Consider the following 1085529-nt stretch of genomic DNA (forward strand, 5'->3'; position numbering starts at 1 on the left):
TCTGTTTGTGCAAAGCAGTCTATATTGATTTTGTGAATTTATCTGAGGTTGGTTTTTACTCCATATTTGGACAATTGGGGTCCAATGACACTAGTTTCCATTATCCATCCACATACTGTACTGTGTAAGGTGACTGTCATGCTAATTTAGGATAATTTCATATGTTGGAATAGTGTTACCTCTCCCATGAGTATCTTGTGAGCATGATGTAATTGTCTTGTGATATTGGCATGATGTAATTGTCCTGATAGCGGGGTGATGTGATGTCATGTAATGGCATGTTCCATCCGGTATAAAAGGGGAGACCGTAGCTTGTTGTGTAGTTGTTGTTTTGTTGGGGAGTCACAGTCGGTGGTTGGGTCTTGGGTGTTGTGTGGTGACCACCTCCAGCGAAAGGTCAGAAGCTGTGAGAAATCTTATTCTTTGTGATCTCTTCGGACAAGACAATTCTCGGCTGGGATCTGTGTCAGCTTTTCTTCATCGCTGGTTCGGGAAGTCTCTCCTCTCACTTATTTCATAAATCACTTGAACTCTTTGAACTACCACCTTAAGACTGTGTTTGAGTAAGATCTGTTAAGAATTGTCTTTAAATTCGACTGTTTGATAACTAAAAATGCATAACTGTTAACTTCCATTTAAGTTAGTCATTTGTTTACTTTTCTATGTTTTTGAGTAGAGGTTAATAAATTTTGTTGTTTATTTATTAAAAAAAACGACTATTTCATATCTATTGCTGCTGGTGCATAACAGTAGAAACTAAAAACCTTATTGGGGACAACTCAGAAATTTGTTTCTGAAAAGTTCAGCTTTGTCTTTGGATAGATGAGGTGTTAGATAAGTGAAGGTGAGGTGGTTGGGGGTCAAGTGAGTGGAGATTTCAGCTGTAAAGTCAGGATGAGATTTAATTAAGAAGGAGTACAAGAGATTGCCAATGCAGGAATCGAAAGCAACAACCAATCTGCTGGAGGAATTGAGTGAATTGACCGGCATCTATGTCCTGAAGCATCTGAGTTCTTATGCACGGTTCAACCAGAAACATCAACAGTTCCTCCTCCAGGACCCTGTACTCCCACACCAGAGATGCTGTTTGACCTGCTGAGTTTTTCTGGCAGATGGTTTTTACATGAGAATAATTAATCTCTTTCCTGCCTAATTCATATTTAACAATCTCTTCAGAACAGCTCACATTGGCTTGTTGTACCAAAGTACCTTTTTACCGGCCTGACACATTATTTAAACTGTTAAAAAGGCATGAGTTCTGCCAGTAATGAAATTACATGAGTAAATACCTAAATTCAGTCAATTAATCCTGCTGACATGCTTGCTGTGTTTTGACCAAAATGAATGGCTTGCAATTTCATTGTACTTTTGCCTAAATCATATTATTCATAGTGTAGCGAATCTTGGAGACTTGAAAGAGAATGTCGATAGGAATATTTCATTAATTTTTTGGAGTCTACAGATATTAAAAACATACATAAAGGATCAGGCTCATTACAGCTCTTAATTTAAAATAAAATAGTAAGATCACAACCTTATTAATTCCAATATGTTTTGTTGATTTGTTTATTTTGCTTCTTCTTTACGAGTAACATCACCTGATTACATTATAGTGTAATATGCTTGAATTTGTGTTTTAATTCATTTTTCTCCTTAATTTTCTTTAATTTCTTACCATGAAATCTTTATCCTTCTATTTATCTGTCCATATTTCTGTAATTTCATGGTTTAAAAAAAAACAATTCTATTAAGTGATTTGTTGATTATTTGGGTGCTTAATTCTTGATGACATTGTGTGCAGAATTATTGATAATTGAATTAAACATAGAAACATAGAAAATAGGTGCAGGATTAGGCCATTCTGCCCTTCGAGCCTGCACCGCCATTCAGTATGATCATGGCTGATCATCCAACTCAGAACCCTGCACCAGCCTTCCCTCCATACCCCCTGATCCCTTTAGCCACAAGGGCCATATCTAACTCCCTCTTAAATATAGCCAATGAACTGGCCTCAACTGTTTCCTGTGGCAGAGAATTCCACAGATTCACCACTCTGTGTGAAGAAGTTTTTCCTCATCTCGGTCCTAAAAGGCTTCCCCTTTATCCTCAAACTGTGGCCCCTCGTTCTGGACTTCCCCAACATCAGGAACAATCTTCCTGCATCTAGCCTGTCCAATCCCTTTAGGATTTTATATGTTTCAATCAGATCCCCCCTCAATCTTCTAAATTCCAACAAGTATAAGCCTAGTTCATCCAGTCTTTCATCATATGAAAGTCCTGCCATCGCAGGAATCAATCTGGTGAACCTTCTTTGTACTCCCTCTATAGCAAGGATGTCTTTCCTCAGATTAGGGGACCAAAACTGCACACAATACTCCAGGTGTGGTCTCACCAAGGCCTTGTACAACTGCAGTAGTACCTCCCTGCTCCTGTACTCGAATCCTCTTGCTATAAATGCCAGCATACCATTCGCCTTTTTCACCGCCTGCTGTACCTGCATGCCCACTTTCAATGACTGGTGTATAATGACACCCAGGTCTCATTGCACCTCCCCTTTTCCTAATTGGCTACCATTCAGGTAATAATCTGTTTTCCTGTTTTTGCCACCAAAGTGGATAAGCTCACATTTATCCGCATTAAATTGCATCTGCCATGAATTTTCCCACTCAGCTAACCTATCCAAGTCACCCTGCATCCTCTTAGCATCCTCCTCACAGCTAACACTGCCGCCCAGCTTCGTGTCGTCCACAAACTTGGCGATGCTGCATTTAATTCCCTCATCCAAGTCATTAATATATATTGTAAACAACTGGGGTCCCAGCACTGAGCCTTGCGGTACCCCACTAGTCACTGCCTGCCATTCTGAAAAGGTCCCGTTTATTCCCACTCTTTGCTTCCTGTCTGCCAACCAACTCTCTATCCACATCAATACCTTACCCCCAACGCCGTATGCTTTAAGTTTGCACACTAATCTCCTGTGTGGGACCTTGTCAAAAGCCTTTTGAAAATCCAAATATACCACATCCACTGGTTCTCCCCTATCCACTCTACTAGTTACATCCTCAAAAAATTCTGTGAGATTCGTCAGACATGATTTTCCTTTCACAAATCCATGCTGACTTTGTCTGATGATATCACTGCTTTCCAAATGTGCTATTATCACATCTTTGATAACTGACTCTAGCAGTTTCCCCACCACCGATGTTAGGCTAACCGTTCTATAATTCCCTGGTTTCTCTCTCCCTCCTTTTTTAAAAAGTGGGGTTACATTTGCCACCCTCCAATCCTCAGGAACTAGTCCAGAATCTAAAGAGTTTTGAAAAATTATCACTAATGCATCCACTATTTCTTGGGCTACTTCCTTAAGCACTCTGGGATGCAGACCATCTGGCCCTGGGGATTTATCTGCCTTTAATCCCTTCAATTTACCTAACACCACTTCCCTACTAACATGTATTTCCCTCAGTTCCTCCATCTCACTGGACCCTCTGTCCCCTACTATTTCGGGAAGATTATTTATGTCCTCCTTAGTGAAGACAGAACCAAAGTAGTTATTCAATTGGTCTGCCATGTCCTTGCTCCCCATAATCAATTCACCTGTTTCTGTCTGTAGGGGACCTACATTTGTCTTAACCAATCTTTTTCTTTTCACATATCTATAAAAGCTTTTACAGTCAGTTTTTATGTTCCCTGCCAGTTTTTTCTCATAATCTTTTTTCCCCTTCCTAATTAAGCCCTTTGTCCTCCTCTGCTGAACTCTGAATTTCTCCCAGTCCTCAGGTGAGCCACTTTTTCTGGCTAATTTATATGCTTCTGCTTTGGAATTGATACTATCCCTAATTTCCCTTGTCAGCCACGGGTGCACTACTTTCCTTGATTTATTCTTTTGCCAAACTGGGATGAACAATTGTTGTAGTTCATCCATGCGATCTTTAAATGCTTGCCATTGCATATCCACCGTCAACCCTTTAAGTGTCATTCGCCAGTCTATCTTAGCTAATTCACGTCTCATACCTTCAAAATTGCCCCTCTTTAAGTTCAGAACCTTTGTTTCTGAATTAACTATGTCACTCTCCATCTTAATGAAGAATTCCACCATATTATGGTCACTCTTACCCAAGAGGCCTCTCACGACAAGATTGCTAATTAACCCTTCCTCATTGCTCAATACCCAGTCTAGAATAGCCTGCTCTCTAGTTGGTTCCTCGACATGTTGGTTCAGAAAACCATCCCGCATACATTCTAAGAAATCCTCTTCCTCAGCACCCTTACCAATTTGGTTCACCCAATCTCCATGTAGATTGAAGTCACCCATTATAACTGCTGTTCCTTTATTGCACACATTTCTAATTTCCTGTTTAATACCATCCCCAACCTCACTACTACTGTTAGGTGGCCTGTACACAATTCCCACCAGCGTTTTCTGCCCTTTAGTGTTATGCAGTGAATCCTCTTCTGCTGAAATTCACTCCAGTTGATATTTTTTCCCTGTATTTACTTTCTCTTTTTTCAACCTTATTACAATGTCCAATTATCTTTTAACCTTCTGATCTGTGAATTAGCTGCTTCAAAGACATCTGAATATGCATATTCTGTTTACAGATTTTAACTGATGTGGTACTGTATCTCTGGCATTTGCTGTGCTTTTCTCTTTTACTTATTTGACAATATTCTGTTTTTCACCGTCCACTCAGTATTTCTGGTAATTGGCCCCTTGAGAACAAACTTGACCTTTCTTTCATAGTCAGTAGCTAGCAAAGGCATGGTGAGCATTTGCTTGAATTATAAGGCATCTGAATCTAAACTTTCTCTAGTAGAGGTATCAGCTTGAAGGTGAAGTTGTTTCTCAGCGTATTAAATTTGAATGTTAAATTGCATTTGATCTTTTGTAGGTGTTGGATATGTATATAGGTTTTGAAGGTATTTCTTTCCACCTATTTGCTGAGAAATCATTGTGGGTATATTCTAACAGCTCTCAACAAAATTATCGAAGTAATCACACATAGCCCTTGTCAAGATAATTTGCCAATGATTGGAGCTATGGGCAGAGCGGAGTAGAGATGCTGTCCTTCAGCTTCAGCAATCTAGGTTCAATTCTGTCTTGCAGAACTGTCTTTGTGGAATTTGCACATTCTCCCTGTGATTGCATAGGTAACTCTCTGTGTGCTCTAGTTTATTCCTATGTGTCAAAAAAATTAGCTCTTGCATCCTTACAAGGATCCCCCCTCAACAGATTTCAGTGGAGATTGTTCTGGCTATGAGGGTAGAAAGGCTTAAAAGTAAAGTTCATTTTATCCATTATTTGTATTTTAGCTTGCACTTTTATTTATTTAGTTTTTTTAAACTTTATTTTTTAATGTTCTGTTTTTATTTCATTTTTAACAATTGTCAAAGCTAGGGCAAAGCTTTGCCAGCTGGTGAGCTGTTAAGGTGTTGGGGCTTCTTTACTAACTTGATTGAGGTCCTTCTGTCACTCCAAGGCTGATAGTTGAAGTAAGATGGGTTCTTCTCATCTGATCTGGGCAAGTTTGGGAATGGGGAAATGGCAACAAGGTAAATGTTACTGTCTTTTGATATTAATTCAGTAAGGAAAACATGGAGACACGTATCTTTAATTGATTGCATGGGTAGAGAATGGGAAATTACAAGTTAGCCTCTGAAAAGTGATGTGGGGATTGTGATGTACCTCCTGTTGCCTATTTCTTGTGTTCAGTTACACTTACCTCCACTCTGAAGAAGTGCTTTGGGAATTTGGTCATGGCCAGAATTATCTCCTGCCTCAACAAGGACCTGGACCCGCCACAATCTGGCTATCGCCACAATAGGTCTGCAGCAGATGTAGTCTCTCTGGCTGTCCACTCCGCCTTGGATCACCTGGACAATAACAATATCTACATCAGACCGCTGTTTACTGATTACAGTTCAGCGTTCAACACCATCATACCCTCAGTCCTAACCAACCAGCTCCAAAACCTGAGTCTCTGTACCTCCCTCTGCAACCGGATCCTTGATTTCCTCATCAGGAGACCATAGTTTATGCAGGTTAGAAATAACATCTCCTCACTGACAGTCTACACTAGTACACCCCCAGGATGTGTGCTTAGCCCACTGTTCTACTCTTTCTACACCCGTGACTATGTGACTAGGCATGACTCAAAAGGCTTTTACAAATTTACCAATAACACAGCTATTGCTGGCATAATTTTAGTGATGACGAGGCATATAGGAGTGAGATAGATCAGCTGGTTGAGTGGTGTCCAAGAACGACATTGACTCAACATCAGTAAGACCAAAGAATTGACCAAAGATTAATAGCCACGGTATCTGCATAGGCCCAAGCTTTGCCTGCCCTTTCATTGACTCTGCTGTGTACATACATCTATTGATGCTTCTGGACACATCTTCAGTGATGTTCCTGGAATCATCGGGTGTTTTGGGTCTTTCAACATCATACACCCTCCTCCAGGTGACCCAGCCGTGGCTGATCAGACCCCAGCTTGTGTACAGATGGCTAGCTACTTATGACTCCATGGCTCCCCTCTTTTGAGCCACAGCCATCTTGAGGCCCTCTCTGCCGCATCGGTGGTACTGCGGATGGCTCTCCTCTTCCTCTCTCCCTCGATGCCCAAAATGCTGAAGGCTCTAACTAAAGAACGGGCTACGAATCCCCTACAACCAACCTCCACTGGGCATGGCTTGCAGCTTCCTATCAACCCCTCCCTTCGCCGTTGCCTCCAGAATTTGGTTAACATCTTCATCAAACTGCTTCCACAGTGAAGTCATGTTAGCTGCAGGCCATTTGATCCGCCTCCTGTTAGACTTCATGTTAGAGAGATTAGTTTGCAACACTTGGAGGTTCCGGGCACTATGGGGTGACTCCGGATCTGGCCCCTCCTTCGTCTCACCAGGTTGGACACCTGCGCGTTGTGCTGCTCCTGCTCCCGCCAAACACTTCATCCTCACTTGGTGGATCTTCAAGCCATGATCGTTCTTGCAGATTTTGCCACATGCACACTGCTTCCTCATCATCGTTCGTTTGTTTCCTGGGTCTGATGACATTGTGGCCATCCGACTAGGGTGCTCATCCTCCCCCCCCCCCGCCCCACTCTTGGGCACCCTGGGGGTATCTTTTCCTTAGATTCTGTGGAACAGTCCATGTTCCAGCCTTTCTTGGTAATGCTCCCCAGCTCTTCCTCTATTACATTGATGATGCATTGGTGCTGCTTCATGCACCCATGCTGAGCTTGTCAACTTCATCAAATTTGCCCCCAACTTCCACCCTGCCCTCAAGTTCACTTGATCCATTTCTGACACCTTCCTCCCCGTTTTTGATCTCCCTGTCTCCATCTTTGGAGACAAACTATCGACCAACATCTTTTATAAACCTATTTATTCCCACAGTTATTGTGACTTCCCATCCTGTCTCCTGTAAAAATGCTATTTCCTTTTCTTTGTTCCCTTTATCTCTGCTGCATCTGTGCCAGGGTGCAGATTTTCTAAGACATCAGGGATGTCCTCCTTGTTCAAAGAACTCAGTATCCCTTGTTCTACTATTGATGCTGCCCTCACCTTCATCTCCTCCATTTCCCAAACATCGCACTCACCCTATCTTCCCGCTGCCTTAACAGTGACAGAGTTTCTCTTGTTCTTACCTACTACCCCATGATCCTCTGCATTCAAAACATCATAGTTCTGCCATCTCCAAAGGAATCCTTTACCTCCTCCCCTCACTCCACTTTCCGTAGGGATTGCTCCTTCCCTGATTCCCTTATCCATTTGTCCCTCCACACTAATCTCCCTCTTGACACTTATCCCTGCAAGCATCCAATCTGCTGAGGTTGCCTATTGTGGCGGTGCTCCCAATGCGCCTCCTGTATGTTGGTAAGATCCATTGTAAATTGGGGGCCAGTTTCGTAGAACACCTCTGCTCCATCTACCGAAAGCAGCCCTTCTCGGTGGCGAAACATTTTAATTCCCATTCCCATTCCTGTTCCGTCATGTCGGTCCATGACCTCTTCTTGTGCCATGATGAGGCCATCCTCAGTGTGGAGGAGCAACACCTTGTATTCCATTTGCGTAGCCTCCAAAGTGGTAGCATTTCTGCTTCTCATAATTATTTCCCTCCCCCTTTCCCTCTTCTTCCCCACTCCAGCCTCTTAACTTTTCTCACCAGTCTATCACCTCTCCCTGGGTCCCTCCTCCTCCACTTTATCCTATGGTCCATTCTTCTGTTCTATCAGATGCCTTTCTCGCTAGCCATTTACTTTTCCTACCCACCGAGCTTCACCTGTCACCTTCTACCTATCCTCCTTCACCCTCCGATATTCCCTCTGACTTGTGATTCCAGTGTGCACAAAAATCCTGTACTGTGCAATTTTTTGCTCAGTGGCAACAGCATGTGCATACTGAATAATTTCTTCCATAAAAATAGTATAAGTAAGCAAGTTCTATAATCTGCAGGCAAATCATTGCAAACTCCACCTTGTCAACACTGTCCACATCAGAAACCGGTAAAGGAAATGTGATTGTGTATGATCATGAAATATACTTAACATGCCAACGAGGTAGTGAGTGACAACTTCTTGTGCACAGTTTAAATTCTTTTGTGTGCTTATAGCAAAAGATGTGTGTGCACGTGCACACACAGACACAGACGCACACACACACACGCACGCACAAGCGTGCACCCCCCCCCACCTTAGAGGGAACATTGAACTGGCATCTTCCCCCTTCCTTTCTCATCCTGACAAATGGTCTCAGCCCGAAACATCAATTGTTTATTCATTTCCTCAGATGCAGCCTGAGCTGCTGAGTTTTTCCAGCTTTTTGTGTGTGTTGCTCTGGAAAGAATTGATTATGGTCTTGAGGAAGGGGTAGTTGAGGGAACACACACAAGTGCTCATCGAGGAATCAGCTGTGGAAAGGGTGAGCATTTTCACGTTCCTGGATGTCGACATCTCTGAACATCTGACCTAGTCCCAACATATTGATGTAATTACAAAGAAGGCACAACAGTAGCTATATTTCATTAGGAGTTTAAGGAGACTTGGTATCTTACCAAAGTTTCTCACAAATTTCTACCGATGTATGGTGTAGAGCTTTCTGACTGATTGTGTTATGCTTTCTAACTTCAAAACATTAAACTAATTCAAAGGATGACACGAGTCCAAAATGCGAGGCTTTGTCTTTAAGTGTGGCACACACTTATCATGTGGTAGTGTCATGACATATGGATTTCCAATACATATTGTGTATATATAGGTTGATTAAGCATTCTTGTTCATTTAAATAATTCAATACAAGTTATTTATATATATATATGTTTGTGTGTATGTATATATATAACTTGTATTGAATTATTTAAATGAACAAGAATGCTTAATCAACCAATATATATATACAAGATTACTCAAATATTACTTAAATATTAATACACATTACTCCACCCTGCTGAGCTGTATCCAACTCAATAGAGAATGCATCTCAACAGTATACACAGTGTACTATATCATACAACTACTATATACAGACGTCCACGCACAGTGAATTTTGAATTATTCCTATCAAACTTAAAGCATCTCAGCTCCATCTGCAAAAAGCAGAATTTCCCGGTGGCCAACTATTTCATTTCTGATCCCATTCCCATTCCAACATGTCAGTCCCTCCTCTTCTGTCATGATGAGGCCACTCCTAGAATGGAGGAGCAACACCTTATATTCCATCTAGGTAGCCTCCAACATGATGGCATGGACATCGATTTCTCCAACTTCCTGTAATTTTTCCCGCCTGCCCTTTTCTTCATTTCCCCACTCTGGCCTCTTACCACCTCCTCACCTGCCTATCACCTCCCCCTGGTGCCCCTCGCCTCTCCTATCAGATTCTTTCTTCTCCAGTCCTTTGTGTTTTCCACACCACCGCCCAGGTTCTTACTTCATCCACTCCCACCCCCCACACACACCTGCTCTTTACCTTTCCCACCCACCTGGTTTCACCTATCACCTTCTAACGTCCTGCTCCCCCTCCACCTTTTTATTCTGGCTTCTTTTTTTCCCTTTTCCTTTCCAGTCCTGATGAAGGGTCTCAGCCCAAAACGTTGACTATTTATTTATTTCCACACATGCTGGCCGGAAGAAGATTGCTCCAGCGAACAACATGACCAAGGGCGACATCCTTCAGACGGTTCATGAAACAACTTCTTGTACTTCTTTTCCGTCTGTTTCTTTCAAATGTGGTTCTGCTACAGATGGAGCCTGTGGTCTACATTTTGGTACCGTGAGTGGGTGTTCAGTGCCATCGACCAGCCCTTTACTTGCTGCTAACTGAGGAATGTATCTGTGTGAGATGGTTCCTATCTCCCAAAGGAACAGTTTGCTGTTCCCAAAGGAAGGCCGCTGCATTTGAATGGTCTCTCTCTCTCCCTCGATGCAGTCGGAGGATGGTGCCAGAGCTCTTAGTTTTGGGCAATGTTTGATTGACACAGTTTGTGGATTGGACTCTGCAGTTCACTTTATGATGGGTTTCTCGTTTCTGGTCACTCCTTTTTTTTTTGTTGCTACTTTGGGAGATTTTGAATGGGGGTAGCCTGCAGATAACAAACTGACCTGAACTGAATATGACTGGACTCTTTTGATTTTGTTCTGTGTTCGCTTGGTTTTTTGTTGCTGTTTATGTGATTTTTTTCCCCGCATGGGGGAGGGGTTTGATGCTTTTCTTTTTTTTATATAATTTTTATTGAATTTTCAAAAAGAATACATGAAAAGATAAAATCTACCCACCCCCCCCCCCATATATATAGTCTACCTAAAAGAAAGAAAGAGAAAAAAAAAGAGCCACCTGGGTATTGGAAGGTTTCCACATGCTCCATGGGATTCAAAATAAATTTGGTATAATTATTCGTTATTTTCCCCAAGTAACCAAATTCTTTGTCAGAGCACTTAAATATGACATCCTATCTTTTGTAAATAAGGGCGCCAAATATTCAAGAATGTTAGATAATTATCTCTTAAATTATAAGTAATTTTTTCAAGTGGAATAGAACTAGCCATTTCATTATTCCAACGATCCATACTTAAATACGAATCAGATTTCCAAGTAACTGCTATAGTCTTCTTAGCTACTGCCAATGCAATTTTTATAAATTCTTTCTGATATTTATTCAATTTAAGTTTCGGTTTTATCCCTTCAATATCACCTAATAGAAATAATACAGGGTTATGTGGAAGTTGAATTCCAGTAATTTGTTCCAATAAGGCTCTTAAATTTATCCAAAAGGGTTGAATTTTAAAACAAGACCAAGTAGAATGTAAAAAAGTACCAATTTCTTGATTACACCGAAAACATTTATCAGATAGATTTGAATTTAATCTATTTATTTTTTGTGGTGTAATATATAATTGGTGTAAAAAATTATACTGTACTAATCTAAATCGAACATTTATTGTATTTGTCATACTATCCAGACAAAGTCTTGACCAATTTATTTCATCAATATTAATATTCAGATCTGTTTCCCATTTTTGCTTTGACTTATGGGTTCCTTGTTTAATTGTCTGTTCTTGAATCAAATTATACATACAAGAAATAAATTTTTTAATTTTCCCTTTTTGAATTAAAATTTCAATTTCATTAGCTTTTGGCAAAAACATTGTTTGACCCAGCTTACCTATTAAGTAAGCCCTTAACTGAAAGTAGCAAAAGAAAGTATTATTAGATATTTTATATTTATCCTTTAATTGTTCAAATGACATCAATATACCTCGCTCAAAACAATCTCCTATAAATTTAATCCCTTTTTGGTACCAATTATATAAAAGTTGATTGTCCATTGTAAAAGGAATAAATCTGTTTTGAAACAAAGGTCTCCTTGCTAATAGAGATTTCTGTGTTTCCTTATCAATATTTATCTTATTCCATAGATCAATCAAGTGTGTTAATATAGGAGATTCTTTCTTTTCCCGTATCCATTTAGATTCCCATTTATATATAAAATCTTCAGGTTTATTTTCTCCTATCTTGTCTAGTTCTATTTTAATCCATGCTGGTTTTTGATCATCGAAAAAAGATGCAATAAATCTAAGTTGATTTGCTTTATAGTAATTTTTAAAGTTTGGAAGTTGTAACCATCCTAACCTAAATTTACATGTCAGTTTTTCCAGTGATATTCTTGACATTTTACCTTTCCAAAGAGATTTTCTCACAGATTTATTTAACTCTTGAAAAAATTTCTGTGGCAATTGTATTGGTAATGTTTCAAACAAATACTGTAATCTCGGAAATATATTCATTTTTACAACATTGACTCTACCTACTAATGTTATTGGTAGTATCATCCATTTGTCAAGATCTTCTTGAATTTTTTTCAATAGTGGTAAATAATTAAATTTATATAAATTCTTTACATCACTATCAAGTCTTATACCTAAATACTTTATACCATTTACCGGCCATCTAAATTGGGTTACTAATCGACATTGACTATAGTCTCCTTTAGTAAGAGACAAAATTTCACTTTTATCCCAGTTTATTTTGTAACCTGATACCTCCCCATATTCATCCAATCTAGAAGATAATTTATGTAACGAATGTTGTGGGTTTGTTAAATAGATCAAAACATCATCGGCAAAAAGATTAATTTTATATTCCTCTTGGTTAACTCTAAAACCCATAATATCTGGATCCAATCTAATTAGTTCTGCTAATGGCTCTATCGCCAATACAAATAGAGCAGGTGATAGTGGACAACCTTGTCGAGTTGACCTTTTTAGCTGAAATGGTGTTGAAATTTGAGAGTTTGTCACTACTTTAGCTTTAGGGTTAGAATTTAAAGTTTTAATCCAATTTATAAAAGATGTTCCTAACCCATATTTTTCTAATACTTTAAATAAAAAATCCCATTCTAATCTATCAAATGCTTTTTCTGCATCCAAAGCTACTACTATACTCTTCTCATCCCTTTTTTGTGCCAAATGAATTATACTGAGTAGCCGACTTACATTATCCGCCAGTTGTCTATTTTTAATAAATCCTGTTTGATCCATATGTATTAATTTTGGTAAATATTTAGATAATCTATTCGATAAAATTTTTGCTATTATTTTGTAATCCGTATTCAATAAAGAAATAGGCCTGTATGATGTTGGTTTCATAGGATCTCTGTCCTTTTTTGGCAATACTATTACAATCGCTGTTGAAAAAGATTCTGGAAGTTTATGTATTTTTTCTGCTTGACGTATTAGTTCCATAAAAAGAGGAAATAATAAATCTTTAAATTTTTTATAAAATTCAGGTGGAAAACCATCTTCTCCTGGAGATTTATTACTTTGAAGTGATTCTAAAGCTTCTTCAACTTCTTTTAATGTAAAAGGCATATCTAATCCCCTCTGTTCTTCCAAATTCAATTTTGGAAGAGAAACTTGTGATAAAAACCTTTCTATCTCATTAACATCGTTATGGGATTCTGATTGATATAATTCAGAATAAAAATTTTTAAAGGTTTCATTTATTTCAAGAGGCTTATAAGATATTTTATTTGCCCTTGTTCTAATTGCATTTATTGTTTTGGAAGCTTGTTCTGTTTTCAACTGCCAGGCAAGAATTTTATGTGCTCTCTCACCTAACTCATAATACCTTTGTTTAGATCTTATAATTGCTTTTTCTATATGTTCTATATGTCTGAAGTGTATTATATTGTAACTTCTTATTGACAAGTTGTCTTCGTTTTTCTTCTGACATATATCTTTGTGATTCTTTTTCTATTCTTGTAATCTCTTTTTCCAATAGATCTAGTTCTGCCATATATTCTTTCTTAATTTTAGACGTATAACTTATTATCTGTCCCCTAAGATATGCTTTCATCGCATCCCATAATATAAATTTATCCTCCACTGAATGAAAATTTGTATCCAAAAAAAATTGAATCTGCTTTTTCATAAGATCACAAAAATCTTGACGTTTTAATAATATTGAATTAAATCTCCATCTATAAGCCACTTCTTCCTTATCAGCCATTATTATTGTCATTAATAAAGGAAAATGATCTGATAATATTCTTGCTTTATATTCCATATTTTTCACTCTGTGTTGAATATGCATTGATAATAGAAAAAAATCTATCCTTGAATAAGTTTTATGTCTATGGGAATAGAACGAATAGTCTCTTTCTTTAGGATTGATTCTTCTCCATATATCAATCAAATTTAAATCTTTCATCAATGATAAAGTTAGATTTACTACCTTCGATTTTATAACAGCCTTGGTTGATCTATCTAAGACTGGGTCTAAGCAAAAATTGAAGTCGCCTCCAATTAATATTTTTTCATATGCATCCGCCAAATTCAAATAAGTTTCTTGTATGAATTTTGCATCATTTTCATTTGGTGCATAAATATTCATAAAAGTCCATAGTTTGGAAAAAAGTTGACAATCACATATCTCCCCGCAGAATCTGTTATTACATTTTGTATCCTAATTGGTAACATTTTATTGATCAAAATTGCTACTCCCCTCGCTTTTGAATTAAATGAGGCCGCAACAACATTACCCACCCAATCTCTCTTTAGTTTCTGATGTTCTGTTTCTGTTAGGTGCGTTTCCTGTAAAAAAGCTAAATCACTGGTCCATTAAGCCCATTAACATTAAAACTCAAAAAATTCAATAAATTAGTCATTATTCTTAACAAAGTTACTCCAATCTAAAACATTACTTATCTTCTCAACTCTCATAGTTCCTTGGGGAATCACTTTAAACTTCACCATGATGCTATGTGTTCCCCCCCCCCCAACCTTCCAGGCAAAAAGAGAAAAAAAAGATAGAAAAAAAAAGAAAAAACAAAATACCCCCCCACTAATGTTGTGAATGAAAAGATACACAACACTACTCCCCTTCATTTTACGGGTCGCGGCAAAAGCCACGCTTGCACACATGATTAACGTAGCAATCGATCAGTGCTTCTTCCAGCTCCCCCGCAACAAAAAAAAGTTTTATATATATATATATATATATATATATATATATATAAACAAAATTAGTATTATTATTCCCAGCTAATTTCCTCCAGTATTAACCTTTCTTACCCCCCCTCATATAATTAATACTATATTTATACATTCATCCAGCTTCAAAAATCCAACAAATCCATTCTTAAACCCAATCTTCATCTTCAATCTATCTCGCTCTCCTGAGTTTGTTCTTGTATCTGGTGAATATTCAGAGAATCTTGCACAAACTGCTCTGCTTTCTGGTAGTCATCAAAAAATCTTTTTTCTCCACCAGACAAAAAAAATCTTCGAAGTTGCAGGATAACGCAGTATAAATTGATAACCATGCTCCCATAGGGTTTTTTTCACTGGATTAAACTTCTTCCTTTTCTTCAAAAGTTCGTAACTTATATCAGGGTAGAAAAAAACTCTTTTCCCTTTAATTATCAATGGCCCTTTTCTATCTTTGGCAGCTCGAACAGCCGCCTGTAGAATCCTTTCCTTGTCTTGAAATCTTAAGAATTTTATTAAAATCAATCGTGGATATTGGTCATCTTTTGGTTTTGGTCTTGAAGCTCTATGTGCCTGCTCAATTTCAATTGATCGAGCCTCTTCTCCCATTTGCAAAACCGCCGGGATCCATCTTTGAAAAAATTCTATTGGCTTTTCTCCTTCCATACCTTCTGTAAGACCAACAATTTTTATATTATTACGTCTACTGAAATTTTCCAACATGTCCACTTTCTCCAAGAGTCGGTTTCTTTCCGAGTTCCAGACAAGCAAATCATTTTCTGTTTTTTCCACTCTATCATTCATAAGCCCCATTTCTCTTTCCATCTTCTGAAGCTTCTTTTCCATTTTGTCCTGTCTTTCCATAACTTTATTATAGCATCTCTTCGTATCTCTAAGCTCTTCTCTTACTTTCCTTAATTCAGCCGTTGACCGCAATACAGCCTCTCTTATGTCTCTATCATCTCCTTTACTTCCACTCACTTCCAATTCTTCCTCCTCTTCTTCATCTGTGTTCTCTGCAGAATCCAGTTCTGACTCTGAGTCATTTTCAATTGCAGTGGACGTCGGTTCTTGTAGTTTGCGCTGTGTCGATTTGCGCATGCGCTCTTCTTTGCGCATGCGCAATTCCATTGTCTTCTTCGGAGCAACCATTGCCACCGCTATTGCTCCCTGTTCTACCGAAGGAGATCCAACCTGAGTCCGAGGCTCCATCGTTGCAGTAGGCCCTTTTTTCTTCCCGTCTCGCGGCTGCTTCGCAACAGCAGACTTCTTTTGTTGCGGTTTAGGAGGCATACCGTAAAGTAGTCTTACAAAGTTTATAAATAGTTTTCAAAAAATATTTACCAACTTTGTTTTATTTAAACGGTACTTTACTGATTTGTTGCGGGAGAGCTGAATTTACATGTCTCAATCCCACGTCATCACGTGACGCCCCTTGATGCTTTTCTTTGAGTGGGTTCCATGGTTTTCATTGTTTCGTGGCTGTCTGTGGGGAAAACAAATCTCAGTTGTATACTGTATACATCGATACTAAATGTACTTTGAACTTTGAACCTGCTGAGTTCCACCAGCATTTGTATGTATGTTGCTCTGGATTTCCAGCATCTGCAATATCTCTTGAATTTATTTTGTTTTGTTTATGTTAATTGACCTTTCAAAGGCTAGAATTTTGATTATGATTGCTCTCACCTATGACAAAATAAATCAATTAAACTTTGAGGATGCCCTGCCTTGAGTAAGCAGTCTTAAAATAATAGGGCTTTGTGATGTTTTTGAGTAAAGCAATGTACTTTTCCCAAGTTGATTTTCCAGGTAGTAGTAAATGAGATGGAGAGATGAGTCATTTCACTGGAAGATTTAAATCTTTTGTTCTTTTAAATTGCCAGTTTTGTAAAGGAAATTATGCTAGATCTATACAGTGCCTAAGGGATGAAAGTGGATGACGAATGGTCACAAAGATTTTTAATTCCGAAATGCTCTCTAGTCTGGAAGTCAATTTTGTTATAGCCCCATGTACTATTCACTCATCATGTGTTGAAAATAAAATTGAACGTTTTGTATCGTGTATTTGAATAAAATATATTTTTGAAATAAAATCTGTCACTAAAATTCCAGCTGTGACTATCCCCCTACTATCAGTGATTCTCATAGTTTTGCTGGCTTTTGTCCTTAAAACACTTTCACTCAACCTATGCCACTTACTCCAACAGTGCAATTTTATGCTGAATGGTCATTTGGATTGTGGTTGCAGTTACATCTTCCAGTGATAAAAATGCAATTTAATCAGCACGCATGCTCAGCTCGTTGACTTCATTATTAAATGATCATCTTCTATCCCTTTTGCCAATCAACTGTCCAGCTGTTGGCTCCATCCCTCCCCCTCCTGTCTTCTCCTATCATTTCGGATCTCCCCCTCCCCCTCCCACTTTCAAATCTCTTACTAGCTGCTCTTTCAGTTAGTCCTGACGAAGGGTCTCGGCCCGAAATGTTGACTGTACCTCCTCCTAGAGATGCTGCCTGGCCTGCTGCGTTCACCAGCAACTTTTATGTGTGTTGCTTGAAATTCCAGCATCTGTAGATTTCCTCGTGTTTGCAATTTAATCAGTTCTTTCTTTACTAACTCCATACCTGTGCTTCCATTCTTTGCAACTGATAGAAATAGCCAGATCACCTGCGGTTGTTGTCCAGTGAGGCTGGCTGAATTGAGCTGTTTTGGTTTATCCTGAAAACATAACTTTTGTTCTCATTAGGGACTTTGTGAGGTTGTCTTTAATGTTATTTCAGAAAGTTAATTTGCTTTGAGATCTTCTATATAATGTTTTGAAGCTGAATTGATCCCCTTAACTGTTGTAGTCATCAAGTTTATCCTCATGCCATACCACTCTCCCTCCATTACATTTTTATAGATACACTTTATTCACTGTTTACAACATAGGGGAGATCCCAGTGCCCATGCATGCAACTGTACTCCCAAAACACAAATCTACTGACATTTCTTGAGGCTAATTCTTAAATTCCTTTATCTGTATGCTGTAATGATATTGCTCCTTTCATTTTATCCCCTGGAGGAAGAGCCAATTCTTTCTTGATTATTCTCTCCCATCTTTCTGAATTATGAGCTGAATAATAATAATGACCTGAATTATGTTAGCTGGAATGAGCAATTCTGGAGGAAGCCATTGGCTACTATCTACTCCCAGGTAAGTACATGCCACAGTTGTGTGGACTGTACGTCTGGGATATACTAAGTGACAGATGCTGATGCATCAGCCAGATAGTGCCATTGTTGGACTGGATGGCCAAGCCTGGTCATGTTGGGTATTCTCAGCATTCGCTGGAAAACATGGCTCTGTAATCCAGCACCAACCAGACTTTAGCAATGGTTCAGCTTTTGATTTGGTTCCCCAAGCAAGGAGGTCAGCTAAGTTATTCACTTTTATTTATTTTAATACTACTTTTGATTCATTAATATTTTTATAGGTTTTTAAAACAATTTACAATAGTTTAATAGCTTTTAAATGTTGCTGAGTGACAGTGATATTTACAAACCATGAGGACAAACCTCCTTTCCTTTTCTCTCCTATCAGAGATTTTCAGGACAATTATGCAGAACTAATGCATTAGAATGCCAATGGCTGTCTCCCCAGTGGAGTTGTGCTAAATCTAGGCAGGCACCTTACAGAAAGACATTCAGCCAGTTAGGCCTTTGCAGTGACCCAGGTAAGTGTAAGCAGATTGGGATAGCAAGCAGTAGGATCAATCTGGTTGTGCTCATCTTGTGATATCGCTGTTTTTTTAGAATACGTTGCTCTTTGATTCACCAGCAAAGGTATAACCCCGCCCCCCCCCCCCCCGTCACAGTGGTGGATAATTGTGAGGAAATGGTACTCTGGAAGTCCCAGACTGCTGCTTTAATGAGTCTGTAAGTATTCAGGAACTTGGCAACAGAAATGATAAATTTTGAAGCATGAATTCTGAAATAATAATGAGAAATATACATAAGGGGAGGCTTTCCCATTATCAGAGTACTTGAAGGTAGAGCACCATCTTCATATAAATCGATTTCCTTTCTTCTTTTATATATCTAAAAACTGAAATTTGCTTTACGTAAGATTTAAGATTCCTTTTTCTTAGGGTAAATTTTTATGCTTTCCATCAACTTTTCCCACAAAGAACTTGGTTTTAATCGCTTCATGAACAAGTCTAAGATGGACAGGTGATGGGAGAGAAGTTTCAAGACCTTAGTGCAGCAGAGCATGCTTCGCTCACATCGGTCCTGTGTTTTGTGGCATTGTAGCGGGCGCATTTTGGACAGCCATGGGTTCCTTATGTATGTAGGTTTTGAGTTATAAAATTTAGAAACAAAAGCAATTTTAATTTCTAGCTATGCAAGTATGTACACAGCAGAGGATTCTGAAACCTGGATTAGAAACGTTGAAAATGGAGGAACAGAACATAGCGATATTTTGAACAAGAGAAAATCAACAGATGCTGAAAAATCAAGCCACACACACAAAATGCTGGTGGAACTCGGCAGGCCAGGCAGCATCTATGGAAAGAAAGTAACATTCGACGATTCAGACAGACACCCGACATCAGGACTGGAAAAAAAAGATGAGATCAGAGTAAGAAAGTGGGGAGAGAGGAGGAAGAAGCAGAAGATGATAGGTGAAACTGGGAGAGAGGGAGGGTGAAGTAAAGAGCTGGGAGGTTGATTAGTGAAAGAGATAGGGCTGGAGAAGAAGGAATCTGATAGGAGAGGACAGAAGACCATAGAAGAAAGGGAAGGGGAGGAGCACAGAGGAAGGTGATGGGCAGGTAAGGAGATAAGGTGAGAGAGGGAAACAGGAATGGGGAATGGTGGAGAGGTGGGGGGGGACAATAACCAGAAATTCAAGAAATCAAAGTTCATACCATCAGGTTAGAGGCTACCCAGATGGAATATAAGGTGTTGATTCGCCAACCTGAATGTGGCCTCACCGCAGCAGAAGAGGAGGCCATTGACTGACATGTCGGAATGGGAAGTAGAAATGAAGTGGGTGGCCACTGGGAGATCCCGCTTTTTTTCCGGCGGATGGAGCATAGGTGCTCGGCACAGCGGTCTCCCAATCTACGTTGGGTCTCACTGATATACAGGAAGCCACATAGGGAGTGCCAGATGTAATAGATGACCCTAACACACTCACAGGTGAAGTGTCACCTCACCTGGAAGGACTGTTTAGGGCCCTGAATGGACAAGGGAGTCGTGTAGGGAGCAATCCCTGTGCAAAAGTGAAAAGTGGGGGCAGGTGGGGAGGAGGGAAAGATGTATTTGGTGGTGGGATCCCGTTGGAGATGGCGGAAGCAACGGAGAATTATGTGCTGGACGCAGAGGCTGGTGGGGTGGTAGGTGAGGACAAGAGGAATCCTATCCCTGGTGGGATGGTGGAAGGATGGGATGAGGGCAGGCATGCATGAAATGGAAGAGATGCGGGTGAGGACAGTGTTGATGGTGGAGCAAGGAAAGCCTCTTTCTTTGAAGAATGGCATCTCATTATTTCTGGAATGAAAAGCCTCATCCTGAGAGCCAATGTGGTGGAGACTGAGGAACTGAGAGAAGGGATGGCATTTTCACAAGTGACACGGGAAGAGGTATAGTGCAGTTAATTGTGAGAATCCGTCAATACATTTGGATATGGCCCGAGTGTGAGGATGGAGAGAGGGAGAGGGAGGTCCATAGTTCACAGACTTTAATGAAAATAGGATTTTAAAGGAAAAGAAAACAATAAATGCGAGGCTAAACAGAGCAATTAACTAAAACTCTCAAATGTAAAACTAGATACCAACACAGCGGTTGAAATGAATATCTAAATATATAATGAATACCACTAGTCTTCAGTGTCATTTGACTCGAGAGTCCACTTTCAAACACAAGGCCGAATGCAAGCAGGCAGCATAACATTGCTGTGCTTTACTCAAGTTTGGACAAGCCCTACAGTAAAAAGAAGGGAGTTAAATACCACCATAATGGAACAATAATTAGCTGAGATGTGCATATTTGCGAGTGCAGTTGCCAAATTTACTGCGCTGCCAAGTCCATGGTTGTAACAGGATTCCCCTCCCTAAGCACAGCTCCTGAGGTGCCATAGACCTGTGGCCACTGGAAGTCCCAGGTGAGTGACTTGACCAAGATGTCCTTCGCTGGGATCCAAGAATGTACTTTAGAGCCATACCCTTCCCAATCCACAAGGTACTAGACTTTACACCAAGGTATTGGAGATGCCAGGAGGCACCGCACAATATAGACCAGGGAACCATCTATCAATCAGAGGAGGGGGAGATGGGGTGACTGGGGCATAGTAACTGGCTTGAGTTGGGAAACATGAAACACTGGGTGGATCTTCAGTGATGCTGGTAGACACAATCTATATGAGACCTTGTTGACTGCCTTTTCCATTACGAATGGTCCCACATACCGCAGAGCCAATTTGCAGCTCTTGACTTTCAGGGGAAGATCCCTTGATGCCAACCAGACCTCCTGTCCTGGCTTGAAAGGTCTCAACCCTTGGTGCAGCCGATCAGCCTGACAGGTATGTTGTTTCTGGGAGCGCAGCAGAGAAGCCCTGGCTCATTTCCAAGTGTACTTATAGTCCTGGATCAGCTGTTCAGCAGCAGGAACTCCTACATCAATCACCTGGTCAGGGAAGAGCAGTAGCTGGAATCCTTTCTGGCATTCAAAGGGGGACATACCCATGAAGGACAGCTGGAGGTTATTGTAAGCGATCTCTCCCCAAACCAATCGGAAGCTCCAGGACATGGGTTTGGAAGGGACAAGACAGCACAGGTTCGCCTTCAACTCCTGATTCACTCTCTCAGTCCAGCCGTTGGATTGGGGGTGGAAATGAGACGAGAGGCTGGTCATGGCTCCTAGAAGAAAGCAGAAAGCCTTCCAAAAGCGGGAGGTAAGCTGTGACCATGGAGCCTGAACACATGCTGAACCATGAGGGTGACAGTCCCGTGAGCCGATGGGATCTTGGGGAGGGCAATGAAGTGGGCAGCCTTGGAGAATTGATCCACAGTGACAAAAATGGTAGTGTTTCCATTTGATAGGGGCAGACCAGTGATGAAATCCACCGAGAGGTGGGACCAGGGGCTGTGGGGCACAGGTAACGGACTTGGCAAACCTGCAGGGCTATAGCGTGACGTTTTGTTCTGAGCACAGGTGGTACAAGCAAAAACAAAGTCGTGGATGTCCTGGGACATAATTAGCTGGTTCCAAGGTTGTCAAGCCGAGGAGTGGTAGTAGTCCAACTCATGGCCTTCTCGTGTGGCTTAGCCTCTAAGCCCAGCAGAACTGTTTCTACTGACAGGAGAAGGGGCAAAGGCAGCTCCTGGTGCCTTAAAACCAGTGCTTCGGGTAGATGGAGCTCGTCAGCCTGGGAAGACAGTCCATCTAAGAGAGGGAAACTCTGATTTCAAGCCTCCACTGCCTTGCGGCCATACTCACTGATGGGAAAGGCTTCAGGAGTAAACCCTGAGGACAAATCTGGAGCTGGAGTCCCTAAGGCAGTCTGACGTTGCCTTCAACCTCGTTCTGGCAACTCCTGCGACAACACTGGTGCCAAGCTGTATCGGTCCTTGCCCTTCCCTTGGACAACATCGGTGCCGTGAAGAGGGGAGACTTGCAGCTTGGGCAACTGCCGGTCTTCCATACAATCTTGCCCTGGAGAGGACCCTCCAGCGTCGCCTCACCACGACGGCACAACACGGAAAGCAGCAGTCTACTGGTCATAAGCCTGCGCTCGACTGGCGTAGAGCAAGGCGCCAGGGGTTGCTTTCGACGGAGGGAGAGACCATAGTGTCTCACTGGACAGCTACCCCCGCCAATTAGGTGCTGTCCCGCCCCAGTCTGCCCGCTCCATTGGGGGCGTGGGGCTCAGGGATACAAGTAGCTCGAACTGTGGACTGTAAACGCTGCACCAAGTACAACTAGAAGACAAAGAAGCCAGCACTCAGACTAGGATGCAGGAATATACGGACCATGACAACTGGTATATCAGATGACCTTTGGGAGATCAGCGGCACACGCAAGACAGCAGTGATTAACAATGAACTGTCGAGATAGAAAGTGGACATCGCAACACTCCAAGAGACACCTCTCGCAGAATCGGAAACCCTACGTGAGAGAGACTATGCCTTCTTCTGGCAGGGGAAGGGCTCAGACGAGACCAGAGAGCATGGTGTCGGCCTTGCTGTGAAGAACTCGCTGCTGAAGATGATAGAGCCTAGCAAGAAAGCGACAGAGTGGATTCTCTCACTTCAACTCCACACATCCGACGGGCCTGTCAACCCTGTCAGCATCTATGCCCCAACCCTCTACTCTACACAAGACACAAGGGACAAGTTCTACGACCAGCTCTCAATGATGATACAAGAGATCCCAACTCAGGAACAATTGCTGCTACTTGGCGACTTCAACGCCAGAGTGGGTGCCAACCATGACTGCTGGCCAAGCTGCCTGGGGCGGTATGGGATTGGCAGCATGAATGACAATGGGCAACGACTCCTCGAGCTTTGCATGCTCCACGAATTGTGTGTCACCAACACCTACTTCCAGACCAAAGCTCAGCACAAAGTGTCTTGGCAGCCTCCCCACTCCAAACACTGGCACCAGCTCGACCTGATAATCACAAGACGCTGTCACCTGAGAAACGTGCTCATGACTCGCTCCTTTCAGAGTGCCGACTGCGATATGGGTCACTCTCTGGTTTGCTGCAAGATCAGACTTCGGCCGAAGAAGATGCACTGCGCCAAGCCTCCAGGCAAGCAGCGCATCAATGCCAGTAAGACACAACACCCAGACAAAGCTGCAGAGTTCATCAAGTCACTGGAGGGTGCTCTCCTTGCTGACCCACCAGAAGGAGATGCTCAGCAGAGATGGGACTCTCTCAGGGATACTATCCACAGCACTGCACTCAAGGTCTTTGGGAAGAAACGGGGCAAGACACAGAACTCATTTCAAGTGAGCTCAAGTAAGCTCACCGCTGTCATCGAGGTGAAGTGTGTTGCATTACTAGAGCACAAACGCCAACCCACCCAGGCAACACTGCAAGCACTAAGGACAGCAAGAAGCAAGGCCCAGGAAACAGCCAGACGCTGTGCAAATGACTACTGGCTACAACTATGTGAAAGCATTCAGTCATTATTTGACACAGGCAACATCCGTGGAGTGTACGAGGGGATCAAGAAAGCCATCGGGCCAACCCAGAGCAAGACAGCACCATTGAAAACCATAACAGGCGAGACCATCAATGACAAAGGCAAGCAGATGGAGAGATGGGTGGAGCATTACTCTGAACTCTTCTCCAGAGAAAACAGCATCTCGGATAGCACACTAGACGCTGTGGAATGCCTGCCTGTCATGGAGGAACTGGATGCATTGCCAACTGCCGAAGAGCTGAGTAAAGCCATCGACAGCCTGCCCACTGAGAAGGCACCAGGATTGGATGGCATTCCACCAGAGACCATCAAATGTGCAAAGGGCAACCTGCTAAACCACCTGCATGAACTACTGTGCCAGTGCTGAACAGAGGGAGCAGTGCCGCAAGACATGAGAGACTGCAACATTGTCACCATATATAAGAACAAAGGGGACAGAAGCGACTGTAACAGCTACAGGGGAATCGTTGAGCATCGTTGGGAAGGTCTTCACCTGCGTGGTCCTGAACAGACTGCAGAAAATAACCGAAAGGGTATATCCCAAGTCTCAGTGCAGTTTCAGGTCAGAACGCTCCACAATCGACATGATCTTCTCCCTTCGACAGCTACAAGAGAAATGCAGAGAGCAAAGACGGCCACTCTACGTCGCTTTTATTGACCTTACGAAGGCCTTCGATCTTGTGAGCAGAGACGGCCTGTTCAAAATCCTCGCCAGGATTGGTTGTCCCCTGAGGCTGCTCAGGATAGTTCAGTCATTCCACACAGACATGAAGGGCGTCGTTCAGTTTGACGGCTCTTCTTCGGAGGCCTTCAACATCCGCAGCGGTGTGAAGCAGGGCTGTGTGCTTGCCCCCACCCTGTTTGGCATCTTCTTTGCAGTCATGCTGAAGCACGCCTTTGGAACATCAACTGATGGTGTCTACCTCCACACCAGAGCGGACAGGAGGCTGTTCAATCTGTTCCCGGCTGAGGGCAAAAACCAAAGTTCGTGAGGTACTCATCAGGGACAAGTTGTTTGCAGACGATGCGGCACTGGAAACACACTCTGAAGAGCAACTGCAACGTCTCGTGGACAGCTTCTCAAGAGCCTGCCAGGACTTCAGCTTGACCATTAGCCTGAACAAAACCAACGTGTTGGGCCAAGGTGTTGAGCACCCGCCCCCGCCATTACCGTCAACAACTACAAGCTGTAGGTAGTTCACGAGTTTACAAACCTTGGCTCCACCATCACGGACAGCCTCTCCCTAGACCCCAAGATCAACAGACGGATCAGACGAGCAGCCTCAACATTTGCCAGGCTGACAAAGAGAGTCTGGGAGAACAGAAAGCTGATGACGCACACCAAAGTTGCAGTCTACAGGGCCTGCGTCCTCAACACACTGCTTTATGACAGTGAGACCTGGTGCCTCTACTACAGACAAGAGCGGCGTCTCAACGCCTTCCAACTTCACAGCCTGAGACGCATCCTGGACATCACGTGGACTGACCGAGTCACCAACAATGAGGTCCTGGCCCGCACCCAGATACCTAGCCTCCTCACCCTGCCCCAACTACACCGTCTCCACTGGCTGGGCCACGTACACCGCATGTCAGACGGGAGGATCCCGAAAGACCTGCTTTATGGGGAACTGGCCTCCGGCAAGAGAGCACAAGGGTGGTCCCATCTTTGTTTCAAAGACATTTGCAAGAGAGACAGGAAGTCACTGAAAATGAACGTCGAGAGGTGGGAGGACATCGCAAGCGATTGCTCTCGCTGGAGGCTGCAACAACGCAGGGGTCTAAAAAGAGGAGAAGAGAAGCTGAGGCTTGCTGCTGAAGAAAAGCACACTCATCAGAAAAACAGCACCAAGACAACACTGGAGGACAGTGCCTTCAAGTGCAGTCGCTGCAGCCAAGACTGTCACTCCCGTGTGGGCCTCTACAGCTACAACAGATGCTGCTCTAACTCAGACTGAAGCAAGACTTTCCAGGCACAGATCCATGGGCTTGCGAGACTAACGGATGCCACCACCACAATTAGCCACCAAAATTGTCTCTAATAAACTCCTAGGTCCATTGGTAGCCTGCCAGACTGGAGCAGTGAACCCATTCCAACACTTCAGAGCGCGCCATGTCAGGGGCAAACAGCCATTTGGGAGGTCCCCCACCCAGGCCTGGTTCCAACTGTTGGGTAGCCCTCACCCCTGCCTCTATTCACCAGATCACCAGAGCAGCAATGCACAAGTGAGGAAGAATGGGCTCTGGATCGGCATTGTCCTCAGATCTGTTGAACTGCTGGAAGAGAGTGTCAGCCTTGGTATTCTTGCTGTCAGGATGAGTGATAGGTGAGGATGAAATTGAACCATGTGGAAAAGAGCCCACCAGGCTTGTCGAGAGTTGAGTCTGTTTGCATCCTGAATGTAGGAGAGCTTTTTGTGATCTGTCCGTATCAAGAATGGATGCTCGGCCCCTCCAGCCAGTGTCGTCATTCCTCCAGGGCCTCCTTGACAACCAGAAGTTCCTTGTTTCCTACATCATAATTGAACTCAGCCAGACTCAAATGACGGGAAAGAAAGGCACTGCTGTTCACGCTGCTGACCCATGACTGTGCAGCAACACACAGCTCAAATCACATCAAGTTCGCCGATGACATGACCGTGGTGGGTCTCGTCAGCAAGAACGATGAGTCAGCATATGGAGAGGAGGTGCAGCGGCTAACGGACTGGTGCAGAGCCAACAACCTGTCTCTGAATGTGAACAAAACAAAAGAGATGGTTGTTGACTTCAGGAGAACACAGAGCGACCACTCACCGCTGAACATTAACGGCTCCTCCGTTGAAATCGTTAAGAGCACCAAATTTCTTGGTGTTCACCTGGTGGAGAATCTCACCTGGTCCCTCAACACCAGCTCCATAGACAAGAAAGCCCAGTAGCGTCTCTACTTTCTGCGAAGGCTGAGAAAAGTCCATTTCCCATTCCCCCATCCTCACCACATTCTACAGAGGATGTATCGAGAGCATCCTGAGCAGCTGCATCTCTGCCTAGTTCGGGAATTGCACCGTCTCAGATTGCAAGACCCTATAGCAGATAGTGAGGTCAGCTGAGAAGATCATCAGGGTCTCTCTTCCCGCCATTACAGACTTTTACTCTACACACTGCACCCGTAATGCCAACAGCATTGTGAAGGACCCGATACACCCCTCATACAAACTCTTCTCCCTCCTGCCATCTGGCAAAAGGTACCAAAGCATTCAGGCTCTCACTACCAGACTATGCAACAGTTTCTTCCCCCAAGCCATCAGATTCCTTAATACCCAGAGACTAGACTGACATCTACATCATTTGTTATTATATTGTAATTTGTCCTCTACTGTGCCTATTGTTTATTATTTATTGTACTGCCCTGTACTGTTTTTGTGCACTGTATGTAGTCCTGTGCAGGTCTGTAGTCTAGTGTAGTTTTTGTGTTGTTTTACGTAATCTAGTGTAGCCTTGTGTTGTCTCACTTAGTCTAGTATAGTTTTGTGCTGTTTCATGTAGAACCATGGTCCTGGAGGAACGTTGTTTCGTTTTTACTGTGTACTGTTCCAGCAGTTTATGGTCGAAATGACAATAAAAAGCGACTTGATTTGACTTGACAAGAGTGCAGCCGGCTATCCGTAGAAGAGCACTGAGAGAGGACAGCTCCAATGCTGACATCAGATGAATCCACCTCGACTATGAATGGCTGTGATGGGTCTGGGTATTGCAGCATTAGAGCAGTAGTGAAATGTTGCTTTAACTCTGAAAATGCTTGGTCAGTATCACCAGTCCAATGGGATCCTGCCGAGGCCTTCCTGGCAAATGCATTTATGGGAGCTGCGATAGAGCTGAAATTTTTTTTAGATTATGAAGACACGCAGTCCTCTTTTATTGTCATTTAGTAATGCATGCATTAAGAAATGATACAATATTTCCTCCGGTGTGATATCACAAAACACAAGACAGACCAAGACTGAAAAAAACTAACAAGACCACATAATTATAACATATAGTTACAACAGTGCAACAATACCATAACTTGATGAAGAAGTCCGTGAGCACAGTAAAAGTTCAAAGTCTCTCAAATGTCCCACATCTCATGCAGATGGGAGAAGGGAGAAAAAATCTCACTGCCATACCCGACCACGGTCCGACTCTGAGTCATCCAAAAACTTCGAGCTCTGATCAGCTCTCCGACACAGAGTACTGAGCGCCATCTCTATCCGAACAATTCGACCTCCATCTTGGTTGCCAACAGCAGGCAAAGCCGGGGATTTTGAAGCCTACCCTCCGAAAGATTCCCGACCGCGCAGTAACGACAGCAGCGAATGAGCGTTTCAGAAATTTTTCCAGATGTTCCTCTGCTTTCACATCTATCTCCATCAAATCAGAATTGTCCATGGCCCCTATTTAATAGATACGATATCATTTTTTACCGGAGGGCTGCTCTCCTCCCGCTGAGAATTCAAGATGAAGTGGCAATAAAGGTTCACAAACCCCACAAAGTTTGACTGTAGATGGTTTGGGCCACTCTCTAACTGCTTGAACTTTACTACAATGCATTTGAACACTGAATGGGGTAAGTATATAGGCCTGTTCTTTATGGAACTCTTAATTTTTTGGGCTCGGTGTGCAAGTTATTTTCAAGGAGCCATCTGAGAACACTCCAGACATGCTGGAAATGTTCCTGATTCGAGCAGGAATAGATAAAGATGTCGTCTAAATGCACAAAAACAGACTGGTTCAACATGTCCCTGAGCACACCGTTCCTAAGGCCTGGAAAACACGGGGCATTGGCCAGACCAAGGACGTCACATTGTACTCTTAGTGGCCATTAGAGGTATTGAAAGCTGTCTTCCACTCATCCACTTTTCTCATATGAGCCAGACTGTAAGCATTGCACAGATCAACTTTGGAAAATATGGTTGCTCCCTGGAGATGTTCGAACACAGACGTCAACAAGGGAAGAGGGTAGAGGTTCTTCACAGTGATGTTCTTCAAGGGCCAATAATAGATGTAGGGATGGAGCTTGCTGGCTCTATTGTTCACAAAATAAACAAACTGCTCCTGCCGACAAGGTTGACAGACAGATAAACCCCATGGGCAATGCCTCCTTGGTCACTGTTTCAGATCAGAGGGGGAAATGAGCTGGCCCTGGGACAGACTGGTGCCAGATAGAAGGTCTATGGCACAATCATGTGGCCAGTGCAGAGGCAGGGAGCAGGCCTTCCTTTTCCTGAAGGCCTCAAGAAGATCTGCATATTCAGCCGGAATCCCAGACAGATCCACATCCTCAGCTGACACAGAAAGGGATTCATGGAATGGAGCTTGATCTGGACCCCAACAGATAGGCAGGCATGCCAGTCCTCACTCTTAGAGTGTTTTAAGAAAGTAATCAATTTGTGGGCTGTGTCGGGATAACCAGGGGAGACCTTCAACCAGATAGAAGTAGAGTTCTTCACTATGGTTGCCTTTGAGCACAAGTTGGAGGGATTTGGTGGAAAAGTGGATCTGGCTGGTGCCCATAGGTCAACTGTCCAGGGCCTTGACATTGATCTTTTCTCTTAATTCCTGAATCGGAACTCCCCATCTTTGAGCTGGAGTGATGTCCATGAGATTCCCACCTGCACTGGAGTTGATAAAGCACCTTAAGTCCATGGGTCAAAGACACCCTGACAAGGAATCTGTGAGCATAACACAAATAGGGGAAGTTGCTGCAGAGGGAATTGACCCATCATGACACTCCTCCCTGCTGATGGGTATCCTCTTTTACCAAACACTTGGGACATGCCGCTCAGAAATGTCCTAGATCACTACAGTAGAGGCAGGAACCTGTCCTCCTGCACCTCCTGAGACAGGTGTATGTGCCCTACTTGCATAGGCTCCTCCATGGACTGGATGATGAGGGAAAGGGTGATGAAAGATGGTGATCAGACGGTGCCTAGGAAGCTTGAGACATTCTTTCCCTGTGCCACTCAGTTACCCAGTCATTATGATGATGATTATGAAGACATGTAGTCCTCTTTTATTGTCATTTAGTAATGCATGCATTAAGAAATGATACATTATTTCCTCCGGTATGATATCACAAAACACAGGACAAACCAACACTGAAAAAAACTGACAAACCACATAATTATAACATATAGTTACAAACAGTGTAACAATACCATAACTTGATGAAGAAGTCCGTGCACACAGTAAAGTTCAAAGTTTCTCAAATGTCCCACATCTCATGCAGATGGGAGAAGGAAGAAAATCTTTCTCTGCCATGCCGACCACAATCCAACTCTGAGTCATCTGAAAACTTCGAGCTCTGATCAGCTCTCCGACACACAGTACTGAGCGCCATTTCTGTCCGAATGATTCGACCTCCTTCTCGGTCGCCAAAAGCAGGCAAGGCTGGGGACTTTGAGGCCTACCCTCCGAAAGATTCCCGACCACACAGTAATGACAGCAGTGAATGGACGTTTCAGAAATTTCTCCAGATGTTCCTCTGTGCTTTCACGTCCATTCTCCATCAAATCAGAATTGTCCACGGCCCCTATTTAACAGACACGATATCATTTTTCACCGGAGGGCTGCGCACCGCCATCTTCTCTTCCTGCCTATCAAATAGCCTGATGAATCAGGTCATCCAGACTATCCTGCTGATCAGGGACTGCAATCTCGTGTCGGACCCCTGCATTCAGTCCACGGTGGAAGTCAGTGCTGAGGGATCTCTTATTCCTTCCTGTTTCTACAGCAAGTGTGCCAGAATTTGATTGCATTGGCTCTCACCATCCCTCTGCCTTGGTGCAGGTCCAGTTGTTGGTGGGCAACCTCCAGCCCTTGCACTGGGAGGCAAAAATCCTCCTTAACTCTGCAGTGAAATGTTGGAATGACTGGGATGTGAGGTATCCTTGCTCCCAATAAGCATTGAACAGCAGAGTGGAGGTCCATCTACAAGATTGACCGTGTGCGCCAGTTTTCGCACATCATCACCAAACTGACCAGGAATGTCGGAATGTCAGCTCACACTAGGTAATAAAATTCCTGCAGCCATCGGGATCAGCAGAGTATCGGCCTGGTGGTAGAGTATTTGGATCTTATATGGAAGCAGGAGTGTGGTGGTTCAGAAGCGGGAGTCTATAGTGGTCTGAAAGCAGAAGTCAATTCTGGACCAGGCACAGGAATGGGAACACTAGTGGCAGAGGATTTTAGGGGAAAAGAAAACAATAAATGCTAGGCCAAACAGGGCTGTGAACTAAAACTTTCAAACAGAAAAATAGACGCCAACACTGTGGCTGAAAAGAATATCTAAATATATAACGAATGCCGTTAGTTTTAAGTGTCAGTCGACTCAATGATCTACATTCAAAGGCAAGGCTGAATGCAGGCAGGCAGGGCAACATTGCTGTCCTTTGTTCAAATCTCGACAAGCGCTACAACAAAAAGAAGGGAGCTAAATACTGCCATAATGAAATAATAATTAGCTAACACAAGCATATTTACGAGGGCAATTGCTGAATTTACTGCATAGCTGAGTTCGTGGTTGTGAATTTATAGAAGATACCTTTAGGTAAACTGTCTCCAGAGATAGAGACGGGAAGATCGAGATAGGGGAAGGAGGTTTCGTAAATAAACCAGGTAAATTTGAGGACAGTGGAAGTTGAAGGCAAAGTTGATGAGCTCAGCATGGCTGCAGGAAGCAGCACCAATGCGGGTGAAGCGTAGAAAAAGTTGGGGAGTAAGTAGGCTTGAGGTGAAAGTGAGACGGTTGGGGCCAGGGAACTTGAAAGATCCAGTGCATGTGAAGTGTCACAAATGTAGGAAGGAGGGGACTGAACTAGGGTGGATCAGTGATATCTTTGTACATTTAGAGTATTTACTGGTGAGCATGAATGTATTAAGGCTGCAGTGAGCAACAAAGGAAAACCTATCGTCTACAGCCTTTCCGGTATGAGTCAGAGGAATTTAGCTCTAGCAAGGCAACAGCTGCTCAACATCATCCAGGACACCTCCTTTACTGTCACCACCTGTAAAAATGCTGAACCTTCACTACCACTGCCATTGACAAGCACAAACATCTGCAAATTGTTGTACATGTGACAGATAAAGCTAATCTTTCAATCTCAAAAATTTTCTGCCAAGTCATCCATCTTTACTTGGAAATATCTTACTATTCCTTCATGTTTACTGGATCCTAACTTTGAAACTCCTTTCCCAATCATATCGAACTACCATATCTGTATCAGCCATGGTAACAGAGAAGATTAAATGCACATTTGGCCTTACACTGCCATCAGTTATAATATAGAATTATTTCTGCCCTCCACCCTGTAAGAATTTCTTTCAGTTGGTTCACCTCTTGCCTCCCCTCTGTTTTTACTTAAAGTCTGTAACCTCTGTAACATGTTTGAATTCTGAGATACGGTCAGTAATATTGAGCCCGATCTTTTACTGGCTAGGCTTTCTCCCTGGGCTTCCAGACTCAGTCTTCTGGCCCTTAACTAATTGGCAGTGGCCAGTATAGCAACTGAGAGGTCTGGTCCCCAGCAACACACATCAAAGTTGCTGGTGAACGCAGCAGGCCAGGCAGCATCTATAGGAAGAGGCGCAGTCGACGTTTCAGGCCGAGACCCTTCGTCAGGACTAACTGAAGGAAGAGTGAGTAAGGGATTTGAAAGCTGGAGGGGGAGGGGGAGATGCAAAATGATAGGAGAAGACAGGAGGGGGAGGGATGGAGCCGAGAGCTGGACAGGTGATAGGCAGAAGGGGATACGAGAGGATCATGGGACAGGAGGTCCGGGAAGAAAGACGGGGGGGGGGGTGACCCAGAGGATGGGCAAGAGGTATATTCAGAGGGACAGAGGGAGAAAAAGGAGAGTGAGAGAAAGAATGTGTGCATAAAAAAGAGTAACAGATGGGGTACGAGGGGGAGATGGGGCCTAGCGGAAGTTAGAGAAGTCAATGTTCATGCCATCAGGTTGGAGGCTACCCATACGGAATATAAGGTGTTGTTCCTCCAACCTGAGTGTGGCTTCATCTTTACAGTAGAGGAGGCCGTGGATAGACATGTCAGAATGGGAATGGGATGTGGAATTAAAATGTGTGGCCACTGGGAGATCCTGCTTTCTCTGGCGGACAAAACGTAGATGTTCAGCAAAGCGGTCTCCCAGTCTGCGTCGGGTCTCACCAATATATAAAAGGCCACATCGGGAGCACCAGACGCAGTATATCACCCCAGTCGACTCACAGGTGAAGTGATGCCTCACCTGGAAGGACTGTTTGGGGCCCTGAATGGTGGTAAGGGAGGAAGTGTAAGGGCATGTGTAGCACTTGTTCCGCTTACACGGATCAGTGCCAGGAGGGAGATCAGTGGGGAGGGATGGGGGGGACGAATGGACAAGGGAGTTGTGTAGGGAGCGATCCCTGCGGAATGCAGAGAGGGGGGGAGGGAAAGATATGCTTAGTGGTGGGATCCCGTTGGAGGTGGCGGAAGTTACGGAGAATAATATGTTGGACCCGGAGGCTGGTGGGGTGGTAGGTGAGGACCAGGGGAACCCTATTCCTAGTGGGGTGGTGGGAGGATGGAGTGAGAGCAGATGTACGTGAAATGGGGGAGATGCGTTTAAGAGCAGAGTTGATAGTGGAGGAAGGGAAGCCCCTTTCTTTAAAAAATGAAGACATCTCCCTCGTCCTAGAATGAAAAGCCTCATCCTGAGAGCAGATGCGACGGAGACGGAGGAATTGCGAGAAGGGGATGGCGTTTTTGCAAGAGACAGGGTGAGAAGAGGAATAGTCCAGATAGCTGTGAGAGTCAGTAGGCTTATAGTAGACATCAGTGGATAAGCTGTCTCCAGAGACAGAGACAGAAAGATCTAGAAAGGGGAGGGAGGTGTCGGAAATGGACCAGGTAAACTTGAGGGCAGGGTGAAAGTTGGAGGCAAAGTTAATAAAGTCAACGAGTTCTGCATGCGTGCAGGAAGCAGCGCCAATGCAGTCGTCGATGTAGCGAAGGAAAAGTGGGGGACAGATACCAGAATAGGCACGGAACATAGATTGTATCAGGTTGGAGGCTGGAGAAGGGGAAATCTGATAGGAGAGGACAGAAGACCATGGAAGGAAGGGAAGCGGAAGGAACACCACAGAGAGGTGATAGGCAGGTAAGGAGAAAAGAAGAGAGAGGGAAACAAGAATGGGGAATGTTGAAGAAGAGAGTGGGGCAATTTCCAGAGGTTTGAGAAATCAATGTTCATCCCACCAGGTTGGAAGCTACCCAAATGGAATATGAAGTGTTGCTGCTCCCACCTCTGTGTGGCCTGATCACGGCAGTAGTAGAGGCCATAGACTGACATGTCGGAATGGGAAGTAGAATTGAAATGCCTGAGATCCCACTTTTTGTGGTGGATGGAGTGAAGGTGGTCAACGAAGTCGTATCGCAACCCACATCGGGTCTCACCGATATACAGGAGACCACACTGGGAGTACAGACACAGTAGATGTCTCCAACAGACTTGCAGGTAAAGGGGTGCCTCACTTGGAATGACTGTTTGGGATCCTGAATGGCAGTGAGAGAGAAGGCGTAAGGACAGGTGTGGCACTTGTTCCACTCGCAAGGATAATTAGGAGAGAGAGTTGTGGGGAGGGATGAATAGACAAGGAAATCACAAACAGAGTGGTCCCTGTGGAAAGTAGAGAATTGGGCAGAGGTGAAGATTATGTTTGTTGGCAGGGCACTTAAAAATGGCAGAAGTTGATGAGAATAATGTGTTGGGTGCGAGGTACATGGGGTGGTGGGTGAGGACAAGAGCAACTCTATCCCGGTTAGGGCATCAGGAAGATGGAGTGGTCGCAGATAGTGACGGAAAGATTAGTCGAGATCAGTGGGGTGGGATGAGTGGACAAGGGAGTCGCGTAGGGAGCAATCCTTGCGGAAAGTGGCGAGGAGGGAAAGATGTGCTTTGTAGTGAGATCCCATTGGAGATGGCAGAAATTATAGAGAATTATGCACTGGATGTGGTCATCGCCTGTATCCAGTGCTCCTGGTGTGTCCTTCTGTATATCAGTGAGACCCGGTATAAATTGGGCAACCACTTCGTCAAGCACTTTCACTCCATCTGCCACAAAAAGTGAGATCTCCCAGTGGCCACCCAATTCAGTTCTACTTCCCATTCCCATTCTGACATGTCATTTTGTGGCCTCCTCTACTGTCCTGATGAGGCCACACTCAGGTTGGAGGAACAACACCTTATATTCTGTCTGTGTAGCCTCCAACCTGACGCGCTTTGGATTTCCAGCATCTGCAGATTTTCCCATGTTTATGAATATGAGCCAACTAGTTCTCTGGATGTGATACCCTGCTTCCCAGAAAGCAGCTGAAGAGACTATGGATGTTATGTTTTGTAACTTCAAAACATTAAATTAATTCAAAGAAACTCAAAGGTGTCTGAAATATGGGTGTAGTTTGAATTTACTTTAATCAAGATGCACACGTATATAGTGGTAGCGTAATGACATACAATTAATGTTAACCTGTAATTAATTTAAATGAACAAAATGCTAAATAAAACAATGTATAGTATTTTGATTATGCAAATATTATTGAAATATTAAATACACAACTCTCCTCCCTGCTTAGCTGTCAACTCCTACTCAATAGAGAATGCATCTAACTATATACATAATGCAAGTCTGCTTGGCTGGTGAGGGTTGTGGCTGTGGAGCAATCTTGGGTTCTGAGGCCTCCTCCTTAGTGTTTATAAGAGTTTATAGACAATAGTTTATAAGTGTTTATAGACAATAGGTGCAGGAGGAGGCCGTTCGGCCCTTCGAGCCAGCACCGCAACTGAGACTGTAGGAGGCGGTTCTGACATTCTGGGTACCTTTCTTCTCCTTTTCTCTCTCATGATCTACTTCAATCTCTTTCTTTTTCTTTCTCATTCATATTCTTTCTCTCCATTTCTTCCCTCATTTTCCTTCTGAATTGTGCATCTTGATACTTGGAAGGTCCATTTAGTTCACTGGAGTATTATTTATCCTCCTGTTGGTCACTTTAAGATCTGATCTCTCCTCTTGTTTTCCTCATTGACGCCATCATCTGATGAATCCTCTGTTTTCATATCTCCATTGACTCCCTTCTTTTTGGCCTTCTATTAATCCAAGTGGGCTTTGGTCTTTGCATCTATGTTTGCAAGTAATTTTTTGTCTCCCACCTGAAGTTCATGCAATAACCTTAATTCACTCAGAGTAGATTCTGGATCGTTATACTCACAAACGTGAACTTTCCTTGAACTCTTTCCCAGCTTAAAACGTAACTACATTTCACAAGCAGTTGCCTGTTTGGCATATCAGAAGCTTTCTCAGGTATGTTGCCTACTAAAACTGCTGTAGTTAGACCACTGCTTTTGTCACTTTCACACTTCCTCTGAGCAGCATTGTCCTTCCTTGGTCCAATATGCTTTTCAACCAGAGGCACAGAAGTTGGCACCAACACCTGTTTGTCCTCTGTTGGGCAGTGGTTCATGGTGTCTGGCATGGTGAGAGTTGTGGCATCATCCAGTACCTTTTTGAATGCACTTTCAGTTGGTTTCATTGCATGGAATGGGGCATGTAATTGGTAGATGGATCTCCAGTCAAGTTGTAGTTGTCTTAAGTAATTGCACCCCCACAATGCTGATCCCCCTGTTTTTTCCACATACAAGCTCAATGTGACTTGTTGGTCATTGTATTTCACAATTATAAATGTCATTCACACAGGAGTTATCTTTTCTCCAGCTTAAGTTCTTAACTGGATGTTTACAGGCTTCATTTTGGTACCTTTGAAATGTCGTTCAAACTTGTTTTGTGGAATGACTGAAACAGCTAAACCCATGTCCAATTCCATTTTAATTAATTTGCTGTTCATTTCTGGTATAAGCTAAATTGCTTGTCTATTGCTAATTTTCACATTGTAAATCTCAAGGATACACAATCCTGTGTCACTCTCATCATTATCAGATTTTTCATTAACAGCATGTAGATTAGTGTCGTTTTCTCTTCCCTGTGCAGGCCATTTATTTTTGGCCATCTGACATGCTCTTTGCATATGTCCTACTTCGCTGCATTTTCTGCAAGTATCACCTTTAAGCCTGCATTTGCTTGGTGCATGTGAGCCCCTTGCACAACGGTAACACAGTTTGTTTGGCCAAGTTGAATTCTGTTTAGACACTACAATTTTATTCACGCTCACTTTCATTCCTGACTGCAACTCAAATGCACCTCTGTCTGCAGTTTCCATTCAAACAGCAATTTCCACTGTTCTTTAAAATATAAGCTGTGCTTCAGTTAGGAGATGTTTTTGAATGCTTTCTTTTAAGATTCCACAAACTAAATGATCTCTTAGTGTATCAGTAAGCCAATTACCGAACTGACAATGCTCTGACAACCTCTTCAATTTAGCCACGTACGCTGAAATGGACTCCCCTTCTTTTTAATTCTGCTTATGAAACCTAAAGCATTCTGAAATTATGTACAGCTTTGGCTCTAAGTATTCCTACATTACTTTGACAATTTCACCAAACTCATTTCTGCAGGTTTGATTAGAGCACTTAAACTTTGAAACAAGCTATATGCCTCTAAACCAAATGCACTTAGCAAATTTGGTACTCACTTCTCGTTGGCGATTTCATTTGCTTCAAAATACTGTTCCAATAGTTCAGTATACATGAGTCAATTACCCATTGTGTAATCAAATTCGCCAATCTTTCCGATGTAGCCGGCATTTCTGATGTTTTTTCTTGATTGTTACAACCCAGTACTCACTCTTTATAAACCCTGGATTCTTCTGTTTTCTGCATTTACTTTAAAAAAAAAAATTGGTCATGCTTCCCTTCCAAAGAGCATGTGTTGGTTGCTATTGCTTTAAATGCAACTGTCTCTCCATGTGTTAAGGTACATTTTACTCGCCGATGATCCGGCTCCATTTTTTTTTCAAACGTATTGCTATGTCTAGCGGGTTGGTAGCTGTCTTGGGTTCATTTTAAAATACCTTTGAAACTTCAAAACTTTAAACTAATTTAAGGAAACTCATGGGAATCTGAAAATATGGATGTAGTTCGAGTTTACTTTAAGCAAGGTGAGTACGTATCACATGGTAGCATGATGATGTATGCAATAAACATATTTTTACATATGACTTGTGAAAGTGGGAAACTAAATCTAACTGGGAAACTACTGGGATCCATTAATAAAGAGGCAATAGAAGTGCATTTAAAAATGTCATATAGGTTCATTTGACAGCAATGCTTTCTAATTTCCTCTGTATTTGCCATTGCATTGCATTGGGATGGAGTTCATCCCTATACAGGAAAATATGTAAATAGAAACAGGAATAGGACCTTCAAGCTAGCTCCACGATTCAATATGATCATGGCTGATCTAACCCAACCTCAACTATTCCTCTGTACCAGGACCCTTTACCCTTATTTTCACAATCCTTCAAATTTTTATCTACCTCCATGTTAATTATTTGAAATGACTTAGCCTTCACAACTTTCTGTGGTTAAAAATTCGGAGATTCACCACCTCCTACAAAAAGACATTTCCACACACCATGGTTTAAATAAGATGCCCCTTATCTTGTACCTAAGTCCCCATGTTCAAAACTCTCTCACCAGTTAAACCATTTATGTTGTCATTGCCCCTTAGGATCTTGTGTTTCAATAACATCATTTCTCATTCTTCTGAACTTTGAAGAATTTAGACCCCAACTGTTACATATCCTTTGAAAGAATACATCAATGGATTGTGTGTTAGAGAACAATTTTACAGTTCTGTTGCTGTTTCTAACATTGATGGGAAGCTCCAAATTCAAGGAGGCTACCTTCTTCAAGATGTGAGCTGATAGCTGTCTTGACAAAATACTAGTTTCAAAGCAAGAGGGACTGACAAATCAGGGTAGCTGAGTGAAGGATCCAAGACACTGATCTGGAAGAGCACAGATGGACTATTTCAGGGGTGACTGAATAAACTTTATGATATGGACAGGAGTGTTTTTGTATGTCAAATTCAAAAGCAAAATTATCCATTTAAAGTGAAGAAAGATCACTAGAGTAAAAGCAGAGGACCTTCCAAAAGTCTCTTGAATCTTTTCTTCAGAACAAATACATGCTGGAAAGAAAGATTATGATGCTATATATTATGATCGCAGTTTGGTTAATATGAAGATAAAATCAAATTTGAGGATGAAAACAATATTTATGCACAAGGTATTCTAGATTGTAGGCAAGTAAAAATCACGAGTTATAGTGAGCAAGATCTTTCTGGGCCATTGCAAATTATTGACAGTACACAACTAAATACATAAGGATAGCCTTGGACAACCTAAAAGTGGTTGCTTGATACAGCAGGGCATTGGCAGTGTACTACTTTCTCTAACTCATCAAAGGACAGCAGGAGTGGATAATATTCTCTATTAGACAGCAGTAAGCAGGAAAGGTGAAAATAGGAACAGGAAGAGGACCTTCAAGCTAGCTCCACCATTCAATGGCTGATCTAACCCAACATCAACTCTTCCTCTGTACCAGGCCCTCTTTGCCCTCATTTTCACAATCCTTCAAATATTTTTAGAATTGGGTGGTTTACCCTATACTCCTCTGTGTTCATTGAGAAGAATACAAAATATGCAGGCTGCTCGAGGACATCAATAACAACTTGAAAAAATGAGAAATCACAGATGCTGAAAATCTGAAATCAAAGTCATACTCAGTCATTAATTGTTGAATCTTCTCTTCTGATTCTGACAGAATTTGTTGTCATACTTCCTCCAGTAGGACTGGCCTAATACCTCTCAGAAACTTCTCTCCTTCAGACAAGAAACTGTGGCTTGCTTAATCCTCAATTAAAATTTTCTTCATCTTCCTCCCTGGACCCAAACTTAATTATTTGTGTCAAGATTGAATTGGTGGTATCCCACCAAGGGTTACTTTGTTAGAGCCAGATATGTAAGATTGCCTTTTCTGATTACATATTTATTTGAATTGATTAATGTCAAGCTATCAAAACTTACGTTGGTATGTTCAGTCTTTCAAAAAGCAGACAGTTCAGTGAAAAATTTCCCTTAATTCTGTTTGCTCCAGGTGTCAAACAATTGCTAATATTCAGTCAGAAAACTGCATCATCTTTCAAAGTCCTCAGTGTTTTTAATTGCTCTGAAGCTGGAGCATTTCAGAAACCTCTGGCGGCCTTTGCTACATTAGTGAAAAAGGAGATTAACCCTATGTAAGGGAAGTTATTAATGCTATGAAAATAGAAAAGGTTGGAAGGAGTCCAGGCAACAATTGTACAAAGAGAAACAGAGTGAAAGATGCGAAGAAAAAGAATTTCAGGATGTATATTATATACATTTCACTGACATTAAGTGTACGTATTGAAACCTGTTTAGATGCAGTTTCTTCAGCCTGAAGTGTAAATCTTTTCTGCAAATACTGCCTGATCTGCTTCATGTTCCAACTTTGTTTTCAGGTTTTCAGCATCTGTAATTTCTAATTTTTTCAAGTTATGAATGATGCCTTCAAACAGCCTGCATATTTTGTATTCTTCTCAATGAACCCAGAGGAGTTTAGGGCAACCAACTAATTCTAAAAATATTGTAGTGTTCCCATATATACAAGGTAAACTCAATTGGTCTTAAAATTTGTCTTGCTGATAATTTGTGAAGAGAAAGTGGTTCACATTTAAAATATATTGTGCAGCCAATGTGTTACACACCCATTCCTTTTGTGAATGCATCATATTCTAGAAGTCAATATTAAACCCTTAATTGTGCAGCAAAGAATAGATATTGGGCATTTCTATTGGCCACATGTGAGATTAAAGCTTCAAGGGTAATGGAGGCAGATTCAGTCATGGCATTAAAAGGGAAAATTAGGAGAAAGGATAACCAAATACAGGGTATGGGCAGAGGCTAGGGGAATGGGACTAGCAAGGGTCCTTCTATGCTGTAATCTTTCTTTGATTCTTGGATGTTTGCTGGATTTACTACATGATCCAGGATTGCATTCATTCAAATGAAATGGGAATTCAATAATAACCTAACTGTTAAAATCTCTTTTGCAATTCTGTTTTGGATTTTGGCGCCCCGGCCTGATCCAGGTAGAGAGCTTAAGAAAATTTAGACAACAGGACTAGATGCTACTCTGATAAATTAAGAAATGATATTGTGTCTGAAAGTTTTCATTTTTTACTGAGCTGGATCAGGATTCCAGAGCAGGTAGAAAATGACGAAAGATTTAAACAATTTGGGATCATGCTTTGACCTCCTTTATGCTGATCTTTTCAACATTGCATATTGAGAGTTGGGTCCATATTAAAGATTACTGTGATAGAGTTAGAAACATTCAAGATAGTATCTACAATGTTGACAGGAGAACTCAGGGGTGAAAAATAAGGCATCAGCACTGTAAAATGAAGTAAACAAATTTATCTCTACTCATAAGGGAGCAAACTGACATCATCTTAAAGTAAATCAATCTCTCGGGGAACTATTATTTTTCTCTTGGGCAGGTTTGGCGCCTTAGCAATTACCATCAACAGATCACTTGCAATACCAGAGGAAACAACAAACTGAGGTTCTAAACTGGAAGAAGGCCAAATTTGAAGAAATGAGAAAGGATCTAAAAAGCGTGGATTGGGACAGGTTGTTCTCTGGCAAGGATGTGATCGGTAAGTGGGAAGCCTTCAAAAGAGAAATTTTGAGAGTGCAGAGCTTGTATGTTCCTGTCAGAAATAAAGGCAAAGTTAAAAGGAATAAGGAACCTTGGTTCTCAAGGGATATTGCAACTCTGATAAAGAAGAAGAGAGAGTTGTATGACATTTCTAGGAAACAGGGAGTAAATAAGGTGCTTGAGGAGTATAAAAAGTGTAAGAAAATACTTAAGAAGGAAATCAGGAGGGCTAAAAGAAGACATGAGGTTGCCTTGGCAGTCAAAGTGAAGGATAATCCAAAGAGCTTTTACAGGTATATTAAGAGTAAAAGGATTGTAAGGGATAAAATTGGTCCTCTTGAAGATCAGAGTGGTCGGCTATATGCGGAACCAAAAGAAATAGGGGAGATCTTAAATGGATTTTTTGCGTCTGTATTTACTAAGGAAACTGGCATGAAGCCTATGGAATTAAGGGAAACAAGTAGTGAGATCAAGGAAAATTTACAGATTGAAAAGGAGGAGGTGCTTGCTATCTTGAGGCAAATTAAAGTGGATAAATCCCCAGGACCTGACAGGGTATTCCCTCAGACATTGAAGGAGACTAGTGTTGAAATTGCAGGGGCCCTGGCAGATATATTTAAAATGTCGGTGTCTACGGGTGAGGTGCCAGAGGATTGGAGAATGGCTCATGTTGTTCCATTGTTTAAAAAAGGATCGAAAAGTAATCCGAGAAATTATAGGCCAGTAAGTCTGACGTCGGTAGTGGGTAAGTTATTGGAGGGAGTACTAAGAGACAGAATCTACAAGCATTTGGATAGACAGGAACTTATTAGGGAGAGTCAACATGGCTTTGTGCGTGGTAGGCATGTTTGATCAATCTATTGGAGTTTTTCGAGGAGGTTACCAGGAAAGTGGATGAAGGGAAGTCAGTGGATGTTGTCTACATGGACTTCAGTAAGGCCTTTGACAAGGTCCCGCATGGGAGGTTAGTTAGGAAAATTCAGTCGCTAGGTATGCATGGAGAGGTGATAAATTAGATTAGACATTGGCTCAATGGAAGAAGCGAAAGAGTGGTAGTAGAGGATTGCTTCTCAGAGTGGAGGCCTGTGACTAGTGGTGTGCCACAGGGATCAGTGCTGGGTCTATTGTTATTTGTCATCTATATCAATGAACTGAATGATAATGTGGTAAATTGGATCAGCAAATTTGCTGATGATACAAAGATTGGAGGTGTAGTGGACAGTGAGAAAAGTTTTCAAAGCTTGCAGAGGGATTTGGACCAGCTGGAACAATGGGCTGAAAAATGGCAGATGGAGTTTAATACTGACAAGTGTGAGGTATTGCACTTTGGAAGGACAAACCAATGTAGAACATACAGGGTAAATGGTGAGGCACTGAGGAGTGCAGTAGAACAGAGGGATCTGGGAATACAGATACAAAATTCCCTAAAAGTGGCGTCACAGGTAGATAGGGTCGTAAAGAGAGCTTTTGGTACATTGACCTTTATTAATCAAAGTATTGAGTATAAGAGCTGGAATGTTATGATGAGGTTGTATAAGGCATTGGTGAGGCCGAGCCTGGAGTATTGTGTTCAGTTTTGGTCACCAAATTACAGGAAGGATATAAATAATGTTGAAAGAGTGCAGAGAATGTTTACAAGGATGTTGCCGGGACTTGAGAAACTCAGTTACAGAGAAAGGTTAAATAGGTTAGGACTTTATTCCCTGGAGTGTAGAAGAATGAGGGGAGATTTGATAGAGGTATATAAAATTATGATGGGTATAGATAGAGTGAATACAAGCAGGCTTTTTCCACTGAGGCAAGGGGAGAAAAAAACCAGAGGACATGGGTTAAGGGTGAGAGGGGAAAAGTTTAAAGGGAACATTAGTGGCGGGCTTCTTCACACAGAGAGTGGTGGGAGTGTGGAATGAGCTGCCAGATGAGGTGGTAAATGCAGGTTCTTTTTTAACATTTAAGAGTAAATTGGACAGATACATGGATGGGAGGTGTATGGAGGGATATGGTCCGTGTGCAGGTCAGTGGGACTAGGCAGAAAATAGTTCGGCACAGCCAAGAAGGGCCAAAAGGCCTGTTTCTGTGCTGTAGTTTTTCTATGGTTTCTATGGACCATTGCTACACCACCATCAAGAATGCCTACCATACTATTCCACGCCCTCACTTCGGGAAGTCTGATCACCTAGCTGTACTTCTACTCCCTGAGTATAGGCAGAGATTGAAGACTGCAGCACCAGTAATGAGGACCAAGAAGGTTTGGACAAGGGAAGCACAGGAGCGCCTACAGGACTGCTTTGAATCGCTGGACTGGACTGTATTCAGGGATTTATCTCTGGATCTGGATGAGTATGCTGCAGTTGTTACCAACTTCATTAAAACCTGTGTGGTTGAGTGTGTGCTTACAAAGACTTGCTGTAAATTTCCATACCAAAAGTCGTGGATGAATCAGGAGGTACGTTTTCTGCTGAAGGCTAGATCAAGTTTGGCAACCCAGGCCTGTACCAGAAAACCAGGTATGATTTGCAGAGGGCTATTTCAAGGGCGAAGAGACAATTTCAAATGAGGTTGGAGGCGATATCAGATGCACGACAACTCTGGTAGGGTCTGCAAGACATTACTTCCGACAAAGCGAAACCCAATAGTATGAATGGCAGCGATGCTTCACTACCAGATGAACTCAATGCCTTCTATGTATGCTTTGAAATGGAGAACACAACCACAGCTGTGAAGATCCCTGCTGCACCTGATGACCCTGTGATCTCCTTCTTAGAGGCCAATGCTAGACTGTCTTTAAAGAGAGTGAACGCTCGCAAGGCAGCAGGTCCCGATGGAATACCTGGTAAGGCTCTGAAAACTTGTGCCAACCAACTAGCAGGAGTATTCAAGGACATTTTCAACCTCTCACTGCTACAGGTAGAAGTTCCCACTTGCTTCAAAAAGGCAACAATTATACCGGTGCCTAAAATTCCCTCTGAAGTTTTATAAGCCTCTTAAAACTAAGGCTTATAAACGATTCCTATTTCTGACGTTTCCTTCTCACAGAAAGGGAATGACATGCTAAGTATTCCAGCACCAGTGGAACTAATGAGAGAATTGGTGGGACTAAATCAGATAATCTGCCCTCACTGTGCATATGTACACAGCTATGCAGCGAGCTAAACAACTTCTGAAAATCACCTCAGATGGAAGCTTTCTTCTGAGTTTCTAATGAGATCTCTTTACTGTGAAACAGCAGAACACTAAGTAGAATACTGACTAAATTCAATACAGAAATGCCACACGCATGAATATACTACACTGTCGATTATTCTCACAACCGATGTTAGCTAAGGTAATACTCATGCAACACTCCATAATTATGCAGAGTAAACTCATGGCACAATGATAAACAAATAGAATACAAGCAGAATACTTCCTTCAAAATATATCTAATAAATGTTTACTAAAATTACCAAAGTCCTAAAACTGACAGATATTGCTGTTTTAAGAACAAATAAAGAGTGGATGGAGATGACTGCCTTCCACCATGCGGTCCACTTCAAATACAATAAGAGCTAACCCGTGGAAGAAATGATACATAAAATAGCTAATGTATAGGAAGTGATGTTCATGCAAAATTAACTGCGCCTTTAGAGTCCAGAACATTAGGTTTTTTGATTAAGGTAACTGTTGATACAGTGGATGTACTGGTTATAATATTCCAAAGATGCATTGATTCTAGAATGTTTTCTCTTTGGGAGAGAGAAAAGGATAGACATTGGTATCCTTCTACATGGATCACTAAACATTAAGATGCAGGTGAAAGAAGTAATTAGAAATGAGAATGGTATACTGGCTTTTATTGCAAAAGAATTTGAGTTGAACAGCTGAGAAGTCTTGCTGCAGTTATACAGGGACCCAGTGTGCAACATCTGGATATTATGTTTGTGTCTTGTTTCCTTGCCCAGAGTAAGTGGTTGCAATAAGATTTCAGAGAAACTTCACCAGAATGATTCCTCAGATAGCAGGTGTGGCATATAAGGAGAAATTAAGCAGACTGGCATTATCCACTTAAGTAGAATAAAATGTATTTGCACTGAAACGTACAAAGTTCTTATAGCATTTGACAAGGCAGAGATGGAATTAATATTTTCTCTGGCTGATGTGCTATTTTGAAATTCTCAAAGTAAGGTGTTGGTGACTGTACAAAAAAAATCATGATCTGGTGGTTAATTGTTTGTAATTCTCTGTCAAACTGGCTTCTGGAGGGTGAATTGCTGACTACATTAAAAAAAAAAGATAGATTTTTAGTTATTAAACAAGTTCATGTGATATGAACTAATAGGGGAAAGTGATGCTGAGGTAAAAGATCAGGGATCATTTTTTTGTTTCAGATTCCCGTATCTGCATTTATTACTTTGTCTCCTCAGATCCTGCCTAACCATTGAGTTCCTCCAGCAAACTTGTTTCTTTGCAAAAGATCAGTGATGGCATTTTTAATATACTGTATATTTCTTATTATAATTTATCATACACATATTTATGTGTTGCATTGTACAGCTGCTGGAAAACAATATATCAAGATCAAGATTGTTTAATATCATTTCCTGTACACGTGTAAAGGAGAATGAAATAATTGTTACTCCAGATCCGATGCAGCATATACAGTACTGTGCAAAGACTTGGGCATGTATATGTAGCTAGAGTGCATAAGACTTCTGCATAGTACTGTTGTGTTTTTATGTATTGCACTGTGCTGCAGCCACAAAAAAATAACAAATTTCATGACATACATGAGTATGATAAACCTGATTCTGATAATGTGGACTGAAAGTGGGAAGGAGACAGGGAGAGAGGAATCATGGTTGGGAAAAGGGGAAGGGAGACAGGAAGCACCAGAGAGACATAAACAAATTGTTTGTAATCAATTAACCTTGCCTGGTGTCTCAGAGCTGAATGTGAACCTCGCCATTCCAAATCTCCTTTGCTCCTGCCAGATTTATAAACTCAGTCTACAATTCACATTGACAAATACAATTCTGTGTGAAACACACAAAAATAAAGAACACAAACACAATAATAAAAATCATAGTAAAAATAAATACATAGCTTATTGATTGGTTATTGTACATACAATGACATTAGGTACAGGATTGTCTGCACCTAAGGTGATTCATGATATATGTCAGTGATAATAAAGCTGATTCTGATTGTGAATGGTGGAGCAGGAATGTGGGTCCATTAGTTCCATTGGTGCTGGAATACTTAGCGTGTCATTCCCTTTCTGTGAGAAGGAAACATCAGAAATGGGAATCGTTTATAAGCCTCAGTTTTAAGAGGCTTATAAAACTTCAGAGGGAATTGATATCTCCGAAAGGCAAAACCATAGTGACCGACAGGATAAGCTTTAAACAAGATTGTGGAGCAAAGAGTAGATCTTGTGAGGAAAGTGCGTGTGTGTAGGTGGCTGGAAACAGATGGGAGAGGGGACAAAATTCGATGATGGGTGGTGTGCTGGGGTGGTTAGAGAATAAAGAAAGTCGGACGACTGAAGTGGATTGGAAGAAGAGAGGACATGGGGTATGAGTAACCTGGATTTTAAACATTCAATATTCATACCATTAGACCACCCAGGTGGAATATGAGGTGTTGGGAGCTCATATGGCCATTCCAGACTGTGAGTAGGTGCTCTGTGTACCAGTAGCATAGTTCATGCTTGGTCTTACAAATGGAGAGGAGGCCACATTGAGAGTGTAGAATGTCCTAGACAGGGTTGGAGGTGCTCAGGTATCTTTTCCTCATTTGGAAAAGCTGTTCTATTTTACGTTTCCAACCTCCACCTCCTGCTCCTGTTCCGAGAACATAACTCAGCCCTGACATCCTGCCTTCCCATTCAGTTATTAATAACCCTCTCAGCCATTGCTTTCTCTCATTCTCCCATTCCCCATCCTCTTCCTCACTACCCCAGCTCCCGAACCTCTCACGATTCCCCCACTCCCCATGTTTGTTCACTGGAATTTTTTGAAGATTTAATAGATGTCGATAACTAGGAAATGCAATACACAGAAGCCAATTAATAGCATGTCATATAACAGTTTATGTTGTAGGAGATAGCATGAATGGATGGAAGAGTGACTGATTTTCAAGGAACAGGGAGTACACATAATGGGTCTTCTTCTGGTTTGCCAGATGTAACCAGTGTAGTGCTGAGGGACTGGCGCTATTTTGTACTCCGTTTCTAACAATTGCATATAAATAGTTTGGATGAAGGCACAGAAGATAAGATTGATAAATTTGTTTTTAACATAAAGATAGAGAGGAAAATACGTTGTGAAGAGGTTATAAGAATAAATTCATGAAAGAAAATTGAAGTGCTGCAGTATCACATTTTGTCATTGGGTGGTGCTGTCAAAGTACCAAGCAAGTTTCAGCCATTCTTTTTCTCCATTTGGTGTTGTAATATTTTTCCCCAACATTAACAGTCAATGGGCAATGGGAATTGTGCTGTGCTGCAACCTAATGTGGGAAGCATATTTGAGAGTGACAACTGACCAGAAAAGGAAAAAGTAAAAGAGCAACATTCAGTTGAGCCTTCATAACGTACATCTCCCTGCATCTTCATAGTTAAGTAGTTAGTTTAAAGTTCAATGCTCAAAGTTCAAGAAAAATTATTTAATTTGAGTAAAATAACATGACTACATCTGTAAGTCATTATATTCTACATGAAAGGGTAACTGAAAAGCAAAGGATTTTTTTTTTACGATTTTGATGCCATTTCTGTTCCGATGTCATGATAAAACCTTCCTCCATGTATCACAACTTTAAAAATTTTGGTTTTTTTTTCAAAAATCTTAAATTTAATGATGCTGTAATATTCTGGAAGGGCAAAATATTTCTAACTGATTGTCTGCAAAATAGTGTGCTCTACAATTTAGTTTTAACCACTGATCAAACATTGAACAGTCGTGTTACTGTGCAGCTGATTACTTATAAAATAAACTATTTTGTGTTTCCTCCAATAGTTTCCTGCACCTTGCAAAATAGTTGGCACCGTGTAGCCTGAACTATTTATTTCTAAATGCCAGTAATACTTTCAATTGATAATAACCTTCTAAATCGATTGTAGAATTAATGAGCCTAGCATATTTGTCCTTCACTTTTTGAAATATCTATGAATTAAAAGATGCTGCACTCCTCAAAGAGACTGTTAAATAATTGCATTGTCATGAGTGGTTCTGACTAACCATAGCACGGCCACATTGCCTGTAGAGATGCCAGGCTTAAATAAACACGTAAACAGCCTTTCTTAATCATGCACAGTGAAGGAAAGATCTGAATTACTGTTTCAAAGTATTCTAGCAGACTGGGCAATCGGTGTTTGTGGTGGGTGGAGGTTACATCCATCCTTCACACAATGATAATTGATTGGCTATGTGGTACATTGCACAAAGGTACTGCGGGTACAAACTGTTCCCATATTGCAATGGTTTTTAGCTGTACATGATGTAATTAAACTGCAGTGCCGTAAAACCAATGATTGCTTTAATAGAATTGGAATAGATTTATAAGAAAGATCGCTGCTTCTAATAATTCTGCACTAGATAATTCTTTTGGCCTTTAATCTCTTGAAGAACATTCAGCCTGTGCAATTTTCTTGAGAATTTACCCTTGTATTAAGCTGGCTGTTTAGTCAGGGCCACATCAAAGAGCATACATGAGCACTAAGCTGCCGTGGCAAGTCTAGTCAATATTCAGTGAGCTACCTGTGCTAGGGACACTGTGGGGGTAGGGTCTGCTCATTCAAATGGTTGTTTGTGGATTTCTCCATTCTTGGCTTGTATGAATGAGGGAACTCTAAAATGGCACTTTAGCTCACAAACAGTTGAATGTTTCAATGTTCTATTCACAATATAAATCTATTCACAAATCTTGTGATAATGATGCACCCATAGCTCACAGTGGATGCTGTCCAACATCCAATCTTGGGCTGACAATTGGCACATCACTTCTGTCCCAGATAATGACCATCCCCAACAAACCCTGAGTCTTTGGATCACAATATGATTTCTGATGATAACTCTGCAAATCTTAGATGGCTGAAAGTTTTGTCAATGACAGTAAGAGGAAGGGCTGTATATAGGGTTGCAAACTGTCCCGTATTTGCCGGGACGTCCCGTATATTGGGATAAATTGGTTTGTCCCATATGGGACTGCCCTTGTCCCATATTTCCCCTGCTAAGGTAGAGTGTTCCTATGAAACCATTCATGCCAAAATGGCGTGAAGCGAAGAAGCAATTACCATTAATTTATATGGGAAAAATTTTGAGCGTTCCCAGACCAAAAAAATAACCTACCAAATCATACCAAGTAACACATAAAACCTAAAATAACACTAACATATAGTAAAAGCAGGAATGATATGATAAATACACAGCTTATATAAAGTAGAAATAATGTGTGTACAGTATAGTCGGGAAGATTAAGTCAAAACCGATTTGTGGGGAAAAAAGTCGGCACGTACACGCATGCGCGCGTCAGGTGTCCGCACAAGGCTTCATGGTCATGCTAGACTTTCTCGGGGTAAACACAAGTGTCCCGTATTTGACTGCTACTTTTGTCCCTTATTTGGGAGTGAGAAAGTTGGCAACCCTAGCTGTTTGGAAACTAGAAGCTGAAACACAAGTAATGAGCGTGAAGCTAGACTAGATTACGAAACTGTGAAATCAGAGAAGTGAGAGGGGAAGAAGTCATGAAACTTCAGTACAAGTGGTTTCAATCAAAAGATGTGAAATCTCCTCTCTTTTGATAATGCAAAAGAAGAGGTTGAGACAAAGTAATTTGAAGAGGCAGTTACTTGGGGAAAAGAGAAATCTAGAGTTGCTCTTAGCTGCATATATGATTATTGTGAAAGAGAGTTGAGGGAAGCAAAGCAAGTTATCCATAAGAGAAAAAAAATAAATATGCAGATTGGTAGAAGTGCTTAGGACCTGCTCATCCTGGAGACCAATGGATGTTTCCATGAGTCTGTAAAAGACAGCCTCTTGGAAAAGAAAGTACTTAAAGAAACACAAGAAGGTTGAAAAGAGCAAAGACTTCACAGAGACTTGCATCTGCCCTTATCCCACCCTTCCGCTGCCACACCAGGGAAAGGATTCCTCTTGTCCTCATCTACCACCCAACTAGTCTCTGCGTCCAGAACATAATTCTCCATAACTTCCACCATCACCAATACGATTCCACCCCCCCCCCCACCGCACAATGTCTGCTCTCTGCTTGGATTGCTCCCAATGCAACTCCCTTTCACCATTCCCCATTCTGTTTTCCTCTTTCACATTATTTCCTTACCTGCCCATCACCTCCCTCTGGTGTCTTTCCCTTTCCCTTTCTTCCATGGTCTTCTATCCTCTCCTTGTCATGGTCCGGATCGGGGTCTCTTTAAATTTACTTTGTTTATGTTACGATCCGGACCATTGACTCCCTTTTTCCCTTTGGTTCCATGTTTTCCCGTGTCCCTTGGCCTTGGTAATTAGAGGCAATTTACTCTCGGCTGGACCGGTAGTTTATAGTCTCCGGCTTTCAGCTGTTCAGCGCAGGAGCGTCTGCAAAGTCACCAAAGGTACGGCGTGCCAATGTCATCTGGCCGGAGCAAGCCTAGTCTCCGCCTGAAGCGAGTGCTGGTAATTCGCCTTTCCTCACCGGAGCAACCCTGTCAAGTTACCTCGCCAAAGCGAGCCTGCAAAGTTTCCCCACTGAGGTGGGTCCGTCAGTTAACCCGCCAGAGGGAATCAAGAACCACTGTCTACTGTTCCCGGGCCGTGTCGAGAGCTCGCCACTACCCGAAGGCTCCAAGTCAAGTCCCACCTCCGGGGGCATTCAAGTACCAAGTCAAGTCCTGGCCCTGGCGGCATCCAAGTTCCGAGTCGAGTCCCGGCCCTGGCGGCATCCAAGTTCCGAGTCAAGTCCCAGTCCTGGCAGCTTCCAAGTTCCGAGTCCAGTCCTGGCCCTGGCGGTCTGTGATTCCTGTCCTACTCCCCTGTCTGAATCCCTTCTCTGCCCCTCTTGCCTCTAGCCCTCATCTGCAGCCCTCACCTGCACTTCAGTCTAGTTCTATCGCCGGAGCTAGATAGGTACTGTCTGGTGTTCTTTCGTGTTGGTCTTGTCTTGTCCTCGCCTCCGTGGGGTAAGTCAGGCCATCTTGCCATTGCCCCGCAAGGGGTCATGTCTTGTCTTGTCCTCGCCTCCGTGGGGTAAGTCTGGCCGTCTTGCTGTTGCCCTGCGGGGGGGTCATGTCTTGTCTTGTCTGGTCCTCGCCTCAGTGGGGTAAGTCTGGCTGTCTTGCTGTTGCCCCACAGGGGGTCATGTCTCGTCTTGTCTTGTCCTCGCCTCCGTGGGGTAAGTCAGGCCGTCTTGCCGTTGCCCTGCGGGGGGTCATGAGTCCCAGCCCCATGTTCTGTACCCAAGGAGGGGTCCCGGCTCTCTGTTCTGTGTGTGGGTCCCAGCCTAGTCATGGTCTTGAGTCCTTGTCCAGTTCGCTATTCCCGCTCCTGCCTTGCTCTCTTGGTATCGAACAATAAACTAAATTGAATTAACCTCACAAGATGTGTCTTGCATTTGGGTCCACCCTTGCTCCCAGTGCCCCACCATTGTGACACTCCTATTAGATTCCCTCTTCTCCAGCCCTTTATCTCTTTCTTCGATCAACTTCCCAGTTCTTTACTGCACACTCTCCCCCTTTCCCGGTTTCTCAGTTGCCACCTTATATTACTTCCTGCCCTCTCCCCATCTTCTTTTTCTGACTTTTCCCCTTCCTTTGCAGCCCTGATAAAGGGTGTTGACCCGAAACGTCGACTGTTTACTCTTTTCCATAGATGCTGCCTGGCCTGCTGAGTTCCTCTAGCACTTTCTGTGTGTTGAAATGAGCAGGATTGTGTTAATGTGGAAAGGAGGTTGTCATTGCATTTTGAGGTAAGAGTGTATAGGTGGATGATGTGATTGGGGGAGGAGAATGTGTACGATTAGGAACTTAAAGTGAGCAAAAGTTGATTTACGGATGATCAAGGATGAATGCTGAGTCCATACCAATCACTTGAAAATTTATTGTAGGAGGATAATGGAGCCAGTATGAAGGAAAAGACTGAAAACTTGAAATCTAAAACAATGTAAGTGCTTGATTTTGAAGTTATGTGTATACAGTTTTGTGATTAATGCAATGATAGTTGATGATTATTGACCAGTGCCCTGAAGAGTCAAGAGGCAGAAGTATCCAACACCACCAGCAATTCCTTCTGAAGGTTAGTGAAGCTCAATTTGGATGAATTTCTTAGAATTTTTCTGTCTGCTTCATTTCATTTCTAAAGGCCTGAGCAGCAGGCTCATTGAAAGTCTTTCCTCTTTGTTTTCTGTTTCCTTACAGTAGATATTTTTGAGGCACTCTGTTTACAACTGCAAATCCTGCAATATAATTTTCTTCTTCATGCTCCTTTGAGCATTTTAAAGGCCCTTTAGCAAAGGGATGATGGATTTATCCCCATGCCTTCCTAAGTACTTTCAGTTCTAGCACAATGCTCTAACATTAATGGAAATTCACATTCTGATGCTCCAGTGGCTTTCCAGAACAACTAATCTTGTATATGATGCCTTCTTTGCAATAATGGTGGAAGTTCGCATTAGGGGTATGACAGAAGGAAAAATAGTCTGCAGATTATTAGCTCAAGCTCCTAAAGTTTCTGGAGCTTTTTCTCTATCTTTTTGTTCCTGTCTGTCTAATACTTTCCATACATTGTTAACATTTTCAGATCTCACTGATTCTGCACACACAGTCTTGTGTGGTCCCACAACGGAAACATTTCTTGTCGCATTGATACCTCTGCTCCTACCACCCTTTCTCCTCACTTTATGAGAGTTCATCAGATGAAGCAAGTTTATCTTATAAAAGCTCTCATCTGACTAGCAGAACTTAACTTTGGATTGCTGTCACTTCCTGCTATTAAAAAGGTGTAGCCATGTGCACGCACACGGATCACAGCCAGGCCTGTCATTTCACTGGTGATGTGGAGCAGTTTATGTTCCAAACCTGTTCCTCAACTCTTGCTCTGCAATATCAATGACAATTTTGGTTCTATCTCCCCCACGTGGAATTAATCATATTTATCATCTTTGGTATGATATTTCCCTCCTCACCCTTGCTGCTTTCTGCAGTGACCACTCTCACTGTGCCTCCCTGGTTTGCTCATCAATAACCACTTACCCAGCCCTCCATTCTCTGGCACTTACTCCTGAGGTGCCTCCTCTCTCGCCACCATTGAAAAACTAAATAGTTTTTTTTAGGGGAGGCAGAGATTCACATGCACCTCCTCCAACCCTATCAACTGCAGTTGATGCTTTCAATATGCTCTCCTCTACATCGGCAACCTTGGTATAGACTGGGCAACTATTTACCCTAAAACTGCCCTTAATCCTTCTTGAGATCCTGGTTGCATGCCATTTAAACTCCCGTTCCCATTCACTCATCGGCTTGTCTAAACTCAGCCTTTTGCATATTGAGGTCAAACGCAAGATCGAAGAGCAACACCACATATCCTGCCTGAGTAGTCTGCAACCCAATGGAATGAACATTGAATGTACCAATTTCAGGAAACTCCCCAGGCTCCTTTATACTCCTCCCAATTTACCCAGATTCTCCCAACCACCCATCCACCCACCCCTTGACCCCTGGAACCTCCTGTCACCCATTTACATTCTCCTCTCCCCCACATCTGCCGATCACCTACTGAATCTCCTATTGCCCATTAACTCTCCCTTAGCTGATTCGACTTTTCACATAGAAACATCGAAAACCTACTGCACAATACAGGCCCTTCAGCCCACAATGCTGTGCCAAACATGTCCCTACCTTAGAACTACATAGGCTTTACCCATAGCCCTCTATTTTTCTAAGCTCTATGCACCCATCCAGGATTCTCTTAAAAGACCCTATCGTTTCCGCCTCCACCACCGTCGCCAGCAGCCCATTCCACGCACTCACCACTCTGCGTAAAAAAACTTACCCCTGACATCTCCTCTGTACCAGCTTCCAAGCACCTTAAAACTGTGCCCTCTCATGTTAGCCATTTCAGCCCTGGTAAAAAGCCTCTGACTATCCACATGATCAATGCCTCTCATCATCTTATACACCTGTATCAAGTCACTTCTCATCCTCCGTCGCTCCAAAGAGAAAAATGCCGAGTTCTCTCAACCTATTCTAATAAGGCATGCTCCCCAATCCAGGGAAGATCCTTGTAAATCTCCTCTGCACCCTTTCTATAGCCTCCACATCCTTCCTGTCATCAAGTCAGAAAGCCTCTGTAGAGGAAGAAAATAACTAATGTCAAACAAGAGACCATCTGCAGACGCTGAAAGTTCAATTTAAATCCAAATTAATCTCTAATAACACACACAAAATGCCCCCTCATTATCTTGTACACCTCTATCAGATCACCTCTCATTCTCTGTCGCTCCAAGGAGAAAAGGCCGAGCTCACTCAACCTATTATCATAAGGCATGCAGCTCAATCCAGACAACATCCTTGAAAATCTTCTCTGCACCCTTTCTATGGTTTCCACATCCTTCCTGTAGGGAGGTGACCAGAACTGGGTACAGTACTCCAAGTGGGGTCTGACCAGGGTCCTACATAGCTGCAATATTACCTCTCGGCTCTTGAACTCAATCCCACGGTGGATGAAAGCCAATGCACAGTATGCCTTCTTAACCACAGAGCCAACCTGCACAGCAGCTTTGAGTGTCCTAGGGACTCGGATCCCAAGATCCCTCTGATCTTCCACACTGCCAAGAGTCTTACCATTAATACTATCTTCTGCCATCATATTTGACCTACCAAAATGAACCACTTCACACTTACCTGGGTTGAACTCCAAGTGCCACTTCCCAGCCCAGCTTTGCATCCTATTGATGTCTTGCCGTAACCTCTGACAGCCCTCTACACTATCCACAACACCCCCAACAATTGTGTCATCAGAAAATTTACTAATCCATCCCCCACTTCCTCATCCAGGTTATTATAAAAATCACAAAGAGAAGGGGTCCCAGAACAGATCCCTAAGGCACACCACTGGTCACCGACCTCCATGCAGAATATGACCTGTCTACAACCTCTCTTTGCCTTCAGTGGGCAAGCCAGTTCTGGATCTACAAAGCAATGTCCCCTTGGATCCCATGCCTCCTTACTTTCTCAATAAGCCTGGCATGGGGTACCTTATCAAATGCCTTGCTGAAATCCATATGCACTACATCTAACAACACACATCAAAGTTGCTGGTGAACGCAGCAGGCCAAGCAGCATCTATAGGAAGAGGCGCAGTCGACGTTTCAGGCCGAGACCCTTCGTCAGGACTAACGTTAGTCCTGACGAAGGGTCTCGGCCTGAAACGTCAACTGCGCCTCTTCCTATAGATGCTGCTTGGCCTGCTGCGTTCACCAGCAACTTTGATGTGTGTTGCTTGAATTTCCAGCATCTGCAGAATTCCTGTTGTTTGCACTACATCTACTACTCTACCTTTATCAATGTGTTTAGTCACATCCTCAAAAAGTTCAGTCAGGCTCATAAGGCACGACCTGCCATTCACAAAGCCATGCTGACTATTCCTAATCATATTATGCCACACCAAACCTTCATAAATCCTGCCTGTCAGGATCTTCTCCATCAGCTTACCAACCACCTAGGTTAGACTACCTGGCATATAATTTCCTGGGCTTTCTTGAATAGGGGAACAACATCTGCAACCCTCCAATCCTCCAGAGCCTCTCCCGTCCCTATTGATGATGCAAAGATCATCGCCAGAGGCTCAGCAATCTTCTCCCTCCCCTCCCACTGTAGCCTGGGGTACATCTTATCCGGTCCCGGTGACTTATCCAACTTGATGCTTTTCAAAAGCTCCAGTAATCCTCTTTCTTAATGTCTATATGTTCTATATGCTAACAGTTATCCCTACAATCGTCAAGATCCTTTCCCATAGTGAATACTGAAGCAAAGTATTCATTAAGTACCTCTGCTATTTCCTTTGGTTCCATACACACTTTTCCACTGTCACACTTGATTGGTCCTACTCTCTCACATCTTATCCTCTTGCTCTTCACATACTTGTGGAATGTCTTGGGGTTTTTCCGAATTCTGCACACCAAGGCCTTATCATGGCCCCTTCTGGCTCTCCTAATTTCATTCTTAAGCTCCTTCCTGCTAGCCTTATAATCTTCTAGATCTCTATCATTACCTAGTTTTTTGAACTTTTCATAAGCTTTTCTTTCTTGACGAGATTTTCAACAGCCTTTGTACACCACGGTTCCTGTACCCTGCCATCCTTTCCCTGTCTCTTTGGAACATACCAATGCAGAATGCCACGCAAATATCCTTACTTACCAGATTCCAGCCGAAGGATTTCGGCCCAAAACGTCAACTGTGCTCTTTTCCTAGATGCTGTCTGGCCTGCTGAGTTCCTCCAGCATTTTATGTGTGTGGCTCGGATTTCCAGCATCTGCAGATTTTCTCTTGTTTGAGATTCCAGTTTTTCAATAGGATCCAATGCGTACTATGTCAGAGAAATATATCCAATATACATCCTGAAATTGTTTTTCTTCATAAACATCCACGAAAACAGAAGAGTGCCCCAAAGAATGAATGACAGTTAAATGTAGCCCCTCCCAGCTCCCCCCTCCCACTAACAAGCAGCAGCAAGGCAACGACCACCCCTCCCCCACCAGCATAAAGGCATTGGTGCCCCCCACAAAGCACTCAAGCGTGCAGCAAAGCATCAGTAAAGGCACAGACCTGCAGTACCCCAAGGACTACTCGTCCACCTGGTATCTGTCATACCACAGGCTCTCTCTCTCTCCCTAGTAAGGGAAAAAGAGGTGTCCCTGTTTAACAGCAAGAGGGTGACATAACAAAGTAACTCACTGATTTTATGGTGTTAAAAGTATGTTGTGTGCTTTTTCCCAGCTCTGTTCCTCTGGGCACGCAGCCAGCAGCAAGCCCGCTGTTTCCCATCTTCCTTGTTCTCCCATAATGCATCAGTTATCGGCAGTGGCAGCACCTGCCTTGAATCAGCCCACTGCCAGAGCCACGAAAAATCCAGCACCCTGAAAGCACACTAGTCTTCTAGTCTGCGTCCTTGGGATATCAAAATGCGGCTGGTCGTGAGGCCTTGACAGCGGGTCCCATTCCCGCAAAGAACCGAAGTCAGAGTGTAATTCCAGGTGAGGGTCTTCAAATGAACCTTGAAAGGGTAAAAAAGAGATAGCAAAGATAGAAATAAAGCTTTTTCAGCCTTTCGTAACACCACATCATTTTCCATTCCCTGTCTCCACCTCTACCTTCTCCTATGCCCCCCACACCATCTAACTCCATCATCCTCCACCTCACCTTGTTCTGCCAGCCCCTGCCTCACTTCTCCTCTCACCTCTTTATGCTGGCTGTCTCCCTCTGCCTGCTCCTGAATTATCAACTATCCCTCTGTTTCCGTAGATGCTGCCTGACTCACTGAGTTTCTCTAGCATTTTGTATTTTGCTTTGTCAACTTGTATAAAATCTAAATCATCAAAATGAAACTTACAAAGAATTAGTCAAATTCTGCCCAAAGGTTGGTATGTGTGAGACCAGGGTGAGGAAAGAGAACTTAAACGAAAATCCTCCAGATCCCTTTACCACAGTTGAGCTGATTAAGTTGCCACAGGAAAATTAGTAATGAAGAAAGAATAAAGGTGAATGTCAATTTACAGCAGGATTTAAATTTTGATCTTTTGTGCAAAAAGTGCTTTTTTGGTTCTGATGCCTGCTGGATCAAGTTGCATAATTGAATAAAAAGAGGAACTTGTATAGCAGTCCCGGGCTACTACTACAGTTTATTTGTGACTGGCGCCAGTTATTGTACAATCAATGCCACATCCCTGTCAATCCTCATTTTCATTCTTGAATTTAGATGTCTTTGGCTTTATCTATCTATCTGGTATACTTGTCCACCTTTATTTATTTATTTAGTTAGTTAGTTAGATAGATACAGTGCAGAATAGGCCCCTGATTTAACACGAGCCTATTCACAGAACAATCTACAATGGCCGGTTAACCTACTGACATGCCTTTGGACTGTGGGAGGAATCCGGAGCATCCGGAGAAAACCCACGTTCCCCAAGGAGGACGTACAAACTCCTTACAGATGACATTGGAATTGGGCTCCGAACTCCGAAGCCCCAAGCTGTACTAGTATCGCACTAACCACTATGCTACTGTGGCATGTAGTGTGTAAGACAAAACCGAAGCAGATAAATAGTTTGATTTCTATTCCTAGCTTATGGCCAGTATAAGGTAGAATGAGACTGCAGATGACAGGTTATAAATTTAATATTTATGCAGCTGTTCTTTCCTGAATGGATGTGGAAATATAACAATATTTTTGCTGATAATTCTAAAAATATGATAACCTCAGTTGAAGTTTGTGTCATTTAATTTTATTTAAGATTGATGTAGCTATTAGACTATGAGCAGTGCTGTGTTTGACAGTGTGCAATCTGTATCTTCATACAAGATTCTGCACATTGGTGAATCTTTATACTTCATAAATTAAAGACTTCTTAAATCTTTTTTTAGTGCTGGGGTTCCTGAGAGTCTAAGATAGCTGGAAAGAAGGTTGAGGGATTGAATTTAATTTTTTATGAAAAATCTTGTATTTCATTTTAAAATGATATTCGAGGGAATAAATTTCAAGAGAGGTAGGTAATAGAGTATCACAGAAAGTGAGATAGTGCAAGCAAACTAGATAGAGCTATGTGAAACCATCTTACAGTAGATTACAATGAATAGCAATACTTAGTCATGAAAGGCAAAACATTGAAGTAATTTATCTGAAGAATTTCTGAAGAGGTACTCTGGAATAAGCTTTCATTTCACTTGTAGTTGATCAGAAGCGTGTACAGCATCAGATGGTGTCATGTGCTACAGGTGCCAGGGTAGCCTCGCGGTTAACGTAACGCTATTACATCTCGGGGCATTCCGGAGTTTGGAGTTCAATTCCGGCACCATTCTGTAGGCAGTTTGCATGTTCTCCCCCGTGACTGTGTGGGTTTCCACCGGGTGCTTTGGTTTCCTCCCACAGTCCAAAGACATATCAGTTAGTAGGTTAATTGGTCATTGTAAACTGTCCCGTGATTAGGTAAATGTTAAATAGTTAGGTTGCTAGGCGGTGCAGCTTGTGGGGCCAGAAGCAGCTGTTTGTGCTGTACCTCTAAATACAAAATAAAATGAATGATAAAAGCAGAAGATAGGTTGGTGACATTTAGGAAAAGCAGGTATACAGGCAGTTCAGCCAACACTCAAAGATTCTACTGGAAACCAATATGAATAAGGTACTTTTCAAATGTGAAACTGGGAAGCAAGATTGCTCCTTTTGACTTCACTGCACCTATCAGACCATTGTTGCCTCTAGACTGTCATCTCTATCGTTTCGAACCTAACTGCCAGCTGCTGACGGCAGACAATGGTCCAAAAACCAAATTCAGTTTAGAGGAAAATGTCTGGAGATATCTGTACCTGCCTGGTCTTAAGTCTTGATGCCGTTAATGCCTTATAAAGGTGGAGCAGCACGGTATCATCGCAGTTAGCACAATGCTTTACAGCGCCGCTGGTAAAATCGGGGTTTGATTCCCGCCGCTCTCTGGAAAGGGTTTGTACATTCTCCCCATCGTTTGGTGGGCTTCAAACAGGTTCATTCCAAAGGTGTACAGGCTAAGGTTAGCATGAGTTGTTAGCTCTCTGGAAGGGGTTTGTACATTCTCCCCATCGTTAGGTGGGCTTCAAACGGGTGCTCTTCTTACATTCCAAAGGTGTACAGCAGACATCCCACCTCTCCTGGAAGTTCCAGGTGTCTCCTGCATATCGATAGTGGCTCCCTGATGCCTGGAAATTATATACAATATCCCAGAAATAGAGGTTTTTTTGAGGAAGAGGGAGAGCGAGCATCCTGATTGGTCTCTCTTCGTGCTACGAGTGGTCCCCATCCACCGGGCCGCGAGGAAACAATATGCTTTGGCGATATGAGTCAGCTGCATCTTTCCTCATTCCCTGTCACGCTCACTGTTCAGCTTGAACGCAAGCGAGCACATTACCCGCGCGTCATCCATGTCAGCGCGGGAAGGGGATCAACTCCTCCAGCTTGCAAGTGACGACGGGCTGAAAAGTATGTTTGACATAACATCTCTGCCGGCATTCTGGATCAAAGTCAAGGCTGAATATCCTGAGATAGCCACGAAAGCACTGAAAACGCTGCTTCCATTTCCAACATCGTATCGCTGCAAAGCGGAGTTTTCTACAATGAATGCAACGAAAACTAAATTGCAGAATAGACTGGACATAAGGAACCCCCTTCGAGCATCACTGTCTCCCCTCACCCCTCGATGGGACCGTCTTGTTGCAGGAAAACAAGCCCAGGGCTTCCACTGATTCAGTGATATTGGTGTGTTGCAACGATTTTATATGTTCATACGGGGAAAATATGCGCTGTGTGTTTAATATCCAAACGTTACTTAAAATGTTATGATGCTATTGACTTATCACCTATATTCTGGTCATGATTAACAACCCCCCCCCCACCCCGGTCGGTTGGTCCGCAAGAATGTTGTCTATATTAAACTGGTCTGCGTTGCAAAAAATGTTGGGGACCCCTGCTAAGTAGACCTAACAGTTTTCTGTGGGCGGGCTTTACAGTCGACCTCAAAAATAATGACAGTGCTGCTTGCTGCACTGTTTGCAACAGTGACTTTTCTATTGCCCATGGTGGGTTAAAATGTAAAAGACATCTTGAGGTGAGTTTAACAGGTGTCATTCATTCATTAGCATAGCTAACATTATTTAAACTAGCTGGCTAGCTGCTAAGGAGCTACTCTATTGATGTCCTACATGATGAGGCCAAACTCCCTGTAGACTTGCTTAAAGTTGTAATAGAATAAACATGATAATATAATATAATATAATTGCATATTTTAATGTCACATTTTCTGCATATACCCAACTTGGTTTACAGATTAGACAAAATCACTAAACAAGGTATTACATACACCCTTGGAGATCGACAGGGGGGAGAAGGATATGGGGTTGCGGGGGCCGGGGGTGCTACCTCCCTGAAATGAGTTTTTGCAGGGTGGGATGTCTGGTACATGCTAAGGTTAGCATGAGCTTTTAGCTTGCTGTGGTAGCTCTGGAAGCTTGGAGACATTTGCTGCCCGAAACATCAACTGTACCCTTTTCCATAGATGCTGCCTGGCCTGCTGAGTTCCTCCAGCATTTTATGTGTGTTGCATAATCCTTCCCTGATTTCATTTGATTCAACTGACGCGTTTCACTGTATGTTTCAAAATACATGTGACAAATAACTATCTTTATGATATAATTAGACTACATCAATCAAAACTTTCATAAAATAATTTATCCCCTAATATTGATTTAATTAGTACCACAGAAGAAATCACACAAATAAACATATTTTTACAAATGTTGTATTCTGGAAGTTGTGATTGGATGAGGTTACAATTTTCAAACAATTTTAATGGTAGCTATAAATTATTTTCAATAAAATTTACGGTGCAGTTTACTGATCATATTTGGAGATCAGAGGATCACCATGGAAACCCCAGGTGTGTTCATATCTGATGATCTACACTAAAATGAAAGAACAATCAAATACCACAAAGAGATTATTGAAATATTCGGCTGTTCTGACCTTTTCAGTTTGGTTTCACTGAGATGAAAGGTTTTGCTTTCAGTGATTCATCTTGATGCTGCCTTCTAATAAAAATCTTGAAGTTTATATTCTAGTTCCTGAATGAAAATAAGTGCCGTGCCTGATATGGAATATTTCACTTCCTGACTACTGCTATAACTTGACACGGTTCTGGTGAATCAGGTTCTATATATAGTAAAGCAGCAACTCAAATGTCCCATTCAGCTAAAGTGACAAACATCAGAGGCTTTTCTGCAGTAATAACTTACTCCTTTATGTTGCACGTATTTTCCAGGCTGTTTTCAGCATAATTTTATGAAAGTGATGTTGGATTCTGGTGTCTGAATTCAAGGTTCTTTCAGAAGTCAGGAAATAAGCACAGAATGTGTTGCTTCACGATTGTTTTATTAAGCATTAATAGAGCAAAGTGAGTTGGAAAACGGACAGCGATAGAGGTCTACCTTTTGAAGAGGAAGAATTAAAAGAAAAAAGACAAAGATGGCACTGTCTTGTGGTCAGCTATTTTTATACTCCATAGATAGGGAAAATTACATTCAAATTTGCAGATAAAAGTCAGCCAATCAGAAAACTTCTCTTTAAATCATGCAGCACGAGAGAAACTTCTGGAGCTTTCCAGAATCGTACAGATATAACCACCAGGGGGCACACTGAACAACTGTGTGTATATACTGTGGCAACCAGAAAGCATACTAAGCAGTTACTTGTATATAAGTAGTTATATGAAATATAAGCAGACAGTTAGTTGTTAACCTCCAAAGAAAATAACAATTAAAGAGTCTAAAAAAACAACCTAATCTAAAAAAACTTTTATTTGAAATGACACATTTAGAATTATTTCATCTGAAAATTCAGAGGCAGAAAAATTGGTGGTATCCACATTAAGTATAAAATAACCAAGAAACTTACTTAAGTTATGGAAGTATCAAAGAATATATATTCTTCAAAGTATCCATAGGATTGTGTTTAATTAGGCAGCTTAGTAGGCACATTTAAGCCAGTTTGAACTATTCTATTAATTATCACCCTTAATCAAATAAAAATATGTAAATTATGATAAAGCATATCAAGACATAATATTACTCATAATATTAAGTAACCTCAGCTTCTGAGACTTAAATAATTCCAATCAAAGTAATCCCACCCATCAGATCAATGTATTTTAGATGCTTCTTTAAGAATATGATCAGCCAAATCAGTTGTCTTCAGACTCGTCATGTATGTAAGTACAACACTCCTTGCCTATAACTGCACATGTTCCTTCCCCACTCCCTTAACTGTGAGGAGAAGATCTAATACTATATAATTTGAAGAACCATTTTATATATGGCAACCATTTCTGATGTTACTTTTCCCAAGGCAACATTCATGTCATTCTTACCCTTTCTAAGGCTGCAGCAACATTTTTAACCCTTCTTATAGTCCTTGCAACACTATCAAATGGGAATAAAATTGATGCAAAACGAGTTCTTTCTGAAATGTCTCATTTACTTCTAGACTCAGGAGGTAAAGGAAAGGTCTCATGGCAGGTAAAACTTTCCCTAAATAACAAGATCCTGACCAATTACGTGGAAGAGAGATGTTGGGTCCATTTCTGCACATAAAGTACTCATTGTTCCATGAACTTTGACCATTTCTTGTTACTTGACAGGAGCCTTGTTAATTTGTAATATTTTTCTGATGGTTGTTATCAAAGAAAAATTCAGAGTTGTTATCCCATCTAGACCAATGTAGAGTACAACTGCATAAACTATGTCCTACTGGAAACATTATGAGTCATCTCAACTGGCACATTGTGAATAGGGGAAATTGGCAAAAATATAACAATAACAAGCAATAATAATAAAATAAACTTCATAGTCTCCAGTTCTTGTTGATTTGCTTGAAGTCGTCTGACTGGTTAGTGATTTGCTCACTGTAGTCCAGCAGTGTAGGCACTGGATCAAGAGGTTACTAGCATGCTAACCACAGTGCTTGTTGTCCTTGCTGGGTCCCACTTTAGCTCGCTTGCAGTGGCTGGTGTGTATCCACCAACTTTTATCTTCTATTTTCACTGCCGAGTTGGTAATTAACAGCACTTGATAAGGACCTTTCCATCGAGCTCCCAGTGGTTCCTTATGTGGTTTCTTAATCAGGATCCACTCACCAGGAATCAGGGTGTGCCCTCCTTCTTTTGGCTAACTCCAAGTGGCAGAAACCTGTTGAGAAATTGTCTGTACAGCTTGAGTTAATTTCACACAATAGTTAACTAAACTGCCTGCCATATCTGCCTCTCTGAGATCTAGGGCTCCCAGCAGTCACACAGGATGCCCTGTTACTTCTTCAAATGGACTTAGTTCAGTTTTCTTGTTTGAGGATGCTCTGATGCTGCAAAAACCATAAGAATACCCATAGGCCAGAGTACACTTCCTCATGATACGTAGTCATTGTTTGATAGTACCCGGCATTCGTCCAACTTGTCCTGATGATTCTGGGTGATGTGGAATATGTAAAGACCATGAATGTTTTTAGCTTCACGAATTATTATAGCCAAAGGCTCCAATGCGAGATTAAATAATAAAGGACTTAATGGACACCCTTGTCGAGTAACTTGTGAAAGTGAAAAAAAGGGAGACCTAAGATTATTAGTAATAACAGTAGCGATAGGGTTCTTATAGATCCTTTGAATCCACTTATTAAAGTTATTACCAAGGCCAAATTTCTCTAATACATTAAACAAATAAGTCCATTCAACTCTATCAAATGCCTTTTCTGCATCCGGAGAAATAACACATTGGAGTGTTTTGGATAATGGTGAATATATAATGTTCATCAATCTCTGAACATTAGAAAAAGAATAACGGCCTCTAATAAAGCCTGTTTGATTCTTAGAGGTAATTTTAATTAAAATGTTTTCCAAACGGTTAGCCATTATCTTAGAAAGAATTTTAGCATCCACTTTTAATAGCGAAATAGGTTTATAAGATGAGCATTCAGTAGGATTTTTATTTTTCTTAAGGATTAAAGAAACAGAAGCTTCATAAAAAGAAGGTAAATTACCTTTCTCAAAAGATTCATGAAATATTTCCAAAAGGTATGGAGAAAGTAATTTTTCAAATTTTTTGTAAGATCCTACCGAAGAACCATCGAGTCCAGGAGCTTTACCTGATTGCATTGACCATATAGCTTTCTGAATTTCATGCTCAACAATTGGAGCATCAAGGGTCTGTTGATCTTCAGCAGTAATTTGAGGAAATTTAATCTTGTATAAAAAAACCTTCATTTTGGAGGGATCTGCAGGAAACTGAGATTTATAAAGATCGGAGTAAAAATACTGAAAAATATTATTAATATCTTCATAATTACTTATTATATCTCCATTATCTTTACGAATCTTTAAAATTTGTCTTTTAGCTTTAGCAGCCCTTAATTGGGAAGCTAACAGCCTATTATTTTTATCCCCAGAAATATAAAACTGACTTTTTAATTTAAGCAAATATCGTTCAATAGGATAAGTTAATAATAAATTATATTGTGATTGTAATTCCACTCTTCTTTTAAACAAATCAACATTTGTAAAGATTGTTTTGATGTTATCTAATTCTTTAATTTGTTTAGCAATTTTAATCTAATTCCATTCTTGTCTGTTTCTTCAACTTAGTGAAATAAGACATAATATGACCACGTAAATAAGCTTTCCAAATTACTAACTTTGAGATGTTTCCTGCATTATTCTTTTCTTTTTAAATCTTTTTATTGAATAAGTATACAAAAGGTAAGCCATATAGGCACTAATACACTGTTAGAATATAATAAAATTACAGGAGATATTAAAACAGAAAAGAAATGATACAAACAATGTAATTTAAACATAAAATAATAAGGCAACATAATAGTATACTAATTTTTATATATATATATATCAATAGAAAAAGGGAAAAAAAAACCCAAAAAAAACCCCCAAAAAAACCCCACCGTGCAACTAAACTAAAAGCAAAGCAAAGCAATGGGCTAACTTGGAAACAAGTAGAGTTAAAAGACTTAAAATCACGTCCTCAAACCCGACCTCCATTAAAAACAGTAGATAAAAACAAGAAGGGAATATAAATATGGAGCAAAAAGGGGAAGAAAAAAAATTACATTAAGTGAAAATATTGAATAAAAGATCTCCAGCTCAAGTGAGGAGTCATAAAGATGGCTTCTAATTTTCTCCAAATTCAAGCATAATATCATCTGAGAAAACCAAAAAAAGGTAGATGGAGCATTAAGCTCTTTCCAATGTTGTAAGATACATCTTTTCGCCATTAAAGTAAGAAATGCAATCATTCTACGGGCTGAAGGAGAAAGATTACTGGAAATTTTCGGTAATCCAAAGATAGCGGTAATTGGGTGAGGAGAGATATCTTTGAGATAATATTAAAAATGTCTCTCCAAAAAGTTTCCGGAGTAGGACAAGACCAAAACATATGAGTTAAAGAGGCTATCTGCCCTGGACATCTATCACAAAAAGGATTAATATGAGAATAAAAACGAGCTAATTTATCTTTGGACAACTTTAAATTGAATTAGGGAATGTTTAGCACAGATAGAGGAAGTATTGACTAATTGTAAAATCTGCCCCCAGTCATCCATGGAAATGATAGAGCCCAATTCCTGTTCCCAATCTACCCTAATCTTATCAAAGTTGCTGGTGAATGCAGCAGGCCAGGCAGCATCTGTAGGAAGAGGTGCAGTCGACGTTTCAGGCCAAGACCCTTCTGGTGAATGCAGCAGGCCAGGCAGCATCTGTAGGAAGAGGTGCAGTCGACGTTTCAGGCCGAGACCCTTCCTGACGAAGGGTCTCGGCCTGAAACGTCGACTGCACCTCTTCCTACAGATGCTGCCTGGCCTGCTGCGTTCACCAGCAACTTTGATGTGTGTTGCTTGAATTTCCAGCATCTGCAGAATTCCTGTTGTTTGCTAATCTTATCAAATGGAGCTTTCCTAAGTTTCATAATAATATTATAAATCATAGCCGATGCACCTTTCTGACATGGATTAAAGTTAATTATAGTATCTAAAATATATGTAGGAGGAAGCATTGGAAAGGAAGAAAGTATAGTACTTAGGAAGTTTCTAACTTGTAGATATCTAAAAAAATGTATTCTTGATAAATTATATTTATTAGATAATTGTTCAAAAGACATAAGGGAACCATCTAAAAATAAATCCAAAAACCGTGAAATACCCTTAGTCTTCCAAATTTGAAAAGCACAATCCGTGAAAGAGGGAGGAAAAAATGTTACCTAAAATAGGAATCGCTAGCCCAAATTGGTTAAGATCAAAAAATTTTCTGAATTGAAACCAAATATGTAAGGTATATTTAACTATCAGGTTAGAGACCTGTTTGAGGCGTTTCAAATCAAAAGGAAGAGAGGAACCTAAAATAGAGCCAAGTGTATAGCCCTGAACAGATTGTAATTCCAATACTACCCATTTAGGAATGGATAGTATATCCTGGTCAAGTAACCAAAATTTCATATGTCAAATATTAATTGCCCAATAATAGAATCTGAAGTTAGGTAATGCTAAACCTCCATCTCTCTTAGCTTTCTGTAAATGTATTTTACCCAGTCTCGGGTTTTTATTTTGCCAAATAAATGAAGAAATTTTTGAGTCAACCTTATCAAAAAAAGATTTTGGAACAAAAATCGGTAATGCCTGAAATATATATAAAAATTTTGGCAGAGAAAACATCTTAACTGCATTAATACGACCTATCAAAGTTAAATATAATGGAAACCATTTAGATGAAAGTTGAGTAATATGGTCAATTAAAGGTAAAAAATTAATCTTAAATAAATCTTTGTGTTTACAAGTAATTTTAATCCCAAGATATGAAAAATAATTATTAATCAATTTAAACGGAAAGTTGTGATATAAGGGAAGTTGTTTATTAATCGGGAAAAGTTCACTCTTACTAAGATTTAATTTATAACAGAAAAAAAGACTAAATTGTGCTAATAAATCTAAAACAGCAGGGATGGATTTTTGAGGATTAGAAATATATAAAAGTAAGTCATCAGCATAGAGTGATATTTTATGGAACTTTAAGCCCTGAGTTATCCCAGTAATATTTGGAGATTCTTGAATGGCAATTGCAAGAGGTTCTAATGCAATATCAAATAATAAAGGACTAAGAGGACAGCCTTGTCGAGTACCTCGAAAAAGAGGGGAAAAAAGGTGAGCTTGAAGAGTTAGTACGGACCGAGGCTACAGGAGAATGATATAACAGTTTGATCCAGGATATAAATTTTGAGCTAAAATTAAACATTTCAAGCACCTTAAATAAGTAAGGCCATTCTACTCTTGTCAAAAGCTTTCTCAGCATCTAAAGAGATAACACACTCAGGAACATTTTGTGAGGGGGTATAAACAATATTTAACAGTGTACTCTTTCTGTATGTTATAGAAAGAGTAACGACCTTTAATAAAACCCGTTTGGTCTTCCGAAATAATAAAAGGAAGTACTTTTTCTAATCTATTTGCTAATAATTTAGAAAAAATTTTAGAATCAACATTTAATAAAGATATTGGTCTATAAGATGTACATTGAGCAGGATCTTTATCCTTCTTTAATATTAGAGAGATTGACGCTCTATTGAAAGATTCGGGAAGTTTACCCAGATTTAATGAAGCCTCGAAAACCCTACAGAACCACAGGATTAATGAAGATGCAAAACATTTATAAAATTCTGCGGAAAACCCATCAGGGCCAGGAGCTTTCCCCAGGTTCATAGAGGAAATAACATTCTTAATCTCATCAGTGGTAATGGGAGTATCTAGCATAGAAGACATATCCCGTGAAATCTCAGGGAATTCCAGGTTATCTAAAAAAATCATTCATATATTTAGAGTCTCGAGAGGACTCTGATTGATATAAGGAAGAATAAAAATCAAAAAAAGTTTGATTAATCCCCGCATGATCAAGTATCAGTCGATCATTTTGATTATAAATCTGATTAATTTGAGACTTAGTATAATTAGATTTCAATTGGTTAGCCAACAGTTTGCCAATTTTATCACTGTGTACATAAAATTCACTTCTTGTTTTCTTTAATTGGTTTACAATCGAGGACAAAAGTAATAAACTGTGTTCCATTTGAAGTTCAGTTCTTTGTTTATATAACTCCTCAGAGGGAGCTATAACATATTTCTTATCAATTTCCTTAATCTTGTCCACAATTACCAACTCCTCCTGCTTCAGCTTCTTCCTCAAAGCAGCAGAATACGAGATAATCTGACCACGAATATAAGCTTTAAAAGTATCCCAAAGAATGTTCACAGAAATATCCTCTGTATAGGTAATTGTAAAAAAAAGATCAATCTGTTCATTCATAAAGTTAACAAAATCCGAGTCCTGAAGCAACAGCGAATTAAAACGCCATTGTCTATTATTTTGTGTATTGGCCTGAATTTTAATAGAAAGCTTAAGTGGAGCATGATAGGAAATGGTTATAGAGTCATAATCACATTTAATCACTGAAGAAATAAGACGAGAGTTAATAAAGAAATAATCAATTCTTGAATAAGAATGGTGAACATGTGAAAAAAAAGAAAAATCTTTTTCCTGAGGATGCAAAAAAACGCCAAATGTCCGTCGACCCAGAATCAGAGAGGAATGAATTAATCAAAGTTGCAGATTTATTAGGTAAGGTCCGTAGAGGAGCCGAACAGTCCAAAACTGGAGATAAACAGGTATTAAGATCTCCACCCCAGATCAATGAAAACTCATTCAAATTCGGGAACTGATTGAATAATGATTTATAAAATTCCGGACAGTCCATATTGGGAGCATAAACATTAACCAAAACTACCTTTTTATTAAATAGTAAACCACTAACCAGTAGAAATCTACCATTCGGATCAGACATAATATCATGTTGTATAAAAATAACTGAGGAGTCTATAAAAATAGAGACGCCTCGAATCTTAGCGTTAGAGTTCGAATGAAACTGTTGTTCCTTCCAGAATTTAAAAAAACGTAGTCTGTCCCCCCTCCGCACATGGGTCTCTTGTAAAAATAGAATTTGTGCTTTAAGTCTCCGGAACACTTTAAAAACTTTTTTCCTTTTAATAGGATGGTTAAGACCATTAGTATTCCAGGAGACAAAATTAATAATAGACTCCATAAACCGTAAAGTCAACCTGCCAAAAGGAGGATTGACGATAGGCTCGACCCACGAACCTGGAAAGGGAACAGAACAAGCAGGAGATACCGGGAAGGAGAACGCAACCAATACTTCAATAGTGTAAATAGCCCAAGAAGAAAAAAACTAAAACGTGAAGCCCCTCCCACCACCCCCCCCCACCCCATGACCCCAAGGCTAAATCTAAAACAGACCAGCCGGAAAGAAGCAAGCACTAAAACTACCCCCATGACTTCCGATAGACGCTCACTTAAAAAAAAGTGTAAATATAAAAAAGATCAGCAAATTACAAAACAGTAAAAGAATAAAAAAAGTAAATCAATTAAAACAAACACTTAATATAACAGAGAGAAAGCCAGAAAATATTTTAAAAAACGCAACAAACCCCAGACCCTATGAATAAACAAAAAAAAGAAATGAAATTATTAACATAAACTAGTTATAAAAACCTACCAAAAAAAGTAGATTTAAAAACGACAAAATTTAAGGCCTCAAAGGAAATACGTAGAATGACGCTAAGGAAATAACCACCCAAAATCCCCTGGGAAAAAGAAAGGAATGATGCAGATAGAAAGAAAGTTTAGCAACCATATTAATTTGTCAAAAATAAACTTTTCTGCCCATATAAGGCAAAAAAAAAATTAAGGCCGACAGATTCACAACCTCCGATCAAACGGAGATAGTTAAAAATTACGATTAAGATGTTGAAGGTGAAAATTGATCCAGATAACTCTGGGCATCCGATGGAGATTCAAAAAAACGGAGGGCTCCATCCAACGTACGAATCCTTAGACGTGCTGGGTAAAGCAGCGCTGGTTTTAAATCCGTCTTGTAGAGTTCCGACATCACAGATCTATAACGAACCCGTTGATCCCGAATTGGTTTACTGAAATCCTCCACGAATGGGAAATTAAGATCCGAAAAATCAATGTAACCTTCAGATCGAACGAATCGAAACAGTTTCTCCTTGTCTTGAAAGTAATGAAAACATAAGATGACATGTCGAGGTTTATCTGACTTAGACGAGTATGCTGGAACTCTGTGAACACGATCCAATAACAGTGGTTGGTCAGGAAATACAGTAGGAAATGCATCTTTTAAAAGTTGAGAAAAAAATTTCATAGGGTTGTCAGATTCCACAGCTTCACGCACACCAATCATTCGAAGATTCTGCCGTCGCATTCTGGATTCTAAGTCAGAGTTTTTAAAGGTCAGAAAGTCAAGTTTTTTCTTCATTATAGTAATTGTTTCTTCAATTTTCCCCATCTTGAGTTCATTTTGTTGCGTGGATTTTTGAAGATTAGATATAGCCGACTGATGTTCCGTAATAATAATTGTATTTTATCGATTGAATCGGCAATTTTCTGGAAATTAATTGAAATTTCCGAATGAATCAGTTCCGTAATAGAGGTTGAAATTTCCCTTTGAATTAGATCCGGTATAGCTTTCAAAGTCACCGGTGGTTCAGTCGGAGGAAGATCGGTACCTTTCGGTCTAACTGGAGGTTTGCCGTCTTTCCCATTTTTTCCATTCTTAGACATAGCAGACCTTAAAAACATCGGATTATCGAAGAGCCCAATTTGTTTCAAAGTATTGTAAAAGTTGATGCCTTAATGGTTAGTTAAAATATAGCTGATCATAAGAAAAAAAACTCAGAGGTAATGGAGCGAGTCAAGAACACGACTTCACTCCATGAGCTCTACCGGAAGTCCCACATTATTAAAGAGAAAAAACTCTTTTATCTGAGTTTCAATAAACTCAACAAAATATGAACTTTGTAACAAATGTTCTGGAAAACGCCAATGTAGTCTTGTAGAAACAACATCCTTCAAATCAAGTATTAAATTTAAAGGAGCAGGATCAGAAATAACAATTGCATCATATTCACATTCCTGAACATTAAGTAAAAGTCGAGGGTCGGCTATAAAATAGTCGATTCTCAAATATTTATTATGAACATGTGAAAAAAAGGAATATTCTCTATCAGTAGGATGCATATATCTCCAGATTTCAATTAAACCATAATCAATTAAAAATGAATTTGTAAGTGATGCAGAACGATTAAAGAGTTGATGTCTAGATGATGATTTATCTAATAAGGGATTTAAGCAAGTATTAAAATCTCCACCCGTTAATAACATATATTCATTTAAATCAGGTAATAGAGCGAAAATATCTTTAAAAAATCAAGGATCATCAGCATTTGGTCCATATATATTAACCAAAACTATTTTCTTATTGTAAATTGTTCCTTTAACAATCAAAAATCTACCATTAATATCAGATATAATGTCCTCCTGATCAAAGGGAATATTAGAATCAATAAAAATGGAAACACCCCTAATTTTACTTTGAGAGTTTGCGTGAATCTGAGACTCCTTCCAAAATTTAAAAAAATCGATTGTTATCACATAACCTGACATGTGTCTCTTGTGCAAAGATTATATCAGGTTGGAATCGATTAATAATTTTAAATGTTTTCTTACGCTTAATAGGATGATTCCAACCACAGACATTCCAACTTAAAACATTTAACTGTTTAAATAACATCATGAAACTTTATATCTAAAGAAGACAATTAAATGCATGTCAGGATAAGGTAATTTTGAATGGCAGTGATAAGCAACAATGATAACAATTTGTGTACGCTCCGGAATTCCATAATGGGAATAAAAAATAGAAATAAAAAAAGGAAAAAACCCACCCAACCTACAAAGCTCAGAAATAAGTCAATATTAATCGACGCAAGCCCCAAGAAATGTATAGAAGCAATTCTGAACTCCACCTGCCTAAATAAAAGGTACAGATAAAAAAAGGTAATCTGTCTCCCTCTCCCAAGTATACAACTCATTACAGTCAACATACAACCCATTACAATTAAATTAGAAAAAAAAGTTAACAGACTCGACCTTCAATTTAGAAAGTAGCCTTCATAACATTAGGTAAGAAAAAAACACTTGCAAAACAAAGTTTTGAAATATTTGTACAGAAGAGAAAACATCGCCATCTTTAATTTATTACATCTATCTATAAAACGTAAAAAAAATCCCAAATAGTGAGTTAAAAGTTCTTAACAAAAAATACAAACCGAAAAGAAACAATTAATTCATATATGTCGCAAACAGAAAGAAATTCTAAATGGTTTAAAATTTCCGCAGTCTTCCAACAGATCCCCTAAAATATCTTCTAAAGTTAAAACCATCCAAACCAGTCTATTTCAAAGATAAAGGTACTTTTTAATACCAAAACTTCCTGTACTTCTTAATTCTTCCAGTCTCATCATTCCGTATATCATGAAACGATCGAATAATTATAAGTCTTTTAAACTTCAGGCTTCAGACTCATCCGGGAGAGAATTAATAAAACATAATGCATCGGCTGGATCCTCAAAGATGCGAACCCCAGAGTCTTTAGCAAAAAGCCTTAATTTAGCCAGATAAAGAAGAAAGGGATGCATCTGTTTTCGAAAGGCCATTCGCATTGCGGTCGCGAATCCAGAACGCTTCTGAACAACTTCACATGGAAAATCTTGAAAGAAACAAATCTCACAGCCTTGAAATTTAAACAGTCTTTGTTTTCTTGCCAGTTTAATAACACGGTCTTTGTCTCGAATACGAAGGAAACGCACAATAGCATGTCTATTTTTACCTTGTCTCGGAATCCCAACCCTATGGGCTATTTCAATGTCGGGCAATTGTGAAAATGCCTCAGGAAATAGAGATTGAAACATTTTAGCGAAATAATCCAGTGTGTCAGCAGATTCTGATTTCTCTTTCAATCCAACAATTCAAATTTTATAACGATGAGAACGAGATTCCAAATCAACAATCCGACGTTGTGCTTTTTTCCAAACGAGAAGAAATATCAGCTGCATTACGAGTTACTTCTTTAAGATCCAAGCTCAAAGAATCAATTTTTTCCTCCAAAGGAAGAAGACTTCCTTTTAATTGAGTTAATTCAGCGATGATAGAGCTCATTTGAGTCTCTAATCTATTAACCCAGGCTGGCTCTTCAGAAGCTTCGTCAGTTTTTTTAGATTTACCATTACCAGTATCGGGATTCCTTTAAGTGCTTCTCAAATTAGCCATAGTTATAATCATCACTTTAAAAGATCCGACTGAATGAAGTTTAAGTTTCAAAGTTCAAGTCGGGAAAGGTTGAAATTAAAGGCAGACAGAAAGACAATGTGTCTTACATGTCCACAGGTGGAAGGCGGAGTCCCCATATTGTTTATAGCCTGTGCATGAAGGGATGTGCTGATTAACCGCAGATGGAATTAATTTTTGTGCAATCATCAGCAGACCTCCTCATTCTTGATTATATGACAAAAGGAAGGTCATGGATAAAGCACATGAAGATGGTTGGGCTTAGGGCAATGTCCTAAAGAACTTCCATTGGGATGTCCGATGGCTGGAATGATTCATCTTCAGCACTACCAGCAATCATTCTTTACACGAGGTATGCCAGTAATCACCAGAGTGTTTTTGATGCCCAGTGACCTCTTGATGGTAGGAATGGTTGATTGCTATCTTGATGTCGCAGGCTGTTACTCTCAACTTGTCTCTGGATTCCTCTGCAGTTCATTTCGGACCAAAGTTGTAATGACGTTTGGAGCCAAGTGAATCTCAAAAAAAATAACAAGGGGTGAGGACTAGTGGAGGTGAGCTGGTTATTGGTGAGCCATTGCTTCCAGATAGCACTATTAAAGACATTTTCCATCATTTTGCTGATGACTGAGAATAGATTGATTAAGTAGTAAATAGCTGGATGGTAAGAATTTAAGACCATAAGACATAGGAGCAGAAATAGGCCATTTGGCCCATTGAGTCTTCTCCATTCAATCATGGCTGATCCTTTTTCTCCCCCTCTTCAGCCCCACTCCCCGGCTTTCTCCCCATAACCTTTGATGCTGTGACCAATCAAGAACCTATCAATCTCCACCTTAAATACAGCCAACAACCTGGCTCCCACAAATGCCTGTGGCAGCAAATTCAACTAATTCTACCACCCTCCGGTAAATAAATTTTTCTGCATCTCTGTTTTAAATGGAAGTCCCTCTGTCCTGAGGATCTGTCCTCTTGCCCAAGACTTCTCCACCATGGGAAACATCCTTCCCACATCTACTTTATCCAGGCCTTTCAACATTTGAAAGTTTTCAATGAGATCACCCCTCATCCCTCTAAATTCCAGTGAGTACAGGCCCAGAGCCATCAAAAGTTCCTCATATGATAACCCTTTCATTCCCGGAATCATCCTTGTGAACCTCTTCTGAACCATCTCCAATGGCAGTACATCTTTTCTTCGATAAGGAGCCCAAAACTGTTCACAATACTAAAGGTGAGGCGTCCCCAATGCCTTGCACAGCCTCAGCACTTCCCTGCTCTTGTATTCAAGACCTCTTGAAATTAATGCTAACATTGCATTTGCCTTGCTCACCACCAACTCTATTTGCAAGTTAGACTTTAGTTTCTCCCTCTCAAATTTCAAGTTTTACTCAATCAGATTGGCCATTACAGAGACTAGGAGCAGGAATGGTTACTTAGAGTGCCAGGCTTCAGATGTTTCAGGAAGGACAAGGAGGGAGGCGAAAGAGGAGGGGGGGGTATGGCACTGCGGATCAGAGATAGTGTCACGGTTGCAGAAAAGGAGGAAGTCATGGGGGGATTGTCTACTGAGTCTCTGTGGGTGGAAGTTAGAAACAGGAAGGGGTTAATAACTCTACTGGGTGTTTTTTATAGACCACCTAATAGTTACAGGGATATCGAGGAGACAGATAGGGAGACAGATTCTGGAGAAGTGTAATAATAACAGGGTTATTGTGGGGTGAGATTTTAATTTCCCAAATATTGATTAGCATCTCCCTAGAGCAAGTGCTTTAGATGGGGTGGAATTTGTTAGGTGTGTTCAGGAAGGTTTCCTGACACAACATGAAGATAAGCCTTCAACAGGAGAGGCTGGACTTGATCTGGTATTGGGAAATGAACCTGGTCAGGTGTCAAGTCTCTCAGTGGGAGAGCATTTTGGAGATAGTGATCATAATTCATCTCCTTTACCATAGCATTGGAGAGGGATAGGAACAGACAAGTTAGGGAAGCGCAAACACGAGGATTTCTGCAGATGCTGGAAATTCAAGCAACACACATCAAAGTTGCGGTGAACGCAGCAGGCCAGGCAGCATCTCTAGGAAGAGGTACAGTCGACGTTTCGGGCCGAGACCCTTCATCAGGACTAACTGAAGGAAGAGTTAGTAAGAGATTTGAAAGTGGGAGGGGGAGGGGGAGATCCAAAATGATAGGAGAAGACAGGAGGGGGAGGGATGGAGCCAAGAGCTGGACAGTTGATTGGCAAAAGGGATATGAGAGGATCATGGGACAGGAGGCCCAGGGAGAAGGAAAACGGAGAGGGGGGGAAAAAACCCAGAGGAAGGGGCAAGGGGTATAGTGAGAGGGACAGAGGGAGAAAAAGGAGAGAGAGAGAAAGAATGTGTGTATATAAATAAATAACGGATGGGGTACGAGGTGGAGGTGGGGCATTAGCGGAAGTTTGAGAAGTCAATGTTCATGCCTTCAGGTTGGAGGCTACCCAGACGGAATATAAGGTGTTGGTTCTCCAACCTGAGTGTGGCTTCATCTTTACAGTAGAGGAGGCCATGGATAGACATATCAGAATGGGAATGGGATGTGGAATTAAAATGTGTGGCCACTGGGAGATCCTGCCTTCTCTGGCAGACAGAGCGTAGGTGTTCAGAAAAACGATCTCCCAGTCTGCGTCGGGTCTCGCCAATATATAGAAGGCCACATCGGGAGCACCACACGCAGTATATCATCCCAGCTGACTCACAGGTGAAGTGTCGCCTCACCTGGAAGGACTGTCTGGGGCCCTGAATGGTGGTAAGGGAGGAAGTGTAAGGGCATGTGTAGCACTTGTTCCGCTCACGAGGATAAGTGCCAGGAGGGATGGGGAGGACGAACGGACAAGGGAGTCGCTTAGGGGGCGATCCCTGCAGAAAGCGGGGGGGGGGGAGGGAAAGGTGTGCTTAGTGGTGGGATCCCGTTGGAGGTGGCAGAAGTTACAGAGAATAATATGTTGGACCCGGAGGCTGGTGGGGTGGTAGGTGAGGACCAGGGGAACCCTCTTCCTAGTGCAGTGGTGGGAGGATGGAGTGAGAGCAGAAGTGCCTGAAGTGAGGGAGATGCGTTTGAGAGCAGAGTTGATGGTGGAGGAAGGGAAGCCCCTTTCTTTAAAAAAGGAGGACACCTCCCATGTCCTGGAATGAAAAGCCTCATCCAGAGAGCAGATGCGGTGGAGACGGAGGAATTGCGAGAAGGGGATGGCATTTTTGCAAAAGACAGGGTGAGAAGAGGAATAGTCCAGATAGCTGTGAGAGTCAGTAGGCTTATAGTAGACATCAGTAGATAAGCTGTCTCCAGAGACAGAGACAGAAAGATCTAGAAAGGGGAGGGAGGTGTCGGAAATGGACCGGGTAAACTTGAGGGTAGGGTGAAAGTCGGAGGCAAAGTTAATGAAGTCAACGAGCTCAGCATGCATGCAGGAAGCAGTGCCAATGCAGTCGTCGATGTAGTGAAGAAAAAGTGGGGGACAGATACCAGAATAGGTTTGGAACATAGATTGTTCCACAAAGCCAATAAAAAGGCAGGCATAGCTAGGACCCATACGGGTGCCCATAGCTACACCTTTAGTTTGGAGGAAGTGGGAGGAGCCAAAGGAGAAATTATTAAGAGTAAGGACTAATTCCGCGAGATGGAGCAGAGTGGAGGTAGAGGGGAACTGATTAGGTCTGGAATCCAAAGAGAAGTGGAGAGCTTTGAGACCTTCCTGATGGGGGATGGAAGTATATAGGGACTGGACATCCATGGTGAAAATAAAGCGGTGGGGGCCATGGAACTTAAGATCATCGAAAAGTTTAAGAGCGTGAGAAGTGTCACGAACATAGGTAGGAAGGGATTGAACAAGGGGGAATAAAACTGTGTCGAGGTATGCAGAAACGAGTTTGGTGGGGAAGGAGCAAGCTGAGACAATCGGTCTGCCAGGACAGGCAGGTTTGTGGATCTTGGGTAGGAAGTAGAAATGGGAAGTGCGAGGTGTGGGAACTATAAGATTGGTAGCAGTGGATGGGAGATCCCCGAGCGGATAAAGTCGGTGATGGTGTGGGAGACAATGGCCTGTTGCTCCTTAGTGGGGTCACGATGGAGCGGTAAATAAGAGGAGGTATCCGTGAGTTGTCGCTGTGCAAGGTAGAGGTCAGTACGCCAGACGACAACAGCAGCCCCCTTATCGGCGGGTTTAATAGTAAGGTTAGGATTAGTGCAGAGGGAGTGGAGAGCAGAGCGTTCGGAAGGAGTAAGATTTTTATTTCCGTTATTTATTTATATACACACATTCTTTCTCTCTCTCTCTCTCTCTCCTTTTTCTTCCTCTGTCCCTCTGACTATACCCCTTGCCCATCCTCTGGGTTTTCCGCCCCCTCCCCCTTTTCCCTCTCCCTGGGCCTCCTGTCCCATGATCCTCTCATATCCCTTTTTCCAATCAACTGTCCAGCTCTTGGCTCCATCCCTTCCCCTCCTGTCTTCTCCTATCATTTTGGATCTCCCGCTTTCAAACCTCTTACTAGCTCTTCCTTCAGTTAGTCCTGACAAAGGGTCTCGGACCGAAACGTCGACTGTACCTCTTCCTAGAGATGCAGTTAGGGAAGCATTTAATTGGAGTAAGGGGAAATAGGAAGCTATCAGGCAGGAACTTGGAAGCATAAATTGGGAACAGATGTTCTCAGGGAAATATATGGCAGAAATGTGGCAAATGTTCAGGGGATGTTTGTGTGGCGTTCTGCATAGGTACGTTCGAATGAGACAGGGAAAGGATGGCAGGATACAGGAACTGTGGTGTACAAAGACTGTCGAAAATCTAGTCAAGAAGAAAACTAGAGCTTACAAAAGGTTTTAAAACCTAGGCAATGATAGAGATCTAGGCTAGCAGGAAGGAGCTGAAGAAAGAAATTAGGAGAACCAGAAGAGGCCTTGAGAAGGCCTTGGCAAGCAGAGTTAAGGAAAACTCCAAGGCATTCTATGGGTATGTGAAGAGCAAGAGGATAAGATGTGAGAGAATAGGACCAATCAGATGTGACAGTGGAAAAGTGTGTATGGAACCGGAGGGGGTAGCAGATGTACTTAATTAATACTTTGCTTCAGTATTCACTACGGAAAAAGATCTTGGCAATTGTAGGGATGATTTACAGTGGATTGAAAAGCTTAAGCATATAGACAGTAAGAAAGAGGATGTGCTGGAGCTTTGTGAAAGCATCTAATTGGATAAGTCTCTGGGACCAGACAAGATGTACCCCAGCTACTGTGGGAGGCGAGGGAGGAGATTGCTGAGCCTCTGGCAATGATCTTTACTTCATCAATGGGGATGGGAGAGATTCCGGAGGATTAGAAGGTTGCAGATGTTGTTCCTTTATTCAAGAAAGGGAGTAGAAATAGCCTAGGAAATTATAGACCAATGAGTCTTGCTTCAGTGGTTGGTAAGTTGACAGAAAAGATCCTGAGAAAGAGGATTTATGAATGTTTAGATAGGCATAACATGATTAAGAATGGTCAGAATGGCTTTCTCAAAGGCAGGTCGTTGCTTAAGAACCTGATTGAAGTTTTTGAGGATGTGACTAAACACATTGATGAAGGTAGAGCAGTAGATGTAGTGTATATGGATTTCAGCAAGGCATTTGATAAGGTACCCCATGCAAGGCTTACTGAGAAAGTAAGGAGGCATGGGATCTAAGGGGATCTTGCTTTGTGGATCCAGAATTAGATTGCTCACAGAAGGCAAAGAGTGGTTGTAGACAGGTCATATTCTGCATGGAGGTCGGTAACCAGTGGTGTGCCTCAGAGATCTGTTCTGGGATCTCTTCTCTTCATGATTTTTATAAATAACCTGGATGAGGAAGTGGAGGGATGGGTTAGTAAATTTTCTGATGACACAAAGGTTGGGGGCATGGTGGATAGTGTGGAGGGCTGTCAGAATTTACAGCGGGACATGATAGGATGCAAAACTGTGCTGAGAAGTGGCAGATGGAGTTCAACCCAGTTAAGTGTGAGGTGGTTCGTTTTGGTAGGTCAAATATGATGGTAGAATATAGTATTAATGGTAAGACTGTTGGCAGTGTGGTGGATCAGAGGGATCTTGGGGACCGAGTCCACGTGACACTCAAAACTGCTGTGCAAGTTGACTCTGTGATTGAGAAGGCATACGGTGTATTGGCCTTCATCAACCATGGGTTTGAGTTTAAGAGCTGAGAGGTAAAGTTACAGCTATATAGGACCCTGGTCAGACCCCACTTGGAGTACTGTGCTCAGTTCTGGTCACCTCACTACAAGAAGGATGTGGAAACTATAGAAAGGGTGAAGAGGAGATTTACAAAGCTGTTGCCTGGATGCATGTTGGCGCATGTCTTATGAGAATAGGTTGAGTGAAGTTGGCCTTTTCTCCTTGGAACGTCGGAGGATAAGAGGTGAGCTGATAGAGGTGTATAGGATGATGAGAGGCATTGATTATGTGGATAGTCGGAGGCTTTTTCCCAGGGCTGAAATGGCTAACATGAGAGGGCACAGTTTTCAGGTGCTTGGAAGCAGGTACAGAGGAGATGTCAGGGGTAAGTTTTTTATGAAGAGAGTGGTGAGTGTGTGGAATGGGCTGCCAGCAACGATGGTGGAAGTGGATACAATAGGGTCTTTTAAGAGACTACTGGATAGATACATGGATATTAGAAAAATCGAGGGCTATGGGTAACTTCTAGTAATTTTTAAGTAAGTACATGTTCGGCACAGCATTGTGGGCTGAAAGCCCTGCATTGTGCTGTAGGTTTTCTGTATTTTGATCACTGTCTCCTCAGTGTTCCTTTACCTTAAGCTCACTAATTGCATCCGGTTCATTACAGAACACCCAATCCCAGTACAGCTGATCACCTAATGGGCTCAACAACAAAATGCACTAAAAAGCCACCTTGTAGGCATTCAACAAGTTTACTCTCTTGGGATCTATTACCAACCTGATTTTCCCAATCTATCTGCATGTTTAAATCTCCCATGACTATCATAACATTGCCCTTTTGACATGCCTTTTCTATTTCCAGAAGTAATCTGCAGTCTAAATCCCAGCTACTATTTGGAGGCCTGTATATAACTGCCATCAGGGTCCTTTTACCCTTGCAGTTTCTTAACTCAACCCACAAGGATTCCAATCTTTTGACACACCTTTCTAATGACTTGATGCCATTATTTACCAGTAGAGCCACGCCACTCCCTCTGCATACCTTCCTATCCCTCTGATACAATGTGTAACCTTGGATATTCAGCTCCCAACTACAACCATCCTTCAGCCACGATTCAATGATGGTCACAACATCAACCCGACAATCTATAATAGTGCAACAAGATCGTCCATCTTATTTCTTATATTCTTTGCATTAAGACATAGTACTTTGAGTTCTGCATTTGCTACCCTTTTTGATTCTACATCCCTAATGCACTGAATTTACCCTTCTGGCTGTAATTTTATCCTATCATCTGTCAGCCCTTCCTGACAGTCTGACTGTATGCTATGTTTTACTTTGTTACCAGCTATCCTATCCTGAGTCCCTTCACTCCAGTTCCCATACCCCTGCCAAATTAGTTTAAGTGCTCCCCAACAGCTCTAAAAAACCTGCCCGCTGGAATATTGTTCTGCCTCGGGGTTCAGGTGCAACCTGAACCTTTTGTACAGGTCATACCTATCCCACAAGAGATCCCAATGAACCAAGAACCTGAAGCTCTGCCCCCTGCACCAGGTTCTCAGCCATGGATTTATCTGCCATGCGATTTCTCTGCATCTTTTCAACAGAACACAACTGGACAATTTTTTTTACATTGGTGGGTAGACAAGTATTCCAATTGTACTGGAACTGTTTCAGTTGAAGCACAGATAGTTCTGGAGCTCAGATCCTTAGTATTACAGTGGGAATGTTGTCTGGTCTCATAACCTTTGATATATGCAATGTTCTCAGCTATTTGATTATATGATATGGAATAAATTGATTTGGCCAGAGACGGGCTTTTGTGATGGTAGGATCCCAGAAGGAAGCCAGAATGGATCATTTGTTTAAACTGTAGGTATTTGAGGATGCTTCAAATTTGTTCTTTGCACTTAGATGGACCCTGGAGTCATTCAGGATGAAGAGATGTTCATGGAGTCCACTCCACCTATTAGCATTAGAAAACTGAATACAGTACTTCTGGTTTGTAACAGTATTGTCTGCTTTTTGTAAAATTTCCATTCCACATTTGATTTATTTTCTTCCTGTTTCTCACTTCTATTGTAAAAAGAAATTGCATTTGTCAGCAACATTCACATATTATACTGTAAACTGAAGTAATGTCAACAATTAGGGACATAGGGAAGCCAATAACAGAGAAAAGTACATTAACATATATAGTAAATAAACAAATTAACTTGAATAATTAATAAATATGATGTATTTGGTGGTCAATAGGAGAGGCCAAAAATCAGTGTTTCAAAGAAAGCTTCAATGCAGTGAAGAAAAACAAATCTAAGCGAGCAGAAATGCCTTTGGGAGAGAGAAAAACACAACTGATGTCCTGCCAAATATTTTCTTTGTCTGACAATATTTATAGGCTGTAGAAAATTGAAGTGTAGTATTTTAGGAATGTTAATTGTGATGAATGTTTTGATAATCATGTGTATCTTTCAGATCCCTGAGTGTAATGGAGTGAAACACAACCTCGTATAATCTTCAGTTTAACATGTGTAACACCAGGCAGTGGTTAACCAACAGAAAGAGAAAGACTTTTTTTAATTGAAGTTTTGGTTTTTAAACTTTCAAGGTTGTCTTTAATTACGGGGAAGTATAACCAGTTTATTTTTGGGGAGGTTGGAAGATGCAGAGGAAAAAAATATCAAATGAAATAAATGACAAAAAATTGGTTTAAGTGTTATTGAGAGCAAAGTCAGTAAACATAAAGAAAATTAAATCTAAATAACATAATCTTTAAAAAGAATAACGTGATTACCTGATGTAGACAATGGATGCAAAAGGTGAAAATATTTTCTGATTAATGTTACTTAAATAAAAAGAACAAAAAGTAGAAATAGTAGTTGGAAGAAGCATAATGCTTCTTAACATGAAGCTAATAATTATCAATCAACAGTTTGAAAAGAACATCTGTTACTTATCGGATGTGCCTGAGGAGAACCGAGAAAGTGTGCAAAATCTTTGAAATTCTGTTGGTTTATTGCCTGATTTCTATATTTAGCTTTCTTATATATGCTTTTTGTATCAACAGCCGTAACATACACATTTATAAACTCTGGCGAAAGAACATGCAGTGTGGTGAGTTAATGTTCAGGGGTCATAAGGAAGTTTAAAAGAATTTATTTAAGATTATTCATGGACTGTACACAATATAAATATAATCAAATATGCCATAGTGGATATCACAGTATTTAGACGTAACGCTGTTAACCCATTTAAAAGAATGAAACTAATTTAGTAACATTTACAGATATAACTGATTAACTGGGCTTCAGTTTGTAACAATTTTTTAAAATTATTCCTTGTTCTTTTCTGATTCAGCAACAAGAGGTTTTCATAAACAAAGAAGGCACTGTGTACGTGTTCAAGGTTATGAGAAATTACTTTATCAGAGTTAATAAAGAGTAAATACAGAAAGAAATTAAAAAACAGTTAATAAAGTGGTGAAAGAGACAGAATAATATTTATCAGCCAATCACTAAGCTACACCGCACAATATACTGCTGGAGGGAACCACAAGTGTCTTGACTGCTTTTCCAGTTAATCTCCCTCCCTCTCACTTTCTTAGCACTAGTTGCAACCCAGCCTAGGAGAAGATTCCTCCTTGCACAAAGGAATTGCCCTTTTTTTTATACACTTTAAGATCCTTTACTCGAAAACTTCCCCAGACAAACATTGTCTACTTTCAATGTGATAGACTGGTGCTCACGCGAAGTTCTCAAATATTTATTTATTTTACATTTATTTATTTATTTGGGGACATGGTGTGGAATAGGCAGCGCCATGCAGAATTCCAGACTAACACCGTTTTGTCTTACACACTTCTGTATATACCAAGGAGGAATAAAATTTAACTCTTTCTTTACTCTCCAACCCTCGATTCCTCATTGGGACCTACACAAAGGAACAGTAAAATAATATATTAAAACAAGTATAAATAATAAACACTGGGATTACTAAAGTAATAAACACCAGGATTACTGTAAAGCAAGTTCCATATGGGTAATAAATCATACGGTATAGTGGAGTCCTGGCACTGCAATTGTCTAACTCTTGCTTATGATAGTAAGCTAAAGTAAACTGCACTACATACACAAGTAATGTTACAATTACAGGATGTGATATGATCCTCAGCCAGGGCTATTTTTGAACATTTGTTCCCCCCATCATTTGCTTTATTTTGAGTAATGTGACCAGATTTGCAGTTTATCAGTCAGATTCTATGAATGTGCTGGGAGGTTATAGCTTTGTAGAACATCTCCTTCTTCCATGGTAAATTATCGTGTGTACTTCCCCCACATCCAGACGACTCTCTGCTTGAAGGAAAACTCAAATTGCTGATAGAAATAGTTGCAGCGCTGTCATTCCACCTGAAACAGAAAAGCATCTGTTAGTATCAGTTTTGCAGATATTTCAAGATTACCCTCTTTTTATCAATCTTTTCCTTGTTTAAATACACCAGATGGTCTTATCCTTGTACTGATACCCAGTAAGTGTTCCAGTCTCTTTTTGCTACAATTTCACAATAAATGCCTTTGCTGGCAGCCGGGTCTTTCATGTTTTATCCTGAGAAATGAAGCACATTATTCAATTGTATTCCTTACGGGTAACCATAACAATCAACTTATGCTCACTGTGGTTGACACTTGTTTGGGTCTTCTGATGGCAATTCCTTGCACAAAATCTGATCAGGTTAATACTCTGAAGGGATTGCAGAAGTTATTTCTTCTTCAACAATTGTTGGTCTCACTTCAGGAACATAATCAAACTAGCAATGGTCCTCTTTGTTCTTTAGAGTTTCTTTTGCAGAGGACAAGTGAAAAACATGGACCTTGATGAGTCTCCTACCAGATCTAATCAGTTAGCCTTGAAACATCTCTCCCTATGTTCTCATTTCTGACCTGACCAATGAGTTGAGCACACAAACCTCATCATGTAGTCAGAACCTCCTCTCTTTATAGCATATGTTGTTGTGTTCGTTTTTTTCCCCCTTTCTTCTATCTTTCCTTTTAAGTTTGGCTGAACCACACTCAGACGTGTCCTGAGCTATCTGCTGTATGCTTCAGTGTTACTGCTAAAATATATCCTGTATACTTTGTGACAAAATGCACTGTCAGTCAGTAGCTTGGAAGAAAATCTGCAGGGTAGTGCTTTGTTGTTTGATTTATCCTCCATGTCCTATTTTCTTGATGCTTCTTTCATAGTATCTCTCAGTTTCTCTGTTTGAGCTGAGTAACAAGGTGCTGTGCAGCCCTACTGATCCTGCTTTGTTTCATTAACTGTTCAAATTCAAATGATCAAAGTCACCAAATGCCAAAGTCAGTGGTACAATTCTGTCAGGAAGACCGTATGTTATGAACATGGATCAGTATTTTGCTTCAGTGCATTCAAAAGTGGCATATGAGTAGTAGGCAGCTGCGATCCCAGGGGGTCATGGGTTTGCGTCTCTGGTGGATTGTGTCCTCTCCAGGGCACAAACCTGGATGGGAAGATTTGAAGAACCGGCCGTTGCCCATGCAGCGGGATCATGCTCTCCACGTCACTGATGTAGTCCAAGGGAAGGGCAAGTGCTGATACAGCTTGGCACCAGTGCCGTCGCAGAGGTTGCCAGAGTGAAATTGTAAACAACATCAAACTGCCTTAGGGACCCAGGCTTCAGATTTTGTCCTCGCGGTTTACTCCCGAAGCTTTTCCCATGGGTGGGTATGGCTGCAAGGCAGCGGAGGTTTAAAATCAGAATTTTCCTTCTCCTAGGCGGGCTGCCGTCCAAGGCTGACGAGTCCCACCTACCTGAAGCAACTGGTTTTGAGGCGCCAGTGGTCTTCCTTTGCCTATTTCTCGTCAGTAGAAATACAGTAGTTCCGCTGGGCCTAGTAGCTAAGCCACACGTGAAGGCCAAGAGTTGGACTTGGTTGTCAGAGGCTGTTAGAGTCACACGACATTTGGAGCACTTTATAGGTATGACAACCTTAGGAACTGGTGGCATATGATCTCACATCATTAACTGCATTGTAACCTCTCTCCATGGCTATCAAGGTTTGTAGTTGGTGCTACAATGAATAGTCTGCTCAAGGAGAATTCAAATCCCAGATTTGATTTTCAGTGCATCATAGTCCAACTGAGATAGATCCTCTTCCTCTTTGTTCGTTTGCATGACATTCCCTGGCCATTGTTCATAATGTGGCTTCTAACCACCCTTCCTTACTCCTTAAATTGAGACATCATGAGCGAGTGTTGGTGTTCATGTGATATAGTACACATGGGGAAACTCACTGCTAAGACTATATTTTCTGCTGTTTGTTTGCTCATTGCTGTGATTCATTCTTTTTCAGTAATTCGCATAACAAAGTTAGTACCACTGTGAAATTTAGCTGAAACTTGACATAGTTGAAATTCAGTGACATTCTCAGGCCAACATCTTCAACCTTTTCCTTTAAGTTGTAGAATATTTGCATCACCCAAGTAGAGGATACATTTACTGTTCTGCTGCATTAAGTTATGGTCACAAAGACTTCATAATATTCTTTCAAATATAAAGAGATTTTCTTCTTCTGTGGCAGGCATGATTAAAATGTCATCTTGGTTGTATGCGTGGCAATGGGCCACCTTTAACATTTTGGCATGGTTGGACTGAAATATCTTGGGTAAAGACTACGCCAAAACTCAGCTTGATACTTAAACAACACCCTTTATGAATACTAATTGTTTGCTGAGTTGCATTCATTGTCCATATCTAATTGTGCGACTGGTTCAACTTAGTAAAGACCTTGTCCCCTGCCAATTCAGGGAACACATTATGGGATCTGGGAAGAGGATATTGCTCATCATCCATAGTTCAGCTGAGGGTGACCTTATGGTCCTCAGAAAGCTGTGTAGTCGGTTTGTTTTGGGCATCACATCAGGAGGTGTCACTCACTCACTCTGTCTAATGCTTTGACCAATTTACCACATCATTTGAATTTGTTAAACCTCTCTCTACCATACGTGCTGAAGGCTTGGTATTAATGTAAGCTTCAGGAAATTCATTTGATATTTGTCTGAATGTGTTTGCTAGCTTTGCGTCCATTAATGCCAGTCTATAAATCTTTGAATATTTCTGCATATTGCTCCAGAAACTTATCTGGATGTGTCATAATTATAGGGAGTATAGTGGTACCTTGGCCCACCAAGTCCACATTGACACCACCAACATGTTCACCTTTGAAACATGAGAAAAAGAAACTAGAGCACCTGAAAGAAACCCATGCAGTTCTGGAGAATACACAAATTCCACAGAGATGTACCAGGTCAGAATTGAAGTTAGGTCACTTGAGCTATGAGGTAGCACCCTTTGTATTAATATGTCATTCATTTTGTTACAAAGTGCTCAAACTAAACACATTCTTCTAATCCACTTTTAATTCTTCGGGCTAATCTTTTCTTAAAAGAGTTTATCAATGTCATTCGGTCTTATGATATGTAGCTTCTTCCTTTGACCGTTAAAGAAACTTTGCATCATATCCAACCTCGGGGTTTCACTAACTCAACAGAATAGAAACATAGAAACATGGAAAATAGGTGCAGAAGTAGGCCATTCGGCCCTTCGAGCCTGCACCGCCATTCAGTATGATCATGGCTGATCATCCAACTCAGAACCCTGTACCTGCCTTCTCTCCATACCCCCGATCCCTTTAGCCACAAGGGCCATATCTAACTCCCTCTTAAATATAGCCAATGAACTGGCCTCAACTGTTTCCCATGGCAGAGAATTCCACAGATTCACCACTCTCTGTGTGAAGAAGTTTTTCCTCATCTCAGTCCTAAAAGGCTTCCCCTTTATCTTCAAACTGTGACCCCTCGTTCTGGACTTCCCCAACATCGGGAGCAATCTTCCTGCATCTAGCCTGTCCAATCCCTTTAGGATTTTATACATTTCAATAAGATCCCCCCTTAATCTTCTAAATTCCAGCGAGTACAAGCCTAGTCGATTCAGTCTTTCATCATATGAAAGTCCTGCCATCCCAGGAATCAATCTGGTGAACCTTCTTTGTACTCCCTCTATGGCAAAAATGTCTTTCCTCAGATTAGGGGACCAAAACTGCGCACAATACTCCAGGTGTGGTCTCACCAAGGCCTTGTACAACTGCAGTAGTACCTCCCTGCTCCTGTACTCAAATCCTCTTGCTATGAATGCCAGCATACCATTCGCCTTTTTCACCGCCTGCTGTACCTACATGCCCACTTTCAATGATTGGTGTATAATGACACCCAGGTCTCGTTGCACCTCCCTTTTTCCTAATCAGCCACCATTCAGATAATAATCTGTTCTCCTGTTTTTGCCACCAAAGTGGATAACCTCACATTTATCCACATTAAATTGCATCTGCCATGAATTTGCCCACTTACCTAACCTATCCAAGTCACCCTGCATCTTCTTAGCATCCTCCTCACAGCTAACACTGCCGCCCAGCTTCGTGTCATCCGCAAATTTGGAAATGCTGCATTTAATTCCCTCAATTAAGTCATTAATATATATTGTAAAGAACTGGGGTCCCAGCACTGAGCCTTGCGGTACCCCACTAGTCACTGCCTGCCATTCTGAAAAGGTCCCATTTATTCCCACTCTTTGCTTCCTGTCTGCCAACCAATTCTCTATCCACATCAATACCATACCCCCAATACCGTGTGCTTTAAGTTTGCACACTAAAGTCCTGTGTGGGACCTTGTCAAAAGCCTTTTGAAAATCCAAATATACCACATCCACTGGTTGTCCCCTAGCCACTCTACTAGTTATATCCTCAAAAAAATTGTATGAGATTCGTCAGACATGATTTTCCTTTCACAAATCCATGCTGAATTTGTCCAATGATTTCACCGCTTCCCAAATGTGCTGTTATCACATCTTTGATAACTGACTCTAGCAGTTTCCCCACCACCGATGTTAGGCTAACTGTTCTATAATTCCCTGGTTTCTCTCTCCCTCCTTTTTTAAAAAGTGGGGTTACATTAGCCACCCTCCAATCCTCAGGAACTAGTCCAGAATCTAAAGAGTTTTGAAAAATTATCACTAATGCATCCACTATTTCTTGGGCTACTTCCTTAAGCACTCTGGGATGCAGACCATCTGGCCCTGGGGATTTACCTGCCTTTAATCCCTTCAATTTACCTAACACCACTTCCCTACTAACATGTATTTCCCTCAGTTCCTCCATCTCACTAGACCCTCTGTCCCCTACTATTTCCGGGAAGATTATTTATGTCCTCCTTAGTGAAGACAGCACCAAAGTAGTTATTCAATTGGTCTGCCATGTCCTTGTTCCCCATGATCAGTTCACCTGTTTCTGACTGTAAGGGACCTACGTTTGTCTTAACCAATCTTTTTCTTTTCACATATCTATAAAAGCTTTTACAGTCAGTTTTTATGTTCTCTGCCAGTTTTCTCTCATAATCTTTTTTTCCTTTCCTAGTTAAGTCCTTTGTCCTCCTCTGCTGAACTCTGAATTTCTCCCAGTTCTCAGGTGAGCCGCTTTTTCTGGCTAATTTGTATGTTTCTTCTTTGGAATTGATACTATCCCTAATTTCCCTTGTCAGCCACGGGTGCACTACTTTCCTTGATTTATTCTTTTGCCAAACTGGGATGAACAATTGCTGTAGTTCATCCATGTGATCTTTAAATGCTTGCCATTGCATATCCACCGTCAACCCTTTAAGTATCATTTGCCAGTCTATCTTAGCTAATTCACGTCTCATTAAAGGCATTGGTTAGTCTTGCAAGACCATGGATCTGTGCCTGGAAAGTCTTCACTCTCCAGGGCGCAGGCCTAGGCAAGGTTGTATGGAAGACCAGCAGTTGCCCATGCTGCAAGTCTCCCCTCTCCACAACACCAATGTTGTCCAAGGGAAGGGCATTAGGACCCATACAGCTTGGCACCAGTGTCGTCGCAGAGCAATGTGTGATTAAGTGCCTTGCTCAAGGACACAACACATTGCCTTGGCTGGGGCTCAAACTCACAACCTTCAGGTCGCTAGTCCAATGTCTTAACCACTTGGCCACGTGCCCACTGTGTAATACTTTCAAAGTTACCCTTCTTTAAGTTCAGAACCTTTGTTTCTGAATTAACTATGTCACTCATCTTAATGAAGAATTCCACCATATTATGGTCACTGTTACCCAAGGGGTCTCTCACGACAAGATTGCTAATTAACCCTTCCTCATTGCTCAATACCCAGTCTAGAATGGCCTTCTCTCTAGTTGGTTCCTCGACATGTTGGTTCAGAAAACCATCCCGCATACATTCTAAGAAATCCTCTTCCTCAGCACCCTTACCAATTTGGTTCACCCGGTCTACATGTAGATTGAAGTCACCCATTATAACTGCAGTTCCTTTATTGCATGCATTTCTAATTTCCTGTTTAATGCCATCCCCAACCTCACTACTACTGTTAGGTGGCCTCTACATAACTCCCACTAGCGTTTTCTGCCCTTTAGTGTTATGCAGTTCTACCCATATCAATTCCACATCCTCCCAGCTAATGCCCTTCCTTTCTATTGCATTAATCTCCTCTCTTACCAGCAATGCTACCCCACTTCCTTTTCTTTCATGTCTCTCCCTCCTGAATATTGAATCTCCCTGAATGTTGAGCTCCCATCCTTGGTCACCCTGGAGCCACGTCTCTGTGATCCCAACTATATCATATTCATTAATAACAATCTGCACTTTTAATTCATCCACCTTGTTATGAATGCTCCTTGCATTGACACACAAAGCCTTCAGGCTTGCTTTTACAACACTCTTAGCCCTTATACAATTATGTTGAAAAGTGGCCCTTTTTGATTTTTGCCCTGAATTTGCCAGCCTGCCACTTTTACTTTTCACCTTACTACTTTTTGCCTCTACCCTCATTTTACACCCCTCTGTCTCTCTGCACTTGTTCCCATCCCCCGTTGTGAACTAACCTCCTCTCTCCTAGTCTATTTAATTTGATTCCCACCCCCCAACCATTCTAGTTTCAAGTCACCTCAGTAGCCTTCGCAAATCTCCCCGCCAGGATATTGGTCCCCCTAAGATTCAAGTGTAACCCGTCCTTTTTGTACAGGTCACACCTCCGCCAAAAGAGGTCCCAATGATCCAAAAACTTGAATCCCTACCCCCTGCTCCAATCCCTCAGCCACGCATTTATCCTTCACCTCATTGCATTCCTACTCTCACTGTCGCGTAGCACAGGCAGTAATCCCGAGATTACTACCTTTACAGTCCTTTTTTTCAACTCCCTTCCTAACTCCCTATATTCTCCTTTCAGGACCTCTCCCCTTTTACTACCTATGTCATTGGTACCTATATGTACCACGACCTCTGGCTCCTCACCCTCCCACTTCAGAATATCTTGGACATGATCAGAAATATCCCGGACCCTGGCACCAGGGAGGCAAACTACCATCCGGGTCTCCGAACTGCGTCCACAGAATCGCCTATGTAACCGTCTTACTATCAAGTCCCCTATTACTACTGCCCTCCTCTTCCTTTCCCTACCCTTCTGAGCTACAGGGCTGGACTCTGTGCTGGAGGCATGGCCACTGTCGCTTCCTCCAGGTAAGCTGTCCCCCCGTCCCCCCCCCCAACAGTACTCAAACAGGAGTACCTATTGTCAAGGGGCACAGCCACTGCGGTACTCTCTATTACCTGACTCTTCCTCTTCCCCCTCCTAACCGTGACCCACTTGTCTGCCTCCCGTGGCCCCGGTGTGACCACCTGCCTGTAACTCCTCTCTATCAACTCCTCACTCTCCCTGACAAGACGAAGGTCATCAAGCTGCAGCTCCAGTTCCCTAACGCGGTCTCTTAGGAGCTGCATCTCGATGCACCTGGTGCAGATGTGGACATCTGGAAGGCTTGGAGACTCCACGACCTCCCACATCTGGCACTGAGAACAACAAGCTGCCCTCACACTCATACTTCTCCTCTCCTCAAATAACAACAAAAAATAAATACCAAACCCTCTTTGCCTCGCCCGTTTCCGCCTAAGCCCGTTGAGCCGAAGCCCTTATGCCTTCACTCTGCTCCCGGCTCACTCCGCTGCCCACTGTATAAGGCTCTGTTCCTTTTAAATCTTCCGCACTTCACTGCCCGACGTCACATGCCTGTGCAGTCCTGCCTCTCTGAACGCCAATGAAAAAAAACCGAAAAATTCAAAAATGGCTTTCTCCACACTCCCGCTCCGATTCTCAGACTTACTTCTCTGAATTAAACCCAAATAAGCTTTAATGTTCGATATACATTTTATTAGTGGTAAGTTACTGATTATCTTGATGTTCAGTCAAGCTGTCAGCAGCGTTATGTATACATGTAATGATCAATTAAGTTTCACTTTAATTTTAAGCTTTCTTTGTTTTTTCATTATTTCTGGTTGTGACCTATATAATGTTTAATTTGAGTATATGGACACCTGACACATTCAAAAAAATTGTTTTACTTCAGACAGTTTCAATCCTTTGCCATTCCACTCACGCGCTGATGAAATTTACTGTATATGCCCTGTCGTTTCTCAGCTCTGGCTTCAAAATTATGCAGATTATACTGGTTACGGGGAGGGGAGGGCTGTAAAAGATGTGTCTGATTTATTCAAGGTTCTTCTCTTGTCCAAAATGATACACACATGGTCAAATACACATACTATTTTCTTTGTTTGTTTTGGATGACTGATGCTATCGTTTGGAAATAAAGACAGTGTTCTTCCCAGTAATGTCTTGATAATGGTTTAGCTAGAAACGGTATATCTAAGGTGAATATTGTGCTCTTGGAAAAGTACATATCTTTAGATTAAGCTACTGCATCAGTTTTATAATGCAAAGTATGAAACTAACAACTGCTTCAAAAAAGTAATTGTTGATTATTATTATCTTTGAGGTAAGGTCATTCAAATCTCTGGCTGTCCTAATGCAGCAAATCCCTTCTATCCATCACGTCACTGCCTGGTTCTCAGTTAAGTAATACCTCTGTATTAAAATGCTTGATTATTAGAAACAGGCCCTTCAGCCCAAGTGATGGATACTTATAAAGGTTCCCATCTAAGCAAGTCCCATTTTCTCACTTTGGCACATTTCCCTCCAAACCTTTCATATCCATCTACCTGAACAAATATCTTTTAAAATGTTCTTGATGTTTCTGCCTCAACCACTTTCTCTGGCACTCGTTACAAATATTAACCACTCTCTGGGTGAATAAATTGCTCTTCAGCTCCTTATTAAATCTTTCTGCTGTCACCTTGAACCAGGGGTTCCCAGCCTGGGGTTCATGGACCTCTTGCTTAATGGTATTGGTTCATGGCATAAAATTGTTGGGAACCCCTGCCTTAAGAATATGTCTCCTTGTTCTTCATGCCCCAACTCTGGGGAAAAAGACTACTCAAAGTAAATTTATTATCAAAGTACATATATGTCACCATATACAAATCTGAGATTCATTTTCTTCTGGGCATACAGAATAAATCCAAGAAACACAATAGAATCAATGAAAGACCGCACCCAACAGAACAGACAAACAACCAATGTGCAAACGCTGTAGATAGGGCCCAGTCCATCATGGGTAAAGCCCTCCCTACCATTGAACTCATCAACACAGAGCATGGTTGTAGGAAAGCAGCAAGGACCTCCACCACCCAGGTCATTCTCTCTTCTGACTGCTGCAATCAGGAAGAAGGTACAGGAGCCACAGGAGTTGCACCACCAGTTTCAGCAACATTTATTACCCCTCAACCATGAGACTCTTGAACCAAAGGGGATAACTTCACTCACTCAACTTCACTTGACCCATCACAAAACTGTTCCCGCAATCCATGGGCTCACTTTCAAGAACTCCTCATCTCATACTCTTGACATTTCTTGTTTATTTATTTATTATTATTAATGATATTATCTCTTTTTGATCACTTTTTGTATTTGCATTGTTTATTGTCTTTTGCACACTGGTTGAACGTCCAAGTCGGTGTGGTCTTTTTATTGATTCTATTATGTTTTTTGGATTTATTGAGTATGCCCGCAAGAAAATGAATCTTAAGGTTGTACTTCGAAAATAAATTTACTTTGAACTTTGAACTTGTGAACTGTGCTAGAACAAAAGAGAAAATAATAGTAGTAAATGAATAAACAATAAATATCAAGAACTTGAGATGAAGAGTCCTTGAAAGTGAGTCAATAGATTGTAGGAACAATTCAGTGATGGGGCAAGTGAAGTTGATCGAAATTATCTGCTACTAGATGATAGTCATTCAGGCAGGTTGCCACATTGTTCTTAGGCACTGGTATAATTGAAGCCTGCTTGGAGCAGGTGGGTACCTCAGACTGCTGAAGTGAGAGGTTAAAGTTATTGGTGAACACTCCAGCCAGTTCATCAGCACAGGTACTTAGTATTCAGCAGTCTTATGACTGCTAGAAATGATATAGCTAAGGTGAATATTGTGCTCTTGGAAAAGTACATATCTTTAGATTAAGCTACTGATTCAGTCTTACATTGCAAAGTATGGGAGCTAGGGCTTTACTCTTTGGGGAGAAGGAGGATAAGAGGAGACATGATAGAGGTGTACAAGATAATAAGAGGAAGAGATAGAGTGGATAGCCAGCGCCTCTTCCCCAGGGCACCACTGCTCAATACAAGAGGACATGGCTTTAAGGTAAGGGGTGGGAAGTTCAAGAGGGATATTAGAGGAAGGTTTTTTACTCAGAGAGTGATTGGTGCGTGGGATGCACTGCCTGAGTCAGTGGTGGAGGCAGATACACTAGTGAAGTTTAAGAGACTACTAGACAGGTATATGGAGGAATTTAAGGTGGGGGCTTATATGGGAGGCAGGGTTTGAGGGTCGGCACAACATTGTGGGCCGAAGGGCCTGTACTGTGCTGTACTATTCTATGTTCTATGTTCAGCAAGGTACCCCATCTGGGTTGAATGCTTCTGTAGGATCACCCTGCTGAAGGATGCTCTCATGTCTGCCTCAGAGATTGAAATCACAGGATTACTGGAGGCAGTAGGGATTTGTGAAGCTTCCTCTATGTTTTGATGGCCAAATTCACTGTGCACATTCTCCTTATTTTTATACCACATAATTTTATACACCTCTATAAGATCACCCTTCATTCTGCTACACTTCAATGAAAAGCTGGTAACCTGCTCCATCTGTCCCCATAATATAGTCCCTAGAGCCCTGCAGCATCCTGGTAAATCTCTTCTGTACTCTGTCTTGCTTAATGGCATCTTTCCTGTAGTAGGGTGACCAAAACTGATTAAAATATACCAAATACAGCCTCAACAACATCCTGTGCAACTGCAACGTAATATCCCAACCTCTATACTCACTTTCCTTCTCTTCAATTCTAGGGATCTGCAGATTTCCTTTGTTGAGATATTTTCTAATGTACAACCTTCTGAGATATCTGAACTTCCCTTATTCTGTCCACTCAAGCATCCATGATTTTCTTCTCCTTATTGGCAACTGTAGCTCAGCAACAGAGATCTAAAGCTTTGTCATTGCCTCCCAAACCCCTGCCTCCCTACTCTTACATCGCCAATCTCAACCCTTTAAAGTTCATTTCATGAATTTATTATGCATCAAACACTAAAATTTCCTTTTGAGTGACTTGGTGCCAAATTTTGTTTGAAGATGATTTTTGTTGAAGAACTTGGTTCTTATTACATTAAAACATTTGCAAATTGTGAGTTATTTTTATTAGGAAATGTGTTACTGTACTGCTTACAGACTTTGGATGTGAAAGAGGCTAAAGTGAGGAAATTATCAAAGAAAAAATAGAAACAAATAAACATCATTGATAGCTCTTTTAAATTTCCTTGTTCAAAGACCTGTCATTCCCACTTATATTTGAGTTTTATCTAGAATAAAGTGTTAAACTTTCAGTTTTCTTATGACTTGTACAGACAAGTCCATGGGCTGTTTACAGTGAAATTGTGAACTGCATCACAACAAAGGTACCTCTGTTCACTTACGTCCATGTGTTTTAGAAGCTGCATTATTTTCAGCACTACGAGCTAAAACAACTTTATTTTCCCCTTATCTAAAAGGTAGTCTCTGTAGCTAACTTTGATACTCTGCATAAAATGATGGCGTTGCTTATATTGGTTGATATAGTATATTGGCCTTGAGACAGCAATTGTGAGATAGAATGTGAACAATATAATTTATTGTTCATATTCTATCTCACAATTAATAGAATTAAACAGTGTGTTCAGCTGAAATGATATTGTACACTGTTTCTCTAGGCTTTTGAAGATTAACTTTGATTGTAATTTAGCTTGAAGCTGTAGTCCTTAATTTGCAGTCACCAAAAAAATACTGTTTTGCTAAGATCGCACTCTTATGACCGTTTTCAGAAATAAAAGCTCTTATTCTCCTCTTTGCAACTTTTTCTGGGTTGTATGTGGTTCACTTGAAACTTGTAATGGCAGCAATCCATGTCAGGGAATTTGTTCAGAAATTCATTGCCTGTGGCATTATTTGAAAGGATGTGGGGGTGGAGATATGTATAATGATTGAAGAGAACAGAAGACCCATGTTGCTGCATGAATTATTCATAGTTGTACTTTTTAGGGCACAGTGTTGTGGGACTTGTGTTCTGAAAGGCTGATGAAATTACTTTTAGATAAGTATTACTGACAGGCTCGACCCTGCCAGTGTTGCCAAGCTTGCAACGATATTATTTGTCAATCCTTCCCTTTGATGGTGAGCCATGTTTTAGAATTGGCATTTATAGTAAAACTTTTGATGAAGATTACAGGCATTGTCTTCTAAACTACGTCATCATGATTGAATGAAACACTTTCATACTATCATTTCAATTGACAACTGAACTGATTTTTTCTTATTTTCATACTAGATTTTGGCACCAGGCCAGAAAATAAGGCAATTTGATTATCAAAGGCATTTGATTGGTGAGCTGCACAAAAGGCATTTGCCTGCAGAACCCCATAGGAATGTGAGACTGGATAACTTAGAGTTAAAGATAGCCTCTGCCTGGGCCACGTTCTAATTTCAGCAGTTTGTTCAGCTCTCCAACAGGCTGTTAGCAGAAACAACCTTACTCTCAACATTAAAAGCAGAGGTTCTTAAAACCTTTCAATCATCAATATTTAATCAAAATACATACAAAGAATGGTGAAAACAACAGGGTAAGTTTATATTTAAGATTAATTTGTTTTTATGGTTTGCGTAGTTCCTTTAACTCTGGCTCTCCTGTGTTTAAATACTTCACCGTGTTGAAATGGCTCAGTTAAGTCAATTATAAATGCTGTGTTAATGCCCTCTTTTAGGATGTGTTTTATATGCTTGTTCAACATGTTCGCTTTACAAAACCTGTTTTCTTCCAGTGTTGGAATGTTCTTAAATAGAAATTCCTTTTGCTTTACTCTTTGAGAAATATGACAGCATGACTATAAATGGTGCTTCTAAACTTAGTATCAATAGAATGAGAATTAACTATATCCTATTCCATCAGACTGCATATTTATAGATGTAATTACTATAGTGAAGATATCAAATATTGTTGACTGCCAAATAGGAAGTGACAGCTCTTTTATATTGAACTTTTTGTTACCATCTTTGTGGTCAATGCTGCCATTGCAAAACTTAGGCAAGGGTGTATTAGACAAACTTTGAGATGATAGTAGAGTTTGGAGATAGTAGAGATGTGGTTGGGGTGGATGGGGTTTGATGGTTAGTTCTTGCTTGTCCATAATGACAGGGAGAGTATTAAGGGTGCTTAAAATGGGAGAATTTTGTAATGTGCTCTCAATCCTCTACATAGAAATGCCATCATTTTTGTTGCAGTGGTTGCAGTTGAATTTGTGTTCTGCTGTTGAGAGTAAAGAAAAGTTTTTAAAGTATTCAATAATCCATTACTTTGTAATGTGCTAAACTGATTAAGAGCTAATGAAATATGATTGAGGAGAAGTTAGTGTTTTAATGTGGCTGCCAACGATACAATCTGATCAAACATCAGAGCACGCGACTGGAATAATTTGCAGTAAAAATTCAGATTATAGAGTTGGGTTATTTACATATTTATCCCCTAAATAGAGTCAGTAAGATGAATTTTGGAGAGATGGTACTACCAGCTGCCATTACCATAGAGCGTAATCAGCACCACTGAATAGAGATTAATTCCTAGGAATTTTTGAAGCCCCATTGCAATTGCATTCACGGTTCATCAGATAATGAAGCAGTCTATGACCATAAATAACAAATATTGGACAATATCCAGACTTGGCCAGAGAACTACCAAATAACTGTCATGCCATACATGTAGCAATAAAGGGTATAATCACCTCTCCTTGCCATTCAACAACATTCTTTCTTTGACTTCTCACCATCTCAATCCTTGGGTCACTATTAACCAGAAACTTAATTGGCTGAGCCATATGCAGGTCATTCCCAGATAGTAAATGGGTTCTAATTTTACAAATGCCCATAAATTGTTTTTGTCCATTAGTTGGAAAATACACAAAAATCACTTGACATAATCACCTTACTTCCACAGTATTGTAGCGAATGACATTGGAAGTATATCAGACTGATAAGAAAGAGCAATTACTAAACCTTGGATGGGGTGAAGTAGAGGGGGGGGAGAGAGAGAGAGAGAGAGAGATGGAACAAGTTCTGCTATTCATAGGAATGAAAGTATGAAAATATACTTCATTGAACTTCTGAATTTACTGTTAGAGGAATCCATTTGTATATCGGGGCATCCATAAGTTGTCTGATCATAACCCAAAGATGGCCTGTAAAAACACTGTGGCTGCATCTAGATTGAAGAATGGCTATTATAAAACAAATACCTAAAATTTTGACTCCTCAGAGCATTTCATCTCCACATGACTGCAGTTCCAATAATGCTGAGGAAGACATCAGGAAAATATAGCCTGTATGACCACTTCTTCCACCAAGGCCACACTGTATACCATCAAAAGATGTCCTGCAGCAACTTGCTAAGTCTTTAGCAACAACTCCCAGAACCTAACACACCTGTTCTGAAGCTCAGGAACACTACAACTTCCAATTGCCCTTGCAAAACAAATCACTTGATTTTGAAACCTATATTACCTCATCTTTGTGAAGTCAAATTGGTGAAACTTCCCACACAGTGGCATTCAAGGAAATGACTCATCTTATGAATGAACTTATCACTGCTTTCTCAAAGTAAAGGATGGGCCGTAGGTTTTGGCCTTGCAAGCAATACCCTCAACTGACATGAATTAAAAGTGTCTAACTTTAGAAAATCTCTGCTTTGAATTTGAATTTGGATTCATAATTGTTTTGTAAGAGAATAAAGATTACAAAAAGAAAGCATGGATGGGCCATTCAGCCCCTTAAATCTGTTCTGCTATTCAATAAATCATATGTGTCACAATGGCGGGGCATTGGGAGCAAGGGTGGACCCAAATGCAAGACACATCTTGTGAGGTTACTTAGATTTAGTTTATTGTTCGATAGCAGGAGAGCAAGGCAGGAGCAGGAGTAGTGAACTGGACAAGGACTCAGGATTACGACTAGGCTGGGACCAAGGGTCTGGGCTTGGACTCGGAATCGGCTCCCAGAACTAGAGGAAACATGAAGAGGCTAGGGTATGGACTCTGAGCCCGAGACTGGGCAAGGACCCAGTACCTGGGTCTTGCCTCGGGCTCGGACCCCAGAACCAGGCATGGACATGACATGGGCTAGGGAGAGGAGGAACATGGAAAACAGAGCCTCGGTCTTGGGAGAGCAGGTACATGGAACCATGGACACATACATAGAACACAGAGTCGGGACCCCTCCTTGGGTACAGGACATAGGGCCGGGACTCACACACAGAACAGAGAGCCTGGACCCCTCTTTGGGTACAGGACATAGGGCCGGGACTCATGACCCCCTGCGGGGCAACGGCAAGACGGCCTGACTTACCCCACGGAGGCGAGGACAAGACAAGACATGACCCCCCCCCCCGTGGGGCAACGGCAAGATGGCTTGACTTACCCCATGGAGGCGAAGACAAGACAAGACAAGACCAACACGAAAGAACACCAGACAGTACCTATCTAGCTCCGGCAATAGAACTAGACCGAAGTGCAGGCAAGGGCTGCAGACGAGGGCTAGAGGCAAGAGGGGCAGAGAAGGGATTCATACTGAGGGGTAGGACAGGAATCACAGACCACCAGGGCCAGGACTTGACTCGGAACGGAAGCCGCCAGGGCCCGGACTTGACTCGATACTTGAAAGCAGCCAGGTCCAGGACTTGACTTGGTACTTGAATGCCCCCGGAGCCAGGACTTGACTTGGAGCCTCCGGGTAGTGGCGAGCTCTCGACTCGGCCCGGGAACAGTAGACAGCAGTTCTTGATTCCCTCCAGGGGTTAACTGACGGACCCACCTCAGTAAGGAAACTTTGCAGGCTCGCTTTGGCGAGGTAACTGGACAGGGTTGCTCCAGTGAGGAAGGGCGAATTACCGGCACTCGCTTCGGCAGAGACTAGGCTTGCTCCGGCCAGATAACATCGGCACACCGTACCTTTGATAACTTTGCAGACTCTCCCACGCTGAACGGCTGAAAGCCGGAGACTATAAACTACCGCTTTAGCTGAGTGTTAATTGCCTCTAATCACCAAAGTCGAGGGACATGGGAAAACAGGGAATCAACGGTCCGGATCATAACATAAACAAGGTAAATTTAAAGGGACCCCGATCCGGACCATGACAATCTGATCCAAACTTGACCAAAACACTACTGTTCCTTTCTCTCTTAACACTTTGTGACTGCCTTGTACTTTGAATTTCTCTCAGACTTGACTTAATAAATTCAATGATGGACTCAAGGGCAGGAAATCCAAAATGCATTCTCCATAATTTGAGTACATTTCGGCAATCGCCTCTGATCTGGGCCAACATTTACGTGCCGGGCGTCACCTAATTAATTAGCTGGTTTATTTTGGCTTTTTTCTTAAAGATGTGTTGGGTGCGTCCCGGCTACCGCTGCATTCTCCATGGCAATGTATCAGTCTGCGGCCCGGGGGTTAGGGTGGTGGGACACTGGGGTGTCATCTCATCGTCATCTGTTTCCATCAGGGCAGGAGGTCATCTTCTTCTATGTCTGCCTGCCTTGATGTCGAAGGTCGAGGTTCGTCGTCTGCTGTGGCTAATGTGGAAGGCTTGAAAAACAACAGTATGCTTGACTGCTTAGCCTCATACATTTTTCTCTCATACAATTCTTTGTAAGCACTCAAACCATCCTGCAAATATGCCCTAAAGCTACGTACCCTTTCAAAATTAAAGGCGTACTTTTCTGCAATCATTGCAGCGAAAATCTCACGCAGTTGCTTCACGTTCAGTTCCTGGACGGCTTCACTTTCCGTCCGTTCGCTACTGCATTCGGTTTCGATTGTTATCCTTTCCTCTTCCAATTGCAACAGCTCTTCATCTATCAGTTCTTGGTCATGGGATGCCAATACCTCTTCAACATCATCTTTGTCAACTTCCACAAGCCAAACTCACTTTGTCTTTACTTCGTTCACCTCGATCAAAAGGCTTAATTATGTCTAGTTTTACGCTAATTGTAACACCCTTACGAGCTCTTTCAGGCTTTTCCGATACCTTAGGACTCATCTTGCTAACTGCTGCTCACAGGCACGTGTTTAATCAATGCTGGCTAGAATGCAGTTCTGGGGAGGGAGCTTGGTTGCTCGGGATGCGCACTGCCTTTTATCGCGCGCTGCCTTTTTTCGTAACAGTGAAAACACTTGCTGTTAGCGAAAACAGGTAACTAATGTAGGTCTTTTGTAACAGCGAGGTTTCGTAAAGCAAACATTCTAAAAGCGGAGGACACCTGTAAAATGTTCCAGGAGGATACACTACGGCAGCCACAAGACATCTTTGCTAGTTTGCTTCGGAAGTCTTGTCCTGACAGGGTGAAACACCCTGTAGAATCAAGCAACTGGCAAGATGTATCATAATCTCATTAGATTTGTCAAGTTTAATTGTGGAACAATGATTACTATTTTATATTTATTCTCTCTCTCAGTTTATCTCTCCATGTCTGTCTCCTTTTACGCACATGTACACACACGATCATGTGTCTATAAACATTCACCACTCACACACACTGTTATACTATCCAATTGCATGGCACAGCTGTGTTGCTGCTATCTGCCAGCCACGGATAATGCACCACTGAGAATGCAGCCCTGCCATAATTAGTCTGCAGCAAAGTGTTGTTAGTTGAATGGGAACTCTGACCGGAGTACTCTTATCAGGCGATCATTTAATGCAACCTTGAATGGTGAACTCTTGGGCGTTGGCATATTTAAGAGTGAAAATGCAGGAAAGCAGAAGAGGACAACCCTGGCTGGAGGAAGTAAAATAGCAAAAGAGGGAGGGATCTGGGGCAATAAATATACAACCCTTACTCGTTTTAAATAGAAATACTGATGGTTTCATATATCATTGGCCATTTCCCAGGCTCCCTGTCCTCCGGTTACAATTTACTGTATGACTAAATTACAAGCCCTAACAATTTAATATGACCCTTTTTTCACTATTTTCACCAGCTGCAGAGAGAAACAAGTCCAAGTTAAATAACTTGTTGAAAATTTTAGGTATGGCTGATTTTTACAATAAAGTTGTCATATCTCAGAATAAAAATTGAAGTTACCAGGGAATGAACATGTTGTAATTATTACTAAATGTAATTTACAGTTATTTACAAATGAGCTATTGGGCAGGTCATTCCACTGAATTTATACTTCAAACATTGTCACCATTTCACTTACTTTTCAATCCTTTGGTGGTCAATTAGATAATACAAAATTTCCGTCTAAACAATTTATAAAATTAATGAATATTACATCAAACTGCCAGAAAGAAAAAAGTTGTCTTATAACAGCATCAGGTTATTATAGATGCAGAGAATGCAAAGCAAGTCAGAAAAATAAATCTGATGTACCCAGGATTTACTTCAGCCCTATATTTGAATGGTACGTGTACGTGTACTGTATATCTATGTATATAAGTACACAACTACAGGAAATTTACTGATATTTCTGGTTCTTGATATTATATTTCATTTCTATCTTCTTGGATGTTATGTTTTTCATCTCTTGGTATTAAGTATAATGATGTTCCATTAGCTTTGCTCAATTTCTGCAGCTGATTAGGATCTATATGGGAGCAAGAACTATAACACTGGCAGTTGAAAGGGTATCTTTTTGTAATCAGTGGGGCAGAGAAAACCTTGATTAATTTTAATACGGTCTGCTTAGTAGGGCAATGTGGAAGGCAACATTAACAAGGTGAAAGTAAGGAATAAATAATGTTGGTTAGACCACTTGTTTTGTTATACATGCATATGATTTTCATTTTAGTGCAAAAATATTGGATTAACATCAGAGAAACCAACATTGAAGAAAGGCAATTCAGGTGATAATAGTGCTGAAATCTCTGCACTTGCTATGGAATTCTGAAGCTTCCATTAACAAAGAAGCGAGTTCAATTAAATTTCAGGAAAAAACACGTTGAATACTGTACAAGTTAGAGGCCTTGTAACCCCTGGGTTGTAGTGCTGATTTATGCACTAGAACTATTCACCTGCTGAACAAAGCTGATCCAGATAACTGAAACCCAAAATATGGAAAATTGAAAGTACCCATTAATTTTTTTTCTTTTTCCTAAGATGTTACCTGAGCTGTAAGATTTGAGTTCAGTTCTTGTAGCTATTCTACCAGGTGTCACCTAGTCTTCTTGGTAATCATGTGCTGAAACTTCCTCTCCAACCTCAAAGCTCCTTGGTGACTCACTTGACAACTGGCTGAACTGTTTATTCTCCACTTCCCTCTGTAGATCTAGTTTCAGGGATCTAGGGAGGCAATTTGGGTGGAATTGAAGAAGGGGAAAGGTGTAGTAATGCTTATAGGTGTATTATAGACCACCTAGTGGAGAGTGAGAATTGGAGGAGCAAATTTGTAAGGAGACAGCAGATATTTGCAGTAAGCACAAGGGTGTGATTGTGGGAGATTTTAATTTTCCACACATAGACTGGGAAGACCATTCTGTAAAAGGGCTGGATGGTTTGGAGTTTGTAAAATGTGTGCAAGATAGTTTTTTGCAACAATACATAGAGGTACCAACTAGAGAAGGGGAAGTGTTGGATCTCCTGTTAGGGAATGAGATAGGTCAGGTGACAGAGGTATGTTTTGGGGAGCACTTCGGGTCCAATGATCACAATGCCGTTAGTTTCAATATAATTTTGGAGAAGGATAGGACTGGACCCAGGGTTGAGATTTTTGATTGGAGAAAAACTAACTTTGAGGAGATGCGTAAGGATTTAGAAGGAGTGGTTTGGGACAACTTGTTTTATGGGAAGGATGTAATAGAGAAATGGAGGTTATTTAAAGGTGAAATTTTGAGGGTACAGGATCTTTATGTTCCTGTTAGGTTGAAAGGAAAGGTTAAAAGTTTGAGAGAGCCATGATTTTCAAGGGATATTGGAATCTTGGTTCGGAAAAAGAGAGACATATACAATAAATATAGACAGCTTGGAGTAATTGAAGTGCTCGAGGAATATAAAGAATGCAAAAAGAATCTTAAGAAAGAAATTAGAAAAGCTAAAAGAAGATATGAGGTTGCTTTGGCAAGTAAGGTGAAAATAAATCGAAAGGGTTTCTACAGTTATATTAATAGCAAAAGTATAGTGAGGGATAAAACTGGTCCCTTGGAGAATCAGAGTGGACAGCTATGTGCGGAGCGAAAAGAGATGGGGGAGATTTTGAACAATTTCTTTTCTTCAGTATTCACTAAGGAGAAGGATATTGAATTGTGTAAGGTAAGGGAAACAAGTAGGGTAGTTATGGAAAGTAAGATGATTAAAGAAGAGGAAGTACTGGTGCTTTAAAGCAATATAAAAGTGGATAAGTCTCCAGGTCCTGACAGAATATTCCCTAGGACCTTGAGGGAAGATAGTGTGGAAATAGTAGGGGCTTGGACAGAAATATTTCAAATGTCATTAGAAACGGGGCTGGTGCCAGAGGATTGATGTATTACTCATGTTGTTCCATTGGTTAAAAAGGGTTCTTAGAGTAAACCTAGCAATTATTGGCCTGTAAGTTTGACGTCAGTGGTGGGTAAATTGATGGAAACTATTCTTATAGATGGTTTTATAATTTCTCTGGATAGACAGGGTCTGATTAGGAACAGTCAACATGGATTTGTGCGTGGAAGGTCATGTTTGACAAATCTTGTTGAATTTTTTTGAAGAGGTTACTAGGAAAGTTGATGAGGGTAAAGCGGTGGATGTTGTCTATATGGACTTCAGAAAGGCCTTTGACAAGGTCCCACACGGAAGGTTAATTAGGAAGGTTCAGTCGTTCGGTATTAATATTGAAGTAATAAAATGGATTCAACAGTGACTGGATGGGAGACACTAGAGAGTAGTGGTGGATAACTGTTTGTCAGATTGGAGGCCGGTGACTGGTGGTGCGCCTCAGGGATCTGTACTGGGTCCAGTGTTGTTTGTCATATACATTAATGATCTGAATGATGGGGTGGTAAATTGGATTAGTAAGTATGCAAATGATACTAAGATAGATGGAGTTGTGGATAATAAAGTAGGTTTTCAAAGCTTGCAGAGAGATTTAGGCCAGTTAGAAGAGTGGGCTGAAAGATAGCAGATGGAGTTTCATGCTGATAAATGTGAGGTGTTACATATTGGTAGGACTAATCAAAATAGGACATGCATGGTAAATGGTAGGGCATTGAAGAATGCAGTAGAACAGAGGGATCTAGGAATAATGGTGCATAGTTCCCTGAAGGTGGAATCTCCCGTGGATAGGTGAAGAAAGCTTTCGGTATGCTAGCCTTTATAAAACAGAACATTAAGTATAGGAGTTGGGATGTAATGTTGAAATTGTACAAGGCCAAATTTGGAGTATTGTGTGGAGTTTTGGTCACCGAATTATAGGAAAGATGTCAACAAAATAGAGAGAGTACAGAGAAGATTTACTAGAATGTTGCCTAGGTTTCATCTCTTAAGTTACAGAGAAAGGTTGAACAAGTTGGGTCTTTATTCTTTGGAGCGTAGAAGGTTGAGTGGGGACTTGATAAAGGTATTTAAAATTATGAGGGGGGATAGATAGAGTTGATGTGGATAGGCTTTTTCCATTGAGAGTGGGGGAGATTCAAACAAGATGACATGAGTTGAGAGTTAAAGGGCAAAGGTTTAGGGGTAACATGAGGGGGAACTTCTTTACTCAGAGAGTGGTAGCTATGTGGAACGAGCTTCCAGCAGAAGTGGTTGAGGCAGGTTTGATATTGTTTAAAGTTAAATTGGACAGCTATATGGACAGGAAAGGAATGGAGGGTTATGGGGTGAGTGCAGGTCGGTGGGACTAGGTGAGAGTAAGAGTTCAGCATGGACTAGAAGGGCCGAGATGGCCTGTTTCCGTGCTGTAATGGTTATAAGGTTATATATGTGAGATCTCTGTTTCCTGCTCATGAACAGCCTTGCAGGTGTTTGATTTGTCATCACAGGAGCAGAGTTCCGATACACAAAAAGGAAGTTGTCCACCTTGTGCTGTAGAGAAATGTCTTCCTTTTCCAGAGCTTTAATAGACTTCTTGAATGTTTGGCTAAACCTTTCAGCTAATCCATTCTTTGCTGGATGGTGAGGAGCTGAGTTAAAATGTTTGATCCCAATTTTTTTTTCATAAGTAGTGGAAACTATTCTGACATTTATTATGGTCCGTTGTCACTCACAATTTGTTCTGGTAAGTTACTTCTGGTGGAGATAGCTCTCAGGGTGGAAGCAGTCTTTTCAGATATGGTTGACTCCATTGGTTCTCCATCTACTTCGAATGAACATCCACATCCATCATGAACATGGAGTCCTTGAATGGCCCAGCAAAGTCAACATTTACTTTTCGCCATGGTATCAAAGGCTACTCCCACAGGTGTAACACTGCCTTTGAGGGTGCATTTTGAACTTTTTGGCATCCTGAACGGCTTTTGGTCAAGTTTTCAATCTGTCTATCCCCAGCCACCACACGTTGCTCCAGGTGAGACTCTTCATCTTAACTGTATGCTTCATACAGATTCTCAAACACCTTCTCATTGGCATTAAGTAGCTGTGACAGTCTCTGGTTAGGGTTACTGTTTGGGCTCCAGTTGCCTGTTGATGACACATTGAGAGCTTTGACTGTGTGCCAGTCTAGTTCGATTTTTCTCAAAAAGTGTCCAAAAAGTGCCGGCACTCCACTTTTCAACACATAAAGCTCTAACTGTTGTGTTTGGCCTTCATGCAGCATATTCATTTACAGTTTGCCTTCGAGAAACACTTTTTCACCTGTGCAGGTTTTTAACATCACTGAGGTCTGCTCTAATGGTAACCTTGAAAACAGTCTGCTGTCATCAGCTTCTAGAATTATACACAAATCTGACCCTTTATCCAGCTCCATTTTCAGTTTTACACCAGACACATCTGCTTCAGTAATAGTATGCAGTTCTAGGCATAACAACTCAACTTTGTCAGACACTGTGTTGTCTGATTCTGTTTCACATTTGGTCATTTTATGCACTTGCTTAGGTTTGTGTTTAAAACTTTTCACTTCGTGTCTTTTTTTCTCTTTGGTTTTGCTGTTTATCTGCCTTGCACACTCTCTATGTAACCTTGTGACACTTTCTGCAAAATGTTTCTTTGAACCAACAGTCATTTACATTATGGGAGGAACTGCCACATCAAAAACTTTTTTGGCTTTTTGCACCACTGGGGGACATTTTGTGCTTTCCACATTCTAATCTCTTTTTCTGTAGTTCTGCTGCATCCTTTGCTGCCGTTTCTAATGACATTGCAATAGTCAATGCCCGATCTAAAATTAGGTCTCTTTCTGATAGTAACATCCTTTGAGTGCTTTGACTATACATGCCACATATAAGCCTATCCCTTAATGCATCAGAAAGTCCAACTCTAAAGCCACAGTATTGGGAAAATTTGGGCAGTTCTGCAATGTATTCAGAAATGCTTTCATCCTCTGACAGGTTCCTCTTGTATAACCTAAATCTCTCAGCTATTGCCAGCAGTTTAGGACAAGTGATTTTTAAAATTGCAACAATTTTGTCAAACATCTTGCTTGCTGACTTTTCAGAAGTTACTAAGTTGTGTAAGAGACTATACATCCCAGCACCTATTAAGCTAAGAAGAATGGGGGCTTTCTTTTCCTCATCCATGTTGTTCACTTTACAGTACAGTTCAATCCTCTCAATATACGACTTGCAACCTTTATTAACACTATAAGATTTGTCATCTTTCCTGACTAAAGCCATTTTCACTTTACCTTTGGTAGCTGTTCACTGTGTACTATGCTGTTAGTAACTTACGCATCCCATTGTTAGCTTTCATGGAGGTCTATACTGCACTGTGTAAATCTTTCCTCTTAATGTGTCATCCCCTAACTGTCGGTACAGTCGCTGATATTCTCTGAAATTCAGGATCGTACTCATCACCAATTTGTTGTGTGTGTGTAACTACATATCAATTAAATAAAAGTACGCACACGGAGGATGGCTGTAACTTGTGTGTTCATATTGCTGTGAGAGAGAAGGAGAGAACAGATCAATGTGCATGCGTAAACAACAGATCAGTGCACATAAGTAAGTTATCAGTCTATAGAAAGTGCTAAAGGAAGTCATTGCTCTAAAAGAAATAGATCTATACATTACAGGAACCTCACTATATCAGCCACTGGACCCTCTACCTCTCCACTAGTCTTTGTTTTTTCATATTATCTGAACATCGCCATTCATCCAGTAACTGAGATGTCTGCTCAGCCCAAGCCTCCTCTTCTTCCTCATCGGGTGCAGGCTTGACGCGAGAGTACACTCCCAGACTATGATAACTTTGTCTCTCTGTAGGTACACTCTGCATTTATCAACCAATGCTGTGATAGCCATAACCAGCTCAGAATTTAAAACAACTGCTGAAGAACCCGTTAGACCTTTCACATCAGACAACTCTTTCCCTTCACTTCGTAGAAACGAGAACAATTTGTCTTTGATAGCATCTCTAGGAAGAGGTACAGTCGACGTTTTGGGCCAAGACCCTTCTTCAGAACTAACTGAAAGAAGAGCTATATTTATATTACATTATATTTATGTTATATATATGTATTCTTTTTTTCTCCCTCTGTCCCTCTCACTATACCCCTTGCCCATCCTCTAGGCTTCACCCCTCCCCCTTTCTTTCTCTCTAGGCCTCCTGTCCCATGATCCTCTCACATCCCTTTTGACAATCAACTGTCCAGCTCTTGGCTCCATCCCTCCCCCTCCTGTCTTCTCTTATCATTTTGGATCTCCCTGTCCCCCTCCCACTTTCAAATCTCTTACGAACTCTTCTTTCAGTTAGTCCTGATGAAGGGTTTCGGCCCAAAACATCAACTGTACCTCTTCCTAGAGATGCTGCCTGACCTGCTGCGTTCACCAGCAATTTTTATGTGTGTTGCATGAGATTCCAGCATCTGCAGATTTCCTCGTGTTTACAATTTGTCTTTAATGTCTTCACCCTCAGCTACATGCCCCTTCTCTAAAAGTATGGACTGCTTCTCCAGTGTCTCCCAACATATCAGGCAGCACGACTTCAATCACGTCACTGCTAGTCTGGGCTAAGACGATATCCTTACCAGCCGATTGGTCAAAATGCTATTCAATAGCATAACATACTCCAAATCTTTTACTGAACTCAGCACCCCGAGTAACAGTTCATCAGGAATTCAGACGTCCACCCTGCTCAAAACACAAGCATTACTTGTGGATAATCACTTTGAATTGCACCAAACCTTAATCCCTGTGGCGTCCATAATAAAGTACCTTAGTCACTCTCTCCGACACTAGTTTAAACACAGGCTTAAACAGACAAACTGCTTAATCAATTCTAAAACAGCAGTCACACAGCATTTGAGAATACTGGATGAGCCCCCACAAATGTAGCTCCCTCACCAGGCTAATATGCAAACTTGGCCCATTAGCCATCTCCGCTAACAGTCACATGACTCAGCAGTGAGAAGGCCTCCTTTCACAAACAATATTCATCTAGGGTTGGTATGATTTGGGGTTCAACCAAATGGAAACATCATGATGTTCTGATTAAAGAAACCTCAGTTTGAGGGAATGCATTGTAAATACTGCCCATACACAATTGTTGGCTGACAAGAAATAACAGATCGTACACCACATAAACTTATAAAGAAAGTACAGTTGGTAGGAAAGAGAAAAGAAAAAAAATAAAAGGGCCACTTACAGTTGAAACAGTCCAGTGTGCTCATAAAGCTGGAGCTCATTCTGGAGTTGTCTTTACTCACATGCTGGACACACGATCTGCGTGAAAGCACACATCACAGTCCGAACTTTGTTCAAAATCCAGCTCAAACAAATGGGCTCTCTCTCGAGAGAGAGAGAGAGTATTGGGCCTTCTTCCTTGGAGCCATTCATCTGCATAAAGCTCTTTGTGCAATGGAGACTTGCCTTCCAGTGGCGTTCTCCTTCCCTTCCAACGGCATTCTCCTTCCCTTCTCTCCCACTCCCGCCAAAAGCCCAAAACCAAACTACTTTCTGTCACTAATTTTTGCATGCCCCGCTCTCTCTAGAACTTTCTACCATCCTGATTGGCTGACACAACACTCCTAAACTGAACAGCAGGTCCTCTCATTCTACCAGCAGAACACACTGCTTTTGCAGAAATTGCTAAAATGAAATACTGGCAGCATAGCAGTAGAAATTATAACCAGGTCATTACATAGTACATGTCATTGGTGCCATTACTCCCTCGAATTATTTTGTGCTTTGACCATCAGTAAACCAACAGCTGGAGAATAAAGGATCTTTAATCTGGCAACCTGCAGATTAGGATGAAAGGTAAATATAAATGTTATCATCATTTGCAAGTATCCATCCAGGTTGCACACCATTCTGACATGAAAATTAGTCATTGCTTCAAGATATTGAAGATTTTCCATGTAAAAGCACAAACATAGACTGGAAATTTTAAAGAAAATGGTTCATACCATAAAACTGGCCTATCAGCATAAATCATGAATGAATAATGAAGAATAGAAGCTTCAACACTTATGTTCTATCAGGTTTTTACCATGCACCATACTACAAATTCTCGATGTTGCAGCACTAACTTCAGAATTGTCACTGAGTCAGATTAGAAGATACCTCATCATGAGAATTGGTAGGGCAAAGCATGTTTTGCTGCAAAGAGCATCTATGGGAATGGTCCATTCTATCTTTCAAAGAGAAATTGTTTTGATCATGAGATATTCCATGGAATGGGTTTTAGATTCAGACATGAACTAAAATACACTTAATTTTATGTTTCTAATGTTTAAATCTATTTTATGCTTGTGCCACACTAATTGGCTGCTGAAGTACTGTATTAAACTGTGTTTTCAGCACTACATTCAATCAAAAATTCATTGGATATTTACCTCCTATGTTGACTCATCTAATGGTTTAGAACATAGATCTTTGAAAATCTACAGCTCATTACAGGCCCTTCGGCCCACAATATTGTGCCGACCATGTAACCTACTCTAGAAGCTGCCTAGAGTTTCCCTAGCACATAGCCCTCTATTTTTCTGATCTCCATGTACCTATCTAAGAGTCTCTTAAAAGACCCTATTGTATCCGCTTCTACCACCTTTGCTGGCAGTGCATTTCACACACAGTGCATTCCCTGTGTGAAAAACTTACCCTGGGCATCCCCTTGGTACCTATTTCCAAGCACCTTAAAACCATGCTCCCTCGTGTTAGCCATTTCAGCCCGGGGAAAAGCCTCTGGCTACCCACATGATCAATGCCTCTCACCATCTTATACATTTCTATCAGGCCACCTCTCATCCTCCGTCGCTCCAAGGAGAAAAGGCCAAGTACACTCAACCTATTCTCGTAAGGCGCACCCTCCAATCCAGGCAACATCCTTGTAAATCTCCTCTGCACTCTCTCTATACAGTAGTATCCACATCTTTCCTGTAGTGAGGTAACCAGAAAATTGATATCTAATTTTGAAACAGCAGTTTGTCCAAATGGTGTAAGTAAGCTGCAGGTTGAAAAAGTGGATTGGAAAGTTAAATGGAAATGTTTGATTTTAATCAGAATTGTAACACAAATTATTGATCTAGGTCTTCAGTGGCACACTGATTTCCCCCCCACAGTAAGTAGCTGAGCCATACAGGCTGAAGAGGTTATATTCAATCTCTACCTAAGAAATAGAAGGGATGTGCTAAAATTGTGTCCCGCCATCTTGTGGAAAGAAGTAGAAAATTAAATTTTCTCTTGCCAATTGCTTCCTTGATAACCACCAGCACACATCTTCCCCCATTCTAAATCTGCAGTATACCATGAAGCTTGATGTCTTCAACAAATTACACATGGACCTTCTTTATATTTTTGCGGTTGGATTAGATACACAAGAAAAGCTGGAGAAGTATTGTCAGAAAATCAAAACTGCTGGCATTTCTTTGAGTAGTTCCTTGATTTTTTAAGAGTGGCATAAAGGAATGAGTATGTCACAATCATAGCTGACACAGAAAGAGCATAATTCATCCTTCACCTTCTGATATATTTATTTGAGGGTGCATAATTGATTGCATCAAAGCAAATGTAGCACTCAGAATGAAGGTTTTGTTCGAGATCATGGCTGGTAGACAATGGATGATGCTGGAAATACATGTTGGCCTCTTTGCTCATGAATCTCAGAATAATTCATTGTGATACAGCACTGAACTTAAGGCCCTCTTTTCTATTTATTTGGCCTCTGTCCAGGTTCCTGCTACTTTTGTCAAAGCAGAGGAGATGAAAGACATTGAGTAAATTTTTCATTCCTGTCCTAAGTTTAGATGGAGTGGTGGAGATTCAGAATATGAATGTTGGATGGGTTGCAAGAGGGCGTGGATGGAATGATATTGTGTATATGTGTGCAGGGGGTGGGGGGTGTGAGAGAGGGGGAAATGACAGTAAGAAGTGACATGTTTTATGTTTGTAAAGATCCATTATTCTGATTTCTTATTATGGGTCATATGTAGGACACCTCTTTTAACACACTTCTAATGACTGTCTTGGAGGTCCATAGTTCTTCCTTCTGCATGGGTATTCCCCCTCACTTTCATATTGGCTGAAACAAAGTGTTCTTTCCTTCTCCATCACTGCATGCCTTCCTCAATTGTCAAATGTAGGAGCAATAAGGTTTGTTCCTTGGAAGGTTGAAGCCTTCTTTGATTAGCCTGCAGAGAAATTTCTGAATTCAATGAGGCATTAAGGAAACTGCACAGTTCCTATTTGGAAGCATCAGAGTTGGTGTAGTATAACCATGGGAGATAGTCTCGGACATTTCACTTGCGATTGCAAGACTGTGTTGGACAGTGATAATATAAGTTGCCACAGCCCTGTTACCCTTGTCTGGTGGGGGAACAGTCGACATGGGAGCTGTGTAGCCACAGTTGTACATAGCAAGAACTAGTATTAAATGACACTGGACAACAAAGATTTTGCTTCCTGAATATTTTTGGGTGTGTCTTATGGGTTTTGGACTGCTGATCATGAAAATCACCATTAAATTTCCCTATCACCCTCCATTTTTCGAGATGTTATGTCATTTCCTAATACAGGTCAATTAAAATGTTGCTCACATTTTAATGCTGAAAAGTTTTCTTTCTTCTCCAGGCATGCCTGGGCATGCTTAGACAGGCCAGATGCTGCATGGCAGGACAGGATTTAGAAAGGCTATGCATTTCTGTGTAGGATTTTGATATTTGAGACAGATGTTTCCTGGAATAACAAGATTATGGAAGGCATTTTTGTTGGTCCACAAATCAAGCAGGTCATTAATGACAGGCAGTTTAAAGAACTTCTAGTGGGACCACAGAAAATTTCACGGAAGGCGTTCAAGGACTTTGTTGAAAAATTTCTTGGCAACTACGGAGCACCAAACTACGTGCAGCTGGTTGACAACTTGCTTCGAGCATACAAAACTATGAAGTGCAACATGTTGTTAAAGATTCATTTTCTGCATACCCATTTAGACTTCTTCCCTGCAAACCTTGGTGCTGACAGTGATGAGCATGGTGAAAAGTTTCATCAGGACATTGTGGTCATGGAGAAACAGTATCAGGGCAACTGGAATCCATCAATGCTGGCTGATTATTGTTGGACATTTAAGTAAGAAGACTCAGACACCAAGTACAAATGAAAATCATCAATAAAATATTTTTAGCTTAGTTAAACTATTGCAAAGCTTCAGCACAATTTGCAACTAAATGCATTATACTCAATAAAAGTTAATTTCTTGGTTCTACAAATTCCTACCTGATATAAGTAATCAGAAATTATATTTGTGTTCAGCTTCAAGAGATCTATCATAAACAAAAAGAAATACTGAGGAAGCAACACTTCTGAAAACATTTGTTGTGTAAAATGAGTTGAAGGGTTCTTGACAGTGAGTCCATAGTTCAGAGTTGAAGTGAGTGAAATTATCCACTCTGGTTCAGGAGCCTGATGGTTGAGGGGTAATAACTGTTCATGAACCTGATAGCATGGGACCTAAGGCTTCTGGATCTCCTTCCTGGTTGAAGCAGCAAGAAGAGAGCATGGCCTGGATGGTGGGGGTCCTTGCTGACAGATGCTGCTTTCCTGATAGATGTGCTCAATAGCGAAGATAGCTTTGCTTGTGAAGGATAGGGTTGAATCCACAACTTTTTGAAGGCTTTTTTGTTTAAGTGCATTAATGTTTCCATGCCAGGCCTTGATGCAACCTGTAACATACTCTCCACATTAGTGTTTCCATACCAAGCTTTGAAGCAACCTTCACATACTCTCCACTACACATATATAGAAGTTATCAAAGTTTTCAATGACATGCCAAATCTTCTAAGAAAGTCGAGGTGCTGCGATGTCTTCTTTGTAATAGCATGTACATGCTGGACTCAGAACAGATTCCTTAAAATGATAACGCTGAGGAATTTAAAGTTACTGGCACCTCTGATCTCCTGATGGCTCATGGGCCTCCTGCTTCTTTTTTCTGTAATCAGCTCTTTGGTTTTGCTGACATTGAGTGAGAGGTTGTTGTTGTGGCATCATTTGGCCAGATTTTCAGTCTCCCTCCAATATGTTGATTCATCACCACCTTTGATTTGGCCAAAAACATGCTATTGTCACCAAACTTAATTACTTTATACTTTATTGTTGTCAAAGAATTGATACTAGAATGTACAATCATCACAGCAATAATTGATTCTGCGCTTCCCGCTCCCTGGATTACAAATTGATAGTAAATATTAAAAATTTAAATTATAAATCATAAATAGAAAATAGAAAAATGGAAAGTAAGGTAGTGCAAAAAAACCGAGAGGCAGTTCCGGATATTTGGAGGGTACGTCCCAGATCCGGGTCAGGATCCGTTCAGCAGTCTTATCACAGTTGGAAAGAAGCTGTTCCCAAATCTGGCCGTACAAGTCTTCAAGCTCCTGAGCCTTCTCCCGGAGGGGAGAGGGATGAAAAGTGTGTTGGCTGGGTGGGTCGTGTCCTTGATTATCCTGGCAGCACTTGACAGCGTGCGGTGTAAAGTGAGTCCAAGGACGGAAGATTGGTTTGTGTGATGTGCTGCGCCATGTTCACGATCTTCTGCAGCTTCTTCCAGTCTTGGACAGGACAACTTCCATACCAGGTTGTGATGCACCCTAGAAGAATGCTTTCTACGGTGCATCTATAAACATTAGTGAGGGTTTTAGGGGACAGGCCAAATTCCTTTAGTTTTCTCAGGAAGTAAAGATGCTGGTGGGCCTTCTTGGCAGTGGACTCTACTTGGTTGGACCAAGTCAGGTCATTTGTGATATTGACCCCGAGGAACTTAAAGCTTTCGACCTGTTCCACTTGCGCACCACCGATGTAAATTGGGTCGTACGGTCCGCTACTCCTTCTGAAGTCAACAACCAATTCCTTCTTTTTGCTGATATTGAGGGATAGGTTATTGTCTTCGCACCATGCCACCAGGTTCTTAATTTCCTCTCTGTACTCAAACTCATCATTACCCGAGATACGGCCTACAATTGTGGTGTCATCAGCAAACTTATATTGGAATTGGAATTGTACTTAGCCTCACAGTCATAAGTATAAAGTGAGTAGAGAAAGGGGCTAAGCACACAGCATTATGGTGCATCTGTACTGATTGTGATTCTGGAGGAGATGTTGCAAATCCACACTGACTGGGTTTTGCAAGTGAGGAAATCAAGGATCTAGTTGTATGAGGAGTACTGAGGCTTAGGTCTTGGAGCTTATTGATTAGTTTTGAGGGGAGTATAGTGATGAATGTTGAGCTATAGTCAATGAAGAACATCCTGATGTATGCATCTTCACTGTCCAGATGTTCCAGGGCTGAGAAAAGAGCCAATGAAATGGCATCTGCTGTTGTCCTGTTGTGATGATAGGCAAATTGGAGTGGATCCACACCTCTCTTCAGGCATGTTTCATCACCAACCTCTCAAAGCACTTCATCACAATGGATGTAAGTTCTGCTGGATGATAGTCATTGAGGCAGCTTACCATGTTGTTCTTGGGCAGCAGTATGATTGAAGCCTGCTTGAAGCAGGTGGATACCTCAGACTGCCAAAGCAAGAGTTTAAAGATACCATAAATACTCCAGCCAGTTGATTTGTACAAGTTTTCAGTACTCAGCCAGGTACACCATCTGGGCCAGATGCTTTCCATGGGTTCACAGTCCTGAAGGATGCTCTCACAACAGCCTCTAAAAGACTGAAATAACAGAGTTATTGAGGGCGGTGGAATTGCGTGAAGGTGCCTCCATGTTCTGTCGGTCAAAGCGACCATAAGTAGTATTGAGCTCTTCTGGATAGATCATGAAACCGTACGAGGGGTGATTGATAAGTTCATCGCCTAAGGCAGAAGGAGTCAATTTTAGAAAACCTAGCACATTTATTTTTCAACATAGTCCCCTCCTACATGTGCACACTTAGTCCAGTGGTTGTGGAGCATTTTTTTAAAAAAGGCATCCGTTAGTCTTGTGAGACCATGGATCTACGCCTGGAAAGTCTTCACTCTCCAGGGCGCTGGCCTGGGCAAGGTTGTATGGAAGACCAACAGTTGCCCATGCTGCAAGTCTCCCCTCTCCACGACACCAATGTTGTCCAAGGGAAGGGCATTAGGACCCATACAGCTTGGCACCGGTGTCGTCGCAGAGCAATGTGTGATTAAGTACCTTGCTCAAGGACACAACACGTTGCCTCGGCTGGGGCTCAAACTCACGACCTTCTGGTCGCTAGTCCAATGCCTTAACCACTTGGCCACATGCCCGCACTTGTGGAGCATACGGATCCCTTTTTTGTAGAAGTGGTCCACAGCAGGGGTGATTGATAAGTTCGTGGCCTAGGGTAGAAGGAGATTAAGTTATTAACTTCAGACTTTCTGCATTATCACTCAACGAGTTGAACTGCACGTGCATGTAACGAGAGCATCTTGGACCTCCAGGTGGTCCATAGCAGGGGCGAGTGATGTTCGTGGCCTAAGGTAGAAGGAGGTGAGTTATACCCCTCTCATTACATACACGTGCAGTTCAACTCTTTGAGTGAAAATACAGAACGTTTGAAGTTAATAACTCATCTTCTTCTACCATAGGCCACGAACTTAACAATCACCCCTGCTGTGGACCACTTTCTGGAGGTCCAAGACACCAACTTCTACAAAGAAGGGATCCATATGCTTCACGACCGCTGAGCTAAGTGTGTACATGTAGGAGGGGACTATGTTGAAAAATAAATGTGCAAGGTTTTCTAAAATTGACTCCTTCTACCTTAGGCGACGAAGTTATCAATCACCCATCGTACATTACACTTCTTTTATGTCTTTTATGTTTATTTTTTTTTGTTTTGAATATGATTCTGGATCTGTTGGCATCTCTGATTTGCAGTTTGGAGATTGTCTGTTTGTTTTGGTGCTCTGCAATCTCCAAAGGGATTCTGGGAGGCAGAGGCAGCATGTGAGAACCTCATGGCAGGCAGGCTGCAAGCTGATGTTCAACTCCATTTCTCCAATTAAAGCTTCCATTGTTTGCTAATTAAAGCGATGAGGGAGATTGAAATGCCGGCTGCCTGTCTTCTTATCGCTGGGGGATCACTCTGCTGCTGGAGAAGGGAGACTGCCATTTTATTGCTGGAGGATTGCTCTGCTGCTGGAGAGGAGTGACTGCCATTTTTATCACTGGTGAGATGGCTCTGCTACAGAGAGGGAGAATATTGCCCAGATTTTCTGCAGTATGGATGTGGACTTGGACTGTAGACTCCCCCCCTCCCACCCCCCCCCCAATCTTATGGGCTTCTTTTGTATCCTGAGTTTTTCGCCCAATCTTTCTCGTGTTTTTGTGTGGGAGGGTAGGAGGATTTTGAGATCGATGCTTTTGTTCGTTATTTTGTATGGGGAGCAGGGATTTGGGGGCTGATGATTGTACTGCTGTTCTTTTTTTCTTGGTTTTGTGGCTATCAGAATTTCAGAGTTGGAAACTTTGATAATAAATTAACCATTGAGCTCATCTGGGAGTGGAACCTTGTTGTCACATACTGTATGTCATTTGGTTTTACTTTGTAGGTGGTGATGGCATTCAAGCCATATCGAGTATCCTTCTGTGATTCAAGTTTGGTCCAGAATTGCCACCGCATGTGAGGGTGCTTTCCAGAGGTCATATCTGGATCTCTTGTACTTTCCTTGTTTGTCAGACATGAATGCCACTGACTTAGCCTCAGCAAGACAAAATCAGATCTATCAACTTAATGGGGCAGGAATGCTCCTAAAAATCGATACATATCTTGATCACCTTCCTTTGCTGGAAGCTACTTCAATCCTTCCCTCCTAGCGGGCAGCCCTACATTTAGTCATCAGGTTAGCCGTGCATGGATTGGCTGCTGCTTTAACAACTTGTTCCGACTTTGCAGGTTGACAGCAATTGGCTGTTCGGCCTTTTGTAGAGATGCCTGCTATTTACCAACTATGAGCTTTGCTTTAACAACAATCAGACTGAGATTCTGAGATTCATTTTATCATCCCCCTGTCAGTATCACCATGTCTTTGAAATTGTCAAAGGCCACTGTAGCTTTAAGGGCATAAAAGCTTGGTACAGCTTTCACCCTAACAAACATGACTCGAAATAATGCTGCACAACATTTTTTGAGAATTAAGTTTAGTTTTTCCTGTTCTTAAGTTTGACCTTTGTTTCTGTGCCCTTTATAGTACTACATACGACTCCAAAGAGGGGCCTCAACACATGAAGTTTCATGCATTTCCTATTTAGACTTTGCTGTGTATTTAATTTTTCAGTAATATCTGAGTAATATTGTAAATACATTGCTTGAATAAGCATTCTTTTTTGTTTAAATGATTCGTTATGGGTTACTTTACGAACTACGTGAATGGCATACATCAGTGTGGCACCACGTCATATTTGAGCACTTCACTAAAAGTAAAACAAAGTACATGAGTTCTCCCAGGCTCACATATATTTTCTTTTAATTAATTTCTGGAGATACAAAACATAACCAACACCAAATAGGCAAAATTCACTTCTTGTAAAGCTTGTGGGATCCGGCATGGGAAAGCAGCTATAGAGGTAAATACCCTGTTAATTTTAAAACTTATCCCAAGTTGCATTTGTCTCTCAAGTCCAAATTTCAGTCATGATCATGACCATGACCCTACTTCCAGACCCAGTACCTCAAGGTATTTACCTCCACAGTGCAGTGGAAAGGCCCTTATGTACATTAAGCCTATAAGATCAGTTTTACTGCATTAACTCTCTGGGCTTTGTGCTCAATAGGCTTCCAATGGGCTGATATCCAACATATCTGATGCATAGTGTGCACTTGGCAGGCCTCTTCTGACGCTGGAGACTTTCTAGGACTATATATGAAATAGACTTACCTTGATGTATCTTTTTAGTACATGATGTAAAAAGCAGGTGGTTTAAGGAATTCTAAAATGCAAGCTCATTCCAAATGCCCCCGGCTGTTTGTCGGCTGAACAAATCAAAGGAAGATAGTAGACTAGCTAGATTAGAAGAAAGAACCACAAATTGCCATCTAGGCATTGGTCCTGGAGATGTGATTGTTCATGGAAAATGGAAATATGGTGCATGAGCTATTTTTAATTAAGTTTTATTTTTTAATTTCCTTATACTTGCTAGTAAGTTGTTAATTAAATTTGTTTCAAAGTATGATTTGGTCCGGAGAATAATGATATTTAAGGACAATTGATTTCAACAGTGAAAGAACTTTGGCTTTGTTTTACTGGAGCAGGGTTAAGAAAGTTTGTTTCAGCCTTTTATAACACGAACAGCTGGATTCACGGCAGCTATGGCAACAGATCACATGATTAGGTGTATTAGATTGCTTGCTTGGAAATGTAGAGGAACAAGAAGAGATTGCATATAGAGGCCTGGCCTCTAAGATGAAGCATCAGATTTATTTTAGGCTACGTATGCAGTTAAACATGATCAAGACTCTTCATTTACAAGTTGTTCCTGTATTGCCAAACCAACAGGGCCTATTTTTTTAAATGTTCAAGCAGGTAAGAATAAATGGATTTCTTCTCAAAGTTGAAGATTTCAGTCCAATGTGAACGATGCCTTATTTGTACATCATGTTTAGTCTTTGAAGCTGCATGTCTGTGAGTGTGTATTTTGGCATTTGAATTGGATTTGATTACATTTCAATTATAATCTTGGACCTCTGCCCAAGCAAGCACATTCAGTTCTGCATTGTAGATTGTAAATTATGGAGTCCAGTTCTTTCACAAAGCAGTGCTTTGTAAATAAAGTTATCAATAGTAAAATTATCATCGATACTGGACTTGGTTCAGCAATAGTTACAAATTCAGCTTTTTACAAGCTGAATGTATGACCAGGATAATGGCATATTCATGGATATTGGACATATTGAGTATTATAGATAAATTCAGATTGTAAATTCCGAGTTGACAAGGAAGCATCTGAGAATATAGATTCCGATGAGAAGTAGCGTAATGAAAAGTAAGTATGTAAAAAATATATTCTCTTTAGTTTCAATTAAATGTGTATGGTTTAGCTTTTACTGCAGAATAATAAAGTTAAAAATCATGAATATTAAATATAGTTGGTACTCTACATTAGAAAAAAAATTGGGTGTTAGGTATTAGAAAATTGAATAAAATTTCTTTAATTTTCTAAGTAATTTTCTGATAAGATGTCTGTCAAAGTGAAGGTCTCTGGTTTAACTTATCTTGTAAGGACAAAACCAAAAATATACTTCAATTCAATGGACTTAGGTCGATGTTTCATAGTGCTTTTAAATCCTGTTGTAGTAACAGATAAAAAAAAAACTCGTTGCATTTGCCTGGGTCTTGACTTTTAACTTCAAGTTTATACTTTATGGTACTAAATCAATCTTGCATGTATTACTTTCTCACCATAGTATATAAAAACTAATGTGGGTCATTGATTGACAAAGGCAGGTGCATGGAAAGAATTAATGTTAACAGGGGACAGTTATAGCAAATTTGCAAAACCTCAGACAAACTTAAGGCTGGTGATTTGTTCACAGAGCTGTTCTTGCATGAAGGTCACAGTAGGCATGCCTGATTTCTGAAAATAAAACATTATTACCTTCTTTGTTGCTTAAAAATGAAAAGTCTGGTGGGATTGCTTTTTGAAAGTTCAAGATTGGGGCATCAAATTGAATTTATATAGTGGCTTTGACATGGACCATATCTAGGAAAAGTTATTCTGATGTGCTTTACCTGAATATATTTCATGAGAATACATGAATGTATATCACAGAAGCAAACCACTCAGTGTAATTAATTTATGCAGGCAGTTCTGCTACTCTTACACCTCCTCCCATTATGCATTACACAACACTTACAGTATACCTTTTCACTTCTCCCTCATGTACATCCATGCTATTTGCTTCAGTTCCCTGTGGAAAAAGATTTCTTCTTTGAGTATTTGAATACTTGGTGATATATATTGAAGTCATTTAGTTATGCTTTTGACAGTGGGGCCTCTCTCTGTGCATCTGTTTAAATGCTTTTCTAATTTTATAATACTTTCTTAGGTCTTTGTTCTGGTATTTTTATGAGGAAAAAAACATTCCATTTCCTACAAGATTCACAGATTATTATAGAACATTGAATGTACAGCACAGTATATGGCTTTTTGTCCATGATACTGTGCTGACCTTTTAACCTACTCTAAGATCAATCTAACCCCTCCTTCCCACATAGCCCTCCATTTTGCTTTCATCCATGCACCTATCTAAAACTCTCAGTATCAGAATCAGGTTTAATATCACAGGCATATGTTGTGAATTTGGTTGTTATGCAGCAGGAGTATAGTGCAATACATAATAACACTATAAATTACAATAAGAAAGATAAGTGTGTGTATATATGTATGTTAATAAGTATTGCAGAAAGAGAGGGGGGAAATAATAAGGTAGTGTACATGGGTTTATTGTCCATTCAGGAACCTGATGGTGGAGGGGAAGAATGTTGGGTATGTGTCTTCAGGCTCCCGTACCTCCTCCTTGACGGTAGCAATGAGAGGAGGAAATGTCCTGGGTGATGGGGGTCCTTCATGGTGAATGCTGCCGTGTTGAGGCATTACCCTTAGAAATGTCCTTGATGCTGGGGAGACCAGTGCCTATGATGGAGATGTAACATTCTGCAACTCTTATATGTCCTTCATGTGTCTGCTTCTACAACAATCCCTGGCAGGGGGTTGCATGAACCTACTGTTCTTTGTGTGAAATTGTGTGATATCCCCTCCCACACATTCCTCCAATCACCTTAAAATTATGCTCCCTCCTATTAGTCATTTCTGTCCTGGAAACTAGTCTTTTGCTGTCCACTCAGTCTATGCCTCCGATCACCTTATAGGCCTCTATCAAGTCACCTCTTATCCTCCTTTGCTCCAAAGAGAAAGCACTAGCTTGATCAATATATCCTCTCCAATCCAGGCAGCATCCTGGTAAATATCCTCTGCACCCTTGCTAAAGCTTCCACATCCTTCTTACAATGAGGTGATCAGAAGTGGACACAAGCGTGCTTTAAACAGAGTTTTATAGAACTGTAACGTTACCTCATAGCTCTTGAACTCAATTTGCCAACTAATGAAGGCCAACACACCACATGCCTTCTTAACCATCCTATCAACTTATATGGCAACTTTGAGGGATCTATGGATGTGGACCTCAAGATCCCCCTGCTCCTTCACTCTGCTAAGAATCCTGCCATATCCTGCCTTCAAGTTTGACCTTTCAAAGTGAATCACTTCACTCTTTCTGCCATTTTCCAGCCCAGCTCTGATCCTGTCAATGTTCCATTGCAATCTGTGATAACATCTTGGTTTTCCTTAATCCTACTCAGCAAGATTCCCTCATGCCCCTTTTAGGTCTTTTAAGTCCATTATTTATGGCTACATTCAAAGTTCAAAGTATATATATTCATGAGGTTCACGAGGATGATTCTGGGAACGAAGGGGTTAACATATGAAGAGCGTTTGGCAGCTTTGGGCCTGTACTGACTGGAATTTAAAAGAATGAGGGGAAATCTCATTGAAACCTACGAATGTTGAAAGGACTAGGTAGGGTGGATGTGGAGAGAATGTTTCCTATGGTGGGGGTATCCAGAACAACAGGGCACAGCCTCAAAATTGAGGGGCGACCTTTTAGAACAGAGATAAGGCGGAATTTTTTTAGCCAGAGAGTAGTGAATCTGTGGAATGCTGTGCCACAGACTGTGGTGGAGGCCAAGACCGTGCATATATTTAAGGCAGAAGTTGATCATTTCCTGATTGGTCTGGGCATCAAAGGATATGGTGAGAAGACAGGGGTATGGGGTTGAGTGGGATCCAGGATCAGCCATGACGGAATGGCAGAGTAGACTTGATGGGCTGAATGGCCTAATTCTGCTCCCATGTTTTATGGTCTTATATATGTCACTATATTCAACCCTGAGATTTATTTTCCTGCAGGCATACTCAACAAATCTATAGCATTGTAACAATAACAGGATCAATGAAAGATCAACTAGAGTGGAGAAGACAACAAGCTGCAAATACAAATATAAATAATAATAAATAATGAGAACCTGAGATAATGAGATAAAGAGTCCTTAAAGTGAGATCATTGGTTGTGGGAACATCTCAATGGACCGGCAAGTGAGTGTAGTCATCCTCTTTGTTCAAGAGCTGATGGTTGTGTGATTGTAACTGTTCTCGAACACGGTGGTGTGAGTCCTGAGGCTCTTGTTCTTTCTGCCTGATGGCAGCAGCAAGAGAAAAGCAAGGCCAGGGTGGTGGAGATCTCTGTTGATGGATGCTGCTTTCCTACGATAGTGTTTCAGGGCTTTACCCATAATGTATTGTGATTTTCCCTTCAAAGTTGAAACTCTCAAGCGCCAGCCTGATTTTGTTTCCTGCACCTTAAGCTTGTTTCTTTCTCCCTACTATGTGTTCCACATTTCTTAACAAACATGATTCCCTCATCCTACCATCCTTTCCCTGCCTCAGTGGGGCAGACCTGTCTAGAACCCTGTGCAAGTGCTCCCTAAACGTCCTTCACATTTCTGTTGTGTGAATATATCTGTTCCCAATTTACACTCCGAAGTTCCTGCCTAAGAGTTTCATAATTTAACCTCACCCAATTAAATACTTTCCCATACCAACTGCTCCTATCCCTGTCCAAGACCAGTGTTTGATCCAAAGGGTTTTAATGCAGGTTCTGACCTTTCAGTATGCAGTTGTGCCTTTGCAGCAGCTGCACCAAGCTTCATTATCCTTCAGCATGTATGTCCTAAGTGAAACGACAGCTGCTTGTAGACAGCTTGCACTGGAAGAGCAGCAGGTTTCGTGCAGACAAATGTGTGCTTTTCACTGAGTTGATAAACTTACAGCAGGGCTGATGTTTATTTCAGTGAACAACCCTGGAAACAGTCCACAGAGCAAGAAATCTCATGTTATGCAACATTTTGCGATAAACCTAGACATTCCAGACGTTCTTCCAAACGTATAACTCCAGGATTATTTTTGATATACTCAAATTCATAATATGTACATTAATACATTTGAAATACATCATTAAACACGTTCATTGCACCAAAGTTCGAAGTAAATTTATTATTCAAGTACATATATGTCACCATATATTCATTTGCAATTCATTTTCTTGCAGGCGTTCACAGTAGTACAAAAAAATCATAGAATCAATAAAAAGCTGTACACAGACTGACAAACAGTGTGCAGAAAAGACAAATGGTGCAAATACAAAAATATGAATAATAATAATCTAAATAAATCAGTAATACTGTGAATCTGAATTGCAGAGTCTGTTGAGTATTTAGTATTTCAGTAATTTTTGACAAATCTTGTGTATGTGTTTATGTATGTAGTTTGATTAAGAATTCTTGTTCATTTAAGTAATTCAATATGGGTTGTATGTATAGATAGGTGAATTGCATACGTCATCACACTACCATGTGAAACCTGTGTGCTTCGTGCAAAGTAAACCACAAAGGTTAGACTCACATTTTGGACTCTTGTTTCTTCCTTTGAATTAGTTCAATATTTTGAAGTTACAAAACATAACAGAGACTTGGAGGTATTTTTAAAAATGAATCTGAGACGGCTACTGACATGTTGAAGTGCAGCGAGATGTTCGAACTAAACAAAAGTGAGGCAAGAAGTGGCAAGTAAACAAACACAGCCCAGTTTGTGCAGTGTTTTAAAAAGCAGTAAATGTAAGAATTCATGGATTCATAAAGAGTGAATACCAGGTCAGAATCAAAATCAGAATCAGGTTTATTATTACTGGCATGTGTCATGAAATTGAACTTAGCAGCAGCAGTTCAATGCAATACAAAATATAGAAGAAGAAAAATAATAAATAAATTATAGTCTATGCATAGTGAATAGATTAAAAATCATGCAAAACAGAAATAATATATATTAAAAAAGTGAGTTAGTGTTCATGGGTTCAATGTCCATTTAGGAATCGGATGGCAGAGGGAAAGAAGCTGTTCCTGAATCACTGAGTGTGTGCTTTCAGGCTTCTGAACCTCCGACTTGATGGTAACAATGAGAAAAGGCCGTGCCCTGTGTGGTGGAGGTCCTTAGTAATGGACGCTGCCATTCTGAGTAACCGCTCCTTGAAGATGTCCTGGGTACTTTGTAGGCTAGTTTCAAGATGGAGCCAACTAAATTATGACCCTCTCCAGCTTCTTTCGGTCCTGTGCAGTAGCACCCCCCTCCCCCGGCATACCAGACAGTGATGCTGCCTGTCAGAATGCTCTCCATGGTATATCTATAGAAGTTGTTGCGTGTTACTGTTGACATACCAAATCTCTTCAAACTCCTAATGAAGTATAGTCACTGTCTTGTCTTCTTTATAGCTGCATCGATTGTTTACCTAGACTAAGCAGGTTAGGTCCTCAGAGATATTGACACCCAGGAACTTGAAACTGCTTACTTTCTCCACTTCTGATCCCTCTATGAGGATTGGTATGTGTTTCTTCATCTTACCCTTCCTGAAGTCCACATTCAGCTCTTCCATCTTACTGATGTTGAGTTCCAGGTTGTTGCTGCAGCACCACTCCACTTGTTGGCATATCTCACTCCTGTATGCCCTCTCATCACTACCTGAGATTCTACCAGCAAAGGTTGTATCATCAGCAAATTTATAGATGGTATTTGAGCTGTGCCTAGCCACACAGTCATGGGTATAGAGAGAGTAGAGCAGTGGGCTAAGCACACACCACTGAGGTACGGCAGTATTGATAGTAGCGAGGAGGAGATGTTATCACCAATCCGCACAGATTGTGGTCTTTTGGTTAGGAAGTCAAGGATCCAATTGCAGAGGGAGGTACAGAGGCCCAGCTTCTGTAACTTATCAATCAGGATTGTGGGAATGATGATGTTAAATACTGAGCTGTAGCCAATGAACAGCATCCTGACGTAGGTGTTTGTGTTGTTCAGGTGGTCTAAGGCCCTGTAAAGAGCCATTGAGATTGTGTCTGCTGTTGACCTATTGTAGCGATAGGCAAGTCACAGTGGGTCCAGGTCCTTGCTGAGGTAGGAGTTCAGTCTTGTCATGACCAACCTCTCAAAGCATTTCATCACTGTCGATGTGAGTGCTACTGGGTGATAGTCATTAAGGAAGCTCACATTATTCTTCTTAGGCACTGGTATAATTGTTGCCTTTTTGAAGCAGTGAGAGGTTGAAAATGTCCTTGAATACTCCTGCCAGTTGATTGGCACAAGTTTTCAGAGCCTTAGCAGGTACTCCAACAGGACCTTCCACCTTGCGAGGGTTCACCCTCTTGAAAGACAGCCCAACATCAGCCTCAGAGACAAAGATCACAGGATCACCAGGTGCAGCAGGGATCTTCACAGCTGTAGTTATAGTCTCCCTTTCAAAGCAGGTATAGAAGGCATTGAGTTTATCTGGTAGTGAAGCATCACTGCCATTCATACTATTGGGTTTCGCTTTGTAGGAAGTAATGTCTTGCAAACCCTGCCAGAGTTGTCGTGCATCTGATGTCACCTCCAATCTTGTTCAAAATTGTCTCTTCACCCTTGAAATAGCCCTCCACAAGTCATACCTGGTTTTCTGGTACAGACCTGAGTTGCCGCCTTGAATGCAACAGATCTAGCCTTCAGCAGATGATGTACCTCCTGGTTCATGTACGGCTTTTGGTTTGGGAATGTGCAGCAAGTCCTTGTAAGCACACGCTCATCCACACAGGTTTTAATGAAGTTAGTAACAATTGCACCATACTTCTCCAGATTTGAAGGTGAATCCTTGAATATAGTCCAGACCGCCAATTCAAATCAGTCCTGTAAGCACTCCTGTGCTTCCCTTGTCCATACCTTCTTGGTCCTCACTACTGGTGCTGCAGTCTTCAGTCTCTGCCTCTCCTCAGGGAGTAGAAGTACAGCCAGGTGATCAGACTTCCTGAAGTGAAGGCATGGAGTAGCATGGTAGGCATTGTTGATGGTGGTGTAACAATGGTCCAGTGTGTTGTTTCCTCTGGCATTGCAAGTGATCTGTTGATGGTAATTGCTTAGTGATTTTTTTTTTCAGACTGGCCTGGTTAAAATGCTCCAAAATGATGGTGACTGGCATGGTTAAAATCCTCCAAAATGATGGTGAAGGCATTGGGGTGTGCTGTTTCATGCATGTTGATCCCACTGCTCAGATCACCTAAAGCCTAATTGACATAAAAATAGAAGTAGAAATGGTTGGCTGCATCGAAAAATTGATGCGTTTGATTACACAAAGGATAACTGGAATATGTAACTGAGCTAATTGAACAGTATTTTGAAGCCAATGAAATAGCCAATGAGAAAGGAGTACCAATTTTGCTGAGTGCCCTGTGTTTAAAGGCAACCAGTTTGATTTGAAGTTTAACTGCTCCAACCAAACCAGCAAAAATGTGCGTTGCAGATATTCTGAAAGTAATGCAGGAACATTTAGAACCAAGGCCATTGTTGATTGCAGACTGCTTTGGGTTTCATAAAGAGAAATTAAAAGGAATGGAAGTCCATTCCATCATACATGGCAGAACTGAAGAAATTGATCATTTTCAGTTTGGTAATAAACTTAATGATGCACTGACGGGCTGCTTGGTTTGTGGGATCTTAACAGAAAGTATTAAAAATGACTCCTAACTGAAGTGCAACTTACATTTAAAAGAGCAGTTGAAATTGCTGTATCAATGGAAACAGCAGACAGAGACACAATTGAGATGCAGTCAGAAATGAAAGAGAGCATGAACAAAATTGCAACACCTCAATGGAAATTGGCCTGGCCGAACAAATTGTGTTACTGTTCTGCCAGGGGCTCATATACACTAGAACAATACAGCTTTAAAGGCATAACTTGTAGGAAATGCAAGAAAATTGTTGTTGTTGTTCGTCCTTCGTAATCGAAGATGACCATGGCTTCAAAGTCAAATGGGAAATTGGTGGTTGTGGGTCCGGAGGTGACTGATGAGGCCAGTCCGGGCCCTGAAGGCTCACCCACATGTGGGACACAAGTGGGTGGGTGCTGTCGTGGCAGTGGATGCTGCTCGGGCCTTGCGCACAACACGCTTTCATTGCGCCTCGATGATGCACCTGACTTCAGCTGCATGGGCTCCTGTGGTGGTCTTGCTGCGCCAAGCTGGATGGTCAAGGGCAAGCGTCTCCCACGTGTTGATGTCGACACCCAGGCCTTTGAGGGAGGCTTTGAGGCAGTCTTTGTAATGTTTCTTCTGCCCCCTGACTGAGCGCTTGCCCTGACACAGTTCTCCGTACAGCAGCTGCTTAGGCAATCGGCTGTCTGGCATTCTGACCACATGTCCAGCCCACCTGGCTTGGGCTTTCAGCAGGAGATTGTAGACGCTGCAGAGCCCAGCTCGTTCCAGGATTTCCGTGTCGGGGACTTTGTCCTGCCACCTGATGTGGAGGAGTCTGCGGAGACAGCTCAGGTGAAAGTGGTTGAGCTGTTTGGCGTGTCTGCTGTAGACAGTCCGGGTCTCGCTGGCGTAAAGGAGGGTGGTAAGGACCACTGCACAGTAGACCTTCAGCTTGGTGGTAAAGCTGAGTCCTCTCCGCTCCCAGACGTTCTCACGGAGTCTCCCAAAGGCGGCGCTGGCTTTAGCAATCCTGTTGTTGACCTCAGCGTCTATATTCACTGCACGAGAGAGTATGCTGCCCAGGTAGGTGAAGTTGTCAACTGCCTGGAGGTTCTGGCCCTTCATCGTGATGCGCGACTCCTGGTATGGCTTTCCTGGGGCAGGCTGCTACATAACTTCGGTCTTTTTGGTGCTGATTGTGAGTCCGAAGTTGTCACAGGCTTGTGAGAAGCAGTCCATTTCACGCTGCATCTCTTGCTCTGTGCTGGCGTTGAGTGCGCAGTCATCAGCAAACAAGAAGTCTCTGATGACAGTCTCTTGCACCTTTGTAACTGCCTGCAGGCGCCTAAGGTTGAACAACCTGCCGTCAGTCCTGTACCTGACGTGGATTCCTTCTTCGTAGTTACGGAAGGCATCTGTCAGCATGGCAGAGAATACCATACTGAATAGAGTCGGGGCAAGAACGTAGCCTTGTTTGACGCATAGGTAAGAGCATGTCAGGAAGACAAAAATAAATGGACTGCGCAGAGTAGAGAAAAAGATAGAAAGTCAAGTTGCAGTTTCAAAAAAAGCACTAATCTGCATACTGCTAATGAAAAATCTGATAATGATGGAAGTGACACAGGACTGTGTAGCTTGGAGATTTATGATATGAAAACTAGCAATAGCTATGCAATTTAGCTTACACCAGAAGTGAATGGCAAATTAATTAAAATGGAAGTAGACACTGGTTTGGCTGTTTGTCATTTCACAAAAGGAATTTGAGAAATGTTTCAAAAATACTAAACTGATGCCAGCAGATATCCAACTAAAACTTATACTGGAGAAAAGATAACTACTGTGGGAATGACATTTATGACAGTGAAAAATAACAACTAACAAACCATGTTGAGCTTGCATGTGGTAAAAATAGGAAGACCGACATTGTGGGGATGTGATTTGCTAAGACAACTTAAATTTGATCTATCCAGAACTTGCATGCCATATCCCCTGCAATGAAGCCATTTTAATCGCTATATCGCTATAATAGGCTTATTTTTTGGAATAGCACCTGCAAGTGTGCTGAGAAACTTCAAGCAGTGATGGAGGCCCCAAGGCCAAAGGTTGTGTCACAGTTGCGGTTCTTTAAAGGAATTGTTAACTACTATAGCGGGTTCCTGCCAAACATGGTTACTGTGCTCCACCCCTTGAACTCATTACTACAGATCGGGAAGAAATGGCAATGCAGAAAGCGGTGTGAGGTGACTATCCAAAAGGTAAAGGAAAAGGTGATGTCAGACACTGTACTCACACATTATGATCCACACTGCCCAGTGAGGCTTGCCTTTGTTACCTCACCTTGTGGTATAGGTACAGTGATGTCACACTTTATGAGTGATGGAAACTTCTAGTGTCCATTTTCAGTCCACAGAAGGGTGCTCCATTAACAGCAGTAGCAAGAGTGCAGAGATGGGCTCTGTTTCTTCGAGAACACAGTTACAAGCCTGAACAAAAAGGACAACTAATCATGGAAATGCTGATGGATTGCACTTGGAAAAGGAAATACTGAAAAAATTTACAGAAAAATGACACTCCTCTTGACGTATTCTCCCTAATACAAATCAAAAGTCCCTATTATAGCAGAGATGATCCAAAGAGAAAACAGAAAAGACCCTATACTATCTCGGGTTTATATGGCCACCCAAAATGGCTGGATTGTGCAGCAGAAACTCCATTCCCCCATTTTTATGAGTGCTGAGATGAACTTGCACCAACGGAGATTGCCTTATGTACAGATTGAGCATTCTTGTACCATCCAAGCTAAGAGCTGAAGTGTTGGAGGAGCTATACACAGGTCATTTCGACATGGTTAAAATTAAAGTGTTGACTTGAAATTTGTCTGGTGGCCTGGGATAGATCAGCATGTCAAGCAGCTTGCCATACACCCGTACAGGCTGCCAACATATCCAGAAGATGCCAAGAACAGGGGCTCTCTATCCCTGGGAGTTGCCTTCATTGCTCTGGCAGAGGATTCATGTGGATTTTGCTGAACCATTCGTGGGCACAAATTTCTTGATAGTAGTGAGTGCAGCTACAAAGTGGCCAGAAGTGTTCCCAGTAGCCTCCACTACAGCCTTGCACATTGTTGATGTGTTGAGAAGCTTCTTTGCAAGGACTGGTGTTAAGATCTCTGTTTTGGAGCCTGATGAAAGGCTCTATTTCATGAGGGTGTACCCTCACAACAGCAGGTCTTGATGGGGTACCTGGTAAAGCTCTGAAAACTTGTGTCAACCAACTAGCAGGAGTGTTCAAAGGCATTTTCAATCTCTCACTGCTACAGTCATGTTTCCACCTGCTTCAAAAGGGCAACAATTATACCAGTGACCAAGAAGAACAGTGTGAACTGCCATAATAACTATCATCCAGTAGCACTCACATCTCCGGTAATTAAGTGCCCTGACAGGGTTGTCATGGCCAGAATCAGCTCCAGCCTCAGCAAGGACCTGGACCTGGTGTAATTTGCCTATTGCCATAATACGTCTACAGTGGGCATAATCTCATTGGCTCTCCATGGGGTCTTGGACAACCTGGATGATACAAATACCTCTGTCAGGATGTTGTTTATTGACAATAGCTCAATGTTTAACACCATCATTCCTATAGTGCTGTTCGATAAGCTACAGAACCTGGGCCTCTGTACCTCCCTCTGCAAGTGGATCCTTGACTTTCAAACTGGAAGACCACAATCTGTGCGGATTGGCGATAACATCTCCACCTTGGTGGTGATCAGCACTGGCTCACCCAGGGATGTGTGTTTAGCCCACTGCTCTACTCTCTCTATACTCCTGTACCTGTGGCTAGGTACAGTTTGTTGGTGATATATCCATGTGGTAGAATCTCAGATGGTGATGAGAGCGCATAGAAGAGCGAGATATACCAGCTAGTTGAGTGGTGTCACAGCAGCAACCTTACACTTAATGTCAGTAAGACCAAAGAATTGATTGTAAGATGAGGGGACACACACCAGGACTCAGAGGGATCAGAAATGGAGCGAGTGAGCAATTTGAAGTTCCTGGTGTCAGTATCTCTGAGGACCTAACTAGCTCCCAACATATCGATGCAGCTTTAAAGAAGGCAAGACAGCGGCTATATTTCATTTGAAATTTCAGGAGATTTGGCATGTCACCAATAAAACTTGCAAATTTATACAGATGTGCCTTGAAGAGCATTCTGAGTGACTGCATCACCATCTGAGGCTGTCGCACAGGATCAAAGTAAGCTGCAGAGAATCGTAAAATTAGTACTAGCCTCCACAGTATCCAAGAACATCTTCAAGGAGCGGTGCCTCAGAAAGGTAGTGTCCATCTTTAAGGACCACCACCATCCAGGACATGCCCTCTTCTCATTGTTACCATCAGGAAGGAGGTACAAAAGCCTGAAGGCACACACTCATTGATTTAGAAACAGCTTGTTCCCCTCTGCCATCTGATTTCTGAACAAACATTACACCCATGAACACTACCTCACTGCTTTTGATTTTTATTTTTGCACTAATTTAATTTAACTATTTAATATACATATATATGTATATTAAATAGTTAAATTAAATTATATATATTATGTGTGTGTGTGTGTGTGTGTGTGTGTATGTATATATATATATATATATACACACACACACAATTACTGAAATTCACAGTTTTATTTTCTATATTATCATGTATTGCATTATACTTCTGCCACAAAATTAACAAATTTCACGACAGAAGCCGGTGATATTAAACTTGACTCTGATTCTGATATTACATCAGCACTGTATCATCCAGCTACAAATGGCTTGGCAGAAAAGTTTGACCAGAGTCTAAAAGACACACTGCGAGCATTGTCAGCATAAGACACTACACTGACACTGAACCAGAGGCTCGCCATTTTCTTCCTTACACATTGCAACGCAGCACACTCCACAACCAACAACTATGCTGTTCCTGGGTTGTCGCTTGCATTCATGTTTGGATCTCTTCAAACCCAGTTTCAGAAGAATCATGCAGAGAGAAACAGCTGAGACAAATTGAAGGCTCTTCAAATAAGATGTTTCGGTGTTTCACTTCTGGACAAGTTTCCTGGCAAGGGACTGCAGAAATAATCAAATGTGGATACTCGGAAAGATCAATAACAGAACTGGACCACTCTCCTTGACAGCGCAGATTGCGTCTAATATCTGGAGGCGACACATCGATCAGTTGAGGAAAGCAAAGTCAATCATTAAGAGTTTTTAAGTTGGCTGCTGCTATCAGAACCACTTCCTGCAATCTCAGAGTCAACAATTACAACAGGGGAGGCCCCAAAACCTGAGATTGTTTCACAGCCGCAAGTCTCACCTGCAAAGCAGAGTGACACCCCTTGCCAGGAAAGATGTTATCCGGCAAGAGGAAGAAATCCTCCATAGTGATTAAATCTTTCGGCCTGAATGGAACAATTTAAAATTTACCGTGCTGTGGATGTATTATATAATATACTGTGTACATAATTGAGATACATTCTCTATTGAGTTGGAGTTTATTGCTAAGCCAGAAAGAGTGTTGTGTATTTAATATTTCAGTAATATTTGAATAATCTTGTATATATATTTGATTAAGCATTCTTGTTCATTACAGGTTATATGTATAAATACGTGAATTGCATATGTCATCACGCTACCACATGATACTTAAAGTAAAATGCAAAGTTAGACTCACATTTCATATGCTCCTGTCTTCCTTTGAATTAGTGTTATGCTTTGAAGTTACAAAACGTAACAGAGTTCTTGAAGGTGAGCCCATAGATTGTGGAATCAGTTCAGTATTGCTGGTTAAGGAGCTTTTTGGTTAAAGGGTAATAACTGTTTGTGAACCTGGTGTTTTGGAACTTAAGGCTCCTGTACCTCCTTCCCAATGGTAGTAGTGAAAAGAGAGCATGGCCTGGATGGTAGGGATCCTTAATGATGGATGCTGCTTTCTTGTAGTAGCGCTCCTTGTAGATGTACTCAGTGGTGGGGAGGACTTGACCCATTATGGACTGAGCTGTATCCACTACTTTTTGTAGGCTTTTCCATTCTTGAACATTGGTGTTTCCACACCAGGCCATGATGCAATCTGTCAGGATACTCTGCACTATGCATCTGTAGAAGTTCATCAAATTTTTAGATGACATGCCAAATCTGTGCAAACTTCTGAAAAAGCAGAGGAGCTGCTGTGCTATCATTGTAATGGAACTTGTGTGTTGGTCACAGGATAGATCCTCTGGAATAATAACACCAATTCAACACGCTCCCTTACAGTATGTCAATGGCAGTCATGTTTCATGCATAAACAGTGCATTAGTTAAATGTTTGAGAGATTGTTTGCTCTTTGCTGTCCAGTGGCTGCTGGAAAGTATTATCAGGCTTGCCAGCAATACCCTTGCCCTGTGAAAAAGTGCTGTCTAAAAGAACAGGAATATACCATTTTATATAATAAGGTAATTGTATTCCAAATGTAGTTTAACCATGATTTGAAATAAGTTTCCTGCCAGATCACAATCACACTCATCTAAATTGAAATTCATTTGCCAATCATACCCATTCTGAAAGTTTATTAATGGCTCAGAATTGCATTCAGCAGCCAAGCAAAAGCATTTCATGTTTTTGAACACAATAGATTCTGCAGATGCTGGAAATCTAGAGAAAAACACACAAAATGTTGGAAGAACTCAGCAGGTCAGGCAGCATCTTTGGAAATAAATAAACAGTTGACATTTTGAGCCAAGACCCTTCCTCAGGACTGGAAAGTAAGGGGAAAGATGGCAGAATAAGAAGGTGGGGGAGGAGAAGGAAGACAAGCTAGAAGCTGATGGGTGAAGCCAGGTGGGTGTGGGAGGGGAGGATGAACTAAGTAAGAATTTCATGTTTTCCAGAGTTAGTTGGTGTCTGCAATCAGTTGTACAGTTACTCTGGCGCCCTACAACTGTGATGGCTTCAGTCTGACTGAACAGCCAAACATATCAAGATATTCTCAGAAGCTGCATTTCTAGGAAGCAAAAATACTCTGTGTTTCATTAACATTTAACAGAGAGTGAAATAAAGATTGTAATATATTTACATAATTAGGGCTGAAGGGGTAATATATGTAAACACAATTTTAAGATGTTATTTATTTTAAAATCTCTTGTGGGGCTTGTAATACATTAGTGGTGCTTGGATTGAAATTACACGTTTCATTTCCAATTTCATTTTGTTTGTCCTGAGTGGAAAGGCTTTTAATGTAATGCTCATGCTGAAATGTGGAACGGCATCATGCTGAGTAAGTTTTTTTCATTTGATCTGATGCATTCTTCTGGACATATCTGTATATCCATAAATATCATTCATGTTAGAAAGCAGAGATTGATGCAAATTGTAACTTGACTGATGGAATGGCAGAGTAGACTTGATGGATTGAGTGGCCTAATTCTGTTCCTATGTCTTATGGTTTTGACTGGTGTTAATAATGTTAATAATAAACAGAAGATTTCTGCTGTAACATGCAGCTGAGCAGTATGGTTTCTTTGGATTAAAATGTCTATCCATAAATGAACTTTAACTTTTTTATGTTTTCTCTGTCAACCCTGTGATGATTGTTATGTAAAGGCCCTTTTTCCTGTCATGTCATCAGGTCTCACAGTTTCCCTTCCATTTACATGTAACCCTCTTACCGAGGCTCGTAACAAACTTGGTCTGTTAGCTCGATCTGGCTAACAGCCATGTGATTCAGTATTGCTTGGGTAACGATGTGAAGGCTACCTTCAATAAGCAACACGTGTCTAGGGTTGGTATGATTCGGGTTAAACCAAATAAAAAAGTTTGAATGTTCCGTTGAGGGAACAAAAATTGCGGTGAGTGTTGTAACAATACTGCCCCATGCAAAGTTATCGCTTGCCAGGAAATAACAGACCTCACCTTAGCATTAAATTAAAGTGGAAGTTTAGTTACAGATATTTCAACTTTAGCAACATTTAATAGAAAAAGAAAAGGGCCCATTATAGTTAAATCGGTCTAAATGTGTACGTAAACGTTGGAGCTCATTTCTGGGTTGTCAGGTGCTTCGCTTTGATTACTTACACGCTGAACCCACATTCTGCGTGAAAGACATCAGCCACAGTTCAAACTTCCCTCAAAGACTGTAATGAATGAACTGGCTAACTCAGGAGTATTGGCACTCCCTTCTTGGAACCATTCATCTGAACAAACCACTTCTTACAATGGGGTCTCTCCTTCAGGCGGGATTCTGTGACCATCTTCCCTTCTGCTCTTCTCCAAACATCCTTCATTTTCCAACCCCTGCTAACAAAAGACCCAAAGCTAACTGATTGTCCCTCAGAATTCTAATCCCACCCAGCTCTCTCGAATGTTCCGTGGCATCCCACTGTACAGAATTTTACAGAACGCTACCAAGCCAAACCCAGTTGGCTGACACAACAATCCTAAGCTGAGCAAATCTTGGCAGAAACCACAATACAAGTCTGTGAAGCTTAATTAACAGAACACACTGCATTTTGTAGGAAAGCTGCTGAAATAAAATATCTGACAGCAGAGGAGGAGGAATACAATAAAATGTTCTTAACCAGGGCATTACATACAGTATGAAGACTATTCTGTCAGACAGAAATTTCCCATCATCATTGACTTAGCTTGACATCAGTGGTTGGGAAGTTTTGGAGTCAATTGTCGAGGATGAGGTTATAGAGTACCTGAAGGCACATGAGAAGATAGGCAGAACTCAGCATGGTTTCCTTAAAGGAAAATCCTGCCTGACAAACCTATTACAATTTTTTGAGGAAATTACAAGTAGTGTAGACAAGGGAGATGCAGTGGATGTTGTATACTTGGATTTTCAGAAGGCCTTTGACAAGGTGCCACACATGAGGCTACTTAACAAGATAAGAGCCCATGGAATTATGGGAAAGTTACATACGTGGATAGAGCGTTGACTGATTGGCAGGAAACAGAGAGTGGGAATAAAGGGATCCTATTCTGGTTGGCTGCCGGTTATCAGTGGTGTTCCACAGGGGTCCATGTTGAGGCCGCTTCTTTTTACGTTGTACATCAACGATTTGGATTATGGAATAGATGGCTTTGTGGCTAATTTTGCTGATGATACAAAGATAGGTGGAGGGGCCGGTAGGGCTGAGGAAACAGAGTCTGCAGAGAGACTTGGATAGATTGGAAGAATGGGCAAAGAAGTGGCAAATGAAATACAATGTTGGAAAGTGTATGGTTATGCACTTTGGCAGAAGAAATAAACGGGCAGACTATTATTTAAATAGGGAGAGAATTCAAAGTTCTGAGATGCAACGGGACTTGGGAGTCCTTGTGCAGGATACCCTTGAGGTTAACCTCCAGGTTGAGTCAGTGGTGAAGAAGGCGAATGCAATGTTGGCATTCATTTCAGGAGGAATAGAGTATAGGAGCAGGGATGTGATGTTGAGACTCTATAAGGCACTGGTGAGACCTCACTTGGAGTACTGTGGGCAGTTTTGATCTCCTTATTTAAGAAAGGATGTGCAAACGTTGGAGAGGGTACAGAGAAGATTCACTAGAATGATTCCGAGAATGAGAGGGTTAACACATGAGGAACATTTGACCGCTCTTGGACTGTATTCCTTGGAGTTTAGAAGAATGAGGGGAGACATCATAGAAATATTTCGAATGTTGAAAGGCATGGACAGAGTGGATGTGGCAAGGTTGTTTCCCATGATGGGGGAGTCTAGTACGAGAGGACATGACTTAAGGATTGAAGGGCATCCATTCAGAACAGAGATGCGAAGAAATTTTTTTAGCCAGAGGGTGGTGAATCTATGGAATTTGTTGCCACGGGCGGCAGTGGAGACCAAGTCATTGGGTGTATTTAAGGCAGAAATTGATAGGTATCTGAGTAACCAGGGCATCAAAGGTTATGGTGAGAAGGCAGGGGAGTGGGACTAAATGGGAGAATGGATCAGCTCATGTTAAAATGGCGGAGCAGACTCGATGGGCCGAATGGTCGACTTCTGCTCCTTTGTCTTATGGACTTTCAATATGAATAGACATCTTTGAGCACAACTTCCTATGTGCAATTCTATGAGAAGTGTTTAGATTGCTTTTGTTAAATGCAGAGAATGAAAAGTGTTACTGAAGGGTCTCAGCCCGAACTGTCGACTGTACTGTTTTCCATAGATGTTGTCTGGCCTGCAGAGTTCCTCAACCATTTTGTGTGTGTTGCTTGGATTCCAACATCTGCAAATTTTCTTTTGCTTGTGAATGAAAAGTATTGTTTGAAATCTTGGGACCTTGTCTTTATCTTTAAATTATTACATGCAGCTAATGAGTATTTCCCTGTGATTTCTTACAACTAGATGAGATATCTTTTGCCATTTCAAATCAGCAGATTGATTCATCTGCATTGCTTCTATTTTCACAGACCCTAAAGATTGATCAGGTTATTTGTGTCCAAGGTCTTTAAGTGCAGCTTCCAGTCAATATTTAGAACATTTGTTCCCAGAAGAGGCTGCTTGCCTTAAGCTTATTTACCCAGTGCTGAGGTTTATACATCCAACCTGGTGCAGGTAGATACAAACTTTTCAAACTTCACAGAGTGACCCATTGTGGCTTGAAAGCAAAGCAGACCAAGGACAATTTAAACAGTCATTGATCTCTTGTGATCGATATCTATGCATTTTTCACTGATCTTGAGGCATCTCTCTTGGGATAATAAACCCAGCAATTATGTGAAGATAAGCTCTTTATATCTGTTCCTGGATCTTGTAGTGGAGTGCAGTGTGGTTGAGTGGTTGTAAATGAATGATTTTATCTGTTTCCACAGAAGTAGTCACTTTATTATTGCAAACTTTGTAATGGAAGGAAATTATTTAAAGGCACAATAATAATTAACAAACATGGTGGAATGATGTATGCTAAGTTGGCCAAAGAAAATAGATTTTTGGACTAATGTGACAGAAAATCACTGGGTCATTGGAAGATCATTTTAAACCATTATTAATGTCATTGAGTACACATTTCAAGCTTAAGAATTAGTATCTGGATAAATCTCAGTTGGAAATTGTAGGGTAAATTTGTGCTACAGTGCAGTGTGATCTTGAAATGGCCACTTTTGAATTCTGCTTTGGGTTCCAACTTATTTTCAGCTGTGTCACTGTGTTTCTTCTAATGCTTGATTGGGAGTTTAGGTCAAAAAGTTTCAGGTTTGCTTTGTTGCTGAAGAGTTTAAGATATCCTAAGAAGCAATTTAAACAAAGCAGATTAAGTACAAAATTGGAGTAAAAAAACAGGTGTTATATCTTAATGATGATTCTAAAACTTAGATCTCCATCAACTTAATTGAATGTTGGTTCAAAAATAACACAAGGAAAATGCTGTGAACTCTTAATACTGTGTTCAGATAACATTTCAAAACAGATAATGCTAATAGAGAGTGCCCTGGAAATAGCAAGTGCTCTCAAATGTTAAAAGTTTGTCGTTATTCAGAAGTTTTCTGTTGATAGAAATTTGAAAAGTTTAAATAAGCAATCAGATTAATACAGATTTTGTAATAATACCAAATTTAGCAACAACATCTATAAAATTGTGAACTATAGGGAGGACAATATGGAGTGCTATTTTCTGAGCGGGTATATGAAGAGACAATAATTTCCTGAAGTCTGCTGTTCTGGTTCTCTTTAGCAGCCAGTTCATCATTTATGATAGGATAGGAAGGAGGAGAAAGGCAGAGATTCCCAATTAGTGGCAAGGGTGGGGTGATTGAGAAGAAATACAGTTTTGTGATTCAAATAGTATAAGGGAAAGGGTTGGGTGAGAAGATAAAAAGATTGTATGATCACCAAAGCATTGTGCAGAGACTTGCACAGTAGTGATGCTCATTTCAAGGCAGTAAATGGATGAAAAGTTAATAGACATGAGATCCATCCCCATCCCCATCCCCATCCCCATCCCCATCCCCATCCCCATCCCCATCCCCATCCCCATCCCCATCCCCATCCCCATCCCCATCCCCATCCCCATCCCCATCCCCATCCCCATCCCCATCCCCTTTCTGTTTTTCAGTTTCCCATTCTGGCTCCCTTCACATCACCTTCCTCTGGTGCACTTCCTCCTTCCCTTTATCAGATGGCCCACTCTCTTCTTAATTGGCCCTTTACCTTTTCCACTTATCACCTCCCAGCTTCTCATTTCATCTCCCTTCCCCCATCCACCTTCTCAGCTGGCAGGTAGAAGTTCCTGAATGGGAATTGACGGTGAATTGCAAAGCATTTGAAAATTTTAAAAAAACTGCAGATGCTTGAAATCTGAAAAGATCACAGAAATATTGGCAATGTTATCTGTAACAACAGGAGATGTAAGAAGGACTCAGGAGAGAGTTAACCCTTACAAGGCTGCCGGGCCAGGCAACATCCCAGGCCGAGTACCAGGGAGTGTGCACACCAGTTCACTGTTGTCTTCATGGACATCTTCAACAATTCACTCATCCAGGCTGCTTCCCTACATGGTTCAAATCTGCCACCAACATCCCTGTACCAAAGAATTCCCATCAAGGAGGATCCATGCTAGAGCCACCATAGAAACGTAGAAATCCTACAGCACAATACAGGCCCTTCGGCCCACAATACTGTGCCGAATATGTACTTTAGAAATTACCTAGGGTTACCCAAAGCCCTCTATTTTTCTAAGCTCCATGTACTTATCCAAGAGTCTCTAAAAAGACCCTATTGTATCCGCCTCCACCACCATCACTGGCAGCCCATTCCACGCACTCACCACTCTCTGCATAAAAAAAATAAATTTACCCCTGACATCTCCTCTGTACCTACTTCCAAGCACCTTAAAACTGTGCCCTTTCAAACTAAAAAACAGTTACTTTCCTCAAGCAGAACGGCTGATCAACACCCCATCACACCTGCCACCACCACTGCTTGATAATTTCCTGACAGAGAAACCTAATATGTGTCCTGTGTCCAGTGTCACTTTATGGACATGCAATCAATCTATGTATTTCAGTTATCTTATGTATTAATATTTATTGTGTTTTTACGTTAGTTGTTCTTTATTTTATTGGGGTTTCTTTGTGCTATATCGATCTGGAGTAACAATCGCTTTGTTCTCCTATACACTCGTGTATTGAAATGACATTAAACAATCAGCAGGACAAACAGCATTAGTGAAAAGGACAGAGTGTTAAAGACAGACTGCACTTCATCAATAGGTACCTATAGGTTTCAAAAGGTCAAGAAGTCTTTGACCCAAGGTGTTAACTATGATTTTGTTTGTCTTTCCACAAATATTGCTGACTTTTTCAGGTATTTTTTGTGTCTGTTTTTGATATCTAGAACCTATAGCTTTTAATATCAGTAAACAAGAGTCCAGCTAGAAGTACTCAGCATTGATTGGTAAAAAGAAAAGTAAGTAAACGATCAAGATGGTTAGGTCTAAGATGATTATCTATTTTATTTTAATGAGAAAATTCAAGCAGATTGTGGAAAATCCTGTAAAATGGCTTGACTTAGTTGCGACATACTGGATAAAGTTGGCATAGATATCATTAATAAGCTTGCATGCAGGAGTAGTTATTAATGTGAGTGGTGAGATTGAAAGTAAATCCTGGAAATAGCCATAAACAGATGAAGAATAGAAAAGAGTTTGAGCTAAGGAAGTCCATATCAGATTTGGGATGACAGGATCTCAGTGAAAACTACAATTACTTAATGTGAGCAACACACATCAAAGTTGCTGGTGAACGCAGCAGGCCAGGCAGCATCTCTAGGAAGAGGTACAGTTGACGTTTCAGGCCGAGACCCTTCGTCAGGACTAACTGAAAGAAGAGCTACACCTTATATTCCGTCTGGGTAGCCTCCAACCTGATGGCATGAACATTGACTTCTCAATCTTCTGCTAATGCCCCACCTCCCCTTCGTACCCCATCCGTTACTTATTTATATACACACATTCTTTTTCTTTTTCTCTCTCTCCTTTTTCTCCCTCTGTCCCTCTCACTATACTCCTTGCCCATCCTCTGGGTTCCCCCCCCCCTTCCTTTCTCCCTAGGCCTCCTGTCCCATGATCCTCTCATATCCCCTTTGCCAATCAGCTGTCCAACTCTTGGCTCCATCCCTCCACCTCGTGTCTTCTCCTATCATTTTGGATCTCCCCCTGCCCCTCCCACTTTCAAATCTCTTACTAGCTCTTCTTTCAGTTAGTCCTGACGAAGGCTCTCGGCCCGAAACTTCGACTGTACCTCTTCCTAGAGATGCTGCCTGGCCTGCTGCGTTCACCAGCAACTTTGATGTGTGTTGCTTGAATTTCCAGCATCTGTGGATTTCCTCGTGATTACTTAACGTGAACAAACTTTGAGACAATAGTGAAGGCTAATTTATTTAACAATAAGACTTGAGGGGACAAGATGTTTCTCTGGGATGGTAAACTAAGATAGGCCAAGTATGCTTGTTTGTCCTTAATTATCTTGTAATCTTTAAACTTACTTGGTCTCTGCATGAGATGGATGCAGTTACACACATTGATTTCTTTACTAAAGCTAATTCATCTCTTTCTACCTCTTCCTCATTTCAGAAAAGCATCTTGACACGATAGAAATCATGGCATAGATTTGTGAAAGAAATATTGTTTCTAGTCCATATTAGACCATAAGACAGGAACAGAATTAGGCTATTTGGCCCATCGAGTCTGCATGTTGTGCTAGTCAACTGTACCATCGTAATAACAGAATGTCAATTAGCCCGTGAGAATTAACATTTTTTGGATTTACTTGGAATTCAAAAATCAATAAGTATTTGGTTCCAGTGCTTTCCTTTGTCCTCGTCTTAGTAAGGCATAAATATGCTCCTGAAGAAAACTCTGCTACATATCTGGGACTGGAAAAAGATCACTGATTTTTCTTTTGTTTTCTTTTGTGTCTTTTAGAATGATTGAAGAACGTGGAAGGGCAGAAAATACCATGGCTGAAAGAAGACAGTTGTTTGCAGAAATGAGTAAGAACTTTGAATGCCAGGCTTTTGTAGGGGAAATGGAGTATTGTTAGCAATTAGTACAAACAAGTTTCTTTAACTACAGAGTAGTTAGGTAGATTTTTTTAAGGCATGGTCCTAATTACATTTCCACTATATCCATGCAATCTCTTCAGTGATTTAATACTTCTTGCCACTGATTCCTTTTAATCTCTTGAATTATTTAAATTAAGAGCACATAAAGCTTGTCTTTCTCAAACTATTTCATGTTTTAGATATGTTTATGTTAAGCTGGAAATCTGAAACGTTCATAAACCATGGAGATGCCTGCAATTAAAATTACTGAAAAATCTAAGGCAGTATGTGGCCGCTGTAGAAACCAATAAGAGTCCAGGTCACACAATGCAGTGATGCTTTTTGAGCAAAAGTGGTGAATAATTGTTAATCGTAGCTGAGGTTCAAATGAAGTGAGATTACAAGAGAATAAATGAGATGAAAAAAACAAACAATGCAGTAACTATGAGATCCAGAATACCAGAGTTGCTCGAAATATAAAATAAAAGGAGGGAGGAGAAGATGGTGGCGTGATGCGGCGCATGCGGCCTCTCCGGTGAATGATATCATATTTGTAAGTAGGATGCCGTGCACAATTCTGATTTGATGGAGACAGACGTGAGAAGCACGGAGGAACATCTGGAGAAACTTCTGAAATGCCCGGTTCGCTGCTGCTGCTGCTGTGCAATCGAGAATCTCCGGAGGGGAAGGCCCCAAATCCTCGGTTTTGCCTGTTGCTGGCGGCCAGGGTTGGGGTCAAAGCGCTCGGCAGAGATGGTGCTCGGTGTCAGAGGGCTGGTTGGAGGCTCGAGGTTTTCGAATGGACTCAGAGTCGGACTGTGGTCGGGTGCTTCCAGGATGCTGCATCGGCAAGTTTGCGGCGCTGGAAGCTCATGGCAGGGAGAGTTTTCTTCCTTCTCTCGTTTGCGTGAGATGATGGGACTTTCGAGAGACTTTGAGACTTTTTCATGGGCTGTTCTTCATCAAATTACGGTATTGCTTGCACTGTTGTAACTATATGTTATAATTATGTGGTTTTTGACAGTTTTTTGGTCTTGGTCTGTCTTGTGTTTCTGTGATATCACACTGGAGGAACATTGTATCATTTCTTAATGCACGCATTACTAAATGACAATAAAAGACGACTGCGTGTCCTCATAATATAATCTAATCTAATCTAAAAGAGAGTGGAGGATTGCCTCATCAGAACTGGTCAAGTCAAGTCACTTTTTATTGTCATTTTGACCATTACTGCTGGTACAGTACACAGTAAAAACAAGACGATGTTTTTCAGGACCATGGTGCTACATGAAACAATACAGAAACTACACTGAATTATGTAAAACAACACAAAAACTATACTAGACTACAGACCTACCCAGGACTGCATAAAGTGGACAAAACAGTGCAGGCATTGCAATAAATAATAAACAAGACAATAGGCACAGTGAGGGCAGTAGGTTGGTGTCAGTCCAGGCTCTGGGTATTGAGGAGTCTGATGGCTTGGGGGAAGAAACTGTTACATAGTCTGGTCGTGAGAGCCCAAATGCTTCAGTGCCTTTTGCCAGATGGCTGGGGGGAGAAGAGTTTGTATGAGGGGTGCGTGGGGTCCTTCATAATGTTGTTTGCTCTACAGATGCAGCGTGTGGTGTAAATGTCTGTGATAGTGGGAAGAGAGACCCCAATGATCTTCTCAGCTGACCTCACTATGCGCTGCAGAGTCTTGCCATCCGAGATGGTGCAATTTCCGAACCAGGCAGTGATGCAGCTGCCAAGGATGCTCTCAATACAACCTCTGTAGAATGTGTTGAGGATGGGGGGTGGGAGATGGACTTTTCTCAGCCTTTGCAGGAAGTAGAGACGCTGCTGGACTTCCTTTGCTGTGGAACTGGTGTTGAGGGACGAAGTGAGATTCTCCGCCAGGTGAACACCAAGAAATTTGGTGCTCTTAATGATCTCTACGGAGGAGTATTTGATGTTCAGCAGAGAGTGGTCACTCCGTGTCCTCCTGAAGTCAACAACCATCTCTTTTGTTTTGTTCACATTCAGAGACAGGTTGTTGACTCTGCACTGGTCAGTTAGCCGCTGCACCGCCTCACTATGCTGACTCATTGTTCTTGCTGATGAGACCGACCACGGTCATGTCATCGGCGAACTTGATGATGTGGTTGATCTGATACCAGCAGAAGGGCCAACTACCTGAAACCTACTGAATTGTTGACTCTTGGGGGCTACAAGAAGGAAGATGAGGTGTTGTTCCAATGGTTTTCAATTGACCTTAACTGGAGTAGTGTGGGATGCTGGCCTAATGGGCGTCTCCAGGGTTTTGTATTTTCATTTCCAGCATCTGAGTTACTTTTTAAATATGACCGTAAGTTTCTTGTGGTTGTGAAATATGCTGCTGATAATTGAATCCAGATCACATGAAGTCTATAATTCTTGCCTCATCACCATGCTTCATTGTCAACTTTTTTTTAATCACTCTTTAGATTTATGGGATTATGTCCAGTGGAAAAAGCTTCACGGCAGCTAATTTTGGCACTTATCCATGAGTCATTATTCTGATTCTGGCTGTCTTTGTAAACTAACAATAAGTTCTTTACTTTGCTGTTCTGCACAGATGTTTTAAGGAATCACATTAGCCAAAAAAAAGTCATGAATAATTGTAAATCTGCAGATTTTCTGTCTAATGAATTACTGAATCCTACAGAATTAGCAGAATTCATGGGATCTGTTAAGAGGTTTTGTCAGGCCTGCACAGACAGGCTCCTCCTCGTCTCTCCCTAGCTATCAGGAGTCACCTGCCACTTGTTTCCAACGCATCACCTGCAGCCTATTTAAACCACAGTCTTTGTTCACCCATTGAACTAGTCAGCCTCAACCAGTTGCTCCTTGGCTTTGCTTACCTGGTTACTGTGTTGTGGGGTCACTTCTCTTGCCTTATCACTAAACTGTTAGCTCAAGGTATCTTCACCTCATGTTCTTGATATTTATTGCTTATTTATTATTGTTCCTTTTTTCTTTCTTTTTGTATTTACACAGTTTTTTTTGTCTTCTGCACAGTGGTTATCTTCCTTTTTGTGTACTCTTTCATTGATTCAATTGGTGCTAGATGTCATCAGGGAATTTGGGACCCTTGCAGTGGAGTGTAGTTGGAATATGGAATTGTTACGAGCCCACTACCATCACAGCCTCTTGGAGTTCTTCAGAGATGAACTGTCTACACAGGAGATGCCTATGGACCTTGAAAGCCTTGTCACTCTGCCCCTGTATGTTGACAAGCATCTTATGGGATCGCCACATCACCATTTCAGGCTGCAGAACCTGCATCATTTCCTCCAGAACCCATACAACTCCCTAAACCATCTCAAGAGGATGAGCACATACTACAGAGCATGTCTGTGTGGGAATGGGAAGTGCAAAAAAAAGGCTCGCCTTTTACCCCCGGCATTCAATATTCTGAGCTGCTTTCATTCTCGTCCTAATGAAGGATCTTGACCCAAAACATAGATTGTATTTTCCTGACCTGCTGAGTTCCTTCAGCATTTTGTGTTGCTCCAGATTTCCACTGTCTTCAGCCCTTGTAGTGTTCTCTAGTTTATTTTTGCAGATTTTTGATTTCTCTGGCATCTTTTCTTTGTGTAAAGCTTCCCCAAATGGCATCAGTGTTATTGGTATGAAAATTGACTCACAGAACAGCCAGGTTTAACTAATGGGTACCTTGAAAATGTCATGGATCTCAATCATTGCATCATACATGTACCTTGATAGTTTCTCCTATGGAGATCAGTCATGTTTACTAACAGGTGCCTAACCTTGGAATCATTCCAGCCTGAATACTTGGTTTACTGTTTTCTGCTGCATTAAGGAGGTCTACTTTTCCTTAAACTATAGGAGCAGACAGAGTAGGCATATGCCTTTGGTGACCTTGCAGACTTCCCCAAAATGTATTATTTAAACTTGGACTACATTCACCTGCATGTGGAGACACCTGACTATTGTTCTTGGTTATCATTATGATCACCGGTTTCAAAAAAAAACAACTGCAGCCAACAAAATTGTTTAAGTACCTGTCCAAGTCGTCTGACCCTTGAATACGTATGCTCAAGCTGCTTCTATCATTGCAGTGTCTGTTCATTTCGTTGGAACACGTCTCATGAGCTGGAAGGGGGTGGCATGTATTGCTGGACATTGCAAAGAGCTGGATGCAGATAGCTGACCTGCTGTGCTGAATGTCAGCCGCTGTGAGAACTAGCAATGTGTCAGTCAGACAAGGTAGTTTTGATTCAGTTTTACATAGGGAAATTCAAAAGCGCTCTGCTGTGAACATTGCAACTGAAGGTCTTACTCTTAATGTAACCAATAAACAACATTCAGGTGACTCGCAACACTGCTTTAATGCTGTCAAAAAGTAGTAAAGCACTTGCCTTGTGTGGATTTGTTTTTGTGTATAGTTATGCACGCCTTGGAGAGTGGTTAATAGAAAAAATTAACAAAACAAAGCACAGAATGAAATAATCCTAATGGTTAGGAATGACATTGGTCTTTCCAATGTTGTAAAATACATCTTTTCGCCATTAAAGTAAGAAATGCAATCATTCTACGGGCTGAAGGGGAAAGATTACTAGAAATTTTAGGTAGTCCAAAGATAGCAGTAATAGGGTGAGGAGAGATATCTATATTTAATACCTTAGAAATAATATTGAAAATATCTCTCCAAAAAGTTTCCAAAGTAGGGCAAGACCAAAACATATGAGTTAAAGAGGCTATCTGCCCCGAACATCTATCACAGAAAGGATTAATATGCGAGTAAAAACGCGCTAACTTATCTTTGGACATATGTGCTCTATGCACCACTTTAAATTGAATTAGGGAATGTTTAGCACAAATAAAGGAAGTATTAACTAATTGTAAAATCTGCCCCCAATCATCCACAGAAATGGTAAGCCCCAATTCCTGTTCCCAATCTACCCTAATCTTATCAAATGGAGCTTTCCTGAGTTTCATAATAATATTATAAATCATAGCCGATGCACCTTTCTGACATGGATTAAGGTTAATTATCGAATCTAAAATATATATAGGAGGAAGCATTGGAAAGGAAGGAAGTATAGTACTTAGAAAATTTCTAACTTGTAAATATCTAAAAAAATGTATTCTTGATAGGTTAGATTTATTAGAGTTTAATGCTCCAACTACCTTTTTTTGGTTTTCTCAGACGATTTTATGTTTGAATCTGGAGAAAATTAGAAGTAACCTTTATGATTCTTCATTTAAATTTGAACAGATTTGGGGACCTTTTATTCGATATTTTCATTTAATGTAATATTTACCCTTCTTGTTTTTTTTTCACTGTTTTAATGGAGGTCGGGATTGAGGACGTGATTTTAAGGTTAACTCTGTTTGGTTTCAAGTTAGCCCATTGCTTTGCTTTGCTTTTAGTTAGTTGCACGGTGGGTTTTTTTTTTGGGTTTTTTTTTTCTTTTTTTCCATTGATATATATAAAATCTAGTATACTATTATGTTATCTTGGTTTCTTATGCTTAAATTACATTGTAGTATTTTCTTTTTGGTATTGTTATCTTTTGGAATTTTATTATACTTTAACATTGTATTAATGTTTATATGGCTTACCTTTTTTGTATACTTACTCAATAAAAAGATTTAAAAAGAAAGAAAGGAATGACATTGGTAATAAAGTATAACTTGACATATTAAGGAAGGTCTGAGCATTAAGAAATACAAATTGATATGATAGGACAAGGCAGAATATTGAAGTTTTCATTGATATTAACAGTCATAGTGTAAGATTACAAACTGGTTGGTAAAATAATTTATACATGATGCATGACTGAATAGAAAGTGATAATTAAAAACTGATAGAACAAATCTATCCAATGTAGTTTATTTTTTTGACCGATGTTCTCAGGAATGCCATTTGGATTAATGTTCACCCACCTTAAAGGAGTGGATAGGAAACCATCAATAATAGAGGAGCTTGCAATAGTATTATACATTTCATGTCCTTAGGATGGCTCAAAATGATTCACTGTAAATTAATTCTTTGTGATGTACAGCCTTTCTGCTTTGTACGGAAAACAACTGAGGAAAATAACAAAATGAATTGAACGGAAATAATGAATAGCTCCGGGGACCAGTGAATGAAAGATATTGGATCTATACATACCTAAAAACATTTGAGAAATGCTTCAATATATGTCATGTATAATTAATTTCTTTCATCTGAAGTAACTTACCAAATGCAGTGGTCAATTTAGACACAATAAAATCTCAGAGTATGGATATCTAACCATTTTTAAGCCATTTCTGCTGGAACTGGATGAGAAAGAAGTGTTGACTACTGGTGCCATGGGATATTTAGGGTCCATGTCATGTGTTAATTTATGGAACTCATCTGATGATTAAACCTTTTGGAAGGCATAGCACTGCAGTGAATTTGTATTCAATTTTGCACATTGAACACCACTGAAGGGAAAACCTTAATGGGCAGCCAAGTTCTCCCCCCCCCCCCCCAACAGTGAAATAAGTGGAATATTGTTTGGATGGATGGAGTCCAAGAATGCTGCTTTGAAAATAAATTGTATATTAAGCACAGGAAATAAGCATGCTGGAATAGCAAGTGATCAGGGTGGAAGATGAAATGTAGGATTTTACCCAAATCCAGTTGACATGATCACAACTGGAGTACTGAGTATAACTTGGGTCTTACTTAAGACAGAATATATTTGCATTAGGGTCTATTTAGACAATGGTTCACTCTGTTGATTCCTAGGACAGAGTTGTTTTATGAGGACATTCTTAAGAATGAGAAATAAACTTGCTGAAACATAAGATTCAGGAGAGTCTTGAAATGGTAGATGCTCCCTTTGTGAGGGAATCTAAAATTAGGGTGTACAGTTTTAAAGTAAGGTCTTGTTCAGATAAGATAAAGAAGAATTTTCTTTCCTCTATGGAGAATCATAGTACTTTATCTCAAGGCAGTGAAAGTGAATTTTGATTTTATTCAAGGCTTGGCGATAAAGATTTTTGTGCTGCAGGGGATTTAGGAGTAATGGGGTCAAAGCAGAAAATGGAATTAATCCCCCCAGATCAAATTGACTTTTATATTATTGGATAGTCGGACAGGCTGAAGGTGCCGTATGGAAAACTGTTGCTCCTATTTGTCATGTAACTCTCAGAGGCATTTAATAAGACTTTGAACCATCTTTACCACAGAAGGAAATTGGTGAATTTTGAGGTGACTGAGAATGAGATGAACTTCTGATAAATGAAATACAATTTCCATTTAAGTTGTTTAAACAAGAAGAGATAAATTGCTGAGAGCTGATGGGATATATCATTTTGTACAAGGTTTGAAGGAATCAGAAAGAATAGCAAATATGGTACTCAAGGTAATGTGCATAGTATAAGAAATAAGGTGGATGATCTTGTTGCACTATTATAGATTGCCAGGTATGATGTTGTGGCCATCACTGAATCGTGGCTGAAGGGTGGTTGTAGTTGGGAGCTGAATGTCCAAGGTTACACATTTTATTAGAGGGACAGGAAGGTCGGCAGAGGGGTGGCGTGGCTCTACTGGTAAAGAATGGCATGAAATCAGTAGAAAGATGTGACATAGGATTGGAAGATGTTGAGTCCTTGTGGGTTGAGCTAAGAAACTGCAAGGGTTAAAAGGACATTGATGGCAGTTATATACAGGCCTCCCAACTGTGGCTGAAAGGTGGACTACATTACAACAGGAAATAGAAAAGGCCAGTCAAAAGGGCAATGTTATGGGAGTCATGGGAGATTTTAACATGTAGGTGGATTGGGGAAAATCAGGTTGGTTATGGATGTCGAGAGTGAGTTTGTTGAATGCCTAAGAGATGCCTTTTTAGAGCAGTTTGTTGTTGAGCCTACGAGGTGATCAGCTATTCTGGATTGGGTGTTACGTAATGAACCGGAGACTATTAGAGAGCTTAAGGTAAAATAACCCTTAGGAACCAATGATCACAAGATGATTGAGTTCAACTAGAAATTTAATAGGGAGAAAGTCAAGTCTGATGTAGCAGTATTTCAGTGGAGTAAGGGAAATTACAGTAGTATGAGAGAGGAGTTGGCCAAAGTAAATTGGAAGGAGCTACTGGCAGGGATGTCAGCAGAGCAGCAATGGCATGAGTTTCTGGGGAAAATGAGGAAGGTGCAGGAAATATGTATTTCAAAAGTGAAGAAATTTACTCAAGTAGTAAAATAGTGTAACCGTGGTTAAAAGGGAAGTCAAAGCTTTTGTAAAAACATGAAAGCATAAAAGCACAACAAAGCAGAAATTAGTGGGAAGATAGAGGATTGGGAAGTTCTTAAAAACTTACAGAGAGCAACTAAAAAAATCATTAGAAGGGAAAAGATGAAATATGAAAGCAAGCTAGCAAATAATATTAAAGTGGAAAGTAAAAGTTTTTTCAAGTATGGTAAAAATAAAAGTGAAATGAGAGTAGACATAGGACCGCTAGAAAATGAGGCAGGAGAAATAATAACGGGGGACAAGCAGATGGCTGATGAAGTAAATGAGTATTTTGCATTAGTCTTCACAGTGGAAAACACTAGCAGTATGCCTGATGTTGTAGTGTGTCAAGGAAGAGAAGTGGGTGCAGTTACTACTACAAGAGAGAAGGTACTCAAAAAGCTGAAAGATCTAAATTATCCAGGCCAGATGAGCTGCATCCTGGGGTTCTGAAAGAGATAGTGTTAGAGATTGTGGTGACATTAGAAATAATCTTTCAAGCATCATTGGACACTGACAGGGTGCCAGGGGACTGGAAAATTGCAAATGTCACTCCATGCTTTAAGAAAGGAGGAAGGCAGCAGAAACATCAGTTAGCCTTATCTCAGTGGTTGGGAAGATGTTGGAGTCAATTGTTAAGGATGAAGCGATGGAGTACTTGGTGACACAGGACAAGATAGTAAAAAGTCAGCATGGTTTCCTTCAGGAAAAATCCTGCCTGACGAACCTGTTGGAATTCTTTGAGCAGATTACAAGTAGGATAGGGGAAGCAGTGGATGTTGTATATTTGTACTTTCAGAAGGCCTTTGACAAGGTGCCATACATGAGGCTGTTTACCAAGTCAAGAGCCCATTGTATTACACGAAAGTTTGCAGATGATATGAAGATTGGTGGAGGGGCAGGTAATGTTGAGGAAATAGATAGGATGCAGAAGGACTTGGACAGATTAGGAGAATGGGCAAGAAAGTGACAAAATGAAATACAATGTTGGAAAATGCATGGTCATGCACTTTAGTAGTAGAAACAAATATGCAGACTATTTTCTAAACGGGGAGAAATTCCAAAAATCTGAGATGCAAAGGGACTTAGGAGTCCTTGTGCAGAACACCCTAAAGGGTAACCTGCAGGTTGAGTTGGTGATGAAGAAGGCAAATGCCATGTTGGCATTCATTTCAAGAGGTCTAGAATACAAAAGCAGGGATGTGATGCTGAGGCTTTACAAGGCACTGGTGAGGCCTCACCTTGAGTATTGTGAACACTTCTTGGTCCCTCATCTTAGAAAAGATGTATTGGCATTGAAGAGGGTCCAAAGGAGGTTCACAAGAGTGATTCCAGGAATGAAAGGGTTATCATACAAAGAATGTTTAATGGCTCTAGGTCTACTCACTGGAATTCAGAAGGATGAGGGGGGATCTCATTGAAACCTTTCAAATGTTGAAAGGCCTAGACAGAGTATAATCATATAACAATTACAGCATGGAAACAGGCCATCTCGGCCCTTCTAGTCTGTGCCGAACGCTTACTCTCACCTAGTCCCATCAACCTGCACTCAGCCCATAATCCTCCATTCCTTTCCTGTCCATATATCTATCCAATTTTTTTTTTAAATGACAAAATTGAACCTGCCTTTACCACTTCTGCTGGAAGCTCGTTCCACACAGCTACCACTCTCTGAGTAAAGAAGTTCCCCTCGTGTTACCCCTAAACTTTTGCCCTTTAACTCTCAACTCATGTCCTCTTGTTTGAATCTCCCCCACTCTCAATGGGAAAAGCCTATCCACGTCAACTCTATCTATCCCCCTCATAATTTTAAATACCTCTATCAAGTCCGCCTTCAACCTTCTTCGCTCCAAAGAATAAAGACCTAACTTGTTCAACCTTTCTTTGTAACTTAGGTGCTGAAACCCAGGTAACATTCTAGTAAATCTCCTCTGTACTCTCTCTATTTTGTTGACATCTTTCCTATAATTCGGTGACCAAAACTGTACCCAATACTCCAAATTTGGCCTCACCAATGCCTTGTACAATTTCAACATTACATCCCAACTCTTATACTCAATGCTCTGATTTATAATGGCCAGCATACCAAAAGCTTTCTTCACCACCCTATCCACATGAGATTCCACCTTCAGGGAACTATGCATCATTATTCCTAGATCCCTCTGTTCTGCTGCATTCCTCAATGCCCTACTGTTTACCATGTATGTCCTATCTTGATTAGTCCTACCAAAATGGAGCACCTCACATTTATCAGCATTAAACTCCATCTGCCCTCTTTCAGCCCACTCTTCTAACTGGCCTAAATCTCTCTGCAAGCTTTGAAAACCTACTTCATTATCCACAATGCCACATACCTTAGTATCATCTGCATACTTACTAATCTAATTTACCACCCCGTCATCCAGATCATTAATGTATATAACAAACAACGTTGGACCCAGTACAGATCCCAGAGTAGATGTGGAAAGAATGTTTCCTATGGTGGGAGAGTCTAGGACAAGAGGGCGCAGCCTCAGGATAGAGGAGTGCCCTTTCAAAATGGGCGTGGAGAAATTACCTCAGCTAAAGGGTGGTGAATTTGTTGCCACATGCAGCTGTGAAGGCCAGGTCGTTGAGTGTATTTAAGGCAGAGATTGATAGGTTCTTGATTGGACATGGCATCAAAGGTTATCGGGAGAAGGCTGGGAACTGGGGTTGAGAAGGAGAGAAAAAAAAGGATCAGCCATGATTGAATGGCGGAGCAGGCTTGATGGGCCAGATGGCCTAATTCTGCTCCTATGTCTTATGGAATCCTCTAGCAGTTCAAAGATGATGCCAAAATAGTTAATTCTTAGGAAGGTTTTTGGAAAAAGTAGAAATATATTGATATGTTATGGAATAAGCCAAAAGAAGTGTTAGCAAGTGTGACGTTTATTAATTGACATACAGCACGGAGTAGGCCTTTCAGGTCCTTCAAGCCATGCCACCCATTAATCCCCCAGTTTTAATCCTGGCCTAATCACGGGACAATTTACAATGACCAATGAATCTGCCAACCAGTACATCATTGGACTGTGGGAGGAAATTGGAGCACCCCAAGGAAACCCATACGGTCATGGGGAGAACATACATTCTTCCTACTGGCAGTGATGGCAATTGAACTCAGGTCACTGGTACTGTATGGGTTGTGCTAACTACAATGCTACCTGGCGACATGAGTGTATTAATTTTTTTTAAAACTTGCCTCTTTCAAAGAACCGTCGGGCTCTCTGAGCGAGTGTTCCCCAGCTCAGTAAAGTTCACAGTTTTTGGCATTTGATATTTTATTATGAATATTGTGATTATTTCTGCAGTAAGATATTCTTCCACCTTTGTTCAATTCAGGGGCCCAGGACTTGGATCGCATTCGTTTATCCACTTACAGGACAGCATGTAAGCTTCGATTTGTGCAGAAAAAATGTAATGGTAAGTATGTTTCAAAATGCAGCTTTTTGGTTACTTACGTAGAAACATAACAAACCTACAGCACAATACAGGCCCTTCGGCCCACAATGCTGTGCCAAACATGTACCGACTTTAGAAATTACCTAGGGTTACCCATAGCCATCTATTTTTCTAAGCTCCATATACCTATCTAGGAGTCTCTTAAAAAGCCCCTATCATATCTTCCTCCACCACCATTGCCAGTAGCCCATTCCACACACTCACCACTCTGTGTTTTTAAAAAAAAGCTTACCCCTGACATTTCCTCGGTACCTACTTCCAAGCAGCTGTTCCCAAGCTGCTACAACGCCTTTGTGAAATTGATGAAATTGATGCAAGACGAAGGAAGGCAAATTCTTGTTAAAGATTTTTTTTCTCCTTAACTTATTTAGTATCCACCTCTGATAATCTGGACAGGACCAAAAAATTGAATACACTAAATTATGCATGCAAGCCTGCATCTCACTCACTTTCAAAGACTCTACAACTCAGGTTCTCAGTATTATGTATTTATTTATCTATTTTGTTGCTATATCATTATTATTTTGTTTACACAGTTGGTCTGTTGATCTTTTGCACATTGGTTGTTAGTCTTTGTAGCTTTTCATTGATTCATTTGCACTTTGTTCTACTGCAAGAAAATGAATCTCAGGATAGTATTCATTGATATATGCGTACTTTGATGATAAATTTACTTTGGACTTTGATCTTGCCACTCTACGACATTGCAACTTTTCATCTTGACCAAATGGCCTACAACAACGTGGAATCTTTAATGCAGTAAACATTACATTGTGTTTCACAGGGGAAGATTGAGTTCAAGAATAGTTACTATCCCTCAACCATCAGGCTCTTGAACAAAGGGGGGTGACTACACTTATTCTTTTTCTGGTGTTCCTCAACCAGAGATCTCACTTTCGGGGCCCTTTATTTTGTTATTCATGCTCTTGTTATTTCTTGCTATTAACTTATATTTGAATTTGCACAGTTTGTTGTTCATTGATCCTGTATACAGTTACTGTTCTCTAGATTTGCTGAGTATGCCTGCAGGAAAAAGAATCTCCCAGTTGTATGTATGACATGTATGTACTCTGATAATTTTTACTCTGAACTTTGAGTGGAAAACAGTTACAGAAATTGGGAAGCATAAGGAGAGGGTTAGGTTCTGCGCAGAATTTAATGTTCAAACTTGTCTAGACCTAGAGTAGAAACGACACCCTTGGGGCCAGCTTTGATGTCTCTCAAAGCCTGGTCTCGCTTTACTGTCGGAGGGTGTAGTGAAGATGTCATTCCCATTCACTCTTACTCTTGGCGCCATCTGATTGATGTCCTTGATCTGTCTTTGGATTGTCTCCTCCCCTCACTCCATCTTGTCACCTGTTACTAAACTACATCTCCCTAACCTTGTTCCAGCTCCATTCTCTACCTTTCCATCACTATCAGCCCTCCTAATCCTCTTTCCCTCACCCTCAACCCCTTCATGGTCTTTCTAAATTCCATTTTTATTCCATAACACATTATCTTCTCCCAATTGGCAGAAGGCTTTGGCAGGAAATTCAATCAAACACCATCTCTCGGTACTTTGCATAGTAGCATACCCATGACTGGGAGTCAATTACAGTTTCAATGGGCAAAGCCAGCACAAAGCCCAGAGATAAATGTACCTGGCTTTGAGGGAAGTTTCCAGTCTGTAATAAGGACAATGTTCAATAAAAATTATGCCAAGGATATACGAGGCCTGTCAGTATACTGCATATGCTGAGAGAGGAGATTTAGAGATTGGTTTTTATTAATCGATATTTTTATTGTATTAATGATTGTCGGTCACCTGAATACTGTTTGTGAAAATGATGCAAAGACAAGAACTTAAATTTGTGAGTTCACAAAGAATGTCAAAAAATGCAGCTATCAGCATGTGCAGCCTTTCCAGGTAGCTGGACATATTGTATCATAAGAAAATCTTCCAGTAATAGTGTTGTCTTGCTGTTGTATGAATGGATGCTACACTGATGGAAGGAGAGTGGCAGTCTGCTCCCAAGGACTCTGAGGCTCAGGCAGGTGAAATACAGTTCCTGTAAGAGAAGTGTTCTTACACTCTGGAAACCATGGAAATCCCCTTAGCCAATTCCTTCTGCCAGGAAGGTACGTTTTTTTAAAAACCCTAGTGTAAGAAGTTGTGTGAAAGAAGTTTACCTCCTTGTGATGAAGTTGTGGCGAAATTTAGTGGTGTTTGTATTGGATTAAACCTCCCATAAATATTGATAAACAATCTCAAAGCTATTAGGATTTAGCTGAGAACCATTAGGAAATTTCTGGATTGTCGAAAACAAATTTCCTTTATTGTAACACACATCAAAGTTGCTGGTGAACGCAGCAGGCCAGGCAGCATCTCTAGGAAGAGGTACAGTTGACGTTTCAGGCCGAGACCCTTCGTCATGACTAACTGAAGGAAGAGTTCGTAAGAGATTTGAAAGTGGGAGGGGCAGGGGGAGATCCAAAATGATAGGAGAAGACAGGAGGGGGAGGGATGGAGCCAAGAACTGGACAGGTGATTGGCAAAGGGGATATGAGAGGATCATGGGACAGGAGACCCAGGGAGAAAGAGAAGGGTGGGGGGAAACCCAGAGGATGGGCAAGGGGTATAGTCAGAGGGACAGAGGGAGAAAAAGGAGAGAGAGAGAAAGAATGTGTGTATAAAAATAAATAACAGATGGAGTACGAGGGGGAGGTGGGGCATTAGCAGAAGTTAGAGAAGTCAATGTTCATGCCATCAGGTTGGAGGCTACCCAGATGGAATATAAAGTGTTGTATAATATAACACCTCATATTCTTTCTGGGTAACAACACCTTATATTCCGTCTGGGTAAAAACACCTTATATTCCGTCTGGGTAGCCTCCAACCTGATGGCATGAACATTGACTTCTCTAACTTCTGCTAATGCCCCACCTCCCCCTCGTACCCCATCCGTTATTTATTTTTATACACACATTCTTTCTCTCACTCTTCTTTTTCTCCCTCTGTCCCTCTGACTATACCCCTTGCCCATCCTCTGGGATCCCCCCCCCCCTTGCCAATCACCTGTCCAGCTCTTGGCTCCATCCGTCCCTCTCCTGTCTTCTCCTATCATTTTGGATCTCCCCCTGCCCCTCCCACTTTCAAATCTCTTACTAACTCTTCCTTCAGATAGTCCTGACGAAGGGTCTCGGCCTGAAACGTCGACTGTACCTCTTCCTAGAGATGCTGCCTGGCCTGCTGCATTCACTAGCAACTTTGATGTGTGTTGCTTGAATTTCCAGCATCTGCAGAATTCCTGTTGGTTTCCTTTGTTGTATTAGCTTTGTCAAGATTGGGAGTTCATTCAGCCGAATATTTGAAAAATATGGCCTTCTACTTTTTCCAACTGACCTTCATGATAATTGTTCAGTACTTTATTGATAAGTGAAAATCAGAAAGGTATTTGGAACCTTTGAAATTGTAGGCGAGTTGGATAAGTTTTGTAAAGAGAATGAACAATTGTAAATCAAATTTAATGGAAGTATACAATAAACAGAAAGTGTGACATTTACATAAATAATTCTGTGTTGAAAACCAATTTTAATGCTGAATAAGACCTAAAACGCTTCATTGACCAAATGCTGAGTATTTCTAACTTGGTAGAGCAGCAGTCAACAAAGCCATTGAACGTTGAACTCCATTGTTAGAGCACTTGAATACAAATCAGGATAAGTCGTGACTAAGCTGATTGGACATGCTATTGACCAAAATATGACCTATTATGATTGACAAAATGATTGGGGTTAAAGGTTTGAGCTGTAACAAGAGTTGTGGAAAACAGGGATTTTAAGCCTGGAAAGGAGACACATTTTAGTGACATTTTCACGGAGATGAACATTGCAGTTAAAATAATTGAGAAGGTAGCTTTGAAACACTGCTGTGAATTGAATAGTGAGAAAGCAAGAAGAGAAGAGACTTAAACTCATTAAAGACAGATTAAGATTGTTACAGAAAGTTGTTGACTCAGTAAATTAGTAAGTGGTACAGACTACCAAGATGAATATTAGATGTTACTTTTTGAGAGGCAATTGTGTATTAGAATAGGTGAATTAAAAATCTTTCAATGAATTAACTCTGGCAAATTTGTCTATCTAATCTGTGATAAACATATGGTTTTGTAATAGAAGAGAAGGCACTGATTGACGTCATCAGCAACAAACTAGCAGAAAAGAATGCAGAGATGTGAATTTACAATTCCATACAGAGTTGTGTCCATATTCTGTGTCAAAGTCAAGTTATTATCATATGCCTAAGTACATATAGAGTGAGTGGAGGGAAGATTTGGGTAGATGTCTTCAGAAGTAAGGTTTTTACACAGTGAATGGTAGATGCCTGGATGGTGGACACAAATTCAGGGGTGGCAAATCTATGGCATGCACGTCCATGATGGCAGTGAAGGAAGTTCAGTGGCACGTGGCACACAATGCCACCTCTTTATGTTTTTCATACCCCATCCATAATAGAAAGATACATGATGATTATCTTTACTTCCAAATGAAGCAGCAAATAAATTTTGACAATCCAAGAGAACAGGAAACCTCTCATACCAACTTGGCGCCAGGTAGATGATTGCAAGAACACATGACGTTAGATAAAGCATTTTGAAATCCTCACAGACTTGATGTTCACAACAGTATTTGGATAATAAACAATTGGGCGAGTTGGCATTGGCTTCACTCTGCTTTTATTTTTTCGTCTGTTGGTTGTGAGTGAACACTGGATATTCAGTGATAACGGTAAATACTGTATGTCATTTAGCACCTCAATGGATATTCATTTTTCCACAATAAACATTTATATTACTAAAGCTGTTATTTTGTATGAGGTACAATAACAACTTTAGAAATGGTATTATTTTTCAATTGTCATTTTAAAAGATTACTATTGTAACTTTAAACAGTTTTTCTAAAATGCTTCATTTATTTCAATCTGTCTCTGTTATACTTTTATTAATACTAAACAGTGAATACTTGTAAACCAACAGGACTCATCTTTTTTTGCTTAAGAGTTCATAATTACTGTCACTAATTCATTAATCAATGAAATTCTCTGCTCAAAATTACCATAGCATTCAGGAGAATTTTTTAGATTATCGTCAATTTGGGCAGACACTCAAGAAGGTTTGTTTGCGATATATGCAATAGAGACATTTATAAGGCTCTTGGATAAGCAGAACCCGGACATAGAGAAACGAAAGGTTGTGGACTGTGTAGGAAGGATGGATTAGATGCTTTCTATCAGTCAGCACAACTTTGTGGGCCGAAGGGTTGTACTGTTTTATGCACAAGTACATGTATGCACAGGTGCATTGAAAACCTTATTTGCAGCTGCATCACAGGCACATAGCATCACAGAGCCACATTCAAAAGAAAAGCATTAATGACACCTAAATTAAATACAATTTTTACAAAAACAAACACAATTAGAACAAAAACAAAGTCAATTTTCATGTAAATTCGTGTTGCTAAACTGCAATGATTAGGTTTGTACTTATTGGTTCAAGAACTGAATGGTTGAAGGCAGGAACTGTTCTTGAACCTGGTGGTGTGAGACTTGAAGCTTCTGTACTTCTTGCCCAATGGTAGCTTTGAGAAAGTGGTATGGCCAGGGTGGTGGGGATCTTTGATGGATATTGCTTCCTGTAGATAGTGTGAGTCCTGAGGATGGATGTGCCCAAGATGTATTAAGATGGGTAACGAAGGAAGATTCTTGTCTGGCAATAACAAGATGTTTTCCATGGAGCTGGATAAAGAAGTGAAGTGCTTGATGATATTGCTTAAAATCTGAAGATTCAAATATTTTGGTTGATATTTGGTTTTTGAAGCCCAGTGTAAATTCAGATAGAACACGAAGGTTGTATAAGGTCACATTTAAATTTTTGAAAAGCTACGGAGACGTAAGTTTCTGACTAGATTGATCTCAGTAGAAACGGATCAACATAAAGCAGACAGTTGCGAAGAGAAGTTTGAGGAGGAGTTAAAGAGGAGACCTGCATCCAGTAGGTGGGGAGTTTGAAGCAACCAGGCTTAGCTGCCTCCTGTTTCACAAAACTCATCATTTTTTTTTCTTTTTACTTGTTTAGTGCACCTGGTAGATGTTTGGAATGTAATAGAGGCATTCAGAGAAAATGGACTGAATACAATGGATCTGAATGCTGAACTCAGTGTGGCTCGCTTGGAAGCTATCATCTCCACAGTACTTTACCAGCTGAACAAACGAATGCCAACCACCCATCAGATAAATGTTGAACAGTCCATTAGCTTATTGCTGAGCTTCCTGCTTGCTGCTTATGATGGGTAAGTTTTATTGCATTTTCTTTAGCTTCGTTTTAAAATTTTATTGGCAATGCAGAACTTGACTTTAATTGTCCAAACCCAGTGGGATAACACTCTGCTGAGTTGTTGTGTTCTTTGCTACTCTTTATATGTCACATTCAATCAAAGAAAAGTTTATTTTTCGGAAATCCACAGAGATGTACAAGGGTTTTGCACATGGAAACAGGCCCAACTTGTCCATGCTGCCCAAGGTGGCTATCTATATAAATCTTATTTGCCTTCACTTAGCCCATATTCCTCTAAACCATTCCTGACCATGTCTTTTAAACATGATAATTATGCCTGTCTCCACTGCTCACCTGGCAGGTCGTTACATAGATACAACATTCATGGTGTGGTAAAACTTGTCTTCAAGTGCCCTTTAAAACTTTTTCCTTCCACCTTAAATGTATCCAGATCAAATCAAAGATCAAAAAACTTTATTGTCATTCTAACCGTACATCAGCTCTGCAGGGCAGAATGAGACAGCGTTTCTCAGGAGCAGTGCAATCATAACATAACAAACGCAACAGTAAATAATAAACATAACAATAAATAGTAAAACACAACAGCCACATATCAGTTAAAATCAAGTTATAAGTGTCCAGTGCAAGTTAAAAGTGTCCAAAGCAGAGTCAGATAGAGCAGCTGTTTAGCAGTCTGACTGCCTGTGGGAGGAAGCTGTTTGGTAGCCTTGTGGTTTTAGTTTTGATGCTCCTGTAACGGTTGCCTGATGGCAGAAGAACAACCAGTTCATGGAGAGGGTGTAAGGGGTCATTAATGATGTACCGTGTCTTCTGGAGGCATCGACTCTGAAAGAGGTCTTGGACAGAAGGTAGGGAGACCCCAATAACCTTCTCTACTCCCCTAACCACCCTCTGCAAGGCTTTTTTGTCGACAGCACTGCAGCTGGAGTACCAGGTTGTGATGCAAAAGGTCAGCACACTCTCAACCACGCCTCTGTAGAATGTAGTTAAGATGTTAGTGGGGAGTGATGCTTGTTTAAGCTTCCTCAGAAAGTGCAATCTCTGCTGGGCCCGCTTCACAATCCCAGTGGTGTTCCTGGACCAGGTGAGATTGTCCGAGATCTGCACCCCACTCTCTCCACTGTGGAGCCACTGATGCTGAGGAGTGTGTGCTCAGGCTGAGACCGTCTGAAATCGACGATCATCTCCTTGGTTTTGGTGATATTAGGCATCAAGTTGTTATCCCTGCACCAGCTCTCTAGGTGTTTGACCTCCTCCCTGTACATTGTTTCATCATTTTTGCCCCTCTAATTTATGACCCATCAACTTGGGGGTAGATGTCTGTGTTTCTCATAACTTAATAAACTTGTATAAAGTCACACTCTTTTTACCCCCAGCCTCCTTTGCTCCAAAGAAAACAATCTCAGTCTATGTAAACTCCTTATAACTCAAGTCTACCAATCCAGAAAACATTCCTGCATATCTTTTGATGTACTCTGTCTAGGTTTAATCACACTCTTCCTATAATGTAGTGTCCAGAGCCATTGTCACTATTAGTGAATGTATGCTCTATTCTGGAAGAAAATTAGACTGAGTGGGAACAGAACTCCCATACCAGATGCCAAATGCAGAGAACAGTCTCTTTGTGCAATAATTGAATGGTTGCTTTGGGAGAATGGAAAATATTTACTCTAAGAGAAGACAGCAGAGCTACTGCCACTCCCCAGCATAGAACCTCAACAGTCATTGATGCTACAAGTTGCTCTACATATTGTAATTCAAAGACACAATAGCAGCAACTGAGCTCTCACCGTTAGGACGTGCTGTAGTGCAAGTTGTGGCATTGGCCATCAGAGGATATGTCATTGCTGGGTCCATTAAATACAAATGAAATTGGCCAACCATTCCATACCACAAAGAAATCATCTCCTACTCCACATAACGTTGTTGGATTTAATAAAGTTGAGACTTTATAAAGCACTGGTGAGGCCTCACTTGGAGTATTGTGAGCAGTTTTGGGCCCCTTATCTTAGAAAGGATGTGCTGAAAGTGAAGAGGGTTCAAAGGAGGTTCACGAAAATGATTCCAAGATTAAACGGTTTGTCATATGAAGACCGTTTGATGGCTCTGGACTTGTGGTGACCTCAAATGAAACCTATCGAATGGTGAAAGGCTTTGATAGAGTGGATGTGGAGAGGATGTTTCTTATGGTGGGAGTGTCTAAGATGAGAGGACACAGCCTCAAATTAGAGAGGTGTCCTTTTAGAACAGAGATGATAAGGTATTTTTTTAAGCCAAGGAGTGGTCAATCTTTGGAATTCTCCGCAGGCAGCTGTGGAGGCCATGTCTTTGTGTATATTTAAGGCAGAGGTTGGTAGATTCTTGATTGATCAGGGCATGGAGGGATAGGGGGAAGGGAAGGCTGGAGATTGGGGCTGAGAGGAAAATTGGATCAGCCATGATGGAATGGTGGAGCAGACTCGATGAGCCAAGTAGCCTAATTCTGCTCCAGTATTTTATGGTAATTCATGAATTCAATCTGAGCAGAGCCCTCAATCCACTAAACATTTCAATGTGCATATCCATGTGAAGGTGACCTCATTAGCAGCCAAATAGGTGTTTTGACCACTAGTAGGCTGTCATTTACAGAGTCCTTCATTCCTAACGTGCCTATAATCCCTTTGAGTAGAATCTCACTTTGCAGATCTTGCTCAATACAGTCGTCTAAATTACACTCCGTGTTAATATCTGGGCTGAATTAGTGACATAGTATGTGAAGCTGGGAATCTAGATTTCTATAGCATCACTGTTTCCTTTTCTTGCATTTCTTGGCCCTGTTGCATTTACTGAATATTTGAAATGTAAAAAACATAAGTAGAGATGAAAGGAAACTACGTGGAGAAAAAGGAAAGTACCTAGAGATGCTGCCTGGCCTGCTGCGTTCACCAGCAACTTTTATGTGTGTTGCTTGAATTTCCAGCATCTGCAGTATTCCTGTTGTTTACATTGTTTGTGGTATGTAATGTAGAAGAGTGTGTGTTTTGAAGGGATCCAGGATATGAGAAGGAGGCAGGGAGCAAAGGAGGTTGATTGATATGGCAGGTGAGGAGGAGGATTAGGTTTTGAGATGTTGTCCTCAATAGCTTCACCTTCATCACTCGGCAATGATATCACAGTAACTGCCAGCTTCACTTCATTCATGGGGTTAGTTCATGGAGACAGCTATCCTTCCTCCAGTCAGATGATTCTACTTCAAGTGTGCACCATCTTTTTTGAGATGTATGTTGTGCCTGGGTGAGATGTGGGTGATAAGGCAGTGTTCTGAGTGTTTATGACAAAGCGCATGAATTTTAGGATTGGTCTTAAAGGAAAGAGGAAATAACAAATTATTATGGTTCTTTTCAAATCCGATTTGGAATGTCTAAAGTTCTTTACGACCGGTGAATTTGTTTTGAAGTATGGTCATTGTCATTATCCAGGATAAGTGATTATAAACTCTCAAAAACAGCTTGATAGTGATGGAATTAACTGTTTTAGAGATGTTGGTTTATGGATAAATAGAGTGCAGGATTTATAGATGCAGTGGTGAGTGAGTGTTGTAAGGATAGTTCAATGAACAGTGCCTGACATTAGTGGTGTAGGTAGTGGGATGTGGTATTTGGATTTGCTTTTATTGATCTTGCTGACTTGACTGAGGTCAATAAACTTCACAGAATTACAGAACAATTGCAGCATGGAAAAGGCCTTTTAATCTGTCAAGTCCCTGTCATTCCAATTTATCCATCTCTCTTGCCATCTCTGCACAGCCTTAAACTCTTTCCTCTGAAGTACTTATTCAGCTCCCTTTTAATACCATTATTGAATCTGCTCCCACTGCTACCCTGGCTGTACATTTCACATTGTACCACTTATTATGTGTGAGTGGGCGGGGGTGGGTATTTCTCGGAATCTCTTTTGGAAAGTTCTTTCAAAACTTCATTTAACAGATGGCACACCCTGTATGTATTGACTGTTAATGGAGGGCCACCAAGTCCCTACAAAGTTTTTGATATTTTACATAAGATATAACCTGATTTAGTTCTGACTCTCAGCTTCAAGACAGGAAGACAGTTGTGTATCAGACCCAATGATAACTTCTTAGGAGAACTTAAAACCACAGTTTTATTCCATTTTTATTATGACATAGAAGAAGGCCATTTTGGTGCATTGAGTCCATTCTAGTTCACAGACTAATCCCTTTTCTCTGCTGGTTTTCCCTTTTGCATAATCTCCCCACATTCCTCTCAACTTCCCCCAAGTAATCAAATAGAACAACATATTTGACTCAAGTTCCAAATAAAGAAGTTACTGTTTTGTTTTTAAATTTAAACCATCAATCACTGATACTCAAATACATGTATATCATGGGAAAGAAACACCACTGGGAAAAAAATGCTGTTTTAACCTTTTCAAATTAGGGAGATAATTCATTCTTTTGTTTCGAACTGCAACAGCCAACGTAAACGGCAGTAAGATTAAATTTCTCTGCTAAAACAGATTAGCTTCATGCATCTCTATTTTTAGATTACTGTAAAATCATTTGTTTTTTAAATTGCTTTATTGTGGTTGATTCTTTTTAGAGAAGGCCATGGCAAAATATCGGTTTTTGCTGTGAAAGTGGCATTAGCAACAATATGTGGAGGGAAGATTCTAGATAAACTGAGATGTAAGTATTTTGCACAGAATGATTGTTGTCATGTTGACTTTTTTTTACTATTCATAATCACTTGCCTCCACATTGAAAAATGTAAGAAAGTGAGATTTATTTAAATATTGCCTTACACATCTTTAACATTCTGTGATGTGTCAAAAAGAGATGCTGCCTTTTGGCCCAACCATCAAGCACCAATTTTTACTCTAATCTATGTTAACCTCCCCACATTCCCCTTAGCTCCCCTTAAATTCTATCATTGATTTACATTCAAGATGCAATTAAATGGGTTCATTAGCCTACCAAGGAGGACATTTTTCAGGATGTGGAAAAAAAACTTGAGCACCCAGGAAACCCAATTATATAAAGGAGAACATGCAAACTCCACACAGATAGCACCCAAGGTCAGAATCGAACCTGGGTCACTGGAGCTCTAAATGCACTTCTCTGCTGTCCCACATGCTTAATAGTAATTACATACTTTAGAAGCACAGAAACAGCTGGAAAATTTTGTAACATACTGAAGTAGCACAGATGAACAACTGTCGGAAAAGTTGGTGACGATCTAATATTGGCATTGCTTTATGAATGTCATTTCATATCTAAAATGTATGTGCATCAATATTTCACATAATATCTCTCTACTTCAAATATTTTAAGTGTTTGACTGTGGCTGAAAAGGTGAATTTTTAATACAAAGGTTTGGAAAAAGCTGCTCAAGTTGAAATTGCCTGTTTCGCTGAATGAGAGATATTGAACAGTGCATATAAAAGGCATGTTAAAAAGTACTGTGCAAGCAATTGTATGTTTGATTTAAGGCCAGCCTGCTGCAAATTTCAGGAGCCCAAATACTGATATAATAAGACACAAGATATTGATTTTGGGGGAAAGGGGCCATAGGGCGGGGATGTTGTGGCGTGGGTCTATGGGAATTGGGATGTTAAGTGTCAGGGTTGTTATTAGAAAAGGAGTTGTGATTGATTACCAGGTAATTGATGGCTGGTGGATTGTTGTTCTGGGTTGAATTATGTAGCTGGAAGAATCAGGCTACAGATGGGTGAGGGACATTTTCTTAACAATGAAGGATTTCTTTTTCTTTAACAGTGAAGACTTTAACTAGCTCGTTAACTTAATTATTGGAAAGGTTGGAAGAGAGTTAAGAAAATACTTTACTACTGAGCCAGAGGTCACATGTCTTGATCACACTGCCTGAAAGGCTTAAAACGTACAATCTGCTGGGCCCTAGATTGAGTGTTGGGAAATGGGATGAAGCGAAATAACACAATTTTTCTAAGCATGGACACAGTGTGAGAATAACAAATTTCTGGCTGTAAATTTCTTCGATTCTAAATGCTGACAGTGAGTTAGGTTGCACAGAAAACTGTTAATATTAAAATATTCTTAAGGCAGTAGAGTGACATTTTGTGACAAATATGTTTTACCGACTCTCACTATTTCTCTTTAATAGATGTATAACATCTGTGGGGAAAACAACAGATTTCTTTGCTGTTCTCATCTGAATTTCCCATTTGGGAGGTACAATTCATTTTGTGAGTGGCTGGATCACTGTTCTTTTGGTTAGTTGAAACCACAACAAAAGCCCAGTCGCCATTTATTTACAAAACAAGTCAATGACATTCTGAAATGAATCATTTGGTAGAAAACGCTGTCCTCTATGGATATCCTCTTAAACAGCCCTCTGTTGACCTTTCAAATACATTAAATGCTGAGAAGAAACATTTATCTCTGGAAGTGCAGTGGTATAATCAGTGTCACCGGTGACTGGAACTTTGGCCTAATCCTTATTCAAAGTGCTCATTATCAATAATGACCTCTGACTCAGTGAGGCTTGGTTGCCAAAAATGTGCTTAAAATGCCTGATGAAAACCCAACATATTGTGATTTTAACATGGGTGGGTTTGGGTGTGCACATGATAGTAATGAGATCCAGAGTAAATGTAACAGCCATTTGGCTGCAATGGGCACAACTATTGTTCTAACTGGTGAAGTCTGTCATTCCCTAAAACATAGGTCAACTTTCTCTGTGTGGTAAGAGGAGCAGCTTCGTCATAATTTAATGAGAGCCTGTCTGGACGTGTCCATCACCAGGAATCCTGTACATAGATTATGCTGCATGTGGATTCTCTGAAGCTTTCTATCTACACCACTTTTGCAGATCTCCTTGGGGCTCCCAACACCAACCTACCAGGTTACTTCTTGGCATCCTCATCAAATTTAACTGTTAATGCCCGCATCCCAAAGGATGGTGGCCTGACTGGACACATGACTGCTCCACATTTTCACTGTCTCTAACACATCTACCTTTACTCCCCAGACAGCTCTTAACTGGCTTCCCACAGGACACATGGACTCCTCCACTAATGCAGTGTCAGAGGAAGGGCCATTCCATGCTTCATTTGAGCACATTGCCTTGAATCTAAGGGATTTCAAGGGGGAGAAAAGTCTCGGGATTTGTGCATTTGATTAATTGTTTTCTTGATCAGCAGTCAGAACATTTTTGAAATACAAGTGTTTACTTCATGGAGAGTAACCTTTCTAAACCAACCTTCCCATTTGCAGTCCAAAATATTTTTAAAGCCAGCTGAACCTCTTATTTCCCACCTGTTCAAATTTTTAAATCACCTTAATCTGAGCAGCTAAAGCCTTTCTTATGATGGAAAGATGATGAACTATATTGGATCAATTGTGAGAATGTGGCAAGTGCATATGTGGCTGAATGATTACACGGTGAATCGATTGGGCCCCCTACATGTGGGTGTCTCTTTCAAGTGTGCATATTTTTCATCTGGGTGTGTACAGTGCCTAACGTGATTCAGGAAAAGCATTTAGCCTTACTGCTCCATTGTTATTCTTGCTCCGTGCTTGTGTAACAGGTGCAATTAATTTAAGGACTAAGAATAGGATTCTCGCTTTTCATCTGCAAATTTTTTTGGAATGTTATACTGGTTTATTTTATTTGCATGTGCTTTTCAGAACTTGTAGGACTCGCTGTTCCTTCCTGGAGTAGATGCCTTCATCTTGTTATCACATTCTTCAAAAGAGATCTGTCTATTCACTTCTGCATTTTACACTCCACCCCTTTAAGATGCAACATGGCCTTTGAAACAATCTGTCACAGCCTATTTCCCACCCTACTTTGGCAATATGACTATTAGGATCATATTTCACATGCTTGCTAAATAAATGTAAATTAAGTTTTGTAGAGGCTAATTCTCAGTTTTTAAGGCAGGGGTAGTAAGCCTGATCTTTGACTTTTTTTAAACAACTGGGCAGTTAAACTGTGCGACTTATTTTATAAGTGTTACTTAATGGGGCATGTTTGCAGAATGTTTAATGGTGTTTATTTTCTTCTGATATCTTCCAGATATTTTCTCCCAAATATCAGACTCAAATGGAGTAATGATATATGCAAAGTTTGATCAGTTTCTACAAGAGGTGCTAAAGTTGCCAACGTCAGTGTTCGAAGGTCCCTCCTTTGGATACACAGAACAAGCATCAAGATCATGTTTTTCCCAGCAGGTGAAGAACATTAAAATTATTTAATTTGTTCAGCTACAGCTGAACACAGTGACTTACCTTTATTTCTCATTTTCTGTTATAATTTCAGTGGAAAATATGGGTGGTGGGCAGAAATTTACTCATTCTCTTCCTGATTTGCAATACTCTTCTGTCTTAAACCAATGTTGAGGATCAGTATAGCTTCCCATTATATTAAATGCCATTAAAATTACGTGAAAATATATAAACTGTAATACAATGAAACCTAGAAGTTCATTGGTTTCTTTAGCTTTGAGCTTGTAAATTGACTTTATCAACGATGGAAAGCAATAAGGACCGTTTTGTCTACTCTGGAAATTCAGCTGGGCAGTTTCTAGTATAACCACCCTTGCATTCCTGAAGTGACTTCTTTGCCATTTCCACACAGGATGATATCATCATCTTTGCAATAATATTTTTGCAGTCATGTCATGTAAATGTTATCACACGGGCCTAGGAGTGACCATCACTGAGTAATCACAGGACAGTGAGGCTTTAATGATGTATTCTTTGTTGGTACCAATGTAAAGTAAACTTGCATACTCACCCTTTAGTATGATACTTTGTAACAGACTCTTAGAGGAACATATCAATAATACAAACAACACCCTTACAATTACAAAGTAATGTCGCGAATGAATGTTGCAATAACAGGAAGGGGTGGTTGCCTGCTTCCAGGGGTCAGAAGGACATGGACATTACGGTAAAGCAGAAGGTGTGGTCTTTGTGCACCTGAATCATGGAGATCTGTCAGGCTCTGCTGGAATACATCAAGCAGGTCTCTTTAAGGACATGAATGCAGTCTACAAATGCCAATACTTTGGGAAAGACTGAAATGCACACAAGTGCCTATGCCAGCTGTGTGGACTGGCAAAAAAGTAGATGAACTTTTCTCACCTTGAGTATGGAATTTGAATAACTTAATGCAGTAGTGAAGAGCAGTCTGTGAGATGTGACAGAGATGATCCTGAGGGTGGGAAGGTGAGAGTGATTTCAATAGGCAAATCAAAATAAGGTTCTGCCTCCATCTCAAAATACAAAATCAACATATTGTAGTAATTCCCAGAATTTTCCCAGTGGCTGAATCACTCCAGAAAGGTTTTCAATTATTTCAGAAGTCGCTAACAAGCACTCTACTGCCCACTAATTTCTACTTTAATAACATGCTAGGAAACAAAAATGGATCTCAACATGCAGTCATCAGCAGAAGCAATCAACTCAAGGAGTTTCTTAACCTTGAAATGACCTTTCTTGTTGCTTCAACTTTTCAATATCTAAGGCAGGGGTTCCCAACCTGGGATCCACACACCCCTTGATGAATGGTAGGGGTCCACAGCATAAACAATGTTGGGAACCCCTATTCTAAAGCATCTGTACCTTCAAAAGAATTGCCATGTCTTTCTCGTCTTATGGATATCTTCTCCCTGCTTGGCTCTCTGTAGCTCAGAGCCCTATTCTAAACTGAGGATTGCAGCTAAGTAAACTTGGTTTGATGTTTCTCGACAGCCTGTGACACTAAATGTGGCAGCTGTACATTATATTCCTGAAGTTTCCACCCCCAACATCCAATGATGGACAGAAGGCAGAAAAAACATGACAGCAAAAGGTGTCCCGGGCCATCAAAGAGGCAAAGTGTGCACACGCCCAGCAAATCCATAGCACTTCCAAGACAGCGGTGACATGCGGCGCAAGTGGAAGGGCATTCAGGACATCAGCAACTACAAGACAACATGACCTGCCTGTGCTGGTGATGCCTCCCTCCCAGATGCATTGAACAACTTCTATGCTCGTTTTGAGGCAGAAAATGACGTGGCGGCGAGGAAGACCACCCCTCCTCCAAATGACCAGGTGTTGTGTCTTACCCTGGCCAATGTGAGGAAAACCCTGTGTTGGGTCAACCCACGGAAGGCTGCTGGACCAGACAATATTCCTGGCAGAGTGCTCAGAGGATATGCAGACCAGCTGGCAGATATTCTCACTGACATCCTCAACATCTCCCTGAGCAATGCCGTCATTCCTACATGCTTCAAGGTCACCACCATCGTCCCTGTGCTGAAGAAGTCTTCAGTGTCCTGCCTCAACGACTACCATCCCGTTGCACTCGCATCCATCATGATGAAGTGTTTTGAGAGGCTCGTCATGAGGCACATCAAGACCCTGCTGCCCCCCTCACTGGACCCCCTGCAGTTCGCGTACAGTCCCAACCATTCAACAGACAACACCATTGCCATCACCCTCCACCTGGCCCTAACCCAAACCCACCTGGACAAAAAAGACACATACATTCGAATGCTGTTCATAGACTTCAGTTCAGCATTCAACACAATCATTCGTCAGCACCTGATTGGAAAGCTGAGCCTACTGGGCCTGAACACCTCCCTCTGCAATTGGATCCTAGACTTCCTGACTGGGAGACCTCAGTCAGTCCGGATTGGAAGCAGCATCTCCAACACCATCACACTGAGCACGGGAGCCCCAGAGGCCCGTGTGCTCAGTCCACTGCTGTTCACTCTGCTGACCCACGACTGTGCTGCAACACACAGCTCGAACCACATCATCATGTTCGCCGATGACACGACCGTGGTGGGTCTCATCAGCAAGAACGATGAGTCAGCATACAGAGAGGAGGTTGCAGCAGCTAACGGACTGGTGCAGAGCCAACAGCCCGTCTCTGAATATGAATAAAACAAAAGAGATAGTTGTTGACTTCAGGAGGACACGGAGCGACCACTCTCCACTGAACATCAATGACTCCTCCGTAGAGATCGTTAAGAGCACCAAATTTCTTGGTGTTCACCTGGTGGAGAATCTCACCTGGTCCCTCAACACTAGCTCCATAACAAAGAAAGCCCAGCAGCGTCTCTACTTTCTGCGAAGGTTGAGAAAAGTCCATCTCCCACCCCCCATCCTCACCACATTCTACAGAGGTTGTATTGAGAGCATCCTGAGCAGCTGTATCACTGCCTGGTTCAGAAATTGCACCATCTCAGATCGCAAGACCCTGTAGCGGATAGTGAGGTCAGCTGAGAAGATCATCAGAGTCTCCCTTCCTGCCATCACAGACATTTACACCACATGTTGCATCCGCAAAGCAAATAGCATTATAGGACCCCACGCACCCCTCATACAAATTCTTCTCCCTCCTGCCATCTGGCAAAAGGCACCAAAGCATTCGGGCTCTCACAACCAGACTATATAATAGTTTCTTCCCCCAAGCCATCAGACTCCTCAATACCCAGAACTTAGACTGACACCAACGTACTGCCCTCTACTGTGCCTATTGTCTTGTTTATTATTTATGGTAATGCTGCACTGTTTTGTGCACTTTATGCAGTCCTGGATAGGTCTGTAGTCTAGTGTAGTTTTTGTGTTGTTTTACATAGATCAGTGTAGTTTTTGTATTATTTCATGTAGCACCATGGTCCTGAAAAACGTCATCTCGTTTTTACTGTGTACTGTACCAGCAGTTATGGTCAAAATGACAATAAAAAGTGACTTGACTTGACTTGACTTGAAAAGGTAGACAAGAGAAGACTAACCAAGGATGAAAATCTAGAGAGAACATCAAAGCTGATGAAAACAAAGAGGGGAAAAGATAAAACAAAATACGAGAAACACAAGAGTACTTACAGTGAACAACATTTTCAGAGCCACTGCTGGTATCCAAACTTGCAATGAGTTCAGATCACCAAGGACTCCAGTACTTGCTGCCCTACATTGCTCAAAACTCAGCACCATTCAGTTTTAAAACTCTTACCCTTTGTGAACACCTCCCTGACTCTTTATTGTTGGCTTCCTGTAATTTTTTCCAGCCTCCAACTCTTCCAGTTCTGCACTCTGAAGGTAATTCTTTCACAACTGGTGATCATGCATTTGACATTCAAGTCTCTAGCTCAGGAATTCCCTTTCCAAACTATGTCACTTTTGTTTCCTTTAAAATACTGCCTAAAAAATATTTGCTTTAAATGGCCTGTTCTTGTATTTTGTTTGACAAAGCTCATATTTCTTGTATATTAAAAATTGCATATAAACATCATTGTTATAATTGCTTGCCCGTCGAAGTTAATATTATCTATCCTTCATTTTCCTCGGAACCTTCTATTGTGGATGAGCTGGGAGAAAATAGCTGAAGTAGGGGAAAAAAATTGAGAAATTCGAAAGAACTATGAGATGGATGGGACAGTCAGGAACAAAAAATATGGGAAGAGGATAGAAGAAGCAAATCGAGAGGAAGTATTGAGGTAACTGAGGAATGGAGGAGGGAAAAGACAGTAAGTGAAGAAGAAATTTGAAGGGTTATGGAACAAAAGAGTAGGGCAAGGGAATAGAAAAAGGAGAGAGGAAGGATCAACAATAGATCTTTCACCTCAATCTGAACAACCTTCTGAGAGATTTTGAGTAATGAAAGGAATCTCACAAACAAAATAACTTGTCCTAATAAGGTTAGTGCAGCTGAGAACCAGATCAGCTGATGGATTCTTTTTTTGTGCCACTGGTGGAAATGAAACAAATCCCTTGAAAGTGAGTTGGCAAATTGACTTGACACAGTTCTTAGAACTAAGCATTATCCAATAACATCTTTAGAACTTCACTATGTTATAGAAGGTCTAATATATGGAAACAAGGAGTAGTGGATATATTTTGGTATTTTCCCCCCATTGTTCATGTTGCACTGATTTTTAAACTCTTCCATGACTCTGTTAATATTTGGCCCAGATAGTGCCAAACATCCAGCCAATTCTAGCAGCTTACAGTTTGGCAGGTTGCATGAAAAAGGAAATATTTGGACAATTTACATGACATTCCATATTTCCTTATGAGATAAAAAGAAAACATTTAGTTCCAAATGATCTCTGCTAATTTCCCTGTAATCTATTTCCCCATATTCCCATCAACTCTTCCAGATTATGCCACTCAGAATTTATTTATCATACGCACATACAGTAAAATGTGTCATTTGCTTTGACAACCAACCCAAGGTAAGGATATGCTCGTGGCAGACCACAAGTATCGCAACAACAGCAACAAAACAACCCCATTTCCTCCCTCCCATTCACACAAACAAACAGTTCCCCAACCCCAGAGCAGGCCAGGCCTCCATTGGACTCATGGACTCACAGATATCAGCTTTCAACTTGCCAATACATCAGTGGACTTGCCAACCCAGGAGTTCAGCCATCAGACCTCGCCATTGGACTTCTGATCAACCTTTGGGCTGTGATCTTCAGTATCCACCCCAGGACTTGCCAGTGACAGACCTCAACCTCCAGGCCTTGAACTCTGAACTTGCTGTTGGCAGGATGCTGAACTCCAGGCTTTGAAATCTGGGCTCGCTGACTTGTGAGGATGGCATCCTCCCTCACATTCCTACCTATTTCCCATATCCACTCACCTGCACTTAACGACAACTGCCAGCGGACAATTAACTTGTCAACCTGCAAAAAATCTGAAGAGCTATGTAGACAGCAGTTGTGGACGTTTTTTGGCTCTTTATTAAGTCTGTACATTCTGAAAGCAGTGATAGAGGATCAAGATTCAAACAATGGATTTGCTTACACTTCAAAACATGATTTTCGATGGTCTGGCTAATAAACTGGGGAGAAGACTGAAGGTGAAAGTTATTGAAAAGTTCCCTTCCCATGGGATATTGGACTAGAAATTTAGCTGTTTATTTCTGAAATAAGTGAATGAATTTGATTATTTCTGTTGTAATTCCCTAAATGTATGCTCTCTCAAGATTCATTCAAGATTGCTTAATGTCATTTTCCAGTACACAAGGAGACAAAATAATTGTTAGTCTGGATCTGATACAGCACAAAAAAAACACTAATAATTAAAAATCACAATAAATATAAATACATATGATAGCTTCTGTACATTGTATGTCTAGACACAGGAGTGTCTGCATGTAAGGTGACTGACAGGAGTTGTTAAAACAACAGGGGTTGTTCGTGGGTGGAGATGCTGATCTGCCTTTACAGCTTTGGGAAAGTTACTGTTTTTGAGTCTGGTGGTCCTGTCACAGACTCTACATATTCTCTACATATTTTCTGCAGACAGAAACAGGTGAATTGATTATGGGGAGCAAGGACATAGCAGACCAATTGAATAATTACTTTGGTTCTGTCTTCACTAAGGAGGACATAAATAATCTTCCAGAAATAGTAGGGGACAGAGGGTCCAGTGAGATGGAGGAACTGAGCAAAATACATGTTAGTAGGGAAGTGGTGTTAGGTAAATTGAAGGAATTGAAGGCAGATAAATCCCCAGGGCCAGATGGTCTGCATCCTAGAGTGCTTAAGGAAGTAGCCCAAGAAATAGTGGATGCATTAGTGATAATTTTTCAAAACTCGTTAGATTCTGGACTAGTTCCTGAGGATTGGAGGGTGGCTAATGTAACCCCACTTTTTAAAAAAGGAGGGAGAGAGAAACCGGGGAATTATAGACCGGTTAGCCTAACGTCGGTGGTGGGGAAACTGCTGGAGTCAGTTATCAAGGATGTGATAACAGCACATTTGGAAAGCAGTGAAATGATCGGACAAAGTCAGCATGGATTTGTGAAAGGAAAATCATGTCTGACGAATCTCATAGAATTTTTTGAGGATGTAACTAGTAGAGTGGATAGGGGAGAACCAGTGGATGTGGTATATTTGGATTTTCAAAAGACTTTTGACAAGGTCCCACACAGGAGATTAGTGTGCAAACTTAAAGCACACAGTATTGGGGGTAAGGTATTGGTGTGGGTGGAGAATTGGTTAGCAGACAGGAAGCAAAGAGTGGGAATAAACGGGACCTTTTCAGAATGGCAGGCGGTGACTAGTGGGGTACCACAAGGCTCAGTGCTGGGACCCCAGTTGTTTACAATATATATTGACTTGGATGAGGGAATTAAATGCAGCATCTCCAAGTTTGCGGATGACACGAAGCTGGGTGGCAGTGTTAGCAGTGAGGAGGATGCTAAGAGGATGCAGGGTGACTTGGATAGGTTGGGTGAGTGGGCAAACTCATGGCAGATGCAATTTAATGTGGATAAATGTGAAGTTATCCACTTTGTGGCAAAAATAGGAAAACAGATTATTATCTGAATGGTGGCCGATTAGGAAAAGGGGAGGTGCAACGAGACCTGGGTGTCATTATATACCAGTCATTGAAAGTGGGCATGCAGGTACAGCAGGCGGTGAAAAAGGCGAATGGTATGCTGGCATTTATAGCGAGAGGATTCGAGTACAGGAGCAGGGAGGTACTACTGCAGTTGTACAAGGCCTTGGTGAGACCACACCTGGAGTATTTTGTGCAGTTTTGGTCCCCTAATCTGAGGAAAGACATCTTTGCCATAGAGGGAGTACAAAGAAGGTTCACCAGATTGATTCCTGGGATGGCAGGACTTTCATATGAAGAAAGACTGGATGAACTGGGCTTGTACTCGTTGGAATTTAGAAGATTGAGGGGGGATCTGATTGAAACGTATAAGATCCTAAAGGGATTGGACAGGCTAGATGCAGGAAGATTGTTCCCGATGTTGGGGAAGTCCAGAACGAGGGGTCACAGTTTGAGGATAGAGGGGAAGCCTTTTAGGACCGAGATTAGGAAAAACTTCTTCACACAGAGAGTGGTGAATCTGTGGAATTCTCTGCCACAGGAAACTGTTGAGGCCAGTTCATTGGCTATGTTTAAGAGGGAGTTAGATATGGCCCTTGTGGCTACAGGGGTCAGGGGGTATGGAGGGAAGGCTGGGGCGGGGTTCTGAGTTGGATGATCAGCCATGATCATAATAAATGGCAGTACAGGCTCGAAGGGCTGAATGGCCTACTCCTGCACCTATTTTCTATGTTTCTATGTTTATGTTTCTATTCTCCTCCCTGATGGCAGTGGGACAAACAGTCTATCAACAGGTCTGGTGGGATCCATCATGATATGACTGGCCCTTTGCTGGCACGTTTCTGTATATATGTTTTTGATGGCTGGTAAGCTGGAGCCAGTGATGCTGGGCAGTTCTGTTGACCTTTTATAGGGCTTTCCTGTCCACCTCAGTGCAGTTTCTGTACCATGCAGTGACGCAGCTTGTTAGGATACTCTGTACTGCACATCTGTAGAATGATGTGAGGATAGATATCCATAGTCCAGCTCTCTTCAGCCTCCTCAGAAAGTGAAGGCATTGGTGAGCTTTGTGTAGAATGGGTTCTGGGACCATGAGAGGTTGTACGAGATGTGCACTCCCAGGGTTTGAAACTGTTCACAGTTTCCACTGCTGTGTCGTCAATTATAAATTCTGATCTACATATCTACCCAACTGACTAGACAATCTTTAATTTCCTGCATCCTGAAGTTTGACTTCTGGTTGTCAGCTGTTGGGTTGCCTATCCCCTTTATTTAGAACTGAGCAGTAAGTATGTATTACAAAAAGCAAGGGGCAGAGACTGAGCCATGTGGAACTCCAGCAACAATAATAAACTTCCAGTCACGAAAAGAGTTGTAAACAGCAACCTTTTGCTTCCAGCTTTGAATCTGTTTCAATACTCTATTGAATCTTAATGCTTTTCACCTTTTTAAAATCAGTGTACATTGTTTTGTTACATTCCACCAGCCCCGTATAAAAGGTACATCCCCGAGCTAGTGCCAGCCCACCAGTGGGATATCCAAATTATCTTTATTTCTCCAACTGCACCCATCCCAATTGGCCTTCATAATCCCTCCCCCCCACCAAAGATGCCAATCCTTGATGGACACTCTCATTCCTCTGACTGCCAACTCCTGCCCCCAGTACTCACTGATCACTTTCACAATAGACACTGAGGCTTTTGCATTAAAATAAATGCAGTGATGCTTGCTGACACCTACTGCTGCCCTTCCTTTGCCCCCTATCCTTCCCACTATCAAGACTTGTTCTAGTTCCTTTGTATAAGTCATCTCCTCTGTCTGCTGCACTGTCATTTTGGGGCCCACTCCCCAGATTCACTTAAACCCTTCCAAGTAGCACTAACAAACCACCCTGTGAGGATATTCATCCTCCAGTTTGGATGTAATCATCTTTCTTGTACAGGTCACCTCTGTCCCAGAAGAGATACCAATGATATAAAAACCTTAATCCCTCCCTTCTACACCAGCTCTTTAGCTATGCATTCATCTATCTTCCTGTTTCAATGCTAAAATCTGGGACAGGGAGTGCTGGGTGATCAATCACCAGGGCCTGATAGGTCCGGTTTCAGGGTGTTAACAGAAGGAAAGGAAGCTGGGACTCTGGAAATTTTAGCATCTTCATCAACCATCAGTGAGGTACCAAAAGTCTGGAGGATAGCTAATTTTGTTTCTTTGTTCTAAAAGGGCAACAGGACTAAGCCAGGAAATCACAGGCCAGGAGCGAAATTATTGCAGAAGGATTTATGTATATATGGAGAGGCAGTCTCATGAGAAGTAGTTAGCATTTAGTTGTGTATTTGTTAATTTTTGTCACATGTAACAAGTTATAGTGAAAAGCTTGTCTTGCATACTGCTCATATAGATCAAATTATTATACAGTGCATTGAGGTAGAACGAGGTAAAATTTAAAAGAAAACAATGCAGAATGAAGTATAAAAGTCACAGAGAAAGTTCAGTACAGGTAAACAATAAACTACAAGGTCATAATGAGGTAGATTGTGAGGTCAAGAGTCTATCTTGTCATGCAGGCAGTCTATTCAAGAATCTGACAACAGTAGCGTAGCTTCCCTCCTCCCTCCTAACTGACTCCTCATCTTTTTCTTCCTCCAGTCCTGAAGCATTGACTATACTATTTTCTTTAGATGCTGCCTAGCTTGCTGAGTTCCTCCAGCATTTTATGTGTGTTGCTTGGATTTCCAGCATCTGCAGATTTTCTCTTGTTTTGGTAGTGGGATAGAAGTTGTTCTTGTACATGTTTTAAGGCTTTGTAAAGATTGGCACAACAAATGCCGGTATTACGCCTCCGTTGGTCAGTGGCGACCATGGATGTTGTGTCTTAGCTGTCTAGGTATGCAAGCCAGGGCAGTACAATATGGAGAGCAAACTGTTGCCCATGTAGCAAGCTCCCCCTCTCCATGCATCTGATGAACCAAAGGTACGGCAGAGACCAATACAGTTTGGCACCAGCAGCGTCGCAGAGGCTGCCAGTCAGCATTGAAGTCAACATAGGACTGCCTTAGGGATTCCAGCTCCGAAATTTTCTCCTGGAGTTTACATCCAAAGTCCAAGTGGGTATGGCTGCAAGGCAGCAGAGGTTTGAGATCAGGGTTTTCCTTCTGCAAGATGAGCCACCAACCATAGCTGATGAGCCCCCATCTACCTGAAGCGACTGGTTTGATGGTGCCCACCTTTGCCCCTTATCCCGACAGTAGAAATAGTTTTGCCAAACTTAATACCTAAGTCTCGTGTGAAGTCTAGGAGTTGACTTCGACTGTTAGAGGCTATTTGAGGTGTATGCCATTGGGAGCATTTAATAGGTACTGGAAACTTATTCCAATTAGGCTATAACAGCCTTAAGGAACCAGTATACTCCTCTACAATCTTCATTGAATCAGAATTGGCAGCCTGGGTTAATGGTGGAAGATGGAATGCAATTTTGTTGCATGTGATTCACAGTGCCCAGTTCTATGCTGCTAGTTGACAATCATTCTGCTTTAGTGCAATGTTAATGCTACACAAGGAGGAAGGCATTCTCTGTGTGAGTGTATGGTTTTGTATTCACAAAAATTATTCTTACTAATATTTTAATAGACAGATGCAAATAGAAAAGAAAGGTTGGTGTAGAAGAGGTCATAAGGTTTTATCCTTGCATTTATTTTCGGGCAATCATGTCAATCTGCCAATTGAGTCCTTTCTGGTTTGGCCAGCTCAGTTGGTATTATTGCTACTGAGCTGTTCTTAGGAGTTAGAAGATGATGGTCCCCTTCTTCCCTGTGGTGATTCACTTGGAGGATTACTGTTTGGTTATTTGGGACTGGAAAATTGTGCTGATCAGTAAGAATTTTCCTAGCCTATATTTGATCTGATTTTGTGAAATTTCAAAGATTGTAAAGTCAGTTTTGAGATCTGTCAAGGCAACAACCTGTGTTAGTTGACAAGCCCTGCTGCTAGGCCAAGACATAATTAACTAAGGACATGTTTCGAAGAGTCTGTGCCTTTAATAATTCTCTAGATCATTATACCTACAGAATTATTCCCATACTAGACAGCAGAATGTGTACAAATGACTTTACGTTGAAAATCATTTTTAATTGGATTTCTTTATCATTATTTGAAAGCTTTCCTTGAAAATGCCAGCAGAATGTCATGGTTTGCAGTGTAATGTTGACAAATTCCAAGAACAAATTAAACATGTCAAATGAAAAGAGATTATTTTGATGTTTGAGAAGTTACTAAAAGTCAAAATGGCATGAGTTTTCAATGACTTTCACTATTTCATTATATTAATGTGAACTTTTCATTCCCAAGCAAAATCCAATTTCTATTTCATGTCTTACAGAAAAAGGTGACACTAAACAGTTTTCTGGATACCTTGATGTCTGATCCCCCACCACAGTGTCTCGTCTGGTTACCACTTATGCATCGCCTTGCTAATGTTGAAAATGGTAAGTTATCAACAATTTCATCTATGTACGTTTCTCTTTGTGGCAGTAACAATGGCAAAACTTCCAGAGTTCTTTGTTACTACTCCGTGAAACTGACAACAACTTCATACATTTAACGCATGAATCCGATGGGGACCAATATTCTTGTGGGCAGGTTTACAAGAGCTGCTGGGACTGGTTTAAACTGGCCCTCGCTGGCCTCGTTAAGGCCTACTTCCAGGACGTGCAGCTATGTTTGACAACAGCAGATTACACCACAGTGTGGAAACATCTGGAAGTGGGAATCATGGTCAGTTGTACCACCTCCCTGCTTGCCTTCACCATGTCCATGGAGGTGATTACTAGAGCATCTCAAAAGGTGGTTGGAGGACAGCGCATAAGACTTGGCCTGAGGCTGCCACCTATCAGAGCATACATGGGCGATCTCACAACACTCACCACGACCAAGGCTTGTACTGTACGCCCGTTGAGAAAGCTTCAACAGAATATCTAGCAGGTTTGGCTGAAGATCAAGCTGAGCAAGTCCAGGAGCATCTCTATCACCAAGGGGAAGCTGGTAGACCAACTCTTGTACATGGGCAATGAGACGATTCTAACAGTCTTCGAGAAGCCTGTGAAGAGCCTAGGTTGGTGGTATAACGCATCCCTCAAAGACACAGAGCAGGTAGATCGGCTCAGGAAGGATGCCGTCAGTGGCCTCGAGAGCATCGACAGAACCACACTCCCTGGCAAGTTGAAGCTCTAGTGTACACAATTTGGGCTCCTTCCATGCCTCATGTGGCCATTAACCCTGTATGAAGTTCCAATCTCGAAGGTGGAAAAGCTGGGGAGACTGATCAGCTCGAATGTAAGGAAGTGGCTTGGTCTTCCCAGGTGCCTCAGCAGCATAGGGCCCTACGACAAAGGAGTCCTAGAGCGACCCATTTCCAGTCTTTCAGAGGAGTACAAGTACACCAAAGTAAGATGGAGATGATGTTAACAGAGGCGAGTGATCCAGTTGTAGAACAAGCTGCCCACATCCTGGATACTGGGAGGAAATGGACTCCACCAGAAGCAACCGAGCAAGCAAAGGTGTCACTCAAGCACAGGGACATTGTGGGCCGAGTGCAGCAAGGGAGGAGCGGTCTTGGCCTTGGGGACGGTACACCAGCCTGGAACAAGGCTGCTCCATCTCAGAGACGCAGGCTCGTGATGCAGGAGATACGTTGGCAGGAGGAGGCGGCAAGGTGCGCAAAGGCCGTCGCTCAGGCAAGGCAAGGGCAATGGATGAGATGGGAGGGAGTGGAGAAAAGAAAGGTCTCCTGGAAAGAGCTGTGGGAGATGGGGACATTCAGAGCGAGCTTCACCATCAGGGCTGCCTACGATGTCTTACCGTCTCCCATGAATCTCAGCCAGTGGTATGGAGAGGACCCCACATGCTCCCTCTGCCCGACTTCAGCAACACTAAAACACATTCTGGTGGGCTGCAAGACCAGCCTTACTCAAGGCCGATACACCTGGCAGCACAACCAGGTGCTACGGTGTCTTGCAGCAGTGCTGGAAAGTCGGCGGATGAGCGTCAACGCTCTCCCTCTCCCTTCGTCCCGCTGGCCTTTAACAACATATGTCCGGGAAGGTGAGGGTCAAGCCAGACTCGATACATCGAGACGAGACACCGGGCGGCTAGGCGGGTCACGTGATTGGAAGATGGTGGCAGACTTAGGCCAGAGGCTCTGCTTCCCAACTGAGATCGTGGAAACCAATCTCAGACCAGACCTTGTGCTATGGTCAGCCTCAGTCCATCTCGTTTACATCTTCGAGCTTACAGTGCCCTGGGAGGCTGCAATGGAGGAGGCCCATGAGCGCAAGAGGCTGAGGTATGCTGAGCGTGCAGCCGATGCGCAACAACCTGGCTGGAAAACAAGGGTCCGACTGGTCGAAGTAAGCTGCAGAGGATTTGTAGCCACATCAACATCAAGGCTACTCGAGTCGGGAGTTGGGAGTGCGAGGGAAGACACACTGACAAGCAGTCAAAGACCTCTCCCGAGCTGCTGAAAAGGGTAGTCAGTGGCTCTGGATGAAGAGAAAGGATTCCATCTGGGCCCCCAAGTGAGTGAAAGGCATTCTGGTGGGTGAGCCCGCGACGCCGGGATTCACTGCTAAACCCTCGGAGCTGTCATGGGCCTATCAGCAAAACACTGAGGAAAGAGGGCACCCACTTGATACCCCAGAAGATGCCACCACTCATTTGGCCACCCCACAGAGTCTAGGCAGCATGTCTCAGGAGTGCAAATGAGGGATATTAACATCTAGTCCGACATAACATACTAGCGGGCAGGTTTACAAGAGCTGTTGGGACTGGTTTAAACTAGTATGGCAGGGGAATGGGTACCAGTATGATAGAGCTGAGGATGAGCCAGCAGGCTTAATATCAAAGGATATCAAAAGGACAGGAAGGAAGACATAAGTAGTGTTGTAGCTCTACTGGTAAGAGGTGGAATTACATCTTTAGAAAGAGGTGTTGTCGGGTTGAACCTATGTGGGTGGTGCTAAGAAATTGCAAGCATAAAAAAAAAACATCATGGGAATTGTATTGACCTCCAAATAGTAGCCAAGATGTGGGGTTGAGATTGCAAAGGGAAATGGAGAAGGCATGTAATAAAGGTAATGACACAATTGTAATGGGGGTCTTTGAAATGCAAGGGGATTGGGGAAATCAGGTTGGTGTCAGATTGCAAGAGAGAGAATTTGTTGAATGCCTACGAGGTGACTTTTTAGAGCAGTTTGTGCTTGGGCTTACGAGGGGAAAGGCTATCTTCGATTGGGTGTTGTGTAATAACCCAGATCTTATTAGGGAGCTTAATATAAAGGAACCCTTAGCAGGCAGTGATCATAATATGATTGAATTCATACTGCAATTTGAGAGGGAGTCAGATGTATCAGTATGCAGTAGAATAAAGGGGATTACAGAGGCACGAGAGAGGAGTTTGGCCGGGTGGATTGGAGAAGGGTCCTGGCAGGGATGACAGCAGAGCAGAGTTGGCTAAAGTTTCTGGGAATAGTTCACAAAGCACAGGATAGATATGTCCCACAGAGGAAAAAGTTCTCAAATAGCAGGGCTCAGCAACCGTTGCTGACAAGGGAGGTTAAGGACTGCATCAAAGCCAAGGAGAGGGCATATAAGGTAGCAAAAGCGAGTGGGAAGTTGGATAATTGGGAAGCTTTAAATCCAACAAAAGGCAACTAAAAAAGCTATAAGAAGGGAAAAGGTGAAATATGAGGGCAAATGAGTCAATAATATAAAGCAGGATACTTAAAGTTTTTTTTAGTTGTATAGAGAGTAAAAGGGAGGTGAGAGTTGATATTGGACCACTGGAAAATGATGCTGGTGAGGACAAAGAAATGGCGGATGAACTTAATGGGTACTTTGCATCTGTCTATATTGTAGAGGACACTAGCAGTGTGCCAGGGGTCTGTGAGTGTCAGAGAGCAAGAGTGAGTGCCATTACTTTTCAGAGGAAAAAGTACTAGGCAAACTGAGAGGTCTTAAGGTGGATAGGTCACCTGAACCAGATAGATGACATCCCAGAGTCCTGAGAGAAGTTGCTGAAGAGATAATGGATGCATTGGTCATGATCTTTCAAGAATCACTTGATTCTGGCATGGTCTCGGAGAACTGGAAGATTGCAAATGTCACTCTACTCTGAAGAAGGCAAAAGAAAGGAAAATATAGGCCAGTTAGCCTCAGTGGTTAGGAAAGTGTTGGGAGTCTATTATTAAGGATGAAGTTTTGTGGTACTTGGAGACTGTTGATAAAATAAGTCAAAGTCAGCATGGTTTCTGTAAAGGCAAATCTTGCCTGCCAAATAGAACATAGAAATTTACAGCACATTACAGACCCTTTGGCCCACAATGTTGTGCCGACCATGTAACCTACTCTAGAGACTGCCTAGAATTTCCCTAGTGCATAACCCTCTATTTTTCTAAGCTCCACGTACCTATCTAAAAGGCTATTAAAAGACCCTATTATATCCGCTTCCACCACTCCCACCGGCAGTGCATTCCATGCACCCACCACTCTGTGTGGGAAAAACTTACCCCTGATATTCCTTTGATACCTATTTCCAAGCACCTTAAAACTATGCCCCCTCATGTTAGCCATTTTTCCCTGGGAAAAAGCCTCTGGCTATCCACACGATCAATGCCCCTTATCATCTTGTACTCCTCTATCAAGTCATCTTTCATCCACCGTCGCTCCAAGGAGAAAAGGCCAAGTACACTCAACCTATTCTCATAAGGTACGCCCTCCAATCCAGGCAACATCCTTGTAAATCTCCTCAGCACATTCTCTATAGTATCCACATCCTTCCTCTAGTGAGGTGACCAGAACTGAACACAGTACTCCAAGTGGGGTCTGACCAAGGTGTTGTATCGCTGTAACATTACTTCATGGCTTTTGAATTCAATCCCACGGTTGAAGTCCAACACACCATACGCCTTCTTAACAACACTGTCAACCTGCGCAGCAGCTTAGAGTGTCCTATCGACACAGACAACAAGATCTCTCAGGTCCTCCACACTGTCAAGAGCCTTACCATTTCATCGGACAAAGTCAGCATTCATCGCACAAAGTCAGCATGGATTTGTGAAAGGAAAATCATGTCTGACGAATCTCATAGAATTTTTTGAGGATGTAACTAGTAGAGTGGATAGGGGAGAACCAGTGGATGTGGTATATTTGGATTTTCAAAAGGCTTTTGACAAGGTCCCACACAGGAGATTAGTGTGCAAACTTAAAGCACACGGTGTTGGGGGTAAGGTATTGATGTGGATAGAGAATTGGTTGGCAGACAGGAAGCAAAGAGTGGCAATAAACAGGACCTTTTCAGAATGGCAGGCAATGACTTGTGGGGTACCACAGGGCTCAGTGCTGGGACCCCAGTTGTTTATAATATATATTAATGACTTAGATGAGGGAATTAAATGCAGCATCGCCAAGTTTGCAGATGACACGAAGCTGGGCGGCAGTGTTGGCTGTGAGGAGGATGCCAAGAGGATGCAGGGTGACTTGGATAGGTTAGATGAGTGGGCAAACTCATGGCAGATGCAATTTAATGTGGATAAATGTGAAGTTATCCACTTTGGTGGCAAAAATAGGAAAACAGATTATTATCTGAATGGTGGCCGATTAGGAAAAGGGGAGGTGCAACGAGACCTGGGTGTCATTATACACCAGTCATTGAAAGTCGGCATGCAGGTACAGCAGGCGGTGAAAAAGGCGAATGGTATGCTGGTATTCATAGCAAGAGGATTCGAGTACAGGAGCAGGGAGGTACTACTGCAGTTGTACAAGGCCTTGGTGAGACCACACCTGGAGTATTGTGTGCAGTTTTGGTCCCCTAATCTGAGGAAAGACATCCTTGCCATAGAGGGAGTACAAAGAAGGTTCACCAGATTGATTCCTGGGATGACAGGACTTTCATATGATGAAAGACTGGATCGACTAGGCTTATACTCGTTGGAATTTAGAAGATTGAGGGGGGATCTTATTGAAACATATAAAATCCTAAAGGGATTGGACAGGCTAGATGCAGGAAGATTGTTCCCGATGTTGGGGAAGTCCAGAATGAGGGGTCACAGTTTGAGGATAAAGGGGAAGCCTTTGAGGACCAAGATTAGGAAAAAACTTCTTCACACAGAGAGTGGTGAATCTGTGGAATTCTCTGCCACAGGAAACAGTTGAGGCCAGTTCATTGGCTTTATTTAAAAGGGAGTTAGATATGGCCCTTGTGGCTAAAGGGACCAGGGGGTATGGGGGGAAGGCTGGTACAGGGTTCTGAGTTGGATGATCGCCATGATCATACTTGAATGGCAGTGCAGGCTCGAAGGGCCGAATGGCCTACTCCTGTACCTATTTTCTATGTTTCTATATTATATTCTGTCTTCAAATTGGACCTACCAAAATGAACCACTTCACACTTATCTGGGTTGAAGTCCATCTGCCACTTCTCAGCCCAGTTGTGCATCCTATCGATGTACCTGTTGTAACTCTGACAACCCTTCAGACTATCCACAACACCCCCAACCTTTGTGTCATCAGCAAACTTACCAGCCCACCCTTCTCCTTCCTCATCCAGGTCATTTATAAAAATCACAAAGAGGAGGGGTCCCAGAACAGATCCCTGTGGAACACCACTGGTCACCGACCTCCATGCGGAGTAGGAACCATCTACAACCACCCTTTGCCTTCTGTGGGCAAGCCAATTCTGGATCCACAAAGCAAGGTCTCCTTGGATGCCATGCCTCCTTACTTTCCAAAGGATTCTTGAATGGGGAACCTTATCAAATGCCTTACTGAAATCCATATACACTACATCCACTGCTCTGCCTTCATCAATGTGTTTTGTTACATCCTCAAAGAATTCAATCAGGCTCGTAAGGCATGACCTTCCCTTGACAAAGCCATGCTGACTATCCCTAATCAGATTATGTCTCTCCAAATGTTCATATATACTGCCTCTCAGGTATAATTTCCTGGGCTATCTCTGCTCCCTTTCTTGAACAAGTGAAGAACATTTGCAACCCTCCATTCCTCTGGTACTTCTCCCGTTCCTATTGATGATGCAAAGATCATTGCAAGAGGCTCAGCAATCTCCTCCCTCACTTCCCACAGTAGCCTGGGGAATATCTCATTCAGTCCTGGTGATTTATCTAGCTTAATGTTTTCTAAAGCTCCAGCACATCCTCTTTCTTAATGTCTATATACTCAAGCACTTCAGTCCACTGTAAGTCATCCCCAAAATTGCCAAGGTCTTTTTCCCTGGTGAATACTGAAACAAAGTATTGATAAGTACCAAATCTTCAAGTTCTTCGAGGAAGTAACAAGCAGGCTGGACAAAGAAGAATCTGTGGATGTAATTTACTTGGATTTTCAAAAGGCTTTTGATGAGGTGCCACACATGAGGCAGCTTAACAAGATAAAATCCTGTGGCATTACAAGGAAGATACTGGCATGGATAAAGGAATAGATGATAGGCAGAAGGCAGCGACTGGGAATAAAAGGGGCCTTGGTGTTCCTCAGGGATCAGTATTGGGACCGCTATTTTTCACATTATTTATCTATGATTTTGATAATTGAATTGATGTATTTGTGGCAAAGTTTGTGGATGATACAAAGGTAGGTGGAGGGGTAGGTAGTGCTGAGGAAGCAATGCAATTTGCAGCAGGACTTGGACGTATTGGAAAAGTGGGCAAAAACGTGGCAGATGGAATACAGTGTCGGGAAATATATGATAATGCATTTTGGCAAAAGGAACAAAAGTGCAGGCTATTATCTAAATGGGGAGAAGGTTCAAATATTGGAGGTGCAGAGGGACTTATGAGTCCTCGTGCAAGACTCCCCAAAAGTTAATTTACAGGTTGAGTCTGTGGTAAAGAAGGCAAGTGCAATGTTGGCATTTATTTCAAGGGGAATAGGATATAAAAACAAAGAGATCATTCTGAGCCTTAATAATACCCTAGTCAGGCTGCACTTGGAGAACTGTCAATAGTTTTGTGCCCCCATATCTCAAAGGATATTTTGTCATTGGAGAGAGTCCAGAGGAAGTTCATGAGGATGATTCCAGGAATGAAAGGGTTAACATATGACGAGTATTTGGCAGCTTTGGGCCTGTACTCACTGGAATTTAGAAGAATGCAGGGGGATCTCATTGAAACCTACTGAATGTTGAAAGGACTAGATAGGGTGGATGTGGAGAGGATGTTTCCTATAGTGGGTTTTATCCAGAACAACAGGGCACAGCCTGAAAATTGAGGGGTGACCTTTTAGAACAGAGGTAAGAAAGAATTTTTTTAGCCATGCGTAGTGAATCTATGGAATGCTCTGCCATGGACTGCGATGGAGGCTAAGTCCATGGGTATATGCAAGTCAGAATTTGATAGTTACCTGATCGGTCAGGGCATCAAATGATATGACGAGACAGCAGGTGTATGGGATTGAGTGGGATCCGAGATCAGCCATGATGAAATTCAACTCTACATCTCATTAAATGTTTATGATACTTCAGGTTCAGTTTGTGCACATTCCAATCTTCATTTTAATAAGAATTCTGATTTCATATTCTGTCAATGAGAATTGACAGAATACAAAAAGCGGAGCAGTCTCGATGGACTGAATGGCCGAATTCTGCTGCTATGTCTTATAGTCTTATGATCTAATGCAAAAATCCTGAAGTCATTGTTGGTGATTCTTCCACACACAGCACTGTCTGCAGCTGTCTTCAAGGAAAATCACTTAAAATTACAAATTTCATTTGGCAACATTCTCCTCTGACCTCTCGTTAAATGTTTATAATACTTCAGGTTGAGCTTGTGTGCATTCCAATCTTCATCTTATAAAAATTCTGGTTTTAAATATTCTGTCAATGAGAATTCTCTAATTTAATAGGCTAAGCACCCAGCCTGTTGATGTTATAGCAGGTAGATACAAGCGATAATTTGACCAGAGGTTGACATCAACTGATATTGGAACAGGGAAGATCTTACTAGTTCACACAGGAAACTAGGCTTTCCAACCACTTTCACTCATTCAAGACCAGGAGCATGAGCTACAGGAAAACGAGGCCAATTGCAATGCTATAGATAAACTCTGAAAAGAATTTTATATTCTTGATAGGTGCTTCAAAAACACTTTGCACCTCTGAAAAAAAATGAAAATCCAACTTAAAACCTGTTGCTGGAAACCTAAAATAAAAAGCCAAAAATGTTGGAAATACTAAGTGGGTCAGCCAGATCTGTAAGAAGAGCAACAGTCAATGTTTCAATAACTTCCCTCCACCCCCACCATCCTTGCAGCTTAACAACTTCTTTACTCTTCTGTCAAAAGATCTTGCAAGTTCTTTAATACAGTAAGACATCGTTGCAGAGCGGTGGTCAAGCAGGACAGTAGGATTGTTATTAGTGACTCATCCCTACTCTTCGAAACGGTGCTTTTCTCAGCGAGGATTTGTACAGAAGAGAAAGAACCCTGGCAAAGAGTTCTTCTTTCCACCCCATCCAGAGGAATGATGTGGCCCTCTGGTGTACTTTAACTCCTCATGCTACTTCAGCCTTCATAGATGTACCACAACATTCACTCGTTCGACCTCCAAGCTAATATTATCCAGAATAGGAAGTTTCAGAGAGATATAAGGGGGTACACAACACTTTTATAAAACTAGCCCTCAATGTTATGTTGCTTAAGGTGCTGTGTAGCCAGCTACTTCAGTGATAACTTGTCAACTAAAATCTGCCATCAAGAACAGGTGAGATAGCCGCATTTATAGGCCAGATAGCCCTGTGGTTCAGAATCTTGGCGTGGGACAACAATATTGACTTTTTCTGGATATATTGAGTTGTGCATCCTTGTTGCTTGCCATAAATATTTGGAATAGAAACCTCAGCGTGAAATTCCTGAATAAAGCTAACTCTGCCTAATGGATGAGACTTGCACTGTTGAGCTTAAAAACTAAAGAAATGCTTTGCATCCCACTAAGCCACACTGCAAGGATTAACTAACTGCATTAAGTATTTCTCAATGTCTTTGACATTTAACAACATTCAAGACTATAAAATAAACTATTAAAATTATTTTTAAATATATGAACCAAAATAAGTGTAAGTGGAATTGTATAGCAGAGCCACCATTTAGGGCATTTTCAAATAGATCTTAAAAATCATTAGCTAGTCCAAGTTTGCAGTTATGTTTTTTTTTATGAAGAACCAGAGTTCCTACAATGCCCTTTAACTGAGAAAAAGCTATTTTACATAATATTCAGATTTCCACAAGGTTTCATTTAACATGATACGCTAATATTCCTGTAGGTATTTGAGTGTAAAGAATCTTTCTGGAAGTGGCAGGATTATCTTGTTCATGAAAACTTTGCTAATTTATTCCTGTCTCTGAGGATCAATTTGTAACTTTATTAAGGGCTCTTGTGAGTTGTCAAGGTTTGCTGGGATTAGTGACAGGATAATTTAAAAACTTCTGAACTTGAGAATATATTTCATTATCCAATGAGCATGTAAAATAAAGATTGACGGAATGCAAGAATAATGATACAAAGTAAAATTAATGTTGTATATTTCTTCTACAGTCTTCCACCCTGTAGAGTGTTCCTACTGCCACAGTGAAAGTATGATGGGCTTTCGATACCGTTGCCAGCAGTGTCACAATTACCAGCTTTGTCAAGACTGCTTTTGGAGAGGCCATGCAAGTGGTTCCCACAGCAATCAGCACCAAATGAAAGAATACACATCATGGGTAAGATGTACATGAATTTAATGGGACGAGCTCAAAGGCGCTTCTGCATGTAAAACATGATATTATGACAGAGTTTTCAATTTATAAAATAAATAACTGCAGTCCTTAGAAAGTACAAGTTTTAGTAATTTCAACCAACTTGCAAGGGGTTTATTCACACTAAATAAATCAGAATCGGGTTTATTATCACCAGCATGTGACGTGAAATTTGTTAACTTAGCAGCAGCAGTTCAATGCAATGCATGATCTAGCAGAGAAAAATAAATAAATAAAACAAAAAATATAAATAAACAAGTAAATCAATTATGTATATTGAATAGATTTTTTAAAAATGTGCAAAAACAGAAATACTGTGTATTTTTTTCTTAAAAGAATGAAGTGGTGTCCAGAGATTCAATGTCCATTTAGGAATCCGATGGCAGAGGGGAAGGAGCTGTTCCTGAATCACTGAGTGTGTGCCTTCAGGCTTCTGTACCTCCTATCTGATGGTAACAGTGAGAAAAGGGCATGCCCTGGGTGCTGGAGGTCCTTAATAATGGATGCTGCCTTTCTGAGACACCGCTCCCTAAAGATGTCCTGGGTACTTTGTAGGCTAGTACCCAAGATGGAGCTGACTGGATTTACAACCTTCTGCAGCTTCTTTCACCCTGTGTAGGAGCCCCTCCATACCAGACAGTGATGCAGTCTGTCAGAATGCTCTCCATGGTACAACTATAGAAGTTTTTGAGTGTATTTGTTGACATGCCACATCACTTCAAACTCATTAGAAGTATAGATGCTGTTTTGCCTTCTTTATAACTAAATCGATATGTTGGGACCAGGTTAGATCCTCAGAGATCTTGACACCAAGGAACTTGAAACTGTTCACTCTCTCCACTTCTGATCCCTCTATGAGGATTGGTATGTGTTCCTTCATCTTACCCTACCTGAAGTTCACAGTCAGCTCTTTCGTCTTACTGATGTTGAGTACCAGGTTGTTGCTGTGGCACCACTCCACTAGTTGGCATATCTCACTCCTGTACACCCTCTCGTCACCACCTGAGATTCTACCAACAATGGTTGTAACATCAGCAAATTTATATATGGGATTTGAGCTATGTCTGGCCACACAGTCGTGTGTAAATAGAGAGTAGAGCAGTGGTCTAAGCACACACCCCTGAGGTGCGCCAGTGTTGATAGTCAGCGAGGAGGAGATGTTATCACCAATCCGCACAGGTTCCTTCCTTTTTAAGGAAATAAATTTGAATTGCTTCTCAAAGGAACAGTTTATGTCAGACCAAATGGAATTGTCTGCATCAATTTTGCTGGAAGAATTTAGCAAATACTACTACTGTTTTATTCCAAATTAATTTGTAACATTTCCAGCTTTCAGCTGCCTAACAGATAAATTACATGAGGTTACTTTGGGTTACAGGTTTATAAATTCATTGCTTATGTGGGCAATGATTTGCAAATATCACACACTGTAAAATCGGACATAAAAATGAGCTCAAAATCGCAATATCATTGGAAGTGTGTGATATAGTAAAGTTCATATCATCCATTTGGGTAGTATTATTTCTCAGTGATCAATCATTTTATTAATATTCAGTAAACCTACAAAGGTTATCATCCATCAACATATTGGGCATTAGCTTTGTTCTTGCATTTTCTGGTATTTGAGCCCAACGCGCAATTGGCTGGAAAATGTAGACCCTTTCTTCCTCTTGAAACCAGTGACAGTGAGTATTGGTATCATGGACCCTATTCTTCCAGATAATATGAATGCAAGCAATATGTAAAATATATGGTGTTGAATTTGGCCTCTTTGACACATGGGTTTTGATTGCCTCAGAGACTGAATTGGTTTCAATTTAGTATCAGCTAGGTTCACAAACATTATGTTCATATTGACCAGTTTTCTTAATTCATTCACACGATCTAAGTATTTCTGCCAAGGTTATCACTTAGTGCTGGTCACTAAGGTAGTAGTGAGCTACTCTGGCTGATTTCCTTGTAGTACCAGTGCTCCCACACTGTTAACAGGTTGAGACGGTTGGGAAGAGCAATTGCATCTATGATATCTTGCCAGACATGAGTACTTTGGTTACCATTCTTCTGGAGTGAGTCAAAATCATGAGAATGAAGAAATAGCACACACAACAAACTAGCATGTTAGAAGAGGAGGAGGCCTTATCAGTCAGGAGCATTCAGAAAGCAATATGCTCCTTACTTCAATATGGAATTTCTAAATGAGAAATGCTACTTATGGCAAGCACAGAACAGACCTAGAACTGCCTTTCTAACAAATGTTAAGATCAAAATGGTTATGGTTTTACTGTTCTACTGGCTTGGAACAGGACAGAAGATGTCTCTAATATTTCATCCTGATTACCTGCTTGGGAGAGAGAGATGTATTAGCAGGGGTTGAAGAATGTGTTTGGATGATGGGACAGACATGGTTGATTACCTGGTAATCAGCTCAACCGATGAGGTGTCACTGTATGTGTTTCATTTTGGTTAATAGGTGAGTTGTGAGGGTGGGGTGGTTGAGCAGTGTTAGGGGCTAATGGTGCATTTGGTGGGGAATGGTATTAGAAAATGTATTCACTAACTTTGACAAGCATGTGAAAACAATGCAAGTTTGGCAGAATTGCATCCAAGCTCCAGCAATGTTACATATATATCCTCCCACTGTCAAGGAGGCCTCCTGACCCCATTCAATCAGAGTATTTCTCTGTTTCTTTGTCCAGTTTGTCAGTCAAGATCTCTAGTGCTGCCTTAGAAAGTTGGAGCATCCAATCTCAGACATGATGTGCTACCTCTTGTAGCAAATTCCAAAGATCTTCGGAACTGCAAATGCCTCCTTTGCAGCCATAGTCCACCTCCTCTTCAATCAGCAAAAGCTAGTGTGAACTAGTGCTGTACACTGCCAACATCAGGCTCTCTGGCAGAAATCTAAGATGTTCAGCAGCATGATTGGCATGGCCTGGACTGGTTTCTGAAATCACGCTATTGAGCAGATAGCATAGTTTCTTGGCACTGGTTCAAACGTGTAGAGTCACGCTTTGTGATTCCTGAGCACATTTTCATAAGGTGTTTCATTTTAACCCTATATTTATTTTTAACAAAATGCTTTCTACTGAGAAAAGGCAAATATTTTGTCTGAAAATTAAAATGACATTTTTTCATGAATATTTTTTGGTGCATCCACCAAACCATCCATAAAGGAAAAACAGAAAAAGAAGGGATTGTCATGTAACAAAGAGGGGAAAAAAAGTTGAACAAATTAAAAAAAATGGAAGAACCCTCTGGTAGTCAAAAAGATGTACCTGGTGGGACAATGGCAGAGATATTTCACAGAGTTATACAATCTTTTAATTAGCATGTTATATTTCATATCAAAAGATTGTATAATTCTGTGAAATATAACATGCTAATCAAAAGGTTGTATAAATCTGTGAAGGGATTAAAGGTGGATGACGTAGAGAAATTATGTGGGGCAGCTGAAGAAAAATTAGTGGATTTCAAATAGGGTGAGAACCAGGCCTTGATGGCTTTTCTCCGAGTTTGCTGAAAGAAACTAGAGAAAATAGAGAAGGCAATCAGTGCTACCTTTCAGACATCCTTGGGTTATGCCAAGGGAAGGGATAGCCAGGTATTTAAAAACCTGTTAGATGAATGTTGGTAAAGATTAGCTTCTAAAGGCCGCAAACTGAATATGATTGATATTCACTTTGAAAGAATTACACTGTTTAAGGAGAGTCAGACATCCTTGGGTTATGACAAGGGAAGGGATAGCCAGGTATTTAAAAACTTGATAGATGAATGTTGGTAAAGATTAGCTTCTAAAGACCACAAACTGAATATGATTGACATTCACTTTGAAAGAATTACATTTTATAAGGTGTTTCTAATAAAGTAATGTACTTTATATAAAGTATTGATGAAATTCTATTTCAGAACTTTGTTGATGTGACTTAAAACAAGTTTAGTTGCCTGAGTATGAAGTCAAAAAACAAAGTTAGATCATAGTGCCTTTTACAGACTGAATTAAAGTTAAAAAATTATATTGTTATTTTTCAGGAAAAGATGGAAATGTTTGAAAGTAAAGTTATTAAAAAGATGTCAGGAGTGGACAGGGAAAGTTGGAATAAGTGGGAAGAACATTTGTGAGTCCATCAAAGGATTTTGAAATTAAATAGCTTCTCGAGTAATTTCAAGCAATTTAAAGCATTAAATTGCTTGCTTAATCTAGTGAATCTTACTTAATTTTCCTTTGCTTTATTTTGCTCTGCCTCGCCTTGATGTGTAAAGCCTTTAACTTGTGATGGCTGGCTGTTCCATTGTTGTGGGCAAGCTGATATTAATCCTATGCCCATCCAATATGCAGATAGTTCAATCAGAAATTTGAAACTGACATCTCAGCTGACTATTCTTTCCCCCTCTTCGGAATATTGCAACAAATTGTAAAACAGCCCCTTGCCCAGTGGCAACCTTGCCTAAACGGTTGGCAAAAAATAAATCAGAGTTCTTTTACAGTGAATAGCTCATTATCAATGGATTGAAATTAGAATTGGTAGAAGTAAAAGTTCATGGAATCTGTTAAAAATTAAGTTGTACATTTTAGTAATATGCTGACATCTTCATATGCCAAGTGGTGTTAAATTAATTCTCTTCTATCCTTGCACTACTGCATAAAACAGAGTTGTCTAATATGTAAAACTGCAGCATATTTAATTTGTGTATTCATAACTCTCTCTGTTTTGATACAGAGAAGCTGGATGCTGTCTCATAACGTGAGACAATCACAACGTGATCTCAGATTGACAAATTATGACTAGTTGTATACTGCAAAGATCAGACTTTTCATCATCGTTTTCACTGATTTTACTGAGGAATCAAATGTTATATTTCCAAACTTGGTGAAGCTACTAAACTAGGTGGGATTGTGAGTAGGGAGCATGATGAAACCTCAAGGGGATACAGACAAACTAATGAAAGAGCAAGGTAATGTGGAAGATTGTGAAGTTATCCACTTTGATACAGCGTACTTTTACAATGGTGGAAGTTTGAGCATTGTTAATGTTCAAAGTAACGTTGGTGTCCATGCACACAGATTACTCAAAACCAACATGCAGATGCAGCAGACGATTAGGAAGGCAAATGATATGCTCCCTTTATCACAAGAAGACTTGACAATGTCTTACTAAAAGTGTCATGGTCTGGTCCGTGAAGTCCGCATTCCAGTCCATGGTCCGCTCCATCGACCCTTGCTCCAGGTTTTCCTGTCTACCCTGTTTCTGTTCCTGTTGAGCACTAATTGAGGCAGCTGATTCTCATTGGGGTTGGCTGCATAAAAACCTCCAGAGACCGGGACATGGCTGCTGGATTGTTCTTGTCCTTACTCCTTGTATCCCTTCCCCTGCCTTCTGTTTTCTCTCCTGAAGCCCTGCCTTGTCTTGCCGGTAACTCTCGCCTCACCTGAAGTTCTTGTCTCGCCTTGCATTGCCTGAAGCCTTGCCTTGTCTTGCTGGTAACTCTTGCCTCGTCTCACCTGAAGTCTTGTCCTGGAGCCACCCTGTACCTAGCTCCCTTCCTGTCCCTTGCCTGCACTGGGTAAGTCAGGCCATCTTGCAGTTACCCTGTGCTTGGTTCTGCCCCTTCCTGTCCCTTGCCTCCGTCAAGTAAGCCAGGCCGTCTTGCCATTACCTACGGTTGGTTCTATCTCTTCCTGTCCCTTGCCTCCGCCGGGTAAGTCAGGCCAGATTGCCGTTACCCTGTGGTGGGTACTGTCTCTTCCTGTCCCTTGCCTCTGTCGGGTAAGTCAGGCCAGATTGCCGTTACCCTGCGGTTGGTTCTGTCCCTTCTTGTCCCTTGCCTCCGTCAGGTAAACCAGGCCAGATTGCCGTTACCCTGCGGTGGGTTCTGTCCCTTCTTGTCCCTTGCCTCCGTCGGGTGAAGATCCACGTCCTGCCCAAGAGGAGCTTCAAGACCCCAAGCCTCTAGTCTCGAGTCTCTGGTCCCTAGCCTCGCCTCAAGTCTCTGGTCCCTAGCCTCGCGTCAAGTCTCTGGTCCCTAGCCTCGCCTCAAGTTTCTAGTCCCAAGCCTCGCCTCAAGTCTCTGGTCCCTAGCCTCGCGTCAAGTCTCTGGTCCTTAGCCTCGCGTCAAGTCTCTGGTCCTTAGCCTCACGTCAAGTCTCTGGTCCCTAGCCTCGCCTCAAGTCTCTGGTCCCAAGCCTCGCCTCAAGTCTCTGGTCCCAAGCCTCACCTCAAGTCTGTGGTCTCTGGCCTCGCCTCAAGTCTCTAGCCTCGCCTCAAGTCTCAAGCCTGAAGACTCCAGCCTCGTCCTTCCTGCCAGCCAAGTCACGTCCTTGCCTAGTTCTGGGGTCCGAGCCAGAGGCAAGACCTAGGTTCCAGGTCCTTGCCCAGTCTCTGGCTCAGAGTCCAAGCCCTGGCTCCTTGCTCTCTTGCCCTGTCCTGTTCCAGGTTCCCGGTTTTCGTGTCCATGTCCTAGCCCTCACCCTGTATCCTAGTCCTGTCCCTAGTACTTCAGTGTCTGTGTCTTGCACTTGGGTCTGTTCCCAGCCACCACCTTATGACAAAAAGTGCATAGGGCTTTTGTGAGACCTCACCAGGTGATAGTGCTCCAGTTTCCTCCCCCATTCCAAAGACCCGGTTAGGGTTAGTGAGTGGGTGCAGCTAAGATTCACTGGACTGGTTTCGGTAATGCTGCTTGCCATATGAGGAGAGATTGAGTGGACTGATCTTGTATTTCCTTGAGTTTAGATGACTGAAAGGAGATGAACTGAAATTTAGAAAATTATCATGAAGCATGATGGGCTGGATGCAGCAAGGATGTTTCCCCTAGCTGAGAAATCTCAAACCAAAGGTCACAGCTTCAGAACAAGGGGCAGGCCATTTAGGAGTGATGCGAGAGTGGTAACTTTGTCGAATTCTTAACTCCAAGTGGATGTGGAGACTATTCTCCTCATGACCGTTGGGTTTCCTCTGGGTGCTCCAGTTTCCTCCCACATTCCAAAGACACGGTTGGTGTTAGTGAGTTAACCGTGTTGGCACTGGAAGCATGTGGGCTGCCCAGCACAATCCTTGCTGATCAGATTCGATTTGACCCTGTTGGATCTCGGTAATTTTTGATCCCCAGGTTCTTTCAGCAGTTCAAGAATGAATGAGAACCTTTGATTCTTCACAGTTATTTATTTAAAGTTTAAATAAAGATACAGAGCATTTGAAACTAAGTGAGGAGCTGAGAAACAAAAGCAAGGAATCAAACAAAGGCAATATTAAAGATGGTGCTTTTGCAAAAAGCTATCACATTTGTAGTCCAGATCATAGAAATTCCTTAGATAAGGAGAAACCAATCAGAAGTCACATTCACAGCGTGTTTGTTATGTGCTAACACTTAGTCAATGAAAAATGAAAATGTGTAAAACCATTATGTAATTGCTGTACTGTTTTCTGCTAGTAAGTGCAGACAGAACACCAGATATTGTGAAAAATACATGAGTTTGTTATAGCAACACACACACAAAATGCTGAGGAACTCAGCAAGCCAGGCAGAATCAATGGAAAAGAGTACAGTCGATGTTTCGGTCTGTAAATGTGCAAAATCAACACAGATACCTAGTGCAGATAATGGACAGCCTTCATAAAATGATCTTGACAATTTCATCCCCCAAAACTTCTTTTTCATTGTAACATGCAAGGTCATTGTCGATAACTTCAAATTCTTTGTAGTTCCTAACTTGTTGAAGTAGTGAAATAGTTTCATTTTCACTCCCGACTCTTTCTGGCATCTCCAAGCCAGAATGCTTGAAACCGCAGTGAGTAGAGCATTTAAGTTATCTTACTGCTTATTTCTTGCCAACTATCAGTAAAACAAATGCACTGTTTTTTGAACGCAAACCCATGCAAGTGACATTATTTAAAAACTGTTTGCTCTAAGTGCGGTGTGGTGTCTAACGGCCACACAAGTGCATGCAACTGATCCTAATTAGAAACTGTTTGGCAACAGTCTCCTGGTCCCAATTAAGTGGTATAGTGTCTCAAATAAAGAAAGGGAATCCTAGCTATTTTTTTCCAATTAGTTGTTGTTCTTTGAATTGTCCTAAATAAGCACCTGCCCTGATTAATTAATTGTATAATTAACCAGAATCCACTCTATTTTGCATCCGTGGCTCTCTTCTGACCCTTTGCATATGAATTCGTCTTGGGGAGAAGATGCTGAAATTTAGCAATATTATTGAGATATACGTGATAGCAGTAGCAAAACTAGCTTGCTTATGCTAAGTAAGTGCTTAGCATAATATGGAGAATTCTTGTGAAGGTCCATTGACACAAAACATTGACCTAGTTTCTCTCTCCACAGATCCTGATCTGCTGAGTAATTCCAGCATTTTGCTTTTGTTACCTTGGGAGAGAAATACATCTAATAAAATACAGTTATAATATGTAGTCTTAGTCATTTAATTATAAGATTATTTGTAGTCAAAATTTTGTAAAGATAGGTAAGGAAAAAATGCGAAATATTGCTCAAAAGTTGCAATATAGAATTATTTATTGTAGAGATATAATACTGTTTTACCAACTTGACACTTCGCCTTTGTATCATTATTCCCAGAAATCCCCTGCAAAGAAGCTAACCAATGCACTTAGCAAGTCCTTAAGCTGTGCTACCAGTCGTGAGCCTTTGCATCCAATGTATCCTGACCAGCCTGAAAAACCACTAAATCTGGCCCACATTGTGTGAGTATATATTAAACTTTTGCCACCGAATTTCCAGTGGTCTATTTTATGTCTTTTGGGTTATTCTTCATTATCTTATGAATCTTTCTGCTAAGTATTCTGCACTGTAAATCTTGGACATAGCACCTATGAGCAGTTTCCTTATTTCCTTTCTCTAGAAACCTGTGGTGAAAATTGGCCTTGCTTTCTGATATTGTTTGGTATCATCTAAATAATGAGTTGCTTTCTATAATTTAATGAATATTTGCAATGTGTTTTTAGTTTTACATGAAAAAGGTGAATATGGGAACACAGGAAATTGGAACAGGCTATTCAAGCTGGCCCAGATCTCATGGCTGATCGCTCCAGGCCTCAACTCCTCTTCAGTCTCTCATTACCTGTTAATTCCTTGATCTTTCAAATTTTTACCTTCCACCACCTTTGGGAACAGAGGATTTCAGAGATGTTTTTCCCTCTGATAGAGAAGAAGACTGTGCATCTCAGTTTTAAATGACTGCCTTCTTGTTTTGTTTCTTTTTCCCCTTGTTTGTGACCTTTCCATGAGCACTTACCCTGTCAAACCCACTTAGAAACTCATACATTTGAATACGACCACCCTCATTCTTCTCAACTCCAAGGAATTCAGATCCAAAGTGTCTGGCCCCCTGTCAGGATAACCCTCTCATCTCCTTCAGACTACTTCCAATGCTACTATAATCCCTTCTAGGGAAGGGAACCAAAACTGTGCACTATATTCTAGATGTGGCACACCAACAGCCTATGCAACAAAATCTCCCTGTTAATAAATTCCACCCCAGTTCAAAAAGACCAACTTACCATTTGCCTGATTAATTATTTGTTGGACCTATACTATTTCTTAATTTTTTGGTACTCATAATTGCAACCCAGTTATATAATCACAACATCATCATCACAGCATACACTATTTGTATCATTAACAAACTTGTTCCTTCTGCAGGTTATTAATGCAAGCGGTAAATAATTGAGAGCCTTGGGTATTCCACTAGTGACATCTCTCCAGCTTTTTATTTCAATACTTCGTTTCCTGTCCATGCTAAAATGCTTCCTCCTATATTTTAGACTCTTAATTTATGTATCAGCCTCTTATGTGTAATGCATCTAGAGGCTCCCTTCTATTGACTCTCACTGTTGTATCCTCAAAGAATTCAAGTAGATTTACCAAACACGCTTTACCTTTCATAAAACCATATTGACCAGATTTAATGGTATTCAGCTTTCCGAAATGATGAGTTGCTTACTTCCTCCTTGATAATTGACTGTCATCTTACGGTAATAGATGTTAAACTAACTCGCCTGTAGGTCCTCCCTTCTGTCTTCCTCCCTTTTCCACTTGATCTGCATATACTTCCTTTAAAACTCTGGGGTGCTAGCTTTTGGTCCCAGCTACTTATCTGCTTTTAGCTTGGTGAGTTTCTCTTATCCATTATCACTGGTAACTGGGAGACTTTTACGTGTTGAAATTAGTCCATCTGTTATCTTTAAGATATTTGCATTGTGGCTACAATCTCCAAGGGATCTTAAACCACAAGATATTTTATTAATCCTTCCTCATCACTAATGACCAAATTTAAAATAGCCTTTTCCCAGGTAGGTTCTGTAATATACTTCCTAAAAAAAATCCACAAATTTTACTTCTATAATAAACTTGCCTCTTTGGCTCCTCCGATCAATATGTAGATTAAAATTTCCCATGACAATTCCTTTAAACATCTCATGGATATTTTCCCATTTATGCTTCACCCTGAGAAGATACATTTGAGGGACTATAGACTATCCTTACTTGTATTTCCCGTCCTCTACTATTCACAATTTCAACCTAAACTGATTCCACTGAGCGGAAGTGAGAGCCAATTTAATCATTTGTACAAATATATTTTCTTGGAAATTGGGGCACAAGTGCTTCTACCATTTTATGCCTCAAAGTCAATCTAACTAAGTTTCTTAACATGGACTACACCATCATATGATCACACTAGAGAATTAATACAAAATTTAAATGTGTGATAGTGATGCAATGTACTGCATATAACAAGTCTGCATTTACTGAGCTGCTTAAAAAAAAGATCTGCGACAGTTGAAATTGTTAGAAATTAGGATTTTTAAGCTAAAACACAAACATTTTATCCATGTTTTTTTGGATCCTTGAAGAATTTTGAAGGTGGTTGTTTTTGATTTTTCCCATAGAGCTAATTTCTGATTGCTTTTGGGATAATTTTGCTCTGTTGAACTGTGTAATATTTAAAGGAATAAGTCTTAAGATTTCCAATGGACAGTTCTTTCATTGCCATTTTAATGTAGATGGAGGAACAGCAGATGAGAGTGGGGGGAGGAGAATGAAACTTAAGACAGCATGCTCTTCAACTACATTCTCTTCTTTTCCATCATTTCCACCCTCAGCTTCCACTCTAGATGATAACTTAGAAGTTGCAGAGATCCTGTGAATATGTTAGTTAGAATTTCTTGGGAAGAAGAGAAATTAATCATTAACAGTTAGCACTAAGTGATGTGAGGAGTATTTGGAGCAGGTCGGCTTCTCCAACAGGCTTCATTCTAATGAAGTAAATGGAGTTGAGTTGTGGAGACAAGTAAAGCCAACAACCATTAGTTTTGTACATAAGCAGCACATGACCAAAGACCAATTTTTTTTCCCTGATTTTAAAAGAAATGGTTCAGCATACGTGGCACAGAAACACCCATGAAGACGTGTGGTCCTATCAAATCTACCTATCAGCTCATAGTTGTAGATACCATGGCCTTATCCAACATTTATGTTACCTGGTGAACTGAGGCAGTTCTCAGTCTTCGACCAAATCAGCCGAGATATCATACGGACATGCCTCAGCAGCTAACTGACATATTTATCAGATTTGTGGATCTTACGATTAGGTACCTCTGTGTTAACGATCAAATTTATATTTACATGGCAATCCAGGGAGTTTTAAATGGTAAGCTTTATACTAAATGGGTTTCAACATAATGTGAAATAACATCTATAAATAGTGGTTTAGATTGAAAATAGTTACTGTGAGACTTTATTTCTAGTTTTATCATGACAAGCTTATTTGAATGCATTTAAGTTTTGCCAGCATGTGTATGATCTATTTCACTAGTTTTATTTCTTTATACTCCTTGTAGAAGGTGGAAGGAACATTCTGTATTTTTCTGACTGCATGCAATAAATGATTTTTTTAAAACATCTCCCTCATTATGCTGTGTACGATGATCTCCTCTTTAAGCAAGGTAGATTGCCTTAGGTAGTGGAATCCAATAATGCGCTAATGCAATCAACAACAGGTTACTTATATCGAGTCATTCTCATGTCATGATAATAAACAGATAAGTTTTGTGTGAGTTTGGTCTGCGTTAAAGGATGAGGGTTAATGGTGCATCACAATCATGTTCATTTTCCAGCGCAAAATGCTTGAGCATTCTTGATCATTTGATATGTGGTTTTGCCATATAAACAAAATGCTTCAGAATAAAACAGAAAATACACTTTAATATTTTGACTACTTAGAGCATCATAGAACATTCTGCAGATTAAATCACAACTAAATTATGGGAATCTAATTCTTGCTACATTTGTAAGAAAATAGTATTTATCCTTGAATTATGTATTGTTTTTAAAAATGAATGGCATGTCCTACAGTTAATTACTTGAGTTTTTATAATGTGTTTTGCTTTTGCTGCTGCGCAGAAATGAATGTGGGTAAGCATTTTTAAAAATATTATTAAGTACTTTAAGTCATCATTAACTAACCACGTGGTAACCAACCGTAGTATAGGTTAAAGAAATTACTAATAAAACTCGAGCAAAAGTGGTGGAACATTGATCATTTATTAAATCCTACATTGTTTACATTCTTGTGGGGCTGGCTTCCAGTTTCCCAATCACACGCCATCTCATCTTCGCTATGGATGCCCAGACTCTTTCCACATCCGTACCCCATTAGGAAGATCTTGGAGCCGTCTGCTTCCTTTGGCCACAAGGTGATTAAATTGACAAGTTCCGCTCTTGCAGGAAGCAGCACCGATATCATTGTGAGTGAGGCAGAGAAAGAGTTGGGCAGTGTTAACAGCAAAGGTTTGGAACAAGCACTGTTCCATGTGAAAAAGTAAAAGACAAGTGTAGTTGGGGTTCATGTGAGTGTCCAAAGTTAAATCTTTGTTTTGTAGGAAGTGAGAGGAATCGAGACGTAAGCTGTTCTGGGTAACTTCATTTCCCCTCCACAAGCGCTCTCATATGCCCAGCTAATTTGCAAGTGTCCTTGCTCTGTCTGCACTGATCAACTTGTGCTCCTGGTTGCATACCATTTCAACTTCCCTTCCCACTCCCACCACAAATATCACCCTTCACCAATGTTACTCTTCTCCATTTGACCTGGGGAGTCTACAACCCAATCGTAAGAACACACTTTTGAACTTCTAGTAACCCTTTCCTCTGTGTTCCCCCTTCACTCTCTCTTCTGATTCAATTAGGACCTTTCATCTTTTCTCTGTGCTTCGCTCCAGTCCGCACCAGCCACTTTTTTGCTCCCTTTCATCCACCTATTACCCACACACTTTTCCCAAAAATTCTCATATCCCCACCCTCATCAACCCTCTCTTACCTAGTTCCACTTATCTTCCTTACTAACCAAAATCCAGCATTTGCACCTATTATGCCTCCAATTATCATCACTTGCTTCAGATTCAGATTAGATAATTGTCATATAGAGTACACAGGGTACAATGAAATTCCTTTCTTACTTCTACCTTCAACCTTCCCTAATTGCAATTGATTGTTTCTGCACTTTCATTTCTTTGTCTTGTTTCCAAGTAAGATCCCCTCCTTTGTCTCCCAAATCCACCCGGCTCCATCTCCCCATCATCAAGAATTGTCTCGACCCAAAACATTAACCATTGCCTTCCTTCCACAAATCCTGCCTGACCTGCTGAGTTGTTGAAGCAGACTGGTTTTGCATTAGGCATTTTGTGTTCTTCAATGTTTCTGCCAGCATTTTTCCCCTTTTTAATTCCCAAGGAAATAAATGTCTTCTAAAGTTATTGTGATTGGACAATAGAACAGGAATAGAACAGGAAAAAGCCCTTTAGCCCATGATGCGTATGCTGAGCATAGTAACAAATTAAATGAAACCTCTTCTATATGCATGTGATCCATGTTCCTCTATCCCTCTATATCCATGTGCCTCTCTCAAAAGCCTCTTAACCATCAATATCCTATCTGCTTCTACCCCTATGCCTGGCAGTCCGTTCCAGGCACCTGCCACACTCTGTGTGGAAGTAAAACAAACACTTGCCCTTCACAGCTCTTTTAAACTTCCCCTCTCACCTTTATATGCATAACCTCTGGCATTTGACCTTTCTACCCTGGGGAGAAAGATTCTGACTATTTATCCCATCTCTGCCTCATAATTTTGTGAACTTCTGTCTGGTCTCCTCTGGCCTGCAGTGCCCAAAGAAAACAACACAAGTTTGTCCATCCTCATACCTTTCATTCAGGCAACTTTCTGGTAAATTATTTCTGTACTCTTTCCAAAGCCTCCACATCCTTCCTGTAATGGGACAACCAGAGTTACACACAATATTTCAAATACAACATCAGCGAAGTTTTATGTAGCCGCAAAGTGATTTCCACAAGTCAGTTTTTCAATAATATGCACAAGTACAGTGAGATATTGGTACGCTGAAAGACTAACTTGCAGCAGCATTAAGGGCATGTAGAATCAGACAAGACACAGAAGTTGTGAAACAAAAATTGTACATAAATAATGCAAAAAAAAGTTGCAAAAGAAGGCACAAGTACAAAAAAGAAGCACGATTAGAGGCAAGTCCATGGACTTTTATAATCAATGCCCAAGCTAATGAAGCCAAGCTTGCCATACATTAAATTTACTATCCTCTCCACTAACACAGCCACTTTCAGAAAACAATGGACTTCAACCCCATGATCCCTCTGTGCATCAATAGTCCTAACATAAACCTTATATTTTCCTTTTATATTTGACCTTCCAAAGTGTAATGTGTCATATTTGCTTGGATTAAACTTCATTTTTTGCCTATATCTTCCAATAAGATGTCAGAGTGTTTGATCGCAGCAGCTTCTATAGCAACCAAAGGTGTTATTGTCCTTTTTAAACATTTTTTACAAGATCCTGATGGACATTAACGGGTCTACCCCATTAGTGAGTTACTTGTTGGTGGAGAAATTGAAGGAGATGGACTTGGTGCAGTTTGTGCTCTTTGCCTGTGTCACAGAGGCATCAGAGGAGTCGATACAGGAAGGAAGTGTGCAGTCTAACAGATAGCAATTGTCTTAGTCACATTTCTTGTGATTGTAAGACCCTGTTGAAGATTGTTAAAATGGAATGCTGCAAGTCCAAATCACTGATTTATTGGCGGACAGCGGGGAGCTGCGTGGTCTCGGTCGTAGGGAGGCCTCAAGCCACGCTGTCACCTATTTACAGCTGCCCAAGACAGAGGTGTCAAAATTAGTGCACTACAACAGAGGCGACATGTCGTGGTGTCCAAGCTGGAGTCGGTGCTGCCCCCGGTGTTCGCTTTGCAGAAAACAGGCTATATTGTGTTCAACTACAGACTCCTGCAACATTTATGGGCTCAGGGTCTGGAATATATTTTTTCCTGTAACTGTATTTCACTGGCATTTTATATGTGCCTTGTGTTGTGTGTGACTGATGGTACTGTGTTTTGCACCTTGGCCCTGGAGTAACACTGCTTCATTTGGCTGTATTCATATATGGCTGACTGAAGCTTAAACTTGAAATTGAAGAGCTGATGCTTTGAACCTGTTATACCCTTTCAGAATCTTCTTCACTGTCTGCAACTCCACCAATCTTTGTATCATCTGCAGACTTCCTAACCTATACAGCCATATTTTTTATCCAAGTCATTTATGCACTCAGTGGCCACTTTACTAGCTACACCTGTACACCTGCTCATTAATGCAAATATCCAAGCCAATTATGTGGCAGCAACACAATGCAAAAAGCTTGCCAACATGGTTCTGTTGTTCAGACCAAATATTAGAATGGGGAAGAAATGTGATCTTAGTGACTTTGACTGTGGTTTAATTGGTGGTGCCATATGGGGTGGTTTGAGTATTTCAGAAACTGCTAATCTCCTGGGATTTTCACATACAACAGTCCCTAGAGTTTACAGAGGATGGTGCGGAAAAACAAAAGAAAATCCAGTGAGTGGTAGTTCTGTGCGTGAAAGCACCTTGTTAATGAAAGAGATCAGAGGAGTGTGACCAGACTGGTTCAAGCCAACAGGAAGGTGACATGAACTCAAATACAATGATGTTACAACATTGGTGTGCAGAAGGGCACATCATGTTGAACCTCTGCTACAACAGCAGAAACCCACACCAGGTTCCACTCCTGTACCTAATAAAGTAGCCACTGAATGTATATATCACAGACAATAGAAGTACCTGCACTGACCCCAACTGAACACCACTGGCACTGGACCCTCAACCAGAATATCACCCTTCCACAACCACCATCTATGGTCAAGCCAATTCTGAATCAAAACCATCAAGTTACCATGGATCACTTGCATCCTTATCATCTTGATCAGACTACTATGGAGTACCTTGTCAAATACCTTAAAATTTATAAAATTGCTTTGGAGGCAGTCATAATACACGTAAGAACATGAGAAATAAGAACAGGAGTAAGTCGGTTGACCCTTCAAACTTGCTCCTTCAATAAGTGAGATGATGGCATTTCTGATCTTTGGTCTTAATCCCACAGTCTTGTCCAGTGTCCACAAACTTTTAGTCCCTTATGTTTCGGTGTTGAATATACTTCATTTCAGAGCATTTGGATAATTTCATTGATTCACAGTCTTCTGAAAGAAGAAATTTTACTCCACCTTAAATAACCATCCTTTCACCTTGGAACTCAAAAGTTACAGCGGGACATTGATAGGATGCAAAACTGGGCAGAGAAGTGGCAGATGGAGTTCAATCCAGATAAGTGTGAAGTGGTTCATTTTGGTAGGTCAAATATGATGGCAGAATATAGTATTAATGGTAAGACTCTTGGCAGTGTGGAGGATCAGAGGGATCTTGCGGTCCGAGTCCATAGGATGCTCAAAGCAGCTGCGCAGGTTGGCTCTGTGGTTAAGAAGGCATACGATGTATTGGTCTTCATCAATCGTTGAATTGAATTTAGGAGCCGAGAGGTAATGTTGCAGCTATATAGGACCCTGGTCAGATCCCACTTGGAGTACTGTGCTCAATTCTGGTCGCCTCACTACAGGAAGGATGTGGAAACCATAGAAAGGGTGCAGAGGATATTTACAAGGATGTTGCCTGGATTGGTGAGCATGCCTTATGAAGACAGGTTGAGTGAACTCGGCCTTTTCTCCTTGGAGTGACGGAGGATGAGAGGTGACCTGATAGGGGTGTATAAGATGATGAGAGGCATTGATCGTGTGGATAGTCAGAGGCTTTTTCCCAGGGCTGAAATGCTTGCCACAAGAAGACACAGGTTTATGGTGCTGGGGAGTTGGTACAGAGGAGATGTCAGGGGTAAGTTTTTTACTCAGAGAGTGGTGAGTGCGTGGAATGGGCTGCCGGCAACGGTGATGGAGGCGGAAACGATAGGGTCTTTTAGGAGACATTTAGATAGGTACATGGAGCTGAGTAAAATAGAGGGCTATAGGTAAGCCTGGTAATTTCCAAGGTAGGGACATGTTCAGCACAACTTTGTGGGCTGAAGGGCCTGTATTGTGCTGTAGGTTTTCTCTGTTCTATGTTCTAACTCTGTGGCTCTTCCTTGGAGAAACATCTTCAAAGTACACCCTGTCATGCCCTTTTAGATTGTTGTTTCTTTAATTTTTCTCAGCTCCAGAAAATTATTGCCTAGTCTGTTTAAATTTTTCTCATAAGGCAATGTTGGGGCTGGCCACTCCTGTTGGTATTGCCCCCTGAGGTTTGCTTGGTGGATGAACAAGCTAAACCAGGGCAACTTACCATAAATCTGCAATCATGCCACTCAGGGATGTGGACTATATATTTTTTTCTTAGTGACTATGTTTTTCTGAAATTGTAACCTTATATGTCACTTGTGCAGTGTGCTGTTGGTAATATGTTTTGCACCTCTCCCCCGGAGGAATTTATCTATATTCATGTCAGGTTGAATGATCATTAAACTTGAACTTAATTTCCTGATGCTTGCTGCACAGGCACATCGACAATGTAAGGACAACCAAATGTTTTTAGCACTTGATGGTCTCCCACTGTTAATTTTTTGAAACTGTTCTTACTAAATCGGATAACACCACCACATTAAATTCCGTTGATTATAATTTTGTCCGCACCCTTCCCTGTCTGTATTACTGTGCAAAACTTTTGTCCTCTTCATAAGCAGCTTGGTATCTTCAGCAAAACTGGTCACCATTGATCTAAATCACTAATATAGATTGTAAATGGTTGAGGCTCTGGCACTGACTCCCTCGGTACCAGACTTGTTACGGATTGACAGCTGAAGATTACCCATTTATCCATATCCTTTGCTTCCTATCAGTTGGCCATTCCTTTATCCATTCCAATACACTAGAAGGACCATTTATGTAGCATCTCATGATTTTCATATGGTATTTTATTGGAGGTCTTTTTGTGTTTCAAATAACTTGCATTATTGGTTCCCTCTTAAACACTAGGCTGAAATGTCCTAAAAGAACTCCAATAAATTTTTCAATTCACTTTTGCTATGCATGATCATATTATCATTTTCTAAATAGCCTGTTACTCCTTTCTTAATAACGGATGTCAATGGTTTTGCACTGACAGATATTTGCTATCTAGACTGAAATTCCCAATGAACTCTACTGAAATGTAGAAGAAAAATGAAGAACACGAGGTGTTTTGGGGAATATATTTATTTTTCTATTGAGTGTATAGTGAGAACTAACATTAGAAAAGACTTCAAAGGATTGAAGAAGGTTTACCGGAATGGTACTGTATTACTAGTGATGCACGAGTGTAATGTAGAGACAGAGATGCTGGGATCATTCTTCTCAAAACCAAAGAAGGTTGGGGGGTGGTCGTTGATTGAGTTAATCAAAGGCTTTTATATTATCACTAAGAAAATAAAATATTTAGCTGATATAAGCAGGATGACAAGTCGGGAAATGATTAATTGACAGAGAACAGGAGTTTAAGGAGATTGGCAAAATCAAAGAGGGAAGAAGGATTTTTTTTACACTACCTGAAAAGCCTGAGAGAAGCTGAACCAATAATAAGTCTCAAAAAAAAATGAGGCAAATACTTGAGGGTTTAAAGCTTACGCAGCTACCTGGATAAAAAAGGGATATATGAACTAATTGTATGTTATAGTTTGAAGAACTGGTATAAGCAAGATGCCAGAATTATCTTCTTCTGTGCTGAGACATTATAATTTTAGATAGTTCCTTAAAATAATTGCAAATAGTAGCATATGAACACTCAGTAAAGTTCTTTTGTCTAATACATTAAAGATATCAAGCCAGTTAAATAATAGAAAAAAAAACTTTATGAAAACTGGATACTCATTCAGTAGCATTTACAGACTATATTTTTAATAAAATTTTTATTCTTCAGAGGTACTTATTGAAATCAATTATAAATCTTCAAAACTTTACTGAGTTTTCAGAGTAGGAAATTATTAATAACAATTTGCAATACTAAACTAGTTTCGTTTTTAATTTCATTTTGCCTTCTAAAGATTGTATTTGGTGAGAGTATAATTAAGATATATTTTAGGTTCAGCTTATTATAACAATAAACTATGTTTTTTATGCCATAGGCCTTCAAGACCTCCTCCTAACATGAATGACACAATGTTCTCTCATTCAGTTATAACCTCAGGAAGCCCCAGCCCAAACAAGAGGTAGGTCAGTCAATTCTGTGGAACTTTAAAAGGTAAGAACAAAGTAGAAAGTTAAAAATGTTGAATGTTAAGGCATGTATTGTTTGTCTTTATAATAAACACAGCAGCATTACACCTAATTGAAAATGTTGCATTTTAGTTATATTCTTTAAATAGTTGCAGTCAAGCAGCAACATAAATGGTCACTTAACTTTTCAGAGTAGAACTGATGTTTTTTGTTAAATAGTAGCAAAATTTTGGGGTAGGAAATGTAGGACATAAATGATGTCCTAGAATAACAAAAAAACAAAGTTTTTCACGCTCTAAAGAGACAAAAATAGTACTTGATCATAAGCAGCCATTTTGAATATGATTGAATACTTGCAAAGGTACTATTTTTGTCATTTGGGATCAGAAATAAGTGAGTATTGCAAGAGAATGATATTATTTTGCAAATTACTGAACTTTAAGTTGAAGATTGCATGGAAATTGACTTAATTAAATGAATTTGACATAAGTCATTTTAAAGAGTATATAATTTCAAGTTGAAGGAACTGTTAAACTCTTAATACTTTTCCAGCACTCTGCCTGATGCAAAGACCAACATTCTTACTATCTTTATCTAACTGCAATCATGGGCACAAAAGAATGCCTCATCAAATAAGTGTTTAAGTAGTTCCCACCTTTACATTTTTACAAAAATTTCCCTTTTCCAAAATGCAAGTTCAGCTGTCGTGTTGCCTACGACATTGTATTAGTTACTTCCTTAATCCAATTACATTATTTGATCATAAGCAGTCACTAGCTGCCACTTTGAATATGATGTTCCATGTGTGATGAAGTTTATCTTGTGTACCTCTTGGAATTTGAATTCTTTAGGATAGTTTGGGAAGATCATTTGTGCTAATAGTTTATTGTACTAAGCTTTTTCCATCTTGCCCTCTAATGCATGACATTTTTTTTTACTACTTTTACATAAATAAAACTTAAGATCATAGACAGTAAAGCCTGGATAGATTGAATGTGGAGACAATGTTTCGATCAGTAGGTTTGACTAGAATATGAGGGCACAGCCCCAGACTAAAGAAGTGTCCCTATAAAACCAAGATGAGTCTTCAACCAAACAATATTGAATCTGTGGTCTGTGTTGCTGCAGTGGACAGTGTAGGCCAATTTACTGGGCGTATTTAAGGCAGAAATTGATATGTTCTTGATTGGTAAGGGAGTTGAGGCAGGAGAATGGGATTGGGAAAAATTCCACCACGATTGAATGGCAGAGCTGATGAGATGGGGCAAATGCTTTCATTCTGCTCTAATTTCTTCTGGTCTTTGTTTCCATTTAAGTTTTAGGTGTTTTGAGGTAACAGTGGATTTGCAAACTCTCACGCAAATGAGGTGGTTTGTGGATAGTTTGTAAAGTGATGTGTTCCTTGTGCTGCTTATACTGTGTACTCCCAGTGCATGACCTTGAGGTTTTCAAGACCATCCCAAATGCTTCTCCGTTTTAAGCAGTCATATTCCAAAAGCTTCTCCATTTTATGCAATCATATTCCAAAGGCTTCCAGAACCCACCTTCCCAATCTCCAGCTATCTGCTTCTCTGAAACAGCCTTTTAGGCATCTCTTTGCCTTTGACATCTACAAATCCAGCTGACACCATTATAATCAAGAATTCTTTCCTTTGACCCTTCCAGCTCCATCGCCTTTTAACACAGTTTACAGACTACCTCATTTTACCAATATTTTTGTCACATCTCCAGACTCTGGCTTTAATTCACAATCTATTCAATTCTTAAAAGTTTCATTGCATTACAAAATTAAGGTAGTCATCTTTTATCATATTCTTAGTTATGGATCTTTTTGTTACACTGTTGAAGATTATAGATCTTACAAGGGACACACTGCAGTTAGATTATTAGAAACTCAACATAAATTGAAAAGTGACTTTGAACTCTGAACTTTAAATGAAGGGGAGGGAGGGAACGTCAACTCAGACCATGAGAGGCCTGTGTCAGGCATTTTCATGCCTTACAAGGCGCAGATTGGAAGTCTGTGTGAGGCGCCACTCCTTGCACAGACACTAGAGCAATGTGTGATTAAGTGCCTTGCTCAAGGACACAAACACGCTGCCACAGCTGAGGCTCAAACTAGCGACCTTCAGATCACTAGATGAACGCCTTAACCACTTGGCCACGTGCCCAACACAATGAAACATGGCCAATAAGGGTAGAATGTAATAGATGCCACAAAACCTGACCATCTACAATTACTCCAGATTTGCTTGAGTTGTCAAATTGAATAAATGTTTTATGTTTCAACTGGAGTCAGAACACATTTTAATAATTTTTAGTCTGAATTAACATTGATTAATGCATTTGGTTTTCCATTTTGTGTCATATATTTGAATGAAAATTTTATTTAACACATTTAAATTTCCAATAATAACTATAAATTTCAAAAGATGTTTTTTGAATAGATGTACATTGAACATTTGAAACTGTTTATTGAGAATGTGCTGTCAGACTCGCAAGCCAAAGAAAATTATAATCATTCAAAGTTCAAAAGTTCAAAATACATTTATTATCAAAGTATGTGTACTCTATGTACATTTGAGATTTGTCTCCTTACAGACAGCCACAAAACAAAGAAACCCAATAGAACCCATTTAAAAAAAACACCCAATGTGCAAAGAAAAAAAGAACAAATCATGGAAACAATAAAAAGTAAGCAAATAACATTCAGAATTAAGATTCACGAAAGTAAGTTCACAGCCACAAAGCCAGTCACAGCCAATCCAGGAGCCCGTTAGTTGCAGGATGCCTCAGTTCAGTGCAAAAGTGAGGAAGCCTCGCCAAGCAGTAAGCTGAACACTGGCTTATCCTTTGCTCCCGGCCCTGACATCCTGACCTTTCCAATCTGGCCCAGTACTTAAACTGGCCGAACGTCAGCTCGTTCCTCACTCTGGGCCCTGGGACCTGGGCCCTGCCACCCCTCGGATGTGCCTCACCTCTGATCTGCCACTTTGAATCGGCTACAAGTCTGCTCCGGTAAAGGCCACACATTGGCTCGTTCCTCGCCCTTGGGGCTGGGCCCCACCACCTCAATTCAGCCCACGTGTGCCATGCCACAACCATCCTGCACCTTTGAAACTCCAGTTCACACCACAAAAATCCCAGGTCATACAGGCAGTTCAAAAGCTCAACTCCAAAAGGAAAGTTACTGGCTGGTGATTACAGTGATCGTTTTTCAGAAAATGTGTGATTAATAAAATAGTTTGTAGCTTTGCTTGCTGCCAGTAAGTCGTCGCTGTGTTTCACCAGCACCATCTTAAACCGGACTATTAAAAATGATCTTGCTACATATTTTATTACTAGTTGGCATTTCAACCATCTGTACCAATGATTAATATTTATTTTCTTTATTGCTTATACATTTCAGATACATAGGACATGTGTATTTTAACTGTTACTTGTTAGTTGGGGAGTTTGGTAGTCCCAATTGTTTCTGTGTCACAAGCTTATTGTGTCCTTCCCGGTTTATTGCACAAATTCTAGTAAGCCAAATTGTCGTTTTTAAAAATAAAAACATAGATAATACTTGTGTGTAATATTTGAATAAAAATGTGCATGCAACATGATCAACTCAATCAAAAATTTGTATGGAAGTCAAAAGAAACCTCAGCACAAAGGAATTCATGTTTTCAGGCTTCTAATTTATTTCCTGCTAAATCTCTTTTTATGTTTGGAAAATGTTATCTCTCCATCTCTCCATGGCACACTCCTTCTGTGTCCAATTATTTGATCTTGGTGGCAAGGGAAATATTGCTTCTTTTGATCTAGAAATGTGTTTCCAAGTATCTGTATAACTTTTTAAGATCTTAATTCTTGTGGGCATTCCACACTGTTAATAAAATCACAGTGCTATTTTGTACACGTAATCCTGACAACCAAAACAAATGCATCAAACCTTGTTTAATATGATAAAGCATTAGTTCTTAGATAAGAGAAAATTTTATCTCAATTCTAAAACAAATGTAGTATTTTTGGTTCAGACATAATTCACAAAATTATTGCCCAGTATCATTTCCTTAATAAAGCATTCCCCTGACAGAGTGTCAGAAATGTTTTGTTTCGGAGATTAACAGTATGAAACCAATTTTTTTCAAAAAAAAAGTAGCATCAATCTATTTTCAGTGGGTTCCAGTGAATTGAGACATATCAGGACCAGTATATTTTGTCCCATTTAAATGGCTGTCCTAATTAGCCAAAGTTTCATGGAAGTAGTTAAAAAGGTATAAAAATGATAAACTACTGTTTAACTCAGTAACAAATTATGAGGTGCCCAGGGAGAAGTAGCACCTCAGGTGGAAGGGCTTGTCATGACCATTCTAGGGCGGCTCACTCACCTTTGGTCTCCATCAGACACCCACTTCTCACATCTGGCTCCAAGTAGCTGTTGGCATGTGACAGCAGTCACACCATGGTACACCGCTTTGAGAGGCTGCTAAACCAGGTAAGGGTGGCCAGCGGGCTTCATACCCCAGTGAAATAGGGACGTGCTTGTCTCAGCATGAAAAGTCAGCTCCGGCGGACTGGCAATTTGAGATCAGCAGCGAGTTCCAACAGAAAAGAAGGCAGTTCTGCAACACTTCGTGAATGGCAAAAGGCACAATAAGCCACAGAAGAAGACATGGTTATCTACTGCAACCAAGGAAGACCCCAGTTGTGACAACTACTCATACCACTGGACCTGGACTTCCGTAGTTGAGAGATGGAACTGTCCCACTTCAAAGGCTTTTCCAGTTTAAAAACTCTCCCACACAGGTTTTGCTGTCATTGTTGGATGCAATGGAAAACCAAGACATTGTCCTATTCCTTAGATTGACTATTGTTACGTACCCCGTAACTGGGTTGCCAAACCAGCAGAAATGGATCACTCAGTTGGAGTCTGGATTACTAGAACTAAGAAAGTTTTATTAAAGAAACAAGCAACACAGTGCTCTAATCAAAAGGATAATAAATGCAACAGTTCAGCAATGATAAACATACATGTACACAGAATTAAGTTAACAGGATCAATCAAGCTCTATCGTTGTCTAGGGGTAAATGACCAGTTTCAAAGTGACGCGAAGTTCAGTTCAATTTAGTTCAGTTCAGTTCGCAGTAATCGCTGCCGTGGCGATGGACAGTGGGGGGAAGGAGAGAGAGAGCAAAACAAATGAATATTCAAGGCTTCCACACAGACCTTCGCAGTCAGCTTTCGGGCGAGTCCTTTGTGATGTCATCTGAGGTCACCGACCGTGATCCCTCCGTTTCCAGATACGATCGTTTCTCTGCGGTGAACCTGGCACCCAGGCAAGGGTGGACACACACCAGGTTCCCGCCGATCGTGCCTTTCCACCCTGTGCGTCTATGGCCCGGTACTTCCCACCGACTTGTGAGAGACGCACCGCTTCCAGGGTCTCGTTACCTCGGGTGTCGTGTGTGTGTCCTGCCTTAGCGAACCTGTCCCTTTTTATCCCCCTGCTGGGGTATCGCCTGTCCATCACTTCAAACAGTTCAGGGTTCAAAGGGGGAGCCGATCTTGACAGCTCTCCTTCCTTCATTAACATCTCCAAATGCTGCTCCATTGTTTTCCTTATCTCTCTCTCTCCTGAAGACAGGTGGCAGACCAACTGCTGATTCCACTGGTGCCAGCACAGGACAGCTACGTCTTAATCTATGTGTATTCTTGTCACACTATAAATTAACAAAATTAGCACAGACACCTAGTTACAAAGGTATAAAAAAGACAAACTACTGTTTAACTGAGCAACAAATTATATATTTAAATGAAATACAGAACAAATTAGAACACTATCAATGCTCCTAACAGTAGTATAAACAGTATTAGTTCCTAATAGTTATCGACCGAGGAATTTATCCAGTGTACGCTACTGTGTTTTTTTGATTGCCTGTAAGTGAACAAAATCAGTGTAGACACCTATGCAGATCATGGACTGCCTTCATACAATACTTTTGACGAACGTATCCTCCAAATTTTCATTTTCATTGTAACATTCAAGATGATTGTCAATACCTTCAAATTTTTAGTGGTTCCTACTTGAAGTAGTGAACGCTCCCAGCCTTTTCTGGCATCTCCAAGCCTGAATGCTTGAAACTGTAGTGAGCAAAACAAAGAGAATCCTGGCTATTTTCTCAATTAGTTTTTCTAAGAGTTGTCTGAAATATAAAATAGCTGTTAGAGTTGAATTACACTGTCGCTACTGATCACAAGCCATTCAGCCCATAGTCCATGCTGCTGTCTGCAGGTTAGTCTAGTCAGCTTCATTCCCCACCTGTATCCTCAGAGCCCAGTGTTTATTTCACTCAGAAGCCTTTCTAATTCTCTGATACTAGGAACTAATGGGAAAATTCACAGGATCACGAGAGGCTGCAGAGTGTTGTAGGCTCGGTCAGCTCCATCACTGACACAACCCTCCCCACTATTGAAGGCTTCTTCAAGAGGTAGTGCCTTGAGAAGGCAGCATCTGTCTTTGAAGACCCTCACCATTCGTGACATGCCCTCTTCTCATTACTACCGTCAGGGAGAAGGCAGAGGAGGCTGAAGGGTAACACTCAATCATTTGGGAACAGCTTCTTCCCTTCCACTGTCAGATTTCTAAACAAGCCATGGACACATTATTCCTTTTTTTTGCACTATTTACTTATTTTGTCATTTATAGTAATTTTCTATCTTTTCACTGTACTGCCGCAAAACAACAAGCTTCACATATTATATAAAACTCGTGAATCTGATTCTGCTTCTGAAAAATATACAAATGTGATAATTACCATCCATTGAAGTCACAGGTTTGCTGGATTTTTTAAAAATTAGTGTGCTACCCTATTTTTGTTAATGTCCGATTATTTCATGAATAAGGGCTTTGTTGTGTATTTTAGAGGTATTTTATACTCTTTGTTGAGATGTTGGTCTGGATTTTGCAGGAGGAATGACAGAACAAATGTGATCACTGTAACTATGGAAGGAATAGAGAGCAGATTATGAGAGGCCTGGGTGATATCATAGTGGTTAGCACAATGCTTTACTGCACCAGTGAACTGTATACTTTATACTTTATTGTCGCCAAACAATTGATACTAGAACATACAATCATCACAGCGATATTTGGTTCTGTGCTTCCCGCTCCCTGGATTACAAATCGATAGTAAATATTAAAAATTTAAATTATAAATCATAAATAGAAAATGGAAAGTAAGCTAGTACAAAAAAAAACCGAGAGGCAGGTCCGGATATTTGGAGGGTACGGCCCAGATCCGGGTCAGGATCCGTTCAGCAGTCTTATCACAGTTGGAAAGAAGCTGTTCCCAAATCTGGCCGTACGAGTCTTCAGGCTCATGAGCCTTCTCCCGGAGGGAAGAGGGGACGAAAAGTGTGTTGGCTGGGTGGGTCGTGTCCTTGATTATCCTGCAGTACTGCTCCGACAGCGTGCGGTGTAAAGTGAGTCCAAGGACGGAAGATTGGTTTGTGTGGTGTGCTGCTCCGTGTTCATGATCTTCTGCAGCTTCTTCCAGTCTTGGACAGCACAACTTCCATACCAGGTTGTGATGCACCCCAGAAGAATGCTTTCTACAGTGCATCTATAAAAATTAGTGAGGGTTTTAGAGGACAGGCCAAATTTCTTTGGTTTTCTCAGGAAGTAAAGACACTGGTGGGCCTTCTTGGCAGTGGACTGTATTTGGTTGGACCAAGTCAGGTCATTTGTGATGCTGACCCCGAGGAACTTAAAGCTTTTGACCTGTTCCACTTGCGCACCACCAATGGAGAATGGACGTGAAAGCACAGAGGAACATCTGGAGAAATTTCTGAAATGCTCGTTCGCTGCTGTCGTTACTGTGTGGTCGGGAATCTTTCAGAGGGTAGGCCTCAAAATCCCCGGCTTTGCCTGCTGTTGGCGACCGAGGTTGAGGTCGAATCGTTCGTCAGAGATGGTGCTCAGTAGTCGGTGTCGGAGAGCTGGTCAGAGCTCGGTTTTCAGATGACTCAGAGTCGGACTGTGGTCGGCATGGCAGGGAGAGTTTTTCTTCCTTCTCCCGTCTGCGTGAGATGTGGGACGTTTGAGAGACTTTGCACTTTTACTGTGCTCATGGACTTCTTCATCAAGTTATGGTATTGTTGCACTGTTGTAACTATATGTTATAATTATGTGGTTTTGTCAGTTTTTTCAGTCTTGGTCTGTCCTGTGTTTTGTGATATCACACCGGAGGAAATATTATATCATTTCTTCATGCATGCATTACTAAATTACAATAAAAGAGGACTACGTGTCTTCATAATCTAAATTGGGTCATGTGGTCTGCTACTCCTTCTGAAGTCAACAACCAATTCCTTCTTCTTGCTGACGTTGAGGGATAGGTTATTGTCTTCACACTGTGCCACCAGGTTCTTAATTTCCTCTCTGTACTCAAACTGGGTTCAATTCCAGCCACTGTCTGTAAGGAGTTTCTACGTTCTCCTCATGACAGTGCAGGTTTCTTCTGGATATGCCAGTTTCATCCCACAAATCAAAGACATACCGATTGGTAGGTTAATTAGCCATGATTAAACTGAGGGATTGCTAGGAGGTGTGGCTCAAAGAGTCAGAAGGGCCTATTCAGTGCTATAGCTCAAATAAATGAATAAATAAAACGTGAATTCAGGTAATTGCTGTCTGAATTAACTTTAAAGTGTAGGGAGAAGTACAGATACTGCTGTTTACTATGAGCTTTGTACAGGAGATAACCTTATTCAATGATGACTGTCTAAAGCTTACCCAGACCCCTCCAGAGTGATCAATATGTGTGGAAATCATCAGGGGGTATTTTTAGCTTTTTGAACCATCTCCCTGTCCATTTATAGTTCAAACCAGTAAGAATTCAATTTCATTATTAGTTCAAAATGATACGGAAAATACAAGTTTGAAACCTGGTTTGTGAAACAAACATTTTGGCTAGTGCTATTCAGTATGCAACAAGAAAGAATAGCTGTCACATGACTGGAGTTTGCAGCAAGGAGAACAGTGCACCAGGAAGAGCTTGAAGGAAAAGCCCAGCATAGGCTACTGCTTGAACAATTAATTGATTCATGACCTGTAATTGCAGAGAAACAGAAAAGGGTTTTCCAATTTACAAGTTCTTTCTATATTGCTTTAGGCGCTCATTTGCCAGTAGAAGTTTACATGAGCACAGTGAACATGTGCAACTATTTCCAGTAATAACTAATCATATTCTTCTACATTGCATTGAAGTTACAATTTTGTTGTTTCTTACTTTGATTTACCATATTTATTTTTTATTTCTGAAATATCCTTAGTCTTTCTGTGCAGTGTTAAATGAATTTAACTTTTAGTTTATTTGCCCTATGTTTACGTTCTATATGCATTTCACAGTTTAACTTTAAACCTGTTTCCCCAGTATTGTTCTTTATTTAGTATTCTTATCTCATTAAATAGCTTTCCTGATGAGATCAGTGAAGTAGAGCAGAACAAACAACTGGCTAGGGCTACTCCAGCTTTGCTGAAAGGCAAAGGGTGAGTATTAAAGAGAGTCTGACATGAGCTAATAACACTATAAAAATGTCAGATACCATGTTAACAACTGACATAAGTACATACATGTATTTTATGTTTCCAAGTATCCCACAGTAGAATGTAGTTTGATTTCAGTAGAAATATTTTTGCTCTAATTAATTTAGTATTAGAAAAATATGTATATATCCTCAGTTTCATATTAAGATGGGTCTGTACCTACAAGCAGATTTAGCTTTATTTAACCCCACCCCAATCACAGAGCTAATTAACAAACAAGTTTAGCAAATTATAGTTTAAATATCTTGAATCAGAACAATGAATTCTTTGTGCATAAGGAATTGTATGTTTCCATTTGATTTTGTTTTAAATTTCAAATATACCTTTTGCAATGTTTTCATTTTTTAATTTCTTAGGTTTCATTTTTTACATTTCCATCATTCTAGGATACAGTACAGCCTTGATATTGCTGATAGACTGGGTGATGAACATGTTCTGATTGGGCTATATATCAACCTCCTCCTGAACAATTCTTCACGGTTAGTTGAGGTTTCTTTTACCCAACTTAGAAATAATTATATTTGAAAGAACAGCCTTAACAATTGGTCATTTCATTGAAATGAGATTAACTAGGACACATAATGTGATTTATTTATTAAGTATTCATGAGGCTTTAAACCCTCACTTTCTGAAAACACAAAGGTAGATATTCAATAATAAGATAAAATACTAATTTAAAGAATGCAGTGTGTTCTATATTTTAACTACAGTACTACAGGAAAATCTATTGCAGCTCATTTCAATATTCCAAATAGTTAGTTTCATCACTGCCAAATGTCATCATAATCTGTCACATTTCCTATCAAGTGGGGTGAGAACATTGAACATAGAACAGTATACTGTGCTATTTAGCTGGTAATATTGTGCTGACCTATATAAACCTACTCCACAATCAATCTAACCCTTCTCTTTGACACAGCCACATTACCCTGCATTTTTCTTATATACACGTGCCGAAGTAAAAGCGTTTTAAGCTTCCCTATTGTATCAGCCTCTACCACCACCCCCCAAGCATTGCAAGCACATACCACTCACCTTAAAAAGATGTTCTCCTGTATCGGTCATTGCAGCTCTGGGAAAAAGGTGCTGGCTATCCACTCTATCCATACCTCTCATAATTTTATACACCCCTATCAAGTGGCCTCACTCTAAAGAGAAAAACCCAAGCTCACTCAACATTTCAAATTGTTCTGAAATTGACATTCTATCTCATTCTTAACTAAAATAATGATTATAACAACATTTGGAAAGGAAGGTGGATGAATAAAGGCTATTGCCAGAAATGAGAATAGTTTGCTCCCGATGAAGACTAAACTTCACCTGGATACGTGCACTACTTAGGGCAAAAAGGCATAAATCAATGTTAGAGTGTTCTGTAGCCTATGCAGGAACCTAAGCATGTATTTACCTCCAGTTAGCAGGATTGTCTCATATGAACTTGAGTGACATAAGATCATAAGACACAGTTGCAGAATTAGGCCATTCAGTCCATCACTTTTGCTCCACCATTTGATCATGGCTAATTTATTTTCCTTCTTGACTCTATTTATCTGCCTTCTCCTTGTAACCTTTGACGCCCTTATTAATCAGGAACCTATCAACTTCCACTGTAAATATACCCCATGATTTGGCCTCCACAATCCTCTGTGGCAATGAATTCCACATAGTCACCACACTTTGGCTTATGAAATTTCTTCTTATCTCTGTTATCAATGAACATCCTTATATTCTGAAGCTGTGTCTTCTGGTCCTGGACTTTTTTCCTATTGGAAACATCCTCTACATATCCACTCTATCTAAGCCTTTTAATATTTGGGATATTTCAATGAGATCGTTCCTCATTCTTCTAAATTCCAGTGAGTATAGGCCCAGAGGCATCAAACATTTCATGTACATTAACCTTTTCATTCATCCTTTCATTCTTGTAAACATCCTCTGGACCCTCTCCTATACACATCCTTTCTTAGAAATGGAGTCCAAAACTGCTCATAGTACTTGGGATACAGTCTAACCAGTGCCTTATAAAGCCTCAACGTTACACACTTCCCTGTATATTCTAGTCCTCTCTAAATGAATGTTAACATTACATTTGCCTTCCTTACTAGTGACTCAACCTGCAAATAAATTTTAGAAAATTTTGCATGAAGAATCCCAAGTCTGTTTGCACCTCCAATTCATGAATTTGCTCCCAATTTAGAAAATAGTCTACACCTTTATACCTTCTACCAAAGTGCATGACCAAACACTGTATTACATCTGCCGTTTCTTTGCCCATTCTCCTGATCTGTCCAAGTCCTTTCACCACACTACCTGCTCATCCAGCTATTTCTGTATCATCCGCAAAATTGGACACAGGGCATCAATTTCATCATCTAGATCATTAACATTGACCCTTGTGGAGCACCGCTAGTTGCCAGCAGCCAACCAAAAAAGGCCTCCTTTATTTCCACTCTTTGCCTTCTGCCAGTTAGGCAATCTTTTCTCCATGCCAGTATCTTTTCTGTAATACTATTGACTCTCACTTGTCTCTTAGCAGCCTAATGTGCGGCATCTTGTCAAGGGCCTTTTGAAAATTCACGTAAATAATATCCACTGATTCTCCTTTGTTTGTCCATCCCATTTTCTCAAAAAATTTCAACAGATGTGTCAGGCAAGATTTCCCCTTAGGAAAACTATGCTGACTTCGATCTATTTTGTCATGTGACTCCACATACCCCAAACTCCCATCCTTAATAATGGACTCTTTAACATCTTGCCAACCACTGAAGTCATGTTAACTGACCTATAATTTCGCATCCTTTGTCTCCCTCTTCTTAAAGAGTTGGGCGCAATTTTCCAGTCCTCTGGAACCATTACAGAATCTAGTGATTCTTGAAAAATCATTACTAATGCCTCCACAATCTCTTCAGCTACCTGTTTCAGAACCGTGGGTTATAGTTCATCTTGTCCAGGTGACTTATCTCTCTTCTATTTATCTACCATTTGGCTCATTACTGTCACAATCTTTGATAAGTTCTGAATCTCCTCGGTTGTGATTTATTATTTAGCTAAGCAAGTCCATGTCTGATGAGCACTTTTGCATGTATCATGCTACACACAACCTTAACATATTTCCATCTATGATTTACATAAGCCAAACAATCCTTTCTTCTTACCTGTATTTGCCTCCTTTCTCTCCTGTTCCTTTCCTCTGTTTCATTGCTGTATATTTTATTGTCATACTCTCTGTTTCCTGGATTCTCATTGGACTTCTCCTTTCTTTGTCAATATCGCAATGTCCTTTCTGTTTGCTTAAGCTATTGTCTTTCTGATCCTTATTTCCCTGTAATCATTACTGGCACTTACATTTGTCTTCTTTGGGCTTGAGAAGATGACATATGGCATGATGAAATCAGGGTAGACACCCAGGCAATGTTGATGTAATACATAGATATGAGTTTTGAAAGGCAGGGGTGATCTAACTGAGGCTACAAAAAATTTTCAAGTAAAAGTGCTTGTTCAGCCATGTGGTATTTCCACCAATGAGTGAAGCCTCCATCGGTCAGGGCTGACCATGGATGTTGCCTCTAGTTGTCTAGATATGCAAGCCTGGGCAGTACGATATGGAGAGCAAGCTCTTGCCCATATAGCAGACTCCCCCTCTCCATGCGTCTGATGAACCCAAAGGAACAGCAGAGACCGGTACAGTTTGGTACCAGTGATGTCACAGGAGTTGCCAGTTAGCGTTGAACTCAACGTAGGACTGCCTTAGGGATCTTAGCTTTGGATTTTTCCCTTGGGGTTTACTCCCTAAGCCTTCCCCATGAGTAGGTAGAGCTGCAAGCCAGTGGAAGTTTGAGATCAGAGTTTTTCTTCCAGATGAGCTGCCAGTCATGGCTAACAAGCCTCACCTGCCCAAGGCCCAGAGGCCCAGAGGCCCAGTCTATCATTGGAAAGATACAACTGTAGAACAGCAAGATGGTTAACTTACTTTACAGTTTAAAATTCCCATCCAAGATTAATAGAGACAACACAACAACCAAGCAACAGTGCAAAATATTAATGACATAAGTCAAGTTTTAAGGCTTTTATTCTATAACCAGGCCTGTGATATTACCTGAAGATTAAAATGTAATTTTGTCCTTTATGTAGAAGTTTGATTTTTATATTATATTTGATGAAATAGTTGACAATGTAGGGAAACTGAGACTTGCTTGGAGCATGTCAGGTGATATTGAAATGTACAGATTCTTACAAGGCTGGGCAGGATGGATGCAGAGCTGTTGCTTTCCTTGGCCGGAATGGTTGGGGAGGGGTGGGACATCTACAGGCAGTGTTAGAAATCCCAAGGTTAGTGATCATCTATTCAAAACCTAAATGAGAAAATATTTCTTCACCAATAGGGGACAGATTTTTTGGATTTCTCTGCCAAAGTTGTTCAGTGGTTGAGTATATTCAAGGAAAAAATTGACAGATGTTTAGACGTTAAGAAACATCAGGAGATTTTGCAGAAATTAGTGCTGAGATGCAATACCAGCCATGATCTTATTGATTGTTGGAAAAGGCACAGACAGAAAAAATAACCTCCTCACTTTATGTATCTTATACAAGAGATAAATAAAATAATTAGCAATAATAACAAAGCAGTGAAGCATAATTATTGTGTAATTGACACAGATGGTTTCCATAATAAGTACAAACATTAACAGACACTGTTCTTATAACTCTATTAATCTGGCAGTCTCAAGACTTTGATGATACTGGGCTTGCAGATTTTTCCATACACTTCAACCAGAAGGATCATCTTGTTTCTGGCAAAAGGGATAATCTTCATCTTATTCCCTCTTGCTGGACACAAGCAAGTGTTACTGTTACAATATGCATTGCTACAAGCTTCTCATAGCACAGGCATATTGCCTTTCAACTGCCTTAGGTGAACTGAGGCTTTCTACATGTATCATTAGGGTGTGAACAGAGACACCACATCACATAAGGGAATGCCAATTGTCCTGGCAGGAGTCACACTTCCCTCATTCAGTTATGTTCTGTGACAGGTCAAAGGCTGGAGACTGCGAGCTGAGAGTTTCCTATATTTCAGGTATTTCTGAAATGTCTCATGACTCATCAGTTAATCACACGCATGCATGGCAGGCTATATTGCCAGAAGTAATTTTACAGAACACACAAAACCTGGCTACTGAAGAAATAGCAGTTTCCACCTCTTGTCAGTTTAGATGCTGAGAGAGGGGAATGTGAGAAAGGGAAAAAAATTGAATCAGAATGTCAAACAGGAAGTGGGACTCTCGTTCATGAACCATATGACAAAACAATTGGTATGCAATAGAAGTAACACTTACCTCACCTTCCCACTCATCATTTTAATCGTGTTTGGTTTCCTTGATAATTTGTTTCAGTTTTCTTTGCCTTTCCAATTATTTGACCTAATTTATTGTCTTTACATATTTGATTATCATAGTTTCCTGTAAAGGCTATATAATTAGAATATGCTCTTTCCTTAGAGTCAGAGAAAAGTACTGCTCAGGAACAGGCCCTTCAGCCCTTCTAGTCTGTGTCGAACCATTTAAACTGACTATTCCTATCGACCTGCACCAGGACTGTTGCTCCCATATCCCTACCATCTATGTATCTATCCAAACTTTTCTTAAACATTGAAATCCAGCTTGCATTCACTACTTCTACTGGCAGCTCATTCTACACTCTCACGACCAGCTGAGTGAAGAAGTTTCCCCTCATGCCCCCCTTAAACATTTCACCTTTCACCCTTAACCCATGACCTCTAGTTGTAGTCCTGCCCAACCTCAGTGGAAAAAAGCCTATTTGCATTTACCCTATCTATACCTCTCATAATTTTGAACCATATACTTCTACGGAATCTCCCCCTCAATCTATTATGTTCCAATTAAATCCAATTCGATCTTTCCTTGTAACTCAGGTCCTCCATTCCCAGCAACATTCTTGTAAATTGTCTCTGAACTCTTTCAAACTTACTTACATCTTTCCTGTAGGTAAATCACCAAAACTGCACACCTGTCGCTAAGGATGATTTAAATATCTCTGCTAGGGTCCCTGAAATTTCTGCACTTTCCTCCCATAGGGTCTGAGGGAACACCTTGTCAAACTCTGGGGATTTATCCACCCTAATTTGCATCAAGACAGTAAACACCTCCTCCTCTGTAATCTGTATAGAATCCTTGGTCGATGCTGCTTTGCCTTGCATCTGTAGACTCTGTGTCTGTCTCCTGAGTAAACACAGAGGCATAAAACTAATTTAAGATCTCCCCCATCTCTTTTGGCTCCACATATGGATTACCATTCTGATCTTTCAGAGGATCGATTTTGTCCCTTGCAATCTTTTTGATCTTAACGTCTGTAGAATCTCATTGGATTCTCTCACCTTCTCTGCTGGAGCAATGCCATGCCCTCTTTTAGCCCTCCTGATTTCCTTCTTAATTGTTCTCTTGTATTCTTGTACTCCATAACCAATTTATTTGCTCCTACCTGTTATGCACCTCCTTTTTTTTTTCTTAACCAGGGCCTCAATATTTCTTGAAAACCAAGGTTCCCTAAACCTGTAATCTTTACCTTTTATTTTGGCAGGCACATGCATGCTTTGTGCTCTCAAAATTTCACTTTTGAAGGCCTCCCACTTACCAAGTACACCTTTGCCAGAAAACAGCCTGTCCCGATCCACACTTGCCAGATCCTTTCTGATACCATCAAAATTGGCCTTTCTCCAATTAAGAATCTCAACGCCAAGCCAGACCTGTTTTTCTCTATTTACTTTGAAACGAATGGCATTATGATCACTCAATGCAAACTGTTCCCCTACAGAAACATCTGTCACCAGTCCTGTCTCATTCCCTAATAACAGATCAAGTATCACACACGATCTCATTGGGACTTCTACGTACTGGTTAAGGAAATTTTCCTGAACACTGATTTGACAAATTTGACAAACTCTTGACTTTGTCTGCTGTCTTAACAGTTGTCTCCACAACCTCTCCACTATCTATTCTGGCACTTTGGTTCCCATCTTCATGCAATTCTAGTTTGAACCCCCCCCCCCCCCACCCAAGTACAGCACTGGTAAACCTTCCTGCCTGAATATTAGACCCCCAACAACTCAGGTACAAACTGTCTCTTCTGTACAGGTCCTACCTTCCCTGAAAGAGACCCCCAATGAACCAAAAATCTGATGCTCTCTCTCCTAAAATAACTCCTTAACCATATGTTAAACTATAATTTTCCCATTTCTGGCCTCACTAGCACAAGACTTAGGTAGCAGTCCTTATATCACAAACCTGGAGGTTCTGACCTTTAATAGCACCTGACTCCCGGAACTCATTGCAGAACTTCATCAGTCTGCCTGCTTATGTCTTTGGTACCTACCTGGACCACGACTTCTGGCTGTTCACCCTCCTGCTTAAGAATGCTGAAGACTCAGTCCGAAATGTCCCTGGCACCTGGGAGGCAACATACCATCCAGGGAATGTTGTGGCCTCATTCACAGAACCTCCTTTCTATTCCCCTAACTAACAAATCTCTTATCACCACAGCTTGCCTCTTCTCCCCCGTTTGAGTCATTGCCAGAGACCTGACCGCTGTGTCTTTCCTCTGCTAGGTCATTCCTACCCCAATAACATCTAGAGTGGTATACCTATTGTTGACAGGTTGGCCACAGGGGTACTGGCTATGTAACCCTTTTATCCTCGAGGTGCATGACAAGATAGGCTCAAGCCAGCATGGTTTCATGAAGGGAAGATCCTGCCTCACCAACCTATTGGAATTTTTTGAGGTAATCTCAAATAAGATTGACAAGGGAGAGGCTGCGGATGTTGTGTATTTGGATTTTCAAAAAGCATTCGATAAGGTGCGGCATAAGAGGCTGCTTAATAAGGTGAGAGCCCATGGAATTACAGGAAAGATGTTGAAATGGGTGGAGCATTGTCTGATAGGCAGAAAGCAAAGGGTGGGAATAAAGGGATCCTATTCTGATTGGTTGCCAGTTACTGGTGGTGTTCCGCAGGGGTTGGTGTTGGGGTCGCTTCTTTTTTAAATGTTTTCCGATGATTTAGATTATGAATTAAATGGTTTTGTGGCTAAGTTTGCGGATGACACCAAGATAGGTGGAGGAGCAGGAAGTGTTGAAGAAATGGAAAGGTTGCAGAGAGACTTAGTCAATTTAGGAGAGTGGGCAAAGAAATGGCAGATGAGATAAAATGATGAGAAACGTACGGTTGTACATTTTGGAAGAAGAAATAATCGGGCAGATTATTATTTAGATGGGGAGAAAATTCAAAATCAGAAGTGCAAAGGGACTTGGGGGTCCTCGTACAGGATACCCTAAAGGTTAACCACCAGGTTGGATCGGCGGTAAGGAAGGTGAATGCTATGTTGGCATTCATTTCAAGAAGAATAGTGTATAAGAGTAAGGAGGTGTTGATGAGGCTCTGTGGGGCACTGGTGAGACCTCATTTGGAATACTATGTGCAGTTTTGGGCCCCCTATCTTAGAAGGGGTGTACTGATGTTGGAGAGAGTTCAGAGAAGATTTACGAGGATGATTCCTGGAATGCAGGGGCTAACATATGAGGAGTGCTTGTCAGCTCTTGGACTGTATTCATTAGAGCATAGAAGAATGAGAGGGGATCTCACAGAAACATTTCGAATGTTGAAAGGATTGGACAGAGTAGATGTGGAAAGGCTGTTTCCCTTGGTGGGTGAGTCCAGGGCAAAAGGCTAGTCTTAGAATTAGAAGGTACCCATTTAAAACAGAGATGAGGAGAAATTTTTTTAGTCAGAGGGTCGTGGATTTATGGAATTCATTGCCACATACGGCTGTGGAGGCCCGATCATTGAGGGTGTTTAAGGAGGAGATTGATAGGTATCTAATTAGTCAGGGTATCAAGGGATATGGGGAAAAAGCCGGAAATTGGAACTAGATGGGTGAATAGTTTAGCTGAAGGTGGGCCAAATGGCCTACTTCTGCTCCTTTGTCTTGTGATCCTTTCTGACTGAAACTCAGTTTCCTGTATCCTGCACCTTGGGCATAACTACCTCTCTATATATCCTATCTATCACCCCCTAAGCCTGACGAATGATCTGGATTTCATCCAGTTCCAGTTTCAAATCCTTAATGTGGAGTGTTAAATGCTGCAGCTGTATGCATTTCTCACAGATGTGGTAGCCAGGTTCACTGGACATATCCCTGTGTGTCCACATCCCACAAGAGGAGCATCCAGTTGTCCTGTCTGGCATCCCTACTGATCTAACTGAGCAAATATAAAGAAGAAAAAACAATAAATAAACTGCGGGGAAAAATAACTACCTACAGAATTTTGCTTTCTCTCACTCAAGTCTCTTCTCGCTGAAGCATTGAAGAGCTAAAGCCTTAACATTCCCACTGTACCACTGCCCACTCCAATGATAGCCACTCCACTTGCTCTTGTCTTATTTTAATTTGCTTTTGCCAATCAATCCTGATCTCCGATTGGCCATTGCTCAAAACAGCGAACTGCTCCGAGTTGATGCCTTATGTACTCAATCGGAGAACCTGAGTGAGCTACGTCTTTTCACACTTTCAATTTCCAATTAGCCGCTGCTCTAAAAAAAACTACTTTTACTTTGACAACTACATCTAGTTGCTCCCTTATATCCTTCATGTATTTATGATGATTTATTGTTGCTATTGATATTGTTCTCATTTTCCTAGGCAAAATTATATTTTCTTGAAATCTCTATGTTGGTGTTTGAGTCTCAGAAAGGCAGCGTCCATTACTAAGGACCTCCAGCACCCAGGGCATGCCCTTTTCTCACTGTTACCATCAGGTAGGAGATATAGAAGCCTGGAAGCACACACTCAGCGATTCAGGAACAGTTTCTTCCCCTCTGCCATCTGATTCCTAAATGGACATTGAAGCTTTGGACACTATCTCACTTTTTTTTTATTATACAGTATTTCTGTTTTTGTACATTTTTTAAAATCTATGCAATATACATAATTGATTTACTTGTTTATTTATTATGTTTTATTTAATTTATTTTTTTTTCTCTCTCTGCTAGATTATGTATTGCATTGAACTGCTGCTGCTAAGATAACAAATTTCCTGTCACATGTCAGTGATAATAAGCCTGATTTTGATTCTAATTCTGATATCCAGTTGATGAATACATGATCTGCGAAAAATGTTGCTTTTTTTTTACAAGTTCTGTTGTCAGTTCTTCATAATTGGCTTTTCTACATATTGCCACACTAGTCTTTTCTGTCATTCATGATTACCATGATAAAGCATGATATATTGCCTAAATGTTCACTCTAATTAGCTGTGATCCATTCTCTGTTTGGAATTGTTGGGATTGTTTGGGTTGAAAAACTAATCCTGTTTACATTGTATGAGCTTCATTTCCTTATCCCTTTTTATCTTTTTACAACTAATTTTAAGATAGTTGAACTTCCCTCAGGGTTATCATCTATATTACAAGCTTCCTTATTAATTAATGCTTATAATTAACATTATTTCCTGTTTAATATTGCTCACTTCCATTATAACGAGGTCAATAGACAATTCCCCTTAACGTTATTGATATTTTATCGATATATTCAGTTTATATTTCTCTTACTCATAGCTGCAAAACATTCTACAAGACAGTTGTTTGCTGTGGGTGCTTTATTAATTATTTGAGTGACAATAGTGTTAAGTACATTAACCTCAAGACAACTTTTACAAAAAGAATGCATCCAACTTGTTATTTTGCTGTCCCTCAATATCCTTACAACAAAATGAGTCATATTAATTCCATTTGTTCATGTTGCTTGAGATAAGAATGCCTCCTGTGTTTTGTTATAGAGTCATATAACACTCCAGCACAGAAACAAGCCCTTCAGCCATTTAGTCTGTGCTGAACCATTAATCTGCCTAATCCCATCGATCCGCATCCAGTCCATAGTCCAAAACACCCCTCCCATCCATGTATCTATCAATGTTGAAGGTGACCCTGGATCCCCCACTTGCACTGGCAGCTTGTTCCAGACTCTCATCACCCTCTGAGTGAAGAAGTTTCCCCATATTTTCCCCTTAAACATTTCACCTTTCCCCATTAACCCATGACTTCTAGTTCTAGCCAAACTCAGTGGAAAAAGCATGCTTCCGTTTACCCTGTCTATACCCCTCATAATCTTGTATACCTCTATCAAATCTCCCCTCAATCTTCTATGTTCAAGGCATAAATCCAAACCTATTCAACCTTTTCCCTATAACTCAGGTCCCCAACTCCCGGCAACATCCATGTACTTTGTAAATTTTCACTGCACTCCTTCAATCTTATTTGCATATTTTCTGTAGGTAGGTGACCAAAACTGCACACAGTACACCAAACTGGACTTCACCAACATTTTATACAACTTCAGCATAACATCCCATCTCCTGTACTCAGTAGTATGATTTATGAAGGCCAATGTGCCAAAAGCTTTTGTTACAACCCCATCTACCTGTGGCGCTGTGCTCAAGGAATTATGGATCTTTATTCCCAGTTTCCTGTGTTCTATCACACTTCTCAATGCCCTACTGCTCACTGTGTAAGACCTACCCTGGCTTGTCCTCCCAAAGGGCACCACCTCACACTTGCCTGCATTAAATTCCATCTGCCATTTTTCAGCCCAGTTTTTCAGCTGGTCCAGATACCACTGCAAGCTTTGATTGTCTTCCTTGCTGTCCGCTACACCGCTAATCTTGGTATCATCTGCTAAATTTGTTGATCCAGTTTACCATATTATCATCCAGATTGTTGATATAGATGAGAAACAACAACATACCCAGCACCAATCCCTGGGGCACACTACTAGTCACACACTTCCTGTTAGAGAGGCAACCGTCTACTCCCACTCTCTGCCTTCTCCTGCGAAGCCAATGTCTAATTCAATTCACTGCCTCATCTTGAATGCCGAATGACTGAACCTACTTGACTAACCTCCCATATGGGACCTTGTCAAAAGCCTTGCTAAAGTCCATATAAATAACTTCCACTGCCTTGCCTTCATCAGCTTTCGTAGTAACTTCCTCAAAAAACCCTATAAGATTGATTGGAGGCGACTCAGCACACAAAAGCTACGCTAACTATCCCTAATCCCTCCCTGTCTACCCAAATATTTCTATATCTGGTCCCTTAGAATATCTTGCAGTAACTTTCCAGTAAATTAGAGGCTCGCAGGCCTATAATTTCCTGTCTTATTCTAAAAGCCTTTCTTAAACAATGGAACAACGTTAGCTATCCTCCAATCCTCTGGCACCTCATCCTTGGCTCAGGACATTGTAAATCTCTGCTTGGGCCCCTGCCATTTCTGCACTAGCTTCCCATAGGATCCAAGGGAACATCTTGTCAAGTTCTGGGGATTTATCCACCCTAATTTTCCTCCAAACAGTAAACACCTCCTCCTCTGTAATCTGTATTGGGTCCATGGCCTCTCTGCTCCTTTGCCCCACATCTATAAACTCTACATCCATTTCCCGGTTAAATAAAGATACAAAAAATCCATTTAAGCCCTCCCCCATCTATTTTCCCCCCACAAATTGACTTACCACTATAATCTTCCAGAGGACCTATTTTGTTCCTTGCTATGCTTTTGCTCCTAACATATCAGCAGAGTCCATAGGATTCCCCTTCACCTTATTTTCTAGCACAACCTCATGCCTTCTTTTAGGCCTCCTTGATTACCTTAAGTATTCTCTTGCATTCCTTACACTCCTCAAGTTTTTCGTTTGTTTCTAGCTGCTGAGTACCTCCTTTTTTTTCTTTACCACCATCTCAATATCCCTCAAAATCCAAGGGTCATTAAATCTGTTTTCCTTGCCTTTTATTCTGACAGGAACACACAATCTCTGCACTCTCTAAATTTCACTTTTGAAGGCCTCCTACTTACGAAGTACACCTTTGCCAGAAAACAACCTATCTCATTCCTTTCTGATACCATCAAAATTGGACTTTCTCCAAATGAGAATCTTAACTTGAGGACCAGAATTGTCCTTTTCTATAATTACCTTGAAATTAGTGACATTATGATCACTAGATGAAAAGTGTTCCCCTACACTGGGGTACTCAGCACCAGCTGCCTATCCCCTTTCCCTTGCTTATAGCCAGCCAGTTACCTATGTCCTACACTTCATTGTCATAACTACCTCCCTGTATGTCCTGTCCTCCTGAATGATCCAGAGTTCATCCAGTTCCAGCTCAAGCTCCTTAATAGAGTCGTTAGAAACTGCAGCTAGATGCACTTCTTGCAGCAATACTTGGAGGTCTCTCTGCCTTCCATTACTCTGCAAAAGCAGCATTCCACTATCTGACCTGGCATTCCCTCTGCTTTAAATATGCAATTAGAAAGAAAGAAAAAATAAAGGAAAAAATCCTCTAGTTATGGCCTACTCTCCTTCTTGCCGAAGCCTCGAAGAGCCAAAGCCTCAACCTCCCACTCTAATACTGGCTCACTCACACAATGGCCATTCCCACAATAGCTGCTCTGATTCAACATAACTTATTTTTATTGGCCTTTGCCAAGTGACTAATTATTCGCAATCCAATGTCTCCTTGGGAACCATGGCATGAACGAAGTGCTGACTGCCCCCACTTGGCTTCTTCTACACTCTCTTTCCCTCTACACAATCAGATGTCTCTTTGGGAACTGTGGCATGCAAGATTGTCTTCAGCATTGCTTCTGTGCGATTCAAAAACTTAGCTTCATTTAATAACTAATGAAAATTTTGCCTACTTTTTGTCACCTGTGTTATGTTCCTTGAGTGTAAACAACTATCTACAACAGTTGTAACATCTGGCTGAAGTTTGGCCTAATTATTTACTCTGTTTCTCAAAAAGGATAGAGCAGCATATCTGGTTGAGAGATCCAACTGTATGGATGTCCAAGTAGAACGCCCCCTCCCACCTCCCCAAGTTAATCACAGGATACCTTTGAAATTTTCTAAATTTCTCTCTGCCTTCCTCAGCCAGCTCAACAAGATTTTGCCAGTTTCATGAGTTAGCAATTGAGGGAAGGAAGGGAAGGTACTAGAAGATTTGGAGGTTGGTTTGTCAGTCGGGATGTAGTTAACAGTCATAGAAAAAGGGAAATTATTGGTTGAGCACTCTGTGTTTGTGATGGATGGTTGGCTTTGTACTGTGGATTGAATATTTCAGATGGGTATGGTAGAAGTCTGATATTAAAGATAGGAATCAAAGGAGTTGAGGGCATAGGTTACAACTGAGGACTCTGTAGCAAACAAAATCTTTAATAACTACAAACACTGAATCACCAGATAGACTGTCGAAACTATGGTGTGGGGTAAAAACAGAGTAGCCAACTTGTCAATGGGGAAATGTAATCACCTGCTGTAGTGGGTGTGTTAATAACAAGAATCCAGCCTGATGGTTATTCAAGGGAGTGATAAGGAGCTTAACCAGCCTGTCAGTGATGTTGTGTGGAGTGAGATAGAGTATTGAGTAGTCAAGTTACATGTTACTGTGGTGATTTGCACATAGCATGGTGACTTTTACTTCGATCATGGAACAAGTGGTTCAATCCATGACTCGATAGATTTCTGAGTGACAGTTCTCATAGTTTCATTATATCCCTAGCACTGGAGGTTGATGAGGTTTCCATTGCTTTATATCAGTACTGCCCTCTGTTCTCACCCAGTGCTATTGGAATGCTGAGGAGAACTGCATTGGTTCCTTGATTGGTACCCCTGCAGTTCGCCTGCCGTCCACTCCACTGATACCCTTAAAGGCCCTCCATAACTGTGTCAGGTTTCCTTGGCCTTTGCAATATGCAGGAGTCTGCAAATAAACCCAAAAATGCTCAGAGCTCTTCAAAGTTATGTGTGACTATTGGGTCATGAAGGTTCAGCAGTTTTTCAGCTTTTATGAGTCACTGAGTATGAATTTCATTGGTAAAGCAGGCACCATTCGTTTGCAGAAGGCAATTGCCAACTAAGTGAGCCCTTCTTGGAATTGGTGTTAATGTTTACCATGGCGAGGATTGAGGTCTTGCTCCATAGCAGTAATTCTAGGCTCAGAAGCAAGCCCAGCTGAATTTCCACCATTGTAAATTAGCTAAGGAATACCTTTGCATTGTTTTGTTTTGAGTGTCAATAGTATTCCAATGTCATACAAATCATGCAGTAACTCTTGGGATACTGCAGTAGAGGAGATTCATTTGTATATTGTTCGTGTTTAGGCCCTTTTGAATAGGCTATCAACTTAATCTAATTCTCATTCTTTTTTTTCTTTTACAATCCCACAGATTGCTGCTTCTTAAATCATGTTCAATTTGTTTTATATCTTGCCATTATTTCTGCTTCCACCGCTCTTTCACAGTGTGCTCCAGATTTCAATAATTTGCTGATTTTTAATAATTTTCCTCCCCTGTGGTTCTTTTGCCATTGATATTAAATTTGTGTCTATTAATGAAAAAAGGAAATAACTTCTCTATATTTATTATACAAACTCTATGTTTCCTGCTTTCCTTCTCTTCTTCTAGTACTGGATTTTCTTTCTCAATTCTCGAGTTCATTACAATTATTATTGGAAAAGAATTACAGACTGTAAACTGTCTACAGTAGATTTGAGGAAACATATTGGCAGATTGGGTGCTTGAGCTTCAAAATGGTGAACAGTGAATGACGGATCTTTAGTTTACAGTATATACTACCTTAAGTATGTAACAGGAGCAAGCTGTAAGTCTTTTGCCTCTGGCGAACTATTTTATGCAACACAGTTATATGAATGTAAAGAATTGCAAGTAACTTCCTTTCTGTGTGAAGACATTCTCAGTAGTAAATTCTCAGTAGTAAAAACAGGATCCATGGAAGAAATTAAATGAGTGAGATTGAAAATGAATAACTCTATTTTGTTGAGGTTTCTTTTTTCGTCTCTGTAGTGTCCTTGACAGTCCAAACCGATTGGATGAAGAACATCGATTAATAGCAAGATATGCAGCACGACTAGCTGCTGAAGCAGCATCTTCAGTAAGTTTGGTTTCTTTCAAGTTCATTTTTAAATGTTTTAATGTGATAATTAAATTTTGTTACAGCTGAACAGTTCAATATTACCTGCTGCATCACTTTGATCATTCCTTCTCAACAAACAGTACGTTTGTGAAATCCACTTTACGTTCCTCAGTTTAGTTTCCAATGCGCTTTATGAATTGAATACTTTAGATAAAAATAAAGTGGAACATGGAGTTGTTATGAAGTGAAAGATTACTTGCAGCTAATTGCTACTGTTTTTGTCTCATAATTTCATAAGTCTAAACTGCCTTTAGGAGGCTAACCTCAAAAATAGTGCAGCAGAGGCACTACAGATTTAAATTTAATATACAATGATATATATTTTTTATACTGCAGCATCATTGGCACTTTGGATATTAAATCACTTTTTTTTATCTTCCTGCTGCAAATACAAATCCATTCCTCTTCTATATTTGGCTCTAATCTCCAATGCTTTCTAATGTTCTGTGGAAGAAGTACACAAATTCTAAAACAAAATATTTATACATCTTTCTAGCAACAGCGTGCTCCCTCTGATCTGACCTCTACCATAGATGCCAATAAGCAGCATCGGCAGCTGATTGCTGAACTTGAAAACAAGAATAGGTAGGTGATGCAGCTTTAATTTTATTTTTCTGGTCCTTGCATTCATACACTAATATTTTTGCATCTTCCACAAAAATGGTAAGACCGTGCTAAAGTGGTTAAATTACAAGGCTGGTCATCCATTTGGCTGGCCTAACAGCCAGAGACTTGAGTTTAAATCAACAATGGTATATTTTCAGAAACGTACATCCATGCTATTAACTGAATGTAAATTTTAGCACCACTGTTGATTTAAACTCAAGTCTCTGGCTGACCTCATCTGCCTTATATGTGACTCTTAAAGGTCCTCAAAAATGGCCTGACAAAATTTCTCAGTTGTACCTTGAGAGCAACATTGAAAGGGAAATATGGAACAGGAAACCGACTCCTGATTACTTGTATCATCCACTCTGAGATAACAAATCACCGCTCCCTCATTTTGATCAACACTTGGAAGAAGCACTGAAAATAGCAAAGGCACAGAATGTACGCTGGTGGGGGACTTAACTGCCCATTGTCAAGAGAGGCTTTCTGGTGTTGTGACTGTTACTAAGTTACTGGAGAAACTGTTATTTATGAAGGTCTTTATTCATCATGCTGTGATACTGTGTACATTAGCACCAGAAATGGTTATGAAATCTCTGGTAAGGCTGCAGTTATTGATCAAGGCACTGGTCTTTATTACTTCTTGGTCTATGACCTTCTGGTTCAATCAAAAAGTGTTCATTTGAAGACCTGAATCTATTTTTTTTGTCACCTAACACAATATTACCATTGTGCTAATAAGCAGATTTACATCTTTGAAATAAAACAGAATATACTCCTGGGCATTGGTGTTCAGTTTGCTCAGGACATTAGCCATCAAATTATTGGAAAGGGAAGAGCATGATTTCAGTTTATTATCACTTGAAGGTTTGTTCTCAAAAAGTGCAATAGTCCATTGAAAAATGAGGAGAAGGCAGGAGGATGGAGTTGAGAGGGTTAATAAATCAGCCATAATAGAATAGAGGAGCAGACTCGATGGGCTGATTGGCCAAATTCCGCACCTATGTCTTATGTAATGCAAGTCACTCCCACATTAGGACCATGATTGCATATTCAAGTTTGGTGTGTGAAATCAAACCTTATGACACCAGTAAGCTATCAGTTTAGATTAAGATGATTCTTCAATTATGAGCATTTACTGTATATGTGATTTAATTTTAAAGTTGACATTTATAGTTATCAAATACTTTTTGTAACATCGCTCTAAATCCATCACTGTCTACTGCACCAGTGTTCCCGCGAAATATTTCCCATTCCTCACCAATGATTGATTGCCAGGTGTTTAAAAATTTAGTGTCTTATTTGTGGTATCCATCTGACTCAAAGGAATGTGTCCAGACTGAACCAAGTTAATACCTCACAATAAAGACCTTTTGGCTAGAAGATTTGCACTGAAACATTCTAGTGGAACAAGTATCTACAATTATATCCTGTGTCAGTTTTTTTTTTGTGGCAATATAAATCCATAGTAACTTTTGTCATTTGTCAGAGAAATCCTGCAAGAGATTCAGAGATTGAGACTTGAGCACGAACAAGCATCTCAGCCCACCCCTGAGAAGGCACAACAGAACCCCACCCTCCTTGCTGAGCTACGACTCCTCAGGTAAGTCATTGAAAATGCAGTTGAGTTGAACATTGTTCTGGGAAATGTTAACCAATTATGAGGTCAGTCCCGGAGCCTTAAAGTTTTCTCTTCAATCTTCTTTCTTCTCTGTCATCACTCCTTTCTGTTCCTTCCTGCTGCAGCAGTGTTGTTGTTGTTTTTTTGCAACTCCTGCACAAGGGAAGGGGAAAAAAGAGCTACTTTGGATGAATTGTCCTGGTTTTGATATTAGTGCACACAATGTGTTTGGTTTGTTTTGCATGGATGGGGAGAGAGTGCTAGATCACAACCCTACTTGCTGTATTCTGTTAAAAATATAAAATTGCCTTGTGCTCTAATCAATGGAGGACAACAGCACAATTATTACAAAAATTAGTCAAGGTGATATTCTACAGGAGAGTAAAGTATCAGGACAGAAATATCACTCCTTGATAATCATAAAGATTGATAATTCTGATGTAGTATATAGTACCTGACATATGGAGTCAAACCATCTATATGATGTTATGGGGCACCATTTTCATAGCTGCAAACTTTTGCAAAGTAACTGATGTGTCACCCATTTATACACTAAGCTAGTAAAGGGCTTAAAAGATTTCAAATTAGCCTGCTTAAAGAAGGACAAATTTACTAGCCACAGATGTTCCATCCCTATGTATTCCTAGAAGGCTCTTTTGATCCCTTTTTCTGTGTGTGGATGTATGGTTGGTATCGTTGTCTCAAGCTGGTGGACTACTGAAGAAACAAGTCTGACAAACTCTGGTGGACAATGACCTCCAGCAAGATCACCTCCAAGTTTATCAGATTGTAAAGCTTGTACCTATCTTGTATCCCTAATGTCAGTTTCCTGGATACAAGGTCATGTGTTACCAGATACTGGTATTTCCTCCTCAACTTAACTTCTTATCTCTATTTTGATAGCAACATATTACTTTTTTTTTGTTTGATTATTATGTTTGAGTAGACTCAGAGCAAACCCATTCAGTACCAAATGAGGAATTGGAATTGGAACTGGTTTATTACTTGTTCTGAGATGTAGAGTGTTGTCTATGTGGCCGTTTACACAACAATATCATTAATAAAAACGCTAGAGACTGGAGCTATGTTAACAGGGGCTTTTACTTACGGATCCCGAACTGAACACATATATACAGATCAATACACGCCTAATAGTGCATGCTCAATAACGTGTTACTACGACATAAAATAGTCCTGTATTATACAGTAGGCTATATGGTACACAGAGAAAGGCTTGTCTTACATACTGTCTGTACAGATCAAATCATCGCACAATGCATTGGGGTGAAAAGAGTAACAGACTGTGGAATGAAGTGTAAGAGCAACAGAGGAAGAACAGTGCAGGTAAATAATAAGGTGCAAGGTCATAATGAGGTGGACTGTCAGGTAAAACATACATCTTATCATACTAGGGAACTATTCAATTGTCTTATTATAGTGGGGTAGAAACTCTCATTCAGCCTGGCTATGTGCTTTCAGGCTTTTGTGTCCTCTTCCCGATGAAAAATGGGAGAAAAAAGGGTGCCCTGGGGTGGGCAGGGTCTTTGTTTATGCTGGCTGTTTTAATAAGGCAGTGTAAGTACAAAGTCCATGAGGGGGAGAGGCTGTTTTTTTCTGTGAGGTGTTGAGCTGTGAATACATCTCTCTACAGTTTTGTTGCCATCATAAGCCATTATGCATCAAGAAAGAATGCTTTCTATGGTGCATTGATAAAAATTGTTAAGAGTCAATAGGAATATGCCAAATTTATGAGAATTGGAGACATTGATGAGCTTTCTAGGCCAAGGCATCTATGTGGTTGGACCAGGACAGGTTTTAGTGATGTTCATTCCTAGGCACTTGGAGCTCTCAAACCTGTCAACCTCAGTACTGTTGATGTAGATAGGAACATGTGCACCTTCTCCTTCCTGAAGATAATAGAAAACTCGTTTGCTGACTTTGAGGGAAAATTTGTTGTCATGGCATCATGTTAACTAAGCAGTCTATCTCCTTCCTGTACTCCAACTCATCATTATTTGAGATACAGCCCACATGGTGTTCTCATCAGCAAATATGTAGATGGAATTACACAAGAATCTGGCCATGCAGTCATTTGATTTTTGTTCTTGTTTCTATAGTTAATGAAGCTTACCAAAATGACAGTTACTTGTGCTCACACTGACTCTCCACCCATTGCCTGGCTTCAAAACTATTAATGACATCCATAAATGTTTCTTTTGCCCACTTGATCGTCGTATTTGATTTCAAAATTAACTTTAAACACAATGGCCTCAAATGTACCTGGAATTTGTGATGGGTTGGTGTCAAAATAAAGATGGATAAAGTTCAATTGCGAAGGAAAGAAATACAAGTGTTTGGTAACCCTTGATCTGTGTGCCCAAGGAACTCGCATCAGGGCTACAAGGTCTGTACATGCCTTATAGCCCAACAAATTTAAAGGGGAAATAGCTGGAGATCATTGTCCATAAGGTGTTGTCACGCTCATCCTTTCAATTTGCTATTAGAGAAGTTCTTCAATGGAAGGCATAGGTTTAAGATGAGCGGAAGCAGTCTTAAAGAGGATCTGAGGGGAATATTTATTGCATAGAGAGCAGCTGATATCCAGAACTCACTGCCAAAGGATGTTGTAGAGTTAGATACCATCAATACATTTAAGAGACATTTAGGCAGGCACTCAAAAAGCAAGGCATAGAAGGATATAGACATAGTGTGAACAAAATGCCTCAGAAAGCAGTGGAAGCCAATTCTCTGGATTCTTTCAAAAAAGAGTTAGATAGAGTTCTTAAAGATAGTGGAGTGAAGGGATATGGGGAGAAGGCAGGAACAGGGTACTGATTGTGGATGATCAGCCATGATCACAGTGAATGCCGGTGCTGGCTCAAAGGGCTAAATGGCCTACTCCTGCACCTATTGTCTATTGTCTAAAAGGGATTAGCGTATACGGGCAAAAAGGTTGACATGGAAGTTGTGAGCAGATGTCTGTGTCATTTTTATGAATTTGTAATTAAATATAGAATAACAACATTGTAGATGGAAGACTATAGCCAGAAACAGGCCTTTTCCACAATGTTGTCCTGAACTGATTAAGCTAATGACACCAACTCCTTTCTGCCAGCATGTGATACATAGCCCTCTATTTTATGCATATTCATGTGACTAGCTAATAGCCTCTTAACGCCTCTGTCATATATGCATTCCAAACACCCATTTTCAGTGTAAAATAACCTTGCCCTGCACATTGTCTTTGAACTTTGCCTTCTCACCTTAAGTGCATGTCTTCTAGAATTAGGCATTTTGATGTGAGGAAAGAAACCAGCTATCTACGCATCTATGCCCCTCACGATGTTATAACCCTCTTAGATCTCCCCTCAGCCTCTGCCACGCCAGAAAAAAACAGCACAAATTTATCCAACTTTTCCTTTTAGCACATGTCCTCTAATCCAGGCACCATCCTGGTAAACCTCTTCAGCACTCTCTCCATAGCCTTCATATTCTTCCTGTATTGTAGCAAACGGAACTGAGTGCAGTACACCAGATGCAGCCTAACCGGAGTTTTATAAACCTGCAATGTAATTTATAGCAACATATAAATTATTTGCTTCAAATAGATTGAACTGAACTTTATCAATTTATTATTTGAAAAAAGAGAAATTATAAGGTTAGTAAAAGAGAAAAAGGAAAAAGGAAGTTTGGGAAGCTGAAATTGGACAAAGCCCTTTAGGAACATAAAGGAAGCAGAGAAGAACTTAAGCAAGAAATTTATAGTGTTAAACATGGCCATTAAGCAAGATGGTAGCTAGGGAAAGGATAGGTCCAGTCACAGGCAAAGGAGGGAATTTATGCATGGAGACAGAGGAAGTGACCGAGGTCTTTAATAAATACTTCAGACAGTATTCACCAAGATGGACCTACGTGATGTTGAGATCAGGATGGAGTATGTTCTTATTTATATGAAGTAGATATGAGTCATTTGAACAATATTGTGGTGATAAGTCCCAACTGCTACTGCTGAGAGAAGATCCTTAGGAACAGTATTTAGTCAGAGTCATACTTTATTGATCCCGAGGGAAATTGATTTTCGTTACAGTTGCCCCAACCAAGAATAGAGTATAAATATAGCAATATAAAACCATAAATAATTAGATAGTAATATGTAAATTATGCCAGGAAATAACTCAGGGTGTCTGACCCTCCAAGGGAGGAGTTGTAAAGTTTGATGGCCACAGGCAGGAGTGACTTCCTGTGACGCTCAGTGTTGCATCTCGGTGGAATGAGTCTCTGGCTGAATGTACTCCTGTGGATGGGAGACATTGTCCAAGATGGCATGCAACTTGGACAGCATCCTCTTTTCAGACACCACCGTGAGGGAGTCCAGTTCCATCCCCACAACATCACTGGCCTTACAAATGAGTTTGTTGATTCTGTTGGTGTCGGCTCCCCTCAGCCTGCTGCCCCAGCACACAACAGCAAACATGATCGCACTGGACACCACAGACCCGTAGAACATCCTCAGCATCGTCTGAAAGATGTTAAAGGACCTCAGTCTCCTCAGGAAATAGAGATGGCTTATTATGGACTTATTAGGGAAATACAGCAGGGCTCTGTACTGATTGAGTTATTTGAGGAGATGACAGAGATAATAGCTGAGGGTAGAGTAGGGCAGTGGATGTCATCTACATGGACTTTCATGAAGTATTTGACAAGGTCCCTCTTGGTCTAGAAGAATCAAAATCCGGTTTATTGTCTCTGACACATGTTGTGAAATTTGTTGCTTCGTGCAGCAGTACAGTGCAATAGATATTTTTTAAATTACTGTATGTTACAATAAGAATATATTAAAATGAATACTGCAAAAGGAGACCAAAATAATGAAGTCGTGTTCATGGGTTTATGGTCTGTTCAGAAATCTGATGGCAGAGGGGAAGAACCTGTTGATAAAAGGTTGAGTGTGCATCTCCTCCCTGACGGTACCAGTGAGAAGCAGACATGTCCTGGGTAATGAGGTTCAACATAGAACATAGAAAAGTACAGCACAGTACAGGCCCTTCGGCCCACAATGTTGTGCCAACCCTCAAACCCTGCCTCCCATATAAGCCCCCACCTTAAATTCCTCCATATACCTGTCTACTAGTCTCTTAAACTTCACTAGTGTATCTGCCTCCACCACTGACTCAGGCAGTGTATTCCATGCACCAACCACTCTCTGAGTAAAAAACCTTCCTCTAATATCCCCCTTGAACTTCCCACCCCTTACCTTAAAGCCATGTCCTCTTGTATTGAGCAGTGGTGCCCTGGGGAAGAGGTGCTGGCTATCCACTCTATCTATTCCTCTTATTATCTTGTACACCTCTATCATGTCTCCTCGCATCCTCTTTCTCTCCAAAGAGTAAAGCCCTAGCTCCCTTAATCTCTGATCATAATGCATACTCTCTAAACCAGGCAGCATCCTGGTAAATCTCCTCCGTACCCTTTCCAATGCTTCCACATCCTTCCTATAGTGAGGCGACCAGAACTGGACACAGTACTCTAAGTGTGGCCTAACCAGAGTTTTATAGAGCTGCATCATTACATCGCGACTCTTAAACTCTATCCCTCAACTTATGAAAGCTAACACCCCATAAGCTTTCTTAACTACCCTATCCACCTGTGAGGCAACTTTCAGGGATCTGTGGACATGTACCCCCAGATCCCTCTGCTCCTCCACACTACCAAGTATCCTGCCATTTACTTTGTACTCTGCCTTGGAATTTGTACCACCTCACACTTCTCCGGGTTGAACTCCATCTGCCACTTCTCAGCCCACTTCTGCATCCTATCAATGTCTCTCTGTAGTCTTTGACAATCCTCTACACTATCTACAACACCACCAACCTTTGTGTCGTCTGCAAACTTGCCAACCCACCCTTCTACCCCCACATCCAGGTCGTTAATAAAAATCACGAAAAGTAGAGATCCCAGAACAGATCCTTGTGGGACACCACTAGTCACAATCCTCCAATCTGAATGTACTCCCTCCACCACGACCTTCTGCCTTCTGCAGGCAAGCCAATTCTGAGTCCACCTGGCCAAACTTCCCTGGATCCCATGCCTTCTGACTTTCTGAATAAGCCTACCGTGTGGAACCTTGTCAAATGCCTTACTAAAATCCATATAGATCACATCCACTGCACTACCCTCATCTATATGCCTGGTCACCTCCTCAAAGAACTCTATCAGGCTTGATCTGCCCTTCACAAAGCCATGCTGACTGTCCCTGATTAGACCATGATTCTCTAAATGCCCAGAGATCCTATCTCTAAGAATCTTTTCCAACAGCTTTCCCACCACTGAGGTAAGGCTCACTGGTCTATAATTACCCGGACTATCCCTACTCCCTTTTTTGAACAAGGGGACAACATTCGCCTCCCTCTAATCCTGCGGTACCATTCCCATGGACAACGAGGACATAAAGATCCTAGCCAGAGGCTCAGCAATCTCTTCCCCTGCCTTGTGGAGCAGCTTGGGGAATATTCCGTCAGGCCCCGGGGACTTATCCGTCCTAATGTATTTTAACAACTCCAACACCTCCTCTCCCTTAATATCAACATGCTCCAGAACATCAACCTCACTCATATTGTCCTCACCATCATCAAGTTCCCTCTCATTGGTGAATACTGAAGAGAAGTATTCATTGAGGACCTCGCTCACTTCCACAGCCTCCAGGCATATCTTCCCACCTTTAAATCTAATCGGTCCTACCTTCACTCCTGTCATCCTTTTTTTCTTCACACAATTGAAGAATGCCTTGAGGTTTTCCTTTACCCTACTTGCCAAGGCCTTCTCATGCCCCCTTCTTGCTCTTCTCAGCCCCTTCTGAAGCTCCTTTCTTGCTTCCCTATATTCCTCAATAGACCCATCTGATCCCTGCTTCCTAAACCTCATGTATGCTGCCTTCTTCCACCTGACTAGATTTTCCACCTCACTTGTCACCCATGGTTACTTCACCCTACCATTCTTTATCTTCCTCACTGGGACAAATTTATCCCTAACATCCTGCAGAGATCTCTAAACATCGACCACATGTCCATCGTACATTTCCCTGCAAAAACATCATCCCAATTCACACCCACAAGTTCTAGCCATATAGCCTCATAATTTGCCCTTCCCCAATTAAAAATTTTCCTGTCCTCTCTGATTCTATCCTTTTCCATGATAATGCTAAAGGCCAGGGAGCAGTGGTCACTATCCCCCAGATGCTCACCCACTGAGAGATCTGTGACCTGTCCCGGTTCATTACCTAGTACTAGATCTAGTATGGCATTCCCCCTAGTTGGCCTGTCCACATGCTGTGACAGGAATCCATCCTGGACACACTTAACAAACTCTGCCCCGTCCAAACCCTTGGAACTAATCAGGTGCCAATCAGTATTAGGGAAGTTAAAGTCACCCATGATAACAACCCTGTTATTTTTGCACCTTTCCAAAATCTGCCTCCCAATCTGCTCTTCTGTATCTCTGCTGCTACCAGGGGGCCTATAGAATACCCCCAATAGAGTAATTGCTCCCTTCCTGTTCCTGACTTCTACCCATACTGACTCAAAAGAGGATCCTGCTACATTACCGACCCTTTCTGTAGCTGTAATAGTATCCCTGACCAGTAATGCCACCCCTCCTCCCCTTCCCCGCCCCCCATCCCTTTTAAAGCACTGAAATCCAGGAATATTGAGAATCCATTCCTGCCCTGGTGCCAGCCAAATCTCTGTAATGGCCACTATATCATAATTCCATGTATATATCCAAGCTCTCAGCTCATCACCTTTGTTCCTGATGCTTCTTACATTGAAGTACACACACTTTAGCCCTGCTGCCTTCCTACCTTTACACCCTTTATTCAGCTTCTCTTTCCTCAAAGCCTCTCTGTATGTTAGATCTGGCTTTACTCCATGCACTTCTTTCACTGCTCTATCGCTCTGGGTCCCATCCCCCTTGCAAATTAGTTTAAATCCTCCCGAAACTTGCCAGCGAACCTACCTGCAAGGATACTGCTCCCCCTCGAGTTCAGGTGCAACCCATTCAATCTGTACAGGTTCCACCTTCCCCAGAAGAGATCCCAATGATCCAAAAATCTAAAACCCTGCTCCCTGCACCAACTCCTCAGCCACGCATTCAACTGCCATCTCCTCCAATTTTTACCATCACTGTCACGTAGCACTGGCAGCAAACCTGAGAATGCCACCCTTGAGGTCCTGTTCTTCAGCCTTCTGCCTAGTTCCGGAAACTCACACTTCAGGACCTCATCCCTCTTCCTGCCTATATCGTTGGTCCCAACATGTATCACGACTTCTGGTTGCTTTCCCTCTTGTCCAGGATGTCGTGCACCCGGTCAGAGACATCCCGGACCCTGACACCCGGGAGGCAACAAACCATGCGGGTGTCCTTCTCACGTCCACAAAATCTCCTGTCTGATCCCCTGACTATAGAGTCTCCAATGACGACAGCTCTCCTCTTCTCCGTCCCACCCTTCTGCACCACAGGGTCAGACTCAGTGCCGGAGGCCCTGCCACCGTGGCTCACATCTGGTCGGTCGTCCCCACCAACAATATTCAGGACAGTAAACTTATTATTTAGGGGAATGGCTACAGGGGTGCTCTGCACTACCTGCTGCTCACCTTCACTTTCCCCCCTCTGACTGTCACCCAACGACCTGCTTCCGACAGCCTAGGTGTGACTACCTCCCTGTAGCTCTCATCTATGACTGCCTCATTCTCCCTTATGAGTGGAAGGTCATCCAGGTGCTGCTCCAGATTCCTTACACGGTCTTCCAGATTGCCCAGCAGTATGCACTTCTGGCAGATGTCACTCTGCGGGAGAGGGGCATTCCCCCAAGACTGCCACATCTCACATGAGAGGCACATCAACGTCTCAGGAGACATTGTAAAGACTAACTGCGAGCTAGCTTGTCCTCCGCCTCTTCTCGTCGAAGCCTCAAAGCTCCACTCCTTCACTGGCCCACTCACTCACTGGCCGCTTTCCACAGGCCACTTCGCTTGAGCGATCCCTCTATTTATCTGTTTGAGCTTTTCCTTCACCCAACAGCTGCATGATGATTCACGTCACATGCTGGTGATAATATACCCGATTCTGATGGTAACAGTGAGAAAGCTAGTGCCCGTAATGGAGCTGGCTGACTCTACAACCCTCTTCATCTTTTTCTGATCGTCTGTGCCTCCATACCAGACAGTGATGCAACCAGTCAGAATGCTTTCCATGGTACCTCTGTAGAAATTTGCTATCCTTTGGTGAAGTGCCAAATCTCCTCAAACTCCTTAAGATTAAGGCATGTGGGACCCGTAGTGATACAAAACTGTTTTGGTTATAGAAGACAGAGGGTAGTATCAAGGGGTGTTTATCTGACTGAAAATAGGGGTATTGTGCATAAAAATCTGACAAGTCATGATGCAGCTCAATACAACATTAGTTTGGCCATATTTGTGGCACTGTGTCTAGTTCTTGTAACCACACTATAAGAAGTCTGAGAAGGTTTGAAGAAGATACAGACGAGTTTCACTAGGGTGCTGTCTGCATTGGAGTGCATGAGCCATACAGAGAAGCTGAACAAACTTTGGTTGCTTTCTCTGGAGCACAGAGGCTGAGGATAGAAGTACGTAAAATTATGAGAAACATAGACAGGGTAGACAGTCAGATTCTTTTCCCCAGGGAGGGCATAGTTTTAAGATGAAAGGGGAAAAGTTTAAAGGAGACATGCCAGGCATGATTTTTTTATATACAGAGAATGATAGATGCCTGAAATGTACTGCTGGAGGAGGTGATAGAATCAGTATGATAGCAACTTTTAAGAGGTTTTTAGATGGACTTATCAACAGGCAGCAACCAGTGGAATGCCAAACAAGTGTAGAGAGATGGGATGAGTTCAATTGGCATCATGGTCAGTGCAGACATGGTAGCTGACCAGCCATTTCCTGTACACTGCTTGCTATGTTCTGTGAGATCATGTTAAATCATTTATCACATTGAATGACTTGGAAATTCTAGCAAGAATGAAAGTATTTATGTCAGTTATGAGATGGGATTTCATTGGAAGCCCTATTGCTGAACATAATCAGATCTATCTGCAAGTTTGCAATTGTAGGCCTCTGTTTTTCCTGTGTATGACGGACTAAGGCATGGAGAAATCTAGATAGGGGCAGTAGTGTGGAACTTGTCCGAAAGACACTTCAGTAAAATTCACTCACACTTCATGCACCGTGAAGAGTGTGTGGGAAACACATGTCGAAGCCTGTTGTCAATACACATGTGACACATTTTTTTTAAATGGCAACCTGCCTTGACAGATTCTGGCCTGCAAGAAAGCAGTCATAGTTAACCGTGCTTCTTGTTATAACATTCTCCCTCCTCCCAGTGGCTCTTCACTTGAGACCTCCCCGCACCCATACCACTCCAACAACTGCAATCTGGGCCTTATTAAACAGTTGTTCACTGTGCCTCTGCTAGAGTCTCATATTTCCCAAATTAATTCTAAATAATGCCCTAGATCTTCCTTATCTCCCATTCTTCCATCTAAACCTTCTTCCTTCCACCCCTTTACATGAAACTTTCAGCATCTGCTTTGAACTAGGCAGTAATAGTATTGCTAAGGAACTTGATTTACTTATCTGTACATAATTCATTTTGAGTACATTAAAATTGGCAACACTTTTGTGCTCAGGTGTAGCCATTTTCACAAATCATGTTGTCCTCTATGTTTTGTATGTCTTTCCCAGCATGGAGAAATTTCCAGAAAATTATTTTTGGAATGCTATTGTTTTGTAGAGATGGGGATTGTAAGGGCAAAATTGGTCCTCTGGAAGATCAGAATGGTAATCCATGTGTGTAGACAAAAGAGATGGCGGGGGGAGATCTTAAATTAATTTTTTGCATCTGTATTTACTCAGGAGATGGTCAGAGAGTCTATAGAAGTGAGGCAAAGTGGCATCATCTTCATGGATCCTATTCAGATTACATATTGAGCCAATTGCAGTAGATAAATCCCCTGGGCCTGACAAGGTGTGTGGGAGGCAAGTACAGAAATTGCCAGGAGATGGGATGTTATGTTGAAGTTGTGTAAGGCATTGGTGAGGCCTAATTTTGAGCATTGTTTGCAATTTTGTTCACCTACCTACAGGAAAGATGTAAGTAAGGTTGAAAGAGTACAGAGAAAATTTACGAGGATGTTGCTGTGGCTGGAGGACCTGAGTTATCAGAAAAGATTGAATAGGTTCAGCAGACATCCCACCCTGCAAAAACTAATTTCAGGGAGGTATCACCACCATTTAAGGGAGGTTAGCACCCCCCCCCACAACATCATATCCACCCCCCCCCCCCCGTCGACCTCCAAGGGTGTATGTAATACTTTGTTTCGTGATTTTGTCTAACCTATAAACCAAGTTGGGTGTATGCAGCAAATGTGACATTAAAATATGTGCTTATATTATATTATATTATCATGTTTATTCTATTACAACTTTAAGCAAATCTACAGGGAGTTCGGCCTCATCAAGTCGGACATCAATAGAGTAGCTCCTTAGCAGCCAGCCAGCTAGTTTAAATAACGTTAGCTATGCTAATGAACGAATGACACCTGTTAAACTCACCTCAACATGCCGTTTACATTTTAACCCACCATGGGCAATAGAAAAGTCACTGTTGCAAACGGTGCAGCGAGCAACGCTGTCATTATTTTTGAGGGCGACTGTAAAGCCCGCCCACAGAGAAAACTGATAGGTCTACTTAGCAGGGGTCCCCAACATTTTTTGCACTGCAGACCGGTTTAATATTGACAATATTCTTGTGGACAAGCCGACCGGGGGGGGGGGGGGAGGGGCTGGGGCATGTGTAATCACGACCAGAATATAGGTGATAAGTCAATAGCATCATAACATTTTAAGTAACATTTGGATATTAAACACGCAGCACATATTTTCCCCGTATGAACATATAAAATCATTGTAACACCAATATCGCTGAATCAGTGCGAGTCCTGGGCTTGTTTCCCTGCAACAAGACGGTCCCATCGAAGGGTGAGGGGAGACAGCGATACTCGAAGGGGGTTCCTTATGTCCTGTCTATTCCGCAATTTAGTTTTCATTGCATTCATTGCAGAAAACTCCGCTTTGCAGAGATATGATGTTGGAAATGGAAGCAATGTTTTCAGTGCTTTCATTGCTATCTCAGGATATCCAGCTTTGACTTTGATGCCGGCAGAGATGTTATGTCAAACATACTTTTCAGCCCGCCATCATTTGCAAGCTCGAGGAGTTGATCTCCTTCCCGCGCTGACATGGATGACGCGGGGGTAACGACCTCACGTACGTTCAAGTTCAACAGTGCGTGACAGGAAATGAGAAAAGGTGCAAATGACTCATATCGTTACATATCGCCAAATCATATTGTTTCCTCACGGCCCGGTGGTTGGGGGCCACTCTTAGCACGAAGAGAGACCAATCAGGATGCTCGCTCTCCCTCTTCCTCTCAAAAAAATCTATTTCCGGGGTATAGAAAATAATTTCCAGGCATCAGGGAGCCACTATCGATATGCGGGAGACTCCCGGATCTTCCGGGAGAGGTGGGATGTCTGGGTTCAGGCTTTATTCCTTGCAACATAGAAGACTGAGAGGACATTTGATAGAGGTATACAAAACTATGATGGGTATATAGATAGGGTAAATGCAAGCATGCTTTTCCACTGAGTTTGGGTGGGACCACAACTAGAGGTTACGGGTTAAGGGTAAAAGTTGAAAAGTTTAGGGGAACATGAGGGGAAACTTTGTCATTCAGATGGTCGTGAGAGTGTGGAACGAGCTTCCAGTGTAGGTGGTGCATATGAGTTTGATTTTAACGTTCAAGAGAAGTTTGGATAGGTACATGATTGATGGAGTATGGAGGGCTCTGGTACTGGTGCAGGTTGATGGGAATAGGCAGCTTAAATAGTTTAGCATGAACCGGATGCGCCAAAGGGCCTTTTTCTGTGCAGTACTTTTCTATGATGATGATATGAGCACTTGTCGATTTAACAAAGTAATATCTACTTTGGTACAATGGGGAGGGAAGGGAGGGGGAGGGAATGTCAACTCAGACCATGAGAGGCCTGCGTCGGGCATTTTCATGCCTTACAAGGTACAGGTTGGAAGTTTGTATGGGGCACCACTCCTTGCACAGACACTAGAGCAATATGTGGTTAAGTGCCTTGCTCAAGGACACAAACACGCTGCCAACACTGAGGCTCAAACCAGCGACATTCAGATCACTAGACAAACACCTTAACCACTTGGCTATGTGCCCAACACAACAATAAAGTACAATAAAGCTTCTCAATTTCATTGGAGCATCTTTTAATAGAGCGGCATTTATTTTTCTCTATTACTTTTCAGTGCTTGAATTTGTGTGCTTTAAGGCCCAGGTATAAGGGGCAGGTTGCCTGTGCTAGAATAGGAAACTACAAATGTTTGTACATTAGGCAATGGACAAGCAATGGGTAGCATTAAAAATATATACATGACATACAACAAAAATAAATTGCTTTAATGTTTTAAGAATCTGATTGATGGTGCCTGAAGTCATTTCACTGAAGATAGCAAAGATCAAGTACTTTTTAATAACGTAAAGTACTTGACGTTACTTTACGTCAAGTACTTTGGCATAATACGATTGTTAACAAGTTCTGGTACAAAAATATCTGTGGTGCTGTAATATAAGGTAAGACTAACTTTACATATCATTGCCTCTTCTTAGTCTATGTTTCTCACACATTCCATGTGCAATCAAAATGGGTCCTTGGCTTTTAGCAGTATTAGCCATGACTTGTTCTCTAATTATCCCTTCGTGAAAAAATACTACACTTCCATTTAATGCCTGGCACTGGTGCAACTAGGAATGGGAATTTGTGGAATCGTGGATACAAATCACCAGTTTGACCTTATGTAAGCAGCAGTTCGAATGTTACAACACCAATTCAGCTGTCACTCAGACATGAGGGAGGAGCAGATGAGGTGGAGTGTAAATTAATTTATAGTAGCAGTACATGTTTCTCGTTTCCCCCCCCCCATTTTATTTATAAGGAACTGACAGAATTAGTTTTATTCTTCTCAGTCAACATGTAGATCATCAATTTACTGTATGTTGATGACAGCCAAGATTTTTACAACTCAGCTAATATAGAAACAAAGGTAACAGTTAATGGTTCTTATCGATTATTAACAGGATGTATTAGTATTCAGAATTTTACAGTCCAGTGCTACATCAGGAATAACCCTTGGTTCTGCTGATTTTAAATACAGGTTATTGTTCCAAAAGAGATGACCAAGGATCAAAATTTCCTAACAGTAAATAAGATGCACAGCTGAAAGGTTAATAGACATAATACTTAGATCTTTTGTGCAATAAGAGTAGATTATAACAATAATTTTCAGTTTGTGATAGGATATACATTTTTGTAAAATATTACCATCAGTATTTGATTGTCTTTATACTACAGAACACTGTTGGGCTAATGATCATAGGTCACAGGCAACCCAGATTCAGAATTTCAGGATTTAAATTGCACAGTCGTGGTGACAGTAAAGTAGAGGGTGTTTTTTTTCCACAGAGGAGGCAGAACATTTTGACTGATCATTATGGCTGTCTCTCCTGCTCCCTCTGGTGGAGAATTTAAGAAGCTAACTCAGAGCAGGCAGGATATAAAATGGTGTGGAAAATAGGCAGATGTAAGGAGGGGATAAAATAACTAAAATATATTATTCAAATAGACTGAGGAAATGATTAAGATTTCATCATATGAACACATGTTGGGAAAAATTAACAGTGAGGGAAAACTGCAAGACGCATGGGATCAATTTGGTTGTATGTTAATTTAACTTAAATTTAGAACTTCTTTCTGTTTCTAAGTTTTATTTGTTTTCCTGTCGTGGAATGGTTGTGTAACTATGCTGTACTGTATCTGCTCTATGATATGCTGTGCTGCTTTGTAAAATAAGAATAAATAATAATAAAAATTTGAATTACAAAGAAATATTCAAACAAAAATATAAATATTATTAAAACATGTATTTATCAGCCAACAAAGGCATGATTTAATGAACTGTTCAACATATTTAACTCACTAAATACATCATATTTCTGTATCCTATTTGATAAAAATCAAACAGGTTTGTACTACTCTTAAATAAAAAGATTAGATTGAAACACAATGTTTCATTTTTTAGGGAAATAGCATTGCAAATTTCTTTGATTTTCGAATACAAATTTTCTTTGAAGCCAGTTGAGATGATGAACGAGATGGCCCTCCAGAATCAGAATCAGGTTTATTATCACCGACATGACGTGAAATTTGTTAACTTAGCAGCAGCAGTTCAATGCAATACATAATCTAGCAGAGAGAGAAAAATAATAATAAATAAAATAAAACATAATAAATAAACAAGTAAATCAATTACATATATTATAGCAACACACATCAAAGTTGCTGGTGAACGCAGCAGGCCAGGCAGCATCTGTAGGAAGAGGTGCAGTCGACGTTTCAGGCCGAGACCCTTCGTCATATATTATAGATTTTTTTAATGTGCAAAAACAAATACTGTATATTAAAGAAGTGAGGTAGTGTCCAAAGCTTCAACGTCCATTTAGGATTCGGATGGCAGAGGGGAAGAAGCTGTTCCTGAATCACTGAGTGTGTGCCTTCAGGCTTCTGTATCTCCAACCTGATGGTAACAGTGAGAAAAGGGCATGCCCTGGGTGCTGGAGGTCCTTAATAATAGACGCTGCCTTTCTGAGACACTGCTCCCTAAAGATGTCCTGGGTACTTTGTAGGCTAGTGTCCTAGATGGAGCTGACTTGATTTACAACCTTCTGCAGCTTCTTTTTGTCCTGTGCAGTAGCCCCTCCATACCAGACAGTGATGCAGCCTGTCAGAATGCTCTCCACGGTACAAGTATAGAAGTTTTTGAGTGTATTTGTTGACATGCCACATTTCTTCAAACTCCTAATAAAGTATAGCCATTGTCTTGTCTTCTTTATGACTACATCAATATGTTGGGACCAGGTTAGATCCTCAGAGGTCTTGACGCCCAGGAACTTGAAGCTGCTCACTCTCTCCACTTCTGATCCCTCTATGAGGATTGGTATGTGCTCCTTCGTCTTACCCTTCCTGAAGTGTACAATCAGCTCTTTTGTCTTACTGATGTGAGTGCCAGGTTGTTGCTGTGGCATCAGTCCATTGGTTGGCATATCTCACTCCTGTACACCCTCTCATCACCACCTGAGATTCTACCAACAATGGTTATATCATCAGCAAATTTGTAGATGGTATTTGAGCTATTCCTAGCCATACAGTGATGTGTATCTAGAGAGTAGAGCAGTGGGCTACGCACACACCCCTGAGGTCTGCCAGTGTCGATTGTCAGCGAGGAGGATATGTTATCACCAATCCGCACAGATTGTGGTCTTCCAGTTAGGAAGTCGAGGATCCAATTGCAGGGGGAGGTACAGAGGCCCAGGTTCTGCAACTTCTCAATCAGGATTGTGGGAATGATCGTATTAAATGCTGAGCTATTGTTGATGAACAGCATCCTGACGTAGGTATTTGTGTTGTCGAGGTCATCTAAAGCCGTGCGGAAAGTCATTGAGATTGCGTCTGCTACTGACCTATTGTGGCGATAGACAAATTGTAATGGGTCCAGTTCCTTGCTGAGGCAGGAGTTCAGTCTTGTCATCACCAACCTCTCAAAGCATTTCATAACTGTCGATGTGAGTGCTACTGGGCAATAGTCATTAAGGCATATTATTCTTCTTTGGCACTGGTATAATTGTTGCCTTTCGGAACCAAGTGGAAACTTCTGCCCGTAGCAGTGAGAAGTTGAAAATGTCCTTGAATACTCCAGCTCGTTGGTTGGCACAGGTTGTCAGAGCCTTATTAGGTACTCCGTCAGGACCTTCTGCCTTACGAGGGTTCACTCTCTTTAAAGACAGTCTAACATTGGCCTCTGAGACAGAGATCACAGGGTCATCAAGTGCAGTAGGGATCGTCACAGCCGAAGTTGTGTTCTCCCTTTCAAAGCGTGCATAGAAGGCGTTGAGTTCATCTGGTAGTGAAGCATCGCTGCCATTCATACTATTGGGTTTCATTTTGTAGGAAGTAATATCTTGCAGTCCCTGCCAGAGTTGCCATGCATCTGATATCGCCTCCAACCTTGTTTGAAATTGTCTCTTCTCCCTTGAAATAGCCCTCCGCAAATCATACCTGGTTTTCAGGTACAGGCCTGGGTCGCCAGACTTGAATGCCACAGATCTAGTCTTCAGCAGATGACATACCTCCTGGTTCATGTACGGCTTTTGGTTTGGGAATGTACAGTAAGTCTTTGTCGGCACACACTCATCCACACTGGTTTTAATGAAGTCGGTAACAACTGCAGCAAACTCATCCAGATTCGAAGATGAATCCCTGAATACAGTCCAGTCCACCAATTCAAAGCAGTCTTGTAGGCACTTCTGTGCTTCTCTTGTGCAAACCTAGTCCATAAAAATGGTTAAGTAATTGGGGGAAAGTAATTGTGTGTATATGACTAAACAAAAGATGAGCTTATAGTCTTTTTCAGGGGTTATAAAATGGCCTTTGTCTAAGCATTTTAAGTCTCACTACTAAACTACTTTGCTAATTTGTCTACAGATTGCCAGGAACCGTAATCTGTCCTCTCTGATTATTGGTTGTTATTCATTTTACAGTTCAGTTCACTTATGTTTTTTTTACACAACAACTACATTTGTTCAAAACAAGCAATAAAGATTAACAAAAATAACAGCCACAGAATTTGGATGTATAATCCCCCATGATTTGTGGTGTTGATATCAGTTTCTCTATGCCCAGTGTATCATATGATACCTACTATATGTTACGCATTGATCATCCATTTGGGTTGCAGCCATACTAGTGCTTGTGAATGCCACACTCTTGGCTCCCAGAAAAAGATACAGTGGAAAGATTATGATATAAATCAGTGCCCAGTGCTTATCTAACACCAGCACTGCTAAACTAAATTTCAAATCATGAAACTAAAGCCATATGTCCATTCTACACAGTGAGTCAACTATGCACTTTAATAACTGTGTTATTAAAGAGATCACCATTATTCGCAGTTAGTTGATTATTAATTTATACAATGTGTTAATTTTCATGATTCATTGGGTTTCCAGGCCGCTTTTATGAATATAATAACAAGTTGGAGGTATGGGGTGTGGCAAGCACAAGCAGTTTGTAATGACCAAAGCTTCTACAGCACGGAGTTATTACCAGAGTGCATGATGACATCCAGCATGATGGAGAAGGAATGAATTACATGAAAAGAAGACCACCTGATAGAAGAGAAAGGGGAGAAAGCAAAGTTCTTCAGCTAGAGGTCACATTGACTAAAGATATGCCAGATCATTTCTTCAATGTAACCTCACTGAGGTGCTACGCAAAAGCCTTTTGTGATTCACTAAGTAGGCACACAATGAAATATGGCTGTAGTTGAGCAGGGCCAGAAATGCTCTGTGAGTGATTGCTAATGTTATAAAGCCCATCAGATTTAATAAAGCTTGTTCCTTTCCACCCGAAGCTGGTAATATTTGCAACACGTTGACATGTTGCATAGGGAAGTCACCGATGCTGCCTCTTCCAAGAAACTTAAATTTTACTCTCCATTGCAAAAGGCACTGGCAAAGCAGTGATCCAACATTGCTGTAAACTTGACAAATGAAATTTCACCTAGAGAAGTGCGGTATATTTGGGAAGGTTAATGTAGACAAGAGAATGCATAATAAATAGCTTGGTGCTGAGAGGAACAGAAGGAACTTGGAATGCATGACAACAAATTCCTGAATGTTAGAGGAATCAGATAGAGAAGATGGTTAAGGATGCATGGGGCATATTTAGCTTTATTGACTGAGGCATAGAACATAAGAGCAAGCTGGTCATGCTAAAACTCTATGAAACATTAACTAGGTCACACCAGTAGTACTATGTATAGTCTGGTTGCAGATATAGGAAGAATTTGAAAATACCGAAGACCATGCAAATGAGAATTATACTTTATACTTTATTGTCGCCAAACAATTGATACTAGAACATACAATCATCACAGCGATATTTGATTCTGCGCTTCGTGCTCCCTGGAGTACAAATTGATAGTAACTATTAAAAATTTAAATTATAAATCATAAATAGAAAACAGAAAAGGGAAAGTAAGGTAGTGCAAAAAAAACAAGAAGCAGGTCCGGATATTTGGAGGGTACGGCCCAGATCCAGGTCAGGATCCGTTCAGCAGTCGTATCACAGTTGGAAAGAAGCTGTTCCCAAATCTGGCCGTACGAGTCTTCAAGCTCCTGAACCTTCTCCTGGAGGGAAGAGGGACAAAACGTGTGTTGGTTGGGTGGGTTGTGTCCTTGATTATCCTGGCAGCACTGCTCCGACAGCGTGCGGTGTAAAGTGAGTCCAAGGACAGAAGATTGGTTTGTGTGATGTGCTGCGCTGTGTTCACGATCTTCTGCAGCTTCTTCCGGTCTTGGACAGAATTAAGAGGTTGTTGCGAAGACTAGAGAAAATTAGATCTGAGAAAAGAATGACTTATCTGGTATTGTTTTATTTTGGAACAATGGAGACTGTATGGTAATTTAATTGAAAAGTCTAGACAGCTGAACAGGAAATACCCTCAGAAGGTTGTCTGCAACTAAGGCACATACTATAGATTACAATTAATTGATAGAGGGACTGCAGGATAATTGAGAAAATGCTTTCATGCAAATAAAAGTTCGGGTCTGGAGATCACACTGGATGGGTACTTCAGAAATCAAAATATCCAAGAGTTGTGGTGGCTGAGAATATTCAAAGGGGAATTAAATAAATAGCTCCACTTCCTGCCAAAGGCAAAACAGGCTCCAAACATAGTAGTTATGCTCAACAGCTTAAACTTACTGTGCAGCCCTCTGTCTATCACTTCCTGAATCTTCAGAATCTATGCTGTCTGTCCAGGTCAGTTCTTGTCTGTACAAATGATGGGACACATGGAACAAATGATGAATTTTCTTTTTGAGCAGAACTTACATAATTTTGTCAATAAAGTTGTCCTACAAGCTGCAATATGTGGCTCTCAGCATCCACAATTTGCGGGAATGACCAGGGCCTCCATGACCTTCATCTCCACAGTGCAGGCACAGGTGTGTGACATGATCGCTGCCTGGAACAGATGGTAGAGCTTAGTGAACACCTGATCTGAAAAGGCTTTCCTTGGCTACATGTGGTGATAGGAACTTATGTTAGATTGGTGGGGCAAAACCTTCCTGTCCTGAGGCTTTCTGCTTTGAACTCATCTGGGAAGGCTGCCTTAATATCAGCACACACATGATAGAGGCGTACAAGATAATAAGAGGAATAGATAGAGTGGATAGCCAGCGCCTCTTCCCCAGGGCATCATTGCTCAATACAAGAGGACATGGCATTAAGGTAAGGGGTGGGAAGTTCAAGGGGGATATTAGAGGAAGGTTTTTTACTCAAAGAGTGGTTGGTGCGTGGAATGCACTGCCTGAGTCAGTGGTGGAGGCAGATACACTAGTGAAGTTTAAGAGACTACTAGACAGGTATATGGAGGAATCTAAGGTGGGGGCTTATATGGGAGGCAGGGTTTGAGGGTCAGCACAACACTGTGGGCCGAAGGGCCTGTACTGTGCTACGTTAACTTCCAGCCCATTATCCTTTGTGAAATAGGCTGAGCAGGAGAAAACTTAAGCAGCACCATGATGATTAAAAAGAGCAATGAATTGTCCTTGAATGATTCCACCCTTTCCCTACCTAGTCCTTGGTGAATAAAATTGAAGTGAATCCCAAGGCATATTACATACATACGTTAAAAATAAGCAGGTAATGAGCATGTGGTAGAATCATTCAAGGACTTACAATACCAAAAAAAGTAGATAAGACACTAAAGGAGTACTTTGCATTAGTATTCACAAGTAGGACACAGCGGATGGTGAGATAACAGAGGTGTGTGCTGATATTCTATGACATGTTGCTATCAGGAAGGAGGTAGTATTGGGCCTCCAGAAGAACTTTTAAGGTGGTGAAGTCCTTATGGTATCTATCCCTGGTTATTGAGAGGAGTAATAGAGGAGATTGCTGGGGCATTGACAGATTTTCATTTTCTCTTTAGTTGCAAGTGAGGTTCCAGAGGACTGCAGAATAGTCAAAGTTATTCCTCTGTTTAAGGAAGGCAGTAGAGACATTTCAGTAAATACAGGCTGATGAGCCGTGAATCACTAGTAAGGAAGTTAGTGAAGAAGATTCTGAAGGATAGTATCTATTCACCTATGGAAAAGCATAGACTTATTAGGGATGGTCAACATAGTTTTGTGTGGGGAGGTCATATCTTGCAAACTTGATCGTTTTTTTGAGGAGGTGATGATGATTACATAGAATATAGAACTTAGAACACTGCAGCCCTTCAGCCAAGAATGTTGTGCCAACTTTTTAACCTACTCTTCCTAACCCTTCCTTCCTACATCACCCTCCATTATTCTCTCGTCCATGTGCCTATCTAAGAGTTCCTTCAATGCCCCTTACGTATCTGCCTCTACACTGCCTTGACAGGGTATTCCATACACTCACCACTGACATCCCCCTTTATTTTCCTCCAATCACCTTAGAATTTTGTTCCCTGGTATTAGCCATTTCCATCATGGGAAAGTCTCTGGCTATCCACTCGATCTTAGCCTCTCAACATCTTGTACATCAGAATCAAGTTCAAAGTAAATTTATTATCAAAATACATATCTGTTACCATATACAACCTTGAGATTCACTTTCCCAGTAAATACAAAGCAACACAATAGAATCACAAGATGGACAAACAACCCATGTGCAAAAGACAACAAACTATGCAAATACAGAAATAAAAAAAATAAACAAAATTATAATAATAAATAAGTAATAAATATCGAGACTATGACATGAAGAGTCTTTGAAAGTGAGCCTATAGGTTGTGGTAACAGTTCAATGTCGGGGTGAGTGAAGCTATCCCCGCTGGTTCAAGAGCATGATGGTTGAGGGATAATAACTGTTCTAGAACCTGGAACTGTTCCTGTGCCTGGAGGCCTGTTTAGGAAGTCACTTTCATCCTCCTTCACTCCCAAGAGAACTCCCTCGGTCACTCAACCTATCCTCATAAGACAAATTCTCTAATCCAGGCAACATTCTGTTAAATCTCTTCTGCACCGTCTTTAAAGCTTCTCCATCCTTCCTGTAATGAGGCAACAAGAACTGAACAAATATTCCAAGTGTGGTCTAACAAGGTTTTTAATAGAGCTGCAACATTTCCTCATGGCTCTTGAACTCGGTCTCCCATTTAATTAAGGCCAATGCACCAGACACTTTCTTGGCCACCCTATCAACTTAGACCGTAAGACATAGGAATAGAATTAGGCCAATTGGCCCACTGACTCTGCTCTGCCATTTCATCATGGCTGATCCATTTTTCCTCTCAGCCCCAATCTCCTGCCTTCTCTCCATATTTTTTCATGCCCTGACCAATCAAGAATTTATCAACCTCTGTCTTAAATATACATACAGAATTGGCCTCCAGCTGCCTGTGGCAACGAATTCCAAAGATTCACCACTCCCTGGCTAAAGAAATTCCTCCTTATCTCTGTTCTAAAAAGACATCTCTCTATTCTGAGACTGTGACCTCTGGTCTTAGACTCTCCCACCAGAAGAAACATCCTCTCCATATCCACTCTATCAAGGCCTTTCACCATTCAATAGGTTTCAATAAGGTCACCCCTCATTCTTCTGAATTTCAGTGAACACAGGTCCAGAACTATCAAGTGCTCTTCATACAACAAGCTATTCAATTCTGGAGTGATTTTCATGAACTCCCTTCGAATCCTCTCCAATTTCAGCACATCCTTTCTAAGGTGAGGGGCCCAAAACTGCTCGCATTTCTCCAAGTGAGGCCTCACCAGTACTTTATAAAGTCTCAACATTACATCCTTGAAATGAATGCTAACATTGCATTTGCCTTCCTCACTACAGGCTCAACCTGCAAATTAACCTTTAGAAAATCCTGCACAAGGACTCCCAAGTCCCCTTGTGCCTCAGATTTTTGTATTTTCTCTCCACTTAGAAAATTGTCAATCCTTTCATTTCTTCTACCAAAGTGCATGACCATACACTTCCCAACACTGTATTCCATCTACCACTTCTTGACCCATATCTCCTAATCTGTCTAAGTCCTGTAGCCTCTTTACTTCCTCATAACTACTAGCCCCTCCACCTATCTTCATATCATCTGCAAACTTTGCAACAAAACCATCAATTCCATCGTCCAAATCATTGACATATAACATAAAAAGAATCGGTCCCAACACAGACCCCTGTGGAACACCACTAGTCACTCACCTGCAGCCAGTCAGAAAAGGCTCCCTTGATTCCACTCTTTGCCTCCTGCCAATCAGCCACTGCTTTATCCATGCTGGAATCTTTCCTGTAATACCATGGGCTCGTAGCTTGTTAAGCAGCCTCATGTGTGGCACCTTGTCGAAGGCCTTCTGAAAATCCAAATGCACAATATCAACAGATACTCCTTTGTCTATCTTACTTGTTATTTCTTCAAAGAATTCCAACAAATTTGTCAGGCAAGATTTTCCCTTGAGGAAACCATGCTGACAATGGCCATTATTATCACATGTCTCCAAGTACCCCAAAACTACATCCTTAATAATTGACTTCATCTTTCCAACCACTGAGGTCAGACTAAATGGCCTATAATTTCCTTTCTTCTGCCTCTCTCCCTTCCTAAAGAGTGGAGTGACATTTGAAATTTTCCAGTCTCCCAGAACCATTCCAGAATCTAGTGATTTTGTTCCTATGTCTTATGGTCTAAGTTGATAGGGTGGCTAAGAAATCCAGTGATTCTGGAAAGATCATTACTAATGCCTCCACAATCTCTTCAGCCACCACCTTCAGAACTCTGGGGTGTACACCATCTGGTTCAGGTGACATATCTACCTTCAGACCTTATATTTTCCCAAGAACCTTCTCCCTAGTAATGGTAACTTCTCACACTTCATAACCCCTGAAACTTAGAACTTCCACCATACTGCTAATGTCTCCCACAAGGAAGGCTGTTGCAAAATACTTATTCAGTTTGTTGTCATTTCCTTGTCCCCCATTACTACCTCTCCTGCATCATTTTCCAGTGGTCTAATATCCACTTTCGCCTTTCTTTTACACTTCAGGTATCTGAACAACATTTTAGTATCCTCTTCAATATTATTGGCTAACTTACTTTCTTATTCCATCTTTACCTTCTTAATGACTTATTCAGTTGCCTTCTGTTGGTATTTGAAAGCTTCCCACTATTTTCTGCTCTATTAAATGCCCTCTCTTCGTCTTTTATGTTGGCTTTGACTTCTCTTGTTAGCAACAGTTGTGTCATCTTGCCTTTAGAATACTTCTTCCTCTTTGGGATGTATATATCCTGGGCCTTCCAAATTGCTTCCAGAAATTCCTGGCATTGCTGCTTTGCCATCATCCCTGCCAGTGTTCTTTTCCAATCACACTCAATCCAGAATGGCTGATCCCCTCGTGGGCACAACCATGAGCTGCACTAAAAAGCCATCCCCTGGGCAATATAGAAACTCCCCCTCTTGGAATCCAGCACCAATCTGATTTTCCCAATCTACCTCCATATTGAAATCCCCTTGACTCCTGTAATATTGCCCTTTTGGCATGCATTTTCTATCTCCCATTATAATTTGTTGACCACATTCTTACTACTGTTTGGGCATTTGTATATAACTCCCATCAAGGATGTTTTTGCCCTTGCAGTTCCTTAGCTGTATCCATAACGATTCAACACCTTCCGACCCTGTGTCGCCTCTTTCTAATGATTTCATTTCATTTTTTTACTAATAGGGCAACTGCCTCTGCCTTCCTGTCTGTCCTTTCAATACAATGTGTATCCTTGGACATTCAGCTTTCAGCTATAATCTTCTTTCAGCCATTATTCAGTGCTGCCTACAACATCATACATGCCAATCTGTAACTGTGCTACATTTGATTACCTTATTCCATGTACTGCATGTATTCAGATACAATACCTTCAGTCCTGTATTCACCCGTTTTGACTTTTGTTCACCTTTTACATTGCCTCTGTTTGTAAACCAACTACCTCATCTTCAGCACCATCACTCCAGTTCCCAACTTGTATGGCAAATCTCTGTTCTTCCAAACTGCCAAGAAGCATGCCATTTACCCTGTGTTCTACCTTCACAGTCGACCTCCCAAAGTGAATCACTTAATACTTCTCCAGGTTGAACTCCATTTGCCACTTCTCAGCCCAGCTCTGCATCCTGTCAATGTCCCATTATAACCCATGACAACCTTTTTCACTGTCCTCAACTCCACAAACCTTGGACATCTGTAAATGTATGAACCCATCTTCCCACTTCCTCATCCAAGTGATTTATAAAAATCTGAAATAGCAGGGGTCCCAGAACAGATCCTGGTGGAACCCCTTTGGTCACTGACCTTCAGGCAGAATACCCTCCTTCTACAACCACCTTCTGCCTTCTATGGACAAGCCAATTCTGGATCCACACGGTCGTTTCCCTGGATCCCATGCTTACTGACTTTCTGAATTACTGTTGAGGGTAGGGCAGTGGAAGTTCTCTACATCGACTTCAGTGAAGCTTTCATCAAGATCCCTCACAGTAGGCTGATCCTGAAAATCAATGCATATGGGATCATTTGAGAGTTGGAAGATTGGGTTTAAAACCGGCTTGGACATTGAGGACAGAGGGAGTGGTGGAGAGGTGTTATTTTGGTTGGAAGAATGTGTGCAATCTGTGGTCCTCAAGATTCAGTGCTGGCACCTTTGTTATTTATCATATACAAATTATTTGGATGGAAATGTACTTGGGTCGATTAGTAATTTTGTAGGTGATATAAAATTGAGGGATGTGGTTTGTAAGGAAGGTTGTTAAAGGGTACAGCACAATATAGATCAGTTGGAAATGAGGACAGAGAAATGGCAGATAGCATTCAATCAATACAAGAGTAAGCTGTTGCACCTTGGAAGGTCAAATTTAAAAGGAAAGTAGACAATGTATTACAATAATGGCATGATCCTGAGGAGCACTGATGTACAGAAGATTCTTAGGGTACAAATCTGTAGTTTCCTCAATGGCAACTGAAGTAGATAAGGTGGTAAAGAAGGTATACAGCATGCTTGCCTCCATTAGTCAGACTACTGAGTATAAATATTGGGAAGCCATGTTGCAGCTGTATATAATTTTGGATAGGTCACATTTGGAATATTTTGTACAATTCTGGTTTCTGCATTACAGGAAGGATGTGGAGGCCTTGGAGAGGGCACAGAGGAGATTCACCAGGATATTGCCTGGCTTGGAGAATAGAAGCAATTAGGAAAGTTTGAATAAACGTGGATTGTTTTCTCTCTGAGTCGTGGACAAGGAACATAGCTCCCCCCCACCACCACCACCTCCCCCAAGGTGGAAAGGTTAAAAACTAAAGGACATAACTTTCAGGTAATGGAGGGGACCCAAATTTGGTTTTTGACCATCTAAAAGATGAAAATCATAGGTTTATGGAATACAATGGGCTGATGGAAGATGGAGGAAAAGTAACCAATGGATAAATATAAAATATATCAAATTTTGCAAATAAACCTTCTGGAGGAGATAGCATTTGAGCAGCTATGAGGATGCTAATTTATTGAAAGGTGTTCCTCTTGTCATTGGCCATGGACTCATTTGCTAAGTTGTCTCTCCTCTACAGAAGGAAGTTATCACCACCAGTTATGTGTGTCCATTTTCTGCAAGGGAGAGAGAAACGTATTTTGAAATGTCAGCTCATATGTTTAGGTGATGTGCCTGTATGGGTTGATAGTCAGTGAGGTGTATAAACCATGAGAAGTTGTGGCTAATGTTGGACACATCAGAATTTTAGGTGACAGTCCTGGCATACAGGCTTAATGTTAGCTGGGTGGTGAGGAACAGTGGACTGAGCATTGGTCATGGGCTTTGCTGCAAAGATACAATGTGACATTTGATGACATATGCACTGACCTTGGAGCCACTGAACTCCTTGCATCATGATATCCACTGATTTCTCAACATGTATTTGAAAAGTCCCCGGTCTCTGTGACAGAAAGTATTTGCCTGTTCTACACCTCCTCCACCAACGTCATCAATATGGCATTGGAAAATTATGAGCTCACTCTCATGTTGGGTTATACTTTTAACAAATTGCCATCCCTTCACATCCAGAATGAGGTGCCTGCTGCTTTTAAGACAGTGAAATTCAATTTCAACCGCCCCAAGCTAATCAAAGTGCAGACTTGTACTAGTGATAAGATGATTAATGACAGCAGAGTTATTTCAATGTGTATACAGGATTAATTCCAGTACCATTTGAAAGGGTATTGATTGATCACACCTTGCAGTCACTGCATCTGTTGTCAAATACTCTCCAATTTAGCCCTTAATGTACTAAGAGCAATTCCTAAAAAATAACAGCTTCTGTTAAAATGTTATTTCTCTGCAATATGTTTAAAAACCTGCTGTCTTTGTATTTTGCTAACTTCTTCTAAATTATAAATTCCTGTGCAAGTCGTTGAAAATGGTTTTAACTCCAGCTACACACTCAAAATGCTGGAGGAACTCAGCAGGCCAGGCTGCATTGAAGAAGAGTACTGTCGACTTTTCAGGCCGAAAACCTTCGGCAGGACAGATGTCAGCCTGAAACATCGACTGTACTCTTTTTTTAGATACTGCTAGGGCTACTGAGTTCCTCTGGCATTTTGTGTGTATTGCTTGGATTTCCAGCATCTGCAGATTTTTTCTTGTTTTTAACTCCAGCTACTTGACTGAAACAAGGGGAGGGGGAACATTTAAAATTGACTGATTACTTACCTAAACCACATCATCAGTTATAGGTTCCCATTTTCACTTGGTATAATGGCCATTTAAGTATCCACAAAATCACCCTTATCCCCTAAAGCCTTTATTAGTACCTGACAGTTTAAAAATTAGCTTTAAATACAATCATACCACAGATCAGGGTGAGAAGAAGCTCATTGTTTTAACTTGCAGTATTGAACCAGAAAGGGAATAGAGAGAAGAAGGCTTATCTGGGTCCCTAAAGTAAATCTTTTGCTTCAGTGCTTTTTTTCACCCCATTATCCCAATGATTGTCTCTCAACAGCCTTTGGGCTTGGCAAATTTAGATCACTTTTCTTCCAGAAAGAAAGCAAAGTTAGCTTAGTGGCTAATATAAATAATAATTAACTAATATAAGTGGCTCATTCACTTACATGTCATATGTCTTGTTTCATGTGAAATTAACTCGCCAGCTCAGTTTCTACCTGGAAACCCTTGGGCAGTTAAAACCCATACAGACAATTTGAGAAATTAGAACTTTACACAATATTTAAAATTTCATCTAGACTTTGGCACTTGGACCTAATTCCTCATGCCCAATGTAAATGGAAATTGATAAGCAATAATATAATACTTGATAAACAGACACGTTATTTGCAAGCTTCCAAGGATTCACCAAGAAGACATGAGGAAAAGATTGCCTTATTTGGCACTTCTGGATCAAGGTAAATCTGATTGTACTTATGACTAAAAAACAAATTTAAAATGTTCAGATCGGAGAAAAACTCTTGTACCTTCATCTTGATGTATTTGGAATGTACCTGAATATTAGAATAAACTGAAGAATGTGTTGATACTAGAGAAAAAAACTTAGCTACAAACATTCTTTGAATAATTGAAACATCCAAAACTTGTTTACTTTGTTGCTAACAAAAACTGTCAGATCCTGCAGAAGCTAATGGACACATGTTAGATTAAAAGTTAGTTCTTGATGTACACTTCACAGGCAGCGAAAAGACGAATTAGAACAGAGGATGTCGGCACTGCAAGAAAGCCGCCGAGAGTTAATGGTTCAACTGGAGGGCCTGATGAAGTTACTGAAAGTAAGGTCATTCTATGAGAAAATTAACAAATGTAACAAATTAATGTCATGAATATTCCTCATCTCTTTCTAGTTTTTGGTCAATTTTTAAAATAATTAAATGCAAACAGCTATCCAGTTAGAAAGTTAGGAATATGAAGTTTAATTGACACATGTAGGCCAATGGATTTCTTTTTTTATAATCTCTAGCCTTGAATATAGCAGATTTGGAAAGAGCTATAGGCAGGGAACCTTTTTGTTGCTAATCCTAATTTACTACTGTTATGTCGTTGGATACGCATCTCAGAGAAGAAATCTCAAAGCCATCCTCAAATATTTTTGTCTCATTTTGTTCGTGTTTGCTTTAATAAATATATGCTACTACCTGCAGGATAGGAAGCTACTCTTATGAAACTGAATGATGTGGAACAATTAAGGAATTATATGAACATACTTTGTCTAAACACTTGGTTTTTAAACTTTTGAATAGGAAGAAGAAATGAGACAGGAAGTAAGTTTCCTGAATCAGCTTTGCTTTGCCCTCTGCTTGTGTTGTGGCTCAATAAAAATATGTTGTTTGTATTGCAACAAGCTGTGTTTTCTGTGGCAAATGACACTAATGTACCTGAACTACTAAAGATAAGATTTGATTAATCTACTGAATTTATAACTAACTGCCTGTCTTAGTAAGAAGATTACAGATATATTGAAATATTCCTTTGGCTCGTTGAGTCTTTTCTATTGAATATAGCATTGAATATACCATAACTCAATATGGTAACGAGTTTACCTTTAATGGTCTGTTTTCTGGGTGTTCAACGAGAACTACTACGCATGCATTGTGATGAATTGAATTTTTCTGCAACTGATTGCTGTATAAATCTGACACCCCTTACTTTTTCAGGTGTGTACCCAGAATTGAATCTAGCACAGTGGACTGGTTTTCCACTATTTTGGGGGAAAGTGTCAAAAGAAAATTATTTGCATGAATGTGTGGTTTTAAATATTGATTCACCTGAAAACAATTTCAAAAAAAGTATGGGAGTAAATCAAAATTCACCTACAATGATGATGCTTAAAAACTTCACAAGTAGCTAATAAACTGTTGCTTGAATGTGAAATGAGAAAATCATTAGATTTATATTAATAATGCAGCTTCATTCTAACCTTTTATCTGTGAAACTATCTCTTTTCCTGAGCTGCATTTAACCAATTTCCCCCGGGATCAATAAAGTATGACTATGACGATTTCTAAATTACATTCGTGAACATTTGTTGAACTTCCACTTATACATTGAAAGCCTTTCCCAGAATTGTGTACCATTAAATTATGCTTATTTTGCAGTCAAATATTTTCAACATTCATACAAGATACATAAGTGGCATTCTTGATACATGTCTGGAAAAGCACCAGGATTTAGGATTACTTTGAAAAGCAATGCAAATCCCAATTTTATCAGCATCTCCCTTGATTTCTCTCATCTGCTTCCTCAAGGAGCTCATTACTTCTTTACCTCTAATGCTGTTACCAGTCATACAGCTACCTCCACTGCCTCACCTCTTTCCTGCTACTTAATGAACATTTTAGGTATCTAACTGTAAACCCAAACATTTTCCAGTACTTGAATTAGTCCATAAGTTGTTTATATATTTCATTTGTAAATCAAAATAAAGATAAAAGCTGCAGATGCATTTTAAGAACCATTTCAATGTGCACATGAACAGGCAGAGAATGCAGTGATGAGGACCAGGTGCAGGCAGATGGCTTTAGTTTAAATTAGCATCAGGATCTGCACAGACATTGAGGATAGAAGGCCCTGTTCTTGTGCTGTACTGTTCAATGTCCTGTGCTGGAAATCTGAAAATACTGAAACAGTCAGATGGTCAGGCAACATCTGGAGAGAGAGTAAAGGTTTCAGATCCAGGATTATTCCACCGCACTGCTTTTCTTTCCGCAGATGCTGTCTGTCTTGAATGTTTCGATCACTATAAGTTTTTGTCCTATATTTTATTGTTCATGATTCCCATCTGCTGTTCTCCACTGTCAGACTAATCTGCCTTCATGTCTCCCAAGCTGACTGATGGGTTTATGGCTTATTTCCTCTCCTCAGGTGCTCTGAACCTTGAAAGCAAAACCACCTCCCAATTTCCTTGTATCTACTGTCTGATTGACAGATGGGAGTGTCCTAAGTTAAATTGTTTTAGGTGTCAGAGTTGGTCTCTTTGTAAGTCTCAGTGTGCAGAGGTAAATAACCTTCCTCACACCAAAGTGATATTTAAGTGCTGCAACAGTCTACCACAGAAAAACTATGAAAGGCAACAGAAAATATGTTTAAAAATAAGGATCCTCTATTTAATAATGGCCATGGTTGGCATAGACTTCTGTTGTAGCATTTGGTAGTATATTTCTGCTCAATTTGTTTTAACTGTACTGACTGCTCCACAGATCTGATATCCCGTAAATTTCAAATGTGTAACTTCCCCGGAACTCAGCCAGCTTCAAAATTCAGCAGAACTGTGCCTTTAGAAATTGGGTGGGTGCAAATGCAAATTCAAATTCAGGATGGTGATAGCTGAACCCACACATCTGTAATACATCCACTGCAATTTGAAGAAATTTATACACAAGTCTGAAATGAAAGCCAAATCAAAATTGAAACATTATGAACAGAATATATAAATTAAAACATGTCAAGTAGTGTAAGTTGTCTCATCTTCATCCTATATAATGGTACCTGTTTTCTACTTACCTTGTACTCTTCGTACAACCTCAGGGCTGCAGAATCCTGACATCTGCAGATAACCTTGCAGGATGACCTCAAGCTGTTTCAGGCAAAGATAGCCCAGCTTCAGGCTGCAAATTCTCATGAGTGACAGCAGTCTGGGCTTGATGGGCTTGAAAGAAAATGACAGGTACAGTGACAGGGTTGGGATCATAAATTCAGTCATCCTGCCACATATTCTGTTCCTTTCAACAGCTGTAATGATTTATCAAAAGACAGATCATCAAACTAGCCTGGCACAATGCAATCTCCTTAGAACATTGAATTCCAGTTATGATGCCAACCACCTGGGTTACTAAGGCATTGCTTGCAATCCGAGCTCTCACTACATCACCCAAATGTTAGTTGTTTTTTTCTCTTGTACTATTTTGGAAACTGAGACATCACCTATCAAATGCTTCATAGTGGAGGAGTTTGCTTGTATGCGAATGAAATCCCATGCCAAGTAGACCGATACATTACATGTAGTACCATACAGGAATAGTGAGATCAGTGTGTGCATTCAGGTTGCAATTGATGGCACCCGTGAGGGTGTGATGCATGTTATCACTGGGAATTCTGACCAATTGAGAATGTAGTTGGATGAGTGATGGAGGTGTTGTGGCTTGAATGCTCTCTGCAGTTAGGATGAATTTGATAGATTAAGGCATATGAAGGTTTATTTACTAACCTATGTACATGAGTTCATACAACTTTGTATGGTATTGTGTTCAGGTGCCCATGATGACTTCTGCTATTCATGTCCACAGACATCCCCAAACTTCTGTGTACCTGAGGAATTACTGGGCCTCTTGAAACAATGTATACAGTGGCATGCAAAAGTTTGGGCACCCCTGGTCAAAATTTCTGTTACTGTGAATAGCTAAGCGAGTAAAAGATGACCTGATCTCCAAAGGGCATAAAGTTAAAGATGACACATTTCTCTAATATTTTAAGCAAGATTACTTTTTTATTTCCATCTTTTACAGTTCCAAAATAACAAAAAAGGAAAAGGGTCCAAAGCAAAAGTTTGGGCACCCTGCATGGCAGTACTTAGTAACACCCCCTTTGGCAAGTATCACAGCTTGTAAATGCTTTCTGTAGCCAGCTAAGAGTCTTTCAATTCTTGTTTGGGGGATTTTTTCCCATTCTTCCTTGCAAAAGGCTTCTAGTTCTGTGAGATTCTTGGGCCGTCTTGCATGCACTGCTCTTTTGAGGTCTATCCACGGATTCTCAATGATGTTTAGGTCAGGGGACTGTGAGGGCCATGGCAAAACCTTCAGCTTGCGCTTCTTGAGGTAGTCCATTGTGGATTTTGAGGTGTGTTTAAGATCATTATCCTGTGTAGAAGCCATCCTCTTTTCATTTTCAGCTTTCTTAAAAACGGTGTGATGTTTGCTTCCAGAATTTGCTGTTATTTACAGGTGTCCCCCGCTTTCTGAACGTTCTGTTTACGACATTTCGCTTTTACAAAAGACCTACATTAGTACCTGTTTTTGTTAACCAAAAGAGGATTTTGGCTTTTATGAAAAAAGACGCTCGCTTTAAACTCGTGTTTACCCCAAGAAAGACTACCATGACCATGAGGCCTTGCGCGGGCAGGTGTGTGTGCATGCGTGACGTGCAAATGTGTGTAGGTGCGCATGCGTGACATACGTGTATGTGTGAATGCGTGACATGCACGTCTGTACGTACCGATTTTTTTTTCAACAAATCGATTTTGGCTCAAACTTTCCGATTCTGTTAAGTGAAACTACACTGTACATACATTATTTCTACTTTATATAGGCTGTGTATTTATCATATCATTCCTTCTTGTACTATATGTTAGTATTATTTTCGGTTTTGTGCTATTTGGTATGATTTGGTAGGTTATTTTTTGGGTCTGGGAACGCTCAAAAAATCTTCCCATATAAATTAATGGTAATTGCTTCTTCGCTTTACACCATTCGGCTTAAGAACGGTTTCAGAGGAATGCTCTACATTTAGATAGCGGGAGAAACCTGTAATTGAATTCATTCTTCCCTCTACCAGTGAAATGTTCCCCGTGCCACTGACTGCAACACAAGCCCAAAGCATGATCGATCCACCCCCGTGCTTAACAGTTGGAGAGGTGTTCTTTCCATGAAATTCTGCACCCTTTTTTCTCCAAACATACCTTTGCTCATTGCAGCCAAAAAGTTCTATTTTAACTTCATCAGTCCACAGGACTTGTTTCCAAAATGCATCAGGCTTGTTTAGATGTTCCTTTGCAAACTTCTGAAGCTGAATTTTGTGGTGAGGATGCAGGAAAGGTTTTCTTCTGATGACTCTTCCATGAAGGTCATATTTGTGCAGGTGTCGCTGCACAGTAGAACAGTGTACTACCACTCCAGAGTCTGCTAAATCTTCCTGAAGGTCTTTTGCAGTCAAACGTGGGTTTTGAACAGGCACTGGCAATCTGGAATGTTGCTTGTATTGAGACAAAAGACAATTGAATAATTCAATATTTGCAGTACAGTCGCACTGCAGGTAGTGCACAGTACCAGTAGCCTGGCTTCAATATGCTTGGAGTTTGCATATTCACTCTGTGACTGCAGGCCAGGCAACATCTATGGAAAAGAGTAAACATTCAACGTTTCAGGCTGAGACCTGCATCAGGACTGATGAAGGGTGTCAGCCCAAAATGCATAGGCTGCATGGATTTGCCTTAGATACCTCATTTTTTCCCATATTCCAACTATCTGTGATTTATTATGTTAATTGCCTCTGCCATTGCCCCTAGTGTATGTAGAGAATCAGGGGGTGTTAAAGGGCATGTGTAAAAGTATAGATTATGGGAAGTAAGTGGGGGAAGGGATTGATAGAATTACTCAGAAAGCCAGTATTAATTGATGGGTTGAATAGTTTCCAATGATGGAAAGAATTCTTGCACCTGTATTCACTGCTATCAAATTTAACTACCCTTGTATATTTCCTTTGAGCATTCTTGTGATCTGCTAGATTAGACCCTATTAGTAACATTTTTAGTAAGGATCATCAGTGATGAATGTGCTGTGTAGTTTTCTCTTCTGTGGAACAGACACTGCAAATGGAACTCCTTTCTTGACATAATTTTTCTGGATGTCCAAGATGTGGCTTTATACGCATGAGAAAGTCTACAGAATCTGGAAATCTAAGAAACACACAAAATGATGGAGGAACTCAGCAGGCCAGGCAGCAGCAATGGAAAAGAGTAAACAGTTGGCATTTTGGGCTGAGACCCTTCATCAGTCCTGATGAAGGTCTCGGCCTGAAACACCGAATGTTTACTCTTTTCCATAGACGCTGCCTAGCCTGGTGTGGCTTTATTCAATTTATTCTTTCCTCATCCTGGTACAATGTAGGCACTTGTTTCCTTCTGGAAAATGGAAGCAAGTGGGAAATGATTGACATTTTCATAGCAACTTGCTTCTAGTAAGGAGTCACTGCTGAGTGTACCACATGAATTTGGCAGAGGCAGCTTGGAGTTACCTCTTACTACTTCCTGAGTATCCTGCTACTCTGGCAGTATTGAGTTGGTGGGCTCTCATGTTCAGAAGTTCATTTGGCCTTGCTTGGACTAATGGATGCAACCTGATCCTAAAGGGTCTGAAACACAACTTTCATGGAAGCTGTGATCCTGCTGTGATCTATTTTGTCTCTATTATCTTGGGAATTATATCCTATACCCAGTGGTAAAGGAAATGCAAATTAGTGCGAAGCCTCCTCATATCTTGGGACTTGCAACATAATGTTGCAATCACTCTACTGATGCTGCAGATATTGCAAAGCTTCAGTTCTTTGGCTATTAACTTCCATGGTGCATTTTGCATTGAAAGCACTGTGGATGTTTGTCATTCATAGAAAAATTGCACACTGGCTACTTAATTAGTTAACTCCTGTACGTAATAAAGTGGCTACTGAGTGTATGTCTGTGGTCTTCTGCTGCTGTAGCCTGTTCACTTCAAGGTTCAATGTATTGTGCATTCAGAGATGTTCTTCTGCTCACCACTGTTGTAACATGAGATTATTTGAGTTACTGTCATCTTCCTCGCAGCTTGAACCAGTTTAGCAATTCTCCTCTGACCTCTTTCATTAACAAGACATTTTCACCCATAGACCTGCCACTCATTGGATGTTTTCTTTAATTTTGCACTATTCTTTGTAAACTCTAGAGAGTGTTGTGCATGAAAATGCCAGGAGATCAACACTTTCTAAAATACTGAAAACCACCCTGTCTGGCACCAACAATCATTCCACCATCAAAATCACTGAGGTCACATTTCTTCCCCATTCTGGTGTCTGGTCTGAGCAACTGAATCTCTTGACCATGTTTGTGTGCTGTTATGCATTGAGTTGCCACATGATTGCCTGATTGGATATTTGCATTATCGAGCTGATGTACAGATGTACCTGATAAAGTGGTGACTGAGTGTAATTTTGAAATGTTCCCCAGAGGGTGCCTTCTGTACAACAGGCACGTACCCAGTAACATAATATTTTTCTTTTCAGACTCAGGGGGCAGGATCTCCTCGTTCATCACCAAGCCACACCATTAGTCGATCAGTTCCTATTCCAATGCCAATCAGATCAACCTCTGCCTGTTCAACTCCAACTCATACACCTCAAGATTCATTGACAGGGGTTGGAGGAGATGTACAGGAAGCATTTGCTCAGAGTGAGTTATTCTCAAAACTATTTTTGAAAAAATTGTAGAAGAATTTGCCTTGAATTAGATTTCATTTGATGCAAATTGCATATGAGATAATTTAAGAGCAGGATCTCCTGAACTTACTACAAAAGGGACAATAGCAGTGATGATTGGTTGCTTTTATGGACTGAAGGAATGTATAAAGTTCTCGAATAGCTGACATACGAAGGGTGATTGAAAAGTTCGTGGCCTAAGGTAGAAGGAATCAATTTTAGAAAATCTAGCACATTTATTTTTCAACATAGTCCCCTCCTACATTTACACACTTAGTCCAGCGGTCGTGGAGCATATGGATCCCTTCTTTGTAGAAGTCGGTGTCTTGGACCTCCAGAAGTGGTCCACAGCAGGTGTGATTGATAAGTTCCTGGCTGAAGGTAAAAGGAGATGAGTAATACAGCTCTCGTTACATGCACGTGCAGTTCAACTCTTTGAGTGAAAGTGCAGAAAGTTTGAAGTTAATAACCCATCTCCTTCTACCTTAGGCCACGAACTTATCTATCACCCCTGCTGTGGACCACTTCTGGGAGGTCTGGGATCCATATGCTCCACGACCGCTGGACTAAATGTGTAAATGTAGGAGGGGTCTATGTTGAAAAATAAATGTGCTAGGCTTTCTAAAATTGACTCCTTCTACCTTAGGCCAGAACTTATCAATCACCCCCTTAGGACCACTGTTTTTTGTTATAAATTGCCTTTATTTGCATATACAGGGCAATATTTCAATTGTTGTGGATAATAGTAATATATAACAGGCTTCAAAGAGACACAAACATAGTTATGTGGGTAGACAGGTAGTGAATAAAATTAACTAAGAGAAGTTGCACATAAATGGAATAATCAGGCAAAGAGACATTTTAAAAAAAGGTGCAATTTTAAAGAGGGTGCTGGAAAGGGACAGTTATCTGTACTTCAAATAAACCAAATAATAGACTGAGGAAACTGTTAAAAAGCATCTGAGATTCTAAGTGTTATAACAGATGAATATTTAACAAAGAGGAAAAGAAAGTATGGCACTGTTGCATATAATGCAGCTGTCTCACAGCTCCAATGACCCGGTCCTCAACTCCGGTGATTTGTTCAACTCTAGCTTCTGGTGTTGTGTATGTGTGCATATGAGTGTGTGAAATTTGTACATTCTCTCTGTGACTATTCTGTGCTACAATTTCCTCACACATCCCGAACGTGTGCTGGTTATCAGATTAAGTGGCCACTTTATAATTCCCATTGTAAGTATCTTGTGAGAAACTCAGAGTTGTGGAAATCGGCATGTGTGAGAGAATAGGTTATGGAGTAATGCGATTCCCCTGAGGGCTGACATAGGCTCTTCAAGCGGAATGCCATCTTCCCACATTTTTCAAATATGAGAGGTTTGCCAAACATTTATAAAGCACTGGTTTGGACTCATTTTGGAATATACATTGTGTTCCGTTTTTGACAGATGATTTGGACCATTATGGCATTGGTTTCTGAGGATGCAGAGGAGATGAGGTGAAATAGTACCAAGGAAAAGGGACTTCACATATGTGGATAAGATGAGCGCTAGCAAGACAGTCTACAATGAGATGATGAAAGCAGATTCAATAGTATTCTCCTAAAGAGAAGGAAATAAATATGTAAAGGGAAAAAAATGGTTTACAGGGTTATAGGTGGAGGGATTGTAAAGTCAAGACACAAACATGGTGTGTAGTTGAGCAAGTACCGTGGATGAAAGGCATTTTTTATTGTGCTGTGTCAGAAACAGAATTAGGTTATTATCACTGAACTGTTTCATGAAATTTGTTGTTTTGTGACAGCAGAACATTACAAGGCACAAAAATTATTGTAAGTTACAAAAATAAAAAAATACTATGTCAGAAAAAATAGTGCAAAAGATGAAAAATGTTCAGAAATCTGACGATGGAGGAAAAAAAGTTGTTTTTAAAACATTGGGTATAGGTTTTCATGCTCCTGTACCTGCTTCCCAATAGTAGTAACACAGAAGACTCCTGTCCTACATGGTGAGAGTATTTAATGATCTCTTGAGGCACTGCCTCTTGAAGGTGTCCTCAGTGGTTTGAAGGGTTGTGCCCATGATGGAGCTGGCCCAAGTCTACATTCCAGTGCAGTCCCTTGTGATCCTGGCCATTGGAGCTTCCATACCAAGCTAAGATGCAACCAGCCAGAATACTCTCCACTGTAGAAACCCGTAATAGCCTGTGGGGAAGTGCCAAATCACCTCAATCACCTCATGAAGTAAAGACAGAGATGTGCTGCCTTTGTGTTTGCATCCGTCTATTGATTCCACAGTAGGTCCTCCAAGATGTTGATGCGCAAGAATTTGAAACTGCTCACCCTTGCCACCACTGAGCCCCAAATGAGGACTGGTGTGTGTTTTCTCAACTTCCCCTTCCTGAAATCCACAATCAATTCTTCAGTCTTTCTGATGTTCAATTCAAGGTTGTTGCTGTCGTTGTTGTAACATCACTTAACCAGCCAATCTATCTCACTCCTGTACGCTTTCCTGTCGACATTTGGGATTCTGGCAACGAAGGTGGTGTGATCAGATACTATTTGAGCTGTGTCGAGCCATATTGTCATGAGTGTAGAGCACTAGAGCAGTATGAAGAATGAGAAATTGTTTCTTAAACCAATCTAAACATTACTGTATTGTTTTTTTTTGCAGGTTCCAGGAGAAATCTGAGAAATGACCTGTTAGTGGCAGCAGATTCCATTACAAATACAATGTCCTCTTTGGTAAAAGAGTTGAATTCAGGTATGTAATCATAATCAGTTCAGGTGACCCCCGCCTTGTGTAGTGGTGTATTCTTTGAAAAGGGGTCGTATTATGTTTTTCTATAATGTGAATCCATGTCATCCATGCATATGTCAAGAAACTCATTTAAAAATAGCATTGATTTATTTATGTTTATGCACATAAATTTCATAACAATGAATTTTATTCTGTATGGATAGTGTTTTTGTTAGTGATTTAAAATTTATGTATCACAAACTCCATAATTTGGAGGTTGCATGTATGAAGTGTTTCCACTGTAATTCTCATGTTCTCCTAGTACATTAGTATTATTGGTCTTGTGATGAAAAGGAGGTATGAGTGTTTTGATCAATCATGATACATCTTTTGCATTATGTTTCTTCTTTTCCCCATACCTCTTCAGTTTTTTTATGTCCAGTAGTTGTTTCTGAACGTGATCAGTGACTGAGCCACCCTGTAGCTCTTTGGGTGGTGAATTCCAAGCTTCTTCACACTCTGAATGAAAGAATTTTCCCTCCTTTCAGAAATGAAAGGCCAGCCCTTTATTGTAAATTTTGCCTTTGGTACTTATTTTTTGGACATTTTATTTACCTCCTTCCATGAAAACTCGCATAATATACTTGTTTAATTCCTCTACCATTTTCTTATTCCCCATTATCTTTAATATGTTAGTTCTTTCATATGTTAGTTCTTTCTTTGGGGATTTGGGCATCACTGACAAGGCATCTCTAATTATCCTTAAGCTGAATAGTTTATAGGATATTTCAACAAATACTTGGGAATATCCTCTGAAGTACTTCTGGAATCACATATGGGCCAGACCAGGTAAGGATGACAAATTTGCACCCTTGAAAGACGATAGTGAGCCATATGGGTTCTTTAATGCAAGAATTTTTGTAGTCTCTTTGCTGAGAATAGATGTTGTCACTTTTCCAGAATCCTCATCATTAGTTGAATTTAAATTCCAAAACTGCAATGATAGGATATAAACTTGGATTCCTGGATTGTTAGTCCAAGCTTCTGGATTAATCATATGTTAATTTAGCTACTATGCCACTGAAGTAGTTTTTACATAATTTAAAAACTCTGATTTTTGCTATTTTATCTTGTATTCTGTGTTGGATCACTTTTGCAGTTGTCCATTCAAGAACCATTGTCGCATTTTGTTAATTATTTATATAAATGCTAGCCGTCTCTGATCAACTGCCATAACATAGAACATAGGAACATAGTATAACACAGGAACAGGCCCTTCGGCCCACAATGCTGTGCCAAGCCAATTAAATTAATAATCAAATGGCCAACTAAGCTAATCTTTTCTGCCTACAGAATATCTATATCCTTCCATTTCCCTCACATGCTTGTGCCTATCTAAATGTCTCTTAAAAGTCCCTAATGGACCTGTCGATACCACCACCCCAAGCAGTGCATCCCAGGCACCCATCAGTCACTTAGTAAAAAACCTTGCCCCTCACATTTCCTTTGAAATTGCCCTCTATCACCTTAAATGCATGCCCTCTGGTATTAAAACACTTCAACCCTGGGAATAAAATACTGTCTCTCAGCCTCCACTGCTCCAGGGAAAACAACCCAAATTTGTCCAGCCTCTCATAATAGCGTATGCCCTCTAATCCAAGCAGCATCCTGGTAAACTTCTGCACCCTCTCCAAAGCGTCAACATCCTTCCTGTAATGCGGCATCCAGAACTGTATGCAATACTCCAGAGGCTGCCTAACAAGAGTTTTATAAAGCTGCAACATAACTTCCTGACTTTTGAACTCATTGCCTCAACTTAAAAAAAACATGCATGTCATGTGCCTTCTTAACTACCCTTTCAACCTGAAACTTTTAATGTAGTTTCCAATTCTACCCAGTAAACTTTGTCTTCTCTTCACAGTTTCATTTGTTTCGATTGATAACCAGAGTTTCAAATTAAGCAGCATTCAAGCAATGTAAAAATTCTAACCTATTGTCATTCTAAACTAGGAGTCCTTGTGTAACAAGAGTAGTCATAGTCATACTTTATTGATCCCGGGGGAAATTGGTTAAATTAATTAACTCTGCATAGAACTAGATCTAAAATAATGTGTTCATGAGGTAATTCATCAACATAGTGACCTGGTAGTCCATTGTATATAAATTCCAGGAATTCATCCTGTTCTTCGTAGATTTAAAGATAAAGATTTAAAGGTTAGCTTTATTTGTCATACATACACTGAAATATTGAAACACAGTGAAATACATTGTTTGCATCAAATCAAATCAGTGAGGATTGCGCCATGCAGCCCACAAGTGTCGCTATACTTGTGCCAACATAGCATGCCCAGAACCCTAACCATACATTTTCAGAATGTGAGAGGACAGCAGAGCATCTGGAGGAATCCCACATTGTCATGACAAGAACATAAACTCCTTGCAGCAGTGGTGGAATTGAACCTAGGTCACTGATGTCATGCTAATGTATTCTGCCCAGTCTATATCTAGGTTGAAAACTCCCGTGATTTTTTAAAAATCCCTGTTACATACACTCTGATTTTCTCATTTACACTTGCTGTACATCGCAACTACTGTCTGGAGGCCTGTAAGTAACAAGGGCAAGAGCTTCTTCAGTGTTCTACCTATGCTGCTAATTGGCTTCAGTCGTCTAATTATACACCACGACTGGCTGAGATAGTACCCCTTCTAACTATTGATGTTATCTCCAATTAGCAGCATGACACCACCTAATTTTCTATTTAGCCTGTTTTCTAAATCTCTAGTACCCTGAAAAGTTTCATTCCTAGCTTTGGACGTCCTGCAGCCATATTTCTGTATTGGCAATTGACAATACTCATTTACTATATTTGTGCTGTTAATTCATCCACCTTGTTACAAATGCAATATTTGTTTGATACAGTCCCTTTAAATTAATCTTTTGGCATTTGTCCATGCACTGACCTTATTGATCACATGAATAATTTTTCTTCCTTATTGAGCTTTTATGTCAGCAATGCAACTTCCCTCACTCTTTCATAAACAAGAAATCCTTCAGATGCTGGAAGTCAAGAGTTTGCCTCGTATTGAAATTTTTTTTCGTATCCTTTTCATATTCTCTTTACAAAGTAAACATACAGTGCACTCTGATACATTGAGTTGCAATTTTCTTTCAGAACTCAGCAGGCCAGGCAACATCTATGGGAAAGAGTAAACAGACTGATGAAGGGTCTTGGCCTCAAACATCAATTGTTTACTCTTTTCCATAGATGGTGCCTGGCCAACAGAGTTCCTCCAGCATTTTGTGTGTGTGTTGCTTGGATTTCTAGCATCTGCAGATTTTCTTATGTTTGTGCAGTTTTATTTTGGCCATGATACAGGTCCTCCTCAGCTTTTAGGCAGAATTCTGTTCCTGAGAACTGTTAAAGATCTGGACTGTTTGTGAGTGGGGAAGCACAGCCGTGAACTCAGTTCCCAGGAGGCAGAAGAGCTGGGAAATCCATTCTGCCATTTTTCAAAATATTAATTTGGGCATTCATAACCTGGAGAGGACCACCAATACTTTTAAATGTACTGTCTCAGGAAAATGCATTGATATATTCAGTAAATTAAATTCAGTGAGTTGATGAGACACTTGTAGTATCTATGATCTAACAAGGAAGTTATGGTATAGTGAGAGGTTCAGTATAGTGTTCTCTGTAGCAAGAATGTTCCCTGTCCTGTGCCACAGTTCAGGGCACCTGCTCAAGGCTGGAGAAGAGCATGCAGTGGGAGGGGAAACATCCAGTGATTATAGTGTATGTAAGTACATATAACATAGGCAGTTGAAAGAGATTCTGCAGAATCAGTATGAGTAACCAAATGCCAAATTAAGGAGCGGAGTCTCAGAGTTAATAATCTCGGTGTTGTTAATTGATCCATGTTAAAATTGGCAGAGGACAGATAAGATTGAAGAAATGAGTGCAAAGATTGGTGAACAGAAGTGAGTTCTGCTTTTGAGGTGCTGGAACTGCTACTAGTGAAAGTGGGGATTGCACCATCAAGATGGTCTACACCTGAACCAGCCTAGGTCTGATGTTCTCATGAGGTACCTGACTCGGAAAGCACACTCCAACTGTGATTTTAACCTAAATAGTCATAGCGAGATATCTAGGTTGGAAGGAAGTGGTAATTCAAAAAGTTGACTCAAGGTGAGAGAGAAAAGTGCCAACATGAGAAATGATAAAGTAACTGTGACAGGAAGGAATTGAGAGTACAAATCCAAGAATAAATTAGCAGCTGAAACTAGATGTTACAAGCAAAAAGAAAGGGTAAAATTAAAAGCTCTGAACCGAAAGTGCAAATAGAATGAATAATTCTGGTGTAATAGCTATTACAGAGGAATAGCTGCAGGATGAATATTGAAGGGTACATGACATTTAAGAAATACAGAAAAAGAGGAATGAAGCAGGAACTGCTCTGTTAATTATCATGTCTTCACTCAATGGAGAAGGGTGTCCTATGTTCAGCAATGCAAGAAAAAATAATTTGGTTGGAGATTTTTAATAATGAAGGAATTTGTGGAAGATTGTGTGAATGTAACAATGTGGTAGGATAAAATAAGTTTAAAATAAATTTATCATCAAAGTACATATATATCAGCATATACAACTCTGAGATTAATTTTCGTGTGGCATAGTCAATAAATCCATAATGGCATGCTAGCATAATAACCGGAGTAGAATCAATGAAAGACCGCAGCAACTTGGATGTCCAACCAGTGGGCAAAAGACAACAAGCTGTGCCAGTACAAAAAGAAATAAGAATAATAATAAGTAAGTATTAAATAGTGAGGGTGAGATGAAGAGTCCATGAAAGTGAGTCCATAGGTTGTAGGAACATTTTAGTGGTGAGATGTGAAGTTGAGTGGTTAGCCCCTTTGGTTCAAGAGCATGACGTTTGAGGAGTAAGACTGTTCCTGAACCTGGTGGTATGAGTCCTGAGGTTCCTGTAATTTACCTATTAATATTACTCTATTAATAACACATATTCTGGATGGGGCTCATTGCAATCAGTAGCCTGAAAAATCTCTTTTGGAGTTGAGCTTTTGAACTTGCTGTACGACCTGGCATTTTTGTGGTGTGAACAGAAGTCTGGAAGGTGTAGGGCAATAATGGCATGGCATGTACGGGCCAAACTGAGGCGGCAGGACCCTGGCCTGAGAGCACGAAATGAGCGAATGTATGGCCTTTGCTGGAATGGACTTGGAGCCGATTTGAAGTGACAGATCTGAGGAGAGGCAGCAGGGTGCAGCCCGAGAGTGAGGAACGAGTTGTTCTTGGATCTATTTAACCACCGGACCAGATTGAAAAGGTCAAGATGTCAGGGCTGGAGGTGAGGGATGTGCTGGTGTTTAGCTTGCTGCTCCAGGGAGCTGTGGCCTGAACTAATGGGCTCCTGGACCAGCTGCAGTGACGACTGGCTTCATGGCTGTGAACTCACTTTCATGAACTTCAGTTCTGAATGTTATTTGCTTACTTTTTATTGTTTACATGATTTGTTTTTTTTTGTACATTGTGGGTTTGGTTTTTTTTAATGAGTTCTATTAGGTTTCTTTGTTTTATGGCTGCCCGTAAGGAGATGAGCCTCAAGGTACACATACTTCAATAGTCAATGTATTTTGAACTTTGAATTGACCTCACAGTAAAGGCTTCAGTAAAGGAGAGAAGGATAGATCAAAGATGAGGTTTTTGAACAAGTGAAGGTATTTACATGTTTGGAAAGCAGAGATGGTTAAAGAGACTGGCAAATTAAAGTTAGGGTTTGGTCAGCCAAGATATGGTGAAAAAGCTTTAAGGGTACATGGAATACATACCAAAATAGAAAAATGTTCCAGAGGAAGGACCTCGAACAAATGACTTAAAGGAAAGGAATATAATTATGTAGAACATTGAACAGTACTACACAGGAACAAGCCATTCTGGGGTTCAGGTTACGTCATCGTCCAGAATGGCAGCTTTTCCGGAAAAACGCATATTTTGCCCCGTTAATCTATCAAATATAAGATCTTTCGAAAATATCTGAATTCATAAGGGGGGCAAGAATGGAGATAAAAAAAGCACCACTGCGGAGCCTATGGAAGAGAGAAGTGCAGCGCGCGGCTCTCCTGCATGTGCGCGTGGCGGCGAAGCTGACGCGGGGCCTCGTGCAGGCAAAGCAGCAAGTATGATAAGGATTCTGAAGGAGGTAAGGGAAGTCCAAAAAGATATAAAGCAGCGACTCTATGATACAAAGTCACAGCTCGGCAACGTCAATCAGAAAATAGCGGTGGCAGAGACTCGAATTAAGAAGGTGGAAGATCGCATGCAAAACGTGGAACAGATACTAAGTAAGACGATATAAATATTAAATCAACAGGAAAGTAAATTGCTTGACCAGGAGGGAAGATCGCAATGGAAAAATATCAGGATTTATAATGTTCCCAAAGGAGCGGAGGGATTGTCGATGATGGACTTTGTAGAAAAGCTGCTGCGGGAAGCGCTGGAGATTTCCCCGACTATGGAGATTGAAATTGAGAGGGTGCATCGTTCACTCATCCCACGGCCTCCCGGAGACAGAGAAAGTAAACCACGCTCAATAGTACTTAAATTCCTTCGATTCAAGAGCAAGGTGGAGATTCTACGAAGGGCCTGAGGTAAGAAGAGGGTGTTTTGGAACGGGAAGTTAATGTACTTCAATCATGATTACCCCCCGGCGGTCCTACAGAAACGGAAGGAATATTCCGAAGCGAAACGAATATTAAAACAAGAAAAGATTAAATTCCAAACCCTGTACCCTGCTAAACTGAGGGTATTTTACCAAGAAGGGATACAGCTATATCAGACGATGGAAGAGGCAACTACAGACATGAACAGCAGAGTACCATCCATTAGCGTGGTCAAACCAAAGGAAAGTCTGGTTGAGCAGTTATCCCGATCTGCTTAGGAAATAGCAAGAGACCGAGAAAGCAGGGACGGGAACAGGACAAGAGAAGGATATTAGGAAGAGACTGTGAGTTCTCCAAGGGCAGCCCTCACCTCCTCCAGAAGAGCCATAAGGTTTGGCTCACTTTAAAAGTGCTAAGAAACAAAACGGAAGCAAAAATAGACGGTGATATACCTATCTCGAGAAATACGTATTATTATGTGGATTTTATATTACTCAATTTTTTAAAATTCATTCTTTCATTCCTTTTTACCCACCTAAATGAGAATATATACATGGGAGGAATACACAGGGAAATCACTTCTGTGCAATGGACATAGATTTTTTTACTTACTTTTATAGATACTGCAGCGGGGGCCCTCAACTCACAGGTAGGAGGGGCTATCCCCCATGGCTAGACATTTCTTCTGGCTCAACCCAGGGTCATCTAGAGACCCCAGCCTTGGAATCACACCTTTGTTACCTTTTTTTATTATTCACATTTCTTGGCTCTTATTTGTTCAGGGAGTAGATTGATTATATTCTGCAAATTTCAATGATATACTAACAAATAAATACACATGGCTAAGGACAAAGTAAAATTCATTTCTTTTAATGTCAATGGGCTGTTGAATCCAGTCAAGCGCAGTAAAATTCTATCAAAAATGAAATTGTGGAAATCAAAATGCCAACAATTATCATATTTTCGGGAATGCCCCGTTATCAAAGACTATTGGAGTGGGATACATAATGCTCTACAAGACACCTTTAAATGTGAAATACCCTTGGAGAGGAAAACCATATATTTTGGGTATATACCTCAAGAATGTTTGAAAAGAGATAAATATTTAATGAATGTACTGCTGGTGGCTGGTAAAAAGACCCTTACCAGGAAATAGTTATCACAGGAGAGCCCAACTTTAAATGTATGGATGGAAATTACAATGGACATTTACAAAATGGAGAAGATAACAACATCTATTAATCATAAGTTGGAACAATTTTATTCATACTGGAAAAAATGGATTAACTACATAAAACCTCATAGACCTGATTTTATTCTCACAAGTCAATGAATATGTTGCAAAAAAAATCACTCCCTACTCTGTACATAGTTTTCTTCTTTTGATTGTTCTTTCTTTCCTTTCTATAAGTGTATACCTCAGATAAATATTATGTGATTTGAGACAAATATGATATATATATATATATATATGTACAGTATCTGAAATACATCTTGTGGAAATGTTTGATGATGAAATTCAATAAAAAATAAATTACAAAACAAAGGAATAAGCCATTCTGCCCATCATGCCTGCGCCAACCATGATATGAATCTAAACTAAGCCCATCTGCCTGCACATGGTCCATATTCCTCCATACCTTGTGTATGTGTCTAAATAACTCTTAAATGTCATTGTGGTATCTGCTTCTCACACCTCCCCGTTTCAGGCACTTAACATTTTCTGAAACAGAATCAGATTATTGCCGTTGACATTTCACATGAAATGTTGTTTTGCAGTAACAGTACAGTCTAGACTTAACATCTATAAGTTACAAAAATAAATAGTTCAAGAGGAAGGAATAACGCGGAAGTGTTCATGGACTGTTCAGAAATCTGATGGCAGAGTGGAAGAATTGTACTTTGTGTGGAGATCTTGCCTCTGACATACCCCCTCCCCATATGCTCCTCCAACCACCTGAAAATTATGCCCTCTTGTATTAGCCATTTCCAATCTGGGAAAAAGGCGCTGGCTGTCCATTTTTTCTAAGCCTTTTATTTATGTTGATCCTCTTTAACACAGTTGTCAGTATAGAGAATTCAAGAAATTGAAAGAGAGGGAAGAATTCGTGGAAATTATAATTATGAAGTGGTAGGACAAGTCCCTGGGCTCTGATGCCTAGGTTTGAAAAAGGGACTAGCTTTGGCTTTCATTTTACAAAACTCCAAAGAATCTGTGAAGACTCCATTCAACTGGGAAACAGAGAAAACAATTATTTTGTTCAGAAAAGGGTGGGAGATGTTTCCGAGGAAATATGTTTGAGAAACATATGCTCTGAATAAAGAGACCCCAGTGCATGAATAACACTTCCTAAAGGTGTTTGATAATGCTGCAGTAAATGTTATTGTGCAAAATAAAAGATCACAGTGTAGGTCGTAAACATATTGACTTGGGTGGTAGGCAGGCTGACTGACAGGAATATAAATAGGTCTTCGTTATGTTTCAAAGAATCATAGTTATACAACAGAAAATAGTCTTCCTCTCTTCCTTCCTCCTTTCCCTTTCATGGTCTTTCCCTCCAGTGCTCTCCCCCCTTCCTCTCCTTTCCCATTTCTCCATTTCTCTTCCCCATCCCCTTTTGTCTCCTTCACCTTCTCTCCCCCTTTTCCCTCTCCCCCTTTCTCTCTATCTCTATCACACCCTCTCTTGTTCCATCCACTTTTGTCTCCCCCTCCCCACTCCTATCTTAATCTGCCTGCCATCCTTCACCCCTCCTCAGTCCACCAATCACCTTTGGCTCCCTTTTCACCAATTCCCCGCTCCTCTTTATACAGGCTATCTTTTGTCTCCAATCTCAGTCCTGATGCAGGATTTCAATCAGAAATGTTGACAGTTTCTGCTAATGTATCTGCTGAGTTCCTCCTGCAGGTTGTTATGAGTTAAGTAGATGGATGAAGATCTGACAAATGAAGTATGATGTGGGAAATGTGAAATGGTCCAGTTTGGCAGGAAAAATATGGAATGATTATCTGAACGTGGAGAGAATGTAGACCGTCAAGACACTCGGATCTGATTCTCCTTGCACATTATTTGGAAATGTAGATATAGCATGTAATCAGTAAAGCTTACAGAACTGATTACTAAGGGAATTGAATACAAAGTAAGAGGTTATCTTCAGCTGTGCAGGGAACTGGTGAGATCACGTCTGGAGTCAACTGCACAGTTTTGTTCAATTTATTTAAGGCTGTAAATGCATTTGCAAGCAGTTCAGAGAAGGTTTACTACACTGAAACCTAGAATGAATGACTATGGAGAAAAGGTACAGGTGAAGCTTGTATTCACTGAAGCTTATGTAGCCCCCCTGGCCAGCCTCAGGGTCGCTCAACTTGCTGTCATCTAGGGAAATAGCCCGCGGCCCCGCTAAACTGGGTAATTAAGTTTGTGTGGATGCTGTGTGATGTACCCCACCCGCCAAATAACAGACAATACACTATACACAATTAAATGAATTTGAATTTATAGATATTACTGGAACTATATAATTAATAGAGAAAATATAAAAGGAAAATAAAAGGCGCCACACTTATCAAAGTTCAATCTCTTCATGCACAAACCGTTGGAGCTCTAGTAACGATCCTCCCTTCACCGTTCAATCCCCTCTGACCACCTCAACCTGCCGCCTGGGACCAACTACGGTGGTCAACCAGACGCTCCACATGAGTCTGTCTCTGTCTCCTCTCCTCGCCGAAAACCCAGGACCTCGGACTCCTGCTCCGGGTTCGACCCCGTTAGCCGGCTCACAGTGCCTGGTTCATTCATTCTCCCTCCGCCTCCTCTGCCGCCTCATCATCATCAATGTCATCGTCATCATCATCATTACTTACAGACACACTAGAAAGAATAACATCCCAGAGAGGTGTGGAAGTGTGGAACGCGCTGCCTGAGAAGGCAGTGGAGGCCAATTCTCTGGATGCTTTCAAGAAGGAGCTAGATAGGTATCTTGTGGATAGGGGAATCAAGGGTTATGGGGACAAGGTAGGAACCGGGTATTGATAGTGGATGATCAGCCATGATCTCAGAATGGCGGTGCAGGCTCGAAGGGCTGAATGGTCTACTTCTGCACCTATTGTCTATTGTCTATCTATCCCAATTGGTTCGTTTGCTGTATTATCAATAATATAACCCAGACAAGCTGCTAACGAGAGAACTTTCTCAGCATTTAACATAACAAAGAAGCCATTTTAATTAGCCTACACAGTAACATAAAAGAAGAAGCCCCTTACACTTAGAAAACTGAAAGGGGACTTGATTGGAAATTCTGTAGGCTGGATATAGTGACAAAGTTTCTTTTGTGGGAGAATCTAGAGTTTGAAAAGAGCTGCAACAAAAACCTTTTCCTTTCAGAAGATCATATGTCTTTGGAACAATATTCTTCAGCCGCCTCAAATATTTTTAAAGCAGAAATAGACAGGTTCTTGCAAAGTAACAAGGTGAAAGGGGGTATGTACAAATGTGGATTTGAGCTTATTATCTGGCCAGCTATGATCTTAATAGATGACAAAGCAAGCTCAAGGGTACAAGTGACCTACGTAAGTATGCTTCTAATTGGAACGTCTGCATCTTTCCTGTTCAAGCACTGGTACCAGTGCTTCAAGATTCTAAGATCTCTCCTTTCTCAGAAGCTATTTATTTTCAAATCTAAAAGTAAATAACAACTATTGAGAGCAAAACAAATGCCCGTGAACCATAATCAGAGAAAGATTCAATGCCCCGAAGAGGGAACAAAAATGGAACAAGTTACTGAGAGTATGAAGAAGAAGCTCTTTGCTTTTACTAATCAATTATTAAGTCATTGAGACATACAAGGCCCTCTGACTTCTGATTTTTGCTGAGTTCTCAGCCAAACTGGTAGAACGTTTTTTTTTTAAGTACTGGGAAAGAAGGTAAGGGAAAATGTCTATTTGAAACCTCTATCTAGTGACTCAGTGAGCTGAATGCTTTCCTTTGTAATAATTCTATGGCTCATCTTGAAAATGCACAGACAGAGCATCTTGTTTTCTTTTACCCAGGATATGTGAAACATGCAGGTATAATGCTACAGGAAAATTACAAGGGAGGAGTCCTTGCCCCCAACATAAAGCACTGCAATTTCTGTCTTTTCATTAAAGTGGATGGAAAATTATACTGGAACCCTTATTGCACATCTATTTGCTAGATATTTCAACTGATGTCTTGTTTAGATTCTGCATCATCGCTGAAACTAAGAATAAGGATATTTATTCAAGCTTATATTGCCGTGTATGAGTCTTGCATTCACTGTTGACAATTTAGTAGTGGCTATACTTTTGGACGTAATTTTCTTCACGTTAGAGCATCCCAAGGATGTAAAGATTCTTACAGAAATTATCTTCAAATAATGGGCATGCAAATGAAAGATACCATTTGTAACTAAAAATATATGGATTACTATATACTTGAGAGGAAACAGTTTAAAATCCACTACTACCTTGCCTGCCCTTATGAATCATTGTAACCTTGACTAGCAGCCAGAGTCCATAAGCAGAACAGTAAACTGCTTCAGGACTCACACAGCAAACGCTATTTCCTACACTTGCAGTGTAGGAAGAGCATCAAGTAAGAAAAATGAAAGCTGAAAAATAGCTGGGATACACGATAATGACACATCGGCTTACTTGTTATTTTGAATAATTAAGATTAATTGTATTCATAAATTGATATCTCTGTATGATTTCTAAAGTAACTCAAATGCTTGAATTATTCAGTATCACCATATGTAATGATTTGATGTAAGTACCACTGAAGCAGATCACTATACTCTCGAGCACCAGTACATTAGAAACCTTTTTGGAAATGGGAATAAACTTTTAAATAATTATTATTTTTGCTAGTCAGTGCATGTGCGGGAAAATTTGCTGTTTTTCTTTTCCTCTTTGGAAGAAAATAAAATCTCAAGACATTTAATTTATTGACATATTTATTATCCAGAAAAATTTTTGTCCAAGTGCATTCTCTTGGTAGCACTGATGTAAAATATCATGATATATATCTGAACTAGGTGCAAGTTCAGTGTTCAGGTGCTGTAGAGTTGCTTAAATTCCTTACAGCAAAAAGTATATTTAATTTGGGTATACATACATTTCAGTAGGTTTGTTTCTTTGTCCTTTATTCAAGTTGAATGGTAATACAGTGGAAAGAAGTAAAACTGAATCAATTTTCGAACACATTTATAATGAATTACATCTTTCATGAATGGAGTAGCTTCTTTGAGCTATATCTAAAAATAACTCGAGTAGTACTTTTCATGTTTTTAGTGGCTATAAATAAGAATTCAATGTTCCTGTAATGCTTCGTCTCATCTTTGAGTAAACAAAACAGTGTGAAAACTGATAATCATGTACTGAGCATGATGAATAAGAGTTATTCATGTAGAAAATTCTCCATGGATTTGTAGATCAAAGCAAAACATTGAGTTTTACAGATCTAGAAGATTACAAAATGAATTGCTATCTTGAGGGAATTAATTGCTACTATGAGAGAAGCGGTGGTGTCCAAATCTCACAGTTTGGAAGGGTACTTCATCTGCTTCTCAAATTATGCCACTCAGCCCATCAAGTCCGCTCCAACATTCAATCATGGCTGATTTATTTTCCCTCTCAACGCTATTCTCCTGCCTCCTTCCTGTGAGCTTTGATGTCCTTACTAGTGAAGAATCTATCAACATCCACTTTAAATGTACCCAATGACTTGGCCTCAGCCATCTCTGGCAATGAATTCCACAGATTTACCACCTTCTTGCTAAAGAAATTCCACTGTTCTAAAGGATGTCCTTCTATTCTGAAACTGTTCGCTGATTCTCGACTTTCTCACTTTTGGAAGTATCTTCTGCATGTCTGCTGTCTATGGTCTTTTCGTTATTTGGTAGGTGTGGAAGGGACCCATTTAACTATTGCTTATCTTGTTCTCTGGGAAAGCAAACAAGGGACACTCTTACAGAGTATAATGATGGCCCTGTAATTTCAGACTCTTGAGGCCAAGATCCAAGCATCTTTCAAGAGGGTGAATCCACGAAAAAGTCTCTGGCCAGTTGGTATACTTGGCAAAGTAATGAAGATCTGTACAGACCAACTCTCTGGAGTATTTAAGGACATCAACCTTTCACTTCTGCAATCTGATATTGCTTCAAAAAGGGACCGATTGTACTGATGCTCAAGAAGAGTGTACTGACATGCTTCAGTGACTACTGTCCAGTGGCATTTACATCAACTGTAATGAAATACCTTCAGAGGTTGGTTATAGTGTGAATCAACTCTTACTTCAGAAATTGTCTAGATCTGCTCCAATTCACCAATTGCCACCACGGTTAAATAGCAAATGTGACTTCTCTGGCTCTTCATTCTGCTCTGAACCATCTGGACAATAGGAATTCCAAAGACAGGCTGCTGTTCATTGACTACAGCTCAATGTTCAACACAATTATCACATCCCAACTCATCATCAGGCTTCAAAACCTGGGCTTCTGTAACTCCCCCTGCAACTAGTTACTCGACTACCTCATCGGCTGACCTTAGTTACTCGCTGACCATCAACACAGGTGCATGTCAAGGTTGGGTGCTTAGACCCCAGCTCCACTTATATTCACGTGACTATGTGACTAAGCACAGACCCAATGACAGCTTCAAATTCGCTGAAAACACTACTGTTGCTAGACAAGTCACAGATGGCGATGAGTCAGCTAACTGCAGTGAGCAGAGTTAGTCACCTGGTTGTATGGTGCCCTCTCACTTAATGTCAGCAAAACAAAAGAGCACAAACCCAAGAAAATCTGCAGATGCTGGAAATCCAAAGCACGCAAAATGCTGGAGGAACTCAGCAGGCCAGGCAGCATCTATAGAAAAGAGCCAACAGTCGCCATTTCAGGACAAGACCCTTCGTCAGGGCCATCAGAACAAAAGAACAGATTGGAGACTTCAGGAAGGAGAAAAAGGAAAATATGTGCCAGTCTAATTGTGAAGAGAATCGGAAACTTTAAATTCCTGGGTGCTAACATATTGCATGTCCTGTCCTGTGCCCAGCACATTGATGTGATCATAAAGAGAGCATGCCTGTGTCTACTTTCTTAAGAGGTTGAGGAGGTTTGCCTTATTTTCAAGCACTCTAACGAACTTCTACAAATCTGTCAGAAGTATCTTGACTGGTTGCACCATGGTCTGGTATGGCAATTCAAATGCACAAGAATATAAGCAGCTGTAGGGAATATAGTCTCTGCAATATATCATGAGCGCATCCCTCCACACCACTGGTAGTATCTATAGGAGGCACTGCCTCTTGAAAGGCCAGTCCTATCAACAATAATTCCCACCATCTGGGCTATGCCATGTTTTCAGAATTTCCATTCGGCAGGAGGTACAGGAGTCTGAAGTCCCATACCACCAGGTTTAAGAACAGTGACACCCCTCTAGCCATTCAATTCTTGAAACCACCAGCAAAACCCTAACCACTACAGTTTAGCAACACAATGACTACTTGTCAACTTTGCACAAAATAGACTTTAACTTTTTTTGTTCAAATTGTTTTTCTTGTAAAAATTGTATATAATTTGTTTAATTTATTTTTCAAGTAGGATTTTGATTGCCATGTGTGTATGTGTGTGTGTGTGTGTGTGTGTGTGTGTGTGTGTATACATACACATATATCATGCATGTGACAATAACCTGGAATTTGAATTTAAACCCCAGTGATGTACAGAGTGGTTTTCTAGTCATGAAAGGAACTCATTTTACTGTTGCTTAACCTGTGTCCTGAGAAAACAAACAAGGGGCGGTCATACATGGTTTTGAGTATAACTTTGCTTTTGCATAATTTAGTCAAAGACACATTGAGCAATTTATAAATGAAAGTAGAAAGGCAGTTCATAAGGAATCAGACTTTTGCTTGTAGGTTGCAGCAATGCCAGTTGCTTGTGAAACTTGAAAGAAAGTCAATGTTTTATTGTTGATTCACGTTGTAGCACTGAGCCTTCAACCAAGATTAATTTTGCTTTATATATTGTGATGATACAAAACTTATACCTGTATTAACAAATGGTGCAGCTTTCATTCTCCCAAGTTATGTGAGGTGTGACTTTTCATTTGCTTTATACGTGTAGCTCATCTCATACCTTCACATTTTTGAACACAGCAGGTCTAAGCTGTTTGTGTTACTATTAATGAATGTTTTGCTTTCAATTCAGCAGAGGCTGGCAGTGAAACAGAGAGCAACGTGGACTCTGATTTTAGTCGTACTCATTTAGATGACATTGTTCCTTCACCAACTTCTGAGAAGGCCTTTCTTGCTCAGATCAATGCCAGAAATCCCAGCTATATCAACAGTGCTGCTGCAACAGGAACAATTCGAAGTGATATGTAAGCATGAGTAATTGTCCTTGTTTTCTTGTGTTGAATAATAACTTTGAAAAATCATGCTCAATGCATATATTCAACAAAAAACTGCATTTATCCTCGAAATTTTCTTGCCTTTTATTCTGCCTCTTTTCTCCCAAAATGTAAAATAATTAGCCATCTGAACAATCTTACTGAAAGGAAAATGCATTTCTCCGGGAAGTTTTAAATTGTTTCTCTAAAATTAATTATTTCATGGCCCAGCCTTATTTTCAAGAAATAGAAGATTCTACAATTTGCATTTACGAAGAAGCCTTAACAAGGTAAAAAAAAATCGAGGGTGTTGCTACCAAACTTCCAGCAACCAGCAGCAACATCCCCATCCCCATCATGTCCATGCTGGGTCTCTACTTGAAAAACTATTTAGTTTCACGCCTTTTCCATAGCTGAACACTCTTGCTCGACTGGATCCACCTATTGCCAACTTTTACTCTACCCCTTCCCTTCACCTCTATATATTGGCCATCTTCCCTTTATCTGGACCTGAAATGTTGACCTTCCCATTTCCCTCCACAGACACTGTCTGACTAAGTTTCTCCAGCATTTTGATTCTTCAAGAAAATATGTAAACAAGTTTTCTTGAAATATGCTGCCAATTCCTCATGACATTGTAAATATGGAAATTTTATAAGGCCTAAGAGGTGCAAACTAACTGTTTTCTGCCTAAACACCAAAACATTTGTCGAGTTACCCCCAAATGTTTGTCGAGTTAATCAAGTGGTCCAGCCCTCTTGCCATTCACTGAACCATGATCTCATCACTGACCATCAGGCTACTGCCTCCCTGACAGTCCTGAAATCATTTCCTCCACCAAAGATCTTCTCTGCACAGCCATCAGCCTTGTAAACCCTCAAACCCACATACCCCTCTTCCTCCTCTTTCCCAAGATCCTGGTAAATCCATTATTTCAACCTGTTCTTGCTCCATAAACCTTTATCATCTAGGTCCTTGTGAGTACCTGAATCATACTGCATGAGAGAGTGGAGGAAACAAATGAGTCTAGACAAGTGCTTAAATTGACTTGGCACAGAAGGCTATGGGTCAATTGCTGAAGATGGGATTAATATAGACTGGTTGCCGTGGATAGGATGAGGCCAAAATGTCTGTTTCCCTCTTGTATGACTGCTGTAGGAGAACTTATTTATGAGTGAAGATCAACTTCCCACATTTCCTGATCATTGAATTAGAGAAATCTGCCAGTTCAACCTGTAGCAGGTTAGTCATGTTGTTCAGCATCTCCAGTAATTTCGATGAGCTGTAACTGCCGAAATGGGTAGAAACAAGCTTCAAGTTATCCAAACACACCAGAGAGTCTGCAGGTGCTAGAAATCCAGAGAAATACACAAAATGCTGGAGGAATTCAACAGGTCTGGCAGCAACTGTGGAGAGGAATAAACAGTCATCATTTCTGGCTGATGTGAAAGTAATGAAATTAACATTAACAGGTTAATTATTTTAAATATTTACTGGTATTTCTGATGTTTTAATTTCATTCTCCCACTTTAAAAGAACGTGCTTTATTTTGAAAACTATTTTTACTTGACAGCTAGCTAAGCCTGAGGACATGGCTTAATTGACTGTCAACACATTTCTATTGGTCATACTTGTTTAGCTCATACCAAGTTTGCTGTTTACAACTGGATGGCTCTGCACTGCATAATGGTTCATCAAACTTATTGAAGCTGGCTTCCTTCAGAAAGTTGCAGCAAGAAGATCCACTCCATGTCAGTGTGGATCTGATTGTATGGAAACAGTGGGTGTGGGAGGCCATCAACCATTATGTGAATCCAATTCACTACTGTAAAGAGCGCACATACTCCAAATGGTAAATATGGTAACTATTTATGGTTCCTTTCCTTGTAAGTGCTACAGAAGATGGTGACTCTTATGTTAGAACAGATGATGAAAGCTATGAAAATGAATCTGTCCGTCAGCTTGAACACGAGTTAAAACTCGAAGAATACCTGAAACAAAAACTGCAGGATGAGAACTATCAGGTGAGATAAGACAATATGTGCAACCCACAACACAAAAGTTGGCTTCTTTATAGAAGGTGAGAACTTCTCCTCCTGGTTTGTATTTTGGGTGATTTGTGGCACCGTGTAAAATGGTTTTCTGACAAAGAACAAAACCTTTGGCCCTCAATTTCCTCTGTTGTGATCATTATGATAACACAATTTTGAAGGAAGTGCAACAGGATTTTCACAGTGCGTCTTCTGAGGCCACGATGACCAAGCAGCAGAAAATTGAAAGTATCCAGCACCATTAATCACAAAATTACTTTGAAAATTAAACATCATCGGATAGGGTGACTCTGTATATAATTTTTAAAACAATGACATTGAGTAGTTAGGAAGGCATATGTCTTACAAAGAGGGAATCACATTCTGTCCTTCCAATATCAGAAACCTGGCCAAACTGGATTCCATAAAAACAAGTATATTTTTCTTGAAGCCAGAATTGTTTATAGAACATAGAACAGTACAGAATAGTGTGGATTCTTCAGACCAGAAAGTGATGCTGACTTATATAAGCCCATCAACTCTTCTCTCCTATACAACCCATAACCCTCCCTTTTTCTTCCATCCATATGCCTCTCTATGTCATGTAGTTATTAAGTAAAAGAATATTTGTGATTAAAGTAGCAGTTATTATTTGAGCAGTTTTGCCAAAGCCATTCCCATATATTAGCTACTAATCCCCAAGGTTGCATATCTATACAATGCTGATTTATACACTGCTGAATACCCACATCACACATAGAGTATGTTCTGTATAATAGATCCACTGATACCCTGAAAATCTCAAAATAACTGCAGGATGCTGAAAATCTGAAAGTGCATTATGCTTGAAACACTCAGGAGGTCAGGGAGGATCTGTAGAAAGAGAAATTGAGTTAACATTTCAGGTGAAACCATCATCGGAAATATTCTTCAACCCAAAACATTAACTCTTGTTTTTGTCTTTCCACAGTTACTATCCATTAGCACACTGATTGTTACATTTATGGGGAGAAACCCCTTTAATTCACTGGAGGGTGTATGACCTCAGTACTTTTAATTGAACCCTTGCTTCTGAAGACCCATCATTTTCTGTTTATTATATTGTGAGTTATTAATGTCTTCTGGAGTTACAACAATCTTTTGGAGTTCCTGCAGCCTTTAAGGGCCTTGAAGATGTTCTTTACACGTTCTGAAGGATGACTGTTTTAGCAAGTATGCACTTCTCAGAAGCTGGCTCAGTCAAAGCTGGTTTTACCTTTGGTGTCAAAAGTCTTAATGAGAAATAAACTGAGCTTAAAGTAAAATCTTATCCTGCCATTCATTCTGGATTCACATTATCACTGCGGAAAGGCATTTGAAATAGATGACTTACATTTTCCTTTTTTAAATAATTTCTTCTGCTACTGTCTTGCCATAAGTGCAATATTAAGATCACTGAAAGATACTTTCTTTTTTGCTTTCCACTGCACATTTTATTTGACACTTGGATTTTATTTCCAGATAGCATCTTTATTATTTTAAGTGGTCACATTAATTATTCTTGTGGCTATCTTTCTTTCTCTTTATTTTATCTGCTATTTACAGGTCAGTTTGCAGGGGTGAACAGACCTTCTGTATCCTGTGTAAGTAATGTTCGCCTATCATTGCTACATCCACATTAACTACTGGCTTTCTATGTAGATTTGCATGGTGCAAGAAAAGGCACCGATCAGATTTGCTGCCTGTGACTCAGGAAAAAGATACATCCTTCCCAAAGATAATTGAGTGCAAGGCTTGTATTTTCTATTCTATTCATCACGTGGGTGATTGGAGTCTTGAAGCACAAAATAAAATATGAGCGCATGTTAGCATCAGTTAATGGTCCAGATTCCAAAATTAGGGATAATGCATTGCATCAGGGAAGGGTAAATTTACTTGAACACTTTATTCCAAATTACAGTCATGTCCTTTAGATTAAATATGACATAATTATCAGTCAAGAGGATTAATGAGTATGGCTTTATTCTAGGTAATTAAGGATTCACACAGTTAAAGTTGAGAAATCTTAGTTCTTATACTTGTTCGGTAGGAATGAAATTCCTTATCCCTGTACTGATAAGAGTAAAGACTGTAAAGAGTATGAGTGAACAGATTCCTGCTTTGGGTTATGGGGAAACCAAACTGAGGAATGAAAAGCAATGTTGTGTTTGTTAGCAAGGTAGGTACTGTTCTATGAAACAGTGAGAAAGAGCCTTGAAGGCTATGTTATCTAACCTATATTAAGGTTAAGGACATCTGTTTGGATCTGGAAGGAACCTTAAATGGAACCTTAAAAGGGGAATGATCCAGTTGTCATCATCCATATGGGAACAAACATTGGTGGGACCAAAGTGGGGGTTCTATTGAAGGAATATGAGCAATTGGAGCCAAATCAAAAAAAAAACAACATAATTGCAACACCAAATATCTCTGCATTATATGGGATGAGAGTAGAGGAATCAGAAATGGGACTAAATTGAACTCTTGCTTGCATGTGTTTAATATGCCTACTAACAGCACTGTCAAATTTCAAAAATTTAGCAAGATCTCTACACTTAAATTCAGGAAACTGTCAGTTCCAATTGATGCAACGCTCAGTACACATCATTGACATCATTAGGAAATAGCAATTGTGTTTACATTATACATGTACATAAGATATTCTCTGCAGTATTACAAAAAAGCCTGATTTATCAAATGGAAGAATGCAAATGCTTTATTTCTAATATATTGAATTTTTGATAGCATAATGACCTTTGAGCGACTTACTGCATTTCCTTCCAGTTAATGTTTCAGTCGTTGCTTTTGCAAAGCTTTCAAATGTCTGTTATTCATTTTTACAATGAAAAATATTCCAGTTGGTTACTGAGACCTGTGTGTTCAATATAATTTTTGCCCAATGTATAATTCAGTCATTTTATCCACTTGTTAGGCTAATTACAGCCCAACTGATGACGAGAGCTACGTAAAAACTGATGATGATGAAAGCTGCATACGGACGGACGATGAAGAAGGTCTAACTTCTGGTTTCAATCAGGAATGGAATGAGCACATGAAACGTCTTATGACAAAATAAACAATTTTATAATTAGTGTGAATACTGTAGCAAAGTAATTTTAAAAGTTTCTAGTTAAATGTGTTGTCCAACAATTCTTTTACTAAAATCTGGGTTTATCAGCATCTTCTTTATATGGCTCAAATGAGAACAGAATTCAGGACAATACAACTGCAGTTATCACCAAGGAGAGCATATATGGTGTTTTTTTTTCCCCAAGAGGAAACAGTGTTAATATTAAGAAAAGATAATTATTTACATTTGTGAGCAAAATATTCTGTCTAAACTGACAATATTAACACACTTTGTTTTGTTTCTAGCTGAACTGTGCAGTACTTTGACAAAACAGTTACATATTTTTTCAACTGTGATAAACCTATTTTGGTGAAATGCACTTAAATCAGATATTAAGGCACTAAATATGATTATTTATTCAAAATTATATGTACCCATTAACCACTAATTCTCAGCATTTTTAATAAGATGGATATCTGTAAAATAAAAGAACTGTGAACTGTGTCAAGGACACTCTTAGCAAATTCTGTTCTTGTACTTTGAACCGTAGGTGCCAAAAACAAAACCAGTAACATAGTTAAAGTTAAGTCATTTAACTTTTTTTGTGATTGAACAATGAATTTAGCAATATTGTAAACAAGCATGTCCATTGCTAATTTATATTACACTTTTTGGTTTGTTTTATATCATTTGTAAGATTGTAAACTTGAACAACACATTACTAATGTAATTTTTTATGTTTGAGTTGCATTATTTTAGTTGGCCATCAGTGTAGTGCACACATTGCAAGAAAAGAATAGTTTTATCAAATAATGCAGAGAGTTGTGAATGTTATAGAACAAGCAGCTTGAGAACACACCATTCAAGAAGCTTTGTGGCTTTATTCTGATTAATCCACGGGTTACATATGCTGAAGGTTGCAGATACTGTCCTCTCAAGTACCACTTAATTTAAGTTAATTTTACAAAACAGCACTTCCATGTGAGTTGTTACAGAACTAAATGTACTTAAAGCCAAATTGCTCTATAAAGTTTTTAATAAATTTTGTTTTCTATGATGTACTTAATTCTATCACAAGAGCTTTCTAGAATGGATGCCACATTTAAGTGTATCATATATGACTTTTTAGTTTTAGTGTAGTTAAGTAAAATGATTTGATAATGACATGGGAGTTGCACACTGAATAATCTGTAAACCTGACACAACATATGTATATTGAAAGCTAAAGAATTGCTGAAGAAATCTAAGATTATTATACAGTAATCATAAATATTATCTTGAAAGCATGTAAAATAACATGAGAAGATTGTGTGATTTAATTGATATAATCAGATTAAACACTGAAATATGTTTATAATTATTGATTTAAGTCAAAGAAAATGGATGTAGAATAGAGATAAAAAGAAAAAACACAAATGCTGGAAGTTATCAGGTAAGGTTGAGAGTGTTATAAGGGAGAAAGGCTTGGCATGTTTCAGAGTTAACCTGCACAAGTTTGTGGCCTTCACTGTGAAACAAATTGTACTCTGTTAGTGCATGAAGTGAAAACTTGTCTAGTTTTGTTTGTCGCACAGTACTAATCTTCAATTAATTTGTCTTTTTCCCAGTTATATAGGTTAATTAATGTAGACATACTGTATGTGTGTGTGTCTATGTAAATGTGTGTGTGTTTGTATATCATATGCATTTACATATACACATACACACTTAAGTCTCTGTTGCTGAATTCAGAATGGATAAATTTAACAAAATAGCTGTGAATAGTAACTATTTTTCTTCTGTCCAAAATAGTGGACATTGAATTTTCACCAAAAATATCTGACTATATCATATTTAAATTAACCACAGCAACTGACATATTTAGTGTCTCCAAAAGGAGAAGCAGTAACTTTAAAAGCACTAAAGGCTCAATGTAAACACTGTTAATGTAATAAAACTACTGATTTATGTTTTGTATTGTTAAGTATTGTACCCATACGTACAGTGTGTTGGAACAAGCTGGGGACTTGCCATGTTTCAAGATTGTTCAAGTATTTAACTGTGTGTCTGTATTTTGGAATGGAATATTTCTTCATTAAAGAGAGAATTTCTAAAAAGGCTAGAAGGTAGGGTTGACCTACATTTCTTCCTTTCTAACTCGTGTTTCATTCTTCTATTTTGGTAATATAATCAACTACATAATTGTGGTTGTGATTGAGTTTTCTTGAAATGTGGCTGGAAGCTGTTACTGAATACAATGTTGAAACATCAGTCAGGATATCGTCATATTCCTTGAGGTTCTGTAAAGTACAACTGCAAATTATGAGCTGTCCTAATATTTCATAATAACTTGTTCACATCCTCTGACAACTGTATTAATGCTGTTCTGTATATCATATATTTAAGTCATCTACCATATTTGTTCAAATTCAGTACCATTGTAGTTACACTGAAATTACACTGAAGTTTTCGTTCCGATGGAGCTAAGCTGATTTTACAAATTGCTTCAATATTCCCAAAAGTGTGAATTTTTTTCCCTTTGGCACAAGGCTGGCAATCACATCTCGACTTTTCTAATTTTCTTCTTCACCCTATCTGTGTTTTTCACTCTACCTAGCTGATTGAAGGCTGTCTCTTTGATTTCTTCCTGAGTCAATGATTACTAGGAGGCCTGTAAATAAGATCAGCTAGTTCTCTCATTCCATCACATTCCCAGATTTTGGTGTCATAAAAGACAATTAACACTTAAACACTACTCATTCCTAAATGCATTACACATAATTTAAATGATGAATAGATGCAATACTTTTATTGAGCTAATGGTCATGAATAAGCTGTTCATTCAAGGAAGTATCGTACTATTAATGGTGATGGCTAAATCACAAGCAGTCATCCATGAGCCCCTTCAATTAATCATTGGATCTAGAAATTCTCTTATCATTCGATAAGATCATGGCTGATCTGGCCATGGCCTCATCTCCACCCACCTGCCTTTTCCCCATAATCCTTAATTCCCCTACTAGCAAAAATCTATCCAACCTTGTCTTTAGTATATTTACTGAGGTAGCTACCACTGCTTCATTGGGCAGTGAATTCCGCAGATTCACCACTCTGTGGGAAAAACAGTTCCTCCTCATCTCCGTCCTAAGTCTACTCCCCCAAATCTTGAGGCTATGTCCCCTAGTTCTAGTCTCACCTACCAGTGGAAACAATTTTCCTGCCTCTATCTTATCTATCCCTCCTCAATCCTTGAGTGATTGATTCCCCTTTTATCCCACCTGGAGAATAGTGAGGCACAAAGGCTGTAGTTACAGTGTATTACAAAGAATTACAGTGAAAATACTATTTCAGAGTTAGAATTTGATCTATGTGTGGACCGGTCTCATCAAATTGGCATTGTTTAAAAAAAGGAACTAGTGCTTTCCCAGCGTATATGATAAATAAACTCTTCTCAGGCTTCCAATTATAACCGCTGTTTCGATGACAAACTCTGCCATCTTCATCAGGGATGATGCCCAGCCATATCTACTCTGGTGGTATTAATGCCCTCATAGTCTGTCCCTCCTGATTGGTTAGTCCTCATGCAATCAGGTTTCCACTTTCCAACTTGTTTGCAATCAAATTCCAGTTCTTACTTGGAGTGAGACCTTCGTCTTTGTTAAAATTCTTTTCCTCTAGTTTTATTTCAATGGCTTCCTTTACTAGGCAGTCCCAAAAGCCATTGGCACAGGACAGTAGTTTTGTGCCATCGAAGTCAATCCTATGACCATTGTGAATGCAATGTTCTGCTACTGCTAATTTCCCTGGGTAACCCAAACGGATTCACCTCCTGTGCTCCTTGCTCTTTTCTTCCCTTTGCTGTGAAACAAGGATTGATATAGTAAGTACACTTATATAACCCTAATGCGACACCTCTGTTTACCAAATGACAACCCACATTGTCGATGGAAATAACACCAAAAACTTGCTGGCAAGCAGGATAAGCCGCCAACAATATATGGTACTTGTATCACAGGCTTGAACATGGGAAAACATAACATCTTTAGTATTTTAATGTAATAACCAAATTGTTCTTGATCTTGACCACTGCCTTGACTTGCTTCCTCTGGATCGGATATAGAGGTGTGATTCTACTGGCTTCCACTGCCTTGATAAAGGCACCTATTTCAGGTGGTGAATATAGAAACCCATTCCTGTTGGGGTTCTCAAAAGGCTTTAATTGAAGGCAAAGCTGGGGTGGAGTTTTTTCTCCCGTCAAATCCCACAAGAATTTTACATTTTCAAATACCTCACAGATGTTTAAAAAGTTAAAATTAAAGTCAATGGTAAAAAAATATTATTTAGAACAAAATAAGTATTTATTTAGAGATACCGTATGGTCACAAGCCCTTCCAACCTAACGAGCCCTCTCCACCCAATTAGACCCATGTGGCCAATTAAGCTACCAACCTGTATATCTTTGAGGTGTGAGAGGAAACTGGGGCACTTGGAGGAAACCCACACAGTTATGAAGAAAACATACAAACTACTTACAGACAGCAATGAGAATCGAACTTGAGTTGCTGGTGGTGTAAAGCATTACACTCGCTGCTATGCTACCATGCCAACCAAATTAAACACATGAAACAAAACATTAAACTGAATTTTGAAAGTGGGTTGGCATCCCCTTTACCACCTGACAGGAATCAGTTTCGTCCAGTTGTCAGCATATTTATTCCAATGAGGCCGAGGAGTTCAACTGCAACCATGGAAGACTGGTCCATATCCCAGATGAAGATAAAGTGATCCTCCTAGATGAATCCAAGGCCAGGTTGTGAAAAGATGCAGCTCTTTGGCAAGATGTAGATTCCATCAAGGAAAGAATAGGAAACATTAGCTCCACTGGAGTCCTCTTGAGCACAGCCCTGGCGTTGTTAAATCTCAGTTTTGTTGGAGGATACGCACATCACCAGATGGTAAGACCGAACTAATACCTCATGTTATTTGACCATTGAATGAAGAGAATGCAAAGTTCTCTACATCACCTGTGCTATGCTAGCACTGGTGACACTGGGTCTAATCAACTCTGATCTCAATCAACCTGGCCACAAAGCAGAAATGTTGCTGTAGGAAAATCAGTATTGGAGCTCTCAAAAACCTCATAAGGTTAGCTCTTCTTGAACTGCTTCACACACAACTTCAGCTGACAAAAACCACCAATTATTCTGTCCAGAAGCCCAGAATAATTGGCACATATAGCTTATCTACCAAAGAGAAATAGGATTGGATTGATAGTAATGACCAGGAGATTGAAAGCTAATTACAAATACAAGACTCCTGGAATGGAAATTTCAGCATCACTCATGGGAAAAACAAGAGATTCACAGACATGTGCAGAGTTGTTATGTGCAGAGCCAAAAGAGATGGGGGAGATTTTGAACAATTCCTTTTCTTCGGTATTCACTAAGGAGAAGGATATTGAATTGTGTAAGGTAAGGGAAACAAGAAGGGTAGTTATGGAAACTATGATGATTAAAGAAGAGGAAGTACTGGCGCTTTTAAGGAATATAAAAGTGGATAAGTCTCCAGGTCTGGTCAGGATATTCCCTCGGACCTTGAGGGAAGTTAGTGTGGAAATAGCAGGGGCTCTGATAGAAATACGTCAAATGTCATTAGAAACCGGGATAGTGCTGGAGCATTGGCGTATTGCTCATGATGTTCCATTGTTTAAAAAGGGTTCTAAGAGTAAACTTAGCAATTATCGGCCTGTGAGTTTGACGTCAGTGGTGGGTAAATTGATGGAAAATATTCTTAGAGATGGTATATATAATTATCTGGATAGACAGGGTCTGATTAGGAACAGTCAACGTGGATTTCTGCGTGGAAGGTCATGTTTGACAAATCTTATTGAATTTTTTGATGAAGTTACTAGGAAAGTTGACAAGGGTAAAGCAGTGGATGTTGTCTGTATGGACTTCAGTAAGGCCTTTGACAAGGTTCCACACGGAAGGTTAGTTAGGAAGGTTTAACCGTTAGGTATTAATATCAAAGTAGTAAAATGGATTCAGCAGTGGCTGGATGGGAGACGCCAGAGAGTAGTGGTAGATATCTGTGTGTCAGATTGGAGGACATACATGGTAAATGGTAGGGCATTGAAGAATGCAGTAGAACAGAGGGATCTAGGAATAATGGTGCATAGTTCCCTGAAGGTGGAATCTCATGTGGATAGGGTGGTGAAGAAAGCTTTTGGTATGCTGGCCTTTATTAATCAGAGCATTGAGTATAGGAGTTGGGATGTAATGTTGAAATTGTATAAGGCATTGGTAAGGCCAAATTTGGAGTACTGTGTACAGTGCTGGCACTGAATTATAGGAAAGATGTCAATAAAATTGAGAGAGTACAGAGGAGATTTACTAGAATGTTCTGACACGTCTATCCACGACCTCCTCTACTGTAAAGATGAAGCCACACTCAGGTTGGAGGAACAACACCTTATATTCCATCTGGGTAGCCTCCAACCTGATGGCATGAACATTGACTTCTCTAACTTCCTCTAATGCCCACCTCCCCCTTGTACCCCATCCATTATTTATTTATATACACTTTTTTTTTCTCCCTCTGTCCCTCTCACTATACCCTTTGCCCATCCTCTGGGCTTTTTCCCCCCCTCCTTTTCTTTCTCCCTAGGCCTCCTGTCCCATGATCCTCTCATATCCCTTTTGCCAATCAACTGTCCAGCTCTTGGCTCCATCCCTCCCCCTCCTGTCTTCTCCTATCATTTCTGATCTCCCCCTTCCCCTCCCACTTTCAAGTCTCTTACTAGCTCTTCTTCCAGTTAGTCCTGATGAAGGGTCTGGGCCCGAAACGTCGACTGTACCTCTTCCAATAGATGCTGCCTGGCCTGCTGCGTTCACCGGCAGCTTTTATGTGTGTTGCTTGAAATTCCAGCTTCTGCAGATTTCCTCGTGTTTACCAGAATGTTGCCTGGGTTTCATCTCCTAAGTTAGAGAGAAAGGTTGAACTAGTTAGGACTTTATTCTTTGGAGCGTAGAAGGTTGAGGGGGGACTTGATAGAGGTATTTAAAATTATGAGGGGGATAGATAGAGTTGACGTGGTTAGGCTTTTTCCATTGAGAGTGGGGGAGATTCAAACAAGAGGACATGAGTTGAGAGTTAAAGGGCGAAAGTTTAAGGGTAACATGAGGGGGAACTTTACTCAGAGAGTGGTAGCTGTGTGGAACGAGCTTCCAGCAGAAGTGGTTGAGGCAGGTTTGATGTTGTCATTTAAAGTTAAATTGGATAGATATATGGACAGGAAAGGAATGGAGGGGTATGGACTGAGTACAGGTCGGTGGGACTAGGGGAGGGTAAGAGTTTGGCACGGACTAGAAGGGCCGCGATGGCCTGTTTCCGTGCTGTAATTGTTACATGGTTATAGGGTTACATCACAAGGGCAGCTATAACAGAAAATCCATGACTTAGTCACATATGGTAGGTGAAAAGCATGCAGAGAGTTCAACAACTTTTGACTATTATTATGTATGAGAGTCCATCAGTAGTGTCAGAGGCAACTACAGCCTAAACACCACCCCACTGAAAGCCAAAAATAAAGGTGAACTTATCGAAGACAGAAAGGAAATCAATACCTTTTGGAAGGAATGCTTTGAAGACCACCTGAACCACAGCTCTGACCTTGCGTCTCCTTATATCCATCCGACAGCATTTTATTCAGATTGGATTCTCCAGCAGTTCTGACTGATAAAAAATCAAAAGGGTTATATCCAAAATAAAAAACAAGCCCTTGGAAGTTCTAAAAACCTCTTCATCTGGGAAGAGGAATGGCTCTCTGCACGGCTTTAGACCATCTGGACAACACAAACACCTACGTCAGGATGCTGTTCATCAACTGTAGCTCAGCATTTAATACCATCATTACCACAATCCTGATTGAGAAGTTGCAGAACCTGGGCCTCTGTACCTCCCTCTGCAATTGGATCCTCGACTTCCTAACTGGAAGATCACAATCTGTGCAGATTGGTGATAACATATCCTCCTTGCTGACGATCAACACGGGCGCACCTCAGGGGTGTGTGCTTAGCCCACTGCTCTTCAATCTATATACACATGACTGTGTGGCTAGGCGTAGCTCAAATAACATCTATAAATTTGCTGATGATACAACCATTGTTGGTAGAATCTCAGGTGGTGACAAGAGGGTGTACAGGAGTGAGATATGCCAACTACTGGAGTGGTGCCGCAGCAACAACCTGGCAATTGAAGTCAGTAAGATGAAAGAACTGATTGTGGATTTCAGGAAGGGTAAGATGAAGGAACACACACCATTCCTCATAGAGAGATCAGAAGTGGAGAGATTGAACAGCTTCAAGTTCCTGGGTGTCAAGTTCTCTGAGGATCTAACCTGGTCCCAACGTGTCGATGTAGTTATAAGGAAAGCAAGACAGTGGCTATAATTTATTAGGAGTTTGAAGAGATTTGGCATGTCAACAAATACACTCAAAAACTTCTATAGATGTACCATGGAGAGCATTCTGACAGACTGCATCACTGTCTAGTATGGAGGGACTACTGGCACAGGACTGAAAGAAGCTGCAGAAGGTTGTAAATCTAGTCAGCTCCATCTTGGGTACTAGCCTACAAAGTACCCAGGACATCTTCAAGGAGTGGTGTCGCAGAAAGGCAGCGTTCATTATTAAGGACCTCCAGCATCCAGGCCATGCCCTTTTCTCACTGTTACCATCAGGTAGGAGATACAGAAGCCTGAAGGCACACACTCAGTGATTCAGGAACAGCTTCTTCCCCTCTGCCATCCGATTCCTAAATGGACATTGAATCTTTGGACACTACCTCACTATTTTTTTAATATACATTATTTCTGTTTTTCCACTTTTTTAAATCTATTCAATATACGTAATTGATTTACTTTATTTTTTTCTCTGCTAGATTATGTATTGCATTGACCTGCTGCTGCTAAGTTAACAAATTTCACGTCACATGCCAGTGATAATAAACCTGATTCTGATTTGATTCTTCCTCAATTATTTCTTCCCAGTGGATGCGCAACTCCTTCCTGAATCCTAGTGTGGATTAGTTTCTCTAGAAGCAAAATTGCGTGGAAAAGAATCGACACTGTACATTTTTTTTTTAAATCTGACTCAAAACTTTGACTCCATCTGCTAGGAGGGACAATGGATCATTGTCCTCAAATTTAACTGTCCACAGAAACTTGGCTCTGTTTTATGTTTGCTTCATAGAATCATAAAGTCATAGAGCACTACAGCACAAAAACAGACCCACCAGCCCCTTAGGCTGTGCCAAACTGTTATTCTTCCTAGTGCCATCAACCTGCTTCTGTACTATAGCCCTCCATACTCCCCCCATCCTTACACTTACCCAAACTTCTCTTAAGTATTGCAATCAAACTCACGTCCACGACTTCCATTGCCACCTCCTTCCACATTTGCACCACACTCTGAAGAAAATTCTTCAAACGTTTCCCTCATTTTACCCTTAACCTATGATCTTGAGTTCTAGTCTTGCCCAACCTCAATGTATAAAGCCTGCTTGCATTTACCGTAAATATACCCCTCATAATTATGTATACCTCTCTCAAATCTCTCCTCATTCTCCCTGGTTCCAGGAAATAAAAACCTAACCTAATCATGCTTTCCCTGTAACTCAGATCTTCAAGTTTGGGCAACATCTTTCTAAATTTTCTCTGTACCGTACTCTTTCAATCTTATTGTTATAGTTCCTGTAGCTAGGAAAGATTATGATAGTAAGTAGGCCATAATATAAACCAGTAGATCCAAAGTGGATCCAATCTCAGTGAAAACCATTTTCAAACAACACCTGAATTGCCATTCACCTGACAATGTTCTTGAAATTCGTATCACTACTGTTTCAGTATTCAGGCAGCAGTATGTAACCAACACTTGCATATGAACATGTATGTGTCAAGTCTTCATGAACTTCATCGGTTCACTTAAGTATAGAAGATAGACCAAGATTCCCCCATCAACTTGTTCCTGCTATACATCAACATACGCTAACAATAATGTTTCATGAAAGAAATTCAGGAAAACATTGACCACTTCTCTTACCCTGGGAGCTACTACACTGCAAGGACATGTATTTTTGGCAAAATCCACTATTGCCTTCAAAGTATCAGAATGGCCTTTGGATGATTGAAGAAAAAGCTGTTTGAAGATAAGACCTTGAAACTGATACTAAACTCACGATCCACCAGGTAGCAGTGATCCCTGCTCTCCTGTAATGTTTCTGAGATCTGACTGTACACCGTAGGCACTGAAAATTTACTGCCAACTCTGTTTCCTTAAAATCCTCTAAATACGTTAGTAGTATAAGTGAACCAATTGCATGATCTGCCCCATTCAGTAGGCTACTTTGTTCACATGTACAAACCAGAGTTCTAATCAGGTATTCTGTTCCAGGCTCTGTCACAGGAAGAGATTACCAGAGGAAAAGATTCAAGAATTTACTCAAAGCTTTCTTGGAGAAAACTGCAACATACACATTGGCTTCTGGAAATCCCGTCCCATGATGCTCAAAATGGAAAAGGAGCATTTGGGATGGCACTGAGAACCTCATGTCCATGTGTTAGGAACACACATAAATCCAGTGTAAACAGCAAAAGAAGTGCAAAAAGTACCTGGCTATCTGGTATCTCATCTCATTTATCAAACAGTTTGTGGTTTCCACATTTGCTTCCTTAGCCACATCGGAACTCAAAGAATTGTAATGGGGGCAAGTCATGCTCAATCTCTAAGGACTGACTAAAAGAAAGAATGTGACTCCTTTGCATACGGGCCTAAAATATCTATTAATATTAAGGTGTTTGTAAATTCTACACCAAGTCAGACATGGCATTTAATACAAGCAGTATTACTCGTGAATCCTTGCAACATATGGATCCAGCAATGGGGTGCAGTGACAGCTGACACTCAATTGCTCTCAGACTTTGTTATTGACAGTATGAATGAAGTTATCAGATTGTAACCTTCAGCTCCAGCTAGGCAGACTTGCCCTACTGCAATGAGAATCAGGTTTAATATCACTGGCATATGTCATTGTTGTTTTGTGGCTGTGATACACTTTTTAAAAAAATATGAATTAGAATAAGAAAAATACACATATATATTCAAAGATTCAAAGTACATTTATTATCAATGAATGTATAAATTATACTACCTTGAGATTTGTCTGCTTACAGTTAGCCACAAAGCAAGAAATCTGAAAGGACCCAATCGAAAAAAGTAACAATAGACAATAGGTGCAGGAGTCAGCCATTAACCACTAACCACCAATGCACAATGCATATGTGTGTGTGTGTGTGTATGTATATATATATATAAATAAAATAGATTAAATAAGTAGTGCAAGAAGAGAACAAAGAAAAGAGGTAGTATATATGGGTTCATTGTCCATTCAGAAATCTGATGGCAGAGGGGAAGAAGCTGTTCCTAAAATGTTGAGTATGTGCCTTCAAGCTTCTGTACCTCCTCCTTGATGGTAGCAATGAGGAGAGAGTATGTCCTGGGTGATAGGGTCCCGAATGATGGATGCCCCCATTTTGAGGCAGTGCCTTTGAAGATGTCCTTGATGCTGGAGAGGTGATTGCCCATGATAGAACTGACTGAGTTTGCAACTCTCTGCATCTTTATCCGACCCTGTGCAATGGCAGATTGATGTAACCAGTTAGAATGCTCTCCATGGTACTTCTGTAGAAACTTGTGAGAGCCTTTGGTGACATACGAAAGCTCCTCAAACTCCTAATGAAATGCAGCTGCTATTGTGTCTTATTTGTAATTGCATCAATATGTTAGGCCCAGGATAGATCCCAGAGATCTTCAGGGACTTAAAACTGCCCACCCTTTCCATTGCTGATCTCTCAGTGAGGATTGATGTGTATTCCCTCTACTTCCCCTACCTGAATTCAACAATCAAATCATTGGTCTTTCTGAAATTGAGTACAAGGTTGTTGTTGTGATGCCATTCAACCAGCTGATCTCACTATCTCACCCCTGTATACCTCCTCATCACCATCTGAAATTCTGCCAACTCTAGTTGTGTCATTGGCAAATTTATAGACGGTGTTTGAGATGTGCCTCACCACAATGTCATGGGAGTAGAGAGGGTAGAGCGGTGGGCTAAGCAGTGATCCTTGAGGTACACGATATTGATTGTCGGTGAGGAGATGTTATTTCTGATCTGCACTGATAGTGGTCTCACAATGATCCATTTGCAGAGGGTGGTACAGAGGCCCAGGTTTTGGTGCCTGTGATTAGCACCGAGAGTATGATGATGTTGAACACTGAGCTATAATCAATAAACTGCAGATAGATGTAGGTATTACTATTGTCAAGGAAAGTTGAGTGGAGGGCCAGGGAGATTGCATTCCACTGTAGACCTATTATGGCAATAGGCAAATTGCAGTAGGTCCAGGTCCTTGCTTAAGCAGGAGTTGATTCTGACCATGAAAAAACTTAGATCAGCTCCAATCATCAGAAATAACATCTCCTCACTATCATCCAGTAGAACTTACATCCATTGTGATGAAGTGCTTTGAAGGGTTGGTAATGAAATATATCAACTCCTGCCTGGGGAGAAACATGGATCCACTCCAATTTGCCTACTGTTACAATAGGTCCACAGCATATGCCATTTCATGTGCATGTATCAGGATGTTCTTCATTGACTACAGCTCAGCATGTAATACAATCCTTACCTCAAAACTAGTCAATAAGCTTCAAGACCTTGGCCTCAATGCCTCCTTGTGCAATTGGATCCTTGATTTCCTCACTTGCAGACCCGAATCAGTTTGGATTGGCATAAACATCTCCACCACAATCTCCATCAGTACAGGTGCACCACAGGGCTGTGATGGATATTCGCTTCTCTCTCATTTTTGCTAAGCTTGCTTTCTAAATAGCAGCTGCCATTTGAAAGGTCACAACTTGATTTGGTGTCCACCCACAACTTGCATGCAACATCCCCTGCAATGAAGGCAATTGAAAGTGAATTAAGAAATGTACTGGATGATACCACAAGAGTCTCCATGCCAAACACCATGAACCATTCCCCAACAGAAGACAAACTGGTGTTGGTGCCAACCTCTGAGTCTTTGGTTGGAAAACAATATTGAACCGCGGAAGGATCATGCTGCTCAGAGTGAAAATGATGAAAGTAGTGGTCCGACTACAACAGTTTTATAGGCAACATATCTGAGAAATCTTTTGACATGTTAATTAGGCAGTTACTTGCAAAATGTGGCTTGGCTTTAAGCTCAAAGAGAGTTCAAGGAGCTTCAGGAGAGTTGCAAACATTCGGCTTTTGTAAGTATAAAGAACCAGAATCTACACGGTATGTATTAAGGTTATTGCATGAACTTAAAGTGGCAGACAAAATGTTGCTTGTTAAAGTAGATGCACATACTAAAGCCCAGCTGGATGAGTGGAAGGCCAAACAGAAAGGAGTCAATGAAAATACAAAAACAGAGGATTCATCAGATGATGTTATGGATGCAGGACCCAACACTAGAGATCAGATCGTAAAGGGAGCAAGATGCATAAACTAGAAGAAGAAAAAGAAGGGAAGAGATGGAGAGAGAGAGAGAGAGAGAGAGAGAATGTGAATGAGAAAGAAAGGTGTGAAAGAGAGAAGGAACTAAGAAAGAAAAAGAAAGGGATCAAAGTAGATTCAGAGAGAGAAAAGAAGACGAAAGATGTCCAGAGCTGTCAGAACCACTTCCTGCAGTCTCAGAGTCAACTCCTACAACCACCATGAAGGATGCCCGAGAACCTGAAATTGTTTCACAGCTGCAAGTCTCGCAGATCAAGCGGAGTGTTCCCCCTTGTCAGGAAAGGCATTATCCCACAAGGGTAGGAAATAATCCACAATTTAATCTTTAAGCCTGAATGGGACAATTTTAAATTTACTATGGTTCGGATGTCTGTATATAGTAGTTGCACCAGATAACATACTGTGCAGATTGTTGCGATGCATTTTCCATTGAGTTGGAGTTTATAGCTAAGCAGGGAGGAGTTTTGTGTATTTAATATTTCATTAATACGAGGGGTGATTGATAAGTTCATGGCCTAAGGTAGAAGGAGTCAATTTTAGAAAACCTAGCACATTTATTTTTCAACATAGTCCTCTCCTACATTTACACACTTAGTCCAGCGGTCGTGGAGCATACGGATCTTAGACCTCCAGAAAATGTCCACAGATGGGCGATTGATAAGTTCGTGGCCTAAGGTAGAAGGAGATGAGTTATACAGCTCTCGTTATATGCACATGCAGGTCAACTCTTTGAGTGATTATGCAGAAAGTTTGAAGTTAATAACTCAACTCCTTCTACCTTAGGCCACAAACTTATCAATCACCCCTGACGAGTTATTAACTTCAAACTTTCCGCATCATCACTCAAGGAGTTGAACTGCATGTGCATGTAACAAGAGCTGTATAACTCATCTCCTTCTACCTTAGACCACGGACTTATCAATCACCCCTGCTGTGGACACTTTCTGGAGGTCCAAGATCCGTATGTTCCACGACCGCTGGACTAAGTGTGTAAATGTAGGAGGGGACTATGTTGAAAAATAAATGTGCGGGGTTTTCTAAAATTGACTCCTTCTACCTTGGGTCACGAACTTATCAATCAGCCTTCGTATTTGGGTGATCTTGTGTGTGTGTATATATATAGTTTGATTAAGTATTCTTGTTTGTTTAAATAAGTAATTACAGGTTATATGTATAAATATGTTAATTGAATACATCATCACTATACCATGTGATATTTGCGCACCTCGCTTTAACTAAAGACAAAGCCACACCCGCATTCCTGGAGTCCAATGTCTTCTTTGAATTAACAATGTTTTGATCTTACAAAACATAACAATTCCCACATCCTATGGACTCACTTTCAAGGACTCTTCATCTCATGTTCTCTATATTTATTGCTTTTTTTTCTTTTGAATTTGCATAGTCTGTTGTCTTTTGCACATTGGTTGTTTGTCTGTTCTGTTGGGTGTGGTTTTTCATTGATTCTATTGTGTTTCTTGGATTTGCAGTGTATACCAGCAAGTTAATTTATCTCAGGGTTGTATATGGTGACATCTGCAGTGCATGTACTTTGAACTTTGACCAACCTCTCAAAGCACTTCATCACAGTAGATGTGAATGCAACTGGCAATAGTCTTCAAAGGTTTCAAAGGTACATTTAATATCAGAGAAATGTATACAACATGCATCCCAAAATTCTTTTTCTTCGCAAACATCCATGAAAACAGAGGAATGCCCCAAAGAATGAATGACAGTTAAATGTTAGAACCCCAAAGCCCCCCCAGCTTCCCCCTCCCCCTCACAAGCAGCAGCAAAGGCAATACCCACCCCCCCCACCAGCTAAAAAGCATCGGCACCCCCCACTAAGCACTCAGGCGTACAGCAAAGAATCAATAAAGACACAGACTTGCAGTACCCCAAAGATTACTCGTTCACCTGGTAATTCAACATACCACAGGCTCTCTCTCCCTAATAAGGGGAAAAAAAGATGTCCCCGTTTCACAACGAGAGGGGAGACATAACAAACAACTCGCTGATTTACGATATTAAAAGTCTGTTGCATTGCTTCTTCCGAGCTCTGTGCCCAAAGAACTCAGGTCTCTAGGCACACAGCCAGTAGCCAGCTCGCTGCTTTCAATTTCCATCTCCCACGACACACCAATTTCCTGCAGCGACACTGACTTCAAGTCTGCCTGCCTCCAGAGCCACAAAATCCTGGGACCCTGAAGTCTTCTTGGCAGCGCACCGTGTTCTTTTGGGCACTGATATGATTGTCACCCTTTTGAAGCAGGTGGGAAACTCGAAATGCAGCAGTGGGAGCTTGAAGATGTCCTTGAACATTCCTGCCAGTTGATTGGCACAGATTTTCAGTGCCCTATCAGGTACACCATCAGGATCTGATGCCTTGCCAGGGTTCACCCTCATGAAAGACATTTTGATGTCAGCCTCCGAGACAGAGATTGTAGGGTTACTGGATGCTGCAGGCATTTGCACAGGTGTAGATTTATTCTCCCTTTCAAAGCTTACATTAAAGGTGTTGATCTCATCTGAGAGTGAACCATCGCAGCCATTCACGATGTTAGGTTTCACTTTGTAGGCTTGCAGACACTGCCAGAGCTGGTGCGTATCCAAATTCCATCTCTAACTTCAATCGCAATTGTTTATTCGCTCTTAAAATAGCCTTCTGTAGGTCATACCTGGTCTTCTTGTATTGTTTTGGATCACCGGTCATGAACAGCACAGATCTATCCCTCAGCCAGACCATGAATCTTCTGGTTCAGGCTTTTGGTTTGGGTATGCCCAATATGATCTTGAAGGCACACATTCATCCACATAGGTGTGGATGAAGTTGGTGACAGCTGTGGCGTAGTCATTCAGATTCGAAGATGGAAGTCCTGAATTTTATACAGCCCACTGACTCAAAGCAGTCCTCTAAGAGTTCCTCCACCTCCCATGACCATACCTTCTTGGTCCTCACCACTGGTGCTGCCGTCTTCAGTCACTGGGAGTAGAAGTACAGTCAGGTGGTAAAATGGGTGACACTTGACTGCTAGATTGCCGATGTTGGGTGAGCAGAACTGTCACGTCTGTGCACTATGATCAGTTAATCATGAAGTATACTCCACCTCTTCTAGCTTTAAAAGACTCAGCTGTCCTATCTTTGCGGTGAATGATGAAGCCCTTAGGCAGCCGTACTGCATCTGGAATGGCGGGCGGTGAGTCATTGTTCTGTGAAGCAAAATACACCACAGTCCGTGATTTCCCAATGTTCATTCTGTATTGGTGAGATTAAGTCACAATACAATTACCACAGCAATGGCAGGAAAGCATATCTAACTTTATTCATACATATTTTAATTCCAAGATTTTGATAAAACTCCTTTTCTTGGTGTTTGCATTATTTAATTTCTTAGTAATATACCATAGATGGAGATGAATAGGAGTCCCATGAAGACCAGTGTTCATATTATGACCTTGTTGGCTTTATTAATGAAAACCACTCCTGAGGTAATGATCTTCAAACAAAAGATCCTCAATCAATCAAAAGCTATGCTGACAATTGAAGACAATATTAATTTCAGCACTGATGTGCAGTTAGCCAGGATGTGACTCCCAAGGTATGAGACGTGGTCCTTGTTGCCCAGAATCTTGCCATTGAGGGTCATAGAGTTCTGCAGCATAGACAAGGTTGCTTCAGCCTACTATATCTATGCTGTACTTTGTACCTATGCACATTAATCCCATTAGGTCTGTAGTCTTAGCCTTGGCAACTAAAATACCCGTCTAGGTGCTTTTTTAAATACTGTGACAATATTTGCCTCCAGTACCCCTTCAAACAGTGCATTCAAGGTTCCAGGTATCCTACTGAGGAAAAACATCCCCTTTGTATCCCCTCTAAACATATCACCTTAAACTTCTTCAACACCCCCAACATGGGATTTACCCTATCATGTGAATGCTTTTGTTATAAAAATAAATAAAATTGGCTTAAATCTGGCATTGTGAAGGTGGAGACTTTACAAAGCGTTGAAGATGGTTGTGAATGCTTGAGCCTTGTGTTGCTACTTCATTACAACTTTAAAAAATGAAAACATCTTACACATTCCCCCCAAACTTCTCTTTCTGCACTCCAAAGGAGTTTTTTTTTCTGTTACTGCCTGGTTCATATTTTCATCTCCAGCTTCACCACTCCCCTTCTCAAGGCACTTTGTCATGAAAACACATGAGATGCACTATCCTGGGAACCAAATTCTCCTTCCGAGTGAAATTGAAACTCACTTGAACTCCATCCAATTCAGGGCATAGTATTTGGGTCTCGTGAGGTAGTTTCCTTTATGTTGGATAAAACAATGACGGACTACCATCATTCGGTCTGCCTGGGTGACCCTGAACATACAGTTGCCTGTCACTTTGATCCACATCCACATTATGTCCCTTCTGTCTTTGGCCTGTTACACTGTTCCATCAAAGGCTCAAATATAGTTCTGCTTCTGTCCACCACCATCACTGGACAATTTCAGATCATTCACCTTTCCCTGGTCTGTCAGAATTGATCAGCCCTGATGAAATAGCTGGGTGGCCTGCGTCTGTGGGATAGGAACAGGCTTTTTAGTTCAATGATCTTTGAGGTTGAGGGCTGCTGGTATTAGTATTGTTTCTCCCTCTACGAATGCTATCTGGGCCTGCTCCATCTATCCTTTATTATTTCCAACATTTGTTTTTTTTTGTTATATATTTCAGGTTCTAGACAGTTCTGAAGTAACTCATATAAGAGAAAATTTCTAGGAGCTGGAAATCCAAGCAACACACACAAAATGCTGGAGGAACTCAGCAGGCCAGGCAGCATCTATAAAAAAGAGTAGGGTCGACGTTTCAGGAACTCATTTTTTGTTTCCCTCTCCACAGATGTTGCCTGAGCTAAAGGTCTTCCCCAGCATTCTCTTTTATTACATGTTTCGACCAACTACGGTGTTCTGCTTTAGCGGGATTTTTGTTCTCCTTCAGCTCCTCTATTCAGATTTACTGGCAGTGAAAAGCACTCTTCACCCACTCTCAGCCAGTGCCAACCTGTGGAGCTCTTCTCTATCACAGACATTTCCTTTGTTCTCTGCTGCTTAAAAACCGTCTGTGTTCTTGGTTTTTCCATTCTGAGAAAAGGTCAGCCTGAAACGTTTCTAACAACTACGTTTTTCTCCCAATATATTCTGCTTGACGTGCTAAATGTTCCAAGCAATTTTTGTTTCCATTTTAGCAAAAGAACTAATCGATTGACTCTTCGTTCATTACAAACATCTTCCATTCTATCTCCATCTCAATGTAGCTTATAACCCATAATTTCGTTCAAAGAAAATGAAAGAAACGTCAGGACATATTTTAATGCACCAATGCTGTATTGTAATACAGATTTACTTGCCAGCGCCGTAATTTTGTTTCTTCAATTCCTTAAATTTCTAGAACAATGCCGGAGGGTAACAATGCAGTTTGTAATGAATTTAAACAGGGCTGGTCTTGGTTAACTTAAAATTTATTGATTTTTATGACTACTTATGGAATATTACGATGATAATTTAAATAGTGGTGTGGGCGAGGCTCGCTGTGAATAATTAAACAGAGCTTTATTATGCAATGGAAAACCTATTCGTAATCAGAATCTTTAAATCCGAATATAGAGTCTTGATATAATAGTGGATGCGTATCCATATTCGAGCATTTTTTATTATTTAATAGACGAATGCAATAGTGATGCGATTAATCGCAGTTTCTGAGATGGTCAGTACATTTTTAAAAATCGTTCTGAGGCTTTCAATTTTATACTGCGTGTGTACTTCCAAAATGTAACCTTTGTTTTCGCGATGTTCACGCATAAGCAACAAAGGGTGAGGAACAAGGCGTTTCTTGCCCGCAGCTCATTATACCAGAGGCGAGGGGAGATCATCGTGAAGCTGCGAGCATCCTGCAGCACTGGGGGATACATCATGTGACGTTGCTCACATTCGGAGTGGCTGCACGTGAGGGTGGGGAGGTCCGCGAGCTGCAATGGGAATTGCCAGGGAAACGGCGCGGGCGAGCGGCATTCGGTGGGCGCCCGCTGCTTCCAGTGCTCGCCTTGGGCAAACCCAGCGAGAGGGGCGCTATCCCAACACATACACACACTTCACTACAGCACAGGCTTACTAACGTCCCGAGACAGCCTCATCAAACTATTAAAGCCACTCTGAAGAAGTGGAAACATCGTTTGAATATATGTCGACTTTTTCCAACCCGTCAACGCAGTAAATTGTACACAAGTCCGAGCAATTCAATAAAAGGCCCCGCCTCCTCTCAGTTAAAACCGGTTTTTGAAAGGAGTTCTCTATCCCAGGGAAGCACTGGTGCGAGATTTACACGCAAAACAGTAAGTAAAATTCGGTGTCAGCGTGCATTAATGGGTGCCTGGCCGGGTTACAGGGCGCAGTGTAGCCCCGGACGGTTGGAAACGCCAGGTAGTATCAGTGTGTGCCCTGCACGACACTTGTCTTCGGGCCCGGCTGCTTTGTCATTCAGGAGGTGGGTGTCAGAAGCTCTCGGGAGAGTTGCAGCCGATGTTTACTGGCAGCTGCTGCTCGCCTGACAGCGGCAGTGGGAGGGAGGTTTCAGAAGGAAACGCAAACAACTCGTGTTGGCTACCAAAAGGACACAAAGGCTGAGTCGTGGATTGTGCGTTTACTGCACTTCAAAATGCAAAAATGTTTTAAAAAGATCTCTACAACCTACCCGTCCGGGTATCACAAGTGTCAACTGTGCATTTGAGGTTTGCGCGTCAGTGCGAGGGGTTACGGCGAGTGGAAACTCATAAAAGTAAGTGTAAAACACATCAAAGGACTTCCATTTGAATCTTATCACTTTATTTGGATTTGGACACTTTAAATATTTTAGCCCAAAGTTTAGAGCAAGTTTCTCTCATTGAAGGATGTTATGGTTGGACCACCCTTCAAATGAATTGGGTCCGTTCAATATTTTTTGATTTGAATTAACTACTGGAGTTTTGTGAGGTGCCATACTAAAGAAAGACATTGTTATACAACAGGAGACCCAAGAGACTGCAGATGTTGGAATTTGAAGCAACGTACAAGATGCTGCAGAAACGCAGCAGATCAGGCAGTATTTCTGGAGGAAAATGTTATTGGACCTCATCTGGACTAGTCATTTGTGGACATCAGCTGTGCACTTTTCATAGAGGTGGAAGAGATTTAGCTAGTTATGACGCTTAACCTGTTGAGTTCCTCCAGTATCTTGTGCATTGTATTGTTATACAACAGTTTGATTGTGAACATTTTGCAGTTCTCATTTTAGTATTTCTTATTTTAGATAAACTGATTACCAATGCTTAAAATCATAATATGACACTTCATGACTGAATGAAATGTTTGGTCTGTTCATAGACAGTTGAGAACTGGTAGTCATATGAATCCCTTTGTGTCTTGTGTATCTCCCAGGTTGCTTGTGAATTTTCATTCAGATTCCATTTTCATTTTTGAGAGATGGAGTTCTTTAAAAACAGTTTTGTTTTGAACTGACAAGATTGTGTATATCCCCTCCCTATTATTATGCAAAAGTGCCATTAAGAAAAAGAACATCTTACATAAACGGGTACATCCATAGTAACAAAGTAATGAAACCAAAGTTACAAAAGTGATTGAAAATTTTGTTTGAAAACCCCTACTGTGAATTAGATAGATTACTTGCTTTTTAAATAATCACAATATGATAAGCACTTCTGGTGTAGGGCTTCTGGATTACCTTGTGTACCAAAACTGTTAGTGCAACCTATTTGACTTTATAATTACTATTCATGGATAGAAATTCATCAAGATAATTGAGGAAAAATACTGGCACCAACGCAGAGGAAGAAAACCAAAAGGGGCAGTCTAAAACCTTGTTTAGAGGCAAGTTTGGGGGAGGAGTGTATTTGCAGAGGAAGAGGAGATTCCAGATATGGACCTTGATGAAAGAAGGCATAGTTGTTTTTTTTATTATTATTATTATTATTGGCAATCGTACCAAGATACAGTTAGACCATGGAGCTGAGGCTGGTTCCCATGATGTATTGAGCTGTGTCCACAATTCTCTGTAGTTTCTTGCAGACACTGGCAGGCAGTTGTCATACCTAGTCATTATGCATCCAGATAGGAAGCTTTCTTTAGTGCATTGATAAAGATTGGTAAGAACTTATGGGGATATGACAAATTTCTTTAGCCCTTGAGGAAGCAGAGATAATGGTGAACTTTATTGACCAAGGGGTATACGTGGTTGGACCAGGACAGGTTATTGGTGATGTTAACTCGTAAGTGCTCTCGACCCTCTTAACTTTATCACTATTAATGTAAACAGGAGCACTTATCACCCCTTTCCTAAAGTCAATGACCAGCTCTTTTGTTGTGCCGACACTGACAGATAAGTTGTTATCATGACACCATGCCATCAGGTATCCTCCTTGAACCCCAATTCATCATTATATGAGATATGACGCACCATGGTAGAATCATTTGCAAACTTGCAAATCAGATTACAGCAGAATATGTCTATGCAGTCATGAGTATACAGGGAGTGCAATTGGGGACTGAGGATATAACGTTGTGGAGCACCAGTCTGAGAATAATCATGATGGAGGTGTTGCTGTCCATTCTTACTGATTGTGATCTGTTGGTCAGGAAATCAAGGATCCAGTTGCAATGGGAAATGTTGAGTCCCAGGTCTAGGAGTTTGGTGATAAACTTGCTTGGAATTATAGTATTGAAGGCAGAGCTTTATCAATAAACAATAGTCATCTTTACTGTCCAGATGCTCCAGAGATGACTGTAGTTCCAGGGAGATGTTGTCTGTTGTAGACTGTTGAATTTATGAATTACAGTGGGTTGAGGTCCTCTGTAAAGCTGATGTGTGCCTTGAGCAACCTATCAAAGCACTGTGATGATGGAAGTTAGAGTCACTGGGTGGAAGTCATTAAACTATATTACCTTGTTCTTCTTAGGTCCTGGGACGATAGTGATCTTAGTAAAGTAGGTGGGAACAGGCAGAGATTAAAAATGTCTGCAAATACTCTGACAGCTGATCTGCACAGCATCTAAGAACGTGGCCAGGGACACCATCTTGGTCAAGTGCTTTCTTTAGGTTCACTCTCTGGAAGACTGATCTTGCGTCTGCAATGGTGACTGTGTGTTCAGTGGCATCGTAGGCTTTTGGGATGGGTGGTGACATTCGGTTCAAAATGTGCATAGAATGAGGAAAGCTGCCAATCTCATTTTGTAGCCTTTAGCTCATGTAAACCCTGCTGCGACTGATGGCTGGTTTGGGACTTGACTTTGGAGTTGTATTCTCTCTTGACATCTCTGATAGCTTTATGAAGGTTGTGTCATGGTTTCTTGTAAAGGTCAGTGTCACCTGGTTTGAATGTTGCAGTCATAGACTTCATTAGGGAATGGATCTCACAGTTCATCGATGGTGTCTGGTTTAGGAACACCTGGATTATCCTCTTTGATACACAGTCCTCAGTATGTTTGCTGATAAAGTCTGTGATGATGATAACATACTTATGTTAGGTGGCAGCAATGTCTTTGAATGTAGACTAATCTGTCAACTCAAAGCAGTGATGTAGAAGCTCATCTCTTTCCTCAGAGAAGCACTGAATGAGTTTCTGTACTGGATTCCTATATTTCAGCTTCTGTTTGTACACAGGGAGAAGGAACACAGCCTAGTGGTCTGATTTACCAAAGTGTGGAAGGGGAGCGGGGGACAGTAGAATGTGTCTCTGTCATCGTCTTTGGTTGGGTTGCAATGGTCAAGGGTGTTTGAGCCCCTGGTGGGACAGGAGACATACTAGTAGTGCTTTGTTAATGCACTCTTGAAGTTGGCCTGGTTGAAGTCACTGACAAAGATGGATAAGGGTCTTGGGTATCCTGTTTCGAGGCTGTTGACCACACGAGTATAGTTCATTGAGTGCATGTTTTGCATCTGTCTGAAGTGGTACCTAGACTGCTGTCTGGATAGCTGAATTGAATTCCTATGGCTGATAGCATGGGCGACACCACTGCTAGAAATTCCAAACTTGCAAGAACTATCATGTCCAAGCACCATGAGGAGTTGATTAAGAAGCAGATCCCCTAGGAGACAATGGAGGGGATTTTGAAGGCTCTGGCAGAAATATTCAAATTTTCTCCAATCACAGAAGAGATACCAGGTGAATGCGGTACATTGAAGGTGGTACTTAAGAGGAACAAGTCGGACGTGATGATATCCAGTGAGTCTAATACCAGTGCCAGGAAATTTAGAAAATATTTCTGAGGGATGAAATTAATCAGTACTTACAAAGGTAGCAATTGATCAGGGATATACATGTGTCTTTATTGTGATGTTCTAAAACTGATTTTTGAGGAGGTTTGTCAGTCAGGGTAGTTTACATGAACTTCAATAAGGCCTATGGCAGGGAGGCTAGTTCAAAGGTGAGATCCAGGGGATCCAGGAAATATCAGTAAGTTGGATGAAAAAAATCGCCGTTATTGATGGTGTGGAAGGTAGTCTTTGGCCATTGGACATCTGGTAAATGAACAGAGAAATGGAAGATGGAATTAATTTTCAAAAAGGTGAGGTGTTGCATTTTAGGAGGACTTGAAAGATGCATACAGTAAGTAGGATCCTTAGAAATACTGAGGAGCAGAGAGACCAGGTACAAGTTCAAGAACCCCTGAAGGCAGCAGCACAAGTAATTAAGATATTTCAGAAGGCAATGCAGTGCATTTGTCTTTATATCTGAGGCACAGAACATAAGGGCCAAATGTTGTAATGTAACTACGTCAAACATTGATTCGAGCATATGCCTTCTGCAGTTATGTCACCATATCATTACAATAATGATTTTCATGGAGAGGATGCAGAGGAGATTGATGGGGATGTTGTCTGGAATGGAGTGTTTCAGCAATGAGGAGAGGTTGAAGAGGTTTGATTTGTTCTTTGGAATGGAGAAGGCTAAGGAGGGCCTATTTTTTTTATAAAAAATGATTCAGAATATAAATCAGGAGGAATCTTCCCCCTACCAGGTGTATCTATAGCCAAGACGGCACAGGGTTAAGATAAAGGGTTGGAATTTTAGAGTGGAGTTTAATAAAAATTATGGGTATCACAGTGGTATGGCTAATGGAGCTGCTCCTTTATACCCCAGATCCCATTCTGATATTCTCTGTGTGAAGTTTGTAACTGTCTCTGACCAGATGGGTTTGCTCCAATTTCCACCCACAATCCAAAGATGCATGACTGATAGTTTCTTAAGACCATAAGGCAAAGGAGCAGAATTTGGCCTTTTGAGTTTGCTCTGTCACTACAAATTGCATTAGTGTGCAGGAAAGTGATAGGATCTGGTCTGGACATTTGGAATTTGGGGAGAATAGAACACAGAAACATTTATGGGGGAGTGGGAATGCTTTCAAAACCAACATAGAGTCATGAACTGAGTGCCTTTTTCTATCTTGTATGGAAACACGGGAAGAATATTTTTAACCAGAGGATGAGTGCAATCTGGAACATGCTGCCTGAGGGGATGGTAGGAGTGGGTGCTCTCGTAACATGAAGAAGGACATTTAGAATACCATTGTAACAAAATCTATGGGCCAAATGATAGAATTGTGTATAATTTGTAGACCATGAGTGGAGATATTAGTGTTTGAACACCTACTTCATATCTGCAGATGACATGATCATTGCAGGCATTCTTGGGAGCTCTGAGGAGAGAGAAATGGAAAAGTTATTGGTGGAACTTCTCTGGTCTCCTTTCATGAGTTTCATGAATTATCAAACACAGACTGAAGTGTGAAACCTTAAAGAAGGTGTGGGGGGGGGCGGGGGAGGTGGGGAAGAATCAGTTGGATCATCAGCCCAATTCCAACTCTTTGAAAGAATTGTCCAGTTTAATCCCACACCCAAGCCTTTTCTCATTTTACATCTTTACATTGCAATTTAATTCTCTTCATGTACAAGTGTTGCTGCTACTTGAAAATTTCTATGAATGTGATAGGATTCTATCACTCTCCTGCACATCAAGGCAATCAGTAGTGGCAGAACAGACTTGATGGGCTGAATGGCCTAATTCTGCACTTTTAAGATGTGCTACACTTAATTTGCTGGAGGAACTCAGCAAGTCAGGAAGCATCTATGAAAATGAATACAGTCAATGTTTCAGACCAAGACCTTTCATTAGTAATCAGATGACACTTTTAAATGACAGCTCAAATCCCATGTGTTTAACCTTGCTTTTAAATAACTTTTTGCCTTTCATTTTCATATTTGCACTTTATCCCATTGTAAAGCAATTTGAACAACATAGTTTGTATGAAAAGTGCTGAATAAATAAGGTGGTGTTATTATTACAGTCAACACTGAGGTGTCCAAATTTTTGTTTGAGTCATTTTCAGACTTGAGTAGAAAACTCTGGCTGAAACGTTGTGGTACTTGATGTACCAGTATATGGAAGACCTGGATAGCTTAATAATACCAAACAGTGAATGATGCTTATTTGATATATTTTGGTTAAATTCTGTCACACAGATTGGAGAAAATGCAGAAATTGAATTAAAACAGAGGGTTAAAATTTGGTGTTAGCTAAATGGCTCATCTGACTTGTCTGAATATTGAACAGTGCAGTGTGTCCCTCTTTCTCCAGGAGGATGATTATTAAGTTTCAATGGTTACAGATTGTATATTTTCCCCTTCCTTTACTGTTCTCAAACCCACTTTATATTATAAGCGTTCTCATTCAACCCCAGACATAAACTGAATTGCCCCCTCTCATCCCAGCTCTGCATCTCTCCTCTTTTCCCACCACTCTGCCCCTCTGACCCTCAACACAAGAGCCCCCCAGGGCTGTGTCCTAAGCCCCTTCCTTTAATCTCTGTCTTCCCATGACTGCGTCGCCACCCACAGCTTCAATCTGCTAATTAAATTTGCAGATGATACACTGATTGGCCTTATCTCAAATAATAACGAGGCAGCCTACAGAGAAGAAGTTATTAATTTATGCTGACACAATTGTATTTCTAAGCTATCTTGACTGTTCTGTTGTATATCTTGCTGTACATACTATTTATTACAATTACTATAAATTGCACATTGCACATTCAGACAGAGACTGAACATAAAGATTTTTACTCATGTATGTGAAGGATGTAAGAATTAAAGTTAATTCAATTCAATTGAATCTACTCACTCCTATCACACCGTCAATTACTTTAATTCTTACTTCACTACTTTCTCTTACTCTACTGTCTATGTAGCTGAGAAATTGATGAAGAAGAGCTTATTGTTTCATATGACTTCTGCGACTACTGAAAAGTCATTTATTGGAACTAATATAGTTTTTTCCTTAAGGTTGTCCTAGCCAGGGGAGGTAGTAGGGATAAACTTCTACTATCTATTAAATGCTCCCAGTGGTGTGTATCTCAAATAGCCTCTGACACCAAGTCTAGCTCCTGGCCTTCACGTGTTGTTTAGCTACTAAAGCTGTTGGAAGCATTTCTACTGACAGGGGAAGGGACAAAGGTGGGTTACTGGCACCTTAAAACTGGTCATTTTGGGCAAATAGGGCTCGGTCAGCCTTAGTTGGCAGCTTAACTAGGAGGAGGAAAACTGATCTCAATCCTCTGCTGCCTTCCCCATTCATGGGGAAGGCTTCAGGAGTAAATCCTGAGGGGAAAAATTTGGAATTGGAGTCCCTTAGGGATTCATACGTTGAGTTCAAAGCTAACTGACAATTCCTGTGATGCTGCTGGTGCCAAACTGTATCAGTCTCTGCTTTTCCTTTGGATTCATCAGCTGCGGGGAGAGGTGGAGCCTGCTGCCTGGGCAACAGCTTGCTGTTATTGTCCTTCTTTGGATTGCGAATCATGTAGACTGGTAGCATGCAATATCCATGGTTGACCCTGACCAATGGAGGGCCTCAACAATATTGGCCAATATTAGAGTTGCCCAGAGTTCGTCGTTTGGTTGCTTTAGGTCTGTTGTGTATATGTACTGTATACTTGGATGACAGAACCAAGTACAATATCACCAACTCTGAAATAGAACAGTTCAATATTTTTTCAAGAAATAATAAAGTAGCAATACATTTTTCTGCAACACTCACAACATGCTGCAGGAACTCAGCAGGTCGGGCAGCATCCGTGGAAAAGATCGGTTGACGTTTCGGGCCGGAACCCTTCGTCAGGACTGTAGGGGGAAGGGGCAGAGGCCCTATAAAGAAGGTGGGGGGAGGGTGGGAAGGAGAAGGCTGGTAGGTTCCAGGTGAAAAACCAGTAAGGGGAAAGATAAAGGGGTGGGGGAGGGGAAGCAGGGAGGTGATAGGCAGGAAAGGTGAAGAAAGAATAGGGGAAAACACAATGGGTAGTAGAAGGAGGCGGAACCAAGAGGGAGGTGGTAGGCAGCTGGGGAAGGGGGCAGAGTGACATAGGGATAGGGGAAGGGAGGGGGAGGGAATTTATATACTTGGTATGAACATAGAATTCTCCAACTTCCAGTAATTCCCTCCCCCTCCCTTCCTCCACTGACTGAAAGACAGTCTGTAGACTACTTTCTACAAACTGAAAGAGAGTCCTGACGAAGGGTCTTGGCCCGAAAAGTCGACTGTGCTTCTTCCTATGGATGCTGCCTTGTCTGCTGGATTGCACCAGCATTTTCTATGTTTAGGAAATATAGCATTCCCTTCTGCAAACGTTATAATCTAAAACAAAGCACGGCTAAGGGAAGGACCGGTCTGGCAAATAAATGTTCCAGGGTACAAGTACTAGAGATGGCATAGAACTGGATGATAGTGAGGAGGGGGAGTTGCATTTCTGATTAAGGAAAACATCACGATTGTCAGATATGAAATTACTAAGGGATCTTCCAGTGACTACTACCACTAGATATACTTCCAGTGAGGTCTTATGGATGGACCTGAAATGATCACCTTATTGGACTTGTGCAAAAAGCTTAATAATCAACTGAAATTAGCAGAACAAACATAAAGGGGGATTGCAGAAAGTTGCAAGAATAATAGGGTTGTCATAGTATGGATTTAATTTTCCTAATATAGGCTGGGACTGCCATAGTGCTAAAGGCTTGTAGATGGGATGGAATTTAAGTGTGTTGAGGAAAGCTTTCTCATTCAGTATATGGTCTTCCCAGGGAGAAGGCAAAGCTTGGGCAGAGCAGGTTTTTCAAGATGGCACCAGTGTACATCTGTGACTCTGTGGCTGCAGGAAATAAAGTGATTGAGGTGTCGGTTGGGCTGGGATACTCTCGAAGCAGTACCCATAGTACTGTTAGTTTTAAGTTAGTTATGGAAAGGGGTAGACCTGGTCAACAAGATAAAGTTCTAAGTTGTAAGTCGATTAGACAGCGAATTGCAAAAGTTGATTGAGGGAGTTTGTTTGCAGGCAGGCAAAGGGATGTCTGGCAAATGGAGGCTTTTAAAAGTAAGCTATTGAGAGTTCAAGATTTGCATATTCCTGGTAGTATGAAGGGCAATGCTGGTAGGCATAGGAAACCCTGGATAATGAAGGATGTTGAGTTGTTGGGCAAGAAGGAGGCATGGTAACTGTGATACAGGTAGCTGGGATCCAGTGAATCTCTGGAGGGGTATATGGGATGCAGGGGTACACGCAGCGGGAAAATATCAGAAAGGCAAAAAGATAACCTTAGCAAAGAAGATTTGGAGAATCATAAGAGATTTTTATAAGTATACTAATGGGAAAAAGTAAATTGAGAGATAATAGTGTGCCTCAAAACCAAAGTGGATGTCTTTGTGCAGAGCCTCAAGAAATGGGCAACGTCCTCAATGAGTATTTCTGCTGTTTTTACCATGGAAAAAGACATGAAGCTGTCAGACCCTGGGGTAGCCTGCTTTACAGCATAGGAGGTACTGGATGTCTTGAAATGTATGAAGGTAGTTAAATCTCTAAAGCCTAATCAGCTGTATCCAAGAACACTGTGGTAAGCTAGAGAAGAAATTGTGGAGCCCCTCACTGAGATGTGTATTATTTTTGGTGACGTGATTGGAAATGTTGGAAGACTGGTGAGTAGCTAATGTTACGCCGTTAATGTTATATGGTAGGTAAATTATGAGAGGGGATTCTGAAGGATAAGATGTACAAACATCTGGAAAGATAGGAATTGATTCGGGATTTTCAACATGGCTTTGTGCATGGCAGACTGATCTTTTAACCTGCTCCACCTGAATTTAACTCGTCCCTCCTACATAGACCATAATGCTCTATTTTTCTTTCATACATATGCTTATCTGAGTCTTACATGTTCACAACGTATTGGCCTCTACCACCATCCTTGGGAGTGCATTCGAAGCACTTACCAGATTGTGTGTATATAAAAAAAAAACCTACCTCCGACATCATGCTTAAAAATTCCACCACTCACCTTAAAAGGATGTCATCTCGTCCTGCCGCCCTGAGGAGAAAGGTGCTGGCTCTCCTCTCTACCTGTGCTACTTATATTCTTCATCACACCTTTCAAGTCTAATCTGCCTTTGCTTTAAAAAGAAAAGCTGTAGCTAATTGGCCAGGTAGCATCTCTAGGAAGAGGTACAGTCGACCACCTCCCCCTCATACCCCATCAGTTATATATTTTTATACACACATTCTTTCTCTCACTCTCCTTTTTCTCCCTCTGTCCCTCTGACTATACCCCTTGCCCATCCTCTGGGTTCCCACCCCCATCCTTGTCTTTCTCCCCTGGCCTCCTGTCCCATGATCCTCTCATATCCCCTTTGCCAATCACCTGTCCAGCTCTTGGCTCCTTTCCCCCCCCCACATGCATCTTCTCCTATCATTTTGGATCTCCCCCTCCCCCTTCCACTTTCAAATCTCTTACTAACTCTTCCTTCAGTTAGTCCTGACGAAGGGTCTCGGCCCGAAACGTCAACTGTACCTCTTCCTAGAGATGCTGCCTGGCCTGCTGCGTTCACCAGCAACTTTGATGTGTGTTGCTTGAATTTCCATCATCTGCAAAATTTCTGTTGTTTGAGCTGTAGCTAATTCCACCTTTTGTCATTAGACATGTTCTCAAATCCAGGTGGTACCCTGGTAAATCTCCTTTGCACCCTCTGTAAAGCTTCTGCATCTTTCCTATGATGTGAAGCTCACTCAAATTTTCTTGAACAATTTTTTGTGACAAATTTCATGTGTCATAAATTTGAGTTTTTTGAAGAACTAATCAAGAAGTCGATGGGGGCAGGGTGGTAGATGTTGGACATTTTTTATTTGAGTGTAGAGGAATGAGGTGTTTGTGCAGAGGTATATAAAATTGAGGGGTAGAGATGGATGAATGCACAGTCTTTTTCCCGGAGCTGGGGACTCTTGAGCTAGAAGGCAAAAGTTTAAGGTGAGATTTAATGGGAACCTGAGGGGGACCGTTTTCATCCAGAAAATGGTCAGTATATGGAATAAGCTGCTAGAAGAAGTGGTTGTGGCAGGCACATTAAAGACATTTGAAAGGTACAGGATAGAAAGGGTTTTGGGAGATATGGGCCAAAGTTGGGCAATTGAGATGAACTTGAATCTTGATTGGCATGGACCATTTGGGTTGAATAGTGTTCTTCTGTGCTGTATGACTCTAACTTGAAAGCATTCACTTTAAAACATTAACGTGCATCGCTGACAATTTTACATGAAAGTTGGCACACTTTCAAGTTCCATTAGCTTTATTAAAGTGCAAATTCTGACATTTCATAAATAAAGCTAAGTGCATTTGTACATGTTTTAAATATGGCACATTCATTTCTGGTGCTAGTGACCTAGTAGGAAGCAGATTGAATTTAGATATTTTTGTGCAGCTCTAAAGATTATAAACTTGAATAAGCTTGAACGTTGTGTAATATTGTACCCCCAGTACATCCCTGGAAGTGTTGGTTGTTAACACGAATAGTGCATTTCACTGTGTGTTTTGATGTACATAAGATAAATTAATCTAAATCTGAGTTGGGTCTACAGCATTAAATAGTTTTAAGAATTGACTTGTAAAGGTTTTGAGCATGGAAAAAGGTACTGTGTATGGTATTATATAGAAAGAACAAAACTGCTAGATGAGATGTTGCTGTTCTCACCCCTCTCTGCAGCTTAAAAGGTACGTTGTATTCTCAATTTTTCAGTTTTAAGAATCTTTGATCTGAAATGTTAACTGTTTCTCTTTTCACAGGTGATGCTTAACTTGCTGATTCCAGAATTATTTTTTGTTTTTATTTACCGCAAGCTCAAGGCCTAATGTTTCCCCTCCCCCCTCTGCTTTTAATCTATAGTATGTGTGCCTTGCCTTTTTTAGCTGCCCATGTTGCAACTCTGATGGGGTTAATATCTTTATTCAGTGTGCAAAGTCTTTTCTAAGATGCACACAATCTTCGTTCTTGTGTGGAAATAGTTCACGATTGAGAGTCCTTGCACAACATCCACCCAATGCACCATTTTGGATGTTGTAGAATTTAAGCCCATCTCTGCAATATCATGACCATCTGGGTATTTGATAACAGGTTATTAGGTTTTACTATCAAATGTCATATTCTCTTAGAGTTGTAAAGCATAGTAACGGGTCTTTTGGCCCATTAACTTTGATTTACCCACTTTACTGGCTTTAACACATTGGTGGCTCAGCTACTTGCCTGGGTGTATCTTAAACGTTGTAAGAGTCATACCTCCACTACCTCTTCAGTTGGTACATTCCAGACTCCAACCATTCTCTGTGGTGGGGGAAAAATCCCCCTCAGTCCCCCACTAAAGCTTACCCCTCCCCCCCACCATTAAGGGAAAAGAATTTTACTATCTACTCCCCTTAATTTTGTATAACCTCTTATCAGGACACACCTTAGCCTCCATTCCAAGGAAAACAAACCTAGTTAGAATCTTTTCTTACAGCTGTAATGCTTCAACCCTGGTGAATGTCCTCTGCACCCACTCCAGCATAATCACATCCTTCCTCCAGTTTGATCAGACTTAAACATTTCTGAATAATCCATGTTCATTATTCATTTCTACACTATTTTTGTAACATACAGTAATTTTTATGCCTTGCAATGTATTGCTGCTACAAAACAACAAATTTCACGTCAGTAATAATAAATCTGATTCTGAAAAACGCCTTTAGATGTTTTACCTGTACAGATGAAAGATGTGCTAAATGTATGGTATTATTAATTTAAGACAATTTTAAATTTATCAAACCAAAAATTTCTGCACATGGCAGTTCATTTCATCGAGATATTTAAGTACCTTGGGTTTTCTGAGGGGTGAAAAATGAAAATTTGCAGGAAATTTCTGCATGTATGTCCACTTAAAAAAAATTGTTCTATTGCAAGTTGAAGGACTGAAAGCTCCATTTTGTAGCTTCAACATCATGCACAGTTGGAATTAATGCTGAGGATGTCATTTGTAAATACGATCTTTTATCTTTAATTGGTGGATACATTGAAATTCGGATTTTAGCATTCTTGGTTACCAGCATATCAGGTGCAGCATTTGTTAAAGATTGTGGTATGTGTGACTCAAATCAGAGTGTATGCAAAACACTGACTGGAAGCAGAAGCCAGAAATGGCATAACAGATATAGGGAGGTTGTAGAAACTAAGGTGACTTTGTATCGTTGCTTTAAGATTAATTTTTGTAGGACAGGACAGTGTGAAGTACATAATTGGCTGCACTCCAATAAGAGATGCCAATTTCAAACAGCTAGTGTTATACTCCAATATTCAGGATATAAAATGGATACTGTATCTTCCATATATACTTATGTTTACTGTGCTTCATTCTTTGGGGAAGGCTGCGTTTGTACAACAACGTGTAGTAGGGATAGAATCATTTGAATACAGATTGGGAGCTATAGAATCTTATATTTGGAATTTACTAATCAATTTCCTATAGCTCTGCACAGAAAATAAACCCCAGAAATAGATTTTAAGCTGAAGTAGGAGAAAATGGACTAGTACAAGAAATAACAAAGTAAGTTCACATCCCAAATTTACAAGTTGCTACAATTCATATTTCTTCAATTTTGAATTACTACACGTAAATGGTGATTTGGAGAACACGGGTGGTTTGAACAAGCTGAGGATGCCATGGTCGGGAGCAGGAAATGGAAATTGGTGCTGCAAGTTACATAGGCAGTTTCCATTATAAAGATAGATGTAGACATTTTCAGTGCACCACTATAATAATTTAGTAGTAGTGGTAGACCTCCGTCGGTCGGAGTTGATCATAGATATTGCATCCTAGCTGTCTCGATACGCAAGCCACAAACTGTTGCCCATGTAGCAAGCTCTCCTTCTCCATGCATCTGATGAATCCAAAGGATTGGCAGAGGCCGATACAGTTTGGCACCAGCAGTGTCGCAGGAGTTGCCAGTCAACGTAGGACTGCCTTTGGGACTCCAGCTCCGAAATTTTCTCTCAGAGTTTACACCCGAAGCCGTCCCCATGAGTGGATATGGCCGCAAAGCAGCGGAGGTTTGAGATTAGATTTTTCCTTCTCCTAGATGACCTGTCAACCAAGGCGAGCGAACCCCATCTGTCCGAAGCGACTGGTGCTAAGGCTCCAGTAACCCACCTTTGCCCCTTCCCCTGTCAGTAGAAACAATACTGCCGGCCTTAGTAGCTGAGCCGCACGTGAAGGCAAGGAGCTGGATTTGGTTGTCAGAGGAACCAACTGTAATAATGAAGTTCTAGATAACTAGTACAGAGTTTTTAATTACAAAATCAATTTAGATATGTGCAGTGGCATGGAAAGGTTTGGGCACCCCTGGTTAAAATTTCTGTTACTGTGAATAGTTAAGTGAGTAGAAGACGAACTGATCTCCAAAAGTCATAAAGTTAAAGACGAAACATTCAATATTTTAAGTAAGATTAATGTACTATTTTTGTTTTGTACAATTTTAGAGTGGGGAAAAAAGGAAAGGAGCACCATGCAAAAGTTTGGGCACCCCAAGAGATTTGAGCTCTCAGATAACTTTTACCAAGGTCTCAGACCTTAAATAGCTTGTTAGGGCTATGGCTTGTTCACAGTCATCATTAGGAAAGGCCAGGTGATGCAAATTTCAAAGCATTATAAATACTCTGACTCCTCAAACCTTGTCCCAACAATCAGCAACCATGGGCTCCTCTAAGCAGCTGCCTAGCGCTCTGAAAATTAAAATAAATGATGCCCACAAAGCAGGAGAAGGCTATAAGAAGATAGCAAAGCGTTTTCAGGTAGCCATTTCCTCAGTTCGTAATGTAATTAAGAAATGGCAGTTAACAGGAACGGTGAAGGCTAAGTTGAGGTCTGGAAGACCAAGAAAACTTTCCGAGAGAACTGCTTGTCGGATTGCTAGATAGGCAACTCAAAACTCCCGTTTGACTGCAAAAGGCCTTCAGGAAGGTTTAGCAGACTCTGGAGTGGTGATGCACTGTTCTACTGTGCAGCGACACCTGCACAAATATGACCTTCATGGAAGAGTCTTCAGAAGAAAACCTTTCCTGCATCCTCACCACAAATTTCAGTGTCAGAAGTTTGCAAAGGAACATCTAAACAAGCCTGATGCATTTTGGAAACAAGTCCTGTGGACTGAGGAAGTTAAAATAGAATTTTTTGGCCGCAATGAGCAAAGGTATATTTGGAGGAAAAAAGGTGCAGAATTTCATGAAAAGAACCCCTCTCCAACTGTTAAGCACAGGGGTGGATCGATCATGCTTTGGGCTTGTGTTGCAGCGGGGAACATTTCACTGGTAGAGGGAAGAATGAATTCAATTAAATACAAGCAAATTCTGGAAGCAAACATCATACTGTCTGTAAAAAAAAAGCTGAAGATGAAAAGAGTATGGCTTCTACAACAGGGTAATGATCCTAAACACCTTAAAATCCACAATGGACTACCTCAAGAGGCACAAGCTGAAGGTTTTGCCATGGCCCTCACAGTCCCCCGACCTAAACATCATCGAAAATGTGTGGATAGACCTCAGAAGAGCAGTGCATGCAAAACCGCCCAAGAATCTCACAGAACTAGAAGCCTTTTGCAAGGAAGAATGGGCGAAAATCCCCCAAACAAGAATTGAAAGACTCTTAGCTGGCTGCAGAAAGTGTTTACAAGCTGTGATCCTTGCCATAGGGGGTGTTACTAAGTACTGACCATGCAGGGTGCCCAAACTTTTCCTTCAAGCCCTTTTCCTTTTTTGTTATTTTGAAACTGTAAAAAATGGAAATAAAAAAGTAATCTCGCTTAAAATATTAAAGAAATGTGTCATCTTTAACTTTTATGCCTTTTGGAAATCAGGTCATCTTTTACTTTATACTTTACTCGCTTAGCTATTCACAGTAACAGAAATTTTGACCGGGGTGCCCAAACTTTTGCATGCCACTTTATAGTTGTAAATATTCTGTTAAAGAACTGAGTACAATTAACTCCATTACTTTCCCTCACTGAGCTTAAATCTTTGTTCCCTTTTAGAATTGCGTGCTAGTTATTCTCGAACAGTTCAGTGATCAAACATCTTGTCTTTTAGAAACAATAATCGTACAAATTTGAGTTTAAGTTATTATACTGTATCTAAGCAGCACGGGGTTTATAATGAGCTTTAAAATAAGATAAATTTTACCATTTTCATCCGCTTTGACCGGGGTGTGTGTGTGGCTTGTTAATTGAAGTGAATTGTTGATTGTAATTAACAAAACGTTCCGCGTTCCCATTATTATTTCTTGCATGTTTATGTGGCGACTAGTTTCCATTTAAAATTCTTAAATATTAGATTTTTAATAAGAATTGAACAAGAATATGCAAAAAATAAAGAATGTCTTTATAAACGAAAACTCCGATAAAGATGATGAATTTTCCTTTGTGCTCACAGTGGAAGCATCTGCGTTTTTAAAACAAAAGTGCATGGTCTGCATTAAAATGTCATTCTGAGAGACGAGTCTAAGCATGAGGGGTTATGCAACAAATAGAAGAGCACCTGTATTTACTCGTTTCGCTTTTGATATTGACGTGGCCCTATGCTGTCCCTGGGTGGATTGTTAGGTTCGAGGAGTTCGCTGGTTACTATGGTAAAATCATGTCACGTGACGAGGATGCCGCCGAACGTCTCCAGATTTTTCTTGTGCGTTTGACGTCAGTGCTGAGGTCAAGCAGAGCCCCGTAGTGAAGAAACGGGCTCTCTGCCGACCCGACAGCACGCACTGAGAAATTTGTAGTCTGGGATAGCACCAATGCCTGGTCCCACACAGCAAGCACTTTCCCCAAATGTTGAGAATAATAATGACATCGTTCAAGACAATGGCACCATTATTCCTTTTCGGAAGCATACAGTGAGAGGGGAGCGTTCTTACAGGTAATGAGAGCTCTGTAGGGATGGCTGGAAATTGCAGCAGGATGAGGAAATGCAAAGGATTACATAATAACACTGGTCTTTTAAAAGTGTTTGAGTTTTTAACTTTTAAATAAAATTTGGCTTAACAATGCATGGGATCATTGAAAATTTAGTAGAGGAAACTGCTTGTTTATCATGTCCTTGTGCTTTTTGCTCTTCCTTCCTCCCCTCCCTCTCTAGTTGTGCTAGTTCCTCCTTCTGTGCCGTTATTTCTGATAAGATGAAGTAATTATTTCTATGAAGTGGTACTGTACCATTCCAGTTACTGACGGAGAGTCTGGGTAGAGGCGCTGAAATAAAATGCAATTAATAAACAGAAGAATAGAACCCTCCCCAGCGAATTTCAAAAAAATGGATTCCTCAGGCTTGAGCTGCAGTTGGTATTATTAAGCAAACCAGATTGATGGAGCTTGTAAAATTCTTATAGCTGATTGGTGGAATGCCTGACTATCGAGGTCACCATGTCATGCATTCAGTGAGATTTCCTCTTGTAGCTGGCTTTTACAAAGACGCTAGATCTCCAGCACTGAGGAAATAAGAGGATATGGGCATTAAATGCGAAATGCACTTCACGTTTAGCTATAAAACGTGTTAGTTTTCTCTTAACCGTGAAAAGCAATAACAGAACTGGTGTGTGAATCGTTATTTAGACATTTTTGTCGTGGTTGGAAGCTTCTACGTCAGTTTAAAAAAAATTGGTAGCTGGTTGCCTTTTCTCGTTAATCCTTCAGAGAAATAGATCTGCTTTGTTGGAGTAGGTGGTTATTATTTGTAATTTTTTATGCATGGAATTCGTATACTAAACTGTTAGAATACTTTTTGTCTAGCTTCAATTAAATCTCTGGCCTATGAAAAGACCCTTTCTCAGGAAATCCAGATAGGCCTATAGTTTGCTGTTTGCATGCAATACTGGCTGATACTAATTTATATTTAAAGCAATTATTTTAATAAAATCTTTGCGATAATATATATAATATGCTAACTTTTTAATTGCAGTATTGTAATGTGAACCTGGTTTGTTTTGTTCAATGATTCAAGATGTAAAAGGGAAATTTAACTTACAATTCTGTTTACTATTTAACAAACCTATACTCAACACTTTTGTATAGTGTCCTTTATTTTTTATCAAATACTATATAAATTGAGCAATTGCTTGTAATAATAGAATCTGATAAGATTTTCTTGAGCTATAAATGAATATACTTTTCACTCCTATTTGTAAACTTTCCTGTTAATTGCATGATACTTATGCAAACATTGCAAACCGTGTTCTAGATAGAGTTCAGTGTGACTGTAAGGGAAATATCAGAGTTTATAATTTTAGCAGTATTTCATACTTAATGAAGTTTTCATTATACATTGAAATATTTTCTGTTAATTATTTAGTACATTTTATAAAGTTGAATTTAGTCAAAGGATTCTTTTCATAATGTTATTCATACATTTCCCTTTCAGCCATGAGTCAGATTTAAGGAGGAATACCCTGAAGCTTTTCTATTCATCATTGTTTACTGAATATTACTATTAAATATATTCCTATTTTGGAATGGGGTAAAACTGCCATTTATTTATTGTTTATCTCTATTGCCTTTGAAAATCTTTTTGTTAGCCATTCCCTTTAAGTCACTCCATCACCGTGAAGAACAGGGAATTCCAGGATTTAACCTCTGCATTAATGAAGGCAATATCATGTCAGGGTGATGTGTGACCTGGAGGTGAAACTTCAGTTGGTGTTCCCATACTCTCACTTTTATTCTCCTTGTTGGTAAAGGTTGAGGGTTTGAGAAATGCAAGTAATTGCAGTGCAGATTGCAGATGGTCATGCTACAGTCATGATGTTACTGTGGTGGGGAGAAGGAATGATTGAGGTGGTTGGTGAAATGCAATCGAATGGTGTCAAATTTTAAATGTTACTGGATTTGCATCCAGGCAAGAAGTGAGGATTCCTTCAATCTCTTGTGTTTTGAAGATTGTGGAATGAGGAGGTGAATTACTCACCAAGGGAAGACCCAGCCTTTGACTTACTCTTGTAGCCACAATATATGTAAGGCTGGTCCACTTAAGTTTCTGGTCAATAGTGACCCTCAGGATGTTTGTGGGGAGTGGTGCTTTTCACTGTATCTTGGTGTACATTTCAATAATAAACTACTATCAATACTATAACGGCACCCTGCTATATCTAATACAGTGGCGTTTGGGGGAAAAAAAGTAAAAGTAACTTTACAGACCTTGTTTGGAGGCATTTTGTCTATGTTGGAGATGCTTTTATTATGACAGCCTCACATTGAATTTTGAATCTTGGGTAGGAAATGTGGCAAACAACTTCAAGTGAAGAAGGAAAAAAATCAGAGCTCACTGCTGCAGCTGTACAAGGTACTTGGATAGGTAATTCTGGTCAACATGCCATAGAAAGCATTTGATAGAGCTAAAAATGCAGATGAGATTCTGAGGAGGTCCTTGAATGGAGGTTTTTAATTACATGAAGAGATTGGAAATAATGGAATTGTTCTCACTGGAACATAGACTGAGGGGTGACCTGACAAAGGTTTTTAAAGTTATTGTGGGCACAGGGAGGGTATATAGTTGGTCCCTTTCCAAAAATAGAAGAGCCTAATATTAGAGGAGAGTTTAAAGTGAGAAGAGAAATGCTTAAAGGGGATCTGAGAGACACGCTTTTCTTAGAGGTTGGTGATTATGTGGAACAAGCTGCCCAAAGGAGGTAGTAGAGCTAGGTACAATCACAACATGTACATTTGGGAAGGTGCATGGATTGGAAAGGAATAGAGGGTTAGAGGTCAAATGCAGGAAAATTGGATTAGTGCAAGTGAACATCTCTGCATAGATGAGTCTGGATAAAGGGCCTGTTTTTACGCTTTGTAACTGTTCCTATTCGAAGATGTGGGGAGGCTTGGAATTGGGATGGCTAGGGAAGCTTTCGCAATCTGTTTGGACTTCAAACTACAGTACATTTCCCACCTCTCAATAGACCTGGTCTTCCAATTCTCATCTCTGCTGTCAGGGATAATTCTCCCCCCGCTTCTCTGAGCAGTGGTTGGGGAAGTACTACTGGCTATTTTGGAAGCTCAGTAGCCCATCCATTATCCCTGTGTAGATCGTATGGGAATGATGGAAAATTGAAGGATAGCCACAGAAAAACTCAAAAGATTTAAAAATAATATATCAATAGCTATGTTAGTAACTACCAGTGGGCTGCATAAAAATTAGTCCAGTATGAAACTGACCAACCACTATGATCTTTCAGCTGTAGTTCCAGCAAACTTCTCAGAATGTCTCTTTCTAGGGCCTTCAGTTTGTCTGATCTGAGGTTTGTGGGGGAAGAGGAAACTAGTTGAGATCTTTCTGGGGGAGTGGTGTTTGGAACACTGCTCTTTCTAGTCTCATTCATCCTTACAGCCTAAAAATATTAATTGTAATTATCTTTGAGTTTGGATCCACCAATCTTCATTCTGATCTCTGGTCATCTTGTCCAATCTCCTTAATTTGTGTTCATGACTGACAGCCTTAATTTTGTTTTATCTTTATTAATTGGACCACTTTTCAGTTGCATTTAAGAAGGTTGGATCCTACTTTATTTGCTTTGAAGGGGTAATGATGGTACTTTATCCCATGTTTGCAACTTCAAAGTTTAAGTGTACTGGGAGAGGATATGGGTTGGTTAACATGGAAATAGCAAGAATTGGCTGTCTTCAAAAGAGAATTAAAGGTTATTAGTAAAACTGTTGGATATAACTTGAAGAAAAGTAATTGCAAAAATGAATTAACCAGATGAGTAGTGTGCACAACGGATATGAAATCTAAAGGAAATGAGCCCAAACGGATGAATTTTTTAAAAAAAAAGCTGCGTAAGGGATAGGAAGTGCATGAGGTGCTATGTTAGCTGATTATTGTAGCTGAGTTGGATTAATGTAAGTCTACATCATGGGTTAAAACCACCTCATGCAGTACAGTTTGGGCTTTTTTCTCCTTTTGTTGAATAGAAGCCTAATGGCTTAATTGACAAAGGAATTACTTGAATCAAAAGTGGATTTGAGGATGAAGGTTGCTAAAGTCAGTTTGTTTGTTTTCAGTCCTGTTTCCAATCCACTGGTACTTATTAGAAAATTAACGCATATGGATATTTGGGTGGATTTTGTCTCTGTGGTGTTTTTTATAGATGTGGTAGATCACTTGAAGTGGGGTTTCTTCATACTTCACAGTCTATCACCATGAGAGAAAGGCAGAGAAGTTGTAAATATCTTCATGGTGGATCTATCTATTTGACTTGCACAAAATTTGTGACAATTTGATTGTAACGTACATTAACATTTGTTCTTCAGAGAAAAACTCAACTTTGTGACACTAGTCCATTTCCAGTAATGTTGGACTTAATGAAACTGAGATCACAATTCCCCCAAACATTAAACATAATATGCCTGAATGCCAGACTGAAGACTTGGTAGCCATTGAATTTGTTGAACACCATCAACTAACATGCTCTGTTTTTGACCAATCTTTCTCTTTTCCTACCGTTCTGTCTGCGCTTGTTCTACAATGTAACTATTTAGCTATGATGTAACTATTTAGTATCTTTCCTTAATTCGTAAAATCCTTTTCCTGTGGATGGATGTGAGATGTATATTTCACTTTTTGAAGTGCTTAGTGCTGCTCGTATTTTCTATTGTTTAACTGTAATACATTGTTGATCTATTGTGGCTTAATTGCCTTTTTGCTATAACTTGAATGTGTTGAAAGGCAGCCTTTCTCAACCTATTTGCCCTGGAGGAACCCTTGAAATAATTTTCAGGTCTCAAGGAACCCCTGCGTAAAAATTATTATCTACAGCTAGTGGTACATTAGCGTGATCAGTAAGTTCTAGATGTAATAATCTAAAAATAATTATCATGCCCATTTGAGTAAAGAATTAATTTTTAGCCAACCTTTCTTGAAAAAAAAGTTAAGCTTATCTTACCTTTCTTGAAATTAATCTTTCCTTTTCATAATTTTTTAAAAACATAATGCAAACATAATAAATTTCTCTTAAATAACTGGCTTAAACCAAAATGAGATTTAATTTTTCTAAAGTTAGGCTTGGTAGATTTAATTTAAATAAAGGTTGTGAATTGACTTTAATTAAAAGCATTACTGTTTTGAGATTCCAACGGCCATTTAAAATAATCAGCACTTTTATGTGTCATATGGTTGTGATTTGTAGTTCAGTATCTTTTCAATTTTGCTGGAGCTGTTGCTGCATTTGTAAGTTGTTTGCCACAGACTAGGTACAATGGAATAGGGGTTAATAAAATATAAAAAAAAGGCATAATAATTAACTAAATGAGAAAACTGCAAAAAAATATGAAACCTTCACAATGTAATTCACTTCTAACCTAAGCAATCCACCTTTTGCAACAATTACAAGATAAAAGTGGCAGGCCAGTAGCTGAGTTGCGGCACGTTAAAAAAGAATTGTTTTAAAATGAAAATTTCCCTCCAATTTTCTACTACACCGGAACAGTTTGTTTGCTCCTATGAGACAGTCTACAGCGTATAAGGGGAAGTTGGGAGGGAGAAGCTGACATCACAGCCCAAGCTGGGCGAGTCCATGCAATGCTTGGAAAATGCACTTCATGCTCCCCATCAATCTACTGACTTACCCTCTGTGCAATACAGTACTCACCAATCATCAATGGCCTCTCCTGTCTTGTGTCAAAAACAGAATAAACAGTCCTACTGCGCACTGCCATATTGGGCTGAGAGACCTCTAATGAGATTGCAAATGGAGCTGCTTGGCTACTGCCCACCACTGCAAACGCTAACATCGCGTGTAACACAAAGTTCAGAAATTGATTATTTTCAATCACGACCTCTCGTGGAACCCCGGCTGAGAAACCCCATCCAAAGGCATGGCCTGGAATAGTAGAATGTAGACACACTAGATTAGCTGTAGCCTTTAATTACAGAGTTGCTTTTGCATGTTATTGGCTCAGTTTGGACAATATTGCTTGACAGAAGTCAAATGTTATATCAGGTAATGTCTATTATGGAAGGTCTATTTTTTAAAACCCCAGCAAGTTAACATTACCGCTGTGATTAGGCTGACACTGCAGTACAGCCAATCCTTAGCCCAGATAATTTTAATTGAAAACCATAGAATTGCAAAATAACTTATTTTAAAACTCTGCAATGTGAACTTTGACAGCATAACCAGTCGCCAAGCACCTGACTTGCATTCAATGCACAGAGATTGCAAACAATTTTTTACATTTGAAAAATAATCCTTAATCTTTCCGCGGTGCTTGGTGAACCATGATATCCTTCAATACTTGGGTTTCTGCCATGGCATTGCTCTTGTGGCTTTGCATATTTGAATAGAGTCATGGCATTCCCAGTTGCTTCCCTTGGGCTCTTCTGAAAACTTCCATAGTTATACTTTTCCATGCTGCAAGTTACTACTTGGCATCACTCACAAACAGATGGACCGAGTTGTTCATTTTTGATGCATCACAGGCCACCAGGAACTGTCAGGTTTTTATTGTGAGACAATTTGCTTGACCTTGTGGGATATTCCCATTTTCGACTACTAGAGCTGAAATCTACAATCACAGGCACTTCAGTGAACAGCATTGTTTTAAAACATCTTTTTAAAACTCTATCGATACTCAAAATTGACGGATCCTGGAATACAGACTTAAGTTATGAGTGCATTTCCCCTTTAAGAAAGCGGAAGTCGTGCCAAACTACAATTAAGATTGAACTGCCGAGGCCTTAGATCCCCACTGCTGACCATGCTGCTGGCAAATGTACATTCTCTAGAAAATAAAATTGAAGACTTCAGTGCAAGATTGTTATACTAGAGTGACATCAGGAACGGCTGCGTATGTTGCTTCATGGAAGCATGGCTGTCCCCTGCCATTTCAGGTGCAGTGCTGCAGCCCAGTGACTTCACCATTCTCTGCAAAATCAGGACAGCTCTGTCTTTTAAACATAGAGGAGGTGGCGTATGCTTTATGATTAATTAATCATGGTGCACAGATGTGGCAGGTTCTGTTTCCATCTTGCTCACCTGACCTAGTACATATTGTGGTAAAATGTCATCTTTTTTTATCTGCTGAGGGAGTTTTCCACCATCATCCTGGTACATTCCACCTCAGGCTACTGGCTCTCCACTCGGCCTAGGATCACTTGGACAAGAGTAATATCTACATCAGGCTGCTGTTTATTGATTATAGCTCAGCCTTCAACACAATCATGCCCTCAGTTCTAATCAACAAGCTCCAAAACCTGGGCCTCTGTACCTACCTCTGGAACTGGATCCTTGACCTCCTTATCGAGAGACCACAGTCTGTGTGGATCGGAAAGAACATCTCCTTGCTGACAGTCAACACTGGGGCACCTCAAGGTTGTATGCGTAGCCCACTTTCGACTTTCTCTACACTCAAGGCTATGGTTAGGTATAGTTCAAGCATCATCTATAAATTTGCCGATGACAATTGTTGGCAGAATTTCAGATGGTGACAAGAAGGTGTATCGGAGTGAGATAGATCAGCTGGTTGGGTGGTGTCACAACAACAACCCTGCATTCAACATTATTAAGACCAAGGAATTGATTGTGGACTTCAGAAAGAGGAAACCGAGGGAACATGTGCCAGTCCTCACTGAGAGATCAGCAGTGGAAAGGATGAGCAGTATAAAGTTCCTGGCTGTCAACCTTTACGATCTATCCTGGGCCTGACAGATTGATGCAATTACAAAGAAGGAACAACAGTGACTATATTACATCAGGAATTTGAGGAGACTTGGTACATCACCAAACTCTTGCAAATTTGTACAGAGGTACCATGGAGAGCATTCTAACTGGCTGCATCACTGCATGATATGGAGGATCCATTGCATAGGATCGGAAAAAGCTGCAGAAGGTTGTAAACTCAGCCAGTTCCATCATAGGCAGTAGCCTCCCCAGCATTGAAGACTCCTTCAAAAGGCCCCTCTGCCATTAGATTTCTTAATGGACAATGAATCCATGAACACCACTGCACTATTTTTCCCTCTATTTTTGCACTAATTTGATTTTTTAATACACACTTTAATTTAGTGTTTTTTGTACACATTTCACAACAAATGCCAGTGGTATTAAACCTGATTCTGATTCTGAAATTTGCAACATTCTGCCAGTGATGTGTTTATATGATATTTTTCATTTGGGTAGACATATCAAGGCATTTGACAGAACTATTATCAGTTACAGAATTTCACCAAGCCAAAGGATATGAGGATTAATGCTGAAAGTGTGTTTAAAGGAGGACTGTAAAGGAAATAGCAGTAGAAAATTAAGAAAATGCTGGAGTTTAAAGACAACTTATTAGGAGACATGAAAACTAAAGATGAGGTGAAAAGAATGAGGGGTGCTACAAGAGTAGGGTTAGAGCAAGTGCTATTTTTTTGTAGGATTTTAAGGTTGGAGGAGGTTATATGTGGGGAGGGATGAGGCTGTGAAGGGAATAGAATGAGAAGATGGGAATTTTAAGTTCAAATCATTCATCAAACAAGAATCTGTGTAATGAGCACATAGATAATGGCTAACAATCTTGAGTCAGGATACTCGGAATCTGGTTTATTAATATCTCTTATATTGTGAAGTTTTGTTTTTATGACAGCAGTACAGTTCAAGACGTAAAAATTACTCGTATTAATTACAATAAATCATGCAAAAGAACAATAGTGAGGTGATATTCATAGGTTCATGGATTGTTGATAAATCTGATGGCAAAGGAAAGGAGCTGTTCCTAAATCATGTGTGTCTTCAGGCTCCTGTTCCACCTCCTTGATGATAGTAATGCCATGAGAGCATTTCCTGAAAAGTGAGGGTCCTAAGTGATGGATGCTGTTTTCTTGAGGCACTACCTCTTGATGTTCTCAAGGTGGGGAGGGTTGTCATGATGGAGCTGTCTGAGTCCATAACCCTCTGCAGCCTCTTTTAATCCTGTGTGTTAGAGCCTCCGTACCAAACGATGATTCAACCAGTCAGAATGCTCTTTACTGCAATATGCGGAAATTTGCGAGAATGTTTGGAGGCATTTCAGAGGAGGTTCACCAAGTTGGTTCCAGCAATGAAGTGGTTAGCTAGCCTATGAGGAGAGATAGAGTTGCCCGGGAGTATGCTTGCTGAAAATGATAAGGATGGAAGGAGCAGAAAGTTATGAAAGGGTTTGATAAGATGGAGGCAGCAAAGTTCTTTCCAATGGTGAATGAAACTGGAATGAGGGATCATACCTCAAGATTTGGGAGAATAGATTTTTGGACAGAGTTGAAGAAAACCCTGCTTTTTCTAGAGAGTAATGACTGGGATGATTTGACCAGGGAAGTAGTAGAGGCAACTTCATTAAATACATTTAAGATACAGTTCAATCTATTTTTTGTACAGCAGGGGAATAAATGGTTATGTGGAAAAGACAAGTAGCTGAGTCCACATCGGCCATGATCTTACTGAATGGTGGAACAGACTTGATGGGCCAGCTGGCCTACTCTTGCTCCTATTTCCCCTGTTCTTGGACCCAATCCCCTCAAACTCCAAATAAAGTATAACTGCTGCCATGCCTTCTTCCTGATTGCATCAGTGTGTTGGGTTCAGCATAAATCATCTGAGATGCTGATGCCAAGAACATGAAGCTTCTGACACTTTCCACTTCTAAGCTCTCAAAGAAAACTGGCATATTTCCTATCAACTTCCCCATTCTGAAGTCCACAGTCAATTCCTTGGGCTTGCTGTCTTTAAGTGAAAAGTTGTTGTTGCGACACCATGCAGCCAGCTGATCCATCTCACTCCTGTACATCTCCCTTGTTGTCACCTGAAATTCTGCCAAAAGCAGAGCTGTCATCGGTGAATTTATAGATCATGTTTGAGTTGTGCCTAGCCACACAGTCATTAGTGTAGAGAGAGCATGGGCTAAGCACGCATCCTTGAGTTGCACCAGTGTTGATTGTCACTAAGAAAGAGATGTTATTACTGACCTGCACTGACTGTGGCCAAGTATTCAATTGCAGAGGGAGGTAAAGAGGCCCAGGTTTTGAAGCTGTTAGGCCAGTAGCAGCAGACAGTTGAATAACAAATTTATGGAGAGGACAAGATGGAAGCCAGCCAGGAGACACTCGGGCAAAGACAGTTTATGTTGCAGTGGTCTTGGTCACTGCGATCAAATCAAATTGTTATCATTCCCACAAAGTCATGGGGCAGCTGTATTTTACAGTAACTTGTGTATAATCAGAACAAACATAAGGAGCTTGTATTACCAGAAAATAATTTGTATCTTATTAAGTATTAAGGGGAAAATAAGAATTGCGTGGTACTGATGTGGACATTGGACTTGATTCATCTAAAATGGTTTGCAAAGTAATTTAAATCTTGTATAAATTATTCAAGAATTGGTTTATTTGCAAATTTTGGACAGTCTACTTCAAAAATCGATATTGATGTGAAAATGAAGTTGGGTAGCAATCTACAAAATATGGTGACATTCGCTCAATAGTAGAATGATGGAACTAACTTTTATTGGCGGGATAGGGATTGAGAATTTGACGGCAAATGTTTATTGTTACATCACTGGTAACTGGGTTATATGAAAAAGAAAATTCTTATTTTAGAGTGGCCTAAAGTACCAGGATGGACAGCAGATGATAATCAAGAACATCATGTTAAAAAAGTTCCTTGGTAGAAATGAAGTTTTACCCAGGAGATGGAGTCATGTTTCCATATCCCTCATTTAGCCACATCAGATGCTTCTTTCCCAAACTTCATGAAGAACCATATTTGTCAATAATCAATATTCAGTTCTGACTGAAATTGATTTCATGCACGTAGGATTTGGTATTGATTACTAGAATTTAAGTTTTATGATGAATACACAAGAATTTGTATTAGCCTATTCACATTCTCCTAATACTCGTAAATCAAAGAGCCAAACATTGTTATTTAAATTATAAACTCCAGTTAAAGTTCTTTAAAAATATATTCATTGTTCCATTTTCATTTTGTTAACCTCCATGGATTGTATTAAACAAACCGTATAGTTATTTTAGCTATATTGAATTTACAATGTAACCTCCCTTTGATTTTCACAAGTTGCAGAATAAGATGTTCTGTGAGAAAATGTGCTCTGTTTCTTGTCACCGTGGAAATTCAAGCTGGAACTTGAAATAATACAGGTTTCCCCCGCCATCCGAAGGTAGAGCGTTCCTATGAAACGGTTCGTATGCCGGAATGTTGTAAAGCGAAGAAGCAATTACCATTTATTTATATGGGAAAAATTTGTAAGCATTCGCAGACCTACCAAATCATGCCAAATAACACAAAACCTAAAATAACAGTAACATATAGTAAAAGCAGGAATGATATGATAAATACACAGCCTATATAAAGCAGAATTACTTCTCTACAATCATTGCCTGCACTGTTCTCCGTAGCGATCTCACGCAAGCGGTCTCGGCAGAAACACTCTTTCCAGTAAGCTTTAAGCTATGAAGCTGCCAAATCATACCAAATAACGCATAAAAATACACAGCCTATATAAAGTAGAAATAATGTATGTACAGTGTAGTATCACTTACCGGAATTGGGAAGACAGCGCTGAGCACACTGATGATGGTGTGTTAGGCTGAGTCGTTGGAGGTTGGAGTGGTACAGTGGTCCCTAACCTCTGGGCAGCGAACCGATACTGATCCGCGGAGAATGCAGCGGTAGCTGGGACGCACCCAGCACATCTTTAAGAGGAAAAGCTGAAATAAGGGTCTCGGCCTGAAACATCGACTGCACCTCTTCCTATAGATGCTGCTTGGCCTGCTGTGTTCACCAGCAACTTTGATGTATGTTGCGTTAATTAATTAGGTGCTGCCCGGCATGTAAATGTCGGCCCAGATCAGAGGCGACACCCAGCTACCACTGCATTCTCCGCGGCAATGTATCGGTCAGTGGCCGGGGGTTGGGGTAGTGGGACACTGGGGTGTCACCTCATCGTTGTCTGTTTCCATCACGGCAGGCAGATCATCTTCTTCTATGTCTGCCTGCCTCGATGTCGAAGGTCGAGGTTCGTCGTCTGCTGTGGCTGATGTGGAAGGCTTGAAAAACGACAGTATGTTTGCTGCATGCATTTTTCTCTTGTACAATTCTTTATAAGTACTCAAACCATCTTGCAAATATGCCCTAAACCGACGTACTCTTTCAAAATTAAAGTTGTACTTTATCTTTGCAGCGAAAATCTCATGCAGTTGCTTCATGTTCAGTTGCTGGACGACTTCGCTTTTGGTCCGTTCGCTACTGCATTCGGATTCGATTGTTATCCTTTACTCTTCCAATTGCATCAGTTCTTCATCTATCAGTTCTTGGTCATGGGATGCCAAAACCTCTTCAGCATCGTCGTCATCAATTTCCACAAGCCAAACTCACTTTGTCCTTACTTCGTTCACCACGATCAAAACGCTTAATTATGTCTAGTTTTACGCCAAGTGTAACACCCTTACGAGCTCTTTTAGACTCTTCCGATACCTTAGAACTCATCTTGCTAATGGCTGCTCACAGGCATGTGTTTAAGCAATGCTGGCTAGAATGCAGTTCCGAATCCAGGGGAGGAGTGGCTGCTCAGGGCGCGCGCTGCTTTTTTTCGTGCGCTGCCTTTTTTCGTAACAGTGAGAACACCTTCTGTTAGTGAAAACCGGTAACTAATGTAGGTCTTTCGTAACAGGTTTTGTAAAGCGAATCTTCGAAAAGTGGGGGACACCTGTAATTAAAGGGGTCTTTCCAGAGAGGATTCTGAATGCCTTTCATATGGATGAATGCATTTTTGTATTAAATGAAACAGATTTTTTTGGGGTGAGGCAAATGGCCTGACTGCTTAACTTGTAATTAAAATGTATTTGGACGCAGGGAAGGAACACACACACAAAATGCTGGAGAAACTCAGCAGGCCAGGCACCATCTACAGAAAAGAGCATAGTCGATGTTTTGAGCAGAGACCCTTCATCTGGACTTCTTTCGAAGTAGAAATTTTGATGATTATTGGAGGTTAATCAGCAAAACTTTAAAGGAACATTCTATAATGTCAGATTAATTTGATTGAAATGTTTGAGGTGGTGACAGGGAATGGATCCGCATAATGCTGATAACCCTATCTGTTTGTTATATATGCTAATGATCTAGATGTGATTATAGGAGGTGTAATTAGTAAGTTCATGACTGACACAAAGATTGGTGGTAATGATTGTGAGGGGAGTACTTTCTGAATACAGAATGATATTGATCAATTGGTAAAATAGGCAGAAAAATAGCTTGTGATATTTAATTCTGAACAACGTCAGGTGATGCATTTTGGAATGACCTGTAAAGCTTGGGATAAAGACAATGGATCTTGGGAAGTACAGAATGACTTTGAGAATGCACATTGAAGGACTCCTGGAAGCAGCACAACAGGATAAGATAGCCTTGAAGTTATACGAGTTACTTGTCTTTATTGTCACTGGCATAAAGTATAAGAACAAGATTGAGGTACCAGTATTAAAAAATGTTGAACAACCCCCATCTGGAGTACCGTGTACAATTCTGGTTGCATTGCAGTCTAGGAAGGATGGCAGGATATATAGTAGGTGCTATTTAGGTCATCATGGTGATGACAAGTACAAGTATGTTGACTTAAAAGTAGAGCCTGGATAGATTGTGTTCCCTTTGTTTGTACTGGAGTAGGCTGAGGGGGACTTGACTGGTATGTACAAAACAGAGAGAACTGATTAGGACAATAATTTAGGTAAGGGGAAGAAATTTTTGGAATAAGTTTTTCACCCAGAGGGTATCTGAAATTTGGGATTTGCCTGTATGTGTCCCCATGGAAAGATTGGTTGCTCATTCCCACTTGCCTCCTTTTAAACTGGGAATTAATAGTTTTGGATTTGTTTTTAAAACAACTTTTTTCAAGCTTGTAATCTTTCCTCTGGGCATTCCTTGAGTTGGTTTTCTAATGATGACCAACATCACTGGAAGTGATGATATTGAATATCAAAGCAAGCTCAGAAGGTCTGAGTAAGCTACTCCGGTGATTTTTTTTTAGTACTATTGCTCCCACTTCAAGTATCAAAATTAGCTCTTGGCCAAGGAGTTATTAATTCCATTAAAAATTAATGCTGAGTAAAACTCTTTGTAATCAGATTTCATGCCCGTGACATTAACCCCTATAACAAACCCATATCCACCTATGCACTTGCCAGCTTTTGCTCCACCCCTTCCATTCACCTGTTTATGCTAGCTGTCTCTCATTCTTTCCAGCCAAAGTGAAGAGTCTCAGCCAAAAAACATCGAATGCTCATTTCTCGGCTGCCTGACCTGCTGAAATCCTGCAGGGTGTTGCTACAAAAGCAAGATGCACCAGTTGTTGGAGATCTAAAATAAAAATACAGGTGTAATGGGCTTATCTGAAACTGATGATTTGAGTTTCCTTCAGTAAGTTAATCTGCCCAGTTTGAATGCGGAATTGGTGTTCTTCAATCTCTGATTTACTTTGGAAAAATGAAAGAGGTTGACAACAAAAGTAGTTGGAATGGGATGTGAAACTCAAGTTAAAGACACTTGAAGTTTTGAGTAGCATTCACACAGTGAAAGGAATTGATCATAGAATTGCATGTTTTTGTGCAAAATACTGCTGAAATTGTCTACTGTTCAATATTTGATTTTGGGTATTTTGAAGTTGTATTCATATTCATTGGTGAAAAAGTAATGAATTGGTAATGATGCTCTTGTAAGGATATTTAATGGATTTAATCAAACTTTATTTCCTGTTTTAAAATTGGTTTGTTGCTTTTGAAAATGTAACATTAATAAAATTTTGTTTTTAACTAGGTGTTTTTTTTTGTAAAAATTCTATTCATTGCTTCTTCATCATTGGTGTTACAGTAAAATATTGGTGTAGTAGTGGCAAACTATCTCATTTTCCAATTAGTGTTGCACCTTGACAATGAAGGCAAAGTAAATATTTTGAATACTGATAACAGACCAAATATGTTTTAAAATTTATTTTGTTTTTATTTTCCAGCTGGGGAATGGCTGTTAATGTTTATTCAACATCAGTAACCAGTGAGAATATGAGCCGGCATGACATCATGGCCTGGATTAATGATACTGTGTGTTTAAACTATACAAAGATTGAGCAGCTTTGTTCAGGTAAGAATGCTTAGAGTTGACTTAAAACAAAATTATTTTGTTTCAGATAGTATTGGCAGAAAACTTCACTTGTAAGGGCAGTTAAGTATGGATTGTAACATGTATTTTATAGATGACATTCCCTTTTGTATTATCATGTGTCCATGAATTCCTCCAGAACTACTGAGACTCGTACCAAAGTGCTGGATGTTTGAAGTAGAAGGTTATACTCTTGAATATTGTTTGTAAGCTTGATGCTCTTGTTTTGATATATGTTCACCTCAAATTGTGTATTGGTATGTACAACAATAAAAGCACAAAATTCAAGAACCTGATAGACTGATGTTTGGTTTCACACTTACTGCCAGGAGAGGAATTTGAATTCCATCTGTTCTTCAGAATTTTCAACTCCTTCAGGGACAAAATGAACAAGCTTATTGTAGTCGTTGGAAATTATCCATCCACACTGGAGCTGTTAAGAGGCATTCAGATAAGGCAGGGGTCCCCAACCTTCTTTGCACCGTGGACCGGTTTCATATTGACAATATTCTTGCGGACCAGCTGACCCGGGAGGGCGGTGGGGGGGGCGGTGGGTGGTGTTAATCACGACCGGAATATAGGTGATAAGTCAATAGCATCATAACATTTTAAGTAACATTTGGATATTAAACACACAGCGCATATTTTCCCCATATGAACATATAAAATCATTGCAACACACCAATATCGCTGAATCAGTGCAAGCCCTGGGCTTGTTTTCCTGCAACAAGACGGTCCCATCGAGAGGTGAGGGGAGACAGCGATACTCAAAGGGGGTTCCTTATGTCCATTTGGGGGGGTAGGGTTGCCAATGGACAAGAGTAGCAGTCAAATACGTTGAGTTTACCCCAAGGAAGACTACAATGACCATGAAGCCTTGCGCGGGCACCAGTGCGCATGCGTATCTTGTGCATCCGTGTATGTGCCGATTTTTTTTTTCTCTACAAATGGTTTTTGGCGATTCTGTTCGGCGGGGATGGGGGGGTGTTAATCACGACCGGAATATAGGTGATAAGTGGCTAATACACTCAGTTTCGTTTCTAAAAGGCTTTATCTGACGAATTTAATATTAAACACACAGCGCATATTTTCCTCACATGAATATAGCGGTAAGTCAATTATCAGGGGAGGTTAGGGGAGCTTGAAGTAAGTGTTGAACAAACTTCCAGTAGAACTGGTAGAGGCAGGTTTGATATTATCATTTAAAGTAAAATTGAATGGGTATATGGACAGGAAAGGAATGGAGGGTTATGGGCTGAGTGCAGGTCGGTGGGACTAGGTGAGAGTAGCGTTCGGCACGGACTAGAAGGGCAGAGATGGCCTGTTTCCGTGCTGTAATTGTTATATGGTTATATAAGTCAATAGCATCATAACATTTTCAGTAACGTTTGGATTTTAAACACACAGCACATATTTTCCGCGTATAAACATATAAAATCACTGCAACACACCAATATCGCTGAATCAGTGGGAGCCCTGGGCTTGTTTCCCTGCAACGAGACGGTGCCATTGAGGGGTGATGAGAGACAGCGATACTCGAAGGGGGTTCCTTATGTCCAGTCTATTCTGCAATTTAGTTTTCATTGCATTCGTCGCAGAGATATGTTGGAAATGGAAGCAACTTTTTCAGTGCTTTCGTGGCTATCTCAGGATATTTAGCCTTGACTTTGATCCAGAATGCCAGCAGAGATGTTATGTCAAACATACTTTTCAGCCCACCGTCATTTGCAAGCTCGAGGAGTTGATCTCCTTCCCGCGCTGACATGGATGATGCGCAGGTAATGACCTCGTGTGCGTTCAAGCTCAACAGTGGGTGTGACAGGGAATGAGGAAAGGTGCAGCTGACTCATATCGCCAAATCATATCGTTTCCTCGCGGCCCGGTAGCAGATGCTTTGCGGCCCGGTGGTTGGGGACCGCTGAGATAAGGCAACGGGTTGATCATTTTGGAAAAAAACATTTAGCTCTTCATCATGTAAGGTTTGCAAGTGTAGCATAAAAATGGCGCAATAGATTTGTCAAGAAATGTGTAATTATTATATATTTTGCTAGGGATTGAATAATGCTGAAAATAAAATCATGGCATAGATTGTGTGCTGAATTACTGATATATTAAAATTCTAATTGTTAAGAACAATTGAATAGTTTGTGTACCTGAAGCATGCTTCTAAAATTCTGATCTAGATCCACAGGACAAAGGCACACAAACATGGACACTATTTGCCATGAACTGTGATGTCGTACAGTTAAGTGCTATTATTGATGTGGTAGGGTAATGTAATGGGTGACAGATGACACATATTGTTTATTATAGAAACAGTTCTACATAATTCAAATACACAGTCACTGAGTTCTGCCCACTTTAGGAGATGGTGTCTGACATAATGACATCAGTGTAAGGTGGCTGTTTTTGATTTGTTCGTAATGGAAGCAAGGGCTGCGCCTTTCATTAAGCACGTAAAGTGCATGTTTTATTCACAAATTCTGGCAATATAATTTCCTCATTGTATATCCAGAAATTCTGGAGATTAGGGTGTTAATTTTGAGTTCAAAGTAAATTTATTATCAAAGTGCGTATATGCAACCCTGAGATTCATTTTATTTTGGGTATATTCAATAAATCCATAATAGAATAATAACCATAACAGAATCAATGAAAGACTGCATCAACTTGGGTGTTAAACCCAGTGTGCAAAAGACAAACTGCAAATACAGAAAGAAAGAATAATACTAAATAGGCAATAAATGTCGAGAAAAGGAGATGAGGAGTCCTTGAAAGTGAGTCCATCGGTTGTGGGAAGATTACAATGATAGGGCAAATGAAGTGATTACCCTTTGGTTCAAGAGCCTGATGATTGAGGGGTAATAACTGTTCCTGAAACTGGTGGTGTGAGTCCTCTACTACCTGTACTCCCGTACTACCTTTGCGATATCAGCAGCAAGAAGAGAGCATGTCCTGGGTAGTGGGGGGTGTCCCTGATGATAGATGCTGCTTTCCTGTGACAGCATTTTGTTTATGAGGAGAGATCAACTTGCCTGGGACTACTCACTGGAATTCAGGAGAATGAGAGGAGATCTTGTAGAAACATAAAATTATGGAAGATAAATAAGAAATAAAGGCAAGGATATTGCATTCACTGGTGAGAGAGTCTAGAACTTAGCCTCAAGATTCAAGGGAATAGATTTAGGACATATAAGAGTCTGGTGTTTTTTTTTCTCTCCAGAACAGTGAATCTGGAACTGAGTTATCGCGTAGATAGATTTCAAAATTCAGAATCAAGCTTATTATCACTGACACATGTCATGAAATTTGTTTTGCAGTAGCAGTGTAGTGCACAGAAAAAATGACTTATAATAAGAAATATTTTTAAAAATGAAAAAAAGCAAAATGGTGAAGTCCTTTCATGGATCTTTCATATAGCTGATGGTGGAGAAGAGGCTGTTCCAAAAACAGTAAGTGTGCTTCTTCAGGCCTCTGCACCCTCTCCCTGATGGTAGTAATGAGAAGAGGGCACGCCTGAAATGGTGTGGGTCCTTAATGATCGATGACATCTTGAGGTGTCATCTTTTAAAATGTACTCAATGATAGGGATGTTTGTGCCCATGATGGAGTTGGTTGTTTCTACGACCATCTGCACCTTCTTCAATCTTGTGCATTGTAGCCTTCATATCCAAGCAATGATGCAGCCAGAATGCACTCCACTGTACACGTGTAGAAATTGGCTAGCATCTTTGACATATGAAATTCCCTCAAACTCCTAATGAAATATAGCATGACTTCTTTGTGATTGCAATTTCCTTCTGCCTTAATTGCAAAGGATATTTCATGATCTCATCATGCATCTCCCCCACTCTCCCCATTTCCATCTGAAGTACTGTTGTGCACTTTCTACGTTCATCAAAGGACTGGCTTGATTGTAGTTGCCTATACTTGTTGTGTGCTAATTTTTTTTCCCACAAAACTTCAATAATCTTGGTCATAAAGATTATTTAATCTTGGTATCATCTTCGTTTCATCCTTGCCATCCATGCTGTCTCTGGACCCTTGCTAACTTTTTTCTTAAACAGCTCCACCTTGTCAAATATTTTACTTGTAAGCATCTAGTCCCAATCTACTTGCACCAGGTCCTTTCTAAAGGTATCCATCCCTTCTCTTCCTCCTTCTCCTCACAACCCCCAACCAACTATCAAGCCTGAATTTCTTGTCCTGAATGCTAAGCTGGCACCTTATCCTTAACTAAATCACATTTCCATGATTGCACCATAAAGTTCAAAGTACATTTTATTGAAATGTGTATACTTATACAACTTTGCAATTCATCCCCTTACAGGCAGCCATGAAACAAAGAATCTGAATAGAACCTATTTAAAAACAAAAGAAGATTGTGAACACACCCTGTGTGCAGAGAGAGCAAAAAACAAATCATGTAAACAATAAAAGCAAGCAACAGCTAGACAGAACCGAAGTCAAAATAAATGTACCTTGAATTCACAATGCCAGGCATCACTTCAGCTGATCTAGGCATCCAGTCTAACAGTCTAACACAGATTCAAGCAAACCTCACAGAGCAGTGAGCTGAATCGGCCTGTCTCTTACCTTAGACTTTGACCATCTCAATCTGGCCTAGTGCTTAAATTGTCCAAATCTTGGATCATTCCTTGCACTCAAACTCTGACTTTGATACAGCCAGTTCCCGACCCTTACAGCTCAGCTCTTAAATTGATCAAACCTCGGATCTCTCCTTGGCCCTGATTGATTTACACAACCTTTACAATTCATACTTTATTCCATTTATATGTTATTGAGCACAGGTCTTGATACTGCAGTTGGCGGTGTTGAGTTTTGTAGCTTTCTTTGTATCTCAGTCATTTTGCTGCTAGCTGTCTAGTAAATTGAATTGTTCACATTGCTCTGTGATGTTGGAGACCTTGGAAGTGGCTTGAAATAGGTCACACGCATGCAACTTCTGCCTGAAGATAGCTATAAACCTCTTAACTTGAATTTGCACATACTGGGCTGAACAGTGTCCTCTTGTGTTGCAAATTTTTTGATTCTGGGGCTCAATTATTGAGGAAAGGCAGATGCATAACGTTTCTTATAAGACCATAAGACATCAGAGGAGAATTAAACCATTCAACCAATCGAGTCTGCTGCACCATTCCATAATGGCTGATCTATTATCCTTCTCAAACACATTCTCCTGCTTCCTCCCTGTAACCTTTGATGCCCTGATGAATCAAGAACCCATCAACCGCCACTTTAAATATAAGAAATGACTTTGCCTCCACAGCCATCTGTGGCAATGAATTTCACAGATTCACCACTCTCTAGCTGAAGAAGTTCCTCCTTATCTCTGTTGTAAAGGGACGTCCCTCTACTCTGAGGCTGTGCCCTCTGATCCTAGATTCTCCCTATAGGGAACATCCTCTCCACATCCATTCAATCTAGGCCTTTCAATATTCGGTACATATTTCATGAGATTCCCCCCACCCTCATTCTGAACTCCAGAGAGTATGCTCCTTGTGCATCAACCCGTTCATTCCTAGAATCATTCTTATCCCTCCCGGACCCTCTCCAAAGCCACTGCAACTTTTCTTTGATAAGGAGCTTAAAACCTTTTAATAGTCCTTGTATGGTTTGAACAGTACATTTCAAGCCTCAGCATTGCATCTTGGCTTTCATATTGTCGTCCTCTTGAAATGAATGCTAACATTGCATTTTCCTTCCTTACCACAGACTTAACTGACAAGTTAAAACCATAAGTACAGGAGCAGGATTAGACCAATTGGCCCATCGAGTATGCTCTGCCATTTCATCATGGCTGATCCAATTTTCCTCTCAGCCCCAATCTTTGCCTTCTCCCTGTATCTCTTCATGCACTGACCAATCAAGAATCTATCAACCTCTGCCTGAAATATACATAAATATTTGGACTTCACAGTTGCATGGGGCAATGAATTTCCACAGATTCACCACTCTGGCTAAAGAAATTGCTCCTCATCAGCCCTTCTATTCTGAGGCTGTGTCCTCTGCTCTTTGACTGTCCCACCATATGATATATCCTCGTCACATCCACTCTATCAATGCCTTTCACCATTCGATAGGTTTTAATAAGGTCACCCCTATTAACCTTCAGGGAATTCTGCTCAAGGAATTCCAAGTCCCTTTGCACCTCTGATTTCTGGATTTTCTCCCTGTTTAGAGAATAGTGTGCACCTTTATTCCTTCTACCAAAGTGCATGCCATACATTTCCCTTCATTTTATGCCACCTGCCACTTCCTTTCCCATTCTCCCAATCTTCTAAGACCTTCTGCAGACTCACTACTTCCTCAACACTACCTGCCCCTCCATCTTTCTTTGTATTTTCTGGAAGCTTGGCCAGAAAACCATCAAATTTGTCATCCAAATCGTTGACCTATAATATGAAAAGAAGCAGTCCCAGCACTGACCACTGCGGAACACTACTAGTCACTGGAGCCAACCAGGAAAGGCCATGTTTATTCCCACTCTTTGCCTCCTGCCAGTCAGCCAATCTTCCATCCATGCTGGTATCCATTCAGGCTAACTGGCCTATAATTTCCTTTCTTTTGCCTTCCTCCCTCGTTTAAAAAGTGGAGTGACATTTGCAATTTTCTAGTCATCTGGAACCACTTTAGAATCTACTGATTCTTGAAAGATCACTACTAATGTCTCCAGAATCTTTTCAGCTACTTCCTTCAGGACCCTGGGGATGTAGTTCATCTGGTCCAGGTGACATATCTACCTTCAGACCTTTCAGCTTCCCAAGCACCTTCTCCTGGTGCAAAATACTACTTAAGTTCCTCTGCAGTTTCTGTGTCCCCCATTGCTACTACTTCTACCAGTATCATTTTCCAGTGGTCTGATATCCACTCTCACCTCTCTGTTACTCTCTATATATCTGGAAAGGCTTTTGGTATCCCCTTTTATATTATTGGCTAGCTTTCCTTCGTATTTCATCTTTTCTCTCTGGCATTTTTAGTTGCCATCTGCTTGTTTTTAAAAGCCCAATCCTCTATCTCTGCACAAACTAGAGAAAATCTGCAGATGCTGGAAATCCGAGCAACACACACAAAATGCTGGAGGAACTCAGCAGGCCAGGCAGCATCTTGGAAAAGAGTACAGTTGACATTTCGGCCCAATAGTGTGTTCCTCTATCTCTATTATACTTTTATGCTCTCTTTGACTTCACTTGTCAGCCATGATTGCTTCATCCTCCCTTTAGAATACTGCTATTTTGGGATGTATCTGTCTATGCCTTCTACACTGCTCTCAAAAACTCCTGTCATTGCTGTTCTGCTGTCATCCCTGCTAGTGTCCTTCTCCAATCAACTTTTGGCCAGCTTCCCTCTTATACCCTGTAATTTCCTTGACTCCACTATCATACTGTTGCATCTGACTTTATCTTTTCTCTCTCAAACTGCAGGATGAACTCTATCATATTATGATCACTGCCTTTGAAGGGTTCCTTTATCTTTAGCTTCCTAGTGAAATTTGATTCGTTACACAACACCCAATCCAGAATTGCTTTTCCCTTAGTGGGCTTAACCACAAGCGACTCTTAAAAACCCATCTCATAGGCATTCTACAATTCTGTCTCTTAGGATCCAGCACCAATCTGATTTTCCCAATCTACTTGTATATTGAAATTTTTCATCAACTATAGTAACATTCTCATTGTTTAATTTCCCATCCACAAATAATGACTGCATATTTATTCAGTGATAGAATAGTTTGTGCCATGGAACATCGAATGACGTTCTTGTTTTTTTTGGTTGAGTTTTTTGTGCTCAAAAGTAGATCTGTAGATGTTGTCTACATGAATTTTAGTTCATCCATTAAGGTGCATGGGATCCATGGTGAACTGGTCATTTCTATTCAGAACTGGCTTGCCGGTAGATGACAGAGGCAGTGGTTGAAGGGACTTATTCTAGCTGGAGGTCTGTGATTAGTGGCTTTTGCTGGAATTTGTACTCTGCTGTTTGTGATGTATATAAATGACCTGTAGGAAAATGTACATGGGTGGATAAGTAAGTTTGGAGATGATGCAAAGATTGGTGGCATTGTGGATAGCTTAGAAGGCTGGCAGAGAATGCTGCAAGAGATGGATCAGTGGCAGGTGGAGTTAACCTGGCCCAATGTGAAATGTTGCACCTTGGTCGGTCAAATGTAAAAAGACAGTACAATGTTAAGTGCAAGGCAGTGTTGATGAGCAGAGGGATCTTGGGGTCCAAGTTCAGAGCTCCCTGAAAGTGGCTACACAGGTTGATAGGGTGGTTAAGAATGCATATGGTATGCTATCCATTATTAGTCAAGGCATTGAATTCAAAAGTCAGGAAGTTGTGTTGCAACTTTATAAAACTTGTTAAGTTTCGAGACTCAAGATTGTTTAATGTCATTTCCAGTACAAGTGTAAAGGAGACCAAAGTAATTGTTACACCAGATCTGATGCATCACAAAGAAAGCATAAGATTAAAAAGTATGAGTAAAAAAAAAACAACAGCTTGTATACATATTTGATTGTATGTTCATTAAGTGACGCTCAGCATAAGAGTGTCTGTACATAAGTGACTGGCAGGAAATGATAAAGTAGTGATGGTAAGGAAGTGTGGATGTGTGAGGGAGTGGGAGTGGAAGTGTTTATCAGCCTTACTGCTTGGGGTAAGTAACTGTTTTTGAGGCTGGTGCTGGGTATGCATTGGGGAGTTTTAACTACCCATTGTAGACCCTGTCTGCCACAGTGCAGTTTGTGTACCATACAATGAAGCAGCATGATAAGATGCTTGCTACTGCATATCTGTAGAATGACATGAGTATAGATGTACACAGTCCAGTTCTCTTCAGCCTTCTCAAAGTAGAGGTGTTAATAAGAGTTTTCCTGATTATGTAGAATGTGTTCTGAGAACAGGAGAGGTTGTGCGAGATGTATACTCCTAGGAGTTTTAAACTGCCTGCTGTTTCCATTGCATTGCTGCCAATGTAAGGAAGGGTGTGAGTACTACTGCTGGGACCCCTGTCTCCCCTTCCCCCACCACCATTCTGCAATTCTGTCTCTCTCGGGTCCCACCGCCAGCTCTTAGGTGTTCGGAGACTCCACATTCCTCTCACCCCACCATTCCCGAGCACCCCAAACCTCCCTTCTTAGACACTACCAACCCCCCCCCCCCCCACCGATCCCAGCTCTTATCTGGTCCGGCTCTTCACCATTCCCTCTCTGAGGCAGAACATTCTGAGATCCTCACCTTGTCCTCCTGTGCCCACAGCTTAGCGAATTGCATGCCCACCATGACGCTGAGCTTTTTTTCTGCCGCCTCTGTCTCCGAGCGTACTACTTTGGCAAGGACTCTCCACCCTGCACCGATGACCCCTTCTCCCCAGTTCAACCCTCCTCCTCTTCCTGGACACGACGCCCTCGTCTTCTGCCTGCTTTGGAGCTTTTCACTGCCAACTGCCGATGGGACATCAACTGTCTAGTTTTCAATACTCCCCTCTCCAATTCTAACCTCACCCCTTCCAAACACTCTGCTCTCCACTCCCTCCACACTGATCCTAACCTCACCATCAAACCCACAGAAAAAGGGGTGCTGTAGTAGTCTGACAGACTGACCTCTATCTTGCTGAGGCCCAGTGACAACTCTCAGACAGCTCCTCTTACTTACCCTTGAACAGGATCGCACTAAGGAGCACCAGGCCATTGTCTCCCACACCATCACTGACCTTATTGATTCTGGGGATCTCCCATCCACTGCCACCAAATTCACAGTTCCCGCACCTCCCGTTTCTACCTCCTAGCCAAGATCCACAAACCTGCTTGTCTTCGGAACGCTCTGCTCTCCGCTCCCTCCGCACTAATCCTAACATTATTATTAAACCCGCTGATAAGGGGGGTGCTGTTGTAGTCTGGCGTACTGACCTCTACCTTGCCGAGGCACAGCGACAACTCGCGGATACCTCCTCTTATTTACCCCTTGATCGTGACCCCACTAAGGAGCACCAGGCCATTGTCTCCCACACTATCAACGACTTTATCCGCTCAGGGGATCTCCCATCCACTGCTACCAACCTTATAGTTCCCACACCCCGCACTTCCCGTTTCTACCTCCTACCCAAGATCCACAAACCTACCTGTCCTGGCCGACCTATTGTCTCAGCTTGCTCCTGCCCCACCGAACTCGTTTCTGCATACCTCGACACTGTTTTATCACCCCTTGTTCAATCCCTTCCGACCTATGTTCGTGACACTTCTCACGCTCTTAAACTTTTCGATGATTTTAAGTTCCCTGGCCCCCACCGCTTTATTTTCACCTTGGATGTCCAGTTCCTATATACTTCCATCCCCCATCAGGAAGGTCTCAAAGCTCTACGCTTCTTTTTGGATTCCAGACCTAATCAGTTCCCCTCTACCACCACTCTGCTCCGTCTAGCAGAATTAGTCCTTACTCTTAATAATTTCTCCTTTTGCTCCTCCCATTTCCTCCAAACTAAAGGTGTAGCTATGGGCACCCGTATGGGTCCTAGCTATGCCTGCCTTTTTGTTGGGTTTGTGGAACAATCTATGTTCCGTGCCTATTCTGGTATCTGTCCCCCACTTTTCCTTCGCTACATCGACGACTGCATTGGCGCTGCTTCCTGCACGCATGCAGAACTCGTTAACTTTATTAACTTTGCCTCCAACTTTCACCCTGCCCTCAAGTTTACCTGGTCCATTTCTGACACCTCCCTCCCCTTTCTAGATCTTTCTGTCTCTGTCTCTGGAGACAGCTTATCCACTGATGTCTACTATAAGCCTACTGACTCTCACAACTATCTGGACTATTCCTCTTCTCACCCTGTCTCTTGCAAAAACGCCATCCCCTTCTCGCAATTCCTCCGTCTCCGCCGCATCTGCTCTCAGGATGAGGCTTTTCATTCTAGGACGAGGGAGATGTCTTCATTTTTTAAAGAAAGGGGCTTCCCTTCCTCCACTATCAACTCTGCTCTTAAACGCATCTCCCCCATTTCACGTACATCTGCTCTCACTCCATCCTCCCACCACCCCACTAGGAATAGGGTTCCCCTGGTCCTCACCTACCACCCCACCAGCCTCCGGGTCCAACATATTATTCTCCGTAACTTCCGCCACCTCCAACGGGATCCCACCACTAAGCATATCTTTCCCTCCCCGCCTCTCTCTGCATTCCGCAGGGATCGCTCCCTACACAACTCCCTTGTCCATTCGTCCCCCCCATCCCTCCCCACTGATCTCCCTCCTGGCACTTATCCGTGTAAGCGGAACAAGTGCTACACATGCCCTTACACTTCCTCCCTTACCACCATTCAGGGCCCCAAACAGTCCTTCCAGGTGAGGCATCACTTCACCTGTGAGTCGACTGGGGTGATATACTGCGTCCGGTGCTCCCGATGTGGCCTTTTATATATTGGTGAGACCCGACGCAGACTGGGAGACCGCTTTGCTGAACATCTATGCTCTGTCCGCCAGAGAAAGCAGGATCTCCCAGTGGCCATACATTTTAATTCCACATCCCATTCCCATTCTGACATGTCTATCCACGGCCTCCTCTACTGTAAAGATGAAGCCACACTCAGGTTGGAGGAACAACACCTTATATTCCGTCTGGGTAGCCTCCAACCTGATGGCATGAACATTGACTTCTCTAACTTCTGCTAGGCCCCACCTCCCCCTCGTACCCCATCTGTTACTCTTTTTAATGCACACATTCTTTCTCTCACTCTCCTTTTTCTCCCTCTGTCCCTCTGAATATACCTCTTGCCCATCCTCTGGGTCACCCCCCCCCCGTCTTTCTTCCCGGACCTCCTGTCCCATGATCCTCTCGTATCCCCTTCTGCCTATCACCTGTCCAGCTCTCGGCTCCATCCCTCCCCCTCCTGTCTTCTCCTATCATTTTGCATCTCCCCCTCCCCCTCCAGCTTTCAAATCCCTTACTCACTCTTCCTTCAGTTAGTCCTGACGAAGGGTCTCGGCCTGAAACGTCGACTGCGCCTCTTCCTATAGATGCTGCCTGGCCTGCTGCGTTCACCAGCAACTTTGATGTATGTTGCTTGAATTTCCAGCATCTGCAGAATTCCTGTTGTCCAGGTAGACCCATTGTTTCAGCTTGTTTCTGCCCCAGTAGACCCAACTGCATATCTCGACTCTGTTTTATTCCCCCGCCCCCCCAATTCAGTCCATTCCCACCTACATTCATGGCACTTCACGTGCTCTGGATCTTTTCAGTGATTTTGGGTTCCCTGGCCCCCATCATATTTTCACTGTGGATGTCCAATCCCTATACAGCTCCATCCTCTAAAAGGAAGGCCTGAAAGGCTCTGTTTCTTTTTGGTCACGAGACTCAACCAGCTCCCCTCCCCACCACTCTCCTCTGTCTAGCAGAACTTGTCCTTATTCTTAATAACTTCTCCTTCGGCTCCTCCCATTTCCTTTGAACAAAAGGTGTATCCATGGGCACTCGCATGGGCACCAGCTAAGCCAATCTGTTTGTCAGCTACGTGGAGCAGTCTAAGTTCCAAACCTACACTAGTATCACTCCCCTACTTTTCCTACACTTCATCGACGACTGCATTGGTGCTGCTTCTTGCACCCATGTGGAGTTCATCAACTTTGCTTCCAGGTTCCACCCTGCCCTCAAATTTACCTGGTCCATTTCCGACACCTCCCTCCCCTTTCTTGATCTTACTGTCTCTATCTCTAGAGTCAGCTTATCTACTGATGTCTATTATAAGCCCACGGGCTCTCAAAGCTACCTGGACTATACCTCTTCCCACCCTTTTATTTGTAAAAACGCCATCCTCTTCTCTCAGTTCCTCTGTCTCCGTCGCATCTGCTCTCAGGATACTAGAATGAAGGAGATATCCTCTGTTTTCAAAAAAGGGGGCTTCCCTTCCTCTACAATCAACACTGCCCTCAACCGCATCTTCATTTCACACACAGCTGCTCTTACTGCATCCTCTCGCCACCCTACCAGGGATAGAATTCCTGTTGTCCTCACTGACCGCCCCACCAGCCTCAATGTCCAGCACATAATTCTCTGCAACTTCCCCCAATATAAGCGGTTGAATCCTTTTAAATTTTAGAATCATTTGGTGGGACAATATATACAGCTGCAGGCTGTATTGAATAAGTCTTAACTTGTCAGTTGGGTAGTGGCTTGTCTCAAACATCAAAGTTCAAAGTAAATTTATTATCAAAGTATATATATGATACAAAAGACTACCCTGAGACTCATTTCTTGCAGGCATTCACAGTAGAACAAAGAAATACAATAGCATCAGTGGAAAACTAAAACAGACTGACAAGCAACCAAAGTGCAAAAGACCAAGTGGAAAGTACAAAAGAGAACTAATAAGAAATAATATTAAGAACATAAGTTGTAGTGTTCTTGAAAGTGAGTCCATAGGTTGTGTTCAGTGATCAGTTCAGTGTTGTGATGAGTATACTTTTCCACGCTGTTTAGGGAGTCTGATGGTTGAAGGGTTAATAACTGTTCCTGAACCTGGTGGTATGGGACCCAAGTCTCCTGTGCGATGGTAGCAGTGAGAACAGAGCATGGCCTGGATGGTGGGGATTCATGATGTCAGATGCTGTTTTTTTTACGGCAGCACTCTTTTTTGTAGATGTGCTAAATGGTGGGGAGTACTTTTTTTTTCTGTGAACAAGGCTGTATCCACCACTATTTATAGGCTTACCTGTTCTTGGGCACAAGTGATTTCATACCAGGTCATGATGCAACCTGTCAGATTCCAGTCTACTGTGCATCTGCAGAAGTTTAAAGTTTTAGATGACATGCCTAATTTGTGTAAACATTTGAAGATGCCTACTGGGAGAGAACGTTGGGGAACCTAGGATCAGAGAGCACAGCCTCAGAGGTGAGGGGTGCTTAAGAATATGGGCCATCCTATCAGAAGAAAAGGCTGGGGGAGTGGGATTTTTTGTGCCTGACACTGGTGGGAGTCTTGGACTTTGTTCGGTGGGAGATGACGAGAGAAGACACTGGAGAGAACTGGTTGTAGGATTCAATCTGGATTGGACAGTGATTCAGTGGAGCAAGGTGTGGGCGTCAACTGGGGATTAGTGAATATGACTTTTGGAAGATTTGAATGTTTAATTATAATGGACCCTTTTTGTTTTCTCTTCTAACTCTTTAGTTAATATTCATAAATGTACTCCTTTTAATTGTATGCCATAAATGATCTGTTATTTTCTGCGACAAGCTGTAACGGCAGCAAATCAAAACAGCATTCACACAAACCAGGGCTTGCTGGGCGAGACATCCCAATCTTACGGATTTGGCAGGACCGGAGTGTATATATCCTAGATATACGAGGCTGGAAAAAGGTGGATTTCTCAACGATGAGTTGGGAGACTGCCGGTGAGGGATAATTAGCGGTTTCCTGAGATGCCTGAGAAGAAAGGGGGTTTCATCTTATCCCTTTATATAGTGTTTTTTAAGTTGCCTTCTGTTGAATTTTAAAGGCTTCCCAATCATCCACTCACTTTTGCTGCCTTATATGCCCTTTCCTTGGCTTTTATGCAGCCTTTAACATCCCTTGTCAGCAACAGGTTGCCTACCCCTGCCATTTGAGAACTGTTTCCTCTGTGGGTCAAATCTATCCTGCACCTTGAGTGAACTATTTCCAGTAACTTCAGTCATCTCTGCTCTGCTGTCATTACCGCCAATAAACTCCTCCAATCCACCTGGGCAAGCTCCTCTCTCGTGCCTCTGTAATTCCCTTTATTCCATTGCAATACTAATACATGTGACTTGTGCATCTCCCTCTCAAATTGCAGTATAAATTCAACCATATTATGATATCTGCCTAAGGGTTCCTTTACATAAAGCTCCCTAATAAGAAATGGGTTATTACACAACATCCAATCTAAGATAGCCTTTCCCCAAGTAGGTTCAAGCACAAGCTGCTCGTCAGAAGCCATCTTGTAGCATTCAACAAATTCCCTCTCTTGTGATCTGACACCAACCTGATTTTGCCAGTCCCCGTGCACATTGAAGTCCCCCATTACAATTATGACATTGCCATTATGACGTGACTTTTCCAGCTCCTTTACAGACTCAATCTTGGCTACTGTTTGGAGGTCCATATATGATTCCTATAATAGTTTCTTTTATCCTTGTAGTTTCTTAACTCCACCCACAAAGATTGAACATTCGCTGACCCTATGTCACCGCTTTCTAAAGATGTAATTCCATCTCTTTCCAACAGAACTGCACTACTGCCTCTGCCTTCCTGGCTGTTCGTTCGATACAAGGTATATCCTTTGATGTTTAGCTCCCAACTATGGCATTCTTTCAGCCACATCTCAGTGATGCCATAATGTCATACCAACCAATGTCTAATTGCGCCATGACTTTATCCACCTCATTCCGAATGCTATGCGCATTTAAATATAGCACCTTCAGTCCTGCATTCTTTGCCCTTTTGAATTTTGCCTCTGTGGTACATTTTAACTCCTTGCTCTGTCTGCATTCACACACTAACGTTGGCTTGTCCTTCCTTGCATTGATGTTACATCCATCATCTACTTGTAAACCTGCTGGCTCATCCTCAGTTCTATCATACTGGTTCCTATACCCGTGCCATATTAGTTTAAACCACTCTCAACAGCTCTAGTAAATTTTCCCACAAGAATATTGGTCCTCAAGTGCAACCCATACCTTTTGTATAGATCCCTCCTGCCCCAGAAGAAGTCACAATTTTGGATCAGTACTTGGAGCTATGATTTTGTAGCCATTACCGAGACTTGGATGGCTCTGGAGCAGGAATAGTTACTTAGAGTACCAGGCTTCAGATGTTTCAGAAAGTACAGAGAGGGAGGCAAAAGAGGTGGGGGCGTGGCACTGTTGATCAGAGATAGTATCATGGCTGCAGAAAAGGAGGAAGTCATGAAAGGACTGTTTACTGAGTCTCTGTGGGTGGAAGTTAGAAACAGGGAGGGGTCAATAACTCAACTGGGTGTTTTTTATAGACCACCCAATAGTAACAGGACATCAAGGAGCAGATAGGGAGACAGATTCTGGAAAGGTGTATTGTTGTGGTGGGACTTTTTAATTCCCCAAATATTGATTGGCATCTTCCGAAAGCACGGGGTTTAGATGGGTGGAGTTTGTTAGGTATGTTCAGGAAGGTTTCCTGACACAATTTGTAGATAAGCCAACAAGAGGAGAGGCTGACTTGATCTGGTATTGGGAAATAAACCTGGTCACGTGTCAGATCTCTCAGTGGGAGAGCATTTTGGAGATAATGATCACAATTTTATCTCCTTTACCATTGTGTTTGAGAGGGATAAGAACAGACAAGTTAGGAAAGAGTTTAATTGGAGTAAGGGAAAATATAAGGATATCAGGCAGGAACTTGGAAGCATAAATCGGGAACAGATGTTCACAGGGAAATGTGACAAATGTTCAGGGGATATTTGAGTGGTGTTCTGCATAGGTGCATTCCAATGAGACAGGGAAAGGATGGTAGGGTACAGGAACTGTGGTGTACAAAGGCTGTTGAAAACCTAGTCAGGAAGAAAAGAAAAGCTTACGAAAGGTTCAAAAAACTAGGTAATGATAGAGATCCAGAAGATTATAAGGCTAGCAGGGAGGAGCTTAAGGATGAAATTAGGAGAGCCAGAAGGGATCATGAGAAGGCCTTGGCGAGCAGGATTAAGGAAAACCCCAGGACATTCTATAAGTATGAGCAAGAGGATAAGACGTGAGAGAATAGGACCAATCAAATGTGACAGTGGAAAAATGTGTATGGAACCGGAGGAGATAGCTGAGGTACTTAATGAATACTTTGCTTCAGTATTCACTATGGAAAAGGATCTTGGCGATGGTAGGGATGACTTGCAGCAAATTGAAAAGCTTGAGCATATAGACATTAAGAAAGAGGATGTGCTGGAGCTTTTGGAAAGCAGCAAGTTGGATAAGTCTCTGGGACTGGACAAGATGTACCGGAAGCTACTGTGGGAGGCGAGGGGGGAGATTGCTGAGCGTCTGGCAGTGATCTTTGCATCATTAATGGGGACAGGAGAGGTTCCGGAGGATTGGAGGGCTGCAGATGTTGCTTATTCAAGAAAGGGAGTGGAGATAGCCCAGGAAATTATAGGCCAGTGTGTCTTACTTCACTGGTTGGTAAGTTGATGGAAAAGATCTTGAGAGGCAGGATTTGTGAACATTTGGAGAGGCATAATATGATTAGGAATAGTCAGCATGGCTTTGTCAAAGGTAGGTCGTGCCTTACGAGCCTGACTGAACTAAACACATTGATGAAGGAAGAGCAGTAGGTGTAGTGTATATGGATTTCAGCAAGGCATTTGATAAGGTACCCCATGCAAGGCTTATTGGGAAAGTAAGGAGGCATGGGATCCATGAGGACCTTGCTTTGTGGATTCAGAATTGACTTGCCCACAGAAGGCAAAGAGTGGTTGTAGACAGGTCATATTCTGCATGGAAGTTGGTGACCAGTGGTGTGCCTCAGGGTTCTGTTCTGGGACCCCCTTCTCTTTGTGAGTTTTGTAAATGACCTGGATGAAGAAGTAAAGGAATGGGTTAGTAAATTTGCTGATGACACAAAGATTGGGGGTGTTGTGGAGAGTGTGGAGGGCTGTCAGAGGTTACAGCGGAACATCGAGAGGATGCAAAACTGGGCTGAGAAGTGGCAGATAGATTTCAACCCAGATATGAGAATAGGTTGAGTGAACTTGGCTTTTTCTCCTTGGAACGACAGAGGATGAGAGGTGATCTGATAGAGGTGTATAAGATGATGAGAGGCATTGATCGTGTGGATAGTCAGAGGCTTTTCCTAGGGTTGAAATGGCTATCACGAGAGGGCACAGTTTAAGGTGCTTGGAAGAAGGTACAGAGGAGATGACAGGGGTAGGTTTTTTTATGCAGAGAGTGGTGAGTGCGTGGAATAGGCTGCCGATGACAGTGGTGGAGGCGGATACAATAAGGTTTTTTAAGAGTCTCCTGGGTAAGTATATGGAGCTTAGAAGAAATGAGGGCTATGGGTAACCCTAGGTAATTTCTAAGGTAAATACATGCTCAGCACAGCATTGTGGGCTGAAGGGTCTGTATTGTGCTGTAGGTTTTCTATGTTTCGAAGTCGAAATCTGAATCTTCAGCCATGTATTTATTTGCCACCTCATTCTATTCCTGTCCTCACTGTCTCGTGGCTCAGGCAGAAATCCCGAGATTACTACCCTTGAGGTCCTGCTTCTTGGCTTCCTTCCGAACTCCCTGTATTCTTTTTTTTTTCAGGATCTCCTTCCTTTTTCTACCTATGTTGTTGGTACCAACATGACTTCTGGCTGCTCACCCTCCCTTTTCAGGATATTGTGGATGCGTTCAGAAACATTTCAGGCCCTGGCACCTGTGAGGCAAACTACCATCCGTGTTTATTTTTTGCATCCACAGTCATTGGTAGTGATCCTTTAAAAGTCCCCTTCATCCCCACCAGTCAGCCAATCTTCTATCCATGCTAGTAATTTGCCCTGAACATTGTTTTGCACTTTTGTTTAGCAGCTTTGTGTGTGGCACTTTGCCAAAGACCTTCTGACAATCCAAGTAATGTCCACCTACTTTCCTTTGTCTGGTCTGTTTGATACCTGAATGAATTCTAACTGATTCAGAATCAGAATCAGCTTTATTACCTCCGGCATGTGATGTGAAATTTGTTAACTTCGCAGCAGCAACTCATGCAATACATAATCTTGCAGAGGAAAAAAAAATAAATAAACAAGTAAATCAATTGTATATATTGAATAGATTTTTTGAAAAACGTGCAAAAACATATACTGTGTCTAAAAAAAAAAGTGAGGTAGTGTCCAAAGATTCAATGTCCATTTAGGAATCGGATGGCAGAGGGGAAGAAGCTGTTCCTGAATCGCTGAGTGTGTGCCTTCAGGCTTCTGTATCTTCTACCTGATGGTAACAGTGAGAAAAGGGCATGCCCTGGGTGCTGGAGGTCCTTAATAATAGACGCTGCCTTTCTGAGACACCGCTCCCTAAGAATGTCCTGGGTACTTTGTAGGCTTGTACCCAAGATAGAGCTGGCTAGATTTACAACCTTCTGCAGCTTCTCTTGGTCCTGTGTAGTAGCCCCTCCATACCAGACAGTGATGCAGCCTGTTAGAATGCTCTCCACGGTATATCTATAGAAGTTTTTGAGTGTATTTGTTGACATACCAAATCTCTTCAAACTCCTAATAAAATATAGCTGCTGACATGCCTTCTTTATAACTTTTTCGATATGTTGGGACCAGGTTTGATCCTCAGAGATCTTGACACCCAGGAACTTGAAACTGCTCACTCTCTTCACTTTTGATCCCTCTGTGAGGATTGGTATGTGTTCCTTCATCTTACCCTTCCTGAAGTCCTCAATCAGCTCTTTCGTGTTACTGACGTTGAGTGCCAGGTTGTTGCCGCGGCACCATTCCACTAGTTGGCATATCTCACTCCTGTATGCCCTCTCGTCACCACCTGAGATTCTACTAACAATGGTTGTATCGTCAGCAAATTTATAGATGATATTTGAGCTGTGCCTAGCCACACAGTCATGGGTATATAGAGAATCGAGCAGTGGGCTAAGCACACCCTCCTGAGGTGCGCCAGTGTTGATCATCAGTGAGGAGGAGATGTTATCACCAATCCGCACAGATTGTGGTCTTCCAGTTAGGAAGTCGAGGATCCAGTTGCAGAGGGAGGTACAGAAGGCCAGGTTCTGCAACTTCTCAATCAGGATTGTGGGAATGATGGTATTAAATGCTGAGCTACATGAACAGCATCCTGACATAGGTGTTTGTGTTGTCCAGGTGGTCTAAAGCCGTGAAGCGATCTTCCCTTAACAAAACTACACTGATTTTTATCATATAGTTCCAAGTCTTCCTGAAATTTCATCCTTAATAAACTCTGAAATCTTTCCTCCCTTAAACAGGGTGTTTCCAGTCACAGTTGCCAGTAAAAGCTGCTTCCTTTCTTCCAAGCAGTATTAATGAATGCAGTCTTTTGTTCGAGCTTCTTTCAGATTATAAACTGTGGCGAATATTTGGTTGTGCAGATGTGTTATTCAAAGTTCATATGGTGTGTATATTACCATATACTACCTTAAGATTCATTTTCTTTCAGGCATTTACAGCTTATTCTAAAATGCACAAACTGTTGTATACTCTGTACACTAAGATCTGATTCATTCTCAACTATAAAACTTCACCTGAAGTCAGACTCCACCAGGGGTCAAGAATGCTTTGCCAAAAGCCCCATGTTCATCTTACAGAATTAACTGGTCAAACCACCTGTCACTTAAATCTGGTGTGCTACAAATCCATTTTATTCCTATTAATAGAAATAGCCCAAACCTTTAGTTTTAAATTTTGAATAAGTTTGTTTGGGATTCCAGAGTTAAGGAGTTATATGAATATACCAGGCATTAATTCAATCAAGAGCTAGTCGTCTTCTACCCTTACAGATTCCTTTAAGGTAGGAAGATTACTGCAGTCTTTTTACGAAGCTTCCATTTCGCTCATTCTCAAAAAGAATTAGAATCTTACTGAATGCTCTTCGTATAGACCTATCTCTTTACTCAATTTTGATACTAAAGTTTTATCTAAAGTGTTGGCTTGCAGACTTGAAAATATTATATCTTCTATAGTTTCGGATGAACAGACAGGATTTATTCAAAATCGATATTCCCATTTTAATGTTATGTTAAATGTTATGTACTCTCCTTCTAAGGAAATATCGGAATGTGTGATATCTTTGGATGCAGAGAAGGCTTTTGACAGAGTTGAATGGAACTATCTATTTACATCCTTAGAAAAATTTAATTTTGGACCTAATTTTATTCATTGGATTAAATTACTTTATCTATCTCCCTCTGCTTGGGTTCTTACTAATTTTCAGAAATCTAAACCTTTTAAACTCCAACATAGAACCAGACAAGGTTGCCCTTTGAGCCCTCTGCTTTTTGGTTTAGTATTAGAACCCTTAGCAATTGCTTTTCGAGAGTCCAAGGAGATTACTGGTATTTTAAGGAGAGGTACTATGCATAAAGTGTTGCTCTACGCTGATGACTTAACGCTTTTTATATCTGATGTTACAACCTCCTTACCATTTGTGTTCCATTTACTAATTTTAGTCAGTTGTTAGGATATAAATTAAATCTACAGAAGAGTGAACTGTTTCCTTTAAACAATTTAATACCAACTGATATTAACCTTCCTTTTAAAATTTTAAGAAAACAATTTGCGTATTTAGGAGTAACAATTACAAAGATTTATTTAAGGAAATTTCTTTTAAGTTTATATTTTAAAAAAGCACTTTCTAATTGGTCGCTTCTCTCTTTATCACTGATTGGCTGAATCAATTCTATTAAAATGAGTATCTTACCTAAATTTATATACCTTTTTCAAGCTGTGCCTGTTTTTATTCCTAAATCTTAGGATTCTTAAGATCTTAATACGAATTTTAAGATTTTAATTTTATTTACTTGTATCCTTATTTTGTATTTGTATTCATGCAATTTTCTAATATCATAAAAAATAATGAAAAATAAAGAGCTGGTCTTCAGTTCATGTAAACTGTAATCAATGCTCTTTACAGAGTATAGGTAACTGCTCATGAAGTACAGTTTGTAAGCTGAAGTGACTGACATTTTCTCATATGCATCAGCCAAACATGAGGCAGTGGGTGTATGTTAATTGGCTTATGTCAAACCAGGCAGCACTATCTTTATTATTTAGCATTACTGTGACAGAGAGCTTGGAAGCTTCCAGATAATACTTGACTATCACCTCGCACATTAATCATATTTACTCTATCAGTAATTGGGATATTAGTGTACTCTGAAGAGTTCACCCTCACATTAATTTTGGGTGTCTGGGTTCTGTCCTCCAAAGCTTTTAGATTATGCATATGAATTACTTCGTTCCAGCAAAAGCAATTGGACTTTCAGCTGTCTTGACAGTTTACAGCTTACTCCCATTGTAAACAAAAAATGAAGCTCAATGAAACCATTTGTCAGACTCAAGATTTTGAAGGAAACAGTGTTGTCACCTGTTTTACCTTTGTTCTTAAGAGTTTTAAAACAAAGCAATGTACTTTGAGTTCAGGGGAACTACTGAGAGGGTCACCAAGAGAATGTCTGTTTGTTATGATGAATAAGGACCATTTATATCATCCAATTTCAAAGTCTCTCCAGTGACTCAATTCAGTCATAACAGCAACCATATTACCAATATCAAATGAAAAACTTCTCAGTTGCCTAATTTATCAAGATAAAATCATGGATAAAATTCTATGTTCAGGAACCTTTGTATATTGTACTGGTGTTACTCTTTCGCTAGCTGCTGGCATGTTTGAGAAATATTAAACTTCTAATACATATAAGTGAATATTTATTTCTCCCTATCAGAACCAGATGATTATTTCCAGTAATCCTCTTGTATTCTCTTGTAGGATGAATATGCGATGTATCACTGATTGAAATTAGAAGATTAGCATACTTTTTTTTTGGGTGGGGGGGTACCTCAGTAATTGTATATCTTTCATTTGTCTCTATCTAAGAGTGGAAGCAATACTATGTGCATCTGGGACAATTTCCAATTTCTCTTTTTGTTGATCATTAATACAGCCTTCAGTGTAAGAATATAGTTGCTCTGATACATATTTTCTTGGTTATCCTAAAAAAAAAGGTAGTAATAATCCATCTTTTCAGTTTTGGTGCAGGTTGACTTCCTAATTAAGATGTTTCTTCTGATTTGGTTAGTGGGCTTGTATATTTGATTGATTCCATAAACTATTGTCACATTGCTTTGATGTAAAGATCCAAATCCAACAGAACACTGAAGGGATTGCAGCTAATCCTAGAAAAGGTAAAACCTTACGATTATAGGAGCAGAATTGGGCAATTCAGCCCATTGAGTCTCCTCCGCCATTTCACCATGGCTGATTTATTATCCCTCTCAACCCATTTGCCTGCCTTCTCTCTATATCCTTACGAATCAAGAGCCTATCGACCTCCACTTTAAATATACCCAATGACTTGGCTGAATCTGGCTAAAAGAATTCCTCCTCTTCCTTGTTATAAAGGGATGTCCTTGTATTCTGAGGTTGTGCTTTCTGGCCCTAGACTTACCCACTATAACAAACATCCTCTGCATGAACATGCAGCCAACCATAAAAGGCCCCCTTTATTCTTACACTTTGCCTCTTGCCAGTTCACTAATCTTCTATCCATGCTAATGTATTTCCTGTAATACCATGGCTCTTATTTTGGCTAATGTGTGGCACCCTGTCAAAGGCCTTCTGAAAATCCAAGTAAACAACATCCACTGACTATATCCTGCTTGTTATTTCATCAAAGAATTCCAACAGATTTGTTAGACATGCGTTTCCCTTAAGGAAACCATGCTGTCTTTGACCAATTTTTCATGTGCTTCCAAGTACCATGAAACTTCATCCATAATGATGGACTCCAATGGCTTCCCAATCACTGAAATCAGGTTAAGGAGTATATAATTTCTTTTCTTTTGCCTCTCTCCCTTAAAGAGTGGAGTGAAATTTGCAATTTTCCAGTCCTCTGGAAGCATTCCAGAATCTAGTGATTCTTGAAAGATCACTCTTGAAAGACCTCCACAATCTCTTCAGCTACCTCTTTTACAACCCTGCGGTGAAGTTCATCTGTTCCAGTTGGCTTATTTACCTTTAAGTCTTTCTGCTTCCCAAGCACCTTCTCCTATGTAATGGCAGCTACACACACTTCAGCCTCCTGACTCTCGAATTTCTGGGATACTGCTGGTGTCTTCCATTGAAGACTGTAGCAAAATATTCATTGGGTTCATGTATCATTTCTTTGCACCCCATTACTACCCATCCAGTGTCACTCTTCAGCAGTCCGATATCCACTCTTGCCTCTTTTACTCTTCATGTATCTGAAAAAACTTTTGGTATCCTTTCCTTATCAGTTAGCTTATTTAATCATTTTTCCCCTTAATGCTTTCTTAGCTGCCTTCTGTTCATTTTAAAACTCTACCCAATCCTCTCACTTCCCATGGGTTTTTGCTCTATTATGTGCCCTCTTTTTTGCTTTATTTTATCGTTGACTTGCCTTCCACGGTTTGCTCATCCACCTTTAGGATATTACTACTACTTTGGGTTGAATCTATCCTGTACTTTTCAAATGGCTACCAAAAACTCCAGCCACTGCTGTTCTGCCACCAGTCCTGCTTGTGTCCCTTTCTAATCAACTTTGCCCAGCTCCTCGCTGTAATTCCTTTTATTCCATTATAATACTGATACATCTAACTTTATCTTCTCCCTCTCAAACTGCAGGGTGAATTCTATCATATTATGATCACAGCCTCCCAAGGGTCCTTTACTTTAAGTTCTCTAATCAAATCTAGTTCATTATGCAACACCCAATCCAGAATTGCCTTTCCCCTAGTGGCCTCAACCACAAACGACCCTTAAAAAACCATCTTGTTGGCATTCTACAAATTCCTTCTCTTGGGATTGAGCACCAACCTGATTTTCCTTATCTACCTGCATATCGAAATCCCCAAGACTATTGTAACATTGTCCAATTTACATGCTTTTTTAAAAGAAATTCTCCTGTTGTAATTTGTACCTGACAACTGTTCGGAGGTCTGTATATAACTCCCATCAGGGTCTTTTTACCTTTGCAGATTTTTAACTGTACCCACAATGGTTCTACAGCTTCAAGTCCTCTCTCACATCTTTGTAAGGATTTGATTTCATTTCTTTACCAATAGTCACACCACCCACTCTGCCTACTTGCCTGTCATTTCAGTACAATGTGTTTTCTTGAATGTTAAACTCTCAACTATGATCTTCTTTTAGTTACAACTTAGTGAGGCCCATAACGTCACAATTGCCAATTTTTAGTTTGCTACAAGATCTTCCTTATTTTGTATACTGAGTGCATTCAAATATAACACCTTCAGTCCTGTATTCATCATCCTTTTCAATTTTGCCTCCATGTTACCAGAAGTTAAATTCTTGTCCCTTTCTAGACTGTCCTTTTATTTATTCTGGAGACTTTCGTAGCCTCTCCTGTACTCTTTCCCTTTTACTTTATCCTCAGTTTTCCAAACTGTTGAACCCACCCCACTACAATTTAGTTTAGACTCACTGCAGCCCATCCCACTGACAGCAATTTTGCCCTATCATCTTCCTGACAGTCTCACTACACCCTGCATTGATTTGTATATCAACTGCCCCATTCTCTGCGCTATCACTCTAGTTCCCAACCCTGCCCATGATCTTTGTAGTTTATACAGAAAGTATAAATTTTAAATGCATGGGGTTTGTTTGGTTGCAATATGCCCGACTGAACGACCAATATTTAAAATAATTGCAATATATAAATATCAAATGAGTAGCACGGTGAAAAAGTAACATCATGAAGGGAAGAGGCAGAGAACTCATCTAAAAATTTCCTTTAGTTGCAGGGTTGTACAATTTTGATGTAGTTCTGAGAATATTATTTTCTCTAGTCTCTGCCACAGACCAGAGAAATGTTAGAGGCAAAGTATTTATTTTTGCCTTTAGTCCAAGTGACCTTAAATAGCATCATGAACTTTTTTTTTCCAGGTGCAGCGTACTGCCAGTTCATGGATATGTTGTTCTCTGGTTGTATTAGTTTGAAAAAAGTAAAATTCCAAGCAAAATTGGAGCACGAGTATATTCACAACTTCAAACTTCTACAAGGTGCTTTTAAAAGAATGAATGTAGATAAAGTAAGTATTAATTTGAAATTGTATCAGTTATAATTAGTTTTTTTTATTGCTGTGGCAAATCTTGTATGGCATTGATCTGAGACACTGTTGCATTGGTGACATGTTGATCTAACTTAATTGATGGGGTGTCTACCTCCACTGAAAATATTTATAGAGTAGTTTATAATTGATTGTCAATTGAATTTAAAGTGAGGATACGAAGGTCCATGTCAAAGCCTCGGCAATCCCCTCACTTCTCTAAGTATGCTGATATATATGCCTTCAGGGGCAATATTTATCTTATCTCCTTTTACCCTTTTTGTATATTGTAGAAACATTTTTTGTATTTTTTGCCAGCTAACACTCAAAGGATGTTCTTAAGTATATTTTTTCTTTTAAATCGATTCTTATTGTGGAATATAGCCCTAGTTCTTTGAATGCTCTTTCTTTTTTCTGGAAGCAAATGAAATATTTAGTGTAAATTGGACCTTCGGTTGTAAATATTCTTTTTCTACATTGCATACACACAGGCACATACATAAAATGTTTTTTTTTACCAGATGTCAGTGATGAGTGGTGGTCTGCAGGGATCTGTTATGGAACCCCTGCTCTTTGATTTTTATAAATTAATTGAATGAGAACTGGAAAGGTAGGTTAGTAAGTTTGCAGATGGCACAAAAATTGGTGGCGTTGTGGATAGTGTAGAAGGTTGTCATAGATATGATGCAGAGCTAGGCTGAGAGGAGGCAGATGGAGTTCAGTCTGGAAAATTGTGGAGTGATTCACTTTGGAAGGTTGAATTTGAAGGCAGAAGTCAGATAATTCTTTCTTTCCAGTGTGGAAGAACAGAGTGACCTTGGAGTCCATATCCATAGATCCCTCAAAGTTGCGGCCAAGTTTTTGGGATGGTTAAGAAGGCATTGGTGTGTTGTCCTTCCTGAGTTGGGGAATTGAGTTCAAGAGCCGTGAGGTGCTGTCTTGTTGCAGCTCTATGGAACCCTGATTAGACCACACTTGGAATATTGTGTTCAGTTCTGGTCGCCTCATTATAGGAGCAATGCAGAAGTTTTAGTGAGCGTGCAGAGGAGATTTACCAGGATGCTGCCTGAATTAGAGAGCATGTCTTTTGAGGATTATCTCTTTGGCGCGAAGAAGGGTGAGAGGTATCTTGATAGAGGTATACAAGATGATAAAAGTCAAAATAGAGTGGACATCCAGGGACAATTTTTCCACAGGGCAGAAATGAAGGGGACGTACTTTTAAGGTTATTGGAGTAAGGTATAGGGGAGATGTCAGAGGTAGATTTTTTAAAAACATACAGAGTGGTAGATGCATGAAACACACTTCCAGAAATGATGGTAAAGGCAACTGCATTAAGGGACATTAAAGAGCATACAGGTGAAAGGAACATAGAGGGTTATGAAGAGTTAGATTGATGTTAGATTAGGGTGAAATGATTGGCACAACATTGTGGAGTGACAGGCCTATACTGTTCTGCCGTATGCAGGAGGAACAATAAATTTATCAGGCTTGATAATCCCATTGTGTAAGAGTTCCATGTGGCATCTCCCTAGATAAATTGCTTTAATTTTTAAAGTAAACTAGTTAGGAAAAAAATGCTTAATACAAGCTTATGTTCTACTGTCCCATTTGTGAAGTGATGGTGTTTTCTTTATTGTATAATTATATTATTCTAATTTTGAATATCCTCTGGAGGTGTGTTGTCAGGAACTATGACTTCGCCCATTTCTGAATCAGTTCACTTAGTTCTTGTGTCATTGAATAAAATTGTTCATTTATTTTTTTTTGTCAGGTTATTCCAGTAGAGCGATTGGTTAAAGGTCGCTTTCAGGACAACTTGGAATTTATCCAGTGGTTCAAGAAGTTCTTTGATGCAAACTATGATGGTAAAGAGTATGATCCAGTACTTGCTCGACAAGGTCAAGATGCTATTCCTCCACCCAATCCTGGTGAACAAATTTTTAATTTGCCAAAGAAAGCAGCAAGTTCACCAAGTGCAGGTAATAGTATTATTTTGTTTGTGTTCTGTCATTTCTAGACTTGCTGATATTCTGTCAACTCTGCATATTTTGCCTTTCAGACAGTTAATTTATCATTTAACTTCAGTGTTTTTTTTAAATTTGGAGCCTTTTTGTTTGCAATCGTATTTGTTTTCTTTGGTTATGTCCCAAGTCTTCATAATTGGTACCTCCAGTTCATCAACCTTGTGATAACTCTGTTATATCATCCTCAAACAATGAATCTATTTCCACAGATGTACTGGATGCAATCTCTGTCTTTCTGCTGTCACAAGCATGTTCCTTTATTCTCCAGTTTCTTAACATCTGGATGAATCAAATTACCTGTAATTCAGTATTCTTAAAACTGATGTAACTTGTTTGATTCTTAGCAAAAGTTAAAAATACCACCAGTACCATTCCATCAATTTTCTTGATATCCTCTTCATTGTGAGACAAGTAGCGAGTAAAATCTTTTTGATTGTGAGCCGCATTTCAAAGTTTCAGAAGAATTGAAGTCTCTGATATTCCGCTTTTGGCTTTTCTTGCTATTCAACATCAGGATTGAAACAATCATCTGTGCCGTAACCACCTAAGAGGTTGATTGTTTAGACCATAAGATATAAGAGGAGAATTATGCCATTTGGCCCATCGAGGCTGTTCCACCATTTCATAAGGGCTGATCCATTTCCCTCAGCCCAAATCTACTGTCTTCTCCCTGTATCTCCTCATGCCCTGACTAATCAAGAATCTATCAACCACTGTCATAAATGTACCCAATGACTTGCCCTCCACAGCTGCCTGAAGCAACGAATTCCACAGATTCTCCACTCCCTGCCTCAAGAAATTCCTCTTCATCTCCGTTCATAATGGGCATCCCTCTATTCTGAGGCTATGTCCTGTAGTCTTAAACTCCCCCAACATAGGAAACATCCTCTTCACATCCACTCTATCGAGACCTTTCAACATTCGATAGGTTTCAATGAAATCCCTCATTCTTCTGAATTCTAGTGAGTACAGGCCCATAGCATCAAACACTCTTCATATGAAAACTCTATCAATACCGGAATAATTTTCGTGAACCTCCTTTGAACCCTGTCCAATGTCAGCACATCCTTTCTTAGATAAGCAACTCATAACTGGTCACAATACTCCAAGTGAGACCTTACCATTGCCTTATAAAGCCTGAACATTTTTTTCATGCTTTATGTTCTCCTCCCCCTGAAGTGAATGTTTGACTTATTTTAAGTGTATACTTGGATATTGTACACTTGGATTTCCAGAAGGCATTCGATAAGGTGCTGCATAAGAGATTTATAAATAAGATACAGATGCATGGAGTTGGAGGAAGTGGATTGGTTAACCAATAGAAGGCAGAGATTTGGTATAAATGGATGTTTCTCTGGTTGGCAGTCAGTGGTGAGTGGGGTGCCGCTGGGATTGGTGCTGGGCCCGCAGCTGTTTATCATTTACATTGATGATTTGCAAGTGGGGACTAAATGTAGCGTAGCAAAATTTGCTGATGACACTAAACTGAGTGGAAAAGCAAATTGTGCAGAGGATGTGGAGAGTCTGCAGGGCGATATAGATAAGTTAAGTGAGTGGGCCAAGGTCTGGCAGATGGAATACAATGTTGGTAAATGTGAGATCATCCACTTTGGAAGGAATAATAGAAGAGCAGATTATTATTTAAATTGTGAAAGATTGCAGCATGCTGTTGTGCAGAGGGACTTGGGAGTGCTTGTTCATGAATTGCAAAAAGTTGGCTTGCAGGTACAACAGGTTATTAAGAAGGCAAATGGAATGTTGGCCTTCATTGCTAGAGGGATTGAATTCAAGAGCAGGAAGGTCATGCTGCAACTATACAGGGTACTGGTGAGGCCGCACCTAGAGTACTGTGTGCAGTTCTGGTCTCCATACTTGAAGGATATACTGGCTTTGGAGGCAGTGCAGAGGAGGTTCACCAGGTTGATTCCAGGGATGAAGGGGTTAACCTATGAGGAGAGTTTGAGTCGTCTGGGACTATACTCTCTGGAATTCAGTACAATGAGAGGGGATCTTATAGAAACATACAAAATTTTGAAAGGGATAGATAAGATAGAAGTAGCAAAGTTGTTTCCATTGGTAGGTGAGACTAGAACTAGGGGACATTGCCTCAAGATTCAAGGGAGAAGATTTAGGATGGAGATGAGGAGAAGCTGTTTTTCCCAGAGAGTAGTGAATCTGGAATTCTCTGCCCAGGGAGGCAGTTGAGTCTTCTTCTCTAAATATATTTAAGGTACAGGTAGGTAGATTTTTACATAGGGGAATTAAGGGTTATGGGGAAAGGGCAGGTAGATGGAGCTGAGTTTACGGACAGATCAGTCATGATCTTATTGAATGGCCGGGTAAGCTCGATGGGCCGGATGGCCTACTCCTGCTCCTATTTCTTATGTTCTTGTGTTTATTATGTGCCTCCCAGTACCCAAAAGTCACATCCTTAACAATCGACTCCAACATCTTCTCAACTACTGAGGTCAGCCTAAACAGTCTATGATTTCCTTTTTACTGCCTCTCTCCATTCTTGAATAGTAGAGTGACTTTGCAATTTTCCAGTTCACCGGAACCATGCCGGAATCCATTGTTTCTTGAAAGATCATTAATAATGCCTGCACAGTGTCTTCAGCCACCTCCTTCAAATCCCTGGGGTGTAGACTATCTGGTCCAGGTGACCTATCTACCGTCAGACTTTTCAGTTTCCCAAGCACCTTCTCCCTAATAATAGCAACTTTACTCGCTTCTGCCCCTGATGCTTGAACTTCCGGGATGCTGCTCGTGTCTTCTACAGTGAAGACTGACGCAGACTGTTCAGTGCTTTTGTTTTTTTGTTTTGTTCTTTTTTTCCAATCCTTTTATCAGTTTAGAAGTAAAACAATTAATACTTTGGATCAACTGACATTAGAATATTCATTGACTTGCCATTAATTAGCTTTACTGGTATGCTTGTTAGATTCTTGGTGGCATTGCATCAAGACTATAACAATTTTTCAATGTTGAAATTAGCTATAGAATATCCCATACTGCTGATATAAGAAATTCTTTGAATGTGAAAGATCAATATTTGTGATAAGTTGATGTGAATAATTAGTGCATGACAAAATCTTATAGTATTTCTTTAACTAGAATGGCAAGAAGCATGATTCTCAATTTGCTTATTGTCTTACAATATTGCCTGCAAATCTTGAGGTGTATTTCATGAGGGTTATGAGTTTTGAATGCAGAAAATTGGTAATTGAAATGGACTTCAAAAATAAACAAGAGGAATATTGTGGCAAAAATTGTTTTCCAGATTCAAATTAGTTCATTTGTTGATAGGATATGGATCAGCACTCATACTCTTTTAATAAAAAAAACAATTTACAGTTTGATAGAATTGTGCTAAATCTTGTTTTCTGAGAGTTACTTTTATGCATTTTATTGTAGAATAGGAATGATAAATTTCTAACTTTTTTTTACTTGCCCTTAAATCAATTGAATGTTTGATTTCTTTATCGCATCTTCCCTTTCTCTTTTAATCGTTGGCCTCAGTTTGCTTCCCCATAGTTTTTAACAATGTCAATTTTACATGATACTTTAAAAAGTTGTATAGATTTGTGATCTATGTCAGTATGATTTGAATGAAAGGTTTTATAGTGTGGAATTATTTGAAAGGAATATGTAGCCTAAGAATTTACTGATCCCACATTGTCTATTAAAATATGACTTCAAGGGAAGTGCATTTATTAAATTCCATTTACCATTAAATGTCGTCTGCTCATATGAAATTAATACTTAATTAAACACTCTGGGCAGGTCATGAAAATTATTTTTCCCCAAGCTGAGTCTTTGACAATTGAGAAAATTTGATTAATTTAGTTCTTGGACACAAAGAGTTGTGTTGGAAATTATCCCTTTCACCACCCCCTACCCACACTGACTACAAACATTTTAACTAGTACTTCATTGAAGGAATAATGTTGATTCAGAAACACTAATTTTTTGTATTTATTATTATAGCTAAATTCTATTGAACATTTCCCACTAAATTCTATTAAATATTTTCCATTATTGTAACTGTAAACTTTGAATGCCTTCTCACGTGACTAGGTGGTATTGGAACACCTTCCATGCAAGGTTTTAACTTTAAATTTGTTACCCAGGGAGTAATGTGGGGATTGGGGAATGATCATTCATGGGATATTAAAACCTGCAAGGATTATCCCAGATGATCTTGATTGTACAAATCGTAAAATTAAGGAACTCTGCTCAAAAAAATTTAAGTTTACTGTCAAGTCAGTAAAGCATTGAAATAGTTGTTTTGTAATGCAGATTTTATTGATCATACAACCCTGCATGAAAGTGTGATATGTATCAGAATTTACAGTAATTCAAGTTGTTCATGTGGTTCACTTTCTGCCCTAATGATAGGTGCTGCTGCTCCAAAAAGCACTCCATCTCCTAAATCAGTGTCAACACCAACTAGGCCAACTTCAGCTCAAGCTAGAAAGGCACCAGGAACAAAAAGTGTTAGTGATGCAGAATCACATATTGCACAATTGAATGAGCAGGTACGTGGTAGTGAGTCTAAATTTTCCAGTAATTAAAATATATTCACAAATGATAAACATAATCAGAGGTGCAGTTGAAGTGAAATCCAGATGAACATATCACTAAGTATAATCATCAAATATATCTACTTTTACCCCTCTATCTCCTGGATTATTTTCAGGCAACCTTTTTTTTAATCACTGGGGACTTTGCCCCTGCTATTGATGGATCATTAAGTTTGTCACCACATGAGCAAGTTTGGGATTGAACATCACTTTCATCATTTGCTGACACCCCACCACGATCCTTCTTTATTCAGAAGCAGAATTGTTTTTATTTATAATAGAAATCAGATTATGGCACAATTCTTTGTGCACATACTATAGTTGATGCTTAAATTGGGACATTCAATACCATGTCACATTGATAAATGTACTAAAAAATAAAGATCGATATCTTAAATTATTCATTACCTATTTCTTTAAGTTTAACAGCATTAATTTTTATCACTAGATCCAATTTGGATCTTTGAAAGTATTTTGTAATACCTGTAAAGAGGTAAGATAGACTAATGTATTGCTGTATTTCCCATATTATTTATAATTGAAATAAAATAGGTATTCGCTCGCATGATGAAATCTTAATATAAGCTATAAGCAAGTTAAAGTTATATTTGACTCATTTGTATTTTGTTCCTTATTAGTATTGACATAGGACTTTCAAACAACACATTTATCAATAAACTTGAATAAAATGTTGAGAACTTTCGCTAAATTCTTTCCCTTCAAATTGGCTTTGTTGATTTTTATTTGAAAAGGAAAGATCGGGACATAATTTAGATCAGGGGTTCCCATTCTGTGGTCCACGGACCCCTTGCTTAATGATATTGGTCCATGGCATAAAAAAGGTTGGGAACCTTTGATTTAGGTATTATCCAAAAAAGGACGAGCCCACTGAGTTGCTGTTTTATGTTTAACAGCTGGAAGGCATACCAGTGTCTGAATTTTTTTTTCACATTCCAGACATTTATGGAGGAAAACCTTGGTATCTTAGCTGGGTCACTGATCATCTAATTACACTCAAATCCATGTTGAGATGGTCATAATAACATTCAATTGATCTGGACAGATGTCAGGAGGTTGTTTCCTAACCCACAGTAGTTTAAGATATCCAGTTACATTATTGTTATTCTTTAGCTCCCATTGGTGGCGATCTAAATTTAGCTGGAGAGTGATTGGGAATATCAGCGTTGCATCCATTTATTTGAGGCTTGGCCTTAATCTCAGGTCTGCATGCATAAAGTGTAGCATAATTGACCAGATAGATGTCAGTCACACCTCTGTACTGGGTAATCTTTCAAAATTTGTGATCAATTTTTTATTTTTTATTTTCAATTCATAATCACAGTGACAGTGTAGAAGCACGACTGAAGATGATTTATACTGTGCAATTCTGAGGTGATTCACAGTATCCAAAATACTGTCATGCAGAACACTTTCTCATTAGAAAATAAAATATAACAATGTCTTGTTGTGTACCATAATGTTAACTCTATCATAATGTTCTTCCCCAGTACTTCCATAGCAGCTAGCTTAATGCTATTTCAGTGCCAGCTACTTGGATTCAATTTCACTGCTGTCTGCAAGGAGTGTGTGTGTTCCTTCCGTGAATGCGTGAGTTTCCTCTGGGTGCTCTGAATTTCTCCCACATTCCAAAGATGTATGGGTTAGTAGGTTAACTGGTCATATGGGTTTAATTTGGTGGCATGGGTTTGTTCAGCCAGAAGGTCCTATTGCCATGCTGCATCTCTAAATTTAAAAAAATCTGGGTTAAATTGGAAGTATGGTGAGCTTGGAGTGGATTGTGATGCACTACAATGTGTAACCAGCTGATCCTGGTGTTTTCAAGGCCAAAATACATTGTGTTGCTTTTGTATTTCAAATGTCTATGGAGAAAAATGAAGTGAACTGAAACTAGTTAGATTGCTCTTAAACTAGATCCAGTATGAATTTAATTGACTAGCTGCTGTGTTGAAACTTTTGTGATGACGAGACGTTTCACTTTTTTCCGTGTATTCTGTAGGTAATTAACAGAATGCAACTTCCTTTAATCAGATTATCAGAATGTATTCAGAGGAGAAAAAGAAGTTTTTGCTCTTCTGAATACATTCTAGCATTGAAATTCCAAAATTTTGATCAAAAAAGTTTCTGCAAGTCAAAAAAAATTGTGCTTCTGTTTTTGTTTTGATCAATGTTGCTTCAATTGATTTATTTTTTCAACTGTGAACAGGTGAGTTCATTAAAACTCGCACTTGAAGGAGTTGAAAAGGAGAGGGACTTCTACTTTGGGAAACTGAGAGAAATTGAACTCATATGCCAAGAACATGGACAGGAGAATATTGACCTTGTTCAGCAACTCATGGATGTCCTATATGCCACTGATGTATGTAGAATTTTACTACTTACTTGGGGGTAAAATTTAACTGCTGTATTCAGTGATAGATATGTATATTTATTTTTGAACTGCAGGAGGGAATTGCAGGGCCAGATGACGGCCAGGTACAGGCTGAAGAACTGCCTCAGGAACCAGAAGAATATTGACACCACAAGCATCTATTTGTGAATGAAGAGCACACTGAGGGCTTCATGAAAAGAATTGCTTCAGTTTGAACATTAGCGTTTTATCCTCCATTACTCTGCATCAGCAAAGTACTGTATTCTTTACCCATTATTTTACCATCATGCATTTGCAGCAACTATCTTTGTATAGGAAAATGTGGTAATTTGGGGCTAAATTAACACTTTGCATTACAGCTATGTTTAGGCAGATATATGGTTTGACAACATAATTTCAAAACTATAGTATCCACTGAAGTTTTACAAAGTAGTTTCAGTGATCAGAAATGCAGTATTACAAGTTCATATGCACCGTGTATAGTTTTGAAACCTACATCGAGAAACCCATCACACAGACATTTCTACACAATATATAGGTAATATCAGCCTATTTATAAGAAAACGTCATTGAAGGAATGGGTTCTTAAATCTGTTAAAAAAAAAAAAAAGAAAAAGTCTTATTAAGCTGTATCTTGTTATGAAAATTATTCACAATTTGTTGCATGATAGAGTAGCTTTGTTTTCAGGACATAAATTTCAGTTACTTTATCTTTCTAATTTAATAAATTAGAAGTCTGTTTATATTGTGGTCTGTGTATAAAAGTCTTCTTGAGAAACCTGTTAATGCAATGATGCATACAAAGCCACATTCACCAGAATCTCAGTTAAATATCATAATATTCTGATGGTCTTATGGTTGTCACAATTAAGAAGCAAAGGAAATGAGAACAATAGTAAGTGCATGTAGTTTAGATATGATTTGGTTGCTGATCAGTGATAAAAAGACCTGAATTTGAAGGAGTCTTGACTGGTAGTAACACATTTGCTTTCCTTTGAGACAAGATTCACTAAACTGGAGCTCATTATCTGTTGGACGGAATTTGTGAGGTGCGGTTCTTCCTTCACTCACAAATTTCATTTGTATTTCAGCCAAGGATTAATAATTCAAAAGTCCTGTGGTGACTTATGTGGAACTTATTGACTGAGGAGGAAGATGTGAAAGATCACTTTATAAAGCTTAGTGCCTGCAAATAGAAATATCAGATGGGGTATATTATTGCCATAGATCGAAAAATCAACTGATTTTAGTAAAACCTGCTATATGTATGCATATTTTACTCCTGTTTTGAAATTAATAATTGGTTACACATAACAATGCATTTTTCCATCACAGGTTTGCTAGTTTATTTCATATTCATTTGTCATTCTTGGCCTCCAAAATTGAATTTTTAATGGGTTTGTAAATTGTAAGTTCATTTTGTCACATTAAGCATACAGAAAAGTAAATTATTCTGCTTTTGGTTTACCTATTTCAGTTGCAGATTTGGATAGGAACATACAAATTGGGAGGTGGAGTAGGCCATTGGCCCCTCAAGCTTATGCTATAATTTCATAAGATGATGGGTTACTAACTCCCACCTACCTAGCCCCCACTGTTACCTTTCTCCTTTTGCTTTTCAAGAACCTATCTACCTCTCTTAAAAAGGCTCAAAATCTCTGCTTCTATTGCTTTTTGGGGAAAGAGTTCCAAAACCTCAACCTTAGGGTAAAAAAAATTGCTTTGTTTTAAATGGGAGACATCACCCCCTCCCTTAATTTTAAATAGTGACCCCCCCCCACACCTGTGTTCTAGATTCTTCCATCAAGTTGCCTCTCATCCTTCTAAAGCAAGGTGGATAAAAAGTGTGTTTGTCCAGCTTTTCCTTATAATGCAACCCATCCCTTTCAGGTATGAGCCAGTTAAGTCTTTTCTGAACTGCTTCCACTGCATTGACTTGTTCACAACATGTTTACATTTTTAAGTAAGGAGATCAATACTGTACATTACTCTAGATTTGGTCCCACTAATGCCTATGTGAGTGAGGTGTACTCCTAGCAATAAATATTAGCTTTTGCTCTGACACTTCTGTATCTTGCCTCTGAAATCTCCATTTGGGTCATATTTTTAAAAAATGGTCAATTTCATATTTTCCTACAATATACTCCATTTGCCCTTCTAATAACCTATTTACATATCACTTTCATGGTCTTCTGTTGTACTCTTATTTTTTTCATTTATATTTCTTTGTGTCATCATATTTAGAAACTGTATCCGAAGTGTTCTCATCTAAGTCAATTCTAAAAGTTGTATGTGTGTCCAGCTCTGAATCCTGTGTTACACCACTTATTGCATCTTGAATCTATTATTTTCGTACTTCGAGAAAAATTAAATTTGGCCCATTGTCTTACTGCAAAAAACAAAACTAACCTTGATTATCTTACTGAAACCTCAGTGGCCATTCGTGAAAAAAGTTTCAGATTTCTAATTCCTTTTGTGTGAATAACTATTTGACAGGGCCTCCATAGAATTATTTCTGATAAGCAGCTGTGCCCATCTGTTCAGGACATGCCCACTACAGAATATGTTTCACTATACCCTAACCAGTTTTTAAATTTGTTTTAAATATCTCTATTAAATCACTTAACCTTCTCTACTTAAAAGAATGGAAGCCTTGGCCCAAGTTCTTTGCCCATGACCAATATATCTGCAATAACCAGAAATGAATGTGATGCTGAACTTGTTCCACCTAGATCTTTCATGCCACTTCCAATCACTTGTATCTATCCCTTTTTGAAACAAAGCTGGTGTTCTGCTAGCCTTTTCCAATGATCTATTATGGATCTCCCTTACATTTTGGTGATTTCTGTATTTGAATCCCAAAAATCCACTGTTCCACAGCACTTTGTTTTCTTTCAGTTTAAAAACAATTAAACTCATCTGCAAATCATAAAAATATTAACTTGTATTAGTTGCAGTTTTTGCACTCAATTTGTTAATGTTCCTTTACAACTTGTTTGCTTTTTTTTAAACTGCTCTATCTTGATTTCTATCATTAGCAAATGTAGACATGTTCCTCAATTTTAGTAACATATTAATATCTGTAGACCCATTTACAGATTCATGAAAGATACTGAAGTTCACTTCATAATTTAAGAATGTACACATATCTTCAGGCTTTTATTTCTAATCAACAAATCTCAACTGATGTTAGGTACAGTAATTATTCATAATTCTTTTATTACGTCAATTTTATTATTTCCATTTTAGAATTCCATAAAAAGTTCAGACACTTGGCTTTTGGGTTATTAATGTTCTCAAACAAAACTCATCTAGGTTTGTCAGGCAATGCTTACATTTAACAAATCCATACATTTTTCATGTCCTTAAAGAACTGTCCCGAGGTACATTTCCTAGCATCTGTTCCCTGTTTAAATTGTATGTTTTCTTCCAGTATCTAAAGAAATTCTTTCTCTTTCAACATTGTTTTCTTAATCTCAATTGCTGCCCTACATCCATAAATGAAACTATTGCTGTGAACATAATTAAATCCTCAGACTATTTTTGCATATGGGGGAAAAATGGATTCTTTGCAAAGTTGCACTTATTGTTTATTGGTTTAGTTATCAATGGAGATGGGTGGGGTAGAAATGAATCAGTAGTAATTCTATGGTCAACATGCTAAGCTGCAGCCAGGATTTTTTGGAAACTTTTCAAATCTTTATAGCTTTTAGGTACCCAAGGTTGTTGGTATCAAAATTTTATTGGTGTATATATGTTTATTCTGACATTACCTGGTTGGATATTGTAACTGTGGTTTGTGTAATACGTAATAGAAATATTGGTTAGAATACATTAGGTTGTGTTATTTTCATTAACTGGACTGGTCCCATCAGTTTCCTAACTTGCTCTTAAACTACATTTAAAGTTTCAGATTATTTTTTTAAATATTTCATTCATTTCCAAGTTGATTTAAAAAAAAATATTTCCCTCAAGTAAAAATCTTGGCAACAAGGTGGACTTATTTAAAAATTGCCAAATTTATATTCATGCATCCATACCTGAATTCATAATACAGGATCATTTTAAAGTAGTTTGGGTCCATTTGTCTCTAAATGGCATGGAGATGTGGAGGTGTATGATATTTGCAAATGAAGGACATATTTCAAAAAATTGTTCCAATGTGTGTGATGCTGAAATGCAACTTAGATTTTAAATCCTTGGTTTCAATAGCGAAGACATAGCAAATTCATACACGTAATTTAGCATAAATTAAATTGACACTTGTACTGCTATTCTCAGTATTCCTGATCTACTGTTTTTTTTACACAAAGTATCCCGCCATTTCTTTTAAACCCAGAGAAGATATTGCCCAGGTTTCATTTTCAGCAGCTGGTTGAAGATTATGGACCTAAGCCATAAGTACATCAGAAACTTGTTCATTACAAAGAGTTGAAAACTGATTTGGATAGTTTTGAAGGGAATCCTATCTTAATTTGATATCCTGAAATGGCTAATACAACTCTTTTGGAAAGAAATTATCTATTATTAGAATTAAGTCCAGCTACTCATTCATTATTTTACCGTGCTGCTTAATCTTATTTAAATTCATAATCAATTTTGATTGTACATTTAAAGTTTTGGTTTCATAACAAAGATTAGCCTTTCAAAGGTTGTTCTTTGTATATATTGGTGTATTCAAAAATTATAATGTAAATATTTTATCAGGTTCTTTAGGAGGAGGCATTGCAGCATTAAACTGTATACTTATATCAGTACCCTTTAACATGTCTAAGATTTGGTTTTGATTGTACCATAGCAGTTTCTGCATTTGAATTTAAATCAAAACTGGTGAATGTACCCATGAAAGAATCAAGAATCACAATTGGTCTTGTTTTTGGTTAGTGATGCAAAAAAAAAGTTTTCGAACATGTATTAACATGAGCAAAAAAAAATTCTTGCCACTACTGAGTCCAGTTCTTCTACTAGTTCACCATGCCAGTTAACCTCTCCCCTGCTTTCACCCTACTAATGAAGCTGTACTAATGAAGCTGACAGGCATTTTCTACCCTGCCATCAATCCCTTAGATTTGTGTAGCATGCCTCGTGCACAAGGCCTTCTCTGTTCAAGCATATTCCATTGTGCAATATTGTGTTCATTAAACAAAAGGTTTTTTCCTCACTCTCAAAATAAAACTGATGTTATATAAAAAGCTTGATTCAATTGCATTAATACTTTGCTTCAAAGCATTCCTTTAGTATTCCTTCAAATATGTTTTATAGTATAAACGTAAGCACTGTTTTGAAGGATGCACTGTATGGCATGTTATTTGTTCCCGGTCTGTCATCAGAAGTAAGCTTGCTTCTTGTTTTGTTAATAAACTATTAGTTTGCAAAATGGTGCTTCCACTTCTTCATCACACAATAGTATATACAGAAAGACAAGCTGAATGGGGGGAAAATTAAAGCAAAATAAAACCGTGTTGGAAATGTGAAATGAAACAAAATACTGGAGAATAGCTTATGCACTCAATGGAAAAAGAAAGAGTTGAAGTTTTACTGTCTTTGACCTTTCATTAGATGAAGCAAAGTGCTAGTTAAAACATTTATTCTTTCTTGTTCTGTAAAGATTTCCAAACGTCCAGCATTCTGTTTTACTATTTTTTGGAAAAAAAACAGATGTTAAATGACAAAGTACCTTTTGTTTCTCCCCCAAAATCAGTGCCTGTGTATGAGGGCAGACTAGGTAACGACGAAGTACTAGCAATGAAACTATACTGTGTTTCATTTTTTTTTGTGTTGGCAGTGGAGAACACTGACAAATATATTGAGGTAGTTTCATGGGAATATGAAGGAGGATGTGATAGCCATTGAAGAATGTCATTGTGAGCCATGAGAAATGAACTTTGCGGAAAATTGGTAGCCATTGATGAAAATTATATATTTATTTACAGTTTAGGGCTTTAATTTATGGAAATGTATAGATTCTGTCTCTGTCTCTGTCTCTCTCTCTCTCTCTCTCTCTCTCTCTCTCTCTCTCTCTCTCTCTCTGTCTTCCCCCCCCCCCCCCACACACACACACCCACCTTGACATTGTTTTCCCAACACAACATATCAGGAAGCTGCCTTTTCAGTGATATCACCCAACTAACCTTTCAGTAATTTACATGGATTCCTTCGTGCCATTAAGGTCTTGCATGCCTTTAATGTGCCAGGGCTGACAGCTAAGAATGGAGATAAACTTACCTGTGACAGAGCAGATCAATACTTGCTGGTAAGGACATTAAGAATTCCTCTCAACTTTGACATGAGTGTCTTGACTCCATTCCCCAACAAACTGCCTGATGCTACTTGCTGTCACACTTGGATGTTGAAAGGTCATAAAGGCTATATACCCACTATGAAACAAGGTCTGTTAAAACTTTACCCTGTTGAAATTTAAAATAATACTTGGCCGAGAACGACCTAAATTTACCATTTTATCTTACATTGCTGAGAAAAAGAGGCACATCAGAGAATCTCAGACCATCATGCTATACACTAAGACAGGAGAGAAAGCTGACTGCAATCGTGAAGGAAATGTCATCACAATAGGCTCAAATCTAATGCAGACTGGTGTCATGCAATGCGTCAATGCTCTTGCTTGTTTTCTCAATATTTTTAACGCACAGTTATACCACATCTTCAATTTTCCTTTGTGAGTGGAGCTCATATAAAGGACAAAATGAAAGTAGTGCAACCTTCATTACCTACATTACAGAGCCAAGGTCATTTCAAACCAAATCATGGGACTGCAGTGAGGAGACATCAGTTAGATATGCACATATTTGTTGAACTCTAAATCACTATAACCACATTCGCTAAAACCTGCAAGATGTTTATCTTTTGATAAACATCTTCAGAACAATGGACCTCTACCAACTTTCTGCCAGAGCAGAATGCTGTCCTTCATCAAAAAAAAAGGTGAAAAAACCTTGAAAATATGGACCAATTCTCAGGAAACACCTTCAAGGAAGGTACGTCTTTAATTCATTGGCTGTATAAAGAAACAAACATCAGTGTTTGTTCCAAGCCTGACATTCTTGGCTTAAACATAACATCCCAAATGATTCATGGGAATTCTTGGCCGATGGCCTTTCAAATTAAAGAAGGATTATTGAAGATGGCCTTGAAAATCTCAAATCCGTTTGTTAGGAGCCTTCAGATGCTTGGCGGAATGGAGAGAGCAACTCTTCCTAAATTACCCACCTACAAGATCGTCAAACACCACCTGCCCTCCATTTCTGTTTTGACTCCTTTCAACTCTATAACTTTCTATACTCTCCAATTCTGATCTTTTAAGGATTCCAAACTTCATCTATGCCACATTAGTTGCCCTGTTTCCAGCTGTTTCAGCCCTAAATTCTGGAAATTATTCCTTAAAACCTACCTGGTTTACTGATACCACCACTGTTATAGGCCAAATCAGTTGTGAGGGAATTTGAAAATATGGCTGAGTGGTGTCAAAGCAACAACCTTGTACTCAACATCAGCAAGACCAAGGAGCTGATTCTAGACTTTAGGAGAAGGAAATCAGACATCCATGAGCCAGTCCTCATCAGAGGTAGAGAGGGTAGCAACTTTAAATTCCAAGGTATTATTATTTCAGAGGACCTCTTCTGGGCCCAGCACATCAGTGCAATATTGAAGAAGGTATGGTGGTGCTTCTATTTCCTTAGGAGTTTGTGGAGATTTGGCATGATATCAAGAACTTCATCAAACTTTTATAGATGTGTAGTGGAGAGTATACTGACTGGCTGCATCACAGTCTGGTATGGAAACACTCATGGCCTTGAATAGAAAATTCTGCAAAAATTAGAGGATATGGCCCACTTCATCAGAAGTAAAGCCTTCCCAACAATTGAGCACATCTACGTGAAACACTGTCACAGGAAAGAAGCATCCATCATCAGGGATCCCCACCACCCAGGACATGCTCTCTTCTCGCTGCTGCTATCATGACGAATGTACAAGAGCTTTGGGACTCACACTGCCAGCTTCAGGAAATGTTACTACCCCTCATTCATCAGGGGGTTAACTTCACTTGCCCCATTATTGAAATGTTCCCACAAACAATGGACTCACTTTCAAGGAGTGGTCATCTCATGTTCTCAAAACTTATTGCTTATTTATTTATTATTATTATTTCTTCTTTTTGTATTTGCACACTGTTGTCTTCTGCACTGTGGTTGAACACCCCAGTTGGCAGTTTTTCATTGATTCTGTTATGGTTATTATTCTACAGATTTATTGAATATGCCAACAAGAAAATTAACCTCAGGGTTGTATTTAGTGACATATATGTACTTTGATAAAATTTATTTTGAAACTAGATTTTCCCTACCTGGAAAACTCCATCATAAAATTCTGTATGATATTCCTAAGGAGTATTTTAGTAGTACTTTGACTATATAAATTTAAGTAATTATCTGTAAGGTTTGTTAAAAGCATTAATTATGAAAGTTGCAATACAATACTTCGAAAGTAGACATGAAACAGCTGGGGACAACTTGGAAAATGTGAAAGTGCCACAGCAAAAGGAAAAAAAAAAGTATGGTTACCTTAACTGTAAAGCAATGCTTTTTAAAAATACTTTTCCTTCCTTCACATTTCCCTTAAAAATCCCGTTAATAGCTTCATACTTAGCTCCTACCGTGGTCGACATTCTCATTCAATTCTTAAATCATGTAATTCAGTAGTAAAGCTTGAAAATTGTATTCTTAATAATGTTTTTCTTAATATATTTGGTATACCGTCAAGCTGGAGTTAAAAATTGGCCATCCTGGTGATTATATTAAATGATATTTAAGAAGTAAAAAGTAATAAATACAATACACTTTTAGGCAATCCAGCAGGAAAGACATTTCATGGGCCGAAGTGTATGGGTAACAAAACTTCCTGCAATGGCTTCGATTTCTATTGTTCTCTGTGCAGCGGGGATTTTTGATTTGTGGAGTGGTAGGAGGAAGAACAAGACAAGATGTAGCCAATCCTACGGGACACTGTCTCGGTGTACATTTTTAAAAAAATATTCCATTGAAGATCTTGGTGACTGACGAGCTCTTTTTTTTAAAGATTAACTTTATCACGTGTACATCTAAAAATCGAAATATACATCGTTTGCATCAACATAGCACGCCCACAGCTTACTCACCCGGAGCAGTCTTTGGAAAGTGGGAGGAAGCAGCAGCGCCCGGAGGAAACCCACGTGGTCATGGCAGGAACAGTGCCGGGAATTGAATCTCGTTATCTTGCATGGTTGGTAATGTGTTACACTCACTGTTGCGTGATTATGCCGACCCGAAGTACAGTACATTCATTATATATTCCAATTATTTAATGAAAGAAACTGATCTTGAATTTAATGCCCATGCAAGCAGATATATGAGGTGAACAGTAATGCCAGAGAGGCGAATTATTTGCAAAACTTAGTGTAACTGATTAAAGGAAAAGACAAATTCTGTGTATAACACATGGCCTCCAGTCCTGGCAACATCACAAAGATGTTGCCAGGACTGGAGGCCATGAGTTATACACAGAACCTGGATAAGCTGAGATTTCCACCACCCCCGAGAAGAAGACGCTGGGGTATCTTATGGAGGCTTATTTCATCATGAGTCGCAAAGATTAGGTGGATGGTCAGTTTTTCGAGGCATAGGTGAAAGGGGAAGGATTTAATGTCAACCTGAGGGGGCAAGCTTTTCACGCTTTTTGTTGGTTATAGGGCATGGACTGCCAGAAGGAATGAAAATTTTAAGGGGTTTAGGTAGGTGCATGAATAGGAACGGCTCAAGGGATATTGAGCCAAACACAGGCAAGTGGGTCTACCTCAGTCAGGATGGGCAAGTTGGGTGAAAGAATCTTTGCTGTATCGCTTTATGATACAGTATTTATGAATTGTAGACATGTCATGGCATTCAGCTTAGTCTAATTCCGTTGATAAAGCTTTTGCGAAGAACCTTAGGAGGTTATTATGTTTAAAGGTCTAAATGATTGCCAACATTATTATACTAGTTCCAGATGGCCGCTTTGGGCAAAGGTATTTTCTCGCCATCTTATTATTGGGTTTTCATGACCACACCTTCCAATCATGTCCTCCACAATTAATGACAACATCCCATATCTTCTCGCATGTAAGGTCTCTTTCCTTAATAATGCTGTTTGGTATCACGATCAGGAGTTAATGGTTGAGTTTGATGTTGAACTTTGAAGACGTTTGTCAATTCTTTTTAAGAACAGTGGCCGCTTTGTTAATCGGACATTGGTAACATTTTAATATGTAGAATAATGAGTTACGATTGTAGTGGAATAAATGTGTGCCGCCTTTGTTTCTAATAGTTTGAAACTATTTGAGCGGAAAGTGATTGAATTCAAGCAGAAAGATGAATAAGGTACTTAGATAATAAAATCGTGTTTTTTAAAATAGTCAAACGGAAATTTATTGATTTGCCGATAACCCATGAACTGTTTGACCTGCTGGATCGACCCAACGCTTTTTCTGGTTATCTTTGCACATGTTTGCTTAGGCATATTTGATTGCAGCGCGAGGAATAAAAGAATGAAGAAAAACATTGTATCTGCATATTAGGTCTAAAGCAAAGAGCCGGAAAGCTTCGCTGTCCTACGAGATACGAATGTCTGGTTCGAACCGGCTTTTTGAGGAATCGGAGATGTTCGGACCCGCAATGCCGGTGCAAGTGGCGATTTCTTACGTTTTTATATCAACATAAATTTTATTTACAATAAACAATTATTTACAGGAAGAAACCGTGTAATGTATTTTCATTCTTACAACAGGTGTTCGATTGCATTAAAATCAAAGGCTATATTGCCACTCAAGTGCCTCTCCCCGGGTGGTACACTGCTACAATAATATAGGGGCTTCCTCTCCCAACCGGGCATCTCACTGTTCAGGAGCGGAAGGAATTTAATGCTGTGGCCTTTCCCTACCGAGCCCTGAGAACGTACTCCTGCAGCATGGAGTGTGCCAATGTGCCATGTCCCTGGGTATAGCCCGTAGATCATAGAGTGCTCTGTCCTGCAGCTGCTCTTGATGAACATGAGACATACCCTTATACAGTATAATTCCCCGCAACCCCTCGCACTGAGCAGAGCGGAAGGGAAAGCGGGCGGCACGGACACACGGGAGCGCTCGGCGCCGCTGTCGAGCTGCTCTCCGATAGGCTGAGCTGTCGATCCTCCTCAGCAGAGCGGACAATTTCGCGCAGTCGCAGTGTGGCCTTTCCTCTTGCTCCGCCTTAAAGTTCCGTGTCAACGTGGAGGCGAGAAAACCAAGTCTCTGCTTTAGGGCCTGAGTGGATTGAGCGATAATGGCCGGAGCCAGAAAGGTACATGCTGCATACTGAGACAAGTGCACTATTATTATTTGCACTGCTGGAATTAGGACAGGATTGTGTATTTATGTGAACGCCATCCTATCCCCTAAAACCCTGACCCCACCATTCTCTCTTGTAGTCTGTTCCAACATTATTCATTTTCCCCTTCAGAACCTGTGCTACCATCCTCCCAAAGTGATTGAGTTAAAGCATGTCTGAAACACCAGAAGTTGAAAAAGTGAAAAAGTCTATAAATCAATATTAAGGTTATTGGATATAAACTTACTGAAGTTAAAACCGGGAGCTATTCCAAGTACCCGTAACATATACCTCATTCATACAACAAACATCTGCTAAACTTGGTTGGTCACTTTCAGCTAAAGACTGATTAGTTTCCATATATTACATAGAAACATAGAAACATAGAAAATAGGTGCAGGAGTAGGCCATTCGGCCCTTCGAGCCTGCACCGCCATTTATTATGATCATAGCTGATCATCCAACTCAGAACCCCGCCACAGCCTTCCCTCCATACCCCCTGACCCCCGTAGCCACAAGGGCCATATCTAACTCCCTCTTAAATATAGCTAATGAACTGGCCTCAACTGTTTCCTGTGGCAGAGAATTCCACAGATTCACCACTCTCTGTGTGAAGAAGTTTTTCCTAATCTCGGTCCTAAAAGGCTTCCCCTTTATCCTCAAACTGTGACCCCTCGTTCTGGACTTCCCCAACATCGGGAACAATCTTCCTGCATCTAGCCTGTCCAATCCCTTTAGGATTTTATACGTTTCAATCAGATCCCCCCTCAATCTTCTAAATTCCAACAAGTCATCAGTATAAAAAGTCATTTTAATCAACAAATATTCCCACTTCTAAAGTGGCAAGATTATTGTTGAAGCTGTAACTGAATCAAAAATATGACCCTGTGGAATTTCTACAGTGAGGTTCTAGTCCCAGCTATAATTGTCCAGAATGTATGATTTAAGCTGGTACAGCTTTGACATGATTTTGTTAGAGATGCACCTAATTCAAGGTAATGATGGTCGGAACCCTTAACATTTATTGTTTACAATACATTTAACTTTGCTTGGCACTAAGTGGCTGAATGCTAGGATCTTGCAGTGGGCGGGGGGGGGGGCTAAGATGCTTAATCTTATTGGTGATTCATAATAAAGTGGTTGTGAGTGCTTCAGTCTTGCTTTTTACACTGATACATTGAAATCATTACCAAAGGAATTATCTTTCTTACTGGGCCCTTGAGTTTATGACAGTATATATTTAAACAACTATTTGTTCTTTGTCCTTCAGAATTTATTGTGTTATTGCTGAAATTTTTGTATATTTTGAAATTTTTCTATTATTGGTGTGATGCATGTATTTATGCCTTTTTTCACTTCACCAGGTTGGCTGTTAATTTTCAAAAACCCTTGTTGATCATGATAAACAATGATAGAATGGAATGATTGATTCGTAATGATTGAGTGAGGCTGTGGTGTTGTAGGTTGAAGTGAAATAAATCTGCTGCCGCTGGATCATGGGTACTGGATGTATTCTGAACCATCCTATTTAAATCATGGTAGTGCAGTGACTGACCAATTGCTATGTCCTTTGTAATGTCAGAGGTTTGTCCCTTTAAGGACACAACTTTTAGGCTTCATGACAATATGCCACTGGACTAGTGAGCCTAAACAGAAAGTGCTGGGAAAACTCAGCAAGTAACATCTGTAGAAAGAGAAAAGGTCGACATTTCTGGGTGTGGGCAAGATGGCCAGTGACAAATGGTGACGTCCTGCAGAGAGTTCACAAAACTACTTTTTCTTCTCCTCCTTTAAAAAATACTTTTAATCTGTGTGCGATTAGAGCCTGTAATTTACATTCTGACAATGTATTTTTGGGCGGACTGAGTGATCTGGTGGCTTTGCTGTTTCTGAGAGAATTTGGCATGGTTGAGAGCAAGGTTGAGAACAGAGTGTGTTTAATTGTCGAGCACAAGCCCATAATCGGCACCAGTTCTCAGCCAACTCGCTGATTAAAGCGTCATGCGAGATCGAAATTGATGAGGACGAGAGTGGATGTCGAGTGGGTGTTCAGTGCCGTCTGCCTGCATTTCACCTGTCTCCCTTGACCTCTTGTTCACTGCTGTAGGAGGGGTCTTGGGTAAGGTTTGATCAGTATGGTTTGTGGATTAGACTAAATCTTAGTGGACTCTGCAGCTTATGTTATTACGTGTTTTTGGTTACTGGCAGTCAACAAAGGACACAACATTAAATTGAACTGAACTGAACTAAACAGAACATTCCTAGACTGTCTATGTTTCATATCCTATCTTGTGCTTCTCCGTATTCAGCACCATTTTAAAAAAAAGTGAAAAATTCTTTTTTAGAAAAAGATAGCATCACAAAGATGGCACCAAGACTGGGAATATTCAGGTAATAAGATATTTCTTTGCACTCCCTTATACAAAATATTTCATTGTACTCTCACCAACCCTAAGGATTGGCAAAGGGTTACATACCAAAGATTCAAAGTATGTATACAGTATACAACCCTGAGATTTGTCTTCCTACAGACAGCCATGAAACAACAAAACACAATGGGACCAATTGAAAGGTTCGTGACGTTATCATTCGTTTTTTTTGCCTTAGCATGATTTGTTCTTTGTTTGATGTGTTCTTTGTTTGATGTTTTCTTTGAATGGGTTCCATGGTGAGAGTACAGTGAAATATTTTGTATAGGGGAGTGCAATGAAATATCTTATTACCTGAATATTCCCAGTCTTGGTGCCATCTTTGTGATGCTACCTTTTTCTAAAAAGGAGGTTTTCACTTTTATTTTTAAATGGTGCTGAACACCGAGAAGCACAAGATAAAATAGGCTTTAGTCAGGGGTCTGTGTTGGGTCTGATTATTTTGGATTATGGAATTAATGACCTTGTTGCAAATTTTGCAGACGATGTGAAGATAGTTGGAGGGGCAGGTAGTTTTGAGGAAGCAGAGAGGCTACAGAAGGACAGATTAGGAGAGTGGGCAAAGAAATGGCAGATGGAATATAGTGTCAGGAAGTGTATGGTTATGCACTTTGGTAGGACGAATGAAAGGGTGGACTATTTTCCAAATGGAGGGAAAATACAAAAAAACTGAGGGGAAAAGGGATTTGGGAGTCCTTGTGCAGGATTCCCTAAAGGATAATTTATAGGCTGAGTCTGTGGTGAGGAAGGCCAATGCGATGTTAAACTTTATTTCAAGAGGATTTGAATATAAAAGCAAGGATGTAATGTTAAGACTTTATAAAGTATTGGTGAGGCCTCACTTGGAGTATTGTGAGCAGTTTTGGGCCACTTATCTTGGAAAGGTTGTGCTGAAACTGGAGATGGTTCAAAGGAGATTCATAAAAAATGATTCCTGGATTGAATGGCTTGCCATGTGAAAAACGTTTGATGGCTCTGGGCTTGTATTCACTAGAATTCAGAAGAATGAGGGTGACCTAGTTGAAACCTATCGAATCGTTAAAGGGTGGATATGGAGAGAATGTTTCCTATGGTGGGAGAGTCTAAGACCAGAGGGGACAGCCTCAGAATAGAGGGGTGTCCTTTCAGAATGGAGATGAGGAGTTTCCTTAGTCAGAGAGTGGTGAATCTGATCTGTGGAATTCTTTGCAACCAGCAGCTTTGAAGGCCAAGTCTTTATATTTAAGGCAGAGGTTGATACATTCTTGATTGTTTGGGGCATGAAGGGATACAGGGAGAAGGTAGGAGATTGGGGCTGAGAGAAAAATTGGATCAGCCATGATGAAATGGCGGAGCAGACTCAATGGGCCAAATGGCCTAATTCTGCTGCTATATCTTGTGGTCTTGTGGTATAAGTATTGATCTATCATTTGGAGGAGGGCAAGGCAATAGATGATAAACTGTATGTTTGAAAAGCAGAATCAGAACCAAGTTCTTTTTGTCATTGGCATATGTCTAGAAATTTGTTGTTTTGTGGCAGCAGTACAGTGCGCAATACTAAAATTCATAATAAAAGTAAATAAGCATTGCAACAGGAGTCAAAAAGTGAGGTAGTGTTCTTGGGTTCATGGATGATTCAGAAATCTGATAGCAAAGGTTTAGGGTTATGGTGTGTCTGTTCCTAAAACACTGAATGTATGTCTTTAGGTTTTAGTACCTGTTTCTTGATGATAGTAGTGAAAAGAGGGCATGTCCTGGATGGTGAGGGTCCTTCATGATGGATGCTGCCGCCTTGAGGCATCACCTTTTGAAAATGTCCTCAATGGTGGAGGAGCTAGTGCCCAGAATAGAACTGGCTGAGTTTACAACCCTCTGCAGCTTTTTCTGATCCTTACTAGACAAGTGAATCAACCAGACAGAATGCTGTCCATGGTACGTCTTTACAAATTTGCAAGTGTTTTTGGTGACATACCAAATCATCTCAAATTCCTAATGAAATGTTGTCACTGGTATGTCTTCTTTGTTATTGCATCAATATGTTGCGCCCAGGATAGATCTTCAGAGATATTTACTTGAAACTTGAAACTGCTTAGCCTTTCCACTGTTGACCTCTTGATGAGAACTGCTACATGTTCTCCCAATTTCCTCTTTCTGAGGTTCATGATCAATTTCTCGGTCTTACTGACCATATAACCATATAACAATTACAGCACGGAAACAAACCATCTCAGCCCTTCTAGTCTGTGCCGAACTCTTACTCTCATCTAGTCCCACCGACCTGCACTCAGCCCATAACCCTCCATTCCTTTCCTGTTCATATAGCTGTCCAGTTTAACTTTAAACGACAACATTGAACCTGCCTCAACCACTTCTGCTGGAAGCTCGTTCCACACAGCCACCACTCTCTGAGTAAAGAAGTTCCCCTCATGTTACCCCTAAACTTTTGCCCTTTAACTCTCAACTCATGTCCTCTTGTTTGAATCTCCCCCCCAATGGAAAAAGCCTATCCATGTCAACTCTTATCTATCCCCCTCATAATTTTAAATACCTTTATCAAGTCCCCCCTCAACCTTCTACGTTCCAAAGAATAAAGACCCAACTTGTTCAACCTTTCTCTGTAACTTAGGTGATGAAACCCAGGTAACATTCTAGTAAACCTTCTCTGTACTCTTTCTATCTTGTTGGCATCTTTCCTATAATTCAGTGACCAGAACTGTGCACAGTACTCCAAATTTGGCCTCATCGATGCCTTGTACAATTTCAGCATTACATCCCAACTCCTATACTCAATTCTCTGATTTTTAAAGGCCAGCATACCAAAAGCTTTCTTCTTTCCTATCCACATGAGATTCCACCTTCAGGGAACTATGCACCATTATTCCGAGATCCCTCTGTTCTACTGCATTCTTCAATGCCCTACCATTTACCATGTATGTCCTATTTTGATTAGACCTACCAAAATATAGCACCTCACATTTACCAGCATTAAACTCCATCTGCGATCTTTCAGCCCACTCTTCTAACCGGCCTAAATCTCTCTGCAAGCTTTGAAAACCTACTTCATGATCCACAACTCCACCTATCTTAGTATCTTGCATACTTACTCATCCAATTTACCACCCCATCATCCAGATCATTAATGTATGTGACAAATAACATTGGACCCAGTACAGATCCCTGAGGCACACCACTAGTCACCGGCCTCCAGTCTGACAAACAGTTTTCCACCATCACTCTCTGGTGTCTCCCATCCAGCTGCTACTGAATCCATTTTACTACTTCAATATTAATACCTAACGATTGAACCTTCCTGACCAACCTTCCGTGTGGGACCTTGTCAAAGGCCTTACTGAAGTCCATATAGACAGCATCTACCGCTTTACCCTCGTCAACCTTCCTAGTAACCTCATCAAAACATTCAATAAGATTTGTCAAACATGACCTTCCACACACAAATCCATGTTGACTGTTCCTAATCAGACCCTGTCTATCCAGATAATTATATATACCATCTCTAAGAATATTTTCCATCAATTTACCCACCACTGATGTCAAACTCACAGGCCGATAGTTGCTAGGTTTACTCTTAGAACCCTTTTTAAACAATGGAGCAACATGAGCAATACGCCAATCCTCCAGCACCATTCCCGTTTCTAATGACATTTGAAGTATTTCTGTCAGAGCCCCTGCTATTTCCACACTAACTTCCCTCAATGTCCTAGGGAATATCCTGTCAGGATGCGGAGACTTATCCACTTTTATATTCCTTATAAGCTCCAGTACTACTACTACTTTAATCATCGTAGTTTCCATAACTTCCCTACCCATTTCCCGTATCTTACACAATTCAATATCCTTCTCTTTAGTGAATACCGAAGAAAAGAAATTGTTAAGAATCTCTCCCATATCTTTTGGCTCCACACATAGCCGTCCACTCTGATTCTCTAAGGGACCAATTTTATCCCTTACTATCCTTTTGCTATTAATATACTGTAGAAACCCTTTGGATTTATTTTCACCTTACTTGCCAAAGCAGCTTCACATCTTCTTTTAGCTTTTCTCATTTCTTTAAGATTCTTTTTACATTCTTTATATTCCTTGAGCACCTCATTTACTCCAAGCTGCCTATATTTATTGTAGATCTCTCTCTTTTCCGACCATTTCCAATGTCCCTTGAAAACTATGGCTCTCTCAAACTTTTAACCTTTCCTTTCAATCTAACAGGAACATAAGGATTCTGTGCTCTCAAAATTTCACCTTTAAATGACCTGCATTTCTCTATTACATCCTTCCCATAAAACAAATTTTCCCAATCCACTCCTTCTAAATCCTTTCGAATCTCCTCAATCTTCTTCCAATCAAAAATCTCAACCCTGGGTCCAGATCTGTCCTTCTCCATAATTATATTGAAACTAATAGCATTGTGATCACTGGACCTGAAGTGCTCCCCAACACTAACCTCCATCACCTGACCTATCTCATTCCCTAACAGGAGATCCGACACTGCCCCTTCTCTAGTTGATACCTCTATGTATTGCTGCAAAAAACTACCTTGCACACATTTTACAAACTCCAAACCATCTGGCCCTTTTACAGTATGGTCTTCCCAGTCTATGTGTGGAAAATTAAAATCTCCCACAATCACAACCTTGTGCCTACTACTAATATCTGCTATTTCCTTACAAATTTGCTCCTCCAATTCTCGCTTCCCATTTGGTGGTCTATAATACACCCCCATAAGTTACTGCACCTTTCCCATTCCTCAATTCCACCCAAATAGCCTCCCTAGATGAGCCCTTTAATCTATCCTGCCAGAGCACTGCTGTAATATTTTCTCTGACAAGCAATGCAGCCCCTCCCCTTCTTGTCCCTCCGATTCTATCACACCTGAAGCAATTAAATCTAGGAGTATTTAGTTGCCAATCACACCCCTCCTGTAACCATGTTTCACTAATAGCTACAACATCATACTTCCAGGTATCAATCCATGCTTTAAGCTCATCCACCTTTCTTACAATGCTCCTCGCATTAAAATAAATGCATTTAAGAAATTTTTCACCTCCTACTCTCTGTTTATCACTAAATGTGCGAACAATTTTACTATTTTCTTTTTCTTCCTTCTTCCCTACATCTGTTCCTACACTCTTGTTCCCCTCCTCCCTCGTGTCTAGTTTAAATCCACCGGAGCCTCTCTAGCAAACCTACCCGCAAGAATATTTGTCCCCCTCCAGTTCAGATGTAGACTGTCCCACTGGAACAGGTCCCACCTTCCCTAGAAAACTGCCCAATTATCTATAAATCTGAAGCCCTCCCTCCTGCACTATGCCTTCAGCCACATGTTGATCTGCGCTATCTTACTATTTCTAAACCCGCCTGCACATGGCACTGGTAGCAATCCTGAAATTGCTACCCTGGAAGTCCTGTCCTTTAACTTGGCACTCAACTCCCTAAACACACCTTTCAGGACCTCCACACTCTTCCTACCCACGTCATTGGACCACGACATCGGACTGCTCACCCTCCCTCTTGAGAATACCGAGAACTCGATCCGAGATATCGTGGACCTTGGCATCAGGGAGGCAACAGACCATCCGGGATTCTCGATCTCTTCCACAGAACCTCTTATCTGTCCCCCTAACTATAGAATCCCCTATCACTACTGCTCTCCTCTTTTCCCTCCTTCCTTTCTGAGTTGAGGGTCCCATCTTGATGCCAGAGACGCAACCACTGCAACTTGTCCCTGGTAGGTCGTCCCCCTCAACAGTATCCAAAACGATGTACTTATTATTGGTGTCGAGTGCAATATTTTATTACTGAATGCATTATTACTGACGTCGAGTCAGTTGTTCTGATACCATTCATCCATCTGCCTCCTTGTCACTATCTGAAATTCTGTCAACAACAGTTGTGTCATTGAAAATTTATACAGTGGCATGCAAAAGTTTGGACACCCTGGTCAAAATTTCTGTTACTGTGAATAGCTAAGCGAGTAAAAGATGACCTGATTTCCAAAAGGCGTGAAGTTAAAGATGACACATTTCTTTAATATTTTAAGCAGGAAAATTTTTATATTTCCATCTTTTACAGTTTCAAAATAATAAAAAAGGAAAAGGGCCTGAAGCAAAGGTTTGGGCAACCTGCATGGCAGTACTTAGTAACACTGCCTTTGGCAAGTATCACAGCTTGTAAACGCTTTCTGTAGCCAGCTTAGAATCTTTCAATTCTTGTTTGGGGGATTTTCACCCATTCTTCCTTGCAAAAGGCTTCTAGTTCTGTGGGATTCTTGGGCTGTCTTGCATGCACTGCTCTTTTGAGGTTTATCCATAGATTCTTGATGATGTTTAGGTCAGGGGACTGTGAGGGCCATGGCAAAACCTTCAGCTTGCGTCTCTTGTAGTAGTCCATTGTTGATTTTGAGGTGTGGTTAGGATCATTATCCTGTTGTAGAAGCCATCCTCGTTTCATCTTTGGCTTTTTTTTTTACAGATGGTGTGATGTTTGCTTCCACAATTTGTTGGTATTTAATTGAATTCATTCTTCCCTCTACCAGTGAAATGTTCCCCGTGCCACTGGCTGCAACACAAGCCCAAAGCATGATCGATCCACCCCCGTGCTTAACAGTTGGAGAGGGGTTCTTTTCATGAAATTCTGCACCCTTTTTTCTCCAAACATACCTTTGCTCATTGCGGCCAAATGTTCTATTAAGGAGGTTCAAAGGAACATCTAAACAAGCCTGATGCATTTTGGAAACAAGTCCTGTGGACTGATGAAGTTAAAATAGAACTTTTGGGCCATCAGGATTGGGACTTCTGCATTTGTGTGGGTTCTGAAACCGGAATGCACTTCTGTAAGTCGATCCAGCAAAACAAGGGTAAATGCCATCAAGTGTCTGAACATCGAATGTTAGTATTTGCAGATCAAAGGCAGAAAACCAAGAAGTAAAAAGATAATTTTTAATCAGTATTAAATATATTTTGTGGGAAAATGTTTTTATTTTAAAAACCATGGGATTTTTGGATATTTACTTTGAAGGATTTTACTGCACATAATTGATCTTGACATTTTAACAACCTTGTTGCAGGTCCATTTGAAGTTCTCACGAATTTACTGATTTTTAAAATTTAAGGTTTTTGTTGGGCACCCTTAGTAGACACAGTGCAACATTTTTAAGACTAGAATTGCTCTTGAGCTAGACAAAATGATCTGTGGGTATGCTACACTGGTGTCCCCTATTACATCCCTCAGGTTGTGTTGTTTGTTAACGCAAACAATGCATTTCTCTGTATGTTTTGATATATAAAAGAGAGCCGCAAAACAAAGAAACACCATGGAACCTATTCAAAGAAAACATCAAACATCCAACACACCAGAAAAGAGAACAAATCACGCAAACAGCAAAAAATACACAGAATGTAAAACATGAGCCCACAGAGTCCTTGAAACAGTCTAGGAATGTTCAGTTCAACTTAGCGCTGTGTCGTCCGTTGACTGGAGGCCGCAGAGCCAGTCTGCCCTGATCAAAATCACACGAGAGCAATAGACAAAAGGAGTAACCAGAAACATTAATACCATGAACTGCAAAGTCCAGTCCACAAATCACGCCGATCAACTTGTCTAGAACTGAAGACTCCGGCACCCTTCTGCAGTAGCAGTGAGAGAGAGAGGGAGGCTGGTCAAATACAGGCATTTTCCTCCAGCAGCGGTGAGTGAGACAGAGAGAGAAACTGGTCAAACACAGGCAGATGGAACCAAACACCTGCTCGCCTTCTGCTCTATTTGTTGATTTCAGTCTCGTTTGGCGTTTTAATCGGTGAGATTGGTGAAAATTGAGTCAATCATGGGCTTGCCCTGTCTCCTGGCTTCTTGGCCTCCAGGACTCCACTGCTAACCTCATCGAACTCCCTTGGAGACAGTAAAGTACCAGATCTGTCAGTCACCCCATCAAAATGTAAATCACAGGTTCCAATTGCACACAGCTTGGTAGCAGAATCATATTTAAAAGAAGTAGTTTCGTGAGCTATTCGAAGGATGTTGCCGTTGGTCACATTACATGTGATAAATAAATGAATTTGAATGAATCAGTAATTTATGTAAAAATAATAAAAGGGCCTGTCAAGTACATAGTCATGTACTTATCACAGACATTGGAAATGTAGCACAAATTGATATCTGGAGCCCCTCACACACAGTGACATTGTCTTCAATGTGCTCTCCAGTGTGAGACCCAAGCCTGTTGACCATTGGTTGAAAGTGACATTGAAGCCCTAGGGTCCACACAGTTCATTACCTGGCAGTTTGTCCATTATTTGTCATCTTTCTCAAAGATCGTTTATACCTGTTCCTAACTCATTCTTCCGACCGACCTCAAGTTTCCTGAATAATCTACGTACGTTGCTGTCACCAACTTAAATGGCCATTCGGGTTTGGTTAGCTTGACTTGATTTGCATCTTTTCTCAATATCAAACAGACAATCAGTTGTAGTAGTGGTGACACTTTATTCTGCATTCTGTTATTGTTTCCCTTGCACTACCACAATGCACTGATGTGATGAAATGATCTGAATGGATGCCATGCAAAACACTGTTTTTCACTTTATCTTGGTACCTGCGACAATAATAAAGCAATTTAACGAATTGGAAGATCAAATTCATGGAGGAAGCCTTTTTAATTTGTCTTAGCTCTGCAGGTTATTAAAAAACCAAAGATCCTTGTCACAGTTATTGGAAGTGCCAGCATATAGGCTACGTAATTCTTTAAAAATCTGACCCTACAATTATAATGTTACAACTGTTCACATTAATATATCAAGAATTTGTTTGGTGCTCAAGATTGACACTAATTTTGGGATTTTGACTTACTGATGCTGAAATTGTTATCCATTTCAAAAAATGATAGGCCTGGACCTTGGCAGTTTATACAGATCAACATAGAATAGTACAGCACAGTACAGGCCCTTCGGCCCACAATGTTATGCCGACCCTCAAACCCTGCCTCCCATATAAGCCCCCACCTTAGATTCCTCCATATACCTGTCTAGTAGTCTCTTAAACTTCACTAGTGTATTTCCCTCCACCACTGACTCAGGCAGTGCATTCCACGCACCAACCACTCTCTGAGTAAAAAAACCTTCCTCTAATATCCCCCATTGAACTTCCCACCCCTTACCTTAAAGCCATGTCCTCTTGTATTGAGCAGTGGTGCCCTGGGGAAGAGGCACTGGCTATCCACTTTATCTATTCCTCTTATTATCTTGTACACCTCTATCATGTCTCCTCTCACCCTCCTTCTCTCCAAAGAGTAAAGCCCTAGCTCCCTTAATCTCTGATCATAATGCATACTTTCTAAACCAGGCAGCATCCTGGTAAATCTCCTCTGTACCCTTTCCAATGCTTCCACATCCTTCCTATAGTGAAGGCCATTATCATTCCATTTCTGAACAATGTTTGGTCTCTCCTTGATGAAAGCAAGTTAGTTCTTTTTCTAAAATTATTTGTGGTTAAATGATTACTTGGGGGTGGAAATATAGAGGTAAGGAGAAGTAAATCCAATCAGTGCCAATTTGTTTGATTCTTAATTATGAAGGTGCAGGACATATGTGTTCCAAAAGTGAATAACAAATGGCAAAATAGTACAACAGTGGCTGACAAGGGAAGTCAAAGCTCCTGTAAAAACAAAAGAGAGGGCATACAACAAAGCAGAACTTAGTGGGAAGATAGAGGATTGGGAAGTTTTTAAAAACCTACAGAGAGAAACTAAAGGAATCATTAGAAGGGAAAAGATGAAATATGAAAACAAGCTAGCAAATAATATCAAAGTGGATAGTAAAAACTATATCAAGTATGTCAAAAATTAAAGAGATGAGAGTGGATATAGGACTGCTAGGAAATGAGGCAGGAGAAATAATAATGGGGGACAAGGAGATGGCAGATGAATTAAATGAGTATTTTGCATCAGTCTTCGCTGTGCCAGGTGTTGTAGTGTGTGAAGTAAGAGAAGTGGGTACAGTTACTATTACAAGGGAGAAGGTGCTCTAAAAGCTGAAAGACCTAAAGATATATAAGTCACCCGACCAAATGAACTGCACCCTAGGGTTCTGAAAGAGGTAATGTTAGAGATTGTGGCGGCATTAGCAATGATCTTTCAAAAATCATTGGACTCTGGCATGGTGCCAGAGGACTGGAATTTGCAAATGTCACTCCATTCTTTAAGAAAGGAGGAAGGCAGCAGAAAGCAAATTATGGACCAGTTAGCTTGACCTCAGTGGTTGTGAAGATATTAGAGTCAATTGTTAAGGATGAGGTGATGGAGTACTTGTGACACAGGACAAGATAGGACGAAGTCAACATGGTTTCCTCAAGGGAAAATCTTGCCTGATAAACCTGTTGGAATTCTTTGAGGAGATTGCAAGTAGGATAGATAAAGGGGATGCAGTGGATGTTGTATATTTGGACTTTCAGAAGGCCTTTGTCAAGTTGCCACACATGAGGCTGCTTACCAAGTTAAGAGCCTGTGGTATTACAGGAAAGAGCAATGTTTCGAGCATTGCCTGATTGGAAAGAGGCTGTGGGTGGGAATAAAAGGATCTTTGTCTGGTTGGCTGCCAGTGAGTAGTGGTGTTCCGCAGGGGTCAGTGTTGGGACCGCCTCTTTTTAATCTGTATTTCAGTGATTTAGCTATGTCGCCAAGTTTGCAGATGATATGAAGATTGTTGGAGGGGCAGGTAGTGTTGAGGAAACAGGTAGGATGCAGTAGGATGCAGAAGAACTTATTAGGAGAATGGGCAAGAAATTGGCAAATGAAATATAATGTTGGAAAATGCATGGTCATGCACTTTGGGAGTTGAAATAAATGTGCGGACTATTTTCTAAATGGCGAGAAAATCCAAAAATCTGAGATGCAAAGGGACTTGGGAGTCCTTGTGCAGAACACCCTAAGGTTTACTTGCAGGTTGAGTTGGTGGTGAGGAAGGCAAATGCAGTGTTAGCATTCATTTCAAGAGGTCTTGAGTACAAGAGCAGGGATGTGATGCTGAGGCTTTATAAAGCGTTGTTGAGGCCTCATCTTGAGTATTGTGAACACTTTTGGGATCCTCATCTTAGAGAAGATGTGCTGGCATTGGAGAGAGTCCAGAGGAGGTTTGCAAGGGTGATTTTAGGAATGAAAGGATTATCATACAACGAACATTTGATGGCTTTGGGTCTGTACTCGCTGGAATTTAGAAGGATGAGGGGGATCTCATTGAAACCTTTCGAATATTGAAAGGCCTAGCCAGAATAGATGTGAAAAGGATGTTTCCCATGGTGAGAGAGTCAAGGCCATGAGGGCATAGCCTCAGGATTGAGGAGTGCCCTTTCAAAACAGAGATGCGGAGAAATTTCTTTATCCAGAGGGTGGTGATTTTGTGGAATTTGTTGCTACATGCAGCTGTGGAGGCCAGGTTGTTGGGTGTATTTAGGGCAGAGGTTGATAGGTTCTTGATTGGACATGGTATCAAAGGTTACGGGGAGAAGGCCCAGAAATGATGTTGAGGAAGAGGGAAAAAAAGATCAGCCATGATTGAATGGCGGAGCAGAATTGCTGGGCCAAATGGGCTAATTTCTGCTCCTGTGTCTTATCATCTTAGGGTCTTAATTCTGATTAATTTGTATGTTATTCAGAGGAAAAAACCTACTGCAATGATGGAATTTGTCTCTTTACATGATGTGGAAGTTACTTGCAAGAGAACAAACAGCCTTGCTAAGAAATTTATGCCTTCACTTGCAAAATCATGGGACGACTGTGGGGAAGGTTTCCAAGAATTGTTACTAAAGAAGGTAAGATAATTTAACATGTGAAGACCCCAATCTTATTTTCTACCATATCAGTGATGTTATATCTGACTTTCTGCTATATCTGCTGCTACCCTAATCTTGAGGGTTTTATGAGAGATTTTCATTCACTTTTGCATAATCTATTATGTACAAGCTAACTTAGCATTACTTGGATCATACTTCTCCCATAGGAATCATAATATGCTCGCTATACTCAGCAAGTCAGTCAGTGTCTGTAGTAGAAAAGCAGTTAAGCTTTCAGATTGATGACCGTTCATTAGCATTGGGAAAAGTTAGAGACAGATTATGTTTTATGATGCAGAGAAAGGTGAAATGGAAAAGAAGAAGTAAGTCTGGTCATATGGAAAATGGATGTGATTAAAAGGCAAAAGAATATTTAGTACAAGACAAAATAGAATGGTTAAAATAATTGCCCGGCTCTAGAGGAGGCATGGGTGGGAGAAAGGAATTATGTGAAATCACCCAAAGGAGAGAAACAAATGTGACTGTTGAAAATATGAAATGTGAATACTATTTGGAAGTGTTATATTCGTTGCTGAGTCCAAAAATTTGTAATGTGCCAAAATAGAAGATACAATGATATTACTTAAATTACTTTATGTTCTTGGGGTGATGAACTGAGAGCATGGGTTGGTACAGGGAATTACAATATTGTGGGTTGTGGGCTTTATAGAGACTTGGCTGTCGCAGGGGCAGGGATGGCTGCTTGATGTTCTGGTGTTTAGATGTAGGATGAAGGGCCTGTACTGAACTATGTTCTATGTAAAAGAGAAAATAATGGAAACATCATGCAGTCATTGTTTTCAGGAAATTGAATTGATATCTTTCAGTAATGACCTTGTATTAGAATAGATTTTGTTAGAATGCATTCACATGCTGTATAATAAATAACTGTTATTGTTTTAAATATACTTAACATTGACTGGCATTTCCAAAGATAACTATCAGTAATGTCATCTTCATAGACTTGTCAGTGTGTGGTAAAGTAATTGTGGCCCTGGGAATAGTATGAGTGCCGTATCAAGTAGACATTTACCCATACTTGATGCTTTGGGTTTCTGTTATTTCCCATATCAGAACAGTTGATACACTGATGTTCAGTTATTCTGATGGCAATATTTGGAAATAACCAACAGGATTAGCCAAATTATTTAGATTCAAATGGAATAAAATCTTTAACCTGTGAGTAAAACTCCTCTTTTGAAATCATTTGAATAACACAACACAACCTTTTTAAAGCATGTGTAAAGATTTAATAGTGTTTTTGTCTAATCTTTTTGATATTAGTGATATTTTGAAAAAAATTAGATCTGAAATTTGATACTTAAAATTAACTTTGATTTCTACACATTTCTTTGACTGTTTCTCGGGTGCTGGAGTGCTACTCATCTACAAATGTTTTGTAACAGGGTAAGAAATCTATGAGCCAAGATTTAAAAGTAGTACGGAGCTTAACACCTGCACTTCATTCTGCTGAAGGTAATGGTTCTCATTTTAAGTGCTTGATGTAACCAGATCTCTCCCATTTTTTCCTGAAGGTGCTGACTGTCATTACGGTTTAGCTCCCATGTTGCGAGCATCTGATTGATACTCACCCATAGTTGTCATGAATCTACACACTAGGTATAGTCTTTTCAGTTTGATTGCAAGGTGCACCAAGAATGATTCTGACCCTGTTCCTGCCTGTACGGATTTTAAAAATGGTGGGAGAATCTGTTCAGCAAGAGGCAGCAGATTTTTTTTAGTTTTATTTCCTGCCTCTCCAAGCAATGGACTCTTAGCCTGATGTGTAGCACCACTGCTGCTGGGGTAAGGTAATTAAGTTTAGTCCATGAAATCATTTCGGGATCTTTATGGCTTAGTTCTACATGAAAAATTGAAAAAGTGCAAATAATTATTTTCCTTCTGTCTTCAGAACGTTTAAAAAAAAATAAACTGCTTGTAGTATCTTTAAATTCTTCAAATTTGTGTTTAGGTATTAGCTCAATATTAGTTCAGTTCTGTAACCAGAGAATCTAATACTTGTGCTTTTGATTGGAGCTTGATAGTGTTCTAAAGGAGGTGATTTGCAGTTAGTTGAATGCCTAATGAACGTGCTTTACCACTGTTTTGAAATTCGGCATAATGACCATGTCCTCGGGTTTCAAAAACCTGGAAGTTGTATTGTCTGAGCGAATACTAGCTATCTCAAAGTTCAAAGTTAATTTATTAACAAAATACCTATGTATAACCGTATGCCCGTGAGAAAATGAGATTCATTTTCTTGCAGGCATATCCAATAAATCCATAATAGAATCAGTGAAAGACCACACCAACTTGGGTGTCCAACTACTGTGCAAACGTAAAAAGAAAGTGATACTAATAAATAAATAACCAATAACCATTGATTATATGAGATGAAGAGTCCATGGAAGTGAGTTTAGGTTGTGGGAGTGAAATTATATCCTTTGGTTGAAGGGCCTGATGGTTGAGCGGTAGTAACTGTTCCTCAACTATTCCTTGTGGTGTGAGTCCTGAGGCTCTTGTACTTTCTTCCTGATGGTAACAGTGAGAAGAGAACATGATCTGGATGGTGGGGTTTGGGGGTTGGGGTGTGCTGTTGAAATGTGCTCAATGGTGGGGAGGACTTTACCTGTGATTGGTGTTTCCAAACCAGCTGTGATTGTCAGAGTTTTAGATGTCATGCCGAATCTTCGCAAACTGCTAAGGAAGTAGAGGAGCTGCCATGGTTTTCTCGTAACTGCACTTATGTGCTTGGCCCAGGACAGATCCTTTGAGATGATGACACTGAGGAATTTAAAGTTGCTGACCTTTCCTCCTCCTGAAGTCAATAATCAGCTCCTTGGTCTTGCTGACATTGAGTAAGAGGTCCTGATGAAGGGTCTCAGCCCAAAACATCAACAGTTTACTCTTTTCCATAGATACTGCTTGACCTGCTGAGTTACCCCAGCATTTTGTGTGTTACTTGAGTAAGAGATTGTTGTTGAGGTATCACTCAGCGGATTTTCAATCTCCCTCCTACATGTTGATATGTCACCACCTTTGATTTGGCTTACAACAGTGGTGTCATCAGAAAACTTGAATATGGAATTGGAGCAGTGTTTAACCATACATTCAAAAGTGTAAAGCAAGAAGATCAGGGGGCTGAGCACACAACCTTGTGGTGCATCTGTGCTGATGGATATTATGGAGGAGATGTTGTTTACAATCAGAACTGTCTGGGGTTTGCAACTGAGGAAATCAAGGATCCAATTGCACAAGGAGATATTGAGGTTAAAGTCTTGAAGCTTGTTGCTTCTTAGGCAGGGTTGATCACCAACCTCTCAAAACACTTCATCACTGTGGATGTAACTGCTACTGAACGATAGTTGTTGAGGCAGGTTACTACGTTCTTCCTAGGGACTGGTATAATTGAACCCTAAGACTGCTGAGGTGAGAGGTTAAAGATCTCAGTGAACACTCCAGCCATTTGATCAGCACAGGTCTTTAGTACTGGCCGGTAACCCAACTGGGCCGATGCTTTTTGTGAGTACATTCTCCTGAAGGCTGCTTGCACCATAATCCTTACATAGGACTGAAATCACGGGATCATCAGTGGCTTTGTGAGTTTGTGATGGCTCCTCCATGTTTTGATGGTCAAATGAGCATAGTAGGCATTGATTGAGATCTGGAAGCGAAGTTCTGTTGACACCAGTGTCGCTTGATTTAACTTTATAAGAGATGATAGTTTTAAAGCCCTACCGCAACTGTTGAGCATCCTTCATTGATTCAAATTTAGCCCGGAATTGCCACCTTGCCTGTGAGATGGCTTTCTGGAGATCATTTCCAGACCTGTGTAACTTGGTCACTAGACCTGAATGCCTCTGATCTGGCCCTCAGCAAGTTGAGGATCTCATGGTTCATCCAGGGCTTCTGGTTGGGTAAGACTCCAAATTATTTTGTGGGGACACACTCATCTACAACTGTTTTAATAAAGTTTGTGCCAACCATGGTGTATTTATTCAGATCCACAGAGGAGATTTTGAACACGGCCCAGTCCACTGACTCAAAGCAATCCATAGCCGCTCCTCTGGTTCCTGTAGCCACGTGTATGTTGTCCAAATCCCTGGAGATTTGCTCTTCAGTCTCTGCCTGTATGCAGATAGAGAAGGTCAAACAAGTGATCAGATTTACCAAAATGTGGTCTAGGTATGAAACAGTAGGCAGGTCTTATTTTAGAATAACAGTCATTTAATGTGCTGGAACCTTTGGTGCTACACGTTATATGCTGATGGTAAATCGGCAGGGTTTTCTTCAAATAGTCCTGGTTGAAGTCCATGACTATGATTTGAAATGCGTCAGGATGGACTGTTTCTTGTTTCGAGACGGCATCATGCAGCATCTCAAACGCTTGATTATAATTGGCTGCTGGTATTATGTAAACTGCAGTAAGGATTATGAAGAAGATCTCCCCAGGTAAATAGAACAGACAACATTTGACTGTTATGTGTTCACGATCAGGGAACACAAGTTCGACAAACCCACCGCATCAGAGGACCACTAAGAGTTTATCATGAAACACACAGCTGTGCCTTTTGCCTTTTCCAAATCAGCAGTTTGGTCCATTCTGTGAACCGAGAAGCCTTCAGCTCTGATTGCTGTAATGACGTGCTGGGAGAAAGCCACATCTTGTTCAAACATAGAACACAACAATCTTTCATTTCCCTCCGATTCAGCAATCTTGCCCCCAGGTTGATAAAATTAAAAGAGAATGGGGATTATCCAAGCAAGAATATATACTTGAGGAAGGTGAATATAAATAACTACAAATAATTTTAGCCTTAAGGCACGAATCAGTTCGGATAAGTGCTGGCCTTTAAAATTAGGGAAATGGGCAAAATGTAATGATTATCCTCGTTAGCCAAATTTTCACCTATTATTATCATACAGAGGTTTTATACATTTCATCTTCCCACAGGATGTTTAATAAAGTTGACAGTAATTAGGATGTAGCAATGAGAGAGGAATTTTAAGGAGATAGCTGCATGTTGGTGAGTCTACTGAAAGGGATAGAATATAGAGGACTATTAGGAAATTATGGGTTCCAAATGCAGTTTTAAAATTTCTGTTTGTTACATTAATGAATTTAATTATGTTTTAATCTTTGTCTTGAGCCAAGATTTCACCACCCGAGCTAGGGCATCAACCTCCATCACTGATTTATGTTGAAAGGGCATTTATTGTTAATGAAATGCAATATGAAAATGCAGTTTTATTCTTTGTGATGTATTTGCCTTTTGACATTAAATGTATTTTTAAATAATATGCCAATTAATCTTCCATTACAGCTTTTGTGCATTGAATACAATCTACTAAATTTGGTTGTTTGGAACTTTTTTTTATGCTTTATAGGAGCAACGAATATTAGCAGTCAGAACTTGGAGGAAACTGCAGAAATTCAGTGGAGTTCCAGTGAGAGTGATTTGTCAGATGGAGAAGTAATGCCAAGTAATTCAAAAGTCAGAGAAGAAAGAAGATCTGATCTAAAAAGCCAAAGTACAGACAACACCTACCAGAAATACATCCGTATGCTCAATTCATTATCAAGTAGTCAGTCCAGTGAAGGCAAGTAGTTTTTCATCACTTACCCAGAAAATAGTGACATTGCTAACTGGATTGAAGACCCTCATATTTTACTGAGATTTTGATTCTAAGGTGGAAATCTTTGGACAGATATAACAGGAAGGTTTGATTGTAAAGATGAGACAGAAGAACTTGTGATTTCTGCATTGGACTAAACTCTTAAATAGTGTTGACAATAGTTGTGCAGTGGCAAGCTATGTTGTACAGAATAAGAACTAAATGAGTGGTCCATGCTGTGTATCACCTGAGTGAACAATATCATTCTGACTTTGGCATGCATCAAGCATTCTGTTGAAATATTAAAATAATTTTTTCAATGGGATGATTGGTTGTTTACTTATGTTAACTTAAAGGATTTTAGATCATTTGTTATCCATGGACTTGCATTGAAGTTTTTTCGATGATACATTGCGCCCTGATATTAAAATGAATTAGAATCAGAATCAGGTTTATTATCACCGGCATGTGACGTGAAATTTGTTAACTTAGCAGCAGCAGCAGTTCAATGCAATACATAATTTAGCAGAGAGAAAAAAAAACTATTAATAAATAAACAAGTAAATCAATTATGTATATTGAATAGATTTTAAAAATGTGCAAAAACAGTAATACTGTATATTAAAAAAAAGTGAGGTAGTGTCCAAAGCTTCAATGTCCATTTAGGAATCGGATGGCAGAGGGGAAGAAGCTGTTCCTGAGTCGTTGAGTGTGTGCCTTCAGGCTTCTGTACCTCCTACCTGATGGTAACAGTGAGAAAAGGGCATGCCCTGGGTGCTGGAGGTCCTCAGTAATGGATGCTGCCTTTCTGAGACACCACTCCCTGAAGATGTCCTGGATACTTTGTAGGCTAGTGCCCAAAATGGAGCTGACTAGATTTACAACCTTCTGCAGCTTCTTTCAGTCCTGTGCAGTAGCCCCTCCATACCAGACAGTGATGCAGCCTGTCAGAATGCTCTCCACAGTACATCTATTGAAGATTTTGAGTGTATTTGTTGACATGCCAAATCTCTTCAAACTCCTAATAAAGTATAGCCGCTGTCTTGGCTTCTTTATAACTACATCGATATTATGGGATCAGGTTAGATTGTCAGAGATCTTGACACCGAGGAACTTGAAGCTGCTCACTCTCTCCACTTCTGATCCCTCTATGAGGATTGGTATGTGTTCCTTTGCCTTACCCTTCCTGAAGTCCACAATCAGCTCTTTCGTCTTACTGACGTTGAGTGCCAGGTTGTTGCTGCAGCACCATTCCACTAGTTGGCATATCTCACTCCTGTACACCCTCTTGTCACCACCTGAGATTCTACCAACAATGGTTGTATTGTCAGGAAATTTATAGATGGTATTTGAGCTATGCCTACACACACTCCTGAGGTGTGCCAGTGTTGATCGTCAGCAAGGAGAATATGTTATCACTAATCCACACAGACTGTGGTCTTCTAGTTAGGAAGTCAAGGATCCAATTGCAGAGGGAGGTACAGAGGTCCAGGTTCTGCAACTTCTCAATCAGGATTGTGGGAATGATGGTATTAAATGCTGAGCTGTAGTCGATGAACAGCATCCTGACATAGGTGTTTGTGTTGTCTAGGTGGTCTAAAACCGTGTGAAGAGCCATTGAGATTGCGTCTGCCGTTGACCTATTGTGGCGATAGGCAATTTACAATGGGTCCAGGTCCTTGCTGAGGCAGGAGTTCAGTCTAGTCATAACCAACCTCTCAAAGCAGACTGTGGATGTGAGTGCTATCAGGTGATAGTCATTAAGGCAGCACACACTATTCTTCTTATAGGCATCCGTTAGTCTCGTGAAACCATGGATTTGTGCCTTGGAAGGTTTCCAGGGTGCAGGCCTGGGCAAGGTTGTATGGAAGACCGGCAGTTGCCCATGCTGCAAGTCTTCCCTCTCCACGCTGCTGATATTGTCCAAGGGAAGGGCACGAGGGCCGATACAGCTTGGCACCAGTGTTGTCGCACAGCAATGTGTGGTTAAGTGCCGTGCTCAAGGACACAACACGCTGCCTCAGCTGAGGCTCGAACTAGCGATCTTCAGATCACTAGACTGACGCCTTAACCACTTGGCCACGCACCAACACTGATATAGCACTTAGGCATTGGTATAATTCTTGCCTTTTTGAAGCAAGTGGGAACTTCTGCCCGTAGCAGTGAGAGGTTGAAAATGTCCTTGAATACTCCCGCTAGTTGGTTGGCACAAGTTTTCAGACAAAGTCAAGTAGGTAGAAAAGGTCAATAAGTAAGGTATCAAACTGAGATGTTTTAATCTTTTAAATTGTAAATATGAAGACATAATAGTTGCAAAGTTGAGAGAGATCAGGCTAATGTTTCATGTCTGACACCTAATAGATGAGATTGATTAATTGAATTGAAATGAAAAAAACGATCATCAAGTTTTGTTAGATTTAAAAGGATATACTTACTTCAGCAGTGTTAGTTATGTTTTTGACTTGTGTGTAAATCATGGGACAGACTGTAGGCCAGTTATCTACAAATGGGAAGCATTTTAAGAGGAATGTAAGATACAGATGTTTGATGTGTGTTCTGTACTTGTACAGTATATGTTCTATTTAGGGTCACTGGATAAGTAGAATAATGGTGGAAACTGAGCGAGATACTCCTATTCCAATTAGTCTTGTCGACTGGAAAATGTTGGGCTGGAATGTACCAAATTCTGACAGAGCAGCAGGAACACTTCATTCCGCTGACATTAGGCAACACTGAGGCAATGGGGTTGAGGGGGTGGGCAGCTGGAAATATGCTGAACTTTTCTGAGAGAGGATGTGGAGTTCTTTTTAGATAACTGGCTTTTGGCTTGGGAAATGAAGATGGTGTTCGACAGTGGGGAGTGACCCTGATCGAGGGGTGAGGGGCAGCTTTCAGAAAGTGAGCAGCAGGTAGATATGGAGTGTGGGCTAGTGGTGAGACAAATGAAGAGAGGAAAATGTGTGAATAAGAAGGCAAGAGAAGTAGGAAGTGACACTCTCCCTCTCATGGTGAGTGAAGAGAGAGCATGTGGGGGTGGGGGAGTAGACCAGTGCAAGGTGGACAGATCAGGGAAAGTTGAGGGAAGGAGTAGAGTTACAGAGATTGAATTACAGACTTACAAAGGTGTGACAAAAGGCTCATTTGAGGACAGGATTATTTATAGTTCTCTTGTGTGTATTAGTTCTATGCAGCAAGGTCAGATTTTGGACCATGCTGTGTTAAGGCCATTTGTTTGCCTGCATAAAGGGTACCCCATGCTATTAAAAATTAATAATAGCGATCATAATTTCATATACCTCTATTAAATCTCCTCTCAATCTCTTATGTTCTAAAGAATACAGTCCTAGAACATAGAACATAGAAATCTACAGCACGGTACAGGCCCTTCGGCCCACAATATTGTGCTGACCATGTAACCTACTCTAGAAACTGCCTTGAATTTCCCTACCGCATAGCCCTCTTTTTCTAAGCTCCATGTACTCCATTTTTCTAAGAGTCACTTAAAAGACCCTATCGTATCCACCTCTACCACCTTTGCTGGCACTGCATTCCATGCACTCACAACTCTGTGTGAAAAACCTAACCTCAGACATCCCCTTCCTACCTACTTCCAAGCACCTTAAAAGCTTTTTTTTGTGTGCCATACTCTGCCAGAGCCGCGGCGACCACTTTTTCAAGTAGTTGTCTTGGAGGAAGATTCTGTGAGTGGTCCCCCACGTCCTCCTCACAGCGTAGTCTTTTTTATGAGGTTGAGTTGCAAACTCGACACTCAACCCAGCTCGGATGGAGAGCGGCCCGACTGGGTTCAAACTCAGGAACCTTCGCTCCGGAGTCCGGCGCTGATATCACTGCGCCACCAGCCGGCCTACCTTAAAACTATGCCCCCTCAATTTAGCCATTTCAACCCTGGGAAAAGGCCTCTGGCTATTCACACGATCTCAGTCCTACTATTCAATCTTTCATTATTACTCAGGTTCTCCAGAACTTGTAAATTTTCTCTGCACTCTTTTAACCTTATTTACAACTTTTCTGTAGGTAGGCAACCAAAACTGCACACAATACTCCAAATTAGGCCTCACCAATGTCTTACACAACTTCAATATAACATCCAGTCTTCTGTACCCAATTTATGAAGGTCAATATGCCAAAAGCTTTCTTTGCGACCCTGTCTACCTGGAGTGCAAAACCTCACACTTGTCTGGATTAAATTCCATCTGCCTCTTTTCAGCTTATTTTCCAGCTAATACAGATCCCTGTGAAAGCCATGATAGGCTTCCTGATTGTCCATTACTCCCCCAATCTTATAACCATATAACATAAAACCATATAACAATTACAGCACGGAAACAGGCCATCTCGGCCCTTCTAGTCCGTGCTGAACTCTTACTCTCACCTAGTCCCACCGACCTGCACTCAGCCCATAACCCTCCATTCCTTTCCTGTCCATATATCTATCCAATTTAACTTTAAGCGACAACATCGAACCTGACTCAACTACTTCTGCTGGAAGCTCGTTCCACACAGCTACCACTCTCTGAGTAAAGAAGTTCCCCCTCATGTTACCCCTAAACTTTTGCCCCTTAACTCTCAACTCATGTCCTCTTGTTTGAATCTTCCCCATTCTCAATGGAAAAAGCCTATCCACGTCAACTCTATCAATCCCCCTCATCATTTTAAACACCTCTATCAAGTCCCTCCTCAACCTTCTGGGCTCCAAAGAATAAAGACCTAACTTGTTCAGCCTATCTCTGTAACTTAGGAGATGAAACCCAGGCAACATTTTAGTAAATCTCCTCTGTACTCTCTCAATTTTATTGACATCTTTCCTATAATTCGGTGACCAGAACTGTACGCAATACTCCAAATTTGGCCTTACCAGTGCCTTATACAATTTCAACATTACATCCCAACTCCTATACACAATGCTCTTGGTGCACCCCCAATCTCAATGCGCAAAATACTTTTCTGTACTCAGAAATCAAATGGAAGCAAATCATTCTTGAGGCATATCCAATAAAGACGTCGAAGAGGTGTGGGACATTACAGTAGTTGATCACAGAATCCCATCAGCAGAAACATATGAACAGAAGGAAATAGGAGCAGTCATAGGTCACTCCAGTATGACCCATATTCATTATGAACATGGCTGATCTGCCTCATTGAAGACCTGTCTGGCCTTGGGCTGGGGATGCTTTTTAATGACCTACACTACTTTTGATTCTGTTTTAGAAAGTTGCAATCATAGTTAAATTGTATGTATTAAATATGCATTCATAAATGAGTTATGGACATCTTGGACTTGTTCAGATTTATTTTTTTTATCACATGTACATCAGAATGGTAACGAACTGGGTCGGGTCACAGATCTCTCAGTGGGTGAGCATCTGGCGGACAGTGACCACCGCTTCCTGGCCTTTAGCATTATCATGGAAAAGGACAGGAAAATTTTTAATTGGGGAAGGGCAAATTATGAGGCTATAAGGCTAGAACTTACGGGTATGAATTGGGATGATGTTTTTGCAGGGAAATGTACTATGGACATGTGGTTGATGTTTAGGGATCTCTTGTAGGATGTTAAGGATCCCTTGCTGGATGTTAGGGATAAATTTGTCCCGGTGAGGAAGATAAAGAATGGTAGGGTGAAGGAACCATGGTTGACAAGTGAGGTGGAAAATCTAGTCAGGTGAAAGAAGGCAGCATACATGAGGTTTAGGAAACAAGGATCAGATGGGTCTATTGAGGAATATGGGGTAGCAAGAAAGGAGCTTAAGGGGCTAAGAAGAGCAAGAAGGGGGCATGAGAAGGCCTTGGCGAGTAGGGTAAAGGAAAACCCCAAGGTATTCTTCAGTTATGTGAAGAACAAAAGGATGACAGGAGTGAAGGTAGGACCAATTAGAGATAAAGGTGGGAAGATGTGCTTGGAGGCTGTGGAAGTGAGCAAGGTCCTCATTGAATACCTCTCTTCAGTGTTCACAAATGAGAGGGAACTTGATGACAGTAAGGACAATATGAGTGAGGTTGATGTTTTGGAACATGTTGATAGTAAGGGAGAGGAGGTGTTGGAGTTGTTAAAATACATTAGGACAGATAAGTCCCCAGGGCCTGAAGGAATATTCCCCAGGCTGCTCCATGAGGCAAGGGAAGAGATGCTGAACCTCTGGCTAGGATCTTTATGTCCTCGTTGTCCACGGAAATGGTACCGGAGGATTGGAGGGAGGCGAATGTTGTCCCCTTGTTCAGAAAAGGTAGTAGGGATAGTCTGGGTAATTATAGACCAGTGAGCCTTGTGTCTGTGGTGGGAAAGCTGCTGGAAAGGATTCTTAGAGATAGGATGTATGGGCATTTAGAGAATCATGGTCTGTTCAGGGACAGTCAGCATGGCTTTGTGAAGGGCAGATCGTGTCTGGCAAGCCTGATAGAGTTCTTTGAGGAGGTGACCAGGCATATAGATGAGGGTAGTGCAGTGGATGTGATCTGTATGGATTTTAGTAAGACATTTGACAAGGTTCCACACGGTAGACTTATTCAGAAAGTCAGAAGGCATGGGATCCAGGGAAGTTTGGCCAGGTGGATTCAAAATTGGCTTGCCCGCAGAAGGTAGAGGGTCGTGGTAGAGGGAGTACATTCAGATTGGAGGGTTGTGACTAGTGGTGTCCCACAAGGATCGGTTCTGGGACCCCTACTTTTCGTGATTTTTATTAATGGCCTGGGTGTGGGGGTAGAAGGGTGGGTTGGCAAGTTTGCAGACGACACAAAGGTTGGTGGTATTGTAGATAGTGTAGAGGATTGTCGAAGATTTCAGAGAGACATTGATAGGATGCAGAAGTGGGCTGAGAAGTGGCAGATGGAGTTCAACCTAGAGAAGTGTGAGGTGGTACACTTTGGAAGGACAAACTCCAAGGCAGAGTACAAAGTAATTGGCAGGATACTTAGTAGTGTGGAGGAGCAGAGGGATCTCGGGGTACATGTCCACAGATCCCTGAAAGTTGCCTCACAGGTAGATAAGGTAGTTAAGAATGCTTGTGGGGTGTTAGCTTTCATAAGTTGAGGAATAGAGTTTAAGAGTCACAAGGTAATGATGCAGCTCTATAAAACTCTGGTTAGGCCACTCTTGGAGTACTGTGTGCAGTTCTGGTCGCCTCACTATAGGAAGGATGTGGAAACATTGGAAAGGGTACAGAGGAGATTTACCAGGATGCTGTCTGGTTTAGAGAGTATGCATTATGATCAGAGATTAAGGGAGCTAGGGCTTTCCTCTTTGGAGAGAAGGAGGATGAGAGGAGACATGATAGAATAGATAGAGTGGACACCCAGTGCCTCTTCCCCAGGGCACCACTGCTCAATACAAGAGGACATGGCTTTAAGGTAAGGAAGGGGTGGGAAGTTCAAGGGGGATATTAGAGGAAGGTTTTTTACACAGAGAGTGGTTGGTGCGTGGAATGCACTGCATGAGTCAGTGGTGGAGGCAGATACACTAGTGAAATTTAAGAGACTACTAGACAGGTATATGGAGGAATTTAAGGTGGGGGGTTATATGGGAGGCAGGGTTTGAGGGTCAGCACAACATTGCGGGCCAAAGGGCTGCTGTACTATTCTATGTTCTATAAATAACATAGAAATGTATTTCAGAAACAGTCTGTGAACTGCATCATTTGCATGAACAACCAGCCCAACGTTATGATGTGCTGGGGACCATATATTCTGGCACCAACATGGAATTGCCACCATGTTCACATATAACACAAGCAACAACAACAGAACAACAGCGAAACACACCCCTAAAGGAAAAGCAGTGGATGTTGTCTATATGGATTTTAGTGAAGCCTTTGACTAAGTCCCACATGGGAGACTGGCCAAGTAGGTTCAGTCACTTGGCATTTGGGATAAGCAGTGAATCAGATTTGACATTGGCTTTCAGGAGAAACCAGACAGTGGTTGTGGATGGTGCTGGGTCCATTGTTGTTTGTCATCTATATCAATGATCTGAATGATGGTAAACTGGTTCAGCAAATCTGCGGATGACACTAAGATGAGAAGCATAGTGGACTGCGAGGAAGGCTGTTAAAATCTGCAGCCAGAGCTGGATCAGCTGAGAAAATGGGCTGAAAAAAAAAGGCACATGAGATTTAATGCAGGCAAAGGTGAAGTGTTGCACTTTGGGAGGGAAATCAGTGTCGGACTTGCACAGGGAGTGGTAGGGCATTGAGGAGTGCAGTAGAACAGAGGGATCTTGGAGTATAGATCCATAACTCCTTGAAAGTGACGACACAGGTAGAACGGGTCATAAAGAGTGCTTTTGGTAGATTGTCTCTCATAAATCAAAGTGTTGACTACAGGATTTTGAATGTTATGTTAAGGTTGCATGAGATGTTGGTGAGGCCAAATTTGGAATCTTGTGTGCAGTTCTGATCACTTACCTACAGGAAAGATATCAATAAGATTGAAGGAGTACAGAGACAATTCATCGGGATGTTGCTGGGATTTAAAGTTCAAAGTAAAATTTATTATCAGAGTACATATACGTCACCACGTACAACCCTGAGATTCTTTTTCTGCGAGTATATTTAGCAAGTTCATGCAGGAGTAACCGTAAGCAGGATCTGTAAATTGTAAACAAACTGCAAATGCAGATAATAAATAAATAGCAATAAATAATGAGAATGAAGTAACATTATAACAGAGTCCTTAAATGAGTGTAGTTATCCCCTTTTGTTGAAGAGCCTGATGGTTGAGGAGTAGTAACTGTTCTTGAACCTGGTGGTGTGAGACCTGAGGCACCTGTACCTTCTATCTGGTGGCAGCAGCGGTAAAAGACTATGGCCTGGGTGGTGAGGATCTTTGGTGGTTGCTACTTTTCTATGGCAACGTTTCATGTCAATGTGTTTCGTGGTTTGGGAGGGTTTTACCTGTGATGTACTGGGCTGAATCCACTACCTTTTGTAGGATTTAGGACTTGAGTCATAGGGAAAGACTGAATATGTTAGGACTTTATTCCCGAGATCACATGGGGATTTGGGGAGATATAATGGAGGTACTATAGTGTATTTAATATTTCAGTAATATTTGAGTAATAGTTGTAAATATATTGTTTAATTATGCATTCTTTGTTTACTTAATTCATTATATTCAAGAAGTACATGAATGACATAAATCATTATGTCATAATGTCCTATGTGAGCGCCTCACTAAAAGAAGGAAAAATAAAACTACGTAGACAAATTGTCCAGCTCCTGGGATTTACTTTTGATTAGTTTCTGGAGTTAAAAAACATAACAGTGGCAACAAGGAAGTATTAAAATGAACCTATTTTGTTAGTTTATGGGTATGGGTTCATAAACATTGAGTACTGGGTGATAGCAAGTAAATAAATAAATAAGCAGAAATATCTGGCTAACATAATACATAAGAAATAGGAGCAGGAGTAGGTCATCCGGCCCATCAAGCCTGCCCCGCCATTCAATAAGATCATGGCTGATCTGTCCGTAAACTCAGCTCCATCTACCTGCCTTTTCCCCATAACCCTTAATTCCCTTACTATGTAAGAACCTATCTCACTGTATCTTAAATATACTTAGTGAAGAAGCCTCAACTGCTTCCCTGGGCAAAGAATTCAACAGATTAACCACTCTCTGGGAAAAACAGTGTCTCCTCATCTCTGTCCTAAATCTTCTCCCCTGAACCTTGAGGTAATGTCCCTTAGTTCTAGTCTCACCTACTAATGGAAACAACTTTCCTACTTCTATGTTATCTATCCCTTTTAAAATGTTGTATGTTTCTATACGATTCCCTCTCATTCTTCTGAATTCCAGAGAGTATAGTTCCAGACGACTCAATCTGTCCTCATAGGTTAACCCCTTCATCCCTGGAATCAACCTGGTGAACCTCCTCTGCACTGCCTCCAAAGCCAGTATATCCTTCCTCAAGTATGGAGATCAGAACTGCACACAATACTCCAGGTGCGGCCTCACCAGTACCCTGTATAGTTGCAGCATGACCTCCCTGCTCTTGAGTTCAATCCCTCTAGCAATGAAGGCCAACATTCCGTTTGCCTTCTTAATAACCTGTTGTACCTGCAAGCGAACTTTTTGTGATTCATGAACAAGCACTCCCAAGTCCCTCTGCACAACAGCATGCTGCAATTTTTCACCATTTAAATAATAATCTGCTCTTCTATTGTTCCTTCCAAAGTGGACGATCTCACATTTACCAACGTTGTATTCCATCTGCCAGACCTTGGCCCATTCACTTAACCTACCTATATCCCTCTGCAGACTCTCCACATCCTCTGTACAATTTGTTTTTCCACTCAGTTTAGTGTCATCAGCAAATTTTGCTACGCTACACTCAGTCCCCTCTTCCAAATCATCAATGTAAATGGTAAACAGCTGTGGGCCCAGCACCGACCCTTGCGGCACCCCACTCATCACTGACTGTCAACTGGAGAAACACCCATTTATACCAACTCTCTGCCTTCTATTGGTGAACCAATCCTCTATCCATGCCAATATACTTCCTCTGACTCCATGCATCCGTATCTTATTTACAAGTCTCTTGTGCAGCACCTTATGGAACGCCTTCTGGAAATCCAAGTGTACGACATCCACCTGTTCCCTTCTATCAGAGAGACAGATATGTTTGAATGCACAACAGATAACTGAATGGTGTATACTGAACAAATTGAGCAGTATTTTGAGGCAAATGAAATAGCCAATGAGAAATGAGTGCCAGTGTTGCTGAGTGCAGTGGGTTGAAAAGCATACAGTTTGCTTAGAAGTTTAACTGTTGCAGCAAAACCAGCCAAAATTCCCTTTGCTGATATCATTAACAGAATCCAGAAACGTTTAGAATCAAAATTGTTGTTGATTACAGAACGCTTCAGGTTTCATAAGTGGAATCAAAAGGAAAGGGCATCCATTTCAGCTTGCGTGGCTGAATTGAACAAATTGTCCAAGAATTGTCAGTTCAGTGATGAGTTTAATGATGCACTGAGAGATTGTTTAGTTTGTGGTATTGTACAAGAAAGCTTTCAAAAATGGCTCCTAACTGAAGCAGAACTTGCATTTAAAAGAGCAATTGAAATCACTGTATGAATGGAAACAGCAGCCAAAGACTCAGTTGAGTTGTAGCCAGGAATGAAAGTGAGCATGAACAAAATGGCAATCTCCAAACAGAAACCTGCCTGTGTTTCTGTTGTGGTAAGGACTCTCATACTCCAGACCAATGTAGGTTTAGGGATGAAATTTTCAGAAAATGCAACAAAGTAGGGCACGTACAAAGGGCACGTCAGGCAGACAAAAATACATGGACTGCAGGGAAGAGAAAAAGAAAATGTCAAGTTGCAGTTTCAAAAAGAGCACTAATTTGCATGCTATAGATGAAAAATCTGATAATGACGTGAGTGACACAGGAATGGGTAGCCTTGAGATTTACAATGTGAAAACTAATATGAGACAAGCAATATGGCTTACACTAGAAGTGAACGGCAACTAAGAACCTATACTAGAGAAAAGATAACTCCTATGCGAATGTCATTCATAACAGTGAAATACAACAACTAACAAGCTACCTTGGGCCTATATGTGTTAAAAACAGGAGGGCCAGCATTGTGGGAGTGCAGTTGGCTGAGACACCTACACCTTGATGGGAGATCCATCCACCATTTGCATCCCACATCCCCTGCAATAGAGTCCACTGAAAGCGAGTTAAGAAAGGTACTGGATGATGCCACGGCAGTGTTCAAGGATGGTAGTGGAAAACTCAAACATGTTAAGGGTAACAAGTGTTAAATGAAAATGCGACACCCAAGTTTTACAGAGCCAGTCTGGTTCCTTACATCATTCTTGATCAGTGAGCTAGATCGCATGGAGGCTGAAGGAATCCTTTCAAGGTTGAGTGGAGCCCATGGACAACACAGTGGTTCCAGTAGCCAAGAAGGATTGTTCTGTCAGGATTTGTGGTGATTTTAAGGTCACTATCAACCCAGTGCTGAAAGTAGATCCACACCTTCTGCCCAGGATAGAGGATACCTTTGCAAACCTTTCTGGAGGGAAACACTTCACTAAAGTGGACTCAGCTGAAGCCTACCTGCAGGTGGAGATGGAAGGAGAGTCCAGAGTGGTTCTCACCACACTCACAAAGGGCTTTATCGCTATAGTAGGTTTATTTTTGTAGTAGCATCTGCACTCACACTCTTGCAGAAAGCTATGAACTTGGTGCTACAAGGTTGCCCAGGCACTCCATGTTACATGGATGACATCATTGTTACTGGTGAGGATAATGAGGAACATCTCCATCTGCAGAGAAAAATTACGCACAAATTGACAAAAAGACCTTGAATCTCATTTGGGGTGTAAAACATATCGACTAGTACTTGTGTGGGAGAGAGTTTATTCTCATTACTAGTGTCCATTTTCCAACCACAGAAGGGTGTTCCACTAACAGTAGCAGCAGGAATGCAGGGATAGCAAGTGAAATGTCCATGACAATCACCCGTAGCTACACTGCGTGCTGCCTTCACGCACCAACTCTGATACCTTTAATGCCTTCCTGTCGTAAGCACTAAGTTCATCTCCTCTGCCAACAAGCAGCTCAGTGATGTGGTAGCCCTGCAGTACCTGAAGTTCTTGTAGCCCAGCATTGTCTTGCAATAGTTAAAAAAGACATTGAAAAAAGATTTCCATGATTAGTTGTCCTCTTGAATTTGATGTTCTAATAGTGTCCTCCAGAAAACAGAGCACTAGTAATGAGAATAAAATCTCTCCCACACAAGTACTAGTTGATACGTTTTACACCCCAAACGAGATTCAAGGTCTTTCTGTCAATTTGTGCGTAATTTTTCTCTGCAGTAGTAAGGGCTTGCTTGCTGATGCTGTCCAGGAGAGGAGATGCTGGACGTGGTGCAGCATGGTGTCCATGCTTGGTTGGGGGCTGGGATCTCCCGTCAGTGCTCTCCTCAGTGTTCGATTGGTGGAATAGCAAGTTGGATTGCTTGTGAGAGTTTGCAGACTGCTGGGATCTGCACCATCTACTTGCGGGACATGTCAACTTGTTTGACTGTGTGCTTGCTATCTTGAATGTGCTATGTGCCTTGGGTTGTGTTGTGCTCTGTATGTTTTGCACCTTGGCCCCAGTGGAACACTGTTTCATTCAGCTGTGTTCATGTACAGTTGAATGATAATTAAACTTGAATTGAATTTGATTTGATTTGAAATGCTGATATTTTCCCATTTATCCTTGGACAGGGAATACCTGAAAAATTTTCAAAAGAGGACACTCCTCTTGACATATTCTCCCTAATGCAAATTGAAAGTCTCCCTATACGGAAGAGATGATCCAAAGGGAAACCAGAAAAGATCCTATACTGTCTCCCACCTGTATGGTAACTGAAAACAGATGGAATGTGCAGCAGAAATTCCAGTTCCTCATTCCTACCAGTGCTGGGAACAACTTGCCCTTAACGGGGCTCGCCTTATGTGGGGATTGAGAGTTATTTTACCATCCAAGCTGAGAGCTAAGATGTTGGAGGAGCTACTTGCTAGGCGTGATCACAAAGAAAGCATTGGCCTGAAGCATTGCTTGGTGGCCTGGGATAGATCAACAGATTGAGCAGCTTACCATGTACTGTTTGGGATGCCAACAAGTCCAGAAGATGCCAGGAGCAGCACCTCTGCGTTCCTGGGAATAGTCTGCATTGCTCTCCTGCACTGTTGATGTGTTGTGAAGCCCCTTCTCAAGGACAATAGACCACAGTTTGTTGCGCAACAGATTCTGAAAAATTAATGGGATAAGACATATTACATCTGCACCGTACCACCCAGCTGGAAATAGCTTGGCGAAAAGGGTTTGTCCAGAGTCAAAAGAACACAATGCGAGCGATGTTAGCTGAACATGCTACACTGTTACCGAATCAGAAGCTAGCCAATTTCTCCCTGCATGTCACAATGCAGCACACTTCACAACCAACAACTCACCGACTATGCTGTAACACGGTCCTACCTTGCACTCAAGCTTGGACCTCCACAAATCAATCTCAGAAGGACTATGCAGGCCAAACAGCTGAGACAAATTGAGGGCTCTTCAAACTTGAGGAAACTCGATGTTTCACTCCTGGACAAGCGGTCCTAGCGAAGGACTACAGAGCTGATCAAAAGTGGGTACTAAAGACAAAACTGATTCACTCTCCTACATAGTGGAGATTGAGTCTGATATCATCTGGAGATGACACATCGATCAGTTGAGGAGAGCAGAGTCAATCGTTAGAGAGGAAAGTTGGCTGCCGCTATCAGAGCCACTTCCTGCAGTCTGAGAGTCAACTTGTACCACGGAGGAGGCCCCAGAACCTGTGATTGTTTCACACCCTCAAGTCTCACCTGCCAAGAAGAATGATTCCCCCTGACAGGAAGGATGTTATCGTACAAGAGTGAGAAATCATCCACAGTGATTAAATCTTTAGGCCTGAATGGGACAATTTAAAATTTACTATGCTGCGGATGTCTATATAGTAGTTGAAATATATGTGTGTACAGTTGAGATACTTTCTATATTTAGTTGGATTTTTATAGCTAAGCAGGGAGGATATATATAGTTTGATTAGCATTCTTTGTTAGTTTACATAATACGTTCTGGATTGTACGTGAGATATACACACATGGCCTACTTCATTATGCTACCTTGTCATATGTGAGTGCCTCACTAAAAAGAGGAAAAACAAACTAAGTAGACAAATCTCCCAGCTCCTGTGTATTTCTTGCTATTAGTTTTTGGAGTTACAGAATATAGCAGTTTTAAATTATGACAGGTATATCTAGGGCAAGTGCAAGCAGGCTTTTTCACTGAGATTAAGTGAGACTAGAACTACAGATCATATGTTAAGGTTGAAAGGTTGAAATATTTAAAAAGAACCTGAAGGGGAAGCTCTTCACTCAGAGGGGATGGTGGTGGATTGTGGAACGAGCTGCCAGACCTCTCAAGCACGTGACTTTTACCACTGAGAGGAATGGGTGTCAGCACCTGGGAACACGATCACCTGAGGGTACTTCCAGTCTTGAAATGGCTTTGAAATCTGCTGCTGTTCTTTTCACGGTAAGCAGAAAACAGTGGGGCAGCACAGTAGTACAGCAATTGACCCAGGTTCAATTCCTTCTGTCTGGAAGAAGTTTGTATGTTCTCCTCTTGACCGTGTATTTCCTGTGGGCGCTCCAGTTTCCTCTCATATTCCAGACTTATGGGTCAGTAGGTTAATTGTTCACATGCGTGTAATTTGGCAGCATGGGCTAACTGGCTGTTACCACGCTGTATCTCTAAACAAAAAATGGTAGTTATGGGTTCAATTTCAACATTCATGCGAAGTTTGGGTAAGTACATAGATGGGAAGGGTATGGAGGGCTACGGTCCAGGTATGGGTCAATGGGACTAAGCAGTATAACAACTTGGCATGGACTAGATGGGCTGAAGTGCTTGTTTCTGTGCTGTAGTACTCTGGGAATCTATGACTCTAAAACATTTTCCTTTATAATTACAAACAGAGCACAGATCTGTATTTCAATGATGTATTTCCTTTACACTTGCCCAAATGGTTTTCTTAAGATACAGAGATCCCTTTGTTTAAAGTGTCATCACTGCCATGATTTGGAATGGGGCTAACAAGGTCTAGAGTAGCTTCTCATGACATAAGTGAATCTCAAGGTCGTATGTGGTGACATATACACTCAGAGGCCACTTTATTAAAGTACACCTGTGCATGTGCTCATTAATGCAAATATCTAATCAGTCGGTCATGTGGCAGTAACTCAATGCATAAAAACATTCAGATATGGTCAAGAGGTTGAGTTGTTGTTCAGACCAAACATCAGAATGGGGAAGAAATGTGATCTAAGTGACTTCGACTGTGAAATGATTGTTGGTGCCAGATGGGGTGGTTTGAGCATCTCAGAAACTGCTGATCTCCTGGGATTTTCACACACAACAGTCCCTTGAGATGACAGCCAGTGCTGTGTGTAAAAAAAAATCCAATGAGCAGCAGTTCTATGGGTGAAAATGCCTTGTTACTGAGAGAGGTCAGAGGAGAACGGCCAGACTGTTTCAAGCTGACAGGAAGGTGATAGTAACCCAACTAGCCATGCATTACAACAGTGATGTTCAGAAGTGTTACTCTGAACACACATTTCAGCAGAAGACCACGACCATACATTCAGTGGTCACTTCATTTTGTGCAGGAGGTACCAAAAAAAGTGGCCTCTGAGTGAGTGTACGTACTTTGATAATAAATTTGAACTTTTGAAGTATTTCCTATGAATTTTATAAAGAAGGAAGAAAGGAAATAATTAAAATAAGAGCTAACATAACTGTAACTGTATAAACCACTGTTGGTCAGCTATATTAATTTGTGCTATGATAAGCATGCGGCTGAGGATCTGGATTTTTGTAAACCATATGAAACGAAGAAACAAGACAAGTATGCATTCAGACCTCATCACCTAATTACAAAAAGTTAACTTCAGATGAATTCCAGTCTGAACTGGCATCACAATTTTGAAACTGTTCACAAATTTTAAAATGGCCCTTAAGCCTTTAATTACTGTTCCTAAATATAATCTGTCTGTTGTCTTACAGAAGAAGAGCTTGCGATTGACTGGGACAGTTTCAGTGATGATGAAGATGTGACTTGTAACCAAATGGAGTGTTTAATGGACATCCATTGCACTGAATCAGATGCTTCAGTGAGCAGTCAAGCGAGCAACAGAGAATGTGTAAGTCAGGAATCTGAATACTTAAAGAGTGAATCTGATCAATATTGTTCTTTATTTCTCTTTGAGGCATTGTAATAATTCCCTTTCATAGTGAAGATTAATGCAAGATTATGAATGAAACATCATATCATGCAGAAATTGATGTTCAATTTCAAGTTTATAATTAGAATTATTAGTGAATTAACTTATTTTACCAGTAAGAGTGGACCAATTTGCATTATTGTCATCATAACTTTGTTCATAATTTTAAAGGCTAGCATAATAGTGATTTTACAGATTCACTGGAAAAAAGAACAATCTTAGGTGGATTTTTTAAAAGACGCCAATGCAATCTCCATTTGGTAGGTCAGGCTCTAGATCAAGTGTTTGATAATATTTTTCTGAAATTATTCTGGTCTGTTGAATTAGATTTAACAAACTATTGTACCAGATATAAGATGAAAACTTTGGTTTGAACAAGAATGTCATTACAATTGTTCTGGTTCATATTTCAAGTATGCTTGCTTGAGCTGTTTGAACTTGCTTAGTTCAGGTTTTTAATTGGTATCTACTCTTCATTTTAACCAGTTTTAATCCTCTTTTGCAATCCCACTTTTGCCTTCAATTTGCTGTAATGTAAAGAGTGTAGGTTTTGTTTTGCTGGAGGAAATAAAATGCGAAGAATTACTTTTGAAAATGCCACCTCCATAATTGTACCATAAAGGGCACCTCTTCTGCTGATGGTTATGTATGCTTTTTTCATTACACCAGAAATTTATTGTAACAAATTTTAAATCAGAAAAAATATTTATTTACTTATTGAGCTACAGCACAGAATGGGCCCTTCCAGGCCTTCGAGCCACGCCGCCCAGCAGTCCCCAGTTTAACCCTAGCCCAATCACACGACAATTTACAATGGCACAGTAACCTCCCAACCTGTACGTCTTTGGACTGTGGGAGGAACCCGGAGCACCCGGGGAAACCCACTCGGTCACGGGGAGAACGTAGAAACTCCTTACAGGCAGCAGTGGGAATTAAACCTGGGTTGCTTGTATAGTAAAGTGTTGTGCTAACCACCATGCTACTATGCCGCCCCAAAACTACTTTTTTCTATCTCTGGTCTAATTGTCCTGTGTTCTAATAGTTAAATCAAGAATGAAGATCTTCCTGCTTGTTTATAGTACAATATAAAACTTACCTAGTTTTCAGTGAATAGGACCTTATTTCCCATTAGTGCATGCTCCCAATTCAATTTGAGTGATGCTGTTTATCTGGCCAGCTTGTACTATCTGAGGATTTATCCACAATACTTACAATAAAATAATCCTCATCTTACTTATTTCACCAAAACTGTGTTGTTATGGTTTGTATTTTTCTTTGGCATTATGTACCTATGATTAATTGAAAGAAAATAAAAACTCCATAACGAACCTTTTTAGAAGTGTGGAATTGTCTGATAAAATATCTTCTTTGCTGAGAATCAACAACTGGGAATCACAAGAGTGATGTTGGCAGGTGAGCTGCTGGGAGACTGCTATTTCATTGGAAGAAATAGTGATTTCAGATAATTACTCTTGGGTCTGAATCATTGTACATTGTTGGTAGTCATGCTTATAATTTTCATTTAACTTCTTTGTACCAATTTTTTAAGTTCATAACTAAGTCTGTGGCCCATCAGAATATTTCTTCCTTGCTAACAGTAAAGATAAGGCAAATTTACTGGCACTGTCTTGAGATAGGGCATCAGTTGAACAATGTGGCAACTAGAAATGATGGAAGATGGCTTTATGTTAGTTGGCAATGTCATTGACCGAAGTTCCAAAAATTACTTAATTGGAGGCAAGAGAAGTCAATTATTACTCTCACTGTGAAGTTAATTGGATTATATTTTAAAACTATATGTGAAGATTTGTAAAATATATTAAAGTATACTCAAGTGATGTAATTTTGCAACTTCTGTGTGATTAGGATGAATGCAAAATGTATAAAGCTACAATCCACAACACTTGCAATCCTGTCAATGGCCCTGCACTCAGCAAAATTACTGAATGACATTGAGTATTGACTTTCAGTATTTAGTATTGAGATAATGAAGAATTTGCTGCTGTATTTATTTAGGAGAATGGTAGATGTCTTATATGACCCAAAGCCATAGGAGCAGAATTATGCCATTTGGCTCATCAACTCTGCTCCGCCATTCAATCATGGCTGATCCTTTTATTCCCTCCTCAGCCCAACTTCCTATAACCTTTGATATCATGTCCAATCAAGAACTATCAATCTCTTACCTTAAATACACACGGTGACCTGACCTCCACAGCTGCCTGTGATAATAAATTCCACAAATTCACCACCCCTTTGGCTAAAGAAATTTCTCCACATCTCTGTTTTAAATGGATGCCCCTCTATCCTGAGTCTGTGCCCTCTTGTCCTAGACTCCCCGACCATGGGAAACATCTTTCCACATCTACTCTGTCTAGGCCTTTCAACATTCAAAAGGTTTCAATGAGATCCCTCCTCAGCCTTCTAAATTCCAGCGAGTCAGTGACTACATTAAAATATTGCTAATATTATTGTAATTTTGAAATTGAAATATAAGTAATTTGAAATTTGTATAAAATGCTTTACCTTAAAGGTATGTTTGTATTCTCTGCAAGTTACCCTGACATGTGATTGGTAAATTGAGGCCTGAGCCAAAATGATTGATTGTTGTAGCTTTCGATATTTTTATTTTTATTTTTATCTGCTTTGTTTTTATGTTATTTGAGGTAGAATTTTATTAGCTCGGTCCTTAATAACTTAATTTCAGTTTGTTATCTCATTAATAGCTACTCTTTCCAGTGATATTGAATGTTCAAGAGTTGTGTTTGTGTGTGGTTGTGGAAGTGGTAGTGGGGACGTTGTCATCAGCCTTAATTTTACCTTGAACTGATGTTTACTGAAAGCATCTATTTTCAAGCCCATTCAAATTGAGTCTTGTTCTGTATTGACCCATTTTTAAAATTTTGATTGAAAGGGTTGTTGTGTTCCAAGAGATTGACATGTCAACTGAAACCAGGAGTTACTGAATTAGATGTGGTAACCCTGAGAAATTTTTCCCCTATTAATCTAGCACCCCTTTTTGATAATTTAGTAAAACTATTGCAAGGCCATATTTGTTCAATCAAACAAGCCAAAGATTTACTTCTTCACATTCTGAGGAATGATCTTGGCACGAAATGTTGATTGTGTATTCTTCTCCATAGATGCTGTCTGACTGGCTGAGTTCCTCCAGTATTTTATGTGTGTTACTTCAAATTTCCAAAATCTCTTGTGTTTAGCAATTATTTGCTCTTTTGCTTATTGTTCAACTAGCTGAACCAGTAGAGGTTTGCGTTGGTGTTTGTTTTGAATAATATTGCTGTCTAAAATATTTAGTCAACTTGAGGTGTTTTGTATTTAGTATTTCAGTAATATTTGGACTCCCAAATCCTTTGAATTAGTTTAATGTTTTGAAGTTGCAAAACATAACAAGAACACTTCACAACTGTTACAAAAAACATCAAAGTTACAAACATTGGAAAGCTTGCAAAATGCTTTTACTGTGCACTGTATTATTTTGTCCACTTGGTGGCACAACAATTCAGTAAAGCTCTTTCAAAAGTAAAAGCCAAATTTTGATGCTTTATTTAATTTGTGTAAATGCACCCTGGGAAAAACCATTATGGTTCAAGTTGTTAATGTTTCCTGTAACCTATATAATATAACATTTTTTCCTACTCCATGCTCTGCACAACAGAATCAGCACAATGATCAACTTGATAGAAGGCATTAAATGAAAGATTTATCCGCAACCTAACCCATGGCAATCATCCATACATGGTGACAGATCACCTTGCCCCCTCCCTTCACTCATTGTTCTCTAGCCAGCCAAACAGAATGGCAAAGGCAAAAAAAAATTCACCACACCTTTGTAAATACATTCAAACATTTGGATTGATATGATAAAATTATGTTAAAGCTAACAATTTTCTTGATAAATTCACATATTTCAATCTGCTTATCACATAACATTCTAACTGAAATAAATTATTTTACTAAGTTGATTTTTTGTACTTGCCATATGTAGAATGGTTTGCCAAAATAATTTGATGAGCTAGACTGATAACGTTTGTCAACACTCAAGATGATTAAGTTGTGGGTGAGTGACTATTTGTCACTTCTTTTCTCTCACCCTCTGTGTCTCAGTTAATTATCCTACAAAATATGTAGCAAGGCTTCGTATTCCCATGGTACACTACAAATTATTGGATAATCAATACTTCAGAATTTGGTTTGTAGGGATTTTCTTTTACTCTCAGAAATCAGACAACCTATTGATAAATTTATTTCAGTGCAATATCTGATAGAGGTTTGGGTCTTAATTTTTGATTGAAAAATTGGAAGGCTGGTTATTCTTTCATACCATGCACATTTATTTGTACAATAATTTGAACTTGAACTTTTTGTTTTTAATGTTATTTCCATTAGGGGGCATTATAGTTCCACAAGTTGAAATTGTATTTCCATTGCTATAGGCAGAACAACTCTGGTTTGTTCTAGAAACTTGGCCAGACGTTTTCTTCAGTTCATTTGGAAGTGAATAAGGGGATGATTTCAGAATAGTTAATGAAAATTTTAATGAGCATCAGCTCTACACTACACTAGACTAGTGAATACTAGATGATGACATTGGGTGTTTGAGTACTAGAAACTCCAATCTTCATGAAAATGCCTTTTATTGATGAGCTGAAATAAGTTGTTCGTAATTATGAAGCAAAGCAGGGTCATATGATTTGACGGGTGTTGTTGAATATTGTTAGTGGGATAATACTGAAAATTTCATTTTTTTTAAAGCAATAATCCCACTGCGATCATGGGCACTACATTTTGAATGAGATACTAGTAAGCAATACTGATTGACAACCAACTTTCTATAGAGATGCTTTATGTAAAAGTTGAGTGAGTACTCAAATATACTATTGGTATAGGCATTATACCTGTCTCTGTATGGTTTAACTTTGTTAAATTCATTACTGATTATTTTTAAGTTTGGCTGTTTCTTTGTACAAGAGGGGAGTGTTCTCGGCATGGTGATATGACAAGGAAGTGGACTTTGAACTGTTCTGAAGTGACTCATGTGCAAAGTCGATCCCTGTCAGTGAAACCAACAATGTTGGCAACATTCATAACTTCATCTAAAGAAAATTATCTGTAACAAATAAGAACTGCAAAAGGTGACCTGGATGAGGATGGTTGGGACCCAAGTGCTAGAGTATCAGAGATCAGAATTAAGACGTGATCCAAAACTGAAACGAAGACGAGGTTCTGAATTGGCCGCTAGACGAGAATCCAAAGTTGAGCTGACGATTGAGCACTGAACCTCAGTTCAGGTGCTTTTTAAATATTAAAATCTTGGTGCCACAACTTGACTGCCAATTAGTGGGGCGGGCCTGAATCATTAAAGGGGCCATGCCAGCTGTCCATGTTCTGGAGAGTTTGAACTTCTAAACCCCAGAGGCTGGCACAGTCAGGTAGGTGTTGTAACAGGACGCTCTCTCCTATGACTGACGTCTGATAGCCCTGGCTGCTTGAAGAGACAGTGATGGTAGTCACGGATGAGTGCTGGACCCAAGATGTCCCTTTCTGGAATCAGCACTCTTTCTCGGGTCTGAATCTTTCCCAGTCCACAAGAAATTGCTAACCACCCTGAGCAGTTTGGAATCCAGAATTCTTTTTACGGTGAAGACCTGTTCCTCATCAACAAACCTGGGTAGTGATGGGACTGATGTTGGTGGGGCCAAAGGGCTGGTGTTAACAGGTTTTAATTTGGAAATGTGGAAGGTGGGTTTGATCTTGAGGGTCTTGGGGGGGATTACAAGGTGTAAGTCATTGGGTTTACTCTCATGAGAACCTTGAAGGGTCCAATGAACTTCAGCGCCAACTTCCTAGACTGCACCCGGAGAAGCAAATCCTGAGTAGACAGCCAGACCTGTTGCCTAGGCTGCAAAGCTGGTCCCTATTTTCTCTTGCCTTTCGCCTTTATTTCAGCTTTCTGGGTAGAGGCCAACAAAATCTCCTTTGCCTTAGTCCATTTTTCCTTGCAGCATCAGGCAAGATTTTCGGCCACCAGATCTCCAACCTCGGCCTTCTGCTCGGGGAAGAGTGGCAGAGAATATCCGAATTGGCATTTGAATGGGGACATCCTGTGCATAGAATTCTGTAAAGAGCTGTGGGTGACCTCTGCTCACATCAAATGGTTGCACCACTCATCCAGTCCTTCAGAGACCAAGCATCTTAGAGTTTATTCCATATCCTGGTTAACTCACTCCATCTGGCCATTGGACTGCGGGTGAAACCCAGAGGGAAGACTCACCATTACCCCAGTCAGCGTACAGAATACCTTCCAAAAATGTGACGTGAATTGAGGGCTGCGATCCGACACGATGTCTTCTGGAAATCTGTAGACCTGGTGCGGGACAATTTTAGCCACCTCTGTCACAGATGGTTTGTCTGTAGCAATGAATTGCAGGCCTTCGAAAAACGATCTACAATTACCATGATGACGGTCTTCCTCTTGGAAGGCAGAAGATCCGTGACAGAGTCCATGGAGGTGTGTGCCCTCGTTTGTCTGGAACCTTGAGGTTGGGTGCTGGGCTCCTTGTTCCGGCCACAGAACTTGCATGCCTGCATTTTTTTTTGGACCTCTTTCGCCATTCCAGGCCACTAGTATTTTCTCTTAGTGAACTCATGGGTCTTAACAATTCCTGGGTGAGCGGTCATTCTTGATATGTGTCCCCATTGAAGTACCTGAGATCTGATGGAACTTGGGACGAACAGACAATCCAGAGGACTGTTCCTGGAAATCTCCTCTTGTGCCTCGGCCTTGCAAACAAGTGCGTTGATATCCCCTTACCCCTTAGCTTGGGGCAAAATGGTGGTAGGCTGCTCCTCTTTTTTGAGTTCATTGAACTGACAAGACAAGGCACCTGGTCTATGATTTTTAAACCCTGGTTGATACGATGGTTAGGACCCAAATGCTGGCGTATCCGAGACCAGAATTGAGACTCTTTACAAGACCGAAACGAAGATAGGGTTCTAAACTTGATGTAGACGAAAATCCAAAGTTAAACTGATGATTGAGCACCGATCCTCAGTTCAGTTGAATTTTCAATATCAAAACCTTGGCACCAAAACATGTCCTCCAATTAGCCTGAATCTCTAAAGGAGTCACATTCTGGAGAGTTAGAGCGTCTAAGCCCCGGAGACTGTCACCGTCAGGTGCGTGTTGAGACAAGAACAATTGGACATACACAACAGAGACAACAACATTGTATTATGTAGCACCTTTAACAAACAAATCAGATCAGTTTTAAAGGAATATTAGCAAATAAAACTTGACACCCAAATACTGGAACATTCAACAAGGCTGTCAATGTCTGTGGAGAGAAAAACAGTTAATGTAGGTCAGGGATCTTTCATCTGGAATTAGTGGATAGGAAATAGCTTATGGCTGGTTCTGAAGATGATGACTTTGGTGTTTCCAATATTTGGTTGGAGGAAATTTCTGCTCATCCATTCCTAGCTGCTGGACAAGCAACCTGACATTTGAAAGACATGGGACATACTGTAAGTGATATGGTAAATCTAGGTGACATCAGCAACCATGAGGAAACTAATAATGCTGCTTAATAGCAAGATGCAAATGGAAACAGGAGGACAGGTGTTGATATTTAAGGAACGTAGAGGTGTGGAACTGGGAAGAGAAACTTGTGGAAGTGAGAAAACAGCCTTGATCACAGAGTGAATGTGCAAACTCCATGTAGCCAACACTGAAGATCAGTATTGAACATGTTTTGCTGAAGCTGTAAGTTAGTAGCTCTACTCACTGAAGAACAGTGCCACCCACCCTAGCTTTGACATAGTTGATTAAAAAAATGAACCAAATAGGTGATCCTACCTATCTGAGTAGAAGTTGGTGAAGTATAATATGGTAACCGTGTTAAAGGCTGCCGAATATTTGTAAAAAATGGGAGTGATAGATTAGCTTTGTCAGTTACTTTTGGATGGAGGTAGTTAATTTGAACATATTTGGTACTGTGTCTATTTCATGTCTTTTGGTAAAGGTTTAGATTCATGAAGTAGCAGCCAAGGTTAAATAACTATATTAATTACATATGTGAAATATTATTTTGAGGTAAAGTGGTGTAGTGGTTCACTTTCAACTGGATGTGTACAAAGGATTTTTATAACTGCTGATATTGGTAGTTTATTTGTTTAGTTTACGCTTTGACTTATTGCTTTCAAAGGTGAATTGCTCTGCCTTTTTAAATTTGACAGGAAATAACTCTGGGGCTTGGGCTTGTGGTTGATCACTCCCTGTCCTACATAATTTCTAGCAGAGGGCTGAAATTTCCAGGTACATCGTCATACAGTGTGAAGGGAGGAGTAATTAAGCAGTTAAATAATCTGGTGGCTGGAGTGATGGAGGAGGAACTTAATAGATTAGATTGACCACATTTTGTTCGTATTTTGAAGTGTGTAACTGTATTATTATCTTAATTTTAAGAATGCTTTTTTGCATTGACTCTTTTACCCAGTGATACGTTTAAACACATTTTTGTTTGTTTGCCAAGAACATAGTGTTCCAGGCTGTCACTTGGTGACGTCTGTTGCTGGTCTGAAGCCAAAGGATAATGTAGTTTATTCTCCTACAATGCATATTGGCTGATTAGTTGGGGAGCTTAACTATGCAATGAAAAGGAAGGGCTTGGCAAATATATTCATAAGACGTAGACGCTTTTGAGTTTTTTTTCAAGAATGCTTTATAAATGATCGGAAGTATGTAATATAAAACATTCAGGTTAATGTTTTGATAACAAATGTTACTTCCGTTTCTTAATGTTTGTGCATCGTTTTTTGTCATCCATTTACAATCTTGAAAAAATATTTTGTCAGGTCTTAACACAAGTTTGAATTGATTTTTGTGCAAAGGCAGAGAAATCCCAAACTGTGGTCTTCCCACGCAGCCTCCACAGTGACTACACCCAGGTTCAGCACAACCCTTAGCACATATTCCTGTGCCTTCGAGTGTGTCACTTTGCAGCACTATCACAAACAGCATGTTGTTCTAGAGTGTCAGTGCATTTTGCACATACCAAACGGCAATTTTTACTACGTTGATAGCTTTTCGGCAGCAATTGATATTTGTCTTGGTACAGCCTGCGTAGCACGGAGCTAAGATTGAATCTCGACAAATTCAATGCATCCACCACCTGTCTGACAAAGAAGCATTCACAAACAAATGGGAAAATGGTCTAATTTCCAGTGCTGATCTCACCAAAGCAGTATGCTTGTGGCCTGTATGCTAATCATACACAAAAGATCTGAAGAAGAGTGCCATTCGCATCACCAACCAACAAAGTCTGTTTGAGTTTTTATTTTGATTGCAACCTTTTTTGTGAAGGTGCTACGCTATGGCATTAGAGATTACTTTTCTTCATTTCTTAATTCTTCACAGCTTGGTAATATTTTTAGAAAATGTGGAAGCTGTGTCTACACATTTGATTATTAACACAAGAAATTTGGCGGTGTTGGAAATCTTGAAAGCACTTGAGGAGCTCAGCAGGTCAGGTAGCATCAATGGAGATGAATATAGGGCCGAGACTCTTTGTCGGGACTGGAAAAGAAGGGGAAGAAGATGGAATAAGAAGGTGGGAGGAGGGGAAGGAGTATAGGCTGGCAGGTGATAGATGAAACCAGGTTCGGGGGGGGGAGGTGTGATTACATAAGAAGCTGGGAGTGATAGGTAGAAGAGGTAAAGGGTTGACTAAAAAGAAATCTGACAGGAGAGACAGTGGACCATAGGAGAAAGGGAACGAGGGGATGGCAGAGGCAAGTGATAGGCATTTGAAGAGAAGGGATAAGAGGGGAGCCAGAATGGGGAACGGAGAAAGCGAGAAGGGGGAGGGGGAGAAATTACTGGAAGTTAGAAGAATCGATGTTCATGCCATCGGGTGGAGGCTACCCAACAGAATATGAGGTGTTGCTCCGTCAACCTGAGTGTGGCCTCATCATGTCAAATGGAAAGCCATGTACCAACGTGTCAGAATGCGAATGAGATATCAAATTGAAAGGGGTGGACACAAGAACATCCTGCATTTTGTGTTCGAAGAGCAAAGATGTTCAGTGAAGCAATTCCTCAATCTCTGTTGGGTCTCATTGATGTAAAGGAATCCTCACTGGGAGCTCTGGATATAGTAAATAACTCTGACAAATTTTTTTGTGAAGTGCTTGCTCATCTGGAAGGACTGTTTGGAGCCCTGAATGGTGGTGAGGGAGGAGGTTTAGGGGTAGATGTAGCTCTTGTCCTGCCAGCAGAGATCAGTGTCAGGAAGGAGATCAGTGAGGAAGGACAAATGGATGAGGGAGTCATGGAGAGAACGATCCCTGTGGAAAGCTGAGAGTTGGGGAAGGAGGAAGATGTGTTTCGTGGTAGGATCTTGTTGTAATGATGGAAGTTAAGGAGAATGGAGAATGATGTGCTAGATCCAGAGGCTCATGGGGTGACTTTCAGAAAGTTGGTTTACATTATTTAAATTTATAATGCTTTAACTAGCATTTCTATGAAGTAGTCAGTTATCTATTAAATTCTTTTCTCCTAATATGATTGTATTGTTTCTTGCAAGGAACAGTGCTCGGGGAATACCAATGTTCTAAAATGTTACCAAAGTGACCTGATGCGCCAAGATTGTGAATGTCCATGGCATTTTCATCACGTAGAGAGTTGCTATCTTGCGCCTAGTTTTCATCGAATCACTGAATTTAACAAATCCATATTTTAAGAAATATAATGAACCCAATAATTTTATTTATTTATTTGTTTATTTCAAGATACAGCGAAGGGTAGGGTCTTCGATCCGCACCGCCCAGCAATCCACTGATTTAACCTGATCCTAATCATGGGACAATTTTCAATGACTTATGCAAACGCGAGGAAATCTGCAGATGCTGGAATTTCAAGCAAAACACATAAAAGTTGCTGGTGAACGCAGCAGGTCAGGCAGCATCTCTAGGAAGAGGTGCAGTCGACGTTTCAGGCCGAGACCCTTCGTCAGGACTAACTGAAAGAAAAGCTAGTAAGAGATTTGAAAGTGGGAGGGGAGGGGGAGATCCGAAATGATAGGAGAAGACAGGAGGGGGAGGGATGCAGTCAGGAGCTGGACAGTTGATTGGCAAAAGGGATATGAGAGGATCATGGGACAGGAGGCCTAGGGAGAAAGAAAGGGAGAGTGGGGAAGCCCAGAGGATGGGCAAGGGATATAGTGAGAGGGACAGAGGGAAAAAAAGGAGAGAGAGAAAAAGAATGTGCGTATATAAATAAATAAATAACAGATGGGGTACGAGGGGGAGCTGGGACATTAGCGGAAGTTTGAGAAGTCAGTGTTCATGCCATCAGGTTGGAGGCTACCCAGACGAATATAAGGAAGATAAGGTTAACTTTTCTTGGATTGTGTGAGAAAACTGGAGCACTCTGTGGAATCCCACACCCACACATGAAGGATCACACAAACTTGCTTACAAAGGATGCTGGAGTTGAACTCCAAACTCTGATGCCCTGAGCTGTAATAGTGTCTTGCTAACCACGATGCTACCATGACGCCCTTGTTGCAAATAATCAACCAAGAACAGTTTTGCTTTTGACCATGAGGTTTACTTAGCTAGATTACACGACAACCTACACTGAGGTTATTATTGCAGCATGAGCATATTTGCTTGATTTTATTGAATGGTCTTTACCACTCAACTTGCTGACTACCCCTTACTTAACCTGGTTCAATCCAAACATTTTGACCTATAATGTCCCATACCTGACCGACTCATTCTGTTTTGCCAGGAAATTAGGCAATCAAACCATTTACTTAGATGGGTAGAGCAAATGTGACAGACAACAAAGCCACAACCACAAGTTTACCACCTGTCAAAATTATGCGGCTTCTGCAATATATTAGATGCCCCTGACACCAGAAATAAGCAATGGAAAATAGACCAAAATGCAACATTTTTAAATAATTGAAGTTATTACTGCAAGTACAAAATTTATAAATAGGCAAATTATCTTATTCTTAACTTAGGTTTTCCCTGCTGTAACATTTGTATATAAAGTGGCATGTGGTCCATGAACATGTTCCTCAACAATATCCAATAGCAGAGTATACTGATAGATTCAGTGGCTGAAATCAACTAGTTCAACATTTCTTCATTTGAACATTAATGTGCTGAAGTTCAATACTTGCCTGCATTTACCAAGGAAAGTGTTAGCAGTTGTTACAGAACTGCTGGCATTTACCTGCAGTACGAGGGCCAATGCATTTTGATGTAAAGCTTGCACTGCAGTTGGCATAATTTCATTCTTTTGGAAGACAACAGGCCATTCAAGAAAGGTGGAAAGAGGAAATCAAAAACTAGGCTAGTTAGATTGACAGTAGTTATTGGGAAATTGTTGGAATCTGTTATCAAATAAACAGACAAGAAAAATTATTTTTGGAAATAAAATTAATAGTTGAGATATTAAGTGTATTTTGTGTTTGCCTTCAAAGAAGAATAAATGAATCTGAAATAGAAAGTTGGAAGGACTTAGATGCTCATGAAAGAATGAAAAATGAAGGAGTGTGGCGACCCACTTTCTGGCACACACGAACAGGCTCACAACAGCGCGCGCAGGCAGAGGGCCAGCCCCAAAAAGGGTGCCAGGCCATCTTCACCAGCGGGGGGAAATCCCGCGCGCAGAAAGGGTCTGGGAATATGCATTCCCCACAGCAATCCCACCCAGGGAGGGCGGGAACGGGAAGGCTTTAAAGCGGGCCACGAAGTTTGAATAAATCTCTTTCATCGCAACTCTAACTCACCGACTCCGTGTGGTTATTCTAGCGCTGTGTGTAGCACATCGCTACAATTGGTGACCCCGACGGCCCAAACGATATTTCAACCAGGGATGACTGACGCTGCATCTGTTCACGCAGTTTCGTTAAAACTGCCAAGCTTCTGGGCGCTGCGACCCCAGTTATGGTCCGAACAAGCAGAAGCACAATTCCACATTCAGCAGATAACCTCGGAGTCCACTGGCTACTACTACGTGCTGAGCTCCCTCGACCAGGAGACTGCTGCACAAGTTGAGGAGTTTATACAGTCGCCCCCGGAGGACGGCAAATACACAGCATTCAAAGCCCTGCTCATAAGGACTTTCGGACTCTCACGGCACGAACGAGCACGCCGCTTAATGCACCTGGATGGTTTGGGAGACAGGCCGCCGTCAGCATTAATGAACGAGATGCTGGCCCTGGCTGAAGGACACAAACCCTGCCTCATGTTTGAGCAGGCGTTCCTAGAGCAACTGCCCGAGGACATATGCCTGCTGCTGTCCGACGCAGATTTCAGCAACCCCTGGGAGGTGGCGGCCCGAGCAGATGTACTGTGGAATGCCAGGAAAGAGAGAGGGGCATCCGTCGCACAGATCACCAAGCCCCGTGCCCAATGACAGACCAGACCAGGCCCGGCAGCAGAGCCTACAAAACCCGGCGACGGGAGTGAGGAGCCCAACGAACAATGGTGTTTCTACCACCAGCGGTGGGGCACAGAGGCCCGCTGCTGCAGACCGCCCTGCAAATTCCCGGGAAACGCCAGGGCCAGCCGCCGCTGATGGCTACGGCGGCTGGCCATCAGGACAGCCTCCAGTACGTCTGGGACAAGCAGTCGGGATGCCGCTTTTTGGTCGACACCGGAGCGGAGATCAGCGTCTTACCTCCAACGAGTTACGACACCCGCAACAGAGAACCGGGACCCACCCTGAGGGCCGCTAATGGCAGCACAATACGAACCTACGGCACCCGCACGGTGCGGCTACAGTTCAGCTCCAGCCGGTTCACGTGGGACTTCACACTGGCCGCCGTGGCCCAACCACTGCTGGGGGCAGATTTTCTACGAGCCCACAGCCTGCTGGTCGACCTGCAAGGGAAGCGATTAGTCCACGCCAAGACTTTTCAAACGTTCTCCCTGGGTGAAGCACAGTTGCCAGCCCCACACCTGGACTCCATCACGCTGTTCGACGATGAATTCACCAGGGTCCTGGCGGATTTCCCATCAGTACTGACACCGCAGTTCACGGCAGCCATGCCCAGACATGGAGTACAGCACCACATCCCGACCCAGGGACCACCCCTCCACGCCCGTGCTCAAAAGCTTCCCCCGGACAAGCTCCGACTGGCGAAGGAGGAGTTCAAGAAGATGGAGGAATTAGGGATCATACGACGGTCCGACAGCCCATGGGCCTCCCCTCTTCACATGGTGCCCAAGGCAACGGGGGGCTGGAGACCATGCGGTGACTACCGCAGACTGAACGAGGCTACAACGCCAGACCGCTACCCTGTGCCGCACATTCAAGACTTCGCAGCAAACCTACACGGCGCAAGGATCTTTTCCAAGGTAGATCTCGTCCGGGGATACCATCAAATCCCTGTACATCCAGACGACATCCCCAAAACAGCACTTATCACCCCGTTCGGACTTTTTGAATTCCTCCGAATGCCGTTTGGTCTAAAGAATGCCGCGCAGACTTTCCAGCGGCTAATGGACGCGGTGGGACGCGACCTGGACTTTGCATTCATCTATTTGGACGACATCCTCATAGCCAGCAGTAGTCGGCAGGAGCATCTGTCCCACCTCCGCCAGCTCTACTCCCGCCTGAGCGAATTCGGCCTTACAATCAATCCAGCCAAATGTCAGTTCAGACTCGACACCATCGACTTCCTGGGCCACAGGATTACTAAAGACGGGGCAACCCCGCTGCCCGCCAAGGTAGACGCGGTCCGCCACTTCCCCCGACCCAACACAATCAAAGGCTTGCAGGAATTCGTGGGTATGGTGAATTTTTACCACCATTTCCTCCCCTCAGCAGCCCGAACCATGCGCCCCCTGTTCACCCTGATGTCGGGTAAGGGCAAGGACATTACCTGGGACGAAGAGGCCGCAACCGCTTTCGTTAAAACCAAAGAAGCCTTAGCAAACGCCGAGATGCTAGTGCACCCCAGAACGGATGTTCCTACTGCCCTCACGGTGGACGCATCCAACACAGCGGTCGGTGGAGTGCTGGAACAACTCATCGAGGGTCGCTGGCAACCCCTGGCGTTCTTCAGCAAACACCTACGCAAATACAGTGCTTTCGACCCGGAGCTATTGGCACTATACCTGGCAATCCGGCATTTCAGGTACTTCTTAGAAGGTAGGCCCTTCACCGCGTTCACAGACCACAAACCGCTTACCTTTGCGTTCACTAAGGTGTCCGACCCCTGGTCGTCCCACTAGCAGCGACATCTGTCCTACATCTCCGAGTACACGACGGACATCCGGCATGTCTCTGGAAAGAACAACGTCGTGGCGGACTCACTTTCCAGACCTACCATACAGGCCCTGTCCCAGGGGGTGGACTATGCAGCGCTGGCAGAGGCACAGCAGGCAGACGCTGAGATCCCCAGTTACAGGACTGCAGTCTCCGGTTTATAGCTCCAAGACCTCCCCGTAGGTCCAGGTGAGAGGACCCTACTATGTGACGTAGCTACCGGCCAACCCCGCCCCGTCGTCCCAGCAGTCTTGGCGCCGGCGGGTTTACGAATCCATTCACAACTTAGCGCACCCCTCCATCAGGACAACCGTCCAGCTGGTCTCCAACAGATTCGTGTGGCATGGGCTTTGTAAACAGGTCAGTGAATGGGCCAAAATGTGCATGCAGTGCCAAACGGCCAAGGTGCAGCGGCACACCAAGGCTCCGCCGCAGCGGTTCGAACCCACCCGCTGGAGGTTTGACCACATCCATGTGGATATCATGGGGCCCCTGCCAGTGTCACGAGGAGCTTGGTACCTCCTAACTATGATAGACCGGTTCACTAGATGGCCAGAGGCAGTCCCGCTCACCGACACCACCTCCGAATCCTGCGCCCGAGCACTGATCGCAACTTGGGTAGCCCGCTTCAGGGTACCGGCCCACATTACCTCCGACAGGGGCGCCCAGTTCACCTCCAGCCTGTGGTTGGCTATGGCCAGCCTTTTAGGATCGCAGCTACACCACACAACTGCCTACCACCTACAGTCGAACGGACTAGTGGAGCGTTTCCACCGTCACCTGAAGTCGGCTCTCATGGCCCGCCTGGAGGGGCCTAACTGGGTGGACGAACTTCCCTGGGTCCTGCTCGGAATCCGCACGGCGCCCAAAGAGGATCTGCACACCTCGTCGGCCGAGTTCGTGTACGGCGCACCCCTTGTCGTCCCAGGAGAGTTCATACCGGCCCCAAGGGGGCAAGAGGAAGAACCCACAGCAGTCCTGGACAGACTACATGAGAGGCTCGGTAACCTGGCCCCCATACCCACTTCACAGCACGGACAGAGCCCGACCTGCGTACCCAAAGACCTGCAGAACTGTAAGTTTCTTTTTGTACGACGAGGTGGACACCGGGCATCGCTACAGCGGCCCTACAAGGGGCCGTTTAAGGTGATCAGGAGCAATGGGTCCACGTTCGTGCTGGACATTGGGGGGAGAGAGGAGGTTTTCACGGTGGAACGACTCAAACCGGCCCATGTGGACCTGGCACAGCCGGTCCAGGCTCAGGCACCGCGGCGCAGGGGCAGAGCTCCCAAACAGAGGCCGATCCAGACTGTGGACATTGGGGGAGGTATCGCGGGTTCTGGGGGGGGGGGTTATGTGGCGACCCACTTTCTGGCACACACGAACTGGCTCACAACAGCGCGCGCAGGCAAAGGGCCAGCCCCAAAAAGGGTGCCAGGCCATCTTCACCAGCAGGGGGAAAATCCCGCGCGCGGAAAGGGTCTGGGAATAGGCATTCCCCACAGCAGTCCCGCCCAGGGAGGGCGGGAACGGGAAGGCTTTAAAGCAGGCCGCGAAGTTTGAATAAATCTCTTTCATCGCAACTCCAACTCACCGACTCCGTGTGGTTATTCTAGCGCTGTGTGTAGCACACCGCTACACTGTGACACAACGTACTGCAGAAGGTGGAAGTATGAAATATAAACACAATGCTGGAAGTGCTGAGCAGGTCATACTCACAGCAATCATGGTGATCCTCTCACAAGAAATTAATATGTCGGTAAAAGTCTGCTCAGACTGCAGTTAGATTACTGTGTTCAGTTCTGGTCGCCTCATTATAGGAAGGATGTGGAAGCTTCCTTCACAGGGTGCAGAGGGTATTTACCAGAAATCTGCCTGGCTTAGAGAACATGTCTTATGAAGAAAGTTTGCATTAGCTGGGGCGTTTCTGTTTGGAGTGATGGAGGATGAGGTGCCTTAATAGAGATGTATATAATTATGAGTAGCGTAGATCGAGTGGGCAGCCAGCACCTTTTCCTAGGGCAGTAATGACCAATATCAGAGAACATTCATTTAAGGTTAGTGGAGGAATGCTTAGGGGAGATGTCAGAGCTAAGTTTTTTACAGAGTTGTAGGTGCTGTGGCAGTAGAGGCTGATACAATAGGGATATTTAGGGATATTTAAAACACTCTTAAGGTATGCAGGTGGATGTAAAAAGAACATGGAGGGTTATGAGCTGTGTTGGAGAGAAGGTTTAGATTGACTATGGAGTGTGTGTGTGTGTGTATATAGATATAGATATACAGTGGCATGCAAAAGTTTGGGCACCCCGGTCAAAATTTCTGTTACTGTGAATAGCCAAGTGAGTAAAAGATAACCTGATTTCCAAAAGGCATGAAGTTAAAGATGACACATTTCTTTAATATTTTAAGCAAGATTACTTTTTTATTTCCATCTTTTACAGTTTGAAAATAATAAAAAAGGAAGAGGGCCCTAAGCAAAAGTTTGGGCACCCTACATGGCAGTACTTAGTAACACCCCCTTTGGCAAGTATCACAGCTTGTAAATGCTTTCTGTAGCCAGCTAAGAGTCTTTCAATTCTTATTTGGGGGATTTTCGCCCATTATTCCTTGCAAAAGGCTTCTAGTTCTGTGAGATTCTTGGGCCGTCTTGCATGGACTGCTCTTTTGAGGTCTGTCCACAGATTTTCAATGATGTTTAGGTCGGGGGACCGTGAGGGCCATGGCAAAACTTTCAGCTTGCGCCTCGAGGTTGTCCATTGTGGATTTTGAGGTGTGTTTAGGATCATTATCCTGTTGTAGAAGCCATCTTCTTTCGTCTTCAGCATTCTTACAGACGGTGTGATGTTTGCTTCCAGAATTTGCTGGTATTTAATTGAATTCATTCTTCCCTCTACCAGTGGAATGTTCCCCGTGCCACTGGCTGCAACACAAGCCCAGAGCATGATTGATCCACCCCCATGCTTAACATTTGGAGAGGTGTTCTTTTCATGAAATTCTGCACCCTTTTATCTCCAAACACACCTTTGCTCATTGCGACCAAAAAGTTCTGTTTTTCCAAAATGCATCAGGATTGTTTAGATGTTCCTTTGCAAACTTCTGACGCTGAATTTTGTGGTGAGGATGCAAGAAAGGTTTTCTTCTGATGACTCTTCCATTAAGGTCATATTTGTGCAGGTGTGGCTGCACAGTAAAACAGTGCACCACCACTCCAGAGTCTGCTAAATCTTCCTGAAGGTCTTTTGCAGTCAAACGGGGGTCTTGACTTGCCTTTGTAGCAATCCTATGAGCAATTCTCTCGGAAAGTTTTCTTGGTCTTCCAGACTTCAACTTGACCTCCACCATTTCTGTTAACTGCCATTTCTTAATTACATTAGGAACTGAGGAAACGGCTACCTGAAAACGCTTTGCTATCTTCTTATAGCCTTCTCCTGCTTTGTGGGCATCATTTATTTTAATTTTCAGAGTGCTAGGCAGCAGCTTAGAGGAGCCCGTGGCTGTTGATTGTTGGGACAAGGTTTGAGGAGTCAGGGTATTTATAAAGTTTTGAAATTTGCATCACCTGGCCTTTCCTAATGATGACTGTGAACAAACCATAGCCCTAACAAGCTAATTAAGGTCTGAGACCTTGGTAAAAGTTATCTGAGAGCTCAAATCTCTTGTTGTGCCCAAACTTTTGCATGGTGCTCCTTTCCTTTTTTTTTCACTCTAAAATTGTTCAAAACAAAAATAATACACTAATCTTGCTTAAAGTGTTGAAAAGAATGTTTCATCTTTAACTTTATGACTTTTGAAAATCAGTTCATCTTCTGCTCACTTAACTATTCACAGTCACAGAAATTTTGATCAGGGTGCCCAAACTTTTGCATGCCACTGTATATATAGAATTATATAGAGATATTTATATATATATACATATATAGATAGTTATAGATATCACTGAAATAATTGCTTGTAGATACTGTGGACTATTTGTAGTAATCTGACCCTTATGTATTTTTAGCCAAAAAGTTTGTGTTCATCTTCTCCAAATGCTTTGTGTTACTGGTTAAGTTCGCAATATTAATTGACTTTTTAAAAAATAAATCAGACTTGGAGTTTTACCTAATGGCCTTATGACAAAGCAGATAATCTATTGAGTTGCCATTGTCATTTACTTCAGTTATTTCCTCAAGAATTCTATAGGTTGTGGGTTTACTACTTTAATCTTGTGCTTATTACTTTTTGTGGATTCTGTTCTCTTCAGGTGAAAGTTGGTTGATAGCATGTGTTCTTAAGGTAGTTTCTCACAACTAAGGACTACTTGGATACAAGATTATGTTGTTTTGTTTTCTCCACCAATGTTTATATTGGTTGATGTCTTTCTGTGGCATTTTTGCTAATAAATTAGTGTTATCCAAAGAATTGAAAAACTCCAATGAGTGTTTGTTCTATTTTCTGAAAACCAGGATTGTTTGAAAATTAAAACAGATTATTTTGAAAGAAGTTAGTCATTCAAGCAGCATTTGTGTAATAAACTGAGGAAGAGGTGTGTGCAAGAGCATTAAGTGGTTTCTCTTTCCACAAATCTGCTTGACTGAATTTTCTATTTTTATTGCAGGTTCCAGTAAAGTCAATTCTGTTAGTTTTAACTGATTTGAAAACCATATTGGTATCTTGAGATATTGGTGACATGTTGTCATGACAACCACCCTTTCCTCAGTGTCAACAAAGGAGCTGGCCATTGACTTCAGAAAGAAGAGCAGTGCACATGCTGAGAGCTTCAGGTCTCTAGGTGTGAACATTACTAATTGTCCAACCACACTGATGTCATGACATTGAAAACTCATTAGTGCCTCAACTTCTGCAGGAGGTTAAAGAAACTCAGCATATCCCTGTTGAGTCTTTCCATTTTTTTTTCACAGCACCATAGAAAGCATTCAGTCTGGATACAGGACAGCTTGGCATGGCAACTGCTCTGCACGTGACCACAAGAAACTGCCGAGAATTGTAGACATAGTTCAGTACATTACAGGAACTAGCCTGCCCTTTATAGATTCTGTCTAACCTTGATGCCTCAGTAAATCAGCTGCCATAATCAAAGGTGTCCCATCCACCCCGGTTATTCTCTCATTTCCCCTCTACCATCAGGCAGAAGATAGAAAAGCCTCAATGCATGTACCAACGTGCTCAAGGACAACTTCTATCATGCTGTGATCAGAGTCTTGAACTCAATAAGACAGATTCTTAACCTCAAAGTGGTGACGATTTTGTACTCTATCTTTTACCTGCACTGCACTTTTTCAGTAGCTTTTGCACTTTATCCTGTATTGTTATTATTTTACTTTATTCCAGCTTAATAAAATGTGTAATGATTTCACCTGAGTAAACAGAATGCAAGACAAGCTTTTCACTCTGTAAGACCATAAGACATAGTTCAGAATTAGGCGATTCAGCCCATTGAGTCTGCTCCACCATTCCATCATGGCTGATTTATTATCCTTCTCAACCCCATTCTCTTGCTTCCTTCCTCTGATATCCTGATTAATTAGGAATGTATCAACCTCCGTCTTGAATATACACAACGACTTGGCCTGCACTGCTGTCTGTGGCAATGAATTGCACAGATCCACCACAGATGGCTAAGAAATTTTTCCTCATCTCTGTTCAAAATGGATGTCCCTCCACTCTGAGGCTGTGCCCTCTGGTCTTCGACTCCCCCATTGTAGGAAACATCCTCTCCATCTATTGCATCACTGCCTTTTAATAAATCCCCCCCCTCATTCATCTAAATTCCATTGAGAACAGGCCCAGAGACATTAAATGCTACTCATATGTTAACCCTTTCATTCCTGGGATCATTCTTGAGAGCCTCCTCAGTACCCTGTCCAATGTCAGCACATCTTTTCTTAAAATCAGGCCCAAAACTCTTTATAATACTCCAAGTGCAGTCTGATCAATGTTTTATAAAGGCTCAGCATTATATCCTTGTTTTTTGTATTCTAGTCCTCTTGAAGTGAATGCTGACATTACATTTGCCAATACATTACATTTGGAAGGGTCTCGGCCTGAAATGTCAACTGTACCTCTTCCTAGAGATGCTGCCTGCCCTGCTGCGTTCACCAGCAACTTTGATGTGTATTGCTTGAATTTCCAGTAACTGCAGAATTCCTCATGATTACATTTGCCTTCTTTATTGCAACTCAACCTGCAAGTTAACTTTTCGGGAATCTGCATGAAGACTCCCAAGTCCCTTTGCACCTCTAAATTTTGATTATTTTTTCCATTCAGAGAATAGTGCATACCTTTATTCCTTTTACCAAAGTGTATGACCATGTACTTCCCTACACTATGTTCTATTTGCAACCTCTTTGCCCATTCACCCAATCTGTCTCAGGCCTTCTGCAGATGCCGAACTTTCCTCAACATTGCTTGTTCCTCCACTATCTTCGTATCATCCTCAAATTTGGCCACTAAGCCAACAATTCCATCACCCAAATCATTGATATATAACTTGTAAAGGCATGGTGCCAACATATACCCCTGCAGCACACCACTAGTCGCCACAACCAACCACAAAAGCCCCCTTTATTCCCACTCTTTGCCTCCTGCAAATCATCCATTCTTCTATCCATCGCTAGTATCTTTCCTGTAATACCACGGGCTCCGATTAAGCAGCCCCACGTTTGGCACCTTATTAGAGGCTTTCTGACTCTCCTTTGTCTATCCTACCTTTTATCTCCTCAAAATACTCCCAACAGATTTGTCAAGCGAGATTCCCCCTTAAGGCAGGAGCTTTTTTATGCCATGGACCCCTACCATTAACTGAGGGGTCCATGGACCACAGGCTGGGAAACCCTGCCTCGGAAACAGTACAGACTTTGGCCTACTTTATCATGTGCCTCCAAGTACCCCGGAACCTCATCCTTAATAACAGACCCCAAAATCTTTCCAATCACTGAAATCCGGCTAACTGGCTGATAAGTTTCTTTCTTCTGCCTCTTTCCCTTCTTAAAGAGTGGAGTGACATTGCAATTTTCGAGTCCTCTGGAACCATTCCAGAATCTAGTGATTCTTAAAAGATCATTACTAATGCCTCCACAGTCTCTTCAGCTACGTCTTCAAAACCCTGGGGTGAGATGCATTTGGTCCAAGTGACTTATTTACCTTCAGACTTGTCAGCTTCCCAAGCACCTGCTCCTTCTGCCCCCTGATGCCTTTGTATTTCTGGCATTCTGCTAGTGTCTTTCACAGTGAAGACTGTAGCAAATTCGAGTTTACTACTAGAATTGAAAGCTACATCTAATACAGTTTCACCATGATGACATTTGAACAAATTTAATCAAGCAAAAAAAAAATCCTCGGAATGCTTTTTTCCACTATTTTAACTTAACACGTGTTTCCACCAGTCAGTCAATAGTCATTATAGATCTAATTAAAGGTGCTTAGGATGACTGAGTGAGCACTGCCTATCAAATACCCATTGATATTAATCCTCCCTTAATCCACTTTATTTTTCTCTACCTTCCCCTCCCCCATATTCGACCTGTACTCTCTATAGTAGCCAATTAAGTCAGGTCAAGTGTAGAAACTAACTTAGCAACCTGCATGTTTCTAGAATGTAGGAGAAAACCTGTGCACCAAGATGCAACCAGATAGTCATGGTGAGAAACTCCATGCAGCACTGGAGGTCAGGATCAGACTCCGGATGCTGGAGCAGTATTTTGCAAATGTGCCACTGGGCTGCTATATTATTTGTAATCAGTTGTCTGCATTATTGGGATATGCACTCTGAGGCTACTTTATCAGGTACCTCCTGTATTTAATAAAGTGGCCACTGAGTGTAAGTTCATGGTCTTCAGCTGCTGTGTAGCTCATCTACTTCCAGGTTCAACTTGTTATGGATTCAGAAATGCTATTCTACACGCCAATGTTTTAATGTATGATTATTTGAGTTACTGTTGCCTTCCTTTCACCTTGAATCAGTCTGGCCATTCTCTGACCTCTCACATTAACAAGGTGTTTTTGTTTTTACTGATGCTCACGGTATGCTTTTTGATTTTCGCACCTTTCTCTGTAAACGAGAGTCTCATATGTATCTGAAAATCCTAGATCAGCAGTTTCTGAGTTACTCAAACCACCCCATCTGGCACCAACAATCATTCCACAGTCCAAGTCACTTAGATCACATTTCTTCTCCATTCTGACGTTTGGTCTGTACAACGACTGAACCTCGACCTTGTCTGCATGTTTTATGCATTGAGTTGCTGCCACACAATTGGCTGATTATATATTTGCATTAACAAGTAGGTATACATGTATACCTAATAAAGTCGCCACTGAGTGTATCTTGCTCGATATGGCCCATTGCCCAGTGCTGGATCCACAGTCATTTGCCTGCACGCACTTGCATGGTCTGGATGTAGAGGGCAATCTGTCCCACCTTCTGCATCTGCAAGTGAGGTGTAACAAGACCTTGGATGGCTTACTACTGAGGCCCGGGAATGCTTTGACAGGAGGCAACAGAGAACAGACACTTTTAAAACTATTACAGTGGATATAAATTGTTCAAAACAATGGTTATTTGGATTAAAACAGTCAAATACAAAAATCAAAAAATTGTAAAAAAAATATTAAAATTAAATAAATAAAAAAATAGATGATCTCTCATCTCTGGGCCATGATTCCCCTTCAGATGAATGTGACTCTCATCTTTAGACAGGTCTTATTTGGCAGGTCATGTTGATCCAGAAACCAAGCAAACTGATAGATATGTTGGTTTCACTGTCCTGCATTTGACAGTTTGTGCCCATCCTTCAGCTTTGCAGAGATTTAATAGACTGGAATGTAGCACGTCTGGTCAGAACCACTTGTGTCTGTCAGGTTGATTTGTATTCCTATGAAATTTTGATTTCTGTTTTTGAATGAAGACAGGCTTTTTGTAAACATATTCTGTAAAATTACCAACAGTTTTTGTCTGTTCCTAATTTTTTGTGAGAAGGTGAAGTTGAGTTACCTCCATGAACTGCTGTAGTCCTGATAAAGATAGTCTCACAGTAGGTAGTTACAAGCATTTAAACCCCAGTGACAATGTTTCAGAGATTGGATAGTTCTATGATTTGGCAGGGAATCTGCAAGTAATACTATTCCCATGCCTCTGCTGTCCGTCTGATATAGGAGTGGTGCTTTTGCAGCAGGTTTTACAAGTGACTGGGCTTTATTTGGCGTTTGAAGCGATTTGGCATTTCAACAAATACACTCAAAAACTTCTATACTTGTACCGTGGAGAGCATTCTGACAGGCTGCATCACTGTCTGGTATGGAGGGGCTACTGCACAGGACTGAAAGAAACTGCAGAAGGTTGTAAATCTAGTCAGCTCCATCTTGGGCACTAGCCTACAAAGTACCCAGGACATCTTTAGGGAGCAGTGTCTCAGAAAGGCAGCGTCCATTATTAAGGACCTCCAGCACCCAGGCCATGCCCTTTTCTCACTGTTACCATCACGTAGGAGATACAGAAGCCTGAAGGCACACATTCAGCAATTCAGGAACAGCTTCTTTCCCTCTACCATCAGATTCCTGAATGGACATTGAAGGTTTGGACACTACCTCACTTTTTTTAGTATACAGTATTTCTGTTTTTGCACATTTTTCAATAATCTATTCAATATATGTAATTGATTTACTTGTTTATTTATTATTATGTTTTATTTTTTTTTCTCTCTCTCTCTGCTAGATTATGTATTGCATTGAACTGCTGCTGCTAAGTTAACAAATTTCACGTCACATGCTGGTGATAATGATTCTGATTCTGATTTTACAGATGGTTCTCGGATGAGAGTGAATGTTTAGGTGGTAGATGTGGTGCTGATGAAGCACAGTGGTTTGATGTATTTGAGTGTTGCTGCAGCTGCATTAACAGACTAAAGTTAAGCATAGTCCATTACACTTTTAGATCTGGGGCATCACTTGTAACAGGTACTCAATCTTGGAATCTTGTATTGCAGCAACAAAGTGGCTGGTGCAATCCAGCGTTAGGCCAGATGATAATCACACAATGTTGGTGGTGGGAGCTCAGCAATTGTGTGCAAAACATAGTCCAACAAGATGAGGGGCTGTGCGGGACTTGGTGTTGGGTAATAGAAACATAGAAAATCTACAGCACAATACAGGCCCTTCGGTCCACAAAGTTGTGCCAAACATGTCCCTACCTTAGAAATTATTAGGCTAGCCCTCTATTTTTCTGAGCTCCATGTACCTATCCAAAAGTCTCTTAAAAGACCTTATCGTATCCGCCTCCACCACTGTTGCCGGCAGCCCATTCCACGCACTCACCACACTCTGAGTAAAAAACTTACCCCTGACATCTCCTCTGTATCTACTCCCCAGCACCTTAAACCTGTGTGCTCTTGTGGCAACCATTTCAGCCCTGGGAAAAAGCCTCTGACTATCCACACGATCAATGCCTCTCATCATCTTACACACCTCTATCAGGTCACCTCTCATCCTCCATTGCTCCAAGGAGAGAAGGCCGAGTTCACTCAACCTATTCTCATAAGGCATGCTTCCCAGTCCGGGCAACATCCTTGTAAATCTCCTCTGCACCCTTTCCATGGCTTCCACATCCTTCCTGTAGTGAGGTGACCAGAACTGAGCACAGTACTCCAAGTGGGGTCTGACCAGGGTCCTATATAGTTGCAACATTACCTCTCGGCTCCTAAACTCACTCCCATGATTGATGAAGGCCAATACACCGTATGCCTTCTTAACCACAGAGTCAACATACGCAGCTGCTTTGAGCGTCCTGTGGACTCAGTCCCCAAGATCCCTCTGATCCTTCACACTGCCAAGAGTCTTACCATTAATACTATATTCTGCCATCATATTTGACTTACCAAAATGAACCACTTCACACTTACCTGGGTTGAACTCCATTAGCCACTTCTCAGCCCAGTTTTGCATCCTATCAATGTCCTAGTGTAACCTTTGACAGCCCGCCACACTGTCCACAATGCCTCCAACCTTTGTGTCATCAGCAAACTTACTAACCCATCCCTCCACTTTCTCATCCAGGTCATTTATAAAAATCACGAAGAGTAAGGGTCCCAAAACAGATCCCTGAGGCACTCTACTGGTGACTGACCTCCATACAGAATATGACCCATCTACAACCACTCTTTGCCTTCTGTGGGCAAGCCAGTTCTGGATTCAGAGCCTGGCCAAGTGACCAAACTTTCAGCGAGTGAACAATTAGGGAACAGTGACCACAACTCCTTAAGTTTTAAGATAACTATAGATAAGGAGAAGTTTGGACCTTGCAGGAGGGTATTAAGTTGGAGCAATACAAATTATGGGTGCGTTAAGCAGGACCTAGGGAGAGTTAATTGGGAAAAACTGGTTTTGAGCGTTTCCACATCTGACGTGGGGGTGTTTAAAGACCAACTGCAAGGAGAACAAGACAGGTATGTTCCAGGAAAAAGAAAGGACAAGGATGGCAAGTGATTAATTTAGTCAAGAAGAAAAAGGAAAAGAATGTAAAGCTTAAGAAGGTCAAATGAAACAGAGCCCTTGAGGATTATAAAGAAGCCCAGAAAAAATAACTCAAGACAGGAATTAGGAAAGCCAGGAGGGGCTATGAAAAGTTTTTGGCAAGTAGAATTGGCAAGAGAATCCTAAGCTATTCTATATATACATCAGGAGCAAGAGGATAACTAGGGAAAGGATAGGACCACTCGAGAATAAGGCGGGGGGGAGGGATATTTGCGGAGAATGTAAGTAAGAACCTTAATGAATAGTTTACATCAGTATTTATCAAGGAGAAAGGCTTGGATAATAGGGAGATCAGTGCTGAGTGTATTGATATGCTCGGACATTTTAAGGTAAAGGAAAAGATAGTGTTAGATCTTTTAAAGACCATCTAGGTGATAAGTCCCTGGGGCCTGATGGGATATACTTCATAAACACAAAATAATCTGCAGATGCTGTGATCAAAGCAACACTTTCAGTATGCTGGATGAACTCAGCAGGTCGGGCAGCATCAGTTAGAAACGATGAGCCGACGTTTCAGGCTGGAACCCTTCGTCAGGACTGAAGAATGAAAGATGGGGAAGGATTTGAAGAGTGCTTGTAGCTTCAGTTGAAAGACCAGTAATTTGAAAGACAAAGGGGTGGGGGAGGGGAAGCATTGACATCATAGCCCTGAAAACAATGGGTAGTAGAAGAAGGAGGCGGAACCATGAGGGAGCTGGGGGAGGGGGTAAATAGGGATAGAGGAAGGGAGGGGGAGGGAATTACCGGAAGTTGGAGAATTCTATGTTCATACCAAGGGGCTGGAGACTACCTCGACGGTATGTGAGGTGTTGCTCCTCCAACCTGAGTTTAGCCTCATCATCGCAGTAGAGGAGGCCATGTATGGACATATCTGAATGGGAATGGGAAGCAGAGTTGAAGTGGGTGGCTACTGGGAGATCCTGTCTGTTGTGGCGGATGGAGCAGAGGTGCTCGACGAAGCGATCCCCCAATCTGCGTCGGGTTTCACCGATGTAGAGGAGGCCGCACCGGGAGCACCGGATGCAATAGGTGACACCAACAGGCTCACAATTGAAGTGTTGTCTCACCTGGAAGGACTGGTTGGGGCCCTGAATGGTGGCAAGAGATGAGGTGTAGGGACAGGTGTAGCACTTAGGCTTTGAAGTGCCGGGTGGGAGATCAGTGGGGATGGACGTTCAGATAAGGGAGTCGCGGAGGGACCGATCCCTGCGGAAAGCGGAGAGGGGTGGAGAGGAAAAGATGTGCTTAGTGCTGGGGTCCTGTTGAAGGTGGCGGAAATTGTGGAGGATAATGTGCTGGATCTGGAGGCTGGTGGGGTGGTAGGTGAGGACAAAGGGAACTCTGTCCCTGTTGTGGTTGCGGGAGGATGGGGTGAGGGCCGAAGTGGGGGAAATGGAGGAGATGCGGGCGTTTTTTGATGAGGTGACAAGGGCGATTGATCAAGGTAGAGCTATGGATGTTGTATGCATGGATTTTAGTGAGGTGTTTGACAAGATCCTTCATGGGAGGCTTATCGAGAAGATTAAGATGCATGGGATCCTTGGTGAATTGACTGTTTGGATTCAGAATTCACTTGCCCATAGAAGTCAGAGGGTAATGGTTGAAGGGACTTATTCTAGCTGGAAGTCTGTGATTAATGGTGTTCCACAGGGATTTGTACTGGAACCTCTTGTTTGTGATGTTTCTCAATGACCTGGATGAAAATATGGATAGGTGGGTTGTAGGTTTGCAGATGATACGAAAATTAGTGGTGTTATGGATAGTATAGAAGACTGGCAAAGAATACAAGAGGTTCTAGATCAGTTGTGGATATGGGCTGAGAAGTAGCAGATGGTGTTTAACCCGGCTAAATGTGAAATATTGCAGCTTGGTAGATCAAATATAAAAGAGACATACAGAATCAGAGTCAGATTTAATATCACCGACATATATTATGAAATTGTTAACTGTGGCAACAGTATAATGCAGTACATGATAAATAATAAAAAAACTGAATTACTGTAGGTATATATGTGTATATTAAATAGTTAAATTAAGATAAGTAATGCAAAAAACAGAAATTTTAAAGGAAGTGAGGTAATATTCATGCATTCAATGTCCATTTAGAAATTGGCTGGTACACAGGGCAAGGTCTATAACAGTATTGATAAGCAGAGGGATCTTTGGGTCCAAGTTCATAGCTCTGTGAATGTGGCTACACGGGTTGATAGGGTGCTTATTAGCATAGGCATTCAGTTCTAAAGTCAGGAAGTGATGTTGCAGCTTTATAAAACTCCAGTTAAGCTGCATCAGGAGTATTGTGTACAGTTCTGGTGAAGAATGTTGAGCTTTGGAGAAGGTGCAGAAGAGGTTCACCAGGATGTGTCTGGATTAGAGGGCATGTGCTATAATCAGGAGTTAGTATTGATGATTCTCGGGGTATTCTCCTACCAGTATAATATTGCGCTTAAGCAAAAGGGGTGTAATTGGAGATGTTCTTATTTTTTCATGGTGCTGAGGAAATGAATTGAGAATATATAACACCTTTGCTTTGATTCCTCCTTTTCCACTGTTTTTATATACTTCTGTACAATGTACTTTTAAGTTTAGGGCTTAATATTTTAGCCAGAGTTAAAATGTGTCTTCAGACAACTATTTAAATTTTTGAGAGTAATGAGAAGGCAAAAATGAAAATAGAGTATTGTCACTGACATGAAAAATAAACTGAAATAAGTTTTCAACTCATGGTACATATTTAATGTTTAATTGTGTGCAGTGTGTGGGAGAAAGTAGAAGTATGGTGGTCCTGAATGTAGCTCAGTTCTGGGAATATTTTCCTGTTTATTTTGTAAAAGGATCTGTGGTATGACTACAAGTGAGACACTTCTTCAATCAGCTTCTTTGCTTTGTCAATATAGTGACAGATTTACAATAGAATCATGTATAGGTAACTTGAATCTTTCATGTTTTAGGTAACAGAAGATATTTTAGAATTTTCATCCAATAGTGACTGCACAGCTGAACAGGATCAAGCAGAAAAATCCACTCCACCTATTTCTATACAGCCAAGTGCATCTGCTTGTGACCCTGGATATAGTCAGCGCTCCGTCAGGTCAGCAAGTGATTGGTTGAAATGTGCACAAGCATTTCTACGGACACCTGAGAAGGAAAAGAGAAAGCTATTAAAAACCCCAGAAGATTCAGCCAAAAAGAGAAGAAAATTTCTAAGGTGAGTCAGGATAGTATGCACTTTTATGTTGCATGTGTATAGAGTCGTACAATACAGAAACATATCCCTGCTGATTCGCCCTGCCCCACTGTCTACACTGATCCCTTTTGTCTGCGTTGGGGCATATTCTTCTATGCCTTGCCTATCTGTCTGAATGCCTTTTCACATGTTAATTGTATCTGATTCCACCACCCCCTCTGGCAGCAGGTTTTCAATATCCTCCAACTCTCTTTGTAAAGAAAACACTTCACCACCAATTCCCTTTCCAAACAAAAAAGTTTCTTCTCACCTTAAACCTTACACTCTTGTCTTTGATACCACTAGTGTGTAAAAAGCACTTTAACTATCTTATCATATTTTTGCGTTTCATAATCTTATTTACTTCTATCATCACCCCTCATTCTCGTTTGCTCCAGAGGAAACAAGACCATCCTAAATAATCTCTCATACCTAAAGAATTTCAATCCAAGCAACATCCTGGTGAAACTCTCCTGCACTCTCTCCAGTGTAATCACATCCTGATATAAGAACATAAGAAATCGGAGCAGAAGTAGGTCACCTGACCCACTGAGCTTGATCCACTATTCAATAAGATTGTGGCATATCTGGCCATAGACTTCAGCTCCACCGACCTGCCATTTCCCTATTACCTTTAATTCCTCTCCTTTGCTAAAATATGTCCAACTGTGTGTGAAATATATTTAATGAGTTAGCCTGTACTGCTTTACTGAGCGGATAATTCCACAGATTCACCACTCTGTGGGAAAAGTAGTTCCTCCTGTCCTTCCAATAGTGTTGCAACCAGAACTGCGCTAAGTACTCTAACATTGACATATTTTCTCTAATCTTTTCACCACAGGTGTAGCCTATTCTACTAAAGTTTTCATTATTTTAAGCTATTTGCAGTATATTGCTTTTGATTGTATTTCTTGTTTAATAATGCAAAAACTAAAGATTAATCAATTGCAAATTTTTTCTCATGCAACTTCCCTACAAATACTTTGTGGTAATGAAAGTATACAAGTGATTATGAGATCAAGAACTAGAGTAAATATTCTTTATTATAAAGCTGTACAAAACAATGATTCACACTTTATTTAAAATATATTTTCAATAATTACATCTCAGACTTTCCAAACCTTGAGATGATCATAATTAAGTTTTTAAAGCAGAAAAGGCATATGATCCACTTCCATTTAGAGGGATATGAGCATTGTGTAGGTGGAAGGGATTAGTTAGTTAGGTATTTAAATGCTAGTTTAAAATTATAGGCAGAAGGCCTGATTCTGTGCTGTATTGTTCATGGCTGTAAACATGCAGGTTTAACAGGCAATGTGGCAAATAGGCAGACTGATTTTCGTTGTCAGAATTTGCACACAATATGCAGTTATGCAGGGCCTCACTGAGTTTGCAATTGTGATATTGTATACTTCTGGCTTTTTTACAGAAGGGACGATATACTTGCAATAGTAGGATTGCAATTGATTCCAGAGGAAGGGGGTATTGGTTGGGTGGGGGTAGGTTCTGTGTGGAGAGAAATGAGAGACAGGACATTTCCTCTCAAGTTTAGAAGAATAAAAGGTCATTTTCATTGAAAGATTCAAGGAGGAGGCAGGAGGAAAAGCAACAGTAGGAAGCTTATAAAGGTCCTGAGAGGCAGAGCATCAACGAGAAGCTGAAAAAAGAGCCCTTCTCCTTGGCTCATAAAACTTTTGAGAAATATATTTACATCAGCCAGTAGAAGTAGGCTGTAAATGAACAGCCATTGTAAGAGTGGGCTAGTGTTTGGGTGGTAAATTAAGAGACTTTGGCTCATATGGCTTCAGTGAGCATGGCTCAGATAAGGTTAGTTGAATTTCCTTTTTAGCCTTGGAGCGTACGGATGGCAGTTAAGGCAGGAAGACTTCAGTATCCATGAGGACTTCACCTGTGGGAAGTGTGTCCCGCTGCAGCTTCTGACTGACTATGTGAAGGAGCTGGATATATGGAGTTGAAGTTACACTCAGGATCGTCCAAGGTGCTGGGAGTTTCATAGATCTCAGTTTTAGTGAGGTGGTCACATCTAGGGTATAGGCAGAAAGTTGTTGAGTGACCACAAGCAAAGGAAAAGGGAGTTGTCAGATAGTGCATGGTTCTCCTTTGGCCAGTCCTCTCGAAAACAGGTATACCATTTTGGATACTGTTGGTGGGGATAGGAGGGGTGACAGTCCAGGAGAAGGCAGCAGTTGCTCGTTCAGTGGCACCAGAACTGGTTCTGAGGCACAGTGGGAAATGGTGAAGGCAGAAAGAACTATAATGATAGGGGACTTAATACTTAGAAGGGCAGATAGGATCTGTGATCTCAAAATAATGTTGTGTTGCATCCCTAGTGCCAGATTCAGGATGTCACAGAGCTACAGAACATTCTTAAGGGGGAAGATGAGCAGCCAGAAGTAATTTGCACATTGGCACAAATGACTTTGGCAGAGAAAGGGATGAGGTCCTGCAGAGTGAATATAGGAAGCTTGGGAAGAAGTTAAAAACCAGTACTTTGAGGGTAATAATCTCTGGGTTGCTTCCAGTGTCATGTGCAAGTAAGGGTAAGAATAGGAGGATATAGCAAATGAATATGTGGCTAAAAAATTAGTGTAGGGGTGGGATTTAGGTTCTGGTACCATTGCAATTTCTTCTGGAGCACAGGTGACCTGTTCAAGAGGGTTGTGTTACACCTGAACTGAAGGGAGTCCAATATACTGGCAGACAGATTTGCTTGTGTTGCTAGGATGAGTTTAAACAAGATTGGCAAGAAGATGGGATCCCAAATATCAGGGAGGCAACTGAGAGGTGGGGATTTTAACTTTCTTAATATGGGATGGAATTTGTTAGGGGCTTTCAGGAAAGTTTCCTTGGCATTATTTAGAGGCTTGACTAGGGTGAGGATAAAACTGACCTATTTTTGAGTTATGAAAAGGGACAGAATTGGTTTCCCGCTCAAGTTCTAAACTGTGGCAAGATGAATGTTGAGGTTATGAGGCAGAACCTTGCAAGGGTTGATTGGAGTAGGTTGTTTTTAGGCAAGAAGACTATAGACAAGTTGGAGGCTTTTAAAAGTGAGATAGTGAGAGTTCAAGGCCTACATGCTCCTGTTAGACTGAAGGGCAAGGCTAGTAGGAGTGTGTAACCATGGATGACAAAGGGATGTTGAGCCCTGGGCCAGATAAAAGAAGGAGACATGGGTCAGGTACAGGCAGCTGGGATCAAGTGAGTCCCTGAAGGAGTATAATGGACACAGAACTCTACCCAAGCAGGATATTAGGAGAACAACAAGAGGATGAGAGATAACTTTGTCAGAGAAGGTTAAGGAAAATCCAGAGATTTTGTAAGTATTTTAAGGGACAAAGAATAACCAGAGAGGGAATAGGGCCCTGTTAAACTGTTAGACTTCTGGTCTTCTTCCATGGTAAAAACTAGGAAAAGTAAATGAGGAGTTCTTTGGGGATAAAATAGAGGAGGTGCTGGATTTTTAAAAAGGTATGAAGATAAACAAATACCTAGAGCCTGGCGAGATTTATCCAAGAACACTGGGAAGCTGGAGTAGAGTTTGCAGGAATCTTATCTGAGGTATATGCATCATGGTTTGCCATCGTTGCTGATAGACTGGAAGTAGTGCCTTTATTTAAGGAGGGTGCCAAAGAAAAGCCTGTGAGTTCTTGGCTAGGACATCTTAACATCAGTAGTAAGTTACAAGGGATATGATATACAGTGCCTATAAAAAGTATTCACCCCACTTGGAAGTTTTCTTGTTTTATTGTTTTACAACATTGAATCACAGTGGATTTAATTTGGCTTTTTCGACACTGATCAACAGAAAATCACTATTTCTTGTCAAAATGAAAACAGATCTTTACAAAGTGATCTAAATTAATTACACAGATAAACCACAAAATAATTGATTGCATAAGTATTCACCCTCTTTAATATGACACACCAAATCATCACTGGTCCAGCCAATTGGTTTTTGAAGTCACATAATTAGTTAAATGGAGATCACCTCCACATCTCTAAATGGAGAGTCAAGGTGTTTTAATTAATTGTAGTAAAAATACATCTGTATCAGGACGATCCAACTGCTGTTGAGTCAGCATCCTGGCAAAATCTACACCATGAAGACTAAGGAAAACTCCAAGCCACTCTGTGAAAAGGTTATTGAAAAGCACAAGTCAGGAGATGGATACAAGAAAATTTCCAAGTTACTTGGAGTTATAGTTAAGTCAATCATCAAGAAATGGAAAGAACATGGCACAGCTGTAAATCTGCCTGGACCATGCCGTCCTCAAAAACTGAGTGAATGTGCAAGGGAGACCACCAAGAGACCTATGACAACTCTGGAGGAATTACAAGCTTCAGTGGCTCAGATAGGAAAGACTGCACATACAAGAACTGTTGTCCGGGTGCTTCACCAATTGCCCCTTTATGGGAGAGTGGCAAAGAGAAAATCACATGAAATAAGACCCTAAGATATAGGAACAGAAGTAGGCCATGTGGCCCATCGAGCCTGCTCCACCATTCAATCATAGGCTGATCCAATTCTTCCAGTCAACCCCACTCCTCTGCCTTTTCCCCATACCCTGTGATGCCCTGGCTAATGAAGATTCAATCTATCTCTGCCTTAAATCCACCCAATGACTTGGCCTCCGCAGCTGCTCATGGCAACAAATTCCACAGATTTACCACCCTCTGACTAAAGTAATTTCTCCGCATCTCTGTTCTAAATGGACATCCATCAATCCTGAGGTCATGCCCTCTTGTCCTAGACTCCCCTACCTTGGGAAATAACTTTTCTAATCTGTTCTGTTCGGGCCTTTTAACATTCGGAATGTTTCTATGAGATCCCCCCTCATTCTCCTGAACTCCAGGGAATACAGCCTAGGAGCTGCCAGATGTTTCTCTTACGGTAACCCTTTCATTCCTGGAATCATTCTTGTGAATCTTCTCTGAACCCTCTCCAGTGTCAGTATATTCTTTCTAAAATGAGGAGCCCAAAACTGCACACAATACTCACAAGTGTGGTCTCACGGGTGCCTTATAGAGCCTCATCACATCCCTGCTCTTATATTGTATGCCTCTAGAAATGAATGCCAACATTGCATTTGCCTTCTTCACAACTGAATCAACCTGGAGATTAACCTTTAGGGTATCCTACACAAGGACTCCCAAGTCCCTGTGCATCTCTGCATTTTGAATTCTCTCCCCACCTAAATAATAGTCTGCCTGTTTATTTCTTCCACCACAGTGCATGACCATACACTTTTCAACATTGTATTTCATTTACCACTTCTTTGCCCATTCCCCTAAACTATTTAAGTCTCTCTGCAGGCTCTCTGTTTCCTCAACACTACAATCTCAGCTCGAGTTTACCAGAAGGCATGTGGTTGGCTCTGAGGTCAGCTGGAAGACATTTCTATGGTCTGATGAAACCAAAATTGAGCTTTTTGGCCATCAGACTAAATGTTATGTTTGGCATAAGCCAAACACTGCACATCATCAAAAACACACCATTCCTGCTGTGAAGCATGGTGGTGGCTGCTCATGCTGTAGGGATGCCTCACTGCAGCAGGCCTTGGAAGGCTTGTGAAGGTAGAGGGTAAAATGAATGCAGCAAAATATCGGGAAATCCTGGAGGAAAACCTGATGCGACTTGGGAGAAGATTTATTTTCCACCAAGACAACGACCCCAAACATAAAGCCATAGCTACACAGGAGTGCCTTAAAAACAGCAAAGTTAAGGTACTTTGATTCTAGACCTCAATCCAGTAATTGGGAATATGTGGTTGGGCTTGAAAACAGCTGTTCACTCATGATCCTCATGCAATCTGACAGAGCTTGAGCAGTTATGTACGGAAGAATGGGGGAAATTTGCAGTGTCCTGATGTGCAAAGCTGATAGAGACATATCCACATAGACTCAAGGCTATAATTGCTGGCAAAGGTGCATCAACTAAAACTGATTTGAAGGGGTGAATACTTATGCAATCAATTATTTTGTGTTTTATATTTGCAATTCATTTAGATCACTTTGTAGAGATCTATTTTCATATTGACACAAAAGAGTTTTTATGTTGATCAGTGTCAAAAAAGCCAAATTGAATCCACTGTGTTTCAGTGTTGTAGAACAATAAAACATAAAAACTTCCAATGGGGGGGGGAGTGCTGAAATCTTTTTATAGGCACTGTATGTGCATTTGGAAAAATGGGTTGATTAGGAGTATTCAACATGGCTTTGTGCATGGGAGATCATGTCTTATGAACTTGATTGAGTATTTTGATGAGAAGAAGGCAGAGCAGTAGACATGATTTATATGGACTTCAGTAAGGCCTTCAGTAACGCCCTGCATGTTATGCTGCTCTGGAAAGTTAGATTGCATGGAATCCATGGAGAGTTGGCTAATTGGATTGATGGTAGAAAACAGAGGACGATGATAGTAAGTTACTTCGTGGAGGGGGAAAAGTGGACTATGAAGAAGGTTATCAGTAATTACACGGGGATCTTGATCAGCTGAACAACTGGGCTGAGGAATATCAAATAGAGTTGAATTTGGTTAAGTGTGAGGTTTTGCATTTTTGAAAATTATATCCAGGTCAAACTTTCATAGGGAATGGCAGGGCTGTGGGGATTGTTCGAGTGTTAGTGCATGGTTCACTGAAAGTGAAGTCTCAGGTTGTCAGGGTTGTGAAAAAGACTTTTGGCACACTGGGCTTTGTAAATCAGGACATTATAAAAGTTAGGAGATTGTACTGGTGAGGCCACACTGAAGTATTGATCAGTGATTGATTTGAGATAGCACTACATTGATGTTGCTAGATGAGGTTCCTCTTTTCTCCCGAAATGCATTCATAATTCTCGAAAACAGATACAGAAGGAAGATGCTACCAATCTAATCCCAACTTTCAGCATTGTAACAGTAGTCCTGCAAATCGCAGCTCTTCAAATAGACAAATGCATTCATTAAATGTTGTAAGAGTTTCTGCCTCTATCATGTTTTTGTAATAATGAATTCCAGACAGTTGCCTCCCCACTCTTGATGATTTATTTACCCTCTTGGATCCACTGCATTAGAGATTTCTTGAAATTAGTCTATTTTGATGTTCAACTCCCTTAGCTAAGGAAAATTAGTCTTCATATTTACTTGATCTGTGCTTCTCATAAATATACTGTATGTATCTCATTTAAGTTATCTGCCAGTCACCTCCATTCCAAACGAAACAACCACAGCCAATGCAACCTTTCCTCATACCTAAGATTTTCTTGTCCTGACAACATCATCCTATATCTCTCTGAACTCCTCAGTGCAATCACATCTGTCCTATGTTTTGCTGAGCATAACTTGTGCTTTGGCCAAAAATGCATTGCATACAATTCTTACATAATATGCTCCTTTATTTTTTCAAAAAAGAATAGAAATGTTGAAACATTAAACCAGTTGGGAAGCATCTGTGAAGAGAGAAACCAGTTACTATTTTGAGTAAGGGGCCCTTCCTTAAATTTCAGAGGTTGAAAGATGAGCAAGACAAGTCAGTAGTTACATTTGCGACCTTGTAAAAGATGTTGGTGGATAGTCATCTGAGATGGAGACAGAGGTATCCAGGAAAGGAAGTGATGGATCACATGAATGAGATCAGGATGGAAATTGGCAGCAAAAGTGATGGAATTTTTGAGTCTTATATGGATGAAGTATGAGGCAGTAGTGCAATTATCAGTATATTGAGAACAGTTGGGGAAGTGATTCCAAATAAATCTGGAACAAAAACTTGCACAATGTCCACTTCCTATTCTCTGGTACTTTAATTCTCAATCCCACTCCTCTTCTGACCTGATGTCAGCAGCCTTCTCCAAAGCTGTTCTGAGGGCCAACATAAAGTAGAAGAAAATATTTTTGTCTACTATCTAGCCACTTTGTAACCTTCGAAAGTTCAAAGTAAATTTATTATCGAAGTACTTATATGTCACCCATATAAAAAGCCTGAGATTCATTTTGCTGTCGGCATACTCAATAAATCCACAGCAGTGTAATAACCAGAGTAGAATCAGTGAAAGAGTACAGAAAGGAAGGAATAATAATGAGTAATAAATATTGAAAACGAGCTGATGAGTCCTTGAAAGTGAGTCTATAGGTTGTGAGAACATTTCAATGAAGGGGCAAGTGAAGATGAATGAAGTTATCCACTCTGGTTCAAGAACCTGATGTTTGAGGGGTAGTAACTGTTCCTGAACCTGGTGGTGAGAGTCCTGAGACTCCTATACCTTCTTCCTGATAGCAGCATGTCCTGGTTGGAGACGGTCCCTGATGATGGATGCTTCCATACCATGCTGCGATGCAGCCCGTCAATATGTTCTCTACTACACATCTATAAAAGTTCCTCAAAGTTTTAGCTGTCATGCTGAATCTTCACAAACTGCTAAAGAAGTAGAAACCATAGAAAACCATAGAAAAACTACAGCACAGAAACAGGCCTTTTGGCCCTTCTTGGCTGTGCCGAACCGTTTTCTGCTTAGTCCCATTGACCTTGCACATGGACCATATCCCTCCACACACCTCCCATCCATGTATCTGTCCAATTTATTCTTAAATGTTAAAAAAGAACCCGTATTTACCACCTCGTCTGGCAGCTCATTTCACACTCCCACCACTCTCTGTGTGAAGAAGCCCCTCCTAATGTTCCCTTTAATCTTTTCCCCCTTCACCCTTAACCCATGTCCTCTGGTTTTTTTCTCTCCTTGCCTCAGTGGAAAAAGCCTGTTTGCATTCACTCTTATCTATACCTCTATCAAATCTCCCCTCATTCTTCTATGCTCCAGGGAATAAAATCCTAACCTATTCAACCTTTCTCTGTAACTGAGCTTCTCAAGTGCAGGCAACATTCTTGTAACCTTCTGTGCACTCTTTCAACCTTATTAATATCCTTCCTGTAATTTGGTGACCAAAACTGAACACAATACTCCAGATTCGGCCTCACCAAAACCTTATACAACCTCATCATAACAATCCAGCTCTCATACTCAATACTTAGATTAATAAAGGCCAATGTACCAAAAGCTCTCTTTACGACCCTATCTACCTGTGACGCCACTTTTAGGGAACTTTGTATCTGTATTCCCAGATCCCTCTGTTCTACTGCACTCCTCAGTGCCTTACCATTTACTCTGTATGTTCTACGTTGGTTTGTCCTTCCAAAGTGCAATACCTCATACTTGTCTGTATTAAACTCCGTCTGCCATTTTTCAGCCCATTTTTCCTGCTGGTCCAAATCCCTCTGCAAGCTTTGAAAACCTTCCTCACTGTCCACTACACCTCCAGTCTTTGTATCATCAGCAAATTTGCTGATCCAATTTACCACATTATCATCCAGATCATTGACATAGAGGACAAATAACAATGGACCCAGCACTGATCTCTGTAGCACACCATTAGTCACAGGCCTCCACTCTGAGAAGCAATCCTCTCCTACCACTCTTTGGCTTCTTCCATTGAGCCAACGTCTAATCCAATTTACCACCTCTCCATGTATACCTAGCGACTGAATTTTCCTAACTAACCTCCCATGTGGGGCCTTGTCAAAGGCCTTACTGAAGTCCATGTAGACAACATCCACTGCCTTCCCTTCATCCACTTTCCTGGTAACCTCCTCGAAAAACTCCAATAGATTGGTCAAACATGACCTACAAAGCACGAAGCCATGTTGACTCTCCCTAATAAGTCCCTGTATATCCAAATGCTTGTAGATTCAGTCTCTGAGTACTCCCTCCAATAACTTACCCACTACCAACGTCAAACTTACCGGCCTATAATTTCCCCAATTACTTTTCGATCCTTTTTTAAACAATTGAACAACATGAGCCATTCTCCAATCCTCCGGCACCTCAGCCGTAGACACTGACATTTTAAATATATCTGCCAGGGCCCCTGTAATTTCAATACTAGTCCTCTTCAAGGTCTGAGGGAATACCCTGTCAGGTCCTGAGGATTTATCCACTTTAATTTGCCTCAAGATAGCAAGCACCACCTCCTTTTCAATCTCAAACAACAGGAATTCTGCAGATGCTGGAAATTCAAGCAATACACATAAAAGTTGCTGGTGAACACCGCAGACCAGGCAGCATCTCTAGGAAGAGGTGCAGTCGACGTTTCAGGCCGAGACCCTTCGTCAGGGACGAAGGGTCTCGGCCTGAAACGTCGACTGCACCTCTTCCTAGAGATGCTGCCTGGCCTGCGGCGTTCACCAACTTTTATGTGTGTTGCTCCTTTTCAATCTGTACAGTTTCCATGATCTCACTACTTGTTTCCCTTAATTCCATAGACTTCACGCCAGTTTCCTTAGTAAATACAGACGCAAAAAACCCATTTAAGATCTCCTCCATTTCTTTTGGTTCCGCACATAGCCAACCACTCTGATCTTCAACAGGACCAATTTTATCCCTTACAATCCTTTTACTCTTAATATACCTGTAAAAGCTCTTTGGATTATCCTTCACTTTGACTGCCAAGGCAACCTCATGTGTAATTTTAGCCCTCCTGATTTCCTTCTTAAGTATTTTCTTGCACTTTTTATACTCCTGAAGCACCTTATTTACTCCCTGTTTCCTATACATGTCCTACAACTCTCTCTTCTTCTTTATCAGAGTTGCAATATCCCTTGAGAACCAAGGTTCCTTATTCCTATTCACTTTGCCTTTAATCCTGACAGGAACATACAAGCTGTGCACTCTCAAAATTTCTCCTTTGAAGGCTTCCCACTTACCGATCACATCCTCGCCAGAGAACAACCTGTCCCAATCCACGCTTTTTAGATCCTTTCTCATTTCTGCAAATTTGGCCTTCTTCCAGTTTAGAACCTCAACCCTAGGACCAGATCTATCTTTATCCATGATCAAGTTGAAACTAGAAGTGCTGCTGTGCTTTCTTCATAATTGCGCTTACATGCTGGGCCCAGGACAGGTCCTCCAAAATAATAACACCGAAGAATTTACCCATGTAATTGTGTACCTATATTTTATTGCATGTGTCATTTTAAGCTGCAGCAATTTCTTCCAATGTTCATATGCTTTTCCGGTTCCGAACCAGTGAACAAATCAACTGAATGATTAAGAAGGGCAAGATTTTGGTTCATTTGCAAGGAAATAATTGTCGCCTGAAAGACAATCTTTGCAATTTCCTTCATAATTCACATTTTTAAACAATAAAAGCAAATTTAATTATGTGGTCTGGGCAAGATATGTTTATGGGGAAGCTAAAGAAACAATGTCTAGACATCTGTCCATGCCTTATTGGGTAGGGTGTGACTGAAAGAGGAGATCAGGGGTTATTGAAGATATTGGGATGGGGTGAAGGGCAAGCAATAGCCAGCAATGCTTGACAGAGACACAAGAGACTGCAGATGCTGTATTCTGGAGCAAACAAAACTGCTGGAGGAACTCAGCCGGTCAGACAGCATGCACAAGTTCCTTCAGCATTCTGTTTATTGACTCAGCAGAGCTTTATAGTCTTTTATGTTTAATTAAATTTTTTCTTGCTATCCCATCTTATTCATAATGGCGTGTGTTTTTTTTTTGGATTGTAAATAAAAGCTGCGTGAGAAATGTGTTTTCTTGACCTAATGTTGGACTGGAAGGCCAAAGGGACTTCGCTGCAAATGCATGTCTGTTTTTGTCATCCCTGTATATGTGGCATGTTGCATTTCTAACTTACATTGAATGCAGGCTCCCTGCTGGCTATAATTATGATATAGGCAGTTGTTTAGGTGCTGTGGAATGAGTATGGTGCCTTGAAGTTCATATGCTGTAGTTCAGCATGTCCACATTTGATTGAATATGTGTGAGGGAAAGATCCTTGTGAATGTTTCATTTTATTCTCCTCTAATTGGGACATACTTGGGTACGAACAGACTAATCTTGCCTGAGTTTAAAAGGAACTGTATGGTCTGTCTGATCTTGGCTTAATTGCAAGAACAATAAGATAGTAAGAGAGAAAAAAACTCTTGACATCTCCCAACTATACTTTCCCATAACTTGCTTTGACTTCACATATGTTAACCCCTGAAATTCTATCTTAGTTTCTATTTCCAACCAAAAATAATTAGTGTGCAGGTCACTGACCAGGAATAAAATGCATGAGATTACTATTTTTGAAAGTATGTATGATTTAAAAATAATTAGTAGCTGATTTAACTTCATGTTTAATTGTTTAGGCACGTGCAGTTTTCTGTGCAGTTGTATCTGCATTCATGTTTGTTCGCTCTGATCAAATGTGGGTCGTATCTTTAGAGACTGCTTGTCAAAGGATCTCTGATAGTCTTGTGTCTCATTGCAGTATTTGTGTGTACCATCAGTTATTACTTATTATTTAAATATTGTTCTGTTTGTAACATTTTAATATCTCTATCCCCAGCAGTATTTCTCTGATCATTTGGGTTATAAACTCTTAATCTCATGCTAAGTTATCTCGTTTTCCAATATAATGTATTATCTCAACCTTTCAAGCATTATCAATTGATGAGATATATTAGGTCAAAATCTTTTCATCAGATCTGGAAAAAATGGCAATGTTATAGAGAAGAGATACTGGAGGGAACAAAGAAGAATATCTGTGATTGGGTGTAGACCAAATTTATAAGGATAATAATGACTTTTAAAATAGTAGTTAGATATGGAAAGGCATCACACTAACAGTGAAAATAACAAAGATAAAAGGGGTGTGACTCTCAATTAAATTCAATATTAAGGTTTAAGGGCCGCAACGTGTGCTGTTAGAAGATGGGATGCTGCTCCCCAAATTTATGTTGGACATCTTTATAGCAATATTGGAGGCCAAAGGCAGCACAATTTGGTAGTGTGTTGAAGAATTGAACTGGTGGGCAACTGGAGCTAAGATACGCTCTTGCAGACTGAACAGAAGTGCTTTGCAAAATGGACACTCAGTTTACTTCTGGTTTCTCCAATTTCGGAGACACCGCATTGTGACCACCAGATGTGGTGCAGTAAGTTAAAAGAAATGCAAGTAATTGCTACTTCACCAGGACGGAGTGTTTAGGTTCCTGGATGATGGGAAGGGAAGAAGTAAAAGGGCCAAATGTTTCGTTGCCCGTGGTTGAATGGCAACTTGCCATCAGAATGGAAGTGGTTGGTGTGCATAGAAGAATAAATTGAAATTCCAGAGGTAAAGCTTTGTTCCAAATGCTTAAATAAGATGATATCAGAGAGGATGTACCTCGTGGTGACATTCCATCAAACATAGTGGAAATTATGGAAATCGTTAAGGCTACAGGATGAGATAACAAGAAAAGGAAGAGAACAATCAGACATATCACGTGAAACTGGGAGCATTGCAGAAATTAGCAGCAAAGGTAATGAAAGCAACACCAATTCAATTATCATTGCACCAACAGAAGAGTTTGGGGGGTGGGTGGAGCTGAATAGGACTGAAATGACAATGACTGAAATAATCGAGATCCTCTCCCATGCATATGTGGGAGATGGCAAATGTGCATTTTCACACTCTGTCTTCCCATTATCCAAAGACTCAAAAGTCCTTACAGGTGAATCAGCAATTCACTTTCACGTCTTCCAGTTTAATGTATCGTATTTGATGCTCATATTGTGATCTTTTCTTTTCATTGTTTGGGTGGCAGCTTTGAAACCCATCTCTGTTCAATCTGCAAGGCTGACCTTCGGCTTCAGTCCTCTGTCACTTTAATTGTCTTTCCCACTCCCCTTTGACATCTCACCCACCTTCCACCTCCTACCTTACAAGTAGATATAGGAGCTGTCAGAATCAAATATGTTTGTAAAATTTCAATATTGTACTGATGACACGACAGTGGTGGGGCTCATCATCAACAATAATGAGATGGCCTACAGAAAAGAGGTAGAAGAGCTCGAGACGGTGTAAGGCAAATAACCTCTTCATTAATGTCAACAAGACAAAGGAGATGGTTATCAACTTCAGTAAACTCATACAACTCATACCCCCCTTTACAATGGTGGTACAGCAGTGGAAACTGCAAGCAGTTACAAACTCCTGGGAGTGCACATCTTACACAATCTCTCATGGTCCCAGCATACATCCTACACAGTCAAGAAAGCTCACCAATGCCTCTACTTTCTGAGGAGACTGAAGAGAACCGGACTTGCACATCTCTACTTGTGTCATTCTACAGATGCATGGAAGAGAGCAGCCTAACAAGCTGCATCACTGCTTGATATGGAAACTGCAGTGCGGCGGACAGGAAGGCTCTACAGTGGGTAGTCAAAACTGCCCAACGTTTCACTGGCACCAGTCCTCCGACCATCAAGAACATATGTACAGAAAGGTGCTGGAAAAGGGTCAGTAACATCATGAAGGATCCTACACGCCCTGCTCATGTACTGTTTATCCCACTCCCATCAGGGAGGAAGCTACATCTGCCAGAAACACCAGATTCAAAAGCAGTTAATTTTCCCAAGCAGTAAGGTTGATCAACACATCCACCCATTAACTTCACCACTACTTTATTCTTTCCCATCAGTCACCTTATGTACAGCCTGGCATCACTTTATGGACATACAATCGATCTATGTATATAAGCTATCTTGTGTATTTATATTGTGTGTTTTTTAAATTATTTGTTCTTTATATCATTACTATTTTTGTGTGCTGCATTGGATCCAGAATAACAATTATTTTGTTCTCTTTACTCTTGTTTTCAGGAAATTATATTAAATAAATTTGAATATATTCATTGTTCTGTGGCCTTACAATCAATTTTAAAATAGTGGATTTTGACATGGTCTTATGCATGGAGTTTCTTTCAGGATAAATCTAACTTAAAATTATTTCATCTTCTTCAGGGGAGGACTAGCAGAAAGGTTAAACAGACTACTATGCAGAGAGAGGTCTGCCATCAATTTTTGGAGGCATCAGTCTTTAACTGATTCCAGACTTCAAAGAGGTATGTCTCTTTACAGAAGAGGGTTCTATCTGAATTTACATTTTCAACCACATATCTTATGCTTCCTGAGGTTTGTGTTACTTTTGAAAAGTCTCCTTGCTTGAGTGTGTTCTAAGTATATTTATAAACTGGTTTGTGACTTTGTATGGCATCTCGATAGGTACAGGACTTCTGGTTCTGAATCAGAAGCTAGTACAGTGCTTTTCTGGGCATGAACCTAACAAAACCTTTTCAGAACAGTGTATTTGTATTGTAACTTGTTGTTTTCTATTATTGTAATAATGAAGTTGGACATTAAATATGCAATGGCATTTGCAGCAGAAAGCAATTATAATTGTCTCAAGATGTATTGTTATTTGTAGGATTTTTAGTGAACAGATATTCATTACATTTCTCAATTAACCTTGTTTGAAAAGCATATTGTAGTAATGCCAGTGCACTTTTTGGAACAATTCAAGATGGAGAAAAAACTTCTTGGAGCAAATATAATTACAGGTTCAATCGATATAATGGCGAGACTGTCATCATCTGGGCAAATTGCACTGTGAAACAGACATCAACTTCGGGATTTCAGCAGATGTCTATTTGAAGTTGCCATCAATGATTCATCAATGCTGCGTTGGTTGTGTTATGCAATCTTCATAGTGATTATGAGAAACAAACAAAATATTTAAACTGTCAGGTAGTTATGTGTTTTTATTACTATAAATAAATTTCCAATATACCTTCTTGTTTCAAGATATATCAGGGAGTTTTTAGTAGTATACTAATTCAGCAGAGGAAAAAAAAAGCACACCAGGCATAATCTCTGGAAAGGGAAAGTTAATGTTTCAGATCTGGGATCCTGTCTCTGAAGTCCGGACATAAGAATCGGGTTTATTATCACTGGCATACGTATGTTGTGAAATTTACTGTTTTGTTGTAGCTGTACTGTGCAAGACATAAATTTGCTGGAATTTACCATAAGACCATAAGACAAAGGAGCAGAAGTAGGCCATTCGGCCCATCGAGTCTGCTCTGCCATTTTATCATGAGCTGATCCATTTTCTCCTATTTAGTCCCACTCCCCTGCCTTCTCTCCATAACCTTTGATGCCCTGGCTACTCAGATACCTATCAATCTCTGCCTTAAATACACCCAATGACTTGGCCTCTACTGCTGCCCGTGGCAACAAATTCCATAGATTCACCACCCTCTGACTAAAAAAATTTCTTCGCATTTCTGTTCTGAAAGGGTGCCCTTCAATCCTTAAGTCATGCCCTCTCGTACTAGACTCCCCCATCATGGGAAACAACTTTGCCACATCCACTCTGTCCATGCCTTTTAACATTTGAAATGTTTCTATGAGGTCTCCCCCATTCTTCTAAACTCCAAGGAATACAGTCCAAGAGCGGACAAACGTTCTTCATAAGTTAACCCTCTCATTCCTGGAATCATTCTAATGAATCTTCTCTGTACCCTCTCCAACGTCAGCACATCCTTTCTTAAATAAGGAGACCAAAACTGCCCACAGTACTCCAAGTGAGGTCTCACCAGCGCCTTATAGAGCCTCAACATCACATCCCTGCTCCTATACTCTATTCCTCTAGAAATGAATGCCAACATTGCATTCGCCTTCTTCACTACTGACTCAACCTGGAGGTTAACTTTAAGGGAATCCTGTACGAGGACTCCCAAGTCCCGTTGCTTCTCAGAACTTTGAATTCTTTCCCCATTTAAATAATAGTCTGCCCGTTTATTTTTTCTGCCAATGTGCATAACCATACACTTTCCAACATTGTACTTCATTTGTCACTTCTCTGCCCATTCTTCCAATCTATCCAAGTCTCTCTGCAGACTCTCCGTTTCCTTAGCACTACTGGCCCCTCCACCTATCTTCGTATCGTCAGCAAACTTAGCCACAAAGCCATGTATTCCAGAATCTAAATCGTTGATGTACAATGTAAAAAGAAGCGGCCCCAACACTGATCCCTGTGGAACACCACTGGTAACCGGCAGCCAACCAGAATAGGATCCCTTTATTCCCACTCTCTGTTTCCTACCAATCAGCCAACGCTGATTACACAAATAAATAAATAGTATAATAAATAGTAATAAATACACCAGCAGCCGGTGGTGTGGTGGCATCAAACCATAAAACATAGGAGCAGAATTAGGCCTTTTGGCCCATCAAGTCTGCTCCACCATTCCATCATGGCTGATCCTTTTTTTCTCCTCCTCAAACCCACTTCGCGGCCTCCTCCCTGTAAACTTTGATGACATGTCCAGTCAAGAACCTATCAATCTCTGCCTTAAATACACCCAACGACCTGACCTCCGCAGCTGCATGTGGCAACAAATTCCACAAATTTACCACCCTCTGGCTAAAGAAATGTCTCCGCATCTCTGTTTTGAATGGATGCCCCACTATCCTGAGGCTGTGTCCTCTTGTCCTAGACTCTCCCACCACGGGAAACATCCTTTCCACAACTACTCTGTCTAGTCCTTTCAACATTAGAAAGGTTTCAATGAGATCCCCTCTTATCCTTCTAAATACCAGCAAGTACAGACCCAGAGCCATCCAACGTTCCTCGTATGATAACCCTTTCATTCCTGAAATCATCTTTGTGAACCTCCTCTGGACCCTCTTCAATGCCAGCACATCTCTTCTAAGATGAGGAGCTCAAAACTGTTCACAATACTCAAGGTGAGGCCTCACCAGTGCCTTATAAAGTCTCAGCATCACATCCCTGCTCTTGTATTCTCTTCCACACCATTGACTCAACCTGCAAGTTAACGTTCAGAGTCTTCTGCACAAGGACTCCCAAGTCCCTTTGCATCTCAGATTTTTGGATTTTCTCCCTGTTTAGAAAATAGTCTGCACATTTACTTCTACTACCAAAGTCCATGACCATGCATTTTCCAACATTGTATTTCATTTGCCACTTTCTTGCCCAGTCTCCTAATCTGTCTAAGTCCTTCTGCGTCCTACCTGTTTCCTCCGCGCTACCTGCCCCTCCAACAATCTTTGTATCATCTGCAAAATGCATGCATTACTAAATGACAGTAAAAGAGGCAAACAACAGGAATTCTGCAGATGCTGGTAACTCAAGCAACACACATCAAAGTTGCTGGTGAACGCAGCAGGCTAGGCAGCATCTCTAGAAAGAGGTACAGTCGACGTTTCAGGCCGAGACTCCTCGTCAGGACTAACTGAAGGAAGAGTTGTCTGTCTCCTATCATTTTGGATCTCCCCCTCCCCCTCCCACTTTCAAATCTCTTACTAACTCTTCCTTCAGTTAGTCCTGACGAAGGGTCTCGGCCTGAAACGTGGACTGTACCTCTTCCTAGAGATGCTGCCTGGCCTGCTGCATTCACCAGCAACTTTGATGTGTATTGCGACAATAAAAGAGGACTGTGTCTCTTCATAATCTAAAAAATTGGCAACAAAGCCATCTACTTCATCATCTAAATCATTTATATACAGCATAAAAAGAAGTGGTCCCAACACTGACCCCTGCAGAACACCACTAGTCACTGGCAGCCAACCAGAAAAGGATCCTTTTATTCCCATTTGCTGCCTCCTTCCAACCAGCCAATGCTCTAACCATGTTAGTACCTTTCCTGTAATACCACGGGCTCTAAACTTGGTAAGCAGTCTCACGTGTGGCACCTTGTCAAAGGCCTTCTCAAAGTCCAAATATACAACATCCACTGCATCCCCTTTGTCTATCCTATTTGTAATCTCCTCAAAGAATTCCAACAGGTTTGTCAGGCAGGAGTTTCTCTGAAGGAAATCATGCTGACTTTGTACTATCATGTCCTGTGTCACCAAGTACTCCATCACCTCGTCCTTAACAATTGACTCTTAACATCTTCCTAACCACTGAGGTCAGGCGAATTATTGGTCAATAATTTCTTTTCTGCTGCCTTCCTCTTCACTCAAAGAGTGGAGTAACATTTGCAATTTCCAGTCCTCTGGCACCATGCCAGAGTGCAATGATCTTGATCTTTGAAAGATCATTGCTAATGGCACCACAATCTCCAAAGCTACCTTTTTCAGAACCTTAGGGTGCAGTTTATCTGGTCCGGTGACTTATGTACTTTTAGGTCTTTCAGCTTTTTGAGCACCTTCTCTCTTGTAATAGTAACTGCACCCACTTCTCTTACTTCATGCACTACAACATCTGGCACACTGCTAGTGTCTTCCACTGTGAAGAATGAGGAAAATACTCATTTAGTTCATCTGCCATCTCCTTGTCCCCCATTATTACTTCTCCTGCTTCATTTTCTAGTGATCGATAATCCACTCTCGTATTTCTTTCATTTTTTACTGACTTGAAAAAGCTTTTGCAATCTACTTTGATATTATCTTGCTAGCTTGCTTTCATATTTCATCTTTTTCCTTCTAATGATTCTTGTAGTTGCTCTCTGTAGGTTTTTAAAAGCTTTCCAAACCTTTGTGTTCCCAGCAGTTGGCTTGGAGGTGGATGGTCCTGACTTTGAGTCTGGATGGGTCCTGACCTGGTCAGCAGCAGTATGGCTATGAATGAAAGGCCTGGCAATCTACTTCCATTTCTTGCCATGAAAACCCAGTGGACATCTAGGCTATCCATAGGGTCACCATGAGTCGATGGGAACGCGACGGCGCTGAACAACAACAGAAGACAAATGGGTTCATGTTCATGGAATGTTCATAAATCTGATGGTGGAGGGAAAGATATTGTTCTTAAAACATTGAGTCTGGGCTTTTAGGCTCCTGAACTGATGGTAGTAAGGCAAAGAGGGCATGTCACAGATGCAGAGGATCTTTAGTGATGGATGCTGTCCTGTTGAAGATGTCCTTGACGGTGAGGAGAGTTGTGCCCATGATGGAACTAGTTGATTCTACAAGCTTCTGCAGCCTCTTGCAACCCCTGTGCGCTGGAGGCTCCATACCAGGCAGTAACAACATATGAAATCTCCTCAAACTCCTAATTAAGTAGAGCCACTGGTGTACCTTGTTTGTGATTGTGACAACACACAACCGGCCGATCTATCTCACTCAGCTACCATGCTAGGTTTTGAATTCAACTGATCTGTCTAGCTTGCTGAGTAATTCCAGCATTTTCTGTCTTGATTTCAGACTTTCAGCAACTTTAGCTTGTTTATTTTTCTAATAAAATAAACTGATCTACTTTGCAGAATTAAGTAAAAGACAATGCAGTGAAGAAATGATTGATGCTTATCAGTTTTCTATTGGTATCTCATGAACGATATATGAAGTTATGAGAAGAGAACAAATAATATGTGTTGAAAGAAACAACAAATATCTGAAGCTTGTTACATGAAAGTTTTGGTGGCAGCACACAGTTTAAAATAGCAATGTGGTTCAATATTCTAGTGCAATTTTCTGTTCTCCCCGACTCCTAGATTCTGATGAACTGTTTATTTAGATGAATAAACTTGCATCTTGTCAACTGATAGACTTGCTGTGCAACTTAGAAATTTGTGAGACATTGCTAAAACTTCCACTTGGTCAGAAGAGGTTGAAATATATAATCTTCCATTTAAAAATTAAACTAACACATAAAAAATTGAGTCAGAATTTGAATTTTCATATTTTAGTCCCACTCCAGGATTTCAAAGCATAATATAGACTGATCAATAAATGCAGTTCTGAGAATAAGTTGCTTTCTTCAGTCATCATGTTTTTCAGCAGAGGTACTAAAAAAAGACTACATCTTTTCAAGTAGACGTGGTGTGGCAATAACTGCTCTCAGTATCCTAGCTTACATTCATCTTTGAAGCATTGGCAAAAGCTAGTTGGCTGGAGTATGCATTGTCACTGAGGAACAGCAGAAGTAGGGTTAAGGTTTCTTTTTGTGGAAGTATCTACTACTAGGGGTCACTGTTAAGATGAGAGATTGCCTATTTCCCATCTTAACGGATGAGAACAAAAATGGTCATGACTGTCAAAAACACTTGGCTATTGAAGAGGGTGCACCTTGCTGAATGAAAAGAAGTGAGCTTTTCATCAGAGTCTAAAGTCATCAGAACGGCTCTAACTGATGTTGAGTGCTGGGAAAGTGGGGTGTGTACTTGTGTAAATCAGACCAGAAAACCTGTTGGATTACATTTGGTTTATTTAAGAAAACCTGTGAAGTAGAAAGGAAAATCTGAGCAGAGCTGGGTCATCATTTTTTTGTTAACAAAATTAAAGGAGTTTTTGGATCAACATCTTTCCTCTATGGATTTAGTTACTGGTTAGAATGCTGATAAGCAGCAGCAATAAAAGCGGCAAAGTAGGCAAATGCATCATTTTACAGTGCCAGCAATCACCAGTTGGAGTTCAATCCCTGCTGCTGCCTGTAAGGGGTTTTTACTTTCTCCCCGTGACTGCATGGGTTTCATTTGGACTATCTGTTTTCCTTCATTTGCAAAGATGATTGGTTAGAGTTAGAGAGTCGTGGGCATGCTATGTTGGCACCGGAAGTGTGGCAACACTTATGGGCTGCCCAGCACAATCATTGATCATTTGATTTGACACAAAAGACATATTTCACTTGGTTTTGATGTACCTGTGACAAATAAATCTAATATTTTTAATCATTACTTCTCACATGAGTTTTGTGGAAAAATGCTGGATGGTAGTCAGTTATTTCTACCCCCAGGAATAGTGAAAAATTGGAGAAGACATCACAGACACCCCACAGCACTTCTTTGTAATGACTGAATTATATCAGAATGTGGCTGACCAGAATGGTACAAACTCCATTATTTTAATCCATTCTGAAATTTTGCTGAGCATTGGGAAGGACTGGCGTCCTCAGATCAAAAATTAGTGGATACAGCCCAGTCTATCCTGGGTAAAAACCTCCCCACCATCGATCACATGTACATGGAACACTGTCACAGGAAAGCAGTATCTCGCATCAAGGACCCCCACCACCTGGGACATGTTCTCTTCTCGCTGTTACCATTACTGAACTGCTCCCACAATCTATAGACTCACTTTCAGGGACACTTCATCAGTAGTTATTCCTTATTGATTGATTGACTTATTATTTCTCTTTTTTCTTTTTTGTATTTGCACAGTTTGTTGCCTTTTGCACACTGATTGTTTGTCCATTCTGTTGGGTGTGGTCTTTTCATTGATTCTATTGTGTTTTTGTATTTACTGTGAAAGCTTGCAGAAAATTAATCTTGGGGTTGTATATGGTGATATGTATGTACTTTGATAATAAAATTACTTGAACTTTGAGTTGCTCTGAGCAGGTATTCTCTCATAGATGGTGGATTTATGGGAAGAGGCAAAGAATGTCATTTTAAGAATGTAAAATGAAATTTGCATCAAAAGTTACGCTAATAATTGTAACATTTGGTCCTTCTGCCAATATAAGTTAGTATTTAATTGTGATATTTGGGGGAAAGAGAATCCAAATATCAATTCAACTTTGATGATTTGGACTGTTTATGAAAGTGAGAAAATAGTGGATGTTTATTCTGTATGAATGTTTCCCTGTTTAAAAAAACATGTTTTACTGTATTTTTTAAAAAGTGCAACAAATTGTATGTTCTTCTCAAATGATTTCTTATTGCTTCTGTACATTGCATATCCATGCACTGTAGGGAAAAAAAATCCAGATTTCATTTAACATGTTGAATTGAGGAGGACAAAGTTCTTTCCACTTATCAGCAAAATTCTGGTGAACTTGTTGACTGATAGCTTGCAGCATTCCATAGTAATGTGTTCCAGTATAGTTTGTGTTTTTCCATTTACAGAACAACATGTAACTTGCCAGCGCACTCTCATCAGGTCTTGACTTGCATTGTATCCATTTAACTTTATAGAACCTTGTATCATTAGGACTAAATATCAGAGATCCAAAGATAAACTATGTTGATTTTATTTTTAAACCTCCCATCTTATAATATGTACAGCTTATTAATAAATATTAACTTTCTCTCCCATTCTTCCCCAGCCACATCAGCCATTACATTTACCTCATGTACAAAATGATGCAGTTTGTGACATCAAAAAGAGTGTAGATGCTGGAATCTGGAGCTGTAAACATTATCCTGGAGGCACACTGAGGGTTGAGCAGCATTTCGTGGAGGTGGCAGAGTGAGTGAGGAAATGTTAATATTTTGGGTTGAAACCGTTCATGAGGAGATGGCCAGTAAAAATAGAAGAAGACGAGTAATGAGACAGAATCTGGAGGTGGTTGTTGGACCAATAGGTGGGCGAAAGATGCTGGGCAGATCAAGCTAGGTCTTGGTAGGTTGGAGTTGGGATACAGAGTCAGGTGGATGATAGAAGGAGGAAAACAAAATAAAAGAGTATGATGGAGCTGGAAGGAGGGTGTGGAGGGTGATGGCAAGACAGCTGCTGGGGAGCGATAAGTCGGAACACAAAGACAACCAGTCCTGGAGTCTAATAAATAAGGAAGATGATAATGGGAGATATCAGGCCTTCTATTATATCTGAAATATCCTCCTTTCTCAGAAAACATAACTGCCTTTCCACTGTGATTAATGGAGCCATCTGCCCTCTGTTCTCTGAACGGCTTTCATCAACCTAACATCAGATAATAGGGATAGTCCTCACCTTCCACCCAACCAGCCTCTGCATCGAGCACATCATCCTTCATCGTTTCTACCAGCTGAAACAAGATCTCACCACTAGCCAAATCTTCTCCTCTCCCACTGCATTCTGCCTTTTGTGGGAACACCTCTGCGGGAACACCTCTGCAGGAACACCTTGTTCTATCCACCTGGAACACCTGCTCTGCTCATCCCTCTTCACCCATCCCTCCTCTCACATCCCCTCCTGACTTCTGGCACTTTCTCCTGCAACTGCAGGAGGTGCAAAACTTACTCCTACACCAACTGCTCATCAACTATTTAGGGTTCTAAGCAACTCTTTAAGGGAGGTAAAGATTAATTTCCATCTCCTCCAACCTCATCTACTACATTTGATGCTCCTGACATGACCTCTTGTACATCAGCAAGGTCAAGTGACACCATAAGACAAAGAGACAGCATTTGGTCATTCAGCCCATTGAGTCTACTCTGCCATTCATTCATGTCTGATTCAAAACTCCAACTAAATTTATTATTGAAGTACGTGTATATCACCAAATACAACTCTGAGATTCATTATCTTGCAGGTATTCATAGTAAGTACAAGAAGCACAACAGAATCATTGAAAGACCACATCCGAGAGGATGGACAAATAATGTGGAAAGGACACCAAAATGTGCAAATACAAAGATAAATAATATTAAATAAATTGGCAATAAATATTTCCAACACGAGATGAAGAATTATTGAATAGGAGTCCATAAGTTGTGTGATTGGGAGAGTGACATTATCCTCTGGATCAGGAGTCTGATGGTTGAAGGGTAAATACTGTTCTAGAACCTGCTGGTGTGGTTCCTGAGGCCCCTTTCTGATGGCAACAGTGAGAAGAGAGCATTGCCTGGATGGTGAGAATCCAGATGTGCTCAATGGTGGGGAGAGCTTTAACTGATGGACTGGGCCATATCCACTACCTTTTGCAGGATTTTTGGTTCGTGGGCATTGCTATTTCCATACCAGCCCGTGATATAATCAATGAATACACTCTCCAGTGCACATTTATAGACTTTTGTCAAAGTTTTAGATAATACGCTGAAAATTCTCAAACTTCTATAAAAGTAAAGGCACTGCCTTGCTTTCTGCGTAATGACACTTACATGCTGGAACCAGAACAGATCCTGTGATACCTGCTGACCCTCTCCACCTCTGATCACCTTCCTCCTCCTAAAGTCAATAAGCAGCTGCTTGGTTTTGCTGACATTGAGTGAGTGAGTGAGAGGTTGTTGTTGTGGCACCGCTCAGCCATTTTTTCAATCTTCCTCCAATATGCTGATTCATCATCATCATTGATTTGGCTTCTCATTCTCCTGCCTTTTCTCCATAACCCTCACTAATTAATAACTTAGCAACCTCTGCTCTAAATATGCCTAGCGATTTGGCCTCCATAGCTGTCTGTGGCAACGAATTCCACAGATTCAGCACCTTCTGCTTAAAGAATTGTGCCCAATCAATGAATGGGAGCACAAGAAGAAAAGGTGACTACACACAGGTCCACGATTGAAGATTAAAAAAGCAGTGCTCCATGGCAGTTTTTGGAGTTTGAAGTACACCCAATCAGTGAACGAGCTTCATTAGCAAGGTCAAATAAAAATAAGGCATGCAGAGCCGGTTTTGGGCCAATGTTAGAGTGGCTTTGGCTTATCAGGCTTGGTATTTGCATTTCCCTTCTTACCACCAACTCAACCTGCAAGTTAACCTTGAGGGAATTCTACATGAGGACTTCCAAGTTCCTTTTTACCTATGACTTACAAATTTTCTCCCCATTTAGAAAATAGTCTATGTCTTTATTCTTTCTTTATGCATGATCATACACTTCCCTGTGCTATATTCCATCTGCCACATCTTTGCCCATTCTCCTAATCTGTCTAAGTCCTTCTGCAGACTCCCTACTTCCTTAATGCTTCCTGCCCTTCACCCGTCTTCATATCATCCACAAACTTGGCCAGAAAGCCATCAATTCCATTATCCAAGGCATTGACATATAATCTGATAGAAAGCGTTCCCAACCACTATGAAATACCATTAGTCACCAGCAGCCAATTAGAAAAGACCCCTTTATTCCCACTCTTTACCTTCTGCCAGTCAGCCAATCTTCAATCCATGATAGTACCTTTCCTGTAATACCATGGGCTCTTATCTTGTTTAGCAGCCTCATGTATGGCACCTTGTCAAAAGCTGGCTGAAAATCCAAGTAAGCAATATCCTCTGGCTCTCCTTTGTTTATCCTGCCTGTAATTTCTTCAGATTTTTCAGGTAAGACTTCCCCATAAGGAAACCCATGCTGATTTCAGCCTATTTTATTATGTACCTCCAAGTACCCGAAACCCCATCCTTAATCATGGACTACAGTGTCTTTCTAACCACTAAAATCTGGCTAACTGGCCTATGAGTTCCTTTCTTGCCTCTCTCCTTTCTAAAGAGTGGAGTGAAGACCAAGTTACAAGAAAAATAAGGTGGTGATAGTAGGTGACTTTAACTTTCCATAGTAGGTGATTGTGACTCCCATACTGAAAATGTCTAGATGGGGTAGAGTTTCTCAAATGTATTCAGAAAAGTTTCCTTAATCAATAAATAGCATTCCCAACTAGCGAGTATGATACTGGCTCTCTTATTAGGGTACAGGACAGAGCAGGTGACAGAAATGTGAGGGAAACCACTTTGGTTCTAGTGGTACTAACTCCATTAGTTTCAAGATAATTATGGAGAAATATATGAGCGATCCTTGAGTCAAAATACTAAATTGAAGAAAGGACAATTTTGCTCGTATCCGAAAGGATCTCGCAGGTGTAGAGTGGGATAGGTTTTCTTCTAGCAGTGTGATGCTTGGTGAGTGGTAGGCCTTCAAAGATGAAATATTGGGAGTATGAAGTTTGTATGTTCCTTTAAGAATAAAAAAAATAAGGCTATCAGGCTTAGGGAAACTTAGTTTTTGAGGGATATTGAGAAGAAGAAGGAGCTACATAACATGTATAGGCAGGAATGAACAAACAAGGTGCATGATGAGCATAAGAAATGCAAGAGAACACTTAAGAGAAGGCTTGTGGTTACTCTGGTAGACAAGGTCAAAGAGAATTCTAAGGGCTTCTTTTGATTTTTTACTAGCAGCATGATAGCAGGGAACAAAAATTGGTCCACTTGAAGATCAGCGTGCTCTTCTATGTATGGAGGCGAAAGAGATGGGGAGATCTTGAATGGATTTTTTTGTGTCTGTATTTTCTCAGGAGCCGGGCAAAGAGTAGGCAGAATCTTGGCAAAACAATGACAAATTGATTATTTTATTTTGTTCAGGTGTACAGCATAGAGCAGGTCCGTCTGGCCCATCAATGTCAATGTCCATCCTGTGACCCTAATCACAGGACATTTATAATTACCAGTTAACCTACTAACTGGTACATTTTTGACTGTGGGAGGAAACCCACATGCACATGGGAAGAACATGCAATTTTTCTAACACAGGGTGCTGGAATTGAGCTCAGAATTGCAATGCTTGAGCTGCAATAGCATTATGCTAACCGCTACACTACTGTGGTGCCATTAATGGATCGTATCTGGATTGCAGAAGAGGATGTGCTTGCTGCTGTGAAGTAAATTAGGCTGATAAGTCTCCAGGGCAAGACAGGGTATCCTCTCAAACCTTGTCTAGTGCCGAAATTGCAGGGGCCCTGACAGTTAATTAAAACATTCTTCGTGACGGGTAAGGTGCTGGAGGTCTAAAGGATAACTAATGTTGTTCCATTCTTTAAGAAAGACTTTAAGAATAAGCCGGGAAATTATAGGCTGATGATCTTGACATTGTGGCTTATCAGAGTTTTGTTATAATTTGATGATTTGCCCAGTGTGATTGTTACTTTCAAAGAATTTCTTTTTAATAAATTGCGATACAAAATTGTTATCTCTTGCGTTAGAGCTGAAGGCCTTCCAGCCCAACCTGTCCATATTAACCAAAGGTATTTTCTTGACCTGGTCCCATCTACCCGCATTTTCCCCATCATGCTCTAAATCTTTCCTATCCCTGTGCCTTTTCAAGTCTCTTTTAAATGTTGTTAATGTGTATATGATGATAAGTGGAATTGATGGTGTGGATAGCCAGAGGCTTTTTCCACGGGCCGAAATGACTAACATGAGGGGGCATAGTTTTAAGGTGCTTGGAAGTAGGTACAAGAGGAATGTCGGGGTAAGTTTTTCACACAGAGAGTGGTGGGTGTGTAGAATGCACTCCCAGTGACAATGGTAGAGGTGGATACAATAGGGTCTTTTAAGAGACTCTTAGGTACATGGAGCTGAGAAAAATAGAAAGCTATGCGGTAGGGAAATTCTAGGCATTTCTAGAGTTGGTTACATGGTTGCACAACACAGTGGGCCGAAGGGCCTGTAATGTGCTGTAGATTTCTATGTTTCTATTTCTATATCAGTAGTGGGCAAGTTATTGGAAGGTGTTCTAAGGGATCAGATATATTAGTATTTGGATAGACAGGGACTTACTAGAGATAGTCAACGTGACCTTGTGGGTTGTAGGATGTGTCTAACCAACGTTTTATAGAGTTTTTTGAAGACGTTACCAGGAAAGTTGATGAAAGAAGGGCAGTGGATGTTGTTTGTTGGACAAGATTCTGCATGGGAAGTTGATCAAGAAGGATCAGTCGCTTCACTCTGTCTCCCAACTCCACCCCTCCCGTTACCTGGCTTAACCTTTGTCCACTTTATTGGTCCATCGATCACTGCTGCCTTTGTGTCACCATTCCCTCTTTCTTTATACCGGCCCTCACTAATCTTGGTTCCAATATAGGGTTTTGATTTGTAAGGCCACCGATTCCTCGTACAGATGCTGCTTGACCCACTGAGTTCTTTAAGAAAGTTGCATGATACAGTTCCTGTTCTTCAAGAACCGGAATTTTTTTTGACGAAATTTACCTTCATAGTCATACAACATTTCATTCTTTTGAAACATCTTTTGTTCCATCAGTAGGTGATTTTTGTTTTGAATTAGAAAGAGATAATTCTTCTGGAAGATCAGAATGATAATCCATGTGTGGAACCAAAAGAGATGGGGGAGATCTTAAATAGATTTTTTGCATCTATATTTACTCAGAAGACAGACACAGAGTCTATAGAAGTGAGGCAAAGCAGCATTAATTTCATGGACCTTATACAGATTACAGAAGGTCAAGAAGGTGCAGTCACTTGGCATTGAAGATGGGTTTGTAAATTGCATTAGACATTGGCTCTGGGATGGAAACCAGAGAGAGGTAGTAGATGGTTGCCTCTCTGACTGGGGGCCTGTAACTAGTGGAGTGCCACAGGGATAAGTGGTTGGTCCTTTGTTATTTGTCATTTATATCAATGATCTGGATGACAATGTGGTTAACTGGATCAGCAAATTTGCTAATGACACCAAGACTGGGGGTGTAGTGGACTGCAAGGAAGACTATCAGAGCTTGCATAGAATCTGGACCAGTTGGAAAAATGGGCTGTAAACGGCAGGTGGAATCTAATGCAGACAAGTGTGTGGTGTTATATTTCGGTAGAACCAACCGTGGTTGGTCTTATGCAGTGAACGATAGGGCACTGAGGAGTGCTGGAGACGAAAGGGGTCTAGGAATACAGGTCCATAATTCATTGAAAGTGGCAGCATAGGTAGATAGGGTCATTAACAAAGCTTTTGGCATATTGGCCTTCATTAATCAATAGTATTGAGTATAGCAAATAGGATATTATGTTGAAGTTGTATAAGACATTAGTGAGGCCTAATTTAGAGTTTTATGTGCAATTTGGGTCACCTACCTACAGGAAAGATGTAAATAAGGTTGAAGGTGTACAGAGAAAATTTACAAGGATGTTGCCAGGGCTGGAGGACCTGAGTTACAAAAAGATTGAAAAGTTTAAGGTGACCATGAGGGTTGTGAGAGTGTGGAACAAGCTGCCAGCCCAAGTGGCGCATGCAAGCTTGATTTCAATGTTTAAGAGAAGCTTGGATAGGTACTTGGAGAGCTATGGTCCCGGTGCAAGTCAGTGGGAGTAGGCAGTTTAAATGGTTTGGCATGGACTAGATGGGCTGAATGGCCTGTTTCTGTGCTGCACTTTTCTATGATGCTATGACTGATTCTTGGGATATTCATCATTCTAGACAGTATCTTGACCAAAGGGGATTGAGTCTACATGGATCATATCAAGATAGCTATAGGGAGAGTGACTAGATGGAAGTACATTTTGCGCACATTGCAAGTACTTTAAAGGTGATTTCTTTTAAGCTGCATTGTCTAACTGTTTTTGAGACAATGCATCCCATTAGAAAAGTAGACATCTGCAAGGGTGACGTAATTGTAATGGTCCTCTATCAGAGCAGGATAAAGTTTTTTATGTGCAATATTGTTCTGTATTTTCTGTTTTTTAAATCAGATTCAAGTCATTTATCTCTTTAGGACTGGATTTTCTTAATGTAATTTCTCAGTTTTCATCCCCTGTGACTTTGAACTGCTGAGTCTTTCCAGTATTATAATTTATTTACGTCTACTTTTGAAGTCTCAAGATAGCAAAATCTTTGAAATTATCATCCACATAGAAAAATTTGTAAGAAATAAATCAGACTTCCTACTTGTAAGTAGAAGGTATCACACATACAATGTAATTATTTTGTGTGAGTAGTTCAATATATAAAATTATAGAATAACATTTATCCAGAAAAAAAGTTGCTGATTTTACCACAAACAAGAGAAAATCTGCAGATGCTGGAAATCCAAGCAACACACACAAAATGCTGGAGGAACTCATGCAACTTACTTTTTCCATAGATGCTGCCTGGCCTGCTGAGTTCCTCCAGCGTTTTGTGTGTGTTGCTAATTTTACTAATGTTACTGATTTTACTAGTACTAAAGTTACTGTAGTATTATTTCTTAAGTAATGAATAATAACTGACATAAAAATGATGTTAATTTTATCAATGAAATGAACATTGATGTTTTAATTAAGACTGATTTTTAAATATGAAATGTGTGATATTCTTCAGTAGATTCAGCTCAAACCACTAGCTCAGTTTTTGAGAAGGTTATAAAAAAACAAAAACAGACATGCATATTAAATGGGAGGTTTTATGTTTTTGATTAGCTTCTTGTAATAGGTGTTTTTGTCTTCATTATTTTGGTAAAATACGTCAAAGACTTCGTACGTGCATTTGATTGAAGAAAATATGCAGACGCTATTTCAGTCGTTTTATTTCAGTGTAATGTATTAGTGGAGATAAATACGTTTGTCTCTTCACATGTGAACACAACTTACTTTTCACCTGAGTTTGTAATTTCAAGGCAGCTCAAAGCACCTATGTATAGAAAAAAAGATCTTTGTGTTGTATTTGCTGGAAAATTGCAAACTAGGTGTTCAAAATTCTTTCTAGATTTTTAAAATAAGTACAGTGGTTGTGGTTAATTGGGCTATCGGTTTGTCGGGGCTGCGTGCTTATTTGGGACATCTAAAAAAATCTAATTCAGAAAATTGCTGCGACTCCTTCATATATTTGGGACTCTATGCGGCTTAATGGGTAGGAGACTGTTGTCGAACAGGTTCTAACTAGCATCAGTCACACGTAATTGTATGGCCATTACACATTACATCATGCTTAGAGCGATTAGTTTTTAAATAGCGTTAGTTGCATGTGTTTTTGTTCAAAAAGTAGTAATTTTTTTCACTGATAGTTTGCGAGGTATAAGCAGTAAGACAGCAGTAAGCAGAAATGTTTTGCTCACTGCGATTTCAAGCAGTCAGGCTTTGAGTTGCCAGAAACAGCCAGGAGTGAAAATGAAATAATTTCATGACTTCAACAGGTTAGGAACAGCAAAAAATTTAGAAGGTATCAACAATCATATGGAATATTACAATCAAAATGAGGATTTGGAGGATGCAATTGTTGATAACATTGTATGAAAGCAGCCATTATCTGCACTAGGTGTCAGGCTTATTTTGTTTGCTACACTGAATGACTTCCTCCATTGATTACAGTTTTATAGTACTGTAATACTGTTGATAGTATTCTAATTTGTTTCTCAGTTTGTTTTTTTGTGTTTTTAACTATTTCCATGAAACTTCATCTAAATGGAGCAACTGCTTATTTGGGCCGAAATTTACTGATCCTCATGTGTCCCAATTAACCAGAATCCACTGTACTTCTTTCTTGACTAAAATTAGCATCAGAGATGGTCCTTGTTTTATTGGTTTTTAATCCCCCAAAGCTCTTATTGCCTTTATACCCATAATTTTTGTCTTTATTCATTAAACTATGAGTGCATTTCAGAGACGAGATGGCAGCACGTTTGATTGCAGCAGATTCTTTGGGGTCAACCAAAGGTGTTATTGTTCTTTTTAAATGTATGTTTTATGATCACAAAACCCTGCTGTACATTAAAAATTTAAAGTACTGCAAATCTACCCTATAAGCAATTTACTCTTTGGCGGAGAAACTGAGTGAGCTGGACTTGGTGTGGATAGTTCTTCTGCTTGTGTCAGAGGAGTCAGTGCGCGAAGACAGTGTGCAGTCGAACAGCAAGTGATGGTCTCAGTTGCTTTTCTTGTGATTGCAAGACCCTGTTGGACATTGTTAATGTGGAATGCTGCAAGTCCGATTCACTGATTTATTGGCGGACGGCGAGGGAGCTGCATGGCCTCGGTGGTAAGAAAGACTAGGCCTCAAGCTGTGGTGTCAGCTGTTTACAGCTGTTCAGGAGCAAGGTGTTGGAGTCGTTGTGTTCTACTGGAGCTGGCGTGGCATGGTGTCGAAGCTGGAGTTGGTGCTGCCTCCTGGCATTCACCTGGCAGAAGACAAGTAGTATTGTGTTCGACTGCAGACTGCTTCAACTTTAATGGACTCATGGTCTTGGACTATATATCTTTTGTGTCACTGCATTTTGCTGATATCCTTTTGTGTACTTGCTATCTTGTATGTGCCTTGTGCTGTTTGTGACTGTTGGTAGTGTGTTTTGCACCTTGGTCCCGGAGTAACCCTGTTTTGTTTGTCTGTAGTTATGGGTATTCATGTGTAGTTGAATGACAATTCAACTTGAACTTCAAAATAATTATTTGACATTGAAGTTGAGGAAATTTGAAATATATTAATAATGCAATTATTTTCGTCCTTTCTGCTTAGGGATGAGGCACAGATGTTCCAATTTCTTTTCTGCATGTACTATTATTCTGTTTCTAGTTCAGGACATCATAATTGAAGTCCCTTAAATTTTGAATGCATTGTGAGAAACTATTTAAATAACTTGCGAAATGTGTTTTCCAGGGGTTAATTAACAATCATAATTATCTTTGTCTTTTCATGAGGTGATTACAACTTGCTTCCAAAGGAATCTATCCAGTTTGTCCTTGTCTGTAAAGCTGACACTTTAAGCAGTGTATATTGATTCAGTACGCATTTATATATTTGCTGATCATTTTAGAGTGTAGCACAAAGCCTTAAAAGAAGCATCTTATTGAAATAAAGACGTGAAACGGCAAATTGACTTTAAGAAGAAGGAATGAATATAAATTTCAAGATGTAATAATAAATGTAATGTGCTGATCTCAACTTGTCCCAATTAACCAGAATCCACTGTACTTCTTTCTTGACTAAAATTAGTACCAGAGACAGTCTTTTTTTTAAATGGCTTTTAATCCCCCAACGTTTTTATTGCCTGTCTACCCACAGTTTACTACTACTAAGTGCATTAAATATCTGAATGAAGCTGAGCAGTCATCTGTGGCTAAGTAGTACCCTGTTATCTGATAAAGGACCATTACAATTGCATTATCTTTGCAGATGTCATATGTCTGCTTTTTGAATGGGATGCATTGTCTCAAAAAAAGGTTAGGCAATGCACCTTAAAACTCTCGCCTTTAAAATACTTTCTATATGTGAGGTACCTACTTCAACCTGCATTCATACTCCCTTTAGAATTAACGGAATTACAGAGCCATGCATATCATATTAAAGTTATCTTTATGATTTGTGTAGGCAGTTTTACCGAACAATAAGAGCACTGCAAGTTGTATGCGGTTTTCAGAAAAAGAGAAATTCATTGTAGTTAGAAACGTTGACCCTTCGGTAACTATAGATGGACACTGTTTCCAAAGTACTGATTATATCTTTGTGGTGTGAAAGCCACAACTAGTTGCTAAGAATGTATTATTACCAGTAAATGAGATTTCATTTGATTCTTAACTTCCTGCCTTTCTTTTTGCAATTTCGTAGTTTTAAACAACATTCTAACAAGTTAAATATTTTAAGTGACATGTTAACAATACAAGCATGGAATAATAAATATAAGTAACATTTTCATCATAAAAATAATTGAAGAATGAACAATATAGGTGTAGTAGGTGAATATCATTTGAGTGTTTAATGAAGTCTATTAACATAGAAAATAGGTGCAGGAGTAGGCCATTCGGCCCTTCGAGCCTGGACCGCCATTCAGTACGATCATGGCTGATCATCCAACTCAGAACCCTATACCTGCCTTCTCTCCATACTTCCTGATCCCTTTAGCCATAAGGGCCATATCTAACTCCCTCTTAAATATAGCCAATGAACTGGCCTCAACTGTTTCCTGTGGCAGAGAATTCCACAGATTCACCACTCTCTGTGTGAAGAAGTTTTTCCTCATCTCGGTCCTAAAAGGCTTCCCCTTTATCCTCAAACTGTGACCCCTCATTTGTTATTAAACAACAAATGAGCTGTTTTCAAAGTCAATAGTACAGTTACACAGGTTAAATCTTAGTTAATGGTTGATATATAATTGAGCACAAAATAATTTCAACATTAATAATTTTAAAATAAGACATATAAGGTTGTAGGTGTGTCCAGGAAGAATTTCTGTGGGCAGGGAAACTAGAGGAGAAGCAATACAGGATCTGGTACTAGGCAATGAACCTGGCCACTCAGTGGGTGCGCATTTTGGAGGTAGTCACCACAACTCCCTGAACTTTAGCATGGCCATGGACAAGGATAGGGGCAGATGACCAGTACTTTAACATTACATCGTTGTACCCTCCTTGGCCACAGTAGTGGTACCAGAGGATTGGAGGATGGCAACTGTTCCATTGTTCAAGAAAAATAATATGGATAATCCTGAGGATTGTAGACCAGTAAGGCTTGTAAGAATGGTAGGCTAACTATTGTAGAGGATTCTTAGGTACAGGATTACGAGCATTTGCAGAAGCATGGTGTCATGGTCCCTTCTGGCATTCCTCCACCTTGCTATTTACCACAGGAATTGGGCCTCAATCACCTAATTTAATTTCCAATTATTCCCAGGTTCCACTAACTACACACACCTGCTTCCCATCAGAAACTGCAGGATAAAGACCCTGTGATCACAACAAGGAGCTGCCAGTTCATTGGTCGACTCATGTTTGAGTAACCTTGTTCCATGGCTCTTAGGACTATCAGTTCTAAGTCTAGCATCGTTCCTGAATTCGCTACTAAAACCAAGAATCCTGGTAAAGACTCTCTTGGACACCAATTCCACACTCGCTATGACCGTAACGCCTCTCGACTTGGCCTCCACGCCCGTGTTCAGCACTTGGGTTCATTCTACCGCCACGTCCTTGCAACACATGGTCTTACTAGGGATATTCAGCATCACTTTCTGAGTGGGTGTCTCACAAACCTAATTGAGTTTTTGAGGCGGTGACAAAACAAATTGATGAAGTTGGAGTGGTGGATGTGGTTTATATAGATTTTATTAAGAAATTTGACAAGGTTCCTCCTGGTAGGCTCCAGAAATCCAAGAGGCATGGATTCTTTGGAAATATGCCGGCTTGGATTTGGAGTTGGCTAGCCCACATAAGACAGAGGGTGATAGATAGGGCATCCATAGAGGTCTATTTGGGGATCCCTGCTCTTTGTAATTTTTATAAATCACTTGGATGAGGAAATGAATGGGTGGGTTAGTAAATTTGCAAATTATATGAAGATTGGAGGTGTTATGGATAGTGTAGAAAGTTGTTATAGTTTGCAACAGAATATAAACAGGTTACAAAGTTGGCCTGAGAAGTGGCAGCTGGAGGCCCATCCAGGAAAGTGAAGTGATGCACTTTGGAAGGTCAAACTCAAAGGCTGAGTACAAGGTTACTGGCAGGATTCTTAGTATTGTGGAGGAACAGAGGGATTTTGGGATCCAAGTCGATAGGTCCCTCGAATTTGTTGCGGAAACTAGTTTAGAACCCTGTGGTGTGCTGGCCCTCATTAGTCAGAGGATTCAATTCAAGAGCCACGAAGTAGTGTTGAATCTCTGTAAGACCCTGGTTAGATCTCATTTGAAATATTGTATTCAGTTCTGGTCACCTAATTATTGGAAGGATATGGAACCTTCAGAGAGAGTGCAGAGGAGATTTACAAGGATGCTGCCTGGATTAGAGAACATGTCTCAGGAAGAAAGGTTGAGTGAGCTAAGGCTTTTGTTTTTGGACTGATGGAAGATGAGAGGCTACTTCATAGAGATGCAAAAGATTATCAGAGGTGTAGATTGAGTGGACAGCTAGTGCCTTTTCCTCCAGAATGGCAATAGCCAATTCCAGGGAACTTCTGTTTATGGTGAATGGAAGAAAATTTAGGTGAGATATCAGAGGCAGATTTTTTTTCACAGTCGTAAGTGACCAGAACGCATTGCTGAGGTGGAGGTAGAGGTTGATTAAATAAGAACATTTAAAAGACTCAGACACATGGTTGTAAGAAAAATAGATGGTTATGGGCTGTCTAGGAGGGAAGGCTCAGATTGAATCTGAAGTAGGTTTACACAAGTTGGTGCAACATTGTGGGACAAAGGGCTGTATTGTAAAGAACAATACTCTGCTGTATTTTTCTATGTCTGTGTTATATGGACCATTTAAAATAACATGCTATTTTGCAGTTTTTTGGAAAACTAACTTCAATTTGCTTCTCTGTAGGCATGATTCAAATACATTATGTGATACATTTTCCAATTTGTGTAAGTTGATTGCCATTTTAAAATTACAGTTTGACAAACTCAAATCATAACTGCCCATTTTGTTGGTTGATGAGTTCTGCTTTTTATTTTATCCATTTAATGACATTTTCAACCACTTGAATCAATGGGCCCATGATTGAGTGAACCTGGTGACTTAAGGATATAGTTTTGTGCTTTTATGACCTCTGATTCAGTGGGTCAGATTCTAAACATTCACAGCATCAAAAGACTTTACTCATATATTTTTTGTTCTTATGCTACTTATTTTCCTTCTATCTCTTTTGGTTGTTCCGCTCCAAAGCATGTCACTATCCTTCTTACAGTTCCCTATGCTTCAAAGTTTTGTGTTTGCAGACATGGAAATTATGACCTATATACTCGGGTCCAGAATGTTTTAAGGAAAAGCAGTGAAGCTAGTCTTGGACCTTGGAAACACCACAATACACTTCTCTGCTCTCTGAATTTTCAGGAAGTACACTTTTCTCATGAGATTACCATGAGATCACCCAAATCCCCAAAATCCACACTCAACAAAAACATCAGGCAATAGAGAGAACTGAACGATCTCAGAACCAATAAGATCAAAGCTTTGAAATCTTTCAAGACTTTGAAACCACATCTAGTTGTGAATGATGATGGCAATTAAATAACTAATTGGGGGCTGAGGCTCCAAGAATATCACTCGCAATAAGGATGGGACTCAGCATATGAATGGTAAAGAAAATGTTGGATCAATTACTAGCATGTTCAGCCATAAGTGCCAAGCAGATGATTCATCTCATCTTCCTCTGGAAATCCCCACAAGAATCCTTTTCCACCAAAAGCATTTCACTCCATTACGATCTGAAATTGCTATAAGCAATGAAATCAGCAAAGGGTAGAAATCCCTTTGACAACTAGACAAAATCACAGTGGTGCTGCTGAATATCTGCTCTCCAGAACCAGCTGAGCCTCTGGCGAACCAGCTTCAGTATAATTTTAACGCTGGTATCTACCTTATGATGTGGAATATTATACGATTATGTTTCATTCAGAAAAAGCAAGACAAATTCAGTCAAGCTAATTACTGTCCAAGCAGTCAATTCTCAGTGATGAGGGCCATCATTGTTCTATTAAGCGACGTTTACTTGCGACTAACCTATTGCCAATGCCATGTTTAAGTTTCAGCAGGCCCACTCCAATCTGGTCCAAATGTGGACCAAAGAGTAGAATTCTTAAGGTGAGGCGAAAATGACTTCTTTACATTAGGGGAGAATTTGACTGATCATTAAGTTTGACATTAAGGTTGTTTGATGCAGGTAACAACTTGTATTTATTTCTACAGCAGTAATACTACATCAGAACTATGTCTCCAGAAAGGAAACGTTATGCATGTAATTTAGCATCCACATTTTCTGAAAGATCTCTTTTTAAGATACTTCAGTAAAATATTTATTCTTGGTGCTTATGAAGTCTTGATATTTTTGCGATTATATCAACTTCACCCAATCTTGGTTTGGCTTGATAAATGCTTTTTATATTTACTTCCTGTCAATTATTTGCTAACCAAGGCGCAGAAAAACTATAAGCTTAAACATACTGACTCTTGGGGACAAGTTATGTTCGAGCCTCAAGTGTACACGAACGATGACCATGTTGCTATCTGCTGTGTGTTCCCTGCACTTTGCCCTTTGCATGTGCTTCCAAGACTCCTATTTTGTGTGTGGATATTGATTAAATTTTAATATGAAATAAGAGCCAATGGCTTCTTCAGTTTTGCCTCAGCATTAGAAATTCTCAGTGGGCTGGCATATTTTAAAGTAACAATTAAAACAAAAAGAAATTTTGTAAACAGTTCCACTATGAATTAAGGCATGAACCTCCAAGGTTACAGCAATAATATAGAGTACAGGAAAGCAGAATAATGTTTATATTTAAAGAAAAGCTTAGAAAGGATAATAAAATTATTGTACAACTTTGTCAGACTGGCATGATTGGGACAGATAGTAACTTACATTGCAATTATACAGCAAAATCCACAATAAGGAATATTATCCACTTTTCACGATGGGCATCAATTTATGAAAGAAGGTAACTTCGTGAAAAGCCTGCTTGCTGTTTTATGAAATATCAGTCTTTTTGTTGCTTAACAAGTTTACAGTTTTGTCAGGAAAGATTTAGTGTCATATTAATTGTCTTCAATATTTATTAATTTTTATAACAGTAGAATTGTAATCAAAATTTAGGCTAATATGTTCTTTCTCAGGGACTGTACTCTTAAATATCTTGACCCTTAGGGAGCAATTATGGTAGAGGTAGAATGCCAAATCTTTTAACCACCTTTTTATGTGGATTATAAATGCAAAATCTCTGTGCTTGAATTATTCATTATATGTACAATACTCCCTTTATTTGATTGTTGATGTTGGTTAAATTTTAATATTAAGAGTATCTTTCTAAAAGGTACAGCTGATTAGTATCTTCTGGTTATTAACCTTTGATAACAAAACGAAGGACCTACATTTTATTTTGCTCAAACACACATTCAACTCACTGTTATTAACCTGGGTTAAGGTTAATAACAGACACAAAATGCTGACGGAACTCAGCAAGTCAGGCAGCATCTATGGAGGGGAATCGATGTTTTGGGTTCTGACTGTTCATCGGGACTGGAAATCCTGAAAGCCAGAATAAGAAGGTGGGAGGAGAAGGAATGCAAGTTAACCAGTGATAGGTGAAACCAGGTGAAGGGGAAAGTGGGTGAGTAGAGGACAAGCCATGAAGTGAGAAGCTGGGAGGTAATAGGCAGAAGGAGAGAAATCTGATAGGAGAGGACGGTAGACTATGAGAGAAAGGAAGGAGGGCACCAGAGGGAGGTGATGGACAGGTGAGGAGTAGGGATAAGAGAGGATCCAGAATGAGGAATGGAAAGAGAGAGAAGGGAGAGTGGAAGAAATTACCAGAAGTTTTAGAAATCCATGTTCATGCCATCAAATTGGAGGCTACCCAGACAGAGTATGAGGAGGGGCTCCTTCAACTTGAGAGCAGCTTCATCATTACTGTAGAGGAGGCAATGGACTGATAAAGGAGCTATAGAACATAGAGCATAGAATAGTACGGCACAGTACAGGCCCTTCGGCCCACACTGTTGTGCCGACCCTCAAACCCTGCCTCCCATATAATGCCTCACCTTAAATTCCTCCATATACCTGTCTAGCAGTCTCTTAAACTTCACTAGTGTATCTGCCTCCACCACTGACTCAGGCAGTGCATTCCATGCACGAACCACTCTCTGAGTAAAAAAACCTTCCTCTAATATCCCCCTTGAATTTCCCACCCTTTATCTTAAAGCCATGTCCTCTTGTATTGAGCAGTGGTGCCCTGGGGAAGAGGTGCTGGCTAGCCACTCTATCTATTCCTCTTAATATCTTGTACGCCTCTATCATGACTCCTCTCATCCTCCTTCTCTCCGAAGAGTAAAGCCCTAGCTCCCTTAATCTCTGATCATAATCCATACTCTAAACCAGGCAGCATCCTGGTAGATCTCCTCTGTACCCTTTCCAATGCTTCCACATCCTTCCTATAGTGAGGCGACCAGAACTGGACAAGTACTCCAAGTGTGGCCTAACTAGAGTTTTATAGAGCTGCATCATTACCTCGCGATCTTAAACTCTATCCCTCGACTTATGAAAGCTAACACCCCATAAGCTTTCTTAACTACCCTATCTACCTGTGAGGCAACTTTCAGGGATCTGTGGACATGTACCCCCAGATCCCTCTGCTCCTCCACACTACCAAGAATCCTGCCATTTACTTTGTACTCTACGTTGGAATTTGTCCTTCCAAAGTGTACCACCTCATACTTCTCTAGGTTGAACTCCATCTGCCACTTCTCAGCCCACTTCTGCATCCTATCAAGGTCTCTCTGCAATCTTCGACAATCCTCAACACCATCTACAACACCACCAACCTTTGTGTCGTCTGCAAACTTGCCAACCCACCCTTCTACCCCCACATCCAGGTCGTTAATAAAAATCACGAAAAGTAGAGGAACCAGAACGGATCCTTGTGGGACACCACTAGTCACAATCCTCCAATCTGAATGTACTCCCTCCACCACCATCCTCTGCCTTCTGCAGGCAAGCCAATTCTGAATCCACCTGGCCGAACTTCCCTGGATCCCATGCTTTCTAACTTTCTGAATAAGCCTACCATGTGGAACCTTGTCAAATGCCTTACTAAAATCCATATAGATCACATCCACTGCACTACCCTCATCTATATGTCTGGTCACCTCCTCAAAGAACTCTATCAGGCTTGTTAGACACGATCTGCCCTTCACAAAGCCATGCTGACTGTCCCTGAACAGACCATGATTCCTCTAAATGCTCATAGATCCTATCTCTAAGAATCTTTTCCAGCAGCTTTCCCACCACAGACATAAGGCTCACTGGTGTATAATTACCCGGACTATCCCTACTAACTTTTTTGAACAAGGGGACAACATTCGCCTCCTTCCAATCCTCGGGTAGCATTCCCGTGGACAACAAGGACATAAAGATCCTAGCCAGAGGCTCAGCAATCTCTTCCCTCACCTCGTGGAGCAGCCTGGGGAATATTTCGTCAGGCCCCGGGGACTTATCTGTCCTAATGTATTTTAACAACTCCAACACCTCCTCTCCCTTAATATCAACATGCTCCAGAATATCAACCTCACTCACATTGTCCTTACTGTCATCAAGTTCCCTCTCATTGGTGAATACCGAAGAGAAGTATTCATTGAGGACCTCGCTCACTTCCACAGCCTCCAGCCACATCTTCCCACCTTTATCTCTAATCGGTCCTACCTTCACTCCTGTCATCCTTTTGTTCTTCACGTAATTGAAGAATGCCTTGGGGTTTTCCTTTACCCTACTCGCCAAGACCTTCTCATGCCCCCTTGCTCTTCTCAGCCCCTTCTTAAGCTCCTTTCTTGCTTCCCTATATTCCTCAATAGACCCATCTGATCCTTGCTTCCTAAACCTCATGTATGCTGCCTTCTTCCACCTGACTAGATTTTCCACCTCACTTGTCACCCATGCTTCCTTCACCCTACCATTCTTTATCTTCCTCATCGGGACAAGTTTATCCCTAACATCCTGCAGAAGATCCTTAAGCGTCAACCACATGTCCATAGTACATTTCCCTGCAAAAACATCATCCCAATTCACACCCACAAGTTCTAGCCTTATAGCCTCATAATTTGCCCTTCCCCAATTAAAAATTTTCTTGTCCTCTCTGATTCTATCCTTTTCCATGTTAATGCTAAAGGCCAGGGAGCAGTGGTCACTGTCCCCCAGATGCTCACCCACTGAGAAATCTGTGACCTGACCCGGTTCATTACGTAGTACTAGATCTAGTATGGCATTCCCCCTAGTCGGCCTGTCAACATACTATGGCAGGAATCCGTCCTGGACACACTTAACAAACTCTGCCCCATCCAAACCCTTGGAATTAATCAGGTGCCAATCAATATTAGGGAAGTTAAAGTCACCCATGATAACAACCCTGTTATTTTTGCACCTTTCCAAAATCTGCCTCCCGATCTGCTCCTTGGTATCTCTGCTGCTACCAGGGGTCCTATGGAATACTCCCAATAGAGTAACTGCTCCCTTCCTGTTCCTGATTTCCACCCATACTGACTCAAAAGAGGATCCTGCTACATTACCCACCCTTTCTGTAGCTGTAATAGTATCCCTGACCACTAATGTCACCCCTCCTCCCCTTCCTATCTCTCTTAAAGCACTGAAATCCAGGAATGTTGAGAATCCATTCCTGCCCTGGTGCCAGCCAAACCTCTGTAATGGCCACTATATCATAATTCCGTTTATGTATCCAAGCTCTCAGTTCATCACCTTTGTTCCTGATGCTTCTTGCGTTGAAGTACACACACTTCAGCCCTTCTACCTTACTACCTTTACACCTTTTCTGCTTCTCTTTCCTGCTTCTCTTTCCTCATAGCCCCTCTATATGTTAGGTCTGGCTTTACTCCATGCACTTCTTTCACTGCTCTATCGCTCTGGGTCCCATCCCCCTTGCAAATTAGTTTAAACCCTCCCGAACCATGCTAGCAAACCTACCTGCAAGGATATTACTCCCCCTTGAGTTCAGGTGCGACCCATCCAATCTGTACTGGTCCCACTTTCCCCAGAAGAGATCCCAATGATCCAAAAATCTAAAACCCTGCTCCCTGCACCAACTCCTCAGCCACGCATTCAGCTGCCATCACTTCCAATTCTTACCATCACTATCACGTAGCACTGGCAGCAATCCTGAGAACGCCACCCTTGAGGTCCTGTTCTTCAGCCTTCTGCCTAGTTCCCGAAACTCACACTTCAGGACCTCATCCTTCTTCCTGCCTATGTCATTGGTGCCAACATGTATGCCAACAGCTACGGAGAAAACAAAGGTGTTGTCAATGATGGAGTGGAATGGGAAGTTGAATTGAAATGGGTGGCCACTGGGAAATCCCACCTTTTGTAGCAGACGGATCAAAGGTGCTTGCCAAAGCGGTTCTCCTTTCTATGTAGGGTCTCACCGATGGAGAAGAAAGGGCATTGGGGGCACTGGATGTCAGTGGATCCCTGTAGCCTCTTATTTCGATTTAACTTCCTATTTCCCAGTGACCACCCATTTCAACTCCACTTCTCATTCACTTCTCCCTTTTTCCCATTCCTCATTCTGGTTCCCCTCTTACACCTTCTCTTCTCACTTGCCTATCCCCTCCTCCTTCCTTTCCCCTGTGATCCATTGTCCTCTGTTATCAGATTCCTCTTCATCAGCCCTTTACCTCTTTCACCTATCACCTCCAACTTTCCCTGTTACCTGGCTTCACTTATCACCTACACATTGTACTACTTTTGCTTCCCTCCCACCTTATTTTGGCTTTCCCTCTTCCTTTCCAGTCCTGATGAAGGGTCTTGGCCTGAAACATCAACTATTTATTCCTCTTCATAGGTGCTATCTAACCTCATGAGTTCCTCCACCATTTTGTTCTCTGGATTATTTTCCATCATCTGCAGAATCTCTTCTGTTTAAGGGTAATAATATGCAGTAGTTTTCTGCCTGTTTTTACTTGTGTATAACCATTTTAAATGTCATTTCACCACTGTTTTGTTGAGATGTGTCTGTGATAATAAAAACAGAAAATGCTGTAAATATTCATCTTGAAAGCTGTTATCTGTGGAGAGGCAAAATGTTTATGTTTCTCGTGGCTGGTTTTACTTCATAACTGGGAACATTTAGAAAACAGGCATGTTTAAGCTTGTAAAGAAGGAGGAGCTATGTAGAAAACAGAGGAGTTGTCAGTGATGGAGTGGAAAGCAAATAAAAAGGATGACAGATTGATTAAGAGAGGGAGCTGAAGGTTTGTTAATGGAGTTGATCTGTGGGAGATTAGAGAGATGTGATGAAGAAGTACCTACTGGAGCTATGAGATGCAGAGCACGTGTTGCTAGAACTCTTCACTTTTTAAAGTTTAAGATCCCAATTCTGAAAATAGACCAATTAACCTGAATCGTTAACTCTTGGTTTTCCTCTCTGAAGAAGCTGTCCAAACGACTGTGTAGATGAAATTAGATTAGCTTTATTAATCACATGTATATTGAAACATATAGTGAAATTAATTGCTTGATCACCCCAATCCTAGCTATCTGGCACCTCCAGCATTGTGATGTCTAATATCTTCTGTTTAAATTCAGCATTTCCAATTCTTTTTAAATCTTTTTATTAATTTTCCAAAATTATAAACAGAATAACAATATTGGTACTAAGAGATTGGAATTATCTTATTGTTGATAAACATGTAGAAAAAAGACTTCAAGTAATACAGGTGTAATAGACTTCCAAAGTCTTAGTATAGTTAATCATAAAGAAAAAAGAAATAAAAAGGGAAGAATAATGCAAAGAAACCCCCCCCCAAAAAAAACAAAAAAAAACTAAATACTAAACCCAGAAAGAAAGCAAACGGAACAAAACAAGGCTGGACCAATATCTTAAATTGAAAATATTCAATAATATCGTCAACTCCACTCCTCTATTCATATATTTTAAGTTAATAAGAAGGATTCGGAAAGGGTCGAGTTACATCATATGAAAATGTTGAATAAATAGCTTCCAAGTCTCTTCAAATTTAACCGAAGGATCAAAAATGTCACTTCTATTTTTTTCTAAATTTAAACGTGATATAGTTTGGGAATACCATTGAAATGTAGTAGGAGGGTTGGTCTCCTTCCAATTCAATAAAATGGATCTTCTGGCCATTGAAGTAACAAATGCGATCATCTGACAGGCTGAAGAGGATAAAGATCTATGTTCCTTCATTGGCAAACCAAAAATTGCCGTAATAGGATGGGGTTGTAAGTCAAGATGCAAAACTGTTGAAATAATATCAAAAATACCTTTCCAGAATTTTTCCAAGAGAGGGCAGGACCAGAACATATGAGTCAGGGAAACCACCTCAGTGTGACATCTGTCACAAATAGAGTTTATATGGGAATAAAAACGAGCTAGTTTATCTTTAGACATATGGGCCGTATGCATTACCTTAAATTGTATTAATGTATGTTTAGCACATATAGAGGAAGAGCTAACTAATTGAAAAAAATTATCCCATTTCTCTATAGGTAGGCGAAGAGCATTTCCAATTCTGTAGTTTTTTTTTTGCTTGTTCTTTTCAGGATATCAGCTATGTCAGTCCCAAACTAAGGCTTAGATCCCATGAAGTGATTTGAAGTGTATAATCTATATTGTTCATTCTGTTATCATTTAAAATTATAACAGTGCTGTGGTGTGTTACACTATTAGAATTTTGCTCAGGTGAGATGATAATCTGAGTGCCCGGTCTTTTCTCTTATCTGAATGCCAGATTTGCACTATGAAGAATGGCGCCAAAACAAAAAAACATCCAGCAAGTGGCTGTTCTGTGAGCAAAAACATCTTGTTAAATCCACTCACTGGATGTTTTTTTGTTTTTGGCGCCATTCTTTGTAAACTCCAGAGTCTGTTGTGCGTAAAAATCCCAGGAGATCAGCAGTTAATAATACAAGATAATAATAAGAGGAATAGATAGAGTGGATAGCCAGCGCCTCTTCCCCAGGGCACCACTGCTCAATACAAGAGGACATGGCTTTAAGGTAAGGGGTGGGAAGTTCAAAGGGGATATTAGAGGAAGGTTTTTTACTCAGAGAGTGGTTGGTGCGTGGAATGCACTGCCTGAGTCAGTGGTGGAGGCAGATACACTAGTTTAAGAGACTACTAGACAGGTATATGGAGGAATCTAAGGTGGAGGCTTATATGGGAGGCAGGGTTTGAGGGTCGGCACAATATTGTGGGCCGAAGGGCCTGTACTGTGCTGTACTATTCTATGTTCTATGTTTCTGAGATACTCAAATCACCCTGGGCAGCACCTAATTATTTAGCTTGTTTATTTCGGCATTTTGTTTTTTCCACTACCAGGTAGAAAATGAGATTCTGTTTCACTAGTTTGTGTGTAGCCTAACCCTGGCAGTGGAGGAGTCAGAAGACAGACAGGAATGTGTGGGAATGGGAGGGGAATTAAAGTAGCTTAAAACCAGGTGCTGCAGAAGGACATGGTTGACGTCCCTCAGGTGCTCAGCAATGTGATCCTCTCGACTGCTCTTTGTCTTGTTTTTATTGTAATTTTTTGGTTTTAATTGTTAGATTTGCTTATGCTTCAGATTTACTTTATGATTTCAGACCAAATCAGTTCATATTTAAGTTATAGGGAGAGGAAAGTATGTCAGATTCACAGAGAGTTTGACTTGTCTCTATGCCAAGTGACTGCAAGAAGCATTGATCATCCAAGAACAGATAAACATCAATATGTTTAAAGCAGAATACAAGGCTAGGCAAAGAAGGTGGTAATGAACAACCCAAAAAGGGAGATTATAAGAATATTTCCCTTTTCTTTTTCTTGTATGATAGGTGGAAAAGGAGGTATTGTAATGGTGAAAATCTTGGAGTTACATGAAGAATGCTCAACGTTTGTAGCATTCTGTCAGCCGTTGATTGACATCTCCACTCAGCAAGCTATTGAAAATGATGACCATGGCAACGAAACCCGGCTTAATGTTTTATTCACAAGAGAAACAGCATCCCACCTCAGAATTGGTGCAGGAGATATTGTTCATATTTATCCACCTTGGTGAGTTTCATATAATCTTCCATTAATAAAGATTTGTTAAATTGTCCCCTGAATACAATTTTAAAAAGTCAAATAATAACACTTGGATCAGAGAAGCATTTCACTGATATCCCATTTACCCCTTTGGAGTTCTGATTCATGATTGTGTTCTTGATCCTGAATTAGAACCTTCTTACAGGTAAGTACCTTCACTGTGCTTTACAACGAAATCCATTTGGGCTGTGTGCTGCTGTGCCAGAAAACCCTTGTTGTCCACAACATTGAAAAGCTATCTCATCATTGTTCAACAATGAACCAATGAAATAATGTGTGGAGGCTGCCTGTGAGGACTGCTGCTGAATAGCCTGAGGTAAGCCATGCAGCAGAGCGCAGGCTTCACCCAAGCCAGCGTGGTCAGTGCAGGCCGTTGTGGGATTTTTTTAGGGGTACAAAAACAAGAAAATGGAAACAGGAGTAGGTCACCAGGTCTCTCAAGCCCGCCCCAGCATTCACTAGGGCAGCTCTCTTAATCAGGAATTAGTTTGATGAATCTCCTTCAGATTACCTCCAATGCTACTAGATCTTTAGTATATGGTGTCCAGACTGTACATTGTATTCCAGGTGTGGCCTCATCAAAACCTTGTACAATGGTATCAGAACCTCTCTATGGTTAAGTTCCTGCTTCTTCACTATAAAAGCCAGTATGCAGTTTGCCTTCTTAAATACTTGTTGAACCTGCCTGTTAACATTTGGGATTTATGCATGAGGACATGCAGATCCCTCAGTATTTCACTCATTTGCAGTTGCTATCCTTTCAGCTAATAATTCACCTTTAGTTTGCTCTTAGCAAACTACATGATCTCATATAAGAATGTAAGAAATAGGAGCAGGAGTAGGCCATCCGGCCCATTGAGCCTGCTCTGCCGTTCAATAAGATCTGTCCGTAAACTCAGCTCCATCTACCTGCCTTTTCCCCATAGCCCTTAATTCCCCTACTATGTAAAAATCTATCTCACTGTATCTTAAATATATTTAGTGAAGAAGCCTCAACTGCTTCCCTGGGCAGAGAATTCCACAGATTCACCACTCTCTGGGAAAAACAGTTTCTCCTCATCTCAGTCCTAAATCTTCTCCCCTGAATCTTGAGGCAATGTCCCCACATATATCCCCACATTAAACTCCATTTGCCAGGATTTCACCTTGTCATTCATTCTCTATATTCCATAGCAGAATCACAAATGTCCTTATGACAATATATCCTTCCATATATTTTTCTATCATTGGCAAACTTGGAAACTTTGCATTTCTTTCCCTCCATTGGGACATTAATGTAAATAGTAAAAAAAACTCAGGTCCAAGAACAGATCCTGTGGCCCTCCACTAATTACATCCCTCCAGCCTGAAAAACAACCATTTAATCCAACTCTTCGTTTTCTACGTGTTGTCCCGTTTTCAGTCCATGCTAACACACTTCCTTCAATACCTTGGACTCCTGATTTATCCACCTGTTCTTCTGTGACACCTTGTCAAATGCCATTTGGGAATCTAAATATAGTACTTTTATAGTTCCCTTCTATCAAGTCTCCCTGTCACATTGTTAAATTAAAGCAAATTTGTCAACAACGATTTACCTTTCTTAAAATTACATTGACCAGTTTGGCGCCAGACCAAGTGATCCAGTGGGTGGTAAAAGGATAAACCCTCAGCCCACTGGAGATCATGAAAATTGTTAGCCACAACACCGAAGGCTTCAGCCACAGTAAAGCAGAAATCCTGGTAAACTTAAAACCGGACATCTTGTGCATACAAGAAACTCATAGGCTGAACAACCAACCCTATGTGCCAGGAATGCACTTGGCTGTTGACACCCCTAGCCAAACTTATGGAAGTGCAATTTTTGTTAAAGATAAATCTATAGTAATGAGCACAGCAAACATCCAAGCTGGCTCAATGGAACTTCTGAAAGTTAAAACAAAACACATAAATATCATCTCGGTCTACAAACCCCCTAATGAACCATTCATGTGGCCACCTAACCTAGATCTTCAGGACAAAATGTACCTCATTATTGGTGACTTTAATAGCCATAGCTCCAACTGGGGATATGAAGATGACGCTGCAAATGGAGGAGAAGTTGTATCGTGGGCTCTAAGCAACAGCCTTGAGCTACTATACGAGTCAAAGGACACCCCTACAAGTGCCAGATGGAGAAAAGGATACAACCCAGACCTTGCCTTTGTTACCTCGGCAAGCTCCAACCTCTTCACATGAACAGTCCTCCAACATATACCCAAATCCCAACACTGTCCAGTCCAGGTAGAATCCCTTCCAGTTCTGAGACCTGTACCTTCAAAGTACCTACCAAGATTTAACCTGAGAAAAGCAAATTGGACATCTTTCGCAGAATCCTTTGATCAACTTATCGATACCATACCACCAGAACCTGATCGTTATGATGAATTTGTCCGACTAATCTGGAAAGTAGTGCAGCAGAACATACCTAGAGGCTGCAGAACCAAATATATTCAGGGATTGACTAGTGATATCAAGCAAAGTAATGATGAGTATGTCAACTTATATGACCAAGACCCGTTTGGTCAAGACACAATTGAAATGGGAAAGTCAGTTCTGTCCCTACTGAGCCAAGAGGGACAACAGCGTTGGCAGGAATTGATAGAAAACACTGACATGACCAAGAACAGTAAGAAGGCATGGGCAACTGTTCGGAAACTCAACTCAGACAATAGACCACCACGGAGAATTGCTGCTGTAACACCCAATCAGGTTGCCCACCAACTAACACTAAATTGTTGACCAAATAACAAGGAACGGAGGCAAAAGAAAAAGCAACATCCGGAGATGGAGTCAGCTCTCTCAAACGAGAATAACAACTTCCCACCTCTCACCCTAGAGGAATTAAAGGATGAAGTATCACAGCTAAAATCCAATAAAGCTGCTGGCATAGATGGGATTCTTAATGAATTGCTTAAACATCTTGGACCTAAAGCACTCCACTGGCTTCTGTCCCTTTTTAACTTTTGCCTAAGAACATTAAAAATACCTAAAAAGTGGAGAAGAGCCAAAGTTGTTGCTCTCCTAAAACCCAATAAAGACCCCAACATTCCTAAAAATTACAGACCGATTTCCTTGCTCTGCACCCTCTATAAACTGTACGAGAGACTCATACTGAAAAGAATATCCCCCATAGTCGAAGATTGTCTAACACCAGACCAAGCCGGGTTCAGGCCAGGCGCTCTTGCAGTGGTCAAGTCTTGAATTTAACCCAGTATATTGAGGATGGCTTTGAAATGTGACAAATTACAGGGGCAGTATTCGTTGACTTAACAGCAGCATACAACACTGAATCACAGAGGCCTTCTGCTGAAATTACCTAAAATGTTAAAAAATGAAACCACAGTCAAAGTATTAAGAAGCCTCCTGGAAAATCGTAGATTTTATGTAGAAATGAATGGAATTAAGAGTAGGTGGCATCCACAAAAGGACAGATTACTACAGGGATCAGTCCTGGCACCTTTACTATTTAATGTTTACACAAACGACCAACCAACTTTTACTAACACATGCAGGTTTATCTATGCAGACGACCTATTCATAGCAACACAAGCCAACTCCTTACAAGAAGTTGAAGTACGACTTTTAGCAGTCCTCGAAGCAATGAAGCAGTATTATGAAAAATGGTCTCTGAACCCAAATCCATCAAAAACTCAAGTGTGTGCATTCCACCTGAAGAATCGAGAAGCAGCTCAGAAACTCAAGATCTTCTGGTGTGTGAAGGAGCCCGAACACCATCCGACTCCAATTTACCTGGGCATGACACTGGATAGGACGCTCTCATTTGCCACCCACATCCAAAAACTCCGAGGGAAAGTTGGCTCTCGCAATTCTCTCTTGAAAAAATTAGCAGGCACGAAATGGGGAGCTAATGCTCACACACTTAGATCAACTGCCCTAGCACTCTGCTATGCACCTGCCGAATACTGTGCACCCGTGTGGGGCAGATCAGCCCATGTGAAGAAAATAGACCCGTTGCTTAACGAAGCCTGCCGAATAATCACGGGCACACTGCGCCCCACACCCACTAACGTTATTTACAGACTTGCAGGCATTGCTCCCCCAGGGATCCGAAGACACACTACAACAAAAATTGAAAAAGGTAAACAGAACTCGGATCCATGGCACCCACTACATCATCATGTGCCAGTTTCCAAACGCCTAAAATCGAGGAAAAGCTTTGCTACAGTGGAGGAACTACCGCACGCAACATCCTCCCAAACATACAGGATTGACCTCTGGCAACAAACAGAAGCCAGAACCCCTTCAAACAATACAGTGCAAGACCCCACAGAAATGTTGCCAGACAGGGCACTGCTTGACAGATGGAAGTGGTGCACTCTCAACAGAGTGAGAGCGGGAGTTTGTAGGATGGGAGACAATATGGTGAAGTGGGGTTAAAGACCAGCGAATCCTGTGAGTGTGGCGAAAGGATGCAGAACATTGAACACGTTCTGCGCAACTGCCCACTCTCACCTGATTTAGCTGACACTGACCTGCTCAACATCAACCAAACAACACTAGAGTGGCTGTCTGTCTGGTGTGACAAGCTATGATGATTGACCAGTTTTCATTATATTCAGCTTTTCTGGATTTGATTATTGACTCTAGCAACTTGCTAACAATAGGTGTTAAACTTATTCTCTGCCTTCTTTCTTCCACCTTCTTGAATGATGGAGTCACACTGGCTATTATCCAATCTTCTGGTCCCCTCCTGGAATTTAACAATTGGGCTACAGCCACCTTCTCCTTTAAAGCCCTGGTGTGCAGTACATCACATGCAACAGGAGCTGATGACAAGAGATCATGAGATCAGGAAGTGTGTCAGCTCATGACCTGCATTCAACATTCTGAGCCCATGTGCAGCCCTTAGTCATGAATCTTAGCACTGAGCAGCCACTGCTCACCCTGTCCTACCTAACTCAGATTTGCACAGGCAGTCTCTGCAAATTGACCCAATTCAAGTTTTGATATGTTATGCATTCAGAAGTGTGTAGTTATTTGAGTTACTGTTGCCTTCTTGTCAGCTTGAACCAGTCTTGTCATTCTCCTCTGACCTCTCTCATCAGCAAGGTGCTTTTGCCCTGAGGACTGCTCCTTACTGGATATCTTTTGTTTTTCACATCATTCTCTGTAAACTCCAGAGACTGTTTTCAAAATCCCAGAACATCAGCAGTTTCTGAGATGCTCAAGCAATCTCATCTGGCACCAGGAATCTTTCACTGTCAAAGTCACTTTGATCATATTTCTTCCCTATACTAATGTTTGGTGTGAATAATAACTGACTCTCTTGACCATGTCTGCATGCTTTTATGTATTGTCTTGATGCCATATGATTGGCTGATTAGATACTTGCATTAACAATCAGGTTTACAGTTTTATTGAAATTTGCTGTATTGCTCCTGAAGTTTTTCTTTCTTCTATCCAGATGAAGAAATTTATATGCATGTTTTTTATCAGTGAATATTGCAGTCGACAGAAAGAGAACAGTTTTTTTGGCAAGGAGTTGTAGCAGTTCTTACAAGTACAAGCACTTAAGGAAATGAGAACCTACTTTAGCAGCTCTGAAAATGAAAATTGCCCAGCTGTTCAATCTTGACCAAGCAGTCTTGGGATGCGGATGCACTTGCTGCAGTCGACTGAGCATTGGCTAAGCCTTATGATGTTAATCTGTTAGAAAACATAGAAAAACCTACAGCACAATACAGGCCCTTCGGCACATAAATTTGTGCCAAACATATCCCTACCATAGAAATTACTAGGCTTTACCCATAGCCCTCTATTTTTCTAAGCTCCGTGTACCTATCCAAAAGTCTCTTAAAAGACCCTGTCGTAATGGCCTCCACCACCGTCACCAGCAGCCCATTCCATGCACTCACCACTCTCTGCGTAAAAAAAAAAAAACAACTTACCCCTGACATCTCCTCTGTACCTACTTCCCAGCACCTTAAGCCTGTGTCCTCTTGTGGCAACCATTTCAGTCCTGGGAAAAAGCCTCTGACTATCCACACGATCAATGCCTCTCATCATCTTATACACCTCTATCAGGTCACCTCTCATCCTCCGTCGCTCCAAGAAGAAAAGGCCGAGTTCACTCAACCTGTTTTCATAAGGCATGCTCCCCAATCCAGGCAACATCCTTGTAAATCTCCTCTGCACCCTTTCTATGGTCTCCACATCCTTCCTGTAGTGAGGTGAGCGAACTGAGCACAGTACTCCAAGTGGGGTCTGACCAGGGTCCTATATAGCTGCAACATTACCTCTCGGCTCCTACATTCAATTCCACGATTGATGAAGGCCAATACGCCGTATGCCTTCTTAACCACAGAGTCAACCTGCACAGCTGCTTTGAGCATCCTATGAACTCGGATCCCAAGATCCCTCTGATCCTCCACACTGCCAAGAGTCTTACCATAATACTATATTCTGCCATCATATTTGACCTACCAAAATGAACCACTTTACACTTATCTGGGTTGAACTCCGTCTGCCACTTCTCAGCCCGGTTTTGCATCCTATCAATGTCCTGCTGTAAACTCTGACAGCCCTCCACACTATCCACAACACCTCCAACCTTTGTGTCATCAACAAACTTACTGACCCATCTTTCCACTTCCTCATCCAGGTTGTTTATAAAAATCACGAAGAGTAAGGGTCCCAGAACAGATCCCTGAGGCACTCCACCGACCTCACTGAGGTGACTGACCACCATGCAGAATATGACCCATCTTCAACCACTCTTTGCCTTCTGTGGGCAAGCCAGTTCTGGATCCACAAAGCAATGTCCCCTTGGATCCCATGCCTCCTTTCTTTATCAATAAGCTTTGCATGGGGAACCTTATCAAATGCCTTGCTGAAATCCATATACACTACATCTACTGCTCTTCCTTCATCAATGTGTTTAGTCACATCCTCAGAAAATTCAATCAGGCTGGTAAGGCATGACCTGCCCTTGACAAAGCCATGCTGACTATTCCTAATCATATTATACCTCTCGAAATGTTCATAAATCCTGCCTCTGAGGATCTTCTCCATCAACTTAACAACCACTGAAGTTAGACTCACTGGTCTATAATTTCCTGGGCTATCTCTACTCCCTTTCTTGAATAAAGGAACAGCATCCACAACCCTCCAATCCTCTGGAATCACTCCCGCCCCCTATTGATGATGCAAAGATCATTGCCAGAGGCTCAGCAATCTCCTCCCTTGCCTCCCACAGTAGCCTGGGGTACATCTCATCCCAACTTGATGCTTTCCAAAGGCTCCAGCACATCCTCTTTCTTAATATCTACATGCTCAAGCTTTTCAGTCCTCTGCAAGTCATCACTACAATCACCAAGAGCCTTTTCCATTGTGAATGCTCAAGTAAAGTATTCATTAAGTACCTCTGCTATTTCCTCTGGTTCCATACACACTCTCCCACTGTCACACTTAATAGGTCCTATTCTTTCACGTCTTATCCTCTTACTCTTCACATACTTGTAGAATGCCTTGGGGTTTTCCTTAATCCTGCCCGCCAAGGCCTTCTCATGGCCCCTTCTGGCTCTCCTAATTTCCTTCTTAAGCTCCTTCCTGTTAGCCTTATAATCTTCTAGATCTCTAACATTACCTAGCTCTCTGAACCTTTTGTAAGCTTTTCTTCTTCACTGGATTTATTACAGCCTTTGTACACCCCATAACTTCTCTGTCTCATTGGAACATTGGAAGTGTTAAGTCTGAGTTTCCCATCACGTAGAAATGAATATTCAGTTATTAACCCTGACACTTTTCATTAAAGAGCAAGTTTTAGTTTTATTAGAAAAGATGAGTAATTGTTCAGAAAGCCATGCCACACCTAAGAAATATGGCCAAAGCAATGTAAAATACCCAGTACTGGGAGGGAGGGAACTGAAGCATTGGTGGGAAGGAGATTGTTACAAGTATGGCATTGAAAGGTATGAGCATTTGGATATAATTACAGGCAAGGGATCTGAGGATGCACATTTCACAAAGAAAAGTTGTAAAGTTATTTCACAAAGTTAATGATATTGTATTGAAAATTTTGTTCGTTTTTGTGGTTAATTGAATTCATTGATTTTTTTTCTTTTTTATGTAATGAATTGATGATCCCCATTATGCAATATTTATGATTTGTTAGTTTGTCACTGTATAAGCTTAATATGAAATCCAAATGATAGGCTAGATCAGGGGTTCCTAACCTGAGGTCGGACCTTTTGGTTAATGGTAGGGGACCATTGCATTATAAAGGTTGGGAACCTCTGGGCAAGATGTATCAAGATGGAATAAAAATTGTAAAAACTTTAATGATGTATAGTTTAAGATTGTAGTGAACCAAGTAATTATTTGTTGCTTGTGTTTGGTTATTGGAAAGTCGAAAAGTAACTTCACATATAGAAGGACAACAAAAGATGGGCACTTTTTCTTCTGCATCTTAAATTTGAGTGTAAACATAAAAAGTATCTAAAGCTATGGATAAACAACAATGACTTGAAGATAATGGGCCCTGGTCCCTCATTGTTAACAAGAGATTACAGTATTTGAGAATGCTAGCGAGTGGTTGTGAATACTAGCAAACTCATCTTCAACAAGCTTTTCATTGAAGTATAAGTGAATTTTTGAGGGAATGGAAAGTTACTCGCCGCATGACACCTGTACTCGAAAAATAAGTTCACTCAGGCCTGCAGTATCCAGAATTCAAGTTGTAAACCATCATCAACACATTTTATGAAACATATGAGAAGCTGTGCTTTACAATCAACTTTTGAAAGTTGATTGTAAATTTTGAAAGGACAAAGTCCAACCTCTCCCAGGCTCGCCACCTTGCTTTGTGACAATAATGCTTCACAACTAGAGTCTAGAAAACATGGACCTTTTTGCATATCTCGGAGCCAACTTTGGCCAAGGCAGAGATCAGAAATAACATTTTGCACAACCGTCAACGTACCATCATAACCTTTGATTGAGGAAAAGAGAATTTGAAGAAGGGAAAACCATAGATCGGATTCAAAGTCTCATTTTCCATCAGGCAGCAGAGTTTTGAGATCTTCTGTATTCTTTTGAGGTCTGAACCAGGTATCACAACACACTGGAAAAATAGAGCCAAGTGCTCTTCTGCAGAATCCTCCAAATTCACTTTCATTAGCAAATTGATCTCTGTATCCCCTTTCAGATATTCATGGGGAATTGTCAGATTAGATTCAGAATTGGTTTGTCCATTGAAGAGGGTAATGGTGGAAGGATGTTATTCTGGCTGGAGATCTGTGACCAGGGATCAGTGCTAGGATTTCTGTTATTTGTGATATATATAAATGATAAGTGCTGTCATGGGAAGAGGGTTACTGAATGGACAGAGGTAAGGATTCAAGGGCAATAGGAAATTGTTTCCTCATTTTAATGCATTTCAACGAATAAATGAAATATATGACAGAAACCACCCTAAATAGTTATTTTGTTTCTCTTTATCTCCTATCTTGGTTTTGGTAATAAAAAGAAGCCAAGGTAGTTAAGAAAAACACTGCAAGGTAAACTTGAAATTTCCTAAAGTTTCAAATATTTTTGAAGAACAGGTGACTTGAGATTGTGGATAATTTTGAACAACAGCTTATTCAGTTGATCGAAGAATATTGATAGAAAGTAGCTTGAGAGAACATGCCTGGACTGTATCATCCAAAATGGGCCAACGTTGCCAACCCTATCAAAATGTAACATGCCCAGACGTAGTAATGGGTGGAGGCAACAGGAAAAGTTTTTATTTATTGAAGGTATTAAGAGATTCCAAAGAAAATGCAGAGGATATATTTTCTCATACAGGTGTCCTCTGCTTTTCGAATGTTCGCTTTACGAAACCTCACTGTTACAAAAGACCTAATTAGTTACCTGTTTTCGTTAACAGAAGGTGTTTTCACTGTTACAAAAAAGGCAGCACGCGAAAAAAAGCAGCACACGATAAAAGGCCTCGAGCAGCCGCTCCTCCCCCAGATTCGGAACTGCATTCTCGCCGGCATTGCTTAAACACGTGCCTGTGAGCAGCCATTTGCAAGTTGAGCTCTAAGGTATCAGAAAAGCCTGAAAGAGCTCGTAAGGATGTTGCACTTAGTGTAAAACTGACATAATTAAGTGTTTTGATCGTGGTGAACGAAGTAAGGACAAAGTGAGTTTGGCTTGTGGAAGTTGACGAAGATGATGTTGAAGAGGTTTTGGCATCCCATGACCAAGAACTGATAGATGAAGAGCTGATGCAATTGGAAGAGAAAAGGATAACAATCGAAACCAAATGCAGTAGCGAACGGACAAAGTGTAGTCGTCCAGGAACTAAACGTGAAGCAACTGCGTGCGATTTTCGCTGCAATGATAAAATACAACTTTAATTTTCAAAGGGTACATTGGTTTAGGGCATATTTGCAGGATGGTTTGAGTGCTTACAAAGAACTGTATGATAGAAAAATGCGCGAGGCGAAGCAGTCAAGCAAGCCTTCCAATCAGCCACAGCAGACGACGAACCTCGACCTTCAACATCGAGGCAGGCAGACATAGAAGAAGATGACCTGCCTGCCCTAATGGAAAGAGATGACACCCCAGTGTCCCACCATCCCAACATCCGGGCCGCGGACCGATACATTACCGCGGAGAATGCAGCCGTAGCTGGGACGCACCCAACACATCTTTAAGAAAAAAGCTGAAATAAACAAGCTAATTAATTAGGTGCCGCCTGGCACGTAAATGTCGGCCCAGATCAGAGGCGATTGCCGATTGCGTCGCCTCTGATCTGGGCCGACAGTGTGCCGGGTGGCACCTGATTAATTGGATTGTTTGTTTCGGCTTTTTTGTTAAAGATGTGCTGGGTGCATCCCGGCTACCGCTGCATCCCTGGATGCTTCGCGGATCAGTATCGGTCGGCAGCCTGGAGGGTGGGGGCCACTGCACCTCCCCAACCTCTGACGACTCAGCCTATCACACCATCATCAGTGTGCTCTGTGCTGCCTTCCCTATTCCGGTAAGTGATACTACACTTGTACATACATTATTTCTACCTTATATCGGCTGTGTATTTTTATGTGTTATTTGGTATGATTTGGCAGCTTCATAGCTTAAAGGTTACTGGAGAGAGTCTTTCTGCCGAGAGCGCTTGCACCGTGTTTTTGTCGAGAGCGCTTTTGTGAGATTTTCGCTACGGAGAACAGTGCAGGCAATGATTGTGGAGAAGTATTTCTACTTTATATAGGCTGTGTATTTATCGTATCATTCCTGCTTTTACTATATGTTACTGTTATTTTAGGTCTTATGTGTTATTTGGCATAATTTGGTAGGTTATTTTTGGGTCTGCTAATGCTCACAAATTTTTCCCATATAAATGGTAATTGCTTCTTTGCGTTATGACATTCCGGCTTACGAACCATTTCATAGGAATGCTCTACCTTCGGATGGCGGGGGAAACCTGTATCAGAAATGTTCAGTTTACGAACTGTATAGCAGGTGGTCAGTGGTTGATGGATACTACTTAATCCGCAGTTTCCAATATCCACATTATTTTGCTTTTTTTAAATAAATGAAATGCTGTCATTGCGTTCAATCTAAGTTTAGTTGGACATTAGAAATAATAGTTACTGAAGAAAGGAAATGATAATTGAAAACTTGATAGAAATAAACCTGAAATTTGTGGTAATAGATAATTAAGTGCAAGCAATTACACTATGGGTGCAGACTCAGTCTCTACAGTTAAACAGATACATCCTCAAGAGATTAGCATTATTTGTCACTTGCACTGTGAAACAAGTGGTGAATCGCATTGATGGTGCCAATGACCAACACAGTCTGAGATGTGCTGGGGACAGTCTGCAGTTGCTGCCATGCTTCCAGTGTCAACATAATCTGCCCTCCACCCTAACTTGTATAACTATGGAATGAGGGAAGAACCCAGAGCAAGCGGTCACGGGCAGAATGTTCAAGCTCCTTAAATACGGTGGTGTGAATTGAACCCCAATTTTACAGAGGGTGCTGTAAACCATTATCAGACCCTGTGTGTAATACAGTAAATCTCTTCCATTGTTATTTTTGAGCATTGTGTACAGTATAGCTACAAGAACGTTGTACAAGAAGATAACCTAACTGTGGTACACAGTTGTAACAACAACCGGAAAGCCAGGATTTGAAAGGTGCAGCTGTTGAAAGTAAGACTGATGGCCACTTGTGGAGGTGGCAAGTTTTGGTGATCACGAGGAGACGGTCAATGTCTGTAGCCACATCCTTTTAAAATTGGGGTAGGAAAGAATGCTCCTTTCTATAATAAGCCCTCTGTGCTTATTACTGCATTGTTCATTGCAGCCTGCAGTAGCTCTGTGGGGCTGTATATGGACCTGTTTTCTTGAACGTAGCTGGGTAGATGCATGGTAGTCTAATATTTCACAGAGGATTTAAAAGGGGTGTTAAACCCCTCATTTTCAAAATCAAAATGTATGCTTCTATACCAATGTGTTTTTTGGTGAATCCAATACCTGAGCATGCTTTAAAACTCCGCATTTGGAAAAGGTTACTGTGCATTGAGCTATCCACTTGAACTCCAGCATGCTTTTGCTATCTAGTATTTATCTTCTTTTTGAAGTAACAGGGCACCCAAAGCTAGAGATTGCCTGGTGTTTCATCAGAATCTGCATACTTGGAAAGCAGCAGGGAGCAGACCTGTGTGTTGCTGTTTTGTATTTGGTACTGATGAGAAGTAGTTTAGCTGGCTTTTGTTTTTAGATTTTAACGCATTTTCCTTGCTTTATTATGAACTGTCGTTAAACATAAAGTATGTTCATACTTAAGAGTAACCAATACTTAAAATAGAGGACAAGCGTCTTTTAGTTGGAATCCTGATGTGTGAAAGTGAAATGCAGTTATCAGGAATCCTGGGTACAGGGTTCCCCTGCTATCCGAAGGTAGAGCGTTCCTATGAAACGGTTCGTAAGCCGGAATGTCGTAAAGTGAGTAAGCGATTAGCGTTTATTAATATGGGAAAAATTTTTGAGTGTTCCCAGACCCAAAAAAATAACCTATAAAATCATGCCAAATAATATATAAAACCTAAAATAACAATAACTTATAGTAAAAGCAGGAATGATATAAATACACAGCCTATATAAAGTAGAAATACTTTTCTGCAGCACTGTCTAGCGCAGCGAAAATCTTGCAGATGTGCTCTCGGCAGAAACACTCTCTCCACTAACCTTTAAGCTATGAAGCTGCCAAATTATACCAAGTAACACATAAAAATACACAGCCTATATAAAGTAGAAATAATGTATGTACAGTGTAGTTTCACTTACTGGAATCGGGAAGACGCCAATAAATTGCAGTTTCATCACAGTTAAACACTTGCTAATACAAATAACCACCTGACGCAATCGGCAATCGCCTCTGATCTGGGCCGACATTTACGTGCCAGGTGGCATCTAATTAATTAGCTTGTTTATTTCGGCTTTTTTTCTTAAAGATGTGCTGAGTGCGTTCCAACTACCGCTGCACCGCTGCATTCTTCGCGGCCCGGAGGTTGGGGACCACTGTTTAAACTATGAAGCTGCCCTCGCTTCAGAAACCGATCAAACCACCTATGACTACCTTTAAATTCCACTTTCGCAACACTTTCATCACCATCGTCCAGTGCTTTCTGTTTCAGCGTACTAAAAAGAGTGACTGATTTCTCAAGTATAAGAAAACTTAACAGAACACCACGCTTTGTACACCCATCAATCCACTCAAGCAATAGACTTTCCATTTTATCCATTATTGGATGCTGACTAAGAGAGACCACTTTGCTACGAGCAGAACCAACAGTAACATCAGCAACTTTCAAATTCTTTCTCTCTGCGTATAAATAGTGCGAATAGTAGGCGCAGGCAAGTTGAACGCGCGGACAATGTTCTTGCTTCGTTCACCACGATCGAAACACTCAGTTATGTCTAGTTTTATGCTATGTGTAACACCCTTACGAGCTCTCTTAGGCTTTTCCGATACCTTAGAACTCAACTTGCTAACGGATGCACAAAATAAATCGAGATAAAGCACGTGTTTAAGCAGTGGTGGCTAGAATACAGTTCCGGGGGAGGAGCTTGGCTGTTCGGGTGTGCGCTGCCTTCTTTCGTAACGGTGAAAACATCTTCTGTTAGCGAAAACAGGTAACTAATGTAGGTCTTACGTAACAGCGAGGTGTCGTAAAGCGAACATTCGGAAAACGGGGGCCACCTGTATTTATGTGTCATTAATGAAATAAATAAATGGACATTGTTGTACTGGGACTCTACAGCAATTATGGTCACAGCAACTACTGATATGGATATATCTAGTGGTTTGAATCAAAATCAGGTTTGTCATCACTGTCTTGTGTGATGTGAAATTTGTTATTTCGTGGCAGCAGTACAGTGCAAGGACATAAAAATGACTGTAAGCTACAAAATAAATAGTGCAAAACAAGGGTTCATTACACCACTCTGAAATCTACTGTCGGAGGAGAAGGAGCATTTCCTGATTTATTTGACTATAAGTTTTCAGGCTCCTGTACCTTCTCCTTGAAAGTTGTAATGAAAAGAGGGCGTGTTCTGGATGTGAGGGTCCTTAATGATGGATGGCACCTTTTTAAGGCATTGCCTCTTGAAAATGTTCTTGATGGTAGGGAGGGTTGTTTCCCTGATGGTGCTAGCTGAATCGGAATGGGAATGGGAAGTGAAATTAAAGTGGGTGGCCACTGGGAGATACCACTTTTTCTGGTGGATGGAGTGTAGATGCTCAGCAAAGCCAGCTCCCAATTTACATCGAGTCTCACCAATATACAGGAGGCCACACCGAGAGCACCAGATCCAGTAGATGACCCTAACAAACTCACAGGTGAAAGGCACCTCACGTGGAAGGACTGTTTGGTAGTGAGGCAGGAGGTGTAGAGGCAGGTGTAGCACTTGTATAGCTTACAGGGTAAGTGCTAGGAGGGAGATCGGTGTGGAGGGAAGAATGGACAAGGGAGTCGTATAGAGAGTGATCCATGCAGAAAGCAGAAAGTGGGGTGGTGTGGGAAGGGAAAGATATGTTTAGTGGTGGGATCCTGCTGGAGATGGTGGAAGTTATGGAGAATTATGGAACATCTACTGACTCTTTTTGTCTATCCTGCCTGTTACCATAGAATACCTTAGTATTCATTTTCCTGAGGCATTTACAGGAAAAATGAAATACAATAGAACTTTTTGAAAAATAAATTCTGACAAATATCAATGTGAAAAAAAATGTGCAAATATAAATAACGTTGAGAGCACGAGTTGTAAAAAGTCCTTGAAAGTAACTGTAGTTTATAAAATCAGTTCAAAGTAGTGGTAAATGAAGTTATCCACACCATTTCAGGAGCTTGATGGTTTAAGGAGTAATGGCTGTTGAACCTAGTGGTATGGGACCTAAGTGTCCTGTACTTCCTATCTGATGGTTGTAGCAAAAAGAAAGTATGGCTTGGATGGTGGTGTCTTTGATGAAAGATGTTGCTTTCTTGTGGCAGCGCTCCATGTAAATGTAGTCAATGGTGGGGAGGGCTTAGCCTGTGATGGATTGGGCTTTATCCACCACTCTCTGTCGCCTTTTCTATTCCTTGGACATCGGTATTTCCATGCAGGCCGTGATTCAACCAGGATACTCTCCACTGTGCATCTATAGAATTAAAAACATAGTCAATAGCATAACATAATAACAGTCAAATTTCTAAACCATTTCACATTATATGATGGTCAGACCATATACTAACATTTTGGTAAGCTTATGTTTTAAATGTAGCATGGAAATACATAAGTACACAGACTGTACTCAAAATGATGAAAAGTGGGCAAATGTCAGTAAAAATCACAAATTCTTAGATTTCGGCTGGGACATTACTATTTTTGAAAGAAGTAATTAAGAAGTAATGGGAAGAATAGAGGAGATGGAAAAAGTAAAGCTTTTATTCGGACATTTGACATTAACTTTCTTGTTATGTGGTTTAATGATACTTTTGTAACTTCCTCTTAGTTTGGTTATTTAATTTTCATACATTTTTCATATTTCTGCACATTCATACGTGGTCATGTTTAACTTCAGTTCAAATTATTATTTAGTTTTTATTTACTGTACATACAGATTCATAATTATCTGGAGTCTTCAGTATTACAGGGTGTAACTTTTCAAAAGTGAGCAGATTTTGTCTTTTGGTAGTAAGCATATAATTTCCTGACAGTGTGAACAATAAGGATCAATTAAACCTAATTTTATTCTTTGAGATCTTCATATCAGCTGCCTTGTGACGTTAAATACATTTTAATATAAGCCAAAAAAGCAATCTCCTCTTTAAGCTTGTCCAGGCATAAGCTTCAAAAATTCCGTTCATTCCATTGTGTCACGTTAGATAAGAGAGCTCAGCAATGATTCAGACAGTAGATTGTATACATTGCATCAGTGTTATCTTCTGTGTGGTATGTAATGCTCCTTGTATATGGAGTCATTTTTCTCCAGATGATCAGAAGTCCATTATATATGAGTAGTAGTATCCAAGTACATTAGGGACATTTATGAAAATCTTAGACAGATGCATAGGTGATAGGAAAATGTAGGAGAGAAGGGTTAGAATGATCTTCAGAGTAGGTTATAATGTCGGCACAACATCCAGGCTGAAGAGCCTGTTATATGCTGTATTTTTCTATGTTCTAAAAAAATCTTTCCCAGAGAAATAAGCCCAGCATTGATAGCTTTGTTAAAACTAACTTTGTAATTCTTGTGTCATCTTTTAAATCAGTTTTGATCTTTTCTCAATTGTTCAGTGTATCCTGTTTGACTGCAGAATTCTTCAAACGTAGTTGAAGGATATATTTTTAATAGAGAGTAGTTCAATTAAATAACCTTCACATAAAATATTAGGGAGGCTGATAGTGGTTTTATCATTATGTACTAAACTTCAATATTAGATTAAGATCTACCTTTTCTGAACTTCCAACAAATCAATAATTTTAATTTCATTTTTAAAATTTGCATCTGCCATGCCAAATCTTGTAGTTAAGTTTTGTTAAATTTTTGTTACCGGAATTAAGTATGGTTAAAGAAACAATTTTAATACACTTCCTCATGGCTCATCTGATGACAAAGTTGTCACAAGAGATTTCCAGTTTTAACCATTGATCTCTGCTGAGCTAGCTGACTTTAGCTGTTGTACACTCTCAACGTTGGGAAAGCAGAGCTTGCTGAGGATTCTGATTGTTTTCTGTTGTGGCTGCTCAGAATGTATGTGTGTGTAATTGAATGATGAAGTTATCAAGGATCAACTTTATTCACCATATACATGTTTTAGGAATTTGCTGTGGTCTGTTGGTCAGAGTGCAATATGAAATAAAGGTAGAGGTTAAAGGATGGATATGGAATAAAATGTGCATAAATACATAAATATTAGTAATTATTTATAAACAGTTATAAACTGTAGTTCAAAGTGTCTATAGTGTCGTGCCATAACATGGCTAATTGATGGGGGAGGGGTTAACTGGAATGGTTGATCAGATTAATTACCTGGGGATGAAAACTTTTAAGATGGTTTGGAGTTTTATTTTATTAACCTTTAGCACTTTTCAGAGGGGACCTTTTGGAAAAGACAGTTTTCAGGATGGGTAGTGTCTACAGTGATTTATCCTGCCTGTTTATTTGTTCCATACAAGTCCTGCATTGATGGTAGCCAATAATCTCTTCTGTTGACCTGACAATTCACTGTTATTTTCATATATTGTGAGTGGATGATGTGGTAAACCAAACACTAATGGCTGATGTGAGGATGCTCTCCATGTTGGTCGTGGAGAATCGTACCAATATGTTCTGGGTAGATTAGAATTTTGCCAACTGCCACAAGAAGTACATCCTCTATCGAGTCTCTGTTAATGAAGGAGATATGGTTTTCCCACATGAGATCCTGTGAAGTAACGCTGCCCTGGAACCTGAATGTTGAAACGGTGCTAATTGTAGAGTTGTTGATGACGAGTGAGTGGAGAAAAGACGCGTTTCTCCTGAAATTGATCTGTATCTCCATGGTTTTGAGGGTAATCAGCTACAAGTTGTCATGGTTGCATTAGGACACCAGCTTGTTTACCTTCTGGTGGTACTTTTGTTCTTGCTTCCTGGATAGACAGGTATTTTGAGCACATTTTCTGACTAATTTCTACTTAATTATGCATTCACTTGATACCAAGAAAACTATACCTCGGCAGTGACTCTCATCTACTTGCATCTACTCTAATGCTTGGAAGTGCTTTGAAATGTTGGTTAACCTGATCAAGGACCTAGACCTGCAGCAATTCATCTACCACCACAACAAGCTCTCCATTCAGCTTTGGTGCATCTAGACAACAGCAAAACATATGTCAGGCTGCTGTTTATCAATTGCAGCTTGGCATTCAATACCATCATTCTCTCAGTATTAATCACTAAGCCTCTGTAGCTTCCTCTGCAGCTGGATCCTTGACTTCCTCATCGGGAGACCGAAGTCGGTACTGATTGGCTATAATGTTTTCCTCCTTGCTGACAATCAACATAGGCACATGTTGTTACTGTGAACGAAGTCACCAGAGAGAAGCAGCTGGAAGATATAAATGCCTTGATTCAAGACACATACAAGCTGACAGGCTTGACTCGAGAGAGAAGCTTCCTGATCCAATATTACAGTATATCTTTATATATTAACAAACAAAGATAACAGGACAGTTTCTAAACTTACAATGCCGTTATAAGGCTTCTTTTAAGTTACCTGTAATTTTAAAACTTCCCACCAATGCACCCAAAATGAGTGTTAGTTACTGTGGTCTCTGATTTGTATTCATGCAGTGGGGTGTCCCGCTGTAACCTCTGACAGCCCGCCACACTATCCAAACCACCCCCAACCTTTGTGTCATCAGTAAGTTTACTAACCCATCCCTCCACTTCCTCATCCAGGTCATATATAAAATTCACGAAGAGAAGGGATCCCAGAACAGATCCCTGAGGCACACCATTGGTCACCACCCTCCATGCAGAATATGATCCATCTACAACCACTCTTTGCCTTCTGTGGGCAAGCCAGTTCTGGATCAACAAAGCAATGTCCCCTTGGATCCTGTGCCCCTTACTTTCTCAATAAGCCTTGCATGGGGTACCTTGTCAAATGCCTTGCTAAATCCATTTACACTACATCTACTGCCCTACCTTCATCAGTGTGTTTAGTTACATCCTCAAAAAATTCAATCAGGCTCGTAAGGCAGAACCTGCTTTTGACAAAGCCATGCTGACTATTCCTAATCATATTATACCTCTCCAAATGTTCATAAATCCTGCCTCTCACGATCTTTTCCATCAACTTACCAACTACTAAAGTAAGACTTACTGGTCTATAATTTTCTGGGCTATTTCTGCTCCATTTTTTGAATTAGATAACAACGTCTGCAACCCTCCAATCTTCCGGAACCTCCCCCGTCTCCATTGATGATGCAAAGATTATCGCCAGAGGTTCAGCGATCTCCTCCCTTTCCTCCCACAGTAGCCTGGGGTACATCTCGTCTGGTCCTGGTGACCTATCCAACTTGATGCTTTCCAAAAGGTCCAGCACATCCTCTTAATGTCTACATGCTCAAGCTTTTCAGTCCGCAGTAAGTCATCCCTGGAATCGCCAAGATCCTTTTCCGTAGTGAATACTGAAGCAAAGTATTCATTAAGTACCTCAGCTATCTCCTCCGGTTCCATACACACTTTTCCACTGTCACACTTGACTGGTCTTGTTCTGTCACGACTTATCCTCTTGCTGTTCACATACTTGTAGAATGCCTTGGGGTTTTCTTTAATCCTGTTCGCCAAGGCCTTCTGGCTCTCCTAATTTCATTCTTAAGCTCCTTTCTGCTAGCCTTATAATCTTCTTGATCTCTATCATTACCTAGCTTTTTGAGCCTTTCATAAGCTTTTCTTCTTGACTAGATTTTCAACAGCCTTTGTACACCACAGTTCCTGTACCCTACCATCCTTTCCCCGTCTCATTGGAACATACCTATGCAGAACGCCACACAAATATCCCCTGAACATTTGCTATATTTCTGCTGTACATTTCCCTGAGAACATCTGTTCCCAGTTTATGCTTCCAGGTTCCTGCCTGATAGTTTCATTTTTCCCCTTACTCCAATTAAATGCTTTCCTAACTTATCTGTTCCTACCCCTCTCCAATGCTATGATAAAGGAGATAGAATTGTGATCACTATCTCCAAAATGCTCTCCCACTGAGAGATCTGACACCTGACCAGGTTCATTTCCCAATACAGGTTTCCCCTGCCATCCGAAGATAGAGTGTTCATATGAAACAGTTCGTAAACCGGAATGTCATAAAGTGAAGAAGCAAAATATGGGGGCAGACCCATCAACTTTGCGTTCGCAGACCCAAAAAATAACCTACCAAATCATGCCAAATAACACATAAAACCTAAAATAACAGTAACATATAGTAAAAACAGGAATGATATGATAAATACACAGCCTATATAAAGTAGAAATTCTTTTCTGCGATCATTGCTGCACTGTCCACTGTAGCGAAAATCTCATGCAAGCGCTCTCGGCAGAAACACTGGGCGCAAGCACTCTCGGCAGAAACACTCTCTCCAGTAACCTGTAAGCTATGAAGCTGCTGAATCATACCAAATAACACATAAAAATACACAGCCTATATAAAGTAGAAATAATCTATGTACAGTGTAGTATCACTTACTGGAATCGGGAAGACAGCGAGCACACTGATGATGGTGTGTTAGGCTGAGTCGTCAGAGATTGCGGTGGTGGAACACTGGGGTGTCATCTCATTGTCGTCTGTTTCCATCAGGGCAGGCAGGTCATCTTCTATGTCTGCCTGCCTCGATGTCGAAGGTCGACGTTCGTCATCTGCTTTGGCTGATGTGGAAGGCTTGAAAAACGACAATATGCTTGACTGCTTAGCCTTGCACATTTTTCTATCATACAGTTTTTTGTAAGCACTCAAACTATCCTGCAAATATGCCCTAAACCTATGTACCCTTTCAAAATTAAAGTTGTACTGTTCTGCAATCATTGTTGTCAATTGCAGCGAAAATCACACACAGTTGCTTCACGTTCAGTTCCTGGACGAGTTCACTTTCTGCATTCGGTTTCGATTGCTATCCTTTCCTCTTCCAATTGCATCAGCTGTTCATCTATCAGTTCTTGGTCATGGGATGCCAAAACCTCTTCAACATCATCTTCGTCAACTTCCAGAAGCCAAACTCACTTTGTCCTTACTTCGTTCACCATGATCAAAATGTTTAATTATGTCTAGTTTTACACTAAGTGTAACACCCTTACGAGCTCTTTTAGGCTTTTCCGATACCTTAGAACTCACCTTGCTAACGGATGCTCAAAATAAATCGACATAAAGCACAGATGCTCACAGGCACGTGTTTAAGCAATGCCGGCTGGAATGCAGTTCCGGGGGAGGAGCTTGGCTGTTCGGGGCACATGCTGCCTTTTTTCACACACCGCCTTTTTCCGTAACAGTGAAAACACCTTCTGTTAGCGAAAATAGGTAACTAATGTAGGTCTTTCGTAACAGCGAGGTGTCGGAAAGCAAACGTTCGAAAAGCGGGGGACACCTGTAACAGATCAAGTACAGCCTCTCTTCTTGTAGGCTTATCTACATATTGTGTCAGGAAGCCTTCCTGAACACACTTAACAAACTACCCCATCTAAACCCCTTGCTCTAGGGAGATGCCAGTCAATATTTGGGAAATTAATGTCTCCCACCACGACAACCCTGTTATTATTACAGCTTTCCAGAGTCTCCTCAATGTCCCCATTACTATTGGGTGGTCTATAAAAAACACCCAGTGGAGTTATTGACCCCTTCCTGTTCCTAACTTCTACTCACAGAGACTCAGTAGACAATCCCTCCATGACCTCCTTCTTTTCTGCAGCCGTGGTACTATCTCTGATCAGCAGTGCCATGCCCCCACCTCTTTTGCCTCCCTCCCTGTCCTTTCTGAAACATCTAAAGCCTGGCACTCTAAGTAACCATTCTTGCCCCATTGTTGCCGAAGCCCGAATGAGCCGTAGCACTACCATCCTGCCTCAGATCAGTCCTTTGATGACCACTCTGCTTGGCAGTATCTCCCTTTTATGCCTGAACCTTCCCTACTATTCAACTCATGATTGGTGCTCCGGTTATAGCTGCTGATTGGCCACGTACAATGGGCTAACGGTCTCGAAGCTCCCTTTTTAAATAACTGCCGCCGACTTGCGAGAAATTCCTATTGGTAAAGCTCTGTTGATGCCGCTGATTGGTCAAGTACATTGTTTGGACACGCTTGGAAATTTGCAGGAAATTGCACTCCTCAATCTCAAGTACCTGGGGCTGACTTCTCTCCACGCTCATTGTTCACCTCTCGCACTGGTAACGTAAATTGCCTGTCCAGTTGTGGGCAAGGATAGATCAGTTATCGACACTGATGACTCCGTGTCCACTAACATATCACGTTGCTGGCCCCCTAATAAACCTCTTGTGTATACCCGAGGAAGACCACCTCTTGCAATAGACACTGTCATCAACCCTTTGTCTGACTACACCAGCTCTATAATCTGGTCAGCAGTCAAGTCAGAAAGAGTGCTTTGCTGTGGGTTCTGCCTGCTTTGGTGAGTGATTCTCACACCTTCCTCTCTTTTCAATGCAAGGCGTCCAACCATGGCCTAAGAAGCCACAGCTGCAACAAATCATCTCCTTTATTCAACCACGTCTATCTCAACAGTTCCTTGCTGGATGCCCCAATTGCTGGCACATAAAGCAAGTGCTCTGTCACATCATAGCAATAACATCCACTGCAGCTACTTTACAACTTTTCTTCCCCCTCCTCTGGTCTATCTCTCTGGCCCATGATACTATTGAGGGTTAGGTCGAATCCACCGCTGTCCTCAAATCTAAAACTACCTGGTGAGCTGTGCTCAGGCCTTCCTTCAGCATTTTCAGGAAGACTATGTTATTCCTGCTTTGATTATCCAACCTTGAGTACTTCTCATATGCTTAATATTTATGTTCTGCATAATTCATGGCTGTCTCTGAAGCACTGACATTATTGTTCCCCAGTTACTCTCTCCCTCCCCCCCCCCATCCTACCTCACTTCCCCTTTAAAGAAGTGATCTCTCTCTTCATTGTTGTGGTTACCTGCACTTACTGGGCCATACTATCCCACATACTCCCCAGAACTACGCTTTTACGAACACATGTGAATCTTTGGGGTGCATCTGGTGAACTTCAATCATTTCCTTGAGCTTGTGCCAGAATTCTGCATTCCCACAGGTTAAGTGAGGACAGCTCTTACAAAATGCTCTGCTTCTAGGCGGGGTGAAGGACTTATGGATTGTTGTTATCAAGGTCAAGGGCTGGCCCGGGTTATTAGGGTTCTCGACCTGATGGTGCCTGACCTCAGTCACTGCCATCCCAGCGTAAATATCTGGGTAAAACCTCTCCGTCAAATATCTCCACACTAGTTCCAACACCGCACAAACTATAAACGATGAATAAAAATTAAGCAATACATACTTAAAACCACAGAATATGTACTCGGTAATCTGCCACGTATGTGCAACTGAACATAATGCCTGTTATATTCCTTTCCATTTAAAACCGTTACACCAAGGTTACAGGATTATTCCTGAGACACACAAACACACTTGCAAACGAGTTTGCTACTACACAGTTTCCCAAAGGAAGATGCAAACACTCCATTGGCGTCCGGAATGGTCATTAACCATCCGTTGCCACTGGTAGCACTGTCTCAGCAAATCACACAATAATGTCTCGTTTCTTACATAACCAACAGGCACGCACACACGCCACACTACTTTTAAATCTACTAGCTCAGCTGCCCACCGTGTTCATGATACTTCGTGATTTGATCTACAATCCATATAGCTGTTGCTGTTGAAATTAATATTTGCAAAATTGCATCTCCAAAATATACCCCAACAGCACATATCAAGGATGCAAACAGTCCAGTGCTCTTCTCTTCATATACTCGTGACTGTGCGGCTAAGCATAGCTTAAGCACCATGTCTCGGTTGTTAGATGACACCACTGTTTTTAGTAAAATATTAGGTGGTGACAAGTAGGAATACAGGATTCAGGTAGATTGACTGGTCGTGTGGTGCCGCAACAACCTCGCAGTTAATGTCAGCAAGGCCAAGGAATAGTTTGGATTTGAAGAAGGGGAAGTGGAGAGAACACACACTGGTCCTCATTGAGGGGTCAGCAGTGCAAGGAGTGTCAAAATCTTGGAGGAGTTGTTCTGGGCCCAGCACAGTGATGTAACCATGGAAAAGGTACATCAGCCGCTCTACTTTGTTGGGAATTTGAAAAAACTTGGTATATCACCGAAGATTACAAATTTCTGCAGATATATGGTGAAGAGCATTCTGTCTGTTCCAGAGGCTGCAATGCACAGGATTGCAAGAGGCTGTTAAAGAGGCTTAGAAACTCAGCCAGCTCCATGATGGGTACAATCCTTCCTACCATCGAGAACATCCTCGAGAAGGCAGCATCCTTCATTAAGGACCCTCAATGACTTGCCTTCTTCTCATTACTACCAGCAGGGAAGAGGCGTGAAAGGCTGAAGACCTGCATTCAGTGATTCAGGAACACGTCTTCCCCTCAATCATCAGATTTCTGAATGGCCAATGAACACTACCCCATTATTCCTTTTGTGGCACTATTTATTTATTTTGTAACCTATAGTAATATTTATGTTGTTACACTGCACTGCTGCAAAAAAAACAAATTTTTTGTCTTGTATGACTGATAATAAACCAGGTTCTGATAAATGGAAGGATAAATAAAACAATTTAATTGGAGCGTGAATATAAAATATCTGTCATTAATCAGTGTTGTTAAAATATTATTCCAAAACAGAAATAATTTTAAGGAAGGTAAATTGTACTACATTACAGACACAGATACTGGTTAAAATTGTTAGCTTGATGGTGACGGATCACTATTAGATTTTGTCTGACAGTAAGCCAGGGTACTTTGACTGAAGAGTGCAAGTGCTGTAGACTGGAATTTCCAGATGCAAGTGACTGCCAATTTTGGAATGTACTGCTGACGTCAGTTGTTACTCCAGGGAATGCTTGCATTCCGATTCCTGGCAATGATCAGGTGGCTTACAGGAAAAAGTCATTGGGGGGGTGGTGCGTGGGGATCCTATTTACAGTTTTATTTTAAGTTAGCCAAGCTGCAGTGGTTATCAGATTTAGCAGTAAATACATGTCGTTAATTTGATTATCTTTAATTTTTAATAGTATTTTGTTAAGACCACATATCTGAACAGTACTTTTTGTTGTTTATACGGGTTAAAAGTTAAAATTGCTTGCTATTATTTGGAGCATGCGCTATTGTATTGCAGCCAACAGAATTCATCGTCTCGTCAATGAGGCTGTTTTTTTGGAGTTAACTTCCAGTAAAAGTGGGTTGAGTGGGTGGAATCTGTTTTAAAAACATCCCAAGGAGGATTTTGTTTCCTTTCAGTGACCTTAATCTTTGGTTTAACGAAGCATTTTTAACATTTTTTACTTTAGAATTATTAAGTTGTTCAGGAAGCAAATAAATTTAATTAACATCAGATGTAGCTATTAAAATGATTAATTTGCATAGAGTAATTTCAGCTCATTCAATTTCTTATGGTCTTTGCCTCTCAAGAGCTTGCAAGTAATGTGGCACAATCAGAACCATGAATTTAAAAATAAAGTTGCACTTGCAGTATTTAATATTTTGATATATAATATTCTAGAAAGATGAAAAACAATGCTTAAAACTATTATCTATTGGGCATACTATGACTATTGTCGTTTCTGACCACAGGGTAGAGAATTCTAGCATAAAGATCCAGTGATGCAGCATTTGTGATCTATTTCCAAATCACTATGTTGTCAAATTTGATGGGAGGCATGGAAAGTGTGGTGTTCCCATGCACCTGAAGCCATTTCCTTCTACGTAATAGAATTTGTAGGTTTAAAAGGAGACACCAGAGGCTGCAGATGCTGGAAACCTGGAGCAACATACACAAAATGCTGGAGGATTTTGCAGGTCAGTCCTGATGATGGGTCTCAGCCTGAAATGTTGACTCTTCATTTCCCTCCATAATTGCTTCCTGACATGCTGACTTCCTCCAGCATTTTGTTTGTGTTGCTGTAGATTAGAAAGGTGTTGCTTTGAAATCCTAGATGAAAAAATGCAGTGCATTTTGTGGGTGGTGCATGCTGCACTGACAATGTACCAGTGGTGGGTAGATAAAGAGTACGTGAGCGGTGACATTCAAGTGGGCTGCCTTTTCCTGCAAGGTCCTGAATCTCTTGGCTAGAGCTGCACTCATCCAGGCAAGGATCATACTTCTGAAACTCACTGGAAATATTTTGGGCTTTAGGAGGCAAATCTGCAGCAGTCAATGTAATGAAGAGAGACTCAGTAATGGTATTGAATGCCAAAGGTAGGTGCTTGAGTTCTCTGTTGTCCGAGATGGTCATTGGATAATGACAAATAGTCTGAATCTGAGGCCTCTATTGGTCAGAGTTGACCATGGATATTGTGTCCTTGCTGTCTAAATACACAAGCATGGGCAGTACGATATGGAGAGCAAGCTGTTGCCCAAGTAGCAAGCTTCCCCTCTCCACGCATCAGATGAACCCAAAGGAACGAGAAAGGACACTACAGTTTGGTATCAGCAGCATTGCAGGAGCTGCTAGTCAACATTGAACTCAATGTAGGACTGCCTTAGGGACCCCAGCTTTGGATTTTTCCCTAGGGGTTTACTCTCAAAGCCTTCCCTTTCACGGAGTGATTATAGCCGCAAGGTAGCGGGGGTTTGAGATCAGAATTTTCCTTCTCATAGATGAGCTGGCAACCACAGCTAACGAGCCCCATCTGTCAAAAGCTACTGGTTTTAAGGTACTAGTAATGCACCTTTGCCCTTTCTGTCAGTAGAAATGGTTCCACAGGGATTAGTAGCTAAGCCACACATGAAGCCAAGCAGCTGGGCTTGGTTGTCAGAGGCTATCTGAGGGGCACGCCATTGGGTGTATTCACAAGCCATTGGCTTGTCTCCATTACTACACCCGGCTATAACAAACTTAAGGAACCATATTGTTATTTGTCATTTATCAATTCATGTCTGAATGTTCTCTAGGTCTTGCTGCATGCAGACAGTGGTTGGCTTCATTTGTTAAGGAGTTGCAAAGAGCTTTGAACTTGGCACAATCATCAGTGAACATCTCAATTTCTGAACTTCTGATGGAAGGAATGTCTTTCATTAAGCGGACAAAAGTGTTTAGGTCAAGAATATGACCCTGAATAATTTGAGCATTGGATGATTAGCCATTATCAATCACTGTCATTTTCCTTTGTTTGACGCATGACTCCTGTCATTAAAGTGTTTTCTCCTAGGGCCCCATTAATTAGTTTTACCTTCACATTCATGTCTTCTCTGGAATTCAGATCTTTGGTTGATGTGTGGAACAAGCTGGGCTGAAATTTAGAGCTGGTTGGATCTTGCAAATCTCAAACTGGACATTGGTAAAGAAGGTATTAGAGAATAAGTGCTGATGGAAGTACTTTCAATGACATTTTCCATCATGTTGCTGATGCTAAAGGGTAGATTAATTGGTCAGATGTTAGCTAAATTGGTTTCTTTGTCCTTCTGGTGTATACTTGAATTTTACACATAAAACAGAAAAAAACGAGATGCTGGAGGAGCTCAGTGAATCAGGCAGCACTTAAGGATGTTAGACAATCAGCATTTTGTGCTGAGACTCTTCATTTGGACTGCAACCCATTTTTCTTCCTGGATGCTGCTTACATATTAAATATCAATTGTACCACAAACGTGCCAGGCAATGACCATCTCCAACAACAGAGAATTCAACCACCTTCCCTGGAGGCAAACAACAGGAATTCTGCAGATGCTGGAAATTCAAGCAACACACATCAAAGTTACTGGTGAATGCAGCAGGCCAGGCAGCATCTCTAGGAAGAGGTGTCTCGGCCTGAAATGTCGACTGTACCTCTTCCTAGAGATGCTGCCTGGCCTGCTGCGTTCACCAGCAACTTGGATGTCTGTTGCTTTACCTTCCCTGGAGGTCCTGCTTTTCAGCTTTCTACCTGGCTCCCTCAATTCTCTCTTCAGGACCCCCTCGCCTTTCCTAACTACGTCATTGGTGCCAGTATGTACCAAGACTTCTGGCTGCTTACCCTCCCCTTTTAGAATGTCCTGATCGAGACACCCCTGACCCTGACATCTGGGAGGCAACAAGCCATCCAGGTGTCTCTATCGCATCCATAGAATCTCTGTTCCTCTAACTATGGTATTTCCTGTCGGCACTTAGCCCTCTTAACCTCTCTTTTCTTCAGAGCTGCAGCGCCAGACTCAGTGCGAGACCCCCCTGGTAGCTGATAGCCTCAATAGTATTCAAAGCGGTAAGCTTTTTATTGAGGGGAACAGCACAGGAGTACTCTGTACTGGCTGCCCATTTCTCTTTCTTCTGCCAGTCACTCAGTTACCTTTCTACTGCAACCTAGAGGTGGCTACCTTCCTAGAGCTCCTATCTATCACTTCCTCAGTATCCCATATGAGCCAGAGATCATTGAGTTGCAGCTCCAGTCCCTTAACACATTCTCTGAGGAGCTGCAGCTTGGTGCACCTGGTGCAGATGTGGTTTCCGGGAGGCTGGAGCTCTCCCAGAATTCCCATATCTCACATAAAGAACACAACACAGCCACTGGAGCCATTGTCACTGCACTAACTGTGCCCTAACAGACAAGGCATGAAGAATAAAGAAGAAGAAACTTACCAGATACTTATCTCGCCAAAGCTTGATCAATCACAGCCACTCTAACACTGGCCCCCTCACACATTGCCCCTACCTTATTTTTATTCATCCTTTCCAATGAGCCCCATTCACTGATTGGGTACCGTCCAAACTCTGAAAACTGCTGTAAAGCGCTGCTTTTTAGTCAGCTGTGGACCTCTGTGAAATCATCACTTCTCGCACTTTTGTTCCCTGATTGGTCGCAGTCTTCTTTGGTAGATACCAATGTTGTAGCAGCACAGGAACATCTTGGCTAGAAGTGCAGCAACTTCCACTGGGAAGTTGTCTCATACCATGTCCTTTGCTCTATCCTAAAATCTATCTATATCTTTATATATAACATGGAATTGAATGAATTGAATTGGCTAAAGATTGGTTTCTGTGATGGTGGAATTCTTAGGTTGAAACCAAGATGGATTTTGCACTCAAAACTTTTGGTTAAGCATAGTAACATATACTTTAGCATTCGCATGCTGAGTTCTAAGAAGGTAAGAATTAAAGCAGGATTAAGCCATTCAGACCCCTTGTGACTGGCCTGCATTTCATACAATAATCTATATCACTGCCAGTTTCCTATGCAAATTCCATTTTCCTTGACCCCCCCCCACCTCAGCCTATATATTGTACCTGTTGATGTTTTATCCAATTAATTGTTTTTAATTGTCAGCAGCTATTCATGACGACACATAGCAGGACTGTTGACCTTTGATTTGAATCACAGGTTGTTTAACTCTGTCTAGCATATGTCTAGTTTGTTTGGCAACTCATTTTTAGGTGCACCAAGTGATGCATCCAGCAAAGTTTTCTCCCTTTCTCAATGAACCAGGGTTGTTCCTGTCTTGAATGACAGAATGAGGATTGTGCTAGGTTTTCAGGTTCCAGATTGTTCTAATGTGAACTTTTGCTGCTGCTGATGGTCAACAGTACCTCATGGCTGATAGGTTTTCAGCTGTATGTATGTTTTGATTCTACCCTATTTAGCATGGTGGTATTGACAGACAAAACAGTGAAGGGTGTCCTCATGTGATCCACCAGGATTATCATATGTCATTGCGTTCATGGGATATGCATCTGCTATGAGTAGAGTGGTGGTTAAGTGGATTTATTCACTGAATACCTAGCAGGTAACAATGTGGCAGATTTATCCTTCTGGACTTGGCAAGTTCCATTAGGCATCATGCTGTCAGGCCACTCGTGATGATGGAAATTGAATCCCCTGGTACATTCTTTGCCCTTGTGACTTTCAGTGCATTGTTGTAGTGTTGTTCAGTGTGGAGAAGCAGTATTCAACCGCTGTAGGAGGATAATATACACCATGTTTTACTTAATGGTATGAAATGTATGTAGTTAGGAATCAATATCGAGGACTCTGTGAGCTACTCCTTTAAAGTAGAGTGTATTGTCATATTCACAGATCAATGAAAAAATTAGAGCAGCAACATTGTCACATCGTACTAAAACGCAACTTGCCTGTGTGCCTGCATACTGTCCCCTCTGGACTGTCCATCTTGCTAGTGGAGTACATTGCACTGAAGGATTGTGAAGAAAGATTCTAGCATGTTGTGTGTTAGGTATGAATCTGTGTGCACAGCTATGGCTGGCTGTTTTTGGCAAGTCTCGGGGGCAGTGTTTCTAAATTTAGATGCCTCCTCCAAATCTTGTGAGGAGGCTGAGAGCAACAATTTTAGTATCCTATTTCAGTAATTAAATCAATGCCAGATGGATCATGGAGTAATAAAGCACAGAAGCAGGCACATCTTATCCATGTTGACCAAAGTGGTTAGTCTTATTTGCATATGTTGGGCCCATATCCCTCTAAAGTTCAGAGTCTAAACCCTTCCTATCCATGTACAGCCTGTAAATCTTTTAAACATTATTATTTTGGGTTATCTAGTTTTATTTTTTCTTCATTTCAACATAGCAGTATTGATAGAACAGATTGGTTTTCTGGGCCATTACAGAAGATATTATAAGTTAACCAATTATGAGCAAAGACAAAATGCCCTTCACCAGAATAGCAAGTTGGGGAGGTGTTCACATTCTGTTCAGCTAACTACACAGTGCTAATTTAATCACATGATAATTTTCAAACCTGCTATCCTTGAAGCACCAACTTTCACAAGTATAAAGCACTTAAATATGTTCTCCCCTTCCACAAGTATTTCTCATTACTGTGACTAGCTTCTGTACTTGGAACAAATGTATTTCAGTTCCTAACTTCCTGGTTCTTGGGGCTGAGAGGGAAATGGATCAGCCATGATGAAATGGAGGAGCTGTCCTTGGATGGTTTCCAGTTTTGCGTCGGAAATTGACAATAATTTGGCATGAAATATCTGCCTGGCTGTGAAAGTTGAGGGCTACTCAGGCCAGTGATGTGGCTTCTTTGTCTCTTGGAAAGGGTATCCTGGCTGAGAGAAGAAGCTTGGTTGTCCTAAAGTTATCTGTGGGAGCCAATGGATTATAGCCATTTTTAGATATTAAGGGAATCATATGAAGTGGAGTACAGGAAAACGGTGCTGGATAATAGAGAACCTTGAATTCATTGAATGACAAACCAGATGAAAGCATCCAAATGATGTACATTTGCTTCTTCATGTATTCTTATATTCTTATTAATGATCCATGTAGTTCAAGAGGAAATGAAGTAATTCTTTTTCAAAGCATTCTTTGCAGTGCATCTTTTATGCTCCAGAGAACATTCCTGATGGAAATTCCACTGAGATATCAGATAAAAAATATTTTTAAGTGCTGTTGTACCACTTCCCTAATTATAGATTCCAGTAATTCCTATTAATGATGTAAGACTTTAGCTCTTTTTTCCCTGGTTTCATGAGTAGTGAGTTATATTAACCAGCTTCCAATTTCTGGGAACCGTTCTATAAGCTGTAACTTTGGAAGCTGATAGCTACTGCCTTCACCATTCATAGGCATCTCTTTAAGAACCATTGGATGTATCAATAATTGGATGTATCAGTAATTTCCCACTTCTTCATGATGTAGGGTGCAAATCTTGAACTGTAGCTCGTAACCTCTGCGATGTAGTTCTTTAGGCTACAGAATAGTGGTAAGCAATGCTTTTAATGAACTTCAACGCATCATGTGCTTTCTTCTGTGTGCCTCATTAATTAGCTAATTTCTGTTCAACTTTCCCATTCTCCTGTCAAGCTACAGTTGTTTCCAATTTTTTTTGTTTAGTGGATGTGACTGACTGCATATAAAGGAGATATTAAATAGCAGCACAAACACGAGGAAATCTGCAGATGCTGGAAGTTCAAGCAACACACACAAAAAATGCTGGTGAATGCAGCAGGCCAGGCAGCGTTTGATGAGGTACAGTTGACGTTTCGGGCCGAGACCCTTCGTCAGGGCTAACTAAAAGAAGAGATAGTAAGAGATTTGAAAGTGGGAGGGGGAGGGGGAGATCCGAAATGATAGGAGAAGACAGGAGGGGGAGAGATGGAGCCAAGAGCTGGAAAGTTGATTAGCAAAAGTGATAAGAGGCTGGAGAAGGGAGAGGATCATGGGACGGGAGACCTAGGGAGAAAGAAAGGTTGGGGGGGAGCCCAGAGGATGGGCAAGGAGTTATAGTGAGAGGGACAGAGGGAGAAAAAGGAGAGAGAGAAAAAAAATAATAATAAATAAATCAATAACGGATGGGGTACGAAGGGGAGGAGGGGCATTAACGGAAGTTAGAGAAATCAATGTTCATGCCATTAGGTTGGAGGCTACCCAGACGGAATATAAGGTGTTGTTCCTCCAACCTGAGTGTGGTTTCATCTTGACAGTAGAGGAGGCTGTGGATAGACATATCAGACTGGGAATGGGACGTGGAATTAAAATGTGTGGCCACTGGGAGATCCTGCTTTCTCTGGCGGACAGAGCGTAGGTGTTCAGCGAGACGGTCTCCCAGCCTTGCATTGGGTCTTGCCAATATATAGAAGGCCACATCGGGAGCACCTCCCCCTTTCTTTCTCCCTGGGCCTCCTGTCCCATGACCCTCTCCCTTCTCCAGCCTCGTATCCCTTTTGCCAATCAACTTTCCAGCTCTTTGCTCCATCCCTCCTCCTCCTGTCTTCTCCTATCATTTCAGATCTCCCCCTCCCCCTCCCACTTTCAAATCTCTGACTATCTCTTCTTTCAGTTAGTCCTGACGAAGGGTCTCGGCCCAAAACGTCGACTGTACCTATTCCTATAGATGCTGCCTGGCCCGCTGCATTCACCAGCATTTTTTGTGTGTGTTGTGTTAAATAGCAGATTAGTTTGAGGTTTTCCACAGTATTATGTGGTATTTATTGACAATGAACTAATAGACAACTGGTTTCTTGCTGTTGCAAGATTAAATTTAATATATGTATTCTGAGCGTATTAGACTTGGTTTTCTGACAATTAAAAGGAAAATATAGATTTATGGCTGGAACTAGATTCCAGTCATTAATATTCAGGAGAAACAATGGGAATAGTTGGGGAAAATCTAGAAAGATTATTGAGTATATTCTTTATGAATGAAGTAGGCAGTTTTCACTGGGGAGAATGAAGCAGAATTCATGCAACAATGTCATAGAGTCATAGGAAAGTATAGCACATAAACAGCCATTTCAACCCATCCAGTTTGCACCAAGCCATTTAAACTGCCCACTCCCACTGAGTTGCACACAGACCATAGCTCTTCATACTCCTGCCATCCATGTACCTATCTAAACTTCTCTTAAATGTTGAAATTGAGCTCGCATGCACCACTTGCACTGGCAGTTCATTCCACACTCTCACAATCCTCTGAGTGAAGAACTTTCCCCTTAAAGTTTTCACCTTTCAATGTTTCAAGTGTTCAAAAAGTTTATTTATTATCAAAGCGTACATCCATGTACAACTCTGAAATTCGTCTTCTCAAGAATGTTCTCCTCAAGAATGCCTCAACCAACTTGATTCCCCCAGTCTTTCCCCCATGATGGCTGCTGTACCATTCATCATATATATCTTGACTAATTGCCTGTGCCACTGTTATGTTATTATTTGGAAACCTGTCAATGACTCCCACCAGTGATTTTTCCTTTTATTATTCCTTAACTCCAGATGGGCTCAACATTTTGCTCCTTAGATCTTATATCATCCCTTACCATCACCCTGATTGCATCTTTAATTAAGAGAGTGACCTGAACTCCCTTATCTTCTGGCCCATCTTTCCTGTATTATCTGATACCCTTGGATATTAAATTCCTGATCATCTCCACCATGCAGCTACATTTCTATAATGACCACTAGATTATACCCTCTTGTCCTGATTTGTGCCTCAATTTCCCCCAACCTTGTTTCGAATACTATGGGTATTCAAGTAGTGCCCTTACACTCATTGTCCTTTTGGAATCTACTAATTCTGTGTCCTTTGTATTTAACTTTTCTGTACTCAATGCTAACATTTTTCTTTTTTAACTTTTGGTTTGGCCTTTGCATAGCTTCCCTCTGTCTTTCTACGTGGATTCCCATCCCCCTGCCATATTAGCTTAAAACCTCCCCAACAGCACTAGTAAACAATCCTCTAGTACAATGACCCAGTCCTGCTCAGGTACAGATTGTCTAGATTATACTGGTCCCACCTTCCCAGAATCAAATCCAATGCCTCAGGAATCTGAAACCCTCCCTTCTGTACTGCTGCTCAAGGCACATATTACCCTAACTATGCTGCTATACCTACTCTAGTAGCACATGGCACAGGTAGCAATCCTGAGATATTACCTTTGCTGTTGCATTTTTAACTTTTGCCTCTTCGTTCTCTAAATTTGGCTTGTAGAGCTACCTCCCACTTTTTTCCTGATATCATTGGTCCTTACATACACCATGACAAGTGGCTGTTAACCATTCCAGAATGCCCTGCAGCCGCTCTGAGATATCCCTGACCCTTGTACCTGAGAGTTACATTTGCAGTCACAGAAGCTTCTGTCCATTTCCCTTATCATGGAATCCCCTGTCACGATGGACCTGCAACTTTTTCCTGCCCTCCAATTCAGTTGAGCCATCCATGATGTTATGATCCTGGCAACTGCTGCCTTCCCCTGATGAGCCATCTCCCCCAAGCAGTATATCTATGTTTGAGGGAGATGACCACATTACTTTACTTTATTGTCACCAAACAATTGATACTAGAGCGTACAATCATCACAGCGATATTTGATTCTGCGCTTCGCGCTCCCTGGAGTATAAATTGATAGTAAATATTGAAAATTTAAATTATAAATCATAAATAGAAAATAGAAAAGGGAAGGTAAGGTAGTGCAAAAAAAAACGAGAGGCAGGTCCGGATATTTGGAGGGTACGGCCCAGATCAGGATCAGGATCCTTTTAGCAGTCTTATCACAGTTGGAAAGAAGCTGTTCCCAAATCTAGCCGTACGAGTCTTCAAGCTCTTGAGCCTTCTCCCGGAGGGAAGGGAGACGAAAAGTGTGTTGGCTCGGTGGGTCGTGTCCTTGATTATCCTGGCAGCACTGCTCCGACAGCGTGCAGTGTAAAGTGAGTCCAAGGACGGAAGATTGGTTTGTGTGATGTGCTGGGCTGTGTTCACAATCTTCTGCAGCTTCTTCCGGTCTTGGACAGGACAACTTCCTTACCAGGTTGTGATGCACCCTAGAAGAATGCTTTCTGCGGTGCATCTATAAAAATTAGTGAGGGTTTTAGGGGACAGGCCAAATTTCTTTAGTTTTCGCAGAAAGTAAAGGCACTGGTGGGCCTTCTTGGCAGTGGACTCTGCTTGATTGAAGGGCGCCCATTCAGAACAGAAATGCGAAGAAATTTTTTTAGTCAGAGGGTGGTGAATCTGTGGAATTTGTTGCCACGAGCAGCAGTGGAGGCCAAGTCATTGGGTGTATTTAAGGCAGAGATTCATAAGTATCTGAGTAGCTAGGGCATCAAAGGTTATGGTGAGAAGGCGGGGGAGTGGGACTAAATGGGAGAATGGATCAGCTCATGATAAAATGGCAGAGCAGACACGATGGGTGGAATGGCTGACTTCTGCTCCTTTGTCTTATGGTCTAAGTCAGGTCATTTGTGATATTGATCCTGAGGAACTTAAAGCTTTTGACTTGTTCCACTTGCGCACCACCGATGTAAATAGGGTCGTGTGGACCGCTACTCCTTCTTAAGTCAACAACCAATTCCTTCGTCTTGCTGATGTTGAGGGATAGGTTATTGTCTTTGCACCATGCCACCAGGTTCTTAATTTCCTCTCTGTACTCAAACTCATCATTACCCGAGATATGGCCTACAATTGTGGTGTCATCAGCAAACTCGTATATTAAGTTCGATGGACCTCCCTGCATTACCTCTCTGCTAGTGCTTGTTAGACACCTGAGCCCTATCTTTCCCTAAGCTCTTAAACGGTGGTGTGACCAACTCACTAAATGTGTTATCCACAACATTCTCAGCATTGCTGATGCTCCAAGGTGCTGCAGAAGTTCCAGTAGAATGTTAACCGAAGCCCCCCTCACCTCCCAACCCCCCCTCCCCTACCACCCCACATACAGATTTTCAGTACAGCAGCACATCGCAATGATAGCAGTGGAGAGGGCAGCAATGCATGTGTGATCCTAGCACAGAACTTTAAATAACATTATATTAAGGATCAATTTTATTCATCATGTACATTCACATGTACAGGTTTCCCCCGCCATCCGAAGGTAGAGCGTTCCTATGAAACGGTTCGTAAGCCGAAATGTCGTAAAGTGAAGAAGCAATTACCATTTATTTATATGGGAAAATTTTGTGAGCGTTCGCAGACTCAAAAATAACCAACCAAATCATGCCAAATAGCATATAAAACCTAAAATAACAGTAACATATAGTAAAAGCAGGAATGATATGATAAAAACACAGCCTATGTAAAGTAGAAATACTTTTCCACAGGGTTACAAAATACACATGGACTAAGATGTTAACTGTCCTGTGCTATCACCAGTGGGATCATCAGTTGATCTGCCACCTGTCTTCAGGAGTTCGGCCTGCTTATGATCAGGACTCCTTCGAGGTGGTGGGCCAGCAATGCTAAAGCACCACCTCCCACTGGTGAGCTTAAAAACTTGGCATCTGCCTCTGTCAGAGTTGTTGGTCACCTCCAAGAGTCTACTCTTCAGGTGTCTATGCAACTACTGAAGGGTTTGCAAGATATGTATACACTGTCTGACTATCTGCCCCTCTGGACATACTTGGTCCACACCCATGCTGATCTTTTCTCTGCTGCCTCAGCTGCAGCCCTGCTGGTTAACTTGATCTCTCTTCTAGTGAAGCCAAGGTCATGCAGCCACTTTTGGAAAGTGAACGCAATGAACCCATGGCAGCCTACTTCGAATGGATAGCATGAGACCTTCCACCCTCTGTCTCTGCACTCTGATTTCAACTCTGCATACTTGGTTAACTTGCGCTCATGGGCTTCATCGATGTTGTCTTCCCAGGGGACTGTGAGTTCACCAATAACCGCTTCTCTACTGGTGTCAGACCATACGATTATATCTGGATGCAATGTTGTAAAAGCTATTTGCTCCGGGAAACTGCCTTTCCCGTCCAAGTCAGCCTTGACACACCAATCATTGGCTGAAGAAAGTATGTTTGATCGTGAGCCTATGCTATACACCATTGACTTGGAGCCTTCTTTCACAAATGATACAAACAATCATTACTGCACTGTTCTCCGTAGCGAAAATCTCACGCAAGCGCCGTCAGCAGCAAATCTCATGCAAGCGCTGTTGGTAAAAACACGGCGCAAGCGCTCTCCAGTAACCTTTAAGCTATGAAGCTGCCAAATCGTACCCAATAACACGTAAAAATACACAGCCTATGTAAAGTAGAAATAATGTATGTACAATGTAGTATCACTTACCGGAATCGGGACAGCGCCGAGCAAACTGATGATGGTGTGTTAGGCTGAGTCGTCGCAAGTTGGGATGGTGCAGTGGCCCCCACCCTGCGGGCCACCAATCGATACCGATCCGTGAAGCATGCAGGGGTGCAGCGGTAGCCAGGAGGCACACAGCACATCTTTAAGAAAAAAGCCAAAATAAACATGCTAATTAATTAGGTGCCACCCAGCATGTAATTGTCAGCCCAGATCAGTGCCGATTTCCGATTGCGTCATCTCTGATCTGGGCTGACAGTTATGTGTCGGGCGGCACCTAATCCAACATCTGCAGAATTCCTGTTGTTTGCTTTAATTAGCATGTTAATTTCGGCTTTTTTCTTAAAGATGTGCTGTGTGCCTCCCGGCTCCCACTGCATTCTCCACGAATTGGTATCTGTCCGTGGCCTGGGGGTTGGGGTGGTGGGACACTGGGGTGTCATCTCGTCATCGTCTGTTTCCATTAGGGCAGGCAGGTAAAATTCTATCTCTGCCCGCCTCGATGTTGAAGCTCGAGGTTCATCGTCTGCTGTGGCTGATGTGGAAGGCTTGCTTGACTGCTGAGCCTCGCACATTTTTCTATCACACAGTTCTTTGTAAGGACTCAAACCATCTTGCAAATATCCCCTAAACCTACGTACCCTTTCAAAATTAAAGTTGTACTTTATCATTGCAGCGAAAATCTCACGCAGTTGCTTCACGTTCAGTTCGCTACTGCATTCAGTTTTGATTATTATCCTTTTTTCTTCCAACTGCATCAGCTCTTCATCTATCAGGTCTTGGCCATGGGATGCCAAAACCTCTTCAACATCATCTTCGTCAGCTTCCACAAGCCAAACTCACGTTGTCCTTACTTCGTTCACCACGATCGAAACGCTTAATTATGTCTAGTTTTACACTAAGTGTAACACCCTTACGAGCTCTTTCAGGCTTTTCTGATACCATGGAACTCATCTTGCTAATGACTGCTCACAGGCACGTGTTTAAGCAATGCCGGCGAGAATGCAGTTCCCGGGGAGAGCAGCTGCTCGGGGCGCGCGCTGCCTTTTATCGCGCGCTGAATTTTTCGAACGCTGCTTTTTTTTTGTAACAGTGAAAACACCTTCTGAAAGCGAAAACAGGGTACTAATGTAGGTCTTTCGTAACAGTGAGGTTTTGTAAAGCGAACGTTCGAAAAGTGGGAGACACTTGTATTAGGAATTTGCTGTGGAGCGTTGGTGCGACCTGCAACAAGAAACAACAGAATTCAAAAAATATAAAGAATGAAAGATCATTTATAGAGAATGTTTATAAATGCATAAATATCAGCATGTATTTACAAAGTAAACAGCACTGTAAAAAGTGGTTAGAAGTGTTTACGGTGCAACGCAGTGACTGTGATAATAGATAGAGGGTGTGGGGGGGGATCTAACTAGAATGATTGATCAGATTTACTGCTTAGGGGAAGAAACTTTTAAGATAGCATGAAGTTTTTGTTTTAATAGCCAATAAAATGGAGCTTTTGGAAAAGGCAGTTTGTAGGGTGGGTACAAGTCCTACAATGAGATGGTAGACTGTGGCCAATAACCTTTTCGGCTGACTAGACAGTTTACTCTAGTTTTTGAATATTATGAGGGATGCTGCAGTGAACCTGATAGTAATGGCTGATGTGAGGTTCTCTCTATGTTTGGGGGGAAGATGGAATTTTAGCACCTGCTGCAAGAAGTATGTCCTCTGTCGAGCCTTTTTGTCAATGAAGGAGACATGAGATTCCATGAAAAAATAATGATGCCCAGGAACCTGAATGTTGAAACGGGGCTAACTGTAGTTGTTGATGTTGAGTGGGTGGAGAGGAGACACATTTCTCTTGGAATCAATATGTATCTCCATTGTTTTGAGGTAATTCAGGTCTTAGTTGTTGGGACTGCACCAATACATTAGCTTGTTTGCTTCCTGTTGGTACTGGATTTGTCATCTCTGGTGATTAGTCCAATGACTGCGAACTCTATTCGTTTAACTGATGGATGACTGGAGAACTGGAGACACAGTCATTGATGTATAGAGAAGGAAGGAGAGGGGAGAGAATACACCCCTGTGGCACACCAGGGCATGGAGGTGTGCTTGCCTCGTCTCCCATTCTGCCATCTGCCAGAGAGTCAGTTTGTGATACAACTGTAGGTGGAACCTGGTACATTGAGTTTGGAATATTTCTCTTGCAGAATTCAGGAATAATGAAGGCTGGATTGAAATCAGCAAACAAAGAGTTGAGGTGCTGTCGCATTTATAAATATTTATATACTGTACACTGCAATGACCACTTACTGTGCAGATAAGGCCATAAGACATAGGAGCAGAATTAGGCCATTCGGCCCATTGAGTCTACTCTGCCATTCCATGATGGCAGATCCCGGATCCCACTCAACCCCATGCACATGCCTTCTCACCATATCCTTTGAAGTTGATAGTTTCCTGGTCAGGAAACTATCAACTTCTGCCTTAAATATACCCGCTGACTTGGCCTCCATCGCAGTCTGTGGCAGAGCATTCCACATATTCACTACTTTCTAGCTAAAACAATTCCTCCTTACCTCTGTTCTAAAAGGTTGCCCCTCAATTTTGAGACTGTGCCCTCTAGTTCTGGATACTCCTACCATAGGAAACATTCTCCCCCATCCACCCTTTCTAGTCCTTTCAACATTTGGTAGGTTTAAATGAGATCCTTCCACATTCTCCTAAATTCTAGTGAGTACAGACCCAAAGCTGCCAAACACTCCTTGTGTTAACCCATTCATTCCTGGATTCATCTTCATTAACCTCCTCTGGACACTCTCCAATGGCAATACATCCTTTCTGAGATATGGGGTGCAAAATTGTTGAGAATACTCCGTGTGGCCTGACTTATGTCTCATAAAGGCTCAGTATTATCTCCTTGCTTTTATATTCTATTCCCCTTGAAATAAATGCCAACATTGCATTTGCCTTCTTTAACACAGACTCAACCTGTAAATTAACCTTCTGGGAGTCTTGCACGAGGATTCCTAAGTCACTCTGCATTTATTTTTGAACCTTCCCTCCACTTAGATAATAGTTTGCACTATTGTTCCTTTTACCAAAATGCATTGTCATACATTTCCCAACACTGTATTCCATCTGCCACTTTTTTGCCCATTCTTCCAGTTTGTCCTGCTGCAGTTGCATTGCTTCCTCAACACTACCTACCCCTCCTTCATATCATCCATAAACTTTGCCACAAAACCGCCAATTCCATTATCCAAATGATTGACAAACAATGTGAAAAGTAACGGTCCCAATATTGAGCCCTGAGGAACACTACTAGTCACTGGCAGCCAACCAGAAAAAAACCCTTTATTCCCACTTGCTGCTGCCTGCCTGTCAGCCATTCCTCTATCCATGCCAGTATCTTTCATGTAACACCGTAGGATTTTATCTTGTTAAGGAGCCTCATGTGTGGCACCTTATCAAATGCTTTCTGATAATATCTGTTAATAACATCCACTGCCTCTCCTTTGCCCACCACTCATACGAGGAATGCATCTTGCGCAGCAAGTAGGGAACCAGTGTATTGACTGACATGTTTGACTACCGCCTTTATCAGCATGCCTTCTTATATTCTGGAAAAGCAAAATGTTGCTGCTGTTGGAAGACCAAAAATAACAACAGAAATTGTGATATCATCTGTAAGGAGAGAGGTAGAGTTTTAGGTCAATGGCTTTTTATCAAACCAAGATAAAGTTAGAAAGTGAGCAAATTGGAGAATTAATGTGACAGGCAACTGTAAACTCAGCATCATCCTTGCAGCCAAAGCAAAGGTGTTCAGTAAAGTGTTTTCCAAATCTTGGTTGGGGTTCAAAGTTGAGGCCCTCTGTTGGTCAGGTTGGATATAGATATAGTACAATATAGAGAACAGGCAACCTATGTACCAACCTCCCTTTCTCCAACTCTCCAAGCAGCTGATAGATCCAAAGGAATAGCAGAGACCAATATAGTTTAGCACCAGTGGTGTTGCAGGAGTTGCGAATCAGCGTTGAAATCAATGTAGGACTGTCTTCAGACTCCAGGTTTTTCCTCGGGCTTTACTCCTGAAGTCCTCCCCATCAGCAGGAACATCCCTGAGATCAGAGTTTTCCTTCTCTGAGGTAACTGCCAACTGTGTCTGATGAACATCATCGGCCCGAAGCAACTTGTTTTAAGGCACCATTACCCCTCCCTTGCCCCTGTTCTGCTGGGCTTGGTGGCTGAGCCACACATGAAGGCCAGGAGTTGGACTTGGTTGTCAGAGGCTATTTGAGACACACGCCATTGGGAGCATTTAACAGATAGACGGAGCTTCTCCCCACTACAACCCCTGCCTTTAGCAACGTTGTGGAACTGGTTTCTCCATTGTACAGATCATATCATGAGCATCAAGTGCAAAGCAACCAAAGTAGAAGAAACACAGGTGAATTATTGCTTTGCCTGGAAGCAACAGAAAACCTTGGGAAACTACGGACCTGGGGTGGCAGAGAGACAAAGCAAAGTGAGGGGAGTTGGAAAGGTAGAAGGTGAAATAGATAGGACAAAAATATTTTGGACAACAATATGGGTTAAAGTACAGAAAAATATCAAATGCCAGAATTAAAGGTGTGTCATGTGAATGCACACATATGCAGCATGGTAAATGAAAACTGCAGGTAGAAGTAAATATGACTCTGCCATTAAGGAAAGGTAGGTAGCTGCATTGTGACCAAAACTGGAGATGGCATATCCCAGGGTATTGAAATTTTCCGTCAGAAAGGAAGAGGATAGTGTGGCAATATTAATAAAGGAGGTCATTAGAACAGTGGTGATAAATAACAGATCTTGAAAAGATAGGTATCAGTTGAGGTCAAGTTGAGAAATAGAAAAGGAATAAATAATCAGTAGGAGGTATTATAGACGATTAATTAGTTGTAAGTCCTGCCTAAGGGTCTCAGCCTGAAACATCGACTGAACTCTTTTCTATAGGTGCTGCCTGTCCTGTTGAGTTAGAACCATAGAACACTACAGCACAGAAAACAGGCCATTCGGCCCTTCTAGTCTGTGCCAAAACTTTAGTCCGCTAGTCCCATTGACCTGCACCCAGTCCATAACCCTCCCGACCTCTCCCATCCATGTATCTGTCCAATTTATTCTTAAAACTTAAGAGTGAGCCCGCATTTACCACATCAGATGGCAGCTCGTTCCACACTCCCACCACTCTCTGAGAGAAGAAGTTCCCCCTAATGTTCCCTCTAAACCTTTCCCCTTTCACTCTAAAGCCATGTCCTCTCGTACTTATCTCTCTTAATGTAAGTTGAAAGAGCCTACTCGGACTTACTCTGTCTATACCCCTCGTAATTTTGTAAACCTCTATCAAATCCCCCCTCATTCTTCTATGCACCAAGGAATAAAGTCCTAACCTGTTCAATCTTTTCCCTGTAACTCAACTCCTGAAGACCTGGCAACATCCTAGTAAATCTTCTCTGCACTCTTTCAATCTTACTGATATCCTTCCTATAGTTGGGTGACCAGAACTGCACACAATACTCCAAATTTGGCCTCACCAATGTCTTATACAACCTTACCATAACATCCCAACTCCTTTACTCAATACTTTGATTTATGAATGCCAGGATGCCAAAAGCCTACTTTACAGCCCTGTCTACCTGTGATGCCACTTTCAGGGAATTATGTATTTGAACTCCCACATCCCTTTGTTCCTCTGCACTCCTCAGTGCCCTACCATTTACTCTGTATGTCCTACCTTGATCTGTCCTTCCAAAAAGCAACACCTCACACTTGTCTGCATTAAATTCCATCTGCCATTTTCTGGCCCATTTTTCCAGTTGGTCCAGATCTCTCTGCAAGCTTTGAAAGCCTTCCTCGCTGTCTACAACTCCTCCAATCTTAATGTCATCAGCAAACTTGCTGATCCAATTTACCACATTATCATCTAGATCATTGATATAGACAACAAACAACAATGGTCCCAGCACAGATCCCTGAGGCACACCACTAGTCACAGGCCTCCAGTCAGAGAAGCAATCATCCACTACCACTCTCTGTCTTCTCACACACAGCCAATTTTGAATCCAGTTTACAACCTCTCCATGGATACCTCGTGTCTGAACCTTCTGAACTAACCTCCCATGTGGGACCTTGTCAAAGGCCTTACTAAATTCCATGTAGACAACATCCACAGCCTTTCCTTCATCTACTTTCTTGGTAACCTCCTCGAAAAACTCTACAAGATTCGTTAAACACGATCTACCACGCACAAAGCTGTGCTGACTATCCTTAATCAGCCCTTGGCTGTCCAAATATTTGTATATCCAATCTCTCAGAACACCTTCCAATAATTTCCGTACTACTGATATCAGGCTCACTGGCCTGTAATTACCTGGTTTACTTTTGGAGCCTTTTTAAAACAATGGGACAACATGAGCTACCCTCCAATCCTCCGGCACTGCACCCGTGGCTGAGGACATTTTAATTGTTTCTGCCAGGGCCCCTGCAATTTCTACACTCATCTTTCTCAACGTCCGAGGAACTACCATGTCAGGCCTGGGGGATTAATCTACCTTTATTCTCTGTATGGCAGCAAGCACCTCCTCCTCTTTAATCTCTATATGTTCCATGACACTACTGCTTGTTTCCCTTCCTTCCATATACGCTATGCCAGTTTCCTGAGTAAATACTGATGCAAAAAAACTGTTTAAGATCTCCCCCATCTCGTGAGGCTCCACACATAGACGACCATTCTGATCTTCTAGGGGACCAATTCTGTCCCTTACTATCCTTTTACTCTTAATATACTTGTAGAAACCCTTCGGGTTTACCTTCACATTATCTGCCAAAGCAACCTCATGTCTTCTTTTTGCCTTCCTGATTTCCTTCTTTAGTATTTTCTTTCATTTTCTGTACTCTTCAAGCCCCTCATTTGTTCTTTGTTGTCTATACCTGCTATGCACCTCTCTCTTTTTCTCAACCAGATCACCAGCATCCCTTGAAAACCAAGGTTCCCTGTGCCTGTTAATGTTGCCTTTAATCCTGGCAGGAACATGCAAACTGCACTCTCAAAATTTCGCGTTTGAAGGCCTTCCACTTACTGAACACATCCTTGCCAGAAAACAACTCATCCCAATCCACTCTTCCTAAATCCTTTCTCACTTCTGCAAAATTGGCCCTTCTCCAATTTAGAACCTCAACTCTAGGACCAGACCTATCCTTATCCGTAATTAACTTGAAACTAAAGACATTATGGTCACTGGACTCAAATTGTTTGCCTACACATACTTCTGTCACCTGACCTGTCTGGTTCCCTAATAGGAGGTCAATTATTGCATCCTGTCTCGTTGGTACCTCTATATATTGATTTAGAAATCTTTCCTGAACACATTTGACAAACTCCAAGCCATCCAGGCCTTTCACAGTGTGGGAGTCCCAGTCAATATGTGGAAATTTAAAATCCCCTACTATTACAACTTTCTGTTTCTTACATCGGTCTGCTATCTCTCTGGAGATTTGCTCCTCCAATTCTTTCTGACTATTGGGCGGTCTATAATACAACCCTATTAGTGTGATCACACGTTTTCCATTCCTCAGATCCACCTATATGGCCTCTGTAGACAAGCTCTCCGGGCTGTCCTGTCTACGCACAGCTGTGGTATTTTCCCTGACTAGTAATGCCACTCCTCCCCCTCTATCATTCTGAAACAACGGAACCCCGGAACATTAAGCTTCCAGTCCTGCCCCTCCTGCAGCCAAGTCTTACTAATAGCAATAATGTCATAATCCCATGTGCTAATCCACGCTCTGAGCTCATCTGCGTTACCTACAATACTCCTTGCATTGAAATCAATGCATCTGAGAACATTTCTATCACGTACAAACCTTTGATTTCTGTCTGTACATGCAGTCCTCACATGACCTTTATCCGCCTCCACCTCACTATCTGCTCTAACACTCTGTTTCCCTTCCCCCTGCAAATCTAGTTTAAACCCCCCCAGAGCAGCACTAGCAAATCTACCCACAAGGATGTCAGTCCCCCTCCAGTTCAGGTGCAAACTGTCCTGTTGGAACAGGTCCCACCTTTGCTGGAACAAAGCCCAATTGTCCAGAAACATGAAGCCCTCCCTCCTGCACCATCTCCTTAGCCACGTATTTAGCTGCATTATCTTCCTGTTTCCAGCCTCACTAGCATGTGGCACGAGTAGCAATCCTGAGATTGCAACCCTGGAGGTCCTGTCCTTCAACTTTGCACCTAACTCCCTAAGACTTCCTCCTCCTTCCTATCCATGACATTGGTCCCTACGTGGACCTCGACATCTGGCTGCTCAACCTCCCTCCTGAGAATACTGAGAACTTGATCCGAGATACTGCGGACCCTGGCATCAGGGAGGCAACAGACCATCCGGGATTCTTGATGTCTCCCACAGAACCTCTGATCTGTCCCCCTAACTATCGAATCCCCTATCCTACTGCTCTCCTCTTTTCCCTCCTTCCTTTCTTAGCTGAGGGTCCATTCTCAGTGCCAGAGACGCGACCACTGCAACTTGTCCCTGGTAGGTCGTCCCCACCCACAGTATCCAAAACAGTATTGATGGGAATGGCCACAGGGGTGCTATGCTCTTTCTGTCGATTCCCCTTCCCTCTCCTGACAGTCACCCAGCTACCTGCCTCCTGACTTTTAGGGGTGACTGTCTCCCTGAAACTCCTGTCTATTTCTGCCTCTGCCTCACGAAGTTCATCCAGCTCCAGCTCCAGTTCCCAAACTGGGTTTGTCAGGAGCTGCAGCTGGATGCACCTTTTACGGGTGTAGTCATCAGGGTCAATTGTGCTGTCCCTGACTTCCCACATACTGCATATGGAGCACTTGACTGTCCTAACTGCTGCCTCCATTATCTACTCCTAAGTTAAATAAATTAATTAAAGGAACTTACCCAACCTTAGCTCACTGGGAGCAAGCTCGTTCTCAGCCTCTGCTCGCCGAGGCCTCTCGATCCAAAGCCTCAAAGCTCCACTCCTACCTTGAGCCACTCACACACACTGGCCGCTCCTTGTTCCTCCAGCATTATGTGAGTGTTGCTTGGATTTCCAGCATCTGCAGATTTTCTTTTTTTGTGATTAGTTGTAATGTTGGGTGCAGCATAAATTTGCAAATTAAAGATCCAGGCAACAAGTAATGCAATATTGGAGACTTTAACCTACATGTAGACTGTATAAACCAAATTTCTTGTAATTAGGTGGCTGATGAATTCACAGAATGTATTTGAGAATTTTTTCCAGATCAATATGTTGAAGAACAATCCAGGAAAAATCTCATTTTGCGCATGAGAAGGGTTTGAATGATAATCTAGTCGTCAAGGATGTTTTGGGCAGCGTAGCCATTATGTGATACAATTTTACATTATATTTATGCTGGGCACTGATAGGTTAAATATAAGAAACCTTTTGTAACAGAGTTGTCTAAAACAAGAGTAAATTAGATAAGAACGGATTTGAGGAATAACTTTCTCACTGATCAGGTGGTGGAGGCAGGTGTAAATGGGAGATGGTGCCAGAGAGTAGCAGTTCTGTGTGCAGCACCCAAGGGAATTATCAAATTTTCCTGTTTAGAACTACTATAGCGAGCGACTTCCGGTAGCGCTCATGGAGTGAAGTCGCGTTCTTGACTCGCTCCATTACCTCTGAGTTTTTTTACTCTATGGTCAGCTATACTTTAATTAACCATTAAGGCATCAATTTTTATAATACTTTGAATTAAACTGAATTCTCTGACAATTGGAGGATACTTAGATCTGCTATGTCTAAGAACGGGAAAAACGGCAAGGATGGTAAACCTTCGGCTAAACCGAAAGCTACGGATCTCCCTCCGACTGAATCACCGGTGACTTTGAAAGCGATATCGGAGTTAATTCAGAGGGAAGTTTCAACCTCTGTTAGGGAGATGATTCGTACGGAAATTGCAGGCTTTGTTAAAGATCTGATTCATGCGGAAATCTCAACTAATTTCCAGAAAATTGCCGATTTAATTGATAAGATGCAAACATGTATTGCGGAACATCAGTCGGCTATATCTGATCTTCAAAAATTCGCGCAACAAAGTGAGCTTAAGATGGGGAAAATCGAAGAAACAATTAATGTAATGAAGAAGAAACTTGACTTTTTGACTTTTAAAAACTCTGACTTGGAATCTAGAATGCGACGGCAGAATTTACGAATGATCAGCGGGAGAGAAGCCGTGGAAGCTAACAACCCCATGAAATATTTCTCTCAACTTTTAAAAGATGCATTCCCTACTGTATTTCCTGACCAACCACCGCTACTGGATCGTGTTCACAGAATCCCATCATACTCGTCTAGGTCAGATAGACCTAGGCATGTTATTTTACGTTTTCATTACTTTCAAGACAAGGAGAGACTGTTTCGATTCGCTCGATCTAAAGGTTTCATTGATTTTTCGGATCTTAAGTTCCGATTCGTGGAAGATTTCAGTAAACCAATCTGGGTCCAACGGGTTCGTTACAGATCTGTGATGTCGGAATTCTATAAGATGGATTTAAGACCAGCGCTGCTGTACCCTGCACGTCTAAGGATTCGCATGTTAGATGGAGCCCTTCGTTTTTTTGATTCTCCATCGGATGCCCAGAGTTATCTGGATCAACTTTCATCTTCAACATCTTAATTGCCTTTTTTTTTAATTTTCTCCGTTGATCGGAGGCTGTGAATTGGTTGGTTTTAACTTTTCTGTGCCCTATTTGGGCAGAAAAGTTTACTTTTGATTTCTTAATATGGCTGCTAAACTTTCTTTTTAACTGCGTCATTTCTTTCTTTTCCCAGGGGATTCTGGGTGGTTACTTCCCTTTTGTCATCTTACGTATTTCCTGTGTGGCCTTAAATTTTGTAGTTTTTTTTTAATTTTATTCTGTTTTGCTTTTTATAATCACTTTATGTTAATAATCCTATTTTTTTTTGTTGCTGTGTCTATTCATGAGTTTGAGGTTTATTGTGGTTTTTTTTAATATATATTTTCCGGCTTTTGTTCTGTTCTGTGTGTATTCTAATTGAGCTAACTTTTTTTTTACTTATTTTTTTACTGTTTTACAATTAGCTGATCCTTTTCATATTTATACCTTTTTTTTAGGGAGCATATACCGGAAGTCATGGGGGTAGTTTTAGCGCTTGCTTCTTTCTGGCGGGTCTGCTTTAGATTTTGCCTTGGGGTCTTGGGGTGGGGGGTGGTGGGAGGGGCTTCATGTTTTAGTTTGTTTTTCTTTGGGCTATATACATTATTGAAGTACTGGTTGCGTCCTTTTCCCCGGTATCTTTTGTATGTTCTGTTTCCTCTCCGGGTTTGTGGGTCGCGCCTATTGTCAATCCTCCTTGTTGTGGGTTGACTTTAGGATTTATAGAGTCTATTATTAATTTTGTCTCCTGGAATACTAATGGTCTTAATCATCCTATTAAAAGAAAAAAAGTTTTTAAAGTGTTCCGGAGACTTAAAGCACAAATTTTATTTTTACAAGAGACCCATGTACGGAGGGGGGACAGACTACGTTTTTTCAAATTCTGGAAGGGACAACAATTTCATTCGAACTCCAATGCTAAGATTCGAGGCGTCTCTATTTTTATAGATTCCTCAGTTACTTTTATACAACAGGATATTATCTCTGATCCGAATGGTAGATTTTTATTGGTTAGTGGTTTACTATTTAATAAAAAAGTAGTTTTGGTTAATGTTTATGCTCCTAATATGGATTGTCCGGAATTTTATAAATCATTGTTTGATCAGTTTCCGAATTTGAACGAGTTTTCATTGATTTGGGGCGGAGATCTTAATACCTGTTTATCTCCAGCTTTGGACCGTTCGGCTCCTTTACGGACTTTACCTAATAAATCTGCAAATTTGATTAATTTTTTTCTTTCTGATTCTGGGTCGACGGACATTTGGCGTTTTCTGCATCCTCAGGAAAAAGATTTTTCCTTTTTTTCACATGTTCATCATTCCTATTCAAGAATTGATTATTTTTTCATTGACTCTCGTCTTATTCCTTCAGTGATTAAATGTGATTATGATTCTATAACCATTTCGGATCATGCTCCACTTAAGCTTTCTATTAAAATTATGGCCAATATACCAAACAATAGACAATGGCGTTTTAATTCGCTGTTGCTTCAGGACTCGGACTTTGTTAATTTTATGAATGAACAGATTGAGCTTTTTTTTACAATTAACCATACAGAAGATATTTCGGTTAACACTCTTTGGGACACTTTTAAAGCCTATATTCGGGGTCAGATTATTTCGTATTCCGTTGCTTTGAGGAAGAAACAGAAGCAGGAGGAGATGGCAATTGTGGACAAGATTAAAGAAATTGATAAGAAATATGTTATGGCTCCCTCTGAGGAGCTATACAAACAAAGAACTGAACTTCAAATGGAACACAGTTTACTACTCTCGTCCTCGATTGTAAACCAATTAAAGAAAACAAGAAGTGATTTTTATGTTCATAGTGATAAAATTGGCAAGCTGCTGGCTAATCAATTGAAATCTAATTATGTTAAATCTCAAATCAATCAGATTTATAACCAAAATGATCGATTGATATTGGATCATGTGGGGATTAATCAAACCTTTTGTGATTTTTATTCTTCTTTATATCAATCAGAGTCTCCTCGAGATTCTAAATATATGAATGATTTTTTAGATAAGTTAGACTTCCCTCAGATTTCACAGGCTATGTCTTCTTTATTAGATACTTCCATTACAATGGATGAGATTAAGAATGTTATTTTTTCTATGAATCTGGGGAAAGCTCCTGGCCCTGATGGGTTTACCGTTGAATTTTATAAATGTTTTGCTTCTTTATTGATTCCTTGGCTCTATAAGGTTTTTGAGGCTTCTTTGAAACTTGGTAAACTTCCGGAATCTTTTAATAGAGCATCAATTTCTTTAATACTAAAGAAGGATAAAGACCCTGCTCAATGTGCATCTTATAGACCAATATCTTTATTAAATGTTGATTCTAAAGTTTTTTCTAAGTTATTAGCAAATAGACTAGAAAAAGTACTTCCTTCTATTATTTCGGAAGACCAAACGGGTTTTATTAAAGGTCGTTACTCTTTTTATAATATTCGTACATTGTTAAATATCGTTTATACTCCCTCACAAAATGTTCCTGAGTGTGTTATTTCTTTAGATGCCGAGAAAGCTTTTGATAGAGTAGAATGGCCTTATTTATTTAAGGTGCTTGAAATGTTTAATTTTAGCTTGAAATTTATATCCTGGATTAAACTGTTATATCACTCCCCTGTAGCCTCGGTTCGTACTAACTCTTTAAACTCACCTTTTTTTCCTCTCTTTCGTGGTACTCGACAAGGCTGTCCTCTTAGTCCCCTATTATTTGATATTGCATTAGAACCTCTTGCAATTGCTATTCGAGAATTTTCAAATATTACTGGGATAACTCGGGGATTAAAGTCCCATAAATTATCACTCTATGCTGATGATTTACTTTTATATATTTCTAATCCTGAGAGATCTATTCCTGCTGTTTTAGAGTTATTAGCACAATTTGGTCCTTTCTCAGGTTATAAATTAAATCTTAGTAAGAGTGAACTTTTTCCGATTAATAAACATCTTCCCTTATATTATAAATTTCCATTTAAATTGATTAATAATTACCTTTCATATCTGGGATTAAAATTACTTGTAAACATAAAGATTTATTTAAGACTAACTTTTTACCATTAATAGACCATATTACTCAACTTTCATCTAAATGGTTTCCCTTATATTTAACTTTGATTGGTCGTATTAATGCAGTTAAGATGTTTTTTTTGCCAAAATTTTTATATGTGTTTCAGGCATTACCAATTTTCGTTCCTAAATCTTTTTTTGATAAAGTCGACTCTAAAATTTCTTCATTTATTTGGCAGAATAAGAATCCGAGACTGGGTAAAATACATTTACAGAAAGCTAAGAGAGATGGAGGTTTAGCATTACCTAACTTTAGATTTTATTATTGGGCTATTAATATTCGACATATGAAATTTTGGTTACTTGACCGGGACATACTATCTATTCCTAAATGGGTAGCATTGGAATTACAATCTGTTCAGGGTTATACACTTGGTTCTATTTTAGGTTCATCTCTTCCCTTTGATTCGAAACGCCTTAAGCAGGTCTCTAACCCGATCGTTAAATATGCTTTGCGTATTTGGTTTCAATTCAGAAAATTTTTTGATCTTAATCAATTCGGGTTAGCGATTCCTATTTTAGGTAACATATTTTTTCCTCCCTCTTTTACGGATCGCGCTTTTCAAACTTGGAAGACTAAGGGTATTTTACGGTTTTTGGATTTATTTTTAGATGGTTCCCTTATGTCTTTTGAACAATTATCTAATAAATATAACTTATCAAGAATACATTTTTTTAGATATTTACAAGTTAGAAATTTCCTAAGTACTATACTTTCTTCCTTTCCAATGCTTCCTCCTATATATATTTTAGATTCGATAATTAACCTTAATCCATGTCAGAAAGGTGCATCGGCTATGATTTATAATATTATTATGAAACTTAGGAAAGCTCCATTTGATAAGATTAGGGTAGATTGGGAACAGGAATTGGGGCTTACCATTTCTGTGGATGATTGGGGGCAGATTTTACAATTAGTTAATACTTCCTCTATTTGTGCTAAACATTCCCTAATTCAATTTAAAGTGGTTCATAGAGCACATATGTCCAAAGATAAGTTAGCGCGTTTTTACACGCATATTAATCCTTTCTGTGATAGATGTTCGGGGCAGATAGCCTCTTTAACTCATATGTTTTGGTCTTGCCCTACTTTGGAAACTTTTTGGAGAGATATTTTCAATATTATTTCTAAGGTATTAAATATAGATATCTCTCCTCACCCTATTACTGCTATCTTTGGACTACCTAAAATTTCTAGTAATCTTTCCCCTTCAGCCCGTAGAATGATTGCATTTCTTACTTTGATGGCGAAAAGATGTATTTTACAACATTGGAAAGAGCTTAATGCTCCAACTACCTTTTTTTGGTTTTCTCAGACGATTTTATGTTTGAATCTGGAGAAAATTAGAAGTAACCTTTATGATTCTTCATTTAAATTTGAACAGATTTGGGGACCTTTTATTCGATATTTTCATTTAATGTAATATTTACCCTTCTTGTTCTTTTTTCACTGTTTTAATGGAGGTCGGGATTGAGGACGTGATTTTAAGTTTAACTCTGTTTGGTTTCAAGTTAGCCCATTGCTTTGCTTTGCTTTTAGTTAGTTGCACGGTGGGTTTTTTTTGGGGGGTTTTTTTTTTCTTTTTTTTCCATTGATATATATAAAATCTAGTATACTATTATGTTATCTTGGTTTCTTATGCTTAAATTACATTGTTTGTAGTATTTTCTTTTTGGTATTGTTATCTTTTGGAATTTTATTATACTTTAACATTGTATTAATGTTTATATGGCTTACCTTTTTTGTATACTTACTCAATAAAAAGATTTAAAAAGAAAGAAAGAACTACTATAGCCAAAATCTATAGTGGCAGTCACAGTTTCTTCAGTAAGCAACATTATTTCAGGATGTTATAAAAATCTATCAATCTTAAAATCACCAGACTCCAGACTATACATCACCCAGGATGCGAGTACAGTTTCCATTGTTTAAGGAAGTGCAGCCGTCAGGCTGGACTGCAGGTAAAACTGAAACCTCCACTCTGTACCATCCTCCTGGCTAATATACGGTCTCTGACAACCTCAGAGAAAGATTGCAGTACCAGAAGGACATCAGAGGCTCTGTTTCACAGAGACGTGACTCACCCCCAGCACGCAGAACAAGCACTCCATCCTGAGGGCTTCAACTACCACCACACAGATCAGACATCTGTGTCAGGTAAAGGCAGAGGCAGCCAGGTTTGCTTCATGATTAACTCACAGTTCACAGACATAATGGTTCTGCCTTGGCCTTGCTCCCCCAACCTGCAACCAGGCAGTAAAGTGGACAGAGCTTTTTATCATCATCCTAGTTGCAGTATACATTACACCCCGACTGACGTTAGGTTGGCACTGGACACTGCACCCGGATACCTTCCTGATCATCATGAGGGACTTCAACCAGGCTAGCTTGAAGAAATCTCTGACAAACTACCACCAACATGTCAACCTGTGGAACCAGAGTAGCCAATATACTTGACCACATTTACACCACCATCAAGGATACCTACCATCCCACACTCACATTTTGGTGAGTTCGATCACCTGGCTGTACTTCTACTCCTGGCATACAGGCAGAGATTGAGGATGTAGCACCAGTGTTGAAGGTATGGTCAAGGGAGGCAGATGGAAGTTTACAGATTGCTTTGAATTGGTGGACAGGACCATATTCAGGGATTCATCTTAGGATGTGAATGAATTTGCCACAGTTGTCACTGACTTCATCAAGAACTGTGTGAATGAATGTATTTCTTTGAGAACATCCAAACCAGAAACCCTGGATGAATCGGGAGATGGCTAGATGTGTGGAGTTCAGGATGTATATTGTATACATTTCTCTGACATTAAATGTATCTATTGACCTACTGATTTCAAGACCAGTGATCCAGAATCCTACAAGAAATCCAGGTCCAACTTATGGAGGGCTATTGAAAGAGTAAAAAGGCCTCTGGAGCAACACACACAAAATGTTGGAGGAACTCAGCAGGTCAGGCAGCATCTGTGGAAGTGAATTAACAATTGAAGTTTTGGGCCGACACCCTCCTTCAAGACTGAAAAGGAAGGGGGAAGATGCCAAAGTAAAAATGTTGGGTGGGGGGTGTTGGAGAGATGAAGGAGGATAGTGAGAAGGTGATAGATGAAGCCAGGTGGGTTGGAAAGATAAAAGGCTGGAGAGGAAGGAATCTGATAGAGTAGAGTGGACCATAGCAGAAAGGGAAAGGTGATAGGCAGATGAGAAGAGGTAGGAGGCATGAGTGAGGAATAGAAGAAAAGGTGCTGGTAAATACTGCTGTACTGCTGCCACAAAACCTGATAAACCTGATTCTGATTCTGAAGTATTTTCACAACGTTTAAATATCTGGATGAATGGTTGAATTACAAAAACATAAAAACTGCAGACCAAGTGCTGGTAAATGGGAGAGGAAAGGTAAGTACTTGGTGATCAGCATGGACATAATGACTCAATGATTGTGCTGCATGACCCTAATACAGAAAAGTTACTGGATATGTTAAGAAATTAAGGGTCTGATGGGGATGGGAGCTGAAGGAATGGAGTATCAGCCAGAAAAAATAAATGCAAGTGAGATGGTGAGCTCAAAAACTGATAAAACTGTGAGGTTTGGGCTGCGTGTTTAAGAAAGGATGTGCTGATATTGGAGAGGGTCCAGAGAAGTTTTACAGGAATTATCCCTTGGGAATGAAAGGGTTAACATATGAGGAGTGTTTGATACCTCTGGGCCTGTACTCGCTGGAATTTAGAAGGATAAAGGGCAATCTGATTGAATATTGTTGAATATATAATTCTCATTGAAATGTAATGACTATTGAAAGACCCATATATAGTTGGAAAGGATGTTTCCATTAATGGTAGAGTATATGACCTGGGGGCATGGACTCAGCATAGAAAGACATCCCTTAGAACATAGATGTGGAGGAGTTTCTATATCCAGAGGGTGGTGAATCTCTGGGTTTATTGCCGCAGACGGCTGTGGAGGTCAAGTCACTGGGTATACTTAAAGACAGTTTGATAGGTTTTTTATTCACAAGGGTGTCAAAGGTTAAGAGTGGAGAATGAGGTTGAGAGGAAATATAAATCACCCATGATCGAATAGCAGAAGAGACTTGATAGGCTGAATGGCCTAATACTGCTTCTATGCCTTATGGTCACAAAATCCAAGTGTTTTTTTTAATGCTTAATAAAAACCTGTAACACATTTCATTGAACTCCAAAACCCAAACACAGAAGTGTGCTAAAAATCTTTTTTCAATATTTTTATTTTTTATTTATTACAAACAAAAAAATACAAAAAAATACAGCACATCCACAAAAACCACAACCATAACAAAATCTAATTAAATATTGAGCAGCAAAAGGGAGAAAAATATAAAGGCTAAAGTAAACACATACAGCAGAGGTGCACTGCACCAAAAAAACCTCAGTCCTCACATAATCAGTGTTGTGATTTACATTTTTCAAGTTTTTGTAGGTTTGATTTCTTCCTGTGAATTAAAGAGTAACACATGTAACCCACTATTTTAAGAAAGGGGGAAAAAATGCCAGAAACAGCAGATGCTCGAATTAGAAGAACTCAGTGGGCATGCAGCATATGTGGAGGTAAAAGGTAGAAGTTGTCTTTGGATGGAGAGCATCATTTGAAAGAGTAAATCATAATGGTCATCTCTTAAGCATCTCGTAGTAGTCACTAATTCCCCTTCCCATTCCAGCACCAATTTGTCTTTCCTTTGCTTTCTCCATTGTTACAGAGAGGCCAAATTGGAAGTACAACTTGTGTGTGCTGCTGGGGGAGTTCACAACCCGGTGCTGTGAATGCTGAATTTTCCAGTTTCGGGTAACCCATAGCTTGGTGCTGTCCTCCCACGTACACTCTGTGCACCTACTTTTCTTCCTTTGTTCACCCCTCCCATCTTTTTTCCCCACCCCCTCCATCTGATCTGGTTCCATCTATCCATCATTCCCTGTTCATCTGGCTCCACCTATCACCTACCAGTCCATATGCCACCACCCCCTCCCCAAATAGTGCTGTGTACTGGCCACCGTTCCTGTTCCTTGATTCAGGGCTGTTAACCCAAAGCTTCAGTTTATATCTTTTGCCTTCAGAGGTGCTGTTTAGCTTGCTGAATTCTACAAGAATTATGACCTTGAAAAGATTTACAGGACTGAACAGAATCAACGAAAGGTAAATCCTGGTTGACTAATTGATTAGAGATTTTTGGCAATATGACAAGTAGATAAAAGTTATGAATTTGGGTTTCTGAAAGACAAAATCTGTACAGGAGGTTCATGAATAGATGGTGTATGGGAAATGGAGAGCCACATCTAATGTCATGAAAAGGAAGTTGCTGTGTCAAGGAAAGAGGAAGGTATCTTCGATTCAGCACTTCTGAGGAAAGAAATTTCTTTTTTCTTCAGCACTAAATACCTTATATCTTATTTTGAAATTGTGACCTCGTATTTCTGCACTTATTATCCAAGGGGAAGTTCCTGCATCTATCCTACTCTGAGCCTTTTCAATGAGGTAATGTCTGAAAACATTAGCCCACTCAATCTCTTCTCATATGACAGATCTGCTATCCCAAAACCAGCCTAGCAAATTTATATTTCAGCAAGTGTATCTTTTTTTAAGATTAGGAAGCCGAAGGTGTACATTGTACTCCGGATGTGGTTTTGGCAAGATGCTTTGTGATAATAAGATACCTTTGCTGTTGCACTCAAATTCTCTTGGAGTAAAGGTCAACACATCAGTTTCCTTCCTACTTGCCTGTTACTCCCACATATTAACTGTCGGTGCTTGGTTTGCAAGGACATCCAATTCCCTGTGAACAACAACCTTTCCCTGAATCTTACCATTATTTTCTCTCAAAATGGATAACCTCACATTTTTCCACTTTATACATTTCCACATTTTGTTACCTACTCACTCAGCTTGCCTCTATCCATTTTAAGCCTTCTTGCATTATCATCACTTCTCACAGTCTTTGGGAATTTTCTGTTGTGTGGTTGAAACGTGAAATAGTTCAGTCATGTTCATATTGAATGGTGGGACAGGCTTGAAGGGCTGAGGAGCCAATTCCTATGTTCTTAGGCAAAAACTAGAGATACTACATCTGACCCTCTCAGCCAAATTATTGATACAGACTTTTAATTGTAGGACCCAATCCCCATTCTTTCCATACTCCACTTGTCACTTGTTCCAATCTGAGAAGCACCCAATTATTTCTTCATTTTTCTCATCATTCATCAATTCTCACTGCACGTTCGTCTATTACCCCATTTCCATGGACTAAAAATGTTCATCAGCCTCCTTTATGGCACCTTATCAACATCCTTTTGGAAATACAAATATATCACAATTGCTGTTTCCCATTATATACTTCACTGTATATATTCTGAACAGTAGGATAGTCAAACATGATTTCTGTTTCATAAATCCATGTTAACTTTAGTCAACTGTATTGATATTTTCTAAATAATATTTTTTATGTAGTTGAGTTACGTTTGCTACTCTTTAATCATAAGCAACCACTCCAGAGTCTATAAAACTTTAGAAAATCAGCCAGGAAATAAGGTGAGGGGAAGTGTAATCAAAAAACTGGGTCTGTGGGCTTGTGATAGATACTATTCACTAATCTGATTTCTGAGATGCAGATAAAAAGACAATAAAAGGAACGAGAAAGGCAATTGACAGGCCAGTTGAAGGTTAGGTTAGGGTGGAAATTGGGTAGCAGAGGTAGTGAAACTTAAATATGGGTGCAGAAAGCTGCATCATTGTGGTTGTCAATGTACCAGATAAAGAAGTGAGGAAGGGAAACAAATCAGCACTTAAGCAAAGGCTGCTGTATGTATTTCACAAAGAAACAAACTTAGCTTGGATTTATTTCAGTTCCACAGCTATATCTGATTTAGAGGAATCAAATAGAAATAAAGGGAAATATCAATATGAGAACAAATTCAGCCTAGAAAAGAGAGGTGTTGGATGTGGCAGAAGATTGGTTGTACTCCTGTAAAGGAAAACTCAAAGGTCCCTCAAGGCTATCCTTGTTGGGATGAAGGTGCAGAGATTGGGTGTGCGTTTTGAAAATGCGCTAGGTAAGAATAGGAAACTGAAAACTGCCACGGTGGCAAGGGACATTTGAGGTATCATAGGTACCTCAGAAAAAAAACAGGCCAACTGGAGACATAATAGAGTCATAGTACGAAGTTCCATGGAGTAGGCTGTGCTTAAATAATATTTTCCAAAGATGTCCCTGTTATGGGGAGGAGGTGGATACTATGGGGAACTTTGAGTCCTGCCACCTTTCAAACTTTCACCACCCTCTCTCAGTCAGCATTACCACCACTTGCACCATTTGGTTTCTCATGAGGTTCACTTTTTCACAGACATTTTCTTTTTTTCTCTCCATTCCTCTCTTCAATTATGCAATTTAGAACAGGGTGCTTTCTAAATTGAAACATTCTACAGCTTGAAACTTTCACTGTTTTTTGACTGCATGCTTCGCAACATATTTATGTCCTTATCTGATTATGCAGGAATATAGAAAACATTTGTATCAGTGCCATTGAGTCAAATTTGTATTGATGTTAATGAGATAAGCATACCCTAAGTATTGAACTTGGGTCTTTATAGAAGATTCTCATAGAATTTTTTGAGGATGTAACTAGTAGAGTGGATAGGGGAGAACCAGTGGATGTGGTATATTTGGATTTTCAAAAGGCTTTTGACAAGGTCCCACACAGGAAATTAGTGTGCAAACTTAAAGCACACAGTACTGGGGGTAAGGTATTGATGTGGGTAGAGAATTGGTTGGCAGACAGGAAGCAAAAAGTGGGAATAAACGGGACTTTTTCAGAATGGCAGACAGTGATTAGTGGGGTACTGCAAGGCTCAGTGCTGGGACCCCAGCTGTTTACAATATATATTAATGACTTAGGTGAAGGAATTAAGTGCAGCATCTCCAAGTTTGCAGATGATACGAAGCTGGGCAGCAGTGTTTGCTGTGAGGAGGATGCTAAGAGGATGCAGGGTGACTTGGATAGGTTAGGTGAGTGGGCAAATTCATGGCAGATGCAACTTAATGTGGATAAATGTGAGGTTATCCACTTTGGTGGCAAAAACAGGAAAACAGATTATTATCTAAATGGTGGCCAATTAGGAAAAGGGGAGGTGCAACGAGACCTGGGTGTCATTATACACCAGTCATTGAAAGTGGGCATGCAGGTACAGCAGGCGGTGAAAAAGGCCAATGGTATGCTGGCATTCATAGCAAGAGGATTTGAGTACAGGAGCAGGGAGGTACTACTGCAGTTGTATAAGGCCTTGGTGAGACCACACCTGGAGTATTGTGTGCAGTTTTGGTCCCCTAATCTGAGGGAAGACATCCTTGCCATAGAGGGAGTACAAAGAAGGTTCACCAGATTGCTTCCTGGGATGGCAGGACTTTCATATGATGAAAGACTGGTTGAACTAGGCTTATACTCGTTGGAATTTAGAAGATTGAGGGGGGATCTTATTAAAACGTATAAAATCCTAAAGGGATTGGACAGGCTAGATGCAGGAAGATTGTTCCCAATGTTGGGGAAGTCCAGAACGAGGGGTCCCAGTTTAAGGATAAAGGGGAAGCCTTTTAGGACCGGGATGAGTGAAAAACTTTTTCACACAGAGAGTGGTGAATCTGTGGAATTCTCTGCCACAGGAAACAGTTGAGGCCAGTTCATTGGCTATATTTAAGAGGGAGTTAGATATGGCCCTTGTGGCTAAAGGGATCAGGGGGTATGGAGGGAAGGCTGGTACAGGGTTCTGAGTTGGATGATCAGCCATGATCGTACTGAATGGCGGTGCAGGCTCGAAGGGCCGAATGGCCTACTCCTGCACCTATTTTCTATGTTTCTATGTTTATGCTCTGGTCTAAATAAGGAAGGGTACTTGCTATCTCAGTCTGTTCCAGGTTTTTAAAGATGTTATTAAAAGAATGTTATATGATTTTCGCAATGTATAGAGAACTCATGTCTGGAGTAGCATAGACCAAAATTAGGTATAAAGTTATGATTCCTTGAAAAATATGACCTCATAGAGTTACAGTTGTATCTGCTGACTACCAAGATTGAATTGTAATTTCCGCACAAACCATCTTTTGTCCTTTTCTCTTTGGTGATATTGTCCACCAGTGCAAAAAATATCAAGATTATTTTTGTTGTGATGTAACCTTTGAAAATTAATACCTTTCACATAGGTACCTTGCTTCAAATGCAGTGGAGAGACAATTCTTCAATACCATCATATTAAAAGAAAGATTCTGGCATGGATAAAGCCGTGGCTGATTGGCAGGAGGGAAAGTGCGAATAAAGAAAGCCTTTTCTGAGTGGCTGCCGGTGACTAGTGGTGTTCCACAGGGGTCTGTGTTGGGACCAGTTCTTTGTATGTTATATGTCAATGATTTGGATGATGGAAGTAGTGGCTTTGTTGCAAAGTTTGTAGATGATATGAAGATAGGTGGAGGGGCAGGTAGTTTTGAGGAATTAAGAGAAGCTACAGAAGGACTTACAGATGAGAAGAATGGGCAAAGAAATGGCAGATGCAATACAGTGTCCGGAAGTATATGGTCATGCAGTTTGGTAGAAAAAATGAAAGGGTTGACTATTTTTAAATGGAGAGAAAATACAAAAAAACTGAGCTGCAAAGGGACTTGGGAGCCCTTGTGCAGGATACCCTAAAGGTTAATTTGCAGGTTGAGTCCGTGATGAGGAAGAAAAATGCAATGTTAGCATTCATTTCAAGAGAACTAGAATATAAAAGCAAGGCTGTAATGTTGAAACACTTGCGAGACCTCACTTGGAGTATCGTGAGCAGGTTTAGGCCCCTTAACTTAGAAAGGATGTGCTGAAACTGGAGAGGGTTCAAAGGAGGTTCACGAAAATGATTTCAGGATTAATTTACTTGTCATATGAAGAGCGTCTAATGAATCTGGGTCTGTATTTGCTGGAAATCAGAAGAATTGAGGGGTGACCTCATTGAAATCTATCGAATAGTGAAGGGCCTTGATAGAGTGAATGTGGAGAGAGTGTTTCCTATGCTGGGAGAGTCTAAGACTGGAGGATACAGCCTCAGAATAGAAGGGTGTCCTTTTAGAATGGAGTTTCTTTGGTCAGAGAGTGGTGAATCTGTGGAATTCTTTGCCATGGGTGGCTGTGGAAGCCAAGTGTTTATGCATATTTAATGCAGAGGTTGATAGATTCTTGATTTAAGGGCATGAAGGAATACAGGGAGAAGGCAAGAGATTGGGGGTGAGAGGAAAATGGGATCAGCCATGATGAAATAGTGGAGCAGACTCAATGGGCCAAATGGCCTAATTGTGCTCCTATATCTTAGGGTCTTATGAATTTAAATTTGAATACTGGATGGTGAAAGAGCAGTGTCCATCGGCCATTCCTCAGTATACTAAGTCATTATGGCAGTTTTGAGATGAACAGAGATCATCAGTGCAGCAGGGACCTGGAAGGCAGTACTGCTCAGCTTTATATTCTGGGTCAATACTTTCAAATCCACTTTGTACAAATTTGTTTTTGTACATTAAAGTATTGCTTGTTCTCATACATGACATTGAAGAATGAGGTTTCTTATGCAGTTTCTTTCTTTAAGAGAAAAACATTCAGAACATTTGCTAGATTCCTTTGGTGACTTCATGTCTTCTCACTTGAAAAGTCCAGACAAGGCTTAAGACTTATAAAATAAGGTAGGTTTTCATGTTATGGTACATAAGAAAATTTATTCATGTTAATAAACTCAAGAACACAAGATAGGAGCAAGACTGCTTATGCCTGCTCCATTGTTAAGTATAATTATGATAGATCTGCACTGTGGATCATCTTCACTTCTCTGCCCCATTATCCATGAGTTCCTTAGCTTCCAAATATATCTCTACTTCCTCTTCAAATATTCTCAATTATCTAGCTTGCTAAACCTTCTGAAGTAGAGAATCCCAGAGACTTGCCACCCTTTGTATAAGGAAAGTTCAATCCACCTCAGTTTAAAATGACCACCTTTATCTTGTACATTTAACCCAGTGTTGAAGTCACTCCCACTGGTGGAAACATCAAAATATCTGCCTGGTTGTGTCCCTTAAGGATTCAATATGTTTCAAAAGATCATTCCTCATTCCAAACTCCAAAGAATAAAGATCAACCTTTAGCTTCTCATGATAGGATAGGATAATCCTTCCATCCCAGCAATTCGCAATTGACCTAGACACAAATGATTCTGCAAATGCTTGAAATCTTGAGCAGCACCCACAAAATTCTGGAGAAACTTATCAAGTCAGGCAGCGTCTATCGAGGGGAATATTCAGTTAACGTTTCGGGCTGTGACCCTTTAGTCTTAGCCCAAAAATTTGTTTATTCCCCTCTATAGATGCAGTCTGGCTTGCTGAATTCCTCCAGCATTTTGTGTATGCAGCTGAATGAACCTCTTTAGTTCTGCCTTCTGTACTAGTATATCCTTTCTTAAGTAAGGAAATCAAAACTGTGGCCTAAGCAACATCCGATACAACTGTAGCAACACTTCCTTATTACTAAGTGTCAACCATCTTACAATACATCTATGATGCTCCTTTCCAACTCATTAGGGCTCTAGTTTTCTTGTTGTCTTCTACTTCCAATGTCCCAGGATTTCCATGTTCTATTTTCTCTTCTAACCACTAAGCTGCTGTTCCCATCTCCCTCCAACTTATTTGGGCTCTAGTTCATGTTCTTCTCTGACTTGTCAGGACCCAGGTTTGTATCACTTTAAGCTAACCAGAGACCGATTCAAGCACTGCCTTTAAGCAGAGCAAGTTCAATTGAAAAAAATTATTATATTGTTGTAAATAACAGGAATTCTGCAGATGCTGGAAATTCAAGCAACATACATCAAAGTTGCTGGTGAACGCAGCAGGCCAAGCAGCATCTATAGGAAGAGGCGCAGTCAACGTTTCAGGCCGAGACCCTTCGTCAGGACTAACTGAAGGAAGGTTAGTCCTGACGAAGGGTCTCGGCCTGAAACGTCGACTGCGCCTCTTCCTATAGATGCTGCTTGGCCTGCTGCGTTCACCAGCAACTTTGATGTATGTTGATTATATTGTTGTTATGTTTATATCCAATAATCCAGAAAATCTGCTCTTCTAGCATTACCAAAGTACCAAGTGGATTATCAGAGCTTTGTTTTATTTGCTGTCACTCAACTCCTCTATATCATGCTGAGGAGTCTGAAAATCTTCATTGCAATATGCGTTCTTCTACCTCCATCTCGCCTGTCAAAAGGCCATTTATTCTGATTCCCTTTTTTTAATGTAATAACTGGTCTTCAGTCTTTCTGGGCTCTCATGAGCCAGCTGTTTATGCAGCACTTTTTCCAAACACAGTATATCTACAGGTTCATCCCTATTAACTCTGCTTCTTACATCCTCAAAGATCTTAACCAAATTTGTCAGACACAGCTTTCTTCTCACGAAACCATGCTGAGTTGGTTTGAAAAGCTTTACTCATGGCTTTCTCTTTGTTTATAGACTTAACAGCAACAGGCATTTGGTTTCCTGCTTCTTCTGTTCCCTTTTAGAACAAAACAATTCTATTTGCATTTTTCCAATAAGTAGGTACTCACCCAGAGTTTTGAAAAATGCAGTCTGGCAAAAGAAAACTTCAAATGAGAGCTCTACTGTCTGTAGCTGCTTCCTTCAAAATCCTTGGTTGTAGGCCGTGGTTCCTGGTGACATGTTGGCTTTCTGTCCCATTAGTTTTTCCATATCTTGTCCCTTATAATTAAAATAGTTACAACTTCTGTGCTATATCTAGCCCATTTGTTAACTCTGAGAGTTCAAAATACATTCAAAGTCTTCAGGCTCCGGAGCTTGAAGACTCGTACGGCCAGATTTGAGAACAGCTTCTTTCCAACTGTGATAAGACTGCTGAATGGATCCTGACCCGGCTCTGGACTGATCCCTCCAAATATCCGGACCTGCCTCTGGGTTTTTTTGCACTACCTTACCTTCCATTTTTCTATTTTCTATTTATGATTTATAATTTAAATTTTTAATATTTACTAATTTTTACTATTTTTAATTTTTTTAATATTTAATATTTGTAATGCAGGGAGTGGGAAGCACAGAATCAAATATCACTGTGATGATTGTACGTTCTAGTATCAATTGTTTGGCGACAATAAAGTATAAAGTATTTATTATCTGCCATATTTTTGTTTTTCCTGTTAATAGTTCCCCAGCCTTGTCCCAGGACTCCCACATTTAGTTGCCCACTTTGTATATCCATAGAACTCTTGCTGTTTGCTTTGATATTACTTGCTCTCAGAATCACGTGTACTACCTCATTAATTTTTCTCGTCTCCTCCGATTGTACCTGAAAAATATCTCACGCTATAGTCTACCAGCCATGCTTGTCAGTTTGTGTGCTGTATTTTTCAACATTTTTTACCTGAATCTTCTTTGTTAGCCATGAGGGAGTAGGCAGTTTATTTATGCATGATGCAATGTCTGATACGTGTGTTACAGAAGGATCCTGTTGATTATGTCAAAATCACAAGTGGTGCACCACAGTTAATTGTCACTGGAGACTTTAGATGCAGTGCTCTGGAACAAAAAAATACTGCTGGTGGATCTCAGGCAGTGTCCAGAGGGATTACCAATGTTTCAGGTCGAGACCCTGCACCAGACCTGATGCAGGGTCTTGAACCAAAATGTCGAAAGCATTCAGTGATGTTCCTAAAAGGAGTTATGTAATTAAGATCCAGTATCAGAGTTGAATGATGAGGATAGAAGGGTTGAGTGCAGAGATGAAAATTAATCAGTGTACGTCAGTGCAAATACTGTCAGAAAGTAGCCAACACAGTCAGTATAAATGAGTTAAATAGGTATTGTTACCAGTATAATTGTACCAATAAGAAATTTTAATTAATTCAGTCCTGGTCAAGTGGATGGCCCACTGTGGCTTCCTCTTGAAATCGCATTGCCAATTTGCTGCACTTGACATCAAATGAGGAGAACACTAAGAGCCCTTGTTATGGCTGAGGCTGTCCGTGGGACCAAACAGCATGCATTCTGCAGTACCGAAGGCTTAAAATCCAGAGTTAGCTACGCCTGTAACCAAGCTGGGAAAATAAAAAAAATAAACTAAAGAGGCTATGAGAGAACATATAAAGACTGACAGCAAATGTAGAAGAGAGTGAATATGAAAAGGATTGTAAGAGAAGTGAGGCCAATGAGAGACGAATCTGTGCATGGAAGCAAAAAACATGGCTGAATGACTGTGCACTCATCTTCAATGAGTCTCGGCAAAGGAAAATGTAATTGAAATTCTGAATGAGCTAGATAGTGAAAGGGAGGTACTAGAAAGGCTTGCTGCATCTAAATTGCCTAGTCCAGAGAAGATTATATCCCAAGTTGCTGAAATCTGAGTGGTGCCTGAGAGCTGGAAAATTGCAAATGCTGCATACTTGTTCAAAGAAAGGTTTCAGGATAAATTCAGTATCTGCACTACTTAGTTTAACCTTGCTGGTTGGGAAGGTACCAGAAACGATAACCAGGACCAGGTTGACTGGTCAATTGTATGAAGTATAGATTTACTGAAGAAAGCAAGCATGGATTTGCTGAGAGTTTGTTTTGTCTCGAGGGATTTCATAGTACTTTGATGAAGAATTAAAGAGGGTGACAAAGGAAGTGCAGTTAATATGGGGCATGTGGATTTCCAAAAGGCATTTGATAAGGTGGCATACTGGCTTATTTTCAAGACTGAAATCGGTAGAATAACAGGATTTAGAGGAGGATGGATTAAAACGTCACTGAGGTGGATCAATGGTGCTGCAAGTAGTGCAACTTTCTTTCAGCTTCAGTGACCTTTATTGACTTCCAGCCTCTAGTCATGTCTATGTGCAGCTGGCACAGTCTCCCTGTGACTATCGTTTTATTTTCTAGGTGCTGTGGTTTCCTCCTACATCCCAAAGATATGCTGGTTGTTTGGTAAATTGGCTCCTGCAAATTGGCCTTATGTAGTTGTGTGACCACTGAATTGGAGATCTGTTAATAACCATGTGTAAGAAAATAAGTTACAGGGGATATGTGGAGGAGAGATCTGGGGATATACATAAATAGATGTTTGAGCAAAGTTAAGAAAATGAATTTTTTTTAAAAATCTGTAATCCTGGATTTTATGTACAGAGAGACAGAGTTAGTGCTCAATAGATTTACCAAACTGATTCTAGGAGAGAGGATCTTTAATTTTGTGAATTGACTGGAGATTATTTGCCTGTAATAGATGAAATTGTGAGGAATTCTGATGGAGGTTTCTAAAATCATGAAGAATATTAACGGAGCAAACGGAGGAAAATCTGTTTCAATTAAGTGTCCTGAATCAAGTATCAAAAGAGTATGACATTTAAAAAAATATTTTTACCAAGAAAGTAGTTGGGATCTGAAATACACTGGCTGGTGATGTGGTGGAGGCAGAGTCAATTGTGTTTGTAAGGGAGCTGGATAAGTACCATAAAAATAATTTGTGGAGCTCTATGGATAGGATATGGGAGTAGAGTAGTTGCACTGTTCTTACAAAGAGCTGGTACTGTATAGGCTCCTTCTATGCTTTAACCATTCTGTGATTGCCCTTTTAAATCTAAATATGACATCTTTTGTATGTGACTTCTGCTATGTCCACTCGTACAGCTGGTTGTAAGCCAAATATAAAACTGTTGGCGATGAGTGTAGACTGCTGGAGGCTGATTTTAGTGGGTTTTTTTGACACTGGTGTTGCTTAATGCCTCCACTCTTGTATTTTGCTTGCAATCTTGACATGAGGTTTGTGCTGGTGCAACTAGTGAAACTGTCACAGGGTTATTTTTTTTCACTTGCATTGTTTCTAACACCTATTGTATTCTTATGAGTGAATGAAAAACAGATGAAGTTTCTGATTCCTGTGGTATGCAGTACTATGATTCTGTTAAAAATGGATAGGGTCCACAGGACTTTCCTGTGATGAGATTTTCCATGTAGGTGACCTCATGTTGCAGCTGTTTGGATTACCAAAAGTTGCTCTTCCAGAATTCGCAAATCACTATCCAAAACAATGAGATACAGGATAAAAATAGCTTTCATGAAATTTGTTTGAAAAAAGTAAATAAATCAACACATTTTTTTCAACTCTTGTTTCTTGACACATGCAGATGACACAGCTTCGTGTTACAGAAATTTGTGATACAAACCTATCTTCTAATGATCACAACCCACCTATTTCTTCTTTCAGTTAGTCCTGATGAAGGGTCTCGGCCCGAAACATCGATTGTACCTCTTCCCATAGATGCTGCCTGGCCTGCTGTGTTCTACCAGCATTTTGTGTGTTGCTTGAATTTCCAGCGTCTGCAGATCACCTGTATTGGCTTGCAGGAATAAGAAATGTTAAATTATTTCTCTGCGGAATAAATTATAATGCAACTTTAGCACAAGTTAGTGTAGGTTCCAATTCCATTTAATAATGTGCATAAATAGAACTATATACAATTGAACGAGAAGTCTCAGTGGTTTCCTGCTAAGGCTGTACTTTTTAAGGTATATTTTATGAAAGCCATTGGTAAAGGTGCTGATTATATTTGAAGATATACTTAACACCCATCTCTGAGAATTAACACTGGTTTAAAAATTTTCCACACTATTGCTTAGAAGCCAAATTGTTGATAATATTGGTGACATTTTTGACCATAGTAATGTTAACCGGAAATAATTGATGGGGAAAGAGATAAAATATTTGAGACTATGGCTGAAAGCGTATGTAACTTTGGCAGATGCCATGGCTGGATTATGTAACAAGTCTGTCAATGTTCATACATGCAAAACTATATCAATGTCTGCATCTGACCTTTCTGCATTGTTTTTAATATACTTTGTGGTTACAAATGACGTGACTTATCTTGAAGCCTAATACTGCAGACCTTAGAAAAGTTAAGTAAGCACTTTGGTGCTTTCCATTCAAAAGATTAGTAGAGACTTAGCTTAAGCCACTATTCTATTGTTCTCCGTTAAACAAAATTTCAGTACATTCATTGATAGAAAAGATTTCAGATAAGGTATTTTTGTTTCAGAAAATTAAGACAGTGACAAGTACTTTATCAGTTAAAAGATTATAGCAAGACATGATTTTTTTTAATCTCAGATTTTCTTCCCCAATCCATGTATCTCAATATCTTATTTACCTGGAAAGACCCAAATTTCTAATAGTGATTCTTGGAGAACACTTGCACAAACCTGTCTTTTTTTTTCCTAATGGAAGTGAATTCTATTGTCAGTGCATGTCGCTTTACCTGAGGACATCTAAATTAGCATATATCTGGAAGTAAAGCTGCCAGCCTCTTACTCTGTAGATCTGTTATTAATTAGACAGCTTTACTGTTTGATGAAGAGAGCCATGACTTTATTTCTATATGTCTCAAAGAGAACAACTAGTTGATTGGTCATTTTAATGGGAGTAACTTCCAGCCTTGCACACGCGCACTGAAAAATGTGAATTTCTGGGGTTTTCTGATAACCTTGGTGTTGGTAAGAGGTGGGACCTGTCACTTGCTTGGCTGCTGAACTTCCCATGGAATCCAGTGTTGAAGCTCAGTTTGCATTCATTCCCACCTGGATACTACCACCTCCTCAGACCTGGTACATGAACTCATAACCCCTTCATATCATTGGCTTTCATGGGATATAGATTTATCATGCAAAGTTTAATGAGACAGTTAGCTATTTAAATGTAGGCGTCTAAAATCAATGGAAATGACTTCAAATAACTACAACTATTCAAAATAAACTTGTTTGACAATGACCATTAAATGAGTTAACCTTTGCAGGTTGTTTTCTATTTTAGTGATCTTTTATCACTTTGAATTTTATTTCACAATACATTTCAATATTATTGTCAAAGATTCTGCATATAACACCACTGGCTTCTCATAGATTAAAATTTACATTTGTGTAACCTTTAGGAATAAACACAATATTTAATAGAATGCAAGTCCATAACTCTCAGCACTTCCAAATTCTGTTAGATGTTAGATAGACCAAATCCAACCCTTGATCTGTTACCCAGATAACTGACTTCAGCTCAAGTGCAATAACGTTACACCAGTTAATCAAAGTGTCTTGAAATCTGTATCAAGGAACTAAATTAGGCAAGTAGACCACGAGAGGGCTAATTGCTGCTAAGGCCTCCCTGTACCTTGCCTGAAATCTCCCATGGAGGAAATATGAGACTGCAGATGCTGGAATTCAGAACACAAAGAAGATGATACTGGAGGAACTTAGTGGATCAGGCAGCTTCTGTAGAAGGAAATGGATATCTGATGTTTCAGGTCAAGGCTGAAACTGGAGGATTGAGAGTCTGGCCTGTTCAGCCATTCGTGTCCAGTGGTGAGTCTGCATATCAGAACAGATTCAACTCAAATTGGCTTGATGAAATGTTACTTAAGGATATGTGCCCATTTAATTTCTGTGCTTTTCAATCTTATGACATAAACATAGGTGGAGGGGCAGATAGTGTTGAGGAAGCAGAGAGTTTGCAGATGGACTTGGACAGGTAAAGTCGGGAGGAGAAGATGGCAGCGCGCCTGCTTGTGTGCAGCTCTCTGGTGAAAAATGATGTCGTATCTGTTAAATAGGGGCAGTGGACAATTCTGATTTAATGGAGAATGGCCATGAAAGCACAGAGGAACATCTGGAGAAATTTCTGAAACGCCCGTCCGCTGCTGTCGTTACTGTATGGTCGGGAATCTTTCGGAGGGTAGGCCTCAAAATCCCCGGCCTTGCCTGCTTTTGGCGACCGAGAAGGAGGTCAAATCGTTTGGACAGAGATGGCGCTCAGTACTCGGTGTCGGAGAGCTGATCAGAGCTCGAAGTTTTCGGATGACTCAGAGTCGGATTGTGGTCGGCATGGCAGGGAGAGTTTTTCTTCCTTCCCCCGTCTGCGTGAGATGTGGGACATTTGAGAGACTTTGAACTTTACTGTGCTCATGGATTTCTTCATCAAATTATGGTATTGTCACACTGTTTGTAACTATATGTTATAATTGTGGTTTTGTCAGTTTTTTCTGTCTTGGCTTGTCCTGTGTTTTGTGATATCACACCAGAGGAAATAATATATCATTTCTTAAATGCATGCATTACTAAATGACAATAAAAAGAGGACTACGTGTCTTCATAATCATCATAAAGTAGAAGAATGAGCAAAAAAGTGGCAATAGAGGGAAGTACATATGTGGTCATATATTTTTGTAGAAATAGTAAAGGTTTAGACTACTTTCTAAATGGGGAGTAAATTGAGAAATTAGAGGTACAAAGGAACTTGGGAGTCCTTGTGCAGGATTCCCTAAAGGCTAGCTTACAGGTTGAGTCGGAAGTAAAGAAGGCAAAGCAATGTTAGCATTCATTTTAAGAAAACTAGAATATGAAAGCAAGCATGTAATCCTGAGACTTTGTAAACCAATGGTTAGTCAATATTTGATGTATTGTGAGCAGTTTTAGGCCCAATATCTAAGAATGGGTGTGCTGGCATTGGAGAGGGTCCGGAGGAGGTTTACCAGATTGAAAAGCTCAAAGTGAATTTATTATCAACATGCATATATGTTACCATACAGTACTGCAAAAGTCTTAAGCAGCCTAGGTTTTTTTCATATAGTTTCAGATGGTATGGCCTCCACAGAGCCCTGATTTCAACGTTGTTGAAGCTGTCTGAGCTTTCCTGGAGAGACAGAAGCAAGCGAGACAGTCGAGGTCTGCGGATCTGTGGCAAGTTCTCCAAGATGCTTGTGACAACCTGGCAGCTGTACAATGAGAATTAATGTAGTTTGAAAGGAAAAGGACAGACACCAAATATGGATTGGACTTAGGTTTTTACTCTTTACTGCTCCTTATAGTAATTTTTTGATATTTAGAAATACTAATTTCTGAAAGCATCTTTGCTTTACATATGCCCACGACTTTTGCACAGTACTATATACAACCTTATTTCCATGTGGACATTTGCAGTTGACCCCCCCCTCCCAAATCAGTGAATGAGTGTGCCAAAGACAACAAACTGCAAATACAAAAGAAAAATAAATAAACGAACAAACAAGCAAACAATAACTATCGAGGACATGAGATGAAGAGTGCTTGAAAGTGAACCTGTAGGCTGTGAACATATGGAGAATGTTTGATGGCTCTGTGTCTTTACTCATTGGAAGAATCTCATTGAGTTACTGAATATTGAAAGGCTTAGATATAATGGATGTGGAGAGGATGTTTCAAATTGTAGGGGATTCTAGGACCAGAGGGCACGACCTCAGAATAAACGGATGCCATTTAGAACATAGATGAAGAAGAATTTCCTTAGTCAGAGGGTGGTGAACCTGTGACATTCATTGCCACAGGCGGCTGTGGATGCCAGGTCATTATGTATACATAAGGCAGAAATTTCTTGATTAGTAAGGGTGTTGAATATTGCTTGGCGAAGGCAGTAAAATAGGATTGATTGCAAAAATAAATCAGCCAGTGGCAGAGCAGCCTTGATGGGCTGAGTGGTCTAATTTATTCCTTTGTCTCATGATCTCATCTAGAGGTGACCTAATTAACCTGCATCGTTACTTTTAGTAATATTTGCTTTTGCACATCCAGATGTTTGTTCTGGCTAAAACACATTTTTGCAGAAGGTTGGAGGAGCAGCACCTCGTATTCTATCTAGCTAGCCTGATGGCATGAACATCAGTTTCTCCAACTTCCATTATTTTTCCCCCACCCCCTTCCTTCTTCTTCATTTCCTCACTCTGGTCTCTTACCTCTTCTCACCTGCTTATCGCTCCACACTGGTGTCCCCTCCTCCATGTTTCACTCTCCTCTCCAATCAGATTCCTTCTGGATGTTTGGAAAGCTTTTAAATCCACAAAAGGCAACTAAAAAACACTATAAGAAGGGATAAAACAAAATATGAGGGCAGACTAGCCAATACTGTAAAGCAGGATACCAAAAGTTTTTATTTCAGTTATATAAAGAGTAAAAGGGAGGCACGAGTTGATATTGGACCACTGGAAAATGATGATGCTGAGGCAGCAATGGGGGACAAAGAAATGACAGATAAACTTAATGGGTACTTTGCATCTGTCTTCACTGCAGAAGATGCTAGTAGTGTGCCAGAGGTCCACGAGTGTCAGGGAGCAGGTGTGAGTGGCATTGCTACTACAAAGGAAAAAGTGCAAGGCAAACTGAAAGGTCTTAAGCTGGATAAGTCACCTGGACCAGATACACTGCATCCCAGAGTCCTGAGAGAAGTTGCTGCAGAGATAACAGATGCATTGGTCATGATCTTTCAAGAATCATTTGATTCTGGCATGGTCTCGGAGGACTGGATGATTGCAAATGTCACTCTACTCTTTAAAAAGGGAGGAAGTCTAAAGAAAGGAAATTATAGGCCTGTTAGCCTAATCTCGGTGATGGGAAAGTGTTGGGGTCTATTATTAAGGATGAGCTTTTGGGGTACTTGGAGACTAATGATAAAATAAGTTAAATTCAGCATGATTTCTGTGAAGGGAAATCTTACCTGACAAATCTGTTAGAGTTCTTCGAGGAAGTAACTAGCAGGGTGGACAAAGGAGAGGCAGTGGATGTCATTTACTTGGATTTTCAGAAGGTTTTTGATAAGGTGCCACAAGTGAGGCTGCTTAACAAGATAAAATCCTATGGCGTCACAGGAAAGATACTGGTATGGATAGAGGAATGGCTGACAGGCAAGAGATAGTGAGTGAGAAGAAAAGGGACCTTTTCTGGTTGTTTGCTGGTGACTAGTGGTGTTGCTCAGGCGTCAGAATAGGAACCACTACTTCTCACATTGTTTATCAGTGATTTAGATAATACAATTGATGGCTTTGTGGCAATGTTTGTAGATGATACAAAGATAGGTGGAGGAAGCAATGTGATTGCAGCAGGAGTAAGAATGGGCAAAAAAGTGGCAGATGTAATACAGTGTTCAGAAATGTATGATAATGCAATTTGGTAAAAGGAACAATAGTGCGGACTATTATCTAAATGAGGGGAAGGTTCAAACATCAGAAGTGCAGAGGGACTTTGGAGTCCTCGTGCAGGACTCCCGGAACGTTAATTTACAGGTTGAGTCTGTGGTAAAGAACACAACTGCAATGTTGGCATTTATTTCAAGGGGAATAGAATATAAAAGCAGGGAGATAATGCTGAGCCTTTATGAGACACTAGTCAGGCTGCATTTGGAGTGTTGTCAACAGATTTGGCCCCCATATCTCAGAAAGGATGTGTTGTCATTGGAGAAAGTCCAGAGGAGGTTCACAAGGATGAATCTGGGAATGAAGGTGTTAACATATGAGGAGTGTTTGGCAGCTTTGGGCCTGTGCTCACTGGAATTTAGAAGAATGCGGGGAGATCTCATTGAAACCCACTGAATGTTGAAGGGACTGGATAGGGTGGATGTGGAGAGGCTGTTTCCTCTGGTGGGGGTATCCAGAACTAGAGGGCACAGCCTCAAAATTGAGGGGGCAACCTTTCAGAACAGAGGTAAGGAGGAATGTTTTTAGTCAGAGATAGTGTATCTGTGGAATGCTCTGCCACAGACTGTGGTGGAGGCCAAGTCCGTGAGTATATTTAAGGCGGAAGTTGGTTGTTTCCTGATTGGTCAGATCATCAAAGGATATGGCGAGAAGGCTGATGTGTGGGGTTGAGTGGAATCCGGGATCGGCCACGATGGAATGACGGAGCAGACTCAATGGGCTGAATGGCCTATTTCTCCTCCAATATCTTATGGTCAACAAATGCTTTCTGAAACAATATTCCAGTGGTATCAAACCTGATTTTGCTTCTTCTCCAGCCTTTTGCATTTATCACTTATCATCTCCCAGCTTCTTACTCTGTCCTCTCTCCCCCAGCCACCTGGCTTCACCTATCAGCTTCTAGCATGTCTTCCTCCACCTCCCCCACCTTTTTAACCTGGGATTTTCTCCTTCCTTTCCAATCCTGATGAAGAGTCTCAGCTTGAAACCTCGACTGTTTATTTTGTGTGTGTTGCTCTGGATTTCAAGCATCTGCAGGATCTCTTGTGTTTATCACTTAAATTAACGTTCACTTGATAGTAATATAGAGGATTTCAAAATAGACTTTATTAATTATATTGTGGTCTTACTACTAACATGACCTCTGGTGCAGTCTGTCTAGTTTGTATGCTCTTTCTGTGACCACATAGGTTTTGTTTGGGTGTTCCGGTTTCCTCCCCTGGGTTAGCAGGTTAAAAGGCTGCTCTGAGTCTATTGATAGAGAGTCATAAAGCACTACAGCACAGAAACAGGCCCTTCAGCCCATCTATTCTAGTCTGGACTGTTATTCTGCCTTGTCTGATTGATTTGCACCTGGACCAGAGCCCTCCATACTCCTCCCACCCAGTACTTATACAAAACTCATTTAAGTGTTGCAATCAAATCCACGTGCACAACTTCTGCTGGCTGCTCATTCCACACTCCTACCATACTGAGTGGAGAAATTTCTCCACTCAGTTTCACCTTAAATATTTTACCTTTCACCCTTAACGTATGACCTTTAGTTGTAGTCTCACCCAGCCTGCTTGCATATACCCTGTCTATATCCCTCATAATTTCATGTACGTCTATCAAATCTTCCCTCATTCTCCTACACTCCAGGTAATAAAGTACAAAACTATTCAACCTTTCTCCAATAACAGAGGTCTTCAAGCTCTGGCAGCGTACATTTAAAATTTCTCGACTCTTTCAATCTTAGTGATATCTTTCCTGCAGAGGTAGGTGATCAGAACTGCACACAATAATCCATATTTGGCCGAAGCAACATCTTGGACAACTTCAATATAACATCCCAACTCCTGTAGTTAGTACTCTGGGTTATGAAGGCCAATGTGCCAAAAGCTCTCTTTACAACCCTCTCTACCTGAGACGCCATTTTCAGGGGATTATAAACTTGTATTCCCAGATCCTTTTGTATTATCGCACTCCTTAGTGCCCTACTCTTCACTACCTGGTTTATCCTCTCAAAGTGTAACACCTCACACTTGTTTACATTAAATTCCATCTGCCATTTGTCCATCTGGTCCAGTTCTGCTGCAAGTGTTGATATCCTTCCTCGGCTGTCCATTAGGCCTCCAGTTTTGGTGTCAACATAGTGACTAATGGCGACATCTTGTAGACAGCTTTACAAAACTACTGGATACTCTTCTTCTAAATATACTACTTCTTCTTCAGAAGTATATTGGAAAGAAGAAGAGATCCATTACAGCCTGTAAATTCTATTTTTAAAATATTGTTTTGGGCTGACTGAATGATCTGGTGCTTTCCCAATCTCCTGGGTTATTTGGCGTGGAGTACAGCTATGGCCATCACTGGGGGTGTATGGAGCTTCGATTCTTAATGGCGGAACACAAACCCGAAGTCAGCTCCATTACTCCGCGCCGACAAAAGTGTCGAGCAAGATTAAAATAGATGAGGACGAGAGCAGAAAACGAACAGTACCACCGGCCTACATTTGACTGGTCTCCTCTTGCTACTGCAGGCGGAGGGCGCAGGTGTCTTGGACCCCACACTGCAAGGTTTGATCGCCTCGGAGGCTCGTAGCTGTATCCTTGCTTCCAGCTATGCTTTGATGTTTAATGTCCTCGACGCAAAATACATTCTACTATCTGTGCGATTTAATCGAGACACTGTGGCGTGGTACTGGATCTGCGTCTGTGGTCGTGGCCATCAGCTCCTGGACCGGCTTCATTCAACACAGTGGCTCTTGGCTGTGACACACTTTTGGGAATTCTGCGGTTTGATGATTAATGTTCTGTGTGCTATTTGTTTGCTTTTTGTTGTTTGCATGATTTGTTCTTTTTTTCACATGTTTCATGATCTTGTTGTGTGGGATTTTCTTTAAATGGCTTCTATGGTGTTTTTTTGTGTAACGCTGTGGTTCACATTTTTACTACTATGCTGTAGGTATTTCATTTTAGCAGTTCTGTCTATTCTGCTTTCAGCCTGTTTGGGGCACCATTGAAGTTAAGGGATGCTTAGGACTATGTATCATCCAACTAGTATAGTGGATCTGGGAGAAGGTTCCAGAGAATGGGGAGGTGGGGGAGAGAGAGGTTTTGTCAGGGACACCAAGGTTGGTCTTGGTCTTTGTTCAGTGGGAGATGAAGAGAGAAGATGCTGGAGAGAATTAGTTGTAGGATTTGATCTGACACATGCAACATGATTCGACGGAGCCAAGGTGTGGACGTCTACAAAGGATCAGTGAATATGGCTTTTGGAAGATTTGAGCTCCAATTTGTGCACATTTGACTGTTTATGTATACTGGGCCCTTTTTGTACAAAAGTCTTTGTCTTTACTCACTCTTTGGTTAAGTTAACGTTCACAGATAAACTTCTTTATAATTGTATGCAGTGTGCAATCTGTTATTTCATGCTGACGGGCTATTGCTGGGCAGTAAATCACCCAAACCAGGGCTTGGGTGGGCAAGGCATCCCAAACCCATGGATTTGGCAGGACCAAAGTCATATACACCCTAGACGTACAAAGCCTGAGAAAGGTGGGTTTGTGCCATGGAATCCAGTGGTGGCTTAGTGAGGGGCTAACAGGCCACATTTCCAGGGAGGCGCCTTGTAAAAGTGGCTACCTACAAGAAGACAAATCGCAAGGATATATACTGTATACATACTTTGAAGATAAATGTACGTTGAACTTTGAAATTTTCAAATCAAGTCATCACTTTTATTTCATTTCAACCATAACTGCTGGTACAGTACACAGTAAAAACGAAACAACGATCCTCCAGGACCATGGTGCTACATGAAACAACACAAAACTACACTCGACTTCAGGCCTACACGGGACTACATAAAATGCACCAAACAGTGCAAGACAGTACAATAATTAATAAACAAGACAATAGGCACAGTAAAGGACAAATTACAATATAATAATGTAAATGTCAATGTAAACAATGTTTTAGCAGGAATTGAGAAAGAAATGAGCAAAAATTGCAAGGGAGTGGAGTGATGTTCAGTTGAGTGTGTGTGTGTAGGCTGATTCAGTTGACCACATTATCATCAAAGTCATTAATATAGTTGACAAACAACAATGGTCGCTGCTCTGATCTGTGCAACACACCCTTAGTCTCCAGTCAAAGGCAACCATCTACTACCACTCTTTTGCTTTTCCTGCTAAGCCAATGTTGAATCCAGTCTACTACTTTATCTTGAATGCTGAGCAACTGTACCTTCTGGACCAGTCTCCCATGTGGCACTCTGTGGCATACAGTGTACAGTAGTGGTCACCAACCTTTTTAAGCCCAAGATCCCTTACCTCGACCTTAGTGAAAGGCAAGATCTACCTACTAAATTGTTTAGAGAGAAAACAGCTCAGATTGTACTTCCAATTTGAGGCCTTTTATTTGGGCGAATTGTATTTGAATTACACAAAATACTTTTGTCAAACTTTCAAATTAATTCAAACAAGAAAACACTGTAACTAGCATATCAAACAGGCCATAGCTGTCTTTCTTTAAGAATATTACAATATTTCACACCTTTAATATTTAAGTTTCATTATTTAATTTTATTTCAACACGAAAAATAAATGAATAAAAATTGACTGTTGCACTCAGTGTGATCACTGGGGCTGAATACTTTCTGCTAGTTCCCTGAAATTTGGTTCATAACTACAGACAGCTAGTCTGATACAGCCTGTGAGGTGTCTGTCAGTAAGACAGCTCCTGTACTTAGATATAATAATTTTCATCTGTGAAAATGCAATTTCGCATAGATAAGTTGACCCGAAGTAGGTACTGACTTTTAGTGCTATAAAACCAACGCGCACACCACACATTGCTCGGCCCCATCAGTAGTAATTGCCACCAGTTTATGAATGGGGTTGTCATTTTCACTGACATATTTTTAAAACTCATTGTAAATATCCTCACCTCTCGTTCTCTCCTTTAATTGCAAAAGAGTGAGCAAGTCCTCCTTTGTTGTAAAATCCTGGAAAGCCATACTGACATACAACAAGCTGAGCTGTTTACATTATATCCAAGGATCCATCAAACTGTAGTGAAAAATATTCACGGAATGACAAGTCAATCCACGAACTCTGACAGTGATTCTACCCTCCTTGTCACTGTTGCAGGGCCAAGCAGTATATTATGTATTGCGGTTGTGATGTCGTTTTTGTTTTTAAAGTCATTAAAAACAGTTTCTGCCGTAATGGCCATTGCTTCCTTAAATAAATCGCCATCTGTAAAAGGCTTCTTGTGTTTAGCCAAAAGGTGACTTACACGAAGTGATGCTTCAATAGCAGCCTTATTTTGAGCAGCATGTTTTGTGGAAAACGATTGCTGGGCCTTCAACCCAGAGTTCAGCTCCTCATCTTTCCTGGCATGAATTGCGCTCTTTGGGGGCAGATGTCTTTAAATTTCTGGTGGTTGGTGTTGTGGTGCCGCTCCAGATTCCTTCTTTTAGTCAGTGCTTGCGTTTGGTACACAACATATATACACACTTGTCTTTCACCAAAGTAAATAGAAATTCCTCTTCCCATTCTGGATGGAATTTTGTACGTTTTCGCCTTCTTTCGTGGAGCCTCCGCCATGCTAGCAAGGATATCACGAGCGAGTGCCATATATTGATGTTTGCAACAGTCTGTACTCTTATCTAATCTAATTGGTCACTTTGATGCAGCACAAGCTACGCTGAAAACGCGTTGCATGGTGGGGGAGCTACACACATGCGCACTGGGCAGAAAGAACGGAACTAAAACCCCACAACCCGGAAACAATCTCTCTTTACAAATAGCTTTACTGTCTCTACCCCCACGACTGTGGCTAGGCACAGCTCTGACACCATCTGTAAATTTGCCGATGACACAACCATTATTGGCAGAATTTCAGATGGTGACAAGGAAACTTACAAGAGTGAGATAAATCATCTGGTTGAGTAGTGCTGCACTCAGTGTCAGTAAGGCCAAATGATCGTGAACTTCAGGAAGGGGAAGTTGAGGGAACACACACCAATCCTCATCGAGGGATCAGCAGTGGAATGGGTGAACGGTTTTAGGTTCTTGGGTGTGAACATCTCTGAAGATCTATCCTGGGCCCAACAGATTAATACAGTTACAAAGAATGGACAACAGCAGCTGTATTTCTTTAGGAGAATTGGTATGTCACCAAAGACTCGCAAATTTCTACAGATGTACTGTGAAGAGCATTCTAACTGGTTGCATCACCATCTGGTATGGAGGGACCATTACACAGGATTGGAAAAGGCTGTAGAAAGTTGGAATCTCAACCAGTTCCTTCATGGGCACTAGTCTCCCCAGCATCAGGACATCTTCAAAAGGTGATTCCTCAAAAAGGCGGAATCCATCAATAAGGACCCCCATCACATAGGGCATGCCTCTTCTCAGTGCTACCATCAAGGAGAAGATACAGGAACCTGAAGACAAACATTCAACATTTAAGGAACAGCCTATTCCCTTTCTGAGTGTACAATGAACATTATCTCTTTTTAAATTTTTTGAGCATGAGATGATGCCCTCCAACATATTCAACCATCTTTTGAGTGTATGACTCCATTGAATGAGAGTTTATTGCCTTCAATTTTATTGGACCTCCTTGATGCACAAATGATCAAGTTGCGAGACATCACAAGAGATGAAACCTATTTTGTACCTGCCACCACATCATCTGCATGATCTGCTCCCTTAAGACATGTTAATTTTATTCAGATCTTTATTGTAGAGTTATCAAATTTATTTCATTTTGCCCAAGTCCAGGAACTGAACAATTTACCCATCTTCTTTTCTTTTCTGCTGTATTCCAAAAAATATTTAAAGCAGAAACTCAAGATCACATGAAGACTATTTTATGGATCCTCTATCTAATTTTCATCCCTTTCAGCTAAGTACAGTATATCCTGAAAACCTTTAACTTGGCTTGTCAATTGTAAATGCATCGGGTTAAAGTGTGTTGCCCCTTTTTTTAATCTGTCATTTATTGTCCATCCTTAATCACCTACTGAATTGAGGGGACAGTGAGATTGTATTTTCTCTGCTTACAGTCTAATTATATGACAAATGGTGCTGAAAGTTATGATGTGCGAAATAATGGAACAAATATCCATGCTCTTTTTAAAAATAATGTTTATAAAAGGAGCTCAAGTATTCATGATAAGGTCCATATGTCATTTACAAGCAATGTTTCTATTCCTTGTAATAATATTAAAACATAAATTAGATTTGCAGAAATTACTCCTCAAAAAAATGGGATTTCTGCTCTGGACATTTCCTGGTAGTATTTTTGAACTGAGATAACAACATTAATCTATAGCTTCCATTTTTCCTTAATATTCTTTAATGAACTAAGGTTGTCATAAAGTAAGATGTTTGAAGCTGAATTAGTCTAGCGCAGGTAAGCATAGCGCCTGCAATCAGTTTTAATCTTGTTTCTGACAAAAGTAAAATTAGAAATTTACACAAGGGACAATTATTCATAATTTGGTTAATATTAAATGAGTCCTTTCAAATATTTATTTATTTACTTGCTTTAAGAAAACTGAACATTTACTATCCAACATATAAATAGTTCTGAGAGGAGGCACCTGCAGTTCAATTGTTTTTTGAAACTTGTCATATCCATGTTGAAGGCGTGACTTCAAAAATGAGATAAACAACTATACTCCAGCTGAATCTGTAGTTGATAAGTGTTGTTGATATGGTAACTAGTGCTTTTGTTGTTTTGCAAATAAAATGTTAATTGTTCTGATAGTAAGGTACATTCAATTTAACTTTTCTCCCTGTTAGAATGTTGAATATTGAATATCTACTTTGAAAAGAATTTGGGAGTCTTTGTATTCTGTGGAATTGCTTTATTAATATTAATACAAATTAGCTCTACTAATGAATTGCATACTTTAGTCTTCAAGCACAAATCATATATTTCTCAACACAGCAATTTTTTTTGCAAAGACTGATAATATAGTTTACCAGATTATGGGTCATATTCAGTTAAGTAAGAGGATTTAGCTTTCATATTTGTATAACACTATTGATGACTATATAATTGATGTTTTGTTTTAAAATAAATTTAAAATTTTAGCCAAATTGCTCTTATAAAATGGTCATTCAGTGATCTCATCATTATGAATAATTTTCTATTGAGCACTGATTATATGATTCTCTTTAGATGCATTCTTTCATCAGCAGTACATTTGTGGTTTCTTGCAGTAAATCCCATGTTTCCAATTGTCTTCTATCAATCAGAATGAGTTAACTTTAAACCCTGTGATACCTTTGGTTTGTAAACTAACAGTTGATTAGATGAGAATTCCAGAATGATAACTTGAAAACCCTGTTTGTTATGGCTGAACAATTACAACTATCATTATCTGTCCTTGATGCACAGCAAATAATTTATAATCCATTTAAGAATTTACAGACCCTGGAAAAACAAGAAAGCCATTAGGTCCAAACAAGTCTTACCTATTCATAAGTAAGTTCCTCCCAACCACTCGCCCCTTTTACTTCCCAATCACTTCCAACTGTGTGTCTCTCTCCATTCCAATTTGGCTTTCTTTAATGGCTTTTCTAGTATGCTACAATATCTGTTTGAAATGGAGATGCTACTCTATAATGATTGATTGTTCAGTAAATTAAATAATTTGCCTAAGTTAATTTGTCAATTCCTTATCGTAATTTCGATGAGTTGCTTTTCCCCAAAGGAAATAATTCTGATTTCTTCAATCTTGCCATACCATTCCTAAAGCTAGAATAATCTTATTGGCTATGTATTCCTCAAAAAATGTACCTTATAATGCAGGGAGCAGAATACAGGACTGATTTGGGAGTATCATTTTCATAGAAATATCTGCAAACAAAGAATCTAGTCGCTACTTTTTGGAACACCAATAAAAGCTTTGTAAACATTAAATCATGGAATTGCTATGGCACAGAAATATGTCATTCAGTCCTCTGAATCTATACTGGCCTTTAGTCAAGCAAATCAGTCACTGTTATTCAGCAACTCTTAACCTACATTTCTGTGGATTATTTTCCCTTGTGCCTACAATTCCATAATGCCATAAAACATAGTAGCAGAATTAGGCCATTCCATCATGGCTGATCCCGGATCCCACTCACCCCATACACCTACCTTCTCGCGATATCGTTTGATGCCCTGACCGATCAGGGAATTATCAACTTCCGTCTTAAATATACCCATGGACTTGGCTTCTATTTAAAAACTCTGAATGGCTCAGGTTCTATTGCCCTTGCGATTCCTCTTAGTAATTTGTATGCAGAACTATAAACCTCTACACCCTTGGTCCGTAAACAACTCATTGGTGCGGAAGACATCTCTCTATTTGCCCTCTTTAACTAATAACAATTGTCACATCTCTTTTAAATGTCTTAATCCTGTTTAATCAAAGAACCCAGTTTCTCTTCGTTGTTCAAAAACTATTGTTTTCTTTTGATGAATTAATAAGGTTAATGAAGGGAATGTAGTAGTATGAAATCTGCTGAAAAAATAATTTCTAAATAAAAGGAATGAGGCAGTTTTTGGCTGTACAAACAGTTTTCAGTGTAGAGGACTGATGTTTGAACACGGGTGATATTGCTCGGAGAGGAACTTTTTATGCAATTGGCTAGGAGGTGTTCTTCAAAAAAGAAGCAAGAAATCGCATGTAGAGCTTGTTCTAAAAATGATTTACTTTTGGCTTTTAATTGTATGCTGTATCGTTCAAACACTGGTATCAGAGAACTGTACTGAAGATTAACTTGTTAACTTTTACCTTTGTAACAGAAAAATAAACATTGTGTCTGGTTGTTACAGTCAGAGTCCTACTTACCGGCTATATGACAAATATGACTATAAAATAGCAAATAGTAATTACATCAGTATTTATTTTTAATGCAATTTACTTTCTTTAACCCTGTACACAGCATACATCTTCACCCAAATTTATGAACAAACATTACAATTACAAAACTGATATTAATTTAAACCTTGTCAATGTGAACAATAAAATGAGAATGTTATAAGTAACTGCAATGTTTGAAGTTAGTCCAGGTGGTCAGAGTTCAAAGTCTGGAAGAGTTTGAACTTCTCACTGCAGTAATGTTCCAAAATTTTAGTGAGTACATTTGTAAGAAGAAAAAGTTTTCCAAGTCACCAAAGCAGAACTCTTGAGTGACCTGGAATGCCGTTAGTTCAATTCATTGAATTATGTGCCTTGCCTTTTAAGAATGATGTTTTATATTGAGGGAAGGAGCCTAATGATTGAACCAAAAGCTTCCAATCCCTGCCAAAGGATCATAGAGTAACCCTGCCATTTGGGGGAATATTAAGTCTCCCATTATTGGCTTGTGCAGTGATTCTTGGCAAGAAGAAACTGGATGAGATTGTTGACAATGACTAGGAAGTCAAGCAGCTGAAGACATTCTTGGATGTAACAGGCAAGAGAAAATCTGCAAATGCTGAAAATCCAAGCAACACACACAAAATGCTGGAGGAACTCATCAGGCCAGGCAGTTTTGCTGAAGGGTCTTGGCATGAAACGTCGACTGTACTCTTTTCCATAGAAGTTGGCTGGTTTGCTGAGTTCCTCCAGCATTTTGTGTGTGTTGCATTCTTGAATGTAGAGCTTTTGCTGTTACTTTGAGGCATAGTGATACGCTTCACCATTCCTCACAGAAAAAGAGCAGCTCTACAGGCACTTGAAGAATTTGTCTTCATTTTATAATTACTTCATGACTGCACTGATACCACCTTGCTAATAAACTGGACTACAACAGAACCAATCTCATTGGGGACCACTGTGAAACAAAGCTACATTATTGTCCTGACATTTTTTCTCAATCTTTCTTGCTTTTCTTCGTCTGACTACTAACAAACCTTTCAAGCTAATCTTGACAACAAATGGAAAATTGTTCAACCTACTGGATGTATGTTCCAGAACCAAGGCCACCCAAGCCTCTGTAGTTGAGTGGCAGTGTGCAGACAGAATTTGACTAGATGGGACCATTACACAACACCTGTAAGACAAAGATCGTCTAGCAACCTGCCCCCTGTGTACCACATTGTCCTTTCATAATCAGGTTCACAGCAAAATTCTGGAAAGCATGGACCACCACATAGTTGAGGAGCTATTTCTGTGCACAGAAAGGCAAAGATAGTAACATTAACCACTGTCTTCAATGTACCAGCACAGACTTTGTCTGATTAAGTAATAGGGTATTTGATGATCAAGACCTCAGTTAAACATTTATGGTATTGGGAGATGAGGGTTAAAAATTCAATGGAGTGGTTCAGAGGCAGATTATAGAGAGAATGCAATTGGAGAGAGAATTAAGGAGAAAGGCAAGAAGAATGTGATTGTACTAGAATGAGTTCTGAGGAGATTTATACTTATGAAGGAAAACCAACAAGTTTGGAGCTTTTCTATGTGCAATATAGGGGAAGTTTAAGACAAATGAATTTAAAGAGCTTGGACAAGAAGGACTTATTTCACTTAAGAGGGAGATTGATAACTCTAATTATGGAATTAAATTGATTGATATTATATTTGGAAGGAAGTTGAATTTTTTCAGCTGAAATTTGGTGTGGGAGTCAGAAAACACTACCTAAGAGAGTTAGGGGCTTAAATCGTCATTGGTTTGAAAGCTACCTGGATAAGCACCAGGAGAACCAAAACCTACAAGCCTGTGGGTCAAAATTTGGAAAGTAGGGGTATAACAAATGGATCCATTTTTGACTGACACAGACAAAATAGGACTGAATGGCTGTCCTCTGTATGCAAATTTATGCAATTCAATAACATTTTTTTTAAACTTGGAAAGCTAAAACATTACCATGAAAATTTTAAATTTTCGTAAAGACTGCAAATCAAATTGGTTGAAATAATTTGGAAGATCATAGAATATTTAGACAGTGATCTGATATAAAGTGCAATGGATGCAGGTTTTTACACCTTGTTAAAATTAAAGACTTTATTCTCATATTAAAGGATCTTTTTTGAAGAAATTTGTTAAAGACACAGGTTAGTATGAAATGGGAAATTTGAATTTAAAGCCTTGTACGTAGCTATGAGAATGCAATAGCTTAAGTTGTTTGGAAAATCAGACCAAGACGTTAAATGGTTTTTTTCCAACATTGTCAATGATCATACATCTTGGTGAAAATGATGCAAAAAGGAGGATACGGATAACACTAGAATAAATTATAAGAAAATGTTTATAATGTTACAAAGATAAAACAAACCTGAGTACTGGGAGAATTATTTGGCAAAGATATAAGAGAGCAAGAAGAGGGATTAGCAATACAAGTTCACAAGGGGTACTTCTGAAAATTGTTGAGCTTCTACAATAATGGGGAAAGTAATGGAGAGGCAAAAACAAACAAGGGCCCCAGAGAGTTAGTGACAAATGAAATTATGAATTAAAAACAGGAAGTTTGAGAAAGCAAAACTGGCAGCATTTTTAGAAAGCAAGAAACAAAATTAATGTTTCAAGTTAATGACCTCTCATTAGAACAGGGAAAAACTAAAAATGGTGAGACCATTTGATATAGGTGCAGAATTAGGCCATTTGGCCCATCGAATCAGTTCAGGCATCTCTTTGTAAGCTGGTCCATTTCCTTCTCAACCCAATCTCCTGCCTTCTCCCCATAACCCTTCATGCCCTGACTAATCAAGAAAGTATGAACCTCTGCCTTAAATATACCCAATGACCTGTCCTCAACGGTTTCCCCCGTGTCAGCGAATTGCACATATTCACCATTCCCTGGCTAAAGAAATTCCTTATTTCCATTCTATATGGGCGTCTCTTTATTCTGAAGTTGTGTCCTCTGGTCCTTGACTTCCCCCACCACAGAAAACGTCATCTCCACATCCACTCCATCAAGGCCTTTCAACATTCAATTGGCTTCAATGAGATTCCACCCCACCCCCACCCATTTTTCTGAATTCCAGTCAGTATGGGCCCAGAGCTATCAATCTGTCCTCATATGGTATCCTTTTCATTCCTGGAATCATTCTTGTGAACCTCCACAGAACCCTGTCCAAAGTCAGCACATCCTTTCTTAGATAAAAGGCCCAAAACTGCTCACAATGCTCCAAGTGAGGTCTTAATACACGTTATAAAGCCTCGATATTACATCCTTGCTTTTATGTTCCAGTCCTCTCGAAACAGATGTTTACACTGCATTTGCCTTCATCACCACTGACTCAACCTGCAAATTAATCTTTATGAAATCCTGCATGATTCACAAGTCCCTTTGCACCTCAGTTTTGAATTTCCTCTCCAAATAGAAAAAAAGGCTGCACTTTTATTTCTTCTACCAAAGTGCATGACCATACATTTCTTGACTCTGTATTCCATCTGCCATTTCTTTGCCCATTATCCTAATCTGTTTAAGTCCTTCTGTAGCCTGCCTACTTCCTCAGTGCTACCTGCACCTCTACCTTTCTTCGTGTCCTGTGCAAACTTGGCCACAAGGCCATCAATTCCATCATCCAGATCATTGACATATAATGTAAAAAGAATCGGTCCCAACACAGACCTCTAGTCGCTGGCAGCCAAGCAGAAAAGGCTCCCTTTATTCCCACTCTTTGCTTCCTGCCAATCAGCCACTGCTTTATGCATGCTAGTATCTTTCCTGGGCTCTTAACTTGTTATGCAACCTCATGTGTGGCACCTTGTCAAAGGCCTTCTGAAAATCCAAGTACAGTTTGACCGATTCTCCTTTGTCTATCTTGCTTGTTATTTCTTCAAAGAATTCAAACAGATTTGTCAGGCAAGATGTTCCCTTAAGGAAACCATGCTGACTACGGTCTATTTTATCATGTGCCTCCAAGTACCCCAAAACTACATCCTTTAACAATCAACACCAACATTTTGCCCAGCCACTGAGCTCAGAGAAAATGGTCAATAACTTACTTTCTTCTGCCTCTCTCCCTTCTTCAAGAGTGGAATGACTTTTGCAATTTTCCAGTCCTCCAGAACCATACCAGAATATATTGATTCTTGAAAGATTGTTCTTAATGCCACCAGAATCTCTTTGCCACCTCTTTCAGAATGTTGGGGTGTACACCATCTGGTCCAGGTGATTTATCTACCTTCAGAGCTTTCAGTTTCCCAAGCACCTTCTCTCTAATATGGCAACTTTACTCATTTCTGTCTCCTGACACACTCGAACTTCTGACATATTGCTAGTATCTTATACAGTGAAGACTGATGCAAAATACTTATCCAAATCATTCGCCATTTCCTTGTCCCCCATGACTACCTCTCTAGCAACATTTCCAGTGGCCCGAGATCTACTCTTGCTTTTCTTTACTCTTTATATATCCGAAGAAACTTTTGCTATCCTCTTTAATAATACTGGCTAGTTTACCTTTCATCTTTTCGTTCCTTAATGCAATTCTTTTAATTGCCTTCTGATTTTAAAAGTTTCCTATTCCTCTAACTTCTTACTAATTTTTACTCTATTATATGCCCTCTCTTTGGCTTTTATGTTGGCTTTGACTTCACTTGTCAGCCATGGTTGTGTCATCCTGCCTTTAGAATACAGGTTTCCCCCGCCATCTGAAGGTAGAGCGTTCCTATGAAACGGTTCGTAAGCTGAAATGTTGTAAAACGAAGAAGCGATTACCATTTATTTATATGGGAAAATTTTGTGAGCATTCGTGGACCTAAAAATAACCTACCAAATCATGCCAAATAACACATAAAACCTAAAATAACAGTAACATATAGTAAAAGCAGGAATGATATGATAAATACACAGCCTATATAAAGTAGAAATACTTTTCCACAATCATTACTGAACTGTTCTCTGGAGCGAAAATCTCACACAAGCGCCGTCGGCAGAAAATCTCATGCAAGCGCTGTTGGCAAAAACACGGCGCACGGCGTAACCTTTAAGCTATGAAGCTGCCAAATCAAACCAAATAACACGTAAAAATACACAGCCGATATAAAGTAGAAATAATGTATGTACAGTGTAGTGTTACTTACGGGAATCGGGACAGCTTGCCGAGCACACTGACGATGGTGTGTTAGACTGAGTTGTCGGAGTTTGGGTGGTGCAGTGGCCCCCCACCCTCCAGGCTGCTGAGCGATACATTGCCGCGAAGAACGCAGGGGTCCAGCGGTAGCCGGGAGGTACACAGCACATCTTTAAGAAAAAGCCAAAATATGCTAATTAATTAGGTGCCGCCATAATTGTCAGCCCAGATCAGTGCCGATTTCCGATTACGTTGTCTCTGACCTGGGCCGACAATTATGTGTCGGCGGCACCTAATTAATTAGCATGTTTATTTTGGCTTTTTTCTTAAAGATGTGCTGTGTGCCTCCCGGCTACCTTTGCATTCTCCGTGAATCGGTATCTGTCCGTGGCCTGGGGGTTGGGGTGGTGGGGCACTGGGGTGTCATTTCGTCGCCTGTTTCCATTAGAGCAAGCAGCTCATCTTCTCCTATGACTGCCCACCTCGATGTCGAAGGTCAAGGTTCGTCGCCTGCTGTGGCTGATGTGGAAGGTTTGTTTGACTGCTGAACCTCGCGTATTTCTCTATCACACAGTTCTTTAATAAGGACTCAAACCATCCTACAAATATCCCCTAAGCTGACGTACCCTTTCAAAATTAAAGTCGTACTTTATCAATACTCATTCAGTTTCGATTGTTATCCTTTATTCTTCCAATTGCATCAGCTCTTCATCTGTCAGTTCTTGTTGATGGGATGCCAAAACCTCTTCAACATCATCTTCGTCTACTTCCACAAGCCAAACTCACATTGTCCTTACTTCGTTCACCACAATCAAAACGCTTAATGATGTCTTGTTTTACTGTAAGTGTAATACCCGTATGAGCTCTTTCAGGCTTTTCCGATACCATAGAACTCATCTTGCAAAAGGCTGCTCACAGACTTGTGTTTAAGCAATGCCAGCGAGAATCCGGGGGAGAGCGGCTGCTCGGGGCGTGCTGCCTTTTATCGCGTGCTGAATTTTTTTTTCGTAACAGTGAAAACACCTTCTGAAAGCGAAAATAGGGTACTAATGTAGGTCTTTTGTAACAGTGAGGTTTTGTAAAGTGAACATTCGAAAAGCGGGGGACACCTGTACTACTTCTATGGATTTATCTATCCTGTGCCTAACAAATTGCTTACAGAAATTTCAGCCATTGCTGTTCTGCCATCATCCCTGCTAGTGTCCTCTTCCAATCAACTTTGGCCAGCTCCTCTCTCATGCCTCTGTAATTTCCTTTCCTCAACTATAATACTGATACATTTGACTTTATCTTCTCCCTCTCAAATTGAGGGTGAATTCCATCAGATTATGATCACTGGTCTCTAAGGGTTCCTTTACCATAAGCTCTTGAATCATTGCACAACACCCAGTCCAGAATAGCTGATCCCACTAAATAGCCATCTTGTAGCCATTCTACAAATTCCACCTCTTGCGATCTAGTACCAACCTGATTTTCCCAATCTACCTGCATATTGAAATTCCCCATGCCTATCATAACATTGCCCCTTTGACATGCCTTCTCTATTTCCCATTGTAATTTGTACCCCACACCCTGGCTACTCTATGGGGAATGCCTGTATATAACTCCCATCAGGGTGTTTTTATCCTTGCAGTTTCTTATCTCTACCCACAAGAATTTTACATCTTCTGATCCTGTGCCACCTCTTTCTAAGGTTTTGATTTCATTTTTTAGCAACAGAGCCACCCTCTGCCTCTGCTATCTGCCAGTCCTTTCAGTACAATGTGTTTCCTTGAATGTTAATCTCCCAGCTGTAATCCTCTATCAGCCATGACTCAGTGATGTCCACCACTTCATACCTGCCAATCTCTAACTGTGTTACAAGTCCATCTACCTTATTCCATATACTGTGTGCATTGAAATATAATACCTTCAGTCTTGTATTCATCACCTTTTTCAATTTTGCCTCCTTTTACATGCAACATCCTGATGACTGTAATTTTCCCCGATCATCAGCCTGTCCTTGCTAGCAGTCTCACAACACGCTGCCTCTGTTTGCAAACCAACCACCCCATCCTCAGCCCTCTGGCTCCTATTCCATCATGAAGAATGGAGAGAACTAAAGAAGGAATAAGGTGAAAGTAGTGGACTTTGTGAGAGGGTGATGCAGCTTTGTTAGTCACAAATGTGTCCAGAGAAGGTGTAACTAGAAGTTGAAGGAAAGCAGAAGTGGAGAGAAGACAGGGAAAAGAGCAATGTTGCGCAGTGATGTAGGCTGCAGAAGCGAAGAAGCTAGATATCTGCAATTAAAGCAGAGTGCTGGAAATGCCTAGCAGATAGCATTTGTGGATATATATTTATTTATTTATTTAATCAATCTTGTATTTGATAACCTTGAAATTGCCACTTTTAATAAACCATAGAAAATTCAGTATATGAAATGTTAACTTCCCCACATTCTGGAACAGTTCCAGTGCACCTAACTGTGCTGTTTTAGAAAGAGTAAAGAGAACTATAACCTCATGCTCACAAGCCATTGCACACTGCCTTCTCCTTGCTTCTCACCAGGTTTCAAGGGCCCACATTTCCAAATCCCTGTTATAGCCTCGCATTGGGCCTGTGTTCTTGTACACTGGTTCCGAATTGTGGTTGGAAGAGAAGGTCATAGAGCTGGGTATTTTGCAGTAATTGACCTATTACATAACAGACCAGAATTGTTCCTCCATCCTTCAAGGCACAACAACACTTGTCTTTGCACCATGCGGTACAGAGCAACTTGCATGATTAGCACCTCGCTATGCTAATTATATATTCCCTGCCCACTAAGGTTCTGACTGCATTGTGTACCTTGTGTAAGGTACATGGCAGCTGTTTGTTTAGACCATTATGACAGCATCTCCAAAACCAGTGACTAGGAGGTTGGACTGAATTGTCTTTCAGCAAGGTGTGAAAAATCCCTCAAGAGTAGTGCAAGTGCATAATATTGCCAGAGGGGACTTCATATTTTAAAAAGGAATCTGGCAATAGTCAATAACAGTCCCTCTTTCTTGTTCTGAATAGCTTACTTAAGATTTCATTCCTATTCCCACTGTTAAAGTACCAAGTTAGAGTAATGAGGTTATGGAAACATACAATTTTTATCCTGATTAATGAAGGCCAGCATGCCAAATGCCTTGTCTGCCTGTGGTACTGCTTTCAGCAAACCATGCTTTTGCAGTCCTATGTTCCTCTATTCCAGAACACTCTACAGAGCTCTACCATTTATTTTACAAGTCTTACCCTGGTTTGCTCTCCCAAAATGCAATACATCATATTTATCTGGATTGAAAGCTATTTGCCAGTCCTCAGCCTACTTATCTAGCTGATCCAGTTCCCCCCTGTAAGTCTTGAAAACCTTCTACACTATCTGCAACACCACATATTTTAGCATTCTCCACAAACTGACTAACCATGCCTTGTAATTCACATCTAAACTTTTATATAAATTTCTAACAACAGGAGTCCCAACACCAACCGCTCTGGCACTCCACTAGACGTAGCCCTCCAGTCTAAGAAACAGCTTCCAGTCATTATTGTCTGCTGCTTACCACTGAGCCCCCAGATACCATGCGATCTCACACTTTCAGCTTATTACTTTTTATTAAAATCACATTTAAATTCATTAGACATGATTCCAGGTACTGAAAGCTTCATGTCTTTGTGAAGCTTCTGTATTTCTGCAATGAATGACGAGGGTTTTCTTTCTCACTTTGTGTAGAATAATGAAAACCCCTTCAGGAACTGTGATTATGCAAACATGATTGTGTTGAAAATGATATACTGTCGGCAGTTCCCAGATGATGGCAGGGCTTCATGACCCAAACTGTTTGTAAGTCGGAAATGAACAAAACAGTGTGTGAGGAAGGATCACAGAGACAGTTGAGACAGGAGAGTGAGCAGTCATGGGAAGAGCAGCTGCCAGCCAGTCTCACTGACTCAGCATGACCTAGTCCCTAATTATGGTGGCACTGAGGAAGGAAGTGAAGGCACATGAAAATGTTCCATTCCCACCATCAATATCAATATTTGATATCGAAAGAATGTACTTGCAGTTCTGACAAAGCTGTTTTGACCTGAAACACTTACTGTGTTTCCCTTTCACAGATATTGCCTGATGATCTGAGGTTTTCTGGCAGTTTCAGGTTTCCAGCAATTGCAAGTTTTTAATTCAATAAATATCTGGTGATTTGGACCATGGCCCTGCACATCCTTCCTGTCCATGTACCTATCTACATTTCTCTTGGTGTTGAAGTCAAGCCCACATCCACCACTTTTGCTCACACCACCCTCTGAGTGGAGAAGTTCCCCTCATGTTCCCCTGAAACATTTCACCTTTCATACCTGTTAACATTTGGGTCAATGCCTTGCATTAGGAATAAGAGATGAGACAGCCTATATGAAGAGGAGAGAGAGGTAGTAAGTAATAGGTGCACCAAGGAAGGGTGAAGAATGCTGGTTAGATTCAGCCAGGTACCGGGGAGGGGAAGGTAAGGGTGGAGACTGTTTCTGAATGGTGATGAATGGAAATACAAAGGCTACTATTGTTGGAATCTATAAAATAAAGAAAGTGATAATCATAACTATTAAGAGAGAGGTGAAGGGCAGGTGGTAATTAGAGGCATAGAGTCATAGGATACTACAGCACAGAAACAGGCCCTTTGGCCCATCAGAACAATTATAGGCAATTATAGACCAGTTAGTCTGACATCAGTGGTGGGGAAGATGCTGGAGTCAATTATAAAAGATGAAATAGCGGCATATTTGGATATCAGTAGCAGGATAGGTCCGAGTCAGCATGGACTTACGAAGGGGAAATCATGCTTGACTGATCTTCTGGAATTTTTTGAGGATGTAACTCTGAAAATGGACATGGGAAAACCAGTGGATGTAGTGTACCTGGATTTTCAGAAAGCCTTTGATAAGGTCCCACATAGGAGGTTAGTGGGCAAAATTAGAGCACATGGTATTGGGGGTAAGGCACTGACATGGATAGAAAATTGGTTGGCAGACAGGAAACAAAGAGTAGGGATTAACGGGTCCTTTTCAGAATGGCGGACAGTGACTAGTGGGGTACCGCAAGGCTCAGTGCTGGGACCGCAGCTATTTACAATATACATTAATTATTTAGATGAAGGGATTAAAAGTAATTAGCAAATTTGCAGATGGCACAAAGCTGGGTGACAATGTGAAATGTGAGGGGTTGTTATGAGAATGCAGGGTGAATTGGACAGGTTGGGTGAGTGGGCAGATGCATGGCAGATGCAGTTTAATGTGGATAAATGTGAGGTTATCCACTTTGGTGGCAAGAACAGGAAGGCAGATTACTATCTGAATGGTGTCAAGTTAGGAGAAGGGGAAGTACAACGAGATCTGGGTGTCCTTGTTCATCAGTCATTGAAGGTAAGCATACAGGTACAGCAGGCAGTGAAGAAAGCTAATGGCATGTTGGCCTTCATAACAAGGGGAGCTGAGTATAGGAGCAAAGAGGTCCTTCTGCAGTTGTACAAGACCCTGGTGAGACCCCACCTGGAGTATTGTGTGCAGTTTTGGTCTCCAAATTTGAGGGAGGACATTCTTGCTATGAAGGGAGTGCAGCAGAGGTTCACTGGGTTAATTCCAGGGATGGCGGGAATGTCATATGTTGAAAGATTGGAGTGACTGGGCTGGTATACACTGGAATTTAGAAGGATGAGAGGGGATCTGATTGAAACATATAAGATTATGAAGGGATTGGACATGCTAGAGCCAGGAAACATGTTCCCGATGTTGGGGGAGTCCAGAACCAGAGGCCACAGTTTAAGAATAAGGGGTAGACCATTTAGAATGGAGTTGAGGAAAAATTTTTTCAGACAGAGGGTTGTGGATCTGTGGAATTCTCTGTCTCAGAAGGCAGTGGAGACCAATTCTCTGGATTCTTTCAAGAAAGAGTTAGATAGAGCTCTTAGAGATAGCGGAGTCAAGGGATATGGGGATAAGGCAGGAACAGAGTACTGATTGTGGATGATCGGCCATGATCACAGTGAATAGCGGTGCTGGCTCAAAGGGCCGAATGACCTACTCCTGTACCTATTGCCTATTGTCTAAAACCATGCTGAACCATTAATCTGTCTAGTCCCATGGACATGCACCCAACCCATAGTCCTCCGTACCCCTCCCAACTACCCAGATTTCTCTTAAATGTTGAAATTGAACCTGCATCCAAGACAATTTTCTACCTTCTGGAGAATGAAGACCCAACCTGTTCAACCTTTCCCTATAACTCAGGTCCTCAAGTCCTGGCAACATCCTTGTAAATTTTCTTTGCACTCTTTCAATCTTATTTACACCTTTCCTGTAAGTAGGTGACCAAACTTGCACACTATACTCCAAAGTAAGCCTTTCCAACGCCTTATACAATTTTAACGTAACATCCCAACTCCTGTACTAAATACATTGATTTATGAAGGCCATTGTGCCAGAAGTTTTCTTTCAAAGTTAAAGTAAATTAAGTTTATTATTAAAGTACATACTTGTCACCATATACAACCTTGAGATTTGTTTTCTTGTGGGCATACTCAGTAAATCCAGGAACCATACTAGAATCAATGAAACTCTGCACCCAACAGGTTGGACGAACAACCAATATGCAAAAAATGTGATACTGTGCAAATACAAAAGAGGGAAAAAATTTAAAGTAAGTAACAATAATGATGATAAATAGGCAATAAATATCAAGAACGCGAGCTTAAGAGTCCTTGAAAGTTGTGGGAACAGTTCAGTGAAGGGGCAGGTGAAGTTCAGTGAAGTTATCCCAACTGGTTCAAGAGCCTGATGGTTGAGGGGGTAATAATTGTTCTTGAATGTTTTGCCGAATCTTCACAAACTTCTAACGAAGTAGAGGTACTGCCATGCTTTCTTCATAATTGCATGTATGTGCTGGGCCCAGAAAAAGTCTTCTGAAATGGTAACACTGAGGAATTTAAAGTTGCTGACCCTCTCCACCTCGATCCCTGATGAGGACTGGTTCATGGACTTCCTGTTTCCTCCTCCTGTAGTTAATAATCAGCTCTTTGATTTTGCTGTCATTAACTGAGAGGTTGTTGTTTTGGCATCACTCAGCCAGATTTTCTACCTCCCTCCTATATGTTGAGTCATCGGCATAAATAACTATGGCATTGGAACTGTGGCTACCCACATAGTCATAAGTCTTTATGACCTGTGATGCCACATTCAAGGAATTATGGATCCATATTCCAAAATCCCTCTGTTTTACCACACTCCTTTGAGCCCTACTGTTCACCGTGTAAGACCTACCCTGGTTGGCCCTCATAAGGTCCAAATCTCACACTTATCTGCATTAAATTCCATTTATATTTTTCAGCCCATTTTTTCCAGCTGGTCCAGATCCCACTGCAAGTTTTGCTAGTCTTCCTCGCTGTCCACTACACCCCTAATCTTGGTCCCATCCGAAAATTGCTGATCCAATTTATCACATTATCATCCATATTGTTCATATAGATGACCAACAGCAACGGACTCAGCACGTGCGGCACACCACTAGTCACAGGCCTCCAGTTACAGAGACAGCCATTTACTACCACTTTGTGCCTTCTCCCGTGAAGCCAATATCTAATTCAGTTTAGTACCTCATCTTGAATGCCAAGCGAGTAAACCTTCTTGACCAAGCTCCATGTTTGACCTTGTCAAAGATCTTGCTAAAGTCCATGTAGACAACATCGACTGCCTTGCCTTCATCAATTTTCCTGGTAACTTTCTCGAAAAACTATAAGAGTGGTTAGACACGACTTAGCACGCAGAAAGCTATGTTGACTATTCCGCATCAGTCCCTGCCCATCGAAATACTTATATATCCAGTCCCTTAAAGTACTTTCCAATAACTTTCCCACTACTGATATTAGACTCACTAGCCTATAATTTCCTTGTTTATTCTTAGAGCCTTTCCTAAGCAACAGAACAACCTTAGGACCTTCCAGTCTTCCAGCACCTCACCCGTGGCTAAGTATCTCTGCTAGGGGCTCTGCAATTTCTACACTAGCCTCCCAAAGAGTCCGAGGGAACACCTTGTTAGGCGTTGAGGATTTATCTGCCCAAATTTGCATCAAGACACCAAAAACTACCTCGGTAATCTGTAATGGGTCCATGACCTCACTGCTGCTTTGCCTCACTTCAGTAGACTCCGTGTCCATCTCTCAAGTACAGATGCAAAAGATCCATTTAAGATCTCCGCCATCTCTTTATACTCTACGCATAGATTACCACCCTGATCTTCAGAGGGCTAATTTTGACCCTTGCTATCGTTTTGTTCTTAATACAAATGGTATATCTGTGGAAACCCTTAGGATACTCCTTCACCTTGTCTGCGAGAGCAAATTCATGCCTCCTTTGAGCCCTCCTGATTTCCTTCATAAGTGTTACCTTGTATTTCTTATACTCCGAAAGTACCTCCTTTGTTCCTACCTGCCTATACCTGCGAGGCGCCTTTTCTTTTTCTTAACCAGTGCCTGTGTACATATATCTATTGATGCTTCTGGACACATCTTCAGTGATATTCCTGGAATCATCGGGTGTTTTGGGTCTTTCAACATCATACAACCTCCTCCAGGTGACCCAGCTGGGGCTGATCAGACCCCAGCTTGTGTCCAGATGGCTAGCTACTTATGACTTCATGGCTGCCCTCTTTTGAGCCACAGCCATCCTGAGGCCCTCTCTGCTGCATCGGTGGTACTGCGGATGGCTCTCCTCTTCCTCTCTCCCTCGATGCCCAAAATGCTGAAGGCTCTAACTAAAGAATGGGCTACGTATCCCCTACAACCAACCTCCACTGGGAGACACCTCGCCCTCCATCCAGTCTGCTGACAGTTGCTGACCAGTCCTGTGTACTTGAAGAGCTTCCTTTCAAAGGCCTCCTCCAAGCGATCTTCCCATGGGACTGTCAGCTCCAGCAGCACCACTTCCTTAGTAGACTCAGACACTAGGACAATGTCTGGTCGCAGGGTGGTGGCTGCGATATGGTTGGGGAACTTCAGCTGCCCTTCGAGGTCCACCAACAGCTGCCAGTCCCTTTTTCTTAACCAGTGCCTCAATCTCTCTTGAAAACCGAGGTTCCCTAAACTTGTTATCCTTGCTGTTTATTCTTATGTCTCTTGCCTTTCTGCCTTCAATATTTTTACATCATTAATGCTGGGTATTTATTTTTTAGTCTTTTGCATCAACATTATCTGTATTAAAGTAATGTATGATTCATTTTATTGTTTAATTTCAGTATATTATTTAGCAGGATAATTTGCGAAGTAGTATTTGAACGACAAAGCAACATAATTTGTAATTTTTCAACTTTGTTTTTGGCAGGCAGAAACTTGACGTGCAAGGTGAAAGAACTTCTGTTATTTTGTGCACTTACTTCAGTCAGAAGATATTTTCAAAACATGTTGCTGGAATCGGAGTTAAAAATTGCTCCCCTGAAAAGTTACCTGTGTCCAAAAAATCCTCAATATCTTTAGCTGTGAAATTTAACCTCGCTGATGCAAGACAGAAACATTGTTTAACTGATCAGGTGAACTTCCATGCATTTCTGCTTTTTTTACAATTATTTTTATTAAGAGATAAAATATTACTGGCAAGAAGTAAACCAATCCGTTTAGTCAAGCCATTCTGTCCATTTTGTTGAAAAATCCTCCCAATATCTAATGTTAGATGAACACAAATTATTGATCAGCAAAGAAGTTGTGCATTTCTTGCATAGCACATTACTTCATTTCCCTTAGTGTACTGTTACATGCTGAAATTTTAACAGTTCTTAATAGATCTAGAAATGGACTATGCTTTAAACTGAGCTTTAATTTTGCTTTGGACTGGTGGTGCCTAAACTATGGTCAGAGACCTAACCAAATCTTGGTTTGGATGATTTAACAAGAAGTTCTGATATTCAGTAGTATATCAGGCAGAGTACAGTCTCTTCGGCTCTCAGTGTGTGCTGTCATGCGGTGTGGGAGATCATTGCATGATGGTCATTACTTTCCTAATTTTCCAGAGTTATAAACAGGAGCTGTGAGTGGAATAAAAGACAGGGATAGGACCTCCTGGGAGGGTATAGGGAAAAATAATGGAGCGTGACAGGGACGGAGGAGATGATAGGACAGGAGGTACAGTATACTAGATAACAAAGAAGAACTCCAGGACACTAGCTCATGCCCTCATCTGGGTGTTGTCAGGATTCCTAAACACAGTAAAGACCATAGGACTCCATAGAACCGTAAGACCATAAGATTCCCAAGTCCCTTTGCTTCACTGATTTCTGAATTTGCTCCTCACTTAGAAAATAGTCTGAGCCTTTATTCCCTCAACCAAAATGCATGACCACATTCTTTCCTACACTATATTCCATCTGCCACTTTTCCCATTCTCTTAAACTGTGAAAGTCCTTCTGCAGACTCCCTGCTTCCTCAACATGAGTTGCCTTTCCATGTATCTTCATATCATCCGCAAACCTGACCACAAAGCTATCAGTTCTGTCATCCAAGTCATTGACATATAACAAAAAAAGAAGTGGTCTCAACACCAACCCCAGCAGAACACCACTATTCACCAGCAGCCAACCAGAAAAAGCTCCCTTTATTCCCATTCTTTGCTTCCTGCCAGTTAGCCAATCTTCTATCCATGCTAGCATCTGTCCTGTTATACCAATCGTCTCTTCTCTCGTTTAGCCATCCCATGTGCAGCACCTGGTCAAAAATAATGCGCGGTGACATAAAGAAAATTGAATAATTATTATTATCATCAAAATAAGAATATTATTATCAAAAATATAATGATAGATATAATTTTCCCTTAACAGCCCCTCTGATTCCTGGAATCTTTTGCAACGGCCGTAAAGAAATAGTACAGGCTTAAGTATAGACTGAAACAAGAAAATATTACAACTCTATTTGATGAATCGTACCATTTCCCTCAGAGCTTTTTTGCAAATTTTCAGTCACATTGTCAAAATTGATTGACAAGAGACATGAGAGGCAACTTTTTTATATACAGGATGGTGAGGAGATTGGACAAGCTTCAAGAAGAAAAAGTCTCAGCAGTTGCAATATTATTTAAAAGGCACATAGAGCTGCTGGGCTTGGAGGGATATGGGCTAAGTGCAGGAAATTGGGACCAGCTGGGCGCCATTGTTGGCATGGACTCCTTGGGCTGGAAGGAGCTGTATAAAGTATTGTGAGAAAGTCTTCAGCACTCCAGATTATTTATATGGTTTCAGATGGTACAGACTCAACAGAAATCTGATCTCAACATCATTGAGGATGTTTGGGATTTCCTGGAGAGGCAGAATCAAGTGAGACAGCCAATGTCTGTGGCAAGTTCTCCAAGATGCTTGGGACAACTTACTAGCCAATTTTCTTATAAAATGGCATAACACTGCAAGAGAATTAATGCAGTTTTAAAGGCAAAGGGAGATCACACCAAATATTGATTTGATTTATTTTTGAAAGCATCTTCGCTTTATATATTTTTTTTACATGTGCCTGAGACTTTTGCACAGTACTGTAGAACATAGAACAGGACAGCACAGGAACAGGCCCTTCGGCCCACAATTCTGTGCCGGGCCAATTAAATTAGTAATCAAATGGCCAACTAAACTAATCCCTTCTGCCTGCACAATATCAATATCCTTCCATTTTCCTGTATCTATGCTGTATTGCTGTAGGTCTCGATGATTCTAAGTATATCTCACATGGCACTTGAATTCAGCCATGTTGTGTTAAATTTAAGTGAAAATACCGAGCCTGTTTAACCAGAAATTGGACTCATTTGTGTATTGAATACATAAATTGTGGAAATAAAGCTTTTGTGCATGTTTTCATGGAATGGCCCCTTTGAATGCTGGTCCTTGGGAAAATGAATCAAGTACTTTCCTCTTGTAATTCATTGTAATTTAATTTCTTTTATACAATGACATCATCAGTATACATTAAATTCAAAAGCAACTCACTCAGAGAGTGTACTTTCTTAGCACTGGTTTCCTGTGAATTAGTATCCAAGTCGTGTGACAATCACCTGCTTAATCTTCTATGAAAATCCCAATTTTGCAGGTTTTTTGTGACACTCAATGGTGTAAAGATAAAACATAGCATATTAACATTTAATATATCAAAATTAATTGAAATCCAATTTCAAAGCAACTATCCAACATTTTCAAATTTCATTCTCCCCTGCCCCCCCATGTGTACATAATCCTTGCTATTGCTATTTGAGTATCCTGGGAAAACTGGTGCATTTTGCAGATTGCATTGTTTCCTTGCTTTGTTATCTATTTTTGATCAAAAGTACACTGATATCTTCGTCTTGAATGTTAATCAATTGTTAATGATTTTCTTTTACAAAACAGGGAATTGCACTAACTACAGAGAATACACAAAGTGTATTATCAATAAGCCAACAAGAGAAACCAATACAGGTGTTGGATCTTGAACATAATTTTTTGGCCAATAGTGTATGTGACTCATTACTTGAAGTAATTGAAAACCAGGGAGCAGCAGGATGGGGAAAGAAAAATCTGAAAGTTGTTATTCAGAGAGTATACTGCCTTCCTGTAAAAGATATTCTCCACAATCAACTGATCAGAAGCAACCACACAGATCATTCCCTGTGTTCAAACATGGGTCAACAAAATGCAAGGTAAGTGTTGGATTCAATATTAAGTACGTTATTTTTGTTGATGAAGTGGTGAGGGAGGTGGGGTTTGAAATTCATGCACCATTAAACTGAACAATACAAAAATCATTTTGTATTAACATGGTGTAAAATCAAAATAAAATAATGATGAGCTGATGAGTAGGTAGTGACATCACTAAGCTTGGGTTTCAGAACCCTGAATTTGTAGAAGAAAGTAAAGAATGAAGGAGTTAAGAGGACATCGAACATAGAAATCTATAGCACATTACAGGCCCTTCGGCCCACAATGTTATGCCAACCATATAACCTACTCTAGAAACTGCCTCGAAATTCCCTACTGCATAGCCCTCTATTTTTCTAAGCTCCATGTACCTACCTAAGTCTCTTTAAAAACCCTATTGTATCCACCTCTACCACCATCGCTGGCAGTGCATTCTTCGCACCCACCCCTCTCTGTGTGAAAAACTTACCTCTGACATGCCCCTTGTACCTACTTGCAAACACCTTAAAACTCTGCCCCCTTGCGTTAGCCATTTCAGCCCAGGGATAAAGCTTCTGGTTATCCACACGATCAATGCCTCTCATCATCTTATACACCTATACCAGGTCACCTCTCATCCTCTGTCACTCCAAGAAGAAAAGGACAAGTTCACGAGTTCAAAAGGCATGCTCTCCAATCCAGGCAACATTCTTGTAAATTTCCTCTGCACTCTCTGTTGTATCCACATCCTTCCTGTAGTGAAGTGACCAGAACTGAATACAGTACTCCAGGTGGGGTCTAACTAAAGTCTTATATTACTTTAAGAGGTTCATTCTTGTAACGTTCTAGTAATGCAACTTGCCGTAGTGAAGATATGTCTCTACCCAAGAGGTGTAGGCGCTCCTTCTCTCCTCTAGCCTGCAGGTCACCCATGGGTAAGGTGTAGCACCTGCTTAGACCCCTGATCAGGGTTGTGAAGCCATGGGCACAGGTGGTGGATTATCATATCAGCAGCTGGTACATAACCAGAAGTCCTGGTTGTGCAACCATTGACGCTAGGCAATCTCTGAAGAGTATTGATAATGGCTGGGGTTACCATCTTGTAAAGACACTGCCCAGAAGAAGGCAATGGCAAACCACTTCTGTAGAAGAAATTGCCAAGAACAATCATGGTTATGGATAGAGAAGGAAGACCATGATAGGCCGTGTTATACGACATGGCACATAATGATGGTGATGATTAATGCAAAACTGTGAACAGTTTCCTGAATATGATCATTCATTTCCATAGCAAGACAATATAACATAAATTTAGTGAAAATCTAACCGAACTGGAATCTACACAAGAACAATTAGTTCAGTTCTGTTGTCATAATTTATCACACAGAACAAGCACATTAAGTCCATCTTCTCTGTATAATCCAACTAAAACAGGTATTATAACGGAGACTGTCCTTGGTAAATAGGCCAAATCTGCCTGTATCTGAATCAGTATTTGATCAGTGGGAAGCATTCAAAAGAAAATATAATGTAAAACTAAACCAGTTTATTTGCCAAAGGGACATGAACTACACTTGCCAAAAGGAAGTAAGCCACAGACAACTAAAGAGATAAGGGCACTTAAAGCTAAAAGAAACAGCATGTAGAAAGGCAGAAACCAGCAAAACTTCAATTGATTGTATGAACTATAAACAACTTTGAAAGGGCACAAACCTGAGCTACAAAAAGATATTGTGGAAAGAAACTTGCAATCAATTTTAAAATCTACACTGAAAGGTTTTACAATTATAGTAGGAAAAAAAGTGTGGTTAGGGCAGTGTGAGCCTTTTAAATGCCATTAACAGTAAAATTGTAAATGCAATTAAGAAACCGATGAATCTATGAAATGGTTACTGGGTCAGTATTGATATTAGACGAAAAGGAAAGCCTCTCATACATCCTATGGCAATTAACGTCAAAGCAGAATGAAAACTTATCAAAGGAAAGTAATGGCATTAAAGAGAGAAAATACTCAGGGCCAGGAGGTTTACATTATAGGATGTTGAAGGATGCCTTACAAATAATTTTCCAAAATTTCCTTTTGAGAATTGCTCTTTCAAAGTAGAAAATCGTGTTTGGCACGTTACTATTTAAGAAGTATAAGAGTAAAAAATTAGGAAATTATTGCCACTTACCAGTTTCTGGAGTCAATGTTCCAGATTATGCTTAATTTTGCAGTTACCATTGGAACCCACCAGTGTTTGGTCATTTAAATTCTCTTAGTCCTGAACGTGACTGCATGCTGTGAAATGGAAATGGCTGGGACTTGCTAACAGATTTGGAGGATCCTTTTGTGAAAGGAAGGTCTTAAGGTAAATAAGTCATCTGGACCAGATGGACTACACTGCAGGGTTCTGAAGGAGGTGGATGAAAAGATTATGTAGACATTAGTAGTGATCTTTCCAGAATCACTAGATTCTGGGTTTCGGAGGACTAAAAAATTGCAAATGTCACTCCAACCTTTAAGAAGGGGGGAGGGCACAAAAGGAAGGAAATTATAGGCAATTTAAAGTGAATTAAGTGGTTGTGAAGATGTTGGAGTCCACTATGGACGAGGTTTCAGGTTGCTTGGAGGCACATGATAATAGGCCGAAGTCAGCATAGTTTTCTTAAGGGGAAATCTTGCCTGACTATCTGTTGGAATTCTTTGAGGAAGTAACAGGCAAGGTAAACAAAGGAGAGTCAGTGGATGTTGTTTACTTGGATTTATAGAAGGTGTTTAAAAAAAAGCAGAATACTTCCCCATTAAAGTTTCAAAGAAAGAAAAATCAAACACCGAATCTACTAATTACTTTCAAAAACCGAATCTACTACTTAATTACTTGTGTTCAGTGTAATATAATAGCCCAGCTTTGTTTAGTTTTGTTTAGTTCAGTTTTTGGTTCAGTTTAGTTTAGTTTCTTTTTATTTTGGGGTTTTTTTTCCTTGATAATTTTTCATTTTTCTTTTTATCAGGTTTAATTATGTTAAGAGTTTGGGAGGCCTAATATACTTGTTTTATCTGTAGTTTTTACTTGCATATGTCAGTTCCAATAATGTAATCCCAATCTCTTTGTATTAGTATTGTTGCTATGTTTATTAATTTGAAAATTAATAAAAAGATTAAAAAAGAAGGATTTATAGAAGGCCTTTAACTAGGTGCCGCACATGAGGCTTCTGAACAAGATAAGAGCCCATGGTGTTTGTGTTCAATTTTGCCATTCCACCACCCTCTTCCACAAACCCCAACGAGATATTTTAGAATAAAAACAGAAACCACTGGAAATAGAAACAGAGATGAGGAGAAATTTCAATAGTCAGAGGGAGGTATCTGTGGAATTCATTGCCACAGATGGTTATGGAGGCAAAATCATTGGGTATATTTAAAGCAGAGTTTGTTAGGTTCTTGATTAGTAAGGGTGTTAAAGGTTAAGGGGAGAAGGCAGGAGAATGAGATTGTGAAAGAGGTAATAAATCAGCCATGGTATAATGGTGTAGCAGACCGGATGGGCCAAAAGGCCTAATTCTGCTCCTGTGTCTGATGGTCTAATACAATGGCTCAGTATTTGTCATTCATGATTCTTACTTCAGCAATGCAACATCTATTTGCTGTTAAAAATAAACATATTCCTCATTTCACTTTTTTTTAACTAATTTTCTCTTAATTATATGTGTCCTCTTTCCTCCACTTCTTTATCACTTCATAAATAGGAACTATTTCACTCTATTCTCTCTCAAACCTAAATAGTTTTAAATATTTCTGTCAGATTTCCTCACAAGATTCTCAGTTCCAAGGCAAGCACTTATAGTTCCCCTCCCTCTCCCATCTAGGCACATAAACATTGTCCCTCATCCATGGAATCATTAAGATAAATTTTTTAAACATATATTTCCTAAATTAATAATGGAAAACACACAAACAGATGTTGTGAGTAATATCCCAGAAATAGTTGTGAATTGAGAAGTGTGAGGGATTTGCTCAAGAAAAAAACAATCAGGAGATAAGTGGTACTGAACAAAATGTTGGAGCTATTGGTTGAAGTGTCTCTGGCCATCCTGGGGTCTAAATGAGATGACTGTTGAAAGATTTGATTTGCTGGCTTTAGATTTCCAATATTCTCAAGAATTGTAGAAGGCTTAGAGAAACACACACACAAAATACAGGAGGAACTGAACAGGCCCTGGAGCATTTAAGAAGAGGGAGAAAAGGTCGACATTTTAGAATGAAACTCTTCATCAGTCCTGTTGGGAGCAAGTTGAGTAATTGTGCCCACTAAAATCAAGTCCATTATTTAATTTATATTTAGAAAAGCAATGATCATGGTACCAACTCCTAGGCTATTATATTTTACGCTTGTTTCTGACCACTGCTACTCTCCCTTACAAAGCACTCCTTCGCTCAACATTTGGAAAATTGGATCACTCCTCCATCCCGTTGCTGCCAAAGTACAGGCAGAAACTGAAACAAGAGGCGGCCATAGTTAAAACTGTCCACTGATGGTCCGACCAGTCAGCCTCCATGCTATAGGACTGCTTTGATGATGTCGACTGGAATGTCTTCCATGATGAGGATGTCTCTGAGTTCACGGATGTGGTCACAAATTTCATCCGGAAGTGCCTCAAGGATGTTGTCCCCCAGAAATTGGTTGGTCTATCTAAACCAGAAACCTCAGCAACAGTTCTGTGCAAACAGCACTTACCATGCGACACAGAGCTTACATTGCTGGTAATCAGCAGGAGCTTAAGAAATGTAGCCACGATCTACGCAAAGTCATCAAGGCAGTGAAATAACAGTACAGGGACAAGATCCACACTCAACTCTCCACCAACTACACACACAGCTTACGGTAAGATCTGCACACCATTGCAGACTTCAAAGCTAAATGCAGCAGAGTTTCCAACATCACTGCCTCTCTCCCAGACAAGCTAAATCTCTTTTTACGCTCAATTCAATGTCACCAATACTGAGCCCCTGAGGAGACCTACAGCAGATGTGACCTGCAGCTTAATCATCTCTGAGGCCAAAGTACGCAAGGCTGCAGGGCCGGACGGCTTCCTAGGGCGGGTACTCAGGATGTGCACGGCAGAACCGGCAGGTGTGTTTTCAGACATTTTTAATCTCTCCCTCTCCTAGCGTAGAGTACCCTCCTGCTTCAAAACATCCACTATTGTTTCAGTACCTAAAAAGACCAAGGTAACGTCTGAACGACTGGCATCCTGTCGCACTCACCTCAATAGTAAGCAAATGCTTTGAGAGGCTAGTCAAGGACTACATCTGCAGCATGCCACCACCCACCTTACAATTCGCTTACCGACACAGCCGATCGACAGATGATGCAATAGCCACAGCTCTACACACTGTCCTTACACACCTGGAGAAGAGGGATGCTAATGTGAGAATGCTGTTCTTGGACTGCAGTTCAACATTCAACACCATAAGAAGCTCAGAGACCTCAGCCTTCACCCTGCCTTGTGTGGCTGGATCCTGGACTTCCTGTCAGATCGCTGGCAGATGGTAAGAGTGGGCTCCCTCACCTCTGCCCCTCTAACCCTCAACACAGGTGGCTCTCAGGACTGTGTCCTAAGCCCCTTCCTTTATTCTCTATATACCCATAACTGTGTTGCCACCCACAGCTCCAATCTGCTAATTAAATTTGCTGACGACATTACACTAATCTCAAAAATAATGAGGCAGCCTATAGAGAAGTCATCACCCTGACACAGTGGTGTCAAGAAAACAACCTCTCCCACAATGTCACAAAAACAAAGGAGCTGGTTGTGGACAACAGGAGGAATGGGGACAGGGTAGCCCCTATTGACATCAATGGATTGGGGGTTGAGAGGGTGAACAGCTTTAAGTTCCTTGGCATAAATATCATCGATGATCTCACATGGCCTGTACATACCGGCTGTGTGGTGAAAAAGGCACAACAGCGCCACTTTCACCTCAGACAGTTGAAGAAGTTCGGTCTGGGCTCCCATATCCTCAGAACTTTCTACAGGGGCACAATTGAGAGCATCCTGACTGGCTGAATCACTGCCTGATATGGGAACTGCCTTACCATTAACCCTGTATGTTCTACCTTGGTTTGTCCTTCCAACATGCAGTATCTCACACTTGTCTTTATTAAACTCCATCTGCCATTTTTCAGCCCATTTTTCCAGCTGGTCCAAGTCCCTCTGCAGGCTCTGAAAACCTTCCTCACTGTCCACTACACCTCCAATCTTTGTATCATCAGCAAATTTGCTGATCCAATTTACCACATTATCATCCAGATCATTGATATAGATATAGATGACAAATAACAATGGACCCAGCACTGATCCCTGTGGCACACCACTAGTCACAGGCCTCCACTCTGAGATGCAATTCTCTACTACCACTCTTTGGCTTCTTCCATTGAGCCAATGTCTAATCCAATTTACCACCTCTCCATGTATACCTAGCGACTGAATTTTCCTAACTAACCTCCCATGTGGGACCTTGTCAAAGGCCTTACTGAAGTCCATGTAGACAACATCCACTGCCTTCCCTTCATCCACTTTCCTGGTAACCTCCTCGAAAAACTCCAATAGATTGGTCAAACATGACCTACCAAGCACAAAGCCATGTTGACTCTCCCTAATAAGTCCCGTCTATCCAAATGCTTGTAGATTCTGTCTCTTAGTACTCCCTCCAATAACTTACCCACTACCAACGTCAAACTTACCGGCCTATCATTTCCCGGATTACTTTTCGATCCTTTTTTAAACAACGGAACAATATAAGCTACTCTCCAATCCTCCGGCACCTCACCCGTAGACACAATATTTTAAATATATCTGCCAGGGCCCCTGCAATTTCAACACTAGTCTCCTTCAAGGTCCGAGGGAATACCTTGTCAGGTTCTGGGGATTTATCCACTTTAATTTGCCTCAAGATAGCAAGCACCTCCTCCTTTTCAGTCTGTACAGTTTCCATGATCTCACTACTTGTTTCCCTTAATTCCATAGACTTCATGTCAATTTCCTTAGTAAATACAGACGCAAAAAACCCATGTAAGATCTCCCCCATTTCTTTAGGTTCCACACATAGCCAACCATTCTGATCTTCAAGAGGACCAATTTTATCCCTTATAATCCTTTTACCTTTAATATACCTGTAAAAGCTCTTTGGATTATCCTTCACTTTGACTGCCAAGGCAACCTCATGTCTTCTTTTAGCCATCCTGATTTCTTTCTTAAGTATTTTCTTGCACTTTTTATACTCCTCAAGCACCTAATTTACTCCCTGTTTCCTGTACATGTCATACAACTCTCTTCTTCTTTATCAGAGTTGCGATATCCCTTGAGAACCAATGTTCCTTATTGCTATTCACTTTACCTTTAATCCTGACAGGAACATACAAGCTGTGCACTCTCAAAATTTCTCCTTTGAAGGCTTCCCAGTTACCGATCACATCCTTGCCAGAGAACAACCTGTCCCAATCCACGCTTTTTAGATCCTTTCTCATTTCTTCGAATTTGGCCTTCTTCCAGTTTAGAACCTCAACCCTAGGACCAGATCTATCCTTGTCCATGATCAAGTTGAAACTAATGGTGTTATGATCACTGGAACCAAAGTGCTCCCCTACACACACTTCTGTCACTTGTCCTACTCGTTTCCTAACAGGAGATCCAATATTGCATCCCCTCTAGTTGGTACCTCTATATATTGATTTAGAAAACTTTCCTGAACACATTTTACAAACTATAACCCATCTAGACCCCTAACAGTATGGGAGTCCCAATCAATATGTGGAAAATTAAAATCCCCTACCACCACAACTTTATGTTTCCTGCAGTTGCCTGCTGTCTCTCTGCAGATTTGCTCCTCCAATTCTCGCTGACTATTGGGTGATCTATAATACAACCCCACTAATGTGGCCATACCTTTCCTGTTTCTCTGCTCCACCCATAAGGACTCAGTAGACAAGCCCTCTAATCTGTCCTGCCTGAGCACTGCTGTAATATTTTCCCTAACAAGCAATGCTACCCCGCCCCCACACCTTTCTTTCCTCTGCCTCTATCACATCTGAAACATCGGAACCCTGGAATATTAAGCTGCCAGTCCTGCCCCTCCTGTAGCCAAGTTTCACTAATTGCTATAACGTCATAATTCCACGTGTGAATCCACGCCCTCAACTCATCTGCTTTCCCCGCAATACTCCTAGCATTGAAATATATACACCTCAGAAGATTTTTACCACCACTCACAACCTTTCTATTTGCGGCTTTGCTTCCAACTTTTAACACGATTTATTTTCACCCCAGCCCCACTGCCAGCTCTGGCACTCTGGTTCCCATCCCCCTGCAAATCTAGTTTAAAGCCTCCCCAATAGCACTAACAAACCTCCCTGAAAGGATATTGGTCCCCTTGTAGTTCAAGTGTAACCCGTCTCTCTTGTACAGATCCCACCTGCCCCAGAAGAGGTCCCAATGATCCTGGAATCTGAAACCCTGCCCCCTACACCAGTTCCTCAGCCACTTGTTCATCCTTCAGAGCATCCTATTCCTACCCTCACTGGCACCTAGCACAGGTAGCAATCCTGAGATTACCACCCTCGAGGTCCTGCTTTTCAACTTCCTACCAAGCTCTCTATACTCACTGTCCAGGACCTTCTCACTCTTCCTTGCTATGTCATTGATACCGATGTGCACCACGACATCTGGCTGATCACCCTCCCGCTTCAGAATGTCATGCAAGCGATCAGAGACATCCTTGACCCTGGCACCTGGGAGGCAACAAACCATCCTGGATTCTCTGTCTCATGACCACACAACCTCCTATCTGTACCTTTAACTATCGAGTCCCCTATTACTACCGTTCTCCTCTTTTTCCACCCTCCCTTCTGTACTGCAGAACCAGACTCAGTGCCAGAGATCTGGCTGCCGCAGCTTGTCCCAGGTAAGTCATCCCCCCCAACAGTATCCAATGTGGTATAATTGTTGTTGAGGGGAATGGCCACAGGGGAACCCTGCTCTGCCTGCCCTTTCCTCTTCCCTCGCCTGACAGTGACCCAGTTTCCTGTACTCTGCTCCTTTGGCGTAACTACCTCCCTGTAGCTACTATCTATAATCTCCTCATTCTCCCGAATGATCCGGAGGTCATCCAGCTCCTGCTCCAATTCCCTAATGCGGTTTGTTAGGAGCTGCAGCTGGATGCACTTCTTGCAGGTGTTGTTGTCAGGGGCACAGGAGGGCTCCCTGACTTCCCACATCCTGCAAGAGGAGCATTCCAACATCTTGCCTGGCATTCTCTCTACTCTAAACAAACTGGACAAAAAAACTTACCGGAACCTACCCTGGCCTCTGCCTGTTCTCGCCGAAGCCTGTTGAGCCATGGCTGTCCCACTCTGTCTCAGTCCACTCTGACAGTGGCCGCTACAACGATGGCCACTGTATATGGTGGTCTGTTTTTAAACCTTGGTGCACTACGTCACGCGGCTGTGCAGTGCAGACCCTTCTCCCCGAGCAGTGTTTAAAAAAAGACTTTTTCTACCCGATTTCTTCCACTCTTCTTCTCAGCTGCTTGCTTCAACTGAAACAAGAACCGTTCAAAATTCCTCTTTTTAAACCTTGGCACGCTACGTCACGTGCCTACACAGTGCAGACCCTTCTCCCCGAGCAGTGTTTAAAAAAAATGACTTTTTCTACTCGATTTCTCATACCCTTCTTCTCAGCTGCTTGCTTCAACTGAAACTGCTTTTTCTCAGCTGCTTGCTTCGACTTATTACTGGCATGTGACTTGAAATTTGTTAACTTAGCAGCAGCAGTTCAATGCAATACATAATCTAGCAGAGAGAGAAAAAAAATAATAAAATAATATAATACAAACAATAATAAATAAACAAGTAAATCAATTACGTATATTGAATAGATTATTAAAAAAGGTGCAAAGACAGAAAGACTGTATATTAAAAAAAAAGTGAGGTATTGTCCAAAGCTTCAAAGTCCATTTAGGAATCGGATGGCAGTGGGGAAGAAGCTGTTCCTGAATCACTGAGTGTGTGCCTTCAGGTTTCTGTACCTCCTACTTGATGGTAACAGTGAGAAAAGGGCATCCCTGGGTGCTGGAGGTCTTTAATGATAGATGCTGCCTTTCTGAGACACTGCTCCCTAAAGATATCCTGGGTACTTTGTAGGACAGTGTCCAAGATTAAGCTGACTAGATTTACAACCTGCTGTAGCTTTCTCCGGTCCTGTGCAGTTGCCCCTCCATACCAGACAGTGATACAGCCTGTCAGAGGGCTGTCCATGATACAACTACAGAAGTTTTTGAGTGTATTTGTTGACATGCCAAATCGCTTCAAACTCCTAATAAACTATAACCGCTGTCTTGCCTTCTTTATGTTGGGACCAGGTTAGATCCTCAGAGATCTTGACACCCAGGAGCTTGAAGCTGCTCACTCTCTCCACTTCTGATCCTTCTGTGAGAATTTGGCCCATTGAGTCTGTTCCTTAATTCCATCATAACTGATATATTATCCATCTCTACCCCACTCATCTAACTTCTCTCCATATCCTTTCATGTCATCATCAATCAAGAACCTATCAATCTCTGCTTTAAAATACCCAATTACTTGGCCTCTACAACTGTCTGTGACAATGAATTCTTCAGATTCACAAACACTGTATTACAACAAGACCAAGTCAGCATATGGTACATATTCATAAGCAGAAATAACATGTCAGATAAGTATCAGAGAATCAATCAAAATAGAAAGTATGACTACCTACCCTTGACATTAGGTGGTAATACCTTTGCAGTGTCCTGTACCATTAGCACTCTTAACTCATCATTGACTGCAAATTCAACTGTCCTAGCCAGGAGAGCAGTTCAGGAGCTCAACTGACTCACCTCCTGAATCTCCAGAGCCTTCAATCGTCTGCAAGACACAAATCAGCAATATGATGGGTGGAATATTGCACGTGCCTGGATAAATTTAGTTCCAGCAATACCCAGGAAACCCAATTCCAAAGAAGACAAAGTATCCAGTTTATTAGTGTTCCATCAACCATTTATTTCCTTCACTGTTGGTATGCAATGAGTGAGTGCACTGTGTACCAACTATAAAATATACTGCAGTTACTTGCCTAAGCAACTCAGATAGGTCATTCCAAACTTAATCTCTACCATAAAAAGAAGCAGGCACATGGGAGAATTACTGCCTGTATATTCTGTCCAAATCAGTCCCCATTCTGTTCTTTCATTTGTTGCTGCATTTAATCACGTAGTACCCTACAAGCGTTAGGAAACCGAAGCACCCAGGGGAAACACATGCGATCATGCTGGTGCTGTAATTGCTTTTGATTAACTGCTACACTACAGTGGAATGAATTTATTCATCTCAAGTATGTTTTTGGGTTAAATTTCACTGATCCGAAAGTTAATCGAAAAGCTAAAAAAAAATGCAAATGCTAGAAATCTGAACTCAAAACAGAACAACTAGATATACTCGGCAGTTATCTCAGAGAATCTCCAAACCTTTCTGCTCTGAAGTTATTGCTGATTACAAACTTAACAAAGGAAAAGCTTAAAAGGGTCAGAGACTTCTTAAAAAACGTGTGTGTTTCTCACAGACAATCGAATGGAACTTTGCAGGATCTGAACATAAACATGTATTTTTAAAGGCTTATGGAGAATTTATATATTTATATTTATAAATAGATATCTATATATTTTATTCTGTTATTATACTTCCTGGTCATTTTTGTTGTTTTACACAAATGCATTAATCCTGCAGTTTTAATTTTTTTTTTATTTGAAGTTGAAGCTGATTTCACAAAATTGTCTGTGTTGTAACTAGGGAAAGTACCTAAATCATTGTGGTCACAAAACAGGAAGCTTTAAATTTTACTTTGTTAATTTTATCCAAAGCACCAATTATTTTCCAGGGTACAAAGAATCCGTAGGAACCCAGTGAAGTTTTCAGATTAAGTCTTTAATTAATGAATTAAATAAATTGAAATTGAGGTTTTCCTTTGTGGTTACAGTCCTTTCTCTCAATAGAAAATAACGTCATAAAATACAGTGGCATTAGTTTCACTTTCGTCTGCAAATACATCAATGAGTAGACTTTATCTAAAATTAATCTTTCGTCCTTTGTGCAAATGACCCATTTTTTTCTTTTACTTGTGTCACTTCGGGTAATTTGGGCATATTTTACTGTGCAAAACATTTTTGTTTTGCATTTTCTCTGACCATTATGAACATTATTTAAAAGGAAATAAGCATTGATTATTTAGGTAACATAGCTAAAAATGAATTGCGCCTTGACAATAGTGTTAGATATAAAAGGATGTTTATTTATAGCTATGGTCATTTGCAAATGCTGTCTAAATCTGGGATGGAGGTACTTACCATTTATGAGGATAGAATTAAAATTTATAGAGCTAATTTTTAACTAGAGTGATGCAAACTCCAGGAAATACAATTACTGATTGATAAAATTGTAGTACCTTGTATTCCTGGAGATTTCTTTGTTTTGTCCCCATCTGCTGCCTCTTCAATTTTGTATTTCTTACTACATTTCTACTTTATCTTAATCCCTTCTTTTTCCTACAATTTTTATTTCCCTTAAGGAAATTTTATTTGCTTACAATACTCATCTAATTTTTTTGCTTAAAAAAGTCAAAGCTGATAAAAGAAATGTGTTCAAGAAAATCGTTCATACGGTGACAGAATGCCCAGAGCATCATGTGCTACTAAACAAGCCCTTGCAAATTCAAATGTTATTCTTTACCCTTTCTTAAGATGGACAGGGTTTAGGGAATTTGTGAGAGAAGGGCTCAGATGGGATAAGATAATAAAGTTTGTGACTGATTATTATATAGATTTTTTTTAGTATTTAGAAATACAGTACTGTAACAGGCCATCCTGGCCCGATGAGTGCCCACTATTCAATTACAGCCATGTAACTAATTGACCTGCTTACTGGTATGCCTTTGGAATATGTCGAGGAGAAAGTCTGATTTCCTCCCATAGTCCAAAGACTTACCGGTTGTTCGGTTAGTTGGTCATTGTAAATTGTCCGATGATTAGACTAAATTTAATTAGGGGCATTGCCAGGCAGTGCAGCTGAAAGGGTTGGAAGGGCCTGTTCTGTGCTGTATCTCAATAAAACAAAACAATAAAAAATGAATAGTGGAAGAATAGTGGAATAGCGAAATTATTTATGAGGCCCTTTTCAGATGGTTTCTCAATATCAGACTGGGGTGAGTTTGGTCTTCTTTCTACAATAATGTTGCAAGCTACTGAAGTACATTCAAGGTTTGCTTTTACATGAATCATCTCTGAACAGCTTTGAGCAAGCATGTGTGAATGAAAATTATGGTAGTCGTATTTCTATCTGAACAGTTACGTTTTATAACTTGGCAGAGCCACAGAGGACATGGAAGTAAGATTGTGAAATTGCAATTCATGTGTTAAGTGCCCTATTTTCTATTCATCAGTTCAATTTCTAGCTTCATATTCTTCACTTTTTCTTATTCTCTACTATCATTCTTTCATTGGTTGGAAAAAAGCCCTTGTTAATATTTGAATTCAGCAAAATATATACTCAGAAACTAGATTTAAAAGTCAGTTACCATTTTTAGCATGAATCGGAAACATGTACTCACTGAACTTTTAAAGTGCACACAATCTAAATTTTACCTGAATAAAGTTATTGTTGACAATTTATTTGGTAATCTCTTGGATCAAGAGTAACTTCCTTTCAGTCTGATGTTATGGATATTGTGACCATTGAGCCCAATATGGGAACCACAAACCTTTAAACAGCTGGGGCAACTGGTTGCTGACAAGATCGAGGGTTGTGTTGCTTGTTAAGTCGCCCACTACTTCCAGTGTTCCCTGAGTGATCCCATTGCATGGCATGTAATTTTCAATAGCATCTCAGAGGCTCCTTCCACTTTTTAAGTGGTCATGGGCTCGAAATTCCAAGGAACCAACAGGAATATCTTTTTCTCTTATTTGACCTCTATGTGAGAAGAGGTTCCCCTGTTGCAGTAATCTCTTATTGGCAAGCTCAGAATGTATCGTTAAGCATCATTTAGGGCATGTGAATAATGTCCTGACCAGAGTAGTCAACTGTATAAAAAGGGATTAAATGCTCGGGATGTTGACTGGGGTTGAACATTGGTATTGGGTTGCTTGTTCTTCTATTGAAATTGGTGTACTTTGAGGAGATATTAGTGTTGATAGTATTTTTCCATTGCCTTGAGATGTCTGCTGAAGATTTACTAAGTATACTATTCGATTGATATTGATAAGGAATTTTTCGAAGAATCCTAATGCTTTTTTTAGGATAAAGAAATAGATATTTGTTAGACTTGCAATCTTATTTCTTTTATTATTAAATGGACAATTTACCTTAATAATTTACTTGGTTATTAAATGAACTTGTTAAGGACCAAGACGCAAAATAAAAAATTGCTGGAAATCTAAAATTGAATACCCCTTATCTGAAATTCCAAAATCCAAAAACATCCACAATCCAAAGTTGTTTTCATCACTGTAATGTATGCACAAATGTAAAATTCCACAAGGCATTGAGAAGGTTCCCAGGTGATGAACACCACAGACAGTTCTGAGAACTGACCTCACATATGCAATGAATAGCAGTTACTGAAAATTAGAAAGACACTGCATAAGTGAGAGTGGATTCGTCATTGTTGAAATGAACTATGCCGCTTAATGGTACGCTGGTCATGAAACAAGCAAGGATCTATCAAAACAAACAGAAAATTTAAAGTATATATGAATATTCAACAAGCTGGTTGAAGAAATCTAAGAAAAAGCATGGCATTAAATTTTTAATGGTTTAAAAAACTTTTAAAGAGAAAGTGCTGATCACGAAGCAACAGAGAAATTTATTGATGTCTGTGAAGATGATCACTGATGAAAATCCAACACCAGAACTAGTTTACAATGCTGATTGTTTTTATACCTTACATGAAACATTAAAAAGAGTAAAATACAAATACAGTGTACCTTTTAATCAAAACATGGCATTGTAGGTGGAGACTGAAAGCCTGTTGTTTGTTGTTGTTCAACAGCTGATTCAGGTTTTCTCCTGATGCTGCTGGGCTGCTTTTGTTACCCTGCACACAGTATATTTCATTATATTAAGGACATACAATGTAGTTTTACTCAAGTACCTATGTGTGATGAACAGGTATAAGACAAAATCTGCTTACTGGTAGCACATAAATTCAGAGCCAGCAATGAGGTTGATCCCAAGCTATCTCATATATTCCAAATTCTGAAAAAAATCTGATATTCGAAACACTTTTGGCCCCAAGCATTTCAGATATGGGGCAGTCAACCTGTTTTAAGTTATAGAAAATCCCAGCAGGTCAGGCACCATTTGTGGAGAGAGAAACACAATGGAAGAGCAGCGATCTTTCTGCAGGTACTGCCTAACCTGAGTGTTTATTACATATTTGATTTGATTGTCTCAAACTGAGTAACCCAGCATTAATACTTTGTTCCAAGTTGCTGATATCAGGCAGTTTGACAGTAGGTCTTGGTTCAAAGTTCAAAGTAAATTTATTATCAAAGTATTTATTATCACTGTACACAACCCTGAGATTCATTTTCTTGCAACCATACTCAATAAATCCATAATAGAATAATAATCATTATAGAATTAATCAAAGACTGCAGCAACTTGGGTGCTCAAACTAAAATTTATTATCAGAGTACATACATGTCACCACATACAACGTTGGGTTTTTTTTCTGTGGGCATATTTAGCAAATCTATAGAACAGTAACTAAACATCAGGAACTGTTAACTGTAAACAAACTGTACAAATGCAGATCTAAATAAATAACAAAGAGCGAGAATGGAATAACAATATAACGGAGTCCTTAAATGTGTGCAGCTATCCCCTTTTGTTCAAGAGCCTGATGGTTGAGGGGTAGTAACTGTTCTTGAACCTGGTGGTGTGAGTCCTGAGGCTCCTGTACCTTTTGCCTGATGGCAGCAGCAGTTCAGCCAGTGTGCAAAAGACAACAAACTGCAAATACAAAAACAAAGGAATAATTATAGTGAATAAATAAGCAATAAGTATTGAAAACCTGAGATGAAGAGTCCTTGAAAGGGAGTTCATTGGTTGTGGGAACATTTCACTGATGGAGCAAGTGAAGTTATCCCCTTTGGTTCAAGAACATGATGGCTGAGGGGTAAAAACTGTTCCTGAACCTGGTGGTGTAAGTCCTGAGGTTCCTGTACCTTCTTCAAGATGGCAGCAGCCAGCAGTGAGAAGAGAGCGTGACCTGGGTGATGGATGCGGGTGGTGGTGGTGCGGAGGGTGGGGTCCCTGATGATGGATGCTGCTTTCCTGCAACAGCATTTCATGTAGATGTACTCAGTAGTGGGGCTGCTCAATGGTAAGTGTTCTGGATACAGAAAGGAAAAATCCACAATGGAGTATTGACTCCTGTTAGAAAAAGTATGCAGCTAAACGTTATTGAAATTTGGCTTCAAGGTTAGGCTTTATTTGTGTGTGTACATGTGTGGCAGTGAAGTGTGTCATTTGTGTCATCATTTTGTGATGGGCTAGGGGCGGCCAGCAGAAAAAGCAACTAAATCGTAATCTTGCAATAAGTTGATGGAGGATAAGAAGACTTGTGTAACAGATTGGAAGGTGGTTGTTAACATGAAATCAAACTCATTGGGAGGCTAAGAATATAAACAGAAGATGGACAAAATTCATGGAAGACAGTTTTCATTATCATCTTCAGTGTGAGCATGAGATGGGAGCTAGATTGTTGCCAGTGCTATGGAATATCTTAATTATAAGTGAAAATTAACATGCAGGGAGCCAATTATTTTGCGTCTGGTGTATGAAGAATATCAACACATATTTCTTATTTTTGTTCTAAGAGATATCCAAACATTGTTTAAATTGATTAATGTGTGCAGGTAATCAACGTTGCATTTACAATGTCAGTAATTATTCATTCAAGAATGCAGTACATTTTACTTGAAGAAAGTTAACATAAGCTTTATTTATCACATGTGCATGAAAACATTGAAAATACGGTAGAATGCATCATTTTTGTTAACTACACAGTCCAAAGATGTGCTGGGGCTGCCTGCGTCGATCGCCGTGCTTCTGGCACCAACATAGAAGGCTCACAACTTACTAACTCTAACCCATACTTTTTGGAATGAGGGAGGAAATCAGAGTACCCAGAGGAAACTGAGATGGTCAAAAATGTACAAGTTCTTTACAGACAGCTGCAGAATTGAACCTGGCATTGTAATAGTGTTACACTCACCGCTACACCACCATGCTGCCCACCTACGCTATCTTATGTCTTAATCTGTAAGAAATTCTTGTATGCTATCAGCTTTAAAAACATCCTTGCATTCCACATCATTTTCAAACCTTCTAATAGCCCACTCTAGTAGGCAAAATAATGTCCTTTACAGACTTATTTGTCGAAAAATGTAGCATACCCGTTTTGTTTTCTCTGTGGGTAATGTTGCTGTTTCCTGCTTTGTTCTGAGAAAACATGTGGTCTGGCAGGAATATGATGTCGGCTGTCATTTGCTCAAACACGACATTACATGATGCATGTCTCAGCAGATACTGTTCGTAAACAGATCTTACAGATTTGGAGCAAACTGCTTGAAAAATAGTTGGTTCATTCATGGGATAAGTTTGAAAAGCTGTTGAAGTAACAACAGCATATGACTCTGCATTGCCTTGATGTGAAAGTTGGGCAGGCATAGTGTTTGTTCCTTTGGCAGCTTTTTATATAACTGATTTAGATGTAGCTAGTGATACTCTGCCAGTTCCATTAAAGCAGGCTTGAACTAGGTAGTGACTTAATTTTTTTTGCAAACAAAGTTATATATGAACAGCAAAAAGGGGAGTTGTTTTGAAATTCCAATAATAAATTTCCATTCAACAGTTTAATAGTCAAGTACAGATGGAGTTGACTTTTTCATAGAACTTTAACCCTTTGAATATTGTTCATACTTCCTCACGACATATGATCCTTATCAAAATCACAATTTACATTCTGTGTGATTAAGGGCAGATAATCCTTGTCAAGGTTTACATTCTTTAACATGGTGCACACCATCAGCTTCCTCCTGACAGTACTTTGACTAGCTCAAGGTCAGATATTGTCTGATAATGCTCCTGAAGTCCCTGGGCTTCACTGTGCTAAAGACGCTGCATAACTGCAACCTACTGTTGCTCTGTATGTTTACCATAAGGAAATGAATTTATTATTTGATGATTCATAATATTCCAAAATGCATTTAACAAGTTGCTCAAACTGAATCATGGATTTATGTCATGCATTTTCTATAGATGTTAAATTCCTCCTGATCACCATCAGCACAGGTGCACCACGAGGCTATGTACTTAGCTCCCCACTCTACTCACTTTATCCTTATGACTGTGTGGCTAAAACACACTCAAGTTGGCTGATGGTACCACTGTCATAGGCTGAGTTAAAGTGGTGAAGAATCAGCGTATAGGAGGGAGATTGAAAATCTAGCTAAGTGGTGCCATTACTCAATGTCAGCAAGACCAAGGAGCTGATAATTGATTTCAGGAGAAGGAAATCAGAGGTCCATGAGCCAGTTGTCATCGGAGGATCAGAGGTGGAGAGGGTCAGCAACTTTAAATTCCTCTGATATTATTTCAGAGGACGTGTCCTGGGCCTAGCACGTAAGTGCAATTACGAATAAAAACTCTTGACAAACTTCTATAGATGTGCAGTGGAGAGTATATTGATTGGCTGCATCATAGCCTGGCATAAAAATACCAATGCCCTTGAACGGATAATCCTAGAAAAAATGGTGGATATGGCACAGTTCATCATGGGTAAAGTCCCGCTCACTATTGAGCACATCTACATGAAACACTGTCGAAGGAAAGCAGCATCCATCATCAGGGACCCCACTACCCAGCACATACCCTCTTTTCACCGCTGCCATCAGTGCAAAGGTACAGGAGGATCAGGACTCACACCATCAGGTCCTGGAATAGTTATTAACCCTCAACCATCAGGTTCTTGAACCAAAGGGGGTAACTTCACTTGCCCCATCTTTGAAATGTTCTCACAGCCTATGGACTCACTTTCAAGGTCTCTTCATCTCACGTTCTGAATATTTATTGCTTATTTATTTATTATAATTATTTCTTTGTTTTTATATTTGTTCAGTTTGTTGTCTTTTGCACGCTGGTTGCACACCCAAGTTGGTGTGGTCTGTCAATGATTCTGTTATGGTTATTATTCTATAATTTTATTGAGAATGCCTGCAGGAAAATGAATCTCAGGACTGTATAGTGACATATACTTACTTTGATAATAAATTTACTTTGTACTTTGAATTTTCTTGCAGAGATTTACAGGAAAAATAAAAAATATACAATTGAATTTTCAAAAAAAACATACATGAACGAAGACTGACAAACAACCAAATTGCAAAAGAGATAAAAAGTCCAAATAAAAAAAATACTGAAAGCATGAGTGTAAGAGTCCTTGAAAGTGCCCCTGGAGACAGACTATCAACAGATGTATTTTATAAACCTACTGACTCTACCAATATCTTTTATAAGCCTATTGACCCTCACATTTGTCTTAACTATAGTTCTTCCCACCCTTTCACTTGTAAAACTGCTCTCAATTTCCTACAAGTCTGCCCTTACCCCATCCTTCCACCATCATAACAGGGATACAGGGTTCCCTCGGTCCTTACCCACTACCCCAAGAGCCTCAATTTCCATCACATCATTCTCCGTGATTTACGCCATCTGCAAAGGGATTCTGCCACTAACCTCATCTTCTCCCCCGCTCCCCCCACCACCACTTCCCAGAGGGATTACTCTCTATGTGACTCACTTGTCTACTTATCACTTCCCACTGATTTTCCTCCTGGCACTTATCCCTGAAACTGAGACAAGTACGACACGTGCCCCTCTACCATTCAGGGCTCCAAAAAGTCTTCTAGGCAAGGCAACAGTTCACCTGCAAGTCTGTCAGGGTCACCTATTGCAGCTGGTGCTACCAGCACATCTTCCTCTACATTGATGAGTCACAGTGTAGATTGGGGGACCTTTTCATTGAGCACCTGCACTCTGCCGCAAAAGGCAGTGACTACCCATTTCATTTTAACTTCCCGTTCCCATTCTGACTTATCTTTTCATGGTGTCACCGCCATGGTGAGGCCAAACCTAGGTTGGAGGAGCAACACCTCATATTCCATCTGTGTGGCCTCCAACTTAATGGTATGAACATTGATTTCTCTAACCTCCAGTAATTACTCACCCCTCCCTCCTTCTCTCTTTTACTATTTTGGTTGCCCTCTGATGCTTTCTCTTATCACCTCCCATCACATCTCTCTGGTTCCCTCTTCCATGGCCCATTGTCCTCTCCCTATAGATTCCTTTTTCATCATCCCTTTACCTCTTCCATCTGTAACCTCGTAGCTTCTCACATCATCCTGCCTCCCTCCACTACTCACTCACCTTCCCTGTCACTTGGCTCCACCTATCACGTGCCAGCTTATTCTCCTTCTCATTACCCAACTAATTCTGGCTTCTTCTCCCTTTCTTTCCAGTCCTGATGAAGGGTCTCGACCTTTCATTCATCTCTATAGATGCTGCCTAACCTGCTGACTTCCTCCAGCATTTCGTGTGTTGCTCTGGATTTCCATCATCTACAGAATGTCTTGAGCTTATCTGAGGTTTAATATCTGGTTTGCAGTTAATTAGGTGACTTCTGTAGAATATTGTGAGCCTGACTTGTGAAAGGGGTAGAAGATTAACCAGGGTTCTACAACTGATCACTATCCAGTAAATATTGCCTGTGAATGAGGATGTCGGCAGCATATCCTACAAATGCTTGCATCAATTTTCCAGTATGTGGAAGAGCCATTAAGAGACCAAGCTATTTTACATCTAGTATTGTGTAAGGAGAAACGATTGAATGATCTAGTGGTTTAAGGATCCTTTCGAGAACAGTGATCACAATATGACACAGTTATATAGAAAAACAAAGTGATTTCATTCAATCTGGCACAAAGATCTTAAATTTGAATAAAACAACTTATGAGGAGATATGGCATGAGTTAGTTATGATAATTGAAAACTACATTAAAAGTTATTCTGGTCAAAAAAGCAATAGATAACACCACAAAAATTAACACATAGTTTAATATATGTCTTTTCCAGACAGTTTAAAAACAGAGTAGTTAAAGATGATGTTATGTCAAAGGTTGCATTATGTTGCCAAAAAACAGCTGTAAGCCTGAGGATTGGGAACATTTCAAAAGAATGACAATGAAGCACCTCTAATTATTGTTGAAAGGGAACGCAAAATATCAGAGTAGGCTAGCTAGTAGAGTACATAAAATAGACTGTGAGAATTTCTATAGGTATAGAAAGCAACTAAAGTAGGAACACCATGCCTCTTGTCTCTATACCTGATGCACTTCATAATGTCCTGGTGTTAATACAGTGTGATAAATGGGCAGAACAGTGATACTAAGTGGACAGACAGTGGTGTAATTGTTCTCCAAAATGACAAATAGGTTCAGAAGAGAAATTGAAAGAAAAGTAGGGGAACAAAGAAAATTATGATGAAAATAAAATAAAGTTTTATAATTTCATTTGTCTTCCAAACTTTCGCCCTGTTTGCTTTGCTTCATAACTTTTCTTTTGTCAATCCATAACTACTTTTCTATCTTCAGTTAGTTATGTTTTCATGTTGATTGTGAGTGAAAGTTTTGCAAAGATTTTTGCAAACTGTTTGCCACTCATTTTCTAATGATTATAATGTACGTCAGACTAAATTAAATAACTTCTTGAAAAGAAAGACTTTTATACTTTGCAAAATTGGTATTGATACCAATCCTGTAGCATGTTATGATGAAAATAGATAATCTTTTCCTGCATTTGCAAAGGTTCTTGATGCAATATTCTATGCAATTTGGTCTGTGTACCTAAGATACAATCTACTTAGCAAAAGGTACTTCAAAGATTAACTGGGTTGATTTCAGGGATAGCTGGCTTGTTATGATAAGAGATTGAGTAGTCTAGGCCTGAGTCTGGAATTTAGACAAATGAGAGGAGATCATGTGAAAACTTAGAAGATTCTCACAAGCTAAACATAGAGAAAATATTTCCTTTGATTGAACTGTAAAAACCAAGGATCTCAGTCTTGGGAAAGGGGTAAACTATTCAGGACTGAATTTAGGAGAAGCTTCTTCAGTCCCTGAGGGCTTTTGAGGCTTCGACTTTGAGTTCTTTCAAAACAAGATTTTAGGATGATAAGGGAATGAAGGAATGTGGCGATAGTGCAGGAGAATGTTAATAGGTATAAGATCATCTAAGATGTTATTTTCTTATGTGTGACTGTTATAACAGTATATGTATTTTTACTTTGGAAAAAAGTCTCATTCTAAGTGTCAATGGGTTATATGCAAGAGATTGATATTTGAAATGCAGCTGTTAAAAGAAATGTTTTGTGCATTTTATATTTATATTTTCAGATACCACATTTACGATATTGGTTAATCCATGTTGTTTTTTTCATTTACCCATGCACAAGAATATTACAACAGCTGACAGTCCTTCTGAACGTGGGGACTTTTTATGATAATTAGTACCTGTTGTACTTAATACTAATCTACTGATTAGTATAATTTTCAGTATGTCACATTTAGTATTATGTGGTCTTAAGTTATCAACATTTGACATCTGAAGAATTCGTTTGTTTTGTACTACTTCTTGGTGCACACATTCTAGTGTCTGGCTGAGAGAGTTGTTTTTGTTAAATTTAGCACTTAATTTGCATTTTTGACTATAATTAAATAATTAGCACTTTGTTTTTTAAAATTAATTTGGATATGCTACAGCACCTCATTAAAATAAATTTTTAAAAAACAGATTTGTTGATTGCTTTAAGCAAAGCAGCTCTGAATTGTTTTTCACAAAGAGAACACAATGTGCTGGCTGTACCCAGTTCAAGAACTGTTTATAATAAGTTTCTTCCACTGTGATTGGTAGAATGAATGGAATTGTACTCCGCCTCCTCCAGCTATCCCATTGAGGCCTCTCTCAGATTTGTGGTTACTTTTGTGATTCTGGCTGCCTATCATTGGCTGACTTTTTTGACCTTGCAGGGAATAGCAGGCAAGTTCCTGGAAACCAATGTGTGTTGGGAACTGTTGCTGTTACTTTGTAAACAGAACTACCCAGTGGTTTAAAGGGACATGAATGAAAGTTTTCAGGAAAAACAAAATTGGAAAAAAAACATTGAAAACCAGATGCCGGAATGTTACTCAGTGTACTTCGTTGTTGTTTCAAGAAGATGAAAGAATGATTAGAAATTTGCAGCCTGAAAAGAAACTCATTCCTCTGCCAGTTCTTTAAAAGATCAGTCGACTTAGCCCTTTCAATCACCACTTTTTGCACATATCCATGCAATAGTCAATTTTCAAGTGCATTTCCTGCGGCCTTTTAAATTTACTTTTGGTATCATTGGCTACCAGATTGACAATTAGACATATGCCCACTGTTTCCACAAAATACTTTACTCTATACACTTGGGATATTGATAAATTGCTTATTTACATAGTTTGTTTGCATATGTTAAATAGACAAATATATAGGATTTCTTCCACTTGTGGGTGTTTGGCAGTAATTTGCCCAGAATTCAATTAATTTGGCATAGAGGTAGTGAAGTTGTAGTTTAAGTGGCATATGAGTTTGGGCCTCAGATGTGCATGTTAGATTTTAACAATAAAATCTGATGCTATGCTACAGTTTTAGAAGTTTCAATATTTATGTTGGAATTGTTCAGTTTTGGAGGAGAAATAAGCACCTACATGTCTTGCCAAGGCTGAGCTCTCATACCGTGAATGTTCTTAAATTTTGAGCTTTGTCCAAGCAATTACAAAAATCTTTCCTTGGCTGACTAACCAAGAAAAGTTTTCAGTTGTTTCATTCAGGAAGGTATTTTGCTTTCCCTAAAGATACTGAATATCAAAATGCCATAAACAGAAAGAGACGAGAGATACCAAGTGTCTTCCTTGTTTTGGTAATGGCACTGACTTCCTCTGCTGCAAAGGCATGCTGTGTTCAAAGCACTAACTCTCTGAAATTTATGGCTTCACTCATGAATTAGATTGTCTCCAGGCTATCGGAATCAGGACCAGGTTTAGTATCACTGGGACATGTAGTGAAATTTGTTAACTTAGTGGCAGCAGTACAATGCAATACATGATAAATATAGAAAATAAATAAATCAATTACAGTAAATATATATATTATACACACACACACACACACACATTTTAAATAGTTAAATTAAAAATAGTGCAAAAACAGAAATGTTAAAAAGTGAGGTGGTATTTTGGGTTCAGTGTCCATTCCGGAATCAGATGGCAGAAGGGAAGAAACTGCTCCTGAATTGCTGTGTGTGTTCCTTCAGGCTTCTATACCTCCTTCCTGATGGTAACAATGAGAAGAGAGCATGCCCTGGATGATGGGGGTCCTTAATAATGGATGCCAGCTTTCTGAGGCACTGCTCCTTGAAAATGTTTTGAATACTATGGACTAGTACCCAAGATGGAACTGAATAATTTTACAACTTTCTCTAGCTTCTTTTGATCCTGTGCAGTAGCGCCCCCGCCCCGCAGTACATCTGTAGAAGCTTTTGAGTGTTTTCAGTGACAAACCAAATCTCTTCAAACTCCTGTTGAAATATAGTCACTGTCTTGCCTTCTTTGAAGCTGCATTGATATGTTAGGACCAGGTTAGATCCTCAGAAATCTTGCCACTCAGGAACTTGAAATTTCTCACTCTCTCCACTTCTGGTCCCTCTATGAGGATTGGTTCGTGTTCCTTCGTCTTACTCTTTCCGAAGTCTATAATCAGCTCTTTGGTCTTACTGACATTGAGTGCGAGGTTGTTGCTGCGACACAGTTCAACTAGCTGGGATATCTCACTCCTGTACGCCCTCTCATCCCCATCTGAGATCCTGCCAATAATGGTTAATTCTTTATTATTGCTGATGCTGCTCCTTTATGAACCAATAGATTAAACATTCACTAGTCCTGAAGAAGATCTCAGCATATACTTAGAAAATTTACAAGGCCCACTTTTATCCTTTCATTCTGTAAGAACTTTTGTTTATAATTCAAATGTAACCAATATGTTATTTCAAGCAGAATTTATGCCTGAACAAAATTATTTAATTCTTTTTCAATGAATTTGAAATGTTTTCCATTCATCTTTTAAATAAAAGCTATTTGCTTATTCTTAGAAATATATGGAGCCCATCTCAACATTTACATTCAGTAGAACAATTTTTATACAATATTTATTTTTGTTATATGACTGCTCTGAGTAAATGCAAGTTGTTATTTGCTGCAACTGTAGAGTAATCTTGAAAGAAAAAGACATGTATATAACTTTTCTAAAACTTGGAATATCTCAAAGTGCTTTATGGCCTATGAAGTCATTTGACATGTTTACCATAATACTGTAGGAACATCAGTTTGATAAATCCAGTAACTTTTGTTTGTTTTAAATCCAACAATCATTATTGTGACAAATAAAATTGTCTTAGCAATTTGCTAATATTTATAATAAACAGAAAAGTAGGCTATTTAGAACTTTGGTAGCAAGTCATGAATCTTTCCAGAACCTTGCAGGAGACCTACACTTCCTACTGAAGTTTGCTACTTAATAATAAAAATAAATCATATTTAAGTGCTCTTTATTTTCACTTTTGGTTCCAGGAGACAGAGCCACAAAGTACAATTTGTGTATTTATTTATGGAGCTTTATTTACATGAAACATAGAACAGCACAGTCCAGGAACAAGCCCTTCGGCCCAGCATGCCTGCACCAACCATGCTGCCAGTCTAAACTAATGACATCTACTTGCACAAGGTCTATACTTCTGGCCTTTTCATTGCCTATTCATGCGTTTGTCTTAATGCTATTGTATCTGCTTCTTTCACTTCCCCAGGCAGCATATTCCAGGCACCTACCAATCTCAATGTTAAAAAAAAACCTGCCTCTCAAATTTTTAAACTTTTTTCCTCTTAATTAAATGTATGCTCTGTAGTATTTCATAATTGATTCTTGGGAAGGAGACTCTCACAAATTAAATACGTAGCCAAGTTAGGTTTCTATCTTACATTTTTATCTTTCAGCTTTCTAATCCCCATCAATTTTTTTAGACTTTGTAATCCAACATCTTTTTTCTTCAATTTAGAGAAAAAAAAATTACTTACTAGTGATTGGATGTGGAAATGCAAGCTCAGAAAACTGATCTTGCATTGTGGTATTTTACAATTTGGGGTAAACTAAATAAGTAATGTTTGGACATTGCTGGCAAGTCATCGCTTATACTCCATCCCTAATTGGTTCCAGAAGTGTGTGACTTGCTGGCCGTTTCTGAGGGCAATTAAAGTTAGCAGCATTGGTGGGCCTGGATTGACGTAGAGTCCAGGTCTGTGGAGGGTGGCAGATTTTCTTCGATAAAGAACCTTAGTGAAACAAATGATTTTATTTACAATAGAAGGACTTTAGTGAAGCAAATCGATTTTTAAAGATATGCAGTACTTTCAGAGTGATCATTATCGTTAGAGCATTTTTTAAAATGTATTTTATTAGTTGAATCTAAATTTCCCTTGCAGCTTTGGGAGATTAAAATTTGTATTTGTGAATTAAATTTCTCGGCCTCTACATTAATGTAGTATTTTAACCACGCCATCACGATGGCTGTCGATCAACAGTGCATATTCCACATATACTGTTGTTTTGTACCAACCAATAAAGGTTGTCATGGAAAAAAAACTATAATTGTTTAATTCTAAATTTAGAATTTCCCAGTTAGCTTTCTAACTAAATAATTCGTTAGGAGACATATAAGAATCCTATCTGTATTCTCAAGATTCAAGATTGTTTAATGTCATTTCCAGCATGCAAATATAAAGGAAAGTGAAATAATTGTTACTCCAGATCCACTGCAGCACAAAAAAGCACAGTAAGATAAAGAACAGAATAATAACAAACACAACACATAAGATAGCTTGTATACAGATTGATTGCATGTCCATAAAGTGACAGTAGGCACAGCATTGCCTATACATAAAGTGACTCTGACAGGAAATGATAAAGTAGTGGTGGTGGGTGTGTAGAGGGGTGGGTTAGTGGGTAAAGGTGTAGATCAGTCTTACTGCTCGGGGACAGAACTTCTTGAGTCTGATAGTCCTGGTGTGCTATGTCCTCTCCTCTCCAATGGAATTGGAATAATCTGTATGAGCAGGTGGGGTGAAATTCTTCATGATGTTACTGGCCATTTTCCAGCACCTTTCTGTATATATATCCTTGATGGTGGGTAGGCTGGTGCTGGTGATGTGTTGTGCAGTTTTGACTGCTTGTTGTAGAGCATTCCTGTCTGCCGCAGTGCAGTTTCTGTACTATGCAGTGGTGCAGTATGTTAGAATGCTCTCATTGTGCATCTGTAGAATGACATGAATATAGACATGCATAGTCCAGCTCTCTTCAGCCTCTTCAGAATTTTAATGTCTCCATGTTCCAGTGCTAGCAACAAAGAGCTACAGGTGTCCCCCGCTTTTCGAACGTTCGCTTTACGAAACCTCACTGTTACGAAAGACCTACATTAGTTCCCTGTTTTTGCTAACGGAAGGTGTTTTCACTGTTACGAAGAAAGGCAGCACGTGAAAAAAGGCAGTGCGCGCCCCAAGCAGCCGCACTCCCCCGGATTCGGAATGGCATTCTAGCCGGCATTGCTTAAACACGTGCCTGTGAGCAGCCGTTTGCAAGAGGAGTTCTAAGGTATCGGAAAAGCCTGAAAGAGCTCGTAAAGGTGTTAAGCTTTAGCGTAAAACTAGACATAATTAAGCATTTCGAACATGGTGAACGAAGTAAGGACAAAGTGAGTTTGGCTTGTGGAAGTTGACGAAGATGATGTTGAAGAGGTTTTGGTATCCCATGACCAAGAACTGATAGATGAAGAGCTGATGCAATTGGAAGAGGAAAGGATAACAATCAAAACCGAATGCAATAGCAAAAGTGAACTCGTCCAGGAACTGAACGTGAAGCAACTGTGTGAGATTTTCGCTGCAATGATAAAGTACGACTTTAATTTTGAAAGGGTACATCAGTTTAGGGCATATTTGCAGGATGGTTTGAGTGCTTACAAAGAAATGTATGATCTAAAAATGCGTGAGGCTAAGCAGTCAAGCAAGCTTTCCACATCAGCCGCAGCAGATGACGAACCTCAACCTTTGACATCGAGGCAGGCAGACATGGAAGAAGATGACCTGCCTGCCCTGATCAACGATGAGATGACACCCCAGTGTGCCACCATCCCAACCCCCGGGCCGCAAACAGATAGCGATTAGCGGAGAATGCAGCGGTAGTCGGGAGGCACCCAGCACATCTTTAAGAAAAAAGCTGAAACAAACAAGCTAATTAATTAGGTGCCGCCCAGCATGTAAATGTCAGCCCAGATCAGAGGCGACAGAATCGGCAATCGCCTCTGATCTGGGCCGACATTTATGTACCGGGCAGCACCTAATTAATTAGCTTGTTTGTTTCGGCTTTTTTCTTAAAGATGTGCTGAGTGCGTTCCGGCTACCGCTGTACCCCTGCATACTTCGCAGATCGGTATCGGGTCGGTGCCCGGAGGGTGGGAGCCACTGCACCACCCCGACTTCTGATGACTCAGCCTAACACACCATCATCAGTGTGTTCTGCGCTGTCTTCCCTATTCCGGTAAGTGATACTACACTGTACATACATTATTTCTACTTTATATCGACTGTGTATTTTTATGTGTTATTTGGTATGATTTGGCAGCTTCATAGCTTAAAGGTTACTGGAGCGCGCTTGCGCCGTGTTTCTGCCAACAGTGTTTGCGCTGTGTTTCTGCTGAGAGCGCTTGCATGAGATTTTCGCTACGGAGAACAGTGCAGCAATGATTGTGGAAAAGTATTTCTACTTTATATAGGCTGTGTATTTATCATATCGTTCCTTCTTTTACTATATGTTACTGTTATTTTAGGTTTTATGTGTTATTTGGCTTGATTTGGTAGGTTATTTTTGGGTCTGCGAACACTCACAAATTTTTCCCATATAAATAAATGGTAATTGCTTCTTTGCTTTTCGACATTCCGGCTTTTGAACCGTTTCATAGGAACGCTCTACCTTTGGATGGCGGGGGAACCCTGTATACCTGAGATGTTGAAAGGACATGTCATGTGGTATTATTGGAAAAGATACCAGCTCAGATGAAAGATTAGCTAACTGGCAGAAAGCAAAGAGTGGGAATAAAGGAGACCATACCTGGTTTGCTGCTGGTGACTAGTGATATTCTGCAAGAGTCGGTGGTGGTACCACTTTTTTTCACATTATATGTCAACGATCTGGATGACCGAATTGGTGGCTTTGTGGCCAAGTTTTGAATGATATAAAGATAGGTGGAGATAGGCAGTGCTAAGGAAACGGGAAGTCTGCAGAAAGACTTGGGCAGATTACAAGAATGGACAAAGAAATGGCAGATGGAATAAAGTGAAGGGAAATATATGGTCATGCACTTTGGTAGAAGGAATAAAGGTGCAGACTATTTTCTAAGCGATGAGCAAATTCAGAAATCGGATGTGCAAAGGGACTTGGAAGCCCTAGTGCAAGATTCCAGATTGAGTTGGTAGTAAGGAAGGCAAATACCATATCATCATTAATTTCAAAAGGACTGAAATATAAACACAAGATGTAATGCTGAGGCTTGATAAGGCATTGATCAGACCATGTTTAGAGTATCATGAGCAGCTTTGGGCCCCTTATTTGAGAAAGGATGTGCTTGGCATTGGAAAGAGTTCAGACGAGGATTATGAGAATGATCCTGCAAATCAGAAGTTTAAATTATGAGTTGCATTTAATGACTCTGACCCTGTAATTGCTGGAATTTAGAAGAATGAGAGGGTATGTCATTGAAATCTACTGAATATTGAAAGGCTGAGGTAGAGTGGACGTGAAGAGGATGTTTCCAATAATGGGAGTATCCAAGACCAGAGGGCACAGCCTCAGAATAGAAGGGAATCCTTTTAGAACAGAGATGAGGAACAATTTGTAGAATTTCTAGGTCAAGTCATTGGATATACTGATTGTATAGCAGAGGTTGATAGGTTCTTAATTAGTAAGGATTTCAAAGGTTATTGGGAGCTGGCAGGAGAATGACATTGAGGGGGAAATTAAACCTGCCATAATCGAAAGGCAGAACAGACTCGATGATCTGAATGGTTTAATTCCGTTCCTATGTCTTATGGTGTTATGGTTATATGGTTTAAAAAACAACAACGGACCAAGATAAAGTCTTACTGGACAAAAAATTCATGTTCAGAGAAAAGATAATCATATTAAAAATTAGATTAATTGTTTGTTTTCTTATAGGCTCTGTCTTCTGGTGCAAGACGTATATGGTTTATTTAGTGAAGTTCACCAGAACACATTCTGCTCAGCAGAAGAAGACTTGCTAGCACAAAATGCTTGCTGGGAGGGAAAGACATGCTACCTCACAGGAATGAAGGTTCTCCAGAGAACAACACGTGGAAGGTACAAAGAAAAAGTGAATCAAAAAAAATGTATACAAGCTATCTTATGTGTTGTGTTTCCTACTATTTCCTACTATTCCTATCTTTATCTTATTGTGCTTTTTTGTGCTGCATTGGATCAGGAGGAAAATTCAGGATAAAGTTAAGATTAAAGATTTGTGAACGTTATTGCTAACTGATGTTGTATCTGTCATTGTGACTTTTGATTTGTAATAGGGGAAGCAAAGTTCACTGTCTGCATTTAATAAAACCATGTTTTGGAAAGCAATTATTTAGAAATCACATTTCCTCAGAAATGTTACCTGCAAGAGTAAACAGAGATAATAAGAGGTAATATACTTAGATATTTCAAATAAAATTTGGAATTTAGATGATTAATGCAGTATGTTAACTATTCTAAGGTATGAAGTTCCCTTAAACACTATTGAACTTCTCAACCTTCTTTTTTCCTTTGAGACCTTTGCTTTTGAATGGTGTTCATAGGCAAATAGAGCAGCATGTCTGGTTTACATCTGCAATGAAGGAAATAGAATTAATGATTCAGGTCAGGAACCCTTCATCAGAAAACCTGTTGTTTTTAGAAAACTTTTGGTCTTCTGCCTCAATAACTCATGAGACATCACATAATTTATTTATTTATTTAGAGATGCAGTGCAGTATAGACCCTTCCAGCCCAACAAACTGCACTGCCCAGTAACCCACCTATTTAACCCTCGCTTAATCACAGGACAATTTACAATAACCAGTTAATCTACTAACTGGTACGTCTTTGGACTGTGGGAAGAAACCAAAGCACACAGAGGGAACCCACATACACATGGGAAGAACATACAATCTTTCTTACAGAGGATATCGGAATTGAACTCCGAACTCTGATGCCCCAAGCTGTAATAGTGTCGCACAAACTGTTATGCTACAATGGTGCCCTTAAAAAAAAATGCTTCACATTTTTTGGAAGATATTGTGTACTGTTTGTTTGAAATATGAGGGGAAGAAAGGAAATTCTGAAGAAGAAAAAATAATTAACATTTCAGGTGGATGTCCACAAGATATTTTCTGATGTGCTGATACAAGTTTAATTTGAGAAGGCAGAGATTTAATAGGAACCAGAGAGACAATAGTTGGGTGGTCAGTATATGAGCTGGTAGAAGAAGTGGTTGGGTCAGATACATTAACAACACTTAGACCGTAAGACCATAAGATACAGGAGCAGAATTAAGCCTTTTGGTCCACCGAGTCTGCTCCTCAGCTGATCCATTTCCCTCAGTCCAGATTTCTTACCTTCTCCCCGTATCCATTCATGCCCTGACTAATCAAGAATCTATCAACCTCTGCCTTAAATATACCCAATAATTGGCCACCACAGCCACCTGTGGCAACGACTGCCACAGATTCACCACTCTCTGGCCAAAGATACTCCTCCTCATCTCCATTCTTAATGACTTTCCTGTGATTCTTCAGCTGTGTCCTCTGGTCTTAGGCTCCCCCACTGCAGGAAACATCCTCCCCACATCCACTCTATTGAGGCCTTTCAACGTTCGATAGGTTTCAATGAGATTCCCCCCCATTCTTTTGTATTCCAGTGAGTACTGACCCAGAGCCGTCAAGTGGTCCTCATATGATGAGCCTTTCAGTTCCGGAATAATTTTTGTGAAACAACTTTGAACTCTGTCCAATGACAGCATATCCTTTCTCAAAGAGGGACCCAAAACTGCTCACGGTACCCCCAAGTGAGGCCTCACCAGTGTCTTACATAAGCTCAAAATTACATCCTTGCTTTTATATTCTAGTCCTCTCAAAATGAATGCTAACATTGCATTTGCCTTCCACGCCACCGACTCAACTTGCAAATTAACGTTTAGGGAATCCTGCATGACTGTTAAATCCCATTGGACCTCAGATTTTTGAACTTTCTCTTCATTTAGAAAATAGTCTATGATTGTATTTCTTCTACCATGTATTTCCCAACTCCGTATCCATCTGCCATTTCTTTGCCTATTCTCCTAATCTAAGTCCTTCTGTTGCCTGTCGGCTTCCTCAACCTTCCCTGCCCCTCTAGTTATTTTTGTATAATCTGCAAACTTGGCCACAAACCGTCAATTCCATCATTCGGATCATTGATATATAACGTGTAACCCTCAGGTTTGGCCAGCAGCATTAGTCTAGGGAAGACAATCTCTGGCCCCGCCAAATGTGTGGAATCTGAGGTGTAAAACCTCTTGTTTGTGTGGATGCGATGTGATTGGTTCCCCCATTACGAGTCAGTTCCACGAAAGGACAGACGGTACACCAGATGCGATTTAGCTTTATAATTCTTAATTTGACTGAAAGGTTAGTAAAGAAAACAAAAAGAAAAGGGCCCACTTTAATGAAACAGTCTAATGTGCATGTGGTTAGTCCTCCATCAGTTTCTCCCGGGTGTCGTCGACTCCCAACCCAACTCCAAATCCACTCTGTCCTGCAGTCTGCGACCTTGCGTCTTCTCTCTTCATCTCTCCGCTGAACAAAAGACCAAGAACACCTCGCTCTTAGGCACACAACAAGAAAAAGCACTCCCTTCATTGGACGGTGCACATTCCAAAGTCCCTGTTTTCTCTAGCCATAGCCCAAACTCTGCTGCTACAGAAAAACCATTACTTTAGCAGTGAAACCTTCCCCAGGGCATTATAAACGTAAAAAGAAGTGGTCCTAACACAGGCCTTTGTGGAACACCACTAGTCAACGGCAGCCAACCAGAAAAGGCTCCCTTAATTCCCACGCTTTGCCTCCTGCCAATTAGGCAATGGTCTATCCATGCTAGTGTCTTTCCTGTAATACCATGAGCTCTTATCGTGTTCAGCAGCCTCATGTGTGGCACCTTATCAAAGGCCTTCTGAAAGTCCAAGTACACAACATCAACAACTTCTTTGAAAAAGTGGTTACTTATAGTTATGGTATATCTTCTGTGGAAAATGCATTTCAGTGTCCTAAATTATGAAAAAAAGATTCAGCTGTAAACTCTCCAATTGCCTTCAGATATTTTAATCATTCAGAAGATAAATGAGGGAAAGCTTTTATAGAAGTAACTGCTGTGAGAAGCTATTATAGTTGTTTGTTCTCAAGCTTTGAAGTGTGATATGGTTTTAGGGGTGGGGCAGGTGTGGGAGGAAAGGGTTTAAGGTTGCTGGGAAGACAAAGATAAATGTCATCACTTGTTATTTGCTCCTTTACTAGTAGATGAATTGATTGTAAAGTGACAACCTGTGCAAGCTGGAACTTGCTTGTTTAACACCGTACCATAACTGATGGCAGTCTTTTGCAATATTGTCAGTGTATAGTCCAGCTAGAGTAATTTTAAACTATAGTCAAACAGGTTTTTCTTCATCCTTAAGATACTATACAGACTGAAGCAAAGATTGCTTCATGCAGTAAACCTGAAAGAAGTGGAATAAGGGCGTGACTGTTTCATTGTAACTTTTTAAAAATCGCGTGCAAATGGTTCCTTCATCAGGAAAGACAAATTCAATGCATGTCACACTTGGGCAATGATGGGAACATTACAATACGTGTGGGTTAATTCAGTCAATTAATTCAAGTGTTTTCACCTTCTGAACTTTCCAGTTTACTAGTTATTCCACACGGCGTTTAATCTGGCATTTTAAACAACTAAACTAAATAGCAGGTGGATTGGTTCAACAGCTTGGGAAAGTAAGGATAAAGTAAAAGGGAAGAAGAATGCAGGAGAAGTTACGGAAATTTCCAGAATAAAGAAAAAGTTTAGAAAGGGATAAGAATTTGGCTTCCAGTAATATGGACATAAAATTGAAAAGGATGACGTTGTGGGCATCGCTGAGTAGTGCTAAAAGAACATTGCAATTGGGAGCTGAACATCCAAGGGTATTCATTGTATCGAAGGACAAGCAGGTGGGCAGGCAGGGTAGTGTGGCTCTGTTGGTAAGAGATGAAATTAATTCTCCAGAAAGAAGTAATGTGGGACCAGAAGATGTTGTATCCTTATGGGTAGTGTGAAGAAACTGCAAGGGTAAAAATCCAATGAGGGAATTATGTACAAGCCTCGGAACAGTAGCCAAGATGCAAAGTGCAAATTAAAAAGGGAGATAGAAAAGGCATGCGAAATGAGTCATGAGGGATATGCATTTAGATTGGGAAAATCATATTGGTGCTGGATCCCAAGATATGGAATTTGTAGAATGCCTACAGGATAGCTTTTAGAGCCCACTAAAGAAAAAGCAATTTTGGATAGAGTGTTGAGTAATGAACCAGAATTTGATCCGGATCTTCAGAAGGCAGTGATCATAATACAGTTGAATTCATGCTGCAGTTTGAGAGGAAGAAATTAAAATTATATATATCATTATTACAGTGGAGGAAAAGGAACAACAGAGGCATGAGAGGGGAGCTGGTCAAAGTCGATTGAAAGGGGTCAGTAGAAGGGGGTTCAGCAGAACAGCGGTGGCTGGAGTTTCTGGGAGTCATTTGAAAAGCACAGGTTTAGATTATCTCAAAGAAGAAGCATTCTAAACGGAGGAAGAGGCAATCGTGGCTGACAAGGGAAATCAAAGGTACCATGAAAGCAAAAGAGAGGGCATACAACATAGCAAAAATTAGTGGGAAGCTGGAGGATTGGGAAGCTTTTAAAAACCAATAGAAGGAAACCAATATTGGACCACTGGAAAATTGAATTGAAGAGGTAGTGATGGGCGACAAAGAAATGGCAGAGGAACTTTATAAGTATTTTGCATCAGTCAATATGCAAGAAATTTGACAATGTCAGAGGGCAGAAGTGAATGTAGTCACTATTACAAAGGAGAAGGTGCTTGGGAAGCTGAAAGGTCTAAAGGTAGATAAAGTTACGTGGACCAGATAGACTACACACCAGGATTCTGAATGAGGGAGCTGAAAAGATCAGGAGGCATTAGTAGTCATCCTAGATTCCGGAATGGTTCCAGAGAACTGGAAGATTGCAAATATCACATCATTCTTAAAAAAGGGAGGGAGGAAAATGAGGAAATTATAAGCCAATTAGCCTGACTTCAGTGGTTGGGAAGATGTTAGAGTCCCACTAAGGATAAGGTTTCGGGTTACATGGCTTCTTTAGGGGGAATCTTGCCTGACAAATCTACAGGAATTTTTTGAGGAAATAACAAGAAGGATAGACAAAGGAGAGTCAACCAGTGTTGTTTACTTGGATTTTCAGAAGGCCTTGACAAGGTGCTGCAAATGAGACTGTTGTGCAAGAAAAGAACCCATGGTATTACAGTAAAGATAGTATCATGGACAATAGATTGGCTGACTGGCAAGAAGCAACGTGTGAGAATAAAGGGTTTTTTTCTGGTTGTGACTGATGACTAGAGTTGTTCCACAACAGTCGGTTAAGACAACTTCACTTTATGTTTTAAGTCAATGATTTAGATGATGAAATTGATGACTTTGAATCCACGTTTGCGGATGATACTAAAATATGTGAAGAGGCAAGCAGTTTTGAGGAATCAGGTAGTCTGCGGACGGACTTGGACAGATTATGAGAATGGGCAAAGAAGTGGAAAATGAAATACAGTGTAGGAAATCGTGTGGCCATAGATTTTCAGTAGCAGGAATACAGGTGTAGATTATTTTCTAAACAGGGAGAAAATTCTGAAATCAGGTGCACAAAGTGTCTTGGAAGCCCTAGTGCAGGAGATTACATGTAGGATAGATAAAGAGGATGCAGTGGATGTTGTCTATCTGGACTTTCAGAAGGCCTTTGACAAGGTGTCACACATGAGGCTGCTTACCAAGTCAAGAGCCCATGGTATTACATAAAAGCTACTGGCATGGTTAGAACATTGGCTGATTGGTAGGAGGCAGCAAGTGGGAGTAAATGGATCCTTTTCTGGTTAGCTGCCAGAGAGAAGGGGTCAGTGAAGGGACCGTTTCTTTTAATGCTGTATATCAATGATTTAGATGATGGAATAGAGGGCTTTGTTGCCAAGTTTGCAAATGATACAAAGATTGGTGGAGGGGCAGGTAGTGTTGAGGAAACAGAAAGGCTGCAGAAGGACTTAGACAGATTAGGAGAATGGGCAAGAAAGTGGCAACTGAAATACAATGTTGGCAAATGCAGGGTCATGCCCTTTGGTAGTAGAAATAAATGTGCAGACTATTTTTTAAATGGGGAGAAAATCCGAAAATCTGAGCTGCAAAGGGACTTGGGAGTCCTTGTGCAGGACACCCTAAAGGTTGACTTGCAGGGAGAGTCTGTGGTGAGGAAGGCAAATACAATGTTAGCATTCATTTCAAGAGGTCTTGAATACAAGAGCAGGGATGTGATGCTGAGGCTTTATAAGGCACTGGTGAGGCCTCACCTTGAGTATTGTGAACAGTTTTGGGCTCCTCATCTAAGAAAAGAAATGCTGGCATTGGAGAGGTTTCAGAGGAGGTGCGCAAGGATGATCCTGGGAATGAAAGGAACATTTGATGGCTCTGGGTCTGTACTCAGCTGGAATTCATAAGGATGAGGGGGGAATCTCATTGAAACCTTTCAAATGTTGGAAGCCTTAGACAGAGTAGATGTGGAAAGGATATTTTCCATGGTGGGGGAGTTTAGGACAAGAGGGCACAGCTTCAGGATACAGGGGCATCGAGAAATTTCTTTAGACAGAGGATAGTGAATTTGTGGAATTTGTTACCACAGGCAGCTGTGGAGGCCCGGTCATTTGTTGTATTTAAGGCAGAGCTTGATAGGTTCTTGATTGGACACATCATCAACGGTTACATGGAGAAGGCCAGTGAGTGGGGCTGAGGAAGGGGGAAAAAAAGGATCAGCCATGATTGAATGGACCAAATCCCCTAATTCTGCTCCTATGTCTTATGGTCTTATGGATTCCCTAAAGGATAACTTGCAGTTTGAATCAGAACGAAGGCAAATCCAATGTTAGCATTCATTTCAAGAAGATTGGATTATAAAAGCAAGGATATAATGCTGAGGCTTTATAATCAGAATCAGGTTTAATATCACCAGCATATTTGTTAACCTAGCGTCAGCAGACAATTCCATGCACGATAATATGGAAAAAATAAGTAAACCAATTACAGTAAGTATGTATATGTATATTAAATAGTTAAATTAAAAATTATGCAAACAGAAATTTTTTTTTAAATGAGCTAGTGTTCATAGACATTAGTCAGACCGCATTTGGAGTATTGTAATCAGATTTGGGCCCCTTATCTGAGAAAGAATGTACTGGTGTTGGACATGGTCCAGAGAAGGTTTACAAGAATGATTCCGGGAATGTAAGAGTTAATGTAAGAGGAGCATTTGATGGCTCTGGGTCTGTACTCACTGGTGTTTTGAAGAATAAGGGAGAGATCTCATTTAAACCTTTTGAATATTGAAAGGCCTAGATAGAGGCGAGAACGTTGAAAGAATGTTTCTAATAACGGGAGAGTCTACGACCAGAGGGCACAGCCTCAGAGTACAAGGACGTCCATTTAGAACAGAGAAGGGGTGGAATTTATATAGCCAGAAGGTGGTGAATCTATGGAATTCATTGCTACAGACGGCTGTGGAGGCCAAGTCATAGACTATATCTAAAGCACAGGTTAATAAATTCTTGATTAGTAAGAGTATCAAAGGTTACACAGAAAAAGTGGGAGAATGGGGTTGAGAGGGATAATAAATCAGCCATGATCAAATGGTGGAGCAGACTCGATGAGCCAAATGGCCTAATTCTGTTCCTACTTCTTATGGTTTAACTCTGATTCATTAAAAATATACCCTTGGTGTCTGCATCCCCTTAGGTATATGGGAAATAATCAATGTTATCATGCCCTTTCAATGATTCTTCCTAAGCTCCCTTCAATTATTTTTAATGTCTGATGCATGCTCCTCTGCTATGATTTCAGTGAGCACTTGAACATTTTGACTTCTCCTTCGGTTCAAATCACAATGTCATCATTTATATTTATACTTAACCTCAGTGGTTAAACTCATGCAACAATAAGATGAAATACATCTTTGGTTCAATGGTGCATAAGAATATGATTATGAGTAAGATTGGCCTTTAAGCCCCTTGAGATTGCCTTGGCACTTCAAAAGATCACAGCTAATTTTCTTCAAACTCCAATTTCCCACTCAATTGATATATTGTAAATGTCCTTTGATTTCATAGATTCCAAAAATTCTTATTGCTGTCAGCTTGAATAGACAACTGTGCAAACCCGGCTTTAGTGATTAGAGTGCCCCAGGGCTAAGAGGAAATGGCGGTGACCTTGTTTAGGCGTATAAAATTTTGGAGGATTGATGACTTGAGGTTGAGGGAGATAATTTTTTGAAATATTGGGGAATTTAGAATTGGCAGTGCAGAGGAGTTGAGGCCTGATTAGATCAGCATGCCCGAATTGAATAGTGGGACAGTCTTGAGGGACCAGGTGACCTACACATGCTTTTTTTTAATTTTTGTTCTTTTTTTTGAGTGAACAGCTACTTTCCTAACTCTGCCTTTAATAGCTGACCTTTTTGCTTGAGATTATTTACTTGAGTTCTAGAGTCACCAGTCAAGGGAAAGAAACCCCTTCAAAACAGAATCAATATGTTTCAAATAGATAAGTCATTGTTCTCCTTTATGGTGAGAACATAATAGACTATATTGCATAATATCACAAGAAAAGAAGGTAAAACTTGTGCAAGCTGCTACAGGTATGGTCTCATAAAAAGTCCTGGTCATTTATGGATTGACTTCTTTATTGCCATATCCCAGTGGCCTTGGAATTTCCCATTCTATTCAGTTATTGTATTTGCATTCTATCTTTCTGTGTCTCATACAGTTTTTCACTGGGTTGGCATCTGCTGAAAATATGTAGAAGGTGTACAAGCACTGCCCGGAGCTTCTCAAGATTCTTTGGAAGATCCAGTGAGTGATGTGGCGCAGGGGGACAGTGGCAGACCAGTGGAGCTACGCAGAGGGGGTCTGGATCCCCAAGGAGGAAAATTTGTCGAACCTGGAACAGTTCAGATCCATCTCACTGCTTAGTGTGGAAGGGAAAATTTTCTTTACTGTCTTGTCCCACCGGATGACGGACTTTCTCCTCAAGAACGCTTACATCAACACCTCAGTGCAGAAGGGTGGAATTCCCGGAGTGCCTGGGTGCCTGGAACACACTGGAGTAGTCACCCAGCTGATCAGGGAGCCGCACATGGGGGAGGGAAACCTGGTCATGCTTTGGCTAGTTCTCGCCAATGCGTATGGGTCAATACCCCAGACACTGGTGGAGTTTACACTGGATCAACACCATGTTCCCAGAAAGATCAAGGACCTTATCTTGAACTACTACAGGAACTTCAGACTGAGAGTCACTTCTGGAGCTATGACATCAGGCTGGCATAGGCCGGAGAAGGGGATTATAACTGGGTGCACAATCTCCGTTACTCTCTTTGGCCTTGCCGTGAATATGATAGTCAAGGCAGCTGAGGCAGAGTGTAGAAGCCCGCTGACCAAGTCTCGTGTTCAGCAGCCCCAATCAGAGCCTTTATGGATGACCTCATTGTCACAACAACATCAGTTCCTGGCGGCAGGTGGATCCTCCAGGGCCTGGAAAAGTTCATCGCATGGGCAAGGATGAGCTTCAAACCAGCTAAATCCAGGTCCATGGTGTTGAAGAAGAGCAAAGTGGCAGACAGGTTTTGTTTTACCTTGGATGGCACTACAATTCCATCTATCACCAAGAAGCCAGTCAAGAGCTTGGGGAAGGTCTTCGACTGTAGCCTCAGAGATGCAGCTGCCGTGTGATCAATTTCCAAGGAGCTTGAGAGCTGGATCACCACGGTGGACAAGTCAGGCCTACCTGGAAGGTTCAAAGCCTGGATTAACCAGCATGGCATCCTACCCCGAGTCCTATGGCCGCTACTGGTATACGAGGTGCCTGTGACAACTGTGGAGTTGCTGGAGAGGAAGGTCAGTAACTACCTTCGAAGGTGGCTGGGCCTACCTCGTAGTCTGAGTGGCGCAGCACTGTATGGAAGGTGCAATAAGCTGTGACTTCCCTTCAGCAGCCTGGACGAGGAGTTCAGGGTTTTCCGCACAAAAGAGGTGCTGCAGTACAAGGATTCCAAGGGCCTTAAAGTGGCAGCAGCAGGCATCCAGGTACGGACAGGCAGGAGGTGGAAGGCTCAGGAAGGGCTGGTGGTAGCAGAGTCCCGGCTGAGACACAGGGCTCTGGTGGGGACAATGTCAACTGGGCGAGCGGGGCTGGGCTTTGGTTCACAACCTCGCTATGACAAGGCCAAAGGCAAGGTCAGACGCCAACGAGTCCTGCAGGAAGTGCGGTCTGGCGTTGAAGAGGAGAGGAGTAGCAGGATGGTGGGCATGCGGCAGCAGGGAGCATGGACAAGGTGAGAAGGTGCGCTGGAGCGGAAAATCTCCTGGTCTGACATCTGGCAGGCAGAACCCCAGTGCATTAAATTTATGATCCAGGCTGTCTATGATGTCTTACCAAGCGCTGCAAACCTCCATGCCAGGGGCAAGATCGATACACCAGCATGTCCTCTCTGTCCAGGAAGAGGATCACTGGAGCACATCCTTAGCAGCTGCCCTAAAGCCTTGGGGGAAGGTCGCTACCAGTGGCGTCATGACCAGGTGCTGAAGGCAGTGGCAGAGAGCTTTGTGATGGCCATGACCACCAGCAAACAGGGTGGTCAGAGGAAGAACATCTCCTTTGTCAGAGCCGGAGCACGGCCCCTACGTCAGCCCAGACCAGCGTCATCATCGGGCCTGCTTAGCACCGCAGCAGACTGGCTGCTTCAAGTTGACCCGGGGAGGCAGCTGAAGTTTCCCGACCAAAAAGCAACAACTTCTCTGAGGCCGGATGTGGTCCTTTCTTCAGTGTCCTCGAAGCAGGTTGTCCTCATCGTGTTGTCAGTTCCCTGGGAGGACCGCATTGAGGAGGCAAGTGAGTGGAAGCGGGCCAAGTACCAGGAGCTGGTGGATCAGTGCTGGGGACAAGGCTGGGAGGCTCGCTGTGAGCCTATCGAAGTCGGGTGCAGGGGTTCTGCTGGCCACTCACTCTGCAGAGTCTACACCCTACTAGGCATCACTGGGTCTGGCAAGAGGAAAGCTATCAGGACCATCACAGAGGCCGCTGAGAGAGCCTCCAGATGGCTGTGGATCGGGAGGGGAGATCCGTAGGTCAACGTTGCTGGGACACATGCTGGGGTCTGATCCACCCCGGCTGGGTCGCCTGGGCGAGGGTGTATGTTGTTGAAAGACCCGAAGCACCCGACGACCCCAGGTTACATCACTGATGATGTGTCCCAGCGCATCCGCAGGGTGTATCTCAGAATCATAGCAGTTCCATTCTCCTTGTCTTGTCTCCCTTTCTCTTCACCATTTACACCTCGGACTTCAACTACTGCACAGAGTCTTGTCATCTTCAGAAGTTTTCGGATGACTCTGCCATAGTTGGATGCATCAGCAGGGGAGATAAGGCTGAGTACAGGGCTACGGTAGGAAACTTTGTCACATGGTGTGAGCAGAATTATCTGCAGCTTAATGTGAAAAAGACTAAGGAGCTGGTGGTAGACCTGAGGAGAGCTAAGGCACCGGTGACCCCTGTTTCCATCCAGGGGGTAGTGGACATGGTGGAGGATTACAAATACCTGGGGATACGAATTGACAATAAACTGGACTGGTCAAAGAACACTGAGGCTGTCTACAAGAAGGGTCAGAGCCGTCCCTATTTCCTGAGGAGACTGAGGTCCTTTAACATCTGCCGGACGATGCTGAGGATGTTCTTCGGTCTGTGGTGGCCAGTGTGATCATGTTGGCTGTTGTGTGCTGGGGCAGCAGGCTGAGGGTAGCAGACACCAACAGAATCAACAAACTCATTCGTAAGGCCAGTGATGTTGTGGGGATGGAACTGGACTCTCTGATGGTGGTGTCTGAAAAGAGGATGCTGTCCAAGTTGCATGCCATCTTGGTCAATGTCTCCCATCCACTACATAATGTACTGGGTGGGCACAGGAGTACGTTCAGCCAGAGACTCATCCCACTGAGATGTAGCACAGAGTGTCATAGGAAGTCATTCCTGCCTGTGGCCATCAAACTTTACAACTCCTCCCTTGAAGGGTCAGACATCCTGAGCCAATAGGCTGGTCCGGGACCTATTTCATAATTTAATGGCATAATTTACATATTACTATTTAACTATTTATGGTTCGACTGCAACGAAAACAAATAACCTTATACCTGCATACATTGTACTCTATCTGGAACCATTCTGGTGGATCTTTGCTGCATTCTTCAAAATAAGTATTTCATTTTTCACTTAAGGAGGTCAATATTAGTCTCAAAGATTCAGGGGTAGTGTCACCAAGGCTCTCTATACTTGTGAAACAACTCTTTGAGAGAGGCCTTTTTAATTGCCTGGTCAATCAGGCATGTTCGTGCACATTAACTCAGCGCATCAACATGGCGAGAAGGTTCAAACATCAGAGGTGCAGAGGGCCTGAGGAGTCCTCATTCCTGACTCCCAGGAGGTTACTTTACAGGTTGAGTCTGTGGTAAAGAAGGCAACTGCAATGTTGGCATTTATTTCAAGGGGAATAGAATATAAAAGCAAGGAGATAATGCTGAGCCTTTATAAGACACTAGTCAGGCTGCATTGTCAACAGTTTTGGGCCTCATATCTCAGAAAGGGTGTGTTGTCATTGGAGAGAGTCCAGAGGAAGTTCACAAGGAAGATTCCAAGAATGAAGATGTTAACATATGAGGAGCGTATAGCAGCTTTGAGCCTGCAGTCACTGGAATTTAGAAGAATGCAAGGGGGATCACATTGAAACCTATCAAATGTTGAAAGGATAGATAGGGTGGATGTGGAGAGGATGTTTTCTATGGTGGGGGTATCCAGAAATAGAGCCTCAAAATTGAGGGGCAAATCTTTAGAACAGAAGTAAGGAGGAATTTTTTTTAGCCAGAGAGTAGTAAATCTGTGGAATGCTGTGCCACAGACTGTGGCGGAGGACAAGTCCATTGAAATATTTAAGGCGGAAGTTGATTGTTTCCCGATTGGTCAGGACATCAAAGGATATGGCGAGAAGGCAGGTGTATGGGGTTCAGTGGGATCCAGGATCAGCAATGATAAAACGGGGAAGCAGCCTCGATGGGCTGAATGGCCCAATTCTGTTCGTATGTCTTATGGTATTTTGGTCTTATACGTTCCCAAAGAACTCAAGTTGTTTAATGAAACTTGATTTTCCTTCATAAACCTATGTTTACGGTACTCAATTGTAGTGTTAAAGGTTCTATGATTTTCCATATTACTAATTTAAGACTAACAGGCTGGTAATTCCATATTTTCTCTTCCCTTTCTTAAGTAGCAAAATCACATATGTTACCCACTCCAGATATTTATTTTGTTCCCATATCAAATAGAGTACTGTGCAAGAGTTTACGCACATATTTATAGTTAGGGTGCCTAAGACTTTTGTCAGTATGGAGGGGAGAGTAAGTTTGTAAATCTGACAGGAGCAAAGGATGTAGGAGTGGCAAGGGTGGAGTGCCGTTGGAGGGATATAGAACATGTGGCAGAGGAGTGCTGGGGCGGGGAATGGTGCAGGTGCAGACACACCCAGCCCTGCGTCATGAGGCAAGGTCATTTCATTTAAACAATTGGTTTATTCATCATGACAGAACGTCTCTCTGATGCTTCCTGCTCCCTTCCCACCCTACTGATGTAGAACCATATCGGTACCAGATATATCATCACCCAGATGTTACAAAATGTGTTTTTTGTGGCTTGATTACAGTACTGTGTAAAAGTCTTAGGCACCCTAGCTATACATACATACATACATACACACACACACACACACACACACACACACACACACACACACACACACAAAACCAACAGCAAGTTAGCCCATTGTAAGATCTCAGTGTTTTTTGATATTTTTACCTTTATTTCTCAGGTCTTCAGGGCTCTTCAGTCTTATTGAAAGTCTGTGGCCTCCATTGGTTCCTCCAAAGGTCCATGGGCACAGTCAAGACAGCCAAGAGGTAAAGGTGAATCCAGAAATTAATCTTCAATGAGCACTGCTTTCACTTTTACAAAAAAGTGTAAATATTTGGTGTGTATTTGATCGTATTTTGGGCTAGTTTTGCAGGTGCTGTTTTGTTGCAGTTGATCTGTTGTTTGTGTTGTTCAGTGAACATTATGGGCATGCTGTGTTGGTGGTGGAATGTGTGGCAGTACATCCTTAGGTTAAGTTGGTTGTTAACAGAAATTACACATTTCAATGAATGTTTTGATATACATGTGATAAATAGATGAATCTGAATGTAAATGAAGAAAATCAACGTAATAGGAACTTGGAGAAGTTAACTCAAAAAAACTTAATTTGAGATGGTCCAAAGGAGGATAACAAATTTAGATGCAGATCAAAAATTCATTGTCTCTTTATGATGCTCACAAAGCATGGGTTTTGTGGAGTGATGACAGCAAAATTCTTAGCATATGTAACTGACACCACATTTGGCGTTAGTATGCAAGTAAAAGCAAAAACCTGCAGGTCTGTCCATAGTTTGCCACTGAGCATCGGACCATGACCCACATGGAAGTCTCCAAGAGACCAATGGATTATTGTATTTCCTCACCACTTATAGTGGGGAACTTTTCCAAGATTCTGTGTGGTTTGGAGCAGATCGAGTTCATGCTTCCCTGTTATTTGAATTCAGGATTATAGTTGTAAGGCACTCTGATTCTTTTTTGTTTTCTGCAGCATTCTAGTGTGTTTAAAATAAAGTGCTTTCAGCTTTAATAATAAATATAATTTTGAAACAATTTAGCAATTTCCAATGGCTTGTTATATTTTAATATCTTTAAAACACACAGAAACATTCAGTCTTTGCCATTCCTGGTTTAAGTCAGGCAATTTTTTTTTTCTTCTTTTATAATGGATTCAGTTTTGAAAACACCTACAGTCTCACTAAATTCAATCATCTTTCCCCTGGAAGCTTACAGTAGGAAGATCAATAATTTTTCTCAGAGTCAATAACAAGTATGGCAGTTCAGTGCCTATTACAATATCTTGTCCTTTATTGTTTTATTTTCAAGTCTAAGATTGACCTGGGTATTTATTTGTTGTTTTGGCTTGAATGACAAGAGCAGTAATAAAATTAGAACACGATGTTGGACGGACTGTGTTGCTGTTGTGATTGTGTTCAACAGACTATCTTTACTTATTGAATCTTTATTTGTCTATATCTGCATTTAGATTTGTGTTGTTTATTAAAGAAAAATTGTGTAAGCTTCATAATAGATTAAAAATAAAATATTACTTAGCTGTATTGTTGGCATGAGGTAGACCATAATAAGACCATAAGATATAGGAGCAGAATTAGGCCATTTGGCCTATTCAGTCTGCTCTGCCATTTCATCATGGCTGATCCATTTCCTTCTCAGCCCCAATCTTCTGCCTTCTGCCTATATCCCTTCCATGCCCTGATTAATCAAGAATCTATCAACTTCTGTCTTAAGTATACCCAATAACTTGGCGTCCATAGCTGCCTGTGGCAATGAATTCCACAGATTCACAAAGATGCGAAAATCTGCAGATGCTGGAAGTCCAAGTAATGTGCACAAAATGCTGGAGGAACTCAGCAGGCCAGGCAGCATCCGTGGAAAAGGGTAAACTGTCGACATTTCGGGCCCATGCCCTTCATCAGGACTGGTGAAGGGTCTCAGCCTGAAAGGTTGACTGTATACTCTTTTCCATAATGGTGCGTAGCCTGCTGATTTCCCCCACCATCTGTGCGTGTTCTACAGATTCATCACTCTCTGGTTAAAGAGATTACTCCTTATCTGTATTCTAAATGGGCTTCCTCTATTCTGAAGCTGTGTCCTTTGGTATTTGACTCCCCCACCATAGGAAACATTCTCTCGACATCCGCTCTATCGAGGCCTTTCAACATTTGATAGGTTTCAGTGAGGTCATTCCTCATTTTTCTGGAATCTCAGTGAAGATCCCCTAGTGGGCTCAACCACGAGCTGCTCTAAAAAGCGTACAATTCCACCATCCAAATCATTGATTTATAACATATAAAGAATTGGTCTCAACACAGACCCCTGCAGAACTCAACTAGTTACCGGTAGCCACCCAGAAAAGGCTCCCTTTATTCCCACTCTGTGCCTTCTGCCCATCAGCCAGTGCTTTACCCACGCTAGAATCTTCCCTGTAATACCACGGACTTGTAGCTTGTTAAGCAGCCTCTTCTGTGGCACCTCGTCGAAGGCCTTCTGAAAATCCAAGAACACAATATCAGCTGATTCTCCTTTGTCTATCCTGCTTGTTATTTCTTCAAAGAATTCCAATAGATTGCAATCATTGCAACTTATCCCATTGACTACAATTTTGCCCTTTCATCAGCCTCTCCTTGATAGTAGTCTCACCTCACAGTGCCTCCGTGTGTAAATCAATTACCCCATCCTCAGCTCTACCGCTCTGGTTCCCATCCTCCTGCCAAGTTGATGGTCATGTCAGTAATTCTTATGTGGAAAAATGCTGCTTCCTATTTGTAATGCAGCTGGAAAGTAATAATGTACAATGTTATGTTTTTCTAGCATATGGATTTGCCAGCTGATGTAGTTCTGTCTGTTCCAAGTTTTTGCTATGTTCTTGCCCCTCTGCCAGGGGAAGGAAGAGTGGAGGTGCTTCAGAGTGAAACTATATCTGATCTTTACCGTCCGAGAACAATGAACAATTTGAAACATATTCTTCAGGTAATTGGATGTTCTGTCAAAATGTCTAATATTTCAAGCTTCATGCCTGGTTTCCGATAATATTGATGTTGCTTAAGCCTCAGGGTTTTAGTTTATTTTGTAGATTCCAGTTAAAAAAAAGTTCCTGTTGTTTTAAATGGAAATTGATAAAGACTACATTTGTTATGCTATGAACTATGATCTAGATTCAAAACTAGCCTCTCTAAATATTTCAACTTGGACTTAGTCCAGCACAAAAAGCCCCAGATTTTGATTTAATCATAAGCCAATAATCTTTATGAGATGCAGCACATGATCTTTTTCTTTGCTGGGTGTGGCTCCGCAGGAGCACTTTTTCCTCTGAGAGAGCTGCAGTCAGTTTAACACCAAGTACATGGCTGACAATTTGGCTCAGTGCTAATGGAGTGTTGTAGTGTTGGAGTGCCACCTTCAAACCAACTTGGGAATATTAAAAATTATCCATCGATCTTTTTAAAATTTCTTTATAAAGCCATAAGATGTAGGAGCAGAATTAGGCCATTTGGCCCCTCGAGTCTGCTCTGCCATTTCATCATGTCTGATCCATTTTTCCTCTCATCCCCTATTTTCTATCTTCCCCCTTGTATCCCTTCATGCCTTGACCAATCAAGAATCTGTCAACCTTAAATATCAATAAAGACTTGGTCTCTGCCCGTGGCAACGAATTCCACAGATTCACTACTCTCTGGCTGAAGAAATTCTTCCTCACCTCTATTCCAAAAGGACACCCCTCTATTCTGCAGTTGTATCCTCAGGTCTTAGGCACTTCCACCATAGGAAACGCCCTCAGGTGATCTGCACTCCAGTGTTCTGAAAGAGGTAGTGGTAGATGTTGTACAAGCATTGGTAATGATCTTTCAAAAATCATTGGACAGAGGACTGGAAAATTGCAAATGTCTCTCCACTCTTTAAGAAAGGAGGAAGGCAGCAGAAATGAAATTATGGTCCAGTTAGCATGACTTCAGTGGTTGGGAAGATGTTAGAGTCAATTGTTGAGATATGGTTATGGAGTACTTGGAGACACAGGACGAGATAGGACAAAGTCAGCATGGTTTTCTTAAGGGAAAACTCTGCCTGACGAACCTGTTGGAACTCTTTGAGGAGATTACCAGTGGGATCGATAATGGGGATGCAGTGGATGTTGTATATTTGGACTTTCAGAAGACCAGGGAGCGGGCCTGAGGAGGGGAGAAAAGAATGAGACATCATTAAAAGGCAGAGCAGACTCAATGGGCCAAATGATCTAATTCTGCTCCTATGTCTTAGGGTCTCATGTGTGGCACCTTGTCAAAGGCCTTCTGAAACTATACAACATCAACCGATTCTCTTTTGTCTATCCTCGTTATTTCTTCAAAGAATTCCAACCTATTTGTCAGGCAAGATATTCCCTTGAGGAGACCATGCTAACTACAGCTTATTTTATTATGTGCCTCCAAGTACCCCAATACTGTATCCTTCATAATTGACTTCAACATCTTCCCAACTACTGATGTCAGACTAACTGGCCTGTAATTTCCTTCCTTCTGCCTCTCTGCCTTCTTGAAGAGTGGAGTGACATTTGCAATTTTCCAGGCTTCCAAAACCATTCCAGAATCTAGTGGTTCTTGAAAGATCATTGCTAATACCTCCACAGTCTCTTCAGCTACTTCTTTCAGAACCCTGGGGAGTACACCATCTGGTCCAGGGGACTTATCTATCTTCAGACCTTTCAGTTTCCCGAGAATCTTTTCTCTAGTAATTGTAACTTCACGTACTTCATGGCCCCTGTGACACCTACAACTTCCACCCTACTGCTAGTGTCTTCCACAGTGAAGACTGATGCAAAATACTTATTCAGTTCATCTGCTTGGTAATTGTCTAATTACCATATCTGGTATAAATATTAAATTCAAAAGTCTGGCATACGTTCATACATTTGCTCCTACAAATGATATATCTATGTTCCTCTCTTTTTCCATTTTACTATTAGATCTTTCTTATCATTCGTATGAACTTTTGATGTCATTCAATACAATACCATGGAGTTACTGTTACTGTATCAAGTGATTTTTGTGTATCTTACAAGTTATTGATAAAATTGATATGGGCACCTGTAAAAGCAGAACCTGTTTATTACTCGGATGGCTTGCAGTTAATTGATTGCAAAGCACTTTGGGATGCTCTGGTTTATTATTAAAATTCCTTTCGTCCAAAAAAAAAAGTCATTAAGAATTTTTTAGAACAACTTTTATTTATATTATTCTGAGTTGCTTTTTAGAATCAGATTTTTTTTCCGTTTCTCATTTGAAGGTCTTGTGTACTTTACAGGATAATTTGAAGTATAGCTTTATTGTGCAGCAAGTCTAAATGCATGTTTCAAATAATGTAGCATTTTTGTTTAAGTATTGCAAATTTCTCTTTAATTTTAGCATACTCCTGAAACTCCACGGTGTAGTTTCAAAGCAGACATCATTTACAGAAGGCTCCAGGTATGAAGAACTTAAACATTTTTTTTAAATGCCAAGGCATTTAAAATGCTACAGTTATTATAATTATAATGATCCTGAAAATTAATGAATAACCATTTTTATTTTATTGGTGCTGAATCAATAGATGGTAGATTCATGGTCCACTCTATCGAGCCTAGCATTTCAGTGTAGTTCTGAGGGAATGCTGTCTTTCATATGAGCCATTAAAACCAAGCCTTATGTACCCTCTTAATTGAATATCCCAATTTTAATGAAGAGGACAATTGTACCTGGTTTATTGGCCAACATTTAGACTTTATCAACATCACTAAAGAATTATCTGTTCATTTTTCATTACCATTTTTGAGATTCTGCTGTATATAAATTGTCTGTTGTGTTTTTAATATTATGAATTTGCTATTACTATAACTTAAAAAATGTTACACTGACTGCTTAAAACTTTAGAAATTCTTGTGCATGTGAAAAATTCAACAAAGATGGATTTATTGTTTCATTTGCATAATTCTGAGCAGTTCGGTACACATAAAACTCAGTTCCTGATATACAGGAAGAACTCAAAATAATGCAAAAAAAAAAGCATTCTCACATGTTCAGTTGGTATTTGACCAACGCAAGTTGATGTTTATCTGATCAATTTTTGCACAAGTGCGTTTGCTGCTGATGTATAGAAAACGTTGGTTACTGTGAAATCATTCTTCCTGTCAGCTGACTGCAGATAATTTTTATATTTATAAATATTTTCATACAACACATTCAAAAACAAGTAAAAACCATAGATTATGTTTTCTAACTTTGTAACTTCCCTAATGCAGTTAGGCTTTAAGGACACAATTCATATACCAAGTACACAATTCAAGACTCACCAGGGAATCAGAGTGTTGGTGTTTTTGCAGCCAACTTTAATTTTTATGGCAATCCAGTTGTTATGCAGTAATTTGGAGGGAGGGAAAAATTCAAGGAAGAATTGGATATTATTTCAGCTATCAAACTCAAGTACAGGGAAAAGTTGTCAAATAATAGGACTCCTATTGCTAAGTGTTTTCCTCTTACCTGCTGGTCAGATCCTCAAACTCCAATAGATTAGTTATATCTAATTTTTCTTTCATAACTCCATGCTGACTGCTCAATGGTATTATTGTTTGTAATGTTTCATTGTTTCATCCTTCATTGGCAATCCCAACATTCTTCCTACTAATGATATAAGGCTAACAGATGTGCAGTTCCTTGAGTTTTCTCTCTCTGTATCTTCAATAGGGAATATATTTGCTACATATCAATCCAAAGGAACAATTCCAGGAACTGTAGAATTTTGGAAGACAACAACTGAATGTGTGTTATGTATAAAGCTACTTCTTTGAAAGTTCAGGATATAGATCATTAGACCACTGGGATTTATTGTCTTTTAGTTTTGCCAACTTTTTTTTTACAAATATTTATTTCCTTCAGTTTCGCAGTCTCCCTGAATTCTTACATCAGAACTGATTACCTCTGACAGAAACAGTAAAGCACAATTATCTAAAATTCAGTATATAGAACATTGCAGTATGCCCAGACAATGAATAAAGTACCATTCCTTGATACTACATTTGGCTTCACTGCAGCACTGCAAGTGGCCAAAGACAACTCAGGATTGGGTGGCAAATTAAGCTGACAAGCAACCAAAAGCTCAGGGTCACCCTTGCTTACTGAATCAGAAACAGGCTCTGAAGCCCACCGTGAACATGACTGTATCATACTTACAGTATGTACACTGATCACATTTACCTGCATAAGGTTTTCAAAGACTTCCTTGTCCCAGTGACTCAAGTACTTTTTTTTTAAAGTCATAAAGGTATCTGCTTCCACCATCTTTTGAGGCAGCACATTCCAGAATCCAACCACCTGTGTGAAAGATTTTCCCCTCAAAATGCCCCGCAAACGTCCTACTTCTCACCTTAGACCTATGCCCTCTTGTCTTAGACAAGTGCAAGAGAGAAAGATCTTATTACTGTCTACCCTGTCTATATCTATTATAGTTTTATATACCACCCTCAGATTCCTCTTCTCCAGCCTACAGAAAGTAGTTTTAAAAAGGTATTTGGGATCCTTGGCTTTATAAATGAAGTGTAAAGTATAGGAATAAAGATCACAATAGCTCTTTAGTTTGTCTACAACTGGAGTACTGTATCAAGTTCTAAGCAACACACTTTAAGAAGGATGTAACAAAGCAGAAAAGGTTCAGAAGAGATGTGCTCAAATGAGATTAGAGGGGTAAAGATTTTGACTTTCCTGGAAAGACTGGAAAAGCTAGGATTGTTCTTGGAATAGAGGAGGTTGAGAGGGGCTCATACTGAAAAATTTACAATCACGTAGAGTTGAGTGAAAATAGATGAGGAGAAACTGCAGGACAGGAGCCCATTAATTTTAATTTAACTTGGCAATTAATTTTAGTGACAGCAAATTTATCACACATAACACTTGTTATATCAGTACATAAAGGCTTTTAAAACTATTTCTGTCTTGGGTATTAAACAAGTTTAGAAGTACTTAATGCAACTTATACTTTCTTCACAGAACAAAAATCTCAGTCAACTGTCAGATAACAATAATTGGCTTTTTGTGACTGATTCAACACTACAGTTTGCAAGTCTTGATGATGGACTTCCTCGAACCCTTTCAGTTTGTATAACCTCATTCTGCATACCAGGTATTGAGGTTACTAAAACACTAGATGGTGAAATATCCAGCAGCATAATTTTCAAAGATGCCATCGTTGAAAAAGGTAAGGCCTAGTTCACTAAAGGATTCTTAGGGGATATTTCTTAAGGTGTTGCTTTATGAACCTAAGGATTTGTGAAAATCATGAATCATTAAAATACAGAATCATGAAAGGATTAGAACTAGGAAAATTCTGCAAAGTGAAATGCGTTGAACAACTTGTGAGATATGTTACATTCTCAATATGTGAGAATCTAGAGGAATGGGTGCTAGTCCATATGGAGTTTAGTTTGAAGTCAGATCAAATACATAGATTTTATGGAGGGTGTTTTGACGGGATAAATAATTAAATAGAATCATAGAAAACTACAGTATAGAAACAGGCCCTTCAGTCCATCTAGTCTGTGCTGAAACATTTAAAATGCCCATTCTCATTGAACTAATCCGGGCCCTTCTCATCTATGTATCTATCCGAGCTTCTCTTAAACATTGCAATCGAAATCGCATCCACCACTTGTGCAGGCAGCTCGTTCCACACTCTCACCACCCTCTGAGTGAAGAAGGTTCCCCTCATATGGTGAATCTGTGGAATTACCTGCTCAGGGAAGTGGTAAAGGCTACCTCACTAAATAAATTTTAAGACACAGTTGGATATTAAGGGAAATAAGGGGAGTTGTTCACAGACCTGGGGTACTAAAAGAAGAGTACCTTACGCAACTGAGGCCAGGAGTGATGCCCTACTTTCTGACCACAGTGAAGCATATGCTAGTCCCATTGATGATCAGGGTCAAAGTTGAACTTGAGAGAATGGAGACGCTTGATATCATAACTAGAGTAATGGACCTACTGCCTGATGTGCGGGCATTGTTCCTGTTCCTAACCCAGATGGCACAGTGACGATCCGTATTGATCTAATTAAATTGAATAATGCAGTGCCCTCTGTTGAGCACACACTGGGTATGCTGAGTGGAGCAAGGTTGTTCACCAAACCAGATGCAAACTCAATGTTCTTGCAGATCTGTTTAGTTCCTGAGTCACAGAAGCTCACAACATTTAGCAGACCATATAGATGCCTTGCTTTCAAGAGACTCCTTTTTGGCATCGCATCAGTCCCTGAACTCTTTCAGAGGAGAATAAGCCAAATTTTGGAGGGACAGGAAGGAGTAGTCTGCCATATGTTGAACATTCTCAATCTTCATTTGTTTACTGTTTGTAATAACTTTTAAAAAGATGGGCAATTAGAGAAAATGAAGTTTCTTTAGCAGACATTCCTTGATTTGAAAATGCTATTTTTATATTTCAGCAATCGTGCCTCTATCCTTAGACTTGCATAGTCACAGAAGGGGAAAAGACCTGTGATGCTCTTACTTATGTCCTACAAAATAATTTCATTTTCATGTAATAACATGTCATGATCATAGCCATTTCCTTTTATTTTTTAGGTTCTATTGTTTGTGCTGAGGGTACAGTACTTTCACTCCAGAAGTCAGTGTCTCAGTGTAATGAAAATCAGGAAATGTCTACATCGACACAAAAAGTTATCCTTGATGAACTCAGTGCTATGACCAAAGTAAATTCCATATGTACAGTTCAAGGTGAGACCATGTTCCTGACTATTTTGATCATGTATGATAGCAACAATATTTCTCAAATACTCTGAACTTAGTCATCTGTTTTGGTGTGAAAAGGTTTCAAGATGCTCAGCCTGACTGAGGAATAAGGTAATTCTTTTTAAGAGCCACTAATCAAAGCAAGAAATAGGAGATGCAGTTGTGCTTTTCTTGGATGCACATTCAGCCATAGGCTGTTATAGATTATTGTATTCAGCTATCACCACCTTAATTGACAAAGGGTGTCACCCTTCCAATCACTGCTTCCAATGTGTTCCACTTAGTCCCTGACACCTTTCTTTCCTGTGCTTTTCCTTCTGATCTAAAACTTACCTCTAGATTACCATCAATTTTGTATTGGCTTAATAGTACAGGCATCTGCTTTGACATAATTTAAATGAACCCTAATCTTAAAATGAAGTCTGAGGGTTTGAGTGAAAATTCATTTTGGTGCAAACCAGTTTCCATATCCATTTGTTTAGTGGGAATCAATCTCTCCATGTCATTGGTGTTGATGAAACTTGTGTTGTTATTGTAAATCTACGGTCCCTGAAGCACAGAAACAGGGTACAGACAGACTTTGGGGAATGGAGCTGGATATGGACAGACTCTGGGGAATGAAGCTCTATTTACAAAAGCAGATACTAATTCATTAGGGTGCAATTGCTTTCTATTTTGGTGTTGTTGTGATCTTAGAATCTCTTTCTTGACGAAGGTATTTAAAGTTTGTCAAAATAAATATATTCATTGCACTGAGTTTTTACTATGGAGTTTGGACACATACATTCCATGACTAATTCCAAGTGGTCATTTTATGTAAAACAAAATGTAGGAACAACTCAGTGACTCAGGCAGTGTCTGTGGAAGGAGTAGACAGCCTATGTTTCAGGTTCAGACCTTTCCTCCAGCAGCTGCTTATTTTTTGTTCCAGATTCCGGAGCCCTTTATGCCTCTGAGATCATTTTATCTGCTTCTCTACCCTGAAACACTTTGTAAAGGAGCCATTAGCAGACTTTAGACAGAGAGACAAACATTAAAATACTATATATAAGAAAAGGCTTCGGTAGATTTTGAAAATATCTGAACATAAAAAGGTACAGGAAAAGTAACAGGAATAATCAGGGAAATTATAGACCAGTGGATAGGCAGCTATTGGAGTGTGTCCTTAGAGACATGATTTACGAGCATTTGGAAAAATGTAGTTTGATTAGGGACCAGCATCATGGCTTTGTGAGTGGAAAGTGTGCCTCATGAGCCTCACTGATTTTTTTGAGGAAGTGACAAAACAAATTGATGAAGGTAGGGCAGTGGATATGGTTTATACGGATTTTAGTAAGGCATTGGACAAGATTCTGCATGGTAGGCTCATTCAGAAAGTCAAGAGGTATGGGAGCCAGGTAAACTTATCTGTGTGGACTCCGAATTGGCATGCCCGGAGAAGAGAGAGGGTGGTTGTAGAAGGAGAGTATTTTGCCTGGGGGTTAATGACCAGTGGTCCGCAGGGGTCTGTGCTGGGACCCCTGCCCTTTATGATAATTATAAATGTCAAAGAAGGAAATGGAGGCAGTGTTAGTAAGTTTGCAGATGACATGATGGTTGGTGATGTTGTGGATAGTGTGAAAGTGATGGGATGCAGAGCTGGCTTGAGAAGTGCAGGTCAAGTTCAGTCTGGAAAAGTGTCAAGTGATATATTTTGGAAAGTTAAACTTGATGACAGAGTACAGAGTTAATGGCAGGATTCTTAGCAGTATGGAGGAACAAAGGGATCTTGTGATCCAAGTTTGTAGATCCCTCAAAGTCATCATGCACATTAATATGGTGGTTAAAATAGCATATGTTGTGTTGGCCTTCATTAGTTGGGGGTTGAGTTCAGGATGCGCAAGGTAATGTTGCATCTCTGTAAAACTCTGGTTAGATCATTTTTGGAATATTGTGTTCAGTTTTGGTTGCCTCATTATAGGAAGGATATGGTGGCTTTGGATAAGGTGCAGAAGACATTTACCAGGATGCTGCTTGGATTAGAGCTTTTCTCTTTGGATCAAAGGAGAAAGAGAGGAGTCTTGATAGAAGTGTATAAGATGATAAGAGGCATAGAGTGGACAGCCAACACCTTTTTCCTACGGTGGCATTGGCTGATATGAGAAAACATACAGTCCTTTTAAAGTATTGGAGGAAAAACTAGGTGGATGTCAAAAGTAGATTTTTGTTACACAGAGAGTGGTGGGTATCTGGAATGCACTGCTGGGGCTGGAGGTAGAGGCCGATACGTTAGAGACATTTAGGAGGCTCTTAGATAGGTGCATGGATGAAAGAAAAGTGGAGGGCTTTGTGGAAAGGAAAGATAGATTGATTTTGGAAAAGGAAAATGGTATCACAGTGTCACGTTATATTGCATTTTGACATCCATACCAGGCAGAACGACTCAGTCATTGGCTATAAAGGAAATGAAGATACTGTTTTTAAGTTCTTGTATGGTGTCTGCATCTGAGGGTAAAGGCAAAGCTTGTGTCTTGTGAATTAAGGACATGACGTCAATTGATGAGGTTCACAGACATCCCACCTCTCCCGGAAGTTCCGGGAGTCTCCCGCATATTAATAGTGGCTCCCTGATACCCGCAAATTATACAATATCCCAGAAATCAATTTTTTTGAGAGAGAAAAAGAAAGAAAGAACGTGCGTGCGTGCTGGCAGAGTGTTCCAAAAAAAGAAAATATAAAACGTACGTCACCCCAGACTACACTAAAATATACCCCTGCCTAATAGCGGTCAAAAATAATGACAGTGTTGCTCGCTGCACTGTTTGCAACAGTGACTTTTCTATTGCCCATGGTGGGTTAAAATGTAAAAGTCATGTTGAGGTGAGTTTAACAGGTGTCATTCATTCATTAGCATAGCGAACGTTATTTAAACTAGCTGGCTAGCTGCTAAGGAGCTACTCTATTGCAGACATCCCACCTCTCCCGGAAGTTCTTGGAGTCCCCTGCAAATTGATGATGCTACCTCCCTGAAATGAGTTTTTGCAGGGTGGGATGTCTGGATTCAGCTCCCTGTAATGAACTGCAAAGTTGTCCACAGTGAAAATCAAAAATACCACAGATGCTGAAAACCTGAGAGTAAAACAAAAGATCTTGAAGCACACAGCATATCAAGCAGCATCTGTTTCCACAGCAGTTCCCTGACCTGCTGAATATTTACCCGATTATCTGCATTTATTTAAACAGATTTTATGTGTTGATGACCAAGTTTCATAATTGTTATAATTGGTGACTCAGGCATTCTGCTTTTGTATTTAATCAATAGATCAGAAAGCTGCAAAACAGTAAATATTTGCCTGTTTGCAAATAACCACAATGAACCACTTCTTCACTCTTGTCTGATTGCAGAAGGTGGCCCTCTTTAATTTTATGTATCTCCACAAACAGGAATGGAGTTGAATACCAAAGCATTTTTTTTCTGCTGGAAGGGTAGAGTTTTACTTATTTTTATTTACTTTTATTTTAGCAATAAAACACAGAGTCAGCCCTTCGAGCCACACCACCTAGCAACCCCACAACCCTGATTAACCCTAATCTAATCACTGGATAATTTACCCTGACCGCTTAATCTACCCAGTATGTTTTTGGACTGTGGGATGAAACCTGAACACCCTGGAAAACCCACACGTTCTATGGCAAGGATGTACAGAGACTCTTTACAGAACGGTGCCTCACGGATTCTCTCCCAATGATGGAAACAGCTCAGCAACTACCACATTAAACTCCTTGGGATCTCAAATATCTGAATAAGGTTACCACTCATTCTTCTAAACTCTAGGGAGTACAGGCCCAAATTTTCTAGCCTGTCTTGATAAGACAACCCTCACATCCCAAGAATTAGCCCAGCCAAACTTCCTTGGACTGCCTTAGTGTTACAATATCCTATTTTTGGTCAGAGGAACAAAGCTATGTCTAAAGCTGCCTGTGTAGCTTCATCGACACTATACAATTGTATCAAAACTTGCCTTTTTCTGAACTACGGCTGTGTCTGCCTGCCACCTTTTTGTGATCCAGGCAATAGAAACCTGCATCCATCTGTACTTTACTTGTTTGCTATCTCAGTTTAGATAACCACCTTCTGATTCCTCCTACCAAAGTGTATGACCTCATACTTTCCACATTGGATTCCATTATTGCCCAATCACTCAAATTATGTATAACATGTTATCGGCTCAAAATATCCTCACTGCAATGTGCCTTACCACTTACTTTTGTGTCATCAACAAACTTGGACAACCCTTTCACCCCTTCCTCAAGGTCAATAATATAATTAGTTAATAATTGAGAGCCAAGAACTGATTCCTGAAATACTCCACTCATTACATACTTCCTGCATGAAAAAATCTCATTTATTCCAATTCCATTGTTTTCTATGTGATAGCAATTTTCAGTCCCTGCTAACAAACTAGATGTGCTCTCAATTTATGCACCAGCTTCTGATGTGGCGTTTTGTAAAACGCTTTTTTGGATGTCCAAGCACACTGCATCTACAGGTTCTCCTCTATTGACTTTCACTGTTTACACCCCCAAAGAACTTGAACAAATTCATATAATAAAGTAGATTATCTACTGGGTGCATTAACAGAATAGTTTAAATAGATTGAACTGTAACAGTCTGTTCAAATGGCTTCAGAATTTAGAAGGGCCAGATCACTTTGAGTCACAGAGCAATACAACATAGATAAAGGCCCTTCAGCCCAACTAGTGGATGCTAGGCAAGCATTCCCTTGGGGAAACCAAGGAGGGCAAGAAAGTGCAACAAACTGGATGAAGCATAATCTGAGCCCATTATGATAAGGACATTTCCCTGAAATATGAAGGCTAAATGTGTGGTGCGTGGTTAAGGCATTGGACTAGCGATCTGAAGGTCGTGAGTTCAAGCCCCAGCGGAGGTAGCGCGTTGTGTCCTTGAGCAAGGCACTTAACCACACATTGCTCCAATCCACCCAGCTGAAAAGGGGTACTGGCAAAATGCTGAGGGTTAACCTCACGATAGACTGGCGGCCTATCTGGGGTGGACTCTCGTACTCTCAGTCGCTTCACGCCACGGAAACCGGCATAAGCACCAGCCTGATGAGCCTATAAGGCTTGGGACAGACATTAACTTTAACTAACTTTATGAAGGCTAAATATTGATCTGATAAAATACTTTAAAATTACAAATACTTTGATAGAATAGACTTGGAAAACTCCCTCAACCAGAGAACAATGAGAATGTGACATTGCTACTACAGGGAGTATGTGTAGAAAATATTGAAGATTTACTTAAAAGGGAAGCTAAATTAAATACTTTGAGGAAAAAGGTTATGTTGACAGAGTGAGATGAAGGCAAGATACAAGATTTATTACCTTGGGAGAAATTATTTGTGAGCTTATTATAGATGTCGGATGTTTTAAAGTAATCTTTAATAATTGTTTTACTGTTTGATTTATTACAGCAGAAACAAACAAATAAATACATTACATTTACTGTTTTGTATATATCTGTTCATTTTGATTTAGTTGCATGTTTATGAGCAGGGTCTTTTTTTTTCAGGAACTGTGGTTGGTGTGGATGAGACCACTGCTTTCTCCTGGATAGTTTGTAACAAATGTGGAAATGGAAAATTGGAAAAGTTGCCTGGGGAATGGTTAGTACTTGAAAATGTGTCATATAATGTGGTGATTACTTAGAAACTAACTGGCACCATTTTTGTTTAATAGTCTTGCCTTATTAGACCATAAGACATAGGAGCAGAATTAGGCCATTCAACCCATTGGGTCTGCTCTGCCATTCTATAAGACCATAAGTAGGCCATTCGGTCCATCGAGTCTGTTCCGCCATTTAATCATGGGCTGGTCCAATTCTTTCAGTCATCTCCACTACCCTGCCTTCTCCTTATACCCTTTGATGCCCTGGCTAATCAAGAACCTATCTATCTCTGCCTTAAATGTGAGAACATTAATTATTTCTTCTGGTGTAGCATGTGTGTGTGTATATATATATATATATATATATGTGTGTGTGTGTATATATATATAAAAATTACAAGAAATATGTAATTTATCTAATAGATAAAAGTTGCTGGTGAATGCAGCAGGCGAGGCAGCATCTATAGGAAGAGGTACAGTCGATGTTTCGGGCCAAAACGTCAACTGTACCTCTTCCTATAGATGCTGCCTGGCCTGCTGCGTTCACCAGCAATTTTTATGTGTGTTGCTTGAAATTCCAGCATCTGCAGAATTCCTCGTGTTTGCGTGAATTTATCTAATGTAGCCTTAAAGGAGAGATAAAGATATTAAAAGTTAGAATTTTTGTGTTGGTCTCTTTAAAACAAAAATAGTGGGAGAGATCTTGGGTTCTGAACAGGGTTTTGTACTGTAACTTATCTAGGCATCCTTGTGGAAGTTTGCTTTAAGTATTGTCATGGATTTAAATTGACAGTAGAAGTTTTCATCTTGTGTGCTGCTCTGGTGAATTCCTCACTAAGAGTTCATCAGAGTACTGCTGAACTTGTGCTGGATAAATAAGGTACACTTCTTCAAATACTTGAAAGAAATAGAGTGTTGTGGAAAAAGGTTCCTTTTTATTTAATCTACTTTAATTTTTTAAATATTTTGAGATTTTTTTGTATTGTAGGTTGTATTTTTTAAAAAACTTGCTGCAAATGTTACTGACTGTTTTGGAGTGTCAAGGACTTTCACAGTGACCCTGATCACACTGAATGCAGTGCCTGTCTGTGACTCTGGGAGTTTTGGAGTCTGAACAGCTGTGTGCTGAAATAGCCCCTTTACTGCACTCAGCCCTGCCAAAATGTGAGGAGCCAGGTTCCTAGGAAGGATTATGCTCGAAGCTATGCTGGAATAAACATCATGGTTCAGAAGATGGCAACTGATGATCTTAGGACACAAAAGATCTCCCTCAACCTTAGACACAAACAGAAGACAAAAAAAAAACTTCAAGCACTGACATCTAGAGTAAAAATATAAATTTCTGGAATAACTTAACATCTCGATTGGAGTCTGCTGTGGCAAAGGGAAGGTCAATTTTTCAGGTTGAGAGTATAGACGACAGATAGCAAGTATACAGAAGTGAGGGAGAGGAGTTGGACAGAAGCTGGAAAGTGATGGGTCTTATCAGACATAGAAGGCTGATGAGCAGACGGAGCCAGGTGGGGAAGAGTGGAGGCAGGGGCTGGTAGGTTTTAGATTGAGCCAGATGAGGAATGATGATGGACAAAATGAAGCAACTGGAGAGGATAAGAAAGGGGGGCCAAGGGTGATGAAACAGAGTAGATAGGTATGTAATGATCATAGTTGGAAGACATGAATAAAAGGAGAGAGACTGGGTAAAGAGGTGGGACAGAGGAGTGAGTTCCCTGATATTAGCCTGTTTCCCAAAATTTATCATTCTACACTTATTAGAATTACATTCCAGTTACCAGTGCTCCATCCAACTTTTCATGTGATCTATATCCCATGTAATCTTAGATAAATTCCCTTACTATCCCCAGCACTACTAACTTTGGTAAGATCCACAGTCTTACTAATCATATCTCCTAAATTCACATGAGTTGTTAATATGTATCACAAACAACATAGGCCCAGCAGAAAACCTTGACATACACTACGCAACTGGTAGCAGGTTTCCATTAAAGAGTTCATTCACACTGAACGTTTCTCATGAAAACAATAAATTATATTGGTTGCTATACGTTCCTCGGGATCTGAGCAGCTTTCCTGTAACATTGAAAATGGTTGAAACAAAAATTTAAGTTTACAATATGTATGCAGAAAATCACTGACTATTTCAGTTGATTGATGTCCTGAAGTCTCTTATTTGAAGTCACAGAACTGTTGATAAGGGTTCCATAGCTTTCAGAGCAAGACTGAGGATTGTACTTTGAAACTCCAACAGTGTTAGTGAGCAACGTGAAGTAAGTGTTTGTTCCAAATACGTGAAACTATAAATGTTTTGTTCATGGGCTGAGAAATAAGCAGGAATGGAAATTAATGAGCACTTGAATCACCTTGGTATAGGCAAAGGAGGCTAAGGGGCAAGTGTTGGAAGGTGGGGCTAATACGGATGGCTGGTCGATGGGTTAAACGGACTACTGCCATGATGTATAACTCTCCTCTACGATGCTTGGATACATCATGCTAAGATTGCCTTATTACTATTTGTTCATCAAAATAGTATTTCTCTTAGTTTCTAAAAGTCAGATTTTTCATGTTACAGTGAACTATTTTACTGTCATCAATGTACTCAGTCTGTGATGACACCTTTAACAAAGATCCAGTTGGAAGTGTTTCTGCATTGTTCAGAGCTACCAAACAGTACCATAAAAATTAAGGTATTTAAAGTTCATGGATTATTTGGAAATTAGTACATATGACATTAACAACATTCATATCAGCATGTAATTTTATCTTAAACAGTCACTGGAAATGAAAATTGTTGCTTGGTGTTGTGCACCTTTGTTGAAAGACTTGTAGAACAAATACTTTCTTTTTTTAAACTTATGCTGTTACATTCAGTACTTAATGTCAGTTTTGGATTCCATACCATTTTACAATAAAACATTTACTTGTTTAATGCTGAGTTTACCCATTATGTTTTCTGGTACAGATGGGAGTCATTGGGCCGAATGGATCCATGCCTGACTCCACCAGAGCAATCTGATCAGTCCCATTCCGCTCTCACTTTTCTGTAACCCTGTAATTTGTTCTGTCACATGCCCATCAATGCCCTTTTGATCCTTTTGCCTCTTACCTATTCCAAGGGGTAATTTACAGTGGCCAGTTAACCTACCATTAAGGGTTTTTTAGAGGCATAAGCTTCAGAACTTTAACAATCTTTGCGTGTAAGATCACTACTGTGACAGGATTGAATTACATATGTGGACCAGCAGTAATTATTGCTTAACCCAATAAAATTAAACGTCATATTTCCCACCCTTTTGTATAACCGAGTCAAATATCTGTTGAAGATACCCATTGGTGATGGAGTTGCTAAGTTTCATTGAATTGAACTTGGAGTTGAGAACCAGAAGTTCTGAGTTGTAACTATACATTGAGGTCTTTTCTGCTTGAATTATAGCTGCAGTTGTGGCGTCTGCCTTAATGCATATTTATATATGGAATATTTTACATGATGCAGGTGGAGAGGGAAATTGCAAATATTAAATGTAAAAAAGAGTGAAAATCAGCAAACTATTAATACTGAAAAATTAAGACATTTGAAATGTTTATAAATTCAGTTAACATTTCTAAACTCTCTTCTGATATAGTTGGTTTGTATCTGGCAATACTTCAATGGTATTAATACTGCATGCAGCTGGCTAAGAAATAAATGTACTTTTGTGTGTGCTAGGACTTAAAAGAATTTCTTGTACCTTTGGCTGAAGAGCTTTGCTATGATTTTTTTTTGTACTATTTTAATTTCACATTAAATCTTTGAGCTTAATCTCAGACACCAAAGAGTGTTAAAGTTTTAAGTTCCTTTGTCAGTAATCCAGATAGAAAATTGTGACTTCTAATGAAGTTGGCAATAATTCCAAAATTTTTGGGAAGGTGAGTAGATACATAGTTTACCTTACTTATCTGCCATATTAAAAATTTTCACTGCTGACTGAAGTTGCCTTTTTAAGTTAAAAAAAAACTGCTTTTGATATTAAGATAATTTCCAGATTTTCTTTTAGGAAGTGTTGTAATGGGATTAGGTTGCATTGGATGAAACAGGCTGGGGCATAAGAGTAAATTAAAGGCTAAACTAGTGTTGATTTAGGCAGCGGCAGTAGAAAAGTGATGAAGAGTTTCTTCTTCCTAATGAATAAATATAGTATGTGCATAAGCCTGATACATTTTGTTTGTGATCTTATTTCCCAATACAGCTACGGGAACCAAGCATATCTTCCTTGCTGATGCATTCCTCCAGGGATGAAGAGGTGAGTTAGTTCTGTGAACAGTTGAAGTTAACAAACAATTTTTTTGTGGCAAAACTATTTTTGGTATGTGAATTAGTTAATGATAGAAATGGCTGCATTCAAACATTTAAAACACATTAATTTAGGGATTTCACCCACGCTGGAGTTTTCCAAAGCTATCATTAAGCAACTTTAGAACATCCAGATACACTACAGATTTAATATCTTGACAGACTAATATTACTTGCTTTATTAATTATAATTATTATTTCTACAAGGAAATTATCTAAATACACCTTTGCTTGTATAGCTTTTCAGCATTCCATGTTTTAAAACTCAAAAGTTTGAGTATCTTTACAATAAAACAACAGCAAACTGAAATTATAAAAATTCCTACATTCTCCCATTCTGCATTCTGCAAATCCATAACTGATACTTATGTAATCATTCCTGAATTTGGAGACACTGAAGGCTGAAGTACCATATCAAAACAGTTTTAAGGAGCATCTTTTAAAAAGAAGGTTAAGAAATTGGTGGACTTCAACAGTGGTCAAATAACAGCCGGACAAGCAAAGAAAATCAGAAAAAGTAATTATTGGGAAATGAGTTTGCCCACTGGAAGTTAGGGGAAAAATACCTATGGCCAGTAGAATAATTACACTTGGAAATACATAGCACTGGTTTCCTTTGCTGATCCAATTTAAATGTGTCAGATTCTATATCTAAAATAAAACCTCCCTGGCATTGGAAGTTATTTTCAAGAGTTGAGGTTCATTCCTTCACCTTTTAAATCAGTATATTTTTAAAAGATCTTTTTCCTTTATCTCTTGTTTGAACTTGTAGTTTTCGTATGTTAACCATGAATTCACAAACGAATCAAGTACCTTTCAGCTGAAATATTTCATCCTCAGTAATAAAACTATCTGAAGCAGCAAATCTTGGGCCAAACCTGCTGACAGCCATAAACAATGTATGCTTGCCCGTGTCCATCTACTGCTTTTAGGCGTCAATTTGCTGGTCAAAGCTGCACCAATCCATAATGGGGAAGCCTTCATAATGGAGGACCCTTGCATGACATTATGTTGTGCCATGGATGAGTTGGAAAAGGCTCATAGCAGGAAAAGTCTGACAGCTAGTTGGACCATACCAATCAGGCATTGTTGTCTAGAATTTAAGGGGTTCTAAAAGTCTCTAACATAAATCTAATGGAGGAAATTGAAACTTAAAAACTGAAGTAGGGAATTTAGATTTCTATGAATGGCAAACAAATATTTTAATAAACTTCATTAATTTGAAAACATGTAAATTACTTTATACTTAATCAAGGTCCCTTGCAGTAATTCCTCTCCACTTGGTGGCATACACCTGATATTCCTCTGCCAGATCTAACTGAGAATAGGTTCAATGTTGCGATTGCCCATCTTAACTGCTGACAAATTCCAGCAAGTTTACACTCTTGTACCAGACTCCACATGGGAAATTATTCATGGAGTATTTCCAATATTTTCTCAAGAATCCAAAATTTTATATCAGTTTACAATTCCCAACATATTCTGGCCCTTTGATTAATTTTTTTTTAGCAAAACCTGTTTTCAAAATAGGTTTCATATAATTTGCAGAATAATTATTTGTAAAAAGACAGGTCTAAATCAACACATGAAAATGCAGATTGTTTTCAAATTGTATTGTTTATAAAATGCATGATTATTAGTCAACACCAGGCTAGCTCTATAACCTTCATTATATTCAGAATTCTGACAGCAAATATACAGTTTCCTATAAACCTGGAAATAAAGTTAGAAAAAAATATGTCCATTAATAATTTTAAAAGCTGGTTAGGAATGGTTTAATACTGTACAATTGTGAAGAATATTATTAAATGTATTTACTATAGCAATCACATAAATTGTGAAAACATTTAAAAATACTTTCCAAGTAAAGCTTAGAAGAACAACACTTTTGTTAATAATTCATAGTATTCCAACTAATCACTCGAAATATTCCATTGTTCATATATTAAAATGTTGTTTTAAAATAAGAATACGCATCTATGCAAAATATATGTATGAAGTGGCTTACATGAATAAATTTATATGTATATGTAATTCATATTGATAAGTTATATTTTGAATATTGCCAGTTTTTTCAATTATTATTTTGTTATATAATCTTCATAGGGCTATGAAGTAAGCAGTCTTCTTGGAAAGGAGGTGGGGCCTCTTAGCTGCTTTGTTCATTTTGTAACACATCATCCATCAATTTGGATTGGACTGGAAGAAATCAGTCTGCTACAGTTGGTAACTCAGCCTCAGTGAAACTTAAGCTCTCATGCATCAGCAATCATTGTGAAAGTGGTTGTTAAGGTTTAATATTTATAATGAATACCTGATATAAATGCATTCCATAAATAATTGAATCTCATGTACTGCAAATAAGTAATAACTTTGGATATGTATCATTGTATTTAAGTTGTATATTTGGATCTTTTTGGAGGTATAATGGTTAATGAAATAACAATGTGGAAAATCGGAAGAAAGCCTATTTTATTTCATTCTTCTGTTGTGAAACAAAAGACTACTTGAAGGAAAATAAATAAATGTTTACTGTACATTGATCTCCAATTGAAATAAGGTACCTTGCACATTTTTCATTGGGTATATCTTCTTCCTAACTATCATAGGAGTTCATAAGTAGCTTATAAATGAATTGAATACTTGTGGTTGCAACACAGAATTGTTTAGGCACATCTTGTCAATTTGAGGTTTGTTTATTATCCCAATTCTCAATATCCAAATTTTCCAGCCAGCCAGCCATTTCCCTCTAATTCTATGAGTCTCAATTTTCTTCAGTTGAATTTTATCAGACGTCTCCTGAAGATTATATCTGCCTTTTAGACATCTATTCAAAAAAAATTCAAATGGGTTCAAATTTTAAAATTCATGTTCTAATTTTAATGATCAGCTGAAGTTTGTTCAAATATTGTATCACTCTCAGTGATAAACATCAGATGTTACCTAAAAATAAATAGGCTTACTGTTCTAAAATTTCCTTAGTTCTATCACTTGACTTTCTCATGTAATGAAATTTCTCTAACTTAAAGGAATTGTTGATGAATTAAGTGACTGTTGCAATATTATATTTAAAGTTTCTGCAATTCTCTTGTCTATTTTCATTGATACAGGTTTTCCCTGCTATCCGAAGGTGGAGCGTTCCTATGAAACCGTTTGTAAGCCGAAATGGTGTGAAGCAAAGAAGCAATTATCATTAATTTATATGGGAAAAGTTTCTGAGCGTTCCCAGACCCAAAAAATAACCTACCAAATAGCACATAAAATCTAAAATAACACTAAAGTAAAGGCATCCGTTAGTCTTGCAAGACCATGGATCTGCGCCTGGAAAGTCTTCACTCTCCAGGGTGCAGGCCTGGGCAAATAACACTAACATATAGTAAAAGCAGGAATGATATGATAAATACACAGCCTATATAAAGTAGAAATAATATATGTACAGTGTAGTTTCACTTCCTAGAATCAGGAAGATTTAGCCAAAACCGATTTGTAGAAAAAAATCGGCACGTACACGCATGCACACATACCTGCCCATGCAAGGCTTCCCGGTCATGATAGTCTTCATCACAAGTTTAAACACACATTTAAAGTGGGTGTCTTTTTTCGTTAAAGTGAAAAACCTCTTTCGGTTAGCGAAAACAGGTACTAATGTAGGTCTTTCGTAAAAGTGAAGTGGCGTAAAGTGAACATTCGTAAAGCGGGGGACACCTGTACCTTTGAATGGGAACCATCATTCCCCGGACATTTATCATTATTTTATTTTGTTACTGTTATTTCACACATCTTACTTTTGTTGAGTCCTTCTCCCAATTCAGTTTTACTTCCCTTGGAAGGTTGGTGTGTTTATTTCCTTCCACTGTTCTAAATACTGACAAAAAGTACTTATTCGACATAGCTGATATTTTTGTTTATTTTCAATAGCAGGACTATAATTTTTCAACAGACCACATTGCTCCCAATCATACTTTTACTAATATAAATTTTAAAATAAAAACTTTGTCACTATCTGAATTGCTGCCATATAACCATATAACAATTACAGCATGGAAACAGGCCATCTCAGCCCTTCTAGTCCGTGCCGAACTCTTACTCTCACCTAGTCCCACCAACCTACACTCAGCCCATAACCCTCCATTCCTTTCCTGTCCATATATCTATCCAATTTAACTTTAAATGACAATATCGAACCTGCCTCAACCACTTCTGCTGGAAGCTCATTCCACACAGCTACCACTCTCTGAGTAAAGAAGTTCCCCCTCATGTTACCCCTAAACTTTTGCCCTTTAACTCTCAACTCATGTCCTCTTGTTTGAATCTCCACCACTCTCAATGGAAAAAGCCTATCCACGTCAACTCTATCTATCCCCCTCATAATTTTAAATACCTCTATCAAGTCCCCCCTCAACCTTCTATGCTCCAAAGAATAAAGACCCAACTTGTTCAACCTTTCTCTGTAACTTAAGAGATGAAACCCAGGCAACATTCTAGTAAATCTCCTCTGTACTCTCTCAATTTTATTGACATCTTATAAGTCGGTGACCAGAACTGTACATAATACTCCAAATTTGGCCCTACCAATGCCGTATACAATTTCAACATTACATCCCAAATCCTATACTCAATGCTCTGATTTATAAAGGCCAGCATACCAAAAGCTTTCTTCACCACCCTATCCACATGAGATTCCACCTTCAGGGAACTATGCACCATTATTCCTAGATCCCTCTGTTCTATTGCATTCTTCAATGCCCTACCATTTACCATGTATGTCCTATTTTGATTAGTCCTACCAAAATGTAGCACCTCACGTTTGTCAGCATTAAACTCCATCTGCCATCTTTCAGCCCACTCTTCTAAGTGGTCTAAATCTCTCTGCAAGCTTTGAAAACCTACTTCATTATCCAGAACTCCACCTATCTTAGTATCATCTGCATACTTAATCCAATTTACCACCCCATCATCCAGATCATTAATATATTTGACAAACAACATTGGACTCAGTACAGATCCCTGAGGCACACCACTAGACACCGTCCTCCAATCTGACACACAGTTATCCACCACTACTCACTGGCGTCTCCCATCCAGCCACTGCTGAATCCATTTTATTACTTCGATATTAATACCTAATGATTGAACCTTCCTAACTAACCTTCCGTGTGGAACCTTGTCAAAGGCCTTACTGAAGTCCATATAAACAACATGCACCACTTTACCCTCGTCAACTTTCCTAGTAACCTCATCAAAAAATCCAATAACCTCATCAAAAAATCCAATAAGTTTAGTCAAACATGTCCTTCCACGCACAAATCCATGTTGACTATTCCTAATCAGACCCTATCTATCCAGATATATACCATCTCTAAGAATACTTTCCATCAATTTACCCACCACTGATGTCAAACTCACAGGCGGATAATTGTTAGGTTTACTCTTAGAACCCTTTTTAAACAATGGAGCAACATGAGCAATACGCCAATCCTCCGGCACCATCTCCTTTTCTAATGACATTTGAAATACTTCTGTCAGAGCCCCTGCTATTTCCACACTAACTTCCCTCAAGGTCCTAGGGAATATCCTGTCCGGACCCGGAGACTTAGCCACTTTTATATTCCTTAAAAGTGCCAGTACTTCCTCTTCTTTAATCATCATACTTTCCATAACTACCCTTCTTGTTTCCCTTACCTTACACAATTCAATATCTGTCTCCTTAGTGAATACCGAAGAAAAGAAATTGTTCAAAATCTCTCCCATCTCTTTTGGCTCCACACATAGCCGTCCACTCTGATTCTCTAAGGGGCTAATTTTATCCCTCCCTATCCTTTTGCTATTAATATAACTGTAGAAACTCTTTGGATTTATTTTCACCTTACTTGCCAAAGCAGCCTCATATCTTCTTTTAGCTTTTCTAATTTCTTTCTTAAGATTCTTTTGACATTCTTTATATTCCTTCAGCACTTCATTTACTCCAAGCTGACTATATTTATTGTAGATCCCTCTCTTTTTCTGAACCAAGGTTCCAATATCCCTTGAAAATCATGGCTCTCTCAAATTTTTAACCTTTCCTTTCAACCTAACAGGAACATGAAGATCCCGTACCCTCAAAATTTCACCTTTAAATGACCTCCATTTCTCTATTACATCCTTCCCATAAAACAAATTGTCCCAACCCACTCCTTCTAGATCCTTTCGCATCTCCTCAAAGTTAGCCTTTCTCCAATCAAAAATCTCAGCCCTGGGTCCAGTCCTATCCTTCTCCATAATTATATTGAAACTAATGGTATTGTGATCCCTGGACCCGAAGTGCTCCCCAACACATACCTCCGTCACTTTTCATTTCCTTTTTTTTTCTTTTCATTTCTTCTGGACATAAAAATTAGTGCTAGCTAGTACCTTTTTTATGCTTTTTTTTTGTTGCTTTATGTTGTTTCTTACCTCTTTAATTGCTTATAACTTAAAAATAATTATTGCACTCTTCCTCCAGAGGAGCTTTAAATTGGTTCTGTATCAAATAAATTTGAACACCTTGCACCAAATTCCTGTTATTTTACCCATCTGCAGATTTTTGTAGTTGATTTGAACACTCACTATTTCATTAAAATCTGCCTCATCTGCTAAGAACCTAGATTTTGATGTTTCATTTTTCTCTTTCAATGACACTATTGAAGTTAGTTACAACAATAATGTTCTGGCATAAACTATTCATGTACGAACCAAATCAGGCTAGTTTCTTGTTTCTAATTCTACTGTGGCCTGACTTTGGGACATACAGTTCAATCTTGAACAAACACAGAAAATTTGATGTATTTTTTACATGAGCTAGATGTTTTATCTCAATTCATATGAAAGTCAAAATCGTTGGTTATAACTACTATATTTTTCGTAAAACTATAAAATCCCTGCATTTACACATTCTGCCTTTTCCAATGTTTGGTTCAAGAATATGTTTCATGAAGAGACCAGAGATGAAGGGACGCAGAATGCAGGAATTGAAGCTACAGGAATCCGCAAGTTATTTTAATTCTGTGTAATTTCCTATAATTTAAAAACATCCTCATTTCATTTTAGAACTGTTGTAAATCAGATATGGTTGTGGGTTGTCAGTACAGGTTATAGTTTGGCTTTTTATTTTTTGATCTTCATCTAAATCCAAATCAAAGGAATGAGATTCAAATTTCCTTTCTGTTCTGACTATCAAGGGAACTAAATTAAATGAGCTCAAGTGGTGTTTCTAATGACCATGAGCAGCATCATGAGGCCATGGATGTGGAAATGGAAAAACATATTGTATAGCAAGAATGGTAAACACTTAAAACTCTATTCAGTGGAATGCTGAATATGTATATTCCTCTGAAGGAGAAGAACAAGCCAAAGTCTTGTGAGAGTCCATGGCAAAATATGATCAAGATGGTGCCCAGCTACAATGTTTATTGACTTTGTGGTTCAGGCTTGCTTGTTTTTTTCAGGTTCATATGGATCGCTTTAGGGACAGATTAGAGTTTAAGGACAGGGCTGCTGAGGGGAGTTAGAAGTCTTGGACAGTAAATGAACAATCTGGGCAGGGGCTGGTGTTGAGTCCAGTTTGGACCCTCCACTGTCTCAGGTCAGTGAGCCTGGAGGATTGGTTGGCAAACACTGAGATCAGCAATCACTAGCTCAGTTATTCCTGAGTCTCAAAGATCCATATGGGTGACGGCTGGTGACTCCCCCCAGGTCACCGAAGTCAGAAGTCCATGTGAGTCTGGAAGTCGAGGTCCTAAGGTCAGGCCCATTATTGGTGAATCCTGGGGTTGGGTCCCAAGGGTTAAACCTATGATCAGCAAGTTCAGGGATTGATACCCAGAAGGACAAAGCTAAAAGGTGATGTCAAGAGCTCGGCAAGTCCAGGGGTATAGAAGCCTGAAGATCGCAGACCAGAGTCTGGAGGTAGGAGCCTGAAGGAGTCACGAGGGCCAGTGGTCCCCCAGGTCACCAGAGTTGGAGGTCTGTGTACTTGCAGAAGTCGAGGCCCTAGTGTCGTGGAATCAATACCCAGAGGTTGGCAAAGTAGTAAGTCTGAGAATCTGAGGCTGCAGACTGGAGGTGGCCTGTCCTGGGGCTGGGGGCCTGTCTCAGGGTGTAAGTGGGTGGGTGATAAAGGGGGTTGTTTTGCTGTTGTTGCTGCGTGTGTTGTGGGCATGCTCGGTTGCTGCCAGAATGTCTCCTTAGGTGTGTTGGTTGTTAGTGGAAAACAGAATCTATGGGATACGGGCAGCTACCTGGGAAAAGAAGAATGAATCACAAATAATGGAAAGAGACATGGAAGAAATAGTAAATTGTTATTTCATCTCAATATTTACTTAGAAAACTGAACAGGTGAATGTGGCATTAGATGACATGGGTAATGTAATATGTATTGAAATAAAAATAGGAATATTTCATAAACTAATAAAACTCAAAGGATAAACACCTTGGTGTGCTTTAGATTGCCTTCACACATTTGAAGGGAATCTTCTGCAGAGAGAGCAGAGTCACGATACATTTTCAACAATTTTTTTAAAAAGGTGTGATCTGGAGGATTCAAAGTACATTTATTATGTATACAGTTTACAACCCTGAGATTTGTTCTCCCACAGGCAGCCATGGAACCCATTTAAAGAAAATATCAAACACCCAACGTGAAAAAAGAATAAGCCGTGCAAACAGCAAAAAGTGAACAAATAACACACGGAATATTAAATATCGAACTGAACAGACCCAAAATGGTCCAGGGTGCACTGAGTCAGTTTAATTTAGCACCGTGTTGATGACTGCAGGCCTCAGCTGCAAAGTCAGTTCTGTGCCAAAGCACCCCAATCAATTCGTGCAAATAGCAATAAAAGATTAACTGAGAAGACATGGAACATGAACCCCCCATATTCCTCCGAAAACAAGTCCACAACTGTGGAGTCTGTTCAGTGCTAAACACATTAACCATCAAACCACAGTCTCCCAAAAAAAGTCCTCCAGACAAGGCAACAGAACCTGCACTTTTTTCCAGCAGTGGTAAGAGGGAAGCTAGTCAAATGCACACTGAAAACCTGCTGGACTATTCTCAATGATTTCAATGATTCTTGACACTTTAATCCGCGAGGAGTAATGGAGTCGACCATGGGTTTTTGTTCCGCTGAATTCCCCAAGATAGTAAAAGCGCCAGATCGCTCACTTGGCCCAAAAATACATAATCAAAATGGAAGTTACAGGCTGCAGTTGATTGCAGTTCAGGAGAAGAAGCATATTTAAAAGAAGAAAAGGTCGAAGTAGTTTTGTGAACTATCTGCAGGATGTCATCGTTGGTCACTGGCGCCATCTTAGTAGATAATTAACATAACACCTATATTAATGAAGGAAGATTAAATCATACCTGTATATTGGGAAATTTGAGAATTACATATTTTACATTCATGGAAAGAAACTATAGAATCCTCACTTGTGAGAATTGAAGCAACACAGTGAATAGTAAGCATCACTGCACATGTGAAAATCTTGCTTGGCAGGGGCAACAGAGCAGCAGATAATGATAATGGAGGGCATACAATTTCTCTGGGTTTTCAAAAGGCCTTTGGTTATGTACCCCATAGTAGACCAATGAATAATATCAGAGAATGTAGAATCAAGAAACAAAATGTAGAATGAATGGCCAGCTGACTGCAAGATAATCAGTGTGGGAATAAAAAGGTAGTTATTCACAATAGTATAGAAGGTGGTGTCGTGTTTCTCAAGGATCAGAACTGATGTTCACGATTTAATTTATGATTTAGACTTTGGAATTAAAACAACTTTCTTAATTTGGAAGATTATCTTTACTGAGATTTACAGAAAATTACAGTAAGATATATGTCCTGAATGGCCAGTAACATTTTGGAAAGAATGTTGCAGTAATTTTACTTGGAAGTTGCAAGTCCACATATGGAAGAGGATCAGAATGTTCTCAGACTGCAGGTTAGCAGACTCAGAAAAAGAAAATGCACATTTTAGAGGAAAATACATGAAAAGTAGTTAAAATATATTAAAATATAGACTATTAAATAAATTCCATCATATTTGCACATAATTCTTATTGCCATATATTAAAAAAGATATAGGAGCAAGGGGAAAATTTATAAGGATGAAACCAGAGATACAAGGTATACATAGCAGAGGAGGGCTAATCCTCTGTCTTTCCTCTTGAGAAAAGAAAGCTGAGGAGTGTCGTAAAGATGTATTTAAAACGACAGGATTTGATAGAGTAGCTGGAGTGCGATTCCATTTGTGGCTAAGAACATAAATGAAAACCATCAATCTAAAACAGTCACCAAGCAACCCCACAGGGAATTTAGTAGAAACTTTTTACACAAGGAGCTGAGAATGTGGAAGCCAGTACCACAGGCGTTGGTGGAATACAATGTCGAAGCAGCATTTGAGGGGGAAGGATTTCAATGAGAAAGGAGAGGAGAATCCAGAGAAGCATAAACACTGGTATGAATTGATTAGGCTGGATGATTATGTGAACGTGAGAAATGCTGGAGTGGTCATTGAGTCTCTGTTCCTCCATTCAGTTAATCATACCTGATTTTTATAGTTCACTGTATAGTGTACCCTCCTGCACTACTCCCATGTCCTGATAGAGACACCTGAAAAAAGGCAGGGCGGAGCGGTGGGGGGTCCTTTCCCTTCCCAGCGTTATCTTTCGCCACTAATGTGTCCTATTTTTATTTAAAAAGAAATGCAACCTTACTCTTTGAATATTTATATGCTAGCCTGCAGTATCAAAATAAGGGGAAAGTTTTTTTTCCCCCGATTCTCGACCACCTGAAGAAATGCCTTCTCTGCTCTGCGGGTGTTATTTGACCTTTTTTTAGCGGCTTGAACGCAACTTACCGATCTTTGACTTGCATTGTTCTACATTTTGTGAAAAATTGTAATGAATTTTTAAAAACAACTTGGGTTAGAGGATAGCAGACCCTCGCTGCACGTCGATTTGCACAAAAATGGTGCAATTCCACTGTTGACAGTTTGAGTTGTGCTTTTGAATTTTGACTTAATGCCAGTTTTAATTTTTAAATTCCTTTTTAGTCTCTTTGGTGTGCTCGTGATGTCACTGCCTTAAACTAAGTACTGTAGCATTTTCTTTAAGCCGCTGATATTCTGAGTGTCCTATCATAAACAAGAGAAAATCTGCAGATGTTGGACGACCAACCACACACACACACACACAAAATGCTGGAGAAACTCTGCAGGCCAGGCCGCATCTATGGAAAAGATTAAACAATCGACGCTTCGCGCCGAGGCCCTTCATCAGGATCCCTGATAGTCATAGTGCCAGTGATCTGCGGGCTCAGTGTAATTGGACCCTGGCTATAGCAATCAATGTGCACCGGACTCTGTCATGCGTGCATAATAATTTCATGCAATGTCATTTTAAAATTGATAATCAGTATATCTGAAATATTTCTTTATAATATAGACTCAGTTATGTTTAATCCCGTTTTTTTTATTCTAGCCTGTATAAATAGCACCAACCAAGAATCTAACGTGGAGTGGAAGAGTAGCTTTTGTGAAAATACATTCCAATACATCACGTGTTCAAATGAACTTGTGCTCAGGTTGGAACTGAGTGTTATCTATTCACGTGCTTTCTCGATCACAGCATGACTCAGCAAAGCGCACGATATCCTGCCTTCCGAAAATTTTCCATTCACCTTTTGTTTCTTTTGCCCAACCCAGGTACTCAACAAATACACTGCACAAACTAACAGACGGCATATTTAATGATCTTTTTCATAAAAATTAAACAGTTACAAAACAATCAATCTATACGCTAGCAACCGTTTCGACTAATGTGAAAAATAAAGTTTGTAATAGTGGCATATAAATGTACCCTAATTGGATTAAGTATAGATAAAAATCACGAATTATAAAAAATAATTTAAGGAACGTTTAGCATTTGTTGCTGTGAAAAAGTTTCTAAGGCAGTCTGCAACACGTTTCAGCAGTTCAGAATTTAAGGCGAGAAAAGCTACAAAATTTCTAAAGTTCACAGTACTTGCTACTCAATTATTAATTCTTTGGTTGAGGTATACGGCTCAAAGTCTTTAAGCTTTGTTCAACAGTCACCGACAGTCTGAACTTGTATTGAGGAAAGATGCTGCATTAGGTTGTTGCTCGAAAAAGTTCCTCATAATCGAAAGTTCTCTGGACAATTGTTCAATCTTTTTATGCAAACGATCGTTCTCTGCATTGAGTTCAATTAGCTTTTGTTGCATTTCTGCGTTGCGCCGTTTCGCTTTATCTCTGCTCTTTCTCACGGCAATATTATTCCTTTCTCTCCTCTGTCGGTACTCGGAGCTTTGTCGGTCTACAGACTTCTTGGATTTTTCCTTTCCAGGGACCGATCCACCGTGAGAGTTCGACGAACTAGGCTCCGGGCTGGTGGGCGGGGTCGGCTGCCCCGTGGGCAAGTGCACGGTGGTTTGCGCGCAGGCTGCGATTTGAGAGTGCAGCGGAGTTTCCATGTTTTCGTCCCTCTCTTCCTTAACCACCACTTTCGATAAGTCCAGTCTTTGATCGTAGCTGTTCCGCAGCTGAGCAGCAAACGGGTCCCTTTCCGAGTGGTCACCTGTCGAAGCAGACATCCCAGTGACAGGATTCATCATTGGACTGACTGCTGTGTGGGACAGGTACCCATAATCGGGCTGAGACTTCTCCCCTTTGTTGGTGCTGGCGAGCAGATCTGCCAGCAAATCGTCGTTGTAGAGCTCCAGCTGGGAGCCTGACACCGGCTCCACTACGTAAGGGCTGAAATCAATCGCACTCTCGTCGTCGTAGATGGCACCTGCCGGGTTCAGATCAATCAGGCTTGTTCTTTCCTCGCACATTCCCCGGTCCGCCTTGGTCAAATTCACCCCACCACTGACACCCTCATAGAAGTTAGCTGGTTCGAGGGAAAACATGGGGAAACATGGCGAGACGCAGCGTGAATCCAGGTTATATAGGTTACTCATGAAGGGGCTGGTTTCACGGACTCCGCCACAACTCTCAGCACTTCGCGATAATTACAATTGGAGTTTGCACCCAGTAAATGCAGCCGTTTCGTGCCGCGCGAGTTTTTATAGAGCCTGTCTTGCGCGCGTCACTCATTCAAAGGCTCGTTATCGTGACGGGGGCGCGGTCTGGGCAAGGTTCACGTATCCGGTTGATTGACTGCGAAGTCGTCACGCCCATCGGCGCCGGAGCTCTGGTCTGGCAGGAGAGAAGAGACGGGGAGGCGGAGTGTGGTGTCCAGACCGCGGTCAGCGACGGTGGTAGGGTTTAATTATTAAATGATTTGGTGTAGTTTAGGTTGGCTGAATCACAGAGTATTAGTAGCATGCTTTCATTGCCGAAACTTGTTTTGCTGGAAACATCTAAATCGGGTCATTTTTAGTGAAAATAACTCTGTAATTGGCAAATTTAAATTTACAGAACATTCTAAAGCACTGTTCCGTGCAGGAGAGTGCATTCCTGTTTTTAGCAAATAGTTGTGTGTTGCGCTCTCTTACAAACAACCACTTCTCACTGGACTCGGTTTTTCAATGCTTGATATTCTAAAAACTTCAACGCCCTCCTCAGTCTTAAATCAACTACTTAGAGGACTCAGTTGGATGGAATCATGGAAATCTACAGCACATTACAGGCCCTCTCTAAGCTCCATGTACCAAACAGTCTCTTAAAAGACCCTATTGTATCCACCTCTATCACCTTCGCTGGCAGTGCATTCCACACAGCCACCACTCTGTGTGTGAAAAACATACCCCTGACATCCCTGTTAAAACTCTGCCCCCTCATGTTAGCCATTTCAGCCCTGGAAAAAGCCTCTGGCTATCCACACGATCAATGCCTCTTATCGTCTTATACACCTCTATCAGGTCACCTCTCATTCTCCGTTGCTCAAAGGAGAAAAGGCCAAGTTCACTCAACCTATTTCATAATGCTTGCTCTCCAACCCAGGGGACATCCTTGTAAACCTGCTCTGCACTCTGTAGTATCTACATCCTTCCTGTAAAGAGGTGACCAGAACTTAACACAGTACTCCAAGTAGGGTCTAACTAAGGTCTTATATAGCTGTAACATTCCCTCATGGCTCTTGGACTCAATCCCACGGTTGATGAAGGCCAACACACCATACGCCCTCTGAACAACACTGACAACCTGCGCAGCAGCTTTGAGTGCCCTATGGACATGGACCCCAAGATTTCGCTGATCCAAGAGTCTTACCATTAATATTATATTCTGTCTTCAAATTTGACCTAGATGGAAGCTTCTACTTGTTTTTTTTCTTAACTGAATATTATCCTCATAAGAGGTGTACGATATTGGGGCAATTTTTAATTACTTAACCACACTTAGAATATAATTCCTTGCCTGTTTGGGGGTGTGGGGAGTTTAGATTGAGGGAATTGATTGTAATTTGCAGCACACAATGGAAGGTAACTCGTACGTTTTAACATTTGATTTAACACGAAGAGGAATTAGAAAATAACAGGCCAATCAAGATCATTGTATCCATGGAAGTGATGCATTGCTTTGCTGAAAGGCTTTCTGTAGCATCTACTCGTACAGAGGTGAGGGTCAATAGATAACTGATAAAATGCAGCCAGTAACTCATAAATTGTGGTTGCAAAATGACAAAATGATCATTATCCATAAAATGTGACATCTCAGCACACGGAGTACAGTCAGTAATACAACTGGTATACTGGCTTACAGCTGTAACCTGTACTGAGGGACCGTTCAATAGGATAGAATTTGTCATTGAGCCTGGTGGTATTTTCAGACATTTGTATCTTCTCCTCAGTGGGATGGGGCAGAAGACAGAATAACTGGGGTGGGTATGGTTTTAATTGACCACTTTACCAAGGCAGTGAGAAGTGTAGACAGGGTCCATGGAATCTGGTATTTGATGTGCTGAGCTGTCCACATCTTTCTGCAGTTTCTCATGGTGCCAAATTTCTTTACTCTCCTGAGAGAGTAGAGGTACTGGTATGTTTTCTTGGCTATGGTGGTTGGATCTGGCCAGGATATTGATGATGTTCACTCCCAGGAACTTGAGTCTTTCAACCTTCTTGTCCTCAGCAACACTGATGTAGACAGGAGCATCTGCAATGCTCCCTCCCCCCCCCCAAAGTTAATGAAGAGCTCTTCATTGCTGGCATTGGGAGAAAGATCATTTTCATGACACTGTGTCACTAGACTGTCTCCCTCCTGTACTCTGATTCATCCATATTTGACTTTCGGCCCATTATGGTGGACACCGCCATCTGCAAACTTCCCCGTGAGTGATGTGATGCAACTAACATTGAATTATGTGAAATTTAATGTTATTTTCACTTATGCGTCTCCTATCTAAATCCACTGTGCTAAATCATTGTTACTTTATGTAAACTGTTCAAAAAATTATCTGATTCACAGATGCCATTACTAGTGGATTGCTACAGATTCTGTTGAGTGATGAGAGTTAAAATCAAATTCATGCCGTACTAATAACTGCACATCTTGAGTGGATTTCTTAAAGATCATTGATGAGAATTGTCTTTTCATCACAGAGCACGAACAATCCAGACCAGTATTTAGGCATACGCAGCAGCCAATTTGTTTACTGCGAGGTTCTGAAAATTAATATCTTACTTTTCCGCAGAATTCAACTCTAAATCATGCTGTTCTCTATTAACTCCATTTTACTGCTTCCTAACTAGGCCAGTGTGAATCAGTGTGAGGTTGTCTTCCCTCATCCACATCAACAGCAATTGACCCACTTTCTTATTCGTATTCCCTGCAAGCATCTATACGAAGGGAATGCACATTTTTGCAGCTTCTTCATGATTGTTGGTTTGCCTATTACGATCCGGAATCAGGTTATGTGTACATCTATTCCTTGTTAGAATTAACCCTGCATGTGTCTTCAAAGGACTTGCATTTCTTTTACTACTCTCTTCAGTTCTCATTTATGGCAGAAAGTAACAAACCTACTGCCCTGTGCACGTTGACTGACTGCTCTAATTTTAGACAATGTTTCTAGATTTCTCTATCAGTTCTCTGGCAATCATTTAGAATGCTGCTAAATATTGGAAAATTTTCCTTTCAAACTGTTTATCTTGATAGGTGATGTTTTTATCAGTTCACTATTAGTTCCCCTTACTATCTTGAAAATGGATCAAACTGTCTTCAAAGATTTACATTCCAGAGAGTGTAATGCTCGTTCTTGCAATTTTTTCTTGTGATTTATTTCATGCAGTTAAGCTATCAGTTAGGTAAATCTGTACTATGTTCTCTCTTGTAATCTCCAGGACAGTGTACACCTTCTTTAAGTTATCTATCCTGAGTTCTCAATAGTTTTCACTAATACTTCAACTTCCTTGTTTATTAAAGATGTTATTTGCATAGATTGTTAAATGGATTAAAGTGAATTTCACTCTAGGCCTTTGACTCAAAGATGAATATCTTGCCAATTGAACTAGGTTGCCATCTAAAGGTAATTTGGAAGCTTGGTTGTAGAGAATATTCATGTTATTACTATGACATTCATATTAATAATTTAAAAGAATCCTAAAAAAAATCAGCTTGTTGCTCAGAAAATAATGTGATGTATGTTTTAATCAGAAAAGTAATTGATTTAAGGTATATTCTATTGTGAACTATCCCTTCCAGCCAGTGTAATATGAAAAAACAGAATATTTGGTGTTTTTTGGATTAGTTCCATGAGAACTTGCCAAGGAACAAGCATTTCCTGTAAACATATTCGAAGTTCAGTGAGGTTCATCCATGACCCAACTGCTCCACCAAGTGGGAAATCTGTGTATCAATCTTCTCTGTTTGATCAGTAATAGATCTCCAAGCACCTTTAATATCGACAAATATTCTTCGGCATTTCATTTGTGCTGTCACATAAGCTTAATACAGTGCACAAGGAGAGATATTAGGGCAAACATTGTTCAGAGAAGCTGTTTTTTTTTAATGCAAAGATCTTTACAGTATAATGATAGGGATATTAAGGAATTCCAGATGTAATGATGCTTTCATGAGTTGATTCTCATGAAAAGTCAATCACCCAATATAAGAACATAAGATATAGGAGCAGAAGTAGGCCATTTGGCCCATCAAGTCTGCTCCGCCATTCAATCATGGGCTGACCCAATTCTTCCAATCATCCCCACTCCCCTGCCTTCTCCCCGTATCCTTTGATGCCCTGGCTAATCAAGAACCTATCTATCTTTCCCTTAAATACACCCAATGACTTGGCCTCAACAGCCACTCGTGGCAAGAAATTCCACAGATTTACCACCCTCTGACTGAATGTTATTCTGTCTCCGTGGAATGTAACTATCCTGCTGAAATATTCCTCGTGACTTGTGGCTCATCGGGCGACAACCTCGCCACCTCCTTAGCATTTTGATTATTTTTTTAGGAAACCTAGTTGAGTGAATGCACTCGGCCTTTTCTCCTTGGAGCAACGGAGGATGAGCGGTGACCTGATAGAGGTGTACAAGGTATTGAGAGGCATTGATCGTGTGGATAGTCAGAGGCTTTTCCCCGGGGCTGAAATGGCTAGAACAAGAGGGCATAGGTTTAAGGTACTTGGAAGTAGGTACAGAGGAGATATCAGGGGTAAGTTTTTTATGCAGAGAGTGGTGAATGCGTGGAATAGGCTGCCGGCAGAAGTGGTGGAGGTGGAAACGATAGGGTCTTTTAAGAGAATCCTGGATGGCTACATGGAGCTTAGAAAAATAGAGGGCTATGGGTAAAGCCTAGGTAGTTCTAAAGTAGGGACATGTTTGGCACAGCTTTGTGGGCCGAAGGGCCTGTATTGTGCTGTAAGTTTTCTATGTTTCTGGTGGCTAGCTCATGCTCGACCCGGCATGGATGGAAAGGGTGCAAGGAGCCAGCCGGATTCAAACCCAGGACCACTCACCTCAAAGTCCAGCGTTGATGCTACTGCACCACCAGCCCGCTAGTGTGCTGACTGTGTCCAGCATCTTCTGTTTGTGTCGTGGGTTTGGGAATCCCGAGTGATTAACTGCAGTATGTTTTGTACAGGAGGAAGTGGATGTTCAATGTGTTCGATGATGTCAAGATTGCTTGGAAAGTGATGAGGAAGGCCAAAGGAAGATCTCCTTTCCCATAATTGACCAATGCCATACACTCTGTGGGATGTAGCATTAGTGTTGAGGACTCCAGGGGTTACTCACCACAGACTTTGTTTGCTGTACCATCACCCCTGGTGAGTCCATACCTGGTGATTGTGTTGATGGAGTCTGGTAGCACTGTATCCAACTGTTGCTTGACTAATCTGAGGGAAAGTTCTTCCAAATTAGATGCAATTTCCAGTGAGACCATGCTTGTTGTTTGACTGGTTTTATGTCTCTCTCTGCTTCAGTGTATCACTTAGGATGTTTTCAAATGGCTCAAAAGGCCATTTCAGAGGACAGTTTAGAGTTAATCACATTGTTGTGGGTTTTGAGCCACATAAAGGCCAAACCATGTTTTAAAAAAAAGGTAGATCTTCTTCCCGAAAAGACACTGGTGGTGGGTTTTATACAACAATCTGCAGTTTGTGGTACCTTCACTAAGCCAAATTAAACCAGATTTTTTTAAATATAGCTGAATTCCAGTTCTGAAAGTGCCATGCTAGGTAGGATCTGAATTCATATTTCTGATTGATTACTTCAGTAACTTATCTCACCACTGACTGATAAAGGTTGATTGCTGTGATTAAGCAACAACTCTATTGCATTGCATCATGCTGTCACCATGGTGGTTGGAAGCGAGTGATGAACTTTGATACTTTTTTTAATCTGTCAGATCTACACTCCTTTTCAAACAATCCAGTGGGTGTATGAATCATGCTAGCCTTGCTTATTCTGAACTTCATGGGTCAAGAACATTTGCCTATTCTCTATGCCTATCTGAACATTCACTTGTCAAAGATTATCTACAGTAATTCATCATTGCAACTGGATTACAGAGTCTTCCTTGGCTTGCTGCTTTTAATTTTATGTCCCTTTATTTTAATTTCCATACGACCCCAGTCTCCTAGTCTTCAATTTGTCCTCAGTATACCATACAAAACCAGAGAATGCTGAAAGCAAAAACACAAGTGATTCTGCAGGTGACACACATCAAAGTTGCTGGTGAACGCAGCAGGCCAGGCAGCATCTCTAGGAAGAGGTGCAGTCGACGTTTCAGGCCGAGACCCTTCGTCAGGACTAACTGAAGGAAGAGTGAGTAAGGGATTTGAAAGTTGGAGGGGGAGGGGGAGATCCAAAATGATAGGAGAAGACAGGAGGGGGAGGGATGGAGCCAAGAGCTGGACAGGTGATTGGCAAAAGGGGATACGAGAGGATCATGGGACAGGAGGTCCGGGAAGAAAGACAAGGGGAGGGGGACCCAGAGGATGGGCAAGAGGTATATTCAGAGGGACAGAGGGAGAAAAAAGAGAGTGAGAGAAAGAATGTGTGCATAAAAATAAGTAACAGATAGGGTACGAGGGGGAGGTGGGGCCTAGCGGAAGTTAGAGAAGTCGATGTTCATGCCATCAGGTTGGAGACTACCCAGACGGAATATAAGGTGTTGTTCCTCCAACCTGAGTGTGGCTTCATCTTTACAGTAGAGGAGGCCGTGGATAGACATGTCAGAATGGGAATGGGATGTGGAATTAAAATGTGTGGCCACTGGGAGATCCTGCTTTCTCTGGCGGACAGAGCGTAGATGTTCAGCAAAGCGGTCTCCCAGTCTGCGTTGGGTCTCGCCAATATATAAAAGGCCACATCGGGAGCACCAGACGCAGTATATCACCCCAGTCGACTCACAGGTGAAGTGTTGCCTCACCTGGAAGGACTGTTTGGGGCCCTGAATGGTGGTAAGGGAGGAAGTGTAGGGGCATGTGTAGCACTTGTTCCGCTTACACGGATAAGTGCCAGGAGGGAGATCAGTGGGGAGGGATGGGGGGGACGAATGGACAAGGGAGTTGTGTAGGGAGCGATCCCTGCGGAATGCAGAGAGAGGGGGGGAGGGAAAGATGTGCTTAGTGGTGGGATCCCGTTGGAGGTGGCGGAAGTTAGGGAGAATAATATGTTGGACCCGGAGGCTGGTGGGGTGGTAGGTGAGGACCAGGGGAACCCTATTCCTAGTGGGGTGGTGGGAGGATGGAGTGAGAGCAGATGTACGTGAAATGGGGGAGATGCGTTTAAGAGCAGAGTTGATAGTGGAGGAAGGGAAGCCCCTTTCTTTAAAAAATGAAGACATCTCCCTCGTCCTAGAATGAAAAGCCTCATCCTGAGAGCAGATGCGGCGGAGACGGAGGAATTGCGAGAAGGGGATGGCGTTTTTGCAAGAGACAGGGTGAGAAGAGGAATAGTCCAGATAGCTGTGAGAGTCAGTAGGCTTATAGTAGACATCAGTAGATAAGCTGTCTGCAGAGACAGAGACAGAAAGATCTAGAAAGGGGAGGGAGGTGTCGGAAATGGACCAGGTAAACTTGAGGGCAGGGTGAAAGTTGGAGGCAAAGTTAATAAAGTCAACGAGTTCTGCATGCGCTGGTTCTGCAGGTGCTGGAAATCCAAAGCAATACATACAAATTACTGGAGGGACTCAGCAGGTCGGGCAGCATCTATGGAACAGAATAAACAGTTAGTGATTCAGACTGACAACCTTCATCGGGACTGGAAAGGAAGGGACAGAAGCCGGAATAACAAGGTGGGCAGAGGAGGAGGAGTGCAACCTGGCAATTTGACTCCCATTCCCATTCAGATATAAACACAAAATGCTGTGCAGGTGCTGGGGAACACTCACAACACGCTGGAGGAACTCAGCAGGTCAGGCAGCATCCGTGGAAACGAACAGTCAACGTTTCAGGCTGAACGAAGGGTCCCGGCCTGAAACATTGAGTGCTTGTTTCCACGGATGCTGCCTGACCTGCTGAGTTCCTCCAGCGTGTTGTGAGTGTTCCTATTCAGATATATCTAACTATGGTCGTCTGTACTGCCATGGTGAGGAGCAACACACACAAAACGCTGGAGGAACTCAGCAGGCCAGGCAACATCTATGGAAAAGAGCAGAGTCAATGTTTCGGGTTCTCGGCCTGAAACATTAACTGTACTTTTTTCCATAGATGCTGCCTGGCCTGCTGAGTTCCTATAGCATTTTGTGTCTGTTGCTTGGATTTCCAGCATCTGCAGATTCTCTCATGTCTTTATGGTGGGGACTTAGGCTGAAGGAGAAACATCTCACATTCCATTTATTAGCCTTCAACTTAACAGCATGGAGATCAGTTTCTCTAATATCCAGTAATTTCATTCTCCTCCCTCCTCCTTTCATTTTCCATTCCCCATTCTGGTTACCTTCTCACCCCTTTTTACTCTCCTAACCTCCCCGTCACATCCTCTGGCTCCCCTCATCTTTCCCTTTCTTTCCTGGGTCACTGCCCTCTCCTATTAGATTTCTTTCTCTTCAGCTCTTTACCTCTTCCAACTGTCCTCTCCCAGCTTTCTACTTCATCCCCCTCCCACACCCACTCGCTTTCCCCCTCACCTGGTCTCACCTATCACCTGCCAGCCTGTACTCCTTCCTCTTCTCCCACCACCTTAATCTGACTTCTGGTCCCGATGAAGGGTCTTGGTCCGAAATGTCGACTGTTTATTCCCCTCCATAGATGTTGCCTGACCTGCTGAGTTCCTCCAGCATTTTGTGAATGCTGAAATGCTCAGCGGGTCAAGCACGACAATCGGGAGGGCAACTATGGGCATTTTGGGTCAAGGCCTTTTGTCAGAACTGGAGAAGTGAGAATGCCGTGTGATTTAAGTTGCAGAGAGAGAGAGAGGTGGAGAGAACAGAAAGAATACCTGTGATTGCTTCAGACCAAATTGTCAAGGGAATGTTTATTTTAAAGTAGAACGGATAGTATAAAATGACACAGAGACAAAATGAAACGTGAATATAAAATGTAGCCACATCTGTGAGGGGAAGATGTGCTGACAGACCATAGAGTCATTGAGTACTATAGCACAGAATTTTCTGGAATTGAATAACTATCTGAAATTGTTGAACACTTGAGGATTCTATGAGCCACACAGACAAAATGCTGGAGGGACTCAGCAGGCCAAGCAGCATCTATGGAAAAAAGTACAGTCAATGTTTCGGGCCAGAACTCCTGACAAAAGGTCTTGGCCGGAAACGATGACTGTTTACTCTTTTCCATAGATGCTGCCTGGCCTGCTGAGTTCCACCAGCATTTTTTGTGCGTTACAAGTTAATTTAACTGAGTCATCTGAAGGGGAGGCCTGTGGTATAAACACTTAGACATAGTGAAACTCAACACTATGGACGTGCTTGCAGTCCCATTATTCAATCAAAGGACACACAATTCAACACAACCATGTGCAACAAATCTGGAACTTTCCACTCATCCCTTCTGTAGGCTTCCTGTCACACTGATATCATTCTGCCACAAAGGTCAAAGGTTTTTGCGCACTTGATTTTCTTTTTCAAAATTACATGATTTTGCCTCATTGCTTCTCCTTGTCCTCGCTAGCAAAATGTATAACTTAACATTTTTTTTTCTGTACTAGTTAACTATCCACTCCCCTTCCTGCCTGTGTCTTCCGTGTTCATCACGATTCTAAGCATTATTATTTGCGAATGGTTTAATTGCATTCTATACTGCATGTCGTCGAGGCTGTGGAGGCCAGGTTGTTGGGTGTATTTAAGGCAGAACTTGATCGGTTCTTGATTGGACATGGCATCAAAGGTTACGGGCAGAAGACAGGGAGTGGGGCTGAGGAGGGGAAGGAAGGATCAGCCATGATTGAATGGCGGAGCAGACTCGAAGGGCCCAATAGGCTAATTCTGTCCTATGTCTTATGGTCTTACCATAAATTCAGTGCTCCTGCTGATGACTCCTATGGATACTGCTCTGTATCTTCCTCCATTTTGAAAATGGGCATTTACTGCAAGAACTTTCTCAAGACCTTTTAAAAGAACAAAAGGCAGGCCAGTTGCACTTATTGATGGAAGTGATTTACTAAAACGTCAATCATTTAGGAGCAGCAGTGATGCTTATCAGAACCTCAGTGCCAGCACATTAGTAACTACTCTCATTTAGTCATGGTCATATTGCTGTCATGAGTTTCACATGGTTGTATAGGGCATGGAGGCAAGTGAATCCTAGTCTGTGGATTGGATCTAATATAGACTGGTTTGGAGGCAGTGCAGAGGAGGTTCACCAGGTTGATTCCGGAGATGAGGGGTTTAGACTGTGAGGAGTGATAGATAGTCACCTGGGACTGTACTCACTGGAATTTAGAAGAATGAGAGGAGGTCTTATAGAAACATGTAAAATTGTGAAAGGGATAGATAAGACAGAGAAATTCAAAATTGAGCAGGAAAGTTGTTTCCACTGGTAGGTGAGACGAGAACTAGGGGACATCATCTCAAGATTTGCGGGAGTAGATTTAGGATGGACATGAGGAGGAGCTGCTTTTCCCAGAGAGTTGTGAATCCGTGGAATTCTGTGCCCAATGAAGCAGTGGAAGGTACCCCAGTAAATATGTTTACGATAAGGTTAGATTAGATTTTTGCATAGTAGGAGAATTAGGGGTTATTGGGAAAAGGCAGTTGGGTGGAGATGAGTTCATGGCCATCTCAGCCATGATCTTACTGAATGGCAGAGCAGGCTTGACGGGCCAGATGGCCTACTCCTGCTCCTATTTCTTATGTTCTTACAGATTCCTTGCACGTATCATCTGCCTGCCTAAATGTAAGATCCTAGGTAATCCATGTTCTCACATCTATGCAGATAATAGAAAAGATACTCTATTACATTCTCCAGTCATGCTAGGAATGCTGGCTCCTAAGTGTCTCTGAAACACTGGTATTCGTTTTCCAACAGGTGTTGGGGGAGGGGGGCAAGTACACACAAATGTTCTATGGGAAAGTGTAAAAGAGGAACGTGGATCACACTGAAACAAGAAATTTTAACCGATTAATCACCCGTTAAACATTCATTCAATCTGATCACGTAAGTTTGAGCATTCCCATCCCATTTTTAGAAACCTTTGCACTTCATTCTTTTTATGACCTTAACATGTTCTGTGGACTGGCCAAACAGCCCTTTATTTCTCTTTTCTGGTTAAAGTAAGTTTAATGGGCACATATTAGTTCACTAGCCCCTAATTAATAAAATAATGAGGTAATACAATCTAATTTTGGCATCACTTTTACATTTGTTATTTGCCCATTGAAATAATGATAATGACTATTCCTCCCTGAATTTTCAGTTTTTGCATTTACAATATTGATAATGATCCTTCTCATGGGATCATTTGACCTAATCCCACTTCAATTTTTTGTAACAAACTGGAAGCAGTAAAGGAACAGAAGTGATTATTTATGGTGTTTTCGTCATGTCCTCATTTGCTGAGTGCAGAATTCTGGTATCCTGCACCCTTAGTAACTCTGAACTTTAAATTTATTGCCCATTAGATTATGCATCTATGTTAATCTTTACTTTATTGTTAACACTAAAGAGTTTGGGTTAATAACAGGAGTTCCACTCAAAGAAACTATTGAGGATGATATCTTAACTTTGTGCAGAATGAAATAATTAACCAAAAGAAATTCAAATTAAGCATCTTGGCATAAAATTCGAGTGTTTGGTTACCTTCAGTTGTAATATAACCTGCATTCAAGTACATGTGTAAATGTGATTACAATGTAGTTTCTTCAGAATGTTCTTTAAGTGTGAGCTATTATTGGTCCAGCAGCAACCCAGGCATTAGCAATCAGAATTGCTTTTATTTGTTATTCTTTTGAGCTCTCTCTGCTTCAGTCTGTGGTTCCCACCTGCTTTAAGAAGAATGCGATCATTTCAGTACCTAAGAAAACCAAGGGCAGATACCTTAATAACTACCACCTGGTAGCTCTGACTTCCAGCATCACAAAGTGCTGTAAGTGTCAGGTTACAGCTTGCATTGACTATAGTCTCTCACGCAACTTCAACCCACAGCAATCCTGCCTACCACTGAAACGTGTGTATGGCAGGCACCTTCTCCCAGGCTGTATACTCATCTCTGGAATGCCTGGACAGTAAGATCGCCCAGACTAGACCATTGTTTATCAACTGCTGCTTGGTGTTATATAATTCCAACCAAACTCATTTTCAAACTTCTAGATCTAGGAGTCGGCACCTCCATTTGCAACTGATAGAGATCCTTGACTTCCCGATCAACAGACCACAATCTGTCAGGATAGGCCACAGTACCTCTGCCATGATTATCCTCAACACTGGCCCCAGAAAACCGTGTCCTCAGCCCCCAGCTCTACTACCTATACACTATGACTGCATGGCCAGGTACTGTTCTAACTCCATCCACGAGTTTGCAGATGATACCACCAGAATGGACCACACCCTAGCCAAGAAAGCTCACCAGCACATCGACTACCTTAGGAGGCTAAAGAAATCTGGCCTTGTCTTCTTTGAACTTCACCAATTTTTAATGATGCACAATAGAAAGTGTCCTGTCCAGATGAATCATAGTTTGGTATGGCAACTGCTGTGCACATCACCATAAGAAACTACAGAGGTGTAGACACAGATCAGCACACCATGAAAATCGACCTCCCCTCCATGGACTTTGTCTACACTTCTCTCTGCCTCTGTAAAACATCCTGTATAAGGAATGACCCTACCCACCCCATGGGGCAGGAAGATACAAAAGCCTGAAAGCACATACCACCAAGCTTACGGACAGCGGGTGTTTGAAATTTAAAACACACAGGGAAAGGCTGTTGGATCTTAAAGATGGTTTTCTAACCTTTAATATACAGCTCTCTCCTGAACCCATCCCTGTGCTCACACACTCTGGATAAACACTCCCTTGATCAAAGATTAAATCACATTTCTTCAGAGGAGAATGAAGGTTCCTGCCACAAAGTCAGCAGTGTTAAACACAGAATCCAAAATGAAAAGGAGATGAAGCTTTCTACATTAAATTAATGAATGAATTAACAAGATTCAAGCTTGTTTAATGTCATTTCCGGTACATAAGTGTAAAGGACATGAAATAATTGTTACTCTGGATCTGATGCAGTGCAATAAAACCCACAATTATGTGATGAACACAATAATAAAAGTACAACAAATAGAATTACATAAGATAGTGTTACACATTGTTTGTATTTATATACATAAAGTGATGTTAGCTACAGGAGTGTCTGTACATAAGGTGACACTGACAGGAAATGATAATGTAGTGGTGATTGGGAGATGTTCATCAGCTTGGGGAAAATAACTGTTTTTGAGTCTGATGGTCCTTTGAATGGATGCTACTTTGCCTCCTCCCTGATGAGAGTGGGGCAAACAGTCCATCAGCAGGGTGGTATAAATCAGTTCTGAATAAATCAATATAACAGCATAAGAAATTGGAGTTGGCCATTTGGCTGCTTGTGTCTACTTTCCCATTTAATAAGGTTATAGCTGATCTTTTAACTCAGTACCGCTTTCCTGCACTAAACCCATTTCCATTAATTCACTTAATATAACCATATAACAATTACAGCACAGAAACAGGCCATCTCGGCCCTTCTAGTCCGTGCCGAACTCTTACCCTATCCTATTCCCACTGACCTGCACTCAGCCCATAACCCTCCATTCCTTTCCTGTCCATATAGCTATCCAATCTAACTTTAAACGACAATATAGAACCTGCTTTGACCACTTCTGCTGGAAGCTCATTCCACACAGCTACCGCTCTCTGAGTAAAGAAGTTCCCCCTCATCTTACCCCTAAACTTTTGTCCTCTAATTCTCAACCCGTGCCCTCTTGTTTGAATCTTCCCCACTCTCAATGGAAAAAGTTATATGCTAAAGAATTATTTACCTGCATTTTAAATATATGCAGTGACTGCACCTCTACAGGTCTCTGTTTGGACAATTTAAATGCCGGCCCAGATTGGAGGCGAGAGGCAATTTCGCTCACTCTCCATGATGATCACTTCCATGGCACTGAGGCTATGAAAATTGCCCTGGCTCAAGTGCTTTGTGCCTGATAATATGATGAAATGATAAGCGAACCTTTGGGCCTACTCAGGGCTGCTCCAGGGTTTGGATCTGAGGACTCAGTTTTGGCTGGGAATGTTGTTCTCTTCGTTTGCATAATTTTTTTTTACTCTTGCCTATCGAAGTTGGTCCTTTATTCTTATTTTTAGCTTTAACTGGGTTCTTTCAGATTTCTTGCATTTTGGCTATCTATAAGCAAACAAATCTCAAAGTTGTATAACTTTTACGTTCTTTGATAATAAATGTTCTTGAACCTTGAGGTATTGCACTCCAGAGAACTGCCACACTGAGAAAGAACTTCTTTTCTCAATTCAGTGCTGATTGCCTGATCAGTTAGAACTATGACCCCCCCCCCCCACCATGGTTCAGGATACCCCAACAATACACAGAAAAAAATTGACACTTTTAAGTCCAATAATAAGTTTGTATATTTCATTAAGGTCTTCTCATTCTTCTAGGAGTGTATAGGCCTATTCTATTTAATCTCTTGTTAAAGAACCACTCACCCATTTCTTGCTGCAGTGCAATTGCGAATGAAGTGACACATCCCAAGAAATTAATATTTAAACAGAATGGAGAATAGCAATCAATTAGTTACACATGATCCAAACAACAAATCTTCTTTTTCCATTTAGCATTGAAAACATTTGACACAACATCTCTCCTAAAGAGTTACAAACCTGCATGTTTAGGCTGGAATCCTCAATTCCCAGCCACCAAATGAAGGTTCCAATGGGTATTTTGGCAGACTTATCTGTGAAATTGTATGTGATCTAAGCTCTTGGGACAGCAATATTTCAGGCATGGAAAATTTGAAAGTTCTTACACCAGGGGAATTTTGGTACATTGAGACGCCATTGTTTTTTGCATATTTAATTATGCTATTCCTTGCAACGCACACAACATGCAGGAGGAACTCAGCAGGCCAGGAAGTATCTATGGAAAAGAGTAAACAGTCAATGTTTCGGATTGCAACCTTCATCAGTATTGCTTGGATTTCCAGCAGCTGCAGATTTTCTCTTAATGGTGATGCCATTCCTCGGTGGGGTGGGTCAATTTTTCCAAGAATCATGTAACTGCCCCCACCACCAGTGTAATCAGACGATAGGATTTCAGGTTTTGTAATCTCTCTCAGGATGAGGCTTTTCATTCTAGGACGAGGGAGATGTCTTCATTTTTTAAAGAAAGGGGCTTCCCTTCCTCCACTATCAACTCTGCTCTTAAACGCATCTCCTCCATTTCACGTACATCTGCTCTCACTGCATCCTCCCACCACCCCACTAGGAATAGGGTTCCCCTGGTCCTCACCTACCACCCCACCAGCCTCCGGGTCCAACATATTATTCTCCCTAACTTCCGCCACCTCCAACGGGATCCCACCACTAAGCACATCTTTCCCTCCCCCCCTCTCTCTGCATTCCGCAGGGATCGCTCCCTACACAACTCCCTTGTCCATTCGTCCCCCCCATCCCTCCCCACTGATCTCCCTCCTGGCACTTATCCGTGTAAGCGGAACAAGTGCTACACATGCCCTTACACTTCCTCCCTTACCACCATTCAGGGCCCCAAACAGTCCTTCCAGGTGAGGCATCACTTCACCTGTGAGTCGACTGGGGTGATATACTGCGTCCGGTGCTCCCGATGTGGCCTTTTATATATTGGTGAGACCCGACGCAGACTGGGAGACCGCTTTGCTGAACATCTACGCTCTGTCCGCCAGAGAAAGCAGGATCTCCCAGTGGCCACACATTTTAATTCCACATCCCATTCCCATTCTGACATGTCTATCCACGGCCTCCTCTACTGTAAAGATGAAGCCACACTCAGGTTGGAGGAACAACACCTTATATTCCGTCTGGGTAGCCTCCAACCTGATGGCATGAACATTGACTTCTCTAACTTCCGCTAGGCCCCACCTCCCCCTCGTACCCCAGCTGTTACTCATTTTTATGCACACATTCTTTCTCTCACTCTCCTTTTTCTCCCTCTGTCCCTCTGAATATACCTCTTGCCCATCCTCTGGGTCACCACCCCCCCCGTCTTTCTTCCCGGACCTCCTGTCCCATGATCCTCTCGTATCCCCTTTTGCCTATCACCTGTCCAGCTCTCGGCTCCATCCCTCCCCCTCCTGTCTTCTCCTATCATTTTGCATCTCCCCCTCCCCCTCCAGCTTTCAAATCCCTTACTCACTCTTCCTTCAGTTAGTCCTGACGAAGGGTCTCGGCCTGAAACGTCGACTGCGCCTCTTCCTATAGATGCTGCTTGGCCTGCTGCGTTCACCAGCAACTTTGATGTATGTCATTTGTTAATGGAGTGATATGTTTGCCTTCAATTTAACATCCTGTAGAAATGAAACACTGTGATAATGATAATTGTTACTCCTTGTAAACACATACCTATCAGTACAAATTGTCTGATTTAAAAACACACCCTTGATATGACCTGAAAGGATCTGTTGCAATGAAAGATTTTTTTCCCTTCGTACACATGGAAAGAACTACCATTGTATCGGATAATGTCCATAAGGCCATTAGATATTTGAGCAGAATTAAGTCTTTAGCGTTTCATCATAGCCGATCCATTTTTCTTCTCGACTCAATCTCCTGTCTGCTCCCCCCCCCCTGTATTCCTTAGCACCATGACCAATCAAAAGTCTATCACCCTCTCTTAAATATACATAAACAGCTGGCCTCCACAGCTGCCAATGGCAATGCATTTCACAGTTTCACCACTCTCTGCTAAAGAAATTTCTCCTCATCACCATTCTGAAAGGATGCCCTCTGTTCTGAGGCTGTATCCTCCAGTCTTGAACTCTCCCACCATAGGAAACATCCTCTCCACATCCACTCCATCAAGGCCTCTCACCATTCGATCGGTTTCAATGAGGACACACCCAATTCTTCTGAATTCCAGTGAATACAGGCCCAATGCTGGGATCATTTTTGTAAACCTCCTTTGAACCCTCTCCAGTTTCAGCACATCCTTTCCAAGTTAGGGGCTCAAAACTGCTCACAATACTCCAGGTGAGGCTTCGCCAATGCTTTATAAAGTCTCAACATTGCATCTTTGCTTTTATATTCTAGTCCTCTTGAAATGAATGCTAATACCGCTAATACTGCTTTTGCCTTCTTCAACAAAGACTTAACCTGCAAATGAACTTTTAGGGAATCCTGTATATTGACTCCTAAGTCCCTTTGCACTTCGGTTTTTTTTTCGTATTTTCTCTTCAATTAGAAAATAGTCAACTCTTTTATTTCTTGTACCAAAGTGCATGACCAAACACTTCTTGACACTGTATTCCCTCTGCCACTTCTTTGCCCATTCTCCTAACCTATCCAAGTCCATCTGTAGCCTCTCTACTTCCTCAAAACTACCTGCCCCGCCACCTATCTTCATATTATCTGCAAACTTTGCAACAAAGCCATCAATTCCAATCATCCAAATCACTAACATATAACATAAAAAGAATCGTTTTCAACACAGACCCTGTGGAACACCACCAGTCACCAGCAGCCAATCAGAACAGGCTCCCTTTATTCCCACTCTTAGCTTCTTGCCAATCAGCCACTGCTTTATCCATGCTAGAATCTTTCCTGTAATACCTTGGGCTCATACTTTGTTAGGCAGCCTCATGTGTGGCATCTTGTTAAAGGCCTTCTGAACATCCAAGTACACAACATCAACTGATTCTCCTTTGTCTATCCTGCTTGTTATTTCTTAAAAAAAATTCCAACCCGTTTGTCAGGCAAGATTTTCTCTTGAAGAAACTATGCTGACTATGGCCTGTTTTATCATGTGCCTCCAAGGACCCCAAAACTACATCCTTAACAGTCGACTCCAACTGCTTGCAGCCACTGAGATCAGATTAACTGGTTTATAATTTCCTTTCTTCTGCCTCTCTCCCTTGAAGAATGGAGTGACATTTGCAATTTTCCAGTCTTCAAAGCCATTCCAGAATCTAGTGATTCTTGAAAGATCCTTACTAATGCCTCCATGATCTCTTCAGCCACCTCTTTCAGAACCTTGGCATGTACATCATCTGTACAGGTGACTACCTTCAGACGTTTCAATTTCCCAAAACCCTTCTCCCTCGTGATGGTACCTTCACACAGTTCATGACCCCTGACACCTGGAACTTCTACCATACTGCTAGTGTCTTCCACAATGGAGACTGATACAAAATAGTCATTTAGTTCGTCTGCCAATTCCTTGTCCCCCATTACTACCTCTCCAGCAACGTATTGTTTTCCAGCGATCCGATATCCACTCTCACCTCTCTTTTATACTTTATGTATCTGAAGAAACTTTTGGTATCCTCTTGAATATTATTGGTTCGTTTACATTCTTATTCCATCTTTACACCTTAGTTACATTTTTAGTTGCCTTCTGTTAATTTGTGAAAGCTTCCCAATCCTCTGACTTCCCACTAAATTTTGCTCTGTTGTATGCCCTCTCTTTGGCTTTTATGTTGGATTTGACTTCTCTTGTTCACCATGGTTATGTCATCTTGCCTTTAGAATACTACTTCCTGTTTGGGATGCATATATCCTATGTCTTTTGAATTGTTTCCAGAAATTCCAGCATTGCTGCTCTGCCCTCATCTCTGCCAGTTCTCAATTCTTGTCAACTCTTCTCTCATGCCTCTGTCATTCCCTTTACTCCACTGTAGTAGTGAATCACATGACTTTGGCTTCTCCTTCTCAAATTTCAGGGTGAATGTGATCATATTATGATCACTTCCCCTAAGGGTTCTTTTACCTTAAGCTCTCTAATCAATCCTGGTTAGTTGCATAACATCCAATCCAGAATAGATTGTCCGCTGCTCTTAAAAAGCCATCTTGTAGGCATTCCAGAAATCCCCCTCTTGGAATCCAGCACCAACCTAGTTTTCCCAATCTACCTATATATTGAAATACCCCATGAGTATTGTAACATTGCCTTTGTGGCATGTATTTTCTATCTCCCGTTGTAATTTGTAGACCACATCCTATGTCTCCAGAATACTCTGCAGATCATGCCCCATTCCTAGACTGTGTGTGAAGCAGACGTAGCAAAGTCTGTTGTTTTCCTGTGTGGTGAGAAATGGAAACACATCTCAATTATTTCTGTAGCTCAGTTTGACAGTATTCCTATGAGGTGTGCTCCCTCATCTGAAGCTTGCAGAAGTTGAGAAATCAGAAAGACTCTATTATATTCTACATTATTAAACTATTAAGGATTAGGGAATACAAGAGATCAGTCATGGAGCCTGGAGTGTAACGTGAGATTGCAACCTGATTAGGGGAATGACAGTGGCTAAAGAGAACTCTTCCCAATGTAGGGTTGAAATGGACAAGCAGGGCAAGAAAATCAGTGGAGGAATAAGTGGGTAAATTCTTTCAGAAGTTCCAGTGACAGGTAGCAGGAGAATAATCTGGTGTGGAAGATATCTATGATGCTGGATTAAGGATGTCATTAGGAAAACAATTTTGAAAAGTGCAGAATCAACTTAAGTCCATTCTGGGTGTAAGAATGGATCGTAGTGTGAAAACTGGACATGGTATTGGCAGTTCTGGCTAAGAACATGGTATGGTGGATTTCTCCATGTGAAGGATAGGTTGAGACATAGATTAGGCCTTTGCTGACTACACATGCAAAATTGTAACATCCCTCTCATTCTGTCTGCTGCGCTATGTCCATGTCCTGTTCACTGCCTGTTCATGTGCCTCTTTACATGCTACTTACACCGTGCTACTGTTTCTGTTTCTGCTACTTACCTGGCAGTGAATTCCAGGCACCTATTTCACTTGGTGTAAAATAAAGCTCGCCTTGTATGTATCTTCTTTAAACTTCGCCCTCTCATCTTAAACCAATGCCCTCTGATATTTCACACTTCCATCTGGAAAGAAGATTCTGATTACCTACCTTGTCTGTCTGTGCCTCTCATAATTATATATACTTCCATCAGATCTTCCCTGAACCCCCAGAGAAAAAAAAATGAATTTGTCCAACCTCTGCTTATAGGTAATGCTCGCTAATCCAGATGACACCCTAGTGAACCTCTTTTGCACTTTCTCCAAAGCCTCCACATCATTCCTATAATGTAATGTCCAGAACTGCACGCAATCCTCCAGATATGGCCTGACCAAAGTTTTATCCAACTGTGACATGACTTGCCGACTTTTCTACTGAACGTCCCAACTGATGAAGGCAAGTTTACTGTATGCCTTATTTACCACCCTATCCACTTGCATTGCCACTTTCAAGAAACTAAGGACTTGCATCACAAGATCCCACTATATGTAAATGCTAGTCAGAATCTTCTTTACTACCTGCATTTCCACAAATTTGGTCTACAACTTTGCAGATCAGACCATCGACATTATTGTGTTACAAATAACAGAGGTCACGCCACTAGTCACAGACCTCCAATCAAAAATGCCACTCTACCACAATCCTCTGTCATCTGTAACCTAGCTAATTTTGAATCCAACCTACTAACTCATAGTGTATCCTATGTGACCTAATCTTCTGACTCAGTCGACATGGGACCTTATCACAAACAAGAGAACCTTATCAAATGCTTTACTCAAGTCCATGTATACAACATTCACAGCCCTGCCCTCATCAGTCATCCTTGTCACCTCAAAACTATGCTGACTATTCCAAGTAAGTCCATGACTTTCCAAATATGAGTAAATTCTGTTAAGGCTGAACTAGTCTGTTGAGACACGTGCTGTGTGTTTCCAGAATTTAGTTGCCTTTTGAACCTTGTGATAAACAGCAAGAACTTAGGTTTGTTGAAAATATGAACGTCATAATAAGTGTAATAAGTGGATTTGGGAAGACAGAACAAAAGTCTTTTGGTCATTTATTCATTCTTCTGCAAATTAAGTACCATTTGGCTTAAAAATTGTGAAAATAGTCGAACAGGCAATATCTGTAGAGACAGAAACAGTTAATGTTTCAGGTTAATGATCTTTACTGTAAGATCCACTGACTGAGCTGTTAAGAGTAATTGAACTGTAATATTTTTGGAGTCATGAGTGGCTGAGACAACTACGAATTGATTGAAGATCCATCCGCTGTTTGCATGCCTCGTCTCCTGTAACTGAAAGTGAATTAAGAAAGGTACTGGACGATGTCACTGTAAAAATGGACATATCCTGGGGAAAATAATATTAAATGAAAATGCCACACTCAAGTTTTGTAAAGGCCGTCTGGTTCCTGATACCATCTGTGAGAAAACAGCCAGTGAGATAGATCACATGGAAGCTGAAGGAATTCTTTCCAAAGTCGTCTGGAACCCATGGGCAACGACAGTGGCCCCAGTAGCCAAGAGGAATGGGTCTGTGAGGATCTGTGGTGATTTTGAGGTCACCATCAACCCAGTACCGAAAGATCAATACCCTCTGCCCAGGATAGGGAATGTCTTTGCAAATATTTCTGCAGGAAAACACCAGCAAAATGGACAGCTGAGGCCTACCTAGAGATGGAGATGTAAGAAGATTGCAAAGTGTTACCATAAACATGCACAAAGGACTTTATCACTGTAACAGCCTTATTTCTGGAGTAGAATCTGCACCTGCACTCTGGCAGGTGTTGGTGCGTGGCCAAGTGGTTAAGGCATCGGTCTAGTGCTCTGAAGGTCACTAGTTCGAGCCTCAGCTGAGGCAGCGTGTTGTGTCCTTGAGCAAGGCACTTAACCACACATTGCTCTGCGATGACACCGGTGCCAAGCTGTATTGGCACTAGTGCCCTGCCCTTGAATAACATCGGTGGTGTGGAGAGGAGACACTTGCAGCATGGGCAACTGCTGGTCTTCCATACAACCTTGCCCAGGCCTGCGCCCTGGAAACCTTCCAAGGCGCAAATCCATGGTCTCACGAGACTAATGGATGCCTATATATAACTCTGGCAGAGAGCTATGAAACTCAAGGCCGCCCAGACACTAAATGTTACCTGAATGACACCTTTGTAACCAGTAAGGATGATGAGGAAGATCTCCAAACTCTCAAGACCACTAAAAAGATTAGAACATTATGGGCTCAGAGCACGATGCAACAAGGGAGAATTCTTTAAACCAAGCATCACTTACTGTGTTGTTTTTCTTTTTTTGCACATTGGCTGTTTGTTTGAATTTGTATGTATATTTTCGTTGATTCTATTGTGTTTCTTTATATCTACTGGGAATGCCCACAAAAATGGATAGTATATGGTGACAAATATGTACTTGATAATAAATTTACATTGAACTTTGTGAAGATTTATAAGGATGTTGCCAGGACCGAGAGAATGAGTTATAGGGAGAGGTATATAAAATCAAGAGGGACATAGATGGGTAAATGCATTGTCATTTTACCCCAAACTTGGACTATAAGAACTGGAGGACATAGGTTTAAGGTGAAAAGGGAAAGATTTAATAGGAAATTGAGGGACAACTTTTTCCCCCACAAAGGGTGCCATCTGTATGAGGAAGTGGTTGAAACAAGTACAATAACAACTTTTAAAAGACAGTTGTGCAGGTACATGGATTAGAAACATAGAAAACCTACAGCACAATACAGGCCCTTCAGCCCACAAGGTTGTGCCGAACATGCCCCTACCTTAGAAATTACTAGGGTTACCCATAGCCCTCTATTTTTCTAAGCTCCACGTACCTATCCAAAAGTCTCTTAAAAGACCCTATCATATCCGCCTCCATCACCATTGCCGGCAGCCCATTCCACGCACTCAACACTCTCTGAGTAAAAAAACTTACCCTTGATGTCTCCTCTGTACCTACTCCCAAGTTCCTTAAACCTGTGTCCTCTCGTGGCAGCCATTTCAGCCCTGGGAAAAAGACTCTGACTATCCACACGATCAATGCCGCTCATCATCTTATACACCTCTATCAGGTCACCTCTCATCCTCCATCGCTCCAAGGAGAAAAGGCTGAGTTCACTCAACCTGTTTTCATAAGGCATGCTCCCCAATCCAGGCAACATCCTTGTAAGTCTCCTCTGCACCCTTTCTATGGTTTCCACATCCTACCTGTAGTGAGGTGACCAGAACTGAGCACAGTACTCCAAGAGGGGTCTGACTGAGGTCTTATATAGCTGCAATATTACCTCTCGGCTCCTAAATTCATTTCCACGATTGATGAAGGCCAATACACCGTATGCCTTCTTGACCACAGAGTCAACCTGCACAGCTGCTTTGAGCATCCTATTGACTCGGACCCAAAGATCTCTCTAATCCACCACACTGCCAAGAGTCTTACCATTAATACTATATTCTGCCATCATATTTGACTTACCAAAATGAACTACTTTACACTTAACATACATCAAAGTTGCTGGTGAACGCAGCAGGCCAAGGAGCATCTATAGGAAGAGGCGCAGTCGACGTTTCAGGCCAAGACCCTTCGTCAGGACTAACCTTCCTTCAGTTAGTCCTGACGAAGGGTCTCGGCCTGAAACGTCGACTGCGCCTCTTCCTATAGATGCTGCTTGGCCTGCTGCGTTCACCAGCAACTTTGATGTATGTTGCTTGAATTTCCAGCATCTGCAGAATTCCTGTTGTTTACTTTACACTTATCTGGGTTGAACTCCATCTGCCACTTCTCAGCCCAGTTTTGCATTCTATCAATGTCCCACTGTAACCTCTGACAGCCCTCCACACTATCCACAACACCCCCAACCTTTGTGTCATCAGCAAACTTACTAACCCATCCTTCCACTTCCTCATCCAGATCATTTATAAAAATCACGAAGAGTAAGGGTCCCAGAACAGATCCACGAGGCACACCACTGGTCACCGACCTCCATGCAGGATATGACCTGTCTCCAACCACTCTTTGCCTTCTGGATCCACAAAGCAATGTCCCCATGGATCCCATGCCTCCTTACTTTCTCAATAAGCCTTTCATGGGGTACCTTGTCAAATGTCTTGCTGAAATCCATATACACTACATCTACTGCTTTTTCTTCATCAATGTGTTTAGTCACATCCTCAAAAAATTCAATCAGGCTCATAAGGCACGACCTGCCCTTGACAAAGCAATGCTGACTATTCCTAATCATATTATACCTCTCCGAATTTTCATAATCTTTCCTCTCAGGATCTTCTCCATCAACTTACCAACCAATAAAGTAAGACTCACTGGTTTATAATTTCCTGGGCTATCCCTACTCCCCTTCTTGAATAAGGGAACAACATCTGCAACCCTCCAATCCTCCGGAACCTCTCCCATCCCCATTGATGATGCAGAGGCTCAGCAATCTAGATTAGACAAGCAAAATTATGCCGTTAAGCACATCAAGTCTGTGCTACCATTCAATCATGGCTAATTTATTATTCCTCTGTATCTAATTCTCCTGTCTTCTCTCCATAATCTTTGCCACCCTTACTAATCAAGAACCCACCAAACGCTGCTTTATATGTACTCAATGACTTGGCTTTCACTGATGTCTGTGGGAATGAATTCCACAGATTCACCACTCTCTGCTAAATAAATTTTTCTTTTCTGTTCTAATGTCCCTATATTCTGAGGTTGTGCTCTAGACTCTCCCATTATTGGAAACATTCTCTCCCCACCCTCTCTTTCTAGGAATTTCAAGATTCATAAAAATTCGATGATATCTGCCCCCCCCCCCAATTCTTCCAAATTCCAGAGAGTTCATGACCAGGGCCTCATACATTAATTCTTTATTCCTGGGATCATTCTGATAAACCTCCTATGGACCCTCTCCAATGCCAGCACATCCTCTTTTGTAGATATGGGGTGTGAAATTGCTCATGGTATTCCAAATGTAGTCCACTCAATACCTTATAAAGTCTCAATATTACATATCGCCTTCATTACTACCGACTCAACCTTCCAGTTAACCTTAGGAAATCCTGCATGAAGACTCCTAAGTTCCAATGTATGAATCGCTCCCTGTATAGAAAATAATCTACACCTTTATTCCTTCTACATAAGTGCACGACCATACACTTCCCTACATTATATTCCATCTGCCACTTCTTTGCCCATTCTCCTAAACAATCTAAGTCCTTCTGCAGACTCTCTGTTTCCTCAGAACTATCTGTCCCTACACCATTTTTTCCATCTGCAAACCTGGCCACAAAGCCATTAATTCCATCATCCAGATGATTAACATGGGACTATGAAAAGTAGCATCAGTCCCTGTGGAACACAAATAGTCACCAACAGCCAACCAGAAAGGGCTTCTTTTAGAACAAGGTACATAGAACATTACAATACAGAAACAGGCCTTTCACCCTACAATGACATGCCGAATCAATTAAATTAGTAATCAAATGGCTTATGAAACTAATCTCTTCTGCCTACATAATGATCCCATTTTTTTGATTTCCTCATTCATATGTCTTTCTAAACATCTCTTAAAATTCCCTCATGTTTCTGCTCCACCACCACACAAGGCAGTACATTCCAGGCACCCACCACTCACTATGTAGAAAAACTTGCCCCTCACATCTGCTTTGAACTTACCTCCTCTCACCTCAAATGCAAGCTATCTGGTATTAGACATTTCAATCCTTTGAAAAAAGATATTTTCTATGTGTCTGTGCCCCTCATAATCTTATAGTCAGATCTCTCCTCAGCCTCTGTCACCCTAGAGAAAACAACCAAAGTTTCTCCAACCCCTTGAAAATGCCCTCTAATCTAGGTAGCTTCCTCTTCTGCACCCTCTAACCGTAACCCTCTCCAAAGCCTCAACATCCTTCCTATAATGGTGCAACCAGAGCTGTATGCAGTACTACAGATGTGGACTAGCTAGAGTTTTACAAAGCTGCATCTGACTTTTGAACTCAATGCCTCGACTAATAATGGCAAGAAAGCCATATGCCTCCTTAACCACCCTATCAACCTGTGTAGCCACGGTCAGGCCGCTATGAACTTCAACCCCAAGATCCCATCAACACTACGAAGGGTCTTGCCCTTTGTAGTGTACTGATTCTTTGCATTTGACCTACCAAGGTACACTTCACATTTGGCTGCGTTAAACTCCATTTGTCATTTCCCTGTTCATATCTGCAACTGATCGTTCTCGCTTTGAATTCTTTGCCAGTCTTCTACACTATGCACAACACCACCAATTTTCATACCGTCTTCAGACTTACTAACCCACCCATCTTCACTTTCATCCAGGTCATTTATATACATCAGAACAATAGACGCTCCAGTCCAGATCCCTGCGGAACACCACTAATGACAGACCTCCATAAGGATTCTAAAATAAGTTCCTTCAACCACTACCCTATCTTCTATAGGCAACACAGTGCACATTTTTTTTATATAATGATAAACCTGTCACAGAAAAGTACAACTCAGAAAATGGCCATTCGGCCCATTTAAACTGCCTACTAATCTAATTAACACAATTCCTTAAATTTTGTTTTTGATACGCTAGTAGATTTTAAAATGGGCATTCGCACATAGATTATTGTTTGCAATGAAAGCAAAGACTCTAAAGTGACTGGACCATGGAAGAAGTTGGAATGCAGAGTTCATCATGCAGTATCATCATATCTCCAGCTCTGTCTGCAAGATACTTTCTTCAGTGACCCAGTCACTTTACCACAGCGTAAGTACTTTTAATTATTAGACATGATAAATTAATTACAGAAAGGAGCTAGAGTATGAAGTGATTACTGAAATAGGTGCAAACATAATTGTCAGTGCAATACCAGGAGTGCTAATACAAATTAGATTAGATTATGAGGACATGCAGTCCTCTTTTATTGTCATTTAGTAATGCATGCATAATGATTAGTATTGCTGAATGGATAAGCCTCAGTCCTATTTTTTATGAAAGTAGTAATGTAACTTGAAAATGTTGCATAGTTCTGAAATTTTCTAAACTTTCCTTATCTACAGTATGATACCTCAATTGTGCAATCATCATTAACGTGAAATTATAATTGTGAATGGGAATGTCAAATATAAGTATGTGCGTTATTAATCTTTCAAGGAAAATATTATAACGATGTAAATAACATCTGTAAGCTGATTAGCTGACTAAAGAAAAATTCAAGTGCATCCATGCTAACAATAGTTACAGCTCTGCTGGGACTAAAAATTTTTTTTAAATTCTTAATTTACAGAATCATCCTTTCCCACTGATCTCCCTCCTGGCACTTATCTCTACAAGCAGAACAAGTGTTACACCTGTCATAGAAAAGTATAACACAGAAGGAGGCCATTCTAGTCCATGCCAAACTGTTTAAACAATCTAGGCCCAATGACCTCAACCCAGACCATAGCCCTCCATACCCCTGCCATCCATAAAACCTATTCAAGCTACTCTTAAACGTTGAAGTCAGGCTCGCATGCACCACTTGCAGTAGCAGCTCATTCCACACACTAATGACCCTCTGATTGAAGAAGTTGCCCTCATGTTCCCCTTAAATATCTCGCCTTTCCCCCTTAACCCATGACCTCCAGTTGTAGTTTCACCCAACCTCAGTGGAAAAAGCTCTATCAGATCTCCCCTCAGTCTTCTACGTTTCAATAAATAAAGTCTGAACCTATTCAATCTTTCCTTATAACCCGGGTAGTCCAGTCCTGGGTAACATCCACATATATTTTCTTTGTACTCTTTCAATCTTATTTACATCTTTCCTGTAGGTAGCTGACCAAAACTACATATAACACTCCAAATTAGACCTCACCAATATCTTCAACATAACGTCACATCTCCTGCACTAAGTACTTTGATTTATGAAAGCCAATGTGCCCAAAGCTTTCTTTATGGCCCTATCTACCAGTGCTGCCACCTTCAATGAATTTTGGACCTGTATTCCCAGAATTCTTTGTTCTACCACACTCCTTAGGGCCTTACCTACCCTGGTAGGTCCTCTTGAAGTGCAACACTTCACACATGTCTGTATGAAATTCCAGCTGCTATCTTTCAGCTGGTCCAGATCCCACGACAAATTCTGATGGTCTTCGTCACTGTCCACTACACCCCCAATCTTGGCGTCATCTGTAAAATTGCCAATCCAGTTAACCACATTATCATCCAGATCATTAGTAACACAAACAACAAAGGATCCAGCACCGATCCCTGCGGCACTCCACTAGTCACAGGCCTCCAGTCAGAGAGGCAACCATTTACTACCACTCTTTGTCTTCTCCCACAAAGCCAATGTCTAATCCAATTTACTACCTCAGCTTGAATGCCAAGCAACTGAACCTTCCTGACCAACCTCCCATGTGGGACATGGTCAAATGCCTTGCCAAAGTCCATGTAGGCAACATCCACTGCTTATTTTTGCTTTCCCACTGCTCATGTCAGGCTCACTGGTCTATAATTTCCTGCTTTATTTTTAGAGCCTTTCTTAACCAGCAGAACAATATTATTCAATCCTCTGGTACCTCGCATATCACTGAGGATGATTTAAGTATCACTGTTAGGGCCCCTGCAACTTCTGCACTGGCCTCCCACAGGGTCCTAGAGAAGACCTTGTCAGGTATTATTTATCCAACTAATTTGTCTCAAGATCTATATAGGTTCTATGACCTCACTGCTGCTTTGCCTCACTTCTAAACACTCTGTATCTATCTCCCAAATAAATACACATGGAAAAAATCCAATTAAGATCTGCCCCATCTCTTTTGGCTCCATGCATAGATTACCTTTCTGATCTTCTAAAGGACCAAATCTGTCCCTTGCAATCCTTTTGCTCTTAACGTCTCTGTAGAATCCCTTTGGATTCTTGTTCATCATTTTTCTGAGGGCAACCACATGCCTTAATTTAACCCTCCTGATTTCTTAAGCATTACCTTGTTTTTCTTTAACTCCAGAAGTACCTCATTTGTTCCTACCTACCTATAATTGCTATACACCTATTTTTTTCTTAACCAAGGCTACAATATCCCTTGAAAAACTAAGGTTCTCTAAACCTGTTATCTTTACTTTTTATTCTGACAGGCACAGACAAGCTTTGTACTCTCAAAATTTTACTTCTGAAGGCCTCCCACTTACCAGGTACTCCTTTGCCAGAAGACAGCCTGTCCCAATACAGCTCCTTTCTGATAACATTAAAATTGGCTTTTCTCCAATTTAGAATCTCAACCTATGGACCAGGCCTAGCTTTTTCCACATTTACTTTAAAACTAGTGGCATTATGATCACTAGATGCAAAGTGTTCCCCTACACAAAATTGTCACCTATCCTGTCTTATTCGTGTCTCATTGGATTGTGACAACAGAGTGGCGTGGGAGCTGAATTCTGGAGGAAGGCAGTTTTTTAAAAAACTTCTTCAAGTGCAAGAAGGACGATACTGCACGGGCGCGTGATGTAACAGTACAGCGCGGAGAGTTTAAAAAGGAGACCACCCTATACAGCGGGTATTTGTCGGAGCGGGCAGCGGAGTGAGTGGTAGCAGAGTGTAGGGCTTTGGCTTCAACGGGCTTTGGCGGTAAACGGGAAGAGGCGAGAGCGAGGCACCAACTCTTTTTTCTTCTCCCCTTGGCAAATCAGCCCGGAGAGACAGGAACAGCAGGGCTCACACAGCTAATGGTACGAGCTAACAGTCTAAAAAGTTCATCTGTTTGGCGAGGTAAGTGGGTGAGTAGACTTATTTTTCCTGTTTCATTCCTGTAGAACTAGATAGCATGCCTGCAGGGTTAGTGCTTTGTTCAGGGTGTCAGATGTGGGAATCCTGGGAGACCTCCAGCCTTCCTGATGGCCACATCTGCGCCAGGTGCACCAAGATGCAGCTCCTCAGAGACCGTGTTAGGGATCTGGAGCTGCAGCTTGATGACCTACTGCTTATCAGGGAAAGTGAAGAGGTGATAGACAGGAGCAACAGGGAGGTAGTCATCCCTAGGCTACAGGGGTCAGAAAATTGGGTGACTGTCAGGAGAGGGAAGGAAAATGCCCCGACAGTGGAGAGGGAAGGAAAATGCCTGGATAGTGTCCCCCTCAGCAACAAATATCTTGTTCTGGATGCTGTTGAGGGGGATGACCTGACAGGGGATGCCCACGGTGACCGGGTCTCTGGCACTGAGCCTGGCGCTGTTGTGCAGGAGGGAAGGAGGGAGAAGAGGAATGTGGTAGTCATAGGGGATTCCATAGTCGGGGGAACAGACAGGAGATTCTTTGAGCCTGATAGAGATACATGCATGGTGTGTTGCCTCCCAGGTGCCAGGGTACGGGATGTCTCAGATCAGGTCCAGAATATTCTGAAGGGAGAGGGCGAGCAGCCAGTTGTCTTGGTACATGTTGGTACCAAAGACATAGATAGGATAAGGGAGGAGGTCCTGAAGAGAGATTTCCGGGAGTTAGGAAGGAAGCTGAGAAGCAGGACATCCAGGGTAGTAATCTCGGGATTGCTACCTGTGCCACGTGCTAGCGAGGGCAAGAATAGTAGGATCAGGCAGATGAATGCGTGGCTGAGAGACTGTTGCAGGGGCAGGACTTCAGATTCTTGGATCATTGGGATTTCTTCTGGGGGAAGTATGGCCTGTTCAAAATGGACAGGTTACACCTGAACCTGAAGGGGACCAATATTCTGGCGGGAAGGTTTAAAAGAGCTGTTAGGGAGGGTTTAAACTAATTTGGCAGGGGGATGGGAACCAGAATGATAGAGCGGAGGAAGGAAAAAACAGAAATAAATCTAAGATAGTGAGCAATAAAGATGTCAGGAAAGACAGGCAGGTGATGGGGCAAAATTGTAGCTATTGGGATGGGTTGCAGTGAAATCAAAGCGAAAAGCACCAAATACTGGTCTTAAGGTGTTATACTTAAATCCACGCAGCATAAGGAAATAAGGTGGATGATCTTGTCGTACAGCTACAGATTGGCAGGTATGATTGGCAGCTATCACTGAAACTTGGCTAAAGGATGCATGTCTCTGGGAGCTGAATGTCCAAGGATACACGGTGTATTGGAAGGATAGGAAGGTAGGCAGATGGGGAGGTGTGGCTTTATTGGTAAGAAATGACATTAAATCATTAGAAAGAGGTGACATAGGATCGGAAGGTGCAGAATCTTTATAGGTTGAGCTAAGAAATCGCAGTTGTATACAGGTCTCCAAACAGCTGCAGTGATGTGGACTACAAATTACAACAGGAAGTAGAAAAGGCTTGTCAGAAGGGCAGTGTTATGATAATTGTGGGGGATTTTAACATGCAAGTGGATTGGGAAAATCAGGTCGGCACTGGATCTCAAGAGAGAGAATTTGTAGAATGTCTGCGAGATGGCTTTTTAGAACAGCTTGTTGTTGAGCCCACTAGGGGATTGGTTGTACTGGATTGGGTATTGTGTAATGAACCAGAGGTGATTAGAGAGATTGAGGTGAGGGAACCCTTAGGAGGCAGTGATCATAACATGATTGAGTTCACTGTGAAATTTGAAAAAGAGAAGCCGAAATCTGATGTGTCGGTATTTCAGTGGAGTAACGGAAATTATAGTGGCATGAGAGAGGAACTGGCCAAAGTTGACTGGAAAGGGACACTGGCGGGAAGGACGGCAGAGCAGCAGTGGCTGGAATTTATGCGAAAAGTGAGGAAGGTGCAAGACAGGTATATTCCAAAAAAGAAGAAATTTTCGAATGGAAAAAGGATGCAACCGTGGCTGACAAGAGAAGTCAAAGCCAAAGTTAAAGCAAAGGAGAGGGCATACAAGGAAGCAAAAATTAGTGGGAAGACAGAGGATTGGGAAGTTTTTAAAAGCTTACAAAAGGAAGCTAAGAAGGTCATTAAGAGGGAAAAGATGAACTATGAAAGGAAGATAGCAAATAATATCAAAGAGGATACTAAAAGCTTTTTCAAGTGTATAAAGAGTAAAAGACAGGTGAGAGTAGATATAGGACCGATAGAAAATGATGCTGGAGAAATTGTAACGGGAGATAAGGAGATGGTGGAGGAACTGAATGAGTATTTTGCATCAGTCTTCACTGAGGAAGAGATCAGCAGTATACCGGACACTCAAGGGGGGCAGGGGAAAGAAGTGTGCGCAGTCACAATTATGACAGAGAAAGTACTCAGGAAGCTGAATAGTCTGAAGGTAGATAAATCTCCCGGACCAGATGGAATGCACCCTCATGTTCTGAAGGAAGTAGCTGTGTGGATTGCGGAGGCATTAGCGATGATCTTTCAAAAGTCGATAGATTCTGGCATGGTTCCGGAGGACCGGAAGATTGCAAATGTCACTCCGCTATTTAAGAAGGGGGCAAGGAAGCAAAAAGGAAATTATAGGCCTGTTAGCTTGACATCGGTGGTTGGGAAGTTGTTGAAGTCCATTGTCAAGGATGAGGTTACAGAGTATCTGGAGGCATATGACAAGATAGGCAGAACTCAGCATGGATTCCTTAAAGGAAAATCCTGTCTGACAAACCTATTACAATTTTTTGAGGAAATTACCAGTAGGCTAGACAAGGGAGATGCAGTGGATGTTGTATATTTGGATTTTCAGAAGGCCTTTGACAGGGTGTCACACATAAGGCTACTTAACAAGATAAGAGCCCATGGAATTACGGGAAAGTTATATACGTGGATAGGGCATTGGCTGATTGGCAGGAAACAGAGATTGGGAATAAAGGGATCCTATTCTGGTTGGCTGCCGGTTACCAGTGGTGTTCCACAGGGGTCTGTGTTGGGGCCGCTTCTTTTTACATTGTACATCAACAATTTGGATTATGGAATAGATGGCTTTGTGGCCAAGTTTGCTGATGATACGAAGATAGGTGGAGGGGCTGGTAGTGCTGAGGAAACAGAGAGTCTGCAGAGAGACTTGGATAGGTTGGGAGAATGGGCAGAGAAGTGGCAAATGAAATACAATGTTGGGAAGTGTATGGTTATGCACTTTGGCAGAAGAAATAAATGGGCAGACTATTATTTAAATGGGGAGAGAATTCAAAGTTCTGAGATGCAATGGTACTTGGGGGTCCTCGTACAGGATACCCTTAAGGTTAACCTCCAGGTTGAGTCGGTGGTGAAGAAGGCGAATGCAATGTTGTCATTCATTTCAGGAGGAATAGAGTATAGGAGCAGGGATGTGATGTTGAGGCTCTATAAGGCACTGGTGAGACCTCACTTGGAGTACTGTGGGCAGTTTTGGTCTCCTTATTTAAGAAAGGATGTGCTGAAATTGGAGAGGGTATAGAGAAGATTCACTAGAATGATTCCGGGAATGAGAGGGTTAACATATGAGGAACATTTGTCCGCTCTTGGACTGTATTCCTTGGAGTTGAGAAGAATGAATGGAGACCTCATAGAAACATTTCGAATGTTGAAAGGCATGGACAGAGTGGATGTGGCAAAGTTGTGTCCCATGATGGGGGAGTCTAGTACGAGAGGGCATGACTTAAGGATTGAAGGGCGCCCGTTCACAACAGAGATGCGAAGAAATTTTTTTAGCCGGAGTGTGGTGAACCTATAGGATTTGTTGCCACAGGCGGCAGTGGAGGCCAAGTCATTGGGTGTATTTAAGGCAGAGATTGATAGGTAACTGAGTAGCCAGGGCATCAAAGGTTATGGTGAGAAGGCGGGGGAGTGGGACTAAATGGGAGAATGGATCAGCTCATGATAAAATGGCGGAGCAGACTCGATGGGCTGAATGGCCAACTTCTGCTCCGTTGTCTTATGGTCTTATGGTCTCATTCCCTAATAGCAGACCAAGTATCGCACACTCTGTCATTAGGACTTCTAATTACTGATTAAGGGAACTTTCCCGACCACTTTTGACAAGCACTATGCTATCTAGTTCTTTTATAGAATGGGAGTTCCAGTCAATATGTGGGAAGTTAAAATCACCTACTATAATAAACTTAAGTTTCTGGGAACAGTCTCCAATTTCTCTACAGATTTGGTCCTCTAGGTCCTGCAAACTGTTGGGTGGTCCATAATATAGTCCCATTGATGTGGTCATATATTTCTTAATCCTCATTTCCACTCACAAAGCCTCACTAGATGAGTTCTCCAGTCTGTCCTGACTGAGCATTGCTGTGACATTTTTCCTGTTTTTCCTGATCCCTTTAATCCCTTCCGCTCTGACGTGTCTAAAACAACAGAACCCCAGAATATTGAGCTGCCAGTCCTGCCCCTCCTGAAACCAAGTCTGATTAATGGCTGTAATATCATAATTCCATGTGTTGACAAGCCCTGAGCTCATTTGCCTTTCCTACAATACCTGTTGCATTAAAATATACACACCTCAGAATATGAGTCGCTCCATTCTTAACCTTTTGATTCCTGACTTTGAGATCTTAACAACATCTGTCTCCACTATCTGTTCTGGCACTCTGGTTCCCATTCGCCTGCAACTCTGATTTAACCACATCGTCCCCCACCCACTCCCCGTGTAGCACTAGCAAACCTTCCAACCAGAATATTAACCTTCCTCCAGTTCAGATGCAAACCATTTCTTCTGTACAGTTCCCACCTTCCATAAAAGAGAGCACAATGATTCAAAAGCCTGTGTTTCTCCCCCATCCCCCCACACGCCAACACCTTAGCCACGTGTTAAACTGTATGATCTTCCTAGTTCTGGCCTCTCTAGCTTGTGGCATGGTTAGCAAGCCTGAGCTCTCAACCCTGGAGGTCCTGTCTTTTAACTTACCACCTAACTTCCTGAACTCTCTTTGTAGAAGCAGAACCTCATCACTGTAACTACCTAGACCATAAGACATAGGAGCAGAATTAGGCCATTTGGCCCATCAAGTCTGCTCCACCATTTCATCATGGCTGATTCAATTTTCCTCACAGCCCCAATTTCCTACTTTCTCCCCGTATCCCTTCATGCACTGACCAATCAAGAATCTATCATAAAGGCATCCGTTAGTCTTGAGGGACCATGGATCTGCGCCTGGAAAGTCTTCACTCTCCAGGGCGCAGGCCTGGGCAAGGTTGTATGGAAGACCAGCAGTTGCCCATGCTGCAAGTCTCCCCTCTCCACGACACCAATGTTGTCCAAGGGAAGGGTATTAGGACCCATACAGCTTAGCACCAGTGTTGTCGCAGAGCAATGTGTGATTAAGTGCCTTGCTCAAGGACACGACACCTTGCCTCAGCTGGGGCTCAAACTCACGACCTTCAGGTCGCTAGTCCAATGCCTTAACTACTTGGCCACGTGCCCACAAGAATCTGTCAACCTCTGCCTTAAATATACATGTAGACTTGGCCTCCACAGCTACCCATGGCAACGAATTCCACAGATTCACCACTCTCTGGCTAAAGAATTTCCTCCTCAATTCTATTGTAAGAGGACGGCCCTCTATTCCTAGGCTATGTTCTCTGGTCTTGAACTTTCCCACCATAGAAAACATCCTCTCCACATTCACTCTATCAAGGCCTTTCACTTATGTCCTTGGTACCTGCATAGGCCACGACCTCTGGTTGCTCACCCTCCCTCTTAAGAATGCTGAGGCCTCAGTCTGAGATTTCACGGGCAACGTGCCATCCAGAAATCTAGTTCTCATCCACAGAAACCTTTTTCTGTTCTCCTAACTAAAAAAATCCCCTATTACCCAGCTTTCCTCTTCTTCCCCCTTCCCTTCTTAGTCAGAGAACCAGACTTAGCGCCAGAGACCTGAGCGCTGTGACTTTCCTCTGTTAGGTCATCCCCCTCAACAGTATCCAAAGTTGTATACCCGTCATTGAGGGGGATAACCACAGTAGCTATTTAACCCCTCTCCCCTTCCCGACTGTCCTCCAGTCTTCTGTGTCCTGTATCTTGGCTGTAATTACCTCTCTATATGTTCTATGTATCACCCACTCGGCCTCCCAAATGATCTGGAGTTCGGCTATTTCCATCTCCAACTCCTTAAAGTGGAGTATTAGATGCCATAGCTGGAGTCACTTCATGCAGGTGACGTGACACCGGTGGTCTGTCTGTCTTCCCACATCATGTAAGAGCATTCAGCTACCCTCACCGGCATCCCTACCATTCTAGCTGTGCAAATATAAAGGAAAACAATAAACTTGGGTGGGAATCTACTTCCAGCTTTTTCACCCTCTCCTCGCTGAAGTCTGGAAAAGCTAAAGCCTAAAAAAAAACACTTTAACAGTGCCCCTTCTCCTTTCCCCTCATCACAATTCAGGGCCCCAAACTTTCCTCAGAGGTGAGGGGACACTTCAGCTATGAGTCTGTTGGGATTGTCAATTGTATCCGGTCCTCCTGCTGTGACCTCCTCTACATCGGTGAGACTCAACATAGATTGGGGGACCACTTTGTTGTGTATTTAACATTTCAGTAATATTGTAAAGATGTTGTTTGATTAAGCATTTTTTGTTGTTTACATAATTCATTACAGGTACTTGAATGTCATGCATCATCACACCACATCGTACGTGCACACCTCGCTTAAGGTAAAAACGAAACTAAGACATGCATTCCCGCTGTGTGTTTTTGCTTTCAATTTTATGCTCTGGATTTCCAAAACACTACAATGGCGATGAGTTTGTTTTAAATAAACCCAAGATGACTACCTACTTGATGAAACACTGCGAGACGTTTGAATAAAAAAAATACACACTGGAGCATGTGTCTCTTCGGAAGGGGCAAAGAGGAATGGCTGAGTTAAAAAAAAAGAAAGCAGAAAACTGACAACTTCATGGGTAATAATCATACATTTAAAAAAAAATGCAGAAATGCCTGGCTGCATCAGAAAGATAGACACACTGGATTGCACATGAGATAACTGAATATTGTATACTGAGCTAATTGTGCTGTAATTTGAAGCAAATAAAAGAGCCAATAAGAAGTGAGTAATACACACAAAATGATGGAGGAACCCAACAGGCCAGGCAGCATCTCTGGAAAAGAGTAAATAGTCGATGTTTCGGGGTGAGACCCTTCTTCAGGGCTCCTGTTTGTGATTAGATGAGAAGTGAGTGCCAGTTTTGCTAAGTGCAATGGATTTAAAGGCATACAGTATGCTTTGAACTTCGAAGTTGGGCAATCAATGAGAGTGAGTACATAAAAAGAGCTCCCTTTCAATCAGGTCTGCGACCAAGATTTAAAAGGCAGAGTTTCGCAGCAGTTTCTCTGAGTTGGGTGATCAACGAGAGGGAACATATAAGAAGAGCTACCTTTCAATCAGTACCACAATCAAGATTTAAAAGGCAGAGCTTCACGGCAATTTCTCTAAGTTGGACAGCGACAAATCAATATGAGAAATTCATTGAAAAGGTCCAATAAAAACAATGCAAGTGCAAGCGGAGTGGCCATTCTTTTGAGTGGGCTAATTTTAGAGTGGCTTTGGCTCATTAGGATTGGGCAAGGTAAGTTTCTCTCTTTCTGTTCTTACTTATCCATTCCTGGTCCGGTAATGCATAGTAAGAATAGCTCCGGGGTAGTGTCTTGTGCTGTGTGGGGATGTGGGAATTCTGGGAGATCTCCAGTCTCCTGAATAAACATATCTGCACCAGGTGCACTGAGTTGCAACTCCTGAGAGAACATATTAAGGAACTGGAGCTGCAACTTAATGGCTTTCGACTCATATGGGAGAATGAGGAGGTGACAGACAGGAGCTATAAGGAGGTAGTCACTCCTAGGTTACAGGAGACAGGTAACTGTGTGACTGTCAGGAGGAGACAAAATGCACAGCCAGTGCAGACTACACCTGTGGCCAGTCCCTCAATAATAAGTATACAACTCTAAATAATATTGAGGGGAACAACCTATGGGGGGGGGCGGGTGTTGGAGCCACAGTGACCAGGTCTCAGGGTCTCAGGCCGTGAGTCTGGTGCTGTGGCTCGGAAGAGCAGAGATGAGGTTCTGTAGGCATGATAGGATGGAGTGTTGCCTCCCTTGTACCAGGGTCAGGAATGTCTGGAATTGAGTCCACGGCATTCTCAAGGTTGAGCAGCCAGAAGTCTTGGGTATATTGGCACCAATTGGTAGTCAAGGTGAGAACGATAAGAATAGGAGGGTAAGAATTGGCAGGTGATTGCATGGCTGAGGAACTGGTGCAGGGGGCAGGGGCTCACCTTTATGGATCATCTCTTCTGGGGAATGTAAGACCTGTATAAAAGGTATGGTTTACATCTGAACCCGAGGAGGGTTCAATAATCTTACGGTCAGGTTTGCTAGAGTTGTTTGGAAGGATTTAAACTAATTTGGTAGGGGGGATAGGAACCAGAGTGATAGTGGTGAAGATGACATAGTTGGTTAAACGGAGGCAATGTGTAGCGAGACTCCTGGCAGGAAGAGGCTGTTGATAGGGCAAGATTGCAGTCAACAAGATGAGCTGCAATGTAAAAGGTGGACACTTAGAAAAGGGTGAATATAGGACTAAAGTGTTATAGTTGAATGTTTGCAGTGTATGGAATAGGGTTGATGAACTGTTAGCACAGTTGCAAATTAGCATGTACGATGCTGTGGGCATCACTGAATCGTGGCTGAAAGGTTATAATTGGGAGCTTAATGTCTAAGGATATACGTTGTATTCAAAGGACAGGGAGGAAGGCAGAGGGGGTGGTGTGGCTCTGTTGGTAAAAAAAATTTAATTAAATCATTAGAAAGAGATAACATAGGGTTGGGAAGGTGTTGAATTGTTGTGGGTAGAACTAAGGAACTGCAAGGGTATATTGACCCTGATAGGAATTGTATACAGACCCCCAAACCGTAGTAAGGATGTGGTCTACAAATTAAATGGGAAATAAAAAATCCATGCGACAAGGGCAATGTTACAATAGTCATGGGGGATTTCAATATCGAGGTAGATTGGGAAAATCAGGTTGGTGCTGGATCCCAAGAGGGGCAATTTCTAGAATGTCTATGAGAAAGCTTTTTAGAGCAGCTTATGGTTGAGCCCAATAGTGGATCATCTATTCTGAGTTGTGTGACGGGGTCCTGAATTACCCCTATGAACTGTGCTCATTTACCTCTATTAACTGTGCTTTTGAAAAAAGAGAGAGAGAGTTATTTAACATCAATATCTTGTTTTGAAAGAGAGAGAGAGAGAGAGAGAAAACCATGTATACATGGTTCGTATAAGCCTGGTGATGGTGCTAAGTTTAGTAAACAATGGAGGCATGTTGACACCTCTCCAAGGTAAGGTTGATATTGCTGTTCAATTTATGAGCAAAGCTGCTGTTGAGGCCTACGATTGCAAAACCAGAGGTTTAAATTATGATGATTTGTCACAGACTTTTCTACCTTCCAGATTTCAGCAGGACTTAGAGAATAGTACAGCTGATGAGAATAAGGTGTATGAGAAAGGTTTGTCTTTATTGAGGAAGGAATTTATAGAGGAACAGAAGCGAGATTCTGGAATGGTGGTTTTAAGGGAGATAGCTCTCACAGGAGAGGAGGTTCAGAGAGAGTCAATGGGATATTACCTTAAAGGTGGGGCGTCAATGAGGAGGTGGAGACCAGCCACAGTGCTTGCAAGTCACGTGGTGGTTCTGAAAGTTTACAGGGCTGAAATTTTAAACATGGCTCACAGTATGCCTTTAAGTGGACCTCGTGGAGTGAGAAAGACAGTGAACAGGATTATGAAGGAATTTTACTGGCCTAGTTTAAGGAAGGATGTTGTGAATCATAACAGGACTTGCCATATACGGACCGTGATTAAAGCATATGGTGTGAGAAATGGGAAAAATTGGGATGAGGGGGTTCTCTTCCTCCTATTTCTTGTTGGAGATTCAATTCAGAAGGCATTGGAGGGTAGTTTGTTGGAACCTGTATTCAGTTACAGGCCAAAAGGACCTTTGACCCTACTCAGAGAACTATGGTCTGATTTAGAAACATGTGCCAGTGTGTTTAAATATGTTTTAAAATTCTGGGAAAGATTTAATAGGCTTTGTGTCCTTGCCAAGGAAAGTTTACAAAATGGTCGAATCAAAATAAGACACTTGTTTGCTAGAATTGCAGCTGGGAGAATTGTTATAGAACAAAATGGAGTTGTGGAATCTGATGATGGCGTGGAAAAACATGTTTACCCACTGAATCTAGTCTCACCAAGATGTCAGAGTTCCATTGTTTTGAAAAATATTACTAATAAGGTCCATCAGTTGGACCCTAAACCACAAAAACAAGTGAAAAAACTGATTGACATTTTGAAATGGTGCACAGGTGCAGTGCATCATGTCATTAAAGATTCAGCCCAGCCTATGAAACAGCATCTTCACAGAGAGAACTTTGAGGAAAGTAAGATGGTTGAAGAAGAAATTAGAAACAAGGAAGGAGAATGAATGACTGTATTGATAGAGTGGGGAAGGCTAAATACCTTATAAAGATTGACTTGTTAAAAGGATACCGGGGTGTTCCTCTATCAGAGAGGGCTAATGAGATATCAGCATTTGTGACACCGTCTAGACTGTATGAGTATGTTTTACACTTCGGGTTGAAAAGTGCTCCAGGGACATTTCAAAGAATGATCAATTCTGTGATTGGAGGGTTAGAAAGCACAGGGGATAATATCAATGATTTAGTTATCTGGAATGACACGTGGGAAGAGCGGATTGCAGCAGTAGAAAAACGGTTTGACAGACTTTCCAAGACCAATTTTACTGTGAACCTTGATAAAAGTAAGTTTGGTCATGCTACTATTATTTATCTGGGCTATGTGGTGGGCCAAGGCCAACTGGCTCCTGTACAGGCCAAGGTTCAAGCTATTTCTTAAGTTCCTGTTCTGACCAGCAAGGAAGCTTTAAGAAGGTTTTTAGGAATGGTTGGGTATTATCTTATGTTATGTAAGAACTTTGCTGACATTGCTCTCCCCCTAACAAAACTCCTGGGAAGAGTGAAAGATTTGTATGGAATGACCTTTGCCAGGAGGCATTTGAACGCCTGAAAACCATCCTGTGCTCAAAGCACCTGATTTTTCCAAGCCATTTTCTATAGCAAATGACGCTAGTGACGAAGCTGCTGGGGCAGTACTGTGACAGGAAGGAGTGAATGACACTGAACATCCAGTAGCTTATTTCTCAAAGAATTTGAATGTACACCAGAACAATTATTCAACTGTTGAAAAGGAATTATTAGTACTTATTCTGATCTTACAACATTTTGAGGTCTATGTGCAGAGGCCTCGAAATCTTTCTGTTGCCCAGACACCACTTGTGGTTTACATGGGTTATAATCTGTTGGTGTTTTTAACTGAAATGAAGGACAAGAATAGAATGTTGTTAAATTGGAGTCTGATATTGTAAGAATGTGACTTAAAACTCAAACATGTGAAAGGTACTAACAATATTTTAGTTGATTAGTTATCCAGATATTAAGTTGGAAATTGTACACATTTTTGCTCTGTCATCTGATGATTTTACTTGTATTGTTTCAAACTCTGTAATTTACATTTAGACAAAAAAAATTTGTCTTCGTTAATTTTTTTTCCCTGAGGAAGGGGAGTGTGACGGGGTCCTGAATTACCCCCATGAACTGTGCTCGTTTACCCCTATTAACTGCTTTTGAAAAAAGAGTTATTTAACATCGATATGAAGACTAACTGTTGGACTATCACTTTAAGGCACTGGAAGTAACTTTTGGATTTCTGCTGAGTTGGAGTTGGAGATGGCACTGAGTAGCTCGTAAGTTGCTATGGTAACTGAGGGCGGTGTTATTTAATGGACACTCGATGTTATGATTTTCGGCAGGTTGTTGATACTTCTCAAGGACTTTTGCCTGCTTGCATTTCTTACACAGAGAGAAGAAGGAGGAGTTATTTGAGTGACAAGTTGATGCTCAGCATGGGAAGATAAAATAGGAGGTCAGATGATCGACCTTAGACACATGGTTTGGACACTGACTGAGCATTGTTGTGCCTGGAGAAAAAGTGGGTTTTGGAGGATCGATCAGTTGCTCTTGCAGTGAAAAGAGGAAAGGGGTTGACTGGTGGGGAGTTGTCTGTGTGTCCACCCTCGCCTGGGGGATAGCTCCACCACAGAAAACCGGTCCCCTTTGTTAAAGTCACAGTTGGTGACTTTTAAAGGATTTCGGAGGACAACGAGAAGATCGATGGTGTCAGCTCACCTGAAGACCTCTCTCCCTCCATCACTACTCAACTCCATACCACAAACTGAACTGAACTTTACTCATCATCGTAAGACTGTATCTTTTTACCCCTAGACTTAAAGAAGCTTAGTTTTTCATACATATTTCCACATTTACTGATATACTTATATATAATCATTGCTATTTGATTCATCTACATTTATATTACTGTATTGCGTAGTTACTAATAAATATTATTAGTGTATAGCAATACTGGACTCCAAAGTGTTTTCCATCTCTGCTGGTTCTTTATTCCCATCATGGGGTACGTGACAGTTGGGTGTTGTGCAATGAGCCACAATTGATTAGAGAGCATAAGGTAAAAGGACCCTTTGGGGAAACTGATATTAATATGAGTGAATTAATCCCGAAATTTGAGAAGCTAAAATCAGATGTTTCAGTATTACAGTGGAGTAAAGGGAATTACAGAAGTTTGAGCAATGAGTTGGACAAAATTGATGAGTCCTGACGAAGGGTCTCAGCCCAAAATGTCAACTGTACCAGCATTTTTTGTGTGTGTTGCTTGAATTTCCAGCATCTGCAGATTTCCTCGTGTTTGAGAGAAAAAAAAACACCGGCAGGGATGATGGCAAAGCAGCAATGACAGAAATTTCTGCAAGCAATTCGGAAGGCACAAGATCTATACATCCCAAAGAGGAAGAAGTATTCTAAAGGCAAGATGACACAACCATGGCTAACAAGAGAAGTCAAAGCCAACATAAGAGGCAAATAAAGGGCATATAACAGAGCAAAAGAAGTTTACCAGAATGCTGCCTGGTTTAGAGGACATGTTTTATCACGAGAGGCTGGCTTCACTTGGGTTGTTTTCTCTGGAACGCCAGAAACTGAGGTGAGATCTCAGAGTTTAACAAGATTATGAGAGGCATAGATAGAGTGGACAGACAATATCTGTTTCCTGTGGTTAAAATATCTAATATCAGAGGGCATGCACTGAGGTTGAGAGGGAGTAGATTCAAGGGGGATGTGAAAGGTAAGATCTTTTAGTAAAGGTCTTTTAAGAATAATTAGATTCTGGAATGGTTCTGGAAGACTGGAAAATTGCAAATGTCACTACACACTACAAGAAGGGAGAGAGGCAGAAGAAAGGAAATTGCAGATCAGTTAGTCTGACCTCAGTAGTTGGGAAGTTGGTTGTTAAGGATGTGGTTTCAGTGTACTTAGTCGGAGTCATCATCAGCATGGTTTCCTCAAGGGAAAATCTTGCCTGACAAATCCATTACAATTCTTTGAAGAAGTAACAAGAAGGATGGACAAAGTTGCAAAGTTTGCAGATGATATGAAGCTAGCTGGAGGGACAGGTAGTTTTGAGGATGTAGAGAGGCTACAGAAGGACTTAATCAGATTAGCAAGATGGGCAAAGAAGTGGCAAGTGGAATACAGTGTTGAGAAACGTATGGTCACACACTTTGACAGAAGAAATAAAAGGGTAAATTATTTCCTAAATGGAGAGAAAATACAAACAACTGAAATGCAACTTTGTAGACCTTGTGTAGTTTTCCCTAAAAGTTAACTCGCAAGTTGAATCTGTGATGAGGAAGACAAAAGTGATGTTAGCATTCATTTCAAGAGCAAGGATGTAATGTTGAGGCTTTATAAAGTACTAGTGAGGCCTCATTTGCAGTATTATGATCAGTTTTGGGCCCCTTATCTTAGAAAAAATGTGCTGAAACTGGGAAGGGTTTAAAGTTCATGATAATGATTCCAGGATTGAATGGCTTGTCATTTGAAGAGTGATGACTCTGAGCCTGTATTCACTAGAATTCAGAAGAATGAGGGCTGATGCAATTGAAACCTATCGAATGGTGAAAGGCCTTGATGTGGAGAGGATGTTTCCTATGGTGGAAGATTCTAAGACCTGAGGGCACAGCCTCAATAGAGGGGCATCCTTTTAGAACGAAGGTGAGGAAATTTCTTTAGCCAGAGAGTGGTGAATCTGTGGAATTTATTGCTACAAGTGGCTATGGAGGCAAAGTCTTCTGTATATTTAAGGGAGTGGTTGATAGGTTATTGATTGGTCAGGGCATCAAGAGATACGGGAGAAAGCAGGAGAATGGGGCTGAGAGGGAAAATGCATCAGCCAATATAAAATGGTGTTGCAGACCCAATGGGCCAAAGGTCCAATTCTTCTCCTGTATCTTGTTGTCTTAACTGTTCCAACCAAACAAGATGAAATCATCTTTGCTGATAGCATGAAAGTAACGCAGGAACATTTAGAACTGAAACCACTGTTGATTGCAAAATGCTTTAGGTTTCATAATTTGGAATCAAAAGGGAGTCTATTTCAGCATAAGTGCCTGAATTGAGGAGGTTGTCTGAGCTTTGTCAGGTCAATGATGGGCTTAATGATGCACTGAGAGGTGGTTTAGTTTGTGGAATCCTACAAGAAAGCATTCAAAATGGATCCTAACTGAAGTACAGCTTATATTTAACAAAGCAGTTGAAATAGCTGTATCAATGGAAACAGCAGAGATGCAATTGATTTGCAGTTAGGAATGAAGGTGAACATAAAAAGAATTGCAGCATCTAAGCAGAAACCTGACTGGCTGAACAAATTGTGTTACCTTTGTGGTAGGGGCTCATGTACACCAGACCAATGCAGGTTTAAGGGTGAAACTTGCAGAAAATGCCATAAAGTAGCACACATTCAGAGGCATGTTGAACAGACAATAATAAATGGACTGCTCAGGGAAGAGAAGAAGCTGAGAAGTTGCAGTTTCAAACAGAGCACTAATTGGCATTCCGTTGATGAAAAATCAGATGATAATAAGAGTGACACAGGACTGAGTAGACTTGAGATTTACATTGTGAAAACTAATATAAGACGACCAATATGGCTCACAGCAGAAGTGAACGGCATTTAATTAAAATGGAATTGGACACAGATTCAGCTGATTCAGTCAGTCCACAAAAAGAGTTTGAACAGCATTTCAAGGATACTGAACTGAAACCTGCAGGTATCCAATTAAGAACTTATGCCGGAGAAAAGATATCTCCTATGGGAATGATATTTCTAACAGTGAAATACAACAACCAACAAGCCACTTTGGACATGAATGCAGTAAAAGCAGATGGGCTGGCATGGTGGGGTTGTGAGTGACTGAGACAACTACATCTTGGTGGGAGATCCAACCACAATTCGCATGCCACATCCCCTCCAATAGAGTCAGCTGAAAGCAAATTTAAAAAGCTATTGAATGATGCCACAATAGCATTCTGAGATGGCACTGGAAAACGCAAACACATCAAGGGTAAAATAGTGTTAAATGAAAATGCCAAACCAAACTTTTCAAAGCTAGTCCGATTCCTTATACCATTTGTGGGAAAACAGCCAGTGAGCTAGATCACATGCAGGCTGAAGGAATTCTTTCCAAGGTTAAGTGGAGCTCATGGACAATGCCAGTGGTCTCAGCAGCCAAGAAGAATGGGCCTGTCAGGATCTGTGGTGGTTTTAAGGTCACTATCAACCCAGTACTGAAAGCAGATCCATATCCTCTGCCCAGGATAGAGGATATCTTTGCAAACCTTTCTGAAAGGAAATACTTCAGCACAGAGGACTCAGCTGAGCTCCACCTACACAAAGAGATGGAAGAAGATCCCAAAGTTTTTCTTGCCACAAACACTCACAAAGGGGAATATTGCTATGTTAGGCTTATTTTTGGAGGCACACTGGCAAAAAGCTATGGATCAATTGCTGCATGGCTGCCTAGACACTGTGTTACCTGAATGACATCATTGCTACTGGTAAGGATGACAAGGAACATCTCCAAATTCTCAAGACAGTGTTAATAAGATCAGGAGATTATGGACTCTGAGCATGATGCAACAAGTGTGAATTCTTTAAAACAAGTATCACTTACTGTGGTCACACTATTGAAGCACAAGGATTACACAAGTATACTGAATAGTTTTAACCAGTGGTGGATTCCCCAGGGCCAGAGGATGTGTCACAGTTGGGTTCCCTTTTTAGGATTTACAAATTATTCTAGCAGGTTTCTGCCAAACCTGGCTACTGTGCTCCACCCTTTGAACCCATTACTATAAATCGTGAAGAAATGGACAAAGCAGTGTGAGGCGACTTTCCAAAAGGTAAAGGAAGTGGTGACATCATACACTGTACTCACATGGTATGATCCACATTGTCCAGTGAAGCTCCCCTGTGACACCTCACCTTATAGTAGAGTTGCAGTCTTGTCACGTTATGAGTGATGGATGTGAAAGCTTTTGCATTGCATTCCCTTACCACTGCAGAGAAGAATTATGCAGATTGGCAGCGAGGCCTTGAGTCTGGTTTGGGGTATAAAAGATTTCAACCAGTACTTGTATGGGAAAGAGTTTACCATCGTAACTGATAATCAACCACGAGTATCCATTTTCTATCCACAGAAGGGGATGCCACTAACAGCACCAGCACGAATGCAGAGATATGCTCTCTTTCTTGGAGGACACAGTTACAAGAACGAGTGCAAGAGGACAACTAATCATGGGCATGCTGATGGAGCATCTTGGAGAAAGGAGAAGTAAGGTGCCCCAAGCTGCTAAAACCACTTACTGCAGTTCCAGAGTCCTCTCCTACAACTACAACAGAGGCGGCCTCAAAACCTGAGGTTGTTTCACAGCCACAAGTCTCACCTGCCCCCAGCCCTCCCCTACCCTGTCAGGAGAGACATTATCCCTCAAGAGTAAGAAAGCCTCCACAGCGATTAAATCTTTAGGCATGAATGGAACAACTGAAAGTTTAATATGCTGTGGATGTTGCGATGCATTCTCTGTTGAGTTGGAATTTATAGCTATGCAGGGAGGAGTGTTGTGTATTTAATATTTTAGTAATGTTTGAGTAATATTGTAAATATTTGTTTACTATAATTCATAATGGGTTACATGTAAAATTACCTGATTACCATACATCATCACACCATCACGTCAGACATACACACCTCACATAAAGTAAAAATGAAGCCTAGACATTCCCAGCTCCGTGTTTTTGTGTTGGAGTTACAAACCGTAGCGCACTATATTGAGCATCTTTGCTCTATCTGCCGCAAAAGGCAGGATTTCCCCCATGGCTACCCATTTCAATTTGACTTCCCATTCCCATTCCATGGCCTCCACTCATGCTATGATTTGGCCAAACTCATACAGAAAAGTAACACCTCTTATTCCATCCGGGTAGCTTTCCACCTGATGGCATGAACATTAATTTCTCTAACTTTGGTAATTTTGCCCCCTAATCCTCCACCTCTTTCCCATTCCCTTTCTGGCTCCACTCTTACTCTGTCTCTTTTCACCTGTCCATCTCCTCCATCTGATGCCCCTCCTCTTTCCTTTTCTCCCATGGTCCCCTGTCCTCTCCTATCAGAGTCCTTTTTCAGCCCTTTACCTCTTCTGTCTGTCATATCCTAGCTTCTTCAACCTCCTCCCCAACCCATCCACATTCCTCCTAGCCTAGTTTTTCCTATAACCTGCCAGCTTGTACTCCTTCCCCTTTCACTCGCGTTATTCTGGATTCTTCCCGCTTCTTTCCCATCCTGACGAAGGGTCTCCACCTGAAACATCAACTGCTTATTTCTCTCCACAGATGCTGTCCGACCTGCTGAGTACTTCCAGCATTTTTGTATGTATTGCTCTGGATTTCCAGCATCTGTATTGTGTTCTGAATTAATTTCCACAGAAGTCATCAGGCTTCTACTGATGTGGAAGAATAATTTTTCCATTGATTAGGTAAGTGAAGCAGATGAACAATGTGAGCAATTTCTGCCCCAGTGGTAAACTCAGAAGTACAAAGGCTCCGATCAGTCTGTTAACCCTCTGGCCAGTTTCTGACTGCACTTTAAGCTTTGCTTCTAATTGTTCTAAGTTTTTTTTTAAAATCAGACTTTGTTTATGTATAGTTTTTCATTAATTCTATTGTATTTTTTTTTGCTGTGAATGCCTGCAAGAAATGAATCTCAAGGTGGTAATATGGTGACATATATGTACTTTGAAAATTGACCTTGACTTTTGTTAGTCTTACAAAAGAAAATAATTTGCACAAATGAAAAAACTTTATTTAACTAAGAACTGATATTTAGAATGTATCTTAGTCCTTTAAAGCAGCTGAAAGAAGATCCCATTGTAGGTTGCCTAGTCACAAAACTGGAGGAAAAGCCATTATTTTCCATATCTTTCTTTAATTTTATTAAAGTAATACTAATAAACAATATTCTTTAGGCACAAAGATTAATTTACATTTTCAGCAAATTTTGTCTACAAATTACTTCAACAATATTTTTAATATTGATGGCCAAAATATCCTCATGTTACTGTAACCTTTCCAATTATTAGTACTGCCTACAAGATCAAACCTAAAATCCCTCCTTCAGCCACCTGTCAGGAACAGTTTTTAAAAAACTATATATGCTGTCTAACATTTAATCCTTTGCAGTTGCTCCATTTGCATGAAAAGAAATAACTCAACATTTCAGCTGAGAAAAGCAAATTACTATCCGTAGGTGAGTCATCAACCAGTTATTCCCTGTCCGATGAGAAACATCTGACTATTACTCATTGCTTGTGACAAAGTTGTTTCTTGGAACTCTGAGGGTAACCACAGGAAAACAACCAAGTATCTTTTTCTGTTTATTTTTTTCTGCTTTAACATGAGCAAATGACTAATATTGTTTTAAAATATCAGTTTATTGTCTGACCTCACATCCATGCCTCCCAACCGACCCATACTCTACCCAAAATGTTTGGATCTGTGGCTTGATCAATCAGGCACTCCACTTGTTGCTCTACTGGAAGGCCTTCAACTGATTCTCTGGCACGGACATTATAATCTTCATATCCCTTGGCTACAGCTATATAACTCTTATAAGCCTCGGACTTTTCATGCCCCAGTCGTAACTCCTCTCTGAAATGAAACAACATTTAAATTATTAAGATAGATGAGGAAAAGTAGCATTTACATAACATGTATAATGCTAAAATCCTAGACACTCAGGAACACAATGGTCCAGCTTCTGTAGTCACACTAACAGTTGGAATTCAATTTACTGAAGTGTAATAAAATAAGCAATTTCAGGAAGTCCTATGGTGCCACCTTACTGATGTCTCACTTGAGAGACTTCTACCATTGAAAACTTGGAATGGCATGATGCAGCTGTGCATATAATTAAAATGGCCTTGAATTCAGCAGTAAATTTCAAATAGAGGAAGTGTTAAATCAATTACAAAAACTTATTTTAACAGTAACAGATTATCAGTATTTGTGAATGATCCAAGGCAAAATGTTTTAATCTTTAATACTACAGATTAAACATCTCATTCTATTCTAATTCCTCTGTATGTTTGTCTCCATCTATGTCACCTCCACCAGTTGTTGGCCCATCCGTGTTCAGTAATTCTGCTCTTAAGTACTACCCTTAGTGACTGTGACATCAAACACCACAGATACACTCACTGCTCATCTTATGAAATAAGAATAAACATTTTATAAGAATGTTGCAAGGGGAGTGGAACAAGGAGCTAGAAAATCAGGACATAAAGTATGGGAGAAAAAGTGAGTAGAGAAGGTGAAGGGTTGTCCACACTCTATCCCTTAATCTGGCAACAGGTAGACTCAGATCCAAGCTCCAAAAGTGGCCTGCAATAAATTTACAGCACCAATAATATTTTGATTCCTGTTAGCAGTCTTTTGAAGGCACGGCACTTAATTCCTCAGATTTTAATTAATGTATGGGATATAGTTTTTTTAAGCGTTTGAATCACCAATCTTTATAAACACAATAGAACTTTTAACCTTCCCATTTAGATGGGCTAGTCATAAGTTAAGAAGGTGTAGTCACTCCCCTTGGTCACGCAAGTCCCTAGACTCACGGAAATGCAAAACGCAAATGTAAATGGACAGAATAATCTGTGGCATTCATTACCGCTGATAAAATCCACACCTTAGTTTGTCTTAGAAATGCAAACATATTAATCCAGATTGTACAAAGAATAGTGATTATTGTGATTACTCACTATTTTTAAAACAGCACATTATCTTAGACATTGTCTTTTTTGTTGAAAAACCTTCAAATGAAAGCGGTGCATAAAAGTCAAAATGAATGGAGAGTTTACCTTACTTACATCACTGATTTGTATTCCTTTTATTCATGCAATAAAGCATTTTAATTTATGATAGACATTGGTATTTTAATATTAATTTCTTTTCAGATAATTAACAGGTTATTAGAAATAGCTTGCATTCAGATACAACTTTCATAATCTCAGGTCTCCAAGTGCATTGCAGACTAAAGTTAAAAGCACTATATCAATACACTGATAAAACAACAATGGCAAAGGTAACAGGTGTTAAAAGTACAGATATGTAAACCTTCTCAAAGCAAATGCACGAAATAGAGTAGAGATCTTATTTTGACCTTTACTCTTAAAATAGTATTAAAGAGAATTGGCTGAAATAAAAGAAAAAAATGCAGAAAAATGTTGAAGCAGCAGTCAAGAAAAAGAGATGCTGAGTTCTTGCTTCAGATTAATGACCTTTCAAGGGAGTTAAGATGCTGAATTTATAATCTTTCAGGGATATTTACAGGGTAGATGTACAAAGCTACCATCTTCAATAACTTGAAGCAATAACTGGATATTTACATCTATAATACAACAGTTTTGAATTAGTTTGATCTATTTTGCAGATCCTGTTTATAGGATGTTGCAAAATTCAATGTTATATTTATTGATAGTAATCTCAAATATAATCAACTCACCTGGTGATTGAAGATGGATTGGCGCCTTCAAGTTTCCGTTTAGCACACTTCACCTTCTGCACCGGATACCAGTTAATTTCTTTTGTGTTAACCTCCTTTATCCATGTCCCTTTCTTTTGCATTTGTCTCTGTTCCAGATTCTACAAGCAGGGAGAAATGCAAGCAGTAAAAAAAAATGCCTAACCGTTTCTTTGAATTAATTTAATTCCACACACTTAGAGCAAACAAATCACTTTGTCAGAATTTACAATTCATTGGCATTTTTGAACAAGTTTCATCTTTAAAGTTCTTTATTGCAGAATCATAGAAACTTATCCAGGAAGAAGTCATTTGGTCTACTGTATCTGCTCTTCGAAAGAGTGGTCATTCTTGGATCAAATCCCCAACTTTTGTCCTTTATGCAGTAATGTGATCACTTTCAAGTACCTGTCAGTGCCAATACCTATAGACTCCCACATCCTAACAATTCAAAGCAAAAAATGTCCATTATTTCTTGTGCCCAAAATTTTAAATTCACACTTTCTGTTTTATGACGAGCCTGTCTAAATAACTGCTTGGAAACTTCTTTTGGTCATATTTTAATCATCTTTGCTCCCAGGAGAATAGGTGCTGATTTTTTTACTCAATACTACATTCTCTAATCTTTGGCAATATCCTGTAAAAACTCCTCCATAACCCTTGTGGCTATTGCATTGTTCTTGAAGTGCAATCCCTCAAACAATCAAGGTAGTCCTAGTCATGACTACTAAGTGATCTATGAAGTTCTCATATGATCCGTCACTATTTATATTCTATACTTTTATTTAATTGAAATAACTAGGTTTTAGAAATTTAACTTCCTCCTTTATTCTGCAATTGAATTTTCATTAGAAGACATGTAACAGAGTGCCGGTAATGCAAACAGAGGGAATCAAAGTCAAATTTATTATCAAAACACATTTATGTCATCGAGATTTATTTTCTTGCAGGTATTTACAGAAAAATAAATACAATAAAATTTACGAAAATCTACTCATGAATAAAGGCCGACAGACTATGACAATCAATAACCTTGAGGATTGCTGACCGTGCCATGTGCCAGTGAGGGCAAGAACAGGATGATTTGGGAGATGAATGTGTGGCTGAGGAACTGCTGCAAGGAGCAGGGGTTCAGATTTCTGGATCATTGGAATCTCTTCTGGGGAAGGTACAACCTATGCAAAAGGTTACACCTGATTACACCTGAACCAGAAGGGGATCAGCATCCTTGTGGGTGGGTTTGCTAGAGCTGTTTGGGAGGGTTTAATCTAATTTGGCTGGGGGTTTGGGAACCAGAGTGGTAAGGCAGAGGATGGGGCAGTTGGTTTACAAACAGAGGCAGTGTATAGTGAAACTACTAGCAAGGAGGTGCTGATAATAGGGCATAATTGTAGTCACCTGGTTGATTTGCAATGTAAAAGGTAAGAGCATATAATAGAGCAAAAATTAGTGGGAAGTTAGAGGATTGGGAAGCTTGTAAACACTGCAGAAGGCAACTAAAATGTCATAAAGAAGGAAAAGATGGAATATGAAGGTAAGTCAATAATGTTAATGACAATACAAAAGGTTTCTTCAGATACATGAAGTGTAAAAGACAGGTGAGAGTATATCTCGGACCGCTGGAAAATGACGCTGGAGAGGTAGTAATGGGGGACAAGGAAATGGCAGATGAACTTAATAAGTATTTTGCATCAGTCTTCACTGTGGAAGTCATTGACAGTATGCCGTAAGTTTGAGAGTGTCAGGGGGCAGAAATGTACGAGGTTGCCATTATTAGAGAGAAGGTTCTTGGCAAACTGGAAGTCTGAAGGTAGATACCAGGACCAGATGGTGTACACCCCAGGGTTCTGGAAGAGGCGACTGAGGAGATTGTGGAGGCATTAGTAGTGATATCTAAAGAATCATTAGATTCTGGAATGATTTTGGAAGACTGGAAAATTGCAAATATCACTCAACTCTTAAAGAAGTTAGATCGTTAAGAATGTGGTTTCAGAATACTTTGAGGTGCATAACAAAATATTCATAGTCAGCATGGTTTCTTCAAGGGAAAATCTTGCCTGACAAATCCATTAGAGATCTTTCAAGAAGAAGTTAACAAGTGGGATAGTCAAATGAGAATCTGTTGATGTTGTGTACTTGGATTTCCACAAAGCCTTTGACAAGGTGTCACACATAAGGCTGCTCAACAAGTCAAGAATCCATGGTATTACAGGAAAGATATTCAAATGAATAAAGCAATGGCTGACAAGCAGGAGGCAAGGTGTGGGAATAAAGGGAACCTTTCTGGTTGGCTGCCGGTGTCTTGTGGTGTTCCAGAAGGGACTTTTTACATTATATGACAATAATTTGGATGACAGAATTGATAGCCTTGTGGCCAAGTTTGCGGACAATACAAAGATAGGTGTAGGGGGAAGTAATGTTGAGGAAGCAGAGAGGCTACAGATAGACTAGGAGAATGGGAAAGGAAGTGGCAGATGGAATACAGTGTCAGGAAATACATGGTCATGCATTTTGGTAGAAGAAATAAAAGGGTAGACTCTTCTAAAAGGAGAGAAAATTCAAAAATCTTGAGGTGCAAAGGGACTTGGGGTTTTTTTTGTGCAGGATCCCCTAAAGGTTAATTTGCAGGTTGAGTCTGTTGCAGGGAAGACACATGCGATGTTTGCATTCATTTTGAGAGGGCTAGTGTATAAAAGCAAGGATGTAATGTTGAAACTTTATAAATCATTGGCGAGGCCCCACTTGGAATATTGTGAACAAGAGAAAATCTGCAGATGCTGGAAATCCAAGCCACACACATAAAATGCTGGAGGAACTCAGCAGGCCAGGCAGCATCTATGGAAAAGAGTACAGTCGACGTTTTGGACCGAGACACTACAGCAGGACTGGAGTATCGTGAAGAGTTTTGGGCCGCTTATCTAAGAAAGGATGTGCTGACATTGGACAGGGTTCAAAGGAGGTTCACAAAAATTATTCCGGTATTGATAGAGTTTTCAAATGAGTTGTTTGATGGCTCTGAGCCTCTATTCACTGCAATTCAGAAGTATGAAACCTATCAAATGTTGAAAGGCCTCGATAGAGTGGATGTGGAGAGGATGTTTCATATGGTGGAAGAGTCTAAGACCAGAAGATACAGCTTCAGAATAGAGGGATGTCTTTTTAGAATGGAGATGAGGAAAAACTTCTTTTGCCAGAGAGTGGTGAATCTGCGGAATTCGTTGCCATTGTTGGCTGTGGAGGGCAAGTCATTGGGTATATTTAAGGCAGAGGTTGATAGATTCTTGATTAGTCGGGGTGTGAAGGGATAAGGGGAGAAGGCAGGAGATTTGGGGCTGAGAGGAAAAAATGAATCTGCCATGATGAAACAGCAGAGTAGACTCTAGGCCAAACATCCTAATTCTGCTCCTATATCTTACTGATGACGTTCTTGTCCAGTAGTGCTGACGAGTGTGGCAGGACCTAACTGGCACATTGAGGCCTGTATTACTATTAGCTAAAGGAAGGTCTTTCTGGGAGTTTGGGCCATCATTCTTTAAGTATCTATTCCTTGTTCCCAAGTTCCTTAGGACCCATATAACCATATAACAATTACAGCACGGAAACAGGCCATCTCAGCCCTTCTAGTCCGTGCCGAACTCTTACTCTCATCTAGTCCCACCGACCTGCACTCACCCCATAACCCTCCATTCCTTTCCCGTCCATATATCTATCCAATTTAACTTTAAATGACAACATCGAACCTGCCTCTACCACTTCTGCTAGAAGCTCGTTCCACATAGCTACAACTCTCTGAGTAAAGAAGTTCGCCCTCATGTTACCCCTAAACTTTTGCCCTTTAACTCTCAACTCATGTCCTCTTGTTTGAATCTCCCCCATTCTCAATGGAAAAAGCCTATCCACATCAACTCTATCTATCCCCCTCATAAACTTAAATATCTCTATCAAGTCCCCCCTCAACTTTCTACGCTCCAAAAGAATAAAGACCCAACTTGTTCAACCTTTCTCTGTAACTTAGGAGATGAAACCCAGGCAACATTCTAGTAAACCTCCTCCGTACTCTCTCAATTTTATTGACATCTTTCCTATAATTCGGTGACCAGAACTGTACACAATACTCCAAATTTGGCCGTACCTATGCCTTATACAATTTCAACATTACATCCTAACTCCTATACTCAATGCTCTAATTTATAAAGGCCAGCATACCAAAAGCTTTCTTCACCACCCTATCCACATGAGATTCCACCTTCAGGGAACTATGCACCATTATTCCTAGATCCCTCTGTTCTACTGCATTCTTCAGTGCCCTACCATTTACCATGTATGTCCTATTTTGATTAGTCCTACCAAAATGTAGCACCTCACATTTATCAACATTAAACTCCATCTGCCATCTTTCAGCCCACTCTTCTAAGTGGTCTAAGTCTCTCTGCAAGCTTTGAAAACCTACTTCATTATCCACAACTCCACCTATTTTAGTATCATCTGCATACTTACTAATCCAATTTACCATCCCATCATCAGATCATTAATGTATATGATAAACAACATTGGACTCAGTACAGATCCCTGAGGTACACCACTAGACACCGTCCTCCAATCTGACACACAGTTTTCCACCACCACTCACTGGCGTCTCCCATCCAGCCACTGCTGAATCTATTTTACTACTTCGATACTAATACCTAATGATTGAACCTTCCTAACTAACCTTCCGTGTGTAACCTTGTCAAAGGTCTTACTGAAGTCCATATAGACAACATGCACCGCTTTACCCTCGTCAACTTTCCTAGTAACCTCATCAAAAAATTCAATAAGATTAGTCAAACATGACCTTCCACGTACAAATCCATGTTGACTGTTCCTAATCAGACCCTGTCTATCCAGATAATTATATATACCATCAGATGTCATTAGAAACAGGGATGATACCGGAGGATTGGCGTATTGCTCATGTTGTTCCATTTTGCTTTTATTGCTATTGCTTTTTTTGCAGAACAGAACCTCTGCAGCACTGACCCTTCTCCAGCTGAGTTTCCCTCCACCACCCCTCTCCCATCGTCTCCCTAAATCAACTCCCATCAGTACTCCAGCTGTGGTCTCACCAACACCCTTTACAATCACCTTACAAAGTTCCACACGTATTCAATTCTCTCAATCCTATCAAAGGACACCATGCCATTTGATTTTTCTATTTGTTTCTTGGCTTTTAGCTGACTTGTGCTCACATTCTTCTGTTGTCTTTGGACACCAAAACCACCCAATCTTCCACCATGTGAGAAATGCCCTCATGTTTCCCACGTTAAAATCCATTTTCCCTGTTTTTGGCTTTTCAATATCCATATCAACTGAAACCGCTTTTCATCCTCTTTCATGTGCACATTCCCACCTAGTTTAGTATCATCAGCGAACTTGGAAACATGACATTTGAGTTAAATCATTGATACAAGCACTGGGTAGCTAGAGCACGAGCACTGCTCCCTGCAGTACCCCACCAGTTCCAGCCTGCCCAGCTGAGAAGGATATGCAGAAGGAATATCGATTTCAAATTATACTTTAATTAACAGATATGTTTAGTCAAATTAAGTTATCTCTGAAGTTATCCAGAAGAGGTATGTCATAATAGCAGTACTTTAAAAAATGAATGCTATTCAGTTTGATTATACTGCAGCATCATTGTTCCTTTTCATTGCCAGTTACCTTCCAGTCTAACGATGGTTCTTTCACAAAGACATCCATGGTACTGAGGAGGAGATCGGGATCCAAGCGGAATGCTTGCAATCCATGTACCATTGTACTGTAAATAAGGCCGGATTCCTTCATTGGGAGCATAAGGTTCAAGAACTGAGGTGTGAGACGGAAGGGCATCAGCTCTGGCACTGGCAGAAACTAGATCAAGAACGTAGAGATTCAAAATCAACACTCACAAAGTTTTTAGAATTAACACACATTTTCTATTACTCATTCAATGTGTCCAAGCTCTGAGACCATGGGAACGTGCACAGTTACTGCTCTGTGTCTGTGATGCTGCTGTGGCAGTAAGTGTTTCACGGCACTGGTGCATCCGTGTGTTTGTGTATGTGACAATAAGCTCAACTACTCGAGCCACTTGCATGTTGTGTGCATTCAGAATATCCAAACTGTGAGAATGAATTAAGTTAATTAGTACCAATGTGATTCCCTTTTCCCTGAATGATAGCAGAAGAATATTAATAAGAACAGAGAAAATAGAAGCAGATATGGAGTTTGCTTGTTTCAATGAAACTCCTTCTCATTCTATTACATTTAAGAATAAAAGGAAAATCTGTTCAATTTCTCCTCACAGCACAATCGTCTACTACTCCCTAGAAACAATCCGGTGACCTGAAATCTTTCCTTATGTAGAGTGACTTGACTTCTACACAGTATTTCAGATGCAACCTTAACGCTCTGATTCAAACATCTTCAGATTTTATACAACGTATAACATCCTTTAAATAACTAAGTGTAAAAAAAATTAAAGATCCATATTTCACATACAAGTAGAAAAACAGAACTATGAAATTGCTGTGATGTTTTCTGAACATGCATTGATGAACCTATTTAGAGGTGGTAAACTTTGTTCGAAGAAATATTGTCTTATTTGCATATGCATGCATGTATGTAGTTAAATGACAATAAACTTCACTTGACTCGACTTATATTTGCTTTGTCTAGCAGAATCAGAATCAGGTTTATTATCACTGGCATGTGATGTGAAATTTGTTAACTTAGCAGCAGCAGTTCAATGCAATACATAATCTAGCAGAGAGAGAGAGAAAAAACAATATAACATAATAAACAAGTAAATCAACTACGTATATTGAATAGACTATTTAAAAAAATGTGCAAACTGTATATTAAAAAAAGTGAGGTAGTATCCAAAGCTTCAAAGTCCATTTATGAATCGGATGGCAGTGGGGAAGAAGCTGTTCCTGAATCGCTGAGTGTGTGCCTTCAGGTTTCTGTACCTCCTACCTGATAGCAACAGTGAGAAAAGTGCATGCCCTGGGTGCTGGAAGTCTTTAATAATGGATGCTGTCTTTCTGAGACACTGCTTCCTAAAGAGCACCAGGTTTCTTGGTTAAAGCTAACACTTTTAGGAAGCCTCATTGCTTTATGGTTTGTCTGTTAAGAAGCTGAAGTGTGCAGACTATTAAGATGCTATATTTGCTAGATATGAAGTGAACTAATTAAAATCAAGCAAAAGAGATGGCAATTGTCACTGACTGGGGGGGGGAAGAGAAAATAAGATTTCAAGGTTACCATTGATGATTATTCAACAAGTGTTTAAAAAAATGCATGTATTAACGTCTTTCGTACTTTCCCCCCATTCATTATATATTATATAAAAGAAGAAAATATTATCCGTACCTGTGTAGCAGAGCCAAATGCATGACCAAAATCTATTCCCACCATGCCCCCGGTTTCCAGGTTAATCATGAAATTGTTGAGATGCCGATCACCAATCCCCAGAATCCAATGGCTGACACACATTAATGCATGAGAACTGGCAAAGTGGGAGCGGAGGGCGAGGAAAGCTTCAGGCGTGGTGCTCATTCTTGCGAATGCTCTCCTGGTCAGAAGAATTGGGAAGCAACATCACAATGATATACAAATGGTTTTCAATTAACTCACATATTTTATTCAGCGCTGAATGAAATCTAGCATTCTTTTAATGCTGCACTACCTCGTACAAGACTTTAAACGGGTAGACACAGTGCTTTTGATATCCCAAAACACACATTAAGCACTAATAGGAGTCTCTGGCCACTCATGTGGTGGCTTTGTCCTGGCAAACACTAATATTTCCACTGCAGATTTAATACTGTGTAACATCCCTTGACAGTAGACTGAACACAAGATAGACTGGGGAAAAGGATAGGAAAAGTGACAAAATTAACACATTATTGCAAAACCTGTGTCCCTGGTACATAGAAATCTTTAGCATTCCTGTATGCAGGGAACTTGACAAGTGACAGGGCCAGACACTAACAGCTTCAAACCTAATCCCAATCCGCATCTATAAATCACAAGGAAAAGAAAATCTGCAGATGCTGGAAATCCGAGCAACACACACAAAATGCTACAGGAACTCAGCAGGCCAGGCAGCATCTATGGAAAAAAGTACAATCAACGTTCCTCTGGCATTTTGTGTGTGTTGCCAGCACCTATAAATGATTGACTGCAGTGCTCATTTAAGGATGAAATTATTTTCATATAGTGCCACAGGACGTTCAATGTGCTTCATAATCAAATGAATACTTTCCTTAAAAGGAAGTACTGTTACATTAGGCAATTATGGTTGCAAGTTTGCTCAGAGACAGTTCCTATAAGTAAAAGAATCATATGACTGGGGAATTCATTTGTTTTGAAAGATCTGCTTGACCTAGAATACCAATACTTTTTAGAAGGGACTCTTGATTATTTGCGTCCATGGAATATACAGATCCGGATCTAATGTGTCACCTGAAAGACATCATACCTCTCTACAGTACATTTTCTCATTCCTGCACTAAAGCATCTGAAAGGTTTCAGAGCTCGTGTCCTCAACTAGGACTTTATGTGAGAGGCAACTGTAGAGTAAATAGAGTAAATCAAAGTGAACTAATATAGCTGCGGCCATATCTGTCAGGGTTTCTGCATATGTGTGGAATAGCAATTGGTATATTATTGTTACATGTACAGAGATGCAGTGAAAAGCCACGTCTTGTATACTGCTCCTGCAGATCAATTCATTACACAGTGAATTGAGGTAGTACAAAATAAAACAGTCACATAATGCAGAATAATGTGCAACCATTACAGTGAAAGTGTGGTGCTGGTTTGACGAGAAGGTGCAAGGCGATAACGAAGTCAATTGTGAGGTCAAGATTTATTGTACCAGGGAACCATTCAAGTCTTATAAACAGTGGGGTAGAAGCTGTCCTTCATCCTGGTGGCATGTGCTTACAGGCTTCTACACTTTCTGCTCCATGGGAAAGGGGAGAAGCGAGAATGTCCAAGCTGGGTGCAGTTTTTGATTATTCTGATTTCCATGACGTGCTGAGCTTAACTGTCTACAACTCTTCACTTACACTTTATACTTTATTGTCACCAAACAATTGATACTAGAACGTACAATCATCACAGCGATATTTGATTCTGTGCTTCCCACTCCCTGGTTTACAAATATTAAATATTAAAAATAGTAAAAATTAGTAAATATTAAAATTTTAAATTATAAATCATAAATAGAAAAATGGAAAGTAAGGTAGTGCAAAAAAACCGAGAGGCAGGTCCGGGTATTTGGAGGGTAGGGCCCAGATCCGGGTCAGGATCCGTTCAGCAGTCTTATCACAGTTGGAAAGAAGCTGTTCCCAAATCGGGCCGTATGAGTCTTCAAGCTTGGAATTATTGTACTGAAAGCAGAACGGTGGTCATAAAGAATAGTCTAATGTAGGTGTCTTTACTGTCCAAATGCTCTAGAAGTGAGTGCAGAGCCAGGGAGATGGTGTCCACCATAGTCCTACTTGAGTGGTAGGCAAATATCTGTGGGTCAAGGTTATGTGGCAGGCCATGAACAGTCTTTCCAAGCATTTTATGATAGTGGTCTTACAAACGTTTGTATTATAGATTGCCATGCGGATAGCTACAGTGATCTCCCAAGGCAGGTAGTATGGGTAACAGTTCACCAAGAGATGTTTCAAGCTGGGTGAGCAGAGCTCACTAGAACCTTCATGTCAAAGACCATAAAGTGTTGACTAAGGAGTGGATCCCTCTGCCTCCATCTCAGCCAGAGCACATTGTGCAGTCCATCCAGTGAATCGAGAATTTCTCAGGTTATTTGGCACAGATATCTGAAGCATGTGTAATGATATGGCACATAGAAGTCTTTCAGTTCTCTTTGATAGGTCAGTCATGTTCTCAACTTTGGTCTTTAATGTTAGTTAGTAGTGTGCTGGGAAGGGACATTTTGAACCCAAGCTGTTTCACCCTCACTTGCAGCCCAGCCCTCATGACTTGCTTCCAAGGTTAGTGGCTGCATCTGGTCAGTCATAAAGACACACAAATTCTGTTCTGATGGTTTACCCCCTCAGACCGGCAGCAACTCCTGATCCATATGCAGTATTTGGTTCAGTTCGGATCCCGCAACCTGTATGTACATACGCAGATTACACTATCAAATGAGTCTCTTTCTATTCACTTAAGATCAGTTGGCTGCAATTCTAACAGCCTCTGAGCTGTACAATTTAAAACTGGAAAACAGGCATGGGGACTCCATACAGGCTGAATACCAAATTTGTCAACTAACCAGTGTAGAAGGTCAAATTTTTGAAGGGCCAGCACCACTAAAAAAACCTCCATTACTTACAATCAGACTGATTTTCTTAATGGGGACTTAACTGTGCTCATTAGTATTCTGGTGGAATTTAGGGATGACAGAACAGACAGGGTGGGCTCCTAGTATTGCACCCAATCACTTAGAAGAGGAAGAAGGGGAAATGAAGAAAAACATCCTGTTTCTCCATGGGACTCTCAGGACACATGATCAGTGGGAAGGGATAGTTGTGATTGTCAATGGTAGGAGTCCAGAACCCAGGGACAGATGCAGTGCTGGAAAAAAAATTCTGAATTGGAAGACACAGATGGGTGTTCACATATAGCCACTCCTTTTCTAATATCCTCCCCCAGCCTATCACAACCCTTCCCTTTGTTGTTTCAGGGTTCAGATAGGAAAAAACTGACAAAGTAGTGGCACAAGAGAAGGAACAAAGATGAAAATATATGGTCCTTCCCATTTAACAATCTTAGTCACTTTCTGTTTTAGACAGAGCAGCTATCGTGTATGTTGTAATCATTCAAAATGATTACAACACGAAGATGTTTACCATTCACATATAATCGCTTCAACTCACCTCAACAGATCTTGTGGTACAGCCTGCTCACGCTCTTGGAAAGCTTTAATTGTTTCAGTTCGATTAGCTTTCCTGCAAGGGAAAATAGAGTAAATTATTAGGAATCTTAAAAGCTTCTAGGTTTGTCAAGCAAGTAAATTATTCTAATGTAAAATAAATATTCAGTCCCCGAGGTGGTAGAATTTATTCCACAAGTACAGAGAAAGGGCCTGCAATTGTTGAAATTCATATAAATGTTATCATTCCAGAAGAAACCGCATGGAAACTCTATGAGGAGGATAGAGAGTGTGAACGATTGCTGGGTCCTGGTTACAATAATTAATAATATACAATGTTATATTATTAAAGACTTTAAAATTGCTAATGATATTTTGTGGGGAGAGGGCTATGTTATTCAGTCCTTCTCTTTCCATTCCGCGTGTATCAGTGAACAATGGTCTTTTCTCCCGTCTGACAATATTAAGGCTAAGTGATTTATTAACCGTTCAATCTTGGAAAATTTTAAAATTAGCACCAGTAGCTATAAAGCAACCTTTTATAATTGTACTTAAAATGACGCATTGCAGAAAAAAAATCACAACATATTTTCAGATTAGTGTACAAGATTGGATTTCTAATCAGAATAAATCAAAAAAATCTAGATTATTTTTCCCTGTATTTTCTGGAAGATGAAAACTTTATAAGATATGGACACTTACCTACAAGTTCCAACCTTAAAATCTCGTATCCTTATTTTTTATTACACTCTCTTGATTCTAAATGCATGGTATACAGGTTTCAAACACATCACTGATATTAGCAAACAACAGGAATTCTGCAGATGTTGGAAATTCAAGCAACACACATCAAAGTTGCTGGTGAACGCAGCAGGCCAGGCAGCATCTCTAGGAAGAGGTGCAGTCGACATTTCAGGCCGAGACCCTTTGTCAGGACTAACTGAAGGAAGAGTGAGTAAGAGATTTGAAAGTTGGAGGGGGAGGGGGAGATCCAAAATGATAGGAGAAGACAGGAGGGGGAGGGATGGAGCCAAGAGCTGGACAGGTGATAGACAAAAGGGATACGAGAGGATCATGGGACAGAAGGTCCGGGAAGAAAGACAAGCGGGGGGGGGGATCCCAGAGGATCGGCAAGGGGTATATTCAGAGGGACAGAGGGAGAAAAAGGAGAGTGAGAGTAAGAATGTGTGTATAAAAGTAAGTAACAGATGGGGTACGAGGCGGAGGTGGGGCATTAGCGGAAGTTAGAGAAGTCGATGTTCATGCCATCAGGTTGGAGGCTACCCAGACGGAATATAAGGTGTTGTTCCTCCAACCTGAGTGTAGCTTCATCTTTACAGTAGAGGAGGCCGTGGATAGACATGTCAGAATGGGAATGGGATGTGGAATTAAAATGTGTGGTCACTGGGAGATCCTGCTTTCTCTGGCGGACAGAGCGTAGGTGTTCAGCGAAACGATCTCCCAGTCTGCGTCGGGTCTCGCCAATATATAAAAGGCCACATCGGGAGCACTGGACGCAGTATATCACCCCAGCCGACTCACAGGTGACGTGTTGCCTCACCTGGAAGGACTGTTTGGGGCCCTGAATGGTGGTAAGGGAGGAAGTGTAAGGGCATGTGTAGCACTTGTTCCACTTACACGGATAAGTGCCAGGAGGGAGATCAGTGGGGAGGGATGGGGGGGACGAATGGACAAGGGAGTCGCGTAGGGAGCGATCCCTGCGGAAAGCAGAGGGGGGGGGAGGGAAAGATGTGCTTAGTGGTTGGATCCCGTTGGAGGTGGTGGAAGTTACGGAGAATAATATGTTGGACCTGGAGGCTGGTGGGGTGGTAGGTGAGGACTAGGGGAACCCTATTCCTAGTGGGGTGGCGGGAGGATGGAGTGACAGCAGATGTACGTGAAATGGGGGAGATGCGTTTAAGAGCAGAGTTGATAGTGGAGGAAGGGAAGCCCCTTTCTTTAAAAAAGGAGGACATCTCCCTCGTCCTAGAATGAAAAGCCTCATCCTGAGAGCAGATGCGGCGGAGACGGAGGAATTGCGAGAAGGGGATGGCATTTTTGCAAGAGACAGGGTGAGAAGAGGAATAGTCCAGATAGCTGTGAGAGTCAGTAGGCTTATAGTAGACATCAGTGGATAAGCTGTCTCCAGAGACAGAGACAGAAAGATCTAGAAAGGGGAGGGAGGTGTCAGAAATGGACCAGGTAAACTTGAGGGCAGGGTGAAAGTTGGAGGCAAAGTTAATAAAGTCAACGAGCTCTGTATGCGTGCAGGAAGCAGCGCCAATGCAGTCGTCGATGTAGCGAAGGAAAAGTGGGGGACAGATACCAGAATAGGCATGGAACACAGATTGTTCCACAAAGCCAACAAAAAGGCAGGCGTAGCTAGGACCCATACGGGTGCCCATAGCTACACCTTTAGTTTGGAGGAAGTGGGAAGAGCCAAAGGAGAAATTATTAAGAGTAAGGATTAATTCTGCTAGACGGAGCAGAGTGGTGGTAGAGGGGAACTGATTAGGTCTGGAATCCAAAAGGAAGCGTAGAGCTTTGAGACCTTCCTGATGGGGGATGGAATATATACTGATATTAGCAATACTGATTTAACAACTTTTAATTTACAGAAATTTAATTGTGCTTCAGATTGAGTTCAATACTCTTCTCTGACAATCTGACAGTTCAAGATTATTAAAACAATTAACAATGTTTTAAAGATGATACTGATTATTTGAATTCCCTGGCTTGAATATATTGTATAAACCCGAACCAGATTCATTTGGTATGTCAAGTAAATGAAGGACAAGCTCCAACTTGAAGAATATATTATCCTGGCAGTAAGTAAACAGTATTATTAAGATCTTGGTGCCACAATCTAATTTTGCTGGACTTGGTATCCCTGTTACCTGTTTAGTATTAATATACCTGTTATATAGCTGTTCACCTAAGTTTCAGCAGAAGTAAAAATACATCATTTGAAGGATGCTTTTTAAGTGAATTTACATTAATTTGCAACTAATTTTTTGCTCCACTTCAATAACCAACCTCAGAATTATTCTTTCGGTTAGATTTGAGTAGAACCAATCAAGTCAAGCATGCAGACTGAACGATCACAAAGGTGGACATCAAGTCCAAAGTTGTATCTCTAGTCAAAGTTACTCACATGTACATGTATAAATACTTTGCCACTTCATCTCCCTGTCTCCCCGACATCTTTGATAGCCAGTTTCCAAACAGATCGTTGGGTACTGATTTCCTTCACATAGTTTAAAAATGCAAATAAGATTAATTATGTACCATACAAAGACTTGAAATAGTAATAATTCTATGAATCTAAGTATCAAGTAAAAATCTGAAAATTACTAGCTTTTTTATTATTTACACAACGATACATATGCCTAACTTTTTTGGAATAAACCATTTGCAGAACCCCGTCTTTTCTGAAGTAGAATCCACCTTGGTAAGATGACACCATGCATTGCTTTTTATAAATCCCATAGGAGCGCTATAAAGCGAGTGAAACCACACACCCAAGCTGAGATAGCTATCGAACAACTTAAATATTTGAGTGTCTCCAGCATTCATAAACATTCTCTTATTACTAAGATGTTAAAATTAAGAATTGTCAAAGCATCTAAAAAGTTCAAAATGTATAAATAAATCAATACCCAAAAACACTAAAAAACATATTTAAACTATCTTAGCTCAATCAAAAATGTGAATTATCCATTAATTACAAAGTCATTTCCATTCATTCCCCACTTGAAATGGATGGAGTTGCTAGGACTAATGATACATCAAGTGGCATATTTCTCAATGTAATTGCTGGAATCTGCACTAGTATCCAGCATGAAGTCAGAGTTGGGATGACAAAATTGATCAGCTGTGTGAAACGGCAGGTCTTTGCTTTTATATCTGATTGTACAGAGTCCTGACCCTTCAGAGTGCCACATATAGCTGCTAACATTTTAGCACAAATTTTTGACATTTGTACTAGCAAGGTTGGTGTTGAGATAATTTTTATGAAACTCAGAAGTATTTCCATAATATTCATTAACTAGAAGCATAAAAACTTCACCAAAGACAGTCCCAAGCCTGGCTGCCAAAGGAGGAGGGTTGGGCAGGGGCTAGACACCCCATCCCATTAAAAACCCAGCGCCACAGAAACGCCGACAGAAGCCCAAAGAGCTCATTCCTGGGAGGGGAAGGATCTTCGTTGATGGGCTACACTTGGGGACGACATGAAAGAATGAGACCCAGGTCAGAGGGCTCTGGCGAGCTGCTTACGGTGGCCTGTGCCACAGAAGGGGTGATGGGCTTAAGACAAAAGCACAAACATAGCAATTCCTTATGTTCAAATGATACAACAAAATTCTAAAGAGGGGAAATGTGCTGTTAAAACTCCAAAAGCTCCTGTCAAAGATGGATTTTTCCACTTCTGGTTTCATGAAATTCACGTCACGCTGCTATCTTATCATTGCTATGCATTCAACACCATGAAGTTCCTGTATTTGCACAATGGATGTGACCTAAAATGCAAAGTTGTCTTAACGCATCAGTCCAAGTACTCATAGAGGTGATAAGCAATAACTAGTGCCTCTAATCCTACTCTCAACTTTACATTTTGTTACATATTTTCCTTCGGACCTTCTCAACTTTTTGTTTCTCCTGTATCCGGCAACATGAATTTAGCCCTAAACAAGAGAAAATCTGCAGATGTTGGAAATCCAAGGAACACACACAAAATGCTGGAGGAACTCAGCAGGCCAGGCAGTATCTATGAAAAAAAAGTACAGTCAACGTTTCAGGCCGAGACCCTTCGGCAGGACTGGAATAAAAAGGATGAAGAATAGATGTAAAAGGCGGGCGAGGGGAGCGAGAAACACAAGGTGATAGGTGAAAATGGTTAAGGGGTGATGAAGAGCTGGGAGGTTGATTGGTGAAAGAGATACAGGGTTGGAGAAAAGGGAATCCAATCAGAGAAAACAGAAGGCCATGGAAGGAACAAAAGGGGAGAGGAAAACAAGAGGGACTAGAGAAAAAAAGATGAGTAGGATTAAAAGGTGGGGGAGGGGAGAGAGAAACACAAGGTGATAGGTGAAACCCGGAGGGGCATGGATAAAGTAAAGAGCTGGGAAGTTGATTGGCGAAAGAGATACAGGGCTGTAGAAGGGGAGTCCAATAGGACAGAAGTCCATGGAAGAAAGAAAAGGGGGGCCCTTCCTTAACTTTAGTTTTTAGTATAGAAATGTGACCATAGTTTAAAAAAAACTCCAACGCCAAATGTAAAGCATTTTTAGACATTTAGACATCGTGAAGGGAGCTATATATTTTCTTGCAGTTCTTGCAGAGTTAATTTCAAGTCTCCAATCCAACTGATTATGGAGAAATTTAAACAACAGGAATTCTGCAGATGCTGGAAATTCAAGCAACATACATCAAAGTTGCTGGTGAACGCAGCAGGCCAGGCAGCATCTATAGGAAGAGGCGCAGTCGACGCTTCAGGCCGAGACCCTTCGTCAGAACTTCCTTCAGTTAGTCCTGACGAAGGGTCTCGGCCTGAAGCGTCGACTGCGCCTCTTCCTATAGATGCTGCTTGGCCTGCTGCGTTCACCAGCAACTTTGATGTATGTTGATGGAGAAATTTAGTTAGTCACTCAAATCTCAAGTGCTCTGCTCTCCTTGCTGTGACATTGCCAGTTCACATCTTTAACTTGCTGTGACATTGACAGTTCACATCTTTTAAGAGCCTGATACACACACAGAGTCTAAAATTACAAACTGGCAAGCAGAAATTAGATATCTGCTGCAGAAAATAGTGGCTCAACAGGCTAGATTATGAATTCAAATAAAAATGTGTGAACCCAAACACTGGATTAAAATTCAATGCCTGGATGATCTATGTAGTATTCACCACATTACATCCCGTGGACCTGTCTGACAGAACGACTCCTTTCTATCTTGGATTGGCATTGCAGTTGATCATTTCAAATGTACCTTTTTTGCTCATCCTCGGTCATGTTGCTCAGAAGGAAATCCTTGAACACACACGTATTGTCCAGCCATTCTATCAAACCAAGTCTTAAGAGAAACATATCACCATTAATGGGGTGCTATTAAAAAATATTTATGACACAGAACAATCAGTGTTATATTTCAGCCGTGTAATACGACAAGTTAATTAGCTATCTCATTATAGAATGCAGTCTAAACTATCTCAACAGGATAGAACTGTGTGTTCTGTTTGAGGGAGGCACCATTTAGTTAGAAATTCATGTTTTGAACATAAATAAATCAGCTCACAAGTACATCTTGATTTATGAATCAGGTACAAACTTTTACTATAAAGCATCGACTCTTTACGTTATTGATATTTGAAGCTTTTCTCGCCATAATGGAAAACACACCAATCTGTTTCCATAAGAATTTTGTACTTCCTACATTACATTTTCCCTTCATTGTAATAACTCTTCTAAGAAATTACAGCAAACTATAAGCTCATTACCAGTCTGGATGCGATTAACAGAAGAAAAAGAGATCATTTGACCATAAGAACAAAAGATGTAGGAGCAGAATTAGGCCACTTGGCCCATTGTGGCTGCTCGCTATTTCACCATGGCTGACATATTATCTCTCTCAACTCCATCCTCCTGTCTTCTCCCTGTAACCTTTGACACCCTGACTAATCAAGAACCTATCAACCTCTGCTTTAAATGCATTCAATGACGGCCTCCACAGCCATATGTGGCAATGAATTCCACAGATTCACCACCCTCTAGCTAAAGACATTCTTTCTCATCTCAGTTCTAAATGGGCATCTCTCTATTCTCGGGCTGTGCCCTCTGGTCCTCGACTCCCTCGACTATAGGAAACTTCCTCTCCACATCTAGGCCTTTCAATAATTGATAGGTTTCAATGAGATCCCTCCTCATTTTTCTAGACTCCATTGAGTACAAGCCCAAAAGCACAAACACACCACAATATATGTTTACTCCTGGATTCATTCTTGAGAAATTCCTCTGGACCCTCTTCAATGCAAGCACATCCTTTCTTAGTCAAGGGGCCCAAAACTGCTGCCAGCACTCCAGGTATGGTCTGACCAATGCTATATAAAACTTTAGCATCATATCCTTGCTGTTCTCGTCCCCTCAAAATGATTGCTAACATTTCATTGCCTTCCTTACTGACTCAACTAACAAGTTAACCTTTAAGCAATCCTGCACAATGACCCCCAGCTTGCTTTTCACCTCTGATTTTTGAATTTTCTCCCCGAATAGTCTGCTCTTTCAGTCCTTCAGCCAAAGTTCATGACATTTCCCTACACTACATTCCACGTGCCACTTCTTCGCCCATTCTTCCGATCTGTCTAATTTCTTATACAGACTTACTACTTTCTCAACACAACCTGCCGCTCCACATATCTTCGTATCGTTTGCAAACCTGGCCGCAAAGTTATCAATTCCATCATCCAAATCATTGACCTAACACGAAAAGTGGCTCCAACACAGACTCCTGTGGAACACCATTAGTTACCAGCAGCCTGCTGTAGTCCCACTCTTTGCTTTCTGCCAGTCAGCTAATCTTCTACCCATGCTAGCATCTTTCCTGTAACACCATGGGCTCTTATCTTGTTAATCAGCCTCAAAACAGCACCTTGTCAAAAGCCTTCTTAAAATCCAAGTAAACAACATCCACTGACTCTGCTTTGTCTATCCTGCCTGTTATTTTGTCAAAGAATTTAAACTGATTTATCAGGCAAGATTTAAGGAAACCATGCTGACTTTGGTCTATTTTATCATGTGCCTCCAAGTACCCCAAAACCTGATCCTTAACAATAGATTCCAAAATCTTCCCAACAAGTGCAATCCAGCTAACTGGCCAATAATTTCCCTTACACAAAATAATCTGCAGATGCTGGGGTCAAAGCAACACTCACAACATGCTGGAGGAACTCAGCAGGTCGGGCAGCATCCGTGGAAAAGATTGATCGACGTTTCAGGCCGGAACCCTTCGTCAGGACCCATTGTGTTTTCCCCTATTCTTTCTTCACCTTTCCTGCCTATCACCTCCCTGCCTCCCTTCCCCCACCCCTTTATCTTTCCCTTTACTGGTTCTTCACCTGGAACCTGCCAGCCTTCTCCTTCCCACCCTCCCCCCACCTTCTTTATAGGGCCTCTGCCCTTCCCCCTACAGTCCTGACGAAGGGTTCCGGCCCGAAACGTCGACCGATCTTTTCCACGGATGCTGCCCAACCTGCTGAGTCCCTCCAGTGTGTTGTGAGTGTTGCAATAATTTCCTTTCTTCTGCCTCCTTCCCTTTGAGACAGAACCCTTTATCATAGAGCACTAGAGCACAGAAACAGGTCCTATAGCCCACCTAGTCTATGTCAGACCATTAATCAGCCCAGTCCCATCGACCTACACCTGGACCATAACCCTCCTATCCATGTACCTACAACACACATAAAAGTTGCTGGTGAACGCAGCAGGCCAGGCAGCATCTCTAGGAAGAGGTGCAGTCGACGTTTCAGGCCGAGACCCTTCGTCAGGACTAACTGAAGGAAGAGTGAGTAAGGGATTTGAAAGTTGGAGGGGGAGGGGGAGATCCAAAATGATAGGAGAAGACAGGAGGGGGAGGGATGGAGCCAAGAGCTGGACAGGTGATAGACAAAAGGGATACGAGAGGATCATGGGACAGAAGGTCCGGGAAGAAAGACAAGCGGGGGGGGGGGTCCCAGAGGATGGGCAAGGGGTATATTCAGAGGGACAGAGGGAGAAAAAGGAGAGTGAGAGAAAGAATGTGTCCTCTGGGTCACCCCCCCCCCCGTCTTTCTTCCCGGACCTCCTGTCCCATGATCCTCTCATATCCCTTTTGCCTATCACCTGTCCAGCTCTTGGCTCCATCCCTCCCCCTCCTGTCTTCTCCTATCATTTTGGATCTCCCCCTCCCCCTCCAACTTTCAAATCCCTTACTCACTCTTCCTTCAGTTAGTCCTGACGAAGGGTCTCGGCCTGAAACGTCGACTGCACCTCTTCCTAGAGATGCTGCCTGGCCTGCTGCGTTCACCAGCAACTTTTATGTGTGTTGCTTGAATTTCCAGCATCTGCAGAATTCCTGTTGTAGCCATGTACCTATCCAAGTTTCTCTTAAATGTTGAAAGCAAACCCATATCCACTGGCAGCTCATTCCACACTCTCACCATCCTCTGACTGAAGAAGATCTCCCTCATGTTCCCCTTAAACCCTTAACCCATGACCTCTTGGTGTAATCTCACCCAACTTTGTAAATATTATCTGCACTCTTTCAATCTTATTTACATCATTTTTGTAGGTAGATGACCAAAATTGGACACAATACTCCATAGGCCTCACCAACGTCTTATACAATTTCAACATAACACCTGAAATCTTGGTGTCATTTGCAAACTTGCTGATCCAGTTTACCACATTATCATCTATATCATTGATATAGATGTCAGACAACAGACCCAGCATCGATCCCCGTGGAATACCACTAGTCACAGGTCTCCAATCAGACAGGCAACCATCTACTACCACTAGCTTCTTCTGCGAGGCCAATATTGAATCCAATTTACTATTTCATCTCCAATGCCAAGTGACTGAACTTCCCATGTAGAACCTCGTCAAATGTCTTGCTAAAGTCCATGTGGCCAACATCCACTGCCTTGCCTTCATCAAATTTCCTGGTAATTTCCTCAAAAAAACTCTGGAAAATTTGGTTGGACACAACTTACCAAACCATTCCCTGTCTAACCAAAAAACTATATATCCCGTCCCTTAGAATACCTTCCATTACATTTCCCATTACTGATATCAGGCTCACCAGCCTATAATATCCTAGCATATTCTTAGCGCTTTTCTTAAACAGCGGAACACTATTAGCTATCCTCCAATCCTCTGGCACTTCACCTGGGGCTAAGGACACTTTAAATATCTCTCCTAGCGCCCCTGCTATTTCTGCAGTAGCCTCCCACAGGGGCCAAGGGAACACACTGTCAGGCCCTGGGAATTTATCCAACCTAATTTGCCTCAAGATAGCAAACAACTCATCCTCTGTAATCTCTATAGGGTCCATTACCTCACTGCTGCATTGCCTCACATCACAGGAGACTCTGTGTCCATCACCCGAGAAAGTACAAAAGCAAAAAAATCCATTTAAGATGTCCCCCATCTCTTTCAGCACCATGCAAAGAATATCACTCTGATCTTTCAGAGGACCAATTTGTCCCTTGCTATCCTTTTGCTCTTAACATATCTATAAAATTAATATTATCTGTAGATTCTCCTTCACCTTGTCCGATAAAGCAACCTCATGTCTTCTTTTAGCCTCCTGATTTCCCTAAGTTTTGACTTGCATTTCTTATACTCTTCATGTACTTCATTTGTTCCTGCCTGCCTACATCTGCTAAGCACTTCCTTCTTTTTCTTAACCAGGGCCTCAATATCTATCAAAAACCAAGCATTCCCTAAACCTGTTATCCTTGCCTTTTATTCTGACAGGAACACATGAACTCTGTACTCTCTGAACTTCACTTTAGAGGCCTCCCACTTAATAAGTACACCGTTGCCAGAAAACAACCTGTCTCAATTCACACTTTCCAGATCCTTTCTGATACCATCAAAATTGGCCTTCTCCAATTTAGAATCTCAACCTGAGATCCAGACCTATCTTTTTCCATAAATACCATGCATTATGATCACTAGATGTGAAGTGTTCCCCTTCTGTCACCTGCACTGGCTCATGCCCTATTAGGAGTTCGAGTATCACACTCTCTCTAGTTGGGACTTCTATGTAGTAATTAAGAAAACCTTCCGGAACATATTTGACATACACTTACCCATCCAGCCCTTTTGTAGTATCGGAGTCCCAGTCTATAAATCAAAAGTTAAAATCACCTACTATCATGACCTTATGTTTCTTGTAACAGTCTGTGATCTCTTTATAATTTTTTTGCTCTAAATCGCATGGCTTGTTGGGTGGTCTATAACAGAACCCCATTAACATGATCATACTTTTCTTATTCCTCACTCCTACCCATAAAGCCTCACTAGATGAGCTCTCCAATCTGTCCTGACTGAACACTGCCATGAAATTTTCCCTGGCGAGTAATGCTACACCTCCACTTATAATCCCTCCCACTCTCTCACATCTAAAACAACTGAACCTCAGAATATTGAGCTATCATTTCCTTCCCTCCTGCAACCAAGTCTCACTAGTGACTACAATGAGATATTCCCTTCTTAAAAAAGTAGAGTCACATTTGCAATTTTCCAGTCCTCCAGAAGCTTCCAGAATCTAGTGATATTTGAAAGATCATTACTAATGCCTCCAAAATCTCTTCAGCTACCTCTTACAGAACCTTGAGGTGTAGTCCATCTGGTCCAGGTGATTTAAGGTATATACGTTCAGACCGTTCTGCTTTCAAAGCATTTTCTCCTCAGTAATTGCAACTTCTGCCCCCTGAGGCTCTAGAATTTCTGGCATACTACTAGTGTCTTCCACAGTGAAGTCTGAAGCAAAACACCAATTCAGATTATCCACCATTACTACCTCTCCAGCATCATTTTCCAGAGGTCCAATATCCACACTCACTTCTCTTTTATTCTATGTATATTTGAAAATAACTTTGGTATTCTCATTGACATTATTGGCTAGCTTAACTTCATATTTTATTTTTCTCTCCTTAAGGTATTTTTAGTTGCCTTCTGTTGTTTTTTTTAAAAGCTTAACAATCCTTTAACTTCCCACTAACCTTTGCTAAATTATCTGTCCTCCCTTTTGTGTTTATGCTGTCTTTTATTTCCCTTGTCAGCCAAAGTTGCCTCACCCTCCCTTCAGAATCTTTATTCATCTTTGGAATGTACAGTATCTATCCTGCGCATTCAGAATATCCCCCCCAGAAACTCCAGCCAATGCAGTTCTATCATCATCCCTGCTAGTATCCCCTTCCAATTAACTTTGGACAGGTCCTCTCTCATGCCTCTGTAACTCCCTATACTTTACTAGAATACTGACACATCTGACTTTATCTTTTCCCTCTCAACTACAGGGTGAAATCTATCATACAATGATCACAGTCTCCTAAGTGTTCCTTTATCTTAAGCTCCCTAATCAAATCTGATTCATTACACAACACCCAATCCAAAACTGTCTTTCCTCTCGTGGGCTCAACTACAAGCTACTCTAAAAAGATATGCCATAGGTATTCTACATATTCTCTCTCTTGGGATCTAGCACCAACCTTATTTTCCAAATCCACCTGCATATTGTACCATGACTATTGAAACATTACCCTTACTACATGCCTTTGTATTGCCCATTTTAATTTATATTTCACATCTGGGCTATTGTTCGGGGCCTGTGTATAACTGCCATCAGGGTCTTTTTTCCCTTCCAGTTTCTTAGGATTTGATTTAATTTTTTTGAACTAAAGGAACCACCCCACCCCCTCAGCGTACCAGCCTATCCTTTCAATACAAGGTACATCCTTGGATGTTAATCTCCAACTGTGATCTCCTTTTAGCCACAGCTCAGTGCAGCCCACAATATCATACCTGCCAATCTCTAACTGCGCTACAAGATCATCTACTTTATTTTATAAACACAAACATGAGGAAATCTGCAGATGCTGGAATTTCAAGCAGCATACATAAAAGTTGCTGGTGAACGCAGTAGGCCAGGTAGCATCTCTAGGAAGAGGTACAGTCGATGTTTCGGGCCAAGACCCTTCATCAGGACTAACTGAAAGAGGATGGGCAAGGGGTATAGTGAGAGGGACAGAGGGAGAAAAAGGAGAGAGGGAAAAAGAATGTGTGTATATAAATAAATAAATAACGGATGGGGTACGAGGGGGAGGTGGGGCAATAGCGGAAGTTTGAGAAGTCAATGTTCATGCCATCAGGTTGGAGGCTACCCAGACGGAATATAAGGTGTTGTTCCTCCAACCTGAGTGTGGCTTCATCTTTACAGTAGAGGAGACCGTGGATAGACATGTCAGAATGGGAATGGGATGTGGAATTAAAATGTGTGGCCACTGGGAGATCCTGCTTTCTCTAACGGACAGAGCGTAGATGTTCAGCAAAGCGGTCTCCCAGTCTGCGTCGGGTCTCACCAATATATAGAAGGCCACATCGGGAGCACCAGACGCAGTATATCACCCCAGCCGACTCACAGGTGAAGTGTTGCCTCACCTGGAAGGACTGTCTGGGGCCCTGAATGGTGGTGAGGGAGGAAGTGTAAGGGCATGTGTAGCATTTGTTCTGCTTACAAGGATAAGTGCTAGGAGGGAGATCGGTGGGGAGGGATGGGGGGGACGAATGGACAAGGGAGTTGTGTAGGGAGCGATCCCTGCGGAAAGCGGGGGGGGAGGGAAAGATGTGCTTTGTGGTGGGATCCCGTTGGAGGAGGCATCCTCTGGGCTTCCCCCTTCCCCCTTTTCTTTCTTCCTAGGCCTCCTGTCCCATGATCCTCTCATACCCCTTTTGCCAATCAACCGTCCAGCTCTTGGCTCCATCCCTCCCCCTCCTGTCTTCTCCTATCATTTCAGATCTCCCCCTCTCCCTCCCACTTTCAAATCTCTTACTAACTCTTCTTTCAGTTAGTCCTGACGAAGGGTCTCGGCCCGAAACATCGACTGTACCTCTTCCTAGAGATGCTGCGTGACCTGCTGCGTTCACCAGCAACTTTGATGTGTGTTACCTTATTTCATATATTGCTTGCATTTTGGTGGACATAGGACCTTCTTTAAATCTTCCACACCAAAAAGCGAACAAAAGTTAGTGCCAAAACATCAGCCCTGAAAGTGCAGATTGCTATGAAATGCAGAGATATTGTTGTACCTTGATGTCATTGGAATGACCTGGTAGGTCTTCAGCTGTAAGTTTCTTTGACTGCAAGCCGCATCTCGAGAAAGGATAATGTTCATTATGTCAAACAATTGCTCAATTCGCTGATCTTGTCGTAAATCTTCTCCACCCTTCACAAGGAAAGGATGTTCTTTTTCGTCATTGCCACGAATTATCAGGCGCTTTGGTCTCCTTATAGAACGCATAACCTTTATCTGAGTAAATTCAGATACACATTCACAATTATCATAGTGAATATGACCGAATTAGGACTAATAATTAGGTCAAACTTACTTCTAATATGATGGAATGTTTTATAATTAGACTACCCACTTTTTTGAGGCAGGACACTGTTGCCCAACAGTTTCTAACAAGTGTCAGTTGCATGTACTTGTATGGTCAATAGACACTACATGGTGCTTAGAGTGATCAATTTTTAAATAGCGTCAGTTGTGTGTGATTGTGTTCAAACTGCAGTGATTTTTCAAAGATTCAAAAAACTTTACTGTCATTCTAATCGTACGTCAGCTCTGCAGGGCAGAATGAGACAGCATTTCCCAGGAGCAGTGCAATCATACCATAACAAACGCAACACTAAATAATAAACTTAACAATAAGTAGTAAAACACAACAGCCACATGTCAGTTAAAATCAAGTTATAAGTGTCCAGTGCAAGTTAAAAGTGTCCAAAGCAGAGTCAGGTAAGGCAGCTATTTAGCAGTCTGACTGCCTGTGGGAGGAAGCTGTTTAGTAGCCTTGTGGTTTTAGTTTTGATGCTCCTGTAACGTTTAAGACCATAAGACCAAAAGACAAAGGAGAAGTAGGCCATTCTGCCCATCGAGTCTGCTCCGCCATTTTATTATGAGCTGATCCATTCTCCTATTTAGTCCCACTCCCCCAACTTCTCACCATGACCTTTGATGCCCTGGCTAATCAGATACCTATCAATCTCTCCCTTAAATACACCCAATGACTTGGCCTCCACTGCTGCCCGTGGCAACAAATTCCATAGATTCACCACCCTCTGACTAAAAAAATTTCTTCGCATTTCTGTTCTGAATGGGCGCCCTTCAATCCATAAGTCATGCCCTCTCGTACTAGACTCCCCCATCATGGGAAACAACTTTGCCACATCCACTCTGTCCATGCCTTTTAAAATTCAAAATGTCTCTATGAGGTCTCCCCTCATTCTTCTAAACTCCAAGGAATACAGTCCAAGAGCAGACAAACGTTCCTCATATGTTAACCCTCTCATTCCCGGAATCATTCTAGCGAATCTTCTCTGTACCTGTAGAATGTAGTTAAGATGTTAGTGGGGAGTGATGCTTGTTTAACCTTCCTCAGAAAGTGCAGTCTCTGCTGGGCCCGTTTCACAATCCTAGTGGTGTTCCTGGACCAGGTGAGATTGTCCGAGATCTGCACCCCAGGGAACTTGATGTTTTCCACTCTCTCCACTGTGGAGCCGCTGATGCTGAGGGGTGTGTGCTCAGGCTGAGAACGTCTGAAATTGACGATTATCTCTTTGGTTTTGGTGACATTAAGCATCAAGTTGTGATCACTGCACCAGCTCTCTAAGTGTTTGACCTCCTCCCTGTACATTGTTTCATCATTTTTGCTGATGAGCCCCACCACTGTGGTATCATCAGCAAATTTAATGATCAGGTTCTCCTTGAATCTGGCTGCACAGTCATGTGTTAGCAGTGTAAACAGCAATGGGCTAAGCACACAGCCTTGTGGGGATCCAGTACTCAGTGTGATGGAGTCAGAGATGTTCCTGCCAACACGGACTGACTGTGGTCTCTCTGTCAAGAAATCCAGAATCCAGCGACACGTGGCAGTGCTAAGGCCAAGCAGCGACAGTTTCTCCACTAGTCTCTGCGGGATGATGGTATTGAATGCTGAACTGAAATCAATGTACAGGATTCTGGCATAAGTGTCTTTGTTGCCCAAGTGAGAGAGAACTGTGTGCAGTGGGTGGATACTGAGTCCTCTGTAGAGCGATTTGGACGATAAGCAAACTGTAGAGGATCCAGCGATGAGGGGAGGCTGGCTGTGATATGAGGCTTGACAAGCCGTTCAAAACACTTTATCACTATGGGGGTCAGGGCAACGGGACGGTAATCATTCAGACAGGCTACAACTGATTTCTTTGCTACAGGGATGATTGTGGAGGTTTTGAAGCATCTGGGGACAATGGCTTAACTGAGGGAGATGTTGAAAATGTCTGTCAGGACATCTGCTAATACATCAGCACATTCCTTGAGCACGCATCCAGAGATGTTGTCGGCACCTCCCGCTTTTCGTGAGTCCTCTGTGTTTGCTCTGGATCAATAATTGGAGCCGGCTGGTCAGATGGTAAGAAGAGACTGGCTCTCCCCCTTGCTGTAGTGTTTGATGCTTCGAAGCGGGCAAAGAAATTGTTCAGCCTGTCTGGTAGAGAGGCATCGCTGTCATCAGTTTTCTGCCTGATCTTGTAGTCTGTCAGAGCTTTAATTCCCTGCCACATCCGTCTGGTGTCACCTGTGTCACAGAAGTGTCCATGTATTTTGCCCGCGTAGGCCCTTATTGCTTTCCTGATCCCTAGTGAAAGCGCAGACCTGGCTGAGCAAAGCGCACTCCTGTCCCCCGATCTGTAGGCTGTGTCATGGGCCTTCAGTAGTGAACGCACCTCTGTTATCATCCATGGCTTTTCATAACCACGTGCGGTGAAGGTTTTCACCACAGTGACATCCTCCGTGCATTTGGCTATGTAGCTGGTTACTGCCTCCGCATACTCCTCAATGTCTGTATGGTCATCATAGGAGGCTGCTGTTTTGAATATATCCCAGTCTGTGTGCAAAAAACAGTCTTGTAGTGCTGAGGCTGCTCCTTTTGGCCAGACCCTTATCTCTCTTTTCTCTGCCGTTACACGTTTAAGCAGTGGTTTATATGCTGGTGTTAACATGACAGATATGTGGTCAGAGTGGCCAAGATGGGGGCAGGGGGCTGCTTCGTATGCCTGTGGTGTGTTGATATAAACCAAGTCCAGTGTGTTGTCTCCCCGGTTTTGAAATCCACATATTGCAGGAATTTGGGGAACACAGTCTTTAAGCTGGTGTGGTTAAAGTCCCCAGCTATCAGGATGTGTAGTCAGTAGCTCACTAATGGCTTCACGTAGGCCTCCCAGTGCTTCGTTAACATTAGCCTTAGCATTGGCACTGGGAGCTTCGTAAAAAGCTGCCACAAGCATGAAGGTGAATTCCCTTGGCAGATAGAACGGCCGGCATTTCACAATGAGAAATTCAGCCAGCGGTGAGCAGCGTTTAGCAGCTACTGTAGCGTTCACACACCAGTCTTTGTCTACATAAACACACAGACCTCCTCCTCGGCTCTTACCGGAGCTAGCTGCCTCTCTGTCCACACGAAACGATGTCATTCCCTCTAGCTGTATCGCTGCGTCCAGTATGTTGTCATGAAGCCAGGATTCCGTTAAGACATACACACAGCAGTCTTCAAATTCCTTGCGTGTTTCTCTCAGCAGACGCAGCTCATCCAGCTTGTTGTTGATGGAGCGGACATTTGAGAGCAGCAGGGACGGTACCGCTGGCCTGGTGAGGTTAGCTTTTAGCCTAGCATGGATGCCAGCCCTCTTACCCCTCCTCTGTCTTCTCTCACAGCGCTTTTGCTTCCTCCTCTCCCGGGAAGCAGCCGGCTTGGTAGCGGATAGTAGTCCGTAGCTCGTAAACTGTCATGTCACGTCAGTTTTTCCGACATAGTATGCCCTGATGTTAACGAGCATATTCCAACTGTATGTTGTGCATCTAGGACAAACAAAACAAACACTAGATACACTTATCGCTCCCCGAGGGGCTGCTGTGTCCATGCGCACCGCCATCTTGCTGGAAATCCAGAGCAACACACAAAGTGCTGGAGAAACTCAGCAGGTTTCACCGATAGTTGGTGAGAATTAAGCAGCAAGACAATTCAGAACTGTTGCTCATTGCGGTTTCAAACATTGAGGCTTGGAGATGCCAGAAATGGCCAGGAGTTAAAATGAATCGATTTCACAACTTCAACAAGTTATGAATTATGAAAGTATCGACAATTATTTTGAATGTTGCAAAGAAAATGATGATTGGGAGAATGCAATAGTCTAAAGCATTATAAGAAGACAGTCCATTATTTGCACTAGGTGTCTGCACTGATTTTGTTCATTTACAGTCAATCAAAAGAACACAGCAGATGAATTCCTCCATCAATAACTATTAGAAATCAACACAGTTTTCAAGTACTGTAGAGGTATTGGCAGCGTTCTAACTTGTTCTGTATTTCATTTAAATCCATAAGTTGTTTGCCTTTTTATTTCTTTTAACTACTTCCATGTAACTTTTAGGGCAGTTGCTTAATTGGGCCAAAATGTACTGGTCCCGATGTATCCCAATTAACCAGCATCCCCTGTACTTCTGGACTGAAATATTTGATTATCTTTAGAAAACAAAATTGGAATACTTATTGCCAAAGTGCCAATTTATATTTGCAGTTTTCATCTAGTAGGGTTTTAAACAAATTTTAACAATAACAACTTCCGACATAAGTTCCCCAACAGAGCCTTTGAGCAATTTCTGTTTTACACAGATTCACTTTCAAACTTTATTTAATTTTAGAGATACAGTGCGGAACAGGTTCTTCTGGCCCAGGAGGACCTTGTTGGGTTTGCTGGCCCAGAAGGACCTGTTCCGCACTGTATCTCTAAAATTAAATAATTTAAGAAAATGAACTGGGTGGAACTGAGTGAAATATAAAACAGAAGTTGCTCAAGGACTCTGTTGGGGAACTTATGTCAGAAGTTGTTATTGTCAAAGCCCTATTAGATGAAAAATACAAATACAAATAAGTACTTTGGCAATAAATATTCCCAGCAACTCACCTATCTATGGAGTCAGTGAGAAACAGGCCCTTCGGCTTATCTAGTCCATGCCAAAACCTTTTAAACTGCCTACTCCCCTCGACCTGCACCAGGAGCATAGCCCTCCATATCCCTACTGTCCCTGTAGATATCTAAACTTCTCTTGAACATTGAAACCGAGCTTGCATGCACCATTTGTGCTGGCAGCTTATTCCACACTCTCATGACCCTCTGAGTGAAGAAGTTTCCCCTCATGTTCCCCTTAAATTTCTCACCTTTCACCCTTAACCCATGACCTCTGGCTGTAGTCCCACCTAACCTCAGTGGAAAAAGCCTCCCTAGCCTAACCACAGGACAATTTACAATGCTCAGTTAACCTACTGACAGGTACATCTTTGGTCTGTGAAAGGAATGAGGACCACCTTGAGGAGACCCAAGTGGTCATGGGCAGAATAAATAAACTCCTTACAGCGGACGCCAGAATTGAACTCCAAACTCCTAAGTCCCGAGGTATAATGGCATCAGGCTAACCACTACGCTACCGTGGAAAACATTCCAATCTGAGAGAGGATGACATTTTACTAGCCTTTCCACTACATGCATTACAAATTGCCTAAAATACAGACGACTACTTTTGTCAATGTTTATTCACATACAATTATTTTAAAAATAGTTCATACCCTTTCATCAAATCCTGTGATGTGCGCATGGTATTCTGGCATTGGTTTCGATTTACCATCATATTGCCCTAAAGAGAAAACATATTTGTTATAGGTGGTTGGTCTATTTCAGCACTGACACATTTAGAGAAGGCTTTTCAGTATTTCCTAACTCACTTAACATTTTATGTAAGCATCCACTATTCTGTTCCATAATGGACAGAACTTAGCAAGTTACCTACTCCTAGACTGAAACCAAGTCATTCTTTATGCCAATCATAGCAAATCTAATACAGAAAAATTTGTTGATACATACATTTAACACTTTTTCCTTCCTCTAATACATCAGTGACCGTGGAAAATCTCATTACAGATGCACCAATTTACAGTTCAGTTGACTGTAGAGACAGTGCACAATGTTTACAGCAGGAGATCAAGATGTGTTACTAGTATTAATGATTTCAGATCAAAACATTAATTTGTTTTATTTCTTATCTGTATTTCCTTGCTTTCAAATTACAAAAATATTTATTCTAAGTAATGGTTTACAGTAAAATTTGCAGAATCATGTATGAAAAGCCTCCCTTCTTGAACTAGTGGCCAGTGTTTCCTTTACTTGTGGATTAAGAACTAGAACTTCTTAAAATTAATAAACATTATTGCAACACAGTACAGACAGTCATAGAAAAGTACAGCACAGAAACAGACCCTTTGGCCCATCTAGTCCATGCCAAAACCATTTAAACTGCCCATCGACCTGCACAAGGACCATAGCCCTCCATACCTTTATCGTTCATGTACCTATCCAAACTTCACAAACATTGAAATCTGGGTTTAGATCCTTTTTTTCTGTATAATAAAATTATCACATTTCAATAGTACAATTTAATTTAATTTACATGAATATAGGGTGATGAGATTGCAAGTGTGACTCAAATATAATGTATTTGGTATTATTTTATCTTTTTTCGACTTATGCTATTTATCTTCGTGTACTCTGTATTCTTCTATGTAGAAATTAATAAAAAATATTGAAAAAGAAAAGAAACATTGAAACTAAGCTCGTATGCACTTGTGCTGGCAGGTCATTCCACACTCTCACAACCCTCTGAGTGAAGTAGTTTCTTCTCATGTTCTCCTTTAACTTTTCACCTTTCACCCTTAACTCATAACCTCTGGTTGTAGTCCCACCCCACCTCAGTGGAAAAAGACTGCTTGCATTTACCCTATCTATAACTCGCATAATTTTGTATACCTCCATCAAATTTCCTTTTGATCTTTTATGCTCCAAGGATAAAGTTGTAATGTGTAATTACATTGCATTAAACACCGTCTACCAAGTTAAGCAGTTGAGCAGTGTGCTAAATTCACAGAATACAACTTGCCAGGAATCTCTAACTCATTGCTTAGATACTCAGGCTTGAATTCACTCATCCATGGTGAATACTCCTTCAGATTTCCCGGTGCCTCCAGCTTGCTCACACTTTCCAAGATTTTTGTTGCTGCTCTGCTAAAACTACTTATGTCCATCGTAAGCAGTTTTGAGCCATCTTGTCCAAAACATTGATCAAAATGTTTTTTGAAAATCTGAAATTTGGAAAAGATGATGATAAAATATTGCTGGTTAGGCCACATAATTGTGTGAAATGATTCCAAATGACATTATTACTTGACAGAGGATGCAAATCAGAGATGAGAACACATTAATTCTATAAAAGCGCAAATCCTGAAATTGTTCAAAACTAATGCAAATGCTGAGTTTAAACTGAGTCAAACAATTCACAGCGCTATGGGGTTTCGGTCTTTAACAAGAGTTGACCATTCTAAATTATTCAGATAGAATTCAGGATGCATATTCCTTCCTGGGAGGGAGGATGGGAAGAGGGGTTGGATCAGGGAAGCAGTATTTGCCAAGGCATTTGTTCCTAATTACTATCCAGTCACCAGTACCAAGCTTGAACATCATTCATCTCATCTTAAAACTACACAAAAGGAATGTATTCAGCCCTTAGCTCCTGGGAGCAATACCATTAAACCTGTTCCTTCTCCCTTTACTTCAATATATCCCTGAAAACCACTATTCCCTTACATACAGTACTGTGCAAAAGTGTTAGGGCCACACTTATAAATAAAAAGAGAGAGAGCTAGGGTGCCTAAGACCTTTGCACAGTACTGTCATAATTTTATGTATTGCACCGTACTGCTGTCACAAAAGAAACCCTAATTTCATGACATACATGAGTGATATAAATCTGATTCTGATATAGGTCTCTGTTGTGGACTGAGAGTGGGAAGGAGGCAGAAGAGGGGAGTCGCGGTTGGGAAAAGAGGAAGGGAGATGAGAGGGAGCAGGAAGCATTCTGAAATTATCAGTAAACTATTGTTTAGAATCAAACGTTCTTGCCTGGTATCCCAGTGCTGGGTGTTATCTGCACCTGCGTTACCCCTGGCCCCTGGCACTCCTTCTCTGCCACCTGTCTCATACCCCTCCCGCAGCACTCCACCTTTGCCATTCCCAACATGCTTTGCTCCTGCCACATTTACAAACTCGCTCGCCGTTCCACATTGACAAATTCAGTATATATATATATATATATACGTGCCTAAGACTTTTGCACGTATGCACGAAGCTCCTAAGCTTCACCCTGACTCTTCTTGACATTAACCTACAGCAATGGGCAATTTATAGAAGTCAAATGGCTTGTGGGTTTACATCAATACGGAATGGTGCAAGAACTCTGGGCTGGTTTCCAGATATTGCTCATCACTAGTGGAGTTTGTGACTGTAGATGCAGACCATTTTATTTACCATGGGAATTCACCACTGTCCTTATAGTCTTTGTGTACATTCCCCCCAGTGCTAATGCTAAGGAGTTGCTCTGTGAACTGTATGGGGCTATTAGCGAACTGCAGAACGCACACCCTGATGGACTGTTTACTGTCACTGGAGATTTTAACCACGCAAACCTTATGTCAGTGCTCCCCAGATTCTATCAGAACGTGGACTTCGCAACGAGAGGGGAGAACGCGCTGGACCTTGTTTCCCGACGCGTATTGGGTGAAGCCCCGCCCCCACCTCGGTTACTCAGACCACATCTCTGTTATGCTAATCCCAGCATACAGACGGCTCGTCAGGTGCTCCAGACCAGTTTAGAAGCAGGTGAAAACCTGGCCAGCAGGAGCCATCTCTGCTCTCCAATACTGCTTTGAGCACATTGACAGGCACATGTTCTGGGAGGCTGCAACCGATGGTGACTCTACCAACTTAGAGGCATCAGTGACTAGCTACATCAGCAAGTACATCGATGACATCACTGTGGCCAAGACCATCACTACACGCGCTAACCAGAAGCCATGGATGACCGTGGAGGTGCGTGCACTGCTGAGGACCCGTGACTCTGCCTTCAGAGCAGGCAACAAGGCAGCCCTAACAACAGTGAGGGCCAAACTGTCTCGGGCCATCAGAAAGGCAAAGCGTGCACACACCCAGCGAATCCACATCCACTTCCAGGACAGTGGCAACATGAGTCGTATGTGGAGGGCATTCAGGACATCACCAACTACAAGACAACACCACCTGCCTGTACTGGTGATGCCTCCCTCCCAGATGCGTTGAACAACTTCTACGCTCGTTTTGAGGCAGAAAATTACATGGTGGCAATGAAGGCCACCCCTCCTCCAAAAGACCAGGTGCTGTGTCTTACCATGGCTGATGTGAGGAGAACCCTGTGCAGGGTCAACCCATGGAAGGCTGCTGGACCAGACAATATTCCTGGCAGAGTGCTTAGAGGATGTGTAGACCAGCTAGCAGAGGTTCTCACTGACATCTTCAACATCTCCCTGAGCAGCGCCGTTGTTCCTACGTGCTTCAACGCCACCACCATCATCCCCGTGCCGAAGCAGCCTACTGGGCCTGAACACCTCTCTCTGCAACTGGATCCTAGACTTCCTGACTGGGAGACCTCAGTCAGTCCGGATCGGGAGCAGCATCTCCAACACCATCACACTGAGCACGGGGGTCCCCCAGGGCTGTGTGCTCAGTTCACTGCTGTTCACTCTGCAGACCCATGACTGTGCTACAACACACAGCTCGAATCACATCATCAAGTTCGCCGATGACACGACTGTGGGTCTCATCAGCAAGAACGATGAGTCAGCATACAGAGAAGAGGTTCAGCAGCTAGCAGACTCGTGCAGAGCTAACAACTTGTCTCTGAATGTGAACAAAACAAAAAAGATGGTTGTTGACTTCAGGAGGACACGGAACGACCACTCTCTGCTGAACATCGACGACTCCTCCGTAGAGACCGTTAAGAGCACCAAATTTCTTGGTGTTCACCTGGTGGAAAATCTCACCTGGTCCCTCAACACCAGCTCCATAGCAAAGAAAGCCCAGCAGCGTCTCTACTTTCTGCGAAGGCTGAGAAAAGTCCATCTCCCACCCCCCACCCTCACCACATTCTACAGAGGTTGTATTGAGAGCATCCTGAGCAGCTGCATCACTGCCTGGTTGGGAAATTGCACCATTTCTGATTGCAAGACTCTGCAGCGGATAATGAGGCCAGCTGAGAAGATCATCGGGGTCTCTCTTCCCGCCATCACAGACATTTACACCACACGTTGCATCTGTAGAGCAAACAGCATTGTGAAGGACCCCACACACCCCTCATACAAACTCTTCTCCCTCCTGCCATCTGGCAAAAGGCACCGAAGTATTTGGGCTCTCACAACCAGACTATGTAACAGTTTCTTCCCCCAAGCCATCAGACTCCTCAATACCCAGAGCCTGGACTGACACCAACCTACTGCCCTCTACTGTGCCTATTGTCTTGTTTATTATTTATTGTAATGTCTGCACTGTTTTGTGCACTTTATGCAGTCTTGGGTAGGTCTGTAGTCTAGTGTAGTTTTTGTGTTGTTTTACATAGTTCAGTGTAGTTTTTGTACTGTTTCATGTAGCACCATGGTCCTGAAAAACATCATCTCGTTTTTACTGTGTACTGTACCAGCAGTTATGGTCGAAATGACAATAAAAAGTGACTTGACTTGAAATAACCTTATAGAATGTTTGGTGCAAGGAAGAATGCTACATGCACAGATGATCAGTGGATGAGGATTGGGTTAAAGAGAGGATGTATATTTATTCACAGTCTAGCTTGTCTATTAGGAATCCTTGCTTGGGCAGTGGGAACAACCGGTGCCAACAGAGCCAGGAACTAGTACCTGAAACTGCATACAAAACATGAAAACTGACGAAGGGTGTAATAAGAATAGGTAAAAATTTAGAAAGTGACAGTTGTTGTTAATTTATAAATAATTTCACCACAGACCAATGACAATAATCAGTTGGAGCATAAATCCCGCGATTTGCTCGGAGCCTCCAGAACACAAGCTTGCTACACCTCGTATTAAAATAAGTATTTTTTAAACCCCAGTTTAATACTCCAAGCAGTGATATTATGACAGAAATTACTGATTAAATTTCACCAACCTGAGCAAATCTTCTTCTGAATGCTCCAATACCTGGAGTCTGCAAAGATGCCAGATTTGAGTACATCTCAGCATACTTGCTCCTCAGAAGATGTTGTTTTTTTTCTTTCATTGCTAGTTGACTCTTGATGTCAGTAACCCAGTCCTGTAAAAAAAAAGACTTATCTAGTTGCTTATTTATTTGTATACATTTGAAATATTTTAAAAATATATGTGAATTCTGAATATTACCTTAAACAACAAATCTGGATTACTCAATTGCTCCAAAGAATGGATGAACCTTTCAATTACTCCACCTTTATCCAGTTTAGTTTTCAACCTTGAAGAAAAAAATATGGTTCAGAACTGTGGTCCAGATTCTGATAAGCAACCTGGGCAAAATTGGCAAAGCAATTATTAACCAGACACAACTGATCTTTGGAAGGTGTGATGGGCAAGCTATTAGTTCAAATTTTCTTCTTTTTTCATTATTTTAGGAAGATGGCAACATGGGAATAGCCAGCGTTTATTGCCCTTCCCTAATTGCGTTTTAAGTTGTTGGTTAATTGTGCCTAAGTTGCTGCTTTCTTGAACTGCAGCAGTCCCACAATGCAGTTGGATGGGAGGTCCCAGGATTTAGAACCAGTACTCATGAGGGACAGTTTATCTACTTCCAAGTAAGGATGCTGTGTGATTTGGAAGGACATCTGCAAGTGGTGGTGTCCTAATGCACCTCATAAACACGAGAGTCTGCAGGTGCTGGAAATCCAGAGTAGCACACACAAAACACTGGAGGCCAGGAACTCACCAGGCCAAGCAGCATCCATGCAGCAGAACAAACAATCAACATTTCAGACCAAGACTCTTTATTAGGGCACCAATGCCAATTAAGTCCTGATGAAGTGTCTTGGCCCGAAGCCTCAACCATTTATTCCTCTCCATGGATCGCTGGCTGACCTGCTGAGTTCCTCCACCATTTTGTGTCTGATACTCCTGATGCACTTCTACCTTCTCCACTGTGGTGTTAGAGGCAATAGGTGTAGAATCTGCGACTGAGTCAGTTAACTGCAGTGTATGTCATACATTGCACGCAATACAGTCAAGATGCCATAATGATGAAGGGAAAAACTATTTTGGCTGGTAGATGCGGTGCAAATCATGAGAAATACTTTGTCTTGGTGTTAAGCTCCATGACTATTTTTTGACCTGCACTCATCCAGGCAAGTGAAGGGTAATCCATTATAGGGTTTGGAGAGTCAAGAGACAAGTCACTTGCTGCAGGGCACCCAGATCTCTGACCTGCTCTTGTACCTGCAATACTCATGCTACATTTTGGTCACAAGACCGGGTGGCTGAGTTCCTGGTAACTAGTGGCTATGCATTTACTGTGCATCTCAAGTTAGTTGAGATGAGTTCATTTTTACTCATTTGAAAAAGTAATTCAGTAACAGAAAAACAACCAACTGCAATTCTTTTTACCTTTCGACAAACTCCCTGTTCTTACTGCCATTTGCAGATGGTTCAAATGTGAAGTTTTCACTGCTGATCATAAAAGGGTACACAACGGCTTGTGGGTAGGAATCTGCAATCTGCTCTACAATGTGCTGCACCACTTTAGCTTCCCTTTTGTCAAGTAGAGCCATCATTTGACTAATCCAACCAATGAACTGCCAACATGGAATGGAAGACACCTGAGGAATGTTAAGGAAGACTTATTAGAATGTCATCTGTTCTTTATAATATGCATAAATACTTCATATTCAAGTCTAATATTAAATCATTTCATACAAGAGTGAAGTTAAAAGAAATGTTTCCAACTACTATAATTCCATACATCCCCACCTCTACCTAATCAATGCAAAATTTTAATTTTCCTTCAAACATATTTTTTTGGTTTTGTATCAAATTATAAATATTGGTTTGAAAAAAAAAGTAAAATCTTTTTAAATTCCTCTACAAACCCCATCTAGTTTGTATAATTAAAAATAAAAATAGATGACTCAAGTGAGGGAGCGAAGCAGAGACGGAAGAAAAATTGTGTTGTGCAGTCAAGATCGCTTTTTGTGGATGCACACCAGAAAGCAGATGGGGCAGAATTGATCGGGAAGAGTGTGATTGAGTGAAACAAAAAGCATTTAATTCTAACATTTACAAAGCAGCAAAACTAACCATAAAGTACACCTTCTGTTAAATTGTAGTTAAACAGATACAAGACTAAGAAGGCATACAGTGTATTAGCCTTCATCAACCAAGGGACTGAGTTCAAGAACCGAGAGGTAACATTACAGCTATATAGGACCCTGGTCAGACCCCACTTGGAGTACATTGCTCAGTTCGGGTCGCCTCACTACAGGAAGGATGTGGAAACTTTTGAAAGGGTGCAGAGGAGATTGACAAGGATGTTGCCTGGATTGGCAAGCATGCCTTATGAGAAAAAGTTGAGTGAACTTGGCCTTTTCTCCTTGCAGCAAAGGGGATGAGAGGTGACCTGACAGAGGTGTATAAGATGATGAGAGGCATTGATCATATGGATGGACAGGTTTTTTTCCCAGGCTGAAGTGGCTAACACGAGAGGGCACAGTTTTAAGGTGCTTGGAAGCAGGCACAGAGGAGATGTCAGGGGTAAGTTTTTTTTTACGCAGAGAATGGTGAATGCGTGGAATGGGCTGCCGGCGACAGTGGTGGAAGAGGGTAAGATAGGGTCTTCTAAGAGACTCCTGGATAGGTATACGGAGCCTAGAAAAATAGAGGGCTATGTGTACCCGAGGTAATTTCTAAAGTAAGTACATGTTCGGCACAGCATTGTGGGCTGAAGGGCCTGTATTGTGCTGTAGGTTTTCTATGTTTCTAAGACTTACTTTCAAGGAAGATTAGATTTGAAGTTAACCAAAAAACTAAACCTATTGCTTCTTCAATGACCAGTTTTGGAAGTCACTTTCTTAAAGAAGTTGTTAACTGTAATACTCCTTTTGGGTCCATCCCATTTTGCTGGAGAGCCTGAAATCCAGTCATTGATTAATCACATTCATTCAATAAACCACAATGATATTTGAAGGACAGGTTTACTCTGTAAGCCTGGGAAGATAATGTAAATAAAAAATAGCACAAAGTTTGTAAAACTCGCAGTCCCAACTATGTCTCTAAACCAGCAGTCAATCAGCCAAAGGACGTACCTCTCTTGCCATAAGGACCTGTGTTTCGGTTGGATATAATTCTACAATCTGTAGCAACCTCGGGAATCTTAACCGAGCTTCCTGCGAGTTATATTTCAGTGCTTTTAACATATTCTCCACCACACATTCTGGGAATGTCTGCAGCTCAGGGAAATTCATAACTGTGAAATAATTTATTGAAATCTTATGAAAAAATGGAAGCATCAGCATTGCAGAATAACTGAAGGCGTGAAGTCTAGAATAAACAAAATGGATAATCGTATTTACACTTCAATTCCCAGTAACTTAACAGCAAGTATTTCTTAAGGGTTAGAAGAACAGGGTTCTCTGAAAAGTGGATGTAGCGTTTTAGAGTCAGAAAACTGGGTACTTGTCATCACAAGGACAAGGATCATCAGGTCATACTTCTGTTGATAAATGACTAAACAGAATATCTAACTAAGCCAGAGAAAAAAAGAATCTGATTAGATAAAAGCACCAAAACATTTCAATCATAAAAGAAGTTAAATAATTTTATTGATAGAAGTTGGCAGCAAAAAACTGAATTTGGACATACAGTGGTCTCAACAGCAAGTTGTATTTACATTACTTCTTTGTTGCATTAAGACACTTGTGCCATCAATCAGAATTGAGTACTAAGCCATTTGGAAAATATTATAGCATATGACAAATATGGTTTAAGGAGCAACTTAAAGGTGGTGGATCGAGAAACTGAGAAACCACTCCAGATAATGGAGTATTTTAGGAAGAGTTTTCCAAAGTTTAGAGTCTTGGCAACCAAACACATGATTGTTAATGATGGCAAGATTAAAGGTCAGGGTACTCAATTGGCAAGAAATAGGTAGATAAAAATCTGAGAACCTTAGTCACCATGGTGCCAAACAAGGTCTACGTTCTACTGACTTCTCATTGTCAGCACACAGAAGTGCATCTGTAGAAAGAGAATTAAGTTATTACAAACTTTCTTGTAGGCTTACTGTTTTCACTTTCTTCTTCTTCACGTAGACACTTGTCACAGAAAGTTGCCAAATTCATGTAGGCCTCAATTACTCCTGTTGTGGCAACATACTCTTCAGAAAGAGACTGCAACTGTTCTTCAGTCTTTTTAACAGAATCTTGGAGGTATCTATAAGCCTTTCTGTACAATCCAATTGTAACCTGAAGCAAAACAAGTCACATTTCCAGATGAGCTTCAATCAATAAAAGCATTTGCACATCCTGTCGCTAGAGTTAGGGATGATTTCCTACCTGTGCTACATCATCACTGGTGGATTCAGAAAGCTTTACCACTTCTCTCAGCTGATCCCCTCCAATGTGCTGAAAACATGATGGATCTTTAGCCAGAGCATTAGCCATAATGTGGTAGGTTGTACCAAGCAAAGTGTTCTGATCTCTGAGAACATCCCGGTGTGTATTTAGATATTCCACCTTAGTTTCAACTGTAACAAGAAGATGTTTAGATTCTCATGTCCTGACTAAATGTTACAATGACCTTAACTTGCTTCAGAAGTGACTGAGTACCCAATGCATCAGGTACTTTAACAATATACATCAAAGTTCAAAAATTATTAAAGACGGCAAACAAGTTGAATACAGTGTTAAACTAGGTGTTACAAAGTGCATGCATTGTGCCATTACAGGAAAACCTATACAGTGTCTGCATTGTGCCATTACCGTGAGACTTATAATGCCTTTACTGAGAGCTTGTGAATCATGAAAGGTTATGGCACAGGAGGCCAGGCAAGCTCATTATCTGCATACCAACCAAAACCAAAGTACTAAGATTAAATCTATGTGAATGCTCAGCATTTTTCTCCAGGATATCTTCCCTTGTGAAATGCAGTTTGTAGCTGTTTGAGCTTTGGCAAAGTAGGTGGTGGTGGAGGGCGGGGGGTACGGTCAAACAGCTTAAAGTTGGAGTGCAGGGTGAAAGGCTTGATTGCAAATGAGCTGGGTGCAAGGGTTTCCTGCTACTGAGCCAACTTTGGATACAATATGCTGCACTCTCTTGGATCCTTTGGACTTTGAATTTTCTCTACAACCTCTACAAAAGACCATGCTGAAATCAAACTACATCAAACAACCCACCTTGCTCGCCCCCTCAGAAGAGGTAATCAGACCTGACCATGGTGACTCCTTAAGGCTAATCAGTGACTTTCTAAATGACATACTGTCGCTTGGAATTGACTCCAATAATTTCTCACTCCCAGTCCCCAAGTTAACTGGCCTGCAATGACTCAGTTTACTCTTTCCTCTCTTTTTAAACAATATTCACTTTTTCAATTTCCTCTTTTGCTTATGAACAAGTAATTTGTTGTTTCAATTTGATGGCAGTCGATAAACCATTCTTTAATTGTATTACTCTACTTCTAAATCTTCCTGGGACTTGGTGAAGTCAAAGTGATACTACAAACCAATAAACAAATTTATGCATGTCAGCTGAAAGAGATGATATTTTTATGTCAAATGTGTCTATTGAGGAAAGCATCAGAGTTTTCATAGACTGGCATTTCAGTTGCCGTGGCACCGAGAGGGGCCTGTTGTTCATTACCCAACAAAGGGATATTCTTCATCACTGTTTTAATCTGCTCAGCTCTCCCCAAATTCAGACTGTGCCTGTGTCTGTATCGGCTGTAACCATGGATCCATTTTGCTCTCCAGTCATCTCTGGTGTAGGACTCCTTTAACAGTTCTTTTAGTAGTTTTGTTGACACTGAGAAGTTGTTCTGAAATATAGAAATTAGACAAGTTTTTTTCCATAACAAAAGTCATAGCAGACTGAAAATGTAATAGTTTCATGATGGTAAAGAGTTGTCATGGTGGGATTGTTTGGAGGGAAGTCTAGGAGAGATGTCTGAGGCAAGATTTTTTTTTCCACAGAGAGCGGTGGGTGCATGGAAATTGCTGCCGGGGTGGTGGTAGAAACAGATGAATCAGAGACTCTTCGATAGTCACATGGATGAAGAGAGGGTGATGTGGGAGGGAAGGGTTCATTAATTTTGAAGTAGGTCAAGGGGTTGGCACAATATTGTGGGCTGAAGGGCCTTACTATACATGGACTTTTGGCTACACATTGCTGCTTCAGTTAATCCACCAACATAATCAAAGAGCTCACCCACCTTGTACATTCTCTCCTGTTCCCCCTCACATCAGGCAGACGATACAAAAGGCTGGTATCAGCTTACACCAGGTTCAAGGACAGCTTCTATTCCACTGTTATAAGACCACTGAATAGTCCCCTCACACAATAAGATGGATTTTTGACGTCATAATCTACCTTGTTATGCCTTTCATCTTATTGTCTGCCTGCACTGCACTTTCTTCGTAACAGTATAACTTTATTCTCCATTCTACTATTGCTTTCTCTTGTTCTACATCAAGGCACCGTTAAAGTGAAATAATCTGTATAGATGGCATGAAAGAAAGTTCTTCACTGTGATAAACCAATTCGCAAATGTAATAATCAGTTACAATTTTAAATATTTAATCGCAATGCATTTCAACCATAAAAATACAAATCGGACATAAAAATATAAATAAAATACTTGTAATTTAGCATCTTCCAATCTTTTGCCACAGACGAGTAGTTTTTGTTACTTTATTTCTTTTCCGCATGTAAACCGATCACTGTTGCCACTGGAACATTCCCCAGGTGATCACTATTCACAGTTAACCTTCCACTGTGAGGTTGAGCTGATTATTTGACCACAAGAAACAATACTTGGCACTCCCCACAGCAATAGGAACAATGACTGCCAGTTAGAAACTGGAATTGTAGCATATACTCATCCAATGTTCTCATCACTTCTGTGTCATCTGAACAATTGACACTGACACTTTAATGACACTGCTGTCAAGATTATCCACACATAATTATTCATCAATTACTGATAGTACGTGTACTGAGTTTAATCAACAGATAATGGAAACAGTTAGCTGCATACCTGTTTGCTTGCACTTTCTAACATTTTTAACTTCATCTTAAATTTACAGTCTCTAATGGCCATGTTAATATCTTCCTCTTCTCCGTCCACTTCCATCTGAACACCAGCTCCTTCGTCATCTACCTCCATACTGTCATCAGCTTGAGGAAACGACAACCGCTCCTTAATCTTGTCAAGGAAGAAACAGCTGGAACATGAACCATATAAAATGATCATTTATGGCACAAAATAAAAGGTGAAGTCATGCTAGTGGATATTTGTTACCACCCCTGGCAATGTCAAGAATGCCAATTCAGATCAGATCAACTTTGGGTGAGAGGTGGTCCACTCATGGGGCTTGGCTGAGGTCAGGTTTTATGTGTCTGGTCAGGCTGATTCTGAGAAGGCTACAACAGTTTATTTGCAATTGTTTAACTTTCTGAAGTCTTCCTATCAGTCCCCAGGTTGGCCACACTTGTTCATTAACGCTAATGCTATTCGGGTCCTGGATGCCACCTGACTTAGATTGGTAAACCCTCATCACCATATACTCTTCCTGACTCTATGGGCACGTTGGAAGCTGGTTGATCTGATGTCTCACAGATTCAGTGATGCATATTCAGTCCTCACTGAGGCTGTCTGTGTGAAGTTTTCACATTCTCCCAGTTACCATGCAGGTTTCCTCATAAATCTCAAAGATGTACTGGTTGGTAAGCTAATAAATTTCCTCTATTGTGTACGTTAGTGGGAGAAATGGATTTGGGGGGTGGGGTGGGGGAAAGAATTGATAAGAATGCAGCAGAATAAAATGGGATTACTGTGGCTCACGGGGCTGAAGGACTTTTCCTGACTTTGAATCTGTGATCCTGTACTAAGCGATAAGTTTGTATTGAGTTTGTCAGAGTCATGTCTTGTGGTCCTGCTGAGACCCAATGCAGATTAGAAGACCACTGCATCAAGTGCCTTTGCTGTGTCCAATACAAGAGGCAGGATCTCCAAGTAGCCACCCATTTCAATTCAACTCATCAGGGCTCTAACAGAGATGATGGCAGAACAGTAATGGCTTGAGTTTATGGGGGCAATTTGGAAGGTGTAAGATAGATACATCCCAAAGATGAAGGAGTATTCTAAACAGAGGATGAGTAATAGAAGAAGACAGTATAAAAGTAAAATAGAGCACATACAAAATAGCAAAAATTAGTGTAAAATCAACTGAGGGCAATTAAAATAACCATAAGGAGAGAAAAGACGAAATATGAAGGTAAGCTAGCCAATGATAACAAAGAGGATAACAAAAGCTTTTCAGACATCTAAAGAGCAAAAAAAGACATGTGAGTGGATATTGGACCGCTTGAAAATAATGCTGGAGAGGAAGTAGTGGGGGTAACGGGATGATGGATGAACTAAATAACGGATGGGGTACGAGGGGGAGGTGGGGCATTAGCGGAAGTTTGAGAAGTCAGTGTTATATAACCCCATCCGTTATTTATTTATATTGTGACGAAAGAGGGTTACAAAGAGTACCCATAGATTAAGATGTTAACTGTCCTGTGCTGGCACCAGTGGGATCAACAGTTGATCTGCCACCTGTCTTCAGGAGAAAGAGAGACAAGGAAGACAATGGAGCAGCATTTGGAAATGTTAATGAAAAAACGGGAGAGTTTAACGGAAGGAGACACGGTCTGAGAGCTGTCAAGATCGGCTCCTTTTTGAACCCTGAACTGTTTGAAGTGTGATGGACAGGCGATACCCCAGCAGAGGGATAAAAAAGGACAGGTTCGCTAAGGCAGGACACACACGACACCACGAGGTAATGAGACCCTGGAAGTGGTGCGCCTCCCACAAGTCGGTGGGAGTTTTTGGAGGGCTGGTCGCGGGACCAAGCCATAGACGCACAGGGTGGAAAGGTACGATCGGCGGGAACCTGGTGTGTGTCCGCCCTTGCCTGGGTGCCAGGTTCACTGCAGAGGAACGATCGTATCTGAAACGGAGGGGTCACAGTCGGTGACCTCAGAAGACATTACAAAGGGCTCGCCCGAAAGCTGACTGCAAGGAATATCGAAGGTCTGTGTGGAAGCCGTTTTGAATATTCATTCGCTTCCGCCCTCTCTCTCCTCCCACCCCCCCCCCCCCGTCCACCGGCACGGCAGTGATTACTGTGAACTGAACTGAACTCAATTGAACTGAACTTTGCGTCACTTTGAAACTGGTCATTTACCCCTAGACGAGGATAGAGCTTGATTGATCCTATTATCCTAGTTCTGTGTACATGTGTGTTTATCATTGCCGAACTGTTGCATTTATTATTCTTTTGGATTAGAGTACTATGTTGCTTATTTTTTTAATAAAACTTGCTTAGTTCCAGTAATCCAGACTCCAACTAAGTGGTCCATTTCTGCTGGTTTGGCAACCCAGTTACGGGATACGTAACATAAGTGGGGTTTTCGTCCGCGATTTTGAACGCTAAATTTGGGACGGAGTAAATTGATTGGGGTAAAGTTCCCGAAAGAAAGAAAAGGCAAACAGCAGAAATGGAGATTGAGGAATTTCTAAAGGCGCTGATCTAGGAGGCATTAGAAGATGCCAGGAAAGCGGAATTGGCAGTTGTGGCCAAACGGTTGAATCTTGTTAAGGGGAAGTCGACAATGAGGAGAGAGGAGATACACAGAGCTATCGTAGAGCACTATGTATCTAAAGGTGTGTTTTCCCAAGTGGAGCTGGAGGTGGTATCTAGTGAAAAACCTGCTGGAGACGCAGTACAGGTGCAGCTTGAAAAACTGAGACTCGAGCACGAGTTCCGGGTATGGCAACTAGAACACGAATAGAAAGAGAAACAGTTAGAACGGCAGGAGAGAGAGAAAGAGAGGCAGTCGGAGCGAGAGGAGAAACAGAGGGAAAGGGAATTTGAGCTGGAGAAGTTAAGGATAAGGGCAGAGCAGGGGCCCGTGCCGGACCAAGGTGGAGGGTTCAGGGCGACCCAGGACGTTAGGCTGGTTCCCCCATTTGACGATACCGATGTGGATCGGTACTTTCTCCATTTCGAAAAAGTTGCTACAAGTCAGGACTGGCCGAGGGATAAGTGGGCTGTTTTGCTTCAGAGTGTACTTAAAGGAAAGCCCAACAAGCTTACTCAGCTTTGTCCGCGGAAGATGCCCAGAGGTATGATGTGGTGAAAGAGGCCATCCTCAGGATTTATGAGTTGGTCCCGGAGGCATACCGGCAGAGGTTCCGGAATGCGAGGAAGCAGTGGGACCGCACGTATTTAGAGTTTGCCCATGAGATGCAGACATATTGTGAGCGTTGGTGGGCCTTGAAGGGGGTAAATGGGGATAATGACAGACTGCTACAGCTGATCCTGATTGAGCAGTTTAAAGGTTGTGTCCCTGAGGGTATGAGACCCTACCTAGATGAGAAAGAGGCAGCCACGTTAGCCGCAACTGCTAAGTTAGCGGATGAGTACGCGTTGACGCATAAAATGAAGTTTGCCCCGAGTAAAGGCTACCAGAAGGGTAGTCAGGACGGTGAGGAGAGTCCGCCAGAAAAGTCAGAAAATAAGCCGGGGACTAGTGAGAAGGATAAGGTAGACCGGGAGCAGTCTGGTAGGAAGTCTCCTGGGGTCGTCTGTTATAATTGTGGGAATGTCGGACACTTTGCGTCCAGGTGCTTTGCCCCAAAGAAGGAGACGGGAAAAGGAAAAACAGCGATTTTGACTGGCTGTATCGAGCTGGTAAACGAACCACTAGGAGAGGAAAGGTCTGCCAAAGTTCAGGAAGGGCGCGAGAGGTTTATCTCGGCCGGATTGGTGTTGGTGAAGGAGGGGTTAAACCCAGTTCCAGTGCGGATCTGGAGAGACACGGGAGCGTGTCAGTCATTGATATTGAAGAGTGTATTAGAGTTTAGATCAGAGACCCAGACTGGGGAGGTCAAGGTAAAAGGTATTGGGGGAGGGACAGAGGCAGTCCCTTTGCACCAGATACACCTACAAAGCAAATTGGTCTCTGGACTAGTCACGATCGGGGTGAGGTCCGAATTACCAATGAAAGGCATGGAAGTCTTACTCGGTAATGACCTCGCGGGGGGAATTGTGTTCTCGGCAGTGAGATTGACAGGTCAGCCTGCCAGCATTGAGGCCTCGCCCATGGACTTGCAGGTTTATCCCGTTTGCGCAGTAACTCGGCGGATGTCGAGGAAGGCTGCAGAGGCTGATATAAAGTTAGCTGAGACGTTTCTGCCAGCCTTGTACGAGGAGGGGGTAGAAAGTGAAAAGAAGGAATGTAATGAAACAGGAGGAAGTGGGGAAATTAAGGTAGATTTATCATTAGAAAAGAAGGACTTTATACAGGCACAGGAGCGAGACGAGGAAACAGCTCGCTGTGAAACAGAGTTAGGAAGAGAGCCAGCAGGCTATGGTGTGAAGGGGGAGGTGCTAAGGAAGGAAGGGAGACCAAGTACCGCAGATGAGGAATGGGGGATGGTGCCAAAAAATCTCTGGGGATGAGATTTTTAACCTGGCCCACAAGGTACCCTTCGGTGGACATTTTGAGGTGCTGAAGGAAACAGTCGGCGGAATCATGGAAGAGGTTTACCGGCTGCACAGGAGGAAGGATGTTATTGATTATGGCAGACGCGAACTGAGACGGTCACCAGGCTTTTGATATGCTAACAAACCTAGTCGGTGTTAGCGCGGAAATCAATGAAGCTAGGGTCCCCCTGATAAGAAAAAAAAACCATTTTGAAAAGATGAGTATGGTATCGACCAGATGGGAGAAGGCTATTGCTTTGGCCAGCTCTGCTGATAAGGTCTCTCCCTTAATCCCCGAACAAAGCGACTCTTTAGGAGAAGTAATTAAATGGCTCGCACACTTGTGTTTGATTGTCCCGAGGCGATGGAAAGAACTGGGATGTTGGGTGGTGTTTATCACGCTAGGTCAGCCTAGTGAGCAACACCCCTATAGAATGAGTAATTCAGTGACGAAAGGGCTAACGAACACAGAAGTGTATATTGGCGATGTAATATGGCTGTCCGAAGCCAGCTTGATAGTAAACCTTCAAAACAATGAGTTCGGCCACACGAAGGTCACTTATCTGGGAATTGTGGTAACACAGGGGCAGCTGGCAGCGATGCAAGCTGAGGTGCGGGCTATCTCTGACATCTCAACCCCGACAGACAAGAGGGCCCTCAGAAGGCTCTTGGAGATGGTGGGGTACTGTAGGAAGTTTTGCAATAACTCTGCGGTTACTACCCCTCCCCCTCCTACTAAGCCCTTGTGAGAGAAAACTAAGTCGGGATGGGACGACCCTTGTTATCGGGGTCCGGGACGAAACCCAGTGAGAGGTTACACTGATCACAATTCATCAGTGTTTTCGGCCACTATGAAGTTGCTAAGTTGGAGCCTGGTTTAGGGGATTATTAAAAATTACACATATAAAAGGAACGGAAAATGTGATTGCTGACTGTCTGTCAAGGTGTTGACAACTTAAAATTCTCTGTATTAGCCAAATAGCTGATGAAGATGTATATTTCTGTGCATCTAATAATGTATTCATGTTTGTAATTTTTACCCCAGTAAAAATCCTTAAAGGTGAGGGGTGTGACGAAAGAGGGTTACAAAGAGTACCCATAGATTAAGATGTTAACTGTCCTGTGCTGGCACCAGTGGGATCAACAGTTGGTCTGCCACCTGTCTTCAGGAGAAAGAGAGACAAGGAAGACAATGGAGCAGCATTTGGAAATGTTAATGAAAAAACGGGAGAGTTTAACGGAAGGAGACACGGTCTGAGAGCTGTCAAGATCGGCTCCTTTTTGAACCCTGAACTGTTTGAAGTGTGATGGACAGGCGATACCCCAGCAGGGGGATAAAAAGGGACAGGTTCGCTAAGGCAGCACACACGACACCACGAGGTAATGAGACCCTGGAAGTGGTGCGCCTCCCACAAGTCGGTGGGAGTTTTTGGAGGGCTGGTCGCGGGACCAAGCCATAGACGCACAGGGTGGAAAGGCACGATCGGCGGGAACCTGGTGTGTGTCTGCCCTTGCCTGGGTGCCAGGTTCACTGCAGAGGAACGATCGTATCTGAAACGGAGGGGTCATAGTCGGTGACCTCAAAAGACATTACAAAGGGCTCGCCCGAAAGCTGACTGCAAGGAATATCGAAGGTCTGTGTGGAAGCCGTTTTGAATATTCATTTGCTTTCGCCCTCTCTCTCCTCGCCCCCCCCGTCCAGCGGCACAGCAGTGATTACTGTGAACTGAACTGAACTCAATTGAACTGAACTTTGCGTCACTTTGAAACTGGTCATTTACCCCTAGACGAGAATAGAGCTTGATTGATCCTATTATCCCAGTTCTGTGTACATGTGTGTTTATCATTGCTGAACTGTTGCATTTATTATCCTTTTGGATTAGAGTACTGTGTTGCTTATTTCTTTAATAAAACTTTCTTAGTTCCAGTAATCCAGACTCCAACTGAGTGGTCCATTTCTGCTGGTTTGGCAACCCAGTTACAGGGTACGTAACAATATACACACATTCTTTTGCTCTCTCTCCTTCTTCTCTCTCTGTCCCCCTCACTATACCCCTTGCCCATCCTCTGGGTTTCCCCCCCTCCCCCTTTTCTTTCTCCCTAGGCCTCCTGTCTCATATCCCCTTTGCCAATCAACTGTCCAGCTCTTGGCTCCATCCCTCCCCCTCCTGTCTTCTCCTATCATTTTGGATCTCCCCCTCCCCCTCCCACTTTCAAATCTCTTACTAGCTCTTCTTTCAGTTAGTCCTGACAAAGGGTCTCGGCCCGAAACGTCGACTGTACCTCTTCCTATAGATACCGCCTGGCCTGCTGCATTCACCAGCAACTTTTATGTGTGTTGCTTGAAATTCCAGCATCTGCAGATTTCCTCGTGTTTACAATGTCAACATTCATTTTGAGAGGACTGGAATATAAGTTCAAGGATGTAATGCTGAGGTTTTATAATGCATTGGTCAGACCACACTTGGAGTATTGTGAGCAGCTTTGGGCCCCTTAGCTAAGATTGGTGAGGTCCTAGAGGAGGCTCACGAGAACGATTCCAGGAATGAAAGGTTAACCTATGAAGAGCGTTTGATGGTTCTAGGCCTTTACTTGCTTGGAGTTTAGAAGAATAAGGGGGCATCTCATTGAAAACTACTGAATATTGAAAGGCCTAGAAAGAATGGACGTGGAGAATAGGTGTGTCTAGGACGTAGCCTCAGACTAGATGAAGGTCCATTTAGAACAGAGAGGAATTTCTGTAGCCAAAGGGTGGTGAATCTGTGGAAATCATTACCACAGACGGCTGTGGAGGGCAAGTCATTGAGTACATTTAAAGCGGAGGTTGATAGGCTCTTGGTTAGTCAGGGCATCATAGGTTATAGGGACAGAGCAAAAGAATAAGATTGAGAGAGCTAATAAATCAGTCATGTTGGAATAGTGGGGCAGACTTAATGGGTCAAATGGCCTAATTCTGCCTGTATGCCTTATGGTCTTATGGACTTCCTATTTCCCTTCTGACATATCTGTCCAGTGCCTCCTTTACCATCACAATGAAGCCTTCAGGTTGGAGGAGCAACATCTCATATTCCATCACCATCTGGTATGGAGGGGCTACTGCACAGGATCGGAGTGAGCTGCAGAGATTTGTAAAATCAGTCAGATCCACCATGGGCACTAGCCTTCATAATCTCCACGACACCTTCAAGAAGCAGTGTCTCAACAAGGCGGCACCCAGCATTAAGGACCCCCACCACCTATGTTATCATGTACCGCTGCCGCAAAGTTAACAAATTTCACACCATATTGTATGCCGGTGATAATAATCCCGATTCTGATTCTGCTCCTGATCTAAGTATCCTCCAATCTGATAGCATGGATATATTGTGATTTCTCTCATCTCTGGTAATTACTCCTGTTCTCCCCCACCCCTCTCTTCTTCCATTCCCTGTTCTGGTTACCCTCTCACCCTTTTCTTCTTATCCCTTTCCCTCACGATCTACCCATCACTTTCCTCTGGTTCCCACCTCCTTTATTCCATGGTCGACTATTCTCTCCCATTAGACTCCCTATTTTTTATCCTTTTACTTCTTCCATCTATCCTCTCCCAGCTTATTGCATCATCCCTGCCCCCCCCCCCACCCATCCACCTATCTCCCCCCGACCTAGTCTCAGCTGCAGCTTGTACTCCTTCCCCCATCTTCCTATTCTGGCTTCTGCCCGCTTCTTTTCCAGTCTTGTTGAAGAGTCTCGGCCCAAAATGTCAAATTTTTATTTCCTTCCATAGATGCTACCTGACTTACTGCATTTCTCCAGCACTTTGTATGCATTGCTCAAAATTTCCAGCATCTGCAGAATCTCGTGTGGCCCTTTCTCATGGCATTTTACCATGCAATCGTACAAGGTGTGACACCAGGCTGTTTACCTTACAGCTTTCCATCATCCAGGGACTCCAAACTGCAACCAGGTAAACATGTGATTCACCTGTACTACTTCCAACTTAGTGAATTGCACTGGTTGCTCACAATATCCTCTCTAATACATTAGAGAAACCTAATCAGTTTACCACTTTGGAGATCATGTCCATTCAGTCTGCAGGGGTAACCCTTAATCTGTCGCTTTAATTCTCTACCCCATTCTCTCTTTGCCCACCACCCAGGCCATGCCCCCTTCTCATGATGACCATCAGAGAGGAGGTTTAGAAGCCTAAAGATACACACTCAATGTTTTAGGAAGAGCTTCTTTCCCTCTGCCATCAGATTTCTAAATAGGCAATGAACCCATGACTACTATCTCGCTACTATTTATATACACACACACACACATATTATATATATATATATACACACACACACATACATACATATACACATACACACACAGTATTCCTTATTGTAATTTATAGTATATTTTATGTAGTGCACTTACTGTGAAATTTCACTACAGATGTCAATTATAATAAACCTGATTATGATTCTGATTCTCTTCCAGCAATGTAGTCTAAACTTTAGGAATAATGTTTCAACTTCTAACTAGTAACACTATAGCCCTCAAAATTCAACACTTATCCCAACACCTTTCTGCTTTGTGTCAGAAATGGCCAATTCTGATTTAATTTATCAACTTTGTATACCACTTGTTTTCCTCTCTATGGATATGGCCTAACCTGTTCGGCTTGAGCATCCTCTCCTACTTCAGATTTCCAGCAACAGGCACAATCTGTATTTCACAGTTCCAGTACAATTTCCTCTCTTGTGTTTGCCCTCTCTGAACACCTTCTCCAGACAGATTAGCTACCTTTTGAAAGCATTCATCACCCTTTCTCAGAGCTCCAAAACTGTGCCACCCATTTTCCTTGTAATTTCATCCCATTACTGATATTTCTTTTACTCTGCCACTGCATCCTCTTCCCTTCAACTTCAAGCATACCAGTTCCCTAACATTTCAAAGATTCAAAGTATATTTATTATCAAAGTATGTATGCACTACGCAACTCTGAGATTTATTTGTCTTTCCCATAGACTGCCAAGAAACAAAGAACCATGGAACCTGTTCAAAGAAAAAAAACATCAACCCTCTTCCCCACCCATGCACAAATGGCAATAAAAAAAGAGCAAAAACACCGAATATAAAACGCAAAATCAAAAGGCATATTTCAGTTCAGCTCAGTGTTCATTATCTGCAAGCCACCCCATTCAAAATCGCCTAAACTAGCAACAAAAAAAAGGAGTGACCAGAAAGAACACATCATAAGAGTGAATCAGAGTCCACAATCCACAAACCGTGATTAACCCTTGCTCCGCCACCATGCTCCCACAGCATCAAGAGAGAGAGAGAAATTCAGACTCTGTTTCTTGCTGCACGGGTGCTACCTGACCCGCGCAGTGTTTGTAGCATCTGCAGTTTTTCGTTTAAGTTCTGCATCTGTTGGTGCTTTATCTGATAGGACAGGGGTGGGACTTCTGAAATGGTTTTCATCAAAGCGGTTATACAAAATTGTACTAACCAGATTAAGTACTAGTTGTGGAAGGTCACCATGATAGGATGAGTGCCTTGGACCTCATGGTGAGCTCCAGCGTATAGTAATGGTAGCACTAACAAGAGAACACAGAAGAAGTGGCAGCTGATATTAAGGAGGCCAAATTTTACTTCATTCAAGGTAGCTGACATTGCTGTCTTTTGAGAGAACCAGGCCACCAATCTTGTTTCCAATGCAGAATCATTGGTAAGAAAGGAACAGCATGATGTTCTTTATTGAATGGTTGTTTTGGAAGATAACACCATAGAATACAGGGATAACTGTAACTGGGACATTAAAGGTTCACAGTAAAAGCTGAGGAGAAAATAATTTACTGACAAAGAGTGATCACATATGCAAAACATAACATAGAATAACCCTGTAATTTTCCTTTTAAATCCATTTAGGTGATGAAAAATATCAAGACTATTGTAGTCCAGTAACCTTTTAAGTTCAGCAAAAACAAAATTTTCAGCATAGTAACAAGGCAATTTGCTCAACAGATTAATATCAATCCATCCATGCAATCTTACCCCGCCCTGTCAGCATATTCTTCCATTCTTCTCTCTCCTTACTTAATTATTTTGTTAAGTGTTTAATGCCAGTTAACTGAATCATTCTCAAGCTTGTCGGCTGGTAGTCAGGTGAGCAACATACCAGAAATGTATGATCTTTAATGTGTGGATGATGTGCCAATCGTCCATTTCCAATATGAAAGGAAAATGCCTTCTCACCTCCTTGAACATTTTTCAATTTGCTTCACACATCAGTTTAGCCACAGTATATAAAATTAGTCCTGATGAAGGGTCTCGGCCTGAAACGTCGACTGTACCTCTTCCTAGAGATGCTGCCTGGCCTGCTGAGTTCACCAGCAACTTTGATGTGTGTTACATTGTTTAACATCTATTTCACAGGAATTGTTATGATCACTTATTGCTGATAAAATGGAAATAACTGTTCCAATACCATACCGATTAGTGATTATGTCATCCCAGACGCTCATGGGATCCATCTTTGGCTCCGGGTATCGACCTGTCCAAGTCCTTATCAACTTTCGGAGAGGTTTTTCAGAGGTTAAATTGTCTGCAAAAAAAAATGTAACGCTTATTCCATAAAAATGGACTCATAAACTGGATGGAAACATTAAGGTATAACTAATGAAATAGATTAACATGATATCCCTGAACACCAAAGTTAATAGCTGGTCAAAGTTCAGATGCTTGCTAAGGTTCAAATTCAAGTTTGTCGTACATGTATACAACCAAAAGCAACACATTACTCCAGACCACAGGGCACCCACAAAACCTCTATGACGCACAGCACATAAAACAAAGTATTACCACAAATAAGTTAATTAAATATAATTTAAAGTGCATATAGTGTGCAGGACAGGTAAACACTGAGCAGTACAGTAAACAGCTCACTGTCCTAGTGACGAGATCTCAGTGCTGACAGAGGATCCATTTGTCTCACAGCCTGAAGAAAGGAGCTGTTACTCCTGTATCTTCTCTCCAGGTTTACTACATGCATAAGGGTTTGGAACAGGACTTCCTTCACTATTTTATACCTTAGCTTGCAGGGAATGCAAAGGCACCATTACCAGAGGTGGAGAAAGGAATGAGGAATGTCAGTTAGGCATGAAAAGGAGAGAAGAGTATTTCAGCAGGTAATAGGTAGGCTAAAGGCTTACTACTGGGTTTTTAACGACGGAAACGACTTGAGACTGGCAGATCACCTTAGCTGAACGAAGTACAGCTGCCCCAAGCAACCACGTCAAACAACATACTATGGAGGAGGTCAAGAGAGGCATCAGAATTATGAAACTCTTTTGTTGACAGAAGATGGATAAAGAGTAATCCTAGAAATGAAATTATGATTTTAACATCTTCATCAGTCTCCCTTCTTATTGCTAGTTATTTTATCAGTAATATTTTTCATTGAAAGTGTCCATAAAGTTTTGGGATGCTTCCTAGTAGTTCAGTCATATTGAGTGTAATCTCTACTCTTAGTGAAGTGTTTCTTTAAGTTTTTTGAGGTGTAATACACTAGATGCTCAGATTTCCCCAATTACACAGAAAAAGTCTACATAATTCCTCTATTCATAGCAAACACAGGCAAAGCAAAGGGAAAACACTTTGTTTTCCAAGGCCACAAGACTGATCATTGGTAATAACATTCCAAACTAATCTCAAGGTTATCTGATCCAGATTAAAAGACAATCTCTGACATAAATGTCTGCCATTATTCATCCTGCTATGAGATAAAACATAAATATTTGTGGTATGTTGGTCACAAGACCTTGGTTTATTCTTAAAGGGGTAGAGGCTCCATGAATAATTTATTTTTAGTTTGACCAGGGTGTGATGATACAGTTCAATATAATTCAAGTTGCCTTGCAGGTTGAGATAAAAGAATTTTTTAAAAAGGCCAAAAGAGTCACAGAAATACAGCACAGAAACAGGCCCATCAGCCAACCAAGTCTGTGATGACCATCAATAACCCATTTACACTAATCCACCATTAATCCCATACTTCCAGACATAATCCTAACATACTGATGCAGCTATAAAGAAGACAAAGTAGTGACTATATTTCATCGGGAGATTTGATCTGTCACCTAAAACACTTGAAAACTTCCACAGAGGTACCATAGACAGCATTCTGACTGGCTACATCACTGTTTAGTATGGGGGCGGGGGTGTCGGGGGCTACTGCACAAGACTGAAGTAAGCTGCAGAGAATTGTAAAATTAGCCAGCTCCGTCATAGGCACCAGCTTTAATAGTATCCAGGTGATCTTCAAGGACCAGTGCCTCAGAAAGCTAGAATCTATCATTAAGGACCCCCACCAACCAGGATATGCCCTTTTCTCACTGCTACCATCAGGAAGGAGGCACAGAAGTCTAAAGGCACACATTCAGCAATTCAGGGACAGCTTCTTCCCCTTTGCCGTCTGATTTCTAAATGGACATTAAACCAATGAACACTACCATAAGACAAAGGAGCAGACGTTGGCCATTTGGCCCATCGAGACTGCTCCACCATTTTATCATGAGCTGATCCATTCTCCCATTTAGTCCCACTCCCCCGCCTTCTCACCATAACCTTTGATGCCCTGGCTACTCAGATACCTATCAATCTCTGCCTTAAATACACCCAATGACTTGGCCTCCACTGCCGCCCGTGGCAACAAATTCTATAGGTTCACCACCCTCCGGCTAAAAAAATTTCTTCGCATCTCTGTTCCGAATGGGCGCCCTTCAATTCTTAAGTCATGCCCTCTCATACGAGACTCCCCCATCATGAGAAATAACTTTGCCATATCCACTCTTTCCATGCCTTTCAACATTCGAAATGTTTCTATGAGGTCTCCCATTCTTCTAAATTCCAAGGAATATAGTCCAAGAGCAGACAAATGTTCCTCATATGTTAACCCTCTCATTCCTGGAATCATTCTACTGAATCTTCTCTGTACCCTCACCAACGTCAGCACATCCTTTCTTAAATAAGGAAACCCGCAACATCACATCCCTGCTCCGATACTCTATTCCCCTAGAAATGAATGCCAACATTGCATTCGCCTTCTTCACCACCGACTCAACCTGGAGGTTATCCTTAAGGGTGTCCTGTATGAGGACTCCCAAGTCCTGTTGCATCTCCGAACTTTGAATTCTCTCTCCATTTAAATGACAGTCTGCCCGTTTATTTCTTCTGTCAAAGTGCATAACCATACACTTCCCAACATTGTATTTCATTTGCCACTTCTCTGCCCATTCTCCCAACCTATCCAAGTCTCTCTGCAGACTCTCTGTTTCCTCAGCACTACCGGCCCCTCCACCTACCTTCGTATCATCAGCAAACTTAGCCACAAAGCCATCTATTCCATAATCCAAATCGTTGATGTACAATGTAAAAAGAAGTGGCCCCAACACGGACCCCCGTGGAACACCACTGGTAACTGGCAACCAACCAGAATAGGAACCAGAATAGGATTCCAGAATAGAAACTCTGTTTCCTGCCAATTAGCCAATACTCTATCCACGTATGTAACTTTCCCGTAATTCCATGGGCTCTTATCTTGTTAAGTAGCCTCATGTGTGGCACCCTGTCAAAGGCCTTCTGAAAATCCAAATATACAACATCCACTGCATCTCCCTTGTCTAGCCTACTTGTAATTTTCTCAAAAATTGTAATAGGTTTGTCAGACAGGATTTTCCTTTAAGGAATCCATGCTGAGTTCTGCCTATCTTGCATGTGCCTCCAGGTACTCTGTAACCTCATCCTTGACAATCAACTCCAACAACTTACCAACCACCGATGTCAAGCTAACAGGTCTATAATTTCCATTTTGCTTCCTTGCCCCCTTCTTAAATAGCGGAGTGACATTTGCAATCTTCCAGTCCTCTGGAACCACGCCGGAATCTACCGACTTTTGAAAGATCATCGCCAATGCCTCTGCAATCCCCACAGCTACTTCCTTCAGAAAACAAGAGTGCATTCCATCTGGTCCAGGAGATTTATCTACCTTTAGACTATTCAGCTTCCTGAGTACTTTCTCCATCGTAATTGTGACTGTGCACACATCTCTTCCCTGCCACCCCTGAGTGTCCGGTATACTGCTGATGTCTTCCTCAGGAAAGACATGCAAAATACTCATTCAGTTCCTCCACCATCTCCTTATTTCTCGTTACAATTTCTCCAGCATCATTTTTTATCAGTCCTATATCTACTCTCACCTGTCTTTTACTCTTTATATACTTGAAAAAACTTTTAGTATCCTCTTTGATATTATTTGCTAGCTTCCTTTCGTAGTTAATCTTTTCCCTCTTAATGACCTTCTTAGTTTCCTTTTGCAAGCTTTTAAAAACTTCCCAATCCTCTGTCTTCCCACTAATTTTTGCTTCCTTGTATGCCCTCTCCTTTGCTTTAACTTTGGCTTTAACTTCTCTTGTCAGCCACGGTTGCATCCTTTTTCCATTCGAACATTTCTTCTTTTTTGGAATATACCTGTCTTGCACCTTCCTCACTTCTCACATAAACTCCAGCCACTGCTGCTCTGCCATCCTTCCTGCCAGTGTCCCTTTCCAGTCAACTTTGGCCAGTTCCTCTCTCATGCCACTGTAATTTCCTTTACTCCAGTGAAATACCGACACATCAGATTTCGGCTTCTCTTTTTCAAATTTCACAGTGAACTCAATCATGTTATGATCACTGCCTCCTAAGGGTTCCTTCACCTCAATCTCTCTAATCACTTCCGGTTTATTACACAATACCCAATCCAGTACAGCCGATCCCCTAGTGGGCTCAACAACAAGCTGCTCTAAAAAGCCATCTCGCAGACATTCTACAAATTCTCTCTCTTCAGATCCAGTGCCGACCTGATTTTCCCAATCTACTCGCATTACTACCTCACTACTTTTTAAAAAAATTTTTGTTTTTGCACTATTTATTTTAACTGTTTGATATACATATATAATGACTAATTCAGCTTACTACATCATCATGTATTGCATTGTACTGCTGATACAGTTAACAAGTTTCATGACAAATGCTGGTAATATTAAACCTGATTCTGATTCTTTTTTCCCCTCACATTCTCATCAATTTTTAAGATGGTGCTGATAAGTGGTGATGGGAATCATCAAATATTCCCGTTTGGAACTACTACAGCTGAAATCTACAGTCACAGCCATGTGTATTTCAGGAAGCAACATCGTTTTAAGACCATAAGACACAGAAGCAGAATTAGGCCATTTGGCCCATCGAGTCTGCTGCTGCATATCATCATGGCTGATCCATTTTTCCTCTTAGCCACAATCTTCTGCTTTCTCCCCTTATCCTTTCATGCCCTGACCAATCAAGAATCTATCAACATCTGCCTTAAATATACATACAGACCTGGGCCTCCACAGCTGCCTGTGGCAATGAACTCCATATTCGCCACTCTCTGGCTAAAGAAATTCCTCCTTGTCTCCATTCTAAAAGGACGCCCCTCTATTCTGAGGCTGCATCCTCTGGTCTTAGACTCTACCACCGTAGGAAATATGCTCTCCTCATCCACTTGATCAAGGCCTTTCACCATTCGATAGGTTTCAGTGCGGTCACATCACAGGATAACACGATAGTCAGGAGCGGGGTCCTAAGGCCTCTGAGTTTCAGTGAGGTCACATCACAGGATAACACGATAGTCAGGAGTGGGGACCTAAGGCCTCTGAGCTTCAGTCGTACCTGTAGAGTGGCATGCCTTCCCTGCTTCCATTTTCTTAAACAGGACCTGCACACACGACTTGAGTCGGCTGTCCAGTGTCCATCGATTTTCAGGATCATTTAAATGGCAGAATGGCAGAATGGCAGAATTTTAATGGCAGAATGGCAGAAGTGGCCTAATTTTGCTCCTACATTTTACGGTAATTTATAGGTTTTTTTTATTATGTATTACAATGTACTGCTGCCACAAAACAACATATTTCACAACATGGGCCAGTGAAATTAAACCCGATTCTGATTCAATTCCCTCCGGATTCTACCACTCAACTACACACTTGGGGAAAGTTACAGTGACCAACTAACCATCCTTGGAATGCGGGAGGAAGCAGAATACCTGAAAAGAACCCCACACGGTCACAGGGAAAATGTGCAAACTTTACGTAGACAGCAGCCATGGTCAGGATTGGGTTTGGGTCTCTGGTGCTATAAGAAAGCTACCACTGCAACACATCAGCCTACAGTCATTAATTTGGCAGTGAGTATATTCTTACATCCTTCAGTGATGAATTGAAGAAAATCCTGAAGCTCTGTCAGGGCTTGAAGAGACTGCAACTTGGTGAGTCGACTTTTATGCAGCAAGGCATCAATACTGGAGTAATTCTAATAAAAACAAGACATTAAAGACATTTTGCTCAATATATATAATGAAGTAAGTCAAAAATGTGTTATTCTCTAAATGGGTAACCAAAAATCTGACTGCTGATTCAGCAGTTATAAAGATGAGCAACGGTAACTTTAAATATTTGATGTTTCAATGAGATTTTACCCCCCCACCACCCCTCATTCTTCTAAACTCCAGTGAGTACAGGCCCAGAGCCATCAATGCTCCTTTCAGATTAATCCTTTCATTCTTTTGAAACTCCTCTAGACCCACTCCAATGCCTGCAGATCCTTTCCTAGATAAGGGCCCAAAATTGCTTATAATACTCCAAAAGCAGCCTGGCTGTTTATTGTCATTCTTCAGTACATGTGTCAAAGAGAACAGAATGACTGTTACTCTGGATGTTATGTAACATATAAAAAACACAATAAGCATGAAGAACACAACAAAAGAGAAAAAAAACAATAAAATAAATGCAGTCCTATAAAACACAATGCAGGAATATCTGTACATAAAGTGATTCTGACAGGAAATGATAAGGTGACAAAATGACTCTTAGCAAGAGGAGCTAGGTAGCAGGACACATGAGAACACCTTAGGACAGTGACCGTGTCAGTGTAGGTCTGAGGTGTGGAGTGTAAATGTAAGGTGGCAGTGTATGGGGTGACGAAGTGTGCTGAGGGGCTGTGGAGAGGTGTGGCTGATGACATACTGTATGTACTGTAGATGGACGATAGTTCCCTGAGCAGACAGTCCAGACCCTCTGGCAGAATGCCTCATCACCAGATCTCACCAATAAACTGGCAGTGAGAGGGTCCCTCCCAGGCAGGGCCTTCATGCATGACCAGAACATCGCTCTAAATCATGCTCTGCTCCCAAGAGGACTGTAGTTGGGATGAGACGGCTGCTCACCTCTTTGCGGGACTGTGGTTTGCAAAGAGGGTGTGGAAAAAGATGAAGGAACTTGTGTCATGGTTCACCCTGAGCAGCTGCATGATAGAGGGCTCTCTGATCAACGGGCTTTTCCCAGGGACACACAATATGTGCTGGAAAATCTTCAACCCTGTGAATGCTACCCTTTGATCTGCCAGCACTTCAAGATGTCCTTGGATGAATGCTGCCGACTGGCACTTTCCAAGCTGCAGGAGTACGTGCTGAGGGACGCACTGAAGCTTGGTGAAGCCACTGCAAGGGCCCGGTGGGGAAGGACCACAGTATAGGGTTCTTCCACTACTGGATGGAGGTGGGGAGAAGGGTCATGTTGGGTGAGGAAGCCCCTCAAGTACTGAAGTAGTGTACCACCCCATGGGGCCTTATGAGCGGCAATGGAGCTACTGGTTTTAAGAAATACAATTGAACATGCATTATGAAAAGACATTTTGCATGGTTTATTCTGGTAAATTATTTTTTAAGAATAAATTTTATTTTGGTTAAAAATTCCCATTAAATTGATTTTAAAAATAAACATTTATTTTGGAGAACTTTTTTTCCTTAGTTAACTAGGGAACTTTTTTTTTCTGTAGTTAACTAAATCAAGTATACCAAATTCCACAATTTCAAGCTATGTGCAGTTCTCTCAAAATCTTTAGCACCATTAAATTAACCTAAATTTTCTCTCCTTCACATACACCTGATCCTCAATTAACAGCACTGTATAATTTGTCATAAAGGCACAGACTAAAATCACTCTTGCATTACTTATCCTTCAACTGTCCCCGCAGCCAAAAGCAGTCACCCATGAGTGAGCACAGTCATACAAACAGCTTTGTCCAAGGGACAACACTAAGGGAAGAAATGCATTGTGGTCAGGCTCATCAAGGCTATATGTCTGTGTGTTATCTCTCCTTTCACCAAAAAAAAATCTACTTTAGTTCATTAGAAATCTGGTCAACATACAGCTAACTAGATGGCTACACAAGATGTCTTATTTGGCTTTAACCACATGCAGTAAATAATGCATCCAAACCCAACAGGCCAGATTAAAATCATATTACATAATAGATGCATCTAATACTTACTAACCTGCATAAATATTTCCAAACTATTATTGGCATAGTATTTGGCTCGGTCAAAATCATCCTGCAGGATATATAGGAGGCTCAGCTCCTGGCTATAGTGAGTCTCAATAATGGTCCTCCTCTGATTCACCTTCATTGCATTGTCAATAAATGTCAGCAAGGATTGGTCAGCTTCACCCAACTGTAACAATTTTACTTTACTACGCATCATGTATGGCAGGTAGGTTTCCTGAAAAATAGAGAAAAAAGTAAATTGGATCTCAGAATTCTTTATACATTTACATATATTACATTTACAATTACAATATTTGAATATCTTTGAATAATAACTTTTTTTTTAAGTGAGATTTTAAATCTTTCTAGTTACCTCCATTTCATTTTGCCTTATGAGAATCCACCAGAGGTATGAAAGTGGTTAAAATGCAAAATACTCAAGATGCAGAATCTGAAATTATAATGGAATGCTGGAAATACTCAGTAGCATCAGTGAGAGATAAACAAATTTAACTTTCCATGTTAACAGCCTTTTATCAACACCACAGTGTGAGTCATTCAAGATTCTCTTCACAATTACAATAAAGCAGCTCAGCAAACATCTAGGCTGTGTATGCAAATATTTCCTTTCAATTTTGATTTTATTTAGCTCTCTTTCTGTGCCAACTTGAACGCTCATTAGCAGAACTCAGCTTCAAGTGATGCATTTCCAAAGACTGAAGAAAATCTCACAATTTTAAACAACCTTCATTCGTCTCGGCATATTGCAATATTTCAGAAACACTTCGGTAAAACTGTGGAAAAAGCAGCAACAACAATTGCAATTTTCAAAGTAATGTTGACAATATGGAGGGGAAAAACTCTTCTTTATCCCATAATGCTTATAAGATAGGGAAATTCAAAGTCTTATGTTAGCATCAGTAAATTATACATCTGCTCCCAAAATATATCAGCACCATCTAATGGCATAAAATGCAAAATACAACTTTAAAGCATAAAATCAGCAAATACCATTTGGAATTTTGGCATAACATTGACACATACATCTGTCCCCAAAGTGCAATCTGGTGGGAAAAAGCTAATAAACTTGACGCCACATTCTAAAGTTAAATATACAACTACTTAGGCATTAACAACACTGTTTCCCACTGTGCATTTTTGTAAATGCTGATAGTACTAATTAATGAGAGCTTAAAGTTTTACTAATTTTTGCTTGTTACAATCAACTTTTTATCCATGATAGGTAAGCAAGGGCTAATTAAATACCTGCTTTTTTCCGCAGAAAGAAATGGACACATTGGAGATCAGCATGAAATCACTGATTATGTTAAACTTTAGAATGAAGCCAAGCTTGAACATTGAGTGATATTCCAATTGGCAACTAATTCAGTAATTTGGCCCAATGGACCTTTGGAAAGGACTGATTTATGCTGCCCAGCCAGATTGAATAAAACATACATTATTCAGTAACATACTTGCTAACTTTTATTAATAGAGGCAATGCAGAATGCATTTTAAAATATAAACAAAATTTAGGTTGTTCTGAACACATGGCCATTATAGTCCATCTATTGCTCCAAACTCTCTACTCATGAGTGAAACATTCAGCACTTAAAAGCAGATATCTAGAAATTATAGAACTGACAACATGTGGGTCAGTGTTGCCTCATTTTGTAGCTATAACTCTATTATTCTTTGATTTTTGGTTCAGTAAGCCATTCAGCAAAATCTTAAATGAATACAGCAAATATTCTAATGTTAAGCATTTTCAGATGAAAGAGCTGACTGTGGACTTCAGAAAGGGTAAGACAAAGGAACACGTACCAATCCTCACAGAGGTGGAGAGAGTGAGCAGCTTCAAGTTCCTGGGTGTCAAGATCTCTGAGGATCTAATCTGGTCCCAACAATCAATGTAGTTATAAAGAAGGCAGGACAGCTGCTATACTTCATTAGGAGTTTGAAGAGATTTGACATGTCAACAAATACACTCAAAAACTTCTATAGTTGTATCATGGAGAGCATTCTGACAGGCTACGTCTCTGTCTGGTATGGAGGGGCTACTGCACAAGACCAAAAGAAGCTGCAGAAGGTTGTAAATCTAGTCAGCTCCATCTTGGGTACTAGCCTACAAAGTACCCAGGACATCTTTAGGGAGCAGTGTCTCTGAAAGACAGCGTTCATTATTAAGGGCCTCGAGCACCCAGCGCATGCCCTTTTCTCACTGTTACCATCAGGTAGGAGATACAGAAGCCTGAAGGCACACACTCAGCGATTCAGGAACAGCTTCTTCCCCTCTGCTATCCAATTCCTAAATGGACATTGAATCTTTGGACAGTACCTCACTTTTTAAAAAATATACAGTATTTCTGTTTTCGCATGTCTTTTAAAATCTATTAATATGCGTAACTGATTTACTTGTTTATTCGTTATTATATTTTTCTCTGCTAGATTATGTATTGCATTGAACTGCTGCTGCTAAGTTAACAAATTTCACATCACATGCCAGTGATAATAATCCTGATTCTGATTCTTCTGACAAAAGTATTTTTTTTAAAAGAGACTGTAATTACTGAGAAACCTGTTGGATTTCACCCAATATTTATATCACTTTTACACCGTCTGCTTCCCCCAGGCATTGTTTTGAATGCTGACAGCATTAATTAATTAAAGCTTAAAAGTTATACTAATTTTTGCATTTACATTTAACTTGTTATTTGTGGCAGTTAATTGGAGGCTAATTGAATACCTGTTCAAAGTGCAGATAGGAACAGGTGCCTGTGAAATCATCAGGAGACAATGAAACATGCTCAACTTCAGCACAAAGGTAAAGCTCAAGTGGTGACAGCCAACTAATTCAACATTATTTGCTGGATTCAAGAGTGTTAACATAATAAATAAAAGGAAAACACCTGATTGCACACCTGATAGAAAGGATTAGTCCATATCTTCTCTAAATCTACAGGCGTTGTGTCACTGATATTGACAACGGAACAATATTCCAGTGGTCTCCATTCTGTCAACTGGTTGTAACACTCTAGAGCCGCAATATCCCAGAAGTCTTTCTCTGCACTTGTCGGTTCCCCATCCATCCATTCTTCTGAATTCAGGGCCTGCAAGAACAAATTCACAGTTCTGTAATGGGAGCTTAAAGACATCACAGATTGAAATGCAAAATGCTACCATTGCTAGTTAGTGCTGGCCTGTGTAAGCAAACCAAGAAATTAACCATGAGGGACTCTGGAACAATTTGAACCTGGCTCTAAGCAGAGTAGAAATAGATTCTCAGATTTTCTAGATATGAGGTGTTCAGGAAAGAAAGGGGAAGAAAGAAGAACTGGCTGTGTTGTAGATATGATATTTTGTCTACAATATTGCTGTATTGTAGATATTTTGGAAGCACCAATGGCAAAGTCTATGTGTTTGTAGTTAAAGAACCAGTGGAGCGTACTCTAAGGGCTGCTAACAACTAAGATTATTGAAAAGCAAATCTGCAGTGCAATTAGATCAAAGGTAGAAAGACAGTTTTTGTACATGATGGAACACTTCAATTATAGATTTCATTGGCAATAATACAAGAGGTAATGAAGACAGCAGTTTCTGAAGTCTGCTCAGGATCTGTATGTTTCTGGCTGAATGAGGGAAATGGCATTGCTCAACATGAGCCAAGGTCAAGAACAGCAAGTGAGAACATCCAGAAAACATCTACATGTCAGTGAAATATTTATATTTGCTGACAACTTTTTCTCATGCAGTCTCTAAATTTCTATTTTGTTTTTCACTTCCCCGAACTTTCAATAATTAACCTGGTTCTCACACCTGGCATCTGTCATGAGCCCTTCTGTCATCCTTATCTTACCTTCTATTATTCCATTTTACAGGAAACACTGGTTCTAATTTTCCCACCCTTCTTTATCACAGAATATAACTACAATGAAACAAAACATATTCACCCTGAAGTTATGACCCTAAAGCACAATTTTATCATAAGAATGAAGATTATGAAAGATCAAAGGTATGCGTAAACTAGAAGATGGTCAATTTCAATGCATGACAACAGATCTCGCTCTGGAAAATTGAATCAAAGTTTGGCAAAGTTGTAGTTGAGCAGCAGGAGATCTTAAAGGCTGTGAGGTTTCCACTGCATTACTGATACATTCTCATGATAGAAAAGGTGAGTAAATTAAATTCAGAGCTCTCTGGTTAAAGACAAAAAAGTGGAAAATACAGCAGAAAGACATGACAAATGTCATGTTGTTAACACAGGTGAGAACCAGACTAACTACAGAAAGTTCAGAGGAGTAATGAAAAAAAATATGAGAGGCAAAAAGAAAGCATGTGAAAAGCCTGGCAGCAAAAAGGTAATCCAAAGCTTGTTTTTATAGGCATGTAGACATCAAATGGATTGGAAAGAGAGAGCCGAGCCTTATCAGAAAAGGAAAAAGAGATAAAGTGCATGGTTGGCTCCAAGTGTTCCTTACATTGATCTTGACCAAGGAAGAAGCTTTTTTTTTGGAGCTTCAGCAAAAGACACAACTGGGATGTGCTTGAGGTAAACGTCGATGAAGCAGGCAGCTGAAGGGGATAAATATCATGGTGCAAATGGGTTGCTGAGCATTGTGGGTGAGGCTACTGCAGAACCAATGACCATAATCCTCCAAACATCTACAGATTCAAGGCTAATGCTGGATGGCTGAACAATTACAAATGTTTTGCCCTTCTTCACAGAAGAGGATCGAGATAAAGGACAAAACTACAAACTTGTAGTTTAATCTCAATAACCGGCAAGTTCTATAGCAATGAATTCGCAGTCACCTGGACTTGTGTGAATTGATTTCAGAAGGCCAACACTCATTTGCTAAAAACAAATTAGTGCTTTATAAATGCTCTTCAAAACTTCCTTGCTTATACTCCATGCTTCAACTTGAAAAGCCCAGTGTGATATTTTTTTTACCACTTTCTCAACTTGTCCTCTCACATTAAGCAAAACTATTATGTTATTTTTGGAAGAGGTACAGTTGAGAGGCCCAAAATCTTGACTGTACCTCTTCCTAGAGGCCCGAAATGTCGACTGTACCTCTTCCTAGAGATGCTGCGTTCACCAGCAACTTTTATGTGTGTTGCTTGAAATTCCAGCATCTGCAGATTTCCTCGTATTTACGTTATTTTTGTACTATTTTTAAATGGCACTCTCTGATTTATATTGCATTTTTCCATTCTTATTGAAATGTAACATTTCACCTTTCACTTTGTTTCCTGTGACTCACCCAATTATCAAACCACGCTAGTGCAAACCTCTATCCTATGAGGTTCCCTCTGGGCATTTCTTTTGAATGCTGATGGGATGAATTATTTAAAGTTTGAAAATTATTTTACTTTCCGCATATTATGTCTCACCTGTTATTCACATAGTTAATGGGGGAGGGGGATAATTGAATACTTGCTTAATTGTCAGAAAGGAACAGGCGCATGTGAGATCACTGTGCATGACCAATGAGGTTGAGATGACGTGAACAGATTTCTGATAAAGTGGTACACAATAGACCATCAACAATATTGAAGCCCATCAGATAGCAGTATGGATAGAAATTGATTGGGTAACAAGAAACCAAGAAACTGAGTCATGTTATTTTGCAGACTGGAGACAGTTGAGTTGCACAGTGGTCAGTACTAGGACCATGACTTTCCTTAACAGATGTAGCCACGGTTTGGACTTGGGTATGCAGGACATAAAGACATACAGAAAGGGGTTTCTGCAGCAACAGGCGGGATTTAAGGACGGTGTGTTGCCTCCATGGTGCCTGGTGCCAGGATCAAGGACGTCACAGACCGATTGCAGGCCATCCTCAAGGGTGAAGGTGAACAGCCGGAAGTGGTGGTGCATGTCGGCACAAATGACGTCGGGAGTAAGAGGAAAGAAATTCTGCAGCGTGACTTCAGAGAACTCAGAAGAAAGCTGAAAAGCAAGACCTCCAGGGTGGTCATCTCTGGTTTGCTTCCAGTTCCTTGTGCTGGGGCGGGCAGGAACAGGGAGATAGGGGATCTGAATATGTGGCTGAGGAGCTGGTGCGGGAGGCAGGGATTTAGATTCTTGGACCACTGGGATCTGTTTTGGGGTAAGGATAAATTGTACAGAAGGGATGGGTTGCATCTTAACAGACGGGGGACCAGGATTCTGGCAGGCAGGTTTGCCACTGCTACACGGGTGTGTTTAAACCAAGTAGTGGGGGGGGGGGGGGAATGAACTGGAAATATAAGGACGGAGTTAAAGGGAAAGAGAGAATAAGAAAAGAAAGACAACAGAATTAATGGGGCAGAAAGCTCAGCAAGGGATCGGAGAGTATGGCCAAGTGCAATAGGAATCGATGTGAAAGGTGAGGGGAGTAAAAGTATTACTTTAAATAGATTAAAAGTATTATATATGAATGCAGAGAGTATAACAAATAAAGTGGATGAGCTTGAGGCTCAGTTGGAAATTGGCAAGTATGATGTGAGAATAACAGAGACATGGCTGCAAGAGGACCAGGTCTGGGAAATGAATATTCAGGGTACACATCCTGTCAAAAGGACAGACAGGTTGGCAGAGGGGGTGGGGTGGCTCTGTTGGTGAGGAATGAAATTCAGTCAAACAACAGTCCTGACGAGGGGTCTCGGCTTGAAACGTCGACTGTACCTCTTCCCAGAGATGCTGCCTGGCCTGCTGCGTTCACCAGCAACTTTGATGTGTGTTGAATGAAATTCAGTCACTTGCGATGGGGGACATAGAATCAGGAATGTAGAGTCAGTAGGGATAGAACTGAGAAACTGTAAGGTCAAAAAGACCCTAATGTGAGTTATCTATAGGCCCCCCAAACAGTAGCCTGGATAGAGGGTGCAAGTTAAATCAAGAGTTAAAATTGGCATGTCACAAAGGTAATTCTACGGTTGTTATGGGAGATTTCAACATACAGGTAGACTGGGAAAATCAGGTTGGTACTGGACCCCAAGAAAGGGAGTTTGTGGAATGCCTCGGAGATGGATTCTTAGAGCAGCTTGTATTAGAGCCTACCAGGGAGAAGGCAGTTCTAGATTTAGTGGTGTGTAATGAACCAGATTTGATAAGGGAACTCGAGGTAAAGGAGGTATTAGGAGGTAGTGACCATAATATGATAAGTTTTAATCTACAATTTGAGAGGGAGAAGGGAAAATCGGAAGTGTCAGTATTACAGTTGAACAATGGGGACTATGGACCCATGAGGGAGGATCTGGCCAAAGTTGACTGGAAAGATACCCTAGCAGGGATGACAGTGGAACAACAATGGCAGGTATTTCTGGGAATAATACAGAAGGTGCAGGATCAGTTCATTCCTAAGAGGAAGAAGGATTCGAAGAGGAGTAAGGGGCGACCGTGGATAACAAGGGAAGTCAAGGACAGTATAAAAATAAAAGAGAGGAAGTATAACATAGCAAGGATGAGCGGGAAGCCAGAGGATTGGGAGACTTTTAAGGAGCAACAGATGATAACTAAAAAGGCAATATGGGGGGGGGGAGGGCGGGGGAAGATGGGGAAGGAAGGTAAGCTAGCCAAGAATATAAAGGAGGATAGTAAAAGCTTCTTTAGGTATGTGAAGAGGAAAAAATTAGTTAAGACCAAAGTTGGGCCCTTGAAGACAGAAACGGGTAAAATTATTATGGGGAACAAGGAAACGGCAGATGAGCTGAACAGGTACTTTGGATCTGTATTCACTAGGGAAGACACAAACAGTCTCCCAGATGTGATAGTGGCCAGAGGACCTAGGGCAACGGAGGAACTGAAGGAAATTTGCATTAGGCAGAAAATGGTGTTGGGTAAACTGATGGGACTGAAGGCTGATAAATCCCCAGGGCCTGATGGTCTGCATCCAAGGGTACTTAAGGAGTTGGCTCTAGAAATTGTGGACGCATTGGTAATCATTTTCCAATGTTCTATAGATTCAGGATCAGTTCCTGCGGATCGCAGGGTAGCTAATGTTATCCCACTTTTTAAGAAAGGAGGGAGAGAGAAAACAGGCAATTATAGACCAGTTAGTCTGACATCAGTGGTGGGGAAGATGCTGGAGTCAATTATAAAAGATGAAATAGAGGCATATTTGGATAGCAGCAGCAGGATAGGTCCGAGTCAGCATGGATTTATGAAGGGGAAATCATGCTTGACTAATCTTCTGGAATTTTTTAAGGATGTAACTATGAAAATGGACATGGGAAAACCAGTGGATGTAGTGTGCCTGGACTTGAAGAAAGCCTTTGATAAGGTCCCACATAGGAGGTTAGTGGGCAAAATTAGAGCACATGGTATTGGGGGTAGGGTACTGACAGGGATAGAAAATTGGTTGGGAGACAGGATACAAATAGTAGGGATTAACGGGTCCTTTTCAGAATGGCAGGCAGTGACTAGCGGGGTACCGCAAGGCTTGGTGCTGGGACCGCAGCTATTTACAAAGAATTGAAAATACACGTGGACTAAGATGTTATCTCCTGTGCTATCACCATTGGGATCATTAGTTGATCTGCCACCTTTCTTCAGGAGTTTCGGCTCGCTTATGATCAAGACTCCTTTGAGGTGGTGGGCCAGCAGTGCTAAGCACCACCTCCCACTGGTGAGCTTAAGAACTTGGCATCTGCCTCTATCAGAGTTGTTGGCCACTTCCATCCAACGGATAGTCTGTTCTTCAGGTGTCTATGCAACTACTGAAGGGTTTGCAGAAGATGTATACACTGTCTGATTATCCGCCCCTCTGGACGTACCTGGTCCACACCCATGCTGATCCTTTCTCTGCTGCCTCAGCTACAGCCCTGCTGGTTGACTTGATCTCTCTTCTAGTGAAGCCAAGGTTACACAGCCACTTCTGGAAAGTGAACGCAATAGAGCCACGGCAGCCTACTTCGAATGGATAGCATGAGACCCTCCACCCTCTGTCTCTGCATTCTGATCTTAATTCTGCATATTTGGTTAACTTGCGCTCATGGGCTTCATCGATGTTGTCTTCCCAGGGGACTGTGTGTTCACCAATAACTACTTCTCTACTGGTGTCAGACCATATGATTATATCCGGACGCAATGTGGTGAAAGCTATTTGCTCCGGGAAACTGCCTTTCCCGTCCAGGTCAGCCTTGACACACCAATCATTGGCTGAAGAAAGTATACTTGATCGTGAGCCTGCACTGTACACCCTTGACTTGGAGCCTCCTTTCGCAAATGATATGCGATGTTCTGTGCAGCATGGGGCATGAGATAAGTTGTGCTGCAGTACTCTCTGCTCAACCGCTTCTGTCACAACTTTGAGAACGTTGTTATGCCTCCAAATGTACATGCCACTGGTCAACCAGCTTTCCTCTCCTAAGAATAAGGCTCCTTGACTTCTTGGTCTTGAACTTCATTCTTCCCCAATCCATTGGCTCCTCAAGTTTAGATAGTACATTTTCCACTGCCTCCGTGCTGGGACCCAAAAGGGTAAGATCATCCATGAACGCTCATATCGGTGGTAACTCCTCTCCGCCATCAAGTGCGACACCTGGTCCCACTGATTCTGCAGCCCTTACAATGATCTCCATGGCTAACACAAAAAGGATGGGTGAAATCGCACATCCCATTGGGATTCCAACATCCAAGCTCTGCCACCTAGTTGTAAACTGCTGAGTGGAAAACCTCATCCGGAAATCGTTGTTGTACTGCATAACAAAGTTCCTCACCTTAGCAGGAATCCATAGGAATTCCATCGCAAACTCAATCAGGACATGGGGAACAGAACCATACGTGTTTGCAAGATCAAACCAAACTACAGCCAGATTTCTTCTCAACTTTTTTGACTCCTGGATGGTATGCCATATCATACTAGTATGTTCAAGGCATCCCGGGAAGCCTGGCATTCCTGCCTTCTGCACAGATGTATTTACCAATCTATTCTCAATCACAAATGAAGATATTCTTTCTGCCAGAATGCCAAACATAATCTTCCCCTCTACATTCAGGAGTGAAATTGGTCGGAACTGATTCAATGCAGAAGAATTCTCTTCCTTCGGGATGTATACTCCTTCAGCCTCACTCCATGACAAAGGAACAACACCTTGTCTCCACACCACCTTTAACAATCTCCACAAGTATTTCCTCAGCTCTTCACACTTCTTGAACACCTTATACGGCACTCCATTAGGTCCTGGCACTGAGCCTGACCTTGCCTTTCTGATGAACCGTTCGACCTCTGCCAATTTGGGTTCTGACAGATTGAATTTCACTCCTGGCTTGGTAGGCTTCACGAGCCCCGAAGTGTTAAGCAAAGGAGCCTCCTGCTGTTCATTAGAGTAAGTGCTTGCTAGGTGATCCTCAAATTCTTGTTGAGAGATGTTAAGCTGCCAGCTCTTACTTTGTTTGAACAGTTTCTTTGTGAACTCGTGCAAGTTCTCAAAGAACGACTATCTTGCCTTCTCTCTCTTCTTTCTCTTTTTACGTTGTGACTCTGCATGACGGAGTGATGCTAACTTCATTCGAAAATGCTCTCGGAGATCAGCAAGCGCTGGCTTGTCACCCTCACTTGCTACCTTCCACCTCTGTCTCAACGATCTAAGCTCTCTCCTCAACCTACCAATCTCCTTCTGGCGCCTGCTTGGTTGCTGTGTAGGCTTTGTTTTCTTCAACTCAACCAAACCAAACCTGCACTTTCCAACATCGTAAATCATATCGCCCATCACCTCCAACTTTCTCTTTGATGTTCCCGAGAGTGATCTCCAACATCATACTGATATCCTCATCAAATACACGCCAAGCCTTCTCATCTGCCATTGCTGGCCAGTTGACCTTCCTCTTCTTCTCTACCTCCTCACCGCCACCATTATGCGATGGATCTACCTGGGTACTGTGGTCTGAAACCTGACCTGGGTTATCTCTCGTCTGACCTGGAGTATGATGACTCTCTCCAGAGCCAAACGCTGTGGCTTGTGAATCAGTGGCTGAAAAGACATCATCTGTGCTTGGTGAAGTAATCTCATCTTCATCCACTGGGATGGAACAGCACTTCAACTTTGCTTGGTGGACTCCTGAACCTTTAATGCTGGAAAATGCTCTCCCACACCAACACATTGGACACTCAGAGCCTCTTATCCTAGCTCTTGGTCGTAGTCGTTTCCTGTAATTAACTGTATCCATCTGATTGGGTCCATCATTCTCCCTGCCTCTCGGTGGACCCCGAGGGTATGTTATTCCGTGTAAACTAGAAGCTTCAAGAGGTGGGTGCTCTTCTGAGCTGGTGCCCGGACTGCCAATCCTGACACCCCTGGTGCCAGTCTTTCCTGGCTGTCCGTTGTCTCTCCACGCTGTCACTGGACTATTCCCGGTTGCCAACCAGACTATTCCTGATTACATTAATGATTTAGGTGAAGGAATTAAAAGTAACATTAGCAAATTTGCAGATGACACAAAGCTGGGTGGCAGTGTGAAATGTGAGGAGGATGTTATAAGAATACAGGGTGACTTGGACAGGTTGGGTGAGTGGGCAGATGCAGTTTAATGTGGATAAATATGAGGTTATCCACTTCTGTGGCAAGAACAGGAAGGCAGATTACTATCTAAATGGTGTCAAGTTAGGAAAAGGGGAAGTGCAACGAGATCTGGGTGTCCTTGTTCATCAGTCACTGAAAATAAGCATACAGGTACAGCAGGCAGTGAAGAAAGCTAATGGCATGTTGGCCTTCATAACAAGGGCAGTTGAGTACAGGAGCAAAGGGGTCTTTCTGCAGTTGTACAAGGCCCTGGTAAGACCCCACCTGGAGTATTGTGTGCAGTTTTGGTCTCCAAATTTGAGGAAGGACTTTCTTGCTATGGAGGGAGTGCAGCGTAGGTTCACTGGGTTAATTTCAGGGATGGCGGGAATGTTATGTTGTCCCCTTGTTCAAAAAAGGTAGTAGGGATAGTCTGGGTAATTATAGACCAGTGAGCCTTACCTCTGTGGTGGGAAAGCTGTTAGAAAAGATTCTTAGAGATAGGATCTATGGGCATTTATAGAGAATCATGGTCTGATCAGGGCTTTGTGAAGGGTAGGTCGTGTCTGACAAGCCTAATAGAGTTCTTTGAGGAGGTGAACAGGCATATAGATGAGGGTAGTGCAGTGGATGTGATCTATATGGATTTTAGTAAGGCATTTGACAAGGTTCCACACGGTAGGCTTATTCAGAAAGTCAGAAGGCATGGGATCCAGGGAAGTTTGGCCAGGTGGATTCAGAATTGGCTTGCCTGCAGAAGGTCATGGTGGAGGGAGTACATTCAGATTGGAGGGTTGTGACTAGTGGTGTCCCACAAGGATCTGTTCTGGGACCTCTACTTTTCGTGATTTTTATTAACGACCTGGATGTGGGGGTAGAAGGGTGGGTTGGTAGGTTTGCGGACAACACAATGGTTGGTGGTGTTGTAGATAGTGCAGAGGATTGTCGAAGATTGCAGAGAGACATTGATAGGATGCAGAAGTGGGCTGAGAAGTGGCAGATGGAGTTCAACCCGGAGAAGTGTGAGGTGGTACACTTTGGAAGGACAAGTTCCAAGGCAGAGTACAAAGTAAATGGCAGGATACTTGGTGGTGTGGAGGAGCAGAGGGATCTGGGGGTACATGTCCACAGATCCCTGAAAGTTGCCTCACAGGTAGATAGGGTCGTTAAGAAAGCTTATGGGGTGTTAAGCTTTCATAAGTCGAGGGATTGAGTTTAAGAGTCGCGATGTAATGATACAGCTCTATAAAACTCTGGTTATGCCACACTTGAAGTACTGTGTCCGGTCTGGTCGCCTCACTATAGGAAGGATGTGGAAGCATTGGAAAGGGTACAGAGGAGATTTACCAGGATGCTGCCTGGTTTAGAGAGTATGCGTTATGATCAGAGATTAAAGGAGCTAGGGCTTTACTCTTTGGAGAGAAGGAGGATGAGAGGAGACATGATAAAGGTGTACAAGATAATAAGAGGAATAGATAGAGTGGATAGCCAGCGCCTCTTCCCCAGGGCACCACTGCTCAATACAAGAGGACATTGCTTTACGGTAAGGGGTAGAAAGTTCAAGGGGGATATTAGGGTAAGGTTTTTTACTCAAAGAGTGGTTCGTGCGTGAAATGCACTGCCTGAGTCAGTGGTGGAGGCAGATACACTAGTGAAATTTAAGAGACTACTAGACAGGTATATAGAGGAATTTAAGGTGGGGGGTTATATCGGAGGCAGGGTTTCAGGGTCGGCACAACATTGTGGGCCGAAGGGCCTGTACTGTGCTGTACTATTCTATGTTCTGTATTCTATATGTTGAAAGATTGGAGCGACTGGGCTTGTATACACTGGAATTTAGAAGGATGAGAGGGGATCTGATTGAAACATATAAGATTATTAAGGGATTGGACACACTAGAGGCAGGAAACATGTTCCCGATGTTGGGGGAGTCCAGAACCAGAGGCCACAGTTTAAGAATAAGGGGTAGACCATTTAGAACGGAGTTGAGGAAAAACTTTTTCACACAGAGGGTTGTGGATCTGTGGAATGCTCTGCCTCAGAAGGCAGTGGAGGCCAATTCTCTTGATTCTTTCAAGAAAGAGTTAGATAGAGCTCTTAAAGATAGTGGAGTCAAGGGATATGGGGAGAAGGCAGGAACAGGGTACTGGGACTTCCGGTAGCGCTCATGGAGTGAAGTCGCGTTCTTGACTCGCTCCATTACCTCTGAGTTTTTTTTTCTCTATGGTCAGCTATACTTTAATTAACTATTAAGGCATCAATTCTTACAATACTTTGAATTAAACTGAATTCTCCGACAATTGGATGATACTTAGATCTGCTATGTCTAAGAACGGGAAAAACGGCAAGGATGGTAAACCTCCGGTTAAACCGAAAGCTACGGATTTCCCCCCGACTGAATCACCGGTGACTTTGAAAGCGATATCGGAGTTAATTCAGAGGGAAATTTCAACCTCTGTTAGGGAGATGATTCGTACGGAAATTGCAGGCTCTGTTAAAGACCTGATTCATACGGAAATCTCAACTAATCTCCAGAAAATTGCCGATTCAATGGATAAGATGCAAACATTTATTGCGGAACATCAGTCGGCTATATCTGATCTTCAAAAATTCGCGCAACAAAGTGAACTTAAGATGGGGAAAATCGAAGAAACAATTAATGTAATGAAGAAGAAACTTGACTTTTTGACTTTTAAAAACTCTGACTTGGAATCTAGAATGCGACGGCAGAATTTACGAATGATCGGGGTGAGGGAAGCTGTTGAAGCCAACAACCCTATGAAATATTTCTCTCAACTTTTAAAAGATGCATTCCCTACTGTATTTCCTGACCAACCACCGCTACTGGATCGTGTTCACAGAATCCCATCATACTCGTCTAGGTCAGATAGACCTAGGCATGTTATTTTACGTTTTCATTATTTTCAAGACAAGGAGAGACTGTTTCGATTCGCTCGATCTAAAGGTTTCATTGATTTTTCGGATCTTAAGTTCCGATTCGTGGAAGATTTCAGTAAACCAATCTGGGTCCAACGGGTTCGTTACAGATCTGTGATGTCGGAATTCTATAAGATGGATTTAAGACCAGCGCTGCTGTACCCTGCACGTCTAAGGATTCGCATGTTAGATGGAGCCCTTCGTTTTTTTGATTCTCCATCGGACGCCCAGAGTTATCTGGATCAACTTTCATCTTCAACATCTTAATTGCCTTTTTTTAATTATCTCCGTTGATCGGAGGCTGTGAATTGGTTGGTTTTAACTTTTCCGTGCCCTATCTGGGCAGAAAAGTTTACTTTTGATTTCTTAATATGGCTGCTAAACTTTCTTTTTTAACTGCGTCATTTCTTTCTTTTCCCAGGGGATTCTGGGTGGTTACTTCCCTTTTGTCATCTTACGTATTTCCTGTGTGGCCTTAAATTTTGTAGTTTTTTTTAAATTTTATTCTGTTTTGCTTTTTATAACCACTTTATGTTAATAATCCTATTTTTTCTTGTTGCTGTGTCTATTCATGAGTTTGAGGTTTATTGTAGTTTTTTTTAATATATATTTTCCGGCTTTTGTTCTGTTCTGTGTGTATTTTAATTGAGCTAACTTTTTTTTACTTACTTTTTTACTGTTTTACAACTAGCTGATCCTTTTCATATTTATACCTTTTTTTTAGGGAGCGTATACCGGAAGTCATGGGGGTAGTTTTAGTGCTTGCTTCTTTCTGGCGGGTCTGCTTTAGATTTTGCCTTGGGGTCTTGGGGCGGAGGGTGGTGGGAGGGGCTTCACGTTTTAGTTTGTTTCTCTTTGGGCTATATACATTATTGAAGTACTGGTTGCGTCCTTTTTCCCGGTATCTTTTGTATGTTCTGTTTCCTCTCCGGGTTTGTGGGTCGCGCCTATCGTCAATCCTCCTTGTTGTGGGTTGACTTTAGGATTTATGGAGTCTATTATTAATTTTGTCTCCTGGAATACTAACGGTCTTAATCATCCTATTAAAAGGAAAAAAGTTTTTAAAGTGTTCCGGAGACTTAAAGCACAAATTTTATTTTTACAAGAGACCCATGTACGGAGGGGGGACAGACTACGTTTTTTCAAATTCTGGAAGGGACAACAATTTCATTCGAACTCCAATGCTAAGATTCGAGGCGTCTCTATTTTTATAGATTCCTCAGTTACTTTTATACAACAGGATATTATTTCTGATCCGAATGGTAGATTTTTGTTGGTTAGTGGTTTACTATTTAATTAAAAAGTAGTTTTGGTTAATGTTTATGCTCCTAATATGGATTGTCCGGAATTTTATAAATCATTGTTTGATCAGTTTTCGAATTTGAACGAGTTTTCATTGATCTGGGGCAGAGATCTTAATACCTGTTTGTCTCCAGCTTTGGATCGTTCGGCTCCTTTACGGACTTTACCTAATAAATCTGCAAATTTGATTAATTTTTTCCTTTCTGATTCTGGGTCGACGGATATTTGGCGTTTTCTGCATCCTCAGGAAAAAGATTTTTCCTTCTTTTCACATGTTCATCATTCCTATTCAAGAATTGATTATTTTTTCATTGATTCTCGTCTCATTCCTTCAGTGATTAAATGTGATTATGATTCTATAACCATTTCGGATCATGCTCCACTTAAGCTTTCTATTAAAATTATGGCCAATATACAAAATAATAGACAATGGCGTTTTAATTCGCTGTTGCTTCAGGACTCGGACTTTGTTAATTTTATGAATGAACAGATTGAGCTTTTTTTTACAATTAACCATACAGAAGATATTTCGGTTAACACTCTTTGGGACACTTTTAAAGCCTATATTCGGGGTCAGATTATTTCGTATTCTGCTGCTTTGAGGAAGAAACAGAAGCAGGAGGAGATGGTAATTGTGGACAAGATTAAAGAAATTGATAAGAAATATGTTATGGCTCCTTCTGAGGAGTTATACAAACAAAGAACTGAACTTCAAATGGAACACAGTTTACTACTCTCGTCCTCGATTGTAAACCAATTAAAGAAAATAAGAAGTGACTTTTATGTTCACAGTGACAAAATTGGCAAGCTGCTGGCTAATCAATTGAAATCTAATTATGTTAAATCTCAAATCAATCAGATTTATAACCAAAATGATCGATTGATACTGGATCATGTGGGGATTAATCAAACCTTTTGTGATTTTTATTCTTCTTTATATCAATCAGAGTCTCCTCGAGATTCTAAATATATGAATGATTTTTTAGATAAGTTAGACTTTCCTCAGATTTCACAGGATATGTCTTCTTTATTAGATACTTCCATTACAATGGATGAGATTAAGAATGTTATTTTTTCTATGAATTTGGGGAAAGCTCCTGGCCCGGATGGGTTTACCGTTGAATTTTATAAATGTTTTGCTTCTTTATTGATTCCTTGGCTCTGTAGGGTTTTTGAGGCTTCTTTGAAACTTGGTAAACTTCCTGAATCTTTTAATAGAGCATCAATTTCTCTAATACTAAAGAAGGATAAAGACCCTGCTCAATGTGCATCTTATAGACCAATATCTTTATTAAATGTTGATTCTAAAGTTTTTTCTAAGTTATTAGCAAATAGACTAGAAAAAGTACTTCCTTCTATTATTTCGGAAGACCAAACGGGTTTTATTAAAGGTCGTTACTCTTTTTATAATATTCGTACATTGTTAAATATCGTTTATACTCCCTCACAAAATGTTCCTGAGTGTGTTATTTCTTTAGATGCCGAGAAAGCTTTTGATAGAGTAGAATGGCCTTATTTATTTAAGGTGCTTGAAATGTTTAATTTTAGCTTGAAATTTATATCCTGGATTAAACTGTTATATCATTCCCCTGTAGCCTCGGTTCGTACTAACTCTTTAAACTCACCTTTTTTTCCTCTCTTTCGTGGTACTCGACAAGGCTGTCCTCTTAGTCCCCTATTATTTGATATTGCATTAGAACCTCTTGCAATTGCTATTCGAGAATCTTCAAATATTACTGGGATAACTCGGGGATTAAAGTCCCATAAATTATCACTCTATGCTGATGATTTACTTTTATATATTTCTAATCCTGAGAAATCCATTCCTGCTGTTTTAGAGTTATTAGCACAATTTGGTTTTTTCTCAGGTTATAAATTAAATCTTAGTAAGAGTGAACTTTTTCCGATTAATAAACATCTTCCCTTATATTATAAATTTCCATTTAAATTGATTAATAATTATTTTTCATATCTTGGGATTAAAATTACTTGTAAATATAAAGATTTATTTAAGATTAACTTTTTACCATTAATAGACCATATTACTCAACTTTCATCTAAATGGTTTCCCTTATATTTAACTTTGATTGGTCGTATTAATGCAGTTAAGATGTTTTTTTTGCCAAAATTTTTATATGTGTTTCAGGCATTACCAATTTTCGTTCCTAAATCTTTTTTTGATAAAGTTGACTCTAAAATTTCTTCATTTATTTGGCAGAATAAGAATCCGAGACTGGGTAAAATACATTTACAGAAAGCTAAGAGAGATGGAGGTTTAGCATTACCTAACTTTAGATTTTATTATTGGGCTATTAATATTCGACATATGAAATTTTGGTTACTTGACCAGGACATACTATCTATTCCTAAATGGGTAGCATTGGAATTACAATCTGTTCTGGGTTATACACTTGGTTCTATTTTAGGTTCCTCTCTTCCTTTTGATTCGAAACGTCTTAAGCAGGTCTCTAACCCGATAGTTAAATATGCTTTGCGCATTTGGTTTCAATTCAGAAAATTTTTTGATCTTAATCAATTCGGGTTAGCGATTCCTATTTTAGGTAACATATTTTTTCCTCCCTCTTTTACGGATTGCGCTTTTCAAACTTGGAAGACTAAGGGTATTTTACGGTTTTTGGATTTATTTTTAGATGGTTCCCTTATGTCTTTTGAACAATTATCTAATAAATATAACTTATCAAGAATACATTTTTTTAGATATTTACAAGTTAGAAATTTCCTAAGTACTATACTTTCTTCCTTTCCAATGCTTCCTCCTATATATATTTTAGATTCGATAATTAACCTTAATCCATGTCAGAAAGGTGCATCGGCTATGATTTATAATATTATTATGAAACTTAGGAAAGCTCCATTTGATAAGATTAGGGTAGATTGGGAACAGGAATTGGGGCTTACCATTTCTGTGGATGATTGGGGGCAGATTTTACAATTAGTTAATACTTCCTCTATTTGTGCTAAACATTCCCTAATTCAATTTAAAGTGGTTCATAGAGCACATATGTCCAAAGATAAGTTAGCGCGTTTTTACTCGCATATTAATCCTTTCTGTGATAGATGTTCGGGGCAGATAGCCTCTTTAACTCATATGTTTTGGTCTTGCCCTACTTTGGAAACTTTTTGGAGAGATATTTTCAATATTATTTCTAAGGTATTAAATATAGATATCTCTCCTCACCCTATTACTGCTATCTTTGGACTACCTAAAATTTCTAGTAATCTTTCCCCTTCAGCCCGTAGAATGATTGCATTTCTTACTTTAATGGCAAAAAGATGTATTTTACAACATTGGAAAGAGCTTAATGCTCCAACTACCTTTTTTTGGTTTTCTCAGACGATTTTATGTTTGAATTTGGAGAAAATTAGAAGTAACCTTTATGATTCTTCATTTAAATTTGAACAGATTTGGGGACCTTTTATTCGATATTTTCATTTAATGTAATATTCACCCTTCTTGTTTTTTTTTTCACTGTTTTTAATGGAGGTCGGGATTGAGGACGTGATTTTAAGTTTAACTCTGTTTGGTTTCAAGTTAGCCCATTGCTTTGCCTTGCTTTTAGTTAGCTGCACGGTGGGTTTTTTTTGGGGGGTTTTTTTTTTCTTTTTTTTCCATTGATATATATAAAATTTAGTATACTATTATGTTATCTTGGTTTCTTATGCTTAAATTACATTGTTTGTAGTATTTTCTTTTTGGTATTGTTATCTTTTGGAATTTTATTATACTTTAACATTGTATTAATGTTTATATGGCTTACCTTTTTTGTATACTTACTCAATAAAAAGATTTAAAAAGGAACAGGGTACTGATTGTGGATGATCAGCCATGATCACAGTGAATGCGGGTGCTGGCTCGAGGGGCCAAATGGCTTACTCCTGCACCTATTGTCTATTGCCTATTGACATTCTTTTCAAGTCTACAGATGACAGAATACTAAGAAAGACAGTGAAATATAAGGATGACAATAACTAACTTACACAGGCTGATGGATGGGGGAAGATAAATTTTAGTACAGGGAAATATGAAGTGATATATTTTGGTAAGAATGAGAAGAGCAAATAAAAGTCTAGAAAGAGTATAAGGACAGGCAGATCTACAGGCAAAAACACATTCAGTTCACTTAATGTGGGAGGACAGACTGAGAAAACAGTTGAAAACATTCAGGGCCATGAGCTGAGATGGCAGAGTTTGTACTTATATAGGGAAAGTATGGACTTGATGGACTGAATGGTCTCCTTCCATGCTGTAACAATTCAGTGAAAGCAGACTGACACCTCAGTACACTGACAGAACTTACTCATAAGATCCACAAGCAGCAACAAGATAAACTTGTCTTTTCAACAAGCTACTTTAGTGTGACCAAAATACACAGCTATAATGGGACACAAAAGACTTTTGAATTATTGAGCTAAAATCATTCCCCTCCCTGCCTCCATCCCCCAGAGTATTATCTGAGAAGACTCCTCAGCCTTTAGCTTTGGATCTGGAATGACAAATGATGACTAGCTGGCGTCTCTTGATGAATTGCTGTGGGGCAGTGGTGCACACATCTGTACTTACTGGAAGTTTGAACAGCATCATAAGCTGAGGGGCTGGATACAATTAGGTTCATGCCAACCAAATCAGCCAATTAGAATTGCTCCATTCATTTAAATGTGATCGCTGACCCTCACGAAAATGGTAAGTAGAAATAAGACGGCTTTTCATAAAAAGTGTTTTAATTAACATTTATGCTAGCTTATTTATTTAATTTAATAACTTTTTAAGTTAGTTTTCTTTTTGCTAATTTAGATGTTTCTTTTTACTGTTACTAACATATTTCACTCATTGTGGCAGTATAAGCTTGGAGAAATGTCCTTGTCAGCACATGGTGTCAGAAGGCCACCGGGGTTGTTTGTGAATCTCAGGGCGACCCATGCCCCAGACTCCACCACTTGCAGCCTAGTTGCTGTTCACAAGTGGCTCGTTTTGTAGAAGGGCAACGGCAATGTAGGGAGGAAGTCTGAGGATAGGCAGCTGGAAAAGACAGCTAGGTGAATGCGAGACTTAGGCCAGATGCAGCCAATCGTTATCTCTCTCATTGCTCAAAGTCACTTTTACCTGGTCGTATAACTGTACAGCCGTTGCAAAATCATTTTTAGCTTCTGCCAGAAGAGCCTTCTGAGTGATGGGCTTTGTGCCAATCTTTTCACTGAAGATTCCACGCAGGACATCATAATCTCCTATCGATCGGTACAATCTGCAAAAAGATCAATGTTTATGCATTCACAGCTTTCGAAATCGTGTTCAAGTATCGACAGACTCATATGTTATCCTGGTTGTTCAGAGGATAAAGGCAGATATAGCAACACTCAGATGGAATAGTGACAAATGTCAGTGCCCTTGGGAAAGGAAAAGATGAAAAAGCACAAAAAACTGAGATCCTCCAGCACTTTGTGTGTGTTGCCATGATTCTAACAGGTAATTTTACTATTTTACTACACGCGGTCCACCATGTCACTTTATGTCAATCTGTCAATTTCCAGGCCATGTCACTCAGAGACTTGTACTAATATTATTATGTGCTGTGCTGGATTGTAACTATAAACCCTGCATGTGACTCTGTAATGTGTTTTGCACCCTGGCCCCAGAGGAATGATGTTTTGATTAACTATATAATTATAATGTTGAATAACAACAAACTGGAACTTGAATGTGAACCAAACCTTAGTGATGATTGCAGAGACTTACTTAGCGAGCTCCACCCATCGGGTAGTGTCAGGAGACTGATGGCTTCTGCCTCGTGCTCTCTTTGCTGGTGGTTCCTCAGCTGAAGTCTGACAGATCAAACTTAGCTCCAAAAGCAGAATTCCCATTGGTTGTTGTAAACTAGCTGAAGAGGTTAAGCTTATAATGGAGGGATCAAGATTCAGCAGGTCTGGGTGATGATAACTCATATCCTTATAAAACAAATCAAAACCAACGTTCATCACTATTTTCCAATAAAACACACAGGTACAATCAAACAGACTGTTTATGGAAATGAAGTACAATTTCTTAATACATCACAAACAATGCTGGACAGCCCAAAAGTGTTTTACAAAGGAAAACAGAATGGAAAGACTTGGAAGGAAGAGATTAGGTATAATCAAAATCTCAAAATTGTGATTATAAGGTTAAAAACTATAAAATTATGGATTATTTATTATTATCAGCACTCAATTGCCCACCATTGAGAATATCTACCATAAACGCTGCCTGGGCAGGGCAAATAGCATTATCAGGAATGCATCTCACCCTAACCGCCTTTTTACTCTCCTCTCATCCAGTAGACGCTACAGGAGCCTCTGCTCCCGCACCAGCAGGCACAGGAAGAGCTTCTTCCCTGAGGCTGTGACACTGCTAAACCTCTCAGCACAGCACTAAGCAGTATTGGATCCGTATTGTACTGTCTCAGTACTTTTATATTAGTGTGCTGTAGCACTTTTTTTATTCACAGTTATTTTGTAAATAACACTATTCTTTGCATTTCTGGTCAGATGCTAAATGCATTTCATAGGCTTTGTATCTGTACTCTGCACAATGACAATAAAGTTGAATCTAATCTAATCTAATATTTATAATTATATTTATATATATATAATTTATAATTATAAATTATAAATTGATTATAAAATTATAAATTATGAAGTTCAAGCTTGAGATTTTTAAGGGTAACTTTCAAGAAATAAAAATAAAGCAAATGAACATGTTAACTTCTTCTCAGTCATCTCTCTTTAAATTGCTTTTTATTAACCATTCACCTGAACTACTGGAATATGTGCTTACCAAAACCGTAGTGAGAAAGGGAAAGTGTAAACCGGGCAGTTCTAACTGACATGTGCTAAAATATAAAATAACACAGAAGTGAATAATGAACAAAGGATGTGTCCAAGGAAGGTCAAATAGATTAGGAAGCACTAAATGAAATCTGAAAGTACAAACAATATAGTAGAGCACAGGACAGACCATTTGGCCCATAATGTTAGTCAAACATATTAAACCAATGGGTCCTAATTAACCTGATTCCTCTTCCCTGCATAATGACAATATTCTACTATTCTCTGCATAGTCATGTGCCTAAGAGTGCCTTAAATGCTCCTGTGCCTTTTGACCAACACTTGAGGTCCCCACCACACTGTGTAAAAATTCTTCCCTCACACACCTTCTTTGTATTTTCCTCCTCTCACCTTAAATAGATGCTTAGTACTGGACGTTTCAATCCTGGGAACAGGATTCTGGCTGACTACTCTATCTATATCTCACATAGTTTTATAAACTTCAATCAACTCTCCCCCCAATTTCTGTCACTCTAAAGAAAACAGCCCAAGCTTGTCCAAACTCCCCTCACAGCACCTGTCCTCCAAAGCAAGCAAAGTCCTGGTAAACCACTTCTGCATCCTCTCCAAAGCCACCCCATCCTTTCTATAATAAGGTGACCAGAACTAACATAACTTCCTGGCTCTTAAACTCAATGCCTTGACTAATGAAGGGAAACATGACATATGTCTCTTTTCAAACCATCCCATGAACCTGTACAGTCACTTTTATGAGACAATGCACCTGGACCCCATGATCCCTCTGTTCACCAATGCTGTTAGATTTTGGATCTCCCAGGGTGCAGCACCCAGCACTTATCGGGATTAACTCCATCTGCCATTTCTCTGTCCATATCTGCAACTGATATATATTCTGCTGTATCCTTTGACAATTTTCTAGACAATCCACAATGCCACTGCAAACCTACTCACCCACCCTACCACATTTTCATCCAAATAGAAACATAGAAAATAGGTGCAGGAGTAGGCCATTCGGCCCTTCGAGCCTGCACCGCCATTTATTATGATCATGGCTGATCATCCAACTCAGAACCCCACCCCAGCCTTCCCTCCATACCCCCTGATCCCCGTAGCCACAAGGGCCATATCTAACTCCCTCTTAAATATAGCCAATGAACTGGCCTCAACTGTTTCCTGTGGCAGAGAATTCCACAGATTCACCACTCTCTGTGTGAAGAAGTTTTTCCTAATCTCAGTCCTAAAAGGCTTCCCCTTTATCCTCAAACCCTCAAACTGTGACCCCTTGTTCTGGACTTCCCCAACATCGGGAACAATCTTCCTGCATCTAGCCTGTCCAATCCCTTTAGGATTTTATATGTTTCAATCAGATCCCCCCTCAATCTTCTAAATTCCAATGAGTACAAGCCCAGTTCATCCAGTCTTTCTTCATATGAAAGTCCTGCCATCCCAGGAATCAATCTGGTGAACCTTCTTTGTACTCCCTCTATGGCAAGGATGTCTTTCCTCAGATTAGGGGACCGAAACTGCACACAATACTCCAGGTGTGGTCTCACCAAGGCCTTGTACAACTGCAGTAGTACCCCCCTGCTCCTGTACTCGAATCCTCTTGCTATAAATGCCAGCATACCATTCACCTTTTTCACCGCCTGCTGTACCTGCATGCCCACTTTCAATGACTGGTGTATAATGACACCCAGGTCTCGTTGCACCTCCCCTTTTCCTAATTGGCCACCATTCAGATAATAATCTGTTTTCCTATTTTTGCCACCAAAGTGGATAACTTCACATTTATCCACATTAAATTGCATCTGCCATGAATTTGCCCACTCACCCAACCTATCCAAGTCACTCTGCATTCTCTTAGCATCCTCCTCACAGCTAACACTGCCACCCAGCTTCGTGTCATCCGCAAACTTGGAGATGCTGCATTTAATTCCCTCATCCAAGTCATTAATATATTGTAAACAACTGGGGTCCCAGCACTGAGCCTTGCGGTACCCCCACTAGTCACTGCCTGCCATTCTGAAAAGGTCCCGTTTATTCCCACTCTTTGCTTCCTGTCTGCCAACCAATTCTCCATCCACATCAATACCTTACCCCCAATACCGTGTGCTTTAAGTTTGCACACTAATCTCCTGTGTGGGACCTTGTCAAAAGCCTTTTGAAAATCCAAATATACCACATCCACTGGTTCTCCCCTATCCACTCTACTGGTTACATCCTCAAAAAATTCTATGAGATTCGTCAGACATGATTTTCCTTTCACAAATCCATGCTGACTTTGTCCGATGATTTCACCGCTTTCCAAAGGTGCTGTTATCACATCTTTGATAACTGACTCCAGCAGTTTCCCCACCACCGACGTTAGGCTAACCGGTCTATAATTCCCCGGTTTCTCTCTCCGTCCTTTTTTAAAAAGTGGGGTTACATTAGCCACCCTCCAATCCTCAGGAACTAGTCCAGAATCTAACGAGTTTTGAAAAATTATCACTAATGCATCCACTATTTCTTGGGCTACTTCCTTAAGCACTCTAGGATGCAGACCATTTATATAAATGACAAACAACAAGGTCCCAGTACAGATCCCTGTGGAACACGAGTTACAGACCTCCATCCAAAATAAGACCCATCCACCACTACCCTCAGTATTCTCTGAAGAAGACAATATTTGATCCAGTCAGCCAAGTCACCATGGATCCCATGCATCCTAATTTTCACACAGGACCTTAATGGATACCTTATTAAAATCCATGTATATAACATCCACAGTTCCATCTTTTTCTTTATCACCTCCTTGATAAACTCTGACATGACCTGTCATGCATAAAACTTTGCTGACTGCCCTAATTAGACCTAATTCTCCAATAGCTCATAAATCCATTTCTTAGAATCCTCTCCATTAGTTTCCCTCCGACTGACATGAGATGCTTCAGTCTTTAATTTTCATAATTATCTCTATTTCTTTTCTTGAACAAAGGAACAACATTAGCCATTCGCCAGTTCTCCAGCACCACACCTACGGCTAGTGAAGATACAGGAATTTCTTCTTCTGCTTCACTACCTGATGAATATTAAACAAGACAGGCAGTGAAGATAAGACAATTTTAACAAATAGCTATTGTTGTAATATTTTTTACTGCTCATACACTTCCTAACGGCTGTAATTTCAATGACAAACAATGGAGGACTTACTAAGGTTCACAGTAAATAGTTCAGAAGCAGAGTCAGAATTTATTATCTGTCTTATATGACATTAAATTTGTTTTTTGCAGCAGTACAGTGCACAGACATAACATTACAAAACAAACACACGATGCAAAAATTATAATCATGGGGTAGTATTCGTGGACCATTCAGAAATTTGATAGCAGAGGGAAAAAGCTGTTTCTGAGTGTGGGTCTCCAGATCCCTGTACCTCCTCCCTGATGGTAGTAGTGAGAAGAGGGCATGTTCTAGGTAGTGAGGATCCTCAGTGATGGATGCTGCCTTCTTGAGGCACTGCCTCGAGAAAATAATTGTAGCCTAATTGCCCCTCCCAAAACAGATCGCAAACGCTACAGATTGTAACTACGTTGCCCTTACCTGAATGCAGGTGACAAATGGGGGAAAACATAAGGTAGTGCTGGTCAGCAAGGAACTAAAATTTTCCATTAACGTTTTGCCAATGCTCTTCATTTCAGCAGTTGTCTTTGATTTCTTCACTTCTTCCAGAATTCCAGAAAACAGGGCGCTGAAGAGTTGTTTAGCAAGTGAGTGGTCTTTCTGCAAAACAATGACAAGTCCTGGTTTTCCTTCTATAGCTGCTTCATCAGAATTCCCTGTCTAATTACATTTATGAATGAACTGAAACAGATATGGACTAAGTGGACTTCAACAAGTGTAAACAGGCATTTATGCCCATCGTAATGTGGATATGAAAGCCTGCTGCTCATCCTTGCTTTCAAAACAACTTCCCATTTTGCTCTATCTTGTTCGTACAACTTTTCTCCGTTTTCCCGTGCATAACATATGGATTGTAATCCCTCAATAGCTTTATCAAGAGCTGGCTGGAAATTTTTCTCACAAGTTACCTTTAAGACTGATAACTTACAGAGCAAATAATTTAACTATCTTTTCATGCCTGCACACACACATACACACTTTTTTTTAGGCACTGTATTCACCCCTCTTGGAAGTTCACACGTTTTATTATTTTACAACATTGAATCACAGTGGATTTAAATTGGCTTTTTTGACACTGATCAACAGAAAAACTCTTTCATGTCGAAGTGAAAACTGATCTCTAAATTAATTACTAATATAAAACACAAAATAATTGATTGCGGGAATATTTACCCCTTTCAAGTGAGTATTCAGTAGATGCACCTTTGGCAGCAATTACAGCCTTGAGTCTATGTGGATAGGTCTCTACAGCTTTGCACATCTGGACACTGCAAATTTTCCCCATTCCTCTTTACAAAATTCCTCGAGCTCTGCCAGATTGCATGGGGATCATCTGTTCCTATGTCTTATGAACAGCCTTTTTCAAGTCCAGCCACAAATTCTCAATTGGATTGAAGTCTGGACTCTGACTTGGCCACTCCAGGACATCAACTTTGTTGTTTTTATGGCATTCCTGTGTAGCTTTGGCATTATGCTTGGGGTCATTGTCTTGCTGGAAAACAAATCTCCCAAGTCGCAGCTCTCTTGCGGACTGCATCAGGTTTTCCTCCAGGATTTCCCTGTATTTTGCTGCATTCACTTTACCTCTACCTTCACAAGCCTTCCAGGGCCTGCTGCAGTGAATCATCCCCACAGCATGATGCAGCCACCACCGTGCTTCACAGTAGGGATGGTGCGTTTTTGATGATGTGCAGTGTTTGGCTTATGCCAAACATAGCTTTTAATCTGATGGCCAAAAACCTCAATTTTGGTTTTATCAGACCACAGAACCTTCTTCCAGCTGACTTCAGAGTCTCCCACATGCCTTCTTGCAAACTTTAGCTGAGATTTCATGTGAGTCTTTCTCAACAGTGGCTTTCTCTTTGCCACTCTCCAATGAAGCTGTGACTGGTGAAGCACCTGGGCAACAGTTGTTGTCTGCGCAGTCTCTCCCATCTCAGCCACTGAAACTTGTAACTCCTCCAGAGTTGTCATAGGTCTCTTGGTGCCCTCCCTCACTAGTCCCCTTCTTGCACAGTCACTCAGATTTTGAGGACGGTCTGTTCTAGGCAGATTTACAGGTGTGCCATAATCTTCCCGTTTTTTGATGATTGACTTAGCTATATTCCAAAGGATAATCATGGATCCATTTCTTGACTTGTGCTTTTCAATAACCTTTTTGCAGAGTTGCTTGGAGTGTTCTTTTGTCTTCATGGTGTAGTTTTTGCCAGGATACTGACTCACCAGCAGTTGGACCTTCCAGATACAGGGGCATTTTTTCTACAATCAATTGAAACACCTTGACTCTCCATTTGGAGATGTGGAGGTCATCTCCATTTAACTAATTATGTGACTTCTAGAACCAATTGGCTACACTAGTGATGATTTGGTGTGTCATATTAAAGGGGGTGAATACTTATGCAATCAATTATGCTGTGTCTTCAGGCTCCTGTACCTCCTCCCCGATGGTAGCAATGAGAAGGCGGCATGTCCTGGGTGATGGGTGTGATTTAATATACCAAAATCAAATCTATGTTTGTCTGTTTTTCAGGTTAATGGTTAAGGGTTAAAGGCTAAAGTTATTCACAGACCTGAGCTAGAGCCTGCAATGGAGCAATTAAACTGCTAAATTTGATCTGAATGTCGGGCAGATCTCCAACACGATAACATCTGTAAAGAGTGACTGCTGCGTCACGTTTCATCTCCCGGGCAGTTTTCATTTCCTGAAAAACATTGTGATTCTTAATGTAAATATCATACTCCTTGTCATAGATTAACTCACAATCTATTCTTATCCATTACAAAATATAGCATTGTAACTTTCTGCTAAGTTGCAATGACCAGTGGTGAACTTCCATTACCATAATCAGAAGCAGTTCTGAACCACGGTATGTCAGATAAAATCTACTCAACTCCTTGGTCCTGCAAAATCTTACTAAGCTGAAAGGGAAAGCGAAAAAGAGATTCAAACTGTTTAAGATAAAATATGCGCAATTAACATGAAAATAAACCAAATAAAAACTTCTACCTGCTTGTCGCTTACATCAACTATAAAATGTTTGCCATTTGCCAGCCTTTTGGAACTTCCCCTATACCTAGGGAAGTTTGGAAAACTAGTTTTTGGTTTCTATCGCACTTCACAGTAATCTGGGGGAGTTTTTGGACAGATTCCTGCAGGTTGTCATAACGGTGGGGGTGAGGGGAGTAGTGGGGATAAGCTCCCACTACTTATAAATTTTCCCAATGGTGTGCATCTCAAACAGCCTTTGACACGCTGTCCACGTTTGACCACTTCTGCTAACAGCAGAAGGGGCAAAGGAATGTATTGGCGCCTTAAAACCAGTTGCTTTGGGGAGATGAGGCTCATCAGCCATGGCTGGCAGCTCACCTTCAGAAAAATTCAGATTTCAAACTTCTACTGCCTTTTGGCTACACCCACTCACGGGGAAGGTTTGAGGAGTAAAACCTGAGGATAAATTCCGGAGTTAGAATCCCTAAGGCAGTCCTACGTTGAATTAACACTGACTGGCAACTCCTGTCACACCGCTGGTGCCAAACTGTGTTGGTCTCTGCCATTCCATTGGATTCCTCAGCTGCGTAGAGAAGGGGAGCCTACTGCATGAGCAACAACTCGTTCACCATGGTGTACTGCCCTGGCTTATGTAGACAGATAGGACGCAACATCCATCGTTGAGCCCAATCAATGGACGGTCTGGTATGGGACAGATGGACCTAGGTACATAGTTCACTGAAAGTGTCATCTCTGGGTCGTTAAGGTGTTCATCAAGCAGGGCATTGTAAATAGGAGATGGAAATTATGTTTCAGTTATATAAGAGATGAGTGTGTATACAACACTTGGAGAGTATTGTGCACTATTACAGGAAAGAGGTTATTAAAGTAGAAAGAGTATAGAAAAGATTCAAAGGGATGTTGCCCAAGTTACAAAGAAAGATTGCATAGATTAGGATTTTGTGAGTTGTTTTGGCCTGTTATCTAAGAAAGGATGAGCTGGCATTGGAGAGGGCCCAGCGTATACTTGACGGGCAGAATGACCTAATTCTGTATCTATCTTATGGTCTTATTCTTGGAGATTGAGGGGCAACTTGATAGAGGGATATAAAATCTTGAGGGGTATAAACAATTTGAAAGAACCCAGTCTTTTCCCAGGGAAGGGCTGCTGAAAGAAAGAGGGCAAAGGTTTAAGATTGGAGGTGAGAGATTGAAAGGGGCATCAGGACAGCTTTTTCATGCCAAAGGTGATGTGAGTTGGAATGGGAAGCCAGAAATAGTGGTTGAGACAGGCACATACAAATGCCATCTAGATAGGTTCATGGATAGCAGAGGTTTAAAGGTCAAATGTGAGCAGATGATACTAGCTCAATGGGCAACACAGTGAGCATGGACAAGTTGGGCCAAAGACCCCGTTTCTGTTGTGTATAACTGTCACTCTCATCTTGGATGCATCTCATCCAAAGCAGAGATTACTCTTTGAGAAAACCTGCATTTAGGTTTCCTGCATTGCTGCAAAAGAACAATGGTATTAACATGCAATCGAGATGTGAAGTATCAATGCAATCACACTGTTCTTGCACAACAAAAATAAGAACAAAGTCGAACAAGCTCTAGAAAATAGAAACTCTTCTGAAATATTCTCAAAGATGTACAGGATATTCATAACAGGACTTAAGAGAACCAGCCCATAAATAATTCAATCTGATTCTTTATAATTCAGGGCTGTAAAATATCATGTTAAAAAAAATAATTTCTGAAGACAAAACACAAGCTAAATTATAGTTATATATAAAGATCCATATTTCTACTTTCATCTTGGCTCATTCAGCTGGTGCAGACTTCCTGTGGAGGGGCAATTCAAAACAATGTGCTCTAACATTCTTTCTGTTCAAAGACAATTCACAAAAAAAAATTCTTGATTCAGTGTCTGAAATGTTGGCAGCATTGTGATAGACTGTGGTGACAGCAGTGAAGTAAATCCTTGTTTTGGAAACATGAGGTGTGGGTTAACTTCAAAAGATGTTTGTAATGGACAGTTCTCACAAAATCTGAAGCAAAATTACCTTTGCACGGTACTTTTCTTCAATGTTCCTTCTGGCAAAGATCAAAGTCTCTTTTTCACGATCTTTGAGGAATCGTCTTCTCAGGCGTAGGATGTCTGCCCTCTGATCAGTAACTATTAAAATGTGTAAAAACATGAGTTGATTGCAGATGACTTTGCTCACAAATAATATTGCTGTCCCTGAATCTGTAAGACTGCATTCTGTGTCTTTGCATTGTTCTTGTTTTCAGTAATAACATCTCAAAGCCCATCTACCCACTCACAGCCAGTTCAGCCTCCTCTAAGCTGTTTCACCATTCATTGAGATTATAACTGATCTGATCATACACCCACCTATACCCATTTCATGCAATGCCAACCAAAAAAAGCAGCTTAGCTAGAACATTAAATAGAATCGGTGTTCAGCACCATGGCTCAGAGGACGAAAGTCCCTGCTTTACTGAAGTTATTTTTTCACCCTCAACCACATCCTGGCCATTCTTAATCTCTGACTCTGACAGGCTGACGTCAGTGATCAGTGGCACATATCTGAAGTGGTATGTGTATTTCCTGGGGCTCAGAGAGCGTCACCCGAAAGACGGGGCTCGGCGCTGCCCCCCTCTCCGACTCTGGGATCGGACCAATCCGTCCCAACTAAAAGATGGCCACTCACTCTTACATGATATGAACTTTGTTGTTTTGTAGCATCAGTAAATTGGTTTATTATCATCATATGTATGGTCTCAAAAAAGCTACATCCATCATTCAGGACCCTCGTTGCTCTCTTCTCATTGCTACCATGGGGGGGGAGGTATACAACAATTGTGTGCACCTGAAGGCACACACTCAACAATTCAGGAATAGCTTCTTCACCTCTGCTGTCAGATTTCTGAATTGAATGGAATTGAATTGACTTTATTTCTTACATTCTTCACATACATGAGGAGTAAAAATCTTTGTTATATCTCCGTCTAAATGTGCAATGTGCAATTTACAGTAATTTGTAATAAATAGTATGTACAACAGGACAGTCAATATAGTATAGAAATACAATTGTATCAGCATGAATTAATCAGTCTGATGGCCTGGTGAAAGAAGCTGTCCCAGAGCCTGTTGGTCCTGGCTTTTATGCTGTGGTACAGTTTCCTGGATGGTAGCAGCTGGAACAGTTTGTGGTCGGGGTGACTCGGGTCCCCAATGATCCTTCAGCCCCTTTTTTTATGCACCTGTCTCTGTAAATGTCCTGAATAGTGGGAAGTTCTACAGATGCACTGGGGTGTCCGCACGACTCTCTGCAGAGTCCTGCGATTGAGGGAAGTACAGTTCCCGTACCAGGCAGTGATGCAGCCAGTCAGGATGCTCTCAGTTGTGCCCCTGTAGAAAGTCCTTAGGATGTGGGGGCTCGTACCAAACTTCTTCAACCGTCTGAGGTGAAAGAGGTGCTGCTGTGCTTTTTTCAACCACACAGTCAGTATGTACAGACCACATGAGATCCTCAGTGATGTGTAGGTTGAGGAACTTAAAGTTGTTCACCCTCTCAACCCCAGATCCACTGATGTCAATGGGGGTTAGCCTGTCTCCATTCCTCCTGTAGTCCACAACCAGCTCCTTTGTTTTTGCGACATTGAAGGAGTGGTTGTTTTCTTGGCACCACTGTGTCAGGGTGATGACTTCTTCTCTGTAGGCTGCGTCTATATTATTTGAGATAAGGCCAGTCAATGTAGTATCGACAGCAAATTTAATAGCAGATTGGAGATGTGGGTGGTGACACCGTCATGGGTATACAGAGAGTAAGGGAGGGGACTTAGGCCACAGCCCTGAGGGCCACCTGTGTTGAGGGTCAGAGGGGCAGAGGTGAGGGAGCCCACTCATTACCTGCCGGTAATCTGACAGGGAGTCCAGGACCCAGCTGCACAAGGCAGGGTGAAGGCCAAGGTCTCTGAGCTTCTTGTCGAGCCTGGAGGGAATTATGGTGTTGAATGCTGAACTGCAGTCCAAGAACAGCATTCTCACATAAGCATCCCTCTTCTCCAGATGTGTAAGGACGGTGTGTAGAGCTGTGGCCATTGCGTCAGTAGGCGAACAGAGTAAATGGAGGCTGGTTTCTGTGAGGGGTTGAGCTGTGTCCACAAATCCCTGCAGTTTCCTGTAGTCATGAGCAGAGCAGTTGCCATGTCTAGCTGTGAAGCTCCCGGGTAGGTGCATCGATAAAGTCGGCGAGGGTCAAAGGGGGCATGCCAAATTTCTTCAGCTACCTAAGGAAGCAGGGGCTCTGGTGAGCTTTTTTGTCATAGTTGATCCAGGATAGGCTATCAGTGGTAATGTTCACTCCTAGGAACTTGAAACTCTCAACCCCAGCACTGTGAATAGGAGTACGTGCACTGTCTCCCTTCCTGAAGTCAATGACCAGCTCTTTTTGTTTTGGAGGTACTGGCAGAAGGTTGCTGCCGTGACACTAAGTCACTCGTCTCTCTCCCTCTCTCTCCTTCCTGTACTTTTGAGATGTGGCCCACTACTGTGATTTCATCTACAAACTTGTCGATGGGGTTAGTGCAGAATATGGCCACACACAGCGTAACAGCATAAATGGCAGTGCTTCATTCCCAAATGAGCTCAATGCCTCTTATACAGGCCTTGAAAGGGAGAATAACAATAAGCCTATGCGAACCCCACAGCATCCAGTGACCATGTGACCTCTGTCTCAGACACTGATCTAACACAGCCAATACTAGATTATTGTTTATTAACTGCAGCTCCACCTCTAATACATTAATTCCAAGCAAACTTATCTGCAAGCTCTTAAACCTAGAACTCTACACCTTCTTTTGCAACTGGATCCTTGACTTTCTGACCAACAGACCACAATCAGTAAGGACAGGCAGCAACACCTCCATCATAAATATTCCCAACACTGGCATCCCTGAAGGATATGTCCTTAACCCTCTACTCTACTCCCTATGCACTCACAACTGTGTGGCCGTAGGTTGCATGTTTACTTCTTGTAGATTTCTGGATAGTGGGCCTTGAACATCACATGTCTAGCCTTCAGCAGACTGTGAATTTTCTGGTTCATCCAGGGCTTCTGGTTTGGGAAAACCTGGTATGCTCTCGAAGGCGCACACTCACCCACACAGATCTTGATGAAGCTGATAATGGCTGTGGCATACTCATTCAGCTCTGAAGGTGAATCCCTGAATATGGTCCCGTCCACTGATTCAAAGCAGTCCTATAAGTGCTCCACTAGCTCCTTGACCATACTTCTGTGGTCCTCACCAACGGTTCTGCAGTCTTTATGCTGGGAACAGTAGTACAACCAGGTGATCGGACTTGCCAAAGTTTGGGCACGGGATGGCACGGTAAGTCTTTTTGATGATGGTTTAACAGTGATCGAGTGTGTTGGCTCCTCTGGGTCCTCAGGTGGCATGTTAGTGGTAGTTTGTCAAAGACTTTTGCAAGCTGGCCTGGTGGAAGTCCTCCGTGACGATCAGGAAGGCAACAGGGCACATTGTTGTGTAACCATTGATCACAGTGCTCAGCTCCTCCAGTGCCAGACTGATGGTTGCCAAGTGGTGGAACGTTGTTAACAAAAACTGCTACTTTGGCTAAAGTTTATAAAAGTTGGAAGTATACAAAGCTGGTACAGGTCAGCAAAATTCCTTCCCCTTGACCATCATTCCTGCAGTTTTGAAGATGAATAATTTATTCACCTTTATGGATATTTTATGTACTTATTAATATATTTTACTGATTAACCATGGAACAGTAAATTGATCTTCCAGTTTTCCTAGCTGTGTCTTTATGTATTATATTGATTCATCTGTTTTTCAGTCTAAAAAAACATGAAATTTGTGTCAGTTTTGTTCATTTACTTGAACTCTCTGTTGCAAACTAATTACACGATTACGTCTAACAAACTAAATTCTTAAGCCTGCTTCTGATGTATTACCTCTTTCTAGTTCCATCCATTTCCCACCATTGCGATTATCCCACTGTGTCTCCCATGTACATTACTTTAAAAAGGCTTGGGTATGCAGCAAATTGTTCTTGGTCATGGTTACTATCTGGGACAAGCAGTGACATGAGTCAATGAGTTGGAGCTTTAACTTGTGAAAGAAAATGAAGGGCAAAGGAACCAGAATCAGGTTTAATAACACCAGCATATGTCGTAAAATTAGTTCACTTAGCAGCAGCAGTACAATGCAATAGATGATAATAGAGAGAAAAAGAAAACTCAATTACAGTAAGTGTGTGTATATATATATATATATATATATATATATACACACACACACACGCCCCTCTATATAGTTAAATTAAATTAGTCCAAAGAAAATAGGAAATAATAAAAAAGTGAGGTGTTAATGGCTTCAATGTCCATTCAGAAATCAGATGGCAGGTGGGAAGAAGCTGATCCTGAGTGATTGAATGTGTGCCTTCAGGCTTCTGTACCTCCTTTCTGATGGTAGCAATGAGAAGAGGGCATGTACTTGTCGGTGGGGGGCTTAAGGATGGATGCCGCTTTTCTGAGTCACTGCTTGTTGAAGATGACCTGGATTCGACAGAAACCAGTGCCCATGATGGAGCTGGTTAACTTTACAAACCCCTGCACCTTACTTTGACCCTGTGCAGTAGTCCACCCACCCCCACCCCCCATACCAGATAGTGGTGCAGCCAGTTAGAATGCTCTCTACGATACATCTGAAGAAATTAGCGAGTGCTTTTGGTGATATATCAAGTCTTCTCAAATTCCTAGTGCAATACAGCCGCTGCTATCTTGCCTTCTCTGTAGCTGTATCAATATGTTGGGTCCAGGTTAGGTCGTCAGAGATAATGACAATCAGGAAATTGAAATCGCTCACTCTCTCTACTTCTGATCCCTCTATGTGGTGATCCCCTCTACCAGGTGAAACCTTGAATCTTAGGCAGCACTGCCTTGTTGGTAACTCATGGTAACTTTCATAATGGTGCCAGAGATTTAGCAAAATGGCTTCGATTGGTACAGGAGCCACAGATGTACAGACAATTGACAGAGGCCATGCAAGGTGCTGTGCCATTAAACAAAAAGGGTAAAATGGAGCTTCAAAATAAATGTGTGTAATAAATGTACACAGAAGCAAGGGAAGTATGGAAGGGAAATGCATAAAGGGAAGGGGACTTCTATTCAATGTTTCATGTGGGTGAGATACGTAATTATGTTACAGAAAGGCCCAGGGATATTACTATCATGCTGGAAAGTGACAAAAAAATTATTTTGTACCAATGTACGTGTGCAACAAAACCAAGAAGGTGAACCAAAAACTTAAGACTACAATTGTTGTGTCTCCAAAATCCATTAAAATACTTCAGACCATCAGACATTGGAGCAGAATTTGGCCCATCGAGTGTTTCGCCATTCCATCATGGCTAATGTATTATCCCCCTCAACTCCATTCTCCTGCTTTCATTCGGTAGCCTTTGATGCCCTGACTAATTAGGAACCTATCTACCTCTGCCTTGGGTTCTGAAAGAAGTAGCTGGAGAGATTGTGGAGGCATTAACAATCATCTTTCAAGAATCGATAGATTCTGGCATTGTACCAGATGACTGGAAAATTGCAAATGTTACTCGCTATTTAAGGAGGGTGGGAGGCAGCAGAAAGGAAACTATAGACCTGTTAGCCTGACATTGGTGGTTGGGAAGTTGTTGGAATTGATTGTTAGGGATAAGATTATGGAGTACCTGGAGGCACATGACAAGATAGGCCAAAGCTAGCATGGTTTCCTGAAAGGAAAATCCTGCTTGGCTAACCTACTGCAATTTTTTGAGGAAATTACAAGCAAGATAGACAAAGGAGATGGAGTACTTGGTGTACTTGGATTTTCAGAAGGCCTTTGACAAGGTGCCGCACATGAGGCTGCTTAGCAAGATTAAGAGCCCATGGAATTACAGGGGAGTTACTAGCATGGGTGGAGCATTGGCCAATCTGCCAAAAACAGACAGTGGGAATAAAGAGATCCTATTCTGGCTGGCTGCCAGTTACCAGTGGAGTTCCACAGGGGTCGGTGTTGGGACCGCTGCTTTTTACAATGTATGTCAAAGATTTGGACTATGGGAATAATAGATTTGTGGCTAAATTTGTCGATGATACAAAGGTAGGTGAAGGAGCGGGTAGTGTTAAGGAAACAGAGAGCCTGCAGAGAGACTTGGATAGTTTAGGGGAATGGGCAAAGAAGTGGCAAATGAAATACAACGTTAGAAAGTGTATGGTCATGCACTTTGGTGGAAGAAATAAATGGCCAGACTCTTATTTAGAAGGGAAGAGAATTCAAAATGCAGAGATGCAAAGGGATTTGAGAGCCCTTGTGCAGGATACCCTAAAGGTTAACCTCCAGGTTGAGTCAGTTGTGAAGGCGGCGAATGCAATGTTGGCATTCTTTTCGAAAAGGTATAGAATATAAGAGCAGGGATGTGATGTTGAGGCTCTATAAGGCACTCGTGAGACCACACTTGGAGTATTGTGTGCAGTTTTGGGTTCCTCATTTTAGAAAGGATATACTGACATTGGAGAGGATTCGGAGAAGATTCACGAGAATGATTCCAGGAATGAAAGGGTTACCAAATGAGGAATGCCTGGCAGCACTTGGGCTGTATTCCCTGGAGTTCAGGAGAATGAGGGGGGATCTCATAGCAACATTCTGAATGTTAAAAGGCCTGAACAGATTAGATATGGCAAAGTTATTTCCCGTGGTAGGGGAGTCTAGGACAAGAGGGCATGACCTCAGGATTGAAGGACGTCCATTTAGAACAGAGATGCAGAGAAATTATTTTAGCCAGAGGATGGTAAATCTGTGGAATTTGTTGCCACGAGTGACCGTGGAGGCCAAGTCATTGGGTGCATTTAAGGCAGAGATAGATAGGTTCTTGATTAGCCAGGGCATCAAAGGGTATGAGGAGAAGGCAGGGGAGTGGGGATGACTAGAAGAATTAGATCAGCTCATGATTGAATGGCAGAGCAGACTCAATGGGCCGAATGGCCTACTTCTGCTCCTATATCTTATGGTCTTAAATGTACTCAATGACTTGGCCTCCACATTTGCCTGTGTCAATGAATTCTAAATATTCACCTCCCTCTGGTTGAAGAAATTCATTCTTATCTCTGTTCTAAATAAATATCCCTCTATTCTGATACTGTGCCCTCTGGTCTTAAGACTCACCCACTGTAGGAAGCATCCTCACTACATCCACTCTATCCAGATATTTAACAATTTGATAGGTTTCAAAGAGACCCCCCCTCGTTCCTGGAATCATTCTTGTTAATCTCATCTGGACCCTCTCCAATGCCAGCACATCTCTTCTTAGGTAAGGGGCCCAAAACTGCTCACAATACTCCAAGTGCGGTGTGACCAATGCCTCATAAAGCTTCAGCATAAATCATTTCTCTTATATTCTAGTCCTCTTGAAATAAATGCCAACGTTGCATTTGCCTTCCTTACTACCAACTCAACCTGCAAGTTAAACTTCAGGGAACCCTGCACAAGGATTCTGAAGTCCCATTGTACCTCTGATTTTTTAATTTTCTCCCCATTTAGAAAATATTCAGTGCCTTTATTCCTTCTAACAAAGTGCATGACCAAACACTTCCCTACGCTGTATTCCATCTGCCACTTCTTTGTGCATTCTCCCAGTCTAAGTCCTTTGGCAGACATCCTGCTTCCTCAACACTACTCGTCCCTCCACCTATCTTTGTATCATCTGCAAATTTGGCCACAAACCATCAATTCTGTAATCCAAATCATTCACATACAGTGTGAAAAGAAAGAAATCCAACACCAACCCCTGCAAAATATCACTAGTTACTGTCAACCAATCAGAAAAGGTTCCCTTTATTCCCATTCTTTGCCTCCTGCCAGTCAGCCAACCTCCTATCCATGCTAGAATCTTTCCAGTAATACCCTGGGCTCTTATCTTGTGCCACACCTTGTCAAAGCCCTTGTGCAACAACATCCTTTGTCTATCCTGTTATTTCTTCAGAGGATTCCAGCAGATTTGTCAGGCAAGATTGCTCATTAAGGACACTATACAGATTTTCACCTATTTTATCGTGTGCTTCCAAGTACCCCGAAACCTCACCCTTAAAAATGGACTGCAACAGCTTTCCAACCACTGAAGTCAGGCTAACTGGACTAAAATTTCCTTCTGTCTCCCTCGCTTCTTGAAGAGTGGAGTGACATTTGCAATATTCTAGTCCTCCAAAATGATTCCAGAATCCAGTGATTCTTGGATGTTTTTAGTTGCCTGCTGTTGGTTTTAAAAACTTCCCAATCATCTAACTTCCCACTATTTTTTGCTATATTTTATGCCCTTTCCTTTGATTTTATACGGTGTCTTTGACTTATCTTGTCAGCCATGGCATTAGAATGCTTCTTCATCTTTGGGAGGTATTTATCCTGTGCCTTCCAAATTATTTCTAGAAATTCCCACCATTGTTGTTCTGCCGTCATCCTTGCCAATCGACTTTGGCTTTCTTCTCTCTCATGCCTCTACAATTCCCTTAGCTGTTGTTGTTGTCCTTTTCCAGGCCTTGTGGCACATCGGGCAGCAACATTGCCATATCTTGAGCATTTTTGTCTGTTTTTTTACAAAGCTGAGCTGCTAGCTTGACACTCCACCCAGTACGGATGGAAACTGAGCAGGGAACTGGGCAGATTAGAACCGGGGACCACTCAGCCTGAAGTCCGGTGCAGATGCCGCTAAACCACTGGCCAGCTTAATAATTCCTTTTACTCCACTGTAATACTGATACATCTGACTTTATCTTCTCCCTCTGAAACTTCAGGGTGAATTCTATCATATTATCATCATCGCTTCAAAAGGGCTCCTTTACCTTAAGCTCCCTTACGAAATATCGTTCTTTACATAACACCCAATCCAGACTTGATATTCCCCTAGTAGCCACAAGCTGCTCCAAAAAGCCATCTGATCAGCATTCTACAAATTTTATCTCTTGGGATCCAGCAACAACCTGATTTCCCAACCTGCCTGCATATTGAAATTCCCATGACTATCATAACATTATCTTTTTTAAAATGTTTTTTCTATCTCCCACTGTAATTTGTATCCCATATCCTGGCTACTATTTGGGGGCCTGTATAAAACTCCCATCAGGGTCTTTTTACCTTTGCAATTTCTTAACTCTACCCACAAGGATTCCAAGTCTTCTGATCCTATGCCACTTTTTTCTAAGGATTTGATTTCATTTTTACCAACAGAACCACCCCACACACCCTCTGCCTACCTGTCTGTCCTTTCGATACAAGGTGTATTCTTGGATGTTAAGCTCCCAGCTGTGCTCTTGCAGCCACGAATTTGCGATGCCCACAACAATGTACCTGCCAATGTCCAATTGTGCTACAGGATCTTCTACATTATTCTATATACTGTGTGCATTCAAATATAACACCTTCAGACCTGTATTCATTACCCTTTTTGATTTTGTCCCCATATTACCTTCAACTCATCCCACTGACTGCAATTTTGCCCTATCACCTGCCTGTCCTTCCTCACAATCTCACTGTACACTGTATCTACTTGTATACCAACTGCCACATCCTCAGGCCGATCATTCTGGCTCCCATCCCCCTGCCAAATTAGTTTAAATCCTCCCCAACAGCTCCAGCAAACCTGCCCACAAGTCTTTAAGAAGGAGGAAGGCAAAAGAAAGGAAATTATAGGCCAGTTAGCTTAACCTCAATGGTTGGGAAAGTGTTGGAGCTTATTATGAAGGATAAGGTTTCGAGATAAAATAAGTCAAAGTCAACATGGCTTCTGTAAAGGGAAATCTTGCCTGAAAAATCCGTTACAGTTCTTCGAGGATGTATCAAGTAAGGTGAACAAAGGAGAAGCAGTGGATGTCATTTACTTGGATTTTCAGAAGGCCACACATGAAGCTGCTTAACAAGATAAAATCCTATGGCATTACAGGAAAAAGATACTGCCATGGATAGCAAAATGGCTGACAGGCAGAAGGCAGCAAATAGGAATAAAAGGGGCCTTTTCTGGTTGGCTGCCGTTCACTAGTGGTGTTCCTCAGGGGTCAATATTGGGACTGCTGCTTTTCACATTACTTGTCAATAATTTAGATAATAGAATTGATGGCTCTCTAGCAAAGTTTGGAGCTGATACAAAGATAGGAGGCGGGGTACATAGTGCTGAGGAAGCAATGCAATTGCAGCACAACTAAGACAAATTGGAAGAATGGGCAGAAAAGTGGCAGATGGAATACAGTGTTGGGAAATGTATGACAATGCACTCTGGTAAAAGGAACAATATTGCAGACTGTTATCTAAATGGGGAGAAGGTTCAAACATCAGAGGTACAGAGAGACTTAGGAGTCCTCGTGCAAGACTCCTGGAATGTTAATTTACTGGTTGAGTATGTGGTAAAGAAGGCAAATACAATGTTGGCACTTATTACAAAGGAAATAGATTATAAAAGCAAGGAGATAATGCTGAGGCTTTAGAAGACACCAGTCAGACCACACCTGGAGTACTGTCAACAGTTTTGGGCCCCATATCTCAGAAAGGATGTGTTGTCATTGGAGGGAGTCCAGAGGAGGTTCACGAGGCTGATTCCAGGAATGAAGGGCTTAACATATAAGGAGAGTTTGGCAGCTTCGGCCCTGTACTTACTGGAATTTAGAAGAATGTGGGGGGATCTCATCGAAACCTACTGAATATTGAAAGGATAGGGTGGATGTGGAGAGGATTTTTCCTATGGTGGAGGTATCCAGAACTAGAGGGCACAGCCTCAAAATTGAGGGGCGACCCTTTAGAACAGAGGAAAGGAGGAATTGTTTTAGCCAGAAAGTAGTAAATCTCTGGAATGCCTCTGCCAGAGACTGCGGTGGAGGCCAAGTCTGTGTGATTCCTGATTGGTCAGGGCATCAAAGGATATGGTGAGAAGGCATGTGTATGGGGTTGAGTGGGACCCCGGATCAGCCGTGATGGAATGGCGGAAGAGACTCGATGGGTTGAATGGCATAATTCTGCTCCTACGTCTTATGGTCTTATGATATTAGTCCCCTTGGGTTCAAATGTAACCTGTCCTTTTTGTACAGGTCATACCTTCCGCAGAAGAGACCCCAGTGATCCAGAAATCTGAAACCCTACCCCCTGAAAAATTCCTCAGCCACACATTCATCTGGTAAATCATCCTATTCTTACCCTCAGCAGCGCGTGACACACACAAGAAGCAATCCAAAGATTCCTCCCCTGCAGGCCCTGCTTTTCAGCTTTCTACCTAACTCCCTATATTCTCTCTTCAGGGTCTCCTCCCATTTCCTACCTATGCCATTGGTACCAATATGTACCACAACTTCTGGCTGTTCACCCTCCCCCTTGGAAATGCTGTGGACCTGATTCGAATCCCTGACCATGACAACTGGGAGGCAAAATACCATCCCAGTGTCTTTGTCACGTCCACAGAATCCCTTAACTATGGAATCCCCTATCACTCCTGCACTTCTCTTCTCTCCTCTTCCCTTCTGAGCCAGACTGAGTGGCAAAGACCGACTCGCTGCAGCTTCTTTCTGGTTGGTTGGTCGTATCCAAAGCAGTACACTTATTATTGAGGGGAATGGCCACAGGGATACTCTGCACTGGCTGCCTATTCCCTTTCCCTCTCCTGACAGTCACCCAGGTACCTGCATTCTGAAACTTGGGGGTGACTACCTCGCCGTAGAGCCATCGATCACCCCCTCATTCTCCCATGTGAGCCACAGGTCATTGAGCTGCAGCTCCAGCTTCTTAACACGGACCAGAGTAGGGGGAGAGGTTGGACAAGCTAGGATTTCATTCCTTGGAACATCGGAGATGGAGTGGTGACCTTGCAGAGATATATATGATTTTCAAGAGTATAGACAGGGTGAACACACATCGTCTTTTTCCCAGGAAAGGGGAACTACAAACTGGAAGGTAGAGGTTTTAGGCGAGAGATGAAAGATTTAAAATGGACCTGAGGGACAACTTTATCTTACAGAGCGTGGTGTGTACAGGGGATGCCAAACAAAATGGTCGGGGCAAGTATAATAATAACACGTAAAAGACATTTGGATAAGCACTTGGACAGGAGGAGTTCAGAAGGACATAGGCCAAACACGGACAAATGGCACGAGCCCAGTGGGCACCACGTTGAGCTGTGCTGGGCAAGTTGGACTAAAGGATCTGCTTCCATGTTGGATTACTCTCTGAATGGTCATTCAATATTTAACACAGTTGGATGTTATCAATATGTTACCTTTTGTTTTATCGCTGACCTCATCACCAGGAAGACCCAGTCTTTTTTTGCCAAAGTCTTGACCAACTGGCTTCAGAGCTGCTTTCAGTGGCCTCTCACTCCACTTAGAATACACAAATAATGAGGAAGACAGTGAGTCAGAGGATGGAAGGGAGTATTCTGCAAATGTGTCCAAACTGCTCCCTGTTAACCAATTAAAAGTCCGTGCACCTAGGAAAAAATATTTAAAAAATGAATTAGAAGATAATAGTCATGCTTTATATTTGTAACATCTTTTACTGAAAAACTAATTTAGGTGTCTGAAAAGAAATTAATAGTTTCTAGTAATTCAAAATTTCAAATTACAACAGATGTTAGTGTCCATTGTGATTTGAATCAGAATCAGGTTTATCATCACCAACATGGGTTGTGAAATTTGTTAACTTAGCAGCAGTAGTTCAATGCAATACAGAGTATAGAAGAAAAAAATAACTAATAAATAAATCAATTACCGCATATGTATATGGAATAGATTAAAAATCATGCAAAAAGCAGAAATAATATAGATTAAAAAAGTGAGCTCATGTTCAAGGATTCAATGTCCATTTAGGAATTGGATGGCATAGGGGAAGAACTTGTTCCTGAATCGCTCTGCAAGGCCTTCAGGCTTCTGTACCTCCTACCTGATGGTAACAGTGAGAAAAGGGCATGCCCTGGGTGCTGGACGTCCTTAATAATGGACGCTGCCTTTCTGAGACACCACTCCCTTAAGATGTCCTGGGTACACAACAAATTAGCGACGAGGATCATGAACCTGCATCGTATCGGAACGCTGTGTTTTAATTGATAACGGCACTCAGAAGAGGCAGAGTGAGGCCACGAGCCTGAAAAGAAGTGGGAGTTCAGCCGGAGTTGGGAATGTCAGGAGACCGAAAGACACAGACGGAACCGCGGCGCGCCCAGGCGAGACCACAGCCAGCGTTGAACCCCAGGGCTGAAGGTCTGCCTGCCTCAGAAGGAAAAAAAGGAGCAACACATGTATCTAGCCAGAGTACACTCGCGACGCTGGCAAAAAAAAGGTAACGCGAGTCAAACAAGTAAACAAGGAACCGGGGCTAAATTTACATAACAAGGATAAAGTAACATAACAAGGATGGCGTTAATTGGAACCATTACAGCATTTGATAGTGGCATTGAAGACTGGGCAACTTATATTGAAAGAATAGAGTTATATTGTGATGCTAATGATGTTAATGCAGAAAAGAAAGCCAGCGTCTTAAGGTACGTCCACACTACGCCAGATAATTTTAAAAACGAAGCTTTTCCTCTTCGTTTTGACCCTCCATCCACACTAAAGCGGTGTTTTCATCCCCCGAAAACGGAGATTTTCAGAAACTGTCTCCAGAGTGAATAAATCTGAAAATGCCTAATATCCGCTGTAGTGTGTACGGGGTAACCGGAGAGATTTAAAAACACTGTCATGACAACACCACAACAACAATGCTTTTTCTGCTTCTGCTTGGTACTGCGCATGTACTGCTGTACGGCTGTTATAACGCGCAGTCGGTGTGAACGGCGTGAGAGTTAAATTATAAAGTAAGCTTTTTTGACTATTTAAAAACGCTGTCATGACGTGCTGGAACAGATGGCCGCAGCGCGGCATTTCGTTGGTTTCTTGAACACAACCCCCCACATAACCTAACAATTTCAGAACAGACGGCAACGAGACTGAAGCCAGAAGAGTCAGAAATGTACTCACCAAATACTTTGACCCATAGCTTACTGAATAAATAAGTATACTCACTTTGCCCTGTTTTCTGTCCTTGCTTGTATGAAGGTAGTTTACCTATTTATGCAAGTACTTCTCTGACAATAGATGTGTAACAGCCTAATGTAACCATGTATGGAAATACAAGATAACACTGATGCAGACATGTTTTATACATTTAACAAGGTGCTTTATTAACGCAACAGAGTTAGTCAGTTTTTCAATGTTCGTCATCAGCCGGGTCATACTGTCCGTGAACTCCCTGTCGGTTGCCTCCATACGCTCCAGTATTTGTTTTTTTTAGTTTTAAGCCCTCCTGTGCGAGAGCCAAGAGCAATTCCTTTGAAGTTTTTCTACTCTGTAACTGGACAAACGCGCACTAAGTATACCGTTTCCTCTTCGCTTGTTTTCTGTGTGTCCTGTGCGTGCCCAGTAGAGGAGATTCACCCAAATATCCGTGTTAGTGTGGACAGAGATATTTTGAAAAAAGCATAGTGTGTACGCCTGTCGTTTTTACTCGAAACTGGCATTTTCAAAATTATCTGGCGTAGTGTGGATGTAGCATTAGTGTAATGGGCGCGAAAACATACGGCCTACTACGGAGCTTGTTAACCCCTGAAAAGCCAGCTGACAAAACTTTCAAGCAAATAATAGACACTCTCTAACAGCATTTAAACACCAAGCTGCTGGTCATTGCTGAAAGATTTAAATTCCATAAACGGAATCAGAGCAAAAATAAAAGCATTTCTGAATATTGTGCTGAGTTGTGCAAATTATCAGAACATTGTCAATTTGGAGCTAGTCTATCAGACGCATTGAAGGATAGGTTGGTGTGTGGCATGCACTGTGAAACCACACAGAAGAAGCTCCTGTGTGAAAAAGACCTTACATTCGAGAAAGCGCTAAACATCTCAATATCATTAGAAACAGCCGCATGAGGTGCTTCAGAGATACAACAAAAATCTCTGGAATATGCTACTAATAAAATGTCACTGCGCACAAAATGAAAGAAATAAATGTTACCGTTGTGGGAACAGGTCACACGACCCTGATGGTTGTTGGTTTAAAGATAAAGAATGCCGAAACTGTGGCAAACAAGGCCACAATGGCAGTATGCAAAGCTAGTCAACAGCAGGAAAAGGGCAAAATACAGAGAAACAAAAAACTCCAGGAAGGAAAATATAACAATGTACACAAAATGAAAGAAAGCAATTCTGATGAAAATGACTCAGACAAAAGTGAATTGTCTTGTCTGCCACATCACAACGTGAAAGACATATGATCGAAGAGTAATATGGATCACTCCACAAGTGGCAGGCATGAGACTGATAATGAAGTTGGACATAGGCTCAGCCTTAACAGTGATCTCTGTACGCGACTGCAAACAACTGTTTTCACACATACCTCTGAAACGAACTAAACTACTGCTGAAGACTTACACAGGACAGAAAGTGCATCCCAAAGGCAAAATTAAAGTGACAGTGACCCACGGAGGTTAAACATAGCAGCTGAACCTCTATGTACTGAAAAATGGAGGACGATCGTTGCTGGGACATGAATGGCTCAGAAAATCCAGTTGGATTGGCACACCATCAAGGCACCAGATGTGTCAGCAAAGGAGGGCAGCAAGGCTACATCTAAGAGACTGTCGCAAATACTTGCTGACTCTGAGGAAGTGTTCATGAAAGGAATAGGAACACTTTGGGGCATGAAAGCAAAGACTGAGTTTGAGGAAAATGCTTATCCAAAATTTCACAAAGCCAAGCTAGTGCCATATGCAATCTGTCCTACAGTAGAGGCAGAGCTGAAAAATCTGGAGCAGACTGGGGTCCTGTCAAATTGTATTGGAGTGAATGGGCCACGCTTATTGTTCCAGTGATGAAGAAAACCTCCAGCACAAAACCAGGAAAACCAAGCAAGGTGCGCATATGTGGTGACTTTAAAGTGATTGTTAACCCAGTTTTCTGCACAGTACAGTATCCTCTACCCCGTATTGAGGACATTTTTGCTTCCCTGTCAGGAGGGGAACATTTCACAAAAATTGATTTGACCCAGGCTTAACTTCAAATGGAAATTAAGGAAGCATCCAAGAAATACCTGACAATAGATGCACACAAAGGACTTTACCAGTACTACAGGTTGGTGTTTGGGATAGCATCAGCTCTTGCAATCTGGCAAAGGACAATGCGTCAGGTCCTGCAGGGGATTCCAGGGACTCAGTGTTACCTGGATGACATCATCGTCACCGGCAAGGATGACGACGAACATCTTTCTAACCTAAAACAAGTGCTCACCAGGTTACGAGAATATGGGTTCAGAGTTAATCAACAGAAATGTGAGTTTTTCAAAAAGGAAATTTCATACTGTGGGCATGTGATCAACAAGGATGGCTTACACATGTCTCAAGACAAGATAGAAGTGGTGCTTTGAGGCACCACTACCTGAAAATGTGTCTCAGCTGAGAGCATATCTTGATCTAGTGAACTACTACCACAAGTTCTTGCCTAACCTATCCACAGTCGTACACCTACTAAATGTACTATTACAGGCAGGAACACAATGGAAGTGGACTGAGAACTGTGAGAACTTCAGATGGGGTGCTCGCGCACTTTGACCCCTCCTTATCTATCCGATTAGCTTGTGATGCTTTGCTCCATGGGATAGGAGCTGTGTTATCGCACAAGTTTCCTGATGGCTCCGAAAGACCAATAGCCTTTGCCTCAAGAACACTAACTTCAGCTGAACGCAATTACGCATAGATTGACAGAGAGGCCCTAAGCCTCGTGTGGGGAGTTAAGAAATTCAGTCACTGCCTGTATGGCCAAAAGCTTGCTCTGTTGGCTTGTGTCAAATCTTCAATTCCAGAAAAGGTATTCCAGTGATGACAGTACAAAGGCTACAGCAATGGTACCTGTTTCTTGGGAGGTCACAGGTACGACATTGAACACAACGGGACCAAGCAACATGGCAACGCAGATGGTTTTTCACATTTACCACTGCTGACTTCAGAGATAACTACACATATGGATTCATCAGAGGTCTTTCACACAACCATAGTTGGACAATTACCAGTAACAAACAGCCTCATTGAAAGGGAAACATGCAATGACCCTATGTTGTCAAAAGTGTATGACATCACGGTAAAGGGATGGGCAGCACAGGGTAACACACTGTTTCCAGCCTTCTCAGTGAGGAAGGAGCAGTTGTCAGTGTGTCAGGGAACACTAATGTGTGGCTCACGAGTTGTGATTCCTCCCAAGCTACATACCAGAGTGCTGGAGAAACTGCACAAGGGGCACCTGGGTACCATGAAGATGAAAGGTCTTGCCCGTGCCTCTGTGTGGTGGCCAGCAATCGGTAAACAAATTGAGGATGTGACCAAGAACTGCTCTGGATGTCAAAAGATCCAGAACACACCACCACAAACCCCTCTCCATCTGTGGGAGTGGCCCTCATCACCAAGGCAGTGAGTGCACATTGACTTTGCTGGACCATTCATGGACTATCTTTTTAACCGCTGTTTATGCACATTCCAAATGGCCAGAGGTCATCAAAATGAAGACAATGACATCGGAAAAGACCATTACAGTGCTGAGGACCATGTTCGCCAGAAATCGCATACTAGAGCAAATCTGCAGAGACAATGGACGACAATTTGTCTCTGAAGAATTCCAAAGTTTTGTGAAGAACAATAGAATCAAGCACTTTACATCGGCTCCTTACCGTCCATCCACAAATGGCTTGGCAGAAAGATTTGTACAGACATTCAAGAAAGCCCTTAAGGCAAGGGACGGCGAAAATCGATCACTACAACACAAGATAGACAGCTTCCTCCTTGCCTATCGTAATGCAGTACATGCAAACACTAATCAGACTCCAGCAATGATGTTTCTGAACAGGAACCTGAGGTCCCGCATGGATCTTCTCAAACCAAATGTACGGCGTGATGTGGAGAACGGACAGTTCAAACACTTGAATGTTAAGTCAACATGGTGCTTCATTGTGGAACGGTCAGTTCTTGCATGGGATTATCGGACTGAAAAGTGGCAGCTGGGTATAATTTCCGCCATAGACGGGCCACTGATGTATAGAGTACAAGTGGGAGAGAGTGTATGGAGACGTCATGTGGATCAAATCCAGGATCTTCATGTGAGAAACTCAACAACACCTTTCCCGGACTCCCATGACACAGAAGCACATCATGTGGATCAAATCCTGAATGCTCAGGTGGAAAACACGACAACATCTTGCCCTGACTCCCCGGACATAGAAACAAACACTCCTGATGTGACCACATCAGCCTTGCCCACAGATAAGCCTGTCGTCAGTGCTGAGGACCCACCTGATGTACCTGTGGAGACTAATTCCCCAAATCAGACGTTGCAGGGCAGCCGTTACCCAGAGAGGCAGAGAAAACCCCCCCACAGAGATTTCAGTTATCATAATTATTATTATTACATTACTTTGTTATAATTTCATATTATTAAGTTTCTAGTTAATCAGTTGGTGGGCGTTTGTATACTAAGGGTACACAAACGGCAGGAGGAGAGAGAGCAGCGTGCCACGCGTGCACAGCCCTCCGGTGAAAAATGATATCGTATCCGTTAAATAGGGGCCGTGGACAATTCTGATTTGATGGAGACAGACGTGAAAGCATAGAGGAACATCTGGAGAAATTTCTGAAACGCCAGTTCGCTGCTGTTGTTACTGTGTGATCAGGAATCTTTCGGCCTCAAAATCACCGGCTTTGCCTGCTGTTGGCGACCGAGATTGAGGCTGAATCGTTCGGATAGAGATGGCGCTCAGTACTCGGTGTCAGAGAGCTGATTGGAGGCCCGAAGTTTTCGGATGACTCAGAGTCGGACTGTGGTCGGGATGGCAGGGAGAGTTTTTCTTCCTTCTCCTGTCTGCGTGAGATGTGGGACATTTGAGAGACTTTGAACTTTTTACTGTGCTCATGGACTGTTCTTCATCAAGTTATGGTATTGTTGCACTGTTGTAACTATGTTATAATTATTGGTTTTGTCAGTTTTTTCAGTCTTGGTCTGTCCTGTGTTTTGTGATACCACACCAGAGGAAATTTTGTATCATTTCTTAATGCATGCATTACTAAATGACAATAAAAGAGGACTGCGTGTCTTCATAATCTAATCTAACATACAGTATTTATTTAGCTTAATGCCCCAGTAAAAAAAAAGTAGAATAAAAGGAGTGTACCATATAGCCTACCGTATAATATGGGACTATATTATATTGTAGTAACAGGTTATTGAGCATGCATTATTAGGCACATATTGATCTGTATATGTGTGTTCAGTTCGGGTTCCGTAAGTAAAATGCCCTGTTAACTTAGCTCCAGTCTCTAGCGTTTTTATGAATGATATTGTTGTGTATACGGCCACATACACAATACTGCTGTTCATTCTTTAGGGCACTTCTCTGTTTTTGTAGATGTTTTGCAAAGAAAAGGCATTTCACGATGTACATTGTATACATTCCTCTGACATTAAATTAAACCTTTGAACCTTTGAACATGCCTCGACCTCATTCCGACTCGGTCCCACATCCCCACGGCTTGACCCCCGTATTAGCCTGACCTTCGCTCACCTCTGTTGTTTGCGGTGACCGTTTACCACAATTTTCCAAATAAAAAAGTGTTATTAATAGAGTATTTAGTCCAATTTCTTGCTTTGAAAACCACCTGTAAATTGTTGCCCACATTCAGTAGCACCATCTTAAACAACCACAATGGTTTGGAATCCGTATGCAAACCAGGCCAGATTAACCGAGATTATGCAACAAGAATAAAGCTGAAGGATGCTATTGCTCAGAGTTTTAATGATGGAAATCTGACAGTAACTTCGAGTTTGCACAAGCGCAGACTTCTGAAAACCCCTGGCTACCGTTCCCCATTCGTTGATGGGCACATCAAATTTCACGTCATATGCTGATGATAATAAACCTGATTCGTATTCTGATCACTGCAGACTTCATCACTGAAAGCAGTGAATAACAATGAACTGAAAACACCACCACCACATTTTGACTATGTGGTTGGTCTAATGCTGCTCTATAATTTTAGATGCTCTAACTGAGTATTGCCCTCAGTGCTTCATGTTAAGATATGGCTTGTTGCTTCCACCTAGTGACCACAGAGAGCAGCACTACAGTGAGGGGATTTAGGTGAAGTTACAATGGTTAAAGAGGATCTGACTGTACATTTGTGAAACTAGGGTTTGAAAACAGCCCAGTCTGGACACAATATGGGCTTTAATAAGAAAGTGCCATTGGCTAATTTTATTCATCCATTCTTAAGCTATTCCATTCGAAGGTAAGTGAGTTCTTAAATAATTATTATCTCCTGACCTCTATCTAATAACTGGAAGTTCCTTAACGAAATGAATGTGGGTTGTTCCGCTCCAGTTCCTGTGACTGGGAGTTCCAAACACACTCTGGTGTTCTAAGTCAGTTGTTAGGAGGGCCAATGCCAAAAAAACATTACAGGTTGTTGTTCTGAACTTAGGTGACAGTATGCTGTAGAAACAATTTAATTCTACATGTACAATTATAAAAGCAGAACTTCCTAATAGTATTGGGATAAGCCAGACAGTGAATATGGGCAGAGATGGTCAGTGAATGCTGATGTAGGGTGGTACAGTGACACAGTTCATCAGATATGTTGCCTCATAGTGCCAGAGATCCAGGTTCAGTCCCAACTTTGTGTGCTGTCTGTGTGGAGTTTGCACGTTCTTCCTATGATCACTTGGGTACCTCCCAAATGTGTGTAGGTAAACTGGACCCTGTCAGTCATCCATAATGTGAAGGTGAACAGTAGAATTTTGAAGGAGAACTTATGTTCTGCATGTTGTCGTTTGTACCTAAATGCCTGTGATGTAAATTTTACAGCATGTCTATGGCTCACCATACCTGTACTAATGACAATAAACCTGACTTGAGAATGTGGGGAGAACATTAATGCTTTCTTAAGCTTTTTCATTTATGTAAATGGGTAGTTGTTGGTTGAAGTGAACTTAGCTGACCTAAGGACATTTTCCTATGCAGTATCTCTCTATGATTCTACCTTAAAACTATTTATCTCACTGCAAGGAACACTGAAATGTTACACAATTGTGAGTAACTTGAAGCTCAATTTATAGAAGGATACCAGTTATTTAATGGCATCTGTTATCATAATTACTCAAAAACTTCCTTATTCTAGAAAGCTATTTTTAATGTGTGGACTGTAATTCTGTCAAGTAAATAGTTTGATTTGCTATACCTTTTCTTTAAAAGTTATTTAAAATAAAGTTACAGCATCTGCAGAATTACTTCTGTTAATGATACATCCGCTTCCAATAATGCATGTTACAACCTTTTTCATGCATGTAGATGTTTTATAAAGTTAGGTAAAAATTTTACTTTTCATTGTCTCGTTTGGTATTTGAATTTTTCCAGTGTATTGGCTACTTAGCAGTAATCACAATCACAACTACTGCACAGCAGCAATCCCCTTGAGCTGACAAAGGGGAAGGAGAAATCTCCTTCTGATTGCTGGATCTTTGTTGCTGGCTTTCTTCAAGGTCAGTAAGAGACCGCTGGAGCTCCTCACCTCTGAAATCAGCTCATTAATGAACAACTGCATTACTTCAGCAATTCAAAAAAGCTTAAACACAAGAGATTCTGCAGATGCAGAGCAGCCCACACAAAAGTTCTTTGTGCAGGGAGTAGAGGTTGATGATTGTGCTGCCTTCCTTGGTTTCATGGCTGCCCGGAAAAGAAGCATTTCAAGTTGTATACTTCGATAATAAATTAACTTTTGAAATTTGAACCTTTGAAGATGCTGTAAGAACTCAGCAAATCAGGCAGCATCCATGGAGACGAATGAACACTCAATGTTTCTGGCTGAGAAGGACCTGAAATGTTGACTTTTATTCCTCTCTATAGATGCTGCCTGACCTGCTAAGTTACTCCAGCATTTTGTGTGCGTTGCTCACAAGCTTTTACTTTAGCTACCTCTATTTCCAAATGTTTGAAAAACTGAATTCTAATTCTAAAATGAGTGGGATTTGAACTAATCTCTGGATTATCAACCCAATTCTTTATTCATCAGAGGAAAAATGTGACGTAAGCAGCACCATCAAAATTTAAAAGGATGAAATGATTTCCACTTACCAGGGTTCTGAGTTGGTGTAAACTCATAATGGGTTATGGTAGCTCTAATTTGACCGTCTATTGACCTTTGACCTGCTAGAGATGCTTCTTGAGATGGGCTCTTAATACTGCTCTGTGTTGCTTGAGTTTCCACAAACAGTGGTGTAAGAATTCTGCTACGTTGATACCAACTTGAATCGATGCTATAATCCTAAAAAACAGATTGCACAGCACTGAGTGAATTGCAATATCACCCTGCAAAATTAGATAAACATTAAATTTGAATGCCACTTAATATACAGTCCTAAATGTTCCTCCAAAGAAATTACTTTTTTTTTACATTAAGGGTAGGAACTGTAAGAAGAAATATATAATATCCTTATGCACCCACTGGTGCCAAATTATTCTATAAGCATGTAACAAAGAATTCCTACTGTATACGCAAAACAGTTTAGTCAAGTGAGAGGTGTTCTTGTTGAAACATACAAAATATTTTCAGGCTGGATGTGGTACATGCAAAGTTGACATTTCCCCTGGCTGTGGTGTCTATAGCCAAGTGTCAAAGCCTCAGATTAAGGGATCGGTCATTCAGGACTGCAATGAGGAGAATTTTCTTCTTCATCTTTGAAATACTCTACACAAAGAGAGTGTAGTGGCCCAGTGGTTGGGTAGATTGAAGACACAGATTGATAGATTTATATCAAAGGGTATTTCCCAAGATGGTGGGAATAACAAATCCTTATCAAGTTGGCCGGTTGTGACCAGTGAGTTATATATCCATGTTAACAATTTGGCTGAGTACAAATTGCTGCCATTCCAAGTTTGGTAACGATACTGAACTAGCTGGTGAGTGCACAAGAGACATAAAGAAGTTTCAAGAAAAGTTTATAATTTTTCTTTGTAAATGCCCAATGGCTGGATGCCAGAAGAGTGATCGCCCTTACAACAGAGTCAAAGATGGCAAAATGAGTCAGGTAGTTCAAGACTGAGATGAGAGGAAATTTCTTTATTCAATGTGGTGAACTATTGGAATTCACAACCCGACTGGCTGTGGAACTTTAGTCATCACGTTCTTTCAAATCAGGGATTGATAAATTTCTGAGCACTGAGTAAATCAAGGGACATGGAGATAATAGCAACGAGGTAGAAATTTAGCCATTATCTTGATGAATACTGTTCAGGCTCCAAGGCTCTAATGGCCCACTCCTTCTCTGTTCCTACATGTTTTAAAGTGTTAGTGCAGCAAAGTACTGCTGAGTCAGCTATGAATTTATTATACAGTAGAGAATGCATGAATGGCCACATGGCCAAATCCTCATTCTGACATTCTTAAAGGAAAGCATTAACTAAGTTTTAATAGCAGGAAACCTTAAAACTAAACATTTGCACCACTGAGTTCACGCCAAATGCAATTTACTCTAAATGAAATAAAAGAAAAAAAATCAACAATTTTAACAGGCTTAGTTTCTGAAAATTTCCAAATGCCATCATAATAGGGTGTCGTGCATAATCCTGATTTGATGGAGACGGACGTGAGAGCACGGAGGAACATCTGGTGAAACTTCTGAAATGCCTGCTTCGCTGCTGCTGCTACTGTGTGGTCCAGAATCTCTGGAGGGGAAGGCCCCGAGTCCTTGGCTTTGCTTGTTGCTCGGCAGCCGGGGCAGGGTCGAAGCACTCAGCAGAGGATGGTGCTCGGAGAGGCTGTGTCGGAGGGGCTGGTTGGAGGCTCGAAGTTTTCGGACAAACTCAGAGTCCGCTGCGTTCAGGTGCTTCAGATGGTGCTACATCAGCAAGTTTGCCGCACTTGGAGGTTCATGGCAGGGAGAGTTTCTCCCTTCTGCTGCCTGCGTGACATGATGAGGTTATCAGGACTTTGAGACTTCTTTTTACCGTGCCCATGGTCTGCTCTTTATCAAATCATGGTATTGCTTTGCATTGTTGTAACTATATGTTATAATTATGTGGTTTTGTAAGTTTTAGTCTTAGTTTGTCCTGTGTTTTTCTTGTGATATCATTCTGGAGGAACATTGTATCATTTTTTAATGCATGCATTTCTAAATGACAATAAACGAGGACTGAGTGTCCTCATAATCTAATCTAATCTAATAGAATGATCAAAAATACATGAATAATAAATACAGTTTTGGCTGCAATCATAAATACTTCTGAATTTCTATATTAGGAGCCTGCAAAACATATCTGTTCATTGAAATTATGCATTTTTTGTAATACTTATCCATTTACCATCTTCCAGAAATTAAATTAATTATATAAGCAAAATCAAGATTAACAATAACAACAAAGTTCCTGTATTTACCTGAAACTTGCATTCAGATAGTGGATATTCAAACATCTCTCGGGAGTAATCGGGACTGCGGCTTGTCATTTCAAGAAGAACATTGGTAGCTATACTAAGGAACTCGGTCTCTATTTTGCAGCAGTACAATGATCCAAGAATGGCCATCATTCTTTCAAATGTGGCTACTGGAATTCTACTTTCATGACTCCAGAAGTTTCTGACATACAACCTGAAAACAAATGAAAATCTTTCAAATCTACATTTCAAAAAGTAAACAATGCTGAGAACTACAGATGAATATTAACGATGTTTTATTCTGGTAACTGAATTAGTTACATACTGTAGAGCAGGATTTTCGTCAGTCAGTCCCTGAAGTAATGTATCTGTTGCAGTCATGTATATTTCTTTTGAGTCAGGATTAGATTGACTCTCTGGATCCCTGCAGAGGGGGAAGGAGATTTATATATTTAATCAGTTCATTAAATTGTTTATTTTTTGGCTGTACAACAACAAAATTATAGTACTGTGCAAAAGTTTTAGACACATATATATAGCTAGGATGCCAAAGACTTCTGCACAATACTCTATTTGTCAATGTGAGCAGACAGCAACTCTAAATCTGGCGGGAGCAAAGGATGTTGGGAATAGTGAGGGTGGAGTGCCGCGAGAGGGGTGTGAGACAGGTGTCAGAAAAGGAGTGCTAGGAGCGGGAGGTGCCTGGGGTGCAGACGCACCCAGCCCTGCGATACCAGGCAAGGTAATTTAATTCCAAACAATTGGTTTATTAATCACTACAGAATGTATCTCTGCTGCTTCCCACTCCCTCTCCTCTCTCTTCCCCTGTTCCCAACCATGATTCCCTTCTCCCTGCCCTCTTCCCATTTTCATTCCAGGATAGAGACCATATCAGAATCATGTTTATCATCACTCACGTGTCATGAAATTTACTTTTTTGTGGCAGCAGTACAGTGCAATACATTAAGTTACTATATATATGTGCCTAAGACTTTTGCACAGCACTGTACATAGGTAGGATGGAGGACAGGATAGATGGAGGAGTGAGCTTCCTCAGTTAGTAATTTTAAACATGCATATTTTGAATTGTTCTACTTCTGCCTTAAGTTCAGTTTTGCAATCATGTCTGATTTTAAAATATTTTGTATTTGAATAGATTTATTAGCTGGTCCTTACATTAGCTAGCAAGCTTACATTAGCTGGTTCTACAGTGCTAAAATTCAGACGTTATGGCAGCTTCCATTCAAACCTGGCCATAAATAGTCCTAGTGGAACATAAGCTGAGAGCAGAAGAGGTTACCGGTGAGACACTGTTGGCAACCTGCAGCCCTTTGCTGTTGATTGCAAACAGACTAATGAATCAGTAATCGGCTTGATTTAATTTGTAATACATTTTGTAGAAAAGCCACTGAAACAGCTTTGCACATGATATCTGTGCTGTAACTGGTGTTTAACAAACCCTGCATCAGTCCTGAATCAGAGCAGCTACCTGAAATTTCAACCATCCCTTTGCCTCCACAGATCATGGGTCCCCAATCTTTTTTGCACTGCGGACCGGTTTAATATTGACAATATTCTTGGGAAACCGGCCAACCTGGGGGGGGGCCGTAGGGTTGCCTACGGACAACAGTAGCAGTCAAATATGTTGGGTTTACCCTGAGAAAGACTACAATGACCATGAAGCCTTGCGCGGGCACCAGTGCGCATGCGTCAATTGCGCAGGTGTGTACGTGCCGGTTTTTTTCTACAAATTGTTTTTGGCGATTCTGTACGGTGGGGGGGGGATGTTAATCACAACTGGAATATAGGTGATAAGTGGCTAATACACTCAATTTCGTTTCTAAAAGGGTTTACCTAACGAATTTAATATTAAACACACAGCGCATATTTTCCTCGCATGAATATAGTGGCAAGTCAATTATCAGGGGAGGACAGGGGAGCTTGAAGTAAGTGTTGAACGAACTTTCAGTAGAAGTGGTAGAGGCAGGTTTGATATTATCATTTGAAGAAAAATTGGATAGTTATATGGACTGGAAAGGAATGGAGGGTTGTGGGCTGAGTGCAGGTCGGTGGGACTAGGTGAGAGTAACGTTTGGCACGAACAAGAAGGGCTGAGATCGCCTGTTTCCGTGCTGTAATTGTTATATGGTTATATAAGTCAATAGCATCATAACATTTTAAGTAACGTTTGGATATTAAACACACAGCATATATTTTCCCCGTATGAACATATAAAATCATTGCAACACACCAATATCACTGAATCAGCGGGAGCCCTGGGCTTGTTTTCCTGCATCAAAACTGTGCCATTGAGGGGTGATGGGAGACAGTGATACTCGAAGGGGGGTCCTTGTGTCCAGTCTATTCCACAATTTAGTTTTCGTTGCATTCATTGCAGAGATAGGTTGAAAATGGAAGCAACGTTTTCAGTGCTTTCGTGGCTATCTCAGGATATTCAGCCTTGACTTTGATCCAGAATGCCAGCAGAGATGTTATGTCAAACATACTTTTCAGCCCGCCGTCATTTTCAAGCTCGAGGAGTTGATCTTCTTCCCGCGCTGACATGGATGACGTGCGGGTCATGACCTCACGTGCGTCCAAGCTCAACAGTGCGTGACAGGGAATGAGGAAAGGTGCAGCTGACTTATACCGCCAAATCATATCGTTTCCTCGCGGCCCGGTAGCACACGCTCTGCGGCCTGGTGGTTGGGGACCGCTGCGATAGATGATGCCTGTCCTGCTGAGTTCCTCCAGAATTTTGTTTATTTTCAGATTTCAGCATCTGCACTCTGTTGTGTCTCCAAGGACGGCAGCGTTACTTGCCTAAAGGAACTACAGCGATCCAGCTCAGTATTTCTGACAGTCCTGGAGTTTTAATGATTATCAATTTATTCCAGATGTGCATAACCATCCAAATTAAAATTCACCAACTGATTATGAATTTTGGATGATCTGGCCATTAACAAAACTAATACAGCATATTACTAACCACTGCTTATAGATGCTCAAATGAGAAACATCTTCTAAGCAATGATCTCAATCTTTCCAAATATCCCCCACCACCCTCACTCAGTCCAATAATTTGAACTCTTAAATTTTATTATATGTTTTTCTTACAAGATCTCCCTGATGACTCAAGTACATCATATGGAACTTCACCTTCCTAAAGTTTTCCATGAAATTTCCAAGCAGCATTTTCTATTTGTTATGCTCTGGTTCCTCCTGATAAAAGGATCTTTACATTATAATTCTCCACTCTAGATTTGCTACTGATACAAATTAATACTTGTTTACAAATCTAAAAAAAATGACTATTAGGTACGGTTGTGATATCAAATTGTATTTAAAATATTTTAATGCACTATTTTGTAGACGTATGTATTCAGTAAACAGAATAAAATGTACTGTTCCTCCATTTCATGATTTTGGGAAGCTTCTGTTAAAAAGATCTATTATTACAAAATCCAATGCGTAAAAACAATAGAAGAAAACCATGTTAGATGTTAGCAAATAAGTTCCATAGAATATTTACTTCAATCATGTAGCCCTTAATGACGAACCATTATTGTCAAGGTGGATTACCCAGATTTAATTATCTAGATTTATTTATTTATCGTTTCCATACCTGTAATTATCATGTATCCACATCAGAGTATCGTACATTCTCTCTCGGCAAATAGGAGATGGATGGGAAATGAAAAATGTCACTGAGCTGACCAATTCTTTCAGTTCCATTGGCTTTAGTTTGGCAATAATCTTATGCAAAATGTCCAAACAAACTTTCTGCCGTTCTTCATCCCTTAAAACAAGAGATGATTAAAGTTTAACTTACGAATGGCTAAAATTCTTTATGAAGTGAACTAAATGAGCAGATTATTCAGCAATTAAATTATGCCAGACCCATATGTCATGAACCGATGCCCACAAATGATAATTGAGTAACCGTTATACCCGAACACCCTGGATAATTTCCAAGCTCTTCTCTTCCTTCAGAAGTGTAGTGGTCTCATCATGTCCACGATGAGATGAGCACTGACAGGACAGACAGAAGAACAAATCTAGGATCACGTAGATATTCTCAATGACTCCTTTTCATTAAGGCTTGTGCATTTCCCACTCAGCCATCGAGGCGTCATGGTGGCATGTTGCAAATATTGCCCTTATGGCCACCATAAATCAAAAATTTAGTATTCAAAGAATATATCAGATAATAGCAGAAGGAACTATTTTTACTTGTAAAGTTACTGAATCACTTCACATCATTTCTTTAAATATTAACCATTAACACCTGCACAATTTGGTATTTTATGAAAAAAACTGCAACTAATTTTAAGATAAAATTTCAATCTTTTATTTGGTTAGGGTTTACTTGCAGTTATGAGAGTGTATTTTGTATTCAGTATGCCGCCACTAATCAGTTTTAAGAATTCAGTGACATCACAGGTTAGCACAAAGTTCCAAAACAGTAAAAAGTTCTGGTTTTCAAGATATCAGAGTCAGCAGCATTAACTAAAGAGAGCTTATCGTCACCATTTCATGTTGAAAACAATGTACTAGCTACGCTCGTTGTAAATGTTTAAAACTGACTTAAGCCTTTATTAGGCATCCATACAAATTCTAAAGCCATTTTTAAACATACACAGAAAATTTTACAGGAGAGCGTTTCTGCAGCAAATGTACCATGTTCACCTCACAGGTGACCGAGTCACTTAATGTGAAGTGGCACAGTGAGATAATGAACTGCCATTCTTAGTGCTGATTCTGCAAATGCACCGAGAAACACACTGTACAGGTTAACCATCCAGGAGAAAACTGACACAAAGGCATCAAACCAAGACAGAGGAGTAAAAATTCTCATGTCAAACGTAAGAAGAAAAAATTGAAATAAGTTTTCAAAACAGCTTACTAAACAGGAGATTTTAATGAGGCTTAAAAGAATGTAGTGCATCAGCTCACCGATGACCCAGAATCTCTGCAAAATGCTTGCTCTTCAGCTGTAAGTAAGCATCAGGTATTTCTTCTGCTCGATACATCACCACTTCCAGGCAATGCGTTTTCAGTACACCATACAACTTGGGTAACAGGAAAAATACTTCATTCATAAACCTTGAATGCAAAGTCATACCAAACACTTAAGAACCTCAGGCATTAGAAGAAAGTCTTTCAAAAACAATCTGGTCAAAAATCAGACAGACAATCATAGAGGTTTACTAAATATAGTTTATCACACCATGACTGCCAGTGTTTGCAAAAGTACACCACTGAAGAGAAATTATTTTAACAATAATGCCCTCACTGTTTCTTGACACCTGAAAACTTGTTTGTTTCTAATTTCACCTATTTTTGTTTATGGAATCCGAGACTGTTTCTCTCTCCATCGGTGCAGTTTGATCTGCGGATTCTGCTCTGGTTCTCCCTAAATTGCTGCTTTAAGTAGGATGCTCTGATATTGTAGTTTATCCACAACGTGGTGATAAAGCAGAGATATTAAAACTACTTTAACAAACCTTATAATGAAATAAAAGAAAAAATGTTGGGAATATTACATAGATCAGAGGCACCTGAAGGTTTCAGGTGCTAGTTCTATATTCAGAACGGAATATGTAATGACAGCCGCTGTACAGTCTTGTACACCTTCCATTTTCAGGGACATAATATGTGCAATCTTCCAATATGTGCAAACATAAAGAACCTAAAAACTCCATGCCCGTCACATTCATTAATCCACACCATTGTAATGAAATTGATATATCCTCATTAATGAAAACTGGGAAGAAATCCATCAAAATGCTTCATGCCTGGATAAATTAGCCGTTAGCCAGCCCGCATCACTCTGGAGTCAGATATTACTTCATAATCAATCTGAATGATACAATTTACAGTTAAATCAAACTGTCAGCAATTGGTTTGCCCTGCTGGATCTGCTAAACTCGAAAAGTAGGGATCGCACCAATATTTGCCTGCCATACAATTTTAAACATTACCTGTCAGCAAATGGAGGGAAATGCTTCACAATCTTACTCAAGCACACAATAAACTTGTCCTCCTTTGTGTGATAAAGTTGCTGCAATGCCTTAGCAATTGTATCATGAATGGGAATATCAATTTTCTGGAAAACAAAAACATGGTACTTATTTGCTGAATACTGTACTCCAACAACATTTTGAACTAACAGGCACTCAATGTGATAACTGTACTTTCACAGTATCGTAATAAATAGCATGAAAAGGACATAAGACTGCTAAGAAAGAAAATTTACTTGAAGCAGGAGAGCGAGAGAGACGCTGACTCTCTCCATAGATGTTGCCTGACTGGTTGAGTTCCTCCAACCATTTTGTGTGTTGAGAGACAGACAGAACTACTTCTGCAACTTGTAGTTTCAAACAAATACATGCATATCAGGCTTTTGCAGAGGATTTCATCCACTCAAGAAAATAAAAAAAACAGATTTACAAACTACACTTATGTTACCTCCATTACTACAAACAAATGCACAATATCTAATTGTTACATACATACATTGCACTCTTTCCTATGCACTGCAGTAAGTGAACGGCTGTTTCTGCACCAGGTATAATCCGGCACAGACTGAATGGGTAACCTCTCGAAAGGGCTGGGAAACTACTTCAAGTTTACATTCTGCTACAATCTCCGGGAGAAATCTGACATGGGAGCAGAGTCAGAAAATCACTACTGAAGATCTGCTGTATGTTCAGGATTTTCACATACACGCAGGCATCACTGACTTGGTGCTGTGTGTATATTGAACTGCTGTTTCTTTACCCGCAGCAAGTCCAGCCTGTTATTTTCCTCACTTCTGTAAAATAGCAATGAACTGGGATTTAGGCATTTTGTTGAGAAAGAATAATGAATATTTAACACTGAATCTGTGTGTGCTAAAAGCATGTGCTAGGTATAAATAGGTCACACTACTTTCTCAAGTGACTTTTAGAGTGACATTTATCACCAAGAGACAGGTGGAAACGTAAGTAGAAAATACCTTCAATCATATGCACAATAGAAAAAGTAACGATATAAGAAAGTAATGATATAAGAGAGTCACTGTCCCCCAAGGAACAATGTTGATAGAAGTATTAAAGTAGATGAACTCCTTAAAAGGGGAAGCAAAAACACAACAGATACTGCATATCTAATGAAATGTCAGAACAATTTATTTTACACACTACTCTGCTGAATTTCCAGCTGATCTGTTTTCAATGCAAGAGTCATGTTTAATAATGATTACATTACACTGACCAGATCCACATCTAGGGTTCCCATCACGTCCTACCTAGCAAATATACATTCATGGTCAAATCATAAATATGAGAAATTCTGTAGGCGCTGGAAATCCAAAGCAACACACACAAAATACTGGAGGAACTCAGCAGGTCAGTCAACTTTTTGGGGTGAGACCCTTCTTCAGGACTGGAAAGGAAAGAAGGTGAAACCAGGTGGGTAGGAAAAGTAAAGGGCTGGAGAGAAAGGAATCTGATAGGAGAGGAGAGTGGACCATAGGAGAAAGGAAAGGAGGGAACCCAGGGGAGGTGACAGGCAGGTGAGAAAAGAGACCAGAAAGAGAAATCGATATTCATGCCATCTTTATGCTCTAATACATATTCATCAAAATGAAGACATTGTATTCATTATTTTAAGTAAAGGTGCTTACTTTGTCTGCTGAGTACTGAAGGACAAGGCCAAGGACCTCAGCCGCTGCGGCATACACCTCTTTGTATCTTGTGAAGGAAATGTTTTGCACCAGTCTCTGGAAATATCTGACAGAAGGCAAACTTATAGTTCAACAACCCAGCTATAATATGCCTTAAAACAATGAAATGTTATCTGTGACAATCAACACAGAGTGAGGAAATATATACATCATCAAAATTAATTATCTTGCATTTACTAGACTATGCTCACCAAAATATCAACATTCACTTTTGAAGTAGTAACCAAGTGTCTTTATGGAACACTTCTGGCAGATGATCTTACTCTGCACAATTAAAATATGCCCACAGCCAAAGCCAAGTGGCACAGAATAGATAACTGTTTCCATTCTGTGGTAAAGAACAAAACTATTGAACATCATTTAGAGGTAAATGTAACCTAATTGACCATGAAGGATATTAATTCTATCAAGACTAATTTTAGATATGGTTTCTAGCAAAAAGGTTAGGCAACATTAGCTTTGTGACTTGTTGTAAATACCCCAAGGGAATTACCATGGAGAGACTCACATATAGGATAGGAAAACAAAACAGTAACGGTTCTGGGATTGAATTGTTAAGATCCTGGAAAGACAAGGAAGAAAGTGTAGTAATAGAAAGGGCTAATATTAAATGCCTCCTCACTTTGAATACCCAAGTCCTGCAATGCAAGAAAATGGAATTTACAAGCTTCTCATCAAACCCTCAATCTATCCCCACATTGCAACAAAATTTGGAAATTCTGAAATTTTGCTCCACTGAAAGCATTCTTGTTCCAATAGATAGGAGGCTGCTTTGTTAGGACCCATTCTAAATGATATGCAAACACGTAAATTCTGAGCAAAATTCAAGAGGGTGTTTCCAACAAATCAAAAGCTTAGAATTAAAGTTGTGGATTTCAGAAGTCAAACCTGATCCCCCTGCAGTTCTGCTAGATGGTTAATCAACCTCAGAAACACAATCGTGTTACAACCTTTGATTAAGGGATATTTCAAGATCAAAATAACTGTCATCTAACTAAATATATAACTTATTAAATATAAACTATACTGTATATAACAAACTTCTAAATCTTCTAGTAATAGTCTGATCTAAAGAACGTGGTATCAGAAGTAGCAGTACAAACACATCCAATTGGTAGTTTATATCCTACTTGGACAGTTCGAAAATGACTGGACATTCAGAATGGATAGTTTGTGCAATCTGAATATATGTTGCAGTAAAATTTGCACTTTCTCCAGATTATCTCTTTACACATATATATTTATCATGCACACAAAGTCTAGGATGAAGCATGGTTTCTTTACTGCAACATGTAATGCGCTACATTATGTTCTTACAGAAGCTTGATTGTTTGCTACTTTAATGAACTACATTTCAGTTTACCTTTCAATGTCAATTTCACATTTTGGATCATGTGGGGGTAAATTATTGGCAAGAACAATGCCGAGCAACTGGATGCCAACAGAGTTGTCTTTGCAATTCGGATCCCTTCCAGCAAATCGATCAAAGATCAAGCTGCACAATATATATCGACAATTTAAAATGTTATAAGATAAAATATACATCAGCAAACATTTTATACGCATGTCAATGAATGTTATGTGCCAAAATATTGCACTTTAACTTAAGTACCTCAGATTAACAAAACTTTTAATTTTTCTAACACATTTGTTCCTGTACAGGAGAGCAAACTATTATTACATGTGGAGGGAAAGGAAACTAGTTCTGCCATTCATTATCACGAGAAATATTATACAAACATACATGTTCATTTATTCATTGAGAAAAATGATTCAATATTACATGTATTTGTTGGAAAAAGCAGTGAACCTCTAGGTTAAGACTTCTACACAAGCTATTTCGAATCAGGTATTCCAATCAATGACCGTAAGACATAGGAGCAGAATTAGGCCATTTTGCCCATCGAGTCTGCTCCACCATTTAATCATGGCTGATCCATTTTTTCTCCTCCTCAACTCCATTTCCTGGCCTTCTCCTCGTAATCTTTGATGCCATGTCCAATCAAGAACCTATCAATCTCTGCCTTAAATACACCCAGTGACCTGGCCTCCACAGCTGTACATGGCAGCAAATTCCACAAATTCAGCACTCCCTGGCTGAAGAAATTTCTCCCCATCTGTGTTTTGAATGGGATGAGATTGGAGGTGTGGGGTGTAGAGGTGCCCTGCCCTATAAGACACACAAGGTTACTGACAAAGCCTGCTCCTCTCAAGAAAGATCTGCACCATGCCTCGATCAAAATAACTTTCAGTGGACCTTAGAAGAAGAATTGTAAAGATGCATGAAGATGGAAAAGACTACAAGAGCATTTCTAAAGACCTGAGTGTTCATCAGTCTACAGTAAGAGAAACTGTCTACAAATGGAGGAAACTTAGTACTGTTGCTACTTTCCAGAGGAGTAGGCATCCTGCAAAGGTCACACCAACAGCACAACGTGCAATGCTGAAGGAGGTGAAAAAGAACCCAAGGGCAACAGCAAAAGACCTGCAGAAACTTGCTAAAGTGTCTTTCCACGTGTCCACTATCCGAAAAATACTGAACAAAAATGGTGTTCATGGAAGGACACCACAGAGGAAACCACTGCTCTCAAAAAAAAACATTGCTGCATATCTCAAGTTTGCAAAGGACCACCTAAATGTTCAACAACACTACAGGGACAATGTTCTGTGGACAGATGAGACAAAAGTTGAACTTTTTGGCATAAATGCACATTGCTGTGTTTGAGGAAAAAGGCCACTGGACACCAACACCAAAACCTCATCTCAACTGTGAAGCAGGATGGAAGGAGTATCATGGTTTGGGACTGCTTTGCTGCCTCAGGGCCTAGACAGCTTGCAATCGTTGTGGGAACAATTAATCCAAAATTGTATCAGAGCATTTTACAGGAGAATGTCAGAATAGCAGTCCGTCACCTGAAGCTTGATAGAAGTTGGATATTGCAACAAGACAACGATCCGAAAGATCAGAGTAAATCACAACAGAATAGTTTAAAAAAAAAGATTGTGTTTTCGAATGGCCGAGTCAAAGTCCTGACCTTAATCCTATAGAAATGTTGTGGAAGGACCTGAAGCTAGCAGTTTATGTAAGGAAACTTACCAATATTCCACAGTTGATGCAGTTTTGTAAGGAGGAATGGCCTAATATTCCTCCATGTTGATGTGCACAAGTGATCAACAGTTCCTGGAAACATTTGGAACTTTTACCAACAAATAAATGTAATATTGGATCACTTTCACAATAAACAAATGAAGAAGTATAATGTTTTTAGTGATATTTATTTATTTGGGTTCTCTTTATCTTGCTTTAGGACTTATGTGCAGATCTGATCATATTTCAGGTCATATTTATGCAGAAATAAAGAAAATTCTACAGGGTTCATAACCTTTCTCCCACCACTGTATATCAGGCATTCTGATTTAATAACATTATGGAAGCTCATTCATATGTACAACTGTCCATCTGCCACAAGCACAACTTCCGGGTGGCCTTCCTATTTCCATTCCCATTGCTCCTCCAACCTGAGAGTGGCCTCCTCCTGTGCCAAGATAAAACCATCCTCAGGGTGGAGGAGCAACATCTTAAATTTCATCTGGGTAGCCTCCAACCTGATGGTGTGAATATCGATTTCCTCTTCTGGTAAAAAAAAATTCCTCTCCCTCCCTTCTTCCTCTATCCCCCTCTCTGACCTTCTATCTCTTCTCACTCGCCTATTACTTCTCCCTGGGTCCCCTCCTCCTATGGTTCACTCTCCTCTCGTCAGATTAATTGTTCTCCAACCCTTGAACTTTCCCACCCACCTGGCTTCACCAATCACCTTCCAGTTAGCCTCTTTCCCTTCCCCTCCCCCCACCTTTTTATTCTGGCATCTTCCCTCTTCTTTCTCAGTCCTGATGGAGGGTCTCAGCCTGAAACGTCGATTGTTTACTCTTTTCCCTAGATGCTGCCTGGCCTGCTGAGTTCCTCTTGTATTTTGTGTGTATTAATTTGATTTTCTTTTGTTTGTGATCATATTTTCTAATTTTCAGAAGCTTGTCATTGCCTATAATGCAATGGTAACATCTTAAGATTGCAAGAGGCATAATACAAATATAAGTTTTTTTCTGGTATTCAGCTGTTGGTTCAAATATCTATCACAAATTCTGGCTGAAACATTTCTAGAATAAATTCTACCTCTGCTTCATTATTCCCTATGGCCTGTGAGTTGGAAGGGATTAAATCAACACACACAAAATGCTGGTGGAACGCAGCAGGTCAGACAGCATCCATAGGAAGAAGCACAGTTGACGTTTTGGGCCGAGACCCTTCGTCAGGACTAACTGAAAGAAGAGATAGTAAAAGATTTGAGAGGGGGAGGGGGAGATCTGAAATGATAGGAGAAGACAGGAGGGGGAAGGATAGAGCTAAGAGCTGGAAAGTTGATTGGCAAAAGGAATACAAGGCTGGAGAAGGGAGAGGATCATCAGATGGGAGGCTTAGGGAGAAAGAAAGGGGGCAGAGAGCGCCAGAGGAAGATGGAGAGCAGGCAAGGAGTAATTGTGAGAGGAACAGAGAGAGAAAAGGGGGGGGGGGGGGAATAATTAATAAATAAATAAGGGATGGGGTAAGAACAGGAGGAGGGGCATTAACGTAAGTTAGAAAAGTCAATGTTCATGCCTTCGGGGGGAGGCTACCCAGACGGAATATATGGTATTGATTTCTCTAACTTCCGTTAATGCCCCTCCTCCTGTTCTCCCCCCCCATCCCTTATTTATTTACTTACTTACTTATTTTTCCCCTTTTTTCTCTCTCTGTCCCTCTCACAATAATTCCTTGCCTGCTCTCCATCTTCCTCTGGCGCTCCCCTCCCCTTTCTTTCTCCCTAGGCCTCCTTTCCCATGATCCTCTCCCTTCTCCAGCCTCGTATCCCTTTTGCCAATCAACTTTCCAGCTCTTAGCTCTATCCCTCCCCTTCCTGTCTTCTCCTATCATTTCAGATCTCCCCCTCCCCCTCTCAAATCTCTTACTATCTCTTCTTTCAGTTAGTCCTGACGAAGGGTCTCGGCCCGAAACGTCGACTGTGCTTCTTCCTATGGATACAGCAGGCGTTCCACCAGCATTTTGTGTGTGTTGCTTGAATTTCCAGCACCTGCAGACTTCCTCGTGTTTGAGGGATTAAATCAGTTGGTTTTAGCCATAGACTCATACAGCACTGAAACAGACCTAATGTTCTGCCATCTCTGTGCCAGCCATCAAGTAACCATTTACAATAATTCCCATTTTATTCTCCCCTCAGTCTCCTTAACTCCTCTCAGATTTTACTATTTCACTATATGGATGAGGGACCATTGACAGTGGAAAATTAACCACGTGTTTGGGAAGCCGAGACATTCACAGGGAGAATGTGTACGCTCCACATAGGAAGCAGTTGAGGTCAGGGTGCCCGAGCTGTGAGGTAGTAACTCTACCAGCTGCTCGACGGCACAGGCCCTTCTTGTCAAAAGTCAAGTCCACAGGATATTCTGTTGTCGAGCCCACTGCTCACCTGTAAGGGACAGACAGACAATCCTTCCAGCATTCAACTACTGTCTTAATGATTTCCAGGTTGTGCCTGAACACCGCCTTCTTCTCATGAAAGCAATTCTTCATCAGAAATTCCAGCAAGCGATTTGCCAGGATCTCATTCTTCCGATTTCCCTAAATAAAAAAAACAATCAATTACATTTTTCTTTATTGGACCATATCTCTGCTACCATTAGATCAAACCGCAGTGAAAGAGACTCCTGACCTTTCTAACAACTGAAATCCTGGAATCTGGATCTGAGATACCTAGGGGGTCCACACAGAGAGTCGACAATGCCACAGATGGGTTACAGAAAATGACCAAACCCTTATCTACATGCTGGTCTTCACATCTCAAGTTCTGCATGGATTTAGAAGTCCCCAGTTTGCATTTAATTAAAAAAATTGAGATTAAGCCACCATTATACATTTAGTAATCACTTTTTAAATTCCCCCATTAATAAAGCAAGAAACAAAATTTACACAAATTGAATGGGCATTATTTTATCTCTGCCAAAATACATTAATTCATAGAAGTTATTTGTTGACAAATGGGAACTGAAATCAAATACAGTTCTACAGAAAAAATTATAGCTTTGTGCTGTAATTGGAAAAAAATACATTTCACACAATTACACATTACAATTAATGTATCATAATTGTTAATAACCAAACATGTTTCTTTACTGGCACTAAGCTTATGAAATGGATCTATGAAAGATGTTGCTGTACCTTTGGGGTAGCCACACTAGTCCAAGACAAAACAGTAACCACAATTTCTACCACCATATAGTGAATGCCATCACCTCCATTATTACCAGAAACCACTAACTGGAGCAAAGGCCCCAACCATTCCTGTGCATATGGCTGGAATATCTAAAAAGCAATCAGATTACATTGACATTAGTAAAAGAGAATTCAGAGAAAAAAAAACTTTCAGGAAAAGCTAGAATTGCTCAGAATAACAAGATAAATATTTTGTGCTCTCATTAAAAATCAAGCAGCAGAATGCTTTGCTAAATTATTCATACTTTTAGGCCCATAGTCCAGAATTGCAGAACAAAGGGCCTGTTTACGTTTTCAGAAACAATAGATTGGAATTTGACTTGAAATATTTCACCATATTAATGGGCTGAAAAAACTGGATTATATAGTAAAACTTAATTTATCTAGTACACGCAAGACATTTCTAGTGCCATACTGCATATTTTCCAGAATACTAGATGTTATTCTTAATTAAGACCATAAGACATAGGAGCAGAAATAGGCCATTTGGCCCATCAAGTCTGCTCCTCCATTCAATCATGGCTGATGCTTGATTAATGCTCTAATATATACTTAATTCACTTCTTTAAATGTTACAAAACAGAATAATAGCATTGTTTCAGGGGAAACACACTTCAAGGAATGGCAAGTCGAAACACCTATTTTTAGTGATTTCCCATACAGGCAAATACTTGGGAGATTTTGAAGTCTCAAAATGATTAAGAACATTTTACAGAGAAATACATTTTTAAACTAGATATCACAAGTAAGAAAGAACAAAGAAATTTAGGACCTCCTCGGTGTTAACGATGAGCTTTGCAATGAAGAGTCGGATATTTAAGGCAGTTGAAGGATTTCCTAATTTTCCATGTAGAAATTTCATCCATGGTGGAAGCTCACATGCATCCTTATTCTGAGCAGGAAAGATTGCAAGAAAATCAACTTAATGTTGAATCCAGGAATTTAAATTATCTGATTTTGCAAATCAACAGAATTTTAAGTTCTGAAAATAATGAAAATGCAGATGCTGGAAACCTTTAAAAAAATCAGCATTTTCCAAATTTTAAGTTGTACCATCTTTGCTTGTACCTAAGTCAGAAGACTGAGGATTGACTAAAATGATGCACAAAATCTAACCAGACATTCCAATGCATTACAGAGGTTGTGAAGATCTCTCGGCTGGGATACAATACTCAATGAAAATGATCAAAATCTGACGTCACCTTTACGCAATACCTCAACATTACCTCGAAAACCCTCTCGGATCCTATACCAGCCAAAACTGCTGCAGCATCAGAGTCTTCACTCAAATTGAATAGAGATATTCCACCAGGGAGATTAAGAAGAAAAACCTCGAGGTTGAAAACTGATTTTACTTTGTTCACAGTTAATCAGAGTATTTAATTTTTTAAACTTTTCATTATATTTTAAAATTATAAAACAATTACAAATGTCTCTGAATACCCAAGAAAATTACAAACTATCAGAAAGGTTCATGGTGTTTGACAGAGGCAAACCTTTGAGCCTATCCTTGCTTCCTGTTAATTGCTAATAAGTCATTCTGGGTACAGGGTCTCAGCCAAACATTGATGGCCTGGCAGCCATTAAAGACTCTCCATACTTCATCCCATGAACTCCCAGGGTGGAGAGCCAGCATATTCAGCCTTCCAATTCAAGTGAGGAGGCGCTGTAGCTAGCGAGTCTAACCCAGCTTGATTAGTTTCATAATCTCAGTTACCTGTAAAACCCTAGTGCTCACAATCATTCCCTTTTCCATCTCTCATCTTATCTCCTTACCTGTCCATCATCTCCCTCTGGTGCTCCTCCCCCTTTTCATTCTTTCATGGCCTTCTATTGTCTCCTATCATATTCCCCTTTCTCCAGCCCTGTATCTCTTTCATCAATCAACTTCCCAGCTCCTTACCTCACCCTTCCCCCCTCCCAGTTTCACCTATCCCCTTCTGTTTCTTCCTCCCCTCCCTGCACCTTCTTACTCTGACTCGTCTTTTTTTCTCCAGTCCTGATGAAGGGTCTTGGCCCGAAACATTGACTGTTTACTTTTTTCCATAGATGCTGCCTGGCCTGCTGAATTCTTCCAGCATTTTGTGTGTTGCTCGGATTTCCAGCATCTGCAGATTTTCTCGTTTGCCATACTTGTCAACTATGTCTATGCTCCAAAAGCAATTAATTAGCTGTGATTTGCTTGGAAATGTTGTGGATATGGATGCAAGTTTTGTTTTTTTTATTTGACATCCTTTCTGAAAACTGTTTGGGTACATATACAACAAATTAGCAATCTTTATGGTTTGCCACCTAACAAAGTAAATTGCTTACATTAAAACATTTATTTCCTGACCTCTTCAGATTTTGGTGTGATGTTCATTTTCTGCATGTGATTGATCAAAGCAGTCATGGTTGCCATACATTCGTGCTGGTTCATCTCATCCATCTCAAGCTCCACGATATTATTCTGCACAATACCTGGTTCCATCCAGTCCTGCAGGAATTCAGGTGTTAATCTACGGAATCTTATCTTATTTCAGATGTTACTACAGTATAAAATTCCAGTTGCAATTTATAACTGAAGGGTTTATACTTTGCTTTTTTTTCCTGACAACATCTAAAACAGATGCAGTACTTAAACTATTCAAACCTACAGTTAAATTTACTTCCTACATAGATCAAGCAGCTCATGTCAGCATTCATCAAGTCCTATTCCTCCCTTCACAACAAACACTGAGGGCTCATCTTTAATGGCAGGAAGTATAAGATAGTGCTCATTGGGAATTTATACAGTGCCTTGAAAGAGTACCAAAGCCTCTACAACTATTTTCACATTTTGCTTTGCATTTTCTAAATTTAAATTATATTGAAATAGGATTTTATTAAACTAATCTACAAAACATTGTGCATCATGGCAAATCAAAAGAAAAATTCCAAAATCTGTCAACAATTTACTAAAAATTAAAAACCAAAATTGTGAGGCTAAAAAAGTATTCATCCCCTTTGTAATTACTATGCTAACTTTCCTCAGGTGCAATCCTGCATATTATCTTACCAACTCACCCAATTTGTTGATGTAGAAAATTGGAGAATCACCTGAATAAATGCCCTCTCTCCCTGTAAGGTCCAACAGTATGGTAGATTTTCAACAGATCAAACCAAAATGAAGACAAAATAGCATTCGCAGCGAGTCAGGGAAATGATCATAGAGAAGCACAAGTCTTGGGAGGGGTACAAGGGCACCTCAAAGACACTGGACATACCTCAGAACTCAGAGTACAAGGCCATCTCAAAGGCACTGAACATACCCTGGAGCTCAGTGCAATCGATCGTGGAAAAAATATGAAACCAAAGCCACACTGCCTAGGTTAGGCCATCCCATCCCATCCCATCCCATCCCATCCCTCTAAACTTAGTCACCGGAGAAGAATGGTACTTGTAAGAGAGGCTACTGGGATGGCAACATTCACTCTGAGTGAGCTGCAGAAGTCAGTGGCTGCAACTGGAGATGAAGTTCATGACTGCACAATCTCAAAGGCTTTGTACAAAAACGGTATTTATGGAAAAGTGGCAAGAACGAAGACCTGGCTAAAAAAAAAAGCACATCTTTGCTTGTACAGACTTTGCAAAGCATCACTCAGAAGATACTGTATAGGTGTGGAAGAAGGTCTTGTGGTCAGAGGAGTCTAAGGCAGAACTTTTTGGCTTTAACACTAAGTGGTATGTGAGGCATAAATCTATGTGGTGTTTGCAAAGTCTTTATAGTTAAGGATATACTTCTTTTAAAAGCGGTACATGTGGTGTAAATCTAATACTGCGCATCTGCCAGGTATCAGCATCCTTACAGTAAAGTATGGTGCAGATAACATCATACTATGGAGATGCTTTCAAAAGGAGGGACCGGAAATCTAGTCAGGATTGATGGGAATATGAATGCTGCTAAATACAGAGATCCTGGATAAAAACTTGCTCGCCTCCGCTTTTCAGCAGGAGAACGACCCAAAGCACACTGCCAGAGCAACCATGGAATGGCTTCAGCTGAAGAAAACTGATGTCCTTGAGTGGCCCAACCTTAACCCAATTGAACATCTCTGATAAGACCTCAAGATTACTGCCTACTGCTGCTCCCCAACTAATCTGGCACAGCTTGAGCAATTTTGCAAGGAGAATGTTGCTCCATCATGTTGTACAAAGCTAACAAGAGACTTACCAAAAAGACTACCGGCTGGAATAGCTGCAAGGTGTGGTTCAGCTGCAACCTGAGCAAACGGGCATGAATACTTTTGAAATGCAGACCTTTCAGTTTTCGAATTTTTAGTCTTTCATGCTTTATCATTTTCCCTGTTTTTTTAGGCTCTACTGTGAAAACAGGAGCATGTGATTCACAAATACAATTTCTCACTTAAATCCCTGGTTGTAATATTCTTTTATATGAACAAAGGATTGAGGGCTAAATACTTCTGCAAGGCACTGTATATTCATAGTATCTACGTAATGTCTCCCAAATGATCATAATGAAGATGGAAGAAATTAGCACTTCATGACTGGCTTCCATTAATGAGTTTTAAGAATTTCTTGGGCACAGAACTATTACAAGCTTTCTGCCCTGAACTCTCTTATAATAAACATAATGACACTAGAGCTACCTTGTACCCGAGGTCATTAGAAACCATTTGTATATTGGCTTGTTGGATGGCTGCAGCTCAAATAGCTGCCCAAATGTTTTAAATTCAAGCAGCATGGGAATAGGGTGGGAAAACAGAGATTAGTATCAGTCATGCAATTCTGGCTTTTGAAATTATTTGTTTAGGAATCTAACCAGCATATGTGATTTTAAATAATATAATTAGCTAGATATATATGACCCGAATTACATGGGTTCCACACACACCAACAAAATGATACTTTACCTTCATGATGGAAGTACAGAATTATGGGGTGACTAACAGCAGAAATGTCAAATCTGAACTTAACGCAACTCTTATCTTATGAGTGGTACAGTTCAGGAACAACTTCAGTGTCAGGTAGAAGTCAGAATGGAAATCATTACACTATGAAGCTTACCATCAAAAACCACAAACCTGAAATACTTAAAAAGAATTAGAAGATGGAATAAATACTGTATTTAACAACTAAGTTATATCCTAGATGAAAGCAAATTAACTCATCCTATTTGATGCAGTAACTTAAAAATTGTTATTTTTTAATTATTATTTCTGATAATTTACTCCATTAGTGATGAGTACCTTCTTCCTGGAACGTCCCACTGACAGTGTGGGATCTTGAGAGTTATACGAGAAGCTCTGAACGCCAGTAGAGAAGTCAAACTGACTCATTTCTTCACTGAGACTACTGTCAACCATGTATGACTGGGAAGACAAATAATGGGGTCCTGCTGAATAAAGAGAAGGGTCATCAACAACAGGCTGAAGTTAGACACGTCTTCTGAACTTCCAAATGGATTCACCATGCATGCAATGCTTGTGCACACAAAGACTGATGCGCAAGTGGAACCACCTTCAATATTCAGTTATACTACTTGTGCAAAATTTTTACCATGTACTCTAAGCCCAAGAAAAGTTGAGACCTCAAACTTTCAGGGAGATTGAGGGTAAGCTAAAGCAGCTTTGCTCTGGGCATTGGTCCTCCTAAAGATAAGACTTCTCCTTTAACATTTCATTGTTAGAAATCCTCATCATCTATCCATCCGGCTACTGTCCTCTTTGCCTTTCAGACTTTTCTCTGGTCCCTTCCTCTCAAAAATTTTGTCTCCACTCTCTGCATTGATGGGAGATCATAGAGAATAGCCTAGTTGTGCATTTACAGTCACATTTACACATTTATTTTATTTAGAGATACAGCACAGTAACAGGCCATTATGGGTCAACTCTATGAAGAGGCAACTAAAATTTATAATAACAATAGAGTGATTGATATCATTTACTTGCACTTTCAGAAGGCTTTTGACAAGGTATCCCATAAGATGTACCCCATCAAATTACAGAAAGTAGAGATTCAGAATAAGATGTGCGAATGGATGCAGAATTGGCTCAAAAAAAAACAGAAAACGAGTTATGGCGAGAGGATCATTTTCACACCTAGAAGATGTTAAAAATGCAGTTCTGCAGGGATCGGTTTTTCTGTCTTTAATTTACATTAATGATTTGGATAAGCACATAACCGATAAACTAGTAAAGTTTGCCGATGACACAAAATAAGGGGGATGGGCTGAATACATTCAGGCAGCAGAATCAATACAGTTAGATCTAAACGAAATCCAGATATGGGCAGATAAATGACAGATGAAATTTAAATGTAAAATAATACATGTAGGAAGTAGAGTTAGGAAGTGCACTGCATGAGAAGGATTTGTGCGTCCTGGTAGAGTCACTACTATCAACATCTAGACAATGCACAGAAGTGATGAGGAAGGCGAATAGAATATTGGGCCAGATAATGCGCTCAATGGAGTTCAAGTCTAGAGGCATTCTCCGTAAGTTGTATAATGTCCCTTGAACGCTGTGTACAATTTTGGTCTCCATATTTTGTGAGGATGTGAAGGCACTGGAGAGAGTCCAGCAAAGGGTGACTGGACTCATTCCAGGTCTGCAGGGCATGAACTATGAAGAAAGATTGAATTAAGTAGATGTAGAATGCGAGGAGACATGACAGAATTGTTCATAATCATTAAGGATACAAGTTAAGTGGATGCCGGCTGCTACTTCAAAGTTATGATACAGACCATTTTATAGGGACACAACCCATAACATGAAGTTTGCCTGTATTATTTATGATGTTATTAGGGATATTGAGAAGTTATTATTACAAATTATTATGACAATACTAGAAACAGGTTCTTTACTCATATTGCTTTTGATATTTTCTGATAATCCCACAACAGAAAAGGATTAAAATCACAAGAGAATAAATATTACCATTTATTGGAAAGATTTATTTAAATATGCCATTCTAATTTACCGCAAAATCTAAATTTTATATGAAACTTCACACAAACCTGAATCACCCTCTGCTGCATCTCGAGCTTCTTTTCGAATAGCAAAATACCTTTTTTTCTTCTCAACTGGGACCTAAAACAGAACATTTAAAATTTGTAAAATACTTCCATATCAAGGCCAAATACCTTGCAAACAACAGGAATTCTGCAGATGCTGGAAATTCAAGCAACATACATCAAAGTTGCTGGTGAACGCAGCAGGCCAAGCAGCATCTATAGGAAGAGGCGCAGTCGACGTTTCAGGCCGAGACCCTTCGTCAGGACTAACTGAAGGAAGAGTGAGTAAGGGATTTGAAAGCTGGAGGGGGAGGGGGAGATGCAAAATGATAGGAGAAGACAGGAGGGGGAGGGATAGAGCCGAGAGCTGGACAGGTGATAGGCAAAAGGGGATACGAGAGGATCATGGGACAGGAGGCCTAGGGAGAAAGACTGGGGGGGGGGGGTGACCCAGAGGATGGGCAAGAGGTATATTCAGAGGGACAGAGGGAGAAAAAGGAGAGTGAGATAAAGAATGTATGCATAAAAAGGAGTAACAGCTGGGGTACGAGGGGGAGGTGGGGCCTAGCGGAAGTTAGAGAAGTCAATGTTCATGCCATCAGGTTGGAGGCTACCCAGACGGAATATAAGGTGTTGTTCCTCCAACCTGAGTGTGGCTTCATCTTTACAGTAGAGGAGGCCGTGGATAGACATGTCAGAATGGGAATGGGATGTGGAATTAAAATGTGTGGCCACTGGGAGATCCTGCTTTCTCTGGCGGACAGAGCGTAGATGTTCAGCAAAGCGGTCTCCCAGTCTGCGTCGGGTCTCACCAATATATAAAAGGCCACATCGGGAGTACTGGACGCAGTATATCACCCCAGTCGACTCACAGGTGAAGTGATGCCTCACCTGGAAGGACTGTTTGGGGCCCTGAATGGTGGTAAGGGAGGAAGTGTAGGGGCATGTGTAGCACTTGTTCCGCTTACACGGATAAGTGCCAGGAGGGAGATCAGTGGGGAGGGATGGGGGGGACGAATGGACAAGGGAGTTGTGTAGGGAGCAATCCCTGCGGAATGCAGAGCGGGGGGAGGGAAAGATGTGCTTAGTGGTGGGATCCCGTTGGAGGTGGCGGCACTACACATTGCACTTTACCTTTTGTATATTCATAACGACCACCTTTCTAGTATATTTAAAGTAGGAAAAACAAATTAGTTTTCAAAGACTCTTCATTCCAGATAATAATACAAGATTACTGAACTTGCTGAACTTGAATATCTTGATTTTTTAATGTGCATTTTTAAACGTTGTTTGCTTTATTTTATACTCTTTTTGATTGTTAGTCCTTCATTTTCCTTCCACACTAAGCAACGAGCCAAATTTGCCTGGTGATGATGTTGACACAAATGCACCATTTGTCAAAAACCACCGAACCTGACACATAATTGATGAGACTTACTTCAATTTCCACTGGAAAATTGTAGGTACGTTGAATATCTATCAAATTTTCAAAGATAAAAATATTCTGCAAAAGAAAAATGAAGAAATGATCATTGAATTCTAGAATGACATAGCAAGGAAACAGGTCCTTTGCCCTAACATATTCATGTCAATCAAGACACCATATTATACATTATTTTATACTCTCTATGTAAGGTCACCCGTCAAGTTTCCTACATTCCAAGGAATAATGCTCTAACTGCCTAATCACTCCCTATGACTAAGATTCTTGAGTTCTGCCAACAATTCTTATAAATTTCCTTTGCACACTTTTCAGCCTAATTATATCTTTCCTATAAAAAAGGAACTCAAAAATCATACTTAGTACTTCTGATGATAGGAAAAGCCATTCCTAATTAACCAGGATTGATCGAGAAGACATCGGAATAGTTAAGATTTTGCCATTCAAGACTGTCATGCCCATTTGGAGTGGAGAATGGGTGAAATACACTCTGCCCACCACACATCTGGTGAAAATCATTAAGAGTTGTGAAAACTAGGCCAGGGACTTTGCATGCTATGAAAAACTATGAATGAATCTGTTTACCTGCTGCATTTATGAATCACTCAAAGCTTTTAAAAGTTAAAAAATTGACAATGATTTGAAATTTGAAAAAAATACTGCTTACCTTTATAAATAACTAAATTAAATATAGTTAATTGAAGTGTAGATGATCTTATACTTAAGCAGTCATTCCTCTTACTCACATAAAACGACTCACTGTTCTTGCTGCAAATCTAACCTGGTTCAGTGATGGGGAATTTTGCACTGTCATTTGATTCTGCAAGGAGTCCAATGCCAACGCACAGTCCAGTTCTGACATGGGTCACTGACTTGAAATGCTGACTCTGTTTCTCTTTCCACAGATGCAGCCTGAACTGCTGAGTATTTCCAGCATTTGTTTTTATTTTAGATTTCCACCATCTGCAGTATTTTGGGTTTCTTTTGGAAATTGTTGGCAAAACATGACCAACAGGCTGGGGACGTCAGCTTTCATACGATAGTCCAAAGGCCACTGCGTGAGTAGTGCTAGTAGCTTGGGGCACAATGCTGGAATTCTCCAGTAATTTCAAGATCAGCAGGTCTTATGTTTCCCTCCCAAAATACTTAAATTTAAATAAATTCATAAAAGCACTCGAATGTTAACAATAGACACAGCTAGCATTCCATGCTATTTTTGAGGAGATAAAAATGTTCAGGAGGCCATAAAATACATACGTTAATATCCTTGGGCACCAAAAAAGTCAATTAACTTATCCGCTATTTAAAGGAAATAAAAAAGTGCTTTTGCAAACTGTAATCTCAAATTTTGGAGTGCTCATGGCAGACATCGCACCTCTCCCGGAAGTTCCGGGAGTCTCCCGCATATAGATAGTGGCTCCCTGACGCCCGGAAGTTATAAACAATATCCCGGAAATATTTTTTTTGAGAGGGAGAGGGCTAGGGAGACCGAGCATCCTGATCGGTCTCTCTTCGTGCTAAGAGTGGTTCCCAAGCACTGGGCCGGCAGAAAACGATATGATTTGGCGATATGAAACGATATGAGTCAGCTGCACCTTTCCTCATTCCCTGTCACGTACTGTTGAATTTTAACGCACGCGAGGTCATCAGTGACCCAAGACGTGCAAAGGAATGGGTCCGTGACCCATTTATGAATGTCCCCGGTGAATCATCCATGTCAGCACGGGAAGATGATCAACTCCTCGGGCTTGCAAATGGTGGTGGGCATAATGACAGTGTTTGACATAACATCTCTGCCGGCATTCTGTATCAAAGTCAAGGCTGAATATCCTGAGATAGCCACGAAAGCACTGAAAACGTTGTTTCCATTTTCAGCATATCTCTGTGAAGCGGAGTTTTCTGCAATGAATGCAACGAAAACTAAATTGCGGAATAGACTGGACATAAGGAACCCCCTTCGAGTATCGCTGTCTCCCCTCACCCCTCGATAGGACCGTGTTGTTGCAGGAAAACAAGCCCAGGGCTCCCACTGATTCAGCGATATTGGTATGTTGCAATGACTTTATATGTTTATACGGGGAAAATATGCGCTGTGTGTTTAATATCCAAATGTTACTTAAAATGTTATGATGCTATTGACTTATCACTTACATTCCGGTCGTGATTAACCCTCCCCCCCCACCCAGTCGGCTGGTCCACAAGAATATTGTCAATATTATTAAACCGATCTGCGGTGCAAAAAATGTTGGGGACCCCTGCTAAGTAGACCTATCAGTTTTCTCTGTGGGCGGGCTTTACAGTTGACCTCAAAAATAATGACAGTGTTGCTCGCTTCACCGTTTGCAACAGTGACTTTTCTATTGCCCATGGTGGGTTAAAATGTAAAAGACAAGTTGAGGTGAGTTTAACAGGTGTCATTCATTCATTAGCATAGCTAACATTATTTAAACTAGCTGGCTGCTAAGGAGCTACACTATTCATGTCCGACTTGATGAGGCCAAACTCCCTGTAGACTTGCTTAAAGTTGTAATAGAATAAACATGATAATATAATATAAATACATATTTTAATGTCACATTTTCTGCATATACCCAACTTGGTTTACAGATTAGACAAAATCACTAAACAAAGTATTGCCTACACCCTTGGAGGTCGACCGTGGGGGGTGGGGGTGGGGATATGGGGTTGCGGGGGGCGGGGGTGCTACCTCCCTGAAATGGTGGTGCTACCTCCCTGAAACGAGTTTTTGCAGAGTGGGATGTGTGTCATAGAAAATGTTTAAAAATAGAAGTTTTAATAGATACATTTGTTTGTATGCATATAAAATAATTTATTTTCTGCACTGTGAACAGAGGAATAAAGACAAGTATAACCTTCGGGTGAAGCCAGGTCGGACAGCTGCAGATAAATCAAGAGAATGCTAACATAATTCAGAATTCATTCTAAAGTCATATTTACAATATTTTTTGTAAGCAGATGGATGCAGTCTTAATAGCGGCCATAAAAAAGCACATGCCACTGTCAATCTGTATTATCAGCTCATAGTTTCATTTTTTTCCCCCAATAAGGCTATAGATAGATAGAGAGAAACCTTATTGATCCCAAAGGAAATTACAATGTCACAGTAGCATTACAAGTGCACAGATTTACCAATATTAGAAGAGAAGGAAGAATTAAAAAAAGTTACCTTAAAAACAAGATGTACAAAATTTAGAAATCAAAGATTACAAGATTTCCAAGTTCACACTGATAAGCTGGTAGTGCAAGAATTACCATAATATTATACAGTAATGGGTGCACATTCACAACGTCCAGATAAGAAGTGATGGTAGTATTGCACAGGGTGTCCGCGATAGCGGGGTGTGATAAACAGAGCTAAATAGAACTTAAACAGAGCTCTGGTAAAGAGAGGTTAGTAAGAGCCTAACGGGGGGTGGGGGGGGGGGGTCATCACTTACCCAGCTATAGGTTAATTCATTATAAAGCCAAATGGCCAAAGGTAAGAATGACCTCATGTAGCACTCTTTGGAGCAGCACAGTTGTCATAGTCTAAAGTGCTCCTCTGTTCAGCCAAGGTGGCACGCAGGTTTATCATGTGCATTGGAACTATTGATACACAGTGTCAGAACAACTCAAAATTATATTTAACATATTTTGCTGCATAATTGCATATGGAAATTTACTTCATAAAACAAATTTTTCTGAGAAAACTAAATGAAAGATATTAGAGTGTTTCTTAAATTATCTTTTTCTGTTATTATGTTTTACTATTTTTACCTACAGCAAGAAGGTTTACACGATCCTCTACTGAAGCTAAATGTTAGGGTCTAAATCTGAACTCTCAAAAACGGAGAGTTTGAGGCCACTTCAGACAAGGAAAAGCAAAAAAAAAGTCTGGAACAGGAAACCATCCATTTCCAATTTAACTGCCGGTTGGAATGTTGACAATTGGAGCCTGCAATCTTTCGTGTAAAGAGTTATTATATGTCTAATTTCAAGCAGATTTCTTAGCAAGTAGTGCAGAAAAAATATTTACACAGAACTAAAAGCTGGGTTAGAATGTACAGGGTTGGACCATTGAATCCTTCCAAATCAGCTGAGGGATTTTCTACATTAATTTGGAATTAACTGCAGGATTCAGTAATGTAGAAAGTGAAAGTCTGCCCGTTATACAATTCCGTTTAATTCACATATGTTTTGCTTTATGCTTGTGTATTGAAATTTACTTCATAACTATCATTATTCTGAGAAAACTAAATAAAAGATACGTACAATGTTTTGTAAATTATCTTTTTAGTTATTATGTTATTGTGGATTAACCCACTGCTCTACTATCATGACTACGCGGCTAAGCACATCTCAAACGCCATCTATAAATTTGCCAATGACAACTATTGTTGGTAGAACCTCAAATCATGATGAGGAAGTGAACAGGAGTGAAATAGATTGCAAACAACACACGTAAAAGTTGCTGGTGAACGCAGCAGGCCAGGCAGCATCTCTAGGAAGAGGTACAGACGACGTTTGGTTGAGTGTGTCATAGCAACAACCCTGTACTCAATGTTAGAAAGACCAAGGAACTGATTGTGGACTTCAGGAAGGGGAAGTTGAGGGAGCACGCACCAGTCCTCAACGTGGGAACAACAGTGGAAAGGGTGAGCACTTTCAAGTTCCTGGGTGTCAACGTCTCAGAAGATCTATCCTGGGCCCAACATATTGATGCAATTACAAAGATGGCCCAACAGCGGGTATATTTCATTAGGAGTGTCACCAAAGACTCTTGCAAATTTTTACAGATGTACTGTGGAGAACATTCTAACGAGTTGCATCACTGTCTGCTACAGAGGGACTACCACACAGGATCAGAAAAGTCCATAGGGGGTTGCAAACTCAGCCAGGTCCATCATGGGCACTAGCCACCCAGCATCGAGGACATCTTCAAAAGGTGATGCTTCAAGAAGGTATTACGGAGCCCCCCACACCACTCCTCCCCCCCATCACTCAGGATATGCTCTCTTCCTATTATGACCATCAGGGAGGATGTACAGGAGCCACACACTCAATGACTTAGGAACAGCTTCTTCCCATCCACTAACAGATTTCTGAATGGACAACAAACGAACCCATGAACACTACCTCAGTAGTTTTGCTCTCTTTTTGCACTATGTTTATTTAAATTTATTTTTATATATACATTTCTCTAATTGTAATTTATAGTATTCTGATGTATTGCAATGTACGGCAAAACAACAGATTTCATGTCAGTGATATTAAACCTGATTCTGATTCTTAGAATCACTGGACACTAATATGAGCCATCACCTCTGAGATCACCACAAGAATATTCAAATCATAGCCAGAACAAGTATGTATATAATTTACAAATTAAGTATGCATGTTTGTTTTGGGAACTCCCAACCCAAGCCAAATTAAAAACCTGTAAATGCCTCTGAATTTTGCTGTACAAAGTACACACTAGATTGCGGAAATTAATTAAGTGTGAGGAATTATATTTTGGGGTGCTAAATATTAACAGGACATATACAGTAAATGGCAAGGACCTATGGTGTATTCATGTTCAGAGAAACCTTGGAGCGCAAACTCATTGCTTTCTTAAAATGGTGACACACGTGGATAAGATAGTGACGAAGTACTTGGCATGTTTGCCTTCATAAGACAATTCACTGAATGCAAGAATGGGGATGCCTCCGTATAAATTTTAGTTTGGCCACACTGGAGTATTGTGTACAAATCTAGTCACAAGATTACAGGAAGGATGTAATTGTGTTAAAAAGTGCAAAAGAAATTTACCAGGGCATTGCCTGGAATGCTGGGGTTTAGTGACAAGCAGCGTTTGGATAAACTGTGTTGATTACTACTGGAATGCAGGTGCTTGAGGGGACCACTTGACTGAGATTTAAGAATTTGAGGATCACAATCAAAGTCCTTTTAGCAGGGGAGGGAACTATAAAGCTTGACAATATAATGTGGATGATGATGACAAAATTTAAAGGAGATCTGAGGAGGAAGTTTTTCAACACAGAGAATACTGGTTATATGGAAGAGTTCTTGGAGGTGGTAAAGGCAGGAACAATTACAATGCTTAGAAGGCATTTGGACAGATACTTTGAGAGGAAAGGAGATGTGGAGTGCAGGCCGAATGCAGGCAAATAGGATGGGCAAAGTTGGCCGATACCTGGGCTATACAGTTTGGTGACTCTTGTTTATAAAGTTTGTAATCATCTGCAGCGTACCACCTGAAGGAACTACAAAAGCAGATTTAGTAATATGTTTTGAAAGGTAAATAAATAACTGAAGAGTACAATGTTATGATTCTAGAACCTAATACTAATGCTCTATCATTCAAATCGCCATCTGAGAACTAACAAAAAACACCATCTTTACCTTGGTGAGGGTGATTATACCAAGCATTACTAATGCAAATAAAAGTCATTTTCAGGTAAGGAATCTTGTTACATACACCTGTTAGGGTGCATTCTCCAGTTACCTTATAAGGTAACCGTAGCCTTCAGCCAGGAGCATTATTAACACAGCAGCTACTAGTACCAGCATCAGAAATGAAATGTAATACAAAAGCATGTTGAGTACATGAAGAACTATAGATTTATGGTCATCATCCTACCTTCTCCGGTTTTTCACTGAAAAGGAATCCTTGATAAAATTTAGCCTCCGTAAAAATGCAACAAAGGATTGAAATAATGCAGTTATATGCTGCACAATGGTACTGACGCCTCTTCTCCAACAGCTGAGTTTCGCCAGCCATGTTTTCTGTAACTGCATCATGACAGGACCTTCGTAGACAGAAACAAATACAGTCCTGTCAGTTGTACATGAAGAGCATGTGTTTCCTACAAAATAGTAATTAATGCAAACCAGGGCTGTTCTCTATTCTAATGCTTAAATGTCATGATATGATGACCACTTTCATATAAATATGACAGTCTTTTTTTTCATTTCAAATCATTTTACTATTATTATTATCCAAAATTAACAAGAGTATATCGAAAACAACAGGAATTCTGCAGATGCTGGAAATTCAAGCAACATACATCAAAGTTGCTGGTGAACGCAGCAGGCCAAGCAGCATCTATAGGAAGAGGCGCAGTCGACGTTTCAGGCCGAGACCCTTCGTCAGGACTAACTGAAGGAAGAGTGAGTAAGGGATTTGAAAGCTGGAGGGGGAGGGGGAGATGCAAAAGAGTATATCGAAGTAGGCAACACTTACAATGTCTCAAGAAAAAAAAACATTGTTTTAAAGATTGAAAAAATTTTGGTGACCCAAAAAAAGAGAAAAAACCCCTACTAAGCAAGGAAAAGTGAGAAAAAAACCCCCATTAGGTGTTCAACCTCAGAGCCATGCGTCATATAAAAGGCTTCTAAAGATAAACATCAAACCGCCAGCAAGAAAAAAATATACCAAAAATTTACAATTAGATCGTGGAGGAAATCTATCAATTAACTCAAATGATAGTAACAAGTAAATGAACCCCATTTTTTCTCAAAATCAAACATAGGTTCAAAAGGTCGACTTCTAATTTTCTCCAAACTAAGACACAGCATCACTTGAGAGAACCATTGTGACAAAATGGGAGCCGATGTATCCTTCCATTTCAACAAAATGGCCCTCCAAGATATCAATGTAACAAATGCAATAACATGTTGGTCAGACACAGAGATATCACGGATATTTTGAGGAATTATTCCAAAAAGCACAGTTAATTTGTTAGGTTGTAAATTAATTTTAAGTGCTTTAGAAATTGTAGAAAAAATTGACTTCCAGAACTGTTCCAGTATAGAACAGGACCAAAATATGTGTGTCAGTGTAGCTGTCTCAGTTTTACATCTATCGTAATTACTATCAACATTAGGAAATATTTTAGACATTCTCTCCTTCATCAAATAGTAACGATGTACAATTTTAAATTGAATCGGTGAATGACTAGCACAGATTGAAGAAGAGTTAACTAACTTCAGAATCCGCGTCCAATCCTCCGTCATAAAAGTCAAATTGAGTTCCTTTTCCCAATCTTGTTTAATCTTAAATAAAGGATGCTTATCCCATTGTAATAGTAAATTACAAATTCTTCCAATGGAACCCTTCATCAAAGGGTTATGACAGTCTTTAATAATTGAAATACATCAATGATTCCTAAGTAGTGTTTATTTTTCCAAAATGGAAATACAACTGCTGTTGCACTGACAAATTTTGGTGGCATTCACAATTGACAATATCTCATTGCCACAATTGTATAAATGGTCAGACACAAGGAATTAGGCATCATTAGCTTAATACAACATCATGGATCAAGGGGCTTGATTTATGTTCTATTGAGCTTTTGTGAAGTATCTCCAAAAACTAAAACAAAAATAACATGAATATGCCTGGAGGTCTTTCAAATGCTTGGTAGCTATTTTAGGGATGACAAAACTTACTTCAGTAGAAGTTTTGAAAGCTTGTTGCCTTCTATAGTGCCCGAGGAATGGAAAGCTTGGATTATTTTTGACTGATCTGAATAGACATCGTTCTTTGACAAGCGTGCATACATGACTTCAAACATCTTGTAACAACCTATTTTCTTTGTCAATTGGTTGTCAAAGGAGGACTCATTTATCTGCAAGAAATAAAATTTATTTTTAAAAATTCTGAAGTTTTTTGGTGAACAAAATAGCAATGGCGTCAATATTTTGTCTTCTAACTTGAATTTTATGAGAAAATATTTCATATTTGACAATACAACAAACAGAAACACAGTAAAAATATAAGCAATGCTTTACAAATTCACATTACAATAAAAACTGTGATAAAATTTTGCCCTCACCTTTATGAATCTAGATTGTATAATTCCCATGGCATCCTTCACAATTTTGCAGAAAAACTCCCTTAAAGCATCTGGGCTGCAGTGAGAAATGAGGGTAAGCAGAGAGCGGTCCAGAACAAAAAGCCTTGTTGTATTACGAAGCATTTCTTCATTTCCAAACATCTCATAGGCAGCTTCTAGCAGGGCCACTTGCTTTGCACAGGAACCCCTGAAGCAAATAGTGAAAGATCTATCTTTCAGTGCAAACCAAAACTCTCCAATTATTTTACTAAACAAAATATATCCATATTATTCAGTAGAATGCCAACTTCAAACTATTAAACATCAATATTTTCAATAATCTATCCAGAGTAAACTCAGAATCTACTTACTGCAGTCTCCGTGTTTTTGGAGGCTAGGCACAAGATGGACATAAAGTCACATTTAAATCTACTACGATTGGCATTCATAAAAGCGTTTTTAGAAGGATCTCTGGTTGGAGAACTGCAATTAACTGGCCAGATTGACCAGGCTTCTTACACCTCCCGACCCAAACTATGAATTCCCTTAAGAAAAATATCTCCTCTGATCACACCTGCTTTTTTTTTTGACAAGCCAAACGCATAGATGGTCTCGACAGTGAATAAATGAAAAGTACAATGGAGAATATTCTATGCTGATGAAATGTCATTGACCTGAACAGAGAATTTCATTGTCCTTTTCACGGCTGCATGACTTTTCCAGCATTTTTGTTTTCAGATGACAGAAATTTTCATTCACTATTATTGGGTAGCCTCTCAGAGAAGAATTAGCCACTACCCTATCGCATCCTTTTAGCCTGTGCAAAGTAGCACAGGTGCAGCTGCAGAAATCAATATCCACTTACCTATATGCAGATGTAGGAATCAATATCTTATTTACCATTTTGAGTACAGCTGTAGAGAATGTTAAACTGAGCAGTTGACGTCAGTGGTGGGTAAATTGATGGAAAGTATTCTTAAGGATGGTATATATAATATTCTGGACAGACGGTCTGATTAGGAACAGTCAATATGAATTTGTGCATGGAAGGTCGTGTTTGACAAATCTCATTGAATTTTTTGAAGAGGTTACTAGGAATATTGACGAGGGTAAAGCGGTGGATGTTGTCTATCTGGACTTCAGTAAGGCCTTTGACAAGGTCCCACACGGAAGGTTGGTTAGGAAGGTTCAATCGTTAGGTATTAATATTGAAGTAGTAAAATGGATTCAGCAATGGCTGGATGGGAGACACCAGAGAGTAGTGGTGGTTAACTGTGTGTCAGATTGGAGGCCGATGACTAGTGGTGTACCTCAGGGATCTATACTAGGTCCAGTGTTATTTGTCATATACATTAATGATCTGGATGATGGGGTGGTAAATTGGATGAGTAAGTATGCAGATGATACTAAGATAGGTGGAGTTATGGATAATGAAGTAGGTTTTCAAAGCTTGCAGAGAGATTTAGGCCAGTTAGAAGAGTGGGCTGAAAGATGGCAGATAGAGTTTAATGCTGATAAATGTGAGGTACCACATTTTGGTAGGACTAATCAAAATAGGACAGACATGGTAAATGGTAGGGCATTGAAGAATGCAGTAGAACAAAGGGATCTAGGAATAATGGTGCATAGTTCCCAGAAGGTGGAATCTCATGTGGATAGGGTGGTGAAGAAAGCTTTTGGTATGCTGGCCTTTATAAATCAGAGCATTGAGTATAGGAGTTGGGATGTAATGTTGAAATTGTACAAGGCATTGGTGAGGCCAAATTTGGAGTATTGTGTACAGTTCTGGTCACCAAATTATAAGAAAAATGTCAACAAAATAGAGAGTACAGAGAAGATTTACTAGAATGTTACCTGGGTTTCATCACCTAAGTTACAGAGAAAGGTTGAATAAGTCGGGCCTTTATTCTTTGGAGCGTAAAGGTTGAGTGGGGACTTGATAGAGGTATTTAAAATTATGAGGGGGATAGATAGAATTGATGTGGATAGGCTTTTTCCATTGAGAGTAGGGGAGATTCAAACAAGAGGACATGAGTTGAGAGTTAAAGGGCAAAAGTTTAGGGGTAACATGAGGGGGAACTTCTTTACTCAGAGAGTGGTGGCTGTGTGGAACGAGCTTTCAGCAGGAGTGGTTGAGGCAGGTTTGATGTTGTCATTTAAAGTTAAATTGGATAGCTATATGGACAAGAAAGGAATGGAGGGTTATGGGCCGAGTGCAGGTCGGTGGGACTAGGTGACAGTAAGAATTCGGCACGGACTAGAAGGGCCGAGATGGCCTGTTTCCAAGCTGTAATTATTATATGGTTATATGGTTAATAAAACTAACAAGAACTTGCCTATTTCAATAAAAGAAATCTCACCCGTGCACATAGTTTCTGTCAAACAAGTCCAACATAAAAATCTTACTTGCTGGGGGCAAAGTACAAGTAAATATCTAAGCTATTTCTGGTTCAATGAGTTTACTCTGAAAGCTGAGGCTATAAACTAAAAGCACATAGACATCATAGAATTTTTTTTTTGCAGGCATGATCTGAAGTAGCAATGGAACTCAAAATACAAAGATTAAGATTTTATGGTCCAGTTTCCCAGTGCTCTATGGTATACAATACCGATGTGCTATATTTTGAAAGCAGGTCTGAAATGCTTCCTCCATGATGTGTTTACTGTCACGACACAGAACTCCAGTCAGAAGCCTGAACAACAGTGGGCTCTGAGATAGCTCCAAAGCATCTAGTAACTGAAAAATGTAAAGAAAAACACCAATTGCAACTAATAATCAGAGCAATCTTCAGTACAATTTCTGATAAGAGAAATGCATTGTAGTTAATGTAATTGGTGAAGGTGATAAAATAAAATTCATTGCTAGCAGCAGCAGTCAGCTAATGCTGTGCAATCCCTTAAAGTGTGTAAAAAATTCCAAGTAAAATGTTAATCAGCTTGATTTTGCAAATTAATTAAATTAGAAGTCTAAAGTAAGGAGTCCTGTGTAAATGGCATATTTTCAAAATTATGTTGAGTCTCAGCAGTAACATTTAGACCAGGGATAACATATTTTTTTAAATCCACGGCACTTGTAAGTACAGGTCATAATACACAACAGAAGCCACTACTTGCGACATCTTGTCCTGCACAAACTGGCTGGCATGGTCACCATATTTGAAATATATTGCATTGACTGCAAAGCATTTCTTTTAACATCCGGGGCCAAAGTATATAAATGCCAAATTTCTTAAATACCAAAAGGTGCATCCTAGGTTTGTAAGCAACACCATGGGCCAAAGGAGAAGGGAGTTAGGAACAACGATCAAGAAAGAGGAGAGGCAAGTCCATTGAGCATCTGAATTATTGGTCCGGAGATGGTCATGACTTTGATGAAGACTTTGGAGGCAGCGACAGAAGAGGCAGAAGTGATCGGAGGGTGGGAAGCCTTCACAGGAGAAATTTTGAGAGTGCAGAGTTTGTATGTTCCTGTCAGGATTAAAGGCAAAGTGAATAGGAATAAGGAACCTTGGTTCTCAAGGGATATTGCAACTCTGATAAAGAAGAAGAGGGAGTTGTATGACATGTATAGGAAGCAGGGAATAAATAAGGTGCCTGAGGAGTATAAGAAGTGCAAGAAAATACTTAAGGAAGAAATCAGGAGGGCTAAAATAAGACATGAGGTTGCCTTGGCAGTCAAAGTGAAGGATAATCCAAAGAGCTTTTACAGGTATATTAAGAGCAAAAGGATTGTAAGGGATAAAATTGGTCCTCTTGAAGATCAGAGTGGTCGGCTATGTGCGGAACCAAAGGAAATGGGGGAGATCTTAAATAGGTTTTTTGCATCTGTATTTACTAAGGAAACTGGCATGAAGTCTATGGAATTAAGGGAAACAAGTAGTGAGATCATGGAAACTATACAGATCGAAAAGGAGGAGGTCCTTGCTGTCTTGAGGAAAATTAAAGTGGATAAAACCCCAGGACCTGACAGGGTGTTCCCTCGGACCTTGAAGGAGACTAGTGTTGAAATTGCAGGGGCCCAGGCAGAAATATTTAAAATGTCGCTGTCTACAGGTGAGGTGCCGGAGGATTGGAGAGTGGCTCATGTTGTTCCGTTGTTTAAAAAAGGATCGAAAAGTAATCCGGGAAATTATAGGCCAGTAAGTTTAATGTCGGTAGTAGGTAAGTTATTGGAGGGAGTACTAAGAGACAGAATCTACAAGCATTTGGATAGACAGGGACTTATTAGGGAGAGTCAACATGGCTTTGTGCGTGGTAGGTCATGTTTGACCAATCTGTTGGAGCCTTTCGAGGAGGTTACCAGGAAAGTGGATGAAGGGAAGGCAGTGGATATTGTCTACATGGACTTCAGTAAGGCCTTTGACAAGGTCCCGCATGGGAGGTTAGTTAGGAAAATTCAGTCGCTAGGTATACATGGAGAGGTGGTAAACTGGATTAGACATTGGCTCAATGGAAGAAACCAAAGAGTGGTAGTAGAGGATTGCTTCTCAGAGTGGAGGCCTGTGACTAATGGTGTGCTACAGAGATCAGTGCTGGGTCCATTGTTATTTGTCCTCTATGTCAATGATCTGGATGATAATGTGGTAAATTGGATCAGCAAATTTGCTGATGATACAAAGATTGGAGGTGTAGTAGACAATGAGGAAGGTTTTCAGAGCCTGCAGAGGGACTTGGACCAGCTGGAAAAATGGGCTGAAAAATGGCAGATGGAGTTTAATACTGACAAGTGTGTGGTATTGCACTTTGGAAGGACAAACCAAGGTAGAACATACAGGGTAAATGGTAAGGCACTGAGGAGTGCAGTGGAACAGAGGGATCTGGAAATACAGGTACAAAATTCCCTAAAAGTGGCGTCACAGGTAGATAGGGTCGTAAAGAGAGCTTTTGGTACATTGGCCTTTATTAATCAAAGTATTGAGTATAAGAGCTGGAATGTTATGATGAGGTTGTATAAGGCATTGGTGAGGCCGAATCTGGAGTATTGTGTTCAGTTTTGGTCACCAAATTACAGGAAGGATATAAATAATGTTGAAAGAGTGCAGAGAAGGTTTACAAGGATGTTGCCGGGACTTGAGAAACTCAGTTACAGAGAAAGGTTGAATAGGTTAGGACTTTATTCCCTGGAGCGTAGAAGAATGAGGGAAGATTTGATAGGGGTATATAAAATTATGATGGGTATAGATAGAGTGAATGCAAGCAGGCTTAATCCACTGAGGCAAGGGGAGAAAAAAACCAGAGGTGGGTTAAGGGTGAGGGGGAAAAAGTTTAAAGGGAACATTAGAGGGGGCTTCTTCACATAGAGAGTGGTGGGAGTATGGAATGAGCTGCCAGACGGAATAAATTGGACAGATACATGGATGGGAGGTGTACGGAGTGATATGGTCCGTGTGCAGGTCAGTGGGACTAGGCAGAAAATGGTTCGGCACAGCCAAGAAGGGTCAAAAGGCCTGTTTCTGTGCTATAGTTTCTATGGTAAGTGGGCAATGCTGAGATGGAATCAGTCAGTGTTTGTAGGGTCAGAAGATGTTCAATTAAAATGGATGGAGGTTGAGACTAGTAAGAAAAGAATACTTGGTGACAGTGCAATAACTATAAGATATTTTAATCTTACATGCAGTGGGCAATCAAATTGGACAGAGTGGCCATGAGAACAAGTTCATATTGTGCATTCAGAATAGCTTTCTGCAGTACATGGATAAGGATTTACAAGCATCTTTGTGGCGGGGGGGGTCATTTTTTACAAATGATTATTTTGGAGGCGGTGACAAAAATGATTGATGAGGGCAGTGGATGCTGTATACATGGACTTCAGTAAAGCAATGGTGTTTTATTATAAAATAATCCAAAGGATTAAGGCAAATGGGTTGCACTGTGATTTTGCATATTGGATTCAAAACTGGCTTGGTCATTGAATTCTGACAGTAAAAGGGTGTAAATTGACTGAAGGTGTGTAACAAGTGACGTTCCACTGGTATCAATGCTGGGATCTCTGTTGTTTGTGAGTTATATAAATGGCTTGGATGAAAATGTTAGTGTGCTGACTAGCAAATTTGCAAACAACACAAACTTCAGTAGAGCTGTGGATAGTGAAGATGTTTATCAACAGATACAGCAGGATATACTTCAGCAGGAAGTATGGATGGAGAATGGCAGATGGAATTTAATTTAGATGAGTGTGAAGTGTTGCAGTTTGAGAGGTCAAATGCAAAAAGCAAGTACACAGTTGGACCTTTACCAGAACTGACCAAGTCCATTTCTTCCCAAAGAATGGCAACACAAGTGGATAAGGTGGTGTTCAGCACATTCATCTTCATTACCCAGGGTGCTGAGCTTAACTGTCAGGAAGTCATGTTGTAGCTGTGTAAAACTTCGGTTAGGCCACCTTTGGAAAATCGTGTCCAGTTCTGATCCCCATTACATGAAAGATGTGGAGATTTTCAGAAGTATGCAGAATATTCTATCATTGTTTATACTATAATTTCTATAATCCCTTATATTTCTATAATATGACCATGATATTGTCTGGATTGGAGTGCATTAGGAGAGATTGGACAAACTTCGATTCTATTGTCTGACATGTCAGAGTCTAAGAGATAACTTAATTGAAGTTTATAAAATTATGAGAGGCAAGGAGACAGTAGATAATAAGAGTCTTCCGTGGAATTGTGAAAAATAAATTGAGAACATATTTAAGATGAAAGGAGGAAAGCTTAAAGGAAATTTGCGAGGCAAGATTTTGTTTTAACCAGACAGTGGTGGGTGCCTGGATCATGCAGCCAGCAGAAGTGGCATTCGAATACAAATCATGTGCAGACAGCTGGGAGTAGTTCAGATCAGCACGTTGGTGGACACAGACATTGTGGGCCACAGGCCTTACTCCTGTGCTGCACTGTTCTATATTCTTAATACATTACGGAGTCAAGCAGGTTCCTGTCTACTTTGGATTTGGTAATGGGTAATGAGAAAGGTTTAATAAGTGACCTCATAGTAAAAGATACCTGAGGAATAAATGACCAGAGTATGATAGAATTCTGTATTCGGTTTGAAACAGAAAAACTTGAGTTAGAAACGACTGGTACATATACATACAGGGAGTTACAATGTCAAAAGAACTAGCTAAAGTTGGTTGTGTTGATGGATTAGCATGCAGGGAGGAATTTAAAGATATAATCCATGTTACTCAGCAAAACTATATTCCAGTAAGGAGGAAAGATTTTAACGGAGGGTTGAACCAACCATGGCTAACTAAAGAAGTGCACAATAAGTTTCAAGAAAATGTGTAACACAAAATCTTCAGGTCAACCCAAAGATTGAGATAGATTCAGAATCCATTGATTCCAAGAACTGATGTGCACACAACGTGCATACAAAAAGACCAGGGTGGGAAAAAAAAACAGAATGCTTTTGGAGGTCATACATCTCCTGTAACTGAATTACATCACCAAATAGATGAGTCAAACATAATCACTCTATTATATAGATTCTTCCATTAATAAAGCCAGAAATTCGTTTCTCAGATTTCAATTTCTCCCCAAAACTGAAATTTACATTTCTAATCAAGAATAGGGAAACAGAATATGTTATTTCACTTCTCTCAGTTCACCAAAACTATTCATTACTCTTCTTCTAGAGTAAAAGATAAATATTTCATATATTCTGTTAAAAAACTGCACTTACTTTTTTGATGCAGTCTGCATAGTTGTTGTACTTCAATGTACCCTTGGGAAATTCATCTGATTTCATTGGGAAATGGGCAGCCACAAATTGATCGAGGGAGTTTTGAAGTTTTGAAAGATTTTCTTCCGGAAGCTGAGTAAAAAATGGTAGTATAATCACTGCTTGGGTCTGCAAAAAAGAAAAAGAAAAATGTTTCAGGGCATTTTGACTTGAATTCCATTGTCTAAACTTTATAATTACTGCTTGAGTCTGCAAAATAAAAAGAATATAAATTTCAGAACATTTTGACTTGAATTCCATTGCCTAAACTTATAAATCTGGCAGTGTCATGAACTTGACAGTAATTTAAAAATGGAGGAGGCCATTCTGCCCATTGAGAAAGAAGGGGAGGACTACAAGCTAGAATGAAATGCAGGAAATGCAGGGGAATGAAAATTCCTCTATCCAGCATCATTTTCACAAACGTACAGTCACTGGAGAGCAAGACTAAGGACCAAAGGGCAAGATTGCTGTAATGGAGGGAAATAAGGGATTGCTGTGTTCTATCTTTCAAGGAGACACTGTTTACTCTGGACATGCCAGATAACCTGGCAAGACCGAAGGGCATCTTGATACAACGGCTGGACTCGACAGCTGATTTGGAGAAGGCAAAAGGTGGGGGTCGTGTGCTTCATGACAAACTCTTTGTGGTGCTCGGAAGTAGTGGTCTTGTCGCACTCTTGTTCCCCCAACCTGGAACATCTAACAACTAAGTGCCGACCATACTACCTACCTTCGTGATCCTAACCGCAGTTTACATACCGTCGAAGGCCAACGTTAATCAGACACTTGAGATATTAAGTGCTGTCATCGGCATACAAGAAACAGCCTACCCAATGCCTTTCAAATCATCGTTGGGGACCTCAATCAGGTTTGTTTGACAAATTCTTTACACAATTATCATCAACATACAACCTGCAGCACCAGGAGTCCCCACACATTCAACCACTGCCATATGACTTAGGAATGCCTACCTTTCCATGCCTAGACTGCACTTCAGGAAATCTGATCACTTGTCTGTCCTCCTCCTACCCGCACAGAAGCATAAGCTAAAGAGCAAGGCTTCAGAGATAAGAATAAAGAGGTAGTTGTGGGAGGCAGAGGAGTGGCTATGGGATTGCTTCGAGTCAGTGGACTGGGCTGTGTTTGAGGACTCATCAGAGATCTGAATGAATACACCATGACTGTCACGGACTTTACTAAATTAGTCGTGGATAATTGTGTCCACACAAAATCATTCAATCTTCCCCAACCAGAAGCCTTGGATGAACCATAAGATCTGGTGACTAAGTAAGATACAAAAGGTCCAGGTACAATCTCTAGAAATCCTTTTCACAGGTGAAGTGGCAATTCTGGACCAAACATGAATCACTGAAGGATGCCCAACAGCTGTGGCAGGGCTTGAATGCTGTCACTTCTGACAAAGTGAAACCAAACAACAAAGGTGATAAGGTTTCACTCCCAGGTGAGCTCCATGCCTTGAATGCTCACTTCGACCATCAAGACATGGAGGAACCTTCATGAGCTCTCACAGCCCTTGATGACCCTGTGATTTCAATTTCTAAGGCTGCCATGGAAGCATCCTTCAGGAGGATGAACCCATTGAAAGCATCCGGCCCAGATAGGGTACCTGGCCGAGTACTGATCAACTTTCTGGAGCAGTCATCGATATCTTTAACCTCTCACGTCAGCAGTCTGAGATAGCCACCTGCTAGGAGCAGGTTTCAAGCATACTGATGCCTAAGAATATGGTGAACTGCCTCAATGACCATTATCCAGTAGCACTTGCATCCACTGTGATGTGCTTTGACAGTCTGGTGATGAAACTCCTACCTACAAAGCAACTTGGATCCCCTCCAACAGGTCCACAGCAGATGCCATTTCATTGGCTCTTCACTCAACCCTGGAACATCTGGACAATGAAGAAGCATACACCAAGGTGCTCTCCATCAACCAGAGCTCAGCAATCAATACTATCATCACCTCAAGACTAATCAGCAAGCTCCAAGACCCAAGCCTCAATAGCTCCTTTTGCAACAGGATCCCACATTTTTTCACTTACAAATGCCAGTCAGTTCAGATTGACAATAACATCTCCTCCACAATCTCCATCTGCACAGGTGCCTCACAAGGCTGTATGCTTAGCCTCCTGCTCTACTCATTTTACACTTATATGTGGCTAAGCACAGTTCCAATGCCATATTTAAGTTTGCTGATGACATCACTGCTGTTGTTGAATCAAAGGCAGTAATGAATCAGCATATAGGAGGGAGACTGTAAATCTGGCTGGGCAGTGGCCACAACATCATCCTCTCACCCGACATCAGCAAGACCAAGGAGCTGACTATTGACTTCAGGAGTTCGGCCTGGAATTCAGACTGTGTCATCAGAGAGTCCAGGGCTTCGATATCGAAGCTCAGAGGCCGAAGCCTGGAGACTAGATACTAGAGTTGGACGTGTGTGTGTGTGTGTGTGTGTGTGTGTTTGTGTGTGTGTTTTTGTGTGTGTGTTTTTGTGTGTGTATATAAAAAGGAAGGGGCTTGTTTTGTATCGTTGTTCTGCTGCCTGTTATGTTCTCTGTTGTTCTGTCAAGCATTGTGGGCATGATACATTGGCACCAGAAAATATGGCCACATCTGTGGGCTGCCCCCAGCACATCCTCGGGTGTGTTGGTTGTTAACACAAACAATGCATTTCACTCAACATACATCAAAGTTGCTGGTGAACGCAGCAGGCCAAGCAGCATCTATAGGAAGAGGTGCAGTCGACGTTTCAGGCCGAGACCCTTCGTCATTTCACTGTATGTTTTAATGTACATGTGATAAATATATCTGAATCTCCCGAATGAGTTATCTCCGACAATATCGACTTACAAGGTTTAATGAACGGATGCCAAAGTGAAATTCTAGGACAATAACTTATTCCTCTCAATAATTCACCACTCTTTTCTAATGACACTGATACAATTCTACATAGCCCACATCTTTTTAGTGCTATAGGCCCAGTGGAAACTATTTTAACTAGAAAATTATCAGAACAAAACAAAATGGCAAAACTCACAAGCTTACTGTATGTGCCTAGACAGTCTGTCAAACGCAACCATGCATTGTTCATATTTGCTTGGCTAATGACAGCATGCCACATCATTCACGCTCAGCCAGTGTGTAATAACGCCCTTTTAGAGCTGGTTCAGATAACATTTGTTCCCAGGAATGCATTGTGAATGCCTAGTGAGGTACCAGGGTATGTCATGAGCGTCCCCTACAAATCAATCCTCCTGCCAATTTAAAATATTTTCAGACAAACATCTGTCAAAAACTGAGTTTTTTTGCATGACTTCCTCCATAATTTTGTAAAAAGTAACATTATACTTTTTAAATGTTAATGATGTTCCAGCTTCTCATTTATCCCATGTGAATCTCCATGCCTTTATTTTGCCATCAGGTAAAACTTTCCCCACTGAAAGTTGAAAAAGATACCTTCAAGTTCAATGCTAATGTTGAGTCCGTTAATATAGTGTTATAGGTATGGAATACCAATTCAAATGCTTCATGACTATTGCCAAAAGAGACCGAGGAATCAATCTAAAAAGAAAATAAAACTCAAGTTAGCAAAACTATCTGCATTAGGTAAGTAACTATCACATCAACTAAATTGAACAATGTCCAAGGAAATATTTTAGAGAAGCAATTCAACACAAACTTATTGAAGAATTACCCATGCACATTAATAAGTGTTTAAGGAGACCAGTGGTATGGATTTGCCAGCTGCTTTGGGGTTGCAGCATCTTCTGCTACATTGGAGCTCATACGGCCCTCCATAGGTTGGGGTTGAAGATGGATGTTGTGTTCCAGCGGTCCAAGTTGTTGGTGCAGTGCTGCCAGTCGATAAACAAGCCAGTGCAGTACAATATGGAGAACAGGCTGCTGCCCAAGCAGCAGGCTCCCCTCCTCCATGCAGTTTTTGAATCCAAAGGATTGGCAGGAGCATTGCAAGAGTTTCCAGTCAGTGTTAGATTCAACATAGGGTTGCCTTGGGGACTCCAGCCCTGAATTTTCCTTGGGGTAACTCGCGAAGCCTTCTCCATAAGTGGGTATAGCCGCAAGTAGCTGAGGTTTGAAATCAAAGTTTTCCTTCTCCTAGCTAGCTGCCAACCACAGCTGACAAGCCCCAATTTGCTCAGATAGGAACTCAGATTGCAGCAATATCTGAACAGTCGTGTTAAATACCCTGGTTTAACAACATGTTTCCTTTGGTTGGCCTATGCTTCTATTTAAATATATTGCCCAGCACTGCATTTCTGACTTGTGAACTGCTTGGATTATGAACAATTCCCTGAATGGAATCATGCCATAACCTGGAGAGAATCTGTAATTATCTAAGGTTTAACTGCAGAGGCTCAAGCCTCTGTTAAACTCAGATAGGAATAATGATTGATCAAAACTTGATGCAAGAGGGAGAGTAGCCACAGCTTTACATGAGCTGGTTCACAAAGCATGGAGGGCAAATGGTATTTGGCACAGCTTTTCAATTGGTTTTGGGAGGCAACAAAGATATAGAGGACAGTTCCAGCAGCAGATGGACTGATGGACAATGAAGACAGTCAATACAGCCAAGATAAATCTAAAAATGTATAGGAGCTCTAGGGTTGAAAGCAGAACTTGCAGCCAAATAAGATGTCTTGCTGAGATAAAGATCAGTTTGATTAGAAGTGAGTGGAAACCATTAATAGGAGTACAAGCATTAAAACAGATACCAATGACACAATCTTTATTCCTGGCAACAGTTAACTGAAGGAAATTATACCGAATCCAGGAGCAGATGACCATCAGACAATCAAGGTACTCAATGAAAGAAATCAGTCAGCTTTAATTGGGTAATTTAGGAATTATTCCAGAATACTACCGGAAACAAAATTGCATGGCTATTCATCAAAGATCTTGACATGTTGCTCTTAGTTCTAAGGACCCAGTAACTGTCAGACTTAGAACCACGTTTATCCTCACTGTCTGCATCATTTCTTCTCTTCATTTTCTTCTAATGTCTTTGATCATTTTTATCATTCATCAATACAATAAATCTTCTTTGAAGGTGGGATATTCTGCCTTAAGAGTTGCAGTTTCCAATGACAAATGTTTTATATTGCCATTTACAGGGCACATGCAGTATTGGCAAACAAAATATACCTGAAGCACTTTGGATAGGAGTGTCAAGACAGCCATTTTGCTCTCAGGGCTGGATTCCTGTGACCACCAAGACTTAAGTTCTGACCAGTTGGTAAGTACTGCATTGACCAGGAGAATACCTTGCTTTTTTCGTACATTCTGATCTCTGAAACTTTGGTCAAGCATTCCATTGAGAACAGTGCTTACCTGTAAAAGGAGAATAAGCAATATGGATGGTCAAAAGCAGTAAATGAAACAATGAAAATCCTACAGTATTCATTAAATCTCTAAATTTAGATCTGCACAATCCCTGAATTTTTCTTTGGTGTATAATCAAACAATGAAAAATGAAAAGTTAGGCAAATACACAAAGTGATTTGTAAAATTAATCCAGTTACCCTACTTTACTTTGGTGAGTTATTGCACTCAGCGTCATCCCAGGTGACAAGGAGCAACACTGTCAGGTTGTTTTGTCTGGACTCTCATCTTGCCTTATAACAACACTGGAGGCCACCAGCTGACCCAAAGAATCCATACCAGACTGACAGAAGCAATGGCATTAGTCCCATTCGCAATCAATTTCCTAGTATACCTGCAATACGCAATTCAACAGCTTTTGATGCTTTTTGCCACAAACAAAACTAAATTTCCACTTAACCTACCAGCAAGTCTTTGGGATGTGGGAAGGAATCCAGAGGAAACGCATGTGCACAGTCAAAGAACTCAAACTCAGGATAGACAACACTCCAGGTCTGCATTAGTGAACTGTGAGACAGCAACACTCCCTGCGATACACCAGACACCCAGTACAATCAAACCTGGATTAGTGAACTGTGAGACAGCATCACTCCCTGCTATACACCAGACACCCAATACAATCAAACCTGTTTTAGTGAACTGTGAGACAGCATCACTCCCTGCTATACACCAGACACCCAGTACAATCAAACCTGGATTAGTGAACTGTGAGACAGCATCACTCCCTGCTATACACCAGACACCCAATACAATCAAATTTGGATTAGTGGATCTGTAGGATAACAGCACCAACTACTTTTCTACTGTAAACAAAAACAGAAAAGTTGGATCTGCAGAACTGATTATGGTTTGAAACAAATCCAGCATCCTTCTCCCATCCAATAAAACTTCAAAATGCCTTATCAGTGGTATATGTTATATATTTTCTTTTTTCTATTTAATACTGGCCATCATAAACCGACTATCATAAAATGGTATCACTTGACCAAAAGTGAAAAACATCATTAATACGAGATGCAGATGCAGAAAATCCAAAGCAACACACATACCAAATCCTGGAGGAACTCTGCAGGTCAGGCAGCATCTAAGGAAATTAATAAAAAGTCAACGTTTCGGGCTGAGACCCTTCTTCCGGACTAAGAAGAAAGGGGGAAGATGCCAGAATAAAAAGGTAGGAAGGAAGCCAGCTAGAAGGTGACAGGTGAAGCCAGGTGGGTGGGGAAGGTCAAGGGCTGGAGAAGAAGGAATCTGATAGCAGAGGAGAGTGAACTACAGGAGACATCATGGCACATCCACTGACATTCTGCATAAACTGTTAGAACCCTAATCAATAGCTTTTGCTTAACATCATTGTAATATGAACAGTGCTTACCATTTTAGAGTTTTTACTTGCTGAATTCATTAACATGGCAACTGAAGAGTTAAGATTTCTGAGCAATTCGTCATTAATGGTTTCAGGAAACAAACTGTAGAAGTATTCGCCATGGAAAAATCTGATGAAATTTCTCTGGGATGCCCCTGAAAGCGATACGGAGAGCTCCACTGTGTTTAAAAGCAATGAAACCAGTTCTTCACACTACAGAATCAAGAGAGAAAGTATATTCAGGTGTGCTTCCACTTTGATATCCAGTAATATGAAAAAAAATGATATTCTACAACATCAGCAACTTCCACTGACGTTATCCCTTAATGTAATTGAATCTCATAATATCCCACTGGGGTTAATTATCAAACAAAGGCCTTACACCCAATAAGTAATTGATAAAAGAGATGGCAAAAGCTTGAATATATATATATATATATATATAAAAAATATATATCTATGTGAAGAAACTGATTGTTCCTAATACAGATGACATCCTAAAAACAGGCTGGATAAAGACTTTCCATAACATGATGCCTTGTTATCCATTATCTACAGTACGTCAAGAAACATAAATAAAAACAAATGATTGTGTTGAGTTATTTAGTTTTATTGCACAGTTTCAGTGAGAGAGCAGTTTGATTAATAGGTCTGGATGTTACAATCACTAAAGTTTATGCACTGCACTTGACTTGAGTGGAAGTAGTTCTTAAAGATGACCACTAGATGATGTTACTACCATTACGACGCATCTTCAGTTGTGTACCTCGACATCACTGGGTGTTTTGGCCTTTTATCACAAGGCACCCTCAGCCGAGGCAGGCCCACCACAGGCTGATCAGACCTGGGTGTGTGTCACATGGTTAGTCTTTAGATGGTCACTTGGTAGCCCAGACAGCATCCCTTCTTTTCAGCCACAGCCAGAGACTGCTCATTTCAGCGGCATTAGCAAGTGCTTTGATTGCCTTCCTATGGGCCTGCCCTCTGACTCCTACTTCCCTCAGCAGCCTTACGGTGGAACTGGCTACAAATCCCCTGCACCCCATCTCAACTGGGCGCACTTTTACGTTCCAGCTTTGCTCCTCTGCTTCAACTGCAAGGTTGGCATATCGCAGCCTTTTCCATTCATAAGCCTCATCCACAGCGTCCTCCCAGGGGACTGTCAGCTCAATGAAAAAGACACGCCGACAGGACCAAAGGACCAGGTCGGGCTGTAGGTTGGTGTTGCAATTGCAGATGGGGAGGTAAGTTTCTGGCCTGAATCAACACGCATTTCCCAGTCCCTGGCTGCACTCAATGGGCATGAGTTGTGAGGCAAGGGGTTAGCCCCTGGTTTCTCTCCTTCCCGGATGAAGGATGGTAGTTGTGTGGACCGTTGTCTGGGCACTGAGAGGCCTGGCGTTGGTGGTTACTCTCTTACACTCAAGTTCAGCTGCCAAACACCTCAGCACTTGGTTGTGTCGTCAGGTCTATCTGCCTTGTGTTAGGCTGGTCTTGCAACTAACCACGATGTGCTTGAGGGATGCCATATCGACAGTACGTCAAGAAACGTAAATAAAAACAAATGATTTTGTTTTGTGTTATTTAGTTTTATTGCACAACTTCAGTGAGAGAGAAAAGTTTATTCTGTATCTCAGCCTTTGTTTGTGCAGTGACTTGTAAGTACGGATTTCTGAAGTCTAAACCGCCATAATGCAGAGGTCAATCAAAACTGCACTGATTTAGTTTATTCTGTGGGTGGTTATTAAAACAAGCATTCTGCAACTTGCCCAATTCTATGACAACTGACAAAGTAGAGCAGATTAACAATGTTTGAATTACCAAATAAGCATATTCGGAAAACTCAAAATACTGAAGATGATGGAAATCTTTTGTTCCAGAAAATGCGGCGGGTTTGACTCATAAATTAATACTGGTGTAGTAAAAAGCATAGCAGTCAAGCTACTATTACAATGGTATATTCTCTGAGCTGAAATATTTTATGGAAAAGAATGCAGGTCACCCTTTCAGGGCATCCAATTTTTATTCGTAACAGCACATTTACTCACCTGCACACCAAGGGAAAATGACAGTTGTAAAAGCCCATCTGCTAACACCTTACTGCTAACATCTATTGATGGCAGTGATTTTCTCTCATCGCCAGGTGCCATTCCTTTGTAGACAGCTGACAAAAGCTTTGAATTCAGTGGCGTACCTGTCTGTAGTAAACCAGCATTATGTTTAGAACCTATGCACTCAGATACATGTGAAATGTCAAATTAACGAAATGAATCACTAAATAAATTTAATTAATCAGTGTTACTGAATCAGATTAACCAATCTATACAAAAATCAACTTTCAGTTATAAATTTCTTTGCTTTTGATGTAATTACACATCTGTTCCAGTATCACTGGAACTTTCTGTATTACTGCTTCAGTCCCTTGTTAAAATACAAAGAACAAAATAGAAAGTGAAATATTTTCAAGTAACTGCATTAAGCTAAATTTTGTATAAGTTTGTTTTGCCACACAGTATGAAATGCCATACTTATACACATGTTCAACAATAAAAAAAAATTGTCTGAAACTTTTGCAGCTTGTTTTAGATTCAAATTCAGATACAAGTAAATTGGCTGCAGATCAGTGACTTTCATTCTATGTTTGTGACTTAGCATTGTTTGAAAATTACCTGGCATTTCAGTACAGAGTTGAGAAGGTCAGCCTTGTAAAGCTGTTTGCATGCAGATAGGATGGAGCTTAATTTGTCATGATCTGTATGACTGTAGAGATCCACATTGCACAGATCTTCAATGCTGCAGCACATATTAAAATATATATTAATGAAGATAACTGTAATTGCTGAAAATCCAAAAAACAGTAACAATGTAAATACAATTTTCACATGAAGACAGAAAAGATAGGTTCAACTATTGTGCAGGCATCTTTGTTGAAAGACGATCTCAGTGTAAGATCTCACGCTGAAATTCCAATTATTCAGACAACTGTGTTTCATATTTCGAACATTTATTACATAACTTTGGTAATTCATTATTAGATATATCCTCCATGTAATTTTTCAAATTCATACAACTCTTTGAAGGGTATAAATGTTTCCACAGGTGATGGTCATGGAAAATTTTGATTGATGTATCAGACCACAGATCAAAAATAAATTGAAATGAATTCATCCTTCTACTACACCTTTCCAAATATCCTCTTGCTTGAAATGCTCACTCACATGAATTAAAGAATAATCTTTCTAGTGGTAGTAATGTACACTAAACAATGGTCAATACATACTGAAACAATACACAAAATGCTGGAAGAGCTCAGCAGGGTTGGCAGCATCTAAGGAGGGAAATAGAAACTTAAAGTTTAAGGTCAAGACCCTACATCAGCACTGGAAAGAATGAGATGAGAAAGCCAGTATCTGCTGATTTCAGTTCTTCCAGCATTTTGAATGTTGCTCTAGATTTCCAGCACTTGCAGTCTCTTCTGTCACCTCAAAGCTTACTGTGGATGGTGTGAACACCAGCTGTCTTTTTCTTTTTTATTCAAACTGGATTAAAGCCGAGAAATAGCTATTAACTTGGCGCTAACTCCATCCCCATCCCTGGTCACTGTCAAAGATAAAACTTCACTGTTCATCTCATTTAATTCCATCCCAAATGTCCCAACCAATCCACAGTTGAAATTCTGATCCAATCCTGCCACCTTCAGCCACAATATTCCAATACGTTCCTGAAAGGCCTCTTACCTCCCACATGACACAAAGCTGAATTCATCCAAAAAGGAGCTGCAAATCCTCTCTAAATCTCTCAGATCTCTATATACTCTGACCTTTTTCCTCACCCATTAGTAGCCAAGCCTTTAGCTATCCAGGTCCTCAGCTTAGCGACCCCATCTCAATCCATGACCAATTCCTGTTTTCCCCTTAACCTCCACACCCTTACCTCGCTGCTAATTTTGTCCAATTACATTCTTCAAAACCACCTTGGGCACTTGTGAAAGGCACCATATAAAACCAAAGTGATTTTAAACATATTGTATATACTTGTAAATTCAATTGTTAGGACTATTTTTCTTACAAAAATTTTCATCTTACCTCTGTGATGTAATTCTTTTCTTCATGTTATCTTCAAACATGTTGCAATAAGGTGTTCTTACAACAGCTTTCAAAAGCCTTACACAGGAATCAGGCAAACCTTTCATCACTTGTACATCTGCCATATTAAACCCAACACTGGGTGGATCAGCCACCACTGCTGCTATTAGTTCAAACAGACTGGAGTTTAGTAAGTCTTTCTCAAGCACCTTAAAAGAGAGATTGGGGGGAAAAAATCCAATAAAAATTCCGAGCTATAAGTTGAACAGCCAAAATCAGTGAACAAAAATATGAACGTATATGGTTTAGTATATTAATGTGGGATGAACATAAATTCTTGGAATCTGCTTAATTTCATTTCCATCTGTTGTTCATAAATTATCATGTAGATGCTGTGTCACTGACCAAAAATTTCAGCAGGACCTGTCCATAAATACTCAAGCTGTTGAGGCATATCACCCCAACACTCCAAAGCCATTCCCCAAAATCCAGATGGAATACTTCCCACGTGCTTAGATGAGGACAGCTCCAACACCCCCCCAGATATTCAACACCATCCCTGCCAGAGCAACCCACTTAACTGGTAGCACAGAAGACAGGTGTGGTCATAGATGCTGGGAATCTAGAGCCCTGTTGCAGCGTCTTGATCCAATATCTTGACCATCACTTTGATGCTGCAGCTGATGCCTGACCTAGAGAGTTCCCCCAGCAGTTTGGTTTTTTCCTTCAATTGAATTGGGACTTCATCCATCACCTTAACATTCCCTACACGATCAATACGCGGAGGCCACAGGGTGCACCATGCAGCTACACAAGAGTAGTATACTTCAACACAACACTATTACAGCTTGCATTGTTGAAGTTTGGAGTTCAAATGTGGTGACATCTGTTAGGAGTTTGAACATTCTCCCTATGACCACATGGGTTTCCTCCAAGTGCCCTGCTTTCCCCCCATAGTACAAAGACATACCAGTTTGTAGGTTAATTGGTCATTGTAAATTGACCTGTGAATAGGCTAGTGCTAATAGGTGGGTTGCTAGGTGGTGCAGCTCGCTGGGCCGGAATTCTCGGTTCCCTGCTACATCTCTAAATGAATGAATGAATTAATAAATAAATAAAATTCCTAACCCAAAACACCAAATGTATTGGGACACCATCACTAACAAGATCACTGCCAAAGCTGCACATCATCTTGATGTGGAAAGATATTGCTAGTCCTGCTGAAGGGTCTTGGCCCAAAATGTTGACTGTATACTTTTCCATAGATGCTGCCTGGCCTTCTGAGTTCCTCCAGCATTTTGTGTGTGCGCTTGGATTTCTGGCATCTGCAGATTTTTTCTTGTTTATGTATTGCTAGTTCTTCACTGTTCCTGGGTCTAAAATTCAGAACTTTCTTCCCGATAGCACAATGTGCGCACTCTTTACCAAAAAGACTGCACTGTCTCCAGATGGCAGATCACCATCAGCTTCCCACAGGGAATAAGATGAGAAATAAAATCTGGCCTTCCAGAGATGCCCAAGCGCCAAAAATGAATACTGAATCAAACTTTTGCATCAATTTGATAAAAAAAAACTCGGTGTTTTTTTTTTAGGAGCACCATCTCCCCCACCGTATCAGATTTCTAAATGGTCCATGAACCCATTCACACAAACACACCATTCTGTGTTCATTTACTTTTTGTAACTAAGAGCTATTTTTCTGTCTTGAATTGCAGCCACAAAATAAATTCACCACATACGTCAGTGATAATAAACCTGATTCCGATTCTTGGATCCATTGTGATAATTCAAACAAATTAAGTTATTTATTTGTATACACCCCATTTATCAAATACTGTGACATTGCAATGTCACCTTGGTGAGAGTCAATTTTGCATACTTGGCCATGCTACACTCTCATACCTTGCAGTAAACATATTCCAATTACTATTTCAATTCAACCAATCATTGTAATTAATAGATTGGGGAAGCTAGATAAGGAACAGCTAAGTAACTGATACTGTTTTAATATGGAGCATTGAACAATGAAATGCAAATGACAGGGCATGTTATCACACTTAGGAGAATTTAGACAACTTTCACATAAGGAAAAGGAAATTAAAAGAAAAATCCAAATTAACTGCTTCTGTGTCTATGAGCTGCCGATGTTAAATCTACACAGACCCATATGCTTGGATAGATTGTTCAACAGTTTGAGATGATACACCTGTGACAGAGGATTATTGAAAATAAATAGCAATTTCCAATTAATTCAACAGTGGGCTAGTATTGTACCGTGAGGCAGTGTGATAGAATGCACGCTCAGGGATTTATAACTTAATACATTGTAGCTGTCTGTAGAGTATTAACACTCACTTACAGAAAGTGTATGAAGGCTGAAGCACAGTCAAGCAACTGGCTAATGATGAATACATACATTGTTCAAACTCAAAAATCAGAAATGCAAAACACTCGCTCTGCATTATTGAATGTAATTATATATTTCAATAGATTAATTGCAAGTACCTAGGGTACACAGTAAAAACATGAATAACTACCTTCCAGAAATCCTGCTGGCAACTCTCCAGTGTCATACTAACAAATTCCATAATCCGGACTATGATTGTGCATTTATTATAACTGTATTCTTCTCGCTCTTTTGGGCTGTAAAGTGTGCCCTTGATTCCATAAGCAAAGCTCTCCTCTGCAGCTTTAATATCATGCATTGCAAGATCTTTCAGAAAGAAACCCACTGCTTTCAGAAAACCAGACTTCTGGGAAGTTCCTGCAAAATATTAAAGAAAACAACATTTAGTACAAAGGCTTATTACTCAACTTTTCAGAAATATCCTCTCTTCTTCCTCTCACATGGACACAAGTGAGGAAAGTGTTACTATCCACCTCAGAACTAGATGTGCCAATCACATGTTCCAATGTTCATAAAATCAGGAATTATAAAAGTGACACGTTTAATCGAAAATATGCAAATGAAAGAACTTGCCTTTATGTCCAACAATGCATTTACAAGAACTTGAACTGGAAAATTACCTAAAGTTATAATAATTCTGGATAGAGATTAATAAGCTCTATATACCACAGCTTTCCCAGCCTAGTTGCTCCAAAACCTCCGTAGGTCCGCACTACTCAAATGCACAACCAGCACAGCACAAGCTGTGTGAAAAGCTAGGCGTTAAAGTCTGCTTGAATCCTGAGATTTCACTCAGCTCAGGAGTGAAATCAAGGTTCTGGCAGAAGATCGAGAATTGATTAATGGAGAAAGAGAAAAAACACTGAAACACCTCAGCTCTTCGTACCAGGAAAATGAGGTAGACATTAAGATGCAAACTGGGATGAGCATAAAATAATATATTTTCATAGCCCAATGAAACCAACAGCAGCCTGCATTCAGAATCTGCAAACGAAACTCACCAAGAATTTTACTGGGTTTGAGCATACGGAGTCCAATAAATGTATTGTAGCAGTCTAGAGCTGCCAATAACATATCCATCCATTGCACAACTGTTCTTACACTGAAGGGTTCTTGTAGATCATTAAGCGTGGGATGTGATATGATTCCTGAATAGTCAGCATTCTCATTGCCAGCACCCTCAAATTTATTAATAAGAAAATCAACGTCATTCTTACTTAGAAGTTCATCCAGAAAAGATTGTGCTGTTTTGTTTCCTAAAATTAAACACATGAAAGCACTTTCATGAATCAGGGAATACAACTTGAAACAGAAGTAAATCAAAATATGACAGCACAATAGGACTGTAGTTTCAATGCATAACGTAATCTGGTATAATCTACAGGTGGACTGCGATTAAGATATCTAGAAGAGACAAAATGAGAGGAAAATTGAGAGTGAAAGCAGCAAGGAGCATACTTTTGATAACTATGTGTACAATGGCCAGCAATACCTGCTGGTCAATCAACCAAGAGCCATTTCACCACTATTTGTACACGAGCCAAAGTGACCGGTAGCACCTCTGCGGAAGAGAGTTTTTAAAAAAAATTTGAATTAATCACTCCTGGAAGACCCTGAAACTAAATTAACTTAAATCATAATGTGCACGTGTCACCCTTGCGTTGTAGAGGTGTGGCAACCCTAGGAAACTGTCCACATCACTATTCTCTGTAATATTAACTCTACTTTCCCATTGAATCCCATGTAACAAGTGGAGCATTTTCTGCAGAACATTTTTCTCTCATTTCAAGCCATTTTATCAACAGCAACAAAATAACTCACTGCCTTTATTTAACAGTTGAGGCCAATATAAGATTACGGGTAAGGACAAGATTCATGAGAGAGAACCAAGAAGTTTTGCCAGTTTTTATTCTAAGTCATTCCATAGTGTGGGGGTAAAACAAATTGGATATGATGTCACTGCATTGATTAGTTGGCAGTTAGAGCCATGCCCTTTCCAGTCCAAGGACTTGTGAACTGACATCTCAGAGAGCAGACCTGCCATGCTCTTCATCTGAAAGTTACTTCCTCTGTCACACAAGGCTAAGGTGGATTAGGAAAGGAATTAGAAAGTGGAGATATCAGGGAAAGGTGTGGGATTCAAGGATTGGGATAAAGTAGTGCAGGGGGAGTTCGGGGAGATAAGTCAAAAATGCATTGACTTAGTGGAAATGGATTAAATTCAAAGGGATTACTTTAAGGAGTTCACGATGCCCAGTGCGGCTACCCACAATGCATTATGTCAGAGAAAATGCATCACAGATGAAAAGCATTGTAGTACTGCACTCAGACATCTGTTCAAATGACCTCTGAATGGAGAGAGTTTGGCAAAAGAGGCATGGGACATATCAACCCAACATGCTGGAACTCAGGAGGGCAGGCAGCGTCGATGAAAATGAATGAACAGTTGACGTTTCAGGTCAAAACCCTTCAATACGACCGGTAAGGATAGGGGAAGAAGTCAGAATGAGAAGGTGGGGTGAGGGAAACTGTACAAGCTACAAGGGGAAAGGTGAAGGCAGGTGGGTGGGGGAAGGGGGATGAAGTAAAAAGTTAGGAGGTGATGGGTGGAAAAGATAAAAGGGCTAGAGAATAAGGAATCAAATAGGAGAGGAGATTGGACCATGGGATGAATAAGGGGCACGGGGGGGGGGGTGTGAGGTGAATAAAAGAGAAAAAGGAAGTGGGGGCATAGTGGGGAATTGAAGGAAGGTAGAAGTGGGATGGGGTGGGGGGGAAGGGGGGGAATTACCAGAAGTTGGAGAAGTTCAAGTCAAGTCAAGTTTATTGTCATTTTGACCATAAGCTGCTGGTACAGTACACAGTAAAAACAGAACCAAGTTCCTCCAGGACCCTGGTGCTACATGAAACAGCACAAAGCTACACTAGACTATGTGAGACAGCACAAGCTACGCTAGACTACGTAAAACAACATAAAAACTGCACTAGACTACAGACCTGCACAGGACTACATAAAATGCACAAAACAGTGCAGGGCAGTACAATAATTAATAAACAAGACAATAGACACAGTAGAGGACAAATTACAATATAATAATAAATGATGTAGATGTCAGTCTAGACTCTGAGTATTGAGGAGTCCAATGGGTTGGGGGAAGAAACTGTTACATAGTCTGGTCGTGAGAGCCCAAATGCTTTGGTACCTTTTGCCAGATGGCAGGAGGGAGAAGAGTTTGTGTGAGGGGTGCGTGAGGTCCTTCACAATACTGTTAGTTTTGCGGATGCAGCGTGTGGTGTAAATGTCTGTGATAGTGGGAAGAGAGACCCCGATGATCTTCTCAGCTGACCTCGCTATCCACTGCAGGGTCTTGCGATCTGAGATGGTGCAATTTCTGAACCAGGCAGTGATGCAGCTGCTCAGGATGCTCTCAATACAACCTCTGTAGAATGTGGTGAGGATGGGGGGTGGGAGATGGACTTTTCTCAGCCTTCGCAGAAAGTCGAGACACTGCTGGGCTTTCTTGGCTAGGTGAGATTCTCCACCAGGTGAACACCAAGAAATTTGGTGCTCTTAACGATCTCAACGGAGGAGCCCTCAATGTTCAGCGGAGAGTGGTCGCTCCATGTCCTCCTGAAGTCCACAACCACCTCTTTTGTTTTGTTGACATTCAGATACTGGTTGTTGGCTCTGCCCCAGTCCATTAGCCGCTACACCTCCTCTCTGTATGCTGACTCGTCGTTCTTGCTGATGAGACCCACCACGGTCGTGTCATCGGCGAACTTGATGATCCGGTTTGAGCTGTGTGTTGCAGCACAGTTGTGGGTCAGCAGAGTGAACAGCAGTGGACTGAGCACACAGCCCTGGGGGGCCCCCGTGCTCAGTGTGATGGTGTTGGAGATGCTGCTTCTGATCCGGACTGACTGAGGTCTCCCAGTCAGGAAGTCTAGGATCCAGTTGCAGAGGGAGGTGTTCTGGCCCAGCAGTTTCAGCTTTCCAATCAGGTGCTGAGGAATGATTGTGTTGAATGCTGAACTGAAGTCTATGAACAGCATTCGAACATACGTGTCTTTTTTGTCCAGGTGGGTGAGGGCCAGGTAGAGGGTGGTGGCGATGGCGTCGTCTGTTGAACAGTTGGGACGATACGCGAACTGCAGGGGGTCCAATGAGGGGGGCAGCAGGGTCTTTATGGGCCTCATAATGCCCCTCTCGAAACATTTCATGATGATGGATGTGAGAGCAACGGGACGGCAGTCGGTGAGGTAGGACACTGAAGACTTCTTCAGCACAGGGACGATGGTGGTGGCCTTGAAGTACGTAGGAATAATGGCGCTGCTCAGGGACATGTTGAAGCTGTCAGTCAGAATATCTGCCAGCTGGTCTGCACATCCTCTGAGCACTCTGCGAGGAATATTGTCTGGTCCAGCAGCCTTCCGTGGGTTGACCCTGCGTAGAGTTTTCCTCACATCAGCCACGGTAAGACACAGCACCTGGTCATTGGAAGGAGGGGTGGTCTTCCTCGCCGCCACAACATTTTCCGCCTTGAAACTAGCGTAGCAGTTGTTCAACGCATCTGCGAGTGAGGCATCACCAGCACAGGCAGGCGATGTTGTCCTGTAGTTGATGTTGATGCCAGCAGGTTGGAGGCTACCCTGAAAGAATATGAGGTGCTGCCCCTCCAATCTGAGAGTGGCAGTAGAGGATACCATGGACTGACACGGCAGAATGGGAATGGGAACTGGGATTAAAACGTTGACCACTGGGAAACCCTACTTTTTGCAAATGGAGAGCAGGTACTCGACAAAGCGGTCCCCCTAACTACGTTGTAGAACAGGCCACATCAGGAGCACTGGATACAGTAGGTGACCCTAACAGATTTGTAGTTGAAGTGTTGCCTCACCTGAAAGGACTGTTTAGGATGCTGAAGAGGTGAGCAAGGAGGTGAATTGACAGGTGTAGGACTTTTTCCACTCGCAGGGATAAGTGCCAAGAGGAAGATTAGTGGGGAGAGACGAATGGAGAAGGGCATCAGAGAGGGAGCTATCCCTGCAGAAAGCAGAGAGTGAGGAGAGCTAAAGATGTGATTGGTAGTAGGATCCTGTTGAAGATGGTGGAAGATGCAAAGAATGATGTGACTGAGTGGAGGTTCATGGGATGGCAGGTGAGGACAAGAGGAAATCTAATCCAGCTGAAGTGGTAAGAAGATGGGGTGATGATAGATGTTTGTGAAACGGAGGAGATGTGGGTGAGGGCAGCATCAATGGAGGAAGAAGGGAAATACCATTCTTTAAAGGAGGACATCTCTGATGTCCGGAAAGGAAAGCCTCATCCTGGGAACAGATGCAGCGGAGATGAAGGGACTAAGAAAAGGGTATGTCATTTTTACAGGAGACAGGATGGGAAGAGGTATAGTCCAGTTAGCCATGGGAATCGGTAGGTTTATAAAAGATTGGTAGGTTGACAATTGTCTCCAGAGATGGAGACAAAAAGATCAAGAAAGGGGAGATGGGCGCCAGAAATGGACCAAGTGAATTTAAGGGCAGGGTGGAAGCTGGAAGCAAAGTTGATGAAACTGACAAGCTCAGCATGGTTGCATGAGATAGCACCAATTCAGTCATCACTGTAGCACAGAAACAGTTGTGGAGCATTACCAGGGAAAGCTTGGAACATGGACAGTTTCACATCGCCAGTAAAAAGGCAGTTATAGCTTGGGTCCATGTGGGTGCTCATGGCTACACCAAGTATGTGGAAAAAGCAGAGGGAGCCAAATGATAAACGGTTGTGTTTGAGGACCAGTTGCGCCAGATGGCAGAGGGTGGTACTGTTGGGGTCCGTGATAAGATGGAAGCAGAGAGCTTTAAGGCCTTCTTGATGATCTATAACCTCTTAGCTTCCTAATTCATTCCCCCCCCCCAATTCACTTGGCTTAACACTTCACCACGTAGCTTGTTCTCCTTCTCCTCCCTCCCACCTTCTTATTCTGGCCTCTTCCTTTCCAGTCCCAATGAAGAATCTTGGCCTGAAACTTTGACTGTTTATTCATTTCCATAGATGCTGCCTGAATTCCTCCTGGATTTCGTGTGTGTTGCTCTGAATTTCCAGCATCTGTAGAATCTCGTGTTTGCGGAACAGATTCAAATCTTATTGCCCAGCTGAGTGACTGAAAACACAAACTGACAAACTTTGTTGTGTCTTTTGCATTGTATGTTTAGTTGTTATCCCCCTTATAAATTCCATAAGAAAAAAAATTATTGTGCATCTCAAACTTCTGGGACGAGATTTGTCAATTATGTAAGGGTGTGTTTCTGTGACATGAGTGATAGCAATGTGAATCTCGCCTATGGTTAAAGGAGTACTGTTGCACTCAGCCACAGTAATGTTCCATTCATGTGGGAAAACTATTTGTACTTGAGTATCTCCCACTGTTTTTCTAAAAAAAAGTATTAAAAGGAATTAAAGACATTTATTATAAACCAACACAAGTTTTCATTTCAAACACACCTGGCAAACAGGAAACGAGCTCATAAAAGAGTTCCATGCACTTGTGCCGACACTCTGTTTGGGGTCTTCCACATTGAGTCAACAGCCACAGGACAACATCTGTTAAACACACCTGCAGATCAAAGGAAAATCCCCTGCAAAAATCAAATGCACAAAGCAAAGGACGCATTACAAGGTCGTACTTATCTAGATATTCATTCTATTCAAGATTCAAGATTGTTTAGTCATTCTTCAGTATACAGTGTAAAGGATCTGATGCAGCATAAAAAACCACAATAAGCATAAAGAACACAGTATCAGCAAAAAATAATACAATAAATATAAATATAAAAGCAAACCTATAAAAACATTGTACAAATAACTGTTATATACATAGACTGATTGTATTGCACATAAAGTGATGCTAGGTGATGTGTATGCCGTGGTGGTAAGTACTTATTCAAAGATATTGAGGTATTCACGGTCGCATCTAAATTCAGCGCATATGAATTTCCTACTGTGAGTAAGTCCCCTAATTCAAATTACCACCTTGACATTCCAAATTTGATGTTCTGCGATCTGCAACTTAATTTGGCCCAACACACCTACATGCTTCACATCACCTCTCCCATGTGGTCAGATTTAAAGCAGTTTCCTTCAGATGATCTGTGGTGTTAATTTTAGTTGGGTGATGCTCACCTGATTTAAGTAGTGCAAGCTAAAGACCTATGATTATTAGCAATTATTATACTTGCTACAATTCCTTTCATGTAATCAGAAGAGTTCCCATTATTTTGGAACATAAGGAGAAGGAAGAGTAGGTCTAAAGGCCTTCGAGTCTGCATTCAATTTAGTAAGTTATTAGCCAACCTGACTCTTGGACTCGACTATATTTCTTACATAAATACCTTAGCACTTCATTTTTTTAGCAGTCCAAAAGTCTATTCCAAACCTGATTATACTTAATTACACCATACCCACAGAACACTAGGTTTAAGGTTCACAACTGCCTAAAAAAAAATTTCCCCTCATCTTCGTTTTAAATTGATGATTCCTTATGAGAAGATTGCCTCCTAATTCACGACAAGTCTCACCAGGGAAAACTTCCTCATATTACACATTTATTGTAGCAAGCCCCCCAGAATCTAATACATTTCATTGGTATAACCTCTTGCACTTAAACTCCATAAAATCTGTTCTGCCCCATCATTCCACATAATAATCCCATCACACATGAACCTTCTCTGCATGGCCCCCAAGCCACATCTTTCCTTCATGAAGAAGACTAAAACTGTATACAGGCCATCCCTGGGTAACACTTGGGTTCTGTTTTTACAGGTATCAATACATGACACAAATGGTCATGAATGTCATCAAAAGCACATCAGACTGGTAAGAAAGAACAATTACTAAAGCTGGAAAGAGAGGGAAATAGGATTCTCTATAATAAGGAAGAGTGAAAAATTATTTATATGGAGTGATAATATAAAATATTGTGGTACAAAGATCTTGGATCTTGCGACTTATGTCATGAAATACATGAAGTCAGCATGCAGTAAGTAATAGAAAAACGAATGGAATGGGTTGAAGAGAAATTTCTTCTCTCAGAGCTTTGTAACTGGAATTCTCTACCCAGAGAACTGCAGAGGAGGTCACAGAATATATTCAAGGAAGAGACTGACATATGTAAACAAGGGAATCAAAGGATATGGCAGAGCAATTGAAAGTTGTGCCGAGTACAAGATATGATTTTACAGCCATGATTTTACTGAATAGGAGAGCAGGATCAAGGGATTGACTAGTCTTCTCCTGTTTCCTATGCTCTTAAGTAACTTCATCCAAAATACACTGAACTAGGTTGCAGTGGGACAATGTATATGCTGTCTCTCTTTTTTTTGTAAAGGATCAGAAGTGTACGTGGGGTTTGGAAATGTAGATAACTTGTGAAGACTGACACTGCTTGGAGGAAGTAGTTGCTTCTAAACTAAGAACACAATCAACCCTCAGTGAGATCCCACAAAGATTGACATAGCCAGATCAAGACATGAGGGGCACCGATAGACTGACTGCTCATACTCTTTTTCTCAGGGAACATGAATTAAGAACGAGAGGGCATAGCTTGAAGGCCAGAGGTAAATAATTTAATAAGAGTTAGTAGAGGTAACCATTTTATACAGAGGTGGCTCATATATGGAATGAATAACCAGAGGATGTCATTGAGACAGGTACAGTAACAACTTTTAAAAGGCAGTTCGAAAGGTAAATGGAAAGGGACAGTTTCCAAAGATATGGGCAAATGCAGGCGAAAGAGACCAACTTAGATATGCACTTGATGGGCCAGTTAGGCTGAAGGGATTCTTTTCATGTTGACTCTACACATGTATATATAACAAAAAGGGCTTGAAAGTACCATCCATCCAAAAATGGTAATGAAATTCATTTTAAAATGATGAAGTACCTGTATAATTTATCTGGCACCAAACCAGCAATAATAGATACAGGAGAAAATGCAATACAGTGCAAGGAAGAGAATTTCTAATAAATAATTCATATATATCTGAAACATGAGAATATTGCTCTAACTGCAATGGATAACGAACAACAAATGGACACATTTTTTGAGTTATGAAGCTGAAAAGTTCACAAGAAGTAACAGTCAAACCTGGGCACACGTCTTTTGGCAGGTTTATTTAAATCAGGAGCTTTCTGTTTTATAATCCGTTTTAGGTGATCAATAACATCACAGCATTGCTGAACTGTACCTACAGAGAAAATATATCCATTTGCTTTATTTTAAAATAGATTGTTACCAAAGAACAAAATCTCATCAATATGAAAATTAAATTACATTTTAAGGAATTTCCAACTCATGACAACAATGTTCTAACCACATTATATAAAATAATGCAACACAACTCATGAAAGTGACATCCAATGTGAAATAAAACAAAAGTGCTTATGGAAATACATTTTTTTGAAACTATTGCCATTTTAGTTTCAGACATTTTATTGGGATTAGGTTCACAATCCTTGGGACATGTCTCATGCTGAAGTTACTTTTGAAGTATTGTATGTAAGACCAACTTGCTTGTGAATTAACGAACTGGATAAATAGGCAGACATTATGTTTTTCTCTGCCTCCACAGATATGGTGTAGAGGAGGTTCACCAGGTTAATTCCACAGATGAGTTGGTTAGACTATGTGAAGAGATTGAGTTGCCTGGTTTATACTCACTGGAATTCAGAAGAATGAGAGGGGATCTTATAGAAATATATAAAATTATGAAAGGGACAGATAAGTTAGAGGCCGGAAAGTTGTTTCACTGATAGGTGAAACTAGAACTAGGGGACATAGTCTCAAGATTCGGGGGAGCAGATTTAGGATGGAGATGGGGAGGAACTGCTTTTCCCAGAAAGTGGTATATCTGTAGAATTCTCTGCCCAATGAAGCAGTGAAGGCTACCTCAGCAAATACACTTAAGACAAGGTTAGATAGATTTTTGCATAGTAAGGGAATTAAGGGTTATGGGGAAAAGGCAGGTAGGTGGAGATGAGTCCATGGCCAGATCAGTCATGATCTTTTTTTATATTTTTAATTTTTATTTGGATAAGGAAATCACAAGTATCATGAACTTTTTTTTACATGTATAACCTTTCCCCTTTCCCAAATCTTTTCCTTTACTTGTGTTAATTCTCTGTTTTCCAAAAAAAAACAGTAAACATTTGGACCAAGGGTGCTTACATTAACAATATTACTTTGTTGATGAGGAGAGTAGTACAAATCATTAGGAGAGTCATCTAAAGTCTGTTCGCTTTGGGGATATATATTCAATCCATTTATTTCAAATTTGATAAAATTTTTCTTTTTGAATTCTCAGAGAGTAAGTCATCTTTTCCATTTTAAATATTTCCATGATAATTTCGTGCCAATCTTCTAATGTAGGTGGTATTGGATTTAGCCACTTTCTAGTGATTGATTTCTTACTTGCCGCTAAAATTCTTCTGTTCAAGAAACAATACATGCCCAAATAGAGCGTCTCAAAGTTCAGAGGTATCTGGGTCTTAAGTACCTTAACTAATGTTCTGTGAATACCTTTCCAGTATAAACTTAATTTAGGGCAATCCCAGAAAATATGGAAATGATTTGCCTCCTTGGAGCTGCACCTTCTCCAACATGACACGTTTGTGTCTTTATATTTTTTCTGATATGGGGTCTTGAAGTATCTTATAATATTTTTCCAACAATGTTCTCTCCAAATCAAAGAGTTAGTCGAGGACCATTGAAAGCTGCATATTTTCCCCCAAGCCTCCTCTGAAAGTACCAACCTCGCTTCTTTCTCCCACTTCTCTTTAATATACAATGTGTTTACATTTTTAGCATGGGAGAGTGCATTATATAATCGAGAAACTGATTTACTTGGTATTGAACTGCAAGCCGAATTCAGAATCTTGAAAAATTCTAATTCTACTGTTGATAAGTCTGTATATCTACAACTCAGGTTAACATGATGTCGTACTTGAAGGTACCCAAAAAAGTCATTGTGTTCTAGGCCATGTTTGTCCTGCAGGAATTGGAAACTTTGTAATACTCTTTTATGTATAAATGAGAGGTAGGTTGTAAGACCTTTCTTTATCCATAGTTCAAATCTTTTATCTCTTCTGTTGGGAAGGAATTCGGTATCATATGCACACCATCTGAAAAGTTTTAACATGTTATTGACTCCACATGAATTAATCACCTTCTGCCATACTTTTAATGTAAGATTTATCCAGCTGTTTTTAAACTTTTCCAATTGGGCCATCAATCCTTTGTCAGCTATTGAGGCCTGTAGAAGAAAACAGTCAACCAATCCAAATTCTATTTCCTTCCATCTAGCCTTATATTCCCTATTACACCAATATAACAGAGGGGTTATCTGTGAAGCATAAAAACAATTTCTCAAGCAAGGAAGTACCATACCTCCTCCTTCCTTCCCTAACTGTAAGGTATTATATCGAATTCTAGGTTTCTTTCCTTGCCAGATAAAGTGGGAAATCCATTTGTCCCATTCCCTGAATTGATTATCATCCACCTCCACAGGTAAAGTCCGGAAAAGATAGAATAACCGAGGGACAATATTCATTTTTATGGTATTTATCCTTGAATTTAAACTTAAAAAGAGGATAAGATTCCATCTGTGCATATCTGCTTTTACCTCTGAAATTAATGGCCCATAATTTACCTGTGACAGAGTTGAAAGATCCTTCGGCAGGGTTATTCCTAAATATTTTAATGATTTAGCTTCCCACTTAAGATCATATGTATCCTGCAGTTTTTTTGGATGGTGTATAATTTAGGGACATAACCTGCGTTTTCTTCACATTTATTTTATAACCTGATATTTTCCCAAAGTCATCCAACAGTGTAAACAATCCTATAATCTGTGAATAACGCCACTTGCTGTTCAATCCCTGCCACCTTGATACCTTTTACCATTTCGCTCTGTCTTATTAGTTGGGCAAGTGGTTCAATATATAGCGCAAAAAGGAGAGGAGAAACTGGGCATCTCTGTCTAGTTCCTCTCTCTAAAATAAAGGAGTCAGAGAGGTCCCCATTTATCTTAATTCGAGCTGTAGGGCTGTCATATAAAGTCTGGATTACTTTAATAAACTTTTCTTGAAAGCCAAATCTTCCTAACACTCTGTATAGGAATGCCCAACTAACTGAATCAAAAGCTTTCTCAGCGACTAATCCCACTACCATTGTCTCTGTCCCGTTCTTAGTAACCTGTTCTAGTATATATGTAGAGTTCTCCTTATGTTGGCCATGATCTTATTGAATAGCGGAGTAAGCTCCACAGGCCAGATGTCCTACTCCTGCTCCTGTTTCTTATGTTATGTTCTTATGCTGTTTAATCCACTGATCCTCCAGCATTTTGTTCTTATCTATCAAAAGAGAGATCAAATTCCTTCCAGAAAGACAGCAAGGTTAAACTAAGGCACAATGTTAAAATATTGATACTTTAGCATACGTAGATACCAGAAAATTACAGATACTGAAACCAACTTACCCAATGATTTATCATCGGAATGTGCAAGGGCAAGGCTTTCCACATAGACAACCAATACTTCAAACACAAACTGGTCAACCAAGGTACTTTCCTCCCTAAAAAAAACAGCAACTTTATTGTAGAATATAAAAAAGCACACACAGATCTTATATACATTCGATTCCGGTTAATTGAGCTGTTGGTTCATCAAGGCAGCCACTTATTTGGGACACAATGCCGCTTAATTAGGGTGGGAGAATGTTGCCTGGACTGCATCAGTCTCGTGCACTTGCGTAGCCATTGGACATCACACCGTGCTCAGAGCGATCAGTTTTTAAAATAGCATCAGTCACGCAGTGATCTTTGTCACTGATAGTTGGGGAGAAATAAACAGCAAGACAACCTGGAATTGTTTTGCTTACCAGGGTTCAAACGGAGTTGCCATAAAGGACCGGAAGTGAAAATGAAACCATATCACTTAGGGATTATGAAGAATTCAAAGGTATCGACAATCATCTTGAATGTTACATTGAGAATGAAGATTTGGAGGATGCATTCAGCTAAAGCATTGTATGAAGGAAGTCCATTATCGGCACTGATTTTGCTCATCTACAGTCAATCGTAAGAGCACAGCAGATGAATTCCTCCATCGATAACGAATAGGAACTAATACACAGTTTTATAGTACTGTAGAGGTATTGGTAATGTTCTAATTTTCTCTGCATTTCATTTATGTACATATATTGTTGCTCAGTTAAACAGCAGTTTGTCTTTTTATACCTTTTAACTATTTCAATAAAACTTCAGCTAATTGGGACTGCCGCTTAATTTGGCCAAAAATACACTGGTCCAAATGTGTTCTAATTAACCAGAATCCACTTTTATTGATCTCCACAGGTGATTACGGTTGTATATTATCATATACTCTGTGCCACAGGCGCCACTTACAGGCTGCATTGGGAACAGCAAAGTCAATACGCTGAGCTGAATGAACTTTAACATTACAGTATTGTAGGGATTGGTGCTCAATCCTAAAGGTATTGGTCCCAATGTGTCCCAGTGAACTGGAATCCACTGTATTATTAAGTCCAAAGACTCTATTTAAGAACATGATGTTTTAAGAAGCACATTTCTTAGAAAAAAAATTTCTTCCTTGAATACGAAATAATCAGCCCTTGCTACGAAAACTCGCATCAAACGGAAGAATACATTTTATGTCACATTTTTAACACAGAAAACAATGAGACTGGGTGAAAGGCTGATTTTAAGGATGAGGATAGAGGTTTAACAAGGGGATTCAATTAAATAGTAGTTAATGCTAATGACGGCACAAGCAGGAAGATGAAAGGGTAATTGGAGAATTGAGGGAGGAAGATGAGGGTTCAGAAAATAGAGTAAGGTTAGGCTGATATATCCAGGAACAAAGAAGCCGCATTATCCCTGGTTAGAAGAGCAAAGGATAAACAAGATTAAGTGTTGTACATCAACTTGTTAAAATTCAGTCGTAAGTTTGAACTTCTGAAAAATGGAGGACAAAGATTTCTAGAAAAAAGGTTTTCAGTTGATAAAAGTTTTGGTAAGTGTTTGAGCCAAAGCAACGTGGAAATGGGCAAAATTGCAGAAAGGAAGCAAATAACACTTGAGTTTGGTCAGATTTAAAGGAATCCAAGGTTCTGTGTGCCCTTACGCAGGACCAACAAATATCAGGATGGTAGAATGAGAGTAATGATGCAGCACTGGTACTTTTGAAGGTGGCTAAGAATTATCATTCAGTCTTTTCAATGTTTATTTGAAGGATATTTTGCAAAATTTGATTCAACAGTGCATAGCAACTTAAATAGTAGAAGAGGATTTGTTTACTTGGATTTTCAGAAGCCTTTGACAAGGTGTCACATATGAGACTGCTTAACAAGCTAAGACTCATGGTATTACAGGAAAGATACAAGCATGGATAGAAGATTGTCTGACTGGTAGGAGGCAAAGAGAAGGAATAAAGGGGGCCTCTTCTGATTGGGGGTCAGTGACTAGTGGTTGGTGTTGGGACTGCTTCTTTTCACGCTATATGTGAATGATTTGGATGACACAATTGATGGCTTTGTAGCCAAGTCTGCAACAATATGATGATAAATGGAGGACCATGTATTGTTGAAGAAGCAGGAGGTGCGGAAGGACCGACAGATCGGGAGACTGGGTAAAGAAAACGCAGATGGAATATAGTGTAGGGAAGTGCATAGTCGTGCACTTAGGAATAAAGGGGTAGACTGTTTTCTAAATGGAGAGAAAATTCAAAGGTTCAAAGGACTTGGGTCATTGTGCATGATTCCTTAAAGGTTAACTTGCAGGTTGAGTCGGTGGTAAGGAAGCCAAATACAATGTTAGCATTCAAGACTAGAATATATGCAAAAGCAAGGATATGATGCTGAGGTTTTATCAGGCATTTTCAGGCTGTACTTGGTGTATCGTGAACAGTTTCAGGCCCCTAGCTAAGATATACCGCTACTGGAGAGTATCCACAGGAGGTTCACGAGAATAATCCTGGAATGGAACAGGATTTAGTAGAGGAATACAAGATGTGATCGTGTGAAACACAGATTTCATATGACTAGAGCAAATTACATTTACATTTGTAGAAAATCATAAATACAAGAGATTCTGCAGATCCTTGAAATCCAACACATACAAGATGCTGGAGGAATTCAGCAGGTCAGGCAGCATCTATGGAAAGGGATAAACAGTCAGAATTTTGGACTGAGACCTTTCATCAGGACGGGAAAGGAAGGGGAAGAAGCCAGAATAAGAGGTTGGGGGAGAAGGCAAGAAGTACAAGTTAGAAGGTGATGGGTAAAGCCAATTGATGGAGAAGATAGGTGAGTGGGGAGGGGAGTATGATGGGAGAAGCTGGGAGGTGATTAGGAGGAAGAGGTAAAGGATTGAAGAAGGAATGTTATAGGAGAATGAGAGAAAGAGGAGTGTTAGAGTGAGTTCTTTAGGGTAGATGATTTGTTTACACTTAAATGACTTTGGCCACCAGACTTCTATTTGACAAAGTACTGTGGATTGAGTCCACAACAATGCGCTTCCTAAAAGGTTGTGAATACTAGATGCTTCTGGCGCCATAGTTTGACCTGATGTTGTAGTTTCAAAGACAGTATTATCTATACATTATAAATATTAATTGTCTTCTATGTTAGCACGTAAAATGCCAAATAAATCCTAAAGGCTGTGGATACCAACCCAGACATGTTGGCGTCGGAAGGAAAGAGTGAAGTTAGGAGGTGTGATGTTTTGTATGTAGCTTCAAATGGAAGCATTGTCTATAACTTTTTAAGTAGTGATTGCCTTTGTGTTTAGCATATAAATATCGAGCCCACATTGGGCTAGCAGACCTTTCATAGTCATACTTTATTGATCCCGAGGGAAATTGGTTTTTGTTACAGTTGCACCATAAATAAATAGTAATAAAACCATAAATAATTAAATAGTAATATGTAATTTATGCCAGGAAATAAGTCCAGGACCAGCCTATTGGCTCAGGGTGTCTGACCCTCCAACGGAGGAGTTCTACCGAAAGTGTCTCCGTCCGTATGATGCCTGCTGCACCTTGTTGGGTTGAATAAAGAAGCTGCTTTGTTTCTACCAGTGACTCTGTCTCTCCGGTGATTTCATCCACGCTACAACAAGGAGCACCAGGGGAGGTGATAAGCAGGTGTGGAGAGACATTTGTAGCAAGGTGACTTAAAAGCATGTAGGATATAATGGAAGTGTGTGAGATGCCAGACATAACTAACAGAGCTGTTCTAACAGAAGTGAAAGAAAGGACACAATTTTAATGAATATCTGCCCTCGTGAAGTTAGGTACTCACCATCTTAGTCTAAAATTAGTAATTGTTGAATTTGAAGCTTAAATGGTCATATAAATTGTTGTTGCTGTTACTGATCAAGGCATCCAAAAACCTGCCACATTTTCTCAAGGATATTTTGAAAACAAACATTTTAAAGTAAATTTTTGAATAAGACTACTTAAAGGCTCAATCTGCTTTCAAGTGAACATTTCCAGCATATTCACTGAGACAAGCTCATCCTCCAACATGCAAAATCCAATGAGAGAGTAAAGGCAGCTGCTCCTTCCTATCTCAATTAAATAAAACATAAAAAAGTTTACAATTAAGAAAATGATAAGTGAATGTTTTTTAACTCTATTTTAACAAAAAATTATAAAAAGACTGTACAATTTAATTTTAATGAGCACTGACCCAAGTTCAGACAATATCATTTTCAGAGTAGGTCATAATACATTGATGATGAAAGGTTATTGGACAAAAATGTTAACTCTTTTTCTCTCCAGAGACATTGTCTGATCTGCTGAATATGTCCAGCATTTGTGTTTTTATTTTAGATCTTAAGAATTTGCAACTTTCTCCTTTTATACACTTGTACATATAGCTACCTTACACTCTGCTTCAATATACAATATATTATGCATTACATTTTTGATCCATTTATATTTAATTTGAGGGATCGAAGATTGAAAGTACGCCTACCTGAATTCTCGGTATAAGCTATTAAATGCAAGAGCTGCTCCAAGTCGCTTGAAAGTATTGGGGTGAAGAGCAAGGCTATACAGTCTCTTAAAGAGTGACTTTGTATTCACTGGACTCTTCTCCTGCTGCTGTGGGGTTGTCTGTTTTATGGACCACTTAAGGAATTCTTGAACACATTGCCCACAGAAGTCTCTTAGAGTACTGTCCACTGGATCTACAATGCCATCCTAGAAAAATGGTTAACAAAATTCAAACTGAACAGCACTGTAATGATTTACTGCAAAGCACTGCTCAGTAACTATGTCATATTTCTTCCATTGTTAGCCAAAGGGTGAAACAAAACATCCAGAGACATATTTTCACTGTACCGCTGCATTGGTTTCGTATCCCAAACTCTGCCACAGCAAGCTCTGAGTATTTTAAAATTGCTCACTTTAGCTATTCTCCAACCCATCCAAATGTGTATATTCTGCATTTGAATACATCTGGATATTTTAATAATCAGTTCCTAAATCAGCCTCCCCTTGACAGCCTGTGTCCAGACTTCTCACTAATCAGTAAAGCAGCTAACATAATCAAGGACCCCATCTACCTTCCTCTCCCATCCCATTGGCCACAAGATACAAAAGCTTGAAGAAAGCTAGCACCAAAATCAAGGATGGATTCTCCCCTGCTGGTATAAGACTACGAACAGTCCTCTTGTAGAAGATGGACTCAACTTCGCCATCTACCTCAGTACGGCATTGTACCTGATTGTGTCTCCATTATGCGCTTTTTCTGTAACTGTAACACTTTATTTTGCACGTCATTGTTTTTCCCTTACACTACCTCAATGTACTGATATGATGAAATGGCCTATATGGATGGCATCCTTGGAAAATAAACATTTCATAGACAACATAGTGCATTTTATAGTACAGTTAAGAATACGGCGGGGGTGGGGGGAGAACAAGGAAAACTAAACAACAAAGGGTTGAAATAAACATCAGTAATTCATGAACCCTACATGAAGGTGCGGGCTAGGACATTTCCATACTTGTAAATCTCCTTAATTTGCTCAATTGCACAACTCATAAAAATATTTAAAATCTTATGTGTACTAAAAAGTTGCTTAAAATCACCTTACTTAAAGTACATTAAAAAGCTTTGAGTGTTCGAAAAGTATCAAACTAAGCAAACTATTGTTACCAGAACAGCCTCCAGCAGTGCCACTGTGTCTCGACTTTCAAATTTCCTGTTATTGGTGAACCAATGAATAAGCTGCATGACAAGTGGTTCAAACAGCTGGCTGGTTACCTACATATAGAAATACACACAAACTATTCAGCTTTCACTTCTGCCTCATTGTGATAGTACAGCAAGTATGATAAATAATAACACCAACACATCACCCACTTTGCGTGCATTTGCTTTCAGTTGACCGCATACTAATTGTGAAATGGGCGACCCTCCCAACTTGTTAATTATTTGTACATTTTCAGAACAGTTGAAATTTAGAACCATTTCCATATCCTTGAAGAAACTATCAGTACTTCAATGGAACATTTTTATTTAACTCTATTAGAATGCCACAAAGGAACCATTGTTATAAATAGTGCAGACACTACTTTTTCTAGAAACCCTCTTTACTGGTAATGTTGCTGCAAATATGTGGAAGAAAAGATGGCATGGTAGTTTAGGTTCTGGTATGACACGTAATGGAAATACATTAAAAAATATGCTGGCAGTGTCAGGCTCTCTCATGAATGGCTAATGGTCCAGAAACATTGGAGCATTGACATAGAATAGTGTTAAGTGCATTGGGAATGAAATAGCCAAGGTGTGCTCCGGTCTGAAGACATTAATGGTATGCATTATGATCTAGTGGATGGCGGGGTGGAGATACGAAAGGAGGTGTAAGGTGCTCCTTCCCTCCGTTAGCCTGCAAGTCACTCTTAGGCAAGGTATGGCACCTGCTTAGCCCCTCCTGATTAGGGTCATGTGAAGCCGTAGGAGCAAGTGGTTGATGGTCATATGAGCAGTTGGTGCATATCACAAGTCCTGTTTATGCGACCACTAATGCAAGGCAGACAATCTCTGAAGAGTATTGATAATGGCTGGGGTCACCTGTCTTGTAAAGACACTGCCCAGAAGAAGGCACAGCAAATCACTTCCATAGAAAGATTTGCCAAGAACAATCATGGTCAAGACCATGATCACCCATGTCATATGACATGGCACATGATGATGATGATCTAAAATGAGATGGTGGTGGACAGGTGTAGGAGTAATCGGATGAGGAACAAAAATTGTTTAGGGATACAAGAGTACTGGAGAAAACCTTCGGGAAATGAAACCTGTACCTACTTCCTCCCATTCAAACTTTGTTAGAACAGTGTGGATCTCCACACAGAGCTGACATGCTGACATTATTTGTTCACAGTGCATTGTGCTGATAGACCCTTTATCCCATGTATATTCATTTGAAAAATCAAAACTGGCTTCCAGGTTTTTTTAGACAGGGCACAGGTGATTGGTGCTGTAATACCTTACTCGGTGGGCACTAATTGATGAGTCTGACTTACGGACAGCAGATATGTTTACATAATACAGAATATTATTAAAGATCCCTCCCCCATTCTCTTTGACTTTCTACCATCAGGCAGGAGACTCTGATGCATAAAATCAAGAATGGTCAGGATGGGGAACACACACAAAATGCCGGAGGAACTCAGCAGGACAGACAGCATCTCTGAAAAAGAGTACAGTTGACGTTTCAGACCAAGATCCTTCAGCAGGACTGCAGACCTTCCACAGAATCTCGGCCTGAAACATCAATTATACTTCTTTTTCCACAGATGCTGCCTGGCCTGTTGAGTTCTTCCAGCATCTTGTGTGAGTTGTTTGGATTTCCAGCATCTGCAGATTTTCTCTTTGTAAGGATGGGAAATAGTTTCTTCCCTTATGCCATTAGGCTTCTGAACTCCCTGCCGTATCACATTCATGGTGTCACTGTTCTGTAACTTACAATATTTAATTTATGCACTTTAGTTTGTTTATTTCCATGTAGTCCATCTGTAGATTTCATCCTAGTAAGCTTTAATAAAAATAATTTAATGAATCAACATGCTTAAGGGCGTGGTTTCTTACCTTATCCACATCACAACCAAGACGGAGCAAGACTGGATATATACGTTTGTTCAGCTGGTACATTGTTTCTTGTTGTCCTTCAGAGATCTGTAATCCTTTTCCCAGCATATAAGCAACCACACTATGTAACAGTTCACAAGCTGCAACCTAAGAGGATTTATCAAGCATAACAAAAGTTGTAGTATTTTAGAAATAATTTAAGCTTTACAATGATTTAAAACATCACCAATCTATGAAGTGACTACATAAAATGTGAAATGTCCATCTAATTACATGACAGATATAAGGCGAGAGAAATCAAAATTTCCCGGTCCATTGTTACTCATTTGCGGGGTATGTTGGAAGAGGATCAGCTTTAGCAACATACACTACTTCCCTGCAATGCAACAAGCTCTTCCAGTAGGTCTGTGACCAAGAACACGGTATTAAATGTAGATGAAGAGAACAGTAGCTCACCTTAGTTTGTCGGTCACTGGCAGAAAGGGCAAGTTCAGAGATGCGTGGCAGGAATAAATCCAAATAAATCACAGGTTTCATATCTGAAAATGGTACTGCAAAACTCAGTGCCCTCTCTGCCACCCAAGCAACACATTTCTTCATCATTTCCTCAGAAGAAGCAGCTGTTGATTTAAACGAGAAAGTTCAGAGTAACAGTAGTATTCAGTCACAGAAATATAGAGCATGCTATTCAAGCTGCCTACCTGAGTTACAAACCATCTGCAAGAAGAACAAAGCAGGTCAAGAAGTATCCATAGAAGACAAGGAAATGACGATGTTTTGGGTCAAAAGCCTACAGCAGGACTGGTTTACCTGAGCTAGTCCCATTTGCCTCTATTTGGTCCATATCCCCCTCAACCTTTCCTATCCACATCCTTATCCAAATGCCTTTTAAACATTGTAATTGCACCCATCTCCACCTCTACTACTTCCTCTGGTGGCTTGTTTCATGTACTCACCACCCATTGAATCAGATACCTACTCCTTTAGTCCTCTTTAAATCTTTCCCCTCTTACCTTAAACCTCTGTCCTCTAGTTTTAGACTCCCTTACACTGGGATAATGTGGGCATGTGGCCAAGTGGTTAAGGCATCAGACTAGCGACCTGAAGGTCGTGAGTTCAAGCCCCAGCCGAGGAAACGTGTTGTGTCCTTGAGCAAGGCACTTAATCACACATTGCTCTGCGATGACACTGGTGCCAAGCTGTATGGGTCCAAATACCCTTCCCTTGGACAACATTGGTGTCGTGGAGAGGGGAGACTTGCAGCATGGGCAACTGCTGCTCTTCCATACAACCTTGCCCAGGCCTGCGCCCTGGAGGGTGAAGACTTTCCAGGCGCAGATCCATGGTCTCGCACGACTAACGGATGCCTTTATTATTTATTACACTGGGATAAGCCCTGTGACCATTCACCTCAGCATGCTTCTCAGGATAAACCTCTGTAAGGTCACCACTCAGCCTTCTACACTCCAGGAAAACAGTTCCAGTCAATCCAGCCTCTCCTTATAACTCAAGCCTTTCAGTCTCCCTAACATCTTTACTGTATCGCCCCTCTCCAGACCGTGGATCCCACCGTCTCCAACTCTGATGGCCCTGGATGTCTCCAGACCACAGTTCCTGCCGCCTCCCACTCGGACCTTGATTCGATCGGTCACCCCAGACCGCGGATCTTGCTGACTCCAACCTCGGCTCCAACGCCCCTGGGTGCCTCCAGACTGGAGATACAATTGTCACCGACCCCAGTTCCAACCAAACTGAGCAGATCCAGACCTCGGATTCAACTACCACCAACTCCAAAAAAAATGTTTCCCCTCTTGCTGCAGGGATCGCTCCCTTCGTGATTCCCTTGTCCCTCCCTACTAATCTCCCTCCTGGCATTTAACCCAGCAAGGAGCTGTGGTGATACACCTGCCCATTCACCTCCTCCCTCACCTCTAATCAGAGTCCCAAATACTCCTTCCAGGTGAGGCAACACTTCAGCTGTGAATCTGCTAAGGTTGTCTGTTGTGTGCGGTGTTCCCAATGTGGCCTCCTCTTGGTGAGGCTTGATGTAAATTGGGGGACCTCTTTGTCAAACCTCTCTGCTCTATCCGCCTGAAGCAGAATTTCCCTACGGCCGAACATTTTAATTTGGATTCCCATTCTTGTTCTGACATGCTGGTCCATGCCCTCCTCTTGTGCCACGATGAGGCCACCCTCAGGGTGGAGGAGCAACACATTATATTCCATCTGGGTAGCTTCCAACCTGATAGCATGAATATCAATTTCTCCTTCCAGTGAAAAACATTCCCTCCCCCTCCCTTCTTCTATTCCTCACTCTAGCCTCTTACATCTTCTCACCTGCCTATCACCTCCCCCTGGGTCCCCTCCTCCTTCCCTTTTTCCTATGGTCCATTCTCCTCTCCTATCAAATTCCTTCCTCTCCAGCCCCTTACCTTTCCTATCCACCTGACTTCACTGATCACCTTCTTGGTATTCTCCTTCCCCTCCCTCTACTTATAAATTCTGGAGTCTTCCCCCTTTCTTTCCAGTCCTGATGAAGGGTCTCGGCCTGAAACATCAGTTATTTACTCTTTTCCACTAATGCTGCCTGAACTGCTCACTTCCTCTTGCATTTTGTGTGTGTTGCTCTGAAATTCCAGCATCTGCAGAATTTCTCATGTTTATGGTTACCGTATGTATTTTTTTCCTGTACCCTTCCAGTTTAACAATAACATTCCTTTAGTTTGTCTGTGCCAGTGATGTAGTGGCATCTGCACCAGACTTCGGAGTGAGAAGTCCTGGGTTCGAATCCAGCCAGCTCCTTTCCTTGCGTGAGTTCTACTTGTGCTGGGTTGAGCGTCTAGCTAGCAACTCAGACAAAATGTAAAATGACAAAATGCTAAAGAAACAGCTAGGCTGATGCACAATGTGCCAAACTGCCATGGGGAGGAACTATAGTTAAGCAATCAGAAATGCACACAATACTCCATGTGCTGTAGATGTAAGATGACATCCCAACTTTTTCATTCAATTTCCTGACCAACTAAGTCAAATAGCACCTTGTCTGCCATATTAACAATTTTAGGGAATTAGGGTCTTGTATCTCTCTAATATATCTCTCTTTAGACCCTGCAATCTACTGTGCAAACCTTTCCCAGTTTAACTCCACAAAATGCAGTGCTTCACACTTGTCCAGGTTAAATTCCATCTGTCATTCCTTGGTTTGATCTAGATCCTGCTATAATCTTACTGACTGGTGTCATCATCAAATTTACTAACCACACCAGCTGCATTCACATCCTAGACGTTAATACACATGATAAGCAACAAGGGGAGTCAGCATAGTCATTTGTGGCACACAATAGTCACAGGCCTCCAGTCTGAAAAACGGCCCTCCATTACTACCTCCCTTTAAGCCCTGCCTCCAAGCCAATGTCATAGTCAATTGGCTAGCTCATTCTTATATGATCTAACTGCAGAATCTTCTCAAAGGCTTTGCTAAATTCAGGTAGACAATGCTTCTGCTCTAACATTAACAATTCTCTTGTTCACCTTTCCAAAATACTCAGTCAAATTTGTGAGACAGAGTTTCACACACACAAAGCCATATTCTCTATCTTTAATCAGTCCTTGCCTTTTCAAATGTGGAGAGGTCCCATCTCCCCAGTAACCTTGACATCTCTGATGTTAAGATCACTGGATATAATACTCTGGTTTGTTTTTGAAGCCCTTCTTATACAAAGGCAAATATTAAACACCCTTCAGTCTTCTGATAACCTGACCTGTGGCTATTAATCATAAAAGTATCTCTGCCAGGGCCAAGCAGTTTCTTTCCCTAGTTTCCCACAATGTCCCAGGGCACACTTGGTCAAGACTCTGGGGACTTATCCACCTTTAAGTCTGCTTTGTGAAGTGGATATGTTTTGGCATATCACCATCTCTTTGCTAGCTTCCACGATCTTCTCTGTGGTAAATGCCAATGACAAAATTTAAGACCTGCCATCTCCCCTCCACTGGTCTTGTTCCCTCATGCCTATCTACTTTCCTTCATAAGTTGAAGTATTACCAGTCATGAATTTCTTCAACTTTATTCTTTTAAGGTTTTAATGTATGATCATAAAATATTTTGATCAGCACTTCATTTAAGAAGTCAGAATGGGCATTTTATTGAACTTGGGATCGGCTTTGTAAATAAATGATCCAGTATCAGTCCACAGTCCAGCAAAAGTAACACGTGATAGAAAGAACCAGAAATACCTTCTCCAGTAATGCAATGGCTCTAGATTGGAACACAGGGGATGTGAGCCCTTCAATAAAATTCAGTTAAAAGGTTTTAAAAGCAAAACCGTACAAAAGATTACAAGCACCAGATGCTACGGCAACACTGTAGCATTCACTACTTTACATCAAAAGTAGGCAGCCTTTTCAATGGCAAGTTTTATGAAGGTGTAGACCAGGGGTAGGCAACCTACGGCCTGCGGACCAGATCCAGCCTGCGAAGGTATTTTGACTGGCCTGCGAGCAAATATTGAGACACTATGCTTATCCGGCCCGCAAGCGATTTTTCCTTATTCTGAGTGTTTCACGCGACCACACTGATGGACATGCATGGCGTCTTGTTAACTGGCCCCAGGTTCAGTTTTGTTCCAAACCAAACACTGGTATATACGAATGACGGGAAGGCAGAGGGAAGGCAGACTACCCTATTAATATGTATTAGATACTCTCCGTGCAAGCGCAGGTTTTCAGATGGGATTGTTCAAATTTGTAAACAGAAACAGCGTCACTGTGTTTTAACAAGAAATCCACGCTAAATATCCAGATACTTACATGTACTACGATACTTGTTGAATAACTTGCATTTCGAAATAAAATCAAAGAAAAAAATTCCAATGGCAACGAATGCAAAACGCAGGAAGGTAGACGCTGAGTGCCAAAAAAGCAGTGAAAATGAAGGAAATACCCATGCCAGCTACAAAGTCTCAAAGCGTATTGTAGAAAAGATGAAGCCTTTTACAAATGGAGAGTTTGTCAAAGAGTGTTTACTGGCAGTGGTGGGTATTGTTTGTCCTGAAAATAAATCTTTATTTGCACCTATCAGCCTGTCAGCAAGAACCATCACACGGCGAGTTGAAGGAATGTCAGCAGATGTTAAAAGTTGTTTAAGGAATGCCGGCAATGAATTGCATTTTTTTTTCCAATTGCGCTTGATGAGAGTACAGACTTGAGAGACACTGCTCAACCTGCAGTGTTTGTGCGAGGCGTGACCTCAACTTTTCAAATTTTTGAAGTTTATTCAATTAATTCCTATGAAGGACACGGTTGCTGGAGCAGACATTTTTGAAGCTTTGCTGAAAGTGATGTCAGAAATGAAACTTAATGTGTCGAAGCTAATTGGCATCACAACTGAAGGGGCAGAAAAACTAACCTGAGTTCTATGATTACTAATTGGCATCCTTGGTTATGCACAAATGATTTTCTAGCATGTGTTATTCATTAATTTGAGGCAAAACATAACTAGATGTATTTAAATAATTCCCATATTTCAAGTTTTTTTTATGGCATTTATCTGGCCCACCGTCCACTCATTAATACGTGATCCGGCCCACAGAGGCAAAAAAGGTTGCCGACCCCTGGTGTAGACTCTAGTTACCATTTCCTTCCTTATTGTAGAAGGCCCTGGCAGGCAATCACCTTTAGTTCATGAGAAGACACGGACATTTCTGTGCCTCATTACAAATCACAAATATAAACAATCATTGCTGTGAAACGTTGATAATTAAGTGAATCAAATGCCAATTGATGTCAGTAAAACTACTTGTTTAGCTTAGTGTTTAACATAATCACAATAATTATTTGTTCTATCATTCTGACTTCAGTCAGCTGCTTCCAATAAATCATTTTAATGTTCAGAAGCAAAAGACGTAGATAAAACATACTAGCAAACTGCTCCTTCTCATCATGAATGACAGTAATGAATATGTAGATCAAACAGAGGCATAGATTTCATAGTCATGCAGATTATTAACGTTAAATGTAGGCCAATGTTAGCCTTAAGTTTTCACCTTTATTTATTCTGTTTTCAACTGGACTCACTGACGGTGGTGTCTGAAGGGAGGATGCTGTCCAAGTTGCATGCTATCTTGGACAATGTCTCCCATTCACTACATAATGTACTGGTTGGGCACAGGAGTACATTCAGTCAGAGACTCATTCCACCGAGATGCAACATAGGAAGTCATTCCTGCCTGTGGCCATCAAACTTTACAACTCCTCCCTTGGAGGGTCAGACACCCTGAGCCAATAGGCTGGTCCTGGACTTATTTTCTGGCATGATTTACTTATTACTATTTAATTATTTATGGTTTTATTACTATTTGATTATTTATGGTGCAACTGTAGCGAAAACCAATTTCCCCCGGGATCAATAAAGTATGACTATGACTAGACTGATATGCTTTAAACTGTCTTCACACTTACCTGTCACTAGACTCCGGTTGATGTGTCCCCCCAGACACCCAAGTAACCGCACCACTCTGCGCCTCACATTTGCAGCAGGTAATTCTTCGCTCTGTTTTATGAAAAAATAAATGATTTAAAAACAAAGTAATTATCATTTATGGATATATTTCATCAATAAAAAGCATTGGTTCAAATATCAAATTATGGCCCCCTACCGTAGAAAGATTTGATAATTTTTTCAGACGGTTTATCAGAATCTTGTTTCCTCCTTTAGTTGAGGTATCAATCCTCACCATTTCCCAGTTGTTTTCAAACTCACCTAACAAGAGGTTTAAAAATCAAAGTATCCGTAAACAAAAAATTGTGTTAGTAATGTGAGCTCCAAATTTTAATTATTTTTTTCTCTCCAAATCTTTAGAATTTGATGTTGTTGAGAATATAAGCGTGAGATGTGGCTCAGCAGACGCCACTCGTGCCTCTGGGGCCAGGTGATCATGTCCAAGCTCCTCTCCACACAGATGGACACATATTCCAGAGTGCCATTTCAAGAACTGCTGCATTTAACCACCACATCCACTCAGAGATTTTAAAAACACTACTAATCTATTTTTCCAGCATCTGCCAAAATATATCTTTTAATTAATATGTTTAGAATATACCTTGTCAATTCCTTAATTGCTGACTGAGATTTCACTAAAGTGAGATTCCATAAAATGGCTTCGACAAGACCTATATTACAATAGTAAATTCACTGCAGAAGTTCATCGTAAAGCAGATTGCCACACAGATGAATTTCTGTATCTCTTAAAACAGCTAGACAAGACTCACTTCAATGTAACTGTAACACACGGTTTTTGTCCTTTGAACCTTGTTTTGATTATACTTAGAATTGCACTTTATAATCAAACAACTGAAATAATCCATGAACCCCTCCATCATTGTTATAGTCTTTTTTTCAATTGCTTGGTTTAGTTTTTATTCGTTCCCCTCAGGATTTTGACATTACAACTATTTTTCCCTCACTATTGGAATCAGAAAGCTTTTAAACTTTATTTTGCTTTTTTTCAACTAGTGGCTATGAAGTTCGGAGAAATGGCTGATAATGATTTGATGATGGAGAATATTTAAGAAGTGTATTTATGCCTCACTGACAGTAAACTGTCTAGAAAGAGGGTTCAATCAGAATAAGAATCAGGTTTATTATCACCAGCATGAAATTTGTTAACTTAGCAGCAGCAGTTCAATGCAATACATAATATAGAAGAGGAAAAATATATAAAATAATAATAATAAATAAATCAATGACAGTATACTTAAATTGAATAGATTAAAAATCATGCAAAAAAAACAGAAATAATATATTAAAAAGAGGCCCCATGTGCCACCTAGACATCAGACCACGTGCCACCAGACGACAACGAATAAATTAAAAAAGTGAGGTAATGTTCACGGGTTCAATGTCCATTTAGGAACCAGATGGCAGAGGGGAAGAAGCTGTTCCTGAATCACTGCGTGTGTGTCTTCAGACTTCTGTACCTCCTACCTGATTGTAACAGTGAGAAAAGGGCATGCCCTGGGTGCTGGAGGTCCTTAATAATGGATGCTGCCTCCCTGAGACACCGCTCCCTGAAGATGCCCTGGGTACTTTGTAGGCTAGTACCCAAGATGGAGCCGACAAAGTTACAACCCTCTGCAGCTTCTTTCGGTCCTGTGCAGTAGCCTCCCACCCCCACACCAGACAGTGATGCAGCCTGTCAGAATGCTCTCCACGGCACATCTATAGAAGTTTTTGAGTGTACTTGTTGACATGCCAAATCTCTTCAAACTCCTAATAAAGTATAGTCACTGTCTTGCCTTCTTTGTAACTGCAACAATATGTTGGGACCAGGTTAGGTCTTCAGAGATCTTGACACCCAAGAACTTAAAACTGCTCACTCTCCCAATGCTTATAGAAAAAATTAATCTGAGTATTGGACCCAAACAGGAGGAAAATGAAGTTGCCAGAGATAGCAGCAAGCCTGAGGATTGTAAAAACTTTAGTAGTGAACAAAGGAAGCCAAAAGGTTTAAAGGGGGAAAGGTGGAGTGCATGAGTAAACACACAGGAAATACAAGAGCTGACATTAACAGATCCAGACAAATTTGTTAAGAGAGAAGGTTACTGACAACAAATGTAAATCCCCAGTTAGAAAACAAAGCAATAGAGGAACAAATAAACACAGATTTTGAATCTGTCTTCAGAATGGTCAATGCAAATAACCTGGACAATTGTGAAAACAGAGTGAGGCACGCTAACGAGCTGGGACATTTTTAGATTAAGAAGAAGGTATGCTAGATCTTCTGAAAAGCATCAAAGTAGAAAAGACCCCAGGGCCTGATGACATGCATCCTAGAATATGGAAAGAAGCAAGTGAGGAGATTGTTGGGGTTTTGACAAAGATCTTAGCATCTTCATTAGCAATAGGCGAGGACCCAAAGATGGAAAATAGCAAATATCGTGCCTTGGTTCAAGAAGGGAAATGGGAATAATCCAGATAATTATACGTCAGTGAGACACACCGCACATCAGTGGTATATAGTATATAATCAGCTACTGGAGAAGAATGATGGGGACCCACCTCCATCATGGACATAAGAACTTAACATAAGAAATAGGAGCAGGAGTAGGCCATTTGGCCCATCGAGCCTGCTCCACCATTTAATAAGATCATGGCTGATCTGGCCATGAACTCATTTCCACCTACCAGTCTTTCCCCCACAACCTTTAATTCCCCTACTATGCAAAAATCTATCCATATTGTCTTAAATATATTTACTAAGGTAGCCTCCACTACTCCATTGGGCAGAGAATTCCACAGACTCACCACTCTCTGGGAAAAGCAGTTCCTCCTCAACTCCATCCTAAATCTACTCCCCCGAATCTTGAGGCTATGTTCCCTAGTTCTAGTCTCACCTACCAGTGGAAACAACTTTCCTGCCTCTATCTTATCTATTCCTTTCATAACTTTATATGTTTCTATAAGATCTCCTCTATTATTCCAAATTCCAGCGGGTACAGTCCCTGGCGAGTCAATCTCTCCTCGTGGTCTAACCCCCTCATCCCTGGAATCAACCTGGTGAACCCCCTCTGCACTGCCTCCAAAGCCAGTACATCTTTCCTCAAGTCAGGAGACCAGAACTACACATAGTAATCCAGGTGCGGCCTCACCAGTACCTTGTACAGTTGCAGCATAACCTCCCAGCTCTTAAATTCAATCCCTTCAGCAACATTCCATTTGCCTTCTTGATAGCCTGCTGCACCTGTAAACCAACCTTTTGTGATTCATACACAAGCACTCCTAAGTCCCTCTGCACAGCAGCGTGCTGCATTTTTTTACCATTTAAATAATAATCTGCTCTTTCAGTTTTCCTTCCAAAGTAGACGACCTCGCATTTACCAACATTGTACTCCATCTGACAAACCCTTGCCCACTCACTTAACCTATCTGTATCTCTCTGCAGACTCTCTGTATCTTCTGCACAATTTGCTTTTCCACTCAATTTAGTGTCATCAGCAAACTTACTACACTCGGTCCCCTCTGTCAGATCATTAATGTATATAATGAACAGCTGCGGGCCCAACACCGATCCCTGCAGCACACCACTCACCACTGATTGCCAACTAGAGTAACACCCATGTATCCTAACTCTCTGCTTTCTATTGGTTAACCAATCCTTTATCCATGCTAATACATCACCCCCGACTCTATGCATCCTTATCTTATGGATAAGTCTTTTATGTGGCACCTTACTGAACGCCTTCTGGAAATCCAAGTAAATAATGTCCATCTGTTCCCCTCTATCCACTGCGCTCGTTATATCCTCAAACAACTCTAGTAAGTTTGTCAAACAGGACCTGCCTTTGCTGAATCCATGCTGCATTTGCCTGATGGATCCATTTCTTTCCAGATGCCTCGCTATCTCTTCTTTAATGATAGCTTCAAGCATTTTCCCAACTACAGATGTTAAACTAACTGGCTTAAAGTTACCTGCCTTTTGCCTACATCCTTTTTTGAACAGTGGCATGACATTTGCCTTCTTCCAATCCGTCAGGACCTGCCCAGAATCCAGAGAATTTTGGTAAATCATCACCGAAGTCTCTACTATAACTTCTGCCATTTCTTTCAGTACCTGGAATGCATCCCATCAGGAGCAGGGGTCTTATCTACCTTCAGGCCCCCAAGTTTGCTCAGCACTACCTCTTTAGTGATAGCTACTGTATCAAGGTCCTCACCTCCCATCACATCCATAACATCTCTCTTTAGCATGTTAGACATGTCATCCACAATGAAGACTAACACAAAATTGTCATTCAAAGCCTCAGCCATTTCCTCATGACCCAATTTCAATTCCCCCTTCTCATCCTCCAAGGGATCTACATTCACTTTAGCCACGCTCTTCCACTTCATATAACCTTTACTATCCATTTTCATATTTTGTGCAAATTTACTTTATTAATCTAGCTTCCCTTTCCTTATTGCTCGCTTCATGGTACTTTGTTATTTTTTAAAGTTTTCCCAATCTTCCAATTTCCCACTAGTCTTGGCGACATTGTATGCACAAGCTTATGGTTTGATGCTTTCTTTTATTTCCTTAGTTATCCAAGGCTGGCTCTCCCCACCCTTACTATCCTTGTTTTTAACTAGAATATACTTTAGTTGAGCACTGTGAAAAATTTCCTTGAAAGTCTTTCACTGTTCCTCAACTGTCCCACCATATAGCCTGTGTTCCCAGTCTACACTAGCCAAATCCTCCCTCATCCCATTGTAGTCTCCATTCTTCAGGCATAACACACTGATTTTACTTTGAACTATTGCACCCTCCATTTGTATGAGAAACTCAATCATACTGTGATCATTCTTTAGAGGATCCCTAACTACAAGATCACTAATTTTACCTGTCTCATTGCACAGGAGCAGATCTAAGATAGCACATTCCCTTGTAGGTTCAGTAAGATGCTGTTCAAGAAAGCCATCACGGATGCATTCTATGAAGTCCTCCTCAAGACCGCCTCGACCAACTTGATTCACCCATCTATGTGCAAGTTGAAGTCCCCATGATAACTACTGTTCCATTCTTACATGCTTCAGTTATTTCTCTGTTTATAGCCCTTGCCACTATAATGTTATTATTCAGCGGCCAATAAGACAATTCCCACCAGTGATTTCTCCCTTACTATTCCGAATCTCTACCCAGATGGATTCAACATTCTGTTCCTTAGATCTTATATTGTCTCTCACTATCGCCCTGATCTAATCTTTAATGAAGAGCGCTACCCCACCTCCCTTCCCTTCCTGCCTATCCTTCCATATTACCGTTATCCTTGGATATTTAATTCCCAATCCTTGCCACCCTGCAACCAGGTCTCTGTAATGGCCACTAAATCATACCTCTTTGTACTGATCTGAGCCACAAGTTCACTGACCTTTTTTTGAATACTACGGGCATTCAAATGAAGTGCCTTGCACTCATCATGCTTTTAAAATCTTGTAATCTTTTACTCTTTTGCACTTGTCTTTTCTTCATTCCACTCTTACTTTTCTCTTTATCTTTTGTTTTTTCCTAATCTTTATCCACACTTTTCTTTTTTACTTTATCCATACTTTTCCAATCTGTTGAACCCACCCCGCTACGATTTAGCTTAGAGCCTTATCCACAGCCCTAGTTATGTGATTCGCTAGGATCCAGGTCCCATCACTGTTCAGGTAGAGCCCATTTCGTTGGCGCAGCTCCCTCCTTTCCCAATACTGGTGCCAATTTCCCATGAATTCAAACCCACTTCTCCCACACCAACCTAACAGCCACATATTCAAATCTCTAATCTTCTTCACCCTATGCCAATTTGCACATGGCTGGCTAAGGTAGTAAAGTAATCCAGAGATTACTACTTTTTTGGTTCTGCTTTTTACTTTAGTCCCATGCTGCTCAAATTCCCTCAGCAGCACCTCTTTCCTCGTTCTACCTATGTTGTTGGTACCCACATGGACCATGACAACTGGATCTTTCCCCTCCCACTGAAAATTCTTCTGCAGGTCAGATAAGATGTCCCAAAGCTGGGCACCAGGCAGGCAACAAAGCCTTCCAGATGCTCTATCCTCACGACAGAGAACTCTGGTCTACTCCCCTGACTACACTTTCCAATTACCACTACACCTTCTCTTTTTTTCCCCCTCTATGAATGGCTCCCTGAACATCAGTGCCACAGTTAGGTTGCTCATCCTTGCTACAGCCCCAACTCTCATCCACACAGGAAGCAAGAATCTCAGACCCGCTGGACAAGCTCAAGGGCTGAGGCTCCTCCAGCACTGTCTCTTGGATCCCACTAACCGCCTCACTCGCAGTCACACACTCTTCAAAAGGCGTCATCCATGATTAAGGATCCCTACCACCCAGGACATGCCCTCTCTCATTGCTACCATCAGAAAAGAGGTACAGGAGCCTGATGATACACTCTCAATGTTTTAGGAATCCCTTCTTCCTCTCTGCCATCAGATTTCTGAACGGACAACAAACCCATGAATACTACCTCACTATTCTTGTTTTCTTTTTGCCTTATTAATTTAATTTTAATGTATATTTCTTATTGCAAAATACATAGCATATTTTATGCATTGCTACAAAACAACAGATTTCACAACATATCTCAGTGATAATGAACTTGACTCTGATCTGAATATTATTTGTGCACATTTGGAAAGCCCCGACCTGTTTAGAGAGTGTTGGTATGGCTTTGTGCAGGGCAGATCATGCCTTACAAACTCCATCAAGACTTTTTGAGAAGACAAAAGAGCTTGATGAAGGTGAGGCAGTGGACATTATCAGCATGGACTTGAGTAAGGCATTCGACAGGATCCCTCATTTTAAATTGATTCAGAAGATAAAGATACATGGGATCCAAGGTGAACTGTAAGTGTGGATTCAGAACTAGCTTGCCCGTTGAGGACAGAGCAGGGGTAGAAATCTGCGATCCTGGCTGGAGGTTCTCGATCAGTGGTGCTTCACAAGGATCAATCCAGTTTTTGTGGCACACTATATTAATGATTTGGATTAAAATGTAAATGAGTGGATCAGCAAATTTGCGGATTAGGCCAAGCTTGCTGGAGTTGTGGACAGTGTAAAGGACTATCAAAGAATACAGCAGGAATGATACTGGCCACAAATATGGGCAGAGAAGTGGCAAATGTAGTTTGATCCAGGCAGGTGTGAAGTGTGGCACTTTGAGCAGTCGAAAGAAAGGTGAAAGTATACAGTTTATGGTAGGCCCCTTAATAGCACAGAGGGAGAGAGGGACCTTGCAGTCCATGTCATTAGTTCACTGAAAGTGGCTAAGGTGATGAAAAAGGCATGGTTGGTTTCATTGGTAAGGGTGTTGAGTATAAGAGTAAGGAAGCATCTAGACAAAACTTTAGACAGACCAGATTTGAAGTTCTGTGCACAGTTCTGCTTGCCCCATTATAGGAAGGATATGGAGTCTGTGGAAACAGGGACAAAGTTCGGATTAGAGAGTATGAGCTATAAGGAAAGCTTGGACAAACATGAGTAGTTTTCTCTAGAGTAGTTTTCTGCAGAGACCACACAGCGGTTTCTGAAATTATTACAACAGATAGGGCAGAGTTATAACCTTTTCGCTAGGATAGAAATTTCAATTACCAGTGGATATGTTTTTAAGGTTAAAGGGTAAGTTTAAAGGTGATGCAAGGGGAAAGGATTTTTTTAATGCAAAAAGCATTAGGGGTCTGGAATAGGTTACTGCGGTGATAGTGGAGGTAGGAGTTTTGTGGAGTTTAAGAGGGTTTCAGATAGACACACAAGAATACAAAGGGAATGGAGGGACAGGGATGATACACAAGAAGAGGGTATTTAATATAAATTAACATGGACATCAGCACATCTTGCGCTAAACAGCCTGTCCAATATTTTGCCTTTCTATGTTCTGTAACTCCCAGCTATTCTAGGAACCAAGGGTCTACAAAGACTGAGGAAAAGAAGAAAGAATTAGTAAAGAAATAGTGCAAGGAAAATTAACATGGCGGTATGCAGACAAAGCCGCAGAACCTGAATATATACATTCTAGGTACCCGAAAGAAATAGTGAAATTTTCAATATATTGAAAACCATCTTTCAATATGCTTTATACTCTGAAGCTTTTCCTACACATTGGAGGACGTAACACCAATATTAAAGAAAAGGAGGAAAAGTAACAAAAAACAGGGAGAACAGTAAGCCTAATATCAAGAAAGGGAAAAATATAAGAAAATCAGTTACAATAGATGCAATAACAGAATACTTTGAAATAGAAACAAGTTAGCATTGACTTATGAAAGATAATTAGTGAATGTAGTGCATTTTGACACTTAGAACACCACTTATAGATTAGGGTACAAAAGTAAAGCACGTATGAATGGGAAAACACAGCATATTGGCTTGGGCAGTGAACAGGTTGACTTACAGGAAACAGAGAGTAGAGATGAACAAGACGTTGTTGAGGTAGTAATTATTGGGAAATACTGCAAGGATCAATGATTGTGTGCCAACCCTTCACAATAGCTACTAATGATTTGAATGGAAGACCCAAATGAAACATTTGGAAGACAACACAAGACTGAGGCGAATATGAGGTTCAAGGAGAATGCAAGATGGACAACATGGGTGAAGAGGTATGGCAGATGCAGTCCAACATGTATGAATATGAGGTTATTCATTTGGTTTCTGAAAATAGATAATTATTATTTTCTATTTTGAACTTCAGCGGTGTTCTCAGTACCTTATGTTGTGTGTATTTCTCCTTCACTTGAGCTTGATTCATTATGCAGAGTTATCTTTTCAGCTGTGCCTGATTTACAAGCCCCTTATAATCTTTAATTTCTATCAGAAAACTACAATATAAAACAACAATCTTTGCAATTTCTGGTAATGATTAAATCAAACACAAATTGGTCAAGTCTAAACACCAACACTCTGAAGTTTACTATTAGGCTGAACAATTTTTTTTTACAAGTGAAAAGAGAGTCTTTATTGAGTTGAATAGAAAAACAAAAGTAACTCAAGGTTCTTACTTGAAACTGATGTTTTCAGGTAGCCATCCAAATGTGGTAAGATGTCCTTGTAGTAAGGTTGAATGGTTTGCTTGGGCAGATGATAGGACCAGTCTTCCAGAGCATCTAAACCAGCATTAGCAAGAGGGATGTGGCTGAGACCAAGTTTAAATGTAGTCTAATTTGGGAAGAGAGAGTACAGTAAATAACACATTCAGCAAAATTTACAACAGATTCTCTCCACTGTGCCAACCATTTAAGCACATTCTGCTTCCTCAAACCCCTTTAACTTCAGTCCTCAAATACTTCAGCAATGTTGCCTTTTTGATACCATAGCCAATAGAAATATTTTTCCTCTGTTAATGACTCAGTTTTAAATATTTCTGATGATTCTATTTTAAATCAAAGTCAATAGTAAATTTATTATCGAAGTACATATATGTCACTAAATATAACCATGAGATTAATTTTTGTGGGCGTTCACAGTAAATACAAGAAGCACAATAGATTCAATGAAAGACTGTACCCAATAGGACGGACAAACACACTATGTGCAAAAGACAACAAACTGTACAAATATCAAAGAGAAAAAAAAGAATTAATAATAATAAAACAATACAACAATTTATCTATGTAAATTTTCAGAAAGCCACAATACTAAACACCACTAGAATAGTCTGAAAGTTCCTAGCAATTGAGAAATGAGCGTGCTTGGCTATGCCCAGGTTTTACCAGCCTGAGCTGAGAAAAAATAAATAATAATAATAAATTGCAGACATGTCTGTACCCAGAAGGGGCGGTGCTCTAGTCAGCATCTGTTCTCCACGTCAGGGGTGGCTGAAACTAGAACCTGGCTGTAGGTATAAAAAGCCATACCCCTTCACTTTAGAAATGGAGAGATATCTACCGAATAGAGTGATATAGCTGCTGCTTAGGGATCGCCAGAACATTCCAGGAGCTAGCGCTGGGCATGACAGCAAATGAACTGCAAGTGGTGCACTGCTGAGTAGGCGGGCAGGCACTGGGAACCAGCACACAAAGTAGCCCACCAACACCACAGGCTTCCATTGCTGCAGGTGTTCCTCAGGGGAGTCCACTTACAACTGAGACCACTCAAGCAGAAAGACACACACGAAATGGTCATTAGAAGGAAACACATTCATCTGTAGATGAACCATAAGGTATGTCATCTGCTGAAGGCTAGATCTGTGGCATTCAAACCTGGCTACAAGGGTGAAGGGACAAATTTGAATGAGGTTGGAGGTGACATCGGATGTACGACAATTCTGGCAGGATTTGCAAAACATTACTTCCTACAAAGCGAAACGCAATAACATGAATGGCAGTGATGCTTCACTACCAGACGAACTCAATGCTTTCTATGCCCGCTTTGAAAGGGAGAATATAACTGCAGCTGTGAAGATCCAGGGCTGCACATGGTGACCCTGTGATCTCTGTCTCGGAGGCTAATGTTAAAAAAGATAGAAACATAGAAAACCCTCAGCACAATACAGGCCCTTCAGCCCAAAGTTGTGCCGAGCATGTACCGAACATTTTTCTAAGCTCCATGTACCTATCCAAAAGTCTCTTAAAAGACCCTATCATATCTGCCTCCACCACTGTTACCGGCAGCCCATTCCACGCACTCACCACTCTCTGAGTAAAAAACTTACCCCTGACATCTCCTCCGTATCTACTACCAAGCACCTTAAACCTGTGCCCTCTTGTGGCAGACATTTCAGCCCTGGGAAAAAGCCTCTGTCTATCTACAAGTGGTCTCCAACCACTGGGCCGCAAGCATGTGCTACCGGGCCGCGAGGAAACGATATGATTCGGCGATATGAACCGATATGAGTCAGCTGCACCTTTCTTCATTCCTATTACACCCACTGTTGAACTTGAACACACACAAGGTCCGCAAGAATATTGTCAATATTAAATCTGTCTGCAATGCGCAAAAGGTTGGGGACCCCTGATCTACATAATCAATGCCTCTTATCATCTTATACACCTCTATCAGGTCACCTCTTACCCTTCGTCACTCCAAGGAGAAAAGGCCAAGTTCACTCAACCTATTCTCATAAGGCATGCTCCCCAATCCAGGCAACATCCTTGTAAATCTCCTCTGCACCCTTTCTATGGCTTCCACATCCTTCCTGTAGTGAGGCGACCAGAAATGAGCACAGTACTCCAAGTGGTGTCTGACCAGGGTCCTATATAGCTGCAAGATTACCTCTTGGCTCGTAAATTCAATTCCACGATTGATGAAGGCCAATGCACTGTATGCCTTCTTAACCACAGAGTCAACCTGCGCAGCTGCTTTGAGTGTCCTATGGACTCGGACCCCAAGGTCCCTCTGATCCTCCACACTGCCAAGAGTCTTACCATTAATACTATATCCTGCCATCATATTTGACCTACCAAAATTAACCACTTCACACTTATCTGGGTTGAACTCCATCTGCCACTTCTCAGCCCAGTTTTAAAAATCAAAAACAGTAAGGGTCCCAGAACAGATCACTGAAGCACACCACTGGTCACCAACCTCCATGCAGAATATGACCCGTCTACAACCACTCTTTACCTTCTGTGGGCAAGCCACTTCTGGATCCACAAAGCAATGTCCCCTTGGATCCCATGCCTCCTTACTTTCTCAATAAGCCTTGCATGGGGTACCGTATCAAATGCCTTGCTAAAATCCATATACACTACATCTACTGCTCTTCCTTCTTCAAAGTGTTTAGTCACATCCTCAAAAAATTCAATCAGACTCGTAAGGCACGACCTGCCCTTGACAAAGCCTTGCTGACTATTTCTAATCATATTATACCTCTCCAAATGCTTATATATCCTGCCTCTCAGGATCTTCTCCATCAACTTACCAACCACTGGTTGTTAGGCTGTCTTTAAAGAGGGTGATCCCTAGCAAGGCAGAAGGCCCCGCCAGAGTACCTGGTAAGACTCTGAAAACTTGTGCCAACGAACTGGCGGGTGTATTCAAGTTCAATTTTCAACCTCTCACTGCTACAGGCGGAAGTTATACCAGTGCCTAAGAATAATGTGAGCTGCCTTAATGACTATCGCCCGGTAGCACTCACATCTACCGTGATAAAATACTTCGAGAGGTTGGTCATGACTAGACTGAACTCCTGCCTCAGCAAGGACCTGGACCCACTGCAATTTGCCTATCGCCACAATAGGTCAATGGCAGACGCAATCTCAATGGCTCTTCACACGGCCTCAGACCACCTGAACAATACAAACACCTATGTCAGGATGCTGTTCATTGACAACAGCTCAGAATTTAACACCATCATTTTCACAATCCTGATTGATAAGTCACTGAACCTGGGCCTCTGTACCTCCCTCTGCAACTGGATCCTCGACTTCCTAACGGGAAGACCACAACCTGTGCAGATTACTGACGATACCTCCTCCTCGCTGACGATCAACACTGGTGCACCTCAGGGGTGCGTGCTTAGCCCACTGCTCTGCTCTCTATATACCCATGACTGTGTGGCTAGGCATAGCTGAAATACCTTCCATAAATTTTGTGATGATACAATCATAGTTGGTAGAATTTCAGATGGAGACGAGAGGGAGTACAGGAACAAGATATACCAACTAGTGGAGTGGTGTCACAGCGACAATCTGGCACTCAGCGTCAGTAAGACGAAAGAGCTGATTACATATTCTGTAATTGATTTATTTATTATTATTATTTCTTCTATATTATGTATTGCATTGATTTTTAATCTATTCAATTTAAGTATACTGTAATTGATTTATTTATAATTATTATGTTATATATTTTTCCTGCTTCTATATTATGTATTGAATTGAACTGCTGCTGCTACGTTAACAAACTTCACAACATATGCCTGTGATAATAAACCTGATTCTGATTCTAATGTGTGTATATATTGCCAAGTAATGGAACTTGAGACTGACATGACAGGATACAGGGAAAACTTCATTAACAGTTACACAGTAACATGCAGGTAAACCTTCAGAAAGCCACAATACTGAACACTACTTAAATATTATGAAAGTTCCTAGCAATTGACAATTGACTATGCCAGTGTCTCAGGTTTTACCAGCTTCAGCCGAGGAAAAAATAAATAATAAACTTATAAGAGATGGGAGCAGAATTAGACCACTCACCCCATTGAGTGTGCTCTACCATTTCATCATGGCTGATCCACTCACCCTCTCAATCTCATTCTCCTGCCTTCTTCCTGTAACCTTTCATGCCCTGATTAATCAAGAACCAATCAACTTCCACCTTAAACACACCCAATGTCCTAACCTCCACAGCCGACCTGTGGCAACAAACTCCACAGATTCATCACCCGCTGGCTGGAAAAATTCCTCCTCACTTCCATTCTAAATGGATGTCCCTCTGTTCTGATGCTATGCTCTCTGGTCCTTGACTCACCCAATATAGGGAACATCTAATCTATCTGGACCTTTTAACTTTCAATAGGTTTCAATGAGATCCCCCCCCCCACCTCATTGTTTTTTTGAATTCCAGCAAGTGCCGGTCCAGAGCCATCAAATACTCCTCATATGATAACCCTTTCATTCCTGGAATCATTCTCATGAACTTCTTCTGAACCCTCCCCAATGTCAGCACATCCTTTCTTCGGTAAAAGGGCCAAAACAGCTCACAACACTCTAAGTGAGACCTCACTAGTACCTCATAAAGCCTCAGCATTACATCCTTGTTTTGATATTCTAATCCTCTCAAAATAAATGCTAATATCGCACTTGTCTTCCTCACTATCAACTCAATCTGCAAGTTAACCTTTAGGAAAGGACGTCCAAGTCCCTTTGCACCTCAAAGGCGGAGCTTAGGAGGGTTAATGGCGCCTATCGGCAACTCCTTTGCTTGCATCCTTGGAAAGAGCTCTATTTCCATCTTTAATATCTCTATTTTTCCCTTTTAGGGTTCTTTTGAAGACCTTGACCTGGAGTTACATGCTGACTATGGTTCTTTGCGGGAATGGGACCCACTCTCAGGGTTTCATGACTGGCCATTGTGCGGCATGCCAAGGGCTCGGCCTAAGAGCTCAGCTCGCCTTTGGAGGGTCGAGACCTAGTGGCTCTGGAGAAAGGCGGATCGAAGGTCAGTGTCACGACAGGAGATCGGTGGGTCATAGAGGGAGTCAGAAAATCTATGGCTGTGTGCCCAGAGACCCGAGATCTTTGAGCACAGAGCTCGGAAAAAGCGACGCAACGGACTTTTAACATCATAAACCAGGGAGTTGTTTGTTATGTCTCTACTCTCGCTGTGAAACAGAGACATCTCTTTCTCCCTTATTAGGGAGACAGAGAGAGAGAGAGGGAAAGAGCCTGTGGCATGTCGAATGCCGGGTGAACAATGCAGTATTTGGAGTACTGCAGGTCTGTGTCTTTGCCGTTGCCTTGCTCGTGCTTGAGTGCTTGATGGTGGGTGCCGATGCTTTTTTTTGCCGGTGGGGGGAGGGGGGATTGTTGCCTTGCTGTGGCTTACTGTGGGGGGGATTTTGGGGTTCTAACATTTAACTGTTGTTCATTCTTTCGGGACACTCCTCTGTTTTGGTGGATGGCTGTGAAGAAAAAGCATTTCAGGATGTATATTGTATACATTTCTCTGACATTAAATGTACCTTTGAAACTTCTGATTTTTGAACCTTCTCTCCGTTTAAAAATTAGACTCTGATTTTGTTTCTTCTACCAAGGTGCATGACCACACACTTCCCTACACTGTATTCCATCTGCCACTGCTTGCCCATTCTTACTGTAAGTCCTTTGTAGCCTTCCTGCTTCCTCAACACTACCTGACCCTCCATGTTATCTTCTTATTGTCCGCAAACTTGACCACAAATCATTTTGACTATTTGACAACAACTCTGTCATCCAAGTTATTGACATACAACATAAAAAGCAGTCCCAACAACGATCCCTGCAGAACAGTACTAGTTACTGACAACCAACCAGAAAGGGCTCTCTTTATTTTCACTCTTTGTCTCCTACCAATCAGCCAATCCTCTGTCTGTGCTAGTATCCTTTCTGTAATACCACAGGCTCTTATCTTGATAAGCAGCCTCATGAGTGGCACCTTGTCAAAGGCCTTCTGAAAATCCAAGTACGCAACACCCACTGACTCTCCTTTGCCTATCCTGCTTGTTATTTCCTCAAAGAATTCTAACAGATTTGTCAAGCAAGATATTCCCTTTAGGAAAGCATACTGACTTCGGCCTATTTTATCATGTGGCTCCATCCATAAAAAGTCTGTGGTGGCCAGTGCTCTCATGTTTGCTGTTGTGTGCTGGGGCAGCAGGCTGAGGGTAGCAGACACCAGCAGAGTCAACAAACTCATTCGTAAGGCCAGTGATGTTGTGGGGATGGAAGTGGACTCTCTGACGGTGGTGTCTGAAAAGAGGGTGCTGTCCAAGTTGCATGCCATCTTGGACAATGTCTCCCATCCACTACATAATGTACTGGTTGGGCACAGGAGTACATTCAGCCAGAGACTCATTCCACCGAGATGCAACACAGAGCGTCATAGGAAGTCATTCCTGCCTGTGGCCATCAAACTTTACAACTTCTCCCCTGGACGGTCAGACACCCTGAGCCAATAGGCTGGTCCTGGACTTATTTCCTGGCACAATTTACATATTTACATATTACTATTTAACTATTTATGGTTTTATTACTATTTATTATTTATGGTGCAACTGTAACAAAAACCAATTTCCCCCGGGATCAATAAAGTATGACTATGAGTATGAAATCGACTCCAACTTCTTCCCAACCACTGAGGTCAGACTAACAGGCCTATAATTTCCTTTATTCTACCACCCTCCCTTCTTGAAGAGTGGAGTGACATTTGCACAGAATCTCATGTCTACCCCTCTAACTATGGAATCCCCTGTCACCACTGTGCCAGAGACCCAATCCCTGCAGCTCCCACCAGTAGGTCATCCTCCTCAACACTTTCCAAAGTGGTACACTTATAAATGAGGGGTATGGCCACAGGGATACTCTGCACTGGCTGCCATTTCCTTTCTCTCTTCTGATAGTCACCCAGTTACCTGCCTCCTGGAACAAACTACAGGGGCTGACTACCTCCCTGTATCACCAATCTATCACATCCTCAGTTTCCCAAATGAGCCGAAGGTCATCAAGCTGCAGCTCCAGTTCCCTAACAGGTTATCTGAAGAGCAGCAGTTCAGAAATTCAATTTACTTATAAATACATAAGCAATAAATAAAGAACGCAAGATGGAGAGTCGTTGAAAGTGAGCCTAGGTTGTGGGAACAGTTCAGTATTGGGGTGAGTGGGTATCCCCTCTGGGTAAGTATCCTGATGGCTCAGGGGTAATAATTCTTCCTGAAACTCGTGGTTCTGAGGCTCCTGTACCTTCTTCCTAATAGCAGCAACAAGAAAAGACCATGGTCTGGATGGTAGGGGTTCTTGATGATGGTTGCTGCTTGCCTATGACAGCACTCCATGTAGATATGTTCAATGGTGGGGAGGGCTTTACCCATGATGGACTGGGCCATATCCACTACTTTTGTTTAGGATTTTCCTATCAAGGGAATTGGTGTTTCCATACCAGGCCATGATGCAATTAGTCAATATACTCTCCACCACACATCTATAGAGGTTAGTCAAAGTTTTAAATGGCTTGCTGAATCTTGGCAACCTTCTAAGAAAGTAGAGGCACTGCCATGCTTTCTTCATAATGGCACGAGGAATTTAAAGTTGCTGACCCTCTCCATCTCTGATCCCCTGATGAAGACTGGCTCATGGACCTAGGGTTTCCTCCTCCCGAAGTCAATAAAAAGCTTCTTGGTCTTGCTGACATTGAGTGAGAGTGCAACCTCACCGTTCAAATGAAAATAACTTAGTTCTAATGAACAACACACATCAAAGTTGCTGGTGAACGCAGCAGGCCAGGCAGCATCTATAGGAAGAGGCGCAGTCGACGTTTCAGGCCGAGACCCTTCGTCAGGACTAACTGAAGGAAGAGTGAGTAAGGGATTTGAAAGCTGGAGGGGGAGGGGGAGATGCAAAATGATAGGAGAAGACAGGAGGGGGAGGGATGGAGCCGAGAGCTGGACAGGTGATAGGCAGAAGGGGATACGAGAGGATCATGGGACAGGAGGTCCGGGAAGAAAGACGGGGGGGGGGGTGACCCAGAGGATGGGCAAGAGGTATATTCAGAGGGATAGAGGGAGAAAAAGGAGAGTGAGAGAAAGAATGTGTGCATAAAAAAGAGTAACAGATGAAGCCACACTCAGGTTGGAGGAACAACACCTTATATTCCGTATGGGTAGCCTCCAACCTGATGGCATGAACATTGACTTCTCTAACTTCCGCTAGGCCCCACCTCCCCCTCGTACCCCATCTGTTACTCTTTTTTATGCACACATTCTTTCTCTCACTCTCCTTTTTCTCCCTCTGTCCCTCTGAATATACCTCTTGCCCATCCTCTGGGTCCCCCCCCCCCCCGTCTTTCTTCCCGGACCTCCTGTCCCATGATCCTCTCGTATCCCCTTCTGCCTATCACCTGTCCAGCTCTCGGCTCCATCCCTCCCCCTCCTGTCTTCTCCTATCATTTTGCATCTCCCCCTCCCCCTCCAGCTTTCAAATCCCTTACTCACGATCCCCATGCAATCTGACAGAGCTTGAGTAGTTTTGTAAAAAAGAATGGGGAAAAATTGCATGTGGATCGTGAGTGAACAGTCCTTTTCAAGTCTAGTCACAAATTCTTAATTAGATTGAGGTCTTGACTCTGACTTGGCCTCTCCAGAACATTAACTTTGTTGTTTTTAAGCCATTCCTGTGTAGCTTTGGCTTTATGCTTAGGGGTCATTGTCTTGCTGGAAAACACATCTTCTCCCAAGTGCAGTTCTCTTGCAGGCTGCATCAGGATTTCCATGTATTTTGCTGCATTCAGTTTACCCTCTACCTTCACAAGTCTTCCAGGGCCTGCAACAGTGAAGCATCCCCACAGCATGATGCAGCCACCACCGTGCTTCACAGTACAGATGGTGTTTTTATGATGATGTGCAGTGTTAGGCTTATGCCAAACATAGCGTATAGCCTGATGGCCAAAAAGCTCAATTTTGGTTTCATCAGACCACAGAATCTTTTTCCAGCTGACTTCAAAGTTTCCCACATGCCTTCTGGAAAAACTCTAGCCGAGCTTTCATGTGAGATTTTTTTCAACAGTGGCTTTCTCTTTGTTACTCTTCCAGGAAGCTGTGACTGGTGAAGCACCCAGGCAACAGTTGCTGTCTGCGCAGTCTCTCCCATCTCAGCCACTGAAGCTTGTAACTCCTCCAGAGTTGTCCTAGTTCTCTTGGTGGCCTCCTCACTAGTCCCCTTCTTGCACGGTCACTCAGTTTTTGAGCAGGGGGGATGCCTGCTCTAAGCAGATTTACAGCTATACCATACTTTCCATTTCTTGATGATTCATTCAGTGACGGAAATGTTCTTGAATCCATCTGACTTGTGCTTTTCAATAACCTTTTCATGGAGTTCTTCATGGTGTGTTTTTTTTCCTGGATATTGACTCACCAGCATTCGATGTTCCAGATACAGGTGTTTTTTACTACGATCAATTGAAACACCTTGGCCGCACACAATGATCTCCATTTAACTAATTATGAGACTTCTAAAACCAATTGACTGCACTAGTGATGATCTGCTGCGTCGTATTATAGGGGATGAATACTTAAGCAATTAATTATTTTATGTTTCATATTTGTAATTAATTTATATCACTTTGTAGAGATCTGTTTTCACTTTGACACAAAAGTGTCTTTTTCTGTTGATCAGTGTCAAAAAAAAAGCCAAATTAAATCCACTGTGATTGAATGTTGTAAAACACTAAAACTTCCAAGGGGGTGAGTACTTTTTATGGGCAGTGTATCTCAAACTGATCACCACTTCAGAATCAGAATCAGGTTTAATATCACTGGCATATGTCATGAAATCTGTTGTTTTGAGGCTGCAGTACTTTGTAATAAAAACTATAAATTACAATAAAAAGTATATATAAAAACATTAATTACATAAGCTGTGCAAAAAGAGAAGAAAAAGTACAGAGAACGTGTTCATTGACCATTCAGAAATCTGATAGCGGAGGGATAGTGGCTTCTGAAAAATTGAGTGTGTGTCTTCAGGCTCCTGTACCACCACCTTGACGGCAGCAATGAGAAGAGGGCACGTCCTGTGTGATGGGGGTCCTTAATGAAGGATGCCGCCTTTTTGAGGAACCTCTTTTTGAAGGTGTCTTGGATGCTGAAGAGGCTAGTGCCTATGATGAAGCTGGCTGAGTTTACAACTTCCTGTAGTTTTTTCTGAACCTGAGCCCCTCCATACCACACAGAGCCAATTTGAAAGTTTTTTTTTTGCAAGAGTAGAGACATGGAGCACTGAGGTGACTACCCATGGCGTTTTGGGTATCAAAAGAAACCATGCAGCGGTGTGGGAAATGGGGCGGTCTTCACAGCCTAGAAATGGAGATGGGTAAATTCCTATCATTCCCAGCCTACAGGAGTCATTTATTCAGCTATTTCAATAGAAAACCAACTACTCCTGTTTCAGTTTCACTGCTGAACTTATCAAATTCTGTATGACGTATGTGACAGAGGGATGTAGACAAGCAGATTGAGAGGGCGAGGGCAAGAGCAAGGCAGATGGTAGTTAGCAAGAAAATATGTGAGATCATCCGCAGAGAAGCAGAAGTTATGTTAAATGGAGAGCAATTAGGTATTAGGTGTAAAAAGACCAAGATGTTCTCGTGAAAGCCACCATGCATGAGCAGCAGATGATTGGGCGGCCAAATAATATGTGAGCTTTTATTACTAGACACAGACATAAATTAATAGCAAACAGATACAGACGTGAATGTGGGGTTAAGCACTGTCTGCAAGGCAAAAGAAAACACTGATGGATTTCACAAGGAGATTGGAAAAACACCTAAAGAATGTCATAGAAAATGTGGGCAAATGGGACATACATCAAGCCTGCATGATTTGACGGACAGAATGGTCTTCAGAACCATCATAATTGTATGATTTTGTTCAATGAAATAGAAGGACAAATTTCTTACCAAATAAATCAACCAACCCCATTAAAAAGAAAACATTAAATAGGGATTCATGAGCTACACCATGGAATGGTCATATGTCTGAGACACAGCCATCTTCACTTCTTGCAATATTGGGAAAGACTGACTAGTAAAAGTATAAAATGACTTCTTCAAACCCAGTATCCTTTCATCACAGCTGAGCAGCAGATTAACTGGCTGTTATATCTTAACCAAAGGTGCTAACGTAATTCGACTTCATTTGCCCCATCATTGAAATGTTCCCACAACCTATGGATTCAACTTCAAGGTCCCTTCATCTCACATTCTCGATATTAATTGCTTATCTACTTATTATTATTATTTCTTTTGTTTTGTACTTGCAGAGTTTGTGGTCTTTTCCACACTGGTTGAATGTCCATGTCGGTACGGTCTTTCACTGACTCTATTATGATTATTATTCTACCATGCATTTGTTAAGTATGCCCGTAAGAAAACAAATCTCAGGGTTGTATATAACAGGAATTCTGCAGATGCTGGAAATTCAAGCAACACACATCAAAGTTGCTGGTGAACGCAGCAGGCCAAGCAGCATCCATAGGAAGAGGTGCAGTCGACGTTTCAGGCCGAGACTCCCTCTGTCCCTCTGAATATACCTCTTGCCCATCCTCTGGGTCACCCCCCCCCTGTCTTTCTTCCCGGACCTCCTGTCCCATGATCCTCTCGTATCCCCTTTTGCCTATCACCTGTCCAGCTCTCGGCTCTATCCCTCCCCCTCCTGTCTTCTCCTATCATTTTGCATCTCCCCTTCCCCCTCCAACTTTCAAATCCCTTACTCACTCTTCCTTCAGTTAGTCCTGATGAAGGGTCTCGGCCTGAAACGTCGACTGCACCTCTTCCTACAGATGCTGCTTGGCCTGCTGCGTTCACCAGCAACTTTGATGTGTGTTGTCAGGGTTGTATATGGTGACATGTATGTACTTTGATAATAAATTTACTTTGAATGGTATAAACCAACAGAGTTGAGAATAATATTTCAAAACACTGATATGGAAGGTACTGTAAGTCAAAAGGCTGGGGAAATATACTAACCTGTACTGCAGGAACAAAAGTCTTGACATCAAGTTCAATTATTTCATGAGGCAGGGAGAGCACAAAAGTCAGACAGGAAGCTAGTAACTCATCCTTGTACTGTTTCATTCTCAGCGCCAGCTACAACAAATAATGTGACAAAGTGTGAGATTAGGCTCATTGTACATAAAATCCCTTATTTGTGCATCAGTCAATATTGTTTACCTTTTCCATTTATTGTTTTCATATTATCCTATTTTCTTTATCATTTTAAAATAAAATGTTCATTTCATTTTTCATTGCCCCTGAAATGTAATAAGTACTTGCGAGCTTTGAAAGATGCCAAAGCTGGAAGCATGACTTTGTCGCCAGTCAAAGGCTGTTACACAGCAGCTTCATGGACAAGTCTTATTTGGGCTCACCCATCTGACCCACATCTATTATATAAAATCCAGGCTCTGTTGATTCGGTCTCAGAGCACTCATTAACAACTTATTCATAAAGGACATATACAGAGCAGAGAGTGTGTATATTTCAGCGGTGAGTAGCAATCAGCAAAACCTAGGGCTTATTTTGGTGCCTCTCAGGGTTTTTCTTATTCAAGAATATAAAACATGGGGAAAAGCAGCATTATTTCCATCAGATAAATAGAATCCATGATTTTAAAAAATCTCAAGGAAAACCAGTGCCTCTGCTTGCAATAAAATGATTGAAATACCACTCAATTAACAACGGCTGTAGAAAAGGAATTAATCTTAAAGAGCTTATGATAGGGCAAAATTTTCATTCAACATTTTTTTCAGTTTCTTAACATAAAAATGATCAACTCTTTATTCAGGGTCTAATAACAAGAAATATGCAATTATAATGCTTTGCAAGTCTTTTTCAACATGCCCAAAATCAGTTCAAAGGTGATGGAGTAAAGCCACCATTATATTATGAGAAAGGGGACAGTGCACATGTGCACAATAAATTCCCACAATCAACAATGAGAAAATACATAAATATTCTCTTTCATAACAATAATAGGAATAAATGTGGGCAAAGATTCTGGGGATAACTTCTTAAACATCATGCTTATTCAAGGACAACGGTAGGATGCAGTTAGTAGTGCTGCAGCATCACATTTTTCAGTGGCCTAAACGTGAACCTTCCATATTCTTTCTGTTTGCCCTGGATATTCCTGCTTCCTCCCAAATCCAAGGAGGTGCACTTGGTAAGTTCTTTAGCCACTGTAATTTGGCCATAGCACGTGGGCCAAAAAGTCAAAACACAAGTTTTCTTTTATTATTCTAATTACCTGATCATCTGACATTTTTAATAACTAAATCTCACATTGCCAGCTTCTTTAAATATTGATGATTCATGTTAGTGCAAAAAAAAAGTAATTATACTAGACAACAGATTTTTTTCTGAAGTGTTGCTTCCTCAGAATTTTTTTTGTTTATGACAGACTGCTTGAAGCTCAACTCAAATATAACTTCAGGCAACTTGTATCACATAGGAAATTGCAGAAACAAGAAATTAACTTTTACTGAATATAATGTGTTTAATTGCATCACAGTGCTGACGCATTGCAATCGTTCAATTAAGCTAAAAATGTTTCGTTGATGATTTTCATTTGCACCTAAGTGTCTGATGCTTCTCGCTTAACTGTCCAACAATAATCAGCCAACATTGATGGATTCCAGTTGCCCTGATACCGTTTCTCCATGCCTACAATGTACTGGAGAAACCTTTCACCATGCTTATCACTGACAGCCCCAAGATTTGCAGGGAAGAAATGTAAATGAATCTTTATTGACATGTTGTATTTCATGGTTTTGTATGGCTAAAGCATGTTGTCAACCAGCTGCACATAGTTTGGTGTTCTATAGTTGTCAAGTAATCCTTCAACATCCTTGAATGCCTTCCATGTGATTTTCTCCAGTCCCACTAGAAGTTCTTTGAATTGCCTGTCATTGATGATCTGTTTGATTTGTGGACCAACAAAAATGCATTCCTTAATCTTGACATCAGTTATTCTGCTTGACATCAGTTATTCTGGGAAACATCTGTCTCAAGTTTCAAAATCCTTCACGGAAAGGTATAGCCTTTCTAAAACCTGTCCTGCTATGCAGTATTTGTCCTGCCTAAGCATGCCCAGGTATGCCTGGACAAGATATTGTGGGCAACATTTTAATTTACTTGAATTATGAAATAGCTGATTTTTTTAAATGGTGCATAATAGGGAAATTTCATGGAGATTTTCATGATCAGCAGCCCGAAATCCATAAGATACACCAAAGTATTAAGGAAGCAAAATCTTTGTCGTCCGGCATTATCAGTGGTTAGCAACAAACAACCTGCACAGAAGAATCTAACTTTTCCTGCAGTACAAAGGTATTCAAAAGCTTTTCTGACATCACTTACCTCCTTTCCAAACTTGCCAAATAAAGCAAAACAGGCAAACTTTTCTGGGTTCCTGGGGCAATGTTTTTGCGATTTTCTGTTAATACCCTAGCAAAACACAAGTTTTCTAATGATCAGTCATCCAATTGAGACCAAAACAGCAAAGGCAACAAGTCACTTTTTCCACACACAGTACACGTAACTGCATTCATAGAATGTGCAGCAAGGAGCAAGTAGCTGATACCAAGCTGGCTGTAAAAATCAAACACAGAGAGCGTCTGCCAAAGCAGGGAACAGCTGTTTGTAGCATTCACCAGGCTAGGTGTATAAACTTCTATATTAACATTAATTTATAGAATTGGAAATAGAATTTCAGAATTTGCAAGCATCAACCAATTGGGCATGGTAGTTAATAAAGAAAGAATGAGAAATTTACATGAAGATATTAAAACTGGCAGAATGGGCATGTAACTGGCAAATTAATTTTCTCAGACATATGCACATGAGTACAGTAGTGGAACCCAGTATGGTCTTTTGCTGCTGTAGCCCAACCACTTCAAGGTGTTGTGCGTTCAGAGATCCTATTCTGCACACCACTGTTGTAACTCGTGGTTCTTTGTGTTACTGATACCTTCCCAAAATCCTGATTGATAATTTACAGAACCTGAGCCTCTGTACCTTCCTCTGCAATTGGATCGTTGACTTCCTAACCGGAAGACCATAATTTGCGCCGATTGGTGATAATATCGCCTCCTCACTGATGATAAACACTGGTGAACCTCAAGGGTGTGTGCTTAGCCTACTGCTCTACTCTCTCTATACCCATGACTGTGTGGCTAGGTATAGCTCAAAAAAAAATCCATAAATTTGTTGATGATACCCGGGACATCTTCAAGGAGTGGTGTCTCAGAAAGGCAGCATCCATTATTAAGGACTCCCAGCACTCAGGGCATGCCCTTTTCTCACTGTTACCATCAGGTAGGAGGTACAGAAGCCTGAAGGCACACACTCAGCGATTCAGGAACAGCTTCTTCCCCTCTGCCATCTGTTCACCAAATGGACATTGAACCCGTGAACACTACCTCATTTTTTCAATATATATTATTTCTGCTTTTGCACAAATATGCATATACTTTTATTTATCTATCTATTCAGTTATTCCATTTAATGTATTGCACTGAACTGCTACTGCTAAGTTAACAAATTTCACGACACATGCCGGTGATAATAAAGCTGATTCTGATTCTGTCAGCTTAAACCAGTGTGACCATTCTCCTCTGATCTACCTCATTACAAGGTTTTGTCGCCCACTGAACTGCCGCTCACTGGATGTTCTTTTTTGCACCATTCTCTGGAAACTCTAGAGATGGTTGAGTGCGAAATCCCAACATTGGAAAGCACAGAAAAAGTTAAATTGGCAACAAAGTAAGGTCATCTTCAGATAACAATGAATGTTCTGCTCTCCATTTTATAAGAAAGGACAATAGTGACAATAGTACAGATATTCTCAACTTAGAGGAAACAATTAACACAAAAACATCAGCAGTCGGGGTGATTTTCTCCAGCAAATGGTGAGGAATGTCCTGACTGGGGTGTATAAATCTATGACACTTTTTTTTGGACAGTCTTGGAGAAAATATTTTTGGCCTGGGTCTGGAAAGAAGTTGAGATTTTAAGACTGGTAATAGATCCAATATGGATATCAGCAGAAATACCTTATCCCAAGAGCTTTTACAAAGCAGCATAATACTGGATCAATCTTTTAAAGGCAGAAGAGGTGGAATATGTTTTATGATTAACTCATCATGGTGGACAGATGTGGCAGTTCTGTTTCATTCCTGTTCACTCGACCTAGAATACCTAGTAGTCAGGCATCCTCCATTTTATCTGCTAAGGGAGTGTTCCACCTCAGGCCAACGTCAGACAGCCACTGAAGAGCTGAGCACTGTCATCAGCAGTCATGAAACAGCACCCCCGGATACCCTCCCCGTCATTGTGGGGGATTTCAACCAGGCCAGCTTGAAGAGATCTCTGAACAGCTACCATCAACATATCACCTGCAGAACCAGAGGAGCCACCACATTTGATCACAGTTAGACCACCATCAAGCACACTTACTGTGCCATCCCATGACCGCACTTCAGAAAGTCTGATCATCTGACTGTACCTCTACTCCCAGTGACTGAAGACTGCAGCACCAGCGGTGAGGACCAAGACGGTATGGTCAAGATAGGTGGATAGGTGCTTACAGGACAATATTCAGAAACTCACCTTTGGATCTGAATGAATACACGATTGTCACTAGACTTCATCAAGATCTGTGTGGATGGGGGCGGGGGGGACGTCACGTGATGACGTAGGATTGAGACATGGAAATCAAGCTCTCCCGTAAAAAATCAGCAAAGTACCGTTTAAACAAAGAAAAGTTAATAAATAGTTTTTGAAAACTACTTATAAACTAGTCAAGACTATTTTTATCGATATGCCTCGTAAACAGAAACAGAAGAAGACTGCCGTTTTGATGACACCGCGAGATGGGAAGGAAAGAGGACCTACTACAGCGATGGAACCTCGGGCTCAGGTTGGATCTCCTTCGGAGGAGACACATTTTATCTCTGGTGTTGAAGAACAGGGGGCAATGGCGGCGGCAGTGGTCCCTGGGACAAAGAAGTGGGAATTGCGCATGCGTAAAGAAATAGGCAAGTCGAACTACAGGAACTGACTGCCACTGAAAGTGAAAGTGACCTGGAGTCAGATGCGGATTCCCCAGAGAAAACAGATGAAGAAGAGGAGGAAGAAGAACAAGAAGAGATTAAAAGCAAAGGGTATCCTGGAGACATAAGAGAGACTTCAGTGCAAATAATGCTTGAATTAAAAGGAATAAAAATAGAGGTTAAAAACATGAAGATTAGGTATGATAAAGCTATGAGAAGACAGGAGAAAACGGATAAGAAACTTAAAAAGTTGGAAAGAACAATGGAGGATATCAACGATAGAGTGGAAAAAACAGAAAATGATATTCTTGCCTGGAAAACAGAAAGAGATTGGTTGTGGGAAAAAAATGGATGTGCTGGAAAATTTTATTGGGTGAAATAATATTAAGATTGTTGGTCTTAAAGAAGGTATAGAGGGAGATAATCCAATAGAATTTCAAAGATGGATCCCGGAAAATTTGCAAATGGAAGAGGGAGATCGGTCAATTGAAATTGAACAGGTACATAGAGCTCTAAGACCAAAACCACAACACGACCAAAATCTGCGATCAATTTTAATAAAATGTTTAAGATTTCAAGACAAAAAAAGGATTCTACAGGCCGCTGCCCAAGCTGCCAAGAATAGAAAAGGGCCATCGATGATAGAAGGGAACAAAATTTTTTTCTACCCTGACATATGTAATGAGCTTTTGAAGAGAAGGAAGAAATTTAATCCAGTGAAAAAAGTCCTATGGGATCATGGTTATCAATTTATACTGCACTATCCTGCAACCTTAAAGATTTTTTTGGCTGGTGGAGAAAAAAGATTTTTTAATGATTACTGGATGGCGAAGGAGTTTGTGCGAGAATCTTTCAATACTCACCAGACACAAGAAGAAATCTTAGGGGAGCAAGATGGATTAAAGATGAAGGCTGGGACAGGGAATAGATTTGGTGGATTTTTAAAGGCGGAAGAATATATAAATATATTATTAATTATATGTTTGAGGGGAAGAAATGTAAAAGTTTGAGGAATATTAGTTGGGAATAGTGACATTAAATTTTTTTATATATATATAATTTTTTTTGTTACGGGGGAGCTGGAAGAAATACTGACCAATCACTACGGGATTCATGTGTGCAATCGTGGTGACAGCCACGACCGGCAAAATGGAGGGAGGTAATGTTGTGGTTTTTTTCACTCACAACATTAGTAGGGGGGTATTTTGTTATTTTTCTTTTTATATTTTATCTATCTTTTATTTCTTTCTTTTTGCTTGGATGAGTGGGGGGGAAACACATAGCAACATGGTGAAGTTTAAAGAGATTCCCCAACGAACTATGAGACTTGAGATGTTAAGTAACCTTTTAGATTGGAGTAATTTTGTTAAGAATAATGACTAATTTATTGAATTTTTTGAGTTTTAATGTTAATGGGTTTACGGACCAGTGAAAAGAAGAAGAATCTTAACACGCATTAAGAAAATGAAGGTAGATATAGCCTTCTTGCAGGAAACACACTTAACAGAAACAGAACATCAGAAATTAAAGAGAGACTGGGTGGGAAGTGTTGTTGCAGCTTCATTTAATTCAACAGCGAGGGGAGTAGCAATTTTGATCAATAAAACGTTACCAATTAGAATACAAAATGTAATAACTGATTCGGTGGGGAGATATGTGATTATACACTGGCAACTCTTCTCGAATTATGGACTCTCATGAATATTTATGCACCAAATGAAAACAATGCAAAATTTATACAAGAAGCCTTTTTGAATTTGGCTGATGCACATGATAAAATATTAATAGGTGGAGACTTTAACTTTAGTCTAAACCCAGACTTAGATAGATCAACCAAGGCTGTTACAAAATCAAAATCAAAACTAACCTTATCATTGATGAAGGATTTAAACTTGATTGATATATGGAGAAGAATTAACCCCAAAGAAAGAGATTATTTGTTCTATTCTAATAGACATAAAACTTACTCAAGGATAGATTTTTTTCTATTATCAATGAATATTCAAGAGTGAGTGAAAAATATGGAATATAAAGCAAAAATACTGTCAGATCATTCTCCTTTATTAATAACAATAATAATGACAGATAAGGAAGAAGCCACTTATAGATGGAGATTTAATTCAATATTATTAAAACGTCAAGATTTTTGTGATTTTATGAAAAAACAGATCCAATTTTTTTTGGATACAAACTCTCATTCAGTTGATGATAAATTTGTATTATGGGATGCCATGAAAGCATATTTGAGGGGTCAGATAATAAGTTATACTTCTAAAATTAAGAAGGAATATATGGTAGAACTAGACCAATTGGAAAAAGAGATTACAAAATTAGAAAAAGAATCTCAAAGACATATGATAGAAGAAAAACGAAGACAACTTGTCAATAAGAAGCTACAATATAATACGCTTCAGACATATCGAATGGAAAAGGCAATCGTGAGAACTAAGCAAAGGTATTATGAGTTAGGTGAGAGAGCACACAAAATTCTTGCTTGGCAGTTGAAAACAGAACAGGCTTCCAAAACAATAAATGCAATTAGAACAAGTGCAAATAAAATTACCTATAAACCTTCAGAAATTAATGAAACCTTTAAAAATTTCTACTCTGAATTATATCAATCGGAATCACAAAACGATGTTAATGAGATAGAAAGATTCTTATCACAAATAAACCTTCCAAAATTGAATTCAGAAGAACAGAAGGGATTAGATATGCGTTCTACATTAAAAGAGGTTGAAGAAGCTTTGGGATCACTTCAAAGTAATAAATCTCCAGGAGAGGATGGTTTTCCGCCTGAATTTTATAAAAAGTTTAAAGATTTATTAATTTCTCCTTTTATGGAGTTGATACATCAAGCGGAAAAAATACATAAACTTCCAGAATCTTTCACGACAGCGATTGTAATAGTATTGCCAAAAAAAGATAGAGATCCTTTAAACCCAGCATCATATAGGCCTATTTCTTTGTTAAACACGGATTATAAAATAATAACAAAAATTTTATCTAATAGATTATCTAAATATTTATCAAAATTAATACATATGGATCAAACAGGATTTATTAAAAATAGACAATTGGCAGGTAATGTAACTCAGCTACTTAGTATTATTCACTTGGCACAAAAGAGGGAGGAAATGAGTATGGTAGTAGCCTTGGATGCAGAAAAAGCATTTGATAGATTGGAATGGGATTTTTTATTTAAAGTATTAGAAAGATATGGGTTAGGAGTACCTTTTATAAACTGGATTAAAACCTTAAACACTAATCCTAACGCTAAAGTAGTGACAAATAGTCAAATTTCAACACCATTCCAGTTAAAAAGTTCAACTAGACAAGGTTGTCCATTATCACCTGCTTTATTTGTATTGGCGATAGAACCATTAGCAGAATTAATTAGAATTGATTCAGATATTAAGGGTTTTAGAGTTAATCAGGAGGAATATAAGATTAATTTATTTGCTGATGATGTTTTGATTTATTTAACAAACCCACTGCATTCGTTACGTAAACTATCTTCTAGATTGGAAGAACATGGGAAAGTATCAGGGTATAAAATAAATTGGGATAAAAGTGAAATCTTACCTCTTACTAAAGGAGACTATAGTCAATGTCCATTAGCAACCCAGTTTAGATGGCCAATAAATGGTATGAAGTATTTAGGTATAAGACTTGATAATGATATAAAGAATTTATATAAATTTAATTATTTACCGCTATCGAAAAAAATTCAAGAAGATCTTGACAAATGGGTGATATTACCAATAACATTAGTGGGAAGAGCCAATGCTGTAAAAATGAATATATTTCCTAGATTACAGTATTTGTTTCAAACATTACCAATACAATTGCCACAGAAATTTTTTCAAGAGATAAATAAATATGTCAGGAAATTTCTTTGGAAAGGTAAGATGTCAAGAATATCGTTGGAAAAATTGACATGTAAATTTGAGTTAGGAGGGTTACAACTTCCAAATTTCAAGAATTATTATAAAGCAAATCAACTTAGATTTATTGCATCTTTCTTTGATGATGGAAAACCGGCATGGATTAGAATAGAATTAGATAAAATAGGAGAAAATACACCCGAAAATTTTATATATAAATGGGAATCTAAATGGATACGGGAAAAGAAAGAATCTCCTATATTAAAACATTTGATTGATCTATGGAATAAGATAAATGATGATGATGAAATAAAGAAATCTTTATTAGCAAGGAGACCTTTAATTCAAAACAGACTTATTCCTTTTACAATGGATAATCAACTTTTATATAATTGGTACCAAAAAGCGATTAGATGTACAGGAGACTCTTATGAAGGAGGTATATTCATGTCATTTGAACAATTAATGAATAAATATAAAATATGAAATAACACTTTCTTTTGCTACCTTCAATTAGGGCTTATTTAAGAGATAAACTGGGTCAAACAATGTTTTTGCCGAAACCTAATGAAGTTGAAACTTTAATTCAAAAAGGAAAAATTTTAAAAATTATTTCTTTTATGCATAATCTGATTCAAAAATAGACACTTAAACAAGGAATCCACAAGTTAAGACAAAAATGGGAAATGGATTTGAGTATTAATATTGATGAAACAAATTGATCAAGACTATGTCTTGACAGTATGACAAATACAATAAATGTTCGACTCATATTAGTACAGTATACTTTTTAGACCAATTATATATTACACCACAAAAAATAAATAGATTAAATTCAAACTTATCTGATCAATGTTTTCGGTGTAAACAAGAAATTGGTACTTTTTTACATTCTACTTGGTCCTGTTCCAAAATTCAACCTTTTTGGATAAATTTAAGAGTTTTATTGAAACAAATTACTGGAACTCAACTTCCACATAACCTAATATTATTTTTATTAGGTGACATTGAAGGAATAAAACCGAAATTTAAATTGAATAAATACCAGAAAGAATTTATAAAAATTGCATTAGCAGTAGCCAAGAAGGCTATTGCAGTTACTTGGAAATCGGATTTGTATTTAAGTATGGATCATTGGAATAATGAAATTTTTAGCTGTATTCCACTTGAAAAAATTACTTATAATTTAAGAGATAAATATGATACATTTTTGAATATTTGGCACCCTTATTTACAAAAGATAGGATGGTATATATAGGTGCTCCGATGATAAAGATGTTGGTCCTTTGGGGAAAGAAACAAACAAATATATTAAATTTATTTCGAATCCCATGGAGCATGTGGGGACCTTCCAATATCCAGGCAGTCTTGCTCTTTTTTTTCCTTTTTTTCTTTTTCTTTCTTTTCTTTTAGGTAGGGGTATGTATCGGGGGGAGGGGGGAGGGTAGATATTATTATTCCATGTAACCAAGTTTGAAAACTCAATAAAAAATTATATTAAAAAAAAAGATCTGTGTGGATGAGTGTGCCTTCAAGAACATATTGGACATACCAAAACCAAAAGCCATGGATGAACCAGGGGATTCGTAGTCTGCTGAGGGCTAGATCTGTGGCATTTAAGACCGGTGATCCAGAACTATACAAGAAGCCCAGGTACAACCTACTGAAGGCTATTTTAAGGGCAGAAAAACAATTTCCATAAAGTTAGACGCAAACAACAGGAATTCTGCAGATGCTGGAAATTCAAGCAACATACATCAAAGTTGCTGGTGAACGCAGCAGGCCAGGCAGCATCTATAGGAAGAGGCGCAGTCGACGTTTCAGGCTGAGACCCTTCGTCAGGACTTCGTCCCCCTCCAGCTTTCAAATCCCTTACTCACTCTTCCTTCAGTTAGTCCTGACGAAGGGTCTCGGCCTGAAACGTCGACTGCGCCTCTTCCTATAGATGCTGCCTGGCCTGCTGCGTTCACCAGCAACTTTGATGTATGTTCCATAAAGTTAGAGATAGGATCAGATGCACATCATCTCTGGTAGAGTTTGCAGGCTATTCATTACTTCCAAAAAGGTGAAACATATCATCATGAATGGCTGTGATGCTCCTAGATGAGCTCAACACCTTTCATAAACGCTTTGAAAGGGAAAATAAAACTACGCCTGTGTGACTCCCTGCTGCATCCAGTGACCCTGTGATTACTGTCTCAGAGGCTGACATCAGAATATATTTCAAGGTGGTGAACTCTCGAAAGGCATTAGGCCCTGATACCTGATAGATCACCGGAAACAACAGGCTGGAGAATTCAAGGACATCTTCAGTCTCTCACTGCTGCAGTCAGAGGTTCCCAGCTGCTTCAAAAGGACGACAATCATTATCAATGCCCAAGAAGAGCAGGATGAGCTGCCTCAACGACTATCGACCAGTAGCACTCACATCTACTGTGATGAAGTGCTTTGAGAGGTTGGTCATGGCTAGAATAAACTCCTCTCTAAGGAAGGACCTGGACCCACTACAATATAACCACAATATGTCTACAGTAGGTGCAACCTCACTGGCTCTCCACACTGCCTTGGATAGCAATTCCTATGTCAAGCTGCTGTTTAATGATTACAGCTCAGCATTCAGCACAATCAAACCCTCAGTTCTAATCAACACACTTCAAACCCCAGCTGAATTTCAGATGGTGTTATTGAGGCATACAGAAGCAAGATAGATCAGCTGGTTGTGAGATATCACAACAATATCAGTAAGACCAAGGAATTGACTGTGGACTTCAGGAAGGAGAAGATGATGGAACACACACCAGTCTCATCAGAGATGGAACGGGTGAGCAGTTTCAAGTTCCTGCGTGTCAGCATCTCTGTAGATCTGTCTTGGGTCCAACGTTTTGATGCAATTACAAAGAAAGTACAATGCAACTACATTTCATTCAGAGTGCAAAGAGACTTGGTATGTCACTAAAGACTCTCGCAAACTTCTACAGGCGTACCGTGCAGAGCATTCTAACTGGTTGCATCACCATCTGATATGGTGGGGTACTGCACAGGATTGGAAAAAGCTGCAGAAAGTTGTAAACTCATTTCTATCATGGGTACAAGCCTCTCTGGCATCGAGGACACCTTCAAAAGATGACACCTCAAAAAGGCAGCATCTATCATTAAGGAACCCCATCACTCAGGACATGCCCTCTTCTCATTGCTATCATCAACGAGGTAGTACAGAAGCCTGAAGACAATCAATGTCTCAGGAATAGCTTCTTCCCCTCTGCCATCAGCTTTCTGAATGGACAACAAACCATACTTCACTATTACTTTTCCTCTCTTTTTGCACTACTTAATTTATTTTTATATATGTTTCTTATTGTAATTTATAGTTCTTTTAATTATTATGTATTGCAACGAACTACTACCACAAAACAACAGATTTCTTGACATACAGTATTCCAGTGATATTGAACTTGATTCTGAATCTGTTACAAAAATCTATTTTCTATCTTCACAAAACTAGGTCTCATTACTCTAGCACTGGAGGTAAAGACTAGTCTAGAGAAATACTTGGGACCCATTTGCTTACAAAAATGTTCTTCGTTATTCTGTGATTTCAAAATGGGAAAGTGATAGAACAGTTCAATTCTACCTATGATCCAGCAATAGGCTCAAATATACCCTTAGTAGACACTTCTAAGTTAGTCAGCTTCCTCATCTCTCAGACACAGAATAGTTTATTGTGCAAAATGGTAAGAGAAAGAAGAAACGTGAAAGGCATTTAATTTCATTACCTGGAAATACTTAATCTTTTTGGCAATTTTCATTACAACTGACAGAAGTTTGTAAAATCCACTGACGAGGGGAAATTGTGTTGATCGCAGAATGAGCTCATGTCCAAATCTGTACATCCAATGTTCAAAGTACTCGGTGTGATTTTCCAATAACAATTCCCTGATTCAAAAGTGAAGATAATTAAATTCTCCAGATTGACACAGATACACAATGTTCTCCAGCGCATCCATGCTATGATGCCACCAATCTAGACCAAAAATACTAATAATTATTTGAATAAAGAATATATTTCAAACACAATGTTAGTTATTTAATAGTAATTATGCACAGAGTATGCCAAAGTTCGAGTTAAGAGCAACTGGGCATGAAATAAATACTATCCAGTTAAATTCTAGTGCTCAGAAATCCATTACTAATTATGGTGCAGAAGAGCATTTTCAAAAGTCAGTCTCAGTGATTGAATTCTCAAGCCATATAAGTAATCTTATGATTCTGAGCTTGAGCTCAAGAAAGTCAGACACAATCCACTCTACATAGGACCAGGAAGGAATACTGTGCTTGTAAGTAGATTCCCTACCAGATAAGACCAATGGTAAAGACCACACTAACACTGAGAGCTAATTATACATTTATAAGGCAAAGGAACTACTGACTGATTTTAAATATATAAAATGGGGACGTCAAAGCACTGACATACGATAGCAATCAAGTCAATGGCTACAAATACAGATACATACAATGTGATAATTGTATTCAAAAATAATTAAGATGAAATCTTTTCTGCTGCTTTCACACTTACCCACAGAATTCTACCAAATTGATGAAGGCAGTAAAATCTTTTGGTTTAGTTGGGTGCATATTAGCTGCTGGGTCAGATGTGGGAATTACTATGGTACTGCTGATGTCACCGGACCCCTGCAAATCAACCAAAGACCTTCAGTCATGGCATAAGCTTCAACATTTTGTTTTATATTTATTTTCTAAATTAGATTTGCTGGCTAATCAATTAACCATTTCCTGTTATATTTAACTGGGAAATGACAAATCAATTTATGGATGCATATATTAATCAGCAAGCCTGTTTTTCAGGCAAAGAAATTAAAGAAACATTGCTATGGCTGTTGACAATATTCAAAATTTCTAAAGTTAAAATCGGATTACATATCAGAACAAAGACATTAAAAAAGTATAATACCCCTTCTTCATTTGGGTTTTGCTTATCCACAGTCAGATCCAACTTCTCAATAATCTTGAGCACTGATTTAATAAACTCATCATACAGCAGACGATTTAATGACTTCAGGGGTGATTCACTGATCTGCAATGTCTCCTCAATCAATCCGGATACCTTAAATATATATAAAATTTCATTTTTTTCACAATACAGGACATTTCATTCCTTTCAGAATGCAGCAAATGACATATCACAATTCAACCACAAATGCTTGAGGTAGTATTTACCACTTCTTGATAATTTAGGAAAGAAATTGTAGTTTTGCTCCACTTCTGCTTATTTTTATCTACATCTACAGATGGAATATACAGATTACCACCAGAAGGCAGGTGAGGGACAATGACATTCCATATAAACAAAAGCAGAAAAGATTGAAATGAAACTGAAAGGTTAGAGGTAAAAGATGGATCACCAATCCAAGACACTCTTCTGTGTACTTTTGATCTAGGAATGAGAGTGTCCTTAGGACAATTTTGCAGAAACTGTATTCAACCTTTGAAGCTTTACAGATAACCAAGGGATGGGGCTGAGAAGTTGGGAGAATAAATAGGTTATTTTAAGGCACCCTGTCATCTTGGAGACAACAGGGTTGTAAAGAAGAATGCCTTCATTAGTTGAGGCATTGAGTCCAAGAGCTATTAAGTTATGTTACAGCTTTCTAAAACTTTGGTTTGTCTACATTTGGAGCATGCATTCAATTCTTGATCACCATTTTATATAAAGGGTGTGGAGGCTTTAGAGTGAGTACGGAAGAGGTTTACCAGCATGCTACTAGATTAGAGGGGATGTGCTACAAAGAGAGGTTGGACAAACTTGAGCTGTTTTCTTTAGAGTGACAGAGGCTGAGAAGAGACCTGATGGAAGTTGAAAAGATCATGAGAGACAGAGAGTAGACACCTGGTACTTCTGACAAGGGTTAAAATATCTAATGTTACAGGGGAATGAATTTAAGATGAGAGGGGTAAATTCAAAGGAGATGTGAGGGGCAGATTTCTTTGCCTCTCGAGAGCGGGTTGGTGCCTAAAATGTGCAGCCAAGATCATATTGAGGCAAATATGATGAGACATTTAAGAGGCTCTTAGATAGGCACATGGATGTACACAGAATGGAAGGTTACATACACTGCGTACGCAGTAGGAATTAGTTTAGTCTGGCATTTAATCACCAGTTCAATTTGTTTAGCAGACATCATGGCCAAAGGGCCTGTTCCTGTGCCATCCTGTTTCATGTCCTATGTTCGAATAGCACAAGGGATAAAAGTATAAGAAATTTATTGAAAACCAGATAAATACAACTCCTAGTTCTTGAAAGATACTTAATCTGAAATTCCCAATGGGGCATCACAATGAATATTCTTGGCAGCAATAGACATAACTAAAAAGGTGGAAATTTTATTACCAAGATTTAGCACCTGAATAAATTTATGCCAAAAAAAATTAGGAGGTCTATAGTTAGGGGGTCAGACAGGCGATTCAGTGAATGCAGGAAAGAAGCACTGATAGTAGTTTGCCTCCCAGGTGCCAGGGTCTGGGATGTTTCTGATCGCGTCCATGATATCCTTAAGTGGGAAGGAGAACAGCCAGAGGTCGTGATACATATTGGTACGAACAACATAGGCAGGAAAAGGGAGGAGGCCCTGAAAGCAGACTACAGGGAGTCACCTCAGGATTACTGCCTGTGCCACGTGACAGTGAGTATAGGAATAGAGTGAGGTGGAGGATAAATGTGTGGCTGAGGGACTGGAGCAGGGGTCAGGGATTCAGATTTCTGGATCATTGGGATGTCTTTTGGGGCAGAGGTGACCTGGTACAAAAAGGACAGTTTGCACTTGAATCCCAGGGGGACCAATATCCTGGCGGGGAGGTTTGCTAAGGCTGTTGGGGAGAGTTTAAACTAGGATTGCTGGAGGGGTGGGAACCAAATTGAAGAGCCGAAGGAAGAGGCGAATAGAGAAATAGAGAAATAGAGAAAGCTTGGAAACAGTGTGAGAGGGAGGATAGGCAGGTGATTGAGAAGGGACACGCTCAGACCGATGGTTTGAGATGTGTCTATTTTAATGCAAGGAGTATTATGAACGAAGTGGATGAGCTTACAGCGTGGATCAGTACTTGGAGCTATGATGTTGTGGCCATTACAGAGACTTGGATGGCTCAGGGGCAGGAATGGTTACTTTGAGTGCCAGGCTATAGATGTTTCAGAGAGGACCGGGAGGGAGGCAAAAGAGGTGAGGGCATGGCACTGTTGATCAGAGATAGTGTCACGGCGACAGAAAAGGAGAAAGTCATAGAGGGAAACAACAGGAATTCTGCAGATGCTGGAAATTCAAGCAACACACATCAAAGTTGCTGGTGAACGCAGCAGGCCAAGCAGCATCTGTAGGAAGAGGTGCAGTCGACGTTTCAGGCCGAGACCCTTCATCAGGACTCACGAAGGGTCCTGACGAAGGGTCTCGGCCTGAAACGTTGACTGCACCTCTTCCTACAAGTCATAGAGGGGTTGTCTACGGAGTCTCTGTGGATGGAAGTTAGGAATAGGAAGGGGTCAATAACTCTACTGAGTGTTTTTTATAGACCACCAATAGTAACAGGGACATCGAGGAGCAGATAGGGAGACAGATTCTGGAAAAGTGTAATAACAACAGGGTTGTCGTAGTGGGATATTTTAATATCCCAAATGTGATTGGCATATCCCCAGAACAAGGGGCTTAGATGGTGTGTTCAGGAAGGTTTCTTGACACAATATGTAGATATGCCTACAAGAGAAGCTGTACTTGATCTGGTATTGGGAAATGAACCTGGTCAGGTGTCAAGTCTCTCAGTGGGAGAGCATTTTGGAGATAGTGATCACAATTCTATTCCCTTTACCATAGCATTGGAGAGGGAAAGGAACAGACAAGTTAGGAAAGTGTTTAATTGGAGTAAGGGGAAATATGAGGCTATCAGGCAGGAGCTTGGAAGCATAAATTGGGAACAGGTGTTCTGAGGGAAACGTACAGAAGAAATGTGGCAAATGTTCAGGTGATATTTGTGTGGAGTTCTGCATAGGTACGTTCCAATGAAACAGGGAAAGGACGATAGGGTACAGGAACCGTGGTGTACAAAGGCTGTTGTAAATCTAGTCAAGAAGAAAAGAAGAGCTTACGAAAGGTTCAAAAAGCTAGGTAATGATAGAGATCTAGAAGATTATAAGGCAAGCAGGAACGAGCTGAAGAAGGAAATTAGGAGAGCCAGAAGGGGCCAATGAGAAGGCCTTGACAGACAGGATTAAGGAAAACCCCAAAGCATTCTACAAGGATGTGAAGAGCAAGAGGACAAGGCACGAGAGAATAGGACCAATCAAGTGTGACAGTGGGAAAGTGTGTATGGAACCGAAGGAGATAGCAGAGGTACTTACTGAGTACTTTCCTTCAGTATTCACTACGGAAAAGGATCTTGGCGATTGTAGGGATGACTTACAGCAGACTGAAAAGCTTGAGCATGTAGATATTAAGAAAGAGGATGTGCTGGAGCTTTTGGAAAGCATCAAGTTGGGTAAGTCACCATGACTGGACGAGATATACTCCAGGCTACTGTGGGAGGCAAGGGAGGAGATTGCTGAGCCTCTGGCAATGATCTTTAAATCATGAATGGGGACAGGAGAGGTTCCAGAGGATTGGAGGGTTGCAGATGTTGTTCTATTATTCAAGAAAGGGAGTAGAGATAGCCCAGGATATTATAGACCAGTGAGTCTTACTTTAGTAGTCAGTAAGTTGATGGAGAAGATCCTGAGAGGCAGGATTTATGAACATCTGGAGAGGCATAATATGGTTAAGAATAGTCAGCATGGCTTTGTGAAAGGCAGGTTGTGCCTTATGAGCCTGATAGAATTTTTTGAGGATGTGACTAAACACATTGATGAAGGTAGAGCAGATGATGTAGTATATATGGATTTCAGCAAGGCATCTGATAAGGTACCCCATGCAAGGCTTATTGAGAAAGCAAGGAGGCATGGGATCCAAGGAGACAGTGCTTTGTGGATCCAGAAGTGGCTTGCCCACAGAAGGCAAAGAGTGGTTGTAGACAGGTCATATTCTGCATGGAGGTCGGTGACCAGTGGTGTGCCTCAGGGATCTGTTCTGAGACCCTTACTCTTCATGATTTTTATAAATGACCTGGATGCAGAAGTGGAGGGATGGGTTAGTAAATTTGCTGATGACACCAAGGTTGGGGGTGTTGTGGAAAGTGTGGAAGGCTGGCAGAGGTTACAGCGGGGCATTGATAGGATGCAAAACTGAGCTGAGAAGTGGCAGATGGAGTTCAATCCAGATAAGTGTGAGGTAGTTCATTTTGGTAGGTCAAAATGATGAGAATATAGTATTAATAGTAAGACTCTTGGCAGTGTGGAGGATCACAGGGATCTTGGGGTCCGAGTCCATAGGATACTCAAAGCTGCGGCGCAGGTTGACTCTGTGGTTAAGAAAGCATATGGTGTATTGGCCTTCATCAATCGTGGGATTCAGCTTAGGAGCCGAGAAGTAATGTTACAGCTATATAGGACCCTGGTCAGGCCCCACTCGGAGCACTGTGCTCAGTTCTGGTTGCCTCACTACAGGAAGGACGTGGAAACCATGGAAAGGGTGCAGAGGAGACTTACAAGGGTGGTGCCTGGATTGGGAAGTACACCTTATGAGAATAGGTTGAGTGATCTTGGCCTTTTTACTTTGGAGCGACGGAGGATGAGAGGTGACCTGATAGAGGTGTATAAGATGATGAGAGGCATTGATCGTGTGGATAGTCAGAGGCTTTTTCCCAGGGCTGGACTGACTAGCACGAGAGGGCACAGCTTTAAGGTGCTTGGAAGTAGGTACAGAGGAGATGTCAGGGGTTATTTATCTATTTGTTTGTTTGTTTGTTTATTTAATTTTTTTTTTACGCAGAGAGTGGTGAGTGCATGGAATGGGCTGCCTGCGACAGTGATGGACGCGGATATGATAGGGTCTTTTAGAAACTCCTAGACAGATATATGGAGCTCAGAAAAATAGAGGGCTATGGGTAACCCTAGGTAATTTCTCAGGTAAGGACATGTTCGGCACAGCTTTGTGGGCCGAAGGGCTTGTATTGTGCTGTAGGTTTTCTATGTTTCTAAGCAGATTGTTTTTTTAAAGTCTCCATTCTGTACTGCACCCATCATTCTGATTCCATTTTGAACACAGTAGCATGTTAAAATGTGAGGTGTGAGGCCTTCTGCCGGTTGGTGTTGACCATGCATATTGTGTCATATGCAAGCCTGGGCAGTACAATATGGAGAGTGAGCTGTTGGCCAGGTACCAGGATCCTCCTCTCCGTGCAGCTGATGAACCCAAAGGAATGGCAGAGGCCAAAACAGTTTGGCACCAGCACCGTTGGGACTGTGTGGGACTGCCTTAGGGACTCCAGCTCTAGATTTCTCCCCAGGTTTATTTCCATTGCCTTCCCCATGAGCAGGTATAGTCGCAAGGTAGTGGAGGTTTGAGATCAGAGTGTTCCTTCTCCTAGGTGAGCTGCCAACCATGGCTGACGAGCCACAGCTGCCCTAAGCGACAGGTTCTATGACACCAATAACCCACCTTTGCCCCTTCTCCTGTCAGAAGAAACAGTCCATCAGACAGTAGCTAAGTGACACATGAAGGCCAGGAACTGGACTTGGCTGTCAAAGGTTGTTTGAATCGCACACCAATGGGAGTGTTTTACACGAACGTTTGTAGATAGTAGGAGCCCGGCTGTGTCAACCTATGGTTAAAATGCACTAAACTCATATCAGATGAGGATACCTTCATTTTCTCACAGTCCAGCAGGATTCTGAATAAGTCCAAGTAATCCTTGTAAGATGGAACTCTCCATTTTCCTGTTGCTACAGTGCCACTGGTGCCGGATGACTGTTGTGTATTTGATCCCAGCCCAAGTTTCCCTGTTCCCTCCTAAGGATTTAATTAAAATTTCCATTGGTTAACATCATAAACCAACACACAATGAGGAAATATGCTGAGTAAAGATAACACTGAAAAGGAAAACTTTGAACAGCAAGTGTAGGTAATTGATAAGTGTGGTCAGCAGAGAAGGTGAAAGCACTAGAAGATTTGAATACAGTCTTAATGCAATTATGTAGGCCCTTGCTGATACCGGACCTGAAATATTTATACACAGTTTTGTTCTCACCAAAATAAGGATATAGCTGATACAGGCAAGTACATCTGGGTGTTGAGATGTGAGGCCTGTTTGCTACATTTAAGAATGAGAGGTGATCTTGTTGAAACTTGAAAATTCTCACAGGGCTCAACACAGTGGATATAGGGAAGATATCTCCTTTGGCTCAGAGGAGAATCCACAATGTACACCACAGCCTCAGAATAAGAAGTCAAGTGGTTCAATTTAATATCAGAGAATGCATATAGTATACAACCTGAAATTCTTACTCTTCGCAGATATCCATGAAACAAGAAACCGCATAGAATAAATGATAGAACCATCAGAACCACAAAGCCTCCCCAAGCACAAGCATCGACCCTCCCCCACCTGCTCCCCCTCCTCTCCATCAGCAGAAGCACCGACCTCCCCTCCACCATACAAGCAATCGCAAAAGTCCCCCCACCCCCAGAGATCTTGATCTAGAGTCCATCAAAAACTGCAGTCCATAATCCAGAAGTTCAGTATCTCAGAAAGGCTCTCTCTCTCCATCGAGGGAGAGAGAGGTCACTCCTGCAACAATGAAAACAGAGTCCCGATGTTACAGTCTTCTGCGTCATCTACTTACGACGGAAATGAAAAATTTTCTCACTCAGAGGAAGGAGAATCTTCGGAGCTCCGTGTCCCCAAGGGGTACGGAGGCCCAGTCATTGTGCTCATTCCAAAAAGAGATCAATAGACAGTACGAAGACCAAGGGAAATGGGGAGAACACAGATAAATTAAACTGTGGTAGAAAGCCAGTATTGAGTTAATGAATGAAGGAGCAGAATAAAAGGACCTAATATTGATCCTGCGATCATCAATATAATGACCTGTGTAAAGCCTTGGCCAGGATGCGGACTCTCAGGAAATGAGGGCAACTGACCTCCTGTAAATGCAACCACCTCGTCCAGCTTTTGTAATCATTAACTTGTGAAAAAACTAAGCTCAATGACCTGATTACAGGTACATGGAAAATAAAAAAACATAATAGATGCTGGAAATGAAGCAGAAAATTCAGGAAACACTCAAAAGATTACACATTATCCCTAGTTGGATATAAGCAAGAGATCCCGTGCTTTCTGATTCACCCTATGAGGTTTACTTTTGAGGGCAATGAATCTCACTGGAACCTTCCAAGGTATTCTGATGAAGGATCAATAACACAATGTTTTCATTCCATTTCTCTCAAGCATTGCATGATTAGCTGTTCAGCATTTTCTGTTTCTTTTACCAAAGGGGAAACCTAGCTGACAATGTACAATGCTTATAAAAAATACTCCCCCCACCCCGAAGCTTTCATGTTTTATTGCTTTACAACATTGAATCACCATGGATTTAATTTGGCTTTTTTCTGACACTGATCAACAGAAAAAGACTCTCTCATGTTGAAGTGAAAACAGATCTCTACAAAGTGATCTAAATTAATCACAGATTTAAAACACAAAATAATTGATTGCATATGTATTCATCCCTTTTAATATGGCACACCAACTCAACACTTGCGCAACCTCACATAATTAGTTAAATGGAGATCACCTGTGTGCAGTCAAAGTGTTTCAATCGATTAAGGTAAAAATACACCTGCATCTGGAAGGTTCAACTGCTGGTAAGTCAGTATCCTGGCAAAAACTACACAACGAAGACATAAGAACACTCCAAGAAACTCTGCAGAGAGGTTATTGAAAAGCACAAGTCAGGAGATGGATTCAAGAAAATGTCCAAGTCACTGAATAACCCTTGGAGTACAGTTAAGTCAATTGTCAATAAATGGAAAGAATATTGCACAGCTGTAAATCTGCCCAGAGCAGGAGGTCCTCAAAAACTGAGTGACTGTGCAAGAAGGGGACTAGTGAGGGTGACCACCAAGAGACCTATGACAACTCTGGAGGAGCTATAAGCTTCAGTGGCTGAGATGGGAGAGACTGTGCATACAACAACTGTTGCCCAGGTGCTTCACCAGTTGCTGCTTTATGGAAGAGTGGCAAAAAGAAAGCCACTGTTGAAAGAACATCACATCAGCTGGAGTTTGCCAGAAGGCATGTGGGAGACTCTGAAGTCAGCTGGAAGAAAGTTCTATGGTCTGATGAAACTAAAATTGAGCTTTTTGGCCATCAGATTAAACACTATGTTTGGCATAAGCCGAATGCCGCACATCATCAAAAACTCACCATCCCAACCATGAAGCATGCTGGTGGCTGCATCATGCTGTGAAGATGCTTCACTGCAGCAGGCCCTGGAAGGCTTGTGAAGGTAAAAGGTAAAATGAATGCAGCAAAATACAGGGAAATCCTGGAGGAAAACTTGATGCAGTCTTCAAGAGTACAGTGATTTCAGAGAAGATTTGTTTTCCAGCAAGACAATAACTCCAAGCATAGAGCCAAAGCTACACAGGAATGGCTTAAAAACAACAAAGTTGTTTTCCTGGAGTGGCTGGAGTGACCTCAATCCAATTGAGAATTTGTGGCTTGGCTTGAAAAGGGCTGTCCACTCACAATCCCCATGCAATCTGACAGAGCTTGAGCAGTTTTGTAAAAAGAATGGGGGAAAATTGCAGTGTCCAGATGTGCAAAGCTGATAGAGACCTATTCACACAGACTCCGTGCCACAATTGCTGCCAAAGGTTCATCTACTAAATACTGATTTGAAGGGGGCAAGTGAAGTGGTGCTAGCAAGTTTGTGAACCATGTAGAATTTTCTCTACTTCTGCATAAATATGACATAAAACATGATCAGATCTTCATGCAAGTACTAAAACTAGATAGAGAACACAATTAAATCAATATCACAAAAAAAACATTATGCTTGTTCATTTATTTTTGAGAAAAATGATCCAATATTACATGTCTTTGTTGAAACAAGTATGTAAACCTCTGGGGTAATGTGTTCTACAAAAGCTATCTGGAATCAGGTGTTCCAATCAATGAGGTGAGATTGGAGGTGTGGTCGGTGCCCTGCCCTATAAAAAAGACACACAAAGTCAGGTTACTGACAGAGTCTGCTCTTCTCAAGAAAGATCTGGTTATGTGCACCATGCTTCGATCACAACAACTTTCAGAGGACCTTAGAAGAAGAATTGTAGAGATGCATGAAGCTGGAAAAGGATACAAAAGCATTTCCAAAGACCAGAGTGTTCATCAGACCACAGTAAGAGAAACTGTCTACAAATGTAGGAAATTTGGCACTGTTGCTACTTTCCCGAGGAGTAGGCATCCTGCAAAGATCACACCAAGAGCACAACGTGTAATGCTGAAGAAGGTGAAAAAGACCCAAGGGTAACAGCAAAAGACCTGCAGAAACCTGTTAACGTCTCTGTTCATGTGTCCACTATAAGAAAAACACTGAAGAAGAATGATGTTCATAGAAGGACACCATGGAGGAAACGACTGCTCTGCAAAAAACACTGCTGCATATCTCAAGTCTGTAAAAGACCACCTGGATGTTCTACAACGCTTCAGGGACAATATTCTGTGGCCAGATGAGACAAAAGTTGAACTTTCCGGCAGAAGTGCAAATTGCTATGTTTGGAGGAAAAAGGGCACTGGTCACCAACACCAAAACCTCACCTCAACTGTGAAGCATGGTGGAAGGATCAGCATTGTTTGGGCCTGCTTTGCTGCCTCAGGATCTGGACAGCTTGCAATCATTGCGGGAACAATCAATTCAAAATTGTATCAGGGCATTTTACAGGAGCATGTCAGGATAGTAGTCCGTCACCTGAAGCTTAATAGAAGTTGGATAATGCAACAAGACAATGACCTAAAAGACCAGAGTAAATCAGCAACAGAATGGTTCAAAAAGAAGTAAATTTTTGTTTTGGAATGACCGAGTCAAAGTCCTGGCCTTAATCCAAAAGCAGTGTTGTGGAAGGACCTGAAGCGAGCAGTTAGACCATAAGACATCGGAGCAGAATTAGGCCATTCAGCTCGAGTCTGCTCTGCCATTCCATCATGTCTGGTCCTGAATCCCACTCAATCCCATACACCTGCCTTCTTGCAATATCCTTTGATGCCCTGACTGATTAGGAAACTTTTGCCTTAAATATACCCACGGACTTGGCTTCCACTGCAGTCTGTGGCAGAGCATTCCACAGATCTGCTACTCTCTGGCTAACAAAAATTCCACTTTACCTGTTCTAAAAGATCACCCCTCAATTTTGAGGCTGTGCTCTCTAGTTCTGGATACCCCCACCATAGGAAACATCCTCTCCACATCCACCCCATCTAGTCCTATCAACATTCAGTCTGTTTCAATAAGATCCCCACATATTCTTCTAAATTTCAGTGAGTACAGGCCCAAAGCTGCCAAACACTCCTCATATGTTAACCACGTTATTCCCAGAATCATCCTCGTGAACCTCCTGTGGACTCTCTCCAAAGGTAACACATCCCTTCTGAGATATGGGGCCCAAAACTGTTGACAAAATTCCAAGTGCGGCCTGACTAGTGTCTTTTAATGCCTCAGCATTACCTCCTTGCTTTTATATTCTATTCCCCTTGAAATAAATGCCAATATTACATCTGCCTTCTTCAGCACACAGTTAACCTGTAAGTTAACCTCCTGGGAGTCTTGCATGAGGACCCCTAAGACCCTCTGCACCTCTGATAGTCATACTTTATTGATCCCAGGGGGAAATTGGTTTTCGTTACAGTTGCACCATAAATAATAAATAGTAATAGAACCATAAATAGTTAAATAGTAATATGTAAATTATGCCAGTAAGTTATGAAATGTCCAGGACCAGCCTATCGGCACAGGGTGTCTGACCCTCCAAGGGAGGAGTTGTAAAGTTTGATGGCCACAGGCAGGAATGACTTCCTATGACACTCTGTGCTGCATCTTGGAGGAATGAGTCTCTGGCTGAATGTACTCCTGTGTCCACCCAGTACATTATGTAGTGGATGGGAGACATTGACCAAGATGGCATGCAACTTAGACAGCAACCTCTTTTTTTCAGACATGTTTGAACCTTCTCCCCATTTAGATAATAGTCTGCTCTATTGTTCCTCTTACCAAACTGCATTATCATAATTTCCCAACACTGTATTCCATTTGCCACTTTTTTGCCCATTCTTCCAATTTGTCTTAGTCATGCTGCAATCACATTGCTTCCTCAGCACTACCTACCCCGCCACTATCATCCGCAAGCTTTCCACAAAGCCATCAATTCCATTTCCAAACCATTGACAAACAATGTGAAGAGTAACGGTCCCAATACTGACCCCTGAGGAACACCACTAGTCACTGGCAACCAACCAGAAAAACCCCCTTTTCTCCCCCACTGGCTGTCAGCCATTCCTCTATCCATGCCAGTATCTTTCCTGTAACACCAGAGGATTTTATCTTGTTAAGCAGCCTTATAAGGTGTGGCCCCTTATCAAATGCCTTCTGAAAATCCAAGCAAATGACAATTTTCACGTCACATGCCAACGATAAGAAACCTGATTCTAATCCATCACCTCTCCTTTGTCCACTCTGCTTGTTACTTCCTCGGAGAACTCTAACAAATTTGTCAGGCAAGATTTCCCTTTACAGAAACCATGCTGACTTTGACTTATTTTATCATTAGTCTCCAAGTACCCCGAAACCTTATCCTTCATAATAGACTCCAATACTTTCTTAGGCTAACTAGCCAGTTCATGCAAGGAAGCCCACCTACATCCCAGATTTGAAGCAGTATTGTAAGGAAAACTGGATTGGAATTCCTCCAAGCCAATGGAGTTTGGTAGCATCCAAGTGAGAAATTGTACTTGACAGATCAAGGAAAAAGCAGAGATCTGAGTCTGTTGAAGCCAATTCTTTGACAATCAGACTGATTGAACACAGATAATATGAGCAGGAAGGAATTGAGTTTACAAAGCGTAAAGCGACAAGGTCAACTGATAAAGCATTTTAGCACTTTCAGGTTAGAAAACTGACAACATATTATAAATGTAGCCAATCAACAGATACTATCTCTGACACTATGTTGTTAATATACCAATCCTTCACATGAAATTCTTCTCTTCATGTTATTTTAATAGACAATCATCCAGTGAAATTTTATGCAAGAATCTGCTAGTTTTACACCATTTATATATTACACCACAAAAAATAAATAGATTAAATTCAGATCTATTTGATAAATGCTTTCAGTGTAATCAAGAAATTGGTACTTTTTTTACATTCTACTTGGTCTTGTTTTAAAATTCAACCTTTTGGGATAAATTTAAGAGTCTTATTGGAACAAATTACTGGAACTCAACTTCCACATAACCCTGTATTATTTCTATTAGGTGATATTGAAGGGATAAAACCGAAACTTAAATTGAATAAATATCAGAAAGAATTTATAAAAATTGCATTGGCAGTAGCTAAGAAGACTATAGCAGTTACTTGGAAATCTGATTCGTATTTAAGTATGGATCGTTGGAATAATGAAATGGCTATTTCTATTCCACTCGAAAAAATTACTTATAATTTAAGAGATAAATATGTAACATTTTTGAATATTTGGCGCCCTTATTTACAAAAGATAGGATGGCATATTTAAGTGCTCCGATAAAGACCTTGGTCCTTCGGGGAAAGTAACGAATAATTATACCAAATTTATTTTGAATCCCATGGAGCATGTGGAAACCTTCCAATACCCAGGCGGTTCTTTTCTTTTTTTCTCTCTTTTCTTTCTTTTTAGGTAGGACTATATATGGGGGGGGGAGGGTTAAGGGGAGGGGGGAGGGTAGATTTTATCTTTTCATGTATTCTTTTTGAAAACTCAATAAAAATTATATTACAAAAAAGAATCCGCTAGTTTGTCTGAAATAAAATTAATGCTAGTATTCTTTACTTGAGAGCTCTTAGTCCACAATATGACCTTAGTGCAACCGTCAATGACTGCAACTCAGTGAAGCAGATCATACAAATTTTTCTTACCCCGGGAAGGAGGACTGGCTTTGAACACACACGAATCAGACCCTGATGCACTGAAACACAATTTTTAAAAAACTTGAATCAAGGGGTCAATAAACTCAAGAACCAAATTAATTCCCAAATTTATTTGGGCAACTTCAATAATTCTGTCAGACAATAAATGGAAAACCACCCTATGTAAACACAACATATTTCACAGTTTAACAAGTCACCAAATGGCATTAATTCTTTTAATTTGCATTCACAGTTACAAGTTTTCCCCACATGTAAAACTTTCTTGCTCCACTGCCAAATATCAAAATTCCACCCCCAGCACTTTTTTCCAGCTTGACACAAAAATAATGTAAGCAATTTAGTGACTGTAAATCAAAACATTAAACTCATTTGCAATTTGGTTTAAGGGAATTCTAGTTTGCTAAATTTTCACAAAAAAATTATGTGAACAATGTTCTCAAACACTGTTCCTTTCAGAAGGCCAAAGATCATTTATTAAAGCACAAGAACTCCAGTCATCCTTGATGTTCGCCCCATTTAAGATAGAAACCTTTCCATAAGACCAGAAGACATTGGAGCAGAATTCGATCATTCAGCCCATCGAATCTTCACCATTATTTGATCATGTTTATCCATTTTCCTCACAACTCCATTCTCCTGGAATCTCTCCATAACCTTTCACATCCTGACATCAAGAATCTATCAACCTCCACCTTAAATACGTCCAATGACCTGGCCTCCACAGCCTCCTGTCGCTATGAATTCTGCCCTCTGGCTAAAGAAATTCCCCCTTATCTCCATTCTAAATGGACATCCCTCTATTCTGAGGTTGTGCCCTCTACACTGGTCCTAGACACCCATTTGACTCTCTACATCCACTCCAACTAAGCCTTTCAACATTCAATAGGTTTCAATAAGATTCCACCTCATTCTTCTAAATTCTAGCGAGTACAGGCCTAGAGTCAAACATTCTTCATATGGTAAGCTTTTCATTCCCAGAATCATTTTTGTGAACCTCCTTTGAACCCTCTCCAATGTCAGCACATCCCTTCTTAGATTAAGGGACCCAAAACAGCACACAATAATCCAAGTGTGGCCTCATCAGTGCCTTATAAAGCCTCAACATTACTTCCTTGCTTTCACATTCTAGTCCTCTCGATATGAATGCTAATATTGTATTTGCCTTCCTTACCACCGACTCAACCTGCAAGTTAACCTACCAAGTACCACAGCATCTCAGATTTTTAGAATTTCTCCCCGTTTAGAAAATAGTCTACACTTTTATTCATTTTACCAAGGTGCATGACCATACACTTTGTAACACTGTATTACATCTGCCACTTCTTTGCCATTTTCCGAATCTATGTAAGTCTTTCTGCAGCATCCCTACTACCTTCAACGTTACCTGCCCCTCCACCTATCTTCGTATCACCTGCAAACTTGGCTACAAAGCCATCAATTCCATCATCCAAATCACTGACATACAATGTAACAACAGGTGGTCCCTACACCGAGCCCTGCAGAACACCACTCATCACCGGCAGCCAATCAGAAAAAGCTCCCTTTATTCCTGCTTTATCCATGCTAGTATTAGAGTTGTTATTGTTTTCCCACTCAAATTTCAAACGGAAGTGGTTCAAAATATGCTATTCTCCCTTGCATAAGCTACATTCCTTCGCAAGCTAACTACATCTTTAACATTGCTGTGCATTAAGAAACCTTAGGGAATATTTTGCTAATCATGCCATATGAGAAAAGTGGCAGTTTAATATATTTATGGGAGTGAACAATTACACTGACCTACTGTGCTAATAAAACTCCAAAGCATCGGGCCTTTTCCAGCCAGAGCAATAAAGAGTTTAACAATGGATTGACAACAAACTGGTTGCATCTTTGTGCTGTATTGTGGGAAGCCATCCATCTGAACCACTATTAGACGTTCTAACACTGATGTATAAACTCCAGGGATCTGAAGAAGAAGAAAAAAATCCAATAATAGATATAAACTATGCATTTTTCAATAAATTTCTCATTTCAAACAGCTGAAGCAGAATTTTTGTTCTCTGATAACTTAAAAACATTTTTTAAAAATGAAGATATTTTAAAAGTCTTGCTTTTGGTCAATTTCTGAGAGTATTTTGTTAATCAGGAACATGAATGACTAAGGAATTCCCTCCATCAATCTTGACAAAGGCACTGGTGCATGCAGTTGTCATGCCACAAATTGGCTGGACATGCAATCACTGTATAAAGGCAGTAGAACCAGTTCCCTGGTTCACCTTCTGGCACTGCATCCAGTGGCATACAAAATACTTTCTTGTAAACTAATTTTGAGAAATTAAGTCACAATTTAATCCTTGCTATTAAAATATAATTTAAAATCAATATATTGTAAACCTTATGGGTGCAAATGAAACTGAAAGTAAGATAAAAATCTCATTAACAAAAGACAAGCATGGAATGTTTCTGAAAGTTTCTGAAGGAACCAACATTGGATACACTTACCTTGTCAATATGGAAGATGACATATGCAATGGAGTCTAAGAAACTGGGAAGCTGATAAATATTGTCATCTTCAGTATCTGCTTCTGTAAGATACATCTGTTTGCAACGCTGAATCAACTCCGTGTACATTAAGTCAACATTTTGTGAGTTCACAGCCTTACAGGGCTGAAATGATAGAGAAAGCATTAAAATTAAACCTTTTGACTCTATTAGTTTTGGTGCATTCATTGTAAAGGTTAAGACAAGAACCAAAGTGCAGTTCTTTCAAAAATATTGCAGAACTTGTTAATGTTAATGTCTTTAATATTTCTGATTAATTTGTTACATCACTAGCCCTTTAGAACTGATCTGTAATTTGTCTAATCAAGTCCTTTCACAAGACATCCAGAACCAATGATATTAACCCACCCTCAAGTCTTGCACCTGCCTCAAATATTTCTCAGTTTTCCTTAAAAATGCAACTGTGTCCAACTCACCCTTGCTTCATTGCGCTAACAATTGACTCTTGTATTATGAATCAACCTTCATCCTTTCAGGCACAGCATTCCAAATCTTGATTGGTTGCATTAAAACTCTCAAAACCCAATATGGTCAATACAAATTCTCAAAAGCAGAGAAGACATCAAAGTGATGCACATACACTGCACTACTTGAAAAACACTGAGCTTTTGTAAAGATAATACAGAGTGTAGTGGATATAATTAACACTTTTTTTTAGGGAGAAGATAAAGGAGTTGATGTACAGTTCCATAATAAGCAAAAGAAAATAAAGAAAATAAAACAGCTGAAATAATTTGCGGGAGGAAACGAAAGGTGATCATAAAAATGGATCTTGAACAATGGGAAGATGAATGGATCCCACAGTTTACTTACAACATGCAAAGTGAAAATAAAAGAAGAAAGCAGAAGGTAAAGCTATACAAATTAATGGTGAGCAAAAAACAAGATGCTGCAGAAATCAGTGGGTGAGACAGCACCGGAAATAGGGAAAGAGATAGTTGATGTTTTCGGATGGGCCCCTTCAACTGGACTTGATGTGAAGGGTCTCTCCTGGAATTGATGACTGTCAATTTTCCTCCGCAGATGCTGCCTAATCTGCTGAGCTCAACTAGCATCTTGTTAGTTGTGTCAAATTCTAGCATCTGCCGTCTCTTACATCCACAAATCAATAGTGAGATTGTAATTAGAACAAGATGCCTTTAAGAAGGTGATGAAACAAAGATGATACAGAACAATTCATGATGATGATGGCGGGAATGAGCACTTCCACTGTCACTAAAAACACCATTAAACTGACACTTCATGAGGAAAAGTAAAGTTCAAAAGAAATGCAATAATCAAAACTAGAAGAAAAACAAAAGCAATCTGATAGAAAAAAAGAAAATACTGGATTTAATATGAGAGTACTGCAAAATAATAATCTATATGATATAACTAAATATTGCTTTTGTAATTATCTCTTCATATTTAATTTGTTGGCCAACATTTGTAATGATATTCAATACAATTATGTGCCCAGAGAAGAAAAAGTCATCTACTTACAATTCTGCTTAATATATTAGCTAAACTCAGTAAGTATCTTGCTCTTATAAAAATAAACTCAATTGGTATAATTGCTAGGCACTATGAAATCATACCGATTTCTTAATCCTCTGTTAAAGATCACGTGCTGAAAATGCAACAAAATTTATAAATATACTTGATAACAACAATGGAGCGTCTTAAATTCTGTTATAAACAGTGCAAATATTCTCTTCCCCGAAACTTCATCAGTAAATTAGACATCTATAAAACTCATCAACCATTCTTTAGAATCCCAGTAGAACTGCCAGTTAAATCAGGTAGATTTTACTTGTGGGATCAAACTTCAACAGCAGGGAAATTATACATTTGAAGTTCCACTTGTTGAGATAGCGCTCTCACAGTTCCCTTACCTAGAATGACATCCAATTATTGAAACTCACTTTTCCTGTAAACTGTGATTAACTTTTACATAAATATTCCTACTTATGTACTTTATAAATACAAAGGAGGAGCTCACATAACAATTTAGAAACATACAGCTGCAAAAAGTCCATATCCTCGAATGGCAATCGAGAGTTCCTTATTACTTGATTCCATTGTCCGGATTATGCTATAAAACTGTTCCATAAAGTACTGCAACTTATCTTTATGCGCATGTGCATTTTTTGCCACTTGTAGTGCAATCTGTGTATGAAAAAGACAAAAGAAAACAAATTAATTGTTTTACCTGCTTTCATGTACTCTGTTGTAATCTAGGAAAAGTTGTGGTCCGAGTTATGTGTGAATGTATCTGTTATTAAGACTACTGGTCATAATATCCTCTAATGCAGCCTTACAGAACTTTTTTACCTCTGGAAAAACAATTTCAAAGGGAAAGGAAAAAATTAGGCATTCTGTTTAATTAGCATCCATTTCAACACTGTCAACTTTACAGTTATATCAAAGTGAAAACAGGTTACAATCATACAGATCTTTGACACCCTGATACTAATTGAATAAATGTACATCTACATTTTCAGAATGAACTAATTAAAGATCTAAAGTGATAAGAACTTGAACATGCAAATGGTAAAATATCAAACAACATTATGTATTTACTTTTCCATTGAAGTAGAACTACTTCGATGGAAAAGTAAATACATAATGTTGAAACAATTACATTTTTACATTGAGAAGATAGATTAGGGCTCATCGTTAAATGTCAATAACATGGTCAATTAAGACTATAACAACGACAAACTACTAAAATGGCTAACAGACCACTGGAGTTTATTTTTGTGGGGCTAGAATTAATAACGACAAAGTTTTGCTAACTGTAACACCTGGTAAACAACACACTAAAGGTGGCAATGCAGACAAATAAAACCATAAACAAAAAGCACATAAATAGCAGGATTTGTTTTTGAGAAGATAAATTCTGCCAATTTGTTTATAGAATTCAGTTAATCTCAAATCTGTAGTACTGTGAAGATTGTCATCTTTCACAATACAGAAATCGGGCATTGGAAAGGTATAAAATGATTTATTTGAACAATACCAAAACTGAGGACAATGCATCTCAGAAAAGCATAAGCAGGATCTGCGCATGATATATTCACTAGTAGTGAGTTCAAGACTTTACTTAAAAGGTGTTCAGAATGTGGAGTTTGCTACGAATTTGATGAAATGTTTTGTATAGAGGCATATATGGGAAAGACAGATAAGCAACTGGGGCAGAAAGGAATATTACTAGAATTAGATGAAGAGGAATGAGGAGAAGCTTGTGAAGAGGAAAAGGCAATATGAACCTGTTGTATGGAACAGGTACTTCTTTTGTACTGGTTAGTTATTATGAAACACGTTCCAAATCAAATCTGCAATTTAATTTAACCAGGAAAATGCCACTCCATTTCTTGTAATATATTATAATAATCTTTGCTGAAGATACAAAGACTTGCGGCCAACTGGAAACCACCCTGTCGTATTTTGAAGCATTTTAAATGGAAATTTATTTTATTGATTTATGTCAGATATGTATTAGAATACTGCAGTAAGTAAAGGAAGATTAATTACCTCTTTAAGGAAACTTTCAAGAGCAGCATAGCCTGCTTTTTTCATCTCGGCATTAGTATGGCCACACCATACTGACATTGCTTCAAAAAGGACTTGATAGTTGTCTAGGAGGTAGCTGCTGCATTGGTTAGAATGCAATGCAAATAGACGCAGCCCAGCTGTACAAAAGATATTTTTAAAAAGCTGAATAAAATCTTGAATATCCTACAATGATTTATATTTAATTCCCTCTTCCTAATGCAATAATATAGATGGTTCGAGACAAATTGATCAGTGGGAGAAATTAGTAGTTAGATGGAAATTACATAATGTGATGTGATGGAACCATACAGACTATCCAGATTGGCCAGATGGTAATCAGCTTTACATCGAGTGCATGGGAAATACTAGATGATTTTCATTCCCAGTCACTGTCCGGTGAGCTTTGCCGGAAGTTAACATTCACACACATACAATGAGGACAGGATGAACTGGTATAGCTCTGCACTTCAACAGACGATCCATTCTTAGTTGTCAATCTTACATTAAGAACAGGCTCTAGGGCAAGTTCTGGAAGACACACAAAATCCATACCTCAGTATGCATGAACATCTTCAATAATAGACAATGGAGGGAAGCAATGGCTATGTTTCATGTATTAAAATTACCTCTCGATGGTATTAATATTTCCTTCACTTCTACAATTTGTCACAGTTGCATCCAATAATACTAAAATATTAAATCCATTACTCCATGAAATTGGAGCAAATGAACTTCAGGTTATGTCAAATGCAAAGACACAATGCAAAGTAAAAAAACCTTACCTATAGGAACGGCATATCGCTTCATGTCAGTCTGGTAAAAGAAACATACATACGTTGACAAATTATGGCATTACTGACCGATTAGAGTTGTTTTCTAAACTCACAAGTGTCAAGAGGTAACATATTTCTTTCACATTCAATGTAGCCAGAACTGAGTTTTTTTAATTCCTCTCACAAAAATTGTCACTTAAACAGTTTGTTTCCTGACCAGAGAGATCTAAATTACTACATCACTCACAACACGCTGGAGGAACTCAGCAGGTTGGGCAGCATCCGTGGAAAAGATCGGTCGACGTTTCGGGCCGGAACCCTTCGTCAGGACTGAAGAGGAAAGGGGCAGAGGCCCTATAAAGAAGGTGGGGGGAGGGTGAAAAGGAGAAGGCTGGTAGGTTCCAGGTGAAAAACCAGTAAGGGGAAAGATAAAGGGGTGGGGAAGGGGGGCAGGGAGGAGATAGGCAGGAAAGGTGAAGAAAGAATAGGGGAAAACACAATGGATAGTAGGAGGCGGAACCATGAGGGAGGTGGTAGGCAGCTGGGGGAGGGGGCAGAGTGACATAGGGATAGGGGAAGGGAGGGGGAGGAAATTACCAGAAGTTGGAGAATTCTATGTTCATACCAAGGGGCTGGAGACTACCCAGATGGTATATGAGGTGTTGCTCCTCCAACCTGAGTTCAGCCTCATCAAGGCAGTAGAGGAGGCCATGTATGGACATATCTGAATGGGAATGGGAAGCAGAATTGAAGTGGGTGGCTACTGGGAGATCCTGTTTGTTTTGGCAGACGGAGCAGAGGTGCTCGACGAAGCGTTCCTCCAATCTGCGTTGGGTTTCACCGATGTAGAGGAGGCCACACCGCAGATTATTTTGCGTTTACGATTTGCTACTCAGCTGCGAAGTCTCTTCGAGGTATGCCTACCCTGAAGAAGTTTAAATCTTCTCTTCGACGGGAGTTCAGTGAGACCCTCTCTCACTGCTCCCCCTCTGTGATCTCCGCCTCTCTCTGACTTTGCCTGAAACGTCGACCGATCTTTTCCACGGATGCTGCCCGACCTGCTGAGTTCCTCCAGCGTGTTGTGAGTGTTGCTTTGACCCCAGCATCTGCAGATTATTTTGTGTTTACGATAAATTACTGCATCAATGCTCATCAATCCATGCCTATCAGACAGAAGTACTCGACTAGACAGCAACCTAGTATTGACAGATCCGTACAAGTACTCAAAAGAATTAAAGCTCAATATTCCATACAGGAACTCTGACTGTGGTAGTAATAGAAGGGGCCTCAAACCGATGATCTTCTGGCCCATATGTGGAAACCATGCATGAGCTCTCTCCAATAGGCAAGAAGCCTAATGCCTTCTGCCCATATACCACCATTCTTTCTAATATTCATGTGCCTGTAAAAGGGTCTCTTAAATGTCTTTATTATGTCTGCCTCCACTGCATGCCTCTGGCAGTGCATTCCAGACACCCACCATTCTGTGTGCGTGTAAAAAAAAAAAATTTCCTCACACAGACAGCCCACCTCTCCCGGAAGTTCTGGGAGTCTCCCGCATATTGATAGTGGCTCCCTGATACCCAGAAATTAGAAACCATAGAAACTACAGCACAAAAACAGGCCCTTTGGCCCTTCTTGGCTGTGCCAAACCATTTTCTGCCTAGTCCCACTGACCTGCACACGGACCATATCCCTCCATACACCTCCCATCCATGTATCTGTCCAATTTATTCTTAAATGTTAAAAAAGAACCCGCATTTACCACCTCGTCTGGCAGCTCATTCCATACTCCCACCACTCTCTGTGTGAAGAAGCCCCCCACTAACGTTCCCTTTAAACTTTTCCCCCTCACCCTTAACCCATGTCCTCTGGTTTTTTTCTCCCCTTGCCTCAGTGGAAAAAGCCTGCTTGCATTCACTCTATCTATACCCATCATAATTTTATATAGCTCTATCAAATCTCCCCTCATTCTTCTACACTCCAGGGAATAAAGTCCTAACCTATTCAACCTTTCTCTGTAACTGAGTTTCTCAATTCCCGGCAACATCCTTGTAAACCTTCTCTGCACTCTTTCAACCTTATTTATATCCTTCCTGTAATTTGGTGACCAAAACTGAACACAATACTCCAGATTCGGCCTCACCAATGCCTTATACAACCTCATCATAACATTCCAGCTCTTATACTCAATACTTTGATTAATAAAGGCCAATGTACCAAAAGCTCTCTTTACGACCCTATCTACCTGTGACGCCACTTTTAGGGAATTTTGTATCTGTATTCCCAGATCCCTCTGTTCCACTGCACTCCTCAGTGCCTCACCATTAACCCTGTATGTTCTACGTTGGTTTGTCCTTCCAACATGCAATACCTCACACTTGTCAGTATTAAACTCCATCTGCCATTTTTCAGCCCATTTTTCCAGCTGGTCCAAGTCCCTCTGCAGGCTCTGAAAACCTTCCTCATTGTTATATACGATATCCCCGAAATAGATTTTTTTGGGGAGGAGGAGGGGGAGCGGGAGCGGAAGAGGGAGGGGGAGAGGGAGAGGGAGAGGGAGCATCCTGATTAGTCTCTCTTCGTGCTAACCACCGGGCCGCGAGGAAACAATATGATTTGGCGATACGAAACGATATGAGTCAGCTGCACCTTTCCTCATTCCCTGTCACGCACTGTTGAATTTTAATGCACACAAGGTCATCAGTGACCCAAGACGTGCAAAGGAATGGGTCTGTGACCCATTTGTGAATGTCTCCGGTGATTCATCCATGTCAGCGCGGGAAAAAGATCAACTCCTCGAGCTTGCAAATGACGGCGGGCTGAAAAGTATGTTTGACATAACATCTCTGCTGGCATTCTGGATCAAAGTCAAGGCTTAATATCCTGAGACAGCCACGAAAGCACTGAAAACACTGCTTTCATTTCTAACATATTTATGCAAAGCGGAGTTTTCTGCAATGAATGAAACGAAAACTAAATTGTGGAACAGACTGGACATAAGGAACCCCCTTCGAGTATCGCTGTCTCCCGTCACCCCTCGATAAGACCGTCTTGTTGCAGGAAAACAAGCCCAGGACTCCCTCTGATTCAGCAATATTGGTGTGTTGCAATGATTTTATATGTTCATATGAAGAAAATATATGCTGTGTTTAATATCCAAACGTTACTTAAAATGTTATGATGCTATTGACTTATAGTCATAGTCATAGTCATACTTTATTGATCCCAGGGGAAATTAGTTTTCGTTACAGTTGCACCATAAATAATAAATAGTAATAAAACCATAAATAGTTAAATAGTAATATGTAAATTATGCCAGTAAATTATAAGTCCAGGACCAGCCTATTGGCTCAGGGTGTCTGACCCTCCAAGGGAGGAGTTGTAAAGTTTGATGGCCACAGACAGGAATGACTTCCTATGACGCTCCGTGTTGCATCTCGGTGGAATGAGTCTCTGGCTGAATGTACTCCTGTGCCCATCCAGTACATTATGTAGTGGATGGGAGACATTGTCCAAGATGGCATGCAACTTGGACAGCATCCTCTTTTCAGACACCACCGTCAGAGAGTCCAGTTCCATCCCCACAACATCACTGGCCTTACGAATGAGTTTGTTGATTCTGTTGGTGTCTGCTACCCTCAGCCTGCTGCCCCATCACACAACAGCAAACGTGATAGCACTGGCCACCACAGACTCGTAGACAATTGCGTAGTCTCTGATCTGGGCCGACATTTACATGCTGGGCGGCACCTGATCTATTAGCTTGTTTATTTCGGCTTTTTTCTTAAAGATGTGCGGGGTGCATTCTGGCTACTGCTGTACCGCTGCATTCTTCGCGGCCCGGAGGTTTGGGACCACCGTTATAATTGACTTATCACTACATTCATGCGAGGAAAATATGCGCTGTGTGTTTAATATTAAATTTGTTAGATAAACCCCTTTAGAAATGAAACTGAGTGTATTAGCTACTTACAAGTGACTTATCACCTATATTCCGCTCATGTTTAACACACCCGCTCCCCCCCACCCCCCGGGGGGGGGGGGCGGTGTCGGCCAGTCCGCAAGAATATTGTCAATATTAAACCGGTCCACGGTGCAAAAAGGTTGGGGACCCCTGATTTAAACTAGCTGGCTAGCTGCCAAGGTGCTACGCCATTGATGTCCTATGTGATGAGGTCAAACTCCCTGTAGACTTGGTGAAAGTTGTAATAGAAAAAACATGATAATATAATATAAGTACATATTTTAATGTCACATTTGCTGCATATACCCAACTTGGTTTACAGATTAGACAAAATCACTAAACAAAGTATTACATACACCTTTGGAGGTCGACGGGGGGGGGGAGGGAGGGATATGGGGTCTTAGAGGGGGAGGGGGTACTACCTCCCTGAAATGAGTTTTTGCAGGGTGGGATGTCTGCTCACATATCTCACTTGAACTTTCCTCTCTTAAATGCAGGCCCTCTAGTTTTAGACATTTTGACTCTGGGAAAAAAATACAAGCTATGTACTCAAATCTTTCCCTCTCATAACTTTATTAACTTCTATCACCAATACAATTTGTTAAAATAAAAGAGACCCCGGCACCAACCCCTGTGGCAAGCCATCTGGTTATCAGTTTGCCACCTGGCAAACTTCTTAATAACTATTTCAAGCCTTTCAACTCACCCAATGCAAAAGTAAACACTTAACTCTTTTATCTTTCCATGTCAAAGAAAATTTTCCAAAAAAAATATGCAATTTAGAACTAACCTGTCGATTTATGGCTTTCATTGCATATTCAAAAATATTCTTTGATGTCTTCGGATCTACAAAACAAAACGCATTTGTAATTTTTCCCTTTTCATTATGGCCATATTAAGCAGTTATATCTCAATATAACAAACAAAAAATACCAACCTTCCTCTACAGATTTAGTGAAGTTAACCATAAGTGCCGTTAATCCTCTAATACACCCAGAAACCACAAGTAGTTTTGGCTCTCTTGTTGCAGAAGTCATCTGAGGAATTAAGAATAGTCAGCATTTATAAAGAATGTCCAGCTGAGGTCACAAGATAAAAAGAAAACACAAAACACATTTCTCATGGAATTGGTCTTTACAAAAAATGGGTTTATTGAACATTAACATAATTTCTTCCATCTAAGCAGCAAATTACTGTACATACCATTTATTAAGAACAACATACATCAAAACTCCAATAATCCAGTATCCTTAAAACATTGGTGGTGCTGAAACGGCAGATATTGCAGACTATTGGGTATTATTCCAATTAATACCTTTTACTTCATTTTTTTCAGATGCTATACAGCAAAATAATGCATTTTCCAATCAACCAGTAAATCAAGATCAGAGTGGGAACAGTGTGCAGCAAACTTCAAGTGCTTTGTCAGATACTACACCAATAAATCAAGACCTAATGAGTGGAAATAGCGTGCAGCAAAATTCACTGCTCAGTCAGATACCAACCCATCATGATTTCCAAATAGTTGGATAGCAGGTTAACAGAGTTTTACTCTGTTCACTTCAACTTGCATTGGCAAAACAAAGAACGGTTACACACGAAAATGAACTAGCATTCACTTCTGTATGGAATAAGAACTTAACAAAGGGCAATTTGCTGATCACATCAATACAGGGCAAGGAATGTCATGAAACATATTAAAATGCACAAAGTTGTTCTATAATTAAGAAGTTTGGTTAAAAGAATAACATTTTTGGTGCAGAAAGCAACCAAATGTTTTTGCCAAACTGGGTGTCTGTGACAGCCACTAAATGGATTCAAAAGACATAGACACACTAGGTCAAAGGGCAATGATATGGCAGACAGAATATGAAAAAAAATGAAGCCTGCAACTTTGTCAGAAAGAAATAATAGAACTTTCGTTTCAAGGGTGAGATATTGAACTGGATTAATGTTCAAAGGAACATTGTTTTAAATGAATTACTGCAAGTTAACATACAGTTTATGCCAGCCATGAGGAAGGAAAACTGCATGTTGGCCCTCATTGCAAGAGGAATTCCATTCAAGAGTGATTTTACCATCATCATATATGTGCACCTGGACCATATATAGGTCTGGTCTCCTACTTAAGGTGATAGTGGAGACAAGTGGAGGTTCACCAAATTAACTCCTGGGATGGGAAGATTATCCCCTGAGGTGAAGTCATCCTCTGAAGAGAGATCACGAAGTTTAGAAGAATGACGGGTGATCTCACTGAAATGTACAAAATCTTTATAGGATACAACAATTGTGCAGGAGTGCTATGTCCCTGGCTAAGATGACATCAACCAGAGGACATGGTCTCAGAATGAAGGATGAACCTTTCACTAACAAGCTCTTTAGAGTACTGAACCTTTGGAATTCTCTACTCAAAGGGGTTGTGCAATCTTACTGAGACCATTCAAGGTAGAATACAAGTTAAGTAAATCGAGAGATGTAATGTCAAGAAAGTTAAGTGTCACCACCATGCTCTCATTGAACAGCAAAGCACATGAAAAAGGCCAAGTAGCCTACTCTTGGTTTCATTTCTTACTAATGAAACGGAAGGAAAGACTGAGGGAAGTAAGTATCTTCACAGTCTCAGCGTCATTAGAAAGAACAGGAAAATCATGTTACTAAACTTCCACATTGAGTACGTTACTGGTTTTGAAACTGAGGTGATGCAGGAAACAAAATCACAGAAATTAACAGAATAGTAAGACGTTATTCAGCCTCTTATGCCCATGCAAACCAAAAAGCAGAATTTAGGTTAGTCCTATTTCCCAGCTATAGGTCACAGCATTACAGAATACTTGTTTAAGATTGTTTCATGATTATGTAGGTTTAACTAATTGAGTAAAATGCAAGTGAATGGAAATGGAAGCTGGCCGGTGGTGTAGTGGCATCCACACTGGACTTTGAGGCAAGTGGTTCCAGGTTTGAATCCAGCCGGCCCCTTGCATGCTTTTCAACGATGCTGAATTGAGCATCAAGTCAGCAACTTGGTCTTGTAAAAACAGACAAATGCTAAAGGAACAGCAAGGTTACTGCCCAATGTGTCACAAGGTACAGAGAGGAACACACAGCCAAAGAGGGTTCAACAGCCAGAAGTAGAAAGAAAAGGAAGTTTACAAATTATTAAATGTTGGGATCAGTCACGAGGATCACATGATCTCTCATGGCTTTGATCTGAATTGTTAAATCAGTTTCCTTTTCTGCAGGAGCTATTGAGGGTTTCCAGAGTTTTCTCTTTTTATTTTTGTAAATTTGTATCTGGTTCAGGTACTTAAAATCAAATGGAAAAGAGATGAGAGGATTATGTACATACCTGAGTTTTTAACTCACTTAAGTAGGCACGGAAGAGTTTTTCTGAATTATCAAGCATTTCAGCAGGATGTACTTGAGCTAGAACCCCCAGAAGTTCATATATCTTCTCCAGTACTACAAAGACAAGTCATTAAAGTATTTTAATGCATTTACTATGTTAGCATCCATATAGTGTGCCTACCAAGCTCTTAAATGGCATTAAAAGACAAATGTCAGATAGTGCAAACAGGCACCACATCGGATAGCCCTCAAAAACTGGTATGGAAGTCATGGCAACCGTGCTCAATCCTTCTGAAAAAGGATCAGTGAGATATTCATCCTAGCTCTTCCAATCAATAAAATCATGACTAATAATCCATCCCAATACCAAATTCGCACTCTTTCGCTATGCCCCAACAACAGAAATTAGGCCACTACAGCTCTCTATGATAGTGGAGTTCACCATTCACTGTATGAAAAAATTTCCCCTCTTCTCAGTCCCAATCTCTTCACTGTAAACCAAGACTATAGCCCATCTTTCAGGGCATTACAACTAAAGAAACATCCTCTCTATATCTAGCATATCGAGCCCTGGCAAAAGTTTCCGTTGGATCCCTCCTCATTCTACTGAACTCCCGTCAACTTAATCTGTCAACAGAAAACAACTCCACCATCTCAGTCTGATAAATTTTTACTGTACTCCTTTGATGGCAAGTATTCCTTTCGGAGGTAAGAGGATCACATCTGCACATAATATCAATACAGACTGAGGAAAACATTCATGGGCATACTCAAAAGCACCTTGGAGAAATTCAGCAATCCCTGAGAATTTCTGGCCCGTGACTAGTTAATGTGAAGAAGGAATATTGAAAACCTTCGGACCATGCATCAGGAGAACACAAAACTCTGTGTAAGTGGTGGAAGGAGGTACACCATCAGGTACTTGCTGCTATTTGTAGAAGAGACTGCAGTTTCTACATTGTCCTCAAGCCACCTTAGAACCCATAAAAACAGAACAGAAGCATATCATCTCATTCGCAAGGAACTCCTCAGAAGGAAGTTGTGTCGAAAAGCATTAGAAGAAACTCAAGTACTTGTAAGTCGTGTACTGAATACGTTCCATGTCTTCTTGGGCAGTGTTTCAGAACTAAGCTTGACTATTTCTGATATTTTGGTAGTGCAGTGATCAGGTGAATGGTGTATGAGATGGCCTACCACTTCTGCATGGCCTCTAGACTTTTAACACCATCCTAAATGCTGCATACACTCACCTTCTCCCACCTAGGGTGTGAATGGGGTTCCTCTTATCCTCACCATTTGCCTCAAAATCCTCAATATCCAGCAGAACAATTTTCAGCCCCTTTTCACCACAAAAGACATGAACAGTTGGAACATTCAACATTCCAAAGGGATCATTCTCTCCACTTCACTCAGATCCACTCTTGCATCTCCACCAACACTCACACCCTTCTAATAGCTTCTTCCCATACAACTGCAAGAGATGAAACCTCTGCCTGCTGACCTTGCTTCTTCCTTCCTTCCCTCCCGCCATCCAGGGATTCAACTGTCCTCACAGGTGATGTAGTGATTTACTTTTTCCAAACTAGAATATTCCCTTTGTTGATCATGATGTCACTTCCTCTGCATGGGAGTAACCAAATACATGCATACTGTTTGCTTTACAAATGCAACAACTCCCAGCTTTCTATCAAATAAACACAATAAAACTCAATGCAAACTTGGGGAAAAATCTGAACTAGCAAATTATTTTCATTATAATCCTGAATTTCAGATAATCAACCATTCCAGTCTTATATTTCACATTTCCAGAATTCAGTTACCTTTCTTGCTCTTCTTCTGGTATTTCAAAATTGTTTTCGATTTATACCTCCTTATGTCATTCACCCTTCTTTTATTCAATGTCTACTGCATTCCAACCAATTAAAGACCTATTTTATTCTATTTCTACCCTTCAAAACTTGTTTCATGTGTAACATTTCCCAGTCCTGATCAAAGCTCATTGATCTGAAATGATAACTTTTGTTTTCTCTGCACAAATGTAGCATGACCTGCTGAATACTTCCTGCATTTTCTGTCAATACTGCACCAGATGTTTTTCTCTCTCCACAGCACCATCAGCATTTCCATTTATTACAAACTCACCAGTGTCTGGAATTTTGCTCTTCTGCACCAATTCCATATAAAATTTGTCGAAGATTTCTCCAATTCTAAATTCTTGAAAAGATATATTACTGCGCAGCAACTGAAAATATATCATAATATTATTTAAACATTACTGATAACAAAACAAATTCCACTGTACAAATTTGGTTGATAAAAATGTCTACATCTTTATTTCATATTAGCTCAGCATTATTAAACTTAAAAATAAACACCGCAACCCATTATTTAAAGGCACAGGATAATTATATGTGCTGTATGTGTGCCTGCTGGTTCTGTGTTTTGCAACTTGGCCCATAGGAACGCTGTTCCATTTGGCTGTATTTATGTGCATGGTTAAATGACAATTAAACTTGAACTTGAAATAATGATTTCACATAAGAGCTGAATGTTAAATCATACTGGGGACATTTCCCCCCTGATATTGTACCACAGGTACTTAATGTTGTAAAATCAGTCGCAGTTCTATTTCCTTGTGTAACAACGGCACAAAAATTACTTGCATTTTATGTAGTAGATTCATCCACTGCATCTCAGCTATGATATTTAATATTCCACTTAATATTCTTAATATCTAATATTTTTATTTCTAAGGTTGTCAATTTAACTTGAGCTTAAGATGTTTTTAAGTTCCAAATGTTCATTCTACTGATGAAAATAAACTTAGCAGAGCATGATTTAAATTATTCAAAATAAACACATGTAGCATTGCAAAACATTACCCTGAGAATTACTCAGAAGTTCATTCATAATTGAAGAAAAGACAGCCACTTTTCCTTACTTTACATTGTGTACTCAATAAGATAAAAGATATTAGTGCTTATGATTAACAATGCCCAAAGGCGTGTTTTGTAAAGATCTCCCCACTCATCACGTAACAAAGGTGGTGATATGAAATAATAATTAATCTATTCTATTGGCTTTATTTAGAGGGAAAAGATGAGTGAAGAAACAAGAAGGACTCCTTAATTTTATGTGAATGTGGCTATAGAAAAAAATTGCTCTATGATCAAAATTAGGGACAAGGTCTCAATTTAACATTTTGTCCCAAGATAGCATTCATGAAGTACTGCACCAATGTGTCAGCAAATATTACATCCTCAAACATTAAGAATGAGAATTCAATGGACAACTTTTTAGTCAAATCTGTGTCGATACTAACAAAGATAAATTGTGTGCTCATTATATCCTGAAGAAATAATACATGTAACACTTAATTGTAATTCAAAGTTATTTTTAAAATTCATCTATGCTTAGAAAGTACTTCCAGATTATTAACTCGCTATGAAACACCATGAAATGATGAGGCAAAAGTATCCTACCACAAGAAGGAGGTCTAAGGCAGCAGACTTGCATTTTGCAGCTTTTTCTTTGGTGTACATCAAAAGACACATCTCCTAAGAAATTAAGGAAGGCATTACACACAAACAATGTTCACTTTTACATACACTCAGTGGCTACTTTATTACGTACACTTGTGCACCCGTTTGTTAATGCGCATTATCTAATCAGCCAATCATGTGGCAGCAACTCAATGCATAAAACCATACAGACAGGGTCAAGAGGTTCAGTTGTTCAGACCAAACATCAGAATGGAGAAGAAATGTATCTAATTGACTCTGACCATGGAATGACTTTTGGTGTCAGATGGGGAGTATCTCAGCAACTGTTAATCTGGTACTTTCACACACAACGGTCTCTACAGTTTACAGAGAATGTGGTGAAAAACAAAAAAAAACAGTGAGCAACAGTTCTGTGGGTGAAAATGTCTTCTGAATGAGAGAGGTCAGAGGAGAATAGACAGACTGGTTCAAGCTGACAGCAAGGCTATAGTAACTCAAATAACCATGTGTTACAACAGTGGTGTGCAGGAGAGCATATGTATATGAGTGCACAACACACAAAACCTTGAAGTGGATGGGCAATAACAGCAGAAGACCACAAAGGTATACCATCCTAATACAATGCCAATAAAGAATAAAAAACAACTCAAAACTTCACTGCAGGTTTTCCTTTTCAAGAATGAGTTTGTAAAATACCTAGACATCTACAATGTGAAAATTCTGTCCCTAATAAAGCATCAGTTATATTTTGATTACTAAATTCTACTTCACTCTTTCTTTTCAGTCACTAACATAATCTGATGGTAATACCAACAGCCTCCACTCCCAAGCATAAAATATTGATGACTCCTTTGGCACCAAGGTAGACTGCTTGGATGTGCTTCCCATAGAAGCATTCTCTGAAAGCAGACATGCTATCTTCATCGTGGAGCAAAACGCTGTTTCCACTCCTCCCTAAGATCTTTGAAGACTGAATCTCAGTTCCACATAATTGGTCACCTTATTCTCTCATATCCTTTCAAAATTCAGCAGATCAGTAGGAGACTTTAAAAAGGGAAAAGTGCTAGGCAAACTGAAAGATTTTAAAATTCATAAGTCACCTGGACCAGATGGACTATATCCCAGAGTCCCAAGAGAAGTTGTTGAAGAGATAATGGATGTATTGGTCATGATCTTTCAAGAATCACTTGATTCTAGCATAGTCCCAGAGGACTGAAAATTGCAAATGTCATTCCACTCTTTAAGAAGTGAGGAAGATAAAAGAGAAGAAATTATAGGCCAGTTAGCCTAACCTCAGTGATTGGAGAAGTGTTGCAATCCATTATTAAGAATGAGGTATTGGGGTACTTGGAAACTAATGATAAAATAAGTCTAAGTCAGCATGGTTTCTGCAAAGGGAAATCTTGCCTGACAAACCCGTTAAAATTCTTTGAGGAAGTAACAAGCAGAGTGGACAAAGAAGAGGCTGTAGACGTCATTTACTTGGATTTTTAGAAGGCATTTGATAAAGTGCCTCACATGAGGCTACTTAACATGATAAGATCCTATGGTGTGGCACAGATAGATGAATGACTGACAGGCAAGAGGCAGCAAGTGGGAATAAAAGGGGCCTTTTCTGGTTGGCTGCCAGTGACAGTGGTGCTCCTCAGAGGTCAGTGTTGGGACCACTACTTTTCACATTGTTGGTCACGATTTGGATAGTGGAACTGATGGCTTTGTGGTAAAGTTTGCAGATGATACAAAGATAAGTGGAGGGGTAGGAAGTGTTGAGGTAGCAATGAGATTGCAGCCCAACTTAGACAAATTAGAAAAATGGGCAAAAAAGTGGCAGATGGAATACAGTGTTGGGAAATGTATAATACATTTTAGTAAAAGGGACAATAGTGAAGACTATTATCTAAATGGAGAGAAAATTCAAACATCAGAGCTGCAGAGAGATTTAGGAGTCCTCATGCCTGACTCCCAGGTTAATTCACAGGTTGAGTCTGTGGTAAAGAATGCAAATGCAATGTCAGCATTTATTTCAAGAGGAATAGAATGCAAAAACAAGGAGATAATGCTGATCCTTTATAAGACACTAAGTCAGGCCGCACTTTGAGTATTGCCAACAGTTTTGGGCCCTTCATCTCAGAAAGGATGTATTGTCATTGGAGAGAATCCAGAGAATGTTCACGAGGACGATTCTGGGAATGAAGGGGTTAACATATAAGGAGCGCTTGGCAGCTTTGGCCCTGTACTCACTGAAATTTAGAAGAATGGGTAGGGATCTTATCGAAACCAACTGAATGTTGAAAGGTGGATGTGGAGAAGATGTTTCCTCTGGTGGCGGTATCCAGAACTAGAGGGCGCAGGCTCAAAATTGAGGGGTGACCTTTTAGAACAGAAGTAAGGAGTTTTTTTTTTAGCCAAAGTGTGGTGAATCTGTGGAATGCTTTGCCACAGACTGTGGTGGAGCCAAGTCCGTGGGTATATTTAAAGCAGAAGTTGATAGGTTCCAGATTGGTTGGGGCATCAAGCGATATGGTGAGCAGGCTGGTGTATGGGGTTGAATGGGATCCAGGATCAGCCATGATGAAATGGCGAAGCGGATTCAATGGGCTGTTCCTATGTCTTATGGACTCATTCATTTTCAGTTATTGCCCAGCCAATAGTCCTCCTGTTCTCAACTCATTAATATTGTAAATAACCCTCTTAGAGAATGCCCTCCTCTTTACAAACTCGCTGTCATCTTTCTCTTGCACATAAAAACCCTGTGCTCTGTCCATGCCAAGCAAAGCTCCTCTCCAAACACCTTTTCTCTACAAAATCTAATAATATGCTATTAACTCAGAAAAGACCTTTCCTATTTTCTAGAAATCTATCTGAATTTCTTTAACCTGAAGTTTTCGGACCATGGAAATAAATGCTGCCAAGGAATTCATTTCAGTTTATTACAAGTAAATGCAAACTATTAAAACCTAACAGAATTGCTCAGAATATTTTCCAAGTATACCAAAATATTTTGGCAGGATCTGAGTATATTTAATAAGGCATGACATATCTAACAAAGTATCTGTAGAGTCCTCTAAAAACGAGATTAAAATTATTCTGGAGGAATGTTTATTTTAAAATAGTTACTCTTTTACCACTTATAAACAGAGCAAAAACATGTTCTCAATGGCAGAATTTCCTGTAATTTACAAACTCTATATTGTAAACAGCAGTTTGATATAATACAAGGTTCAAACTCTCTGGCTGGTGTCCATGTTTCTGAACAGAACCCCTGGCATTCAGTCATTTAAAGAGTTTAAGGTCTGAAACCTCCTCAAAAGGTGCCCCAGAATTCCAAACCAACAGTTTGTTCAGTATTTGCTGAGGTTTCCTATCATTTGCACTAGCAAATCAAAAACCGTGTGATTGTGAACTACATGACAACAAAGAGACTCCCATTTAAGAAGTGAGATAAACGTACAGGTAATCAGGTATTGTTGATGCACTTACACATTAGTGGCATGTTAGACATCATGTCTGGTGAAGAATTGCCATGAGGTGTCACTTTGGGCATCACTATTTCACGCAATTATCCCCAAGTTCACTGTCTATAACTATACCATGGAACTTCCCCGCAGACAGTCCCCAAGAAATACAAAGATAGGATGCTTGACCTAGAGAGAGCGTCAGAAGCTAAGCTGATTGTTTTCTTTCTCTTAAACTGAATGTACTTTTCAAAAACTAGATTATAATTAACATCAAAATTAGTGGGAATTTAGAGGATTAGGAAGCTTTTAAAAACCAACAGAAGGCAACTAAAAAGCCATGGGGAGGGAAGATATGAAATATGAAGATAAGCTAACTAATAATATCAAAGAGGATATAAAAAGTTTTTTTTCAGATATACACTATAAAGAATAAAAGAGAGGCGAGAGTAGATATCGGACCTATGGAAAATGATGCCGGACAGGTTGTCCCTCGTCCCCCTTCCCTCCGGGAGAAGGCTCAGGAGCTTGAAGACTCATATGGCCAGATTTGGGAACAGCTTCTTTCCAACTGTGATAAGACTGCTGAACGGATCCTGACCCAGATCTGGGCCGTACCCTCCAAATATCCGGACCTGCCTCTCGGTTTTTTTTGCACTACCTTATTTTCCATTTTTCTATTTTCTATTTATGATTTATAATTTAAATTTTTATATTTACTAATTTTTTACTATTTTTAATATTTAATATTTGTAATCCAGGGAGCGGGAAGCGCAGAATCAAATATCGCTGTGATAATTGTACGTTCTAGTATCAATTGTTTGGTGACAATAAAGTATAAAGTATAAAGTATAGTAATTAATCAGCTATGATGAAATGGAGGTGTGGACTCAATGGGGTGAATAGCCTAATCTCTTATGGTCCACAAGGCTGTGTGCTTTGCCCTCTGCACTACTCACTTTATACTTATGACAGTGTGGCTAAGCACATCTCCAATGCCATATTCAAGTTTGTTGATGACACCACTGTCGTTGGCCAAATCAAAGATGGTGACAAATCAGCATATAGGAAGGAGATTGAAAATCTGGCTGAGTGGTGGCACAACAGCTACGTCTTATTCAATGTCAGTCAAACCAAACAGCTGATTATTGACTTCAGGAGGAGAATACCAGAGGTCCATGAGCCAGTCCTCATTGGAGGATCAGAGGCAGAGAAGATCAATAACTTCAGATTCTTCTGTGTTTCCATTTCAGATAACCTATCCTGATCTTAGAACATAAGTGCAATTACAAAGAAATCACAGCAGCACCTCTACTTTCTTAGGAGTTTGCAAAGTTTCAACATGATATCTAAAACTCTGACAAACTTCTATAGATGTGTGGTGGTGAGTATATTAACTGGCTGCATCACAGCCTGGACTGGAAACACCAATGCTAATGACCAGAAAATCCTACAAAAAGTAGTGGATATGGCCCATTCCATCACGGGCAAAACACTCCCCACCATTGAGCACATCTATATGAAGCAGGAAAGCAGCATCTATCATCAGGGATCCCCACCACCATGGTCATATTCTCTTCTCGCTATTGCTATCAGGAAGAAGGTACGGGAGTCTCAGGGCCCACACCACCATGTTCAGGAACAGCTATTACCCCTCAACCATGACACCCTTGAACCAAAGAGGATAACTTCACTCATCTTCACTTGCCCCACAACTTATGACTCACTTTCTTTCTTTCTTTCTTTCTTTCTTTTTAAATCTTTTTATTGAGTAAGTATACAAAAAAGGTAAGCCATATAAACATTAATACAATGTTAAAGTATAATAAAATTCCAAAAGATAACAATACCAAAAAGAAAATACTACAAACAATGTAATTTAAGCATAAGAAACCAAGATAACATAATAGTATACTAGATTTTATATATATCAATGAAAAAAAAAAGAAAAAAAAACCCCCCAAAAAAAAACCCACCGTGCAACTAACTAAAAGCAAAGCAAAGCAATGGGCTAACTTGAAACCAAACAGAGTTAAACTTAAAATCACGTCCTCAATCCCGACCTCCATTAAAACAGTGAAAAAAAAACAAGAAGGGTAAATATTACATTAAATGAAAATATCGAATAAAAGGTCCCCAAATCTGTTCAAATTTAAATGAAGAATCATAAAGGTTACTTCTAATTTTCTCCAGATTCAAACATAAAATCGTCTGAGAAAACCAAAAAAAGGTAGTTGGAGCATTAAGCTCTTTCCAATGTTGTAAAATACATCTTTTCGCCATTAAAGTAAGAAATGCAATCATTCTACGGGCTGAAGGGGAAAGATTACTAGAAATTTTAGGTAGTCCAAAGATAGCAGTAATAGGGTGAGGAGAGATATCTATATTTAATACCTTAGAAATAATATTGAAAATATCTCTCCAAAAAGTTTCCAAAGTAGGGCAAGACCAAAACATATGAGTTAAAGAGGCTATCTGCCCCGAACATCTATCACAGAAAGGATTAATATGCGAGTAAAAACGCGCTAACTTATCTTTGGACATATGTGCTCTATGAACCACTTTAAATTGAATTAGGGAATGTTTAGCACAAATAGAGGAAGTATTAACTAATTGTAAAATCTGCCCCCAATCATCCACAGAAATGGTAAGCCCCAATTCCTGTTCCCAATCTACCCTAATCTTATCAAATGGAGCTTTCCTAAGTTTCATAATAATATTATAAATCATAGCCGATGCACCTTTCTGACATGGATTAAGGTTAATTATCGAATCTAAAATATATATAGGAGGAAGCATTGGAAAGGAAGAAAGTATAGTACTTAGGAAATTTCTAACTTGTAAATATCTAAAAAAATGTATTCTTGATAAGTTATATTTATTAGATAATTGTTCAAAAGACATAAGGGAACCATCTAAAAATAAATCCAAAAACCGTAAAATACCCTTAGTCTTCCAAGTTTGAAAAGCGCGATCCGTAAAAGAGGGAGGAAAAAATATGTTACCTAAAATAGGAATCGCTAACCCGAATTGATTAAGATCAAAAAATTTTCTGAATTGAAACCAAATGCGCAAAGCATATTTAACTATCGGGTTAGAGACCTGCTTAAGGCGTTTCGAATCAAAAGGAAGAGAGGAACCTAAAATAGAACCAAGTGTATAACCCTGAACAGATTGTAATTCCAATGCTACCCATTTAGGAATAGATAGTATGTCCCGGTCAAGTAACCAAAATTTCATATGTCGAATATTAATAGCCCAATAATAAAATCTAAAGTTAGGTAATGCTAAACCTCCATCTCTCTTAGCTTTCTGTAAATGTATTTTACCCAGTCTCGGATTCTTATTCTGCCAAATAAATGAAGAAATTTTAGAGTCAACTTTATCAAAAAAAGATTTAGGAACGAAAATTGGTAATGCCTGAAACACATATAAAAATTTTGGCAAAAAAAACATCTTAACTGCATTAATACGACCAATCAAAGTTAAATATAAGGGAAACCATTTAGATGAAAGTTGAGTAATATGGTCTATTAATGGTAAAAAGTTAGTCTTAAATAAATCTTTATGTTTACAAGTAATTTTAATCCCAAGATATGAAAAGTAATTATTAATCAATTTAAATGGAAATTTATAATATAAGGGAAGATGTTTATTAATCGGAAAAAGTTCACTCTTACTAAGATTTAATTTATAACCTGAGAAAAGACCAAATTGTGCTAATAACTCTAAAACAGCAGGAATGGATCTCTCAGGATTAGAAATATATAAAAGTAAATCATCAGCATAGAGTGATAATTTATGGGACTTTAATCCCCGAGTTATCCCAGTAATATTTGAAGATTCTCGAATAGCAATTGCAAGAGGTTCTAATGCAATATCAAATAATAGGGGACTAAGAGGACAGCCTTGTCGAGTACCACGAAAGAGAGGAAAAAAAGGTGAGTTTAAGGAGTTAGTACGAACCGAGGCTACAGGGGAGTGATATAACAGTTTAATCCAGGATATAAATTTCAAGCTAAAATTAAACATTTCAAGCACCTTAAATAAATAAGGCCATTCTACTCTATCAAAAGCTTTCTCGGCATCTAAAGAAATAACACACTCAGGAACATTTTGTGAGGGAGTATAAACGATATTTAACAATGTACGAATATTATAAAAAGAGTAACGACCTTTAATAAAACCCGTTTGGTCTTCCGAAATAATAGAAGGAAGTACTTTTTCTAGTCTATTTGCTAATAACTTAGAAAAAACTTTAGAATCAACATTTAATAAAGATATTGGTCTATAAGATGCACATTGAGCAGGGTCTTTATCCTTCTTTAGTATTAAAGAAATTGATGCTCTATTAAAAGATTCCGGAAGTTTACCAAGTTTCAAAGAAGCCTCAAAAACCTTATAGAGCCAAGGAATCAATAAAGAAGCAAAACATTTATAAAATTCAACGGTAAACCCATCAGGGCTAGGAGCTTTCCCCAGATTCATAGAAAAAATAACATTCTTAATCTCATCCATTGTAATGGAAATATCTAATAAAGAAGACATATCCTGTGAAATCTGAGGGAAGTCTAACTTATCTAAAAAATTATTCATATATTTAGAATCTCGAGGAGACTCTGATTGATATAAAGAAGAATAAAAATCACAAAAGGTTTGATTAATCCCCACATGATCCAATATCAATCGATCATTTTGGTTATAAATCTGATTGATTTGAGATTTAACATAATTAGATTTCAATTGATTAGCCAGCAGCTTGCCAATTTTATCACTGTGAACATAAAAATCACTTCTTGTTTTCTTTAATTGGTTTACAATCGAGGACGAGAGTAGTAAACTGTGTTCCATTTGAAGTTCAGTTCTTTGTTTGTATAGCTCCTCAGAAGGAGCCATAACATATTTCTTATCAATTTCTTTAATCTTGTCCACAATTGCCATCTCCTCCTGCTTCTGTTTCTTCCTCAAAGCAACGGAATACGAAATAATCTGACCCCGAATATAGGCTTTAAAAGTGTCCCAAAGAGTGTTAACCGAAATATCTTCTGTATGGTTAATTGTAAAAAAAAGCTCAATCTGTTCATTCATAAAATTAACAAAGTCCGAGTCCTGAAGCAACAGCGAATTAAAACGCCATTGTCTATTGTTTGGTATATTGGCCATAATTTTAATAGAAAGCTTAAGTGGAGCATGATCCGAAATGGTTATAGAATCATAATCACATTTAATCACTGAAGGAATGAGACGAGAATCAATGAAAAAATAATCAATTCTTGAATAGGAATGATGAACATGTGAAAAGAAGGAAAAATCTTTTTCCTGAGGATGCAGAAAACGCCAAATGTCCGTCGACCCAGAATCAGAAAGGAAAAAATTAATCAAATTTGCAGATTTATTAGGTAAAGTCCGTAAAGGAGCCGAACGGTCCAAAGCTGGAGATAAACAGGTATTAAGATCTCCGCCCCAAATCAATGAAAACTCGTTCAAATTCGGAAACTGATCAAACAATGATTTATAAAATTCCGGACAATCCATATTAGGAGCATAAACATTAACCAAAACTACTTTTTTATTAAATAGAAAACCACTAACCAATAAAAATCTACCATTCGGATCAGAGATAATATCCTGTTGTATAAAAGTAACTGAGGAGTCTATAAAAATAGAGACGCCTCGAATCTTAGCATTGGAGTTCGAATGAAATTGTTGTCCCTTCCAGAATTTGAAAAAACGTAGTCTGTCCCCCCTCCGTACATGGGTCTCTTGTAAAAATAAAATTTGTGCTTTAAGTCTCCGGAACACTTTAAAAACTTTTTTTCCTTTTAATAGGATGATTAAGACCATTAGTATTCCAGGAGACAAAATTAATAATAGACTCCATAAATCCTAAAGTCAACCCATAACAAGGAGGATTGACAATAGGCGCGACCCACAAACCCGGAGAGGAAACAGAACATACAAAAGATACCGGGGAAAAGGACGCAACCAATACTTCAATAATGTATATAGCCCAAAGAGAAACAAACTAAAACGTGAAGCCCCTCCCACCACCCCCCACCCCAAGACCCCAAGGCGAAATCTAAAGCAGACCCGCCAGAAAGAAGCAAGCGCTAAAACTACCCCCATGACTTCCGGTATACGCTCCCTAAAAAAAAGGTATAAATATGAAAAGGATCAGCTAATTGTAAAACAGTAAAAAAATGAGTAAAAAAAAGTTAGCTCAATTAAAATACACACAGAACAGAACAAAAGCCGGAAAGTATATATTAAAAAAAAACCACAATAAACCTCAAACTCATGAATAGACACAGCAACAAAAAAAATAGGATTATTAACATAAAATGATTATAAAAAGCAAAACAGAATAAAATTTTAAAAAAAACTACAAAATTTAAGGCCGCACAGGAAATACGTAAGATGACAAAAGGGAAGTAACCACCCAGAATCCCCTGGGAAAAGAAAGAAATGACGCAGTTAAAAAGAAAGTTTAGTAGCCATATTAAGAAATCGAAAGTAAACTTTTCTGCCCAAATAGGGCACAGAAAAGTTAAAACCAACCAATTCACAGCCTCCGATCAACGGAGAAAATTAAAAAAAGGCAATTAAGATGTTGAAGATGAAAGTTGATCCAGATAACTCTGGGCATCCGATGGAGAATCAAAAAAACGAAGGGCTCCATCTAACATGCGAATCCTTAGACGTGCAGGGTACAGCAGCGCTGGTCTTAAATCCATCTTATAGAATTCCGACATCACGGATCTGTAACGGACCCGTTGGTCCCAGATTGGTTTACTGAAATCTTCCACGAATCGGAACTTAAGATCCGAAAAATCAATGAAACCTTTAGATCGAGCGAATCGAAACAGTCTCTCCTTGTCTTGAAAGTAATGAAAACGTAAGATAACATGCCTAGGTCTATCTGACCTAGACGAGTATGATGGGATTCTGTGAACACGATCCAGTAGCGGTGGTTGGTCAGGAAATACAGTAGGGAATGCATCTTTTAAAAGTTGGGAGAAATATTTCATAGGGTTGTTAGCTTCCACGGCTTCCCTGACGCCAATCATTCGTAAATTCTGCCGTCGCATTCTAGATTCCAAGTCAGAGTTTTTAAAAGTCAAAAAGTCAAGTTTCTTCTTCATTACATTAATTGTTTCTTCGACTTTCCCCATCTTAAGCTCACTTTGTTGCGCGGATTTTTGAAGATCAGATATAGCCGACTGATGTTCCGCAATACATGTTTGCATCTTATCAATTAAATCGGCAATTTTCTGGAACTTAGTTGAGATTTCCGTATGAATCAGGTCTTTAACAAAGCCCATAATTTCTGTACGAATCATCTCCCTAACAGAGGTTGAAATTTCCCTCTGAATTAACTCCGATATCGCTTTCAAAGTCACCGGTGATTCAGTCGGAGGGAGATCCGTAGCTTTCGGTTTAACCGGAGGTTTACCATCCTTGCCGTCTTTCCCGTTCTTAGACATAGCCGATCTCAGTATCATCCAATTGTCAGAGAATTCAGTTTAATTCAAAGTATTGTAAAAATTGATGCCTTAATAGTTAATTAAAGTATAGCTGACCATAGAGAGAAAAAACTCAGAGGTAATGGAGCGAGTCAAGAACGCGACTTCACTCCATGAGCGCTACCGGAAGTCCATGACTCACTTTCAAGGACTCTTTGTCTCATGTTCTCGATATTTATTGCTTATTTATTATTTTCTGTCTTTCTACATTTGCGCAATTTGTTGTCTATTGCAAACTGGTAGAAAGCCCAAGTTGGTGCCGTCTTTTATTGGTTCTTTTAAGGTTATTATTCTATTATGGATTTATTGAGTATGCCTTATATGTACAATAATTTTTTTCAAACTTTGGTCTTATGGTCTAAAATTCTGCGTATATCTCGATAGGTTTATTTAAATGATAGCACAAAATCTCTTACCTTGATTTCATTGGCATGTGGTCTAACAGCCTTTTTAATCTTTTCAACAAATGCAGTAACTAACTTCAAAACTTCTTCTCTACAGTCTCGAAACTAAAAAATCAAAACAAAACAGATTTTCTTAGAATGACAAATAATAGTTTACAAAACCAATAAAACATTGAAATAATCAATTAGGCTTGCCTCAGTTCATGTTACTCTCACCTGAGGCAGTGGGTTCAAGATCAGTTCATGCACTTTTATGTTGCTTGAAATTCCAGCATCAGCAGATTTCCTCGTGTTTGAGTTCATGCACATATTTGTTTTCCATTACTCAAGGGAAATTGGGATCATTCTGGAAACTGTTTTCCAATGAGTCTCACTAGAGAGGATTATTAGGGGCAGGATTTAGGAGCACTTGGAAAACCATTGCTGAATTAGGTAAGTCAGCATGACTTTGTGCCTGGAAATCATCTCTTACTAACTTGGTTAAGTTTTTCGAGATGATGAAGTGATTGAGAATGTTGCCTACTTGGATTTTAGAAAGGCATTTGACACAGTCTCTCATGGGAGGTTCATTCAGAATATTAAGCTGCATGGGATCCAAGGTGAAATGGCTGTTTGCATTCAGGATTGGCTTGCCTATAGTAGACAGAGTGTGGTGGTTGAAGGGACTTTTCCTGACTAGAGGACTGTGAATAATGGTATTCTGCAGGAATTAATATTGCCACTGTTGCTACTTGTGATTGTATATATGCATAAAACCCAGATGAAAATGTAGATGGGATGATGATGTGAAGATATGTTGATGTTGGGTCTGCTAAAAGGCACAGAGGATTATAGATCAGTTGTAGATGTGGTTACAGAAATGGCAGATGAGAGTTTAACGTGACCAAGTGTGGCACTTTGGAAGATTAAGTGTAAAGGGCCAATACACAGTTAATAGTAAGATCCTCAATAGCGATGATGTGCAGAGGGATCTTGAGGTCCAAGACCTTAGTTTCCTGAAAGTGGCTACACAGGTTGATAGGGGTGATTATAAAAAAAAGTCACATTAGATGTGCTTGCTTTTATTAGTCAAGGAAATCAGTTCACAAGTCAGGAAGTTATGTTGCAGACTGTGGTAGTATAGTGGTTAGTGGGATGCTATTACAGCCCGTGGCGTTCCGGAGTTCAATTCCACACGGTTCTGTAAGGAGTCTCTGCACGTCCTCCCAGTGGAATGTGTGGGCTTTCCCCAGGTGCTCTGGTTACCTCCCACAGTCTAACGATGTACCGGTTAGGTTAATTGGTCATTGTAACTTGTCCTGTGATTAGGTAGGGAGTAATCAAGGCTTCGGAGACGAGGGTGCAGAAGAGACTTACCTGATTGCTGTCTGGATTAGAGGGGAAACGTTATAAGGAGAGCTTGGACAAATTTGTTTTTCTTTTGGTAGGGGTTGAGAGATCTGATAGAAGCTTATAAAATTAAGAGAGGCATAGACAGAATAATCTGCCAGTAAGTTTTTCTTGGGGTTGAAATGGCTAATACCAAAGGCATGCGTTTAGGTGAGGGGGTTCAGTTCAAAGGAGATGTGTGGGATAAGTTTTTATTTCTACACAGAGAGTTTAAGTGCCTGGGATAGTCCCGGTGGCAAATAAGATAGTGGTTTTTGAGAAGCTCATAGATAGGCACATGATGTAGGAAGAAGGGATTAGCTTAGTTAGGCATTTAGTAACTAATTTAATTAGTCTGGCACAATATTGTGGACTGAAAGACCTGTTAAATATTCTTTGTAATAGACTGACATATCAGTGCTGTACTGAGGGTTACTCTGTTGAAGATCCTGCCTTCTAGATTAAATATTATATTAAAGATTTAACTATTCTCTCAAGTGGATATAAAAGATCTCAGGGTACTACTTTGAAGAAGAGTAAATTAGTTTTATTAAAAGAGCAAAAGAAAGAAACAGTTTTGCTCTTCAAAGTAGTGCCCTGAGATTTTTTTTATTTCTAACAGAGGGAATAGATAAGTTTTTGATATAGTATTTCATCCAAAAGGGAGGACCTTCAATAGATTAAAATTCCTACAATACTAGTACGCCAGTCTAGATTACAGAACATTGCACAGAGTCTGCTCATTTCTCCTTACCATCAATTTACTCTTTTCCAAACCCATTTTGGCTAAATTGGCTATTTCATTTGCCACGTTATAATAGGAACCATGTTTCATTAACAGTGCTGTGCTCTGGACTATCCTGTGGTTGTGAAAAACAGCAGGATAACTTACAGGACTAATTACAGATATAGCTAGAGAAATAGCAGATGGGATTTCACCTGGGCAAATGCATGGTGTTGCACATTGGGAAGTCAAATACAAGGGAAAGGCATAAATTTAACAGTAGGACTCTTAAAAGCACTGATGTGCAGAAGGATCTTAGGCTCTTGTCCATTGATCCCTAAAAGTGGCAATTCCTGTAGAGAAGAGTGGTAATGAAGGTTTGCCATTATACTGTGTGGACTAGTGGATATCAACCATCAAGAAAGGTTGAACAAACTTAAGATTGTCTTCTCTGGAGTTTCAGAGACTGAGGGGAGACCTGATAGAAGTTTAGAAAATTATGAGAGGCATAGATAGGGCAGACAGTCAAAAAATTTTTCCCAGAGTATGAATGGCAAATGCAAAAGGGCATAGCCTTAGGACAAAAGGGAGAACATTTAAAGAAGATGTACAGGGCAAGTTTTTTCCCCCCACAATGAGAGCTGAAGGTGCCTGAAATGTGCTTCCGGGGATGGTGGTGGAAGCAGACATAATAATGCTGTTTAAGAGTCTTTTAGATAAGCACATGAAAATGCAGGAGTGGAGAGACATGGATCACATCCGGCAAAAGGGATCAGTTTAATTTGGCATCCTGCTTGACACAGACATTGTGCGCCAAGCTGCCTGTTCCTCTACGTTAAACACATCACACATCAGAAACTGCGGAATTAAACATCTTGGCATGAAAAAACATTAAATGAATGGTGAGGGATTGCATAGCTCTGGGATACAAAGTCTTCAGGGTACCCTAATGCTTGATTCCCAAATAGCTAGCTTGTAAGAATTGCAAGAAGTTATGAAAGCTAACAGAATGTTTTGCATATTGTGAGAAGCTCTCAATTTGAAAGTAAGGAGGTCATGCTTCAGTTACATATGGCATTGATGAGGCAAGACCTGGAATGTGGTACATTGTACTGGTCTCATTATAAGTACAGTATATTAATCAAAGGAAACAATTCAGAGAAAGCTTACTCGAGTGACACATGAAGTGGTTGGGTTGCTTATGGACAGGTGTGGCTTGTATGCTCTGGATTCAAGAGAGAGGGTGGAGTTGATTGAAGCAGAAAGGTCCTGAGGGTTTTGAACAGCACGGATGTACTGAGGATGTTTCCTCTAGTAGAAGGTTCCAGAACTAGTGGTCACCGTGTAAAAAATAAATGGTCACTCGTTTGAGTGTAACATGAGGCAATTCCCTTGCTCAAAGAGCAGTGAAGCAGACTTTGAATGTTTCGAAAGCAGAGGTGGATAGTTACTTGATAAGCAAGGAATGAAAAGTTATCACAAGAAGGGAGGACACAGTCACAATCTGATCGATCACAATCTCACTGAATTGGCTGTGGCCTACTCCTACTACTAATCATTTGCTGATATGTACACAAAGAAATGTAGACTGGCTCTCATGGAAAACTTACATCTTCATTGCCAAGTGAGTTGCGAAGGAAGATCAGTAATCCTTGATCCTTGGAGAATATCAAAGAGGTGTGCAGAGCTGCATATAAACAACAGAAAAGGGAAAATAAACTATACAAGGAACAAAATTTGGGCCACAAAAGACTAATACAAAAACACAACTAAATTTGAATAAAAGTAAGATCTATGGAAAAAAATGTAACGTCAAGAGCATTTTGTTATTAATACTTGTTGAATTTAATCACTGCCCATTACAATCTGCTAAGTATTATAACAAATTAGGGTTCAAAAAGAAGATTAAACTGCCAGTGGCAGCAACAAAATCAAAGTGCAATTTATATATGCTACCTTATACTTCCTTGAGATTTATTTTCTTGCAAAACAAAAAAAAAGAATTTTTTTTCCCGTTCACAGGATATGGGCGTCACGAGCTCAGCCGGCATTTATTGCCCATCCCTAGTTGCCCTTGAGAAGGTGGTGATTAGCTTGAATCGCTGCAGTCCCTGAGATGTAGGTACACCCATTGTGCTGTTAGGAATTTACAAAAAAACATACAGGAACAAAGGTTGACAAACAACCAGTTTGCAAAAGAAGCCAAATTGTGCACAAAAAAAAAGAGAACGTAAATTGTATAGAGTCTTTGAAAGTGAGTCTGTAGCTTGTAGAATCAGTCCAGAGATGTGGTGAGAGAAGTTATCCTAGCCAGTTCAGGAGCCTGATGGTGTCCCGGAGCCTGGTTGGGCAGTTACAAACTACAGGAGTATTTACTATCACTGAGTCTTTTGGAGGAAGTGAAATTCCTTGGAACATCAAATGATTGCTTTTCTTTACCGCACCATGCTTCAAACAACCAGTGATCAAGACTTGCTTCCAACAATTCAATGTTTTTGTGAACCAATCATTATCAATGATTCAACAGCATCTTAGCATACCCAAGATGCACACATGGAACAATGGTCACTAATTTAACATCGTAGGCCTCCCAACTCCGAACTATAAGCTCAATTCTCACATTTTCCATCTGTCTTTCATTTCAATCCTTAATACTTAAATAAACCAGGAATATAAAACAGGTGATTCTTTTACAATCTAAAACAAATGCAACAAAATCGCATAACACAATATTACTGTACAAACAGAATTCCACACTCAAGCTGAAACAACAGTCCCTGCCATGAGGCAACACAAAGTACAAATCAATATTCCTCATTCTGAACTCCTGACTCCAGACAATGGCATGTGTATATTCAGTGACCTTGGAGCGTTTTCAGGGGAAAGAAAGGGATATTTGAGCCACTAACTTCATTCCTTCAATGGCCAGACACACAATGTGGGAATGTGAAATTAAAGAAGCAAAATGTGTTCACTTACATATTACCTTTAATAAAATAAACCTTTTGCACTGGTTAGCAAGAGAAACTGACTTCAACTACCTTCATGTAGCTCATGATAAATCTAATAATAGTTAGCAAAAAGGAGGGCGCTGAGATTTTTAAAGCGAGAAAATTACAGCATACTGGAAACATCAGGGAGTTTCAGGAATCAGACGGAACTTGTAGGCCCTGTTTAATGCTCATTATGTTACTGGTGGTTGGAGCAATAATGAAGGTCCTCCATCTCAGGTGGTGTTCAGGGCTTCCTTCATCATGTCAGTAGCTTTCACAACCATCAGTCACACAGGTCAAGGGTGGCGACTCAGGAATACTGTCATACTCAGATGGAGAAGAATTTTTCATGGTCCTTATCGCTGATTATTACAGCAACTTCAGGATGAGGGTCTCTTCAGGAGCAATTACATCAACCTGGCACAAGGTGGAGATCGGCATCATCACAGGGTGCACTATCTCAGTGACACTGTTCTCCCTAGCCATGAACATGCTCACTAAGTCTGCTGAACCAGAGTGCAGAGGGCCCAGAATGAATTCCACTCAACGGCAACCACCTATCAGGGCATTCATGGATGACCTCACAGTCACCACAGAATCAGTCCCAGGCTGCCGGTGGATTCTGCAAGGTCTCAAAAAGCTGGTGGAGTGGGCCCAGATGCGTTTCAAACCTGCCAAATCAAGATCGATGGTGCTGAGGAAAGGGAAGGTGAAGAACAAGTTCCGGTTCAGCATCGCAGGCACAGCCATCCCAACCATCACAGAAAAGCCAGTCAAGAGCTTAGGCAAAGTTTTTGACAGCTCTTTAAGGGACACAACATCCATTCAGGCAACCTGCACTGAGTTGGATGGCTGGCTGAAATCTGTGGACAAGTCTGGCCTACCTGGGAAGTTTAAAGCCTGGGTGTATCAGCATGGCATTCTTCCCAGAATCCTGTGGCCCCTCCTCGTCTACGCAGTTCCAATCTCGACAGTCGAAACCTTAGAGAGGAGGGTTAGCAACCACCTCAGGAGATGGCTGGGGCTGCCAAAGAGCCTGAGCAGCATCGCACTCTATGGACACCACAACAAACTGCAACTGCCCTTCAAATCCTTGGAGGAAGAATTCAAGGTAACAAGAGCCAGAGAAGTGCTACAGTATAGGGAGTCAAGTGACCGGGTGGCTGGAGCAGGGATCCAAGTAAGTACTGGCAGGAAGTGGAGGGCAGAGGAAGCTGTTCAGGAGGCAGAGGCGAGACTGCGTCACAGGAGGCTGGTGGGAGTGGTCACACGAGGCCGAGCTGGGCTAGGATCCTTTCCAACTCCCCAAATGGGCACCAGAGGGAAGGAAAGGCGTCGTCTAGTTCAGGAGGAGGTGAGAGCAGTAGTGGAGGGGATGAGAGCCTGCAAGGCAGTGGGAATGAAGCAACAGGGAGCTTGGACAAGATGGGAGAATGCGGTTGAGAGGAAAATGACCTGGGCTGATCTTTGGAAAGCCGAACCACACCGCATCCAATTTCTCATCCAGGCAGTGTACGATGTGCTTCCAAGCCCATCAAACCTGCACACATGGGGCAAGGCAGAGTCATCTGTGTGCCCACTGTGCTCCAAGTGAGGAACTCTGGAGCACATCCTCAGCGGCTGTGCAAGGGCACTTGGTGAGGGACGGTACAGGTGGAGGCATGATCAGGTCCTGAGGACCATCGCTGAAGCTGTCAGCGCAGGAGTTGAGTGGACGAAGCGGTCCCGACCCTCCAAGCAGACCATTGCCTTTGTCAGAGCTGGGGAGCAGCCAATACCTGCCAAAAGAACATCTGCAGGCATTCTGACCTCTGCAAGGGACTGGCAGCTGTTGGTGGACCTCGAAGGGCAGCTGAAGTTTCCCAACCATATCGCAGCTACCACCCTGCAACCAGACATTGTCCTAGTGTCTGAGTCTACTAAGCAAGTGGTGCTGCTGGAGCTGACAGTCCCACGGGAAGATAGCTTGGAAGAGGCCTTCGAAAGGAAGCTCTCCAAGTACGCAGGACTGGTCAGCAAATGTCAGCAGGCTGGATGGAGAGCGAGGTGTCTCCCAGTGGAGGTTGGTTGTAGGGGATTCGTAGCCCGTTCTTTAGCATTTTGGGCATCGAGGGAGAGAGGAAGAGGAAAGCCATCCGCAGTACCACCGATGCGGCAGAGAGGGCCTCAAGATGGCTGTGGCTCAAAAGAGGGGAGCCATGGAGTCATAAGTAGCTAGCCACCTGGACACAAGCTGGGGTCTGGTCAGCCCCGGCTGGGTCACCTGGAGGAGGTTGTATGATGTTGAAAGACCCGAAACACCCGATGATTCCAGGAACATCACTGAAGATGTGTCCAGAAGTATCAATAGATGTATGTACACAGTCCATAAGAATTTTGCTTTACCAGTCAAGAGTTCTTAACCCTGAGCTGATCTCTCGAACCTGGAGGACTGGTGGACCACCCTTAGTGTGGCCTCTACTCTTTGACCTGTTTAGCAAGGGTGACCCTAGCAAGAGCCAAAGCATTAAACCCTGACTCCAGCCGACATAGCACTTCAGGTCATTGAGGCATGCAATCCTCCAAACCCAATGACAAGGTTGTGATCCTCTTGGGGGAGTTTTTAGTATTGAGTCAGGAATAAGTAAACGAAGTGTCCAATGTGATTGATTCAATTTTATGAAAGAGATGGCTCATCAATAACTTAATATCCAGAAGTAGTCTGGCAATACTGGAGCAACAATGAAGTAAGTGGAGGAATAAAGGTCTGGGCAGTATATCATCAGTGCATAAGGACTTCAAAATAAAAGACAAAGGATCAAGTCACAGGGTGCTTCACAGATGATCATCTGGAAGCAGGAACAGTAAGAAAAATATGTCTGGCGCACACTGACTATAGTAGGGCAGCTAAGCATCAAGCAACTGAGGATGAGCAGATGGCAAAGGCCAGTGAATGGAATGAGAATGCTGTGATTTATCAAGTGAAATCTGGTGTCAATAGAGCTCAGAAAGGACAATGAAGGATGTATTGAACCACCATGGTCAGGAGGTTATCAGTGATAGCATCCATAAAGGTACACTGCATGGAGCAGGCCCTGTCACACAATTGGCGAATACAAATTGAAGTAGGTACAGAGGAGATGTCAGGAGTAAGTTTTTTTTATACAGAGAGTGGTGAGTGCGTGGAATGGGCTGCTGGCGACGGTGGTGGAGGCGGATACAATAGGGTCTTTTAAGAGACTCCTGGATAGGTAGATGAGCTCAGAAAAATAGACAGCTATGGGTAACCTTAGGTAATTTCTAAGTAATACATGTTCGGCACAGGATTGTGGGCCGAAGGGCCTAAATAGTGCTGTAGGTTTTCTATGTTTCAAACCTAAGTGCCCACCTAAACTAGTCCCATTGCCCATGTTTGGCCCATATCCCTCTAAATCAAGGGTTCCCAACATGGGGGTCCATGGCACAAAAACGGTTGAGGAACCCTGTTCTAAACAATTCCTATCCATATACCTATCCAAATGTCTCTTAAATGTTGTTATGTACCTGCCTCAATTAGTTTCTATGGCAATTTCTTCCATACATGCACCACCTCATCTCTCTTTTAAATCTTTCCCCTCTCACCTTAAATCTACGCTATTTCTTCATTCCCCAACCCTGCGGAAAAGACTGTGTGTGTGTGTGTGTGTGTGTGTGTGTGTGTGTGTGTGTGTGTTTATGTGTGTATTCACCCTATCTATGCTTCTGTGGCGACCCATTTTCTAGCACACACGAACCGGCTCACAACAGCGTGCGCAGGCAGAGGGCCGGCAGCAAAAAGGGTGCCAGGCCATCTTCACCAGCAGGGGGAAAATCCTGCACGCGGAAAGGGTCTGGGAATATGCATTCCCCACAGCAATCCCGCCCCAGGGAGGGTGGGAACGGGAAGGCTTTAAAGCGGGCCGCGAAGTTTGAATAAACCTCTTTCATCGCGACTCTAACTCGCCGACTCCATGTGGTTATTCTAGCGCTGTGTGTAGCACACCGCTACAATTGGTGACCCCGACGGCCCAAATGATATTTGGACCAGAGATGACCGACGCCGCATTTGTTCATGCAGTTTCGTTAAAACTGCCAAGCTTCTGGACGCTGCGACCCCATTTATGGTTCGAACAAGCAGAAGCTCAATTCCACATTCGGCAGATAACCTCGGAATCCACTCGCTACTACTACGTGCTGAGCTCCCTTGACCAGGAGACAGCTGCACAAGTTGAGGAGTTTATACAGTCGCCCCCGGAGGACAGCAAATACACAGCATTCAAAGCCCTGCTCATAAGGACTTTCGGACTCTCACGGCGCGAACGAGCACGCCGCTTAATGCACCTGGATGGTTTGGGAGACAAGCCGCCGTCAGCATTAATGAACGAGATGCTGGCCCTGGCTGAAGGACACAAACCCTGCCTCATGTTTGAGCAGGCATTCCTAGAGCAACTGCCCGAGGACATATGCCTGCTGCTGTCCGACGCAGATTTCAGCAACCCCCTGGGAGGTGGCGGCCCGAGCAGATGTGCTGTGGAATGCCAGGAAAGAGAGGGGGCGCCCGTCGCACAGATCACCAAGCCGCGTGCCCAACGACAGACCAGACCAGGCCTGGCAGCAGAGCCTACAAAACCCGGCGACGGGAGTGAAGAGCCCAATGAACAACGGTGTTTCTACCCACCAGCGGTGGGGCACAGAGGCCCGCCACTGCAGACCACCCTGCAAATTCCCAGGAAACACCAGGGCCAGCCACCGCTGATGGCTACGGCGGCTGGCCATCAGGACAGCCTCCTGTACGTCTGGGACAAGCAGTCGGGACGCCGCTTTTTGGTCGACACCAGAGCGGTGATCAGCGTGTTACCTCCAACGAGTTATGATACCCGCAACAGAGAACCGGGACCCACCCTGAGGGCCGCAAATGGCAGCATAATATGAACCTACGGCACCCACACGGTGCGGCTACAGTTCAGCTCCAGCCGGTTCACGTGGGACTTCACACTGGCCGCCGTGGCCCAACCCCTCCTGGGGGCGGATTTTCTACGAGCCCACAGCCTGCTGGTCGACCTGCAAGGGAAGCGATTAGTCCACGCCAAGACTTTTCAAACGTTCTCCCTGGGTGAAGCACAGTTGCCAGCCCCACACCTGGACTCCAACACACTGTCCGACGACGAATTCACCAGGGCCCTGGCGGATTTCCCATCAGTACTGACACCGCAGTTCACGGCAGCCATGCCCAGACACGGAGTACAGCACCACATCCCGACCCAGGGACCACCCCTCCACGCCCGTGCTCGAAGGCTTCCCCTGGACAACCTCCGACTGGCGAAGGAGGAGTTCAAGAAGATGGAGGAATTGGGGATCATACGACGGTCCGACAGCCCATGGGCCTCCCCCCTTCACATGGTGCCCAAGGCAACGGGGGGCTGGAGACCATGCGGTGACTACCGCAGACTGAACGAGGCTACAACGCCAGACCGCTACCCTGTGCCGCACATTCAAGACTTCGCAGCAAACCTACACGGCGCAAGGATCTTTTCCAAGGTAGACCTCGTCCGTGGATACCATCAAATCCCTGTACATCCGGACGACATCCCCAAAACAGCACTTATCACCCCGTTCGGACTTTTCGAATTCCTCCGAATGCCGTTTGGTCTAAAGAATGCCGCACAGACTTTCCAGCGGCTAATGGACGCGGTGGGACGCGACCTGGACTTTGCATTCATCTATTTGGACGACATCCTCATAGCAAGCAGTAGTCGGCAGGAGCATCCGTCCCACCTCCGCCAGCTCTACTCCCGCCTGAGCGAATTCGGCCTTACAATCAACCCAGCCAAATGCCAGTTCGGTCTCGATACCATCGACTTCCTGGGCCACAGGATTACTAAAGACGGGGCAACCCTGCTGCCCGCCAAGGTAGACGCGGTCCGCAACTTCCCCCAACCCAACACAATCAAAGGCCTGCAGGAATTCGTGGGTATGGTGAATTTCTACCACCGTTTCCTCCCCTCAGCAGCCCGAACCATGCGCCCCTTGTTCACTCTAATGTTGGGTAAGGGCAAGGACATTACCTGGGACGAAGAGGCCGCAACCGCTTTCGTTAAAACCAAAGAAGCCTTGGCAAACGCCGCGATGCTAGTGCACCCCAGAACGGACGTTCCTACTGCCCTCACGGTGGACGCATCCAACACAGCGGTCGGTGGAGTGCTGGAACAACTCATCGAGGGTCGCTGGCAACCCCTGGCATTCTTCAGCAAACACCTACGACCGCCTGAACTCAAATACAGTGCTTTCGACCGGGAGCTATTGGCACTATACCTGGCAATCCGGCATTTCAGGTACTTCTTAGAAGGTAGGCCCTTCACCGCGTTCACAGACCACAAACCGCTTACCTTTGCGTTCACTAAGGTGTCCGACCCCTGGTCGTCCCGCCAGCAGCAACATGTGTCCTACATCTCCGAGTACACGACGGACATCCGGCATGTCTCTGGAAAGGACAACGTCGTGGCGGACGCACTATCCAGACCTACCATACAGGCCCTGTCCCAGGGGGTGGACTATACAGCGCTGGCAGAGGCACAGCAGACAGACGCTGAGATCCCCAGTTACAGGACTGCAGTCTCCGGTTTGCAGCTCCAAGACCTCCCCGTAGGCCCAGGTGAAAGGACCCTCCTATGTGACGTAGCTACTGGCCAACCCCGCCCCGTCGTCCCAGCAGCCTGGCGCCGGCGGGTTTTTGAGTCCATTCACAACTTAGCGCACCCCTCCATCAGGACAACCGTCCAGCTGGTCGCCAACAGGTTCGTGTGGCATGGGCTGCGTAAACAGGTCAGTGAATGGGCCAAAACGTGCATGCAGTGCCAAACGGCCAAGGTGCAGCGGCACACCAAGGCTCCACCGCAGCGGTTCGAACCCACCCGCCGGAGGTTCGACCACATCCATGTGGATATCGTGGGGCCCCTGCCAATGTCGCGAGGAGCGCGGTACCTCCTAACTATGGTAGACTGGTTCACCAGATGGCCAGAGGCAGTCCCGCTCACCAACACCACCTCCGAATCCTGCGCCCGAGCACTGATCGCAACCTAGGTAGCCCGCTTCGGGGTACCGGCCCACATTACCTCCGACAGGGGCGCCCAGTTCACCTCCAGCCTGTGGTCGGCTGTGGCCAACCTTTTAGAATCGCAGCTACACCACACAACTGCCTACCACCTACAGTCTAATGGACTAGTGGAGTGCTTCCACCGTCACCTAAAATCGGCTCTCATGGCCCGCCTGGAGGGGCCTAACTGGGTGAACGAGCTTCCTTGGGTCCTGCTCGGAATCCGCACGGTGCCCAAAAAGGATCTGCACACCTCGTCGGCCGAGTTGGTGTGCGGCGCACCCCTGGTCGTCCCAGGAGAGTTCATACCAGCCCCAAGCGGGCAGGAGGAAGAACCCACAGCAGTCCTGGACAGACTACGGGAGAGGCTCGGTAACCTGGCCCCCAAACCCACTTCACAGCATGGACAGAGCCCGACCCGCGTACCCAAAGACCTGCAGAACTGTAAGTTTCTTTTTGTACGACGGGGCGGACACAGGGCAGAGCACCGCTACAGTGGCCCTACGAGGGGCCGTTTAAGGTGATCAGGAACAATGGGTCCACGTTCGTGCTAGACATTGGGGGGAAGAGAGGAGGTTTTCACGGTGGACTGACTCAAACCGGCCCATGTGGACTTGGCGCAGCCGGTCCAGGCTCAGGCACCACGGCGCAGGGGCAGACCTCCCAAACAGAGGCCGATCCAGACTGTGGACATTGGGGGAGGTATCGCCAGTTCTGGGGGGGGGGGGCGGTATGTGGCGACCCACTTTCTGGCACACACAAACCGGCTCACAACAGCGCGCGCAGGCAGAGGGCCGGCCCCAAAAAGGGCGCCAGGCCATCTTCACCAGCAGGGGGAAAATCCCGCGCGCGGGAAGGGTCTGGGAATATGCATTCCCCACAGCAGTCCCGTCCCAGGGAGGGCGGGAACGGGAAGGCTTTAAAGCAGGCCGCGAAGTTTGAATAAATCTCTTTCATCGCGACTCTAACTCGCCGACTCCATGTGGTTATTCTAGCACTGTGTGTAGCACACCGCTACACTTCCTCATTATTTTAGACACCTCTATAGATCAACACTCCATTCTCCTGTGGTCCAAATGAATAAAGTCCGAGCCTGATCAACCTCTCTCCATTACTCAGTCCCTCAATACAGGCAATATCCGTGTAAATCTTTTCTTGCGTTTTATTGTTTACCAGCACTGCACTTTCTCTGAAGCTTTTACACTTTAATCTTGTTTTACTTCAAAGTATTGTGTGATATGGATTTGTTCCGTATGAACAGGATGCAAGACAAACTTTTCACTGTACCTTGGTATAAATAATAAACCAACACCAATACGAATCATGGTATCTTCCCTGTAGCAGGGTAACCATCACTGATTGTACTATTACAGCGGTCCCCAACCCTTTTTGCACCGCAGACCGGTTTAATATTGACAATATTCTTGCGGACCGGCCAACCGGTGGCGGGGGGGGGGGGTCGGGGGTTGGTATTAATCACAACCGGAATATAGGTGATAAGTCAAATATGAGTCACTTATAAGTGGCTAATACACTCAATTTTGTTTCTAAAAGGGTTTATCTAATGAATTTAATATTAAACACAGCGCATATTTTCCTCGCAGGAATATAGTGATAAGTCAATAGCATCATAACATTTTAAGTAACATTTGGATATTAAACACACAGCGCATATTTTCCCTGTATGAACATATAAAATCATTACTACACACCAATATCGCTGAATCAGTGAGATCCTTTTGGATCTCCCCCTCCCCCTCCAACTTTCAAATCCCTTACTCACTCTTCCTTCAGTTAGTCCTGACGAAGGGTCTCGGCCTGAAACGTCGACTACACCTCTTCCTACAGATGCTGCTTGGCCTGCTGCGTTCACCAGCAACTTTGATGTGTGTCGCTGAATCAGTGGGAGCCCTGGGCTTGTTTCCCTGCAACAAGACAGTCCCATCGAGGGGTGATGGGAGACAGCAATACTCGAAGGGGGCGCCTTATGTCCAGTCTATTCCGCAATTTAGTTTTCGTTGCATTTATTACAGAAAACCCCGCTCCGCAGAGATATGTTGGAAATGGAAGCAACGTTTTCAGTGTTTTCGTGGCTATCTCAGGATATTCAGCCTTGACTTTGATCCAGAATGCCAGCAGAAATGTTATGTCAAACATACTTTTCAGCCCACCGTCATCTGCAAGCTCGAGGAGTTGATCTTCTTCCCGCGCTAACATGGATGACGCATGCGTAATGACCTCACGTGCGTTCAAGTTCAACAGTAGGCATGACAGGGCATGAGGAAAGGTGCAGCTGACTCATATTGTTTCATATCGCCAAATCATATTGTTTCCTCGCAGCCCGGTAGCACATGCTTTGTGGCCTGGTGGTTGGGGACCACTGTACTATTAGACCATAATGTCATAAGCTATAGGAGCAGAATGAGGCCATTTGGCCCATCAAATCTGCTCCACCATTTCATCACAGCTGACCCAATTTTCCTCTCAGCCCAAATCTCCTGCCTTTACCCCATATCCCTTCACGCCCTGACCAATCAAGTATCTATCAACCTCTGCCTTAAATATACATAAAGACACAGCTGCCTATGGCAAAGAATTCCACATATTCACCACTCTCTGGCTAAAGAAATTCCTCCTTATCTGCATTGTAAGAGTATGCCCCTCTATTCCGAGGCTGTCCCCTGGGGACTTAGACTCTCCCACCAGAGGAAGCATCCTTTCCACATCCACTCTATCAAGGCCTTTCACCATTCAATAAGTCTCAATGAGGTCACCCCTCACTCTTCTGAATTCTGGTGAATACAGGCCCAGAGCAGTCAAACAATCTTCATATGACAAGCCATTCAATCCTGGAATCCAAATGTTGCCTCACCAATTTCTTGTACAAGTGCAACATAACATCCCAACTTCTATACTCAAGTTACACGTGTAACAAACTCATTCGTAAGGCCAATGATGTTGTGGGGATGGAACTGGACTCTCTGACGGTGGTGTCTGAAAAGAGGATGCTGTCCAAGTTGCATGCCATCTTGGACAATGTCTCCCATCCACTACATAATGTACTGGGTGGGCACAGGAGTACATTCAGCCAGAGACTCATTCCACCGAGATGCAACACAGAGCATCATAGGAAGTCATTCCTGCCTGTGGCCATCAAACTTACAACTCCTCCCTTGAAGGGTCAGACACCCTGAGCCAAAAGGCTGGTCCTGGACTTATTTCTTGGCATAATTTACATATCACTATTTAACTATATGGTTTTATTACTATTTATTTATGGTGCAACTGTAACGAAAACCAATTTCCCTCGGGATCAATAAAGTATGACTATGACTATTTATTGTCAAAGAATGTATAAATGATGCAACCTTGAGATTTGCTTGCTCACAGGTAGCCACAATGCAAGAAATCCGAAAGAACCCAATTAAAGAAAAAAAAATAAAAAGACCAGCACAGCAAGAGAACGAAAGAAAATACAAATCATGCAAACACTGGAAGCGAACAACAGCATTCCAAAGCAAAATTGAGCCCTCAGATCCGAATGTCCTGACTGATGAAAGCCAGCAAGCCAAAATGCTTCACCACTACCCTGGGTAACTGTGACACACTTTCACAGAACCATATATTTATACTCCTAGATCCCTCCCTTCAACAACGATCCCAAACGCCTACCATTTACTGTGAAAGTCCCACCCTGATCTGTCTTCCTAGAATGCAATAGCTCACACTCATCTGAACTGAACTTCATCTGTCATTCCTCAATCCAGGTACCCAGCTAATTACAATACCAATATAATTCTTTATAATCTTCTTCATTGTCTCCTAACAGATCTATTTTTAGTGATATCTATACGCTTACTAATCGTGTTTTTGTGGCTTCACCAACATTGTTGATATTGATGACAAGTTACTATGGGCCTTGCAACAGTACCTGAAGTACACCACAAACATGAGCCTCCTGTCTAAAAAGTTAATTTTTCATCTTCATTCTCCACTCTCTTCAAGTCAATTGCATGCACAAGTAATTTGGTCTCCCTGGATCCCACGCGATCTAATTTTCTATAGCAACCTACGACATAGTACAATCTGTGCATGAGGGCTGATTCTGGGGAATTCACATATTCTCACACAATCTCATTGGCTTTTGAGGGGTGCTCCAATTTCCTCTTACAAAGATGAGCTGGTGGCCAAATGGTTACTACAAATTACCCTTTAGTGCGGAGATAAAGGGAAGCTGTGGAGTATGTGAGGAAAAGTAAGTTGACCCCAGGAATGAAAGGGTTAATGTATGAAGAGCGTTTGATGGCTCTGGGCTGTACTTGCTGGAGTTTTGGAGCATGAGTGAGAATCTCATTGAAATCTATTAAATATTGAAAAACATAGATAGAACTGACATGGAGAGAATGTTTCCTACAGGATCAGCAAGCATGACCTCAAAATACAAGGACGCCTCTTTAGAATATAGATGAAGAGAAACTGGCCAGAGGGTGGTGAATCTGTGGAATTTGTTGCCACAGACAGCTGCGGCAACTGAGTCATTGGGTATATTTAAAGTGGAGATGGATAGGTTCTTGATTAGTAAGGCTCTGTAAGGTTACAGGGAGAAGTCAGGAGAACGGTGCTGAGAGGGCTAATAAATCAGCCTAATTCCGCTCCTATGTCTTACCGTCTTATTATCAAAGGTTTTACTGAAATATTATGTCTACTGCCCTGCCCTCATTAAACATCTTGGCTAATTCTTTAAGGGAATCAATTAAATTCTTGAGCCATGATTGCTTGAAGCCATACTGCTTATTCCTAATCAACCCCTGTCCCCCCAAGTACATGTGTATCAACTCTTGGAATCCCTGCAATCATCATGACAGTACTGTTTTGCAAAAGTAGTGAAAGGTAGACCAGTAAAATTCAAACAAGCCATATTTGTAAAGATGAAAATCATATCATTGAAGTATCTGGACAAAAAATGAGATAATAGTTTAAAATTTGGAGGATTTAAGTTTTTTTTGTAGTAACAATTACTTAAGGCAGTTCTGAAGTGACTAAAGTGCACAAGAAACAGAGTAAAACATTGTCGACCATTTTGGCAAACAAGGATAATTCAATAGTCAAGAATAATGGAAGGATCAAGGATTGAGATAAAGAGAAAAAGACAGTAATTTGTGATATACAATTTAGGCTAAGGAAAATAAAACCCCTAAGGATCATGCATGAGGTGAAGAGCAAATCTGTGGCTGAGACACACATGTGGCCAATTACATTTTTGGCATGAAGTCCATTTCATATTGAAACATCATGCTGTGGTCAGGCCTGAGAATGGAGAATTCTGGAGTTGATCACTTTGCCTTTTCTTCAATGAGATTAGACCAGCAGGAGGCTGCAGAGGGAGATATTGCGCATGATTTGGATAAAACTCAATCAAAATGTAACTCTGCATCAGATGTTCTCAGGCCCATAAATTTTAAGGGCTAACAGTACACCAAAAGAGTAAACTCTAGGAAGAGGTGCAGTCGACGTTTCAGGCCGAGACCCTTCATCAGGACTAACTGAAGGAAAAGTTAGTAAGAGATTTGAAAGTGGTGGGGAGGGGGAGATCCAAAATGATAGGAGAAGACAGGAGGGGGAGGGATGGAGCCAAGAGCTGGACAGGTGATTGGCAAAGGGGATATGAGAGGATCATGGGACAGGAGGCCCAGGGAGAAAGATAAGGTGGGGGGGGGAACCCAGAGGATGGGCAAAGGGTATAGTCAGAGGGACAGAGGGAGAAAAAGGAGAGTGAGAGAAAGAATGTGTGTATATAAGTAAATAGCGGATGGGGTACGAGGGGGAAGTGGGGCATTAGCGGAAGTTAGGGAAGTCAATGTTTATACCATCAAGTTGGAGGCTACCCAGATGGAATATAAGGTGTTGTTCCTCCAACCTAAGTGTGGTTTCATTTTTACAGTAGAGGAGGCTGTGGATAGACATGTCAAAATGGGAATAGGATGTGGAATTAAAATGTGTGGCCACTGGGAGATCCTGCTTTCTCTGGCGGACAGAGCGTAGGCGTTCAGCAAAGCGGTCTCCCAGTGTGCGTCGGGTCTCGCCAATATATAGAAGGTCACATCCGGAGCACCAGACGCAGTATATCACCCCAGCACAACTCCTTATTTTCCGTCTGGGTAGCCTCCAACCTGATAGCATGAACATTGACTTCTCTAACTTCCGCTAATGCCCCACCTCCCCTTTGTACCCCATCCATTATTTATTTTTATACACACATTCTTTCTCTCACTCTCCTTTTTTTCCCTCTGTCCCTCTGAATATACCCCTTGCGCATCCTCTGGGTTTCCCCCCCTCCTTGTCTTTCTCCCCGGATCTCCTGTCCCATGATCCTCTCATATCCCCTTTTGCCAATCACCTGTCCAGCTCTTGGCTCCATCCCTCCCCCTACTGTCTTCTCCTATCATTTTGGATCTCCCCCTCCCCCTCCCACTTTCAAATCTCTTACTAACTCTTCATTCAGTTAGGCCTGACGAAGGGTCTCGGCCTGAAATGTCGACTGTACTTCTTCCTAGAGATGCTGCCTGGCCTGCTGCGTTCACTGCAACTTTGATATGTGTTGCTTGAATTTCCAGCATCTGCAGAATTCCTGCTGTTTGCGACCAGAAGAGTAAAGATTGATTCTCTGAGAATCTTTGGTAGGAACACGAGTGGGTTTGCTGTTCCCTTGAGTTGTATAGCAGCTAGTGCATCAATGGTCTAGGTGCCAAAGTACTACAAGAAAAAAAAGATAACTAGTATGAGAGAATGAAATTGCCCATTGGCCACAATTGGGATGATGTGGAATCGTGAATAAGCTGATCTAAGATCAAATAAAGAAGATTGCCAAACTTCAAAAATCACAGGAGACTATAAATTATTTTTGTAATTCTTTATTTTCAAAATTGAAAATGTTTCAATTACAATACATTTTATTTCCAGATTTTCTCTCCCCTTGAAATCTTTATTAAATCTTACAATCTAGCCTCAAAAATCATGCACCATCTACTTTCAGGTCCATATAGAACTGTACAACACGGAAACTTCAGCCTTAGATGTCTGACCAAACATGATGCTGAATTAAACCACATCTCTTCTACCTGCATATGATCCATATCTCTCCATTTTCTGCATATTCATGTGTGTATCTAACAGGTTCTCAAATGCCTCTTTCATATCTGTTTCCATCACTACCTATGGTACACTGGTCCATGCATCTACCACTCACTGTGTGAAAAAAAGTCTTGTACTTCATGCTTGCTTTAATCTCCCCAAACGACCCTCCCCCACCTCAAATGCTTGCCACAAATACTTGTCATTTCTACCTTGGGGGAAAAAAGATTCTGACTGTCTCCTCTATCTATGTCTTACATAATTTTTCAACTTTTTGCAGATCTCCACTTGACTTCCAATACTCCAGAGAAAACAACCCAAGTCTGTCCAACCTTTCCTTGTAGCTGACACTCCCTGACTCTTGCAGCATCTCAGAAAACCAAAGATGGACTGGGGTGACCAAAATTGCACACAATACTCCAAATGCAGCCCACTCAAAGTTTTACAAGAGCACAAAAGCAGCCAAAGGAAAACACACCTTTTAATTTCACTATGAATTATGCTCCCATTTGGCACCTAACTATATTAGCAGAGACAAAATCAAGATTGCCCAACAGAAAGCAGATGTAGAAAGCATAGAAGAATAAAGCTAAAAACATTGTTACACACCAATCCTGTGCTGATTTTACCATTCCACATTCTCCTTACAAGGAATATGAATTAATAACAAAGATATTTTTATGTACAAAGTATACTTCAGTGTATGAAAAGAGGTAAAATCTTTATTATATTGGTAATCAAATTTTTAAACATGACATAAGAATTTGCCATTCTTCTTGTGAAAAATATTTTGTTCTATTCTTGATGAAAATCTGCTTAGCTTAATTGCCTAACACTTACAGTAAGTGCCAAGACCCCTGTCTTATTAGTTCATTACAAATTTAATATCACTTCAATGTTAACTGTATCAGAATGAAATTATCTTATAAATTTGATAACTATGTACATCAGATGTGGAGAGGATGTTTCCACATGTGGAAGAATCTAGATTAGGTGTAACTGTGCCGTTGTCCAATTAAAGCAGGTGAACCAAAACTTGTTTTCCAGATTAATGTGAGTGAGTGGAGCTCTCTTCCTATAACAAAAGTAATAAGTGAATGGGCAAATAGGAAACTACATCAATGATCTTCAGGTCTCACATTCAAAGCTTAAGCACGGAGCAGCTAGGCCGAAAACACAAAAGGAGAGGTGGGATTCAAAGCAGGCTGAAGCACAGGGATGAGCCCTCCTCAACTGAGCAGCTTCTTAGAACGTACAGTCACTTGAAAATAAGATAGATGACCTCAGGGCAAGGTTGCTGTATCTGAGGCAGATCTCAATTGTTTGTTGCACTGAGACTTGATTAACAGCGAACACGCCAGATGCAGCTATCCGACCAGAAGGCTTTATGATTTTCAGAATGGATCGAACCTCGAATTCTGGTAAGGAAAAGGTGGCGGTGTATTATTTTTTAGTCAATGCTCGTTAATGAAAGGACCCTGGAGTTATGCCAACTTCTTGTTCTCCTGACATAGAACAATTAATTAAATGTAGACCATCCTACTTTCCTTGAGAATTCTCATCTGTGATCTTGACCGCAGTTTACATACCACCTGCGGCCAATTACAAACAAGCACTTACGAAACTCTACGATGCTGTCTGTAAACAAGAAACAGCCCATCCCGACGCATTTCAAATTATAGTCGGTGACTTTAACCAGGCCTGTCTGAAGAAAACCCTGCTCGATTATCACCAGCATGTAACCTGTTGCACCAGCAGTCCTAGAACACTAGTTCACTGCTATACTATGAGAAAGAATACCTCTCGTTCCTTCCCAAGAGTCCATTTTGGCAAGCTGAATCATTTAGCTGTACTCCTACTATTTAGACAGAGCCTAAAGAGCAAACTCCAGAGATCAAAGGTGATCGCAGGAGGCTGAGGAACGGTAACAGGATTACCTTGAGTCAGTGGACTGGGCCGTGTTCAAGAAGTCATCTGAGTACCTGAATGACGACATCAGGGGTGTTACAGACTTTATTAAAACAGCTGTGGGTGACTGCGTCCCCACAAAATTGTTCAGAGTTTTCCCCAGTTAGAAGCCCTGAATGAACAATGAAATCCAGAACCTCTGAGAGCCAGATCAGAAGCACATAAGTCAGGAGATCAAGAATGTTACAAGAAGTGCAGGTATGATCACCAGGAAAACAATTCTCGAGTGAAGTGGAGATTCCAGGTTAGACTTGAATCAACGAGGGATGCTCGACAGCTGTGGCAAGGTTTGAATGCCATAACCTCCTACAAAGTTAAATCTTGTGACATAAGGGACAGCACAGCTTCGCTTCCAGATGAGCTCAATACCTTCTATGCTCGCGTTGACCACCAGAACAGGGAGCAACCATCATAATGATCCTTTAGTCTCAGTATCTGTAGATGACGTAAGGACTACCTTCAAGAGAGTGAATTTAAGGAAAGCATCTGGTCTGGACGGAGTACCTAGCTGAGTACTGAAGACCTGTGCCGACCAATTGGCTGGTGTGTTCAATAGGTTTCAATAGGTGCATTTAATGTCAGAGAAATAGATACAATATACTTTTTCTTTGCAATCATCCACAAAAACAGAGGAGTGCCCCGAAGAATGAATGACAGTTAAATGTTAGAACCCCTAAGCCCCCCCACAGCTCCCCCCACACATAAGCAGCAGCAAAGCAACAACCCCACCTCCCCCACCAGCAAAAAAACAACAGCGCCCCCACCAAGCGCTCAAGCATGTAGCAAAGCATCGATAAAGAAACAGACTTGCAGTGCCCAAGGACTACTCGTCCACCCGGTATTCGACATACCACAGGCTCTCTCTCCCTAAGAGATGTCCCTGTTTCACAGCGAGAGGGGAGACATAACAAACAACTCATCAATTTACGGTGTTAAAAGTCTGTTGCGTCGCTTCTTCTGAGCTCTGTGCCCAAAGAACTCGGGTCTCTGGGCACATAACCAGCAGCCAGCTCGCTGCTTTCGAGCTGTCTCCCACAACGCACCAGGCGGCGGCACCAACCTCAAGTCCGCCCGTCTCTAGATATTCACGGATACTGTCAACCTCTCACTCCCACGTTGTGTGGTACCCACCTGCTTCAAGCAAGATTCTATTGTACAGGTGCCAAGAGGGGAGGGTAGTGGGGTAGGGAGGGAACGTCGACTCAGACCATGAGAGGCCTGCATCAGGCATATTCACGCCTTACAAGGTGCAGTTTGGAAGTCTGTGTGGGGCACCACTCCTCGCACAGACACTAGAGCAATGTGTGGTTAAGTGTCTTGCTCAAGGACACAAACATGCTACCACAGCTGAGGCTCGAACTAATGACCTTCAGATCACTAGACGAACGCCTTAACCACTTGGCCACGTGCCCAACAAGAGCGTGGTAACCTGTCTAAATGACTATCACCCAGTGGCAACCTGTCTAAATGACTATCATCCACAGTGATGAGTGTTTTGAGAGGCTGGTGATGAAGCATACCAGCTCCTGTCTGAATGGCAACTTGGATCTGCTTTAATTCGCCTACCAAAGCAACACGTCTACAGCAGGTGCCATCTCGTTAACTCTTCACACAACACCGGAACACCTGGACAGCAAAGATGCATACATCAGGATACTCTTTATCGATTACAGCTCGGCATTTAACACCATCACCCCCTCAAAACTAATCAATAAGCTCCAAGACCTGGGCCTCAATATCCCCTTGTGCAATTGGATTCTGGATTTCCTCAAGTGCAGACCCCAGTTGGTATGAATTGGCGAAAACATCTCCTCCACAATCTCCAACAGCACAGGAACACCACAGGGAAGTGTACTTAGCCCCCTACTCTACTCGCTTTACACCTATGACTGTGTGGCTAAGTACAGCTCCAACACCACATACAAGTTTGATGATGACACCACTGTTGTGGGCTGCATCAAAGGGGGTGATGAAGCAGCATACAGGAGGGAGATTGAAAACTTGGCTAAGTGGTGTAATAACAACAACTTCACACTCAATGTCAATAAGGCTAAAGAGCTGATTGTAGACTTCAAGAGAGGGAAACCAGAGGTCCACGAACCAGTAATCACTGGAGGATTAGAGGGGGAGAGGGTCAGTAACTTTAAATTCATGGTTGTCACTATCTCAGAGGACCTGAGATAGTAATACCCATGAATTTAAAGAACAGGTTCAAGAACAGTTACTACCCCTTAACCAACAGGCCCTTGAACAAAAGGGGATAGCTACACTCATTTAAGGACTCTGTTATATTGTTATTTCATGTTTGTTATTTATTGCTATTTATTTACATCTACATTTGCACAGTTTGTTTACAGTTACTGTTCTATAGATTTGCTAAGTATGCCCACAGAAAAAGAATGTCAGGGTTGTATGTAGTGACATGTATGCACTCTGATAATAAATTTTACTTTGTACTTTGCAACATCTTGTGTAAGGTGAACAACACACACAAAATGCTGGAGGAACTCAGCATTACTGGCAGCATCTATGGAAAAAAATACAGTCAATGTTTCAAGCTGAAATGTCTACTGTGCTTTTTTCCATAGATGCTGCCTGGTCTGATAAGTTCCTCCAGCATTTTGTGTGTGTTGCTCAGACTTCCAGCATCTGCAGATCTTTTCTTGTTTGTCTTGTGTAACGTGCCAGGACTGGGCACCAATATATGAGGGAGGCATTTTCACCTTCCAATTTGACCAGAGTAGGAGAACGATAGAGAGACCAACTGCGAGGATCAAAAAACAAAAGAGACTGAAAGAACTTCAATTAGTTAACCTTGATACAGGGAAAGGTGTCATGCAAGAGCAAAAGGAGATAAAACTAGATGTGGTAGATTCAACCAAAACAGAAACAATAGGATATGAAGATATAGAATGAACAAATCCAGTGCAAATTTTGAAACACAGCAATGTTATCCTGGTAGGTCAATATAATCAAAAAATATAGAAAAGCTATGTACTATTTTTTCTAAATGGACAGTATAAATGTACAAGTCCTCTCATGTCAAATAGCAGAATAGTTATTATAGATCATTATGCAACTCGCCTTTTAGTTCCCAGGAATCTTCCTTCCTCAGCTCTCATGCCTAAATCTAACACAGTATTTGAAACTTTTAACTTCCATTTTAGATGTCTACTGACAAATCTGTATGTGATGGCAATAAACTGGGAGCTACTCGAAGGGGATTAAAATCAACCTCCACCCAACATAACTAACAAAATATCACAAAAAGTTCTACCACAGTTACCACATGTACATTCGATAATTGATTCAATTTTTAACCTGCATTTAATGTCCCCCAAAGATAGAATGGATTTGTCCTTGTTTTGGGTCAAATTATTTACAAAAGTGTGTAGCAGAGTGGTTGTTTCTGTTATTGGATTAGTTGTCATTTTTGAAACAGTGATCCAAACACCCAAGTTTGAATTTGACTGCTGCAGCTGAGTAGCTTAAATCCACAGGGTTGGGCAACAGGTCAGAATAGTAGTCAATGGTGCTGCTTGACAAGTCAAGCAATTCAATTCTCCGGTGCCATCTGTGTAGATAGCGCACCTGTCACCATATGGGTTTCTACTGGGTGCTGTTGTTTCTTCCCCACAAACCAGATATGTCTGGAGGTTACTTGTCTCCTGTAAATTACCTACTGTGAGGGGGAATAGGAGCCAGCATGGGCCGAATGGACAAGTGGTCCCCATTTTGTAATACCCAAGTATTAAACAATAGAGCGTCACTGACTGAAGTGTCTTCGAAGTTTTGTCAACACGTGCAGGTGAGCACACAGGGAGATAGCATACTCGACCACTGCTACTCTCCCTTCCGCAATGTTTACAAAGCTCTCCTTTAACCTCCGTTTGGAAAATCACATCACTCCTCCATTTTGCTGCTGCCAAAGAACACGTAGAAGCCAAAGCAAGAGGTGGCCATAGTTAACTGCTGCATCACCGCCTTGTACGGGAACTGTACTTCCCTCAATCACAGGTCTCTGCAGAGAGTGGTGCGGACAGCCAGCGCATCTGTAGATGTGAACTTCCCACTATTCAGGTCATTTACAAAGACAGGTGTGTAAAAAGGGTCCGAAGGACCACTGGAGACCTGAGTCACCCCAACCACAAACTGTTCCAGCTGCTACCATCCGGGAAACAGTACCGTAGCATAAAAGCCAGGACCAACAGGCTCCGGGACAGCTTCTTCCACCAGGCCATCAGATTGCTTAATTTATGCTGACACAGCTGCATTTCTATGTTATATTGACTAAACTGTTGTAAATAATATTTATTATACATTACTATAATTGCACATTTAGACGGAGATGTAACATAAAGATTTTTACTCATGTATACAAAGGATGTAAGTAAATTCAATTCAATAATAAAGTCAATTCAATTCAATTGAGGACAAAAACTAGATTCCACAACAGTAACAACAAAGATAAACAATTGTTATATAAAAGAAAACACTCATTTAGTTCACTAATGTCTGTCATCCTTAACCAGATTTATAAGTCGTGTGAACTCGTTCTTTGTTTCAGAGTTTTAACAATGGTCATTAAATGTGAACATTGCCAGTTATATCCATACTCCATACAAGTAAAATTCAAAGTATTAGTAATTTTTTTAAATTAGGCCACATTTTAAAAATACCGAGATCAGCAAGTTTAAACTTATTTTGCATACTATAAAATTAAGCGCTCAGTCACTATTTTAATAGACCAATTTGGGAAAAATAATCTTCAAGCGAATGAAGCTTATATTTCTTCTGCAGACACAGTATCTATGAATTCTACTAAATGCGGTCTGCAAAATTGGTGATTTGCTTCTGTTTTTAATAGTCCTTATACTCAATCGTGTCTATCGTTTTCGGAGCTTTTCCCCCGATTTTGGACTGCAGCTTTAAAATCCTAGAGTCTAATTATTGTTCTGCAATCTACGGCTACAGAACTATTACTTGTGCCTAGTGCCGTCTCCTGTTGCCGGAAGTGCAATTATATTGCGGCCTTTCCAAAGATTTCACTTGGATGACAACTTGGGAGATCGGGAACGACGCGTTTAATTTTCTGGTTTATCGTTAATGAGACTTCCTCGGAGAGCTGGTTTTTCTACAATGAGTAATCCCAGGAACTGGGATGAAAGAAACACACAAATGAAACTGTCGCTTCACTAATAAACTATCTTAATTTAACCAATTTCCCCCGGGATCAATAAAGTATGACTATGTAATGCATATACGCACCCAGCCTGCTTTCATTACTGGTATCCAGAAAGTCGTGGCTGAGGTTGGTGATAACATTGTGGGATTCCACAGACGCGTTTTTGCTGTCCTTGTCTGCCAGCAGACTGTACAACTTGAGCAGCTGCCGCTGGGCTCCATCCGCTGCCGCAGCCATTCTCCCTCCCAGTAAGACACCGCGCTGCAACTTTCACCGTCCGCCTTCCAGTTCTACCAGTTTCACGCCGCTAGAGAGGGGGAGCTGGGAACATCACACTCAATGCTGAACAGTATTGTTTCTACCCCCAGTTTCTCATGAAGACACGCAGTCTTTTTTTAATATTCTACCAGGATTACAATTCCAATTAAATCAACTTTTGAGAATGTGACTAATACGACAAATGCAATTCACGATGCGATTTCTCTTCCGCTTAAAATAGTTTATTCCGATATCTAAGAGCTGGGGTGCTGATTGGGTAGAAAAGCGCGCGAACTCGAGGTCAGCTGATCGATTCCGCGCGAAAACTAGACAGTGGCAGAAACTTACAAGGTAAAAGATTCTGAACTGTAAAACTAAGTGAATAGTATTCTATTGCGCTATTTGTCGTTATGTCATGTTTGTATTGATGAGAGTAATTAAGTTGAAGTTGAAAGCATTGATTATTCTATTTAAATAGAAGGTTGGTACATTTATTGTTTTTTTTTCAGAGCAATAGATTGATAAATCTTCAGTTTTATTTCTTGGACTCTAAAATAGTTTCCAACACACTTTATAAAAGAAAAAGTGAAAGTTACGTATGTATCGAAGAAATTTTGGTTTAATAATGTTGGCTTTAAACATTTTGAAGTGTTGCAATTCCTCATGTTGAACATTGCGGATACTGTACGATTTACTCATTTTATGCCCTCAAGTGAATAGCGAAGCTTATGTTTAACCCATTAATATTTTGTTCATCGTAGTTTAGCAATTTAGAAAGCCCCTATCAAATCAACTTTTTCCTTCAAATAAGTGTTTTCCCCCTATTCTATCTCGGCCACCGGAACAGATAATAAAGCGTATTCAACGTGAAACGGTGACAGGTTTCTCTTTCCACAGACCGGCTGAGTTCTTCCAACATTTCTGTTTTTATTTCAGATTCTAGTAGGTACAGTTTTACTTGCTTTCCATATTAGCAAGAGGAATGGATGGACTTAAAAGCAGAAAAATTATTGCGGTTGTCACTGAAGCGACACGGGTATTTTGACCTTGTTCCATGTTAAAATTCGATAGATGGGTTTGAATGCTTTTTCTCTCATCCTAGTGCTAAAGATGTCATCCCCAACCTCCACACCGAGTCGTAAAGGAAACAAGTGTGGAAGAGGCAGTAATCCTTCCACACGTATGTCTTACTGTTCTTTCATCTATATGCTACAGAGGTTATTGAAACTTTTGCAAATTCTGATCCACTGAGTTACGGAATGCATTCTCTTTATAAAGTTATTGCTCCACAAATGATTATTGGTTTATTAGATGTGACCCTTAGGGTTCTATTTTTAATAACTCCGGGAGTTCATGAGTTAAATATCCAGCTGTACTTTGTTCCATCTTCCTTCCCACTTCGGCGTGAAACCATTGATCGCCTTCCATTCAAGTATTCATCATGGAGATGGATGTAGGATTTGCTGCAGTTTTTCATAATTGACAGCTCTAACATTTTAAGAAATTTAACGATAGTATGTTCAAAGGCTGTGGTAGTATTTCAAAACGTGCTTCTAAACATCAACATTGTTGAACTTTCTTTCCAATGTAGAGGATGAAACTTGAATTCACATGGAACAGATGAGTCCAGAGCCTTTATTTTCTTCCCCCAAATAAAACATTGAGGCTCAGCTCAGTGTTCACCTAATGACATGGCTGGATGGGTAGCAGCTGGTTTACAGTTAACCCGAAGCATGCTAGACACGATTGGAAAATGCAGACAGGTTGTCTCTTATGCAAAATTTAGATAATATACCTCAATGTTTCAGTGTGTTTAACCAAGATTTTTTGCACATATAATACAAGTTTCAGTTATAATTGTGATGTGCTGTTCATCTTGTGTCTCCCAGAATGTAAGGCCATCAACTACATCGATCCCAAATCATTATATTCTTTCTATGAACTTGGTCCCCATAATGCTGTTAATACATTGACAGTAAAAACGTAGCAAAGTACTTCCAAGTCACGATTTTGTGTGACTTGGAAGGGAACTTGCGAGTGGTGGTGTTCCCATCGACTTGCTGCCTTCGACTGCTTTTGTCAACAAGATTGTAAATTTAGAAGTTATCACCATTGGAAAACCTTTAGCAAATTTCTGCAAAGCTTCAAATTGGTGTGAGGTGGTCGAGGTATGCTGTTCATAGAAAGCTTAGGTCAGTTTGAAGTGAATAATTTGCTTTGTGGATAATCATGAATGTTGTTGAAGTTGTACTCATAGAAGGTCCTCTTCTGATGTTCTTTGGGAGTTAGGGGTTATTTATTTTTTTAATCCTTTTTTTTGACATATTGCAAGCATAGTTTGCATATTGCTGATTTAGTTCTCCAGGATTTTGATATTGGGAATGTTGGCATTTAGTGTGATGTTTGCGCTTTTTTTTGTCACTGAGGTTCGCAAGATTGGGTATTCGTTAGGTTTCACTGTAAGCAGGCATGGATTGCTTTATTATCTAAAGTTGTGAATTAAACCAAGGGAAGCATTTTTACTTCAGGCCTTACGGAGGGAAGGTCATTGGTGAAACCAGCTGGGCATTGCCCTGTGGGACTGCTTTGAAATGGAACTCAGATGATTAGCCTACAATTCCAGAACTATTTTTTGCTTTGCTATCAATGATTCCATGCAAAGTCAAAGTAAACTTTATTATCATTGAATGTTTATGTCACCATATACTACCCTGAGATTGATTCTATTGTGTTTCTTAGTATTTATTGTGAATGCCCACAAGAAAATCAAAACTGCACACAACAAAGACGGACAAACAACTGATTATACAAGACAACAAAACGTGCAAATGCAAAAAAAAAACACAAAATAATAAGTGTATAAATAATGCCGAGAACATGAGTTGTAGAATCCTTGAAAGTGAGCCCGTAGGTAGTGGAATCAGTGAGTGAGATTAACCCTTCTGGTTCAAGAGCCTGATGGTTGGGCGTATTTCCACATCAAGCAGTGATGCAACCAGTCAGTATACTCTCCACTGTGCATGTATAGAGGTTTGTCAAACTTTCGGATGACGTGCCGAATCTTCGCAAACTTCCAAGAAAGCAGAGGTGCTGCCACAGCACTTAATGTGCTAATCCCAAGACAGATTGTCTGAAATGCAGAGCTGTAGTTAATGAATATTATCTTGATGTATGCATTTCCACTATCCAGATGTTCCAGGGTTGAGTGAAGAGCCAATGAAATGGCATCTGCTGTTGGCCTGTTGTGATGGTGGGCAAATTACGGTAGATCCAAGTTGCTTCTTAGGCAGGAATCAGTATTTCATAACCATCCTCTCAGGACTTCACCATAGTGGATGTAGTTGATGGTCACTGAGGCAGGTTTCCACATTCTTGGGCATCGGGGAAAAGTCCCTGTAATTTTGTGCTTGATGTCCATGTGAGGCCAGAATTTGTCTTTAGTTGTATTTATAAAACGCACATCACTGAAAATGTGATTGGCATGTTGCTGATGATATGCCTGTATCTCTCAGCTCGCAGTGATGGATTACAGTCCCCGCCTCAAAGGCAGCGAGTTGACGATTCCACCTCCACTGGGGAGCTACAGCCAATGCCAACTTCTCCAGTAGCAGATGTCCTGAGCCCGCCTGTGCAGGAGTCCTCCTTCCTATCAAGCCCAGCACGGTCACGCCACTCAGGTTTGCTGTTTTTTTTTAATTTAAAGACAACTCTTTAGTAACTCATGCATCGACAGCAGGGTAACACAACCGCAGCAGTGCATATTTTGCCTTTTTGCTAAATGCCCTGAAATAGAAGATCACGTGAACTGTGCTGATATACACAGCCATATTTAATTTACTACTAGAATGATCTTGTGTTACTTCTGAGGTGGCAGGATTAGTTTGAGAGTCATCGCACCAACCTATTTTTGTTTTACCTTAGCTTGAGTTTCTTGGAGCTAAACGTTTTTAACATGCTGGAATTATTTGTCGTCTTTGGAGCAGCTGCCACAAAGTTGTTAGCACTTCACCAGAATGTTCTTGAGTCTCTCAAATATTCTGTTCAGGCACATTTTCCTTTGTTGAGATGAATAGCCAAAATATTTTGCCTTGCAGCTGCCAGTGAATTTGACGTAAGTTCTCCTCTGACCTATGGCACTCCCAGCTCTAGAGTGGAAGGTACACCTCGTAGCGGTGTTCGTGGCACACCTATACGCCAGCGTCCTGATCTTGGTTCGGCGCGCAAGGCCCGCCAGGTTGATTTGCACGCTGAACAAGTGAGTATTTAATTATAAATTTATGTAGCTTATCTAGGCTTCATGATAGTTTTATTGTAGCCCGGTTTATTTTTGTTAGTTTTTATCTTCTTTGTGATTTTTTTTTTGCATCGTTGTCTATTTATTGTCAATTTATTGCCCCTGATCTACATCTCAACATCAGTTATGAACTGGCCACATATGTGTTCTTTTGGGGACACATAGTTTAGGCAGCAGAAGGTCAGCAAATTTATTTCCTTCCAAGACTGACTTGAAATGGATAGGTGTTTAATAACAACTTTCTGATTTTTGTGGTGGTTGTTGCCAGTAGTAATGCTCTGATTCTGATCTCTTCAGCCTTCAGCGGATGATGATGTGACCAGTGAGCAATCCCTTGGACAAAAGCTGGTTATCTGGGGAACAGATGTCAATGTGGCTGCATGCAAAGAAAAATTTCAGGTAACCAACAATTCTCAGTTTACAAGTTAAAGTTTTGTTCTTTTTTTTCTTTTTGGGGAGGGGGAATGATTTCTGTAATGTTTACTAAAAGCAAGTAATTTATTCTATCTTCAGAGGTTCCTTCAACGTTTTATTGACCCTTCTGCTCAAGAAGATGTTGCAGGTCTAGACCTCAATGAGCCACTTTACATGCAACGTCTTGAGGAGGTAATGTATAGCTTGATCTTGCCTGTTCTTTCAATATTCTTCTCATGTGGAAGCATTTCAGGGCTGAAGTGAACTTAACTGTGCTTTGATTGCAGATGAATGTGGTAGGAGAGCCATTCCTAAATGTGAACTCTTCTCACTTGAGGGGATTTGACCCTGAACTCTACAGGCAGCTGATTTGTTATCCACAGGTAATGGATGTTGTTGTACTCAAATAATTGTTTCATAATGACCAGCTTTGAAAGAAGATAGAAGTGTATTTTAAAAAAAAAATTAACCAGTGCCTTAAAAAATAAATCCTTTCTCTTAATTGTATATAGGAAGTGATTCCCACTTTTGATATGGCTGTCAATGAGCTCTTTTTTGACCGTTTTCCTGACTCGATACTGGAGCATCAGATCCAAGTTCGACCATTCAATGCTTTGAAAACCAAAAACATGAGAAGTCTAAATCCAGAAGGTAGGGTAGTATTACTAGACTAATGGAAGCTTGTTTTAGTTGGAGTAAGTATTTTGACCGGCATATTAATGATAAATGGCTTATAATGCAAGGTCTATCACTGTCTTGTAAGTCATGCTTGTTTGTTCTTAAAGTTATTTCTCCTCTTCCTTTATAGATATTGATCAGTTGATCACAGTCAGTGGCATGGTGATCCGATGCTCACAATTGATACCTGAAATGCAGGAGGCGTTCTTCAGTTGTCAAGTATGTGCTTTCAGCACGAGAGTGGAAGTTGACCGCGGTCGAATTGCTGAGCCATCTGTTTGCAGGAACTGTAACACCACACACAGCATGGCTCTAATCCATAACCGTTCATTGTTCTCAGACAAGCAGATGGTAAGTTTATGGCAAGTATTTCTCGGTAGGCTTTAAGGAATTGTTGAATAACTGGAGAGGAAAAAGATAGATTCATCACTTTATCACAATGAGCTGCTTTAACAAACAATAATATTTAATGTAGTGTTAATGCATTGCACTGGTTTACACAGTGAGCTGAATCAGAGACTGATGTTTGGCAATTTGCATTAGAGTAAATCCCTGACAGCTATGAGTCCTTGGTTTATCAAACAATGGAAATGCCAGTTCTCTCACTGGCCTTCAGCAGTGTCGTGAGCTGCTTCTCACACAAAATACCTGAATTCAGCAAGTCAGGCAGCAGCTATGAAGGGGAATAAACAGTCAAAGTTTCAGGCGGAGACTGAATTCCGCGAGCATTTTGTGTGTGTGTTACTCAAGATTTCCAGCATCTTTCTCATCTTTCTGAACTGCTACTCCTCAACATTGTGTAGGATATCGGCCTGTAAATCCTGTCACTTTCTGGGGACAAAGTAGTAGGTACCTGAAGTCTACTTGTCTCTGAAGTCCACCGCCTACCACCCAACATCTTGCAAGATCTAGAGGCCAGGCAAGATTCTCCGACATTTTTCTGTCGGATTAGTACAGTTTTGAGGGAAAATGGCTTTGAGCCAGATTCAGCATGATTTCGCTGGATATGCAGAAATACTTGAGTTGCCAGCTTCCCCTGTGCTTCACTGTGAGCAATGAAATTATTTCATGATTGTCATGTTGTAGAAGTTTCCCAAAATTGACCGTTCTTGAGAAAATTACTGACTGAGAAGCTGCGAACCGCTACATAACTTTACATAAAAGGCAGAGAGTCTATGATGGTGAAGTAAAAACAAGTTTAAAAGTAGGAGATGAAACAATTTTGAAATCAATCTATCAAAAATTTGATGAACATAGGTTACAAGCAATACTAAAGATTCTTATTTTGGAAAAAATATTGAAGTATACTGCTCTAATTTGAATTCACCGACTGCTTTTATCTGAGATACAGTCATGCTGTTCACATGAAATTGCAGAGGTATTGGCTAATCGATCTTTAACTTTGTAACATTTTTTCAGGTTAAATTACAAGAGTCACCTGAAGATATGCCTGCAGGGCAGACCCCACATACAGTTATTCTATTTGCTCACAATGACTTGGTGGATAAAGTACAGCCTGGTGACCGTGTAAACGTCACGGGTAAGTGCTACGCTTGTAAGATGTTGACGTGTGCGTTATGTTTTTGTTTTATTTGAAGTAGGTAGGTTTCTAAAATCAATGCCTTAAATTTCTGCAATCTGCTTTTTGAAACATGAGTGAGTTGTAAGGAAGTGAAAGATTTCTGTCTTTTCTGGCTAGGCATCTACAGAGCTGTTCCAATTCGAGTAAATCCACGAGCAAGCAATGTGAAATCTGTGTACAAAACTCACATTGATGTCATTCACTTTCACAAAACTGATGAAAAACGACTTCATGGCCTTGATGATGACAAGGAGCAGAAACTCTTTACTGAGCAGCGTGTGGAGATGCTCAAAGAACTGTCTAAGAAACCTGATATTTATGAACGACTTTCTGCTGCACTAGCACCCAGTATTTATGAGCATGAGGATATCAAAAAGGTAAAAAGCATTCCTAGAAAACAACATCCGTATGAAATATCACAAATGTTTATATGCAAATCAGAACACAGAACAGTACAACACAGGAACAGGCCCTGCAGCCCTCAATGTTCTGCTGAACCAATTAAATGTAACAATCAAATGGCCAACTAAACTGAAACCTTTTGCTTACACAATGTCTATATCCTTTTATTTTCCTCACATTCATTTGCCTGTCTAAATGCCTCTTAAAATTCCTTACTATATCTGCCTCTACCACCAATGGGCAGCACATTCCAAGCACCATCACTCTGTGTTTTTTAATTTAGAAAAAAACATTTGCTGCTCATCTCCTGTGGAACTCCTTCTCTTGCCTCACCTTTAATGCATCCCGGCTGGTATCAGATATTTGAACCCTGGGAAAAAGATACCGTGTGTCTACTATCTATTTCACTCACAATCTTATAAACCGCTATCAGATCTCCCCTCATCCTCTGCTGCTCCAGAGAAAACAACCCTAGTTTGTTCAACCTCTGGTTATAACACATGCTATCTAATCTAGACAGTATTCTGGTAAACTCTTCTGCACCCTCTCCAAAGCCTTGATAGTCTCCCTATAATGGGGCAAGCAAAACTATATGCAATACCCCTGATGCTGACTAACTAGAGATTTATAAAGCTGCAACATAACTTCCTGACTTTTGAACTCAGTGCCTCAACTTATAAAGACCCTTAACAGTATTGCTAAGCCCTTAACCGTGTATTTACATTTGACCTCTAAAGGTGCAACACTTCACATTTGACCAGGTTAATCTCCATCTACCATTTCTCTGCCCATATCTGCAACTGATCTATGATCCTGTTGTATTCTTTACCTGTCTTCTATTCTGAGGCTGTGTCCTCTGGTCTTAGACTCTTCCACCATAGGAAACATCTCCACATCCACTCTATCAAGGCCTTCCACCATTTGATAGGTTTCAGTGAGGTCATCCGTCATTCTCTGAATTCTAGTAAATGCAGGCCCTGAGCCGTCAAATGCTCTTCATATGACAAGCCATTCAATCCTGGAATCATTATCATGAACTTCCTTTGAACTCTTTCCAGTTTCAGCAAATTCTTTCTAGATAAGGGGGCCCAAAACTGCTCACAGTACTCCAACTGTGGCCTCACCAGTGCTTTATAAAGTTTCAATATTACATCCTTGCACTTCATACACTTCCCAACACTATTCCATCTGCCATTTCTTTACCTATTCTCCTAATCTGTTTAAGTCCTTCTGTAGCCTCTACTTCCTCAAAACTACCTGCCTTTCCACCTATCCCCGACCTGTCTGCAAACTTTGCCACAAAGCCATCCAAACCATTAACATATAATGTATAAAGAATAGGTTCCAACACAGACCCCTGTGGAACATCACAAGTCACTGGCAACCAACAAGAATAGGCTCCCTTATTCCCACCCTTTGTGTCCTGCCAATCAGCCACTGCTTTATCCATGCTAGCATTTTTCCTGTAATACCATGCGTTCATAGCTTGTAAGTAGTCTCGTGTGTGACACCTTGTCAAAGGCCTTCTGAAAATCCAAATACAACACATCAACCAATTTCCCTTTGTCCATCCTGTTTGTTGATTCTTCAAAGAATTCCAACAGATTTGTCAGGCAACATTTTCCCTTGAGGAAACTATGTTGACTACAGCCTATTTTATCATGTGCCTCCAAGTACCCTGAGACCTCATCCCTAATAATCAACTCCAACACCTTCCCAACCACTGAAGTCAAACTAGCTGCCTATAGTTTCTTCTTCCTATCTCCGTTGAAGACTGGAGTGACATTTATAATTTTCTAGTCTTCTGGAACTATTCCAGAATCTAGTGATTCTTGAAAGATCATTAATGTTTCCAGAATCTCTTCTGCCACTTCTTTCAGAACCCTGGTCTAGATGACACCTACCTTCAGATTTTCCATTTTCCAAAGAACCTTCCAGCGATCGGATATCCACTCTCACCTCCTTTACACTTTATGTATCTGAAGAAACTTTGGTTATCCTCTTCAATATTATGAGCAAGCTTATTTTCATGTTCCATCTTTACCTTAGTGACTTGTAGTTGTTTTCTATTGGTTGTTAAAAGTCTCCCAATCCTCTAGCTTTCCAGTAATTTTTGCTCCATTTTATGCTCTCTTTCATTTTTATGTTACCTTTGACTTGTTAGCCACAGTTCTGTCATCTTTCAGTATAAAACTCCCTTCAGGGTCTTTTTACCCTTAGCTCGATCCACACTTAATTCAATACCTTCTGACCCTGTGTCACCTCTTTCTAATGATTTGAGCAATGCCACCCTCTCTGTTTTCCTGCTTATCCTTGCATATTAACCTCCCAGCTACAATCTTCTTTCAGCCATGATTAAGTGATGCCTGCAACATTCTACCTGCCACTGCTACAAATTCATCTACCTTACTCTGTATACTGCACACAGTTAAATATCACAGCTTCAGTCCTGTATTCGCCCTTTTTGAATTTTTTTCATCGTTTACATTGCTGCTCATCCTGTTGACTACAATTTTTCCCTATCATCTGTTCACTGCACATTGCCTGTTTGTACTTTCTTCAGCATTATAATCTGCCTTTCCTATGATACTACTTCATATTTCATAGATATTTAAAATTTAATGTATTTTAACATATGTGGCATTTTAGCTTCTACCTTAATTTTGTCTGTTTTAAGTCTTAATTTAGCACTTGGCTAATCTGATTTAAGCATTTTACAAAGGATTTTGACTTTTTTATGCTTCCTGGTTTACTGCTTAAAAGTTTGGCATTACTGAGGGAATATGGTTTTTGGGTAATAGTGACTTTATTTTTAAATCTCTTCCCACCCTTCTGAACTAGTGTTACATAATAACTTTTTTTTTAAGAAATTGTTCAGACCCTAGTGATCACCAAGTTGCTGAGGGCATTTCTAGATCATCAGTGAGCGCTATAGCTTTGCCTCGGGGTTAATAAAACAAAACATTCTTGTGGGTGATCTTTAATCTTGAAAAATGATAAGAACAAAGGAAGTTCAGTAATAAAGATCAAAAGGCTGGTAATTAATTGTGCAGCATTTCCTTGCAAGCAGCAATATGTAACCATGATAAATATACCAGTTGATTATGTTTCCTTTTATTTTCTGCCAGGGTATTTTGTTACAGTTGTTTGGTGGGACCCGCAAAGACTTCAGTCTCACTGGCCGTGGCAATTTCCGTGCTGAGATCAACATCCTTTTATGTGGTGACCCTGGTACCAGCAAATCTCAGTTGCTCCAGTATGTGTACAACCTGGTACCCAGAGGCCAGTACACATCTGGTAAAGGTTCCAGTGCTGTAGGTCTGACTGCTTACGTGACAAAAGATCCAGAGACAAGACAGCTGGTCTTGCAGACTGGTGCTCTTGTTCTTAGTGACAATGGCATCTGTTGCATTGATGAGTTTGACAAAATGAACGATAGCACAAGGTCTGTGATGCATGAAGTTATGGAGCAACAAACTCTTTCCATTGCTAAGGTAGGGGTTGTTGTTAGAAGGCTTCCAGCGTTTTTTCTTTCTTTCTTTTTCAATATTTTTATTAATTTCTTACATAAGAGAATAGAGTACAGTAGGATATATAATATATATCGATTACAATATATTGAAATCACAGATGAAGTGTAATTACCCCATATCCATATACATTTAATTCAACCATAATATTGAAAAGAGATTTTATTATACAAAAAATCTAAACGCACTACCGGGGAAAAAAAACAGCTGTTTGGTTAAAAAAATAGAAAAGGAAAAAATCCTTAACATATAGTATAACATTATTAGCCAACATCTGTGCTTAATAGCAAATCAAAGATTTTGAAAATAATTCAAAAAAAGGTCTCCAAAATGTTAAAAAATCTTGTCTAGGTTCAGAAATTGAACAGCGAATCTTCTCTAAATTTAAGCAAGACATAACATCATTTAGCCAATGAGTACGAGTAGGTGGAGTGGCATCCTTCCACTTAAGCAACAATGCCTTCCTGGCTATAAGAGAAATAAAGGCCAAAATATGCAGATCATGTGTCTCCAAAATAATGTCATTTCCTCCAACAACACCAGATAAGACAGTCAAAGGATTAGGTTTGAAATTTACTTTTTAAAAAAAAACACCGAAAAGGTTTGAAATACTTCCTTCCAATATTTTTCAAGACTCAGACAAGTCCAAAACATATGGATTAGTGAAGCTTCTCCATTATTACATCTGTCACAATAGGGAGATATATCAGAATAAAAACGAGACAGCTTATCTTTAGACATATGGGCTCTATGAACCAGTTTAAATTGTAGAAGGGAATGACGGGCACATAACGATGATGTATTAACCAATTCAAAAATATCATTCCAAGTGTCCTCAGAAATTGAAATCTGTAAATCTTGTTCCCAAAAATTTTTTAATTTTTATCTAGAGGAATATTTCTCATTCCCAACAACATACCATAAATCAGGCAGCCTCTATAGGAAGAGGTACAGTCGACGTTTCGGGCCGAGACCCTTCGTCAGTCCTGACAAAGGGTCTCGGCCCAGAACATCGACTGTCCCTCTTCCTATAGATGCTGCCTGGCCTGCTGCGTTCCACCAGCATTTTGTGTGTGTTGCTTGAATTTCCAGCATCTGCAGATTTCCTCGTGTTTGCATTTTTAAACATACCATAAATATTAGATATAGATGCATTATGGAAGGGTTTCAAATTAAAAATTATATCAAGTAAATTTTTATCTGGACTTATAGGAAATGTATGTATTTGAGAACGCAAAAAGTCTCTAATCTGAAAATATCGAGAAAAAAAAATGCGTTCTCGATAGGCTATACTTAACTGACAGTTGTTCAAATGAAGAGAGACCATCTCCAACAAACAAATCCTGAAAACGTTTAATACCCAATCTATTCCACTCTTTATAAACTACATCAGACATAGAAGGTTTAAAAAAAAATTTAGAAAAAATGGGACTGGAAAGTGGAAACACTCAATAAACCAAAATATTTTCTAAATTGTACCCAAATCCTCAAAGTGTGTTTAACTACAAAATTATCAGTTAAATTACTTAAAGATAAAGGAATTGAGGATCTGAGAAGAGAAATAATAGAAAATATATGAACGGAGTTAGCTTCTAAAGAAGACCTGACAGTCCAGCATTTTTTCAATACGTAAAACATCTAGAAACACTATAAATGCACAAATCAGATGCTGCTGTCATAAATCCTATTATTTCTTTCTCTGAACCAAAAATGATAGTAAATGTCCTTTAGTTCCAAAATGATTAAAGAAACCATCATATCTTCTAATTTAACTGCATTTGTGCTTTATTTGCCTTGGGATTAATAAATTTCCCTCGGGATTAATAAAGTAAATCTATCTATCTATCTATTTATTTGAACTTTTGAGGTAAAATTTGATAGCTGTTTGAATAATGAAGCCCATAACGTTATGTATTTTAGGCCGGAATAATCTGTCAGCTGAATGCCCGAACATCTATCCTGGCAGCTGCAAACCCAGTGGAATCACAGTGGAACCCCAAAAAGACAACTATCGAAAACATCCAGCTTCCACATACACTCTTATCTAGGTAATGTAATCTATTCACAAACTCGCTCAGTCAAGATATGACGTATCTTTATCTCGAATGTTTCCAAAACTCCTAGAATAATAACATCTTATTCTGCACAAGTAATACAAATTTGTTCATTATTTTTATAGGTTTGATTTGATCTTCCTTATGTTGGATCCACAAGACGAGGCTTATGATCGACGTCTTGCCCACCACTTGGTTTCACTTTATTATCAAAGTGAAGAAGAAATGGAAGAAGAATACTTGGATATGGCAGTGCTCAGGGACTATATTGCCTATGCCCGTACTTATGTCCATCCTAGGCTGAGTGAAGAGGCCAGTCAAGCGCTTATTGAGGTGTGAACTCTCTTTTTGATGTAATATTTTCCCCAGTCACAATGCCACACCTTAATCAATTTTTGTGTTCTCCCTTGTGGTAAAGGCATATGTAGACATGAGGAAAATTGGCAGTGGAAGGGGCATGGTATCGGCATATCCTCGACAACTGGAGTCATTGATACGTCTGGCAGAAGCTTACGCTAAGGTGCGCTTCTCCGAAAAGGTTGAAAACATAGATGTAGAAGAGGCAAAACGTCTTCACCGTGAAGCTTTGAAACAGTCTGCAACTGATCCAAGGACTGGAATTGTAGATATATCTATTCTTACTACAGGTAATGTGTTAAAAGAATATTGTTTTCATTGTGGGTGTTGTGTCTAGTAAGATAATTCTATATTAGAAATTTTAACATGTAGCCGAGACAATTGAGTTCTGATGAGTTTTGGCCTGAACAGTTGACTTTTCGTGGCCCTCCATTAATGCTACCTGATTTGTTGAGTCCGCTAGCAGCTTTTTGTGTGTTGCTCAATATTTCCAGCCTCTGTAGAGTGCTTTACTCCCTACACCCATGACTATGTGGCTAGGCAGCCGATGACACAGCTATCGCTGGCAGAATTTCAGATGGTGACAGGGAGACATATGGAGTGATAAAGATCAGCTGGTTGATTGGTGTCACAACAACAATCTTACACTCAGTGTCAGTAAGACCAAGGAATTGATAGGTGGACTTCAGGAAAGGGAAGTTGAGAGAACACACACTGGTCCTTATTGCAGGTTTAGAGGTGGAAAGGATGAGCAGTTTCAAGTTCCTGGGAATCGACATCTCTGAAGACCTATCCTGGGCCCAGCATATTGATGCAAAGTATAAGAGCCATTATATTTCATTAGGAGTTTGAGGAGAATTGGTATATCACCAAAGACTTGCAGATTTCTACAGATGAACCATTTTAACTCATAGCATCACTATCTGGTATGGAGGGGCTACTGCGCAGGATTGGAAAAAGCAACACAAAGCTGTAAACTCAGTCAGCTCTCCACTGTCTCCACTGGATTGAGGACATATTTTCTGAATGGACAGTGAACCCATGTACACTACCTCACTTTTATGCTCTTTTTTGCCCTACTTATTTAACATTTTTATGTATTTCTTATTGTAATTTATAGTTTATTATTAAGTATAACAATTCCTGCCGACGCAAAACAAATTTCACAACATGTCAGTGGTGTTAAGCTTGATTCTGATCTGTGTCTCAGTGTGAGATTGATTTTTCCAATGCATTGATACAAATATAAAATGGTTTCTGAACGCCTGATTATTTTACATTCTCTGTATCCTTTATGTAGATTTACCGTGCTCATCGTAGTAATTAGCTTGCCTATGTGGTGCAATACAGAATCTAGCTTCAAAGGATCAGTCTAGTACACTGCACTTAATGAGGAATTTAATTTATTTCAGGAATGAGTGCTACTGCTCGTAAGCGGAAGGAGGAGCTGGCTCAAGCCTTGAAGAAGCTCATACAATCCAAAGGCAAAACTCTCGCCATGAGATACCAACAACTTTTTGATGATCTAAGAAGTCAATCTGATACTGTAAGTTACTTTGATCTTGAGTGGAAAAGTTTTGCAATTTTGGAATGACGAGCGTAAGACGGGAGTCTTTCCATTCTGTTCTGTTTGTGCTCAGTTGCAATGATACTATTTCACCCATTATGGTAATGGTGGAACTAGGATGCATATTAACATCCACAGCAGATGAATTCTTGTTTCTACTATGATTTTTTAAAAAATAGGATCATAGAATGGCAAAGCACTGAAGAGGCATTTTGAGTCTGCACAACCTTCTGCAAGAGTTAGTTCCACTTCCTTACTTTTCCTACAAGACAGGCACCACGGTAGTGCAGCGGTTAGCATGACGCTTTTACAGCTCAGGGCATTTGGAGTCCAATTCCAGCATCATCTGTAAGGAGTCTGTACGTTCTGTCCATGGAATGTGTGGGTTTCCTCTGGGTCCACCAGTTTCCTTCCCACAGTCTAAGGATGTGCCAGTTAGTAGGTTAGTTGGTCAATGTAAATTGTCCCATTATTAGGCAAGGGTTAAATTGGAGGTTGCTGGGCAGTGCAGCTCCAAGGGGCGGGAAGGGCCTATTCTGCACTGTGTCTAACTAACAATAACCCTGCAATTTTGATTTCCATTTGAAGTCCATGATTTGAACCTGCCTCCAAATTCTAAACGTTTGCCTTTTTGTTTTTAAAACAAAAAATGGCTTGTGCTGCCTTTGGTTCTCTTGCCATTCATAAGTCTGTGTCTTCTCATTCTGAACCTTTCCACCATTGGGAAGAATTTATCTATTCTCTTTCAACTCATTATTTTGAACTGCTGTATCATATTTCCTCTCGTTTGCCTCTGCTTTAAAATGAACAATACTAGATTCTCTAACCTTTCTCTCTAACATAAGTATCTCAATTCTGAAATCACTATTAATAAACTATTTCTGACCACCTCTTTTCTGTTCAAAATTTTGATGCAGGCCACTATTCATGCCCCAAATCTGAGTTCATTGTAACTACTATATTTAGTACTTTATGTTTCTTGTTTCTGAATACTTTGATGCTATTTGCATTTTAAACCATTTTCCCAACTTGCCTTTCAGCCTTTATACGCATGTTCCCCAGAGTTCTGTGCGTGCTCCTCAGGATTATTTCTTCCGTACTATTGTGCCTTTCCTTAAAGTTTCTACTTAAATATCAATAATTATGTACCTGCATTATGTTTCAATTGCCACCTTTCTGAAAATTGTACAGCCTACCTATGTATCCTGAAGTCCACCATTATCATAATTCTCTATATTATCAAGATTTTTGTCTGTGAACTGTAAAAGTTATCCACTTTTTAAAGCACATATCTGTGAAAGTGGAAATCTGAGTACTGAACCCAGAAGATCACTAATGACTACTTTTCAACTTGAAAGATAACCACTTTATGCTATTTGTTCCATGTTCCTACTGCCGGTTTTATTCCACGTGTTTCAGTCTTGTTGATGAGTTTATCTGGCACTTAATGAAAATCCATGTGTTCCACATCAGTCACATCGCCTTCATTCTTTATTCCTGTGGCACCTTTTCTATAAAGCACATGGTTTGTCAAACAGCCTGTTTTTATAAATTCTGGCTGGCTTCCATTAACAGATCCTTTATTTTTTTTTCCCTTGATTATTGTTTCTAAAGCTTCATCCAGCATTGGGGTTAAACTTCCTGGCTTGTCTTTGCCAGGCCTACATTTGTTCTCTTGGAACAAGATAATGACACTTTTTTTTAGAATTCTCCAATTGCCTGTCATTACCAATGTAAGGATAATCATTTATTAAGCCTGTACTATGTGTTTTCTTTTAATATTGTAAATTGCATAGAAGAATTGCATATGTACACATGCATGCTATTTATTTCCTTTTTAAAACTGTGATTATATTTTGAATTTAACCATTATCAGAGTTAAAATGCTCTCCAACTTTAATGTTTCCTGTCCCAAGTATCTGAAATTGTGTATAACCGGGGAATAGAATTGGGATAGGTCCTGTCATAGGACAGCAAATGCTAATGTTGCAGAAAGCAAATTACTTGTTGCTCTGATCTGAACGTTACATCTGTCTATGTGTATTAAACCACATATTTGCACTGAAAATTTTTTAATTTCTGTGTATGTAAATTCTAATTGGAGTTTTAATTTTTTAAGGCTATTACCAAGGATATGTTTGAAGAGGCACTGCAAGCTTTGGCAGATGAAGATTTCCTGACTGTAACTGGGAAAACTGTTCGATTGCTTTAAGAACACATGTACTAAGAGTTTAAAATTAATATTTTCCTATTGATCTTTGTTACTGAAACTTTGATATTTTACATTATTTTGCTTTGTTTCTGCAGCCATTTCTGGTAAATTCATGATCTAGTTATGCTGAGGTGAAATTAATGTCTCTTGATAACACATTCAAACTCATAGCTCCATTGCCAGATCTGTAAATAAGTGGTTTTGTTTTCCATCTTTTATATGATGCATTATTAGAAAGAAGGAATTGGATTAATTTGGCGATGGAATAAAATGTGAGAAATGTATTTTGTGTTCTCAGTAATAAAAATGTGCTTTTCTCTGAAGGTTGTTTGACATTAATATAGACCTGTCCTTTGCAAAACAATGCAGTGCTAACCTTTTGAGCTGCTGTTTTTAAGATTATAAAGGAAAAAACTTAAAACCTTTTAGTCTCCTTTGTAATCTTAAAAACAGTCAATTGAGTTCAATTTATCCTTCCCTATAGCTATCTTAAAACTTGTGGTCACTATTCCCTAACAGTTCGTCCACTGACAGGTCAAATTGGGGTCAAAAGTTTGAAATCCTGGCCACAATGAAGTATTATTTGAATTAGTGAATGAAAAAGTGGCATTGCAGGGGCAAAAGCCATTTGAGCAGAACAGGACTCACTGGAGTGAGTTTTATTTGAGCTAGTGAAAAGGGGGCACCCAGTGTTAGAATAGTCGGGTTTCTGCAAGAACAGGCAAGGTGAATACAAAACTCAAAGGCTTCAGAGAGAAGGCACGGGTAAGCTTTTCTTTAATGTATTGTCTGTAAATCCTTGGTCCTTAGTTCAGTGTGGGCAGGATGGTAGTTCAGACAGTGGAATGCTCCTCCTGTGAGATGAGAGAATTCAAGGTACCTGACAGTGACAGTCTCCCTGATGATTACTCAGACCCACTTGGGAGGCTGAAAGCCTCAGAGCAGCCAGAAGTCATGGTGCACATTCGCACTAATGACATAGGTAGAAAGGTGGGGAAAAGATCCTGCACAGAGAGTATAGAGGGTTGGGAAAAAGGCTGAAGACCAGGAGTTCTCTGGATTACTCCTGGTGCCATATGCTATTCAGGGCAGGAATGGGATGATAGTACAGATGAATGAATGGTGTAGGGGCAGGGTTTCACGTATCTGGATAATTGGAACCTTTTCTGGGGCAGAGATGACCTGTACAAGAAGGATGGGTTGCACCTGAACTGGAGGGGAACCAATATCCTAACCGGGAAGTTTGTGAGTGTTACTTGGGAGGGTAACCCCCAGAGCGGAAGGGGTTAGAACTGAGGAGAGATTGAGTTGCCTGGGACTGTACTCACTGGAATTCAGAAGAATGAAAGGAGATCTTATAGAAAAATACAACATTATGAAAGGGATAGATGAAATAGAGGCAGGAATGGCATTTTCAATCATAAGTGAGACTAGAACTTGGGGACATAGCCATAAGATTTAGGGGAGTAGATTTAGGATGGAGATGAGGAGGAACTGCTTTTCCCAGAAAGTAGTGAATCTGTGGAATTCTCTGCCCAATGAAGCAGTGGAGGCTACCTCGGTAAATATATTTAAGGCAAGGTTGGTTAGATTTTTGCACAGTAGGGGAATTAAGGGTTATTGGGAAAAGTCAGGTAGGTGGAAATGAGTCCACGGCCAGATCAGCCATGATCTTATTGAATGGTGGAGCAGGCTGGACAGGCCAGATGGTCTACTCCTGCTCCTATTTCTTATGTTTTAAACTAGTTTGGCAGGGGTATTGGGAATCTCCAGACCACCAGGTTAGAAAGTGGAGGGATAGTGAGGAACATAGATATCAGAGCCAGTTAAAAACAGGTAGGAGCAAAGTAATGGATACATGGGACAGAGAGTATGAAGTGTGTGTATTTTAATCCTATGAGTATTATGGGTAAAAGTGATGAACTTGGGAGCATGAATCAGTATGTGGAATTATGATGTGGCCAGTACAAATACCTGCTTGAGAGAGGGAAAGGAATAGGTGTTTAATGTCTCAGGATTTCCACGTTTTAGAAAAGATAAGGGGGAGGTTGCCTTACTGATCAGGGACAATATCACAGCTGCATTCGGGATGTATTGGAGGGCTTGTCCTCTTAAATCTATATGGATAGAACTCAAAGATAGGATCACTCTGGGATTGTACTACAGAACCCCCCAATAGCAACAGACATTCCGGCAGATTAAGGAAAAGTGTAGAAACTATAGGGTTGTGGCCATGGAGGGCTTTAACTTCCCTAGTCTAAACTGCGACTTCTGAGTCCAAGAGGTTTAGATGGACACATCCTGGAGAGTTTCTATATTCAGTGTGTTAATGGCTCAACAAGAGGGGCTGTACTGGATCTGGTGTCATGTAATGAGCCTGGCCAGGTATCTCACCTTTCAGTTTTAAGGTAGCTATGTAGATACTGGGTAAGTATGAACCTCACAGGAGAGTATTAACTTGGAACAGAGAATGTTACAACAGCATTAAGCAGGAACTAGGTAGAGTCCACATCTGACATGGAATGTATTTAAAAATCAACTGCACAGAGTAGAGGACGGCGAGGTAAGAGACCTTGGATGTCAAGGGAGGTGATGAATTTAGGCAAGAAAAAGGAAAAGTATGTAAAACTTAGGAAGTTAAAATCAAACAGAGCCCTGGAGGATTATAAACAAACTAAAAAAGAACTTGAAGGGAACTGGGGGGGGGGGGGTGCGAATCATCTGCTTGGATAGGAAAGGTGTGGGCAAGGACTTTAATGAGTACTTTACAACAGTACTTACCAAGATGAAAGACATGGAGGATAAACAGATCAGTTCTGTGGGTATTAAACTGCTAAGGCATTTTGAAGTAAAGGCAGGGATGGTGTTGGGTCTGGTTAAAGAACGTTAAAAGTGATAAATCCCCAAGAGCCTGAAAGGATGTTTCCCAGGTTATTGAGAGAGCAAATGAGATTACTGGGGAGTTGGCCATTATCTTTGTGTCCTCTGTAGTCACAGGCAAGGTCCCAGAGGACTGGCGAGAAGCTAATGTTCCATTGTTCATGAAAGGAATTAGGGATGATCCTAGAAACTATCGACTGGTGACACTCACATCAGTGGTAGGGAAGTTACTGGAGAGGATTCTTAGTGATAGGGTTTATGAGCACTTGTCAAACCGTGGCCTAATTAGGGAAAGCTAGCATGGCTTTGTGCAGGACAAGTCGTGTCTTACTAACTTAATTAGTTTTTGATGAGATGACGAGGGTGATTGATGGTAGAGCTGTCAATATTGTCTACATAGATTTTACTAAGGCATTTGACAAAGTCTTTCATGGGGGCCTCATCCAGAAGGTTAAGATGCATGGGATCCATGGTGAATTGGCTGTTCAGATTGAGAACTGCCTTGCCCATAGAAGCCAGAGAGTAGTGGTCAGAGGGAATTGTCATCACTGGAGGTCTGTGATTAGTATCTGTACTGGGCCCTCTGCTGGTTGTGATGTATATAAATAAGCCGGATGAAAAATTACATGGGTGGGTTAATAAATTTGCAGATGATACGAAGATTGATTGTGTAGTGGAGAGCATAATTGGCAAAGCATACAGCAGAATAATGATTTGGAACTGATACAGATTTTCAGGACTAGTAGTATTGCTAGTGTTCTAATTTGTTGTGTATTTCATTTAAATACGTAATTCCTTAGTTAAATTGTAGTTTATCTTTTTTTTATATCTATTTAACTATTTCCATGAAACTGGCTAATTGGGGCAGCCGCTTAATTAGGCCAAAATGTACTGCTCCCAATGTGTCCCAATTAACTGGAACCCACTGTATTTTTATTTTGGCAATTATTGTTTGACCAGCTGAGCATTTTCAACTTCTTGTATTTCAGCATGTGTAGCAATGAGTGGATAACCTGAAATTTGGAGGCCTAATAAACTTCGAATGTGACAGTAATTGGCCTCAAGAACATAGTTAACAGACTTGTGAATTAGAAACTAGTAAAATGGTATGTGATAGCAAGAATGCAAAGGAGGGCACAATTCCAAAAGAGCAATTTGCGATACAGATGTTTTGTTGAAAGCAATGGACCATGTTGTAAAAGTGGTTAAAATAGAATATGGGAACCTGGGCTTTATAAGAAAGAACCCGAGTGCAAGAACAAGGAAGCAATAAAGAAACTCCATAACACAGGTACCTAACAGAGATATTGTGTCCTGTTCTTGATGCTACATGTTTAGGGAAGATTAAAGAAAGAATGCAGAAGAGATTTACTAAAATTATTTTAAGGCTAAGAGAAACTTTGGTATTGTGGATTGATTTTTTTAAAAAGTTGAGGTTTTCTTTGCAAATAAATGCTGAAAGCTGTCTAAAATCAAGAATAATATTCACGGAATGAATGGAGATAGTTTTTTTCCCCATTACGGGGATAAATAGAGGGGAGACAAGGGGGAAAAAGTGATTGGGAAATGAACCAAAAGTTAGCACAGTGAGAGGCAGGAGTGGAAATCACTGAAAGAAGTAATGGAAGCAGGTCCGACTCTGCCCACTCGGTGGCACTGGCGCCAATCATCATGAAGTTCTTTGAACGGCTGGTAATGGCACATATCAAAAACTCCATTCCTGCCGCACTGGACTCTTCAATATGCTCACCGGCAGAACCGCTTTAAGAAAAATGCCATAGCATTTGTCATGCTGCTAGCCCCTGACACACCTAGAAAACAAGGACATTTATGCCAGAATGCTGTTTCTGGATTTCAGTTTGGCACTCAACACTATTGTTCCACAGACCTTGGTGAACAAACTCCTGTCTAAAGTACACCACTGTGTAAAAAGGGTGTTGGACTTCCTAACCACCAGACCCTCCCCATCATCCTCAATATGGATGCCTGCGCCCCCCCCCGAGCTGTGTGTTGAGCCTTTTGCTATACACTGTACTCATACATGACAGCACAACCAAATACCTGAGTAATCATATTGTGAAGTTCGATGATAACATGACAGTGGTGGGGCTCATCATCAACAACAATGAAATGGCCTGCAGAGATGAGTTGGAGAGCTCAAGGTCTGCTGCCAGGCAAATAACTTCTTCCTCAATATTAACAGGACAAGGAAATGGTTATCAACTTCAGGAGAACTTGTACCACTCACACCCCTCTTTACACCAGTGGCTCGGCAGTGGAAACTGCGAGCTGTTTCAATCTTCTGGGATTGTACATCTCACACAACTTCTCATGGTCCCAGAACATGTCCTGCACAATCAGGAGAGCTCACCAAAGGTTCTGCACATCCATACTCGCGTCCTTCTTCAGATGCACATTAGAGAGCATCGTAACATGCTGCATCACTGCTTGGTACAGAAACTGCACTGCAGTGGACAGGAAGGCTCTGCAATGGGTAGTCAAAACTGGCCAAAGCATCACTGGGATCAGCCTACCTGCCATCAAGGACATGTATACAGAAAGGTAGTGGAAAAGAACCAGTCCCACCCACCCTGTTCATTGTCTGCCCCATATTTCATCAGGGAAGAGGCTACGTAGCGTTCACGCCAGGATCATCAGACTCAAAAAAGTTACTTTCCCCAAACAGTAAGGCTGATCAACACCTCCACTCACTAACCCACTCCACATCAGCTTTACTTTTTCATTTCCTGTCAGTCACCTTATGTACAGACCCTCCTGTGCTTAGCATCATTTTATGGACATACAATAAATCTATCTATATAAGCTATTTTATGTATTTATATTTATTGTGTTCTTTACCTTATTGCGTTTGTTTATGCTGCATCAGATCGGAAGTTACAATTATTTCGTTTTCCTCTACACCTGTGTACTAGAAATGTCATTAAACAACAGCATCTTGAATCTCGCGTTCACAAGGGAGTTAGATGAATAATGGGATTTGTCGTGTTCCGGGGAGAGATTGTATTACTTTTATAAAGAGCTAGTACGGACTTAACAGAATCGAGTCCTTCGTGCTGCAGCTTTTCTGTTACTAATTTCGCAATATCAAGAGCGTCTTTATTTTAATTCATTCCTTGGGTGCGTGAATGGCTGGTCAGGCCTTTATTATCGCTCGTGTCCCGTTGCTATAAGACAACGTGAGCCGCTGCTGGTCCAATTCGATAAGGAAGTGCGTGCAGTTGGTGTATTTCAGTGGGCAGATCATGACTGACACCGGAGTACAGAATGGAAACTTGGCGAGCTTTCAACAACCGCAGCGGCGCAGGTGCTGAGCGGGGAGACTGGGAAGCCGGCCGCGCATGTGCACAACCGGCAGCCGGGCGGCGAACGTCGTGCGTCCAGGCTCCCGGCCCAGTGCGCAAGCGGGCGTCCCTCTGGTAACACGCACTGTCTGGAGTGTGCGCGCTGGTCACGTGAGGGCGGCGGTGGCGCCGGGTTCTTCGCGGGCTGCGATAAAGATGTCAGGCTGTCAAGGTGCGAGGGTAACGCGGGGTTTGGGGCAAGTGTTGAAGCGGCGCCGCGATGTTCAGCCAGGCTTTGCTTGTGAGTGGTTCGGCTTCCCCTCGCTTGCTGTCCTGTCAGGCCCGCCCGGCCTGGGGCGGGGAAGAGTTGTCAGACAGCCGAGCCGCGGCTGTGGCCAACAGTTCTGGCACCGGCTGCAGACAGGTGGAGAGTGGGGCTGCTGGTGATACGATGTCGGGTGGAAGTTTACAGGCCGTGACCCTGTTTGCTGATATTCATCGGTGAAAATGTGCAGGCCAATGTTAGGGGCCGGGTTCCCTCTTGCAGGTGTATGCATTTAATACACCAGTCCTTATCTATAATGTGTTTAGTTTATCACCTCAGTGGGCGACATTGTTTCCCTGCCTGCCTTTAAGCAATAACGAAATTTTTTTTTCGTTCTGTTGTTTTGCGTGTTGTAATGTTCTTTAGTATTGATCACGTTTACTGCAAAATATTGAAGTTAAATATTTGGGCTGTGATATATGTAATATTTTTCAAGTATATCTGTGTAAATGCGGAAGTAACTATTATATTTAGTAACACAAGCGTATTTTGCGATACTTTAAGTTGTTCACAGAAATCGCGAGTTTCTTAAAAGGATGTGTGTCGCGTATAATTCAATCGTAAACTACCTAATATGTGGATCGTGCAGGTACTGTATTTGCAGCGTTACCGGGTTCATGTAGAACATGCAGAACACAGGTATTCACAGAATAATGAAATTCAGTTGATTTATGTATGCATTCTAATAGACATCCTTTTATATAGTTTTATTTGCAGTAATGAGAGTAGTTATAGTTAGTAATGCCTGTTCAATGTAGCATCTATCTGATTTAGTTTACCTCTGCTCTGTTTCAGTGAAATATTTCAAACATAGAACATAGATTTTCGTGACATCATGTTGTGCCGACCTTTTAACCTACTCCAAGATTAATTTAACCCATCCCCCCACATGGCCCATCAATTTTCTGATGATCTGGATGCCTATCTAAAAGTCTCTTAAATGTCTCTAACAAAAATGCCAGCAGTACATTAGGTGCACTTTACCACTCTATGTAAAAATAAAACTATTTCTGATATCAGTCTCCCCTATTCTTAGCTTCAACCACCTTAAAGTTATGTCCTTTCATATTACCACTGCTGTCCTGGGGAAAAGGCTCTAACAATCCAATTTGTCTTGTATGCCTCTATCACGTCACCTCCCATCCTGCACTCCTAAGAGAAAAGCCCTAGTTCGCTTATCATATCCTCATAAGAGATCCTCTCTAATCCAGGCAGCATCGTGGTCTCCTCTGCTCCGCTAAAGCTTCCACATCCTTCCTATAATGAGGCAACTATAACAGAACACAATATTCCAAGTGTAGTCTACCCAGGGTTTTATAGAGATCTTCCTTCCCTTTCTCCTATGGTCCACTCTCCTCTCCTATCAGATTCTTTCCTTTCCAGCCCTTTATCTTTCGTACTCACCTGGCATCGCTTATCCTTTCTATTCTGTTATCTTCGCCCTTCCTTTCCAAACCTGAAGATGCTGCCTGGCCTGCAACGTTACGTTACTATTTACCTGGGCTGCGCACTTCACAAGGATTTTGAACTATATTTTATTAACTTAATTGTTTTATATGCTGTGTGTGATATGTATTATGGGTACACTGTGGTCCAGAGGAATGTTGTTTTGTTTGGTTGTATATATGTACAGTCAGATGGTAATAAACTTGAACATTACCTCATAGCTCTTGAACTCAGTCCCCTGACTAACGGAGGCGAAATCACGTTCTTACCAATCCTGTCAATTTATGTGGAGGAACTTTGCAGGATTAATGACGTGAATCTCATGATTCCTCCACACTGCTAAGAAGCCTGTCAATAACCCTGCATTTTGCCTTCAAGTTTGACCTTCTAAAGTGAATCACTTAACACTTTGCTGTGTTGAACTCCATCCACCACTTCTCAACCCAGCTCTGCATCCTATCAATGTCCCATTGTAACCTACGACAACCTATACTATCCACAACGCCACTAACCTTTGTATCATCTGCAAACTTTCTAACCCACTCTTCACTTCTTCATCCAAGTCATTTATAAAGATCACAAAGAATAGGGGTCCTAGAACAGATCCCTGAAGAACACCTCTGGTCGCTGACCTCCAGGCAGAATAGGCTCCAACTGCAACCACTCTCTGCCTTCTCCAGACAAACCAATCCCCAATTCTGAATCCACACAGTCAAGTTTGGCTGGATCCCATGCCTATTGACATTCTGAATGAGTCTATCATGGGGAACCTGGTTGAGTACCTTACTAAAATCCATATACTCCACAGCCACAGCCTGAGTTGTTTTCTTACTTTATTGAAGGAGTTAATCATGCCTGTGAGGCATGACCTCCTCTCAAAGCCGTGCTGACTATCCATAATTAGATAATGCCTTTCCAAGTGCTCTTGAATCCTGTTTCTTAAGAAATCTTCTTCAATAGTTTACCCACGACTGATGTTAAACTCACTGGTCTATAATCGCCAGGATTATCCTTATTACCTTTCTTGAACAAAGGAATAGTAGTTTTTCCCCCCTGCAATCTTCTGGTACTACTGTGGCCTGTGAGGACACAAAGATCATTGCCAAAGGTGCAGCAATCTCGTCCCCTCAATTTTCAGAACCTCAGTGTGTTGCAGCATATTACCCTGTTTTGTGCTAACCTCACATTTGTCAAAGTCCTCTCATTGGTGAACACTGAAGCATTAAGGACCTCCTCTGACTCCAGGCACATTTTTCCTTTTGTCCTTGAACATCTGTTCCCATTGTGCACTCCCACGTTCCTACCTGATAGCATTATGTCATCTGCTTCTATCCCTGTCCAAAGCTAAAGGTCAGGGAGTTGTGGTCGCCGTCTGAAATGCTCACGAAGAGATCTACCACCTGATCAGGTTCCTTACTTAGTACTATATGCAATGTAGCCTCTCTTCTCGTTGGCAGTCTACATAAAATTCTGTCTTATCCAACTTTTTTACACTAAGAAAGTATTAAGGAACTGCACTTTTTAAATTCTGCCTTCCAATCTGTTCCTTGCTGTTGCTGTTGGGGGTCCTATAGAATTCTGGCAATAGAGTTATTGCTCCCTATGGTATATGATTGCTCTCTATAGTTTCCTATATTTACCTGGTGAGAGGTAGGAAAGTTAACAAGAACTTAGTCTTGTATTTCTAGAGAGAATAGAAAAAATGGGCAAGTTAATGAAATTGTCATGACCTTTGTTTGGACACCACTTTAGGTATTGTGCATAGTTTTGGCTAGCAAATTGGAGAGAGAAGTAGAAACAACTACTGTGTGGCTTTTTTGACTTGAAGGTTTTCCTTCTATCAAGAAAGAGGAATTATGGAGAAACTGGCTAAAATATGACAGTTTCCAATGTGTTACCATTGCTCATCCACTGTATGGTGACTTAAGTTGTGATTCTATCCAAAGGGTCCAAATCCAATCCCAGTACAGAGTGGAGTTGAACATCACTATACTGACCTTCTCAATCCACCTTACTGCAGTATACAACTTGCCTCGAACCAATTTCAATTTGACATGGATTTGATCTATAGGACAGCTTATACATAGAGAAATGCCAAGGTTGTATGCTCAAGCCTCACCTAAAACATTCATGGTTTTGGTGGCAGTTTCGGGTGCCATTGAGTGACTCTCAAACTGAATATTTATTTCAGATGTTTTATTTCTTTTAAGATGGCATAGTCATGCAACAAATAGATTTAGTACCTCACTGTACCGTGAATTTAATCCTGTCTGTGTTATTTCTGCAAAGGTTTCCTCTGATTGTTCCTACATCCCAGAGGTAATGTGGGTTGGTCAGTTCATTGGTAACTGCAAGATGTCCCTCGAATGTAGATGAGTGGTAAAATCTGGGGAAAGATGATAAGTATATGGGGATAATAAAATTAGTGTAAAGAGATGTTGGTTGGGTATGGGCTGGGTGAACTGAGGGGCCTGTTTCCATGCTATATAGCTCTGTGACTAATATATAATCAAACTCTTTTTCTGTTGCCTTCATAATAGCAGAAACAGATCCCCTGATCCCTCAAGCCTGCAAAATCTCATGTTTGATTTGCCAAGTCCTCAGCTCTTCTACGGCAGTTCGCTAAAGCTCTCAATTTCCCTGATATTTATATTAAAATCTCTTAGTAATCTAGTCTTCACAGCCATACAGAATAGAGAGTAACTGGAGATTCACCACCTTGAGAAGAAATTCCTGCAAGCCTCAATTTTAAGTGGCCATCTTGTTGTAATTGTCCTTTTGCTGGAGACTGTCCCATTAATGGAAACATCTCAACATTTATCTTGTCATGCTCATTTATACACATTTTTAAGTCAGGCTAATTTCATTTGCCTGCATCAAGTCTGTATCCTTGTGCTTTCTAAATGCCTCTTTAATATAGTAAAGTCAGAAACCTCCAGGTACAGATGGATCTTTTTTCATCTACCACGAAGATGGCCTTTACAACTCCTTCCTCTCATCTTAAATCTATGCCCTATTGCTTTTGATGTCCTACCATAGGGTAGGTAGGCAGCATCTTTTTCCTATATCTCTTTTACAATTTTATATACTTCTATAAGGTCACCCCTCAACAAACTCAGCCTATCCAATCTCTCCCCATAATTGAAGTCCTCCAGTCTGGGCAACATCCTACCAAATGACTTCTGTACACCCTCCATTGCAACCATATCTTTCTAGTGTGATGACTAGAACTGAACACAGTTCTCCACGTGCAACCCATGTAGAGTTTTATGAAGATGTAACATGATAACTCAAGTTTTGTATTCTATTCTGTATGCTACCTTCCTTCAGATGTCTTCCTACGTTGCTACTTTCAGGAACTATGGATTGAATCCCATGATTTCTGTTCATCAACAATTCTCAGCACACTACTATTTACAGAAGGTGGCCAACCCCTGTTTGACTAAATATTTATCACTTAGATTGCATTGCTCAACTTTCCAGCTGATCAATATCCTTTTATAGCCTTGGGCAACTTTCCTTGCAAAGCACACCACCAACAGCTTTTGTTTCACCTGCAAAAATAAGTGCTTTTGACATTACCTTTTTTCATGCAATATCAGAAATCTTGGAATTGGTTTAACAACTAACTGTTTTATGTTGGGCAGTTCCTCGTAATTTTTGTTTGCTGGAAGAGCTTGAAGAAGGCCAGAAAGGAGTAGGTGATGGTACAGTGAGCTGGGGCCTTGAAGATGATGAAGATATGACACTCACACGATGGACAGGAATGATTATTGGACCACCCAGGGTCAGTAAATAACTAACATAAAAATACCATTTTTGTTTTCCGAATGCTAAATCTTGGAGATACTTTTCCCTGGTTTCCCAGAGGGGTTGATGCAACAGGACTAAAGGGACACATTGAAAGTACATGAGAAGTCCCGAATATGCTTGTGTTCAGTTGTTAGATTGCACTTACCTTGAAATACTCCAAAAGGTTGTATGTTTTGAGAGCTTGTATACTCATCTTTGTACTTCAGTTGTTATAGCATGTTTTGTCCTTTGATTCTAATCCCACAGCTTTTATTAATGTCAGTCTTAGTGGTTAAAGGTTATATACACTAAATTGTTCTGAAAGTACAGTTCAGTGGCACTTTCTCAAACTGCTCCCTCAACTCCAGAGACCCATGTTGAGTCCAGATATCAGGTGTTGTCTGTATGTTTCACATATCTCTCTCTGAGACAGTATAGGTTTTTTTTTCTCCCGTGCTCCCTTATCCTGTTATATTTCAATCACGTATGCACATGTACATTGACTGGTGGTCTTTGTAAATTTCCCCTAGCTACTGCCTAAATGCTTATACATTTGTGGAAAGTTAGTGGGAGTGGGCCAGTAATAGATTAGTGTGATTAGATGAAAAATGGTCATTGCAGACCAAATGGGCTGCAGGGATTCTTTTGTCCTGTATGACTTCATGTTTATGTACAGTATATACAAGTATACTGTATTTGGTGATAGATCTTAATCCATCTTCAAGCTCTGAGTACCCACTGAACATTAGTAAGTGTGCTTTGAGTTCTTCCAGTCTGTCAATCCATTAGTTATGTCCATGGAACCTTTACAAAGTATGCAATCCAGAAAAGACAGTCTGGGCAAATAGTGGGCTACAACTGGTGCCACAGAGTAATCTACGAGTTGCGTGTAGTGCAATTCCCATGTGACACACTTGGGTATCTTACTGGCACACTAAGCAGTATAGTTTTAATTTGATAACCGCTCGGTGCAACTGTTTTAGCTGAGGAAAGAAATCTTCTCCGATTACAGTTGACCACACATCAGCAGACTTGTACCTGTTGAGCTTATTTAATACTTTTTGCATATTGACTGTCTTTTGAGCTTGCAGATTGGCAACAAATGGTTTTACAACTTCTATAATGCTGACCAGCCTATTGCAGGCAAATATTGCTAAGGTGGTCTTTTGGATGAGAAGCAGTGATTTAATGGGTGACTGAATTACAGGGTCAAGGAAAGATTGGCTCTTGTGCTTCTTCTCCTTTGAGAAGTTAATGTAGAATGGCAAAGTTTGAAAGTTGTTTCCAAACAAATTAAAAATTAATGCCAATTAATTAATACTAGATTGGAGGTGATTGCTGAGATAATTCAAAAATCAACACTTGGTAAAATGCTTTGGCATTTTAAAATTTCTAATGTTTTTTTTCAGACTTGCTTTGAAAACAGAATATACAGCCTGAAAATAGAGTGCGGAAGTAAATATCCAGAGGTAGCTCCAACAGTTAGATTTGTAACAAAAATAAATATGAATGGAATCAATAATTCCAATGGAATGGTAAGTGATCTGATATCTTATCTTTGTTTAATGGAATGTTGGAAGTGTAAGATCTTTACAATTTGGCCTGCAATACTCAGCCATCAGACACCATCTGGAAGATTTCTTTACTTCCTCCTCAACTGTCTTGTTTAATGTTGGCACATTATTGTTGTCTAAAAACAACGATGGGCGGTCAACATATGTGTTTTTGCCCATAATAATTTGAAGCTCAGCTGTTAAGGATGTATGTCTAGTAAAGGTTAGCGTGACTTGGTACAATTTTCTCCTTTAACTACGTTTGTAGACAACCCGGTGACCCGTTGGGGCACCCTTTTAGAGAAAGGTGGTGCAGTCAGATGTGATGTGCTTTGGAAATTAAAGAAGAAAATCTCAGTTTATTAAAGAAGAAAGATGCATAGCAAGACAAACGTATCTGCTCCTCGTTTAACGAAGGATACTTTTGATGACAACATTTCTGGTTGATCTGCTACCCTTCAAGAATACTCTAATGTTTTCATTTCTTTGTCCCCGGCTTAAAACCACATACAGCTGACCATGCTGGAATACTGGTTTCTCCAAATAAATCAACACATTCTCTGTGGTTTGGCCTTGCGCCTTATGTATAGTTATAGCAAAGCATGACTGTATCATGCTTTGCTGAAGAGGGACACCTTCCCCTTATGATAAATTGGGAGTAATTCTTCGGTTCATGACAATGTCATTTTTGAACATACCAATGTTTATCTTTGCTATGATGAGATTGTCATGAAGTTCTTCCACCATCATTCGCGTTCCATTGTAAAGCCTTGGTGGATCCAAGTTCCTCATTGAAATGATGGGAGATCCCCTCTTCAATTCCAGTTTACGTGGTGGCAATCCAGAGAGTTCGACTGAATCAAGGAATTACGTTGGAAAATGAGTGGCGTTAGCTCCTTCATTTACAGCATTGAAGTATTCTTTCATGATTCCAGGGAAGCGCCTAATGCATGTGAAGTTTATTTTTCGCATCATTTCATTGAGAGGAACTGAGATAGAATTCCTCGAGAACAGTTCTGCAGGATTGTCGAGTGTTGGGTAGATGAAATCAATGCATTCTTCCATAGTTTTTGCTGGCAGAATCATATCTTCAGGTAATTCAATTTCATCATTTTAATTTTTCTCAATCTTGTCTTCTCCAACATCCAATAAGAACTCAGAATATCGTCCTCCTTCCTCACTCAATGGCATGTTTTCTTCAATTGAAACTTGATGAAGCTTCTCCATAAGTAGGATTTTTTTATGCATGAATTCTCTACATCAGCATCATTTCTGCATTTCACAGCTGCTAGAAGCTGACGGAAATCGCCACAGCAAGTGGTTAAAATACACCTGAAGGCCTCATTCTTGCCATGTACATCATGAAGAGTCCGGTCCACGGCTTCAAAGCTCTCCCTCCTAATCATGGGGCACTCATCCTAGACAATAAGCCTCGCATTTTGGAGCAAATTTGCAGTATTGGTGTTTTTATCGATGTTACAAAGTCTTCATTGATTTTCGAGTGGTATTTTGAATCTTGAATGCGCTGTCCTACCACCAGGCATCAAATGTTGCTTCAATGCCTGATGATGCTACAGCAACTCGTTTGCAATAGGTTCATCGTTGCTGGATGTGGCTGGCACTCTCCTAAATGGAAGTGATAGCCTGCCCTTTTGCTGTGGTTGGTGTCGCTCTGTAAGCATCGTGAGGCGCTTCTGAGGCTGGCCTTGCGCATGCGTCGCGGTGTCGCATTGCGGTTTCCATTAAGCTGGAATTGCCTTGGGTTGTGGAAAGCAGGCCTGTAGATTGACGAGTGAGCAATTTTATATGAATATATAACCCTAAACCCTAGCGCATTTTAAGTTTATTTAGTCAAAAAAGTGCCGCTGTAATGCACTGTTTGGACTAATTGGAGGTCACAAACATTCAAACAGAGCATGAGAATTTTAGTAGTATATAGATATGTGAAAATTCTATAGATTAGTTTCCTGAGATTGCTGAATTACTCAGCTAACTGTGCTTTGAGTAGGAGTTTCTGATTGTAAATTCCACAAAAATGTTTTGAGTCAGTTAAGCCAGCTGTAGAGTTTCAAGGAGATCTATAGTATTCGTATAAAACCTTTAAAATATTAATTTTAAAAATGTAAATTGTGTAATGCGGAAGCAAATCTACAGATTTGGTAAGTGAAACAAGACACACTGATTGCGAGTAAGCATGTTAGCTATTTATTTTCAAATAAACAGTGAAACACTCAACCAAGCATCAAAGTCAAACAAGTACTTATCTAAGCCCCCAAAATTACAAAACTGCAACACTAAACATTCAATAACACTTCAAACTCAAACAAGTATTTTGTGAAGTCCCGTCAAGTTACACAACTACGGCACTAAACATTCAGCAAATGGGTACTTACATTGCAGCACACTTTCCTAATGGTCCTTAAGCCCTGGTTGTGACCCAGTCTGAAGGGAAAAGAGAGTGAGTCTGTCGCACGCACTATTCTTGTACCCCTGGGGTGAACAGAGCCGGAAACCGATGCCATGGCGCAAAAGAAGGGAACTGCTATATCATTCGAACAGGCCAATCAATGACCAGCACAAAATAATCAGCTTTCATCCTCTTGGAAGACATGGCACCTTGACACACGGCCCTCAGGCTAGTATAATCCCCGCGAATGCCCCACTAAACTACATATAAAACGCAAAGCTACAATACTAAGTGTAGCCCCCCGGTAAGCCTCAGGCTTGCTCAGCTCCCTTCCGTCTCTAGGGGGAGCAGCCTTCGGCCCCACCAAACTGGGTAATCAAGTTTGTGTGGATGCTGTGTGATGTACCCCACCCCGCCAAATAACAGACAATACACCATATGCGATTAAATGATTACACTTTATAGATCTTAATGGAACTATGTAGTTAATAGAGATAAAAAATATAAATGGAAAATAAAAGGCGCCAAACTTATTAAAGTTCAACCACTTCGTGAACACAGTTGGAGCTCAATTAATGGAGCCTTCTTTCCACCATTCGATCCCCTCCGACCCCCTCGACCTGCCCCTGGGTCCAACCATGGTGGTCGACCAGATACTCCACACGAGTCTGTCTTCATCTCTTCTCCTCGCCGAAAACCCTGGGCCTCGGACTCCAGCTCGAGGTCTGTCCCGCCGCCCAGGGTCACAGCATCGCGTCTCCTCTCTCTCTCTCCTCTCCCCATCGCACCTTCTGCCCCAAAGCCCCTAAAACACAATAGCTTACAGACACACAAGAAAGAATAACATCTATCCCAATTGGTTCGTTCTCTCTCTTATCAGTAATATAACCCAAACAAGCAGAGAGAGAGAGAACTCCTTACATCGCAGTTATTATTACAGAAAAGCCATTTTAATTATAACATAACAAAGAAGCTATTTTGTTAGCCTTCGCAGTAACATAAAAGAAGAAACCCCTTATATAAGTACTATAAGCCAAATAGTCACCACACTGTACTACAGCAGTACCCCAACCTGCTAGCACCCCCAAAAGTTCAGAGAGTAATTACTATGGAACTGGTTCCCCACTTTCTTAATTGTTGTTGTTCCCCTCCTTGCCCTGAGGCGCATCGGGTGGCAACCTTGCCATTTCTTTAGCATTTGTCTGTTTTTTACAAGGCCGAGTTACTAGCTCAACGGCCAACTGAGCACAGATGGAAAATGTGCAAGGAGCTGGCTAAATTCGAGCCCGGGGCCACTTGCCTCGAAACCCAGTGCAGACAGCACTACATCACTGGTTGGCCACTTTCTTAGTTTTATCTACCAGTTGTCGGATGTGATCAGCCAGGTGAGTGATGTTCTCCGATTCGTCCAGAATGTAGGTGTAGCCTTCTTGACCAATAACAGCACGTACCACGTTTCTGTGCAAGCAGGTAGTCTAAGGCTATGATTCTGGAAGGCAACCATTTGCATAGTCTTCATTTTGGCTGATACTGGGGGTCAGTGCATCTTCTATGTACTTGAGCACTATGGCCGTCTCGTTAGCTAGTGTCTCTGTCACAGAGGTCATACTTATTAGTTCCTGGTATAGTCTGGCTGTATCATACTGGGCAAAGGCCATTATCCAAACCTTTCTTCCTCTGTGATGATAGCCCTCTTCCTATACTGACCATCACAGGCAGGGTGCTCATCCAGGGGACTGAGGGACTGAGGTGATGTATGTATGGCCCCACATACTGTGGATAACACAAACCCTGTGGGGAGCCACGGGTGGGCCCAGCTGCATATCTAGCAAGTGCCATTCAGTGTCCAGGGAGTGCCCATCTTCACAGCACCATTTGACTTAGACACAGTCATCACAGAGTACCGGTCCTTCTCACACTTGCTGTCCTACTGACTGATGGGACCTGTGCCTATTATACCGCTTCCCCCGATGTTCCTTTCCCCTGTCAACTGAGAATCACTTTCAGAGTCTGGACCTTTGGATTAAACAAGTCCTACGTAGGTAAATACCAGCTCTTAAAGCACTCACTCCACATGGGGTAACTAAGGCTCCAAGTTTTTTTTTTAAGTCTGTTATCATACAACTGGCCAAAGTTGGCCAGAATGGACCAACCCCCTCCCTGTTTCCCCCAAAACAGAATACCAAAGTCAGTGGAGTTCTCACAGCAGATTTTTGTAGGGGTCATTTGTAGGTACTTTGGCATGGATGCGATGGTCATTATTGGGCAGGGAAACAACCTGTTTATAGAATCGGCTCACCCCATCTGGACCTCTCTGCATTGTCTGTGTTATACCATTTCCATTTAATGAGGACCACTGGGCACGGCCCTCATTGTGAATCACATTGTCAGTCTTCACCCACTGCATGATAAACAGATGCAATCACAGCATGACTGGTTCAGAGGCTGTCTGGTGTTTGTTGGCCAAGAGGGCCCAATAGCAGGCCACCATCTGCATCTCGAAGGGAGTGTATCAGGTTGCCGCCTCAGGGAATGTCATCCAAAACCCCAAGAGGTCATGATGTCCCACAGGCTCCACTCGACCACTCTATGGGTTGCTAAAATCTGTAGCTCAAAGTGTACCCCATTCTGTCTAGAGGCCAATGGGTGAACCTGTTCTATTGACTGCTTAGTAGTCTTAAAGGCTGCTTACTGTTCGGGATCTCATTGGAGAGTGGTCTTTTTACAGGAGGCTTGGTATAGGGGGCATAAAATGATCAGATGGGGCCAGGGGACAAATTCACCCAAGCTTGCTACGAGACCACGTCACTGGTCTGATCCGTACTGTCTCAAGTGCCTAGGGGGAGGGCAATCATTTCGTGGGAGAATCATAGGACTTTCCTCTGCTCTCTCTTCCCCATCTGCACCATCCAGCCAGCTATCCCCATCCTTCATTCACATGTTGGGATCATCTCTGTACAGTGTCAAGGCTCAGATCTTAACAGGATCCAGTTGCCAATTAGCCTGTTGGGCAGCCTCTAATTCCGCTACCTTTACTAGGTGATAAACTTTCTCAGTACTTGCTTCTTCTAGCTCTTTAGCCCAGGTCTGTGCCGACTGAGCAACTTCCCCCATGGTGGTACAGAGCTAGTGCAGCACTTCCACCTCGTTCTTGAGACTTATTGTCTGCTGCTTTCTCTGTGCCATCGTCTTATGCTGGTGCTTTACAATGGCTGCCATCAGCCAAAAAGTACCCCTTTGGTTCCCCTTTTCTGGAGACCTACCCTGTTTTACACAGGCATAATGTAGTGTCTGATTTTTTTTTTCTCTCCCTTTGGAAGTTCAACTTGTCTGACCAATCCACCAGTGTTCCAAGGCCTGCCAGTAGATTGGTAATACTGCCAGTAGATTGGTAATACTGCCAAATCTAATTCTACCCCAAGAATCGGCACTCCTCAAACAAGGGGTTCTCTCGCTTGCTCTTACCCATGAGCATCTTAAAGTCCTGCAGACTAAGCCAAATGTTAATGCAGAAGCAGATTCTTGGATTTGTTAAGTGAGTCAGGAGACACTGTGCATAAGCTCATTATTTATTTACTGTAAACCAGGCATCTAAGTCAAACAACTACCTATCTAAGCTTCCTAAGTTACAAAACTATGACACTAAATAATTCGATAACATTTCTGATTCAAATAAGTACTTAGTTTGGTTTCCCCATGTTACACAACTACAACACTAAGCATTCAACGAACAGGTACTTAGCTAAGTGTGTGTGCAGACCTTGCTTTCTGCAGCACACCTTCCCAAAGCTCCTTTAGCCCTGATCGTGACATAGTCTGAAGGGGAGCCCCTAGGGAAAAGAGAGCGAGTCTTTTGCACGTGTTGTTCTTGTACCTCTGGGATGCCTGGAACTGGAAACCAGTGCCATGGTGCAAAAGGAAGGAGCTGCTGCATCCTCTGAATGGGACAATCAGCAACAGGCAGAGGAAACAGCTTTCAACCTGCAGGTAGGTTAACCGTTCATGCTCCAAATGGTGTAATATTTTGAAACTTGAATGCAAAAAAGACTTGCAATTCAATTTTTTAAAAAAATCCCATGACATAAAATTGGTCCCACTTCATTTGCAATGACTGGGGTTCCTGAAATTAGCATATTTCATTGCTGGCAAACTGAAGCATTCATTACTGAAGCAAGATTTGACAGATAATGTAAGTGGAAAATCTGGGCAAAAGCATTTAATCAAGTTGTTTGGCTGATCTGAGATTAATCTTTTCACTCTGAACATGGAACAGTACATTACAGAAAGTGGCCCTTTGGCCCACTATTTCTGTACTAATTGTGATGCCAATTTAAACTAATCCCATCTGCCTGCACATGGTCTAAACCCTTCCACCCTGTTCAGTGCCTGCCTAGGTGTTGCTATCGTAGCTGGTTCCACCACTTCCACTGATAGTGTTTACTTGCTACCCTCTGTGTATTTTTGAAACATCTTTATTTCCTGCAGCTGAATAACTTTTCTTGTTACCTTGCCCTGCACGAATGTACATCCTTGCATGTAAACATGAACACGTGGATAAGACATGCCGGAGTGCATGGCGAGCCTATATAATTAAAAATTCTCTTCTCCAAACACCACTCCAACCACTCCCCATCACTAATAACTTAGCCAAGCTTTCATCATCGCTCCTAATTTCTTCATCTGATTTTTTTCCTCACCAAATTTGTTCAGGTTCCTGTGAAATGTCTTGCAATGCAACTGCTTCATCTAAAGTATAGTTTCATTTTACCTGTAATTAGCAATGGTTAATTTAAGAACCTCTAGCAAATTCTTAAGTCTGTTTATTGGTGTATTCTGCATAATTTTTTTTGTACCTGCATTCCCTGGCTATTTTACATAATCGAGATATGTGAATTCCCTGGAGAAATATTAAGGTTGAACTTGTTTTTTTTTCTATCTCTTGGTTATTGTGCCTTTAACGCTTGGCTTAGTTGGATGCTTAAAAATTGCCTGTGCATTTTATTTAACTTGTGTTTTTTTTTCTCTCTTGTAGGTGGATTCACGTAGTATACCAGTTCTATCAAAGTGGCAAAATTCCTATAGTATTAAGGCTGTACTTCAAGACCTGCGACGGATGATGACATGCAAAGAGAATGTGAAGATTTCACAGCCCCCTGAAGGGCAAACTTACAGCAATTAACTTTAGTTGATCCAAAATCACTCTCTAAACCTCACTTCTTGCTATAAATTTTCCACAATAATAAGCATTCACAAAAATAGGCCTAGGTATCTGTAAATTTTAATGTATACCCCCACCATGATGTTCTCAAGCAAGGATAAATTCAGAAGTGGACAGAGTAGCTTTATTACTCTAATCAAGTCAATGATACTGGTGAAACAAAAGCAACTTGATGGGGCAGAGGTAAAAATGATTGAAACCAAGTTATTTATTGCTTGATCATAGATGTTATGCAAGGTAATTGGTTAATAAAGGCAGTAGTTGGTGTATATAATAGCATGTCTGGAACTTCTCGATGAAAGAGAGCTGTATTACAATTTAGGTTGTGTATGTAATGCAAACAAGCTCAAGAATTGTTGAAAGTTTTTGCTCATTATTTTGCTGCTGTTTAATTGTAATGTCGATGTTGAGGATTGTTTTAATATTTGTATTTATGGAAATTACTTTCTGTAAGCAGCTCAGTGTATTAAGTATATTGCATTTGTTTACAGTATGATTCTGCCAATACATGCATTTGCAAGAAGAGTATCAGTGTATAGTTAGGACTTGCTAAGATTAAATTTAGTATTGAAGATGTGAATAAGATGCAGTGAGATTTTGTTTTCTTCTGTAAACTGGGTAATTGTTTGACCAAATGTTAGTTTCAGAACATTTTATGGGTGTAATTTTTGGGGGGTGGGAGAGAATAAGATTCATCAACATTTAAAAAAAAAAAAAAAAATTGTTCCCTAAGGGACAAATTATATGACTAAAATACTAGGCTGAGTTCTCTTTGAATCCTGTTGCAAAGGTAATACATTTTATGGACTAAAAGCTGCTAATGAACCTGTCAAAAGAAAATTGGATAATATTGTCTGAAGTATACTTTCTCGTGAGGCGTTCCATTGAAGTTTATGACAAAACTTAAAGTGGCTATTCATTTAATAAATAGTAAAAAAGTGTGCTGACCATCTTTACAGTCCTTAGTAACTTTTTTTTAAATGGTAATTTACTTAACTGGAAGAAAATGCTTTTTCTACTGTTCACTCCCTTGCTGCACTGGCCAGATCATCCCAGTGAAGTTGGCAGGGATTGAAACTATGACCTACGATTGTATAACATCATCTGAAGTATCTTAAGAATTGAATACTTACTGCCTGAATACCCACTGGGCTTAGAACTGGTATTAACTTGCAAAGTATTTCAAATTTCTTGTGAGGGATCTGCATTTGGGTCTTCAATTATTAACTGTTAATGATTGGATAAAGAATTACATGGGTAAATGTGCTGATGACATGAAGAAAGAGACATGGGAAGTAGAATGAGTTGAAGTGTAACATCATAAATAACTTCAGACCTAAAATCTTCAATGTGCCTTCCAAATGGTGAAAAGCTAGAAACTGGGATGCCAAAGAAATATGAGCTGTATATGCTTGGATGATTGTCTGTGTTCATGACATGAAATTTTAAAAAACACAGGTTATTTCCATTGGGTATCCTTGTCCTCCATGAACTGGAGGATTCCAGTTCTGAATTCAGGTCTGATTCTGAATTTTGAACTGGAATACAACAGTGCAAAGCGCTTGTCACACCATTGTTTCAGTTTCACAAAACTGATCTCAACTTATCTATGGAAAAATTAAATATCTCATATTTAAATTAAGTATCTCATATTTAAATTAAGTATCTCATATTTAAATTAAGTATCTCATGGCCACTTGGGCCTGTTGTGCTATTCAGTAAGATGGTAGATAATCTTTGAGATATGGATCATGTTAAAGCAATGTCATGAATATATTCAGTAAGGGAACATCCAGAGATCTAGAAGATAAACTGGGTAAGCATTCCAAAAACTTCAGCCATCACTTGAAAGTAATTTTCTGTATTTTGTTTGTAACTTCCCAGTCTCTTGAGACGCTGCTGCCCAAGTGAGTGCCTGTAATGTTCTGTATTTCCATGAGATTACTCCTCATTCTTCTGGATTCTAGAGAATATCATCTGATAAAACAATAGAGTACAAGAACAGGCCTACTGCATCTGCTCCAAACACAATGCTGAATTAAACTGAACCTCTTCTGCCTGGATGTGATCCATATCCCTCCATTGCTAGCATGTTCATACTTCTAAAGTGCCATTATTGCATACTTGTACTATAACCACTTGCAGTTAGTCAAAAAACTACACTTTACCCCATGCATTTCCTTTAAATATTAACCCTCTCTTACCTTAAATGCATATTCTTTTATACTTGACATTTCTACCCTGGGAAAAAGATTTGGACTACCATATTTCTCTCTCAGACTCTTATATATTTCTGTCAGGTCTCACTTCACCATCTGAAGCTCCCAAAAATAGAAGTTAAGTTTGTTCAAACTCTCCGTATAGCATACTGGAAAATCTCTTGTGCTTTTGAAAACTATCCATATTCATTCCTGTAATGGGGAAAATAGAACTGCACACATTACTCCAAGTATGACCTAACCAAAGATTTGTATAGCTACAAATGTCAGTCATAGAAAAGTACAGCACAGAAACGGGCTCATCAGCCCATCTAGTTCATGCCAAAACCATTTAAACTGCCTATTCCCATCAACCTGCATCAGGACCATAGCCCAACGTATCCCTACTATCCATGTACCTTTCCAAACTTCTAAACGTTGAAATGGAGTTCACATACTCCACTTGTGCTGGCAGCTCATTCCACGGTCTCACGACTCTAAGTGAAGAAGTTTCCCCTCATGTTCCTCTTAAACTTATCACCTTTCACCCTTAACCTATGGCCTCTGGTTGTAAAAACATAGAAAAACTACAGCACAATACAGGCCCTTCAGCCCACAATGCTGTGCTGAATATGTACTTTAGAAATTACCTAGGGTTACCCATGGCCCTCTATATTTCTAAGCTGCATGTACCTATACAGGAGTCTCTTAAAAGACCTTATCGTATCTGCCTCCACCACGATCGCCAGCAGCCCATTCCACGCACCCACCACTCTGCATTAAAAAAAACTTACCCCTGACATCTCATCTGTACCTACTTCCAAGCACCTTAAAACTGTGCCCTCTTATGATAGCCATTTAAGCCCTGGGAAAAAGCCTCTGACTATCCATATGATCAATGCCTCTCATCATCTTATACACCTCTATCAGGTCACCTCTCATCTTCTGTCGCTCCAAGGAGAAAAGGCCAAGTTCACTCAACATATCCTTATAAGGCATGCTCCCCAATCCAGGCAACATCCTTGTAAGTCTCCTCTGCACCTTTTCTATAGTTTCCACATCCTTCCTGTAGTGAAGTGACCAGAGCTGAGCACAGTACTCCAAGTGGGGTCTGACCAGGATCCTATATAGCTGTAACATTACCTCTCGGCTCTTAAACTCAATCCCATAGTTAATGAAGGCCAATGCACCATATGCCTTCTTAACCACAGAGTCAATCTGCGTAGCAGCTTTGAGTGTCCTATGGACTCGGACCCCAAAATCCCTCTGATCCTCCACACTGCCAAGAGCCTTACCACTAATACTATATTCTGCCATCATATTTGACCTACCAAAATGAACCACCTCACACTTAACTGGGTTGAACTCCATCTGTTAGTTCTCAGCCCAGTTTTGCATCCTATCGATGTCCCGCTGTAACTTCTGACAGCCCTCCACACTAACCACAACACCCCCAATCTTTGTCTCATCAGCTGATTTACTAACCCATCCCTCCACTTCCTCATCCAGGTCATTTATAAAAATCACGAAGAGAAGGGGTCCCAGAACAGATCCCTGGGGCACACCACTGGTCACGGACCTCCGTGCAGAATATGACCCGCTTACAATCACTCTTTGCCTTCTGTGGGCAAGCCAATTCTGGATTCACAAAGCAAGGTCCTCTTGGATCCCATGCCTCCTTACCTTATCAGTAAGCCTGGCATGGGGTACCTTATCAAATGCCTTGCTGAAATCCATATACACTACATCTACTGCTCTACCTTCATCAATGTGTTTAGTCAACCAGGCTCGTAAGGCACGATCTGCCTTTTGACAAAGCCATGCTGACTATTCCTAGTCAAATTATGCCTCTCCAAACGTTCATAAATCCTGCCTCTCAGGATCTTTTCCATCAACTTACCAACCACTGAAGTAAGACTCACTGGTCTATAATTTCCTGGGCTATCTCTACTCCCTTTCTTGAATAAGGGAACAACATCTGCAATCCGCCAATGCTCTGGAACCTCTCCTGTCCCCAATGATGATGCAAAGATCATCACTAGAGGTTCAGCAATCTCCTCCCTCGTCTCCCACAGTAGTCTGGGGGTATATCTCGTCCAGTCCCGGAGACTTATCCAACTTGAAGCTTTCCAAATGCTCCAGCACATCCTTTTTCTTAATGTCTGCATGCTCAAGCTTTTCAATCTGCTGTAAGTCATCCCTACAATCGCCAAGATCCTTTTCCATAACAAATACTGAAGCAAAGTATTCATTAAGTACCTCAGCTATCTCCTCCGGTTCCATACAAACTTTTCCACTGTCACACTTGATTAGTCATTTTCTTTCACGTCTTATCCTCTTGCTCTTCACATACTTGTAGAATGCCTTGGGGTTTTCTTTAATCCTGCTTGCCAAGGCCTTCTCATGGCCCCTTCTGGCTCTCCTAATTTCATTCTTAAACTCCTTCCTGCTAGCCTTATAATCTTCTAGATCTCTATCAATACCTAGTGATTTGAACCTTTTGTAAGCTTTTCTTCTTGACTAGATTTTCAACAGCCTTTGTACACCATGGTTCCTGTACCTTACCATCCTTTCCCAGTCTCATTGGAACGTACCTATGTAGAATGCCACGCAAATATCCCCTGAACATTTGCCACATTTATGCTGTACGTTTCCTTGAGAACAAATGTTCCCAATTTATGCTTCCAAGTTCCTGCCTGATAGCCTCATATTTCCCCTTACTCAATTAAACACATTCCTAACTTCCTATCCCTCTCCAATGCTATGGTAAAGGAGATAGAATTGTGATCACTCTCTCCAAAATACTCTCCCACTGAGAGACCCGACTCCTGACCAGGTTCATCTCCCAATACCAGATCAAATACAGCCTCTCCTTTTGCAGGCTTATCTATACATTGTGTCAGGAAACCTTCCTGAACACACCTAACAAACTCTACCCCATCTACACCCCTTGCTCTAGGGAGATGCCAATCAATATTTGGGAAATTGAAATCCCCTACCTAACCTCAGTGAAAAAAGCCTGCTTGCAATTACCTTATCTATACTCCTTATAAATTTGTATCTTGTGCCTCTATCAAATCTCCTTTCAGTCTTCTGTGGAAAGTTAAAACCTAACG

At 40.8% G+C, this 1085529-nt stretch overlaps 8 protein-coding genes across 57 annotated transcripts; 6 read left to right on the forward strand and 2 right to left on the reverse strand.

Moving 5' to 3' along the window:
* Window positions 1-98101: 98101 nt before the first annotated feature.
* dtna (dystrobrevin, alpha) lies at window positions 98102-303122 on the forward strand. 12 transcript variants are annotated; one of them, XM_063063098.1, is made up of 23 exons: window positions 98102-98257; window positions 144737-144804; window positions 156479-156559; window positions 162715-162928; window positions 167532-167617; window positions 170988-171142; window positions 182637-182742; window positions 192855-193021; window positions 201641-201765; window positions 212601-212684; window positions 222153-222230; window positions 222674-222766; window positions 238209-238296; window positions 238835-238923; window positions 240437-240550; window positions 269532-269628; window positions 270097-270117; window positions 276881-277046; window positions 279742-279831; window positions 295720-295891; window positions 297792-297924; window positions 299515-299552; window positions 300881-301020. In XM_063063098.1, exons 1-22 carry the CDS (start codon window positions 98241-98243, stop codon window positions 299530-299532), a joined length of 2262 nt encoding a protein of 753 aa, XP_062919168.1. In that variant the 5' UTR covers window positions 98102-98240; the 3' UTR covers window positions 299533-299552; window positions 300881-301020. The 12 variants fall into 12 exon arrangements, with proteins under 12 accessions (XP_062919168.1, XP_062919176.1, XP_062919183.1 ...); XM_063063106.1 differs by having other exon boundaries at window positions 98103-98257; window positions 295723-295891; XM_063063113.1 differs by lacking the exon at window positions 270097-270117 and having other exon boundaries at window positions 98103-98257; window positions 295723-295891.
* A 17501-nt stretch (window positions 303123-320623) lies between these two features.
* mapre2 (microtubule-associated protein, RP/EB family, member 2) lies at window positions 320624-393352 on the forward strand. 5 transcript variants are annotated; one of them, XM_063063212.1, is made up of 7 exons: window positions 320624-320972; window positions 353036-353163; window positions 378835-378980; window positions 380773-380980; window positions 385424-385563; window positions 387833-387985; window positions 388072-393352. In XM_063063212.1, exons 2-7 carry the CDS (start codon window positions 353043-353045, stop codon window positions 388141-388143), a joined length of 840 nt encoding a protein of 279 aa, XP_062919282.1. In that variant the 5' UTR covers window positions 320624-320972; window positions 353036-353042; the 3' UTR covers window positions 388144-393352. The 5 variants fall into 5 exon arrangements, with proteins under 5 accessions (XP_062919282.1, XP_062919273.1, XP_062919266.1 ...); XM_063063203.1 differs by lacking the exon at window positions 320624-320972 and adding an exon at window positions 321205-321415; XM_063063196.1 differs by lacking the exon at window positions 320624-320972 and adding an exon at window positions 337721-337934.
* Window positions 393353-399261: 5909 nt separating this feature from the next.
* spidr (scaffold protein involved in DNA repair) lies at window positions 399262-681302 on the forward strand. Of its 3 annotated transcripts, none has more exons than XM_063063232.1 (20): window positions 399262-399363; window positions 413457-413612; window positions 415040-415109; window positions 419022-419234; window positions 435861-435997; window positions 465869-466125; window positions 480985-481085; window positions 512607-512826; window positions 610812-611016; window positions 613843-614132; window positions 644616-644777; window positions 658722-658815; window positions 661373-661531; window positions 663958-664017; window positions 666571-666778; window positions 668157-668309; window positions 673897-673990; window positions 676579-676693; window positions 678233-678286; window positions 680443-681302. In XM_063063232.1, exons 1-20 carry the CDS (start codon window positions 399346-399348, stop codon window positions 680578-680580), a joined length of 2904 nt encoding a protein of 967 aa, XP_062919302.1. In that variant the 5' UTR covers window positions 399262-399345; the 3' UTR covers window positions 680581-681302. The 3 variants fall into 3 exon arrangements, with proteins under 3 accessions (XP_062919302.1, XP_062919307.1, XP_062919313.1); XM_063063237.1 differs by having other exon boundaries at window positions 658722-658809; window positions 680443-681301; XM_063063243.1 differs by lacking the exon at window positions 415040-415109.
* A 5119-nt stretch (window positions 681303-686421) lies between these two features.
* Window positions 686422-747967, forward strand: LOC134354337 (uncharacterized). Of its 29 annotated transcripts, XR_010019809.1 has the most exons (8): window positions 708447-712065; window positions 717816-717989; window positions 720891-720969; window positions 727666-727720; window positions 733888-734202; window positions 735132-735272; window positions 737757-737890; window positions 747829-747967. XR_010019809.1 is itself a non-coding variant. In XM_063063424.1 (5 exons), exons 2-5 carry the CDS (start codon window positions 696498-696500, stop codon window positions 747842-747844), a joined length of 294 nt encoding a protein of 97 aa, XP_062919494.1. In that variant the 5' UTR covers window positions 691577-691634; window positions 696403-696497; the 3' UTR covers window positions 747845-747967. The 29 variants fall into 29 exon arrangements, 20 of the variants coding, with proteins under 20 accessions (XP_062919364.1, XP_062919432.1, XP_062919462.1 ...); XR_010019815.1 differs by lacking the exon at window positions 735132-735272; XR_010019803.1 differs by lacking the exons at window positions 733888-734202; window positions 735132-735272 and adding an exon at window positions 727453-727552 and having other exon boundaries at window positions 708452-712065; window positions 720891-720977.
* Window positions 690084-691424, reverse strand: cebpd (CCAAT enhancer binding protein delta). The gene has a single exon (XM_063063433.1). The coding sequence runs from the start codon at window positions 691332-691334 to the stop codon at window positions 690444-690446; it is 891 nt and encodes a 296-aa protein (XP_062919503.1). The 5' UTR covers window positions 691335-691424; the 3' UTR covers window positions 690084-690443.
* On the reverse strand, window positions 739147-1042181 carry prkdc (protein kinase, DNA-activated, catalytic subunit). Of its 3 annotated transcripts, none has more exons than XM_063063262.1 (86): window positions 1042028-1042181; window positions 1019188-1019264; window positions 1015498-1015590; window positions 1004083-1004157; window positions 1002743-1002842; window positions 1000602-1000714; window positions 998193-998292; window positions 998046-998101; window positions 993298-993328; window positions 992495-992652; window positions 990980-991126; window positions 988919-989083; window positions 988214-988382; window positions 986423-986472; window positions 979119-979265; window positions 973292-973444; window positions 972896-973011; window positions 972096-972255; window positions 961743-961829; window positions 959352-959471; window positions 947192-947348; window positions 938313-938416; window positions 938116-938206; window positions 932113-932276; window positions 931657-931803; window positions 929716-929823; window positions 928528-928754; window positions 924008-924102; window positions 920620-920719; window positions 917979-918112; window positions 912481-912735; window positions 911610-911836; window positions 909073-909281; window positions 907657-907780; window positions 907036-907185; window positions 904997-905200; window positions 903388-903573; window positions 901681-901785; window positions 898163-898330; window positions 893095-893222; window positions 890486-890693; window positions 890100-890278; window positions 888289-888457; window positions 881643-881708; window positions 880208-880280; window positions 878439-878584; window positions 875546-875686; window positions 873983-874102; window positions 873157-873300; window positions 872408-872559; window positions 868249-868380; window positions 866826-866931; window positions 865141-865265; window positions 864113-864262; window positions 862782-862955; window positions 859482-859580; window positions 859160-859370; window positions 856861-857050; window positions 846942-847151; window positions 834691-834803; window positions 832206-832337; window positions 830056-830235; window positions 825386-825594; window positions 824756-824894; window positions 806829-807017; window positions 803918-804142; window positions 801786-801894; window positions 796000-796111; window positions 785031-785217; window positions 783638-783812; window positions 782335-782525; window positions 782064-782244; window positions 781087-781247; window positions 779393-779604; window positions 778166-778253; window positions 777936-778079; window positions 773830-774031; window positions 772466-772533; window positions 766895-767115; window positions 759033-759116; window positions 756199-756291; window positions 753049-753120; window positions 749525-749726; window positions 747833-748021; window positions 742115-742254; window positions 739147-740262 (listed from the first exon to the last, which is right to left on the reverse strand). In XM_063063262.1, the coding sequence occupies exons 1-86, from the start codon at window positions 1042179-1042181 to the stop codon at window positions 740058-740060; spliced, it is 12372 nt and encodes a 4123-aa protein (XP_062919332.1). In that variant the 3' UTR covers window positions 739147-740057. The 3 variants fall into 3 exon arrangements, 2 of the variants coding, with proteins under 2 accessions (XP_062919332.1, XP_062919325.1); XM_063063255.1 differs by having other exon boundaries at window positions 878439-878587; XR_010019774.1 differs by lacking the exons at window positions 739147-740262; window positions 742115-742254; window positions 747833-748021 and having other exon boundaries at window positions 749661-749726; window positions 756199-756293; window positions 759034-759116; window positions 878439-878587.
* Window positions 1042182-1042447: 266 nt separating this feature from the next.
* mcm4 (minichromosome maintenance complex component 4) lies at window positions 1042448-1059603 on the forward strand. Of its 3 annotated transcripts, none has more exons than XM_063041692.1 (17): window positions 1042479-1042553; window positions 1043305-1043382; window positions 1045715-1045879; window positions 1046297-1046457; window positions 1046794-1046895; window positions 1047010-1047102; window positions 1047198-1047293; window positions 1047423-1047561; window positions 1047719-1047939; window positions 1049008-1049128; window positions 1049288-1049547; window positions 1052701-1053066; window positions 1055023-1055150; window positions 1055282-1055489; window positions 1055575-1055803; window positions 1056926-1057059; window positions 1059200-1059603. In XM_063041692.1, exons 2-17 carry the CDS (start codon window positions 1043313-1043315, stop codon window positions 1059290-1059292), a joined length of 2586 nt encoding a protein of 861 aa, XP_062897762.1. In that variant the 5' UTR covers window positions 1042479-1042553; window positions 1043305-1043312; the 3' UTR covers window positions 1059293-1059603. The 3 variants fall into 3 exon arrangements, with proteins under 3 accessions (XP_062897778.1, XP_062897762.1, XP_062897771.1); XM_063041701.1 differs by lacking the exon at window positions 1042479-1042553 and adding an exon at window positions 1042568-1042683; XM_063041708.1 differs by lacking the exon at window positions 1043305-1043382 and having other exon boundaries at window positions 1042448-1042553.
* Window positions 1059604-1065516: 5913 nt separating this feature from the next.
* On the forward strand, window positions 1065517-1081162 carry ube2v2 (ubiquitin-conjugating enzyme E2 variant 2). Its single transcript, XM_063063434.1, has 4 exons — window positions 1065517-1065706; window positions 1070893-1071032; window positions 1072447-1072572; window positions 1080030-1081162. The coding sequence occupies exons 1-4, from the start codon at window positions 1065532-1065534 to the stop codon at window positions 1080174-1080176; spliced, it is 588 nt and encodes a 195-aa protein (XP_062919504.1). The 5' UTR covers window positions 1065517-1065531; the 3' UTR covers window positions 1080177-1081162.
* Window positions 1081163-1085529: the final 4367 nt, after the last annotated feature.

This window comes from Mobula hypostoma, chromosome 1, assembly GCF_963921235.1.
Source record: "Mobula hypostoma chromosome 1, sMobHyp1.1, whole genome shotgun sequence".
NCBI classification, from domain to species: Eukaryota; Metazoa; Chordata; class Chondrichthyes; order Myliobatiformes; family Myliobatidae; genus Mobula; species Mobula hypostoma.

What these genes read in the sequence shown, in the direction of transcription:
- prkdc (XM_063063255.1), bottom strand. Translation starts at nt 1,042,181, where the DNA reads ATGGCTGCGGCAGCGGATGGAGCCCAGCGGCAGCTGCTCAAGTTGTAC. An exon ending in CTTTCAAAACTTCTACTGAA is followed by an intron (nt 888,458 to 890,099) that starts GTAAGTTTTGTC and finishes CTGTCTACGAAG; the next exon opens with GTCCTGTCATGATGCAGTTA. An exon ending in CGATGGGTGGAGCTCGCTAA is followed by an intron (nt 824,895 to 825,385) that starts GTAAGTCTCTGC and finishes ATCTTTTTGCAG; the next exon opens with ATTGTACCGATCGATAGGAG.
- dtna (XM_063063065.1), top strand. An exon ending in TGAAAGAATACACATCATGG is followed by an intron (nt 193,022 to 201,640) that starts GTAAGATGTACA and finishes CATTATTCCCAG; the next exon opens with AAATCCCCTGCAAAGAAGCT. An exon ending in GGAACAATTCGAAGTGATAT is followed by an intron (nt 295,892 to 297,791) that starts GTAAGCATGAGT and finishes TTTCCTTGTAAG; the next exon opens with TGCTACAGAAGATGGTGACT.
- mapre2 (XM_063063196.1), top strand. Translation starts at nt 337,813, where the DNA reads ATGCCTGGTCCCACACAGCAAGCACTTTCCCCAAATGTTGAGAATAAT. An exon ending in AGAGGGGAGCGTTCTTACAG is followed by an intron (nt 337,935 to 353,035) that starts GTAATGAGAGCT and finishes TTTATTTTCCAG; the next exon opens with CTGGGGAATGGCTGTTAATG. An exon ending in GATTGAGCAGCTTTGTTCAG is followed by an intron (nt 353,164 to 378,834) that starts GTAAGAATGCTT and finishes TTTTTTTTCCAG; the next exon opens with GTGCAGCGTACTGCCAGTTC.
- mcm4 (XM_063041692.1), top strand. Translation starts at nt 1,043,313, where the DNA reads ATGTCATCCCCAACCTCCACACCGAGTCGTAAAGGAAACAAGTGTGGA. An exon ending in GAGAAGTCTAAATCCAGAAG is followed by an intron (nt 1,047,562 to 1,047,718) that starts GTAGGGTAGTAT and finishes CTTCCTTTATAG; the next exon opens with ATATTGATCAGTTGATCACA. An exon ending in TGACCGTGTAAACGTCACGG is followed by an intron (nt 1,049,129 to 1,049,287) that starts GTAAGTGCTACG and finishes TTTTCTGGCTAG; the next exon opens with GCATCTACAGAGCTGTTCCA.
- spidr (XM_063063232.1), top strand. An exon ending in AAGAGAAGAAAATTTCTAAG is followed by an intron (nt 466,126 to 480,984) that starts GTGAGTCAGGAT and finishes CATCTTCTTCAG; the next exon opens with GGGAGGACTAGCAGAAAGGT. An exon ending in GAAAAGTTGCCTGGGGAATG is followed by an intron (nt 673,991 to 676,578) that starts GTTAGTACTTGA and finishes TTCATGTTACAG; the next exon opens with TGAACTATTTTACTGTCATC.
- ube2v2 (XM_063063434.1), top strand. Translation starts at nt 1,065,532, where the DNA reads ATGTGCACAACCGGCAGCCGGGCGGCGAACGTCGTGCGTCCAGGCTCC. An exon ending in TGATTATTGGACCACCCAGG is followed by an intron (nt 1,071,033 to 1,072,446) that starts GTCAGTAAATAA and finishes GTTTTTTTTCAG; the next exon opens with ACTTGCTTTGAAAACAGAAT. An exon ending in TCAATAATTCCAATGGAATG is followed by an intron (nt 1,072,573 to 1,080,029) that starts GTAAGTGATCTG and finishes TCTCTCTTGTAG; the next exon opens with GTGGATTCACGTAGTATACC.
- cebpd (XM_063063433.1), bottom strand. Translation starts at nt 691,334, where the DNA reads ATGAGTAACCTATATAACCTGGATTCACGCTGCGTCTCGCCATGTTTC.
- LOC134354337 (XM_063063294.1), top strand. Translation starts at nt 730,340, where the DNA reads ATGGTTCGTATAAGCCTGGTGATGGTGCTAAGTTTAGTAAACAATGGA.